At 45.7% G+C, this 1,016,519-nt stretch overlaps 1 protein-coding gene across 1 annotated transcript; it reads left to right on the top strand.

Moving 5' to 3' along the window:
* The first annotated feature begins 297,764 nt into the window (after window positions 1–297,764).
* ARHGAP9 (Rho GTPase activating protein 9) lies at window positions 297,765–877,992 on the top strand. The gene is made up of 18 exons (XM_086966621.1): window positions 297,765–298,116; window positions 307,778–308,013; window positions 343,405–343,647; window positions 375,833–375,916; window positions 425,410–425,592; window positions 455,094–455,201; window positions 456,643–456,704; window positions 457,780–457,867; window positions 535,049–535,144; window positions 557,758–557,856; window positions 595,046–595,175; window positions 637,617–637,736; window positions 646,895–646,993; window positions 662,462–662,539; window positions 699,527–699,580; window positions 738,707–738,841; window positions 792,247–792,352; window positions 877,039–877,992. The coding sequence occupies exons 1-18, from the start codon at window positions 297,780–297,782 to the stop codon at window positions 877,226–877,228; spliced, it is 2,448 nt and encodes an 815-aa protein (XP_086822747.1). The 5' UTR covers window positions 297,765–297,779; the 3' UTR covers window positions 877,229–877,992.
* Window positions 877,993–1,016,519: the final 138,527 nt, after the last annotated feature.

Genomic DNA, 1,016,519 nt, shown 5'->3' with positions numbered 1-1,016,519 from the left:
GTGATAATGAGTTTCACCATGCATGCGCCAGACAATAATGTTCTTCTTCAGGCGATCCGGTCCTCTAGGGAGGCGCTGGAGGATAAAATTGATGGCATTAAGATAGATGTCAACCTGCTCCGTCAAGATCTACGAAATGTCTCTGAAAAAGTCACGCAGGCAGAACAAAGAATATTAGAAGTGGAAGACACTACACATACACTCCGGAAAGAGGTCTCAGAATTGATGAAAGCTATGAAAGACGTGTTATGGAGGGTGGATGATGCTGAAATTAGGGCACGGAGAAACAAGCTCTGCTTTATTGGCTTTCGGGAGACCATTGAGGGCACGGATGCCGGTGCCTTTCTGCTTCAGCATTTCCCAGAGGGACCTGCCTCATGAGCGACCCAGAAGGGAAGAAGCAGCTCAACAGAGGTCAGCAGATTGTACAGACCAGGATATCACCACAGACTCGGAATAGGACCATCCCCTTATGCAGAACAATCTCCTGGAGAATCCAGGAGAGACAGACATGACAACTGGCGCAGAAACACAAACAAGACAAGAAGACATTACTGAATGTTGAGCAGGGCTGGGCACGGAGATCTGAAAGGACTGTAAGCAGACTGAAGGGCTCTCACGCTTCCCCACGTGTGCAGATATTTCTTTTGGTGTATTTGATTGTAATTTGATTTGTTCCCCTTCTTGTTTCCCTCTGCTCTCCCCCTCCCCCCTCTTTTTCTTCTTTTCCCCCCTGTTTTTCCCTTCCCTTTTCTTTTAGTTGATTGTTTGTACCCCCTTTTTCATAGTTTGAAAATTTTGTCAGGTTTCAGTTTTCTTTTTTGTATTGGTTTGTTTGATGGATCGCCCCCTTGCCTTGAAAATAGTCTGAGACGCCGCAATTGAGACTTTGGTCGTATGGGGGTGTGAAGGAGGCGTATAGTTGTTTTCACAGAAGGGGGTGAGGGGAGGGAAGGGAGTTTGAAGGTTTAACAGTTGGGAGGGGGAGGGGGCGACAGGCCTCTTCTGATCCAAAATGACAAAGTTGGGGATGGGGGCTGGGGGAAAGAGGGGTCACTGCAGTTATTTTGAAAAAAAAGGCAGGAATGTATCAGTTGCAACCACTCAGAGAAGAGAAGATGGAGGAAGAGCCAGAGCGGGGAGAGAAACAATGATCGATGAGACTTAGTAAGAATGACATCTAATCAGACCCCATATTCAGTTTTATCGTGGAATGTCAACGGGTTGTGGAATAAGGTTAAACGGGGGTTGATGGCGACGTACTGTAGAAGGCTAAAGCCTGATGTGATTCTCCTACAAGAAACGCACCTGAAGGGCACGAGATACGGCCTTCTGGGCCATAGAGCATACACAACACTGGCACATGCGGGGTTCTCCACAGGATCAAGAGGGGTTGCCATATTAATAAGGAAAAATCTGTCATTCAGGATAGAGCGCACATGGATTGACCCTAGCAGAACATGTGGCAGTGAAGGGGCTTTGGGATAGACAACATATCACATGTATTAGTGTCTACGCACCCCCTAGGTTACAGAAACAAACGATGGACAAACTAGCTGCAATTATTCTTAAAGCAGGTTCACATACACACATTATAGGAGGGGACTTCAACGATGTGATAGACCCTACATGGGATCGCACAACAGTCCCAGCAGGAGGCCCCAGGGAAACCCCACTCAAGAGATTTTCTGATACACTGACACTCACTGACCTGTGGCGCAGACAACACCCCCTGATAAAAGCATATTCTTTTTATTCAGGGACCCACAAAGCCTTCTCGAGACTTGACTACATATTCACCCTGACAGGGGAAATAGGGGAGGTACAAAAGATTGAATACTTAGCAAGAGGTCTCTCAGACCACTCACCTTTATGGCTGACAACGGGGGCTCAAACATAACGCCAAACGGGAGAATGGAAACTAAACTTGTGGGAACTACGAGACCCACAGGTGGCTGCAGAGATTAGAGTAAATAAAGAGCTATATTTCCGGGAAAATGTAGGGTCAGTGGATACCGCCATTATTCTGTGGGAGGCTTATAAACCAGTTCTCCGGGACAGAGCCCAAAATATCATAGCACATAAGAAAGGTAAGGAGAGTGAGGAGGTAGCGAGAATTGAAGCTCAGCTCCTGCAGACTGAATCGCAAGCCACCACAGGCGGTAACCCTTCCCAGTTGAGAAGACTGAAGCTCCTACAGCAAGAATACCTTGCGCTAGCCAAAAGGGATGTCCAACATGCAATACAGGCCATGCGTAGGCGACTATGATGCAAGTGATAAAACAGGTAGACTGCTTGCATGGCTTAGCAAAAAGGAGCTAGAAAGCAGATTGGTAGCCCAAATACAGATGGAAGATGGACAGGTCCATGTAACCCTTGATGCAATAGCGCATGCCTTTGCAGGATATTACAAGGCCTTCTATTGCGAAACGATCCCTAGCAGACACTGAGCAGATCCACACATACTTACAATCTATACAGCTCCCTAGGCTAGACTCCAGTGAATCACAAACACTGGATTAAAAGTTAACAAAAGAGGAAATTGTAGAAGCCATAGGCCATATGAAAACAGGGAAGTCCTCTCGTCCCAATGGGCTCCCACCGGAATTTTTTAAACAGCACGGGGCACTTTTCAGTACACATCTTCTGCAGATGTTCCTAGAGGCGCAAGAACTAGGCAATCGCCCCAAAGACCTGCTGACAGCCACTATTGTGGTGATACCCAAAGAAGGGTGGCCACCACAGAGATGTGGTACGTATTGGCCCATCTCCCTCATAAACATGGAAACTAAAATATTGGCCAGGATTCTGGCCAATAGACTCACTAAGGTCATCACGGGACTTGTTCACAAGTATCAGTCGGGCTTAATGCCTAAGAGGTCGACAAGACTTAACCTTAGAAGAGTATCTAACTGGTTGGAAATTGTACAAAATAGAACTGACCCACATCTCATACTGTCCCTAGTTGCTGAGAAAGCATTCAACACAGTCCACTGGCCGTTTCTCATGGCAGCACTGGAAAGGCAGGGATTTTGTCCAGAGTACAGGAGGTAGATAGCCATTCTGTACGAAGGACCGTTGGCAAGGGTTAGTGTCAACGGGGTGACGTCTCGGAAATTCCCAATAGAAAGGGGCACTAGACAGGGTTGCCCTCTGTCTCCTCTGCTTATCGCAATGGTTTTGGAACCCCTTGCCTGAGGTCCGTTGGTGTGCCTGTCCTGAGGTCAGTTGGTGTGTCTGTTGGCGCTGCTTGACGTCCGCTGGACTTGCTGCTGCCTTCCTGCCTTTCAGCCTGCAGGTGGGGTGAACCGGCCTTCGAGCATACCGGTGTGGGGAAGCGCCGAGCGAGACAGGTGAGCGGCGGCGTTGGAGAGATCAGCAGAGGAGGGATTCCCGAACGTGGCTATGCTGCGAGCGCTGTCAGCACGGCAAGAGATCTAAACATGGCTGTGCCGCGGGTGTATGATAACGCAAGAGGTCTTCTGAACGCGGCTGGTTGTGCCGCGAGTGTCTGCTGATGAGGCGGGAGCCACAGGAGATTTCGTGAGCGTGGCTGTGCCGGGTGTGTCTGTGGACGCGGCAGGAGCCACTAAGAGCCGCAAGAGACCTCGGCAGAGCGGAGCGGCACGGCGGAGCAGCGGACCTTACAGGAACTCACGGGCCTGCAGACTCAGCTCAGCCCAGCTCAGCACGCTCGGCTGTGCGCGAGCCTGCCTATCTTCTCCTCCTGCTCTCTCCCGGGAAGCGAGGGAGAGAGGCGACGCCCGCCCCAGCGAGAGAGGACGGACTCCAAAACTGAGAGTCAGAGCCGGAGAGTCGGAGAGCTGGGGAAGAGAGGTCAAACGCAGGAGAAGCTCCAAGCTCATCCAGGGTCTATTCTGGTAAGGACCTCCTCTTGTAGCATCCTCGGGTAACGCATGAGGTCAGGAAGGGCCAGGGGGTCCCCGGAGCCAAAGCCAAAATCCAAGGCAAAAACGGGAAAGGAAACAAAAAGAAAACAAACCCAAGCTCACCCACCGGCACGGAGCCGAATCTTACCACAACAGAGCAGGCATCGGAGCTGAATCATCAAAACAGAGCAGGGATCGCCAACGGCCTTGACACAAGAGACCTCAGCAAGAGAACCACACACCGCAAAAAAGCTCTACCAACCGAAAATACATAAAAAGTTTGAATTCTTAAAGGATGCTGGCTCAGCCATTTTCTCGAGCAACACACATCTGCATGGTCTGCAAACCCCACTGCTCCCCTCGTTACTGAGACCAACATGTTCGCCACCACCATTGCTTGAAATGACTACAAGCCCCTTGTCCCTAGAAAACTTCACGGCAGACCCTCACCAACGTGGTATCTCAAAGCACAGGAACATCAGCACACCTCAGGAGACCTCAATCGCAAGAGGAAAGCCCCACGACTCAACTTCCAATCCGCAATTATCACCCGCCTACTCAGCCGGCCAGGCTATATGCAGTCGGGGCAATGTCCTGCGGTCCCCACTGGATGATCTTAAAGCCAATGCAAAAACTACTTCGGCACCAAAACCAGCCAATAAATTAGATAGTCGTCCAACCGAAAGGACTTCCGGGGCCGGCCTACATACATTAATACCGTCTCTCCCCAAGGAAACACAACCTAGCCGGCCGCCGGGCATACAATCCATGAGCCACAGCGCACCCATCAAGTCCCACTCAACGGCTGGATGTGCTCCACCATTCACAGATCCGGAAACCTATGGCTTAGCAACAAGTACCTCGGGCAGGGAGGCAGCAAGCCCTCACAACTCTAGCCGGAAAGCTGAAGGCAGGGCAATAGTGTCTTACCTTAACACACAAGAATGGGAAGACATGCTAGCAACCTATACACCAGATCATAAAGAGCCACACTCCCTCGATCCACCTCTGGTAGCCAACAACATCAACAACTCCATTAACATCTCTAATGAGAAAGAGCGGGGGAAGGAACACAACACCGGAACCTGGAACTCACTGCTAAACACAATCCAGCTAGCAGTAGATGCCCTGCAATATCAATCAGAAAAAATGGAGTAACAACTTACCCTTCTTAATACACTGGCAGTTTTTACAGCCAGCATCGACGACAAGCTGGGCAACCTGAACAACCTGATGAGAGCACAAACAAGCACCTACCTGAGCTGCAACTGCAGCCAGGCAGTGGACAAATTAGCCACATTGCCCTCAATGTTAACCGACATTATAGGCGATATAAGGAATCTACACAGAGGAAATGCAACAAAAGAAATGGGGCCAAATAAAACCGAAGAGGGAGACTCCAGGAGCAAAACATCCGGAACAAAGCTAACCGCCCATCAAGCCCCTGCAAATGAGGAGACAACTCTGACGGGACTGGAGTTCCCGCAAAAACTTAACGGCAAACAACGGCGCCAACAAAAAAGAAAAGGGCGCAATCAAAAACCTCAAATAGCTACAACAAAATACTTCCCCATCTTCTTTGGCCCAAAGGAAAAATCTTCGGTTAACATAAACAATGCCCATTCTACAGATGGGGAAAACCATGTGCACAGCGGCTCCATCCAGCAGCAAAAATTAAACAGCAGCTTGCCAGACCAAGAAGGGCAATGGTCCCAAGATCCATCGGCAAGAAACCAAATTGAACAAACAGATGCACACAGAGATGAGGCAACAAAGACCAAACCGCTCACACAGCCTAGCAGCACTAAGAACAATCAAGAGTGGGTCTCCGAAGGCCAAGCAGGAGACCCAGCACCTCTAAATAAGGAGCCCCCCTTCCAAAGGGATATACCCGATGAGACGACCAACCGAGAAACATCAATAACAGCCGCAAGCAAGCAACCACCCACGTCAAACTCCAAGGAGGGGGTCAGGAAAAGAACCATTGGCTCAACGCCAAGCTCAAATCATGAAGATCTAATTAGAGACACACCAATCACGACTATTCATTCTGTTCCTAGCCAAACAGAGTACTCACAGGTAAAATGGCCATTCGAAACGCGAAGAATACTAAAGCAAACTATTTCAACCAAAGCAATAACACACACCGCCAATATGCCAGGCGAAGGTAATCACCTGGCATTTCACGAAGCTCAACCACGTCATGGCTCATTAGTCCAAGCACATCATACATCAACAAAACAGAAGGCGGAAGGAAGCATACAACAATCAACAGAGATCTTGGTTTTTCATCCGGAATACACGTCACAAGGGCAGCAGGACCTGCTAAATCGTGGTAACATTCTTAGAATAATGGAATGTATTCCCAATCTGGGGGGGATAAATACCAAGGACTTAATCTCTGTAGAATTTTTACCCGCTGCCAACCAAAACAGCCCGGAGTCGACCAAGACAACTTGGTCCTCTAGTAATGTTGCAGATTCTATTTTAGCGGAAGCAGAGCAATTCAAGAACTGGGGCATTAAGCTGGGCCCCTTACAAAGACCTGCTTATCCCTCGCACTCCTGAGGAGGATAAGACCAGAATCAGAGACACAACAGGCAAATACCTCTAGTGTTCTCAGGGGCGCCCTGGGAAGCTCGCCCAAAATAAGAGAGAACAGCCCCTGGCAGCGACCAACAGAAAGGCCGACGGTGGCAGCTAGCTGGCTCCAAGCTAGCGGTCACAACGAGCAGGCAAAGCCCAGTTCTAAAGGACCATCAGACCCGCACTTTCACCACTACTAAGCCCTTGCGAGGAAGTCCGCCAAATAGGAACACACGCAGGCCCCGGGGACGGGCAGAAGCTAGTGTAAGGGGGGCACCATACCAAAATCGAGCACCAACAAGGGAAAAATTGTCCCGAACTATCTTCATACGTCCTGAGGAGGCTTGACGCCACCAACAAAGTAGAGACGGTAAAAGGGGAAGGGCACCAACTATAGGCTTCTGTTCTTGGACTATAAACGGCCTAACCTCAAAAATGGAGGACCCAGACTTCCAAAAATATATCTCTCTCTTTGACATAATAATGCTGCAAGAAACCTGGCTTACAACTTCACAACATATCACGGGCTTCACCTGCTATTCAACAGCAGCGGTCAGAACTAACAGATTTGGCCACCAGTCAGGAGGCATGGCCACATACGTATCCACTACAACAATACCTTCGGCAGTCCTTATGGACTCCTCTACATCCACAACCTTAACAGTAAAGATAAAATTACAGTTTGGGAATAAAGAAGAAGAGATATGCCTTGTCAACGCATATGTCCACCCAAAACACAGAGTTAAAGATTCTATCAAAATCTCCAATCAATTGGCGGAGTATGTAACTCAGATGGAAAAGCCACTCTTCCTCCTGACAGGGGACTTTAACCAAAACTTACTTGGCTCATCAGTAGAAGAAGAGGCTTTGGCTCTAAACAAAATCTACACTATACCATCTCAAAGTGCCCCTCTAAACAGGAGAAAGCATCAAAACTACTGTCTACTCCAAGACCTAGAACACCAAATCCTTCGGGCACTAAATGGAAGATTTATGACTGACTCTCCTCCAGTAGAAACCTTTTATTCACACACAGTTAGCTCCATCCTGGACTATACCTTTGCCAGTCTGGCATTATTTCAACACATCCTGGGGTTCAGGATGGGGGATAAGGTTGAAAGCGACCATCGTCCCCAGGAATGCCACATGACATCAAAGACGCCAACTGAAATTAGGCCAGACAAAATGCTTGGGGCGATTTATTCCATTAATCAAAAAAGGATCAAATGTACGCCAGCCAACTCAACTACTCTGGCCGAAACTGCCCTTCAACTATACAATACACAAAATCTAAATGCAGCTGGGCATATCTCTCACTGGGAGCAATACACAGGATCACTGCTAAAAGAACTGACAACTAAGACCGCCCCAAAAAGTAATTTCTATAAAGAGAGCAGTAAAATCAACTCAAAGAGAGGACCGAGAGCACAATTAAGGATACAAAAAAGATCAGTAAACCTGATCCTACGAAAGCTAAGATCAGCCCCCAAAAACGTCTATCTACGAGCTGCGCTGAAAAATCAAAGGGCTGTGCTCAATCGCACAAAATGGAGTATAAAAAAAACGCTGAAAATGAGGCCTGTCTTTATAAAGAACGGGGTTGACCCTGTGTCCCTCAGAACCTGTAATTTAAAAAAATAACGGTTCTGTCGGGTTCAAACAACAAGTGATTCATCCAAACAGGTTTTTTTTTACACTGCTCCTAATAGAACCAACATAACACCTCCAAAGTACTGTAACAAATCCTTATAGTAAATAAAGAAGCTCGACCTAAGTGTTACTCTATAGTTTCTTTATATCATTTTCTGAATCAAAAAATCATTTCTATACATTATATACAAATAACTGTCATCATATCAAGTATAGTGCAAAACCAAGTGACATCAGTGAATAGTGTACTCGTGACAAACAAAATATATCCAAATTTCATGTAGAAAAACTGTACATGTATATACAAAATATCATTTCATAAGACCATCAACAAATACAATCTGGGAACCCTATGATTTCTTTCAAGTTTGTTGGGGGCTCCGAGTTTATATGGCCTGTGAAAAGATGTCGACATCTATTCACAGGCCATCATACTAGAGATTGTGCTATGGGCGGAATCAAACCAGATCATACCACTGAACCAGACCGTCTTCCGGAAAAATACGGTAACAGCAACCAACATTCTGGCTATCTCACTAATTATTGATGCAGCAAAAACCAAAAAACTGCAGCTGCACCTGTGCTACATCGATTTCAGTGCAGCATTTGACAACATCGAGAGAGGCAGACTTTGGGGGAAACTAGCACAATGGGGCATATCGCAGCCGATTCTAAACATGCTGAAGCTTCTCCATTCTGATACCTGGGTGCAGGTGAAGCTAGGAAGCGGCACCCATTTGTCATCCAAAGTTCGCACCACCAAAGGCCTCAAGCAAGGGTGCGTGCTTGCCCCAATATTGTTTAATCTGTTCATGGCGGATCTACCAAGCCTACTCAATACATGTAACTCCCACTCCCCAAGGTTGGGAGGGAAAACTCTGAGTAAACTTTTGTACGCTGACGACATCGTATTACTCAGTCACACCTACATCGGCCTTCAGCAGCTTCTGATCCAAATGCACAGTTACGCAACGGAAACAACCTAAAAATAAACCTGAGCAAGACGCGCACCATGCCAATTAACATCAACAATAAACAACAGAAGCTCTGGACCCTGGGCGGCCAAAAAATTGAGCCAGCATGCCAGTACAAATACCTGGGAGTCACTTTTGACAGAGAAGCTACATTTGCACTGCAGAAGCAGGAAAGAAGAAGGTGAGGGGCTTTGATCGCCGTTACATTGAAAAATTTAGCCAAATAACTGATGGGGCCAACTCTGACCCCTTACTTGAAAGTTATTCAGGCTAAGCTACTCCCATCGATCTCCTACGGCAGCGAGGCACTACGAGGAAGAGATTCTAAGAACCTGGATACTATCCAGGTAAAAGCCTACAGAACAATGTTCTCGCTCCCACCCTACACCTCGCCCGCCCAAATAAGGTTGGAGTTTGGCTTGCAAAAACAAGATCTTGCTAGACAGGGAGCCTACATCATTTGCTGCCACAAACTCCGCTCTGCCGCTACTGACGCACTAAATTCGCTGTTATGGCAAGATATACAAAGCAGGGACGTATCTCAGGCAGAACTTACCTGCAGACAGCATTGGGGGACACTAAACTATCTGCGATCTGGGACATGCAACTCGGGCATAACCCGTTTAAAAAACTAGTCTGGAAAAACGTCAAATCTCTTTCCTTACTAGAGGACAAGGCAGCCTTTGCAAAAAGAAATTACGCATGGATGACACTCAATTCGTACAAATCCCTGACACCACAATCATATTTTAGTAAGGGCTATCCAAAAGCCATAAAATTGAGGTTTTTGAAACACAGAATAGGGATTTTGCCCAGCAGAGAGCATCTTCCACCATGGCTCAGGAGTACCGGCTATGAAGCCTGTCCGCTCTGCAACCTAGAGAAGGGTGACATCCTCCACATGACCTGTCTCTGCGAAGAGCTTCGGCAAGCCCACCAACAGCTCTTAAAGGACCAGTCCAAGCAGATAGGGATTAGCACTAGAAGGCAAGCGGTGCTCGCCTGCTTGAATTCTGCAAACACTAAACTGAACTGCAGATATGTCAAGTTCCTTGCGATGATCGAGCAAAGACTGTCAAAACTTCCAAAATCGGCGATCATCGATACAGCTAACAAGTAGGCGTACATCAGGACGCAAGGGAACACGCTGCCCCGGCCTCAGAAAAAATGCTCTTGGACAATTATACTGTTTTTTTTTCTGTATGCTTATTTTTAAAATGATTATAACGAACACATTTTTTATGATATTTTATGACTTTTTTGTAAAACGTTTTTGCACTGGTTTTAATTAACTATGCATAATAAACTTTACCTTTACCTTTACCTTTACCTTGCATGTGTCATCCAAGCCTATCCGTACATAACTGGCTTCCGTGTGGGTGACAACGATGACCTCGAGCGTTATCTCTTTGTATGCCGATGACATACTGTTGTATGTCACGAACCCTGAAACAACACTCCCTAATATTATGATGAGCTGTGAGGACTATGGCACACACACAGGGTACATAATTAATTGGGAAAAGTTATGTATTTATCCGGCAAGTAAGAATGTCAAGCACACTGTCTACCCAAGCCAACTACAGGTCGCACCCACTGGGATAAAATATTTAGGTATTTACGTTACTCTGGATAAGCCGCTGGTGCTAGAGCGGAACCTCTATAAGGTGCTTGGAAGAATTCCCCTTAGACGCGGAACGATGGGCATCACTACCTCGGATGCTGCTTTGAAGAGCAGCACTCTTCAAAATGATAATACTTCCAAAAATGTTATATGTTTTGCAAAATACCTACCACCCAATTCCAGAAGAGGTGTTCACTAAGATTGATGTTATTCTGAGAAAGTTCCTCTGGGGAGGGAAATCCCCTAGGATAGCATTGGGAAAGCTACAATCAAACAATACAGTGGCAGCATTTCCCTGCCAGACCTTCAGGCCTATTACTGGGCAGCCCATTTGATAGTAGTGAATGAATGGGCATTTGGAGAGAGGGACCACCCCACATACACGCTTGAACACACACTGTTCATCAAAAGGCCATACGCACACTATCTTTATTGGGGCAAGGGACTCGCAAAGTTGTAGCCGGCCACACAAGTTGTGATAATGGCTTGGAAGAAAGCAGAGAGATGCATGAGATGGGACGGCCGGGTGACCAAGGAAACCCCGCTCTGGGTGGGAACACGACTCAAGGAATTTGCCAAGCTGACAGGCTTACAGAAATGGGATTTGGTGGGCATTTCTCAGCTCAAAGACAGTATATCGTAGGGAACTGGTGACATTCTTGCACCAATAGATTGAGTTCCATGTAAACAAAACGCAGCATTTCAAACACTTGCAATTGAAACATGCTTGGTGGGCACAACATATTGACATGGAGGGCCTCCTTGAGAATGCCCCGCAAGAAGAACGGCTATTGATGGACAAAATTGGGGAAAAGGCAGTGTCCTGGACATATATGACAATTATGAACAACACAGCGAACTCTACGAAAGCTAAGGTCAAACTGGGAGGCGGATCTGGGGAACATAGACAACTTAGATTGGGAAAAGGCTCTGATGCATCCCAGGGAAGTAGCTATTAGATCAATACTTCGACTGATCCAATTTAGGTATTTACACAGAATATTATGACAGAGCTAGACTGCATAGGATAGGTAGAGCAGAGTCACCCAACTGTCTGAAATGTAAGACCACGGAAGGGACCTTTTTTCGCACAGCAGTCTGGGGGTGCAGACATGTACAGATTTATTGGGGAATGCTGCTGAGGGAGCTGGAAGTATTTTGCAGGAATCAATACCCCTAAATCCCATGTTGATTTTACTAGGCATACCTAAAAAGATTGACCTCCCCAGAGTGAAACTGACGTTGCTCCAGCTGGGATTGGTAGTAGCCAAAAGAGACTTGGCAAGGGCATGGGGTGCCGCGTCTAATCCAACGCTAGAAGAATGGCGAAGGGGTATGGATATGTATATGCTAAGGGAGAAAACCTACAAAGCAATGTGGTGCCCAAAAAAATTCTGTAAAATATGGAAGCCATAGTTGACATAATATGGTGATACATGGGGGAGACGGGGGGGGGGAAGGGGTCCCGTTGATAGGAATTATTTTTGGATCATTGACTATTTATGTGACAATATTGTCGAACTCCGCTCTGGTTGTAATGAAGGAAGAAATAAGATGCTTTGAATATCTGACTTGTTTTTGTAATGTAACTAAGAAAATGCAAATGAATATATTCCAAACAAAAAAAGATTATGTGATAATGAAACTTTCAATGCTTACCACCCACCTTGCACTATTCCTCATTAATGTTACCTAGCATAAGCTTAGTGCAAAAGCAGCATTATTTATTACTTTATAGTAGTATGCAACATGCAAAATACTGATGCACATGCGGCCTATCCATGCAACTTCTTTGTTTTCTTTCAAAACACAAATGTTATTACAATACTATTTTATTTACTTGTTAGTTCAGGCATGTGCCAAGCAATTTCCCTTGTGTTCATGTTGGGTGTACGTTAGTTTTACTACAACTACTTACTGTTAGTACGTATTATGGGGGTATAAATTCGAGCAGGTTTTATTTTTGCGAAACCCTGCTCCATCACAGTCACAATACAATCTTACATCCCCCTGCGACTCACTATTAGGAAGGGGTGCCCTTGGCATGCCTTTTCCTAATAGCTACTCGCAAAACCTATTTTGCGAGTGGGTACCAGGTTTCCGACTCGCAAAATAGGTTTGGTACATGCTACAACCCTTGGTAGCTGTCGCAAACGGCCTGATTTACTGTTTGCTACCGTTAAAAACAGTTGTACCTCTGGCCCCAAATGTTGTTTGATGCCGTACCGTTCCTGCTGTTACCTAACACGTGTGCATGACGTGGATTAGACAATAAGTGTTTTCACTCAGAATGATTGGCTGAAGAGTCATGCTTCAAATGTGTCCATGACCAACAAATTGCAAGATATCAGCATACTTAAGTCTTATTTTCTGAAACCGTTTAAGAGTCCCCAAATGTGGATTTTAGTTGTCTACCCAGGACTATAGTGGTTCCCTTACTCCATGACTTCACAAACGCGGTTTCCAGACTAAACTGTAGGTAACTTGACAACGATGTACTTCGTGGCCTTATTTTGCTTCCATTGAACTAATCAAACTAACCTACATTAAAGCAGTGATTTTTAGGGTGGTTAAAAGCCCAGGACTCGAAGCAATGTCCCTGATGACGTGGAGTGATGTGCCGCTTTGCATGTCAGTGTTTCTCAAACAACTAACGAGACACCATTGTATCATTTTGCCCCAATGCAGTTACTGATTAGTATATATTATGTTTGTTTTAGAAGCGTATTGTGGCGTATTGTGGAGTAGGTGCACTTCACTCATTTCTAAAATGAGTACAGAAGGAACCTCCCACACTCTTAACAGCATATGCTGGGGCTGCCACGTAGCCTGATTGGTTGGTGAACTGGGTCCCACATACATTTTACTTAGTTTATGGGCCTTTCCTGTTTGTGGACAAAATGCTTATTAATGACATTGTTCAGGAACACCATAAGAAGGGTTAATGGGCCGTCGGCTGACATTCACAGTGAGAAAGATAAATAATCAAACAAGGGGAAAATACAGAGAGGGACAATTAGAAAAACAACGAACATGAGAGAGAAAAATAGGTAGAAAAAGTAGCAAGATAAAAGATGGTTAGACGAGAAATAACAATGGGATGAGGAAGGAAGGGTGACAAAAGAAGGCTATGTGAAAGTAAAGAAGGAAACAAATTGAAATGACGCAACGGAATGGTGAAAGTATGAATGGATGTGAGCGTGAAAGGATGGTTTGACATAAGGTGAAATGTTGGATGGAAGAGTGAAAGAATTGAAAGATGAAATGGGGAATAGATGGTAGGTCTTAAGAATGGATAGAGGAATTAGAACAAATGGGTGGCTACATGAACGTACTGATGGGTCGATAGGTGAAAGGGTGAATGGATGGAAAACTGGATGGGTGGGGTAATGGGTGGATGGAATGATGAAGGAATGGTCAGAAGGATGGAAGGAGTATGGAAGGATAAAATGAACTTTTCTAAGGAGGGTTCGGTTTACTTCCTTCATGTGCTTGGTGTGAGAAGTATGTTTTGAGTATGGCATATTTTAATTTTCTGGCTACTCCCTTGAATGAGTACCATAGTGTTTGTAGCCGTCCTATCCAGATATGTTTAGAATGGATGTGTTTAGAAGATTACAGTGCAGTTTTACATGTATTACCTATGTTTGGTATAAAATAGTGAATCAGCTTCATTCAAAACTGTACACAGTGAGTAACCGGTTCTCATACGAGTGAGCAAAATGAAAGTAGAACTGCAGAAACTTGTGGGTTGGCTTAATATATTTATTTTGGATACTAATTATATTTTGTGTCAGGCTTAACAAACATATAATGTAAATTGTAAGCAATAAATTATGAATGGCCTAGTCAAGAATGTGTGGAGAGAGTTTGTGCACTTACATAGTGTATAATCTATGGAAACTATGCAAGTGTGCAAACACTCTACACAGCTGTAGTTGATCAGGTTGCGTATTCTTCTCTGGAGTGAAAAAATGGATCAACTGAGTATAAGATCCAGCCGCGGCCCGTGTGGGTAAGAGCGGTGGGACGGTGGTGGCAGGTGGGGGTGAGGGTGGTTTGACATACGACCACAAGGGAAATTAATTATTTAATTTTCCCTCATGGCCGTCTGTCGAATCCCCCCCCCCCCCCCTCAACCCGGCCCCACCACTCTTACCTGCGTGGGCCGCTGCTGATAAGATCAACATCTATTGTTGTGGAGAAGTGTGGCTCAATGGTTAGAGCGGGCAGACCTCGATGCAGAGTTCTGGCCAGGGACCAGGGTTCGATTCCTGCCCCGGCGGGTCTCGGGCTCATTAATTCCCCAGACCGGATATTCTCGCCTCAGTGCCTATTCTGATCATGGGTCCCACGCTGCAACTCTGGGCAATAGCTTGCTTAGTCTCCACAACGGCCCCCACAACGCGAGGGATGCCTGGTCTGCACCATGGGGGTGCCCAGGAGGGGACACTTCACAGGGAAAGCCAGGAAGGGTTCCCTTGCGGTATTCGTACAAGCGCCGGGAAATCCACAGCGGGTAGCTGTGCACTATACAAGTACAAAAACATTTACATTTAGAAGAAAACGTCTTGCCCTAAAGTGTGTTCATAAGAGGTATTTTAGGTAATGGACTGATGAAATCTAAGCTTCATAAGAAGGACCAGATTACCTCTGCAATATTCACAGGGGAGAGAGGTTGGTAAATGTGCCATTGTGTTGATTATAACATTTAAAGCTTAACAAATGAATCATCATAATTATACAAAGAAGTTATTTATTGAAAAATAAAGTTGCAATACGCAAAATGTACTGGAAAGGGATGATCCCCTAGAGGATCAGATTAGTTTTAGCCGCCTGATTAAAATTTTTTGTCAACAGTGTTCGAAACCTCTAACTGGTCAAACAAAATCAGTGATCCTACAGCTTTGAAGTCAGCCACTTTGCCTCCAGCTATCCAGAATGGCCTAACTACAGCACACCGTTTGGGAGTTCACCTGGAAAGGTAAGAGAATGCATTTGGACTAAATATAATCCAGACGCTATCTCATCGTTATTCACTCTCAGTAATTTGGCACAGTAATCTAAATTAAAAGTGGGCCAATAGTTTGATTTATTGTGCCAGTGTAAGAGACTTGGGCACAGAATGTGGCCCTGTGCATGATGACAGTGAAAACAATATACTCAGCTAGAGGATGCCCTTAAGAAATTCACAATACGTGCTACGTAAAGGTAACATAGGTGACTATTGTAATTGTATATAGCGTTTACTACCCCTGATGAGGCGTTGAAGCTCTTATCGGCGAGTAGCAAGCTTCTCCGAAACTCAGAATGGATTGGTGTAGGTAATATACGTTGTTAATGCGAGTGGTGGACATGTGTATCATTTAGTTGGATTTAATAGGCTAAAGGAGGGCTAGAGGAGGGCAGAGTCTAGAAGGTGGTATTTGGGTGATTGTATTGGTAAAATGAGGTTTGGTTGAGTCAAAGGAGGTAAGAGTTTAGAAAGGGGTATTAGGAAGATAATAGTAGTAGAATGAGGTTTGGGATTAGTCAGAGGGGGGGAGAGTCTATAAAGGGTTATTAGGGAGATCATAGTAGTCCAATAATGTTTGGGATGAGTCAGAGTGGAGGCTGACGATATATTGAAAGTGGTATAGGATGAGATATAGACTAGTGCATTGGAGAGAGTTGAAAGGCTTTTTTTATTTCTACAGTAGGAGTAAAGTAATAAATATATAGATACATAACAGAATGTATGATTCATTAAGTTTACTAAACCTAAACATAAAACTTAATGACAAATAATGTGAATTAATATGCATCAATAATTAATAAATTATGTGTAAATCATGTATAAATCATATAAGCAGTAGTTTTGCGGGGTACAGGTAAACATCATCTTAGGCAAAACTAAATTATGGTGTGTTGGACTTGGCCCTTTCTGCAGGGTCATCCCCAAACTTTGTGCCTTCACTCCTGTTTTTGGGGAATTCTTTTTTGTTGGCCTTAGGCACTGTGCACTTTACCACTGCTAACCAGTGCTTAACTGCTTGTGCTATCTGCTTAAAACATGGTAACATTGCTTTATAGCCAGATGCCATATTTAATTTACCTACACATCCTTAGCAAAGTGGCACCTCATATTCCCATGGCCTGTGTATTAAATGCCACCAGTGGGTCTGCAGAACTGATTGTGTCACCCGCTTTAGTAGCCCTTTAAACATGTCACAGACCTGCCATTGCAGCCTGTGTGTGCAGTTTTTAAACTGCCATTTCGACCTGGCAAAGTAAACCTTTTGCCAGGGGCAAGCCTTCCTTTTTTAATACATATAAGTCACCCTAGGGTAGGCTCCAGGCAGCCCAGAGGCAGGGTGCAATGTACTAAAAAAAGTAGGATATGTACTTTTAAGTTTTATTTGTCCTTCTAGTGAAACATCGTAAAAATAATGTTCACTACTGCAAGGTCTAACCCTCCATTAGGATAACATTTTGGTTTCCTTGTTACATTTTATAAGTGCAATTTCCAAATGAGAACAGATAACCCATTCATGTTTGGTGTCTTGAATTGGAATTCTAAGTTATAGTGAAGTTGAATGTAAAATAAAAATTTGAAAATGGCACTTTTAGAAAGCTAGCATTTTTTTGCCTTAGCAATTTAGTGCCTGCAGCTTGTCTCTGGGTCACATGACTGGATGTAGTTGATAGTTGGGCTTTTTGTGTTCCTCCTAAACAACCACACACAGTGCGGAGCTTTAGTGTGGCTGGATGGACCCTCACTGGCAGGATGGGAGGGAGGAGCTGGGCCCAGCCCCATTTGCAATTGAATAGGGTTTGTCCTGTCTCCACATAAAGGGCTGTATACCCTCTAGAGTTAGACTGGAGCCAGGGGCAGTAAGGCAGGGCACCTGTGCACTTCAAAGACATACATCTAGAAGCTTTCACTCACTTCAAAGGCACAACTGAGAATAAATACAGATCCTCAGACACCAAGTCTTCAGTGCTCTTCTGGACCTGTGGATACTCTGCCAGGAAGAAGGACTGCTGTGCTGCTGAAAGGACTGCCACTCTGTAGGAGTCCTGCTCTGAAGGAACTGCTGCCCTGCTGTGCTGGTCTGCTGGCCTCTTGCCTGGGTGAGAAGAGAACTGGACATGCAACTTCACCTTGAACCCTGTCCTTCACCCTGAAGGACAGGAGAGTGATCTAAAGGGCTAGTTTTCTGGCCTCCTGATCTGAGGTTCTGGGATATAAAAGGCTCTTCAACATCCTGCGTCAGCCTCTGGACTTAGCTGCAGTGACTTCTTGAATTCCAAGTGGTGCCCCTCAGGGCCTGGATCCGTGGTGTGGCTCAGGGACATAAATTAAAACTTTTAGGCTCTTTGCGAATGAGCTTGTTCACATTGAGTCTTTGGCGCTCACATTGTGATTCAAGGTGAAGCTCTGGCAGCAGCCAGTTTGCGCTACAGCATCGACCGCCTGCGTGGCATCACCAATGCAGACTCCTGCACGCTTGCCAACGAACCTTGACGGCTCTTCGCACTACACCAATAGCCTCCAGCTGAGGGCTCTCTGCGGCCCCCTCCATTACGAACAGGACTCTTGGCACAGATTTGAGAAGGTAAACCTCAGCAGGCCCAACCTGGTGACTGTAGCCAACCTGCTCTCCATCACGATAGGCCTGAAAGTGTGACTTTGACCTGGTCCAGCGCAACCAGATATCCCTAATTGGCGCTTTGTGGTTTTTTGGTACTAATTTCACTAAAATCTTGTAAAAAATCTTACCTCCAGTTCTACTGATTGGATTTTTGTATTGTTTTATTTAGTTAATTGTGCTCTATTTTTCTATTGTGCTGTGGGGTCCTTTTTGTGTGACGTTTTCACAGTTTTACTGTTTGAAGTGTTGCAGAAATACTTTACACATTGACTCCAACTTAAGCCTGACTGCTCTGTGCCAAGCTACCAGGGGATTGAGTACATGTTAATTTGAGGTTTGCTTGTGCCTTCCCCTGACAAGAATTGTGGTTGCCACTTCACCAGGGTTCACCCCCTGTCAACCTACAACCCAATTTCTCAAATTGGAGACAGCAATGGGATTATGACTTTTGTTTGTGCAGTGCCATACATTGATTTGGTGTACACTAGCATCCCATATTTGAGGCCATTACTGTTTTTTTAAATTCTCCTTTTTCCCTCTTTTGGTAATTTTTTCCAAATTTGATTTCTGTCTCACCTTCGTACACCTGGGACTCTTGTTGTTGCACCTGTAACTCCAAGGGCTATTGTGATATGCTGTTGAACTACAATAACATAAGGGACAAATGACAGACTTGGCACCAATTACATGTTAGACCTCTGTATGATGCAATAAATACAAAGAGCAGTAATTGACGTGTACTACAGATGGGTTGAGACATATAAAATTTAATCTGGAATTAGTTTATGGTTAAGTGTCAAATCCATCAAATTTAAAAAAAGGAAAGATATATATATATCATAACTCAAAACGTCCTGTACAGTGGGAGCACTTTCCCAGTTGGTGCCTGTGTCGAGACCAGGACAGGGTCTTGCAATTATTTTCCACAAAAAAAAAGTCACGGCACTCCTCTCTGTGATTTAGATTATTTTATTCCAAAAACGTGTCTTTCTCCCTACGTGTTTCGAAACGTAGTTCCTGATCACGGCAGTATGTTACATTGGTCCTTCTTCTCTTTCACTTTATATACATGCCCATTGATACTTCTCATGGTGCATTATGGGAGTGGTAGTGTTTTTGGCCACTTTCCAACAAACTTTATTGCAATTAAATGTTTTTCATTATCATGTACGGTGTTTGGATGTCGTTCAACAAAGAATGTATGATATATTAATTACAAACCCGTGTGTGCCTGTTGCTGAAGCATATATGCAGGCACTTTTAATTCGTGGCTTTGCCAAGAATGTAACAACAGGTCAAATAGTATTTGAGCAGATGGTTGTATGGGGTGTAATTTTTAGACTAAGTGTCTTGGGTGGAGTATAGGGCTGAGTGCCCTCTTTCTTTGGTACGGCATCCTTGCATCCGACATGACCATATTGCTGTTCAAATCAGAAAGAGGGTCATGACATTTTAGGCATTTGTTATTAACCCCTTCACTTTTCAGTTCATATTCATAGAGTGACAATAATAATATATTCACAGTTCGATAACCGGTGTGTGTTCATTACAATTCTGGTATTTACATCCAGCAATGGCAGAATGTTCATGTTTGTCAGGTTCAGTCAATCTTCAGCAGTCCTTGGGTTTTCATCATCAGAGGGATGTTAATGGTATAGTAATAGTGCTTTCTTACTTTTGTTGTGAGGGGATTATAGATGAACATACATCTCCTTATCCCCGTTCAATCCCATCGGATATTTTGTTTTAAATCTCATTATCATCCGTGATTCCAGTCTCTGTAGTTTTTTGTATTTGGTTACCCCCCCCCCCCGCGTTCATGTGGAGGGACTGTTACCAACCCAGAGTACTTGATGTCAAGCCATGTTTTTCCTTTGTGTGTATTCATGTGCTTTGCAATAGCATAGGTGTTGTCCGAATTTTGTATTGCACGTATATGTTTAATATGCGCTTTTTTAAAGGGCATACTGTACTGCTGATGTATTGTTTTCCACAGAAGCATTGCACCATGTATACCACATAGGTGGAATCACAGGTTATGGTTTCCTTTATTTCAGATATCTTGCCAGTGGGATCTTTTAGGTTCTTGAGATTTTTTCCGATCCTACACGCTTTGCACATAGTGCATTTTGAGAAGCCTTTCGATCTTGACTGAAGCCATGATTCTGTTTTCTTAGATTCAAAATGGCTTCTTACTAGGTGATCTGAGAGATTGGGTGCTCTTCTGTAAGATACCAATGGTCTTTCCCCTATGGTATTACCTATATCTGGATCTTTCTTCAGAATGTTCCAATATCTTGTTAGCGTTTTTTGTATATTATAGCTCTCTTTGCTTTAGGTAAGTATCAATCGTGGTTAGTTCCCATTTGTGTCTCTTGGTTTACTCTTTTTTTCTGTTTCACAGTCCTTTGTATTTGTTCTCTTTTCTTCATCCTCTTTTTTACTTATTAACGTTTCAGCTCTTGTTTTCTGTCTAGCTTTTAATTCTCCAATCTTAATATCTGCACATTTGTATCCACGTTGTAAAAACCGTGTTTCTTTCTCCTTAAATTTTTTCTCTATTTCCAGATCTTCTGAGCAGTTTCTTTTCATATGCAATAGCTCTCCATACGGTATGCTTTTCTTGAGACTTTGGGGATGAAAGCTTAGACCATGTAATAAGCTGTTTGTTGCTGTTTTCTTCCTACGTACCGTTGTATGCATGCAGTTATCTTTTATATAGACTTTGGTGTCAAGAAATTCGATTTCCTTGGGGCTTATGTTACATGTAAACTTCAGTCCCACGTCATTATTATTTAATACTAAGAAGAAAGCCTGGAATTCTGCTTCAGTCCCCTTCTACAGTAAGAATAAGTCATCAATGTAGCGTAGCCAAAGTGCTACGTTCATCATGTGATGGCCGTTCTCTTCTCTCCAAGCTATGCACCTCTCCAACCACCCCATAATGAGGTTCGCATAGGTTGGAGAGAAGGAAACTCCCATCACGGTACCGCAGCATTGGACATAGGTTTTTTTGGTAAACAGAAAAATGTTATTGTATAAGCACATGGTTATCATATCTATCAACATTTTAGAATGCTCCAATTCGTTAATAGGTCTTTGCTTCAGAAAGTATTGAATTGCATGCAGGCCTTTGTTATGGTCGATTGAGGTGTACAAGGACACCACGTCAATTGTTACCAATAAATACGTTGGTTGCCATCAGTATTCATTAGTACACACAAGAAGTCTCCAGTGTCCTTTATATAGGAACTAAGCGTTGGAACGATTGGTGCTAGAAAGTGGTCCACGTAAGTTGATACGTTTTCATTCATGCTTCCGCAACTCGAGATTATCGGACGACCTGGTGGTTTGTTAAGTGTTTTGTGCACTTTCGGAAGAAAGTAGATTGTTGATACTATAGGATTCTCCACCATTAGGAACTTTTTCTCTTCCTCATTTAAAAGTCCCTTAGCTTGCCATGTATCCAGTTTCTTGTTTAGGTCACGGATGAGTTCATCAGTTGGATACTTTTATAGCACTTTGTAGTTCTTTTATTCTCCTAATTGATGCATGGCTTCTTCTGGGTAGTGCTGCTTTTCCTGCACCACTATATTACCGCCTTTATCGGCCGGTTTGATCTCAATTTCATTGTTGTTTTTTAATGTTTTCATTGCCTTGCGTTCTGTTTTGGTGAGAGTCTCCCGGTTATTGGTGTTTAATACGTTTCGCATTGTTTCCAGATGGCCCATTACCAGATCATAGAATATGTCGATCTTATTTCCCGGGTGAAGCGCAGGACAGAATTTCGATTTCTTTTTTAAATGAGTTGGTATTCGTTTGTCTGTTTGAACGCCCATTTCCTGTAAAATTTGAGTATCTGATGTTTATGAGGTGCCTGGTTCATTTTCTAATTCATAAGCAACACAGAGAGTGTTTATTTCTGCAATTTTATATGTTGGTTCTTCCGTGCTTGTTGTTTGATTCGGTGCACTTGTTTCTCTGGATGACTGTTTGGCAAATAATTTTTTGAGTTTTAACTTTCTCACATATCTGTATAGATCTATTTTAGTTTCTATCGGATCCTGCATTTTGCTGCTCTTTCTTTCATCTCAGAGGATGGTACACGTTTGTACCCGTAGTCACAGTCCTCTTGAATCAATATTGTTTGTTGTCCAAATACGATATTTCTTATTTGTTATTGTTTATTGTTTACAAACCTGTTGGACCAAGTTTGCATATCTTATGGTTCTAATCGAGACCAAGGGTGTCATTTGAATGCCCCTGAGACACAAGGTTTTTGAATCACCAAGAGAGGAAACAAAGGTTTGCAATTTGCCTCAGTTCGCGCGTTGCTTCAAAGTAGCCTTTTAAACGCGCATAGGTCCTTACTGCAGCATATGCGATATTCGCTCTCAGACAAGCTCTTACCTGGGAGACTCCCGAAGTTTTGGCGTCCTCCGACCCCGCACGCCGGCGCTCTACCCGGTATCTGCCGAACGATGGTTCCGCTTTCCTTCTTCGTCTGCCTTCTCGCTTCTAAGTGAGTTGGTGTTCTGGGAATCCTTTCTGCTCGCACGCGACCGTTTCACTCGCGATCACTTTTTCTTCAAGCAGGGATGGCGAGATGCAATGCTGGGCTCTCCTCTGTTTCGAAATTAATCATAACTCAAAACGTCCTGTACAGTGGGAGCACTTTCCCAGTTGGTGCCCGTGTCGAGACCAGGACAGGGTCTCGCAATTATTTTCCACAAAAATAAAGGTACGGCACTCCTCTCAGTGATTTAGATTATTTTATTCCAAAAACATGTCTTTCTCCCTACGCGTTTCGAACCCTAGTTCCTGATCACGGCAGTATGTTACATTGGTCCTTCTTCTCTTTCACTTTATATACATGCCCATTGATACTTCCCATGGTGCATTATGGGAGTGGTAGTCTTTTTGGCCACTTTTCAACAAACTTTATTGCAATTACATGTTTTTCATTATCATGTACGGGTGTTTGGATGTCGTTCAACAAAGAATGTATGATATATTAATTACAAACCCATGTGTGCCTGTTGCTGAAGCATATATGCAGGCACTTTTAATTCGTGGCAGATGGTTCGAGGCAGATGGTTATGGCTTATGGCGAACAAAGCGGTACATAAGTTGGCAGGGTATGCTCAGACGTGAGTCCCTTGCTCACTTTGCCACTGGATTCATGCTAGCCCGGCTGAAGACGGCTGCAATGCCAGAAACCGGTCCTGGGAAGCTTGTTTCCGGTCCAGGGAAGGCATGGCTTGGCAGTTCGGGCTGGACTGTTCCCATGAGGCACAGGGTCAAACTGATTTGCATATGGCCATGTCTGAACTGGGGTGGCAGAGTGGGCTAAATAATGGTGATGGATTAAACCCAGATCAGTTGACTGGGGGTGAGTGCTTGTATTGTCAACGCTCCGTCCATCATTTTCTTTGGTTTTGCTTTGTTAGCCATAAGTTGGCAGGGTATGCTCAGACGTGAGTCCCTTGCTCACTTTGCTACTGGATTCAAGCTAGCCCGACTGAAGATGGCTGCAATGCCAGAAACCGGTCCTGGGAAGCTTGTTTCCGGTCCAGGGAAGGCATGGCTTGGCAGTTCGGGCTGGACTGTTCCCATGAGGCACAGGGTCAGACTGATTTGCATATGGCCATGTCTGAACAGGGGTGGCAGAGTGGACTAAAGAATGGTGATGGATTAAACCCAAATCAGTTGACTGGGGGTGAGTGCTTGTATTGTCAACGCTCCGTCCATCATTTCCTTTGGTTTTGCCATGTATGAGTGACTAGATAGGACTGTTGTTGAAAGAGTGGATGTGTATGTAGATGTTGGACTTACCTAATAGGTTGTTGTAATTGGTATTGGTATCTTCATTTTTTTGAAAATTGTATTTTCCATTTTTGAATGTGTGTATCAAAGGTTATATTAGGGTGAGAGGAGGTCTGCCACTCTTTCAGAAGGATGATGTCATCAGTGATGTCATTTGAGATGTAATCAGTGATGTCACTGACCATGTCATGAGTAATGTAATATGTGACGTCATCAGCAGTGCATTGCAGTCGTGCGAGTTATAGTTAGCTGAACTAACTAAAACGAGGGAATTTCAAAGGTTTTGTATGAGTGAAATGTCCATCTAACTATAACATGTTTGAAACCTATGATTTTTTCAGTGAATTTCTAAGGTGTTTTAGATGCTAATTCCTAACTATAACGTGTGTGAAGCCTATGGTTTTTCTGTGAATTTTAAAGGCTTTTTCAAAGCTAATTCCTAACTATAAAGTGTGTCAAACCTATGGTTTTTTCAGTGAATTTCAAAGCTTTTTTCAAAGCTAATTCTTATCTATAACGTGTGTTAAATCTATGGTTTTTTCAGTGAATTTCAAAGGTTTTTTAAATGCTAATTTCTAACTATGATGTGTGTGAAACCTATGTTTTTTTCAGTGAATTTGCATGTTTTTTTAAATGTTAATTCTTAACTATGACGTGTGTGGAACCTATGGTTTTTTCAGTGAATTTCCAAGGTTTTTAAAATGCTAATTTCTGTATCAATTTTTATATTTTTTATATATTTATTTTTCCAAAAACTGCCTTTGTATATTGTAATACATTGGCTGTATCCTGTAATATGCAACGGCACAGCTAGTTTTTATGATTTGGATAAAGTTGAACAGTATAGTCTACATCTTCAATCAAAATATAAACAGTCAAATTTGTCAATTAATTATTTTCTTTTTTCCAACGTGCGCGCACCTCGCGATTTTTTTTTAACATTTTATTTTGCCCTTCGGGGTCCTTCAGAGACCCCCTGAGAAGGCCTAAGGGGTCAGGGAGTCTCTACCCTGCCCCCTTTTCACGTTCTCCACTATTGTTTTTGACTCACTTCTGCCTCGATGGTGTATGCAACGTGCGTGCACCTCGCGTTTTATTTTTTATTTTTTAATGTTTTTTATTGCCCTTCGGGGTCCTTCAGGGACCCCCTGAAAAGGCCTAGGGGGTCAGGGAGTCTCTACCCTGCCCCCTTTTCACGTTCTCCACTTTTGTTTTTGAGTCCCTTCTGCCTCAAGGGTGCGTGCAACGTGCGCGCACCTCGCGTTTTTAAAAAAAAGTTTTTTTTGCCCTTCGGGGTCCTTCAGGGACCCCATGAGAAGGCCTAGGGGGTCAGGGAGTCTCTTTCCTGTCTCCTTTTCACGTTTTTAAAAGTATTTACGAAAATCGGGTAAAACGTCATTCATATGCGACCGTCGCGCAATGTGCGCGCATGTAAAGTCATGTGACTTGAAAACAACACTTTTGATTGGTTTATAGTAGTTTCTTTTCCAGAATCTTGAAAAACCCCACCTACTTCCCTCACTATCTCTTTGACTTTCCTGAGAGAAGGATCTTTGGAGTTTTGTTCCTGATTTTCACCTTGAAAAATGGCAGAGCAACATCACTCAGAAGATACATCATCTGACTCAGATGTGCAGTTTGTGGAAGAACAACCAGTTGCTAAGACGACGAAGGAGTCCTTTATCTGGAAATTCTATACTTATCCAGAGGGGCAGAAAAAAGTTAATGCCCCCAAGGTAACCTGCAGAATATGTGGAAGTGTGCTTTCGAGGGGAAATCCGAGCAAGCATTATTCATTTAGCATCCACACCATGATGCAACACGTTAAAAATGTGCAGCCTAACAACTTTGCACTTGTTTCTACAAAAGCTCTTGCTTCCAATCCTCCTGCTGCTGTCCCCAGCACCTCTACAGCAGGAGCATCTCCTTCAACATCAAGTTTGGATATCCCGCCATTTTTGGCTAATGAACATATTCGTTGTAATTTCTGTAACGAGATCCTCACCTATGGAGAGCAGTTTGAATTTGATTGAAATGAAAATTACACAGCACTCATGCTCCGCAGAGATTTTTTTTTTTTGTTCCTGTTGAACAGTTTTCCGTTATCTGTTTATGTTTTTTGTTACAAAAAATATATATATATAAAACTGTTCAAAAAAGAAAAAAAAAATTTGAAACAGAAAGACAAAAAAAACAGTTCTTTTAAGAACTAACTTCACTTTTCCAAGAAGAGCTGTATTTCTTATATACTGTGTAATACTTTTTTAGAATGAATGTGTAGTGTATAAATGAATGAATGAAATGAGTGAGTGAAGGGGGGGAAGGGACTGAGAGAATGAGTGAGAAAGGGGGAGTATGATGAGTGCCGCTCGTAGGAGTTCCCTGCATGCTGTTTGTTTCCCAACCCTGCCGGGACTTGGATTGGAGTCTTTGAACGCTGTTTGTCCCCCGAACCTGCCGGGAAGGACCCTGACCACAGGACATAGCGCGGCACGCCGGGACTGCGAGGACCAGCATACCTTCTGCCATCGACAGCTGGTGCCTCTACCCATGCAAGCCCCGCCCTTCTCCACCTGTACTTCACTCCTCACAGCCCCTGCTGCGCGGGAGCCGCTCGTAGGAGTTCCCTGTACGCTGTTTGTTTCCCGACCCTGCTGGGACTTGGATTGGAGTCTTTGAACGCTGTTTGTCCCCCGAACCTGCCGGGAAGGACCCTGACCACAGGACATAGCGCGGCACGCCGGACTGCGAGGACCAGCATACCTTCTGCCATCGACAGCTGGTGCCTCTTCCCGGGCAAGACCCGCCCTTCTCCACCTGTACTTCACTCCTCGCGGCCGCTGCTGTGCGGGAGCCGCTCGTAGGAGTTCCCTGCAGGCTGTTTGTTTCCCGACCCTGCTGGGACTTGGATTGGAGTCTTTGAATGCTGTTTGTCCCCCGAACCTGCTGGGAATTACCCTGACCACAGGACATAGCGCGGCACGCCGGGACTGCGAGGACCAGCATACCTTCTGCCATCGACAGCTGGTGCCTCTTCCCGTGCAAGCCCCGCCCTTCTCCACCTGTACTTCACTCCTCGCGGCCCCCGCTGCGCGGGAGCCGCTCGTAGGAGTTCCCTGCACGCTCTTTGTTTCCCGACCCTGCCGGGACTTGGATTGGAGTCTTTGAACGCTGTTTGTCCCCCGAACCTGCCGGGAAGGACCCTGACCACAGGACATAGCGCGTCACGCCGGGACTGCGAGGACCAGCATACCATCTGCCATCGACAGCTGGTGCCTCTTCCCGTGCAAACCCCGCCCTCCACTTGTGTATTTAAATCAAGTTAATACCGCGCATCGCGGGACGCGCACGGGTCGAAGCTCGGGGCTAAGCCAGGGCAAAGGGCGGGCCGTCTGTGGCCGTCCGGGGCCGGCCGAGGCTGGGCTGGGCCACCCCTCTAACATTGTGAGTGCGATTATATTTGATTGCAAATTCATTTAATTTCTGTATCCCTTTTGTGCGAGACTGTAAACCCCGCAGTTTGTCGTCTGTAACTGCCCAGACAAATTGCTCATTTTAGATTACATTATTTCCTATATTGATTTTCTTTGTAGGGAACTATGAGCCGTCGTAATAGTCTAGGCAGGCCATCATTGGCGGGGGGTAGTATAAGGGGGACTCTTGATGCTTTTATCACTAGGGCTGCTTCCGTATTGGAAAAAGAGATTGTTCTAACGGAAAAACGATTGTCCCAGGAGCTTATGAGCAAAAAACGCTCTTCTTTAGGGGCAATAAAATCGGTAGTAACTCCACTTAGACAGCACCTAGATGAGACCCCTCTACTCACCGACAATTTACACACTGTAAATGATCTATCAAGGTCGCCACAGCTAGAACTGATAACAAATGATTTAGATGAAGTGGAGTCACTGTTAAAAATAACTGCAAGTTTGTCCCCTGCTCCGGTAGTAAGAACCCCCAAAAGAGGACCTACTAGAAGTGAGGTCCAGCCACGAAAATGTATCGCTCCGCCCTCAAAGAAGAGGAAGCTCCGGAGCAACGAACAGGGTGACAATAGTCATAAATGGAGGCCCATAACTAAAGCTCAATCAAAAAGATCATCTGCCACTACCTCTGATTTTACCATGACAGAAAAACCTCCACCAACATTTATAAACGAGTTGTTGCCTAGTATTGAAAATCCCTAATCCTTCCCCTAATAGAAAGGGTAAAGAGAATAAGTGAACAACTAGGCACAGTGGAAAAGGAAGTGGTAAAGACCTCTCTGTTGCTAAATAAGCAACATGACGCCTGCTCTGGGTTAAAAGTTAACCAAGAAGGTAATAAACCATTATCTGAATCACATGCTAAGGGACAGAATCTTCCCCCTACACAGAAGAAAACAGCCCCCAAAGTAGCACAAACACCTAAATTGAGTAACCAAAAAACGAGAGATACTGTAGAAACAGCTAATAAGCCCAATTTAGTCGGAAAAGTGGGTAAGGGGTCCAGTGAGCCAAAAAACGTAAATAGTTCAAATAATAGAAGAGTGGATTTACCCCCGGAATCCGCTCCTTACGTTGTGATCATGGCAGGAGTCCCGGTTCTCCCTGTAGGAGTAAGGGCAGACCAATGAGCCCTTAAAAACAAAGTAATATTCTGGCTGTGTAAAAACAGACCCTTACCAGCTCATAGTAATGGAGAAATTCTAAGTGTTAGGCGTGTAAATTGGGTTGGCACTAGGCCTAAAGACAGAACAGGAGCTATTATCATCATTAATTTTAAAGACTTCAGAGCAGTCAGACACATTGGTGATTGGTGTGATATAGGAGGCTGTGAAGGAATTTCAACGCACCATCTAAGTTACTTCTACCCCCAAACTTTGTTCTCGAATCCTCAAGGTTCCTCTTTAGGACACAGGGCATTAAATAGGCATAGTACAGGATACAATGGTTACACTCATCGAACTTTCAGCTATCCACAAATACCAATTTGGGGAAATCGGGTTGCAAATGGGCATAATATGGATTACTATGGTTTTAATATTCCAACATCTAACCAATTCTCGTTGCTATATGGGTTCGAAGATGTGGATTGACTCCAGCGCATTGGTAGCGAGAAGTTGTCCACATCTGGCAGTCATGAAATCGCTGATAATGAGCTTATTGCAAATATCGGGGAGAGGGAAGGGGAACCCCCTAGTAGTTATGAGTATGACTGCCCGGGAGAGTTTTTAAATAGCCATGAGCAAACTAGCTCTAGCATAGTAGATAAAGGAGTATTGATATCAGCCTATGTAAAAGTTAGAGAACCAGCTCCAACTTCGAATATTATTAGTCTTCTCTCTTTGAATATAGCTGGATTGAAAAAAAAATGGCTATTCCTGAATGGAACGATTTTATTGGTACATTTATTATCTGCATGTTCCAAGAGACATGGAGCATGGTTTCGCTACATAAAAATGGGTATGCCACTTATTTTATCCCAGCAATTACGTTAGGAAGGGGACGACCATCAGGTGGTCTACTCATATGGATCAGTGTGACACTGAATTGGGCTATCACTGTCCGCAATTTGCCCTCAAATGATTTATTACACCTATCCCTGAGGTGCCCGACGGGGGGAACCACATTAGAACTGTTCTGTTAGAGGTTCCAAGGGTGGGCAATTGTCACCGACAATAACCCTACTTGATGAAACATTGGCGTTTATCCCACCAAGGTCTAAAGTGATGGTAGGAGGTGATTTTAACTGCACCTATGAACCCCTAGATGATGAGGAGATAGTTGGTCTCAATGTAGATGACTGGAAACAATCTATCCCCTTGGTCAATCTAAAGCCTATCAAGAAGTGGTCGGCCAGAGCAATACAGATGAATGCTCTAACACTAGAACACAACTTACGGGCACTCAATGGGAGGACTGTCTCAGATCCTGATGGGGCAATGACATACAATAGATTGGGATGTCCGTCACGTATAGACTATATATTGATGGACATACAATCATGGTATAGTTTGGTAGATATGGTGGTCAGGCCATCTCAGAACAGTGATCATAACTCACTCTGTATGAGCTTTACCTGGGGGAATAAGATTAACACAAAGAACACCCAGAGGATGATTACTAAAGAAGTTATCCCTACAAATTGTAATCGGAAAGTTAAATGGAGTAGGGTTAGCTGTGAGGAAGGGAAATTAAATAGCATTAAAGAAAAGGTACATGCAGAGATTAAAGAGCTAATATCCAGTAGCCTAATACAGTCCATTTCACAAGATTATAAACCAATGGACTCTTTTAAGATTCTAATAGACAAAATAGGAGCTTTCTTTATTATTGAGACGAGAAAGGGTCCGAGTAATATTAAAACTGTGAACGGCACCCCTTGGTATACTGACGAGTGTAGGACAAAGAGGAAGGCAATAACAGCTGCCATTAAAAGTAATGACCCTCCAGCAGTAAGAATAGCTAGAAAGGAATATAGTAGGATTATCAAAATAGCTAAGAGGAACTGGTAGGAGGATCATTGGCAGCAACTTAAACTTGCTGCCAATGCAAAAGATTATACCCAGTTTTGGAATTTGGTTAATAAATTGGAAAAAAGAGGGGTTGAGGCAATGCCAAATCATATTACAGAACGACAGTGGTACGCCCATTTTTATAAATTGTATAGTGGGACAGCAGACCTAGAGCAATCTGCGGGGGTCTATAACAACAATAATATGGAAAAGCAAACGCAGCTAGAAACCTTTGTCCCCCGGGAAGTGCAGGATGCTATTACCCTTATAATACCAGGTAAGGCGGCAGGTCTGGATGGACTGCCAGGTGACCTACTTCTGCATGACCCTAAATTAGGGTCCGACCTCATTGCACATATAATGAATTTAGTTATGGCTGGATACCCAGTCCCAGAATCCTGGAAAGGTGCCGAGGTCGTTACCATATGTAAAAAAGGTGACAGAGAGGATCCTGCCAACTACAGACCTATAAGTTTAATTGACACAATCCAGAAGGTAGTTGGCAGGGTCATAGTTAATAGAATTGAGACATGGCTCTTTGAGGATAACATTTAACCCATTTCCAGGCGGGCTTTATGAAAAATGTAGGCAGGATGGACCAGGTTTTCAGGTTTTGCGCAGTATACTGGAAATCTGTGACCATCGCAAAGGGTAGCTTATATTTGGCCTTCATTGATTTAAAAACAGCATTCGATGTAATCCCGCGTGCTAAACTCTGGAAGGTTTTGTTGGCCATGGGGTTCCCATGTTATCTCCTTCAGTTTGTTGTTATGCTGCATGAAGATACCTACGCCAGAATCCGGTGGGGTAGTCAAGGTCAATTTACAGAGAAGGTGCCAGTCAGAAGAGGGGTTCGCCAGGGCTGTGTTATGGCTCTGACATTGTTCTCCCTCTTTATTAATGGGGTGGTAGACCATTTGAGGGAGGACTCTGCAGATGCCCCAGTCCTGGCAGGGGAGAAAACATCTACCCTCCTCTTTGCTCACGACACTCTCCTGATGTCAAAAACCCCATTGGGTTTACAGAAACTGCTCGATCGATTCAGTGTGTTCTGTGATGAGCGAGGGCTAACCATCAACACCTCCAAAACAAAGTTGATGGTTTTAGCCCCAAAAAAGGTTAGGAAAGTCCATCTTACCCTAAATGGGGCCTCTTTGGAGGTGGTTGAAGAATTTGACTATCTGGGAGTCAGATTATGTAACAACATGAAATGGGATTCTCATTTAGCAAAAATGCTCCTGAAACTTAAAAGGGTTTCTGGAGTAATATTGAGGAACCAGCGCCTATCAATTAGCAGGCCAATAGCTCCGGCCCTCGCAGTCTATGAGGGAAAGGCACTAGCTGCTGCGGTTTATGGCTCCGAATTGTGGGGTGGAGATAATACAATGGATTTGGTAAGAGCCAAGGACAAGTTTGTGAGAGATCTAGTTTCACTCCCCTATTCAACCCCTCTAAAACCTCTTTGTATCGATTTGGGCAAGAGATTAATTGGAGACATAGCACGCCTCCGCCCCTTGCTGTTCTGGGTGCGCCTAAGAAGGACACCAGAACTGGCTAAATACGCTTTGGTGTTGGATGAATTGATTAATTTGAATGTCTCCAAAAAAATAAAATGGCTCAATAAATTAAAACAGTTGGTGATGAATCTAGGAATGACAGAATTTTGAGTTTCCCAATCACTACCTCACAAAAAAATTGTCAAAAAAATGTATTGGGAGTGAGTGGAGGCTGAGTAACTAGAAAGTACAAAGTGGGGATCATTAACCAATCAATTTTTGGAACACAAACCAACCAGGAAGTTAGAGCCTCTCTTGGATTACATTCAAATTCTTAGAGACAGATCACTCTTTTTGAAAATGAGATATGGCACACTCCGTTGAAAAAGTTTATAGCGGGGTGGAAAGGAGTGAGAGACTATGATATTACCTGTCCAGGCTTTTCATGCAAGAAGGAGTCTCTACCTCACTTAAAGTACCTTTCTAGCGCCTGGTTCATACGGACTAGGATGCTAGACGTCACAAAATAGAAACGCTAATCCCATCAAGATTGATGATTCTTACTGAAAATGCATTTTAGCCTTTTGTAATGACTTTTTATTGTAAAGAGTGTTTTTAAAAACTTTTAAGATGAAAATTTATAATGTATGTGATACTTTTTGCACATTGATTTTATGTTTAATGAATGTTTGCACTTTTATGATATGGAAATATCGAATAAAGTATTACTACATTTGAGTATGATGAGTGAGGAAAGGGGAGTAAGGGAAAGTGAGAGATGGGAAGTGAGGGGATTGAGGGAGTTAGTAAAGGGAAGTGAGAGAAGGGGAGTAAGGAATACAGTGAGAGAAGGAGAGCGAGGGGAGTGAGGAAAAGGGAATGGGAAAGTGAAAGGGTGAGAAATACAGACAGGAGGAAGTGGAGAGGGGGAAAGGGAGTGACGGTGAGTGAAGGGCAGTGACAGTTCGAGAAGGAGTATGAGGGTGAGGGAAGATGAATGAGAAAGAAGAAACAAAATTAAGAGAGAGGGATAATGAGTGAGGAAGAGAGGAGGAGTGATATAAAGAGAGAGGAAAGGAGTTTAAGGGTAAGGGAGAGAGAGGGACAAAATGAGAGAGAGGGAGAGCAAGGAACTAAGAAGCAGTGAGGCAGTTAAAGTGAGTGAGACAGAGGGAGACAGGGAGAGAAACATGGATGGAAAAAAGTGAGGGAAGGAATAAACAAACGGGAGTAAGTGAGATGAAGTGAGGGAGTGAACAAAGAGGAGTGAAGGAAGGGGAATGAGGGTACGTGAGTAAAGGAAAAGTACTGATGGTGAGTAAAAGGCAGTAACAGTGAGAGAAGGTGGTATGAGGGTGACGAAAGGGGAATGAGAGAGAAGGAAGGATATTAAGAGAGAGGAAAGGGGACTGAGGGATGAAGTAGGAGAGAAGGAAACAGAAATAGAAAGACAGTAAGGGTGAGGGAGAGAGAGTGAGAGAAAAAGAGACGGAGAGCAAGTGACTGAGAGGGAGTGAGGCGGTTAGACTGAGTGAGACAAAGGAAGAGAGGGAGTGAGAAATGGAGTGAAGTGGAGTGGGGGACTAAACGAATGGGAGTTAGCAAAAGTGAACGAGGTAAGGGAAGTAAGGGAAGAGGATTGATGGATGGAGTGAGGGAAAGAGAGTAAGGGGGAGTGAGAGAATGGAAGCAGGTGAAAGAGAATAGGAGTGATGCACAGAGAGAAGAATATGAAGTATGAGAAGAGGAGTGAGATTGAGTGAAGGGCAGTGACAGTGAGGGAAAAAGAAGCATATTAAGATAGAGGAAAAAGTAGTGAGTGAGAGAGAAGAATTTATGGAAAGAGAGAGGAAAGAAAAGGAAGATTGGTGGAGAGAGAGGGAGACATTGAAAGAGAGAAAGAGAGGGAGATTGAGGGACTATGAGAGAGTGAGGCAGTTATAGTGACTGAGACAGAGGAAGAGACTTAGAGACAGATGGAGGAAAGGGGAGTGAGGGAGGGAATAAAGGAAAGGGAGTGAGCAAAAGGAAGTGTGGTAATAAGAGAAGGGGAGTGACTGAAAGTGGGCGAGGATACATGAAGAGAAGACGGATGGTGATTAAGCAACGGCTAGGGTCTTTCACTACAGATCTCAGTCTTCTAAAATCTGACCACAGAAAGCTTGCGGACACAGTTGACTCATTGATTGACTCTGAGGAAGAGGAGGAGTCACGACACGAGCTGCGGAGGTGCGAAGCAGTGTAACGGTCTCGGCGTGTGCGAAGAACGCCCGCGGAGAAAAGCCCTTATCTTGTTCCCAGCCTGAACCTTGCCTGAAACCTAGCCGGAACCTCAGCTTTCCTCCAGGGCTGAAAGGGGAACGAGGGGCTACGGTTTCGGCTGAACTGCCGAATTGCCGAAGGCGCCGCCGCCGCTGGAGGTCGAGGCCGACGAGGTTAAAACGGGCGCGGCAATCAGGCCGAGGCAGTCGGCGGACCAGACTGGACTTGGGCGGGGGGTCGGAGCCCTAGCCTGAGCCTGTGCATTCCCCCGTACCGGGGAAAAGTGAAGACATCGGGCAGCTGTGTGGCAGGTTGTGAAACTGAGGGCTTGCTTCGGAGCTGGTGCAGACTAAAGGTTAAAGGCTAAAGGAGCTGACAGAAGTTTTGCTCCCATGAAGTGAAGGCGGAGGCAGAGGCAGCCTGAAGGAGTAGAGGTAAGGGCTAAAAAACCGGTAAAAAAAAAAAATTGGCAAGCACAGTGCTCAGAAAATCCGTGGTGGATTGTGTTGGATTGTTGAGCGGACTCGGTAAGATTTCGTGAGATGCAGGGAAGTGATGCGGGAGTGATGGGAGTGGAGGACAGTTAAGTCACAAGTCACAAGCCGCAAGTAAAGTTCACTTTCGGTCCTTGAGGACGTATGGGAGAGAGGGCACGTCCGTGACGAGAGAAGCGAGCCGTCCAGAGCTGAGCGGAGGGCGCGAGCGCTGCCCGAGTAAAAGCCCAGGGGCAGCTGGACTTGCCGGAGTTGTTGTGGTGGCCGTGGCTGTGGTTCAGAACAAGTGCCCGTTGTAAGTTTTAAGTGTCTGAACTGTGGTAGCGTAGTACGAACCAACAAGAACAAAAACACGGCGGGAATGGTTGGAATTTGAAGGCAGTAGGAGTTGCTGAAGGCTAGGTGTTATATCTCTATTCTCCTAACTGCAATCCTCCATTTCCCAGACCTTAATGACCAAAAAGCATTAAGAACAAGCTATCCTGACGTCTCTTATGCAATGGTAATGCCAGATAGGGTTCTACGTTCACAATTAGAAGGGAATTTAGCGGTGAACCAGGGAGGCAGTAAGTTGAGAGATAAAAACTGCCTGAAGCCACAGAAAACTATTCGCCGTAGGAGAAACGGTGAGCATCTCACACCTATTAAATCCTATCCATCGGTGCTGACAATGTTCTCAAAAGGGATAAGAAGTTCTAAGCGCAGAAAAGGCTCAGTGGATGAGGAGAATAGGGAGAAGACAGGTGAAGAATTAATGGACACAAATGTAGTACCCGGGACTAGTGTTGAGTGCCAATCTATAAAATCTGAGGCGCTTTACCCTCCCGTAATCATATGTCAGAACAATGGAGGTGAATCTGGAGCAGTATTTCCTCCAGGAGAAGTAGATTTATGTCAAGCAGAAAGGGAGGGTAATACCACGGAAATGGAAACTGAAGCAGCTTTGTTGTGGGTGGAGGAAGGCGATAACTCCCGGGAGATACTTGCAGAAAAAAAGGAAGTTCCTTTATTATCTCCACTAGCAGATTTGGTAACCCTTATGGACAATACAAAAATGACTCAGAGATCGGCGTTGATCTGGCAGCCCATAACAGGAACTGATTGTTTGCCTAGGATGGATTGGCGGTTAGAATCTAGCCTTAACCCTGGGCAGTCGAAACCGGAGGATCTTACATTATCGGATATTGCTGTTCAAATAGAAAAGAACGTAGAATGAATGAAGCGTTTGAAAAAGCCGGGGATTTCGGAGACGGATTTAGTATTGGCCCCGGGCTATTCAAGTGCTCCCGCCACTAACAGGAGCTCAAACACTTATGCCAGCCCTGTGCAGTAGTACACCTACTAACTTATCTTTGGCTGGGGATTTGTTAGATCTTTCAGTGAAAAAGATATTTGAAGTTTCAGCGGCTGAGGACAAATGTGCAGTGAACTCTTTGAACTCTCGGAATATGAGTGAAAATGTTTGGTCTGGGGGGATCTTGGAGCTCTTTTTGAGATTGGAGAAAATCATGTCCGCAATTTTGTCTCTGTTGGAGAAAAGTACTTGAAAATTCTGATCATATACTGGAAGTTCTTTCACCTATACTGATGGGGTTCAAGATCTTACGCAGTATAAACAAGCCCCACTTATCCTGGAAAAGGCCCCTCCAGTACCCAGTCAAGTTGATCAATTATATAGTGGGATACATAACATGGGTACAAACTCAGTGGTGGGGGGTCTAAAAGAGCCTATTGATAGTTCCGAAAGAGGTTCCCCTGAAAGGAACCTAAGTTCCGATTTACCTTATTCTAATCTTAAGGAATGTGACAAGGTTCCTAGTTCTGGGGAAAAGATAAAGATAGAGGTTTCCCCAGCTTTAAAACCAGTACGTTTTTTCCCAATTTTTAATAAAATCATTTCAAAAGATCTAAGTCCACAGCCATCTGACGATTTATGCAATTCCTTAGCGAGTCCACCTGTGGGGGAGGCCTCTCTCGCAAGGAAAGGAAATACTAAAGTAGCCATAGGGGAAAGAAAAGGAAGATGAAGAACCGTTGGTTACCGAAACGTAAACAGAAAAAACTGCGGTTCCATCTTGAAAATGAAATAGGAACTAGTCACATATCCCACTCCATCAAAAATAAAAAGGTCCATGGCCCATATTGGAAGAGAGTCAAAGTTATGGGCAGGAAAATGAACACCAATATAATAGTTCAACTATAGAACTGATTGCCCCTTTGTCTCAAGAAGATAAGGAAGCTAGTGATCAAATTAGTGGCTTAATGAGTGACCTAGGTTCAGGGAGAAAGTTGGTTAAATCAAACAGCCCCGCAATAGACCCTATTGGAGCCTCAGGAGGGGTATTCCTCATCGAGTGCAGTATCTGGTCAGGATTTGGGTGTGGGTTTGAGAATAATGTTGGTGGAAAACAATAGGGGGGGGGTAAGCCAAAATGTAATTCACCTACGGATCAATTAGGCATGAACATAACTAGGAACATTGATATAAGTGCTAGGCAAGTGAACGAGGTTTTAATTTTTAGTTCTCTTTTCAATGATGAACCAATGTTAATGAATAGAAGTTCCCTCCTTAGACTTATCTCTGAAATAGAGGATCTGGGGTTAATCACTACTAAAGATAAAGATATTGAACTGGTATATTTAGATTGGAGGAGCTCCCCCCCTAGTATTATAGCCACTTTTTCCTCAAGTATAGTGTCAGCTCTTGTTCTAACAAATATTGATAGTTTCAGGAAAAGAGGAATAGACATCTTACCAAGTGTTGTTCTGTATAGAACTCTGATTAAAAATTCTGGAGTATGTCATCAGGTGCAAGGGAGGAGTTGTACTGAGTACAAGGATGAAAATGCACATGTAAAGTTTGAAGCCATGGAAATAACGGTAGGAACTAAAACAGGAGTAAGAGAAATTAAGCTTCCAACACTCGTGGTTCAGGAGGCACCCAGAGCTGATGGGGATGATGAGGTGACAAAATGGAGTTGAGTTGCTGATACCTTGAATGGGGTAAAAACATCGAGTATAAATTCAGTGGAACGAGGGTAGCCAAGTGGGGAAATTTATTTCATGGAACGTGGCGGGGCTAGGAAAATCTCATAAGCTCAAATCATTGGTTGACATTAACCCCATGATCATCTGTCTCCAAGAGACATGGGCCACGGAAGAGTTCCAGCTACAGAATTATTATGTGTTTTGCAGTTTAGCAAAGAAATCCACAAAAGGGCATGCAAGTCGAGGCCTAGCTATTTTACTCAGTAGCAATATTGCATGGGACCCCGTGATATACAAACACCCCTCAAATTGTTGTATTTGTGCAAAACTGAAATTAGGATATGATAATTTAGGGTGTGTAAAGTTTCTGTTTCTGGTAAATGTGTACATCCCCCCGGGGAGGGCATCCAATTTATTGGTTGACTCCATTTGCAGTTTTGCGCATAATTTGTGTAATACGGAAGAAAATGCATGTATATTGATGGTAGGGGACTTTAACGCTAAAATAAATAATAGAGCTGCTATGGTCTATTCTAATACGGATCTGGAGGAGGTGTGGGCTGTTCCAGAGCCTGTATTTCCGGCTCATTTAAAATCTGATAAACGAGGCCTTTCCCTTTTACAAAACCTTAGGAATCTTGATTTAATATTTTTAAATGGTAGATTTCCAGAGGACTCACCTTCATCTTATACTTTCAATGGAACCTATAGTCAGACCCTTATTGATTACATGGCAGTTTCCATTCAACTGTTTAGTGCGTGTACACAGTTTAAGGTGCTCCCCTCTACGATGAGTGACAATAACATTTTATTAGTACAGATGGTTATAAATACCGAGAAGCCTGAACTCTGGAATCGGAGGAAGGAAAAGGTCACCTATTCCCGAAACAATGGCCGTACCTATTGGTTATACAAGGCACTGCCGAACTGCCAGAGGGTTTTTAAGAATATTGCATTTAGGCCTAGTCTGGAGAGTCCGATTGTGAGGTAGGAGAGAGTTTTGGCAGCAATCAGAAAACTGGGAAGAAACAAAAAAGATCTGAGAACCTCCCCTATAGTATTAGTCTCATGGGAAATTAAAAAACTGAATAAGGAGATTAACGAGTTGATTAGACTCCAATTCAAAGCTCCTAGATTAAAAAACCAGATCAGATCGGAGGAAAGTAGAAGATGAAAAATGGGTAACTCTTCGTGAAGTGTCCTTATCCGGGGATACCAGAAAGTACTGGGCATTGATAGCGAAGTTTTGTGATGGTAGAGAAAAATCACAACCCATTCTAATCTCCGAATCTGAATGGTCTATTTATATCTCCCAACTGTATGCTCCTAATCAATTAGCAGATCAGTTTGAGGGAGTTCTTAAGAACTCGGAATTGGGGGCTGACGTAGGGGAACCAACAGAATTGGAAATTGTAGATTATATTAAGGGATCAAGATACTCTGGGTCAATGGGACCAGATGATGTTCCAGTAGCCATAATAAAACAGGATTGTGAAGATTGGGCAACATTTTTACATCCATTGTTTGTTTATTGTTATGACATTGGAAACATCCCGTATTCCTGGAAGGGAAGTATATTGGTTCTGTTATAAAAGAAGGGCCCAAGAAATTCCCCGTCTAGTTTCAGACAAATTTCCCTTCTAGATGCAACGGGGAAACTGTTTGCGAAGAGTATTCTTGGCCACTTGCAAGAGTGGGCATTTGGAAACAATCATATACCTCTGGAACAAACAGGATTCCGCAAGAATAGTGGCACTTTGGATAACATTTCTGTTTTGTAAACTTTAATTGAAAAATATCCTATGGGCCGAGGGGTCCCGTTGTACACCGCTTTTATAGATTTCTCCACAGCGTTCGATAGGGTTGATAGGGGGACGCTGTGGAGGAAATTGGTGTCAATGGGGATCCCAGGGAACCTTTTAAGACTAATAATTGCACTTCATTCCTCTACGTGGACACAAGTATTATTGGGGGGAGCCCAAGGCCTATCAAGGAAAATAAATACCCACAACGGGATAAAGCAGGGATGCCTTTTGGTGCCTTTACTTTTTTCTATCTATATTATTGATTTGCCGAGTAGTGTGGGACGAAGTAAAGGTGACCCTCCCCAATTAGGTCTTCTTAAATTAAGTTGTTTGTTGTATGCAGATGATGCAATAATAATGGATTTAACACCAATTGGGCTGCAAAGAAGATTGAGAGAGCTGGTTAAGTACACAGAGGAGCATTTTTTTAAAAATAAACATTTTAAAAAGCAAAGTTATGATTTTTAGCTATCAAGGGTTTAAGGTGAGAAAAAACCTGAGTTGGTTTTTGGAAAGGGAAAAACTTGAAGTTGTGAAATTTTATCAATATTTAGGAAAAATATTCTCAAACAGGTGCTCTGCTAGCAGACATATGGACCATTGTAAAGGGAAAGCTATTTCACAAGCATCTGCAATTAATCGCCTGTACATGCAATGTGGGAAAATACATTTTTCCCACATCATTGCGTTGTACAAAATAAAAATACCACCGACATTGAATTATGCAATTGAAATAGTAGATGAGTGTGAATGGGCCAAATTTGAGAAAGTGGAAGGAAAGATTTGGCACCAAATATGTAATCTGAATTATGCTGCGCCAATTGCGGCACTTAGGCTCGAATTTGGTCTTCTTTCAACATATGTGCTATCAATGGCTGCCTGTTTAAGATGGTGGGAAATATTCGTAAATATGAAGGGTAAAAGCGTAATTTTTAGAAATTATATAAAGGCTTTAAGTATGTTCGGTATAGATAAGGAAGGGGCAGCAGCTTTATGTAAAACCTTGTTAAAGCAGATAATTAAGAAGTTAATTTATGTGGTCTCTCGCGAAAGAGATCTGATACTATGTTCATTGAATGGGATGATGGACTGTACTGCGGGGAGTTCTATTGTCAAAAATCCCCAGCCATATGTTCTGTGGAACCTGGAACACGGTGTTCGTAGGGTTATTCTGTTGCTAAGATTGAATTTACTACCCCTGAGAGTTGTAACAGGTGCCTGGGAGGGTAGTCCCAAAAATGAAAGATACTGTCATCTGTGTAATTGTGGAATACAAGATCTGAATCATGTTTTGATTGTGTGTCCCGCACTCCACTCAATACGACGAAGATATTTAAGGATTGCTTTTTTAAAGTATAATATTTCAACAGCTGAACAGGCCCGTAATTGTCTTCTGTCCCATCTGTCTGAACTGATGAGTTTTAAAAATTTTCGGTTTTTTAAATGTTTATTAGGATTGTAATATTTTCAAGTGAATTGAAGTTTGAAATACCTCAAAGGTAATTCATCTTCATTGCTGCTATATCTGTTAAATGAAATTGCACTGAGCACTTGCACTTTTTTGTATGACATGTAAATAGTCGCTTAATATTCTGGGGTTAAAATGTTAGTATAGCTGCTAGGGGAGTGTTGGTAATATCTCCGCCAAATTTTGCACAGAGCATTTGCACTTTTCTATGTCAATGGATTGTTTTTCCCATTTCCCTAAAATCGGATTACATCTGGTATTGTTTCGTCTGTGTATCTTTTTAAATTCAGGTACTCCTGACGGCCCATAGTGCGTTTTAATGGAAAGTTGTTCATTTAGGTGACTCGAGTACTTATAATATCTTGGTGTTAAATCAAATATATTGCTGCTAGGGGAGGGAGGGAGGCATCTGCCCAATAGGCTTGCACAATGCGCTTGCACTTTTCGTAGGGGAGCTTTTGGCAGGCACCCCCCCCGGAAATTGCTTAGAGCACTTGCACTTTTGTATGAGGGGGTAGTGCTTTTCCCTTTCCCTATGGCTCTATTAGGACTGTGATTAACTCTTCTGTGTACTTCTTTCTCAAAATAGGTTCTCCGAACAGCCCATATTGTGTTTTTAACTGAAAAAAGATCTTTTGTATTGATATGACGTAGCCCAGTGTATAGGTTAGTCTATTGTAGGAAAAGGTCCTCTCTTTTAATCGTTGGGATTTTAGTATAAAATTGTACTTATATTCTTACTTCGCATTTCTGTATGTAATGAATGATGTTTTTATTTATGTATTTTATGTGGAATTCTTCAGAATTCTAAATCATAATAAATACTAATTGAATTGTGAATTGAATTGTGAGTGAGGGATGGTGTGAAGGAAAGAGAGTGAGAGGGAGAGAGAAAAGAGTCAGGGATAGAGCAAAAGAAGGTCACTGGAATCATAAAATGACATAGCTTCCCTCTCATTTTACACTCATATTCTTGAAGATAACCAATCAAATATCTTCCCACACAAATTCAAAACTAAACTAACATTTTAATTGGTTCTACATTGAAACACTTTCAATCCATACTAATATAATAATGAGAGAGCCCAAACCTTTGAGGCGGATAATCACAGGAACCACAGCACCAATCACAACACCCAATACAGTGTTGGAAAGGGCAGTTGCAGCAGAAGGACATAGGCTATGCAGACAGCCACCATATACATTTAAAAGGTAAAAGCACCGTGCCAGCAAAGTAGTCCCTTGTGGGAGTTTCTGCGTTGTGCTGTGGGCGTGCCCTGGGGGCGTGACAAATGCTGGGGGCGTGTGGTACTTTCCGCCCTTCATGCCATGTCTCCTATTGTGTACTAATCCCACCCTGCTCCCTTTAAATACCCCTGCACCCCATAATCATAACCCACCCTTACTCCTTAAAATACCCCAACACCCTTAAACACTAACCCATCTTAACCCTATAAATATACCCTGTACCCCAAAACACAAACCTATCCCTAAACCCTATAAATACCCCTGTACCTCAAAACCCAAACCTACCCCTGAACCATAAAAATACCCCTGTACCCCAAAACCCAAACCTACCCGTGAACCCAAAAATACCTCTGTACCCCCAAACCTAGCCCTGAACACTAAAAATAACCCTGTACCCCAAAACCCAAACCTACCTCTGAACCCTAAAATACCCCTGTACCCCAAAACCCAAACCTAGCCCTGAACCCTAAAAATACCCCTGTATCCCAAAACCCAAAACTAGCCCTGAACCCTTAAAATACCCCTGTACGCCAAAACCCAAACCTACCCCTGAACCCTAAAAATACCCCTATACCCCAAAACCCAAACCTAGCCCTGAACCCTAAAAATACCCCTGTACCCCCATACCTATCCCTAAACCTTAAAACTACCCCTGTACCCCATAACCCAAAACTATATCTAAACCCTTAAAATACCCAAACACCCCAAAACATATACCCTAGTACCCCAAAACATATACCCCTATACCCATACTTACCTTATCCAAACATTTAAAAAAAACATGCTTTTGCCATTCATGCATTTACTACGAATTTCGTTGTAAATGTATGCGTGGTAAAAGCATATAAAATGTAATGCTATGCGTTATAATGGCATTGCGGAGTCATGGTACTTTTGTAATGAAAGTATGCGGAGTGATGGAATGCGAAAAGAAATTTGCAGAATAATGGGTGTTTACCCTCCCCCGGTAAGTACATTGGTGGCACGGCGGCCCACATCTCCAGCAACATACTCATATTTTTTCACCACCCATTTGAAAAATGCACAGGTCTCTCTCATTGATGGCCAGCACTGACATACACTTTTAGACACACCTCCCGCCACAAGTTCTAGAATTGCGAACTTTAGAGCTGGGGAGCTACGTTCGAATCTCGGCATCAGCTCAACATCCTGTGATTCCAGGCAAATCACTTTGACTCCCTGTGCCTACCACAAATGAATGTGTTCTTCTGTAATAGAAATTGTGCTCATGCCATGTTGTCTAGTTTGCGCTATATAATATTGCAAGGAAAAATAAAGTAGGGAAACTCCAGTTCACACACTACTGAACACGCACTCTTAAGTGCATCAGCAGTGCACTGTGAATCGGAGCGTTTCACAGGCCTGTCACAGATAAGAAATGCTATCAAAACGAAATCCTACTAAACAATATACTACTGGCCGGCAGCAATTCATACCCGGACAACGTCGGGACGGGCTGCTAGTATCACATAAAATTCAACCTTCCCCCACTGCTCTCTCTGCCTGTTACCATGGTAACGTTCCATAGACACCTAACTGAACACACAGGTGAAAAGTTCATCTGCAAGCAAACCAGCAAGGGTGTTTGACTTTTCAAAACAGCAGCGAATCCTGTGCAATATTCCTTTCAATCACTTTCTCTCAACCATTAACATTTCTCCTTAAAAAAAACAGTAGCATGCACCCTAGTTTTCAATGTTGAATTTACAGAAACCACCAATCATTTATTCTTTTTCAAGTGCACTGAATGTCATCCACATTTTTTTCTAAACTCCTACTTTTCAAACTGCCATTTCATTGCCAGAGCCCATCTGAGTACAACCAGATCTCCCTTCAATATGCTTAAAGTGTGGATTGTAGGACAAGCTTTATTTTCTGGAGTGAAAGGTTTGCAGCAAATAGATGCTTTCTCAACCTTGACTTACCAAATGTGGATATTATGTGGATTGGCCAGAGAGGATTGAGATGTCACCAATTGATGCCATTGGTAAACTCCTTTTTGCATCTCCCACACCCTGACCTCATAATTGTGCACTGGTGGTAATGACCTAGGCACTTTGACTGGGGTAGGTCTGGAAATGCTTTTAAAGGACACCTTTGGGCAATTGATGTCACTTTTTCCACAAACTGCCTTTGCATATTCTAATATATGCCAAAGGCAAAAATGGAACTGGTCCAACCAATACTGTCCACAGATTGAGAAAGCAAGGAAACATGTGAATAAGTCTGTTTTTGCTTTCCTCAGAGACTATGGTATGGGTTCTATATACCACAACAACTTGCGTTACAACATGCAAGGCATTTATAGAGGAGACGGTGTACATTTTACAGATGAGGGAAACAGAGTCTTCCTCTTGAATTTTAGACTCTGCATCGGTACTTACTTGTAGGTCCAAAAAACACTCAATAAACGCAACGGCTCTTTTTAGAGCCAACCAACATCTAAACACTCAAACTCGTTATTTAACTGTATTTTGCGTGCACCTCGCAATTGTTTTTTTTTTAATGTTTTTTTTGCCCTTTGGGGTCCTTCAGGGACCCCCTGAGAAGGCCTAGGGGGTCAGGTAGTCTCTACCCTCCCCCTTTTCACATTCTCCACTTTTGTTTTTGGCTCTCTTCTACCTTGGAGTGACAAAATGGCGGCCAAAGGGTGCGAGCACCCCGCGATTTAAAAAAAAAAAATTTTTTTTTTGCCCTTCGGGGTCCTTCAGGGACCCCCTGAGAAGACCTAGGGGATCAGGAAGTCTGACCCTGCCCCCTTTTCACGTTTTCCACTTTTGTTTTTGGCTCTCTTCTGCCTCGGACACAAAATGGCGGCCAACACTTTCTGGTTTCCACCGATTAGAATGTTGACAGACGTCTATCAACAAATCAGAATTCAGCTTGCGCACACCCGATTCGCGCACCGTGCGCGCATGGTGTGCGCTTATAGATATACTAGCAGCCCGTCCCGACGTTGTCCGGGTATGAATTGCTGCCAGCCAGTAGTATACTGTTTTGTAGGATTTCGTTTTGATAGCATTTCTTATCTGTGACAGGCCTGTGAAGCGCTCCGATTCACAGTGCACTGCTGATGCACTTAAGAGTGCGCATTCAGTAGTGTGTGAACTCGAGTTTCCCTACTTTATTTTTCCTTGCAATATTATATAGCGCAAACTCAACAACATGGCAAGAGCACAATTTACATTACAGAAGAACACATTCATTTGTGGTTGGCACTGGGAGACAAAGCGATTTGCCTGGAATCACAGGATGTTGAGCTGATGCCGAGATTCGAAAGTAGCTCCCCAGCTCTAAAGTTCGCAATTCTAGAACCTGTGGCGGGAGATGTGTCTAAAAGTGTATGTCGATGCTGGCCATCAATGAGAGAGACCTGTGCATTTTTCAAATGGGTGGTAAAAAAAATATGAGTATGTTGCTGGAGAAGTGGGCCGCCGTGCCACCAATGTACTTACCGGGGGAGGGTAAACACCCATTATTCCGCAACTTTCTTTCCGCTTACCATCACTCCGCATACTTTCATTATGAAAGTACCATGACTTCGCAATGCCATTATAACGCATGGCATTACATTTTATTAAGGGTGAGCGCAAAATCCGTTCCGCTCACGGATTTCGCGGATTTTCGGTAAATACGCAATCCGCGAACTCCCGCGAATTTGCCGGAAATCCGGGAAATCTGCGAGCGGCGGATTTGGGAGGCAAAAGTTCAAGCCTGTTGAACTTGTAACTATTTTAGGATGGCGCCGGCAAGCTGCCAGCGCCATCCTAAAATAGTTACTAAATTAGCTGAATCAGGAAGCACTAATAGATAAAATAAAGCAGGTGCTCGAGCACCTGCTTTATTTTATCTATTAGTGCTTCCTGTTACAGGATGATGGGCACTGGCAGGCAGCTCACTCAAGGGACCCATGCGCTCTTCGTGTGATGGCAAAGTTATTCAGCCCCCCCCAAAATGTGAGTTTTGTCGAGGCTGGACAGGTGTGCGTTCTCCCCATATCTATCGTCGAAAATTAGCTTTGATGCTTGATGGAGGCCTTTGCATTATTGACTTTCGCGAGCTCAATCCCTGTGCAGTTCCTGTGACCACGAGCTTCTCTGATCCGTGCCTGTCCTTTTATGCACACAAGAGGCATGTGAACTCGCATATAAACCCGTCCGTTTGGCCCCTCCCCACACACTAGTGGTGTGCACCGTCTTTGCGCCGTTTACTCACTTGATGGACAGCTCACTCGAGGGACCCCGGCGCTCTTTGGTGTTATGCCAAAGTTAATCAGCCCCCCCCAAAATGTGTGTTTTGTCGAGGCTGGGTAGTTGTGCGTTCTCCCCATATCTATCGTCGAAAATTAGCTTTGATGCTTGATGGAGGCCTTTGCATTATTGACTTTCACAAGCTCAATCCCTGTGCAGTTCCTGTGACCACGAGCTTCTCTGATCCGTGCCTGTCCTTTTATGCACACAAGAGGCATGTGAACTCGCATATAAGCCCCGTCCGTTTGGCCCCTCCCCACACACTAGTGGTGTGCACCGTCTTTGCGCCCTTTACCCACTTGATGGACAGCTCACTCGAGGGACCCCGGCGCTCTTTGGTGTTATGCCAAAGTTAATCAGCCCCCCCCCAAAATGTGTGTTTTGTCGAGGCTGGGTAGTTGTGCGTTCTCCCCATATCTATCGTCGAAAATTAGCTTTGATGCTTGATGGAGGCCTTTGCATTATTGACTTTCACGAGCTCAATCCCTGTGCAGTTCCTGTGGCCACGAGCTTCTCTGATCCGTGCCTGTCCTTTTATGCACACAAGAGGCATGTGAACTCGCATATAAGCCTCGCCCGTTTGGCCCTGCCCCTCACACTAGTGATGTGCACCGTTTTCCCGCCCGGCCTTTACCCACACAATCCGCAAAATCCGCGAATCCGCAAATTTGCGGATTATGCGGATCGCGAATTCGCAAATTCGCAAATTGCGAATTCGCAAAATTCGCCCATGCTTACATTTTATAAGCTTTTACCACGCATATATTTACAACGAAATTCGTAGTAAATGCATGAATGGTAAAAGCATGTTTTTTTTAATGTTTGGATAAGGTAAGTATGGGTATAGGGGTATATGTTTTGGGGTACTGAGGTATATGTTTTGGGGTGTTTGGGTATTTTAAGGGTTCAGATATAGTTTTGTGGTATGGGGTACAGGGGTAGTTTTAGGGTTTAGGGATAGGTATGGGTTTTGGGGTACAGGGGTATTTTTAGGGTTCAGGGCTAGGTTTGGGTTTTGGGGTACAGGAGTATATTTAGGGTTTAGGGGTAGGTTTGGGTTTTGGGGTACAGAGGCCTTTTTAGGGTTCAGGGATAGTTTTGGGGTACAAGGGTATTTTTGGGTACAGGGGTAGGTTTGGGTTTTGGGGTACAGTGGTATTTTTAGGGTTCAGGGCTAGGTTTGGGTTTTGGGGTACAGGGGTATTTTTAGGGTTCAGGGGTAGGTTTGGGCTTTGAGGTACGGGGGTATTTATAGGGTTCAGGGCTAGGTTTGGGGTTTGGGGTACAGTGGTATTTTTAGGGTTTAGGGATAGGTTTGTGTTTTGGGGTACAAGGTATATTTATAGGGTTAAGATGGGTTAGTGTTCCAGGGTGTTGGGGTATTTTAAGGAGTAAGGGTGGGTTATGATTATGGGGTGCAGCGGTATTTAAAGGGAGCAGGGTGGGATTAGCACACAATATGAGACATGGCATAAAGGGCGGAATGTACCACACGCCCCCAGCGTTTGTCACGCCCCCAGCACACGCCCACAGCACAACGCAGACACGCCCACAAGGGACTACTTTGCTGGCATGGTTCTTTTACCTTTTAAATGTATATGGTGGGCGTCTGCATAGCCTATGTCCTTCTGCTGCAACTGCCCTTTCCAACGCTGTATTGGGTGTTGTCATTGGTGCTGTGGTTCCTGAGATTACCCGCCTCAAAGGTTTGGGCTCTCTCTTTATTATATTAGTATGGATATATTTTTTTTCTTTTAATTTACTCAGAAACTACTGGAAGGATTTACACCATTTAACCAAAAGCGTGATCTGCTAATCAGATTCCACCATTTTGCCAAATTTGGTGTAATTCCGTTCAGCGGTTCGGGCTGTAGCCGTGTCTAATCGTTCTATGGAAATTAACATGGGGAAAACACGTTTTGGGACCCCCCTTTTTCTCGGCCCCCGCTTCACGAATCTACCCGAGACTTTCAGGGAAGGAGCGGAGCGGAGCGGGCCATCTTCTTTGAGAAATTTGCGAAGATTCAACAACCGGCGCCAAAGTTATTCCCAATAGAATGTTGCGGATTTCCTATGGAAACTAGGTCCTAACTATAACTCCCTACTGGCGACCGCCAGTAGGTAATATATATAGATATAGATATATTAGGTTTAGCTCTTTTTATTTGAAATCTGCACCTGGAAGGCAAATCATACAGGGTAGACAGTAAAACATCAGCAACAATAATATACATGAGAAAGGTACGGATAGTGCACGGGGAAATCTTTATGACAGTCCAGTACTCATTAGATCTGTTGCTGCGTTGATCTGTAAGGAAAAGTGCAACGTGCCAACCAGGTGAAAACACCCTTACTCCCTCTCCCCAACTTTCCAAAACCCCCTCCCCCCCGTCCAGTGCCCAAGTCAATCTCCTTCTGTGTCGCCCCATCAGGCCTCAATTCGGCGTCCCGCCTTTTCTCTCCAGCGTTAGACCTCGCCCTCCGGTTTTGAGAGGCGTAACAAGCGGAGGTACCGTGGGCATGTATGTTCTCTGAATTCTGTGATCAGTAGAGTGCGGAATGGTTGCCATAGCTCCTGAAATTGATCTGTGTCTCTGGCTAGTGTAAGGGACATCTTCTCCATCCCCAACACCCCCCATAGCCGGTGAAGCCAACCTGTAGTGGAAGGGATGGTTGCAGTGCGCCAGTGTATCAGGATGTTTTGGATCGCCGAGCCTAGGGCGATGGCCATTTGGCGTCCTCTTCGAGAGCGTAGTGGGTATGTTAAAGAATTGGGGAGCCCAAGTATGATGTAGGCAGGAAAGCGGGGCAGGTCGGTGTGGAAGTGTGTATCTTCGTCATCAATCACTTGTGTACAATATGGTTGTATCAGGGGGCAGTCCCATAGAATGTGCAGTAATGTGCCCAAGTGTCCGCAACCCCTCCAGCAGTTCTTGTCTTTGCTATGATACATTTCACTAATGCGTTCCGGCGCATAGTACCAGTAAGTGGTCACCTTAGTTAGTGTCTCAGTCAGCCCTTCCCGGATTGTAAAGATGGGTTGATTGTGGTTGGAGGAATTTGTAAATGTCAGATATGAGTTTGGTGTCCGAGGTGCGAGTCAGTAGCCATCTCTCGTACGGCCGGAAGAGTCGGTTGGCTGTCTCCCTCACCTGTGGCTGTAGGGCCCAATGGCGAACCTGAAGGTAACGCATGCGTTCCGTTTCAGGGAAGTTGTATTCTTGTCGGAAGAGGGGGAAGGGGAGCATCCCCTCTGGACCATATATGTGACAGAGGCAGCGGCATCCCGCTGACCGCCAGTGGGTGTAATCTCCCTTCGCCATACCCGGGGTGAAGTCTGGGTTGTCGACTAGAGGTGTTAGCGGTGAGGGGAAGGTGGTGAGATCGTGTACCACGTTAGTGGCGTCCCACGCTTGCAACGGGACCCGTGTGACGAATGAAGTGTACAGATTAGCCGGTCGGGCTGCTTTGTGAAGGAATGGGATTTCCTGAAGTGGACGTCCCGCTATCGCTTGATCCTGGAATAACCAGGGTTTCTCGGACTCCCACCTGCTCCATTCTACCAAATAACGCAATTGCACCGCTTGGAAATACTTGCGTAGGTCTGGTATTCCTAACCCCCCCCTCTTCAGGGGCAAGCATGGACAGGGCCCTTTGCATCCTCGGCTTCCGGCCCAGCCAAATGAAGCGGGCGAGATCTGCCTGCGTTTGCCGGAGCCATACCGTGGGTGGCTGAAGCGGCAATGCACGGAAGAGGTACAGAATTTGAGGTAGAATTGTCATCTTGACAGCCGCAATTCTGCCCTGCCACGAGAGGGGAAGGCTTCTCCACCGGTCCAGCTCCCCGCGAACCTTCTTCTGGAGCGTAGCGTAATTAACCGCTGTCATTGCAGGGAGTGTGAAGGTCAATTGGATCCCTAGGTAGGGCACTGCCTCCGACGCCCACTGGAGGGGAAAGGTGGTCTGCAAATATTCCCTGGTGGAGGGTGTCAGGGAAAGGTCAAGGGCCAGTGATTTATCAGCATTCATTTTGAAGCCGGCCACCGCTGCGAATTTCTCTAGTTCCGCCAGGCTTGCGGGGAGGGCCGTCCGCGGATTGTCAAGTGTGAGCAAGACGTCATCCGCGTAAAGGCTAATGGTATGTGTGTAGCCACCGAATTTTATCCCCGTCACCGCAGTGTTTTGGCGGATCCTCTGGGCTAGTGGCTCCATATAAAGGGCAAAGAGCAGGGGCGACAGAGGGCGGCCCTGCCTCGTGCCCCTCTCGATGGGGAAGCTCCGGGAGCTGTAGCCGTTAACTCGGACTACTGCTGTGGGAAATGTATAGCAATTAAAGATGAAGGTGCTGAATTTCTCACCGATGCCAATTTTCTTCAAGACCATCTCTAGGTACGGCCAGTGGACGCGGTCAAATGCCTTTTCGGCGTCAACCACCAGTAGCATACGTTCCCCGGGGGTTCAGGAGGTCTTCTCTATAAGGTGAGAGACTCGTTTGGTGTGGTCGACCGTTTGGCGGTCCGGTATGAATCCCGCCTGGTTTGGGTCTATGAGGCCTGGCAAATGGGGGCTCAGGCGGGCCGCCAAAATGCTTGTGTACAGTTTGAGGTCGATGTTCAGTAGCGAGATGGGACGGTACAAGCTGCATTTAGATTTATCTTTCCCTGGTTTGGGGATGACTGAGAGAGACGCCCGTAGGAGGTCTTGGGGGATAGCCTCTGGTTCTGAGAAGGTGTTAAACAGACGGGTGAGGATCGGGGCTAAAATAGTGCAGAAGGACTTATAGAAAAGACCCGTGAAACCGTCAGGTCCCGGGGCCTTCCCCGGTTTGAGTTTAGCTATGGCTGATATCACTTCCTCTATGCGGATGTCTCTGTCGAGGTATTCCGCCTGCGAGGGCTCCAGGGAGGGGAGCGCCACCGAGTCTAGATACTCCGACGCCGCAGGGGCGATCCCCGGCATAGAGAGAGGTGTAGAAATCTCGAAGCGTGTCCGCTATCTCTACATCTTCCGTGACCGTCGCTCCATCGGAGCGGGAAAGCTCTTTCACCGTCTGTTGGTGTCGTAAGACACGGAGTCTGCTTACCAGCAGCCTACCGCACCTGTCCCCTCCCGTGTAATAGGCATGTCTCAGCCGTAAGGCTGCGTATTCCGCCCGGTCTGTATCCAGTGCGGACAGAAGGTGTCTGGCCGTTTTAAGCTGTTTCCAAATCCGGGGGGCCCCCGTCCGCTGGTGGATGCGTTCTAACTCCCGCACCTGGTGGGTACGTTCGTCTCGCTTGAGCTGTCTATCTTTATTCTCCGCTGCGGAGATGGCTGTAAATTCTCCTCGGAGCACTGCCTTCATGGCTGCCCACTGTGTCGCCTGCGTTGTGTCACCGTTAGCATTGTGTGACTGGTAGTCGTGGATTGCGTCCTGAATGCGTTTTACTACCTCTTTTCTATGTAGTAAAGTGTCTCGGAGGCGCCACACCCTGAGGGGATTTGAGGTAGGTGGCAGCGTGAGGGTGGTGGTGGTAACCGGCGCGTGGTCTGAGAGTGAAAGCACTCCTATCTCTGTCGAGGTGGCTAGTGTGCAGACCGGGCCAGAGGCTAAGAGGTGGTCCAATCTAGAGTAGGTGCGTTAGAGTAATAAGAGTATTCCCTGTCAATTGGGTGAGTGCGGCGCCAAAGGTCATGGAGATCTAGCTTAGTGAGTCGGTCTGTGCAGTTGGTGGAGAAAGTCCCGGCCTGGGGAGAGCGTTGCGCTGACCTATCTAAAACTGTGTTAAACACCATATTGAAGTCCCCCCCAGTATGATGTGTCTGTCTGGGGTGGCAGTGATGTCTGTCAGGGCGGAGTGGAGGAAGCGCTCTTGGCCCTCGTTGGGACTATAAATGGACCCAATGGTGAACAGTAGGCCTCCCAGAGCAAAGCGATACGCCAACAGCCTTCCTTTCTGTTTAGCGCATTTATGTAAGACTTTACCTTTAAATGCCTGTGCTACTAAAATCGCCACTCCACCGGTCTTATTGGGGCCAGAGGAAAAGAGCTGAGTGGGGAATTTTCGGGACCGTAGTCAGTGGCAATCACGCGTCAACAAATGTGTTTCTTGCAGAAGACAGATGTCTGCCCGTGAGTTTTCTAGCAGGGACAAAATGGCACCCCTTTTGACAGGACTGTTGAGACCCCGCACATTCAGAGTTAGAATTTTAAGAGTGGTAGGTGGCATGGTGTCAATGGGATTTGAACTGGCTGGTTAGCACGCCTGATGAGGTGTGAGACGTCAGGGTCGGGTTATGACCATTGTGTGTAGTACGGAGCACTGGACAACCCACCCCCTCACCCATCCCTCCCTCTCCCAGAGCCCACCCTTCCCCCCATCCCAACCAACCCTACAAAACTTCCCCAACCCCAACAAAGCCCTCCCCCACACCCCTGTTTGCCCCCCAACCTCCCCAGAACAACCCCTGAGAAGAGAACTACTCATAGTCTCGGGCCGACTTGTGCATAGCGCAGGTCCGTAGTAAGTCATTGTAGAGGGTAACGTGGCAGCGGCCGAATCGGCGGCTCCCCGACCCATCCCCCCAGGCAGAGCTATAGTGTGAAGTTATACCCCTGGAAAATATTGTCTTACAGTTTGGTCGCTGTGTTATCCGCTACTTTTTGCACAGCCGCTTCCTGTTCTTGAGCGACTGTGGCTGGGTCAGGTTTCGGGATGAACCTCGGGGATCGCCTCCGCCGTACTGTCTGTCATCCCTCCCCTGGTCGCCGTAGGGGGCCATCTTGTGATCTGATTGGAGATGCGTCCCTAGATCCTGTTTCCTTCGGCATGTCAATGTCCAATAAAGCGCAAGTGTCGCAGAGTGACTTGAGCTGGTGCAGCGATCCTTTCCACCTAAAGATCAGACGAAACGGGTGTCCCCAGGAGAAGGGTAATCCGTTGTCTCTCAGAAAGTTCGTCGCAATCCGGAAGGATTTACGTTTCTGTAGGGTGATCGTGGAGAGGTCTTGAAAAAGGGCTATGGGTTGTTTCGCTCGGGCCTCTCTCAATATACACTCCTTCAAGGGGAAATCCGGGAGGAAGGCCAGTATGTCTGGGGGGGGGGGGGGCGGCTCTCTTCGTGCCATGCCGACCCTATGGCTCTCCACATCACTGGAGTCAAGCTATCCAGGCTGAAGAAGGCTGATAGCCAGAAACCGGTCCTTGGATGCTTCATTCCGGTCTAGGAAAGACATGGCTTGGTAGTTAGGGCTGGACTGTTCCCATGAGGCACAGGGTCAAGGCTGATTTGCATATAGCCATTGTCTGACCTAGGGTGGTGTGGAGTGCAAAAAAACGATGGATTTAGGCCCAGATCTTTGTACTGGGGTGAATGTAAGACATTGTTCTGCATTCTGTCCATCAACTGTGGTTTTTGCAATGCCGACCCTATGTGCACGGTCGATCCGTATCTCAAACTCCTCAGACTCCCCCAGGATCTCCCGGAATAGGTCCTGCAGATATCCGACCATATTGTTCCCCTCGGACTTCAACGGGACTCCTCGGACCCGTATGTTGTTCCGCCGAGAGCGATTCTCAAGGTCTTCTGAGTGCGCCTGCAGGTCCACTTACTGGTCTTGAAGACGGACAATCTCCTGTTGCAGCCGCTCCACCTCCATGCTGCGGGGTTGGTCTGCCTCTTCTACCGACGCCACGCGCTCGCCCAGGCCGTCTAGGTCTCGATGCAGCTCCCGCTGTTCTCCTGCCAGTTCCTGTTTCAGGGTTTGGAAGTCATCCCTCAGGGTGTTAAAGAGGGAGGCGAGGAAGGCTTTGGTGATGGGAGCGGTCTCGTCATCCTGTCCCTGGGGGCTAGCTGGAGTCTTCAGGGACGCTGTTGTCTGGGCCTTCTCCCCTTTTGGCGCGCTTTTGTGGAGAAGGTCTATGATATTACGGGTTCCCTTGCGTCCCGTGTGTGCCATGTCGCCGGTGTATGGAGCCTTAGGTGCCCCGACGTGAGGGTCCAGGAGGGTGCAGGTGGCACTACGGTGACATTGGGGGTAGCTCCTGTCAGGGTCTGTCGTGTGGTAGGTGCTGGGGTCAATACGTGGTCTTGCGTGGTCGGGGTGCTTGGAGGTCGTCCGGTGGTGAGCCGGGTCTGGGCCGACTAGCAGGGCCTGGCGCAATGTCCAAGGGGAGAACCAGTGGAGCACCTTAAGTTGGCGCTGTGGTGATGAACGCTTTATTTTTGAGTTGATGTCTCTGCTGAGCCGTGAGAGTTGCGGGCCGGGGGTCCGACCGGGGTCCGCCGCATCTCCGCTTGCGTGTATGGGGGTCCCACCTCTAAGTTCGAGACCCCAGCAGCCGATCTCCGGTAGCGGATGTAGGTTCTGGGGGATTACTCCCTTGATCAGGTCCCTTCTCGGGGGCCCCGGGTGGTCCGCGGACGCGGGTTGTTGGTGCTTCTAAAGTGGCTGGAGAAGTCTGCTCCACAAGCTCTCTGGGCCGAAAATGGCGCCCCGAGCTCAGCCGCCGGCATCCCCCCAATGCAGCCCCAGATCGGCGTTCGCCGGTTCCAGCTCCTTGTCCGGGGGCAGGTGGCTCCGCCAGGTTCCCGGGGCGTGCAGGGTTGCCCCGCCTCAGTCCTCCCGGGTGCGACCGCGGCCTACTTGGGTTGAGGCCCGACTCGGCACCATCGTCGCTGCCCGCCCTGCTCACCTCTGTGTAGGCTCAGTCTTTCAGCAGCGGGGGGGCTTCTGCTCTTCTCGCCTGGGGTCTGAGGATCCCTCAGGGGGCCCACCAGCGTCCGGGGCGCGGGAACAGTCCTTCGGCTCCGGTCTCCTTCCGGACTAGGCCCCAAGCCAGGGGCTCTTGTGATCTAGCTGCCCGTGCTGCCGCAGGCCGGTGCTTCTGCCCTCCATATCGGCTGGAGGTGCGCTTCGCGGTCGCCGATTTTACACTTGAGGCATCGGCGGAGTCCGCGTCTGTCCTCTCCGACCGCTCTGTCCCGGGTCGCAGGGCTCCGGGCTCACTCCTGGCGGCAAGCGTCCGCGGCCGCCATTTCTTCGATGGTTAGCGGCGGGAACTCCTTGCGGGTGTAGTTAGGCTCCGGGAGGCAGCGCAGTCCGGATCTTCAGCGGGAAGGTACTGGAAGCAAGCGTGTCGACTCCAGTTATAGAAACAGCACTTTTGGGGTGTCTCACGTAATTATAAAAGGGCTTTGGGGTTCAGGGAGCCTCGCGGAGACACGTCCGATCAGGCCGCCATCTTGGCCACGCCCCGATATATATATATTAAAGAAAATCAAGCAAAGGGCACTACTGTGGATCTCATGGTGGGGTACACTAAAAACCATTAAGATAATGATCACCTCCAGAATTTGATATGCTACTATACAGTGTTCGATCTATCGCTAAGCTGCTTGTCCAAAAAATCAAACAGACTTGGTCCGGTTTACTCTGGAATACTTATTATACAAACAACCTTCATCCCAAGCTTTGTGAATCTTAACACACAATATATTTAATCATTTTAGATACCAGGCCTGTCAACTCTCACGCTGCCTCCATGTGAAACACAATATCGGCTCCCATCACAGTCACCTGTTGAGGAACCAATATCACATGCTGGCATGGAAAACGAGCTGAAAACCACTGAAAATAGAGGATTTCAGCACGTTTTCCAGGCTTTAAACTGCCGACGCCCATTAAGGGGCATGAAAATACCCAAGGACATCAGCACCAGCCTCAGAAAGCTTTTTATGTATTTTGTTCTGGAGGAGGGGGCTGGGGGGGGCGGGGTAGAGGAAAAAGGTGCTTCTTAGGTACTTCTTGCACAGGACCCCGCGCCCTCCAAGGTCCCGCTCCCTCCTAACACCCTGACATTTTTGTTGAAGTTGGCAGGTCTGAGATACTAAGATCTGTTCTAAAATGCTGGCTGTTTGTGTAGCCAATGAAATAAAGCGTTTAATAGATCCCATGTAACATTGATTTATTTCCCTCTGTTAAAAAGGGTTCCAAAGACAACCGGTAACCAAAGACCCTTTTATGTTGCCCGGCGGTATCGCCTCTATGACCCACCAATATTAATCAATGAAGAAGCAGGCGCTGGAGACTGGAAGGCAGGAAACGAGGATTTTATTCTCTCCGGAGGAGAACACATCAATTCAGACAGCAAGTATCGTCACGAGGTGCTCTAACCACATCTCTGAGGCCTGGCCTCTTATACTAGGGTTTATGACCTTTATTGCACATAACACATTCTCGCAATACTTTAGTACTTGAAAGAACATCCTCGGAATCTCCCCTTCAGACCCTTTCCCACATACATTTTACAGTTGGATTCCCCACCCCGGTCACAACAGGTGATGGTTGTCGCGCAGCAGGGCATTCCGCCGATTCACGGAATGCATGGGGTTGATCGGATCTCATGGGGTGGGGGCTTTGATCGATTCGGGGGTCTTTTGATGGGGAGGGGAAGCTTCCTACTGTACGGGGTAATAAACAGTATCCGCAGGGCCAGGTGGCGGCCTGGGAACAAGGAAGACAAACGGGGACACAGGAAAAAGGGGGTTTGCATCAAAAGGGTTTGAGGCCATGAAAGGAATGAGGGGAGGTGTCGCGCTGGGAACAGGATGGGATTCCGTGGTGAAGCTGCGCTGAAGAGGGGTTTATGACCCAAGGCATGAGAGAGCGGGGGTTGTCAGCGTGCGGGGGAATGCTTGCGAGGTTAAGAGAGAGAGAGAGAGACGCGCTGGCTATCAGCGAGGGGCAGGGAGGCCATGGTGCCCAAAATGGCTGCCGCTTACGCGCACGAATGGGTTTGGAAAAGGGGGCAAGATGGCGCCGATAATGTTCACCAAGTTTGCATTCATTTTCCACAGTCCTCCCTTTAACATTTCCAAGACATCTTGCTGGCCTATTTTCTATCTACTCCTATATGCAGCGATCATAAGTAAGGGAGAGGGGACTTAGGCGAAAGAACTGTACATAAACATCACATTATAAACATCATATTGAAAAATCTCATCATTTAGTAGGCGGGTTCATCGTTAAGTTGGTTGCAGAAAAAGTCATCGTAATGCAATATCAGACTAGAATTACGTAGCGAGGGCGTTGGGTACAGATCATAGAATAAGAACTGGTAAGTTATCATATAAGTAAGTCCTTTTTGTATACGGCGGGTGCATAGTCAGTCCAATGGTGATTGGGAGAGAAAGGAGATACAGTAAAAAATATATATATCAGAGTTCTCGTTGTCTTTTGTCGTCTTCTGTTGGCACTGTTAAGCACCTGGATTACAATTCGGTCTGTCAACAGGAATGTTCATGTAGATTGAGTCGTTGGAGGTCTGCGGGCAGGGGTACATTTTGTCTTGTTTCGCCAGGCCTCATAGGAGAAATGCGTTACGGTTTTGGAGCAGGTGCACTTTCTTTGGTAACGCAGAGCATAGATTTGCAATAAAAAATGCGATTGTTCCTGATTTGTGAGATCTGTTTGTTTCTTGGGTCTCTGTGGTGGGCATTTCCTGTTGCTTCCATCATCTTCAAGGTGCTTGGTAGCGGGCAGAACCACAGACTTTGTTTATCTTTTCTTCGGGGGCGACCCTTGGTGGAGTTCTAGGTCACCGTTCTGGGATTTAACATAGTTCGTGGTCTACTTAGTCGGAGCTCCCTCCCTTCTGACGCAGGGAGTACTCTTCTCTGGGTAGCTCAGTAGGATTTGGAGGAACTTGGGAGTTCGGGTGGAAAGGTGCGGGTGTGAACAGTCCTTATGGTAGGTCGGAGGAGGAGGGGATGGAGCAAGGCCAAGTCGGGAACAGATCAGGGGGACGGAGGGTTTGCGACAGGCGGGTCCGTAACCATGTTCAGAGAGCGGGGACTTTTTGGCACACGTTGATCATAGAGCAGGGGCTTCAGGTCAGCCCTTTCCTTAGCTTTGTTTGAAACAGTGCCCCGTCCTGCGACTCCTTACTGCTGTGGTCTCGCCTTGGCCTCCGTCGCTGATGTTCCACAATCCGCAGTCAGGCCGCGTGCTCCCACATCCGGTCTCTTTCCCCTCCGACAGTGATACCCTTAAATGAGTGTTGAAAAGACAGTCTTTAGAGATTTTGCAGAAAAAGGTAATTACATAAATCTATTTTCTCTCCCAACACCAAGCAACTGGGGTAAGCACTCGCTACATTTGAGATTTTTGCGGCTAACGTATAAACAATTGATGATGGATTTGCTGGATTCCTTACAACTTCCTTTTGTTGGCTAATTCTTTGACGCTTTGATGATTATTACGTTCATTTGTCATATGTCTATTATAGTAGATGTCAGTTCTTCTGGCAGAGACCCATTTCCCTAGTACGAGTCTTGCAAGGCTAGGCTGGTCTTCAGGGCCTTGTATTTTACAAAAAGTGCAATGTGCTATTCACCATAGTCTGATAGGCATCCTTCTGAGGGAAGAACATAGGCTAAACAAGTCTTCATTACATCAAAACATCTTATTTTCAGCAAGGCTTACAGCAACGAGGTCTTTCGATTTTCGATCTAATTTTTAACTTTGCATACATCTTTCTAACTTTCTATATAAATCCTCGCAACCTGGTTACTACAAAAACTCGGGGGGTGGTTTGCGATAATTATTAAACTTATCCTCGGGGAAGGTGGGATCTTATGAAAAACGATTAAGAACACAGCGAATCGGAGCAAGGGGCGTTTTTCAAGTTCTCGTTCAGGGCAGCTGATACCAAACTGGGGGCATTTTGGGTAGATGGGGATGTCTCGATCATTTCTTACAGCTTGGGGTACGGAGACAATTTTCAATGGGGATGGTCGCATTACCACAGACACATTTTATCATGGAAGCCACTGACAAATAGTTCCCTGAGAGTGGGTCAAATTTAGAGAACCTTAGTCGTCTTACCTGTCCCTTTCTTATCGGTCAATTTAAATTTCATCCATATTTTAGTAGAAAAGGAGAGGTAGTAACGTGGTACCGATACAATTTTATTTAGGACAAATTTGTGCAAATACTTGTGGTATTTGAGGCCAATCAGGAGGTGCACCAGGTTCGCCAATTAGGTGCCAGTTGCTAGGAAGAGGGAAAGTGTGGAGGGGTGAAAGAGTGAGAGAGAGAGAGAGAGAGAGAGAGAGAGAAAGAGAGAGAGAGAGAGACAATAGGCAAAACAGTACACATGGGACATAGAGAATGACCGTGTATTGTTTGGGCTATTCAGTGCGTTACCCAACGTTAGACGTTTCGGGTCTGTGTTAGGATGTAAAAAAGCATGCAGTTTTGGGACAGAAAAGCATTAGATCTAGTACAAAAAGTTCGTGCATTGGGTAGGGCGTCCTTTTTGTGTCGTCTTGCAGCGGTAGTCCGTTTTCATGCATCGGGCGTGACGTGGTTCCCGATCCCTTATGATACTCTAATCGGGATTCTAATGTAACCTGCAGAGGAAAAAAAAGGGGGGGAAAAGGGGGAGGTAGGGGGACAACATTCGAACACATCAAATGTATGGGCACGAAAGTTCTTTACTTACCACATACTCGTACTTATCTCTTCGGGATATAATCCCTTAGGGTTTTGGTTTCCTAAAGTCATGGGGGCAGGCAATGTGATAGGTGGTTCATGGGGAGGTTCGAGGATGGCATTAAGGATCGTGTGTAGTGAAAACGCTAAAAAGAGGAATCAGAGGTGCCTAGCGTGAGGTACCCGGTTTTGTAGATGTATCCGGCCATCGGGATCCCTAAATCATTCCCAAAGCTGTGATGTTCTAAGGCATATCAGTTCTTCGTTCAACCCTGTACCTTAGTACCTTCGACCACCATATCTTTATAACATTTTATCAATCACACCGTTTTACTTTACCCATTCTCAGAAGTCGAGGTCCTTCTTCATACGTCAGTTCCTGAGCTTAGTCGCATATCTTGGAGGCAGCGTATCATACCTTTGATTCGACCATCAATCCCAGGGCCGAACAACCATTTCTCGGATAACCTTAAAAAAAGAGCAGAACAGTTGCGCACAGAAAAACCCTCCCACCGATACCCGCATTTACAAAAGTATGCGATGCCTATCCATAGCTTTTTTTTAAGACCTTTATTTGTAGAATTATTCAGTACGTAAAATGTGAGAGCGCAATTCATATTTTGGTCTGACATGTCGTCGATGGAAGCACATACAGTAGGGGGTTATTTTGTAGCACAAGAACATGTAAAAAAGGTCTAATTAATTATTTGCAAGTAACCAAAAACATTTCATTGCGTGACGAAGGAATCAGGGGCATTTCAGTTCATAAATGGAAACACAGTCAAGCTCATCGTAATCACATTTCCTAGATGTAAACCGCGGGTGTGCATCATAAGCGACGTTATGTATCAGTTACAACAAATATCAAAAATAAATTGTTCATTGAAATCAACATTTTACAGAACCCTTCTTAAATGTTCGCCAAGTGAACCCTCCTCCCTTTATCATCGAGTGCGCAATGGTTCGTATATATATATATATCTTAGTACATCAAGTTTCATTAGCTGAGGAACACCACGAGGCATCCGTTAGTTTCCATTGATACCAGCGCCATTTTGGGCGAAGCCGGTTTAGTCCGGAAGTAGCATCAGGGGCAAAATATCCCCGACAATTGGCGGTTGGACCAGAGTCCCTTTCGGCAGTTCAAAAGAAAACTGTGCTAACAGAGGGGCTGGTGGTGTGGATCGTCAATCAAGAGAGGGAGGGGGTAGAGTCTCTCTTACCGGGTCATGTTGATGTTCAGCCGGAACTTGCTCGAGTTCGTTAGCCCATAATGTTCCTGGGTGGTTCAGACGGAAGCTGATGCAGGCACGAGAGCACCGCCATCTTGTTGTGTGCCGTGGTTATTTCATTTGAGATCAATGCAACTGTTCCTCACCGGAAGCCTGAAGGGGCCGAGGGCTCTTGGGACTTTGGTAGAATCTTCAAAGTCGAGGGGATGTTTGTCGATGGTGGGGGCTTGCGCCCAGGTGGGCAAGCGCCCGAGTTGCAATTTCGGACAAAGTTACTCCAGCGGCCTAGACCTGCCTTTCGAGGGCCCAGACGCCATTTTGAGACCCTGCAGCAACCGCCCTTCGTTGTATCTATCAGGAGAGGAAGAAACTTCTTGTGATGGCGAAAGACGGAGCATCATGTTGCTGGAGCAGGACATCTTGGTTCGGGGCGCCAGGGTGCAGCAGTGGAGCCTTCATCTGGGGAGGTGAGGGAGGCTCACCCGTGCCGTCTCCCTCTCCCGGCGCATCCTACACCGTCCCTTGGAATCAGGGGCGCACATGATGACCACCCTACACCCCTGATTCCGACTCTTGGGGGACCACTGTACGTCCGGTGCTCCGTAAATATGCCCGTCGGACATTGTGTGTCCTGTACTATGCAAGTATACCAGCCGGGTCTTGTATGTCCTGTGCTGAGAAAGTATACCAGTCGGGCATTGTATGTCCTGTGTTGCGGAAATATGACCGTCGCCCGGCTGGAGGACATCGGCGTCGGGCCAGGGCAGGGAAGCCTCCTACCTGTGGAGGTGGAAGAGGCTCGTCCGCGTCGCCTCTTCCTCCCTGCCCACCCTGCATCCGTTCGATGGAGAAATTCGTGATGGCCGGACCAGGAGATACAAGGGAGGGGGTCATTTTCATCCGCCCCCTCCCTACTCGCGGTCCGGGGGACGCCATCCCTGGAAGGGTAGTATGGGAAGACCATTTCATTGCCTGCTGTGTGGAGTCTCCAGTACCTTCTCGCCAGCGATCTCTTTTTGGCCCATGGTTGCTGGCAGGCCCCGCCCCACACGTGCTATGTGTTTCGGATGGGCGGGACCATCGAACTGTTACATTGGAAGACTTCCGGAGTGAGCATAATATGTTTTGTATTTTTCCTATTAGTAAAGTTTGTTTTTTAGATAGTTCTACTAGTTATTCTATTTACTGTTGGTTGTGTGTTTTACCGTAATTAAATCTTAAGTTATATAATAGACGCTTGGCTTCCTTGAGTCTTTTCTCTAACGGGGGGTTGTCTACACTGACCTGCAGTTGTGTTTGTTTTTCAGAGTGGGGGAGCAACAGGGAGCAATCAGTCCCAGAACTCTAACATGTCGTTAAAATTGGTCTGACGAAATCTGTGCCACCTAGCATAATCAAACGGGGTGGTCCTGTCTGTTCTGTCTGCACTAGTCTGATTGGTTTTTATCTCACGTCCTTTTCCTTTCTGTCGGTCCGTCCTTTCTGTCAACCCTCCATTCTTACCTATGCTTTGCAGAGTCGGGCATTGGGCTTTCCAGTGTCCAAGACATTTACAGAAAGCACATTGGTTTTGTTTTAAATCTGTCCGTCCTGTGCGTAATGTCGGGGGATTACCTTCGGGTCGTTGTGTTCCGGGGTTGGCTTGTCGGCACATCCCTTCACACCGTTCGCTTTTCATGTCTACTCCTCGGGACTGTGCCATCGCTGGCCCTTCCCTTTGCCTACTAGACGTTTGGAGGGTTGTCCGTCGTGTCCCTTCACCTTTTCTAAATTCGTCGCCTTCCCTTCGTCGTGCGGCTTCTTTGCGCCACATACCGAGACTATCGAGCATAATAGGTGTTGTTTCATTCCTACGAAGGGCTATTTCTACCGTTTCTATTTTGCCAAGATCAAAGGATCCTCTCAGTGGCCACTGTCTTTCTCGATCCTTTTTCGTATATTTATGCCACAGCTCACTATAGGCTATAGCAATTAATCCATGCTTCATGAACATGTCCTTATTAGGGGTGCCTTCCAGCGGAGCCGGATGGTTCATCTCTAATAAGCGGTCCGGGTAAAACAGGCTACTAACCAGTGGGGAGAAGACAGGCATGACGGATCACAATGGGATAATAGTCAGCACTACCTATCTTATCACTGCGCGCAAAGACTAGACAGAATATTTCTATTCTACGTTGTTTGCACGTAGTGAATACCTCATGAACCAATTCTGAGCAATCAATGTTAGGTCAAAAATAAAAAATCAATATGGTCAATGGGGAGAATAAGTAGGCTCGCAAAGGTTCGCGTCACCTACCCTTTCACTATCTGCAAAGAGGGGACCTATTTTTCCCTGTTTGCAGACAGAGAATCTCCAGAAAACAATCTATAACAGTTAATCAATGTTTAGGTCGAAAATAAAAAATCAATATGGTCAATGGGGAGAATAAGTAGGCTCGCAAAGGTTCGCGTCACCTACCCTTTCACTATCTGCAAAGAGGGGACCTATTCTTCCCTGTTTGCAGACAGAGAATCTCCAGAAAACAGTCTATAACAGTTAATCAATGGGGGAGAAAGATGGGTCCGACGGGTGCGTACCTATCCTTCGCTGTTTATAAAGGGAGAGCCTGTTGTTTCTCCGTTTGTAGACAGTGAATCTCCAATAAATTAACAAAAAGTAATACTAGTATTTTCTCAACAATTATCACTCACTTTCAATTATCTATCACTTTCGCAATTCGTCGTGTTTACACGACCTTACCCGGACCGCATGGACAGTTTCTCGTCTTCCGAATCCAGCGCCCGATCGTCCTCTTCTCTTCGTACTTCTCGTGGCACTCCTGATGGTTCCCAGTCAGGACCGCAGATCACTCGAGAGAGGTCTGTTCGGAACCAGTGAAGTTCGGATGATCGGCTGTCAGACGAGGGTCTATCGGACAGGGTACCTTCCGATCGTTGCAGTCGTTCACTCTGTCGTCGGGACCTCTCCCACTGGATCCACGAGTCGCTGATGGGCCCCACGTTTGGGACGCCAATTGTTAAAAAGGGTTCCAAAGACAACCGGTAACCAAAGACCCTTTTATGTTGCCCGGCGGTATCGCCTCTATGACCCACCAATATTAATCAATGAAGAAGCAGGCGCTGGAGACTGGAAGGCAGGAAACGAGGATTTTATTCTCTCCGGAGGAGAACACATCAATTCAGACAGCAAGTATCGTCACGAGGTGCTCTAACCACATCTCTGAGGCCTGGCCTCTTATACTAGGGTTTATGACCTTTATTGCACATAACACATTCTCGCAATACTTTAGTACTTGAAAGAACATCCTCGGAATCTCCCCTTCAGACCCTTTCCCACATACATTTTACAGTTGGATTCCCCACCCCGGTCACAACAGGTGATGGTTGTCGCGCAGCAGGGCATTCCGCCGATTCACGGAATGCATGGGGTTGATCGGATCTCATGGGGTGGGGGCTTTGATCGATTCGGGGGTCTTTTGATGGGGAGGGGAAGCTTCCTACTGTACGGGGTAATAAACAGTATCCGCAGGGCCAGGTGGCGGCCTGGGAACAAGGAAGACAAACGGGGACACAGGAAAAAGGGGGTTTGCATCAAAAGGGTTTGAGGCCATGAAAGGAATGAGGGGAGGTGTCGCGCTGGGAACAGGATGGGATTCCGTGGTGAAGCTGCGCTGAAGAGGGGTTTATGACCCAAGGCATGAGAGAGCGGGGGTTGTCAGCGTGCGGGGGAATGCTTGCGAGGTTAAGAGAGAGAGAGAGAGACGCGCTGGCTATCAGCGAGGGGCAGGGAGGCCATGGTGCCCAAAATGGCTGCCGCTTACGCGCACGAATGGGTTTGGAAAAGGGGGCAAGATGGCGCCGATAATGTTCACCAAGTTTGCATTCATTTTCCACACCTCGAGATACCATTGCTCACATTAATATTATTGCAGTCATTGTTTTTAAAGTTGTTGAGTTTTAGGAACTCATTGATGCTCTTGGATACTAAAAAATCGTTTGGCAGGTCTGCTGACCATTTTTATGTAGCACTGTGAAGCAAATGGGGTTTGGTCCTAAATGCGTGCACCAGATTCACATCCTTCATGAGGCTCTAAGGGTGAGGGTTGTATTACTTGTAGAACAAGGCAGGGATGTCCTCTTTTCCCTCTAGTATTTGTCTCTCATCTTGAACACTATTAATTTCATCTGCTGAGCATCAAACATAAACTACCTGTCATTCTTTATGAGGTAGAGCTTGAAGATTGCTGCCTATGCGGATAATCTCGCATTGTTTACATCAAACTCAGTTACAGCAGTCCTACCATAGAAAAGGCTCTTAGATTCAGGGAGGTGTCAGGTTAGCTGTTAAACCTGGAATAACTCAGATACTGTTTATTTAAACATCCAGTTGAGGATTCAAGGTATGTTGAGTCTGTTAAATTTCTGGGAGTCATTATTTAATACAAGATCAGACCTATGGTTAATATTAATTACAAACCCCTTTTACAGAAGTGGGTTGGGCCGCTCCATAAAAGGAATAGACTCTGGATGGCTCTTTAATGATGGTGGAATATCATAAAAATGGTCCTCCTTCGAAGAATTTCATACCTCTATCTTTATTTGAATATTAGTCTCAGCTGGATATTTTTGGAAAGTGTTGGCTGCATGGAGTAGCTTTATCTGTAAATACAAAAAGCCATTCCAGGCTCTTTGAATTTTTTTTCAAATTTCTTTCCACTGCACTCAGAGGGTGGTTACCAATGTGAAGTATAATTGCAGGTCTTTTTTTGTAGTAGGGTATCTCAGATAATGGGATAGAGTCCTGCTTGGTCAAAGGGAGAATTGTATGTTGACGCCACCCCTAGAGGTGACTGCATTTATAACCATTTTTTTTAAAAATAGATTCCAGGCACTTGACGGTTTTTGCATATGTCTGGTAAGAGTTTTCATAATGTTAATGCAACTGATCTTAAGATTAGCACTTTAACAACATACAAAAATGTGTGATACCCCCAACTAGCCTTATTAGATTCTGATTCATCCTTTAGATTCACATTTGTTTTAGTTGTGAGACAGCTACAATATCTCACTGTTCTGTGCAGTAAGCTTCAGGAATATTGAAGTCAAGCATTTAACAAAATCAATATACCTTTATGGATATTTTCCCCAAAGCTAACTGTGCTTGGCAGTCATCCACAATAATGCCAGAGCATCTTCTCTGCAATCTGAATGGTGAGGCTCTGTATTGCCAAGAATTGCCATTAAGCAGAGCCCACCAGCTTTAGACATTGGTGGAACTACTTTAAGTACTATGGGAAAATTGACATCTCTAATTTGGCTGCAGATAAGTACTGGAGGTACCATACGCGAATCTGTGGCCCTGTAATGGATTCACTGAACCTGACTAAAAATGTTCTTTTAAGGATTTTACGCCATTTTCTATATTGTTATAATCTGGAAAACTATTTTTCCCATAAGTGTTTTTATTATTGTGATTAGGTCAATTTTTGATCCACTATTTCTAGTCAGGCCTAGTGAAATTTACTCACCCACTCTCATGGCGAGTCAGATTTTATCAGGGCAAGCTATTTGTAGGGCCTTCTGTTAATTCAGAACGTGAATGAGCAATATATATGCCTTTAAAGCTTGTTTTAATCTTGTTGCATTCACTCTAGTTCAGAGACAGAGGTCAGATGTCAGTTTATCTCTTCTTACAATTTGCTGCTTATTTTAATTTTAGACGGTGGTGTTTAATTTGTCTGACTGTAAAGTCTCTCTCAACCTAAGGGTGGGGGTGTTATACTGCCCCAAATACAACTTTATAAAACTCAATGTGTTCCCACTGCAATGTATGGGGCTGAACTTTGGGGCATCCACAAAAGCAACTCTATTCAGACAAAACAGGTTCTGCAGAAAGGTTTTAATGGCACCAAGTTTGGCCTACACAAATCACAAGAAATGGGGACGGGGAGCAGGAAAAGAGGTCCAGTACCCTACTTTCCAAGAACAGGTATGTAATACACAAGGAGGCAGCTGTTCCTAAGAAAATAGAGCCATGTTAGGGGATTTCCGGGTGAGCAGATGTGGGAGTAAGTGATTATACCATCTGCTACAAGAGATAATTATCTCATACAGCGAGCTCCTGCTCTTACATAAGGGGCTATCTCCTTTACACATGAGGGTTGGATATATATTTTTTAGGTGACTGACCACCTACACTTTTTCCTTCACCTAATTTACTAGTCATATCCAGGCTAGGACACAGATGAGTAATCCCACTAAACCCAATATATAATTTCCCACTCCTAAATCTGGGTCTGGATAGAATGTCTTTTATACTTTTATTACACTATACTCGGTCCTGATGAAATGCCAGGGATCCCTCCTGGACCAATAGGCCATGAAACATGTCGACCCGATCCACTTCACCTATGACTAAACTGTGTTTCCTCATTGTTGGGAAGTAACAGTTTGGCTTCTGTTTTTTCATTTCAAAGAATTTTATTATTATGAAAAAGCAAATGAAGATACACAATACAAGTGTCAATACAGTTTGGCTTCTGTTTTTAACCTTACCAGGTAGACCCAGGATTAAAATCTCTCTTTTTGGGTACCTCTTTAGTAATTTTAACCCACAGCTTCACAAGTTCCACACACTTGCACTCACCATTACAGCGTTTTCTACTTTAAAAGATTTCCGTCAAAAAGCCCTCTTGTGGGGCCTGTGGGGTGTTAATCAATCAATCAATCAATCAGAGCATTTGTAAAGGGCACGACTTCCCCGTGAGTATCTCAAGGCATGTGGGGGGGTGAGGGGGAATGCTGCTACTGCTCAAAAAGCCAGGTTTTGAGGAGTCTTATGAAGGTCAGCAGGTCTTGGTTCTGGCATAGGTGGGTGGGGAGGGTGTTCCAGGTCTTGGCGGCAAGGTGGGACAACAATCTGCTGCCGGAGGTCGCTCTTCAGATGCGGGGGACTGTGGCGAGGTCGGCGGAGCGAAGCGGGTTGGTTGGGGTGTAGAAGCTGAGTCGTCTGTTGAGGTACGCTGGTCCGGTGTTGTGGAGTGCCTTGTGTGCGAGGGTGAGGAGCTTGAAGGTTATTCTCTTGTTGATGGGGAGCCAGTGCAGGTCTCTCAGGTGGGGTGTGATGTGGCTGCGGCGGGGGATGTCAAGGATCAGGCGTGCAGAGGCGTTATGGATGCGTTTAAGTCGTTTCAGGAGTTTGGCCGAGGCTCCTGCGTAGAGGGCGTTTCCGTAGTCCAGCCTGCTGCTGACGAGGGCCTGGGTGACCGTTCTTCTAGTTTTGGTGGGGATCCACTTGTAGATCTTGCGGAGCATGCAGAAGGTGTTGAAGCAGGAGGAAGAGACGGCGTTGACCTGCTTTGTCATGGAGAGGGTGGAGTCGACCCTTTGTTTACGGGGAGGAGTTCGGAGGCAATGACTTTGATTTTTACTCTTTGGGAGCGGTTTTGGAAGAAGGAGGAAAACCACTGGAGGACCACTTTGTCTGCACCTACCCGGTCTTTGAGAGCTTTGATGAGAAGACTGTGGTCTACAGTGTCAAAAGCAGCTGACAAGTCTAGGAGGATGAAGAGACAGCAGTGGCCTGCGTCGAGGGAGTTGAAGATGTCGTCCATGATGTTGAGGATTGCTGTTTCGGTGCTGTAGCCTTTTCTGAAGCCTGATTGGTGGTGATCAAGCAGATTTATGTTGTCAATATGTTTGTTCAGTTGACGTAGAACACATTTTTCTAGGATTTTGGCTGGGAAAGGGAGATTGGAGATAGGTCTAAAATTATTCAGGTCAGTTGCGTCTAAGCCTGGCTTTTTCAGAAGACGAGTGACTTGGCTGACTTTAAGGCAAACTGGTATGGTGCCAGTTTTTAGGGAACTGTTTATGATTTCGCACCAAAGTGGAGCCAGAGGAGTTTCAGCTCTTTGACCATTTGAGAGGGAATGGGGTCGAGGTTGTGAGACGATGGCTTGGAGGAGGAGATAGATTTGAGGATCTCCGATTCTGAAATGGGGTCGAAGGAGGACCAGGTTGTGTCTGGTCGCCTTTTTGTGATAATTTCCCTTGTCAGAGAGCAGTCTTTGTCGGGGGGATGGAGGTTAATGTACAGAGAAAGTTTGATCAAGGTGATTTTTTCGTTAAAGAAGTTGGTGAAGTTGTCGCATAAGGTTTTTGAGGGCTGGGCGAGGGATGTCGTTGGCTTGGACGTTTGTTTTTTAATGATGTCAAAGAGTTCTCTTGGTCTGTTTTTGGCCTTGTCCAGTGTGGTTCAGAAAAAGTTGGATTTTTCGTTGTTGATATGTTGTTTGTACTTTCTTCTTGCTGCTCTGAGTTCCTCGTAACGGCTAGGAGGGGTCCTTTCGCCAGAGACGTTCAGAAGCTCTGAGTTGCCTTCTTTCCTCATTAATGTCCTTGTTGAACTGGAGGGAATGTTCCTGGGTTTTTTCAGTTTCAAGGGGGCTAGTTCGTCAAGGATGGAGGACATGGTAACGTTGTAGTGGGATGTGAGTTCTTCAGTAGAGAGGCCTACCGGCGAGATGGGCAGGAGGGAGGATATTTTCTCTTCTAACTCATCTGTGTTGATCTGCGATAGGTTTCTCGACCATGAGGGGGAATGAGATGGAGGGCAGAGGCAAGGTCTGATGAGGGAGGCGGAATAGGATAAGGTCTGACCAGTCGACCGGCAGGATGTGCTCTATAGTGATTGCGTCATGATAGGCGATGATGGCATCCAGGATAGCTCCTTTGTCGTGGGTTTCTTGAGAACAGTGCTGGGTGAGGTTGTTGGTAAGGAGTAGGTCATTTAGGGTTTGTACAGGAGCACAGTTCTTATCATTCCAGTGGAGTTTAAGGTCGCCTAGAATGACGTTTTTGGTATCTCGGAGAAAGCAGTTTGCGATTAGGTCTGATATGTGTTCTGTGAACATGATGGAGTTGCCTGGGGGATGGTATAGGAGGTGGCAGTGCACTTGGTTATTGTTGGTGGTTTTGATGTTGGCGGTTAGGCATTCAAAGGAGTTGTATATGATGTTATTGGTTTCAGACTCAATAGGTTATTGGTGTGGATGATTTCCACGCCTCCGCCTTTTTGGTCTATTCTATCTTTCCTGATGATAGAGAAATCCGGGGCATATCCAACATATCCAGGATCGGAGGGGAGGAGGTATTGAGCCAGGTATCGGTGATGAAGGCAATGTCAATGTCATTGTTGAGAATGGATTCGGCTAGCTCTGTAGCGTGTTTTGTGGCGGACCTGCAATTTATGAGCATGCAGTTAGTGCATTGGGTCTCTTTCATTGGTTCCGTGGGATGGTGATGAGGGAGGAAGGGGTTTCTGGACAGAGAGCTCAGTTCTGGTCCCAGTGATTACCTGGATTGCGGAGTGCTGGTCGTGGGTTGGAGGGGAGAAGTCAGAGGAGGCCAGCTCGATCGCTTCCTTCGGGGACATGGCTTCCATAGCCCTCCTTGGTCTCGGGGCCTGGGGATAGGGAGGGTGGACTGACTGCTTAGGGGGCAGGGGGTTCAGAGGCCAAAGGGGGGTCTGGGGGGGTAGGTGGGGATGGAGGTGGTGTTGAGGGGACATGACGAGAGGTGGGTTAGAATGAGACTCATCCCCTGTAATAAAGTGGAGAGTAGGCATTCAATGCGTGCGAGGCGGCAATCCGTCTCTTCTTGACTTGGGGTGGGTTGCAGCTGGGAGTGATCTCTTCGGCGAGGGGGAGCGCTGGCAGAGTTAGGTTGACTTATTTTGTTTATGGATGTGATGTTTGGGTTATGGGGAGTGATGAGGGATGCAAGGGATCTGGATGAGATGGGCTATTTTTCTTGTTAGGGGGAGGAAGACGGGGGAGGCTTGCGGAGTGGGTTGTGGACGCACAGCACAGGATGTTGAAGGGTTCTGCGCCGGTGGTTGCTCAGGGGGAAGAGGTAAAGCGGGGGGCACGTCATTGGAGAGAGGGGGATTTCCGATGGGCAGGGAATGCACTATGGTGGATGGGGTAGCAGGAGGCGGAGTGGGGTGAGAGTTCCTTAAGGGGGATTGACTATCCTGGCGGCGGGTGAGCGGAGGGTGGGGGGGAAGTGTGAGGGTGCTGGTAGTTAGTAGAGAGGGGAAGAGGAGGTCAAAAGCTTCCAGGTTGGCATTGTTGGCTTGGATTAGGACTGTGCAGTTAGAGTAGATGGTCAACGAGGTGACCCTGCAGAGTGGCAGGGGGGAGGGGGCATAAAAGGGGAGTTTGCAGCTATGGGTCATCTTTGTCGTTTTGGTGATTTGGGATCTGTCTCCCAGGACCGATATCCAATAGGCGGATCTGGTTGTGTGGAATATGAGGTCCATTTTTATTTGGCCTAAGGCGGAGGAGTGGTATTGGTCGGCAAAGAGGGATTCCGGGAATTGTCTGATTAGTTTGTGTTTAAGGTTTTTTTTTATTTCGGAGAGAGGAAGGGTGGGAGGGTGATCGAGAAGGAGTTATGGCTGCGCTGTTTTATGTAGGGTGAGGAGAGAGGGTTTAGGGCGGGAGACGAGGTTGGAGGCATTCTAACTGGGCAGATTGTGAGGATTGGTGAGGATAGCATCTATTGAGGAGGGCTATTTTGTAACCAGGGGGATGAGGCGGCTAGTCGCTGCGGAGCGGAGCTGTTAGCGGAAGCCCGGGGCAGGTCGGGACTGGCGGAGGGAGCTCAGTCCAGAAGTAAGAGAGGGGGTAATTGAGGAGAGGTGAGGGTCAGGGGGGAATCGGGAATAGTCAGTAGAAGAAGGTTTCAGTCTAATTTGTTTTTTGTAGAGTGGGGGGTGAAGGACCCCAAGAGGGGCGGGTGGGGGTTTAGGAGGCCGTGACCAAGGCTTGTGATGCGGCGCGGTTTACCTGAGCCGGCTTCCGGGTGAACCTAAGGAGGAGGCGGATTACCGAGAGGTGCAGGGCTGGATGTGCTGCCCAATTAAAGTCTGGAGCGAGGAGGCGAGAAAACTAGTGGCTCCAGATTCAGGAGCAGGCATCTGGGAGAGAGGGCAGGGGCAAGAGGCAGTCTCTAGCGCTGCATGGCTCGACTGTGCCTCCTTTGGGGAGCTCTCATGGAGGTCGATGGCAGGGAATTCTAAAATAAGCAGTCCTGGTTGTGCCGCCCTGTTGAGGTCAGAAAATTACAAAAAACAATTTGATGAACAGAATGTAACACCTCTCATCAGCCCGGCTAGCTTGACTCCAGTGGTGTGGAGGCTCTGGGACCCACGTCTGAGCTACCCCAGTACACTCAGGGAGAAAATTACAAAAAACAATTTGATGGACAGAATGTAGATCAATGTCTTACATTCACCCCAGTACAAGGATCTGGGCCTAAATCCATCGTTTTTTGCACTCCACACCACCCTGGGTCAGATAATGGCTTTCTGCAAATCAGCTCTGACCCTGTGCCCCATGGGAACAGTCCAGTCCGAACTACAACAGCCATATCTTTCCCAGACCGGAATCAAGCATCCGAGGACCGGACCGGTTTCGAGGTAACACCTCTCATCAGCCCGGCTAGCTTGACTCCAGTGGTGTGGAGGCTCTGGGACCCACGTCTGAGCTACCCCAGTACACTCAGGGAGAAAATTACAAAAAACAATTTGATGGACAGAATGTAGATCAATGTCTTACATTCACCCCAGTACAAGGATCTGGGCCTAAATCCATCGTTTTTTGCACTCCACACCACCCTGGGTCAGATAATGGCTTTCTGCAAATCAGCTCTGACCCTGTGCCCCATGGGAACAGTCCAGTCCGAACTACAACAGCCATATCTTTCCCAGACCGGAATCAAGCATCCGAGGACCGGACCAGTTTCGAGGTAACACCTCTCATCAGCCCGGCTAGCTTGACTCCAGTGGTGTGGAGGCTCTGGGACCCACGTCTGAGCTACCCCAGTACACTCAGGGAGAAAATTACAAAAAACAATTTGATGGACAGAATGTAGATCAATGTCTTACATTCACCCCAGTACAAGGATCTGGGCCTAAATCCATCGTTTTTTGCACTCCACACCACCCTGGGTCAGATAATGGCTTTCTGCAAATCAGCTCTGACCCTGTGCCCCATGGGAACAGTCCAGTCCGAACTACAACAGCCATATCTTTCCCAGACCAGAATCAAGCATCCGAGGACCGGACCGGTTTCGAGGTAACACCTCTCATCAGCCCGGCTAGCTTGACTCCAGTGGTGTGGAGGCTCTGGGACCCACGTCTGAGCTACCCCAGTACACTCAGGGAGAAAATTACAAAAAACAATTTGATGGACAGAATGTAGATCAATGTCTTACATTCACCCCAGTACAAGGATCTGGGCCTAAATCCATCGTTTTTTGCACTCCACACCACCCTGGGTCAGATAATGGCTTTCTGCAAATCAGTTCTGACCCTGTGCCCCATGGGAACAGTCCAGTCCAAACTACAACAGCCATATCTTTCCCAGACCGGAATCAAGCATCCGAGGACCGGACCGGTTTCGAGGTAACACCTCTCATCAGCCCGGCAAGCTTGACTCCAGTGGTGTGGAGGCTCTGGGACCCACGTCTGAGCTACCCCAGTACACTCAGGGAAAAAATTACAAAAAACAATTTGATGGACAGAATGTAGATCAATGTCTTACATTCACCCCAGTACAAGGATCTGGGCCTAAATCCATCGTTTTTTGCACTCCACACCACCCTGGGTCAGATAATGGCTTTCTGCAAATCAGCTCTGACCCTGTGCCCCATGGGAACAGTCCAGTCCGAACTACAACAGCCATATCTTTCCCAGACCGGAATCAAGCATCCGAGGACCGGACCGGTTTCGAGGTAACACCTCTCATCAGCCCGGCTAGCTTGACTCCAGTGGTGTGGAGGCTCTGGGACCCACGTCTGAGCTACCCCAGTACACTCAGGGAGAAAATTACAAAAAACAATTTGATGGAAAGAATGTAGATCAATGTCTTACATTCACCCCAGTACAAGGATCTGGGCCTAAATCCATCGTTTTTTGCACTCCACACCACCCTGGGTCAGATAATGGCTTTCTGCAAATCAGCTCTGACCCTGTGCCCCATGGGAACAGTCCAGTCCGAACTACAACAGCCATATCTTTCCCAGACCAGAATCAAGCATCCGAGGACCGGACCGGTTTCGAGGTAACACCTCTCATCAGCCCGGCTAGCTTGACTCCAGTGGTGTGGAGGCTCTGGGACCCACGTCTGAGCTACCCCAGTACACTCAGGGAGAAAATTACAAAAAACAATTTGATGGACAGAATGTAGATCAATGTCTTACATTCACCCCAGTACAAGGATCTGGGCCTAAATCCATCGTTTTTTGCACTCCACACCACCCTGGGTCAGATAATGGCTTTCTGCAAATCAGCTCTGACCCCGTGCCCCATGGGAACAGTCCAGTCCGAACTACAACAGCCATATCTTTCCCAGACCGGAATCAAGCATCCGAGGACCGGACCAGTTTCGAGGTAACACCTCTCATCAGCCCGGCTAGCTTGACTCCAGTGGTGTGGAGGCTCTGGGACCCACGTCTGAGCTACCCCAGTACACTCAGGGAGAAAATTACAAAAAACAATTTGATGGACAGAATGTAGATCAATGTCTTACATTCACCCCAGTACAAGGATCTGGGCCTAAATCCATAGTTTTTTGCACTCCACACCACCCTGGGTCAGATAATGGCTTTCTGCAAATCAGCTCTGACCCTGTGCCCCATGGGAACAGTCCAGTCCGAACTACAACAGCCATATCTTTCCCAGACCGGAATCAAGCATCCGAGGACCGGACCGGTTTCGAGGTAACACCTCTCATCAGCCCGGCTAGCTTGACTCCAGTGGTGTGGAGGCTCTGGGACCCACGTCTGAGCTACCCCAGTACACTCAGGGAGAAAATTACAAAAAACAATTTGATGGACAGAATGTAGATCAATGTCTTACATTCACCCCAGTACAAGGATCTGGGCCTAAATCCATCGTTTTTTGCACTCCACACCACCCTGGGTCAGATAATGGCTTTCTGCAAATCAGCTCTGACCCTGTGCCCCATGGGAACAGTCCAGTCCGAACTACAACAGCCATATCTTTCCCAGACCGGAATCAAGCATCCGAGGACCGGACCGGTTTCGAGGTAACACCTCTCATCAGCCCGGCTAGCTTGACTCCAGTGGTGTGGAGGCTCTGGGACCCACGTCTGAGCTACCCCAGTACACTCAGGGAGAAAATTACAAAAAACAATTTGATGGACAGAATGTAGATCAATGTCTTACATTCACCCCAGTACAAGGATCTGGGCCTAAATCCATCGTCTTTTGCACTCCACACCACCCTGGGTCAGATAATGGCTTTCTGCAAATCAGCTCTGACCCCGTGCCCCATGGGAACAGTCCAGTCCGAACTACAACAGCCATATCTTTCCCAGACCGGAATCAAGCATCCGAGGACCGGACCAGTTTCGAGGTAACACCTCTCATCAGCCCGGCTAGCTTGACTCCAGTGGTGTGGAGGCTCTGGGACCCACGTCTGAGCTACCCCAGTACACTCAGGGAGAAAATTACAAAAAACAATTTGATGGACAGAATGTAGATCAATGTCTTACATTCACCCCAGTACAAGGATCTGGGCCTAAATCCATCGTTTTTTGCACTCCACACCACCCTGGGTCAGATAATGGCTTTCTGCAAATCAGCTCTGACCCTGTGCCCCATGGGAACAGTCCAGTCCGAACTACAACAGCCATATCTTTCCCAGACCGGAATCAAGCATCCGAGGACCGGACCGGTTTCGAGGTAACACCTCTCATCAGCCCGGCTAGCTTGACTCCAGTGGTGTGGAGGCTCTGGGACCCACGTCTGAGCTACCCCAGTACACTCAGGGAGAAAATTACAAAAAACAATTTGATGGACAGAATGTAGATCAATGTCTTACATTCACCCCAGTACAAGGATCTGGGCCTAAATCCATCGTTTTTTGCACTCCACACCACCCTGGGTCAGATAATGGCTTTCTGCAAATCAGCTCTGACCCTGTGCCCCATGGGAACAGTCCAGTCCGAACTACAACAGCCATATCTTTCCCAGACCGGAATCAAGCATCCGAGGACCGGACCGGTTTCGAGGTAACACCTCTCATCAGCCCGGCTAGCTTGACTCCAGTGGTGTGGAGGCTCTGGGACCCACGTCTGAGCTACCCCAGTACACTCAGGGAGAAAATTACAAAAAACAATTTGATGGACAGAATGTAGATCAATGTCTTACATTCACCCCAGTACAAGGATCTGGGCCTAAATCCATCGTTTTTTGCACTCCACACCACCCTGGGTCAGATAATGGCTTTCTGCAAATCAGCTCTGACCCTGTGCCCCATGGGAACAGTCCAGTCCGAACTACAACAGCCATATCTTTCCCAGACCGGAATCAAGCATCCGAGGACCGGACCGGTTTCGAGGTAACACCTCTCATCAGCCCGGCTAGCTTGACTCCAGTGGTGTGGAGGCTCTGGGACCCACGTCTGAGCTACCCCAGTACACTCAGGGAGAAAATTACAAAAAACAATTTGATGGACAGAATGTAGATCAATGTCTTACATTCACCCCAGTACAAGGATCTGGGCCTAAATCCATCGTTTTTTGCACTCCACACCATCCTGGGTCAGATAATGGCTTTCTGCAAATCAGCTCTGACCCTGTGCCCCATGGGAACAGTCCAGTCCGAACTACAACAGCCATATCTTTCCCAGACCGGAATCAAGCATCCGAGGACCGGACCGGTTTCGAGGTAACACCTCTCATCAGCCCGGCTAGCTTGACTCCAGTGGTGTGGAGGCTCTGGGACCCACGTCTGAGCTACCCCAGTACACTCAGGGAGAAAATTACAAAAAACAATTTGATGGACAGAATGTAGATCAATGTCTTACATTCACCCCAGTACAAGGATCTGGGCCTAAATCCATCGTTTTTTGCACTCCACACCACCCTGGGTCAGATAATGGCTTTCTGCAAATCAGCTCTGACCCTGTGCCCCATGGGAACAGTCCAGTCCGAACTACAACAGCCATATCTTTCCCAGACCGGAATCAAGCATCCGAGGACCGGACCGGTTTCGAGGTAACACCTCTCATCAGCCCGGCTAGCTTGACTCCAGTGGTGTGGAGGCTCTGGGACCCACGTCTGAGCTACCCCAGTACACTCAGGGAGAAAATTACAAAAAACAATTTGATGGACAGAATGTAGATCAATATCTTACATTCACCCCAGTACAAGGATCTGGGCCTAAATTCATCGTTTTTTGCACTCCACACCACCCTGGGTCAGATAATGGCTTTCTGCAAATCAGCTCTGACCCTGTGCCCCATGGGAACAGTCCAGTCCGAACTACAACAGCCATATCTTTCCCAGACCGGAATCAAGCATCCGAGGACCGGACCGGTTTCGAGGTAACACCTCTCATCAGCCCGGCTAGCTTGACTCCAGTGGTGTGGAGGCTCTGGGACCCACGTCTGAGCTACCCCAGTACATTCAGGGAGAAAATTACAAAAAACAATTTGATGGACAGAATGTAGATCAATGTCTTACATTCACCCCAGTACAAGGATCTGGGCCTAAATCCATCGTTTTTTGCACTCCACACCACCCTGGGTCATATAATGGCTTTCTGCAAATCAGCTCTGACCCTGTGCCCCATGGGAACAGTCCAGTCCGAACTACAACAGCCATATCTTTCCCAGACCGGAATCAAGCATCCGAGGACCGGACCGGTTTCGAGGTAACACCTCTCATCAGCCCGGCTAGCTTGACTCCAGTGGTGTGGAGGCTCTGGGACCCACGTCTGAGCTACCCCAGTACACTCAGGGAGAAAATTACAAAAAACAATTTGATGGACAGAATGTAGATCAATGTCTTACATTCACCCCAGTACAAGGATCTGGGCCTAAATCCATCGCTTTTTGCACTCCACACCACCCTGGGTCAGATAATGGCTTTCTGCAAATCAGCTCTGACCCTGTGCCCCATGGGAACAGTCCAGTCCGAACTACAACAGCCATATCTTTCCCAGACCGGAATCAAGCATCCAAGGACCGGACCGGTTTCGAGGTAACACCTCTCATCAGCCCGGCTAGCTTGACTCCAGTGGTGTGGAGGCTCTGGGACCCACGTCTGAGCTACCCCAGTACACTCAGGGAGAAAATTACAAAAAACAATTTGATGGACAGAATGTAGATCAATGTCTTACATTCACCCCAGTACAACGATCTGGGCCTAAATCCATCGTTTTTTGCACTCCACACCACCCTGGGTCAGATAATGGCCCTCTGCAAATCAGCTCTGACCCTGTGCCCCATGGGAACAGTCCAGTCCGAACTACAACAGCCATATCTTTCCCAGACCGGAATCAAGCATCCGAGGACCGGACCGGTTTCGAGGTAACACCTCTCATCAGCCCGGCTAGCTTGACTCCAGTGGTGTGGAGGCTCTGGGACCCACGTCTGAGCTACCCCAGTACACTCAGGGAGAAAATTACAAAAAACAATTTGATGGACAGAATGTAGATCAATGTCTTACATTCACCCCAGTACAAGGATCTGGGCCTAAATCCATTGTTGTTTGCACTCCACACCACCCTGGGTCAGATAATGGCTTTCTGCAAATCAGCTCTGACCCTGTGCCCCATGGGAACAGTCCAGTCCGAACTACAACAGCCATATCTTTCCCAGACCGGAATCAAGCATCCGAGGACCGGACCGGTTTCGAGGTAACACCTCTCATCAGCCCGGCTAGCTTGACTCCAGTGGTGTGGAGGCTCTGGGACCCACGTCTGAGCTACCCCAGTACACTCAGGGAGAAAATTCCAAAAAACAATTTGATGGACAGAATGTAGATCAATGTCTTACATTCACCCCAGTACAAGGATCTGGGCCTAAATCCATCGTTTTTTGCACTCCACACCACCCTGGGTCAGATAATGGCTTTCTGCAAATCAGCTCTGACCCTGTGCCCCATGGGAACAGTCCAGTCCGAACTACAACAGCCATATCTTTCCCAGACCGGAATCAAGCATCCGAGGACCGGACCGGTTTCGAGGTAACACCTCTCATCAGCCCGGCTAGCTTGACTCCAGTGGTGTGGAGGCTCTGGGACCCACGTCTGAGCTACCCCAGTACACTCAGGGAGAAAATTACAAAAAACAATTTGATGGACAGAATGTAGATCAATGTCTTACATTCACCCCAGTACAAGGATCTGGGCCTAAATCCATCGTTTTTTGCACTCCACTGTTGAGGTCAGGCGGAATGGAGAGAGCAAATGAAGGCTTCAGGACAGTGAGTGCATACCTAAGGCGAGCTGGCAGCGACCAATAGGCAGTCTCTAGGAGTGGTCGGGCGCAAATCGCCTTTGCTTGATTCAGAAAGCTCCCGGAGAGGTTGTGGCCGGCAGACTTTGATTGAGACGTCCTTGTTAGGCCTCCATTTTTAGGTCAGGCGGGGCACAGGGATTCTGTGTTTTTTGCTCCGGTTCGGAGCAGGAGCAGCTGGCAGAAAGATCGGTGGCAGGAGGAGGTCTCTCGGGCAAGTGGGGACGTGATTCAGCCGCGACTAGTCCCCAGAGAGAGAGTGGCCGGTAACTACCGGGCAAGTTGTAATAGGAGGACTGCCATTTTTGGATCAGGTGGGGCTCAGAGTCCGGGCGTGGGAGGCTCGGGGCGAGTGCCGTGGCATGAGCAGTCACCGGGGCTCAGAGAGAGGAGCGGCTTGCCTTCACTATTACACGAAGGATGCAGCCCGGGAATTGCTGGACAGACCGTCCCTGCTCGGCCGCCATTTGTAAGCCAGGCAGGGAAAAGGAGGAGATTGGAGGCTCCGTTTTGGCGTGGGGACTGCTTGGGGGCAAGTAGGAGGCAGGCGTCAGGTCGCCGGCGCTTAACGCTGGCGCGACTCACATGTGCCTCCGACAAGGAGCCCTGCAAGTTGTTGCGGCTGGTGTCCCCGGGCCGGATTGTCCTGGAGGTCCGCCATTTTAGAAACAGGCGCGGCAAGGCAGAGAGCTGCGTCCGAGACTCGGGCACTGATTTGCAGCTTGGATATAGTAGGCAGCCGACTTCCTCAGCAGGTGATGTGTGGAGGGCATCCCATGGCAGCTGAAGTCGGGAGTACGGACTGGCGCTCCAGCGGCCCCGGTAAGAAGGTGTCCTGATGTCGAGAGAGGGCAGGGGAGCACCGATCATCTTTGGGTGTGATGCGGCGGAATTCCCTGTCTTCCTGTCTCGAGTCAGGCTTCACCCAAATTCAGCTAACGGTGAGGGTCCAGGGGCTGTGTGGGAGGCATTGAGGGTAGTTCACTACTTGACCAATTTTTCGTCAGTGCCTGGAGCTCGATTTCGGAGCTCCCACCCCTGCAGCCATCACCATAATCAATCTGGAACAAGTGGCTTGATATGCAGCCGAGTTACAACTGCTTGCACTAGGATTGTCTTATTGCCCTGAGACCAACTTTAATGGCACGCAAACCAGAACTGATGTGTAGCAGTTTATACGGAAATTAAAGTTGAAAAATATCACTTAGTACAAAAAACACCACAAAATACTGATATCAAGATAGGAAGAATCCCATCCTCAAATACGATGGACCTAACAGTGGGAGATTATGCTCTGCTTCAAGATCTCCAAGAGCTACAAGAAGAAAGTGCAACCCAATTTGGTGGAGATCAGGATAAGATACAACAGATTCAAACAAGTATCTCAAGTACACCATCATATGAAATGTTTGCAAAACCGGATACCCCGTTTAAAACCAAATCCAATTCAATCCACTTATGCCTCGGGACTCTTTGGATTTTTTTAATGAACAGGTGGTAGCTCAAATCAAAAAGTTGAATGTTAATCTTCATAAGACCAAAAGAAGGTATACAAATCAGGAAAGGAGATATCATCAACTAATCAGGAAACTGCAAAACGAGAAGCAATTGGTGGTCAGGAATTCAAATAAAGGCGGAAATATTGTGCTTTGGCCACTCAAAGACTATATGGAAGAGGCTCTATTCCAACTTAGTGACCTCGAGTGCTATGAGAAAAGTTCAACACAAAAAGTGAGAAGTACCCATGATGAATTTTGTACCAAGCTTTTAGCGTGGAAAAGTGCTGATTTGGTAAGTTTAGAGGAGTTTAAGTTTTTTAAAAAAAGAACATCCAATTATGCCAATCCTTAATTTTATTCCTAAAGTACACAAGAACTTGTAGAAACCGCCAGGCAGGCGTATCATATCGGCATGTGATGGCCCTTTTGAGAACATGTCCCGGTATTTAGACTATTTTTTACAGGACCATGTTTACAATCTGCAATCGTATGTGCAAGATACCAGTGACTTTCTACGTAAAATTCAAAATATAGACTGGCACGCTGGACACATCCTGATGGCTCTTGATGTGACATCATTGTACACGAGCATCAGGCATAATGATGGCATCAGGGCAGTGGAATACTTTATGAAAAACTGCAAAGATACGAGAGTCTGATGTCAATCATCTGTATATATAGGTGATTTGTGGAGTTAATGTATTGTACTCTGCTGCTGCTATAGATATATATATTTTTGATAATAAGCACTTTTTGCATTATGCACTTTATTAGCAAACCCAGGTTGTGGATGGATTTGCTTGCACAGTCACTTTATTCACTATTTGTAATTTGCACTAAATGTCAGTTAAATATGGACAAATAAGATAAGAATGGTACTGCAATTTAATTTGTAGCAATTTTAACAAGTTACCTTGAGTATTTACATTTTATAAATGTCAGGTATGCACTTGGGTCATGTGAAAAATGCACTAAATTCAGTATTTATACAGTTATTATGACCTGCCAGATACATTCTAAGTCTTTATGAATAGTATTACACTTCTCACCTTAAAAAAGTCTATTCTAGAGCACAGCGTTGTCATTTGATCAAGGCCGGCAATGACAGAAATGTGTTATGGAGGACTAATCTCAATAAGAAACTCACACACTCAAATATGGTCCGTCCGTGCTCGGTACTTTCCATCAAGGAGGTGTATTCGGCGAGGATTTTCGATAGATACATATATATAGTTTCTCAACAAAATACCAATCACTGCACTCTACAGAGAACACCGATGCGTTTTGACCCTCTCTGTCTTCTTCATGGTGAAAAAGACAGAGAGGACAGTAAAGAGTTTGGCTTTAACACAGTATGAACTAAATACTGTATTATATAATATGGTATAATTTTTATGGAGCTTCATACTCTTCATGAAGCCCCTAAAGAGCTGTTGGGGTGTTTGAATAAGTTAGTAGAGATGTAAAATTAGGAGAATGTTTGTTCAGAGAGTAGCCTATGTTTAGCGTATTTAGTGCTGTACATGAGAGTATATAGTAGAATGGAATTTATATAGAGCTTCATCCTCTTATTAATGAGACCCCCAAAGAGCCGCCTGAGTGGTTGAATAACTTAGTAGTGATGTATAATTGGTAGTGTATTTAAGAGAAGGTACCGGCAAGGGTTTTATTTTGAAAATCAAAACTTTCAGCGTGATAGGGTCTATATTACTAAGACTCCTAAACTGAAAAAATCAGTTACTGTTGTAATTATTGGTACAGTTTAAAACCTCAGAAAAGCTACCACACTAACCCTGAGGAAATCAAACAATTTAGAAATGACAATTCTGTTCACCAAATTAAATTCAGAAGGAAGAAGAATAATAAGAAGCAACACAGGAATTTAAATTTCAAAGAAACTTATTATTTGTATCTTCGAATCAAATTCATTTTTTACAAGGGTTCACAATCAAAATAATTGCAGGTAAATCTTAAGTATAAGGAAGCGGCAAAATCATTCCATCAATACATAAGATTGTTAATCCAGTCTGTATACTAAGTGAAGAATTAACTCCTTGTTGGAATAACCAGAAAGTCAGATGTAGAATGTAGACATGGACTGGTGTGTCGACTTTTCAGTCTTATATGTTTTTATCCCAAGACCATCATCAGGATGGAGAATTTAGTGCAGTATGGATGACCCTTATATTAAAAAACACAGATTGCACTGCGGGCATTCAGAAGTGCAGATTAATGTGTAAATTCATACCGTCAGGGATTTAAGAACTTGTCCCTTTAATGACGTTCCAAATAGTGATTCAAGCCATATTTTATTTCGCGATGTTTAGAACCGGATACGTTCTTGATCGGGAGAAACCGGAAGCAGACAGCCGCAAGCGTCGGGTCTTTGACCTGACGCTTGCGGCTGTCTGCTTCCGGTTTCTCCCGATCAAGAACGTATCCGGTTCTAAACATCGCGAAATAAAATGTGGCTTGAATCACTATTTGGAACGCCATTAAAGGGACAAGTTCTAGTTTGGCCTAATGTCTGCATTCTCAAATACAATTAAAAGTTATACAAAAAGAGTAGCTCTAGAGACATGTGAATTACATTGCACGCCTAGTCCCTCTTGCGGTTGGAGTGTCTGCTGAGTATCTGCATTTATTTTAATCTTGATTGAGTGCCATTGATAGATCAGATGAGCATGTTCATTATCTGGGTAAGGTGGGCCTTCTCAAGCACTTTTCTTAAGTATGTCCAGTCGACTCTGTCAAAAGCCTACTCTGCGTCCAGGAGAGAAGAACCATTGGTCGGGACTAGTTTCCCCTCTAATTGTGTTCCTCTTTGTGTGGAAATGAATTATTTCCCTGCACTACAGCCAAAGTTTTGTGCACCAGACATGCGTCAAATCATTATGTAAGTGAGTGCAGCGCACAAGCTACCAAATGTAAAAAAATCAGAAAAAGAGTTCTAACTACATTACTTCCACAATTTCAGAAAATCTCAAGACAAATAAGCTGCTTCCAGGTAGTTGTTAAGTCTGTCGAGCCATGAAGCCCACTCCAGGCTTTGATTGTGATGTCCACCTATAGCAATAAGATCAGGAGAGCTGTGATGTTGAAAGTGTCATTTAGGGACTGCTGACAATTCTTTGACCCGACGCTTGCGGCTGTCTGCTTCCGGTTTCTCCCGATCAAGAACGTATCCGGTTCTAAACATCGCGAAATAAAATCTGGCTTGAATCACTATTTGGAACGCCATTAAAGGGACAAGTTCTTAAATCCCTAAGGGTATGAATTTACACATTAATCTGCACTTCTGAATGCCAGTGCAATCTGTGTTTTTTAATATAAGGGTCATCCATACTGCACTAAATTCTCCGTCCTGATGATGGTCTTGAGATAAAAACATTTAAGACCGAAACGTCGACACACCAGTCCATGTCTACATTCTACATCTGACTTTCTGGTTATTCCAACAAGGAGTTAATTCTTCACTTAGTATACAGACTGGATTAACAATCTTATGTATTGATGGAATGATTTTGCCGCTTCCTTATACTTAAGATTTACCTGCAATTATTTTGATTGTGAACCCTTGTAAAAAATGAATTTGATTTGAAGATACAAATAATAAGTTTCTTTGAAATTTAAATTCCTGTGTTGCTTCTTATTATTCTTCTTCCTTCTGAATTTAATTTGATGAAAAGAATTGTCATTTCTAAATTGTTTGATTTCCTCGGGGCTAGTGTGGTAGCTTTTCTGAGGTTTTAAACTGTACCAATAATTACAACAGTAACTGATTTTTTCAGTTTAGGAGTCTTAGTAATATAGACCCTATCACGCTGAAAGTTTTGATTTTCAAAATAAAACCCTTGCCGGTACCTTCTCTTAAATACATATTGTTTGCCCGAGCCCGCAAGGGTATATTGGGTTATCCACCCCCACTAATTGGTAGAGTGTTTGTTTATAGAGCAACCTATGCATAGTATATTTAGTGCTGTGCATGATATTTGATAGTGTTCTCCAATCATGTTGTAATTACCTTTTAGTATTGCCTATGAATTAAATTGAATGTGAAAGGGATATAGGATCCCAGTTTGCATATATGACCCATTTTCATCTTATAACTTGCACCCAAAATATCACGTTTTAGGTACGAACAAAGTTTTATTGCCCCAGAGGTTCTAGATGGTCGCTGATTATCTATACTATGATGGAGACTGGGTGGAATTGTCAGCAGTCCCTAAATGACACTTTCAACATCACAGCTCTCCTGATCTTATTGCTATAGGTGGACATCACAATCAAAGCCTGGAGTGGGCTTCATGGCTCGACAGACTTAACAACTACCTGGAAGCAGCTTATTTGTCTTAAGATTTTCTGAAATTGTGGAAGTAATGTAGTTAGAACTCTTTTTCTGATTTTTTTACATTTGGTAGCTTGTGCGCTGCACTCACTTACATAATGATTTGACGCATGTCTGGTGCACAAAACTTTGGCTGTAGTGCAGGAAAATAATTCATTTCCACACAAAGAGGAACACAATTAGAGGGGAAACTAGTCCCAACCAACGGTTCTTCTCTCCTGGACGCAGAGTAGGCTTTTGACAGAGTCGACTGGACATACTTAAGAAAAGTGCTTGAGAAGACCCACCTTACCCAGATAATGAACATGTTCATCTGATCTATCAATGGCACTCAATCAAGATTAAAATAAATGCAGATACTCAGCAGACACTCCAACCACAAGAGGGACTAGGCGTGCAATGTAATTCACATGTCTCTAGAGCTACTCTTTTTGTATAACTTTTAATTGTATTTGAGAATGCAGACATTAGGCCAAACTAGAAATCATATTTTAAGTTTGTCACTAAGATACAGTAATATTGTCAATGCTAGAGGAACTAATACTCACCTTTTTAATTTTGATCCACAATATATTTAACCATTTAGACATTGAAATCTTAATGCACACTTTGCACAGGGTAATTCTCTACAGTGCTAAATATTATTGAATTTTCACAGTGGCGTTATTAGACATTATAAAGATCATAATAATGCAAAAACAATTTTAGTGCAATGACTTTTAATAATTTATTTCATGTAGTCATTTTTTGAATAATGATCACTAACCCTTTTGTTGTTTCTACATATGAAAAGCAAGGCTCATTCCTTTCCTTTTGTCTTTAAATGCATTTATCTATAACACTTGCACAAGTTCTTTTGAAACTAAGCACAGAAGCTTTACTGAAACATAGAACGTTTGTTACACGCTTTAGAAAGTAGTAATTATTTATCATCAGATCTACAGATGTGCTTCTTAGGAAAGCAACAAGAAAGAAAGTCCTTACTTTTATCCTTTCTCTTTTATCCAAAATAATGAAGCTGTATTTCTAACTTTCAAAATTAGTAGTCTTCAATTATGCAGACGACCTCCAGTTGATCTTCAACCTCTCGCATTCTCCTGAATCTATCTTTAATTTCCAATCAATTATGATCTTTATCAGGGACTTGATGAATTTTAACCACCTCAAACTCAACCCAGACAAAACTGAGCTGGTTTTGACTGGTGGTGCATCCAGTCCCTGGACCCCTATGTTTTGGCCCCCTTCACTTGGTTCCCCCCCTCACCTTCTCATTCTGTCAAAACACTTGGGATCACGTTAAACCAAAACCTTACCTTGCACTCTCAGATCAGTATGGTGGTGTCTTCCTGCCTCTTCACTCTTCGCACTATTAGGAAAATCTCTAGATTTTTCTCCCTTCCCGCCCTTAAACTCATCATGATGGCAATGGTTTTATCATGGCTGGACTATGGTAATATCTTGTACAATGGCGTTCCGGCTTATGCTCTCCGACGCTTACAGCTGGTTCAGAACCAAGCAGCCCGTCTCATTCATGGTCTTCCTAAATTCCATCATGCTACCTCTGTATTGAAGAACTTGCATTGGTTGCCCATTAGGGAGCAGGCCCTCTTCAAACTGGGCTGTACTGCGTTTCAGGCCCGAGCTGGAACTGCCCCAGCCTTCATAAACTTGGCAATCTCCAGCTATACACCAGTCAGAGAGCTCCGCTCCTCCTCCCAGTCCCTTCTCTCCGTTCCTCGTTTCAGGAATAAGAGGATGGGGGGGTGAAGTTTGCGGTCCTCGGCCCTACCTTCTGGAACTCCCTCCCTCTCAATATCCGATCCATCCCACTTTACCCTGACTTTCTCAAGGCCTTAAAAACCCATCTGTTTCTGCAAGCATTCCCAGCCTAGCTTTCTCACAGCTACCACCCAGGTTTTAAAGTCCGCCAGCGCCAAGAAACCGCTAGGTAAATGCGCGCTTTATAAGTGTTTTTAAGTTCAAATTCAAATTCAAATTCAAATGCACGTGCTTTTAAGCCATTTTGTACTAACTTAAAACCTAGTTGTCACAGCGTTTATTTGTAGCTTGTCCCTGAGTAAAGCCTGTGTTATTTATTCAGCTGTGTTTTATGACCGGCAGGCGTTAGCTTCTACACTTTTTCAGGAGAGAAGGCCTTGTGCGCTAGGACTGATAAATCTTGTCTGACATTTAATGGCACAGGGCCCCTTATGATGCTGTCTGTTTCCAATTTGACAGCAATGTGCTGTGTTCTAATGTCCTCACAGAAACCCCAAAAAGTTGATCAACCACTCATTACCTCCCTCTGCTCCGACAGACCGCTTCCTTCGGACAGGCAGCTTGAGCAGCTGTTAAAAGCTCTCTTTCTGGTGCTGGGAATAAGGCTCAGTTCATTCTATTAAAAACCAGGCATTCCAAGCCAGTCAAAATCTATCGTTTGCAGTGTGGTAAAAGAAGGACACTTTTATTTTAGCAGCAACCAATTACTCATATAATGTGAATACCTTTTGCTATTTAATATGATGTATATAAGGATAGTGCTGTAACATTTTGCACAGCTGATAGGCAGTACTAACAAAATATTGACCCTCTATTTTTTAATTTTGTTAAGTCCTAGTTGTACAAAACACCCAAATTCATTTTTCTCGGTGAGGCCTACTTTTTCCTATTGAGTGCCTTTTTATAGGTAAAGTTAGTTTTAACATTATATAACTCTTGCTATACCCAAAGGTTTTAAAGCTCTTTATTTGTTGTGAGATAACATGTTCTTTTTTTATATGGAATGCTAGGCAATTCTGCTTCGAGTTTTTAATTCTAATTTTTTACCATTGTGGTAATATAATAATTGAATGTTCACACATCTATACTTTGTTACTGCCTATACTTTCCATAGTAGCCTGCAGTTACTTAACATATTTTATATAATTCATTCTTTGAAATTTAAAGTGTAATTCTTCCAATGGCATCTGCAGAACACAACGACGACAACAACCCAAATTGCGCTCATTCCAGACATTTTCAAGAAGGGGCCACACACTCATAACACAGCTTTCTAAGGCAAGCCATCCTTACACAAAGAGCACAGTTGCTACTAGGGGTGGGCGTAGTTCGCGAAGTAGCGCTACGCGTAGCTACGCGAAGTGCACTTCGCACTACGTGAGCTACGCGTAGCACTACGCGAACTGCGTAGTAGCATGTTCGCACTGTGCAAGATGTCGTTTTCAATGATTGCACAGTGAGGACAAGCATCCGGCACTGTGCAATCATTGAAAACGGCATCTTGCACAGTACGAGCTGTACTTTTCTGCCCCTCAAGTAGATTTTTACTCGAGCTGCAGCTTTCTCAACGCGGACTGGTAGTTTCTCATTGCGAGCGGTCGCGAGCATGTGCGACCACTCGCAATGAGAAACCTGACCTCCCCACGTTGAGAATCTCGCCGGGAGGTTTATTTTCCATGCTCGCGATCGGCAACTTGATGTTGCTGATCCCGAACAAAGAAAAAGTCTCGCGAGGATGTCATTTTGCTTGCTCGCAGTCGCCAACTTGACGTTGAGGACCTCGAGCAAGTAAAAAATGACCGCTGCACTACGCTATGCATGTTCACACTGCTATGTGCAGTTCGCATAGTGCGAAGTTGTGCAAACTAAGTGAGCGTAGCGTAGTGCTTTGCCCAGGGTTAGTTGCTACTCACTCAAACAAGTACTTCACAAGAATTACCACTGGTGTCAGTCCACAAACCTCATAGACACTCAAACACACAATCAACCCACAAATCAACACTAGGACAAAAACAAGAGGCAGCCCACAGACTGTACTCAAACCATACCAATTGTAAAGACACAATCCAACATATTTTGTCAACTCTTTCTCTGAAACAGACACTGCTCAACATACTGAATCTTCCTAAAATCAAATGACCCATTTACTGGCCATCGTAGATCAGGATACTTTTTCGTATATTTGTTCCATAGTGTACTATACATCATTGAAGAAATACCATATTTAATGTACATAAACCTATTAAGTGTCCCCTCTAGGGGAGCTGGCTGACTACTTTCTAGATCCATATTGGTACCTCCAAGACAGCAACACATTCTACAAAGTGTGCTAGGAGCAGGTATGCCAAAAATATTATAATAAAATATAATATTATAATCAAATAGTATTTATCCCAAGTACAAAAAGTAGAGACAAAAATCTCCTCATTACCTTCCTTTGTTTATTGCAACAAACAAACAAACAAAACCAGAATCTTGGCCAAGCAAATCCAAAATCAAGAGTGTCGCTACAGCGACCTTACCAAACCAAGTCTCCGACCTCCACCTGCCAAGCTCTGCGTTGACCTAATGGTCACTGCAATACTCACGCCAAAAGAGATCTCAGTCGGGGACCAGCCACCATCCGGGGAGTCAGATCAGGAACACTGGAAAAACATGTCAGTCTGCAAAGACAAAGGGTCTCCTTGTGCAAGGTACCTCCTCAGTAGATTCCTGTCTTCCGTCATGACCGTTCCTTTGGATGGCCGTGTCTCCGATGAGCCCCACTAGTCAGACGCCAATTTGTATAAATGAGCCTTTTTAGGGGTCCACCGGTACAGGGGTTCACCATTATCTGTCCACTGGTCCTTAAAGGAGCAAAATAGAGATTGGAACCAAAGCTGGATTATCAAATAACAAGTTTATTAATTACTCATGAGTGGGACTACATCAATACAACACCCTCGGGCACTGTAGGAGGTACTACATGGAATACAGAAACCGGGGGCCTTTTATAAACACTTTGTAGGTGAGTTAGCATGGAGACTCAAAATAGAAGGGACGGGCATACACAGGAATAGCTATCGACTAACATGGTCAGACAAATATCTCTTGGTCAGCAAAGTGGGAGGGGTGACAGAACTGCTAACGTCAGTTGAAACAGCCTGATAGTTACATTCTAAGACAGGTGCATGCTAGCAACTACAGGCCTTTCTGAGCTCATTCATTGCTCTGGCTCAGTACTGAAGGAGTTAACTACAGTTGATTACTCAAGTATAATAGAAAGGCAGGCAACAGTGAAGATGGCAAAATCACATGGCTTAACAAAATGGGTGCCACAACAAAATGGCTTCAGCTTATGCTAACGGTAATTTCTGCAATTTCCACAGATTGGCCTCCATAATAACACTTGGAACAATGTGTTCATGACAGATTGCCAGACCCACAAAAATTTGTTTGAGGCTAATTCTCTGCAGGTCTTGGCAATGTATTCATAAGATCTAAGATGCCCTTAAAGCTGCTTGTTAGGAGCACACATTTCTCCTAGAGAAATTAAAACAAGTGATCAATCCTCACAGTACATCCAGGGGAGGTGAGGAAAGGGACTGAATCCTGCCATTTCTCCTACTGTCAATACCACCTTTGATTCAAGGAGGAGCAATTTTGTAATGGTGTTTTTTGTTGTTTTTTTTATTGTGGCTTTTCATATATTCTGAAACAGTTCACATCTGTTATGTAGCAGAATAGTTTTAAATATCGAAAAAAAAATCACAAGCAATTTTGTAATGGTGCACCATGGGCCTGATTCACGAAGAGTCTCCACAGTCATGGGGGAGGCTCTGCAGTAGTACGGAGACTTCCCCACAACTATGGAGCCGCCACCATGATTGTGGAAACTTTTTGTGAATCGGGTCCTGTGTTTCTTCAGTTTTGCGATACATTAACAAGTCACTGTAGATCCATATGGCTTTCAAGAGTTCATGCCTCTGTGCAATTTGGACTTTATTGCAAAACCTCAGCAATTTGTAACAGACTAGTACAAGATAACTTTCATGATATCCTAGTTTAGCAAACACACTTTGGCCTGGGCGACTCTTTTTATTTCAAAGCCCTATGCTATCAAGCTTTGAAACTTTTCTGCAGCAATTTGTGGCAGTATCTGGCAAGAAACAAACTAAGGCAATTTTCCCATTCTGCACTACACCAGGCCTGATTTAGATTTCTGTGGATGAGTTACTCCGTCACAACGGTGACATATATCCCGTCCGTCGAAATCTAAATGCCATTATTCACTATAGTATTTATATTTCGTTGGATGGGATATCTGTATCCGTTGTGACAGAGTAACACGTCATGCGAAATCTAAATCAGGCCCTCTATCTTTGACAAGGCAAGAAGGACATAATGTTGTATAGTAGCCTGTTTCAACCATTAATTGCTGAGGTAACCTGGACCGGTGAGTCTACAGGTGCTGCCTTCTATCAAGGTATTTGTACGGGTTTGAAGAAGGTTCTCTCTTTAGTGGTGGAAAAAACCACCAACACTCCTTCACTTATTGAACTCATATCATAGGTTGATGCCCAACAAAGTCTGAGAAAACAAGAAAGGCCCTGGGTTTCATCAAAGGTATCAGTTCCTGTCTCAGTTGAAACAGTAAAAGAAATGGCAGTCCAATAAACAAAGCAAAGACAACAAGATGATGGACGGAATACTGAAGCTTTTCAACCACTCACCCCCAGTCAAGAGATCTGGGTTTAATCTATCATTCTTTTGCTCATTATGCCACCCCAGATTGTACCCAGCAATATGCAAATTAGTCTTGACGCTGCTCCTCATGGGACTAGTCCAGCCCGAACTGCCAGGCCAGGTGCTCTCCCTGGACCAGAAACCAGCATCCTGGGACCGGTTTTGGGGTATCACCCCTCTTCAGTCAGGCTAGCTTGAATCTAGAGGCACAGTGACCAAGGGACCCATGTCTGGCTGTACACTTGGCTAATTTGGGCGAACATAGCAAACACAACGAGATGATGGACGGAGTGCTGAAACATTTCAACCACTCACCCCCAGTCAAGAGATCTGGGTTCAAACCATCATTCTTTTGCTCACTATGCCACCCCAGTTTGGACCAGTCAAATCCAAATCAGCCTTGACCTTGATCCTCATAGGATCAGCCCAGCATGAACTGCCAGTTAGGAAACATCAGCAGAATGTTATCGTCTGAAAAGGAAAAACTGTGAATACCGGAACACTTTGTTAAAGAATGCTCGAGTCTGATGACAAACTCCTGGAATTAATTGTAAAGAGTGAACCACAGTTGAGTCACTGCAATATTCTGAAGCTCGCCCCCATCAACAAAGACTTTGATAGATATCATTTTTAAATCCTGATACGTATTCTAGCTAATCAAGACTGCTTTTCCACCTTGGCTCTCATTGACTGCAGTGCTTCTGGGTGCTTTATTGATCAGAAGTACCATAAACAACATGATTTACCAAAATGTGAAAAATTTACCCCAAAACCCATTGTAGGAACTGATGAAAAACTTCTGACATCCGGAGAAGCCTGCTGGAAAACTATTTAAGAATGGTTCTGCATAATGAACATTTTGAAACCATTCAAATTGACCTCACTGATACCCCAGCGATCGGCATCGTACTGGGTACACATTGGTTATAAAAGCAAAATCCTTCTGTAGGAAAAAGTACCACATCCCCCCGCTCTTCACAAGGCTGCTAAGAGTTGCTATCTTTGTAAAATAGGAATGTTTGCTCTTCCCTTAATTTGTTGTGCTACACATAAAGAGCAGGAATCACCCCAGATACCCAAAGCATGCAATGATTTCCAAGATGTTTTTGGTAAAAGAAAACGGATCAACTGCTCCTACATTGTTCCAACAAGTGCCCTATTGATTTGATCCCTATAGCAAAGATTCCTCATGCACGGACATATCTGTTCACAGCAAACTTCAAGAATATTTGTTGGACAGTCAAAGAGAAAGGGTTCATTCATCATTTTACTTCACCTGTGGGAGCCCCATTTTTCTTCTTCACAAATCTGGGGCCTGAGTTACAACCGTGTGTATACTACAGAGGACTTAGGCCCTGATTTAAAGTTTGGCAGACCTCCATCGGGATGGTGGAGGACATTACCTATGCCATCCTGAGGGTACTAATTCAAAAAGAACAATGGATGGACAGAATGCTGAACAATGTCCTACATTCACCCCAGTACAGAGATCTGGGCCTTAATCCATCATTTTTTTACTCACCATGCCATTCCAGTTTGGAACCAGCCATATGCAAATCAGTCTTTACCGTGCACCCAATGCTAACAGTCCAGCCCGAACAGCCAGGCCAGGTCCTCCCTGGACGGAAACAAGCATCCTAGAACTGGTTTGGGGGTTTTATCCCTCATCAGCCTGGATAGCTTGACTCTAGTCGCATGGTGAGCACGGGACTCACGTCTGGGCATACCCGTCCCACTCAGAGTGACAAATGCAAAAAGAACAAATGATGGACAGAATGCAGGACAATGTCATACATTCACCCGATCATTTCAACTACATTAATTGTATCATGATCCTTTAGCTTGTTGGAAAGGGATTAATGTCATGTATTTTTTCTATTTCGATGTGTATTATCACTTTGGCCCTTGCATGGGACGGGATTCCATTGAGCAGAGCCATGAAATGCATTTTTTGACCTGCAGTATTGATTATTTCGCATTAACAGATCACCCATTTTTTCACATGGGTAATGTGTGGTAGGAGCTAGTTCCCAAATTGTGTGCCGCTGCACCCCAGTCCTCTTGGCTTGCATTGACAGGATGTGTCCAGCTCTAGGCTGAGCGTGCACGAACAGCAAAGAGATGCAGTCACTGGATGCTCCAAGGGCACACACATATTGTGAAAAGAGACAGTAGACATGCCTTTGCATTGCACACACTATTCTACATACCAACATCCCAGTTATTTTCAGAGATTTAAATGGAAGTACTACTGATGCTGTGCATACATCCCTACTGCCCCCACCAAAAAAGTAATGTAATGCTTAGCTGCGGCCAACAGTCAATTCGTCAAGGGAACCACTGGTCGACAATGTTTGGGAACCACTGGTTTTAACATATAATATTGTGAGGGACCACAGGAACATCCCAATAGGAGCCCCCCAACTTACCTAATTGTTCAATGTCGTTTTCGGATTCTGACGGCCCGGCAGGATCTGGAAGAGACAAGCATCAACAGTCAAAACACTAGAGAAGGGCTTCATTCTTCCATACAGGGTGAGCGGGATGATGACAAGACAGAACTAATCCGCCCAACAGGAAGGAGGACAGGGGCGGCCTTAGGCATGTGCAAGCTGTGCACCTGCACAGGGCCACCAAACCCCAGGGGCCACAATGCCAATATATATTTTTTATTTAATAATCCTCTGAGGATTGATAAATATTTGCGTGGTGGCCCCTGGCAGGGATTTGGCGGCCTCCGGCTCTGTTCCACTTCCAAACACCCTAACCCCCCCCTTTTTTTACTGGCCTCCGCGCTCTGCCCCGTCCGTACCCCCTCTTCCAGGGCCCCCTACCTACGCTCCCTGCCCAGGGCCGCCATGAGCCTAGAGCCGCCCCTGAGGAGGAGAAAAGGAAACCATCAAAGACAGAACAGAAGATGGGGGAGGATCCAGGAAAAAACAGAAGACGCCGAAAAGGAGAAGTCTTGAGGAGAGTGGTAGAAGAACACGGGAGACACCGGAGAAGCCTACCTACGCAAGTCCAGAAGTCCAGAGCGGAAGATGCCGAACTCGACGGGAGTCCAGAGGAGTGGAGCGAAGACGCGCCCAAGCTGCCGCAACTCAAGAGAGTTGTCGCAGAGCCGGTACATAGTGCAGAAGGGAGGTTGGAATTGGAGAATAATGGGAGGTCGGGAGGGAAACTGGTCACTTTTCTTTTTCTTTTTAGCTCTTGTTTTTTTTTATTTACTTCCCTCCGGTGTAAAAGCGGCCCAATCTGATAAAAAAATAGATGGGCACAGGTTCACTTCAAACCGGATGCCTAAGGCCCACATATACATTTATTATAGGTATTTCCTTCGTTGTGGATAATATACATATAAGAGAGGGTGCCCCTCCCATGAATAACTAAATAAAGTGTCACACTAAATGCTCCAGACATCCCTAGAAAGGGATAGCGGCAATTTGCTCTTGTCTTGAACAAAAACACGGTTACCTCCTGGGTTGTTTTAAAAAACCAAAAGACAACCCACGGAGAAGAGGGTACAACTGTAGCAACCCTTTAAATCAGCAAGAGACCTGCCCTTTATTTTATTTTTATTTCTCTCTCTTTTGGGTCATTATTATTTTTTCACTCACTCAAAGACTTTCTCTCACTTGGGTGTTGTGAAGGTATCTATTTTTGCCCTTCGTGGAAAGGTATATATAATACCGTCTCTTTCTTCTTCTTTTGCCTTCGAGCCTCCAAGGTGCCCCCTCAAGGAAAAAGCAGACAATCTGTAAGAGAAAAAGGAGGAAGGGGTTATATGAGACCTTCATGATAAAAATAAATCAACCTATACTTGGCCTGTGAATAAAATCACACCATGTTTAGCATCATGTGGCTTGAATTAGCTGGAAATGGGTAATACAATTTGAAAGTGTTCCATATAAGGGGTCCCAATTATGTCTTGCCGGGGGTCCCGTTAAAATCCTGAAGATGTCACTGGTGAAGCCATAAAGAACAATGCTCCCCCAGAGATAAAGACCAGTTACAGTCTTTCTTCAGGTTGTGTAGTTATTATTCCAGTTTTGTAGATACGTTTACCCTTCAAAGGGAACCCCTGAGAAGATTGCTGAGAATTGCTGTGAAGAACAAATGGGAAGATGAAAACATTTTTACTTTTGAAAGCCCCAAAACGCAAATATTGATGATTCAGCTCTCTCTACTTTTAGAGATGATCCTAATTCTGCAGTTAGTGTCTATGCCAGGGTTGGGGGCCTAGGTCAGTCAAATAGTTGGGGTAGAGAGTATACTATTGCATTTGCTTCCAGATGTCTATTGAAGTCAGAGTGAAACTACAGCACGATAGAGAGAGAGGCATTAGCCTGTGTTTGGTCAACCAATCACTTTTCTACCTACTTGTGAGGGAGAGAATTTTCATTGGTAACAGATCATAAGCCTTTAGTTTACCTGCTAAAGGAGGAAAGTTTTAATAAAGTCAGCTGTAGGTAAATCAGATTATTGTCAAGAAAGTATGAGTTAAATTTCTTATTGAGACATATTCCGAGAGGCGGGAGTTGAGGGCACTGAGCCATCGGACCCCGCCCACGACGACCGGGACCTGTTGCTTGGGAGATGCTGTTCTTCTGATGGGCCGGATATGTGATGGAGATACGCCTGGAACCCCTTGGCCTGTGAAGGGAACACGGGACCTGCGGGAGGCGTGGAGGCCACCACGTCGATACTACTGCACCAGCTAAGATTACCTACAAACCACGAGGTAGGAGGCACATGCTGGGCACAGCGTGGAGCACCCTCCACCTGGGAAGGGTGCCCCTAGGCCTACTGGGCCTTTGCTGCTGGTGTGGCTGTGATGCAGTTGTCCTTATTATCTGCTTGTGCTGGCGTGTTGGGCAATCTGGGAGGAGCACCCTGGTGCGTGCCACACCACTGGCTGCTGTCCCTTAGGGCACTGCGGCCATGCACCTGAAACACTTTGGTGGTCACCAGGATCCCCCATTTGTGCCTTGGCAGTGACTGCGATTGTGGAAGAGACATTGCCTATTAGCGGTGGAGGCCATTGACTCTACAACAGGTGACCTGTGAAGCTTGTGTGAGGAGCGCTAGTGCTGGGAAATCGGTGGTCATTTGCAGGTTGCTGCTTCCCCCACCTCCCTTAACCCCCGGCTCGGCTGCCCCCCTTACCTCCTGGACACTTCATAGGCGCTTTTGATTGGCCAACGCTACACTCAACTGAGAGGGTGGTTAATCTCACAATTGCCTGGCGGTATCTCAAGTGGTTGTTAGGGACGCAAGCTGTCCCCCGCCCCTCCCCTTCCCCTGGCAATCTTACCCCTACTCAGGATTTCTTCTTGTGACGCACCTGAGGTTACTGCTGGACAGCCCCCAGTGGGTCACTGAAGTGGGCTGTGCCTGGCCCTAGTCTGCTCCCCCCCGTGGTGGGTTCCTAGATGGAAGACCTGCATTTGCACAGCAGAGTAACGTGGAACCTATGGTGATCCGCACGCTGCAAACTTATTATAAAGACGACTGCCCCACAGTCTAGAGTGCGCTGTCATGGGCAAGGACAGACCACAGAGGGGGGCACAACAGACAAAGATGGATCAGTACATGGTGTGAGGGCCACAGAGGATGGATCCCCCACTAGTGTGTTATCCAGAGAGTGAGAGAACGCGTACGGACCCTTGGGCCCAAATACTTGCAGCTTTAGAGGCCTCAAGTTCAACTTAGCAAGCCAAAGTAGACGCAGTGTCTCTGGATTTTGTACTCCTGCAAGTTGACCTCCGCACAGTAGAAGACAGGTCCCTCACCACCAAACGTGCTGTGTCTGAATTGCAGGGTGAGGTCTCCACCCTGAAGGCATTGAAAGCAGAGGACGTCGAGGGCTGTTCCCGGCTATGTAATATTTGGATTGTTTGGGCTTCCAGAAGGAGCAGAGCGCAGGGCTGCTGAACATTTCCTTAAAAAATTAGATCAAAACTGCCCTCCAATGGCTGAAGTGTCCTTCATTATTGTGATTGAACGCTCATATCGCCCCCTTATGCAGCCAACCCTGGTGGGAACCCCTCCTCGCACACGTATCACAAAGAACCTAAACTACAGGGATCTTGACTGTATGCTCAAAGTCGCTAGTCGAGATAGTGACCACACTTTTGATAATCACACCGTACGAATTTTCGCAGTCTAGACATGTGTGGTGCAACAACAGAGAGTGCCCATTTGGGGAGTGAAACAGAAATTGAGAGCAATGAACCTGCAGTATATGCTCCTTTATCCCTTCAAACTGATGGTCATCCATGGAGATAGTACTAATTGTCTCCACTCAGGAGGCAGCCCAGGACTGGCTGAAGTTGCGTGGCGAGGAGTGGTCCCTGGCCCAGTGGGAGACAGTTGCGCAGACCTCTGGCACAAGGCAATCACAGAAAGCTGGCAGACGAGGTGGGCGGACTGACAAGCCTCCCGTTCAACCCAGTGAGTTGTGGTCTGCCATGATGGTTCCTTGGACTTTGAGCGGCCAGACTCTGCCAGCAAGGGATGACGACTGCTTCAAGTGGACCTATTGATACTGCAGACTGAGCATGAGGCAGCGAGAGCACTAGTGGAGGAAATCACTGCCTCTAACTCTGACACTAGTTTGGGAGATGTGGTGAAGGAAACCCCTCAAACTGAGGACCCCTGAACGGATGACAGAACAGGGTTGCATATGTTTTTTACTGATTGCTCGCGGAGGGGTTCGTAATCCTAACTCTGGTGAGGGAGAGCTGAGGCAATCGAAACATAATGCTTCGTTTGTGGCTGGGACTCCGGGCCACGCGCTGTGTGAATGGGATGGGCACTGGTATGACGTCTCTCTCTCCCTTCACATCTTTTCACTTTTTTTCCCCTTTATCATCTTCCCCCTTCTCACTCTTTCTCCTCTCTCTTCTCTCTATTAGCCATTCAGGGACTTGTGAATCAGCTGTGTGATTGGCAGGCCTAGTGTATGACTGAGTGTGTGCTTGCGTTAGTGTAATGGCTAAGGGTGGGAAGGTGTGACTGGGGATCGCCACAGCGTGATTGCTACTGGTGCACCTCCTCAGCCTGGCACTGTAATTTTTGAAGACTGACTGTGTTGCGATTGGGAGTGGGACACCTAGTATAGTTTGTGCTCCACTGGTTGTCTGGGTGGTAACAGGTGTTGATTGTGGTTAAATTTGGATAATGCATGTTGTTTATCCTCTGCCATTGTTGGGTGAGAAGGGATAACAGATGTGCACTATTTGGCGTCGGTCAGCTCCGCATTTGTCATTGGCGTCATGGTGGCCGGGATGACGTCGCGGCAGCCACTTAGACGCCATCCTCACGCGCTGACGCCAGTTCTTACTTTTTCCGTGCCAGCGCAAATCCGGAGAGAGCGGTACCTCCAGTCACTTTTTGACTGACTTTTTTGCGACTTGTCAACACCGTTTTGAGTCTATCGACTCCTGGTGCACGTTAGGGACGCCCAGTTTCAAGGCTTGCGGTTCCTGCTGAAAACTGATGTCGGTGACTGATCAGCTACGCGTTTGCCTGTGGTGCCTTGAACGCAAACACGATCCTAAGTCGTATTCCGACTGCCGGACCATGAATCCGACGTCTTTTCTTTGCGGGTACGGTCCCGAAAGCTTCTCGAGGTCCTGCAGTCCGCTCTGTTCAAGGTCCCGGTCGCGCGTGAGTTCGAGGACCAGTCGCGGAGCCACCACCACTCGTCCTCAAAGTCTTTGCACTCCTGAGGTAAGTCGTAGCACAAGAAGAAGTCGAAGAAGCACTCTCGCTCTTCGACTTCTCCCGTCCGTCGTCCGATGCGATGAGGGATGCGGCTGGTGCACCTCCGGCGGCGGTTTCCTCCTTTTTCGGGACCCGGAGCGACCCCTGCCCAGCTTCAAAGCTTTTACAAAGCGATACATGCCATCTTTATGCAGCCCAATTCCGCTGGCGCACCTTCGGGTTCCGCTGACTCGGCTGGGGGCCCTGAGCCTTCGACGCCGGCGGATCCGGCAGCGCAGGGTCCCATTGGATCCAAGCCTGGATCCGGATCGGTGCCGGTCAACTTCATAACACCTCCCCCAGTGCCGATTCCACCGGCATCAAGTCTGCAGATGATTCCGGTTGTGTCCCCAGCCGGCGTCGACTCCGGCCTCCACCCCAACGTAGACACGGAGCTGGACCGACGTCGACCGACACCGGATTCGGTGCTGATGGGTACTTTTGTACTCCTGTTCTCCCTGGTGTTCCTTTCAGGCCAGATTGGCAACCAGAGGAGGGTGAGGAGGACTGGGAGGGGTCTGGAGACCCTTTCGCTGGCCAGGTGGAGTATGATCTGGACGGGAGAGAGGAGTTGGGGGAAAGCCAGTAGTCTGGACACCTCCCCAGACCTTGGCCTGTTCCCTCCTCCTACTGTCGCTCCGTAGGAGGGAGCGTCTTACGCAGTGGTGTTACGTAGGGCGGCCGAGGCGCTCAACCTCGAGCTGCCTACGGTGTCAGTCAGGACTAACCTCCTGACAGAGGTGCTTCAACCGGCAGCGAGCTCTTTGTAGACCCTGCTGCCGTTCAAAGAAGCCCTTACCCACATCCTTTTGAGCACCTGGTCCAGGCCCAACACAGGGACTCCTGTGGATAGGATGATTGCCCAACGCCACCGCCCGGCTCCGGGCGACCCCACTTTCCTGTCCCAACAGCCCACCCTTGAGAGCTTGGTGGTCCAAGCCTCACCGTCCAAAGGCGCATTCCCTACTGCACCACCTGTAGGGGAATACAAAAAGCTGGATCATCTTGGCAAGAAGATGTTTTCTTTCTCCAGCTTAGGACTGCGGTCGGTAAACACTGCATGTATGTTGGGCTGTTACAACCACTCTGTGTGGGATAGGGTAGCGCAGGTGCTGCCACAGTGCCCGGAGGAGACCCGGGCCATGCTCTCCCCTGCAGTCGCCAAGGGGAGAGATGCAGCCAAGTTTACTGTACGATGTGGACTGGAGACTGCCGACTAGGCAGCACAATTTCAACGTTGGTAGCCCTTCGACGCTACGCCTGGCTGAGGTCAACTGGTTTTTCTGGGGATGTCCAGGCTACCCTCATGGTCATGCCCTTTGATGGCCGTCACCTGTTCGGTGACAAAGCTGACAGCGTGCTAGAGCGCTTCAAGGACTCTCGGGCTACGGCCAAGTCCATGGGCTTCTCCAACACCCGTCCTGCGCAGTCTGCTTTTCACCCCTTTTGTGGCTACGGAAGGGGTGCCCCGCCACGTTCCTCCCAGAGCCACAGGCCGGTGCAAGCTGTTCAGCCCCTGCGCAGCATGGTACATGGGACCCACCGCCATGGTTCTGGGGGCCAGAGAGTGGGGCAGTCCACCACTGCCCCTTCTGCAGCAGCCTCCAAACCCTTCTAGTCCAACCTTTCAGGGCCACCAATCGCCAATACGTGGCAGGATTCGTCATCACCTCCCTCACTGGTGCACCATCACGTCGGACAGTTGGATTTTGCAAATAGTCCGAAGGGGCTATTCCCTCCCCTTCAAGACTATCCCTCCAGTCATGCCACCTCAGTATCATCGACTGTCAGAGGATCATCTGGCTCTTTTCCAACAGAAAGTTACAGCTCTCTTGGCCAAGGGAGCCATCGAGCGAGTTCCTGCCCCAGAAGTAGTTTGTGGTTCTTATTCTCACTACTTTCTGGTACCCAAGAAGGACAAAGGCCTGTGTCCTATCTTGGATATCAGGAACATCAACCGCTTCCTCTGGAAGGATCAGTTTAAAATGTTGACGCTAGCTCAGGTTCTGTCTGCCCTTGACCCTGGAGACTGGATGGTACTGTTGGACTTGCACGACGCTTACTCTCACATCCCCGTCCTGCCGGCCCACCAGCGTTACCTGCGGTTCATGGTGGGCCATGAGCACTTTCAGTTTACTGTGCTCCCCTTTGGCCTTACCGGCGCCTGTCGGAAGTTCACAAAGGTGATGGCGGTGGTCGCAGTTCATCTGCGCAGATCAGGTGTTCCAGTCTTCCCCTATCTTGACAACTGGCTGTTGAAGGCGTGCTCACCCCAGGCAGTTGTCTCCCACCTCCAGACTATGGCGGACTTGCTGGGGTTCACTATAAACGTGCCGAAGTCACACTTGACTCCCTCTCAAAAGCTGCTTTTCATCGGAGCGGTTCTGGACACGCCGCAATTTTGGGTTTTTCCTCCCGAGCAGCGAGTCCAGGATATTCGTGCTATGATTCCGAGCTTTCAGCTTCTATCCCGGATTTCGGTCAGAATGACTCTGAGGCTGCTGGGCCTCATGGCCTCCTCCATCCTTTTGGTGGATCATGCCAGGTGGCATATGCGGGCTTTGCAGAGGGACCTGAAGTTCCAGTGGGCACAGCATCAGGGGAATCCGTCCGATTGCATTCAGATCTCAGAGGGCACTGCACGACAATTGCAGTGGTGGCTAACGAACAAGGATTGGGTCAACAGCAGATTTCTCTCCCTTCTCCAACCAGAGTACACAGTGGCGACAGACACTTCACTTCTGGGATGGGGCGGACACATGGGAGAGGCGTAGATTAGAGGCCTCTGGTCTCCGGCGGAGCCCAGACTCCACATCTAACCTTCTGGAGCACCTGGCGATCCCTCTTGCACTGAAGGCATTCCTTCCCTCTGTCCGGGGAAGACTAGTGCAGGTGTTTAGGGACAACACCACTGCCATGTGGTACTGCAACAAACAAGGCGGGATGGGGTCGTGGATCCTCTGTCAAGTGGCTCTCCGTCTCTGGACTTAGCTGGAACATCAGGGCATATCCCTGGTGGTTCAACACCTGGCGGGTTCTCTGAACGCCAGGGTGGACAAACTCAGCTACAGGTGCTTGATGGATCACAAATGGTGTCTTCACTGGGAGGTGGCCCAAGTTCTCTTTTAGCAGTGGGGAGAGCCTTGGTTAGATCTATTCACCACCGAAGAGAACGCACAATGTCAGCAATTCTGCGCATTCGAATTTCCAAGGCAGCACTCGCTAGGCGACGTTTTTCGTCGCGAGTGGTGGAGTTGCAGTCTTCTATACGCATTTCCGCCTATACGATTTCTGCCCAGAGTGCTGAAGAAGATCAAGCGCGACTTGGCCCAAGTCATCCTTGTGGCTCTGGATTGGGCACGAATAGTCTGGTATCCCAAGATGTTACACATGGCCATCGATTCTCCGATCCGTCTGCCTCTTCAGGAGGATCTTCTGTCGCAGCAGCGGGGAAGGGTACTCCACCCGAACCTTTGCAGTCTCCACCTCCTTGCATGGAGATTGAGCAGCGACAGTTGACAGCCTTTGACCTTCCTCCCAAAGTCTGTGATGTTATTTTGGCAGCCAGTCATCCCTCCACTAAGACGCTATATGCCTGCAGATGGAACAAATTTGTGGCATGCTGCACAGCAAAGGCTGTAGATCCCCATTCTGCCCCTCTTTCTGAGGTTCTCTTGTTCCTCCTGCCTTTGGCCCAGGTGGGCACTGCTCTGGGCACTCTAAAGGGCTACCTCTAAGCCATTTCAGCCTCTCTTAGGCTTCCTGATCAGCCCTCTCTTTTCGAGTCCCCTGTTGTAAATCGCTTACTTAAGGGCATTACTCATCTTTTTCCACCTGTTCCCTTCGTAATGCCTCAGTGTGACTTGAACTTGGTTCCTGCTTACCTTTTGTGCGCTCCCTTTCAGCCGCTTCATAACTGTCCTCTCAGACTTCTTACTTTAAAGACTGCCTATCTGGTTGCCATCCTCTCTGCTCGCAGGGTGAATGAGCTCCAAACTCTTTCTTCAAAGCCTCTCTTTTTGACTGTTCATCCAGACAAGATCGTCCTAAGAACCAGACCTTCCTTTCTTCCCAAGGTGGTTCCTTCTTTCCACATTGGTCAAACCATCACTTTGCCTACCTTTTTTCCGCCTCTGCATCCTTCTAAGGAGGAAGAGAGGCTCCACCGTCTGGACCCAAAACATGCGCTTTCCTTTTATTTGGATCGCACCAAGCAGTTCCGGGTGGATGACCAGCTCTTTGTTGGCTGCGTGGGCGCCAAGAAAGGTCGGGCCATGCACAAAAGGATCATCTCCAGATGGGTGGTTTTGTGCATAAATGTTTGCTACTCTTTGGCAAAGAAGGAGCCTCCAGTGGGACTGAGTGCCAATTCCACCAGAGCAACAGCAGCTATACCTGCTTTGGGACAGGGAGTCCCCCTCGATGACATCTGTCAGGCAGCTACTTGGGCATCTCTGCACACATTCACAAAACACTACTGCCTGGAAAGCCAAGTTCGCAGAGACGGCTTCTTTGGCCGTTCTCTTCTCCAGGACTTTCTGGTCTGAACTTGGTTCGCAGACCCACCTCCTTGGTTGGTATTGTTGGGGTATCCATTCACAAGGTAAGGAATCTATAACTAATTGTCTCTTTCAGATGAACAAGTTACTTACCTTCAGTAACAATATATCTGTAAGCGATATAGATTAGTTATAGATTCCTTACCGCCTCACCCATCCTCCCGTTTTGCAAACTGACTTCTAAGGTTAAGGACATCCTTTCAGGGCCCTAGTTTTGTGCACCAGTGGTCAGTGTCTTGCATATCTCTGTGCTTCTGGCTTGGAATGTCGTGTATAAGAACTCACATCAGTGCACGAGGGCGGCGTCTAAGTAGCTGCCGCGACGTCATCCGACGAACGCTGAGCCAACCGACGCCACATTTTGACGCGGAGGGGTACTGATGACGAAAAATTCTCCGGATCCAGTCTGACGCCTGGGGTAATTCACAATGTAAGGAATCTATAACTAATCTATGTCTCTTACAGATATATCTTTACCAAAGGTAAGTAGCTTGTTCATTGTGTTTTTTGGCGGCAACGACGATGGCGGGACATTTGGCAGACAGAGCTGGGGTGGCTCGCGGTGCGTAGAGATGGATCCATTTAAATTTGTAACGTAGAATGTGCGGGGCCTATCTCCGCAGACAGGGGGCGCATGAGGCATTATTGGAAGAGGCACACCTATCATACCCCGAAATTCAAAAGTTGCCTAGAAAATTGGAGGGGGCAGATGTTTTCGGCCACTTATTCCAATCTATGCCTGGGAAGTGGTGGTTTGGGTAGCCCCACAGGTCCCGTTCAGAGTATGTGGTTATACAGCAGATATAGAGAGAAGATTTGTATAGGTGCATGGGTCACTGCACGTGGTGGAGAAATGTCTGCTGAATGTTTACTCCCCGAATGTGGATGATGGTGGGTTTTATCTAGAATTTGAGAGGCTACTGCTTCCGTGTGCTTATAATATGAGCAGGTGATTTTAACTGTGTGCTTGATGGGAATCTGGATCTGCACCCTCCAAAGCTATACACTAAACCCAATATGATGGCTGCTGCGTGGTAGGTGATGGATCGTCTGCTCTGCATTGATATCTGGCGTGAGATGTACCCTGGAGTACAGGGAATACATGCTATATGCCCAGATGCGCCGTTTCTTGTAGGCATGACTGTTTTTTGCTCTCCAGTGAAGCTGCTGCCGCTGCTGTGCAGACATGTGCGTTGGAACGCTTCTTGTCAGACCATGATCCAGTGCTGCTGGAATTGGGTGTGACAGGGGGTAGGCTGAGAGTCCTCTTGTGGCACCAACATCCTGAGGCCCTTAGAGACACCATGTTTAGGAAGGAACTTTGGGAAGCGGATGCCGGATATTTTGACGCAAACTGGTTATCTACCATTAGTAGGGGATTGGAGTGGGATGTGCTAAGGTGATATTGAAGAACTGCTCCGGGGTTCCCACACATAGGAGAGACTATTCAGTGTTTATGACTATAATAGAAATTCCACTACAAGACAGCAGGAGTTACAGGTAAGAAACTGTTCCTTCTCAAGCACTACTCAGAAGCGAAAGATTTTGGGAGGGATGGTCTACCTGCAGTAGTGTATAAGCTATTTATCCACCAATTAAGTAAATTCTTGTTCATTATCTTAAATGAAATTTTAGAATGAACAGACCCTCCCACCTCCTTCACCGAAACAGTCATCATAAGCTTTTTGAATAAGTGTGAACTGCTGGAAAGCCCTGGTTCATATCGTCCAATTAGCTTATTAAATTACGACTATAAAATTTTCCTAAAAATACATTTAATGACCCCTTCCTTATGCTCCTGTCCTTGTCCCCAAATTCTTTGTCCTCTTTAATGACTCTCATCAGTGGGGTTTGCTCCCTTCGTCTTTGCGTGAGGCCTCAATCATATCTCTCCCAAAAAAAGACAAAAACCCTTTCTTCCTTGATTCCTACTGTAGAAGGCTGGCTTGGTATATGGTACACACTTATTCAAGTGATGCACCCTGCACTAATCCAGTTAACCCTTATGGTCATTTTAGTGGTCTTTGATAATCATAGAAAGCTCTCAAAGTGGCAGCTTTGGAGAGGAGCCTTCGGGCATATCTTGAAGGAGTGTAAAGCAGCTTGTTTTACCAACTTTAATCAGAAATGTAAGAGGTGAAGTGACATCGAAACCTGCTGTAGACAGCAATGGGAGACTTCGAAGAAGATGCCTCTGGAGAAGACTGTGAAGGAGTCCGGTGGAATCCAAAGGGGGATTCTTGAAGTAAAGAACATGCAAGCAGAGGGACAGAGTCTATGCCACTCAGAGGTGACCAGAAGGCACTTACGCACAATACCGTCTGACATTGAGAGGTTCAGGAGAGCTGTCAGGACCAGGTTATGCTGAGGAAGACCAGGAGCCATGCACGAGCTGTCCCACGTCGGATGTCAGTGTCTAGGTGGTCGGTGTCCAGCAGGAGCACCAACAAGCTTTGGTAGCCACAACTAGCTTGGAAAACGAAGAGGAGCAAACGTTGGGACCTGCAAGGTCCAAGGTCCTCCCCAAAGGCAGGAGAGTCAGAGCAGGCCCTGAGCAAGCAGATGAGCCCACTAAAGCAAGAGTAGACCCTCGAGAGGACCCACAGGCCGAAGGCATAGGAGTTGCAATCAAGCAGCTTACCAAAGTCGAAGGCCCATGATGCAGAAGAGACAGGGAGGACTCTGTTCGTCAGGAAGTGAGGTACTGGTGGATGGAGCTTCTTGTAGGCCAAAGATCTCTGGAGTACAGAGCCAACAAGCCTTGGCAACGGCAAGTCAACCAGGTGCACAAGAGTGCCGTCCTAGCAGCCCTGACGAGGGATACACTCTTCCAAATTGCAGGGAAGACAGGTCAGGCCTCTAGGAAGCCCCAGAGCCATCACCTGTGTTGCTGAGCCTCGGAATGTCCGTGGGAAGTCAGGAGAAGCTGACCGGCCAGCTATGTTGCAGTGCCTGCAGATGCAAGGGAGTGACTCCTTCACTACCATGTCCTTGATGCCCACAGGTCTTCTGGAGAACCCGGGTGAAGCACAGACACAGATGACCCAGAAGACTTGAAGAGCAGTCAGACCAGGAGCAGCAGGAGTCTTCCTTGGTGGAGTCTCTGATCCAGTCGAAGTCCAATGAAGTCCAAGTGTCCAGACGATTTAAGAGTGAAGTAGTTTCAGGGTTGAGTATGGCCCAACGACTAATCTGAGAACCTACCCACAGGGGAGCCCTTAAGTACCCTAAGGAAAGAGTTGGGACGACTTGCGGGTCCCTCCCAGAGGAGGGGCTGGACAGAGGGGAGAATAAACTCCTGTCTTTTGTCCATTTTCGCGCCAGAGCGGGAACCAAATGTTCCTGAACTGGCTCAAACCGGAGTACGCACAGAGGGTACCAAATGTGCCATTGAATGCATTCTTGTGTCGCTACAAACGTCCCCACCCCAGCCCAATACACTAAGTCCTGTCTGGGAGCAGGTCAAACCCTCCCTGGGACAGGAAACCTGTTGTTCTACCGTCCCCTGCTCAAGCTTGGCTCAGCAGCAGGAGGGAAGAATCACGTCTGTGGTCTGTAGCAGCACTAGCTTGCTTGCAGACCTTGAAAGGTTGTTACCGAGAGTACAGAGGGGTTCCCCAGGGAGCCCCACAGTACATGGTATCATACATCCAGCAACAAAATCGGTGTAGGGGTTTGATTCCTACATGTTGGATCCCAAACATGACCAGGTTCGGATCGTTCCCTATATACTTAGACGTCTCGTAATGACTAATGTCCACTATATGTCTTAAGACGGCTGACCGCACTTACAAAGTCTGGAAACTCGACTCTAGGGTTTATAGGGGTGTCCTTGCTCATGCAGGAGCACCCTCACACTTGTAACCAAGAACCCTGTCCTCAGGATCAAAGAGCCTGCCTTAGGGGTGACTTATAGGTTTTAAGTGCAGTGACATAGATATAAGGAAACTTTTATCTGTCATGAGAGGTGCAAGCCCCAACTTACACAGGCTGCAACGGCAGGCCTGTAGTTGCAGTTTAAGTGGACTCCCATGGGTGGCACTGTACATGCTGCAGCCTATGAAAGACCCCTGGTATACCTATGCCCAGGGTACCTCAGTACCATATACTAGGGACTTCAAAGGGTACATTAGTAGCCAATTGTGGAGGTACCAATGTACATACTAGAGCACATTTAGGCAAGAGAGCACAGTTGCTGGGGTCCTGAATAGCAGTATCCCAGCAGATTAGGTCAAAAGCACACTAACACCAGGCAAAAAGTGGGGGGTAACCATAGTAGAAGGATCCTACCTTCCTACACCTACCACCCACTCTCCATGTTTCACACAGATTTTGAGCAAGGTGTTGGCCGCCTGCTTGCTTCTCCATATGTTCTCCCTGGTGCATGCTGATCATACCGGCCTCATCCCGACACGTAGTAGTATGACTAGCATGGGCATGGGCTTGCGCCTTACCTTTGTCAGGTGGACGAATCTCTTTTTCACTCGTTCGCTTGCCAGAATCCGCACTGGCCCTCTGATATCGAAAACATTTGAGGTGGAACCGGGCACTGACAGGGCTGTCCCCCTATTCCCCATATTATTTGCTGTGGAAAGGGAGCTGCTTGCTTGTTGTACGATTCATTTAGGTCATCGCTATTGTGGGCTGTGCCATGCTGCCGTGCCTATGTTCCTTTCTTTATATGCAGACGATATGTTACTCTATCTGTGGGGCAATGATTCTTATTTACAGGGGGCGGTGGAGGCGTTGACAGAGTTTGGCCTCCAATCGGGGCTCAAAGTTAATCAGTGCAAGTCTAGTCTTGTGTGATGGAAGAGGGCAGTCCCCCACTTGCGGCCCCAGCACTGCAGTGGGAACGCACACAGTCCGATGCCTGGGGGTTTCTATTTATCAGTTGCTGGATTTACTTTTCAATTGCAACTATGGTTGTGCACTTGCTGGATTACGGTGGTCAGTGACGTTTTGAACAACGTTGCCTGTTTCTGTGAGTGGCAGGATTGCTGTATCCAAGATAGTTGTCCTGCCCTGTCTCCTCTATTTGTTTGCAGCTCTTCCAAGCTGTCGCAGATGTTCTTTAGTATTAAGTATGGGCGTAAAATCCGTTCTGCTCGCGGAATTTGCGGATTTTCGGCAAATTCGCGATCCGCAAATTCTCGCGAATTTGCCGAAAAGTCGCAAATTCGCACTCAGCAGATTTTTTTGCTTGGTGATACAATATTGCGGCGCGCGGCGTTCACTTACCGTCATTCAGCGTTTGAAGAGTTGTTTTTCTCCATATTTGCGTGTGCTGAGCCATTTTGGATCTTGCTGCGGGATCACGCGGGAGTTTGTCAACCGCGATTACGTCATCGCAGCGTGCCACCTTGCACAGCGAGAGTTTGTCAACGCGAGTACGTCATAAAGGCCCGTGATCACCCATCGCGGGAGTAAACAATTGCAAACACGTAGATGCGGCGGGCAGCAACAATCTCGCGTTTGCGAAATTGCAAAATTTGCAATTCTAAACAAGAAATCCACCAGCAGGCAGCATAAACCTTCTGAAAATGATGATTTATCAGAATAACTCCTCAGGTTGACATTTGCCTGCACTTTTTTTGCAAGGAGTCCATTTGGGGGGGGGGGGGGGAGGAAGGAAGTGCCCCACAGTCTCCAACTTCCTCTTCCTGTCCAGCAGGCTCCACCCAGTGCTTTGTTCATGTCCTGGTCACTTTGATTCGATTTTTTGGCTGATGTTGGGGCCTTTTGCCCAGGGGTACTCAGTGGTGCATGGACTGAGTCTTTCGGTGGGGTCTCTTTAATGTAAACATCATGGAGGGCATGGATGGCATTGGATTGTGGTGATTTTTGTGTATTTTTCGATTTTTTGGGGTGTTGATGGGGCATGGCCATGTGGGTGGGGGCCATTTTGAGGACTGGTACAGGCAGGGCCTGGCCATGTGGTGGGGGTCATGGGGCCATTTTGAAGCCAGGCAGTGTGCTTTGTGCCATAGGCCTGCATCCAATGTGCCTTGCTTTCATCCATTATGCCCAGGGTTACTCAGTGGTGCATGGGCCTAGTCTTTCTGTGGGGTGTCTTGAATTTGACCATGATTGAGCGCATGGATGGCATTGGATTGTGGTGATTTTTGTGTGTTTTTCAATTTTTTGGCTGTTGTTGGGGCCTTTTGCCCAGGGGTGCTCAGTGGTGCATGGACTGAGTCTTTCTGTGGGGTCTCTTTAATGTAAACATCATGGAGGGCATGGATGGCATTGGATTGTGGTGATTTTTGTGTGTTTTTCGATTTTTTGGCTGTTGTTGGGGCCTTTTGCCCAGGGGTACTCAGTGGTGAATGGACTGAGTCGTTCTGTGGGGTCTCTTTAATGTAAACATCATGGAGGGCATGGATGGCATTGGATAGTGGTGATTTTTGTGTGTTTTTCGATTTTTGAGCTGTTGTTGGGGCCTTTTGCCCAGGGGTACTCAGTGGTGCATGGACTGAGTCTTTCTGTGGGGTCTCTTTAATGTAAACATCATGGAGGGCATGGATGGCATTGGATTGTGGTGATTTTTGTGTGTTTTTCGATTTTTTGGCTGTTGTTGGGGCCTTTTGCCCAGGGGTACTCAGTGGTGCATGGACTGAGTCTTTCTGTGGGGTCTCATTAATGTAAACATCATGGAGGGCATGGATGGCATTGGATTGTAGAGATTTTTGTGTGTTTTTCGATTTTCTGGGGTGTTGATGGGGCATGGCCATGTGGGTGGGGGTCATTTTGAGGCCTGGTACAGGCAGGGCCTGGCCATGTGGTGGGGGTCAAGGGGCCATTTTGAAGCCAGGCAGTGTGCTTTGTGCCATAGGCCTGCATCCAATGTGCCTTGCTTTCATCCATTATGCCCAGGGTTACTCAGTGGCGCATGGGCCTACTCTTTCTGAGGGGTGTCTTGAATTTGAACATGATTGAGGGCATTGATGGCATTGATGGCATTGGATTGTGGTGATTTTTGTGTGTTTTTCGATTTTTTGGCTGCTGTTGGGGCCTTTTGCCCAGGGGTACTCAGTGGTGCATGGACTGAGTCTTTCTGTGGGGTCTCTTTAATGTAAACATCATGGAGGGCATGGATAGCATTGGATTGTGGTGATTTTTGTGTGTTTTTCGATTTTTTGGCTGTTGTTGGGGCCTATTGCCCAGGCGTACTCAGTGGTACATGGACTGAGTCGTTCTTTGGGGTCTCTTTAATGTAAACATCATGGAGGGCATGGATGGCATTGGATTGTGGTGATTTTTGTGTGTTTTTCGATTTTTGGGCTGTTGTTGGGGCCTTTTGCCCAGGGGTACTCAGTGGTGCATGGACTGAGTCTTTCTGTGGGGTCTCTTTAATGTAAACATCATGGAGGGCATGGATGGCATTGGATTGTGGTGATTTTTGTGTGTTTTTCGATTTTTTGGGGTGTTGATGGGGCATGGCCATGTGGGTGGGGGCCATTTTGAGGTCTGGTCCAGGCAGGGCCTGGCCATGTGGGTGGGGGTCTAGGGGCCATTTTGAAGCCAGGCAGTGTGCTTTGTTGTGCCATAGGCCTGCACCCAGTCTGCCATGCTTTCATCCATTATGCCCAGGGTTACTCAGTGGTGCATGGGCCTACTCTTTTTGAGGAGTGTCTTGAATTTGAACATGATTGGGGCATGGATGGCATTGGATTGTGGTGATTCTTGTGTGTTTTTCGATTTTTTGGCTGTTGTTGGGGCCTTTTGCCCAGGGGTACTCAGTGGTGCATGGACTGAGTCTTTCTGTGGGGTCTCTTTAATGTAAACATCATGGAGGGCATGGATGGCATTGGATTGTGGTGATTTTTGTGGTGATGTTTGTGTGTTTTTCTATTTTTTGGCTGTTGTTGGGGCCTATTGCCCAGGGGTACTCAGTGGTGCATGGACTGAGTCGTGCTGTGGGGTCTCTTTAATGTAAACATCATGGAGGGCATGGATGGCATTGGATTGTGGTGATTTTTGTGTGTTTTTCGATTTTTGGGCTATTGTTGGGGCCTTTTGCCCAGGGGTACTCAGTGGTGCATGGACTGAGTCTTTCTGTGGGGTCTCTTTAATGTAAACATCATGGAGGGCATGGATGGCATTGGATTGTGGTGATTTTTGTGTGTTTTTCGATTTTTTGGGGTGTTGATGGGGCATGGCCATGTGGGTGGGGGCCATTTTGAGGTCTGGTCCAGGCAGGGCCTGGCCATGTGGGTGGGGGTCTAGGGGCCATTTTGAAGCCAGGCAGTGTGCTTTGTTGTGCCATAGGCCTGCACCCAGTCTGCCATGCTTTCATCCATTATGCCCAGGGTTACTCAGTGGTGCATGGGCCTACTCTTTTTGAGGAGTGTCTTGAATTTGAACATGATTGGGGCATGGATGGCATTGGATTGTGGTGATTCTTGTGTGTTTTTCGATTTTTTGGCTGTTGTTGGGGCCTTTTGCCCAGGGGTACTCAGTGGTGCATGGACTGAGTCTTTCTGTGGGGTCTCTTTAATGTAAACATCATGGAGGGCATGGATGGCATTGGATTGTGGTGATTTTTGTGGTGATGTTTGTGTGTTTTTCTATTTTTTGGCTGTTGTTGGGGCCTATTGCCCAGGGGTACTCAGTGGTGCATGGACTGAGTCGTGCTGTGGGGTCTCTTTAATGTAAACATCATGGAGGGCATGGATGGCATTGGATTGTGGTGATTTTTGTGTGTTTTTCGATTTTTGGGCTATTGTTGGGGCCTTTTGCCCAGGGGTACTCAGTGGTGCATGGACTGAGTCTTTCTGTGGGGTCTCTTTAATGTAAACATCATGGAGGGCATGGATGGCATTGGATTGTGGTGATTTTTGTGTATTTTTTGATTTTTTGGGGTGTTGATGGGGCATGGCTATGTGGGTGGGGGCCATTTTGAGGACTGGTACAGGCAGGGCCTGGCCATGTGGTGGGGGTCAAGGGGCCATTTTGAAGCCAGTCAGTGTGCTTTGTGCCATAGGCCTGCATCCAATGTGCCTTGCTTTCATCCATTATGCCCAGGGTTACTCAGTGGTGCATGGGCCTAGTCTTTCTGTGGGGTGTCTTGAATTTGAACATGATTGAGGGCCTGGATGGCATTGGATTGTGGTGATTTTTGTGTGTTTTTCTATTTTTTGGCTGTTGTTGGGGCCTATTGCCCAGGGGTACTCAGTGGTGCATGGACTGAGTCGTTCTGTGGGGTCTCTTTAATGTAAACATCATGGAGGGCATGGATGGCATTGGATTGTTGTGATTTTTGTGTGTTTTTTGATTTTTGGGCTGTTGTTGGAGCCTTTTGCCCAGGGGTACTCAGTGGTGAATGGACTGAGTGTTTCTGTGGGGTCTCTTTAATGTAAACATCATGGAAGGCATGGATGGCATTGGATTGTGGTGATTTTTGTGTGTTTTTCGATTTTTTGGGGTGGTGATGGGGCATGGCCATGTGGGTGGGGGCCATTTTGAGGACTGGTACAGGAAGGGCCTGGCCATGTGGTGGGGGTCAAGGGGCCATTTTCAAGCCAGGCAGTGTGCTTTGTGCCATATGCCTGCATCCAATGTGCCTTGATTTCATCCATTATGCCCAGGGTTACTCAGTGGTGCATGGGCCTAGTCTTTCTGTGGGGTGTCTTGCATTTGAACATGATTGAGGGCATGGATGGCATTGGATTGTGGTGATTTTTGTGTGTTTTTCAATTTTCTGGCTGTTGTTGGGGCCTTTTGCCCAGGGGTACTCAGTGGTGCATGGATTGAGTCATTCTGTGGGGTCTCTTTAATGTAAACATCATGGAGGGCATGGATGGCATTGGATTGTGGTGATTTTTGTGTGTTTTTCGATTTTCGGGCTGTTGTTGGGGCCTTTTGCCCAGGGGTACTCAGTGGTGCATGGACCGAGTCTTTCTGTGGGGTCTCTTTAATGTAAACATCATGGAGGGCATGGATGGCATTGGATTGTGGTGATTTTTGTGTGTTTTTTGATTTTTTGGGGTGTTAATGGGGCATGGCCATTTGGGTGGGGGCCATTTTGAGGCCTGGTCCAGGCAGGGCCTGGCCATGTGGGTGGGGGTCTAGGGGCCATTTTGAAGCCAGGCAGTGTGCTTTGTTGTGCCATAGGCCTGCACCCAGTCTGCCATGCTTTCATCCATTATGCCCAGGGGTACTCTGTCAGTGGTGCATTTTATTGGTCTTTCCATTTTGGGGGGTGGGTATAATAAAAATGCTTACTTGCAAACTATTAATTGAAGCGCTACATATGCTACATTTATTTAACTGATGTTCCTCTGGCTTCGTTTGCTTTTAGGTGCAGAAAGACGAATCATCAGCCTCATCGTTCCTCATCAGTGCCAGGAACAAGTCCTGCTGCGGTGTGTGCAGCACAACGTCACATGTGGCCACAGGCAACTCTGCAACTTGTGCAACTGCGGCCTGCTGTTCTGACATCTGAAGAAGATGTAGAATAACAACAGGAGGGAGGTAGAGTATAGAGATAGGATTCTTACTCCACGGGCACTGTTTACACAAACAAAAAGAATCCTACTCACAGTGGACAGGGAGAGTGTAGACCACAGATGTGGAGGACACTCAGTGTTTTGTAAAATACCCCTCACACACCAACAGGCCCCTTGGTGTCATGCTTCATCATCGGGGTCTTCGTACCCCGCTAACGGGATGCGGCGTGCTGCGACCTGCGACTACGCTGGAGCACTGAAAGAGTAGACTATGTGTGGTGTGTTTGATGGAAGTGATAGGGTATTGTAGATGTGAGTGGTGGGGTATGGTGAAGGTTAACAAGTACCTGGCTCGTAGGTGTCAGGAAAAAACTTTATTCACAACCTCGGGCTGGTACTATTAAAAGAAATGCAGTGTGAGGTAGTTAGTTGTCGTAATTATGATAATTACCTCTGGTGTGCGTCGACATGTTTCGGAGCTTGTGCTCCTTCTTCAGGACGGGGGCACAACTTCCCCACCTTACTCACGTTTCTCTATGAAAAGTGTAAATAACTAAAAGTGAAAGATTATTTACAGTGATAAACTAAGGCTATAATGTGCCTACAGCGGTATTAGTCAATGCAGTTGCATGACCTGAAAGGACAAAAATAAAGAATAAATTTGGTTGCCCCAATTGGGCTGGCTCAGACAGGTGCAGTCACCTGGAGCACCAAAGATGCATTGATCCTGTAAAGTAAAAAAGACATACAAAACACACAACAAAAAAGACACACATAAGGTTGAAAAAGCCCTATGGACATACTCATTATGCAAAGTTTTCTGGCTTCATGAGCATTTCAAGAACGTCGGGGTTGGTTGCTAGATTCGTAATCTATATGGACAAAGAGATGGTTTCAGTACTTTTTACTCACTGTTTGGGTGGAAAATGGTGATTTTGTTTGTCTACTCAATACTCACAGAATCGGGACGAGATTACCTCCGTGTTACCCCTTTCGCTGCTCCGCTGGTAATAGCTATGAGAGTGCGCCCTGTCTTATATAGGCCTGAATTCACTGATTGGATGACTGGTCATAGGTTAATTGTCGGATGCGTGACAAAGCCCATACATGGGTAGTCCGATTCTGCGCCAGTTAGAAGTCTCGCCTTATTTGGTATGCGTAAGGATCTGCAGCGTGCATGGTATGCGCGGGAGCCGATCGATGTGCGCACGCGTTCCGCTGGACCTTTGTCTCAGCCTCTAGTGGTCTGTGAGGCGCATGCGTGTTGATACGTCTCGCTGCCACTCGCTACTGCGCATGCGTTGTATTACCGTTACGCTACTCATGATTTAGCACGGTCGCTCGCTACTGCGCATGCGTTGTTTCTCATTACCGTTACGCTACTCATGAATTAGCGCGGTCGTACCTCATACTTGAAGTTCATTATTCATAATATTAAGGCGGCGAACAATTTCAAAAAATGCCTGTGAGGTGTTCTGGGCATTATAACGAAAGTGGTTAGTAGTTCTAATGTCCTACATAGGTACCCCTATGTGGTTTTTATAACACTGCTATGTAGTTCCACAATGTTAGTGGCCAAAGGCCAATCGGGTTCTATTAGTAACACGTTGGTTGTGAGTGAGTAAAAATTATAGGGTTCATGGCCCGGATTACTGTAAATTCGACAGCTGGCCCCAGGGGACATCATCATTGAGACCATGGATATGGGTACCCAGACGGAACACCCATCGTTGTTCTTTCTGAAAGAGACCAGTTTCTGATGGCAAATGTTCAATTATCGTCCATCGCAAATCATTCACACAATGTTGCTTTTCTAGATAATGGGACGCCATTTTGGTGGTTGACTTTTTGCAGCGTATGTTGCTTGTATGTTCTCCCGCTCTAGTTTTTGCAGGCCTGGTGGTCATGCCAACATACTCTAAGCCGCATGGGCATGTGATCATGTATACAACATTCCTCGTATTGCAATTCGTGAATTGCCGTTGTTCCCATGTTGTTCCATTGCTGAATGTCAAGGTATTGCTTTTCTGCGTGAGATGGCAACTGCTGCAATTACCACATGGAAAATGTCCTTGGAGTCCAATTGTGGTCTGCCTAGTTACCGGATTTTGTTTAGGTCTTGTGTGGACCAGTATATCCTTGAGGTTTCTTCCTCTGCGATGCGCATGCATCGGTTTCTCTAGCTCCAGATTACCACAGTTCAGTATCCTCCAATGTTTGTTAATAATTTTTGACACCTCATTGGACACAGTGGTGTAAGTCGTGACACATATGGGTCTTTTGTTTGCTTCTTTATTCTGTGGTTTATCTTCTAGGAGTGCATCCCTGTGGTTGTTCTTGGCCCTTTTCATTGCCTTATGGATGGTCCTGATGGGGTATTGTCTTTGTATCAATTTCTTTTTTAAGTCCCCTGCTTGTGTTTTGAACTGGCTCAGTTCTGTGCAATTGTTGTCTCCAACTTTGTGACCTGGCTAAACAACCAAAATGCATACTTAAAATTCACAAGTACGATCTCGAACGAATCCATGGTGTTCCTGGATCTTAATATCTACACTGAAGATGGCAGACTTAAGAGCACAACACACTTCAAACCAACATCCAGAAACTGCCTGTTGCGATATGACAGTTTTCATCCCAGACACCTAAGGGAGAACCTACCATATGGACAATTTTTGCGATTAAGACGCAATTGCACAGAACTGAGCCAGTTCAAAACACAAGCAGGGGATTTAAAAAAGAAATTTATACAAAGACAATACCCCATCAGGACCATCGATAAGGCAATGAAAAGGGCCAAGAACAACCACAGGGATGCACTCCTAGAAGATAAACCACAGAATAAAGAAGAAAACAAAAGACCCATATGCGTCACAACTTACACCATTGTGTCCAATGAGGTGTCAAAAATTATTAACAAACATTGGAGGATACTGAACTGTGGTAATCTGGAGCTAGAGAAACCGATGCATGCGCATCGCAGAGGAAGAAACCTCAAGGATATACTGGTCCACACGAGACCTAAACAAAATCCGGTAACTAGGAAGACCACAATTGGACTCCAAGGACATTTTCCATGTGGTAATTGCAGCAGTTGCCATCTCACGCAGAAAAGCAATACCTTGACATTCAGCAATGGAACAACATGGGAACAACGGCAATTCACAAATTGCAATACGAGGAATGTCGTATACATGATCACATGCCCATGCAGCTTACAGTATGTTGGCATGACCACCAGGCCTGCAAAAACTAGAGTGGGAGAACATAAAAGCAACATACGCTGCAAAAAGTCAACCACCAAAATGGCGTCCCATTATCTAGAAAAGCAACATTGTGTGAATGATTTGCGATGGACGATAATTGAACATTTGCCATCAGAAACTGGTCTCTTTCGGAAAGAACAACGATGGGTGTTCCGTCTGGGTACCCATATCCATGGTCTCAATGATGATGTCCCCTGGGGCCAGCTGTCGAATTTACAGTAATCCGGGCCATGAACCCTATAATTTCTACTCACTCACAACCAACGTGTTACTAATAGAACCCGATTGGCCTTTGGCCACTAACATTGTGGAACTACATAGCAGTGTTATAAAAACCACATAGGGGTACCTATGTAGGACATTAGAACTACTAACCACTTTCGTTATAATGCCCAGAACACCTCACAGGCATTTTTTGAAATTGTTCGCCGCCTTAATATTATGAATAATGAACTTCAAGTATGAGGTACGACCGCGCTAAATCATGAGTAGCGTAACGGTAATGAGAAATAACGCATGCGCAGTAGCGAGCGACCGCGCTAAATCATGAGTAGCGTAACGGTAATACAACGCATGAGCAGTAGCGAGCGGCAGCGAGACGTATCAACACGCATGTGCCTCACAGACCACTAGAGGCTGAGACAAAGGTCCAGCGGAACGCGTGCGCACATCGATCGGCTCCCGCGCATACCATGCACGCTGCAGATCGTTACGCATACCAAATAAGGCGAGACTTCTAACTGGCGCAGAATCGGATTACCCATGTATGGGCTTTGTCACGCATCCGACAATTAACCTATGACCAGTCATCCAATCAGTGAATTCAGGCCTATATAAGACAGGGCGCACTCTCATAGCTATTACCAGCGGAGCAGCGAAAGGGGTAACACGGAGGTAATCTCGTCCCGATTCTGTGAGTATTGAGTAGACAAACAAAATCACCATTTTCCACCCAAACAGTGAGTAAAAAGTACTGAAACCATCTCTTTGTCCATATAGATTACGAATCTAGCAACCAACCCCGACGTTCTTGAAATGCTCATGAAGCCAGAAAACTTTGCATAATGAGTATGTCCATAGGACTTTTTCAACCTTATGTGTGTCTTTTTTGTTGTGTGTTTTGTATGTCTTTTTTACTTTACAGGATCAAAGAATCTTTGGTGCTCCAGGTGACTGCACCTGTCTGAGCCAGCCCAATTGGGGCAACCAAATTTATTCTTTATTTTTGTCCTTTCAGGTCATGCAACTGCATTGACTAATACCGCTGTAGGCACATTATAGCCTTAGTTTATCACTGTAAATAATCTTTCACTTTTAGTTATTTACACTTTTCATAGAGAAACGTGAGTAAGGTGGGGAAGTTGTGCCCCCGTCCTGAAGAAGGAGTACAAGCTCCAAAACATGTCGACGCACACCAGAGGTAATGTCCATAATTACGACAACTAACTACCTCACACAGCACTTCTTTTAATAGTACCAGCCCGAGGTTGTGAATAAAGTTTTTTCCTGACACCTACGAGCCAGGTACTTTTTAACCTTCACCATACCCCACCACTCACATCTACAATACCCTATCACTTCCATCACACGCACCACACATAGTCTACTCTTTCAGTGCTCCCGCGTAGTCGCAGGTCGCAGCACGCCGCATCCCGTTAGAGGGGTGCGAAGACTCCGATGATGAAGCATGACACCAAGGGGCCTGTTGGTGTGTGAGGGGTATTTTACAAAACACTGAGTGTCCCCCACATCCGTGGTCTACACTCTCCCTGTCCACTGTGAGTAGGATTCTTTTTATCTGAAGAAGATGGCCCCAAAAAAGTTGCCCGTAGCTCCTCTGACGTAAATAATTAATTTACTATCTTAATTTCTATGCAGGTAAGTACTTAATCAATGATAACTCAATCAGAATGAAAGAAAACAGAGTCCGTGGTGTTAGAGTTTCTAAGGGTTTTATTCCTCATAAAGGAATCAGGATATCATGTTCTGACCACCACAGGGGTGTCAGAAGGGATAGAGCGCTCTCGTTTATTAACAATACATAGCTTATATACTTGATTTATACCATAAGAATCAATGTAAGAGGCGTAACAGCTGAGAGAAGACAAGATAACAGTATACACGTGGTACTAGTACATCATCAAGAGGCGTAAACTAGGCGTGAACTAGAGGTGTGTGCTAGAAACGTCACTGATAGGTGACGCAAGTGGGTGGCACCAAGGGGTGGTGCTAACAGAACAGAATGTTGCAATGTCAGCAGAAATCGGAAGCTTGGATGCGCGCGCAGCTGCATGACGTGTGATTGACGGGGTGCAGGGGACTTGACATTTACACTGACGGAAAGAGACAGAAGTCTGGCATGTCAGATCAACTTGTACCTCTATCATATCTGATATCTGATGTTTAGGAACTATACTATCTGGGCGGAAAGGTCTCTAGGGCAGAAGCTATTCTATGCTAACTGTGGATGCGTGTATAAGCGCCTGAGTGTCTACATGTGAAGCGTGGGGCACGGGGCCTTCCATGGAAGCATGGCAACAGAGGCTATGAATTACTTGCATTAAGACAGGTCGGCCCTTTGGCTCTGCAGCTGGAGAGGATGTTTACAGGATCTGGTAGGCAGGAATGTATTCTCGGGGAGCGGAACAGATAACTCGAAGGTTATAGTCAGTCTTGGCAGAAAGCAGGCTTGAGCTGAGCGCGAGGGGCCGCGCTGAAAGTAGGACAGAGTTCACGAGTACAGAGGTAGCCTGGGCAGAGTCAGGAGCCACAAAAGAGGTTCGGATGGCAGGAATTCAGGGCCTACTCTTGCTAGAGCAGGAAAAATACGAAAAGTGCACTACAAAAAGACAGTGGCATAGCATACTTAGGAACGGACTATATAATCCATTCATGGTGGATCTGAAAGAGGACATGTTAACGTTGGACGCAAATGTATTTGCGTCTTCATAGCTGGCACAGGAGGGAAGTTACATGCACTTTAAGCTGGTACATGGAGTCGGTGGGGTACGCGCTAGGGAACACAACATGGCCAAAATTTAATTTTCCTCATTCCCTCCTTGTTCCCTACGGACCCTTCATGAAATATCGATCCTCATGAATCGATCAGTCTGTTCTTGTAACATCATTTGTTCTTCTTTCTTTCGGTTACGTTTTGAGTGAAAACTGGAATGTTCAATACAAGAGGTGGCACACAGTCCACAAATCGCTGGCCCACACTGCAGGCACAGGCAGCAACTGAATACTAGGACTAGGCCAATGCCTAGGAAGGATAGGATCTTCCATCCCCAAGCTGTTAACGTTGTCCAGAACCAACCGGACCAAGTCCAGGTGCCTGGATTCTGATGTATCTGATTTGCAATTTTATGAAGACGGGTGATAGCTTGATATACAGATGGTGCATTTTGTGGAATGAAAACACAGCAGCTTGACCCGATGACCTTACAGGCTCCACCTCTATCTGCCAAGATGACGTCAATTACAAGACGATTCTGAAGGACAACAACCCGCATAGCGGACTGCTCTTCTGTTAAGTTACCTAAGGCGAAGGTAGTTTCATTTACTACGGCTTCAAGTGTTCTAGTTAATCTGCGTATTAATTTACTATTCTGAACAGGTCCTAAAAAGAAAAAGAATCCTTTATTAAAGTCAGTGTACTGTTCCCATGCCGTTTCTGTGTAGTCGACAAGTGGGACATCTCTTCTGGGTCTATTCTTTACTAGATTGCTATTTCTATGGTAATCAGGAGGAGCTAGAAAAGCAGGTGGCAGAAGGAATGCAATGTAACAGGTACCATCCCAATCTGGAGGTAGACGTATGTATGCGGTATGACCACAAACAAAGTAAGAATGACTGATAGCTTTGAAAGATGATTTTCCATCATCACTGAATTCGACCACAGTAGTGCATTTACTATGACCTAAGTGTATTGAACCTTTCTTCTTGATACATAATTCACCAGTGACTGGCAGTACTGACATAATAGGCAGAACGGGTGTGGCTTCGGATTCGACAGTAAGAATCATAAGGCTAATTGTATAATTACCTAATCCATACACTTCATTTTCTAGATCAGTTCCTATTCTAGTGGGAAGTCCCTCCTTATCCGGGTAACAGACGTCGAGCAGGACCAAGTTCAGGTTTCCCCAAACCCAACCCCCATCGAAAACAGCAATATCAGGATCTAAAGAATTAATTATCTTAAACCATGCTCCACAGGAGCCATTGTGAGTGAACGGATAAGGAAAGAGAGGCAGGGCTCCCTTGTAATTCTGGTAGGGAGGGAGCCGGCCACATATCCAGCAATTTGTAGCATTGTTAGTTTGATGAGAATGATGTAACATACTGATGAATGTATTGTTGCGCAGCGCGAGTCTGTAGGAAAGCTCATGAGGAGGTAACTCACTAAAAGTGTGTTCAGCAGAGACATTGTAAGCAGATTGTTCACGCTTGAAAATAGGATAGTAGATAGGTAATAAGATGCTAGCAATAATAATTAAAACACTGAGAATAAACATGATTATTAGTGTCACTATGCAGTGACTACGAAGTGATTTGCAATATGTACGTTTCTTTGCTTCTCTCTCTCTAACTCGATCTAGGGGATACATGTCAGAAACTATTTAACCGATTCACCTAGGGGAGGACTTAAACAATTAAACTGTCTGACTTGCTAGATCGTAATTTCATGCGGTATTGTTCTTGAGCAGTTTTTTCTCGTTTAGATTCGGTAAAGTCTTTGGTAACACAGTCTTTGGTGGGGGTGGACGAGTCTTGTTCCGGTTTCAGTCCTGGGAATGTTTTGATATGGCTTAGGTGGACCCACCCCTTTCTGCCTTCCAATTTGACTGCGGTCTTCGTGGTAAGAAGAACGGTCTTCGGAGACTTCCAGCGGGGCTCCAACGGACTTTTTCTGTCTAAGTTGCGAACTAGGACAACATCCCCGGGACGGACGTCATGCGGCTTCACATCAGTGTTGTCAGGGAAGGCTGCGGCAACCTGTGAACGACATGATTGGAGTGCAGACATCAAGGAGGCAAGGTAATCTGTCAACATATTAGAATCAACATCAGTAATCTTTTTAGGAATGGGCGTCCCCCACATATTCGGTGGTCTGCCAAAGACCACTTCGTACGGGGATAGCCCTGATCTCGAATGGGCGACCATTCTCATATAGAATAGTGCCACTGGCAGGGCGACTATCCAGTCGACCCCTTTTTCCTGACATATTTTGGCAAGGCGGATCTTTAATGTCTGGTTATGCCTCTCAACAAGGCCTGCGGCTTCTGGATGTCGGACACAATGGAACTTCCACTGGTATCCCAGTAACAAGGAAACTTGCTTCATTAATTCGGATGAGAATGGCTGACCGTTATCTGAGTACACGACACGAGGCATGCCGTATCGTGGGAAGAATTCACGAACCAACTGTTTGGCAGTGGTCGGAGCAGTGTAATCTGGGACTGGGTATGCTTCGGTCCAGCGGGACAGAGCACAGACAACTACGAGAACATATTTAAATCCTCGACAACGGTCCATCTGGATATAATCCATCTGGAGGACTTCAAAAGGGTGATCGGGAGGATGAAATCCACCTTGCTCTACAGGGACGCTTTTACCTGGATTGAACTGACAACAGATCATGCAAGTACGCACTTTCTGTTTTGCTGCTGCTCGTAAGTGTTTATTGTTCCAGAGATTTTGCAAACTGTCTAGCATTGCTTTCTCTCCTAGGTGGGCAGGACTATGTGCTGTATTTATCATGACTTGAACCATAGAGTCAGGGAGAAACCATGTACATTTTCCCTTCGTCATCCAACCTTGATCTGTCTGGATCCCTCCTAGTTCGATCCATTTCTTTATTTCGTCTGCAGTAGCATGTGTCTGAATGTCAATAACATCTAGTGTGGGATCTCTGACTGTCATACAGTTTGTCGGATCTGTTGTCTTTGTCGTGTCAGTTGTCTGAGTGTGAGTCAGTGCTGTATGTTTTGCTGTCTGATCTGCCAGGTCGTTACCCTGGGAAACAGAATCTGTGACTTTAGTATGTGCTTTACACTTCATGACTGATATGGCTGAAGGCAGATGTATTGCTTCTAACAGTGCTTGAATGAGAGGACCATGCTGTATCTTTGTACCATGAGAGGTCAGAAAACCTCTTTCTTGCCAGAGCATGCCGAAGTCGTGTACGACTCCGAACGCATAACGGGAATCAGTGTATATGTTGACATTTCTGTTCTTGGCTAGAATACAGGCTCGGGTCAGAGCGATGAGCTCTGCCGCTTGAGCAGACAGTGTATCAATACGATGTGTTTCTTTAACTTCAGTTTCAGTGGTCACTGCATACGCGGCCACTAACTCTCCTGTACTTGTTCTCATGCATGAACCATCCACATAAAGTGTCAGGTCTGGATTTGTCAATGGAACATCTGTTAAATCTCGTCGGGGCTTTGTTACTGCATTAATGATCTCTATACAATCATGTGGAGCTGGATCTGTCATAACTGTAGGTAACAGTGTTGCTGGGTTCAAGATACTGCAGCGTCTGATTTCTATGTGTGGCTGGAATAATGTCAATTCGTAACCTGTCAGTCGTGCTATAGTCAAGTGTTGAGTCTGGGTTCTGTTTAACAGAACCTCGACAGAATGTGGGACTTGTACTGTTAACTGATGACCTAAAACGATTGAGTCGCTTTGTCTGATTGCTAACGCTGTTGCTGCTACTGATTTTAAACATGCAGGGAGTGCCTGTGCTACTGAATCCAATGTGCTTGAAAAATAAGCGCAAGGCTTATGTGAACCTGCTTGATCTTGAGTGAGGACAGACAACGCTGTACCGTCACGTTCTGTAACAAAAAGTGTAAACGGTTTGCTGTAACATGGTGTTGCTAAAACTGGTGCTTGGCATAAAGCTTTCTTTAATTCCTCAAAGGCTTGTGTATGTTCCTGAGTCCAAGGGAGGACAGTCGAAGTCGCTGCCTCCTGTGTCGTTAACTGGATGAGTGGTTTAGCTAGAAATGCATATTGAGGAATCCATTGTCTGCAGTACGAGGTGAGGCCTATGAAGGCCCGCACTTCCTTTTGTGTCTGGGGTCGTGGCATGTTTACAATTAACTGAATGCGATCGGGAGTGAGCTGTCTCCCCACTTTGGACAGCAAGTGACCCAAGTACACAACTTGCTGAACACAGAATTGTAGCTTCGAAGGAGACACCTTGTGTCCCTTGTCGGCTAGGAAATGCAAAACTGTCAGAGATGCTTGTTCACATTCGCGCTCACTTCGTGCGGTGATCAGTAGATCATCGACGTATTGCAGTAAAGCGGTATTAACTGGCATTTGAATACAATCTAGTTGTCTTTTCAGTGCTTGACTATAGATGCTGGGGCTTTCTGTAAATCCTTGAGGTGCGCGGGAAAATTTGAAACTTCGTCCATTTAAACTGAATCCGAAGAGATATTGGCTCTCCGGGTCAATAGGTACACTGAAGAAAGCGTTCTTGAGATCGATTACAGTAAAGAACGTTGCTTCTGAGTCAATAGCAGTCAATAGGGAGGAGATATCGGGGACCACAGGATACTGTGGTACAATGCATTTGTTCAGTTCTCGAAGGTCAATCACCAGCCGATATACTGGCGGTGCATTGCGGTCTGTACGTTTAAGAATTGGAATGATGGGTGAATTACAGATATTGGAGTCGGTCTCTACGACCACTCCCTGGGCAATAAGCTCTTCAATTATTTTCAGTAAAGCCACTACAGCATCGGGTGGTAACTTGTATTGTCTGATTCTGGGTAAAACAACTCCTGTCTTGAGTGTAACACGGTATGGTGTGATATGCATACAACCTACATCAGCTGGGCCTTTTGCCCATAAGTGATCTGGTACATTTTTCAATCTGACATCAAAGTCACGTAGAACATAATGACCCTTGAAATCCCGTAGAAAGAGTCTGACTCCCTCTGGGGAACAGCATATTATAGCTCCTAGAGCCTTCAGTGTTTTAATTCCTAACAGATTTTCGGGACATGATTTCGTAAGTAACAAATCTGTAACTCGAGATAATGGACCCACAGCTAGTGGTACTGGTTCCGATACTTCATTTACAATAGGCTGTCCTGAAAAACCAAGGGAAACATTCTGTGAGCCTGAGAGGGGTGCCCCTGGGACTTCATTGTGACTGATAGTAGTGCGACTTGCCCCTGTGTCAATTAAAAACTTTCTGTCTTTTCCTAATACGTGACTGTGTACATAAGGACCTTCTTGATCTACAGGAATTTCAATAAGAGGCAAATCACTTTCCCTCCCTAGGCTGTTTCATGTATAACGCTGATAATCTGGATATGCCGACTGGGCATACTGGTACATCTGTTGTGAGACTTGCCGAGTTGCGGCAGCGGGCTGTGTCTGAGCATGCTGTGGCTGCGGTACTGCTACTGTCTGTACTGTATGGGACTGATCATGCATAGGCTGTGTATTCTGCATTGGCTGTTCGTTCTGTGAGGTCTGTTGATGACCCTGTTCATGTCTAGGCGGACGCGGTCTTTCTTTAGTTTTACCTGTCTCGATGTTATGTTTCAGGACTGGACATTCATGTACGTAGTGACCTGGCTGCTTGCAATAATTACATGTCCCTTTAACGGGAGCGGCAGAATGATTTGTCTGGGCTCCACCTTTTCTATGACCGTCGGCTGGAATCGTCTGAGCTACTAACATTTTCATTTTCGTGTCTTTCATACGTTTCTGTTCCTGATCTTGTTCTTCCCTAATTCTGTTCTGGTGATATTGTAACATTTGTAACATCTGTGATGGCGTATTTGCCTGCCAAGTACTTTCAACTTTGTACACTCTATTTTTGACTAATGGTAGGGCGTTCTCGACTAATTTTGTTACAAAAAGGTGTGGATATGACTCGCTACTAGTTTTTAGACCACTATTGATAATGAAACATTTCTCGAATCTTGAATAAAAGTCACTAGTATCTTCATCTTGTTTCTGTTTACAGGACGAGATTGCGTCCCAATCTTCCTTTCTTGTTGTCAATAATCTTGGCAAAACCTGTACAATTAAACCTGGTAATGCTTTAGTCTTGTCCCCAAGGCCTACCCCTGGGACTCGTTTGCTTTCTTCGTCTTCTATTTCTGCCCATGCTATCTTTGACTCTCCCACCTCCCAATCCTTTTCCTTTAATTTCTCGTAAATGCCCGTGGGCAACAGTACTTTTAACATTTTCATAATATCATCATACGTGTAATCTCCCATCAGTAACATGTCTTTAAGCTCTCTATGAAAACCTGCAGGGTCTTTATCATGGCACGGAACTAATTTCTTCATTTCTAACAGTTCTAACTTAGTCAGTGGTGTGTGAACATACACACGCTTCAAGCGTTGGTCCTCACCCATAACTGGATGTACTTCTCGTAATGGATTCTGACTTTCAATGCCACCACCGCATTGGATGTGGTACGTTTTTCTTTCTGGAGGCGGGGCGGGAACATATTCAGAGCTTAGGAAGGTGTAATACTTACGTCGTTGTTCTAGAATTATTTGTATTAATTTGGTACTGAAACCTCTCCATCTATCCATGAGTATGGCTTCTAATGTTTCGTGTAAGGGACCTGGATCAGAATGATGGTTTCTGAACTTGATGAGGAGGTGCTGAATCATATATTCACCTGCTATTTTCTGCTCTTCCGGGGAAAGGTTCAAGAATGTCTGCACTAACGTGTCATCATTATACATGTCTGGGTTCTCGGCCCATAATACAGCTGACCGGGCTAATTCCTGTTCATCCATAGAATTCAGTACATGGTACCCCATTCGGTCTCGAAGCCTTTTATCAGTTTCCTGGAACTGATGTTCAGAAGAATTCGGATTTGTTAACTCAGAGAGAAAGACTCTCTTGCTTTCTGGACGGACACCCTTCCTAAGGTAGGCTCCCCTACCTACATATGCTATAGTATCTGTAGATTTTCCTGATGCTTCATGTTCATCTTCCTCCTCGGAGGAAGTTTTATCATTCTCTTCCTGATGTGCAGTCAATACTGCCTTTCTAATTTTCTGGGACATACTGGCTATGCAAGCCCCCTTATCATGCCTTGCGTCGGCTATATTTTGACCCCACTTGTTTAATGCGTCTAACTCACTTTGATCTGTCCCGGGCCTGTCTCGTTCTCTTATTACACAATTTATGAAAAATCGTAATATCTGTGCTTGAATGTCAACTTTCTGTTTATGCATGGCAGCTTTGACACTGTCGGGGTCTTTCCCTGTCAGTATGAACTTATATAGTCTGTCGAGAATTTCCTGCATTCCTACATAGCATAGCAAGTTATCGGTGGCAGATCTTAATCGTAGTGATGCCAATATCATTAAATCGTCTTTTCCGGGTACTGGATCATATCTGCAAACTGACATCTTATCTTTGAATGCGTCAAGCCGGGATGAGTAGGGAGACTGGAAAGGATTCTGCGTGTCCCTTAAATGCAATCTGTGTGTCGGTGGCGGGGTCTGAAGACCCGCTGTCGCACCTCTTGAGGCGGATGCTTGAGCATTATCTCTCCGCGGAGTCTGGATCTGAGTCTGAATCTGTCGTTTAGTAAGATCAGGTAGGACTGGTTTCGGTAGGTCTGTTTTGAGTACGGGGAGTGGCGGAGCTGTCGGAACAGAGGAGGTCTGTCGCGGTACCGGCGGAACCGGATCTGGGGGCGTAGTGCCACCCCCATCCCTGTCAGTAGGCAGGGCACGAACAGGCAGATTGGTGTAAGCTGGTACTACATCCTCTAGATATGAGTTCAGGAATATGTCTTTAGTAGTTTTATGCATTACTTTAGTTGGAACTAATGGTGTCGGTAAGTTTTTCGGTATCTCTGATTCAGTTTCAGATGTGCCATCTGCTGCAAGATACATACCGTTTACAAGATTATTTCGGGCACGGTCTATTTGTTCTGTTTTTACTCGGATCCCTTCAGTAACTAATTCGTTTTCTTGTTCTTTATCTGATTCTTTAAGTCTATCCTCTCTACGGAGTGCTTTGTCAGCACGCTTACGTGATTCCTTACGCCAAAATTCTATGGCGTCCTTCTGAGATTGTCTAGCTTTCTTTTTCCATAATGCTTCTTCTACCCTCATGATGCACTCGGCATCCCACGTTCCGGTAACAGGCCATCTGTGTCTTTCGTCTAGGTGCTTGGTATAATCGGCCCATAAATCTAGATATAATATGGCATCTATGCCATGTTTCTGATACATAAAATTGCCTGGAGTGTCCCTAGGGGGGATAGGAATTTCTTCCTCCAGTAACCCTTTCCTAGTTCCTATCTGTTTTAACTTGTTGAAGAACGGCATCTTGCTTACTTATTACTGAACGCTAGATCTTTATTCCTTAATACGAGTTTACAGCTAGTTGATACAAGAAACACAATAATACACATTTAAACAGTCACATTCATACCACAACATTAATCACATAAAAACATTGAAGACATAGATGACTACCCCCCTATACTAGATGTACTGCTCAACAGTACGGATACACTGGTGTAATCAGTGCAGAAATTCGGAATACTTGATATACTGCTAAACAGTACAGATACACTGCCTAAAAACAGTGCAGACCGGACTTGCGTACCCAAACCCGTCTAGATACGACCCAGCAATGGTACTCACCGGGAAGCACGGAAAACAGAAGGCCTCGGAAAACTCGACTGGACTCGACTCGGAACTTCGGAAAACTTCGGAAAACTTCGGAAAACTGGTGGGCCTCTTCACACCTCGGACCTTGCTTCTTTCGGCTGGGCTCGGGTCGGGATCCTCCGCACTCCTCACCGCCTCGTCTGGGCACTGATCGCAGTCTTCGTCACCTCCGTGGGTCAGAGGGAGATGCAGGAAATCCTGCCAGTACACGTGTGTTCCGTCTAACTGATGGCAGGGGACAGAGTTTGCAACGCACCAACCGGCGCGTGAGGTGGGGGAGGGGTCCCTATTCGGGCGCCAAAATGACGTAAATAATTAATTTACTATCTTAATTTCTATGCAGGTAAGTACTTAATCAATGATAACTCAATCAGAATGAAAGAAAACAGAGTCCGTGGTGTTAGAGTTTCTAAGGGTTTTATTCCTCATAAAGGAATCAGGATATCATGTTCTGACCACCACAGGGGTGTCAGAAGGGATAGAGCGCTCTCGTTTATTAACAATACATAGCTTATATACTTGATTTATACCATAAGAATCAATGTAAGAGGCGTAACAGCTGAGAGAAGACAAGATAACAGTATACACGTGGTACTAGTACATCATCAAGAGGCGTAAACTAGGCGTGAACTAGAGGTGTGTGCTAGAAACGTCACTGATAGGTGACGCAAGTGGGTGGCACCAAGGGGTGGTGCTAACAGAACAGAATGTTGCAATGTCAGCAGAAATCGGAAGCTTGGATGCGCGCGCAGCTGCATGACGTGTGATTGACGGGGTGCAGGGGACTTGACATTTACACTGACGGAAAGAGACAGAAGTCTGGCATGTCAGATCAACTTGTACCTCTATCATATCTGATATCTGATGTTTAGGAACTATACTATCTGGGCGGAAAGGTCTCTAGGGCAGAAGCTATTCTATGCTAACTGTGGATGCGTGTATAAGCGCCTGAGTGTCTACATGTGAAGCGTGGGGCACGGGGCCTTCCATGGAAGCATGGCAACAGAGGCTATGAATTACTTGCATTAAGACAGGTCGGCCCTTTGGCTCTGCAGCTGGAGAGGATGTTTACAGGATCTGGTAGGCAGGAATGTATTCTCGGGGAGCGGAACAGATAACTCGAAGGTTATAGTCAGTCTTGGCAGAAAGCAGGCTTGAGCTGAGCGCGAGGGGCCGCGCTGAAAGTAGGACAGAGTTCACGAGTACAGAGGTAGCCTGGGCAGAGTCAGGAGCCACAAAAGAGGTTCGGATGGCAGGAATTCAGGGCCTACTCTTGCTAGAGCAGGAAAAATACGAAAAGTGCACTACAAAAAGACAGTGGCATAGCATACTTAGGAACGGACTATATAATCCATTCATGGTGGATCTGAAAGAGGACATGTTAACGTTGGACGCAAATGTATTTGCGTCTTCATAGCTGGCACAGGAGGGAAGTTACATGCACTTTAAGCTGGTACATGGAGTCGGTGGGGTACGCGCTAGGGAACACAACATGGCCAAAATTTAATTTTCCTCACCTCTAGCAAGAAATTTGCAAGTAAGGAGCAGAAGAAGCAAGTGGCGCCACTTACCAAGGAGACTGGTGTGCCGACCGCCGCATTTTTTGGGAAAAAAAAGTACGCCTGCAGCAGCAGCGGGGTCTGCTGGGGACTGTTGTAAATAAGATGGCCATAGATGACAGGATACTTCTAGTTGATTACATGTAGATTTATTGTAGGACACAGCCGAGTACACAAACCCTGTGAACCCTGTGCAACCTGTTGTGTGTTATTGGGGTTGGTGAGGAAAGTGTATTGAGAGTTGTTGTTGTACTTTCCTATGGCGCTGTTTTTACCCATTGGTGTACCCTTCTTTGGGGAGGGGGTGGGGCCTGTTGGTACCCATGGTTTACCCTTTGTAGGGCATGTTGTAGGTTTGGTTTCAGGGTTTGAACTCTGTGTTGTACCCTTCTTTGGAGAAATAGTGTTGAAAGTTAGTCAATCTCCAAGTTAACCATCCTGTGCTGTCGTGTGGTGTAGCCTACTTTGGAGGGTGTGGAGTTGGTGAGCAATCAATACCTATATTAGTTCTCAGGTTGACTGGTTTAGTTTTTCTGAAATGGGTAGTAGTGTTAGTGCTGCTCTTATTAGTCATTGCCCATGTCAGTTCCCAGGTTGTCTATCCTGAGGTGTACCCTGTTTAAGGAAAGTTGTGTTATTACTTTCTTGGGGTATGTTGTGTTTCTCCCAAGGGTCTATGTTTATACCTACCTTTGTTAATAGGGTTTCTACCCGGTGTATCTGAGGGAGGGGGATGGAGTGTAATGATATTTCGGATACCTGGCATGGTTCTTAATTGGTGTTGTGTATCTTGTTATTGTACACCATGGGGTAGGTGTTGTCTGGTCGTTTGAGTGTTTTGTTTCACCTCACTCTTCACTCTTCATCCTGTGTCTCTGATTACTCTTTTGTCTTTGTGGTTGTCGTTGCAGTCTCTTGTATTGTAATCTTTGTTTTCCTTTATTCCTTTTCTTTTCTATAAAGGAGGGAGATGTGTTGTACATCGATTCTTCATGTAATATGGTTGTCTTTTGTCTTAGTCCTTTCTTTGTGTTTTCTTGTTCTCTGTCTACCACAATGCCTATGTATGTTCTGACTTCTACCTGGAGAATTCCACTAGTGTCAGTTGGTGGTCTGGTCAGCTGGCGAGGTTTGTGTACTCGGCTGTGTCCTACAATAAATCTACATGTAATCAACTAGAAGTATCCTGTCATCTATGGCCATCTTATTTACAACAGGGACCAAGCTGGGAGCAGCACCTCCGCTCCATTGGGCTCAGTGCCACCACCACCACGCCAACTTAGGTCCAACCCCTTGAGTGCTGCAGAGGCAGCCAGTATAGTTGTTCAATCACAATCGACCAGTGATGTTGGCTCATCGCATGAAAGTAGCAGCACCTCTCAATCAACACAGGTTGTTGTAACTCATCTGACGAGTGTTCAACAACCACAGCCGCAACAACAACCACATTTGCAAGTACAAGCCCAAGTACATGTGGAAGGAGAGGCGGCGCAAGGAGAGGCGCAAGCAGAGGTGCATGGAGCGGCACAAGTGCCCACAATAGTTCTTCTTCCTGAAGTAGGGGCACATCAGGAAATCGACATTCAAGCCGAGGTATCATTTGAGGAAGCCACTCCTCCTGATCATTCATTGTCTTCCAGATCCCTAGCAAGGAAAAGATCAAGGATGGTGTCTACATCTTCTTCAAGCCCCCTTCCTTCTGATGATATGGATGAAAATTGGGAACCACCACTGCCGTCTGAGAGTGAGGCACACCATGATCTGACAAAGGTAGCTAAGCATAAAAGGAAGGTCCCCGAAAGTCTTATAGTTATGGAGTATGATGATGACGCTGAACAAGAAGTGGCGTATACTCCTGCTGATGAAGACTCTCACGACGACGACGCAGTCATCATAGACGTCACTCCAGCCTCAGCGGGCATGCAGCAAACAGACATTTTTACCCTATCCCGAAATGCTGCTGAGCGTGATGTTGGCGACGTGGCAATGGGACCACCACCAATGCAGTTAACTAGTACACCACCACCTACCGCTTCCATATTTTCTCGCCAGAAGGGACCTCTATCCACCTCGACCTCCATTTCCTCAATTAGTGGTGCTGTAAGTGCACAACGTAGTAAATTTCGGCAACACACATCCTCCACTTCATCTGTCATTAGCATTCCCAGTATCGCCTCCTCCGCCCCCCACAGACATTTGAAGTCCGCAGTATGGGACTTCTTTAGTGTTAGCCCAACAAGGGAAAACATAGCCATTTGTACCATTTGTAAGGCTCGAGTTAGTCGTGGTAAGCTTGGTACCAACTATGGTACCGGAGGTCAGAGAGGTCATCTTGAGAGACAGCACACTATCAAATGGCATTCGCACCTAAGGGAGATCAAGGCAGCCCGAATTGCAAGTCAACAAATTGTATCCGTTGATGTTTCATCTGATGATGACGAGGAGGAAGAAGCGTCAAACATTTCTTCAGTTACATCCAGTACCGCTGTCAGCAGCACACCCCCTGCAAGATATATGAGCCACACTAAGAGTGTGGGAGATAGTGAGACACCGATGCGAAAAAGTTCATCATCACTGAGCGTAACTGGGTCGAAGAAGTCATCATCATCCCGTAAAATGGTCCAGCCCACCATTGGAAGCATGTTGTTTTCAGATGCGCCATTTGAACGCAACCACCCAAAGGCGCGTCTGTATAACACTAAGCTGGCTAAAATGCTAGCGCTGGACCTTCTCCCTTTTTCTTTTGTGGAAGGGGTGGGTTTTCTTGAATTAGTGGCAACGCTCTGCCCTAAATGGAAGGTTCCTAGCCGGTTCTATTTTGCCAGAGTTGTGGTTCCAGCACTACATGAAGATGTGCTGGAGGTGATTGGGGCAGCTTTGCAGAAGAGTGCTGCTCACACTATACATCTGACAACAGATATGTGGACCAGTTGCCAAGCCCTTGATTACCTGTGCATCACTGCACACTGAGTCTCTTTTTCAGGGGTTAAATCAAAGGTAAACGCAGGTGTTTACACGGACAAAGTTTATAAAGCTGCTCGGAAACATGCAACACTAGCCATGTTTGCCATGGAGAAAAATCATACAGGAGAAAACATTTTGCATGAGTTTAACACAAAGGTCTTTCAATGGCTGTCCCCAAGAAAACGCATGATTGGTTTTGTTTCCATGGATAATGGCCCCAATGTAGTTAAGGCCATGGATAAGGGTAACTATTTCAGAGTGCCGTGTTTGGCGTACTGTATAAACCTGGTTGTTAAAAAATTCTTGAGTGAAGAAAGTCCAGTGTGCGAGTTACTGACCACCTGCCGAAGAATGTGCACAGAGTTCAACCATTCTTTTAAGGCCCGGAAGCAGCTGAGGTGCCTGCAACATGAACGTAAAGTGCCAGTGAAAGCACTCATCCAGGAGGTGGTAACACGTTGGAACTCAACCTTCTACATGCTTGAGCGTCTGTATGAGCAGGATGCGGTAGTCGATCAGTATTTCTTTAAACTGGGTACACCTATGATAGACCTGAGGATACAGGTGGAGCAATGGGAGCTAGTTAAAAGCCTGACAGACATGCTTCGTCCTTTTGAGGTCTTCACACGTGCAGTCAGCAGGGAGGACTGTAATTTGGGAAAAGCTATCCCATTGTTGCGGATGCTAGAGTACCAACTGAAGGCGGTGTCTTCTACGCTTCAAAAAGATGGAAAGCAAGAAGCATTTGAGTTGGCGGAGAAGTTATTACAGCGCCTACTTTGCGATGAGCGTCTTGAAAAGATCCACACAGAACAGCATTACATTTCTGCTACTATTCTGGATCCACAGTACAAAAAGGCAGTGGCAGGCAGAGTATTCTTTCCTTTTGATGACGCAGATGTTACAAAGTACAAACATTGGCTAGCTGTGTCAGCCAGTCGGTTTGAAAGAGAACGGCAGGAAATTGAAGGAAAAGGCAGTACATCAGCATCAGCAGGCCATCCGGAGTCAAAAAAATCCACTTCTGCATCTGTGGCTGTGGCAGAAGTGAGTGATTTTCCCTCTCAGCCATTACCAGCACCAGCAACCGTATCATCTACACCAGACACAACAGTAACATTTTGTGAAGAAGAGGATTGGCTAACTCAGCTTGGGTTTGCTTCTCAAAAGGTCCCAGAAAAAAGTAAGCAAAGTGGAGGAACCCTGGAGAACCTTGAGTCGATGGTGCAGGACTATCTGAATGGCTCAACAGAGGTCTATGTTCATGATGACCCATTGGCGTATTGGCATGGGAAAAGAGATGTGTGGCCAGAGATCACCAACCTGGCTATAAATTACTTGTCTTGCCCACTCGCAAGAGTGTCTTCTGAACGTGTTTTCAGTGCTGCTGGTGGCATTGTAACTTCCAAAAGGACCCACCTCTCGCTCAAAAATGTGGAGAGGTTAACAATGATCAAGATGAATCAGCACCTCATACCACCAGATTACAAAATACGAGAATGCACGCAGGAAGAAGACGAGGAGGACACCAACTTAGATGAGGGAAGTTCTTCTCTGTTAACTGACCTACTCCCATCTGAATTTGCAGCGTTTGAGGACGAGCTCTTCTTCCCTGACACCGAGCCCTGAAAATGAGTCAATGAATCACTAACTTTCTTTTTCGTCCTTATTCACTTTTATTCCTGTGTGTCTGTCTTTCTTTGTTTTGCTAAATTTATATAAAAAAACTTTAGTCACCTAATCACAAAAACAAGCCCATCGGCAGAACTGTCTTCACTTATTTGCTTATTGATTTGAAGGTGCCGCAGTCTGCATTCCTCAGGTTCACAAGTTCATAAGAACATGCTCCTCTATCCTCCTCCTCCAGACTCCTATTTCCCTCAAAGCAGATGGCTGGATTACGCCCAATGAAGAAAGACTCTGCACTTGTGGGGGTGTTCTACTTCTTTTTGGGTGAGTTGACGGGTCTGGGGCATTGCTGTGAAGGTCTAATACCGGATAAAAGTGGTTTGGAGAAAATCAGAGCACAAAAAGTTTTTGCGCTTTTGATCACTTGCCTGTCTTTGGGGTGCTGTTTGGGGGGGCTTCCTGGTTTTTGTGGGTGGGTTTTGGGGTCTGGGAGCACTGCTGGCACAGTCTAATGTTGATTGCATTTGTTTTTCAGGAAATCCATGATGGAAAAGGGGAGTTAGGGCCTAGCTGTACAGCGTATTTGGACTGAATTGAAGGTTGGCCCATTTTTGCTTTTTGCCTGTTTGGGGGTGTTCTGCTTTTTTGCGGGTGGCTGCAGGGGTCTGGGGGCATAGCTCGGAAGGTCTAATATCGGAATCAAGTGTTCTGGACCAAATCCATGGTGAAAAAGTTTTTGCGTTTTTGCTCACTTGCCTGTCTTTGGGGTGCTGTTTGGGGGGCTTCCAGGTTTTTGTGGGTGGGTTTTGGGGTCTGGGAGCACTGCTGGCACATTCTAATGTTGATTGCATTTGTTTTACAGGAAATCCATGGTGGAAAAGAGGAGTTGGGGCCTAGCTGCAGAGCTCACTTGGACTGAATTCCAGGTAGGCCCAAACTTTTCTAAGTGTGGCTTTTCCCGGGGTTTGCCTTTTGGCTTGTTGGGGGTGTTAAACTTGTTTTCGCCCGGGTTGACAGTTCTGGGGCCATTGCTGGGAATGTCTAATACCCGAAAGAAAGTGTTTTCAAGACAATCCCTGGGGAAAAAGTTTTAGCATTTTCTGAGATTTCGCTCACTCTACCGTTTTCGGGGGGCTGTTCGTGGGGGCTCCTGGTGTTTGTGGGGGGTTTGCGAGTCTTGGAGCAATGCTGGGTATGGATACTTTTGCTTGCTTGCAAGTGGTTTGAATACAATCCATGGTGGGTTAGGGGGGATTTGGGCCTACTTTACTTTCAAAGTACGTTTTGTCATCATTTTCTACTAGGCCTCTTTTTTGGAGATCTGATTGGGAATCTTCTACATTTTTGCGACTGGGTTTAGTAAGGGTCTGGGAGCACTGCTGGGAAGGTCTAATTTTGTTCTAAAACACAGTTTACAGTACACCTAGCTTGAGGGGAAAGATCCGCTAAATTAATTCGCCTGTACTTATTTATCCTTCAAAAAGAGACTCAGACAGTGTACGCACTTTCAAAAATATTGTACTGTCTATTAGGAAACTCAAAGTGTGCACTACACAGCGTACATACCTTATATTTATTTGTCAGTGGTGTTCTAATATCACTTCCTGTTTTTCCATCAATAATTACAGGCCGGGTTTCAGCCTGTGCAATGGGAAAAAAAGGATGAAGTCAGGCTTCACATTAGCGAGCCGCAATTCAGCATCCGCCAGGCAGGCAGTGGACAGGGTGTCTTCTGGTCACCAACATTGATGGACGGAGCGTCAGATGGAATGGAGGAGTCCCGCTAATAAGAGGAATGGCTGGATGCATGCAACTTACCAAATTCAGCAGGACAACTACAACAACATACAGATACAGTATCCGTTCTTTTCTAATTATCTTTTAAGTAATGTTATTGCTGTGAACTTCTATGAGTGTGACTCTGCATTTCTTTGATCTCTGCTTCTAAATTCATCCCTACAACCGTTGTATAGGTTTTACTTCTGCTATTTTTCAAACCTAATTAAATGTACGAAGTGTTTCTCTGAGTGCAGAGATAGGCAATTGAAAACGCATAATTATTACTGCAGCCCTGTACTGTCGCATTCTTTCATTCACGGTTGTCGAAAGTACTACTTACTTTTCAGTAACCATGCATGCAGTAGTGCATGCACTTCCTTTATGTCACTTAAAAGATTTATGGATAGCTTTGTATCCAAAGATTTGTTTATCTTCAATTATTGTTTGTCCATGCTGTGCTTTTTTTTCTTCTCTCAACAAAACTTTCCCAAAAACCCCCATTCCCAACCATTTTCCAAACCCTAACCCTCTTCCCCCGGGCTGTGTGGTTTTGATTGATGTGTGACTAAATGACAGCAATAATTCCACACACTTGCTGGGGAGGATAAGGTCATAGCAACAGGCTGGTGAAGGAATCCGAGGATATATTCTTACTCAGCTTGACACAGAGTCACTATTGGCAAATGAAAGCAGATTTTCATGTGCGCCATCTACTTGATTGGTCATCAAGAACATCCTCCTCCTAGACGTGGTACATTATTACGCTGCTGTGTCCTTCACCTTCAGCACTATTTCTTGTAGTAGTAGCCAATGTCAAAGAAATTCAACGCAAGTACTAGTTATACTTTCAATACTTTACCATTTGTTAGGCTACATTGTGGCACTGTTCTAGTGTACTGTCACCTGCTATATTCTCTATCGTACCGTTCTAATGCTACGGTAAGGACAAACAAGGTTTCATTTTCTTTTTTTTCATATGCTGCAACTGCCACTGTGTAACACCACTAGTACCACCGCAATGATGACATTTCATCCGCCCAGGATTGCCAACCTTAATCGCCATTTCCTGTGCAGTCAGCCCTGTGCCTAGCCCTATTTCCAAACACAAATTACAGGTAAGATAAGCGTTTGGGGGAGGTAGTATAATGGAGTATTAGGAGAGACGAGAGACTGACGGTAGTACTAGTAAAGTCCTAGGACTATTGAATTCACTTACTCTGTGAGAGGCACTTAGTTTTGAAAACATTTGGGCAATTAGTAATTACTTACACAACTTGAATCAAGATGCCACTTATGTTTCAGGAAAACAAACTTACTGTTAAACCCCCACCCACCAGCCTCAAAAGCAGTAAAAAACATGTATGCTAAGATAAAGTTTAAAGTATATTTATATCCCTAACAGAAAGAATCTCCCGCAAGACCCTACCCACCCCCCCTCCCTAACCCCAACGAATGTCCGTGAAAAGTCCAAAAAACCCAACTCCCAATTCCCACCCCCAGAAGTCTTTAAAAAAGGGGCAAGGGACAGTCTCTTCCTACTGCTGGCTGCTGTTCACTTATCGGGCCAGGTCGGCATGCTCCTTGCGGAGGGTCTCGAGCAGGGTTTTGGTGTTCAACAGCTCCTGCTCGAGGTAGGACACCCTGAGTGAAAGGCGGTGCAACCTTTTTTTGGTACTGCTATGGGGGGCAGCTGATTTGTTTGCTGCTCGGCGGTGGCGGGTGGCTGCGGTACCCCGGCTCCGTACCGCTGGAGACCTGCTGCGCTGACTGGCTGACCCAGGGAGCGCAGAGGAGGATGCAGCTGTCCCGGTCGATGTTGTGGTCGACTGCGTGTCCCCCTCCTCCTGGGCCACCAGCCGCCGATATTCGTCGACAGTCGCCTCCAGCCTCCGTTGCCGGGCCATTTTAGCCAGCTCCTTCCGTGTTGGTTTGGAAGGAGCATCTATATGAAGAAAGAAAGACATAGTCTGTAACCAATGCTCTTTAAGATTAACACAAAATGATTCAGCAGAAAGTTGTGTCACAGTAGAACTAGCAACTTGCAAGCGCAGTACATAACTATTGTGGCCAGTATATATCTAACCTCCCACTTCTTTATCCTGCCTCTAACATTAGTGGGAGTTTAAGGAATCAATTCTACGAGCACTATGGACTCACTCCATTAGAGTCGACTATGAAAGTACACCAGTCTTATTCTTCTTCTTCTCTAATGTTTACCAAAATTGGTACGTTAACTTCTGCAAGCCGGCATAATGCCAGCGCAGTCAACTTGCACCCGAGAAAAACAGACGCCCGCCATGATGAGTGAGACAGACTTGCGTTACTGTTCCAGTCTAGTACATGCAGGTGGTGATGCTCTTACTTTTCTATTACGGGTGGCACTGAGAATACTCTGTTACAAGGGCTACTGCTTAATTAATTTAACTTTCACCCTACAGTGCCAAGGAATACTAGAAAAGGAAAATGAAGAAGATAAATAATCTGATTATCTATCACTGCACATGGTATGTATTTGCTTACATATGGGATGACTTTAGGTGCTTTGCTTTTTATTGAGGAAACAGTGATACATCCACACATGAATGACCAAGTTCTACTAAACTTATTAACAGAGGTAGTGAGTGGCCATCGTAATAGCCGGATATATGCTGTGCTTGCAATACAAACTACTGCTACTATTCATGGTAGTATTCAGACAAAATTAAAACTTCTTTTCCTTGCCTTTCTAACACTGGGACGGACGTGCGGGTGTGGTGTTACAAGCTCTTCAAAGTAACACTTAGTTCATCCAGTGACCGTCTACTCTCTCTAGATACACATATGCTATCTAAGAGTCAGATAGTACCATGATCCAGGCATCCATCCATTCAAACTATATGTCAATCATTCTTCTTCATGTCTCTCATCTGGACAAACCTTACGTTTTCTCAAGGGAAAACAACCTTTTCATTTTATTTGGGAAACCGCAAGCCATACATCCGTGCTTGACTTGCATTTGAATTTCAACCAAAGCATATATTGCGCACACATACAGTTTCTGTTTCACCCACCGAGGCTGTTCTCCTTCCACCCATCCTTGCTTCATCCTTCACCCAGCCATGCATCATATTCCTTCCCAGCCACCTCGGGCACCAATTAAACACGTATCATTATTCTTTGTCAGTCATCATTACTTTTAACTTGCTCGTCCTTCCACACTTACTTACACCCTTCTTTTGCTTTTCGTTCATCCCATCCATCAAGTTAATCTCAGATCTGATTTGGATTCTCGAAAAAAAATTCACGCTGAGTTGAAGTAAATTTAGAGGAGGCTACTACCTGGTTGATAAAAACTTTGTTCTAAATTTGAAAGTCTTCTTAACAGTATAGTAACTTAACTGTAGAACATATATACTACACCCGTGCAGAGAGCACACTCTGTAGTCTGCAATCTCAATAAGTAAGGAATATAAGAGCTTACCACTGCCCGCCACTACCGTGGCAACCCGCACAGCAGTTTCCTCCGGCACTTGCACCGCCTCCTCCACAGAAGTGTCCTCCTCCACCTCTGCGCTGGCCCCGGCACCAGATGTTTCACCTACAAAGTACATTTAAGAATGTTAGATGTCATAGACATACACCACTCACTAGTATTTTGTCTAGGAATGAAGAAATGTGAATACAGAAACCAATCTAATAATTTGTGACTGTCTACTCTAAAGTAAAAATGTCCCTTTTTCCAGGGAAGGGTGTTGTCTTGCTGCACTTTTTGGCACAACTGATGAATGCTTGCTTTTTAACACGCACCATTTTTCTCATAACAGACAGAAGCTTCACTTCTAAGCACAAGAGCAAGATCAGATCATCATCACTAGGACGGAGTGACCAACGATTCAGCACCAAAAATAAAAATTAAAGTTCAAACCAGGTGAGGGCTCGGCTCGCCCACAATAAATGTGTGAAATAAATCACTAAGCACTTTTCCATTTTTAATCAACCGTTTGTGTTTTATGACAAGCTTGATTTTTTTTTTCAGAACAAATTTTTTTTTTCTTTGACAGCTGACATATAGGACACTGCCCCTCAACACACCGAAGGACCAGTGAGCAAATATCGAAGCATTGCATACATTTCAGTTCACCAACTTTTGGAAATGAAACAGCCCTCCCAACCCCCACCCCAGGTCCAACCCCACTCCCTTCACAGTGTCTACAGAGTCCAAGAGCAAAAGAAAAAGAAAAAAAAAGATCATATCACTACCAGTGGGTACTTCTATTCACCCGGGCTCAACTGAGAATTGTTCGGCTTCAACGTCCTGTTGCACAGGCGGGTCCAACCACAGCCCCCTGTAGTCCGCCCACCGCTTCCATATCTTAAAATGTTTTCGGGGGCAGCCCCTGGCCCTGGACGCTCCAACCCCACACAAAAATCCAATCCCTGCTTCCACACTTCCAGCAAAGGAGGCCTGGGGTCCTTCCAGGCTCGAGCAATGTCTCTTTGTGCTACAGTGAGGCCTAGGACCAGTAGGTGACGCTTATATATGTTTCCTCTAACTCGTTCCATGATATGCAACAGGCCCTGCTGCGGCGTGCGAGGAAGGTCCCAGCCCAGAACCTCAGACAGGCAATTCCACACTCCCACCCAGAATCTTGACAATTTTTCACATGACCATCCAGTATGGGCAAACGTGCCCACCGCTCTCTCGCACCTCAAACACTCAGGGGAGGCAATCAATCCAGCTCTCCACAACCGGTCCATGGTGTAGTAAGCCCTGTGTAAATATTTGAATTGGATGAAGCGTAAGCGCACTGCTATTGCCGCTCCTCTCTGGGCCTCTAGGGCCTCCCGCCAGTCCTCTTCCTCTAACTCCCCGACGTCATTTTCCCACACTGTACACAATTTGTCTAACGGAGATGAGCAATGAGTGACCAGCGTTTGGTATATGTTGGATATTTTCTTGCCGTCTAGTTCCCCCATGAACACCTTAGCCTCTAGAGGGCTAAATTCAGGCAGCGAGTCCAGGCCTACTAGGGAGGGGGACAGGGCGTGTCGCAGCTGCAAATACCGAAAAAACTGGGTTTGGGGCATGGCATATTCCTCACTCAACGCCTGGAACGATTTACGTGTTGTGCCTTTCATCACATGCCCCAACGTGGAGATGCCGATGGCATCCCAACCCCGAAACCCCTCCAAGGATGCCAGGGCTGGCAATTGTCCATTCTGCCACAGTGGAGTCTCTCTCGTCAGTTTGTTCCACCACCCCATACGGCGCAGAGCTCCCCGCCACACCTGGAAGACCACTTGGGTAACCACGGGAAGCTTCCTCCTGATGGGAGCGGAATACAGGATGGTATGCAGCGAGTTGGGGTCCATTATATAGCGCTCGAGGGCATAAGCCGGGTCGCCCCGGTCTCCGTACCACCAGTCGTTAAGGACCAGCAGGTGAGACGCTTGATAATAAGACAAAATATCCAAGGTGGATAGACCCCCACAATATGTAGATAAGAAGCAAGTACGAAGGGCCACCCTCACCGCGCCACCGGCCCAAAGAAACTGGCTTAACGCCGAGTTCACTTGACGAAACCACTGCGGTGCAATAGGGTATGGAAAGTTTTGCAGCTGATACAGGAGGCGCGGGAGGGCCACCATCTTGAAAATAGCCGATCGACCGTAGATGTTCAGCGGCATTCTGGACCATGTCTTAATATCCGATGGTACGTGGTCCCAAACAGGAACTACGTTGCGCGCCCATGCCACTCCCGGGACATCAGTCAGGAAAACACAGAGATATTTTATACCGCCAGCCGCCTCCTGCAGCGCGGACGCCCAAGGCCCCCTCCCCGTGCGCCCCCCCAACACCCACAACGTAGATTTCCGCACATTCAAGTGTAGACCTGATACTTTCCCAAAGATTCGCATTATCTCCAGAACTCTAGGCCCTGACCTGTCTATGTCCGTAAGAAAGAAAAGGACCTCCTCAGCGGAGAGTGCGATGCGATCCGATGGACCGGACTCCCACTCGAGCCCTCGCAACTGCGCGTCCATCCGCACCCAAGCCGCAAGCGGCTCCATGGCCAATGCAAATAAGTAGGGTGATAGGGGACAGCCCTGCCTGGTGCCCCTGCCGATGGGGAAAGGGTCCGACACCACCCCTGCCACTCTCACTGACGCCGTCAGATCTGAATAAAGTAAATGCAGATAGAAGAGGAACCGAGGCCCAAGATTGAGGCGGGAAAGGAGCGCTCGGAGATAGACCCAGCTAAGAGAGTCAAAAGCTCTGTCGATGTCGGCCAGTAAAAGCGCCGCCGGAATTCCTGCGGCCCGGGCCGCCTCCATCACTACTTGGGCACGACGAATGCTATGTCTTGTCGCCCTGTGGGGCATAAATCCTGCCTGATCAGGATGAACTAGATCCGTTATGTAGGGGAGAAGGCGATTGGCCAAGGCTTTCGCCAGGAGTTTCGCCTCGAAATTTAGGAGCGAAATCGGTCTGACAAGCTTGATTTTAATAAATGTTTTTACTTTTAATAAAGCTTTTAAACTTAAATAGACTCTGTGGTTTTTGGTCAAGAGTGACTGAGCAAAAGGTTTTGCAATTTGCAAGCATGAGTCCGTGCCTCTGACACTTCTGGACTCTGACTCCGTACTCTTGTCCTGCGTTGGATAATCATCATTGGGGATCAATCATCGATGAATTCGGGAGCTAAATGACTCTGCCACACTATCTAGTCAGTAAGGAGATTGGGGGTTCTTCAAAGTCTGATATCACTGAGGTATGTGGAAAGTCTACCTGTGCCTATTATAATTGAGAAACAATGCACTATTTAGTGTCCATAGCTCTGTTTGTGCAGATTTGTCCCTGCAACAGTAGTAGTATGGATTGTCCTCCTATCCAAACCAAAAGTAGTATCTTATTCTTTCTTGGTGGTCATTCACATTTTATTGTTGGGAATTGTCAAAGCATAAACATTTAGAAGACTTGAAAAGACATTATGGACAATCCCAGAGGACTGCACTCAGTGCATAGAGCTATTGCTGACTAGAATGGGAGTTTTGTTTAACACCTTTTGCCAAATGTGCAATCTTAGTTAGATACACAGACAGACTAATAAGAATAATCTAGTAATACCACAGGGAGTCATAGTAGAGGCAGGATAAGAATTTATATACAGTCTACAAGAAGATCAAAGACGATTTAGAAAAAATCGAAGGAAAAAATAGGTACTCTATATTAAAATGAAAACTTACCGGGGCCAGCAAAGGAGCCCTCGCCTGACCGATCCTGGCCTTCTACAGCAGCAGCAGCCGATACCACCTCCTCCTCTGTCCTCTTGCCCCTGGGGGGAGCTGATGTACAACATGAAAGAAAGAAAGACCCGAAAACATGGATGATTGTTGTCAACCAAATCAAACATTTCAAAAGAACAATAACAAAATATTTTGGCGAAATGGCAAATAGACAACTATTCCACGGGATATATTGACCTATCTCATGTGGTCTACTACGATATTAGTATTGCTTGATTTGCGGACCGTTGACTTGGAAAGTTATGTAACTCACTAAACAAACTACTAAAAAGGTTTGCCTAGGACTGGCAGGCAGCAGTTCGCAGCACGCAAAGGGACAGACAAACTCCATTGTGATTGCAGATCAGTGACAACACTAAAAAGTTTCCTACTACATTAACCAGTCAATAAAATACTCAAACTATCAATCCACCACCACTAATTCTTCTTATTGCCAGGTGTACAAAGGAAGGACTGGACTTGAGTCTGTAGGGGCAGATTTACAAGCCCCTTGCGGCTCCTTTGCTCCGTTGTTGAGTGACTTTTGTGACGCAGCGGCAGAACAAAAGAGGCGCCATGGTGTGGCGTATATTAACAACGTGACGCATATGGGAGATGCATCACGTTGTAAAGCCCTGCGCCATCAGGGGGCGTTCCGGCGAAAGGGAGGGCGTTCCTGCGCAGGAATGCATCCTAAAAGTGGCTGAGGGAAATCTACAAGATTTCAATCAGTCACTTTTAGGACAATGATGCGTCACTCAAACCCTGCGCCTGCTTGAAGCAGACGTACGGCTTGACGCAGCATTGGGGAGATAGGGCACCCCAGAGCACTGCTGGAGCTGCGCCATCGCTGCGACGCAACTCCAGCAATGCGCACCCTTTAAGGCACAGATGCGTAACGCTTCGGTGACGTTTTGGGCCCATGATGCACTGCATTGTAAATACGACGCACCATGGGTGGTGGTGGCGTGGCACACAATTACTGGCGCATCCCTGCTACTTTGCAGGGATGCGCTGGTAATTGCAAATCTGCCCCCTAGTGTCTGTAAACTACACTCATACATAATTTCTCAGGCCAATGAAATGAACACAAAATCGAAAACAAATAAGCATAGTAGCAACGCTACTGAGAAGGAGAGCAGTGCACCTGAAATGCACAGAAGATTTTGAAATATAATTTACCTACAATGTAATCGGCAGCATTATTGCTCTTGGTGAAAAACAAAAATTTGCAATATAATAACACACAGAGCAGGAGAAAACAGAGTATTGATGAAATAGCTACTACTACTCACCAAGCCCGGGAATCTCGACGCCGAGCAGGTCGAGCAGGTCGCATTCCCGGTCCAGGAGATCCGTCCAACGGTGGGTGGCCTGGTTGTAGGTGCGCCGGACCCGAGAGTGAGAATACATGGCCCGGCACACCTTCTCCCACCGCTTCCAGCGCTCCCGGAGCCCGTAGCCGCTTGCAATCTTGCCGCCTGCCATGATGGTCCTGGGGAGGCGGCGCTGTACATAGAACACTAGTGCGGCCACCTCCTCTGCGCTAAAGATCTTCCGTGTCATTACTAGCTCCCCCCTCAAACGCCCGCACGGGAGCCGAGCCGGGCACGGGGTGCGGGACCCTTCCCCTTCTCGGGCTGCTTCCTGGCTCCCTTTACCATGGTCTGGGCAGAAAGGAAGGTAAATAAGAAATAAGAAATAGAATAGGGGAGAAGAAAAGAAAAGAGTTTAAAAAAGTAGTTTAAAATTAAGCAAAAGTAGCAGAAATCACAAAAATATAGAGCTAGAATAATAGAGGGATAGATAATAAGTAAAATAGATTAAAAAAAACTTCAAACAAGCAAAGGATGGCAGAGATTGAGAGAGGATACAGAAAGCATACCCAGAACCATAGCAATGAATGAAAAACAAGATGGCCACGCCCGTTCACGACCACGTTGGTAAGTTCGCGCCAGATTTCCCCCACGATCACACGCGAACTTGTACTAGCGAGCCGCACACTTTGCGAGATTACACATAGCGCCCGGAAACGGAAATACGTCACGCAGACAAGATGGCCGCGCCCATGTACGACCGCTAGGGTAACTTCGCATCATTGCGCTACCAGCGACTTGCGAAAACGCAAAAAACCACGCGAACTAACACGCCACAAAAAAACAAATCGCATATTCGCACGAATTTGCGGCTTCCGAATTCGATCTCGCGCAAATTCGCGCCCCACGAATCCCTCGAAATTGCAGAAAAATGATTTTTGCAAAACTGAAAGCACTCAGCAGGTGCAAAAGTTCAAGCTCATCATTAGTAACCATTCCCTGTAGTGCTTTCTGAGGGGCCCCTCCAGAGTTCAGTTGCCTACTTGCAACTATTCTATGACCCTGCTCTGACCATCACAGCAGGCTCAGAGAATAGCTACAAGTATGCCACAAAGGTCCTGTTAAAAAAAATTACACTGCAACAGAAAGCAATTACAGATAAGGAAGCAGGTGCCAGACTGGAAGTTCAAATTCAGTGACACATTATTCAACCCCTAATTCATTCATGTCAGTTGAGGCAGGGCAGGTGTGCTAACGAATTTTGCAAAACTGAAAGCACTTAGTAGGTGCAAAAGTTCAAGCTCATCATTAATCAGGAAGCACTTACAGCTAAGGAAGCAGGTGCCAGCTCAAATTCAGTGACACATTAATCAGCCCCATATTAATTCATGTCAGTTGAGGCAGGGCAGGTGTGCTTTTCCCCCCATAATCTACAGTGATGAACCAGAGGGTGGCAGTGATGTACCAGAGGGTGGCATGGGTGAACCAGAGGGTGGCAGTGGTGAAACAGAGGGTGCTGTGATGAACCAGATGGAGAAACAACATGGTCGAGACCGTTGCGACCCGACAAGTAAGTTTGCGTTTGCAAACTGGTAAAAAACCCTCGCGAACTGGCAGAAACTCTTGCGAACACAAAAAAAAGGAAATAATTCGCAAAAGTTCGCGGATTTTGCGGATTGCGAATTCGTGAATACGCAAATTCGTGAATCGCGAATTCGCAAAATTTGCCCATGCTTATTTAGTATCTCGTTGTTATTGTATTGGGGCAACGCTGTGTGGCACTTTGGAAATGATGCCTTCTGGAGGTCAATAGGCGTGCCTGATGTGGAATTGTATTATTTAACAGGGCAGTTACAATGGGTGGCTCGTTGGTGGTCTTACTTATGGGATGCTGTGGGTACTCGATAGAGTGGTTCCCCGACTAGTGAGTTACTGACCAGGATAGTGTTGAGGCCGCCCCTGCCATTTGGTGTGCAGAATCTGAACTTGCTCATAAGAACAGCGAGCTATATTTGGGCAAGGACCCTTAAGAGGACACATACCACAACACGGTATGCGCATGAGCTCCCGCTCCTGGTCCCTCCATTCTGGGAGCTACAAGGGGGTTGGTCTGGGCTTGTTGTACTCTATTTCAGAGTGGATTGGCACTTGGATGACTGTCATGGTGGGGGGTGCCTGAGCTTGGCGGAGGTGCAGGAAACTACTGTGTTCTGGTGTTCTTCTCTCTTGGAGGTTTGGGCTCCAGTACTACTGATCTTTCCACTTGTTAATGATATTGCCTCCACGTATACTGCCTGCTGATTTTACTGTATTGTTTCCTTCTTCCTTTTTGTTTTGTATGGTTTTGTTGTATTGCAAATTTAACAAAAATATTTTTAAGTAGATTGGTCCCATTAGCAAAGACGTTGGTCCATCAAGACCAAAACGGCTTTTAACCAACAAGACTGATATCTACTAATACTAATTACTTAGTTCAAGCTATCATTTGGAATTCAGTTAATTAGACCAAAACATCTATTATTATGCATGATGCTAAAAATACATTTGACTTTGTGCAGTGGGAGGTGTTATTCACTTATTGATGACATTCAGGTTGCCACCTAGACTGGTAAACTTGCTGCGAAATTAATATAAAAAAGCTGAAGCTAAAATTGTATTCAACTCCAAAGTAGTGGGCCACAATACTACTAGGTGTGGGACGAGGCAGGGGTGCCTATGTCACCTGTTATCTTTATGCTATTTATCAAGCCCTTGGCCAGTGCACTTAGGCAAGATCCTTGCATTTATCTCCGGTCAATAATGCTGCAAAATTAAAATTGTTTGGAGACTATATGATATTGTATCTAGCCGCAGATGAAAACAGCATCAGAAACACATATGCCAGAATTGAGGAATTCACTCGTATAGGAGGCTATAAAATCAACCATTCCAAATAGGAAGCTCTGAAATTTTAAAGCTCTCCTTCTGTCCTGCCTGTTGAAATGCGGGCGCACTACTCCACTGACCGTCCTATCATTCTCCCTTTGTTCATATATATTTTTTTATGTTATGATCAAAATCCATCAGTCTTTCTTTAATGAATTCGCTCAAATGATATACCACTTTTTTAATGGCAGTTCAGAAAACCTTGCACTGATCTAAAAAAGTTACATTTAGATATAGAAGAGGGAGGCCGGGCACCCCATAAAGTCAAAATTTACTATCAGGCCGCCTGGTTAGATTAGGTAGTTTGAACTGCATTCACCAATGTCCATTCAAATCAATTCTGTCTCGGTTTGATGTTAAGAAAGACAGGTGTCAAGATCTCCACATTTCTAAAAATACATAGGCTGCTGAAGTGAACTAGGTACAAAATACCCCACTTTTTTCTAATAGATTTGATAATGTTTGGTAGGAGTTTCACATTCCTTGGCTTCACTTATCTCTATGCCTAAGAGATTTTCTCCCATTTAGCTTACAGTTAAATGCATCTGCAATATCAAATTTGGAGAGGGTGGGGTGTCTCCAGCTTGAAGACTTTACACAAACTGGATGAGTAATATTATGGCACCAGTAAGTTAATACCCATTCCTAAATTACTCCTAATGTGTGGTTCAATTACATACAAGTCATAAATATCTTTAGTGAGAGCAGACATGCATTTTGCAAATGAGGGTTAAGAATTAGCAAAGCCTTCTTTATAAGTTCTCTAAAAGGCATAGTCATTTGGTATCGTCTGTTATGCCAGAAACTAGAAGAAGTAATACCATTTTTTAGATAACATTGCAGCCAACCATGACAAATTGTAAGAGCGAGGGACATAATTGGGCATTCTACAACAAAATCGGCTGTAAAGCCATTTATCTTGTGAACTTCAGACGAATGTACTTTTTCAGCAAAGGGAGGATATATCGCACTCCAAACCTTCTTCATAAAATATACCCTGCATTCTCAGCAGCATATTTAAGGTGTGATAACCTTAATGGTGATTAGCTGCATCTATGCTTTACATGTTTGCATCATTATCAATTGTGGGGCCAGGTGTTCGGATTTATTCGTCAAAAACTCCGCTGACTAAAACAAAATCCCTATGAGGCTTTATTTAGAATGACTTGACAACCTAGCAATTTCACCATAGGCAACAATAATTTGTGTTTGTCGCCTTGCTGATTGATAGGCCATTAATATTACAAAAATGGAAATCAATTGAGGAACATACTATTAATCAATTGCTAAATAAGATCAAATGGGTGAAGCAGTATGAAACTTTATATGCTGCAAGAATGGAGCCTACTAAAACTTTTTAGAGACATGGCGATATCTGCCTGAGTGAGCCTTGTGTTTTTACGATTAAATGACTTATTGTTTAGTTGTTTGTAGACTTGTGTCACATAATGAACTTTGCTGTCCACTTGTTACGGCGTTACGGGGAAATGGTGTATTAATATAAAATATTAATATATTGGAATAATATATGTAATTACTTTTCTACCTAAATAAAAAAATATATATATATTGTTCAAAAACACATCATCAGTAAAGACTTGGAAGAAATTGACAGGCAAAACGTTCTCTGTAATAAAACTACACCCAGCAACACCACTAAAGGCAGGCAAAACAGGTTGCACCATGTTAGGGGCAACCCAAGGTTCAGTTGTTCTGATGGGAAGCCTTCATGCCCCTGTCTGAAATCCAGCTCGCTCATGCTGCTCTATATCCACTCAATGTCCTTCTCTAAACGAGGCACTTCATCAGTGCGAATTGTAGATTAATCATCAGATAATTCCTCTCTAACAGAAAATTCATTACCAGAATCTTGCACTTTGTCCTCTGCCTCAGATTCAGAGACAAACTCAGACCTATGTTCGGAGGCAGATTCAAAAAGCGAGTCAACAACCTGTTGTGTCATCAACCTGCGAACAGCCATAATGGTTACTAATAAAGCTGTCACAAAAAATAGACAACTATAAAACAACACTGGGTCAAATTAGAACTCCAAAAACGGTGATTATCGAACAGTAAATACAGCTATTGAAATATAACAATCTAGAAAGAAACTATCAAAATAAACGCCACAATGAACGTTCGACTATAACAAGATACCTGGATACCTCTTACTTGCTACATACAGCTAGACTGGGGATCAACTATATCTACTCTTCACAGACACAGCAAGCACCTCAGATATCTCACTAGACAGGAAAAACAAAAAAATTACACTCAAGACCATACATATAGATCTTGTACAAATCCAAACGTAAATGGAAAATAAAACATAAGCAATGCATGCTAAAATGATTACAACAGTAAAAAAACATTTCAGCAGGGAAGTGATACACCTTTGAAGAAAACCTTACAAAGAAACGTTTTCTTACTAAATACATGTAACTAAACAAACTGGAGATCTACCAACGCCAAAACTGCAAGGAAGATACTTCAAAAGAACAGCAAAACCTTTGCACTATAATGAAAGGGAAAAAACAGTAAGGACACAAATGTATATGATAAGGAATAAAACAGGTCAAAGAGGGTCAGGCAGGAGTCAAAATGGCCGATCTATATCCAAGGGTGGCACAAAGTGAAGGCAAAATATTGGCACCCTAGAATTAGGGCAGCTCCCTCCACATACAGAACCATATTCCCAGGTGACTTGTGGGTTTGCAACCGCCCCCCCCCCCCACCCTACAGGGATAATTGACAAACCTGTGGGTACCGTTTCCGGTGGCGCTGTGGAGTAGACGAGCAGGCGAGCAAACGATCTGAGAGCGAGGAGACGCCGACTGGCCGCGCCCGATTCCTGACTGACTAACTGCCGGAGGGGTACCACGGGCGCAGTGGACCTGTGTTATCCTGCGTCCCGCGGCTGGAGCGAAAAACCGCGAGCGCCTGCTGGACGCAGGTGATAGCCGCGGGTGACGTTTTGGGTGTGCCTGGAGCTCCTGCTCCACCTCCTGGTGTTCTGGTGCGGCCGGAGCCGCGGGCGCTCTTGGACGCGGCTGGAGCGGGACGTCTGCCGCGGTGGGTAGGCAGGACGCGGCAACTGCCACGAGTGGCGCACAGGGTGCGGCTGGAGCCGCTAGCGCCTCCTAGACGCGGCGGCGGCCACTGCTAGTGCCCGCGAGTGGTGCTCCTAGGTGCGGCCGGAGCCACGAGCAGGCACAAGCCCCTCCTGGACGCTACAGCTGCCGCGAGTGGCGCCTTGGGTGCGGCCAAACCTACGAGAAGCTGCGGCAACTGCCGCGACCGACGCCCAAAGTGAGGCTGGAGCTTTAAGATCATCCTGGACGCAACTACAACAGAGGTACTAAACCATAACAACTAACTGAAGAAAGACAGGTAATTAATGTTTAATGTGCATGAAAATGTTATAACCTTACAAGTAACGGAGCCAGGGAGCAGAAACAGAGTGCTAGATCCTGGTGTTGCATGAGCGGCGCACCTGTGCACTGGCACTTTGGAACCTTACCTCCTTGGCTGTGTCAATTGGAATTCTGCAAGAGTCTTCACTTCAATACTGGGACTAAAGTAGTGGGCAACAAGAAACAGCAATCCAACCATACAGGTGGCCAAGATCTACCAAGTAACACACGGCCGGTGCAAATAACACAGCTAAAACTATAATTAAAACAAACCAAAGTGATTCACCACACTGTAATGGCCTATAAAAAACTAAGGTCAAGAACCATTTTTATGAAGAGGATGGGAACGGAAGAAGCAATTAGAAAGAGCACGGGCAAGACGGTAAGCGCCGGAAAGTCTGTAGTAATTCCCGGGATTAAAAAGTATTTTACAAAATTAAACCTAGAAGATCAGGAACAAGCACAAAAAGAACAGACAGTTAAAGAAACAAAAAGGGAATAAAGAGGTTGGAAAAGATGAAATACATCAAACTCAAATCCAAAACCAAAGGACACCTGAAGCTCCTCAAAAAAGTATCTCCACCGAGTCGGATGAGTTAATCCCGACCTCCACTACAGTTGGTTCAATAACACCGGAATCATCCAAATTACAACAATCCCTCGAATATAATATTACCTGTCCAGATATCAACATCAAAGACTTAATATATCATACTGGACCACAAAAGGAAATCCAGAACATACAGAGCAGTACTCCACAAAAATCATCAGACCCAATATCTAAAACCTTGTTCACATTGCAAAATATCCTGGAAGCAGTTCTCATTCATCTAGGGAACATACTGGAAAACTCTGACCAAACACTTGACACCCAACTAGGAATTCTCAAATTCCTAGTTGAGAAAAAAAGGAAGAACGAGCAAACAAAGTCAACAGCAACAACAGGAGTTTGTGGTAAATGTAATGGGGAATATTCTAATAATTTAAAAGTTGAAACAATAAAAACACCTTTTTCACAAACAAAGGAAACTTCAACCCAAACCGGAACGAATCTAATTATGGAACCTAAGGGTAAACAGGATCCTAAACATACATACTCTCTTATAAACCTTTTCGAGGAGGAAACCAAATCAGTATCTGCCCAGCAGCCTGTAGCTTAGTATCCAATCTTCACTAAAAAAAAATCTAACTCCACCTTGACCAGTCCTGCAACATCTAACCTTAAATCAACTGTTGAGATTGTGCTATCTAATGTTGACACACAGGGCCAAAAAAGCGCTAATGACAAAAGAAATCAAAAGTTGATTAAACTGAAAAGGAGAAAAGCGCAAAGAAGAATTAAGAAAAAGAAAGCTCGTAAAATAAGATTTCAGAACAATCCTCCTCTCTTACCTGAAAAAGAAGAAAGCGAAGAAATACCCCAGACTATGAGAACAAAGGAGCTGAAATCGCCGATAAAAATTCAAAGAGACAACTCAGACCAACTGAGTAAATTAAATCCTAAGGCAAAACATTTTCTACCATCAGGACATGGTCCAACAAGTCCGGCATCAAGAGAGATCTCAAAAGGTACTCTCTCTACTCAGAAAAAGGATCTGCAAACAGAGGAGACTAGGTCCAATTTTCTGGGAATTATAGACCTGTTCCCTTCTGACGAAGCACCACTCAACCGCGGCCGAATCATTAGTTTGCTACAAAAAATTCAGCCATTACAATCTTTAGCGCGTAACGAAATCAAACTAGTTATGTTTCCAGAAAAATCAAAGATGTCAAATGCGATTGTTGAATTTTGGTCTCCAGTGATACCAGGAATCATACTGCAGGAGAGTGACCCTTTACACAAATACGGTTATGACCTGGCCCGCATTAAAATACGAACCACAAAAGAGATATCTACCAGATGAATCTCCCATAAAGCCTCGATCTAACCAATCTCTTAACACCACCATTAATACCCTAGATCATGCTACAGAAAATATATTTGTGTCCATAAAGAACGTCGATAGAGAAATCACGAGTAAGAAAACCCCCAGTGTTAAAATAACAAAGAGAGATCATTCTTGGTCCTGGATTTCGGAAACCTTGAACAGTAATAAACACACTAAGGATAACAAATTCTCTGTTTAGCAAAGGCTTGACGATTTCTTCATGGAACATATCGGGGAAAACTAAAGAAAAATTGGCTGAAATAACAAACGATTCCCCAGCAATAGTGGCCCTCCAAGAAACTTGGTCTACACAGAACTTCAATTATGAGAAATATTTTGTATATGATACTCCTGCAGAACAGGTCGATCGGGGACACGCGAAAGGTGGGATAGCGATCCTATTAAATGAAGACTACAAATGGGCACAAGAAGTAATTCCAACTAACTCTAAGAATCACCAATGTATTAAAACCAAGTGTGATACAAATCCTCCAGAAACCTCAAAAGATCTACTAATTTACAACATCTATATCCCCCCTGGAGTAAAAATGGATGCTCTTACTGTAGAAATCCTAAAGGATATTGAACAAACAATAGAAAATCAGGGCTATCCATCGCTTTTTATCATGGGGGATTTTAACGGGAAAATATCTAATGAGTTATTATTGAAATGGGCAAATTGGCTCACAGATGAGGCCCTGGAAATCTCTATTCCACTTCTTCCTAAAGAAAATAAGGCGGATAAAAGAGGGAAGATTCTAATAGCATCACTACCGATTCTACATGGAACAATATTAAATGGCAATGTAGAAGGAGACATCCCTGCCTCAAATACTAGACAGGGAAACTGTAATTCCTCACTACTGAACTACATGATCTGTAGCTATGATCTGTTCAGATCAGTTTTACAACTCAAAATCAACTTTGCTGATGGTAGTGATCATGCGATACTACAGTTAAGTACAGAGTGGAAAGCACAACAGTCTCAATCAAATCGAATTATGTATAGCCATAGTACAGTCCTGGTAAACCCATCACAAAGACGGATCCATTGGAATTCAGCTACTCTTACCAAAGTAATCTCCATAATTGACTCAACACAACTCTTGCAAAGAATACACTCAGCAAATCCGATTATAAATTTCGAAATTGTGATTAAAAATTTAACACAAAAGTTACAGGAAAAGTTGAGGCATCCTACAAAGAATCAAAACAAAAAACAAAAGTTAACTAGCAATACGACTTATCTAAACAAACTGATACGAAAACAATTTGTAGAAAAATCACCAGCTAGACAGCTAGAAATTAATAAATTGAAAAATCAACGCAGGAGAGAAAGAGAAAAAAGCAAGAGAACAATCCAAGATAAAAACTGGATAGATTTGCATATAGCAGCAAAACAAAATGATCAACATGTGTATTGGAATATAATCGCTAAAGAAATAGGCACGAAAAAAGTATTACAAACAACCCCGGTGCCTCCATCAGAATGGGAACTTTATCTGACCAATTTATATAAATTAAAAACTACTGCAGAAATGAGTCACCACTCTGTTAGGAACTCAGAAATAAAATCTTCAGACTGTGGAGTTTCTAGCCCATTCTCTATTGAGCTACACATAAGAAAGGCAAGATCGACAGGAGCAACAGGTCCGGACCAAATACCGATTAAGGTCCTCCAATGCAACCCCAAAGAATGGAGTAAGATGCTATCTCCCCTTTTCAACTACATTTTCAGAACTGGAGATATACCCAAATCCTGGAAGGGGAGCATTATAATACCCATACACAAAAAGGGTACAAGGCTGTATCCTGGTAATTATAGACAGATAGCCCTTTTGGACGCAACTGGAAAGATTTTTACAGCGACAGTAATAGATCATTTAAAAGATTGGGCCTTTTCATCTGGACAGATTCCAATATACCAGGCTGGATTTAGACCAGAGCATTCAGTCACCGACAATATCGCTGTTAACCATCTTAGATAAATATGTGTTAAAAGTTAGGCTGCAAATGTCAACATTATCGGCGCCATCTTGCTCTCTTTCGAGCCCATTCGTGCGCGTAAGCGGCAGCCATTTTAAGCACCATGGCCTCCCTGCCCTCGCTGATAGCCAGCGCGTCTCTCTCTCTCTCCTAACCTCGCAGGCATCCCCCGCATGCTGACAACCCCCTCCCGCTCTCACATGCTTTGGGTCATAAACCCCTCTTCAGCGCAGCTCTGCCTCGGAATCCCATCCTGTTCCCAGCGCGACACCTCCCTTCATCCCTTTCATGGTCCCAAGTCCTTTGATACAAACCCCCTTTTTCCTGTGTGCCCGTTTGTCTCCCTCGTTCCCAGGCCGCCACCTGGCCCTGCGGATACTGTGTATCACACCCCCGTACAGTAGGAAGCTTCCCCCTATCAAAGGACCCTCGAGTCGATTGAACACCCTTCTCCCCATGAGATCCGATCAACTACACACATTCCGTGAATCGGCGGAATGTCCAGCTGCGCGATAATCATCACCTGTTGTGACCGGGGTGGGGATTTCAACTGTAAACGTGTGGGAACGGGCTTGAAGCGGGGATTCCTAGGATGCTTTTCCGTACATCAAAGTATTGACAAATATGTGTTTCATGTAATAAAGCAATAAACCTGAGTATATGAGGCCAGGCCTCAGAGATGCGGTTAGAGCACCTCGTGACGATACTTGCTGTCCGAATTGATGTGTTCTCCTACGGAGAGAATAAACCCTTGTTTCCTGCCTTTCAGTCTCCAGCGCCTGCTTCTTCATTGATTAATATTCTGTGGGTAATAGAGGCGACACCGCCGGGCAACACAAAAGGGTCTTTGGTCACTGGTTGTCTAGCCACCCTTTTACAATTGGCGTCCCAAGCGTCGGGCCCATCAGCGACTCGTGGATCCAGTGGGAGAGGTCCTGGCGACAGAGTGAACGACTGCAACGATCGGAAGGTACCCTGTCCAATAGACCCTCGTCTGACAGCCGATCATCCGAACTTCACTGGTTCCGAGCAGACCTCTCTCGAGTGATCTACGGTCCTGACTGGGAACCATCAGGAGTGCCGCGAGGATTACGAACAAAAGAGGACGATCGGGCGCTGGATTCGGAAGACAAGAAACTGTCCATGCGGTCCGGGTAAGGTCGTGTAGACACGACGAATTAAGAAATTGTTTGATCGATTGAAAAAATACTAGTATTACTCTTTGTTAATTTATTTGGAGATTCGCTGTCTGCAAACGGAGAAACAACAGGCTCTCCCTTTACAAACAGTGAAGGATAGGTAACGCACCCGTCGTGCCTATCTTTCTCCCCCACTGATCAATTGCCCCTCCCCATTGATTAACTGTTACAGATTGTTTTCTGGAGATTCTCTGTCTGCAAACAGGAAATAATAGGTTCCCTCTTTGCAGATAGTGAAAGGGTAGGTAACGCAGACCTTTGCGGGCCTACTTATTCTCCCCATTGACCATTTTATTGACCATTTTATTGCCCGATATTGATTCATGAGGTATTCACTGCCTGCAAACAACGTAGAATAGAAATATTCTGTCTAGTCTTTGCACGCAGTGATAGATAGGTAGTGCTGACTATTATCCCCATTGTGATCCGTCATGCCTGTTTTCTCCCCACTGATTGGTAGCCTGTTTAGCCCGGACCGCTTATTAGAGATGAACCATCCGGCTCCACTGGAGGGCACCCCTAATAAGGACATGTTCATGAAGCATGGATTGATCGCTATAGCCTATAGCAAGCTGTGGCATAAATATACGAAAAAGGATCGAGAAAGTCAGTGGCCACTGATAGGATCCTTCGATGATGATAAAATAAACGCACTAGAAACAGCCCTTGGTAAAAACAAGACGACGCCCACTATGCTTGATAGTTTCGGCATGTGGCGCAAAGAAACTGAACAACGTAAAAAGAGAACTGAGAGTAGGTTGGGAAAGGAGCTGCGGAAAGCAGCCCACCTAGCGGCTCAGAAACTAGAAGAAGAGATAAAAGAAAGAGAGGAAGCCAAACTGAAACTAGAAATAGAAACGTCAAGCCAGTGTCCGGTTAGAACATCCTCCACGCTCTACCCTGAATTACCCTAGAAACAACGAGCCAACGATGATCTGCTGCTAGGTCCTCTGATCATCTACATGCCCCCTCCATATGCCCCTTCCCAACCCTTAGCACAGCACCCACCACCCCCAGGTACAAGCGAGAGTAGCGCCACAGCTTCGGCCCCCATGGCCTCTGTGCCGGCCGGACCCCTTGCATTAGATACTACGCAAACGACAATGTTAGGCGACCCCGAGGCCCGAAGGGTTGGTTCTGCAAGAACAAGCAGACTAAGCAAAGATGAGCGAGCAGGGGTTGATAAGATAGCAAGGACACTGGTAGAAAGGAGGGAAGATGAAGAATACATCACGGATGTGTTTAACTCGTATACAGGGAGTCACAGACGACACTTTACTGTACAACTGTGTTACCATGTCTTGAACGCATACGAGGACCGATATCGAGACAAAGGTCCCCAGAGCCTAACGACTCAGTACCGGAAGGTCGATATCGGGGATGAGGGTGAGTGTGATGTGACGGACCTCCTTACGCGTACGCTTGAGGTTTTCCGCCACCTCACTGAACGAAAACCGGCGACTGAACCTACGGCATCCGTAGTGACCGAACCACAAACTGAACAATCTAACGCCATGATGCCGATACGAGAGGCTGCCCCTTACTGGGTCCCTCCACGAGGTGAAGGGACTAACGATGACGCAAACCACAAAGATGCGAAAGGAAGGGTAGTGTACAATTGGGTCTACCAACCATGGGACCGGCAAGAGATTCTGACATTCCGGAAATCTCTGCCTGACCTACGTAAAAACCCCACTGCCTTCTATACTGAGTTGGGTACAGCCCTAGGATCAACGATTATGACCCTGGCTGACATCGACTTGTTTTTCGGGTTATGCCTACCAGCTGATGTGTGGAAGCAAATCCGGAAAGTCGACCACGTTGAGCTGTTTGGACATAACTGGTCACAACTCGATGGTATAGATAAACAACGAGAACCCGGACAAAAGCCTTTGAAAGCCATTTTAGACCTCCCGGATAAAATCGTACAGAAATTAAAAACCCTGATCCCAGAAAAGAAAGTGGACTGGTCCATAGTAACGGCCTGTCGCCAGAAACCTCAGGAGGATGTATCGGACTTGAAACGGTTTGAAACGGTGTTCTCCGATTACAGCGGCCAGGACTTGACCACTGCAACCGGACACCATCTTTTTGTCCAGAATTACGTTAAGGGTCTGTCACCAGAGGTCTCCCAGAAACTGCAGGCCAGCGAGAGTAGCTGGGCAGCCTCCAAACCTACGGCTATCCTCCAGATGGCCCAATATTATGAACATCAGAAAAATGAAAACGATAGAGCAACAGAGAGAAAGAAGAAGGACTTAAAAGAGAGGGTGATGATTGCTCAACTGCAAGGGGTGACTATAGGACGAGACCAATACCGGGGAAACTATCAGACGAACGTCCCTAAAACTGCACCTCCCAGGGACCGCACTTCGACTCCCCACATTGGACGTACAGACATTAGAGAGGACCAGTGTGCTTTCTGTAAAGGAACGGGCCATTGGAAATCTCAGTGCCCAGTTCTTTTGGAAATCATCAGAAATAAAGACCCTAGGGACATAGCAAGTGGGCCGAGAAATAGGGGACAGCAGCGAGGGCCCCCAAATGACACGACTAACGATAGATCAGGCAGACCAAATACATTTGACCGACCCAGACAGAACCAATGCCAACAATCTGACTACGATGACGTTCACAACTTTGCATAGGACTGCCAAGGGCAAGGGAGGGATCCAGTCGAGCTCTATGTTGACCAGCAAGGCCCTTACGTTACTGCTAAGGTCCTGGGTACAAAGTCTCCATTCCTGGTAGACACTGGCGCAACACGTAGCGCGTTATCTAAACGACTGATCCCAAGGGCACCCTTGTCTGGCTCACTAATAACATCGACAGGTTTCGATGGAACGCCCTCCACTAACCCTTTGTCCGCCCCGATCCTCTTCGACTTAGAAAACAACACCACTGACACCACGTTTTTGCTTTCCTCCAATAGCCCTGACGCAATTATGGGACTTGACTTATTGAAACACTTCCGAGCGACAATTAGATGTTCTCAAGACGGAGTTCGAGTTTTTCTTTACGACAACCCCGTTCTGCTTAGACATTGCCCTCCCAGACGCATGTTTTCCATCACCGACGCTGACACATCCCTGCTTGACACTCTGCCTCCGTATCTGTGGGCCAAAACGGATTCGGACGTAGGGCGCATGATGATTGACCCAGTGCACATTACTGTCCGACCAGATGCAACACTCCCAAAACTTCCACAATATCGGATATCGCCCGAGGGCGAGAAGGCATTGGTAAAGATTATTCAGTCACTGATAGAAGCAGGAGTGGTAGAGGAAGTGGTTAGCAACGTTTGCAACAGCCCAATCTTGCCCATCATCAAAAAGCAGGGAGAGGGAGATGAGAAAGCATACCGCTTTATCATTGACCTTCGAGAGATCAACAAAGTGGTGGTACCCCAGTACCCCGTGGTCTCAGACATCACCACCATCCTGACTTTGATTCCCTCTACTGCCACCACCTTCACTGTCATTGACCTTAAAAACGCATTCTTTTCCATCCCCATCCACCCAGACAGCCGATATCTCTTCGGCTTCACCCTCAAAGCCCGCTCATATAGGTTCTGCCGAGCACCCCAGGGCTACACAGAAAGCCCTAGCATCTACAGCCAGGCCCTCAAGAGACAACTGGATCAAGTCCAGTTACCCGATGGAGTGGTGTTAGTGCAATATGTCGATGACATCCTTTTGGCAGCCGACACCACTCCATTAGCTGTCACAGCCACCATTCAACTCCTACACTTCCTTGCAGAAAATGGCCACAAGGTCTCCAAGAAGAAGTTGCAATTCTGCCAACCCCAGGTCACTTACCTAGGCCACCTTTTGTCCAAAGACGGAAGGAAACTCACTCCCGACCGGATCCAAACCATTCTCGAAACTCCTATCCCTAAGACTCAGAAACAGGTTCGCTCCCTACTTGGCCTCACCTCCTTCTGCCGACAGTGGTTACCCAACTTTAGCCTCATAGTAAAACCACTGCTTTCACTGCTAGCTAAAGACGTCCCTTTCCCACTCCCTTGGACCCCTGAGTGTCAGACCTCCTTCACGCAACTACGAGACGCCCTTTGTTCGGCCCCTGTGTTAGGTACCCCCGATTACACGAAGCCCTTCTCCCTTTACACTCACGAAAGGGAGGGGTGCGCTTTATCTGTCCTGACCCAGTCCATTGGCCCAAAGCAACGACTGTGCGCTTACTTCTCTGCCACTCTTGACCCTGTAGCCAGAGCCTTGCCTGCCTGCCTCAGAGCTGTAGCTGCTGCTGCAATCTCTATCCGACAGAGTGAGGGGATCGTGCTCTCGAATTCCCTCACGGTACTGGTACCCCATGCAGTTGACACCCTCCTGAACCAAACCAAGACGCAACACCTGACAAGTGCACGACTGACTGGATACGAACTGACTTTGCTCGCACCCCATATCACCCTGAAAAGATGCACCACACTGAACCCGGCAACTCTGTTACCCTTACCAGAGGACGATCCCAATGTGCACCCTGTGCATGACTGCGTGACCCTTACGGACGAACAGACTAGAAGTAGGGTTGACCTCAGAGACACGGCTTTTCCTGACCCTGACGGAGAGCTGTGGGTGGACGGTTCTTGCATCAAACTCCCTGATGGCACCACTTCAGCGGCCTATGCAGTCACCACGGCTCGAACTGTAGTCGAAACAGCCCGCATCACGCAACGATCTGCCCAGGCAGCGGAACTGATTGGCCTAACACGAGCCTGCATTCTAGCAGCAGGAACCACAACGAACATTTACACCGACAGCCAGTATGCCTTCGGGGTGGTTCACCATTTTGGGCTCCTTTGGAGGGAGAGGGGATTCTTGACCTCACACGGCACCCCCATTCTGCATGGGGACCTAGTCTCCGCCTTGATCAAAGCCGTCCTTCTCCCCAAAAAGCTTGAAGTCATCAAATGCCAGGCACACAAGAAGGTGACGGACATTATAGGACAGGGAAATGCACTAGCTGACATCACTGCCCGAACGACAGCCGAAAGTAGGACGACAACACATATGTACGTGACCAGGTCACAAGCAGAAAAATGGACTGATGCTAGGGACACTATTAGAGACATTCAAATGGCTAGCACACAACACGAACTCACAGAATGGACACGGGTGGGATTAAAAGATGACGAAGGCTGCTGGCGGACAAAAGACACAAACAAATGGTTGCTACCTGACTCGTACCTGATTCCCATACTGACTATGGCACACTCCCCTGCCCACATAGGATCAGCCCCCATGATTGAACTTGTCTCCAGGGTTTGGCACAACGATAAAATCACAGACTCCGCCAAACGTCTGGTTAAGCAATGCTTGATATGCCTGCAACACAACCCCGGAAAAGGAACTGTAGTACCCCGGGGAGGGTTTGGGGTCCCAAATCACCCGTTTGAAGTCCTGCAGATGGACTACATCCAACTAGACAGATGTCAAGGCCTGAAATATGTACTTGTTGTGGTATGTGCATTTAGCAAATGGGTGGAAGCATACCCAACCCGTGACAACACTGCTATGGCCACAGCAAAAGTTCTGTTGAAGGAGTTTTTCCCCCGTTACGGCCTTTGTCGAATTTTGTGGAGCGACAATGGCCCCCACTTCGTAGCCGAAGTTATCCAACTCATTTTGAAAGGGTTGGGTGTAAAACAAAAGTTCCACGCAGTCTTCCACCCCCAATCCGCTGGTCTAGTTGAACGACATAATGCCACACTGAAACTAAAATTGGCCAAAATAGTGGCTACCACAGGACTGAAATGGCCAGACGCACTCCCACTGGCATTGCTCTCAATGCGTTCCACCCCTACCAAACACCACTTGACACCATACGAGGTTGTATTCGGCCGACCTATGAATGTCTGGTCTGCACCGAAACCAACTTCCATTCATGACGTCCCGGACGTCCTAATGTCTGATTACTTATGCCAGTTGACTAAAACACTGTCTGTTATCCATCAACAGGTGCTGCATGCCATCCCTGACACTTCCAGGGGTCCCGGACACACCATCCAACCTGGGGAGTTCGTTCTGATCCGGAATTTCCAGCGTGCCAAGAGTCTGGAACCCAGGTGGACGGGCCCCTGGCAAGTCCTCATCACCACCCGAACAGCACTTCGAGTGGAGGGAAAACGCAACTGGGTGCATGCGCACCACTGTAAGAAGATCTCCTCGACCCTGGCCACGACAGAAAACATCGACAACCAAGAAGAGCTCCTGAACAAGGACCGACCGTCACTGACCTGCTATCCTGATACCGAAGCACTTGAACTTTCAAAATTCTCTGATCCCACTGTACCATCCAGAGAAGGGTATTTCCTGCGCCGAAGGGAGGGAGCTCCGGCTAAGTAGACCACGGACTAAGTTGAATCTCAGAACGGTGACCTAAACACAACCACGGGTTACCGGGAGAGAAGCTAAACGAAGTCTGTGGTTCTGCCCACCACCGAGCACCTTGAAGATGATGGAAGCGCCAGATAAGAAGATGATGGAAGCGCCAAATAAGAAGATGATGGAAGCAACAGGAAATACCCACTACAGAAACCCAAGAGCAGACAGACTCCACAGCTCAAAGACAATTGCACTCTTCATCACAATCCTTTTCTGCTTTCTCCTCATGACCGCACTCTGGATTGTGGAAGAAAATGCACCTGCTCACGAAACATTCCTGACCACTGCTCAGCCTACCACCATGAAGGAACATTATCTGATTTCGCTCTCTCCTCAACTCAGAGAGAGGCGAAAGGAGTTCTGGAATAACTCTTTCGTACAGCTACTTCACCAGCACAACCTCGCCACCAATGCCACTAACTGTTGGATCTGTGGGTTGCTACCCCACGCCACTGGACACTCGATACCATTCATCCCTTCACCTTTCTCAGTTCACGGCTCCTGCCTTGCTTGGCTGATCCTTCTGCAAGAAAGCTTTAAGGACAATGCCACCTCCAGCAAAACTGTAACGCATTACTACCACGGGGTCTGGCGAAACAAAACGAAGACGCACTTCTGCCCGCAGACCTCCAACAACTCAATCCACATGGACATTCCTGCTAAAGAGCGAATTGAAATGCAGGTGTTCAACAATCCAACCAGACCCACCTTCTCCTACCTGCGGAAACGAACGGCTGCCACCCTGACTGTGGCCCTATCAGTCATCAACGTCACAGGCCACATGTGCATAGAAGGACTTGGGACACAGCTGGTAGGCCGCAGCGCCTGCCGTTTCACCAGAACTTTGGACTCCACCGATCCGCCTTCCTTTGTATCCTCTCCGAATATGTATTTCGTTTGTGGCACGAAGGCTTACACCTGGCTCCCCAAGGGCTGGGGGGGCACTTGTTTCATCTCCTTCATCCTTCCTCCAACTTATGTGGCCCCAGCGAATCATCATAGACAAAAACGAGCCAAGGACATTGAACAAGCCGACTCGACAGGAGCACAGTTCCTCGATGCAATGAAGGGACTCGTTCCACTCTGGGGCCCGATGGCAAACAGCCGTGCCATCCGACATCTGACCCAGGCAGTTGAGACAACAATGAACATCACAGCTGGGATCCTTGCTAATAACACCGCCGAGCTTCAAGCGGTCCGCTTGGTGGCCCTCCAGAACCGCCTTGTCCTAGATGTGGTTCTTGCGGACCGTGGTGGAGCATGCCGCATCATTGGGTCTAGCTGCTGTACATACATACCGGACAACTCACCCTCAGTGTACAAAGCCATCGAACATCTTCACAGACTCTCTTCAGAAGTCCACCAGGAACAAGAAGAATGGTCGCTTGGTGGTTGGTTCTGGAACACCGTTAAGAACTGGGGCTGGAGACTGTTCACCATTATCCTGATTCCTGTAGTTGTAATATGCGGTCTATGCTTAGGAATTCAATGTCTGCCACCTCTGTGTTCATTATGTGCAAATTGTATTTGCCCTAAGACTGTGGACTTTGGAAACGAACGCATGAGAGCATTATATGATGCCGAGGTTAGGAATCTGATGAAAATTGACATTGAGTAGGCAAGTTGGCTAGATATGTTGAAAAGGGAGGACTGTTAAAAGTTAGGCTGCAAATGTCAACATTATCGGCGCCATCTTGCTCTCTTTCGAGCCCATTCGTGCGCGTAAGCGGCAGCCATTTTAAGCACCATGGCCTCCCTGCCCTCGCTGATAGCCAGCGCGTCTCTCTCTCTCTCCTAACCTCGCAGGCATCCCCCGCATGCTGACAACCCCCTCCCGCTCTCACATGCTTTGGGTCATAAACCCCTCTTCAGCGCAGCTCTGCCTCGGAATCCCATCCTGCTCCCGCCTTCATTGCCAGAAGCTGCCCTTCGCGTTAGCCGACCCGACGTCCTGATTTATTCAGACGCCGATCACCCCCGCTGCCTCAAGCCTTCCAAATCGCTATTCAGCATTGGATCTCACACACCAGCCCCTCCATCCGCATGAAATTGCCATTGGCGGACATCACTGTTCCCTCGACAACCCAGTCCGGATGATGATCCCGACTGACGGGGATCGAAACGCCGTCGACCACACAGCTTAATTTTATGGCGCCCTTCTTGTTTTGTACTCCTGGAAATTGACTCATTCTTGTTTTAAGTGATTACAACTTGATCCCTGGAGCCATTACTCTGTATATTTCACCTATTGTCACTACGCGCCGACCACGCTGTTTCACCCCAGCACTTGCACTATCACCACTATTCACTGTATATATTTATGTATATATCACCCTCACCAAGTGCCACCGGGTTGTCACCCCATTTGATGTGTACAGTGCTGTTTAACTGTATAACTTTGCAACAGACCCGCCATGCTCTTTAAGTGGTGAATAATACCCGCCTTTTTTCAAAAAACTGCAGTGACTCCTTAATTTCTTTCTTTTGTAATGCATATTGCATACACTTGTTGAAATTGTCTTCCAATTGACACCTGTTGGGAATTGTTCTTATTTACACTCGCTGATAGCCAGCGCGTCTCTCTCTCTCTCCTAACCTCGCAGGCATCCCCCGCACGCTGACAACCCCCTCCCGCTCTCACATGCTTTGGGTCATAAACCCCTCTTCAGCGCAGCTCTGCCTCGGAATCCCATCCTGTTCCCAGCGCGACACCTCCCTTCATCCCTTTCATGGTCCCAAGTCCTTTGATACAAACCCCCTTTTTCCTGTGTGCCCGTTTGTCTCCCTCTTTCCCAGGCCGCCACCTGGCCCTGCGGATACTGTTTATCACACCCCCGTACAGTAGGAAGCTTCCCCCTATCAAAGGACCCTCGAGTCGATCGAACACCTTTCTCCCCATGAGATCCGATCAATCCACACATTCCGTGAATCGGCGGAATGTCCAGCTGCGCGATAATCATCACCTGTTGTGACCGGGGTGGGGATTTCAACTGTAAACGTGTGGGAACGGGCTTGAAGCGAGGATTCCTAGGATGCTTTTCCGTACATCAAAGTATTGACAAATATGTGTTTCATGTAATAAAGCAATAAACCTGAGTATAAGAGGCCAGGCCTCAGAGATGCGGTTAGAGCACCTCGTGACGATACTTGCTGTCCAAATTGATGTGTTCTCCTCCGGAGAGAATAAACCCTTGTTTCCTGCCTTTCAGTCTCCAGCGCCTGCTTCTTCATTGATTAATATTCTGTGGGTAATAGAGGCGACACCGCCGGGCAACACAAAAGGGTCTTTGGTCACTGGTTGTCTAGCCACCCTTTTACATATGTTACTATAAAATCTCAGGTTGTATATGCTGCTTTTATCGACTTTTCCACTGCATTCGATAGAGAAGACAGAGCAACATTATGGAGAAAACTCAGTAATATGGGTATCCCGGACAATCTACTACATATATTAATAGCATTACATACAGATACTTGGTGCCAAGTCCAAATGGGGAAGGAAAAAGGCCTTACTAATGCTATACTGACCCTAAATGGCCTTAGGCAAAGATGTCTCCTAGCTCCTTTATTGTTTTCCCTTTATCTCAGCGATTTGCCTCAATGTTTGCAAGTAACTTTCCGCCAAAAATCGCTTCCCACAAAATACATACAATATTGTATGCAGATGATGTTATCATAGAGGCGGCAGACCCGAGAGCAGAGGACGGCCCGGGACCAGGGTTCGATTCCCGGCGCGGCAGGTTTCTGGACCAGGGTCAGCGGACTCGATAATTCCCTCGCCTCGGTGCCCACTCTGATCAGCGATCACACTCGGCAACTCTGGGCATTAGCTTGCCTCATCTTCACTAACGGCCCCACCAGACCGCCGGGGATGCCTGGTCTCACCCTGGAGATACCCATTAAGGGACCATCTCTCAGGGAAGCCAGGAAGGGTTTCGCAGCGGTCGAAGCGCCTTGGGACCCTACGGGTAAGTAGTGCGCTATATAAATGCCAATACATTTACATTTACATTACATCCTAGATCTAACCCCCTTTGAATTGCAAAGAAACCTTCAGGCCCTCTATAACTATACTGAGGAAAATTTCCTAATACCGAACATCTCGAAAACAAAAATAGTACTGTTCTCTGGTAGAAAAAGGAGTACTAAATTTACCTGGTCCCTAGGGGGAAAAACGGTGGAAGTGGTAAATGAATACACCTATCTAGGAGGAATCTTCACCAAGTCCTTACAAAATAAGTCCCATACTTTGAATTTGACCCGGAAATCTGATGTTCATGTGGGAGCACTTTTCCGGCTATACGCTGCATTTGGACAGAGACATTTTTCTGCAATGCTTAAGGTATATAGTGCCAAAGTTCCACCAGTACTGTCGTACGCACTTGAACACATACCAATAAGTCAGTGGTCCTTTCTAGATTTAAAAGAAGGAAAGATCCTACGGAAACTAATGACGTTTTCCCAGTCGGTTCCAGTGCAAGCTCTCCGTCTTGAGTTTTCATTAACTAGCTCCTATGCCCGAGGAATCGCCAATATCATCAGGTGGGCGTATAATCTCCTCCATGCTGAAGAAGGAATGCTCCGATTCCTGTTAAAAATTGAGACATTTGAACGTGAATCACCGAACTATGTATTTTTAAAAAATGCCCTATCTGCTTTTAAGCTATCAGAGGTCAACATCAAGCTGTTACTTTCTTGGACTCCTACCCAATTGAAACTTTTCTTAAAGCACTTTACTACTAGACTAAGTTTTGACCTTGACTCTCAACATGGTCTTAAACTGTCTTTATATAAAAATATTACTGAAATTATTGAGTATAAGAAACCTCAACAATATATAAATTTTAACCTGTACCATGGGGTTAGGAGATCGATTGTTCTGCTCCGATTCGGAATACTCCCTGTAAAAACCCTTACATCTAGATGGTATTTAGAAGAAAACCCTATCTGTAATCTATGTAATTGTGAAGAGCAGGACTTGGAACATTTATTGTTTACTTGCACAAATGTGTCAGTGGTAAAGGCAAGGAAAAGATTTTTACAACCAGTTTATTCAAAATGCAGAATTAACTCAATACAGGAATTGATTATTTTATGTAAAGTTCCGCCAAACGAATTTGTATGTCACAATTTTTACAAATTTTTAAAACCATTTTTAATCTTGTATTAGTATGAAAATGTTATCAAAACTGTTTAAATTATTATATTGTGTATTTAATATTTGTGGTTCTCAGTGGAGAACCAAATCAAATACAATAAACTTGACCTAAAAAAACAGGCAGTCACCCAGGGAGGGTGGACGCAAAAAAAAAAAAATGACCTCATCAGGGGATCGACCCTTGCCCAAGGGGCAGCTCCTCATAAACATAATTATTATATGTGTCCCTTGTGTCTTCTAGTGGGTTTTATTTTCTTGATCCCTGGTGTTGAGTGGGCTTCCAGTCCACCGGCACCCCCCGAGAGTAGATCAGCTTAAAAAATGACCAATCTGCACCTGGTGGAGGGGAGGGAGGCAGGAATGCCCTAAAACATATTGCAGGTAAATTGAGAAGCAACTCTTGTGCTTCCCCCACAAGAAAGATCCCTTGTGGCCTATTGGCCGCATTCTTGCTGTGTGATGGTGGTCCTACCGGTGATCTCGCAGCACAATTGCACTCAAGAGACACAGGGGGAAAGGAAAATTTCTTCCCTTTCCTCCGGTGTCTCTCTACCCTCCCGAACCACCACAACAGCAGAGCATGTATCGATCAATGACCTCTTACCCAACCACGCTGGAAGCAAATGGCTTCCTACGCATCCCCAATGACTGTGAAATAGCGAGTGCACACCTTCTCTTCTGTGTTTTTTTGTTTTAACTTAGGTTGCCAAGTATGTGCGTGCATTCCAGCAGCTGTGAACGTCCCACACAGCAATTCAAAAGATTTTGAGGAAACGGGTGGCCTTTGCGCCAGCCTGCTGTTGCACTGCTATAGTGAGGATATTGTCCTCTCAAAGTGAACATGGTTCAATTTTTTATCAAGTAATCCATAGTAATTTGTAGTGATCCACGATATTTTAAATCAATTATTCAACCATCTTTCTTGTAATCACTCCGGAGACAGCGATAATAACTTAAAATGGTTTGTTTTATTTTGCATTTTTAAATGTCTATTGCTGCCATACGAGCTTGTACAAAGACACATGCTTAAAAACATTCCATGAAGCCGGCATTGTCACAGAAACCCAATGCGTTTCGAACATTAAAAGTTCTTCCTCAGGGGTACTGAAAGTCAATCAGAAAGAACTGCATGAGCAAACAAAACATTACATTTAGTGCATAAGCTTAATCATAACGACTGCATCATCAACCCTGAACCCTCAACTGCAACCACCTAAACTATACACTGAAAAAACAAAAAGTTCATTCAAAACAATTCCTCCCCCCCTTTTATTTAAAAAAACGAACATGCCTCATGTGAAAACTGATATTGTCTCTACTTAAAAAATTATACGCATCCCCGGCACCTCTTGACTTTGGCTGCAGTGCGCATGCTGACGTTATCAATTTGCATGGGGAAGGGCTGGGGTAGGCAGCTGAATCGCTTCCACTGCCATCCCTCCTGCAGGGGCTCGAGTACCAGTTCTAAGGACGTGTCTAGCACGTCTTTAGCACTCAATGAACTAATAAAAAAGCAGTGCTTACAGGTGATGGGGTGTGTTGTGTGCTGGGAGGTGAGGGCAAGGCGATGCAAGGATTTATATACAGGGGAAAGTAAAAACAGGGTTCCAAAGAGGAAAGAGATGTTGCTATGAGCTATACAAGAAGGGCATGTGTGTGACCAAGGGACTGCAAAAGAAAGTGCCCTGAAGAACACACACACATATCCCTTTAACCTTTGTTTTTTTGTGTGAATTTCTATTTTTTTTAATGTAAAGTGAGATAATATTGCAATTCCTAACTATAACGTCACTTTCAATGAATATATATATATATATATATATATATATATATATATATATATATATATATATATATATATATATATGCAAGCAAAAGAGTTGTCCCCAAGGAACGAGGTCGCACACATACAGGAGTTTATACTTGCTTTATTTGACACGTAGAGGCGGCAGTTGTATTCGGCAATTGTTGTCTGCCTGACGCGTTTCGGGCTAGCATAGCCCTTGATCACAGGCTGGAAAAGATTTCTGCAACAGCTTCCGTAGTATCCCACAGTTCCACATGTCTCCTTAATTGATTTCCGCAGTAGGACCTCCCTGGTGAGGTCGGTTGCGTGTAGGCATGCTGGGACTAGTAGTCCTACGTGAAGTCTTTACGAAAAAACATTTCGTTTGCGCCCTCCAGTGGGTGTGCAGAATTCAGTCCATCATTGACAGTAATTAAGGAGACATGTGGAACTGATATATATATATCTTCGTGATTGTCAGTTGTGGGTAGCCCCTCCACTTTTATCTGTTGGCTCTTAAGGGCTCCTCTGCCCCCTATTACTTCTATACAGAGGTCGCTATGCACCTGGCTGCAGCCTGTTCGTTTCTCAGCCTGCAGACTGCCAGACCTCCTCTGTGGCAAATTGCAGACGAGTATTAGTGAAGGTGAAACCAGCTGACAGGAAACAATGACAGGTGGGATGAGCCATACCAAGAGCCCGCTCGTAGCTTTGACAGGAAGTCACGAAGTAAACCCACATCAGACTTTCCTGTGAGCAGAGCACCCCGACACGTCGAATGCTCTTCTATACGACCTTAACATCTTCATGCAGTGGTATGAAATAATGTTCGCACCAGTGATGGATTTTGTGTCAGTCTCACAGGAAGGATGTGGTTTTTGCTTCACGGTCTATTTGTGTCCATTTTAATGTTAAAAGGATGATAAGCATACGGGACGGCGTCCACTAAAATCTCACAGAGGCGAACTTCCATCAACTTTCCAGTACTTGCACTCGGTACAGTGGTACTTCCTGTTTTCTCCATTTCTTTGTACAAGTGAAACAGGTAAGAACAGGCCCTTGACTTGGAACGTCTGCCTGTCCTTTGAGCATGCTCATGGTGTCTGGACTCAAGTTGTTGGCTCGTTTTTTAAATATCTTTATACCAAAGTCCCCGTTTCTTTCTTTATGCTTCTTGTCATGTGTGTCGTAATGTAAGAGGACAGATTTGCATTCAGATATTAATTCCTACTTTTTCTGTTTTTTATTTTTAAAGAGTGTACCTCTCTGTATCCCGTTACCAAATCCACAGATTTTTCAGATTATTCATCACGATTTGTTTCAGCAATACTGTAAGCTTACAGTGGGCTATCCATGAAAATGTTCTAATTTTAACAGGTCATCTCTCACTTCTCCTAAAGGGGCAGTGGTGGAAGTGGGCAGGATCTGATAGGCACGACTTGCCCATACTTTTTTCATTTAAGAAGAACAGTTCCCCTACTGCTTATGAAACACGCTCTGGAAATGCAATAGATCTCGCATTTGTTTGAGTTAGAGCCAGGTATTTAAGTGGGCCGGGTCTCACCGGTACTGAGCACCGGCAGTTTTGTAAAGGGGGCCTCAAAACGGTTCTCTATCGGGTTCTGTTTTGAGCCCTGGCACAGGCGGTCCGTTTGTGTCCGGACTTCAGTGACAGCAGGCACATCGAAGTGTGTGTTCTCACACTGCTCACTTCTCACTAGTGGAGGCATTAACCCCTTCCACACTCATGACGAGCTGGGCTCGTCATGGTGTAGCCTCCTCAAACACTGATGACGAGCCCAGCTCGTCAAAAAACAATGTAAAAAAAGAATTTTCAGCACAGAGGGGGAAAACGCATAGCAGCCATGGAGTTAAGGTAAGACGTCATGTCAGGTGAGCCTTTTAGGAGAAGGGAAATACTTTAAAGAGTCATTGTCTTTTTGGATTTCTCTTCTCTTTTTGAAACTCAGGAGCAGCAACATTGTCGTGGTGTCACCAGGGCTTTAAGTGGAAGCTTTTTCAACATTATATACAAGCCATAGTTGCTGCTTATTTATCTTCTGCAACTAACAACCACTGACAAAGCCAATAGTCCTGACGTGTTGCAGGTATGATGTTACTTGTTGTATGATATATATCTGGATGCAATGACAGAAACATCAAAATACAGGTCGGGCGGCACACTATGCTAAGCACTGATTTTTAGGTTAGGAGTTTTTAAGCCAAGCCCTCAATTACATTGGCCTCGCCCCTTTGAGAGACCCCCCCCCCCTGTTTTTTCATGCCACTTAAAGCCCTGGTTAGAGCTATTTGGCATTGTAAATGGCAATGTTTTTCCCTTTGTATTATGCAGTGTATGTATGTGGTGTATAGTGGTATTATGTGGGCAGTATCACATTAGTTAGTTGTGGTATAGTGTGGTGTGGAATTGTATGGAGTGGATTTGTGTAGTGGAAATATGGGGCATGGCATGCTGTGGAATTATGTTTATAGTAATTAAATGTTAGTAAGTGTACAGGAATTATGTAGAGTGAGATTGTATGTTATGGAGTTTTATTATGTGGAATGATAATGTGTTTTGTGGTGTGGCATGTTGGGGATTTTAATTATGTGATGTGTTATTAAATTGTGTGGAAGGATGTGAAATCTGTGGTGTGGATTGGGGGTATATGGCATGTGTGGAACTGTGTTTTGTATTTGAAATATCTTGTTTGGTGTGAAATTATGTGGTGTGTATTGGAAATGTGCGTAGTTGAATTGTGTGGCCTGGAACAGTGCAGCATTGAGTGACATTATGCTTATTGGAATTATGTGTCATCATGTGGAGAGCATTTATGTGGATTGCTGGTATGTGGTATAGAATGCATTTATATGGGGTATATTTATGTTGTATTGAGAAGAGTGTAATTACGTGGAGTGTAATTAATGCAAATGATATATCTCTTAATACAGCTGTTTGCTGCCATTCATGAACCACAAACGATGTCACAAGGGGAAGTGACACTCATAATGTGCATTGTTGAAAGCAAACGATATGATTTCCATGTACCAATGCTTTGAAATAACATTAGCGCCTGACTAGATTTGTGTGTGTTCTCTCCAAACCACAAAACATGAACTCAAGAACTCATCAAAACTACATTCATATCATTAGCAAGTCATGTTTTGGACGAAGTTTCTGAAAGTACTGCCATTTGTCCCAAAGGCTTCCCTGGTTGGCATAGGTACTCTTGCAAATTAATTACCAAATATCCTTTTATCCTTTTAATGTTTGCACAAACTGTATACTGTTATGATGAAATGCTGTATGTACATAAGGATTGGTGGGTTCCTGACTTTTATCTTTTTAATGTACTGTATAAATTGTTTACTTTTATGATGACATTTTTTATCGAATAAAGTACTACTACCTACCTAATTACCAAATATGCTTTTATCCATAATGAACGACTTAAAATTACATTTATTTAATTTATTTATGCCCTTTTTTTTAGGAACATATCCATTTGATTTGTTTGCACGCATACAATATTATTGAAAGCAGGCACACTTTCACGTTTAGAATTCAAGCGAATAGAAAGCATTGGCAAATTAGTTTGAAACGAAAATGTTTCTCTTCTGGGCAGAGCTGGGAGAATCCAAAGTAGAAAACATCCATTAAAGTGTCAGTGTCACTTTAACCAATGGGCATTTTGGGTGATTGACAGCGTTTAGGTCCCATTTACTGTGGAGACTGTATGGTTCGTGATAAGATCTCTGCAGACTAAAGAGCCAACTAACCTGCTTTCTTTGCACATTGTCACTTTGATATGCACAACACATGCTTTAGGCTTTCAACCTATGTGTCGAGAACTATTCTTGTTTCACTTGCTTTCACAACTGAGGGCATGTGAAATGCAGCGTGTCTTTCTCTTGTTATCTATTTTTTCAATTTGCATGCATTACGTTCAACTTACGGTGCCCCCCAGTGCGAGGAACACGAGGAGGAGCATTATGCCCCTAGAGCTGTGCCTGTGAGGGGGAGGTGCTGCTGCGACTGTGGAAGTGGCTATGGCCGAGGCCCGGCAGCAGCGGAATTAGTGCTCTGTCGCCCCCGAGACTTCTCCATGACTGAGAGGCCATCCCGGGGCGCAGCGCTAGCTGGTTGTAGCGATCGCCACCATCAGCAAGACACAAGGTAGAGGATTTCGAATATCCTGTCCATGGCGGAAAAACTACAAGTCCCAGAAGGCCATCCGGCGCTGGGGGTTGGCTCAGTGGGAGGACGTGATATAAGCGCCATCTCCGGAACGTAACGGGGCTTGTCAATCGGATTCCGTATTCGCTCATTGTGGATGAGCCTTCCTTGCTTCAAATCAAGATTCCAGAGAAACATCGCCGATCAAAAGCCTGCGTGGCCAGATCTCCTAGTCTGCACGACGCCGAGCAACAGCCAGCGTGGTCAGAATTCTGGTGGAGAACCGTTGGTCCTGTAACCATTTCCAGTCGTGCAAGTACCAAGAGGAAGCGGGCTCGCCTCCTCTTTAATTGTTGTGTCTTGTTACTAGTACAATCGGCGTCTTTTCAGCCGCCATTTCTTGTTTACATTCCGGGGAAAACCTTGGTGCCTGTTGTCAGTGGCTACTGACACAGTATGGTAAATGTTCTAAACATAACCACCAAGATACAGTGGGCTTATTACGTGGAGGTTCCACGTTTTTGTTACTGTGTAAATCAAAGGCTTATTTGAGATTACTAACAAGTAACAGCGGAGTGACGTTAACTCCTCTGTACTTCTGGTCGCCTATTTGTTGGGTTCTGTATTTTGAGGATTCCTTTAAGGATACATGGGGTGGAGAAACTGGTGAGTATAGGTCAAGAGGGAAGGGATCCGGGGTGCCTGCATATCGTACTGTGGAAGTAATCCTCTCTTCTCTGTCTCCCATACCTGCAGAGTCCCAGTACCAGTCACCTCATGGTAACAGACCAGACGATATCTGACGTGCCATTCCCCGATGCCAATCTACCTCCCGGCCCCTATTCGTACAGGTCCAAACAGTGGGTTTATTCCATTGTGGGGGTTTGTGCGGAGCGGAGTCGGAAGGACTATCATCTATCGTCTCTGCGGGCCATCGGTAGAAGGTTAGTGGCGCTTGCGTACTCTTGCGCTACCCTCAATCCTGACAGATTGACAAGCCCAAGAATACAGCCCTGCCTAGACGATGGATACAAATGCCACTCTTACCGCCCTGTTGGAGAGTTTTACAGGCCTTCAACAGGAAGTCCAGAATTCCCGGTTAGAAAACCAGGCGTTATATAAAGAGATATCTGAACTACGTAAAGAAGTATCAGATCTAGCTATGAGAGAGCCGGTGGCGAAACCATTGATTCGGCCGGCCACTCTGCAGCCTCCCCCTTCCTTCCAAGTAGGGGGTTCGCTCGCAGCCCCTTCCACTTCTGCGGAGGCCACACCGACTGTACATATCATCCAAAATCATGGTATACCCCTGGCTCCACCCGAAAGGTTTTATGGGGACCCAAGAAAATTTGAAAACTTTTTGAATCAATGCCGTTTGCATTTTCTATGCAAACCTATGGTCTTCCAGGACGAAGCATCCAAAACGGCTTTTCTAATGTCCTATATGGGAGGGAACGCGTCCAGCTGGACTATTCCCTTGCTCGAAAGAGACGATCCCGTTCTACATGATTTTGCTGCCTTTTGCATCGAACTCAGGAAATTGTTTGATCGGAAGTCTCACATGTTGTCCTTGGATCATGAATTAATGACCTTGAGACAAGGGTCCCAAGATCTGTTGTCTTACATCACGACATTCAACCGTCTCATTGTAGAAACAGACTGGCCGGCCCAGAAACGGATCTCCTTGTTCTACCAAGGACTCCGGGGGGAACTAAAGGATGTCTTGGCTCAGGTGGTGCAATTACCAACTACCTGTGCGGAGTTAATAGACCTAACTGTCCAACTAGATCACCGGCTATTGGAAAGAAAGGGAGATAGAAGAGGGGGAGATTACCGACCCTCTTATCCTTTATTTAAATCCCGACAGGGGGTAGATGACAAAGCTAAGACACCCGAAGGACCAGAACCCATGCAAATAGGGGGAATACGTGGGCCCCTTTCCCGGGAAGAAAGAGACAGGCGAAGGAGGCTGAAACTCTGTCTCTACTGTGGAAAAGGGGGGCATTTCATCAATGACTGCCGGGCAAGGAATTATGTCCCTGGAAAAAATCCCCTTCCCCGAGGGCAGGCAGTTCTTAGTTCTGATGAACCGGCGGAAAACTGTCGGTCTTAAATCAGGTAGAGACCTCTGGTTTGAGACGACCTCTTGATCCGGTCTCTCCTTTTGTAGCTAATACCTTACACCCTGCAGTCGCCCATATGAATGTAAACGTCGCTCTATGGGTTGCCAACCAAAAACCTGTACAGGTAGATGCCTTGTTAGATTCGGGTGCGACAGGTAATTACATAGACCAAACCTATGCCTTTCGTATGGGTATTCCATGTGAGAAGAAAGCTATACCTGAAACGGTTAAAACTGTGGATGGTACCATACTAACGTCAGGCCCAGTAAAATACCATACGTTGGCCCTTGTAATGAGGTTTGGGGAGGATCACTGTGAATATATACAGTTTGACTTGATCGATGCCCCTCAGTTCCGGCTCATTTTAGGCATGCCCTGGTTGACACTACATGATCCGGTGGTGAGTTGGGCTTCCCGTACTGTGAGCATGACCTCTGAATATTGTAAGGAACATTGTCGAGAAGGAATGCATCACGATTTTCCCCTTGTTCCTTCGATCGCAACCTTCTTGGCTCATGAATGTGTGGTGAATGCTTATTGCTGTGCCAGCACTCTTCCTGAAGAGTACATATCCTTTCAGGCCTTGTTCGATAAACAGACCGCTACCCACTTACCTCCACATCGTACCTACGATTGTCGGATTGATCTCGTTCCAGGCGCTGATATCCCCTGTAGTAGGGTGTATGCTCTAACAGAAAAAGAAACGTTGTACCTCAAAACCTATCTGGAGGACAATATAGCATCTGGGTTCATCAGACACTCTACTTCCCCGGCCTCGTCACCCATGTTCTTCATACCCAAGAAGGATTGCGATGAATTAAGACCATGTATAGACTACCGCGCCATTAACAGGGTGACCATCAAGAATCGCTATCCTCTCCCCCTCATTCCGGTATTGATGGATCAGTTGAAAGGGGCGCGGTACTTTACAAAACTTGATCTCCGTGGGGCTTATCATCTAGTCCGTGTGATGAAAGGCGACGAGTGGAAAACTGCATTCCGAACAAAGTTCGGTCTCTACGAATACCGCGTGATGCCCTTTGGCCTCTGCAATGCCCCCGCCGCCTTCCAGTTTTTTATGGATGAAGTGTTGAGGGGGTGCTTGGAGACATTTTGTGTGGTCTATATTGATGACATTTTGATCTATTCCGTGTCTCTAGCCGATCACATCTCCCATGTGAAAATCGTACTGGAAAGGCTACAGCAGAACTCCCTGTACGCCAAACTCGAGAAATGCCTTTTTCATGTCCAACAAGTAGCCTTCTTGGGGTACGTGATTGACGCTCACGGATTTCGTATGGACATGAGTAAGGTGGATGCCATCATTACATGGAAAACGCCACGGAACGTTAAATCGGTGCAAAGCTTTCTCGGATTTGCCAATTACTATCGGCGTTTCATACAAGATTTCTCCAAAATCATCCATCCCATCACAGCCCTCTTGCGAAAGAATGTTCCCTTCAAATGGGGAGTGGACGCCGATTCCTCCTTCCAACTCCTCAAAGAGAAGTTCACACAGGCCCCCATCCTTCGACATCCAGACCCCACGATTCCGTTTGTTCTGGAAACTGATGCTTCTCAGTTTGCTCTAGGGGGAGTCCTTTCTCAACGCCATCCTACCTCTGGTCAACTCCACCCGGTGGCTTACTACTCCAAGAAAATCTCTCCGTGTGAAATCAACTACTCAATCACCGACAAAGAGCTTTTGGCCATCAAAAGAGCATGCGAAGAATGGAGGCATTACCTTTTGGGAGCGTTGCATACGGTGGAAATCATCACAGACCACCGCAATCTCCTGTTCCTAAAGACGGCGAAGGCCTTGACTCCTCGACAATTGAGGTGGACCCTCTTCTTTTCTGACTTTGATTTTGTAATCAAATATAGACCAGGAACTCGCAACGGGAAAGCAGATGCGCTATCCAGGTTGGGTGATGGAGAAACAACTACCTGTACGGAACCCCCATTTATCTTGCCAGGAGCTGATTCCACGGATAGAGCTATCGCCTTGATCACCTCCGAAGATTTCCTGGACGACGTTCGGGTTGCCCTAACGGACTTCGATATTGCTGACTGGGTACAGAAAGAGCCCGAACATCGATGTGAGAAAGATCACTTGGCCTATCATTTCCATGCCTTATATATCCCCAACCGTGCATTACAACGCAAAGTCCTAGAATGGTCTCACGATTCTGCTTTAGGGGGACACATGGGCATCTTTAAGACTATAGCCATTGTGGAACGGTCTTTCTGGTGGCCTGGGGTCAGAAAGGATACCAAGGAATACGTGCAGAACTGTGCTATCTGTGCACAGGGGAAAGCCAGTCACATCAAACCTCCAGGACTGCTACAACCGTTGCCCATTCCACCCAAACCTTGGCACACCTTGTCCATGGACTTTATAGTAGAGATGCCCCCGTGTGAAAAACAAACTGTGATCCTGGTAGTGGTGGATCATCTCACGAAAATGGGACATTTTATTCCCTTGCCAGGCCTTCCTTCCTCCAGTGAATTAGCCAAAGTCTTCCTCCAACACATCGTCCGTCCACATGGATTACCGAAAGTGCTGATCACTGATAGGGGGACACAATTCACTTCCCGTTTCTGGAAGGCTCTCTGTGCCATATTGCAGATTGATGCGCGACTCTCGACGAGCTTCCATCCGCAAACAGATGGAAAAACGGAACGTCTAAATCAGACTTTGGAGCAATACCTGCGGTGTTTCTCTCTACAGAACGCCTGCGATTGGACCGCACTCTTATGGTTGGCAGAGTTCGCTTACAATAACGCGGTACATACTACCTTGGGATGTTCCCCCTTCTTTTGCCTCTATGGATTCCATCCGAACATGCTCCCGTTTGAATGGCCTGCTGAGTCTATGGTTCCTGCCATACATGAACACCATGCTCATCTTCGAGCTATACTGATTGAGGCCCGGAATAATCTCGAACATGCTCAAGATTCCCAGAAAACATATGCGGATAGGAGACGTACTCCTGAGCCTGAATATAAGGTAGGGGACAAGGTATGGCTTTCTACGCGTAATCTACATATCAAAGGTCTGACGAAACTGAAACCGAAGTATGTGGGTCCCTATGGCATCTGCGAGAGGATAAACGCTGTGGCCATGAAGCTCTCATTGCCTGTATCATGGACTATACATCCTGTCTTTCATGTGTCACTCCTGCGTCCGTGCCTCCCAAGCGTGAGATTGCCTGATCGTCCCCATCCGGTGGAAGTCGAGGGCCACGAGGAGTATGAGGTGAGTTCTGTTCTGGACTCCCGTTTGGTAAGAGGTCGCGTCCAGTACTTGGTGGATTGGAAAGGGTTTGGTCCCGAGGATCGGACCTGGGAACCCTTGGACCATCTGCATTGTCCCGACTTGGTGGAACAATTCCATGAGCGATATCCAGGGAAGCCGGGACGTCCGCCGGGACGGCGGTCCACGAGAGGGGGTTCTGTAGCGATCGCCACCATCAGCAAGACACAAGGTAGAGGATTTCGAATATCCTGTCCATGGCGGAAAAACTACAAGTCCCAGAAGGCCATCCGGCGCTGGGGGTTGGCTCAGTGGGAGGACGTGATATAAGCGCCATCTCCGGAACGTAACGGGGCTTGTCAATCGGATTCCGTATTCGCTCATTGTGGATGAGCCTTCCTTGCTTCAAATCAAGATTCCAGAGAAACATCGCCGATCAAAAGCCTGCGTGGCCAGATCTCCTAGTCTGCACGACGCCGAGCAACAGCCTGCGTGGCCAGATCTCCTAGTCTGCACGACGCCGAGCAACAGCCAGCGTGGTCAGAATTCTGGTGGAGAACCATTGGTCCTGTAACCATTTCCAGTCGTGCAAGTACCAAGAGGAAGCGGGCTCGCCTCCTCTTTAATTGTTGTGTCTTGTTACTAGTACAATCGGCGTCTTTTCAGCCGCCATTTCTTGTTTACATTCCGGGGAAAACCTTGGTGCCTGTTGTCAGTGGCTACTGACACAGTATGGTAAATGTTCTAAACATAACCACCAAGATACAGTGGGCTTATTACGTGGAGGTTCCACGTTTTTGTTACTGTGTAAATCAAAGGCTTATTTGAGATTACTAACAAGTAACAGCGGAGTGACGTTAACTCCTCTGTACTTCTGGTCGCCTATTTGTTGGGTTCTGTATTTTGAGGATTCCTTTAAGGATACATGGGGTGGAGAAACTGGTGAGTATAGGTCAAGAGGGAAGGGATCCGGGGTGCCTGCATATCGTACTGTGGAAGTAATCCTCTCTTCTCTGTCTCCCATACCTGCAGAGTCCCAGTACCAGTCACCTCATGGTAACAGACCAGACGATATCTGACGTGCCATTCCCCGATGCCAATCTACCTCCCGGCCCCTATTCGTACAGGTCCAAACAGTGGGTTTATTCCATTGTGGGGGTTTGTGCGGAGCGGAGTCGGAAGGACTATCATCTATCGTCTCTGCGGGCCATCGGTAGAAGGTTAGTGGCGCTTGCGTACTCTTGCGCTACCCTCAATCCTGACACTGGTATATGCCCAGCACTGGGCTGTGGAGACTGGGCAGGACTGGGACCCTTCCTTGGAGGCCAGAGTGACAAGGAGTGTCTCCAGAGGAGAAAACTCTGGCAGCGCCTCATTGCTGCTCCACAGGTGACAGTTGTCGAAGAAACCTAGACCCCAGGTGGTTGAACGGCGGGGTCCACTGGTACTGGGTGAGTGAAACATGAGGTCGTGAGCCTCAGCCCCCCTTTGAAGATCGAGTCGGCCTGGTGACAGCGATAAGGATCCCTGGTCCTAGGTCCCCCTGTGTGAACTGTGATCCCCGGCGTACATCCTGCTGGGGTCCAATTGTTTCCATCCTCACTTGCCTGGGTGAGGTGGCAAGGGAACATGGGCAAAGATAAAACTGTTCAGTGTCGACCTTTCCCTACTCCGCCAGGACCTGTGTAATGCGGTGGAGAGGGTCTATGAGACTTAGGGACGGCTAACTGAGGTTGAGGACAACATTAAGTTTTTCCAGGCTGAATTGGCGGGCCTCTGGCGATGAGTGGGCCTCCTAAAGACCTGAGCAGAGGACTCCGAGAGCAGGAGTCATAGAAACAACGTCAGTATAGTGGAGGTGCCGGAGGGAACTGGGGGCACTGGCCCACTGCCTTAATCGCTGAGTGGATCTGGTTGTGGGTCTTGCAGGACTCGTCAACTTGTTTTCTGGTGGCGAGGGCGCACAGGTCTCTGGCTGCGGGGCCGCCCCCAAGGGCCCCACTCGGCCAATCACTACCCATCACCTCAATTTTGTGGACAGAGACGCAATTCTCTGAGAGACTCTCAGGCAAGGTGGACTGCTCTGCTGAGGAATCAAGGTGATGCTCTTCCCCCAACTACACACTGAAGGTGCAGCATCAAAAACCCACCGTCCAGGCAGCTTAGAAGTAACTCAGAGCAATGCAGATCACATACATGCTGCAGTTTCCAGCACGCCTCATAGTAATTTACTAATGACCGCACTTTGTTCTTTGCTACCCCCGAGAACCCCTGGGCCTGGGTGGAGGAGTGCCCAGTCCTCAAGCCGGGGAATTGAGCGCTGTTTTTTTAACTCCTCTTAAAAACTCAACAACTACTGCTTGGAAACCGCGGCCCCAGCTCAACAGGAAAAACAGACGCTGCCATAGGTCAGAGGACATGACACCGTATGCAACTATAAATCTGCATCAGCTGGGCTCCCTGGACCCTGGAGGAGAGGGAGAGTAGTGGCTCCTGGGGGCCCGTGGGGACTTTGCTCCTCTACTAGTTTGTGTTTTGTTTGGGAATTTTAGGGTTTACTGTTTTCAGGGTGAAGGCTGCTTCAAGGGAGGAAGTGTAAGAAGGTAGGTGGGAGGGGTGTTTGGCAACTGCTAGTTACAGGGCCCTTAACAGTTGATTGGATACTGTTGGTATTTATTGTTTTTTTTGCAGGCTCAGGACTTGGGACTATGCACCTAGGTTTTATGCAGGCTCTCACACACATACGCGGACTCATAGAGTCCAGGACTAATGGCAGATCACATAGGGGAATACAAGATAGTCACCTGGAATGTGAACGGCCTTAGCAAGAGGATTAAGCAGGGGCAGTCATGGCATACGCAAAGAGACATGGCCCTATGGTTATCTTGCTACAGGAGATGGACCTCCTAGGGACCAGCTCCTCTTTCTTGGGGATGTATGGCTACTCCAGAGTATGCCATCTGGGCTACACAAGGGGATCTAGAGAGGTGCCCATCCCACTGAAACTGAAGTTCCCACTGATCAATTAGGGCGATTCATGATGCTGCATGGGACACTGAATGGAACTGCCTGGACATTGGGGATCGTGTATGCACCCTGAGTTGCTGGGGGTGTCCCTGGAGGCAATCGCCAGACACCTATCTGTGGCTCCCCTGGGGTTACTCTACTGGGGAGATTTCAATGCCGTCATGGACCAGGAGAAGGACACAACCTCTGCTCCGGGCGTCCCTCGCACTACACGTCTTAGGTCCTGGGTGGATGCACTGGGCTTAGTATATATATGGCGGTTGCATCACCATGACGAGAGACAGTTCACTTATTATTCCCTCTAACCCCAGCACATCTGCCCACCTTGATTACTTCCTAATCCCCTCCTCCGACACTGGAGTTGCTACTCGGTCTCATATTCTCCCCTGGGCACAGTCGGATCACTCCCTGTGTTTGTTGTGGTTGAAGGTGGGCACCGGGGCGAGAGGGTGTTGGGGCGGATAAATACCCTGTGGTTGCAGCATATAGATTTTGCTGAGGAAATCAGGGACACCTTCATGGAAAAATTTTAATTTAACGAAGGTTCCACTTCCACTCTAGTGACTTGACTAGAAGGCTTTCATGATGGTCTTCAGGGGGCGTGCTTTTTCGTCTGTAGGTGGGCGTACAAGGCATAGGGAGGAGGAACTGGTGCATCTTAAGGATCAGATTGCAGACCTGGAATGGTCGGAAGGTGGCTTCCGACTGGGCCAGTTACGCCTGGCCCTTTGCTACAAGCTTTTAGATATGGCGAAATTGTGTTGGTTATACTCCGGGGAAAGAGTATATGAAATGGGTGACAAGGCAGGTAAGTTGATTTATTAGCTGGTGACGGCCAACCACCCATGTACTTTGGTGACAGAGCGGCAGACTGCGCGGGGTCAGATACTGATGGGGCAGAAGTATGGCAGAGGGTTTCGCTTCTCATTTCCGGGCTTTATACGCCGCTCGAGAAACCCCACCCTGTGAGAGGTACAAGCCCCTAATCTTGGACCTGTCTGTGCCGGAGCTATTGGCCCAGGAGAGCAGGGACCTTGATGTACCTCTTACTGAGGAGGAGATCCAACAGGCAGTCTCCATAATATCCTTAGGGAAGGCCCCTGGCCCAAATGAATTCCAAAGCGTTTTGTGTCTCTGTTGATCTCTCATCTGTGGGTGTTATATGAGGAGGTGTACACCTGTGCTAGCCATACACAGGACCTCAGGGGCACCACTATTATGGTTATCCTGGAACCGGATAAATCCCAGGAAGACTGTGGGTCCTCACGCCCTATTTGCTTAATCAACTTGGAGGTGAAAATTCTGTCCTAAGTGTTGGGCACTTGACTAGCCGCAGTGGTGCAGTCGGTTGTCCACGCTGACCAAAATTACTATATGCAAGGTAGGGGAAATCGGCACTGTCTGCATCGCTTGCACTTAGAGCATGCCCTTTCGGAGGAACTGGAGAGCAACGTGGTGCTCCTCCTGGTGGACATTGAGCGACCATTCGATAAGGTTCATTGGCCTTATCTCCTGGTGGTCCTCCACAAAATGGGCTTTGGACCCCGGTTTCAACACTGTGAACAGACCTGTGTGCTTGAGCCTGCATTTTAAGAGATTCTTGTTTGGGAGAAGCCCCCGGCAGAACTGCCCTTTGGTTCCACTATTGTCTGCTCTGGTGATGGAGTCCTTAGCAGAGCTTATCCGAATTGACGCCAGGCTCAGCGGCGTCCACTTGGTGGGAGAGATGGAAGATAGGGTTTCACTCTATGCAAATGATATGCTCCTCTTTCTCTGAGACTTCAAGACTCCCTGCAGAGACCTATTGCCATCTTTGAGATGTATGGGAAGGCCTCAGGGCTTCAAGAGAACTGGAATAAATCAACCCTTGTGCCCGTTTGGGGAGCGTTGGGTCGGGAGTGGGTGGATCCTTGACTACAAATAGCAGAGGACAGTTTCTGTCGTCTGGGCATGCCTATCGCCCTTCCTCAGTCAAGTTACTGGGACCTTAACATAGTCTCTGTAGTGGCTAGACAGTGGAACTCTATAGGCCTCAGCACCTATCTCTATTTGTACAAGTCTGTCCCTATCTTGACAAACGGAATCGCCTTCACCTTACACTCGGTCGCTGTGGTATAATTGGGTCACAGAGTTTATGGGTCTCCTACACTTGACTATTATGTCGTGCGGTATATGGATATCGGATCTATATGGTGTCCAACCCCGGGAATGTTCCCTTAAAAATCCAGCTCTTTGTATATTTTGAATTGATGTTTAGCTTACAATGACACCATGTCAAAATGGCGTCCTGGAATTGGCCGATTGTTTCCTTTATAGTCCTCTTTCGGTATCCCCTTCTTTATAATAAATGGTTTTCTTAAATCCAGAATTTATTGAGACTTGGCATTATTACGCGCCTTGGCCCTTCATGACTCTCCCTCATGGCCTAGGACAGGTATGCTGCTCGCCCTATGGGACTCACCTACACTTTGTATTTCCACTCGGTTTTTATATATCTTTGCTTGAAATCATGCATTGTTTAAAATTAAGAATTGGGGGCGTGGCTGGCCGAGCTGAGAAATGGCCGCTTCTTAAGCGCAATCTGCCAGCCGGTAAGAAGTCCTGAACCAGAAGTGCTAAAGTCGGCGTACGGTAGTGCTGGAGGCCAGAGGAGGAAGCTGCTTATGTGCCGATCCCCATGGTAGCAGGCAGATCTGAGGTGCCACCGGAAGCCAGCGGATAACCAAGACGCAATAAAGAAGCGAGGTGCGGAGAGCGGCCAGCGACATCTTATAGTCACCCTCCTGATCCCTGCAAGGTGGCGCCCTGAGGAGGCGGCGAGGATCGTAAAGCATCACAGCAATCTTTATTGACTGCCCTCCCCAGGTGCCGGGAAATCGAGACCCCGGGACGAGCTGCGCCAGTGAACGGAGCGCGCCGCTCGAGGCAGTGGAGGCTACCCCGTGTCGGGGGGCAGCGGACCCGCTACGGCTGAGCCTTTGAGGACAACGGAGTGTGCGGCGCACTGCCCTGGAACCGTGAGAGTCGGCTGCACCGAAGGAAGGTTGTGAGACAGTGAGGAGCATAGTCGCGGGCTAGGGGCTGCGGCGAGCTCTGCGGCGGACACTGGCTGGTCCGAGTGGATCCAAAGAGGATTGCGCTGAAAAGCGGCGGCCACCATTTTGGTGGATTGAAGCCTGAGCCCGATATATACTGACTCTGTGGTGGCTGGCGTCACACATGGACCCCCCACAACGTGAACACACAGGTCAGATGAAACTATATTGTGGGTCACTTAAGCTATTAATCGCTGTGCCTTAAAGACTGTGATCACGTTGCATGCATAGACTGTATTGGCCAGGAGATCTCCTTATACTAAAGCTGTGACGGAGAAAACTGATCCAGATCTGAGGGCAGGAACACTGGATATAGAGCTCTGTCTTGATAAGTTGCGCGGGGAGAGAAGAGTCTGGGCCATAGTTGCGAACTCCTGTTTACTGCGGTTGTGCTGGCCGGACGGATGAAAGCAGACCATAGGCGGGAGCTCTGTCTTCCCTGCTCGCACGCTAAGTGCTCATAAAACTGTGGATATATAGCGCAGGAAGCGCTGCCTCTGCCTGCAGTGGAGCACGACATGAGATGTTCTCGCAGTTTGATCTGATGTGCATTGTTCAGTGATAGAAGGTGGCCAGGTACAGTGGACTGAAAAACTACAGTGGTAGTGCCCTATCCTTTGAAATTGTGGGTGCACAGCTGACGTGCAGCCGAGAGAGTGGTGAGTGGTGCTGCAGCGGTGTGGTTCGAGTACTGTGCGCATTGCTGGCTGCTGGTGACATGGGCAAGCCTGACGCGAAGCAACCCAAGATAAACTTTGAAAAGAAGAGCTCTACCAGACACACTGACCATGACCCTGACGCACAGGGCGGTCTAACCCAAGGCTCACAGTCGGAAGATCTGGGGAAGATCTGCGAACATTGATGGTAGAAATGTGCTCCAGTCTGCGCAACATAGACACAAAGCTGGATAATTTGACCACGCAGCTGGACTCTGTGAGAAATCAGGTGACCATGCACGAAACTAGGCTGGACAGCTTGGAGAACAGACACACTGAATACCATGAGTTTCAAACTGAAACAAAGGAACAACTACTGCATATGGATAAATTATTAAGCGTCATAAGGGCCAAGAACGATGATTTGGAGGCGCTGTCCAGAAGGAACAACCTCCGAATTACTGTTATTACAAAGACCACCGCTATTTAAAAAATGGAAGTATTCGTGTCGGATCTCCTACATGAACTGTTTGACCCGCACCTGTCCCCAGTATTCGTGGTTAAAAGGGCTCATAGATCTCAGGGCCCGAGGCCCCCTGTTGGTGGAACGCCACGACCAATACTGGCCAAACTTCTAAACTACCAGGACAGAGACCTTATCCTGCATTTGGCAAGGGAAAAAGGACAGATCAATCACAAAGGAAATAACATATCCTTCCACCCGGATTTTACTCTGGCAGTGCAGGCAGCACGAGAATTTCTCCTAGCTAAGCGTATTCTCCTGCAGCACAGATCCCTTACTCCCTGCTCTACCCGGCTAAACTAAAGGCCTCGCATGATGGTACTGCCCACTACTTCAGGGACGCTAAGTGTGCGCTAAATTTCGCTAAACATATATACGGTAAAAAATCTGAAGATGCAAAAGCTGGAGAAGGACGCTCTGAGGGCCGACTAAGTGACAATGATTGATAAGTTGCCAGCCTGCTGCCTAGCATAATTGTAGTATATTAAAATGTGCTTTGTTGGTTTTCATTTTCTGTCAGAGAAGGTTGGTCTCATGTGGTTCATTGTAATCAAGTGACTCCATATTGCGAGGTGCTGATCCCCAGAAGCCCATGGGCGCTAAATATAAATGATCCTTCATTTTCACCGGATGCATACTGCCTACCCGCATTACTCCCGGCCACCCTGTGAAGACAGGGGAGTCCGTCGGCTTTACCTCGCCCCCATGGGAAGTCACCCTATATTCTGTTTGCAAGTTTTCAAAGTTGGAACTGGGAAGGGTATGCTACAACCTGATTGGGGGGTTGGAGTGGGTGGAGGGTGGAGGCAGGGGTTTGTTTGTTTGGTTTTATGCCAGTATGTCAATGTTGGTCACGCTGGAGTTATACACTGGAATGTCAGATGCGGGGGGTTGGGCATAAGAGTTGGTGGTGAGCGTCTCTTGTGGGAACACACGCTAACGCATTGAATGTTCTTACATGGAACGTTAGGGGGTTGAACGATGGGAGGAAGGTCAGACTAGTGCAGGCCTATCTAACAAGACACAACATTGACATCTGCTTTATGCAGGAAACACACCTCAATGTGAAGCCGTCGCATCGGCTACGCTACAGCAGATGGGGAGAAACACATTCAGCTATTTATTCCAATTACGCACAGGGAGTGGCAATACTTATTCGAAAAGGGGTTGACTGACGGGGATGATAAGAGTGGCTCAAATCCACATGAGCGACTTACCTCACTCATCTATCATTCTCATATAATAAGCCAGCCAGGCAGTGGAGAAGAATTAGAAATATATTTATTGGCCATAATATTCATCTGCAGATGGGCCCCGTCAGGTCTACACCCCAGGGAGTGCACCGAGAGGACTGCCTCCTCTCATCACAGCAATACATTATAACATAGCATGGCAGAGTAAAACCACGCCCAGACTGGAAAAGTACTGGGCTCAGCAGAGGGTGAACAATGAACTCATACATGAGGCATCTGCACCTGCAAAGGCAACACTGTTATCTCCCCTCAAGGTCACAGAGCGAGGCTCTGCTACTCCAGGGCATGGAAACATTTCTGCAAAACTAACTCAAGGCAAGAAATGCTGAAACAGGGATTTTCTGCTCATAAGGGAGGGGGGAAAACTGTACCATGAGACATTGGAGCTGCAGAGCAAATGTCAAACTAACAAAACAAGTGCCAGCTCTGAAAACTAAATTGCCTAAATAATTTTTTGTAACAGACTAGAAACGTCATTTTTTAGTCATATAGTTGAATTAATCAACATTTGATTTTTATTTTTCAATTTTTGCAACGGAATATACAAAACTTTTCATAAATATGTGCAGTCAACAAAGACAAACGACGTCAGTAAACAAATACAAGTGCTCCACAACAAAATTACATCCACCCTCTTTCACAATCACTGCCTCAATCACTACCAGATTCTCTTCACACACTTTCAACATAAAGAAGACAAAACATGCATGTATTTGTGCAGACAAAACCAATCATAAAAATTGTGATGGTGTCTACGTGAAGCTTTTTATAGTAGTTCAACTTTCACAATCATATCTTAATAAATGGCTGCGTGAAACCTAAATCACAAACACAATAAGCCACTATATAGTAATGACTTGTATGCTTCTAATTACAAGAATTTCATCAAATAAAACTAACTACACAACGTAGAGTACACCAAAACATCAAGGTCGACACGTTTCAAACCGGACCCTTTTTGTCCGGTTCTCATCAGGACCAACAGCTAATCTGAAAAGAGGACAAAAAAACTATTTTAGCCACTAACATGATTTTTGAAACAAGAACACAGCGTCCAACCATGCACCCTTGCCTCCTACCTTTAATATCAGCAGTAGGATCACTCAGCTATAATGGGATTTGTGATTCTAGAAAAAATGATAATGAATCATAAGGACACCGTCAGGGTTATAGACCAACAAAAACCACAACTTTACAAGGTGCCCCTGGCCTCATTAAATCCGTGAGCTTACCTCCAAGTGGTGTGGAGCTGGACTGTGTAACCAGTCGGAGGAGACAGATGGCTTGTTTTTTTTTTGTTATCTGCAAGGTGGAAAACAAGGGGTGCTTGTTTACCAACTCGGGTTTTGAAGGAGTTCTTTTTAACCAAACCGTTTTTTTATAAACAAGAAAGGGGTGGGGGCACGGACCAAAAGCGTTCAAGTTCTTACTTTGGTTCCAGTCCCCGGTGGCTAGCCATCCCCGTGTCTTCAGATCTGTGGGCAGCGGCGGCGTAGCCTCGCAGCGTGGGCGGAGTGCGCTCGAGAATCCCTCGATCTGAAAAACACATTTGTGCCTCATCAGTTCCATTCTCAGCGTATGCGTAGATTGCGAGGGGGCGCGGGCGGCGGGAAAGTGTGGCAGGGGGGTCTTCTGAAGCAGTTCGCTTACCGTTTTAGATAGAGGAATACGGTCTCAGTACCGTGGTCATCAGAGTCGAGTTGCCGCGGTGTCTCCGTTTACTCGATAAACCCGGAAGCGTTGCATACTGCTTTTGATTGGTTCAGTGAGCCCACGTGACGCCTTACGTTTTGAGGAGACGAAGATATTTATGGTTTAAAGGGCCAGCTCCGGGAAGTTGCACTGTCTGTGATGTAAACAATACAAAAGGGCGAGCCACTTGACATCCGCACCCTGGCCCAACAATGGAAAAACTTGAATAATTTTTACAGCGCTAATGTCAGAGACTGTGTGTGAGGGTATGATGGTGTAACAGTTGGCTCTGCCAGAGATGATTAGCAGCGCTTCTTCATAGGAAATAGCCACAAGTGTCTCCAAGTGTATACTGAATCCTTGCAATTTCGGACATTCCATTGATAGCGGGGGCTGCGTGTGATGGTTTGACAGTGTGCTCTGCCTAATATGATTTTAATATTAAAAGAGCTGCCTTATCAGAGAAAAATTACACCAAGTGTCTGCATTGCTTTGACTGAATCCTTGCGATTTCAGACATTTCATTAAGGCCATTGATAGCCGTGTTGAATTTCATGATGAGGTGGGCTTCACGCTGGCTGAGTTTTGTCTCTATGTCACCACCTCTTATGTCCGTCTCAATTTTGGCCAGCACAGTCCATTTGAGATCTGCCTCTTTATGCTCACTCAGCCTCCAGTGATTCACCAGAGGGGCATTAGTTACATTCCTGCGTATTCGTGATTTATGTTGTGTGGATGTGCATGGTTGGATGCTGTGTTCTTGTTTCAAAAATCATGTTAGTGGCTAAAATAGTTTTTTTGTCCTCTTTTCAGATTAGCTGTTGGTCCTGATGAGAACCGGACAAAAAGGGTCCGGTTTAAAACGCGTCGACCTTGTTGTTTTGGTGTACTCTACGTTGTGTAGTTAGTTTTATTTGATGAAATTCTTGTAATAAGAAGCATACAAGTCATTACTATATAGTGGCTTATTGTGTTTGTGATTTAGGTTTCACGCAGCCATTTATTAAGATATGATTGTGAAAGTTGAACTACTATAAAAAGCTTCACGTAGACACCATCACAATTTTTATGATTGGTTTTGTCTGCACAAATACATGTATGTTTTGTCTTCTTTATGTTGAAAGTGTGTGAAGAGAATCTGGTAGTGATTGAGGGAGTGATTGTGAAAGAGGGTGGATGTAATTTTGTTGTGGAGCACTTGTATTTGTTTACTGACGTCGTTTGTCTTTGTTGACTGCACATATTTATGAAAAGTTTTGTATATTCCGTTGCAAAAATTGAAAAATAAAAATCAACTGTTGATTAATTCAACTATATGACTAAAAATTGACGTTTCTAGTCTGTTACAAAAAATTATTTAGGCAATTTAGTTTTCAGTGCTGGCACTTGTTTTGTTAGTTTGGTATATTGGACTCTGCCTCACTGAATAGAGTCAAAGCCCTTGGTTGTTTTGGTAAGCAGAGCAAATGTCAGCATCAGAAATCTGTCTGCCATAGACAAGCTTCTCTCTCTTATAGGAAAGTATACAGAAATAGGAAAGAATACAGAAATATCAATAATGGGAACCTAACGAAGGGAAAGCAATGTACTACAACAAGTCTTCTAACTTAGAAGGCAAAAATGAGACAAAAGCTTAACCATTACAGAAACAATTCTATCCAACTGAAGCTTGCATATTACAAAAATAGCTCAGTGGGTTGCAGCACATGAATATTAGGCTGTAACTGCATATTGGTTAGACACATTAGGCTAACATATTCACAACATCATTAGGACATTCTGTAACAGGAAAATTACAATCTATCAGACCCTCCTTTTAGCCTAATGTGGCTAACATAAGTGCAGCCTTTATTGCCTAAAGGAGGGACTGTACAATTCTGAAGGAGAGAACGGGGACGGCCTCACTCATCAATCAAAGGTTAAGAAATGAAATACTAGGATGAGCATGATCCTAGAAGTAGTGCAGCATACTATAGGACAGGAAGTGCAGAGGCAACAAGTAAAAGAACAACCCCTGCAATACCTACTAAAACAATAATTATTCTCTGGGTGTGAGGCACCCTCCTTTTTGACTAATCTAAGCATATGTTCTCGGGGTACCGTTGCTCTATAACACCATGTCATGATCCGACTACTGAAAAATGCATCACAGTTCAAGTCATGAGCAGGGATTAATGCAAATAATATCAAACTGTCATTATCAGGGAAAACACCCTATTGAATTACATACTGAGTGTTCACTTGCATTATCAGCGAGGACCTGTATCTAACATTAATGAAGTAGATCTTTATCGGGCTGAGAAATGTTTTTTACTAAACTACTCAAAGTATACTAACCCTCACAGCTACTTCCATAGGGCAAGAATACAAGCAACACTTTCCACCCTTGTGTGTGTATGAAGGCAATGACCCACACACCCAATAATCTGCAGTACTATACGTAACATGTGTCTGGTGCAACAATGGAATACTACATCATCCTAATGAACTTCCCAGTGCTCCTCCTCGTGAGGAACTAGGGTCACTCTCATGTGGTGTTGGAATAGTACTCATGAGGGTATGCGCCAAGCAACAAGAAACTAATTCTTTAAAGAGAAATATGAAAGCAATAGTTAGGATACAAACAAACACAATATTAAATTTGTAGACCATGAGAACCAAATATGGGCAGGGCCATCTGGACAAGGAGCTGCAGAGGCCACTCCTCCTGGGGAATAGGAACATTCAAAGGGACTCATTTTCCTATCTAAAAGTCCAAAGTAAACTAGGGGAAAAACATTTCACACTGAGGCCAACCAGAGGGGATCTTCTCCCTTCAAGGGATTTTCTCCCTGTGTCCGTTAAAGCCTCACAGGCAGACTTCTATTGTTCATTCCCTAACTCCCACGACGGAGCCGCACAGCTTCACGACTCAGAGGAGCACTTAATCTGGGCCCAGGCGCAATCCTAGTGTCTCACCTGACAATGTCTCGACAGTGCACCAGGGCTCTTCCAGCAGTCCGTCCCTAACACTTTCTTTAGTCCTTCCCTACTTCCCTTACTCAGCCCTTCTTCCGGTGCCCTGCTCTCCTTTCCTGGGCCACAGATTGTATCGAGTGCTCCCTCGCACCTCTGGATCTGTGAACAGAATGGGGGCTCAATGGCAGGGGACTTATCCGCTGATGTTTGCTCACTGTGATCAAGAGAGACCTCACCACTAGCAATCAGAGCCGGCCTCTTCTCCTTTTGATCAGGCTCCTCACCTCTCAATAAAGCATCCGAGAAGCGTATTTGTCATCAGCGAGGCCCTTTCTCACCCACTCATCATAGGGCAACAGAAGCGGGACCCTCTTTACACGGCTGACGTGGGTGCACGACTTATGGCCCCGGATCCTGAGTGCGGTTTGGGTGGCAAGCAGCACCTGCCTCGGCTCACTTCACCTCGGCTCCAAGCAAGACTTCCGCTGGTATCTTCGGATGATGACTCAGTCCCCATGTTGGATGGTGTGTCCAGGCCCCTCCGGTTGCGGCTTCAGTGTGTCTGCTACCTGCTGATGAAGGGAACGAAGATCTTTAGTCAAAGCATACAAATAGTCTGTCAACAAAGGGTATTCAATATCAGCAAAACAATTTGTTCTCGGGACACCCCAAACATTTGCTGGGCGGTGTGAAAACATCTCAGGCCTATCAATAAATTTGTGCTGACAATAGGTAATACATTACATATCTGACTTTTTCCACTGTATTACCTGTGGACGGACATATGGGTTAACTGAATTCTAAGAGAAGAGAAAAAATAAAACAAAATAGACATGTTGTATTCCAGCATTTTCACTTATGAACCCTCAAAAAGGGAATTTCATACCGCTATTCCTATAGCATGCACACTGCGTCTACTTTGTGAACCTTCACTGTTGTGCAAACACTTCTAATATTCTTTTTTTTTAAGCAAAACAACTATATTTTGCTCATGACCATGCTCACATACTATAGAAGCAGCAGGAAACTAACTTCTACAAAGCTATAATTTCAAGAGAAAAAAATATTTTGCTGAGGATCACACAAGCATCTTTCACCTTTTTCACTATTTAGACCATGTAACATTTTTTTTATTTCGGGGAAAACCTGTTCACCAGCTCTAAAAGGGATTGTCAGCTCAACTATACAGGCTAACTGATAAGAGACTTGTGATACATGTGCACCTTTACTTAGTGCTGCACAATAATGATGTTGTTACCTAGAAATGTGAAACAAAAAAAAAGTACAGAACTATTGTTCCCTTCAAAGGTAAAGTAAGGAAACACTAGTCTGGGGCGTCTGGGTGGGTCTTTTCATACCTTTCATCCCTATCCAATTAAAATAATTCTCTAATAAAGACTATCAGTTTATTTTCACAGACTAGCTAATAAAGAACTAGCAATGCACTCGCACGACTACAATAATGGTGTTATTACCCAACACTTGTAGAACAAAACTACCCACATCTAATTCCCCTTTTAGAGCAAAGCAGGACAGGCTAATAAAAATTTGGGAAGAGGAGGGAGCAATACACATGTTACCTAGTCCTAATTTATAGGAGAGCTAGCGGGGAGCTAGCTTCCTCCCCCATTTTTGACAGAAGGAAATCTGAAACATATTTCACTTCAGTCAACACCATCAACCCCGGGGTGTAGCACTGGGCATAAACAAAATTCTAGGAGATACATAGCACTTTTGAGAGGGCTAGAACATCTTTTAGCACATGTACAAATGTCATTGCCATAAAATGATGTGCGTGCCTATTAATATCGAATACAATGTAACTAAGGAGAATTCATTATAATTATTTATCTATTACAAAACACACTACTTCTTTTGAGGCCTTTTATTCCCATGAAGGAGTAAGGAAGAGGGTCTGGGACACAGCTAAAACCCCCCCATAACCAGGCACTATGCGACATTCATTAGGGAAATGGCGGCAAAAGGGAAATCTATAAAAGAACAAAAATTACTTAGGTAATGGTCAGGCTTGTGACACAACACCATGAGTAAACCTTAGAACTCTTTTTTCTTCTATACCATTTAACCAAATAGACATACACTGCTGAAGTGTTGTCTGTGAAATTTAGGGACCAGAACAAATTCCCCACAGAGGAGCTTGTTCTAGTATCAAAAAATAAAATTATCAAAACAATACAAAACAGAAACATACATAAAATAAAAACAAGCATACCAAGGCAGCAGGTATACTTGCTGTGCTAAGCACAGAAAGCATAGACAAATCCCAGCAACACATGCAAAGGAGCTGTGACACACAACACAATGCCATGCATTTCATGCACAGTGAAACTGCAGCCCAAAACCCAGTATGCTGGCCTCCTTAATTTGTCAGCCTTAAGATCGATCAGCATACCTACCACACAGAACAGAACAAACAATGCACAATAAGCCAAAGAAAACATAAAACACACAATATTTAAATGCGTATAACATAAAATAATACACAATAATGCATATACCAAACACAAAAGCCACAAAAGGAAAACACAATATTAGTTACTCAAAGGACTATATCTTTCTCATGCATGTCATGCATGATGCGATGTCAGTGCACACATAATCTGTCTAGCACAAAGTTGCATCAATACTCACCATAACACAGAGATATCAATGTTTCCCATTGCACTGAAACAAAACAAATCAAACCACAAAACACAAAAAAACAACAACACGCAAAATTTTGGACAAAAAGGCAACCACTAGTAAAAATACCTTCTACAAATACTTACTTTAAAACCTATGCTTGGAGCTCATTCACACCTGTTCATCTATGTCCGTTCTGAAACCCTGTCTGCCGTCTCAGACAAGAAACAGACTAACCTCTTTTAGCCTTCAGCCAAAACCCTGCATTTCGTTTTTTTTAAAAAAACCACAGTTATTTCTAACTAATTTAAGCAAATTCTGAGCTACCATTTATCTATAACCTTATGAAAAACTTAAAGCAGGCTAAACACTCCGCTAAAAGGCAAAACATTTAGCAGCATTGAAAATCACATGAAAATCTTGTAATGATATACATTTACTTTCACATCTTTCACTTGCCATGGGCTAGTAATTTCCATATTGTGCGTAAATATTTTATTCTTGTTATTAAAGGTACCAAATCTATTTCTGCACGGACAACTTTCCCTGTCTAAATGGGTCATTTTAAAACCAATGCACTTTTTCTCATCTTTAAACAAAAAGGGGCATCTTACTTCTCGGTAAAATCACAGCTTTAACTGTGTTATGTTAACATTTTAAACTTCTGAATCATACACATTTAATCCTGTTGCCAGAACATACTAAATACTCCAGTGCACACTAGCAGACATTTGCACAAAACACACACTCTGCACCTCCACTCAGCGGGTGGGGCACTGGGCCCACTGCAATGGTGTCCCATGGACAAACTGCATACAAATACTGTTACACACATATATACATTACACACATATATACATTCCCACCAGACCACTCTTATGAGCAACACAATCAATATTATTTACCCACTAGGGGCTATGCATTTACCTACCCTCGCATGATCAGTACTCCCCAACTCAATATTTATTTAAATAGAAAACCTGTATACTATGACATGGACCAACAGTGAAACAAAATTAATTCAACAACAAAAATGGACACAACAGACAACCAATAAATCTCTTTTTCTTCTTGTCTTTAAACTGCACACAAATCAATCACTTATTCTGAATACGATTCAAACAATAGGAGTAACATGTGCTTAAACTATTGCATCTGAAACACTCACTAACATTTTTAGTAAATTATTTTTTCTCAAAACAATCCTTCTTTTCTCAGACTAGGCCCTTTTAAAGTGTAATTCTCTATGTCCAAATGGAATAACCTGTTGAAAATTATTCATAATTTTGTTCCTGATACTAAATCACATGTGTTCTGAACAACTGCATTATACTTTAGTCTAAACCAACAACAGTTTGAACTCATAATTATGTAGACTCGCTCCAAATTCACAATTCACAGTGCTCCAACTGTGTATATCCACCTGTCTCTTCTCTTGCTCTCTGTGCTCTGCGAACCCATTGGAATGCTGTTATCACACCAAGGTCACAACTGCTCTGCTCTTTCACACACTGTTATTCTAAACCTTACCAGCCCAGAGTTCTACAACCCCTTTTATTTTATTGTGGACTGAAACATATCCACTCAACAGGTCTGTTTTAAAACTAACTAAACAACTCCAGCTCTCCACCCCCTTTGGAGGCCTCTTTTGCCGTTCAGAAAATGCATTTCACTCTTACCGTCTTCCAAGAGCTAAGAATTCTGGGCTGCTAGCCAGCCTTCCTGGCCCCCCTGGCATTCATCACCAAGGCCAAATCTGCCTCGCACTCTGCGCTCGTCGTTCTGGCGCAGACAAAGCCAATAAGCCTTACTAACTCTTTCTAACATGCAATAATTAACCCTATTTTAAAAATACATTTCTCTTTTTTTTCACTTCCTTCTAACTTTACACTCTTTATACATTCTTATTAATATACATTCTAATTACTGGTAATCAAATCCTTATTATTTTCTTCATCTTCTACTGTTCACAAATTAAGGGGATGAAAGAAACCAAATTCTTTTCCATAGAGCACAGCCCTCAATGCACTTTTAAACTACATGAAAAACACACTGATAGTCAGGCACAACCATCTCAGGTAGCTCACAAGGACCAGACAATCTAACTTATGCAAAAAGATGCACTCACTTCATTCAAACAAACATTTACACAAACAAAAGGCAACCCACAGACTGCTCTCAAACCAAACCAATTATAACCAAATCAAACATATTACATGAAATACATACCCCATCCTCTTAATCACTGCTCACATTGGCCCACTGAGCCATTACAATCAAATTTGAATGGGAACACCCTGCAAATTCCAAATGTACACATTTTGTCTTCTTTTAAAACTAAACTTTCGATCTGTCCATATTCTCGGCTATCATAAGTCCTCTCATCTGTCTTTGCTGAACCTCTTTCTGCCACAACCTTAGGGAATTAAACATGCTCTGACAGCTGTGCCTAGCAACTGCATCAAAAATATTAAACAAAATCAGGATAAATCCATATTCACATGCATCTCAAAAATTAAAAGAGTCTTATACAGTAGCAGGTTGGCTCTCGGCCAATCTGACATCAGTTGAACTGCAGCAACACCTAAAACATCGCAACTTACTGAAACAAGGCATCGTGCACGCTCAATCAAACACCACCAAACTCACCCAATCAGACACCACCAAAGAACCCACACATACCCGGACACAAAAGAACAAGCAACTATCTCCACGCACAACCACTTACATTCGCCCACGCACATACAGCCTATGCATTAAGTCCCTGCCAAACACGTGTTACCATAATGGGACAAGGCCTGTCGACCAAGTCCTGGAGAACCTGGACCCTACCGCAGACCGAACAGTACACTAACTGTTCTGAGGTTGGAAGACACATCTGCCACCCGGGCGGCACTACAGATCGCTGCGCACTTTACCACAGGAGACCTAGGACCCACTCCCGCCGAACCGCCACCCTAGGAGTTCGGGGTGAGTTTCGGAGCCTACCCGCAATGAGCCACGCCTCCACCACAGTACCACCCGGTCGGATGACCACAAACAAACGTCCTCCCAACCTCCATTAAGTCTGTCAGAGAACCACTCGCACTCTGAGTTCCCCGGAGCACACTAGCACCAGGAGCGCACCGGCTCCTTTACCACTGGAGACACACCGGTCTCGGAGACACACCGGCCTCTTAATCACGGGAGACACACCGGTCTCTGGAGCACCCTAGCTCCTTCAATCACCAGTCGGACCACTCACCTCCTGTTCGCAGAACCCGACATCCACTGTTCTCCACCGCCGGCTGCTGGGACCAACACGGTCAGCTCCAAAGTTCCGCCTTCTGGACCCCGGCGCAGGATCATGAACCGGGACCTCTCCTGATCAGCAGGGTGGGGCAGCGCTGCGAGAACCAAGCTCGGCATCAAAGTGGGTACCCAGACCCACCGTGCCGACCCACCTACCAGGGCCGGACTGCTACCCACCTACCAGGGCCGGCCCTAGGCATGTGCAAAGTGTGTACCTGCACAGGGCCGCCAAACCCCAGGGGCCACCACGACGAGGATCGAATCGGAAGGATCAATGATACATCGTGGCACTGGCGGCCCCCTGGCAGGATTTGGCGGCCTCCGGCTCCGACCCCGGCTTCCAATACTAAGTTCCGAGTCCGACAGTCACAGTTCCAAGCCCTGACACACTGAGTCACCCCTCCCCCCCCTCCTCCCTTTAACTTCCCTGGCCTCTGGCTCTGAGTCCGCACCGACCTCGTTCCTGATTGGGCAGCAGGGGTGCCGGGGTGTTTCAAATCATCATGACTGTCACCCGGCTGGCTGGCACAGACGCCGGAAGCCAGGATAGAGTGATCTGCAGCAGCGCGCAGACTCAACCTAACCTGCTACTTGACTTCCCCGCGTGTGTAATTAACTTGTGGGACTGGTGGCGTATGACTCTCTCTGCACAGCCCAGCCATTTGGTGGTCGTCGACGTCGGAGTTGGACAAAAGCTGAGCGGCCCCTGAGCTCAGACTGAGAATAAAGTGAAGAAGTGTGAACGCACCTGCCGAGTAAGGGCAGAATAGATCCATTCTCTCAGATGATTGATAATGATATTTCTGCACACTGTTTGTGGCACTGACTGACTATCGCGACGCGTCATGGCAAGCAAACGAATCATATGCAGCTAGGTAGCCGGACGTGAGTGTAGCTGTTAATGCTTGAGGTCGGAGGGGCGAATTTACTGCACTGCAGCCGGGAGTTTTGCCGCATCGAGGTAGGCCGCCCGCTGTCTGTCTTCCAGTGGCAGCGCCGGCCACTGATTTCCTTTAGGCCCCTCTCCGCCTGTGTGCCTGCAGGGCCTATAATAAAGGTGGAGTCGGGGGTACTATTTTGCATTAAATTAAGCAGCAGTATATGGCTCGACTCCCAGCCAGCGGAAGGCCTAATCATTGCCGAGTATTACATTTCGGAATCACTGACACTTTCTCCGAGGGGCAGGAGGTCCGCCGCATTCAATTTGCCGGTGCCGCATCGATCGACTCGTAGGCCGCTGTCTGTCTTCCAGTCAGTGGCACTGGCAGCGGGCGCGGCCTCCCATGTAAACTGGTGGTGATTGATTTCTTTAGGCCCCCTGCTCCGCCTGTGCCAATAAAGGTGGAGAGAAATGGTATTTCTGCACTATCGGCAGACAGTTGAAATATGGCTCCAAGTCCCAGCGACTCCTGGGGGCCCCTGGAGTTCGGGGGCAGGGGAGCGACCGAGCCAACCCAAGCGCTTTCAGTTTGACACAGCCAGGCGCGGGCCCTGGTGGAGCGTGGAGTGAGCTCCGCCCCATCCGGACCCCCTTTTCCGGGGCCCCCACCTACGCTCCCTGCACAGGGCCACCATGAGCCTAGAGCCGACCTTGCACCTACGGGTGAGAAAGATCCTTATCGCGGGGTTCCTGTTCAGGCGCCATCTGATAAGAGTGGCTCAAATCCACCTGAGCGACTTACCTCACTCATGTATCATTCTCATATAATAAGCCAGCCAGGCAGTGGAGAAGAATTAGAAATATATTTATTGGCCATAATATTCATCTGCAGATGGGTCCCGTCAGGTCTACACCCCAGGGAGTGCACCGAGAGGACTGCCTCCTCTCATCACAGCAATACATTATAACATAGCATGGCAGAGTAAAACCACGCCCAGACTGGAAAAGTACTGGGCTCAGCAGAGGGTGAACAATGAACTCATACATAAGGCATCTGAACCTGCGAAGGCAACACTGTTATCTCCCCTCAAGGTCACAGAGCCGAGGCTCTGCTACTCCAGGGCATGGAAACATTTCTGCAAAACTAACTCAAGGCAAGAAATGCTGAAACAGGGATTTTCTGCTCATAAGGGAGGGGGGAAAACTGTACCATGAGATATTGGAGCTGCAGAGCAAATGTCAGCATCAGAAATCTGTCTGCCATAGACAAGCTTCTCTCTCTTATAGGAAAGTATACAGAAATATCAATAATGGGAACCTAACGAAGGGAAGGCAATGTACTACAACAAGTCTTCTAACTTAGAAGGCAAAAATAAGACAAAAGCTTAACCATTACAGAAACAATTCTATCCAACTGAAGCTTGCATATTACAAAAATAGCTCAGCGGGTTGCAGCACATAAATAATAGGCTGTAACTGCATATTGGTTGGTGTCGTGGGATGTTGCCACCTGGACACTTGAAGTGACCCATCTGGCACTCTCGCTATCGGATCATGCCCCCTGTTTGCTTAAATTGTCATTGCCAGGCATACCCCCGCGCGCTTTCACTTGGCGACTACCCCCACATTCACTACTGGATGAGGCCTTCAAAGAGGAGAACAGATCTGATGTTACAGAATATTTTGCTCTTAATTCTGGATCGGTGAACACCGAAGCCTTGCTATGGGAGGCATTTAAGGTTGTGATCAGAGGACAATGTATAGCACGGCAGGCTGGTGTGCTTAAAGCTATCAGAGGCACTATAGCTGACCTAGAGGGACAGATAAGGGAACTTGAAGGGCATTTTACTCAAGGACAGACCCCGCTACGGCTGCGCTTCTGAAGGCGAAACTGTTGGAGTTTACGGAGGAGTCGCAAAGGGATGTCACATTTTTGGACAAATATGCAGAGGCTAGGCGATATGGCGAAGGTGACAGGCTGGGCCGCACGCTGGCGGTATGATCCGTCAATCCAGATCCACTACCTATGTGCACGAGATAAACAGTGCTAATGAAGACACCATTAGGGGTCAGTCAGAGGTTCTCAACGAGTTCTATTCTTCCCTATACACAGCCACCCAGACTTCAAATCCAGACGGCATGCAGGAGTTTTTAGACTCTATTGCCTTGGTGTGGTTTAACAATATACACAGAGTCTACATGGACCTCCCCATTACGGTGGAGGATGTAACACAAGTCATAAATAGTTTGCCACTAAATAAAGCCCCGGGACCCGATGGTCTGACAACCACCTTTTACAAAACATACGCAGAAGAACTGGCCCCCAGATTGCTTGCAGTATATGAAGAGGCACTAGATGCAGAGATTCTTCCAACATCCATGAGGGAAGCAGTGATTATGACACTGCTGAAGCCTGACAAGGCAGAAACGGAGGTTGACTCGTACAGGCCACTTTCCTTGATCAATGTAGACGTAAAGATATATGCTAAATTGCTGGCGAATAGACTTCAGCCACTAATTACGATTATTGCTCTCCCTGATCAGTCGGGGTTTATCCCTGGACGGTCGACCTCGCACAACTTGCGTACATTGTTCTCAGTGCTGCACTATCTCCACCCGAGTGTTCATGCCGCTGTCGTTTTTTTTAGATGCGACTAAAGCGTTTGACATGCTTGAGTGGGCATATCTATTTACAATATTGACACGTATGGGATTGAGCCCTCAGTTTATAAATCGAATCCGGCTTCTGTATACAGTGCCGCTAGCCCGGATCAGAGTCAATGGTTTAGTATCTGACCCATTCCAGATATTGCGGGGCACGAGACAGGATTGCCCTCTATCACCCCTACTTTTTGCTATTGCTAGGGAGCCCTTGGCTGCCAGAATCCGGCAACATCATACTGCAAGGGGAATAGGTTTCAGTACACGCAGCTTACTGATCTCGCTTTATGCGGACAATGTAACCCTGTACATTTTAAACCCCGTAGAAAATATGGATCTGATTCTTTAAGAGTTCATAAGATTTGGAGGGCTGGCTGGTGTCTACATTAACTGGGCGACGTCGGTAATTTTTCCATTAACTGATGGTACCCGAGTGGTGACATCTGAGTTTCCACTAAGGTGGGAGGCTGAGGCAGTCAAATGTTTGGGGTGCGGCTGAGCCGTAGTCTGCAGGAGATCTGGAACTTGAACTTTGGTAAGGCATATACATGGTTGGAAGGTAAGGTTGCAATTTGGTCTAAACTGCCCCTATCCATTGCGGGGAAAGTGGCGCTGACAAAAATGGTTATTTTGCCGAAATTCCAATACCTGTTTGTCAACGTGCCAATCCCCCTCACACGATTCAGAAAAGGGGGTGGTGATGAACAGAGTGTCTGAATTAAGCAGACCACTCTTACCCAGTCCCCTCACACAACACTTTTTCTCACGTTTAAGACCTCAATTGTTATCCCTGGTGTGGGCGGGTGGACAGGCCAGGGTTTCATGGGACCTATTGACACTTCCATTACAACAGGGTCGATTGGGCGCCCCGGACATGCAGCTCTATGCCATATGTGTCCAGGCCCAGTTTCTTCATTTTTGGGTGCACCAGACGCCAAATCAGCCTCATGTGGCGGTGGAAATTGACGCGGTGGCACCGGTGCCAATTGAGGTGGCGCTATATCAGAGAGCACAACGCCCCAAGGGAGATGTAGACACTTAAGGTACCCTGCGCTGGGCGTGGCAAGCGCTCCAGAAGAGAGCTAACATCCCGGTGCTGTATGCGCTATCTATACCACTAGCACGCAATCCCATGCTGCCCTGCATTGAGGGGGGGTGAGTAAAACCCTTGTTAAAAACATGCCATTACACACCTTTGCTGACTTATATCCAGATGGCGAGTTTAGGCTGCCCCCTACTAGGACTGAGGATCGTGAAGTGTCATTTGCAGAGCTGTTTCTATATCACAAACTGAAAACTGCATGTCGTGCACTCTGGGCGGGTTTTCCTGAGGCTTCCCCAGTATTGCCAGCTTTAGAGAATGTCCTGAAAATGCCTTCCTCACGTAAACTAGTCACGAGCCTATATACCAACATGCAAAACACAGCTCCGGTAGTTCAGCCAAAGTTCCTGCATCAGTGGAATAGTGAACTTGATCCTCCATTGACAGAAGAGCAGTGGGACTTCTGCTGTAGGCAGCTGGCCGAGCTCTCGCCAAATTATAGATTTAAAATTTTTGCATTGATATCACAGGACACCGATCAGCCTCTGCCGCATGCGACTATGGGAAGATGACAGGTGTTGGCGCTGTGGATACGCACCAGCATCCTTCTTGCATATAGCATGGGATTGCCCAAGGCTGGGTGTGTTTTGGCAGGAGATATTTACTGCGGTAAATCAGATAGTTGGCAGGACAGATGCCCCATCCTCGACGTTAGACCTACTTGGCTGCGTGAAGGACACACCACCCAAACAGCGCAAACTGCAGGCACTCCTTTTACTGTACGTGAGACGACAGGTAGCTATTCGCTGAGGGAGAAAGAGGCTACCAAAGTTCCAGGGCTGGTTGTCCGATGTGACATATGGCCACACACAGCTTGGAATATTCTGGGATCTGATGCCCCTGTCATCAAGAACACAGGATATTTGGTAGCCCTTCTTGAGCTGGGCGCGCGCCAGAGCTGAATTCCCTGTGTCCAGCCCAGGTGCAGTTACTTAATGTTATGTTTCCTTGATACACTGGTCTAGTTTGCTATGTGGCTGTAAGATTGTCATCAGGCATGCTTCTGTACGGGCAAGTATAGATAATTTATGCTTTTTTGTTCGCCTCTGATGTTTCATGTAATATATAATTTCACCCACGAGATGGTTAACGCTTAAATGAAGGTATATGTGGATATACTGCTACCTGACCTACAAGTACTGCTTCTTTGATGTATCATTCCTTCTGTGTAACTCTAATGATTTGCATTATAGAATTTTGTACATTACGGAACGACAAACTGGCTGGTTCTTGGTTGGAACTTCTGTTCCTTTTGTTTGTACTTGGATTTTGTATAAACTTCAATATTTTTTTTTAAAATCAGAATTTCACTCCTCTCTGATTGGGCTCTAGCTGCTTGGAGTAGCGACTCGTCTTTATCTTGCATTTTGTTCGTTATATAAGATACACCATTATAAGATGGCGGCCGCCATAGACTTCGGAACGTCGGAAGTAGATCAGCATTCTCAGTTGTTCTTGATTACTGGGAATAGTCGTGGGTATATAAAGTCGATTCAAAATACGACCTTTACTCGTTTGGGGGTATTTTTCTAACCTCAGATTCACATAGAATATTGATGATGTCTCTGTTCTAGGTCTGATAAGCTTTATGCTTCGCAAGGGGGGTAACTGGTCGTGCATGTCTCTCCTTTGTTTGTAAACATGGTTTCGTGAGTAATACACCATGGTTATTACTTTCTTGCGTAACTATACCATGTAGTGCATGTGTTAAATAATATTTTATTATAACCTTAAACAACTCTCTTAATTCAGGCCGGCTGTTGCAATTGTGCAATCACTCCTTTCATTACCTTGTTCCCCGACCTGGGACCTTGGATTGCTCGGACTGGGCGTTATCAGACACCCATTCGTCCTTCTTTTTAGAGAAGGCGCTAATCAAATCTCAAACATAGTAAGTATTGAGCACCATTCTTAACTTATAAGCAGAGCATCTTTCTCGCCTTGGGGAATATTAATCTGATTGTCTCTCTCAATAGAGATACCTTTTAAGACGGAAGTATTTTCTTACTACCCTTTATTCGGCTTGCCATGTGGATTATAACGTTAACAATCTAAAAGATTAATTTTGGTGGTAACACCACATGAATATTATGCACACAAACTGGGAATATGGCTCCTCTTACTGCCCTCGTAATTTTTCCATCTTGACTTGCAGTGGCCGCTCCTCCATTGGGGCGTGGGGGCATCGTCTCACTGCTTCCTCGCCGTGCGAGAAGGCAGAAACATAACTGGTAATAACTACCATTTTATATTTCTACCTTCTCGCACGGCGAGAAAGCAGAAGGGCCTGGTTGGGGTTGGGCGGTCCTACTCGAAGGCAGGGGGGGGGAGTGGCTTGCTCACTGTTGTGGGTACTGACTGTTTGGTCAGCCCTGGGGCCGACCAAACAGTCAATACCCACAACAGTGGGAAAGTCACTCCCCCCCTGCCCTCGAGCAGGACCGCCCACTCTCCCTGTTTTTCTCTGTGTAGGCTGCAGCAGCCTACATAGAGTGTAGTGTAGTTCCTATATTCCAAATAGGCTCTGCGCATTGGAATAATGTATCCTATAGTTTTGACGTAGGATTGAGGTCTGCTAGGTCACTATCGAATATATTAGACTTAATTGTGAGTGCCAGCTAGCTCGGAGGTCACTAGAAACTTTCTCGAATTCACAAGAAGGGATTAGTTTCTGACAACCGCATAAACATGACAACTTTGTTTCCCCAAGAATAAACGTATCTTCATAGTCGTGGAAACAATAGATAAATATTTTACTTAGTCAATCGTGCATGCTTTGTTTCATCAGAGGTGCAGAGAAATAGAGAGACAGTCGTTTTTAATAAAAGGATTTATTGAACAGTCTTCTTTCTCTTGCAAGTTAAGTGAACTGTTACAATCGTAATACTGGCTGCAAAGTATAATGCATACAGTAAGAAGAGTATTATAATATAATACTGTAAAAGCATGGAATGGTTTCTAAACCATAGATAAATACATAAATAAATAACAACGGTTAAAAAGTACTCAACTGGTGCTTCTAAAATACGCCTACCCCAATGTACCTAACCTAAGTCTAGTACGAGGGAAGAAGTAAGTGTGGTGTAGCATAGGTTTAGTTTTTCTTTGCCAAGAATCTATCCAAGATTTCTCTTAGGGTCTAATCAGCTCCATACCTTGGTTTTAGAATGAAGGAGGTCTGTTATCTCTGTCTCGGGACTCAATTTCCCAACACCCTGCAAGGGAAGCTTGGAAACACTGGAGCTGGATTCTCAGCGAGAGAAATGCAGCCTCTCGATCAGTGCGTCAGCTGGAGGGTCGGCTTCCTTCGGCACTTGCTGTAGCGAGCTGTGTCGGGCAAGTAGATAGTCGAGCTGCTCCGAACCACTGTGTGTTTGCTAGGGCAAGTGTAGGCATATTTATACCTTGAAGGTGCCTAGTTTGACGTAAAGTCGGGCAAAATAACAACATCAAAGAACCCCAAGGGAATGGTAGTTCTTTGAAAACTCCATGAGTTCTTGGACAAATCAATATTCAAGCAAGGGGATGTCCCTGACTGCTGAATCCGAGTTTTCCAAGAAATCGTTGTGGCTTTTTGGAACGACTGGAAGTAGCCATGCCTGTATTTGAACTGCATGGGTTATGTCTAAATATGGTTATGATTTCTATGCCTATATAAGGGCAATGCAAATTGTACCTATATAAGGGCATGAATCGATAAATTTCACTCGGATCCTAAAATGCTATACAACAAGAGAAAATAGCCTGGGTGGGGTGCCCGCCCCAGTGCCTCACCAATCACAACGCTCCCATTGCAGCATTGTGATTGGCGAGAGGAGGGAGGGAGGCTGCCTTTCCTAGATGATGAGGGCTGCAGGTCGGAATTCAAAAATGGTGGACGGCGGGAGCGGGAGTCGGACTCTGGACCCATCCAGAAGCGGGACGGTAAGTTTTATTTAATATTTTGCTTTAATGAAACCCTTCCCGTCTCCCTCATCCTCCCGTGACGACCCCATTTCTACCCCCCCACCCACTCGCCTGTCATGCCGGTCGCGACTGATCACTACTATGGCTCAGTGACTTGAACACTCGCTGCTGAAACCTGCAGCGATTGGCGGGTCGGGAGTTGGAGTCCCAGGAATGCTAACTGAGCCGGACATCCTTCGGAGGTGAGGACATGGGGTGTTATTAAATTCGGTTGGATTTTATAAAATTCTTTGTCTAAGCTTATCTGTGGTGCATCTGTGCTGTTTTGTTTAAATAGTCTTGGTAGTGGCCATGGTCCAGAGAGACACGGACGAGTGGGCCTAACTGATGCTTTCAATTGCAGGCTGTGGGTGCTATTTAAGAGGGTTTATCTCCCTTGCTCCTTATATGTGCTGCAGCATTATCCTTATCCACGGCTGCCTACTTTCTTTACTGCCCTGCAGACGCACATTAACCCTTTCCTGTGGGCCGAGAAGGCCCCGGGGTGTCCTTCAAAAAGTGCTGATTCTCCACATTCGAAGCGGGATTGGGGTGGGGAGATGTTAGGCTGTACTACTGGGACTCACAGCTGGTCAACATAAATTACTGGTTCTGGGCCGACATAGTTGACCTGGCCCACAGACTATCACTGCTCCAGCGCCACAGGCTACTCTCATTGCTGTAAGGTCAGGTGCTCCTGCACTCCCTACCATCTGTTACAAAGGTCCTGATTCATTGTTGGTATGCGCTATTTCGCCATATGAGATGGTACACCACCGTCACAGAAGCAACTCCCCTCTGGCATGGGATGTAGCTGGTGGAAACGGCATGATGGGGATCTGACAGTGGGATTTGATTGGCATCTCCCCACTGGATTTTTTTTTGAGGGATGAGCACATGCAATCTTTCCAACTAATTGCGTATGAGTTCCACCTGCACTCCTCACTGATTTAGCGATACCTTCAAATGTGACATGCTCTGGAGAGCTACAACGATAGACTGGAGGCTCTCCCCGAGTTCAACCTGATTGAATGCAAATAGGTCACTGACGAGCTTGGTGAGTGGGGCATTTCCAGGCTGATTAAATCGCTTGTCACAAACACACCAGATCCCCTTGGGACCCTGAGAGTGCTGTGGGAGGAGGACATGGTGCCCATTGAGGATGAGGAATGGTTGAAGGCAAAAAAGGCATCAAGGACTCTTGCTATATCCATGCACTTCCCCTTAATCCAATTCAAGTATTTTCATCAAATGTATTGTTCCCCGAAGCATCTCTGGCTTATGGGAAGTTCTCAAGACCCTGCATGTTTGCAATGTAGCTTCTTTCCAGGCTCCTTCTTTCATGTCCTGTGGACCTGCCTAGGCACACAATCACATTGGACTGCAATTAATAGTCGGATTGGGTGGGTGGTGGACATACTCATAGCGCTCTACCCCAAGATCATGGGGACAGTGGGGACACCAGAACCGCACCTCCAGAGCCTCACGCTCCTTAATTGCCATAGCATATATGGTGACAAAGAGAAACTTGGCCAGGCACTGGCAGGTGCCACCAATGCATAATCAGACAGAGGACTCCTGCTAAGCGATGGAAAAGCTGGTGTAGAAGGCGCAGGGGGTTACCTCAAAAGTTCAACCATATTTGGAGTGCAAGGACTGGATTTAAGGCCTGTGGCCGGGTCATGAATGGCTCTTACCTTCTGAAGGGACTGCCCTGGCTGTTGGACTGGAGATAGTGCAGATGTATGATGGTGTGGGTAATTTTGCTTGCCGCAAGTGTCAAGATTGCTGTTTTTACGCTGGCCCCTTAGACCTGAGCTTAGTTGTATGGGTTTTTTGCTTAAGTGAAAATAATAAAATATGTTATATAAAAGAATATTGTTTAGAGGGAGGTGGTCTGGCTCTGCTACTTTTTACATCATCTTCTGAATGGGCGCTTGATTTGACTGCAATTGTGTTAACCCACCTCAAAGGTAGTTCCATTGCTCATAACTGATAGATATGTTGTTAATTCAGATCCAGTGCCAAACACATTAAGAACTTGCTGTGCATGCTGTCCCCAATGATAAATACTGTAGGAACGAGTCCAACATAGTGAACTCTTTCAAATAAAATAGCTAGGAGTTTTATATTGTGAACTCCATTACAAGCACCACAAAGCAGAGCTTACATTGTTTAACACTAAGAGACCTACATACATAGATCTCTAGCTCAGGAGGGACTTCAGAGGTCCTGTTTTAATTCTGTACATTTATAATTTTATGTTTAGGGTGTAGTTGTGTGTGAATGTAAAGTACTTTTCCTCTTTTGAAAGTAAAAGCACTGGCTAGAAATTGGTCTATTACATTATATTGTCTGTATGTGGAGAACTTCCTCATGAAAGCCTGGACTTCTCTGCCTTCCTCCCTTTAAGGTCAAGTGCTAAAGCTGTGTACTTGGTACTTACTTTGTTCCAATAGTAAGGTGACCACACAACTCCAGAGTTAAAAGACTCACATTGCCACAATTTGAGCACATTCAGTCCTGATTTCCCAGGATCCCCCATACCAGTTGCCACACAACAATGTGTATAGCAGTGAAGTTGCGTTTTTTTTATAATCAAGTTTATTGATAAATAATATAACCACAAAATAGATTGACGAGATACATCTTTGTACACAGCATGTGCTATGCAGTTAAGAACAATTAAAATCATTGAGAAATATAAATGCATTGCTATTAGAAACATATTTTCATCACAGTTTTGCTCGACTCACTCCTGTTGACCTAACCATTTCCCCCACACCCGTTTGTGTTTCTTCGGTCAGTTTCTCACTTCATACACAGTTTATCTTGTATCTCAGAACAATCCAGTCCCTTGCCCATTATGTCACCTTAATGACTGTGCCCAAGAATACCTTGTCTGCCCAGGAGCCTCCCGAGCCCTCCAAAACCCAGAAGAGGAGGACCTGTGGAGTTGTGGGACTACCCATCCCAGCACCTCATTGAGTTCTGTAACTATGGCTGACCAATACTTATTTATTACTGCACATGACCACACCATAGGATAGAAGTCCATCAGGCTCTCTGCGAAGCTGGGGCATTCAGGGCTCACGAGGAGACTGGTGCGATGTAATCTGGCTGGGGTGAGGTAGCCACAGTGTAGCTAGTATTCTTGAATTAGTCTCAATGTGGAGGAAATAGTTATAACCTGTGGGGCCATAAGGGCATCCTGCCAATCTTCCTCTTCTAAGGGGCCCTACCATCGCTCGCAGCACAGTCATAGGTGATCTAGGGTAGGTAATGTATTTATAATAAGTGTATGTTAAATCTGGGATACACCTCCTTTTCCCAATGCCCCCATTAGTATCTTGGCCTCCAGTGGGCTGAACTTTGGGATGGAGGTATCACTGGGGACATGAGTAGTGAGCACATGTATAAGTTGCAAGTATTTGTAAAATTTTGTGGAGTTAATATTATAGGTTTCTTTCAGCCCTTGGAAAATGCATATATGGTCCCAGAGCTGACATCACCCAACTATGTTATGCCAATGAGATCCTGTAGGAGGCTGGCTCAGTATACGGTCTATAGCTATTGGCGAGGCACCCTGCACTGAGTCTAGGCAACCCTTAGTGATCGTTGTAGTGGTCCCTGTTAAATAATGCTCGCAAGGGGTAGCTGTAGAGAGCAGCTTAGGCTTATCCAGGAGGGTGTAAAGCGGGTACATTATCACACAGTTAGCGACGCTTACACACAACAAAGAACCGTACCAGTGTTAGAAAAATCATTTGTATTTATCATACACTTACACTAAAGCTACTTTGGTATATTTCCTACGTGGAGATATCAATACACAATAAATATACTTCAAAACAGGTAAGTAATGCACGTAATGCACATAAACACACAGGCCCCTTGGGGGGCCCAAACCATATACTAAGTAAATGGATTGTGAGGTGAGTACCAAACCAAGACTAACACCTAAGGGACTATGGACCAGGGGGAGCCTGGAACCACCACAGGTAAGTAACTAAAATTTGCTAGACGCCCATGTGCAGAGGTGGTACCCCAGGTCAGTGTCCATAGGATAATGTGTGGAAGCCGTGGTTGGAGTTTTACTGTTTCAGGACCCTTCCTAGAGGACCCCAAGGAAACCCGTTACATCAAGGAATTTTGGAGGGCACCCCACCCATAGATACCTAGGGAACTAGGATACCACCACCAGGGAGCCTGGGTGCATAGGTGCGAAGTTGTGTCAGAACCGCCCATTGATGTCAGTGGGGACCTCAGCTTTCTGGCGGCTACAGAATCTCGTGATCCAACCCAGTGGAATCCAAACACGGATTCTGGATGAGAAATACCTGCAAAGTGAGGGGACAGAGTCCAACCCACCCTGAGGTGTCTAGGAGGAGCAGGAGCACAATGTCAGCCCTTGTCGGAGGTACTTTGCTATAGCACAAAGGTCTTGAAGTTGCAGCTGTGGAGCCTAGGTGACAATGCTGGAGCACAGGAGCTGTCCACAAGCTATCCCATGCCAGTTGAAGATTGCAGGAGGGTCAGTGGCCAGCAGGACCACTAATAAGTCTTGGCAAACGCAACAGACGTGTTGCAGGAAACAATGCTTAGTTGCAGACTAGCAAGGTCTGTGGGACTCACCCAGCAAGGGTAAGTCAGGACCATCCCTCAGCAAGCAGGAGAGCCAGCAGGAATCGTTGGAGACCCCAGGAGGACCCGCTGGCAGCAGGCAAGGGGAGTCCAGGGAGGCCTCTGCAGCACACAGAAGATGGATGCCCACGTCGCTGGAGAAGCAGGGAGGAGAGGACATCCCTCTTGGAGCTGTGTGATGCTGGAGGCTGGGGCATCTTGGAGCTTGAAGATCTTCATTCAGGAGAGACAAGAAGCCTGGGCAACAGTAAAGAGACGTGGTGCACAGGGATGTGGTTCCGGTCGTCTGGAGAGGGATAACGGTCTCCCAAGTAGCAGAGAAAAAAGACTGTTCAGGCGTCTGAAGAGCCAACAAACCACCACCTGTGTTGTAGAGCTGGGGGATGTCCGTGTAACAGCAGGATCTACAAGTCTGTAGTCATCGTCGCCGAGGTGCCTTCAGATGCAGGGAAGTGACTCTTTCACTCCAAGGGAGATTCCTTGTTGCTGTCTTGATGCATGTAGAGTTGCAGGGGACTCAGGAGGGCGCACAGTTAAGGAGGTTGCAGATCTTGGACGATCACAGAGACGAAATTGCAGTAGGAGCCTTCCTACCAGAAGCAGTCTTTGTCTTAATTCCTGACTGAGTCCAGCAGCAGAGTTCAGTGTCCAACAGCAAAGAAGTCTTCAGACAAATCTTCAGGCAAAGCCAGTCGGTTTTTATAGACAAATCTAAGGACTCGCTCTCAGGGGAGCCGTTAAGTAGCCTAGAAAGGGGGGTAGCACTACTTTTGCGGTGACTCACCTATCAGGGGGGTAGGGACACTACTCTGGTGGACTTACCAGTCAGATGCTCCCAGGGCCTCTGCCCATCTAAGATTTAAGATGGCAGAATCAAGTGACCACCTGGCAGAGCTCTGGGAACCTCCCATGGGAGGAGCTGGACAGGGGGTGTTCAACCTCTGTGTTTTGTATAGTCTTGCACTAGAGCTGGAGCCAAGGGCTCCTAGACTGGGGCAAACTGATTTATATGAGGAGGGCACAAAATGTGCCCATCAAAGCAGTCTGGAGGCACTTGGAAGCACCCCCACCTCAGCCTAAGACACCCATATGTAAAGGAGAGGTGGCTACACCTCTCCTGTAAATAAAATCCTTTGTTCTGCCGTCCCCTGCCTGAGTTAAACTCCTACTCATAGCAGCCGGCTCTGGTTAGCACCTCTTCCAAGTATCCCCAGTCCACTATGTCAAAGGCTTTTGCAAAATCCATAAGGGGTAGGGTCAAATCGTATGGTCAAAGGTGGTGGTGAGCTAACGCAACGTGAAGGCGTCGGAGACAGTGCCGCGTACGACTGCGGGATATGAGCTGCTTTAATCAGGGTGGATGAGTGCAGTAAGCACTGGTCTGAGGCAGGTAGCCAGGATCGTGGCTTAGATCTTTACTTCAGTGTTGATGGAATTGGTTGAAAATCTGAACACAAGGACAATGAGAGTTGCGACTTGGGAATGATTGCAATCGTAGCCATGGTAATTTCTGAGGGGAAGGCACTCCTCTTAGCTGCTTCCTTGTAAAGTGCATGGAGCCAGGGTGTCACGGCCTTTCTAAAAGTCAATTAACATTCTGCAGGAAGCCAATCAGGGCACAGAATATTCCCGGAGACCACCGCTGATATAGCAGCCCCAATATCCTTTATTGATATTGGCTGATAGAGAAGCTGAAAATCGGTCTGGGAGAGTTGCGGGAGAGGTATCTTCTGCAGAAGGTGGGGTACTGGTGCAGGCTCAATCTGTGGGGCTGCCATGTAGAGGCATTAATAGTACTTTGTGTAAGTCTGTACTATATCACGGAGGGTACGTTGGGTGTGTCCCAGCGTATCGATTACCTCCGGCATAATCCGGTTTGTTAGGGGATGAGAGTCGAGCCAATAAAGAAGTATACCATTCTTTTCTCCCCAACCATAGACCCTGGCTGTTGATTCTCTCCACATCTTCACTGTTTAAAAGGAAATGTGACGTATTTCCTCCTGTATCAGCTCGAGTTTTCAAGTAGCTTCCTCCCCGTTGTTCCTAGTTATTGTCTTTTCTAGTTGGAGGGCCTGGGCCTCCAGGTGAGAAAGATGTTGGATTTGGATCTGTTTTTTATTTTTAAGGTACCCTCTGGCATACCCTCTAATAGTGGCCTAGCTAGCAGCCCATAATATACCCGGTTACTGGACCGTACCATCATTAAGCTGAAAGTATGCCTTGATTTATTCCCCAAGTGCTTGTTTATAGACCTCATCTTGGAGGAACCAGGGGTTCAGATGCCATATAGGTCATAGATCGTCTGTGGGGACGCCTAAATGGAGAAGTATGTCACATATGTATGTCACCCCTGCAGAATTCATGTCCCCCGACCATTATACCACTCCTGCAGAAATCATGAGGATGAATTCACGACACGACCCTTTGCACCCCTTATCGAGGGATGAAAAGAGAGGCAGCAACACAGCACAAACAGCAAGAGACACCATAACTCACCCCACGTGACGGCCCAAGCCCAGACTTCATCTCCCCAGCCCCAGAAAGCATGGCGCACCGTCTGACCCTCGTAGAAAGTCAGTTAGAAATAATATTCCTGGGCCAAATGAAATCCTAACCAACCTCGGCAAAGCCTGAAAACCCTAGCAATCCCGACCTAGGGCTCCTACTCTGACCAACCTAAACCTTCCAAAAAACCCTATCAGAGCCTCAACCACCCACGTGACCCGGTTACAGTGTCCCACTAGAACTGACACAGAGATCTTGTCACAGAGTCACACAAGAACCAAAGCCCCGGCGTCTCAGGTACAGAGTCTTCTAAGAAAGGAGGACGAGACCCAGACACATAGACTGACCAGAGCCATAGCCACTATGTCCGAAGAAGAAGCAGCAGATCTAGCCTCCACATACAACTCCCCTCCCACAGCCTACCCTAAATCCAAAATTCAAGTGATCACAGGCTTCAGAAGAGACTACCCCTCCACAAAAACCTCTAGACCCCCGCCCCTCCTCACCACCATATCTAGGGCCCCACCTGGAAACAATCTCAGCAAAAAAGGGCTCTCCACCAACTGCATGCTCATTAACTGCAGATCAGCCACTAAACATGCAACAGAATTAGCAGAAGTCATCCTCTCTCAAGACATAGACATTGCGTTCATCTCGGAGACTTGGCTAAATGAGATCTCACGACCATGCTTACATATGCTTGTGCCCCCAGGTTTTACTATCGTCAACAAAGATAGGAAAGATCAACGAGGTGGAGGTGTAGCTATCATTCATAAAGACTACATCGACATTGTGGAAATGAACTTGTGGAAATACAACTCCTTTGAATGCCTTACTGACAACAGTCCAATATTCTGTCACCTTCTCTATCACCCACCAGGTAACACTCCCCACATTCGGGGAACACTTCTCTGACCTGATTGCACATTGCGTTCTCAGAGACGCTAACAACCTAATCCTGGGTGATCTTAACCTACGCTAGAATGAATCGAGCAAAACATTATTCAAGCCCTAAACAATTTTCTAAGTGACAATAATCTATCCTAACACTGTACAGAGGAAACTCACAACAAAGGATCAACCTTGAATGCCACCATCTCTCATCGAGACGCAATCACGATCGACTACATTCTACCTGTGGACTGGTCGAATCACCACATGTCTTATTCCACATCAACCAAAGAGTGCTATTCCTGCCACCCGCACAAGAACCACCCAAATGGCCTAGAAATTTCATTAAGATTCCGACTGACGTCATGGAAGAAAGGCTAAGCTTGCTGCTTCCCAGCGGCAACGAGCATCTCTCTGCAACAGATCTTACCTCTCTCTACAATGCGAATATGGTGGTCTGGCTTGATCAACTAGCACCCCTGAAAGAAAAAAAAGCAGAGCTATTCCATCCTGTTCATGGTTTGACTCAGACATAAACGAAGAAAGGAGACAATTAAGAGCCTCAGAAAGAGGCTGGAGGAATAATCCTACTAGTATCCATTGCGATCAACTCAGAACAGTCTGGAAGAAGTACAACAGTCACATCAAGAAAAAAAAATCCACGTTTTTCCACTCCGCGCTGGATAACGCAAAGAACAGACCCAAGGAGCTCTTTAATATCATCAGACAACAAACATCCAAACCAGCTACGTCCACAGTGCAGGCATCCAAAGAACTTTGCAATGACTTTGCCAACTTCTTCAACAACAAGATCTCCAAGATCCAGCACTCACTGGTCCTCAACAGCCCCTCCCTTTCTAATAGCAGCCCGGCTGGAACGCATGGCAGCGTTCCCCTACCCAACACCAAACCCTGGTTACTCTTCCACCCCATTCTTGAAGCCGAGATAGTCAATTTGATCTGCAACTCCAAGCCCTCCACTCACGTCTTAGACCCTCTACCCGTGCAACTTACCCCACTCTGGTGCAAGATTATAACCAGCTCCCTAAAAAGCAGAATCGTTCTAGACTGCCTCAAATTGGGGCAAGTCACCCCACTGCTGAAAAAACCTGGCCTGGATACATCCGATTTGAACAACTTCAGATCCGTCTCCAACCTTCCTCTTCTATCCAAAATCTTAGAAAGATGTGTACTACAACAACTAACTCAACACATGGACAGTATCAACCTCCTTGACTCCCATCAATCTGGCTCCAGGAAAGACTGCAGCACAGAATCTGCGATCCTCTACATCATCGATGACATCCACAAATCATTGGACTCAGATCAATGCTGTCTCCTCATTCTCCTCGCCCTATCAGCAGCATTCGACACAGTAGACCACAAGCTTCTCATCAAGGCTCTTCAAGAAAGGGCCGGGCTTGATGAGGTAGTCCTCAAAGGGTTCTCCTCCTTCTCACACAATCGCTCCCAGAGAATCAAAATCAAAAATTTTGAGTCTGACCTTCACCCAGTCAACAGGGGAGTTCTTCAACGGCCAGTGCTATCCCCTCAACTATTCAAACTCTACATGGAACACCTCACCACCCTACTCAAAAAAGTTAACATACCCTTCCCCCTGTATGCTGTCGATACACAGATTTACTTGAAAATCTCCTGTGTTAATGACATTCAAAGACTCAACAGCATACTCAATGAAGTGCAACTCTGGTTGCCAAGCGATCACTTAAAATTGAATCCTGACAAAACTGAATTACTCCTCATATCGAACAAAGTAGAGAACCCCCAGATGGTGGATTGGCTAAAAGCTATTGATGCGCTCAATGGGAACCTCACCCTGGCTGACTCTATTAAATCACTAGGCATCACGCTAGGCCCGAAACTTGACATGACCACACACATTAAGAACTCAGCTAAGAGAGCTTTCCTCAACCTGAAGTTATTGAACAAAATAAAACCTTTCATCCCGCCCAAAGATCCCAAACAAGCCACTCAATCATTGGTGCTGTCAAGATTAGATTACGGAAATGCAGTCCTCATGGGAATTCTAAAATCACGTCTTGCTCTCCTTAAAACTACTCTCAACGCGGCTGCCAGAATAGTCACCGGACTCAAGAAATATGAGCACATTTCACCGGCACTCCGAGAACTCAAATGGCTCCCAGCAGAAATGCAGGCTAACTTCAGAACAGCCTGCCTCATACACAAAGCCCTACACACTGGCAAACCTGAATACCTGGCGGCCAAACTCAAAAAAGCAGCCCAGAACAGGAACCCCAGAAGCTCACACACCCTACTACTCATACCACTGAAAGCTTAAAAAACGAAAACCACAGACAGGTTGCCGGAAATGCGCCCAAAATCTGGATCTCTATTCCTCCCCACATGAGAACTATTCCCTCCTTTGCTAAATTCAAAAGCCAGCTCAAAATCCTGTTCCGCGATCGATCCCTAGTGAACTGATAGGAGCAGTTGTAGCACTGAAATCGACTCCTCACTCCACCCTGATGGTACGCCAGCTAGACCTCGAACCTGATCTCTTTGGCATTGTGACCTATCAGTATTTGTATTACGGGATTCTCTGCATCATTGTGTTATGTGTTTACCAGGCTCTGTATCTGATGTAAAGCGCTGCGCTGCCCACTGGTAAGGTCAGCGCTGTATAAAACTCGTCAAATAAAAAATAAAAAAAATAAGTAGTGGGGGGCATTCTCCGATTTGCCATAGGAGAGGATTTAAATATGAGTAACAGTACGACAATCTGGGGTAGGTATGAATATGAGATCTATGCAGGAGTGACTATGATGTGCAGCAGAGGTGTGGGTGTATTGAAGTTGTTGGGGGTTCCAAATCCCAAACGGAGAGGGCCATTCTGAGAAGTGCTGTGCACCCAAGCTGCAACCAGCAGAATGGACCCTGGGGGCATTCGGGTGTGGAGCCAGCACTGCATTGAAGCCACCCCCAGCGACCATCAGACCTTCTGGAAGTGTAGTAAATAAGCTGGTAAGATCCTGAAGGAAGGCTTCCAAGGCCGCTGGGGGAGCATATGCAGAGATGAGGTTAAGTATACTCACTCCCACAGTCCCTGTCAGGGCTAGGTAGTGCCCCTTGGGGTCTATGAATTCTTGCTTAACCGCCAGTTGAAAGGAGCGATGAAGGAGGAGTGCCACCCCTTGGGAGCCATGTGAGAACCCTGCGTGGTAAACTGTCATAGCCCTTGCATGCTAAAAATGAGGAGTGGTTTCCCCATCAAGTGCATCTCCTGTAACATCACGGCTGCTTGGAGAAATAAGTGAGAATATTTTAGGACTGCAGTGCATTCCATGTGATCTAAAAGCCCATTGACATTCCAGGAGAGCACCTGGGGCAGTTCTAGGTCAGGGTGTACTGTGACCATGGACTTGGGTCGCAAGAGTGGTCAGGCATAGGTGAGATGCAATTTGGTGATACAGCGTCATGTGAAAAGTGCGGCAACACATCCCCACCCTCATGGATTGCATGGAAATAGGCTGTTGCAAAGAGCTGTGTTGTGTGTGCAAACAGAAATGAAACATCGACATTATAATAACCTATTTCCCAACTCTCCTCCAACCACCCCTTCCCCATACTTTGTCCCTAGAAGCATCTGTCGCCTATATGTAAGCACTAACTTGGAAATGGAGTGGTGGACACCTCCTTAATGTAGGATCATGACCAGAGATGTCAGGACCCAAGGGTCTTGGGTAAGTGTCAGTAACATTGCTCGGTGTCAGCCAAGAGGTGGGATCTTTGTCTCACAAGGCTGGATCTGAAGGTCCAGGAGGTGAGAGGGCTGGCTATGGGGACACAGCCCGGTCACCCACTGCTGAAGTAGGTGACAATGAGTTTGCTTTTTTAGTGGTGCGCCCCTGCATGAGTGAGTACTCTGTCTCCGTGGCTCGGGCCATGTTTGGCTTGGCTGATCCGCCCCCTGTGGGGTGGAAGATAGAGAGATATTGGGGACAAAAAGTAGCCGCTCCTCAGTGAGCCATGTTCAAGCTGCCTCGGGGTGTCAAAGAAGTGGGTTTTATTGGTGAAAACCACCCTGAGGCAAGCTGGGAACAAAAGTCAGCCTACGAACAACGCCTGGACTGTACCTCCTTTGCGTAGTCCGGGAATGTAAGGACTTTGTTGCCTTGATAGGATATGTCTGGGTGGGCATGGGCTTCCTGCAAGAGAGCATCCAATACAGTATACAAGCAATCATGTGCCTGTGGGGGGGGCCAGATAGCGGCTTTGGTGTCCAGTCCCGGTTTGCCCGCTCCACAACATACCACGGGGACAGAATCTCTGTAGGCATCTAGGATTTGATCCAGCTCTCCATGAAGGTTGCTGCTTGCATAGGTTCTGCTCATCCAGGAATACCTATGAGGCGCAGATTGTTTTGGCACAACCAGTTTCAGGCATCCCCGTCCGATGGTGGAGTTCATCTGTGTGTGACAGTAGTCGGAAAACTTGTGTCTTCAGTGATCTTCGCAGTGGCATTGCGTAGGTCTCGGCGCATGAGCGCAATGTTGACCTGTATCTCCCCTATTTTGGTTTCAACTGAGGTCTAAGAGGTGTGATGGCTCGGAGGGTGGTGGCTAGGTTGCTCTCAGGTGGTAGAGCCTTGTCTGATGCAGAATTGCCTGTGTTACTATGACTACTGGCATACTGGTCTATATGAGTTCTAGAGGCGGATGGGTGTGGAGGTCTGTCCTTACCTGTGGTGCTGGTGAGAAGAGGTGGTAATCAGGGCCTGGTGTAGAGGTCGAGCCAGAGGATCTAATACGACCTAGACTGGAGCTACTTGTGCCAGAGCTGGTTGCAGTAAGTGGATGTGACTTGTGTGCCAATAGTTCCCAAGACAGAGTTTGTCTCACCGTATGTCTTGCCTCTTAGATGGCCTGGGTACTCCAGTCTGAAGGGAGCAGCAACGTGGCTAGGATTCCTGGTCCAAATAGTGCGCTCCCACGGTTTCGGGTGTGTGCATGGAGCCCCAAGGTTGTGTCGAAAGGCTACTGGTGGCTCAGGCCTCACCCCAGGGGTGCCCCGGCATCCTACAAGTCGATTAACAGTGGTGTGGCCCTTAGTATGAGTTGGGTTGGATGGGGGGGGAACCCCACAGCTTGAACACCAACATCCCGGGGGGTTGAGGAGAAGTGATGCCCAAGCATTGGCAAGTATGAGGGGAGGGGTATGGCCTTCACGCATTCCTCTCAGTGCACAGCCCCCCGGCGAGCTGAAAGAGAAGTCCCCGAGGCACCCACAGGGGTCAGTCCCTGCACACACCCCACCTGACTCTACAGACAACTGGCATGTTCAGAGTCAAAAAGGACCCTCCAGGACCGCACCTCGCTTCGCAGGTCCCAGTAGCAGCAGGCCCCGCGGACCTGCTGTGATTTGGCTGTCTCCCCTGGCACCGGCACCTCGATGTGAAAACATTTAACACTCAGCCCAGAGCTCAACAGGATCACTCTCGCCAGGTAGGCCCCCAATGGATTTTCAGGCAATATAGGCCGCCCGCACCTGAGTCTGCAGTCTCAAAGTACTTCAAAGGGGGTATGCTGCGACTGGCCCCACAGTGCCGTCAGCCCAGTTAGGCAGCGGGGTGGGTTATCTCCTGCTTATGCGTTATTGCCAGGTGGAGGTGTGGGAAGCCCATCGACGGAAGTGCTCCAGGGATCGGGCGGCTCGTTGCAGGCTGTACACTGCTCTGCTTCGTGAGGCCCAGCCTTAGCGGTCCACGTGGGCCTACAGAGTCCGGATGCTGCCCACTTCCAGACGGATTCTTTAGGGTCAGTTAGGCCTAGGGTGTACACCGCGGCCTCGGATATCTAGGATCGCCTGCAGTCCACTTGACTCCCAGATCATCTGTCCCCAGGACGCAGCAAGTGAGGGGCGCCCGCCGCAGGGCAGCGCAGCATAGCTACCATGGCGGTCGCAGGGATGAGTCCTCGTCTTGGTGCAGCCTTTGCCCAGTAGGGGAGACAAGTCAAGGGGTTAACACCATCAACAGCTGCCTTGTCCCTTAACAGACATGCCTGGCCCCAGTTGCCTTCGCCAGCCTACAGGGAAGCGAAGACTTCTCAGGACGCCGCCATGCTGTGAGGAATGGCGCTCCATCCCGAAATGGACACGGAGCTGGACCTGCGTCGTCCGACACTGGATCCGGCGCTGGGTGGGGATTTATGCCCCTGTTCACTCCTGGGGTCCCTTTTCAACCACAATGGCACCCAGAGGATGATGAAGAGGACTGGGAGGGGTCAGGTGACCCTTTGACTGACCAGTTAGACACTGAACAGGACTGGAGAGAGGAACTGGGGGATTCCAGTGGTCTTGACACTTCTCCTGACCTTGGCATGTTGTCTCCTCCTACCGTGGCAATGGAGGAGGGAGCGTCATACGCAGTGGTGTTGCGTAGGGCGGCCGAGGCTCTCAACCTCGAGCTTCCTACGGTGGCGGTCAGGACTAACCTCCTGACAGGGGTGCTTCAGCCGGCTGCAAGCTCTTCGGAGCCCTTGCTGCCGTTTAATGAGGCCCTCACAGACGTCCTTTGGGGCATGTGGTCCAGGCCCAACACAAGGGCTCCTGTGGACAGGATGATTGCCCGATGCCACCGCCCGGCTCCGGGTGACCTCACTTTCCTCTCCCAACATCCCACTTCGGAGAGCTTGGTAGATCAAGCTTCTACCTCGAAGAGTGCCTTCCCTACCGCTCCACCGGAAAGGCAAAACAAGAAGCTGGAGCACCTTGGCAAGAAACTTTTATCTTCCGCCACCTTAGGACTGCGGTCCGTAAAACACCGCATGTCTCTTGAGCCGTTATTCGCACTCCATGTGGGATACGGTGGCGCAAGTGCGGCCTCAATGTCCGGAGGAGGCCTGGGTAGAGCTTCCCAGGCTGTTGCCGCCGGGAGGGATGCAACTAAGTTTACAATACGTTGTGGCTGGACACCGCCGACTCTCTGGGCAGGACCATTTCAAAGTAGGTAGCACTTTGCCGCTACGCCTGGATAAGGTCCACTGGCCTTACAGGGGATGTGCAGAACACCTTGATGGACATACCTTTTGATGGTCATCGCCTTTTTGGCGGTAAAGCAGACAACGCCCTAGAGTGCTTCAAGGGCTCACAGGCTACGACCAAGTCCTTGGGCCTCTCCACCCGCCCGACGCAGTCTGCTTTTCTCCGCTTTCGTGGCTACGGAAGGGGTGCCCCTCTATGTCCCATCCAGAGCCACAGGCTGCAGCAAGTTACCCAACCTTTGCATGGCCGGGGACGTGGAAACAATCGGCGTGGGTCCGGGGGCCAGCGGGCGTGCCAGTCGACCAACCCCCCCTCTGCTTCAGCCTCCAAACCCTCCTAGTCCAACCTTTCAGGCCCATTAAACCCCAGTGGGCGGCAGAATTCTCCATTACCTCCCCCACTGGCACACCATCACGTCCAGACAGGTGGGTTTTGCAAATAGTCCAAAGGGGCTACTCCCTCCCCTTCGAGACTAGCCCTCCAGCCATGCCACCGCAATACTACCACATGTCGGAGGATCATCTAGCCCTTCTCCAGCAGGAAGTTATGGCTCTCTTGGCCAAGAGAGCCATCAAGCTTGTTCCTGTCCCAGAAGTAGGTTGTGGTTATTACTCCCACTACTTTCTGGTTCCCAAGAAGGACAAGAGCCTGCATCCTATCTTGGACCTCGGGGACATCAATCGCTTCCTCCGGAAGGAGAAGTTCAAGATGTTGACGTTTGCTCAGGTCTTGTCTGCCTTCGACCCGCAAGACTGGATGGTAGCGTTGGACTTGCAGGATGCTTATTTTCACGCACCCGTCCTGCCGGCCCACCGGTGGTACCTAAGGTTCACAATAGGCCACGAGCACTTTCAGTTTACCGTGCGCCCCTTTGGCCTTACCAGCGCCCCTCGGGTGTTCACGAAAGTGATAGCTGTGGTCGCAGGTCAGATCAGGGGTTTCAGTCTTCCCCTTTCTCGACAACTGGCTGTTGAAGGCGGGCTTGTCCCAGGAAGTCGTCTCCCATCTCCAAACTACGGCTGACTTCCTGCATTTGCCGGGGTTCTCCATCAATGTGACAAAGTCGCATCTGATTCCCTCTCAGAAGCTCCTCTTCATTGGGGTGGTTCTGGACACAATGCGGTTTCGGGTCTATCCTCCTGAACAGCGAGTCTGGGATATTCGGGCTATGATTCCGATCTTTCAGGATCTATCCCGGGTTTCGGTCAGAATGACCCTGAGGCTACTGGGCTTCATGGCCTCCTGCATCCTGCTGGTAGATCATGCCAGGTGGCATATGCGGGCTCTGCAGTGGGACTTGAAGTTCCAGTGGGCACAGAATCAGGGGAATCTGTCCGATTGCATCCAGATCTCGGGGGGCACTGCTCAACAATTGCAGTGGTGGCTCACAAACCAGGATTGGGTCAATGGCAGATCCCTCTCCCTTCCCCAGCCAGACCACACTGTGGTGATGGATGCATCCCTTCTGGGATGGGGCGGCCACATGGGAGAGGTGGAGATCAGAGACCTCTGGTCTTCTGCGGAGTCCGGGCTTCACATCAACCTCCTGGAGTACCAGGCGATTCGTCTTGCACTGAAGGCATTCCTTCCCTCTGTCCTTCCCTCTGTCCGGGGAAGAGTAGTGCAGGTGTTCACGGATAACACCACCGCCATGTGGTACTGCAACAAACAGGGCGGGTGTGGTCGTGGATTCTATGTCAGGAGGCCCTCCGCCTCTAGACATGGCTAGAACATCAGGGCATTTCCTTGGTGGTACAACACCTGGCAGGTTCACTGAATGTCAGGGCGGACAAACTCAGTCGCAGGTGCATGATGGATCACTAATGGCGTCTTCGCTCAGAGGTGGTGCAAGCTCTCTTTCAACAGTGGGGAGAGCCTTGGTTAGATCTATTCACCACCGAAGAGAACGTGCAATGTCAGCAATTCTGCTCATTGGAATTTCCAAGGCGGCACTCACTATGTGACGCTTTTTGTCGCGAGTGGAGTTGCGGTCTGTTGTACGCCTTTCCGCCTATACCACTTCTGCCCAGAGTGTTGAAGAAGATCAGGGGCGACCGTGTCAAGTCATTCTTGTGGCTCCGGATTGGACACGGAGAGTCTGGTATCCTGAGATGCTCAACATGGCCATTGATCCTCCGATCAGACTGCCTTTTCGGGAGGATCTTCTGTCGCAGCAGCAGGGGACGGTCCTCCCCCCGAACCTGTCCAGTCTTCACCTCCTTGCATTGAGATTGAACGGCGGCAGTTGATGTCTTTCGACTTGCCTCCCGAAGTCTGTGACGTTATCTTGGCAGCCAGGCTTCCCTCCACAAAGACAGTATATGCCTGTAGGTAGAACAAATTTGTGGCATGGTGCACAGCAAAGGCTGTGGATCCTCTTTCTGCCCTTCTTTTTGAAGCCCTCTTGTTTCGTCTCTCTTTAGCCAGCAGGGCTCTGCTCTGGGTACTATCAAGGGCTATCTTTCAGCCATCTCTGCCTTTCTTTGGTTGCCGGATCAGCCTTCTCTTTTCAAGTCCCCGGTTGTTAACCATTTCTTAAAAGGCTTAACACATCTTTTTTCTCCAAACCCCTTCGTTATGCCTCAGTGGGACTAGCACCTTGTGGTAACCTATCTAATGTGTGCTCCTTTTGAGACGCTGCATAACTGTCATTTACGTCTTTTTTCACTCTTAAAACTGCTTTCCTGGTAGCTATCGCTTCTGCTAGAAGGGTGAGTGAGCTCCAGGCTCTTTCTTCTAAGCCTCCTTTCCTGTCTGTTAGTCCGGACAAGGTGGTTCTCCGGACCCGTCCATCCTTCCTTCCTAAGGTGGTCCCTGCCTTCCACATCGGACAGACCATTACTTTGCCCACCTTCTTTCCGCCTCTGCATCCTTCAAAGGAGGAAGAGAGGCTCCACTGTCTGGACCCAAAACGTGCGCCCTCCTTCTATCTGGATTGCAAATAACAGTTCCGGGTGGATGATCAACATTTTGTCGGTTACATGGGCGCAACGAAGGGTCGGGCCATACACAAACGCATAATTTCTCAATGGGTTGTGTTGTGTATTAAGGCTTGTTACTCTCTGGCAAAAAAGGAGCCTCCAGTCGGGCTACGTGCTCACTCCACCAGGGTGAAGGCAGCCACTACTGCCTTTGGAAGGGGAGTGCCATCTGTCAGGCAACCAACTTACGCATTGCTGCACACGTTCACCAAACATTACTGCCTGGACAACCAAGTCCGTAGAGACGGCTTCTTTGGCCGTTCTGTTCTCCAGGATTTTCTGGTGTGATCCTGGTTCACAGACCCTCCACTTGGGTTTGTATTGCTGGGGTATCTATTCTAAGGTAAGGAATCTATAACTAACTTGTTTCTTTCAGACACAAAAGTTACTTACCTTCGGTAACGATATATCTGTAAGAAACATTAGTTAGTTATAGATTCCTTCCCGCGCCACCCATCCTTACCGTTCTGCAAACTGATTTCTAGGGTTAAGGACATCCTTTCAGATCCCTAGTTTTGTGCGCCAATGGTCAGTATCTTGCATGGCTCTGCGTTTCTGGCCCGGAAAGTCGTCTACGGAACTGACGTCAGCGAGCGAGGGCGGCGTCTAAGTAGCTTCCGCGATGTCATCCCAGCGACCATGATGCCAATGACAGACACGTAGCCGACCGACGCCACCTTCCAACACGCAGAGGTACTGCTGATGAAAAAACTTTCCAGATCCAGTCTGACGCCTGGGGGTAACTCTAAGGTAAGGAATCTATAACTAACTAATGTTTCTCATAGATATATCATCACCGAAGGTAAGTAACTTGTGCTTTGGTCTCTCCCTGGAGACCACTGTATTTTATGTACTTACCTTATTGCAATTGAAGTATCATTGAATTTGTGTTGGTATCTCCGGTAGGAGATATACCAATGTATTAGTGAGTGTTGTGTAATAAATAGAAGTATTTTTATATATACACTGTGTGGTTTCCTTTCATTTAACTTACATTCTTTTTTTTGATAATTAAGTTTTATTGTTTTCAGACATGTGAAACAAATCAGCTGATACACAGAGATCATTAAATCAAATACATTCCTGTAAGCAATGCATCCCGCAGTCACAAACCCCATAAGACATACACCGGTAAGGTATGGAATCAGGTTAATCAGAACCCTCCACATTACCCAACCCTTTCCCCCACACCCTACGATACTTTTTGCTGCACGCTGCACCCCTTGGCCATGTAAAGGGCTTTCTCCTGGTTCGTGCACCAGTGCACCCCTCTATGCCACCTCCCGAGGTCAGGTGGGTCAGGACTTTTCCAAAGGCGCCGCCATGTCCCGCTTGGCCACAATCATGGCTGTATTAAAACATCATCTTTAATATCTGGGCCCATCCAGCCCATCCGTGATCCCCAGTAGTGAATGACGTGGATCATGAGGAACCTCCCAACCCAATACCTCTGTAAGTTCCACCTCGATAGTCCCCCAAAATTGCTCCAAGCGGGGGCATGACCAAACCATGTGGAGGAAGTCAGCCGGGGCATGAATACATTTCGCACATGACACGTCCGGGGGCAGGCCCGCTCAGTGAAGGCGCAGGGGAGTGAGGTACGCAGCATGCAGGTAGTAGAGCTGAATCAGCTTAAGTTTGGCGGTGGCGGTGACAGTCCTGGGGACCATGAGAGCATCACGCCAATCCGCCTCGTCGAGAGGGCCCACCAATTCCACTCATTGTTCCCCCAACTTATCTAAGGAGGTGGGGGTGTTAACTAAGGCGCGATATATACGGGAGATGCCCCCTTTACCTAAGTCTTTCATCATTGTCTGAGCCTCAGTGGGACTATATTCGGGGAGCCTTGTGTCGTCCATGATGTACGTTTTTAGGGCATGTTGTATCTGCAGATATTTATAAAATTGGGACGAATGTAAGGAGTAGCGGGTTTGAAGCTCTTGGAAGGAAAGCATATGGCCTTTAGCCCATACATCCACTAACTGCGAGATGCCAATGAGGTCCCAAGTTTTAAATCCCTGTAGTCCACTAACCTCCCGGAGCCAGGCCCCATGCCAGAGTGGTGTACATTGGGTCAGCTTACGCATCCAACCGGTTTGACGCAACGAGGCCCGCCAGGCAAATAACATGGAGCGTGTCACATCAGGCAATCATGATGGAATGGGCTCCTTGTGCATCATGGCCTGAATTTTAGTTAGTCCTAGTTCATTCAGCTCAAGCCTATAGGCCGGGTCAGACAAGCCCCAATTGAACCAGTCGTGGACCACCAGGAGATGTACAGCCAAAAAATAAAGATATAAATGTGTCATCCCCATTTCCCCATCGAAGGAGGGAATCCAGCATGCAGACAGAGCAAGGTGCGCCCTCCCTCCGCTCCAGAGGAACTTGGTAGTTAGACTGTCCAGTTCCTGGAACCAGGTCCTGGGAAAGCAGAAGCGGGTATTTTGAAGGACATAAAGAAATCTGGGGAGGATAATCATTTTAAACAGGGCCACCCTCCCCAGGGGGTTCAGAGGTAGTGCTTTCCATTTATGGAGGTCTTCCTTGGCCTTCTTAACCAATGGGGCTACGTTGAGGGACCAGCCCAGCTCGGGAAGGAAGGTAATCCATATCCCCAAGTATTTAAAGGATTGTCGCCTAAGTGGTATGGTGAATTGCCAATCAAAGCAATCCCTAGAGAGATGCAGGGCGGCCAGAACTGATTTCCCATGGTTTAGCCACAGACCTGAGGCCTGCTTGAAAAATTGCAAGATCTGGAGGCAGTATGGCCCGTAGGAGGCTGGTTCTGCCAGGAAGACCAGGACGTTGTCCGCATACAGTGCGATCTTGTCCGTTTTGGTATTAGACCACTCCCAGCCATGGATGCGATCCTCAGCCCGCATTAGAAAGCCAAGGGCTCCATCGCCAGGGTGAATAGCAATGGGGAGAGGGGGCAACCCTTCCAAGTGCCCCTGGCAATGGGAAAAGCCTTTGATAGCACCCCGTTGACCAGCACTCGTGCTCTCAGGTAGGCATAAAGGACTCGAACCAGAGCTCTGAATTGGGGCTCAAACCCCATCTCGGCCAGCAATCCTTGCAAATATGTCCAGTCCACCGAATCAAATGCTTTTTTCGAAGTCTACAGGCAGGAATGCTAAGTACGGGGTAAGTGCCGGTGGGCTAGAGCCAGCTGCAACCCCTGGAGGCAGTGACGGGTCCCACTTTGAGGCATGAGCCCACATTGGTCTGGGTGGACCAGCAGGGTTAAGTAGGGTTTCAATCGTTGAGCCAGAATGGTGGCGTACAGCTTAAATTCCCTATTGAGGTGGGAGATGGGACGGTAGTCCGAGCATCTACGGGAGAGAGGCTGGGATTTCGGGAGTACCACGATGGTGGCGATATCTGTTTCTGGCAGAAAGGAACCTCTCTCCACAGCTTCATGAAATAAGCTGGCCAGGTGGGGCATTAGAGTGTTGTGGTATGCTGCATAATACTCGTGAGGAAGACCATCGGGCCCAGAGTCTAACCCGAGGAGGTGAGGGTGATCGCTTCTTCGATTTCTTTCAGAGAGATGGGGCGGTCTAGGTCCTTCTGAGCGGCTGTTTCTAGCCTAGGGAGACACACTCTACCCCGTTCAATTAGAGCTGGGAAAGATAGCTTGGGTTGTGTGCTGTGTATAGTCTCCGGTAGTAGACAGCGAAGGTGTTGGCCATCGGCATAGGGGCACGGTGCACCGCTCCAGCCTTGTCCACCACCTATGGGATAATACGGTTCGCCCTGGGGTATGTGACCAGCTTTTGCATGATCGTACCATTTTTGTCCGCCCAACCATAGATTCGGCGGTGAAGGTGACAGAGTGGGGACAAGGCACTTATGCCACTCATCCCATGGGGGTTGAGGTTCAGGGATTTTATTTTCTTCCGTTTCATCTTCTGAAGACCTCTCTTGGTGGAGCCACTATAGTGGCTCCACCAAGAGAGGTCTTCAGAAGATGAAACAGAAGAAAAGAAAATCCCTGAACCTCAACCCCCATGGGATGAGTGGCATAAGTGCCTTGTCCCCACTCTGTCACCTTCACCGCCACATTCTTCAGATTCTCCCCCAGAGGACATTGGGTATTAATATAGTAGCTCCACCAAGAGAGGTCTTCAGAAGATGAAACGGAAGAAAATAAAATCCCTGAACCTCAACCCCCATGGGATGAGTGGCATGAGTGCCTTGTCCCCACTCTGTCACCTTCACCGCCACATTCTTCAGTTTCTCCCCCAGAGGACATTGGGTATTTTCATAATTTGATGGACCAGACTGAAACACGATTACATCTCCCAACCTCCAATAAATAGACTATTTTCTCTGTGACTTCAAGGATCAAGCAAGGAAATCTGTGGGGGCCATCCCCATCATTGACTATATCTGGGAGGAGGAGATTAAGATAGTGAACAGCATGGGCAAAAAGTACAAGGCTACAGAGGATTCCCCCCGCTCGCAGGTCATCCCAAACCAGATTCTGTCATCTCTCAGGCGGTGCAAAGGTGCTCCAAAAACTCTTCCACTCCCATCTCCATATAATCAGACAAAAAAGCAGATGCTTGGACAACATAGGGAAGAAGTTCTACCTTATGTCTGCTATCACAAGTTTGACCAGCCAACTCGCTAGCGATCCTGGGTCGTTAGGACTGACAAATGTGGTTCGATGTCAGCAGCTTGGTTGACTTAATGCTTGAGGACAAAAAGGCGGAAGCAAGAAAGATTCTCCAGGAAGGTGAGCACACTTCCTTGGAGATTATAGATTGCAGGATCCCAGTCAGACTAGGTCAAAAACATACTGACACCAAGCAAAAAGTGGGGGTAACCATGAAAGCAGATCCTACTTTCCTACATGAGGCCATTGCAAGAGGAGCTCCAAGCTCAATGGATCCAATCGGAATGCTCCTTTGAAGACTTGATGGACGTTTCCTCAGAGATGCTAGAAATGTTAGCGTTGCGGTCTCAAATACCTCATCTTTCAAAAGGACTAACATTCATGAGTGCAGTAAGGACTTCATCCTCTCAACCAATGGCGCCTTGGAGGACTGGAGCAGCCACCTACACAACCTACAAATCCAAAGCAAGTGGCCGACACTTCGAAAAATATTGCGTATCAATAACCTACAAATGAAAGCGATGTCTCTCACCCTACAAGCTTTTCTTCTGCGAATAGCAGGAGCTTCTGTACTGGTACAAAGAAGGATCTTCCATGCTGGTACATGCTGCAGCCCTCTGAGACCTTCTCTGGTCACAAAATCCTTTTGTACCAGGGATGCCTTTTACAAGGGACTTACATGTAGGCCTGAGGTGTGCCAATTGTGGAAACAAAGGTACAGTTTAGGAAAGAACACAGGTGCTGCAGCCTGGTTAGCACGTTCCTATACAACCGCTCCTCCCTAAATGAAAGAGGATGAGACTTATGTTTCCCAAGAAAGTCTTCATTGTCTAAGTGGAGGAACCTGGAAAGTCCATCTGCATTAGCATGGGCAGTCCCAGGTCTGTGTTCCACTGTAAAGTCCATTCCCTTTCGGGAGATGGACCACCTCAACACTTTGGGATTTTCACCTTTCATTTGCATTAACCATCTGAGAGGTGTGTGGTCAGTTTGGATTAGGAAGTGAGTCCCAAACAGGTAGGGTCTCAGCTTGTTCGGGGACCAAACCACAGCAAAGGCCTCCTTCTCAATGGCAATCCAACTCTGTTCCCTGGGGAGTAGCCTCATGCTTATAAAAGCAATAGGTTGGTCTTGGCCTTCATCATTTGTCTGGGATAGGACCACTCCTATCCCTAGCTCAGACGCATCAGTCTGCACAATGAACTGCTTGGAGGAGTCTGGAGCTTTGAGAATAGGTGCTGAGCACATTGCCTCTTTCAGGGTGTCAAACGCCTTTGACAACTAACTGTCCAGTTCACTTTCTTTGGTATCTTCTTGGAGATAGGTTCTGTGAGGGGGGTCACAAGGGACCCATATCTCTTCACAAACCTCCTGTAATACCCAGTCAAGCCAAGGAATGCCCTTACTTGGGTCTGGGATGTTGGAGCTTCCCAGTCCAACATTCTCTGGATCTTAGGTTGTAAGGGTTGCACTTGGCCGACACCTACAAGGTGGCCCAAGTATAGAACCGTACCCTACCCTAACTGGCACTTGGATGCCTTGATAGTCAGGCCTTCTGACTGCGGCGCCTGTAGAATCTTCCCCAAATGGACCAGGAGATCCTGCCTGGATAAGCTAAGAGAGCAATGTCATCAAGATATGCTGCACTAAAGGCCTCAAACCCAGCAAGGACATGATTCACCAGGCTTTGGAAGCTGGCAGGGGCATTCTTTAAGCCAAAGGGTATAACAGTAAACTCATAATGCCCATTAGGTGTGGAGAATAATGTTTTTTTCTTTGGCTCCTGGAGCCATGGCAATCTGCCAGAACTCTGCAGTTAAGTCACAGGTGCTGAGGAATCTGACTGCCCCTAACTTGTCTATCAGCTCATCAGCCCTGGGTATCAGGTGTGCATCTGTCTTGGTGACAGCATTGAGACCTCAGTAGTCCACACAGAAACTCATCTCTCTTTTTCCACCCTGGGGTTGAGGTTTAGGGACTAAGACTACTGAGCTGGGTCTTCAGTTTGGTCTGCACCAAAACATGCATCCTGAAATGGCAGTGTGTGGGTGGTAAGGTGAGAGGTATCTGAAGGTGGCATAATACATGCTTCAGCCCTCAGAGGCCTTCTTAGGTCAGAAGGTACCAGGGGTACCTTTTACAAAGGACTTACATGTGGCCCAGAGGCATGCCAATCGTGGAAACAAAGGTACAGTTTGAGAAAGAACACAGGTGCTGGGGCTTGGTTAACAGGGTTGTAGCACAAACTCAGTCAAGTTAGCATCAGGTATCTAGCCGAAAGTTAGGGGATAACCATGGAAAAATGGGCACTTTCCTGCAACCAGCATGTATTATATCAACAAGAGGGTATGAGATTCCTAACGCTATCTCAGGAAGCTCAAGACCTTTGCAATTGGCTCACAGCCCACAAAACATCTCTGACGGCGCAGCACGTGTCGGGAGTGAACAACACCTTAGCGGACACCCTCAGCAGAACCAGAGACAGTTGCCACGAGTGGGAACTGGATCAGTCGGAGCTGGATAAAATATTCTTACGGTGGGTCAAACGAGAATTGGATTTCTTTGAGACAGACAAGAATCACAAATGTCAGCCCTACGCTAGTCGATACCTTCTCCCAGGGTCGAGGGGGAATGCCCTTTCAATGAGATTGTCCGGGATTTATGCATACAATTTTCCCCTCTTCCCTCTCCTGCTTCGGCCCCACTCCTTCCAGGTAAAAATAAATAATCTCAGACTGAAATGTTGTCATTTTGTGGTTGAGTTGGGCAATGCATGCACATTAAACTTCTGAATGCATCTCTCATCTGCCCATGCCCAGCTATATCACACGTGCCTTTTTTTGTTTCATTCTGAAAAGTAACTGCAGGAAAAAAAAAAATTATTTGCTGCGTATTTCCTTGTGAGGCACCGTGCACCAGAACTCGTCAAGTCACATCTTGACCGAAGAGGAGTTGCTGCTCCAGGCAGAGAGAGTGCACACTGAGCAGTAATTATTCTCTGCTTAGTTAGGCCCAAGCCCCCCCAAACAAAGGTGAGTGCAGGGTCAGTGTAGTGCTATACGTTTTGTGTTGTTGCTGTTTTCCCTCAGCCCTAGTGCTTTTGAGAGGTGGCTAAACTCTGTGATAGTGGAGATACCGGAATAATTACCTTGGCACCTAATGTAGAAAATAAAATAAGCTCCCTTCGCCTATTTAATTATCGTACTGAAGACACTCTTCGAACTTTTTTAGACAGGTGGTGTTGGCCTTGACACTATCGATCTATATAGGCCAGGGCACACTGACAGATTCTAAATCCAGCAAAACTGTCAAGGTAGGAATAACGGCCCAGTTAAAGGGTTAACCTTAGATAAACCCACTATTTGTTAATTGAGACATATCTTTTGTTGCTCAAAGTATTTTCAGTTGTGGATGTCTGATGCATTTAAAACGAAGTTGTGGGTCAAACCCAGATGACAAACATGATCTTGGTGGTCCGTGAAGTAGGAAACTAAACTGCTAATCTATCCTTCTATTGGCCTCTTTCTGACTATTAACAATCTGAATAACTATCTGTCTCTGCGTTTATCTCCTATTATAATACAATACTGACACATTCTGTGCTTGTTTGTAGAGCTGGCTGTGTTTTTTCTTAACCAGTATATATTTTTCTCACTTTCTACCAAGCCATGCTCTGTCCGTATTCCCTTGTAGGTTTCTGCCTATAAAGAATGATTTGTCAATCTGCCTATCGATCTGCCTGATATACATTTTTTTCTATTTGACTCTACTTTTCTCTGTATTTCAACATAGGTGTGCATATGAACTTCTGTCGTCAATCTTTTTATTATTTGTGTTGGTCTCGCATTCACCATTACAATGTGCTGTCATACAGGAGAAAAAAAATCCTGATATCCCAACCATAGCGTCCTTTCTTGTGATGAACATAGAATTGCTATTGCTTCCTCCTCATCTGTCTCTTCTAAAGTTAAATCTGATCTTCTTCGGCTCCCCTTCTCCAATTACCTTTCATCACCCCCCTCTCTTTGATAACTGAGCCTATATATACAATGTTTTTACCCTCCCTTCTTTCCTTTTTTCTCTCTCCCCTCTTTTTTCTTACTCTCCTTCTCTCTTTTTGCTTTTCCTTTCTTTTTCATTCCCTCTCTTCTATTGAACCGTTTATTCCATAGTTTTTTCTTTGCCTCAAATGTGTATCTTGGTTCTAATGTACTATTGCATTACCTTTGTATTGAACTTTATTTAAACAAAATAAAAAACTTCTAAAACTGAAAAAAATAGCGTCCTTTCTAGGGTAGCAACCTGGCAGTTTCTTTTATCAGCACCACACATATTTTATTTAAAAAAAATAAGCAAAATCACCTAAACCCAATATTTTTTGCACTTACCTGTACATACTTCAAACAGTAAATATACATAGAAAACACTTTTAAATGTGCTCAAGAGCTTCTTTGATCCCTGGCTAATAAATAAAGTAAATAAAGGCAGAAAAGTAATGTTACAAATAAATACATGCGCTTCTGGTTAAAGCCATTTTAATTAACATGTCCGGGCATTTGCAGAGCAACAGCAAATGAGGGTTATTTGTCTCTTGCTAAGGTGGCAACCCCAGTCCTGTATCACTTAGGGCTGTAAATCAATTAGCCAAGAATACCAGGGAGGGCATCACAATGCTATATCAGATGTTTGTTCCAGCCTCATGACATGGTTTTCAATGATTTTTATGTCTGTGAGGGTAGATATATTTAAAACATTTTTTCATAGCTAACATTAAACTTTATCTTAAGATTCTAGGGCTAGATGTACAAAGCCGTTTTGTGGTAAAAAATGACCCGATTTGCAGAATCAGGCCGTTTGCAAACGCAAAACGCCATTTTCACATGTACAGAGCCCCAATTGCAATTCAATAACCTGTTACTAAATCGCAATTCAGGTTTTCAAATCGGTATTTGGAAGGGGCGTGTTTAGAGCATTTGCATTTTTATGTATGAATTGTTTGGTACCGAAATACGGTTGCAAAATAATCGCACTTTACCGCCAACTCAAAGTTGTTGGTAATCTGTTGTAAATGGGAAGGTGTCCCCCAGGTACTCACTTCCCTTTGAGAATGGATGAAAACATATTTTTTAAGAACAGGCAGTGGTCCCACTGCCTATTCTTAAAAAATGAAACGTAAACGTTATTTTTTTTTTTAACGCATCCCGTTTCCCTTTAAGGAAAACAGGCTGTGTTTACAAAAAAATGCTTTATGTAAAAGCAGTACAAAAGGGGGTGGTGATGTACTTTGCCACTGGATTCAAGCAAGCCGGGCTGAAGACGGCTGGAATGCCAGAAACCGGTCCTCGGAAGCTTGTTTCCGGTCCAGGGAAGACATGGCTTGGCAGTTCGGGCTGGACTGTTCCCATGAGGCACAGGGTCAGACTGATTTGCATATAGCCATGTCTGAACTGGGGTGGCAGAGTGGGCTAAAGAACGGTGATGGATTAAACCCAGATCTTTTGACTGGGTGTGAGTATTTGATTGATTCAGATGCTCCGTCCATCACCACCCCCTTTTGTACCGCTTATGTAAAAGCAATCACAGACGTGGTGGCCTGCTGACATCAGCAGGCCACCATTCCTCTGATGGCAGCAAATATTAGTGGGTCGCAATTTGGGACTTACCTCATTAATATTCTTGGGGGGAAGGTCTATTTGCGACCCACTGCTAATCACTGTTTCAGAAATAGGGCTGGCTAGGCAAAGCTTCAAACACTAAATGCCTGTTGCAAACTGGTATGTTATTACGATTGGTTGAAGCGCCCATTGCTGAAATTGCAATACATCCCCTGAAGGGGCAGTGCAGCTAGCATAATTACAATACATGCAGAAAAGGGCAGGCCATTGCTTCTTATCCTTCTGGTCTGACTGAGTCCTTCACCCTTTCAGAGCTGATAAAAAATGACAAGTTGTGTGCCAGTAATGCCAGATATTTCATATGTGTCTGTGAAGCTGCCTGCTATTTCTCAGATATTAAAAGATAAGCGAAGCAACATTCTCACTGTGCCCCAGCCCTCATCATCGGACTGTGAATGGATAGGTTCCCACACCAGCAGGCTTAAGTCCTCTGAATAAGTTTAGGTATTTTATGGGTCGTGCAACATTTACCTAATTCAATAAAAATGTATAAATATTCCCATTTGTTAAAAAAGTTTAATTTTGATATTCTGTTCTGCTAGAAATGGTATTAAAAAACAAATTACATTTTACACTGTCAGCCAGTGTATTACAGACGTCTTATGCTTGATGTGAGGCCAACTTTACTATATGCTTGAGCACTTAATTAGAGCCCCCTTACAAATAACTTATGCAGGGATGTTAATTCTGCGCCTCAAGAGATATAGATACCAGGGTCCTGCTACCTGTGAAGGTGTGGAATTAATGGTGATTCCAGGTAGAAGCCTGATTAATGAGGAATTACAGAAAAAAATGTCATTCTGGGTTTGATTCCCAGGGACATCTTAAGGATTTTGGGGGCCCTGGGCCAAACCTATTTTGGGGTTCCTGTTCGTAATAACTTTGAATTCACTGTCCATTTAACACTCATTCACACGCTTGTTATGCCACACAATATTTAATTATACATTAAAAATGTCTGAAACAGTAAAAGAAAGAAGAAAAATTAGGTGTAATTACTTACATTAAATTTTATAGTGATTATGTTAGTTGAATCCACACCTGAAGACAAATGAAGATTAGTGGGGCCCTCTGATTGTGCTAGGCCACTCTCTCCTGTTGGGTATCTAAGTCACGCATATAACATTATTGAAGTAGTCCAGAGTGTTGTTGTCCACTTTTAATGAAAAATTCTGTTTTCACCTGTCTAAGATTTCAATCAATGTTGTGTCAAGTAATTATCTTTCATTCATTTCAGCCTGAGGTATAGAACTTTCTTTGCATTTACTATTTCCAGTGCTGTTCTTCTTACCTTCTTTCTATTGTAACATTGTTTTTTTCTTTCCTCTGTGTTGCTCAGAACATCATCTTTAACATTTTACTGGGGAATTTCAAATTGTTTTCAAGGCATTAACAATGTTGATTCTGAGATGAACTTTATAGCTTGGGCTGACAGAATACAGTAATAAGTACAGAAAAGCATTGGCATTCAAACATCTTCACTGTGTTCTGTGCAACTGGTGGCTGTTTGGATGTTATCAAATAGATCATGGTGCATAGCTCAAACAGCACATGATTGAGCAATTGTCCTTGTTGTATACTCTTGTTTCTCCGTAACTCTTGTTGTCTACACCTGACCTGTGCAGTAATTGTGTTACAGAGTTCTATTTTAATTTTGAGGAATTGAACATAAATGCTGCTGGGTTTGGAAGTTTTGTTGAAGGCAATGTTTGCTCCTTGTATCAAAGGCTTGAATTAGGTAGAAAGTCATAGATCGTATAAAGTTATAGGCCTTTGTGAACTGCTGACTATAATTTTATGATGCTCAGATGGACCCTATTTATGATTTACCATTTTTCAGATCTATTCAGTCTTGGAGATGCCTGCAATGATTTTCCATTAGTGGGAATAAGACCCATAGGTCTGCCCTTTGATGGGTTTTTCACAAACACTTACTGATAGGTTCAGTAACATTACTGGCACAATTATACTGACAATTTGGCCTCTTTTGCAAAAGACTCAAATATCTTCTTTACGGTCTGCGGCCACAATGTTTTAAATTGTTTCTAGCAGTGGTTGACTTGTTGACCCAATTGCTATGCCATTTATTAGGCTACTCATTGCCTCACTGGTGATTCCTACTAGAGATTTGGATGTGCTCTGCTACATCCATGCTGTGTTCCTGAACGGTCGGGCCCTCTTTTGTTGTTTTATAGTTGCGGAAGGATGGAATAGGAAAAATTGAGTACAAGAACTCTATACTGTTGGCTTGAATTTGGACGATGCTGTTTGCCAAATATAATATGGTTTTGGTACTCTCTCGCAAACATTATTCAAAGTGATTTTGTTCTTGGATCTTCTTCCAATTTGTCAGTTTTTCTTGTCATATAATGTCAAATGCTATAAGTGCACAATATGCTGTGAATACAGAGCATTTAGGGGTATTTTAACTGCAGTTTAGGTAGTAGAAGTTAAACATCTTAATGCAGATTTTTAGAAAAAGGAAAGTAAATGTGTTTCTATGAATACTTACTTAGATTCACTGAATACCAAAAATGTTATTATATGTTTGTGCTAAATAAAGCTTCTAGGTAGAACCTTGGAATATCTCTGTGCAATATTAGGCACCCGTAAGACACTACTTAAAGTATGCATCTTTCTGGATTTGCTAGCAGCAAACTCATTAATCAGATCAGCAAATTCTATTTCTTGGAGCATTTCTGACTCAATACTCAGCAGAGCCAGATAATTGAGTCTGGCTTGTAGCATTCGATTACGTAGCTCATTTTTTATTAGCTTCAGCTTTGAAAAGCACCTTTTACCACTACAGTTTGTGACCATCATCGACAAGAATATTCGCAGTGCAATTTCAATGTTAGGGAAAGTGTTCTCTAGTTAATCCGTTTTTTTCCCTGTAAAGACAAGACACTAAAATTGTTTCCGTTTTGTGTACAGGATAATGTTTGAACTGCTGGCATTCCTTGATGAGATCAGATTTGTTTAGGTCTTTATAGTACAAAGAGGCAAGCTTTTCACACCGCCCTTGGATTTCTTTGGTGTTCATGTTTTTTAATTCTATAAAGAAGCCAAACCAATTATTTAGGTCTCTATATGCTTCACTTCGCCATGTTAAACCATCAGTCAGAGCGTCCATGATCGGTAAGTATGCTGCTACCTTAAATTTGTACTGCCCTTTAACCTCTTGGCCGCTAATGACAAGGGTAACTCGTCATGGACTTTCCATTGATTTCAATGGAAATTATATGAGATTAATAATAATGCCTTAGCAGTAAAGGGGTTAAGTACGGTGTTGCTAGAGGGTCCTTCAAAGCGAGTGTGTTCACTGCTTCGTTGTTTTGTGCGCTTTCCAAAATCTCTGTAATGAGTATCTGGAGCTTTTGCCTTTTCCCTTAATTCATAGTCATCAAATTGGTCTCTCAACTCTTGGACATAAAACTTCAAAGATTGCATAATGTTGACTGCAATTGATAGGTTAACGTGTTCTTTTTGTACAGTCTTGCTTGTTTTGTTGAAACGCATCAGTATGTCATTTCAGAGAATGGTCAAAAAATGGTTTCCAGCTTGTCCCATTTTTTTAAGGAGACTAAGTGCATGATGCATTGTATCTTTTGACTGAATGTGATCATTTGTCACTGAATCAAGAGCAGCTCTAATTCCTTCATACCTACCACACAATGCATTGAGGGCATCTGCATAAGCTGACTATCGAGTATTAGACAAGCATTTCACAACTTTGTGATCTGGGCCTACAAAATTATGTAGCACATCCCAACAATGAGTAAAAGCAGCTAAAAAGGTGTACAAATTGTGTACAAAGTCAAAAAAGAAACAACCGGCGCTCTGCATTCAGCAGCTTCAAGGAATGCCCAGCACATGGTACATAAACAGCAAATTCGTTGATCTCTTTCAGTCTTATCTGTAAGCCTGAATACTGAACACACATATTGGATGCATAATCATATGACTGACTACGTCAATCTGGTAATGGAATACCGGCCCACTCTAGGAATTTCACTACAAGATCAGCAAGATACTATGTCCCATGATCATGAATTGAGATAAATTCCAAAATTGACCCTTTACATTCCTCACTATGAACGTCAACTGATCGATGTGACAAACATCTGGAGTGGAGTCTACACTGAGAGAATAATAATTTGCTTTTATTTCTGATATTATTGTAGAGAAAACTTTCTTGCTCATTTTTATGATAAATTCTTCACAATTGTTGCTGATAGATATGAGGGATTGCCCTTTCCAGCATTTTCATGTTTCCTGATGGGCTCTTCAAGAAACGTGTCAAAGTAGCTTAGAAGTTCTAAAATAATATCCTCTGGTATTCTCCTCTGAATGCCGTACCTCTTGCTGCTAAAAATTTAACAACTGCTACAATTCTTTTCAGCACACCCTGCCTGTACATTTTTTCATGTTTTATCTGTTTCTCTAATTCAGAATCAATTTTTCCAGCTTCTTTTGACGGGTGGTGTATACTAACATGCAATTTTGATAGTCAGGACAAGCTTCATGTTGACAAATACGATGGGCTGCATGCTTCTAGTCGTTAAAACCAGATCTACTGAAGGCAGAATCTGTGCTAGAAAACAAACAACAAGCAAAACAGTACACTGTTCCTTGTGAAAGAAAATATAATAGCCATGTACGACTTACAAATTCCCCATTTGATAAACTCTGCTTATGTTTCTTTTCTCCAATTTGATAAACACGGGCAGAACTGGAAAAATCACAATATCGATTTTGACAGGTTGAAGGCCCTCTTTGAACCCAATACGATCGTGTTTCGTTTGTAATATGATTCCATATGGTAGGATCTGTTGCGTAGCTCACTGCTGTTAGTTGCCGAATTTGTGAACATTGCCTGTCATCTGTTATCATACTCTGAGAAGAGGTTCCGGGTATAGTTTGTAAATCTATAATGTTAGAGGAAGTGGAACCAGATACATCCTCAGTATATTCTTTTACTGGCTCATTAGCAACAAGATCATCTCATTCATACTGTGACTGCACCGCATTATCACTAAAGCTTTTCGATTGTACCGGAAAAAATGAAGCTTATCATATCCTAGGCAAAGCTTCAAACACTAAATGCTTGTTGCCAACTAGTATGTTATCACGATTGTTTGAAGATTCCATTGCTGAAATCGCAATACATCCCCCGAAGGGGCAGTGCAGCAAGTATAAGTACAGTACATGCAGAAAATGGAAGGTCATTGCTTCTTGTCCTTCTGGTCTGACTCAGCCCTTCACCCTTTCAGAGTTGATAAAAAAGGAATCCTGACAAGTTGTGTGCCAGTAATGCCAGATATTTTATATGTGTCTGTGAAGTTGCCTGGTATTTCTCAGATATTAAAAGATAAGCGAAGCAACATTCTCACTGTGCCCCAGCCCTCGTCATCGGACTGTGAACGGATAGTTTCCCACACAAGCAGGCTCAAGTCCTCTGAATAAGCTTTAGGTTTTTTATGAGTCGTGTAACATTTACCTAAGCCAATGACAATGTATAAATATTCACATTTGTTAAAAAAAATTAATTTTGATATTCTGTTCTGCTAGAATTGGTATTTAAAAACAAATTACATTTTACACTGTCAGCCAGTGTATTACAGGTGTCTTATGCTCGAGGTGAGGCCAACTGTACTATATGCTTGAGCACTTACTTAGAGCCCCCTTACAAATAACTTATGCAGGGATGTTAATTCTGCCCCTCAAGAGATATATATACTAGGGTTCTCTTAACTGTGAAGCTGTGGAATTAATGGTGATTCCAGGTAGAAGCCTGATTAATGAGGAATTACTAAGGAAAAGTGTAATTCTGGGTTTGATTCCCCCAAGGGAATCCTCATCCTCCCTTCATCCCCATAGCCCCAACTATTTTGGCTGCTATGTGCAGCCAAAATCTTCATGGGAAACAGGACAGAGTTTCCGCAGACTATGTAATACCTAATAAGAATTCCAGATGTGGCCAGTAACACTTATCAGCCCCATTTGGAATTTTGATACAGCTTCAGTGCTTCAAATTGAAATATGAAAGTGTAGGTATTCATTATCCCGGAGTATCTGTTTGCTCCTGAGATGTACACATACTCTCCCATTAAGAGTATTGGCAGTCTGCTGAGGAGCATAGGAACTCTCCCTTTTAAATGAAAGAAGTGCAGGTAATCAGTACATGATAGTATCTGCACTCATGATGAAGCCCTTAGCAGATAATTAGTACAGAGATACCACATCTGTGTCACCGGGACAATAGGTGCCCACTCCTTGGCTTTGTGTAGGTGTGTGTGTGTCTAGAGAAAGAGAGAGGACAACATAATTACACTGCTGGTGTGGTTCAGCTAATGCAAACATCTGAAAACCTCTCAATTTGGCCATTTATGGTATCCAGGATATACAATGCACACCATAAAGTGCCCTGTTCACCTTGCTGAGTGTACCCTTTTGGGATTTTAAATGAAAAACATCAGTCTATCTAGAGCAAACCACAGTGGGTGACTTGAGTTAGGGCACCCATTGTGTGCATCGTATACTTCGATTGGTACATTTCAGGTATTTTAAGAGTTTCCATTTGCTGAACCATAAGTAACCTTATATGGTGCTTTCAGTAAATTTCTGTGTTTTATGAGATGCACTTCATACATCTGCCATGTACCCATTCAATGCTGCACACAGGAATCGGCTCTGATCATGTGGCTTGGGATCAAGATCTGGCCTTTGGGCAGGCTCCTGTCCAATCTGCCATGGACTACAGCCTCCTTCTGTTCATGGCTTCAGCCAAGAGAAGCGGGGCATGGACACAGGGCCTGATCTTTGACTAAATATGCATTATGAGTGGCAAGTTTAAATATTGCTAAAAGTTTTAGTTTGTGCATTTAACTTCAGCAAACAATATGTCAGTTGTGCATTTTACACGACAGGAGGGAGCTCGCACAGTTTATCAGATGAGAAATTAGGTTATGAGACAAAGTGACCCATTTGATTCTGAGGTTTATCTCTACCTACTGTATAAAGAGTGTAACACACACCGAGGCTCTCCTTGGGTGCACTGTGGCCTGGTCTCCTCAGCTTAGCATGGTGTTATTCTGAGGTACTTTAAACATCTTTATCCCCCCTGGGGGATAGGTTATTGACAGACTACATGAACAAGAAGGCAACTTCCCTCACCAATCGCAAAACTCCTTAACAATCTACCCGACCCCATGACTCCTCCATGTGAAAAATGGTCTAACAAACTTGGGGAATTAGACGACAAATACTGGCACGAGCTGCTCTCTTCCCTGCGCGAAGTAGCGATATCCTCCAGACTGAGACTGGCGCAACTGAAAATACTATACCCGACGTACTACACCAGGGTGACCCTACACAGAATAGGGGGGCCAAAAGTTTGCTTTGTCTGAGGACCTGTGGGCAGAGGGGAAATTTTACCACACACTGTGGCAATGCCCACAGATAGCACCCTACTGGACATCAGTTCTGCAAACCAATACCCAAGTGAGGGGGATTTCAGTTCTGCCAGAGCCCAAAATATGTCTACGAAATATTTGGGAGCCCACTGATCTCACTCAAGCAACACAGGACTGGGCGACGCTCGGAATGATGTTCACCAAACATAATATAGCCAAATTCTGGGGATCACAATCCTCTCAGACACACCATGACTGGTGCAGAGATATGGGTGGGGCCATGGAGGCGGAAAGAAAACTTATGTACGCCGAGGTTGCCCCCAAAAAGTGAGAGCAAGTATGGGGAGCTTGGAACAAGTATAGATGGAACATCTGTACTCCGCCTCTAACTGGGTCCGACACTGAGTCTAATTGATGGAGGTGAGTAAGAGATGCTTGATTGCAACTTTCTGCCAAACTGAAAGTATTAAATGTATTGAAGTCCTAACAGTGCCAATGTGAGATGAGACGTGAGATGTTTATCATGATTCAACTTGTAACCGCACTTAATTTTTGCCATGTGTTGGAAATGGCCCTTTTTGCAGGGTTATCCCCAAAGTTTTTGGTTCTTCCTCCTTTATTTTTCCTGACCTGTGGTTGTTGGATATAGGACTCTAAGCACTTTACCACTGCTGATCAGCACTAAAGTGCATATGCTCTCTCTGTAAATTGTTATTATGATTGGTTATCCATAATTGGCATATTTGTTTTACCAATAGGTCCCTAGTAAAGTGCACTAAATGTGCCGGGTCTGGTGATTCAAATACTATTAGTTGGCCTGCAGCAATGATTGTGCCACCCACATGAGTAGTCTTAAAATGGTGTCTCGGCCTGCCGTCGCAGTGCCTGTGTGCAGTTGCTAACTGCCATACTGACCTGACCAGTGTCCCCACTGGCCAGGCCTAACCCTTCCCTTTCTGTACACATTGGACACCCCCATAGAAAGGCCCAAGGTCCATCCCTGGGCAGGGTGCAGTGTATGTGAAAAGTAGAGCATGTACTAATGTGGGTGACATGCTCTGATAGTGAAATACTGCCAATTTCGTTTTTCACTATTGAAAGCCTATCTTGCCAATAGGCTAGAATGGGGAATGCTGTGTATAATGTTTACATGCATATCTTCCCATAGGAGCAAGATAGAAAATTGAATTCTGGTATCCCTGAACTCAGAATTTAATAACCCATCTTTTAGGAAGGATGGTTTTTAAATCCTGTGTTTGAAAACAGCACTTTTGGAAAGTGGCTGTATCCTTGTCTGACCTTTCTGTGCGCCTTTGCCTGATTGTGAATTGAATGTCTAGAGTGTGAGTGACAGGGGCTGGGGTGGCTCCAGGAGGCTGGATGAGTCAGCACTGGGCTGAATAGCTCCATCTGCATCTTGTGTGGTGGGAGAGGATAGCCCTTGGGCCTGAATAGGGTTGTGCCTGCCTTTCACAATGCTGGCCCCACCTCCTGTTAGGCGGCCGACAACCCTGCCCCTCTCTCTCAAAGGAAAGAAGGAGTTGTGTAAACAGAGTGCTCTAGGACCGACCAGAACTGGTTTAGACTAGGCAAAGGCCTCTCTGCCTTCACAGAACAAAGACAATATTGGTATAAAAAGCCATACCCAGACCCCAGAACTTTAGATCATCCTGGAATCAAGAAGGAACCTCTGCCATGGAGAAAAGCTGGAAGATTGAAGAGGAAGGACTGTCCTGCTGTGTGTTTGTGAGCTGAGCTGCAGTTGCTATTCTGCCAAGGAGAGGGGAAGGACTTTGCTGTTGCTGTGTCCCCTTGCTTGAAGAGATCTCCAAGGCCTGAGAAGAGCTGGCCTCCTGTTAAGAAGTCCCAGGCACAAAAGAACTTCACCCCAGCTTCCCCCCTGAACTCTGCTGTGTGAGTTCTGACCTGCCTAGAGTGCTTGATCCGTTTGAAGAGCTACAATGTGCACACATTGCTCGCTTGCAGAGCGCATCGTCGACAGTGCGAGAGAATTCCCGTCGCCGCGAAGATCGTCACATCACCTGTTGCCGCTGCAAGAACCGAGGCATTGTTTGCTTGCGGAGTGCATTGCCCTGGTGCGGGAAGATTCCTGTTGCTGCGAGTATCGTCGAAGAGCCTATCGTCACTGTGAGAACTATCGCACCGCTTGTTTGGGGACCGCATCCCGTCGCTGCGAACATTGTCGCAGAGTCCAACGCCATTGCATCGAGGGGCCACGGCAGAAGAGGATCAATGTTGCGCCGCGCATCGCCGTTGCACCGAAGATCGTCGCCGCCCCGAAGATCGTCACATCGTGCCTGTGTGAAACGCTTCCCACCGGAGAACTTGCACCCAGGGAATCCATACAAGGAATTGCATCGCTTCCCATACAGATCGGATTCATCGCAACACGCCAGCTGAGTGCAGCGGGGTTGTCGCATCACCTCCCCAGGGTCTCAGGAGTGACGCAACGCTTGTTTTTGGACGCTGCAGTTAAAGCTAAGAACTTTTCTTGCATCTACAGGTACTTTGGGCTAAAACTGACGCAACTGTGGATTATTTTGACGCAAACCCTAGAACTCTTTTAAAATCATGTTCTTGAACTGTGTATGTTGGATTGTTGTAGTTTTGGTCTTGTGTAGTTTAGATAAAAATACTTTATTTTTCTAAACTGGTGTGGAGTCCATTTGTGGTGTTTTCACGGTGTTACTGTGAGTGTTGGTACAAATACTTTACCCATTGCCTTTGATAAGCCTGTCTGCTCGTGTCAAGCTACCAAGGGGGTGAGCAGTAGTGTGGCTCACTGGTTAGAGGCGGCAGACCCGAGAGCAGAGGACGGCCCGGGACCAGGGTTCGATTCCCGGCGCGGCAGGTTTCTGGACCAGGGTCAGCGGACTCGATAATTCTCTCGCCTCGGTGCCCACTCTGATCAGCGATCACACTCGGCAACTCTGGGCATTAGCTTGCCTCATCTTCACTAACGGCCCCACCAGACCGCCGGGGATGCCTGGTCTCACCCTGGAGATACCCATTAAGGGACCATCTCTCAGGGAAGCCAGGAAGGGTTTCGCAGCGGTCGAAGCGCCTTGGGACCCTACGGGTAAGTAGTGCGCTATATAAATGCCAATACATTTACATTTACATTTACATCTAAAGAGTGTATCCCCCTTACCCTGACTAGAAGCAAGGTTCCCTAGTTGGACATTGGTACCTACCTCTGCCAACTAGAGACCCCCACATCCAACACCCTGTCATCAATAAAAAAAGTTAAAAACATCTTTATCAAATGCTAACACTTAAGAACACAAATCTTTATCAAATACTAACACTTATGAACACAAAGTACTTGTCAGGCACGCCACAATAGAGTGTGCCTTCTTACAAGAAGAGCGAACCTGAAGAATCTTACTAGATTCTTTAGAAAGCCCTCACTCACCAACCTAGTTGGTGACATGATTCATCATCAGGCCCCACCAGGAGAGGCCGGGTGCCTCCTCGGTGTGCTTCAACGCCAGACTTACTGCGGAGCAGGATTATTGAGTGACAAGTGAAAGTGAGAGTGTGGTGATTAAAAGTGTCTAGATTGTGTCCAAAGAAAATGTATTCAATGGTCAATCAAACACACCAAAAACAGAGTGTGGGATGAAAAAGCTGGATCGATTGTTCAGCTATATCCCATTATGTGGGGTCAACATGTTTCTGCCTGGATGGTGCTATTTACCAGGCATTCTTCAGGACCACAGATCTGTAACCCCGGCGGTATGGGAGCGCTAAGGCCCACCCTAACCAGAGGACGTAAAAAGTGAAAAAGTGTAAAATAAATGCAATCACAGATTGTCGGCTGTTGCTCTATTTAGAGAAACCAGATTGCACCTATAAATTTGAAAAAGGACAAAAACAAACATACAAAGAAAAGACGAACAGTTATTATCCATGTTGCGTGTTTGTTATCACAGAATTCTCGTTGTCAGATGCTCTACTTAGTGCACTTACTGTGTAACTCAGGGTGCTCAAGTATCCTGGGGTGACTAGTAACATGCACTTAAATTCATGGTTATCAGTATAGCCAGCTGGGTTGTCTAGGTACCTCAAGTATAGCGCTATATCACCTGCACGCCTACTAGGGCGTTTAACGGTATAAGTCATAATGTGGGCAACGCTATTCAAGTTTTAACAAGTGAGCCGGTGTGGCTTGGCAAGTGTCCTGTACATCACATGCAAAACAAACCAATATGCACAAAATGCCTCACATGAAGTGTAATAAGTTATCACACCATGGGTCTGGGGAGGGGGTGGTGGCAAATATGGCACACCCTTTAGGTTGAGAAAAGACAGGGGAGTGAGTATTATACCCACGTGGCACACAAATTACTTATCTTGTTTTTGGCACGCGATGTTAACTCCCGCCGTCGCTGCCAGGCACCAGCTCGGTACCTGCGTCTACCCAAGTACACCGCACCCCGTCGATATTAGATCCGGTTCCCTGGCGGTCTAATAAGTGTGTGAGCAGACCCATCAGATGCGATCCCGGTGAGGCCATGGGCGTGTCTGAGTGCGTCCTTGCGTCTGAGCGCAAGACGCTGCAACAGACGCGGCCTATTACGGGACGCGTGTTAAGAAGAAGGATAAGCTACACTAATCAGTGTCACTGACATGGACATAGGCTCGGCCAGCAACCTAGAAATACTAGACCGTTAAACTGGTCGGTCAGATTCGAGAGAAAACTTTATTGGTAAATGTTGTCAGGCAAACATCAGTGGTTATTGTAATGAATCCGCCTGAGAAAATTCTCAGGTGGAATCTACTAACAAAAAACCTGTCTAGGCCTAAGGAAAATCGGCATCAGCTATGATAAATGCCTCAGGGGAAAAAAAACTGTCAGCGCAAAAGGGGTCAGAGCGACAAGTCGTGTCTAGTTAAGTTATTCATAGTTGTGATCTCAGAAGTAGAAAGAGATCTATCATAATTCTATTCCCTGGTGTAATTGGGTGTTCTGTAACAAAGGAGACAGGACATAGTGGTCAATGTGCACAGGGGGCTACTAATGTCTCAGTACTGTGCCCCAAGGAATATTATCATTCAGTCCTAGCCTATGTGTACCCAAGCGGTAGACCCTCCTATGTTCCTTTTCAAACAGGATCTGTAGTATGTTTTTCCCTGATCTAACCTGTTCGATGATTGTCCATCTCAGGACGTTCGTTGTGTGATTATTCTAAAGGAAGTGTTCACTCATTTTGGTCGTAGCTTTTCCACATCTAATGTTGCTTCTATGTTCACACAGTCTTTGTTTTATCTTTCATGTAGTCATACCCACATCCCGCAACTTGCAAGAGCATGTGATAAGATATACCATATTTTCAGGGTTGCAGTAGGTGTGAGCACGCTGTGTCCATGTTTTATCAATTTCAAGATTAGGGTTCTTGGTGTGTGTTGTAAGGTGGCAAACGCTACAATTGGAACAAGGAAAGTGACCCACCACCTTTGGTAGGCGCCATATATCAGTGATAGATCGGGTGTCTATGCTGGGTTTGTCTCTCGGGCGTGTATGTACTAGAGTGTCCCTCAGACTACGTCCCTTTTTGAAGGAGAACAGTGGTTTCTCCCATGTCCTGTTATTGCTGGCTAATATCCTTCAGTGTTGATTCATTTTTTTATTATGTTGGATATGCTACTATAAGTAGTGACACAGGTGAGGGGGATTGCATTGGGCTCCCTATGGCTGTCTTCTAGTAGTGCCTCCCTATGTTGGTTCCAAGTTCTTGTATAGCTTTTGTTAGAACTTTGTCTGGGTAGCCCCGCTCTTTTAGTCTTGTGGTCAGGTCGGCTGCTTGCTCATAGAAATCCTCTAGTTTGCTACAATTCCTTCTGACCCAAAGGTATTGACCGTATGGCAGGTTTTCCCGTTGCGGTCAGGGATGAAAGCTTGAAAATTCATGTAGATTGTTTTTAGCCATTGGTTTGTAGTGTGTTTGAGTGGTGAGGCTGTAATTCGTTTTTGAAACCACCACATCAAGGAAAACCACTTCTTGTTTGCTGCAGGTGTGGGTGAATTTGAGATTCACATCAAGGGTATTAATCCAGAGTAGAAAGTCGTCAAGGTTGTTTTCTGGGCCTCTCGAAATCAGTAAGATGTCTTCAATATACCTCTTCCAAAACCCTATGGAAGAGGTATACGGATTGTCAGCAGATAAAATAAATTTACGTTCAAAGTCATGGACGTAATGCACCACCACACTTGGGGCGAAGGTGCTGCCCATCGACGTTCCAGTAGATTAGAGGAGCAGATTGCCTTTAAAATAAAAAAAGTTATGTTTAAGGGCCAAAGACATTTAGTTGGTGAAAAACTGGGTATTCAGGCTGACCTAGGAATAGCACATGCTCGTGTGTGTGCGATTCCTTTTGTAGTACGCAATTGGCCTTAGCGTGCGTCTTTTTATGAAAGACTGCACGCAATATGCCAGAGGCGGGCGCATTGCTCCGCCCATGGCCTATTGGGGTCTATTACGCGCTTGGTGCGCGTAATAGACACCAATAGGCCATGGCTCGCAGCGGCGCGTGCACCACTTGCGGGCTTCTTTCATAGGGGGGCACGCAGTGCTGGCTGACTGGTTTCTCCTATGGCTGTAAGGACACGTGGTAACGCAGCTCCCGTCCTTTTACACCACACTGTTCATTTTACAAAAAATGTTACCATGCTTGCATTGGAAAGCAGACCCTGTTGATAAGTACCTGATGTATAACAAACACTTCCATCATCTTCCAATGTATTTGGGTGAGAGATTTATAGTGCGTGTCTTGGGAGAATAAATCTCACCTCTGAGCTGACTGTGACTAAATGGTGAAAAAGCACACTTAAAAACAAGAGTTAAGCTGCTGCATTGTATGTTGTATGTTCCAGTGCATGAGGTTTTGTGTAAGTATTACGTTTTGGGCAGCTCAAACTATGTTTACAGTAAGTATGAATATGTTGTTCTCCCTGGATGCACATTTTGCAGGACCACTTTCTGGGTCTATAAGGCACTAGTATACATATGATGCCGACTGTCAGATTAAAAGAAGTCTTTGAGTTAAAGCAGGGGTAATCTGAAATTTTACTAAGGGCTTCCTTGAGGCTCAGATGAGTGACGAGTGTTCTAAATTGAAGGATTAATATAGTGCGTGTCTTGGGAGAATAAATCTCACCTCCTAGCTGAATGTTAAATGCTATATTGTTAAGGATTATCTAATTAATTTGTGGGCAGTAATTTATCTGTAGTAGGGTGTGTATGAGTTCAAATGAGGTTCGTTCATTGACTCAAATGACGGTCAGTCAGTTGCGTGTTTGTAGTTTGTTGCTTGCTTTGAACAGAAGGGCATTGCAAGAGAATGGAGAATCCTGGTCTGTCAAAGAAACTGTGTGCATTCTGGGCACTACCGGAAAGGTACTTTATATAACACTTCTAATCTGTGCGCAGCCCCGGCCTCCTCTGGCTCACGGGAGGCGCTCCGCTGCAGGGCGCCTCCTCCTCCCTCCCGCTAATGGTGTTGGAGCTGGCGGTGCCGGCCAGCACGGTCAACCTGCTGCAGCGCGCCCTGCCGCACGTCCAGTGCCTCTTCCGTGTGCGGGTCCAGCTGCTGCGGCGGGCCTCCGGAGCAGGTCGGGGGATGCTGCTGGGTGGTGCTGGAGCATGGGGACCGGCAGTACTGCGAGAGAGCCCAGGTGAGTGGTCACCGCTCCCGCGGAGCTGTCACCCGACCCCCGGCAGCCGCAGCTCAGCTGGGCCATGGGCCTCAGGAATCCAGCACACAGGTTCCTGGGGCCCCTACAGCCCTTCACTGGCTCCTAACTGAGTCTCGACAGCCGCCAGCTGCTGTGTCGTCCCCCTTACACATCTCCGAGATGTACGCAAATCACACGTATTCTCTCTCTGCTTCAGTTCCTTTATTTCTGGCCTTTATTTCCCCCAGCCATATCTTCTACCACCATCTCCTTATAATATGCCACCATATCCTTGAACATCTTCATTTTCTAATATCTCACATTGCTCTATCCCATACCGCTATATTTTCTTCACCATGTATTTTTCAGCGATATGCAAATATAATGATTCCCCTGTGAATAACAATAAACAAGTAAAAAACATTGTCCTTTTCAATGCCAACTCCTCTAGTATTAACAAATGCGAGACCTATTGCATTGTAAATGCTTGTTCCAGTTCTGCCCGAGTTAATCAAATTGGAGAAAAGAAACACAAGTGGAGTTTATCATATGCTGCTTTCAAGCAGCAACTACAACATGGGGAGTTCGTAAGTCGTACATGGCTATTATATTCTCCTTCACAAAGGAACAGTGTACTGTTTTGATTGTCATTTGTTTTCTAGCACAGATTCTGCCTTCAGTAGATCTGGTTTTAATGACTGGAAGCATGCAGCCCGTTTTATTTGTCAACATGAAGCTTGCCCTGAGCATCAAAAATGCATGTTAGTATACAACACCTGTCAAAAAGAAGCTGGTAAAATTGATTCTGAATTAGAGGAACAGATAAAACATGAACAAAGATTCTGCAGGGTGTGCTGAAAAGAATTGTAGAAGTTGATACATATTTAGCAGCAAGAGGTATGGCATTCAGAGGAGAAAACCTGAAGATAAGATCACTGCACAAAGGAAATTATTTGGGATTTTAGAACTTCTATACCAATTTGACCTGTTTGTTGAAGATCCCATCAGGAAATATGGAAATGCTGGAAAGGGCAATCCCTCATACCTATCAGCAACAATCCGTGAAGAATTTATCACATTAATGGGCGAGAAAGTTTTCTCTGAAATATAAAAGAAGCAACATTTTATTTTCTCTTTGCAGACTCCACTCCAGATGTGTGTCACATCGATCAGTTGACATTCACAGTAAGGAATGTAAATGGTCAATTTTGGAATTTATCTCCATTCATGGCCATTAAGCATAGTATCTTGCCGATGTTGTAGTGAAATTCCTAGAGCGGGCCGGTATTCCATTATGAAATTAACGTCGTCAGTCATATGATAATGCATCCAATATGTCTGGTCAGTATTCAGGCTTACAGACAAGACTGAAAGAGATCAACAAATTTGCTGTTTTTATGCCATTTGCTGGGTATTCCCTGAACCCGGTGGTTTGCAAAGCTGCTGAGGGCAGCATGCAGGTTGTTTCTTTTTTGACTTTGTTCAAAATGTGTACACCTTTTTTGGTACTTCTACTCATCGTTGGGATGTGCTACTTAATTCTGTAGGCCCAGATCACAAAGTTGTGAAACGCTTGTCTGATACTCAATAGTCATCTCATGCTGATACCTTTAATTCATTGTGTGGTAGGTATGAAAGAATTAAAGATCCTCTTGATTTAGTGACAAATGATCACATTCAGTCAAAAGATACAATGCATGATGCACTTAGTCTCCTTAAAAAAATGGACATGCTGGAAACCATTTTTTTTACCATTCTCTGGAATGACATACTGATGCGTTTCAACGAAACACGCAAGACTGTACAAAAAGAAGATGTTAACCTATCTGTTGCAGTCAACATTATCCAAGCTTTGAAGTCTTATGTCTAAGAGTTGAGAGACCAATTGATGACTATGAATGCAGGGCAAAGGCAAAAGCTTCTGATACTCATAACAGAGATTTTGGTAGAAGCATACTTACCGATCATAGACGCTCTGATTGATGGTTTAACACAGTGAAGTGAAGCATTAGATACCTAAATAATCAGTTTGGCTTCTTTATAGAATTAAAAAACATGAACACCAAAGACATCCAAGGGCAGTGTGAAAAGCTTGCCTCTTTGTACTATAAAGACATAAACAAATCTGATCTCATCAAGGAATGCCAACAGTTCAAACATTATCCTGTACACAAAAATGAAACAATTTCAATGTATTGTCTTTACAGGAAAATAAAAATGGATAAACTAGAGAACACTTTCCCTAACATTGAAATTGCACTGCGAATATTCTTGTCGATGATGGTCACAAACTGTAGTGGTGAAAGGTGCTTTTCAAAGTTGAAACTCATAAAAAATGAGCTACGTATTCAAATGCTACAAGCCAGACTCAGTTCTCTGGCTCTGCTGAGTATTGAGTCAAAAATGCTCCAAGAAATGAAATTTGCTAATTTGGTTAATGAGTTTGCTGCTAGCAAATCCAGAAAGGGATGCATACTTTAAGTAGTGTTTAACAGGTGCCTAATATCGCACAGAGATGTTCCAAGGTTCTACTTAGAAGCATTATTTTGCAGAAACACATAGTAAACTTTTTGGTATTCAATGAAACTAAGTAAGTATTCATAGAAACACATTTACTTTCCTTTTTCTAAAAATCTGCATTAAGATGTTTAACTTCTACTACCTAACCTGCAGTTAAAATACCCCTAGATGCTCTGGATTCACAGCACATTGTGCACTTATAGCATTTGACATCATATGACAAGAAAAACTGACAAATGGAAAGAAGATCCAAGAACAAAATCACTTTGAATAATGTTTGCGAGAGAATACCAAAACCATATTCTTCTTGGCAAACAGCATTGTAAAAATTCAAGCAAACAGCATAGAGTTCTTGTACCCAATCTTACCCATTCCATCCTTCTCCAACTATAAAACAACCAAAGAGGGCCTGACCGTTCAGGAATACAGCATGGATGTAGCAGAGCAACTCCAAATCTCTTGTAGGAATCACCAGTAAGGCAATGAGTAGCCTAAAAAATGGCATGGCAATTGGGTCAACAAGTCAACCACTGCTAGCAACAATTTAAAACAATGTGGCTGCGACTGTAAAGAAGATATTTGAGTCTTTTCAAAAAGGCCAAACTGTCAGTATAATTGCGCAATAATGTTTTTGAACCGATAAGTAAGTGTGTGTGAATATCCCATCAAAGGGCAGACCTATGGGTCTTATCTCCAAGACTGAATAGACCTGAAAAATGGTAAATCATAAATAGGGTCCATCTGAGCATCATACAATTATTGTCAGCAGTTCACAAAGGCCTATAACTTTGTAGTGTCTATAAGTTTCTACTTAATTCAAGCCTTTGATACAGGGAGCAAACATTGCCTTCAACAAAACTTCCAAACCCAGCAGCATTTATGTTCAATTTCTCAAAATTAAAATAGATTTCTATAACACTATTACCGCACAGGTCAGCTGTAGACAACCAGATTTGCGGAGAAAAAAGATGAGGACAAATGAATGTCCAACAAGGACAATTGCTCAATCATGTACTGTTTAACCTATACCCCAAGATCTATATGATAGTTCAAGTTCAAGTTCAGGGATTTATATAGCGCACTACTCACCCAGTGGGTCTCAAGGCGCTTGGGGAAGGGGGGTTCAATTTTTGTCGAATAGCCAGGTTTTAAGTTCTTTTCTGAAGGAGATGTGGTTTTGAGTAAGGCGGAGGTGAGTGGGGAGTGAGTTCCAGGTCTTGGCCGCCAGGAAGGAGAAGGATCTGCCACCCATGGTGGATTTTCGGATGCGTGGGACTGCGGCGAGGGCTTGATTGGACGATCTAAGTTGGCGGGTGGGTGTGTAGAAGGACAGTCGAGTGTTGAGGCATTCGGGTCCTAGTTTGTAGAGGGCCTTGTGTGCGTGGGTGAGAAGATGGAATGTAATTCTCTTGTTGACGGGAAGCCAGTGGAGGTCTTTTAGGTGTCTGGTGATGTGATCTTGGCGAGGGATGTCCAATATGAGTCTCGCTGATGCGTTTTGAATGCATTGGAGTTTTTTCTGTAATTTTGCTGTGATTCTGGCGTATAGTGTGTTACCATAATCCAGTCGACTCGTGACCAGTGCGTGGGTGACAGTCTTTCTTGTTTCGAGGGGGATCCAGCGGAAGATCTTTTTGAGAATACGAAGTACGTTGAAGCAGGAGGATGAGACTGCGTTGACTTGTCTGGACATCGAGAGAGAGGAGTCTAGGATGAAGCCCAGGTTGCGTGCGTGGTTTGTGGGTGTGGGTGCTGTGCCCAGAGCGGAAGGCCACCAAGAGTCGTCCCAGGCAAAGGGGGAGGATCCTAGGATGAGCACCTCCGTTTTGTCTGAGTTGAGTTTTAGGCGGCTATGTTTCATCCATTCGGCTACTTCTTTCATGCCTTCGTGAAGATTGGTTTTGGCGGTGTTAGGGTCTTTGGTGAGGTAAAGGATTAACTGGGTGTCGTCAGCGTAAGAGATGATGTTAAGGTTGTGTTGACGCGCGATGGAGGCGAGTGGACACATGTAGACGTTGAAGAGGGTGGGACTGAGTGATGATCCTTGTGGTACTCCACAGATGACTTCAGTGGCCTCTGAGTTGAATGGGGGAAGTCGGACTCTTTGAGTTCTCCCGGCGAGGAATGAGATGATCCAATCCAAGGCTTTCCTTGTATGCCGATGTTGCTGAGGCGTTGTATCAGGGTGTTATGACAGACTGTGTCGAAGGCGGTGGAGAGGTCGAGTAGGATGAGGGCCACTGTTTCTCCGTTGTCCAGTAGCGTTCGGATGTCGTCTGTAGCTGCGATGAGGGCGGTTTTGGTGCTGTGTTTGGCTCGGAAGCCGGACTGTGAGGGGTCGAGGGAGTTGTTGGATTCAAGGAAGGCGGCGAGCTGGCTGTTGACGGCTTTCTCAATGACTTTGGCGGGGAAGGGGAGGAGGGATATGGGTCGGTAGTTTTTAAGTTCAGAGGGGTCTGCTGTGGGTTTCTTCAAGAGGGCGCTGAGTTTGGCGTGTTTCCAGCTTTCTGGGAAGGTGGCAGAGTTGAACGAGCAGTTGATGACATCACGGAGATGGGGTGCGATGATGGAGTCAGCTTTGTTGAAGATGTGGTGGGGGCAGGGGTCGGTTGGCGAGCCAGAGTGGATTGAGTTCATTAGGCGGATGGTGTCTTCGGTGGTGATTGGGTTCCAGGTGCTGAGGTTATTAGTTGGCGGTGTAGGATCTGAGGGGGGAGGAGAGGGTTGATCGCAGGGAGTGTTCTCGAAGCTGTTGTGAATGTCGGCAATTTTGTTGTAGAAGAAGGAGGATAACGCATCGCAGAGGTCTTGGGAGGGAGTGATGTCGTTAGATGCTGCGGCGGGGTTGGTGAATTCTTTGACGATGTTGCGTTGTTGTCGAGACGATCCTTGAAAGCTGATTTCTTGGTGGATCGAATCAGTTGGTGGTGTTTGCGGGTGGCCGCCTTGAGGGTGGCCATGTTGTCGGTGGTTGGGTTTTTTCTCCATGTTTTCTCTAGGGTGCGGCATAGCTTCTTGGATTTTTTAAGGTCATCATTGAACCAGGGGGCCTTTTTGCTGCCTGAGTTGATCTGGTGCTTTTTCAGGGGTGCTAATTCGTCAGCGCTGTGGGTGATCCATTGCTTGAGGTTGGTGGCCGCTTGGTTTGGGTCCAATGAGAGGGTGGGAGGGTTTTGGTTGAGTGATGTGAGGAGTTGGTCGGAGGTGATTTTGTTCCAGTTTCTTCGAGGAATAGGTTGTGGGCGGTTGTGGGTCAAGGTGGTTTTGTAGCTGAAGTGAACACAGCTGTGGTCCGTCCAATGGAGAGCTGTGGTGCGGTCGAAGGAAATGTGCTTGCTGGAGGTGAAGATAGGGTCGAGCGTGTGGCCGGCTACATGGGTGGGGGTGTCCACAAGTTGTTTGAGTCCGAGATTGGCCAGGTTGTCCAGAAGGGAGTTGGTGTTGCTGTCGTGTTTGTTTTCAAGGTGGAAGTTGAGGTCTCCTAATAGAATGTACTTCTCGGAGGCGAGGGCATGTGGGCTGACGAAGTCAGTGATGTCATCGCTGAATTAAGTGCGGGTACCTGGAGGCCTGTAGATGAGGGTGCCTCTAAGTGTGGTCCTAGGGTCGGTGTGGATCTGGAAGTGGAGATGTTCGGCGGTTGCAAGATTGTCGTCGGAGTTGGTCGTGATTTTGATGGTGTTCCTATGGATGATGGCGATGCCTCCTCCTGTTTGGACGGTGCGGTCTTTTCGGATGATCTTATAAGCGTCCGGTATGGCTATGGCGATGTCGGGTGCTGATGATGTGTTCATCCATGTTTCTGTAAGGAAGGCGATGTCCGGTGACGTAGTGTCGAGTAGGTCCCAGAGTTCAGTGGCGTGTCTGTGGATCGAGCGGGTGTTTAGCAGGATGCACTTCAGGTGGTTAGAGTCGGAGCTATGTTTGGAGGAAGTGGATTTGGAGAGGGTCCTGAAGCAGGTGAACTTGCAGATGTGACAGGCGAATGGGCCGTGGGTACGTCCTGGGGTGGCTTCGCAGCATTGTGGTGTGCGTCCGGGGTTGAGGGTGAGGAGAGTTGCGGCATCATATGTGAATCTAGTGGGCTGGGTACGGCGGGGGCCAGGGGGTCTGGCGCTGGGCGCGGTCCAGGCGCGGACGGGCGTAGACGGGCTTACCTTTGGCGCACCTTCGGCGCGGCCGTAGCACGTGGACGCTGCGCGTTGGGACATCTGTCTTAAATGGATAGTGGAGGGGGCGGAGCGTGGGAGGGTCAGCTGGGAGGCGGGAGCGAGGTGGAGGGAGGGTCTGGGACAACAAACAAAATGGCAGCAACAATAACAAATGCTGCAAGGCAGGGCGATATTGGGGCACAGGCAGTGGTAGCAATGGGGCGTTATGGGAGAGAAATAAAGTTAAAGATACTGCAGCAGTGGTTAGCGGATGAAGCGCAGATTCAAAGCGCTATGATAATAGGCAGCAATCGAGGTCGGAAAACACTCCCAGATGCACTTTGTAATGCAGTTCGACAAGCAAGCAGTCGATGCGCAAACAGCAAGTATATATTACATAAAGCACATACAGTGTTTCACAAACAGAATGATGCCCAGAAGTGCGCGAGTGAAAGGCTGATGCTAGCGTTTGGAGGCGCAGAGGTACAGTCAAGCGCTATGATATTTAGCAAGCAATACAATGGTGATAATAATGCACAGCCAAAAATAATGCCCAGAAGTGCGCACTAGCAGTACAAATCACAGATGCTGAGTCAAGCGCTACGATACCAATAGTATCAGGTGAGGAGGAGGCGAGGGGAGCGACCGCTGTTGTGCAGGACAGGGTGGTCACAGCTCTACACGAGGGCGAGGACGGCCTGTAGCTTCAGTGGGTGGGAGGGGCAGCTGGGAGGCGGGAGCGAGGTGGAGGGAGGGTCTGGGACAACAAACAAAATGGCAGCAACAATAACAAATGCTGCAAGGCAGGGCGAGATTGGGGCACAGGCAGTGGTAGCAATGGGGCGTTATGGGGGAGAAATAAAGTTAAAGATACTGCAGCAGTGGTTATCGGATGAAGCGCAGAGTCAAAGCGCTATGATAATAGGCAGCAATCGAGGTCGGAAAACACTCCCAGATGCACTTTGTAATGCAGTTCGACAAGCAAGCAGTCGATGCGCAAACAGCAAGTATATATTACATAAAGCACATACAGTGTTTCACAAACAGAATGATGCCCAGAAGTGCGCGAGTGAAAGGCTGATGCTAGCGTTTGGAGGCGCCGAGGTACAGTCAAGCGCTATGATATTTAGCAAGCAATACAATGGTGATAATAATGCACAGCCAAAAGTAATGCCCAGAAGTGCGCGCTAGCGGTACAAATCACAGATGCAGAGTCAAGCGCTACGATACCAATAGTATCAGGTGAGGAGGAGGCGAGGGAAGCGACCGCTCTTTTGCAGGACAGGGTGGTCACAGCTCTACACGAGGGCGAGGACGGCCTGTAGCTTAAGTGGGTGGGAGGGGCAGCTGGGAGGCGGGAGCGAGGTGGAGGAAGGGTCTGGGACAACAAACAAAATGGCAGCAACAATAACAAATGCTGCAAGGCAGGGCGAGATTGGGGCACAGGCAGTGGTAGCAATGGGGCGTTATGGGGGAGAAATAAAGTTAAAGATACTGCAGCAGTGGTTAGCGGATGAAGCGCAGAGTCAAAGCGCTATGATAATAGGCAGCAATCGAGGATGGAAAACACTCCCAGATGCACTTTGTAATGCAGTTCGACAAGCAAGCAGTCGATGCGCAAACAGCAAGTATATATTACATAAAGCACATAAAGTGTTTCACAAACAGAATGATGCCCAGAAGTGCGCGAGTGAAAGGCTGATGCTAGCGTTTGGAGGCGCCGAGGAACAGTCAAGCGCTATGATATTTAGCAAGCAATACAATGGTGATAATAATGCACAGCCAAAAATAATGCCCAGAAGTGCGCGCTAGCGGTACAAATCACAGATGCAGAGTCAAGCGCTACGATACCAATAGTATCAGGTGAGGAGGAGGCGAGGGGAGCGACCGCTCTTGTGCAGGACAGGGTGGTCATCCAAAAAGCCACCTATTGCACAGAACCCATTGAAGATGTTTGAACGCCAATGCTTTTCTGTACTTATGACTTTATTCTTTCAGCCCATGGGTGTGCACCTGTTACAACGCATTTTTTACAACGCACTACTGTTACAACGCATCCATTACAACGCGGATACTGTTACAACTCATGTTTTTACAACGCATTTTTTTACAACGCAGGTACCTTTACAACGCATACCATTACAACGTAAGTATTGGTAAGTATATAGTTATTTTTTAAATGTTATATGTTTGGGGTAAAGGGGTATTTTTAGGGGTTAGGGTCAGTTTAGGGTTTTTGGGTAAAGGGGTATTTTTAGGGTTCAGGGTCAGTTTTCAGTTTTTGGGTAAAGGGGTATTTTTAGGGTTCAGGGTCAGTTTTCAGTTTTTGGGTAAAGGGGTATTTTTAGGGTTCAGGGTCAGTTTTCAGTTTTTGGGTAAAGGGGTATTTTTAGGGTTCAGGGTCAGTTTTCAGTTTTTGGGTAAAGGGGTATTTTTAGGGTTCAGGGTCAGTTTTCAGTTTTTGGGTAAAGGGGTATTTTTAGGGTTCAGGGTCAGTTTTTAGTTTTTGGGTAAAGGGGTATTTTTAGGGTTCAGGGTCAGTTTTTAGTTTTTGGGTAAAGGGGTATTTTTAGGGTTCAGGGTCAGTTTTTAGTTTTTGGGTAAAGGGGTATTTTTAGGGTTCAGGGTCAGTTTTTAGTTTTTGGGTAAAGGGGTATTTTTAGGGTTCAGGGTCAGTTTTCAGTTTTTGGGTAAAGGGGTATTTTTAGGGTTCAGGGTCAGTTTTTAGTTTTTGGGTAAAGGGGTATTTTTAGGGTTCAGGGTCAGTTTTTAGTTTTTGGGTAAAGGGGTATTTTTAGGGTTCAGGGTCAGTTTTCAGTTTTTGGGGTACAGGGTAAAAATAAATTAAATTTTATTTTAAATTAAATTATTTAATAGTAAATAAATTACATTAAATTACATTGCATTTTTTTGGGGGTTGAGGGTCAGTTTTGAGTTTTTGGGGTACAGGGGTACAGGGTAAAAATAATGTTATATTTTTTATTAATTTACAATAATTTATTTAAATTATATTTCATAAAATTACTTTAATTTATTTTTGGGGTTTAGGGTCAGTTTTCAGTTTCTGGGGTACAGGGGTACATGGTAAAAATAAAGTAATATTAATTTAAATTTAAAATAATAAACGGAAATTAAATTATTTAACATTACATTAAATTATATTTTTAAAATTAAGTTACTATTATATTATTAATATTAACATATACTTACCTATACTTACGTTGTAATGGTATGCGTTGTAAAGGTACCTGCGTTGTAAAAAAATGCGTTGTAAATACATGCGTTGTTACAGTATCCGCGTTGTAAAAACCGCGTTGTAACAGTATGCGGAGTAAAAGTCCGCGTTGTAACATCATATATCCCAGCCCATGCTATAAAGTTCGTCTCAGAATCGACATTGTTAATGCCTGCAAAACAATTTGAAATTCACCAGTAAAATGTTAAAGATGATGTTCTGAGCAGCACAGAGGGAAGAAAAAAACAATGTTAACAATAGAAAGAAGGTAAGAAGAACAGCGCTGAAAATAGTAAATATATAGAAAGTTCTATACCTCAGGCCGAAATGAATGAAAAATAAAATCTTGAAACAAGACATTGATTGAAATCTGGACAGGTGGATACAGAATTTTGCAAGAAAAGTGGACAACATCACTCTGGCCTACTTCAATAATGTTATATGCGTGACTGAGATACCCAACACGAGAGAGTGGCCTAGCACAATCAGAGGGCCCCACCCATCTTCATTTGTCTTCAGGTGTGGATTCAACTAACATAATCACTATACATTGTCATGTAAGTAATTACACCTCATTTTTAGGTCTTGCCTGGCAACGCAGCGTGAAAGCACTGTCGCCAGCGAGATCTATTGTTGCTTAGTTGCCTCCGAAGGGAGACAGGAGATGGGCACGAGCAGGCCGGACTGGAAATGTGCATGCGCACGTGAACACGCACTTACAGCCACGCGGTGTGCACATCTCCTGTCCCTCTTCCGTCCTCAGCAGCTTTATGCACTTTTACTTTCCATTCCCCCCTTCGGCTGCATGGCGTGAAATACACAAAATGCCCCAGATGTGGCAGCGCACTGGCGCTTAAAATAAAATATGCCCCGATGGAGTGGCCCGCAATGGGGGGACTGCTCAGGACAGGCACTCGCTAATGCCAGCATGCAGCCCCACTGTCCGGGCTGCTGTGCAGGGGCTCCGTTTGCGGGGTTCCCATGCAACGCCCTGCAGGGGCTCCCTCAGCATATGGGAGCCTGCAGAAACAGATTTGCCTCTCCATTTCACCCGGGCCCCCTCCTGGGACCAGGGACTTCTCATGACTTCGACCGCTACCGCGGGGCTCCCCCTTACTCAGGGGAGACCCGCATCAACGAGCCACACCGGCCTCTTCCAGCCACGTCACAGGTCCCGCCTATGTCACAGGCAAGGATGCCTGACTTCCTCTTTTTGTTTCTGTGCTCTGAATGGCTGGGCACCTTACGCGTACGGACAGGAGATGTGCACTCCCTACGCGTGCACATCTCCTGTCCCGGAGGCTAGCAGCGCGCGCATTGCGCGCTTTCACTCTTTCACTCCCCCCCCCCCCTTTGTCGGCTCCATGGAGACAGCTTGTCCGCAGCACGTCTTTTAACTCACTTGACGCGATATGCCTTTAATAGGTGCACTTTTTATTTTAATTAGCTGTTTGAATTCAGCACATCACTCCCCGGCAGTCACATTGTAGGTGCCATGGTTTAAGGCAGGGCAGAGTATGGGAATGAAAAGTCACCCTACTAATCGCGTCAAACTTAGTTGCAAAGAGAAGTCCTCCCTGTTGTGAAATTAAAACATCTCCTCTCAGGCCACTATTGCAGCAAGATCAGAGCGGATGAGATAGTCTGTGACATGTGTCAGAAGCTGTTTAGTGGCCAGAATTACTGCAAAGCTGTTAGGGCTGGGGCAGTGTCAGTCATATCTGTCTCAGTGGAGTGTTGTACGGCCTTCAAAATGGCTGTGAGACCTATATCAGACCAGCCTGGCATGATTGGCTCTGTTCAAGCCTAATGCCCTTTCAGCGACTGCCTTGCCAGAGAGTAAGCCAGCATACTAAAACAGCGGAGCTATCGCTCATGATACAGGTTGATGAATGGTAAGTTTCATCCTCACGCTGTCCTACACCTCGTTAGGCGAGCCGTCCTCTGCAACCAAAAAGAGCTTCCGGTTGTTCGTCCTCGTGGTTCACTTCCCTTCTCAAAAAAGTCTATTAGTCCTGCAAGATAGCTGCATGTGCGGCGGGCTGTCGGGGGCAGACTACACCCAATGCTGTTAGTGCTGGGGAGGTTTGGGATCTCTAGGACAGGATTGACGGTAAAAGCTGACCTTTCCTACGTCACTCCAGAGAACTATGCATGTATGGTGTAACTCTTTTCCAAATCCCTCACCAAACTCTGTCCAATGCCCCATCATCCATTGCCCGCCCTATAGGTCATGAACTACCTGCCCCTCCTATGGCCATCGCCCTCCTCCCTATGTCCCATCGCTCACCGCGGCCTGTTCTTTATCTGTTTATTAAGTTCTCTCTTCCGTCTCCCAAGGAACTGGGAGGGGCTGAGCTCGGGTCCCTGGCCTTAAACGCAACTGTAAAAGCCTGGAGCAGCAGTTCTCAGCAGTGGCTGGGTGTGGCGGCAGAAGCTATAGATTATTGCCTCCAGGTGAAGCAAGAATACTTAGAGTGCATGGGAGGATGGAAGTGCCAGCAGGCAGCTGGTCCCTATCCTTTCATCCCCCCCCCACCCCGGCGTGAGCTCCCAAGCCCTCCATCCATCACTTCCTCCTTGTTTAGTCTGTAAGCACTATTTTATTTAAATAGTTTCTCCTACTGCAGGCACAACATGTTTTCCTGCAACATTCAGTTCGTCATACTCGCATTCACTTTCTGAGCAGCCCTGGACAATGGCGGCCGCTTCTTTCAATAGTTCTCCCATTTATAAGAGTTTGAGCTATTGGCCTTGTACACGACAATGCCTTTTATTTATGATGTAATTATCAATACATATAAATAAAAAAACATTGTCATTTTCGGTGCCATTAGTTTAAAGTCTCGCAAATGCGAGACCTATTGCATTGCAAATGCTTGTTCTTCTTGCTTTTACTGCTTCAGACATTTTGAATGTATAAATAAATATTGGGTGTCATAACAAGCATGTGAATGAGCGCAAAATGGACAGTGAATTCAGTCACTGCGAACAGGGCCCCCCAAAATATGTTTGGCCCAGGGCACCCAAAATCCTTAAGATGTCCCTGATTCTAGGCAGAATTTTTACTCATGTTTGTGAAGGGAGAAATGTTATGTGGTTGCATCTCCTCCTCGGATAAGGCATAAGTAGCTGTGTTTTTCCCAGGTAACCAATAGCATTGATAATGCCCCGTAATCTAGTGACAGACGTCGCTCAGTTAATTCTGTCTCAATGGTGACAATCCACACTACTCTTTCCAGCATGGAGTCAATGGAGACAGAGGGGCGTGAGCCAACACAACCCCATTCATTCTTCCGCTTTACCATGATAATACATTTGTTAACTTCTCATCTGTCTACACAAACTGCAGCTTGCTCAGATTGGTGCAATCAAGCTCAGGAATTACTGAGACAAGCACCAAGAGGTGGGTTTCAGGCCAGCTTTGCATAGCTGCAGACGGGCGCAGATGGGGCTGCTCTTCGCCCAGGTCATGCCCGAAGCGACCCGCCTGTAGCCCGCGCTATGGGACACCTCGGCTGATTGAGTAGCGGTCCGGCGCCTAAGGCGGCCGTTGCGCCCCTCATCCGTGCCGGGGCGCCTGGGGGTTGGAGTCTCCACTCCCCCCTTGAGCAGCGGTAGGTGTGTGGATGTGGAGAGGCTCAGCCTTATTACAAGTGCATTGTATGCTATGGCACTTTTAATAAGGTGGACATAGTGGCCCTCATGTTTGTAACTGGAAACCCGTCTGCCAAACTCTAGATCAGCCACTAGTGTTTATTTCAATAAGTTTTATTGCATTGTCAAATAATTACCGGGTGTTAACTCAACCCCCTGTGAAAACTGACCCTCCCTCTGATGCACTGACAGTTCTCATCATTGTCGAGTATATCATCAGTCCTCTCAAATCATTGTAATTTGCAGGGCTCTAAGCTCTATAGCAGTGGTTCTTACCTTTTGATTTCGGTGGACCCTCGCTTGAGCATTTCTGGAATCTGCTGAGCCCTACTGAATAATGAATGATGCCCCGGTTACTTACCGGTAATCTTCATTACTCCGAGTCCATGTCTTCCTCACCACAGTATTCACATATGAGCCTCCGGCTCAACACAGAACTCCAAGCATAAAAACAGCGCTCTAGTGTCCCTCTCCCTCCTCCAAGGTGGCTCCAGCCAATCCTATAAAGGGACACATAAACACCAACACGACCTGAAGAACCAAGCCGCAGACATGAAGCCACCACCAGGGCCGGGAGGGAAGGGAAACTATACTTTGGCGAGGAAGACATGGACTCGGAGTAATGAAGATTACCGGTAAGTAACCGGGGCATTACCTCCTCGTCCTGTCTTCCTCGCCACAGTATTCACATATGAGCCGATACCAAAGCAATCAGCTTCATGTAAGGAAAACAGACCACACCATCAGTGTAGTGAAAACATATTTTAATATACAGAGGCAAAGCAACCAAAAGGATAACCTCTCAAGGAACCCCCGCAGACAAAACAGAAGAGGCAAAAGAAACTCAGCCTTATTACAAGTGCATTGTATGCTATGGCACTTTTAATAAGGTGGACATAGTGGCCATAATGTTTGTAACTGGAAACCCGTCTGCCAAACTCTAGATCAGCCACTAGTGTTTATTTCAATAAGTTTTATTGCATTGTCAAATAATTACCGGGTGTTAACTCAACCCCCTGTGAAAACTGACCCTCCCTCTGATGCACTGACAGTTCTCATCATTGTCGAGTATATCATCAGTCCTCTCAAATCATTGTAATTTGCAGGGCTCTAAGCTCTATAGCAGTGGTTCTTACCTTTTGATTTCGGTGGACCCTCGCTTGAGCATTTCTGGAATCTGCTGAGCCCTACTGAATAATGAATGATGCCCCGGTTACTTACCGGTTATCTTCATTACTCCGAGTCCATGTCTTCCTCACCACAGTATTCACATATGAGCCTCCGGCTCAACACAGAACTCCAAGCATAAAAACAGCGCTCTAGTGTCACTCTCCCTCCTCCAAGGTGGCTCCAGCCAATCCTATAAAGGGACACATAAACACCAACACGACCTGAAGAACCAAGCCGCAGACATGAAGCCACCACCAGGGCCGGGAGGGAAGGGAAACTATACTTTGGCGAGGAAGACATGGACTCGGAGTAATGAAGATTACCGGTAAGTAACCGGGGCATTACCTCCTCGTCCTGTCTTCCTCGCCACAGTATTCACATATGAGCCGATATCAAAGCAATCAGCTTCATGTAAGGAAAACAGACCACACCATCAGTGTAGTGAAAACATATTTTAATATACAGAGGTATGGCAACCAAAAGGATAACCTCTCAAGGAACCCCCACAGACAAAATAGAAGAGGCAAAAGAAACAGAACCCCCACCCCCAACCTGGAGGCGGTAATGGGACATGAAGGTATGTGGGGAGGACCACGTAGCAGCCCTGCAAACATCCTCCATGGACACCCCTTAGAAAGAAGCCCAGGATTCAGCAACAGATCTGGTGGAACGACCCTGAACAGGAAGTGAGGGGACCTCAGAAACCGAAGCATATGCCAACATAATGGCCTCCTTAATCCAACGACTGATCGTGGAGAGGGAGGGTTTCAGGCCCTGACGCCATAAACCAAAATTGACAAACAAGTTGTCCACCTTACAGAAGGAAGACGTGCGTGACAAATAAATCAATAAGGCACGACGAACATCCAAGAGGTGCAAAAGGGATTCCTCAGCCGAGGAAGGACCAGGACAAAGAACCGGAAGAACCACCGCAGCAGACCGGTGAAAATAAGAATCCACCTTAGGAACACAGGTAGGATGAGGGCGCAAGACCACCCAGTCCGACAAAACCAACAAAAATGGGGCAGAACGAAGGAAAGCACCCAACTCACCCATACGCCTGGCAGAAGCAATTGCCACAAGAAACACTACCTTGAGTGTTAAAAATTTCAAGTCCACCGACTCCAATGGTTCGAAAGGAGCCAACTGCAAGGAACGCAAAACCAAAGGAAGGTCCCAAGGAGGAGGACACATGATAGGATGGGGGCGCTGGAAAGAAAGAGACTTAAAAAGTCTAGCAACCAATGGAGAAACAGAAACCAAAGGGAGGACATGAAAAGCCTGAATGGCGGCCCATTGAGCCAGAAGAGTCGAAATGGCCAAGCCCAACACAAACCCATAATTTAGAAAATCCAGAATGCGAGCCGGATCCATAGAATCCGATGACTGCCCTCGACCAACACACCAAGAAGCAAAATTATCCCAGTGCTTGGCGTAGGACTTAAGCGTAGAAGGCTGCCGGGACTGTTGAATGACCCCAGCCACAGTCACAGAACAACCCTCATGTATCAGAGAATCCCTCTCAAGAGCCAGGCCCGAAGACCCAGAGAACGGAACACAGGCAGGAGAAGAAGAGGACCCAACAGAGGATAAGGAACGAATGGCAAGGCCCACCCCGGAGACACAGCCAATTCCAACAGTAGGGGATACCAAGGGCGACTCTTCCAACAAGGAGCAACCAGAAGCACAAAGGACCCCTCCCTCTTGATCTTCTGCAACACAGCTGGAATCAGGGGAACAGGGGGAAACGCATACAACAGACCCTTTGGCCAAAGGAGCGAAAGTGCGTCCACTCTCCAGGCATCCCGGCAAGGCATAATCGTGCAAAAGCATCGGATCTGGGCATTGTCCTGGGAGGCAAACAGGTCCACAATCGGACAGCCAAACATCACCTGCAACCTCCTGAACATCCATCGTGTGAGGGACAAGGACCCCATGGAAGGAAAAACACGGCTCAGACAATCCACCACAGTGTTCTCCGCGCCAGGCGGGTAAATGGCAGATAGGGACTCCAGATGCAACTCCGCCCAACAACAAATTTGACGGCTGAGGTAACTGAGGGAGCGAACCTTGCACCCCCCTTGATGGTTCACATAAGACAAGACAACCTGATTGTCCGTTCGGATCTGCACGTGGTGACCCCGAACAAGATCCGAGAAATCCAACAGACCCAGAAGGACAGCCTTCAGCTCCTTGTAGTTGGAGGAACATGACAACATCGACTGAGGCCAAATCCCCTGAGTCGTCGAATCCCCCAGAGTAGCACCCCACCCCAGCAGGCTGGCATCGGTAGTGACCACGCGGGTGGGAACAATCAGAAAGGGGCGGCCCCTGGATAGATGTCCGTCGTCCAACCACCAACTCAGGACCACCCGAACATCCTCCGACATAGGAACCAGAACACCCATATCGAGGGAACAAGGGTCCCAATGCGACAAAATGTGGGACACCACCGGGTACATGTGGAGGCGAGCCCACGGCACCGTCAACAATGACGCCAACATCAGACCCTGAACTCTTAACCACAGGCTCACTGGATGAGAATGCCCCACCAACAGGGCACGAACTGCAGACATCAGGGACAGAATTCTGGGAGGGGGCAGGAAAACCATCCCCAACTGAGTCTTGAACAGAGCACCAATGAAAGTCAATTCCTGCGTAGGAACCAGGGAGGACTTTGGCACATTCACGAGGAACCCATGATGCTCCAGGACATGGCACATCCTCTGGACATGTAACTCCGCCTTAGGAAGAGAAGAAGCAGAAATTAAAATGTCTTCCAGATACGGAAAACACTAATGCCCTCCCCATGTAAATGACCAATAAGAGGAGCCAGAATCTTAGTAAAGACCCTGGGAGCAGAGCAGAGCCCAAAAGGCAATACCTGGAACTGGTAATGATGACCCTGTACGCAAAACGGGAGAAACTTCTGAAAGGATGAATAGGAACATGTAGGTAAGCATCCCTCAAGTCTATTGATGCAAGGAAATTGCCCTGAGACACCAGAGGAAGGATCAATTGAAGTGAAACCATCTTGAACCCTTGGTGAGGGATGAAAGTGTTGACCCACTTCAGGTCCATCACAGGCCGAAGATCTCCGGTGTGCTTGGACACCAGGAAAATTATGGAATATACCCCCTTCCCCAACTGATCGCTGGGCACAAATATCACCGCCCTTTTGACCGCCAGGGAATCTATGCCATCCAAAAGCGCCAACTTTTTCACAGGATCTCTGGGACAAGGAGTGGCCCTGAAACAGTCTGGGGGTGTCTGAGCAAATCCAATGTGCAAACCTTCCAAAATCACCCGAAGCACCCATTGGTCCGACACAGTCTCTTGACAAGAGTCCATGAAGCAAGCGAGGCGACCCCCAACCGGACCTACACCAGGAGCGATCCAGTAAGGATTTCGAAGCAGGAGTGGAGGAGGTAGACGCACCGGAGAACCGGGATTTATCAAAGGAAGGAGCACCCCGGCCACGCCCCCTACCACGAAAGGGCTGACCAGCCCGACCCCTCTTAGAAGGATCAAAAGACCTCTGTGAACCAAAGGCACGGAATCGGCCAGGACGTTCAGGAGCAAGTAGTTTACGGTCCTTCCGCCGTCTTCTTCACCATTTCGGCCAGAGGCGAACCAAAAAGCTTAACCCCAGAAAAGGGGATCTTCATAAGCAAGTTTTTCTGTGCAGTATCAGCCTTCCACGAACTGAGCCATAACTGTCGCCTCGCAGCCACAGAAGACCCGGCCGCAGAAGCCGCTGCCCCCAATGAATCAAAGGAGACATCTGAAAGCAGACGAACCTGCTGCTCCATCATCGCCAGGGTAGAAGAAACATCCTCCCCCTGGTCCAATAATTCCGACAGAGACTGAAAATCCTTGAGCAAGGACTGGATAGTGTAAGATGAATAGGCCTTAGCCCTGATAGAAAAATTTGCAGCCGCAAAAGTGTGTTTTACTGCACCATCCACTTTACGGTCAACCGGGTCAGCAGGAGAAGAATCCTCCGAAACAACAGCCCCATGTGAAGACATGCTGGCCAACAAGGAGTCAACCTTCACAGAGGCAGGGTATTTCACCGCAAAATCCTGTAGCGGGTATCTCTTACTCAAAAAACACGGGAAAGAACCTTTGTCCACATCCTTCCATTCATTCTCCAAGACTTTCAACACAGAAGAATGGAGAGGCAAAGAATCAGGCTCAGGGCGATGATATTGTGAAAACAGATCGTCCTCCAGAGGTACAGCAGAAGCAGGGAACACCAAGTTTTTGCGAATGTGACCCAGCACCTCCTTTAGGTCGGCACCTTGCACAAAGCGACCCCTGACATCAACCTCCTCATCATTATCAGAATCAGCAGGAGCAGCTCCATCAACCTTCGCCTTTTTTGCAGGAGGGACAGGAACCTGACCATGCAATGCCGCAGCCACAGCAGAATCAATCATGTGCTGTAACAATTCCAAAGAAGGAATATGCACTCCCGAACCCGAAGCCTCCATCAAGGAACCAGGAGCAGGACATTCTGTCGAACCACCTTCCATCACAGTCCCCACGAGTGAAGTAGTGGAACGAAATACAAGCAAGGAATGGGACAACACGCCTGGCATAAAAGGACCTGAGGTTGCTAGGCAACCCTACAAACCAGTCCCCGCCCGACTTTCACTAACATAAAGGCAGCATGAAGATCCGCGCTCTTGCTCAAATACAGCCCCATATCGACACCGGCAGTAGGAGCAACGGAGACCCGAAGGCGCTCTCACCGCACCATAGCACAGAACCGGCAGCAGGTAATAAGAGAACGGGAGCCTCCGGCCCCCATAGCAAGCTCACTCGGCCCCGGGAAAACGAACCAAACGCGACCGGGAGCCTCCAGCCCCCAGACCAAGCGCACCCGCAAGAGTGAAAGTCAGGAAATATATACACATACAACAGGAGACTCCGGGGCCCAGAGCAAACGCACCCGGCCGCGCTACGTCCGCTCAGCAGGACGCGCGGCCGGAATGAAACACACACAAACGGCAGAGCAGGAACCCATGCGCCCAGCACAACGAGTCGAAAAACGACTCCAGCCGCAAATAGACGCCACGAAAGTCCGCTAAAGCAGGACAAGAGGCGTGTAGGCAAAAGAAGGGGGAAACACAAATTTCAAACAGAAAGAAAGACGCTAATGAAAAACATCAAGAAACAACACAAATAGTACGAAAACTACTTCCCCCAACTTGATACCCAAGGACATACGGGGCTGCACAAGCCGGACCCCAGCCCCACTCACCTGACCAGCAGGGAACACAGCACTTGGAGAAGTGCAGAAAAAAAGAACAGGTCGTTTTGGTGTTTATGTGTCCCTTTATGGGATTGGCTGGAGCCACTGGGGGCCATCTTGGAGGAGGGAGAGGGAGACTAGAGCGCTGTTTTTATGCTTGGAGTTCTGTGTGGAGCCGGAGGCTCATATGTGAATACTGTGGCGAGGAAGACAGGACGAGGAGGTAATGGAATCTGGGGATCACCTACTGAGTCATTATTTGGAATCCGTGAATCCCGGCCCAAGCAATTTCGATGATTAGTACAGCAAAACAAACCACAAAAGTAAGGAACAAGCATTCATCAAACAAATACACAAATGATTTGTTTTATTTAATTCATTACCAAATATAAAAATAATATACATTTTAATTTTAATGGGAAGGTTGGAGCTTTTCTAAATTCAACTTCATTCTATTTGGTGCACTTGCACTGCTCCTATAAATCAGTCTGGGACACTAACTTAATTCTTAGCCTCCAACTTCAAACTCCTTCACATTGTTTAAAGGTTTTAAAAATGTCAAATTTGCCTTTTTATTTATATACACTTCATTAATCTATTAAAATTATTTAATCACACAGTAAACATCACATGAAATATGGTAAAGTCTCATTAAAATAAAAATAAAAACTTTAACATGTGGAAGCTTTGACATTAACAAGGCACATTATGACACTGCACTGAGAAGTACTTATTAAAAGTAGTTTTGTACAACTAGCAGTCTGAACTCATATTTGAAAGTGCTTTCATACACAGTAATGAAGAAAATAGAATTTTTGGTGAAATAAAGTATTTGCTTAACATCACACAGTTTAAGCGAGGAAGCCCCTATTTTTTCAGGTTTTATTTTCTACAAATCAGCCAGGAAATTGTTTTGTATTGTCTTCCCTTATATTAAAGTTTTGTTTACAGCACGACTCAGCTAGAAGGCTGATGCTTTACATGACCACCAGTTACTTTTCACAAGGTCACATGCATTGGGTATAGGAACAGCGAAATTAAGTAAAGCCCCCAAAATACAGGATGTTGAGCAGATGCTAGGACTCGAACCCGGTTCCCCGTTCTACAGTAGGTAATGCCACATCCTTGGTGGAGGAAGGGACGCAGAAGTCACATGAAAGCTCGGCTCATTGTGGGCTTGAGGTTCTAACAGGACCTCGAGCTGATCCAGAGCCAGGCTTGAGGCTGGAGCCTGGATCAAGCTTTCATTGACTCGCCCACCTGTACCCCCAGACCACAGGTTAAGAAACGCTGCTCCATAGTCTTTAGTGTTAACTGACATTTTTGACTTGTATTTTTTCTGTTCTGTTTGTATGTTCTTTCTGATGCATTAAAAGACTTGTGACCAAAGTGTGTTTTTAAAACAATTTCAAGTTACAAGGTGACCCGAGGTTTTTAGTTTAGTTGAAGCTACAGAACCATCTCTCGTTTTATTTCCAGAAGGAATATTCTCTCCTCTCCTTTTGAAAAGTCATAAAGAGGTGACTGTTTTAACTGTTTCTTGGTACCTTTTTTAAAAAAAAATCTCAGCCCCTGTATATGGTTAGGTCCATGTAGTGCATAATTAAAAATAGATATATAACTGTGACAGAGGAATATGAGGTTACTGGCATTGGCACACTGAAAATTAAGCAAAGAGCACGGGACACTGACTAAGAGACACTAGAGAGACTAACCAGAGGGGAAACAAACGCTAAGAAATGGGTGCAAAGGCACATGGTTATAAGAAAGGAAGGGGGCTTTGCATACAGGTGCAGTGACAGTGACAGGTAGGCAGTGGTGATGAGTAAATAACAAAGGGGCATAAGTAACCGGGGACACTGCCGCCACAACGTGGAGATTGGCTTCCAGAGGCAAGACCAACACACTAGGAGAGCACAGACACTGGGACATTATGGATATACTGAAGTGGGCATCATCACTAACAAGTTTAGGGCTGCGGCTACATAACATAGCCCTGGAGCCACCCTCAGCATCAAAGAACAAGGCTAGTGGTAGATGTTACACTTTACAAATACCATCTAACCTTAATTCTAATGGCAATGAAAACTGAATTTACCGATAGTGCAAGTGACTGAGTAAATGCAAGACTTATTTTCTCGCCCTTTCCAGTTCTGCCCATCGCAAAGGCCGCCTATTTTATTGTTCTCTTACCACTGAGAAAAGTGCCGATGCAGAACGTATTATATGAGCAGATGCCCCTGTCATTTACACAAAGCACTAGGGCTCTGTTACTTGTCTTCTACAGTGTACACTCCATAGACACCAGAACACTAATGGATGAGCTTCCAGCCGCATCATGGTTCTTAATGTACTTTAAGACATACATTCTCCGCTAACTTTAGCCAGATATTTTTCAGGGTGGAACAATGGCAATATATATATATATATTTTTTTAATTCTTTTTATTAGCAATTAACAAACGAAAGACATCAGGTGACATTGGATAGTTACACAGTTGTCAAACATATAAGTCCATACTTCAAACAATACATACAGGATAATGATCTAGGGATCACAGGTACCCCTGCGCCTCCTCTTCTTCCAAATTGGTTGGGGGCGTACAAATGTCTCCACTGTAGTAGTTCCAGTCTGCCCACATCTTATCGCACTTTTGGGGACAACCTCTAGAGGCGTAGACCGACCTCTCCCTAAACATGCACCAGTCCATGTCATTTGACCATTTCCCGACCCGGTGTGGCTGTCCCGCTCCTCACAGCTGGGCAATGTTGCGCTTGGCAAACATACATGCCAACGTTACCCACTGCCGCCTGTACGCACACAGATCTGTGGGTTCCCAAACATTTAAAATGCATCTACAAGCCTCTGGCCGTATCTCCACCCCCAGGACCTCCCGCAGTTTATCATGGCTCTCTAACCAATAGACCTGTACCTCCCTACAGTGCCACAAAATATGCATAAATGTGCCAGGTTCTCCACACCCCTTATGACACTCCCCACTCTCTGTCCTACCCATTAAGACCAGACAGGGCCCGTGACATATGATCGGTGAAGAATCTTTAGCTGCACTAATCTGAGCCTCATCTGTATTGCCACCACTCGTGGAGAGGAGACCGCCTCCCGCCAATCCTCGTCATCCAACTCCATTCCATCTGCGCTCCACTGCGTCCTAATTAGTACCAGCGGGTCCTCCGTATTATTAATGAGTTTTTTATATATTAGGGAGATGGTTCTCTCCGGGAGAAGACCATCCAACACACAATCTTCAAGGGAGAAGCATCTGGAAGTAGCGTGCCAACGGGGATATGTGTAAGTGATGCGTGTCTGACCTGGAGATAGCGGAAGTGTTCCCTATCATGTAGGTGATATTGCTGCTTAAGGGAATCGAACGTGTGAATTGTATCTTTCCCCCAGACGTCTTTAATCTGTGTAATCCCAATAATTTCCCACTTGTCGAACCCCTTAGATTTCCAAAGGCTTCCTAATCTCTCCAAACTCAATAGTGGGGTGGCAAGTGTTAGTCTCCCCTCCCACTTAAGGTGTCTATTAGCCGCATGCCACACATGCACAACGTGTGCCGTAGGACCCACAAGGGGAAACCGTCCCGATCAGGCATACAGTGCCCTGGTAAAGTCGCCCCTGCGTGCTTGCCAGTGGTCCATTGCACAGACGGGGTCCACTGGGGCCCCGTATACAACATGATTTACTGCCGCCAACTGGGAGGCCCAATAATATTTCCGCAGGTCGGGCAACTCTATTCCCCCATCATACCAGGGGAGGGTGAGTTTAGAAAAGGCTATACGGGGCCTACCATCCCAAAGAAGTTGTCTCTGGAGAGCCTCTATTTCCTTGAAGTGAGACACCGGCACGGGGTCCATAGCGTAAAAAAAATCGGGGAACTTCCATCATCTTGAAGAGCACTGCTTTGCCCAAAAGAGACAGCGGAAGTGCCCGCCAGCGCGTCACACCTCTCTTAAGTCGAGTCATGGGGGACCCAAGTTGTTATCGTATCGTGATTTTGGGTCAAGTGTGACATAGATACCGAGGTATCAAAACCCCAACGGCTCGACCTGTATCGGGCAGTTGTCCGGGACCACCGGGGGTCACCTCTAAGGACGAAGAGCACCGACTTAGACCAGTTGATTGCAAACACAGAGTACCTCCCAAATTTGGCAAGCACATCCAGGAAACATATCAGGGAGCCTCTTGGATTGGTGAGATAGAGCAGAATATCATGAGCATACATTGACATTTTATCCTCCCAATCTAACGTCCATCGTAGTCCTCGGATCGACCGGTCCCATCGAACCCACGCCGCGAGCGGCTCCAGGGCTAAAGCAAACAAAAGCGGGGATAAGGGAAATCCCTGCCTCGTGCCTCTGCCAAGGGGAAAGTCAGCGGACTTACGATTATTTACCACTACTCTGGCAAGGGGGTCGGTATACAATAGACGCACCCAATCAATGAACTCTGGTCCAAAGCCCATTTTACCCAAGACTGCAAACAAGTAGGGCCACTCAACTCTATCAAATGCCATGGTGGCATCAAGCGACACCAGCACCGCTGGCTCCTGGATCGTCGGGCCCTACCCAAAACCCATGTAACCTGCACAGGTTAGGAGCAGTGTTTTGGTGCGGCATAAAGCCGGACTGATCCAGATGTACCAGGGTAGTGATGACCTTGACAAGTCTTGTCGCCAGCAATTTTGCTAGAACTTTAGGTTCAGTATTTAGCAACGAGATGGGCCGATAGGATGAACAGAGTGTCCTGGGCTTGCCCGCCTTGTGGATAAGCACTATATTTGCCACCCGCTGGTCATAGGGGAGCCAACCCTTCTTCTTACTCTCCGTAAACATGGACCGCATAAAGGGTGCCAATTTGTTAGCACTCAATTTATAAAGTTCTATGGGAATTCCGTTCGGGTCCGTGGCTTTCCCGGAGTGAGCCCCTCTAATGGCCTGTGCGACTTTGTCGTTGGTGAATGGTGAGTCTAAATATTCCCAATTGTCATCCGATAGAGTGGGCATCCGGATGTTCTTGATCATTTCAACATTGTCTGCCTCCGAATACTTTCCGGCAGTAGTGTATACCACCCTATAGTATTCCGTCACTGCCTGCGGGTCCCTTATCATATTGGAGTTTTCCCCCCGTCGCTCCGGCACCAGCCTTGAGGCCAACTCCCCCCTCTCAAGCCACGCTATTAATTTACCGGCCTTGTCTCCTTGTTCATAAATCCGGCTCTGTATCTCATCATTTTGTGCTCTGGCCTTGTCTCCAACAAGGCCCCTATATTCATCCTGGCACAGCTTTAATCGGTGCACATCGTCTGGAGATGCTGCCCGAGATACCTCCTTCTCCAGCCTCACCACTTCCGCCTCTACCCTATCCATTTCAGCCTGCTGCTTCTTCTTTTTTCCAGTGACCAGAGACATTACCTCCCCCCGGATCATAGTTTTAAAAGCTTTCCATAGAGTCTGTGCCGAGTCCACTGTCCCACTATTTTCAAGGAAATATCTTTCTGTAATTTTAGTGATTTCTCTCTTTGTGGCCGGGTCTTTCAGGAACCAAGCGTTAATCGGGCGACTCTGCCTACATCTGCTTGACCAGTCTCCACCCGGAGCCAGATCGGGGAGTGATAGCACGTAATCTATTCTGGACAGGCTGTCGTGTGCGGCGGACACATGGGTGTAGTGTACATCATTTGGATTCCTTATCCTCCACCCGTCAACAAGCCCCGTAGTTTCTAAGAAGTCAGGGAGCCATCTCTGTGAAGGTCTCACTGTCCGCGCCGGGCGTCAATCTAGTTCACCATCTACCACTGCATTGAAGTCCCCCCACCATAACCAGGAAACCCAGCGGCAAAGAGAGAAAAATAGTGCCCAGATCACGGAAGGTGTCTGCATGTAGACCAGGTGGAAAATAGACGGATATGAAAGTAACTACTTTCCCCTCCCATTGCCCCGATATCCCGATGTAGCGGCCTCACTGGTCCGACCATGTGGCTTGAATGCAAAGGGGGAAGGAGTTCCTGACTAAAATGCCAACTCCCCTAGATCCTGAGGTGAACCCAGAATGAGCAACCAGTTTATAACCTCCTCTGTGCAGGGCCATACATCTACTTCCAATAAAATGGGTCTCCTGAAGTAGTACTACATCTGGGGAGTGTCTTCTAATTAAGTGATTCACCATTCCCCTGTTAAGTTTATCCCCGAGGCTGTTCACATTCCAGCTGAGCACAGGTATCCCCGATCCCTGTCTAACGCATGGTATTGAAACGGTATGGATAAAATACAAGCATAGTTCTGTGACCTAATGCAAAACATAAAAGAAAAAAAGAGGAAACAAATTCAAACACATCCACAAACCCCCAAACCCACAAGCCTTTCAGCCCCCACCCCCCCTCCCTGCAACCCTGCTCACGGCTTCCGCCCATCCCCAACTAGCAGTGTGCCTGTCACCCAAAACCAACTAATAGCTAACTAAAAGTAGAAAATAGGAGGAGATCTGGGCCCCTTCCCCCACAGCCCCTTTGAGAAACAGTCCAACCCCCTGCCTGCACCATTCCTTAGCCTCGGGGTCAAGTTAGAAGAAGTCCTTGTGGGTGTAACCTACTACCTGCCAGACTCAATAGTCCTTCACACAGCCATCTCCGTCACTCCTGTTCCTGGATGTGGCCACCGCCATCTCGATTTCGTCCCTCCGGCCCATCCGGGGGGAGGCTGTCTAGCCAGTCCGATGCCACCTCCAGATTGTCGAAAAACCATGCTCTTCCTTCGACCTCCACCCTCAAACGGGCCGTAAATATCATTGCATACTTTAGACCCCTATCTCTGAGATTTTTCTTCACACCAAGGAAACTTTGGCGCTGCCTCTGGACAGCCTGAGTGAAGTCCGGAAAAAAGGAGAGGGTAGCGTTTTCATAATTCAGGGGGCCCCCAGAACGAGAGGCCTGCAGGATAGCGTCACGGTCCCTAAAATTCAGTACTCGAGCAATCATTGGTCGGGGTGGCGCTCCTGGCCTGGGCCTCCCCCCCGGCACCCTGTGTGCCCGTTCGATGGTGAAAATGTTGCCCAGGCTTGAGGTGATTGAGGATAATGTCTTCGACGAATAGATCTGGGGCTTGACCTTTGGCCTTCTCAGGAACTCCTATGATAAGGACGTTGTTCCGTCTGGCCCTCCCTTCATAATCATCCAGTTTCCGGACGGTGAGATCATTGGCGGCTCTAAGATCACGCATCTCCTGCTGAAGCAAGGCCACATCATCCGTTAAACTTGCCGTCTTTATGTCCAGAGACTTGACTTTCTCAATTGCTTTTGTGAGGTTAGCGCGGATGAGATTGACCTCTATGGTGACGGTGTCTAGTTTATTATCCAGCGATTTCATTTTCTGTCCAAGAGATGACTTAACGCCGTTGATAGCCGACTTCACGTCTGACAGCGTCGTCTCAGCCAAGGGGCCAGCGGCATCGCCCCCCAGCGACTGAATCCTTCTCAGCTCCGGTGGGGACCCCCTTGGCATCCTGTAGCGGTCCAACTTGTTCGTCTGAATATGCTTGGGTCCTTTGGCAGATCGCAAGTGCTGCCTATCTGACTCAGGTTTAGTCGCCATCAGAAATGCTTCCCCAGATGCCTAAGGGCCCTTCCTTCTACTCCAGGCACGCGACGCCACACCGACAGTCCAGACCGACCGTCGTGAGATTCCAATTGACGACCCGACCTCAATACCTGGAGAGCCAAGCGGGGCAGCGGACCGGACCGGCCCAAGGGAAGCCGCCAGACCACCCCGGTGGAGAGTCGATGGAGCCACAGGAGAATCACTGTTCCGGTCTATCGCTGCCAAGTCCCGGCCAAACAGCCCCCAGGAGAAGGAACCAAGAAGGTTCAACCCACAGACGCAAGCAGCGCTGATCAATCACCAGTGTCACAGAGGCCGCACGCCGGCTGCTCAGTTAGGGCCTCACCCCGGGGCCAAGACAATAACAATTCCGGGTCACCTCCGATGTGCCTCCCAATGGAAAGGAAGGCCTTCAAAATGTGCTCATACGGGATGAAGCGACGGGGGCTCACCTCCACCCATCAAGTCGCTTGTCAGCGTCTGTGTCCCCCTGGCGCGATATTATGATGGATCAGCCGAACCCGCGAATTGGGTCCTCCTGTAGACCAAGTCAGGTCCCCCAACAGGCAACAACGTGGGGGGAGCAGGCCAGGGCACAACACAGTGGTATTGATGTGAGCCCCTATGAAGTCCACCTCTGAGGGCGAAATCCTATTGCGGCGCAGCAGCACCACTCCCCATCTCGCAGGGGGCCCCCAATGATCAAGAAGAGAGGGGGATGGGGGGGAGTACAACCGTGGCACCGGGAGTACCGCTTTACACACACCAACAGTGGGCCCCTCTTCCCGGTGTATTCTCTTAGAGGGCGGTGTCTACTTAACTCTCCAGCCGCCCCTGAGACTGACAGTCAAATAACTTTATTTGGTTTAAATAAACATAAAAGTAAGACATTTATACACAATAAATACAAATATTTAATGTCAATTTAGTACAATAAAATGTTATTTGACTCAAATTAACCACAATTTCTCATAAAATTATTAGAATACAGAACTCTAAAATTCTACAAATATAAATGGGAGAAGTCTGTTTTGTTTATGATTCATACCGTTTCCTTATTATGAAAGCATTCCTGATAAAATGTATGACTACAGTGCAAATTGCTTCATTCGATAAGGATAATAAAAGATTAAAACCCTCCTGGTAGTTACAAGGACACACTTTTTTTAAAAAAGGAATAAGGAACCTGGCCCTTGGATCCCTATAAAGTACACAGAATAGAATAAGGTGCAAGGTGCTTTGTTTTGTTGAATTGTCGCACGGACAAGGAGAGAGGTTATTGCCCTAACCGGCCTGTTTGGGGAAGGCCATTAAAAAGTGTAAATTGCAGGGCCGAAATCTAGTCAAGAAAAATCTAAAATGTGTGTTAGTGGTGAAAGACAGGTAAAATTGGGGATGCAAAAAGCGCTGGTTAATGTATGGTTGCAGCCCAACTATCCTTCTGAGTTTATCATGCTCATTGCGAAATGCATTTTTAATGGTTTGTTTCGCGTTTGAGTCTATGCTGTCTGGATTGTTATAATAATGCCCAAGGCCTATTTCTTTGAACTTTCCCATTACATAACTGAGCCATGGAATGGCCTCGGCATTGTCCAACATCATGCATTCCCTGACAATCTCTTTTGTTAGCCTTAATGTCTTCTGACAGACAAACTTTCGCCCAGAGGATTAATGGGGCAATATTAATCCGATCCGCAATAAAATCAACCCCTAGCTCAGTATGACAAAATGCTGAAGGGGCACTTCGGGTAATCATCAGTAGTCTCTTTAGGAACTTAGGGCCCGATGTAGGTAGGGCGTTACCGATCGGTAACGGCCGAAAATACCGATTTTTGGCCCTTACCGATCGGTAAACAGCCATCGAGATGTAGGGAACCAAAAACAGAAAGAATCGGATAGAAAACCGAATCGGAATGAGTACCGAATGGGAAAGAATCCGATACGTACATACCGAAAATCGGATATGTAACGAATCGGAAAAACACCGAATCGGATGCAAAGACCGAATCGGTCCAATTACCGATTCGTTAGTGACACCGAATCGGAACATCACCGATTCGGTCCAATTACCGATTCGTTAGTGACACCGAATCGGAAAATCACCGATTCGGTCCAATTACCGAATCGTTAGTGACACCGAATCGGAAAATCACCGATTCGGTCCAATTACCGAATCGTTAGTGACACCGATTCGGAAATTCACCGATTCGGTCCAATTACCGATTCGGTACAAATACCGAATCGGACATGATCCGAATCGGAAAACATGCCGATTCGTATGAATCTCCGATCGGAAAATTCCCCGATTCCGACAGTTGGGGAGATGTAGGGAGGCACAGAAACACCGAAATCGGCTCAAAATCGGTAGAATTCACTCGGTATTTACCATGGATTGCAATCAGGTGGTAACCAACTCCAACCCATATAAACAGTCCCAAAATGCATTGCAACTTGCAGGATGGCAGCTTTCTATGTCATTGCGAGGCGGCTACGGCTACAGCAGGAAGGACAGAGGGAATGGCTAAGAAATGAACAGGTCTACAGACAGAGGGTAACCCTGTTCATGCTCACTGAGGCTGAGATCCTACAGAGATACAGGCTGGACTCTGACACCATACTTGAGCTCATCAGGGACCTTAAGCCATTCTTGGACCACCACACCCCAAGGGCACACGCCATCCCTGCGCACGTCCAGGTGCTATGCAGCCTACACCTGCTTGCGTCTGGCAGCTATCAAAGTGGAGTAGCAGCAGCAGGAGGGGTGAGCCAGAGCAGCCTGTCAAGGTTCATCCACATATTCCTTGACGCCATGATAGACAGGATGGACCAATACATCTCTTTCCCTGCAACCCACGCAGAACTGCTACAAACTAAAGCTGACTTCTACCAGATGGCACAATTTCCCCAAATCATCGGTTGCATATATGGCACACACATTCCGATTTGCCCACCAGCGGACACCGAATACATATACCGCAATCGGAAATCTACACACACCATCAACGTGCAGGTGATCTGCAATGCCAAGTGCACCATCACAGACCTGGTAGCAAAATTTCCAGGGAGTACCCATGACTCCTATATATTCCAACAGAGCGGCATATATGCACGGCTGATGGCTGGCGAATTTGGAGAAGGATACCTCCTAGGTGAGACACATCATCAGACCCCCATAACACATAGTAGGTAGGTGGAATACATGTATGCATGTGTCTAATGTGACCCCTTTCTCTTCCAGGCGACAGTGCATATGCCCTCCGCTCATTCATACTCACCCCCTACCTCAACCCCTCCACACCCAGCCAAAGGAGGTATAACCGGGCCCACATACGCACAAGGAATGTTGTTGAACGGACCTTTGGCATCTGGAAAAGTAGATTCAGATGCCTGCACAAGAGTGGAGGTGCAAGGCAGTATACCCCCATCACCTGCTGCAAGATCATAGCTGTATGTGCAATGTTACACAACCTTGCGGTCAAGAAGGGCACTGAGGTGGAGTTGTCTGACTACGAGGACTATGACGACGACGAAGCTGTGCCACTGACACAGCCAGCTGGGGTGTGTACGCCAAGTGATGGCAGATACAGACGTGAGGAGATCACTGAGAACTATTTCTGACTGAGTACAGATGCAAAGACAGCTAAATGTTGCTTGCAAAAAACAAATTTTAATAGTGATGCACCACAGTTACAGCACTGATGTGCATCAAAAAATGGAGTATGTAAAATCAAATAAAGTCCAGGGTTCTGGTTTGCTCATCCCCCCTTGCCAGGCTATTTTTTTGCCCGCTTGCCAGACCCACTGGGGTGTCCCTCGGCCCCCTCCGAATGCCCAGCAGCATCAGCGGATCGCCTGGTGCTCCTCCGTGGCTCAGATGCAGCGCTGGCCGGGCTGCTGCGGCTGCTGCTGTCTCCAGCATCACCCAGGTCCAGGGCAGGATTGGAGGCGGTGTTTGATATTATCAAGGCCTCCATGGCCGTGGTGATCCTGGCCATCCCCCTAGTGAGCTCAGCCGTATGCTGACTGAGCACAGATTCTTGGTTGGAGCTGCGATGGCACAGTTGTGCGGTCGCCGCTGCAAGGCGGGCCATGGCCCGGTTCAGCACCCGGGCATCCCTCCTGCGCGCAACCTCATGCTCCTCCTGTCTGGCAGATGAGTGAGTGATGGCAGTGGTCAGCCTGCCTAACCCTGCTGCCACCTCCTTGTTGCTGTCCACAACAGCCTGGAAACCCTTCACCAACTCCCCCATCTGCATGTTGTGCTGCAGGAGCTGGCGTTGGCAGGCCATGGTGGATCTGGCCTGTTGGCGCTGGATTTTAACCATCTGTCCCTCCAGGCCCAGGAACACACTGCCCTCCCGTGCTGGTGCAGCAGTGGTGGTGGTGGCACGGCGTCGGGCACTGGTGCTTCCGGCCTGCTGAGTGGGCTGGGGTGCCACTGGTGGGGGTGTGGTGCTGGCCTGTCCCTGAGCCCCTGCTCCCAGGACAGGTTGGACAGGTGGCAAGGCCACGGTTGTGGCAGGAGCTGGTGTAGGCGGAATGGTCTGCCTTGTAGGGGAGTTTTCTGGTGAGAATTGCAAGGGGGGTGTGCTGGGCAGTACTGGGGAGTGCACTGCTTGGAAGTCAATGACCAGGACTCCCTCCATTCCTAGCCCTGGGGTGTCTCCTTCCTCATCCTCCTCCTCCTCCTGGCCAGCCTGGCTGGTGCTCGGCCCTGCGACTGCTGTGTTGGACGTTCCTGCTCCCTCTGCTGTCACAGTTGTTCCGCCTGATGGGGCCCCTAGGTACAAAGAAGCATTTGTAAACTGAGTGCCGATGTATTACAGTCAGTACAATTATGGCATTCCACATGTCCTTGCATCTCCTTACACCGTGTCACACTGTTTCCTGTCTTGTGATTCTGCACTGACATATTTGGCTAACTTCTGCTGACTACATGTACCATGATGCTTGTCTCTTGTATGTTGGTGACAGTACAGTGCTGGTGTTTGCCTATGCATTGTGTCTAATGGGGAGGTGTCTGGTAGGGTGTGTCATGATGCGCATGCTTCTTACCTGTAGCTGTGGCTCTCGCAGAGCTGTCCAGGGTCCCGATTCCTACGATACTCTCCCTCTCGATGGTGCTGGAGACAATTTCCTCCAGCTCGGTGAGGGGTGGCGCCGGGTTCTTGCCTCCTCCAGTGTGTCCAGCCTGCCTTTGAATGTCAGCCAGCTTCTTCTTCGTGAGGCTGCGGATGTCGTAAAACCTTTTTTTCAGTTCCTCTATGGACCTGGGGGTGACACCCGCAGCATTCACCTTCTGGGCGATGTCGGCCCAGATTCTCCTCTTGGTGCTGTCTGGCACGTTGAGGGACAGCTTGCCAAACAGCTGGCGGTGCACCCTCACCACCTCCTCAACCAGCACCTGAAGTTCGGTGGTGGTGAACTTGGGCTTCCTCTTCTGGGAGGACTTCTGGCTTCCTGACTCATCTGCCATTTTCTCCTGTTCAGTTTGCAACCTCCTTCTCCCACTGCTGCTAACTGTGTGTGTTGGGCTCAGGCAGGCTTTCCAGAAACTTCTTAATTAGCTGCACCTGCCAGGGTTGCCACTCCCTGTTTGGGTGGGGGAGGGGGAGCCACCTCATTGGCTGTATCGCCTATTGCCAATTCGGCTTTTACCGATTCGGTAATATCCGAATCGGTAAAATCCGAATCGGTATTATCCGAATCGGTAAAAGCCGAATCGGTTCATTCAATGCATTCCTATGGGCTTTTTCGCCATGGGTCTGTTTTCATGGCTACGAATCTATGATTGCCGAATCGGATTTTACCGATTCGGCTTTTACCGAATCGGTATTCGCCGAATCGGGAATATCCGAATCGGTGGTAGCCGATTCGGTGATTTCCGATTCGTTGTTGGCCGATTCGGTACTTTCCGATTCGGACCGAGCAGAATCGGAACGTACCGAATCTCATTACCGATGCCGACCGAATCGGTATTCATTCGTTTTTTTTTTCCTACATATCGTTTTCCGATTTCAGAATACCGATTCGGCCCGCCTCGGTATTTTGAAATCGGAAAATCGCGTTTACCTACATCGGGCCCTTATTCTCTAATATCTGGATTGTTGTGCTTTGATAGTATTCTAAAACTCCCGCCCCATAAGTGGCAACAGACAAACATTTTGATCTATATAAAGTAATCAATTCCACTACCGGCTTATGACCCAATTTACTCGCAAAGTGGAAGAGACCCTCCACTGCACGGCTAGTGTTCTGGACCCAAGATGTAATAAGCTGTTCCCAATTCAATTTCTCATTAAAAACATTCCCCAAATAGTTAAAATTTGAAACCTTGTCAATTTTCTTATCATTTACCATAAACTTTCTTGATTTGGTCTGACTAGGACCACAGACCATAATATAAGATTTATTGAAATTTACCTTTAGGTCCAAGGCTGACATAAATGTATTAAAAACATTTAATGACTTCTGTAGACTGTTAGCGGTTAAGGCCATTAAAACCGTGTCATCCGCATATGACAACAACGGAATTACTTTCCCTCCTATTCTTGGCAGATCTAACTCCTCGCTTTTCAGGGCAGATTCAAGGCCGTTAGTGTACAAGAGAAAGAGGAAGGTATACACACCTGACGTACTCCCTCTGTAGAGATAATGAGCCCTGTTCTTTCACCCCCTGGACCATATCGTATAGACACTGTAGTGGATGCAGGAAGCCTACGTAATAAAGTGACCAGGGGTTCCTCAAAACCCATGACCCCCATCATGTCCCAAAGTTTACCCCTATTGACCGTATCAAAGGCACTGCACAAGTCCATGAAGGCAAGGTTTAGTGACCCCTTCCATGCCTTCATGTACTTGCCCATGATCAGTGCTAGATTTAGGGACTCTTCATTTGTCCCCATGCCTCTTTGGAAGCCATATTGGGTTCGGGATATCATACCTTCGGAGTCTGCCCACGTCTCAAGGCGCGCTAAGATCACCCTCCCTAACACCTTGACCGTGGCATCAATTAAAGAAATGGGCCTATACCAAGAAGAATCCCCCTTCTTTCCCTTTTATACACAGGGACCACTATGGCCTCTTTCCATGATACTGGGATTGTACCAGTTATTACAGCTCTAAAGACATTTGTCAAGAGGGGTTCCTAAAGTTGATGGTTACTCTTAAATAAATCGAGGGGCACCCCATCCGGGCCAGGGGCTTTTAAAGGTATACCTTTGTTGAGAGCCTCCTCCACCTCGCTCACAAGGAGCGAGGAGCTCAGAAGTTCAGCAGATAATATATCAAGTGGGACCTCCTGACTTATTTCCAAGCTAGTAATGCCGTGCGTATTAAATATTTTTGTATAATGGGATTCCCAAATATCGCCTGGTATTAAAGTATCCATGGCCATTGAGTCCTCGGAGAACAAGGGCCGATTTACTATCTCCCAGAAGCTTTTAGAGTCCCTTAGCGCACCTGGGGCCAGATGTAGGTGGCCGTTTCAGGCCATTTACCGACCGGTAACGGTCGATTTTGTCCGTTACCGATCGGTAAATGGGTGACAGGTATGTAGGGAGCATTTTTTTACCGATTCGGTAAAATTACTGATTCGGTAATTTTTCCGAATCGGTAAAATAAAAATTCGGTAAATTTACCGTATCTGAGGCACCCAGATGTAGGTGGGACTCTTCTGAGTCCCAGAGGCCTTACCGAATCGGTATTTTACCATCAAATCCAATTTGATGGTAAAATACCGATTCCGGTGTGCATGCACATGTGTGCATGCACACCTATGCCATGTGACAGACAGACCTGCCCTTAGGGCATGTATGCCTGCCACATGGCACCCGAGCCTGTTTTGGGGGTGCCAGAGGGTGTCAAAGTGACACCCCCTGCACCCTTGTGAAAATCGGTATTTACCGATTCGGTAAATACCCATTCATTCCTATGGGCTTCAAAGCCCATAGGAATGAATGGGCATTACCGATTCGGTATTTACCGAATCGGTAAATACCGAATTTTTTCCGAATCGTTATTCCAGCACATCTGGAATACCTACATATCCACCTCTCAGATTTACCGATTCTCAATTACCGAATCGCTAAAATTCGGTAATTTTCGGTAATTAAGAATCGGTAAATCTATTTTACTTACATCTGGCTACTGGTCTCTTTAGGTCCTCCCAAGCCCTTTTCCTTAAATCCTGTTTCCTCTGTGTAACTATAAGCTTATAGGACTGCCTTGCATTACTAATAAGAGCTTGATATTGTGGGCTGGTATGTAGAGCCTTTTTTAGGTCCTTCTGGGCCCTTGTACACTTGGCATCAATCCATTTGATGCCCTTTGGTTCCCTTGATGCCAACGTGCTTGTCAAGTTATTTGCTACGTCTCTACAAATTTCCTGGATTCCGTGCACAACCGTTTCGGGGGGGAGTCATGATCTAGGCATTCCAAGATCTTATGTAAATTTTCCTTAACCTTTTTCTCCTCAAATTTAATGGAATTTGTCTTTTTCCATTTTATTCTCACACCTGGATTTGAGCTGTAGTGAAGGGGGCGACCATCACCCGCCTTTTCTAGAGCAACTACATATAATGAGGCAGTGAGCGGATTGTGGTCGCTAGCGTTATTTGGCACCACCTCAAAACCATCTACCAAGGAGGCTGAGTTTTTAGATATTAACATAAAACCAATAACACTTCCCTTTCCTCTATCCATATAGGTGGGAAAGGGAGTTTCGGAATTACTAACCAGTGTATCCATAAAACAAAAATCATTTGTAATGATAATATCATTTAAGGCCTCTCCCTGTGGTGTATTTAAAAAATGGGTTAACCCCTTCCATGCTCATGACGGAACGGTTCCGTCATGAGCGTCGGTTGGCCTGTGCTTATGACGGAACCGTTCCGTCATGGTTCCATAGGCCCAATGGAACGTTCAGCACCGCAGCAAAATTTGCGCAGCACAGAAGGGGTTAAGGGTTGACCATCAGTATCGGTTAGCCCGCATACTTTTTCTGCACTGCGCCTGCACAAGGTGCAGTTAAAATCCCCGACCCAATAGATGCACGAGTGTTGCCACATCCCCACAGTTTTCTCAATTTCCTCTTTGAGATTTACAATGACGTCACATCTATTTGAATCGAAGACATTATAGTACCAGTTGATTAAAATAATTTTTACCCGTCACAGATTTGAGATCAAGATCAATTGGAACCATGGTGATTTAACTACAGATTTGACATGAATAGAGCCATACTTTACAGAGATCAATGTCGCCAGGCCTCCTTTCGCTCTTCCGGCAGGCGAGGAGATTGCATGTACATTAAAGGAATAATAACCACCCAACTCAATATTCTCCATTGCCCATGTTTTCTGGATACTGATAATATCGATGGTCTTTACATACTTTAACCAACTCTCATCCTCAAGTTTTGTGGAGATGCCCGTGATATTCCAGGAGATAATTTTCAGAGGTCTAGTTATGAGCTGCCTTCTCCCTTGCTCCTCCTTATTACTGGGTGTTACGGGGTCTAAACCAGTCCCTCCCCTGCCTAAATCTAATAAGATTGAAGGGCCTAAATGGTCATCCAAATTCGCCCTCCTCTCAACACTAATAGGTTTGTACAGCAAGGTGCATATGTTATCGGCCAAGTGGTGTAGCCCCTTCCCATTTCCTTCTGATCTACTGACTTAACAGTGTATTTCCCTAGGTAACACTTGTATGCCTATCAGCTCAGTTGAGTTATCTAAGTCTGGTGGTAGTCAATCAATATCTGTTAGCCCGGACAATACTTCAAAGCGGTTGGGGTGAAGCTATAGGGCAGGCTGGGGGGGAAGGATTCTATGTGAAGGGCGTTGGCAGGGCGTGAAGCCCCTTGCAGGGGGGAGATAAAAGTGACCCAAGGGGCGGGTTTTTATGTGCTGTGAGGGGGAATCTCTAGCATAACGCAAAGCGAGTTCTGCCCATCTCTTGTCGTTAAAATTCACAACTCCTCAGTCACCTTCTATGTCTTTTTAAGTTTTCCCCAGCTAGTTCACACGTCTTGCCATTATGATGTGCTTACCCCAGTTTACATGGGCATGTGTGTTACTAGTACACCAATGGATAGATTTATTTATAAGGCTCTGACAGGATTCCTGGCTGCCTAAATGTGATCTTGGGACCCCCGTCAGAATCAACGTGTACGGAGTACATTCTGGAGGAAGGTCTAGAATCATATTTCCATCCTGGCGAGTTTTATCTAGGCACCTACTAGGCACATGTTTGGACCCATTGCTCCCACTAGAGTCCTTTTCGATGCTTGGGGCATTAAGGTCCCCTTGGGCATTACTGGCCCTCCACCCTATGCCACCCAACCCACCTGCCCCAATTTGGCAGCCAGTTTCCCTGAGACTGTCAACTTGTATGCGCCGCCTGCGCTCTCCTTGCTGGTGCCCCTACACAAGTCTGCCAATGATCCCAGTGCGAGTGGTGAGGTCGTCTCTCTGGCCGCCAGACACCGTGGCGGCAGCGACGATGACTCCGGGACCCGGCTGACAAGTCTCCGTGCCGGTGTTCTGAGAACCATTGTATCCCCGTGAGTGGCTGCACCCCCTACGTCACGGGGCGGAGAAGGGCAGACAGCACCCGCGGGGGTCCGTGTGCCAACATTGTTCACAGCCTCGAGCTGCCAGCAGCCCGAGGCGGTGTACGAGGCTGGAACACTTCAAAATTCATTTTAATTAATGCCAATTTAATCACCATCTATCTGATGGAGATTTGATTACAGCAGGAAAGGGAGAGGGGTCTGAGAAGAAGTCCGAGTGAGGCCGATCAGATGGACATAGCAAGGAAAGGCTAAAGAATTGAGGACACTTACTGGGGATACGCTGAGAGCTGTCAGAAATGGAATGTGTTTAACACGTACATTTTAAATAAATATGTAGCAGCTTTAATGCGGGGCAATACCGGCCTGCAGGTGGGGGGTACGGAGACGGGCTGTGTATAGAGGTCGGCACAAGGACCCCGCGGGCGCTTTCTGCCCGAGACGCGAGCCATGTTCGAATAGAGCATGCGCAATGATGATGTCACGGAATGATGGTGGGCGTGGTACTACGTCATCGGCCGTAATATGCGCATGCGTACGCATGCGCAAAACAGGGGGGGCCACTGCCTCACGGGGGCAGCGGATTATGGAACACCGGCCCGCTCTGCAATTGTGTAAATCTTCACAGCGTGGGCCGCGGGGCCATCCCTCTGGCTGCCGTATGTCGCTACGAGAGTGCTGATGACTCCGGGCCCGGCCAATTGTTCTCAGTGCCGGCCCTGCTTCAGAGATGCGTCTCGTCTCAGCGTGTTGGTGGCAGAGTTTCCCCCCCGGCCAACAGACGCTGCCATGAAAAAGTAGCTCCGGGGCCCGGCTGGTGATCCTCAGTGCCGGCCCCGCTGTTGACAGCTTCGCGGCCGGGTTCGTGCCAAATCGAGCCCCCGGCTTCAGAGGGTCACCAGGCCGCAAATTATGGGTGAAATATCTCCGGCCCCCTATTGCTCGGAGGGGCTGGAGTCGGGTTGACGGTCGTCGCTCCTCCTCGACAACACATCGGCAGGCTCAATGATCAGGATGGGTTACAGGATGTCGGGGCTTGGGGGCAGGTCCGGCGGAGCCGAGCACTCACACGGCCATCTTGGCTCGGTGCGTGGCTCCTCCCCAATGGCAATATTTTTAAGACACACATTGTATTCTTAAACACCTCAAAATAATGAACCAAGACGTCAATAAGATTCTATGCAGGAGACCATTGCACTTTCCTCCCCCGTCCCAGAATGAAGTGAGTTATTGTCGTTCCTGGAGGCCATGGCTACACCTGTAAACTAAGGAACGAGACTGACAGAGAGGAATGTGTAAGTGAAACAGTAAGGTTTGGGTAGGAAATACCATCTATGCTGAAAGCAGCCACTTTCATCTAAACTGCTAACTCCTGTACATATTGACAAGGGATCAGGACAGCCAGGAAAGTGGTATTACGTAAAATGATACCTGCCCCAAGCCCTCACCCCTTTTCCCGCAGAACGTGAAGCGAGCCCCCTGAGTCTCCCATATTTCACGGATATTCATTGGTCTTGGGCGGAATGGGGTCATTCTGAAAGGTTTGGGATCACTTAAGGGTTGGACCTACCGCAGGACCCTGTGTTGTCTTTGAGCCACGAATGTATTCTGTTTCTTTTCATATTGCAACATGGTCTGATTGTATCTGGCTTTAGGGCTCGAGTCGGAGTACCACACGGGTGGACGGTGTCCCCCACTTATTTTACTGGGTGGTCCCCCCTGCCAAACCGCTGGACTTCACAAATTGGCCTCTCGGGGAGGAGGAGCTCGGAGCTCACAGCACGCTGCTCACGCCTGGCTTCTCAGATGCAGTCGTATCTAAGGGGTGAGTGAGGGGAGGCAATGAGCCCGCTGGTGCAAGCCACCTTTTGTGGCGTCACTTCCTGTTGTGACGTCACTTCCGGTGAGAGCGTCCCCCCACTTTCTTTTTTAGGTCTCGCGACCTATCAATGTGCGCAAGCGCATTGAGCGGAGCCAGAATTCAAGTGCTCAAAATCCTCGTCAAACCAAGGGCTTCTTGCTGCGGTTTTCTTTAAGTTCACGTGAATCACGTGACCAAACAATACTATAGAGAAGTAGAGAGGCGCACTCAATGAAGTCAATGTTCTAAGAAAGTCCAAGGAAAAGCGTAGATCTTCTGTTCTTATTCAAAATGTGTTCTTTATTTTCATATACAACGGCACAGCCAACGCGTTTCATTCCCAATCGTGCCTAGGGAATTTCATCAGGGCAAGTACAAAGAAGTCAGGTCCATGCGACAATCCTAGATGAGATCACTCTTAGGAAACTGGTGTATGAGCAAGATCACAGTGGACCAGGATGTATTCCTGAAAAAGGCTTCGCACTCAATTCCAAAGTAGAAAGGTAATTCGAGACCCCCGGTTAGCTGGAAGGTGTCACTTTGGCAGCTCAAGGAGTGTAATGGTTCCGGATCCCTGTAGGGGAAACTCCAAGGCGGAGGGGGGGGTCGGGGAGCCCGGTAGAGTAACCGGCTCGAAAATAGTGTGTAATGCGTTAGTACGCAACGGTACCTATAGTCAGGTCTCTGTTCTCCGCCGCTCCTCCTCGTGGATGTTTGGACGCCACGTGACCAAACAAGCACGCGCATCAGCCTCCCTCCCTCCCTCCTAATTGCATTTTTTCACAGCCGCACAGCACATCAAAGGGCTTCTCCCAGCGTGTGCTGTGCGGCTTCTCCTCCCCTAATTATACATGGCTGGCCGGTGGCCGGCCGTACTTTCAGTTTCCCGGCCGCTTACGCTGTATTTTGTATTTTAAGAGTCCAGACACATCCTTGTTTTAATTTATGTTCCTTCGTCCACACTATTTCCTTTTTGGGTCTGCCTCGGGCTTGTGTTTACGCATGTTCGTGCACTTCCCTTCTTAATAATTTTTTTTTAACAGCTGCTCTTGTGCGTACAGTTGTTAATTAATTGCAGCTCTTGCGGTTGTAAGCTATTTTCTAAATTACTTTTTTTAAAATAAAATGAAGTGTATGTAGCTGTTTGAACTGCACAAAATGTGTTTATTTATATACTTTTGGACACCACGCGGCTTTTATGTTATCAGCATGACACCCGCTTCAGGGACGCTGCACTTCAGATCATTGTCTTCTTTCCTCACCGGCGCTGGGGGGGAAGGGACATGGCTGCTTTGTTTACATTTCTCCTGCTACTGCGAAATAAAATGAAGAAAACGGCAGCTCCGCCAGTCACCGATCAACATGCTATTAATTGGACATGGCTACTTTGTTTACATTCCTCCTGCTACTGCGAAATAAAATGAACAAAACGGCAGCTCCACCAGTCACCGATCAACATGCTATTAATTGCAGCTCTTGCGGTTGTAAGCTATTTTCTAAATTACTTTTTTTTTTAATAAAATGAATTGTATGTAGCTGTTTGAACTGCACAAAATGTGTTTATTTATATACTTTTGGACACCAAGCAGCTTTTATGTTATCAGCACGACACCCGCTTCAGTGGAGAAGTGTGGCTCAGGGGTTAGAGGCGGCAGACCCGGAAGCTGAGATCGGCCGTGGACCAGGGTTCGATTCCCCGCCTTGACGGGTCTCGGGCTCAAAAAATTCCACGGAGTTGACAATTCTCGCTCTGGTGCCTACTCGACTCACGGGATCACACTCTGCGACTCTGGGCAATAGCTTGCTTAATCTCCACTACGGCCCCTCGCGGCGGGATGCCTGGCTTTCACCTTGTGGACACCCGGCCGGGGTATCTCACAGGGGAATACCAGGACGGGTTCCCTAAGCAAGCGCCTAGAGACCCCTGGGTTATAGTGCGCTATATAAATCGAAACACATTTACATTTACATTCAGGGACGCTGCACTTCAGATCATTGTCTTCTTTCCTCACCGGCGCTGGGGGGAAGGGACATGGCTGCTTTGTTTACATTCCTCCTGCTACTGCGAAATAAAATGAACAAAACGGCAGCTCCACCAGTCACCCATCAACATGCTGCTCTCTTAGCTGACAGCGCATTTGTTCTGCGCTGAATTTTCCTGCATATCTTGGTGTCGCCTCCCTCTGCCTTATATAGTGCTCTTGAGTCTCTGACGTGTTTTAATTGACAAGAATTTAGTTTTAACAAAACAAAGTAATACTCGTTTTATTTGCTGCTGGGGTATGCTGTGACCTTTAGACAGCATCTACCCCTTATTGCTACTTCCTCGTTTCCCAGTTTGGTGTGCTCTGTCACCTAGCTATCTGAGACTTCCAATATCCCCACACAGACACTTCCTAGTTAGTCAGTCAGTCTCCCCAATTGTCGCCCTCCTCGGTCTCTCCTATACTCCCACTCCCCTTCCCTATATCTACCACGCCCACACATCGGCTTCCTTCATTTGCTGACATTGTTAACAGCCCCCACCCAAGTTCCCGCTTATTTTTCTCTCTCTCAGTGCCTAGGGTTGCAGAGGATGTCTTCTCAAGCCTCCCTACCCCTCCATGTGGTCAAAGGGTGCGTGTTGTCAGCCACTTCATTTGGAGTAAGGAATGAGGAGACTGGTCAGCTTGGAGTGGCAGACATATAGATACATAGGACCAGAGGATGCAGCGCTCATGATAAGTGGTGAGGACGCTGCCCCTTTCCGTCATGAAAGGTTGTGGGAAAAAATAAGGTCACAGTGGGAGGAGGGGCTCAGCAGGGGGCAGTGACTGTCCTGCAGGGCGGGGTTCTGTAGGACGTGGTCATCGCAGCGCAACGTCACTTCACAGCAGGACCTAGGGATGTCGGTGTGAAGAACGTTGATAGCAGCTATCCAAGACAAAGAAAGAGATAGCCGCTATAGAGGAATCTTGTCTCCAAGGGAGGCATATCGGACAAGCAATAGATTTCACGGCATTTGGAGGACCACAGTATGAAAGGCACACCTGAGGGGCCCTGCTGGAATGGGCCACACTAAAAGGAAAGTTTACATTCACTGAAAGAGATACCACTGCAGGAAATCGCCACTGCACAAAAATGGCCATTGACTGGTCACTGCATGAACTGGTGCAAAAGAGAACTTTATGTGCAGTGAAAGAATACCAGACATGGCCTCTGCGGGGCTTGGGTGGTACTACAATGTAAGGCTGCCTCACAGAAGAACATGTCCTTTTAGCAACAGGACCACTTCATAAGGAGGGTCAGACTGAGTAACAAGCTCACTGCAGTGATAATCCCATTGTAAAAAAACATCACTGCAAGGAACGTAACTGTCCATGAGAGAGAAGTCCCATTGCAAGGTTGGAGACAAAAGGGGACGGTCACTGCAAGGTTAATTTACTTGCAAGGAAGTGCCTCTACATCTGATGGTGTCTGTAAGGCGTCTTGATTACAGTCGATTGTCACTATGGTGCAAGGGAATGCTTGATACATTGGGTCATTGCAATGGAAGGGCGCTGTGGGGTGAGCAAGTCCAGAAGTAGGTCACAGGTAGTGTGTTAGTACAGGCCTAGCGCTCAAAGTTTCTCTCATAGGAGTAGCCATGAGTGGTATATCACTTGGTGTGTGTTAGCACATATTCATCATGCAGGGTCTCTTTGGAGTCAAGTCTCCCACGGAACTAGACAGAGAAGTAAACTAATTAGCATTGCACTGCTTAAACTCCTGACTACGTAACTGTAAGCACTAACAACACAACAGCAGTCACTCAGTGCACACAGCTCTCACTCGCACTGCACACAGGGATCACTCACACTGCACACAGGCCTCACTCACACTGCACACAGGCCTCACTCAGTGCACACAGCCTTCAATCACACTGCATACAGTCCGCACTCAGCGCGTACTGCACACACTCACTGCACACTGCCCTAACTCACAGTGCACACAGCACTCACTCAGTGCCCACAGCTCTCACTCGCCCTGCACACAGGACTCACTCACACTGCACCCAGGCCTCACTCTCACTGCACACAGGCCTCACTCACATTGCACACAGGCCTCACTCACACTGCACAAAGTCTTTGATTGCACTGCATACAGGCCTCACTCAGTGCATACAGCCGTCACTCAGTGCACACAGCCCTAACTCACACTGCACACAGGCTTCACTCACACTACACACAGGCCTCACTCAGTGCACACAGCCTTCAATCACACTGCATACAGTCCGCACTCAGTGCATACTGCACACACTCAATGCACACTGCCCTAACTCACAGTGCACACAGCACTCACTCAGTGCACACAGCACTCACTCACTTGCACTGCACACAGTGATCACTCACACTGCACACAGGTGTTACTCAGTGCAAACAGCCCTCACTCAGTGCACACAGCCCTCACTCACACTGCACACAGGCCGCACTCACAGTGCACACAGCCCTCACTCACACTGCACACAGGACTCACTCACACTGCACCCAGGCCTCACTCACACTCCACACAGGCCTCACTCACAGTGCACACAGCCCTCACTCACACTGCACACAGGCCTCACTCACACTGCACACAGGCCTCACTCACACTGAACAAAGTCTTTGATCGCACTGTATACAGGCCTCACTCGGTGCATACTGCCGTCACTCAGTGCACACAGCCATAACTCACAATGCACACAGGCTTCACTCACACTGCACACAGGCCTCACTCAGTGCACACAGCTCTCACTCGCACTGCACACAGGAATCACTCACACTGCACACAGGCCTCACTCACACTGCACACAGGCCTCACTCACACTGCACACAGGCCTCACTCACACTGCACACAGGCCTCACTCAGTGCACACAGCCTTCAATCACACTGCATACAGTCCGCACTCAGTGCATACTTCACACACTCAGTGCACACTGCCCTAACTCACAGTGCACACAGCACTCACTCAGTGCACACAGCTCTCACTCGCCCTGCACACAGGACTCACTCACACTGCACCCAGGCCTCACTCACACTGCACACAGGCCTCACTCACATTGCACAGGCCTCACTCACACTGCACACAGGCCTCACTCAGTGCACACAGCCCTCATCACTCAGCGCAACCACAGCATCACTCAGCACCACCACAGCATCACTCAGCACCACCACAGCATCACTAGTTCAAATATGTTCTCTCAATGTTTCAAGCTTTATTACAAATGTCACAAAAAAATGTTAATATTTCACTTCTGTTCTTGGATTTTCGTCACTGAACATAATCTTCACAAAAGTTATTTACAAAAGTTTAAGCTATTGCCATTACAAATTACAATCACTTTTATTTAAGTATTAATTATTTAAAAAAATTAAAAGCCATTGTTAATTGTAATATCAATACATCTAAGTCACGTCAATACAAAACATGTGACATTACAAATACTAAAAGTGTCACATATGCTAAAGTTAAAAGTATTGGCATTGTAAAACACAAAACATAAATATAAAATGTCATTTACAAAACCAATAGCTCCAACTTTCCTACTGCGAGACCTATTGGCAACGCCAGTGCTTGTTTAGGACTTGTGCCCTGTCTGGCTTCTATTGCGCTTTTGTTTTCGCACTACTGCTTGAGCTTGTTAGTGCTGCCCTATGCTGCAGTGCATGGTGTACTCTGTTACGATAATGCTCTCTGCATTGCTGCTGTAGTCGCCAGTGCGCAGGTGCCTATTTGAGCGCTACTCACATGCTTTATGTAAAATATTTAAAATAAAGTCACTAATCCTTGTGTTGCCTTCCAGAGACGGGTAAGGCCATCTAGAGCAGCCATTTTCCCTGCTACCAAGAAGATGCCACGAAGGTGGCGGTTAGTTGGCAGGACCTGGAAACTGACTGAAAACGCCTTCACCATGAGCCCAGCCCCTGCAATCACCCTGCGGGCGATACGTGACTACCAGTATCACTCGATGGACGGAAGCTTGGTGTCTCTGAGGGACGGAGACTTGTTCATTCTTCTCAGTAAGACCACGCAGGACTGGTGGCAAGTTCGCAGGTTTGGAGACCCGTCCAAGACGAAGCCTTTCGAGGTGCCAGCTGCCTGCATGAAAGAAGTGCACCTCAAGGGCGAGGGAGTCCAGAGTGCCTCTCTGGCACTGGCCACGAGCAGCAAGGCACAGGGATGCACAGGTAGCTGGCAGACTCTACAGTACATCATTTGCATAATAGATAAAGAGATATGAGACTGGAGGGCAACAGTTAATTAAATCTGAGGTTTTCTTTCCAGAACAGCTACAACCTGGCCTCTGTCACGGCCTAGTGTCGCCAACCATTATGTCACTGTTGTTTCTGATGTATTTTGCCTTAATTTGCTTCCGCAGCTATCTATCTGTGTCTTCCTCAACCCACATGTAAAGCGCTCTGATACCCGCTTGGGTCATGTTCGCGCTATACAAAACTTTAAATAAATATATAAACAGCTGATCTTTGGTTAACTGAAGCCTTCTGATACTGAACTCGGTGTCGTGTCAGCATGGTTTACTGCCAGCCTTTTCTAATCTGTCTATCAGTGAAGTTGTAAGTATCATTAATAACTCGTCAAGAGCTCCAAGCTCTAAAAACAACTATTGCAATTCCCCATTAACAAAGACATCCCCAAAAACACTGTAATACAATCATCCCATAGCACGGTCTTCAGTGAGGTTCCTAAAAGGTGGTGGTCGAACCCTTCACCCATCTTGACTCTGATGCGGTTTTGGATACTAGACTATGTGGTTTTTGACTGTTCCACAGATCTATAGATAATGTTGTGGTATTATAGTTTCAGGCCTCGCCATGCTACTCCTATTAAGATCTTTCTGCAACATTCAGTCCTTGCGACTTTGCTATTCATAAACGGCTCCAGGTAGTGGCAGGAATAGAGGGACAGCTTAGCCTGGCTTTCTCCTTGCTGACTGACCAAGACCTGTAAGCATGGATCCTTCTCTTTCACGGACGACCAAAATAGATTTTAGTATCCCTCGTGGTTCCTCCTGTCTGGAAAGCATCTTAATGTGTCATTATGAGCCCTCTTTTTAGCATCGCAGAGGCATGTGTACTCCTGGTTTAGGTTTTTGCCAATAGCATTTGAATTCTCGGTCAATAGATCAATCTCCCAGTTTAACGAGCTGCTGCTTTTTTGCTGAATTTGGATGAAGTACTGCCACAATTGGCGGTGGTCTGTGGGGAATTGTTTCTTTTTCCAATGACAAAAAAATGACAGTTTTGCAGAAATTTCATCCCATGGTCAGTTGCCCTCAATGTACAGATGTAGCTCGTTGAAAGTCTTTTGCATGGCTGTAATTCAAAATTCCCAAATCAATCCTAGGAATACTCTTGAAAAACCATATGACAATCGAAGGATTCTAGGAGTCCTCTTGGAAACCTTTGAGAATTCCTGATATTTATAAATCGGCAAAAATACTAAAGTGTACATCTGGGGAGGAGCAGATTACCAAATATATTTGAGAATCAGCTCTTCTCTGTTTATCTGAATTAACATCTCTCTCTGAATATTCAGGTGATGACAAATATATTTCTGGACTTAGAAAAGGGGTTCATTAAGCTCCATCTGCTTTGAAATCCAGTGTGATAGGAGCAGTAGTGAGAGCTAAATGTCACTTTCTGTGCCTGATTGAAGGTGTACTATACCTATCACAGGTCGCATAGAATTCAGAACTCAGACTGGCTACTAGATATTGTGTTTGGTATCATGTGTCTGACAATAGAACTGTGGTTGAAGGTAGAGAGCGATGTTAATTACAAAAACCTGTACATCTTACTTCTCTTCCAGGGGATCCTCATCAATAGTCATAAGCACTGAATATTCCTGCACATGTGCGGGACCCCGGAAACAATATAAAAATATATATGTAAAAAACACATATATCTTGTTCCAAATATATGTAAATACATATATCATTTTTCTCACACCAATGCAGCTCCAAAACCAAGGCTAGACAATGTAAACACTTGTATATGTACAGCAATTAAAAAGGAAACAAAAACACATTAGGTCAAATAGTCCTTGAACTTTCTGTTTTAAGGAGTAAAAACACCCATAAATTCAGCAAATTGCTCATAAAAGACATTGTCAGCCATAAGCTGCATTGAAAAGTGAATAACACAGAAACTGAAAGCATTTTCAGTTAAAAACTGGCACCTTGCCTTTGAGGCAGCCATGACCCCAGGCTTTCCATCATGCCTCAGGGATTACAATTAGGTCAGTTGCTCTTTCGGCTCTTTCAGTCAGGACCCTAGTTAAACAGCTCCCACCTTATTTTTGACTTTCTGTCAAAAATACTTGGTGTCTTCCTTCAATTTTTGTCTTCACTCGGAAACAATATAAAAATATATATGTAAAAAACACATATATCTTGTTCCAAATATATGTAAATACATATATCATTTTTCTCACACCAATGCAGCTCCAAAACCAAGGCTAGACAATGTAAACACTTGTATATGTACAGCAATTAGAAAGGAAACAAAAACACATTAGGTCAAATAGTCCTTGAACTTTGTGTTTTAATGAGTAAAAACACCCATAAATTCTGCAAATTGCTCATAAAAGACATTGTCAGCCATAAGCTGCGTTGAAAAGTGAATAACACAGAAACTGAAAGCATTTTCAGTTAAAAATTGGCACCGTGCCTTTAAGGCAGCCATGACCCCAGGATTCCCATCATGCCTCAGGGATGACAGTTAGGTCAGTTGTTCTTTCCGGCTCTTTCAGTCAGGATCCTGGTTAAACAGCTCCCACCTTTTTTTGACTTTCTGTCAAAAATACTTGGTGTCTTCCTTCAATTTTTGTCTTCACTCGACGGCTTTTAGCCTTAGAGAGCTAGTGCTGCCTTTTTTGGGCTCAAAAAAGGTTAATTTTTGGTCAAAAATGCCTTCACTTTTTGATCCCTGCTCTTCCTTTGGGAAGAAGAAAGCTAAGACTGACACACATCCTGTGTGTATCCTCTGTCTTCCTGACTCTCATTCTCCAGAAAGCTGTGATCACTGCAAGTGCTTGTCAAGTAGAACTCTCAAGGACAGAGAAAAAATCAGGATTTATCGGCTTTCTGAGAGAGGTAGGTCTTCAAAGAGACAGAAAAAGCGGAGGGCGCGGTCGACGTTGAGAGATGTCCCGGTTTGCTCTCCTTCGGCGTCGGGATCGGCGTCAAAGATTCCACGACGACGACGACGAGTCAACTCCCCTCGACGGTGAAGACTTCAGCGTCGAGAGTCAAGGTAACTCCGCTTCCGTCAACCAGGCGACGTGCAGCGTCGAGGGAGAGGTCGACGTTGGAGCGTAGAAGATCGACGTCGAGACCTCCGTCGTCGAAGCCTCAGGTCCAGTCTTCGACGCCAAAGCCTCCGTCGACGCCTAGTCACCGGCGTTCGGCGTCGAGGCATCCTCCGTCGGCGTCCCATCATCGCCGCTCGACGTCGAGGCACCCTCCGTCGTCGCCTGGTCATCGGCGATCGACGTCGAGGCACCCTCTGTCGTCGCCAGGTCATCGGCGATCGACGGTGAGGCACCCTCCGTCGCCGTCTCATCATCGACGATCGACGTCGACGCACCCGCCATCACCGTCTTATCATCGACGGTCGACGTCGAAGCACCCTCCGTCGCTGACTAATCATCGACGATCGACATTGAGGCATCCTCCGTCGGCGTCTCTCCATCGACGCTTGACGTTGAGGCATTCCAAACAGGAACACGACCGTCGGATTCGGACGTACGACGAGCCGCTTCTCCGCTTGATTGAGCTGGGAGCGCAAGACACATCGATAGCCACCACGGCAATAAAGCATACCGTATACCATTAGAGTATTATCCTACTCGCCGTGGGCAAATTAAATAGAAAACCATACATTTTTTGGAATCGTCAAGCGGATACTCTCTGACATACATCGAATAATAACTGTTCTCATATCGGATACTCGATCGGAGTATCTATGGTCAAGGGCCCGGCTGGGTTGGAAATATCACCAGCTGAGCGACCTTTTGACTGGATTACAGCCATTTAGCCCTGAGGAATCGCGAGTGCGATGAAACACGTGTCGGCTGGCTGTTTACAACATTAAAGACTCCAAGATCTACTTATTGAGAGTTCTTTTGTTTTGATAATTCTGTCATTTTGTCATATGCTTGGTTTAATTTGTTACTTAACATTATATACACTGTCTTGAGTGCAACGGCAACCAATTTCGTTCAACGGTCAAAGCGGCTCCGGCAAAGATCCTGACGAAATACAAATCTACAGGACCCACTGTTTCTTCGAGCTGATCCTCCCCCGGACTCAGTAATCATCGCAGCAGCGAGGAAATCCTGTACGGTTTCCTCTTCTGCTACTGTACCTCTGGACAAAGACAGCAAGACGCAAGATTCGTGGGGGAAACAAGTCTGCAGTACTTCAGCGTCTTTTCTTAAGGTCTCTAACGCAGAGGCCCTTTTCGGACGTTACAATAGGTCCATGTGGGATTCTCTACAGCGTTTTGTGGAAAAAGTCCCTCAGGAAGACCGTAAGGACTTTGAAGAAATCCTTCTGGAGGGCAGTCAGGTCTCCAACCAAATTATAGGTGCCGCAGCGGATAGGGCGACCCTGGCGGCTCATGGATATGCCCACGGAATATCAGCAAGGAGATCATCCTGGTTGCGCCTAACAGCTTTAAAACCGGAAGCCCAAGCGCGTATTCTGAACTTGCCGTTTTCGGGGATTTCACTGTTTGGAGCGAGCACGGATGAAGCGATGCAGCGCATGAAAACAGGGCCGGACTGGCCATAGTGGGCACCGGGCGTTTCCCCGGTAGGCCGCTAGGGTGGGGCCGGTTTTGGGCTCCTGGGGGCCGTTTTTGTTACTGGGGGTCGGCAATATCAGCCCCCGGTAACAAAATCCTCCAAAACTGGCCCTTGCAAACTGCTCGGCTGCACTCCCTTTCACCCGTGGGCGAGGGGGGGGGAGCTGAGCAGTTTGCCAGGGCCGGTGTCTGCTCCCAGTCCGGCCCTGCATGAAAACAGAGCTGGATACTCTCAAGGCGGTGGGCCTCGAAAAGAAAAAAGAATTCAAAAAGAAATATCGCTCCTACAACAAGGGCTCTTCCAAACAGCGGTTTCAAACCCCTAACTGGCAGAAGAGTTAAGACCAGCAGGGTCAGTAAAAGTCCCAGTATAGAGGAAAGCGTAATTCCAGAGGAGGAGGGAATCAACGCCAGGGCAACAACACCGGCAAAGCTCAGTCCAAGCAATGAGTCTTTCCTTTCCCCAGCGCCGTGGACCACTCCAGTGGGGGGAAGCCTTGCGGGTCATTTGGAAGAGTGGCAAAACATCACAAACGACAGATGGGTGTTATCTACACTTCGGAATGGTTACTGTCTTCGTTTCAGTCATCAGCCTCCACCTGTTCCCCCGATGTCAACATCGAATCATCAGTTACACCTTCTGCAAAAAGAAGTGGCCACTCTTCTCGAGAAGTCAGCCATTGAGAAAGTGCCAGTGTCTCAAAAGGGAAAAGGGGTATACTCCCGATATTTTCTGGTCAGAAAAAAGGGGCAAAAGGCAGAATTCAGACCTATTCTGGACTTGAGAACTCTCAATCTGTGCGTCAAAAAGGAAACATTTCGCATGTTGGCGCTTCACCAAATATATCCACATCTTAGGGGGGAGATTGGATGTGCTCGTTGGACCTCCAAGATGCCTACTTTCATGTTCCAATACACCCCAATCACAGGAGATTTCTTCGGTTCCGGGTGGGGACCTCCCACTATCAGTTCAAAGTCCTGCCGTTTGGGTTGAAGTCGGCTCTCCGGGTGTTCACGAAGTGTGTTGCAGTGGTAGCAGCCGCTCCACGCCGCAAAGAGGTCTTCGTATACCCATACCTGGACAATTGGCTGTTGAAAGGTCCCTCCCCAGACAGCGTAAAATGTCAGTTCCAGACTTGCATACAGCTCTGCCAGTGACTAGGGCTACATGTCAACTTTGGAAAATCAGTCTCTCAACCCACCCAGAAGATTCACTTCCTAGGAGCTCTGCTAGACTCCAAAAGAGGAAAAGTGTTTCCTTCGGAGGAGAGACAGTTTTTGATAACCCAGAAATGTCAGCTGGTGCTTCACATCAAGGCTCAGAGAGTGCGCCGGATTGCCTCCCTGCTAGGGTTGATGGAATCATGCATCTTCCTGGTCCCGAATGTCAGACTTCGAATGCGTCCTCTTCAGCAGCATCTGGAGGACAAGTGGGACCAGCAATCAGCTGGCTGGGACGATCACATCATTCTCTCAGACGCAGCTCGAGCTTCCATTCCATGGTGGACCAAAAGACAAAACATGCAGGTGGGAGTTCTGTTCCATCAACCTCCTCCTGTGCAGACTCTGATCATGGATGCTTCCATTCTAGGTTGGAGAGCACACATGGGTCAACTGCAGGTGCAAGGGCTGTGGTCGCACAAAGAAAGTACCTACCACATCAACATGCTGGAGTTGAGAGCAGTCCACCTAGCTCTCAAGGCATTCCTTCCCTCGATTCACGAAGCTTCAGTTCTAGTACAGACGGACAACACCACCACAATGTACTATTCGAACAAGCAGAGGGGAACGCGCTCACGAACTCTGTCGCTGGAAGCACAACGGATTTGGCATTGGCTTCTGGCTCGCAAGTTATCCATCACAGCAGTCCACCTCCCAGGAGAGCAGAATGTGAGATGGGACGCTCTAAGCCGTCATTTCGACGACAAGGAGGATTGGGTGCTACACGACGCAGTGGTAGAAGAAATTTTCCAATCCTGGGGTCGTCCCACCATAGACCTGTTCGCGGATGACCAAAACACAAAATGCCAAGACTTCGCCTCCAGGTTCTACCGGCCAGGGACGAGAGGGAATGCTCTTTTGATCGACTGGTCAGGGGAATTTGTGTAGGCCTTTCCACCACTTCCGCTGATCCCGAATGTGGTGAGCAAGTTAACACACTCGTTCACAACGATGATCCTCATCGCCCCGGACTGGCCGAGGCAATGGTGGTACACGGACCTGATTCACCTGTCAGTGATTCCTCACAAGAGGTTACCATGCAGGCCGGACCTGTTGTCCAAGATGAACCGGAGGATTTACAACCCCAACCTTCCGTCACTGAACTTGGCAGCATGGCTCCTGTGGTCATACAGTACGGGCATCTAGGGCTGCCAGAGGACTGCATGTTCATCCTAAAAGAGGCAAGGCGGCCCTCAACAAGACATTCTTCTGCATGCAAGTGGAAGCGATTCTATATGTGGTGTATACAGAATGATCATAATCCTGTTCAATGTCAGGAAGAGGCAGTGCTTCCTTATCTGTTATATCTGGGCTAAAGCAGGTTTAAAGTTTAATTCCATCAAGGTGCATCTAGCTGCTATAATAGCCTATAGGCGGTCACCTTCTCAAACCTCTTTTTTCCAATTACCATCTGTCAAAGACTTCCTGCAAGGGTTAAAGAAAGTATACCCTCCAATACGTCCTCCTTCTACTCCCTGAGAATTGAACCTGGTGCTATCAAAGCTAATGGGTCCACCTTTTGAACCCATTCATAAAGCTACCTTAAAACATCTTTCGTGGAAAGCAGCTTTTTTTGGTAGCAATAACGTCGGCTCGCAGAGTGAGCGAGATTCAAGCTCTCTGTTCCTCTGAACCCTATACGGTGTTCCATTTGAATAGAGTGGTGCTACAGACGCATCCATCTTTCTTGCCTAAAGTGGTGTCAGATTTTCATCCCACTTTCTTTCCCACTCCCTCTACACCAGCTGAGAGGGCTCTACATTCTTTAGACCTGAAAAGAGTTTTAAAGTTCTATCTAGATAGGTCTAAGGTTATTCGTCACTCTGATCATCTCTTTGTTAACTATGGATCGATCAGAACAGGTCATGCTGCTTCGAAGCGTTCTATCTCAAGATGGATCATTTCATGTATTAAACTTGCTTAGCAGCTGGCGCAGAAGCCCTTGGGGGGTTTCTCCCAGATCTCATTCCACCAGAGGGAAAGCTGCGACTGCGGCTTTCCCCACTAATGTGCCCATGTCTGAGATTTGTAAGACGGCGACCTGGAGGTCCGTCCATACATTTACCAGACATTACTGTCTTGATTCTGACACGAGAGCAGATACCCAGGTAGGCCAGGCCTCCTTGAGGAATCTGTTTAACAGCTAATTCGGGCTGTTGTGATTGGTCTTTTTAAGTTGGGTCATCTACTTCTCATTTACCTGCAGGTGGTTGATGGGCTTGCTATTCTATTCAGTTCTTATGACTATTGAAGAGGATCCCCTGGAAGAGAAGGATTAGTTACTTACCTGTAATCCTAGTTCTCTTCCAGGGGTATCCTCATCAAAGTCATAAGCACACCGCCCTCCTCCCCCGGTAATTGAGAGATGCACGTTTCTGACTTGTAGTTTAGCCCTGACTTCAGGGTTATGCAAAGAACAACGGACCTAACTGTCACACCTGAGGCATGATGGGAAGCCAGGGGTCATGGCTGCCTTAAAGGCACGGTGCCAGTTTTTAACTGAAAATGCTTTCAGTTTCTGTATTATTCACTTTTCAATGCAGCTTATGGCTGACAATGTCTTTTATGAGCAATTTGCAGAATTTATGGGTGTTTTTACTCATTAAAACACAAAGTTCAATGACTATTTGACCTAATGTGTTTTTGTTTCCTTTCTAATTGCTGTACATATACAAGTGTTTACATTGTATAGCCTTGGTTTTGGAGCTGCATTGGTGTGAGAAAAATTATATATGTATTTACATATATTTGGAACGAGATATGTGTTTTTACATATATATTTTTATATTGTTTCCGGGGTCCCGCACATGGGCGGGAATATTCAGTGCTTATGACTTTGATGAAGATACCCCTGGAAGAGAACTAGGATTACAGGTAAGTAACTTATCCATACTTACATATTCAAAGGTGCCCCTAGCTAGCTACCTAAAGGATGAACCTTTGCGGTCACTATGTACCAGGATCTGAAGATCACCTAAAACTGGCCTAGTGAGGCCAGCAGGGTTCCTGTCAGTCAGTGAAGGAAGAAAACTCTTTTTAATTAAATATGTGGAACAATCTGTGGGTCCGTACATGTAATGAATCCCAACTCAATAAGATGTTGAGCCGCTCTGAAGAACAACGTATTAGTACAATCTCACTAACTCTCACTAGTCTTTTAAGGAGGTTCCAAAGAAGCTAAAAGGTGTCTGCATGCACCACCATCATCAAATTGTATTCTTAGCCTTAAAGTGACTTGAAATACCGTTTTAAACTCTAAAAAACATTATTGTAGGGTTGATCAACGTTCTATTGTGCAGCTTGATGCCACACCGTGTAGTGAACTGACAGTAGAAGCTTGTGACATTTTAGTGCCAGTGAAAAGTGCTATGGAAAATGCTAAATCTCTAAAAACTTTTACCTCCTGGGAGGGTCGTTTCCCTATTCCGCCTGGTCTTCTCTCAAAGGAACAGATCTTGTTCGTAATGCTGATTTTCAGCAATGCCATCTAGCACTGGATGGGCATATGCAGAAAAGTTTAGATTAGGAATCAAGGTAGATAAGGTTCCAACAGAAAAAGCACTTCAGAAGGTAACTGTTTATTTTGTATTGATTCCACTTATTGGCAGATCTCTAAATCAATTAAATTTGCACCCTCTGGGGTGCTTTCACTTTGCTTGCAGGATTCCCTTGCTTGGTGAGAAGTTGTAAACAGTTTGACACTATATTTTATTCAAAATTTCAACTGGAAGTCCATATCATAAGTGTTTTTACAGTGCTATTCCAGTTGAATAATCTGTTATCTTCGCACTCGTTTCAGGTCCAATGGTACAATTTAGATCCCAGCAAGAGCTTTCCTCACATTTCCATGGACCGCAACTGACACTCTACCAGTCTTTGCACGAGATGAGTTTGTCAGAATTTTCCCAAGTGAGTACTAGACACCATTCCATACGGACCTCCGGTAGCTACGAAAGAACAGGAAAGTGGGACATGCAATATTGCAAATTTCAACAGGGCCGGTCTACGTCTGGGGATTTACAGAATATGAAGGTGGTGAGTCCCGGCTTTTAAATATTGTCATGTAAGGAGTGTGAATTTCATGAGATAGCTCAGTAGAGTAGGGTGCCATATATTTTATATTTCAAATTGAGAAGTTTTCTGTACCAAACGCTGCAATCACTAATCTGTCTCTCATCCTTAAGAGGTTGGCGACAGCAGTACTGATTTCAATTAGGTAGAAATAAGTGTTTGTAAGTATATGTATGTGTAAATCTGTTTTATTAACTAACTCTCAACAATGGTGAGGTTACATAACAGCTATGATGTACAATACATTCAGAAAAATGTGAAATGTGTTGAAAACTAAGGGACTAATTTAATCTTTGGCAGATGGTGGGTACTTGTTGGGATGGGGGACGAGATTGTGCTTGCCGCCCCAAGGGTCTTTTGCCCACTAATCTAGAATTGCTTGCCCCCCTTGTGGATAACTTTTAACATTGATAGGAACCGATGTCACAGTACTTCCTGTCAATTTTTTAAAAGTTTGACTGACCTCGCTGTCAAAAAAGACAGCCGCATGTCGAACTTTTACACTACTTTTCATTTTTCAACATCATACTCCCAAATAGGAAATTTGTTTTTAGGAAATGAAAAACAAATGACCCCCACACCATGGGAGTTTTGCCCCATGGTGTGTGGGCCTTGTTTATGTTTATTGTCCCATTTTCCTGCAGTAATGAACACCAAAAAAAAGTAATTGGGCGGGTAGTTGGATTTCTAACATCTGATGGCCTGTACTCTGTTGAGCTGTCGAAGGAGTATGCTGGCAATGGAGCCAGATTAGGCTTCGTCTTTGACTTCTTTCAGTCCACCAGCCTCTACATCAGACAAGCAGACCTTGAGTTTGGGGAAGACCACCGCGACAGAGAACCCTTCCCCCAAACTGTAAAATCATCCCCCTAACTTTATTTATAATGGTGATAAAGATAGCAAGCTGATACAAAGACCTAAAAATCTTTAATCGTCAGGCGTCGGGTTGCCCTGGGAAACCACTTATGTATGATGTCCTATCTTTTTATGTGTTTAGTTCTCCGCCCTGACTGCGGAATCTCCACAGTCGTAAAGTTAGTAAAAAAAATTGCAGTTTGGTCAATACTGAAAAACAAACGCAGAAGTTTACCTTTGTGAATCAGGTCCAGAGTTAAAGGGTCCGACAACATTTTACTGCCCGCCTTTATGGAGCTAGTCACCGGTTTCCATGGCACCCTGTTCAGTGTTACTAAAAGACTAGTCCCTTAAGTATTTTAACCGGCAAGCATAATCCCGAGTAAACCGCGCAATTATTGGGCTACCATAGCACACACAGGCCCAGATGCATCAAGCATAAATCCGCTCGCAAAGGGGCAGATTCTCAGAATCTGCCCCTTTGCGACTGGTATTTTTGCATTTGGGATGCAAAAATCGCAAACTAAGAATTTGCTAAATTGCGATTACTTGCATTTAAGGAATCTCAAATTGAGATTCCTTAAATGCAATGCATTAAAGTTTAAATAATAGCGATTTCGCTAATAAGGCTCACAAATTACCATGAAGTTCAACTTCATGGTAATTTGCAAAAACTTTGAAAAATGCACTAAAGTGCATTTCTTAAAGTTTCATGTTGTGCACACACATGCCCTAAGGGCATGTGTGTGCGCAACATATGTGCACAGATCAATTTCAGGGGTGCAACAGGGTGCCCTTTGGACACCCCTGCACCCTTGAAATCGCATTCTCATTTTGCGATTCGCTAATTGCGATTCGCAAATTGAGAATGTCTTCCCATTCAGAGGCCCATAGGAATGAATGGGGAGGTATTCCTTAATTGCAACTCACAATTTGCGAGTCGCAATTAAGGAATTTTAAGAAATCGCAATTTTTAAAGTGATTTCTTCTTGCATAGCATTTTTCTATTCCTTATTAGCGATTCCTTATTTTTCTCTAATAAGGAATCGCAAAATGGATGCTTGATGCATCTGGGGGATAATTTCTTGTTGTCCTTACACCTCCACCCACTGCATAGCCTTTTCTTAAGGGAGAATTGGTTCGAGCAGAAATGTCTTGCCTGAACTGTATCACTGGATGTGTCTGCCTGTGCTGTTCTAGCAATGTTCACCAGGCAATTTATATAACCTGGAGGACATTCCCTGGGGCAAGGTATAAAAGATCATTTCTACTCGCAAAGAGATAGTGAACATGAGGATGTCGCATTGAACAGCATCGTGAGTATCCTGATGGTTAGGTGGACAGCCACTCTCGTGTGCGTGTACCTCTTTTGAGAATTATGTGTGGTATGTGAGAAAAGATTAAGCATCTTCGCACAAACCTACAGAAGACCTCTCTGATATGGGTTCACAGTGCCTAATTTGTACCAGTAGTTTCAGTCAATGGGCATTGATTGGCATTTTGGGAAACCAGGACTTATTTTTAATCATCAGCCTTTAACCCAGAGCAAGAGAGAGAAACACTAAAAAGAGTGGAAGAAAGAGGAAGAGAAATGTAATAAAACAGCAACAAAAGGAGAAAGCAAAAGAAAGAACGTGCAAGAGTGAGATAAATAAATAGGCAGTGTGGGTAGTGGTAGTGGTGGAACAATAATAATAATAATAATAATCTTTATTCGGTTTTTTGGCAGTGCAAAACCATAAACGTTATCATAACATACAAAATACACGAAAAAATTGTTTTTTTTAAAATGCAGTTATTATACGAAAGTCTTTTTTTTTAAAAAGCATACGAGCGAATACTGTGGAAAAAATTGGTAAAGGGCAGTAGTAACCTTTTGTTTTTTTTCCTCTATTTCACAGGTTATTTCTATGCCTCATGATACACTTTAAAAAATTCAGTACGTGGTAACAAGTGCATTCGGAGTCCAAAGTCTGAAGTGCTAGCATGGCTGGACGGCATTGTCTGTGGCCCCATCTTTATAATAAAGGAATTAGCCAAATTTTTCGATGGGTGTGGAAGAACTTGCAGAATAAAATTGTATGAATGGTAGACTGTTGGGACAGATCATCACATGGGCACGGGTCCATGTGTATGTTCCAATTGTTTTTTTCGGGAAATGTCACTAGTCTATGAAAAAGATTCAATCTGAACCTTGTTAGGAGCATTTGTCATATGTTGTGAGTTCCAAGGTCAAGTATAACTGGATTTTCGGGGACTGCTGTGTCATATTTGCATGAATGACAGATTTTTTGGTTGCCAGCAAAGTTAATCTCAGGGACTCTAGATGGCTCAGCGCGATTTGTTTCAGTTCTTTCTTGGATATTTCTTTCAGTTTTTCTGGAGTATGATAGTACTTTTGTAATCCTAAGTCGGAAAAGAAATGTCTGACATAGGAGAGCCATACTATTTTCTGTACATGGTCCAGTTCCATGGTGTCCATTAAAATATTTTTAGTCAGGCTATTACTTTCCGACAGCCAGACGCGCCTCCAAAGTAAAAGTGGTTGGATCTTTATTAAATATTCGATATATGGGATTCCCAGTTCCATGTGTGAGGCATAGGTGGAAGTGCCTTTTGGGGTTGACAAAAGGAATCTCATGAAGATATGTTCTTCTTTTTGGAGTGAACCAATAGCTGTATGACCCCAAATCCCTGCACCGTATAGTGCAATGGCTTGGCATTTTGCGGCATAAATCTGTAACAGTTCTACTGGTGGTCTTTTTCCAAGTTTATTGGAGAAGTTCATCAGCGCCAAAATTGCTCGTTTGAAGAGGTGTCTCCTAGCCTCAACCGCTGCTTTCCAGTTTAGGCTGTCATCGATCATGATGCCCAAGTATGGGTATTGCGAGGTCTTTTCAATTTTTTGGTTTTTCAAAAAGATAGACTTAGTGGCTTTTCGTTGTCCACCCGCTACCATGACAAAAGTTTTTTTAACGTTGATATGCAAGTCCAAAGCACCCATAAAGTCCGCGTATTTAGATAGGGATTTCTGGAGTTCGATAGGGGTACGTGCTAAAATAACTGCGTCATCCGCATAGAGCAGAGCGGGGATCGGGCGATGTTTCACTCTGGGCAAGTCCTGCCCCCCCCTCAACATGGTCTCTTCTAGACCGTTGGTGTACAGAGAGAAGAGGAAGGGGGCCAGGACGCAGCCTTGCTTTACTCCCCGCTCTACCCTAAATGGTGCAGTCAGCTCTCCTTTTGTCCCATATCTCACTCTTGCCGAGGCTTCACCGTACAGCTCCCTCAGAAAATCCAAGAGAGGAGGGTCTACCCCTAATGAGCTCAGCAGTGACCAGAGCTTCGCGTGTGACACGCAGTCAAACGCGTAGGACAAATCCACGTATACCATGTATATGGACCCTGATTTAGCATGGATGTATTTTGACGCTAGCAAACTTAGATTTAGGGCCTGTTCGACTGTTCCAAAGCCCTCTCTAAATCCAAACTGCAAATCAGAGAGGGTTTTTTTGTCTTTTGCCCATTGCTGTAGTTTTTCTAGAACAACTCTGCCCACTACTTTGCCCAGGGAGTCAAGCAGCGATATTGGTCGATAACACTTCGTGTCTTGACGGTCCCCTTTCTTGAAGATAGGGACCATGATGGAACATGACCACGACTCCAGTAGGCCAAGTTTCGCTGCTGCTGTGCATACTCGTGTGAGTATTGGTGCCCAGAGATCAGGAAGCTGTTTAAATAGATCAACTGGGACCCCGTCGGGACCGGGTGCTTTACCACTCTTGCTCAATGATAGCGCCATTTCAACGTCCTGTAGTTCAAAATCTATTGGTATTGGATATACTACAGGTTGGAGGTTAAAATGGTGTTCCTCTGTTATTGATGTTAGTGCAAAAATTTTTGAAAAGTGGTTCACCCAAGATTCGTCATCAATGGCCACGTCTATCTTTGGGATGTTGGAGTCCGTTAGCAGGGGCGACTTAACAATTCTCCAGAATGCCTGGCTATCTTTCAAGAGTTCACTTTTGTGCAGGGCGTTCCACAAGGACTGTTTCAGCTCCTTTTTCCTTGCCTTTCTGGCGTTATTGTACTCCCGCCGAAGATCTTGAATCTTTGACTTATCTCTATTTGAATTTCCAAGTGCTTTTCTCAGGTTGGTCTGTGCCTTGGTACAGTCGTGGTTGAACCAACCTGTAGTGCTTGATTTACTTTGATTGAATGATTTAGTTAACAGTTTTTTGACTTGTTCTAGTATTGTCGCGAAGTTTTCCAGGATTTGCTTTGGTTCTGCATGTGAGTCAAGGCAAATCAAAATATTGCTATAAACGGACTTTACTAACGTGTTAGTGAGATTATTGGGGTCCACTTTTTCCCATTTTATAGTATATCCGTTATTTTTGCCCAGTTCGAGCCTGTTTTGTGATAGGGTGTTTGCTATTGTTGCCATCAATGATCTTGGTTGATTCATTTGTAGATTCAGGCTTAAAGCAGAGTGGTCGCTGAGGGTATTTTCCAGGATTTTAAAGTTATTAATTTGCTCTTTAAGGCCTTCTGTAACAATTACATAGTCAACAGTGGTCTCATGCCCCCTTCCTCGATAGGTAGGTTCTAGTTTATTGTCTGGATATAGAGTGGGGTTTATTATTTGCAGATCCAGGTCTGAAAGTGTCTTATTCATAGCTAGCCCCGCTCTTGAATGGATAAAGTGGACGAGTGGGTTCTCGTGTTCGTCCACCAATCCACAGGTATGGTTGTTCGGGCAGGGGTGTAGGTTGAAGTCTCCTCCCCAAATTATATGGGCATTTCCCGTTCCCTCATTTGGGTGCCAATGTTGGGTTATTTTTTCTTGAATTAGAGAGAGGGAGTTAATGAAATTATCGTCATCTAAGTTATGTATAAGTTGATTATCGTGATAAAGAGTTTTTTCCCAGTTGTGAGGGTGAGCAACTGGAAATTTGGTAATAGATCTACCTTTGAAACCTTCATATCAGAAATTGTGTTTGCTATATAGGTTACCAGCCCCCCTTTAGATCTACCTGAGCTACTTGGAAGGGCGGGGGATGTATATGTCTTGTATCCTACAAGATGTAGGGGCGTCGTGGCCCAGGTTTCTTGTAAGCATATGATTTTAGCATCTTCCAAAAAACCGGCGGCCGAACCATCCTCTATTTTGTTTCGGAGGCCTGCCACGTTCCAAAAGATCACCGGGAGCTGTGGGGTTTCTTTTTCTGAATCTGCCTTTTTGGTTTCTAATGGGGCTGGGATAAGATTGGATGTGGCCGGGGTTATATGTAGGGGCTCCGGGGATTTGGCTCTTGGTCAATCGACCATTTCCAGGCAACTAAACCGATTCATGGTCGGTATGCCTGGCCAGTTTTGCCCATACGTGGTGTCTCTATAGGTGGGTCTATATGGTTGATAGAGCGGTCTCTCCCACTGGTCCCAATTTCTAAGTCTGTTTTGTGGGCCCATAGTCTGCCACGGGGCTTCCTTTTGTTGGTAGTTCTGATTTACTGACCACCAAGAGTTATCAGGGTCACTGTGTCGCTGAAATAGTTTTGGGCCGGCGACATCTAGTTCCCATGGCTGTGGAATTAGTTTTCGCCAGATATTATCAATCTCATTTGTATAGTTATTATTATATCTTTTTGGGTAAAAATAGGACAGGGATCTTGTAGCAATCCCCCCAGCGGTGTTATTATGTTCCCAAGAACAGATATACTCAACTATATTGGGATCCTCGAAAGTGATCACTATACAATCTCCCCGAACAGTTTTTTTCCTATGCCCCACCCACGAGGTCCTGCAGACTGATGTTATTCTGCTTTTCCAGGTTGGCGGAACGGGTCGATTTGTGTTCAGCCAGTACTGGACTTTGTTCTTCAATGACCAGTTGGGTTCCGTCCCCTCTCCTGTTAGTTCGGGGACCCCCGTCATTACTACCACGTATGGGCATGCCTCAGGTGGCATGTTTAAGGGGAGCCTGTGTTCTATAGTCCCTCTCGGGGCTCCTTTGTTATTTGAGGGATTTGTCTTTTTAGTGGCAGGAGTTTTGGGGGCCGGCGTGTTTGCGGTTGGCGTATTTACTACGGATGTATTAGGTAAGGTATTAATTTGTGGGGGAATGGTCAGAACCTTAGGGGTGGGTTTCTGTACAGTAGAAGGCTTTGGTACTGTAGGGGCTTTTACTATGGGTTGCTGTTTGGGCGGCTGGGCAGGTAAAGTTACAGATTTCTTGTGTGTAGGCAAAGTGGTCGAGGTGTTTGGGCCCGCTGTTGGCGGTCCCTGTGAAGGTGTTGGCTTAGGGCAACCAGAGATTTTTGTTAGTTGGGCCTCAATATTACTGAGTCTGGTCTCTAATGGGCGAATCTAGGAATCTAGGAGGGAAGCTATCTCCTTGATTAGTCTTGATGAATCTCTTTCCTTGCCCATTATTTATGGGACTGAGGATTCTAAGATGGAAATATCTTGGAGGTTCTGTGGTGGCTGATGGATAGTTATTACATTGTTACTTGGGGCAGCAGTGTGGTGTGATAGTGCTGCCCGATTTGCAGTGCCAATCCGATCTATGTGATCGGTCACTTTAGTGTTTTTAGTGTTGTCCAGCTTTTCCCTATCCTTCCTTTTCTTTATGGCTCCCTCCCTCCTCCCTCTCGCTTGCCTTACTTCTTCCGGGGTAGGATCAGGCAAGATTTCGGGAGTTTTTTCTAACTCGCTTTCTGAAAATGTTACGGAGAGTTGCGAGGCTGAAAGATCTACATTATTTGGGAGGCTAAGTCTGTTTGTAGCCACTGTTGTTTGTGTAGGGGCTGACTGTGTATCTGGGGTTCTTGCAGTTGCTAGTAGTCCCATTGAGGATCGCCTTGCAATTGCAAGTTCAGTTGATACTCTCCCCTCAATCAGACTTATGCTTTGATCAATGAATGTGTTTGCTTTAGAAAGAAAGTCATCCATTGGACCTAACAGTTTTTCTCCTATCCCGTTTTGCTTACTTGATCTCATGTTCATTTTCAATTGATGGGTTGTTGGGGAATCTTTAGTTGGCAATAGTAGATTATAGCAGGCTTCGGAGAGATGGTAGATACCTGTGTGCGAATATCCGTATTGTGAGGCTTAGAGGTGTGGGTCGGACCGGACTCTCACGTACTCGAACGGCCTCAAACGGCCCGCTCTTCGCCCCGATCTCCGCCCCGCGCGCGTCCCGCGTCGCGGATGGAATGATGGTGATTAAGTACTTGTCGGCGGTGGGCGTGTCCGTGGGCGTAGCCGCCGGGGGAAGAGGAACCAGCTGAGCAACGTGGAGATTGCTGGTCCTCGCAGTCCCCCGGCTGGCTGCTGTTGTTCCGGACAAGCCTCTACCCTCGGGTCTCTAGCCGGGAGTGCTAGACTAGCTCTGCCGATTGCAGAGCTCGCTCCCACCAGCGAGTCCTCGTCAGGGGAGGCAGCAGACTGCAATGCAGAAATCTTTCTTGCGCGGACCTTCACGGCGTCCTTACTACAGCAGGCAGCAAAGTTCAAAGAGCAAGTGAGTGGCGCCCGTGGAGCGGGTGTCACGAAAGGTTTTAAGACGGTCGGCGGTGGGCGTGTCTGTGGGCGTGGCCGCCGGGGGAAGAGGAACCAGCTGAGCAACGTGGAGATTGCTGGTCCTCGCAGTCCCCCGGCTGGCTGCTGTTGTTCCGGCCAAGCCTCTACCCTCGGGTCTCTAGCCGGGAGCGCTAGACTAGCTCTGCCGATTGCAGAGCTCGCTCCCACCAGCGAGTCCTCGTCAGGGAGGCAGCAGACTGCAATGCAGAAATCTTTCTTGCGCGGACCTTCACGGCGTCCTTACTACAGCAGGCAGCAAAGTTCAAAGAGCAAGTGAGTGGAACAAAGAAACATGAGTTGAAATCAAGAAGATAAAACCTCGAGATTTGGCAGTACTGGAGCAGGCATATCTTAAAACTTTGAGCACTTTTTTTTTTTTTTTTACAAATGGGGCAGTAGTTTCCAACCAGCACCACCACTACCCGTGTGACTAGCCTCCTCTTTGCCACCCCTACATTTTCAGCAGTTGGGGCAGTACCCAGAGATGTTCCAGGTAAATGTTTGCCTCTCTTTTGGCACTTAACACCCCTTTAAGCTCCAGGCTATGAGTGCAAATGCGCTCTCAGCCACACAATCATGCACATATTTATTGTAGGAGATTCCAGGGGCCGTACATTCTGCACATCCAAGTGCCATGTGCCCCACCCACAGTCATTCACCCCTGTTCCATCTAACCTGAAGAGTGTATGAATTGCAGTAACAATAATGGAAAGGTGCTTCTCTTGTATGTGGAGCGTGTCTCTTGGCTCACACGCTTGTGACTTGCTCGTCTACATTACTTCACAAGCGCTGTTGCCCTTTCCTTGAGATCACTTATTCATTTTTCGTATTTCCATATGCATGCATCTGTAATGTACATGGTTGTAGTCTGGAATGTCGTAAAAGTAATATGACCATATCAACAGCAACATATCGGAAACCAAAACATCGAGGATGTAAGGGCACAGAGGGCGGTATAGTTTTACTATTCTTTACACTACATCTACATACCTTGAATATTTATATACCAACAAGGTGTGAGGATAGGTATAGAAAATCTATACATGCTTTCTTGTTGATAGTTGGTCCGTAATATTCTGGTAACAATATTGTAACCACTTAATATTCTTTGTAGGAGAGTAGGGTCTGCTTCCTATGGTTACCCCTACTTGTTGCTGTGATTCTCTGGTTTTTCGACTTTAGTGGGGCTGTGGACCTGCTAAACAGGCCCACAGCTCAGCTGTCCTCTCTCTAAATTGATACCATGTACTTTAGGTACATGCCAGATTGGTTACTGGGTCACCCTTGTGAGCCCCTGTATAGTGTACCATGGGTACCCAGGGTATAGGTGCACCCTAGGCCTACCAGTGGCTGTAGCATGTATTATGCCACCCCTGGTTTGCCTTCCAAACTGACACCACAGGTCTGTTCTTGCAGCCTGGGTAAGGTGGTGTAATCACCCCTTAATTAGATATAGTATACCTAGATCTATATACACATATACACCTATAAGCCACTCCTAAGGCAGACCTCGACAATCCTAGAGGTAAAGTGCTTGGTTTTATGTGAGCTGAGCCCCTCTGCAGCTTTCAGATCCATCTCGTTATGCTGTTCTATGATATAGCCACACCATATACTCTTAAGTGCATTATAATCCTCGCGGTTAATGCTAACTTTGGTTTGGTTTTTATCAAAACATATCGTGTAAGGTGTCAAACACTTTGGAATACTACCCCCCCCACCCCCACCAGTCCTGGCCGCGGGGGTAGCATTCCACCCTTCTAGAGGGAGAAGCCATGTAGTTACTGGTTTACCCGGTTAAAGTTAAACAGAGCCTCAGCAACACAAAATGGATGCTGCTGCCACAGACACGAGTCTGTCCCCTGCTGCTGGACGAAACTCTGGCAGGGGAGGCCTGGACAATAGGTTTCCTGTCCAGGGAGGTGCTGGCACCTCCCCAGAGAGGCGCTTAGTGTATTGTGGCAGGGAGGGCTGCATTCAGTGAATGCTTTCCAGGCACTGCTGTGGCACACAAGGTGCTCCATGCATTTCCCAGTTCAAACCGGTTGCTGGGGAACTCAGCCCCAGCTCTGGCGCAAAACAGGACAAAGGGGAAGGGGTGTAACCACCCCCACCCCAGGTCCACCCATTGGAGGGACCTTAGAGTTAGTCCAACCCCTAAACTTGCTATAAGTATAGAACCCTCATCCCTAGGACTTTAGAGAACCCTGGACGAAACTCTGCAACATATATCCTGGACCTTCGACATTTCATATTGACTGGAAGATGGAAGAAATCTCCCTTGTGGTCAAGGAGTGACCACCCTGTTCAAACAGGCACCAAAAGCATCTTTGCTGGTCTGCATTTTCAAGGCTCCTGCCGGATCCCGAAGAATCTGCGACACAGGACATGGACTTCCAGACATCTCTGACCCCCACCTTTGCTCACAGCAAAGCTGAGACCCGTGGTGGACACGAGAGACGTGGGATCGGAACTCCTGGACATCCTGCATTTTGCTACCTGCACCGACTTCCCGAGGTATCCCGAAGTTGTGCATTGGGGTGCTTGAAGCCCCAGCCCGAGCACCTTTTGCACCGAAGCTCAGAGGCCCACATTTCACGAGTGTCCCGTGGGCCCGCTTTGTGCATTCCCGCTCGACGCGTCTTTTTGGTTCCTAGTCCATTGGTTAGTGAGCCCCCAAGAAGACTAACCTTTGTTTCAACTTGCTTTCCTGGTTGCTCCAGGCTTGCTCCAAGTTCTCTGCAAAGGAAAAGTTCCACAGACCTCGCTGGTCTGCACCAAAGCCAATCTTGACATCCTGCATGGGTTGTGTTTGCCAAGGCTTGTTGGGTCCAATCCGGATACCGACAACGCAGTCAACTAGATCCTTTGTGGGACAGCTCGAATCCAGCTTTTGGTCATCGTCGATGCCTCCTGGATCTTGTGGCTTAAAAGACAAACTTCACTTTTTCACCTGAAATCACCCGACATCTGGTGGCATCTTTCCATCGCCGCCCTGGTCACTGGCTAGTGGCCCAGACTCTGTCTCCTCTGCTTTCAGGTTCTTCACATCTCTGATCCACCCTTGGATCCACCCGGACAATTTTCCTCTGGTCGCCTGCAGCACTTCTTCGCAGCTCTCCATTGGAATCGACGACAAAACCCGACACGAAAAGACACCTATGCACCCGGCTTCCCTGGGTGAGGTAACACGAGTACTCCGGTGCTCCCGTGGGTATTGACTCTCCAAGTGTCTTAGTCTAAAAGGGCTTCATCGCAATTCACGTCCTTGTACCCTTTTTCTTTAAAATTGTAACTTGTTTGTTCCCCATAGAAAGTCAATGGTAACCCTCGGCTGTGTTTAGACACTGCATGCATCTCCCGTGGGCCTCCTACATCCTAACCTTTGGTTGTCCTGAGTAGCCCCAGCAATTTCACGGGCCCTATGCCTGCTTTCTATTCCTCACGTGGTTCTTATACCACTATTTTAGTATATGGTTTTTGAGGCCCCTAGGGCAAAACGTATACTGTGCAACTTATCGTATGCTAATTAATTTCCTTGTATTGTACTTTTACCTCTGACCTAATAAAGAGTGCAGAAGGGTTGTGTTTAGAATAAATACATATATATTTGATATATACCTTGTGTGGTGTGCTTTCATTTGGTACTCAAGAGATTATAAATGGTAAAACAACTTGCTTAACTCGTATCCAAGTCATGGCCTGAAGGCTGCTCTCCACAGCTACCACTAAGGATAGCTTTCTATAAGGTTGACTTTATAACCTACCATCAATAAGGGTCGATTAGACTGGTGCAAGGTGCCCACTAGAACTAGTGGACATCATATACTAGGCTAACTTCTCACATTCTTTACGTGGCATTCCGGGCCAACTTCCATGTACACATCGAGCATGATTTTCTTCAACATGTGATGTTACTGTAATTCAAAGTATGTGATTTGAATTGGTCAGGAACAAACAGATAAATGTATTAATTCATTTTTGAATGGATGATTGAGAACGTTTTCTAGGTGTACAGCGTAAATCTACCATTGCTCAATTCACTTTTGCTAGCATTCAAAATTTAAATGTACATTAGAACATTGGAATGTTGAGAGCTCCGTTGAAGACAATGGGGTAGCTTTGGGCTTATAATGGCTGGTATAACACCGGAGCTCCAACATTCCATTGTTTGTATTCGTGTTTTGCCTTTTTAGTTTAGGGCATTCTACCCTTAGTAAGTGGAATGTTCTAAAAGCTTTATAGACCTTCTACCTCGGGCTATACCAGTTGGTAAAGGCCCTCTCCCTCATTATAGGTCTCGGCCGCAATTCGGGTTCATGGCCGTTGACAACCAATATAGCGCTTGGCAGCCGGCTCTAATAAGTCTATCAGTTAGACTGTTAGAGCATCGGCCTTATCTGGATACAGTTGTTTTTCTCCATGATTTGATTTAAAATTTCACTATGCACTAAAAAAGCAGCCATTTCACTACTTAAAGTAGTAATTTCAAATTACTTAGTAAAGGCCTTTATTCTAACCCAAAGTTGCCATGATGCAGAACGAGCTTTTTGTTATACCATAAGTCCCAGTCCACAGGGATTAGTGCGCTGTCAGAAAATCAAATATATTTTTACAAACGCCTATCTTTAAATATTGAATGCTTACATTACCTAACACAGAATATAACCACCTGTCAAACATGTTGCATAGCACACCCTTCAGCTGTTAACACAATCCTTTTAAATGTTTTAGACCGGTTCACTGTTTACCTATCTCTGCCTAATAATAAGGTGTCCCCAATACCACCAACATTCACACCCATACAAACATGATCATACTCAGGGCAGGAATAGAATGTGGGAAGGACTGAAAAATCTCAAATCTCAATAAATGCATGAAGTCAGTGAAGTTGAACCTGACTTCGTGTTCATTTGTGTCCTGCTGCACTGATCGATCGAATCTGTGTTCCGGGCAGCGGATTTTGTCATAAAGCAGCACCCCGTCTTAGCCCAGTAAACAGTCACAGTCTAGTGATGAAATTGACGCAGCCCGTTATTCTTTCCCTCCAGAAAGGCATGCACAGGAAGCCGGTCGTGTCTTTTTGGCGCAGGCTATGTCGCAAAGAGAAGCATTAAGCAATCGTTCTGTTCGCCTGTTGGATTTTTTTAAATTTTATTTGCACACTGGTTGCACCAGCGAAGTGAGGAAGTGCCTTCTTTCCTTTTCTGCAACGACTGAGAACAGGATGTGGACAGAGCTGATACAGGGAGGGGCGAGAGCTGCCACTGACTATGCAGTTGAAGTAAAGGTATTCGACTTGAGGAGTAGAATCACCAGAAAGTCTCAAAGAGGAGTAAAGTAGGAAGACATTGGGCAGAACAGCATCTTTTTGAGCAAACATCAGCTGCAAAAAGGAGTATCCTTCACTTCACTCCTGCCTCCTGGGTGTGTCAGATAGGTAATTGCTGCTTGTTTTATATTGTGATGATGACTGGATGAGATGGGCTGGTTGCAGGCTTTTTTGTTACATTAAAGGCTGCCACTACTGCAGGTCCTTTGACAAGGTATGTGTGTAGTACATAGGCTGTATCAAGAACTAGGTGGTAGATGTAGAATTTAAAAAGGCTATATTTGATACATGGCAGTATATCTTGTAGGATTTCTAGATCAAAACCAGAAATTTAAGATGGATCATCATGGTCTAACAGAGTTGGGTAAATAGGCAGGCCATATAGGCCTTAGAGGCTTTTATATGCTGTTGCATTCTCTGAACCCATTTAACTTGGAAGTGCGTCCGGGTACACACACCCCTGCTGCACAATATGTTTTCTGTATATTTCGAAATGTTCCAAATTCGACTATATTACTTATTGCGTTTGTACATGTTCTTGTTTCTTATTAGTGCTAATACATGTCTGAAAAGTAACGTATTGTCACCTGAATAGAACACGTCAAAAAAGAAAACATCGAGTTCAGTGTAGCAGAAATAATTGCTCATGACACAAATTGGAAGACACATGTTTGTGAAGCTCGCCTTTTAAGACTGAACCTATAGTGGCTGTTGAACTGTTTTGAATGCCCCAAATGCCCCGGGGGTAGAGTAGAGTGCACAGAAGGAAGACCTGCCAGGGTACTTGGCGGGTTGAATTGCGACTATTGCTTCTCCTACTCTCTGCCAAGAGCAGGAAACATGCAGTACCTTCTTCATTTCTTTACCCCTCACAGTCTAACATAATGTGTGGTGAGTCCTACCACCTCACGGTATGATCATGTAACTTTCCCCTCCTTGGGATGCCCCATAAAGTTGTGCTTTATCCACCATTGAGCACCCTGTAATTTTGTCAGCCTTGAAACAGGCTGTCTATGCACCATGTTTAGCAGGGGCACCTTTTTATTTGCCTTATTCCTGAAGGAAGAATTCCGTCAGCCAGAATTTCTCAGAGGTGTGCAAACAACACCTCCCCGCACACGCTGAGCACAGTTCTAGGTTGTTACTATGCAGATGCGCATTATCATATTGGCTGTTAGGGGTGCTGGCAGCAGGCGAATTGCATTTTGGATAACTTTTCAGAGCTATTGATTTCCACACTAGGATGGCGGTCACGCACTTGTAGACACCTCGCTGTGGTGTCTGTGCCCTGATAATGCGGCTATCCAGGAATGTGTTGCTTAAGGTTGAATGGATGTGAAGCTATGATCTAGGGAAAGAAGAATACTCAAGGGAACAGGTGTAGTTTGCAGCGGCTTCATGGCTCATGGCCACTACTCCAGGTGGCATATGAGCAGATAACAAGTTAAAGGTTCTGTTTGGGCGCTCAGCAGGATTTCAGGTAGGGTTGGCCTTTCCAGGGAAACTTCCCCCATAATCTACCGTCATAATTGAGAGCTCCAAAACAAGGGAGATGGTATGCCCTAAAAGCGACCAGGAAGTGAACCAATATGTTCGAAGACAGTGAGAGTGAGAGGACCACAGTGATCCCCCTATTGAAACTTCTTTTCTCTCCCTTATGTCAGTGCCACCTCTGACACTTCAAAAGCAGCCTGTCTCTGACCTATGCTGGATTTCCCTCATCAAACCAGAGAGGGCTTTATTAGTTAGATGTTCATCAGTTTCAGGTGAAGACCTTTCAGGTGTTTCTTCAGCTGTACCGGAGGGGGTGTGATTGTATTTGGTAAGTGGGGTTTCAGCCTGAAGTCTTTCCTTTTGGTAACAGCAGTTTCTGTGATCCCTCTGTGATATTTCACAATGACAGACTGAAGACGGAGGGATTCCAGAAGAACAGCCTACTGATTCTTTCTTTCTGTGGCGAGAAGCTGTCTGGGCCGCAGCTAAACGAGACATTCTCAAACGTCATGCCTAGTATTTTGGTGGAAAAACTAAACCTGTTTCCTCTAGGGCTGCCTTTTTCTCTCAGACAGCAGTATAGAAGATAGCACGGTCGGGGAAACTTAAGGGTATTTACAAAGGATTCAGTTCCGCCTGCTGTTCAAAGCCTGCACAGCGTTCCTGTTTAGGACTGCAATTTAGCCTGGGAAAGATGTAAGATGGCATTTACTCCTGCATGGAACCCAGAGTCATTAGAAATGGTGCACCTGTCATGAGATTATCCTGAACTTTATAAAATGAAAAGAAGCAATCTAAAACGTGCGCATTACACTTGTAATATGACATATTACCTATGCTATGAAAGCACATTATGTATTGTGAACTGGTAGAAGTGTATCATCATAACCCCTCAAGCTCAGAGGACAAGTCATGTGGTTTCAATGGCCTTAAGGATTTATGGGTACAGTTTGGGACAATCACTTGCATGAGTACTTCTAAAAGTCAGTGAATCTTTCACAGCTTCGAGGCGCCTTTTACCACGGTGTCATGACAGCAGATCATTGTAGGTGGTAATGTGTGTATATTTGTTGCATTGCATCTTGTTTAGGTGTAGCTGTGTTATTTTGTGTGCTGTGATGCAGTTGTCCTGAATTATTTATATCTGCTGTCGTTGTGTTGTACTGGGGTTGTTGTGTTACATCCTGTTTTGCTTTGTTGTGCCTTGTCACGTTTATGTTGTGCTGTTATTGTGCTTTGTATTGTTATTGAGTTGTATATCATAATTACTGTGGAGGTGCCAGCAAATGCTGCTACATATCCAGCCCAAAGCAGCATTTTCATTTAAACTTAAATTGACTTTGAAGAGGTCTGAGCTTCGTAGGGTTATGTAGCACGGACTGTCAGCAAGGCGACGACCTGGTAGGCGACTTGGCCATGAGGAGACCTGATAGTGGCAGTCATTCGTAGTCTGGTGACACAGCGGCATGACAGCCTCCCAGGTGGACCTTTCTATGAACAGTGAGTGACTAGCAACTAAGATCTATCAGACCGGCGGGCAACCCGTGACCTAAGGTGGGGAGACTGGCTGTGCAGTGAGGTGCAGAGCAACTCCTAATACCATGCTGATGGAGTATCAGGATTATCGGGAAACTTTATAGAGAGTGTGTAGGTGTTAACCGGCACACATGCCTAGCCATTAAGATGAAGGAAGAATCTTTGGGGGCCACTCAGACAACAAGGACATAGGGTTAGGCCTCATGGTTCCAGATGGGCGCTCGGGGTCAGTACTCTGACTGGCAGTGGCATGGGCCCAGTGATGTTCCTGCCCCATGAACAGTGTTTGGACATATTGGAAGAAGGCCTCAACTCCTCACGTTGGACCCCAGTTGAACAAGCACCCCGCAGTTGGGGTATAATCCGCAGTGCTTCCGCAAGGCTCCTAATGAGCTGTGATTGGACTCTAGATCGTACTAACAGGACTTACTACGCCCAGCCTGGTGGGTGTGTATGGCCCGGGACTTCCATTCCAGTCTACCAACATAAACTAGACACCTGCAGTGCGTACGGGAATAGGCCCTAACAGCAAATTACGGGTGCTGGCAGAGTGGAGAGTAATGTCCATTTGAGCCCTGAACCAGAGGAGTGCTGTAGGTGCACCATGCTGAGTGGTACAAAAACGTATTGTGCAGTGAGGACGGTCACCCTCCTACAATGGCCACTCCTAGGGTCAAGAAAGATCAATTACCAAAATACCTCTTCCAGAAACCAGTGTTGCAGAATATGATATCTCAAAAGAATAACAAACAAGCTGATTGCCACTTCGAGTAACCTGCACCGGCCTGAAATAGGAACTCCAGGTAAGAAAGACCAGAATAACCTGGGAAAAGAGTATTCTCTTTAGAAGAAATGAGAGGCAGCAAGAAAGAGGAACATGATTTCTTGAAATAGGACTGATCTCCATTAAAAACCTGAATGTCATCTTGGCAAGCTAGTTGGAAGGCTTGGAAAACCGTTCAAGGAGGAACTACATGAGGATAGATGGAGTCTCATTGAGGGCAGAAGGCAGGCGACATAACAACGTTTGTGAAAGGACTGTTGGAAACGCTAAATACTAAGGATGAAATGCTAGATAGAACTCACAGCACAACTCCCCTGCTCACATTGGTATCTCGAACCCTGAAATCCTCACTATGATGCATTTCTTCTATCAGAATGAGCAGATTACGGAGGCAGCAAAATAGAAATTACTTCACCTTCAAGGACATCCTACCCAGTTCTACAGGGTCTGTAGGCCATCACATTTCAAAAGAGAAGAGACTATCACCCCATGGTTAAATTCCCTAGGGCCCATAATATAGTTTACAGAATCTGTCACCTGTTCTGTTTAATCATCTTCAATAAGGCAAAGCAAAACATTCATTTTTATTTTTTAGAGTTTTATATAGCGTGAACTAGACCCAAGGATATCCGGTATCAGAGTGCTTTACATGAGCACCAGTTTTGTTACAGATGGACACATTAATTTTTGTTAGTCATGGGGAGAATAAGTGATTAGCCCGGAATCCCAGGATGTTGAGCTTTGTTCCTTAGACTCGAACCCAGTTCTCCAGCTTCGAGGTTGACTGCGCTAGCCGTAAAGCTACATCCTTTCCCCATTCTCCCCCTTCCTCATTTGGAATCTCTGGGGGAAGCAATATACACATCCCTCAAATTCTGAAAGATGCGCAGGACAGGGCCAACACACAAATAGAAAGCATATACTCAACCTGCTCACCTCCCTCGAAATATAAGTGGTGAATGCTCGCCAGGAAAACAAATAGGCTGAAACCGAAGGCTTTGACCTTTGATAAAGAAAGAAAAGTGGTTCCTGAACACTTGAAACATGCATCCTTTGAGCCAGATGATGAAGATATGTCACTCAAGCCTTTGGGTGAAGACAGCAGCTAGACACCGAGGATAATGACTAGTGGCCAAGAGACAGGCCCATGATTAGGGGTTTGTTGTCAGGCAGGAGCAGGGACTGAAGCAGAAGGGACGCGAGGGAAGGGAATGGGCCCTTGGGTACATATTTCAAGTACTCTCCTCAAACAGCATTGTTGTAGTTCTATAGTAGTTACACAATTTATAGAAGTGTTCTTGGTGGTGAAGGAGGAAGAATGGAAAGAGTACTCTGAGGGGGAAGGGTAACCCAGGACTACAACAACAGGTGGGAGTTAGGACCAGGATAGACATTTAGATGCAGGGAAGGAGACCCTAGAGGACAAAAGAAACAACAAGGGGGTGATGAGAATAGAAAGCATGCACCCGGATCCAAGGCAGTAAAGGCCTTATAAGAGAACCAAGAAATGATGAGTGACAAGGCTGTTTCCATTGTATCTTTTTTTAACTTCAGAGATCTCAAAAACCATAGCTAAATAATTGTAATTTGTATGCAATATTTCAGAGAGGTGGCAATATCTGTATATATGTGTATATATATATATATATATATATATATATATATATATATATATATATATATATATATATATATATATATATATATATATATATATATATATATATAAATATATATATATATATATATATATATATGTGTATATATATTTATATATGTATATATATACTGAAATCAGTAGGGATTTTATGTCCTTTTGCTTGTACAATCAGTAACACTCGGAACATTCTGTACATATGCCAGTCTTTTACCATTTCATAGGATTTAATCTTGTACAAAAGTTGGGGTTGTTATCCTTACTCCCCAGTGTACAAACGTTGTGTCCCGATTTCCGGAATTACCATCTTTAAATTTAATTGCCTCCGCTTAAGGTTCACCGCTTTTCTATTCTGAACATAGGAACCATGAGGAGATGCATTGGGATTAGTTCTTCTGAAGTAGGGTGTGCTGTTTCCAGGCTCCTGTTAGGAAAATAAGCCTTATCCATGTCCTGCGGTCCTCCCCCTTAATGAACTTCCTTTTGTCACCCCTTCCCCTGTGCAGCCTTACCCTGAGCCTCACTTACCTGTGACAAAAGTAAGAGCCCATTAGTCACAGCCCATTTTCAATGTTCTGTTGTGCTTCACTTCGGCTGTATTCACCTTACCCGATTAAGATTTTTCTGATTGGTCTTCCTTCACTAACTTCCTGTGCTTCTCTTTTGGTTGCTGTTGCTAAGGAACTTCCTCCTGCCCCACATTATTTAAAATCAGGCCGACCTGTTTTTCCCCTCCAACTCACAAAATGGCATTCAGCAGTCATGTGTATTGTGGTTGTACTCTGCACAAACCATCATAAAGGAACCAGTTTTGATGGCACCCACCCCTACACACTCCTGCCACAGGAGCCATCTTCTCGTGGGTCGCCATTGATGAAACCCTGTTACTGTGTTCAAACTGGCTGTGCAGTGGTGGGCTCGAGGTGTTTTAGCCTGAAAAAACTGACTGCACAGTTTCTCTCATCTACCCAATATCTAGGGAGAGATTTATTTATTTATAAAGTTTTATATAGCGCTAGCTAGACCCATGGGTATTAGAGCACTTTACATACACAACGGAATAGAAAGATTGCATAACATCACAGGACATGAGGATGCATAATATATAAGCAAAGACATAATACTTATGTATCCAGTGAGGGGAGAAAGACGGAGGAAGTTGACACAGTCAGATAACCACCATCCTTGAGGGTCAAAGTGAGAGGGAAGTCCATTAGGTTATTAATGTCTAGGATGGTTGACTTGGATGAATCATGGGCTGTACATTATCCTGACTTGTTATTCTTCTCACACTCTAGAACCATAAAATATTTAAACGAGGATGTGATTTGTATACAGGAACCACGCCTTTTAACGAAAGACAACAGGAGATTCATGTTAAACTCATTTCCTCAACAGTTCTTTTGCTGTGGCAGAGTCGAAGACAAGGGTGGTGGAAATTCTGTGCGATGCTTGCCTAGGCTTTGCCGTAGAGATGGCTGTGGAGGACAGGGAGGGCAGGCGGCTTATTCTTAAAGCTCCTTTGAGGGGCCAGTTAAACTTGCTAGGGGTCATATACACACCTAGTCAAGATCAGGAAGACTTCCTGAGACTCATAACCCAAAATTTGTTGTCCCTTTCAGCAGACCCACTCATTCCATGCAGAGATTGCACTTGGATCTTGGCTTGTCAGATATCCAAATTAGGTTGTAGCAAAGACGCGACAACAGCCCTATCCAGAGAAGGCACACATTAACTTGCCGAAATAGGTTTTGTAGTTGAATTGCTGAGGTTACATCCCCATACCAGGACATTTTTACATTATTCTGCTGCACATAGGTCTTACTCAAGAATTTACATGATTTTGGTAGACCAGTCTTTGTTTTGGCCATAACAGCAGCTGACAATGGCATGATTGTTCTTTCTTATCACAAGTTGATTCAGCGCTCAGTGAGGTAGAATGATGAGGGAAATAACCCATTCTCGGCACTTGAATAATATCTTACTCAACTACCCAGTACCCAAACAAGAAATCTTGGCACAAATGAGGACGTTTCTTCAGTTTTAACTATGTATGGGAATGTGATATACAGATTATATGTGACTCTCTTAAAGCAGTATTAAGGGGGACCGCCATAATAGAAGATGCAAAACTAGGAGTGTGAGGGAGGACACTAAACAAGCTTTGGAGAGAGAAATGAAAGAACTAGAAACTCAACATCGAGTAACGTCAATGGAAAAAGTTAGGAGAAATGTCCTGGCAGAATATGGCCAGTTATGATTGTTGAATCTTAAGAGGCCAGAATATCCTTTTGTAAGGGTTAAAATATATTTCTACGAAAGGGATAATTTTACTGGGAGGGTCTTGGCAGCCAAACTGAAACACAAACAAGTGCAGACATTCATAGCATCACTAGGAAACCATGATGGAAGCCACTAACTGAAAACGATAAATCCACCAATTTTATGAAACTCTTTATTCAGGAGACTCAATAGACGTTGCTGGATCGCAGATAATCTTAAAAGTAGTCCTCTGGATGCCCAGTTGGAAGTTTGGGATGTCCAGTCACCCCTGGGGAAGTCATACTGGCCACCAAGACCCTCAAATTGGGGCTAGTCCCTGGCCTAGGCAGATTCCCCCCAGCATTCTACAAAGAATGCTTGATTCATGATAGGTGTCCTCACTAGGGTGTTCAATAATGTTACCGATAACAGATCAGTGACAGCATGTTATGTAATGTTAAAAGGAATTTATATGGTGCAGGCGACTCACTCCTGAAGGAGTATCTTGGCGATCTGTGTGGTTCTAGGCAGGAGAGACATTCAAAATTGGCAGGTCTTTAAGAGTTTTTTGAAGCTGTTAACGTCTAAGCAGCAACAGATATGTAAAGGAAGTTTGTTCTAGTGAAAAGGAGTGAGATAGGAAAATGACTTTCCCCCATATCTCGCAGAACAGATGCGGTGGGGACATAGCAGTAATTGATCCTTAGATATGAGGTTCCCAATAGGTGAGTAAGAAAGGCGTTTCTCTTGTTGATAGAGTGGACCCTTGCCAGCCAAAGATTTATGAACAAGACAAAGAAGCTTGAACTGGGACTGTTTTCTCACAGGGAGCCCGTGAAGGAATGTAAGTGTGGGCTCCGAAGGAGAACCAGAAGAGAGCTTACAGACCAAATGTGCGGCCGTATTTTGAACAACTTGCAGTTTAGAAAGAAGCGACTCATTGGCAGCTACTAACAAGGCATTCCCATAGTCAAGGTTCATCACTAGGAGCACTTGAATAAGAGTTCTCCTTGAGTTTAACAGGAGCCACTGAACCACTTATTTGAGCATGCGCATAATACAGAAACAAGGGCCACATGAGGTCATAATCAGTTCTCTCAAAGAGCGATTCACGTCAACCAGGATGCTTAGATTTTTACCTGCTTTCCTGGGATGAGGGGCAGAACCTAACTCAGGAGGCCACCAGTCATCGTACAAATAGGTCTGGGCCCTGCCAAACAACAAAGTCTCAGTCTTGTCTCCATTAAGCTTTGAACAGTTTGAAGTCATCTAGGTGGCAACTTTCCTCTTACAGTCAGCAAATCTACTTTTGGCATTTTCTGGATGGTCCCAAAGGATAAGGCTAATAAGGTGTCATCTGCATATGAGATTACTACAAAGCCGCAGGATTTGACATTTGGGCAAGGGGTGCTACATAGATGTTAAAGAGAGTGGGGCTCAAGGAGGAGCCTTGAGGGACCCCTTTGTCCAACGTCATAGTTTGAGATTTAAAAGAGTCAAGTGAAACCATCAGGGTCCTATTATCCAAGATGTCTTTAAGCCACCTCAGTACTTTCCCATGGATACCTATCTCATAGAGTCTGTGGACCAAGTTGGATTGAGAGATAGCACTGAATGTGGCTGACAAGTCAAGTAACATTAACATGCTGTGAGGCTGGCGTCTTGAGATAGTCTGATGGAATCGAGAACAGCCACCAAAGATGTTTCTGTGCTGTGAAAGACCCTACAGCCAGATTGAGTGGGATACAATAATAGATGGTCATCCAGGTAAGAGGAGAGTTGTTTGTTTACAAGAGCCTCCAAAAGCTTGCCTAAATAGGCAGATAGTTGGCACGCTCATGTGGGTCAGCATTGGGCTTTTTCAGAGTGGATGTAACTTATGCCCCTTAACATTTCAATGGCACGATTGCTGAATTCAGAGAGAGGCTGAACAGAGAAGTAATAAATAGCAGAAGCAAGCTGGACAGGGTCAACATGACATACAGGATGCAAAGATCGGAAAGGGAACCTGATTATCATTATTCACCATATCAGATACTTGCTCTTGAGTGATAGGTTCAAACTCTCTGAGTAAGGCCAGGGGGTTTGTGATGTAAATGGTATGAGTGGGGCAACAACCGGTAATGATGTAGAATTGGAAAAGTTCTCATAAATGTTCTTGATTTTCCCCTCAAAGTGATCTGCAAGAGCATCACACAGAGATTGATAAGCAGGAATAACAGAAGTACAAGTGTGAGGCTTTGTGAATTTGTTTAAAACTCTAAACAATTCTTTACATAATTGCCAGCTTTATTAATCAAATTGATAGTATACAATCTTCACGCTTCTCTAATCCTCTTATGCAAAAGCAAGAATAACTTTCTTGCTTAAACCGGGAAAGGACCCATTAGAATATAGTGCTTATCGCCACTTCTCCTTACTGACTGTAGACATGAAAATATCCCTTAAGGCTCGCTCAAATAAGCTCATACCTCAGTTGACCCATCTGGATCAATCTGCTTGCATAGCTCAATGACCACAACACCAAAAATACTTTATGCCTAATAGATGGGTAAGCACAATGAATAACCCAGCCTTATTCCTGTTGTGTAGTGCTAAAAAGACTTTCGACAGAACCAACTGGAGCTTTCCACATGAGGTTAGCATAGCTAGGAGCTTTGGTCCTTGGGTTTTGTAGTAATGGTATGCAAACCCTTCTGCTTCAGTAAGGGTGAATGGTAGACACTCCCCCATGGTGAAGATGGAAGGAAACACAGGATAGGGATGCTCACTGTTGCCCCGCCAATTTGCCCTGAACTTAGCACTCTATACCAACTCAACTAGGGCAACCCAAAAGTTCCCCAGAAGTGAAGACTTGGAATGAAACTATAGTTGGGTAGGACCGCTATTGGTTGGGTGTTTGTTCCCCCTTTAGACCTCCCGCTGCTATAGAGGTATATTAGCTGTGCACTGTCACATTATTCATCATTTGGTTAATACTTATAGGAATTCCTTCCTGTTCCGGAATATTGGGTTCAAAGGGTCTATCATTTTTACATTTTGTCACCTAGTCTAGAGGATAGGCTCATGGACCTTTTACCTTGCAGGTTGAAACGTAGATGACGATTCCACATTGGTTTTACTAGTACAACAGTGCCTTTTTCATTACAAAGGCAAAGATTTTTGGATGGGAACTGTATTTATGAGCAAGTAGAATTACACTCATTACCGCTACTTTTATATTTATGGACTTTGAATATACGAGCTGTGTGGCATACATCAGTGATTGGATTGAACAGCTCTATGTACATACACTCTATTAATGATCTTTAATTTAGTATTGAAAAAACTTGTTGTCAAAATAATTTCTTTATATTTGGTGTAGACCTTCCAAACAGTATGGTATTTGAAATTCATATATCTTTTATTTGATGTAGATTAATTTTATTTGATGTAGATTAATTCGGTTCAGTTGGTTTGGATTAATTCAGTACCAACCTCCAGACATTGTTCTTATTTTCTCCCCACAAACAAATCCTTCTGGAGATTTCTGTATAACTATTTACTTAGAACACCAGGTACAGGAGATTCATAATAAGTCGAAAATATAGGGGTGCAATCAAGGATTTCAAATTCAAAATGTAAACGTTCAATGATGATATTTTGGTTCCAATTAATAACCCCGGGGATCCTTACTGGCATGCCTAGGTGAAATAAAAAGCTTTTAGTGACTTCTCCAGTTTTAGACTAAACCTGCGTAAATCTGAAACTCTGATTATCAGTATTTACGAATGAGGCAAGGGAGTGGCTGCAGTCTTGTTTCCCATTTAGGTCAAACTCCACCACAATTACATTTTTTGAGGTCAATACAGGGAACATATGGCACTAACTTCTGCCCTGCTAGTTTCTGATGGTCGGATGGAATCTCAGCAATGGAATTCCCTAATATGCGGTGCTATACATATTTCACCCACTGACATGGAAATATATTGCGACAACGGAAGAGATCTGAATGTGCACTATTAATTTAGAATCCAGTTTCAATCTAGACAACATTACGCACTGGATGGACACAAACTAGCTCAAAATAAATATGTACAAAACCAAGATCTTACGAGCAGATAAATATCTTTCTTTATGTCTCTCAGCCCTATGGCCTCCCTTTCTATCCCCCTGTCCAGAGCCTTAACATTTTGCAGAGTCTCACCTTGAAAGGCAGTCCAGAAGAGCATTTACAGAGTAGTCCCGGCCCGTCAGGCGAAAGATGAGCTCGGTGTCGGCAGCATAAGATTTTGTTGAACTTTTATAATTCCTGATGATGTGGAGGAGAGGACTAATGGGTAGGGTGAAAGAATAGATCCCAGTTAGGTTGAATTCATTCAGTTCCAGTTAGTAAAGAAAAGGATGGTAAAAAAAGTTGGTTAACATTACTCTTTGGGTCTGGGTGGCAATAAAGGATTTAAATCATGTTCAGTCAGTTCTTTCGTCTTGCATGTGTACAGTCTAACAAGTAGGATATTATGATTATGTCAAAGACTGCAGAGAAATAAAAAAGGATTAAGAAACTGGCGGAATCAGTGTCAGCAGCCGCCAAAGGGTCAGCCAGAGCACCAGTGAATAGGTTTCTCAGTTTGTGCATTGCTGCTGGTCTTCTAGATTTTTAAGATTTGTAGCAACAGCAGGAAGAAGAGTGATAGGAAGATAGCTCTGCCCTCAGGGTCAAGGTTAGATGTTAGTAGTAAATGCATAACAGTGCATTGCTTCAGTTCAGTGGGAACAATTCCATATTGTAATGAAAGGTGATTGATCTTGTAAAGTGCTGTAGTGAGTCCAGGGTTACCCATGAGTACCTGTTGATAGGTATGGGGATTAAGAGGAGAGCCAGATTTGCAGGCTTTTATGTATTGACAAAGAGTGTTTAAAAAGGGACAGATACATTGCTAAAAGTGAGAAGATAGAAGGACTAGAGATTTTTGTCTCAGTTGTAAAATCCTTTATAGATGGCATCTCATACCAACACACATGCATGGAATGCATTAACATAGGTTTGTACTAACTATTCTGGAGGACACAGGGGCTGGAACACTATTAAACATAATGTTGAGTTGTGACACACTAAAGGGTTTCTTAGTGGAGGGTTTAAAGTCCAAAGATGATTCAATCAATATATAGATCCTTAGAGACAGTGGAGTTATCCTTCTTAAATGGTTCTCTTTCACTAACTGGAAAACAAGTAAGAAGATAGCAGCACTTAGTCCACTTCTCAATGATTAGTACAACAGACTGTAAAATGTCCTGGGCAAGGGAAAAAATCACACATTACATCAAAGGAGACACCCATTTTTTAGGCTAAGGGCATCACAACTGTCATACTTGTCATCGGATAGAAGTGAGGTTACAGGATGAAGAACTCTCAGGGCTCCAAAGAAAGCCCCTGGTGGATCACATCCACCTCACCTTCTGTGAGCACAAAAGAGGCACTGACTATAGGCTACTTTTGGTCCTACAAGGGATGCCTTTCCATCAGGATGTTCCCTCACAGACAATAGTGACTGATGCCTCTCTGTTAGGTTGAGGAATGCACATGGATCTCCTTCAAATTCAGGGATCTCAAGTCTTACCATCCACTCTTAAAAACAAACTAAATTCTGTCTTGTTCAGAAAGACAATACACCAACAATGTACTATCTGAACAAGCAAGGGGGGACAAGGTCCAGGGCCTTGTCACTGGAAGTCCAAACAGTATGGGATTGGTTGCCAGCCAAGAACCTGAGAACCACTTTTAAGGGATGGGTTTGCTACTCTATTCAGTGCTTATGTTTATCAATGTAGATCCCCTTAGAGAGAAGCAATGGTTTCTTACCTGTAATCCTAGTTTTCTGTCTGGGAAATCTCCATTTAAATCATAAGCAACCCACCCTCATCCCCAGTGGAAGAGACAAAGATGATTAATAGCATATTGGTCTACATTGTCCTCTTCCTTCTTCTCCATTTTTCTATAAAACATATTTGTGAATGAGATTCATAAGCTCTTGGTACTATTCCAGTTAAAAAAAAAGATATAATAATCCTTTTTAAATGCAAGTTAAAGCAGTTGGCCAATATAGACTCATTTATAGGCTGCAAAATAGTTTAATAAATTAAGTGCTTATCCTGGCCTTCCTGAAGAAAGGCAAACATCTACACTTAGGAATATATATTGTAAAGAAGTGCTCTGGGATCCCAACACATGGGACTGTCCGGTATTTATAATTTCATTGGCGATTCCCCTGACAGAGAACTAGGATTATAGAAGAGAAATACCATGTATGTACAACAGCACTATGGACATTGGTCATCCCAATATTCGGAAAAAAATGGATTACACTATATTTTCTATAAATTCCTTTTTATTCCTTTATTTCTATGAATTAATAGGTTTATGTTTACAATACATGTTTCAATTGTGTTTGTTATTTGTATTGTTGGTATCCAATACAATGATGTCTACGCATAATATATTCTAGGCAACCAATGGGAATCCATCCTTATGTAATAAATGTGGAAATACATACACTTAGTATCCTTAAATCAAACATCTTAATGTAATGATTTTACATTTCAGCATGGCCGCCACTCGTGACACACTTGATCATGTGACACTGTTGCGCTCCCTACATACATCACACAAGGTCCAAAACTAGAAATTTGTTGGTGACTATACTGCCCATTAGCTGGAATTTGTCCTGCTCTGCACAGTTGATAGCAGAGGCCTGATCGTATCCGACTAAAGAGATCAGTTCCACCCCTTCACCCAATAACAAACATAATAGGACCTGCATTGGTTCCATTGGGCCCAGGGGGACAGTCAGCTGGATTTCTCTCCACTTATTCCAGTACCACTTGCAATTGCAGGTCTCTGGTGACATCACTTCTCTGCCAGGTATACTTCGTGCTATACAGTAATTGCTTTGCCTGCTTCTCAGGCATGTATAGGTACTCCTTACCTCACTTTATTTGATTTCTTTCCACATGGTTAGGATACCTCGGCTGGGCATAAGTCGATAGACTTTACTTCAGGATTTCCTCATACAGAGCGGTACTCCGGCCGGTTACTGTAATGTGTTTTTGCTTATCTTATGGTCACGCTGCTGTAGGGGTTAAATATAGGGACACACTTTTTTCAATATGATGATCTGGTAACTGGCTGCCTCTATTAGTTCACGAGAACCAGCACGGTTTCCCACACACATACCCTTGCAGTCACTGTGTGGTCTAGCATTTCAGAGAATAGTTCAGGGTTCACGTGATTTGCAGGTTGCATGGTTTAATGAAGTTGCATTTGGACACCCACATGGTCCATGTTCAGCTGTTATGAGTGTCATTGTTGTTTGTACCACCAAACTGATTACATCTCCATGAGTTCTGGCAGCACCACTCTGTGTTGTTTCTATGGCACAAATGGTCTCTGGTTACATATTGGTTACTAGCAGCCCGTCCCGACGTTGTCCGGGTCTTATTATTTGCTTAGGACCCACAACGACGGTCTCCGTCCCCCAGTGTGTTTCCGACTCACCCAGGCTAAGGCACACACTGCATTCGGCCCCAGTATGTGTGAGACAACGGGCAGTCCCCCAAGGGAGTAGAGCGAAGGATTACTTACCACGCCTCCATGTGAACGCAGACGCCCATTGAACGCATACGCCCAGTCGCTTGATTGTCCCCGCAGACACGCTCATTCGCGTGTGGCCCCGGCGCCTTATTGTTTTGTATGTACGACCCACATGGCATGAAGGCGACCCACATGGCATGACGTGCGTACCGTAATGGCAATTGTGCGCGCCTCGCGCTTAACGCATACGCCCATTAAAGGCTTTTGCTCCGTGTCACGCCCCCAGCACACGCCCCCAGCGTTTGTCACATGCATACGCCCATTAAAGGCTTTTGCTCCATGTCACGCCCACAGCACATGCCCCCAGCGTTTGCCACGCCCCCAGCACAACGCCGACATTTACAGAACGCTTTATTTTTTGTCGTCAGGCTGGGCCACGCCCACAAGGGACTACTTTGCTGCCACGTTATTTTACCTTTTAAATGTATATGGTGGGCGTCTGCATAGCCTATGGGCCCGATTCACAGAACTAACTTAAGACAAAATCCTAAACTTACTACTTTTGGTATTCACAGAAGTTAGGATTTTGTCTTAAGTCTGTCTTAAGACAAACTTAAAACAGACTTAAGTTAGGATTTTGTCTTAAGTTTGTCTTAAGTCTGTTTTAAGACAAACTTAAGACAAAATCCTAACTTCTGTGAATACCACAAGTAGTAAGTTTAGGATTTTGTCTTAACTTAGTTCTGTGAATCAGCCCCTCAGTCCTTCTGCTTCAACTGCCCTTTCCAATGCTGTATTGGGTGTTGTGATTGGTGCTGTGGTTACTGAGATTACCCGCCTCAAAGGTTTGGGCTCTCTCTTTATAATAGTAGTATAGATATGATGATAAAGATATTTGGGTGTTGTCTATATATACTGTTGCATCTATGCACGATCTGAGATATGAAGCAATTATTATTTTAAATTCTAGGCTCAAGTTCTTCTTGTCTTCTTCTGTCCTGAGGAGGCCTCAAATAATTATGGTCGAAACGCGTCAACCTTATGGTGGGAGGAGTCCAACAACATATACTGTTCTTCAATTAAGATAATCAGAGGTGAAAGTTAAGGGGGTGTTCCCCTAGGAAACCATAGAATTTGGGACTACCTCCAGGTGGATTGAACATTGGATTCATTTTACAACCACCCTACTATGTTCAGTATGTTCACAAAAAGTGATAAGGAAGTAACAAGGAACAGATGGGCCCTTGTTTGCATGTGTAATGGATTGGAATTCTCTCTGTTGTGTTTCTGTGTGATTTTCTTTTGTTAAATCACTGTTCCAGGGTTCTATACATTGGTATTAGTATGGAATGTTTGCAGATGTTCAGGTAGGATTTATTTAATGAATTTATACAAGATGTTTTATGATTGATTAAATCCATCATCAGTAAAAGCTAACCGTTTCATTGATGTATAAGTAATTTTGGTTGGAAGCTACCCTTACAGTTCTCCACTTCGTTTGTTGAGTTGTGCGCTCTACAAATCCCTGATTAAGTGATTGATGGGGTCCTCTTGGCCAACACACAGTTCACCAAAACGGTCTCAACTTGCATAGGATTGTGCACTTGCCAATTTAACCAGGAGGGCAGAACAGATAATGCTGTTTTACTCCGACTTTAAAAAGTTCATTCTGGAGGGCAGTACGTGCATTACAATAATGATAGGCTCTCTGGCAATCACAGTGTCATTTTCTGTGACAAGATATGGAAAAACTAGGGGACCGTACAACAGAAACAGAAAAGAGGTTTTCTGATTTTAAAAACAGGAAGGTAGAGCAAATGAGTTAATTGGAGAAAATGTGTAATACAGTAAAGCATAACATAGACAAGCTAAATGATTTTGAGGAAAGATAATGGAGAAATGTCAACAGTTGGGCCTTACGGAAGAAAGAAGCATATCCAATAACGACCTTTCAGGAGGACTTCATCTCCTCATTGCACATAGATTTGGTTAATGACCTACAAGTAACCAGAGCTTATTGGACCCCAGACAAGCAACAACCTCCTGGATAACTTCCCTAAGTAGTCATGATGATCAGCTGTTGAGCAACAGAGATAACATCAAACTTCATACAGTAGTACATTACGCCAACAGTTGTTTGGTAATTCCAGAGGAGGGAATACTAGCACAACACATGAGACGCTCATTTGACAGAGACCAGGTTCAACTTTCCTACTCCACTTAACGAGATTGAGTGGTCAGGGAGGAACTACAGGTCCCCATGAGGGACCAATTTAATGAACTCGTTTTTCTACAACCTTGACAGGGTGCAGTGATTTGGTTAAATTCATTATTGTGCTATACATGTGGGAGGGTGTAATATTAATAAATAAATAATAACTTGTTTTTATATATGAGATAAAGTAATCCCTGATGTACTTTAAAATAATATTGCAAGTCACAGATAAGTTCTATAACCATAAAAAGGAACGAGGCCAAATGTACAATACAGGGTCACACCATAATCCTTCCCACAAACTACTTAAATCCTTGGTGTGGTGCTCGTTCATATGAAAGAGATAGGATGTTTGTAGACTTGAAGAATAACATTAGAATCTATAGTGCAAAACTAAACACACCAGAAAAGCAGTTTGGTATTGTTGCAAAAAGATATTCTAATACATTTTATGCAAGTTAGAGTTAAAACAATACTGTAGCGCAGAATGTGGAGAAACATGCAGAGAGATTTTGACTTTCTTATAATTAACTATAGCATGAAAAAAAACATGTTACCCTTTCTGTTTACCACTGTTCATCTAAAATAACAAAGCTCGAGAAGGAAAAGCCACATTTCGTTTTTGTGTTTTAAATTGCAGCTTCAGTTTCATTCTGTGACCTGCCTTTCCTCTTGGCTGCTGGCAGCAGGAATTGTGATGTCAGAACTCAACAGTAATAACTTCTTACAGTTGAGAGGTTATTTCATTTTGGCTATGCCATTCACTTATCACAGGTGTCTAGGCACGTCACAAGTGGCCTGTAATATGGAAATTTGAGACAGACATTTATACAGGGACTGTTGGCTGACAAAATATATTACTTCATACCACATTTCCACCATTTATACGTGCTATAATTAAAATGTTTTGCTATAAGCCAAGTTACTCGATTTATGACCTTGAAAGATGGACGTCTGATCGGCGTTGACGGAATTTGAATTTGTCTTAAGACGTGAGAGGTGACTTGAACTGACCACTATTTTTGCTCATGGAAGGACTGAAGAAAGAACTTGCTACCTCAAGCCAGCATGCGTTCGGACATGTACAGAGCTTTTGACACTGTGGACTGACTGGCTGTCTAAGTCAGAAACTTTGAGAAGGTTCAGAATTGGAGATACATAGCGTTGGGGACTTTGCTATACACAGAAGTCAATTTGAGTGTTAAAACAAATAGTCAACGCCGCTTGAAATGATCCATTTGCAGGAATGTCCTCTGTCCACATTCATGTTTGCATTGTGATTGAACCTGTGAAGCAACTGTTGCAGCTGAGAATAATATCCTGATTATAATAAAGATTGGGATAGATGGAATACCCTGTTGTGATTGTGATAAATATTGGAATAGATGAAATACCATGTTGTGATTGTGATAAAGATTGGGATAGATAAAATACCCTGTTGTAATTGTGATAAAGATTGGGATAGATGAAATACCCTGTTGGGATTTTGATAAAGATTGGGAAAGATGAAATACCCGGTTGTGATTGTGATAAAGATTGGGATAGATGAAATACCATGCTGTGATTGTGATAAAGATTGGGATAGATTAAATACCCTGTTGGGACTGTAATAAAGAATGAGATAAATTAAACCAATGATTCAACACACAAATGTTTGTAGTTACAATACATTAAAGTCTGCTATCCAGATTCCCAGTAAAAGGGATTGAATCAGCGTTGTAAGCGCAAAAGAAGAGGCCCCCTACTAATTAGGATATTGTTCCTTAAAGTAGGGAAATTAACAATAAATGTACAGATTTAAGGCAACAATGTCAAAACACAATAATACAGTGTTGATCAATGGACAATGGACAGTCAGAAAGAACCAAAGACAACAAATTATTTATCAAAAGTACAAAATGAAAAATGTTTTCAGTGTTAAATAGTTAAGAAAAATGTAACAATCATTCATTCACTTGCATGTCCATCATACATACTCACAGACATACTGAAAGCAGTTTAAAAACATTGTTGGTATGTTAATCAATTGCTCAATACTTAAGTATTGACAATTTATATAGAGAACAATTTCAGTTTGAAACAGTGTGGCACAAATTTAGTTGACAGGTGATATTCTACGAGCGTTTCGGCACTACAAGAGTGCCTTCGTCAGGAAAAAGGGGCCACAGTAGAAAGCGGTGATGAGTCTGTGAAATAGAAGTTGTCTTATCAGTAAAGTAAGTTCTGTCATGACTGCAATAAACAATAAATATACAATAGCATGCATTGAAACAGAGAAAAGAAACATCAAATGGGTAGAGAAGGAGTGATGACTGAGTATGCATGCTTCAGTAAAAAGAATAATAGGATGGCATCAGATTTGTGAAAACAATAGTGGAAAGTGGTGAAGGAAACCCCATCGTGAAATATAAAAGATAAGAATGAAAAAAGGACACCCGAAGGTTTGTGTATACACGCGATAGTGACCCATTTTCGGCTCGATATTGCATGCTTCCTTTATTGTATTGGAAAGATGGTGAATCTAAAATGTACCTATGTCCAGCGGTATATGGAGGACCAGTCAGATTAAACGGTTGACGAAGATACTGCGAGTCTTGAGTATAATCTACACCATAAATGTTACACATATTTAGAGTTTATATCAGATGTCCTTTTACAGACCAAATGCCTGTGGTCCCCAGACCATGGTACGCATTGTAGTGCTTACCTGTGGCGATCCCACACACAGTCTTGAAAAACTTGATTTCCCGTGGTTACGGTTGCTTCTGAACTCTGGCTACCAAGACAGAGTGCAGTATCTTGATTCCAGCATTCTGGCTTTGCCTCTTGTACACTATGTAGTATCTTGGGTCACAAAAGAAAACATAAACCTGGTTCCTGCTGGTGTTGAGCTTGCAAGTGGATTCCCATTTAAAATATTGGGGCAGGCAATATGGGGCGCTGTTAGGGCATATATGGACATATAAGATTGTGAGGTTAAACTATCTAGTGTACCTACATGGCTGCTGTTCTTTTCTTTGTTTTCTGTTTTTTCTTTTTCCTTTATTATCATCTAAGGACAATTTAATATAAATTGATCAGTCATATATTTGCTTGTGACTTGGTAGGATTTAATGTAGGTGACTTGACGCTGGTATTTTGACTTGATCTTGTCAATGCAAGCAATGAATGATATAAGGGAACGGTTTATTTTTCAGTAGCATAAGTTGTCCTCTAGTCTCAAACATCTTGTATATATCTGTAATCTCTATGATCCGATCCTGCATTGTATAACCCACTATAATCGAATGTTTGGTTATTTTTGTACCTGTGGTCTCTATCTAATAAAGAAATTAAATTAAAAAGAAATATATATTGCTCACAAATTTCCAGACAGTATGTAAAGTTTGGATTAACGCAAAGAAATCTCCGACTATTAATATATGTAACTCCTACTTTGGAGCTATTCAACATAGTTGCGTAACTTTGCTATCAATTCAGGTGTCAAGTAGCAGGACAGCTAACTTTCCTTTCAAATAGGTACAATAAAGATACATTTCTGATATTCCATTTATGCTTTAAATTGGAGTTATGAGGTACACATTTTTAACATAGGGCAAGGATCGAGTAAAAATGGTAGGGTTCATTTCTACTTTGATGGAGGGTTCTTGTGAGTGTTTTTAAGTTTTCCGTTGAACCTATGTTGTGGGGTGCTGCTTCTGGGAAGCCTCGAGACATATGAGAAGAAATTATTCATGCACTATGTAGTGCAACTTTCCGGTACATGATTTTCTTTGGAAAACAAAAGTGCTGGCCATAGATTGGTAGGGAGTTTCTGGACTATTTCCCATTACTAGTTATTTCCAAACAGACAGTGGTAAGCTCATCTGAACAATAGCGCATGAGAAACTTGCACAAGAGCACAGGGTGTCACTGTGCAGCTAGCTTATAAATACTAGATTTGTGTCGGAAACAAGTTATCTCTGCTAGAGTAAAGATCAAGTCTTTCTGCCCTATGGTCTGCTACTGGATGACTCTTCATTTGAAGTAACTTTAGGCTAACTTCAGTTTGCTTGTTCTCCTTCAGTTGCCCTCTCATGAACCCGTCATGGAAATTCCTGAGGCTGAGTCTCCACTCTATACTAACCTGGAGGAGTTGAGAAACGTGAAGGCGGATCCCCCGACACCCACTTGCTCACCCATGCAAGTTCTTGATGTCTGGGAGAAGCACTCGGACCCCAGAACATCAAGGACCTACTTCTTCAATTTAGAGACCAAGGAGAAGTCATGGAAGCCACCAAGGAAGGGGCGCAATGAGAGTCCAGAAAAGGTACGCCCCGGCTCCTTTGCTTCTGTTCGTATTATTGTGTTTGGTGGTGAACCTCACTGTCTCCTCACAGAGCAGTCGGGGATTGTCAGGCTTTATCAGGGACTGAAGGTGTTTAAGCTGTACCTCTACACTTTAGTTGCTGCATTGTTAGAATATTCTAATTTACTTTTCTCAAAAATTCCTCATTCCTTCTTTCTTCACCCTCAGTCTTCTGTTACCCTGCTTCTTTATCACAAACCTGAACGTTGGGTTTGCAGTGATCGGGAACATGACCTATTATGCATATTGGAATTCTCCTTAGCATTCAACTGTTGACTAACTATGTGTGTGTGCAAGGTCCCAAAAGAAAATGTAAATATATGCATTTTTATTTTTGATAAAACATGACACGAAAGCGTACCCCTGTGACTGGTGTCTTCGTTGTCTGGCTTTTTATAATATAAATGCCTATGGCGATCCCACACAGTCATAATTAAATATGATCGACTGAAAAGCGAAGAATAGTGCAGGTAATTGTGTCTTTGAGCTTCAACTTCATTAAGTGAGTTAATGGACTCTACTACTTTGAGGATTATAGAAACTGAACTTACGCACACCATAGACCCCATGTTTGGTGGGATCCAACATTTAAAAAAACGTTTTTAGATTTGGTACAGGATTATTACCACGCTCATGATGATGTTGCTTTATCACAGCTGAACCCCAGAAATGCCACAGTTTATAGTACTAAATGATGGAAACTTGCATCTGAACTTTCCAAGTTTGAGTATTGTAAAATGTGTTACCAGCTTTGAAAAGGCTCTGTTGAAGAGGAAAACCGAAAACTTCTGTCATTTTCAAGCTTTTCCTCCAACTAAAAGCGTAGCTTTTCTTGTTTGTTTTTTTTGCTTTTGCTTAGTGTCCCTGTTTTTTTAGTAGGAGTAGTTTTTCCCCTGTTTTATGGTTTGTCCTCGCCCATCTGCTGTTTAGTGGACAGAATTCTGCCTTATTTCGATATATGCTCTTTCTATGGTGAAAAGACAGGCTGGAAGGATAAACATAATGTAAGAGTGGCCAGAATTTCAGATTTTGACACCTTGAAAACATTAAAATCTGTCAGGAGATGCCTACAGGAGACTGAGAGAAAGAGTAAGTCTGCCTTAGAGGTAAAGTGCCAGAGGTTGCCAGACCCCATCTTTTGCTCTGAAATGGAAGATATTTTAGATTGGGTGTTTGTAGAAGCAGGTGAGCATGAGAAGTTCCAAGAAGAGATGGTTCTAATTAATCTTCCTAATTTCTGGCTTTAAATTCTTCTTTAATCACTATTGGTGTGATTAAAGCTTATCTCCAATTTAAGAGACCATGCCCTCTTCACAAATCAAATATAATTCGATCTCCTTGAATAAGAACCTTTCCAAATCCACGTGGCAGTCTGATCACCAGCATTTGCCTTGGAAAATCACTTTCTTAGTTGCTATGACGGGTTGTCCAACTTAATATCAACTCCAGAATATCGTGCTGCCAAAATATTGTGGATAAAATATTGAGGACCAAAATATTGTGAAGGTCAGTTGATATAGATAAGTATAGGTTTATTTTATCTAACTCCACATCTATCTACTTTGATGGTGTATATATTGTCAACATACACCAATGTGAATCTAAGAATAGTACATTTATACTTATTTATATGCACTTACATTCTCAACAGTTTGGTCCTTGATATTTTGGCCACGATATTCTGGTAGCGCGTTGTTTCCGATGTCAATCGTGTGGTATACAATCGGGTGTCACTAAAGCAATGAGGGTGAGTGGCTTCAAGCAATACTCATCAATAAGCCTTATATTATTTTCCTTTTCATCTCAAAGAGGTTGTCTTTGAGGACTCGTTCGTTATTTCTGCCAAAGAATACATCAAACGTTCACATTAATCAATTAACTTCTTTTAACAGCGTTCTTCCCAAGCCCACTTCTCTATACCTTACATGAGAAGGCAGTCCTAAAGTTCTACATATAAAGAACTAAGGAAAAATGCAAATCTAAAGAAATCTTTCTAAATTATTGGGCTGCCCAGTGTCCACACAGGCCTAGTTTCTTGCTAGGTGTACCACCTGATTAATAGGCCTTTGCCTGGCAAAATTATGGCTTATTCTACTCAGAAGGGGAGAAAAACACAGGTTATGAGAAATGTGTAAATTGTATACATTTGCAAGGCCACTACCTTGCAATCTTCATTTATTGCTAAGCAATTGAACACAGAAACCCTTCTACATTTTCATTATTTTTAACTCAGCTTCTGCTGTTCCTCTTCCAAGATAAGCTTTCTACTCCATTCTGTTTATGAAAGTCATAGAGAATTTAATGAAGGTGTAGGAAATGGTGCTTACTTGTAATCCTCGTTCTCCTTAGTAAGTATTCTCTGAATTAATAAATATCCCACTTGCCTCCGTGAAATTCAGGGACATTGTTTGGAATCAATAGCATTAAGACTATATTCTGGCTGACCTTCAAAAATGAAACGTCCTACAGATCCTGCCATGCATGATGGTAGAGCAGAGCTTCTAGAATCGTTAAAGTGGCAGTGTCTGTTTTATCAGCTTTAGAAAGCCTGGGTGTCAGAACTCAGGGGCATATTATCAAGGGGGTTTATCTCCGCTTTTTTGGCTTTAAAAGCCAAGAAAGCGGAGATATAATTATCTCCCTATTACCTAGCTGTCGCTAACACCAGTTAGCGCCAGCTAGTAGGAGATAGTGACCATCTTGGGCCCCGCTTTGCATGTCAGTGATATTTATCACTAATGACATGCAAAGTGGGCGTGCCTAGATGTTAGCGACTGGAAACAGTCGCTAACATCTCTATCTCCTATTACCAACTTTTGGAGATATTCGCGCTAAGCGTGAATATCTCTAAAAGCTAACACCTGCCCCTGAGCAGTTCTTAGCCATGTTATCCAATGGTAGGTGGATAACAAGGCTAAGAGCATTAGCTCGGTAATGCATGAATATCGCTGACTTTTCAGCGATATTCATGCATTTCGGCCGATTTTTATTTCTTAGGAGATATACCTTGATAATAGCAAGGTTCCTAAGCGATAAAAATCGCCGCAGCTCAGCGATAAAAAAATCGCCGCTAAACCAACATAGCGATAATTATCACTAGTTGTTGGTAATATGCCCCACAATTCCCACCTTCTATTACACACTTAAACTGCTTTTGTGGGGTTCTATCACGACCAGGCGCTGCATCTTTGCACAGGTGCAGATGAAGTCTGCGCATCAGTTTTCAATTAAATCAGAGAAAAAAGACTGCCCTCGTAATTTATTACTGGTTAATATCCACCTGGAAGCTGGAGTGAATCTTAAACGTTTTGTGATGGACTTGCTCAAAAAACGTGAGGATTTGATGCTAGTAGAGTTGAATACATAGATAGCCTCGAACATGTGTATAAGGTTGTTAAAAACTCATCTTTTTCCCTAAATCCTGCACACCCCCTCCCCTCTTCTCTGCTTAGTCTCCCCTTTTTTTCCCTTTTTTTCCCTTGTTCCTTCTCAGTTTCTTGCTCCGTTTTCCTGGTGATTTCAGGGTTCTCCAGCGCTGGGATACCTCCGGGTGACTATCGCGCTTTACAAAAATAAATAATAATAATAATAATAATAATAAGGTTACTGTAGGAAGCTTGCATTTTATGTGGTAGTGCCAATGTAAGGGCACACCATGCACAAAAGTATAGACGACCCTTACTGGTTTACAGGGCTTAAATTGATAATGTCAATAGCTCTAGTTGTGGTAGTGTGGTCGAGCAGCTTAGGCTTATCAGAGGGTAGTGTTAAGCATTTGTTGTACACACAGTCAATAAATGAGATACTCAATAAGAAACCCAAAACCAATTTTAAAAAAATAACACAGATTTTAAAAATAATTTTAGACACCAAGATCTTAGAGATCAGGTAAGTACTTTAGACATCATAGATTTTTACAGGTAAAATAATAGAAAATCGCAGCTGTCAGATTTGAGGCATGAACCTTGAATGCAGTAATGTTATCCTATGGGAGGAAAAGACATGTACTGCATAGTTATACTTGCAAACGGTTATAGAAGGTTTCCTTTAGAGTTTAAGGTGCTTAGGGCCCAGAGTCCAATAAACCACCTGCAGTTTGGGTCGCACTGCCCTGGGGTGTCCGGGTCGCGTTGGTAGCCTTGAGAATTACGTGGTACAGTTTAAAGGGACATATCAAAACTGTCTGCAAGCGGGGACTTGGGGACAAGTCTGGCAGAACCAAAAGTGTGTCTCAGATTGTGGAGACTCCTAGGCCTAGGGGACCAAGGCAGAATTTGTGTACTCGGGCTGTGGCGTTCAGATGCGGAGATGCTGCCTGGCTGGCCACTTAGCGTTGGAGGCTCTCACAGTTCTTGGGATATCTTTAGAGGAGGGAAAAGAAACGCAGTAGGGTCACTCGCTGTGTAGAGCTCTTCTTTCCTGAAGTCCCTCGACATGCAGGGAAGTTTTTGCAGCAGTGGTGTTTGGATTAAACACAAACAAGCCTTGGTGGGCGCAAGTACCTCAGTAGTCAGGGTATTGGAGCAGGGGGCTCCTGGAGGGTCTTTCGTCTTGAAACTTGGCAGAGAGATAGGACTGACCTCTTAGAGCCTCAGGGACCTCCTCCTGTTGCGCTGCTGTTCGGTGGGCCTGATGGCCACCAACACAAGCTACTGGGAAGCTGCTTTTGGTGCCTGCAGATGCAGGGGGATGGCTACTCCACCCCAAGGGAGATGCTGGCTGATTGTTATAATTTCTGGATGGTCCTCCACAGCTTTGAGAGGGTGCACAGCTTCTGAACGAGTCAGGTCGGTGCAATTGTCAAATTTCCAGTGTATGGCAGGATTTGGCGCCAAGTAGTGGTAACGTCCTTAGCTATTGTGGTCACTGTTCTTCTTTGTCCTCCCTTCAGTTCCCAGTAGACAAATCTGCATTCCTGGTGTCAGGGGCCACCTAAATACTACATTTAGTGGTGTTAAGGGGAGTGTAAGGTAAGTGTAAGGTAGTACCCAATAGTCTACTTACCCTTGTGGGGACTACACCACCTATATGACCACTTCCTTTGGAGAGTGGGAATAAACCTGACCCAGAGTTCCTAGTTTCACCAAAAACAAGATAGTGAAACCCTTCTTCAAGTGTCCACTTCAGCTGTCTCACCTTTGGAGTGTACCTAGCCTGATAGTGCAACACGTCTACTGACTAGCTGATTTTCCATTCTGCTCTGGTGCCAAATAGGCACTAGGGCAGGGCAGGGGGTGGCTTTCTGTAGGTCAGCAGGAAGCCGGGTCACATATCAAAGGCGGCAGAGGCTTTGAAGCATCTGGCCTTGATTTTGTACTCACTAGCCATCCTGCTGGAGGAGGTGTAAACACCTCCTGCCAGAACAGGCATTGTTCTGACCTCTGAGAGAGAGAGGGCTCTCTCGGGCAGCGAGTCAGAAACTCGCCTATGGTGGAAATCTGGAAGAGTCCAGTCAACAAGCACACTAAATGATTGGTATGTTTCAGGGGGTACCTCTAAGGTGCCCTCTCAGTGCATGTCATGATAAATCCAACTCTAGCATCAGTGTGGATTTATTAAGGCGAGGTGTTCGATACCAAGCACCATTATTTTCAGTGAAGCAATTATGTAGCGAGGTAACTTGTAATGACCAGTGCCTAGTACATATGGTTAAGATGGCTTTCTGATCCCTTGCAATGTCATTGCAATAGGACCAGACATCACAGAGGCATATCTGCTCAGGCAGATATGTCCTCACATATAGTATGATGCACCCTGCCTTAGGGCTCTAATGCGTGTTGCAGGGGTGACTTACATATAGTATATGCAGTGTGCAGGGGCATGGTTACACAGGATGTGTGCCATGTCGTGTTTTCAAATGGTTCGCAACATTTCACTCATCCTGCGGTGGCAGGCTGCATGCAGTTTTGTGCGGGTTCTTTTGGGTGGCATAATACATGCTGCAGCCCATATGGACCATCTTCAGAACCCATGCACTGGGTACCGGAGTTACAAATTACTAGGGACTTACAGGGGTGCTAAAGTCCTTATCAATTGGGTTACAATTAAACATTTACCTGTTTTAAGGGAAAGAGCACTGGCACTAGGGGCCTGGTTATCAGGGACCCAATGCATTTTCTGTTGGAAAGCATCAGTACTAGGGCAAAAAGTGGGGGGGACCATGTCAAAAAGAGGCACTTTTCTACCCCAAGTACTTTATGGATAGTCTAGAATTTTCATATTTCTCTGCGGGCTAAGTTAATTACACTGCTCCCCAGCAAAGGGAACAAAGGCCTCCACACACAAAAGGAATAGTTAACAATGCGTCCCTCAGGTCCTGAGGAGAAAGGGGCCAGGGAGAAAATGTGCATCTGTTTATTAGCCGTAATACTGTACCAGGGCTGGAACAGACCGGCCGACTGAACAAAGGGGGAAGGCCTGACACGCGACAACATGAGATGGGGCTCCTCCTTAAACTTTTGGTCGGAAAGACCCTTGAAGTGATGATGTCAGCTAGGTGTGGAGCTGAGGCTCCCAGAGGAGATGTGATCAGTGACATGAGGATGGCGCCATCTTGAACTTTTCCTGCATGCTGTGCAGGAGGTTTGGGATCGGGATGTAGAGGTGATATTGCACCCTAGGATTGGCCAGGGGTGCCTGGCTTCTAGAACCTTCCACCCCTATTTAAAACTCTTCCATAAGGGGAGAGAGTTGCTTTTTTACTGGAGTTGGATGGCCGCAGCAGCCGTGGACAACTAGAATGACATGCCCCCTGATGCCCTAAAGGTCTCTCTAAGGGCTAGTGAGGCTGGCCCCCTTACAACCTATGGGCGAATTGGGAAAAGTTCGGAACTTCTGCACCCCAAAAGAAGGAGGGACCACCAGAGACCCATAAAAGGAGAAAAGCTAGTGCAGGGAGCCAATGGGATAAGATCCCTGCAAATGATGCTGCTTTTGAGGCCAGGAGGAACTGCTCCTGGGGGTAGAGCTCGCCACTAGGAGTAAAAGGAGCCAAAGGTTGTCCAAATCGGTCCAACAGGGCCCGAACTATGGCTGTTTTAAATTTGCTGACCAAGATGTAAAATTATCCACTGAGCTTGCAAGCTCATTAATTATTTATGAGCTCTGAAGGGGCTCACGCTAGAGCTCTTGAGGCCCAGGGACCCCAACACCTGGGCCAGTTTATGCCAAAGGGGACTGGGACCCAATCTCTTGGCCTCCGCAAAGAAAGAAGAGGGGGAGCATCATCGAGCCTCTCCCTCAAGAAAGAAGGAAGGGGCCCGGGACCCTCTATCCGGGTCCCTAATGAGAGAAGACAAAATGGGAGTGCCATCGCACCCCCAATGGCAGTGGCCTAGCCCCCACTCCCTGTGACTGGGAGGAGCAGGGCCACCACCGACGAAGAGGGCACCAGAAGAAGACTGCTGGCTCCCATGTCGGCTAAGGGAGAAGGAAGAGTAGTAGGGAGCTGGCGAGGGTTGTAGGGGCCTTGGGCTCCCTCCGCCCCCCGCGGCCCTCACTGCGCCACTCACCTTGGGGGTGTCCTGGGTGGGACTGGGCAGACCCGGATGAAAGAGAGGTAAAAGTAAGTGCATGAGGCCGCACAACTAATAGGAAAATAGGCCTTCCCCAGCACATTGGGAGAGCGGCTCATAACTTATTCACTGCTTCCCGGCTGGAAATATGCAATTAAACACTGCGGGGCTTATTTGCATATCTCTTTGCTGCTTGTTGAAGCACCAAAACGGGCAAGGGCACCGCCAACGTACAAAAGAAAATGTTGGGAGGCTGCAGCAAGAGGTTTTTAATAACTAACCCTACATTTGTGGAGTCCAGGAGATGATGAACCCTCCAAGAGTTTTATCATTTTTTTAAACACTCCCAAGGCTGGAACTTTTGCTGTTCAGCTGGGGATGTAGCATTCGTTAGGGGGCAGTTGTATGGCTGCATTTGATGAGGCCTGAGGGAATGTAAAAAAGACACATATTCATATTATGTTTGTTTTTAATGCTTTATTAACCATTTATGCATGCAGCGATTTTGATCAATGCTGAAATTCGTTATTGACATTAATTATTGTATTAACACATGGTTATTGATTACAGTGAAGTGCTGATGGTTTTAACATGTGGGTTGTTTATTTCTTAACATGGTGACTGTTTGACAAAGCCAGTAGGCTTGCATTATATGTGTTGTGATAACCCTTAGACAAAATCTAATAGGCCTGTTTTATTTAAAGTGATATCCAAGATATTGTGATGTGCTCTCTGGTATAGGTGTGTGTGTGTGTGTGGGGGGGCTGTGATTTTGGTGGTCATGACCCTTTAGGGATAAATGTGATATTGTGATTGTAGCATGTCACCTAATGTATTTTCTATCGGCCTTATGTATATATTTGTAAATTATTGCAAATAATTTAGTAGTGGATGTGTAATAAATTTAACTTCCCTTTTCTAAAAAAAAGCACTAACTGGACAACCATTTATTAAGTGACAATATTGCCTGCCAGTGAGTGATGATTACTAGCCCACATCACCTCCCCTGAGTAGGCCTTAGCCTGCTCTGCTTTGTTACCCAGAGAGAGTCATGCGCTAAAATGGGGTGCTTCGTTCATAGTAAAGGAAAATTATGGATCTAGTACATGCACAGGCCTCATATGTTATACAACTAATTACCCATTTTCTTACTCCTTCCAAAAATAACCCTTCACTGCAGATGACTATGTATGAATACAACTTCTTTCCTCCTCCTCCTCCCCTTTAGGAACAGGCTTTAAAGATATTATCTTACAAGCTGTGTATTGGTTGCTCTTGATACTTTCTCAAGACCTGCTTTTCCATTAGCAGTATTTACTTTTTGTTATAACCGCCAAGACAAGGTAAACACTAAAAATTGCTTTGTTGCGCTAGTCACTCTCCGGCTCACACTTCATTATCACTAAGTCCTAGGTTACATATCCCCTCCAACTTTCCAACTTTATTTGTTTCTATAATTGTTTGCTTACCTCACAGTAAAGTTTGAGTCCAGGCCAGTCAAGGTGCACAAGCTGGTAACCACACAGCCACAGGATGATTAGTAAGTTTGGGCACGGGACAGGTCTGAACGTGGCACTGGGAGAGGAGCTTATGTTGGATTATCTCTCACTATTGTTCATTTTTCTTGTTATATTGCGCGTATATAGGCTATAGGTACAGGATAAGGCCCAATATTGCTGGAGCAGGAGAACCCTTGATCAGTTGAGACCCCCTCCACATATAATGTTATTTTATCCAAACCTGATCCTGGCCATCATTGGTGGTCCAACCTGACCAGAAATAAAACATGATTGTCACACATTCCTCAATGGCTAGGTACATTTTTTTCATGTGGAATTTACGTGGCCTGGTTCACTTCACTAAAAGATATCAGATATATTAATTCCTTAAATGGCATAGAATCCACTTTACATTTCTCCAGGAGACCCATCTGACTGCATCCGAAAGCTTGAAACTAAAGAGTAGATGGAAGGGTTAATTATTTTGTACCATTTACTCAGCTTACAAAGAGTTGTGATATTAGTGATTAAACCAAAGTTTCCTTTTGCACTGGTCAAGCAGTGAATTGATCCTGAAGGCAAATATGTGATGGTCTCGGCCAGACGGGAGAAACCTACACATATTGACATTATATGCCCCCAATCAGGTTCAACCTGGTTTCCTAGGGCCTGATTAAAATGACGGCAGGTCCGACCACCCTATCAGGAAGTGTGCGGGAACACTGCCTCAGGACCGCTGCCACCGGTGGCATTCTGCTACCGTTGAGGAAGAGCCGGCTCGTGGAGGTGGTCCTGTGCAGCTCACCGCCAGCCCAATCACGACATGCTTTTCCGCCAACCTGCTTCTGCTGGGAACCCAGCCATGCGAGATTCAGCGGAAAGGCAAATAATGCGCCAAAGTATTGGTTCGAGGACGAATGAGCCCGTGTGTAATGTAGCTGGTGCTCATGTAGTGGCCTTCAATGCCTTCAGGTCTAGTGTGCACAATGTTTCATATGAACAACAGTGTGCAAGGAAATAGTGCGCCCGACTGGCTGGAGGCACAGCAGTATGACCAGGATTGGCTTCCGGACCATTTCCTGAGCAGAAGCATGCTGCCGCCATGACTCCACCGCCCACACACTGCCAGTCCTGCAGAAGACTCGTAATACAGCAGTCGGGATGTCGCCGGCTTGGCTGTGTTTTCCGGACTGCTACCGCAGCCACCTAAGTCATAATCGGGCCCTGAGACATACCGTCAAGCATACTGACATCAGTGGCACAAGAGCCGATATTGATGGCTGGAAACTGTATTATGGTTTCAAATACAGCTATTGAACGTTTGCACCCTCTGTTGTCCAGAGCACGTATGTGGAAGACAACTGCGGCCCTCTCTGTCAAACAGGATTGCTTGTCCTTTAGTGAGATGTATACCCTATTGCTAGGGAATACTCTTGCTTCTCTCCATTCCACACTTTACACATAACCATTGATAGTTTCTTCGCCTCTGCCACCATCCCTGATTTAGTATATGATACTGAATATTCATCCAACACTTTATCAGACTACAATCCATTGATATTAATGTTGCAGTGAGAACCTCAGTAGATGTGCATATGTAACTGGCATTTCTAGATCTCAGTCCTTCCTGATGCAGTTTATCGATTGACTATAGCTGAAGCTGTTACCACTTTCTTTGAGGTTAATGAGGGTTCCGCTGATAGTGTGATTATAGAATAGGAGACATTTAATGTCTGTATCAGAGACACATGCCTTAGCACATAAGCATGGCACTCCAGATACAGTTTAATTCACTGAAAGGGGAGTTGAGGCAGTTAGCAAATGAGCAGGTTGTCAATTATTCTGACTAATTTCTCCTACTAAACAAAAGTCGCCAACATTTAGAGACCCGCAATAGACTGACCTTGCAAAACTATAAAGAATCCATAACATTACAATATTTTGAGGGAAGAGGTATGACAATGCTTGGAAATTGATATGCGGTTGGGAAACTGCAAGACTTTACAGATCCTGGCTATGACTATGCCCTATCTGCCCATTTTTTACTCTATAGGGCGGTCGCGTCAATTGGGCGACGGACGTGGGTGCAGGCCAGGATGGAGCAAATAGTCTCCAGGCTCAACAGGCTTAGAGACTATTTGCTTCATCACTGGCCAATCTCATGCAGTCACTCGTATCTACAAAGCGCTGGTGGCACACAATCAGAGTGCACTGATTGACTGAAGAGACCACTGGTTCCAAGACATGGACTAAGTACTCACGGACAAGGATTGGCACACAGTCCTAAGGCACACACCTCACAATGCCTGGTTCTACCTCAATTCAAGTGTATAATAGCCATAGACCATATTTTCCCTAAATGCATTAATTTCATGTTCCCGGGTGCACAGGCAGCATGCCCCGCTGCCAAGAGACGGGGGCTGGCTTCTTTCATATAGTGTGGGATGTAAGCTCTTGCCTCTTATTGGTAGACAATAAAGAGTCTCATTAACTCAGGCACAGGATGCAACATAGTCAGATCCCCGGCAACCTGCCTATTGATCCTGTTTCCCAGAACTAAAGCCAATATGATCACCTTGAAATTTGCTGACCTAGTGCTGATCCTTGTACAACGTCATATTACTTTATTTTGGAACTCTCCCAGAGGGACCACATGCTAGGGGTGGGCTAAGGAATGGTCCACATAGGCTGCTTTCGAGGGAGCGCTGATTAAAACTGAGACGGGTAAAGGGCTGCAAAGTTCTGACCACGCACAAGCATGGGACATGATTCTTCAAGATTGCCTCCGTATAGATGGCACAGGAAGGCTAATCCTGATTTCAGATGACGTTTCCACTGACGAAGACTAATTCGATGTACCCCAGGCAGTGCAGAAGCATGGCCTAAGAAGTCCGAACCAGGTGGATCCTCACTCTCAGTTATCAGATTCGCCCGCCACCCCACCACCCTGCTTTGCCTTCACCGGATAATTTGAGCCTGTTATCCTCTCTTCATGGCATCATCCCCTAGTTAAGTTGTCCATTTCCGTTTATCCCTGATGGCGATTACTTTCCACCCCATACACTGCTTCACCTTCTATTCATGTGTTTGGGTTTTTACTGTGACGAATTACCAATACCTGAATTATTGAACATACTGGGGCTATTGTTGGACTGGTCTGTATTGAGATGTTGAAACATTAGTCCTTCTGTATGAGCCGTGTGTACTGGTTCAGGATTCTTCCTGCTTAGATCCGTATAGCCAAGATGTTAATAAAAATGTTTTTGTTTTTTAATTCAATATTTTGACGGCGATAAATTGGGCAGACTCCTTTCTCAATTAACATGATCGGAGTCCCTTCTGTGCCCATCACAGTGAACAAACGCCCTCAGGGCATTTTTTTGAAGTCCTAATCAGCTATCAGTTCCTGGTTTGCCACCTTCTTCGAATCTCTCTAGGCCATGGTTCAGACACTTGCTTGGGATGCTCAGGAAACTTACATACAGGCAGAGGCTCTTTGCAAATTCCGCTGTGATGACTCCACTACTTTGGAAGCTTCATCAATATTGCCTGAAATTAATACAGCAATAGATCAATTGTCTTCGGGCAAAATACTTGGTAATGACAGTTTGCACTAAGAGCTCTATAGGGCTTACCAGACATTTTTATCACCCCGTTTTCTCCAGCTTTATTCGGTGGCATATAAGGCAGGGGCACTCCCCACCACCCCTAGAGAGGCCATTATTACCATGCTACAGACACCGGGCAAGGGCTGCCTGGCCATGTCTTCCTGCTGTTCTTTATCTATTTTGAACTTAGATTCTGAGTAAGATTCTCTCCTATAGACTGCAGTCAATTTTACCACAGTTAATTCACACCGATCAGAATGGGTTTGTGCCAAAACCCAACACTGCCGCCAACCTCCGTAGACTTTTCCATGTCCTGTATCAGACATAAGTGCAAGAAGAATACTATCTATAGACATGGAAAAGGAAGTCGATTCTCTGGATTGGAGCTACTTCTTTTCCGTCCTAAAAATGGCAGTGCTTGCCTCTTGGGTCAAGCTACTGTATTAGTCTCTCACTGCTTCTATTAAATAAGGAACCCAATCTTTCACCAAATATAGATAGAACGTGGGACCAGACAGTGGCGCCCCTTTATTGTTTTCTTTGGCAATGAAACTTTTCTCTACTATACAAGGCGGGGGTGGGAGGACAGATTTGCTTACATTTAAATGGTCAGATTCACATAGTTTGCCTATACAATGACAGCATATTATTATATAACAAAACCTTTACTAGTCTTTCCTTGGCCCTACAGGCTCTGGAGACCTTCAGTAAGGTGTCCAGCCTGGTGTTAAACAAGGCTAAATTGTATATTCTTCCTCTAATTGACTCGGAGGCTAGTGAGCTGGCTGGTATTGAAACAGCGGCCTTAAATTGCCCTTACAACAATAGGGTACTTGGGGACGAACATTTACAGATATCACTCTGATATAACAGCGGGCAACCTGGACAGTGCACTGGCTAGTGCATGCACGTCTACGAAAGTCTGGAGAAAACTGCTTCTGTCCCTTCTGGGTAGGATCTCCTTAACCAAAATTATCTTACTGCCCGAATAATACATTACTTTGCCAGCATACCTGTGGTACTTAACTGAATTTTCTGTGAGTCTGGTTCGTTATTGGGGGAGCTGATTTGAGATGAAGGCAGGCATAGAGTGGCCTTGCCCACTGAGGAAGGGGACCTCGGAGCCCCAGATTTCAAGACCTTGAATTACAATTTCTCATAACTTCCCATGGGAACACCTCGGTTGCAGAACTCATATTTGGCAATAATCTAACTCGCAGTGAAGTGTCTTGCCTACTGGTGGCTGCCTGACACTGTTGGCATAGTCATCTCAAAAGATCTAATACACATTACCGCTATGCTCTGGAGCACCCCATCCTTGTCCTGCATGGAGTTTAAGTTTAAGTTTAAGTTTAAAATTTGTATAGTGCACTACTCACCCAGAGGGTCTCAAGGCGCTTGAGGGAGGGGGGGTACTTACTTATCGAATATCCAAGTTTTTAGTTGTTTTCTGAATGAGAGGTGGTTCTGTGTGAGGCGGAGGTGGGTGGGGAGAGAGTTCCAAGTCTTGGCTGCTAAGTAGGAGAAGGATCTTCCCCCCATGGTGGATCTTTGGATGCGTGGAATCGCGGCGAGGGCTTGATTGGACGATCGTAGTTGGCGGGTGAGGGTGTAAAAGGACAGGCGCGTGTTGAGGTATTCGGGTCCTAGGACGTAGAGGGCTTTGTGTGCGTGGGTGAGGAGACGGAACGTTATTCTCTTGTTGATGGGGAGCCAGTGGCGTTCTTTTAGGTGACCGGAAATGTGAGCTTGGCGGGGGATGTCTAGGATGAGTCTGGCTGAGGCGTTTTGGATGCGTTGGAGTTTTTTCTGTAGTTTGGCTGTGGTTCCGGCGTAAAGGGTGTTTCCGTAGTCCAGTCTGCTAGTGACCAGTGCATGGGTGACCGTCTTTCTTGTTACGGTGGGGATCCAGTGGAAGATTTTTTTGAGCATTCGTAGGATGTTGAAGCATGATGATGAGACGGCGTTGACTTGTCTGGTCATCGAGAGGGAGGAGTCCAGGATGAAGCCCAGGTTACGTGCGTGGTCCGTTGGTATGGGTGCGTTTCCCAGGGCCTGGTGGCCACCATGAGTCGTCCCAGGTGGAGGGGGATGATCCTAAGATGAGGACTTCCGTTTTGTCCGAGTTCAGTTTTAAACGGCTGTTCTTCATCCACTTGGCTACTTCTTTCATCCCTTCGTGTAGGTTGGTTTTGGCGGTGTTTGGGTCTTTGGTGAGGGAGAGGATTAGCTGGGTGTCGTCTGCGTAGGAGATGATGTTGAGGTTGTGTTGGCGAGCGATGGATGCGAGGGGACTCATGTATACGTTGGAGAGGGTGGGACTGAGTGATGATCCTTGTGGTACGCCGCAGATGACTTCGGTGGCCTCTGATCTAAAAGGGGGGAGGCGGACTCTCTGGGTTCTTCCGGCGAGGAACGAGATGATCCAGTCCAGTGCTTTTCTTTGTATTCCGACGTTGCTGAGGCGTTGTATAAGGGTGTTATGACAGACTGTGTCGAAGGCTGCGGAGAGGTCCAGTAGGATGAGGGCAGCTGTTTCTCCGTTGTCCAGTAGAGTTCGAATGTCGTCTGTTGCTGCGATGAGGGCGGTCTCGGTGCTGTGTTTGGCTCTGAAGCCGGACTGTGAAGGGTCGAGGGATTTGTTGGATTCGAGGAAGGCGGCGAGCTGACTGTTGACTGCTTTCTCAATTACTTTGGCAGGGAATGGGAGGAGCGAAATGGGGCGGTAGTTCTTAAGTTCAGTGGGGTCTGCTGTGGGTTTCTTCAGGAGGGCGCTGAGTTCGGCATGTTTCCAGCTTTCCGGGAAGGTAGCGGAGTTGAGGGAGCAGTTGATGACGTCTCGGAGATGGGGTGCGAAAATGGAGTCTGCTTTGTTGAAAATGTGTCGGGGACATGGGTCGGTTGGCGACCTGAGTGGATGGAGTTCATCAGACGGATGGTGTCTTCAGTGGTGATTGGGTTCCAGGCGCAGAGGTTGTTGGAGGGGGGTTTTAGTTCGGAGGTGGGTGGGGTGGACTGGTCTCCAATGCTGTTATGTATGTCAGCGATTTTGTTGTGGAAGAACGAAGCTAGAGAGTCGCAGAGGTCTTGGGAGGGAGTGATGTCGTTGGTGCCGGCAGTGGAGTTGGTAAACTCTTTGATGATGTTGAATAGTTTCTTGCTGTTGTGGGCGTTGTTGTCGAGTCGATCCTTGAAAGCTGATTTCTTGGTGGATCGGATCAGTTGGTGGTGTTTGCGGGTGGCGTTCTTGAAGGTGGCCAGGTTGTCAGTGGTTTGGTTTTTTCGCCAGGCTTTCTCGAGGGTGCGACATATCTTCTTCGATTTCTTAAGGTCATCATTGAACCAGGGGGATTTTTTGCTACCTTGCTTGATTTGATGGTTTTTCAAGGGTGCTAATTCGTCAGCGCTGTGGGTGATCCATTGTGTGAGGTTGATGGCTGCTTGGTTTGGGTCCGATGATTTGACAGGAGGGTTTTGATGAAGCGATGCGAAGAGCTGGTCGGTGGTAATTTTGTTCCAGTTTCTGCGGGGAATTGGTTGTGGGTGGTTGTGGGTCGTAGTCTTTTTGTAGTTGAAGTGAACGCAGCTGTGGTCCGTCCAATGGAGAGCTGTGGTGTAATTGAAGGAGATGTGCTTGCTGGAGGTGAAGATTGGGTCGAGCATGTGCCCGGCATAGTGGGTGGGGGTGTCAACAAGTTGTTTGAGTCCGAGGTTGGCGAGGTTGTCTAGAAGGGTGGTGGTGTTGCTGTCGTTGTTCTTTTCCAGGTGGAAGTTGAGGTCTCCCAGTAGAATGTAGTCCTCGGAGGGGAGGGCGTGTGGGCTGATGAAGTCTGTTATGTCTTCGCTGAATTGTGTGCGGGGTCCTGGTGGCCTGTAGATGAGGGTGCCTCTGAGTGTGGTCTTGGGGTCGGTGTGGATCTGGAAGTGAAGGTGTTCGGCGGCTGCGAGGTTATCATCGGAACTGGTCGTGATGCGGATGGTGTTCTTATGGACGATGGCGATGCCTCCTCCTGTTTGGTTGATGCGGTCCTTTCGGATGATCTTGTATCCGTCCGGGATGGCTATGGCGATGTTGGGCGTTGATGAGGCGTTCATCCAGGTTTCTGTAAGAAAGGCGACGTCCGGTGATGTGGTGTCGAGTAGGTTCCAGAGTTCAATGGCGTGTCTGTGGACCGAGCGGGTGTTGAGCAGGATGCACTTTAGGTGGTTAGTGTCGGAGCTCTGTTTGGAGTTTGTGGATTTGGTGTGGGTCCTGATGCAGTCGAACTTGCAGGAGTGGCAGGTGAAGGGTCTATGTGTGTGTCCTGGGGCGGCTTGGTAGCAGTTTGGGAGTCGGCCGGGGTTAAGTGCTGAGAGGGTTGCGGCGTCGTACGTTATGCGGGTGGTGTGGATTTTGCGGGGGCCAGGGGGTTTGGCGCTGGGCGCGGTGCAGGCGCGGACGGGCGTAGACGGGCTTACATTTGGCGCACCTTCGGCGCGCATGGGGCGCGTCCGCTGCGCGCAAATGCGTCTGTCATATGTGGATAGTGGAGGGGGGCGGAGCGAGGGAGGAGCAGCTGGGAGGCGGGAGCGGGGTGGAGAGCCAGGCTGGGAAGCACAACAACAAACAACAAAATGGCATCACACTTACTGGGATATCAACATTTCTGAACGGATTGATGCGGACTCACACAGATTGGGCAACTGTATGAGTCTCGTCATTTTATGACTTTTAGAGAACTACAACTAGAGACTCCGATTTCACCAAGTCAATTTCTAACGAATGCAGCACTAACACCCGATAAATTTTGGGTCCCCCCCTGCAAGGACCCTGAAGTGCACTATATATTATGGATATTCTGACCCGTGGCAGTGCCTGACATATGGTATATCATCTTTGTAGATCGCTTTGCTCCATTCACTGGGCACAGCTCTCAGCCCTTAGAGATTAGTGGGAGTGGGATCTAGGCATGACATTCCAGAGTTTTATATAGCGCTACCTTGACCCGGAGGTATCAGAGCGCTTTACATGAGCACCAGTTGCGTTACATAAGGAAACATTCATTTTTGTTAGGCACAGGGAGATTAAGTGATTTGCCCAGAATCACAGGATGTTGTGAGTCGTTTCCGAGACTCAAACCCGGTTCCCCAGATTTGAAGGTGACTGCCCTAGCCATTTGGTATATGGGAATAGCTTTGAGAGATACCTGCCTTAAATGTATACAATTGAATTATCTTCATCATACATATTATCCCCAGCTAGACTGCATAAAACCTTTCCTACAGTACCCAATGTGTTCTTCAGATGTGCAGGCCATGATTCCACATTCATACATATGGTATGGTCATGTATGGTGATTGGCAGTTATTGGGTCACAATAACAGACCTGCTTTCATACTGTAATCATTAATCGTCAACGGGGAAACCCTGTATTGCTCAGAATCTGGGTATTATATTGTACATAAACATGGTTCTGTCGGATCAGATTCATCATCAATTACAAAAAGCAATAGTTGTACAAATGTGAAAATAAATCACAAAATATGTAGGCCTGAATAACACAGTTATTGAATGAATGACGTGTTTCATAGTCATTGAGCAGCAATACATCATATGATCAAACAAGGTGCCCCATACATGCTAAGTGAAAAGGTGCTTGTTAAGTGCATCAAAGAAAAAGTGAGTGTACATATACAAAACAAGGACACAAAACGATTGAGATTCTTTGATGGGCCGGCACAATATATCTAAATTTTCAGTCTCTCATAGATGGGCTAACTTTTAATCTGTTCTTAAATGCCCAGACATTGGAGTTTTGGCGCAAACAATATATGAACCATCGGTAATTCGACCTTCTTAGGAAGCATGCATTTTCTGATCATCTAACAGAGTCTTCATCAGGATTTAGAACAACCTGTGTGTAGAACTATATACTAACAGGTCTAATGTAAGAAGAATTATGTAAGGTCATGGACAGCCTATGAAAAAACCTTGCGACTCACCTGGTGCCGGACATAGGGATGAGGACCTTCTACAGTCCAACTAGAGTGTGTCCTTGTATTATGAACATAACAAGTTGGGCCAAAAAAAATGAAGAAAATTCAAATAGAAGCAATAAGTGGTGTGATAAAGTGTGTCAAACTCACCTATTGCATCAGAAGGTGTGCTCCTCTCTGTATCAAAAAGTGCTGGCTTGAATTGCTCGTCAAGTAGCGGGGTCAAATATAAGGAAGACTCCTATGAATCAAGGACTGAAATGTCAGAGAGTATAAAATCCCCAACAAATATGCAACAAAGGAGTTCTCATAACATCCTACCAATTTGAGTAAATGATGGCAATGGATTACCTATATAGGAGAGTAGGATCTGCTTTCATGGTTACCCCCACTTTTGCTGGTGTCAGTAGATTTTTCTGACTAGTCTGACTGGGATCCAGCTAATCTGGACCCCAGTCCCTGTGCTTCCCCCCGAAATGTGTCATGGTAAGTACTTCTGTACCTCCACAATTGGCTACTGGTGTACCCCTGTATGTCCCTAGTATATGGTACCAAGGTACCCAGGGCATAGGTACACCAGGGGTCTTCCATGAGCTGCAGCATGTATTGTACCACGCATGAGAGACCACTCAAAATGGGACTACAGACCTGCCATTGCAGCCTCTTCAAGCTGGTGCTAGCACCACTTACGATGCATATACGTTTCCTTATATCTGAGGTCACTACATTTAAAACCTATAAGCAGCCATTTTGATACATATAGTGGCCATGCGTCATTAAGTGATGACTAACTATATAGTGGCTGTGCCGAACCTGTGCATGTTTGGTATCAAACATGTTGGAATCATACCCCAACACCGTTTCTGGTGTTGGAGTAGGATTCCATGCACTTGGGCTCCTCCGATAAGCCCCCAGTACTTCTGTTAACAGCCTTTAAGGGTCTGCTAGCAAGCTAGGGCTGCTGCCACCCACTTACATGATTTTGCCCTTCGGCTGCTAAGCTGAGCTCATGATTCAGAAAAGGGGGTGGTGATGAACAGAGTGTCTGAATTAAGCAGACCACTCTTACCCAGTCCAAAGATCAGGGCTTGATCCATCACCGTTATTTATCTCACTGCCCCATCCCAGCTCAGAACCTGGCTATATGCAAATCAGTCTGTCCCTGGCCCAGTGCATCATGGGAACAGGGCAGACTAAACTACCAAGCCAATTCTTCACCAGAAAGGAGACAAGCTACCGGGGACCGGTTTCTGGCATTTCAGCCGTCTTCGGCCCGGCTTGCTTGAATCCTGATGGAGCAGTGAGAAAGGGACTCATGTCTGAGTATACCCTGCCACACCTATAGTGGCCAAAAATGATTCAGCTGAGCTCAAGCAGGGGAAGGTATAACAATAGTTTTCCTGTCACAGGGAGGTGTGACCACCTCCTAGGTAGGACTTGGTGTATTGGGCTGGGGTGGGGGCACCTGCCAGCGCCACTAGACTGCTTTGAAGGACACATTTGAGGCCCTCCTTGCATACTCTGGTTTGAGCCAGTTCAGGGAACCCTTGGCTGCCGTTCTGGCGCAGAACTGGACAAAGGACATGGGAGTATCCTCCCCTCTGTCCAGCAACTCCTCTGGGAGCGAACCCTGAGTTATCTTGACCTCTTTCTTAGGGTATAAAAGGGTATAAAAGGGCTTATCTGTGGGTGGGTCGTCAGATTTGTCGTGAGACAAGACTTAAGCATGAAACCACATCACTCTTCTACCGTCTGGACACATGGACGTCGCTGGAATTTGCCTGGAACCGAGACTGCATCAAGGAACACTCATGCTGCTCCTGGTCTCACTATTCTGCAATTCTTCTTCATAGTCTGGGTCTGTGCTTCTTTCAGGATCTTCAACAGACCTACGGCATCAAGGGCACCCAAAGTAATCTCCCTTGGAGTGAAGGAGTCACTCCTCTGAATCTGTAGGCACTGCAACTAAGGTGACCGGTCCGCTGCGCCTGACGTCCCACGGAATTCGAAAGGCTCAGCAACACAGGTGGTGGTTCTGCAACTGGCTTGAGGCCTGACCTCTCCTTTCAGCAAGTTTGAGGCCAGCATTCCTAGTTGGAAACCGCTGGGACCGAACCCCTGTGCACCGCCTCGACTTGCCGTAGCCAAGGCTTGTTGGCACTGCATTCCAGAGATTTTCGAGCTACTAGAAGCTCCAGCCCACAGCATTTCTTCGTGCCAGGATCTTCATTCTCACCACATCCCCTGCACCTTGGGGCTTCATCTTTGATGAGCTGCTCAAGGTCCTCTTGCGATTCATGTGCCTTTGACCTGTTGGTCCTCTAGAGGGTCTTCTCTTGCTTTAGTGGGCTCCCATGCTTACTCAGGGCCTGCTATGATTCTCCTGCACTTGGTGAGTCCCTTGGGCTTTGCTGGTCCCAACGTTCCTCCTTCATCGTTTACGACGTCTGTTGCTGCTGCCAAGGCTTGTTGGTGCTCCCGCTGGACACCGACCCCCTGGTTTTCGACTTCCGACTTGGGACAGCTCATGCACGTCTCCTGGTCTTCCTCAGCGTCGCCTGGTCCTCACAGCTGCAGCAACAAGGTCACCATCCCCCCTTCTGCACCTTCCTTCATCGATGGGCATTGCTCTTCTGTGTCTCTTGGTCACCTCCGAGTGGCATAGACTCTGCAGGTTCTTCTCTTCAAGAATCCACCCACCGGACTCTTGCACAGTCTTCGACAGCGGCATCTTTACTGAAGTCCTCCATTGTGGTCTACTGTGGTTTCTGACGTCACTTCCCACCTATGCACCCAGCTTCCCTGGTGTAGATATCCTGGTTCCTGGGGTATCCATGGGTGGGGTGACTCTCCAACCTTCTGGCTTTAGTGGGGTTTCTTTGGGGTCCTCTGAGAAGGGATCTTCTTCTTCAAAACTGCAACTGAGACTTTTCCATTGACTTCTATTGAGTATGCGGCTGTGGTCCCACTCTGCACACAGCCTTAGTAGGGTTCCTGGGTACTTACCTTGGGTGATTCCTTGTGTCCCAAGCCTTTCTGGGTCTCCTGGTCCAAGTCCTGACTTTGGTCGCAATTCTCATTGCACGTTCTTTGTATTTGGTTTGGTCTCCTCCTGAAGACCACTGTGTATTGTGCTTACTTACCTCTTGCAATTGAAGTGTTATTGTGTATTTGGGTTGATATCTCCAGTTAGGAGATATACCAATGTGTTAGTGAGTGTTGTGTAATCAATAGACATATTGTTATAACTAAACTGTGTGGTTATTTTTCATTTAACCTACACTACATCATTAGATCTGGTAAAATAATCTGCTAACTCTCCTTCTGGACTAACCCTGAAGGCTGCTACCATTTAGAGAGTGTTCTAAGGTTGTCTAAAACCACTAAAATCACCATAATGGTTGTCTGGATTAGTGCAAGGTGCTTTACTTAAATAAGTGAGCACCATATACTAAGCTAGCTTCCTACACTTCAGTTCAGACCCAGCCAGGATGCTTGTTTCCGGTCCAGGGAAGACATGGCTTGGCAGTTCAGGCAGGACTGTTCCCATGAGGTACAGAGTCACAACTGATTTGCATATAGCTGGGTCTGAACTGCGGTGGTGTAGTGACCTAAAGAACAATGATAGATTCAACCCAGATCTGTGACTGGGGTTGAGTGTCTGAAAAGTTTCAGTGCTCCATCCATCATCTCCTTCTATTTGCTTTGTATGCCCTAAGTTGGCAGGGTATGGCTAGACACGGATCCCTTGCTCACTATGGGCCATATGTATCATACTACCGTTTAGCGAATTCCAAATAGCGAATTTTAAGGAATCGCTATTTGGAATTAGCAAAACGGTATGTATGTACAAAATCGCTATTAAATAGCGATTCTTTACCATTCCTAATTTGCGATTAGCAAATTGCTAATCGCAAATTACCCATTCATTTCCATGGGCCAGGAGGCCCATAGGAATGAAGGTGCAATTTGCGATTAGCAATTAGCTAATTGCAAATTAGGAATTTCTTCAAGGGTGCAGAGGTGTCTCAAGAACACCCTGCTGCGCCCCTGAAAAAGACATTTGGGGGCATAGGCGCACATACATGCCCTAAGGGCATGTATGGGCGTCATATGGCACCTTTTGTTTTTTGGAAAAAAGCTTTTTGAAAAGAATTCGCAAATTACCACCAACTAGAAGTTGGTGTTAATTTGCGAATTCTTAATGGCATGTTTTGAATATTTTTTGTTTGATACATTGCATTTAAGGAATCGCAAAATTTGCGATTCCTTAAGTGCAATCGCAAAATAAGGAAGTGCAAATTTTGCTATTCCTTATTTTGCATCAAACATGTTTGATACATACCATTTGTCAAATTAGCATTCGCAAAGGCCGAAATTCGCAGAATTTCGGCCTTTGCGAATGCTAATTAGCTTGATACATATGGCCCTAAGCAACTGGACTCAAGCTAACCTGGCTGATATGAGGTGTTACTCCTGAAACCGGTCTCAGGGTGCTTGTTTCCGGTCCAGGGAAGACCTGGCTTGGCAGTTCAGGCTGGACTGTTCCCATGAGGCACAGGGTCAAGACTGATTTCCATATAGCTGGGTCTGAACTGAGGTGGCGAAGTGTGCTAAAAAACAAAGATTCATTCAACCCAGATCTGTGACTGGAGGTGAGTGTCTAAAAAGTTTCAGCGCTCCTCCCATCATCTCCTTGTGTTTGTTTTGTTTGCCCTAATTTGGCAGGGTATGCCCAGGCGTGGGTCCCTTGCTCACTTTGCCACTGGATTCAAGCCAGCCTGGCTGATATGAGGTGTTACCCTGGAACCTGTCCCAGGATGCTGGTTTCCGGTCCAGGGAATACCTGGCTTGGTAGTTTAGACTGAACTGTTCCCATGAGGCACAGGGTCAAGACTGATTTGTATGTAGTTGGGTCTGAACTGGGGTGGCGAAGTGAGTTAAAGAGCAATGATGGATTCAACCCAGATCTGTGACTGGGAGTGTGTGTCTGAAAAGTTTCAGCCCTCTGTCCATAATCTCCTTATGTTTGCTTTGTTCGGCATTAGTTGGCAGGGTATGCCCAGACATGGGTCGCTTGCTCACTTTGCCACTGGATTCAAGCTAGCCTGGCTGCTGAGGGGTGTTACCCTGAAACCGGTCCAAGGATGCTTGTTTCCGTTCCAGGGAAGACCTGCCTTGGCAGTTCAGGCTGGACTGTTCCCATGAGGCACAGCGTCAAGGCAGATTTGCATATAGCTGGGTCTGAACTGGGGTAGCGAAAGGAGCTAAAGAACAAATATGGATTCAACCCAGATCTGAGACTGGGGTGAGTGTCTAAAAGGGGTCAGTGCTCCGTCCATCATCTCTTTGTGTTTGCTTTGTTCGCTTTAAGTTGGCAGGGTATGCCCAGACGTGGATCCCCTCCACACTTTCCCAGTAGCTTCATGCTAGCAAGGTTGATGAGGGGTGTGACCCTGTAACCTGTCCCAGGATGCTTGTTTCCGGTCCAGGGAAGACCTGGCTTGGCAGTTCGGGCTGGACTGTTCTTATAAGGCACATGCTCAAGACTGATTTGTATAAAGGTGGGTCGGACCTGGGATGGCGAAGTGAGCTAAAGCACGATGATGGATTCAACCCAGATCTGTGACTGTGGTTGAATGTCTGAAAAATGTCAGCGCTCCATCCATCATCTCCTTGTGTTTGCTTTACTAATTTAAAAGTAATATATAAAATCTTTAATTTAATGCAGTCCTAAAACAGGAGCCACTGTAATGCTCAACAAGCCTCGAAATTGTTTAACAGGCTCCTCTGCTGGGGACCAAGTTGACAAAAATGTGAAGTACTGCAGACAACTTTGAAAAGATTAACTTCTTTTGTTATTGAGTTGCCTTCTTTGCATTAAGTAGAAGTTCTATTAGCTTAAATGGAAGTTCAATAGTTCAATAAAAACCCTGTCTGTGGAGTTCTTACTACACCACCTTTGCTCAGAATCTGGCCATCATAATGTCAAAGACCCAACTATTTCAGTGTATGTAAATCCCAGGCACTGCCTTTTCCAAAGTAGACAGGAGTCCAATGTTGCCACAATGGTTTGTCAAAGGTTGCAGTTTTGACAGTAAAATAATTCAGATGAGAAATACAACAGAGTATTGTGGGTTCAAGATTGAGGAAGTTTTATAGGGCTTAATGACCCTCACCTCAGACACAGCCAAAAGAGAGCGCTATGTGCTGATCACTCTTATTGCAGTGTCAGGTCAGCAGGTCCGGCTACCCCTGGTGTTGAATTAAAGTAGGCGGGAATGGAAAATTCCAGAATCATCTTTTTACTTTCGAAACCACAGATTTGGCATCAGTTGTTATGTTGCCTTCCAGAATTTTCTTTTCTAATTTAGCAGTAATCTCCAATTCCTTTTTGCTATGTTCCAGCACTGTGTCAATGCCTAGAAATAGCTAATGACACAATATGGCTAAAACTATAATACACTAGGGGGGGCCTGAATGGGAAATATTTAATGACCTTGCATTGTTACAGTCCCTATAACTACATAACAAACAAAGTGTAACAATGGGTCAACAGAAAATTAGTGCAGCTATCTATATGACTGTGTGCATGATAGAGGAACACAATCCCTGAATCCAAAGTATTCTTGGTGAAAAAATATATGTTCCCATCAGATACCCGTCCTGTACCGCCCTACATCACTTGGGATCCTTCACCCGAAGGAAGTGGAAAGAACCACTTAGGATTAGGTAGATTGTGACCTAATCACAGTGTGAGGGAATATAAAGTGTGTGGATCTGAGAGTTTCTTAATGGTATCAGGGGGCACAGAAAATTACCAAAAAGCAGTGCAAGAGGTGCTCAATGTAGCGTGAGAAAGTGAAAGAAATTAATATTGGGTTGTGGGAGTGGAAAAGAAGTTTATTGGGGTCCTACCCACACCCAAGGCTAAAAAACAGTGCGAGTAGTGGTAACAAATAACTACTCAGATTTTGGTTGACATGTTTCTGCAGTATTCATTGGTTCAAAAGATACCAGTCTGCTTCATCAGGACCTTCTTATAATAGGATACGGTTAGGATAAGGGCCTTAAGGACTGCCCCTCATTTCGGCAGTTTCTTCGTATCTGAAAAAATTGCACATTTAAGGAAGACTGTTTCCGTGGGGCTAATATCTTAGCAAGGAAACAGGAGGCCCGTGGCTACCACACAAGATTGATAATGAGCTCTTTGAAACATGCTTGGTATTACCACAGGAAATTGTTGCTGACCCCTAGGCTAAGAAAATCATGGAAAAGATTGTGTATGTTACAACCTTCTGTACACAGAGTAATGTTATTACCAGGATTCTGAAGAAACATTGGCCTCTGATTAGAGCAATAGACATTTCAAATGATTTGGCCCATTTTTCCTTTCAGAAAGGAAAGAATTTGAGACCACTTGGTCCATGCAGATATTCCAAAAATAACCCAATCTGATCTAGCCTCTTTGTGGGGTCAGAATACAATTGTGGGCCATTTCAAATGTGGGAATTGTTTAATGTTTGCTTCATCTAATAATACAAAACAGTTCATCCAAGGTGACCTTACACATAATTTAAAAGATCACACCATTTGTAATTCTCAAAATGTTGTTTATGCTATCTGGTGTCCGTGCAAGTTGATTTATGTGGGAAACACTATGCAGAAAAAGAAGTAATGTATCTAAAAACATAAATGCAGAATCCAATGTAAAATCATTTGTGCTCCACTGGTTTCTCATTTTTTGGAATTCAATTCGGCAAATGACATCAAATGGCACATCATTGAGTTAAGAGACCTTTGTGTGGAGGCACACTCAGTCCATTCTTAATCTGTCCGAATGTCGCTGAATTCTCAGATGTGACAACATACCAAATTGACTCTGCACAATGGAAGAGTGAAACTCTGTGACATTACTTTGATATGTATATGTGTCCTGACTTAATTTTCCATGCTCAACTTGATTACAGTTATTCTGTGATGCCTCATTTGGTTTTTACATCTGTAATAAGCAACTTTTTATATCTGTAATCATTTTTTACATTTATTCTTTCTTACATCTGTAACTTTTTTTGCATTTGTAATATTTAGTATTTGTCATTTGTGGCATTCTTAACACTTTGCATCTGTAAAGGGTACTACTCCTATTCTATAATGATTCTTTCAATGGTCTTTCCATCTTTGCATAAGTCCTTCTAGCGTTTCATATTGCAAGCTTTATTGTAATTCCAATCTCCAGCCATATTTTACGATTCTGATATAGCTAATTTGTTTAGAATATTAGTCTAATCAATGAAGAATGAATTGCAATGATATCTGCATTTTGAACTTTTGGGAACTCCAATTACCATATTTTGTTTCTATCTTTCTTCTTACTTTTTCTATCATGAAGGTGTATGCACAAACTAATTTGCTGCCGTGATAGAGGGTGTGTAATTGGGTAAAAAATAATTTCCTCACAGCATGATGTGGGCTAGTGGCTGTATTAAATAGTCTCCCCCTTTCCTATAAACGGTTAGATTTTGTTGTTGCTTAGTCAATATTGCTAAAATATTTGCTTGTAACAATTTTTTGGATGAGTATTTCTGTTTGGTCATTAGTTTTTAATCTATTTAAAGCAATTTGTGAATTAGTACCATTGTATTAGGATGTGTTTACGTACAACAGTCTCCATGATTTCCATGGGGTATACGTTGTCTATGTTTCTGGTGATTAGCACCGTTTTGCATTTGGGATGATTTGTTATAGACTATGTGCTGTCTTAAGTATTTGTTTGTGTGATATGATGAGCAGCAAGCATGTATTTACTGTAATGTATATGTTGTATATAAAACATATTTACGATAATTCTTTATAACTTTGAATCGCGGTGTGGGCACCTCACATTCTTTGTATTTTATTTTTCTGTATTTACTTTTTTGCATTGATTGTTTTGTATTGATTGTGAAACAGATATTATTTTCCTGGAACCGTTGTTGTTTACACAAACTTTATTGCTCCTGGTTCTGGGTCAGTCGGGCTGCCCCTGTTGTGTTTTACCATACAAAAAAATTAGCTTATCTCTTTACATATGATTAGGATATATGTGGAAGAATATATACACTTGTGATGAACTGTGATTCAGGTCTAGAGTCTCTATGACTATCGCCCTTCTGCCAGACTGTAGACTGAGCATGGAACAAGAATCCCATTGGAAGCCCTTCACGAAGAACTGTTGTTGAAGGGGGGTTTTGGACAACATCATAAAGAGAAAGAGCCTGTCCTGAATGAACTGAACAGCCTAGCTACATAAAGACCTCTGGAAGATGTCGTTGTGAAGTCTGTGCAGATGCAGGAAACACTGTTGCCAAGGCATTATCACCAGCATCCCTGTTTGATGATCTCCTTTCGTCCCTGACCTTACGAGCACTGCAGGGAAACCAAAGTATGTCCCTTTTTGTCTACTGGAACTTTGATGACACCCTCTGTTCCATCTGCTGACCAGGAAAAATGTGAGGGCTAGCTAAGTAAGGTCATGCTGAGTCCATAACTGCATACAGAATCTAAATCAGTAGCATGATTGCATAGATAATATTGATTTCAACTTCAAGTCACTGTCTTCAGCTCTGCTTTCTCTGAGGACTGCATACACTGGAGTCCATACCGCCAGTATTGAGGGCATCCCCCACCATTGAGAAAATTGTACCGTGACTCGTGACCTCGACGACACAGAGCTGTAAATGTGTCAGTTCCAATATAAAATCCACACTAATGCACTCATATTTTTGCTGAAGGTGCGTACAAAGAAGCCCAATGATTACCCTGAGTGAAGACATACTTGAGCATGGTATGTGGATAGGCCTTGGCAACTTGTCTCCATCCATGGGCAAAAGAACCAGCAAAGTAAAAACTGCAGAGAATGAACTTTTGTCCAGAATGCCAGTGCAAAAGGGTGCCATGGTAAGATTTCTAGAACAGTTTTTAAGTGTTTTTGTTCAAAATGCAATCTGAACATGACGGATTTCAGGTAACCAAAAATCATGTGTGGAAATAAAACAATGGCAATCATGCTGGTAATGCTTTCCTATGGAGAAAAATGCATGCACTGAATATGGGTATTTGCAAACGATTCTCAGGGGTCCCCTTTAGTACTTAAGGGGCCATGATCCAAAGTACCACCATCAGTTTAAGTTTACCTGCCCTGAAGCGTCTGGGTGCAGAGGTGCTGGATGAGTTGATAGCCTTGCACGCTACACCGTAGGCAAAGATGGGGACCACCTAGAAACCGGCTATAGAGGAGGACTTGGGGACAAGTCTGGGGGGCTCTGTTTGTGGGGGTCCTGGGAGCAGGGAAGCACCATCAGTTGTTGTGGACCGAGCCGGGGAACTTGGGTGAAGAGGGTTTTAGTCGGCTAGTGGCTGTGCATCAAAGGCACCCATGGTTCTCAGTTAGACAGTCATGGGGGACAAATCAGGACAGCTGTGCCATTCTCTGTGCTGGTTTATGTGATGCTGATGTCCCTCTTTGGCTGCTCGGTCTCTGCGGCGTTGTGGTCCAGATTGGACTCAAACAAACTTTGCTTGCTGCAAGGGTCCCGGTAATGTAATATAATGCACCCTGCCCTAGGGCTATAAGGCAGGCTGTTCAGGTGACTTACATTTATGGCATGCAGGGTCTGTAGGCATGGCACACAGGGTGTGTGCTACGTTGTGTTTTCACTTTTGTCTGCGTCATTTCACACAGCCTGCAATGGCAGTCTGCATGAGTTTGGAGTTAGGTCCCTTAGGGTGGCACAATTCATACTGCAGCCCTTAGTGACCCTCTTTAGTACCCATGCCCTATGTACCAGAAGTACCATTTATTAGGGACTTACAGGGGTATTTAAGATTTTTCCAATTGGGGAACAAGTGCACAGTTACTTTGTTTTAGGGAAAGAGCACTTGGCACCAGGGACCTGTTTAGTCAAAATTGCATTAGATACCAGGTAAAAAGTGGGGTTGACCATATTAAAGAGGGAACTTTCCTACAGTGATGTTTAAAGTAAAAGCACAAGGGTGTCTTCTACAGGAACCTTTACATAACTGAGGGACTACCAACTTGAGCCTTCAAACACTGTGAATATCACCACATCCCACAGCCCATCTCATATTTTTCAGAAATTCTGAATACGGTTGTATATTTTAGCCTACCATACTAGTCTCTAGGCTTCCAACTGGTTAAATTCCATATGCAAGAGCCATGAAGAATGAAGATTTTCATTTTGTGACATCATTACAGTGCACTATGGGTTGAAATGTTAGCAGTATGATCAAAATCCTTTACATTGATTTCTATGAGTTATGGTTATCTGTAATACCATACCTCTCTCAAATTCACAACCCATGTTCTTCAGGCATGATCTGTAGCTAATAGCCATGCCTGTGGTAATTGATGGGCATGTCTTTGCTGGATTCGATAACCCAGGCTTGTGCAGTAACCATAATTTGCAAGACCAGATGTCCTGGATTATCAGCTTTCTGTACTTTATAACATTTGGCAAAGTTCACTCTATACCACCTTCTAATTTTACTGTACCTGTTGAAGGCATGGTGTATGTCACAGAGGTCATACAGATTTTGAGAGCGCTTCATAACCTCTGAATAGTGAAACAAATAGTAGAAATGTACAGAGAAGATATAGACAAGGACAGGAGGAGGAGAATGGAAAAAGAGATGGGAACATACCCAGATGAGGCGAAAGATAGAAAAAAGAAAGAATATAAAGAGTAGAGCGCTACACAGAGTGAGTGTGAGAAATATGGAAAGAGAATGTACACAGAGGAAGGCATAAGAGATGGAAAAGAAGAGAGAATTAGCAGAGAGGGGGGATTGAGCGAAAAGGAGGTGAGAATAGAGAAGTAGAAGATAACCAGTTACAGATGAAAATTAAAAAGATGACCAAGAGTTCAGCCAACTGGAATGGCGCTTCTTGAAATTGAAATGCCTGGCGCAGATATTTATTATTTTTTAGTACATGGCTTCTGCTTAGAAGAGCCAGTACTCTGACTCTAACATGCAAATTAGTTTAGGATTAGGTTTGCTGTGTTGATGTATCCCTCTTACTTTCCTGCTTGCTTCAAGAGAACAGAAACTTGTACGCCTGCAACTCACTCTCTTCCTTATACTGTAAATACTCATGTCTGCTGTAAACCTTTTTTCAATTCTACTTCTGATTTAACCCAATTACTCTTGCTGTTTTCCAGTTTCATGCATTCATCTTTCTTTCTTCTGTTAGCACTGAACATGTTGTAAGTCTTACTCCATGACTCCTATACGTCATCAAATAAAATATGAATAACAGATATTTGTTGTTAGCCACTACAATGGTATTCATTTTTTCACCCTCAGAAGAATAGAGGGCTGGTCAGGCCTGCCGGAATTTAAATATTTTACCTTAGGAACAAACATGGATCCCTGCAGGTTTTGCATGAGTCAACCCAACCTCACACAATAATTCAATTGAAGTACACTTAGTATGCCATCTGCAAAACTTCCACTGATATAAATTGAAGCTTAATACAAGCTATTTTGCCAAATAGTTTGTATAAAGTGTATTACTATTTAATATTCTGCAAATATCAATGTTATGGGGGTTGATGCACGTTTTGGCATTGATTCTGTTATTGCAGCACCTTTGAGAAATCAAACGTCATACTCTGTTTCTGTGTTTCCTGGATGTCTGTGCAGTCACCATCTTTCCAAATGTGTGCTCCAGTTCAGGCCTTGGGAGTGCCTAATCACATCATAGAAAATAAATAGTTGATGGCATCTAAAACTCAATTGGTACTATTTAGAATGAAGCAAATGCAGGATCAACATGCTATGTGCTACAAACCTTGGACACAAGGCATTCTTTCCCTTGACTGTACGAAAGTTTGATTTGTTTACCAAGGGCCTGATTTAAAGTTTTTCGGTTAGGGTACTCTGCTGCAAATGTGACGGAGTACCCTCTCACTAAGCCCTTGGTCTGCCTGCCTTATTTAGAGACAGGCGTACCTTAAGTTTTCTGTCGACTGACCTTCTGTTGGCTCCATCAATGGAATACTTCCTCCGCCGGTTCAACAGAGTACTTACCAGGTCTATTGGCTTAATATGTCTCACACCAATATGAATGCTGCTAAGATTCTTTGAGGAAGAAGCCTGGACATTGTTAAGTCTTCTTATATTGAGACCATTGCACGTAAAAAGGCATTATATGCTGAATTTCTTTGAGAGCAGTGACACCCCATATCATAGTTTTGTACCAGAAAAGTGAAGAGATCCCCCTCAAATAGTTTTGATTCAGCTCTGAAAATGGCACCACCCCTACTTTTCGAAGTGTTAGCCCAGGCCCAAAGTGTGGGTCTATTTGCGCCCCTGCAAGCCAAAGGCAATGTGGTCAGGAAGAAAGTACGTATTTGTCATGATTACAATGCCTGGTGAGCTTTACCGGTACAGAAATGTTAATACGCTTGGTTCAGTCCTGTCTGACAAAGATAATCTGTTTGCTCATTGACGAGGAAGTGTAAACTTGATCCATCTTTTGCCTCAGCAGGCTCCCATGGCAACAGGTAAACCTGAGGCGGAAAAACTCAGGGAGCGCCCGAAGGCCTCTGAGAATGGGGAACCAGACCAGGTAGGGACAATGGTTTGAAATGATACTTTCCCTCTGGGACCTTGTGTAATGTTTACCTTCTGTAGGGGTGGGGCAATCTGGGCCCGTCATTAGAGTATCTGCATGAGCTGAATTTGTCCAGCACCTTTACTTCACTCCTCAGACTAGTTGCTTGTTTACTTCAGTCTCAAGTCCGTGTCTAGCTAGGCGATACCAGTTTGGAAATTCAGTCTAGAGACTTTGGAAGCTTAAAAAATAGGCGGCAGATTTACAAGCCATTTGCATCATTTTTGTGCTGCTGTTGCGTCACTTTTTGTGATGCAAAGGCGGCTTAAAAATGCGGCCCATTTACAACTTGACGCATCTATGGGATGTGTCACGTTGGAAAGCCCTGAGTCACATTATACCTGCGTCAGGTATAATGTATGCAGAGTGGGCGTTCCTATGCAAAAAAGCCTTGTAGAAGTGGCGCAGTGAAATCTACAAGATTTCACTGCGCCACTTCTACGACGCCACTGCGTCAAAACCTTACGCCAGCTTGGAGTGACGCAGCACAGTGAGGATAGGCCTCCCCATGCTTTGCTGGAGTTGCGCCGTGCTTGCGACACAACTCCAGCCAATGCGTGACTTTTGCGCCAGCAGATGCGTCAGAATTTCTGACGCATCTGTCAATCCTTGCTCTATGGTGCGCCTTATTGTAAATATGGCGCATCCAAGGTGGTGCAAGGGTTTCTGACAGTGGCGCAGGGAAAGTGACGCATCTCTACAGATGCGCTACTTTCTTATAAATCTGCCCCTTGCTACTTATGGCACTTTATTAAGTAGGAGCATTCTCCTGTCATCAAACATGTATTACAGTTTTCTCAGCGCAATCCTTGCTTCTTTTCACATTAACATATTGCACAACCGCTGTCTAAAACCGCCGTCTATGGGTCTTCCTAACTACTTAAGTAGTTTCAATCAATCAAATATGTAGTATCTTGGCATGTGCACATAAATGGCACTTTAGGCGTGAAGTTCACCATGCTGGTAGGGTGCGTGAAAGGTAAACACAGGGAGAGGGGAGTGGCGAAAACATAGAAACTGGTAGCATGGCTATATAAATCACAAGTTATTTGCAACTACTAGTGATCCTGCATTTTTACGACACCAACGCAAGATGATACAAACATCAAGATAACAGGATGGTCTATCTACAGAAGCTGGGACAGTCTGAAATACCGGTTTTCATGGCAAGAATCCGAAAGGTCTTTGCGCAGTCTGTCCCTGTGTGAAAGATACGAAAGAAGCAAGGAAACACAACCGCATTAACACAGACATATTATCCTTAAGTCCTCACGTGCACCCACAAGACTCGCATACCCACACGTCAGTCAAGCAGTCGCCACCCACAGCCGCCCAGCTCCAGTTCTGTATTCTTTTGCATTTTTGTCGCGGCACTTCCTCCTTCTGCGCTTCTCCCCGCTGTGACACCCTCCCCGCCTTGGGGCTCACTTCGTCACGTCAAGCGTTACCGTTGGCCCGGTCACTCCCTCGACCTCAGGGCAGAAGGAATGGAGGAGACCCGTGCTGGGGGGGAAGAGCCTACTACCCGGAAAGCTCCCCTGGCGGGACTTGGATACGTAAGTGTTGCGCCCTCACCCCTGGCTAGCCCTGCCCGCGTCCGGGGTGCTCCGAGCACACCGAGCGGCCAAGCCCTCTCCAATACCGAGAGCGGAAGGGGCGGGGAAAGGAAAGGGAAGCTTGGTGAAAGATTGTAGCATGCTTTTTGTGTGGTGTTCGGGAAGGCTCGCCCGTGTTTCAAAAAGTCTCAAGCAGGGCTTTAAGTGAGATTAAAAAACTAAGGGGGTCTCTCAAATGGGTGTGGCCAGTGTAATTAAGGGTTGGCTTAAAAACACTAAGCTAAAAATCTGTGCTTAGCAGTGTCCCGCCCGACTTGAATTTGATGTTTCTGTCATTGCATCTAGATATATTGACAAGTAACATCATATCTACAACAAGTCTGGACTATTGGCTTTGTCAGTGGTTGTTAGTAAATAAGCTGCAACTATGGCTTGTGTATAATATTTAAAAAACTTCCACTTAAAGCCCTGGTGAAACCACGACAATGTTGCTGCAACTGAGTTTCAAAAAGAGAAGGGAAATCCAGAGGGAAAATGGCTCTTTAAAGGATTTCGCTTCCCCTACAACACTCACCTGGCATGACGTCATGCCGTAACTTCTCCACTAGTGAGAAGTGAGCAGTGTGAGCAGCACATATGATGTGCCTGCTATCACTGCAGTCTGGAAAAAAACGGACCGCCTGTGCCAGGGCACAAAACAGAGCCCGATAGAGACCCGTTTCGAGGCCTCCTTTAAAAAACTGCTGGTGCTCAGCACCAGCGAGACCCGGCCCACTTAAAGCCCTGGTCTTAAGTATATTTAGTTTGTGTTGCCTAGATGATGGTGGGCTGGCTTCTAATGAGCGACAACGTTATTTGTTTTCACTTTTATATAATGCGACCTCGACCCAAGGGTATTTGGAACGCTTTACGACTACTACCAGTTACGTTAAACAAAGACACATCCATTTTTTTAAGCCCAGAGGGATTAAGGGGCAGATTTACAAGAAACTGACGCATATCTGCATTATAGCAGAGATGCGTCAGTTTACTTGTGTCACGCAAAAAAAAACCTTGTGCCACCATGGATGCGTCTCATTTACAAGGCGGCACACCATGGTGCAAGGTTTGACTGATGCGTCATCATCTGTTGCCGCAAAGGTGGCACATTGCTGGTGTCGTGTCGCAAGCACAACGCAACTCCAGCAATGCTCAGGAAGGCCTATGCCTATTGTGCTGCGTCACTCCTTACGCCTGCTTCAAGGAGGCGTGAGGTTTTGAAGTAGTGGGTCGTAGAAGATTTCCCTGCGCCTCTTTTAGGATGCCACTGCGTCAAAACCTTACGCCTCAAGCAAGCATAAGGAGTGACGCAGTACAGTAAGTATAGGCCTCAAAATGCATTGCAACACAACTCCAACAATGCGTGACTTTTGGGCCAACAGATGTGTCAGAATGTCTGACGCATGTGTCAATCCTTGCACCATGGTGTGCTGTATTGTAAATATGGTGCATCCATGGTGGCACAATGGTATTGAGGCTGGCGCAGGGAAACTGACGCATCTCTACAGATGCTTTAGTTTCTTGTAAATCTGCCCCAATGTGGCGCTGGGCTTTACAACATGATGCATCTCTCTAGATGCGTCACGTTGTAAATATGTTGCAGAGTGGCACATTTTTTACGCCGCTGCTGCATCACAAAAGTGACGCAACGGCAGCGCAAAAGTGTCACAAGGGGCTTATAAATCTGCCCCTAAGTCATTTGCCCAAAATCACAGGATGTTGAGCCGATGCCGAGACTCGAACATGTTTCTTAAATTTTAAAGTCGCAGCCCTGGACGTTATGCCACATCCTCTCATGACATTCTTATTGTATAGATTTCATTACGAATGGATATACCAAGCACGTTTTACAGCACTTAAGATACCTAAGGTTTGTTGATTTACAACCTGACCAGATTAATTTGGCCCACAATATTGGGTGACAAAACGCTAATGGTTACGGATAGGCGGGGCCTGGACAGGATGTGCTTGAAACGCCGTCTCCAGTTTACATACATTAGTAGTGTTTATATAACTGTATCATTGCTTATGAGCACCTATTCCAGCAGAAAGGGTATTGAACCATAAAGCTGGTTGCTTCGGGTTACTAATCATACCACCTAATCAGTTACCAACATTAGAGTTGCATATAGGTCATTACCAAACCAAGAGTGACAATTGAGCAATACCAGTTATCGATAATTTCCAAAAAGTTTTTAGCGTGGAAAGTAAGACAAATTGACCCGCCGTCAGCATGAAAAGTGTGTTTTTTTTTTACAGTAAGACGGAAACTGACCAGTAGAGTAAAACACAGCCAGACCGTAACCAGGAAGTGAATTTTGAATTGCAGTTACAGGGTCACCACAATAGGTTTAATCACAACGTGTGTCTCTCATAGCTGCTCGAGGGTAAACTTGAACTGTTTGGTGCATGTCTTGTCCCAAGTACTATAGTAAATATTTTTTAATGTTGATACGTTCATAAAACATTAAAAAAGTTGTTCTTAAGGATTAAAAAGTAAATATAATCTTGCAAGAGGTATATTTATCAGTTCATATGTAACTTGAGTCTAATCATGTGTGAAGGATACGTGGTGTAATAGTTAAATTAAGTTGCTAATGTTGTCCACAGATATCTAATCACCATTTTGGCACTTGACCAACAAGTGTGTAATTCAAGGCAAATCAACAGTCCCCATCCCACGCTGAATACTCGTCAAGTGAATATGTGGAACGTACTACTCCACACAGGCAGGGGCGGCTCTAGGCTCATGGCGGCCCTGGGCAGGGAGCGTAGGTAGGGGGCCCCGGAAGAGGGGGTCCGGGCGGGACGGAGCGCGGAGACCAGTGAAGAGGGGGGCGGGGGGCTCAGGGTGTTTGGAAGCGGAACAGAACCGGAGGCCGCCAAATCGATGCCAGGGGCCGTCACGCAAATATGTATCCATCCTCAGAGTATTATTATATTAAGGATATATATTGGCGTGGTGGCCCCTGGGGTTTGGTGGCCCTGTGCAGGTGCACAGCGTACACATGCCTAAGGCCGCCCCTGACACAGGGCTTTAAATGTGCCGGGTACCTCGCGGTCACAGACCCGTCAGTATTTAAACAAGGACATTATAACGGGGACCTTTATCCATAACCTTATTTTAAATGAAATCACTAATCGATTTCTGAACAATGGCTGTAACAACTATTAGGATATTCCATGGAAGGGACACACTCCTTGTTTAAATTTCACGTTTTACTTTAGCTCGCATTCTGTAAGAGTGTGTGCTTTTTCCCGGTGAGTGTTATTTTCGTGCATCATATTTCTATTTTATCATTCAGACTGAGAACTGAGTCGGTTTCATGTGCCTGGGTCAGTTCAGGTTGTGGGTGGGTGTTTATTGCGGGGCGCGATTGACAGCCCTCTGGTTGAGGCAGAGGAAGTATCGCTTTCTCACAGTGCCTGTCAGTGGGTTATAAAGGTGTTCAGAATACATGCTCATCTCATCCATGGCCACTCTGCAGATGGTATACAGCAATGGTTAGATGTGTCAACTGTAATAGCGATTCTAGGAAAAGTGTTTTAAGGAGGTACACAGCTGTCAAAAATACTGACAGGGAGAAAGTAAAATAAAATGCAGTGTTTACAGTTGAGTTTGTGCTGTGATTGTGTGTAATGGTTAATTCAGAATCAGAATCTCAGTCTCAGAATGAAAACATTGTCAAATATAAATAATCACAACAAAAACACAGTTACTCAATTATCTGATATTGCTAACAAGCATTGGCTAAGCCAGTAGGTCTGGCTTGTTTCAGGTTTTACTGTGTAATATTGTTGAATGCAATAGCAGAAAGCTCACAGAGAGGCACTAAATTACCGGTCAGGTGGCATATTATGGGAGGTGCAGAATTTTAGCGTATATATGTTTCAAGCCCCACACTTATTTACGTAGGCAGCACCTCTTGAAATATTTCTAGTCACGCTTTTTAGGTCATGCCCCGTTTAGAGACTTCCTTACTTTTTTCAGCCTCATAATGCACTGACTTCACCCAACAAAAAAGAGGCAGACAGTTGATCAATTACTGATTCTATTAAGGCATTAACTGCTACGCCTGTTCTCTTCTATACTGAAAATTGCCTCTTCCTGAGGTGTGCCTGTTTTTCAGCTCAGATTGCTGAGGAATGGCCATATTCTGGTCCAAGAACTGCCAGGTATTCTGTCTTTCACTCTCTTGTCTGGGTACCACATCACTCTAGTCAGTTAGGGATCCGTCTCCTTTCAAGGTCACTACTCCCCTGCTTCGCAGGCTGTTCACCACAGTGAGCAGCTGTGGGCTCTTTTTCACAAGTCTGATGGCAATCAGGGGTTACTGGGCTCAGTTCGTGTGAATCATAGCTGTTTACTGCAAGGGTCCTGTAGTTCAACCCTACTACACCATTTTAGCACTTGACAGTCAGGGTAAGCGTAGTCAAGCAGTCTAAGGCTTACTTACGAATGTAGTGTGGTGTTGGAAACTCACGCTCAAGAAGCATCTGTAGGAGACTGGCTTAGTATACAGTGCACACTTATTTAAGTGAAGCACCCTACACTAATCCAGGCAACACTTATGGTGATTTTAGTGATCTTAGATGTAGGATAGTAGGATCTGCTTCTTATAACCCCCACTTTTTGCTGATGTTTCACTGTTTTCGACTTAGTCTGGCTGGGATCCTGCTATTCAGGACCCCAGCCTAGCTGCTTTCTCTTATAAAAACTAACTGCATGTACTTTAGGTACACTCCAGATTGGATTCTGGGGTACCCTTATAAGTCCCTAGTATATGGTATACTATGTACCTAGGGTATAGGTACCACAGAGGCCTCCCAGGGGATGCAGCATGTATTATGCCACCCCTGAGAGGCCACTCAAATTGACACCACAGGTCTGATGCTGCAACCTGTGTAAGGTGGCGCATGCACCCCTTACATAGATATAGGTTCACTATATCTACCTTACCAATGCACATATACACCTATCAGTCACCCCTATGGCGGACCTTATCAATCCTGAGGGCAGGGTGCTGGGTTTTATGTGAGAGGATGCCCATGCATGAGCAGGGCCCCTCTGCAGCCTTCGGAATCTATCCTCCGGGGTTGTTCTGTGATGTAGCCATACCATATACTCTTAAGTGCATTATAACCTCGCAGTAAATGCTAACTTTAAAACGGCTGCATAGAAGACTGTTGTGTTTGGTGTCAAGCACCTTGGAATCATACTTCCACACCAGTAACTGGTGTGGGAGGTATAATTCCACCCTCCTAGAGGGAGAAATATGACAACACCGGTACAAGCGGTACCAGCTGCCTCGACCCTGGCATCACAAGATGGATGCTGCCTGTCACAGACACGAGTCTGCCCTCCTGCTGCTGGACAAAACTCCGACAGGGGAAGGCTGGACAATAGGTTTCCTGTCACAGGGAGGTGTAACCACCTCCCAGACAGGCTTTAGTGTATTGGGGCTGGGTGGGTGCACTCTGAGGGTGCTTTGATAACTGCACTGTGGGAACATTTGGTGTCCCTGTGCATAGTCCAGCTCAAACTGGTGGCAGGAGCATTTTGCTCCTGCTCTGGCACAAAACTGAACAAAGGATATGGGTGCAGCTACCCCTCTGTCCTGACCCTCCCATAGGTGGGTAACTAGAGTTTGTCCCACCCCTTCCTTGGGTATAAAGTAGGAACCCCTGGCTACAGGACTTTAGATTTACCTGGACAAAACTCTGCTACAGAAACCAAATACTTTGATGATCTACACTGCGCTAGATGACTGAAGAATATTCCTTGGAGTAAAGGAGTTACTTCCCTGCTAAGCAGTCACCAAAGACGCATCTGACCGGTTTGTAACTCCGAAGCTCCTGAGGACTCCAAAGACTTTTGCAATACAGGAGGTGTGTTTCCAAGTGTCCCTCAGGTCGACTAGTGTGCTCAGCAAACCTGAGACCCTTATCACTCGTGTGGACCATGCAAACCAAACCCCTGGGCGCCGTGTCCATTTGCAGAAGCATCTGCTTTTCGGCAACCCCTGAAGCTGTGCTTTGGGCTACTTGTAGTCCAGGCTGGAGCAGTGGTTTCACCGAAGATTACCGGCCTACACTCCACAAGTGTTCCCTGGGCTGGCATTTTGTGATCCCTCTCGAGGTCCCTTCACGATCCCTGGTCCCTTGCCCTGTGGGTCTATGTGAAGGCAACTTTAACTTTCAATGGGCTTACCTGGTTGCTACAGACGTGCCCTAACTCTCCATCTCTTTGGGAGTCCCCTGGACCTTGCGGGTCCTCACCGAAGCATCTTTTCTCTAACCGCGTGGGTTGCAGTTGCCAAGGTTTTTTGGTGTTTAATCCAGACACTGACCCCCCAGCACTCGACATCTTTCGTGGGACAGGTCGCCTGCGGACTTGGGTCATCATCGACGTCTCCTGGTACCCGTGGCTGCAGAGTCAAGCTTCACCTCTACTCACCTGAAGAACCTGATATCGGTGGGCATCGGTGGGCATTCGTCTACAGAGCCCCTGGTCACTGGCAAGGGACCCAGACTCTGCCCCCTCTACTTTCAGGTTCTTTTCAGCTTTGATCCAGATCCAGGCTTGGATCACACCGTACACCTTTCCTCATTACTGCAGCAGCACTTTGCAGCATCACACCATTGAAAACAATGAAGATTCCCGACACCATTTGACACCTATGCACCCGGTTTCCCTGGGTTAGGTAACACGAGTACTCAGGTGCTCACTTGGGTGCTGGATTTAGAACCCTCTAAGTTTGAAAGGGTTTGCTCAAAGTCCTCTACTAAGTGTCCTTAAACTGTAAAATTCCAATCGCGACTTTCCCATAGGATTGTACTGAGCTCGCGGCTGTGTTCTCACACTGCACACGTCCTCCGTGGATCCCATGTGTCACTACCTTGGGTGGTTCCTTGGGGTTCCAGTGATTCTACGTGCTCCAGGCACTGTGTCTAGTCAAGTCGTGGTTGTTATACCACTTTCTTAGTATATGGTTCGGTCTCCCCCTGGAGCCCGCCTGTGTATAGTGCTATTTACTGTCGTTCTAGTACTGTAACATTGTGTGCTTTGTTCTCTAATCTCATAATGAGGTTAATAGAGAGTGTTTAGTTATAAATATATCTATTTTATATATATATACCTTGTGTGGTTCTCCTTTATTTGGTCATTCAGGAGGTTATAGACTGGTAAAGCAAGCTGCTTTACATTCCTTCAAGACTTACCATGAAGGCTGCTCTCCATAGCTACCAGTAGGATAGCTTTCAATAAAGGTTGTCTTTAACCTAATCATCATTAAGGGTTGTTTGGACTGGTACAAGGAGCCCACTTTAATTAGTGGTCAGCATACACCAGGCCAACTTCTCACATTAGATAACTTTAAAAAGCTCTCTAACTCGTAGCTGTGGAGAGCAGGCTTCAGGCCTAGTACAGAAGCAGTGTTAAGCAGCTTGTTTTACCAGAACTAATCATATAGTGTATGTTAAATGAAAAAGAACCACACATTGTAGTTATAAAAATAAGTATCTTTATTATACACACTCACTACCACATTGGTATATCTCCTACCGGGAGATATCAACACAATCCTCACATATTTCAACTGTAAAACAGGTAAGTATGCATAAATACACAGTGGTCTCTAGGGAGGCCAAAACATATACTAAAGAAGTGGAATGCAAACTGTGACCAAAGTCGGAATTTGGACCAGACGACTCAGAAGAGCTGGAGACAGAGGAACCATAACTAACAACAAGGAGCTAAGAGGGAAGATTAGGTCATAGGTCGCCCTCCACTCAATACTACTATCACAAGTATGACCCAGACCAACACGGCACCTACAAGTTAATTATTTTCATGCTGTACCATACTTTGCAAAGCTTTTGCAACTAACTCCTCTATTTTAATTAATGAGGTAGGAGGTACATCCATATTGTGCCATCTTTAAAAATTGCCCAATCCCTTTGTATAAAACAACAGTTGTGAGACTACGGATATCACACAGATTTGTGTCGCACTCAGACAAACAGAAAAAAGTGTGTGAGAGCGAGATGGCGCCTCACGGGTGCACCACCGACGGGAACCTGGCATGTACTCACCAAGATTGCCCTGATCTCATCATTGACACCACCAAGCTCAAAAGAAAAATGTGTCCAATAACAAACAAGACAGTGTGTTTGTGAAAATGTGCAGTGTAAATAAACCACGAACAACACATATAGTGTCAAAACAACATATAACCCACAAACAACACGGATATATGCTTTTATTCTGTCTCTTTCGTGTTGGTTGTGGAATCTAAAAAAGTGGGTATGGCTACTCCTTATCCAACCATACTCTACTTACCGACATGTTTCATTGCCATTCACATTTTTGGCAATTTCTTCGGGGCATCACACATTTTTAAGCCACTGCATTGGACATACGTAGTCTTCACAACCTCGATCGGCCACCTGGACTCATACCAGCCGAGAGGACGAAACCCTCATGTGTTTCTAGATGACTCCAGATGTGAGTCACCTTTTGCTCCCTTCGGTAATTTTCATGATAGGGACGCTGGCAACAAGCGTTTCCTCAGCCATGGTACAGCATGAAAATAATTAACTTGTAGGTGCCTTGTTGGTCTTGGTCATACTTGTGATAGACACAAGGAACCACCCAAGGTAAGTACCCAGAAACCCCTTGGAGGCTGTGTGCAGCGTGGAAACACAGTTGCGTACTCAATGCAAGTCAAGGGGAAAGTCGCAGTTTTTAAGCAGAAGGACCCTTCCCAGTGGACCCTGAAGAAACCCTGTGGAAGACAGAAGGTTGGAGAGTCATCCCACCCGTTGAAACCCTAGGAACCAGGATACCTACACCAGGGAAGCCGGTTGCATAGGTGCAAAGTGATCTCAGAAACCACCCTAGACCGCAATAGAGGACTTCAGAAAAGATGCAGCTGGCGAAGAAGGTGAAAGAGTCCGGTGGAATCAAAGGATAGATGCTTGAAGAGGAGTACCTGCAAGCAGAGGGGACAGAGTCTATGCTACTTGGAAGTGACCAGGAGGCACGGAAGATCAGTGACCACCGATGACAGAAGATGCGGGAGAGATGACGGCGACCTTGTCGCTGCAGCTGTGAGGACTAGGTGACACTTTGGAAGACCAGGAGCTGTTTACGAGCTGTCCCACGTTGGAAGTCAAAAACTAGGGGCTCAGTGTTCGGCAGAGCACCAACAAACCTTGGCAGCAGCAACAGATGTGGTAAACGAAAAAGGAGCAGCGTTGGGACCAGCAAGGCACTCACCAATTGCAGGAGGGTTAGAGCAGACCCCAATCAAGCAGGAGAGCCCACTAAAGCCAAAGAAGAACCTCAAGAGGACCCACAGGCCGAAGGCACAGGAGTCACAAGAGGACTTTGAGCAGCTCACCAAAGATGCAGGCCCATGATGCAGAGGATGCGTGAGGACTAACAACTTGAACTGGTTCAAACTGGAGTATGCAAGTAGGGCACCAAATGTGCCCTTCAAAGCAGTCTGGTGGTACTTGCAAGCACCCCCGACCCAGCCCAATGCACTAAGTCCTGTCTGGGAGGTGGTCACTCCTCCCTGTGATAGGAAACCTCTTGTTCTACCTCTCCCTACTCAAGCTCAGTGCAGCAGCTGGATGACAGAATCGTGTTGGGGGTCGGCAGCAGCACTAGCTTGCTGGCAGACCCTGGAAGGCTGTTACCGGAAGTATTGGGGCTTCACGGAGGAGCCCCCCAGTGCATGAAATCATACCCCCAACACCGGTAATCGTGTTGGGGTATGATTCCAACATGTTTGATACACAACATGCCCAGGTTCGCTACAGCCAATATGTAGTTAGCCAGGGCGTAATGACGCATGGCCACTATATGTGTCAAAAATGGCAGACCACACTTACAAAGCCTGGAGAATCGACTACAGGTTTGTAGGGGGTGTCCTGCTCATCCAAGGCACCCTCAGACTTATAACCTAGCACCCTGCCTTCAGGATTGAAAGGCCTGCCTTAAGGGTGACTTATAGGTGTTAAAATAAATGCAGTGACCACAGATATGAGAAAACATGTATCTGTCATAAGTGGTGCTAGCACCAGCTTACACATGCTGCCAAGGCAAACCTGTAGTCACAGTTTGAGTGGTCTCTCAAGGGTGGCACAATCCATACTCCATCCCAGGTATACCTATGCCCTGGGTACCTCAGTACCATATACTTGGGACTTACAAAGGTACACCAGTAGCCAATTATGGCGGTACCAAAGTACTTACCAAAGACAATTTATGGGAGAGAGCATAGTTGCTGGGGTCCTGGTTAGCAGTACGCAGGCATACTGAGGTCAAAAACATACTGACACCAGGTAAAAAGTGGGGGTAACCATGAAAGCTAATCCTACTTTACTACAACCCCCCAATAGCTCAAAACGTAAGGACAAGAGACTAACCTTGTCCAGTTGAGTCTTCATTTTCTAAGTAGAAATATCTGGAAAGTCCATCTGCGTTGGCACAGTTACTCCCATGTCAATGTTCCTCTGAAAAGTCCATACCTGTAAGGAAATGGACCACCTCAAAAGTTTGGGGTTATCACCCTTTATCTATTTAAGCCATAAGTGGGGCTTATGGTCTGTCTGAACAATGAAATGGGTGTCAAACAGGTACGGCCCTAAACGTATTCAGGGCCCAGACCACAGAAAAGGCCTCCCTCTCAATAGCTAACCAATGCTTCTCCCTGGGGGTCAACCTTCTGCTGAGAAAACCTAGTGTTGATCCTAGCCCTAAATTGTGACAATACTGCACCTATCCCTATCTGAGAACCATCTGTCTGGCCAATGAATGGTTTGGAGTAGCCAGAACTTGACAGAATTGGAGCAGAGCACATGGCCTGCTTTGGGTCATCAAATGTCTTCTGACAACTAACTGTCCACTAAACCTTTTTAGGCATTCTCTTGGATGTGAGAACATTACTGGATGTCACTATGGATGCATAACCCTTAACAAATCTTCTGTTGGTGGTCGCCAAGAGAGATATTGGGGCCTCATGGAAATGCCCCGAGCCCCCAAGTGTTGGACGATGGCGGGCTGGGGTGGACTGGTGTGCCCCGCAGGAGAAGGTTATGTATGAGGCACGTGGGTGCCCCAAGAAATACTGCAGAGTTTGGGGGAAATGGTTGGGGGAGGTGGGGTGATTAATAAGGGGTTTCTTCATTTGCCGAATACTTATGTTTAAGGCTCCCTGTTTCCGTTTTTACTGATTTTTACAGATAAATACAGACAGAAAACATTAATTTTCTTGTCTGTATTTATTTTTAAATGTTGATAAAAATGGAAATAGGGTGCTTTTTGAGTGATTCTAAATACTCTCTGCCATGACTGCCAGGCCAATAGATGTATGGATTGATAGCAGATGGGGTTAAAAAAAGAAAGGAATTTTAGTAAAGAGGCCTTAGCAGCAGTAGCTATGCACAATGTTGATAATGAAATTTGCATATTTTCATATAAGTGCACTGATTTATCTTCTGTGGGTGTTCACAACACTGAAACCAGGCAGACATTCAAGCATGAGCGCATAGTTATCGGTTAAATAAATGTGGATATATACTAATTTCAGCCTATTTTTCCACAAAACCCCAAATAAATATGGATAAATACAGATAAAATTAGCAAACAATTAATATAGATAAATACAGACGGAAATGGCAGAACAATAAATACCATAAAATAGGGAGCCCTACTTATGTTTCAACTGTATCGGCCTGATGGGCTGCACAGAGTCCTTCTGTAATTCAAGACCCTCATGGGTTTGTGATGCAATGCTGGTGTACTTTCTTTGTAAAATCAATAAAAAGTTGTTTATCAAAAAACAAATCTTCTGTAGTACCCAGTCAGGCCCAAGAAAGCTCTAATCTGAGTCTGGGCAGTGGGAGCAATCCAGTCCATGATGGTCTGAATTTTGCTCTCCAGTGGTTGAACATGTCCTCCACCCACAAGGTGGCCCTAGTACACAACCTTACTCTGCCCTATCTGGTACTTACTAGCCTTGATAGTGAGGCCTGCCTTCTGTAGGGCCTCAAGTACATTTCTGAAGTGGACCTGGTGATCCTCCCAGGTGGAGCTAAAACAGCTATATCATCTAGCTATGCTGCACTATGGCTTCCAGACCTGTTAGGAATTTATTCACCAACCTTTGAAATGTGGCAGATACATTTTTCAAACCAAAAGGCATCACAATACATTGATAATTCCCACTGGGGGTTAAAAATGCTGTTTTTGGCTTGGCATCATCAGAGAGTCTGATTTGGCAATAACCAGCAGTCAGATCAAATGTACTGAGAGACTTGGCAGAGGCCAGAGTATCAATCCATTCATCTGCCCTTGGAATTGGATGGGCATCAGTCTTAGTGACTGCATTGAGGCCTCTGTAGTTAATACAAAACCTCATCTCTCTCTTACCATCCTGGGTGTGAGGTTTTGGCACAGGGACTACAGGACTAGGCCACGGGCTATCTGAAGGCTCATTGTCCCCCAATTCCAGCATCTTTTGGAGCTCAGTCCTGATGCAGTCTCTGACATGATCAGGCTGTCTGTACATTTTGCTCTTTACATGTAGACTGTCACCTGTGTCCACCTCATGGGCACACCAGGTTGTCTGACTTAGTGGCAGAGAAAAGAGGTCAGGAAACAGCCTGATAACTTGTCTACAATCAGCTGCTGTTGATCAGTGAGGCTGTCTGCCAAGACTACTCCTTCTATTTATCCATTAACAGAGTTTTGTAAGAGGCAATCAGGAGAGGGTCCCTCTTATCCTCCTGTCCCTCATCGGTGGCCATGAGCAAGCTCTTGTCAGCCCTGTCAATAAAGGGTTTTAGGCGGTTCACATGAAGTACCCTGTGGGAACTTCTTGGAGTACCTATGTCAGCTAAGTAGGTGACCTCACCTTTCTTTTCAAGTATGGTGTGGGGGCCTCTCCACTTGTCCTGGAGAGCTGCTGGGGGCACTGGCTCCAACACCCACACTTTCTGTCCTGGCTGGTCAGTACAGCCTTTTGGTCATTCCTAGCTTTCTGAAGCTCCGGGCTGGCCCTGAAGTTTTTGCTGGCCTACTCCATGTACTCAGCTATGCGGGAACGGATGCCCAGTACATAGTCTACTATGTCCTGTTTAAGAGGCTTGAGAGGTTTCTCCAATCCTTCTTTAACTAGACATAATGGACCCCTAGCTGGATGTCCAAACAGAAGTTCAAATGGTCGGTAGCCCAACTCCTTCTGAGGAACCTCTCTTTAGGCAAAGAGAAGAAAAGTTAGTGAGACATCCCATTCCCTTCTCTGTTTTTCTGGGAGTCCCATGATCATACCATCGATGATCTTCTTGAACCTTTCACCAAGCCCATTGCCCTGTGGATGATAGGGTGTGGTGAACTTATAGTTAACACCACACTCTTTCCACATGGCTCTCATGTAGCTAGACATGAAGATAGTACCACTATATGACAAGACCTCCTTAGGGAGCCCAATCTGGAAGAGATTCCCAGGAGGGCCCTGGCCACTACATAAGCTGTAGTGGTCCTAAGGGGAATAGCCTCCTGATATCTAGTGGCATTAACCACCACCACTAGGCTAACACTATGTTCAGATGCTGTTGAAATGTTTAGCCGGCAATCCCTACCCTCTCAAAGGGAACCCCAACCACAGGTAGTGGGATTAAGTGGGCCTTTGTAGTACTAAGTGATTTACCATTGGCTTTACAAGTGATACAGGAGACAAACCTCCAAGGTGTCTTCAGACATATGGGGCCAGTGAAAGGGAGGGACAACTCTTTCCCAAGTTTTGCTTTTCCCAAGATGTCATGCAAGCGGAATGTTGTGTGCAAGGGACAATAAGATTCCTCAGTACTTCTGATGTATGACCAAACTCCTGGTGGCACCAGGTTTAGTGTCTTTACTGTCAGAATACAGAAGCCCATCTTCCCAATAAGTCCTATGAGACCCAGTGGCGGATGATGACTTTTGAAAGCGGAGATGCGTAATAGTAGCTGTTAATGGAGTGAACTGTCTCTCATCAATAAAGCAAAATAAATAAAAACACTGTCACTAGAAGACAAGAAAGAAACATTTTCCTTTCTTTCTTGTCTTCTAGTGACAGCGTTTTTGTGTATTTTGCTTTATTCACTAGCAGCTGAGAAGGATTAACTTACGTGACAGAATAGTCCCCAAGAAAACAAACAATGGTGACTGGCAACATCGGAAACAAACACTTCTAACTTACATGCTGTAGTCAGTCCAGACATGCTGAATTGCTATTAGCGCTTGCCCTGCGCACACAATGGTCGCCAGGCGGTTCGCACGCTAGCAGTCCTCCCATTTTCACTCCCTCGCTGCTAGTATAGTGTAGTGAGCTGTGCAGTGTATAGGGAGTTAGAACGGTGCTTGAGAGCAAGAGACAGAGAGGTACTACCACAGGCAAATGTCCAATCCCTGTGTGGTTTCAAAACAAAGCCACACAGTGATTGGTCAAGTTGTGCAATTCTCCTGCCCCCACGTTGCCGCTTGAGCCCTGGCCATACTAGCAGAGGCTAAGCTTCTAAAAACCAATCCTGATACTGATTTCATACTGTTTATAACAGTACACAGTATGAAAGCAGCACCAAGATTGGTTTGGTCAGGCAAATCCTACGCTTCATAGGAGACTGGTGAGCTGCATCTGTGTTCTCCCGGTCTCCTAATACAGCATGGATTTGCGAGGCTTCATGTGCGCATGTCGCGCTGGACATACCAGAACAACCATCCAGCCAGATGTGCACTTCAGATGCATTGACCATGTTCACTGGGAGTCTGAGAGGGAAATACATCTTTACCCTTCCTGCTCCTTCTCTTGCGAGCCGGCTGCTGAATTTTTTCAGGATCCAGGGCTCCCTTACTGCCTAACTTGTTGGCCTAAGTCCTAGTGACAGCAAAGACACTGGCTGAAAATCCCATACTATATGCATGGGTCCTAAACTCCACTTCAGACCAGGCTGAAGTCTACAAATCATTACCTAGTAGACAGTCCACAGGTAGGTCTGAGGATACCACAACTCTCTTTGGGCCAGTTACCCCTCCCCAATTGAGATTGACAACTGCCATGGAATGATCTGTCCTGACATTGTTAGCATTGGTCACTTGCTAAATCTAATCAAGTAGAATCTGTTCAGGAGACATGTTTCTTTGTCACCATGGTGACACTTGCAAAAAGAACAATTGATGGACAGAATGCAGAACAATGTCATACATTCACCCCAGTACAGAGATCTGGGCCTGAATCCATCATTTGTTTGCTCACCATGCTATTCCAGTTTGGACCCAGCCATATGGAAATTAGTCTTGTCCCTGCACCCAATGGGAACAGTCCAGCCTAAACTGCTAAGCTAGGTCCTCCCTGGACTGGAAACAAGCCTCCTAGGATCGGTTTTGGGCTTTCAGCCCTCATCAGCCAGGATAGCTTGACTCCAGTGGCATGGAGAGCACGGTGACACTGGCACAAATGTCCCTGTAAGCTACAGCTCCTTGACCATTGATGAGAGGCTGTTGTCTGCATTTGTCCAAGTTAGTGGGACTTACAATAAGGGTGGCAAGCTTAATGCCACATCACAGACTGAAACAGCCCAGATGGGTGTCTTGACTAGGCCAGCATTCACTTCAGTACCCAAGGTTAACCAGCTACTACTCCCGGTGCTACTGCTAGGAGTGCTATGAGGTTTGGGAGTAGTAGTATTACTGGTGCTAAAGTTAGACTAATTGGCATCCTTTGCTCTAAGACCTTTTTCTTTACACAAATAGCACCAAGGTTTCTTGTTAGAGGAAGAAGAGGATTGGGACCCACCCCCAGAGGGAGTTTTTTCGGAGACATTCAGAAGACTTTCTTTTCTTTAGATTTCTCTCCACCTTTCTCTTGGGCCTTAGAAGAATCTTACTTCCTCTGGTCCCCACCACCAGGAGACTTTTGTTTCACCCTGGTACGAACACATTTGTCTGCCTTCCTTTCCAACTCTTAGGGAGAGGTCAGATCCGAGTCTATCAAGTACTGGTGCAGCTGCTGGTTCTGACAGTTATTAAGGATGTGCTCTGTTACATGTAAATTGTACAGTCCTTCATAATCTGCACATTATTGCCATGAAGCCAGCCTTCTGGAGTCTTAATAGCAATATCTACAAAATCTACCCAGTCTTGAGAGTGTGCCTTCTCTGTGTATCTAAACTTAATCACATGTATTGCTCAGTGGTTAACCCAAACCCATCTATGAGGGCACTCTTAAAAAATTAAGTGATTATCTGCATCTTCTTTCTTTACAGTCAAGAGTTTGTCTCTACCTTTGTTAGCAAAGGAGATCCACTGCCCCTGAACTTTACAGTCCCTCTCTAAAGCAGTAATCCACTTATGGATGTCATCACCCTCCTGGTAATGAGGGACTATCCTGCTCAAGTTCCTAGTGTCAAAGCAGTGTTCCCTAACCCTAGATTCACTAGTGTTGCCACCACGGGATTCTAATCTCAAATTCTTCCTAGCTCTCTGAACTTCTAGGGTCTCCTTATTTAGGGCCAACTGTTATTTCTTGATTGAGAGCTTGGCCCTCTCATGTTTGAATAGCTTGTATTCCATTTCTAATTAGTTCTCTCTCTTGCTAGAGATGGATGTTCCTATTGAAGTGGCAGAGCAGGTTGAATTAACTGAGGAGGACCCGTACCTCCCCTGAAATCTTTGTATCCTCCCAGGAGGAATAAAGGAGGGTCTACCTAGCGGTAGATCCTCTAGGATCTCCATCTGTGTCACTAGAATTCCCTGGGGGACTAGAGTTTTCCAGTAAGGGGTCTTCAGGCTCCTCCTAGACATGCTCAGAAGCAGAGCCATGGGTGTTGGACACCCCTGGTTCATCTTCTGGAGCATCACCACTTATGGAAAAGTGTGGCTCAATGGTTAGAGCGGCAGACCCTGATGCAGAGGTCTAGCCCGGGACCAGGGTTCAATTCCCCGCCTCGGCGGGTCCTGGGCTCAAAATTCCACGGACCTGATAATTCTCGCCTCGGTGCCTATTCTAATCATAGAGTCCCACTCTGCAACTCTGGGCAATAGCTTGCTTAATCTCCACAACGGCCCCCACAACGCTAAGGATGCCTGGCCTTCACCCTGGGGGTGCCCAGGAGTGGACGCCTCACGGGGAAAGCCAGGACCGGTTCCACAGCGGTATTCGTACAAGCGCCTTGAGACCCTTGCGGGTGAGTAGTGCGCTATACAAGTATCAATTTACATGTTCTACATTCTGTCCATCAACTGTGTTTTTTGCAATTTTCACCCCGAGTGGGCTGGGTATGCTCAGACGTGAGCCCCAGGCTCTCCACACCACTGGAGTCAAGCTATCCAGGCTGAATGAAGGCTGATAGCCAGAAACCGGTCCTTGGATGCTTGATTCCGGTTTGGGAAAGACATGGCTTGGTAGTTCGAACTGGACTGTTCCCATGAGGCACAGGGTCAGAGCTGATTTGCAGATAGCCAGTGTCTAACCCAGGGTGGTGTGGAGTGCAAAAAAACGATGGATTTAGGCCCAGATCCTTGTACTGGGGTGAATGTATGACATTGTTCTACATTCTGTCCATCAACTGTGTTTTTTGCAATTTTCACCCCGAGTGGGCTGGGTATGCTCAGACGTGAGCCCCAGGCTCTCCACACCACTGGAGTCAAGCTATCCTGGCTGAATGAAGGCTGATAGCCAGAAACCGGTCCTTGGATGCTTGATTCCGGTCTGGGAAAGACATGGCTTGGTAGTTCGGACTGGACTGTTCCCATGAGGCACAGGGTCAGAGCTGATTTGCATATAGCCAGTGTCTAACCCAGGGTGGTGTGGAGTGCAAAAAAACGATGGATTTAGGCCCAGATCCTTGTACTGGGGTGAATGTATGACCTTGTTCTACATTCTGTCCATCAACTGTGTTTTTTGCAATTTTCACCCCGAGTGGGCTGGGTATGCTCAGACGTGAGCCCCAGGCTCTCCACACCACTGGAGTCAAGCTATCCAGGCTGAATGAAGGCTGATAGCCAGAAACCGGTCCTTGGATGCTTGATTCCGGTCTGGGAAAGACATGGCTTGGTAGTTCGGACTGGACTGTTCCCATGAGGCACAGGGTCAGAGCTGATTTGCATATAGCCAGTGTCTAACCCAGGGTGGTGTGGAGTGCAAAAAAACGATGGATTTAGGCCCAGATCCTTGTACTGGGGTGAATGTATGACATTGTTCTACATTCTGTCCATCAACTGTGTTTTTTGCAAGCATCACCACTCATAACCAGGTTATCCTGTCCATCTGAACTATCAGGATTTTGGATGTTGTCCTGTTGGAGAATCTTTTAGAACTGCTCTTTGATAGTGTTGCTACCTGTCTTAAGGCTTCTAGCTGCTTCCAGGGTCCTAAGTTCCTGGAACTTAAAACCACTGTAACTAGAGGATTGAGCCTCACTGGAATCACCAACTTGAGACATGGTACTAGTTGTAGTATGGTGTAGTGCGCCTATCTAGTGTGAAACAACTTCTCCCCCCAAAAAATCATATAATAAATGGCAGTATGTCCATGATATATATATTGTCCTACACCAGACCAGTGGATTTTAGAGTTTATTTATCACAAATACAAAAATATATTCAATAATTCCTTTTCTTTTTATATATGAGTATTCATTATACATAAAAACAAAAAAAGCAAATGCATACATTCAAATAATTCTGGGTATTAACTTAAAGAGTACCCACAAAAATACTGTAGTTAAAGAAATACATACAAAACAACTAATATTACACAGTGCAAATAACAAAACTAACAAAAGATCCTAAGACTGAGGCAATACAAAAACAAGTGAACAATTAACATACAGGGCAAAAAACATTTAGAGAAAAAAGTAAACAACAATTATTCATTGTGTAAATGTATTTGAATTATTCAATATTGCACATAAGGAATGTTTTCATGGACAGAGATGCGCCGAAGCGCGTTTCGGAAGTAACTGGAAGATGAGCAAGTCCTTCATCAGGGCGCTGTCTGTATAGACATATCTCAGTGGCAGAAAGCCATCTTCACAGGATGTATTTTCACTTGTAATCTGAATCTGCAGGGTGCTCAACAGAAGTTCACAACCAATGGTCTGGGAGACAGAAAAAAATAAGAATAAGTGTAATCAAATATTGTTAAAAAACAAGGTTTCTATGGATCCAAAGGAAAGCAATTCCAAGTCATGCCATCTCACCGAGCGATGTGTGTCTGGGATTGAGACAAAGTGTGCCCAATAGTCATAGAGATAGAGACCCAGTGCAGGGAGGGAAAAAAGCACCCAAAGTATCATAAAATTCTTGTGCAAAAAAACAACAATTTGTTAAAAAAACATTTTTGAACCTACTGGAAGATGCAGTTCATGGAGATGAAGAATCAAAAGAACGTTGGTATCGAATCATCAGCATCTCTATGGAGCATGAATATAGGGCTACTCGGCCACTGCAATATCTAAAGTGGAAACGTGGAGATGTAGGCTATACAAAATGCCAGGAAAACCTATAATCTAGTGACCCTTAATATGATGACATACCTTGAAATGCTAGAAGATACTGCTAGCGTAAATATGTACCATCAGTCCCAATTAGGAAGTCCTATATGTGAATCTAAAAAAGTAACAAGGAAGGACTGTTAAATAGAGCCCAATATCAAAAAGATGTCCAAGAGCGGCAGTGTATCGCTGAGTGTGCGCTCAATTTACCTCTGACTGTGGTTGTGAGAGCTGCAAATGAATTCATAAGGCACCAGCGATAGAGAAGGAATCTATCACAGATAAAATCTATGACAAGAGAAAAAACTGTATTTAAAAAAATTGCTAAACCAATCTATCTCTATAGGGGGAGTACACAGGCACCTGAGGGGGGTAAACCTTACCTGCAAGTCTCAATGAGACGCGGATCCTGAGAACAAAATGTAGCGCAGTTCTATAGACTGCAAATACGCTCCTAAGGCACAAAATATATACAGAGTGCCTGGATAGATAAAGTCTGTAAAGAAAAAGCAGACATGCTGTAAGGAAATAGTTAGACCCATCGGCCCAAGTTTAATAAGTTTAAGTAGGCACCGAGTGGACTATACACTTACCCGTGTGCCTCACAGTGGCTCGGATCCTGATGTAGGGGGACAGCCTCCGGTCGAGTAGAAAGCCAGTAAGTAAACGATTTCCCAGTTGTGCTTTAAGAAGGAAAGTGCAAGCGGGCCGTAACGACTGAATACTCGCACATGGACCACACATTCTCAGTGCATAGTGCGTGTGTTCAAGAATGGGTGGCCCATCTTGGGAGTAAGCGAGTAAATGCGGTCGCCATGTTAAAGCATGCTAAAACAAACTCATAGCCCCAACAGAAATCTTAATAACAGTAAATAATATGGAGAAAATGGCTCAAACCCAAAATCATGATAAAGTGGTAGTTAGACAAGTCATCTCAAAGCTGATTATAAACGGGACCTGGACAACACACATGGTGCGTGGTGCGTGTGTTCCACAATGGGTGGCGGGCGCTGGCTGCCATCTTGAGAGTGAGCGAGTGAACACAGTCATCATCCTAGAACAAGTAAAAAAAAAAAAGCACCAACAGAAATATCAATAACAGTAAATAATATGGAGAAAGTGGCTCATACCCAAAATCATGATAAAGTTTGAGTTAGACAATTCATTTCAATGCTGATTATAAACGGATGAGTCAAAAAGGACTAATATAGAAAAAGTGCATAGAACGAACCATGAATGGACCAAATGAGAAATGGACAAAAGGCGGAGTTCTCACAAAGTGATAGTAAAAGTTACCATAGTCACCCTAGTAAAGAGCGCATAATGCATCCACTGTAAATAAAGGGGGCACAAAGAACTGACCACAATGTCGGGAAGATGAAAGAAGGTCATAGCTACCAATAGGACTACCCTAGATGAATGATGGCTACTAACATTTGGACAATTAGTGCGCCTACCTACCTTAGTGAGCCTAAAATTCCAAACACTGAGAAAGGGTGATGCTTCAACCCTTGAAAACCAATCCAAAAAATTCACCGGAGATATCACTAGTACACATGAAAATACTGCAAAGAAATAAGGTAAGTAGCACAAATATACACTGGTCTCCAAGTGGAGACCAAACCATATACAAAGAAAATGGAATGTAAACTGCAAGGAAGAACGATAATTGGACCAGAAGACTCAGAGGTGCAAGGTAAGTACCCTGGAACCCCACGGAGGCTGTGTGCAGAGTGGAAACACAGCTGCATGCCCAATAGAGGTCAATGGAGAATTTGTGGTTGCAGTTTTAAAGAAGAAGGACCCTTCACAGAGGACCCAGAACAAGCCCTTTGGAGGACGGGAGTTTGGAGAGCCACCAAATCTGTGGATGCCCCAGGAACCAGGTTACCTGCACCAGGAATTCTGGGTGCAGAGGGATTAAGGGACGTCAGAACCTCTCGTAGACGACAATGGACAACTTGGGAAGAAAGGCCTCTGCAGAAGTCTGTGAAGATGTTTGGTGGAATCCAAGGGTGGATTCTTGAAGAGGAGAACCTGCATACAGAGGGGACAGAGTCTAATCCACTCGGAGGTGACCAGGAAGCACGGAAGCACAATGCCCACCCTTTGGCAGGAAGTTCAGAAGAGTTGACGAGGACCTTGTCACTGCAGCTGTGGAGAACAAGAGCCATACTCAAGTTGTCCCATGTCTTATGTCGGTTTACAGCGAAAGCACCATCAAGCCTTGGTTGCCGCAACTGGTGTGGAAGACGAAAATATGCAATCGTTGGGACTAGCAAGGTCCATGGGACTCACCAAGTGCATGAGAGTCAGAGCAGGCCCGAGCAAGCAATGGTGCCCACCAAAGCAGAAGAAGACCCTTGAGAGGCCCCCAGACCAAAGGCACTGGGGTCACAAGAGGACCGCAGGCAGCTCACCAAAGACGGAGGCCTACAAAGCAAGGGATACAGTGACAAAGCTGATCTTTGAGGGATGAGGTGCTGGAGTCAGGAGCTTCTTGTAGCCCGGAGTCAGGAGCTTCTTGTAGCCCGAAGTCAGGAGCTTCCTGTAGCCCGAAGATCTCTGGAGTGCAGAGCCAACAAGCTTTTGCATTGGCAAGTCAACGCAGTGCACAGGGGTTTGGACCCAGTGGACTCCCTTGGGTGACACAATACAGGCTGCTGCCCATGTGAGACCCCTGGTGTACCTATGCCCTGGGCTAGCCTGGGATTCAACCCGCAAACTAACCCGAAGACCGAGGACTGGGAACAGGGACCGAACTGCGCCATCAGCTCAAAAAAACTCACAGAAGAACTTTTGCTCCTCGAGTATTGAACTCCTTGTATCTTGGATATTGCCAAAATTGGAAACAGTAATAATATACGCTATATATGTGAAAATAGCCTTGAGAAAGCCCCGGCGCAATTCGCCAAGAGGGGGAGAAACAAGTGTCGGCTGTCCATTTTCTACTAAAAAACAATAAAGATGTTACACTGCAACCTGAAATAGTTTTGTCCTCTGTATGATGACTTGAAAGAACGGATATTAATCCTGACAAGCATATTTGTGATCCCTCATGGAGTACACACTCTCCACTTTTCAAACTTGCATTTCTATATGAAGCCCAAGAGGTCCAGAGCTTCGAGTGTGTCTCCATTCACCTACAAAAGCAGCTTATCAAAGCGTTGTTTAAGCCTTGGAATCCTTGGACCTTTCCTACCTTGCCTGTAACCTATGCCCTGGGTACCTTAGTACCATATACTAGGAATTTACGGGGGTACACCAGTAGCCAATTGTGGTTGTACAGAAGTTGTCAATTGTGGAGGTACCAATGAGAGAGCACAGATGTTGGGTTCCTGATTAGCAGGATCCCAGCAAACTACAGTCAAAACTTACTGACACCAGGCAAAAAGTGATGGGAACCATAAAAGAAAGATCCTATTTCCCTGCAGGTAGGTAGTGAAATACTCTGATTAATGTGGTGAAACAACCTTTGGAAGAAAACTTGGATGAGTTCTCATCACCACTCTATTGGAATGAAAAACAGTGCATGGTTCTTCCAAACATAGAGGTTTTATTTATAGGTTCAAATAAGGGGCCCATCAATTTAGAAATTACAGTATTAAGTTCCTGTAGGAAAGTGCCCCTTTTGACATGGTTACCCCCCACATTTTGTCTTGTATCTGGTGCCATTTTGACTGAAAGTGTGCTGGGTTCCTACTAACCAGGTCCCCAGCACCTGTGATCTTTCCCTAAACTGTGCGATTGTTACACAATTGGCAAACCTTTAGGATCCATGCAAGCCCCTAGTAAATGGTACCCTGTACCGAGGGCGTTGGGCCTAAAGAAGATACCTAGCAGCCTGCGTGTCTTGGCGCAGAGAACACCAAAGAGTCGACAAGGCCCACACCTCTATATGCCATGTATGAACACTACATGTGGTATAGGTAAGTCACCCCTACGGCAACCCTTACATCCCTAAGGCAGGGTGCACTATACGCATGTGAGGGCATATCTGCGAGAGTAGATATGTCCCGGTGATATCTGTGTTCACCCTTAGATATTACCAGTGCACAGAGGAGCCATAACGAGTACTTGAGCTGGACCCTCGTCATTGCGAGTTCCCCAGCTCCATGATGGCTTCACTGTACTCCAAGGTGTTTGGAGCCAAACACCTCGTCTTAATAAACCCACAATGATGCCAGTGCTGGATTTATTAGTAAATGCCTACAGAGGGCACCTTAGAGGTGCCCCCTGAAAACCTACAGACTACTAATGTGTTGACTGACTGGTCTCGGCCAGCCAGCCACCATAGACAGGTTTCTGACCTCCTGAGGTGAGAGCCTTCGCTCTCGGATGACAGCAACAAAGGCTGCTCTGGGCTGAGGTGTTCACACCTCCTCCAAGCAGGATGCGCATCCCAGATCAGAAAGTTTTAAAGACCCTGCTGCCTTTGTTTTGCAACCCAGGGCCTCTCCATATAGTGGAGGTGCCCACCACCCCTGTCCTGACCACACTTTTGGTGGCAAGACAGGTGAGAAAATTAATTTGATTAGGAGGTGTGCCAACATTCAGCCAACACCACCCTTAGGGCGGGCCAGCTGATGTGGATCACACTTTTCAGATTCCTCCATGTTATTTTGGATGGAATTAGCATTCTAAGGTCATATAGAGGGTGTAGACATCTTAAAGGTTGGTAGCCCATTGGCTACTACCTGTCACTCCCTATAACGCTCCCAAATGGAGTATTTAGGTGGCAGCCCTGTGAACCCAAGAACTCAGATTTGATGGATCAACAAAAGGAGGGCGAAGAAGAGTCACTACCTGGCAAGAACTGCAGAAGAATTTTTGACTTTGGCATGAAAACCTGCCGTCTTCAGCCCTCTACCAACAATTGTGACAGAGTGACATGTCCTACGACCTGGAGAATTACCAAAGACTCGACAAACACTGAAAGTCTCCCTTGGATTGGGGGAGCTACTCTCTTGCAGTCCGCAGGCACCGACAAGCCGAGTCTGGTCCACCGCTTTGCAGCTCCATGGCCCGACCAATACCGCAGACAGTCAGGAGAAGGTACTCCTGCTCTGCAATGTCAGATCTGTCTCCCCACCAAGTGTGAAGACACCAGGTCCAACGGGGGCGTGCAGTACCAATCCCCAGGTAGTGGACACTTTGTACCAAACGCCAACATCGAGAGTACAGTCCTTACTCTCACAATACATCTTTTGCCTCCAGGTCTGGACTTAATGCGAAACCATTCAGAAGGGCATAATCCAGACGAAATCTCACAGCAGAGATGATTGAATCAGCTGTGAGCCAGGGGAGGCAACAATAGCAATGGACAGTGCTTGAGGATTATTGACAGTTCATAATATGCCTTCCCTTTATTCCCAGTCATACCACTATCCCAGCATTTAAAACAAGAGTATGTTGAGGCCCCAGATCTCAGTCCTGCCATGCATGGCAACAAGACGAGCAAGGAGGGTGATGGTATGGATAAGATTGGGTCAAGGTTTTTAGAGACACAGCGTGACAAGACCCAGTTAAGTGACACACAGGACTGCAAACAATGCCTGTGAGTGAGATGGCCGAGCAGGCTTGAGATTATAATCGTGGTCCCTGCGGTTATGGTAGGCCAAGACTGTTAATGGAGAGACAAGGTGAATGAACATAGTGATAGTCCCAGAAGCACATATAACGTTTTATTTTTAAACTGTAAAAACTGCGCCCTATTTAACCTTAACGTTTGTTCTTGAATCATAACTACAGAGTGGTAAATATTCTCAGCTGAACTCATGTATCCAAGAATTACACTGCCTATTCTGGCTTGAGTGGAGCTGTGTTTCTCATCTCCTTGGGGTTTTAGGAGACACACCCCAAATATATGCACCACTAAGCCCTTTTAGGAACCTACACCATGTATAGGATTTAACAATAGTTTTAGCAACTGTGGTATATTTCTTGTTTGCTACAGCCTTTAAAGACCGGGTGCAACATTCTCTTTCACTTCTTTGCCACCAAACGCACTTCTGCCGTTGTCTTGTTCAGGTGAAGTTGGCGTATCCGTCTTTGTTATGTGTCTGGAACGTTAGCAGGGAGTTACCTGTCCACAGACAAACGTGTTTAGGTAAAGCTGTCTTTTCTCATGCCTGTGCTCCCAGAGCCACTTACAGTATGCTCTTCAAATAGTATTGCCAGTCATCTCTCCATTTCACTCCCATTTACTTCCCCTTGTGTTGTGTTAAATTGCCTTGTCTTTGGTATTTTTATAGCACATTGCTACTCCAGTGTGCCATGAAACGCTAAATATTTGAAATCTCTAACGTGGAGCTTTCGAGCAGTGTTTGTGTTGACCCCGGACCATTTATGTAGCAAACATCAGATAGTAAATTGCGACCCAGTTGTCAGTATTATTTGGTGAATAACCTTGTCACTTTTATTTGGTGTTATAACGGAAGTGGACATGAGGAGTTTGGGTTGAAATATCATGTTAAGGGGGATTTAGAGACCAATATATTGAGTAAGATAAAAGTATAAGAAGGTGTGTCAGTGTCTGGTATTGACAGGCTGGGGGGGGGTAAGAGGTCTTGCGTTTCGTCCAATTAGCTAAGCCATGGCTCCGACCTGAAAGTAGAAGGTGCTGCACACTAGTGCTAGTTGACTGAGCCACAGATTCCAGACCTTTATATCCTTCATCAAAGGGATCTGCCACCACTTTCTATTCTGAATTTGCCCAAGACTTGTCAATGCTGAACCTGTTATCCCTTATGCTAATAACTTTTCAGGGATTGTTAAAGGCCTTAGTATTGAATAAAGCTCAAAACGGTAGGCAGATCCAACTTCTTGAAAGTATAAGTAACAAACATTTACAATGCAATGGTCTCGGCATTATTAAAGGTAGAGCTATTGGCATTGCTCATGACATTTTTTTTTTAAAATCATAAATATATGGCATTGACATTTACATTGACCCTTTGCAGTCTTACCCGCAACTAAACAACCCCACACCAAGCTGCCTCACCCCTCGTGGCCACCCACCTTGGGACACAGCCCTATAGACTAGGGTTCCACCCATCCATCTGCACCTCTTCTGGTGTATGCACCATTATATGACTACAACTACATTACAAACCTTTTTAGTGTGCAGGAAGCTTGCGCTGCTGCTGCTGTGCTAGATCTGTTCTCTGTGTGAAAAATGTCACTGATTCTGACCACATGTGGTGTTGTTTGTGAGAGGGAATTGTCTGATGCTGTTGCCAATGGTGTGGGGGCCCCCCTGAAAAGTACATGCAGCCCCTCCCCGCTCTGGACCCAGTCCAAACTCTTAGGCCAGGGGCCTGCCAGTGCCAGGGGGGGCCCTGGAGCTCAGGGGACCCCCATACCACAGGGGCTTTTGTTACGCCAATGGGGCACCTGTTCAGTGTGTGAGGGAAGCTTGTATTACTGCTGTCTGTTTATTATCTTTTATGAGAGTGAAGGAGATGGATGCTTGCGGTGCTGGCTGTGTGTGTTTGTGCATATGTTTGTGGCTAAGTTTAGTTTTAATTTCTAGCAGTGTGCACGCTTTGTACGGAGGAACTCTTAAGAGTTGGTGCATGAGCTGGTCAGTCCTGGAAGCTTGCACTTACTTCTGATGCATGCACTGTACCGTGTGTGAGGGAAGCTTGCAGCGCTCGGTTCATGCTGTTAGTGTTATGCGTGTGAGGAAAGCATGAAGCGCTACTTCCCGTAATGTACGTTTGTGCGTGTCAGGGAACCTTAAACTCCCGCACCCACCCCACCACCTGCACGTGTTCTCCTCTCCTCCCCCTAAGCCAGGAGGGCTGCACTGCTCGTTGTTTATTTATTTTATTTATTTATTTATGCGATTTTATATAGCGCAGACCTTACCCGAAGGTGTCAGAGCACTTCACAAAAGGACCAAAAATGACATACAGGAACAAAATACAAATGCAGACAATAGGTTACATGGATCAAAAGTGACACTAGTGAGCAACCAAAATACATGAGGTAGCAATCGGTGCATTACAGGAGAAAAAAAGTGAAATTGGTGCAGGTTACAAAAATGTACAAAATACAAATAGAAGTATAAAATTGCAATAAAAGGCAGACACTCCATCACAAGAACAAACGTTACGTAGGCAATGTTGCTCCGTGTCAGACCTAAGCCGCTGCCAGCAGCAGGTAATTGGCGCCCTGCTGACCCAGCGCTCCCCTCCAGCTCACCTTGGCTGGGCCCAGAGAGTGCAGCGAGGACAGGGGATAAGAGCCTGCCGTGGGAGCACTGATGGACCAGATAAGGGGCGCCCCGGCTGCTGACACTCATGGATTCGAGGCTCCTGCGTGAGAGGGGCACTTCAAGGACATGCAGGAGAGGCAGGGCGACGGGGGGCCTTTTAAAGTGCGAACAGCCCAATATTATCAGAAGGGGTGGTGGGGCGGTTATGTCTGCCTCATCTTGTGCCCCACGAGGGTGCCGCGGGCCCTGCGAACAGCCCTATTTTATCAGCAGGGGGGGGGCGGGGTCAAAGTGTTGCGAAAGGAGAACATTATAGGCTCCAGCATGCTCGGCCGACGCCACACACGAGCACCCTCACTCCAGGACCAAGTTATTCCTAAGCCTCGACAAGGCCCAGGACGGGTCCCGGTGCACCACCCTTTTCCTAATACATATCAAACCAACAGGACCCGACATCGGGCAATAAACAGACCACGCAGTTTTAAGCGTAAAAGGCCATTTATTAGACCAGAACTGCGCATAACAATAATCAACAATAACAATAACAGCAAACTCCCCAATCATACATCCCCCCCATTCGTTTCATTCATCCATGTCATCACTGAGCCCTAGCGGCTCCAAACACCCTCCTCTTGTCCGTCAATCACCCTTCCAGCCCCCCGTCATTGCAAACTTCCAATCAAACTTCGATCCGTCCTGCGCCAAGTCCCCCCCCAAGGGATGGGTATGCCCGCTCTTGACCCCCTATCCCTTCGAAACCTGCCTACCGCAGCTCTGGCCTAAACTGGCAACGCAACAGACCGTCCCAAGAACCACCTCCAACTCCCGGGTGGGTGGGCGGCCTTTCGAGCTCCCTCCCGATGGTGCCAGGCGCAGAAAAGAGGAAGATCCCTTCCTCCCCCGCGCTTAAGTACCCACCCCCTAACTCCTCCCCTTCCCCTGCCTGGACTATCCCCTGCGCGAAAGACCCCGGGGAAAGACTAGTCTGCGACTCTGCTTTCCCCGGGGCCCGGCATCGCGCAATAAACAGACCACGCAGTTTTAAGCGTAAAAGGCCATTTATTAGACCAGAACTGCGCATAACAATAATCAACAATAACAGCAAACTCCCCAATCATACATCCCCCCCATTCGTTTCATTCATCCATGTCATCACTGAGCCCTAGCGGCTCCAAACACCCTCCTCTTGTCCGTCAATCACCCTTCCAGCCCCCCGTCATTGCAAACTTCCAATCAAACTTCGATCCGTCCTGCGCCAAGTCCCCCCCCAAGGGATGGGTATGCCCGCTCTTGACCCCCTATCCGTTCGAAACCTGCCACCCAGTGGACCCCCTGTAGGGCGGTACACTGCCCCACCCCCCCCCACCCAGGGGCCGTCCGTCCGTCACTGCAAAGTCACTCCCTCCGGCACCAGATCGACTCGTTCCACAACTTGCTCACCACATCCCGCAGTTCCATCATATACCACGCATTCCCCAGTCGAGACAGATGCACACCGTCCTCCCTAAAGGCTAAAGTCTCCTCCAGTCGAATCCCAGGATGCGAAATGACTTTCACCCCCCTGTCCACACAGTACAGTCTCATTGCCCGATTCAGTTTCCTCCGGGCCTTCTCAATAGCCCCGTGTCTCATGGCCCCCCTCCAAACTTTCCGGGGGACCAGCTCCGACCAGGCAATGCAGGCCCCCGCCATCCTTGACTTTAGCACATCCAAGTCCCTCTGCATGAGTTGCAACAGAGCCAGTCCAGACAATTGCACCAGGTCGTTCTCGCCCAAATGAATGATCAACAAATCCGGGCATCCCCTCTGTGGGACCATCTTCGCGAGCCAGGGCAGTAGTGCCCCCCATCGCATTCCGCTCTTTCCCAACCATTTCACCTCGTGCAATTGTCCTTTCAGTCCCAGGTTACGGCCGTAAACCTGCTGGTCAGCGTACTTGGATGCCCAGTGCACAAAGGAGTGCCCAACGATCCACGTCACCGTCCTACCACCCGGGCCACCCACGCAACCTACGAAGAAAAAAGATGTTAGAACAGGCAAACAAAACAGTGCAAGACCAACAACCTGCCTGGGACCCCAACTACTTCCTCACATACCTCTCGCAACAGCGCGACTTCCAACGACCAATACTCCTGATCCGGTCCCAGGACCAACCCAACCGGGCTGCCGCAGTCGCTGCCCCAATACGGAAAGAATGAGTACCGAAACCAGCTCCATCCATCCCCAGGCGTCCCAAAGCCATACGCAACACCGCCAGCAACTGGCCAGCTGACACTCTCGCACCAGAAGCATGACGGAAAATCTCGCCCCCCCGCGGGCCCCCCGCCCCGCAGAAGGAGCGCCATTCTCGCACCGGGCAAACCGCCCCACCAGATTCATTCAGCCACACCCACGCACCACGTCCCACTTGATCAGTCTTCGAGCGGCCCAGCCATATCCCCAAACGCCCCGCATCCACCCGCACATCCTCAAACAAACGTCCGGCACCCCGCCTCGTGCCCAGCAACTCAGACACCCGAAACGCCCCAAAAAACATCCACACCATGCACAGGCGAAACAGGCCCACCTCGGCCCCGTCATAGCAACACTCCGGCAACACCCCAACCAGCCGGACCAAAAGGTCAAATGTCACAGCCTCCCGCAGGCGCCCCCTCCCGGCGCCCCTCTCCCGGCCCCACCCCCGCAACATGCGAGCCAGCACCACATCTTTGGTGGGATCGAAACCTAGAAACAAAACACAATAAAAGGAAATGCCAGCCAATTTTCCAGAAATCGTAGCAGCAGTCAGGCCACGGTCCATACAGGAAAGCACATACCCCCTCACACCCTCCAGCACCTCCGACTCCCCACTCACCACACCATCCACCGTCCAGCCCATAAAAGAACTAAATTCAGACCATGCCAGTCGATACGTCCTCCTCGTGGACGGGGCCAACGAACCCTCCACCAGACCAATCATCCTCACTCCCCCAAGGCCCAGATGCCGGCCGGCAGCTCGGTCTTGCAGGCGTCCGCTCCCGGCGCCAGATGTCGAACCGCTGCCACTGCGAACGAGACAAAGCATCCGCAATGTCATTATTCGCCCCAGGGACAGGCTTGGCCCGAAACACCACATTCAACTGCAGACAAGCCAACATGAATCTCCGCAACAGCCGCAGCACTCGCAGGTCCCTCGCCCTTTGGTGATTCACAAGGTCTACCACCGCTATGTTGTCAACGTGAAAGAGCACTGTCCTGTCCCGAAAGTCATCCCCCCACACCACCAGAGCCACCAGCAAAGGGAAGAACTCCAGAAAGGCAATGCTCCTGCCTTGCTTGATCCAGGAGGCGGGCCAGCTCTCCGCACACCACCGACCATCCCAAAAGACTCCAAACCCCGCTGACCCAGCCGCGTCAGAGAAAATCTGGCATTGCCACACCGCCCTCTCCTCATCAAACTCCAAAGGCACCCCATGGAAATCCTGCAGGAACGTGATCCAAGTCCTCAAATCCGTCCGCACCCCCAGCGAGATCCTCACCCGGTGATGCGGAAGCACTGCCCCCGACATAGCCATGCCGAGCCGCCGACAGAACGTGCGCCCCGCCCGCACCACCCTGCATGCGAAGTTAAGGAAACCCAGCAGCCTCTGAACCGCCCGCAAAGGAATCCGCCGTTCCCCCACAGCCCACTCCAGACACTCCAAAATCTCCTTCACCTTAGGCGCAGGCAGGCGCGCCAACCATTCCACTGAGTCCAGTTCGATCCCCAAAAACGTGAGGCAACAGCTGGGACCAGCCGTCTTCTCAGGCGCGAGAGGCACTCCAAATTGCGCAGCTAAGGCCTGGAAACGCGACAGAGCCCTGCCACAATCCCCCGACCCCGCCTTTCCCAGAAAAAGAAAGTCGTCCAGGTAGTGAGTGACCTCGCGGCACCCGCTCACCCGCACCATGACCCACTGCAGAAACGTGCTAAACAGTTCAAACAAAGCACAGGAGATGGCACAACCCATGGGGAGGACTTTGTCGACATAAATGGCACCCCCGAACTGAATGCCCAAGAGCCCAAAATCCGCCGGGTGAATCGGCAAGAGCCGGAAAGCCGACTTGATGTCACACTTCGCCAGCTCAGCCCCGGGACCACAAGAACGCACCATCCGGACCGCATCGTCCACCGACGCATACAGCACCCTCGAGTCCTCTTCAGCAATGAAGTCATTCACCGACCTTCCCTCCGGCCAGGACAGGTGGTGAATCATCCTGAACTCCCCCTCCTCCTTCTTCTGCACTACCCCCAGCGGGGAAACGATCAGGTCCGGCAGCGGCCAGTCAACAAACGGCCCCGCAACTCTCCCCTCCGACACCTCCTTCTCCAACTTCGCAGCCACCACACCCGGCAACTCCTTCGCCGACCTCAAGTTCTCGGCCCACCGCCGCTCCCTGGGGCCCTGATAACCCACCCGAAAGCCTTCGGTGAAACCCCAATAGAGCCGCGCCGCGGCCCCGCGGTCAGGGTAGCACGCGAGCCACGGGGCCATAGCCTCCACCTTAACCGGAGTAGGCGCCCTTTGGGCCAGGCTGTCCCCGTCCCCTGGCGTTCCGCCACTGGTCAGAAGGGGTGGCGAGTGAGAGGCATTGAGTGATGGGGTGCTTCCCCCCGCACTTAGAACACTCATGTTTGAACTTACACGGGTACCTCGAGCAGAAACCCCGACTGTAGCTCCAACACACCCCCGTGGTGGCCCCTCCCGGTTTGGGCGGCTGTCCGGACACAATGGTGCTGGGCACAGTTCCGCCCCCCGCCCCGCCCTGGGCGGGACGCGTCGGAAAAGACCGATACAACACCGGTAAACCGCTGGCCGTATGCGTAGAGGCCGACGAGTGAGAAGACGCCATCCACTGCATCCAAAGCTCCTGATCCACCTCCCCCCAGCTCTTTTCCGGATCGGCGCTGACACGGGCCCGAAACTCCTCATCATAGCTTAACCATGCAAAACCACCAAACTGCATCTGAGCCTTACGGATGATATCCATGTATTTGAACAACGCAATCGCCCGGTCAAGATACTTCAGACAATAGACGCTAGCATAGATCAAAAAGGCCGAAGCCCAATTTTCCATAGTGATAGGCACCCTAGGCCGCCTCGTCAACTCCCACTCCTCCTCCTTGGAACCCTCCTTCGCCTGCACCTCCCGGTGCAACAACTTAAAAACATCCACAAACTCATGTTTCCAAATCTTCTCCCTCATTTTCTCTGACAAATGCGACCCCAACGGCATTGCCAGCCCCATGTAAGGCATTTTCTTCGGGACCTTCACCCCTTTTTCATCCTTCCCATCACTCTTGTCAGTCTGCACCCCCAAAGTTACCGACTTACCATCCACCTTCTTACCATCCTCAGGTGGACCGCCCGAAGGCGCCCCCCCCCTCCCTCACAGACCCATCTCCCACTCCCACCGACCTGCAGGCCCGCTTCCTCCCCTCCCCGCCCCGGGGTGCGTCATCCCAAACCACCCACCAGGCACTCTCACCTGTTAGTGCCTCCGTCCGCTCCCGGGGCCGTCCTCTGGACTCCTTTCCACGGGCCTTCCCAGGTCCAGTCTTCTTCTGCGACCCGGGGTCGACCTGCAACACACCAAGGTCGTCAACCCCCGCTGCGCGGCCTACGCCTTCCAGGTCATCCCGCACCTCCCCTTCTTCGAACTCCTCGCTCTCATCGCTGTAATCCAGTTCAAGCACCGGTTCCTGATCCACACCTTCACTTGAGACACACTTCACAGCACGTTTCACACACTTAGGCACACACTCGCGGCCACGCGATCCGGTGGCGCCACCAGTAGCCGTTGCCCGATCCCGCGGAGGAGGGACAGCCGCCGCGGACTGCCCTACTACTTCCGGCCTGCGTCTCGGAGCCATGGTGCGCCCCGCAAGGCCCCCCTTGGCTCTGCCGACAACCGCCGACTTGGATCCCCTCCCGCTCCCCAGGTCGCTCGAACCTGGCAGGGCCCCGGCACCATCGGGCCTCAAAGACGTGCTGGCCGTCCCTACCCCGGCCGCGCCCCTGGCAAGGTGGGCGGCCGGGCCTGACTTCCTCAACCTCGCCTGCCGAATCTCCTCCTCCTGTCTCTCTGCCTCCCTCTCCTCCTCAGAGGTGGGGGTGAGAGGCCCCTCAATGTCGGGGCCCCACACCGAGCCCACTCTGGCCCTCGTCTCCTCAGCCCACCTGACCTCCTGAATCTGTTCCAAGATACGCTCCCCTCTGGACCTCTCCTCCCAGGAGACGGAACCCCAAATCGGGGGAGGGAGGGGTTGCCCGCGGCCAAAGAATTCACCCCCCCGGGGGAAGAAACCCACCTGATGGAAACCCTGAACCCAACCCGGGCCGCCAATGGGAACCAGAGTGGGGGAAGCACTCCTGCCCACCGCAAACCCAGGCACCAGCGGCCGAACCGCGGCCGGGGTGCCCGCCCTGGAGCCCCGGGACAAGTCAATCGGGCCCCCCCCAGACCCCACCCCAGAGTCCCGCAAGTCAAGCCCAGGCCCATCCCCACTAAAAGAGGCCTCCTCCAGGCGGACCACGGGCCCGGGGGCCCCGCCGCCACCCACCGACCCGTCCAGGCCCGACGCGGGCCCGGCCTGGGCGTCACCCAGCTCCACCCCCCGCGCAGCACCGTCCGGCGCCAACAGGGGCCCATGGAGCGGAAGTTCCTCGGGCACGGCCCGCACGGCCGCCCCCGAGGCCCCAGGCAAAAACTCCAACTGGGGAAAGGGGCGCGTGGAAGTCGTCCTGCGCTTCCCGCCCAGCGCAGTATCCTTAGGGACACCCCCCCCCCTCCTGACCCCCGGGCCACCCTCCTGAACCTGGTCGTCCTCCAAGCAAGCGAAAACCGCCGCATGCACCCCGGCCGAGGCAGACCTCGTGCCTCTGGTGGCCCCCACCCATGCCTGGTCCATGACCCCGGGCCTAATCAGGTCCTCGCGGCCGGCCCTAGCGAGCAGTAACAAGGCCTCACGGACCTGTTCCGCAGACACCCCAGACATCCTAACCAAATCAGCAACAAGAACAAGAAAGCAAGATAAAACCCCAGCTGCCGTAAGACAGCTCCGAGTACAATTCCAAAAGTCGCACTAGGCCTCAACTACGCACTAACTAACAACTCCTTTCGAGCTCCCTCCCGATGGTGCCAGGCGCAGAAAAGAGGAAGATCCCTTCCTCCCCCGCGCTTAAGTACCCACCCCCTAACTCCTCCCCTTCCCCTACCTGGACTATCCCCTGCGCGAAAGACCCCGGGGAAAGACTAGTCTGCGACTCTGTTTTCCCCGGGGCCCGGCATCGGTAACGGTCCCCACGATGCCCCCGCGTTATGTCTTTAAATCCCCGCCCGGGTTGGAGGGAGAGGGGGAGATAGGTGGGGGGAGAGGGGGGGGGGGGGCTCCGCAACTGTTGACCTTTGGGGACTCCTGCCAATCTTAAAACGAGAAAGCAGAGGGCAAGAAAAACGAGAGAACAGAGAGCAAGAAAAACGAGAGAGCGTAGGGCAAGAAAAACAAGAGATCATAGGGTAAGAAAAACGAGACAACAGAGGGCAAGAAAAACGAGACAACAGAGGGCAAGAAAAACGAGAGAGCATAGGGCAAGAAAAACGAGACAACAGAGGGGAAGAAAAACGAGATGAGAGAACAGAGGGCAGAAATTACTTCGAGAGGAGCGCTCTACACAACCACGTTTCTCTGAGGCGAGGCAGGAATGCCTCGGAGAAACCAGCGTCTTTTTCAGATTCTCGGGCGTGGTTTTCGTTCTCTCCTCTTCCCATTGGCTGGAAGGTAAAATTCCAGCCAATGGGAAGAGGAGAGAAAGAAAACAAGAAAGGAGCTTAAAGCACGCAGCATCCCTTCTGTCTCCGAAGATGCGGGAGGGAGGGTACTCTATTTCATACTTTTTGGGAATGTCCAGTGATAACTGAATTTTGCCGGCAAGTGATGCACACCATCTCGCAAACACTAAAAGTGTCCCTCTTGCCTGAACCACGGAAATGTCTCCTTAATGTATGGGACCCGAATGACCTAACTCGCCACGGACCTATATGGGGAACACTAGGAATGATGATTGCTAAGAGAGACATTGCAGAGAAATGGGGTGTAGCAGATAGACGAACATTGTCAGCTTGGTGCAAACATGTGGACTTGATAATGATTACGGAACGTTCAGTATATGCTAACAGGGGGAGTCCACGCAGGTGGAATCAGATATGGACTCCTTGGAACGTTTTTAGAGGGGAAATATGTGAACCATTGCCTGAAGGAGACATTGATAGTTCGGACGAAGAGACAGAAGAGGATTAAACTGAGCCGGGAGGCGGGATTGTTGATGACCTATGTCGAGATATATAACTGCAACTATACATATTACATGTTTTACTAAGTACAAAGACATGATTGTAACGTTATCATATTACTGAAAGTACTCCTGCCATTGTAACTGCCTTGTTTAGTAGTAATAAAAAAAATGTAAAAAAAAAAAAAGCTTAAAAAAACGCCCCCGAATCCGAAAAAGACGGGGCTTGAATCGAGTGACGCCCCTCTCCTCCAATGGCTGGCCAGCATTTACTAGGCCAGCCAATGGAGAAGAGGGGCGGGTTCCAAGCCCCCTCTAAGAAACATTAAATCTCGGGCTCCGCCCACTGCTATGCAGTGCGACGGTCCTCAACCTAAAAAGGGCTCATCCAAGAATCAGGTGTTCTTTCTTGGCCCCCAAGAGGTTATGCCATCCATCGCAGTGTTGTTGGGGGTGGGGCCTTCATTTCAAAGTGCCCTTGTCTAGTGCTGAAAAGAGGGAGTGGTTTCGGGAAGAGAAGAGTGCTGTCAAAGTGTAGTATCCACCTGACATGCAGAATGAGTGACGAAAGGAGGGCCACCAGAAGGAAGGGAAGGTTAAAACGTGTGGATCGGCAGAAGGTGCATGAAGTGGGGTCTCTTAGGCAACCCCCTGAGTTACCAATTACAGTTGTAAATACTACGAAAGGCATGCAAACAGGTTCCAGGGAGAGGCCTTGTAAGAAAGATAAAGGAAGGCTGAGGAAATTTCCAGAAAAACTCATAGTAGACGGCTGAATGTATGACTGCAATAAAGGAGGCAATTAGGGGCAAAAGTAGTATGGGGCGACCCACCACACAACCCCTCCCCATCCACGTCTCGTAGCAGTAAGTCTGGCAAAAGTAAAGCTTAGGTTGCTTTAAAAAACACTCCACCTGTCCAAGTAAGACGTGATCCCAGGCAGTTATTTTTAAAACCCAATCTAAGAAGAAAATACGGTACTCTCCTTGCAGACCCATAAATAGGTCTAAGATTAAAGAATATTACCTAAAAGGATCTGGAATTGGTTGACTTAAAGACCATAGCAGGGGAGGAGTTAAGATGTGTACTGTTTGCCTCTGAGGATACTAAGTGTTTAGATGAAGCCTCTGCACCAGTTTTGGTAGAAAATTGCATTTCCCTATGTGAAGGTATCAAAGTAAAGTGGGAGTCTGTCAGTCAATCAGGGATGGGGGTTGCTCCTGGAAAACCCCATTTTTATGTGAACGTAGTGGGTAAAAACGCAATCAGGGAACCTCTACTAGGTTCTTGGGTGTGGCGTAGTAAACAGGTGCCAGAAGGACCTAGTGGAAACTGGATGGGTCCCAAGAAAGAATAGTTGCCATTACGTTTCAAAATGATGGAGCCCAAACTAGGTGCAATCAAGCTCCGCCCCACCTCCTCGATTTTGAGGTGATCAGATACCCTCTTAATTTCAGGAGGACCTATGACCATAGTCTTCAGAGGTATATTTCTTGGGGAGAGGAGAGCGCCCTCCTTAAAGGCGTGCAGGGTCTTTATGCTTCATCTTGGAGTGTTGGAGGAGCTGAGGAGATTAATTGGTAGGAGTCAAGGCATCTACTGCCAGGGTGTGCCTTGGTATGGAACATTCATGGGTTTAAATCTTTCATGAAAATGGGAAATTACTAAGAGGTCCTGACTAATTACCCAGTATTGTTCCTCGAGGAAACCTGGCTGTTGGAGTGCCCAGTTATTGAAGTGTATGTCTCTCTAGCACAAAATGCCGGGCCTCGATTCGGGGAAGAGAAGTAGGTGAATTACTAATATTGGTATTTGTCCATTGTGGGAGGAAAACGAAGTTGCAAACTGCTCGTGTATAGGTCCTGGTCTGCTTAATCTGTCTGTTCAGTGTTCACTGATGATGCGGAGTTAAAGCAAATGATTTGTCTAAACATATGAGGTTCACCAGCCCATCCCTTACCCGAGGGTGAAGTGTTGAATATGGTTAATGATGTGCAAAGATTGTTATTGGATTATCCTGATACTCTCTTTGCTGTAGGTGGGATTTTAATGCGAAATCAGCATTTAAAGAGTTTGATGATTCATTGAAGGAGCTGTGGTTGGCATTAATAATTACCAAATGTATTTTTCCGGCAATTACCAGTGAAAACAAGACCTTGCCCCTTGAACTAGTTTATCATCGAAGAATTCAAGATTTAACTACGGAAGATCCACTGCAAGCTCTTTCTTCAATTGAATTTGACTATCTAAATTTGGAAATATGAGCTGATGCTATAGGTTTGTACCGAAGACTGATGAAGCAATTATTATCCCACTTCAAGTTGGCAAAGGGTAGCCCTAAGCGAGCCAGTGGAAGGAACTAAAGGAAAGGGCAATGGCTGGTCTGATGACGACTATTGGGAGAGAATAAGAGCTGTAAATAAGAGTTGTTGACGATATACTTTAAATCCAAATAATGTGAGTGTAAGAGAAGCCATGGACACTTCGAAAATTGCATTTTGTAACTTATGTGCCCATAAAAAAGGGTATTTTACAAGTTAAATTGGGAACTAATGCTAGGCACCATTGTAGAGAAAAATTGTAAGCACTTTTGGCGACTGGTGAATTCGGTTACCCTTACCTCACCATCTTCCTGTGAGGCACAGAAAAGTGAGGAAGATTGGTACACCTTTGTTTATTCTCTCTATAGCAGTGGAATCTCAGAACATCTGTTGATGACCTCAACTAACTCCCAAGTTGATAGAAAGGCTATCTCAAACTCCCAGACTGAAGTGGTACTGTCTGAAATACTCTGCAATATGAAAGCCTCCAGGGATGGAGGTCCAGATGGTCTCCCATTGGTTATCTTTAAGAAGGATCTGAGAAAGTGGGGCCTAATTTTGAGTTGGTTTTCAAGTAGGTAATGTCTACAGCCATCCTTCCAGATTCAGGAAAGGGAGCCCTTATGAAGCCTATTCATAAAAAAAGGCCTAATGGATCAGTCATCTAACCATTGTCTGATTTTTTTTTCTGGATATCACTTCTGTGCAATTTCTCAACCCCTATTAAAGCATTTAGGCGCCTGGGCTTTTGAAACAAAACTGATCCCTGTGGAGCAGGGAGGTTTCAGACCCAGACACTCAACAGTGGATCTCTGTTTCATGCTGTGGGGCGTTTCAAGGTGGTCAATAGAGCTGGTAGGTTGCGTTTGCTGCTGCTTCATTGACGTCCGGGTGGCATTCAACAGATTGGATAGAAGCACGCTCTGGCGAAAGCTCCATCACTGGAATATAACTGAAACCCTGTTAGATCTCCTGATGAAACTACATAGTGATAACTGGGCACAGGTTGATCTTGACGGAACAGGTAGCCTGTTGAGGAAAATCCTGGTAGAGAATGTCTTGCAACAGATGTGCTGTTTAGTTTGTTTATAGAGTACTTACCCCAGGCATTAAGTGCTTCTCATAGTTTTTCTCCAAGATTGGGGATCAGCACATCGGTTGCCTTATGTATTCAGATGACCTGGTGGTTATGAATCTTATGCCTATTGGCCTCCAATGCGAATTAAACACACTCAACTCTCATTGCCTTGAAAATATATCAACGTTTAACATTAAAAAGACAAAAATCTTGTTATTTGCTAAAAGAAAAAAGGAGATTCACCTGGTTTTTAGGCAATGCGCGGTTGGAGCAGATTCAAAAGTATAAGTATTTGGGGCTAATTTTCTCAAATGATTTAAGATGGGACAAACATCTGGCCACTCAGAGGCTTGTATTGACAACTGAAGTGAATGACTTGAAATGGTTTGTTAGCAAACACGGCAGCTAGACCTTCGAGCCACTAAGTAAAGCCATACAGGGTAAATTAAGCCCCCAGGCCCTATAAGGAGTGGAGGTGCAGGCAATGGATAGACAGGTCACTTAGGAAGGGTTAAAAAGTAGCATTCTGAAATCACTCCCTGGTTTTCCAAAAATTACAATGGTTCAAGCTATAAGCTGCGATTTTATATTTTTATTAAAAATGGAGTCCCCTGTGATAAATTATCAATGTTAATTCTCCCTGAGGTATTGTCAATCTTCCCTGGTAAGAGGAATTCAGTGTCAGTAATGTTGGAGCTCTTGGGACTTCCAGATATGCACATTGAAGGGGGGCGAAGTAGAACAAGGTGCTGTGCTAAGGAAACTAGCTGGGGTGAGGACCTTCAGTATTTGAGGAACAAGAGATATGTTTGCCCTTTGTAATTTCTCAGGAGGACATGAACCTTTTCCCGTATCTGCTCAGAATCTCAGACTGGATTCTGCTAAATTAAATCATGCGGCTGAGGGTAGAAATTGACCCAGGATGGCAGGGCTGAAAGCGAATATAGGTGAGAAATATGATCAGTGTCCATGTAAGTGGAGAAAAAAAAACTCAGTGACCACCTACTACTGGATTGTGTATTATTCCTAGAGAAAGGAAAAATATCTTATGACCTGGTCTACAAAAAAAGAAGTGAGACAAAGTAGTCTAAATCTGGCATGTGGTTTGAGACACCAAGATGCAGCCAATGCCATCGGACAATATTTGCACAACATGTTGTTATCCTGTAGCAGGTTTCCCCTCTTGAACTGTCCTGATGTTTCTTGAACTATTAGGTAGATGTAGTTCAAATTAGGAGAATACCCTGGTTATGACATTTACCCTGAAATTGAGTAATTGGGTCCATTAGTGAGGCCAAACTGATGAAAACTTTAATAATTGTGATAAATATGGCCTTGCACAATGCATTTTACTTGTTAAAATTGAGATTTGATGTTTATGCTCCAGCAGGGCTAACTGCTCTTTAATGACCCGTCAAAAGGGATTTTTAAAATGGATTGCCTCTCTGCTGGTTTACGCTAAGTTGACCTGTATAATGCTCTTTTGTTGCCTAGACCGACAAAGTGAGCCTTGCATGTTGTTGCTTAAACTGATGTACTTTCAAACTTTTTGATATGAGTGGGATAATGGGGCTGCAGATCGCCCTATGAACTTTAGTGTGAAGATATTTTATATACCATTTTATTCTTTTTAGGTCTCGCCTGAGCCAGCGCATGTGCTGGTCTGACAAGACATTTAGTGAGTGGGCTTTAGAAATCCAACCTCACGCTTTTGCTTGTGGCCTAAAGCTTGCGGTTACGTGTGAAGTTACGTACAGAGCCGCCATCTGGCATTCCGTCATAGCTCATTAAGCCATCGTTCGCAGGCACCCTAACAGCGCGCGAATCACTTTAATTTCCATGCTCCTCTACCCCCTGCTCTCTGCTCCCACTACCCCCTCCCTTCTCTACTTCCTCGTCAGTCACCAGGTTGAGCCTGGTATTTCTTTTGATATGCGGAACAAATGTACTCAGTATCCTAAGCACCGCAACTTGGTATCTCGAGTGCCAATGTGCATCATAACTGTACCAGTCACTAAGGAAAACCTGTTCTAATCGAGGTACAACATAATAGATTTTACTCTCCCCCAGGGCCTCCACACACTGCTTTCTCTCTTTCTTAAACATTGTTGGATAATGCCTTTCTTGCACATAAGCATTAGTATCCTCATTTATCTTGCTTCAAGAACACTGACTCCTGCCTTTCCTGGTGATTGCAGAGCTGAATGAGCCTGTAACTTGAGCCTGACTACTCTCCCGATAACGAGGAGCAAATGCACCCATTATTTTAAGCACCGCAACTCTGGTACTTCGAGTAACACTGTAGAATTTAATTATACCAGCCACTAAGTAAAACCTTTTTCTAATCGAGGTACATCGTAATATACTCTATTCTCCCACAGGGCATTCCCATTCTTTCTTATATGTCACTTTGCATCAGCAGTCCTCCTGCAGATTGAGGGTGTCAGTCTCACAGCCCCAGCAGCTGCAAGTCGCTGTGTCTCCTTTGAGGCGCGTGCACAACCACAACAACCTTGCGGTTCTCACATACCTACAAGACATGCGTGAGTTGAGAGAGTGGGGGTTAATAATACCTGTGTTTTGCATATGCTTTAGTAAAATGCAGGGCTACACTATTCCATGTAAACCTGGGACCCCACACAGCAACAGCTGGCTCCTATGGTGCTCTCTATACCTCCCACTGTTGCTTCTCGCACATACCTTGTGTTTGTTTCCCACCACCTTCATGAAGCTGCAATGGAAAAAGAGCTTGGTTAAGTGCTAGTTTTTATTTACGAACAAACACTCCATCCACACTCCCGCCCTCCTTCCAATCTCGGTTGTGTAGCGTTAACATCGCTCATTACATGTGCCGGCTGACATTTGAATTTATTTCTAATATTAAACATTGCTTGATTGGTGTTGGCAGCTGTGTTTATGTTGTTAGGAAATACCAGATATATGTAGTGTGGTGGTCTTTTGCACTTTCTTGAAAATGTGTGTGAGCAGGCTACCTATGGCGTCCTCGTGGTTGACACTTATCTACAGATTTGGCAGTCAGATTGAAACCTGGCATTGATATGCTTGCTCTTTGAACTGAAATCAGCACGGCAAGTTTCTTGTGTACAAGTCGTGATTATGAAATATTAAGGGAGCATGATGAATATTATGAATACTTGTGGGGAGCCTCTCCTGCTTTGTTCGGCTCAGCCATTTGTTCCTGGGCTTGATCACAAGCCATGCTTCTTCCTTCCTCTATGCTCACTCACAGGCTGCCTCTCAGAGGTGCCTTGTAAAAATACTGCGCCTCTGCCCGTGCCACACTTAGCCTGTTGGATATAAGGGTGTAACACTGAGCAAGGTACAGGTCCCAAGGTGCCAAAGCACTGGGATTTTACATACTCTCTTTTAGTTTTTCACATGCACTCAGGGAGTGCATGTGCCAGCAGTGCCTCTCCCTCCCGTTTTCTGTCCTTGTTTTAATCCACCTCCAACTTCCGTTGTTTCTTAAACCCTTGTTTTTAACCCACCCTCTGTTTCACCCACCACCCCCTTTCCCACTCTCCAATTATGTTTCTCCCCGGCCTCCCTCATGTTGCTTATTTGAGAACACCATAAAAGGTAGTTTGCTAGAAACTAGTGCAGAATGAGAACATACAATGTAATGATTCAGGTGGAACATGACTCACACTGGATTGCTTGGCGTCAAAGGACACACTTGGTTCTGGCTTTGATTGGAGTTTTAAGTGTTTGGAAGGTACAAGCTGTGTACAAGTTTATTTTATCTAAAAATAAGAAACGTTTTTATTCGATTCATAAACATCTGCTTTGTGTTCGACTTCCGGATACATAATTATGGGATGGCTCTTATGCTTTGTTTACGCCAGCCATTTGTTCATGGCCTTGTCCCGCGCCGCGCTTCTGCCTTCATGTTTGGCTCTTACACAGGTTCCTTATGAGAATACTGCCCCTCCGCCCGTGTCACGCACAGCCTGTTAAATGTAAGGTTGTAACACTGAGCAAGATACAGCTCCCAAAGTTTTGCAGCACTGGGATGTTAGATAAAGATTATGCATTCAGACTTCACCTTTTATGTGAGCAGCTTATCAAAATGCGGCTCTCCGTATATTGACACTAAACTGTGCACAGAACATTATGGACACTACAATGAAGGACACAGGCCACTTCACTGGAACTGAATATAAGCTTCTGTCCAGCATCTGTCCAGCATCTGTTATTGAGTCCTTCGTGGATCGCCAAACAGATTTTCTTTTATGGACTCGCCACTCTTAACTCTGAATACTGTAGGTGGGCAATACAAACAAATTAACAGAACGCGAACCTGAGCCAAGCCAAGAGTCTAGCTCTAATCTTAGAACCCGTGCTTGAGCCGAGCTTTGAAAATGCTTGCTATAAAAATTACTGAACAATCATCACATAAAATATGAGCAAACCTCTTCACAATTCAAAATAGTAAATAATACATAAAAAATAACATTGACAAAGCCATAAGATCTTTCTTAGCAAAACTTATTGGCTTTGCCAATGCTTCTTTAATGAGTACAGAAGCGTCAGAAAAATGATAGAAAGAAATCTGTAACCAGGTTTCCACTGAGTGCATGCTACATTAGTCTTTTTGCAGTCACATTTGCACTGACCTGAAGAGGAGTGCAAAAATCTTTTGTTTGGTTTGTGGTGCTTTCGGCCCACTTTAACCCCTTGTCTGCTGATGACGGTGGCGCTGTGCTGATGACGGAGCGGTTCCGTCATGGCCCGCTCGCTGCTCATGCGCGGCGCGAATTCCGCGCCTGCGCTGAGCGTTCTATTGAGCGGGGCGGGGCATGACGGAACCGCTCCGTCATAAGCACAGCGCCACCGACGCTGGTGACGGAGCGGTTCCGTCACCAGCATGCGGGCGCCGCGCGGCCGCCCCGCCCCCTTAGCACTGCGGCGGAATAGCCGCCGCAGTGAAGGGGTTAAGGCATCTGAAAGGTAAAACGAATCAAACATGCTTCCTTGAAGCTTGAAAGGGTTTCTTTGTTTATTCAGCTGTGGTACTACAGCTTCTTCCATTTTGTTCCCTGCTATTTTTATGACAAAATGGCTCCACAAAAAAACATAAGTAAAAACATTATCATTTACAATGCTAATAGCTCTAACTTTAACAAATACGAGACCGGTTGCATTTGTATACTGCACCTTGTATATACAAAACTTTTCTTTTCAATAAAAAATTACTGAAAAAAAAATAAAATGCTTGTGTTTTATTTGCAGATTATTGGTCTGGCAAGAAAGCACAACTGTCCGATTAGCTATTGTTACCAATTATTCAATATTTACATGAGGTTGGCATTGGCTACACCGAAAGGAGTAATCATTTTTCACCTTATCCTACTGGCTGTGTAGTGTATCATTTTGCTCTTGCATTGATCGCAATGCAGCATGAGGAAAGATTTTACATCTGAAATGTACAATGAATCATGACACATTAAATTAATTTCATCAGATGCAATGAATACTAAAAGGAACCTTTTTGGTTTTTTTTCCTCTTCAGCTGGCTTTTGAAAACAAATACAGGCTTTTGAAAACGCAAGCCAGATCGATTGGCTTTGCCAATGGTTATTTATTTTCCCCTTTTGTAATCCATATCAGATCGGTGCTCCAAGATGAAACAAATAAAGTAGGTCATCGAACCTTCAGATGCACACTCTACCCACGTTCATGTGTGCTGTTCGAGGAGAGCTTATAAACTAGCCAAACAAGCATTTGCAATGCAATAGGTCTTGCGTTTACGCAAGTTTGAGCTATTGACATTGTAAATGACAATGCCTTTTATTTATGTTTTGGTTTTTAAAACATAAATAAAAGGCATTGTCATTAACAATGCCAGTAGCGGGGGAGGAGCCAAGATGGCGACCTGATCGGACGCGCAGCCTTCGGCTCCGCCGGCCCCGGAGTCCCGCACCACAATCCTGCTAGCCCCGCTTACCAGCTTCTGTCCTGAAAGGTGCGGGAAACGGAGCTGTTGCCACCGGTGATCCGCCGACCTCTCCATTCGCCCGGAATCGTCAGCTACTGGCCTATTTGCCCCGGCCCGGGAACCAGCTCGCACTGCAACGCGCCCAGACCCCACGCAACACCACAGCCGATCCGCTGCGGGGGTGGCGCGACTGGACGGCGCTTCCTCGCAGGAGCGCGGCCTCGGCGCTGCCTGCCGCTGGTGGATGCTGTGTACGCTCCGGGCAGTGTGGTGACAGGGGGAAGTCGTGTCTCCCGGCGAGTCCTTTGTTCCCGGCCGCCATGTTTCTGTTCCGCTCTCCTCGTCCCTCTGGCCGCTGATTGCAACCCACCGGACACTGCTTGCCTCATTGCTTTGCTACGGGCCCGCAGGCACTGCCCCTAGACCGGGCGGTCTATCGCATGCTCGGGGATTGCTCCGGTAGCTGCATCGCGCCCCGTGATTTCCCCCGTTCCCCACCCCACATCACCTCGTTGGGGAAAAGACAAGATGGCGATGCCGGTGGCTCGCCTTGCAGCGGAATCCTATGCAGGCTCCCCACGAAACAGCGAGCACATCGATCCTGAGGGGGCCGGGACACGTTCTCCCCAGGAGCATGTGGGAACGGGGATACTTCAGCCTGACTTCACCCTTGGGGATGTGCTGGTGGCCCTGGGTGAGTTGACGACGGCGATGAAGGTCACTTATACCGAACTGGGGGTGCGGTTTGATGCTTGCGCCCAAACATGCAGGCAGGAGCGGGGAACTTGTCTCTCACAGGGCTCCAGACAGGAGCTGTCACAGCCTACTGCCACAACGTTTCCTCGAAGGGATACAGTGGAGGTTACAGTTGCTACATCTGTGGAGGGTAGCGGACTGTTGCCATCTTACAGCTCGGTCGTCGCTACAGTGTTTCCCCCTCGCTCCGAGCTCAACTTTGCACTACTTCCTGCGACGCGGAAAAGTCGGTCACCTGTGGACTGCCTTCCAGGTTTTCCCTCTGCATTATTGTTAAGACCTTGGATTGCTCTGCTTTGTGACTTTGTGGGCCCGGACACGCCAGTGGGAACTACTACCGAGGGACAACTGTATCCTGGGAGCGGACGCCATTCCTTCTTTGTCTACGCACCGCCCCCCTCCTTAGGGCGGCCATTTTCCATCGTCTTCCCGGACCGCACTGGACTACCACGTAGAAGGGGTGAGGGGCCGTGTCCCAGAACGGGCCAGGGCTAGGAGACTTTTTATGGTTAAATCGCCGGGCGGATGGGTGGTGACATGGTGGATATTGATTTAGACCTGATTCTTACGGACTGTTCATTGACTCGCCCTGACTGATCTACTGTTGTTGCTTTGCTTGTATTGTTGTTGGGACGGGGATGTTTCTTAGGCCGGCGGAGTCTGCATACACATATGACTGGTCCTCCTCCCGGTTTCGCTCTTGTGGGAGTCTAGGGATGGGTTTCTATTCCCACTCCCCATGTCAAAGGATAATTTTTTACTTTCACTTTCCCCTTTGCTTTTTCTTCTTCCTCCTTTCTCTTCTCTTGCTATATTTCGGGTTTTTTGGGGCGACAGACACTCTGCTAGGGGGGGGGGCAGGCCATAGCCTCTGCATGTGTGTAGGGTGGGGGGTTACTTTTTGATTCGAGGGTTTTTTTCTATGGTGCCTTTCTTTGTTCTTTTTATGTTTTTTCCCTTTTTCTTTGGTCTGTGTTAGGCGTATTGGGGGATGGGTGGTGGCACAAATGTTTAGGGGGTGTTGAGATAGCTTTCTGGTGGCATGACTCGTTTGTGACCCTCCTCTGGTCGGCACTTGCATGTTATGATTCGAACTGTTTGGTGCTGTTGTTACTCGGCGAGTCCCACCTACATGGACCTCGTTCTTTATCTTTATCTTTTATTAGCTTATGTGCGGAGTAATATGTCCTGATCTTAATAGTTGCGTAAAAAGTTCAAAATTAACCTACATTGCTCCTGTGCCTGGGTACTGTGGAGCTTCTTGATCTATGCCTTACTTCTCACCTATTGCTTTGCTGCGTTACCCTGACACCATATTGTATGCACTAGTGCTTCATAAGAGTTTGTGGCCGGCCGGACGGTTGTAGGCCCGTATATGTACTGACTTTGTGCACAATAAAGGTTTTCAAAAATAAAAAAAATAAAATAAAAAACAATGCCAGTAGCTTATACTCGTGTAAATGCGAGACCTATTGCATTGCAAATGCTTGTTTTATGTTGGTGTTTTGTGTTGGCTTTATTGACCTAATTGAATGAGTATTTATTGGTGATGTTATGATTGTTGTAATTGTACTAAGTCAGTGAATTGGGAAATGTGCAATATTTCTGTTGAAATTTAATCTTGGAAATAAAAAGAACCTGAATACTTTCTTTACTCTTAGATCACAGTCCAGGTGGTGGAGCAGTACTACTCGAACCTGAAGCGCCCAGATTCTAGTGAGCACCTGGCTGCAGCAGAGGATCCACTCAGTGATGCCCGCACACAGATCAAAAACTTCACTCCTACTTCGCAGAGGCTCACTTACACACAGTCGATGGTCCTCTCCGAAACACGGGCACCTAAGGTAAGCTTGGAAAAAAGGGTTGTGCAAGGATTCAAGGTACATTGGAAATGGTTCTTGACAAGTAAATTCAGGTCATAGTTTTTAAGAATAGCGTTAGTCAAACTTGTTTTTACTAAACTTTTCCTTCATCCTTGGCTACCTACTTTCATAATAATGCTGGGTAATGCCCCATCTGCCTGTTGTGGAACTTGCTTTTTAAAACCTTTACATTTCTCTAGGGGTATCATCAGGAATAAAGACTGGGAGTCTGATTTGCTAAGGGTTTTTCTGGGAGTTTCCATTCTAACTCTTGGAATCTCTCACTAATTCACACCCAATTATTGAGTAAGACACAACTACGTACATACAAAAACTTTGTGAATTAGTCCCTTGATGTTCTGCTCCGACACATCTTAAGATAAGATATGATTTGTTGTCACCAAATCACAAAGATGTGGTGGCAGTCATTTTAGGACTTGTGGACTCTGTCCCCTGTCTTGTAGAGAAAGTAAAATAAAGATATAGGGGGACAAGGTAGGATACCCTGTCCCCTAGTCTTAGTGGGGGAGCCCGTGAGGGACCCACTTCCTTTTCAGCCGAAAAGGTATTTTTTTCTTCATCAGTTCCACAGATCAGAAGCACCGTTAAAAAAAAAGATCTTGTGTGCGTTTATACACAAAGTCCCTTGGGGTGGGCTAGGGCCCAGGGGGTCAACACACTGAATTTAATTCAGAAAGTGGAATAGCTGCCCCCTCTCCAAGTCTTCTTGAGACCCGGGGACCCCATCCCAGGAGCCAATAAGTAAATTATTGGTAAAGGAGACTCTCCAAGCTTTGTAGAGGCCCTGGCGGGCCCATCCCCGAGGGCTGATTATAGTTTTAGTGGAGGAGTATGGCCCCTTCCCTGAGCCTCCTTGAGGCCTGGGGACCCCATTCCCCGGGGCCGATTAAGTTTTTAATTTAGAGGAGAAAGGTGTGCACACCTTCCTCAACGTTCTTAAAGCCCAGAACCCCATCCCCTTGGGCCATGTTTTTAAATTTGGGGAGGGGTGCATGTGAGCCCCCCTGCCGATCCGGCTCGATATAGCTGCAATGTCCCGGGGACCCCATGCACCCGGATTCTGCAGTTCCCTACCCACACACTATCTGGTTGGAAACACAACTTTGTTCCATCCCGTGCAGGAACAAAGAAGACTGCTGTTCCTGCCCAGATGGGAGCAAAGTAACTGAGCCAGCTCCTGCAAGCACCTTAATGGGTGCTGGCTGAAGAATGCAAAAACAACAATTGATGGACAGAATGCAGAACAATGTCATACATTCACCCCAGTACATAGATCTGGGCCTAAATCCATCGTTTTTTACACTCCACACCACCCCAGTTCAGACATGGCCATATGCAAATCAGCCTTGACTCTGTGGCTCATGGGAACAGTCCAGCCCGAATGGCCAAGCCATGTCTTTCCTGGACCGGAATCAAGCATCCTAGGACCGGTTTCTGGCTATCAGCCGTCTTCAGCCAGCTGGGACCAAAGGGGTTTTGGGGCTTCCCCAGCAGCCCCCAACATTCGGCCTACATGTCGTCTACATTAAAAAAATGTCTGGCTCCCTCTGCAGTGGTGGCTGAAGAGCTGGCCTGATCCGCAGAGCTTAGGGCTCCCTCTGCGGCCCCCAATATTTGGATATGTTGTGGCTGCCCCAGGCGGGCACCTGGGCACCTACTTTAAAATGTAAAAAAGGTTTCTATTAGATTTTGTGTTCCTGGTGGTGCTCCTAGAAGGGGCAGGGGCATCACCAATCAGTTTTTGGTCACATCCTGCCATAAAGCACAGCTGTCTGCCTTTTTAAAGACATCTTAGGGACATTCAGAAAGCTGACCTAAGAATACATTTCGCATGTTGCTCATCATTGACTTTGTGTTTGTAACTCCCATTTTTAGGCTTTTTATTTGCTGCCTTTATTTGTTTTACTCTACCCACCTTGAGTCTGTCCTTCCCATTGCCTAAACCTTGTTTACTGTATTCTTCCATGAACTCGCTGCCTTTAAACATGCCTTTAAATCTTGTTCTTTTCTTGCCACATTTGCTGTGTATTTAAAGAAGGAAGTCAAATGTCAAGCTCTCAGGGAGCTACTTGTTTACTTTTATTTATTCAACTTCAAAGTGAAAGAATTTGTGTTACAATGCTGCTGAGTATCCATGTAAGAGGAGAGGGTGTGATTTTCTTTTCTAGCACAACCAAGTAATTAACCACACTGATGTTTCAGAATATGTCAGAATTAGTTCTCGGGAAGCACATTCTTTTTTGTAATTCTGAAGTGTGGTGGTATCAAATATTTGAATACGATCAAAACACATTAATACACCAGGTGATGACATTTGCACACAGTATCGTTTGTGTGCAGTACACACTAGCATTTATGTAAACCACATGACACAAGAGAATAGTAGCCCACATTTCTTGATTGCATATTGGTCTAGCTGTCACCGTGCACAGATGACCCATTACACACTAGTTATATATCCTCTCAGTTCTTTGATATCTCTTTGTTTTGTTTTGACATTCTTTTTTTTATTAGACATGGTTGTTTGTTATAAAATAGATATCTAATTAGAAAAATCAGCATTTGCATGTAAATTGATTATTCTTGCCCAGGGAGCGCTCCATACTGTGAACTAACAACGGTGCTACTTTACACAGAATATGTTTACAAGTCTGGATGCATTACTGCATTATCAAACATCGATACGGGGAGGCGCAATTACTAGACCCACTCCGACCCCTGACTAGAGATAACAGACTGTGCGGGCTGTAGGTGCCCGAGGCGCTAGGTAAAGGTATGAGCACTCCTACACTAGCGATGCGAATATTATTTTACAACTTTGAGACAGAAATGTGTTGTACTATATACGCACTGTCATACAGTAAATGTTATCATAAGTGCTGACATGTATTATTGATAGTAATGTATGTAACCGACAAAATAAAATGCAATAAAGATATTTAAAAAAAATGTATATATATATCGTTTGTGTGCAGTAAACCCTATTTTTGTGCAAATGTAAGTTAGTAAAACATTTTAAAGTGCTCAAATGCTGAGGAGTTTTAGCTCTAGCGTTCTCTAAGTGATGGACAGCTGTCCACAGACAGCCGCGAGCTGCACACAGCCAAGCTCCCTGGATCATGCCTAGGGTGGACGGGTCACCAGCCTGCGCCCCACTAAGGCAGGAGGGAAGGCCAGGCACGCCGGCAGCTTACCTCCGCGACAGGACCATGAGGAGGGATCCTGCGACGGGCGATCGTGGTCTGGTCATTTCAATTGGAAAATATGTTGTCTGTTTTGGCAGTGCGCTACTCCACACTACACCACTCCACTCTATGCCATGCCACTTCATCCTACTACACTCCACTCCACTCTTCGACCTGCCACTCCACTCTATGCCCTTCCACTCCAAGACACTCTACAACACGCCACACCAGTCGACTGTACGCAACTCACTCCGTGACACAACATGCCATGCCACTGTACGCCCTTCCACTCCACACCACTTACCCCACTCCAATCTACCCCAATCCAATCTATTGCACTCCACTCCAGTGTACCCCATTCTATCCTGCCCCCACTCCACTTCACTACAATGTACCTCAATGTACTTCACTCCAGCCTAGAAGACTCCACTCCACCCAGTCTACCCCACTCCACTTCAATCTACCCCACCCCAGTTTTTTCACCGACTCCACTCCAATCCAATCCACCCCACTTCAATCTACCCCACTCTAACCAAATCTACCCAACTCCAGTCCAGTTTACCCAAATCCACTTCACCACAATCCAGTCAACACCACCCCACCCCAATCTACCCCACTGCACTCCAATGTACTCCTCTCCAACCTGTTCCAGTTTTACCCCAATCCAGTCCACTCCACTCCAATCTACCCAAATCCACTCTACTCCACTCACTACCATCCAGTCCACCCCACTCCACACCAATTCACTCCAATCTACCCCAATCCACCCCACCCTTCTCCACTCCATTCAATCTACCACAGTCCAATTTACCCTACTGCATGCCAATTTACCCCACTGCACTCCAAACCCCACTCCAATCTATCCAACTCCTCTTCACTCTAATCTACCCCATTCTACTCCAATCTACCCACTCTACCACAATCTACCCCAGTCCAATCCAATCTACCCCATTAGACTCCACTCTAATCTACGGCACTCCACTCTACCACACTCTACTCCACTTTACCCAAATAAACAAGCTACCATGCTCCACTCAAATCTACCCCCACTCCAATCCAATCTAACCCAATCCACCCTAGTCTACCCTACCCCAATCTACCCACCCCACTCAAGCCCACTCAAATTCAACCCAGCCCACTCCAGTCTACTGACTCCACTCCAAACTACCACAATCCAAACAAGCCCACTCCAATGATCCCTCTTCAGTGTAACCCACTGCAATCTGCCCCACTCCATTCCTATCTACCCTTCTGTAATCCACCCAATCTACCCCAATGCACTGCACTCCACCCTACTCTACCCTACCCCACTCCAATCTACTCAACTCCTCCCTAGTCTATCTCACTTCACTCCAGTCTCATCTCCACTCCAATCTATCTCACTCCACTCCAGTCTACCTCTCTCCACTCCAATGTACCCCAATCTACTGCACACATTTAATTCCCCAGCCTACCCACCTCCCCATGTCATTTTACCCCACTTCACTCCAAACTCCACTCCAATCTATCCCCATTCCACTCCAATCTACCCCACTCCACCACAATCTACCCCACTCCAATACAATCAACCACACTCCAACCTACCCCACTAGACTCCACTCTAATCTACCACACTCCACTCCACTTTACCCAAATGCACAAGCTACCACACTTCACTCAACTCTACCCCCACTCTACTCTAATCTAACCCAATCCAACCCACACCACCCCAGTCTACCCTACCCCAAGCTACCCCACCCCACTCTAGCCCACTCAAATTCAGCCCAGTCCACTCCAGTATACTGTACTCCACTCCAATCTACCACAATCCAAACTACCCCACTCCAATCATCCCTCTTCAGTGTAACCCACTGCAATCTCCCCCACTCCATTCCAATCTACCCTTCAGTAATCCACCCTACTCTACCCTATTCCACACCACCCTACTCTATCCTACTCCACTCCAATCTACTTAACTCCTCCCTAGTCTATCTCACTCCACTCCAGTCTATCTCTCTCCACTCCAATCTACCCCAATCTACTGAACTCCTTTCTTCCCCAGTCTACCCCACACCATTCCAATCTACCCCACACCACTACTCCTTTCCACTCCTATCTAACCCACCCCACTTTACCCCACTCCACTCAAATTTACCCCCAATCCACTGTTACCACTCTTCTCCATTCTAATCTACTCCACTTCACCCAATCTACCCCAATGCAATCTACACAACTCCCCCTCTCCAATCTACCCCACCCCAATATACTCCACTCCAACACACTCCTCTCCAATCTACCCCAATCCACCTTAATGTACCCCACTCCAATCTACCCCTTCCGCCCCACACCACTCTAATCTACCCACTCTATCCCAATCTATCCCCACTCCAAACTACCCCAATCTACCCCCACTCCACTCCATTCCATTCCATTGTGCCCTACGATAATCCACCCAATCTACCACACTCCACTCTATCTGACTCCACTCTCGTCTATCCCAATCTACCATACTCCTATCTACGCCACTCCAATATCTCTATCCCAATCTACCTCAATTCAATCTACAAAACTAATCTATCTAACTCCCCCACTCCACCCCACTTGAATCTACCCAACCATTCCACTAATGTTTAGCCGTGCTGAACAGCAGTCACATTGGTGTACATAATGACTAAAACACATTGTCAAAGCCAATAGTTCTCACATAGGCAAGACCTATTGGCTTTGCCAATGCTTGTTTTTAAAGTTGCAGGGGCTGCAGGGGTAAAAAACAGCAAGTCTCCTGGGACGTTTAACCCATTATCCCAGAAGTTTAACATACTTTTAAACTACTCCAGGATGAGCTGTATGTATTACAATTATACTAATTAAACATTGTGATGTGTAAATTTATAAATTATACATTTGATTACAGTTATTGGTGACTTTTCGAAAAAGGCAATAGGTCTGCTTATATATGTTGATGTGCTAACTCCTTGATAAAGCCAATGGGCCCGTTTTTTATAATGACGCCCTTTATATTGTTGCATCACAGCTGTGCGCACCTTTGGTGGGTTGGGCACAGGCTGGCCCTATGCCCAACCCCACGCAAGCTGGCCCTGCACCTACCCCCACACCATGCACAGGTTTCGCAGAGAGGAGGGTAATGCCAGAGAGGTCAAAGGCCGTGTGCTGCAGAGTGTAGGGTGCTCATGGGGAACCAAATGCAGGGCCAGGGCAGGCCCTGCACCCCACACCATGTCACACACACTGAGGGACATCTTATTTTTCATTAAAGAAAATTCACTAAAAAAAACAAAGGTTAAAGTGACGTTAAGGTTAGGAATTGTAATAATAGCTAACTTTAAATTTAAAATAAAACCTTAAAAATTCATTGAAAAAAATAAGGGTTAAAGGGGCGTTATAGTTAGATGAAAATGTCAGTTATAACATACCATTTAAAACAAGCAAAAACACTGTAATTCACCAGTCATAGGTATCCCAAGTAACTTTAACTTGTGACCTAAAATAACTATAACTCAGACCCTCGCCTTGTACTGCTAATTGCTTCCTGTATTACATCACTTACGACATGTTCTATGATATAATTAATAACATCACTACAACATTGTGCATGGCGGGGATACGAGTTATGGTTATGTAGGAGACTGGTTTAGTATATGGTGCTCACTTATGTAAGTGTAGCACCCTGCACTAATCCAGACAACCCTTATGGTGATTTTAGTTGTCGTAGACAACCTTAGAAAGTTCTTTAAGTGGTAGCTGTGGAGAGCAGCCTTCATTAGTCCAGAAGGAGTGTAAAGCAGCTTGTTTTACCAGTACTAACCATATATTGTAGGTTAAATGAAAAAGAACCACACAGTGTAGTTATAAAAATAGGTATTTATTATAAACAATCACTGACACATTGCAATATCTCCTACCCGGAGATATAATCACAATACAGACAATACTTCAATAATAGAACTGGTAAGTAGCACAAATAAACACAAGGAGACGATGGATGGGGCACTGAAACTTTTCAGACAATCACCCCCAGTCACAGATCTCCCATTGGAGGATAAGGAGAATACAGCTTCTTCTGAGGATGTGTGTAGTGTGAATTCTGGAAGTTTGCATGTGGGTGGAAATACATTCAACAAGTTTGAAAATAATATTCATTGTTTTAGGTGTGGTAACACCAATCATGTTGCCTTGTCACCTCAATGCTCCGCATTAGGTAAGGAATGTAAAAAATGTAGTTGCATAGGATAGTGGCAAGATGGAAGGTTGAAGAGTCAGCCCACCAGTGCCATTTTTTCTTCTTTTGAAATCCATACATACACAATTTCAAAAGAAGCAATGACAGCACCCCAGTCAAGGTTTCGTGTGTCAGTGAAGATTGGAGTCGCAATTGAGAGGGTGGAAGCAATATGGGCTTATTATTATCCATTAAAGAGTTTGGCGATTGTGTGGAGAAGCAGGAAGTAATAAAACCACCAAAGTGTGTATTGCTAGAGCGTGTATTGTACGTGGACCTGTACAAATGGTATATTCTGGTTTGCCATAGACAAAAGTTACAAAGGATTACTTTGTGCAACAGTTTGGAGATATGTTGTGTTCAGACACCCTAAATGAATCAGATATGTTCACAGAAAGCTTTGATGGTTCCAGAATAGATTTTGTGGGTTATGATGAAGTTGATATTGAGTTTAAAGGCAGATTGGCCTATATTAAGTTGAATGTGGTAGCTAAGAATGTGAATGTTTTAGGGTGGAAATACCAGTGTAAATTGTTAATAATTCTCAACTCTAGAAGTAAAGAGCCTGTTTTGATTGTAACTGGTGGTAAAAGTAAGGACTGGGTGAGTATTCAGTTTCCTGAGGTATTCACAGAAACTTTGGGGAAGGTGAAAGGTGAAGAATAGTGTAATATCTGTAAAACAGAAACTTGAAGAAGAGCCAGTGAATATGAGAGAGTAATACAAGATTATGTTGCAGGGAAAGGTTGACAAGGGAATAATTGAAGTAGTGAAGTTATCTGAGTGGGTTCCCCCATTGTGTTGGCACGTAAAGATGACAAAAGTTTGAGAATATGTGTGGACTTGAGAGCCCTTAATGTCAACCTGGTATTGGACTGTCAACCACAGCCAAATATTAATGAGGTGGTGTGCATTCTGGAAGGATCCAAGTGTTTTCAACATTCGATTTTCATTCAGCATATCACCACATAGAGTCAACTTTAGAATCAAAACACCTTGCTGTATTTGCTGTAGTTCAAGGGGATGTCCTTTGGCTTGGTCTCAGTGCGTCAGTCTTTCATAGCGCAATATTTCACATTTTAAGAGACATAGATACATTTGTGAACCTCCAGGATAATATACTTATATTTTCCCGAAATGAACAAGAATATATGAAACATATCATGGCGGTATGCAGACGACTAGAGTTCCAAGAGCTGACTCTGAAGAAGAAAACATGCTCATTTTTCTTTGACTCTGTTGAATATCTTGGACACACCCTATCTTGGAATGGAATAGTTCCAAAGAAGTCCTTGGTGGAGCAATTATTATTGCCCCAGCTCCAAATTATAAAGAGAAGCTGCTGTCATATGGAACAAAACAGTTTAAAAGGAAAGAAAGGCAACAAAGTGCGTTCCAACAAATCAAAGAGGAAATTGTGCAAGCGACCTGTAGGAAGTAGGCTCTCTATATACTATACCAAAAGAGATACAGTGTTCAGAGAGTCCAGTAAATCCCTAGAGGATGAAGTAGATAATACGAATGCTCTCTTTTGTGGTAGTGTGGGCGAGCAGTTAGGCTCATCAGATGGCAGTGTTAAGCATTTGTTGTACACACAGTGGCAATGAATTAGACTCACGCTCAATTAACAAATCCGAGATCAATTTATTAAAATATTACTTGGTTATATTTACTTTGTTGAACCACAGAACTTTGTCTTAGCAAAATAAGTTTTACAGTAGAAATACTTTTCAATGTAAAAAGTGGACACAGTGCTATTTTAAGACTTTGCTATGTTAACCTACGGGAGGAAAAAACCCTCAGCATACATATGGGTAACATCGACGGACAAGACTAAGGGTTGGCGTAAAATCCGTTTCGCTGGCGAATTTGCGGATTTTCCGCGATTTCGCGATCCGCGAATCTCGCGAAATCGCGGTAAAATCCGCAAATCAGCGGGGACGAGTTTTCAGCCAAGCAAGGGTTACAGCAGAAGGTGCAAAAGTTGAACCTAATTTCTTTGTAACCTTTTACAAAAGGGTTACAAACAAATTAACTTCAACTTGGACACCTGCTGCTAATTGCTTCCTGGCGCCTCGTTGCCTACTTGCAACTATTCTCTGACCCTGTTCTGACCCTTGAAGCAGGGTCAGAGAATAGTTACAAGTAGGCAACGAGGCACCTGTCCAAGGAATTAAACCTCATCAGGAAGCACTTACAGATATAAAAAACAGGAAGAAGGGAGAGGATGGCAAATACACCCATTTTGAGTTGTCAGGAGGGGTTAAACTAAAAGAGACCTTTACAGCACAATTTTCATATGCATTTTGCTAAAAAAAAAAAAGCTGTATGTTCTGTAGGGGCAACTCAGGAATCTGGCCCTTCAGAGATCCGGCCTCTCTTTCTTTCTCTCGTTCTCTCTCTCCCTCTCTCTTTCCCTCTCTTTCTCTCTCTTTCTATCTATCTATCTATCTATCTATCTATCTATCTCTCTCTCCCTCTCCCATAAACGACTGCAAGGGTAACGTCGCTATGCAAGCGGCTCGCGAAGACGCAATAATCCCCGCGAACACGCAAAAAACCCTGCGAACACGCTAAAACCCCGCAAACACGCAAAAAAACAAAAATCCACAAATCCGCGAATTTTGCGAATCGCGAATTCGCAAATCCGCAAATTCGCGGATCGCGAATTTCCAAAATTCGCCCATGCTTAGACAAGACCAATCTTCGAAGTTAAGCTCAGTATTGGGCAAGGTTGAGTTCTGCACCAACAGTGCACCACCAGCGGCTCAGGGGCAGCCAGGTGCAGGCTGCAAGTTTGAGGTTAGGCACCCAATACAAATCAATTGATAATCCGGCAATTAGACAGAGGCTGCTTGCAGCAGCTTGGAGGACCAGTCACCGAGGGCTGAGGCTAAAACTGGACAGGGCCCAAGGAAACACCAACACTACACCACCAGCGGCCATGTGCACGGTGCCAACACAGTGTCAGGTGCCCTGTAGAAAGCAATGGAGACAGGCCAAATTGGACAAAGGCAGCAGGCTCAGGCCAAGAGGCCGGTCACAAAAAAACCAACATCTGGAGAGATAAGTTGCGATGCTCGTGGACATAAGGACACCTTTGGTCCTCTTCACCAAGACCGAGGATGGACCGGTGCAGGCGTGCCTTTTAGTGTCGGAAATGTCTTACCAGAGTAGGTTACGTTTGGGGGGGTCTCGGTGCAGAGGCTGCTGGCGACATAGAGGAGTCCGGGACAGGTCAACTCACGGGTGCAGCAGTGGAACCGGGGGCAGGTTTTGCGGTTCTTCAGGTCACAATCTTTAGTTTGAAGATGGTGGCTTTGTGAACAGCTCCACTGTTCTTGGGAGTTCTTGGTTTTTCTCAAATGCAGGCAGTCCTACCAAGGTTCTGGAGGCTGCAGGACGGGTCGTCTTTTGGTGCAGGATCTTTGAGGGCTGCAGACTGGTTGATATGGCTGGGGTCAAGTCGGAGGTTTTCTGCAGTCTTCGCTCTGGGTGCTGCTCTGTATTGTCCGAGGTGCAACCTAATTACTAAATTTAGGGGCGTTACAAGGTTAGTGGCCAATATACCTCTTACCTGGGGTGTCTACACCTTCTATCATGCCCACCTCCTGTGGGAGTCAGATAGATTAGAGTGGAGTGTGGTAGATTGCGTGGATTATAGTAGTGCACAATGGACTTAACGCTGATTGGATAAGTCCCAACATCTTCAAGATGGTAGGCACTGAAAAGTGTACCTTGCCTCCAGCACCTGAGGGGTGGCATTGTAGATTCTTTCTATATTTTCCCGTCTGTCCTCCTGCCAAAAAGAGAGTGATTACAGGAAGGGAGCCTGCTACCTCAGACAGGAGAGGCTAGGGTGTTGTTACAAAGGCAAGAAGGCTTTTGAAGCTCCCCGCCACAGATGGATCTTCTTTACCAGGAGGAGGTATAACACCTCCAGCCCGCAAAGGCATTGTTCTCTACCTCAGAACGCGCAGGCACTCTCCCCCTGAGGTAGGAATACTGTCTGGTGGTAGCAGGCTGGCTTAGGCCAGTCAGTGACCACAATAAGTATTGGTAGGTTTCAGGGGACCCCTCTAAGGCGTCCTCTGTGTGCCCTTTTTTAATAAATCTGACACTGAAATCAGGGCAGGTTTATTATGCTGAGCTGTTCGGTACCAAACATCACATATTTCAGTGAAGTCATCATAGAGCTGGAGAACTCGTAATGACGAGTATCCAGCTCGTGTCTTCCCTGGTCACTTATAATATCCAGGAATCGACTAGGATATTGCAGAGGCATAACTGCTCATGCAGGTATGCCCTCACAGGAGATATAACGCACCCTGCTTAGGGCCAAGGTCTGCTAGTGGGGTGTCTTACATATATCTCACGCAGTGTCTGTGTGTCGACTCTTCAGTTTTGTCTGCACCAAGACACGCAGGCTACAGTGGCAGTGTGCATGTGCTTGGTGAGGGGTCCCTTAGGGTGGCACACTTTGTGCTGCAGCCCTGATGGACCTTCTTTAACTGCAAGGCCCTGGGTACCCGGGGTACCTTTTATGAGGGACTTAAAATGTGATCTAAAGGGGTGCCAATTGTGGAAACAAAAGATACAGTTTAGGGAAGATCTGGCATAGGGGAACTGGTTGGAATGGACCCGGCGCTCTTTCAGTCAAAACGACTTCATTTTCCTGGCAAAAGGTGGGTCTAACCATGTCCAAAAGAGGTACTTTCTTACACGCCCACACTCAAGCCTTTTTATGTGAACTAAGTTTGTATTACAGTAGATACCAGTTTACATGGTATTGGAGGAAGCTGGCTCAGAAATGTGGATGTGGCATTGTGTTCGCGTCAAGGACTCTCAGTGATACTGAGAGGAGGTATGCCGTAATCTAGAAGGAATTGTGGGTATGGGACATTGAACACTACTGCAAATATGTATGTGGGAGTAGGTTCATACTAAGGACAGACCATAAACCATTAGTTGGGATTTTGCCACCAGGTGGTGAATAGAATTCCACTGCACGCATAGCTAGACTTACATCTAGATTACAGGAGTACAACTTTAGAATTGATTATTTGCCAGGCAAGTACAAAGTCACAGCTGATTACTTGTCTAGATTGCCGTGTCCTAATAGCAAAAGTGTAGATAAGCACAATGAGATTGAAATGGTTGTGAACATTAAGGACTTTGTGAGTGGGGATTTCAAGTTTGTGAAGGTGGTGTGTGGAAACTGATAAAGAAATACTTAATGGAAGGTTGTCCAAACGAGAAATACATGTCTTCAGAGATTAAACCTTTTTATAGGGTAGCTGGAGAACCGGAAATGGATGGGGATTTAATATTCAAGGGAGGGAAGTGTGTACCTCCAAAGTCTATGAAGGAAGACATTTTGAAACTTGCACATGAAGGACACCCAGGACTGTCTTCTATGAAAAGGCTTATCAGGTCAATTTGCTGGTGGCCTGGTATGGATAAGATGGCGGACAAAGTGGTGAGAGAATGTGGTGTATGTGCCAACAGTGATAAAATGTTGAAGGGGTTTCCTACTTCTTTGAAACCTGTGTCCTGGCCAAGGTTTTCCAGGGGAAAAGTTGCTTCTACATTGCTGGCCCGTATAGGAATTTGCCTCATGAAGCTAGATATGTCTTAGTCATAATAGACTATAACTCTAAATGGTCTTAGGTTAAATTTGTTTAGCATGGAAACAAATCCAACATTGTCGTGCATGCAAATATGTACAAAAGGTCACAGTTGAAAATGTTATTTGTGAGGACAATGTAAGAAATAAGCTGCTTCGCTACATGAGCCTAACTCAGGAATATAACAGCTTGTTGAAAGGAATAGACAAAGTATCGAAGTTATGTCCATTGTGGACAAAAAAGAAAATGTCAAATGTGAATGTCATGGATGTAGAGGAGATATCTTTAATGGTGAAGGAGAAACAATGAAAAATGAAAAGGAGATATGACAACAAATGTAGGGGAGTAAGATAACCCACCTTTAAAGTGGGAGATTGGGTAGGAATATTTAAACCTAGATTTACAGTGAAAGGTTGTAGAAAGCTTGCTCTCTATACAGTGCACTAAAACGAAGCAAACGGTGCAGAGAGGCCAGTGGAAAAAGTCATAGATGTAATAAAGGTAAGAATAGTAGGCTTCAGGGGTTTACCATCTGGGGTTATAGTTATAGAGGGCCAAGGTACAAAGTACTATCAGAAGTTCTTCGGGATTGCCCGGGTTTCACCGGGATCAGGGTGCTGGTGAGGTTGTAGCTTGGGGTGCACAATGAAGGCGGCCACCTGGAAACAGACTGCACATGGGGACATGGAGTCAAATCTGTGAGCTCCCAAAAGGGGCTTGGGTTGCATGGGGTCATGGAGCAAGGGGGCATAGCCGGTTCTTTGGCACCGTGGCCAGACGGCTTGGGTGCAGAGTGGTTAGGCCGGCTAGGCTGGTGTGCAAAGAGGCTCCTCGTGGTTAGGTACAAACAGCTGACAGGGGCAAAATCAGGACAGCTCGGCCACTCAGGAAGTGGGTCTCAGTGATGCTGATGTCCCTCGATGGCTGCTTGGTCGTGGTGCAGTGAGAATCCGGTCTAGACTTTAACTGTTGGTGTCTGGTATAAGGCATCCGGTACCCCGGATATTGGTGCTGCACGTTTCTGGTTGATCCTAGTGTCTTCACACTTGTTGGGGAGACAGATCTGATCTTCCAATGCACAAGTACCTTCTCCTGGTCATCTGCAACATGAGTTGGGCTGGGCAGCTGCAAGGCGTTGGATCGGACTCTGATTGTCGGTGCCTGCGGGCTGCAGGGGAGTAGCTCCTCCACTCCAAGGGAGACTGTAGGCTATTTTCAAAATTCTGGCTGGGTCCCCAAGGCTTTGGTAGTTCTCCAGCTTGCAGGATGAGTCACTTGGTCGGGATTGTCGAGAGAATTTGCGAGCAGGCAGGGTTTTGCGCCAAAAGTTCACAGCTCTTCTGCAGTTCTCGCTGGGCAGTAACTCTTCTTCGACCTTCTTCTCTAGATCCGTCGAATCTGAGTTCTTGGGTTCAGGGGTGCCATCCTAAATTCTCAATTTAGGGGTGTTATAGGGGAGTGAAAAGTAGTAGCTCGTGGGCTACCTACCTTTAGGTTGTCTATGCCCTTTATATGGACACTTCATGTGGGAAGTGGGCAAACCGGGACCCTAGAATACTAATCCCACCCAAATCAAGATGGGGATTCTGAAAAGTGGTGTTTACATCAGCTGGTCCACCTTAAGGGTGTTGCGGGCTGAAGGTGGGCACACCTCCTATTGTTACTAATTTTCCAGCCTGTCTTGCCACCAAAAGTGGTGTCAGGACATGGGTGTTGGCATCTCCACTATCTGGAGAGGCCTGGGTCGCATAACTAAAGCGGCAGGGCCTTTTAAGCTTCCCTCCCTAGAAAGGCTCATCCTGGAGGGAGGAGGTGTAAACACTGCCGCTCAAAGCAGCCTTTGTTCCTGACCTCCGAGAGCGAAGGCTCTCCCCTCAAGGGGTCCGAAGCTTGTTTGGATGGCTGGCTGGCTGGCCGGGAACAGTCAGTGAACACACTAGTAGTCGGTAAGTTTTCAAGTGGCTTCTCTAAGGTGCCCTCTGGGTGCATTTTTTAATAAATCCAACACTGGCATCAGTGTGAGCTTGTCAAGATGAGATGTTTGGCATGAAATATATGGGTGTTACAGTGAAGTCATCATGTAGCTGGGGAACTCATAATCACATGTATCCAGCCCATGTACTTAGTATGGCTTCCCTGTGCGCTTGTGGTATCCAAGGTGAATTTAGATATCACAGGGACACATCCACTCATGCAGATATGCCACACAAGAGTGTAGTGCTCCCTGCCTTAGGGCTGTTAGGCCTGCTGAAGGGGTGACATATATTTATCATATACAGTGCTGGGTAGGCATGGCACACAAGGATGTGTGACAAACTAAAATTATGCAAGTGGTGCACACTGCAAGAGGTAACTAAAAAACAATGCTATGTGATTACAGCTCACCTAGCTCAACAGTATTTGTGGGCTGCCCGTCCCACATCTGAAATTGATAGAGTGATTGATCAAGCTAAAAGTTGCCTGAAGACACTGTGTGCACTACTGAGAGAATGCTTTGACAATTTTATATACAATTCTTGACCATAAATAACACAACATTAAACAATTTAATCACAAAGGAACCACATAGTCAGAAGTGTGTATACATGAACATTTTCATTGTTTCACAAAACAAACAGTATCACATTGCTATCAGTTGATAATGAACAATTAGAGTTGAATTAACATATAATATGGTTAATTCCATATGTGGTACAAAATCATACAATGTAGTACAATCGTCTTGTTTCGAGTTCCACTCAATTGTGTGATGCCCTATGCATTTCGGGAGGGGTCATCCATTCTTCACTGGACATGCCACACGTAGACAGCGTGTAAGAATTATATTGGGGAGATAAAGCTGTGTGTTCCTTGCAAAAAGATCGCAGTGCCTGGCTGAACAGGAGCAGGAATATAATCTTTGTCTGGGTGTAACAAGTTTTATGATTTTGTTGCAAATCTTGGAATCGGGCAGATTGGCCATTCTTGTGGATACATCTTATCAAAGAGATTTGATTTGACCCTTATTATATACTCCCGAGTTGCTACACGTGATTGCAGAGCTACGTTTCAAGTGCACAAAACTTCACCTGATATTTGAAGCCCTGATGAAGTTCCTCCATAGGAACGAAACGTGTTGGCTGATGGCCACTTTTAAATATTTATTCCAATAAAGAAAACTTATGGACTAACTCGGACGGTCTTGACTCCATTCCTGGTGCACCTTCCTTTATTCAAAAGAATTTGCCTTTTCTGGATCCCATTGGAGCTCAAGTGCGGCAGGCTCTGGAAGTGAATGCACAGGACTCTTATTGCATACAGATAGGGATTGATGTGCTGAACCTTAGGTCAGCCGCTTTTGGGAGTGATCTTTTGTTTCAATAACCAACATACAGTCACTGCACAGGGCAGACAATACTCCGATATCTGTTAGCTGATACTGCTCAATACATGGAGAGGAAAAGGGACTGAGCTCCTCCTGCGTCTTCGTGTTAGTGTCTTCTAGACTAAATGCAAAACTTTGCAAACACCCTGGACCCCCCTCCCTAACCCAGAATAGCCTAGGCTGAGAACTGTCCCAGGTTTTCTTCACCACAACTGAATCAAACAGAAGCTTAGTCCCCCCCCTACCAACCCTAACCTACCCCCCTCCCTGCCTCCCAGCAATATAGGAAAAGAAACCCCGCCTTCCCAACTCTGCAGAGCATCTTTCGCCCACCCCCTATATAGTCAAGGTGCGTGGCCTGACCAGGCACCCGATAACCATCAGCAATCTGCCTGAGCCCTGTTAGGCAGTCCAGGACCGGGATTGTGTGAATATCTGAAGCCTCCATATTAATGGGCCCACCTCATGGCTGATTTAAGGAGTGTCACAAAAATAGGAATGATCTGGCCCACAACGGGCTCAACGTTTTAGGCTTTATCACCATCTTCTCGTAGACCAGTCTCCGGTGATCCCACGGCATTGCGCTCCAGGTGGGGCTGGCTAGGCCCCCCACAGTGTTTGCACCGGCCCTTCCTCTTTAGTGTGCGCCATCCCTCAAGCCAGTCCCATGCTTCCTCCTGGCCACCAAAGAACCAAACTTTCCCCTCCGCCTCAACTCTGAGCTAGGCTGAAAAGATCATTGCGTATTTGATCTCATGGTCCTAGAGGGCTCTTTTCACAACGAGAGAGCTGCAGCACTGATGTTGGATGTTCAAAGTAAAATCCGGGAAGAAGTTCACTTTGCAGTTCTCAAAATGAAGTGGGGGCGCTGCGCGGGCCATGTGTAGTATATAATCCCTATCTCGAAAGTTGAACACTCTGGCCAGTATTGGTCTAGGAGGGGCGCCATGCTTCGACCTCATCCCGGCACCCTGTGCGCTCTTTCAATCGCAAAAAATTGTGACAGACCATTCGGTTCCAGACATTTCTCTATAAGCTCCTCCACTAGCAGGTCCTTTGCTTGTCCCTCTTCCTGCTCCGGCACACCTAGGATCCAAATATTATTCCTGCGTGACCTCCTTTCATAATCGTCCAATTGGCTTTCCATTCTGTCTGCGCATGCCTAGAGGTTCATTACCAATTTCTTGAGTGTTGACGTATCCGTGACAGAGCGGTAGATGTTGTCTCGATCTCCTTCTTTCGAGCGTTCATGTTCCGGAAATCTGCCCTGATCAGGGGAACCTCTGCTGAGACCAAGTCAATCCTAGTTTCCAACGAGGTTTGGACAGTGGTTATAGCCGTCCTAATGTCTTGGAGGGTTAGCTCAGACTGCCCATTCGGCCCCTTCTTTTTCCCGGAAGGATCACCTGTTTCTTTCTCGTGTATCCTAGACACTTTTTGCCAGGCTTATTTTTCCATTTTGGCCTGCAGAGCCGCCTTGCTACTCTTCCCTCCGGCCATCTTGTATTACAAGAAGCCAAGTTCGTGCAAATGACCCAACCCATCTGGCTATACTCCGCCGCCTGCGCTGACTGGCAGTGCCCTCGCTGGCTTGTTGGATTTCGACCACACCAGGGGGTACACCAATGGATGATCAGGGTCCCTGCAAGGTATAACGTATTTGCCCATTTCGTAAGCCTTGGATCCCTGTTTGCAGGCTCTCTGAAACCTGACGTTGGTCAACACAGTCTCTTTCCAGGGTTTCTGGGGAAATACGTTCCCACTGCTCTGTGACACCCGCTCCGGTCCAACGGATGTTCGCTGTCTTCTCAGCCTCACATAACACACTCCAACCTGTCGGGGGTCACCACAATAATGTCAAACTGGTGAACAACACTTACAACGCAACTTTTACATCGCAGAGCCTTTACAACGCAACCATTACAATGCAAACTATTACAACGCATTGCTCTGGGGGGCGCTCTAGGATAGGGAATAGGTTAATTTACTATCCAATAATCTTCCCTAGTGTCCACGGGGACTGGAGTTGGAATAGTAAATTAAACTATTCACTATCCAGCGCCCCAAAGCACTATGCGTTGTAATGGACTGCGTTGTAATAATTGCGTTGTAAAGGCATGCGATGTAAATGCATGCGTTGTAACGTCATACATCCTGTCAAATTAGGTCTCAGAGGGCTTGCACTCACCACTCTCTCCCTCCATACTCTCCACATGAGGCCTGTGGCGCGGGTAGCCGATAGTGCGCCCCGTCAGCAGAGGATCAATGAAGCGGCAGCATCAGCGGGCCGGCGCCACTCCCGTTGTGCCACCTCTGCCACAGTATCAAGCACGAACTGCGTTGGGAGAGTCAAACCGTCCCACTGGACGCTACACACCGGTTCCTCTGCTGCCCCACTCCGTCAGCTGTTCCCCGCTTCGAGGGCTCTCTTTCTCCACTGCGGGACACGCACACCTCCCACTGCTGCCAAGTTGAAGTAGAGTACACAGCCCACTGAAGCGCACTTACACGCCGGAGTCGGGTGTGCCGGATACGAGCTGGGCGCTCCTCTGTTGCTTTCAGCAGGCGCCGCACTCCGTCCCGGGGTTCACTATATGCCCCTCCTCTATGCTGCGGATTGCGGTGCTGGGCCCTTGGGGACTCGTGTGGCAGATCTCTGTTTGTGAGCGCTCAAATGCCTCAAATTTAGGCTCAATCACCTCCCAGTGGTCTCCGGTTACAGTGTATTGCTGCAAGGGTTCATGTTTCTACAGATTAGTGTACGGATATATGTTTTATCGGGCTCGGTTGGCTGGAGCCGCGCTAGTGAGCGGCCATCTTCCTTCACGGTCGACCACACTCCCCTACAAAGGTGATTCTTAATTTGTTTGAATGTTGAAAGTTGTGCAGGTAAATAAGTGCAGTGGGTTCACTCAGGATGAAAAGTGTGGAAGGTAAGGAGAGTGGTCAAATGCAGAGGTGAAAAAGTAAATGGTAATGAAGCAAGCCATGTTGGAAGGAAGTTAAAGCATTTTTTGAATTAACCACATCGCTGCTGCACATTTTCCCCTCCGGTGCTGAAGACTTCAGATTTACATCGTTTCATGACAAGCTCAGCTCGTCATCAGCACAGCTCCACTGTGCCTCATGACGAGCTGAGCTCGTCATGAGCATGGAAAGGGTTAACAAATAAGTAGCTCTGTTTCCAGTGCATTGAGTGGCCACGTCTCTACTGAAATAGGTAGCCAAAATAGTGACATTGAGAATGTTGTGTTGGAAACAAATGTGAATGGATCATTCAATGCTGAGTCTGTGGCATCTAGAGTAAAGAGGGAATGCAGGATTAGTCGTCCGCCCGTAAAGTTTAATGATTACATATGATTTGCAAATTTAGTATGTTTTCTTTTTGTTGAGTTGTTTAATTATGGGAAGAGCTTTTTTTAAAAAGGTGGACAGGTCCAACCCTCGCTGTTACAGACTGATCTCTTTGATCGACAATACACTCAAGATACTTGGGCGGGTATTATTTAATAAAATTAGGAGTTGGGCTGAGGATGAAAGTATTTTAGATAAATGTCAGTTAGGTTTTAGAAGCAAATTGGGAACTGTAGAGCAATGCCTTAATCTAAATTTGATTATTGGTAAATACACAATAGCTCGACAGTCCCCAACTTACCTGACCTTCATGGATCTCACCTCAGCATTTGATTTTGTAAATAGACCGCGTCTTTGGCTATGTCTTTTAAATTACGGGCTGGACGAGGCCTTAGTACACTTTTTGTCTTACTTACATAGGGATCTAGGGGCTAAGGTGAGGATCAGTAGGGATGGGGCAGTATCAAGGAACATTGTGATTGGCAGAGGGGTCAGGCAGGGATGTGTACTGGCCCCTCTGCTCTTTATCTTATATAATAATGAGCTGCATAATGAGTTGTCTAAATTGACTAAGGACGTCCCGATGAACAATGGCAACAAGCTACCCGCCTAATTGTATGCTGATGATGCAGTCCTAATGGGCCGCACACCCAATGCATTGCGCATCTTAGTTGGGGATTTTGTAAATTTTATGAATAAGCTGGACCTATGCACAAATTAAAAAAACATTTTTTTAATGAGTTGCGGCCCCAAAAAATATGCTGTTAATGTATTCAACTGTGGTTCCGAAAAACTGTTATACATACACACTTTTCCATATCTGGGTTTGGTATTCTCAGATAATGGTTCTTGGGTTGCTCATTTGGCACATAGCAGGAGTACATTTTTAAAGGCTACCAACTCGATTCTGTGCCCCCCCTAACCAAGAAGAACTGAGGTAGTGTTACCCCTATTTAAAATATACAAAACTCAGTGTTTACCTACTGCAACATATGGAGCGGAAATTTTGGAACACGCGAACTGCAACAGCATCCAGGTAGAAGAAAATAGATTCTGTCTGAGAGTTTTGGGGGCGCTGTTTTGTTCGTTTTCCTTTGTTTGCCATCATGAGTTAAAATTACCCTTTATTGAGGACTACATCAGGACACGTCCAGTCATTTCTGGATAAAAGTATGGCAAAATCCAGCAGCCACATTAAGTAGAGACATCATAGTTGATTGCCTTAATTGTGATAAGGGTAGCGATATACCATGGTTGGCGGCTGTCAAGGCTAGCCTGACCATTGTAGTCTGTCACACATTTTTACAGACCCAGGCAATATGGCAGGCATTATTAAAAAGATTATCCAGGGGGCCCTGTACGAAAACTATGGGACTTGAGACGTGAGCAAGAAACTTTGAAATCCTCAGTCGCCCGATATACAAGTATGGTGGGTGCTGATTGCCCCCCACACTAAACGTCCAGCCAGTTATCGCTGGAAACGAAGCTTGCTCTTTCGTCTTAGGGCTGGCACTCTAAAATATTTACTTTGCTTCCCCTTAGGCTTCAACACTAATCTTGAGAAAATGCCCTTGCCCTTGTGGAAATCGTGGCAGCCAATCCATGCTACACTTTTCTTTTTTTGTAATTGTTATCAAATATATAGCAAGCAGCTGCTGATCCCTTTCTTTAAGGCTTCGGCCATTACTAATTTTAAGGTGGCTTACAGGAATATTGTCATGCTCAATGGGGAAAATGTAACCCTCCGTGTTAGCACCTTCCTGAGACTGGCTGTTCGCTCCCCCGCCTCTATGAGCACAGTATAAACAGTTTTGATTGTATGCCTGATATCTGACTTAACCTTTATGCGGGCCGCATAATTTTATTGTATGTATTTTATTGTATTATGTTACGTGTCAAAGTGTCTGCATTTTAATATTTTATGCTGTTATATTCTAAGTAGTATATTGTTACTACCTCTGATTTAATGATCTAAATTATAGGCCCATGATGAATTTGCTGCACTGATCTTTTGCACTATGTATACATTTTTGTGTATTATCGCTACGCGTTTATTGCACTCATTGTTTTTAACTTCCTATTTATGTATGTAACAATTTAATGTTGTGCTGGTGTTTTTATTCTGTACTTTTATGGATATTTTTTGTATCTGAATAAAGCATGAATTGAATTGAATTGGGAAGAGCTGTGTTATATTTGCAAAGGCTATTGACGGTATATATGTTCCAGTGCAGTTCTTGTTCTGCTGTCAGTAAGCACGCTCTAGAATCCAACATAGAAAGTCAGTTTCCAGTGGACTTGCTTGAGTGTAGTACTGTGGTAATTTGCTGCACTTAATAAAGGAATCTTTTATATCAACATCATGGATGTGGATTTCAACAGGGCATGAGGAGCTGTCTGCACTAAGATAATGCACACAGCAGAGTCCCTTTCACCTCGCTTTGGTGCTGCAGGAGCTGTTTTTAACACCCCATCAGCTCCTTCCTTGTCCTCCCATTTTCCTCTCACCTCCTGCTGCCACCCACTATTAAACCATCCAAACAAACAACTTGGCACCAGCGTGAGAAGTTAATCTGAGTAGCTCATGTGAGTTGGAGAAGCTGTGATGTTTGCGATCTGAGGCCAGCCACAACTCTGATGTAATTAGCCAGGGACTGACCTCTGAACATACACGCATTTACAATGCAATGGTCTCGTCTTTGTTAAAGTTAGAGCTATTGGCATTGCTCATGACATTATTTTAGTTTTTAAAACATAAATAAATGGCATTGACATTTACAATGCCAATAGCTTAATCTCTCGCAAATGCGAGACCTATCGCATTAGCACCCACTCACACACACAGAGCCTCACGCACCCACACACACACACACAGAGCCACACACACACAAAGCACACCCACACAGAGCCACACACACACACAGCCACACACACACACAGCCACACACACACCCACACACCCACACACACCCACCCACACACACACACACACAGCCACACCCACACACACACAGAGCCACACACACAGAGCCACACACACATACACAGACAGAGCCACACACATACAGAGCCACACACACACGCAGAGCAACACACACAGACAGAGCCACACACACAGACAGAGCCACATACACACAGACAGAGCCACACACACACACAAACACACAGACAGAGCCACACACACACACACACACACAGACAAAGCCACACACACACACACAGACACACAGACAGAGCCACACGCACACACAGACAGAGCCACACAGACACACACACAGACAGAGCCACACACACACAGACAGAGCACACACACAGACAGACAGAGCCCCCACACACACAGACAGAGCCACACACACACACACAGACAGAGCCACACACACACACACACACACACACAGACAGAGCCACACACACAGACAGAGCCACACACAGACAGAGCCACAAACAGACAGAGCCACACACAGAGACAGAGCCACACACAGAGACAGAGCCACACACACACACACACACATAGACAGAGCCACACACACACAGACAGAGCCACACACACACAGACAGAACCACACAGACAGGACCACACACACACAGAGCCACACACACACAGAGCCACACACACAAAGAGACACACACACACAGCTTGTTAGGGCCGGAGGCTTGTGAGGGCCATGTGAGCTGAGAAAACTGTTGACTGCATCCGAGCTATTAAACGCCGGTCTCTGGAGAGCAGGCTGTGCTTAGAAGCATGAAATGAAAGAGTTTGCAACAGGAGGGGAGGAGGGGCGGCTTCGAGCAGGACGTGCAAGCAAGCCCTTGTGTATAGCCCTATCCGGTCTAGTGATCTGAAGATGGAGGCGCAGACCTCCCATCCGAGGGGTGGGCGAGTGAGGGAGGAAGGGAAGCAACCTCAGCGCATCTCCTGGGGGGTGATATTGACAGCGGAGGAGCGCTCTGATTAGGCATCTGTTTAAAAAACATGCACCCCCCATGTTTCCTTCTTTTCTACACAATCCAGCAAAGTGAGAAGTGAGCAGTGTGAGCAGCACACACTAGTGAGAATTTCAGCAACACTTTCCAGAGCGCGATCCCGTTGCAGTGTGCGTAACGGGTGAAAAATATCCCTCCCCAAAAACTTGGCTGCCTAATGAGAAGCTCAAACAAATCAGATGATATCAGACCCTCATCACCAACTTTCACTGGCTACCACCCAGAGGCGATGATCAGCATGAATATGTGCTTTATAGTCTACAGGGTCTTAGGATTTAATCAGCCACTAAACTTGGAGAACAAACTATCCATAGTAGGATTCCCTCCCAGCCAAGAGGTTCGACGCAGCAGAGCAGACCATTTAAGACTCACGATTGCCTTGACCAGGAAAGGGGATCGTACGTCCCCAGATTAAACTCCCATCTTTGGGCAACGATCCATAATGCCCATAACTTCTGGAGACTTGTGGCCACTATACTATTCACAGATGACAAGTGTACACATCAAACGTGATGTTTAACAAAACTGCACTATGTAACTTTTATGCAGCCTGACGTTTTAATGGCCGCCTCAGCTCATACGCATTCCCAGTGCATTTGTTGTGAGCTCGTCAAGTTAAGTCGTGAGCCTGTTAGATCTCTGAGAACATCCCCGTCTGCTGGAGCCGTCTAGAGTACGTCAGGAAGTTGATAGGGTTCGGTGATCCAGTGATTGATCTGAATATATGTTAATACTCCCACTTAAGCAGCTAGCACATGCATTTCTTAAGCTTCTCTGTGGCTCCCTCTGCACCAAGGGGCTCTCCCTCACAGCACGGGAACCCCGGGTGCAAACGCCGCTCTACTTCACGTTTCAGGAGTGTGGGGTGGGCTCCCGTCCGCTTCATACTTCCTCCTGTCACGCGGCACGCACTGGAAGTAGATGCTCCTCTTCCTGAAGTGAGCTGAGGAGGGCAGCAGGACGGACACCGAGGAGGGGGGAGAGGAGGAGGGAGCCGCCACCGCCTGGGCGAGGGGAGGGAGAGCCGCCCGCCTGCCACATAACATTTTGAACAGGATGTTGTACATGTGTATGCCATGATAAATGAAAATAGAAGACTTGCTGGCAGGTTGGGGTGTATTAGAGACACAATAACATGTTTACTCCTCGGACCACGCCATGCACAGCACCATGTTTCTCGGAGGTCCAGCAGAAATGGATCGGAGAAACGCGTCATCTTTTTCGGATTGAGGGGTGTGTTTTTCTTTCTCTCCTCTTCCCATTGGCTGGAATGTAAAATTCCAGCCAATGGGAAGAGGAGAGAAACAAACTAAAAAACACGCCCCTCAATCTAAAAAAGACAGGGCTTAAATTAAAGGACAAACCTCTTCTCCAATGGCTGGCCAGCATTTAGGAGGCCAGCCAATGGAGAAGAGGGGCTGGTTCAAGCCCCACTCTGGAAAACATAAGATCTCACCAGCGAGACTGCGCAAGCGCAGCCTTCGCTAGCCGAGACCTAACAAGCGCAGACTTCGCTAGCCGAGACCTAAAAAGGAGCTCCATGCTGCCTTACGTTATTCCTCGGCTGCAGTGAGTGCGCCAAATTTCTTTCTGCCAGGGTGCTACCCTGACGAAGGCCGGCTCTGTCAACATGAATGTCATGTTTATATTTTACTTAGGACCTTTGTGAAATTTTACTGTATGATTTCCAAACCTTTCCCCTTGATTCCATCTACTTCAAGACTCAGGTTTTTACTCAACTGGTCCTTGCTAATCAGGGATTATACTGGTGACCCCTTGCCAAAATGAGAGATAATTTCTTCCTTTTTTTTTTACTCAGAATCTCTTAATTGAAAATTCCAATTTAGTACAACAGAGTACGACATGGTCACCAAATATTACATAGTATGAAAGGAGATCAAGCATTGCATAGCAAACAGATAGAGCATATGGTTTATGGCCAATTGGAGAAAGATAAGACCAGCGATAAATTGTCGGATTACAAGGTCATCCACAATATGGCGTGCCGCAAAACAAACAGGAAAAGCACAGAAACAACATTGTACATCAACTGCAGGTCAACGTGGTCAATGTACAAGCCAAATCTCGGAGCAGTGTTGTAGTGTAATGCAGGTATGGGTGCTATTCACAGTGGGAGAGGGATAGATCAGCTTGAGGTGAAGCCCTGGGACGAGGGTCAGGCAAAGAGCTGCAATGCCCTTAGTCATAGCTAGTTGGAATAGGTAAAATCTAAGTGTATGAGACGCCAGACAGATTGAAATTTAGCTTCAGTCCGAGTTAAGTTATGGGAGAGTTGTTCCATCACCATCACGTGCCATAAGAGAGTTACTGAGCAGCAGAGGGGTGAATTGTTGTTTTCCATACCAGTCCCACTAGCTGCCGTGCTGTAGGCAGCATGTAGCTAATAAGTTTCCAATCTGCATGGTTCATCGCTTGCAAGGCAATAGGTTGGACACCAAGAATAATCATGAGGTAGGAGGCGGGGAATGGGAACTCTACATTGGCCTTAATGTGACCCAGGATCTCCTTCCAATAAGTAGTAATAAGGCTGCAGGACCACTATATGTGGCAGAAATCTTCACTGCAAAGGGAAGCAGTGGATGGGTAAATGGAGGAAAGGAGAGTCAGCTTATGATATCAGTGAAACATAAGCTTGTATGGTGTTTCCCTGAGGGGTATGCTATGGTACGTTTTGGGTATATTGCACCATAGGGTCGCTTTGGGTATATTGCACCATAGGGTCATTGTTTGAGTTAAATGCCCTTCGTGATGGTAGTTTTGAAGCGTGCGGTAGTTTCCTAGACCCATCATACGCCCTCACCAACTTTTTGAGGGCGTATAGGGTCAACCCCAGGATAAATGGAGGGATGCAACGCCCAATGCCGCAGTTGGCAATACTGCAGTCTCGCTGTCCCAGGGAGGTGGTAGTCAGCCTTGCACTGATCAAAGGACTTCCTGGAGGTCCCAATGAAGATGTCACACAATGTCCTAAGTCTCCAACCCCCCAGCTAGCAAAGGTCTGGGACAGCAGCGCAGGTGTAAAATAAGGATTACTCCGAATAGGGGTATTAGGGGAGAGGAAGGTAGTAAGCTGCTTCTTAGTCAACAGTCTGTCCCATAAGTCAAGCACTGGCTTAGTGGGGGTAGCAATATAAGCATTGTGCGGTTGGGTGTGTTTGGGTAGCCAGTCTAGATCCCAAAGAGGCTGGCAGGCTACTTACTGCCAGGCTCATGTGGAACCAGTGCTTCTCACTCCTGCACCGCTCATTCGGAAATATATATCTATCGTAAGTGGGTGGCCCAGTAATATTTAAGATATTTAGGCAAGGCCTGGCTGCCCCTATCTCGAGGCTGCATCATTAAGTAGTTAAATATCCTAGGCCGTTTCCTGTCCCAGAGGAAGGAACATATGTCTTGTTGCAAGCGTGTGATATCCTCGTGTGGGATCGGAGTGGGCAAAGTATGGAACAGGTAGAGAACCCAGGGAAGTGCATTCATTTTTACGACATTAACCTGGCCCCAGTAAGAGATGTGGAGGGGTTTCCACCAACAGTCATCCACTAAAATGGAGCAAGGGAATTGCAGTCAGTTAGCCCGTGTCCAAGATGTGAGTTTAGGCTTGAGGTTTAGACCCAGATTCGAATCATATCTGGGGACTATTTGAACTGTGCCAAATTGTGCAGCGCAGGAAGGTCATGCTGGGGTATGGTCAGATTGAGTGCGAAACGATGTGGACATGTAGATTTTGAAGCCAGATACAGGCTCAAAAGCAGTCAGACAAGCAATGACGGCCAGTTGGGAGATAGAAGGCTGAGAGATAGTGAGCAAAAGATCATCTGTGAAAAAGCTAATCTTATGGTCCCAGCCCCCAAGGGGGATCCCCACCACATCAGCTTTGTGGCGGATTTGTGATGGCCAGCGGTTCAACTACTGTGGCAAATAAAAGGGGCAACAATTGACACCCCTTTTGTGTGCACCTGAGGATGTCAATAGGAGCCATGTGCTTCCCATTAATACGGATGGTGGCTGTTGAGGCAACATAAGAGGCCATCATTTTAGCTATCATGCCCAGCCCAGTCCCACCTTGCCCAAGACTGCTCTAAGGAAAGACCAATTCACTCTATCAAAAGCCCTCACCACGTCAAGTGAAAGTAGGCATGCCGGAATGTGATCGCGGTGGGGCTTCTCAACAAGTGTACTAGTATGCTAGATGTCGAAGTGTGAAATCCATATGCAGACAAGTTGTAAGTTCCAAGTAGTTCCATTATTATGTTTCAGTTATAGATGTAGTAAAATGGTAGTAAGATGGTAGTGTAGTCCCACCAGGAGCAACCTCTCTGCTGCTCAGCCTCCAATCTTCAACTGACACTCTAAGCAGGACCAAGCTCTCAAACATTCCATGACATCATTATATATTCCACAGTCATTCAGGCTGAACAGAAGGGAGAATATCAATGCGAAGAAAGAAGGGGAGAAATCACGCTACAACACTAGTCTCTATGAAACTTGCCTGGAGAAGGACCAGTCTGTCAGATGCCAGCCTCACTTGACATGTGACAGAGTCTGACGTAGCACCAAGTACCTGTCTCAGCAACAATCCGTCTCAACAAGGTGTCATCAAATCCTCACTTCAGCAGCTTGAGGGTGGGTTGTGCCACAGGGCAGTGAATGTAACATATACATCTTAAGCATGTTTAGGCTCCATTGACTTTGCTAAGAGACACTAGCTTCCAAACTTAAATACTACTGCTAGAAAATAATATATAGTTGTCAGATGGCAGAACACATGAAACAAGTGAGCATCAAATATGGAGGGAAGGAGGTAAAGGAGAGAGGGAAGGACGGATGGAGGGGCCAGAAGGATGAGTGGATGGATGGATAAATGAATGGACAGAAAGGTTGATAGACAGAAAGGTGAATGGGTAAAATGGTGAATGGATTGGTGGGTAGATGTGTGTGAAGAGACAGAGTTGGATGGATGGAGGGGAAGGTGGATGTAAATGAGGGTGAATTGATGGCTGCAAAGGAGGATAGAGGGGAGTATGGAGAATGGAAGAATGATGTAGGGATGGATGAAGAGAAGGAAGGGTGAATGGAGAGCAGGAAGGGCGGATGGATGGTTGGATGACCAGATCCGTTGAGAATTGTGTTGGGAAGGCACCATTAAGCCACATTATTTTCAGAATTCCCTTTGTGTTTAAAATTTGAGGTGTTTAATTTTTCAAGATGTGTATTTATTGCGAGAGAAGAGACTAGTCGCCAATATGTAAGGCCTTCCACTGCTGTGGTGAAACGATTTAGAGGTTAGAAGTTGTGTGAAAGGTGAGGGATGTTGATATGACAAACAATAGCAGCACGCACACTTAGGGCCTCGTTGCAAATGGCGGGGTAAATTCGATAACTGGCTCAAACAGTGTTTGCTCAGCTATCGAAATCCAAGTTGTGAGAAATGACCGCACTATGGTTTTTCCACGAACAGAGAACAAATGCATATTTCGGGGGTGGTCCAAATGCATCCTTACGCTGTTCCACGTCCCGACCGCGTTAACGTGGAATGGGCAGTGTAATACTGCATAGCACAGTAATAGATTTACTCCTCTGCTATTATACCACCAGGGAAGTCCTGCCGATTAGTAAAGAGGGCCTACATGTCAGTATGCCCATCGAATGTACCATCATCATGCATATGTTCATGACGTGGATTTTTCTGTGTCTCTCTACATAAATAGGCCACTCATCGAAGGAACCTGTCACACCACGACCTTGAACGTTTCACAGAGACGAAACCGTGTCCTGCAGTACCCAAGGCGTCCACCAAGGTCGATGACATGCCCCACGTGAGTCTTAATAGTGGCTGCTTTGTTATAACTTGCTCATTTGTGTTAATAGAAAGGACGGGCTCCCCATGCTGTTGTAGTTTCAGCCCGATCTTTCTAATTTTTTAAGTGCAAACTCTATTGATGTTTACATTTTCTTCTCAAATAAAGGAGTTTGCTACTTTCCACATTTTTTTAGAGATTGAGGGCTGTGGCAAATGTACTTGCTGACACCTTGTTTTCTTGGTTCGGTTTTAAAAATGTTTAACTTGCATACTTTGCATACCTCCTAATGATGGAATGGAAACGTACAAGTAGGCTGCTTGTCCTTTTAATTGTTTTTCCACCCTGAACATACTGACCTACCGTGGCTGTGACAACATTCAAATTTATAGAATCAGAAGATCAAAGTGAAAAATCTTAAAAAATAACTTGCACCTAAAACAACTGTATCTTCTTTAGCATAGGATAATTAGGCAGAAGCTCAAGTGCAAATTGTGTTATGTTATGTCCTGTCACAGCGATTTTGTATAGTGCAACATCCACCATTTCCAACATCATCTTGTGTTGTTTGATGTTAGTTTCCTGGTGATGGATTGGTCCAGAAGGCAGGGTGTTCACATGGATGATAAGGTTGTTCACCCTCAGTCTCATTCAGTGTCTGTTGGTACCCTTATTAAATGCTGCTGCATGATCTTGAAAGTAAAGGTCTCTTTTGGTCTAGAATTAGACATGTTATGGAGGGTCTGAAGGCTTCATCTGGAGTATTGCATTTGAGGGGTAATCTAGCATATTTCATGCAGGTCTGGAGGCCTCACCTTGAGTATTCTATCAAGTTCCTGAGCCCTCATTTGGAGTGTCCACTTCTGAAAATTACCATGAAGTCTTTTTAGACAGTCATTTTTTACTGATGAAGGTACATGGTTGGGTGGAGAGTGAATGGGTGGTAAATGGTGAATAATATTTAATAGGGAGGGAGAATAATGGGCGGTCGAGGAATTGTTGGAAATGCTTGATGGATAGAGAATTGTGAATGAAGAGATGTTTAATGGATATAGACGACAGGATGGGGTGAAGCATGATTGGCTGGAATTTTGTGAATGAAAAGAGGAATGGATGGCGAATAATTAATAGGTGATGCATACATTTAGATGGGACATGAAAAGGGGGCCAATATCGCTCATCTGCTTTGGGTCATGTATGAAAAATCCCTTTTCTGATGCTCACATAACTGATAGATGTAGTATGTTCACTCTCTTCTTTGTCTTTTCCTGTACTTTTCTTCTCTCTTCCTTTTTGGCATCGTTTTCTCTTTTTTCCTAGCTTCTTTATTCTTATAATTTCACTTTTCCCTCCCTATTTTCTCCACCCCTCCATATTTCCATGTCTTTCATTTTCTACCTCTCTTACAATTAGCATGGAATGATAATTTGTTTTATTATTTCTGTTTTTCCCACATCAGGAGGTGGAGAAGGCTGGCCAGCTAAACAAGACCAAGATAGCAGAAGGAGGGCGAAAATTGAGGTACAGAAAAATATATATGGGATGGTGGTCAGAGAGGGCAATGAAGCGTGGCCTGCAAGCCGTGTTTATCAGGCAATGGATCTATGATCATGGCTTTAGAACCCTGTATCCCAGGTCTCAAATCTAGGGATGGGGAACACAGACCCTGTTCAGTACATGGTACATTTCTTAATTGAAAGCCCTTGACCCGGTGCTAGGTGGGAACCACCATTTTCAGTCCTACTTGCTGCACTTCTGGTGGTATATTATAGTTGGTGTAGCGATGTGTGACATAGGTGATTTAACAGAGACAGTGCATACTGGAAGTGCAGGGCGTGTGTCAGTAAAAACAGTATTTGTAGAGATTGTGCTATTATCGCAGAGATGGTTTAGAAAGCTGTGCACAAGGAGATTGCAGTATAGGCCTGGGAGAAGGAGAAGCAAATGAATGCATGCTGTGATGGCAGTTGGAGGACATGTTTGGTATACCATCAGGGATTGAGGCAGGGACATTCCAGAGGGAGTAAAGGAGCACCTGATGGGATTGAGGCTCCACCTGTTGTAAAGATGGAGGGAGAGCAAAGCATTCCATGCACTGAAGTGCATTGTATCTCAGAGATGGGTGAGCAGCATATGCCTAGGTTAAGGTGTAATGTGTCCTAGAGATGGCACATGAACACTATCTTTTATTGAGGTGCTTTGTATCGTTCAGATGTAAGAGAAGACTATGCTCGAGTTGAGGTGCGGTGTGCCCCGGGGATAGAAAAGTATCACATGCAGGAGTTAAGGTGCTATGTGTCTTACAGATGGAAGAGAAGCACGGGCTTTGATGGGCGTGCTACCTGTTTTTGAGATGGAAGAGCAGATTATGCTTGGCTTGAAGTGCAATGTGTTCTAAAGATGGAAGAGAGACAGATGCTGGGTTGATGAAAGACCAGTTTAGGATGGGTTCAGTGTTGTGTCTTAGAGATTGAAATGCCAGCACCACTGGCCTTGAAATGCTTTGTTTCGCAGAGGTGGAATATCTGCAGGCAGAATTCATTTACAGTAATAAAGCTGGGAAAAAAAATGACACATCTATTGTGTCTCCTTACAGAAAGAATTGGAACTCATCGTGGGTGGTTCTTGCTGGGAACAGCCTGGTATTCTACAAAGACCCAAAGGCGCAGATTCCATCTGGATGGGTATGTGAAAATACGGCCTTATTACCCTAATAAATCTCAATATTTGGAAATAATACTTTATCTTTAATAACTGTCTCTTCTATCGTTACATTACTTCTATGCATATTCATGTATCTCATTATTGTTTCCCATGTCGCACATGTTGCCCCAATCCCTCTTTCAACTCTAATTTGTTATAGATCAGTCTTATAGTCAGTCCCACCTCAAGCAGCCATGAACCTCACCCAATGGCTATCCAACAGCGCCAACATCCTAGCACCGTTGAAAAAACATCAAAGCAAACTAGGCAGCAAAAACGCCTCCTGGTTCAACGATGATCCTAAGAAATCAAAGAAACTCTGTCGCTCCCTCGAGAAATCCTCGAAAAAAGACCCAAACACCAGCACCAAGGACGCCTTCAAAAACGCCACCCGCATACACCACCAACTAATCCGATCTGCCAAGAAAGCCGCATTCAAGGACCGACTAGATAACAACGCCCACAACAGCAAGGAATTATTCAACATCGTCAAAGAATTTACCAACCCATCAGCCAACTCCAACGACATCACCCCCTCCCAAGCCCTAGGCGACTCCCTAGCTTCCTTCTTCCACAGCAAAATTGCAGACATCCACAACAGCTTCGACAACCAACACGGAGACCAACCCACCCTACCTTCTGCAGGAACTCCACCCCCCTTGAACATCCTTAACGACTGGAACCCAATCTCCTCTGGGGACACCATCCGCCTGATGAACTCCATCCACTCAGGATCCCCAACTGACCCATGCCCTCACCACATCTTCAACAAAGCAGACTCCATCATAGCACCACACCTCCGAGACGTCATCAACTGCTCCCTCAAATCCGGCACCTTCCCAGAAAGCTGGAAACACGCCGAACTCAGCGCCCTTCTGAAAAAACCCACAGCTGACCCCACCGAACTCAAAAACTACCGCCCCATCTCCCTTCTTCCATTCCCGGCCAAAGTCATCGAGAAAGCTGTCAACAACCAGCTTGCCACCTTCCTCGAAACCAACAAATCCCTCGACCCCTCACAATCCGGCTTCCGAGCCAAACACAGCACTGAGACCGCGCTTATCACAGCAACAGACGACATTCGAACTCTACTGGACAATGGAGACACAGTCGCCCTCATCCTCCTCGACCTCTCCGCTGCCTTCGACACAGTCTGTCATAGCACCCTCCTACAGCGCCTCAAAAACGTCGGAATCCAAGGAAAAGCACTGGAATGGATCACCTCGTTCCTCACCGGAAGAACCCAGAGAGTCCGCCTCCCACCATTCAAGTCAGAGGCCTCTGAAGTCATCTGCGGCGTGCCACAAGCATCGTCACTCAGCCCCACCCTCTTCAATGTATACATGAGCCCCCTTGCGGCCATTGCTCGCCAACACAATCTCAACATCATCTCCTACGCTGACGACACTCAACTGATCCTCTCACTCACCAAAGACCCTAACACCGCCAAAACCAACTTACACGAAGGAATGAAAGAAGTAGCCGAGTGGATGAAGCACAGCCGTCTGAAACTGAACTCAGACAAAACAGAAGTCCTCATATTAGGCACCTCCCCACCCGCCTGGGATGACTCTTGGTGGCCTGAGGCCCTTGGAAAAGCACCTATCCCGACGGACCACGCACGGAACCTGGGCGTCATCCGGGACTCGAGAACAAACAAACAAGTGGACAAGTGCACAACCTCCAGTTTTTTCGAAAAAAATTTATAAAGTTTTTAGTGGGTTATTTTAGATAGGTTTAAGGTTGCTCCCTAGGGTGCGTTTTCCGTCCAGTGAAACGTAACATTAAATCATAGCTGTGTGTTTCCAAAAGATATTTGGTCACAAATCCCAACAGGGGCACTCCTTATAAGTGATCACAATAAAGGCTTCTTGTTTCGACTTGTTGAATTTTATTCATTCAAAAAGGAAAAAAGTTCATTTTGCTTCACTTAATTCTTATTTCATTTCAATTATTTCAAGAGCATCATGGAATTATATTGATTTTTAGCATACTCCAACCTCCAATGCATTTCGAGCAGATTGACCGCTCTTCATCAGGGAGTGCATTCTAAAATAGATACAATGCAACCAATAAATGTAATTTCAACATAAAAGTATACATTTTATAAGCACATTATCAAGACGCAGTGAATTTCAACACTTATATGATTTCAATATGACTAATATTCCAGATTGACCTTATAACCCAAGTGAAAAACGTGCTGTTTAAAAATACTATGACTGTTCAGCTACTCACGTAATCAGATTGACGAGATTGAGTTTAATCTGAAAAAAGTAATTGGAATCGCATGTCAGACAACGGGAGGGCTGACATTTAAAAGAAGAGCTCGACTCGCGCTTCGAGAAACAACCAAAGCGCTTCAAAACGGCATGGTAACGTATTCAGGACTTCTTACCTGAATTTAGATGAAAAACGCGCGTTCAGATGAACGTCCGGCACACCGTGGGCGGTGAAGTTAGTGACGATCGGGTGCCGACTTAAAACGCGAGTGTAGGAGTAGATAGTAAACATAGTAAGATGGACTGGTGTAGACAGTCACGAGATCTATAGCCAAAGTGTGGCGGCCATCTTAAGAAGGTGAAATTCCAGTGAGCAGAGTCACTAGTCTGCGTGCAAAGTTACAAATATACCAATTTGTAAAACAACAATAAAGCAAATCAAAAGTAGGGCATCACATATTAAGAAGAAAAGAGCAATATAGACAATGTTCAGAGAATATTATAAATAACAAACAAATTCAGTCCGTTCATTTAAACCATTCGGATTTAGAGCCTGTAAGTGATAAATCCAGTAATTCTCTCTGCGCAATAGTTCTTTGTTATTGTCTTTTCCCTCAGTTTTTTCAACAATTTCCAGTATGAGGAACCTTAATTGCGCAATGTTGTGTTTAAATTCAAGGAAGTGGGTAGCCACAGTAGATTTAGCATTCTTTGTCCTAATATTGGATTTATGTTCATTGATGCGCAAACGAATTTTGCGTTCAGTTTTCCCTACATAAATTTTTCCGCAGGGACATTTTAAAAGGTAAATTACATTGTTGGTTTCACAAGTGGCTGATACTTTTAATTTGATTTCCTGACCCCGCATGGGGTGATGAATAACATTTCCACGAATGATGTTATGACAGTTATGACAGTTCAAGCAAGGCATAGTGCCTGTGTATGTCTTTTTTCTTGGTTCTTTTCTCTTGATGATTTCTCCTAGGTTTCTGTTCCTAGTATAGGCAAATAGTGGAAGTTCAGTGAATGAGTTTTTAAAGTCAGGTTCCATAGTTAGCATTGGCCAATATTTATTGATAATTCTCTTAAATGTCTGACTAGATGTTGTGAACTTCGTAACTACCACCATCCTGGTGGTTTCTTTTTCTTTGCTTTTGGTTAAGGTTTCATTCCGTGTGATTTGTTGACATTTTTGGGACGATTTAGCAATGACAGTTGCAGGATATCCTCTTTTACTGAATCTATCAGACATCTCTTTAATTCTTTGTTCAACTTTTTGTTCATCAGCTACAATTCTTTTAATTCTCAGCATTTGAGATGTTGGTAAGTTATCCTTCAAAGAGTATTGATGATGGCTTGAGTAGTGGAGAATGCTGTTTTTGTCAGTAGATTTCCTAAACATGTCTGTTTCCAAGCAATCACTTTTTTTTTATATCAATACATCAAGAAATGTAATTTGAGTATCAGAGATTGTGTGAGTAAATTGAAGATGTTCATTGAACGAATTCCATGTTTCAATGGCCAATCTTGCACTTTCCTCATTACCTTTCCACAACATAAATATGCCATCAATGTAACGTTGATACATTAGGATGTGAGGTATCCACTCCAAGTTTGACAAGTTTGACAAGATGTGATTGCGCAGAGAGAATTACTGGATTTATCACTTACAGGCTCTAAAACCGAATGGTTTAAATGAACGGACTGAATTTGTTTGTTATTTATAATATTCTCTGAACATTGTCTATATTGCTCTTTTCTTCTTAATATGTGATGCCCTACTTTTGATTTGCTTTATTGTTGTTTTACAAATTGGTATATTTGTAACTTCGCACGCAGACTAGTGACTCTGCTCACTGGAATTTCGCCTTCTTAAGATGGCCGCCACACTTTGGCTATAGATCTCGTGACTGTCTACACCAGTCCATCTTACTATGTTTACTATCTACTCCTACACTCGCGTTTTAAGTCGGCACCCGATCGTCACTAACTTCACCGCCCACGGTGTACCGGACGTTCATCTGAACGCGCGTTTTTCATCTAAATTCAGGTAAGAAGTCCTGAATACGTTACGATGCCGTTTTGAAGCGCTTTGGTTGTTTCTCGAAGCGCGAGTCGAGCTCTTCTTTTAAATGTCAGCCCTCCCGTTGTCTGACATGCGATTCCAATTACTTTTTTCAGATTAAACTCAATCTCGTCAATCTGATTACGTGAGTAGCTGAACAGTCATAGTATTTTTAAACAGCACGTTTTTCACTTGGGTTATAAGGTCAATCTGGAATATTAGTCATATTGAAATCATAAAAGTGTTGAAATTCACTGCGTGTTGATAATGTGCTTATAAAATGTATACTTTTATGTTGAACTTAAATTTATTGGTTGCATTGTATCTATTTTAGAATGCACTCCCTGATGAAGAGCGGTCAATCTGCTCGAAATGCATTGGAGGTTGGAGTATGCTAAAAATCAATATAATTCCATGATGCTCTTGAAATAATTGAAATGAAATAAGAATTAAGTGAAGCAAAATGAACTATTTTCCTTTTTGAATGAATAAAATTCAATAAGTCGAAACAAGAAGCCTTTATTGTGATCACTTATAAGGAGTGCCCCTGTTGGGATTTGTGACCAAATATCTTTTGGAAACACACAGCTATGGTCATCCTGGACTCCTCACTCTCGATGACCAGACAAGTCAACGCCGTTTCTTCATCCTGCTTCAACATTCTTCGCATGCTCAAAAAAACATTTCGCTGGATCCCCACAGAAACTAGAAAAACGGTCACCCACGCACTCGTCACGAGCCGCCTGGACTATGGAAACACCTTATACGCCGGTACCACCGCAAAACTCCAAAAAAAACTCCAACGCATCCAGAACGCTTCAGCCAGGCTCATACTAGACATCCCGCGTAAAGAACACATCTCTGGTCACCTGAAAAACCTCCACTGGCTCCCCGTAAATAAGAGGATCACTTTCCGCCTCCTTACCCATGCACACAAAGCACTTTACGAACTTGGACCAGAATGCCTCAACACACGACTGTCCTTCTACACCCCCTCCCGTCAGCTACGATCCTCCAACCAAGCCCTTGCCACTATACCTCGCATCAACAAAACCACCATGGGAGGTAGATCCTTCTCCTACCTGGCAGCTAAAACCTGGAACTCACTTCCCACTCACCTTCGCCTTACTCAGAACCACCTAGCATTCAGAAAGCAACTTAAAACTTGGATATTCGACAAGTAATTCCCCACCCTTCCTCAAGCGCCTTGAGACCCTACGGGTATGTAGCGCGCTATATAAATTTCTTGACTTGAGCTTATTTTAAGAGGTCCTAGGTCCCGTCTTCCTCAGAGGTCTTATAAACAGTCCACAGAACTTTGAATTGTATGTTTTATTCTTCAGGGAGCCAGTGGTGTGTTTTTATCAGCTGATGTTTTATGGTCCGACATCCTGCAATTAAGGCAAAGTCGATCTGCTTGGGTTGTATGATCTGGATGTTCTTCTCTTGGGGTCACTGTAGACTGAATTATGGAAGTCAAGGTGCAACAGCACCTAGACACTTGTGCTTTTCTTACAGATTAGTTCCTCTGAGCGAAGGACAGCTCTCAGTTAGACCAAACCCACATGTATTTACTGACTGTATTCTTGTGGTGGGAACTCCCAACTCTGTATCACATCAATTATTTTGATGCAAAATATCGGATTTCAGTCTTTTTTTGCTGGTTAAGGGTTTAAGCCTATGTGAAGCTCAACCCCCACAGACCCTCAGCCTCCCCAAGTAGTGAGTCTCAGGTACTTTATCTGTGAAGCATTGTGGAGTTATATGTTTGACCTGAGCACACTTTGTTCAAATATACAGACCCAGTTTCAGTTATCACCATCTCAAGCTTCTTCTGTAGGAGAGTGTTAATAAATAATACATGAACATTTGCATAGCTCACACTACAGTTAGTTTGCCTCTCATTGCATAAAACAAGTACTTAAATAACTCAACTGTGTGGTCCTTGTTTTATCTACCTCAGCATGATAAACATCCATTTCGACTGATAGTGATTTAAATGTGACCTGCTGATGACATGTAGATTTGCAGTACAAAAAGCACATGTGGTTCTGTCGGTTAACTTGTGGTATTTCCACAGTCAGTGGAAGGTTGCATAACAATCCTCTCCTAAAATACATTACTTACATTATAGATTCCAACCTCACACAAGTTGTTCATGCATTTCACATTTATTGTTTAACATTAGTACACGTTGCAATATATCTCAAACAAAGTGTTCTGTGTCCAGTGAAAAGGAAAAAGTGTGTGTACAGTATGTGAATATGCTTTACTATAATATAGCAAATTTTAAAAGAAATGATTCTCAGTTGCTCTTGGCCTGCTTTAAAAGTCTCCTAATATATTTCATCAGGACAAGTGAAGAGGTCCAACTCTTTTATCCAACACAATCAAGTAATGCAAGCCAGCTCTTTAGTTCCGTTAACAATTCAACTATTGTTTATGTATGTATTTATCTATGGTCTAGGAACCATACAATGCTCTTACAGTATTATTTAATTTTACTCTTTTTACTGTATGCATTATATTTTTCAACCAGTTTTACGATTGTAGCAGTTAATTTCCTATGCTTGAGAAAGAAGACTGTTCAATAAATCCTTTTATTGAAAACGCCCGTCTATCTATTTCTCTGCAACTCTGATGAAACGAAGCATTATTATTATTATTATTTGGAATTTTGTATAGCGCGCGGTTACCCTCGGGCATCCCAGCGCTTGTCCAAAGCTCCGGAGGCTAGTAATAGAAAGGAAACATTAAGCGGGGAACAGGTGGGTCTTGAGTAGTTTCCAGAACCGCATAGTACAGGTCTCAGAACGTAGATTCAAAGGAAGCGCATTCCACAAATTGGCCGCGTTCACTGAGAATCTTCTGCCACCCGTCCGGGCTCTTTTCACTCTGACAGTTTGCAACAGATATTTATGATCCGAGCGCAAGGCTCTGGTAGCCTTATAGGGGAGCACCATACTCCCCAAGATGGGAGGTCCCTTCCCCTGAAGGATTTTGTGAGCCGTACAGAGGGATTTAAATTTTACCCTCTCCCGCACCATAAGCCAGTGCAGTGCTCTTAATGTCGGTTTAGCTGACTGCCTCCTAGGGATGTTCATCAGCAGCCTTGCGGCTGCGTTTTGCACCTGCTGGAGTTTATTGAGCGTTGCTTCCGGAGCGCCCAGAAAAATCGCATTACTATAATCCAGCCTCGATACAATTAGTCCCTGGATGAGTAATTTCCTGGAAACCGGTGGAAGAAGAGGCAGGACCTTACGGGCTGACCGAAGAAGGCCGAAACAGACTCCTGCGTTTTTTTTGGCATGGGTCTTAAAAGATAAGTCCTGTTCCAGCCCCACCCCCAGGTTCTTGATCTCCTTTTTGGGGCTTGGGGGATCGCCGACACAACTAGGCCAGCTGCTTGGCGGCAAGGAGAGCACTGAATGGCCCAACAGCATCATCTCTGTTTTGGAGCCATTCAGTTTTAATGCTGAGTTGCACATCCATGTGTGCACCTTGGACAAGCATGAGTGAAGTAAGTCAGGTTGATTCACCAGCTGGGAAAGAGCCACCACCAGCTGGGTGTCGTCAGCATAACTGATAGTTTTAATACCGAATGGTGCCACCATACCCTCCAGCTGGGCCATATAAACATTAAACAATGTAGGGCTCAAGGAGGAGCCCTGGGGCACACCACACTGGAGGGGGATCGATGCTGACTGTTCACTACCTTCCCAGACTTGATAAGTCCGGTCGCTCAGGAAAGACGCAAGCCACTTCAGGGCCATCCCTGTAATGCCTACATCTGACAGCCGCTGGAGCAGCACCTGATGGTTCACGGTGTCAAAAGCCGCACTGAGGTCCAGGAGGATCACTGCCACCGATCCTCCTGAATCCAAAATGCTCCTGGCTTCTTCCACGACTGCCAGAAGGACAGCGTCCGTGCCCTGGCCTGGCCTGAATCCCGTTTGGGAGTCCCGCAACAAGCCATTAGACTCCAGGAAATATGACAGTCGACGGTTCACCAGTCTCTCCGCGATCCTATCTAGCCCGGGAAGCAAGGAAATCGGCCTGAAATTTGCCAGGTCAGATAGATCCAGACCAGGCTTTTTCAGGAGGGCCTTTACTAGTGCTTTTTTCCAACTGGGTGGCACCACCCCCTGCATAAAAGATGAATTGATGAGATCAGTTAATGGGGCGGCGATGGTAGTTGCTACCTGTTTCAGAACTCTCATCGGAACAGGATCCCTAGGCGAGCCACTCTTTATGACCCCTAGCACCTTAAGAACTTCGTCGGTGGTCACTGGTCCAAAGGCTTCAAGCTCAATTTCCACAGCACCCAGCTGGTTACCTATATCTAATTCCTGGGCCGGTCGAGGTAGGGAGCTTAAGATATTTTCTACTTTCATGTGGAAATAGTTGGCCAGTTCCTTACATTTCTCTCGGGGACTATCATGGTTAACCGGAGGTTCGGGGGTTTTCAGGAGATCTCTGAAAACTTTAAAGGACTCTCTAGAGGAGTTAGCAGAATTGCCAATTCTCTCCTCAAAGAACTTAGGTTTGGCGTCCCGAAGAGCGGCTTTACATCCTCTAATTGCCGCGCGATACTCTTTCCGGCTTACCTCCCCCAATCCTTTCTCCAAATCCGCTCCAACCTCTTGCAGCCTTTCCTAAGAGTTCTCAATTCCTGGGTGTACCAAGGGGCAGAGCCCACTCTCTTCTCTCTCTTCAGCATTCTCTTTTTAGGGAGAATGGCGTCCAGGGAGCTGGTCAGCCAATTTTCCAGGTTCACATCTGCAATTATTGGATCCAACACTGGGCAGGGGCACGTAGCTTCAAGGTTAGCGGTCCAGCTATCTACTGGCAGCCTAGACTAGGCCCTTTCAACAGTATAGATCCTAGGGGTGGCTGCGTCCATTAGTTCACACTGCCAAGTGAGAGGAACCAGAAAATGGTCTGACCAAGGCAAAGTCAAGGAGGGCAGGGCTTTAAGGCGGTCAATATTAGAAAAGACTGGGTCGAGTAAATGGCCCTTACTGTGCGTGGCCCCTGAGTTAATTAGCCTCATCTCGAAAGCTTTTAGATCGCACTGCAGGTCAACAGCCAATGCATCTGCTGGATCATCAAAATGGAGATTAAAATCTCCAAGTGCCACAAAATTGGCTGTCGACGACGCCAAAAGCGTAACAGTTTCCATGAGCGAGCTGACAAAATTGCCCACACACCCCGGTGGGCGATACACCAGAAGGCCTGATACCGAGGTCGTGGACGACATCCGTAATGAAAATTGACAGCTCTCACAGTCACGGACCCCCCCATCCTGGGCTCTACAGGCAAACGTGTCCCTATAGAGGATGGCAATACCACCTCCCCGCCCCACAGGCCTATCCAAAGGATATATTAGATAGCCAGGGGGGAGTGCTCGCACCATATCTGGCCCTGAACAGGACGTGGTCCAGGTTTCTGTTAAAAACAGAATATCCAACTCGTGATCTTGCACGAGTGAATTAATTTCTATGGAATGACTAGGAAGGGACCTACAATTCAGCTAAGCCATTAGCAAGGCATTTTTTCCCTTTACTCTCTGGCCCATCCTGCATATCCTGCAACTTAAAAAAGGTTTCTCTCCTTTGTGGATGTAAGTGCAGGTCGCATCTTTAGGGGGTCGTAGTAGTATAAGGTCATTTCTAGTGTACCTGATACCGACCTCTGGAAAATTTGCCAGTGGGTCTAGCCCTGAGCCCGTCTGGGCCCGGACGGGGACAGACGGGCTGAACTCCGGCGTAACTCCGGCGGAATGGCGGCGGACCCGCTGCGCGTGCCCGCTGCGCATTTGCATGGCCGCCTTTTGTAGAAGGTCTAGCGTCCTTGTGACCACTAGACCGTGCGAGGAATGGCGTCCCGCTTACCCCCAATATGGCTGCTGGAATCAGGAAGGCAAGGAGAAGGACCCGCAAAGAGCGGTGGATTTCCAAATATTATAGTGCAAGTAAGTGGGTTAAAAACAGGGGATAAGCAAAACTAAAATTAAATTAATGGACAAAATGGGCGTTTTAAAACTGATGCCGATATACAACTCGCAATTCGCACTAATGAGCGCAGCACGCTTTAAACTGCTGCAGCGCGCTTGCACTACTGCCAATTTATTTATTTATTTGCATGTTTGTATCGCGCTGGGATCACCTCCCGCAGGAGTATCTCCGCGCCTTTGGCAGCTAAAAAAGCAACTAGCAGATCCTAGCCATAGATGTTATTATTCAGTTTTGAAATAGGAAAGTTTTCAATTGTTTCCTAAATGGGAGGTGATCCTTGCACAATCTCAGGGTTAGTGGGAGGCTGTTCCACAGAGTTGGGCCAGCGATTATGAGGGCTCTTTCTCCTTGTCTTGCTTTTTTTGCTCTTGGAACGTGAAGCAAGGCCTGCTCACTAGATCTCAGGGAGCGTGTAGGTATGTATCGGGAGAATTTGTTGGTCAAATATGCCGGGCCCTTCCCCTGTAAACATTTGTGCATTATGCAGCAGGTCTTAAACTTCACCCTCTGTTTGATAGACAACCAATGCAGCTTTTTCAGAAGAGGTTTAGAGGGGGTGCGAGGGGGTCGGTTTAAAACCAGGCGGGCAGCAGTATTTTGTATCACCTGGAGCCTGAAAATTACTGCTTCATTTGCTGACAGCAACAGTCCATTGCAGTAATCCAGGCGACTCAACACTAGAGCCTGAACCAAAGTTCTCCTAGTAGAGTCTGGTAGCAGAGGAAATACCTTCCTTAGCATCCCAATAATATGAAAACAAGAGCCCATCACTTGATTGCCATGTTGTTTTAAGGAGAGCTCCTGATCTAACCGGATGCCGAGGTTTTTCACTACCTGCTTGGGCTCCGGGACCGGGCCAAGATCTTGAGGCCACCAGTCAGGGGTCCACAGAAGTTTAGCCTCACCGAACAGCATCACCTCCGTCTTAGCAACATTACACTGCAGGAAGTTAGATGCCATCCAGTGTGCCACCGCCTTCATCCCCTGAGCAAAGGAGTTCCTGACCTCCACCGTAAGGGTTTTAAAAGGAAAGAGGAGTTGGGTGTCATCCGCGTATGATACCGGGATAAACCCATGGGATCTCATGATGTTGGCTAGGGGGGCCACATAGATATTAAAAAGAGTAGGGCTCAAACAAGAGCCCTGTGGCACCCCCTTAGAGATCCCCAACTCCTCTGACCGGTGGGCACCCAGGGTAACCCTTTGGGTGCGACCTGTCAGGAAACTCCTCAGCCAGGCCAGCGCCTTGCCTTCCAGGCCGATGTTAGCTAGCCTGGTGGTCATGATGTTATGTGACACGGTGTCAAACGCCGCAGACAGATCTAACAGAACCAGGATAACAGAATAGCCTTTATCCTGGAACATGCGTAGATCGTCTGCGACTGACAGCAAGGTGGTCTCAGTACTGTGTCTTGGCCTAAAGCCTGACTGGGATGGATCTAAGCCACCTACTAATTCAGTGTAGTTTGACAAGTGGCGGTTTACATATTTCTCTATAATTTTCCCCAAAAAGGGAAGAAGGGAAATAGGTCTTAAATTCTCCAGCACGGTCCAAGGAATGGCAGTGTTTTTCCTCAGTGGTCTCACTAACGCCCTCTTCCAGTCAGTGGGAACCTCCCCTGTGCAAAGAGAGAGGTTTACCAAGTTCTGGATATCTGGCCCAAGTACTTCTACAAGCCTAGGCAAGATACGGGCGGGGATGCTATCATAAGGACTACCGCTCTTTATTTGGGCAACCAATGCGTTTACCTCCTCTAAGGAAATAGGAGGAAAGTTGGTAAGGCATTGGGTGGATTGCCCAAATTGTACATCAGTCTGGAAGCTGTTGTTGTTATCCATTCCCCCAGCCATATTTGATGCCATTATCCTTTCATAAATAATCTCTATCTTCTTCCTAAAGAAAACAGAGATCTCATTACACAGATCTTGAGTGGCAACCTCTACCGTCTCACAGGTTACCGGTCTGTTAAAGGTTTGTAGGATGTTATACAGAACTCTAGAATCCTTCCCAGCCTCTATTAGTTGTGCTGCGATATGATTTTTCCGAGCAGCCCTGATGGCCTTATGGTACAACTTACGAGAGGATCTGTGGAGTTCTTTATCTTCTAGCCTCCGAGACTGTCTCCACAGTTTTTCCAGTTTTCTGGTTTTTTGTTTCAATGATCTTAGCTCTTCAGAAAACCATATTTCTTGCCTTTTGGCTGGGCGAGGTTTATATACTTTCTGTGGGATGGTAATATTTATTGCTTCCAAACTGCCTCCTCAAACCTGTACAGCTCCGTTGTTATATCTCCTGTGGTGTGTTTAAACAGGGGAGCTTTGTACTTGTCTCTAAAGGCTTCCGTAGTTAATTTATGCCAAGGTCTCCTTTTGGTGGCCAGAGCACTCTGCTTTCGTAACTTATCATTGACGGCAGTATGGAACTCTAGAATAAAATGGTCTGTCCATTCTACCTGGATGGGTGGCATGCATCTAATTAAGGGTGAGTTGGACATAACTAAATCCAAAGTGTGGCCTGCCTCATGAGTGGGACCATGGTTGATCTTCTTCAGTCCTAGAGAGTCTAGGTCCATTAGAAGGGTTCATGCCTCCATACACTTCTCTGACTCACTATGGACATTGAAGTCCCCCACCAGGAGAAAATCCTGGTTGTCTTGCACAAACGGTACTAGAGCCTCTATTAATGCAACAGGAAAATTCCCAATCGAGCCTGGTGGTCTATACAGCAACGCCCCCCTCCTTTGTTCTCTGGGGTTGGGACTGAGTTTAAAAATGAGTAGTTCCATTTGTGGATTACTAATTTCCTCAAGGATATCTAAATTCAGTTCCTCCTTATAAACAATTGCAATCCCCCCTCCAATTTTATTAGGGCGGTCGACCCTGGCTATCTTGTATCCCAATGGGACGCCCAGTGTGATAGCTGGAACTAGATGGGGCTTAAGCCATGTTTCTGTCAGAAAGCAGAGGTCTGGTTCCTCAGTAGAAATGAGATCCCAGACCTGGATGGAATGCTTTACTAGTGACCGGGTATTACAAAGTATGTTTTTGCTCCACGAGATGGAGTTATCTCCAGAGATATTTGTAGGGGCTATTTCTCGTCTTATGACTTGTAATACTTCAAATTCCTGTGATTGGCTTCTTAGCTCCACACAGAGGTCGAACTGAGTATGACATCTGTGGCAGGCAAAAGGGCCCTCTAGGGGGGTTTCTATGATAATGTCACAGACAGTTGGAATGCAGTTGCGTAGCTCTCGTAATACCTGTGGGGTATATGTTCTTCGAATGGTATTCGATATACCATGGTCCTGTGGCGGCCACGCCATAATCTCTAGCCCCTGGCCCCGTCCTGTCACGGACGGGCACAGACGGGCTGGTCTTTGGCTCATCTTAGGCGCAGGAGTAGGCGCTATCCTGCGCGCCAACGCTGCGCGCTGAGGCCGACGAGAGGCTAAATAGCCCAGGAGGAACAATGTCTAGAGCGCTAACCGCTCGCCTTCCAGTGTGGCCTGTCTGCCCCGCCCTCCACACACCGGGATTGGCTGTCGAGCGTGCAGGCCCGGATCGGGGTTAAGGGCTAAAATAACCTCAGTGTTTGCAGGTATGTGGATTTGATTTACAGCGTGCCACTAAATACTAGCAACCTATTACAATTTTCACTTTTAAAAATAGCAGTAAAAGCAAATAAACAATTTAAAAATTCCGATTTTGAGCGAATTAGGTAATTTTTACATAAGCACAGCGTAGCTGTTACATTGATAGCGCCAAGCGGGGTTCGGAGAAGCTGCCACCACCTCCTTACCGCGAAAAGCGATGCCCCCGAATTATGAACAAGCATGCACGATTGACTGTGTGAAATATCTATCTATTGTTTCCACGACTCTGAAGATCAGTTTTATCTTGGGGAAACAACGTTGTCATGTTTATGCGGTTGTCAGAAACTAAATCCCTTCTTGTGAACTCGAGAAAGTTTCTAGTGACCTCTGAGCTAGCTGGCACTCACAATTAAGTCTAATATATTTCGATAGAGACCTAGTCGACATAAGTCCTATGTCACATCTATAGGATATAATATTCCAATGCGCAGAGCCTATTGGGAATATAGGAACTACACTACAGAGGTTAATCAAAACCCGCTAATGGCTGTGGGACAGAGGCGCCGGAGAGTGGCTGCTGGGGATCGCGGTGTGAAACAGCCGCTCATTACGGAGGGTTTCCCACAGGGAACGGTGATGGAGGCGGATTCTGAATCCTTACCTCAGGGTGACTTACTTGTGAAAGGCAATGCAGGGGCCGACTCGCCTGACTTTGCTGATGTTTCTGTAGCAACTACAGCTGCGCAGGGTCACCTGGAGGATCAGCTGGATAGCACGCCGGAAAACATACAGCGTGTTGGAAAGGAGGTGGAGCAGCTTACCTTGCAGGAGGGGGAACAGATTCAAACACTGCTTGAGCAGCCAGGGAAGCTGAAGGAGGACAGCTTGCACATTAGCCCAGGTAAAGACAAACATTTCTGTAGATGTAGTGTTAGCGAGTGTACCTATGATGAAAGACACAGATTTTTCACTGGAGCGAAAATGAAAGTCAGTATAGCATTATAGCCACCTCCAAAGGGGGAACAACGACGCAGGGACCGCTGGGTGTCCCCTGGCTGAAAAATACAATGGGCTCACCAGATTGTGGGGTGGGGGGTTCCCTCACAGACGACTCAGAGCTCTCAACATCCGCTCCTGGACTTACGGAGGAAGACTCAGGATCCAAGGGCTCATCCATTAATAAAAGCAATGACAAACCAGCCACCCAAAAACGCAGAAAAAGATCAAAAGGTTCAAGTGACTGAGTGGATAGCAATGGTGAAACTACCCGCAGGTTGAAATGGGTTTACTCTGCCACAAGTCTGGTATATAATGAAGGAAGGACAGATCAGGATGAAAAAGTAGCCAGCGCCATAGTCAGCCCTCGCAACCTTCCCTCCATGGACTTAATCAATGTTATCCTCAAGCAAATGCAGGGGGAAGGGCCCGCCAGGAGAATCGCAGGGTACATCAGGTCACAAAGAAACTACTGTCCAGAAGGTTACTAAAATGTGCGCAGAGATGAAAGAAAGGGTGACACATGTCAAGGAAAGAACCAGTCCCCAGAAAGCAAAGTGGGAACATTTCAGGAAAATAAAGAAGTACAGGAAAAGCAGTCAACTGACATGATGTGCAAGCTCAAAGACTTTCAGAATCGGCACCCCGGAAATATTTTGATTACTCGGAATAGCTGAAAATAGTGAAGGTAGCGATGTTAGAACTTTCATGATGGATTTGCTGAAGGGCGCCTTTCCCAAGTTTTCGAATTGGAACTGGGGTGCCGAGATCCAACGGGCACACCGCTTCCCTCTCTATGTGAAGAAGAATATCACGTCAGGACAGCCGGATCGACCCAGGGCAATCCTAGTCTTCTTCAGGAACTTTCTCTTACACCAGGCTATCTCAGATAGGGCAAGACCGGATGCTAAGCGATCATTTGATGGGCATACGTTCTTTGCGCTGCCAGACTTTTGCCATAGTACAGTGGAGAGATGCTGGAGGCTTCGACAATTGATTTTGCCATTCCATGCTATTGGCCCCAAAGCCTATCTCCTGAGTCCTGCACGTCTTAAAATTATACACAGAGGGAAGGTCAGGATGCTGGTATCCGAAATAAAGGCTTAAGACTACCTTAAGGAACTACAAGAGCTAAGGGAACCAGCGTCAAAAGGGAAGATAGAGGGCAGCAACATGTTTAGTAACATTAGGAATTTTAGATAAGGGGAGGGTGTGCTGCTATCAAATAAACTAACAATCCAGGGAGGAAGGGGGTATAAGAAAGGTTGTTGAAATGCTAGAAAATGTTCAGAAATCTCCCTCCTGCTCCCTCTTTAGCAGCTTCCTGTTTTTTTCTTTGCTTTTACTTGTTAGGTCTCGCCTGGAATAGCATCCGAAGGATGCGTCCAGCTGGAGACTTATAGCTGCCCGTTTCCGGGGAATGAGGGACAAGAGGGTGTTACGAGCTTTTCTCCAGGATTTGGGTGCGCGAACGTGCACGTTCCGTCCCGCGCCGCGCCGTGCACATCCCTCCGATTTCTTCACATTGGCACACATGCGCGCGCATATACACACACAGCCAGACAGACACTCGCTCACACACACCCCCTCCCCCCACCACAGTCATTGGCCTCTTTTAAACACACACACACGCATACACACACGCATACACACACACGCATGCACACAGACTCCAAGACACATACACACACGCACGCTCACACACATACACAGCCCCCCGCCGCCGCACGCGCACACACACATGCCCCCCGCCCTCGCAGCTCAGCAACAAGGCGAAGCCCCACTCACCGGCTTCCTTGGTGCGGCTCTCCTCTCATCGGCAGCTGCAGGGCTCCTCTATGCCGGTTACCACGGGCTCTCCCTCACTCCTGGGAGCCTCGTGGAAGGCGCCGGCAGCAGGACACTTCCTCCCTCCATCTCAGGGCGAGTGCACCGGGGCGCAGGATAGGCTCCTGCCTGCTCCGGTGCTCAAAACAGCTGCGGCTCGTCCGTGGGAGGCGGGGCAGGCTCCCGCCTTCCTACTTCCGGTTTCCGGTTGTCCCTGCCGGCCTGCCTGACTTCCTGGTCGCAGGCCGGCGGCGATGTTCGGTTTGTCCCGGGCTGCGGCGGCGATGCGGGGGGACACACGAGGGGTAGGCTCCCTCCAGTAGACAGGGTTCCTATTCGGGATTCAACCGCTTTTCTGGATTCACGCACTTCTTGTAGGATGAGATCCAACTTGTCCTCTGATGCAGGCGCTGAAGTCGGCGGAGCGTTCTCATGTCCAGCCTTAGTATTTGCAGGGTCTGCCGTGTCCGGGACGCAGTCTTGCCCGCCGTGGTCCAATTGTCGCACCCCTTTGCGTCCCATCTTTTAGCTCTCCTCAGCAGCGGTCAACGGGGTACAGCGACCGTGGGATCGCAGCGTGCTTCCCGTGTATTCTCAGGCTCCCCCGCAGCGTCTTTCCCAGTAGCCCACCACAGTACCCGGATTCACACACAAGGCCCACACCGGACCGCGTCTCTCCATCCAACCGCCTGCTCCACACCTTTAGTCTACTGCGCAGTTTACCGATCTTGATGTGCCCCAACTTGTCTGTTTCCGTCGCGTGTTGATAATTAGCACATCCACACTAGTGTCAGAGCAGCAACACCGTTTGTGTGTGTCTTATCCACCGTGGTTACCGAGGCCCGTTTAATGCGACACGTGAGCCAGGAGACTCTCTATACGGCCCTCACTTCAAGTATTGCCACGATATAGCAGATGGGGCCAGCATTACCATCTCACACTGCCCAATACCACTTCCATCGAGGTACTGACAACATTTTTGCTGTTTCTCTCTCAGGAGTGTTCAGGCAATTCCACCACACTGTCTCCGCAGGCGCAATGCCAGTTGTTCAACGTCTTTAGGCGCCGCCCTCCCAGAGGCCTTACTTAGGGTGCTCGCAAGTGGTGGCTCCGTCCCAGCACCGCACTACTATCCAGCCTCCGCAACGCCGCTCTCTCCTCCACAGAGTATTCTCTGGGTTGAGGCTCTTTAATTACGATATCCCAGTAAGGGCGCCGCACGAGAACCCAACATACTGTGTCTCACTACGCAGTCAGGGAGCAGGCTGCCACACTCCCCGCGTCGCTCCGCGCTTCAGTGCCTGCCGCCTCTACTTCGCATAATTTCAGACGGCAACGGGGCAGCCGGGGGCCTAGGCTGAAATAGAGCCGTTTCTACCTCCATATCGGCAAGGGTACTCCCCAGAGCGCAGATTCGAGTCTCACCACAGCCTTTCTCACATCACGGGACAGTGCGTCTGTAAACCTCCGGCGTCCTGATCTCCGTTTGATTCGCTGTCTGCGACACCCAGACGGTAATGAGCCTCCTCGCTTGTCACCTCAGTTCACATACACATTTGGTGGCCGCTTAACGGCAGTGTGCAAGTGTAATACAGGATTTTACTGGCTCAGGTCCGGAGCCTGTCTAAAAGACCTGTCAGCCACGCCCCCCCCAGAGACTAGTAACCTTGATGTTCTACACTTAGTTCATCGCAAGGGTCAGACACACCTTCCCCTTTGCGGTGAGTGAAAGAAGCACATGGCTCGCCTCCAAGCATGTGTTTATAGAAACATGCACTTTTGTGTCGGCTGAGTCTCAGGAAAGTTTAAACTTCTATTGCGAGGAGCAAACATAAAATGGTTTCACAGTCTAAAAGTAACTTTATAAAACTCTAATTAAAATAAGTGATTGTGCCTCTAGAAAACCAATTACCTGTGGATTGTAACCATTGTTAGGTCGAGCTGGAGTTAGCATCCGAAGGATGCGTCCAGTCTCGACAACTTAGCTGCCCGTCTCATGGGAATGCAATGCAATAGGTCTCACTTTTGCGAAAGTTTAAGCTATTAGCATTGTAAATGACAATGCCTTTTATTTATGTTTTAAAAGCAAAAACATAATTAAAGGCATTGCCATTTACAATGCCAATAGCTCTAACTTTAATAATGCGAGACCTATTGCATTGCAAATGCTTGTTTTTCTTCTCACCAGGAGGGGTTAGGCGGTAATACGGCCCCATTTTCACAAAGCTGGTGTTGGGGGGTGTGGCACGGAATGGATCGGGTGGTCAACACAGGCGACATCACATGGGTCATCCAATGACATTTTTGCCCTTTTTTGGTGGTTTGGGGGGAGGGGCAGAGGAGGGACGGAGAAGGATGGGGGGGCGACAGGGTGGGAGGGAGAGGGGTTAAAAAGGGATGAAAAACTGGTTCATGAGGTGCATGTAGGATCATGGGAAGACAGGATGTATGTTAACAGTATAGAGCTGAAACAGGAAGAGACCAGGATAACTCTGGCTAAAGCGAGTTACTGGAACTCAACCTTTAGATTTACAATGTTGAGCATTCGAATTTCATCTATAAATGTGTGTGGCCTGAATGAACCAAATAAAAGGCAAAGAATTGCAATTGAATTGAAAAGGCTGCGAGCAGATATTTTGTGCTTACAGGAGACATATCGAGGGTACAAGGGGCAAAATAATGCAGCAGCTAGGATATACACTGGTTGTTAACACAACTCAGGGTGCCAGAACCAGAGGTGTTGCTATCCTTTCACATAGGAAAGACATTAGATTGAAGAGCTGCCAGGCAGATCAACTTGGTAGGTGGGTGATGGCAGACTGATGTTACTATAGGCATAACTTTACCCTCTGCTCTGTGTACGGCTTTACATGAGATGGCCCCGAGGTCTTGGAGGAGGTGAATGCAGAGCTAGCTTCACGACAAGCACCAATAGTATTTTGTGGTGATTTAAATATCAATGGCCTGGCTATTAGTTGCAGGGGGGACTGGCAAATATACAGGACGTAAAAGCAAGGTGTGGCGGGCTTTGCAAACTTATTCAAGATAATGGATTAGCGGGTGTCTGGGTTCAGACTAATGAGAATGGCCCTGGGAGTACATACCATTTGGCGCCGCACAAAATGGTAGAAAGACTAGATTATTTTTTACCCCAAATCACTTGGTTTTGGAAAGTGCCATAGAAAAGCAACCCCATGTGATATCAGATCAAAACCCATTAGTTATTAACATTTTAGGGGGGTTGAAATAAAAGAATCAGTTTGGACTTTTGAGAGAGCTCTGTTGAAGGATCCAGACTATATTACTCACATGAATTTCTGGATTACTTGGTTTTTGGAAATTAACAAGGACAGTGCTAGCTGTGGAATGGTCTGGGATGCACTGAAAGCCAGGATCCGGGGTGAGACGCTCAGCTGCAGTGCCCAGCGGCGGAAACAAGAAGTACAACACTCAAACTCACTATATAAGGCATGGTTAGAACTGTAAGAGGAACTGAGTAGAGCAATAGCCCGAGGGGCGCCCTTAGAGAGCTGGATCATAGAATAGCGATAACCAAAGCATCAATTGGGTCAATCTCAACGACTAAGGCTGCTGAGAAATATCTGGCATGGCGCCAGGGATTCTATGAATTTAGCGAGCAAGTGGGAAATAGGCTGGCAGTACGGACGAGGCAGAGGAGGGTGATGGAGGAGATAGCGGAGATTCAGGATACAAGGGGGAGCCTGATTAAAGAACCACTGGGTATACGGGAGGAATTTCGAAAATATCAGAGCGAACTTTATCAAAAGGAATCTGACCTGTCACATGACACTGTTAGGGGGTATTTGAATAATATTCAAATAGAGCAATTAGCTACAAATGGCATTGAAGACTTGGAGGTGAACTTGCTAGAAGAGGAAATATATAATGCCCTAAAGAATCTCCCACTGTGGAAAGCAGTGGGTCCAGACCAGATCCCCCTGGAATTTTATTAAACTTTCTATCATACATTAAAACAAGACATGGCAAAGATATTTAAGCAGGCGCAAGGGGTATGTTCTGTACCTGGGTCCTGGGCTCAGGCAGCAATACTTGTCTTTTTAAAGAAAGGGAAATCTCTGCAGAAGCCCTGCTTATATAGACCGATCACCCTCATGAACAGTGATTCTAAGATCTTCTAGAAGATCTTAGCCTCACGATTAAGCTCAATCATTAGTAGAGTGATTCATAAACAACAGCACAGGTTTACACCTGGTAGAGGAACCACCGAGCATGTGTGAAGGGTGATAACATTATTCGATGTCGCAGCAGTCTCAGGAGACCCTATGGCACTGATACTCCTAGACACTGAGAAAGCGTTTGATAGGGTTTCCTGAGACTACCTGTGGAGTACCCTTGAGAGGTATGGGATAGGAAAAGGATTTATTAAAGCAGTCAGGGGTTTATATAAGATCCAGTGGCCTGTGGCAGAATAAATGGAGGATACACGGAACCTATTCAGATCAGAAGGGGTACCAGGCAGGGGTGTCCCTGCTCCCCGTTACTCTTTGCCTTATATATAGATCCACTGATTCAAAGAATTGAAGGGATGAAGCAATTAAACCAATGATATTTAGCAAGTTGGAAACCAAAATTCTTCCGTATGCGGATGATCTGACTCTAGTGACACCTAATCCCCAGGCTGCTGAAGAAGCTGCAGTATTTGGGTCAATTTCAGTGTATAAGCTCAACCAGCAGAAAACGCAAATAGTAGCTAAAAGTTTGATTGTTTTGGAGGATACACGGGTTACAAACATGGCTACCCACCTAGGAATAAAAATTATATCTGATCATGAGCAATATGCGGAGGTAAACTTTGCTCCGGTAATAAGAAAAGGAAAAAACGATTTTGACAAGTTCACAATCTCCAACTTTTGATTGTAGGCAGGTGTAATGTAATAAGGATGTTATTTCTACCTAAGGTATTATATTTGTTTAGGACCATCCCCTCGAGTTTGCGGGCTGTTGGTTTAAAGAGATGGAAAATCTGCTTAACAGGTTTATTTGGTCAAAAGGTAAGACTAGAAGGGTGTTAAAATTCATGACATTAGCAAGGGAGAAAGGAGGATGGGGGGGGGGGGGGGGGATTCCCGACTCAAGACTGTACTACTGGGCTGCCGCTTTAAAATATATGCGTGTGTTGCTGGGTGGACAAAGGGAAGAGCAGAGGAATCCACATGGGACGGAAGATGTATATGAGCTACTGATAGGCGAGGCCTACCAGAGTTGTTTTTTGAACTACAGTGGGCCAAGTTACATTAAGAAGGTCAGATTCAAGACTCTGCAGGCCGCATTCAAGATCTGGGTTGCCATTAAAAGAAAAACTGGGATTGGCAGACTGAACTATTAGACACAGCTTTTTAAAAACCCAACAATACCAGAGATTTTTAGGAATAATCTTATGTCAAGATGGGAGGATGCAGGTATTTGCGGGACAGGAGATTTGTTCGACGGTACGGAGATATGTTCATTCAGTGAAATTCAAGGCAGATATGGGATACCCACCAGGAATTTTTTCAAATATGTACAAATCCGGAGTTACTTAAGGCAATAAAAGGGAGGAACAAGAGGTTTCAACAATAATAGTGTTGTGGACACGGTTCGGTGTGATGAGGGGTTCACTATCAGTCAAAGTAATTCAAAACGGACTCTTTTTTTCCCAAGATGATCTCGAGAGGTACGGGCCTAAATGGGAACAGACGTTGGGTATATCACACAATATATTTTTAGATTCATTGGAACTCGGAGGGACCGTGCTCCACTCTGCAGGACTTCAGGCACAACACTATAAAAGGCTGTTTTTACTATACTATCTCCCGGCTAGAATTGCGCAATGGGGTGGGCAGGATGGGATTACATGCCCTGGTTGTAATAGCAGCAATGCTAATATAGTGCACATGTTCGCTACCTGCCCCCTGTTATGTGCCTGGCTAGGTGAAATTGAAAAGTTCCTGAAGGTTTCTCTTAATATAAAAACGAACCTTTCCGCTCAGCTTAAAATGAAGGGAGTCACTAGTAATGAGGCTTCTGAAGATCACCGCTATTTCCTTTTTATAGCCATGGCACTGGTTAGAATATGCATCGCTGCAGCCTGGCTGGATCCCCTGGCACCCGAGTTTCAGCAGTGGTTAGGGAGGCTATTAGCCACCTATAATTTAGAAAAGGGAGTTTATGGAAAAAAGGGTATGAGAGAAAGGAGATTGGGTGAAAACATCTGGGCCCCCATCACAAGATGGAAAGAAGGAAACTAAATGTACATGACATCTCAAAATCACATCCCTGATGACATCAAATAGACACTGTGAGTGTTTTTAGACATTTATCAGTGTTAAATATATATACCATGGTGTGTTGGTGAATCAGTGGGTGTATTAGTGCCTGTATAGATGAGTCAGTGTGTGTGACTGACTTTATAAGTTTGTGATTAGCTGTCTCAGTGAATGTATGGGTCACTGACTAGGTTGTCTGAATGTCTGTATCAGTCTGTCAGATGGTGTCTAAGTGGCTGTATGGGTTGGTGAGTGGGTACATGAGTGGCTGTGTGGGTGATTGATTGGTTGTCCGAGTACCTGTATGGGTGTATGAGTGTCTGTGTGGGTGGGTGAGAGGGTGTGTGAGTACCTGCATGGATGAGTGAGTGGGTGAGTCAGTGGGTATATGAGTTAGTGAGTGTGTAAGAGAAGGGCTGTATAAGTGACCGAGTATGTGTATGGCTGTGCCAGAAAGTGAATAGATGTGTCAGTGGTATATGAGTGAGTAACTGTATATGTGAAAGACAGTATAGGTGAGTGGTGGAGTATATGAGTGACTGATTGTAAGAGTGGCTGTATGGGTGAGTGTGTACTTGTGTCAGTGACTGTATAGGTGAGTGAGTATGTGTAAGTATCTGTATAAATAAGTGAGTGGGTGTTTGTATTACTGTATAGGTGAGTAAATGGCTGTCTGATTGACTGTATAGGTCAGTCAGTCGGTGTGAGAGTAGCTCTATGAGTGACTGACTGTGTGAGTGGCTGTATGAGTGGATATATCAATGGCTGCAATAGTGAGTGAGTTGGTGTATGAGTGACTGTATGGGTAACTGAGTGGATGTGTGTGTAGTCCTATGGATCAGTGAGTTGGTGCCTAATTACGCATATGGGCGTGTCAATGGTTTTGAGAACTTTAGTATGGAAGTTGGAGTGGGTGTATGAAAGATTATTTTGGGGTGTGAGTGGGTGCACAGAGATTCTGTGGATGATGTCATCAGTGATGTCATTTGAGATGTCATCAGTGATGTCACTGACCATGTCATGAGTGATGTAATATGTGAGGTCATAAGCAGTGTATTGCGGGGGCGCGAGTTATAGTTAGCTGAGCTCAGCCAACTATAACTGCTGAATTTCTCTAGTTTTGTATGAGCGAAATGTTAGCCTAACTATAACGTCCCAATAACCTTTAGTCTTTTTCAGTGAATTTCTAAGGATTTTAAAATTCTGTTTCCTAACTATAACAGCCCTGTAACCTTTGTTTTTTCAGTGAATTCCAATGTTTTTTTTATATTCTATTTCTTAATTGTATTTGTAACACCCATTTTTTTAAAGTGAGCCTCTAAGATTTTTGTATTTTCTTTGTATAATTGGATATTATATATTATATTTATATTATATACCACAAATGTTTTGATTTGGTATGTTTATCAGAAAGTACATTAATAATTGCTTTTTTTCCCTGAATTGTTTGAGTCAGCACAACATTGTCACATTTACTATGGAGAATATGTGATCAGCAATGTATTTCACATACTGAAAATTTCACTTAAAAACATTTTTAAATACATTTATAGACTGAATATATAGAGGTGATTGAGTTCACTTTAACCCCTTCGGCGCTTATGACGGAACCGTTCCGTCACGCGCCTCGGGTGAGCTGTGCTAGTGACGGAACGGTTCCGTCACGGCCCGCTCGACGCGCCTGCATGGCGCTGATTTTGCGCCTGCGCGGCGCTTTCTATTAAGTGGGCGCGTTCGTGACGGAACCGTTCCGTCACTAGCACAGCTCACCCGAGGCGCGTGACGGAGCGGTTCCGTCACAAGCGCAGGTGAGCCGCGCGACCCCACTCCCCACCCCCTAGCACTGCGGCGGAATTGCCGCCGCAGTGAAGGAGTTAAAGACTAGGGAACAAGGTGTTTCATGAAAACCTGAAACTTTGCATGAGTCTTATCTGTAACTGTCCTATATATACACATTCAACACAAAGTCTCTTGCCAGAGCAACCTAAGATCCCAAACCTTTGTTCATTTTCTTGGAAAATATTTGTTAAAAGAATTTTTGAAACTGCGACGACGTCGCGATGATTGCAAGTATGTTTCAAAATCACAAAATAAAAGCAGACATTCAACCACCACCACCACATTCTAAACTTTAAACTTAAAAAAATAATTCTAACTATTACAATACATACATTACTAACTTAAAGAACATGTTTGTACACACATTTTGTAGTAACTTTAAAAAAAAACTGTTTGAACCCTACTTCCTGTTTTCATAACTACGCAGAGTCACAATGACTCCTGTAACTGCGACGATCGCGTATTTTTTGTTGGGTGCAAAACACATATATGACATATATGTGCACATATTACAGTATTTTATGACACTAGGTTTTTATTACTGCACTGTTTAAAGTCATATTTTGTAGGGAGTTTGTATAAAAACAACCATTGTGACGTCAGACATCGCAATGATATCGGTAGCCACTATCGCCACGAATACATTGCGATATGACAAAAGAAATGCAGACATTTAATAGCCACCACCACATCCAAAACTTATAACTGCAAAAGAGGTTATAACCAACAGACTAAACACATTACATCTAAATAACAGTATAATATCACATACAACTCCCTTAATATCTATATAACACAGTGCATAACGTTTTAGTGTAATCTATAACTGCATGCATCGCTGTATAAGTAAGTCTCTCATTCACTGTATAACTTTTTCAGTGAATCTGTAACAGTGCATCAGTCTATCAGTGCTTCTGTAACAAACTGATTGACTGTCTGAGTCCATCTATGAGTGGGTTCATCAGTGCCTCAAAGTGCCTGCAGGGAATACGTCGGAAGACGGAAGCCAGGCACCCACGCCGAGTTTGGTGAGTAAAGCGGCATTGTTTGCCAAGATAGACTTGTGTTCAGCCTCTATCCCGCATGATACCGATAAATATTACAAACTCAGAGAAAGTCACCACCCTGAGTAAAAGTTTAAACAAACTAGCAAGCTTAATATAACAAGAGATGTCAAACGCGGAAGAGCTCATGAAAGAAAGGGTGTCAGCCGCAGACGCCATGTTCAAGTCTGTGAAAGATAAGCCCATAAGAACTGTTAATACAGCAACATTACCAAAGCCCAGCAGTAACTTAAAAATACTTTTTCAAAGATTGGAGAAACTCCAGGAGCGAGAAGTAAGGAAATGTTGGGAGGCCACTTCCCTCCAACGCTATGCAGACTGCAATCGAGTTCCAAGAGGACTGGGCATATTTACCGTTCCATCTTACGAGAACCCCGACCCAGAGCTACTAAAAGAGTGGACTTAGTATACGGCGGAATCGGCAGGGGGAATGGTGCGTATGTTAATCAAATATGCTTGGAGTGATAGAACAAAATGTCTAAACGAAATAGCGGACTTGGAAGAAGTAATTGCAAGGAAACGTCTTGCACAAGGAACTCCAAATACCAGTAACATAGACACCTCGGAATCTGAGGTCGAAATGTCTGATGGAGAACAGACCGCAGCCCCGAGTGTGGCTCCGCAGCAAAAGAAAAAGTGAATGAGACACCTTTTTTCGACGAGTATCAAATAATCAAGGAAACTCGGCAGAGGCCAGAACAACGAAACCATCCCCCCAACAAAGTCAAAGAGGAAAACAAGGAAGGGCAAGAGGGGGAGAGGCGGCCACCGCTTCGCCCAGAGTGACGCTAAGCGTATCGAGACGCAAGAAATGGTGAATCTTTGGGACGACAACAACATTATTAACCTTTCAAAGAGGACATTGAACGAAGATGAAATTAAAGTCCTTATGAAGGGGTTAAGTTTTTGCCCGTCCAGCGAATTTAATTTGGTCAACACGCAAATAGACCTATTTAAGTATATTCGAAAATTAAAGTTTCAAAAGATTTTCCTGACACATCTGAACAATAGGGTTGGCAATCCGTGATGATAATACGAGAGACCCTAATGATGAAGACTTGGACACACTTTTAAACATCATAGCTCCTACTCAAGAAAATCAAGAAGCTGATATGGAGAACCAAGTGATGATAAATATTGATACCACGCAGGTTCGGGATCCGAGCAATCTCAAAAACAAATCAAAGAGGTTACCCAATGCTCCACAGGATGCCATTGATGTTTTTAATGAAGCTGTTTTAATTGATTTGGAAAAATTGGCAAAAGAAAAAATGGATATGAGACTTTCTAATATAACTCGTAAAGAATGGGAGGCCATCAAGTCCCTGAAAAATGACAAAAGCATTGAAATAAAGCCGTCCGACAAAGGAGGTAATATTGTGATTTTTTCTAAAGAAACCTATGAACAAGAAGCATTAAGAAAATTGAGAGACACTTAATGCTATATCACCATAAAAAGAACAGAGTATGTCAGAAGTACAACAGATTACCAATCGCTGTTGGAAGGATGGAGAGAGGATGGCATGCTCAACAATGATGAGTTTCTTTTCTTGCTATGTGAGGCGTCAGTATTGCCGACTTTTTACCATCTACCGAAAGTTCACAAGAACGCCAAGAGACCACCAGGGCGACCAATCGTATCTTCGATTGGGAGGTTGCTGGAAAATACTTCACGCTTCATTGACTCATATCTGGTACCAATCATAAAAGACTTACCCTCATATGTGAGGGATACACAGGACTTCCTCAGACTATTAGACAATATCACCTGGGAACCCAACATGCTTCTTATCACCTTGGATGTTGTTAATTTATACACATGTGTAGCCCATGAGAACGGCCTAGCAGCGACCAAATGGTTCCTAGACAAGAAACCAGAGAAGTATCAAAAACACAGTCTCATGCTATTAAGCATGATGAGATTCTGCTGATACAACAATTTTTTCCTCTTCTCAGGGGAACTGTATAAGCAAACGAGGGGCACTTTGATAGGCTTGTGCTTCTCCCCCAGTTACGCGAACTTGTTCGTGGGCTGGTTGGAGAGCCACGAGGTTTGGGGTGAGGCCCATGACCACTGGACTGATAAAATACTTTTGTGGACAAGGTATATTGATGACCTGTTTGTTGTTTGGCACGGTGATAGGGCCTCGGCCGAGGAATACATCGCCGCGTTAAACATCAATGACTGGAATCTTAGATTCACGAGCACTATAAGCGCCACAAACGTTTGTTACCTAGATCTGGAGGTGTTTATTGAGAATGATACCCTCCAAACAAAACTTTATATGAAGCCCACGGCGGGAAACGCCGTGTTGCATGCAGGAAGCCACCATCCAAAAAGCCTGATCCAGAATGTCCCCTATGGAGAACTCCTACGCCTTAAGCGTAATTGCTCAGCAGAGGGGGATTTCCAAATAGCTAAAGCAGAAGCTAGCAAAAGATTTCAAGTAAGGGGTTATTCCTGTAATATACTGAAACAAGCGGAAGAAAAGGCATCTAAGGTCAACAGGAGGGATCTCCTGATGGTTAAACCACTGCAGCGAGGTAACGAACCAACTAGAATGATCACTGATTTCAGTATGAGCACAGGAAAAGTAGTGCATATATTTAAAAAGAATTGGCACATTCTAACCACAGACAATGTCCTCAAAAAACATCTTCCAGAGAGACCCCGATCTCGTACCGCCGCTGCCAGTCACTAGCAGATCACCTTGTCCACAGTCACTTTTCCTCCAAATCTCAGCCAATCCAACTATCTAAGGCAAAGGGATTTTTCCCGTCCCTAAGATGTAAGGCATGTAAGAGTAGTAAAAAGGTTACAGAGTACCCAGGAAGAACGAACGAGGGAAAACCCAACAGACAGATCAGGAAACTCCTGAATTGTAATTCGAAGTACACTATTTATTGCCTAGAATGTCCCTGTAAAAAAAGATATATAGGGAGCACGATTAACCCCACCAAATTGAGAATTCTGGAGCACATGCGTGCTATCACGAAGAACGATAAATCTTATCCTGTAGCACGCCACTTTGCAGAATCACATCAGAGCAACAGGGACCTGTTGCGTTTTTATTGCATAGACCAAATAGATCGCCCAGAGAGGGGAGGGGATAGAGTGAAGGCACTTCGTACATTGGAATCCAAATATATCATCGATTTGAAAACCATGGCACCATGGGGACTTAATAATGACGAAGAGATGTGGGTACACCTCTAAGACACGCATGGGATCCTGCATAAACAAGTACTGGGCGGGCAAATATCAAAAATGGGGGCAGGAGAAACAGCATACACCTAATATAACAACACTATAAGCCTTTTTTGTGATTTGACAATATCGAATACGGGGAAACACAGAAATGTTTTGCCCATTCAGGGCTACACAACAAAAAACCAAAAGGGAAAAAGCATATTAATGAAATATATACATGAATTCGTCATATGTCTATAAATTATGCACATATAAATGTGAACAAGGGCAGATATAGAAATTAAGTGCTTTTGTCCCCAAGAGTGTTGTAAAGCTTGTTTGTATTTTACAAATTGTTTGTCGTTGTAGGGTTTTTATATTAGCACTAAAACACTTTATTATAGTACATTTGTAACCTTATGTAACATATTGAAGCTTATACACTTAAAGGTGGCCGCTGCATTAGTATAAGCTGCATGAGGCACCGTCTTCTATGTTGTTGACTTGTGGAAACTGATTGATTAAAATGGCAACACTATGAGCACACAAACTGACACTGACGAAGCTGCAAAGCGAAACGCGTCTGTCGCGGGTGAGGGGTTTGTAATAAATTATTCAAGAAACGGATATCGGTGTGCTTACCGTTCTTTTGACTCAACTAGTCAAATTGTGTTGGGATATATATATATATGTATATATATTTTTTTTAACCAAAAAACGCTGTAACTCTCTTCAGGTCAAGACCGGGAAAAACAGCACCCACAAACTCCTGCTCCAAAGCAGTATTTTAATATTTTAGCAAACGACAAAACTTAACTCAACGCGTTTCGAGACAACCGTCTCTTGCTCACGAGTATATATACCCTACTGGCGGTCTCCATTAAGTAGTTATAGTTAAGACCTATTATCCATAGGAAATTCACAACATTCTATTTGGAATAACTTTGGCGCTGCTGACGAATCTTCGCAAACATTTTTAAAATGGTGGGGCACGCCGGTCCGCTCCTATCCTGAAAGTCTCAGGGTGATTCATCAAGTGGGGGCCGAGAAAAAAGGGGGGTCCCAAAATGTGTTTTCCCCATGCAATTTCCCAAAGGAACATTTAGCCGATGCTACAGCCCGAACTGCTGAACGGAATTACACCAAATTTGGCAAAAAGGTATCCCTTGGTTTAGAGGTGTACCTTTTGGTTAAATGGTGTAAATCCGTTCAGTAGTTCCTGAGAAAATCAATAGTAAAATCATATATATATCTATGGCCGCGCAGGATTCGCGCAGGATCCGTGCACCCTCCCGATGACAAGCTGTATGCTAATTGGCTGTCAGCACCCCAAACCAGGAAGTGATGGCAGCCATCTTCTGCCTCGGTAGAACTGAGGCACAAGAAAGCAGCAAATAAAACGCAAAAAACGCACAAAGGGGGCATGGTAGAAACACCCTGACACCCTAGGCCTGCTTAGGGGGTCCCACAAGGATCCCCAGGGCCCCAAAACTATTATATATTTTTTTTAAATCGGCAAGTATGAAAAAAGGGCTTTATAGTAACTTTCCCATTATTATATTCCAATGCATAGTCACTGTGTTTCACAGATACCCTCACCCTGAACATGCCTATCAAGACACCTTGTGACTCTCAAATTAATTTACCACTTTTAGCATTTCGCAATACACGTTCACAACATGTATCTAATAATCCTGCCCTGAATGGGCTTGCTAATTCATTTGCCTGATTCCACAGAGTATACTGGATCATAGATGTACTGTTTAGCCCAGACAGTGCTTTTGTTTGCATATCTATTATATGTCTAGATTCTAACCTGCTCAATTTCAACTCCCTATCACCACCTCTGATGTCACCTGATACATGATCCACGCAGAAAAAACTTTAATAGATTTCTGTTGCTCTGGTGGTGAGTTTCTAAGTGTCTTGCGATTCGATAGGAAGCGTCCTTGTTACTTATTTCCCTCTGATGTTCCAGGATGTGTGTTTTCATGGGATGAATGGTGCTTCCCAGGTACATTAGTTCGCAGGGACATACTAAGCAGTATACTGTGTATGGTGTGTTGCAATTCATGAATTTTGATATTTTCTTGAGTTCTAGTAGACCTGGAATTTGGAAAGTACTGTCTTTGTTACTGTGGACGCAGGCTTTACATTTCCCACAAGGAAAACATTCCTGCCCTTGTTTCAGTAGTGTAGGTGGTTTTATTGGGGATAGATGGCTTTCTACTAGTAAATCCCTGATGGATCTTGATTTGCTGAAAGGATGAGGTGGGAGATCTAATCCAATGACCTGATCGGATTTAAGGATCCACCAGTTCCCTTGTAGAATTCTCCTTCTATTGTTTTCTGCACTGGAGAAATTGGTTATCATCCTGAAGTTGTTGTTTATGTCCCTGTCCTTTGCTTTCGGCTCATTGTTCATTAGGTATCCTTTGTCTTTATTCTCTACTTTTTTTTCATTGCTCTATTCAATACCTCCTTCTGGTAGCCTCCTGGGGTGCAACTTGAGTCTGTGCGGTCGTCGCAGAGGAGGCGTCATCAACGTACATAAAGCGCTTCCTATTCCCCTTGCGCGTGGAGCTATCCTGCTGTTTGGGGCCACAAAGTGCCTTTGCCACTACACCCTGGTATTGTGTGTTTTGCTCTGGGGGGATTTGCCCTTTGTCTCCACATCTTCCTCTTCAGATTCATAAGGATTGTTGGAGACTTCATGGGGAAGAGGAAGGTGGAGGGGGTGGTAGGGTCCGGTGGGACACATAAAGCACCTAAGAAACCTAGGAAAATACAGAGTCCTGTAAGGGAAATTTCTTTCTTAATTGAATCGACGATTTATTGTTTGAGTGTGAGGACATCCTAGTTCCAAATGCAGTTGATTCTTTGTTAAAACCTAGGGCTGCATCAGCACACGGAACTCCTGCTAAACTAGGGTTTATACCAACTATGTTTAAGAAAAGTGACCACTGGCAATGGGAATCAGCCCCAGAAAGCCATAGCTACGCCCTCTGATAACTTAGGAAATAAACCTAGTGAATCATCAACATCTACTGCTGAGCTCCCATGTAGCAATCGATTCTTGCCTCTGCTAGATTTACCAGAAACTAATATTGCTTTTGAGGGCCAAGATAAAGGGGGGGGAGTCAGGAAAGGAATTACTTCCTTGCTCACTGACGAAGCATTAACTGATATGGAGGCTCTTAGTCACACATTTGGCCTATACAGGGAGACTTGCACCCTTAAATTCATAATTGGCACACTAACTGGGCTCTTAAACAAGTTGTTAGACAGACTTGGGAACCTGACAGACCAAGGTATAACTCCTTTTTAGTGCATACGAGGGTAGCTACCATGGAAAAACAGTTACCACCTATAGTTGCACATGACACGCCCTTGATTGTCGATTAGCACAGGTCTCGATAGTCGAACAGCACGGAGGGCTGAAGATGTAGAGGGGATTAAATCAGGCCTAATAGGATTTGAGGCGAAACGAAGATATTTCCAATCTTCATCTAGTGTAGCAGCGGGGTGTGACACGCCACTTTATCAGACAGGACCGTCTAGCTCCCGTACCACACAGCAACACAGAATGTACATGGTCAGTGTTCCCAAATGCAACTCCTCTACAAGATATGAAAATAAGGAATCCCTTAAAAATAAATCTGTACATTGTTTCAGGCATTTAAGAGGGTGCAGATCAATGATAAGGGAAGACATTTTGTTTGCAAAGAGATGTGTAATAACTTAACTGATGCCATAGCATAGATCTGAACCTAGCTGATGAGAGGTTAGTGTAAAATCAAATTGCTCTGGAGGTCAGGACGCTCCCAGCCAAATCAAACTTTTAATTCAAGAGACAGCTGGCATACTAGCCCACTCTAGTACTTCTAACTCTCAGTCCAAAAAGGTCACTTTCACCATCCCACCTAGCGGATATTGACTGACTACAGTCCAACTTTGCACTCAAGTCCACTGAAACCACCTCTCTCAGCACAGACCAAAATATAATTCCTCCTATACACTGTAAGCTACTGACATTCTCAATGTATAGGGATGGTCCTAATCTCCCTGTGCAAACCACCTTAGAAGAAGATTTTCATACACAGGACAGCACAAATACCAAAAACCATCCTTAGTGCAGCATCTTTAGATGCGAACATGGGCCAAGATATCTTTCCACACTCTTTATCCCTGATGCTTGCTGGCCATCATTGATTTAAAATATTCTCATGGAATGTGGCCGGAATAGATGCAAACAGTGTGTACCCTATTGGATAAAACTAGTCAAATCCCTTCATATATGTATTATGCTGGAAACATGGAGCTTAACACCAATGTTTATGCCAGGCTATGTGTCATTCCACCAGCCTGCAATAGCATCTAATAAGGGTTGTCCAGCAGGTGGGATGCTGATATGGATTAGCACTGCATTGAAGTGTAGAATTGCGGAGTTATGCCTAGATATCCAAGCTGTTAGATTGAAAAGCCATTCTGGTTACACAGTGGACATTTTTAATGTATATTTCAGAGGTACCAGAGGGGGAGGTAAAGTCCTTACTATTCAAATTTTAGATGAGCTACTGGTCAAGAGGCAGCCTTCCTATCCCAAAATTGTTGGAGTTGATTTTAATGTGACTTTTGAACCCCTGGACAAGGATGATATCTTAGAAGTAAATGAGGAGGACAAACTTTGGCATGTCCCATCGCTTATTCTGCCCCCAATAAAGAAATCATCTCATCCAGCATTGCAATTAAAAGCACTGACCTTGGAACATAGTCTAAGGACCACAAATGGGGGGACTGTATGGGATAAGGAAGGTGAATTGACCTTCATCAGACCAGCAGGAGCCAGCAGCATTGATTATATTTTAGTAGATCATTAGGTTGTGGCTTATCTTAGTTGATGTGACTGTAATCAAGAACAGTGATAGTGACCATAACTCACTTAGTTTGGAGTTAGTCTCACCTTGGAAGGAAGAGGTGAGCACCCCTAGGAGTGACCTGATCACAAAAGAGGTAGCACCTATAAATGACAAAGGTCTCCTGAAGTGGCCCTCCGTCCTGGTAGAGGAACCCAAACGTAACAAAATTAAGCAGGATTTTCTTGCTCAGCCAGTAGATATCCAATCACATCCCCAGGCCATGGGAAACGAGGAAGATGTTAGCGGGTTGCACATGAAAAATTTTGATCAGGTTTCCAAATACTTAACAACAAAAATGCAAATCGTAATGAAGGAGAATTAAACCGGTCAAACTTGTGGTTCTCAAGAGAGTGTAAATTCAAAAAGCAGCAACTAGTCAGTGCACTTAAAATGAAAAATATGCCTCTAGTGCGAGACGTATTGAGGTCTTATAAATTAGCTATTATTAAAGCCAAGAGGAATTGGGCCGAGTAAAAATTGGAAGCAAATTGGGGAGGCATGCTCGCATAAAGATTTTAGGAGATTTTGGACTCTAGTAGGGAGGGGAAATCTGGAATACCTACTGGCGTTATCTCATAACATCGCTGGTGGGGTTTGGCATGAACATTTTTTGCGTCCTCTATTCCACCGCCACTAATTATACCGAAGGAATGCCCCTTATAGATCTACTTTGAAACCTGCCTAGGGTCACTTTTACCAAGGAGGAAATAGAAATCTGTATTGAAACCATCGTAACCGCTAAAACTCCAGGTCCTGATGGAGTTCCTGGAAACTTGTTTCGGTACGACAAAAGTAATTGGTCAAATTATATTCTGGCACTTTTTAATGCTATTGCATGGGGGCCCGAATTCCAGACTAATGGAAGGGAGCTGAGGTAATTCCAGTCTTTAAAAAAGGCGTTAGAAATAATCCCACCTACGATAGGCCTATCAGTCTAATAAACTGTATATACAGAAGTTATTCAGCTGCACCCTTCTGGAGAGGATTCTGGATTGGCTGGCTGAGAATAATATATTGTCTCCCCTCCAAGCTGGATTCAATCAGACACCTGGAACAATTGACCAGGTCTTTAAATTCATCCTCTTTTACTGGAAGGTGGTGGTACTGGGTAAGGGGAGTTTATACGTAGCATTCATAGTTCTTAAATCAACATTCGATATTGTGCCCTGGGAACAGCTATGGAGTGCACTGAGAGATATGGGAATGCCTCTGTAAATCCTGTCATTAGTAGTTTGCTTTCATGATGACAACTATGCCAGGGTATGCTGGGCAAACCAGGTTCAAGTCATTGACCCCATTAATGTTAACAGGGGGGTTCGTCAAGGTTGTGTCTTGGCCACTACGCTGTTTTCCCTTTATATCAATCAAGTTATGGACTTCTTAGCTAGAATTCCAGGAGATGCTCCTCTCTAGGGAATAGGAAGATTGCTACACTCCTTTTCGCTGATGACACACTCCTCGTTTAACCCCTTAAGTGCTGCTGACGGCCAATGGTCGTCAGCAGCGCTACCTCCCCAGTGCTGCGCACGACCATTGGACGTCCATTCAGCACTGGTTCCAATGGACAGCGCAGCACTGGGGAGAATTGTTTACACGCAGCTAAGGTGTTAAAAAAACAAACAGGGGGCTACAGATGTTAATAAACAAGTTTAATGACTTCTGTGAGGAGAGAGGCTTAGTAATAAATACCACCAAAACTAAACTTATGATGCTAAACCCCCATAAATCTTTCGAAGGAGTTCTAACTTTAAATAACACCAGCTTAGAGCGGGTGTGCAGGTTTGAATATCTGGGATTTAAACTGGCGGATGGCTTGACTTGGAACCAACATCTAACCAAGACTGTCTTAAAATTTAAACTGATAGTTGGTGTTTTGTGAAAGTAACACTCCTGCTTGTATTCCAATCCTGTTGCATCAGCTTTAGAGATCTATAAAAGTAAGGTAGTAAGCTGTGCCCTTTATGGGGCCGAGCTGTGAGGTTTTGAGAAATTGGATGAGCTCACAGCGATACTTCATATGTTCCTTAGGAACCTAGTTTTGCTTCCATCAAGCACTCCACTACTCCCCCTTAATCTAGATATGGGGATTAAATCTATAAAAGATCTAGTTAAATTACACCCCATCTCTTTTGATGGAGATTGATATCGACCCCAATACTATCCTCTTATGCAGTAGCCTTTGATAAAGTTTGCACCCTAGACACATCTAAGAAGATAGGACTGATTAGGAACATCAATACCCTACTTGGCAACATTAGGGTAAAGAAAGCCTCCACTAATCTCCTTGAACTGCCTACAAAAAATCATATTAAAATCAATGTACTGGGTTCTGGCTCGGACAGCCATCATGGCGGACGCAGCCTAACGAAGCTCCGATTGCCCAAGTTGACAATCCACTAAAATTCTTCCAAAATCTTCTCCCTAGTGGACCGCAGTACCGCGTCAGCTCTTGGAGTGGAGCCCTTGAATCCGGTGTGGTAGCAGGCTGGAGACTTGCTGCCCTAGCCGACAACTCGAAGTTCACGGCTCGGCGCTTTGGATGACACCGGAAGAAGTTCCCCTTACCATGGGTGCCTGGCCCCAAGAAAAGATTGCGCATTGTCCTGTGGATCCCGCTGCTGAGGTGAGGAGGGGGCATCCGTGTGCGGGTGCTGCGGCTGCTGAGGCCTGTTTCGGGGCCGAGTCGCGGCCGCCTTGGAGCCTGTTGGCCTTGCATAGGCCACCGGGCGCTTAGTGCAGCGTTACCCGGGTGGCCGAGGCTGAGTTGCGGATCCCTGTGCGGCCTACCCAGCCGCCGTGGAATGCCTAGACGACAAGGCAACTAGCAGGTTGCTCAGAGCGGACGTGCTGTGCCGGGCCAGGTGCTGCCTCGAGGGAGATCAGTTACTCTTGTGGCGTGGGGTGTGTGGCGGCACCGGTCGCTCCGGGACTGCCTGACCCGCCCTAACTCTGTAGCTGGCGAGGCCTGTGGGCCTGAAGAGAGGGCCAACTTGTGGATGTGACAGCCGGAGGGTATGGGTCCCGGCTGGTGCTCATCCTACTGCTGAGGGTTCGCGCGTGACTGGGCTGTGAGGCCTGTGAGAAGGGCCCATTGCACTGTGACCGCGCTGCCTAATGGATCTTACTGTGACAAAGGGAACCCAGGCCGAGAGGCTCACGGACTGTGGTTGCTGTTGGCATCCTTCTCCGCCAAGTTGGCCCCACCGGGGTTTTTCTCGCAGGCGCTTCGGGGGCCACATTGGAGTCGGCCTGTCGGGGTGACTAGAGTGGCTCGCCCATACCTGCAAGCAGTGAGCCCTGTCTAAACCGCGTCATTACATCCTGGAGGGCGAGTGAAACTGGGCTTTTTGGGATGACCTACGGGCTGGGGTTCAGTCTTATCCCGTTATGGAGCCTACTTGGCGGGTCGCCTCGGGCTAGGCTTGGTGCGGCTTGTGGCCGGAGGGGGGCGGATTCTGTGAGGCTCAGCCTGCAGGGCTGTTGCTGATTATTCCTGTTAGGGTGATTAGGAGGTGGGCATCGTGCAGAGACACCGGCTGGGCTCATCAGGTATAGAACTACGCCCAAGCACAAGGCAGACGTCACTTGTGAGAGGGGGGCTCTTCATCATCTCCCCCCTCCTCCTCTTTCTTCGGTATGGCCAAAGATAAACCCGCGGGTGCCGGCCCCAAGCAAAGAACTTTGGATCAGTTCTAACCGTGGGTGGAGAGCTCCGCTCCGCCTGCAGAGTGTGCGGAGTTTTGCCTACTCCGCGTTCCGTGGAGAACCTGTAGTAGGCAAAACTCTGCACACTCCGCAGCAGAGCAGAGTTGGCCCGCCGCCCACCTGCACCCCCATATTAAAAATGAATTATAACTACAATAACAAGCAAATAAAAAAGAATTAACTTCACTGCGGCGACCCCGGGCTCCCGCTTTCCTTTTCCTTGCGTCTAAGGTTGACCTGCGCATGCACTTTCCTTGCGAGAAATGTGCATGAGCGGGAACACGCACATGCGCAGATCACCCTGAGATGTGAGCAAGAGGACGGCAGCCCGGGGACGCCGCAGTGAAGGTAAGTCTTTTTTATTTACTTGTTATTGTAATTTTCATTAATTTTTAATTGGGGTGGAGGCGGTGGAGGAGCCGAGCATAGTTCCACAGAGTTTGTCACCAATTCCGTGGACCTCCGCGTAGTGCCGCTCCGCCCAGCCTTAATTAGTTCACCACGGCCTCTTGTGACGTGAGCGGTGGGGACACTGGGAATCCATTCCCCGACAATGCAGCATTACTGGCTGCGATCACTCAGGCCTGTGATACCCTTGACGCAAAGGTAGGTGCTTTTAGTTCAGAAGTCTCCTTTCTAAGCCAGGATCTCCGGAAGGCGGTGGACGGCATCACGGAGGCGGAGACCCGCGTCTCACCTGTGGAAGATACGGAGGCATCTCTGCAAAAAAAGGTGAACAAGCTCACTGTTATCGAGCAGGAGTTGGCGTCCCGTGTCGAGGATGGCGAAGGATGCTCTCGACACAATAATCTGCGCTTCATTGGCTTCCCTGAAGGGTTTGAGGGCTCCTCCATAGACTGCTTTGTTACGCAATGGTTGAGAGCTTTTCTGCCAGAGTATTTCTTCTCCTTCTGTTTCGTAGTGGAGAGAGCCCACAGGGCATTGACCAAGAAGCCCACCCCCCCAGGGGAACCCCTGAGACCGGTGATCGCCAAACTACTGAATTATGCGGACTGCGATATCGTCCTACATTACGCAAGAAACCATAGGGATAAATTGCTTTTCGATTCATAGCCTATAATGATTTTCCCAGACTACACCCGCCTGGTGCAGCAACAGCGCCAGTCATTTACTGCAGCAAAACGCAGACTCAGAGAACTTAGCACACAGTATTTGTTGCTGTATCCAGCCCGAATGAGAATCACATATCATTCTAGATCACACTTTTTCGACACGTCGGAAGCTGTCTTCACCTGGGCTGACGAGACAGTACATTCAAAACCACATATTTCGCCGCCGCTGGAATCCGACTCCTTATAGGTGTCACAAGGGAATCAACAGAGAAGGGGTAAGTTCAAGAGAAGGCACAGGTCCAGATCTAACTGGCGCTCTCAGACTCAGGGCGATGAGTTGTGAATGCATACTGACTACCCTCTTCTCTTGGACCCTTGACCTCAGCGGGTGTGAGAAATCTCTTCAAAGACACAGGACCACTAGGAGACCTAACATGGCTTGGGCCGATTAGAGGAACAACTACGCCCCTGAACAATTATGTTTATGTTTGGTGGGAAGTTTGAGTACAATTGGTGCAGGTTCCCTGGGACTTCCTGTTGGGGTCCCGGGACATCCTCCTCCGCAACAGATACTCCTTGTTGGTGGAGGTATTGGGGGGGGAGTTCCGACCAGTTGGGTTAGAGTTTTTGTAGTTACTACTCAGGCACAGGGACCTTACCATAGTCTCGCAAATACACTTGCGTTGGCAACCTCCATAGACAGCAGATGTCCTCACTCACACATAATTCTCAACTTGGGGGCCTGAACATTGTATCATGTAATGTCAGAGGGATGCTTAATAAAATTAAAAGAGGCGCTGTTCTTCGGCAAGCCAATGCTATGAGGCTGATATTCTTCTCTCGCAAGAGAGCCATTTCTTAGGCATCAAAACCCCATGTCTTATCCAATTCGGGTACAACACAGTATACCACTCGGGGTTCACACGGGGCTCCCGGGGCACAGCTATCCTAGTGCACCGCTGGGTTCCCTTCACTCTATCCTAACTCTGGTTGTACTCTGGCGATCGGGACACTATAGTGACGGGCATTCCACATGGCAAATGTGTAACCATAGGAAGCATCTACGCCCCCCGTTTGGATATTAATTCATTGACAGCTCACAGGACTTTGGGGAGAACTACCAGACGGTCTGACACTACTGGGCAGGGACTGGAACAACGTCATGTCACCATTGGATTGCCGATGAGAGCTGAGGCGCAGGACTCAGCTAGGGGGGTCCAAACTTCATCAGCTGGCCATCTCACTAGGGTGGTCGGATGCGTGGCAGGCTTTTCACACCTCTTAGTTGTGATTCACGTTCCTCTCAGCTGTGCATGGCCCTCTATCAAGAATATATTAGTTATGTCTCTGTTTTGCCCAGGGGATTGTCGGACCACTCCCCGGCCTTACTCAAGCTGCGCATAGGCCCACAAAAGCCCCCCTTCAGGTGGCGTGCCACCCTGGCACCTCTGCGATTCAAAATAACAGGATGTCCTTTGTCTGGCCATTTCAGACTATCTTTCATCCAACGTCGCCTCTACCCCCTCCTGGGTCATCCTCTGGGAAGCTCTCAAACCCACAATCCTCAGCATTGACATTAGCTTTTGCGCAGGCTAAAAGCATAAATGCTTCGCCCAAATAGTAGAATTAGAAAACCGGCAGAGGTCCCTTGAAGCTGAAACGGCCACTTTCGCTGATCCAATACCGCAATGTAACATTCTCCAAATACAACAACAAATCCGCCAACATACTACTAACGAGGCACATGAGATCTGGCTAGCGACCCAACACAGGATCTATCAATGGGGAGACAAGTCAAGTAAAATGCTCCATCGGTTGTGCCAGGCAGACATTTCTTCTAATCCTCTTCCGGCGCTTCGTAATGCAGATGGAGTCCTCTATACTACCCCAGACGACGTGGTACAAATGTTAGTGGCCTACTCTGCCACTCTATAGGAGGAGAAAGAGCTCTTATTGAGTACTTTAATCAAGAAATTCTTAATAGACATACCTCCCAAATATCTTTCTGACTACATACGGGACCAACTCGATGCTCCCCTAACCGTAAAAGAACTCGGTGCCGCATTAGCTAATATACACCCCGGCCGGGCGCCCGACCCCCACTGCTTCACCAGTTACTTCTTACGGCCACACAAGTACAGCTCGGCCCATTTTTGTTGCAAGCACTTCATGAGACTCTGGAGCAGCATATTTTACCCTCTGATTGGCAGCATGCCGAGATCGTGATGTACCTAAAACCTCCAGAAGACCCATCTTCTTTCCGCCCTATCTCCCTCCTCAACTTTGAACCCAAACTCCTTGGCAAGGTCCTCGCAGACCGCCTCGGCTCATGTTTCCACAACTTAGTCCATCCAGACCAGTCCGGCTTCTTGCCGCACCGATCTACCCGGCATAGCATCCAGCGAGTTCATAATACCATTACAAAGGCTCCAGAGCTGGGTCATCCCGCGGCTATCCTCCTGGCCGACATAGATAAGGCGTTTGATTCTTTGAGCTGGACATATTTATTTCGGCTCCTTCATTCTCTACTTTGGTCTGCGCTTTCTGTCCTACATCCAATTATTATAACAGAGCCAACCAACGAAGTTGGTTCTGTTTTCTGAATGTGGGGACCAGGGACGCGGCACCTGGGCCGCGTAATTATCGCACGCTACGGGAGGCTTCAAATAGCTAGGCGTTTTCATCTCGCCGTGTCCTAGGACATCGTGGACACATAACATTAATCCGCTAATCTCAGGTATCCGTGAGGAGACCATGATATGGTCCCCTCTACCGCTGTCGCTGTATGGACTTTCAGAAATTTTTAAGATGGTCTCCTTGCCTCTGTTATGCTAACGGTTGCAACATTTTCCATACCACATTCCATGCACATGGTTCACCCAAGCAAATGCACTCCTGAACAACTTCCTATGGGGCGGGGGCGCCATCCGAGTAGCCTAGCGAACTTGCATGCAGTTGATTTACTGTGGCGGGATTGCAGCAGCCGATATTTACGCTTATTATGCAGCATCCCACCTGTTGAACAAATCATTGAGTGGTGGTACAATACATACCCAACATTTGCTGTGGAGCATCTGGCGATGGAGGGTATACCCCTCCTGAAGCTCCTCTACAGCCGCATAAATCAAAACTTCCTGCCCCCTGCCAGCAGAACAGTCATTCAGCTCTGGTGTTACACCATTAAGAAAATGGGCTGGGAAGGACACCTGACACAGATGACCCTGCTGTGGCAGGGTACTTACCTATGTCCCGTTGCCGAACTTCCAGGATTCCATACATGGGATCTTCTCAGAATCTCTACCCTATGGGACATTATGCAGGGATCCACCCTCAAATCGTAGTCGCAACAGCAAAACTAATTTCAGCTGCAGCGGACTGAGTTTTATAAATACTTGCAGCTGAGACATGCTCTGACTCCACTGATTCGCTCGTGGAGTGACCTACTGGAATTTCACCCCCTTGAGGTGCGCTTACTAATGGGTGATCTAGGGGTGCATAAGATCTGGCGGATTTCCCAGACTTTCAACACCTGCACCCAAACCACACTACACAAAACCAGAGAGATATGAGAGGCGGACTTTTCCAACATAATGGACGATGACTGGACACAGACCCTTGCTAGTTCCTGTGGAGCCACTATTACCATACGATATCGCCCTATCCAGTTTAAATATCTCCACCGAGCATACTTCACTCTCTCCCGCCTGGGACTGGATGGGAGCCATCCAGTCCCCTACGTGCCTCAGATGTGGGGAAGCGGAGGGAACCTTTTTCCACTTGGTTTGGAGCTGTGGGGCATTACATCTCACTGACCCTTATATATTCAAGGTGAGCCATTCTGTCATCATTACACATACACTTAGACACATCACACTCAGTGGTGAATCATGTGGTAACCTGTGCCTAGTTTTAGTTCTTGGGCCTGTAACTTTGCAGGCTAACTCGTTGTTTTGTTTACATATAACTGGTACTATCTCAGCCAAATCCTAACCGTAATGCATGCTTTGTGCTCCGCCCAATATGTACTATTAAACTCAATAATTTTTTTTAATCAATGTACTGGGTTGGGTATCAGAGAATGAGATTAGGAATAATAAAATAGGAAGACTAACGGCCATTTTTAAACTTTAAATCACGGCGCTGCCTGGAAGTTTTTTTTTATCTTATCCAGGTGCCGGCAGATAGAGTTATACATTCAATTCAGACATGGCTCAATTTCTTTGAATTCATACACAAAGTCGCCCCTAGAATGATTTACCCAACCATAGATAGTAAAGTTTAACTAAAAGTCCCCTTGCAGTATAGCCAATGTGTAGTGTCCAGACAACAGAAGATTAGGTAGTTATTGTTTTATTGCTCAATAATGCTTTATATATTTATTTATGTAAATGACGAATTTTAATTGGCAGAACTTTTTTATACTCACTACATTTAACTGTAAACTATGAGCATTGTTATAATGCAATGTTTTAATGAACTTAATGATTCTTGTATCTATAATTTTTACCAACTTGTTCATATCTATTTTTGAACTTTTATGGTCAATCGACCGAAATACAGTTTATTGACTGATATATACACATACATACACACACATACACCCATTTCAGAAGACTACCCAACAACGTAGGAGCACTTTACATGGCGCCAGACTACATTTCATTTTAAGCACAGGAGAAGAGCCCGATGTAATTTTTGGCGAATGGAGTAGTCATCATTGGCCTGATGGAGGAGTTTTCATCCGCCTGGGCCGTGACTTCTCTGTCCGCCTAATTAATAAATGACCTCCTAGCAGGCAGTCATTTACAATGGCAGTGGTAGGAACCGCCATCACAGCGATTCCTGTCTGTGCATTTTGCTGTTTGTTACAGGGCTGCGTTGGAAGGATACAGCCCTGTAACAAATAGTATTTTTTTTTTCTTTTCAAAAATAAAATCCTGAAATGGAATTTTCTTTTTGTATAGAAAAAAGTAACGCTTCCCTCGCAATAGGAGGCTTCTCCCACTGTTTGGGAAGCATTCAAATGTTTTTACTGTTTCTTTCCTTAAGGGACAGTAAAAATTGACTACATGTCTGCCAATCCAAAATGGGTGGGCAGACATGTAGTAATGTCTCTGATGGTCCTTACTCCCATGGGCCTGTTAGAGGGGGTTGATCATGGCAGAGATGGAGTAGTCTCTGACATGATTTACCAGAAAGTTTACTTGCATCTAAATGCAGTAACAGACCGCATTCTTGGCAGCAAGGATACTTTGTTGCGACAGAGTATCCTTCCTCCTAGAAGAAAATCAGGGCTTAAGTGATTTGCCCAGAGCCAATGCCTGGACTCAACTTGTTTCCCCAGATCCAAGGTTGTCAGCTCTGACCATTAGGACACATCTCTATTTCCAAATGTATGTGGAAAGTCAGACACATGTGGGATGATTCTGCAAGATCATGTATAGGGTTCACATTCTCTGTTGAAATGGCTTTATATAGTAAAAAATCAACTGCAAAAAGTACTGGAACGTTCACCGGGAGTCTTGCTTGGGAATACTTGCAAGGGTTTGTTTTAAAACTGGACTTAGTGACATAGCTCAGCACATTTTCACCAGGAGTGCTGGAACAATTTTGAGAGTGGTAATGCTGGTATCAATGTTACATCACTGAAGTCGTAGGGATTTTGAAAAATGGTAACTTCGCAAAGTGTAGCAAATATATTCCGGAGGGGTGTAGTATATTGCTGGTGGTGTTGTATTTTTTTTTTTAACAAATCTGACCTTCTGTAATCTAACCTGGTACGCGTATAAAGCTGTCCAGTGCCCTTGGCAGTGTTTGTGCAAAACAAAAGTATGTATATATTTACCTTGAGACAAGATCTGATTTACTGCCACCACATGAGCAACGATGTGGCGGTAGCCATTTTAATACTCAGAATTTAGCTGTGAGCCTGGAAAAATGGTACAAAACATATAAGAGGTCAGGGTTGGAATACCCTTCCCCCTTAAGCCTGGTGGGAGGGTCAGGTCCCAGAGTGCAAGGCCCTCCTGTGATGATGTTTATGATTTAATTTTGTGGGATGAAAAATGGTGATTTTATTACATTTTTGAATAAAACTTCATTGAACATTTTTTATAACAATCACTGTTATTAAATATTGCATTGTGGGAATTAAAAACATACACTTGAATACATTTATTGGTGATTTTGGTCAAAGATGATAGATCTGCTTTATTTACAATGATATTCTCACCCTTTGATAAAGCCAATAGGCCCGCTTTTTATATCTTGGTGATGTGGCCCTTTAACAAAATCAGTAATTCTGCTTGACTGCAGCCAGGCCCTGCAACCAGCTGCACACTGCACACGGGTGAAGGACATCTTACTTTACGTTAAAAAAACTCCAAAGAATTTAATTGAAAAACAAAAGTAAAAGTGACGTTATAGACAGGAATTGTAATAATACGTTATTTTACTTGTTTTTTTTTAAACTTAGGAACTCACTGAAAAAATCTGAGGGTGGGTGGAATTGGCATAGTTTGATTCCATAGAATCGTAGAATTACATTAAAATTCCACCAGATTCAGCGGAATTCCAGTCTGAGTGGGCATTTGGTGCTGTTTTCATAGCGTAAAATGCACCCTTGTGTTCAAAAATGGATGCAAGAGTGTATTTTGCTCTATGAAAATAGCGTAGCCAAATACCACTTGGTGCCTGGTGCGTCAAATACTCTACAGTGATTCAAACATTTAATCACTGTAAGGGTCAGAGTGGTATGCAGTGGTTTCTAAAGTTTCGATCACCTGGCGCCAGCCCCTTACATACTCTGAGGTTATCAATACTTTAATCACTGCAAAGCATGCAAAGGTGCAAAGTGTTTTATGCAGTGGTTTCTAAACTTTAGATACCAGTTTATGATTTAATTGTGCTAGCAAATGGGCTGAATTTTTAATTAATCTATACCAAAATTCCTCTGACTCTGCCCTTGCCTAAAAAATCCCAAAGGTTAAAGGGATGTTATAGTTAGGTGAAAATGTACGTTGAAACAGTGTCTTCAACTAACTAAACAACAGAAATTCACCAGTTATAGTTCTCTCAAATAACTCATGCCCTAAAGTTACTATAACTCGCGCCTCACCATTTATTGGTTTTGTGCATTTAAATGTCCTTTTCACCTTTCGGTTTTTCAGTTACTTTATATGCATATAGGACGAAATTTCACAGAACGTTTCCAAAAAAAAGTCTCATTCACGTCAGCTCTTTCCTGGAAAGTTTCAGGGTGATCTATCAAGCAGGGACCCAGAAAAAGTGGGGTTCCCAAAACAAGTTTTCTTCATGGTGTCTTCCATAAGAAAATTTGACACAGCTACAGCCAAAATGATTTAATGGATTTACACCAAATTTGGCATAAGGCTAGATCTTGGTCCAGAAAGCGTGTTTTTTGTGATTTGATGTAAAATCTTTCAGTAGTTTTTGAGAACGTAAGGTTCCGAATTTATGTATATTTCAATCCGTGGAGGATCCGCTGACCTAAAAGATCAAAAGATATGATATGATTGGCTGTTAGCACATCAACATAGATGCGGCTGCAGATATTTTAGGACTTTGTGGCAAAGCATCCTCTCCTTAAAAAAGGTTATAAAAAGTTATGGGGGGAGGATAGGGATATCCTGCCCTCCTAGGCCTGGTCGGGTGGGGGGGGGGGGGGTGGTCATAGACGGACCCCCTAGGGACAAAAACTAGATTTGTTCATTAATTGACTCCGATAAAAACAAATGCTGGCTCCCGCCTGGGAGGGGGACAGCAGATTTATTTGTATAGGCGAGGGGAGCCACATTCCCGGAGCAGCATTAAAAGGGGATGGGGTGCACAGCCCACTGCCCATTCTTAAGATGTCTGAACCCTTCCTTGGATGTAAGGAGTTTGGTAGCGAACCATAGGGGTGTGGGTACCTGTGGGCTACATTCCCATCTGAAAATTGTTTTGATCACTGGTATCTCGTCTCTCTTCCCACTCCCAACCAGTCTACCTGAACAAAGGGGTAGCCTTATGTGAGTGCGATCGTCATTTGCCCACATAATGCTGCTTCTCCTTTGAAGCTTGCTGGTTGGGACCAAACCCTGAGGGCCTTCCTGCGAGGGGTAGCTAACACCTCCCTCTGTAGCAGGCGTCTATTGTCCCTGTGCCTGGGCGTTATTCACGCCAGGGCAGCAGAAGTCTGTCTGGTTGCCAGCAAGCTAACGGATAAACTAGACAATAGGGTGGCAGCTTTCTAAAAGTTGCCTTTCTCAAAAAGTGACATTTAATTCGACTAGGGCATCAAGTCGGATTAATGTCACGATTAATTTGATACCTTGAAGTATCTATTTTAGTAGTCTTATTCAGAAGTTAGCCAGACTTAGAGGTTAGCCGGTAACTCTGTACTAGTCAATGGGGCTACTAACTTTTCCACAGCAAAAAGGACAATTTGAGGCCTTTGCTGCTAGGACATATTAAAATACATGGCCCATTTAATAATATATAGCTGTTTGCCTTAGAGCTCAATAGATTTTCTCCAGGAGAGACTAGTATATATTGTTAAAGGACGTGGGGGCTTTGCCTTTGATTTAAATAGCAAAGACGAACTAGCAGTTTTAAACTGCTCTTCCAGGCTGAAATGGCAGACTGGGAGACATTTTGTATTTTGCCACAGGCAGGGTGACAAAGAGCATGCAGGTCGAAACGTGTCAGACAATTAAATCGACTTTATGACATTCCTGAAGTGCGTGCTCTTGCTTGAGCTGCAGCACGAGCACTGATATATATATTTGTGTGTGTGTGTGTGTATATATATATATTTATATATATATATATATATATATATATATATATATATATATATATATATATATATATATATATATATATATATATATATATATATATATATATATATATGATTCAAAGTCCTGCTCCGTTCTTTACACGAGGAAAAGCATTCCTATAAACAACGAAAACCCCAGGTACAGACCACTCCACAGCGCTAAGTTTTGCAATTCAAAGGTGGTTTATTCCCTCGTAGTTGCCAGCAAGACGCGTTTCGGCTACGACATGGTAGCCTTGATCACATGCCAGACAGAACCAATAACAGTGAATAAATAGGGTGCACACTTAACACAAAGGGGGCGTATACAATCATAGACACTGAAAACATATATAGTTTACACAACATCCTGTTAAAAAACAGACCCCATGTTTACCAACGTAAAATACGTAGATTAGTAAATAAATATTGAATATGCATATTGTATACAACCTATTGCATTAAAATCATTTTTAGAGGTTGACAGTTTATGAAATCATAAAACCATTTATATACAGCATAATTTTCAAGCTTATGTAAATATCCTAATTAAGGATCGAGGGTCTACAGGATAAAAATGAATATCTGGATGTTTTAGATACATACAAGTAGTGTCTGCAGCCCTTCGATGTTACTAAAGTGCTAGTGCTAAAATTCATGATCGATTTGTGCAAACACGCGTGCAAAGTGCAAAGTGCAAAGTGCAAAGTCAGCCATGACTACGAGACAGATCCCTGCCTCAAATATACCTCATTGGTCATAGGCTGATAATACAAAAAGCGGGGGGGGGGAGGACAGAAGCGCTCAAAAGACATGTTACGCCTATTAAGAGGTTTACATGTAATAATACCAAAAATACAAACGTCAACTACCTATACCCCATTTCATACAGTAGAAATTAATGGACTCAAGAAATGATGTCAAAAATCAGAAGCGCTCTGAGGGAGACCAAGACTTATGGCATAGTGCCCTTTTCATCCCCACATTTGGTTTCTGACACAATACATATTGTTCAATACTGCCCAGAACAACAAGATCATTAAACAAATGATTCATCCACTTTCTGAGAAATGGTGACTAAATTCCAAATTAACTTCAAAACGAGGTGGATTATAGTAAAACAGTTACACATTACAACGCAGTGCACATGATCATTCTATGCAGCGAAAGTTCTTTTTCAACCTTCTCACAAGAACTCCCTCATATAGAAGAAAAAGGATACACAGGGCTAAAGGATGTTAGGGGGGTTAGAACCTTAAAATAGAATCGAAGACTGCCACTCTTCATCTATACACCCCCATCTCCCAACAAAATTTACAGAACGCAATGAAGGTCCTCCCCTGTGTTTAACCCATTGGGAATTCTAGTATCTAAAAGCAGAATGTACTTGCTTTCCAGCTGCCTGAGTAATTTCTCTCTATTTCCACCCCTGATGTTTTTAGGAATTCCGTCAATGATGAAATATCTTAAATCATTCACATTTTTCTGATGGACTAAACCAAAATGGCGTGCGACCGGATAGTTCTCATCAGAATTGACAATGGCCCTGAGGTGTTGGAGGATGCGGTTAAAGGCCTGTAGTTTAGTGCTTCCAACATACTTGAGCCCACAAGTACATTGGAGCACATAAACTACGAAGTCAGTCCGGCATGTAAAATGCCCCTTGATTGAAATGGGTGACGGATCAAATGCAGAACAATACTCCTTGGTGGTAACACCAAATTTGCATGCTCTGCATGAGATGCATTTATAAAACCCTGATTTGTCAGATAACCAATTTTTCTTTATGTTTACCTCTGGGCTAGATCTAACTAAGGCATCCCTCATAGAGGGAGCCCTTCTAAAGGTTACAATTGGTTCCTCTGGTAATAAGGATGCCACACTGATATCTGTTTTCAACAAAGGCCAATGTTTTTTTAATATCCCCCTCACTTTCCTTTCCTCACTGTTGAAAGTCGTAACCATACTGATTCTGTCAGGGATTTCTGTTTTTGGCTCTTGTTTAATACTGATGGCTCTAGTGGAATTAAGATATTTATCCCGGTTCACTTTATTAGCTCTATTTAAAGCCTCTTTGAGGACAGTTGTTTATAGCCTCTAGCAACAAATCTAAGGAACGCCTCATTCTGACATTTCTCCAAATCTACCTTGGAACTACATATTCTACGTATGCGTAGAAATTCCCCATACGGAATACTTTTCACAAGGTGTCCTGGATGTGCACTATCGGCGTGCAAGATGGAATTGCCCGCCGTAGGCTTCCTGTGGAGTCTGGTATGTAATTTCTCATCTTGGACATAGATCTCAACATCCAAGAATTGAATCATACTTTTGCTGATTTGTGATGTAAACCTAAGATTTAGTTGGCTATCATTGATGACTCTAACAAATTCAGCTGCTGATTCTTCCGAACCCCTCCAAATCATGCAAATATCATCAATGAAACACCAAAAATGGGCAATATTGTTAGGAAACATACTGGCAAGTGACCCCATGAGGACATGGTCCTCCCACCACCCTACATGTAAACATGCATAGGTGGGGGAGAAACATGCCCCCATGGCCACTCCTCTCAATTGCTGGTAAATTTCTCTATCAAACAAAAAATAATTGTTGTTAAGGCATAAATCCAACATCCTTAGAAGCATGTTACTATGTTGACTGAAAGCAATATCTCGTTTTTCCAAGAAATATTTAACAGCGTTCAGTCCATCCTGATGTGCAATACTAGTATATAGAGAATCTATATCTAGAGCTATCAAAACTGACTCATTATCCCACACAATGTCATTAATCTTAGACAAAAAATGTCCTGTATCCTTAATGAACGAGGGTAATGCCTCCACATATTCATGAAGGAAATGAGCAAATGCTTGTGTTTAATTAAAGAACCAAAAAAAGCTTCCTGTGGCCTCCCTCATTGTGCTTTCCTGGTGTTGGATATATATATATATATATATATATATATATATATCTCCACCGCCCGTTATCCAATAATCCACGAAGGATGAGGCGCAGACACCATTGAATCTCCAACTCTTTATTCAGCATGAAACATCCGCCATTAAATATTTCGGTTACGCAGTGGCCTTGCTCACATACGCGCAGCGCTATCATTAATGCCTTCTAATACTATTCTCATGTTAGTTACAATAACAAAAGACTGCAACTCTCAGTCTTTTCACTCCTGTATTTTCTATATTGAGGAAATCCAACATTACTTTTAGGTACCTGTACAATGATTGTAAATAATAGAATTTTGTACTTGGAATGAATATGAGTCAAATATTATAACACAAAAAATATTAATTTTAGGAATAAATTCCAGAAATAAATTCAAATTCATATGTGCCTAAATGCAGCAATGGTAAACATGAATCAGTTATTCATTGATTAAGTCACACATCTATGTTACCTGTTTAGCATGCTTAAAAATGAAATGTCTGAAAATATTCAATTCATTTTACATTACTAATAAATGAATAATTGAAACGGTATCAAATCATTATGACTTATTTTCAGTTCCCCACTGTTTTTAACTCTTTCACGAAGTTAAAACCTGTGATTGCTCTCTGCCATCAATCAAGCATAATTTTACCCATATTGTCATTATATTGTATTACTGGCATTCTTGGGCGGTTAGAGTTCATCCCCTGTGGGCAATTGATATTGCATCATCCTTATTTACTTCTATATTCTCTGCATATTGTCAGGTAGTACCATTCATATGAGCATAAGGCACAACGCTTCAAATACAAATTATGAATACCACAGAATCAAATATTGCCATACTGTAACATGTATCATCAATCATGTTTGCATCTTAACCCCTTGTGGGCAAAGTCATACCAAAGTTAATTCCTGCATGATTTTTAGGTTTAAAACTATTTTTTTAAACTAAATTAACATATGGCCTATCTTACCACAATCAAATACTCAATGTTTAGTCGCCAGAATAATTGCAATACTTTTCTCTCCATCAATTGGTGCATCAAAACATTTAAATATCTATTGTAGAATTGGACGTCAGCTAAATAAAATAATATAGCTCAATCAGGGAGATTACTTGGTCAACTATATTACATAAAAGAGTATAATTCCTCTTCTGCATTTAGCCCATTCTGGAATTTAGTATCCAGGTTGTCAATGTAGCTACACTCCAATTGTCTTAAGAACCTCTCCCAGTTACCACCCATCACTGATCTCAGCACAGCATCAATCTCATAATAGGTTAGGTCCCCAGAATTATTGTTGTGCAAGTCCTGAACATGTCTGGCCATGGGATACATCCAGTCCTTATTTTTTACTGCTCTCAACTGTTGTAAAATCCTGCTGTGAACCTGTAAATTGGTACTGTCTATATACAGCATACCACACTTGAAAGACAAAATATTTATAGAAAAATCAGTCTTGTAGTTGAATGATCCCTTTATCTTATAGGGTATTGGACTGAATGAATGGTGTAATTTACTCACTAGTATTCACTCCATAGATACAGGCATTGCACCTATAACATCTACCAAATCCACTGGCATACTGCAACCATATTCCCTGTTTAACCTCCTGGGGACTGCTATGCACCAATTCGTCCCTCATGGAGAATGCTCTTCTGTATGTTATCTGTGAGAATTTGGAATTGATATGTCTCAAGATTGGGTTCACCATAATCCAGTGGCAATGCTTTTGAAAGACCTTCCTGAATTTCCTTTCCTGTTTTCTAACGTAATTCTTAGTCTTCTGTTGTCTGTAAGGGAAGGGTAATGATTACCTACTGTTGGCTTGTACCTTGAATATTTCTGTAGATAGAGATTCATCACAGTAGCTGTGCTGCCTAAATCTCCCAAACATCTCTACTCTGCCACATTCCAATCATCAACCCGACTGCAATTCTTTTTCGATCTAAGAAGTACCCGGTAAGTGATGCCACCCTTCCAGTGGACCGGATGGAAGCTGTTGGCATGCAAGGTTGAATTGCCTGCAGTCTTTTTTCTAAATAGTCTAGTCTTGTAAGTCAAGAAATCCTGCCTGGGTTGAACTGATGCTACCTTTGAAATGCAGATTCAAGTCATTCTGATTAATTAGTTCTATGAACTCTGTGGCAGTCTGATATGATCCCTACCAGATGACAAAAAGGTCATCTATGAAATGTAATCAACTGATAACATGCTCTTCCCACATCTCCCTGTGGTCATTGATGAGCACCTGCTCCTCCTGCCAGGCCATATGCAAACAAGCTCAGCTGGGGGCACTATATACAGTCCAAAGAGTTGGGTAACACTCTGCAGTTATGTCCGATTGTGAATACAAATAGTTCACTGGCAACATGTAGTATGAAATGATAGTCTAAAGTCGAACTATTCTGTTGTGCGATGCACGCAGAACATAATCCCTCAAATACCATAAATAATATTGAATGCAGTTTACAGTATGTTCAGAAACCAAAATCAAGTATGTGGTTCAAATGCTTCAGAAAGAATGGAAGACTGTAACTCCACAGGTGAAAATCTAACTTTAGTTTAGTAGAATCAGTCATGAAACAATACTGCCTTGGAAGAAGTGTCCAGGTCCATAAATACACAGATAAAGGCACTCCAACAACAATCAGTTCAACTGAAGAATTTCAGCTTATACATCCAGGAGGATTTTCTAGAGATGAGCGTAGCACAATTCAGTGTTCCAACTCAGTGACACACGAGCAATCAAATAAATGGTTATTGGAAAGCAAGGTTCTCTCTCAGTGAATCTCCATTGATAATCATAAGCACTGAATAGTCCCACCCAACTGCGAGGTTCCCGGAGAACTTCTCTATAATATATATTCTCAAGTGTAGATATTCTCAATACTTCAGGAATGCCAAGATTAGTACATAATTTGATAGCAACATTTTGAAGCCTATAAAGAAGGCAAATGACTTATTGCTTTAATTTACATTGAAAAAAGGGTCCAAATATCATTAACTATCATGTAGAATTAACAGAAGCTGTGCAATTCTTCCTTATTAATTTCTTCCCCAAACCTTTTTTAAAGGCAATGGAGAAGAAGGAATTGGACAATGGAGACTTATGGGCTGCAGTTCTACAGATTTGACAAGTGATGCTGCCCATTTAAGGGCTCAAAGACCACCAACATCCCATCATGCCCAGTAGGTGGCAGTTACCGCAGTTCTTTTTTGTCTGGCTCTTGGTGACAGAATCTTGGAGCTCTGCATTTAATTGTCTTTGCAGAAATCTTCTTAAAATTGTTTGACGGCACCTTTACTCAGCGCCTTGAGTATTTCTCTGTCATTTTCTGATAAGAAAATACATTTTTCAGCCAAATAAAATTCCATCTTTGTTTACCAAATGTCCTGTCTATGGTAGAAAAATGGCAACATCAGATCCTCATGAACTCTATATTCTCTGCCTTCCTGACAGTCACATTCCTGGCAAATGTCAACACTGCAAGACATTTTGCAGGCGTGCCCTGAAGACATTGAAAAGATTCACCTTCATGGAACGCAAGAGAGATGAAGACAGCAAGAGGTGCTATCAGACTGTGGGACTTCAAATAAATGAAGAGAGGGTCAGTCCTCCACAAGGGCTCTAGCACTACTGTCTAAAGTCTTCATGGGAGGGAAATCCGAAAAGAGGAGAATGCCAAGAAAACAACATAATTCCTGTTCAACATAAAGGACTCCGCCGTCGAGACGAGGTACAGTTGCAACAGGCTCGCTGACAAGAGCTGGGTCGACGTCAAAGAGGAGGCGAGATTCGACGTCACTACACAGAAGGTTGACGTCAAAGGATTCTGTGGCGTCAAGACATACTAGACACTCGACTTTGAGAAGCCATTTGATGTCTAGACATTTCAGATCTGCTGAGTGGGTCAGAAAAGCAAGAGCAAGAAGGTTGCCATCAGCCTCTGATTCAGAACACTCAAGGACATACTCTCCATCATCACCAGTAGTTATTCTAGACTCTCCACAACTTTCTCCATCGCAGCCAATATCTCCTTCAGAGCCTACACAGCGTACTTCACCTCCACCTCTGCCTCACACTTACGCACCTTTTGTACTTCCTTCCCCAGTGAGACCACCAATTTCTCCAAAAAGATCTAAGTCCCCTCAATCAAGATCTAGAATTCTAGATCTTATCACATGTCATGTCCAAGAGTGACTTCACTACGTCGCTGTCACCATTCTAAGCGCTCTTTGTCGAGGCGCTTGTCTGGACACGGATACTGATACCAACCCAGATCCAGGTCGAGGTCCAGAATACGTTCATATTATTAAACAATGTCTTCTGTCACCAGTAGGTATTCACCAACTTTGACTGACTCCTCAGGCAAGAGTCTCACCAATTGATGAGATCAATACTTTTCGAAAAGTACTTATAAGAGGAGCTTCCAAATTGAACATTGCGTGTTCTGCTCCAATATCAACAAGGTTGGTAATTTTCGAACCCCTTCATCAACGTTTATCCGCAAGAATATTCCTGCCTCTGGATCCAGGTTTATTAGAACCAGCTATGGAACTCTTCCTCGTACCAGCTTCAACCAAAGCAGCTCCATCTAGACTCCAGAAAAAAATACAACCTCCTGAGCAAGACCTGTTATTTTGCGTCCGATCCTTCTCCTGGTTCAGTGGTACTCTTGGCTGCAAAGAAAGTCCACTCAAATAATCCTTTGTCCATGGTTCCAAAGATGAAAAAAGTAGACAACTCGACTCATGCGGTGGAATCCGTACCCTTTCACCAAGGAAGAAAAGGAATTTATTCCCATTACTTTTTGGTGAAAAAGAAAGATCCAAAAAACAAATTCAGACCCATACTAGATCTGAAATTCACAAACAAATGGATACGGAAAGGAAAATTCTGAATGCTAACTTTACATCAAATTTATCTTCAGGATCCATCAAGGGGACTGGTTCTGTTCCTTAGATCTTCAAGATACTTACTTTCATATACCAATAACCAGTAAGATTTGTAGTAGGACACAACCATTACCAGTTCAAAGTACTTCCTTTTGGCCTCAAATCAGCCCCCAAAATTTTCTCAAAGTGCATTGCAGTTGTCCCCTTACATTTCAGGAAACTCAAAATATTAGTTTATCCGTACCTATACGACTGGCTTATAAAGACATCATCTCAATAAGTTTGACAGAATTATCAAGTCACTGTCTCTACTTTCAGCCAATTAGGTCTACACATCAATCCCCAGAAACCACCATCATCACCAGTATTATCTCATTACCTAGGAGAAACTATTGAGACAATAAATGCAAAAGTGTATCCTTCGGACGAGATACTTTTATCCGTACGTTTGGAATGTCAATCTCTCATGAAAGTTTTCATGAGACAAATTCCATCTCTTCTGGGTTCAATGGCATCCTGCCTATTTCTGAAGCCAGAGCCAAATGCCCACCTCTGCATGAGATCCCTACAAGAGTGCCTGGACCAATGCAGTCAATAAACAGGCAACTGGGAAGACAAGATCACCCTTTCCCTCAAAGAGAGACAGTCTTTCAAAGGATGCCTTTTCGTCAGGAGTTTTCCTCCCAAATAATAGTGACTGATGCCTCTCTGGCAGATTTGGGTAACTGCAACAAATGATGGACGGAATGCTGAGTGATTCAAACATTCTCCCCCAGTCAAGAGATCTGGGTTAAATCCATTGTTCTTTTGCCCACTATGCGACCCCAGTTTGGACCCAGCCATGTGCAAATCAGTCGTGACCCTGTGCCTCATGAGAACAGTCCAGACCGAACTGCCAAGCCAGGTCCTCCCTGGACCAGAAACAACCATTCTGGGACCAGTTTCAGGGTTTGTCACCCTTCATCAGCCAGTCTAGTTTGAATCCAGTGGCACAGTGAGCAAGGGACTCACGTCTGGGCATACCCATCCCACTTAGGGTAAAAAGTGTAACTGAAACAAATGATGGACAGAATGCTAAATGATACAAACATTCTCCCCAGTCAAGAGATCTGGGTTAAATCCATTGTTCTTTTGCCCACTGCGCCACACCAGTTTGGACCCAGCCATACACAAATCAGTCTTGACCCTGTGCCTCATGGGAACAGTCCAGATGAACTGCCAAGCCAGGTCCTCCCTGGACCGAAAACAAGCATCCTGGGACCGGTTTCAGGGTATGTGTCAGGGGTCTGATGACGAACATGAAGATGTAATGCTTTACTCCCCTTTGAACAACGTGCCTGAAACCCTGTCAATACACACACAGGCTATGGACAGCCCCTTTAAATCCTTAACAAGGTCCCATGAGGAGGAGCTCCAGGGGGGCATGCCAGATGACACCTGGTATGTTGGTCTTAACATGTGAGGGCCGCGTAAGAGAAGAGGAGGTGAACACATCGAGTGGTGTGGAAGTGAAGTCGAGGAGGACGAGGAGAGGAAGTTGACACCAATCCCTTTGACGAGTCCTCCAACGTTGGGGGAAGAAGAAGCCCGGACCCACATCCAAGACTACAACGAGACGCCAGGAGGCCAACGAGACCACGCACCGTTCTGCCACTCTCCAGGAGGAGTGTGGTTGGACAAGGTACGGTCCAGGCTATGGGGGTTTTCAGGGCACTGGGAGGAAAGGGTATGTCATAGAGGGAGGGCACCGTATTCCTACCAAACCGCATTACACATGGTGCTGGCAAGTGGTGATAATCCCTCACGTCCGCTACATTGAGTCTAAGAAGGACTTCTAGTCCTTCCCACTGAAATCAGTTCGTTTTTGTTTTCTTTATTCTTTACCCTCCGGGACAATGGAGGAAGTTGCGACCTCGGCATGCATCATTGAATCCTCGGAGAGGTCGGGAGCACTCCCTTAACCAGGGCTCAACATCTAACAGACTGTTACCTACCTTGTATGTCCCTAATAAACCAAATGAAAAGCAAAGAAACCGATCTCTTGTGCATCTTTTTACCTTTTCTCAGCCAGATTACAGCTGCCCAAGAGGGGCACGTGACAGTATGTCAACCTTCATCAGCCAGAAAGCTGTTTGGGAGTACACATGGATCACTTTCAAATACAGGGAATCTGGTCCATGCAAGCAATGACCTACCATATCAACCTTCTTGAAGTAAGAGCTGTTAATTTGGCCCTAATGTCCTTTCAGCCATCATTCAAGACGGAATCCCTCCTTGTCCAGACGGACAACACAGCAATGATATACTGTCTGAACAAATAAGGGGGACAAGGTCTTGAGACTTGTCACTGGAAACCGAAGCTATATGGAATTTGGTTGCTGGCCAGAAGCTTAAAGATCACTATGACCCATCTACCATGTGTCCAGAATACATAAGCAGACTCCCTAAGCTGGATTATTCAAGAAAATCATGAGTGGGTACCAAACAATTCTGTTGTTTAAGACGTCTTCTGCACCTGGGGTTTTCCTCATATAGATCTATTTGCAACTAGGGACATTGAGGAATACCCCATCGATCAACCAGTCTGTCAAATCTCTCTATGCTTTTCCACTGGTACCCCAATTTCCAGCAGTAACATTCAAAATGTCTTACTCTAAGGCCAGAATGATATTGATAGCTCCGGAGTGGTTCCGATGGTAGTTGTTCATTGATCTGCTCCACGTCGGAATGACCACACATGGGACAGCCATGCAGACTGGACCTTCTCATTAAGTTCGGAGGCCAAATGGTTCATCCCAACATTTCCTCTTTGAATTTTGCAGCATGGCTCCTGAACTCGTACAGTATGGACATCTTGAGTTTACCACAAGAATGCATGGACATTCTAAAAGAGGCTAAACGTCCCTCTACACATAAATCTTATCCTTTCAAATGGAAGAGATTTTGTATCTGGTACTCCTAACAAGAAAACTAATTCAACCACATGTCAATAAGAAGCTTTACTTCCAAACCTACTTCATTTGGCCAAATCTAATTTACAATGTTCTTTTATTGAAGTCCACTTGGCAGATTTTACTGCCTACTGAAAATGTCCTTCATAAATCTCTTTTTCAAAGTCCTAGTAATTAAGGACTTCTTTGAAATTATCAAGAAAGTCCTTCCCCCAAAACCGCCGTCCTGCTCCTTGGAAGTTGGATATCATACGTTCACTCCTCATGGCTGCTCCTTTCAAACCTATCCATAAAGCCTCATTGCAGCATCTTTCTTTGAAAACTGCTTTTCTGTTTGCCTTTACATCAGCACGTAGGTTTAGTGAACCTCAAGCTTTATGCTCCTATGAACCATAAACAGTATTTTGTAGCAATAAGGTAGTTATGAGAACTCATCCAAAATTCCTTCCTAAAGTAGTTTCGGATTTTGTTATTAATTAATCCATGACCCTGCCAGCTTCCTTTCCGAATTCATCTACACCAGCAGAAATATCTTTCCACACTTTAGATTTGAAACCTGTCTTAAAGTTTTATCTAGATAAAACAAAAGATATTCTTAAGTCCAAACATATGTTTTTAAGCATGGCCCTTTATGTACAGGTATTTCCATGTCTAGACAGTCTATATCCTGGTGGATAGTTTCCTGCATTCTTTTGTGCTATGAGAAATCAAAAAGAATCCTCACGGGTAAACCAAAGGTTCATTTTACCAGAGAGAAAGCAGCAACAGCGGCTTTAATGAGGAACATTTCTATTGTAGAAATCTGTAAATCATCCACATGGAGGTCTGTTCATACTTTTACGAGACACTATTGCTAAGACTGATGCTAGAGCAGATGCTCAACTCATACAAGCTTCTCTAAGGAATCTCTGTGCTTAGCTGTTTCTGAGAATCTTCTTTTTCTCTTCCACGATTCTTTGCATGGATGGGCTTGCTATTCTATACAGTGCTTATGGTTATCAGTGGAGATCCCTTGAGAGAAAAGGGGTGGTTTCTTACCTATAATCCTAGTTCTCTCTCAAGGGAATCTTTTTTTAAATCATATGCAGCGCTCCCACGTCCTTGCTGGAATAGGCAAAGAAAATTGAAATGACATTTTGTGCACACTCTTTTGCCCTGTAAAAAGGAACTGAGGTTTCTCCCAATTGCTGGGCATGATGGGATATTTCTGGGTTGTGAGCCCTTCAAAGTGCAGCATCACTTTTCATATCTGCAGAACTGCAGCCTTTATGTCTACATTGTCCCATTTCTTCTCCCTTTCCTTTTAAAAAGGTTTGTGAAAGAAATTGATAAGGAAGAATTATGCAGCTTCTGGTAATTCTTCCTGATTTTTTATGATGTTTGATCCTCTTTAAAATTTAAATTAAAAACAATTGCCCAATATAGCCTTCTTCATAGGCTACAAAACGTTTTTAACAAATGATATGCTAATTGTAGCCTTGTTGAAGTAAGGTGAATATCTATACTTGGGAAGATATGTTTTAAAGAAGTGCTCGGGATCCCCGCACGTGGGCGGGAATATTCAGTGCTTATGATTTCAATGGAGATTCCCCTGAGAGAGAACTAGGAATACAGGTAAGAAACTATTCCTTCTTCAGGGTAAGTGCCTTGCTATCGCAGAGTTCAGAGATAGCCACCATATTCTAGTTTAGGTTTGTTCTTGTTTGGGATGGGGTTCTCGCTATGTGGAGCCCATCTTAGTTAGGGAAAGATACACCAGCCTCAATATTTTTGTTTCCTTCTTGATGTATAGAATGTTACCTAAATCTGTATTCAAAATTAAATATATGAAATCATTATGCAAGATATTAATGTTTTGAATGATTGAATGTAAGGAACTATGAATTTACCTATTGCCTATCGTCAAATACCTTAATTGGCACCCTTGATGAATCCTCTCCCGCTCTGACCACTGCAATGCATTCATGTTTCTGGCATAGAATGAGTTAAGTATTTAGTGCAGCCCAGATTCATGCATGATGTGTTGCTACAGCCTAGGTTTTACTTTGAATTCCGGGATTTGTAGTAATTTGTAATTCATTACAAAACAGGATTAGAAGTCACAGAATTCTTAGAAAAAACCTGGACTGGAGCAGCACATTTGGCATGGAGCTTGGACACTTGGCAATTGTTTTGGTGTGACCTGCAATGCCACATGTTAAAACCCTTAAGTGTTTATCATTGGAGTATCTTTAAGTTAAGTAATGTTAACACCTGTTTTTTACAGTAACTAGAAATGACAGAAACTGTAGAATTACATATTATAGACAAGCAAGTTATTTTTAAATTGGTAGGAGGATGAATACAATCTTAGTATTTGTATCCAAATTCACCATCATGGAATCTTATTTGATGGTCATTAATGTGGTAACATATCTGCCTATGTGCAGGATCCTGGAACATATTTTTATATGAGAAGGGATTTATTTACAATCAGCAGGGTGAAAACTTGGCACTCTTGACTCAGTTTACATGTGGCCCCTTTTTTTGTTTCTGAGTTGGTATTCAGTCAAAAAGGATGGACCAGCTGGTTATCTGTCTAACCTCCACTTCATGTAAAGGAATATTGACACCCCTCGTTTATGGTTTCCGAAACTCCATGGTCTCAAATGAATAGCAATGTCAGGAACCTATTATTCCCATCTTTTGAGCAGCTTTCCTGTGCCCTTTTTGTTTGATAACCAATGTTATTGATTTTACGAGAGACCAACAAGGTATAACAACACCAGCTGTATGTAGAATAAGTCACGCAAGACATATACAAAAGGAGAGCACATCAGCATAGATAAACCAATAGACAAGGCGAATACAATGCTGCATCCATTCCAGTCCTCGAACACCCATTAGGAGTGTCAATCCTCTACCACCCCAACCCATTTGCCTCACATTCTACGAAATTTCTTCAGGATCCTCTCGCTTCATAGAGGGCCGCTCCTGTGCAGCACACCAGTCCACCCCTCTGCGCCAGCGCTTCATGGTGGGGGCAGCCGAGTTCAGCCAATTGGCCGCAATGTCCCTCTTGGCCACCATCAGAGCTGTGTTTAGAAAGATTTTTTCAGCTCTGGAACCGTCCATCCCCTCCGAGATACCCAGAAGAACATTCATGGGGTTAAGGGAAACCTCCCAGCCCAGAACCTCAGTAAGTTTCTCTGTTACTAACTCCCAGTAGCTTGTGATTCCGGAGCAAAGCCATACCATGTGATAAAAGTCAGCTTGGGGGTGGGGGTGCAGCTGGGACAGGAGGCATCGGGTCAGAGCCCAGCGCCATGGAGACGCAGCGGCGTAAGATAGGCAGTGTAAAGGTAACATATCTGAACTAGACGAAGTCTTGGTGAGGCTGTGACCGTCTTGGGTGCCATCAAGGCGTCCCGTCAATCAGCGTCGTCCAGGGACCCAGTCCAACCCTCCCATCTATCTCTGAGTTGTGCTAGTGTGTTGGGGGTATTATTGGTGAGGGAGCGATAGATGCGGGAGATCCCTCCCTTTCCTAGGTTACCGGTCATGGTTTGGGCCTCGGGCGGGCTATATTCAGGCAGGGAGGTGCCCTCCGAGAGGTGAGAGTTGAGGGCATGACGTATCTGCAGGTACTGGTAGAATTGGAAAGCGTGGAGGGAGTAGCGAGTCTGTAATTCTTGGGAAGTGCGTATGTGAATCCCCCCCCAGACATCTCCCAGTAGCAAAATTCCAATGAGATCCCATGTTCTGAAACCAGAGAGATTGGCAACCTCTCTGAGCTGTGTGCCGCACCACAGTGGGGTATGTTGAGTCCATTTATCCAACCAGCGTGTGTGAAGCAGAGAAGCCCGCCAGGCCAAAAGCACTCAGCGTGTGACCTCCAGTAAAGTTTGGGGAATAGCACACCCGTATAGCATCCCTTGGATGTTAGCCAAACCCAGGGTGTGGAGCTTCAAGCGGTATGCCGGCTCAGACCAGCCACCGTTAAACCAATTATGCATGGTGAGGAGCAGAGTCGCTAAATAGTAAAGGTAGAGATTCGTCATCCCCAGGCCGCCATCCTAGGGGGGGTTTCGACACTGGGCGAGGGCCAGTCTAGGCCTTCGGCCTCCCCATAAGAACTTAGTGGCCATGCTGTCCAGTTCCCAGGAATCTGGGCAGCATCATCATTTTAACTAGAGCTATTCTGCCCATAGGGTTCAGTGGTAGAGTTTGCCACTTAAGGAGATCAGCACGAGGCTTTTTCACCAATGGGGTGATGTTGAGTGACTAAGCGAGATCAGGGAGGAGAGCGACCCAGATTCTCAGATCCTTGAATGACTGTCGCCAAAGGGGTATCAACGACTGCCAATCAAAGCACTCTCTCGAGAGGTGAAGAGGGACTAGGACGGACTTAGCCAAGTTCAATCGAAGGCTGGAAGTTTGTTCGAAAAGACACAAGGCCCAGAGACAACGGGGGCCCGACTGGCTGGATCAGCTAAAAATAACAGAACATCATCAGCGTAGAGGGCGATCTTATCGTCCTCTACACTGGGCCATCGCCGTCCCCTGAGGAGCTGGTCAGACCGGACTAGGCAGGCAAAGGGATCTATTGCCAGCGCAAACAGGAGGGGCGAGAGGGGGCATCCCTGCCTCATGCCTCTTCCGATGGGAAAAGGGTGCAACAGGGCTCCATTGACTAATACCTGGGCTCTCGGTTTACAGTAAAGCGCCTTAACCAGGCGGCAGAAAGGGGCTCTAAAACCCATTTTCATTAATACCGCATCCAGGTAACGGCAATCCACCGAGTCAAATGCTTTCTCAAAATCTACGAGAAGGAGAGATAAGTAGGGGGTCAGTAGTTGGCGATTCACTAGGGCGAGGTGGAGACGCCTGAGGTAGTTTCGGGTTTCCCAAGATGGCATCAATCTGCACTGGTCAGGGTGAACCAATTTGGCCAGATAGGGTTGTACGCGTTGACTTAGACAGAGGCGAATATTTTGAGCTCTGAGTTAATGAGGGAGATGGGGCGGTAATCAGAGCAATGCTTCGAGGGAGGCTGAGATTTAGGGATCACCACTATGGTGGCCGTATCCGTCTCAGGGTAGAATGAGCCTTGATCAGACGCTTCCTGCTACACCTCTAGAAGGTGGGGAATCAGCGTGTCTCGGAAGGATGCATAGAACTCCAGCGGGAGTCCGTCCGGCCCTGGCGTCGTACCTGCAGCCATACGCGAAATTGCATAATTAATCTCCTCTGGGGTGACAGAGAGGTCTAACGCCTTTGCCTCAGACTCACTGAGGCGCGGTAGGGAATACTGTTCACGCTGAAGGAGGTCCGGGAGCGAGAGAGGAGGTGGCTGTGCAGCATAAAGAGTAGCATAGTAGGAGGCGAAGCATTGGGCCACTGCAACGGGGGCTTGCTGGATCACTCCATCCGAGCCGATCACCTCAGGCATGATACGATTGGCCATCAGATAAGTGGCCAGACGGTGAAGGAGTTTCCCATTTGTATCTCCCCGCCCATACACTCGCGCGATGGCGGACCTCCACAGCAGTTTGGCAGCTTCTAGGTAGGTCTGCTTAATCTCGTCCCTCAGAAACGCCAGTCTCCTCTCTATGGGTTTCTGTTCACTCCTCCGGGGGCTGAGCTTCGATTAGGCCAGCCTGTGCCTCCAGGATTGTGAGGCTGGAGTCCTGCTTCGCACGTTTAAGTTTGAGTTGGCCTTTAGTGAAGCCCAGGATGGTGGCCTTCCCGGCCTCCCATAGGGTGCCAGGAGAGAAAACTGACCTATCGTTAGTGATAAAGTAATGGGGGAGCTCGCTCCCCACCTGGTCCCTGAAGTCCTTGTCCTGGAGGAACCAGGCGTTCATCCACCAGATCGGAAACAACGAGGCAGGAAGGACGTCCGATAGCCCTCTAGGGAGGATGGTGATATATGCCCGACAGGCCATGGCCGGCAAGAAAACATAATCGATTCACGCATTTGTGTGATGGGACGCTGACCTGTGGGTGTAGAGTTGGTTTGTTGGGTGCCAGAGTCTCCAGGCATCCCAGAGACCCAAGGCAGCCGCTCAATTCGACAGGAGGGTAGATTGAGCGATTCTGGAAGCGGAAGGGGCTGTGTCAGTGTCACGGTCTGGGTCCATTACCACATTGAAGTCACCCCCGATGATGGTTGTCCCCAGAGTCAGGGAGGCAACCAGTGTAGCAAGAGAGTGGAGTGTGGAGGTCAGTAGGTGGGGGTAGTATACAGCGAACAAGTTCAGGGGCAGGTCCCCAAGGCTCCCCTCCAGGACGATGAAGCAGCCCCCTAGGTAATGGGTTACCTTGCTCACCACAAGAGGAAAACCACGTCGCACCAGGACAGCCATCCCTCGGGACCACCGGTTGAAGCCAGAGAGCCAGAGTCCGCCATAACCATAGCGCACCAAGAAAGGGCAGTGGATGCCTACCAGGTGGGTCTCCTGGAGCAGCAGTATGTCTACAGTGTGACGTTGGGCATAACGCAGGACCGCAGTGCGCTTAACCTTATCTAGCAAACATTCCAAGACCTGATGTGAAGCGACGCCTGCACTATAAAGGTATCAACCATCGGGAAAGCCGGCAAAGGACAGAACAACTAGCAAGGGTGTTCATGTGGACGGAGTGGTGCATTCACTTGAGATATTGGGTGCAATTCTACAGTGCTGGGTACTGCGCGCTTATCGTGTAGCTGGAAATGTACGCTCGTACAATAAACAAATAAATCAACAAAAACAATTCGGAACAATAATCCGTCCCCCCCAACCCAGCCCCTCCCTATCGCCCTAACAATAAGTAACCAAAGAGAACCAAACTAAAACGTTTGGGACTGGGGGATTGTAGAGGACCCCTCCTCTTAGTAGAATGTTTGTGACTGTGTCCATTGGGAGATAGAGTTAATACTTAACAAGAATATGACACTCGGCCGCAGAGTCAGTTGATTCCGAAGGATGAAGACGGTCTCAAGCAGGTCCAGTGAGAAGTGTTGGACTGCAAGAAAGATCTGTGTCTGGTAGATCCAACAGTGATGGGTGAGGTGCGACGCCCCAGGGTCCGAGTGGCCCGAGGAACCAGATCGGCACCCAGCCAGGAGTGCCCCGGAGGGCGTCCCGGGTGCCGGTTGACGAAAGGGGCCCCCTGGTGAATCTGAACGGGCCCGTCTCTGGCCTCGCCACCTACATGAGCGGTTGTGCTGTGGCTGTGGGGCCGGGATGTCTCGGGCCACCTCCAGCTTCCGGTATAGGAGACTGATTCCGGGTGTTGAGCTGTAAAGGGCGCTCCTCTGTCACCCACGTCCATGCCTCCGTAGGTGTGTTAAAGAAGAGGGTTCTGTTTTGGAACACATCCCGTAGGCGTGCCGGAAAGAAGAGCCGGTATGGCAGGTTGAGGGCTCGCAGCTTCTGCTTGACTTCCCCAAACGAGCGGCGCTGGTCCTGGACTTCACAAGTATAGTTGGGGAAGATCATAATCGTCTGACCTTCATATTTGAGGGGTTGCTGCTTGCAGGCTTCAGTCGGTACAGAGTCACAATCTTTAAAGTAAAGGATGCTCATTATGATCGGTCTGTGATGCGCTCTCGGCGGTGGCTTGGGCGCAAGGGAGTGTTTTGCCCGTTTGATCGCAAACCATGGGGAGAGGGGGTCCTTGGGCATCCAGGAACGAACCAGCGCTCCACAAAGTCCGCCACCCGGCCTTGCTCTACATCCTCCGGAAATCCCACCAAGCGAAGGTTGTTACGAAGGGGCCTATTTTCAGCATCTTCGGCCAGTCGGTGAAGCTCTTGGGTTTGGGATTGGAGGCGAACGACCTGATCCTTAAGTTGCTGGACCTCATCCTCCACTGTGGATATACAGGATTCGATTTCTTTAATTCGGGCCGTGGCGTTGCGGAGATCCTGTTGAATAAGGGTCACATCGACCCGGACTTCAGCAATCTTACACTCCACCAAAGATTGCGAGGCATGGATAGCCTGGAGGATCGTGGGCACGTACGCAGAGGTGGGGGCGTCCTTGTCCGCAGTTCCCTCAGCTGCCCCAGGTTCCGTGGTAATGAATCGATCCATTTTAGTCTGGGTGGCGGGGGTCTTCGAAGCCTTGTCTCTGCCCATGTCTGGCCCTCAGCAAGGCAGGAGGTCCAAGAAGGACCTTGGGGCCTGGGCGGGAGCAAGGAAGAGCGGGGAAGGTGGATGAGAGGGCCTCGCCGCTCCGCGCCCTGCCGCCTGATCGACGGCCGATGCTCTCCTCGAGTATGCCCCTCCGCCCCCCTGGGGCCAGTCTAGGCATGCAGGGTCTCACAGGTGGGCCGGGGTCAGAGCCGTAGTCCGGGCCCAGGCCAGCACAAGAGACAGAGCCCAAGGTGTACAGGTAGCGGGGCAACTAGGGGTGAGGTGGAAAGACAGGAAGACCCTTTAGCTCCCGCCCCTGATGCGGTGGCCGGTACGCCCATCAAATTGGTGGCGGAGAAAAGCGGGCCATTGCAGTTGCCCAAGGTGCCTGGGGGGCCAGGACAGGCCGAGAACTGGCGGGCAGCCACAGCAGAGGCAGGCGGTGGGGGTGCCTCTGGGCGCTATGTAAAGCAAAGTCACAGGCCCACGGACCAAGAGGCAGAGGGAGGATGGATGGCACAAAGAATCTCCCCCGCGCTTCCCCGCCGCAAGAGTCACACAAGCAACCCACCTCCGCTTGGGTCCATAGAGTATAGGTCTCAGGTCCATGGAGGCCCGGAGTCAGGAGGCCGGTCGCAGTTGGGCCCCCGGGGCTGTAGCGTCGGGCGCCTCCAAGATGCGGCTGAGGAAGTCGTAGTCCCTGGTCCAGCTACCACAGCTGGGCCTCGTCCCGCACTACAGGGGCGCCGGCGGGGAGCCGCAGGGGTCACAACAGCGCCGGTAGGAGGCGAGAGCTTGAGGGCCGTGGTCACAGTGATGGCCCGGCCAGGGACAGGAAGCCGAACTCCAGGCTGCACATCAGGATGCGCTGTCCAGACACCAGGTGCCGGCACAAGCCCGGTCCCTCAAGAAGGCCTTATCTGCAATCTGTCTCATCCCCCCGGCCCTCGGATTCAGGACGGGTGAGGCTCCTCCTACAGGCCAACCAGGCCCGCCGTTGGAACGGCCGCCACAGGTCCTAGTTGGAGCGGGGGGAGCTTAAGCCCTGAGATCCCGACGCCCGAAATGGCAGCCGATCCCCCAGCGCAGCACACCCCCACTGTTGGCCTCCGCCCCCGGTCCCCTAGGTCAGTCTGATGATGCCGAAGTTGCGGCCAGGCTTGGGGGTGAAGCCGCACCTCAGAGTCATGGCATGAGATGCCGCCGCCCAGTTTCTTCTCAACAGGGACGCCAGCAAATCCATGAGAGTGCAGTGCCGGGGTGCCTCTGCAGCAAGCTGTTTGGGGCCGCAGCGCCAGGAGCTGTTTTAGGGCACTGGGTTGTGGGGAGCAGGAGCTGCCATCTTGGGTACAACATGCAGAGGGCAGGGATGGAATCCTCCCTCAATAGTCGGGGTAAAACGGCATCTGCAGCTCCACTGTGCAGCACCGATCAGGGTGGGTGCGGCGTTAACACGGCAGAGGGTTGAAGATTTGCTGATGGTGGCGGATTGTGGCATGGATGATGGAGGGGTCCGGAGCACTCCTAGAGTGCGATCGCCATCTTGACCTGCCAAGCCATGCCCCCTCCTGTGCCCTTTTAAGCTTAGTTTTCACCTTTTTAATGTAAATTGTTGGATTCTTTGGACATCAGCCATGTCAGTCACACTTTCTGGGAATATAGATTTTATTTTTCTCCTTTTTACCAGGGACAATCTCTCCTCCATCCTTTTCAGCTATGATTTTGTCACTTATTTGTTTTTATAAATGACCTCCTTGTGCTAAAAAGAAGCCTTTGAAAAAATATCAACAAATATCCACATTTTGTGTGTGTGCATGTGTGTGTTTGTGTTGATATGCACCCATGTGCTGGACTGTAACAAATTTGTGGGATAACATAGAGGACGTTCACCAACCCCGTTCCTTGTAGAAGGAGAAAGGATCAGTCTACCTAAGGATCCATTACTAGGAAATTCAAGGTAGAAATTCCTCAATCTTAAAAAATTATGGGACCAACTCTGTATCTTCATTTGCCCCTGCAGTTAAATAGCACAATTGCCGCGATTCTCAATCAAAGTTGATAACTTCACTGGCAACCTGGGACTCAGTAATGGGCATCTTAGTTGCTACAGCGTTTTGGGCTATTGTCTCCATTTCTGTTGCCTCACCATTTCTTATGGAGGAGATTGTTCCATTTATTACATTTTTTGCCCCCCCCCAAAAAAATTGTTCCATTTATTACATTTTTTGCCCCCCCCCAAAAAAAAGAATTTGCCTTTAGTTGTAGCTTAAAGGCTCAATAGAACTCATAAATATTCCATATGATGCATACTAATCTGTGATGAAGTTTACCCTGGCAGTTGGACCATATGACTGGCCTCCTGGTGGATACCACAGTGTTGTAGTCCCAATTAAATCATCCTACATCATCACTATAGCTCCAGGTGTTTACAACAACAATTTAGCGATGAGGATTGGTTGATAGAGGCGATCTGTCAAAGTGAAGCTGGGTAGGATGGGTGGACGATGATGTTGGATGTTGAACTCAACAATTTAGCAATGAAGGTGGTTGATAGAGGTGATTGGGTCAAGGTGAAGCTGGTTAAGATGGTTGGATGATAATATTGGCGGATGAAATAATCGAGGATGGAAGGTAAGTTGCAAAATGGCGAGTTGGTGTGAGGAAGATATTGGGGTAATGGTCACAATAAGAGGGAATGAGATCGAAGCAGCAATGCGAGATAAGATTTGGGCTTGCAGTGCCACTGTTAGTGAATCTATAGGTCTTACACCCTTTACTTTGTTGGGTGTAGGGCATTGGGTTCCAAAATTGTCCTTTTGTGATTGAGAGAAGAGGCAAGACAGCGGGATAGGTGTGGGGGTTAGCGGGGGTAGGTGAAAATGTAGGTAGACTAAAGACAGTGCAGTGGGAGGGGTTCATAGAGGTGACATTTGTCGGGTCCTCCAAGTCTATAGCTTTATATAAGGACAAGTTGGTATATCGTAACTAGGTGGAACTGGAGAATGGACAAAAACAGAACAAGGGAAGAATGATGTTATACCAGAAAGGTGGTTTATACCGGGAAAGAAGAGAGGATATTGAGGCGTGCAGTAGGTGGATGATGATGTTAGATGTGAAATTAAAGAATCGAGAAGGGAAGATGGATTGTAAAGTGGTTAGTTTATATGAGGAAGTGGTGGTGGGGATGGTGAGGGTGGATTGGTACAAGGAAGAGGTGGTGGTGATGGTCAGGTGAGAGCGTCAGAGGAAAACAAGCATTGGAAATGCAATAGGGCTCGCATTAGGAAAGTTTGAGCTATTGGTCCTATAAATTATTTTTTTTTTATTTATGTGTTATTTTTTAAAATAGCTAAATTAATAGCTTTGTCATTTACAATGCCAATAGTTATAACTTTCGCAAATGTGACACCTATAGCATTTGTAATGCAACATGTTTTGTATTTACGTGACTTAGATGTATTGATATTACAAATAACAATGGCTTTTAATTTTTTTAAATAATTAATACTTAAATAATTTATTTAATTTGTAATGGCAATAGCTTAAACTTTTGTAAATAACTTTTGTGAAGATTATGTTGTGTTTTTTAATGTGACGAAAATCCAAGAACAGAAGTGAAATATTAACATCTTTATGTGATTTGTAATAAAGCGTGAAAGCTTGAAAACAGCTTGAAACATTGAAAGAACATATTTGAACCAGTGATGCTGTGGTTGCTCTGAGTGATGCTGTGGTTGCGCTGAGGGATGCTGTGGTTGCGCTGAGTGGTGTGTGCATCGGTGGAGCTTAGTGGGTGCATTGGTGGAGCTGTGTGGTGGGTGCATTGGTGGAGCTTAGTTGGAGCATCGGTGGAGCTGTGTGGTGGGTGCATCGGTGGAGCTGTGTGGTGAGTGCCTTGGTGGAGCTGTATGGTGGGTGCATCGGTGGAGCTGTGTGGTGGGTGCATAGGTGGAGCTGTGTAGGTGGAGCTGTGTGGTGGGTGCATCGGTGGAGCTGTGTGGTGGGTGCATTGGTGGAGCTGTGTGGTGGGTGCATCGGTGGAGCTGTGTGGTGGGTGCCTCGGTGGAGCTGTGTGGTGGGTGCCTTGGTGGAGCTCTGTGGTGGGTGCATCGGTGGAGCTGTGTGGTGGGTACCTCTGTGGAGCTGTGTGGTGGGTGCATCGGTGGAGCTGTGTGGTGGGTGCATCGGTGGAGCTGTGTAGGTGGAGCTGTGTGGTGGGTGCATTGGTGGAGCTGTGTGGTGGGTGCCTCGGTGGAGCTCTGTGGTGGGTGCATCGGTGAAGCTGTGTGGTGGGTGCATCGGTGGAGCTTAGTGGGTGCATTGGTGGAGCTGTGTGGTGAGTGCTTTGGTGGAGCTTAGTTGGAGCATTGGTGGAGCTGTGTGATGGGTGCATCGGTGGAGCTGTGTGGTGGGTGCATCAGTGGAGCTGTCTGGTGGGTGCATCGGTGGAGCTGTGTCGGTGGAGCTGTGTGGTGGGTGCATCGGTGGAGCTGTGTGGTGGGTGCATCGGTGGAGCTGTGTAGGTGGAGCTGTGTGGTGGGTGCATCGGTGGAGCTGTGTTGGTGGAGCTGTGTGGTGGGTGCCTCGGTGGAGCTCTGTGGTGGGTGCATCGGTGAAGCTGTGTGGTGGGTGCATCGGTGGAGCTTAGTGGGTGCATTGGTGGAGCTGTGTGGTGAGTGCATTGGTGGAGCTTAGTTGGAGCATCGGTGGAGCTGTGTGATTGGTGCATCGGTGGAGCTGTGTGGTGGGTGCATCAGTGGAGCTGTCTGGTGGGTGCATCGGTGGAGCTGTGTCGGTGGAGCTGTGTGGTGGGTGCATCAGTGGAGCTGTTTGGTGGGTGCATCGGTGGAGCTGTGTCGGTGGAGCTGTGTGGTGGGTGCATTGGTGGAGCTGTGTGATGGGTGCATCGGTGGAGCTGTGTAGGTGGAGCTGTGTGGTTGGTGCATCAGTGGAGCTGTGTGGTGGGTGCATCAGTGGAGCTGTGTGGTGGGTGCATCGGTAGAGCTGTGTGGTGGGTGCATCAGTTGAGCTGTGTGGTGGGTGCCTCGGCGGAGCTGTGTGGTGGGTGCATCGGTGGAGCTGTGTGGTGGGTGCATCGGTAGAGCTGTGTGGTGGGTGCCTCGGGGGAGCTGTGTGGTGGGCGCATCGGTAAAGCTGCGTGGTGGGTGCATCGGTGGAGCTGTGTGGTGGGTGCTTCAGTGGAGCTGTGTGGTGGGTGCATCCGTGGAGCTGTGTGGTGGGTGCCTCTGTGGAGCTGTGTGGTGGGTGCATCTGTTGAGTTGTGTGGTGGGTGCCTCGGTGGAGCTGTGTGGTGGGGGCATAGGTGGAGCTGTGTGGTAGGTGCCTCGGTGGACCTGTGTGGTGGGTGCCTCGGTGGAGGTGTGTGGTGGGTGCATCGGTGGAGCTGTGTGGTGGGGCATCTGTGGAGCTCTGTGGTGGGTGCCTCGGCGGAGCTCTGTGGTGGGTTCATCGGTGGAGCTCCCTGGTGGGTGCATCGGTGGAACTCTGTGGTGGGTGCAACTGGGGAGCTGTGTGGTGGGTGCATCGGTGGAGCTGTGTCGGTGGAGCTGTGTGGTGGGTGCATCGGTGGAACTGGGTGGTGGGTGCATCGGTGGAGCTGTGTCGGTGGAGCTGTGTGGTGGCTACATCGGTGGAGCTGTGTGGTGGGTGCATTAGTGGAGCTGTGTGGTGGGTGCTTCGGTGGAGCTGTGTGGTGGGTGCCTTGGTGGAGCTGTGTGGTGGGTGCATCGGTGGAGCTGTGTGGGTGGTGCATCGGTGGAGCTGTGTAGGTGGAGCTGTGTGGTGGGTACATTGGTGGAGCTGTGTGGTGGGTGCATTGGTGGAGCTGTGTGGTGGGTGCATTGGTGGAGCTGGGTGGTGGGTGCATTGGTGGAGCTGTGTGGTGGATGCATTGGTGGAGCTGTGTGGTGGGTGCCTCAGTGGAGCTCTGTGGTGGGTGCATCGGTGAAGCTATGTGGTGGGTGCATCAGTGGAGCTTAGTGGGTGCATTGGTGGAGCTGTGTGGTGGGTGCATTGGTGGAGCTTAGTTGGAGCATTGGTGGAGCTGTGTGGTGGGTGCATCGGTGGAGCTGTGTGGTGGGTGCATCAGTGGAGCTGTGTCGGTGGAGCTGTGTGGTGGGTGCATTGGTGGAGCTGGGTGGTGGGTGCATCGGTGGAGCTGTGTAGGTGGGGCTGTGTGGTGGGTGCATCGGTGGAGCTGGGTGGTGGGTGCATCAGTGGAGCTGTGTGGTAGGTGCATCGGTTGAGCTGTGTGGTGGGTGCATCGGTGGAGCTTAGTGGGTGCATTGGTGGAGCTGTGTGGTGGGTGCATCAATGGAGCTTAGTTGGTGCATCGGTGGAGCTGTGTGGTGGGTGCATCGGTGGAGCTGTGTGGTGGGTGCATCGGTTGAGCTGTGTGGTAGGTGCCTCGGCGGAGCTGTGTGGTGGGTGCATTGGTGGAGCTGTGTGGTGGGTGCATCGGTAGAGCTGTGTAGTGGGTGCCTCGGCGGAGCTGTGTGGTGGGTGCATCGGTAAAACTGCGTGGTGGGTGCATCGGTGGAGCTGTGTGGTGGGTGCATCAGTGGAGCTGTGTGGTGGGTGCATCGGTGGAGCTGGGTGGTGGGTGCATCGGTGGAGCTGTGTAGCTGAAGCTGTGTGTTGGGTGCTTCGGTGGAGCTCTCTGGTGGGTGCATCTGTGGAGCTGTGTGGTGGGTGCCTCTGTGGAGCTGTGTGGTGGGTGCATCTGTTGAGCTGTGTGGTGGATTCCTCGGTGGACCTGTGTGGTGGGTGCATAGGTGGAGCTGTGTGGTAGGTGCCTCGGTGGAGCTGTGTGGTAGGTGCCTCGGTTGAACTGTGTGGTGGGTGCATCGGTGGAGTTGTGTGGTTGGGGCACACTCCACTGCACTGTGGTGGGTGCATCGGTGGAGCTCTCTGGTGGGTGCATCGGTGGAGCTCTGTGGTGGGTGCATCAGTGGAGCTGTGTGGTGGGTGCATCAGTGGAGCTGTGTGGTGGGTGCATCGTTGGAGCTCTCTGGTGGGTGCATCGGTGGAGCTCTGTGGTGGGTGCATCAGTGGAGCTGTGTGGTGGATGCATCAGTGGAGCTGTGTGGTGGGTGCATCGGTGGAGCTGTGTGGTGGGTGCATCGGTGGAGCTGGGTGCATCGGTGGAGCTGTGTCGGTGGAGCTGTGTGGTGGCTGCATTGGTGGAGCTGTGTGGTGGGTGCATCAGTGGAGCTGTGTGGTGGGTGCATCGGTGGAGCTGTGTGGTGGGTGCCTCGGTGGAGCTGTGTGGTGGGTGCATCCGTGGAGCTGTGTGGTGGGTGCATCGGTGGAGCTGTGCAGGTGGAGCTGTGTGGTGGGTGCCTCGGTGGAGCTGTGTGGTGGGTGCATCGGTGGAGCTGTGTGGTGGGTGCCTTGGTGGAGCTGTATGGTGGGTGCATCGGTGGAGCTGTGTGGTGGGTGCATTGGTGGAGCAGTGTAGGTGGAGCTGTGTGGTGGGTGCATCGGTGGAGCTGTGTGGTGGGTGCCTCGGTAGAGCTCTGTGGTGGGTGCATCGGTGAAGCTGTGTGGTGGGTGCATCTGTGGAGCTTAGTGGTTGCATCGGTGGAGCTGTGTGGTGGGTGCATTTGTGGAGATTAGTTGGAGCATCAGTGGAGCTGTGTGGTTGGTGCATCGGTGGAGCTGTGTGGTGGGTGCCTCGGCGGAGCTGTGTGGTGGGTGCATTGGCAGAGCTGTGTGGTGGGTGCATCAGTGGTGCTGTGTGGTGGGTGCATCGGTGGAGCTGTATGGTGGGTTGGCAGGCGCATTGGCAGAGGTCGAGCCCTAAAAAGGGGAAAAAAGATGGTCTCTGAGATTGTGAAAGGTCAGTCACAAGAGTAAATGCACCAGATTCTGTTACATAAGAAATCTTGCATTAGTAAAATGTGGCTGCACATTAAAAAAAAAATTAAATCACAAACCCTGGAGTTTAAGATAACATCTGGTTCAATATTTTAAAAACGGAGAAGGACCGCAATTGTGAACGGACACACCAGAGAGCACAAGTTTAAGCGGGAAAAAACCCAAGATTACAAAGCATTGTGATCACCGGTTGCGGCCACAGAGGAAATAAGTGAAAATTAAAAACGGCAGCTAAACAAGCAAGTTGCTATGAACCGTATTATCACTACAATAGCACAAAGTTGCAAGAAAAACAATCTACTTTGCAAGGTCGAGTCCTGTGAAAAGCATCTGCTGGGTGCCAGAACCGCCCCAATCAATAGACATACATTGCACACGTGTTAATAATACCAAGTCTAAACTACAAATAGGGGTAAAATTAACATAGCATTCTCTAATTCAGAATGCAGTACCAAGTCTCAAAACAATAAGAAAAAACCCCCGGATGTCAGATAAAGACAACCACCATGTTTTTTAAAAGTATTTCTTTAAAGAAGAATACCGGCAGGGAGCTTCCCAGTATAGTCCAACAGTTCAAAAGCAATCTACAATGGCAGAATAATACGAGAAGATCTGTACATGAAAAAACAAAAGAAAAGTACGGTCTCATGTACCATGATAGCATCTAATGTAAAGAGCTGACAATGACACCACTAAAAGCGAGACACACAGGGAGCAGCAGCCTTTGATGTGCCGGTCGGCTGTGGGCAGTGAATAATTAGAGGAGGAGAAATGCCAGAGCACACGCTGGGGATAGCTTGTGGGAGGGAGGCTGGTGGCTTTGATGCTGTGCACGCGCTTTTTCACGGGCACAGCATCAAATCGCCCATTTAGTTAAGCTCTGGATAAGCTGCAATATGTCTCGACATCTGCAATGCTTGCGCATTGGCAGAGGTCGAGCCCTAAAAAGGAGGTAAGCGCTGGGAGGTTTGTGGTTCAGAATGAGCCAACCACTAAAGGCATTTCGGATCTTGCGTGGGTACATTTTTGCATTTGGGGTTAAATTGTTGTTCATAATTTTCATTTCTTTCTTATATCAAGGGAAAGAGATGTTGTAGGTTTATAGCTCACGAGAACTCATAAACATTCCATGTGATGCATGTTACTCTGTGGTGGAGTCTGTTGCGGCAGTTGGATTAGCTGACTGGCCTCCTAGAGAACAACACAGAGATGCAGTCCCATTTAAGTCATTCTGCATCAACACTGTGGGTCCAAACGTTTAGGACAACACCTCTCTCTTCTGTGCTTGGTGTAAAAAAGTGACTACAGCTTATGCATACTGAGTAGTGGTTTGTTGTCAGTGGCTTATAAGGTTTGTTTGAATACCTAGCATCGAATGAGTTACTTTCCTTTTTGTGTGGGAATCCGGCAAATGTTCCTAAGAGCATCATTTCTGAAGATGTCAAAGGTAAGGGTGGTGATACAGAGATTATTGTCTTTATTATTGGACAGTGCTTACCGCATCTATATGAACTGAATCCAGGAAAATTAATAGGCCTATTTACGGAGGCTTTACATTAGGGGCGAAAAAGGTCTTGATATTTCTTTACTAGATTCTCCCACCATTGGATTTAGACCCCATACTGGCAGAGACTACAGCAAAAGCCATAGCAGAGGCATACTTTTTCTAATAAGTGCAGAAGCAGGTCAGCTGGGAAGACTTCAGCCACCTTTACATGACTCTGCTTTCAGTGCTCAGTACGACAGTGTATGAGAGCATATGCAGCCACTTCCAGAATGGAAGAGTTTATCCAAACACAAATGGGTGCTAGACATTGTACAGTATGCTTGTAAACTTAGATTTCGAAGTCCTGTGCCGTACTTTCCACTCACAGCATTGAAATGTTTTCTCTTTGATTGGTAGATGCAGAAAGACTATATTTTCATACTGAAAAGGGTTGCCAAATAGCTATCAGGCATTAAAGGGAACATAGAGATGAATAAACGTACACTAATTTGAAACAGGCAGATTGGATGTGCATAATTTACTTACGTGGTTAATACTTTTGTACACTAATCATACAGCAATACAGTAAATTTCTTTCCTTCAAGCTCAACAACAAGCTCCACTAAATCAGACTTCTGCTCCTCAGCTTAAAGTTGGCCCAAGTGCCAAATACCTGGGAACTGGGAGGATACACCAATGTAATCAGTTAGACTATGAAGGGGTGACAGTTGTGTGACTGAGGTGGTGGTTGCAAGGACTGCATCTGCCCAGCAAAATACGATATGGCTCACCCTACCTAAAGTTCTCTGTTATGTCTGTTTTTTTCTCCCTGGCGAGATTCACTACAGAGAAAGTGATGGTTGATGAGGCAGACCGATATTGTAGAACATTACTAAGGCTGTTTGTGATTGCGCTGCTGAAGTCAGACTCCAGACACTCCATTGCAGAGCAGAGCCTTGCTGCATATTTTTTTCCCCGGTGGATTGGGCTAAAATGGGCCCTTACACAAAATCTATTTTATAGTGCCAAAATATAATTGAGGTTGTCACTATTTAAAAAAGGCATAACACTACTTTCTACAGGCCTGTTTTCAGGAATTATAACTTGTAGCTATTGATATGTGTTCTTAGATCCCACACCACGGTGGAGAGGTCCTTATGTCTGTTGATACTTTGATGTTGAAGTAGAATCATAAGTTTCCTTCTACTAGTATACTTCTAACTTAAGACACTGGACTTTCAATGTTCTGTTCGATAGAAACCATCCCACAGCAAGCCGGAAAGCAGCGTGGACCTCAGAGGAGCCATCCTAGAGTGGGCCCGGGACATGTCAAGCAAGAAGAACGTTATCCATGTAGGTTTGTTGGAGTCCCAGAGCACCTTCGCTTTTAAGGACTGCTATTTCAATCTCTGCTCATTACTTATCATCTACTGTAGTGTTGCCTGTAGTGTCTTCTCTCATGTCCACATTCTCTTTTCTATTGCCTGTTTTTTCTTGTGTGCTGCTTTTCCCTTTGTTCTCAGTTGCTTCCTCTGGACTCCTGTTTCACTTTCTTTCGTAGTCTACAGGACAGGATTCCTGTACTTCATCTTGCCCTCTGGGTGTCTTCTGCCTTGCAGATTTTTGAATGCATACTGTTCCCCCATCTATTATAAAGTCCCCTTCTTGTTTCATGTCCTGTTACCAGCTGGTGTTTTTTGGGAAGTCACTTCTCAGTCCCTCATTCTACCATGCATGTTAATATTGTGTTTATCAACTCGATTTTCTACAGCTTTCCCCTATTCTTGTCCTGTCTCCTCTTTGTTCTTGTATTTAATGTTATTTATGTAAGTCCTCATGCCTCTTCCAGGGTTCCAAAACTATTTCTTCTTTTTTCTGTCTGTCTTCTCCATTGTGCTTTGGAATTCTTTAATTTACAACACAGTGATATTGATTCCTGATCAAAATATGCCAGAGAAGTTAGTGGAGGTGGTCTTGGCTGAAAGATAGTGACCTATTTATGGTGGTTGAATGATTCCCAAGGTGACCAAGGCCCACCTTTGCATACCATAAGCCAAGTGTACACCTCCCTCCAGGACGCTGGGATTCTCGGAGGGGGGGTCAAATTGTATTCTGCATGTTGGGGGTCTTTCAAGTCTGTCGTTTCAGCCAGAATGTCTCCTGAAGAGATTACAGAATTCTGGTCAGAGAAACAAACTTGAATTGTTTCATTGGAAGGCCCTTGGTACTAGAATAGTTTCAGAAGGGTCTTGAGGCCTCCTTATAAACAGGGAAGAATATGGAGTAAGTTGAACCCTGATTGCTTCTAGATCCCTGTAATTAGTGTTTGGAATAGAGAATGATGTATAGTCAAATGAGTTGGGGGCATATTTTAGCGAGTTATACTTACTTGAGATAACTCTATAACTGCTGGATTTCTATGGTTGTGTGTGTGTAAAATTTCAACCTAACTATAACGTCCCTGTAACCTTTGTTTTTTTAGGGAACGTCTAAGGTTTTTTAAATTCTATTTCCTAACTATAACGTCCCTGTTACCTTTTTCTTTTCACTGAATTTCTATTTTTTTTAATGTAAAGTAATATTTAATTACCATAAGTTAATCGTGGCCAAACCCCCCCCCCCCCCACCAACATGCAGTCAACCCCACACCGTGCAAACCCTTCGGCCGTGCGCTGTGGGAGAGACCCTACAGTCAACTCCCTACATACAGCCTACCCCACGCCATACACGGCCTTTGACCATGTGCAGTGTGGGGTTGGTCACAAGGCCGGGCCTTTGGCCAAATCCTGTGGCCAACCCCCTAAGAGCAGACAACCCGCTGCCCCCTCCCCGGGCTACTTTTGGCTCCGGCGATCTCATACCCTTTGGCCCAGTGCCATTTTTAAGGGGAGAGGGTCACAAGGCCCACCTCCCCAGGATTTTGGCCCCGGGGGCCCAATCTCAGTGATGGGGCAGGGAAACAGATAAAGTAAATTTACAGATTCTGTAAAATTTAGGCCCCTACATCTCAATCACCAAATACCGTTCGGTAACGGCCGAAATCGGCCGTTACCGACCGGTCTACAATAGCCTTGCACCTTATACTGGAGACGTCTATGGTGTTAGGGATTTCTCCTCCACAGCTTCTAGGGAACAACTAAATTTGTGGTTTTTCAAGCTTGAATATTAAAAGGTTAGATACCCTGTTTGTGTTACGCTTTGAATCTTTTATTTATTATGGCACAACATGTAGCTATTACAGCTCATCTGGGACAACATGGAATACCTAAGTCGGGAGCCCCAGAATATTTTTGAATTGAAACGGATGCTGCATTCCACTTTGAGGTTCTTTATTCTTCAGTCACATTTCCAGCTGTGGATGCTAACACTAATACATTTCATACATACGCTACTCCACCAGTACCTGCTGCATATAAACCCTATGCACTTACAGATATTCCTCTTACGGTGTGGAAACACCAGTCTTGGTTTAATGGCGCCCTTCCCCATGTTCCTGAATCATTTTGTAAAGGTCCTCTCAGTAATCAGGGGGCTACTTGGCCGAAATTAGCTGGGTATACACCATATCCTGATTTACCCAATGAACATTTTTTGCAAACCCAAGGTTTGTACAAAGTAGAAATAACCAAATTCCGCCTGCTCTCAGGTAAATTCATCTTGGTTAAAGAGATAATTGAATGGAAGTCCTTTGCAAATCCATTTCCATCATCCACAAGTCACTCCGTTCACTCCCCTGGTATCTAACCAAAGACATTTGGTCTTCTGGTCTACATGCAATTCAAGATCTTCTTCCCTGAACCTACTGGCTAACTACTTGCATAGGCACAGTATTTGGCAGATCACTCCATGTACATTGATGTACTCTATGGAATGCCCCCTTGCTTCTCAGCTGCACTTCACCTCACAGCCCCATCTCCTCTGCACTTCCGTCTTCCCCTCATCTCCTCAGTAGACCAATTCTAACTGTGCTTTTGAAAAGCAGTCATATACCCAGGCATCTTTGCCATTATTTGTTGTGGGAGGAGGTGCATATCATACTTTGCTTGCCCAGGCCGGCCCATTGTCATTCTACATATGAAATGAGCAGGCTTGCTATGTGAGCATGGTCATATTGACTCGGTGCACACCAACCCTTAGGCAGTAGCATCATTTTGGGTTGTGCACCAGCAGCAAACCAGCCCAATCAAGAAGCCCAGTTTATCCACAGTAATAAAAAAAATAATCTCTCTAAGTGTCCCGGCTATAGACCTGTCAGTTAGATACACATTTTCTGTCTTTTCGACTTGAATCTAGCCCCTACTTTTTGCTTTGTAGCACTAAAGTCTTGCAGGGTGGACTACTGTCCATTATCACTTTGCAGGACACTTTGCACACACAGAGATAATGTAAGACGCTTGTTGGGTATTGGGGGAATAGTAATCACAGAACACATTTTTTGTGGTTTCCTTCCATTACCACCTGATCTAAATCAGTCTCTTTTAAAAGACATAGCTAGGCTGGATTGATAAGTTGCTCATTGGTTGTCATTAAAGTGACATACAGTATTTGACTTCCAATACCTTTATCACTTCCTGGAGTAAGCTTTGACTGTTTGTTTTTGCCACCATTGAAGAGACAAGTTTCTTAAAGGAACAACTCTTAAATAATTTAGTCACTTCTGAAACAGCAATTGTAAACAATGGTATCCTCCAAAGGTTCTTCCAATTAATTACCTATTGCCCCTGACAGAAAGAAAAGGTATCACAACATACTTCAGCTTTTTTCCTTTCACAGAAAAATATTGTGGGACATTTGAGAAAGAGGTAACAAAGAGATGTCAGAAGATGTTTTGAGCCTGCTGAAAGTTTTTTGAGCAGAGAAACAACCACAGCTTGTTGTTTTTTTACATTGGTAGGAATTTATGAGGAGGCAATCAAGATATTGTTAAGGGAGTTCAGGGCAGGATCTATGATCTCTAGATTTCTGGTCAGGACATGAGCAGGAAACAGTTCCACTGGGAGTGAGATTTAATAGAAAGGTCAAGAGTGGTAATAGAGTACACAGAGAGCAGGTTGAAATTCCACAGATCACATTTCTCTGTGAAGGATGACACATTCATTTCAAAACTAACACATTTTTTTAAACATTTTATAACAGTCAAATAAAGAGATATACGGAATTGCAAACTTTGGCAGAAGGCGCAATGGACTTAACAGCACACACTGGTTCAACAACATTTGTAACTCTTCTCCAGCCTCTTACTTTTTTGCTGACTCTGACCACTTAATCCACCTCACCCCTGCATGCCATACTTTTCACCATGTCTCTTGCCCACCCTATTATCTACTCTTGCTGCTTTCGCCTCCTCTCATATCCACTTTACCTCTGCATTATCTCCTGTTCACTTATCTCTCCCCAAGCACCTCACTGTCACACTCAGATTCTGCCACTCTTACATCCATCTTTTCCCTCAGTGCTCTACTTCTTTTCTCTCATCATCCCACCCAACCTCTCGCCTTCTTTTGCCTTAACTTTTTGCTAACTTTGCCCTCCTTACAACAATCTCTCCCTTTTCCCAAGCCTCTTCTTGCTTGTTCTGTCCCTTTTACATCCACTTCTTCCCTCTGTATGCTGCACTTCATTGCTCTTCTCCCCCTAGCCTCTTACCTTATTTCAGCTGTTCTCTTCCTTAACATTCATCTCTCCCATTCCAGATTCACACTCTCTGAACGGTTCTTTACATTTTTGCATGGATTCTTGAATCTCTTAACATTACTCTCTTTTGACTGCTATTATGTGTGGGCAACTGAAAACTTGAGCAAGAGGCCTGGTTCTGCTCACCTTAAGATCCTCTCAGTACCCCAAGCCCAAAATGAGCCAAGTTTTCACAGAAAGCGACGTTGCCTAGTGGCTACAACTGCTCATCATGCATCAAGGGGAGCAAGGCTTCTGTTCGTTTCTTGGCTCAACATCTTCTGAATCCAGGCAAATTGCTGTGCTGGAAACAAAATGACTGTAGTTTGTGTCTGTCTTGAAGTGCTCTTATGTTCAAGGCCAGCGTTTGTGCTAGGTAAAACTGCCAAAAACACAATGCACTGCCTGCTCACCCAGACTCTAGTCTCATGCTTAAGGATTAAAAGATGAAGCGTTAAGCTTTATTGCCATAATGAGATAACCATGTAGTTCCAAATTGCACTGTGAGAAACTGAAAAATTGACTTTCCTGCTTGAAAATCATGTGATCCTAGGCAAATGCTTCATTTCACCAACCTCCATTTTATTAATTATCACTCATCAGAGCTCATTCAAATACTTGCAGTCAGGTGTGTGCTGTACAACTCCTCTTGTGTTTGATGTAATAGACTATAATCTTACTGCATCTTTACTTTACACTGCCACAAATAAGGAACACATGTACCCTGATATGCCTCTTAGCCAGGGCCACTGAAATTATTTTATATTGCCTTTGCTGTATTTTCCACATAATTATGGATTTGACGCATAAGCAATCTGCCGCATAATCTGCAGCTTGTAACAAAAACATTATTTTGTTTTGTAACTCAAATGGATCAAACGTTACTAAAAACTTAGCAACACTTGTTGCTGCACATAGGAAAGCCATTTGAAAAGGTTAACTGGATCATTTTTCTGTTGCTTATTGCTGTATTTGAGTGACAGACAACATCTTGAGGTAATACTATCACAGAATGTGCTGCATTATGCCACATAATTTGCCTTTTTTCCTGCTTAAGTTAGTAAACCCTGCCACCTACTTCGGTCCTTTCTTACCACATAATTCCAGTAGCCTTACTCCTAGTACACTAATATCATGATCATCATGGCAGGGACAGCAATGTTTCTCAGTTCATGTTTAAAAACTCTCACCTTTACTAAATACATCTCAATCCAGTGATATAATCCCATGAACTAAGGTAAAACACTTCTGTGTGTTAAAGAAATTTGCTATTTTTAATATTGATGACGCCTGTCTCCCATTTCTCGGTCCTAAGTGATGGGACATGATTCTTTCTTTTGTTGTGGCCCTGCAGGGCACCCTTCTTTACATTCACACAGGGGCAGGACTCACTTCACATCTTACAGCACTTCAAGTACCCATCTAATCACTGTTATACAGAGGCAGCGATTAGATTTCTGAAGCCCTTTCTGCCCATGGCTGTTAGGAAGGGTGTCCCTCCCTTGGGCCACGCACCTCTGCTTCTCCCTGGGCCTTGAAGCACTGAAGTTTTTTGAAAAGCAGAACGGGGTCCCTTAGATGTGAGCAGAAGTGGGGCCCTGGGCAGCTGATTCGGTTGCGGTCAAGTTCGTGCTGTATAAAACTGCAAAAAAAATAAAAAATAAACAAATTTTAAAAAGAGCCGGCCCTGCTCTTATCCACCAACATGTGGCAGGAGCCAAATCCTCTCTATAGTGTTACTGAAAGCTATTTTTTAGTTGGATCACATAAGGTCGGCAACAATTGCACAGTAAAGGCAGTCGTAAAAATTATCTGGCAGTTTGGACAACTTGAGTTGCAAGTTTTAGTGCTGGATCAATCAGTAATTTATTTTTCTTTATATATTCTGGCCAGGCTCCAAGATCCAAAGGCCACACAGGTTGGATGCTGCTGACCTGACTGTCTAACAGCAGAAACGTGAGGGATCATCAGACATTGAACATCCCTGACCATCAACATCGTTCTGCTTAGTCTGAAACCAATTTTCCAAGAGCATAAATGGTTGTTCAGCTGAATGACTTGTTATGGCTTACGGCAACCATCCCCACCAATATGACTGAAAATAGGAAGTCTAGGGATCGATCCATACTTTTTGCTTTGAGGAAGTAAGGAATACGATATGATTACTGGCACAATCACTAGTTGATGGTTAGCCATAAGTACGCACACAGAGCTTAAGTCACCCATATCTTGCTGTGACTTACTTTTATAGTGCTCTTGGCTTACTGTTGAATGGCATGAGTAAGACCAGAGTTCATCTGGAATTCAGGAGTAAGCCATGTGTACTACAAGAGTAAGTCACATCTACTCTTAGCAAAATCTTAAAGACCCTGTTCACAAACTGCATTTGTAGTACATAAAGTAGTACTACTTACTTACTACAAAATGGAATTCATAAATCTACGAGTGTAAAGCTCCACCTCTGCCTCTCCAGTCTTTTATATGGGGAGATTCTCACACATGTAAGGTCACTATGTAGAGGCCGATTATGATCTCGTTAGGAAGGCTTCCAGATGATTTTTTGTGTTAACCAGCTATTAATTTCTGTTTTCAGAGTTATTATTTGATACTGGATTTGAACCCCTTCCAACCCCTATTTCATTAAGGAGACATGCTTCTCTTCCGCCTCTGCTAACTCCCGTATTAGTTGTTGATTCCTAATCCTCTGCGAGGCCCTAGCCCTTGCAACAAAGCTGATGGTTTCCCCTCTTATACCGGCTTTAAAAGAATCCCACACAGTCCCCCTACTAGCACTATATCTAGTCAAAGAAGTCCTGTGACCAATTCTTAATATGTTCAATATAATCATTATTTACAAGTAGTTTCCTGTCAAGCATCCTTTTCCTCCGGGTTCTCCTAAAGTTTGCATTTTCCATCTCCAAGATTAGAGGGTTATGATCTGAGATCACCTTCGGGAGTTTCTTAATGCTTGCTACATTTAATACATCTCTTGTACAGAAAAAATAATCAATCCGAACATACTTCCTGTGCGGACAAGAATAATATGTATAGCCAGAGTTATTTGGATTATTCAATGCCCAGGCGTCCCCTAACCCATGGCTATTTTTGAGGGAGGCTAGTGCTCAATAAGCTCTGGGCTTACGACTCCTTGATTATGTTGTCCTTGTCTTAGGTCAAGTGAAATATTAAAATCACTTCATAAAAATAATGGGCTAGGCCATGTTGCAAGCTCCAACTCCAAATCTTCGAATATCTGAGGATCATTCTGGTTTGACCCATACATTGAACATAAGGTGAATCCTGCCTCTAATTCTACTATAACCCACCTCCCCAATGTATCCGCTGCCTTTCGTTCGGCCAGTCCCAAATTGATCTTAGCTAGTATAGCCACTCCCCGCGTATTTGAGGTTTGGAAGGTGCATGCCAGTAAATTATATCCTCTAATACCCAACAGCTCCTTTTCCCCCCAAGGAATATGGGTATCTTGTAAGCATACTACATCAATATTGTTTGTCTCACTAATTGCGATAAACTCATCCTTTTCACCCTATCATTCAGACCTGGTATTCTAAAAGCATATATTTATCCTCCCCATCTGAGTTCAGTTTTTGGAACTTCACATAATCCCCTGCCTCTCTTTCTTTCCTCTGCCATCTTTAATAAAATGACCTGCATGCTTTCTCCTATTGTTAATAGTGTACAATTTATCTCCTCAATTCTGGATATGTTTTTCTCCCCAAGTTCCCCCACCCCCAACCACCCTCCCTCTCCACCACCCCTTCCCTCCTCCCCCCTACCCATCCCCTCGCCCAGCACCCCCCCATGAGAGGCACTCAGACCTAAGTCTGTGCATAATGGATGCGTAGTGCATCCCCGAGAGCCCTAAATTAACCCTTACATTTTTTAAACAAGTGCTATGTTCCTATCCAAACACCATGACTCCCAAAACCTCCCTCCAAATCACCCCTTCTTAAACACACCAATTATATTCCTTAAGCAATTCCAATGTTTACCCATAGTTAATATTCCTTCAACTGATCCGATTTGACTATAAATCTGTATCCTAACCCTTCAAGCTATCCAGGTATTCTTTTGCTTTAATTTCTGAAAGAAAAAATCGTGTCTCCCCCCCCATCTTAAAATTGCTTTATCAATTGCCGCAACCTCCACTGCCTTTCGACGGTGGAGTGGCAAAAATCTGGTCGAACAAAATAGGAGACCTCATTCCAGGTTCTTTTTGCCTCTGGCCGAGCCTTTTCAAAAATAGCTTGGTTAAACAAAAAATTGCCAAAGTAGACCAAAATGGCTTTTGGCAATACTCCTGCCTTCAAAGGCTCCTTCTGCATAACAGGAACACAGTGAACACCTTGCACCTCTATCCCAATTCCCGCCTGTAAGTTCTGGGAGTGTATCTCTAAATAGTTCACAACAAATGAGCGGACTTCCGCCCCTTCAACCTCCTCAGGAACCCCAAGCACCCTCAAATTATTCATCCTCTGGTGGTCCTTCTGCTCTTCTAGCTTCCATTGCACTTCTACTAATTAAGCCTTGTGAGATTATATAAGTGTGTGGTTCGCAGTAAGGTCCGTTTCAGTTGCCACAACCCTTGATTCCAAGTCAGTCAGTCTTTCCCCAAATACACTACAGGTTTTAGTCAGTTGACGAATCATTCCCTGCACTTTTCGCATCACGTCTTGGCCCTTGCATCCATCCTGTTTCGTCTCATCACTAGGCAACAAAATGGCTTGAAATATTGCTTCAAGCGTCGGGGTGAGTCCCCCCTAGTCCGAAACTTGTTGTCCACTAGACAGTTGGCCCGCAAGTTGATATGTAGAGGTGTAGTTCCAAGTGAGGTCCTTAGTTTACGACTTTCTTTTTTTCTTTTTCAGGACAGTTTTTTCTTTGCCACCATCAGCCTCATCCAAGTCACTACTGGTCAGGTATCCCCAATATTATGTTTTACTATTGGGCTGCCCTTCTTCATCAGATGATCTCCTTGTTCACACCAAATGGAATTAGAAATAATGAACTAGAGGAGGATCCTAAAGTGCCTACAATATTCGAACTTGCTTTGGGGAAGGAGGCATGGGGCCTGTTATTGAGACAAATGGAGCAGAGTTATTAAAAAAAGTTTGTTTTAAAGTAATATCTAGTGCATGGAGAATCTGGAAGCAAGTTTCAAAATTTATGACGATTCCTAAAATCTGCAGATATACTCCCCTTTGGCGTTCTTCGCTAGTTCCTCATCAGGTCTATGATGATATGGGCAAAAGATGGGAAGAGCTGGGGGTAGGCACAATTGGTGATCTATATGAGGGGGCACAAGGTTTGCAATTTTCACAGCTTCAACTTGATTTTGGAATCCCACCAAATCATTATTTAAGATGTGTACAGATTAGGAGTATTTTAACTATATGTAGGTCTACGATGAATCTAAAAAGGATACCTCCGCTAGAAGCTATCACTAGGAGATCAAACAAAATCAGGAATACCTACAGCTTACTACTTGAAAAACTCCCAGATGATATGGAAAAACATGAGACATCCTGGGTATTGAAACTGGACAATCCTGAAGTGGATATATACATGAGTTTATCCCTATCAGCAAAGATATGTATATCCCCAATTTTTTTTTTAATTTTTTTTATATTTTTTGAAAACCTTTATTGCGCATGTAATAGAAAAACAAATACGGGCCTACAACCTCTCGGCCGGCCACAATACTGTTGAGCGCAGGTGCTAGCAATACGGTCCCCCAACGGCATCAGGTGATACAGCCACAAGTGATAACAGTTACACTGGAAAAATCATGTCGCCAGGGAGAAGGAGCAGTAAAGGTTAAATTTTAAAGTTTTTCCGGTTAAATAAAAAACAATGAAGGATAGGTGCAAAGGAGATCCGAGTCCGTACAGTAATTCCCCACATGAGTAGGCAGCTGGAATAATAGCAGCAATTGCGTGAAGCATCCCAGTGGAATGGCAGTACAGTAAAGGAACAACTTGGACAACAGGAACCATGCTCGTACCACTCCCAGCGCCACCCACTCCCATCCATCCCCTATCACAGACCCAGAAAGGAAAATAGTACAATAAAGCGCAGAAAAGTGAGAAAAAAGGCCCATAGAAACTAAATAAGGAAAGTGACATCTACCCCCCCACCCTACACCAATGCGGAGGCTACGGCCTACCCCCCCCGACAATGTGCCTGTCGCCCATTAAAGAACCCGAAATGTAGTTCAAGTAAAGGAAGAGAAGAAAGGAAAGGAGAAGAAAAATAATAAAAATATAACTCTGAAATATAGAGAGTGAGAATAGGCCATCCTAATCTGCAACTCTCAAAAACTACAAGTGAAGTGGGAGGAGGAGCCAATCCAAGCGTTCCCAGCCCCCCAGTCAAAGACACTATCTCCTCACAATTTGCGACGACTGAGGAACAAATATTAGTACGAAAGCAGTTGGGGAAAGACATTATATCGTGTATGACTGAAACAAGTATGTAACATTTCCAACCCCGGTCCAACCAGTCAAGCAACCGACAACATAAGAAGAACCCATCACTGACCCGACCTCGGACAGACCCCAAAATAAGGCGCATGAAGAAGGCCCGCCCCCACCAAGACAAAGAACCAAAAGACAATCACCCCGCCAGGAAGGGATACAAAAGGAAAACACAATATTACAGTCGCAACTCGAAATAGAAAAAAGAGCAGTACACATTATAGCAGTTGCAATCCTGAAATGGGGAGGCAGTGCATGTAGAACGCGACCATTATATCAAGCAGTGTGCCAGTCCGGGTTTCAGCCAGCCAGTCAATCAGAACCAGTGAGAGAAAGAGCATCAACCTTGTCCTGAACGTCGAAACCCAAGCAGTCTTGGCCACCGCTGTGAGCGCACTTCATGCAGGACAAAGGAGTAAAATGGCCGCCCTCGGCATGGAAGAAACGGAGGAAGAAGAAGGGAGTGTCCCCAATCGGCGGCCAGAGAAGCGTCCAAGGTGACGGGCTCTACTTTTTCCGCAGGGCGGCACACACTCCGATAGTGAAGAAAAGACGATGGCAGCATTCCCGCAGGCAAAGTCTCAATAATCAGAGTGGAGGGAAACTTTGTAGCTGCAGCCTCGTCAGTAAGGAAACACTCGACACTGTAACCAGGGACATGGCCGTCCTCCGTGTACACATGTTGCAACATTGTATCCTTCTCGGGAGCAGTGAGAGGCAGCAAAGGGTCCGCCAGCCGTGATTGCCCCATGTCATGAGCAGCGCTTTCGATCTTCCGTGCCAGCTCTCGAGCATTTCTTCGCCATGTCGCCCGTAGGTCTACAATTGCCACCAGGATGTCACTATTAGTCAGGACACTCCGCGGTATTGGCCGGTCAGCTCTGTTCAACGACGCCCTCCGTGTAGCCACAAGCCCCAGGACAGGCAGGGCAGCAAGTACTGGAGACAGGGGATCGGCCCCTCTGTCGTTCCGGTAGGCAGGCACCATTATCACCCCTACAAGCAGCCTACAATGGAGGGAGGGGGGGGGCCGACTCCGTTACCTGATGAAGCAGGAGTTAAAACCACCAGAGGCAGCGCGGCTCACAGTCCGGGGGCTGCGCGAGTGAAAGCCCCCTCAACGGCTGTTGGAGCAAGCGTCCCACGGCGGAGAAAGCGCCTTAAGATGGAGTCCGCTCAGACGGCCCGTCTCAGAACAAAGAAAAGCGTCGCCTGCATAGTCCCAGTCCCACAATTAGACCCTCCGTCGTGAAATGGGGTCTCGTCCCAGTAGAGAATGCAAATCCGCTCGTCCCATCCGTCGGTCGCGCTCCGCTCAGGATCGGCCCTACCACAGCCCTGCCACAGCTCGTTCCACCTCCCAAGTCCAGGGGCAGCGTCGGAGGTCGGCTAACTCCACAAGTCCACCATCAAATCAGCCGAAAGAGACCTCAGAAGAACGCAGACTTCCCCAGCGCGTTCGTGACTCAGTTTAAACTAATGCGATCGAGGATAATTATCAGGATTTTAAGGCGAAGACCAGACGGGTCGCGGAGCCGGGGACTCACACGTCCGTCCCGTCCGCCATCTTGGCTCCTCCCCCATATCCACAAATTTAAAGGAACAACTTTATAAAACTATTTCTAACCTATATTTTACACCCTCTAAGTTATTTTTGTGGGGAAGAAGGCAGGATGATAAATGTCCTAGATGCGGGGTAGGTCCAGCAACCCTGATACATATGTTTTGTGACTGTGCCAAATTAGGTGTACTAAAAGAGGGGTTGCTTGATTTTTGGGAGACACTGTTTGGTTTCAGATTTAAACTGACTCCTGCACTGCTGTTCTTAGGATCTGATAGTTCTCTGGCCCTCAACACTGCACAGGGGTACTGTTTATTTCTGGGGACAGCAGTATTCAGAATACTGCTAGCTGCCAGGTGGAAAGATGCAGAACTTTCACCTTTTCAGATGTGGCTTGCCAGACTGCTCAGTATTTATAATCAAGAGAAGGCTCCATATGCCTGTAGGGGCAGACAGGATAGAATCTGGGATAGGAAAATGTGGGCACTCATTTCTGAATGGAACAAAGAAATGAGGGAGCAGTAGCAAGAAGATGTGTCCCCAAGGGGTGTAATAACGTGAGGCTGATTGAGCAAGCATGAAGAGTACTGTACATGATTTTACACCCTGGTGTTAAGTGTTGGAATTCCATATAATATGTTCTTGTAACTTCAATCCAATAGGTATTATATGGCATGCACTTTATGAACTGTATGCATCTTAGATTTAATCTTTAAGTTATATAGTTTGATTAAAACCGATAAGGCACTAAAGGGTGACCCCTTTTTGGGCCCCTTTTTTTTATCCGCTATGTACAACTTTTACGAATTGTTTAAATTAATTTTATTCCCGGTTAATGTATATACCTATTAAATGACCTGTGTAATATGTATCATGATTAATTTATAGCTAATTTTTGTGTAATATGATGTTTCTGGATATGAAAAAAATAAAAAATAAAGAAAGGCTTTTAGACGGGTTCCGGAATGAGCAAATCCGATTCGGAGCTCATGTTTCTGACCGAATCTTCCCCCGTTCTGAGCGACCAAGTACGATGCGAGATCTCGTCCACGTCGACCGAATTGTTTCCGAACCTGATCCTGTCAGTCTGACTTGTTCGCAGCCCAATCGTGCCGGCTTTTGAACGAGCGAGTACGATGCACGATTCGGACAGCCATATCAATTTGGTATCAGTGGATGAAATGGCTGTGGGAATCAGACTTCGGGGGGCCATAGCAGGCGCCCCTTCACCCAAAGTCATCTGAATCGGTCCTGTGGGGGTACCCATGGGTCCCCCCTTTCCATGCATGCACAGTGTGGTGGGCACCATGTGGTGCCCACCACAGGGTGTACACTTTTCCCTACCAACCCCTTTTTGCTATGGGAACCTGTGTATTTGTTCAGTATACAGGCTCCCATAGAGGTCAATGGGAGTCTGAGCGAACCGAGTCCATCACCATACGGGTGCATCGGTATCGGTTGCTCGGCCTCGCGGAGCACGATTTGTTAGGAAAGCCCTCCGGATCCGAGTCATACAGAGGGCTTTCCTAGGGAGATCATAATTGGCCCCTAAGTAGTAATTGTGACAGGAACTGGGGGAATGCCTGGAAAAAGGACAATACTTACTGCTTAATGGGAGAGGTTTAGGGTGTAGTAAGGATGAGTTTAGGGCAGGTTAGAGAGGGGTTTAGTGAGTCACATGAACCCTATCAAAAAAGAGTAAGCTCATTGTTATTTACAAACTGCACTTCTAAAGTTCCTACAGCCAAAAATGACAGAAAATAATAGTAAATGTACTCCAGCTCAGAGCTGGATAAGACCAGCACCACACAGGTCCAGCCACTGGTACTGCAACACCCTCCCATAGAAAATAAAGGCTGTAGGTGCTTAATTTAATTAGTTAAACATATAAATATATTTACTTTAAACCAAATTATCTAATAGCAAATTAAAGTGTATTTTATGATAAAATATTGTAATTGGGGGGGCGTGGCCAAGATGGTAGTGAGGTAGGAAGCGATCTCCGGAGCTCCGTCACACCGCCCGCCGACATCAGCTTTGTATAGCTACAGGAGGGGTCCAGTCAGCTAAATGCCCCTCAAGAAGATCGCCCTGCAGAATTGCCATCTCCGGTGCCGGTGTTGAGCGACTGCGGACACTGTGCAACGGAGGTGGGCCCGGGGACGGCGGCCTAGCACTCGCGGCCCAAGCAGCAGCGGGGACCTGGAATTAGGGGCGGCCCGCACTGGGGCTCATCAAGGCTGGCTTCTGGAGCAGAGGCCCCTGCTGGGCGACTCAGAAGACCTGGGGGGAAGCCTCCAATAGAGCCCTGTCTGGGGCGTTCGGAGCTGGGAGGTGTAAGTGTGAGCCGCCCATCGGAGGAGTGACGCCGGAGGCCCGCCTGGAGTCCCGAAGCCGGCAACTGTCTACACCGCGGCCGGCGGTGCAGAAGTGAGAGGCCTTACTGTGCGCTGACCGCAGCGGTGCAGAGACGCCACTGGTGCCCGAGGCGGTCATTGCGACTGGCCTCCACAGCTTGAAGCGGAGGAGTACATCGGTAGAGCTGACTGCGGGGCTGGCGTGGCTGCCTGCGGTGGTGCTGGGGGCCTGGAGAGCCCGCGCGCCTCGGCCGCCAACGAGGGGCAGTCTCATCGCACTGCATAGCTGGAGGTGGGTTGCAAAGGCCATTGAAGAGGGAGCGGCGGCACCATCGAGTGGGAAAGCCTTGCACACCGCTAGCGCCAGGGATACCTGAAGCGCGAGCGGCGGCGGGAGACCAAGCCTCAGTTTCCAGAAGAGGGAAGCGGCGGCCTGAAGGCTCGCATGAGGTGGGGGTGAAGGCCGATTCGGAGGTGTTGAAAGTCTGACAGTGGAAGCTGAAGACTGGGTGAGTGGCTGGTGTCCCAAATTGCGAGCCCCGAGGAGATTGCTCAGGGCAACAGCGCTTCTTATTCAGGATGATTGCGCACCGACGCAGCCAGCCCTGTGTGCAGCCCAGACCAGACACGATTATATGGTCACAGTGCTTTGCCTGCACCGCATGCCCTAGCCCGATCCTAGATGAGGACCCGGTACTGAACAAACACACAGAGGAGGGGCAGTGAAGATATTTCTGGGCTGGAGATGAGAAGGGATGCGAAATGAACCACCGGACATTCCGAGGAGGGCCCCCGCAGATCACTGGGATACTCTTTGCTGTTGCTGAGCTGCATCCTGTGGCACCCGCCCCGTAAATGGAGGCGCCTCCTGGCGCCAACTGCAAGCAGGATTCTGGACCTGGGGACGCAGTGAGTCTCTCCCTGGTGGCGATAGGGGTCTAGCCGGACCTGGAGACAGTGAAACTTTATGACCAGATCCAGCATTGCTCGTGGGACCGACGGACTACTTCTCTGTAGCCCCCAAGGCACCCAACAGGGCGCGCCTAGAGGAGACCAGCGTGCGACGCCACCGCTTGGCGCAAGGAGCCCGGGGCTCCTTCAGTAGACCCTGGAGTGGGACCTAGAGAACACCTGCATTGGCCTGGACGCTCTGCGTTGCCTGTGGGCCCCTCGCAAGCTGTTGGTGGGAGTGGGTCCCGCATCTCGAGCATCGGTGGGGTGCTTGAGGTGATTAGAAGCCGTGAGACTGTGCGGCTCCCCTTGGAATAGGGATGGGATCCGTAAATTAGGGACTGCTCTCGCACGGTGAGGTGAGCGCTGATACTCCCCTAGTATTGATGTCATACGGAAGGCCCCACGACTATGTCCTCGGCCAGGATGAGGAAACAGAAGTCGTTAAAACAACTTTTTGAGAAAGCCTCTCCTGCCTCTACCCTCCCGGCCGCTTCATCCCAGATGGCGACTCCCCAGGTCCTGCCAGAGGCCGGAGATGAACTTATCACTAAAACGTTTCTTGAGTCACTCTTTAACACCCTTTGGTCCGACATACAATCTGTAAAAACGGAGCTGACCGCCGAGATGCGGGAAATCCGCAGAGACGTGGACAGTGTGGGGGAGCGAGTGGCGACCCTGGAGAGCAGAAGCAATAACGTGTCGACAGAGGTAACCATGCTTCAACGAGAGATTCTCCGATTACAAGATCAACACCTTGATATGCAAACACATCTGGAGGATCTGGAAAATAGGTCACAACGGCATAACATTAGGATACGGGGGGTGAAGCCATCAGATGACACTAAGGACCTCTTTTCTTTCACTGAAGGTCTCTTCCACCACATTCTGGGAGCCCCGGCAGACACCACTATAGTCCAAGATAGGGCGCAGATTCGGCCGCCTTGAGCCCTCAACCCCCACCTACTGACATCCTTGTCTGTCAGCAAGACTTTAAAACCAAAGAAGCCATACTTGCTAAAGCTAGATCTCTCTATCCCATCTTCTATCAGGGGCCCTCTCCAGTGTTGTTCCAGGACCTGGCCCTGCTCACGCTGCAGCCCCGAAGGCAGTTCCGCCCTGTGACAGAACATCTTAGGCAACAGAGCATCACATACTCCTGGGGGCACCCATTCTGCCTCATTTTCCGCTTCAATGGCAGACTTCACCAGATGCGCTCACTCGAAGACGCTTGCCAGTTGCTGGGTCTAGCGGTGCCCCCTGAGGAGGATGAACGACAGGGCAACGAATCGGAACCGGAGGCATCACCCACCGGGTGGCAGCCACCCAGACAATGAAGACGATTTCGAAACCCGAACAAACAGGACATAGCAAAGGGCCAACAGGAGGCTCTCTCCTCTGCAGCTGATGCACTGGCCGGGCCGAGCACCGAGGTGGAGTGAACCCATGCCACTTGTTCGTCCAGGTTGATGGCTTCCTGATCTATGGTGGGTGGCGGGCGGTACCAGACCGCCACCCTGGTCCACACCATGAGCCCCGCTACGATGACTTCCCAGCTACTCCGGGAGTGCAGACACTGTCTCCAGAACTCTGTTTTCCTACATAGACTGGGTTTGTGGTTCTTAGTTGCAATTTTTGATTTGTTCATAGGTTTTTTGAGGGGTTTTGTTGGATTTTGGTCCACTTGTCTGCCTCCCCCAGCTATCCTTCTGCTATGCCTTTCCTCGCACTCTGGTAAGAGAGCCCCCTATCTCCCACCGCACATTGACACTTGCTACATGTACATCATTATAGTCCCTTTGTGTCTCACCGATGCCGTCTGACTCCCTCAAGGTTTTTACTCTTAATGTGAGAGGTTTGAACAACCCAATTAAGCGCAGAGCAGTGCTAAATTATTTGGAACAGTCCAAGGTGCACATCTGCCTCCTTCAGGAAACTCACCTTCTTTTTAAAGACCATCATAGGCTATGGTCCAAGTACTTCCCCACGCAGCTATTTTCCTCCAGCACCTCCAAATCTGCAGGAGTAGCCATACTGGTTTCCCGTTCCTTCCCCGGTAAGGTAGTGCAGAAAGGAGCAGAGATGAAGGGCCGCCTACTCACATACCAGTTCTCAGTTGGAGGGATGACACTTGTTGGGTCAATATATGCGCCCAATGAAGGGCAGGTTAAGTTTCTCCTCACTGCCCTGAGCGAGGCAGCCACAGCTTCAGACCAACACTTGTTGCTGGGGGGAGACTTAAACAAAGTATTTGATAATGTCCTAGACCGCTCATGCCAACGGAGGACGCAAGTAGGCGTACTTACACAAGCAGGACAGGTGCACCTTGATGAATTGGGGCTCTCTGACCTATGGCGGCATTTCCATCCACGCACCCAACTGCTTCCTTATCAGATCGTTCCCCAGTCCGGGCTACCTTCTTGCTACCGCGCTCCTCCTGACCTATGAGACAGTGGCGGCTGCGTGACACCCTCTTGCATCAACCCAAAGTGATTGAGCAAATTCAAGGGGCTATCACTAACTTTCTCACCCTTAATGCTAATTCGGATACCTCCCTGGCAGTCCAATGGACAGCACTAAAGGCAGTTCTACGGGGGGAATTCATAGCCATATCCTCCACTCAAAACCGGGAGAGGAGTAGTAAAAGGGCAGAACTTACACAGAGGGTCTCGTAACTCGAGCAATTACACCAGAGAACAGGGGACTTGTGCGCTTGGTGGCAGATTTGCGTTGAGAGGAAAGAGCTTGCGGCCCTAGACCAAGACAGAGTTGAATATGCAGCTCTCTGGCTCCGTCATTCCTATGACACTGGGGGGGGATAGATGTGGCCGTCTCCTTGCCAATTCGCTGCGAGAGAAGCGACATCGCCAGGGAGTGCAGAATATGCGCACGCCTAGTGGAGAAACAATTTTGGAGGACACGGCCATAGCCGAGGTGTTCCGCGATTACGCGGATCTTTACACGGGGGATCCACTTGATGCTCAACAAAGTGCTGAGTATATAGCCACGGCTCACATGCCTTCTCTATCCCAGTCACAGGCTGCCTATCTAGACAGAGCCATACAGACAGAGGAAGTTATTTCAGCTATTTTCCGTCTCAAGCTAGGCAAGCCACCCGGCCCAGACGGCTATACGGACGCCTTTTACAAATCATTCTGCACTCAGCTGGCACCCATCCTGATGAGTCTCTTCAACACCTTCGAGCACACCAGCACTATTCCAGGTGAGATGCTGGAGGCAGCAATAGTTTTTATCCCGAAGCCAGGGAAGGACAAGACAGCTGGCAATGCATATAGGCCCATATCGCTCTTAAATGTAGATATTAAATTGTACACCAGTATCCTGGCGGCCCGCCTGGCGCCCTACATGGTCCAACTTGTTAAGCCTGACCAAGCTGGATTCATCCCCCAGAGGCAGACCAGCAACAGCACTAAACGCATTCTGCATCTGATAGAAAAAGATCCCGTACCCAGGGCGAGTATATGCTTCTGGCCAGTGATGCAGAGAAGGCCTTCGATAGGGTGCACTGGCCCTATTTGGAATTGGTTCTACTGGCTGCTGGTTTCGGAGAGAAATTTAGAACTCGTATTTTAAACTGCTATCACTCCCCTATGGCGACAGTCCGCGTCAATGGCTACACGTCTTCTCGCTTCCCTATCAGCAGGGGCACGCAGCAGGGGTGCCCCCTGTCACCTCTCCTGTTTGCGCTTTACATGGAGCCTCTTGCGCTTCGGATTCGAAAGCATCCCCTCATCTCCGGGATCAAATTTGGGGGAGACACTCATACTATCAGCCTCTACGCGGACGATATCCTGCTCTCCCTCTCAGAACCGGCCACAACCCTGCGCGGCCTCTTTATTGAGCTAGATGCATTCGCGAGAGGTTCAGGGTTTAAAATCAATATGGATAAATCCATGGCTCTTGATCTCTCTTTATCCTCACACACCCTCGCCTTTCTACTGGAGGAACACTCTGCGCAATGGGCATCTGCGGCAATACCCTACCTAGGTTTTCCATTAGCACCCACCCTCCAAGCAACTGCCAATGCCAACTATTCTTCTCTCCGCACTCACATACGCACAGAATTGAAGAGGTGGAAACATGGCACAATGTCTTGGTTGGGCAGGATTGCAGCCACTAAGATGACGGTCCTCCCCCAAATCCTGTATCTTTTCCAGACCCTTCCCATTAGACCGCATTTAGGTTGGATTCAGCAGACCGAGGTGGAGCTATCGTGCTTCGTCTGGCGCGGCCGCAAACCCCGTTTCCGACATCAGGTTGCGGTTCTTCCACCAGAGATGGGGGGTAGTGGGGGTGCCAGATCTTCAAACCTACTTCCACGCTGTCCAGCTCCGATACCTGGTGGAATGGCAACGGCTGGAGTCGTAGAAGCATTGGCTATTCCAGGATCAGGCAGTGGCGGGCAGACCTCTGAAGGGGTTCCCTTTCTTTGCAAGCCGCACCGGCCCTTGTTCAATTGGTAGACCTGCTCCATGCTTATTACCATTGGTTACACTGTAACACAACTTTGTTGTCCTTTTTTGCAATGTTTCTGAGGAGCTGGGGGTCTTGGTTTCCTGCTTGTTTTGAAATCAATAAAAAGATTTAAACCATAAAATATTGTAATTACTTTTTTTAATCAAATGTTATTCATTTTATGTTTAACCAATAAGCATACATTACAGGAACAGTGGTTCTTATAACAATTGTTTGAAACATATATCACTGTTTTACCCTAGACACATCAATTATATTTTAACAAAGTTTTAAATGTAAAGATTAGTTTAACTTTTTTAAAGTGAAATATGCATCACTTTTAATAATTTTATTACATAAGAAAAACATTTTTTTCTGTAGGTGGGATTTTTTTCTAACTAACTTTGCTTGACAAAACCTTTAATATAATTTAATATATTCATATTATTAAATTATAAATTCAAATTATTTTAATAGTGCTCTGGCAGTTTTTTGTTCCAAATTGGAGCAGAGGTCTCCCTATTGTAAAGTACAGGGAAAAGTGAATTCTTTTTACTAAACTTGAAAAAAATAGTACATTTATTTGAAGGTTAAATATTAATGTAATTTTTTTTATGTTTGTGTTAAATTTAGAACAATCAAAAAAATGCTGCAGCACTAGTAACTTCATTTTGAATTAAATTAACTTAATTTTTTAAAGATTTAATACATAAAATCCAACCTAAAGTCACATTTATTTTGACATATTTGTTATGTATTAAAAATTTCATATAGAGAATGAATTTAAAATGATTTCATTATTATTATTGTTTTTAATTGAATTTATCTCGAGGGAAAGTGGGTCCATGGCTCTCCTCTACTGTTGAAAGAACTAGTTCTGACACCACTCACAGTTTCTGAGTAAAATCTCAATATCCCCGTCTTCCCACCCAGCTTCTCTGATGATCAGTAATGACTGTGAAACACATTTGGAGATAACTTGTTGCTACTGTATACAATGACTGGGAAAATAATTTAAAACATGCAAATTTAAAGGAAACGTACCAGAAATCAAGGAGGTCACATTGTAATGCTGTTTTAACAAAGAGTGCTATCAACCATTAATAAAGATAATTACGTTGGTGCTTGTACTGCTGTAGATCACGTTTTGCACATTTTTGCCATCTAGTGTTCGGCACAGACATTTTAAAGTTGTCTTTCTTTACTTTTGCTTTTGTTATTTATTTTTTCAGATTAAAAGAGGTTATTAAAATATTTTATCATAAAATGATTTTTTATTTATACGTTAATTTTGTAATATTACATTAATTGTATATGTATAGTTAAAAAGTCAAATAAATGAATGTACTTAATTTAACATTATTTTCTATGAAATTCTATTTTAAGTCCTTTCCTTCTATATTTTCTATACGGAGGCGTTGCAGTATCACTGGTTGGCCATGTGTGATGGTGGACGTACGGCTGCTCCTTTTTGGCAGTAGTACTTACATTCGGAATTCTGGCTCCACTATCTATTTCAAGGGGTCGAGACATGCAAATCTACACTTCTGTGTAACTTTACACTCGTAAATGGTGAATAAGCCACATGTAGTAAAGTTACTCAAAAGTGTAAAGTACACTTACACGTATAACTTGCTCACAAGTGTTAAGTTACCTTTTTGAATAGCCCCGGTTGTGATTCACCAAATAAATGTCTGATGATGAACAAATGCTAGCATAACTGTATCATGCAAACATAATTCCTGTGACAGCAGCTGTATGATGGACGATAACTCGCTCAATGTCTATATTGTAATTTGTATTATAGCTCATGATTGCCAGGAGAATACCTTTCTAATTTGGCATCATTACTGCTAATTATCTTTGCTGGGCCTTACAGGAGTCTTTATTTTACCAAGTGACTTTTGATAACACCACAATAAGTCGAATGAGATCTGTTTCATTTTGAATGCAGAAGCCATAAAACAACGAGCAGCACCTTAAAACAGGAGTACATTCAAGTTTTAAAGACAATAAACAGTTCTCTCGGTGCAGAATTCTTCACAAATGCAGATAGGGGCACAGTATTCTTCCAAGGGAAGAATGTGAGTTCATTCATTTGGGGATGATCATCTGGGTTGGTGCACAACCATGAAGACAGCATAAAAACTGCTTGTGTAGATGGTAGATGCAAATGATTACATAAACTAACTTTTGCTATCTACAATTGTAAAGTGGCAGTAGGGCACATTTAAAGATTTACTTTCAAGGCTTTATAGATAAAAAGTCTTGGACAAAAATGTTTGTTGGCATCTAATTTTGTTATGGTCAAAACACAGCGCTGAATTACCAATTCCGCAATAAAATAACTAGACAATTGTAGGTGTTGCTTCACTTGAAACCACATATAGACTTTATAGCCATAAAGTACCATGAACAATCTGTCAATGTCTTTTCTTGTTTCTTCTACAGCTTCGTATGGTGACCGGTAATGAGTTTCTTCTACAGTCAGATAACGATACCATCATTTACGAATGGCACCAGTCACTGCGGAAGGTTCTAAAGCGGCTGGTAGGTACCAGGATATATAAATTATGAAGTCTCTAGATGTCTGGATTGAACTGTAGGGCGATTATTTAATTGACTTCTAAATTAGGTGTCCGTTGTCCAGAAAGGCCACATATTTAACAGAATTGGACACATAATATATGACGGACAAAGTAGGAATTACAGGACTAGGGGCCAGATAAACAACCATTGGCATTAGCGACTCGAAAATTGCGAACAATTGCGAGTCGCAATTTGCGAGTCGCCAATGTACAACAGTGTCAGAGACACTGTTTGCGATTCCCAATGGGATTGAAAATTGCATACCTCATCAGTATTCATGAGGCACTCGCAGTTTGCGACCCCATTGGGAATGGCTGGCTGTCCCAGGTATGGTGGCCAGCTAGGCTCAGCAGACCTCCATGTCTGGGACTGCTTTTAAATAAAGCAGTTTTTTTTTAAAATGCAGCCCGTTTTCCTTAAAGGAAAACGGGAAGCATTTAAAAAAAAGAAAAATGAAACGTTTTCATTTCATTTTTTAAGGGCAGGAAGTGGTCCCTGGGACCACTGCCTGCCCCTAAAAAATATTTTCTTCTGCATTCACAAAGGGGAAGGGGTCCCCTTATTTATTCATTTATTTATTTATTAATCTTATATAGCGCGACAGCTACCCGTAAGGGTTTCCCGGCGCTGATTCCCCTTCCCTTTTCCGAGTGCTTTACCACCATCTTGAAGAGGGCTGTAAATTGTGAGTGTTTTGCGACCGCAATTGCAGTTGAAAAACATTCTTACATAGGGTGGTGAGTCGCTATTAGTAAGGGACGCCCTTGGAATGCCCCTTCCTTAATAGCCAGTCGCAAATCCAATTTAACCTGTCGCAAATAAATTGTGACTCGCTAAATAGGGTTTGTACATGGCCCATTGGTATTTTTGCATGCACAAACGGGTCGCAAACCCGTTTGTGCATGTAAAAATGAGTTATACGTCTGGCCGTAGGTGTACTAAGAGTTTATTCACAAAAAGTGGTCACAAATTGTGCACCACCATTTTGCATATCTAATCTGATCATCTGAACTACCCTATGTACTGATAAGTTGGTTCGCAAATACAGATCTGCCTAATGAAAAATAAATAGGCAGGTTGCAATTTTCTACTCACTATGATTGGCTACAATCATAAGTATGATAGCTTGCATGAGTCAGCAGACCACCATTTCACAAATGCTTTTTAAAATGTAATTTCGTTTTAAAGCAGCCTGAATTCCTTAAAGGAAATTGGTCTGCTTTAAAAAAAAATCTTTTTTGAAAAGTTTCAGTGAGAGATATTAGTGGTCCCTTGGCCCACTGCCTGGTCCCCTTGAAGCAGCCACCACAATTCACAAAGAGAAACGGGGTCCCCTTGCCTCTTGCAAATCAGTTCCCACCCCAACTTGAGAGATGGTAACTTATCATTCTCTAGTATTGGAATGTTCATAGATTCACATCCTTGAATCATTCTGCATTGTCGAAGTGGGAGGCTCACAGTACATTTAAAAGCAGTATTGGCAGATAAGAGCTAAAAAACATTCACTTCATTAACTTATCTCCATCATTGAAAAAGACCAGACTCCAGCCAATCAGGCGACAACACCCGATAGAACACTCTCCACAGAGGCTTTACTCCCTCAGATGTTCTACTGCACATCGGGTGAAGAGAGTCTCCCTGAGCCTTGCTCAGTTATCCAGAATTTCTTTCAGAAAGTAGATATACAACGGTATTTCTCAGAACTACTTCATCTGTTATTCAGAAAAGACTAGCTTAGATGCCAGACTCAAGCAGAAAAGGTCTTTTCAGACCTTGTGGGACCTGTGGCAAAAAGAGAGTGCGCTTTGAGGATCATCACAAAGACTGCATTTCATGCCTTTACCCTTCTCATAAGGCAAAATACATTTTCTTTAAAGGATAGTGAGGAGGAGGCAGTTGTTGCTTCAAATGCTCAAGCCCAGGGATGTTTCTCTATCTGAGGAAGAGAAGGATGATTATTCTAAGTCAAGGAAGTCTCAGAAAAGAGAAAGAGAAAGAGCAGAGGGACATATATCTCATAAACCACCTAAACAAGCTCACAAAAGACTCATCATGGGTCATCTGAGGAGCACGTTTTGTCTACTGAGTGCTTGCATAGGCATTCTAAAGAGGATGTCCCCTCAAAATATCAAAATCAGAGCCAACAACACCTTCTCCAAGATTGTTTTTACAGCTCTAAAAGTCCTCCTCAGTGCCGTTGACGCAGAAACCCATTCCAGAGAAAAAACATTGTTGAAACTGTCATCAATGACAAAACATTTTACGAAGGCGGCTCCCTCATTGCTGCCAACACCGTTGACGAAATTAGCTCTGTCGATGAAGACAAAACTGTCGACGACGACTGTGACAACAGCATTGTCGATGGTTGTTAGTCACAACACCTACAATACCATGTACAGGGCTGTCGTTGATGAGAAAACCATCATCATCTACATCAATGGCGAAAGAGGTAATACTGTTGACAGGAAAGATACCAATAATGTCAGCAAGGCCATCGCTGACGCCATCGTTGGCAAGACCCCCCATGAGAGAATCATTTCATTCTCCATTAATTTCAGTAATGCTTGAACATATATCTCTGAGAAAAGTTTCAGCTCTTCCGTCAACTCTTTTGTTAGATGTGGAGGATTCAGAGGATGATGGTCCTTTCTGAACAGCACTTAGTCCTTCAGAACTACATGCAAAATATCAGGAGGGGTGTTAGGAATATTGTGAGGAAGATATATTATTTCTCAGGAACACAACTAATCGATAAGTCTACTTCATATATGGAGCATTACCAACCCTATGACCATCATGAGCCCCAGGAGAGATGGTGCAGGTACCAAGAGCTTTGGTTTACAACTTTCAGATCATGTTGCAGGACTTTTATAAAAGATTTCCAGAGCCCTCTCAGGCTACATCACCACCACAAACAATTCACCTTGCTTGAATTCAACCTTCCACTTTTCGCACACCACATAATTTACAGGCAGTGCATACACCAAAAAGAACACCACCTTCAAGCATTTGAGTTCTGTCTGTGGATGATGTGGTGTCCTCAGAAGAGGAAAGAGAAGAGGGCAAAGTACGAGGTGACCACAGTACGTGTAATGAATGGGATGATTACCTTCTACCGGCTCCTTCACTACCACTTCCTCATCCAGTGGATTCCCCTCCTGGTGATATTGGGAATTTCCATACTCAAATGGAGCGAGCAGCTAATTCCAGTGAAACAATCAGATTGCTTTCTTTATGATTTTAAAGAGCCAGCTAGACAATCCTTTCGAGCTATCCCAGTTGTGGACTATATCTGGGAGTAAAATGTGAAAGTTATGAAGAACCCAGGTTAGCAAAAGACACACAGATGATGGACGGAATGCAGAGCAAATCAAACATTCACCCCCAGTCAATAGATCTGGGATAAATCCATTGTTCTTTTGCTCAGCGTGCCACCCATGTTTAGACCCAGCCATATGCAAATCAGTCCAGACCCTGTGCCTCATGGGAACAGTCCATCCCAAACTACCAAGCGAAGTCCTCCCTGGACCGGAAAGAAGCATCCTGGGACAGGTTTTGGGGCATCGCCCCTCATCAGCCAAGCTAGATTGAATCCATTGGCACAGTGAGCCCGGGACCCAAGTCTAGGCACACCAGGCGCACTTACAGTGAGAAAGCAGAAGACACACAGATGATGGATGGAATGCAGAGCAAATCAAACATTCACCCCCAGCCAATATATCTGGATTAAATTCATCATTCTTTTGCTCACCATGCCACCCCAATTTAGACCCCGCCATATGCAAATCAGTCTTGACCCTACGCCTCATGGAAACAGTCCAGTCCGTAGTGCCAAGCCAGGTCCTGCCTGGACTGGAAACAAGCATTCTGGGACCGGTTTGGGGGCATCACCCCTCATCAGCCAGGATAGCTTGAATCCAGTGGCCTGGAGAGCACGGACCACAGATCTCTGTATTGGGGTGAATGTACTACATTGTTCTGCTTTCTGTCCATCAATTGTTCTTTTTGCATGCGTCACCCTGAGTGGGACGGCTGTGCCTAGATGTGGGTCTGTGCTCTCTATGCCACTGGAGTCAAGTTATCCTGGCTGATGAGGGGTGAAACCCCGAAACCGCTCCTAGGATGTTTGGTTCCAGTCCAGGAAGAACCTGGCCTGTCACCCAGAGTAGGACGGGTATACCAAAACCTGGGTCCCATGCACTCCATGCCACTGGAGTCAAGCTGTCTAGGCTGATGAGGGGTGAAACCCCAAAACTGGTCCTAGGATACTTGGTTCCAGTCCAGGGAGGACCTGGACTGGCAGCTCGGCCTGGACTGTTGAAAATGGGCACTGGGTCAAGACTGATTTACTTGTGGCTGGGTTCAAACAGGAATGGCATGTGGAGCAAGAAAACAATAGATTTAGGCCCAGATCTCTGTACTGAGGTGAATGTATGACATTGTTCTGCATTCTGTCCATCAATTGTTCTTTTTGCATTTGTCACTCCGAGTGGGACGGGTATGCCCAGACATGCCACTGGAGTCAAGCTATCCTGGCTGATGAGGGGTGAAACCCCGAAACCGGTCCTAGGATGCTTGGTTCCAGTCCAGGGTGAACCTGGCCTGGCATTTCAGGCTGGACTTCTCCCACTGGGCGCAGGGTCAAGGCTGATTTGAAAATGGCTGGGTTCAAACTGGAAAGGCATGGGGAGCAAAAAAACGACGCATTTAGGCCCAGATCTCTGTACTGGGGTGAATGTATGACATTGTTCTGCATTCTGTCCATCAATTGTTCTTTTTGTACTACCCCGGTTTGCCAAAAAACTATAAGGTGCCATAAAATTCTCCAGACTGACAGACAGACTATCCTAAATGATATTCTATCATAATGCAAGCAGCTCAGCGCCATTTCAAGAACCCTTCTATGCCTATATCAACGCCAACGGATAGAGAGGGTAGACGTCTGGATATCATAGGAAAGATATTTTTCTCAATGTCAGCTATAACTATTAGAACAGCCAATTCTCTGACGATTCTTAGCAGATTCTTATGCTGATATAGTCTGATATCACTCCTTTCATAAATCGGTTACCAGAGTATGTAAGGACAGAGGTAAGAAAGATTCTACAAGAAGGTAAGTGAGCCTCTTAAGAAGTGATTCATTATGCAATGAATATTGCCCCCACAGGCTTTCAGTACTTGTTAGGTGCTGCTGTTCTCCATAGGCAAAGGTAGCTTAAAGTTACTTCCTTCAGACCTGAAGTCCAGAGTAACATTCTAAACATGCCTTTTGCCGGAGAGGCATTATTTGGAATATACATTGTTGAGGTGCTACAAACCATAAAAGCGGACACTACAAAATCACTGGGTTTGATACAATTGAGGCAAATGCTTTTATGTGGACAATAAGCGGAGTTATGTTATCATATAGATGAGGATGTTGTGTAGTTACTCCAGTATTGGAACTTTCATAGATTCCCATGCTTGAATCATTTCCCTTTGTTGAGATGGGAGTCCCCGATATACATAAAATAGCAATAGAATCCATTACAAAAAAAGAAACTAGGCCTAGGCCCATTCTAGTTTTGTAACATATCCACCTCTTTCTGTAAAAGAGACCAAATAAAATGAACAACCAATCAGATTAGCCTCACCCTCTAGAACCTTTCTGAGAGAACCTCAGACCCTCAGATTGTCTACAGCACGTTGTGCAACCGAGCCTTCACTGAGCTCTGCTCAGTTTTTTCCTACCAACCTTATTTCTACAGTGTTTTAACCGGTTTTTCTACAAGACCTGCTTGGACTACTTGTCAACATGTCTCACAAGGAGAAGAAGGTACTCTTGTAAGAAAGTGGCTCTGTATATACTGCACCAAAATAAGGTACAGTGTGCACAGAGTTCTCAGTCCCCAGAGGTTTGGCAGAGGTTCAAGTTAGATATAACCTTACTCTCTAAAGTGGTAGCTTGGTCGAGCAGTAAGGCAGTATCAGAGGACAGTGTAAAGCATTTGATGTACAAACTCAGTCAGCAAATGGTCTCACACACTCAAGAACTGAACTCTAGGCCAATGGGTTTGTATATAAAAAATATATTGTTGTTTTATTTTTAGAACCACAAGTAGGTATAAAAATACTTTCTCAGAATGAGATGCTACAGTTGAATACTTTCAATGAGCAATAGGCTTTTGAAAGCAATAGATACAGTTGTTGCAATATGCAACATAAACTTAACACAAGAATAACATTGAGCTCAATGTGAATTTTAAGTAAATGCAATATCAGTTACTTTGCGTATGTTTTTCTTACTGAGGGCTGGATCCTGGATTCAGCCCTGGTGCATCTCCTGTAAACAGTTGAAAGAAATCGTTTATGTCAAACAGGCGATTTTTAAGGAATATTTGTATGTTGCAAAAATCGACACTTAGAAGAATTTCCAGTAAAAACCAGGCAATGTTATCCTAATGAGAAAAATCAGGTTATCGGAAAATCACAGTTGTAATTTTTTTAAAAATTTATTTATTTAAAGAGTTTTGTATAGCGCGAACGTGACCCTTGGGATCTCTCCTGGTAACAGGTGAGTAATTTCGTTTTCATTGATATGATGATTTTTAGTGAATATTTCAAAGTTTCAAAACTCAGCACTTAGTAGAATTTCAAAGGGAAAACCAGTCAATGTTACCCTATGGAGAAAATGTAGGTTATCGGTTGTTTTCAGGCAAGTACTCGACTGGCAGAGTTAAGGTTCTAGGGAAAGACTCAGGGGTCTCCCAGGTTTAGGTAGGTACCGTAGTTACACCCTCAGTGGCACAGGGGCAGCCGGGTGTAGAGAGAGTAGGCCCAATGTTAGCCTATGGCGGGTAGGGGGACGTTGGTTGGTGGCTGCTAGCAGGCAGGCCACGTGACTGTGGGAGCAGGGATCCTGGTCACTTGCTCAGGGCAACTTGAACAGAACAGAGGTTGTACTCCCAGCGACACTGGGGCCGCCGGGTGCAGGGTGATTTTGGGCCGTCGGGCGCCCAATGGATTTCAATGGGAAAGCTGCAAGACGAACAAGGGCTGCAGGCTTGGGGACAAAGACTCTTCAAGTGCGACCACCACTTCAAGAGGTAAGTTGGGAAGCTGTAGGTTAGGTAGGCACCCAGGAATTGGGCACAAGGGGGCGTCGGGCGCCGGGTGCAGGGGGTCTTTTTGGGTCGGGAAATCTTACCCTCTGCTGGTCACGATTGGGGTGGTCCCTGGAGTTGAGGCTGCAGGCGTCGTCAAGAGCATTGAGGGAGGTCCTTGGGTGCTGGATTCTTGGTCACAGTCACCGGGGGGACGTCCTTGTGGTCTTTGTTCACTCTAGCACAGGCCGGGCTCGGCGGCTGCAGAGTGTGCTGGATTTGCGGTTCCTGACTGGCACCTGGGGTTGTAGATCTTTGAGCACAACCACTGCTCGTTTGAGTCCCAGTCTTTGGATGAGCAAGGCAGTCACGTCCTCTTGGGTTTTCGAGGTTGCTGACCACAGGAGACGCCTGGGTTTAGCAGGAGCAGGTTCGAGGGTCGACAGGTCGGTAGGGCTGGGGCCAAGTCAGTTGTTAGCAGCTGCACAGCAGGTCTTCATTCTTCTTGTTTTTCTTGTAGTTTTGGAATCGGGATCTGAGGAAGGAAGGTGCAGGGTGCCCCTAAATACTAAATTTAGGGGCGTTAACAGGTAGGTAAGGTCAGGGACCAATGATCCCTTCCCTGGGGTGGGTACACCCCCTATTCTGCCACTCTCCAGTGGGAGGGGGGCAGGAGCCTGTCCCCAGTTGACTGGGTCCCCCATCCTCAAGGTGGCGGGGACTCAAGGTTGTGCTTTACCTCGCCTCCCCACCCTAGGGGTGGAGTTGGCAGAGGTGGGCACACCTCTTTTCCTCACTTTGTTTTTCCCACCAGGTCTCCCGCCCAAAGTGGGGGGTAGAACCAGTGGGGACCAGTTGCTGAGTACAGCAAGTGGCCTGGAGAAACTCACAAAGGCGGTATGCCTCTAAATCTTCTCCTTGTGAACCCTGCTCATCCTGGGGAAGGAGGCTTGGCAACTAGTCCCAGGATGTGCATTGTTTCAGGCCCCCGAGAGCGGCAAGCTCTCGACCCAGGGGTCCAGAAACATGTCTGGTCGTGGCAGCCTCGGCAGCCACTCAGTCAGGTCACTGGGTGTTGGTCGAGTTTCAGGGGGCATCTCTAAGATGCCCTTTGTTTTGCATTTTACATTAACCCCTTCCGTGCGGCCGCGATTCTGCACCTGTGCGGCAGAATCGCGAGTGGGCGGGTTTATGACAGCCCCCAGCCGTCATCAGCACACGAGCACCGTAGTGCATGACGGCAGGGGGCCATCATCAGCATGCAAGGGGTTAAATCCCACAGTGGCATCAGTGTGGGTTAATGTGCTGAGATGTTTGATACCAAACTTCTCAGTCTTCAGTGTAGCTATTATGGGGCTGTGGAGTTCGTAATGACAACCTCCTAGCACCATATACTCTTAATGGCAGCACTGCACTTACAGTGCCCAGCAATGGACCTGGGTACTGTAGTGGTACAGAGCATGCACCTGTACCCTCACCACTGGCATAGGGCACCCAGCTAGAGGGGTGACTGATGTATGCCTGGGCAGTGTTCTGTGGGCATGGCACACAGGGATGTGCTCTTTGTTTTGTTCTGCACCAAGACACACAGCCTGCCAAGGCAGTGTGTGTGTGTTAGGGCACAGGGCCTCTAAGGGTGGGACAATAAGTGCTGCAGCCCTTAGGGGCCTTCTCTGGTCACAATGTTCTAGGTCCCTAGGGTACCATTTACCAGGGGCTGACATGTGGCCAGAGATGCCAATTGGGTTTAGGCTTTAATACAGTTTTTAGGGAAGGAACACAGGACCTGGGTACCTGATTGGCAGGAGCCCAGGGCACACTCAGTCAAAGCACATCAGCAATTTGGCAAAAAGCGGGTGCATACAATGCAATAAAGAGGGCACTTTATCCCCCCCGCCCATGAAAGATGATGAGACGAACCTTGCCCTATGGAGTTTTCATTGTCTAAGCGGAAGAACCTGGAAGGTCCTTCTGCATTGGCATGGGCAGTCCTAGGTCTGTGTTCTGTAGGGAGATGGACCACCTCAATAGTTTTGAGTTCTCTCCTTTCATTTCCATTAGCCATCTGAGACGTCTGTTGTCAGTTTGAACCAGGAAGTAAGTACCAAACCAGCATGGCCTCAACTTCTTCAGGGACCAAACCACAGCAAAGGCCTCCCTTTCAATGGAACTCCAACGCTGCTCTCTGGAGAGAAGCCTTCTGCTTATAAAAGCAACAGGTTGGTCTTGGCCTTCATCATTGGTCTGGGATCGGACCGCTCCTATCCCTAGCTCAGAGGCCTCAATCTCCAAACCCAAGGTGGATCAGGTGATCCTGCCAGGTGGAACTGAAGACAGCAATATCATTAAAATAAGCTGCACTAAAGGACTCCAACCCAGCAAGGACTTGATTCACTAATGGCTGGAAGGTGGCAGGGGCATTCTTTAAACCATAACAGTGAACTGAAAGTGCCCATCTGGTGTGGAGAATGCGGTTTTCTCTTTTGCTCCTGGGGCCATGTCAATCTGCCAGTACCCTGCAGTTAAGTCAAAGGTACTTAGAAATTTGGCTGCCCCCCAACTTGTCTAGCAACTCATCTGTTCTTGGGATAGGGTGAGCACCTGTCTTGGTGACAAAGTTGAGCCCTCTATAGTCCACACACAACCTCATGTCTCTCTTTCCACCCTGTGGATGAGGTTTGGGTACCAGAACCACTGGGCTGGCCCAGGGGCTCTCAGAGGGTTCAATAACCCCTAACTCCAGCATCTTGCTGACCTCCGCTTTGATGCTTTCCTTGACTTGGTCTGACTGTCGATAGATCTTGTTCTTGACAGGTGCACTGTCACCAGTGTCCACATAATGGGTACACCAGTTTGTCAGGCATGGGGTCAGGGAAAAGAGACTAGCATACTGTTGCAAGACTTGCTTGCAGTTAGTCTGCTGTTGGGCACAGAGGGTGTCTGAAAAGACAACTCCATCCACTGACATATTTTGGGCTGTAGGAGAGGAGATCATGGAGAGGTTCACTCTCTGCTTCCTGTTCTTCATCAGTCACCATCAGCATAGTGATGTCAGCCCTGTCATTGTAGAGCTTGAGGCGGTTCACATGGATAACCCTTTTGGGTGTCCTGCTTGTGCCCAGGTCAACTAAGTAAGTGACCTCACTCTTTTTCTCAAGGATAGGGTAAGGGCCACTCCATCTATCTTGGAGTGCCCTTGGTGCCACTGGCTCCAAAACCCACACCTGTTGTTCAGGTGAAATTCAACCAATGCAGATTTTTGGTAATACCAGTGCTTCTGAAGCTCCTGGCTGGCCTCAAGATTCTTGGATGCCTTTTCCATGTACTCAGCCATTCTGGACCTTAGGCCAAGCACATAGTCCACAATGTCTTGCTTGGGTTCTTGGCGAGGCCTCTCCCAACCCTCTTTCACAAGACAGAGTGGTCCCCCCACAGGATGACCAAACAGAATTTAAAAGAGGGAAAACACTGCTCCCTTCTGTGGCACTTCTCTGTAAGCGAAAAGCAGGCATGGCAACAGGACATCCCATCTCCTCTTGAGTTTTTTCAGGGAGTCCCATGATCATACCTTTCAATGTCTTGTTGAACCTCTCAACAAGGCCATTGGTTTGTGGGTGATATGGTATAGTAAACTTGTTCTACACTCCACACTCTTTCCACATATGTTTCAGGTAAGCAGACATGAAGTTGGAACCTCTGTCTGAAACCACCTCCTTAGGAAACCCTACCCAGGTGAAGACACCCAGGAGGGCCTTGGCTACTGCAGGAACTGCAGTAGCCCTAAGTGGAATTGCTTCAGGGTACCTAGTAGCATGATCCACTACTACTAGAATGAACTTGTTCCCTGAGGCTGTGGGAGTTTCAAGTGGGCCCACAATGTCCACACCTACCCTTTCAGAGGGAACCCCCATCACTGGCAGTGGTATCAGGGGGGCCTTTGGGTGGCCACCTGTCTTGCCACTGGCCTGGCAGGCAACACAGGAGCTGACAAACTCCTTCACCTTTTGGTGCATCTGTGGCCAGTAAAAGTGACTCACTAGTCTTTCCCAAGGGCTTACCTGTAGTTACTTTTCTATTGCTTCCTTGTTTTTTTCTGTTAGGCGCCTTGATGCCTTCGGGCTAAGTCGCGCGTTATAGGATTCTTTTCATTTCATTTCATTTCATGGTCTGGCCCAGATGTCCAGCTAGGGGGATATCATGAGCCAAAGTTAGGAGGATTTCCCTTTACTTCTGTGGCACCACCACTCTCCTGGTGGCCCCAGGAGTGGGTTTTCTTGCCTCAGCGTACAGTAATCCCTCTTCCCAATAAGCTCTGTGGGAACCACTGACATCTCCCTGCACTTCTGAAACAGCTTGCTGCCTCAGGCTTTCAAGAGTGGGACAGTCTCGCTGACCCTGGCACATCTCTTCCCTAGAGGGTCCCCTTGGCCCAAGAGTTCAACCTGGTAAGGGTCAAGTTACATAGGCTCAGTTCCCTCTGGGGTGTCCAAGTCCTTTCCCTGAGGAGAGGGGTCCTGAGTGGTTTGCTGTAAAGAAGCTGGTCCCCCAGTCTTCTTACCTTCCATCTTGGTGGGTTGGGCCATACTTTCAGGCTCCAATCCTACTTTTTCACCCTTCCTCTTGCTCTGTGCTCTTGTGTGCACACAAACCAATTCAGGGATACCCAGCATGGCTGCATGGATTTTCAATTCAACCTCAGCCCAGGCTGAGGTTTCCATGTCATTGCCAAGCAGACATGCAGCTGGTAACCTTTGAGAGACCACTATCTGTTTCAGGCCAGTAGTCCCCCCCAGCCGAATGTCTCCATAGCCATTGGATAATTAGAGGTAACACTGTCAGCATAGGTGACTGGGTAAGTACGCCCAATCAATATTGCGCAGGGGAAACCAATGTGTCTCTAACCATAGTGACACTGGCACCTGTGTCCCTCAGAGCTTCTATCATAGTTCCATTAACCCAGGGGTATTGTAAGTACTTCTCTAAGTTGGATGGCCACACAGCTACAGTGGCAAACTCAACTTCCCCTTCTGAAACTAGAACTGCTTCAGTGTGCATCCTGATTTGCTCTGGGCACACTGTTGATCCTATTTGTAGACTTGCTACCCCAGGGGTAGCTGTACTGGTTGCCTTAGGGGCCTTGTTGTGGGGGCAAGATTTGTCTACAGTTAAGTGTCCCAACTACTTACAGTTTTTACACCAGGCCTTTAAGGTATCAAAGTTCTTCCCCCTATAGGACTGAGGCACATAGGGAGTAGTTTTGGACCCACCCCTCTTTACAGGTTTTTGGGGCCCTTTGGAAGACTCAGACGTTTTATTTTGGGGAGTCTCATCACTTTTCCCCTGGGGAGGTTTTGTAACCACCTTCTTCTGGTCTCCCCCAGTGGCTGTCCTTGTCACCCTAGTCTTCACCCAGTGGTCTGCCTTCTTTCCCAATTCTTGGGGAGAAATTATACCTAGGTCTACCAAATGCTAATGTAACTTTTCATTTGTGCAATTACTTAGTATATGTTCCTTCATAAACAAATTGTAAAGTCCAGTAAAATCATGCACATTGTGTCCAGTTAACCAACCATTCAGTGTCTTTACTGAGTAGTCTACAAAATCAATCCAGGACTGGGTCTGGGTTTTGTGAGCCCCCCTGAATCTAATTCTATACTCATCAGTGGTGAGTCTAAATCCCTCAATCAGAGTCTTCTTCAAGAGGTCATAGGACCCTACATCTGGCCTAGAGAGATGAGATTATTCCATATATTTTACTTTTGGCTAAGTCGGGTTTGGCTCATGCATCTATAAAGGTACTTTTAACTGCAATATCACGCTACTTCCTCAGGACCGTCTTTATGGTCTGCAAGAATCATTAAACAATTCATGAAGGGATTGTTCAGAGTTTTTCCTCCAATAAAGCCTCCACCACCTCTCTGGCACTTAAACATAGTTCTTTCTCAGTTGATGAAGCAGCCCTTTGAGCCAATACACAGGGCAGATCTCAAATTTCTATCATGGAAAGTGGCGCTTCTCATAGCGCTCACTTCACCCTGGAGGGTGGGAGAATTACAGGCTCTCACTATTCAAGACCCTTTCTTGCAATTTAAGGAGGACAGAATGATTCTCAGAACTAATCCGAATTTTATTCCGAAAGTACCAACTGACTTATATTTGAATGAGCCACTGGTTCTAAAACGGTTCTTTCCTCAACCAACAACAGTGGCGGAAAGAGTTCTCCATTCGCTGGATGTCCACTTCTGTCTCAAATTCTATTTACAAAAGACTAGACCCTTCCGCAAGTCTTCACAACTTTTTGTCACCTTCAGCGCACCCAGGAAGGGCTTTCCTTTATCAAAACGTGGAATTGCCAGATGGATTTCCAGTGCCATAGAATGTTGTTATCAAGCAGCAGGAAAACCTCTGAATGCACGAGTTTGTGCCCATTCGACGAGAGCAGTGTCCACCTCCACTGCTTTATTTGCGGGGGTGCCGATCCAGGATATCTGCAGGGCAGCGATTTGGAAAAATACGCACACCTTCACCAGGCATTACTGCTTGGAAGTAGCCGCGGAGAGAGATGTGGCAGTGTGAGAAGCTGTGCTGAGAAACATTATCCCGTAACAGTGAGCCCTCTTTTACATCCCTCCGTCCTTTTTTTCCTGGTTACAAATGCACATTTTCTCTATTTCTATGTTGGGTGAGAGTGATTAAAATACTAATATGCAGAATTCTAAATTGAATATTTAGAATGATGATGTCTTAAGTAAAAGTACTATGATAAAATAAAAAAATGTGCTTTATACTACTGCTCGCTATTCTGATTCAGGCATGCGAATCTATGACAGCTCCAATACTGGAGTAAGAAAACAAGTTACTTACCTGTAACTGTAGTTCTCCAGTATTGGAAGTTTTCATAGATTCACATGCGTAGCCACCCACCTCCCCTGAGAGGCTCACCTTGGATTTAGCGTAAAGAGTGTTTATGGCACAAGTGCGCGAAAATCTGAGGGGCAAAAGGTACTCTCAGAAGGGTTCTAGAGGGTGAGGAGCTCTGATTGGTTCAGGGAGAAGCTTGGTCTCTTTTACATAACAAAGGTTATGGGTTGCAAAAGGGAAATGGGCCTAGGCCTCTTTTCAGTTTGCTATACTAATAAGCATTGCTTTTTTATGTACTGGAGACTCCCGTCTCAACGACGGGGAATGATTCAGGCATGTGAATCTATGAAAGCTTCCAGTACTGGAGAACTACAGTTACAGGTAAGTAACTTGTTTTCTTATACTTATATGAAATATTCAAAAACATAACTTTTCAAACTCTAAAACCCACAAAAATTCACTATTGTTAATTCAAGTAACTATAACTCATGTCCTATGGTAGCTATTACTCTCTCCCTTGCAATGCACTCCTAATTACCCCACATATTACATCACTCATGACATCTTCTATGACATCATTGATAAAATCACTGCAGCACTTGCAATGAAATTATTGATGAGAAAACTGTGCATAGTGGGGGCATGAGTTAAAGTTACCTTAGGACACGAGTTATAGTTACTTTAGATAACTATAACTGGTGAATTTCTGTCATTTTATTGTTAAAAACCTGACATTGTTCCTGAGCATTACACCTAACTATAACGTTACTTTGACCTTTGGTATATAGGACCATATTGCACGTTACTTGTTTGTTTTAATGCATGCATGATTGATTTATTGATTTTAGTACTGTTTAGAAGATTTAGAGCATTTGAGCGCAATTCATTTACCATAAACTGTTTGCCTGAGAATACAGTTATATCTGCCAATATTTTGAGAAATGTGTGTTTTGTTGCGAATAATATTTAAAACTTGCTTTATGCAACAATGTATTATAGATCACATTTTAAATGCAAAGTGAAATGTAAGAAAATGAAAAACATGCATTGTAAAATGTGTGTATCTGATAGAAACTTCTAGAAGCGGATTCCGTATCTGAGAATATCCCCAAGTGTCATACTGGGTCTGGAAGATTTTTGAGCAGCCCTCCTGCGTACCAATTGGTGCCTTTGTTTGGCTCCGCTGGGCATCTGCAGCGTCGTCTGCTCTGCAAGTGACATGCGCGGTGCCTATTTGGCGCCACACCAGCGCACTGATGTCAGTTCTTTTTGGTCACGTCAGTCAGTGCAGATCCAGAGAAGAGCTACCCCAGATCTTTTTTGACTGATCTTTTTTCAACTTTTCTTTGAGATGTTTTCTGATTCTTGTCTCCGGGTGTATCAGGTAGGCCCACTAGGAAAGCTGGTTTGAAGCCATGAGGTTCCTGTTGCCGACAAATGCCGGTTATGAACCCAATTTTGGTATGTCTCTGGTGCCTGGAGCACGGTCACAACACTAAGTCATGCACTGATTGCTGCTCTATGCACCCCAAGGCCTTGAGGGAGGGGTCCTACCAGCTCCTCGCTGCTCGTCGTGCGATGCCACGATGGTCCCAATCTCGGTCGAGAGGAACGTCCTGAAATCAGTTGCGGAGCCACTCGAGGTCACAGTTGAAGTTGTTGGGAAAATCTGGTAAGTCCCACAAGAGAGTGAAGCATAAGAAGTCAAAGAGGTCTTTGACTTTGTCCCTTCGTTGAAAGTTTCTGATGAGATGAGGGAGCATTGGCATTCTGTCCTGTGCCTGGGCGGCCCGTTCCCGCTAGAGCGCCTTCAGGCCCCACAGGCTCAGGAGGGGCCCCCACTGGTCTTGTGCTGGCCCCAGTCTGGCCTATTGGATCCGTAGATGATCCAGAACGGTGCCGGTCATACCACCTCAACCTTCCGACTTGCCCAATCCAGTGCCAGCGCCCTCATCGCCGCTCACCTGCAGGACCATCCACATCATTATCCCCGACTCCAACAGAGAGTTAGAGTGGCACCATCCAATACCGATTCAAGTGCTGACTGGGGACTTATCATCCAGATTTGAACCGTTGCCTTATTCCTATGGCACTGGAATTGAAGATGGATGGGAGGGGCCACTGGACCCTTATGAATGCCAGCCATTAGATGGCACTGAGGACACCTGGCATGAGGATCTGAGGATGCCAGCAGCCTAGACACCTCCCTAGACACAGGCTTGGTCTTTCCCTCCAGCATAGCTATGGAGGAGGGTGCCTCTTTTTTCAGTGGTGGTGAGGAGGCTGGCTGATGTCCTGGACATTTAACTGCCCTCTGTGGCTGTCAAGACGAATGTCTTGATGGAGGTGCTTCAGCCGGGAGTCACCCAACCTGAACCGCTTCTCCTTTTTAACAAAGGCCTCACATACATACTATTTGGGGCCTAGTCCAAGCCCTGCTTGGGGGCTCCAGTGCATAGAACAACTGCCCACTACTCTGCCTTAGGAGACCCATCCTTCCTCACCCAGCAACCTACTCCTGAAAATCTGGTGGTTCAGGCCACTAGTTCCAGTGTCATCCCTGACTTGTTCCCTACCACACCACCAGATAGGGAATCCAAGATGCTGGACACTTTTGGGAAGAGGATTTTCTCTTCCACCAGCTTTGTTCTGCGGCCGGTGAACAATGCTTTCTTATTGGGCCGATACTCTCATACATTCTCCTACATCACACCCAAGACATGAAACAACCTCCCTCAATGGGAAACAGTGTTTACAACGCTGTTAAAACAACGAAATGCAATTACAACGCGGTTGTTACAAGGACTGCGTTGTTAGTACGCAATACCTTTACATCGCAAGTCATTACAATGACTTGCTGTAGGGGGCGCAAAGGTATTGGATATAAAATCCAACACCTCCCTGCTGTTGCGCAAACTGGAGTAGGAATAGTTAATAATACTATTCCTACAGCAAGTCGTTGTAATGACTTGTGATGTAAAGGTATTGCGTACTAACAACTCGGTCGTTGTAACGACCGCGTTGCAATAGTATGCAATGTATTAGCATGCGTTGTAACATGCTATATTCTCCCTCAACACATCAGAGCCTCCTCCTCATTTCTTGGGTTCAGAAGGAAGCTAAAGGCCTGGCTTTTCGTATCAGCACCTTGGGGACCACACACCTGCCTAAGCGCCTGAATACCTCTATGGGTGATTAGTGAACTGTATAAATCAACATAACTTAACATAGTGTATGGGATTTGGTTGTGTAAGTGCTGTCTATGGTTTCAGAGGAGGCCCGAGCCATACTCTTCCAAGTAATGGCTGATGGTAGAGAAGCAGCCAGGTCATCCATACCCTGCAGACTTAATATGACCGACTCCCTAAGCAAAGCAATTGCGTTGCCATGCCTGGTTGAGGTCATCTGGCTTTTCAGGAGATGGCCAGGCATTCCTTATGGACATGCTCTTATACAGGTGGAGAAGGAGGAAGGGAAACAGCATCAAAGGCCCATTGCAAAATTAATGTACATGCAACAATGGTTCGCTATGGCCTCATTTATTCTAACGTCACCTACCATGACCTCTTAGTCAGGGTGGCTACATTCCATAAGTTCCCACTACACACACAGCCTTTGGAGGATGTTTTTTTTATCTGAATGCCTCTCCTATACTGCACAGTATCTGCCAATGTTAAAAGGAATATTCAGGCACACACAAGATATCTTTAATGACCCTGTCAGGACCAGAGTCATCACACCCAGGGTGGCAAAAAATACAAATTATCATCTGTCGACGCTACATACATTAAACGTCAACTTCCACCTGACTCCCTAGTTGTGGCCACAACCAGTAAGAGGGCTAACTCTCAGATGCCTGGTGATGCGTCCCCGCCAGATAAGGAGAGCAAAAAGATAGATGCAGCAGGTAAAAGGGTTGCTGCACAGTCTGCCATCCATTGGGAAATTGTAAACTCCATTGGACTCCTATCATGCTACTACAGGGCTCATTGTTAGAAAATGGAGGACATCCTCATCATTTCCCTGAATAATACAAGAAAAGGGCTTATCAAATTACTTCTGAGGGAAAACGTATATCAAATGCAAGCGTATGTTTTGCCATCGATGCAGCTAACACCACAGCTAGGGGCATAAATTGCAGTCTGTTCCTCTGGAGACATGCCTGGCTCTGAGTTTCAGGCTTCAAGTCTGAGGTTCAACAAAACTTGCTAGCTCTTCCCTTTGATGGGGAAAACCTTTTTGGGCCTCAAGCGGACTCCCTTCTAGAAAAGAATAAGAAGGATAACCAAACGGCAATCCCATGGGAGCATTACAAATACTTTCCTAATGCACCTCCTTTCGATGCTCATTATATTGGGCAGGGTCCAAAACTACCTCTCGTAGGAAAGTGACTCTTTTTGACCTGGTCACACCCACTTTTTCTCACTGATACTGTTGCTTTTGATTGGAAGTGCACAGGGTCCCTGCTAACTGGCCCCAATGCCAGTACTCCTTCCCTAAAACAATACAAATGTTGATTGTATCCCAATTTGCTAGGACATTTTCCCCTTTGTAAGACCCCAGTAAATTGTACCCCTAGTACCGAGGACATGGGTACTAAAGAGGGGCCCTAAGAGCTGCAGCATGTATTATGCCACCCAAAATGAGCAATACACAAACTGCATGCAGACTGGCATTGTAGGATACGTGAAATGGTGCACGCCATTCTGAAAATACGACATTGAACCCTCCCTGTGTGCAATGCCAACATACAGTGCATGCACTATATGTAAGTTACCCCTACAGCAGGTCTTTAGAGCCCTTAGGCAGTTTGTATTATAGTACATGTAAGGGTATATCTGCATGCGCAGATATGCCCTGGTGATGCCTGGTTCCAATGCTAGTCATTGGAAGGGATCAGGAGGCTATTTTAAAGTTATTTACTGAGCACTAGTCATTACGAGTTACCCAGTTGCACAATGGCTTCCCTGAAAATATTGGTGTTTGTTATCAAACACCTTGTCTAATAAATCCATACTGATGCCAATATCATATTTATGAAGATATGCACCCAGAGGGCACCTTAGGAGTTGGACCCTATAACCATACTAGTCTGTTGGCTGACTAACATCTTCCAGCTTGCCACCACAAACAAGCTACTTAACAGTTGCAAAGACCTGACTCGTGTGGACGCTGTGCATCCTCCCAAGCACTTGAAGGGCTGCCTGCTACTTCAACAGTCAGCTCTTATCTACCTTGGGGTGAAGATACCATCTCCCTGCATCTGCAGGCCGAGACCTCATCTGCCCAATTCACTGTGTTGTTGGCCATCGGGCCCACCAAGAAAGCAATACTTCATGAGGGTGTTTTTATGGCTCTATGTTGTCAGCCCCTCCTCTCTGCCGAGTTTCAAAATACTAGACCCTCCAGGACCCCCGTGCACCAATATCCTGAGTACCAGGGCATTTGCATCACCAAGGCGTGTTCTTTGTCCTGCCTAGACCCCACCATCTCAGAAGCCTTCCTGCATGCCTGGGAACTTCAGGACCTAAGAGAGCCATGACCAGAGTACCCTGCTGTCTTGTTTTTCACTCCTATGCAGATCTTCCGACAACCGTGAGAGCCGCAAATGCAAGTGGCCAGCCATTCAAGCACCACTGCACCCGAGACCCCCAGTTCATGACTTCTGACTGCATCCCCTTGGCCTATGGGTCCCCACGACCTGAACGCCCCTATGGGTTGAGCCTGGCTTGTCCCGAAGTACCCTATTGCAGCCCCTTGTTTCAGGTCCCCTTGACTTTACCTGGGTAGCGCTCGAGGCTACCAACCCAATCAGCACCTCTGCACTCAGATGCACCAGGGTAGGTAAAAGAAAACTACTGGTGTTACATTGGACTTTGGTCCCCTAGCACCCTAAGTCCAAAAGGGAACCCCTGAACTCCGACTGAAAGTACAGTTTTGCAACATGTGTTTTTTCTCCCTATGATAAGCAGGGTTGTAGTCAAGGCTCATGCCTCAAAACAGTTATTCGAGCACTTAAGTTATTTTTAAGATCTTGTTGTCTAAATTCTTATAAAAACTCGAATTTATTTTTATAAATTGGTCTTGTATTTCTTATTGAGTGTGTGAACTATTTATTAACTGTGTGTGTTCAACAAATGCTTAACACTCTCCTCTGATAAGCTTAAGCTGCTCAACCACACTACCGCAAATAGAGCACATGGAATAATCAAAGTAAGCCCTGTAAACCAAATAAGGGTCGTCTGGACTTTTTCACTTGTGTACCCTTACATTGGCATCACTACATAAAAAGCCAGCTTCCTACAGCTCCCCCGACCTCCACGTCCTATCACAAACCACATGCCCAAACATCCTCCCCAGGGGAATATTATTACAGGGGGTCCTAAAGAGGAAACAATTCTACAGGCAGAGGCAAGGGTGGTTTCACCAAACCTTCTGCCTCTACCACCAAACCTTGACTTACCAAACATTCCCTCAATCACACAACACCTGCCGGGGTCGATTACAAAGGTTCTTTCCCACATGGCGGAATATTGCCTCCTACAAATGGGTGCTGTATATTCTCCAACATGGTTATTGCCTGGAGTTCACTTCCACACCTCCAAACATTCCATCGTTCAACGGCAGACTCTCAACAGACCATCAATAGTTGCTCAGAGATGAAGTTCAGGCACTTAAAATTTTTTTTTTTAAAGGGCCATAGAAACTATACCATTACACCAGCAAGGCACAGGGGTCTAGTCACTTTACTTTCTTTTTCCCAAAAAGGATAGGGCCTTAAGGGTATTTCCACATAGTCACTCTTCAAGATGTCATCCCACTACTACAACAAGGCGACTTCCTGGCTGCACTTGACCTGAAGGACACCTACTTCCACATTTGAATTCACTCGCCCTTCACCAATACCTCAGGTTTGTACTAAAAGGGCAACACTTCCAATTCAGAATGCTCCAATTCGGGGTCACTACAACCCCCAGGGTTTTCATCAAATGGCTTGCAGTAGTAGCTGCTCATCTATGCAGGCAAAACGTACGCTTTCCCATTTTTGGACGACTGGTTCATTCAAAAGCACAACTCCTCAAAAGTGTTTTCAACAGAAACAAGCGGCCACAAATCTACTTCATCAACTAGGCATCACCATCAATGCAGCCAAATCCCACCGCCAACCCCTTCAAATAAAACCTTAGTTGAGAGCCATCCTCGCTATCAGCAGGGGATAGCTTACCCAAATGCTGCCCACATTCAATCATTCCAGGCACTCTTTCTCCAGTTTCAGTCTCATCATGCGGATAACATTGAGATCAGTTATTCGTCTCCTAGGGACCATGGCTTCATGCGTAGCAACAGTGCCTCATGCCAATCTCAATATGAGTCAGTTGCAAGAGTACTTAGTGCATTAATGAACGCAAGCGGAGGGTCAATTGGAAAATCTAGTGTTGGTGAGCCACCAGGGCTGTTACTCTCTACAGTGGTGGAATACCATTTATCTCCTGACTATCCAAGGACATTGGACAATCAGTCAAACACACTCCATATCAATGACCTGGAGTTGCTAGCTGTTCATCTAGAGCTCAAAGCCTTCCTTTCCCAACTAATTGACAAAGTAGTCCTCATCAAAACAAACAACTTGACTGTCATGTATTATCTGCCAAAACAGAGGGGCAGCAGGTCTTCTCAGCTCCCTCATTTAGCCCAGAACTTCTGAAGACGGCCTTTCCGGTACAACATTTACCTATTAGCGGAGTGCATCCCACGAGTGGGCAACGACTTTGAAGATCTCCCCAGCTGGGGGCACAAACAAGTCCATGAATGGGAACTCAGCGTGCAAGTCTTCCTTCCGCTCTTCCAGAGTTGGGGATTACCCACACACATACCTTTCGCCACAACAGAAAATGCAAAATGCCCAAGCTTTCCATCCAGATTTCCACACCCACAGTCCAAGGGCTACGCAGTATGGATGAATTGGTCCAGGATATTTGCTTATGCTTTTCCACCGTTCCCATTCATTCCGTTTGTGGTTCGCAAACTTTGGCAGACATCTCTCATCTTTATCCTAGTGGCTCCAACATGGGCGAGACAATCATGGTTCATCACACTCCAAGAACTATCAGTAGTTCCCCACCGGGTACTCCCCAACAGGCAGGACCTTCTCACTCAGAACCATGGGGAAGTTAGACACCCAGACCCCAGGTCCCTCCACCTTGCAATCTGGCTCCTGAAGTCATAGAGTTTGTTTATTTAAATCTACCTCACCCCTTTATGGCCATTCTTTAAGAAGCAAGAAGGTCCACTAGTAATGCCTGCTATGCGGCGAAGTAGAAAAGATTTGTTCACTATTGCCATTAAAAACACATTACTTCTCTAGGAGCAAATGTGCAATAAATTGTCTGTTATATATTTAATTTACATGCCTCTGGGTAAGTTTTTACATCCATAAGGCTGCACTTAGAAGCTGTAGCCACATATCTCCTAAACAGACAACATACTTCTCTATTCAGGATTCCTTTAATGAAAGCTTGCTTAGAGGATCTCAAAAGAGTCCTTCCTCCTAGGGTACCACCAGCCCCCACTTGAAATCATCATCATTGGCAGCACTTTATTTCGATCACAGTGGATCATAAAAGTGTAAACAAACAAACAGCACAATTAATAATACATAAAAATAACATTTTGCATAAAACAATAAATAACCATATGAGGTAAAAACCATATAAAAGCATACTAGAATTAATTGCGCTTACACAAACTAACAAGCATTTGCAATGCAATATGTCTCGCATTTACGCAAGTTTGAGCTATTGGCATTGTAAATGACAATGCCTTTTATTTATGTTTTGGTTTTTAAAACATAAGTATAAGTCATTGTAATTTACAATACCAATAGTTCAAACCCGCGTAAATGCGAGACCTATTGCATTGCAAATGCTTGTTTGTTACTGGGGACTGGTTTTCTGCACAATCGGCCCCTTGTAACAAAAGCTCGCGCATCAGCAGTGTTCCTGCCAGCACACTCCATCCACCGAGCCGGTTGGACATAGTTGCCGGGCTGGTTTGGATCCCAGTCCGGCCCTGCTCCGGAGGCTACCTTAACACCCACCCCACACCCAATCATCACAGGCGTCCCCAGTCAAGTGACTGTTGTGCCAATGAAAGGCGTCAGGCGCATGTGCCCTAGGCCAGTTATACTCACCAGAACCAAGAGCGTGTGTCATTCATTTATCATCATAGGGGGCTAAAGCCCATGGCTTTACAAATACATACATCTTCTTTGTCGAAAGAATACAAAGGAAAACAAGCATTGGCATAGCCAATAGGTTTCGCGTTTGAGACCATATAAGTGTTTAGCCACGCAACAGTTGATACTGTTGCAGGAAGGATATTGTGCTGCATAACTAAATACTTATAAGGCCCCAAAGGGGAGACCTATTGGCTTTGCCAATGCTTTATTAGATAAGGCTTTTGTGGGGCTTTAGGAGTAAAACCTAGAACCTACTGACTAAGACTATGTTTTGGAGTGACACGTTTTTATTAACCTTTAATAGAACTGGATAACCTAGGACTACTGCAGGGACTATAGAGTGAAATGTTTCTTTCTAGAGATTGATGTTTGTACACAATGAACTTTGCTTGTTATTGTTAGATGAATGCAGTGCCATGTCAAAAAACAGAACTGTTCTAATAGATTGTGTCAAACAGGATTTTAATATTTAAAAGTACAGTTTGCGCCAAGATAGAATTTCTGTGTTCAAGTCCACTGCCATCAGCAAAGTGAACATTTACTCTGTGATTGCACAAGTAGTGACTTGTACCGAATAGTCTGTGCGCAAGTGGACACGCAAGGAAACATAAGGGATAATGTATACCAAGATATAAATTATAAGTGTACTGCAATTGACTTAGAAGTTCCAGAACCATTCAAAGAAACAAGGCTGGAAGCCAATAACAGTTAAAAGGAACACCGAGGTAACTTGTCCTATCCTTTTGTACGAGGATTGGGGGGAGGGGAGGAGGGGGCGATACTTTCATCAGTAGACAAAGGGAAACATCACAGCAATTGATAAGTTAAGTTAGATGCAATATAAATTGGCAGGTACTGCCACTTGCAGACCAAAGTGGAACACCGTCAGCCAGTACATTGCTGCTTGCTTCAGTGGTTCTCAACTTCTGGTCCAGAGACCTCAGGTGCCCGCCAAGTCTATTCAGGGTTTCCGCGACTGCTTAGCAATTCAATTAATATAAACAGATCGTTAAAGTGTACATAAATAAGAAACATGTAAAGGTGAAAAATGTTCAATCTTCTGTAAATGTGAAAGAATTTTAAATAGGAGGCTAAAAATTAAGTTAGTATCATCAGATTGATTTGTGGGAACAGCACAAGTGCATTGAACAGAATATAGTATGGATGACAAGTGGTCTCAAGTGCTTTTAGAAAAGCTCCAATCTATTTATAGTTGTTGGTGAATTAAATAAACCGTTTCATCATTTGCGAATGTGTCCGATGAATGTTTGTTTCTGTATTTTTTGTATACTCAGGTACAAACCATTAAAAATGCAAACATCTGGGTCCTCGGCTTCCAGTATTGACTCAGTGAGGGCCCCCAGATTCCAATAATGATTCAGTAGGGCCCCGACCTCCAGTAATAATTAAGTGGGGGTCAGCAGAAGTCAAAAGATTAAGAGCCTAAAGTCATTATAAGATTAATTTTAACATTAGACCCCTTAAGTAACAGAATACTACAGGCCACCTTATAGGACTATAATGATTTTCCACTGATTATACAAGGAATTATTTAACTTCCTATAGCTTTATAAACAGAAAGAACACCTAATAGTTTTATTTATTTTTCCATAAATCTGAACAACGTAGGGACATTTAAAATAGTGCTAGCTCAAGATTATGTTGGAGCTGGAGAGAGCTGTATCTATTTTTTTGTCTTTCTTCCAATGCTCCTGAAGACTAATTGACCCCACCAGGGCAATTGTTAGGACTTTAAAGATCGCTTCGACTTTACATCTTTGATTCTAGTAGGGACTGCTTCTTACTAAAGGTGGCTTACATTATTTTGTTTGCTGTGCCTATGAATGGATCATGAAATTGGCTAGTATGATTCTACTGCACACTGATCTTTTCTCTGCATGGGCAGAATAACAGTCTTCATGTTTTGGTTGGAGAACTGTTGCTAATGGTTACCGATTTCCAGAGGCTGCAGAGATGTGGTTTATTTACTCTGCTGTTTTTACGAAGTTATCTTTGAAACAACTGCTATTTAATAAAAGTTATGCATAATGCTCTCCTTAGAGTCCTTAATAGAATTGCTATTTTCTAAGTGCAACATGCTTGAAAAAATAAGTACAGCATTTACCACTTGGTTCCTACCAGCTGAAGTAGTTTAAGGAACGCGACAGCAGTCCACAAGCACTCAATGCACAGCAGATCAGTTCTGCACTGTAGCACACAAGACCATTTCCATGTACTCCTAGTACTGCAGGATCTTCCTAACAGAGAGAATGATTGAGTCCATTGGAGATGTTATCTGCAGATCTAGGACAGGATCGGCGCTTCGGATAATGCAATCTCTTGTTCACTTTATAACAGTTATGTAACGTTAACATGTAAATACTTTAAATGAAGTTAAAAAAGCAATATTCTTAAGTAAGAATGAACAAGACCCATGAGACGAGAACCAATGGAATTTGTATGCCCCGATGCATGCTATTCCTCGGTGATATGTGGAGTTTGCCTCCGCCTTAAGGCCTCATAGTAGCTTTCATATTCGTCCTAGCCATACCCTGCCCCCATCCCACTCCTATCACCATCCCCAACTCTTTTGCAACTCGAACACGAACCACTGCCCACCATCATTGCATCCATTCACAATGGACCGCCTCTTGCGCCCCATTCCCTCCCACCCCAGTACATAGGCCACCCATCAACCTTCCTGCAATGCTCAATGCCACAGAACAGTAAATCAAATCCTCTCAGTGTTCCGCAGACATCACAATCTCAAACTATACTATCCCCTTTATTCAGAATTTGTCCAGTCCACTGCCCGGCTACTGAGCCCCTCACCCCTCTCACCATGATGCAACCTTCGCTGAGCTTGGTCCCTGCCATATCTAATTCCCTAAAGGTTAGTGTATGCGCTGCTAGACCTGTCCTTGTCTACGGAACCAAGTCTCTTCTCCCAGTTTTCCCTTCCCACTCTTGTGGTCCCACTCTAAGCAGTTCCAGCTCGCGCCAAACGTTCAGTACGTAGACAGAGAGGACAGACAGTGGTCTAAGGGGTTAGTACCAGAGAAGACGGACTAAGCGTCTAGTCCAGTTTCGGTTATTGAAATAGACGAAGGACTAAGAGCGAACAGTCCCGCGCCCTAGTCACGTGCGGAAAATTGAAAGAGAGAACGGACCACAAGACTGTGCTAAAAAAACTAGAACGCACATTTGAGTGCTGTGCTAACAAAAACTAGACCACCGTTTGCAAGTTGTACTGAACCCTGCAACTGTTTGTGGTGACTGGCAGTGCGCATGATCTCTTCGCAATCTTCTGTATGCAGCTAGCGGAAACAGAGAGTAGCAGCGATGGAATAGTTGAAGCCACGCATCAACGTTCTAGGAGTTTAGGTGAGATACAACATCCCCAGTAGTGCAGGTGGAGGGTTTAAGATGTTCCTCGGGTTTAGGTCTTTGACATTTGTTGTAACTGGTAATGGTGGGACAAAACAACCTGAGCTGACAACTTGGAAACGGGGGAAACAGGGTTGTAGTCCGGGCTCAATCTACCTCTGACTGAAAAAACAAACAAGCGAGTGCCCCGCGCAAGGTTGCGGGGGGTGTTGATGCGGCCGAGAGCAGGCAATGTTTCCCCTGCGGGAGCGAGCGCAATAATTGCAAACATATGGTGCCGCTGGCTCCCGCAAGGCAATCGCCAAACGTGCACGCATTGCATTGAAAGCAATGCAACGCGTGCACGTTTTTGCCTGGAAAGCGGAATCGATCTCAAGAGGTCTCTTTCCTATGTAGCGCATGCACACTGCTTAGGCGAGACTTAAAAAGTGACTACATTTCAAGTAGTGCTTCCATCTATGGGATATAGAATGTCACAACACATCACTTCACACATTATAAAAATTCTTGTAGGGAAACCATGGCAGGCTGCATGAGTTTTGCTTGCTTGATCCAGAAAACCTTGAGGAACATGGCTACACAAAAAAATATTCTCTGGTTAGTGTCTCTCCACAGTATTCTGAATGATTCACTAAGCACCCTACACCCAAAAAATACATGAATAGGCGTTTCAGGACACGCCTCACAACCTAGGAACATTTCACCACTTTGTCTCTTTTCCTGTTGCCATTAATTGATAAATTACCATATGGGTAGGGTACCATACCTAAATTGCAGATAAAGTTTCCTAGCCAGTGGACGGACAATTTCATCAAAAGTGCCTTCATAGACGGCCAACGGCTTCCGGTCAATAAAGGACACCGATAAAGAACCCTTGCACATCCTATCACTGTTACCTGCCACATTTTCCCAAAAAAGTCCCTTTATACTGGCCATGCCAATCAAGCACATGTTTTTAGGAGCCGTCCAATATTCTTCCAGTTACAATCTATAAAGTAGATCCATCATTGCACAGAGCCATGACATTTTCAGTGCAAACAGGGGGACCAAGAGATCTTTAATACCCTCACTGTAAGACTCGAGGACATGATTTGTCCATAGTCTATACCAGAAGGTAAGCAGTCTACATCCAATCTTGTCAGCAATTTTCTTTTGGCCCAAGTCCAAATATAATGGGGTCACTAGTGTACTTACAGGCAAGTTTAATAAAGTTCTTAAAAACCTGTGTTCCACTAAGGATAGGCCCCACTATGGAAGTCACCCCACAGCTCAGCGCCGTAGAGGACCGCACCCAAGGCCTTCACATTATACATTTCCAATGCTGGAGCCACCCTTTTTAGGTCGAAGGCCTAAAAGGCTGCGCTTGCGCAGTCTTAGGCCGGAGATTTAATGAGTCTGAGTAGCGGCGAATGTCCCGCCTCCGTGCCCCCTCTCTCCTTCATTGGCTGGCTTCCTAAACGGAGGCCAGCCATTGGAGGAGAGATGCGTCACTCCAAACAAGCTCCGTCCTTTTCGGATTTGGGGGCGTAATTTTTGATGTTCTTTAGACAGTGACGTTGTCCGTCACTCAGAACATCAAAACCACGCCCCCAATTCCGAAAAATTCAGAACCCTTCGGCAGCCATTTTCTTTTCCCCGCAGTGAGGGTGAGGCTCGAGTCTCTGCCTCTGCCCCCGTTTGTAGTGCTCCTGCACCCCTGTTTGTGCCCCAACTATCTCATTGCACTGTGCATCTTTTAATTTTGAAAGGATTGAGCTAAAAAAAAAATGATGTGCTGCGACCGCCGTCTCTGTAACCCGACAGTCTACGTCCCGAAAGTCACAGGACAACACGTCAGCAAAGTGCCCAAGAGTTAGGATGGGGCGACGCAAAACTTCACATTGTAAGTAAATAGTCTTTTGTTTTTCAAATGTGGCTGTACGTGTTTGCTGAACATACACAGGACAAACATAGATGGTGGGATGGGATCTTTGTACTGCTCCGATCTGCTCGCAAGGGTGTTTGCTTCCCGTCCGCTCGCCCCGGGAGCGCGCTTTCACCACCCTCATCTGGCGCCGCCATGTTGAGCCTTCATCTTCCAACGGCGTTATACACCATTTCCCTCCGCACCGGACAGCAGCGCAGCCAGGACCACCTCGTCACAATCCTGCTCCGTTGCATTGTAAGTCTTCAGGGACTTAGTGAGATCACAGGACGGCCGGCAGAGCTGGGGAAGAGTCAGCCACACACCCGACTTTCGCTCCTCGAGGAGCAGCGGCAGCCTTTTTTTCTTTTCACCGCAGTGAGGGTGAGGCTCGAGCCTCTGCCTCTGCCCCCGTTTGTAGTGCTCCTGCACCCCTGTTTGTGCCCCAACTATCTCATTGCACTGTGCATCTTTTAATTTTGAAAGTATTGAGCTAAAAAAAAAATGATGTCCTGCGACCGCCGTCTCTTTAATCCGACAGTCTACGTCCCGAAAGTCAACTTTTCCCTTTCTTAAAATTAGCGGTTATCTAAGAACTGCACAGTATTTGCTTCTCACATAATCTTATTGATACAAAGCGCATGACTTGTGTATGTATGGTTTGAGCCTGAAAATTCAAAAGGAAAAATGCCTGCAGACGTAGATGAACTCCGAATATATCTGATAAAGCAGCCGATACTGGCTCTGATTCCAATTCTGAAGTGCAAGCCTCCGACATGTAAGATTTGGAAACAGATACGCTCTTTCAAGTGTCAAATTTAATAATGATTTTGAGGATGCCTTCTTCCTTCTCCTAAATCTATAAACAAAAGTTCCCCCAGTCACTGGAAAAGACTGTAAAGCTTAACTAAGATAATCAAGACACAAGCTCAGGTTATCCTTCGCTTTTACCCGAATCGATTCCGCGAATTGACCCTTGCTGAACATGAAATTGATGCTTTTATTTGTAATAAGAAACAAGACAACACGCCAGCAAAGTGCCCAAGAGTTAGGATGGGGCGACGCAAAATTTCACATTGTAAGTAAATAGTCTTTTGTTTTTCAAATGTGGCTGTACGTGTATGCTGAACATACACAGGACAAACATAGATGGTGGGATGGGATCTTTGTACTGCTCCGATCTGCTCGCAAGGGTGTTTGCTTCCCGTCCGCTCGCCCCGGGAGCGCGCTTTCACCACCCTCATCTGGCGCCGCCATGTTCCCATTTGTGCAGGTCTGGCAGTGAGCGCCATTACTCGAGTGTGCACGTTTTGGCAGGTGTTACAGTAAACTTTGCCGCCTGTTAGTTCGGTCTGCAGTCTCTCGGAAGGCATGCTTTAATGTATGAGGTGTTTAATGCTCGCAGACCTGTGGAGCGGTGAGAGGCCCTCAGTTGTCACCCGGGCAGAGTTTCAGTGAAAATCACCTTTTGCACATCCTTTCTCCTGGTCTCACCTTCCTGGCGTAGAGGCAGGTCCACCTCCTTTTTGCCAGCGCTGTGATGACTCTTGGAACTTCAGAAGTAGCGTAACGCATTTACGACTTGTGTCTTGAAAAAAAGAACAAAAACAATTTTTGTTGCGAAGCTTTTACAGCTCACCCCCCGCAGTTCCCTTCATTCCATCGAGGGGGAGTGGCAGGGCCGATACTGCCAAGCTTTCAGTGCCCGGCACTTCCGGTCAAAGGCTTCGCACCTGCACTTCTAAGCAGATCTGCTGCACTAGACCCATCACTTCTCAGCAGGTCTTGCATACTAGTACCTGCACTTCTCAGCTTCATTGGTATGCTAGCTCCTGCATTTCTCAGCAGATCTGTGTACTGTCACGAGCACTTCTCAGCAGACCTCGCATACTAGCAGCCGCACTTCTCATTGCATTTGCTTTCCCTCTTTCGCACGTAAGCACTTCTCAAAACAGGGCTGCTGCTCTTCTAATGGACGATGTAAAGTAAATTCTAAGCAGGGTTGCTTCTCTTCTAATGGGACAGTGTAAACATAATTCTAAGCAGGGCTGCTACTCTTCTATCGGGACTGTGTAAACAAGCTCATAAGCAGGGCTGCTAGTCTTCTAATGGGACTGTGTAAACAAGCTTCTAAGCACGGCTGCTGCAGTAGTAGTTTATACAGGGCTTCAAGAGGTGCGGGGCTCGCCATTCGCAGACCTGTTAAAAATTAAAAACCAGCGCTGAAATACCGCCCTTCTTGACACTATGACTATAGTCATGTGACCCGAGTCTAGGCCTGGCCCAGAAGACTCTCTGAGGAGGCTGTGTGATGCTGCGGTGGCTCGAGCTCCTGCAGCTTTGAGAAGTAAGTGGGAGTCGTGGGGTGCTGCAATGAAGCCTGTGCGTGTGTGATTATGTAATTCCAAAAGAGAGCGCACTATCGGCAGATGTCACAGTGGGTGCTGGTCGGGTACAAAAATCACTGTAATTCACAGAAGTTTTGTAGTGTCCTGGCATGCCTGCATGTTGCTCTATTGCTAATTTATTATTTACCATGTTTGAAACTGTTCTTGTCTGCCTAATTGGGGTGAAAGGTGAAGTGGGCCTCTTTCGATTAGAACGTAGCATTTTCCCTTCCATTTCTGCTTTTGGCCATCTCTCTCCTCCAATCTCAACCATACCCATTCTTTTTATTATCTCTTTCCCTCTCACCTCCTTTTGTCTACCTCCTCCACTCTCCCTGCTCCCATTGTCGCTCTCCTCCTCTCTCTCCATTTTTTCTCTTCTTCCTTCGCTTTTTCCTTCTGATCCCTTTACCTCCACCTTTTTTGTGCTAAAAGAATGATAATACCTGTAATCAAGTGTGTGTATCCGTGCCTTCCTTTAAGTTCGCTGTGCTGGCTCTCCTGCCCCCTGGCTGTGCTTGCTCCCCTGCCCCCTGGCTGAGCTTGCTCCCCTGCACACTGGCTGTGCTTGCTCCCCTGCCCCCTCGCTCTGCTTGCTCTCCTGTGTGTGTGGCTCTGGGTGTTTGTGTGGGCTCTGGGTGTGTGTGTGGGCTCTGGGTGTGTGTGTGGGCTCTGGGTGTGTGTGTGTGGGCTCTGGGTGTGTGTGTGTGGGCTCTGGGTGTGTGTGTGTGGGCTCTGGGTGTGTGTGTGTGGGCTCTGGGTGTGTGTGTGTGGGCTCTGGGTGTGTGCGGGGGGCTCTGGGTGTGTGCGGGGGGCTCTGGGTGTGTGTGGGGGGCTCTGGGTGTGTGTGTGTGGGGCTCTGGGTGTGTGTGTGTGGGGCTCTGGGTGTGTGTGTGTGGGGCTCTGGGTGTGTGTGCGGGGGGTCTCTGGGTGTGTGTGGTGGTCTCTGGGTGTGTGTGGCTCTGGGTGGGTGTGTGTGGCTCTGGGTGTGTGTCTCTGGGTGTGGGTGTGTGTCTCTGGGTGTGTGGGTGTGTGTTACTCTGGGTGTGTGGGTGTGTGTGGCTCTGGGTGTGTGGGTGTGTGTGGCTCTTGGTGTGTGGGTGTGTGTGTGGCTCTTGGTGTGTGGGTGTGTGTGTGGCTCTGGGTGTGTGGGTGTGTGTGTGGCTCTGGGTGTGTGTGTGGGGCTCTGGGTGTGTGTGTGGTGGTCTCTGGGTGTGTGTGTGGTGGTCTCTGGGTGTGTGTGTGGGGCTCTGGGTGTGTGTGGGGCGTTGGTTGTGTGTGTGGGGCGTTGGGTGTGTGTGGGGGGGCGTTGGGTGTGTGTGGAGGCTCTGTGTGTGCGGCTCTGTATGTGTGTGTGGGTGGCTTTGTGTGTGTGGCTCTGTGTGGGTGTAAATGCAATAGGTCCTGCATTTGCGAGCGATTACGCTATTGGCATTGTAAATGACAATGCCATTTATTTAACGATTAAGCTATTGGCAATGTAAATGACAATGCCATTTTTTTCTGAATAAAAAAAAAAGTCAACAGCAATGCCAATAGCTCTACCTTTAATAATGCCGAGACCATTGCATTGTAAATGCTTGTTGATATTGTTTTCCTGTGAATTTTTCCTATGTGTGCTGTCTATTCAATCAAAGATAGTTAAGCTTTGTCCACCTATGGTGCCCAACTTAGGTTCTTGGTCAATCTAATCCCCAAGTACTCGAAACTTGGTACAACATCTAAAGCTGTGTCACCCTACTTGAAATCTTAATATTGTGTTAACAAAGCAGATGGGCCCTCCATTTAAGCCCTTACACTCCTGCGCTCTCCAGTTTCTATCCTTTAAGGTACAATTTTCTAATTGCAATCACTTCACTCAGATGTGTCAGTGAGCTTCAGTCATTAACTTTAGAAGAACCATTCTTCCAACTACATAAAGACAAAGTGGTATTGCGTGCCAATGCAAAATTACTTCCAAAGGTGGTATTTCAGTTCCACCTAAATCAATCTTTCAAATTGCCAGTATTTTTTCTAAAACCTGACTCAGTTGCCGAAAGTGCTTTACGCACATTGGATGTAAAAAGGCTCTCATGTACTATATCGATAGAACCAAATCATTTAGAAAAACACAACAGCTGTTTATTGCATTTTCAAAACCACACAAAGGGAGGGCCATTTCTAAATCAGGCATTTCACGCTGGATATTCAGATGCATCCAAACATGTTATGCTAAAGCTAAAAGAACTCTACCTCTCCCTCCAAAAGCGTGTTCTACTCGCAAAAAAAAGTCTCAATGGCCTCTAAGGAAACATACCTGTGGCTGACAGATGTAAGGCAGCTACATGGTTTATACCGCATACATTCGCAAAACATTATTGTGTAGGTGTCATGGCCCATCAAGAAGCTAATGTAGGCCAAGCAGTTCTACGTACATTATTTCAAACAACTGCAGCCCCCACAGATTACCCACTGCTTAGGGAGGAGAACTGCTTTACAGTCTGTGTTAATCATGTGTATCTACAGACACACATGTCTCAAATTGAAAATGTTACTTACCCAGTAAGCATCTGTTCGTGGTATGTAGTGTTGACACACATGCACCAAATCTCCTCCCTGGAAACCTCTGTTGGTTGCAGTTCACTAGTTATTACTTTCGCATGGTCATCTCACCAGGATGCATAATCCTTCACACTCCATCCTCACCCGCTGTGCGGAAAACAGTCTAACAGTGGAGTCAAGGACAATGCTCATTGCAAGCAAGAGGAGGAGTCACTCTGTCTTGTGACTCGAAAGACTTTCTTCAAAGAAAAACAACTTGCACACATCTGAGTCCAATACTAGATGGCGGGATTATGCTAAGCATGTGAATCTACAGCACTGCATGCCTCAAACAGATGCTTACTGGGTAAGTAACATTTTCCTTCTGTGGGACTGAGAATTACTGGTAATCATGCATTTTTTTCTACAGCAATGGACGACTTTAGTAGCCAATCCCTGTAAAATCGGGTACAAATGTACTGTATCCTATTGACCGTACAACTCGTAATCAGACCTTACTATAGAATCTAATCGCTCAAATTAATAAAGGCCCTCTCTTCAATTCGGGCAACAACAATAGCTGACCGCTTTTTTATGGTATGTCTCTGCTGATGTCTCTAATCTTCCCATATTATTAAGCCAATGCATGTTATCTGCAAAAGCTTAGGCATTCTCCTGTGTACCTATTATTGTCTTTTTTTTAAAATCTTTTGAGGGTATTTGCCCAGTTCTAGGCAATAAAAGATGTTGGTGCGTTGTTCGTATATCCATAACGATTGTTCTTAATCAACAGTATCTTCTACAGATTCTCATGCAAGGTTCCCTTAATCAATTTCATTTAATTGGTTGAACATTACTACATCATACCCAGATGCTAAATAAACCAAGATGGCACCCCAAATGTGGGAGTTTACATTACTGTGTGATGGGGTTGTGGGGCCTGCGGGAGGAGGGGTTTTTAGGTCTTGCCTGAATAGGAGACCTTTAGCCGTCGTTCATCTCTTTTTCGGAGCACATACTCGTGCTTGTGGCGACATCCACCTTGCTGGAGCGAACAGGAGCGCGCCACAAGCACAAGTATGTGCTTAAAAAAATTAAAGCAGACTGCGCGCACACACACGCCGCACTCCCGGGCTCTCGCTCTCTGTCTCTCTGTCTCTCTCCTCTCGCGTTCTTTCTCTCTGTCTCTTCCGTTCTCTCTTGAATCAGTGTATGAGAATGTGTGCATCTCTTACTGCTTTTTTCGTTAAGTTCCCCCATAGTCTTTGTGCTTGGTGACAGGATCAGGCTTTTATTGAATAAATAGTGTTTGAAGAGCAGAGGAGTTGTTTTTCCGTTTTTTCAACAAACATTATGCATCAAAAAATATGCTTTCAAATGTAGTTAGTTTCCACAACAACAATTTATCAGAGTTCCCACCTTCAAACTACGGGCACTACGCACTTCCTCTTAAAGATGAATGTTTGAAGTTTGGTTTAAAGGGAAGAAGCAGTTTTTTTCCCCAGTTTGAGAAACTTCTTTTTTGAGAAAACATTTTAGGCAAAATATATGCCCGAACGCCCTTTGCCTAACATATAACATCCTTAAAGGAATTCATAAGATGCTTCTGTGAACGTGCATGCTCCGTGTTTTAGTTTCTATGAGTGTTACTGCCTGGTGTTTTTGGAACACTAGTTAGGGATTTGTAATTGTATTCATATATCGCTTACTACCCCTGAGATTCACACCCCTGGAAGAAACATAAGGGTTATAGGAAAATTGAAGACGATTTACAGTTCAAAAACGATAGCCTGTTCCTGGCAGTTTTAGCAGCACTTGCTCTACATTATTGCAGAGGGCCCGTGCAGCCTCTTTGGACCATTCTTAATATTGAAGCCACACGACAAAGCCATGGTGCACCGTTTACAAAACCGCATTCCCTGGCGTTTCCAATAATAAAAAAAAAATTACCTTCTTTGTCATTTTCATTAAGTAGTTTATAGTTCGACGTCCCAGTTGCTGTGTAGTGCATAAATAATGAACCAACTTATTAATGTTTTGTTTTTTAATTTCTAAAGTTTTTATTGAGGAGAAACTAAGCCCTAAAGTTGCAGTGAATACAGCATCCGTCCCTCGTGCTTGCCACCCATTATGCTACAAGCGCTCATGTTTCCACTCTCTTGCTCTACAACCCTTAGGAGGCTTCACCTTTCCTATTAAATGTCTGCATGGGACGACTGAGGCGGTCTCTGACACAACCGAGGACATGTAGCAACTTTAGTAGTTAGCCCTCCTCTAGTGCTGGGGCCCATGAGCTATTTATAGATCTACATAACTAGTTGTTTACGAAAACTAAATCTTATTCCTCTGTCTCCTGCACTGCAAATCGCATGGGGCCGTAAGCTAAGAACAGTTAATTCAACAAAGAGTGTAGGCAAGCCTGCAATTCGCTGGTAGTGGCTATTAAAAGAGACTCACCCAGGATCCACGTAGCAAGGACATCTTGTAAATCTTGTCCGTTTTTGGCTAAACGCAATTCGGATGAAGCGAGATGGCAAGATCTTAAGTTGGCCTTCTCTGCCAAAGACTCAGTAACTTTTTGGCCCATAGTCAAATGGGACAGAGGTGGCTATTCATCTTCTCCTCATAACTTTATTGCTCCTGAAACATGGGTGGATCATTTTGAATTACTATACTCTGGTACAGATGAGTCGGATCCTCTTATTCACTTTTCAATGCGACAGATATTGCATTTAGGCAAGCAGATCTGCTGGCAACTTTAGATGCAGTCCCAAGTAGAAGAGCCCCAGGCCCAGACAGTATCCAGGCAGATCTATTTCTGCAGGACAGGGATAACAGGTCATGATACATTTTAATCCTTGCAAACGCCATAGCTAACGACACCTCCGTACCGGAATCCTGGGGGAGAAGCAGAACTGATTTTCATACATAACAAGCATTGGCATAGCCAATAGGTCTCGCCTTTGGGACCTTATAAGTGTTTAGCCATGCAACTCAACAGTTTATGTTGTGGCACCTAAGGATATTGTGCTGGATAACTAAACACTTATAGGGTCCCAAAGGCGAGACCTATTGGCTATGCCAATGCTTGTTCAGTCTGTCACAAACTCTAAAGTAAAACAAAGTCCGGGCTATTTGGATTGGGCGTACTACCAGTCTCTGGCTGAAAAGCCGTTAAGAGTCAATTAAGGGTCGTGCCTTAGGACCCAATGTAGCTCAAGCGTCTCCTTTACTCTCTCACATTCTCTGCCCTGGGGAGGATGAAAAACCCATAAGGGATTTATTAAAACTTTAGAGCCTCCACAAATGAGCAGGATATGTACTCTCTGTAGTTTGTTGACTTGACGTTCTTTTTTCTGTGTGATGTCAGTTCTTTACCGGATGAAGGGTGCCAATATTGTGTGATGCGCTGTGCCACGTTTTGAGTTGATAGAGAAAACACGTCGGTTTTTTGAGCATTTGAGTTTTGTTTCCAATGGCACTCATATACCAACGATGATTGGTCTATTGAAAAAGGATTGCAAATGCCAGGGAGAACCACTGTTGCAAGTAAGTAGCTTTTTTCTTTGATGGCAACTTGGAATTGCCCCTAGCAGAACTAATGTGTCGCGAATCACACTGGGCTTATGTTTTTAGTTAATAGTTTTGGTGATAATGGTGTTTGCAATGGTATCACCATTGGACCGTTAGCTAAGAGGGAGGAGGTTTACTAGAAATTGCATGCATTGGAGTCTGCTAGGGAAATAATACAAACAGTGTTGTATTCTTACAGGAATATGAGAACCCAATGGATCCGCTATCATTATACTCGCTCAGGAGAACGAACAGCTTTGATTTGTTAGATGGCAGCGGAGATGAAGAAGATATTCCTCCGAAGCCAAAGGATGGTTTAAAGCTTTCACGTAAGTAGTGCAAGCCAAGCATGCATTCATGTAAAAGTTCACTTTTTTAATTTTAGGTTATTAGGTTTTTAGGTTGCAGCCTACCACACAGAGCAGCTATGTGGTATGAGAAAGATATCTCGGGGAGTTTCAGAAAGTTGACCTGGGAATGCATTCTGCCCATTGCTTACCATTGGCTTTGTGGGTTATAACTCCCGTTTTCTGGCTTTCCATTTGCAGGCTTTATTTGCTTTAGGCTATACTGCTCGAGTTCGTACCTCTCCATGGCAAAGCCGCAGGGGCGTAACACAGGCCCCCGCAGCCCCCGCGGTTCGGGGGGGGCCCAACACGCTTCCAGGGGCCCCCTCCGCGGCCGCGCAGCCAGGAACCAGTTAGCACTGTGCTCATCAGTCTGGGATGTGAGTTATGTAGCTAATGTTACACTCGCCGTAGTTCCACCCCACCGCGGCCTCATTATAAATTAAATGGTGCACGGCCGCGTCTGCGCAGTCTTCACCGTTAGGGTGGGGCTGGTCATTCTCCTGCGCATGCCACTTTGCGCAATTATAAGTGCGCGTGAGGCGGCTGAGCGGGACTGTCCGGCCTTAATTTAATTATTGCCAGCCCCAGGCTAAGATTGCCCGATCTTCTGCCGCCCTCTGGAGCCTGCCACTGAAGCTGCATGCTAGGCCTTGCTGACGCCCACCTTCAACCAGGAAGCCTGCGGCCTCCATTGGTCTGATGTTTCCATAGCAGGTAGTTCAAAGCTTTTCTTAAAGTAGGCTTTTCTTCCACTCTGTGATAAACTTTGCACGCTCTTCCTTATTCAGTCTACCTCATTAAACGTTTCATTTCTCCGACATTCCATTTGCTATTCGGTCCTCTTTCCATCATTTTATCTCATAACATGCCCCACACGCCCCGCTGTCGCGTTTCTTCCCCTTTCCTTTATATCTCCCTCTCCCAGGCTTTTCTCCGACTTTTCTGAAACTCCCTCGCTTGACTACTTCCAACTCTCTGCTGCAGTTCTCTCCTGATTCACCCAGTTTTTTAAAATGCCTTTCTGCTTCCCTTCAATATCCGGCCTACTCTCATCCATTCCATGCCCCCTCCTGCATTCCGGACCTTCCGTCCATTCCTTCATCTTTCGCACATTCCCATATAATTTACGCATTTTTCCCTCATCCCTGCGTCCCCAGTCTCTTGTCTTCACCCATCTTTCTTACATTCCTCTCTGCCTCGTGTAGCCCTTTCTTTCTCTCCTAGGCAGCCCCCTTTTCTCTTGCATTTCTGTCTCATGTTTGCCCCAACTACCCCCAGCAAGTGCATTAAATGGGCCGGTACTGTACGTTACGGAGCACCGGCACTTTTTTCTTTTGCGAGGGAGAGTAGTGGCACTTCTCCAGAATGACGTATACTTTTAATTGGAGAGAACCGGCACTTCTTAGAAACAAGCAGGTACTCTAGTTCAGAGTACCTGCACTTCGATTTTTCCATTTCAAGCACTGCCCAGGTCCAGGTGTCAGGACTCACGTGGCTCAGAGCTACACAGCTCTAGTTTGGCTTTAGCATCTCTGTTTGGAAGTTGCTAACGATGCTGCTTTATTCACACCTTTCAATGTTCACAGCCTTAAATGTGATCGGCTTTAGCGCTGGTGGCACCCGGTGAGCCAATCTTTTTTTTTTTTTTTGGTGCCCCCCAATGACCTCCTTCTCCATGGATTCCTCACTCCCACCCCCCAACAGTGCCCCTCATCTCTCCATAGCCCCTCTCCCACATGCATTTTCATTTGTATTAAAGCGCCTTTTGGGGTTGGCTTCAGTAATAAGAAACAAACCCTTTTTAGCAACATTAGGAATAGATAAGGAAAGACGGGGGATAAAAAGAACATATAGCATCCTAACCACTATCGTGCAGTTTACTTCCAGCTCTTTGATGACTGTTCTATATTAGGATTGTAACTCATTTCCCTTTATTTCTCAATAAATCAAACTTAAAAAAAAAAGGATTGTAACTCATGAACGTCTATGACATTAGGTTCTCTGTGACAAATACAGTTAAACCCACCGAGCTATCTACATAAAATGCAGTTATGTGATCTGCTTTGTACTAGTGGCCTAACATTAGCCCGAGAGTGTGGGGGCCCTGAACTCCAGGGACACTGTGCATGTGTGGCAGCCCCAGGCCTGAGAGCTCTTGACTGGTATCAGGGCCAGGGGGCCCCTCGTGTACTTTTGCAGGGGGGCCTCCTCAAGTTTCGTTACGCCACTGCAAAGCCGTGTTTACAGTGTTCTTAAACAAACTAATTTTCTTTAATAAACAGGCATGTATATCTTGTTCTTGTCTCGTCACATGTGCTGGGCATTCAAAAACCGAGGTCGAATGACAAGCTGTGTGTTCGAGGGATCCTGGTGTTTACTTTGCTTTTGTCTGACTTCATACTTTCTCCATGGAGTCTGCTTGTGCCCTTTTTTACATTTTATTTTAGACATCGCTATTGCTAAAGATAACTCATTCTTCAGCTGCACAAAGCATTTGCGGTGCATGATGTTCACTATTGGCATTGTCAGGGTGGGTGGAAGCATGAACGTTTCTGAAATTATGTTTGAAAACTATTACTTGAAAAATACGTGACTGGGGGCGTGGCCAAGATGGCGACGTGAGCGGACGGACGATTTCGGAGCTCACCCCTGCGGCCCTTTCTAGCACCGACCCTCGGGTCGTTTTAGCACCAGTTGTCCCGTATATATGGTAGAGCTTCCCGAGATCCCGGTGGACTGCTTTCCAGACCGGGGTGAGCGGTGATGGTGTGGCCTGGAGCCGACGGCCTGCGGAGGGCCAGAGTGGCGGCCCTGCCTGTGAAGTACGGCACGGGCGCTGAGCCCGGTGGCGGTGTCCTTGAGTCTCGGGGTGATGGCCTGGGCTGCCAGAGAGTTCGCGACGTAAGTGCGGAGTGAACATGACGGTGGTGTGCACACGACGGTGGTCGTCAGTTCTCCCAGAGCGGACGACCGGCGGCCCTCAATGTTAGCGGCCTGTGGTGGAACTGGCGCGGCAGACTGAGCCGCCATCTTCGGAGGATGGTGCCCTCTTGGCTTGGAGGTGGTACCGGAGGGGCGCATCGGAGCCCCCGAGACCAACACCCGACCTTCGGCTGCGTGAGGTGGTCTGTCTGACTTGTCTGCCCCACCTTTGAGCGAGGTGACAGAGGTAGGGGCCTGGACTGCTGGGGAGTGAGCGAGGCGGCGAGGCCGGGTGCCGAGTCGGGCGCGTGTGCCCGCCCGGCCTGCTGCCGCGAGTGCCTGAAGGTTGAAACACCGCTTTTCCCCGCACAGACAGGGGAGAGGCAGCGGCCAGCATTGCGAGGGCAACAAGGACGGCGCATTTTCTGCGTGGCTGTGGGGGCAGCGTGGAGTCACTATCTTGGGTCGCTGGGCGGCCCGATCTGCAGGTCCTGATGGATGAGACTGCGGCAACACTACAGGCCCCCTAGAGAGCTTGAAGAGGCAAGCTGGTTTGGTGGGAGCATTGACGGTGGCCCAGTAAAGCAGCAGGGATGCATCTCAATGACCTTGGGCCACCGTTTCCGAGGCAGTGAGCGAGCGAGAGACCCCCCCCTACCGGGAGGTGTGGAACTGGAGATGGTAGGAGAGGGACTGTACGGCCTATCCTGACCTGCGTTGGCCTGAGCGGGGTGCCTGCTTGGACGTCCCCTATGGACCTCTAGATCTTGGGGACAGCACTGTGCTCTTTTACTGGGGTGAAGTAAGATCGGCCCTCGAGGATAGTTGGATCCCGATACTGCTGGCGCTTCTGGTTCTCTGTGGGTGACCCTCTAGATACAGCGTGTCACAGCTACACAACGGGGGTGCCACCCAGAGGGGGCAGGATGTCTGAGAACTGCTGCACGACGGTGTCGAGATGACTTGCCAAGGGAGGTATATGCTGGCCTTCACCACGCTCTGAGTCGGGACACACATTATTCGGCTTTGGTCGCTGAGGTCGGTCCTATCCACGGGTCGGCGACGGCCAGACGGTCTGGTTTTGACCCTCTGGGGGTCAAGGGGCTTCTTTGGACTTGTTGTGACGGAGTAGAACCAGGGTTCACCTGACCGGAGAGCTGAGGTGGCACAGAGAGTGGGAGATGTCCACCTCCAGAGGCCGTAAGGATAAAACGGTGAAGGACCTATTCGCCAAGGCCCAGGCGAGCCAGCAGTCCGGCACCATGGCCTCTGCCCCGACGCTGGGCCCCCCGGCGCAGGATGCGGGATCCGAACCCATCACTAAAGCCTTTCTTGAGTCGCTGTTCATGTCCTTACGAGAAGATATCCACACTCTCAAGGAAGAGTTCGCAGGGGAAATTAAGGAGGTCCGCAGAGATGTAGACAGAATTGGGGAACGAGTGGCGGAGCTTGAGCACAAGAGTGACGGGAAGGACACGGAAATAGCATTTTTGCAACAAGAACATATCCGGGTCCACGACCATTAGGTGGACCTTCAGACTCATCTCGAGGATTTGGAGAACAATTCCTGATGGCATAATGTCAGGGTTCGGAATGTGCAGCTGACAGAGGAGACGAAAGACCTGTTCCGCTTTACAAGAGAGCTATTTAATCATATTCTGGGTCGACCGTTGGAGTCGGAGCTTCGCCTTGACAGGGCTCACAGGGTGGGGCCGCAGCTGACCCTTCCAGCGCCACCACCAGACATTTTGGTCTGTGTGCAGGACTTTCGCACTAAAGAAGAGATCCTCCAGAAAGCTAGACAGCTGCACCCTTTGTCCTTCTAGGGCCATGCTCCTGTCCTGCTCCAAGACCTGTCGGCTCTTACGTTGCAAAAGCGCAGAACTTTTAAACCGGTCATGACCCACCTACAACAGGGTGGTGTCCCGTATAGCTGAGGTCACCCGTTTCGCCTGGTGTTTAAGCTGGAAAATAAGCTTTATCAACTGCGCTCAGTGTCGGAAGCTTGCCGTCTGATAGGGATTGACCCACCTACTAAGGAGGAAGAGGGGACACAACTAACCGCTAACGAGGATGCTCCTAGGCCCCAATGGCGGCTGCAGCGCAGACGGCGACGTGTAAAGAAACCCCCTGTGGAGGAGATTGTGGAGGGTCGGTGGGCTGCGGTGGAGGCGGTCGCATCGGACAGGAATCCCTCTCCAACTGGCTGATTTTTCTGTTTGTTCAGGGCTGACTGTGTACCTGCGGTGTCTTTCTGGGTCGTAGGCGGGAGGGGGTTAGTTTAGTTCGTTGAATTACCCCTATCTATTTTTTTCCAATTGTCTTGGGATGTTGGACATTGAGACTGTGCTAGTTTTGTTTCTCATTTGGGGGAGTGTTTTTCCTTTCCTTTTTGGGAGAGGTGTGGGGGGGGGGTGTTGGGGTGTTCAAAGTCCACCGGGTGTCTAGGGTTGTGTCAAGGGCCCTAGTATGTGTCCACTGTGGCAGCGAGATGTTCATGGTCCGCTCCATCCCTCCACGGATAGATCTCTTTCGCTTTTCTTGTTCTTGACCGACTGAATGTCGGCTACAGAGCTTAAAGTCCTTACATTGATTGTGAGGGGGTTAAACAATCCAGTCAAGCGCAAGGCGGTCCTCTCACTCCTAGAGCAATCCGGAGCAGATATCTGCCTTCTACAGGAGGCGCACTTGTTACAGCGGGACTGTCATCGTCTCCGGTCCCGGAGATTCCCAACACAGTTCTTTTCCTCTAATGCTACGAAGACTGCGGGGGTTGCAATCTTAGTGGCCCAGAGCTTCAAGGGTAGGGTGCTGCACAAAGGGGTGGAGATTAAGGGACGGCTGCTGACTTACAGGTTTTCCTTGGGTGCCTTGACGTTCACGGTTGGGTCCATCTACGCTCCCAATGAGGGCCAGGAGAAATGCTTTCACTTCGCCATTGCTGAAGCCTCCAACACTGTTGACCATCATGTCTTACTGGGGGGAGATCTTAACTTAGTTTTTGATAATACACTGGATACGTCGTGTCTCCGCACCTCCCAATCAGGTACTCTCACTGCTGAGGGGTTGGCCCGCCTGGGTGAGTTGGGCTAAGTGGACCTGTGGCGTTGTTTTCATTCTCACAGCCGGGAGCACTCCTACTACTCTAATGCACACAAAACATACGCCCATTTAGATTATCTTTTAGCCTCGGTCTCCGTGCGGGCGCTAGCGACCACGGTACAAATTGGGACTGCAACACTATCGGACACGCCCGGTGACAATTACTCCTGCTCTTCCCCCTGCTGCGCGAGCGACGTGTTGCTGGCACCTCCTGGACACGCTGCTGCAGCGCAAGGATGTGGTGGTGCGAATCCAACGAGTTATTGCTGATTACCTTCTGCATAATAGCAATGCGGATACTGCGCTTGCGACACAGTGGGCAGCACTGAAAGCCGTGGTTAGGGCTGAGTTAATAGCGGTCTCGGTGGCTGATAACGTTGAGCGCGCCCGCAAGTGGGAGGACCTAACTCAGCAGACTCGGGAGTTGGAGAAAATACATCATGTCACGGGGCCCCCCCCCCCGAGTGTGGAGGCAGCTTAAGGCAGTGCGACAACAGCTCGCTGCTTTAGATCAGGACCGGGCAGAATTCGCAGCACTAAGATTGAAACACGCATGCTACAAGGGGGACTGATGCGGGTGGCTTCATGCTCACAAGCTACGTGAGGTTCGACAACGCCAGAATGTACAAGAGATTCTCCAGCCTAATGGCAGGCGGGTGATGGACGATATATTGCTTGTGCCTTTAGCGAATTCTATGCCGATCTATACGCTGGGACCACCTCATGGGCCACAGTAGAAGAGGCTTTTTTAGATTCCGTTTCACTTCCAGCTCTCACGAGGGACCTGGCAGATCTTAGACCGCGATATTCGACTGGAGGAGGTCATTGCTGCCATCTCCCGCTTGAAGTTGGCAATGACGCCGTGGCCGGATGGCTTCCCTGCACGAGCTTTTATAAGATGTGTTGTGCACAGGTGGCCCCCCTTCTCGCGAAACGTTTAAACTCCTTTTTGGAACCTGGGATGATCACGATTGATCTCTTGTAGGCTACTATTGCGGTCATCCCAAAGCCTGGGAAAGATTGCTCACAATGCGGGGCGTACCGCCCGATTTCCCTCCTGAATGTCGATCTGAAACTGTATACGGGAATTTTAACTGCCCGTTTTGCACCTTACATGGGCGACTTAATCGACCCGGATCAGGCGGGCTTCATCCCAGAGCGTCAAACTTCGGACAATATCAAGAGGGCTCTGCATCTGGTGGAAAAGGCTACGCGTACTCGGCGGGAATTCATGATGCTCACCATTGACACAGAGAAGGCGTTTGATCGAGTCCATTGGCCCTACTTGGAAAGAGTCCTGGCAAAGGCAGGGTTGGGGAAAAAAGTTCTGTACTTATGTTTTGAATTGCTATAAATTCCCTACTGCAGCGGTTCGGGTTAATGGGTGCACTTCCCCTCGGTTTGCTATCAAACGGGGCACGCCGCAGGGGTGTCCGCTGTCGCCTCTTCTTTTCGCCATTTACATGGAGCCATTGGTGCAGAGGCTGAGATTCAACCAGAGGGTGTGGGGAATTAATTACGGAGGCTATATCCATACCATTAGCCTCTATGCGGACAACTTCCTGCTTACGTTATCCCAGCTACGAGAGTCACTACCTGCATGTCTCGAAGATCTGCACTCTTTTACCCAGGCGGCCGGCTTTGAGGTGAATACGAGCAAGTCCATGGCACTCGACGTCCCTGGAGAAATCGACTAGAGAGTTTTTGCAGGGCGTGTTTCCCTTCCAATGAGCCACAGATGCGATTCCCTATCTCGGGATTCAGCTGGACCCCTTGCTCCCGGCCACGGTCAGCATCAATTACACCTTGCTTCGGCAGAAAATCAGACGAGATTTGGGACGGTGGAAGCATTATCCTTTGTCTTGGTTGGGTAAAGTGGCGGCGGTCAAGATGACGATTCTGCCCCAGATCCTCTATCTGTTTCGCACTATCCCGCTGCACCCACCAGTCGCCTGGATTAAGCAGACACAGTCAGAACTGACTCAGTTTATCTGGAATGGCAGAAAACCGCGCCTGAAGCTGCGGTTGGCTACCCTTCCCACTGAGTCTGGAGGACTGGGCTTCCCAGACCTGTTGCTCTACTTTCAGGCGGTGCAGTTGCGCCTTCTTGTGAAGTTTTTCAGATGGGAGTCTAGCAAACACTGGCTTTTCCAAGACCAGACAGTGGCAGGGTGCCCATTACAGGAAATTCCCTTCCTTCGTAGGCAGCATAGGCCCCCCAACTTGTACTCCTCATATATCACCAGGGTTCCCATGGAGGTTTGGGATCAAATGAATATCAAGCATGAGCTTACTACCTTCCCGTACCCACTCACCCCTTTAATGGATAACCCGGATTTTACACCAGGCTTGGATTTGGTGGCCTTTGCGAGGTGGAGACCGGCTGGGTGTAGGTACCTTTTCCACTTGTACAACACAGGCGGTATTGTCTTTTCCCCTTTTTCGTCAAGAGTACGGGTTGCCGGAGACGGAGAGACTCCGCTACTTCCAAGCGCGGCACTGGGCACTTAGCGAACCGGTATACTCTATGGCGGATAGGCGGCTCTTACCGTATGAATACTGGTTAATCACACGCAAATCCGACAGAAAACTCATTTCAGATTTGTATAAGATGCTGCAGGCTAAATATACTCATACCTATAGCTCGGGGAAGGCGCGCTGGGAAAGGGAATTGGGGAGGATGTTCAGCCATAAGGAGAGGGAGGGCATTTTTTATAGAGCCAGACACTCTGCTTATCACATGGGCCTTACAGACACTCTTACCAAAGTTGCCACCTATTGGTATTATACCCCGGAGCGGCTGCACGAGATGGACCACTCTAGGGAGGCTACTTGCTGGCGGGGTTGTGGTCAAGTGGGCACACTGGTCTACCTGCTTTGGGACTGTACTCATGTTCAGGGATATTGGAAGCAAATTCTGGATGAGGTGGATGCACACTTTGCAAGAGAAATTCCAAGACTTCCTTCGTACGTATTGTTGGGCCTACCAAACCCACTCACATATATCCATTGCTCTTCCGCAGGGGTCGCTTGATTGCAATTGCGTTCTGTTCTGCCACGCATAATGTTATTTCCCATTGGCGCACCACATATATCCCCACATTCCAAGGTTGGCTCCACCGTTTGTGGGTTGTGATGGGTATGGAGAAGCTTTCATTGACTTTGGCTGAGGAGGGGGACAAGTATGGCGAGCTGTGGCAACCCTTTTTGTCTTTGCTGGCCTCGGAATTTCAAGAGGTCACTTGTCCTTGCTTTTTGCGATTGTTGCGCCTCTCTGATGTGGGGAACCCGACGACAGGCTAGGGGAGAGGGTCTCCTGGATGACTGGATTGGCGGACTTGGACCTTGGGAGGAGGGAGGGGAGGGGTGGGTTGGGATGGGCGGGTGGGGGTTTTGTTTGCTTGTTTTTCTTTTTCTATTAACCATTGTTGATGGGTTGCACATGCTAAACGCCCTTTTACGAGCTTCACTCCACACGTTGGAATGGTCCTATCCGTTTCATTTGAGCTTTGTCTTTGCTATGCAAGGGTTGACGGGAATGATACTGATAAACGTTTTACGTGTATGTGCTCTGTCTTTTTCTATAAAAAGATTTAATACTAAAAAATATGTGACTGATTTAGTCTGATGTGCAAGTTACTTGCTTTTTTCCACGTCAATTAACTTTTAAATAAATTCTTGCACTTTTTCAATGGGGGGGCCGCATACAAAGTTCAGGAGGGCATTTGCTGTCCGCGCCGATTTAGTCTGATGTACTAGTATTACTAGTAGTACTAAGATTAAACAGTTCTGCATGAGAATGAAATACATTTTTGGAATTGTTTTTTCATATTTAACACATTTTTTGCAAAAGTTCTCTAGTTTGGTAAGTCCATTTAATTTGTGAAACAGCCTTTTTAGTAGCAAAGTACAAAACCGCATTTCAGTTTCAGTGTCAGCCTAACATATGGCGATCTTGGGCAATTTACACTGTTTATGGCCCATTAACTGTCAAGAACAGGATAATATATTTTCAAAGGGAAGAGCCAGCCACATTGTAACACAATTTAGCTATGCTTGATTTTCAATTTGATGGGTAAAACATATGCTTTATTTATTACGTCTGTCGCAACTCGTTTTGGAGAGTTGGAGGAGTTTATAGGCACTTCTTATAAATGCTTTCGTGTTTCTGTTTAACTGCGAATGTGCCTTTTTCAGAACACATATATCACTGGATTTAAACAATTTCCCTCATTTGTCCTTGCAGGCACTAAGGTCATGATTCGAATGCTGCAACATGTGCAGTGGCACAGGGGGCAAAAGATTTAGGAAACCCACTGAGCACTGATTATTGCTGTTTTACTACTAAACAAACAGTTCACGTTTAATGTAATGTAATGTAAAGTTTATTGTTTAAGTAATTAAAACCGTAACATTTTTTTGACTGTTTATGACAAAAAAGTGTTAAAATCAATTCATCAATCCAAAGTATCACCAATAAATATTACACCGGTTTAAAATCTTCTGTTGGCAGTAGATGCTCTCAAAGTTCTGTGACATGGTGCCAGAACATATACTCCACTGTTAAGTTTGTGGTGGACAGGAGTAAACCGGCAATTAACAGGTAGCAAAGGTAAGTTGCTTCTTTTACGGCAAAAAATTCATTATAGTTATAAAGGTTTCTACGTCCGGGCTGGTCATGTCCATTTGCTGCCTGCTTAGGGTGTCGTCCTCTGGGTGATTGTTCATACAGTTCAGTTACTGCTGGCTTTAGACCTTCTATGGATGGACCCTCTTGTAGACTCATTGACTTCATTGCCTGATTGATTATGCTGAGATATTCATCCAATTTGCAGTTCATATGTCATAAATGCAATTACCTTGCTGACACTAGGGTTATGATTTGAATGGTTCAGTAGGTGCAGTGGCCCCAGAGCTAAAAGGTCTAGAAAAGCCAATGAGCACTGATTATTGCTATATTTTACTATGAAACAAGTCACAAGTGCTTTTACATTGCAGGCACTAGGGTCATGATTTGAATGGTGCAGCAGGTGCAGTGGCACAGGTGTCAAAATGTATACGAAACCCACAAAATACCTATTATTGCTACATTTTACTACTACCCCCAACTCGGAACCAGCTTTGGCCGGTATCTCCCCACTCCCTTTCCTTATTGCTATATTTTACTACTAAACAAGCAGTCACAAGTGCAGTTACCCTGTAGGCACTAGGGTCGTGATTTGAATGGTGCAGCAGGTGCAGTGGCACGGGCTAAAAGCTCTAGGAAACACCAATGTAGGAAAGTGCCCTTTTTTGCATGATGCCCCCCCATGCCCCCCACATACACACACTTTTTGTCAGATGCAACCTGACTTGATGTGCCCTGGGTCCCTGCCAATCAGGTTCCCTGGGCCAGTGTTCTTTCCCAAGAATGTACCTTTGTACCCACAATTGGCACATATCTGGCCACAGGTAAGTTCTTTGTAAAAGGTACCAAGGGCACTCTGACCAGGGAAGGCCTCTAAGGGCTGCAGCACCTCTTGTGCCACCCTTAGAGACCCTGTACCTCAACACCCACACACTGCTATTAGATGCTGCGTGTTTTTGTGCAGAGAAAAGTGAAGAGTCGACATGGCACACATTCCTGTGTGCCGTGCCTGCAACACGCTGCCTGAGGCCTAGGTATGTCACTCCTCTAGCTGGGTACACTAACCCTAAGGTGAGGGTACAGTGGCATAAGCCCTGTACCCGTACAGTGTCTAAGCCCATTCTTTTTTTTTTGTATTTCTTTTTTATTAATGAAGAACAAACAAAAATCAGCACAGATGCACAAGGCGTACTTACACATTATATGTAGGAGAAGTTAGCACAATTACATTTGGTAAGTTAGAATTGCAATCGAGTATATCTCTAGGGCACAGTTTTAACAAATCAAGGTGTGGCCTGGTCATTTAGGTCAAAGCTATGAGGCGGAGTACAAATCTCTCCACGGAATGTGTTCCAGGCCCCTCAAATTAACGGCCACTTCTTCGGGCACCCCCTTGCAACATTGACAGTCTTTTCCCTGAACATGCACCAGTCCATGCTTTTCTTCCAGTCGTGAGGGTAGGGGGCTGGGTGGCACCCCATTGTTGAGCTATATTTCTTTTCGCCACCATTAGCCCCAATGTCACCCAGGTCCTGCCCATCTTTCCCACATCTGTAGGTTCCCACACGTTCAATAAGCATCTCTTCACCTCAAGGCGTATGTCTAGCCTCATTACTTTGCTCATAACTATGTGGATTTGATGCCTGTATCTCCGAATTAGATCACACTCCCATATTATATGCATGAATGTTCCCTTAGATCCGCACTGACGTCTGCATTCCCCCCTCATCCCTCCCCATTTGAACCAGACAGGGCACAGTGACATACACTCTGTGGAGAATTTTAAGCTGGACAAGACTCAACCTGGCCGATATGGCCACTTCTTACGGGGAGGATAAGGCCTCCTGCCACTCCTCGTCATCTAGCTCGAAACCGTCCCTCTCCCACTTTGCCCTGAGTCCCTGTAGGGGTTCAGCTACATTATTGATTAGCTTTTTATAGGTGAGGGATATCGTTTTAACTGGCAGGTAGCCGCCAAGCAGTCTGTCCACGAGAGGAGTATAATCTGGGAGTCAGGAGCCTGAGGGGGTGTACGCCTGCAATGCATGGCGGATCTGGAGATATCGAAAATATTCTGTGTTTGCTAGCTCATTTTTCTGTTGTAAATAAGAAAAGGACACCACCTCCCCCTTAACCCACAAATCCCCAATGGATGAGATTCTGATAAGGTCCCACTTGTCGAATCCCTTCGACTGCCAAAGATCACCTAGGATCTCGGAGTCCCAGAGCGGCATGGCTGCCGTGAGTTTCCGTTCCCAACCCAGACTCTTGATGGCGGTGTGCCAGACCTGCACCGAATGCTTCGTCGGCCCATTCAGGGGGAAACGCTTTGGTCTGGAGTACAGGACTCTGTAGTAATTTCCCTCCGGGAGCACCCATCGGTCCATTGCGTAGCCTGGGTCATCTAGTCTTCGGTATGTACAGTGATTGATAGCCGCAAGATGTGCCACCCAATACTATTTTCTGAGGTCGGGGAGACTGATACCACCATCGTACCAGCTGAGGGTACTTTTGTGGAGTGCTATCCTAGGCTTCCCATTCCATAACAGATCCCTCTGCATGCCCTCGAAGTAGCTGGCAGGTATCAGATCTGGGAAATTCTGTAGTACATACTGAAAGTGAGGCAGAGACATCATCTTGAAGAGTGCTGCTCTTCCCAATAGTGAGAGAGGGAGCACCCTCCACGCTGCAGCATCTCGTTTCAATCATTGTAGGGGCGGGATTAAGTTACGATCATAACGGAGCTGGGGGTCAGACGTCACGTATATACCTAGATATTTAAAGCCTCTTGGGATAGCAGGTTGGTCCCCATTCAGTATGTATAGAAGGGATTTGCTCCAATAAATAGAGTCTTCAACAAAAAGCTACTGGGTTCGGGCTCCCAACAGCACTGCTTGCCACAAGCTACTAAACAACAACGGAGATTTGCAGGTGCTGCCAATCACTAACTTTCTTATTTTGATTTGAACATCTGACCATGAAACAAATGTTGCAAATGACCAATTTGTGTCCTTTTCAATTGGGTTCTTTTATTTGGAGAAATATTTATTTTATATTTAGATCTCACCCATTTAGAAATTTCAAACGACATTTTTTTTAAGACCTTATGTACTACAACAAAGTATTTCCTATTCAAACAAGAAAACAATTTTTTTCAAGAGATAGAAATTTTTAGACTTTTTTGGACAACATATACTACATACATTCAATCATACCACTCACAAACCACGCTATTTACATATATACACACACAACAAAGAACATATAAATTGTATCTACAATGTAATAGCTTAGATTTACAAAGAAGCCTTGAAAACAATCATATTTTTTCAAAAACGTTTCAAAAATAAGTATCACAGTTTTTTGATTTTTTAAGGCTTTAAAGAGTCTACGCGTTTCGAACTCATATAGATGGATGAGTTCTCGTCAGGACCAAGGTCTGTGGAAAGAGAAGGGGAAACTTATTGGTATGCTATTTGTATTGACCACACTGACGACCCCTACTACTAGCTTCAGTCTCTTACCTCTCAGTCACTTGGGGACCAGAAGTATAGATAAAGTTGCCTTGACACCACAACATCTGAAAAAATGGTGATAAATCTCATCACAATCTATAGATATACAGCCATGTTGCACCACACTCATACCACAGATGTTTAAATCATGCTTACATGAATGGGTCCAGGCTCCGTGTTGGAAGGGGATGTTGTAATTTAGCTGTTTGCGAGAAAGACGGAAAAGTTTTGTGAGAAATCTGAGGGTCTGACAGATTGTCTGCAAGTAGCGTGTGGCTGGAAGGAGAGAATGTGTTCTTACCTGTGCAGCCGTAAATCTTGTCCAAATGGTTTAGTGCTAAGTCTCGTTTGGACGCGTCGCCTGTGCGTGGGGTTTAAGTCTGCAGAAAACAGACCTTGTTTTAGAACCGGGAATTTGTATATGGGCGGTTACGTGGCAGATGCGCCACGCTGCTGGAGTGTGTCTTACCGTATCCTGAGTGTCCCAGTGCCGAACAGCGTTCCTTGTAACCGGTCGTGTGAGTTGCACGGACAGCGTTCTCCTCTTGCTTGCCGTCTGAGTGGCGCAGCGCTTCCGGGTCCGCAAAGGATCCCGGGAGTGTGGGCGGATGCCTGATGTTTGCTGCTTGGGTCTTTTTAAAGAGCTATGACGCTTGTTGGTAGAGCGCTCAAACTTCTTCATGGTATTTTCACTGTTTCTTTTTAAAGCGCTACGAGGCTTTTTAACTTAGACACTCGGACTTTATCCATGACTTGAATGTTCGCGGGATACGCATGTTTGAAGTACCTCATGGCCCGGTGCGCCATAGTAGTGCGCAAATTGGAGGTGGCAGCCAGAGAGAACGTGGCTTAAATGTAGACACATTGGTTTGATTGTGGGTCCCCAAATTGAATGTTTCATCAAGTGCGCGGAGGGATGATTTTTTAGCTCAACCATCATAGTGAGCATATGTGAGTATGATCAATCTCGGATGGCGTCCAAGAATAGAACACTATTCAGGGAGTTTGTTGGACAGAGTGGTCTGTCCAATGGTTAATTACATTTACGTTCATGGTTAGAACATCAATCAGGGCGATTTTATGTTGGACAGGGTGGTCAGTCCAAGATGGCCTGGGTTGGTATGAGGTTGGCACGGTGGAACCAGATGTCTTGTAAATTTGATGAGTTTGGCACGCTGGTGTACTGGCTGATGTTAAAAGCAACTGTGGAGAATTTATAGTTTGTACATTTCTGACATTTCGTTTAACCCATGGAATGCTGTGTTGTATTTGACTATTAGCATTGCTTCCATTCTTGTTAGTTTTGCCTCAAGATTGCCACCTCTCGTGTCACTTTCTACTTTTGCAATGACTGTCCAGATTAAGTCTGTCTCCTTGTGTTGTTTGTCTTTCCAGTGATTCACCAAAGGAGCTGTAGCCACATTGTTCCGAATTCTGGATTTGTGCTGTTGTATCCGTAGGCGGACTTCTTGATTGGTGACACCACAATCGAAGGTTCGGTGTTTACTTATAACAACATTAGTTGGAAACATGAAAGGTTTTCCAACTGCAAATCACGCAATGTAGTGTATGGGATTTTGTGCCCTTGCAAATTGGCATACATTGGGAAGACCAATCAAGAAGTCCGCCTACGGATACAACACCACAAATCCAGAATTCGGAACAATGTGGCCTAGCTCCTTTGGTGAATCACTGGAAAGACAAACAACACAAGGAGACAGACTTAATCTGGACAGTCATTGCAAAAGTAGAAAGTGACACGAGAGGTGGCAATCTTGAGGCAAAACTAACAAGAATGGAAGCAATGCTAATAGTCAAATACAACACAGCATTCCATGGGTTAAACGAAATGTCAGAAATGTACAAACTATAAATTCTCCACAGTTGCTTTTAACATCAGCCAGTACACCAGCGTGCCAAACTCATCAAATTTACAAGACATCTGGTTCCACCGTGCCAACCTCATACCAACCCAGGCCATCTTGGACTGACCACCCTGTCCAACATAAAATCGCCCTGATTGATGTTCTAACCATGAACGTAAATGTAATTAACCATTGGACAGACCACTCTGTCCAACAAACTCCCTGAATAGTGTTCTATTCTTGGACGCCATCCGAGATTGATCATACTCACATATGCTCACTATGATGGTTGAGCTAAAAAATCATCCCTCCGCGCACTTGATGAAACATTCAATTTGGGGACCCACAATCAAACCAATGTGTCTACATTTAAGCCACGTTCTCTCTGGCTGCCACCTCCAATTTGCGCACTACTATGGCGCACCGGGCCATGAGGTACTTCAAACATGCGTATCCCGCGAACATTCAAGTCATGGATAAAGTCCGAGTGTCTAAGTTAAAAAGCCTCGTAGCGCTTTAAAAAGAAACAGTGAAAATACCATGAAGAAGTTTGAGCGCTCTACCAACAAGCGTCATAGCTCTTTAAAAAGACCCAAGCAGCAAACATCAGGCATCCGCCCACACTCCCGGGATCCTTTGCGGACCCGGAAGCACTGCGCCACTCAGACGGCAAGCAAGAGGAGAACGCTGTCCGTGCAACTCACACGCCCGGTTACAAGGAACGCTGTTCGGCACTGGGACACTCAGGATACGGTAAGACACACTCCAGCAGCGTGGCGCATCTGCCACGTAACCGCCCATATACAAATTCCCGGTTCTAAAACAAGGTCTGTTTTCTCCGTTTTCTGCAGACTTAAACCCCACGCACAGGCGACGCGTCCAAACGAGACTTAGCACTAAACCATTTGGACAAGATTTACGGCTGCACAGGTGAGAACACATTCTCTCCTTCCAGCCACACGTTACTTGCAGACAATCTGTCAGACCCTCAGATTTCTCACAAAACTTTTCCGTCTTTCTCGCAAACAGCTAAATTACAACATCCCCTTCCAACACGGAGCCTGGACCCATTCATGTAAGCATGATTTAAACATCTGTGGTATGAGTGTGGTGCAACATGGCTGTATATCTATAGATTGTGATGAGATTTATCACCATTTTTTCAGATGTTGTGGTGTCAAGGCAACTTTATCTATACTTCTGGTCCCCAAGTGACTGAGAGGTAAGAGACTGAAGCTAGTAGTAGGGGTAGTCAGTGTGGTCAATACAAATAGCATACCAATAAGTTTCCCCTTCTCTTTCCACAGACCTTGGTCCTGACGAGAACTCATCCATCTATATGAGTTCGAAACGCGTAGACTCTTTAAAGCCTTAAAAAATCAAAAAACTGTGATACTTATTTTTGAAACGTTTTTGAAAAAATATGATTGTTTTCAAGGCTTCTTTGTAAATCTAAGCTATTACATTGTAGATACAATTTATATGTTCTTTGTTGTGTGTGTATATATGTAAATAGCGTGGTTTGTGAGTGGTATGATTGAATGTATGTAGTATATGTTGTCCAAAAAAGTCTAAAAATTTCTATCTCTTGAAAAAAATTGTTTTCTTGTTTGAATAGGAAATACTTTGTTGTTGCCAATAAATAGAGTAGCCAGAGAATCTCCAGAAAATTGTGAATATATCCAATACTGCAATCAACGACTTCTTGGGGGCGGTCAAAAACAATAGGATATCGTCCGCATACAGTGATATGCGGTCCTCCTGTGACAGAGCCCACCTCAACCGACATATGACCAGATCTCTCCGGATCCATGCCACCAGATGTTCAAGCCTAGGGAAAAAACGAGAGGGGAAAGGGGCATGCCCCAACTCGAAGAGCGTAGATTTTCTATTGTTCACCACAACCTGCGCCAAGTGTTTGGTATAGAGAAGCCTGAACCACCGGGTAAATCCCGCCCCGAATCCCATCTTAGTCAGTACAGTGAACAGGTAAGGCCATTCTATGGTTTCAAATGTCATTGTGGCATCTAGCGAGACCACGATTGCTGGTTCTCGTAACGTGTCTAACCTCCCCATTACTCCATGCAACCTCCAGAGGTTTAAGGCTGTGTTCCGGTGGGCATGAAGCCCGACTGGTCTGGGTGCACCAGGTCGCCGATCACTTTGACCAGTCGGTTGGCCAGCAATTTAGCAAGAATTTTGGGCTCTGCGTTCAGGAGGGAAATGGGTCTATATGACGTACATTGCGTTCTGGGCTTGCCCTCTTTGTGGATTGTGACGATCGTGGCTATACGCTGATCTAATGGCAGCTCCCCGCGCTCCCTGCTCTCTGAAAACACAGCCCTCAGTCGAGGGGCCAGTTTGGCCAGTGCAAGTTTGTACAGTTCAATTGGAAGGCTGTTAGGGCCTGACGCCTTGCCCGCCTGAAGGCACCGAATCGCCACGCAGTTTCATAATTTGTGAAGTCACTATCCAAGAGTTCTCGCTGCTCAGGCGGTAGGAGGGGGAGGGCAATATCTCTGAGTAGTGATTGGGAATCTTTTTCTGAGTGTTGGGTGTGTGTGTCGTATATGCAACTATAATGGGCTGCAAAGGTGTTAGCTATAGCTTGTGGATCTGTGAGGGACTGACCGTCTTTATTGATTATTTCCGGCACCAGTCTAGATGCCATCTCCTTTTTGTCCAACCATGCCAGGAGTTTCCTGGCTTTATCATCCAGGTCATACACTCTGCTCGCAGATTCCCTCGCAAAAGTTTTGGCCCTCTCCGTGGCTATCACCTTATATTCATCTCTTTTAAGCTGCAAGGAGTATGTCTTTTCCAGTGTCACTCCCACCTCCAATTCCTTTTCTAGGCAGAGGACTGCACTCTCAACCTCCACCAGGTCATTCATTCTATCTTTCCGTTTACCCGCAATTAAGGAGAGTGCCTGCCCTCGGATCACTGTTTTAAATGCTTCCCACAACTTCTGAGAGGAGTCAACCGTGCCCTCATTTTCTTGGAAATAGTGATCTGTCGCCGATATTAGGGTCTCGGAGGTGGCACGGGTTGATAGGGGCCACTCTGCCCTGTATAAGCCCATTCTTAGACATTGTAAGTGTAGTAAAGTCATAAAGAGTATGTGGTCTGGGAGTTGGTCATTACGAACTCCACAGCTCTACAATGGCTTTACTAAAAACTGGGAAGTTTGGTAGCAAAGTTCTCAGCACATTAATCCCACACTGATGTCAGTGTGGGGTTTAATGTAAATGCACCCAGAGGGCATCTTAGAGATGCCCCCTAAAAATCAACTAGCCCATATGTGGTTCCTAAATGGATACACACCATTTGCCACAACCAGACAGGTTTTTGGACCCCAGGGTAGAGAGCTTCCACTCTCTGGGTCCAGAAACAAAGCCCATCCTGGGCAGAGGTGTCACACCTTTCCCCCCAGGATGGGCAGGGTCCACAAAAGGGGAATTTTCAAAGGCCTGCCACCTTTAGGAGCTGAGCCCCGTCTTTTGCTGCCCAGATCAACTGGCTTCCACCGGTTCTGGCTCGCAATTTGGGCATGAGAATCAGCGGGGAAACCAAGCTAGGAAGAGAGGTGTGCCCACCTTTGCCAACCCCACCCCTCAGGTGAGGGAGGCGAGGTGAAACACATATCTCAGTCCCCTCCATCTTGAAGATGGGGGGACTCAGCTAATTAGGGAGAGGCTCATGCCCCCTCTCACTGAAAGGTGGCATAATAGGAAGTGTACCCACCCCAAGGAAGGGACCCATTGGTCCTGACCTGCATACCCTTTTAACGCCCATAAATGTAGTTTTTAGGGATAACCCTAAACCTTGCCTTTTCAGATTCGAGGAAGAAAGAAGAAGAACAGAAAAGCTGTGCTGACACAGGAATAAGAAGAGGGCACCAACTGCTTTGACCATAGCCTTACCATCCTGTCCCATCTACGACCTGCCTACGGCAAGAACCCCCGCGAGTCCAGCAGCCAGCAACCCCCAGAGCCCGGAGGACCTGCCCTGTAACCATCTTCCAGACTCTGTTTCCCGTGAGCAGTGGCAACAATCGAACGCCTCCAGACTCTGTCTCTAAAATTTCTTTGAGAAGATGCATCATTATGGGCGGAACTGAGAGCTGTGATGGATATTGCCCTTAGTGTGAGGTGATCGCTGTAGCGTTTCCTTGTAGGTATTTGTGGGTGTACTTCACGATAAACTGTCTCAGGTATAGAGTCCACACAAGCAGCCTAGCCTGATGAGTGGCAGTCACGAGAATACAGCCCGTGCAAATCTCCATCGCATGGTTATTTCTGTAAGATGGTGCTTTCATTCAGTCTTCTTTTCACAGATGTCTGTGGTCACATGTTGGACCAGCGAGTGTTGTGGGTTGGCTCTGTTCTGCTTTGTGCAGAACATGGAAGCATATGCAGCCAAAGGTGAAGAAATGATTGTTGTACTTGCTATGTTTGTTTCCAGTGTATGACTGCTGTGACATCCTAAGGATTTATGGGGCCCACGGCAAGATCTATTTTGGGGCCCCCTGTTTGGAACATATTTGAATTTATTGCCCCTTTTCATTAAAGCCCTTATGATGCTAAAAAGTATAAGTTAAACTTTCGGAAACATGGACATACAAAAACAGCTGTAAGCTGAAGCTATTTAAGGGGACAAACAAAGTGAACAGAGTCAGAATGAGAGAAAGGGGAGATGGTGAGGTGAGATAATGAACACGTGGTGAGCTAAATTGAGAGGTTAGGTGGAGAGAGAATTGTGGAGTAGAGAAAAGTGCAGTAGGGAAGGAGATGTGAGATAGAGAGATTAATGAGATAGAGAATGGATGGGTGAGAAAGAGGTAAGGTAGAGACATGGATTGAGTGACAGAGAAGTGAGGTACATATAGAGATAGGGTTGTGTGAGAAGTGAAGTAACTGAAGATGCCAAGAGGTCAGATAGAAAAAGAGAAGGGAGGCACAGAGGAAGTGATGAGTTACCAAGAAAGTTGAGGTAGACAGGACTTTGAATGTAATTGTCAGATGGACAAATCCTCTGCATCAGTTCGTAGCTCAAAAATGTCCACCTCTCAATATCCTCAATTCTGAATGCTATATTAGTGCAGAATTGTGAAGGAAGGGAACAGTGGGGAGGGAGACCTAAAAGTATAAAGACATAATCAGCTTTTCCTATATCTAGTCTCATAACAGATACTATATCATTGTACAATACACAGTATTTTGAAAGCAAAATACAGGTCTGGCCTCTTGAGTATGCAGGAGGGGAGGTAGTATGTACTTTACCAGACTCTCCTATGATGCTTCTCTGTAATATTACAATAGTGGGGAACAGCTTTATATACCTACAAGCAGCCCGTCTCGACGTTGTCCGGGTATGAATTGCTGCCGGCCAGTAGTGTATTATTTTGTAGGATTTCGTTTAGATAGCATTTCTTATCTGTGACAGGCCTGTGAACCGCTCTGATTCACAGTGCACTGCTGATGCACTTAAGAGTGCGCGTTCAGTAGTGTGTGAACTCGAGTTTCCCTACTTTATTTTTCCTCGCAATATTATATAGCGCAAACTCGACAACATGGTATGAGCACAATTTACATTACAGAAGAACACATTCATTTGTGGTAGGCACGGGGAGACAAAGCGATTTGCCAAGAATCACAGGATGTTGAGCTGAGGCCGAGATTCGAACGTAGCTCCCCAGCTCTAAAGTTCGCAATTCTAGAACTTGTGGTGGTAGGTGTGTCTAAAAGTGTATGTCGGTGCTGGCCATCAATGAGAGAGACCTGTGCATTTTCCAAATGGGTGGTGAAAAAATCTGAGTATGTTGCTGGAGATGTGGGCCGCCGTGCCACTAATGTACTTACCGGGGGAGGGTAAACACCCATTATTTGGCAACTTTCTTTCCGCATACCATGACTCCTCATACTTTCATTACGAAAGTACCATGACTCCGCAATGCCATTATAACGCATTGCATTACATTTTATATGCTTTTACCACGCATACATTTACAACGAAATTCGTAAAAGCATGTTTTTTTTTATGTTTGGATAAAGTATGGGTATAGGGGTATATGTTTTGGGGTACTGAGGTATATGTTTTGGAGTGTTTGGGTATTTTAAGGATTCAGATATAGTTTTGGGTTATGGATACAGGGGTAGTTTTAGGGTTTAGGGATAGGTATGGGCTTTGGGGTACAGGGGTATTTTTAGGGTTCAGGGCTAGGTTTGGGTTTTGGGGTATAGGGGTATTTTTAGGGTTCAGGGGTAGGTTTGGGTTTTGGGGTACAGAAGTATTTTAAGGGTTCAGGGCTAGGTTTGGGTGTACAGGGGTATTTTTAGGGTTCAGGGCTAGGTTTGGGTTTTGGGGTACAGGGGTATTTTAAGGTTCAGGGGTAGGTTTGGGGTACAGGAGTATTTTTAGGGTTCAGGGCTAGGTTTGGGTTTTGGGGTAAAGGGGTATTTTAGGGTTCATGGCTAGGTTTGGGTTTTGGGGTAGAGGGGTATTTTTAGGGTTTAGGGATAGGTTTGGGTTTTGGGGTACAGGGTATATTTATAGGGTTAAGATGGGTTAGTGTTTAAGGGTGTTGGGATATTTTAAGGAGTAAGGGTGGGTTATGATTATGGGGTGCAGGGGTATTTAAAGGGAGCAGGGTGGGATACGCACATGATATGAGACATGGCATGAAGGGCGGAACGTACCACACGCCCCCAGCTTTTGTCACGCCCCCAGCACATGCCCACAGCACAACGCAGACACGCCCACAAGGGACTACTTTGCTGGCACGGTTCTTTTACCTTTTAAATGTATATGGTGGGCGTCTGCATAGCCTATGTCCTTCTGCTGCAACTGCCCTTTCCAACACTGTATTGGGTGTTGTGATTGGTGCTGTGGTTCCTGAGATTACCCACCTCAAAGGTTTGGGCTCTCTCTTTATTATATTAGTATGGATTTTATCACTCTTGATGAGTGCTTTAACTTCAAAGGTTAGCGGAATGGTCACCCTCCATACACACCTTGCATCACAGGGGAAGAGTTTACCCAGGAACTCTAATGTAGGACCCCTGTTATTGCGGCAAACACAGTATACATGAGAATCTACTCCAACTGATACAGGCACTTATTAGTTGCATAATGGATGAAAAGCTCAAAGTGATGCAATAATGCTAAATATTCTCCATTTACACATACGTAACGAATGTCAGCTCTTATACTCAACAGCGCATATCTGTATTCATAGTGCGTTGAACACAAAGTCAAATAAAAAAGAGTTAATAGTATTCCTGATAAACTGTGTTGACCCAGTATTGGGGTATCTTTCATAGATTCACACACTTGACTCATTCTCCGTCATCAAAGTGGGAGTCCCACGGTACCTTATTTAAGCAGTATGATAAAACTATCATAGGGTATAATGGCCCTAGGCAATGAATTTAATAGCCTATCTATGTCCTTTTTAAAAAAGGACCAAACTTAAAGTTTAACCAATCAGCTGCTAGCATCCTTTAGAATACTTCCAAGAGAGGTTAGTCCTTCAGATTTTCACTGCATGCCATTGCTCAGTATTCTTCTTCAAAGTCTACAACTTAGGAGACCTGCTACCATGTCTGAAGCAAAAGGCCTTTTTCTCCCCTGCAAGACTTGTGGGAAGAAAAGGGTTCATGTGGATGACCCACATAAGGACTGTACATACTGCCTCCATCCCCAGCATGAGGTAAAACAGTGTAGAATCTGTCACACCTTTTCCTCTAAAACCTTGAGGTATAGAGAGGGGAGGATACTATTGTTACTTCAAAAAACAAGGTCACATAATATTTCAGATGAGGACATCAAGGCCTTTTATAGATCCCACAAGACAGCCAGGTTGAATGAGAAAGCATCTGAGGGAGCCAGAAAGCTTTTGAAAACCTCTAGGGCTAAGGACTCTCATTAAAAGGAGAAACACTCAAAATTCTCCTCAGAGCCAGCCTTACCTCTACCATCTTCTCCTTCTCACTAGGAGAAAGTACACCCTCATGCCTCCTCTTCTCATACAGGGAAGCATAAATCCTCTCAGAAGTCCCGGTCGGCAATGACATCTCCATCAACGTCGCAGGCACCGATGATGAAAACCAGCACTTCTATCTCATCGTTGAGACTGTCGACAGCTACAACGTTAACCACAGCCATCTTTCACTCTCCCATCTTATTGCTGCCAATTCAACCATCTACGAGGACCTCGTCGACGTCACCGCCACCGCCGACTCCAGCCAAGCCACCATCAACAACACCTTTGGACCCGGTGACAGCGATCTTGTCGACGACTATACTCCCGCCTAAGGTGGTCCCATTGTCAACGGACCCACTGGCGGGGGTCCCGTCATCAGGGATCCCGCGATGAGAGACCCATCGACGTCAGCACAGGAAGATGACAACGGGCAGCAGAAGACGACACCGTCTGTGCCAATGTCAACGAGAGTGCAGATTAAGGTCACTAAAATATTTTTGCGTCCAGAGAACACTTCACCAAGCAAGGTGTCTCCGTTACCCCCAGGTCACCTACTATCTCTTCAAGATTCTGACAAGGAGGGTCCTTTTGGCATAGCTGACAGCTCGTCTGAGCTCCATGTAAAGTACCAAGAAGAGAACGACTAAGATGATGACGACCAGTATTATCAGCATTGTTGTCCTGTTCCTTAGAGACAATTTGAGCCTTATAGGTTCTACTCAAGACCCCATATACAGGATACTGCGCACCTACCACCATCCTTAGTCCAGGACCTGCTGGCTATGCTGTCAGATTACAGAAAGAGATTTCCTCAAGTTCAGGAGGAACGTCCTGCAACACCATCGGCACTGACTAATGCCCCTCTTACTCCAATTATGCTATCTCCAGCTACACCTCGGATAACTCTTCGTCCATTACCACAGTTACCTGTGCAGGAAGATACATACTCTTCTGATGAAGATGGTGAGGAGGGTAAAGTTCATGACCCTCCATTGCCGGCTAATGAGTGGGATGATTATGTAATCCCAACACCATCTCCCCCTCTGCATCATCCAGCTGACTCTCCTCCAGAGGATATTGGAGGATTTCACAATCTGATGGAAAGAGCGGCTACTAAGTTTGACCGCCCCATGACGGTAAAGACTGCTTCCTGTAAGATTTTAATGAACATCAAGAAAATCAATCCATTCAATACCCATTATTAACTATATTTGGCAGGAGGCAACAAAAGTCAAAAAGACTCCAGATTTAGTGGTGGCAGTCCTACCATGAATTGATAACAAATACAGAGCTCCAGAAGATTCGACAGCATGCCTAACAGGGCACCCCAAGGTGGATACTGTGATATCCCAAGCTGCACAGAGAGGGTCTAAAAATCCATCAACGCTAATTACTGCTAATTACCGCACTTCCTGACAAGGAAGGATGCCGATTGGATGCTATAGGCAAATGCTTCTACTCCATGTCTACCTTCACAGTTTGGGCTGGCAATGTCTTTGTGCTTCCGGACAGCTATGATAGCCAGATGTGGTCTGATGAGTTATCTATGTTGGATCTCTTCCCGGAGGACAGGTAACAAGAAGCCAGTAAGATTTTGCAAGAGTGTGAGTGGACAGCATCTGAAGTGATCGACTGCACAATGGATATATCTATGACAGGCTTTCGACAGCTAGCTGGCACAGCTGTGCTACGACACTCCAGACATCAACTACTTCAGAAATCAACTAGATCAAGCTGCAAACCGGCCCAAGAAACTATTCGAGTTGGTCAAACAGCAATCTACTGTAGGCCCAAACAACTCTGACTCTGGAGGCAGCCCACCTTCTTGCGACGATTTTGCAGCTTTCTTTACTGAGAAATCAAGGCTCATCTCCATTGATCGCGCTACTAAGAAGGCGCTCCTACCATTCCCTGGGTTTTTACCACCCCTTGACCTCTCCGAAAAGGGCAAACCTATTAGCCTGAATACCAAGAATAATGCGACATGGGACACCTTTACCCCTTTCAGTGAAAAAGGCATCAACAAGATTCTTCAGATCATCAATCCATCCAGCCATTTTAGTGACCTACTTCCTCCGGCCATCTTCAAAGAAATAAAGAATGCACTCATCCCCACCTGGACAAGGATTGTGAACGCTTCTCTTTCACAAGGCACGATCCCAGGATGCTTAAAAGCATGGCAGGTGTCACCCATTTTAAATAAAAAAACTACTGCAGATAACTCTGACCTCAATAATTTCTGTCCTATCTCCAGCATCCCCACATTAGCAAAACTATTTGAAAAATGCATACAATCCCAACTCTGTGCTCACATAGAGAATTTCCAACTCCTAGACCAGCATCAATTCGGCTTACTAGAAAGGGCACAGTACCGAATCGGCTCTCACACACGTGATGAATGACATCTTAAAAATGCTTGATCAAAATGACTCATGGCTCCTAATCTTCCTGGACCTTTCTTACGCTTTCGACACTGTGAACCACGACAGCCTCCTATCCATTCTGAAGAACATTATGGGTGTCTCAGGTCGGGGGTTACAATTGTTCTCGTCCTTCCTTCACCATAGACCATAAAGAACCAAGGCAAACCACTCCCTCTCTCAGCCCTCTCCTGTACTCATGGGTGTCCCCCAAGGGTCCGCCCTGTCTCCCATCCTCTTCAACCTTTTCTTGGAGCCACTAGCTAATTCTCTAAACTCCACAAACATTCTCTTCCATATGAACGCGGTTGACACACAACTTTATTTGAAAATCTCATCCCCGAACAACACCATCTCACTCAACTCTACCCTAAATGCTACTCAAAACTGGCTAACTGAGAACCATCTACTGCTCAACACCTCCAAAACTGAATTCCTTGTCATCTCTCCTCCGAACCACATCCCTAATCTAGTCCCTTGGCTGAATCACATTACTACCTTCAATTGCACCCCTCTCATTATAGACTCAGCCAAATCTCTCTGAATCACCCTGAACAACCACCTGAATATAAAAACTCATATTAGCAAAGTGTGTATGGGAGCTAATAATAATTTCTTCCACAAAAGTACTTCAAGCAGGTGGTACATGCTCTGGTCCTGCCGAGGCTGGACAAAGGCAGCGCGACACTCTACAGTCTGCCAAAATACACCCTGGCACCACTAAGGGCATCACTGAACGCTGCGGCCAGACTGGTCACAGGTTCCAAACGAAGTGAGCACATATTCCCAATCCTAAAATCTCTTAAATGGTTGCCTTATGAAGCGGAAATTCATCTAAAAATTGCCGTTCTAGCGCCCAAAGACCTGCATTTCAAAACTCCCAGGTACCTTGCCCAAAGCTTGAATATCCTGTGGTGGGAGAGCATCAAGAAGCACTATCACTCTCCTCCTGAAACCACCCATCCTTAAGAAAAAGAGAACCGCTCTCCGGGCCTTCTCCGGCGCAGCTCCAAGAATTTGGATCTCTCTTCCACCGGAAGTTCGCAGAATCTCTTCAACAACCGTTTTCAAACTTGAAGCCAAAAGATTCCTAATGAACACATTTTTACCTTAATTTGGGCTTGGATCACTTGCTCGAAACCACTGTTCCTACAACCATTGTACCCTCATGTGATGCTGCTCGTCTTTACTGCATTTTGTGTCCCCCTTCATAGCTTGTTATATTCAGGTTTTTCATAATATTCTCCATGATTCACTTGTCTGGGAAACATGGGAGTATTCCTGTTATGTATTCATACATGTTGTCGATACTGGGTCTATGCTCTTTTTTCCGCATTGTATACCCCCTTTCTTATACTGTTACATACTTGTTTATTGTACTATTCTCCTTGTGTCATTTGTCTGGAAACTATGCATTTATTTGTCTGGTATATATGCGATTATTCCTGTTGTATATTCTTACTTGTGGTCAATACTAGATTTATGTCCTTCCTCCCTTCCTTTGCAAAGCGCTCTGATATGCCTTGGGATCTTGTTCGCGCTATATAAAACTTTATACATAAATAAAGACACCAAGGATGGCTGAAAGCAATATCATTCAGACCAGAGGTCCAAACCAAAATCCTGGACATGGCACGCAGTGGAGAATCGTTATTTGGAAAACATATAGATGAGGCTTTGCTGGCCATTAAAACCCATACTGACCCTTTCAAATCCCTGGGCACCCTACAGTACCGAAAATTGTCCTTTCGAGGTGCACTGGTTTGAGGCTTTTCAAGCTATAAGGGTGGATACCAATGCACCAACCAAAAATACCAGCCCTACAAATCCCAGTACAGACAGGGCTACCTACCAGCAGCCCTCTTATCACCAGTCATCAACAGCTGGTTTTTCCAAACAGGGATCCTGAAGAAGAACACCTTCTCAGGGTTGAGACACAGGTTGCAAGCAGTGACCTCCATCAGGTACCAGCTACAACCCTTTCCCGTCCCGTTGGTGCGAACAAATCCAGCCACATCCATCACTGGAACAGTATAACATTGGACAAATGGGTGCTGGACTTATTTGCCTATGGCCACACCCTAGAATAAAAAAAAAACACTGAACACCCTCCCCAGGGGAGGCACCCCCTTCATCTTCACTTATTATAAAAGGAGGCCAATATTATGCTCTCCAAAGAAGTAATAGAGAAAGTTCCTTTAACGCAAAAGGGTAAAGGTTTCTACTCCCGTTTCTTTCTCATATGCAGAAAGTCAGGGGAGTGGAGACCTATTTTGGATCTCAGAAAACCCAACAAATTCCTCAAGAAACAAACTTTCAGAATGGTTACAATTTCTGCGATCTTAAATCGCCTCAACAGCGGAGATTTTATGACATCTCTTGGTTTGGAAGACGCATGCTTTCAGAACCCCATTCATCCCAAGCATTGAAGATCCCGAAGCTTCACAGTAACTGTTACCCATTTCCTATTTAAGGTCCTATCCTTCGGCCTAAAATCCACTCAGTGGATATTTATCAAATGCCTTGTTCCAGTGGTAGCCACACTGAGAAAGAAAAGTCATAAGGTATTCCCCTACCTAGATGACTAGCTGCTTAAAGCCCCAACTGCACAGAGAGCGTCAACAGCCACCAGGACTGTCTGGCACTTTTGTGCAAATTAGGCCTTAGGGTAAACCATCGTAAATCTTCTCCAATCCCTACTCAAACACTAACCTTCCTAGGAGCCAACCTTGATACAGTTCAGAACAAAGCCTCTCTATCACAGTAGCGGTAAAGCCAGTTGTCGGACTTGGCGCTGGACATCTCAAGAAGACAGCGTGTTTCAGTGAGAACTTACAAATAACTCCTAGGTATGCTCTCCTCCAAAATCAACCTGGTGCCTTTGGCTCGCCTCAAAATGAGACAGTTGCAGGAGGAACTTCCAACTACAGTGAGTACAAACAAGAGGGTCCTCGAGGACCTGATCTCAGTCACCCTAAGCATACGAGAATCATTCAAGGGCTGGTGTCACAGACCACACCTAGGTCTCACATTTCTACCTTCCATCTCAGATTTCATTGTCACCATGGACGCATCTATGGACTGCTGGTAAGGGCATTTGCAGTACCTCCAAATCCAGGGCAAATAGCCCTCTTCCCAAAAAACAATGCACATCAACAGCCTGGAATTGAAAGCAAAATTTCTCTCCCTGCAAGATTTCCTCCCAAAGATCGAGGGAGCTTCAGTGTTGGTTTATACGGACAATATGACCAGCGTGTATTACATCAACAAGCAGGGAGGAACCAAGTCTCTCACTCTCCAAAGAAGCCCAAGAGCTCTGGCATTGGCTGATCGATCACTGCATATCCCTGAGAGATGAGCATCGCCCGGGTCTTCACAATACATTGGTAGACATTCTCAGCTGAACATAGGACAGTTGTCACAAGTGGGAACTGGACCAGCATCAACTGAACAAAATCTTCTCACAATGGGGAAAACGAACGCTGGAATTCTTTGCGACGTACAGCGTCAGCAAATGTCAGTTTTATGCCAGCAGATTCCTTCTCCCAGCGTCATAGGGGAATGCCCTTTCGATGTAATGGACGCTTTTCACCCATCCAATTGATACCCAGAGTCCTTACCAAAATGGGGGCAGAACGCTGTTGTCTCCTACTAATCTCATTTTGGTGGCCCAGGCAACACTGGTTCTCGAAGCTTTTCCTTTTCTCAGAGACCAAATCCTTTCGCCTTTCATCAATACCGTCGCTTCTGACCAGGATCAGGGGTCAAATACGCCATCCGGAACCAGCATCTCTCCACCTGCATGCCTAGCTCTTAAATTCTGCAAGTTTGGGGATTTAAAGATAATGCAAGAATGCAGAAACATTCTTGCCAGATCGAGGATAGAAGGCACCATCAAGACTTACAAATTAAAATGGGAGAGATTCTGTATTGGCCCGTGGGGTCCTCCGGCGTACCTTAGGGCCCCACGGTCCACGCCACAGCTCCAGCACCAGTCTGGGCCAAGAGATACACAGATGGATCATGATCAATGGCTGTCAAGCCATCTCGACCATCCCTGACGCTGGCCCCAAGGCATACATTCCCAAAACCGTCAGCACCCACCAGTGGCGCCATCCCCATTTATATCGCAGATTCCGACTCAGAGCTGAAGGGGTGTCACCCGACTCTGGCACCGACTGGAGCCATGCCTGCCAGGCAGAGCCTGAGGCCTATTCTTATGGGCTGTGAATCTGGGAGGAATGGGAGGAATCACTGGAGCCTGAAGAATACTAACCATATGAAAGCACCATGGACTGGTTGGTGGATGCCAGCGATCTGGATACTTCTCCAGATACTGGCATGCTTTCTCTCCCTACCATGGCTGTGGAGCAGAGAGCTTCATTCACAATGGTGGTGAGGAGGGTGGCCAAGGTCATGGATTTTAGCTTGCCTTCTGCGGCAGTCAAGACTAACATCTTGACGGAAGTGCTTCAGCTGGGAGTGTCCCCCTCAGAATCGCTTCTCTCATTTACTGAAGCACTTGCTGATGTCCTGCTTGGGACCTGGTCGAAGCTCAAGACTGGGGCCCCTGTGAACAGGACAGTGGCCCACTGCCAGTCCCCTGCTTCAGGGGACCCCAAATTCCTCATATACCGCCATACTCTAGACAAGCTTGGTGGTCCAAGTCTCCACTTCCCACATAAATCCTGACACATTCCCCGCTGCACCACCGAAACAGGAATCCAAGAGGCTGGACAACTTAGACAAGAAAATGTTTTCTTCCACCAGCCTGACATTGTAATCTGTGAACACTGCATGCATTTTGGGCTGCTATTCCTACGCTATATGGGATACGGTTGCACAGGTGCTGTCAGCGGTTCCAGAGGAGCCCCAAGCTGTGCTTTTCCAGACTGTTGCTGACAGGAGGGATGCAGCTAAGTACACGATTAAAAGTGGACTGGTCACCACTGGCTCACTAGGCAGAGTGGTTTCATCGATGGCGGTTCTACAGCGCCACGCCTGGTTTAGGACTACTGGCTTTCCTAGGGATGGCCAAACATCACTTATGGATGTCTCTTTGCAGACAAGGCAAATTCTCGGCTGGAGAGCTGTAAGGACAGCAGGGCTACAGCCAAGTCCTGGGCCTTTCCATGGCTCCAATCCGCCTTTCTCTCTTTTTTTGGCCACAAAAGGGGCTTCCATCCGTGACTTTACCACCCAGCCACAGTAACACACAAGCTTCCCAGCCTCTGCATGGCTGAGGATGCAGTACCCACAGATCCCATGGGTTGGGCAGCCAGAGGTCTGGCCAGTCCAATACTCCCCCCCCCCCCCCCCGGCAGCCACAGTCTCCAAACTTTTTTACTCTGCCTGCTTACCCCCATTGGCACCGGATGTATGACGTGAGAACGCATACATTGACAACGCGTACCTTTACAACGCGTTCGTAACAACGAAAGTTGTTACCACGCAATGCGCTGGGGGGCACAAAATTGATTAATTTAATTTACTATTCTAACACCAGTCCCCGTGGATAGTAGGGAAGGTGTTGGGATAGTAAATTAAATCATTTACTGTCCTTGAGCGCCCCCCAGTGCAATGCGTGGTAACAACTTTCGTTGTTACGCCCGCGTTGTAAAAGTATTCCGTGGTAATGCTTGCGTTCTAAACGCTGCATACCATTGGCACCCAGTGGTGAGACGGTTCTGCCATCACCTGTCCCACTGGTGGTCTATAACATAGGACCGTGGGTTTTGCAAATTTTCCGATGGGGCTAATTCCTCCCCTTTGAGACTACCTCTCCCTCTATGCCACCTACTTATGAAAGGCTGATGGAGAACCACCTTTTGCTTCGCCGCAAGCAATGGCTCTCATGGCAAAGGGAGCTATAGAGAGTCTGCCAACACCAGAAGAAGGTTGTGGTTGCTATTCCTTCTAATTTCTGGTGCCCAAGAAGGACAGAGGTCTTTGTCCTATCCTCCAATTGCTGTCTTTCAATTTCTTCTTCAAGAAGCAGATGTTCAAAATGTTCCTTTTGCTTAGGACCTGTCTGCCCTGTACCAGGAGACTGAAGGGTAGCTTTGAACTGGCAGGTCTCAGACTTTTGCTTCTCCTTCCAGCCCACCCACAGACGTTACCTGAGATTCATGGTAGGTCTCGAGCACTTTCAGTTCACCATGCTTCTCTTTGGCCTTACGAGCACCCCTCAGGTGTTCACCAAAGTGATGGCAGTGGTTGCAGCTTATCTGCGAACATCAGGGGTGCCAGTCTTCTCCTATCTCGACGACTGGTTGTTGAAGACGAGCTCGCCCAAGGCAGACCTCCTGATGTTGCTGGGGTTCACTATCAACTTGCCAAAGTCACACCTGATTCCCTCCAAATTGCTCCCTTTCATCAGAGCTGTTCTGGACACAGTGCAGTTTCAGGCCTATCCACCTGAGCTGCCAGTCCAGGATATTCTTGCTATGATTCAGATGTTTCAGGCTCTATCCTGGATTTTAGTGAGAATGACTGAGGCTGCTGGACCTCATGTTCTCCTGCATTCTAGTTGACACATGGCTGCTGGCATATGCGTGCTCTGCAGTGGGTCCTAAAGTTCCAGTGGATGCAGCATCAGGCGAATCTCTCGAACATGGTCCATATCTTGGAGGAAACTGCAAAAGATATGCAGTGGTGATTACGGAACCATGACTGGGTCAGCAGCAGATCCCACTCCCTTCCCCATCCAGATCAGATGATTGTGACAAATGTGTCACTCCTGGGATGGGGTGGCCATTTGGGAGAGGTGGAGATCAGAAGACTTTGGTTTCTGGCTGAATCTGGACTCCACATCAACCTGTTGGAGCTCTGGGCGATCCGGCTGCCATCGAAAGCCTTTCTGCCCCCCCATCTAGGAAAGGCTAGTACAGGTGTCACAGACAACACCACCGTCATGTGGTACTGCAACAAACAGGGTGGGGTGGGGTTTTGGATCCTTTGTCAAGAGGCCCTGCATCTCTGGACATGGCTGTAACAACAGTGCATTTCCATGTTGGTTTAACATCTTACAGGCTCTCTGAAAGCCAGATTGGACGAACTCAGCCGAAGAGGCCTAGCGGATCACGAATGGCGTCTCCTTCTGGGAGTGGTGCAGGGTCTCTGTGGGTAGAGCCTTGGTTAGATCTATTCGCCACCTCCGAGAACACGCAAGGTCAGCAATTCTGCGTGCTGGAGTTTCCAATGCGCCTCTTGCTCGGAGACTCTTTTTGTCTCAAGTGGAGCTCAGGCCTCCTGTATGCCTTTCCGCCCATACCACTCCTGCCCAGAATTCTCAAGAAGACCAGGAACAACAGGGCCCTAGTCATACTTTTGGCTCCGGACTGGGCAAGGATTGTATGGTATTCGGAGCTGTTAAGCATGGCCATCGGTCCTTCGATCAGGCTGCCCCTTTGGGAGGATCTTATTTTGCAGTAGCAGGGGAGGCTTCTCCACTCAAACCTGTCTATACTGTGCCTTCTTGCTTGGAGATTGGTGACAGTTGCTAGCTTTTGACCTTCCACCCAAAGTCTGTGGCGTTATCTTGGCAGCCAGGCATCCCTACACCAAGACATTATAGGCCTGCCTTTGGGAAAAAAATATGGCATGGTGTGCAGAAAGACAGATCAATCCCCTTTCTGCCCCTCTTTCTCAGGTTCTCCTTTTCATTCTCTCTCTTGCCCAGAAGGGCTCTGCTTTGGGGACTCTCACAGGCTATCTTTCTGCTATCTCAGCTTTTCTGAGGTTGCCTGACCAGCCATCCCTCTTCAAATCCCCTATTATAAATAGGTTTCTGAAAGGTTTCCAACATTTGTTCCCACCTTCTCCTTTAATTATGACATAGGCTCCCAGAAATCCGTTTTAATGGATTTTTACAGATAAATACAGACAGAAAACAGGGTGTTTTCAGTCTGCATTTATTTTTAAAAGTGGATAAATAGAGAATATTGGGCTTCTTTTAAGTGACTTTCTGTGCTGTCTTTCATGAAATATAGCCCAACAGCTGAGCAGATGGACAGCATGGGAAATTAAAAAACAGGTTGAAATTTCTTTAAATAAAGGCATATGTCAAAATACATTTGTGATAAAATTGTCATATTTACCAGTAAATGTACTGATATGCAACATTTTGCAGCTTAAGTAGCTAAAACATGACAGACATCAAATTATGACTGCATGTCTATCAATTAAATAAATATGGAAATGTACAGTTTTACAACTTCATCTGAAAAACACAAAATAAATATGGATAAATACAGATAAAATGGCCCAAAGTTAAATATGGATAAATACACACGGAAATGTAAAAAAAAACATAAAACCGGGAGCTCTAATTATGACCCAGTGGGACCTCAATCTCGTCTTTACTGTCCTTATGTGAGCTCTCTTTGAGCCTCTGCACAATTGTCCACTAAGGCTCTTTACTATCAAGACAGACTTTCTTGTGGCTATGACGTCTGCCCAGAGGGTCAGAAAGCTTCAGGCATTGTCATCCAAGCCTCCTTACCTGAATATCTACCTAGACAAACTAGTGCATCATGTAAGAGCTTCCTTTCTATCGAAAGTGGTCACTTTCTTTCATGTAGGCCAATCCATCACTCTGCATACTTTTTAAGCCCCCCTCCTCCCTCCAAGTAAGAGAAGTGACTTCACCGTCTAGATTCAAAAGGAGCATTGTCGTTCCACCTTCACCACATATGAGAGTTCTGGTTGGATAACCAACTCTTCGAGAGTTATGGAGATGATATATCATAAGAAATGAAGAATTAATATTGGTTTCAAAGAAAAATTTGCAATCCGTATCCAGTCTCCTGGGCTAGGTAAGACATAGAAGTACAGAGACAGGACACATGAGTAGATAAGGAAGTCAGTAGCAAGGATAACCAGTACTTAATTTGAACTGGTGGTTGTTGGGTGGTGTAGGAAGCTGGCTCTCTATACAGTGTACCAAAATAACGTACACTGTGCACAGTCCAGTGGGTCCCCAATTAGTTTACAGAGGCTAAAGGAGATAATATTAATGCTTTCTTTTGTGGTAGTGTGGTCGAGAAGTTAGGCTTATCAGAGGGTAGTTCTAAGCATTTGTTGTACGCAGAGAGACAATAAATAAACACACACTCAAAGACTAAATCCAATGCCAAATTAGAAAAATACACTTTTTAATATATTTTTGAAACTCAAGAACTTCGTTTCAAAGTAAGTACAGTTTTCGATAAAAATATTAACATGTAAGTAAACGTTCAAACCTGCGCGCTTTTAAGCACAATGAAATCCTATGGGAGGAAAAGTCAAAGATGCATAAAGGTAGGTCACATTTTTTTATACCAGTCTTATATCACATTTATTCACGTACATTTGTGTTTCAAGAAGTATACACCCATTTTATATTGTTCTTGTAAAGTTTTTTATAGATTGATTCACGTCAAAATAAGGAATCATTTTTGCAAAATAATTTAACGTAAGCTACTGCTAAGAGCTTATTGCAATTGACCTCAGAACACATGAAAACTACCATAAGAAAGAATCCTTTGTAGGCACTTTTACCTGATGATATACTAAAGGTAGGTACAATCCGTTTCAGGGGTTCACCTTCGGGGACAGGAGTAGTGATGGGCCTATGTTTGAAGTACTGCCAGAAGCTCTTCTGGAACCGCTCAGATTCTGCCGGAAGCAGGGTGCTGGTGAGGCTGGTAGTTGGCATTACGGAGAAGGGGCTGCCTTCTGGAAAGAGGCTGCCCAGCGGAACTTGTGGGCAAGTCAGAGGGCTCCCAAATGGGGGCTCAGGTCGGGAGGGCTTTTGGAGCATGGGGGCACAGGCGATTCATCGGGACCCAGGCCGGGGGACTCGGGAGCAAGGTGGTTTGGTCGGCTGGGCAAGGTGCGCAAAGATGCACCTCACGGTCAGGGACAAACAGCTGGGGGGGCAAAATTAAGCAGCTGGGCCAATCTTGAAGTGGGTCTCAATGATGCTGACTTCCCTAGACAGCTGCTTGGTCCAGGTGCAGTGAGAATCCGGACTGAACTCTCGCTGTTGATGTTTTGTGCAGGGCGTCCAGTACCGGGGGGTAGGTGCTGTACAGCTCTGGTTGGTCCTGGTGTGTTCACACTCGGTGGGGAGACAGATCTGACCTTCCAGAGCACAAGTACCTTCTCCTGGTCATCTGCCGTGTCGGTCGGGCCAGAAAGCTGCAAGGTGGTGGACTTGACTCTTCTTTTCGATCCTGTGGACTGCAGGGGAGAAGCTCCTGTACTCCAAGGGACACTTTCTGTGTTTGTCGAAGTGCTGGCAAGCTACCCAAGACTTTTGTAGTTCTCCAGCTCGCAGAATGTGTCACTCTGTCGTGATTGTCACACAAAAGTCCAAAGGTCTGCTGCAGTTCTCGCGAGCCAGTGACTATTCTTAGTCTTTCTTCTGCTTATCTGTAGAATCTGAGTTTTTGGGTTCAGGGGTACCACCTAAATACTCAATTTAGGGGCATATTGGGGAGTGACAGGTAGTAGCCAATGGGCTATACCTACCTTTAGGGCGTCTACACCCTCTATATGACCACTTCATGTGGGAAGTGGGCATAACCATGTCACTGTCAGGTTGATTCTATCCAAAACAACATGAAGGAATCTGAAAAGTGTGGTCCACATCAATTGGCCCATGGTTCTGGCTGGATGTGGGTTTGATTTTACTAGTTTTCCCACCTGTCTTGCTGCCAAACAGCAGGGTCAGAACAGTGGGGTGGGCACCTCCACTATCTGGAGAGACCTGAGGTCACATAACAAAGGTGTCATAGACTTTGAAGATTCTCACTCTGGAATGCCTTCACTCTTGGAGGAGGTGTGAACACCTCTGGCCAGAGTAGTCTTTGTTCCTGTCCACCAATAGTGAAGGCTCTCACCTCAGGAGGTCAGAAACCCGTCTATGGTGGCTGGCTGGTCGAAACCAGTCAGTCAACACACTAGTAGTCATTTGGTTTTAATGGGGCACCTCTAAGGTGCTGTCTGCTTGCATTTATTTATAAATCCAGCACTGGCCTCAGTGTGGGTTTATTAAGACGAGGTGTTTGCTACCAAACACCTTGGGGTACAGTGAAGCCTTCATGTAGCTGGGGAAGTCGTAATGACTAGTGTCCAGCCCAAGTGCTCGTTATGGTTTCCCTGTGCACTGGCAATATCTAAGGGTGAAATTAGATATGTGTGTCTCGTGGGGACATATCCACTTGTGTAGATATGCCCCCACTTGGGTATAGTTCAGCTTCCTTAGCGCTGTAAGGCCTACCTTAGGGGTGACTTACCTATACCACATGTAGTGCTGGCAGACATGACACACAGATATGTGTGCCATGTTGACTGTTTGGTTTTCTCTGCATCCAGACACATAGGCTGCTATGGCAGTTTGCATGAGCTTGGTGAGTGTTCGCATAGGGCTAGGTTGGCACAATACATGCTGCAGCCCTTAGGGTCCATCTTTAGTTCTAAGGCCTTAGGTACCAGGGGTAGCACTTAAAGAGATCCTAAAGGGGTGCCAATTGTGGAACAATTGTACAGTTTAGGGAAGGAACGCTGATGTTGGGGACCTGGTTAGCAGGAACCCAGCACACTCTCTGTCATAGTTGCTTCACATACAGGGCACAAAGTGGGGGGGAGGGGTAACCAAGTCAAAAAAGGGCACTTTCCTACAGTGGGCAACTAGGGAACAGGGGCACTTTATATTCGTTCCAGGGGTGGCAGTGCTTATTTTAAAAGATCATGAGTAAAAGGCACTGGGAAATATGGTTCTGGTATGAGAGCCTTTAACCAACTTGTGTCAGATTTAAAAGCAGTAGCTTCATAATAGAAAGAAATATGTAGTAGCAGTTACGAAGCATTAATAGAAACCTCCTTATATTGTGACCAAAATAGAATTTTGGTTGGCGGAGGTGGCTGTGCTAGTGCTGGAAGTGTACAGTGACTACCTAAGAAAACGTTTGAGCACCGACATTTATAAATTCTTTTCATGTATTCATTTTTAGAAGTTAAGCACAGCCATTAGCTTGTTTTGGCCTACTTGGTAGGGATATGTGGATTAATTGGGATGAGACAAAGGTCAGTGACACAACTACAAAACAGTATTAGTGTGGTAATGTAAAGTTTACGGTGGTTGAATTAATTGTAAGTATTCATCTAGATATCCCAAAGGGAGTTGGAACTATATATGATGTCTCTATTGACCATTGCAGTGTGACCACTTTTCCGATATGTGTGATACAAGCACACTGCGCATACTTTGAAAGCTGCTTTGTCTGTGTTCAGTTAAAAGGAATGTTTTCAGCTACTATGGTCAAAAACAGGTTAAGAGTGAAAATATTGTTTTTATGTAGTGGGATATCTGTTAGAGAAGAAACGTGTGTACGTAAACAGCTTATTGCTGCACAAAGCTTGACGGAAACCTGGACGATATCAAATAAGATATATACTATTTACCATCATTATATTTGAGTGCGGTCACCTTTGTATTGACTTTGCCACTGTTTGCCTGTTCTTGACTGACAATGCCAATAATAAGTTGTTGTTAAAAGGCCTATATTTGATATCCTGTTTTGCCCCAAAGCACCCTTTCAAGAACCATAAAAAGAGTCTGGCCCATCACTGTGGTTATTGTGGCACTCTAATGGAACAGCCAGATATTGGTTTAAGTGCTTTTGGGTTTTGTCTCACTTCCCCTTAAAAAGGTTTCTTTATTTGAATGGTCATTTTGAAAGAAAATTATATATTTTGGAGACGGGATACGTGTTAGGTACACAGCAGAGCCATGAGTATAGTGTGTCAGGTACCTTTTTTATAGGCCTGGGAGAAATTCAAAATTGTATATAAATAACAGCAACCTGTTATACCAGAAGTCTGCAATCAGGGGTGCCATAATTGATGCTGGAGGGGGGCATGCCAGGCTCTGGCCAAGAAAAAACACTATGCTGATAACAGTGCTTTGTTTTAAGTGTTAAAAGTCAGTAATGAGCCATCAACAACATCTTTAGTCATTTATATCCTGGCTGGGAGTAGATGTCAAAGGGGAAGAAAAAGTGCCTCCAAATTTTCCTCAAACCTCTACCACCCATTTCTGATAATTACATTGTGGATATCTTTACACTTTAGTAAGGCCTGGTTCACTAGAAAAGTATTTTTGGTAATCATGTATTTGATTTCATATTTAAATGGGATAATACAACTTAAGTGACATGTTGAAATATGTTCAGACATATTTAAACATTGTCAGTTTACCAGAATAATTGTGAAAAATTGTATGTGTGTGTGTGTGTTGGGGGTGATGGGTGCCATGGTGATCAGTTTTTAGGTCTCTCGTGGCATACTGCGCACATGCGCAGTCGAGCTTGCAAGATTTTATGTCTCAGGGTGAACTTCACTAGCGAGGGTTAAGCCCCGCCCCTCTTCTCCATTGGCTAGCCTCCTAAACGGTGGCCAGCCATTGGAGAAGAGGTCCTAGTGACGTTCTTCTTTTTCTTTTAGCCCCGTCCTTTTCAGATTGGGTTCCTTGACTTACTGCTGTGGTAAAAGGTTTCTTATCTTCTTATCTGTTTCGCCCCATAAAGAAGATAATTAACCTTTTACCGCAGCAGTAAGTCATGCCGAGCCCATCTGAAAAGGACGGGGCTAAAAGAGAACCTGCTTCCGGCGCTGCCCCCGTTCCCCCACACCCGATCTTAGGGCCTGCCGTCGCTTTACTGCCAGGAAGCACACGCAGCAGTTGCGGGGGAGGTGCGGGAGGGAATGTTCTGCATTGAAATTTTTAATTTGGAAAATTCCGTGCTAATACTACAAACGGACATCAGACATTCCCTTATTTGTTGTTAACGTGTATTCATTGATATGGACATGTAAACGATGGTTGGTTGGTGTGTCATCCTACATGAAGTCTATCTCGGGAGCAGCCCTCCTTTGAACAAGTATAGCTAATAACAAAGGGGAAGAGGGTTGGAGACTTGCAGAAGAGCATCGGGAATAATCGATTAGAGATTTTTAGGGTGGGGTTTCCAAAAGCAAACTCTGCCAGGCCAAAGTGTAAGCCAGCGATGCAGCTGAAGGTTGGTCGATGAGATAAGATACAGCGGCTCAGGATATGAGACATTTCCTCCCAAAAGCCCTCATTCCCTGTAGGAGGCGCTGCGATCTTAGGGCCTGCCGTATCTTTACTGCCAGGCAGCACACGCAGCAGTTGCGGGGGAGGTGCGGGAGGAAATATTCTGAATTTCAATTTTTTATTCAGAAAAGTCTGTGCTAATACTACAAACGGACATCAGGCATTCCCTTATTTGTTGTTAACGTGTATTCATTGATATTGACATCTAAGAGATGGTTGGTTGGTGTGTCATCCGACGTGAAGTCAATCTCGGGAACAGCCCTCCTTTGAACAAGTATGGCTAATAACAAAGGGGAAGAGGGTCGGAGACTTGCAGAAGAGCATTGGGGAATAATCGATTAGATAACAGGGGAGTGGAAACTGGCCAGATCCACCTATACAATGACATACTAACAAAAGCAAATTCCTTCTGCTACTTCTTCAAACGCAGCAATTAATATTGGCACCTTTCATCCACCAAAAACAGTATTCCAGCTTATTCATGGCTATTGACCAACTGTCACTACTGTAATCAATTCTCGTCTCCCACAACATCAGGATTTGGCCTCCTAACTTTGCAGTACTTATTTTGCAATGGTGCATACGGAGACAGCCCTGGAAATATGCATTGTCCATAGATTTTAATGGTGTTGTACTCCTTTTATAATGCATTACCCAAACTGGTAATGGTGGGAAACAGGGCACGCACTCCTCTAACGTAGCTTGTGAGTGTGCAAACATTCGAGTTACAGTGATTAAAAGAGACAGGAGGCCCACATCCACCACCATCACATCCACCACATCCACCACCACCTCATCCACCAGCACCACATCCACCACCACATCCACCACCACCACATCCAGCACATCCACCACCACCACCCACCACCACCACATCCACCACCACATCTACCACCAACACATCCACCACATCCACCACCTCATCCACTATATCCACCACCATATCCACCACCACCACATCCACATCCACCACACCTACCACCACCACCACCACATCCACCACCAACACCACATCCACCACCACATCCACCACCACCACATCCACCAACACCACATCCACCACCACAACATCCACCACCACATCCACCACATCCACCACCACCATGTGTGTGTGTGTGTGGCTCTGTGTGTGTGTGTGTGTGGCTGTGTGTGTGTGTGTGCGGCTCTGTGTGTGTGTGTGTGGTTCTGTGTGTGCAAATGCAAAAGGTCTCGCATTTGCGACAGATTAAGCTTTTTCTTTCTTTCACGTTCTTCCAATGCTTCAGCGATAGGATTTGTGTCCGAATTATATCTCAGTTACCCAGCTTGAAATAATGGCATAATCTCAGGCATTTTGCAAGCGTAACACAAAATGCCAGAAATTATAGAGGATTATGCTGGTGTAAGCAACATTTCACTTAGGTCTTCTTTTCCTTATGATGGGACTTTTATCTTGAGGTAATTTTAGTATTCTGAATTGTGCAGTTGGAATCTGGGACATCACGGAGATATTGGAGCTTTCCAAACTGGACTAGGAAATACCTCTCCCTTGGATTTTGAGCTTCTTCTTATTCCTGATAAAGATTCATTTATAACAGAAATGAATGGTTTAGAAATGTTGCTCTGCAATTTGATATCTATCCTTTGATCTGCTTTAATTGTATGAGAAATATATAACAGATTTAGATTTTTATGAATTGTTGGATTGAGTAATGAATGCTAAAAGTTTATAAGGATGACTGATTTCTTCTTCTGTTACTATCCACTGTTTCTGGTCATCTGTAGGATAGTCTAGCAACCGCTGTGTGCTTTTTTTAACCTAGAAAGGCTATTTCATGTTACATTCATTTGTTGATCTTTTTGTCCTATTTTTCAACCTCTTAGTATATCGAACACTCTCAGGCCAAGAAAATTCAGATAAGAAGCGGGTGAAGAACAGATTGAGAAGATTTATCACTAAGCGACCACCACTGCAGGCTTTGCAGGAGAAGGGGCTCATCAAAGGTAGGGCATGACTCCCTTCAAAAAGTTACACCAGCCTCCTTGAAATGAAGACATGGACCACCTCAAAAAGGCACACAGCCACCTTGAAGTAAGGACATTAACCTTGAACATAAAACTCAATTGTAAGCAAAGTTTGAATACTCTGCTCTGAGACAAGCCCTGAAAAGGAAGAGCATCATGACACTCAGTCTTTTCCTTAATGTGAAGATTTATTTGATCTTGCCAAAAACCTGGAGGGAAGGAGGCACCCACAGTTACTGGTGAAAGCAGAGATCGTCCTCGTCCGCGGGGGTCCTTATTGTAGAATTCCCCTGGTTAAGAATAGGCTTAGAAGGTGATTGACTTCTGGTACCCCTTCCAGCCCAGCCTAGTCTAAGTGTCACAGAGGCGACTAACAAATGGGTGCTGAAGCAGGATCTGACCCCCATGGTTAGCTCTTGGCTGATGATCATCAGTAAGATACAGAAGTAAGAGGAGACTTCATCAGAAGATTGCACTTGAGGGGCATATGGGAAGCTAGAGATTCAACCAGAAATATGCTAAACTGTGTTGTTGATGTTTTTGCACTTCTGGAGATGCGGGTCGGAATAAAATCAGTTTGTGAAGGATTCTGAGATTGGAAAATATGACTCTTTATACAGTTCATACTTTTCTTCCATCCCCTTTTTCCAACAAGGAGGAATTTGAAAATGAAACCATTGAGTACATGCATGTTGTTTGACTTATTAGCCAAACTGTGGTACAGCTATGTCTACCAAAGTACCAACATATTTTCTGTGTAAACAATATTGTATAGAGTTGGCCTTCACAATGGTAGGCTAATAGGTTTTTTCATTTTGTGTATTAATACGAGAAATTATATCAAAGAATAACCCCAAGGAAAGGTCCAATTAGTATCAAAATAATGAGTACTAGTGTCAAGGTGAGTGCCCAGCCAATGGTTGCACTCTTGATTATATGTTGACATAAATATCACATATCTAGGTTTCTCCAGTATTGGATCTTTCATAGATTCACATGCTTGAATCATTCCCTGTCGTCGAAGTAGCAGTCCCATGGTACCACTGTAAAGCAGTATGTGTCATTATCATAGGCTATAATGGCAATGAACAATCACTTTAATAGCCTGTCTATGCCCTTTAAAAAAAAAAGACAAAATTATAAACTTTAACCAGTCAGGCGATAGCACCCTGTAGAACACTCCCAAGAGAGGCAGAGTCCCTCCGATGTTTGACCGCACATTGTGTGAAAGGGAGTCTCTTTGAGCTCTTCTCACTTTCTTCAACTATTATTTATTTTGGATTATCCAAGATTATAATTCCTGTTCTGTTCCTCTGACCCTGGTACTAACATGTCAAAAACAGCAGAAACAAGAATTGGCATAGTCAATAGGTCTAGCTTTTGGGACATTCTAAGTATTTAGTTATGCAGCACAATATCCTTGGTGCAACTACATCAACTGTTGCGTGGCTAAACACTTATAAGGTCCCAAAGGCGAGACCTATTGGCTATGCCAATGCTTGTTATTTTTTGTTCTTGGGGTTAACTGGGCTAGTGCCATGAGGGTCAAGGGTGAGTGGCAGGGAGGTGAGGAGTAAACGCCAGAAGGGACAAGGGTGACTGTCAGGCCATGGGGTTGAAGGGTGAGTGCCAGAGAGGTGAGGAGTGAGTGCCAGGGAGATGAAATGTAAGAGTCAGGAGGGTTAAGGGTGAGTGCCAGGGAGGGGAAGGGTAAGTGCCGAGAAGGGGGAAGTATGAGTGCCAGGGGTGAGGGGTAGCTCCCGGGCCAGAGGGGGTGAAGGGCTAGTGCCACAGAGGTGAAGGTTGAGTGTCAGGTCAGGGGAATGAAGAGTGAGTGCCAGGGGGATGAAGGGTGAGTGCCAGGGAGATGAAGGTTGTGTTCCATGGAGGTGAGATGTAAGAGTCAGGAGGGTCAAGGGTTCAAAGGCACTTCTCATATAGAGAAAATGGAAAAACTCCTCAGAGGCAAGATTAGAGCCTACAACTCAGTCTTCATCCCTGACATTACATCAAGGAAATCCTTTTCAGAACCAGTCACAGTGAAATATAACCTGACAATAATGCACGCCGTCTAGTACTGCCACATAGACGATAGCCTTGTCGATGACAGCATCATCTATGATGGCCTCGTCTACGGCTGCCTCGTCTATGATAACCTTGTTGATGACGGTTTTGTCTACGATGGCCTTGTCTATGATAACCTCGTCAACTACGGTCTCATCTACGACGGCCTCTTCTACAATACCCTTGTCTACGACGAGCTCGTCTACTAAGGCCTCCCCTATGATAACCTCGTCGCCAACTGCCTCTTCGATGACGATGGCCTTGTCAACGACAAACATCATCGATGACAAATCTCGTCAATAATGGCAACCTCGTCTACGTCCAACTCATCGACGAAGACCTAGTCGACAATGCAAATGACGGCGAAAACACTGTAGTCATCAACAACAAAAAAACAGAGACACCACATAGTCCATCAAAACTTTATGTCAAGGGTGAAGGGGACTAATATGAGCATGTCCCTGACAGACATCAATATCTGGAGGGGCCTAGAGAATATGTGGAGCAACTCAAGAGGGCATGTATCAGGTCCATTTGGCTCTAGTACAAGACCTACAGAAAATGTTACAGGATTGCTACAAACGCTCTCCTGAGCCTGCAAGGTCAAAATTATGTCTGATACATCAGTATCCTCTGATGCTCCTGCCACCCCAAGAATGACCCGGTGTTAAATATTTCCGTGCTCCCTCGGATAGACCCTTCGGCCTCGGGCGATGATAGGGAGAAGATAACATTCATAATACTCAATCTGAACCCGATAAATAGGACATTTATTCGATAACAACACCTTCACCTCCCGCACCACAACTGGTGGATTCCCCGCCAGATTGTGTTGGTGGTTTCTATACCCTTATGGATTGAGCGGTCAAATGCTTCCAACTTCCAACAACAAGCAATTGGTTTGTTTTCTTTATGATATTAAAGAGAAAGGTTGCAATAACTATTCCAATAGTTTTTTTAATGTATCTCTTTATTGTAACAGAGCAATAATCACATCTTACATTACAGTTGTTAAAATCACGACCAAGAGTTATTACAATGAATCATAGGTTGGCTTTGTTAGTCGGGTTTTTGGTCCTCGCCCTCACATAGTCCAGTGTTACCTTCAATTGGTCCCTGAATAAATCAAGGAGTGTTTTGTTTCTCCCACTGGGGCCGTACACGGATTCTCTCTATATTCATTCCATTTACCCCAAATTTTCCCCCATGTTCTTGGGCACCCTCTTTTCACATAGACTGACTTCTCCGCCATCATACACCAGTCCATATCCCTCTTCCAGTCCCGGAGAGTTCGCAGGGCGTTAGCAACCCAGTGACCGACTATGTTACGTTTCGCCAACATTAAACCCATAGTAACCCAGGTTTGATCGGCTCACCCCAGGTTTGTCTCCTCCCACACATTTAGGAGTCACCATTTGAGCAAGAGTGTTGCTCTTCTCCCACAATTCTAGACATACACACTACTACCGCCTGCCAATAGTCATGAATCCCCGGGCATGTCCATATTATGTGGTAGAACGTTCCCTGCTTCCCAAACTTTCTGTTGCAGATTGCGTCTGACCTTCTGCCCATCTTCACAAGTGTAACACAGGAGATGTATGCTCTGGGTAGGATCTTGAGCTGTACCAGTCTGAAGCGGGCCCTGATGGCCACTTCTCTCAGGGAGGCTAGAGCTTCGGGCCAGTCCTCGTCTTGTAAGTCTGTAATGTCCTGTCCCCAGAAATCCCTAAGGGTAAGAGTGTCCGGTAAGTTGTTAATAGGTATTTGGTATGTGAGCGAGATTGTTTTTCAAATTAAGTGTTCCTCAAGCAGTCTATATTCCAGTGGCAATTACTCTGGCAGGGCTAATCCTCGGGGCACCGCAGTCTGTATAACGTGACAGATCTGTAGGTAGTGGAAGTACTCTGTCTGGGCCAGCTCATGCTTTTTTTGTAGCTGTTCGAACGAAACCGTATCTACCCCCGTGTGTAGGTCTCCCAGTCTTGTAATTCATATTAAGCCACATTTGTCAAAACCCATTCTAATTCCCATTGCACCTAGTTATTGGAATTACTAAAGAGGTGTGGCTTTGGGGATTTTATTTTTCCATCCTATTTTGGACAGGTTTGAGTGCCACTGGTGAACTGTCAATGTTGTGGGACCTTACAGAGAGAGTTGCTGTGGTTCAGTATAGAGCGCATGTTTTCCCTCTGCTGTAGGACCAGTCGATTCCTTTTGTAAGCAGGTTCTTATAGTGGTTGGTGGACCCATTGGTTATGGTTACTAGTTGGGCTGCCCTGTAGTATGTTTGAATATGTGGCAGTGCAATTCCCCCATCGTACCAACTACGAGTCAGTTTATTGAGGGCAATCCGTGGGGGGCCCCATCCCAGAAGAGCGAATGCACCACATGGATTATTGAGCTAAAGTACGAATCAGGAACCGGGTTAGGTGTGTTTTGTAAGACATATAAAAATTGCGGCAGTGCCATAAATTTTAAAAGTGCCGCTCTACTCAAGAGCGAGAGGGGGAGGGCACGCCAGTGATGTACATTGCTCTTGAGGCGTTCCAAGGGAGTTTGCAAATTTCGGGCCTGAAAACGCACCCGATCCTTTGTTACGAAGATGCCCAAATATCGAAATCCTTCTGTAGCTACCTCTGGCTCGCATTCAACTGGTAAAATCGGTCTTTTGATGATATCTTGGAGGAATTACATTCATTGAAAACTCTGCACTGTCACAACAGTCCTGATAAGGATCGATAAGAAGTACAAAGCACCTACTTACTCACCACCATCTCTGTTGAGCACTTGAAATCAGACGCGGTCATCACACAGGTGCCTCACAGTCATTAGAAGACCCTTCCACATCAATCATAACCCCACCTGACAAGCAAAGCGGGCACCTCAATAACACTGGGGAGAGGTTCTCAACTATATCCGGTACTACTGTATGGGTGACCAATACACTGGCAATACTAGGCAGGTATGACCACCATATGTGGTTAGACATTGCCAGATACACGAAATTTCTGCAGGAAGACAAACAGGGCAGGGGCGAAAAATATTCTGCAGGGAGGAGGAAGATTCCCATAAAAAATCATAGATTGCGCTATGGATATAGCTTCAATAAGATTCCGACAACTGGCACGGTCAGCGGTCCTTAGACGCCAAGGTTGGTTGAAGGCCACAACATTTAGATCTTTGGTGCAAACAAAAATATTAGATGCGCCATACCATGGCAACACTCTGTTTGGCAAGCATGTCAACAATGCCTTGCAAGCGGTCAAGTGGACTCTGACTCTGACACCGCAGGATCTTTGGGCACATTGCAATTTCGAAAATACACCCTTTAGAAGGGCCTGTGGACAAGGCACTCATCTCCATCGAGGTGGATACCAGAGGTATCAGTTTTATCAGCCCTCTCAGCTGCCCTTTACGCCAGCTTCCCAGCAACACCACCATATAGGGCACTGCCAGCTGTAGCCCACTCCAGGGAACCACCAAGGAGAAGGCTGGTATTGCATTCAAGAGACACTGTCAGAAGACAGTGACAATGTTCTAGTGCTGCTTATGCCACCTCCAGCACAGCATCCTATGGGAGATAAAATGCCACAATTTTCTTATCTATGTTGGAAAATAACATCAGACAAATGGGTCCCGTATCTCATCACATATCGTCACACGTTAGAGTTCAACTAGATTCCGCCCACCACTCCACCAAAATGAGGACACCCACTTCATCTTGATCTACTTCTGAAGGAAGTACTTGACATGCTAACAACAGATGCCATAGAGAAAATCCCACATTTTCAGCAAGGAATGGGCTTCTATTCTCGTTTTCTCCTCATAGACACGAAAATGGGGGAGTGGCGACCCATCATACACCTCCGGAAATTAAACAAGTATTTACTGAAACAATCCTTTCGCACAGTCACCCTCTTTGACAGGTACACCAGAGGACAGTGTTGGATTTACAGGATGCATACTTCCACATCCCCTCCGATCCCAAGAATTGCATCAAAAATCTCCCATTTAGCTTCAAATGACTCTCCACATTTTTACCAAATACTCAGCCCCTGTGGCATTTTTTTCTCAGGAAAGACAGTCATCGGTACTCCCCTACCTCGACAACTGGCTGATAAAAACACCAACAGCATTTCAAGTGTCCAAGGCCACAGAGGCTTGCCTAGAGTTGTTTCACAAACTAGGTGTCCTTGTGAATTATCAAAAACCATCAACTACTCCATCTAAGAAGATACTGTTCCTGGGTGCAGCACTAGATACTCTCCAAGACAAAGACTCTCTATCCCAGGGCAAGCAACAAAGTGTCAAGGAACTGTCTCGCACACTATTCCCCCCCCCAAAAAAAAAAACTGTTTCAGTGTGTCTGTTCATTTAGCTTCTGAGCATTATGTCTTCATCAATCAATCTGATCCTTCTAGCATTTCTCAAAATAAGAGCCTTACAGGGATAGCTACAGACACAATGGATTCAAACAGAAGGATCGATCAAGGACCTGGCGTAGATCATACCAGGTATGATGGAAGTTCTAGCCGGGTGGTCCCAGACCTCCCACCTGTCACAGGTACTCATGTTCATACCTCAAATACCTCACTTCATATTGACTCCCTCCCTGGAGGGCTCTGGCAGTCATCTGCAGAACCTGCACATTCAAGGAAATTTGTCTCTGCTCCAGAGGAGCATAAATATCAATCACTTGGAGCTCAAAGCCATCTATCTCAGTCTCTAAGCTTTCCTGCCAATGAGAGCAGGGTCTTTGGTGTTAGTTTGCATGGACAATACCTCCAGCAAGCACTACATGAACAAATAAAGAGGTACAAGATCCCTGGTGCTGTCTAAGGAAGCTCAGGAAGTCTGGAGCTGGCTAACAACACACAGGCTAACTCTTCTGGCTGTCCATGTTTCTGGTACAAGCAATCTATTAGCAGACATGCTAAGTAGAACTAGGAACAACCTCCTCGAATCGGAGCTTGATCAGTCAGCTCTAAATAAGATCTTCTCATTCTGGGGCAAGCAAAGTTGGCATCCACATCCAGTATCTCGGGGGAATGTCTTTTCGATCAGATGGTCCTGGATCTATATCTAGGTTTTTCCCCAATACCTGTAATACTAATGATTCTCAGCAAGATAGAAGCGGTGTCGCCCCATCCTGAGAACCCCCAGGTGGCCCAGGCAGCATTGGTTCATGGAGTTTTTCCTACTGTCGGAATCCCACCACATTCACTTACCTACATCCAGAAAACATTTGACGATGAACCAAGTCCAGGTCATCCTTACCCAACCTCTCTCCTCTTATGCGCATTTGCTGCTAAATTTCTTGAATTCAAAGATCTGAATATTCCTAAGGCCTGCAGGGATATTTTCACCAAGGCAAGGCCTGAAGCCATGATAAAAAATATAAAGGGTATTGGAAACATTTTTGCCTATGGTACCAGAAATTAAACCTACATCCTCTACAGGCATCATCTGGCAGATATCTACCCGATCTCCTCTTGCTAGGTCAGTCACGGTTGGTGCATGAGTCTGTTAAGGTACATCTTGCAGCAATATCAAGTTATAGATGCTCATCACATTCTCTCTCTTTGTCCTCAAGCAAAATCATCAATCAGTTCATGAAAGGATTGTTCAGAGTTTTTCCTCCAGTAAGGGCGCATTCCCCTGACTGACACCTGAACTTAGTTCTATCTCAATTAATGAAGAGTCCATTTGAAACCATACTCAGGGCAGACCTCATATTTTTCGCATGGAAGGTCGCTTTGTTACTAGTGCTCATTTCGACCAAGAAAGCACAGGAGATTCAGGCTTTCTCACTCAAGAACCCTTCTTGCGACTCGCAAGCAAATTGGTGCTACTCAGAACGAATCCAAAATTCGTTCCAAAGATTCCTTTGGATTTTCACCTCAATGAACGTATAATATTTTAGACTTTCTTTCTGAATCCAACATCACTGGCTGACAGGTCTATTCATATGCTACGTATCAAACGATATTTAAAATTCTACTTACATCGCGCTAAACAACTCAGGAAAACTGGCCAACTGTCGGTCTCATATGGACACACTTGTAAGGGTGTTCCAATCAAGACAGCAACCATTGCTTGATGGATTTCAGCTGCAGTCTAGTACTGCCACTCAAATGCTGCCAGACCACTCACCGAGAAAACCAGCGCACACTAAACTTATGCAGTTTCCACCTCAACTACTTTGTTTGCAGGAATGCCACTGGAGAAAATATGTTGTGTTGTGACTTGGAAGAGTGTGCATATATTCACACAGCGTTATTGCCTGGAATCGGCACAGCACAGTGATGGACGGTTGGACGGATTTGACTACAACACTTATTTCGATAAGGGGAGCCTCTTTTGGTTCCATGCACTTGCTTATGTATTTATGCACATTTTAATGTATGATATTAAATTGCATATGAACATGTTATGTATATATTTTCTACCCACCATCCCCTATTTGTGCTAATACTATAAGGTATACAAATACAGTAACTGCTTGCTATTCTGATTCAAGCATGTGAATCTATGAAATATCCAATACTGGAGAAGAAAATAAGTTACTTACCAGTATTGGTATATTTTATAGATTGACATGCGACCCACCCTCCTTTACTGAGAGGCTCCCCTTATTATAGCTCTGGATTATTTTATTCCCACTCGTGCTTGAAAATCTGAGGGACTCATCCTCTTTTGGAAGTGTTCTACAGGGTGCTATCACCTGCTGATTGGTTAAAGTTCGAAGTTTGGTCGTTTTTTAAAATGATATAGATAGGCTATTAAATTGATTGTTCATAGCAATTATAGCATATGATGATGATACATACTGCTTTATTATGGTACCATGGGCCTCCCACTTCGACGAGGGGTAATGATTCAAGTATGTGAATCTATGAAAGATACCAATACTGGAGAACTACAGTTACAGGTAAGTAACTTATTTGTTGGCAGTGCTTTGACTCAGACACTGTCAAGCAACACTTCAACCACTGAAGATATTCGAGAAAGTTTTAATTGCACCCTATATTAGTCACTTATGGGCACTAATCTGTATTTCGTACCTTTTTCAGATCAAGTATTCGGATGCCGTTTGGATGCCCTGTGCCAGAGAGAAAACACAACTGTGCCTGAGTTTGTGCGGCTGTGCAGTGAGGCTGTGGACAAACGGGGTAAGGAAAGAGGGTTCAAACTGAGTGCATCTTCAATGATAGGGTCTATGACTTTCCAGAATAAATTTCCAGTGATGTTACTTGCTGAATTGTCAGAGTACAGAGAAATAAGCCCTAGAAGCAATTTGCTGCAGAGTCAGGTTATACTGGGGACCACGCTACAGCAATCCATTATGTGAACAAGAGGAGAGAGTGAACTATATCTAAAACTCTCAATGAAGCAATACTATACTAGTTCTGAATCATCACATTGTCTAGTGTTAGTGGCTCACCTGGTGGGGAAAGTATACTCTTGCCCAGATGATGTGAGCATAGTGACCTCGCTGACTCTCAAATAGGGATTCCAGCTGGACGGCTTGGGACAGATAGTTGCCTGTTGAGGGACATGTGCATGAACAGGTTGCCACTTTGGACAATGGAAAATATGGCATGTTTGGTACTCTTCCAGGGGAAACTCATCAATATTCATAAGCACTGAATATTCCCGCCCATGCGCTGTGACCCTGGAAAATATATAAAAATTATATATGAAAACATATATATACAACTATATATATATATATATATATATATATATATATATATATATATATATATATATATATATATATATATATATATATATTATCCACCAATTCGTTCATTTGGAAGTGCACTCTTTGCACGGTTGGTGCTGGACAGTAGGGATGAATGTCCCCCTACTATAAATTATTCACCAAAAGAAAGTAATGTCCGCACTTGCTCAATTTGATAAGTTGGGTTTATTCAACAGAGACTTCAATACCAATTCCAATGGTGAAGGGGGCTGTATTGAAGTCTCTGTTGAATAAACCCAACTTATCAAATTGAGCGAGTGCGGAAATTACTTTCTTTTGGTGAATAATATATATATATATATATATATTACCTACTGGCGATAGCCAGTAGGTATATATAGTTAGGATTTTTTCTCTATGGAACTTTTGAAAATTCTATGTCTAATAACTTTGGCGTTTGTGGACGGAATCGGCTGAAATTTTCAGGAAAATGGCACATTTTATTTCTGAGCAGCCCCTGAAAATTTGGGTGGGGTTCGTCAAGGGGGGGCCGAGAAAAAAGGGGGGTCCCAAAACGCGTTTTTCCCATGTTAATTTCCATAGGGCGTTTGGCCTCACTTTTAGCTCGAACGGCTGAATGGATTTGCACGAAACTTGGCAAAATTGTAGGGACTGTTAGCCCGATGTGCCTTTGCTGGGTCTCAATATATGTGCTCCAGTGGATTTTGAGAAATTAACGTTTTAAAAAATGTATATATCTGTGACAGCGTCCCAGATAGCGCTCCAGATCGCGTACTTTTCGCTTCACGGAGCTTTGCGTAGCGAAGCTGATTGGCTCTCCGCTGTCTGTCAACATTCTAAACAGTCCGGTGCGGCCGCCATCTTGTCTGTCGGTAGGATCGAGAGACAAGAGGAGGAGAAAAACGAAGGGGGAATTTAATGAAAGGGGGCTAGGTAGACCTCTCTTGACCCCCTAGGAATGATGTTGGGGTTATTAAAGGGTCCCGTGGGGTAAATAATAAGAATTTGATTTTTCGAGGTAGAAGCGCTTCTCGGTTCGCAAACTGGTAGCGAAACGTGAATTCGCCATTTTGTGTTTCGATTTCATTAAATTCCTAGGTATAAGGGGGTACGGGAGACGTATCCTGACCCCTTTTGTTTTCTGAGAGTGGCTGAGGAGGCTCATATATGTTGAAAATTTTGTAATGTTTTGAACCTATTTAGTATGTTTGTATTTATCACCCAAATAGAAAATGTATAGAAGTAATTGTACAAATTAAAATATAAGGCCATTGCAGGAACGTCCTCACATTGCAGGGCTCATATATGTTGATACATGTCTTCCAGCGGCTGTGCGTGAGCGTTTTTTTTTTTGTTGCGTGACGTCTGTTAACGTTAGATTCGATGGAAATCAGGAAGTGTTGCACCGCCATTTGTATTATATTTTTGTCCTTATTGAAAACATGTCTGCGCCATCTTGTCTTTTTGCAATGCCACACATTTGTTGAGCACGGCAGCCATTTTAGATGCCTTGACCAGACCCACTCTCTGCACGCCGCCGATCCTCAGCATGGCTCCTCACCCTCGCAAGCATCTCCCCCACGCACTGGTCACCCCCGCTCTCTCTCTCATGCGTGAACGGGTCTCCCCAGGTGGAGGCTCGTCGGCTGTACTGGGGCGCCCCTTTACCGTTTCAGTTGCCATTCCGCCCGCTTTTGCTACACTGTGCCTCATCCGCCATTCAGCTGTTTATCGCCCGCTCTTGCGGCTACAGCGTCTCGCTCACCATGTAGTTGAGTTGCACCCACTCTTGCGGTGCAGGGATAGGCGGCTGCCACAGGACTCTTAAAATGGCGGACGGCTCTTCGGATTTGGGCCTGGTCCACTAACATGGCCCTGGGACACCTTGGAACTCGGACGTCCCCTGAGCCTTGAAGATTTTACAAAAGTCTTGGGGGCTCCCGACTCCTGCAGGCTTCCGTTGGGGAGCGGCTGCCATGATTGCTCGCGGAATGACCACGACGGAGCCACGAGATGTTGGTGCTCTCAGGCTGACGCCAGCTTTAGTCTGAAACATCTAGAAACAAGGTGGGGCTTTCATCGTTTGGGAAAATTTTTTTTTTTAATCCAATGAAAAGTGATATTTTTAGGTCATATGATCAAGCCTTCCATCATTAGGAAACCAAAAGTAAAATGAACTAATGAAAAGTTTTATAAAGAAGTCACATGACCTGTTATGCTTACGTTACGCGCTGCTATAAAAAGCGTAGAAAATCCGTTGGCACGTGAGGCGGCGTCAGTAGCGGACCGATGTGCGAATAGGCCGAAGGCAGCACAACGCGCCGAGATCCGGATGGCACCGAGGTGGTGTCCAGCAAGTTGCACTGGTGTGGCCATCCTACAATGCTGCGCCGAAAGTCGGCGTGGGGTGCCTGGGGGGGGGAGGTGGCGCAAACTGGCCTCTCTCGCCTCCCCAGGTGGAGGCACCTGATGTGCAGTGCGGCGCCCCTTATCTTTTCACTCGCCGTCCAGCAGAGTTGCGCCCGCACTTGCTGCTACAGTAGGCCGAAGGCAGCACAGCGCGCCAAGATCCGGATGGCACCGAGGTGGTGTCCAGCAAATTGCCGCACTGGTGTGGCCATCCTACAATGCTGCGCCGAAATTCGGCGTGGGGCGCCCCGTTGGCCTGTGAGATCGCGTCAGTCAGTGGGGGCTGTTTGAGAAAGCAATGTGATGCTGTGCGTCGCCCCCAAGATGGAGGCTCCTCGGCTGCAGTGGGGCGCCCCTTGGTGTTTCACTAGCTATCCAGCTTAGTTGTGTCCGCACTTGCGGCTACAGTAGGCCGAAGGAAGCACAACGCGCCGAGATCTGGATGGCACCGAGGTGGTGTCTAGCAAGTTGCCGCACTGGTGTGGCCATCCTACAATGCTGCGCCGAAAGTTCCATGGTCCGGCGGAACTTTTTTCCTTTTCCTTTCTGCATCTTGTCCCACAATCCGTTTAACCTTTAGACACGACCAGGTCCCTGAATGTGTGCAGGGGGACGCTATTGATTGAATCAAAATGGCGGCTTCACACAAAGCTGACTCAAGCGTTGCTGGTGATGCTATACAGACAAAAAATGGTTTTCAGTTTGTACATTCTTCAGGATTTTTCCATCCAAGTCTGCTTGAGAGTTTGTAGAACAATGGCTTTAGATCTTGCCCTCCCCTCTTTTGACTGTTGGTCTTGTTGCCTATGTCTTCTGTTGTCATTTAACTGAACCTTTTTTGACTGCCGAAAGGGGTTCTGGTCCGACCGCTGGTTGGTGGAGATATTTTGACTATATCCTGGACCTGCCCGGCCTCGCCCAAAATGGCGCCGGTATAAATGGGACTCGTACCTCCTTGTTGTGTACTGGTTGCACAACCTTGATATCACGAGATACGTATGCAGTTTTGAAGCACATGGCGGGCGGGAATGAGAATTGATTGAATATTTCGACATCCCTATTGATATTAAGTTCTGATGTGTTATTGATTACTGTACTATTGAAAGTTCGAATTAACGTCACCCATGGTACTTGCCCGCAAATGTATATCTAGATAATTTTATTGTAAGTGGCCCTGTCGTATTTTAATTACAAAATGTACGTCCACCGATTCCTCAACTGTTAGACACCTTAGTTCTTGCAACCTAATGGCCCGCTCGTTGCGTTCCTCTACAGTGTAAATGTCTCCTCATCATATACGATTCCAGTTTGCTCCGTGGCCGGCCCACGTGGTTATAGGGCCGTATTTGTATACTGACATTTTCACAATAAAGGTTTTTAAAACAAAACATGGTAGTAGTATTTACATTGGTAAAGTTTTTAATTTTAGTTTCTGTTTTCGAATCAGTAAAAGGCAAGTGAAATAAAGCAGTCCAATTACATGACGGATAAAATGTATAATACGCAGGAACGCAGTAAAGATAAATGGTCAAGGGCTGTTGTGTTTTTTACTCCTGCAACATAAAGTGATCGATAAGAATCTGATATTCGGGCGTATCGGCGACTAAGACAGCAGGCCGAGCATCTTTTGCTCAACGGCTCCGTCATGGGACGAAGAAACGCCCTTTTGCTAGAAAAAGGAATATATTTTACTTGCAGGACAGTTGTAAATTTTCCGGGAAAATACATTAGCCTGGAACATTATAACATATATGTTTAAGAAAAAATAATGTTCGAAAGCAATAAAAAGCGTAATTTTTAGGTCATATGACCAAGCCTTTCATCATTAGTATAACAAAAGTAAAATGAACCAATGAAAAGTTTTATTAACAAGTCACATGACCTGTTATGCTTACGTTACGCGCTGCGCGCCGCGCCCCGGATCCCTTCCGGGAAGCTGCGCTTCGTGCACTGGAGTACTTCCGGGTGCGCTAACGCGGCGTGTCATATAACACATTACACGACAACGTAGGTCCAGAATATAGTCAAAATGTCTCCACCAACCAGCGGTCGGAACACAACCCCTTTCAGCAGTCTAAAAAGTTCTGTTAAATGACAACAGAAGGGACAGGCAACAAGAACCATCAGTCAAAGAGGGGAGGGCAAGTTCTTCCCTACCGGGTCACGTTGGGGCGCTACCGGAACTGATCGAATTGGTAGTCTACAGTGTTTCTGGATGATTCAGACTGAAGCTGGCGTTAGCATGAGAGCACCACCATCTCGTATCTCAGTCGTGGCCATTCCACGAGCAATCATGGCAGCCGCTCCCCACCAGAAGCCTGCGCGAGCCGGGGGCCCCCAAGACTTTTGTAGAATCTTCAAGGCTCAGTGGACGCTTTCGAGAATGGGGCCCAAGCCCTAGCAGACAAGCGTCCGAGTTCCAAGGTGTCCCATGGCCATTTTAGTGGACCACGCCCAAATCTGAAGAGGCGGCCGCCATTTTGAGAGTCCTGTGGCAGCCGCCTATAGTTGCATCGCAAGAGCGGGAGCAACTCAACTACATGGTGAGCGAGACGCTGTAGTCGCAAGAGCGGGCAGTAAACAGCTGAATGGCGGAAGAGGCACAGTGTAGCAAAAGCGGGCGGAATGGCAACTGAAACGGTAAAGGGGCGCCCCACTACAGCGTGTCTTCAGGTCAAACTGATTGTGGGATAAGGTCCAGAATGGAAGAGTCATCAAAAGGCAAAAAGTTCCGCCGGACCCCGGGAGCCGGCCGCCTATGTCTGGGGCGATCTTAGGCCACGCCAGGGCAACACGACTTGGGGAGGGGGCAGAAGTCAAGCGCACCCTCCCAGTCCGCGCCACCACACCGTATGTTGAAAATCTGAAGCCATCGTTCTACAAACTCTCAACCAGCCTTGGATGAAAAATCTTGAAGAATGTACAAACTGAAAACCAGTTTTTGTTTGCATAGCATCAGCAGCAGCGCTTGCTATCAGAATGCATGAGTTTCATGCTCGATCGATTGAGCTAGCCGGATCAGGCAACAAAAAGTATAAAATAGTTATGTAAATAGTTATTTAAAAAATGTTTTACCCTGTTACTTTGCTGGTGTGTTGTATATATTTATAATATTTGCATAGAGTTTATCGTTATTTTGGGCGGGGTGGGTGGCGGAGCCGAGCTGTCTTGCAGCCATCATGGTGTGGAGCTCAGTTCATCTCACTAGTTTCGTATTTCTCATGAAGGGTTGTTCCTAATGTTTCTATTTTAGCGAGGTCAAAAATAGATCCCATTAGTGGCCTACTGATTTTGCTCGATTATTTTTTTTTTAACACGATTTTTCACTATCTGCAAAGACTAAACAGAGTATTGCGGCTTTGTGCTTGTTAGTAAATAGAGAATGAACCAAAGAGAATAAATTCTAAAATAGTAAATGCTTGGATAACAATCAATCAAATGGAGAGACAAGCAGGCACGACGGATTACAACGGGGGCAAAGGCCTGCGTTAACTACCCTTCACTATCTGCAAAGAGAGAGTACTTCTAAGAGAAAAGAGGGGGGGGCAGCGTTTGAAGCACATCAGCGTGCATAAACACAAAAATGTTTTTACCTATCACGTACTTGACATTTGACAGCTTTTGATATTTGTTATTAAAAAACCATTGAAATTCAATGAAAAAACTATAGGTTTTAGCCCATATATAGTTAGGGATTAGCATTTTCAAAACCTTATTTTACTCGCATAAAACCATTGAAATTCGCATATATAGTTAGATGCGCTAACTATATATCGCGCACCCGCAATCCACTACTGATGATGTCACATATTACATCATTCATGACATGCTCAGTGACATCACTGATGACATCACTGATGACATCTCAAATGACATCACTGATGACATCACTGATGACATCTCAAATGACATCACTGATGACATCACTGATGACAACATCCAGTGACTGTATGTTTCTGTAAAGTTAAAATATGTCTTACATATTGAAGAATGAGTGGATGTATAAGTGTCTGGATGAAGGATTTAGTAGGTGCATGACTGACTGTATGAGTGAGTGATTAAATGTGTCTCACTGAGTGAATGGGTTAGTGACTAAACTGTCTTAATTTGTGCATCATTATGTCTGTTGTTCTGTAAACTGCTGCATGTGTTGATCAGTAGCTGTATGAGTAACTATATGGGTTATTGATTGGTTGCCCAAGTATTTGTATGGGAGACTGAGTGTGTGTGGGTGGCTGGGAGGTGTATGACTTTGTGCATAGATGTGTGAGCAGTTGATTCACTAGATGTATGGGTTAAAAGTGCATGTGGAAACAGCTGTATGGGCGGTTGACTGTGTGCATGAGTGTATTGGTGAGTGAATGGATATCTCAGTGCTACATGTCAAAGTAAGTACATATGTAAAACACAGTACATGTGAGAGTTGACATATATAAATAACTGTGCATAAGAGCCAGTGAATGTGTGAGTGGCTGTATGGATCATTGTGAACTTGTATCAGGGATTGTATAAGAGAGTAAATATGTGTTAGTATATGTTTGAATAAGTAAGGTGTGTATAACTGTATAGTAGAGGAAATGGAGGTGTGATTGATTCTTTGCATGACTGACTAGGTGTGTGAGTAACTCCATGGATGAGTGACAGTCTGTGAGTTTTTGTTTACACTGAGTGTATCTAAGGTTATATTAGAGTCTGAAGAGGTTCATTGTATTATCACATGAATGATGTCATTAGTGATGTGCTCAGTAATGTCAAATGAGATGTCAAATGAGATGTCATCAGTGATGTCATTTGAGATGTCTTCAGTGATGTCATCAGTGATGTCATCAGTGATGTCATCAGTGATGTCATTTGAGATGTCATCAGTGATGTCATTTGAGATGTCATCAGTGATGTCATCAGTGATGTCACTGAGCATGTCATGAATGATGTAATATGTGACATCATCAGCAGTGGATTGCGGGTGCGCGATATACAGTTAGCGCATCTCACTATATATGCGAATTTCAATGGTTTTATGCGAGTAAAATAAGGTTTTGAAAATGCTAATCCCTAACTATATATGGGCTAAAACCTATGGTTTTTTCATTGAATATATATATATATATATATATATATATATATATATAACATTTTTAGTAGAAACCACTAACAATGCTGCCTTACATATACCAACTTCCAAGGCTAAACAATGCTGTGAAATGTAGACTTTGCTCATATATAAACAAACCAGGAAGACACTTGAACTGCTTTTAATGAACACCAGTAAAGTAGTCCTGTAAGAAGGAATAGCAGGCATTGTCAGCCCATAGGCTGCATTGTAACAGAGATAACATAGATAACATAGAAATGCGCCACTAAGACCTGTTAGTCTAATGAAGTCGATTTCTGTCTTTGCGTCGGATGTGCGTGCTTCAACGTCGACCAATGTTCAGTAGTCGTAGACGTGTGCTTTGACGTTGGAAGAGTAGTACCCAACAACGTACCATGTCTCGATGTCGAACATGGGGAAGGTGTCGGAGAAAACCTTCTCGACATCGACCCTCTTGACGTCGTCGATCTTGGCCTCGAGGTTGAGTGCTGTCTTGTAGGTTGCAACGGAGGAGTCTTTCTCAACGCTGAGTCTTTTCTCATTGAAAATCTTTACCTCAACATCGATTGTCTTGATGGCTGCGACGGAGGGATCTGTTTCGTCATCGAATCCTTCAACGCCGTTGATGGTCTAGGCCTCGACTTTGACCACTGCCTGGTTGACGGCAACGGAGGGGTGTGCCTTGACGTCGACCGCCGTATGTACGGAGAACGACACCTCGACGCCGACCGCTGCCCGGTTGACGTTGGCGGAAGGACCGTCAGTGACGTACCTCTATGTCTGGAAGACTTCGACGATGACTGATGTTCTCTCGACGGTGAGCCTGCCATCAATGGAGGTATCGTCGACGTTTTCTCGCCGGTGAAGGCATTCTCGGCGTCGAGCCTGACGCCAATGAAGAGCAGGCTGTTACCTTGCTTCAGGAAGATGATCTAGGCCTCTTCTTTTTCTGCCTCACAGGAGACCAACCTCTAGAGGTGGAAGCTGTACCTTTTTCAGAGAGTCCATAACGGTGAATCCTTTCCATCTCCTTGAGAGTCCGTCTTGACAAAGACTGACAGTGTTGAGTCTCAGGAGCATGAGAATCCAGAAGGCAAAGGATATAGAGTGGGAGTCTGTTTTGGCCTTCTTCCTGCCACAGGAAGGGCAACGGTCCAACAGGGAAGGCATTTTAGGTAAAAAACGCCAAACTCTTGCAGAAAAAAGGTAAAGAAATATTCCACAGGTGAAAAATGTCAAAGTATAAAGATTTAGTTGAAAAGTAAAACAATTTCTGACTGAAAAGTTAAAAAACCGACGAGCTGATTAGCCAGGGTCCTGACTGAAGGAGCCGGAAAGAACAACTGGCCTAACTGTCACCCCTGAGGCATGATGGGAAGCTAGGGTCATGGCTGCCTTAAAGGCACCGTGCCAGTTTTTTGATGTTCTGCATTTGCTTTCATTTTATATGTTATCCCTGTTACAATGCAGCCTATGGGCTAACAATGCCTTCTATTTCTTCTTACAGGACTACTTTTCTGCTGTTCATTAAAATCAGTTCAAGTGCCTTTTGGTCTTCCTGGTTTGTTGGTATATGTGCAAAGTCTACATTTCACAGCATTCTTTAGCCTTGGAAGTTGGTATACGTAAGGCTGCATTGTTTGTGTTTTCTACAAAAAAATGTATATGTGTATATATATATATATATATATATATATATATATATATATATATATATATATATATATATATATATATATATATATATATAGAGAGAGAGAGAGAGAGAGCTGTATATATATGTTTTCATATATATATATATATTTTATATTTTCCGGGGTCCCCGTGCATGGGTGGGAATATTCAGTGCTTATGACTTTGATAAGGATACAGCTGGAAGAGAACTAGGATTACAGGTAAGTAACTTATCCTTCTAGAATTTGTCTCTTGTAAGAGTGCCTAAGGCACATGCTTTTGATTTATCCAGGCTTTCCCTTCCACTATACATTACAAGTCCTATTCTTGCCTCCGGTGATCAGGATACACCAAGCTGAAATGATCTTGTTAACTCTGGTAGAAGATTGCTTTCTGTCTTGGATAAAGGAGGCTGAGTGAAGCACCTCAGTGAACTGGTCCATTTCAAATTACTTTGTTTTGGTAACTCAACGTCCTTTAACACCTTGGCTGCTAGGTGTTTTCCCCTCCTGTGCTGATATTTCATCATAGCTATGGTTTCATGACGAGCTCAGCTCGTCATCAGCACAGCTCAACCGTGCATCATGACGAGCTGAGCTCGTCATCAGCATCAAAAGGGTTAAAGGAATTGGTTTGTGTAGGCTAGTGGGGCAATTTCTCTTCCTGTTATGAATCAACTCATATGCTTTAGAAGAGATGCCCTGTGGAATGACTTCCTTAGTTCTTTTTTGTTGTCGTACATGTGCTAAAACTGAATTACGTTGGAGGGCTACATGTGGACATTACAGATATTGAGCTATCTTTCGGATAACGATGTATCTATAGGTTACTATTCTTAAAGATCTGCAAAACAAGTTTATTCTGAAAGTGTTTGTTTCACATGAGTTGAATCAGATAGGGGGCTTACCTCTGGATCTCCTCTTTTCCTTCCTCTAATGCTGTCTTTTCTTCTTGTGTGAAGAATAAGCTGGAGAACAGGAACCTGGTAGAGAAGACTTTCAATGTTGGTGTTCATCCTTCGACCTGGCCATGAAGAGCTTGGTCTCCCTTTCCTTGATGGCCTTTGGGTGCATGGAGATGCAAGAGGAGCAGGATATAGAGTCATATTCAGACCGTAGAGACCATAAACAGACGGCATAGGGTCTGTGATGGACATATGTCCCGCGCACTTCCTACAATGCAGGAGGGGGCGGGAGAGCAATGGTACTGCAATTTGAAAAAATTTATTTGTGAGGAAAAATTCCCTCAGAATATAATCTCCAAATCTGCTTTAAAGGCGCAGAAAAAAGGTAACTGACCTCGATGTGCCAGGGTGGATGCTTTGTGGCCCCTGTGGTGTTGCCTAACTTCACTTACGGCTTCAACTGAATCTAGCGACCATATTGCTCTGAAGTTTCCGGATCCAGTCTGATACCTGGGGTTATTCTACAGGTGAGGAATCTGCAGGTAGATAGAGTATCCACCAGACGGATTGTTATTCCAGGTAAGTAACTTTTTCTTATTGACATTTTGTATTAATAGTGCTACCATATAGAAGCAAGAAAAACACCACATGAATGGCGCCACTGTTATATCCACACTCATTGAACCTTGTTGCTGCATGTTTCAAACATTTCAAATTAATTGCCATTGCTCTATTAGATATATTAATGGAGTAGACATTACCCAAATCAACCTTAAACTGTTAATCCTACTTATTTTCAGATCTTTTTATCTTCCCCTTATCAGTAATCTCCCCATTATTTCTAGATTTTTGGATCCTTCTGGGGACAGCCTCTGGCTTCATAATTGGGATTTCTAATATACAAACTGTGTCTAAACTGGTTTTCCATTTTGTGATAGATGGAGCTATTTCCTCAATTTTTGGACAGTCTCTCTTATCCTCAGGACCAATCTCAGTCTCAGCAGAGCTTTGTCTCTACCCGTGGAGTCTTCATCTTCCTGGACACTTAGAAGTTCCATTTTGTGAGATAGGTAGATAGGGTGACCCAGAACAGCTCCAAGTGTACCTTTCATGCCCTCTCAAAAAGGGTGAATTATTATGCAGGACCAGGTCGTATGGAGAAATCTCTTCTTCCATGTGCCTTTCAAGGCAGATCGAGTTGGGGCTACACAAATGTAGCATGTTTAAACATTCCATATGTGTCTCTATGTTCGGAGTCTTTTGATTTCTTTCATTAACTATATGTTATAGTAAATATATCAGCTACAGGACGAAGTAAATGTGGGAGGTTTGCATCTCTCCCATTTTAATGTCTTTTTATCATGAAAAGGTGACTCCAATGGACAAGCCAAAATTATTAGCAGAGTTCCATTTGACTCTAAACATTCTTGTTTCCCACCTTATTTCCCTTTCTAAAAGGAGGGAACTTTTGCTCAAGCTAGACTGGACCCTGAGGTGGCTGTGAGCTTTAAGATTGCTCTATGAAAAGATTACAGGTTGGGTGCCCAGCCTTTTGTTGGAGTTTCTTAATCTAAGTAGATTAAGTCAATGCCAAAACAGACAATTTTTAGATTTTTTAATGCATTTTTTTATGCATTAAGCTTTGTTATGCAATGAGATAGCTATGAAGGTATCATGTTTTACTCTTTTAGAGAGACTACTGCCATGTTGATCACTCCTCTTCTAAAACATTGCCAGGCATCTGCCTAGCCTGAGTTTCACACGTTCACGAGGCACAACACATTCTACAATTTTGTTTTTTGTCTCTGTCTCCTTCCTAATTGTTTGGCAATGATGGTCGTATGAGCAGGACCAAAACAAATGCTTTTCCACAAGATTCTTTCTTTACCCAAAAAAGGAAATTCTGCAAGTATCTCAATCTGAAACTCCAGGTACGTCTCCCACCCATGCGTCATCACCCATCAATATTTTTTCCACATAATGGCAGGATGCAGAAGTTTTTTATAATGAACCCAGCGTATCTTCTCCTTGCTCACCAGACCCACTCCGTGTCATTGTATCACCACTCTCACTACCTAGTTCCTGTTTTCCAATCGCCGAGGTGCATAAACGTGCTTCTGTTGCTCCGCCTTTTTATGTAGGTGCCTCCATTTTTTATTGTCTCCCCTCACTCAATGGGGTGTTTTTGCTTTGGTTTTCTCAGTTCCTAGGAAGGGTCTGGGCAATCAAGAGGGAAAGCCATCAACAGAAAGGGTAAACTATATGAGAAAAATGTCCAGTAAGTTATCATGTAAAAATGCTCATTGGATGATTAGAAAGCACTTAGCAAGTAAAAAATGGTTTCTCCTTTTCCTTAATTCAACTTAGCATATTAGGAGTGCAGACATATAGGAAGCTTTGAATGGACACTGGATTCAGGCAGCCAGTGATTAGTAGGATGTAATCTAATTTACATCCACCTTTAAAAAAAACAGTGACATTGTAGAAAGATCCATGAAGTCTCCCGAAGGATATGGCATTTACCCCTCCAAAACGTCAACACTTGTCATGGACACATCAAGTGCAAATTATGGCTCAAACAGGAAAAAGTCCTTGTGGTTAGAGAAAAGGCGAATAACCATCTCAGCATTATGAAACTCAAAACAGTTGAACTGTTGTTGAATTCCCTCATCACTGTGATTCAGTGGAGGTCCAAACTGATCAAAACACACAGAGCTAAGCTAAAGTGTTACATCAGGAGTCAGTGTGGGGCAAGATCTCCCAATCTCTCCAAGGAGACATAACTGATATGGTTGTTTAAAATCACTAACTGCTTAACACGCTTCATAAGTGAACAAGGCCACTTGCTGCTGGGTGGACCGTAGCACTGTAACATGTCTGAATCCAGCTTGCAGACTTGGGGAAAGGCTCTCCAGAAAGAGTATGTGTCCTTGAGAATTAATGTTACTGAATGTAAGTAACCTAGTATTTATTTTGTTGTCAAACACTTCAGAATATAACAATATCTATTTGTGTCAGAAACCACCTATCATTTAGGGAGTAAATGTTAAGGATTTTTGGAGGACATAGACCATATCTTTAAAAAATATGTTATTATAAATAGCTGTCCCGGAGGAGGGGGGGGGCACTTTTCGGACATGAATAAGTAGAAAAGGAAAGGCTTGTACGCATACCAAGCTTATGAGACTGAGTGTCTCATTAAGGAATGCAGATGGTTAGCTTCTTTTATTTTCCTTCCATGTTGCATAATTGAACACTAACGTGGGTCATTAAGACAATGGTAACCATTTTGCACTACGTTGGGCAAATGTCAATGCAGATGTTTGTCAGATTGAGATATGTCGTAGCCATGGCTCAATCTGATAACATCAGCTCCTGTATCCCTTACAAAGTTTGCAACAGGGCTTGTGCAGGTTAACACTCCGAAAGTTCAGGAAGGGAATAAAAACGTGTATGCACAAAACCCGTCTGTTCTGTTGTATCTAAATCCTCAGACAGTAAACACCCTTTGGTCATGCAATATGTCACCATCAAATAGATTTACCGCCCAGCTTTGTTCCTCAGGCTATCTGTACCCAGTGTTTATGAATGTAAATACATACTGATGTGCTTTCCCATAACGTTTATGAGACTATCAAGTTATTCTTAAAAGGACATAAAGTTGCTTTGTTGCACATAGACATATGGACACCCCTTTAACATACCACACCTGTCCATGCGGACACACTCCTATAAACTAAAACATAAAATCACTTTAAATATTTCAAAGTCCTGAGATGTGAACGGTATGCTGTCAACTCACGGGTCGACTCACGGGCAACTGCAGCTTCAGGATTATTCATTTCAAATTTCTGCATCAAATCTATTATTCACCTTCACAACTCCATAGATATGGCTTGAGGGACTCGGCGAGGTGTGTGCGATGTGGTGCGGAGGATGCCGATTTCTATCATGTTGCATGGGCATGTGGGAGAGTTTTCGCATTATGGTCCGATGTGGCTCGAGTCTTGACGGAGATTGTGCTTGAGCGGGTGTCCTGTACGCCAGAGGTATGCCCTTTTGGGTATGTGGCCAAGTTGAAACCTGCTAGTAGACGCATTGTGGCGGTCTCCACTTTGTTGGCAAAGAGGGCGGTGGCGAGGAAATGGGGATCGAGGTCTGCACCTACTATCAAGCAGTGGTTCACGGATCTAGCTTCTTGTAGGGATCTTCTGCAGACATACGAGGAGGAGCTGCCTGAAGCTTCTCGCCCCAAGGACGTATGGAGTCCTATTACAGCATACATGTTAGCACACCCTGATATGATTTGAAGGTGTGATCTTAAGCATGGACCTGCTTTGGACACTCTTGTAAAGCTGTCTTTCTCTGGGAAGTTCCTCACTCCTAAAATTTACAGCATTGTTATGGTACTGTTTAGATAATGCTATTTGTCGCACACCTAGTGGATAGGACGCCTTTGGGGTGGGAGTCTCCCTCTGTGTGGGGCTCCGTAATATTTACTTTTAATTGGCGCCTGGCGGTTGTTTCTTGGGTGGGGGAGGTGGGGGGGAAGTTTGTGTGCTTACTGTATTTGGATGAATATTCATTGGGAGGCCTAATGTTGCAACTGTATCCTCATGATTTATGCACATTTCCATTGTAGGAGACGCTTGTTTTGGCCATAATGTCATGTATTATGTGCTGTTTTTGCTGAACTCTCTAATAAAGAAATTAAAAAATATATATATATATATATTTCAAAGTCCTGCAGAATCCGTTTTGGGGGCATATTTTTGATGAGATTTTTTTCAGTCAGCAAAATGAACTGCCCTTTCCTGATGTTTCCGTTACAGGGCTCAACGTCGATGGAATCTACCGAGTCAATGGTAACTTGGCCGTCATCCAGAAGCTTCGCTTTATTGTTGACAGGGGTGAGTAACTTCTCTTTTGCAAATGGCATGGAAGCAGCTCAAATCTAATTTAGATTAGGAGGAGGTGGGTGTTTCGTGGCTGGGATTTCTCCAAAGTGAACTGTGTTTAGTCGACGTTCAGGATATGTAGGAGATGCGGAGGCATTACAACTGGTATAGGCGTTTCAGTAGTCTATGGGAGAGTGACTTTTATAACTAAATAGTTTAATTTGTTATACAATGCCCAAAAAGCTTCCAAATCGGAAGTGTTTCCAGTTTAAAATTTGCCTAGACACAACTATTAGTTTTGATGCTAAGGGAATAGAGAGCTGGTTGATGTGTAAATTATCATGGTGAATATACTACAATAGCACAAACAAAATGTAAGGATAATAAGGGTTTTCAGTATTACCTGCAACAACACATGCCTCGTGGCTTTGCTCATTTATAAAGTGCAAAATACTATAGGCATCTTTTCACGTGTTATATCTGACGGATGCGACCTGGGCTCAGCATTTCAGCAGCTACACAGAGCGCTACCTGCCAAAGGCCTCTCAATTGGCTTTTCCCGTCTAATAGCCTGTTCCCTCCTTACTAGCATTAGTGCCGGGGTACTGTGCCACTATTCCATCTTGTGATCTAACAGTGGTGCATGGTCTTTTTGAACGGTACAAGTATTTCACCTTTTGAGTAGGAAGGTAATGACGCATGAAGCAGGGATTTACACCTGGGGTAAAATTCTGGTCTTGCCTGCTTTATTTCTTGCTGTCTTCACCAACTTGTCCTACTGCTACATGAAGGGCGAGCTTGATACGTGAAGAACATACTCAAAAATGTGTTATGGTGTTTTTTGGGGATGGATTCCAGTCTAAAATGATCTGGCACTGGGCTATCTGCCATGGCATTTACCTCATAGTGGAGCACCTCCTGGGGTGGACAATGACTTTGTGGACCTGAGCAGCAGGTTGCATCAACAAGGCATTGGGAGACACCTCATATAGAACTGTTAGCTACCCCAAAAATAGCAAAATGCCCAGTCTTCGCTGCCATGTACCCACATCCACAGTTCATGGACAATGCACTATGGATCAACCAGTCAGGGATATATTTTGCCTATGCTTTTTCACCTCTCCCGTTCCTTTTTTTCGTGGTGAGGAAACTCAAACAAATGTCACTAACGCTCAGCCTAGAAGGGTCAACCTGAACCAGGCAACCTTGGTACTCCGCCTGCCTCGAGATGTCTCTCTGACCAACAAGAGGCTTACCCTCAGGCTGGACCTTCGCATGCAAAGACAAGGTCAACAGGCATCCGGACCCTGAGCAACTCAACCGTACAATATGACAACTAATGTCCAAGAATTCGCAAACTTCTACCTTCCATAAGATTGTATGTCAATTTTAAAGGATGCATGTTAGCTCACAACTCAGGCCTATTACATGGCAAAGTGGTAGAGGCTTGTTCGTTACTGCATCTCCAAAGACCTAGATACCCTTCAACCTACTATTCAGGAAATCATTGTGTGCTTCATGTACACTTACAAAAGGCAGGCATTCGGCAGGCATAGCCAGGCAAAAAGGTCTATGTAGACATGCCCTTTCATCGCTCCAGTGAGGCCCTGTAATTTCCATCGGATATCTCCGTAACTGGCCTCCCTCTTCCAAGCCCCACAAGCAAGGTGTGCTGTGGGGGATGAAGGGAGTCCTTAGAGACCGGTTCCACTTGCTGAGGGGAGCAACGTGCAGCATGCCTGGAACTGTAACCGATTGTCGACGTGCAGCCTGAAACAGTTGCAACTTGTGCTAAGAAGCAGATATCTGCAGGGGTGGACCTGCTTATTTTAACTACTGTGGCCTATGGACAAGTACAGAAGCCATGGCAGGCTTGAAGCTCGCCCACCTCGGTGGCCCCCAGTGGTTGGGTGAGAAGCTACATTTCTGTGCTGACTAGGGGCTTGGGTTCTGCCACATGCCTCCCTTTGAAACCCTTGGGCCCCGTGTGATGATTTGTTGCATGCAGGTTGCCTTTTCCTCATGAGGAGACTTGATGCTTCTCTATCAGCCACCTCTTTAGTGGCCTCTAGCCACAGGGCGGAATTTGCCTGAGACACATACATGCCAGCCAAAAAAGAAGGTTCAGAAGAGCATTTTGACTTTCTTTAAGACACAAACCTGGGGGAAGTAACAGCCATGGCTCATCCAGAGAAGTCACTGGGGAGGGGGTGCCAGACTCTTATGAAGGTTAATATTCTGGAGAGTCTCTCCAACTTCAAGGCTAATCTACAGAAGACTTAAAAGCAGATATCGCCACAAACTTGAGAATTCTGAAATCACACCTCTGTGCGCTAGTGGACTCTTTCAATGCTGATATTGACCCGGTAGGATCCCGGGTGGTCAAGATGGAATTAAGGTTGCGAGGTTCGAGAAGGAAAGTGATAATAGCAAAAATGTACTCTCGCAGACCCAGACCTGATTCTTCACACTCTGAAACATAAAGATTTAGAGTACCCCCTCAGACGCAATAACATTTACATAACAAAATCTGCAGGAAGGAGCCGAGGGCCCACATTGGGAAGCCTTTCTGTTTGGCCTCTTGGCACATGTCCTGGGAGACTCTCATGCCTCCTCCAGCATAGAAAGAGCACACAGGATGGCCCCAAGTCATCAGGCGGGACATGTCTAAGCCAACGGACGTACTGGTGAAATGTTTACCTTTCTGATGGATACTTCTAACTGTAAATTTTTTACTTTGTGGATACCCCCAGGTACCAAAGTGGATCCAGTGGATTTTCTTCAGCAATTCCCTTGCAGATCAGTAGGTGGCATCATGCTGCTCTACGTCAGATCCATTGCAACCTGTATGTGATGATGGGGCACCTGCATAGCCACCACCTCTGTGAGCTGACGCCTGTTCCTTTCATTACGCACCTTCCGACACGGATCTAGAGCTTGTTCCCCCGAATTCTCCTAGACCTTACAGACTTGTTTATCATAATTCTAGTGTGCAAGGGACATGTCCCCTTCTAAAACAACAGTGCTTAAACTTGTAAGGATTGCCAAATTCAGATGTCGGTGATGGCCTATTACAAGGTCTGTCTACAACGTCTGGGCTTCTCACACTAATTGACATAATGTGACAAGTGCGCAAAGATTAATCTGAAGGCCATATAGGGTTGAAAAGCTAAAGCTAAACATCATGGAACATTGCCGAAAATTTGGGAAAGCCCAATTCTGCTCAAAGTCGAAGATGCATTCTCGTTCTTGATGGCGTCCTTGTGATCGAGCCGCTTCGATGTGCAAGTTATCAGATAACTCGAAGAAGAAGAAGCACAAGAAGTCCAAACACTGCTCCCCTTCTTCGTGCAGCTCCCATCAAGCGAAGTCGCAAGATGCACTGGGTGCAAACCCAGGCTCTGGCCCTCGTTCCGATGCAACTCGCATTCCTGGGTTCATCGGTGACGCTTCAACAGATCATGGAACTCAGGAATGCCATGTTGCAAATATACGGTACCTTACTGGATCCCACCTATAGGCCCTAACGATTCAAGGGGGTTCAAGTCAAATTACTGCCTGTGAATTCGCTCCAAATGCCAACTGTGTCCCTTGACCCCATTTTGAGGTCATGTAAACTTCAGGACCGGCACCACACCTAATGTTCTTTATGGCTCCAAGAACGATGCCGGGACCCCTTGTTTTAGCGCCGGCACCAACGCTGACGCCACCGGAGGTGGAGCCGATAGTCCTTTCGAACTCTGAAGCGAATCCGCTGCAACCTCTAACAAAGTCGCAAAGCTCACACCCAGTAGCCTAATCTTATTCAGAGAGACATCAGCTGTGAGAGGTGGCGATAGTCCTTTTGAACTAGAAGCTAATCTGCCATCACCTCCACCTTAGTTACAACCCTCAGGCTTCTGCTCTATTATGACCTGCCTGACCCTAATGATGAGGACAATAATGTTTATAATGACGGAAACCATTTTCTTGACCTACAAGATGCCAGTGGGCTCAAACTTCACCTGACGCTGGCCAACTCTCTTCTACTCCCGCTCCAGCAACTGAAGAGTCTGCCTCCTTTTCTATGGTGGGGAGCAGATGTCCTTGACTTGCATTTTACCACTAGTAAGGCCAAAAGCAATGTCCTTACAAAATACTACTGCTAGACAGACAACATAGGAGCTCCTCCTACCATTTCGTAAGGCCATGACTGATACACTGCGGGGCACCTGGGCAAAACCAGGATCTTTTCCACCAGTAAACCATCAAATAGGGAGGAGACACAGTCCTGCTTCAGGTGATCCTGCCTTTCTCCTCCAACACCTTATGCCAGAAAGCATGGTAATTCAGAGCATGCTGAACCCAAATGTGTTTCTGATCACACTGCATGGAAAATGCATAAAAACATTTTCAAAACACAAGTTCATCTCCACTAGCATTGCCCTCCTTTCAGTGAACTTGGTTGCCTCCTAGGTAGATACTTGCATGTGGTGCAGGACATGGTGGCAAAGATCTTGGCAGCAGTTCCAAAAAACCTCAGGGTCAACCTCCAGCTTCATTCAGGATGGTCAGGATCCTGCTAAATATGTAATTTGCTCAGGCCTGAACAGTACTGACTGGCTGGGTAGGGCAATCGGCTAAAGTGTGGTGCTTCTGCAACATGCTTGGATATATTCAACTGGATTTTCTAGTGCTGTCCAACTATCCCTGATGGATATGTAATTTGGTGGCACATGTCTCTTCAGAGGCAAAGCGGACTCAGCCTTGAAGCGCTTCAAGGAGAGCAAGGTAACAGCACAATTTCTTGGGCAAGCACCGCCTTTATGGCAGTTTCCCCAACAGTTTCGGCCCATTTGAGGAATCGGGAGTGGATATAAGCAGAGGCTGTGTCAGACCTTCCCTCAGCTGCAACAGGCCCCCCAAGCATTTTGAGGTAGAGTCTAGGGGTGCAGCCATTAGTGTCCAGACACTCAGGGGCATCAAACTTCCCAAAACCATGCCCCCCTCCACAGCTGCTGTAATGCTTTTAGTTTGTCCTCAGCTGCGCACAATCGCCTGGTAGGAGGTCAGATCACCTTTGCCTCCATAGGTTTTCAGTTCAAAGGGTAAGTTTATTTAGATCGTAATCTTTAAACCAATACACAGTACTTACTTACATTAAAATTAATTTCTATCAGCAGCAATACATACAAAGTTCTCATTAAGATCTCATTCCTTTAAAAGAAAGGTGTAAATGGACTTCTTTCAGACATATAACATTTAAAACTGGATACACATATTATCAATTACTCCATATGATTTTTATCCTTAAAAATTTATAAAACCGGTTATCTCTAGACACAGATCTATTTAAAACCTTAAAATCTATTCCTGACTTATTATAAAACTCTGTACAACCTTTATAAATTTCCTAAGTGCGATTACAATATCAATGCTTGGAAGTTCTGTAATTAGATCAAGTGCTTGTCTTCTATCATATTTTACGAATATTGGACGCAGCCAAAGTTTACGCTGTTCTAAAATATTTGTACAGTCCAACAAGAAGTGCAAGGTATCCCCTTTTGTACCCAACCTGCATTTACAGTGCCCATTAGGGTCCAACATTTTAGTTTTGAGTTCTTTATTTGATATCCATGGGTTGATCCCAATGCGTAACCTTAGAATCTCTTGCCTAAACCACGGGTTAGGCAATAGATCCAAGTAAGGGAACCAGGTTTCCTTTGCCCATGCATTCATCATAAACTCCACCGATATTTTTTTGCCAAGATATACCCTTTCCGTGCTTCTAGAAGCGGCTTGCCCTTTGGTTCTTAGCTCATGTTTTGAGCACTCGATTGTTAGCGAATCACGAGATATATCCACTTTTATATTTTCGCAGGCCTGTAACATTCTCTTCTTACATATCTTTGCCCATTTTAGGTCACTATGTTGTATTTCATTTCGACACCAATGGGCAACTTTTTGATAATTTTCAAGACGTTTCCAAAATCGAATTACTGCACATTGTGCCTGGACCCCCCAAGCAATTGTCCCTAGGTCTGTTCTTATGGCTTGCACCATAGGTGGCAGAGCATTACATCAGTCCGATGGGTGCTCCAAATTGTACAAAATGGAGACACCCTCCTCCTTCTCTCGATCCCTCTGAATATACATTCTACATCACAACACCTCTTGCCCAGTTTGTGAGGGGAAGCTCAGGGTCTATTTGAAAAGGGAGCCATCGAGATGCATCCGCATCAGAGCTTGGGACTGGTTGTAATTCCTGTTATTTCCTGGTGCCAAAGAAGGACAGAGGCCTCTGTCCTTTCCTCTACCTTTGCCTCCAGAATTTTCTCCTCACTAAGTACAAGTTCAGAATACTCACCCTGGCCAAAGTTCTGACTGCCCTGGACCCAGGAGACTGCTCGTAGTGTTGGAAATGCAGGATGCCTATTTCCACACCCTTTGTTCTGCAGCTCTCACCTGCGGTTTCAGTTTTCAGAGATGGCACAGGGTGTCTTCTAGTTACACAAAGAACATTTGATCAATCTTTTTGGTACTGCTGAAAGCGCGCAACATCCAAACTTTTGTGCATTTGAGTTCCCAAGGCAGTCCATTTAGATTGGACCTCGGAGGTCCTGTATGACTTCCTACCTCTGCCTCTCCTGCTCAGAGTCTTGAAAAAGATCAGGAACGATTGTTCTGGTGTTCCCGGAGTAAGCATGGAGAGTGTGGTATCTAGAGCTTTTGTCCATAACCATTTGTCTTCTGATCCGATTCCCTCTTTTGAAGGACCTCTTGTCGTAACAACAGGGCAGGGTCCTGCACCCAAGCCTGCACTCCAACGTCCCTGCTTGGAGATTGAGCAGTGAAAGTTGACGGCTGGCTTTGGATCTTCCTTCCGCAGTAGTGAGTGTCATCCTGGCAGCCAGGCGTCCCTCGACTAAATAAGCCATTCAGTATGTAGGGAGAATTTCGATGTGTGGTGAGCTTTCCAAAATATCCAGCCTTTATAGGCACAGTTGTCTTATATTTTGCTGTTTTGATTATATTTAATGTGAATAAATGGGATGTATTATATGGTGTGGTTGTGCTACCTCACCATGCAATACACTTGCCAACCCCTTTAGGTCCATTAGATTTCGTCTGTCAAACCCTCAGCTCAACGCTGGGTAGCTGTGGCACTGAGCAGCAAAGCTTACACAGACGAATATGTGTTAAGCATTTAAGCAATACCAAAACAATTGAAGACAAAATTGACACAACACTCAGGAAATCCGAGACCAATTCATAAATATAGACTGTATTTTTTATAAGATTTTAGACAGTAGAATAATAAAGATCCACCAGAGGGCTCCGGAGATATAGATTTTACTAGCAGTAATTAATCAATGCAATTTTACTCAACTGTGAAGAAGCCTTGGCAAAGTCAACGAGTTGGACACTTAGAAATGTTCTAAAAAAAACGTAGGTAAGTGTCAATGCTGTCGGTTAGAAGTACATTAGGCAACCATCTCAGGCATAGAGCTTTACAGGGGGACCAGCAAGGTCCTGAAGAACATTACTTTCACAGAGGAAGCAGTCTTTCAGCATTTCCAGGTGCTTTTGCAATGGATTCCTATGGAGTGGTCCTGGTGCAAGGGATAAAGGATGCTGTAGATGCTCCAAGGATGCTGTGGATGTGATGTAGTCGACAGGGTTGTTCCTGCAGGAATTCTTCAGTCCTCAAAGATTGTGAGGGCCCTGGTTGCAGAGTCGCCGTCCCACAAAGTCCTCTCATTTCTGCCCGAACTCTAGTTGCCACTGGACTATGAGTCGCCGTTTGTCAGGTCATTGGCCAGTCCTTTCTGGGTCGATAACTTTCCCTCTGTGGGTCCACCAACTGTCCGACAGCACTCTCGGACTCAGAAAACTTGGGTGCAACACTGTGATTCAGGTCTTGGTCCTCAGTGCTGTACAGCGGCGATGGTAGCGGCTTTAGGACTTACGGCTACCAACTTGCTCCAGCAGGCTTTTTCAGCTGTTGTGTCCCTGTGCTGCAAGCGCGAGGCCTGTTAGCTGGCCCTTGGAGTTCTCTTGGCTTGACTGGTCTCTGGAGACAGCTTCTCCCTGAGATGGACACAGCAGGCACAAGTCCCTCTCTTCTCTAGCCACCAGGTGCAGGAGGGGCAGTCCTCATCTGGGCAGCCTCTATTTGCTGGTCCCTCGGTGCAATAGGGTAGTCCACCTTCAGTCCTTCTTCTGGGTGAAAGAGGTGCACTCTTTATGCTCGGAAAGTGCCCTCAGGGCACGATGCAGTTGATAGCAAATGGGCTGCCAGGTTCCCTCCCACCTGGTTACCACTTCCTGTGTAGTGTGGCATCTGACTATCCCAGGATGCACCATTCTTCCCACTCCCAAGATGGCAAGACCCTCTCATGGTGTACAGACCTCACTAGCCTACCCCTGGGGTGTGGCTTACTTATTGTTTAGCAGCTGGTTTCTCCTCTGCCTCCCATGCCAGCCTGTCTATCGCAACAATGGGGCAGCCCTCCCCCTGGTAGTACATATCTGCCCTTCCAAGGCGGCTTCACCCTTACAGGCTGCTTTTTGGGGCTAACAACCAAGCGGCTTTGTGCAGGAGGGAGGTGACACCTCTCTGACCAGCAGTCTCTCATTATTCTCCTTCCTGAAAGTCATTAGCAAATTTCTGCAAGAGGACAGAAAGTTGTCTTGTGGAACAAGCTCCATGTGTGCCCGGGAAGGTACAGGACCTTTAAAGGCAACAAAGTGGCAGCTTGGCTAAAGCTACACACTGAAACAAGTTACTTTAATTTTGACATGAGATACATCACAGCAAGTTGTTTGTTATTTTGGAGGGGTCACTTTGTTGGTCACACCTGTCAGGCGTTAGCACAGTTGAGGAGTCAGTGTGTAACCCTGCACTCTCCAATTGAGCGGCCCAGTGAAAACTGTTATTACGCATGTTTTACTCTCAGGACATGTAAAGTACATATCTTGCCTGTGCCATGTGCTGTGCCCTGCCATTTGGGCTCTGTAGACCTGCCAGAGGGGTGACTCACGCAGACATATGTAGGGGAAGTGGTGGCTTTGCCATTGCTTTCAATGGCAGAGTCGGGGTAGCAGTGCACAACTGTTCTACCAGTCTGCAGTGGTGGACTGGGGGACTTGTGTTACTTGGGGAGGGCCAGGGTAGCACAACCAATACTACATGCCCTGGGGTACCTCTCTAACTTAAATGCCCAGAATACCATTTACTAGGGAGCTACAGGTACGTTAGATTTTTCCAGTTGCCTGTAGCCAATTCAACATACACTTTAGGGTCAGGGCACTAGGACTGAGGTCTGGTTAGCAGGCCTCAACGCACTTTCAGAGTTGAAAAACCAGCAGCATCAGTCAAAAAAACTTACAGCATACTACCACACAAGGTACTTGAAGAGATATATATAAATCATATCTTGTTCTGAGATATAGAACCGGTCTTGACCTAAAGGGTAATCTTGAGAGATTTAGGAGGTCACTACCCATAACTTATAATGGCATGCTTCATCATAGGCGACCTCCCACACTGGAGTAGGATGGTACAACTCCAGTGTACTCAACTCAAAAAAGGAGTTATTAGGTATCTTTTCTATAGGACAAATCCAAAGGTAAAATACATAAGTTAAAAATACCTAGATGTATATCCAAAGAAAAGGTCTTTATTAATTGGTACCCCTGGTATGGGTTAAAATTAAACAATGTGGCGTACAGGTAGAAATTAATGTTTCACCGGACCACTTCAAAATATCAACATGTTTCGGCCTAACAAAGTGCCTAACCTGGTCAAAGGTCTTCTTCAGGGCCAAAGAGCTACCTACTCATTCAATACATGGATTCCATGCAGAAAGAAGGAGGCAAAGGCTCTCATACCTATCAGTTTTTATTCAGTATAAAATCCTATAGGAGAATATTAAACCAAAAATATATTTGTATGAGGAACAAATTCAACTAATATCAGAAAAGCTTCCTTTTTATCAAACATGCTCATGACAAGGGTATATGTCAATGCATGTTACCACATCCAAATGTATTCATTCTTCATACTCATCCCATTAGTGAGCACTGTAAAACTCTAGGGAATGTGAGGGATTCTTGTGTGATTGATGATGCTGTAAAATCAAGCAAAGTGTGTTTACATGCAGGTGGCGAACATGATAACATCCAGACAACATGGTCACTTAGCCATCTTAGGAGTAAATTCAGGCATCATGGTTCAGAATGGAGGACATCTCCTCTGTAGCCATGCTCTATTTGCATTACCAATAACTGACATATCAAAAGAAATGTCCACTGAAACTTCCAGTGACTGAGCAAGACTAAGTGATAGTTGTCTGTGCTTACAGACTGTTGATGCTTGAAGAGAAAAATAGTTATTTGAAAATACATATTGTCATATATGTACTGGTTAAGACATATACATATAAATGAGCTAGTAGTATAATGGTGCCATTCGGCAAATGGACAAACTAAAACGTTCAACAAATAGAAGACAAGACACACAGATGAATTCCCACAGTCCTCAGTGGTGGAAGATATAATGCGGCTAATGTGAAGGGAAATAGCCATGTAATGAGATCACATATTATCGCTCGTATACACTTAGGTCCCAATTCACAAAGGTAAACTTAGACCTGAAGTCTTAGTTTAGTTCTAAAGTCTAACTTCAGACCTGAAATGTAAGTTTAGTTCTAAAGTCAATCTTTAGACTTGAAGTCTAAAGTTAGACTTCGGATCTGAACTTAGACTTCCAGTCTAAATTTAGACTTCACATCTGAAGTTAGACTTGCCATCTAATCTTAAACTTCGAGTCTAAATTTAAACTTCTGGTCTAAACTTAGACTTTAAGTCTAAATTTAGAAGTCATGTCTAAGGTTACCTTTGTGAATCGGGCCCTGAGTTTATATCTGTATGTGATCTGGGGTATTAAATAAAGAGATTTGACTACAATAGTGTGTAGCCTCTTTCAAACCATCGGGGCACCTACTATGTCAAGAGGTAGATTCTGTCCTTTACACCTACACCATGAGTATCCCCATAGTGCTTATATTGGAAAATGGAGATGCGGAACACATGATCTATTGCATTGCATCATGTGCATGTGTCCTTATGTAACCTGTACATGGTGTATCAACACTCAGACTCATGGGAAATTAAGTCTGTGCTCTCTATGGTTCTCTATGGTGAAAACAACATGAAGAAAGAACACACAAAGCTATACTCATATTGACTAACTAATAATTTAAAAAATGGACTGTTGAAGGGATAATTAATGGCTCAGTTTGAGTGGTATAACAAGATGAAATGAGTGGCTTGGTTTCTATAGAAGAATGATTATTGACCAAACCCATTGATGAAAAGTGCTTATAGGAGTTTCTATATCATGCCTCCACGCAAACAAATTCAATATTAAAAATGTAAAAATGGCCTAAAGTCTAACTCTATACCTGAGGTCTAGGTTTAGATCTAAAGTCTATCTTTAGACCTGGATTCTAACTTAAAACCTGAAGTCTAAAGTTAGATTTCAGGTCTAAATTTAGACATCAGGTCTAAACTTAGATTTCAGTTCTAAGTTTGCCTTTGTGAAGCAGACCCTTAGTTTATATCCGTACATGATCTGGGGGATTAAATAACTCGCCTTGACTACTATAGTGTGTAGCCTCTATCAATCTATCCGGGCACACACTTTGTCAAGTGGTAGATACTGTCCTTTACACCAACACCTATAGTATCCCCATACTGCTGTATATTGGAAGAGGGAGACGCAGAATATGTGATCCTTTACAATGCATACGCATTGCATCATGTACATGTATTCGTATATAACCTATACATGACGTACCAACACTCAGACTTATGGGAAATGAAGTCTTTGCTGTTTATGGTAAACGCAACATGAAGAAAGAACACACAAACCTAAACTTAAAATGTTAATTTAGAAATGAGGTAGTCATAGGGACTAACTAATCATTCAAGAATGGACTGTTGAGGGGATAATTCTTGACTCAATTTGAGTGGCATAACAAGATTAAACAAATGGCTTGGTTTCTATAGAGGAACACTAATCGACCAAACCCACTGATGAAAAGTGTGAATAATGTTATACTCAGATACAAATAACAGAAACACAAAAGTGTTTATGGGGATGGGGTCTATATTATAACCCCACACAAAAAAAATCAGTAATAAAATTGTAAAAAGGGTCAAAGTACAATCGGTGTTCATATTTCTAAAAGGTAAAAATCTCCCAGAGAGGTAGAGGGGACTTGAAGGGGAGGGTCGAGAAAGATAAATGTTTAAACAGCTCAAAGGTGACAACCTCACACCGTGGCCATATAGTGTTCCAATTAAAGTTGTGTCCATTGTACATCATCGTTGAGGCCCCTACTTGATGACCCCAGGCGGTAGATTCACCTTTACTTCACATATAAAAGCTGATTATTGATGTTGATCACACTCGATGATATTTGATCGATAATTGTCCATTCTATGTCATTCTCGATGTGGTCTTGTTCAAGAAGGTGCCACATCATTTTTGTAGGTCTTTTAGCACCTGATGGTGCTCTTGTGTTTATTAATTTTTGTCTTCCCCTTAAGTGTAGCCATCCCTATGTATCTTGGCATCTTAACACAAGGACATGTTATCATATAGATTACATTCACAGAATCACAGTTAGAAAATTGTCATAGAACCCATGGTACATGCATCCCTAAGTCTGTTTGTTTTACTCTTCTTGAAAATCTGCATAATATACAATGTCCACAAGGCGAATGACCTGCTGGGGGTGGAAGATTCCACTCAGTGACAAGATTATTTTTGATCATAGGTTTTTTTGAGGCATGTGTGTACCAGCTCATCTTTGATAGATTTCCCCCGTTTGGAAAGCAAACATTGGTTTTTCAAACCTCAGTGCCCTAGACGTAAGAATACTCCAGTTCCTATTGACAATTTTCTGTATTACATTAAATTGGGTCCCATATGTTGTCACACAAGTAAGATGGTCAGTAGTAGGTGTTTTTGTAATGTCTGCAATAATAAGTCTCTGGAGTAGGCCCTTTTAGGTGCTCTTTGCATTAGCTTTTTTGGATATTCCTGCTCTTGCAGTTTTTTAGTTAACAAATGTGCATTATGACTGTAGTTTTGTTTCTCTGTGCAATTGCATCGTAGCCTCAGAAATTGTCCAACCAGAAGATTGTCCCATAGAGCTTTTGGGTGACAACCTTCATACTGTAAAAGGTTATTACGGTCAGTGGGTTTGTGGCATACCTCACACTTGAGATTATTGTCAGTAGTTTTTATCATATCTAAGAAGGAAATCTCTGTTCTGCTGTTGTTCATAGTCAATTTGAGAAACTCATCTGTTGGTTAATCTAAGGTCCAAACATAACAGCTTCTTCATAACCTGACTAGATAAAAAAATACCATCAATATAACATTCTCATAATGCCATTTTTGGAAAATATGGGTTGAAATGAAAAATTTCCTAGCATCCATAAAGGAAAGTTTCAATTCTATTAAGGACACTGAGGCAGGATTAGGCTTTTCTTTGTTTATTTATTAAACCAGCAGCCTTCAAAGAATAACTTGTAAGATGATAAAATAACATTGCCCATAAGACACTGGGAAAAAACTACAAAACTAATCGTCGAATTAGAATGTGTATAGTCCACATAATGGTCCCGGTCTACTCTCTGGCTTCCTCTTTCTTCCTACGACAAGCGGTTCATCCTGTCCCCTTATTTCTGTGTTAAAGACATCCGTACCTACAAATCAACAAAACAACCGTGAGAAGGTGCCCGTCACCGGTATCAACATTAAACAATTAGTCTAATCAATAGAGAGAGAGAAATATATCACAATTCAATATGAACATCGCAGTAGTCAAGCATTTGTTAAACTTGTACAAAACTCACATTACTGAAAGTTTTAACTTCCCTTAGGAAGGGCAGTAATGTCCGGGCGGGCTAATCCTCGCCTCTGTGTCCTTAATAGAATTTAAACTTTCCTTTACTATGGCAGGACCCGGAGGCGAGAATTAGACTAGTTTAAAGCTGATCCACCATCACGTTTGCCAGACCAGGGATTGGTTTAAAGTAGAAGGTCTTAAAAGAGGACTTGTACGACCAGTCTGTAGCATTAAGGATGTCCTGCAATCTAGCCCCCAGTACAAAGGCTTTGGAAGCCATGGCCCCTCTGACTGAATGGGCCCCAAAGCGGGACGTGTCAATACCCGCCTCTTGCATAACCCATCTGACCCATCTGGCAGTCGTGGGGGAGGAAACAGCCTTGTGAGGTTTCCTCAATGCAATCAATAATTGCCGCTCCCCATGGGGTCTCACCTCATACCTCTTAAGGGTGCGAACCACACAAAGTTTAGGAACCTGCGAGAAAGCCGGGTAGAATTATATTTCGTCCTAGTAATATAGAAGGTCACCCCTTCTTTTTAAAAACTCTACTGTGATGTCCAAGACGTGTACATCTGAAAAACTTTGACAAGAAATATGACACAAGAGCATCGCCAGTTTCGCTGAAAGCTTTTTCCTGGATAGATATTTATTAGAGGGCCATGATTGAAACAAGGAAAGGACCTTATTTACTTCCCATTGGACTGAGTGCAGTGGCTCGGATGGATTCGATAACCTGATACCCCTCAATGACTTACAAACTAATAGGTGTTTCCCAACAGGACGACCGTCCACCAGGATATGACACACCAAAATTGCGGACCGAAAGGTGTTAACATATCTGTAGGCAAAACCCTGGGCGACGAAGCTCGCCAAGAAATTCAAGACCTGGACAAGGTCTACCCCCACGGGATCCACCTGGTGTTGTGGACAACAACCCTGCCATCTAGACCATACAGAACGGTATCTTTTTTCCGTGCTATCTGCCCAGGCCCTTGCGAGCAACAAGGCAGCTTCTTGTGAAATTCCCAGGATTTTCCTACGTTCCCGGTAACCCTCCCAGCCATGAGGCGAAGAGATCCCTCTAGTATCAATGGGTGAGGATTGTCCTGGGGATCCTGGAGGAGATCTGAAAATAGGTGTAGAAGGATTTGAAAATCCCAGAAAAGTTCCATCATCGCTGGAAACCAGACTTGCGATCTCTAAGTTTTAGTAATCACAACCTAGTCCGCCTGCTGCCTGCGCACCTGGGCCACCAGCCGTGTTATCATCGCAAAGGGCGGGAAGGCGTAGGTTTTCTCCATGCTCCAATCCTGAAGGAATATTTACAACAAGGGGTGGTGAGGGACAGAGTCTCTGAATTAAACAGAATACTCTCACCCAGTCAAGAGATCAGGGCTAGATCCAACACCGTTTTTTAGCTCACTGCACCATCCCAGTTTCAGAACCTGGCTGTATGCAAATTAGTCTGTTCCTGTCCCAGTACATGATGGGAACAGGGCAAACCAAACTACAAAAGCCAATTCTTACACTGGGAAGGAAACAAGCTACCGGGGACCGGTTTCTGGCATTTCAGCCTCTTCGGCCCGGCTTGCTTGAATCCTGATGGTGCAATGAGCAAGGGACTCACATCTGAGTATACCCTTCCACGCTTAGGGTGGACAAAAATATTTACAACAAGGGGTGGTGAGGGACAGAGTCTCTGAATTAAACAGAATACTCTCACCCAGTCAAGAGATCAGGGCTAGATCCAACACCGTTTTTTAGCTCACTGCACCATCCCAGTTTCAGAACCTGGCTGTATGCAAATTAGTCTGTTCCTGTCCCAGTACATGATGGGAACAGGGCAAACCAAACTACAAAAGCCAATTCTTACACTGGGAAGGAAACAAGCTACCGGGGACCGGTTTCTGGCATTTCAGCCTCTTCGGCCCGGCTTGCTTGAATCCTGATGGTGCAATGAGCAAGGGACTCACATCTGAGTATACCCTTCCACGCTTAGGGTGGACAAAAATATTTACAACAAGGGGTGGTGAGGGACAGAGTCTCTGAATTAAACAGAATACTCTCACCCAGTCAAGAGATCAGGGCTAGATCCAACACCGTTTTTTAGCTCACTGCACCATCCCAGTTTCAGAACCTGGCTGTATGCAAATTAGTCTGTTCCTGTCCCAGTACATGATGGGAACAGGGCAAACCAAACTACAAAAGCCAATTCTTACACTGGGAAGGAAACAAGCTACCGGGGACCGGTTTCTGGCATTTCAGCCTCTTCGGCCCGGCTTGCTTGAATCCTGATGGTGCAATGAGCAAGGGACTCACATCTGAGTATACCCTTCCACGCTTAGGGTGGACAAAAATATTTACAACAAGGGGTGGTGAGGGACAGAGTCTCTGAATTAAACAGAATACTCTCACCCAGTCAAGAGATCAGGGCTAGATCCAACACCGTTTTTTAGCTCACTGCACCATCCCAGTTTCAGAACCTGGCTGTATGCAAATTAGTCTGTTCCTGTCCCAGTACATGATGGGAACAGGGCAAACCAAACTACAAAAGCCAATTCTTACACTGGGAAGGAAACAAGCTACCGGGGACCGGTTTCTGGCATTTCAGCCTCTTCGGCCCGGCTTGCTTGAATCCTGATGGTGCAATGAGCAAGGGACTCACATCTGAGTATACCCTTCCACGCTTAGGGTGGACAAAAACATTTACAACAAGGGGTGGTGAGGGACAGAGTCTCTGAATTAAACAGAATACTCTCACCCAGTCAAGAGATCAGGGCTAGATCCAACACCGTTTTTTAGCTCACTGCACCATCCCAGTTTCAGAACCTGGCTGTATGCAAATTAGTCTGTTCCTGTCCCAGTACATGATGGGAACAGGGCAAACCAAACTACAAAAGCCAATTCTTACACTGGGAAGGAAACAAGCTACCGGGGACCGGTTTCTGGCATTTCAGCCTCTTCGGCCCGGCTTGCTTGAATCCTGATGGTGCAATGAGCAAGGGACTCACATCTGAGTATACCCTTCCACGCTTAGGGTGGACAAAAATATTTACAACAAGGGGTGGTGAGGTGAGATAAATAACGGTGATGGATCAAGCCCTGATCTTTGGACTGGGTAAGAGTGGTCTGTTTAACTCAGACACTCTGTTCATCACCACCCCCTTTTTGTAAACCAATCCTGAAGGAAGGCATCTGTGGCAACCGCCTGGGGATGCAGTCTGAAACTGCAATATCTGACGAGTAGGAAATCCAGCCAGGAGGCAAAGAGGATGACGTAGAATGGACCCCACTGGTCCTGCAGTTGCTGGAAGGTAGGGTGCAATTTCCATAGACTTGTATCCTTTCAATGACCGGAGTGCCAGTCCGCTACCTGATTGGTATGCCCCAGAAGATGCTCCGCCGAAAGAGAAATTTGATTGGCAAGGCAATACTTCCAAAGGGTACGGGTGAGGTCCAACAAGGCCTTCGGCCGGGTCACTCTCATGTGATTGACATAGCGAACTGCTGCCACATTTCAGCAGGAAAGAACATTTTACCCTGTCCTTGGAGGGCAAAGGACCCACCATTAAATCCAAACAGTTGATGTGAAGAGCCTGCTCTGCGGAAGATCATTTTCCTCCGGTTGAAAAATCCCCACTCCGAGCGCCCAACCCGGAGCTGCTGACGTCGGATTCGATCACCAAATCGGGTTGGGATCTGAAAATAGCCCGGCCAGTCAAGGCCTCCATGAAAGCCTTCCACCACCTCATCTACTCTTTTGCCTCATTGGAGAGCGGAATTAACTGGGTATAGGAGACACTCTTCCTGAGGTGAGAGATTTTTAGACGCTGCATCTCATGATAATGGAGAGGACCTGGAAAGATGGCCTGGATAGAAGACGACAGAAGCCCCACAATCTATGCCAACTGACGCAATGATATCTGCGACTTGGAGATTGTTCGCTGAAGCTCGTGCCTGATCTTGGTCACCTTCCGAGCCGGAAGGCTGAGAGATGCCGATACTGGGTCTATCAAGAAGCCCAGGAATTGGATGAATTACGTCGGAGTTAAGACTTACTTCTCCATAGTGATGATGAAACCCAACGATTCCAGCAGATCTATAGCTGTTTGTAAGTAGCCTAGAAGGCGTCGGATACACTGGTCCATGATTAGAATATCGTCAAGGTCGACGATCAATTTCATGCAATATGCCTGCAATTGTTCGACGACTTGCCTCAACAGCTTAATGAAGCACCAACGGACCAATGGTAGACAAACAAACTCGAAGTTCTGCTCTCCCCAATGGAATTACAGAAAACATCTGTGAGGTAGAAAAATGGGATCCACCAGCTAGGCGTCCTTTAGATCTAACCATACCATCCAATCCGAGATCTGAAGAAGATCTCTCAGCTGGTGGATTCCCTCCATCTTGAAATAATGTTACAGGAGCCAAGAATTGGACTCCTTGAGATTGATCACTGGACGTTATCCCCATCTGCGTGCTAGCCAGGGAGTGGGGAAGGGGAGTGTGGGATCTGTCTAGGGAAAGGTGAGCACACAATTGTAATCCCCTCCCAGTATCCATGACGATGTTGTAACCTGGGCTAAGATGCCGACAGAGATTCCCAGAATATTCCCTGTTCAGTTTTAGGTGTATAGATGCTGCCTAGGAATACCGGTTGGCCATCTAAGAGCCCCTCTAAAAGTGCATTCTGTCCCTCTGTATCGACCACCCTGCGAGTTTCCTGGAAGGTGACCCCCGGCTGAAGCAAAATTAGTGCCCCCGCGCATATGCTGAGTACGTCGTGGCACAGAATATACCCCGCCAACGCTTGTGCAGATGGTCTAGTTCTCCAGCGGTAAGGTGCATTTCTTGTAATAGTAGATAGCATAGCGTTTGTGGGCTGTGTGCATACCTCGTACATTCAGAGTGAGGATGCCGGTGTCAGCTGTGGGGGTCATGATTTGACAATGGTGACGGCAGGAGGGAAAGGGCATAAGGAGAGATGCCTCGCAGATCTCGCTTACATCCTGGAGATAGCTGTTTTTGAGGTTCCGTGGCACCCGCCCACCATATGGAACGTAGGGGAGGACCAGATGATAGGGTAAGAACTGGGGTTGGACATGTTCTAAATACTGGGAACCTACCATAAGTGGCAGTACGCCCAAACCAAACATGGTGCAAGCGGTGTATCGTGGGGGCGAGCCGTGTATGTACCCAAAGCAACTGGTGTGAGCAGCCCATAAGAAACCGGGAAGTCAGGTGAGACCGGGAGCATGAAGAAGCTGCACTACCAGCGTCTTGTTAGTGTTGGATTATGATATAATCAAAAATGCAAAGGGGAACAGGAGTTACTGCAGTTGTCCTTTAAATGAGCGTGTCTGCTGTTTGGGGGTCAATAAGGGCGCAGTCACTGACTTTGCTGGAGAGTTGCTCATTTTGCTGGGGTCTTCCTCAGAGGTGAAGATGTGGGGGCCTCTCTCATCATCCGAGATTACAGAGGTATGTCCCAGGTCTGCCGCCTGCAGTGCTCTCCTGCGTTCTGCAATAATTTGTTCTAAATTCGGGGAGCCTGATATGGAGCCACTGGGTAGAGATTTCGAGTGCGGCTTGGTTTTCCTCCCCTGATGATGTCTGCTCCGGGGTCCTCGTGCTCATAAGATTCACACGGTCTCCGGGCATTGAGGGTCCAGTGGGTGGTGATCGATCCAGTCTGATGCCCCAGCCGGGTCTGTGAAGAAGGAGGTGACCCCGTCATTGATTACCTTGAGGCATGCTGGAAACAGCAGTGAGTACTGTATCCCCTTTTGGCCAAGGCGGCGTGTTATCTCTAGAAAGGATGACCGTTGGCTTTGTACTGCTTGAATATAGTGGGGAAATAGCATGATGTGTTAATTTTGCCTGGCAGCACACAGCACCGTGTCTCTATCACTGAAGTGAAGTTTCACCATTAGTGGCCCAGGAGGGGACACGCTGCGGCCCGGTGCGCCCTCTCAACGAAAAAGAAGGTTGTCAATTATGAGGTTGGCGTGAAGGATCTGAACCAGGGTCCTATGTAGATGATGGGGTCTGATCCCCGACTCCCTCTGGTAGACCCAAGACCCGGACCCTGCTCCTCCGGGACCATCCCTCTAGGTCATCCGATCAACCCTCCAACTGTGTGACCCTGCTTTGAAGATCACGCAGGGTTTCTTGTTCCTTTGCCAGGGGTTACAGGCCAGAAAGGGTTCTCTCCCCATCTGTAACCCTACCTGCCAACTTGCAGTGGTCATCTCGTAGAAGGTTAAGATTTGTGGGTGTGGCCCCAAATGTATCCCCCATGGTGACCTTGGTGTGCTGTATGGCAGCTAGCACCTTGTCCAATTGTTCTGACATAGCGAGGGTGGCCGTGATCCCCATTCCCATTTGCTGGTTATTGGTGGCCGGGGAGAGGTTTCGTGCTGGGACGGATGCCTCTGGCAGGACGTTCGAGCGTAGTCTCCCCATGGCTTTGGGGGAGGCGGCTCCTCTATGCTCCCCTGTGTTAACTTGCAAGGTCCTCCCCACTGCAGCGGGCTATACCCGGTCTTCCGTGTTTGACGCCCTCTGAGACCATGTCGGCTGGAGGGTCCTCCGCCAGTGGAGTGGGTGGCCTCCCCTTGTGTATCGCGGAGCAGAAGTTGTGAGGGTTTGCCTCTTACAAGTTCGCTGGGCTTCCACGTGTAGGCAAGGTCATGGGTGACTTGCCGGGTAGCAACGGCTGGTGCCCCAGAGGGGGGTTCTCTTATCAGGTGCGCTTTGCCACAACATCGATCTCAAGGCCCAAATACCTTTAATATCCATTCTATACTTGGAGTTACTTAAAGCCTTTTCCGTCCCGTGGGGGCCGAGCCCGAGGAAGTAAACAAGTGTTGGGGGCAGCTAGGCCAAGTTTACTCTGTGGGGGTCCCCCACTCTGTGCCTCGATGATGGCGCCGAGTTGGAGCCACAGGGGGACGCAGGCGAGGCCATCACTTGTAGACAGGGTCTGGGAAAAAGGAGCTGGTAAGTAGCGACTGGTACCCCCGAGGGAGAGTCTCTCAGCGGGGGTGCGCCGGTGGTGGTGCCAATCTCAGGGTGTAAATACTTTCATTGTTCTTTTCTTGTGGAAGGCTACAGAATGCCTCTGTTGTCCTGCGGGAAGTCGCCCCCCAGGAAACAAGCATGTGTCGGGGGACTGCAAGGCCCGTACTGCTCTAGTGGGGCCTCCAGGTCCACGCCTTGGTGGTAACTCTGAATTGGAGCTCCGGGAATTCATGCAAGGATGTTCTGCTGCCTAACGGTGGTGCTGATATGGGACACCAGGGGGGGTAGGGGTATCTCAGATCTAAAGCCCCCCACACGAGGGCCCGCACCCCGGCCTTCATAACCCAGAAATATGTCCTTCTCCCCGCACCTAGATTATGGTGCCGAGCAGGGGGTTGCGACTCTAGGACTCACCTTGTAGGTGGCTGAGTGGGCTCAGCCTGTGTTATGTGCCCCGTCACTGCCACCCCCAGGCTACCCTCAGATCCACCGTTCGGGGATGATTCCTCCAAAGGCTTTCGTGCAGGATCGTAGATCTGGAGGCAAGAGGGGAGTCCCAGCTCACCACTAAGCCAGTGCACAGCCCAGGCCTCACCATTCTCAGGCTTCACAGGTGGATGAGATGCTGTGGGAGGGCAGGGGCATCCACCTTCTCCTTTCATCCACGGTGCGGAACTTGTTTTACACACTTCGCCACAATCCGGGTGCCCAGCCGGCCAGGGCCCTCATCGTTAAGCCATGCTGCCGCACTTCGTCCATTTCGGATGCTACTGGATGCGTCCGTCCAGCCCCGTATATGGGCCCATTCGCATCAGGGGGATCCCGCCGTTGAGCCCAGCGCCTCTCACCATCTACCAACGGAACCCAGCTCCAAGTCAGGGGTTGTGCCCCACAGCCCAGGATGCCCTGCCCTATGGCCCTCCACCGGGAAGCTCACCATGCGCTGCCATGTTGGTTGCGGCCGCATGACACCGGGACCGGTTTCTTTTCTGCCTCACTGCTCCCGTTTCTCAGCGAGGGTAGGTCTCAGTCCGGTGGATGTCCTGCTAGTCGGCAGTGCTTCTGTACAACTCCACCAGTGGAGATGCTTGTCGATTGTCGGGCTTGCACTTGGAGCTTCATGCAAGCATGTCCGCCATCTTGGCTGGCTCAGCCACACCCTTTGATTTTGCTCTTCATATAGGTACATCACCTTACACAATTTGGATGCTATATTGTACGCAATTTTTTATCAAGGAATGCCGGTCTCATGATAACATTAGGAGGGTTGTCCCCCTCGTCAAAAAGGTTACTAAGAAAAACACCCGATCCCAGCTTATTTGGGGTCTCGTGATGCCAAGCAGGCTTTAGACCGAGTGGACTGGAGCTGCATGATGCACACCCTTAAGTGCTTTGGTTTAGGCCCCACTTTTATTGCAATATTATTGACAGGGTACGATCATCGCATACATATTCAGAGTACAGGTGAATGGCATATTGCCTGAGCCCTTTATTTTGCTGAGGAGTACTAGACAGAGATGACCCCTATCCCCTCTCTTCTTTACCTTTAAGTATTGAACCTCTAACAGCCTAGATTCGAGGAGGTGAGGAGATTAGAAGCATTTGCTCGTGGGGAGCACAAAATCATGCTATTTGCCAACAACATCCTATGGTCCCTGGTGTCGTCCACAAATTATCCTAAACTCCTCACCTCTATTTTGAACAATTCTAGGCGTTGGTCTCCACCCGTTCTCTCCTGGCTGGGGAGAATAAACTTTGTTTAAATTAATATTCTCGGGCCGTGGCCAAAATGGCAGCTGGGTGGGATTCCTTTTTCTCGTCTCCCTGTCCCTGCCACAGACCTGGCCGCTGACCCTGCTATAATTGACATGCGGACCCCAACCAAGCACGCCAAGAGGCTGGGGATCGGTACTAACCCTGTTCGAGGCATGTGGGCTGCTGAATTCATATCTGTGCATAGATCGCCGCCTAGTGTTGGGTCCGGATGATTGCACATTGTTGTCCTGGAAGAGTCTTCGAAGTATCACGAGATAGGTGGCTCCTCCCCTGGACTACAGTGCGCATGGGCATCGACTCCATCCCCAGATTGTTTTTTTCCGCCATTGGGTTCGGATGTCTTTGGTTCCCTCTTGTCGAAATCAACCAGTATTAGCTTAACTTGACTTTGAGACCAAAAGGTCTTTAGGACTTGTGTCGGTATTGTCTTGAGTTCGGCTTCGCAACTTTCCTCGGCTCCGAGCCGAGCTCTGTACTTCCGCGTGCTTTCGGCACGGAGGGCCTAGTCGACGCTCCAGACTCATCGACCATCATGGACCGAAGTCCATTCAAGAGATGTCCGGTGTATTACTCAAAGTACCCACACATCGACGTCCATCCGGTGTGCAACAAGTGCCTGTCCCCGGACCACGACGAGGCCAAGTGTATGGCCTGTTCAAAGTTCCGGTCCAAGAAGACACTCAAGCTCCGTCGAGCTGCGCGCCTGGAGGCCCAGAGATCTGCTCCGGCGCCTACGGACATTTTCGATGCTGAGGAGGTCGAGGATGAAGATCTCCAGGACGTCTCAGAATCTAACACCGCTTCGGAGGTCGAGGACGACTACGACGCAGAAGCCGAAGATTTCGGTGACGTCGTCGAGGAGGTAGGAGACGACGGCGGGGCCCTTGGGGCCATGGAGGATAGCTCGGACGAGGAGCTTCCTCAATCTGACTCTGGGGCCGTTCCGATCAATAAGGCCCAGGTCGAGGGATCGCCTTCGGGCCTTACCCAAGACCTTGATGTGAGTTCCTCGGCCCCGCCTCATGGCCCGGCCACGGACATTGGTACCGATTCACTCCCGGTGAAACAGAAACCGAAAGTGAAATCAACGGTCTCGACGCCAGACATATCGAAACCGAAAGTGCGCATCGCATTGGTCGGATCGAAGGCTTCGGAGGCCTCGGTGCCGAAGACACCTAAGATGGCCGTCGAGCCGAAGGGCGACGTCAAAATGGCCGACCCGAAGGCTACTACGTCGAAGCCAAAGGTAAAAGGGTCGGACACAGCTGCATCGGCGCCGAAGACGGTCGACGCCAGCAAGGGTCGTCTCGATCACAAGAAGATGGTCGACGACCCCAAGGGGTCTTCTGCCGACCCGAAGAAGCGGACCGACGACCCGAAGGCCCTCTCTGCCCCGCTTCCACACGAAAAAGGCCAAAGGGGCCGTGCCAAGTGTGTCGACTCCGAAGGGGACCTGGAAGGATTCCACTCCGAAGCCGACCTCTAAAGACTCCGTCGAACCGGCACGTCCATCTGTTGCGTTCACGAAAAAGGTCACGGAGTCCCTGCAGCGCATAAGGGACGGCGCCGCAGCAATCGAGCCGAAGGACCCTCCGCCACCCAAGCCTCTGGAGAAACCGGTGAAGGCGCCCACGCCGATCCTTTTTACCTTGCCGCCTAAAACGGCGCCGAAGGCTTTCGCTGCTAAACCGGGGGCCGGCGTGCCCGAAAAGGTCTCTTCGACGCCGAAGGCATCGATGGTGGTCCATGGCCCGCGGCCTCGGCAACTTTCAGAAGTGGAGCGTCAAGAACATTTCATCGACGCCGAAATGGGTAGGCTTTCCCTCCTGAAGAGGAAAATCACCCCGGAGCCCCAATTGGAGTCGTACAAGATCCCACTAAAGCGGAAGATGAACTCTGCTAGTACTCCAGCCTTGGTGGAGCCCATTTCACCACGGGCTCACGAGGTCACGCCCACTCACTCCGATATAGACGCTGGTGAGGGCGATGACGAAGATGAATATAGCTATCCAGTCTACACAGATCCAGAGGAGGTGACAGAGCCCTGGTCTGCTGGTGGTGAGCCTGGGGACCCACATTCTGGACAAGACCCTCAGCTCTTCTCCGCTAAAACTTCCCCCACCGAAGACTCTGCGGCTTTCAATGCCCTCATCGAGCGGGCAGCAGCCAATCACAACGTCCAGCTGCATGCTGACCCTGTGGACGTAGACTTCCTCTTTGACACCTTTTCTGTCTGTGAAAAGACTGTGAAAACTCTGCCAATGCTGAAGGGTGTTCTAAAGCACGCTGCTGAGGTCTTCAAAGAGCCCACCAGGGCGAGAGTCATCACCCCGAGGATTGACAAAAAATATAAGGCAGCGCACACAGATCCAACTTATATGAGGGGACAGTTGCCTCTGGACTCCCTGGTTGTCTCCAATGCCCGGAAGAGGGCCAACTCGCAGACTACGGGTGATGCTCCTCCCCCAGACAAAGAATTGAAGGTCTTTGAAGCTTCAGGGAAGAGGGTAGCAGCGCAGGCAGCCAACATATGGCGCATCTCCAACACGCAGGCGCTCCAGGCGCGTTATGACAGGGCACACTACGATACCCTAGAGACCCTTTTGCAACACCTGCCCGATCAATATAAGGAAGGGGCTGATATGCTAATACAGGAGGGTAAGCTGATCTCCAACGCTTCCATAAAGTGCGCTCTGGATGCGGCTGACACCGCCGCACGTGCCATTAACACTAGCGTCATGCTGCATAGACATGCCTGGCTAAGAATATCTGGGTTCAAGCTGGACATTCAAACCACCATCTTGAACCAAACGGTCAACCCAGATCACCTGTTTGGCCCTGAGGTTGATACCACCCTTGAGAAAATGAAGAAGGACACCGACACTGCAAAATCCATGGGTGCCTTACAGTCCCAGCAGTTTCGGAGTGGGTCCTTTCGTCGCTCCAATACCAGGGGCATCTCAAGGGGTCAACTTTCGCAGTCCGCGCAGTTCTACAAAGGCAACACCCAGACTACTTATGCCAACAAGAGTCGAGGTGGATACCGCGGCAACAGCGCCAAAGGCAGAGGACGTGGCAACAACAGCTCCAGGTCCTCTACCGCCAACAAACAGTGACGCACTGTCACTGCCCCCCGACCACACCACACCGGTCGGGGGGAGACTCCAGCAGTTCCTGCCCGTGTGGAAGTCCATCACCACGGACAGGTGGGTCAGAAAGCTTATCCAGTTTGGTTATTGTCTGGAGTTAACATCCACTCCCCCCAACATACCCCCAAGGCACCGTCCTATGTCGGACGAGCACTTGCACTTATTGCAGCAGGAGGTCAACGTCATGCTGCAAAAAGGGGCAATAGAGCTTGTGCCCATACAGGAAAGAGGCACAGGAGTTTACTCCCTGTACTTCCTGATTCCAAAGAAGGACGGGTCCCTCAGGCCCATCCTGAATCTCAGGCCCCTCAACTTCTACATACTGTCAGAGCACTTTCACATGCTAACACTGCAGCAAGTGCTCCCGCTGCTCCAACAGGGGGACTTTCTCGCAACTTTGGACCTAAAGGATGCGTACTTTCACATTCCACTACATCCTTCACACAGAAAATACCTCAGGTTCACCATCCAAAGCCAGCACTACCAATTCAGGGTTTTGCCTTTTGGGGTCACCACGGCACCACGGGTGTTCACGAAGTGCCTGGCGACGGTGGCGGCGCATCTGAGACGTCAAAACATCCACGTCTACCCCTATCTGGACGACTGGCTCATTCAGGCGAAGTCGGCCCAGCAGTGCGCCGACCACGTGTCCCACACCATTCACCTCCTGCACGATCTGGGATTCTCACTGAATTACCCAAAATCCCATCTCCAGCCCGCCCACATACGGCAGTATCTGGGTGCGACCATAGACACTCTGGCGGCCACAGCACAGCCAAGTTCAGTGAGAGTCAGCAGCATTCAATCGCTGATCAAAAAATTCAGACCTCAACACTCGCTTCCAGCAAGAGTGTTCATACAGTTGATAGGCATGATGGCCTCCTGCATCTCCATAGTCCCGCACGCGAGGCTACATATGCGTCCGCTTCAGGAGTGCTTGGCACGTCAGTGGACTCAGGCTCACAACCAGTTGAAAGACCTAGTGTTGGTGAGCGGTCGGGCATACAACTCTCTGCATTGGTGGAATCCACAAAACCTTTGCAAGGGCCGACCGTTCCAGGAGCCTGTGCCACAGATTATCCTGACAACGGACGCTTCTCTCCAGGGATGGGGAGCGCATGTACTCCAATACACGGTGCAGGGACTATGGACGCAACACCAAGGGAAGATGCACATCAATGTTCTGGAACTGATGGCAATCTTCATGGCCTTAAAGGCATTCAAAGTACATCTGTGCAACAAGGTCGTGTTGATCCGGACGGACAACAATACAGAAATGTACTACATTCAAAAGCAGGGAGGAACACACTCTCCGCAGCTGTCTCATCTGGCTCAGAGCATGTGGAAATGGGCCATTCAGAGGAACATCTTCCTCATGGCAGAGCATCTCCCGGGCAAGGACAATCAGATGACGGACCTGCTCAGCAGGCACAGCCACCAGATGCACGAGTGGGAGATACATCCTTCAGTACTCCAGCCGTACTTCCAAAGGTGGGGTCATCCAGAGATAGACCTGTTCGCCACGGAGGAGAACGCAAAATGCCGAAGCTTCGCCGCCAGGTTCCCACACCCACAGTCGCAGGGCAATGCGATATGGATGAACTGGTCAGGCAAATTTGCGTACGCTTTTCCCCCAGCACCTCTGATACCGCTGGTGGCACGCAAGCTCAGGCAGCACTCGATGACTCTCATCCTGGTTGCTCCAACGTGGGCTCGCCAACCATGGTACACCACGTTTCTAGAACTGTCCGTGGTACCGCATCAGAGGCTACGTCTCACACCCAGCCTTCGGACGCAGAGCCATGGCGACATTCAGCATCCTGATCCGCAACAGCTCAACCTGGCGATCTGGCTCCTGAAGTCTTAGAGTTTGGCTACCTGCACTTACCCCCCGACTGTATGGACATCATTCGGGAGGCGAGGAAGCCCACTACTAGAGCCTGCTAAATGGAAGAGGTTTGTCATTTATTGTGCGGACCACAACATTAACCCGCTGGATGCTTCTATTCAGAACATCATCTGTTACCTTTTTCATCTGTACAAGTGTAACCTGGCCTATGCTTCCATTCGCATTCATCTGTCTGCAATGGCCGCTTATCTCCAAAATAGGCAGCATCTCTCCCTCTTCAGGGTGCCTGCCATCAAGGCTTTTTTGGAAGGCCTCAAACGAGTCATTCCACCACGGACTCCACCAGCTCCTGAGTGGAAACTCAATGTGGTCCTTACCAGGCTGATGGGTCCACCTTTTGAGCCACTGCATTCCTGCGAAATTCAGTTCTTGACATGGAAAGTGGCTTTCCTCATAGCAATTACATCGCTACGGAGGGTTAGTGAATTGCAAGCCCTCACAATCCAAGAGCCATTTATCCAAATTCATTCCAACAGGGTGGTGCTCCGCACTAACCCTAAGTTTCTGCCCAAGGTTGTGTCTCAGTTCCACATCAACCAAACAATCGAATTACCTGTTTTCTTTCAAAATCCTGAGTCACTGGCGGAGCGGATGCTCCACACCCTTGACATTAAACGGGCCCTAATGTATTACATTGATAGGACCAAGGATTTTAGAAATTCTAAGCAACTCTTTGTCGCCTTTGCGCCACACCACAAAGGTAACCCTATTTCCAAGGCTGGTATTGCTAGGTGGATCGTTAAATGTATCCAGATCTGCTATGCTAAAGCAAAACACACTCTTACCATTCCACCAAGAGCCCACTCCACCAGAAAGTTGGGGGCCTCTATGGCTTTCCTTGGCAACATTCCCTTAGAGGACATATGTAGAGCAGCCACATGGTCTACCACACACACATTTACTAAGCATTACTGTGTTGATGTGCACTCCAAACAGCAGGCAGCTGTAGGGCAGGCTGTTCTCAAAACACTTTTCCAAACTGCTGCAGCTGGCACGGACGGCCGCCGCTAATGGAGGGACTGCTATGTATTCTATGCACAGATATGAATTCAGCAGCCCACATGCCTCGAACCGAATATGCTACTTACCAGTATGCATCTGTTCTTGGCATGTAGGGCTGTTGACATTCATATCGCCCGCCCTCCTCCTCGGCGCCTGTAGCAGCTGCAGTATACGCAATACAGGAACCCAATGTGAAGGGTTCAGAGACCTGGTTGGTGTTTTCTGGTTACTGCTTACTAAGTCAGTGTGTACCAAGAGTTTGAGAAAGAAAAATTTCAGCTGCAGTATTCACATATATACTCATAGCATGGTCATCTTTCACTGAGTTTCATTCCATCTTGGCCACAATGGCTAAAAACAATCTGGGGATGGAGTCGATGCCCATGCGCACTGTAGTCCAGGGGAGGAGCCACCTATCTTGTGATACTTCGAAGACTCTTCCAGGACAACAATGTGCAATCATCCGGACCCAACACTAAGCGGCGATCTATGCACAGATATGAATGTCAGCAGCCCTACATGCCAAGAACAGATGCATACTGGTAAGTAGCATATTCGCTCTATTCCGGCACCTGCGATCTCGAGGCGAGCAAGGACCGAAAAGGAAGATCTGGAACTGGCCTCCTCAAGAGGCGAGTCACGGTCGCGGAACCTGGCGGAGTGCGGGCCTGCTCCGCGACTGTGACGCTGGCCCTCTGGGGGACAAAATAGGCAGAGGCGGCAGATCCAGAGGCCGCAGGAGATTTTGAAAGGGGACCGGAGTGGTAGCTGAGGCCCGACCCGCCTGAAGACGACTGGTCTGGGCTCTGAAGCGAGGCCGGCCCGCGGGGTGGAGCCAAGACACGACTGGGTGTGACGGCTGGATGAACCTTCCCTGGCCACCCTCGGTTCGCTGGAGGGTCCCAAGGACGCCTAGAGCAGGCCCGGATCTAGCTGAAGGCTGCAAGCCCAGAGAGGCGCAGCCCTGCTCAGGTCACCCCTTGGTGCAAGAGGCAGAGAGAGATTGAGTAAGCTGTTAGTGTGGAGGGCCCCCCTGGGGCAACAGCCTCTACACAAGACAAAGGCGAGCCCATAAGGCAATTGCAGAGGCGGATACCTGCTATAGTGAGTCACTAGCTGTGACGAGGTTGGAGGCGGAGGCCTGCACATTCCTGGGGCTAAGTCCCCTTGGAAGAGTTTCAAGGGAATAGTAGATGAGGCGCTAGTCACCACTTCGGGCAGGGTGGCCTGGCCGGGAAAGACTCCTGCTCTAACCCAGGGGTGCTGCAGTGACCCATCGTAAAGAGAACAAGCACAGCGTCAAGGGAGCAACACAGCCTATAATAGTACCAAGTTCTCTCACGCATCTGGCTTTCGAGCGGACAAGGCCCAGCCCACTGAAGCGTGGGGCAGCGCACAACCACCCACCAGCCTCTGGTCTTCAGTAGAACATTAAAAAAATGAAACAGTGCAAATAGCAGTTCATCCCCAGTTGGAGACCAATCCCACTACGGCACCTTCCCATTGTCGTCTTGGCGCTTCCTGCTCGCTACTCCACCATTGTACTTGGCAGTACAGCGATGGCCCTGCCTGGGGGAAACTGTGGTTCCCAAAAATGGTGAACTTGTTCCCTGAAGTCAGATGAAATAGCGAGCAACAACCTGAGGCTCTGACCCGGTCCCTCCGCTGCACGGGAACCGTGTGGAGTTCTCACCGGGAAGGAGGCCTCTCAATAGCTGAGCTACCGCCTGGCTCTACGCATATCGGAAATGGCAACCGCCTGTAATAAGGAAGATCGCACCATAAAGGATATGCTCTCTGGATCAGCTGAGGGTGGCACAGGAGACTCGCCACCCTCTGCAGAGGCATTGAAGCTGTCTGTCACTCAAAGAAGACCTGCAGTCAGTTTAAAGGGACATTTTGCAGGACATCAAGGAAATCAGGAGAGATCTCAATTCAGCGGGCGACCATGTCGCCACCCTAGAGGAATGAGGAAACAGCCGGGAGGCAGAACTGGAATCCCTACAGCAGGATATAGTTTGCCTTCGGGATCAACAGTTAGAACTCCAAGCACATGCAGAACTGGAGATCAGATCTCGCCGGAATAATATTTGCATATGAGTAGTGGTGACGAAAGCAGAAGGAGAGGACAAATTCGCATTTGCTAGGGACCTCTTCTGCAATGTCTTAGAAGCTGACTCAGACACTAATAACAAAATAGACCGGGCTCATATGGTTGGGAGGCCCTGCCCAGATGGAACCACACTGGCGGATATATTAGTATACCTCCCAGACTTCTAGAAGAAATCTTCCGCAAAGCAAGAGAGAAACATCCTCTCAGCTTCAGAGACCAATCGCCCGGCAAAGATAAGCAACAGTGTGGATCAGACCGGCCGATCTTGCTGCTGAACGTTGACCTAAAATTGTTCACTGGTTCACTAGCGAGTTGACTTAATGCCCACATGTCCTTGATAATTGACCCAGATCAGGCCGGGTTCATCCCTCAGAGACAGGCTGGCGACAATACCAAGCGTATCCTACACATCATAGAAAAAGCAGCCGAGCTCAAAGTAAATTTGTGCTGTTAACAATGGATGCACAAAAAGGCCTTTGATAGATGCACTGGCCATTTCTAGAAAGGGTCCTCACTCACTTCGGCCTAGGTGAGAAATATAGAACGGGTATCCAAACTGTTACCACCCGCCCACAGCGACAGTCAGAGACAACGGGCACACCTCTGCCCCCTTTACAATCAATAGGGATTCATGCCAGGACTCCTACCTTTAGGACTCCTAAACTGAGAAAAATCCTAATTTTAAGACTTTCGGTATTCACAGAAGGCATTTATGAGTCCTAACTTTACTACTACTAAACTGAGAAAAATCCTAATTTTAAGACTTTCGGTATTCACAGAAGGCATTTAGGAGTCCTAACTTTACTACTACTAAACTGAGAAAAATCCTAATTTTAAGACTTTCGGTATTCACAGAAGGCATTTAGGAGTCCTAAAGTTAGGAGTCCTAACTTTACTACTACTAAATTGAGAAAAATCCTAATTTTAAGACTTTCGGTATTCACAGAAGGCATTTAGGAGTCCTAACTTTACTACTACTAAACTGAGAAAAATCCTAATTTTAAGACTTTCGGTATTCACAGAAGGCATTTAGGAGTTCTAAAGTTAGGACTACTAACTTCTGTGAATACCGAAATGAGTAAGTGCCTTCTGTGAATACCGAAATGAGTAAGTGCATTCTGAGAATACCAAAATAGTAGTAAGTTTAAGATTGAGTCTTAAGTTCATTCTGTGAATCAGGCCCGGGGTGTCTGGGCATACCATATTTGCTCACTTACTACAGAGAAGCCCAAATTAGATATTTAGTGTTATGGTACCAACCAGAATCAGAAAAAAATACTGGCTTTTTCAGGATAGGCTGGTGGCTGGCACATCCTCTGGAAGGTCCCTTTTCTACCCCAGTCACAGAGACCTCCAAACCTCTACCGTTCCCCAATTACACAAGCAACAGTCGAGGCTCTGGACCAAGCTAGCACTAGGTGTGGCTTTATGACCTTCCCCTCCCCTATTACGCCACTGTTCGACAATCCACATTTCACCCCTAGGCTTCACCCAAACGCATTTGCGCCATGGAGATGAAGGAAGTGCCACTCAGTGGGCCACATGTTTGATGAGAATGGGATTCTCCCTTTCCACCAACTCCGCTCAGACTTTATTATCCCAGAGTCTGAAAGACTTCTCTATTTGCAACTATGCCACTGGTTAGTACACCATGATAACCAGTCCAACGTGCATAGGCGCCTCACGTCATATGAGAAGTGGCTACTTGCTAAAACATCTGCGACGCAGTTGACATCAGACCTATAATCCTTTCTGATACAACATAACGGGCACATGTACAAGGCGGGACAACAAAGGTGGGAGCGCAACTTGGGAAGACAATTGAGAGAATAGGAATGGACAGATATCTATTATAGGGCTAGCTATACAGCATGTAACACACCACTTACGGGAACCCCTACCAATGTAGCGACGTATTGGTATTTATCTCTCTCTCGATTGCACAAATTGAACCCCAACCACAGCGCCGACTGTTGGAGAGGCTGTGGAATAGCATAGCACCTTGCTGCATATCCTCAGGGATTGCCCTCTACTTCAGGCCTAATAGACACAGGTACTTGATGAAATAGACTCACACCTCCACACACAGATCCCGAGATTCCCACATACACCCTGCTGGGTCTTTCCAACTCCCTTACCTAGCCCCTTAAATTCAGATGTGGCAGAAAACTAGGCCTAGCCCTAGGAGCTTCAACCCAGAACATACTCTTGCACTGGGGTACATCACATACGCCCACCCACAGGGGATGGTTACAACTTCTATGGCATATCCTGGGAATGAAGAGAATCTCCCTAACACTCGTAGGCCAAGGAGCCTCCTTTGGGAAACTTTGGGGCCCCATCCTGTCGATCCTTTCTCAAGAATTTCGAGAATTGACATGCCCAAAATATCTACGCCTTTTTCACTTGACAGAGACAGGGGGAGGTTTCAACCCAGACACAGCCTTGTCATTTGAATCAGTACCTTGCAACACTTCATATCAAAAGCGAAATTGGGTTGGAGGGATTAATGAAGGGATTGTATTATAGTCTTAGTTATATCTTTTTATTTAATTTTGAAATAAGATGTCAATTTGCCTTTGGGCTTTGCCCCTTGAGACTGTTACAATTGTTTTGTGCTCATAAGTAGATCATGGTAAAAGTTACTGACGAAATTTGAACCTAAAACGAATATTCACTCATAGGTGGTATACCAATTCCAGGCCCTCACGATTGCTCTCCCTTCATCCTTCCTCTCTGAGCTGCATTCGCTGAAATTACAATTTATTTGGCAAGTTCGTAATGCCACATTAAGTCACAAAGTCTAATGGCTAGCCTAGGCAAAGGAAGGAATTGCCCTCCCAGATTTCGCATTCTATTATAAATGATCTAAACTGAGAGTTATTGTTTACTGGTCCATCAGAGCCTCTAGGAAACATTGGGTCCATATGGAGTGGGCAGCGGTTGGCACATTCCTTTGGATCTAATATGGAAACCTCGGGTCCAGACCACCCAAAGCCTACCTCAGCACTCCTACCTGAACTTCACCGGAGGTGTGGGACTCCATCACTCAATGATCATTGGACACATCGTTCCTGTCACCAGATACTCCTATTCACCGTAATCCAGCTATTACCCCAGCCCAAAACCCGTGCCATTTTGACTAATTGAAGACTGTTTTGCCATCTCAGACATGTTTCATAATCAAAAGGTCTTCTCCTTTAAGAAGAGTAAGCAGATGTTCTGCCTCTAGGAAAATGAACAGTTTCATTAAACCCAATTTAAACACTGGTTATATATCCACATATCTGTACAGCGTATGAAAAATGTGTGAAGTTGACCAAGGAGTCAAGATGTAAAATATCATCATTGTACATTATTTTGCTAAACATGGTAACTTCCTGTCCCCATCCGTTATGATTCCGATGGCAGAAAATTGCATATACACACAAACGCACATACAAACACACACCACACACCACACACACACACACACACACACGAACACACACACACACACATACACACCTACATCAGACTATAAGTGGAAGTTCCTCTTGCGTGACATAACCACAAACTCTCACAGCTTTATTGGCAGGGAAAAACACTATATAACTGTATTCGATTGGTACTGCTACCCCACAAAGCTTAAGAGACTCTCCTCCTTCATTAGTTCTTTCTGTTTGCGAGACTGAGGGATGGAGGGTGCTTATGTTCTACTAAACCCAATAAACAGAGATGGTTACAAAAATAAGGCTTGCATTGCCTACACCTCTAGTCACCTACATTTAGTTGCAGTCGTGGCTTACATGCAGAACTGGGAACACAAGTTCCCTGTAGTCAAAGCCTTTATGAAGGATCTTAAAAGGTTCATACCTCCCAGGATACCTCCAGGGTAGTTGTGAAACATAAGCGTAGCCCTCACCAGACTCATGTATCCACCCTTTGAACCAATGTATTCCTGTGCCCTTCTGTTCCTCACCTGGAAGGGGGCCTTCCTTATGGCATTTACCTCTCTTACATGCATTAGCAAGCTGCAAGTGTTCCCCGTGCAGGAGCCATTCACCCAGGTCCGCAGAGATAGGTTAGTTCTTGAGAATAGTCCTAAATTCCTTCCAAGATCGGATCACCCTTTCATCTCAACCAAACCATAGGGCTCCTAGTTTTCTTTCTGTAACTAGACTCCTTTGCAGAAAGTGTATTTTATACTTTGGGTTGTGAAATGGGCTCTTTGTGTATCACATTGACAGGACAAAGCCATTCTGTAAAACCATCTCATTTCCAAAGCCCCAGAGCGGTCATTCCATTTCCAAAGGAGGCGTTGCCAGGAAGACAGTCAAATGCATTCAGACATCTTATCAAAAGGGTTCTAGCTGCACCACCTAAGGCACATTCTACCTGTAAAAAGGGTGAGATTATGGCATTACTAGGAAACATCCTGCATGTAGAAATCTGCAAAGCGACCTCCTCGTCAAGACCACACACCTTTACTAAGCATAATTTTATGGATGTCCTGGCCTGTCAACAGGCCTTAGTAGGCCAGACGATGTTGAGGACGTTATTTCAGACATCTGCATCACTCATACACTAGCCACCGCTTTCTGGAAGAGTCTGCTATACAGTCTATACTAAACGTGTATTTACAGCCACACATACTATGAACAATAAAACGCTAATTAACCTGTAAACATCTGTTTGTAGCATGTAGTGATGTAGATTCGCATGCACCCATCCACTTCCATGGAAGCATATAGCTCTTTCTTTCACTTGTTCGTGTATATTTCATACATAATCTCATCCATTGTGCGAAAAACGATATAACAGTCGGTGTCCATGTGTAGTGTACACCAAGAGGAAGAGTCACAGCGCATTTCGTGACTCCAAATACTTCTTTGAAGAAAAACAACTTGCACACATGCGAGCCCAACGCAAGACGGCAGGAAGATGCTGTGCATGTGAATCTACAGCATTTCACACCTACGAACAGATGCTTACAGAGTGAGTAGATTTTTCTTCTCCAAAAATACTATCCTCCCCAGATGCATAGCCAGTCTTCTCACTCTGCCTGTTATTAAATACTTGCAGAAATTTTTCTCTTTAAATATTTCTCTGAAAAATAGCTGAGATGAAGTAGATACCATGTGGCTAGCCTAGCTACCTTGAAGTAGGCTACCCTCAAAACAGAAGCTGAATTTTAAGGAACAGTCATCTGTTTTAGTGGGTGCCAGACTTAAACTGTTTTTGTGTAGTTTCATATTTTCAATAGTTTTTTTAAAACTGGGAAGTAGAAAATATTATTGCAATACAAGCTAATACATTTTGGAGTGTTTCTGGAGTCCAGTCTGACAGCCAAGAATCATTTTACAGTTGTGATTCAGTGGAGAATTAAACTAGCTGTAAACACTTGTAAAAGGTAAGTAGCTGTTCCTTTTTAAACCTGTTGAAGTTGAATTTTCTACTCACTCCAAACTGTTCTTGAAGTACTGAATGTCCCCTAAATGTGGTGTTGGGCTTTATATGATCCATGAAATGTTTAGTAACTTGCAAGGTTATTTTGAGTTAGGTGGGCTATACTTTGTTCCATTGGGGCTGCAGAGGCATGTAGTCCGGTCCGTTTCCCTGGTAGATTATAGCCCTCCATATTTAGAGATCTCTGCCTGCCTGGAAGAGATCTGTATGCCTTCTCTCTCAACAAATTATACTTTCACTGATGCCTTGTTTCATGCTTTTGCTCAGCAAATATTTTTGTTTTTAAAAACCAGGGCAGCTGGTCTGATGAAGTTACATCGACAGCCCGATGTAAGTCAGGCCGTGCTGTAAGGTTTATGTAGGCAGAAACATAACAAAATACAAACATAACAGAACTCTAAAAATAGAGATGAACTGTTAGTTTGGCAGACTTGGTACTTTGTCATATCTGTGGCGCTGTATACTGTCTGTCATACTCCAAATATCCCCTACATTCTTTTGAGTGTTAGAGGACTTCAGCCCTCCTAAAGTTCTGTGAAATGTTCATCAAGTAGCCTACAAACATTTCCTCTTGAAGCTATACAAACAATACAACTCTTCAACACCAACTGTTCCAATTAACTTATTTCTGAAAGTGACAAAAAGTCCAATTACCTGTTATTTTCCAGAGAGGGCAGTGACATCTGATGGACGATATGTGTTCCCGGAAAAAAGGCCACAAGGTAGCTATTCGACCACTTGTTTCGTATGTTCAATGTTGCCATAGCTTTAAGCCTTCAGTATAGCATTTCGTCCAGAGCTTGTCCAGTTGCAGCTTTTCATGTTTCATTGTATGCTGTCCCTTTATTATAGCACCTTTACTGTCTGCATTTTCTTGTCTGCAACCAAGCTTCTCTGCTAACATGCATGATGTTAAAAATAATTGAATGAAACCATTGTATTTGGGAATCAGGTGATATGGTTCTCCTTGTCATTTTTGATGGAGTGAATGAGTCCCGAAAGTCCAATCTGAATATCTCTTGCTGGGTACTGGTTCCAAAATTTGAAAATTGGAATTTGTATCACTCTAGCTAAAATCACATTTTAGTCGTTGAAAATTGACCTAAAGCCTCACTTTGAGGAGGACAGTAGGGAGTCCCACCCCAAAAAAATTCCGACCTTGATCTTTACATCTGCCAACATAGCTGTTCAATTCTGAGCCCTGTATATGACAGAAGTCCCGCCCGGGTTGGAAATCCTTTTATTCACAGTTGGGCTGCCAAGGCACTCCCATAGAAAATAGTGGAGGAACAGCCACATCATTGATTGAGTGCTGTAAAAACACGGGTTAACCCAATAAGTCGCTGGGACCTGGGGGAATAATTGATACAAACAGGGTGGTCCCAGATACTAGAACGAATAAACCGTAACTGAACAGCTTGAGTGAATACAATTTTTTTTTATAACAACATTGTTTTTATTCACAACAAGTACCATAAAAAAATCATTCATAAAATAAGTACATAATTGATCACATTTAATGCCCCTAAAGAAATGGACAGGGAAGGATAGTGTTGGGATAGTGAAGGTACTGAATGGGTAATATAACAGTGGTCACTATGACCTCAATAATCCAGAAATACTAATTAATTCACACACTGGAAAGTACAATTCATTAATTAATTAAAACAAACTCATGCCCCATGTTTTAATTAATTAATGAATTGTACTTTCCAGTGTGTGAATTAAATATTATTTCTGGATTATTGAGGTCATAGTGACCACTGTTATATTACCCATTCAGTACCTTCACTATCCCAACACTATCCTTCCCTGTCCATTTCTTTAGGGGCATTAAATGTGATCAATTATGTACTTATTTTATGAATGATTTTTTATGGTACACGTTGTGAATAAAAACAATGTTGTTATAAAAAAAAATTGTATTCACTCAAGCTGTTCAGTTACGGTTTATTCGTTCTAGTATCTGGGACCACCCTGTTTGTATCACATCATTGAGTGAGAGCAGGTGTGCCACCAGGTCTGGGTCTAGGGGAGTAAATAGTGTACCTAGGACACCGTAATAGACCCTCAGCTTACAAGGAGGTTAGACACATGTGCAATGGGAGCCAACAATGTACCCCCGCTAACGGGGTACAGTGATTGGATCTGGAAACGTCATGTTTCCAGATCCAATCATTGCTAATGGAATTTCCAATATCCACCCTGTGTATTGGGCTAATGTTTGTGAGTATTTTCCCCACCAAGGTGGCTCTTCCCATGGCAGACATTGAAGTTGGTGGAGAAATCTCCATGGTCAATACAGAGAAATTAAAATACATCAAATAGTCTACTGCCATTTTAGTGGAGGGCAAGTAATCTCATCCTTAATGGTATAAACCAGCTTTTACTTTGAAGGACGTTCTTTGACAGTCTAGCACAGCGATACAATTAAAAAAAAAATTGATTATTGATTATACAGGTACAAAACATAATCATGGGTCTTAATCAATACCTGCATACCAGAGAGCACATTCACAGGTGCAGCAACATCAATATAGCCTCTTAATAATACATCTTTTACCTAGGACTATACCATGCAATCAAACATCTAAGTCGCGAAGCTTGTGATAGATTAAAGCAATCATGTTTTCCCATCAAACAGTCTGTTAACTCCCTCCACTCGTGCAGGTCATTTGTTTATTTCCTATGTCTCCATATCTCATCATCTTTATTGTCAGATCGGAAATAAAATACATCAACATGATACAGCATAAACAATCAATACAACCTATGTAAGCTCATACCAATACAGCTGATCAAGAAAACAAAACAATTTTTTTTCAAATTCCAAAGACACTTGATAAAAAGCATGCATTTAAAAAAACAGATACTTGTTATTCATAAGAGGTTGGTCAGAAAAACAAATATTAAAACAATTCTAGAAACACTTGATAAAAGGCTAGCTTTAAAACAACTGATACTTAATATACAGTAGAAGATTTGGCCTTGCCCAGTGTTTTAGGCTTTATCAACCTGCTGCCTTCAGAAATTAAGAAACGAGAAAAGCTATATACATTCTTGAAACAGTTTTGTATATTCTTAACATATTTGTCCGGTCCGATATGCCCATAGACCAACATAATGAAACAACCCTTTTAGCTCTAGGTCAAGATTAGGGCACGCATAAAATAGAACAGATTATTCCTCCAATTCCTCCACCATACAACATAAAGGACACTGTTTGGACTTAGTGGCAGATAAGGACCAAGCAAATGTAAATTTAACTAACAGTAAAACACCATATCTAAACTTTAAATACAAAGATCTTAAAAGTGGTGGATTAATAAGGTCTGAAAGTTCCTCACACTCAAATACAGTTTTATGGTGCGATAATGCTTTTGATAAAGTGACTGGGAATACAGAAGATAACCTCTTCTCCATGAATGAGTTCCAGTACCTGACCTTCGCTCTAGCGACTACAGTTGGGCGAACAGAAGATGGATTATTCCAGATGTCTCTCAGGCCTCGTTCTATAGGGACATCTTAATATAGTTCAGCCATGGGATCGTCAGGGCTCGAGTTCTGGTAATAATATCATGAAGCACATGCCTAAATGGTCTTAACTCATCAACACACCAAAAACGAAGCCAATAAAATATAGACCTTTACATTGGAAACCACAAATGGACTCAGTGTGAGACCTGACCTTAAGGGTAATATAGGAGTATTCTGGCTGAGATTCGTAAAGGACCTTATAAGTTTGTTCACCTCAACCCCTAGGTTTGTACCGTCACAGTTCCCTGAACTCTGAACCATAAAGAGCAGCAGTAATTGCTTGGGCATGGGTGCAAAGAAGTGGGGAGCTTTTTGTAATATGTGGCACCCATGAATTGGAGCCAGTTAGCCTGATTCCCAAATAATCAAATGTATTGTCTATCTCAAGACGGTTCTCCCCCAACCTAATTCCCCCCCTAACATTGTTAAATTGATTGAAATACATACATTTAGTATTCTGGACATTGCGTTCCAACCCGTGGGTATCACAATAAGTAGAAAATCTGTAAAGCAGGGTTTGTAGTCCTTTTGGGGATTTAGAAATGAGCTGGGTGCTGTCAGCAAAAAATAGCTCTGGAACCCTTTTCCCCCGCTAAAGTTGGTGCATGTATTTCACAATTTGTAAAAAAGCTTATACAGCCATTGATATAGAGAAAGAACAACGTCAGGTCCATGACACAGCCCTGGCAGACGGCATTATCAACAATGATTTTATCTGTCTGTTCGCCTTTTGGGCCCCACCTAACTTGAGTAATATTGTCTTCATGGAGGTGTATTATAATTTTTAAAAGGGCATGCAGAATTCCCATTTCAGCAAGAACTTCCCATAGCTTGTTCTGGGAACCAGGTCGAATGCAGCTGTAAGATTGTCAAATGCAACATATAGGTTCCTCTGCCAATGTCCACCATCCTCCATTTGGTTTCAAGAAATCGAAAGACCTGGTCCACAGTTGCGGTTTTCTCCCTAAAAGGCTGCTTGCCAATAGCTTAAAAATTAATTTTCCTTGATCCAGACGCATAACGTATCAAGGGCTTGTTTCCAGAAGATCTTTTGAACGTTATCCAGAAATCTAATGGGGCGATAATTTCCTGACGAGTTTCTACAACCCTTCTTAAAGATGGGTACAAACTCAAAATCCCCTTGAGGAGGGGATTGGATCGCCCGCAGCTGTGACATCGGAAATAAGATTTATATAAGGCACCTTTATTTTGAGCTCCGAGCGGAACAAGTCTGCAGGAACTCTGTCCAAGCCTGGGGTGTACCTCTGCCACTGGGAAGTAACTGCCTTCTCAGTATCTTGTGGAGAGAATGAGATAGTGTGTTTAATGCCACTTGCTCTGAAAAAGCTGTTTTCGTTGTGGAAGGGCTCTGGAAGAGAAGATGGAGTTGCACATAGGATTAGAGTGATTCAAAATGTTTTACCCAATCACCCGGCTGGATGTGGGTTTCTTGTCTCATGGCGATATCACGACTGCCATTTCTCATTATATCCCAGAAGCGCCGTACGTGCGCCGTACGTTATTAGTATTTGTTGCTTCTAATAATTTTTCTCCTTCTCCAAACCCATCGTACACCACCACAGCCACCCCTATCCTTGCAGAAGCTGGAACAAGGTCGCCGAAGAACAGCTCACCACCTCTCTCAGCAAAACCCCTCATCCGACTTACGCAGATGCTAATACCTCAGCTCGCCACCTCCACCAATAGATCTCCCAACTGCACCAACACACTGGCTCCCCTCAAGGAAGCACCTGGCACGCTACACTCCAAAAAATCCAGCTGGTTCTCTCCCGTCGTTCATGAGTCCAGATGCACCTGTAGATGGCTCTAGAAGAGATGGAGGAGCAGCAAGACCCTGGAAGATTGCTCAACCTTCAAAACCGCTGTTGCCGTACATCACCACCTCATTAGAACAACAAAGAAAGCAGCCCTACAAGAAAGGACTAACTCCACACTCAATAGCAAAGAACCTTTCGCTGTGGTCAAAGAATTTGCCAAACAAAGCACAGGGACAGCAGACATCCCACCCTCCCAAGACCTCTGCAACAACCTAAGCACCTTCTTTCACTACAAGATTAAGGAGATCTATGACAGCTTCAACGGCCTCAATACCCAAGACTCTCTCACCCCACTCACAACCCCCTCACCCAACGACACCAGACCCCAGCAGACCCTGCTCAGCTGGACTCCCCTCATCACTCCCCTCATCACTGACGACACCTTCAAGCTAATGAAGAGCATACTGTCTGGATCACCCTCAGACCCCTGCCGCACCACATCTTCTACAGAGCCAGCACCTCCATCACCCTCGAGCTCTGCTGCACCACCAACTGCTTCATCAACTCTGCCTCATTCCCAGAAGATTGGAAACACACAGAGATCAACCTCTTGCTGAAGAAACCTACTGCCGACCTGAAGGACCTCAAGAGCTTCAGACCCATCTATCTGCTTCCCTTCCCGGCTAAGGTCATCGAGATGGCAACCAATGCCCAACTTTTCGAGAGCTTCAAAATGAACCACATCCTGGACCTCTCCCAATCCAGCTTCCAAAGCAACCACAGTGCCTATACTGCCCTCCTCGCCACCACAGACGACGTCTGCACCCTCCTTGACCGAGAAGAAACTGCAGCCCTCATCCTGCTGGACCTCTCAGCCGCCTTCGACACCGTTTTCCACCACACCTTATGTACAAGACTCCACAACACCGGCATCCTCGAAAAAGCCCAGGAATGGATCCGATTCTTCCTCATCAGCCGAACACAGAGAGTCAGGCTACCACCATTCCACCCTGAACCCACAGATATCAGCTACTGAGTGCCTCAGGGCTCCTCCCTGAGCCCCACTCTCTTCAACATCTACATAGTCCTGCTCACAACCATCGTCGGGAACCACGGACTCAGCATAATCTCCTATGCCGACGACATCCAACTGATCCTCTCTCTCACCAGCGAGCCAACAGTCGCCAAGAACAACTTCCACATCTGAAAGAAGCACATAGTGATAGATTCCTTACCTTAGAATTACCCCCAGGTGTCAGACTGGATCAGGAAAGTTTTTTGACATCAGTACCCCTGCGCGTCAGTAGGCATCATCGTGCGTCGTTGGCGCCATGATGAAGTCGTCGGAGCTACTTAAATGCGCCCATGCGCACTGATATCAGTTTGTTCTTTTTTCCGCACCTGCAAGTGCAGATCCAGGAAGAACAAGTACCCCTAGTCAATTTTTGACTAACTTTTTCAAGGACTTTTACCTCATCTTTTCAAGTCTATCGACACCTGGTGTTGTAGGGATGCCCGGTCCCATGAACTGCGGGGACTGTCATCGCATGATGTCGGTGACGGACCCCCACCGCGTGTGTCTCTATTGCCTGGGGCGTGACCACGACCCCAAGTCATGCCCTGACTGCCGGGCCATGGCGCCGAAGACTTTGCGGGAGCGGTCCCAAAAGTAGCTTGAAGCCCGGCAGTGGGCTCTGCGCTGCTCAAGGTCCCGGGGGAGGTCGAGGGACCGGTCGCGGAGTCGTCATCACCACTCTTCTGGATCTAAGTCACTCGGGGTCAGGTAAGTCGAAGCATTCCAAGAAAAAGTCAAAGAAGCACCGTCGCTCTTTGACTTCCCCTCGCCTGTCACGTGACGCGGCTGAGGGTGCGGGCGGTGCCACCCCTGCGGGTCCGGCGGAGCCTGCGGCATCGCCTCCAGTCTACCCCCCCCCCTTTCTGGGTGCGGGGGCGACGCCTGCCCCGGTGCAAGAGTTTCTTGCTGCCATGGCCCGACTCTTTGGGCTGTTTGGCCCCGCTGGTGCGCCTACGGGCCTGACGGGGGTTCCTGCTTTACCATCTCTGGCTGCTCCGACCCCGGTGTCGCCGCCGGCTCCCCAGGGTTCCGGGAACGGACCCCGATCAACGCCGGTTGACCTCGTGACACCTCCATCGGCGCCGATCTCCCCGGCACCGCTGCCGACGTCGTCCTGAGGCGTCAGCCTGGACATGGTGCTGGATCGACGTCGCTCGATGCTGATACCGACGCCAATGGGGCCTTTTATGCCCTATGACCGTCCTCTTTATTTGAGCCTTTTCCCAGACTTCGGAGGAAGGGGAGGACTAGGAGGGGTCAGAGGATCCTCTAGCACAGGACTGTGCTTATGATACGGACTGGGCAGAAGATTTGGGGAAGGCCAGTGGTCTTGACACCTCACCAGACCCTGGCATGCTGTCTCCTCCTACCGTGGCTACGGTGGAGGGAGCCAGTTATGCAGTGGTGTAGCGTAGGGCAGCAGAGGCTCTCCACCTCGAGCTCCCTATGGTGGCCGTCAGGACTAACCTCCTGACAGAAGTGCTCCAACCAGCGGCTACCTCTTCGGAGCCCTTGCTGCCTTTTAATGAAGCACTGATGGACGTTCTTTTGGGCACCTGGTCCAGGCCCAACACAGAGGCTCCTGTGGATAGGAACGTGACCCGATGCCATCGCCCGGCTCCGGGTGACCCCCTCTTCCTTACCCAACATCCCACTCCTGAGAGCTTGGTTGTCCAAGCCTCAGCTTTCCAAACCGTGTTCCCTACCGCTCCTCTGGATAGAGAATCCAAGAAGCTGGATCAGTTTGGCAAGAAACTGTTTTCATCAGCCAGCTTAGGGCTGCGGTCGGTGAACACTGCATGTCTCTTGGGCTGGCATACCCACTTTCTGTGGGACACGGTTGCGCAGGTGCTGCCCAACTTCCTTGACGGGGCACAGGCAGTTCTCTCCCAAGCGATTGCGGCCGGGAGAGATGCAGCAAAGTTCACCATACGTTGTGGGCTGGATACCGCCGACTCCCTGGGCAGGTCGATTTCCACAACGGTGGCGCTTCGGCGCCACGCCTGGTTGAGGACAACTGGCTTCTCAGGGGATGTCCAGAACACCTTCATGGACATGCCCTTTGATGGCATTCGCCTTTGTGGCAACAAGGCAGACAGTGCGTTGGAGCGCTTCAAGGACTCCCAGGCTACGGCCAAGTCCTTGGGCTTGTCGGCCACTCGGCCTCCTTCGCCTTCTGCTTTTAGTTCCTTTCGTGGCCACGGAAGGAGCGCCCCACAGCGTTCGCAAAGCCACAGGCCACAGCAGCAACAACCTCAACGTGGCCGCGGACGTGGGAACCGTCGAGGCGGTTCAGGGGGCCAGTGGGCGGGCAAGTCCACTTCCACCCCGCAGCATCCACTTCAAAGCATTCCTAGTCCGACCTTTCAGGCCCATCAGATGCCAGTGGGTGGACGAATATGCCATCACATCCACCACTGAACCACATCACTTCAGAGAAGTGGGTGCTGCAAATTGTCCAAAGGGGCTACTCCCTCCCCTTCGAGGCAACCCCTCCAGCCATGCCACCTCAGTACCACCGTATGTCGGGGGCTCACTTGGCGCTTCTCCAGCAGGAAGTTGCGGCCCTCTGGGCCAAGGGGGCCATTAAGCACGTTACGATGCTAGAAGTAGGTTGTGGTTGTTATTCCCACTACTTTCTCGTTCCAAGAAGGACAAGAGCCTGCGTCCTAATCTAGATCTTCGGAACATCAACCGCTTCCTCCGGAAGGAGAAGTTCAAGATGCTCACGCTTGCTCAGGTCTTGTCTGCTCTCGACCCGCAAGACTGGATGTGGCGTTGCACTTGCAGGACGCCTATTTCCATATCCCCGTCCTGCCTGCCCACAGACGCTACCTGCGATTCACGGTAGGCCATGAGCATTTTCAGTTCACTGTGCTCCCCTTGGGCCTTACCAGCGCCCCTCGGGTGTTAACGAAAGTGATGGCGGTGGTGGCAGCTCATCTGCGCAGATCAGGGGTTTCAGTCTTCCCCTATCTCGACGACTGGTTGTTGATGGCAGGCTCTCCCTAAACAGTTGTCTCCCACCACCAGACTACGGCCGACCTCCTGCTTTTGCTGGGGTTCTCCATCAACGTGCCGAAGTCGCATCTGATTCCCCCACAGAAGCTCCTTGTCATCGGAGCGGTTCTGGACTCGGCGCGGTTTGGGGTTTATCCTCCCAGACAGCGAGTCAGGGACATTCAGGCTATGATTCCGATCTTTCGGCTCTGTCCTGGGTTTCGGTCAGGATGGCCCTTCGTCTGCTGGGCTTGATGGCCTCCTGCATCCTGCTTGTGGATCATGCCAGATGGCATATGCAGGCTCTGCGGTGGGACCTGAAGTTCCAGTGGGCATAGCATCAGGGCAACCTGTCTGATCAAGTCCAGATCTAGGAGGGCACTGCACGGCAATTGCAGTGGTGGCTCACAAATCGCGATTGGGTCAATGGCAGATCCCTCTTCCTTCCCCAACCGGAGCATGCAGTTGTGACGGACGCGTCCCTTCTGGGATGGGGCGGCCACATGGGGGAGGCGGAGATCAGAGGCCTCTGGTCTCCGGCGAAGTCCTAGCTCCACATCAACCTGTTGGAGCTTTGGGCGATCCAACTTGCACTGAAGGCATTCCTTCCCTCTGTCCGGGGAAGTGTAGTGCAGGTGTTCACAGACAACACCACCACCATGTGGTACTGCAACAAACAGCGCGGGATGGGGTCGTGGACCCTATGCCAAGAGGCTCTGCGTCTCTGGGCTTGGGTGGAACATCAGGGCATGTCCCTGGTGGTTCAACACCTTGCAGGTTCTCTGAACGCCAGGGCAGACAAACTCAGCTGTCGGTGCATGATGGATCACGAATAGCGTCAGAACTCAGACGTGGCGCAAGGTCTCTTTTAGCAGTGGGGAGAACCTTGGTTAGATCTGTTCGCCACTGAAGAGAACGTGCAATGTCATCAGTTCTGCGCGTTGGAATTTCCAAGGCGGCACTCGCTCGGTGACGCTTTTTGTCGCAAGTGGAGTTGCTGTCTGTTGTACAACTTTCCGCCTATACCACTTCTACCCAGAGTGCTGAAGAAGATCAGGCGCGACCAGGCCCAAGTTATTCTTGTGGCTCTGGACTGGGCTCGAAGAGTATGGTATCCCGAGCTACTCAGTATGAGCATCAATCCCCGATCCGTCTGCCTCTTCGGGAGGATCTTCTGTCGCAGCAGCAGGGTATGGTCGTCCACCCGAACCTGTCCAGCCTCCACCTCCTTGCGTGGAGATTGAGCGGTGGCAGTTGACGTCTTTCGACCTGCCTCCTGAAGTCTGTAATGTTATCTTGGCAGCCAGGCGTCCCTCCACAAAAACGGTATACACCTGTAGGTGGAATAAGTTTGTGGCATGGTGCACAGCAAAGGTTGTGGATCCCCTTTATGCCCCTCTTTCAGAGGTCCTTCTTTTTCTTTGGCACTATCAAGGGCTATCGCTCGGTCATTTCCACCTTCCTGAGGCTCCCAGATCAGCCTTCTCTTTTCAAGTCCCCTGTGGTAAATAGATTCTTGAAAGGCATCATGCACATGTTTCTTCCTGTTCCGTTCGTGATGCCTCAGTGGAACTTGAATCTAGTTCTTACTTTTCTGATGTGCGCTCTCTTTGAGCCACTTAATAATTGCCCTCTTTGTCTTCTAACTCTAAAGACTGCTTTCCTGGTTGCCATCACCTCTGCCAGAAGGCAGACCTCCTCCTTTTCTTTCTGTCCATCCGGACAAAGTTGTTCAGAGGACTAGTCCTTCCTTTTTGCCAAAGGTTGTCACTGCCTTTCACATCGGGCAGACCATCACTTTGCCCACCTTCTTTCCGCCTCCGCATCCTTCTAAAGAGGAAGAGAGGCTCCATCGTCTGGACCCAAAACGTGTGCTCTCTTTCTATCTGTGCTGCTCACAACAGTTCCGGTGGATGACCAACTCTTTGTTGGCTACGTGGGCACTAAGAAAGGCCGGGCTGTGCACAAACAGACCATTTCTTGGTGGGTCATTCTGTGCATAAAGGCTTGTTATTCTCTGGCTAAAAAGGAGCCCCCGGTGGGGCTGCGAGCCCATTCTACCAGGGCGATGGCAGTCACTACTGCTCTGGGATTCGGCGTTCCCTTGCAGGACATTTCTCAGGCAGCTACGTGGGCCTCGCTGCACACATTTACCAATCACTACTGCCTTGACAATCAAGTCTGGAGAGACTGCTTCTTTTGGCTTGTTCTGTTCTCCAGGACTTTCTGGTGTGATCTTGGTTCACAGATCCACCACTGGGGTTGGTATTGCTGGGCTATCTATTCTAAGGTAAGGAATCTATCACTACGTGCTTCTTTCAGATGCACAAGTTACTTTACCTTCAGTAACGATATATCTGTAAGAAACATTAGTAGCGATAGATTCCTTACTGCCCCACCCATCCTTCCCGTTCTGCGAACTGATTTCTAGGGTTAAGGGCATCCCTTTCAGGGCCCTAGTATCATGGCACCAGCGGTCAGTATGTTGCATGGCTCTGCGTTCCTGGTGCAGAAAGTCGTGTACAGAACTGACGTCAGCGCGCCTGAGCGTGTCTAAGTAGCTCCGACGACGTAATCATGGCGCCAACGACGCACACGGAGCCACACGACGACGCCTACTGACTGGCAGGGGTACTGCTGACGAAAAACTTTCCGGATCCAGCCTGACGCCTCGGGGTAATTCTAAGGTAAGGAATCTATCACTACTAATGTTTCTTACAGATATATCGTTACCCAAGGTAAGTAACTTGTGCAATGGGATGAAGGCTATCACCACCTGGATGAAGGACAGCTGCCTCAATCTAAACTCATAGAAGTCCAAAACACGCATCCTGGGCTCCACCCTCTCCACCTGGGACGACTTCTTGTGGATCGCAGATCTTGGATCCCCCCCGCCCCCACACACAGACCACACACAAAATCTCAGCATCATCTTGGACACCAGGCCTACCATGAATTACCACATCAACGCCGTCTCATCATCCTACTTCCACACACTACGCCTACTCCCAAAGATCTACAAGTGGATCCCCACTGAGTCCAAAAAGACACCCACGCACTCATCAGCAGTAGGCACGACTATGGCAACCACTCTACGCTTGCATCACCCAGAAACTCTCCAAGAAACTGCAGAGCATCCAGAACACCTCTGCCAGACTCATCCTCAATATCCCCCGTCGCAGCCACATTACCACCTGAAATACCTACACTGGCTCCCAGTCAACAAAAGAATCACCTTCTAGGTTCTCACACTCCTTCAAAGCCCTAAACGATGCAGGACCTGCATCCCCAACCACTGCCTCGCATTCCACGCACCCACCAGAGACCTCTGCTTTGCCCAACTGGCCCTGGCTGACATCCCATGTATCCATAAGACCACAGCCGGGAGAAGATCCTTCTACTGCCTCGCAGCAAAGATCTGGAATACCCTGCCTTTCCACCTAATGCAATCACAGTTACTGCTCCAATTCAGGAAGGACCTCAAGACCTGGCTCTTCGACTGAACCTCAGTGCCTGCGACAAATCAGCAGTCCAACCCCCCCCGTCACTTTGAGACCCTTACGGGTGAGCAGTCACTCTTTTTAAGTCACTTCATTGATTGATTGATTCCCACCTTCCCAATTCCCACTTCACTTTTGTTGAGTGCTGTGTAGCTTTGTAAATTGAACTGACTTCTGATATCTTTTCCCTGTCTCCCTGCTTGCTAGTCACTAGAAGTATACACTATACTGGCTCAGAGAGGCACATATCAAACAGCATATAATATGCAAGCAAAATCCGATGCACACAACAAGTCAGTGTGATATGAATGATCACCAACAAATGATAAGGATGGAGTCACACAGATGTGTTCTTTTTGTGTCGTTTTATTGGAATGCATATATTGAGAACATGAAACCAGCCGACACGTGTTTCGTCAAGCAGGGAGTTAACCCGTGACTCTTCAGGGCTGTTGAGAGGTCATGAGAAGCGGGGTCGGTGGAACGGTGATATTTCCAACCCGGTCCTGATCGGGTGTTTTCACAAAAGTGTGATCGTACTGTTCGGGTACGCTTTAAACGTTCCAGTAAGGAGAGCGTCGGAGAGTGGTGCTTGCGGCGTGTTAAGCCGTCTATAGTAGCCGCAGTATTTCAAACTGGGGTTCGAGGTCGGTCCGGGTGTTATTGATGGCGGGTCTCGCCGGGTATGGAGAACACCAAAACATTTCTGAACACTCACAAACCCCTCGCAGAACCTTAAGCATATAATATGCACCCGGATCACACAGATATTCTATAGAGACTTTAATTCGTAAAAAAAACTTCTTTATTCTTGGTCCACACAGCCAACGCGTTTCACCCCCACGGGCTTCCTCAGGGCTGTTAAAACAACAAAACATTGCTAGTACACAATAAATCACAAAGTGCACTTGATTCAAACCTTCACCAGGTGTACAATGATGAACATGTTCTCAAAAGACAAAACTTAAAAGGACAGTCCCACGTCAAAAAAGACTTATCATCGAGACCGGCCATGAGAACTCGCACATTAAATTAAAAACTAAAATTCATGTGACAACACCAACAGAGAATACCGAGACCCAAACGACCCATGCATACAAACAGAAAAAGAAATCACTACTTTATGTGGCAAAAATTCAGAGAATGATACCAATTCAATACTTGTGTCAACCGCATATTTAGAATAACTAAACAAGTTCAAGTTCAGGGATTTATATAGCGCACTACTCACCCAGAGGGTCTCAAGGCGCTTGGGGAGGGGGGGGGTTCATTTTTTGTCGAATAGCCAGGTTTTAAGTTCTTTTCTGAAGGAGATGTGGTTTTGTGTAAGGTGGAGGTGAGTGGGGAGTGAGTTCCAGGTCTTGGCCGCCAGGAAGGAGAAGGATCTACCACCCATGGTGGATTTTCGGATGCGCGGGACTGCGGCGAGGGCTTGATTGGAGGATCTTAGTTGGCGGGTGGGTGTGTAGAAGGACAGTCGAGTGTTGAGGCATTCGGGTCCTAGTTTGTAGAGGGCCTTGTGTGCGTGGGTGAGGAGACGGAACGTAATTCTCTTGTTGACGGGAAGCCAGTGGAGGTCTTTTAGGTGTTCGGTAATGTGGTCTTGGCGAGGGATGTCCACTGGGCGCGGTCCAGGCGCGGACGGGCTTACCTTTGGCGCACCTTCGGCGCGCATGGGGCCCGACCGCTGCGTGTGAACGCTGCGCGCAAATGCATCTGTCATATATGGATAGTGGAAGGGGAGGGGCGAGGGAGGGTCAGCTGGGAGGCGGGGCAGGCTGTGGGGGACGGGCTCTGAGGCACCACCAACAACAACTAAAATGGCGGCAGCGAAAGAAATTGAAACTGGAGGTAGGCTGGGGCACAGACAATCGACAATGCTTGCTTCAATGTGTTATGCTAGCGTGCCAGTAATCGAGTGTAAATCAGGCAATGCACAATCATCCAAGCAGTACAAATCGCGCTACAGCTGTGAGAGCGCGAATTAAAGCGCCGTGATTAAATTACCCCAGAAGCGTTACAAATGTCTAAAATATATTACAATGGTACTCGCACTACAGCGCTATGCTGTGTAGGAGGCAGCAGTAATGCGAAATCAAATAGTGCAATAGCGCAGTCAACTATACCAGGCAGGAGCTGGGCGAAGGGAGCGACCGCTTCTGAAAGCGTCAGGACGGTCACAGCGCTTACGGGGGTGAGAGCGGGCTATGCAGTCCGTGGGAGGGAGGGTCAGCTGGGAGGCGGGGCGGGCTGTGGGGGACGGGCTCTGAGGCACCACCAACAACAACTGATCCTAGAGTAGAAAACACGAACCTCCGTCAGTAACCAAACTCAACTTCATCAAAGTGAAGTTAACAATTTACACAGACACTATCATGATTTGATCATCAAAAGACAAATGCAATAGGCTTTACACAATGTATGAAAAGTCAGGTACCTTGTTATAGTAGCTTTATTGGTGAGTTATCCAATATTCCAAGGAGGAGTTAAGTAAAACCATCCTCAATCTTCAAGTGCTCCAAGCATTATGCATCCAAATGTCTGTTTATTTTAGAGTTGTACAGACAGGCAGACCATCATCAAAACATGCTCTCAAAACAAATGCCTTAAAACATACTTAGCCTATTCCGTTACCCACCATGACCGTATTTCTGAAAGATCTTTGCTTGTCAAATAGCGGCAAACTCGTAGTGTCTCCATCATGCACCACATGCATTCCTTATACATGTTATTTGGAGGAACTATTGTTTTGCAATCATTTGGCTCCACGTGGCTTTGTTGACATTGTCCACACCAAAAGTGACGTGTTTGTGCCTATATAGGTGCCACCCCAGCGCACTCACCTCAGTTCCTTCTTTTCTGTGCCATCAGCGCAGATCCAGACTAGCTTACGTCAGTCATTTTTTGACTGAATTATTTCGACTTTTTGTCAGATACTAGTGTGCCTTACTTTATTTTTTCTGAATGTCCCTAAAGAAACCCACCAAATTCAATGTTTGTGGACCCTTTCATTGACAGATGTCGGTGGCGGAACCACACTTGGTGTGTCTGTGGTGCCTGTCGAGGGAACAAGGCTCTGCAACTTGCACGGAGTGCCAGACCATGTGCCCTCCGCGAGCAGGCCATGAAGCTCATGACTGCTCATCACCATATGATCCCGGACTTCTTCGGTAAGTCTCATAAGAAGAAGTCATAGAAGTCAAAGTGCTCCTCAGCTGTTTCGCATTGTTCCTTCTCTTCGGACTATGTAAGTGAAGGATGCCACATTCCAGACCCCGCTCACAGGCTGTTCCGTGCAGCTGGCATCTGACACTGGATCTGAGCCATGCTTCCCCAAGATTCCTGGAGCAACCTCTGCCCAACTCTGGGAATTCTCCAGGGCCTTTAGCCTAATTTTTGGACAGTCGAACAGCTCTGGAGTGCCTTCGTGCCCCAAAGCTTGAGGAGGGCCACAGACTACCCCCTCAGGATCCGTTGGTGGATCAGGATAAGGCCCGACTTCAGCCATGCAGCCTCGTCTGTGTACCATTCCAGTGGTGGCCAATGCCGATACGTGGCGCCAGCTCTGGAAAATAATCAGCCCCAAATGGCAGGAATTGGCAGGAATTGGAGATGGATTCCTGTGTTCTTGAAAGACTCATGGAGGAACACTAATGTAGGGATCTGAGTATCCCTATGGCTACCCAGAGCCCATGGCTAATCACACTTTGTACGAGGACTTGGTTGAAACCTGTGGTCTGGACACCTCACCAGACACTGGTCTCCTCTGGCTAAGGAGGAAGGGGCTTCCTTCAGGATGGTGGTCCAGAGGACAGCTGAGGTCTTGGACCTGATGCTGCCCACAGTATAGGTCAAGATTAATGTCTTGACAGAGATACCTAAGCCCTGGGTATCCTCCACAGAATCCTTACTAGTCTTTAATGAAGCCTGAGCCTGGGAAAATCTTCCAGAGGGGCTATGCACGCCCCTTCCAACAGACCCCGCCACCTTTGCCACCGTCCTTTGATTGGATGACAGGGGACCTCCTCTTGCAACAGAAAATATTGGCTATTCTGGTCGAAGGAGCCACTGAGAAGGTACCAGCATTAGAAGTAGGTTGTGATTGCTATTCCCGCTACTTTCTGTTTCTGAAAAAGAAAGGGGGCCTGTATCTCATATTAGACCTATGCCATCTCAACTACTTCCTGAAGAAGGAAATATTGAAGGTGCTCACCTTGGCTCAGGTCTTATCTGACCTTGACCCAGGAGACTAGATGGTAGCAATGGACTTCTAGAATGCTTACTTCTATATCTCACAGATGGTACCTGCGTTTACGGTGAGCCACGAGCAATTTCAATTTGTTGTGCTCCCCTTTGGCCTCAAGAGCGCCCCTCGGGTGTTCACCAAGATGATGGCTATGGTTGCAGCACATCTGTAAAGGTTAGGAGTTCCCCTACCTAGACGGCTGGCTGTTGAAAGCAGGATTGCCCACACAGTCGTCTCCCACCTCCAGACTTTAGCGAACCTCCTCCACTCGCTCGGGTTCACTATAAACTTGCAGAAGTCACACCTGACCCCCCTCTCAGATGCTCCCTTTCAACTGAGCTGTTTTGGATACAGTGCAGTTTCAGCCTTATTCTCTGGAACAGTGAGTCCAGGATATCCGGGCTATGATTCTGATGTTTCAGTTTGTGCCCTGGATTTAGGTGGGACTGACTCGGAGGCTGCTAGACCTCATCGCCTTCTGCTTCCTGTTGGTAAAACATGCCCATTGGCGTGTGCAGGCTCTGCAACGGGATTTGAAGACTCAGTGGGAACACCACATGGGGATTCTCTCCAACCTTGTCCAGATATTGAGGGGGACTGCAAAAGCTCTGCAGTCGTGGCTCACAGACCGTGATTGGGTCATCTGCAGACCCCTCTCCCTTCCCCTCCCAGAGCTCACAGTGGACAGATGAGATGCTTCACTTCTGGGTTGGGTGGCTATCTGGGAGAGGTGGAGATCAGATGACTCTGGTATCCGGTGGAGTCTCAGCTCCACATCAACCTGTTGGAACAAAGAGTGATCTGATTGGCATTGAGCCTTCCTTCCTTCCATCAATTGAAGGCTGGTTCACGTTTTCACAGACAATACCACCGCCAAGTGATTTTGTAAAAAGCAGGCTGTATGGGGTTGTGGAACCTGTGTAAAGAGACCATGCGTCTCTGGACGTGGCTTCAACGTCAGGACTTTTTCCTGGTGGTTTCAGAGATTGGAGAGAACCTTGGTTAGATCTTTTTTTCCAGCCGAGAACAGACAGTGGCAACACTTCTGCATACTGGAGTTTCCAATGCGGCTTTTGCTCGGAGACACATTTCGTCTTGAGTGGAGCTCTGGACTCTTGTACCAATACCACTCCATTTCAGAGCTCTCAAGAAGATTAAGCACAACCAGCCAACGTTATCTTAATGGCCCCGGAATGGGCAAGAAAAGGCTGGTATCCCGAACTCATGAGCATAAGCATCTGTCCTAAGACCAGGCTGCACCTTCCTGAGGATCTCCTGTCACAGCAGCAGGGTATGGTTCTGCACCCAAACCCATCCAATCTCTACCTACCTGCATGGAGTTTGAGCACCGACAGTTAAGAGTGTTCGACCTCCTTCCCGAAATGTGTGATCATCTTAGCAGACAGGCGTCTCGCCACACAAAAAGATTTATGCCTACCGATGGGACAAATATGTGGCTTTGCGTGTAACAGATCTATTGATCCTTTGTCTGCAGCCTTGTCTGAAGTTCAGCTGTTTGTTCTATCCTTCGCCCTGCAATGCTTTTCTCTGTGCACAGTTAAGGGGTACCAATCTGCCATTACCACCTTCCTGTGGTTGCCAGACCAACCTTCCCTGTTCAAATCACCTGTTGTGACACATAATTCCTCCTATGTCCTTCATTATACCCCAATGGGACCTGACTTTAGTCCTCACCTTCCTCATGCACTGCTGCCCTCTAAGGCTAATGACCATCATAATGATCTTCCTTGTGGTAACCACATCTGCCAGGAGGGTTAGCAAATTACAGGCTCTATCCATGAACACACCCGTACACTACCTTCTTCCCAGACAAGCTGGTGCTAAAATCCTGAGTATCCTTTTTGCCAAAGGTGGTTACACCATTTCACGTCAGGTAGAACATCACATTGCCTATTTTCTTCCCTCTCCCTCATCCGACCTAGCAAGAGGAGAGCCTCCATCGCCTGGACCCCAAAAGAGTGTTGCCATTCTTCATAGATCGTACAAAAGAATTCTTGGTTGACAATCAACTCTTTCATGCGTTTTCGGGGTCAAAGAAGGAAAAGCCATTACGGCAAAATAACCTTTCTCTCAATGGATTATTCTCTGTATTAGGATCTGTTACGCAATGGCCAATAAACAACCCTCTGAAGGCTCATTCCACCAGAGGTAAAGCTACAAACTCTGCGTTAGCTTGAGGAGTCCCAGTTCTGGACATCTATCAATAACAAGAGAAGACGCCTCCAGAATGCGAGTATATGGTCATGTTTAGCAGGATTTTCAAAACTTTATCGCAATGCCTCATCTTGGGAATAAGCTGCATATATCCTGAGATACTTCAGAGGCCCATGTTGAGGTGTTCCGCTGTGCATCAGGCCATTGCTTCTATTGGAAACAAGAAAGATTTGGGTCAGTTAGTGTTGAGTCCAGAAAACTGTGTCCTTCATATAAAGAAAAGTGTGTTGATCGCGTGTAGTGACATGAGATTATAATGCCCATATGAGCTAGTTCTCTTTCCTAGCACTTGTGCCAGCGGCTGCATGATCAGAGCAAACAGCATGGGCAACAAAGGACACCCCTGTCGTGTACCACGTTAAAACTCTCAGAGACAGTCTTCCTCATTTTCACCCTCACCAAGGGGTAGGTATAAAGCCTGATTCACTGCATTATGTACGGGCCAAAGTTCATCTTCTCAAGCATCCTAAACATTAATTTCCATCAGATGGTATCAAAAGCTATCTCGATATTGAGAGATGCTATGGCATAGTCTTCATCATCTTGTCTCAGATCATTTTTACTCAACATTCCATCACACTTCACCACCACATGTTCCAACGGAATGGGTGCTGTTTCGGAACATTGTTTTTCTAAATTTGCCAGTCCTTCTCCATGTGTGTATCCAGTACTTCCAATCCCTTGTCACTTCTGCAAGCCCTTGAGCCAGTCCCATGCTATCTCAGCTATCATTACAAAAAAACACATTTCCTTGATCACTTTTGATTTAGAGGATAAGAGTAATATCTACTTCAGACCTTCTTCACTGAGTTTGTTTGAAACAGCTCTAAAGGATCTCCCATCATGCTCTCGGCATATGTAGTCTGGAGAGACCTGGATCATTAGGCCCTCATACTACAATGTCCTACTTTTGCATGCTCGTTGTAAGATAGCTTCCCTGTCTCGACAGTTTAAGAAGTGCGCTACCAAGGCTCTCGAGATGGTAGGTGGGGGATACCAGGTATTAGTGGTAGAGTCAGGATTTTGTGGGCCCATTCTGCTGAGAAGATATTTGATAGGCCTTTAGGTTTCATATTATTTATAATGCAATCTTTCAAGAGGAGTTCAGCTCGTTGGTCTTCTGCCCAAGATAAGCAGGTTATTATGTCATGAGCTACCCTCAGCCTGTTCCATCCTCTCCCCCAGTACTCAGTTTCCTGGAGCCTGATCATCGTTGTTCACTTTTCCAAGGCGTCTCTAGTACCTTTCTGCAGTTTATATGTATTCGTCTTATTCTGATCCGCAGGGTTCCCCAGGTTTCTCCCGATAAGGGTAATTTCCACCTTAATCATGTCAATTTTATTCTCCATCGCTTGTTGTGAATGAGTGATAGTTTTGGCCATGAATCAGATCTTTGGAACCCTTGCGAATCCCACTGGCGCCCCTTCAGGCTCTAATGATTCAAGGTGGCCTCCAATCGGATTCAGTAGTTTTGCCAGGCTTCGAGACTCATCTACAAGCCCCTCTGAGGTCTCAAACAATCAATCAATCATATCATTTGTAAAGTGCACTACTCACCTGTGAGGGTCTCAAGGCACTGGGGTGGGGAATACAGCTACCGCTCGAAAAGCCAGGTCTTCAGGAGTTTTCTGAAGGTCAGCAGGTCTTGGGTCTGCTGTAGGTGGATAGGGAGGGTGTTCCAGGTCTTGGCGCCAAGGTGGGAGAATGAACTGCCGCCGGAGGTCGCTCTTCGGTAGCGGGGTACTGTGGCGAGGGCGAGGTCGGCAGAGCGGAGCTGGCAGGTGGAGCTGTAGAAGCTGAGTCGTCTGTTGAGGTACGTTGATCCGGTGTTGTGGAGTGCCTTGTGTGCATGGGTTAGGAGCTTGAAGGTTATCCTCTTGTTGACCGGGAGCCAGTGCAGGTCTCTCAGGTGGGGTGTGATGTGGCTGCTGCGAGGGATGTCGAGGATCAGGCGTGCAGAGGCGTTCTGGATGCATTGGAGCCGTCTCAGGAGTTTGGCCGAGGCTCCTGCATAGATGGCGTTTCCGTAGTCCAACCTGCTGCTGATGAGGGCCTGGGTGACCATTCTTCTTGTTTCAGTGGGGATCCACTTGTAGATCCTGCGGAGTATGCGGAGGGTGTTGAGTCAGGAGGAGGAGATGGTGTTGACCTGTTTAGCCATGGAGATGGTGGAGTCAAGGATGACCCCTAGGTTGCATGTGTGGTCGGTGGGTGTTGGAGCGGTTCCCAGTGCAGTCGGCCACCAGGAGTCGTCCCAGGCCAAAGTGGTGGATCCGAGGATGAGAACCTCCGTCTTGTCAGAGTTCAGTTTCAGTCGGCTGTTCCTCATCAATTCAGCGACGGCCTTCATTCCTTTGTGAAGGTTGGTTTTGGTGGTGTGGGGTTCCTTGGTGAAGGAGAGGATTTGCTGGGTGTCATCGGCGTAGGAGATGATGTTGAGGTCGTGCCGAAGGGTGACGTGGGCGAGCGGTGCCATGTAGATGTTAAATAAGGGTGGGCGTAGTTCGCGAAGTAGCGCTACGCGAAGCTACGCAAAGTGCACTTTGCACTACGCAAACTTCACGTAGCACTACGCGAGCTACGTAGTAGCATGTTCGCACTGTGCAAGAAGCGTTTTCAATGAATACACAGTGCGGACAAGCATCTGGCACTGTGCAATCATTGAAAACGGCATCTTGCACAGTGCGAGCTGTATTTTTCTGCTGCTCGAGTAGATTTTTACTCGAGCGGCAGCTTTCTCAACACGAACTGGTAGTTTCTCATTGCGAGCGGTCGCGAGCATGCGCAACCACTCGCAAATGAGAAACCTGACCTCCCCGCGTTGAGAATCTCGCCGGGATGTCATTTTGCTTGCCCGCGGTCGCGAACATGACTTGGAGGACCACGAACAAGCAAAAAATGACCGCTGCACTACGCTACGCTGCACTACGCGTGTTCGCACTGTGCTACGTGCAGCTCGCGTAGTGCGAAGTTGCGCAAACTACGCGAGCGTAGCGTAGTGCTTCGCCCAGGGTTAATGTTAAACAGAGTTGGGCTGAGGGATGAGCCCTGGGGTACGCCGCAGATGATCTTGGTGGCTTCGGAGCGGAAGGGGGAAGGCGGACGCTCTGTGTTCTGCTGGAGAGGAAGGAGTTGGTCCAATCCAGGGCCTTCTCTTGTATCCCGGTGTTGTGGAGGCGTGTTCGTAGTGTGTGGTGGCAGACCATGTCGAAGGCGGCTGACAGGTCCAGGAGGATATGGGCCGCCGTTTCTCCGTTGTCCAGCAGGGACTTGATGGCATCGGTGGAGGCGATGAGGGCAGTCTCGGTGCTGTGGTTGCTGCAGAACCCGGACTGGGAAGGGTCCAGTATGTTGTTCTCCTCGAGGTAGCGGGTCGGTTGTTCGCTGACCGTCTTCTCGATGACCTTTTCCGGGAACGGGAGCAGGGAGATGGGCCGGAAGTTCTTGAGGTCCTTGGGGTCCGCCTTGGGTTTCTTGAGTAAGATGTTGATCTCTGAGGGATTCCAGCTCTCCGGGAAGGTTGCTGTCTCGAACCTCGAAGAAGGTGTTGATGACTTTCCAGAGATGGGTTGCAATGGATGTGCTGTCTTTTTTGAAGATGTGGTGTCAGCATGGGTCTGATGGAGATCCGGAGTGGATGGTGTTCATGATCTTCATGGTGTGGTCGTCGTTGATGTTGGTCCAGTAGAGCAGGCGGTTGATGCATATGGTAGTCGTGGGGGCGGAAGTCTCAGTGGTTGTCGGGGCGGTCGTGGCGTTGAAGCTGTCGTAGATGTCTGCGATCTTGCTGTGGAAAAAGGAGGCCAGCGAGTCGCATAGGTCTTGCGAGGGTGGGACGTCGGTGTTGGAGCTAGGTTTGGAGAGCTCCTTCACGATGTTGAAGAGCTCGTTGCTGTTGTGCGCATTGTTGTCTAGACGGTCTTTGAAGGAGGCCCTTTGGCGGATCTGATGAGGTGATGATGTCTGTGAGTGGCGTTCTTGTGGGCTGCGTGACTGTCCGGTGTTCGTTCACGGAGCCAGATCTTCTCCAGCTTTTGGCAGATTTGCTTGGAGGCCCGGAGGTCTTCCGTGAACCAGTTGGCTTTCTTGTTGGTGTGACTGTTGGAGGGTTTCTTGATCGGGGCGAGGGTTTCCAGCAATCGTTGATCCATTGTCTGAGGTTGCGGGCGGTGGTGTCGGGGTGGGCGAGGGGGCTCTGGACGAGGGTGGTGGTTAGCTGGTCTTCGGTCACTTTGCTCCAGCAGCGGCGAAGCATCTGTTGGGTGCGGTGGTGCATGGTGGGTTTCTTGAAGGTGAAGTGGATGCAGCGATGGTCGGTCCAGTGGACTTCGGTGGTGTGGTTGAAGGAGACGTGGGGGCTTGCGGAGAAGATGGGGTCAAGCGTGTGACCGGCGGAATGGGTGGGTGTTATGACGAGTTGTCTGAGTCTGAGGTTGGCTAGGTTGTTGATCAGGGTAGTGGTGTTGTTGTTGTTGTTGTTCTCGAGGTGGAAGTTCAGGTCCCCGAGGAGGATGAAGTCCGTGGAGGCGAGGGCGTGTGGGCTGACAAAGTCGGCGATGGAGTCGCTGAACTGTGGTCGGGGTCCGGGGGGTCTGTAGATGAGGGTTCCTCTGAGGGTGGGTTTGGGGTCGGTGTGGATCGAGAAGTGCAGGTTTTCGACTTTGTTCAGGGTGTCGTCGGGGTTGGTCGAGACTCTGAAAGTGTTCCTGTGGATGATGGTGAATCCTCCTCCTGCTTCGTTGGTGCAGTCCCTGCGGGTGATCTTGTATCCTTCCAGGACAGCTATGGCTATGTTGGGTGCCGAGCCGGGGTTCAGCCAGGTCTCCGTCAGGAAGGCAACGTCTGGGGAGGTTGAGTCAAGTCGGTTGCAGAGTTCAACGGAGTGTTTGCGGGCGGAGCGGGTGTTGAGAAGGATGCATCTGAGGTGGTTGGGTTCTTTCCTGGTCGGCAGCATGGAGGGGTGGATGCTTGTGAAGCTGCATAACACACCATTACTGACATTTGTACCCTGAAGCATCCCAATAATTGATGATTGATGACCTTTATGATGATGAGCACCTTTTTTAGGATTGTCAAGATGCCATTTACCCATTTACCTGGATACTCCTTCAGGCATTGGGCTTTCCTCCCCCAATTCCGCAGTGGCAACAGAGGAGTCTGCCTCCTTCGCAACCGTAATCAGGAGAGTGGCAGACTTTTTAGGTTTTAAATTAAGAACCTTTCCTACTCTTTAATGAGGTTCTTTCTGATGTACTGATGGGCACTTGGTCAAAACCAGGGTTTTGCCCCCCGTCAACAGCACGTAACAAGGCAGCATAGGCCTGTCCCCAGAGCCCCAGATTTCCACTTGCAACGTCTGACCTCAGAAAGCCTACTAGTGCAGGCGTCCACGAGCAGAATTCATTCATATGTATTTCCGACCACCCCATCTATATGAGAATCCAAATGCATAAGAACGTTCACCAAAATTATGTTTTCCTCTACTAGCATTTCCTGTTAGTCAACATCACCTACCTCCGTGCACATTGTGGGATAGAGTTGCTAACATTTTGATGGCCATTCCTGAGGGCATTCGGCTATTCCTACAAACTCTTATACGAAATGGCCAAGACACAGCAGAGTATTTTAAATGCTCAGGTCTGGGCACTGCTGACTATAGGGAAAGGGCAGTCGGGACCAGTGTGGTGCTTAGGCACCATCCTTGGATTCGCTCCACTGGCTTCTCCAATGACGTCCTGCAATCCTTAATGGACATGCACTTTGTTGGCTCCAGGCTCTTTGGAGCAAAGACGATTTGGCCTGGGAAAGATATAAAGCGAGCAAGGCCACTGCCTGCTCTCTAGACTTATTTCTGCCTGTTCTGCAGTTACCCAGACAACTTTACTTCATTTGGGTCTTTGGGAGGGGATATCTGCAAAGACAGCTGCCTACCATGTATCCAGGAGACTGGATGGTGGTGTTGAATTTGCAGAACACTTATTTTCATTTCCCCTTTTATCCCTCTACTATTCTTCTCACTCATATTTCACCATATTAATTCACCACTAATCCTTTATAGGCTTCCTGAATAGCGTGTGTCAACAAGCGCTATATAAATACAAACCTTTGTCCTCCTCTATCCTTCTGCTGTCATTCCAAATCCAAATAACTGACTAACCTATCCACCACTTAAAATGTACTTGCATGTTTCACTATACTAATTCAACACTAATCCTCCATGGGTCCCGGAGTAGCGTGCTACTCGCCGAAAAAGCACTTTGACGCCTCGTCAGGAGTAGTAAGCGCAATATAAATGCAATTACAATACAATACAATAGAGAATGTGCAGCGTCCAAGGTTTTGTGCATTGGAGTTAACAAGAGGATTTTGACTCGAGGACACCTTTTGCCTCGACTATTCCTCGGGACTCCTGTATGCGTTTCCACTGTTGCTCCTCCGACCCAGAGGGCTGAAAAAGATCAATAAAGAACTGGCTCAAGCTTTCCTAGTGGCCTTGTACTGGGTGAGGAGAGTGTGGATACTGTAAACTTCAGGCCATGAGCATCTACCCCTGACTTTGATTGCTCCTCCGGGAGGATTGTCTGTCACAACATCAGCATCCGATACTGCATTTAAATTGCGCAACCTGTACCTACATGTGTGGTGATTGAGCTGCGACAGTTGATGGCTTTCGATCTCCCTCCTGAAGTTGTTTATGTAATTCTAGCAGCCTGGCATACTTTCCCCAAAACTCTATATATGGGGCACTGGGGGAAGAATTGTTGTCTAGTGTTCTTCCCATGACATTAAGGCTTTACAGATGTCTGACATTCTACTGTTTGGTCTTTCAATAGCCCAGCATCGAAATGTTATACTCGCACGGTGTACTAGTGTTGGATAACTTCCAGACTTCTAGGTTGATGCCCCTCCACTGGTTCAAGATGGATAGCCATGTCTGAAAGAACGAACACTTTACTAGGTCTGTCTTGCCGGATTTCCCTGTCTGAGCCATTCCACAGACACACCACCTAAGGAGATACTGCTTTGGTATCTATTCACAAGGTGAGGAATTTGCGGTTAGACAGAAGGACACGTTACTTACCTGCAGTAATGCCTTTTTTGGAAGATACTTTCTAACTGCAGATTCCTCACCACCTACCCTCCACACACTGTCCATTCCAGTCCATTCTAGAGAGCTACACACTGACAAACTCTGATTTCTATGGGCTCTGTGTCCGATGGTAAGGACATAGATCAGAAAGAAACTGAATTTGTCACACAGAGGTTGTACAGATGTAGTGCCCCAGACATCACACCAGGGGCAGGAGAGATCCAACATGGAGCTTCACAATGCCACCTGCCCTCACATAAGGTAATTGTTATTAAAAAATCTCCGGCTCTTGTCTGGTGCCTGGAGGTATTCACAAGGTGAGTGTGGGCGTTTTGATGGACCGTGGGGCAGATGGGAACACAGGACACACAAAGAGGTGGGTTTGAAGGCTTTTATTTTGATTTTCTTGGCCCTTCGTTTGAGAACTGCAGATCATACAAAGCCAACAAGCCTGTCTGTGGGGAACCAACAAATGAAAAAAAAGGGGGAAGGATCCTCCAGTGTTCCTCCCGATGGTCTTCTTTGATGTCTCAGGGTCCTGTAACAGCAGGGTCTCTATGACGTCTTGCTCTCAGCCCAGGGTGCGGGAAAAGAAGAAGAAACAACAAGCTGGGATTACTGCTGGGTTCTATTTCTCTTCTATTATTTGTGCAACCACCACCGGACGTCGTGAAGTGAGGGGGGAATAAAGTGAGAGAACTTCCGCAGTGAAGGATCAAGCAACGCACGTGTGTAGTAATTCCCCATGCCTCCCCACCACCCCAACCAAAACGATCCCCTCAGCGGTACTCGCCTTAGGCCACGACCCGTGTCCAGGGCCGTGGTGTTGGGACCTCCCTCCTTCGGGCTGCCGGGCTCTATCGCGGTGTATAAGATGCTCTTGTTTTGGGTCTTCCGACTCCTTCGTCCTCGTCTTCCGTTCTCGTCTGGTCTCTCTCGCCACTCTCCTTCGTTGCTCTCCTCTTCTTTGTGCTCTCCCTCCGCTCCTTCTCCACGTCCCCTCCTGATAACATCATGTGCTCATCCTCGATTCTCCGTGCTGCCACTAGACCGCTCATCTTTTCCGGCTTGTGCAGTGAGTCACCACCACCCACCAGCCACTTCCTGTCTGCCTCGCCACTGTACTCCTCACAGTGAGGAATCTGTGGTTAGATAAAGCCTCTTCTAGAAAAGGCGCAACTGAATTTACGTAACTTGTTCTTCACACCCTAGCACTAGGACTGCACCAGATCAAGCTTCTACATCGCCGTCAGCCTCATCTTCAAGGACTCCACAGCTAATGTGGGATGAGCTCTCACTGCTGAGTAGATTCAAGACGTCATCTGGAAGCAGACTTTGGAACAGCCTTCAAGCATTGACTCTGTCCACCCTGGATGATAGTAATATCTTGTTTGCCTAAATGCAAGATTCCAATTTATACCCCTGAAGAACATTCTCCAGATGGCTGCCGAACACATCAAGGGAATGGTCAAGTATAATGGGAATGGTCAAGTATAATGAGATCACATCCTTCTTTCTACAACTTCTCTGGCTCCTGTTGTTTCCCCACTTGTGCCATTGACTTAAGACAGTAATGTCCACCACCCTAATAAGACTAAGATTTCAGGTAGCCAATGCCTCGCCTTACCGCCTTACCTTTGACATTGCCACAATAGTGAATAAGAAGTGAAAGCAATTGAAAAATAGAAGACAAGTCTTCTGTTATGCACGTAGGATCTGCATAGTGTAAAATATCCATCTAACACGGTTACTCTTTCACTTCAGAATTGAGCCAAAGAGACACCACGACAAGCAGTTTCACCTTCTACATTCCTAACATCAGACATAGTTTGAAATGCAACTCTTCTACATGTATCCACATAAAGAATCATAAGCACCACCTCCCCCATGTACAGTACTTTGTACCTTTCCAGCTGAGTTTGCAGTGTACAAGTACTCTATCTACATAAATATATGCAAAGACCAATAGGATGTTGTCTGAATGTGTCTGAGGAAATGTGTTTTTATTGCTTCCCTGAATCTCAGAAGCACGAGTTTCATGTGTAGGCAAGTCCTGCCCCCAAAACATTTCCATCTTGCTGGGTGGATGGGTGGATATATAACTTATGTTGTACAATACAATTTTGCTTCTTTTTTTGTATAAACGTTACTCTTTGTATGTTTAGTAGTTAGATCCATTGAAGTTTTGATGTGCAGTTGTATCTATTATAGTGGACACTTAGAATGTATGCTTTTGGTATACTCCTTATGTACATTGGCTAGAATAGTAACTCCTTATATGTTGCTTCATAAATCTGTGCCTTAATGTTGTTTCAGACAAGCATACTCAAATAGTGTATGGCAGAGCCACAGTTTTTGAAGTTTATATTTTTCTTCACCCTACTCATTCTTTACTGTCCCAGCCCATGTCCTAGACCATGTCATCTCCAAGACAGTCATTCCTAGCACATGTTGTGGCATTACTTTCCACTTGTCATATTTTTAGAGCTAGATTGGTGGGTCTTCTAAAAAATAATTTCAACCAATGTGGTCTGTGCCTATATCGATGCAAGCCCTGGGTCCTGTCACCGCCTTATCAAGTGACACAACTGTTTCATGTTCCAGTGCACAATGCACTTATCCACTATGGTTCACTGATCCCAACATGACCAACCTTCTCGAGGACCTGTCCAACCTTGGACTCACCCAGTGAATAGAAGGCTTCACACACTGCCAGACACTTACTGGACCCCCATCTTCAGCAGCATCACAGTATGCAAGCTCATACCCATCACCTGGTCTGACCACATCTTCATCAACTTCAGCATACCCATCCCACACTACTGCAGGAACGGCATCACCAAATCTTCACGACAGGACTAAAACAAGATCTCAAAAGTATCCTGGTCTTTCAAATTCCTACATCACTGACCTCAACACAACAACAACCTCCCTGAATCACTGCAGCACAGACACCCTGGCTTCAGTCAAAGCCAAAAAAGCCATGAGAACCAGACCACAAGCAAGCTAATACACAGAAGAGCTGAGGCTTCCTAAACGCCACTTCAAGCAACTTGATTGCAAATTGATATAAAGTTATGTTATGTTATATGTGGTTTTGTAGCGCGCTCCGATAGTCAAGACTGTCCTGGCGCGGGAGTGAAACTGAAACAGAGTGGGAAGTAGGTATGCTAATCATGAGTTTGAAAGAGGTGAGTTTTGAGCAGTTTTTTAAAATTGGTCAGATTGGGAGCGTGTCTAAGAGCGTCTGGCAGGGCGTTCCACATTTGAGCTCCCTTTACCATGAGGGATTGTCCGCCCAGGCGGACTCTTCTAAATCTGGGGATGATCACCTGCTTTTTGGAGGTGGAGCGCAGCTGACGGGATGGGAGGTAGGGTGTGAACCTTTTGGCTAGGTAAGAGGGGCATGGTCCATTCAGGGCTTTGTAAACGATGACCAAAGTTTTAAAGCGCACTCGTTGAGCCACAGGGAGCCAGTGAAGATCCTTCAGCTGTTTGCGCACGCGGAGTCAAAATATTCACAGACATGAGCACCTAACAGTTCTGCCCTTTGATGGCACCATCGGAAAATCAGAGCCTCCAAACACTCTGCCCTCACTGACCGCATTGAAAGCAGCACAAACAGCACCGAAGTAATCTTTGCCACAGTGAAAGACTTCACCTCTCCGGCAGCAAGCTCCACAGGCGTAACCTACTCTCAAAACCTCTGTACCCAGCTGTCCCTATACTTCAGCAACAAGATCACCAGCATCTCCAAAAACATGGAACCCCAACCAGACTCCTCAAATCACACAGCTTTCTTGCCTATCTCTACCAACACCCAGAGGACCACCCTGATCACCTGGTCCACCATCACCGCTCAAGTAACTGCTGTGACCCTCTGCTCAAAGCCCTGCATTAGCTCGCCATAAAGAAAAGAGCAATTTTTATACTCCTCTGCCTAACGTACAAAACCCTGCCAGGAAATGGACCCAAATACCTGATAGAAACCTCAGCTAAAGGAGTCAACTTCTTCTTTGTCCTCAGCGTATTTGCACATGTAAGTATAGTGGTGGCGCCTTCACATATCTTGCATTGGACCAAGCTCTCCCTCTTTATTAGGGCATGCCCCGAATTCTCAGGTTTTAAAAAACATCTCAAAACCTGGCTGTTCTAACAGCAGCTTCCTGACCTCTCAGTTACCTCAGCGCCGAGATACCCCTCCGGGGGCGAGTCGTTGCACTCCATCAAGTATCCATTAATATAACATAACATAACCATGCAGTCCGTACACTCTGAAGCACACTCAAAACCATGCCCTCACCACATCTTCATTGAAGGGCGCGACCCCATCAGTGAAACCCTCACCCCCACCCTGAATTAATCAGTCATTACAGCCACCTCCTTGACACCACCCAATCTGGATTCACGCCCAACCACAGTACAGAGACCGCCATAATCGCCGCCACGGATGACATCTGAATGATCATGGGCAGAAGCGACACTGCGGCCCTCATTCTAATGAATCTTTCTGCAGCCTTCACCACCATGCCCCATCACATCCTCATCCAAATATTGCTTGAAGCCGGCCTCCATGGTCTCGCACTTTGCTTGATTTTCTCCTTCCTGACAGGCCACACCCAGTCAGTCAGCCTGGCCCCCTTCACCAAGGACACCGTCAATGTCATCTGTAGAGTTCCACAAGTATCCTCACACAGCCCTACTCTGTTCAATGCCTATATGACCCCACTCTCCAGCATCATCAGCACCAACAGAATCAACATCAAACATATTCTATGCTGAGGACACTCAGTTCATAAGTTCCCGTTCCAACAAGACATCAAACCCCAAGAACAATTTATTTGTCTGCATGACCAGAGTCGTTAGATGGATGAAAGCCAATGTTGTGTAGTTCCTAGGTAAGGAATCCATAACTAATATGACAGAGAGTACACAGAATAAACGGTGGGGAAGTTTTCCAATAAGCATTTATTGAACCAGCATCATTCTAGTGTAAAATAGGTGTGCTGAAACAACCATAAGACAGACACAGATATACATGATTATAAGCACCACTAGGGTAAAAGGATGGTAGATTCCTACCATAGTGCTAAAATGAATATATGCACACATATAAGTACATGTTAATATTAATAATAATGCATACTCCTACGATGCAACCCAAACTAGATGTACCTAAGTGTACCTAGCATGCATGTAGGTGTAGAGCTAAGAATCTCTCTAGGCTGAAGCCAACCCCATTACCTGAAGTGAGAGACTGTGGGACCCCATCTTGGTCTCGAGATGGACACCCCGCGAGGGATGTCAGACCACTGCGAGCTGGAGTGTCTGCCTGCAGGAACATCAGCGTTTCACGTCCGTGTGTCAGCATGGAAGTCTTTCTCCTCTGCTTGCCCGGGCATAACTTCCCAACACTGTATGATGTCAAACCCTCTCCCCCTCACCGAATGTTCTCTTTGCTTATAGCGTAAGTTAGGCCTATGGATACTATACCCTTCGGCGATACCCCTGAATCTTGACTGACACCTATTTGTGTCAATAGGGCAGACTAACAATCCCTTCCAATTAGGGTCTATTGAATTAAATGAAATGCAATGTATGGTGTCATCTAGTGTACCCTCATTGTTTTCTGTAGAATTTTGTCATCCCTCCAAGTGTAAAAGCAAGGGGATGCGAGGTGTGTTCAAGTCCTTGATCTTAGCTAACCCAAGGCAGGAAGTCTATTGCACAGTGTCGTTCAGGACAATCATTTGTTGCGGTAAGAGGTATGCTCTAAATAGTGTCTCGGTTCCCTGAACCTGCCATTTTTTAAGTCCCCCACACTGATTTAATGTCTATAGTGTCCTTCCATAAGCTGAAACCCTGTTCAGACAGTTGGTCAATAAAGGATGCAGAATATATCTGTTTTTTGTTAGTGAGCATAATTTTCTTTACAGATTAAGGTGCTAGCATATAACAATGTGAGTGTGGATCTGATGTTTTGAATCCAGACAAATAAGCAAACCTTTGTGAAAACGTTTGTGAACTACCTTTTGGTGGTGTTGGCCAATGTTCCCATTGGTGGTATGCAAAAACATTACATGATGCACTTGTTTTTTGCAAAAAATGATGATCATAGTGTTGATTACAGTACATTGCGTTAAAATCAGAAGAGTCATCCAACATTTCATTTGCTGAAAATGCTGCAGACCGTTCTAAATCAGACAACATATTATTTTTTTTGTGTGTAAAAATCTGTTTTTATTAAGCATTTCAATTTTGTTGATACATGTTCTGTTAATACATTGTTTTGTTGAAAAAATACATTTGGTATATCATATATGTATTGATAAATACAATGTTGGTTACTTCTCAGACAGTTTTGGAGCATAATGCAGTTTACGCATGCATAGTATAACATGATGGCCTTTGCAAGTGTGAGTATGTTACTATCAAGTAGACCAAGTTTGTTATCACATTCCATATGGTGCATGTAGTTCTTTAACAGATCTTTGTAAGTATCAGCGTAACTGTAGTAGAACTGTGGTATTAACGAGAAACAAAGAAGGGGGGGGGGAATATTCAAGCCATTAGCCCAGTCCATGGCACCTTGCCCATCTTCCCTCTGCAGAATTGGTTTATTGCTACTGTGTCTGTCGCCCACCTGCTACCTCCCCACCTCGACATTAGGATATGTGAGCATCTTTAACCATTGTGTGACTATTGTCCATGTGACGCTACGCCAAACTGGGGTGGCATAGTGGGCAAAAGAACAATGGATTTAACCCAGATATTTTGACTGGGGGAGAATGTTTGCATTGTCAGTATTGCGTCCATCATTTGTTTGCTGTAACACTTTTCGCCCTAAGTGGAATGGGTATGCTCAGACGTGGGTCCCTTCCTCACTGTGCCACTGGATTCCTACTAGCCTGGCTGAAGAAGGGTGACATACCCTGAAACCGGTCCCAGGATACTTGTTTCCGGTCCAGAGAGGATCTGGCCTGGCAGTTCGGTCTGGACTGTTCCCATGAGACACAGGGTCAAGACTGATTTGCATATGGCTGGGTCCAAACTGGGGTGGCGTAGTGGGCAAAAGAACAATGGATTTAACCCTTATTTGATTTGGGCTATCAAACCCGGCCAGAGAGGCCAAAAGCAAGATACAGTTCGACACCACTAGGACCTCGTCACGGATCAACACCGATCACTGGTTTAACGCCCTGAAGCGATCCTTGCCCAATCTGGACTTCGGCCCAGAAGAAGACTTCAAACAATGGGAAAACTGGATCACCAAGAAAGCCCCATGCTTTAATGAGCATCTGCTCTCCTTAAAAAATGTATGTAAGAGAGCAGAAAGGGTTTGGAGAAAAGACTTTGACCTAGATAAGAAAAGGAACTACACACCCTCAATCAGATGCAATCATAAATAACTAAAACTGGCCCAGGCTCTATTTTATGAGAAGAAAATCAGCACTTAATTGCCTCAAAGAACTATTTAGAGCGGTAAACAACCTGACCACACCGCAAGAAACTAATGGCCGTCCTACAGCCACTACAGTAAGGTGCAATCAAATAACGTATTTTTTTCAGAAAAAAAGTGTCCCATATCTTTGATCTCTTCCAAAAAAATCCTCAGCCTGTTCTATCTGAGTCTCATATAGTCAGTGTCCAGCTTCTTCCCCTAGTCTTGCACAGTTCCTAGGCTTTGATGAGGAAGCCACTCTCAAGTTGCTCAAATCCATCAAGTCAGGCTCCCCTCTGGACTTTCTACCCCCGCATGCCATCCTCAAGGTGATGGAGGCAGTTCTCCCCCTCTAGTGAAAATCATGACTAAATCACTTGAATCAGGGTCAGTCCCCTGGGTCTGGAAACACGCCATAATAAAACCAATTTAAAAAAAAAAAAACGTCTGCACCCAGACATTCTGAGCAATCTTCGACCCATCTCCCTTCTCCCTCTCCTGGGCAAACTCCTGGAAAGGCGTGTTAACCAAACGCTAACCAAATTCCTGGAAGAGAATGCACTTCTCCACCCCACGCAGATGGGCTTCTGCACCCTTCATAGTACAGAAGCAGCACTCCTGGCTGTCACCAAGGAATTCAAAATCTTATTTAATGGCGGAGTGTCAGCAGCGATTATTCTGCTTGACCTTAGCACGGCGTTCAACACTGTCAACCACGCATTGCTAAAAAACAGACTGAAGGAAATAGGTATCCAGGATAGAGCCTTGGAGTGGCTATACTCCTTCTTAGATGATCGATCGCTCCAAGTTATGGATCAGGACTGCCTCTCTGACACTCTGCCCGTAAAGTCTGGAGTGCCCAGGGCTCCTCCTCGAGCCCGACCTTATTTAATATATATGTAAGGTTACTTGCCAACATTGTACAGGAATTTGACATCCTAGGCATTTCGTTTACAGACGACAACCAGTTGGTCATTGCTCTGCCCCAGGACCACCATCAGGGAGACTCTTTATTAGGCCCCTGCCTAAACAAACTGGCCAATTGGATGTCAAATAGCTTTCTAAAATTGAACTGGCCTCCTTGCATGGGGGACCCTCCAGTTCCTAAACTGTCAATAAAAGATTTAGGTATGTGGCTTGACAGTGCACTCTCAATGAACGTACAGGGAAACAAACTGTCGGGCATATGCTTTGGGCTCCTGAGGATGCTCAGAAAGATACTAGAATTAATCCCAGTGCATCTTAGGAAAATCGTCATACAGTCTTTGATAGTCTCCCATCTGGACTATGGGAACTCCCTATACTTGCCCCCCCCCCCTAGTTTGTGATCAAGAGGCTCCAGACTGTGCAGAATGTGGCGGCCAGGCTCTTGCTCAAACTCCATAGACAAGCGCCAGTGAAAGAATCCTTGAAATTACTCCACTGGCTCCCAATATTGTCAAGAGTAAAATTTAAAGCCCTCTTTATAGCTCACAGGGCAGTAAATAGCAAACACCCATCCAAACTTAAATCCCTGATGTCGGTCTATGCTCCCTCGAGATCTCTAATGTCATCTCACTCACACCTCCTTAGCATCACTAGAATGAACAAATCCAGATGTGGAGGCAGATCTTTCTCCCACTTGGTGCCAAAACTGTGGAATGCTCTCCCGCTGGACCTCAGAGGACAGCAAAACGAACTAATTTTCAGGAAAAAGCTGAAGACCTGGTTATTCCCATCTAGCCATTAAGGGGCCTTTTGTCTTTCATCACAGCTCTTATCGTCAGCGCGGGGAAGCCTACGGGTAGCCATGTGCTATATAAATCACTTTCAAATTCAAATTCAAATGAACCCTAAAAGGAAGGAGAGGAACATGTATCAGTATCCTGAAACCGGTCAGGTTTTTTAATGTTATCACAATTCCTAAGGTTGTACCTCCTTTCCGAGGGCTCCTGTTGAGAAAACCAACCCCTTGATTGTGACCTATTCTCTCTATTCTTTTGCTTTTTATTATCCCATTTCTTCTTCAAGAATCAGGTGCTTGCTTTGTGTTGTCATTTTAAGGACCACTCATCAGTTGTGGTTTTGTTGCTCTAGCTCCCAAATTATCTCTACCTAATTTGACCTATGTGTCCTCGATAATCTTAGGTAATTCATGCTCCTGTTGTAGAGGAATGAAATCCCTCAGGCGTTGACGTATTGCCACTGCTGCTGCCTCCCCTTTTATGTTTGCTAATATTATAGTTGATACCTGGGCAACATTTCCTAACAATTTCATCCCTAAGTTCAGAGCAGGTTCTGCTCCATATTCACTCTGTATTTGTCATAATACAGCTGGTATTACTGCTATGGAAGGGATACCATGAGTTCTGGTATAGATGGCAGCGGAAACTGTACCCCACAGGTACAATCCTCTGTCTGGGAAGTTATCCCCATTGGCAAGCAGATTGTTAGCATTCTGTGTTTTTCTTGAGGGTGGAAACACTGCCTCTAACTGTGTTATTTTCTGAACTATACAGAATGGCATTTGCTCATGCTTAGTGGGCATTTTACCCATAACTGCATTTAGCGTTTGTGAAGTAATTTTAGTTGCAGACCCCTGAATTTGTCCTGATGGTGTAGCCCTTATCAGCTGAAGTGTGAGTGTTCTCATCACAAACTGTGTCTGGTTTCTGTAAAGTTTTATTATTTCTTTGTGCAGTGGAAGTAAGTCTGCTACAGTAATTTTGTCAATGTCTGGGTGCGATGTGTGAGCCGCTAAGACTAGCCAAGTAGCTCCATCTCTGCCTAGCGCTCTGAGCCTTACTTTATCTTTTGTGAATGGGAGGGCGCCTTTAAACCAGTTTATGTGCTCCTGGTAGGTGAGCGGAACTTCAATGTCCTCATATTCCTTTGGTGTTTCATCTTCAGTGTCAAAATGAAATTTATTTGTGCGTGCATCTGCTGGTGATAATTTAACCCATAAATAGAATACCTCAGTTCTGTATGATTTGTGTACCTCAAACACGAATGTTACTGTCCCACCCCTAGCTGTGACTCCATAGTCTGCTAGTTTTAAAGTAAGGGCAGTTCTGACTTTTTCTGAAATGTTTATTTTGCCTTCTTGTTCTCCTTCCTCCACTGGTGCAACAAGATCTTCATCAGCCATTGTTGAAAAAGGTTTCAAGAAAACTTAGATAAGGTTTTATGCACAATAGGAACTATTTGTCCTTCAGGCTTGAATAAAACCATATAGGATCTGCGCGTTTAGACAAGATAAACTGTGGGATTGGTGCCCAGACTGATTCCAGTCACCCCGCCGGGTATGTTCCTCTGTATACCAGATAGCTCACAGTGCCACAGTAAACTCTTCTTGCCAAGGAGAGAATAGTTCCCGGCAACTATCGAATATGACAACCCTGTCCCATCAGTTTTCGTAGAAATAGTACAGTACTTTTTGCTCAGTCCCTTTTGCTCACTTTGTCTCAGAGAAGTGCACAGAATAAACGGTGGAGAAATTTTCCAATAAGCATTTATTGAACCACCGTCATTCTAGTGTAAAATAGTCATGCTGAAACAACCATAAGACAGAAACAGATATAAATGATTATAAGCACCACAAGGGTAAAAGGGTGGTAGATTCCTACCGTAGTGCTAAAACAATGGATATATTCAAGCATATAAATACATGTCAATAATAATAATAATGCGTACTCCTATGATGCAACCCTAACTGAATGTACCTAAGTGTACCTAGCATGTTTGTAGGTTTAGAGCCAAGAATCCCTCTAGGCTGAAGCCAATCCCAATACCTGAAGTGAGAGATTGTGGGACACCGTCTTGGTCTCGAGATGGACACCTCGCGAGGGATGTCAGACCACTGCGAGCTGGAGTGTCTGCATGCAGGAACCTCATCGTCTTGCGTCAGAATGGAAGTCTCTCTCCTCTGCTTGCCCCGGCAAAGATATGGTGTCTATATACCCAAAAGGTACCCTCAAGGGATTTTACCTTTCTGTGTCATGTAGGCCAAGATGATGGAAGGGATGACCCTTATTCATAGTATTATGCAGAAGATGGTAATACTGCTGTGATTCTGAGAATCCTCCTGCATAATTTATGAGGCTACTTTTTGAGGAAAACCACATGACATTTATGCAGTGCTTAACTAGGTAAATGGTCATTGCCAAACCCCGTTATTTAGTGTAATGGTACGGTAAGGTAGGTGAAGGGTTATGGGACTACTCAAGCCTATATTAGGGTACCCTATGAAACATAACACCAATTACCTCCAGCTCAACACAGACAAGACAGAAGTAGCAATCTTTGGCACAGACACCTCACTCTGGGACTCCACCTGGTGGCATGCCATATTCGGACCTACACCCCTCCTGGCAACCCACACAAAGAACCTCAGAATAGTAATCGACAACCAACCCACCATGATTGGCCAAGTGAATGTAGTCTCCTTTCACACATGCAAGATGCTCAAAAAGATCTTCAAATGGCTCTTCTCCAACACTCACAGAACTGTCACCCATGCCCTCATCACCAGCAAGCTGGACTAAGGCAATAAACTTTATATTGGACTCAACGCTCTACTGACCAGAAGACTCCAGGCCATACAAAACTCAGCAACCAGCTTCACTCTGAGCCTCCGACCCTGCACCAACATAAACTTGCACCTCAGAGAGCTCAACTGGCTCCAAATCCACAAATGAGCGCACTTCAAACTCCTCATGCACACATACAAAGCCTTGCACAACATAGGTTCATGTACCTCAACAACTGCATAAACTTGCAGACAACTCGAGTCAGTTGGACTCCTACAGACCCCCACCCCCCTATACGGAGAACCAGATCTGGCCATTGGGCCTTCTCTACCTCGTGTCTAACGCCTGGAATTACCAGCCCCCGCACATCAGAGCCTTCTCCTCAGTTCTTGAACTTTGCAAGAAATTGAAGACACAGCCCTTCATCTAACCTTGACCCTGGCTCAGACCATACAGCTCCTCCTTCAGCACCAGGATACCCTCCTGGGCGAGTTGTGCACTATACAAATACACATAACATAGCATAAATAAGATACGCGTTGTTTTAATACAGTGCGTGTTAATGGGAATTGTAAGCTACATCTAGAATAGGGCTAAATATAATAACTTTGTGTTTTGGATGGTCTCGATCTAGGTACCTCAGTGATAACTGGTCATAGCTCTTATTGCGTCAGGGTAGATTTAGGAGTAGTTCACGTTCCCTAACCTACTATGGTTCATTCACATGCTACCAACTCTTCTAACCCTGTGCTGCCTGAATTCTCAATGTCCAAACCGCAAATATACTGGGTCCCTGCTGTGGTTAAGCAGCTTAAAAATCAAATCAATGCCTTGTGTGTCGCTTTATATTTCCTCTTGCCGCTATATGTCTTTTAAAGCTTTGTGTAAAATGTGTTTCATTCCATCATTATGTATGATATGCTTGCACCTGAAATTAAAGACGCCCCGTGAAGCTGATGATTTTCATATCTGTTCAGTCAATGGTGTCTGTACTATTTTGGTATCAGAGGCAGGTGGATTAGTTCACAGCTTATGCATTGTTTTTACTAATTTGCTTATGCACTCTTGCTGGCTTGTGTTTTGTGTCCGGCGACGCTTTATTATGCAAAAATGTGTTCCTTGTTAATTACTGGATAACAAACCTTTGCTGTTCCGCCTTACACTTTCTTAACTTGGGATATAGTTCACGACTGGATCTCTGACTGCATAAGATCAGGGTTCTCTAGTCTTATGACGCCAGTGGCTGTTGATAACTTTGCTTAAAATATATTGGTGAGCTTACCAGAATCATGTGTCAGCCTTGTGGTAACCCTAGCCTAGAATTACAGAAGCACATAGGTGTCTTATTCTCATAGAGACATAGAGATGACTGACTCAGTTTTACTAAGCATATTAATTCCCTTGCTCTCCTCTCTTTATCCTTTGGGCCGCTCTATAGAAGAAAAACTGAATTTGGACCACAGTGAATGGGATGACATACATGTGATAACAGGAGCTGTGAAGTTGTTCTTTCGGGAACTCCCAGATCCCGTCATTCCTTACAACCTCTTCGATGAGTTTGTGGCAGCGATCAGTAAGCAGGCATTTTAACCATGTTCAATATTCTTGTTTCTCATTTTCTACAGTATGGAATTGACGGTTGATTGCTCTTTTGGGATAGAATATGTGTGATATAAATTGAAGATCATGTTTAAAGGTCTGTAAAAGAGATGCTGCTCGGCTCCAGTTTCGTCTGCTTGGCTGGATTGTTCTGTACATAATTTTAAGGCATCGGGTTTCAGTGCAGTATAATAGTTTTCAAGATCTTTGTATTTGTTTTTCCTTCAGAAACACTTATTTAACTACATTAAAGTTTATTTTCATGTTCAGCATTGTTTGTGCTTTTCTAAGTCGTGTCATTGATTTTCAATGTTATTTTTTTCTTAATTCAGTTTTCTTTCTTTTCCCAATAAAATGAATGTATATTTCTTTTTCTTTTCAGTTAAAAGTGTGACCTTTTCATTTTCAATTTTGCTATCACAATCACAGGAAAATTGAAGGCTACTGGTTAGTGTCTGCAGCCCACGAGCTCTTTCAAAGGGAAACAAAAAACGTATTGAATTGAATTAAATGTAAAATGTATATTGCGCTCGAATACCCAAGGGCGTCTAGTCGCTACAGCGGAGGAATATGTCAAGGTGAAAAATGATTGAGAATTTATAGTGAAAAAAGGCAAGTTTTCAAAGCCTTTCTGAACAATGGTAGTGTTGGCAATTTTTTATGGGTAAAGGAAGTGAATTCCACAATTTGACAGTGTTGAGAAGAAAACTACTACCTCCCCAGCAAACTCTCCTGAATTTAGGCATCTGCAGAAGTTTGCCCTGAGCTGAACGCAATGTTCTGCCTGGGAGATACCACAGCGAGTGCTGTTTCAAATATTCGGGTCCTGTGCCCTGTAGCGCCTTGAACGCTAAACACAAGGCTTTAAATTCAGATCTCTTCTTCACCGGTAACCAGTGTAGTTGTCTTAATCCTTGGGATATCGACTGGAATTTAGGAATATTCAGCAGCATTCTGGCAGCAGAGTTTTGAACCTGCTGCAGTTTGAGCAGGTGCTGTTTCTGGAGGCCTAAGTAAAGGGCATTTACATAGTCAAGTCTGGCCAATGCCAGAGTTGTCATCAGTGTTTTTACTGCGGCTGGTGGGATATAAGGTTTCACCTTCCGAATTAATTTTAAAGTCAGATGTACCTGGGAGGCAACCTTATTAGTTTGATGTTGGAAGGTGAGCCTGTCATCAAAGATGACGCTCACATTTTTAACTTTATGCACTGAGGTGGGAATTGTTCCCATAGTTCGAGGCCACCAGCTCTGGGACCAAAAGGAGGTGTCTGAACCCAACAGGAGACCCTCTGTTTTACTACCATTAAACTTTAGGCAGTTCGCGCTCATCCAGGGATCCACGCGGGCTATGCACTGATTGAAACGGGCCGCCGTTTCTTCCAGATTGCCTGAGATCGATACTACAATCTGGGTATCATCGGCGTAGGACGCCAGTGAGAAACCGAACTGCCTGATGACATCCACTAGGGGGGTGACGTACAGATTACACAAAGTAGGGCTCAGAGTTGAACCCTGCGGCACCCCACAAGGAAGTGAGAATTGTTTTGAACTAGAGTCTCCAATCTGCGCACGTATCCTGTTGTTGAGATAGGATTTAATTAGAGTTAAAGCTAGGTTTGAGACTCCCAACTTCTGGAGCCTATGAATGAGAATATGGTTCACGGTGTCAAAGGTCGCTGTGAGATCCAAAAGGATCAAGACAGCCTTTGCACCGTAGTCCAGCGTGGAGCGAAGCTCCTCTGCTGCCATAACCAAGGCCGTCTCCATTCCATGTCCTTGCCGGAAGCCGTATTGTGAAGAGTCCAGCAGATTTTCCGAGAACACGAAGGCCGTAAGTTGGACATTTATAATTTTTTCCAGAACCTTAGCTGGAAACGGGATCCTTGCTTGAGGTCTGTAGTTGTTGTAATCGTCAGGGTCCAAGCTAGGTTTTTTTAGCAGAGGGAGAATAGAAACATTCTTCCAGGCCTCTGGAAAGATGCTGGACGTAAGGATCTCCTTATAAAGCAGGCTGAGTTGCTCGCTAATCTCATCGGCTGCCAGATTAAATATTTTTGGGGGCAGGGGTCTGATGGAGCCCCTGCTTTCACTAATCTAACAATCTACGAGACCTGGTCTACGTTAGGAGGGGTGAATAACTTCAAACCGTCGCCAGGCTGACAAAGAGGTGAAGAGGAATAATTCACTTGAGGCTCAGTATCATTTCCTGTAAAGGAATCATAGATAGAAAGCACCTTGTCACTAAAAGAGCCTGCAAGTTGATTACAGAAAGCAACACTGCTATTCAGTACTGATGGAGTAGGTAGAGTCACCAATTCCTTTAGGGTAGAAAAGAGTATTTTGCTTGAGTTGCCTGCCTGCTTGATTTTCTCTGAGAAAAAGATACATTTTTTTCTCAAAGATCATCTTTTTGTATTTGCTCAGTGATTGTGTGTAAACCGTTTTCTCGGCTTCCATATAGGTTTTTCTCCAGTGCCTCTCTGAACGTCTGCAGAGTTGCTTCTGGGTGCGCAGTGAATCACAGAACCAAGGTTCTGATTTCGTTAACCGTTTGCTAGTTAAAGTTTTTTCAGGAGCTAGTATACTTACTGCAGTTTTTAACCAATTAGTGAAACTGTTGGTGGCTGTGTTAACTTCGGGCATTAGGATCTGTTTAGAAGCAGCTAGAGTTGATTGCAGCTGTTGTGGACACATTTCCTTCCAGTTCCTCCCTTTAAAAGTCTTAAGGGCAGAATGAGAACGAGTAAGATGGTGGGAAGAGGTAAGTACAAACTGAATGGCCATGTGATCAGACCAATGGATAAGCAAAGTCTCCTGCACTTTCAGTTGTAGATTTGATGTGAATATCCCATCTAGAGTGTGCCCGGCCTCCTGAGTAGGATGCTTGACTAGTTGTTTAATCGAGACACTGGTCATCAACTCTAGAAGCAAAGTTGTGTATTGGTAATTTATATTTTCTAGGTGATAATTAAAATCACCTAGGATAGAAAAGTCCTGAAAGTCGACACTAGAGTTGATTATATGACCTATAGTCTCTAAAAACGTGTTTTTTTGGCCCTGGAGGTCTATACAACAATGTACCGTTGAATATATAGTTTTCGCTCATAGTGATATTAAATGAAAGAAGTTCACAGTCAGGGCCACTTCCTAAAGTGGAGCTTTTTACCAACAGATTATCCTTTAAAATAATCGCTAGTCCCCCTCCTCGTTTATCCTGTCTGTCATTCCTGATTAGAAAATAGCCTTGGGGAATGGCTAAGGAGAGCTCAGGATCAGACTTACTATTCGCCCACGTCTCCGTGACAAATGCCATATCTATAATATAGGCTGCTAACAGCTTTGCAAATTCGGTATTATGTTTAATTAAAGAGCGCGCGTTCCCGAGCAGTCCTTGGAGAGACTTTAATAAAGCTGTTTGCGGATATAAGTCCTGTTGTGTACTTAAACCGCACTTTATTTCCGTCAAAAGAAAATCCATTATAACAACAAGGGGGACAGATAGAGGACAATGTTTACCGGGGTCCAATGTACGTGTCCTAGAAATGGGAATCAAAAGGTTGTACAGAGTTCCCCACAGAAGGGTAAGTTGAGGGAATGACTCTCTCTCTAGAGTGTGTTATGTGATAGGGATTAAGGTAGTCCCTTGACGGAATTAAGGATGCCTCACACAATTCAAAGGTTGGACGACTGTTGCCATCCCACCCGATGATTGTATCGTGTCATCATTGGCCTCCTGCTCCAACGGCAGGCTGACGGTGCAATGCCTGTCGGGTAGCACAGGGTGCTACTCTTTAGTGGAGTTCTTCTATTCCTCAGCCAATAGATGCATGTGTGTGAGGGGCCAAAAGGGGAGTGCAAATGTGAGCGTGAGTGAAAAGTTAAAAAAGGTCAGTAGAGTCCATTAAGAACCTTTAATAATATGGCTCACTGACTCGTTTAAAAGTGGTGAAGGGAGGGGTACCGAGGCACAAAGAGTAAGGTGATTTGGCCTCGTTCAACCCTCGCCTATGGTGCGGTCAACATGTTTCATGCCACTCGGGCAATTCTTCAGGACCTAAATGCTCATCAACTTGCAGGGATTTCCAACCGTTAGCAAAAATTAGATATACAACCTGCAGGGTATCGCAGGATGCAATCCCGCGTGATTTCCCGCCCCTTAGTCCCTGGTAGACGGACCCCACTGACTGTCCTTGTGGGGCCTGAGCTGTAAGGTAGTTACCTTGATTACTAGGCTTGTAAGCACCTACCCCTACCACATCGGCGAGATCGCAGGACAGCCCCTCACACACATGCATCTATTGGCTGAGGAATAGAAGAACTCCACTAAAGAGTAGCACCCTTCTGTGGGGAACTCTGTACAACCTTTTGATTCCCAAAAGAAAATCCATGTCACATGAAGGGCATTTCTTAGATTCTTTCAGATGCTCAAATTGCAGGCAGGAGTCTTTCAACTGGCCATTAGGACTCAACAGAGTGTCTTTAGTGTACTTTAGAATAGGTCCCAATGACCCTGAAGAATGAGCAGGGGGGTGGCCATGGGCCCAGTCCAGGCACGGACGGGCGCAGACATGCACACCGGCGGCGCGCCCGCTGCGCGTCCGTTCCGGCATGCTGCTTAAATAGCAGTAAGTCGGGCGTCTCTAGCATGCATCAGCTGTTCCTGAACCAGAAATGCTGGCAAGTGTGTCCGGTCCCTTAGCCCTCCGCAACAAACGGCACAAGCCACGGCGGAACGGGTCGGGGTGAAAGGTCAGGACAGCTGCCCCAATCACCCAGGCTAACAGGAAGGAAACGAAACAATGTAAGTAAATAAAAAAAGTAGATATAAAAATATGTTAAAAACCGAATGCCAATCTCTATAAGGCTTCTATTGAAATAGCAGCGGAGAAAGGTAGAATCACTTTAAAATTAGCAGCGAAGAAAGCTGGTAACACAGACCTACCACTGATTGCAAATGTTATGTAAGCTATCCTTTCACAAATGCCACTCCATAAAACAGAAATTTGTCCTTCATCCGCACTTTCTTGAAATCATTTTAAGAGCGGATCTAGTTGTTGTTGTTGTTGTTACGCAGCACTGTTCCAGTAAATTTGCAATATATATATATATATTTCCAGTGGGCTCTTGAACCTACAGATTTCTTACCTTGTGAATACTCCACCAGGTGCCATACTAATATTGAGGCCTATCTCAAACCTAGGAAACCTTTCTCCATAGCTCTTCTATGATAGGAGGGGGCCAAGTCTCCATCTGACACTGGAAGTAATGTCCCTGACACGTCACCAACCCCATAAAGAGCCCCCACAGTTGTACCTGACAGTTCCCCGTTGTCCACACCTTTAACAGGATTCTGGAGCTTTCTTCCCTACAGAATTTCTGTCATAAATCTTCCTAAAATTTTACAACTTCAAAAATCATGTCTCCTCCCAAGAGGTGAGGGTTTAAGCCTTGTGGCAAATGTGAGGGGCAAATGTTGATTACCAATCTCCACAAAATATGTCTTTGATGCTTGGACTCTGACCACAACTCCGAATCTTACGAGTCATGCTGGATCATGCACCCAAAGGTCATTTAAGAGAGGGATGCTAATCTCTTATTGGTCAGGCTCAAGGACAGTAGAGGTAGGCACAAATCCAGACCCCACTTGATGTCTCCAGCATTATTGGAGTCAAGATCCTCCTGCCCGAAAACACAAAAATAAGAAGAAGAGGAATGGGAACCACACAGGAGGGGTAAATCACTCCGGCCTCTCTTGGACTCCTCTTTAGAGCCAGAATTGATCGAGGCTCTGGTGCAGCAGGAGCCAGCGCCACCTGCACAACTTGTGAAAACAGCACCAGTAGCTCCACTTCAGCCCAACTCTCGGGTGGGTCTAGTTCCACCTCCACCGTACCCAGACTTCCGAAGCTGATCTAGTGGCTTATTTCGACGCCATTGTTGAGATATTCAGGCCCATGATCGGACTCCGCGAGTCATATGAGGATGTCATATGGGTTTCCATCACTGTGCCTTCCCTTCACAAAATTTGCTTCATGTTTGTCCCAGTTAGTCCAAATGATGTCACTCTTGACAATAAATCCGGCCCTGCCGAGACCCTCCCACCCTGCGGTGCCACCATCAGCAATTCCCCCCACACCATTGCTGATGTCCGGGCTAGCCGCTTTGGTGTCTCAGTGCCTGACTCACAAACTGTGCTTTTGTGGTAACTTGCACTTCTGTAATAAGTCCAGCCCTGGACTACCCATGGGCAACTACTGGTATTGCACACCCTCCCATAGAAAACAATAGAGGTAGGAACTGAAAATAAAACCAATAGGAAATAATGTTAAATTAAATGACATTTTGTAAAGTAATTAAAAATATAAATTAATTTAAAAAACATAAACACGGTTTAGATGTATTATTTAATCATTAAATAATACAAGTGTACCATTTTAATATGTTTTTAGCATTAATTTAGATTAATTATCGTTATTCACTAACTGATCTTTTGTAGTAACTTACTTTTGTAGTATGTCCAGTACTAAACCAGGCCGACCACTGGTACTGCAATACCCTCCCATAGAAAAAATAGATGTAGGGACCTAAAATAAAATCCCATGAGAAATAATGGTAAATTAAATTAAATTATTTAAAATACTTAAAAATATAAGGTTAAAAATATAAAAATTACACAAATATATGATTTAATTATTAAAAATGTTCCATTTGTATTTTACTATTATTATATGAATTATATTTTTAACAATTTTAAATAATTTAATCTAAATTAACATTATTTCCTATAGGGGTTTTATTTTACATCCCTAACTCTCCTTTTTTTCAGAGGGATGTCTTTACAACCCCCTCCAACAATGGTAATGATGGATGCTTCTACTCCAGGGCGGAGGGCTCAGCTAGAGAAGCTGATGATCAGTGGCTTCTGGTCTCCAGAAGAGCAGTTTCCACATCAGGCTGCTCGAACTGAGGGGATTGGACTAGTGTTCAAGGCATTTCTTGTTTCCCTTTGTGATCGGTCAGTCCAGATCTTGACGGAACATATGACTGCAATAAGGTATGTCAGCAAGCAGGGGGAGTAGGGTCTTAGTCTCTCTGTTGAGAAGCTCTGAGTCTTTTGCTGTGGGTGCAAAACCAAGGGATTTGGTTGATGGCGAATCATCTAGTGGGATCGTTGAGCACCAGAGTTGATTACCCGAGTCGGCAAATTCTTGCTAACCACAAATGGCGACTCTACTCAGAGGTTGTGAAGAGCATCTTCGATCAATGGGGCATGTCCATGTGGATCTCTTTTCCACTTGTTCCAGTTCACATTGCCTGAAGTTCAGTGCTTCCCGAACTCCATTGCAAAGAAACTTGTTGACGTGTTGCAGTTGCAATGGAACTGTCCCTCTTCTCTTCTCGTTTCCTCACACACCCATTTATTCCTTCGGTTCTGAGGAAGAGCTGCCTAGCCTGGGCCAAGTTATCTTTGTGGCTCCAGATCGGGTGAGAAAGGTGTAGTACACAGACGTTCTGCACCTCTATCTGATTGTCCCCTGCTTCATTTTTCTCTCAGGGATGCTCTTCTCTCCCAGGTTGAGGGGCAGGTCCCCTGCCTGAATTTCCAGTGTACATCTCTATTTTTTGCAGTTTTGTATAGTGCGAATTTGGCCCAAGCTCAATAGAGCACTTTATATGAGCACCAGATTACACAAGGTTGGATTCATTTTTTTTAAGGCAGTGGGTGATTAAATGATTTACCCAGAATCACCGGGTGGTAAGCTTGAGACCAGAACTTGAACCTGGTTTCCTGTTCCAAAGTCAGCAGCTCTGGTTGTTATGCCACATTTCCTCCCCATGTGTGGCGATTAAACTGGGACAATTGGCTACCTTCCAACTGCCTGATGATGTGGTGGATATGATCTTATCTGCTCGTCGTTCCTCTACAAAATCTTTTTACTCTGGGAGGTGATACAGGTTTAACGCTTGGTGTGCAGGTCACCAGATTGCTCCCTTGAAAACACTGCCGTCTGACATTCTCAAGTTCGCACTTTCCATGACCTAGAAAGGATGTGCGATAGGTATAGTGAAGGGGTATCTGGCAGCCTTGTTCGCATACTTTTGCCTCCTGAATGAACCGTCCCATTTCAAGTCCTTCATTGTTTTACTAGTCGTGAAAGTTCTGACCAGTATGTTTACTTCCACTGCTTTTGTTATGCCATAGTTACATTTGAGCCTCTTTCTTACTTTTTAGGTCTCGGCCTATTCCCATTCCGCAGGAATGGAATAGGACGAGTCTAATGCGGTGAAACCAAGAGTTAAACTAAGCTCTCCCAAAAAGAGGATTTTCACGAGTGCATGTGCTCTCGTGCACGAGCTTGCCCGAGCCTTCTGCCTGCCTCCTGCCTTGAAGGCAATCTGCTTCTCCGCCCCCCTGGTGTTTCTGGCTTTTCTCGCTCGCTAATCAGTTTTTTTCCCCTCCCACCCTTCCTTTGATGTCCGCCGAGCTTGGCCTCTGCCTGTCCCCTAACACGGTCATTGGTGCTACCACCTCTCACAAAGCTGCATTTACAATTCCTGAATCTTTCCTATCTGCGCTTGTTTCAGGTTGTAAACTAACCCATGTTGATACAAGCTCTTGCCTCCGCTTGCAACTAATGTTTTTTGCATATAATATTGCTCTCAGTTCCGGGTGGGTTAATGGGCAGCCTCTGTGTTCCATATACTAGAAAAGACTAGGCACAAGCACACATGTGTGGTTCAACTAATTTTTTCCCATAATAATACGTTTAAAGATGTGTTGGGCCTAGAGTGTTCCACGCCTAGATATCAAAACATAAAGGCATATTTAACATCCCATTTAAAACATCTGCGCTTGATATGTTGCCTGAATCAAATGTGTTATATTCAACCAGTATGAAAAGATGAGTAAAGGGAAATCTTCATCTATCCAGGGTGAGACAAAATGCCCTCCTCACTCCTCGGCATTAAAAAAGCAAATTAGAACCACTCCATAGCAAGAGGAATTTTGTGGAAACCAATTGTCCCTGCTCTCCTTGATAAAGTCGTGAATTATCGGCTACCTTTCAGTCATTATCACATGAAAACATCCAGCTGTTTACTTATTTCAGTGCTTGGAACTTTCAATTCAAAGGCAAATGGCTCAAACTTCACAAGTGAGTACAAACAGCCCGCAGGAGCCAAGGGCCCGGTGCAATCACTTCTGAAGCGCTCTGCGTACTAGAGGTTTCCGATTTCAGAAGAAGAAAGGCAGAGGCCTGCCCCTCCCACCGCCACTTACAATGAGGCTGCATGTCACCGCCCTGGCGGCTTGTTTAAATTGATGCTTCCTGCCTTGACACGGGCGTCGCGCTATATGTTTTAGCAAGCCCGGTTTTGTCCATTATTGTGTTTTTTTATCGGCATGGTGCCCTTTCCTGACCTGCCATGAGCATAACTTTAAGAACCACGGGCGCCGGGCTATATGTTGTAGCACGGCGACAGCTTTTTGACCTTTGGAATGCCTTACAGTGAGATAACCATAGTCATTATTTCTGATATTGTTGCTGATGGGAGTGGTAACAGAAGCCTCATAGGCTAGCGAGCGTCGCAGCATTTTGCCACGTTACAGAGCAACTCCCATAAATATGCAGAATAATAGCTGGTCACACATCCTGCACTTCATTGTCCCACTGCCCCATTCCTGAGATTGTTGAATATGTGGCACTCTCGTATCTTCTTTTTCATTTTTGACATCTTTCCCTGTGACCCTCCAGCTTTTTCCTCTCCTCGGCTCTTCGTGTCAACTCCTTAAGCCTACAGTGGCACAGACCTTGTTTAAAGGTACTCGGGAAACACAAGACATTAATAACAATGAAGGAACACACTCTGTGAGTAAAATCACTACTAGTAATCCATTGCAGCGTTGCTGGGCTATGTGCAAAGTATGTTGTTATGTTTTTGTTTTGTTTTTTGTCTAAAAATATATTGTGTAAACTGAAATATTAATAACTTGTTGGCATACATCACTTGCTCCTGTAGATTTTCTTACTACTAGTTCTACAAAAAAGAATGATATATTTATTCCAAGGTCCTTATCCAATACATTCAGGAATCACTTTAGGATGATGAAAGGGTGAGTCAGTCCTACGGTGTTCCAGTTTGTGAGTCGCAAACTGTACGTACAAAGCAGGCGCTAAATAAACTATCTGGACAAGTTTACCGCTTTCTGAAACGCCGGATTGCGTTTCTTGGTAAACATTAGTTTAAAAAATATTGTGCCGATGTTAGGTTCTAATTAATGTGCACTGTCTTGCTACCTGCGAAGTCAAGGCGCTCGCATCCACCGGCTTCTCTGTGTAATTATGTAAGAAGTGGGTGCCGTCGGATTTTCCTGTCCATTAAACATTTTTTATTTATAGCATCTCTTATTTCCTATCCCAGCTGAGGCGCTACCTGACACTTCACCCCGTGCCTCTGTAAAACCCTGCACGAGGAATTCTGTGCAAAACGTTCTCGCGCGCAGTAGTGTTTCCGCCACATGCCTGTGAAAGTGGCTGTGAAAAACAGATACTGATAGAGTGAGGGCAATTAGACGGAAAGTCTGAGGGGAAAAAAAAATCCCCAAACATCGCATGATAGTCTCTAAGCAGTTCCATCTGTCAAGCAGAAATTTTAGGCTAATAGCCTGTGGCCATCTCTCTCTGCAGTCCACTACCTGCCTTTGTCCTATTAAATCTCTTTGTTCCTCTACCAAAAAAAGCCATCAGTGCACACTTTCGCCAGGCACACAACACCAACCGTCAGTGCACGCTTTCACCAGGCATACACACCACCAGCCATCAGTGCACGTTTCCACCAGGCACACACACCACTAGCCATTAGTGCATGCTTCCTCTAGACACACACACCACCAGCCATCATCACCAGTCAGTGCATGCTTCTATCATGCACACACACTACTAGCTGTCTGTGCACGCTTCCATCAGACATACACCACCAGCCGTCAGTGCACACTTTCTTCAGGCAGACACAAACCGCCAGCTGACAGTGCACGTTTTAACAGGCATACACAACACCAGCTATATTTACATGCTTCCACCAGGCACACACACCACTGTTTGTCAGTGCATCAACAAACATCAGACATCCAAAGGCATCAGGCATCCTCAAGCGTCAAGCATCCACAAGCGTCAGACATCCACAAGCGTCAGACATCCACAAGCGTCAGACATCCACAAGCGTCAGACATCCACAAGCGTCAGACATCCAGAAGCATCAGACATCCAGAAGCGTCAGACATCCAGAAGCGTCAGACATCCGTCAGACATCCAGAAGCGTCAGACATCCACAAGCGTCAGACATCCACAAGCATCAGACATCCACAAACATCCAGAAGCATCAGACGTTCACAAGCATCAGGCATCCACAAACATCCAGAAGCATCAGACGTTCACAAGCATCAGGCATCCACAAGCATCAGACATCAGACAACCAGGAGCATCAGGCGTCCACAAGCGTCAGGCGTCCAGAAGCGTCAGGCGTCCAGAAGCGTCAGGGGTCCAGAAGCGTCAGGCGTCCACAAGCGTCAGGCGTCCACAAGCGTCAGGCGTCCACAAGCGTCAGGCGTCCACAAGCGTCGGGCGTCCACAAGCGTCGGGCATCCACAAGCATCAGGCATCCACAAGCATCAGACATCCACAAGCATCAGACATCCTCAAGCGTCAGACATCCACAAGCGTCAGACATCCACAAGCGTCAGACATAACAGCTCTTCTGCCGGGCCTTCCTTCCCTGTCCATTCTAGTCTCTTAGCCTACAGCAGAAGGCGTGCAGTGTGTTTTATTTATTTTACTGTCCATTTCAAACTGACTTTGTTGGTCAAAAAAGAATTAACGTCTAACTCGCCCCGATTGGAATCGGACCTCAGATACTTCTTGTTGCACGCAGAAATATGTGGTGTAGTTAACTTGCTGAAGTGCCTTCACTTCATGGCTGGATAGAAAAAAACCTGTAAGGAGGCAGTCAAAAAAATGAACACACTGGTAGTCCGGCTTCTCAGCACTCACTGTGCCCGCCCGCTCAAAGCACAAAACTGTCGGATAAGACGCTTTGCCTATGTGCCACATGTCCGCCTCCTTTTGTTTGGTTACAGTGATTAACATCTGCGAATTCATTTATATTAGTAGCATAACACAGGTGCTCGAGGGGACGCATTGAAACGTATCAAAATTAAAATTGCACACAGTAAATTCCTCGAATACAGGATGTTTACTGTCGCTATCTATCTATTTATCTATCTATCTATCTATCTATCTATCTATCTATCTATCTATCTATCTATCTATCTATCTATCTATCTATCTATCTATCTATCTATCTTTCTCCCTCACTCTATCCATCTATCGCCCTTACTCTATCTGTCGCCCTCACTCTATCTATCGCCCTCACTCTATCTATCGCCCTCACGCTCTCTATCTATCCATCTATCGCCCTCACTCTATCTATCGCCCTCACTCTATCTATCGCCCTCACTCTTTCTATCGCCCTCACTCTATCTATCGCCCTCATTCTATCTATCGCCCTCACTCTATCTATCGCCCTCACTCTATCTATCGTCCTCACTCTATCGCCCTCACTCTATCTATCTTTCGCCCTCACTCTATCTATCTATCGTCCTCACTCTATCTATCTATCGCCCTCACTCTATCTATCTATCGCCCTCACTCTATCTATCTATCGCCCTCACTCTATCTATCTATCTATCGCCCTCACTCTATCTATCTATCGCCCTCACTCTATCTATCTATCACCCTCACTCTATCTATCTATCGCCCTCACTCTATCTATCTATCGCCCTCACTCTATCTATTGCCCTCACTCTATCTATCTATCGCCCTCACTCTATCTATCTATCTATCTATCTATCTATCTATCTATCTATCTATCTATCTATCTATCTATCTATCTATCTATCTATCTATCTATCTATCTATCTATCTATCTATCTATCTATCACCCTCACTCTATGTATCTGTCTATCTATCGCCCTCACTCTATCAATCTATCTATCGATCACCCTCACTCTATCTATCTATCTATCGATCGCCCTCACTCTATCTATCTATCTATCTATCTATCTATCTATCTATCTATCTATCTATCTATCTATCTATCTATCTATCTATCTATCTATCGCCCTCACTCTATCTATCTATCGCCCTCACTCTATCTATCTATCTATTGCCCTCACTCTATCTATCTATCTATCGATCGCCCTCACTCTATCTATCTATCTATCTATCTATCAATCGCCCTCACTCTATCTATCTGTCTGTCTATCGCCCTCACTCTATCTGTCTATCTATTGCCCTCACTCTATCTATCTATCTATTGATCGCCCTCACTCTATCTATCTATCGATCGCCCTCACTCTATCTATCTGTCTATCTATCGATCGCCCTCACTCTATCTATCTATCTGTCTATCTATCTATCTATCTATCGCCCTCACTCTATCTATCTATCTGTCTATCTATCTATCTATCGCCCTCACTCTATCTATCGCCCTCACTCTATCGTCCTCAATCTATCTATCGCACTCACTCTGTCAATCTATCGCATCACCAGAGCATCACTCAGCCCCACCACAGCATCACCACTCAGGGGCACCACAACATCACTATGCGCTACCACAGCATCACTAAACGCCACAGCATCACTCATTGCCACCACATCACTCAGCGCCACCACAGCATCAATCTGTGCAACCATTCAATAACAACTGGTTCAAATATGTCCTCTCAATGTTTCAAGCTTTATTACAAATGTCCCAAAAAGATGTTAATATTTCACCTCTGTTCTTGGATTTTCGTCACAATAAAATACACTGAACATAATCTTTACAAAAGTTATTTACAAAAGTTTAAGCTATTGCCATTATAAATTACAATAACTTTTAAGTATTAATTATTAAAAAAAATTAAAAGCCATTGTTATTTGTAATATCAATACATCTAAGTCACGTAAACATAACACATATCGTCACATTTGCAAAAGTTAAAACTATTGGCATTGTAAATGACAAAGCTATTAATTTCGCTATTTTCAAAACCAACACAAATAAAAAATGTGTAATTTACAATACCAATAGCTCAAACTTTCCTAATGCGAGACCTATTGCATTGCAAATGCTTGTTTTTATAGGAGTTCTGTTTGAGTCACTTCAACGTTTTTCCTTAAGGTTTTTAGGGGCAGATGTATCAAAGCCATTTTTAGTCGCAAACGCTGCGATTTGCAAAAAAAACAGCGTTTGCGATTAAAATTTGCAAAACTGTATGTATGATGGAAATCGTTTAGCAAAATTAAGGAATCGCAAAATTTGCGATTCCTTAATTTTGCGTAAGCATTTAAGAAATCGCAAATTGCGATTCCTTAAATGCTATACATCAAGCATTACATTTTTGCGATTTCTCCTTAAGAAATCGCAAATTACCACTAACTTCAAGTTGGTGGTAATTTGCGATTTCTTTCACAAATGCACTTTTTGGCATTTGTGAAGGTGCCATATGGTGCACATACATGCTCTTAGGGCATGTATGTGCGCCATATGCGCACACATGTTCATTTCAGGGGTGCATCAGGGTGTCTTTATGACACCCTTGTACCCTTGAAATTATTCTCAATTTGAGATTCTCAAATTGCGAATCGCAAATTGAGAATAACTTCCCATTCATTCCTATGGGCCTCCTGGCCCATAGAAATGAATGGAAGATTATTCCTTAATGGCGATTCGCAATTTGCTAATCGCAATTAAGGAATTTTAAGAAATCGCAAAAAAATTGTGAATTTCTACATACATCCCTATTTGCAAATCTCAAATAGCGATTTCTAAAAAATCGCTATTTTAGATTCGCAAATCAGGATGTTGATACTAGGCATGGGCGGAAAATCCGTTACGCTCGCGGATTTTGCGGATTTTCGGTAAATCCGCAATGCGCTTACTTCGCGAGATTATACATAGCGGGCGGAAACGGAAATACGTCACGCAAACAAAATGGCTGCGCCCGTACTCGACCTTGGGGTAAATTCGCGTGTTGCGCTGCAAGCGGCTCGCGAATACTGCAAAAAACATCGCGAAATAACACGCCGCAAAAAAATATAAAGCTCATTCGCACGAATTGGCGGCTTCCGCAGTCGGTTTCGCATGACGCCGCGCCTCGCGAATAGCGCGAAATTACCGAAAAACGATTTTTGCAAAAGCAATGAGCAGGTGCAAAAGGTCAACCTCATGATTTGTAACGATTCCCTGTAGTGCTTCCTGAGGGGGCCCTCCAGAATTTGGTTGCCTACTTGCAACTATTGTGTGACCCTGCTCTGACAGTCACAGAATAGTTACAAGTATGCCATTGCCAACAAAGATCCTGTTAAACAAAATTTACATTGCAACACAAAGTAAAGGGAGCTGACAAGCAGGTGCCAGCCTTCATTAATGTCAGTTGGGGCAGGGCAGGTGAGGGCAGGTGTTGTTGTAATTTAATTTTGCAAAACTTAAAGCACTTAGCAGGTGTGCTTTGCTTTGCCACAATAATGTACACTCACTGGTCAACCAGAGGGTGCTGTGATGACACAGAGGGTGGCATGGGTGTGCCAGCCAGAGGGTGGCATGGGTGAACCAGAGTGCCAGTGTTGACAGAGGATGGCAGTGCTTTGCTTTCCCCCAATAATGTACACTGGTGAACCAGAGGGTGCTGTGATGACACAGAGGGTGACATGGGTGAGCCAGAGGGTGGCATGGGTGAACAAAGAGAGTGCCAGTGGTGACAGAGGGTGGCAGTGATGAAGAAAGGCTTGCAAACAGGCTGGGCACGTAGAAACAACAAGTTCGCAAAACTGGCGACCCGACAAGTAAGTTCGCAATTTGCGAAATTGTACAAAACCCTCGCGAACTTGCAGAAACCCGTGCGAACACACACAAAAAAATCCGCGAGAATTCGCGGATTTTGCGGATTTTCGCAATCCGCAAATTCGCAAATCCGCAAATTCGCGGATTGCGAATCCGCAAAATCCGCCCATGCCTAGTTGATACATCTGACCCATATTCATTAAATATTTTTTACGTTTTTTTTTTCTAGTTGCCATTACGTTAGCCAGGCATGTCTGTGAGCTGCAAGCACTGAGTATAAAGCCACCTTCACCACTTTTTATCACTACAAGTGGGTCTTCTGAACCAGAGCTGCTTTTCTGAGGAATGTATTCGCCCCTTTCTGTCTGGATCAATCGATCACTCTTCTATCCTCCTTTCCCCCACCTCACTGTACAAAGGAGAAGAGGCTGCACATGCATACATCACAGAGACATCAGTTCGCATTATTTTCTAATCAGAGAGCCAACATTCTGGAATCGTATAAACATAATGTGTTATAAATTCAGTCATACTTACTCCAAACACTCCTATTTGGTACTGACTCCAGCGCAGATGCATCAATAGACCAGGCTAACTTCAAAAATCTGCAAGATTACTTCCAACAGTTTAGAGCCTGGTACACGGTACTAACAGTGTATCTCCAAAACAGACCCCATCATAGGTGAGAAAAGGTTATTTACCTTCAACAATATTTATCCAGCAGTACACAACCCCCAGGTTCACAATCTCCCAATAATTCATTGATTCCAGGCTGTACTTTTGAAACACTTACTTTTTAATTTGCTATTTATTTCATACAACAAAATCCTTTTAATTCTTTTAAAAATATCCCTTTTTGAACAACATGAAATGAAGAAAAAAAGCCTAAGCTGCAGCACCCATGGAAAAGGTGACTGCTTCTATACGTTTTGTTTATAGAGTGAGCCCTTTTCTTGTTAAAAGCTCAGAATCAGAAAAGCAGTTTTAGCTCAGTTCCCTTTTCCACTTTTTCATAATGAGAGCTTGGTACACAAGCATTTTTTATTTCACCACCGTCTTTTTCTAACCTAGCATGTTTTCCAACATATTCTACTATTTTCCACTTTGTAAATACACTTTATGCTGAGTATTTTCTTCAGTTAAAATATGCAGTTCATTTATGTATTTCTCTCACAAATATTCTTTTGAGTTCTGCATTAAGTGTGATGCCACAGTGCAATTGAAGATGGACATTCTAGGTGCTTACATTGCCTGCTACTGAATCATGATATTGTGCCTTGTAGACAATGTTTGAAGATGATACACAAGATCATTAAGGAGAGGCTTAGTAAGCTGATTTTTTCATAACAACAGTTTATTCATTTTATTGGAACCACAGGGCAACACACACAATGCCGAACCGCTCTATGGATCATATATACATTCACGGAAAATACGCACACTCAACCCACCTGCCCACTAGAAAATGCGTAGACCCTTTATTTAAACCATAATATGACCAACATTTTCCCCATATCTTCAAGTGTTACTTTGGGCACCCTCTGGCCCGGTCTGTTAGCTCCTCCAACTATGCGGAGCCGTCCATGTGCACTCTCCACTCCTTCCACATCAGGCTATTAGTGACTTCCAACATCTGGCAACTTCCCTTTTTGCCAGTAGTGTAGCCAGTCCCACTAATTTGTGGTCTCCTCTAGAGCCCCAAAGGTTATCTACTAACCCCAACAAAGTGACCTTGTGGGGTGCCTCGAGGTTCTGCCCTTGCATCTGAGATAGAGACTCAAAAATAGACATGCGATATTTGTGGATAATGGGACATTACCAGACCATATGGTAGAAGTCCCCTGAATCTCCCCCACATCTAGTGCAGGTTGGGTCAAGGAGCCTCTGAACTTTCCACAGGCGCCTGGGGTTGTGGTAGGTGCAATGGAGAAATTTCAATTGGATGAGGAGTAACCGGGCAGAAGTGGCCAGGTTTTGGGGTGCCATACAAGCTTCCCTTCACTCCACCTCTCCCATCGCTCCCTCAAGTGTGACCGTGTACAGGGGAAGTGATTGACCAAGGCCTTGTAACCCTGAGAGCTACTCCCTTCAGCCAGTGGGACCATAAGGAGCCTGACCTCCAAGGGTTTGTAGTCAGGGTATCCGGCCAGTGCTGCCTGGTATCCAGAGAGTGAGTGATAGAGTTGGAGGTAACGAAAGAACTGTGATTTGTGGAGGGAGAACAATATTTCCATGCTTAGGGGGTCATGGCAGCAAACCACTGGCTGGGTACAGGGAAGGGAAAGTTCTGGAGGACATGAAGGAGGCGCAGGAGGACCATCATTTTATACACAGCCACTCTGCCAGCTGATTAAGCGGACGTTTAGTCCATCTGTCGAGGTCCGCCTGGATGGCCCCGGTAAGGGGGCTAAGGTTGAGGCCCCAGGTCAAGCTTGGGTCCAACGTCATGCAAATCCCCAGGTAACAAAAGCGTAGGCAACGGATCGTTCAGTCCGTGTGCCAAGTCCCCTTAAGAGGGATCTGATGGGATTTAGGCCAGTTCACTGTGAACCGTGATGCTCTCCCAAAGGCGTCAAGAATAGAGGAAGGCAGGTCCTTTTTTCGCAAGACGGACCATAAACAGAAGTGAATTGTCAGCATAGAGGGCTATTCTGTCCTCCAATGCCATCCCCCAGTCAAACCTTCAATCCTGGGCATCAGATAGTATCAACAAGGCCAGGGGCAGCTCCTCTGTTATGATGAAGGCGTGTCGCCCACCTGCTGAAAGCCAGCAGGGGCAAAGGACAAAAAAAAATGATAATAGAATTTTTTTATTATCATTTTATTTGTAGTCCTGCAGGCTGCAACTGCGAGCAGAGGGAGGGGCTTGGCCACCTACACTGATGTTGCAGTTGCAGCACCAGGGAGGAGGGGGAGTGGTGGGCACTGCCAAATGCTCATGACAGTTTGCCGCCCCTCGGGGGCTGACCAAACCATCATGCGCACTTTGCCTTTCTCCACCTAGCTGTATTGAACAGCTGGGTGGAGAAACCAACACAGGCTCCCAGTCTATGTCTGTGCGCCGAACCACAGCACTCAGACCACTCGCAGTGCTGCTCACATGCTGGGAATAGCATTCCCATGAGGACATGAGGATTGGTAGTAAGTCGGCGGCCATTGGAGCAGGTAAGTCCAATTTTCTTTATTTATAATTGTTTTTGTTGTTGTTTGTGTTCCTCCTCCCTCCTCCCCACCCCTTCCCAATACGAGTTAGCTCTACTGAACGATGCCAAGAGTTCCATGATAAGGGCGAATAGAAGGAACAACAGGGGGCATCCCTGTCTGATGCCTTTGCAAGTAGGAACGTTGGGGGTGAGTACGCTGTTCACCTGCACCCGCCCTTGCGGCCCAGCATACAGTGCACCAACGTAGGCTTGGAACCTGGGTCCCAGTCCCCTTTTAGTCAGCACCTCCTGGAGAAAGGTCCAGTTCAGAAAATTGAAAGCTTTCTCCAAATCCAGGAGCATCAGTGCAGCGGTAAAGTGTAATTCCCGAACTTTGGCCAGGGCAAGGTGAACCTTATGAATTCAGTGTCTAGTGCCACGTGGGGGATAAATCCACATTGGTTCAGGTGGACCAGGCGGCCCAATACATGGGTCAGGCGTCGTACCAGCAGTTTAGCGTATATTTCAACTCCACCGTTGATAAAAAAAGATGGGCCGACTGGTCTAGAGACTTGCACTGCTTCAACAGGAGCACAATAGTAGCTAAATCGGTATTCGGGGGAAGGTGGCCCAGCTAAGTCGCCTCGAGGACCATATCTAAGAGAGGGGGCAAGAGAAGTATGGACAACAGTAGTATTCAATAGGGAACCCACTCAGGCCAGGAGTTTTGCCCGGATTAAGGGCCGTAACTGTGTTGCCAAGTTCCTCCACTATCAGGGGTTGATCAAGGTCCTCTCTTTCGGCTGGGGTCAGGCACAGTAGGGAAATTTCAGCAATAAGTGGATTCGCCTCCTCGCATGAGTACCACAATCTTGTGTCATTAAGGGATCTATACTAGTTTACAAACGTGTCTGCCACCTCGGGACCCAAAGTGGCCCATGCACGGTCCGGACCTATCATATGAGATACTAAACTCGGTTCCCACTCCCTGGTGGCCAGCCAGTGCAGAGGTTTGCCTGTCTTGTCCCCCTATGAGTGCTGTGTGGAAATCTTGAATCGCCTGAAGGATGACCATGGTGTCTCCCCTCCTAATGCCTGGACAGCATGGGAGACCCCTCCTTGGCCCCCTTTGTGACTGTGGAAGCTATAAACTTGTCGATTTTGGATTGTGCCCGGGTCGCTAGATGTTTGTTGCATACCATGATGTATTCCGGTAGCGGTGTAGGCTGTGAGTGGGGCCGTGGTGGCCCTGGGGGGTCCCTCTATGTCCAAGGTGTGCAGACTCCAACCCACCTTACCCGAGTAACCAAAGCAGGCAGGTGCCTGGCCCAAATAACAGGCTTGGGTCGATTGCCCCCTATCCTTGCCACTACTGCCGAGCACTCCCACCTTCCAGGGGACTTTGCTGCGGCTTTCCCTGCCCACAGCAAATTTTCAGTGGGTTCTCTACCCGTCCTCGACTCCGGTCAGGGCCCCACGCCTCATCTGTCGTATCACGACTTACTGGGGGCCCATATTGTACCTCAGGGCTATGTGGGCCCCAGGCATGGCACATCAGGCCGTCTCTTATGCTGGAGGACACCGTGTATGGCGATGCAGACCTGCACCACCATCATCCTCATGGCTGCCGATGCTGGCTCGGCGCAGTCCACGGATGGGCCCCTGCTGGCCCCTGTGGCCCCTAAACGTCCAAGGTGTAAAGTCTGCGGCCCGCCTACCCCGACCTAGTCGCGGTACGGCGGCAAGAGCAGCCAGAGCTGGTAGGTGCTGGGCCCAGGAGCACAGCCTAGGGGCTCCCCGTCAAGCACTCCATCTTGACCATCCCGGCTCTGCCCCCCCAATAAGCTGATGTTTGCCAACATATTAGAGCTCCCAACCTTCTGCACTGCTCCCAAGCAGGCCTTCCAGCTCTAAAACTAGATCTATGGCCTGTGAGAGACCCTGCCTCTACCTCTGTGAATCAGGTGTGACTTGCAGCATTGCTGCAGTGCCTTTCAACCATCCTTACTCATGTTTCCCTGCATAGCAGTCCTTTTTGTTGGGCCATGCCATGCCCTGGTGACACCAATCTGATAGAGACATCTAGCCACAGATTCCCTAACTTAGAATATCCTCCAGGCACCAGTCTGGATCCGGAGAGTTTTCAGCAGCACCTCTACGCGCCGGGGGACGGCGTAGCATGGATCCGCCCTGACGTTCACGGATATGGCGTCAGTTGAGCCATCTAAGTCCCTCCTGGCGTCCTGAGGTCAGTTTTCTTCTTTTCCATGCTTCAACGCAGATCCTGGAGAAGCTGTTTCTCTGGCCTGTTTTTGGCTGATAGGTAAGGCAGTGGTTGAGATCGTAAAGTTGTGGTGGGATAGAGTTACCACTAGAGAGTTGTGTGGTCACTTACTGTTACGTTTTATTTGTAGTTACTGGATGATTAACGTGGCGTTTGAACTCACTACCCATATGTTATATACCAGATGAAAATATTGTTTATACGTGCTACAAGATATATGTTACTGCCTATGGGTGAGTTTTATTAATGTTTGGCCTCCTTACTTATTACTCATCCCATGAGAATGGCTTGTGATCGGGGTGTTTTAATTTTATTCAGACAGATGAGAAGAATTATTTACGCTGATGGTTATGGATTACTGAAACTGTTGGGGTATGATTTTACTCCATATTATATTGACCTACTTTGTTCTACCTTGTTCTACTATGGGTGTCATACTTTAGTACTGCCGACTAGGCGAGTTGTTCTGTCATGCTTGGGTGATTCAGTTTTTCATTCTTGGTAATAGGCTCTGCTTTTAGCTTTACGACTTTCTGCCTCACTTATTATTCAGTGACTTTTTTGAGATCAATTGATAGCCTATGGATTTGCATTTGTGTGCTTTTGAAGATGTATTAGATTATTTTTTATTGTAACCTAAACATAGGTTATTGTAATTACTTGCAGCCCTGAAGAAGTCTGAATGTCAGAGACTGACTAAGACGAAACACGTGTTGGCTGTATTAAGAATTTCATTTTCATTGGATGATGGAATAAAAAGAAGAAATCTGAAGAAACTTATTCACCTTACTATTGTGGACTGTGATTGAACTTTTGAGTGCTTGTTGAATCTTCTTTGCCTGTGTAACACCTAAAACACCTGAAACACAGAGTCAATAAATACCCAGCAGGGAAGCAAAGCAAACAAGGATTGAGTCTATGGCACTTCCACACGTGAGCCAACGGTCTCCCAACAACCTCTGGGAAATCAGCAAAAGCAAAGTACTCCAACTGGTTATTAGGGAGAAACAAGGTTCCAAATAACATCTGGTATATTATATAGCCATATCCAGATAGTTGAAATGGGATAAATGAAGAAAATGTAATCCCCGGAACTGTCTATACAAACGGCATAATGTAGCAGCCGCCACAATAATCCACTGTATATTGAAATGAAACACAACCAATGGTTCACGGCAGTAAGTGGTTATCCAACTCACCTTACTCCGCTACAAACGCTGAATGATTAATCATTTACGGCAGCGCGTGGCAAGAAACACACTGTGCTCCGCATTTAGGAAGAAAGAGGCTGACGTTACGGTAACATGTAGGCATACCACAATGTTCCGCAACTCTGAAGTAGTAGCAGAGATCACCCGCAGTGACGCGTGTCCAGCCGGCACACAGCGTACAGTAAACATCAATAGCGCAGCCGCGCTGGAACACTTCGGAAACTCACGAAGTCTGGAAGCCTGAATTCGCAACGGTAACGTGTGGTCAGCCGACACACAACGTTCCGTTGATAGTAGACACTCACCACTGCTGCACCGATGACTTCGGAAGCCTCCGTAAACCCAAGGCGTGAAGCTGATAAAAGAGAGCAGCAAGACCCGTTCCTACGGACCTCCCGCACAGACTACCGGGAATCCACAGAATTACGCGCATCCGCATCTACGCGTTCAGTCACTAAGTATCGTCCGTGAATGAATGCTCATGGGAAATGTAGTTCCCATGTTAGGTAGGTGCGAAGGGTGCCCGGATCCTGACATTCTCCAGCTGGGGCCCTGGATCGGGGCAGGTCACGGGATTGTGCCCGACGTCGTCACTCGTCTCCCTCAGGTAAGCACAAGTGGAAGTCACTGAGGCCATCTGCCTCACATAGTTGTGACGTCGTGCCCGTTGATCCCGGTCCTTACCGGACACGGGCCCTCCGCATTCGAACCCCGCCTACCTTCCGTTTCCTGGTGTTGGGGCAACTAGGAACCAGATGGCGGCCTATTTACAGGCATTGTGGGCCTTCTTTGAGCCGACCACTCTGCCTGGCGCGCCTTCTGGCCCCACTGAGGTGGTAAAGACTCCGATTGGGAGTTCGCCGGCAGATTCGTCCTCTGCGCCAATCGAGGACCCTGACACCGGCTCCGGAGTCGCAGCGACGTCAAGAGCTGGCCCTGTGGGGCTTCCCATTCAGACGTAAAGCCACAGTCCTCCTCCAGTGTTAGGGGACAGCCTGGTGGGACCTCCTGGAATGGCGTCTACTGGGGCTGCTGTGGAGGAGTTCTCTCAGAGTCAACGCCATCCCACACCGCAATCTCCTATAGTGTGGATGTCGGGTTGACGCCCTCCCAACGCCGATCAATGGAGCCAGCGTTGACGCTCGTCAGTGTCGATGCGGCGCCATCTCTACGTCGTTCGATGCCGGAGACGTCCTTTGCTCCTCCATTTCCCATGGAGGATGAGGCCCCTGGGGGTTTGCCTTCCCCAGTACTGATTGAGCGTTTTTCAGAGAATCTTGATGGGGAGCACTTGCAGGCCCTTGGGCTACCTCGGGCTGAAGGGCCTTTGGCTTTTGGTGAATGGGATAGCCTGCAACCGCCCCCTAACTATGATTTGCTGTTCCCCCCTAGAATGGCGATGGAGGCTGGTGCATCGTTTGCAGTGGCTGTTCGCGAAGCTGTCGAGATTTTGCAGTTCCATCCGCTTTCTATTTCTTTGCACTCCAATCCCTTGTTGGATTTGCTCCGCCAGGGCAATGCAGAGGCTGCCTATTGGTGCATCATTGTATGACATTCTTCTAGAGACCTTGGCGAGGCTCTCATCGGGGGACTCAGTGGACTGTGCTATCACACATCATCACCGCCCAGCTCCAGATGACCCAGTCTGTTTGTCCATGCACCCTAGGGTTCAAGGGCTAGTCGTCCAGACAGCCTTCTCTTCGCTGCTTTTGTCCTCTGCTCCGATCATTCCATCCACTAGGAAGTATCGATGGTTGGGGACATGTGGTCAGCAAATGTTTGCGTCCACAAACTCGGCCCTCCGGTCCTTGAACACATTCTGCGTGTTTACACAGGCTACATTTGTCCTCTGGGACTTGGTGGAGCCCTTCCCTCCCTCCCTGCTGGAAGGCCCCCGGGCGGACTTGGCTCGGATACTCTAGGATGGTCGTGACCTGGCTCAGTTTTCAATTCGGTCCGCCATGGACACCACTGATTCCATGGGTCGGGCGATGGCAAGGTCAGTTGCTTTGCATCGCCATGCTTGGCTGCGTGATGGTAGTTTTCCTGAAAATATTAAGGAGCGTCTTCGGAACTTGCCCTTTGAGGGGGCCCATCTTTTCGACAGTCTTGCTGACTCAGGTTCAGCGTCTCATGTCTTGTTTGCAGTGAATGACATTGTTTCTAGTCCCTTGTTGCGTACTTATTGTCTTGATTTGCCTTGGTTGCAGTTTTGTTATTGCTTTTCTCTGGTGTCGGTCGGTGAGTTCAAGCTATTATTTCCCAGTCGAACTGTACAGCTTCACAGCTGTTCTGCCTTTATTTTCAATTCCTCTGTTTAGGAGCTAGTCTTAAGAGGTGCCCCTTTTTATAGGGACGTGACATGTCTTATTTGAGGCATTTGTTGGGTATTTTATAGCCATTCTAACTTATCTCTGCTCCAGGGAGAGTTCTTCCTGCCTGGGTGGTGTACGTCCTTCCTGTGGATGTGGGGAGGTCCTCTTAGGATTGTTATCTATCTCCTCTTGGGAAGTTTTTGTCGCTCCATTTGCTGTTGTGGAATTTCTTCTCTGGACACGCCCATAAGGTTGGCGAAGCTCTCTTTAGAGCTTCCATGTTGCTATTTTGCCTTTGGTCAGTAGTTCTCTCCTGCCTCTGCGCAGACCTAGCCAGACTATTGTTGACTTTACGTCCTGCCTGGCTCGTCCCGGCGTGCTCACTCATGCTCCCTTTTTTCTTGCCTTTGGTTATCTTTTCAAGCGTTCCACTGTTTTTTCCACCATTTTGCCTATGTTAGCTGTCTTGCTGTAAGCCAGTGTCTCTTGTGAAAATATTGGTTTGTTCCACTTCAGGAACAGTTTCTTCTCTGTTTTCACTTCTGGCACGGTGTGTTACAACACACCGGGTGCGTTCACAGGCACTCAGTGCTTTCTGATCCAACTTGTGCCACAGCATTGCCTGCATTTGATTTTTGTGGCTTTGTCTATTCCTTCCCCCTGGTGTTGGATGTGCTTCTGTCCTTGTCCTTCCCTCAAGGCTCAGGCTCTGTCTCGTTTTTCTCTGGTAGGCAGTTGGTTCTACGCCAGACGCGTGGGTGTTTGGCCCATTTTTCATGCGCACTTCCCAGACAAGGGCTCACGTCACTCTGCTCATAGGCTTTTCCAGATATTATCCTTAACAGTCTCTCTATCAGAGATGCCCTTTGTACCTTTGTACACATGTTTCGGTCTGTGTGTGTGTTCAGGTATCTATATATACATATGTGCCTCTATATCTATATGTCTGTTCTATGTTTGACGGATGTTATGTCCTCCAATGGTTCATGCTGGTGCCGCTGGTACCTGTTATGTGGCTGCTGTACTTGTTTTGGGCATGCTCTTCAAGTATCCCTGAAAAAAAAATCCTAAATAAATGAATCAAAACAATATATATATATATATATATATATATATATATATATATATATATATATATATATATATATATATATATATATATATATATATATATATATATATATATATATATATATATTACCTAGTGGCGGTCGCCAGTAGGTAGTTATAGTTAGGACCTAGTTTCCATAGGAAATCCTCAACATTCTATTTGGAATAACTTTGGCCCTGGTTGAAGAATCTTAGCGAATTTCTCAAAGAAGATGGCTCAGTCCGCTGCGCTCCTTCCCTAAAAGTTTGGGGGGGATTGGTCAAGTGGGGGCTGAGATAAAAGGGGGGTCCCAAAACGTGTTTTCTCCATGTTATTTTCCATAGGACCTTTAGACTCGGCTACAGGTCGAACGGGTGAATGGATTTATAAGAAATTTGGCAAAACTGTACAGTCCGGCTCGCAGATTATGCTTTTTTTGGAATGGTGTAAATCCGTTCAGTAGTTGTTGAGAAAATTAAAGTTAAAGTCAATTATATATCTATAGGCGCGCATGCGTGCGCGCACCCAAGTGGCTGCGCGTGAGCGGAATTTTTTTTTGCTACGTGACGTCTGTTAACGTTCGATTCGAAGGAAATCAGGAAGTGTTGACCGCCATTTTGTCACTGCGAGTAAATATATTGTCATTTCAAAGCGTTGGAACATGGAAAGGGGAGAAGGTAGAGATTGTTTTGCTACGTAGGTTTTCTCAGGGTGTTCAGTAAGGTCCTTAAAAGCGAAAATATATATATTTTTTTCTCGAAAAAGTTGCGGGGTGCGCGCACTCGGGCGCGCACACCTATTTACAAAAGTGTGAAAATAGAGATAAATTAGAAGTTTGAGTGCTTTGATATAAGGTGGCTCTAAAAAGAGCCCTTGTGTTAATTGAGTTGTTTCTGCATTTATAAGTAAGTACCGATGCAGAGTTTGATATAATATTGTTGGCAGCATTTTGAAAGGAAAGACAGGGGCCCATTTTCTGGTTAACAGGTGACCAGGCCAACTTTTCACGCCAGGCCCATTCCTGCAAAGTCGACCGCCATTTTTAGGAGATCTGCAACCACCGGCAGTCACTGGGTTGCAGGAGCAGATGGACTCAAGCCTGTCGGGCGAAGCATCGTTGCACCGCCACAGTGGACGAGACCCTGCTGGGTGAGTGGAGCGTCGCTGTACCGCAACAGTGGGCGAGTCCTTTGCTGGGCTCGTGGAGCGTCCCTATACCGCCACAGTATGCAAACGCTTTGCTGGGCTCGTGGAGTGTCCCTATATCGCCACAGAGTACGAACCCTTTGCCGGGTGCATGGATCGTTGGGGGTGCAGCTGAGGGGCCTCCATCTGGGGAGGCTCGTCCGCGCCGCCTCTCCCTCCCAGTGGACCCCACGGCGTCTTGCTGACATTTGTTATGGCCGGACCAGGCGATGAAGAGAGGGGGAGGTCGGATATATATGAGTTATACTATTAGGTATGTCACATCCCCCTTGTGGCCTGCAAGGCACCGAAAAAAGAAGAGAATGGGAAGACAACTACATCTCGGGTCGGGCCCATGCCTTCTCTGGCCGATGGCGTCCGGCCGCTCTTTGCCACGGCCCCAGGAACGGATCCCTTGGTTCACCCTGGGGACAGGCCTTGGCGTGTGGTGTCTCCTCCGGACTATTCGCGTAATGATTCTCCACCCCAGGCCGTTGCCGATGGCTTTTGTAGACTTTCTGACGCTCAAAAACCCTACTAGAAAGCAGCCCAAAAGTAGCCCAACATTGCTACTTTGGGGAAGGAGGGGCTGCGCGCGAGCGGAATTTTTTTTTGCTGCGTGACGTCTGTTAACGTTCGATTCGAAGGAAATCAGGAAGTGTTGACCGCCATTTTGTCACTGCGAGTAAATGGTGCTCCACATTGTAAATGCGGCACACCATGGGTGGCAGAGCAGCGGTGCACATTAACTGGTGCATCTCTGGGGATGCGCCAGTTAACATAAATCTGCTCCTTTACATTTAAGTATGAGCAGGGGACACAGAGTTGGTGAAGCTTATCGAAGGTTAAAAAGAGATGAGTCCTGTTCACTGAAAACTTGGACATAGGACTCACCTCCTCAGCATCGCTGGACATGGCTAAATAATAGCTGCAAAATGTTACTGTTGTTAAACAATTTTACTATTATAGTGTCTGAGATTTGTCTCTTACTCTGCAACATCTCATTGTTGTTCTCTTTCTTTAAAGATAAGGACATTAACCATGAGTGATAATGAGCAATCCGTTGGTCTCGATCTTATTGTTGAACATGTCATTGAAACGTCAGTGGAAGTGGAACCCTTAGATGATTTAAATCCTGAGGATGATGAAGAACATGATGAGGATGCCGATTTGTCAGAATTGTATGACATAGGGTGGGAAGCTGAAGTGCTTCAGCATATGGAACTATAAACATTTATTTTTCAAATTTACTGGAAATAAAAAGTGAAAATGTAAACCGTTTCATTTAAAATTAAACATAACTTGAAAAACAGGTTATGTGTAGTGTCTTTAATAAAATAGTCAAATATGCTCATAAAAATATTTCTAAACCAATGAAAAGCCTTAACAAGTCACATGACCTGTTATGCTTACATTACGCGCTCCGCGCCGCGCCCCGGATTGTTGGTCATTCAAACTGAGGCTGGCGTCAGCATGAAAGCGCCAACGTCTCGTGGCTACGCCATTCAGAAAATAATGTTGGCAGCATTTTGAAAGGAAAGATCTGCAACCACCGGCAGTCACTGGGTTGCAGGAGCTGATGGACTCAAGCCTGTCGGGCGAAGCATTGTTGCACCGCCACAGTGGACGAGTCCTTTGCCAGGTGCATGGAGCGTCGCTGCACCGCAAGAGTGGACGAGTCCTTTGACGGGTGCGTGGAGCGTTGGGGGTGCAGGTGAGGGGCCTGCACGTGGGGAGGCGGGAGAGGCTCGTCCGCGCCGCCTGTCCTTCCCAGTGCACCCCACGGCGTCTTGCTGACATTTGTTATGGCCGGACCAGGCGATGAAGAGAGGGGGGGGTCGGAGGCATATGCAAGACATCCCCCCTCGTGGCCTGCAAGGCGCCGAAAGATTATCGTCCGTGCCGTCTCTCCCTCCCAGTGTACCCCACGGCGTTTTGCTGACATTTGTTATGGCCGGACCAGGCGATGAAGAGAGGGGGGGGGGTCGGAGGCATATGCAAGACATCCCCCCCTCGTGGCCTGCAAGGCGCCGAAAGAGGAAGAGAATGGGAAGACAACTACATCTCGGGTCGGGCCCATGCCTTCTCTGGCCGATGGCGACCGGCTGCTCTTTGCCACGGTCCCAGGAACGGATTCCTTGGTTCATCCTGGGGACAGGCCTTGGCGCATGGTGTCACCTCCGGACTATTCGCGTAATGGTTCTCCATAGTTGTTTTAATATATTTTTGTTCAAGAATAAAAACGTTTTAATCTGTTATTTTGCTGTCGTGTGGTATATTTCTAATATTTGTCGCTCTGATGTCGTTTCCCCTCCCAAATGGAACATGTGATTGTAATCTACAGCCGGACATTCCGACAGGACATGAGAGCAAAAGGGGGGGGGGGGTCAGATCTGAAGTTGGGCAGGCGATAAGATCACGTTTTGCTATGTAGGGCTATCTATGTTCGTGATGGGGCCTAAAAGGGGGCAAGATGGCGTCGAACTCGGTTTCTCTCACTAGTTTCACTAGTTTCATATTTCTCATGAGGGGTTGTTCCTAATGTTTCTATTTTAGCAAGGTCAAAAAGAGATCCTATCAGTGGCCTATTGATTTTGTTCGATTCCTTTTGTTTTCTCTAACGATTTTTAAGTTAAAGTTTGCTAGTACGATACAGCGGCTAGTCCGCATTTTATATATATGTCTTTTTTATTAGGGGTGTTTTCCGGTGGAGTCGGACGATCTACCTCTAATAAACGGTAAGTGTTCCTCTGAAGGAATGCGTCTTGAAAGTGGCTGACTGTAATGTATGATATTTCACTCAGTGACTTTCAGGCCCATGCTGTTTCAAAACTGTGCATGTGTTTGAAGCAGGCGTAGGTATTGACGCAGCATAGAAACTACTAGGAACCAATTGGAAGTGTTGTTTTCAAGTCACATGACTTCACATGCGCGTCTCAGGACGTGTACGCGGTGATAGTATCTGGTTGGAAGTAGCGGTCCAATTTCAAAACGTGAAAAGGAGTAAATCGAAACATATCCGGATTTAATATATCTTCTGAGTAGTATAAGTTCTATGGTGGGTGTATGAAGAAATTTAATAAGTTGCAATCGCGAACTTTTCCCGAAATATATATAGGCGGGTGCGCGCACACGGTCGCGCACGATCGAAAGCCGATAAACGCCCTTTATAATATGCTCCTGGAGCTGTTTTTGGAAAGTTCAAATTGCAAAGTTTTCACGAAATATATAGGCAGGTGCGCGCACTCGGTCGCGCACGAAAGCCTGGAAATGCGATATCCATTTTATTGACAACTGTTGCCGAGAGTGCGCACACCGGGTCGCGCACGAAAGTTTAGTAAGGCTATTTTTATTTACAGACAAATTTTAATGTGTTTAAAAAAAGGCAAGGTACAGACTTTCGAATTCTGTATCGCTTTACAAGGAGTCTCTATGCAACTTGAACAGTGAAGAAAACGGCTTGTTTCGAAAAAAATATTGCCAGAACTTTATTGCCAAAAGTATAGATTGCATACACGACATTTTTCTGAATTAGCATTTTAAAAACCAATGAAATTCACAGAAAAAACCATAGGTTTTACACACGTTATAGTTAGGAAGTAGCATTTAAAAAACCTATGAAATTCACTGAAAAAACCATAGGTTTGACACATGTTATAGTTAGCTGGAAATTTTACTGACATAAAACCAATGAAATTCCACGTTATAGTTAGTTGGACTCACTATAACTTGCGCGTGCAATGCACTGCTGATGACGTCACATATTACATCACTCATGACATGGTCAGTGACATCACTCATGACATCACTGATGACACCATCCAGTGAATATGTGTCTTTCTGAAAAATAAATATTAGTGAGTTATGTTTAAATATTTAAATATATATATTAGTGTTTCACTTTGTGTATAAGTGGCTACATGTGTTGGTAAGTAGCTACATGCGTATGTATATGGGTTATTAGATATTTTTATTAGTATCAGTATGAGTGTCTATATGGTTTGGTGGGGGTATTACTTAGCACATAGATGCATGAGTGACTGACTCTTTGTTTGTATGTGTTTTGAAGACAGCATATGTACAGGACTGTATGGGTGGATGAGTGTCTATATGTGTTTGTTAGTGAGTGAATGACTGTCTCACTAGTGTCTTTATCAGTAACTACATATGTTTTAATCTAGTATATATGAATATTGATGTATATAAGTGAGTATATGTGAGAGTAAGAGATTGTAAGAGTTCCTGTTTAAATAAGTATGTGTTTCTATAATTGATTGTTTAAGAGAATAAATATGTGTAATTTTCAATAGAAGTAAGGTGGAAGTGTGTGTATAACTCTATATTCAAATAAATGGATGTTCAATAGTTTATTTGCACGTGTGAATATGTGTGTGAGTAACTTTTGGATGACTGTCGGTGTGTAACAGGATGTATAGGTGTATCACTTCATATGATGAGTGAGTATATGTATGAGTGACTATATAGAACGGTTGGTGAATGAGTGGATGTGTATATAGATAGTGGAATTACTGAATTGCTTGTTGTAACTGATATAGGTATCTCCATTTTTTTTTAAATTTCAGTTTCTATTTTTGAATATGTGTCTCAAGGGTTACATTACAGTGAAAGGAGGTCTGTCACTATGTCACAAGGATGGTGTCATCAGTGATGTCACTGACCATGTCATGAGTGATGTAATATGTGACGTCATCAGCAGTGCATTGCAAGCGCAAGTTATAGTGAGTCCAACTAACTATAACGTGGAATTTCATTGGTTTTATGTCAGTAAAATTTCCAGCTAACTATAACATGTGTCAAACCTATGGTTTTTTCAGTGAATTTCATAGGTTTTTTAAATGCTACTTCCTAACTATAACGTGTGTAAAACCTATGGTTTTTTCTGTGAATATATATATATATATTCACTGAAAAAACCACAGGTTTCACACCAGTTATAGTTAGGAATTAGCATTTAAAAAACCTTTGAAATTCACTGAAAAAACCATAGGTTTCACACCAGTTATAGTTAGGAATTAGCATTTAAAAAACCTATTAAATTCACTGACAAAACCAGTTATAGTTAGCTGGAAATTTTACTGATATAAAACCAATGAAATTCCACGTTATAGTTAGTTGGACTCACTATAACTTGCGCGTGCAATGCACTGCTGATGACGTCACATATTACATCACTCATGACATGGTCAGTGACATCACTCATGACATCACTGATGACACCATCCAGTGAATATGTGTCTTTCTGAAAAATAAATATTAGTGAGTAATGTTTAAATATTTAAATATATATATTATTGTTTCACTTTGTGTATAAGTGGCTACATGTGTTGGTAAGTAGCTACATGCGTATGTATATGGGTTATTAGATGTTTCTCTTAGTATCAGTATGAGTGTCTATATGGTTTGGTGGGGGTATTACTTAGCACATAGATGCATGAGTGACTGACTCGCTGTTTGTATGTGTTTTGAAGACAGCATATGTGCAGGACTGTATGGGTGGATGAGTGTGTATATGTGTTTGTTAGTGAGTGAATGACTGTCTCACTAGTGTCTTTATCAGTAACTACATATGTTTTAATCTAGTATATGTGAATATTGATGTATATAAGTGAGTATATGTGAGAGTAAGAGATTGTAAGAGTTCCTGTTTAAATAAGTATGTGTTTCTATAAGTGATTGTTTAAGAGAATAAATATGTGTAATTTTCAATACAAGTAAGGTGGAAGTGCGTGTATAACTCTATATTCAAATAAATGGATGTTCAATAGTTTATTTGCACGTGTGAGTATGTGTGTGAGTAACTTTTGGATGACTGTCGGTGTGTAACAGGATGTATAGGTGTATCACTTCATATGATGAGTGAGTATATGTATGAGTGACTATATAGAACTGTTGGTGAATGACTGGATGTGCATATAGATGGTGGAATTACTGAATTGCTTGTTGTAACTGATATGGGTATCTCCATTTTTTTTTAAATTTCAGTTTCTATTTTTGAATATGTGTTTCAAGGGTTACATTACAGTGAAAGGAGGTCTGTCACTATGTCACAAGGATGGTGTCATCAGTGATGTCATGAGTGATGTCACTGACCATGTCATGAGTGATGTAATATGTGACGTCATCAGCAGTGCATTGCACGCGCAAGTTATAGTGAGTCCAACTAACTATAACGTGGAATTTCATTGGTTTTATATCAGTAAAATTTCCAGCTAACTATAACTGGTTTTGTCAGTGAATTTAATAGGTTTTTTAAATGCTAATTCCTAACTATAACTGGTGTGAAACCTATGGTTTTTTCAGTGAATTTCAAAGGTTTTTTAAATGCTAATTCCTAACTATAACTGGTGTGAAACCTGTGGTTTTTTCAGTGAATTTCAAAGGTTTTTTTAATGCTAATTCCTAACTATATAAGACCTGAAAGCCCACCAGGAATCTCCAGTATGCGCCAGGGGACTGCATTGCAGAGAGGTGTAATGAAGCCACAACCCTTTTTACACCTCTCTGCAACGCAGCCCCCGTGCATGTTTGAAGAGGGGAAACTAATTCCCCTTGCATACTGGGGGCCCCTGGGGGCCAATTAGCCCACCTGGAACCTCCAGTATGCGCCTGGGGCTGCATTGCAGAGGTGTAATGAGACTATGCCCCTTGTTACACCTCTCTGCAACGCAGCCCACTGCCGCGTTTGCAGAGGGGGAACTAATTCCCCTTGCATACTGGGGGTCCCTGGGGTCAACTAGTCCACCAGGAGCCTCCAGTATGCGCGAGGGAGCTGCATTGCAGAGAAGTGTAATGAGGCCACACCCTTGTTACACCTCTCTGCAATGCAGGCCACTGGCGCCTTTGCAGAGGGGGGACTAATTCCCCTTGCATACTGGGGGTCCCTGGATCATATCTGCCCAAACACCGATATTCCGAACGATTGTAAATGACTTTTCTTGAGAAACATTTGGATTTGGATTATCATGTCCTATACTTTGGAATTTTTGAAAGACTGACTTTGAGGATGCTATAAATTACTCAAGTCTGCCCGAATTGTGTGGGTAAAATTGATACCTAGTCACTTTTAATAAGAATATACTTATGTCTCGTCTAACATTTGGAAGAAATATCTAGTTATATGACAACGGGATACCGACATAACTTGAAGGAACTAAGAACGCCCTGAAGAAGTTCTGTTGTACAGAACGAAACATTTCGGCTGGCTGTGGTACATAAACTTAAGGAAAATAAAAGCATTTGAATATACAGCAAGATTCAGCGCTTCAATAAGTACTCTAAGTGATATGATTTGATTGGACTCATTGTGAAAGTGGTGCTGTGCCAAACTTTGGAATATTCTCCACTACTCTCTACTACTTACTCTCTCCCACTCTCTACTACTCACTCTCTACTGCTCTCTACTACTCACTCTACTACTTACTCTCTACTACTCTCTACTACTCAGTCTCTACTACTCACTCTCTACTACTATCTACTACTCACTCTACTATTCACTCTACTACTCTCTACTACTCACTCTGGTACTCTCTCTACTGCTCTCTACTACTCTCTACTACTCACTCTCTACTCTCTATTACTCACTCTCTACTCTCTACCTCTCTACCTCTCTACCTCTACACCTCTACCTCTCTACCTCTCTCTACACGCACACATATAGACATATATGCATATATATATGTGCATATGCATTTATATATATGTATGTGTATGTATAAAAAAAACAACTAAACATTTTTTTTTCTAATCAGCTACTTTTGAAACTGTCATTCTTTTTCCCCATGGTACGCTCCCCGGTACGCTCCCCGGTGCGCGTACCGGGCGCTCCCCCCGCGAAAATCAAAAAAAAAATTTTTTTTTTTTCCCCGTGGGGCCCTTTTATGGCCCCCACATCAAACCTAGGGGGTCAAGGGGGGTCTACTCTGCCCCATTATGGTCATTTCCCCCTTTGTTTTGGCCACCTCTTGTGTCTCGATCCTACCGAGACACAAGATGGCGGCCGCTCCGGACTGTTTAGAATGTTTACAGACACCCCAGAGCCAATCAGCTTTCTGCGCGCAAGTCGCGTGACGCGCCCGGTGCGCGTACCGGTGCGCTTACCGGAGCGCTGCTATAGATATATATATTTTTTTGAACCTTAATTACTCAAAATCCACTGGAGCACATATCTTGAGACATAGCAAAGGCACATCGGGCTACCAGTCCCTACAATTTTGCCAAGTTTGGTGGAAATCCATTCAGCCGTTCGGGCTGAAAGTGAAATCGACCGCCCTATGGAAATTAACATGGGGAAAACGCGTTTTGGGACCCCCCTTTTATCTCGGCCCCCGCTTAACGAATCCCCCCCAAACTTTCAGGGAAGGACCGGAACGCTGCGAGGCCATTTTGAGGAAATTTTCAGGCAGATTCGTCAACCGGCGCCAAAGTTATTCCAAATAGAATTTTCAGATTTAACATTGAAAAAAATCCTAACTATAACTACCTACTGGCGACCGCCAGTAGGTAATATATATATATATATATATATATATATATATATATATATATATATATATATATATATATATATATATATATATATACATGCAAGTGTGTGGTGTGAATTCAACGGTACACCCAGTCTATATAAGCGTATTCCTCCTATCCACTTCCCTATATCTAGGTATGGTTTTTTATATCTCTACACATGTCCGTCTTGGTATCCACTGTTGTGTATGCTTATTTTGTGCGGCCTGACTTTGTCATACTGCTTTGTCCTTCGCTTATGCAAGACTAATTATGTGGGGCGAGTACTCTGCTCTCGCCCTTTCGGCTCTTCCATTATGTAGTGTTCTTCTCTACAATGCATTGTGATGTTTCTCATCATCATTTTCTTTTTCTTTTATTATCATTGTTGTCTCAACCGATGTTTAACCTTTTTTAGTACACTGTTCCCACATTCAGTTTTAGTACTGGCTCCGCGTTTTGGTGCAGAAAAGTTTCACAGTATATATATATATATATATATATATATATATATATATATATATATATATATATTATATATTCACAGAAAAAACCATAGGTTATAGTGGATATATAGTTAGGAATTTGCATTTACAAAACCTTGAAAATTCAATGAAAAAACCATAGGTTATAGGCCATATATAGTTAGGAATTAGCATTTACAAAACCTTATTTTACTCGCATAAAACCATTGAAATTCCATATATAGTTAGCTAACTATAAGCGCTAACTATATATCGCGCACCCGCAATCCACTGCTGATGATGTCACATATTACATCATTCATGACATGGTCAGTGACATCACTGATGACATCACTGATCACAACATCCAGTGATTGTATGTGTCTGTAAAGTTTAAATATGTTTCACATATTGAAGAATGAGTGGATGTATAAGTGTCTGGATGAAGAATTTAGTAGGTGCATGACTGACTGTATGAGTGAGTGATTAAATGTGTCTCACTGAGTACATGGGTTAGTGACTAAACTGTCTTAATTCGTGCATCAGTATGTTTGATGTTGTGTAAGCTGCTGCATGTGTTGATCAGTAGCTATAAGAGTGGCCATATGGGTTATTGATTGGTTGCCCAAATATTTGAATGGGAGGCTGAGTGTGTGTGTGGGTGGCTGTGCATAGATGTGTAAGCAGTTGATTCACTAGGAGTATGAGTTCAAGAGTGCATGTGGAAACAGCTATATGGGCGGTTGACTGTGCATGGGTGTGTTGGTGAGTGAATGGATTTCTCATTGCTACATGTGCAAGTAAGTACGTATGTAAAACACAATACATGTGAGAGTTGAGATATATAAATAACTGAACATAAGAGCCAGTGAATGTGTGAGTGGCTGTATCAATCACTGTGAGCTTGTATCAGGGATTATATAAGAGAGTAAATATGTGTTATTATATGTTTGAATAAGTAAGATGTGTATAACTGTATAGTTGAGGAAATGGAGGTGTGATTGATTCTTTGCATGACTGACTAGGTGTGTGAGTAACTCCATGGATGAGTGACAGTCTGTGAGTGTCTGTTTATACTGAGTGTATGTAAGGTTATATTAGAGTCTGAAGAGGTTCATTGTATTATCACATGAGTGATGTGATCAGTGATGACAAATGAGATGTCATCAGTGATGTCATTTGAGTTGTCATCAGTGATGTCATTTGAGATGTCATCATTGATATCATTTGAGTTGTCATCAGTGATGTCATTTGAGATGTCATCAGTGATGTCATCAGTGATGTCACTGACCATGTCATGAATGATGTAATATGTGACATCATCAGCAGTGGATTGCGGGTGCGCGATATATAGTTAGCGCTTATAGTTAGCTAACTATATATGGAATTTCAATGGTTTTATGCGAGTAAAATAAGGTTTTGTAAATGCTAATTCCTAACTATATATGGCCTATAACCTATGGTTTTTTCATTGAATTTTCAAGGTTTTGTAAATGCAAATTCCTAACTATATATCCACTATAACCTATGGTTTTTTCTGTGAATTTCATTGGTTTTTTAATAGCAAATATGAAAAGCTTTAAAATGTCAAGTACGTGATAGATAAAAACATTTTCGTATTTATGCACGCTGATGTGCTTTGAACGCTGCCCCCCCCCCCCTCCCCTCTTTTGCCTTAGTAGTACTCTCTCTTTGCAGATACTGAAGGGTAGTTAACGCAGGCCTTTACCCCCGTTGTAATCCGTCGTGCCTCCTTGTCTCTCCATTTGATTGATTGTTGTCCAAGCATTTACTGTTTTAGAATTGGTTCTCTTTGGATCATTCTCTATTTACAAACAAGCACAAAGTCGCAATACTCTGTTTAGTCTTTGCAGATAGTGAAAAATCGTGTAAAAAAATAAAAGTAATCGAGCAAAATCAGTAGGCCACTAATTGGATCTCTTTTTGACCTCGCTAAAATAGAAATATTAGGAACAACCCTTCTTGAGAAATACGAAAATAGTGAGATGAACTGAGCTCCACACCATGAGGGCTGCAAGACAGCTCGGCTCCATCACCCATCCCGCACAAAATAACGACAAACCCTATGCAAATATTAAAAATATAGACAACACACCAGCAAAGAAACAGGGTAAAACATTTTATTAAAAAACTATTTACATAACGTTGGTTTATAAGATGATGTCAGTAGTGGACCGATGTGTGAATAGATCGAAAACAGCACAAGGCTCCAAGATCCGGATAGCAAGCTCCTGGATGTTGGGTGCCATAGTTTAGAGTTCTGAATTTCAGCCTTTTTCAATGCCTGTGCTTTGTTGAATCAAAATGGCGGCTTGACACAAAGCTGACTCAAGCGTTGTTACTGATGCTATGCAGACCAAAACTGGTTTTCAGTTTGTACATTTTTCTAGATTTTTCAATCCAAGTTTGGTTGACTTTGTAGAACGATGGCTTCAGATTTTCAACATACGGTGTGGTGGCGCTGACTGGGAGGGGGCGCTTCGCTCCTGCCCCCTCCCCAAGTAAGATTTTCATACGTGAAAGTACGTTAATGGTTTTGGTCCCTGAGATGCTTCGATGTCACTACCATTCTCAAATAGCATAAGTTCTGGATGTTGGGTGCCATAGTTAAGAGTTCTGAGCAGCGCTTGTAACACTGTCTGAAGCTTATTTCCACCTACTGCAGCTTCACTATTCTCAAAGTAAGTGAGTGTCGTTTGTGGACCTGACTGCATTAGAAAACAATGTGATATGTTACCTTCCTAAACAGCTTGACGGAGGCCCCTGAGGGGCGGTGTGATGGCCATGGACTCGGAGAAGACGCTTGGCTCCGACACCCTCCCCAAGTATTATAGCACTGGTGTAGCCTGAGATCGCCCCCGACATAGGCGGCCGGCTCCCGGGGTCCGGCGGAACTTTTTGCCTTTTGATGACTCTTCAATTCTGGACCTTGTCCCACAATCCGTTTGACCTGAAGACAAGCTGTAGTGGGGCGCCCCTTTATCGTTTTAGTTGCCATTCCGCCCGCTTTTGCTACACTGTGCCTCTTCCGCCATTCAGCTGTTTTCCGCCCGCTCTTGCGACTACAGCGTCTCGCTCACCATGTAGTTGAGATGCGCCCGCTCTTGCGGTGCAGCGATAGGCGGCTGCCACAGGACTCTCAAAATGGCGGCCGGCTCATCGGTTTTGGGCCTGGTCCACTAAAATGGCCCTGGGACACCTTGGAACTCGGACGCTTGTCTGCTAGGGCTTGGGTCCCATTCTCGAAAAGCGTCCCCTCAGCCGTGAAGATTCTACAAAAGTCTTGGGGGCCTCCGACTCCCGCAGGCTTCTGGTGGGGAGCGGCTGCCATGATTGCTCGTGGAATGGCCACGACGGAGCTACGAGATGGTAGTGGTCTCATGCTGACGCCAGCTTTAGTCTGAAACATCCAGAAACACTGTAGACTACCAATTCGATCAGTTCCGGTAGCGCCCCAACATGACCCGGAAGAGAAGAACTTGCCCTCCCCTCTTTGACTGATGGTTCTTGTTGCCTGTCCCCTCTGTTGTCATTTAACAGAACTTTTTGGACTGCTGAAAGGGGTTGTGTTCTGAACGCTGGTTGGTGGAGACATTTAGACTATATTCTTGACCTACGTTGTCGCGTAATGCGTTTTATGACACGCCGCGTTAGCGCACCCGGAAGTGATCCGAGGCGCGGCGCGCAGCGCGTAACGTAAGCATAACAGGTCATGTGACTTGTTAATAAAACTTTTCATTGGTTCATTTTACTTTTGTTAATTTAATGATGAAAAGCTTGGTCATATGACCTAAAAATTACGCTTTTTATTATTTTCGAACAATATTTTTTTTTCAAACATATGTTATAATATTCCAGGCTAATGTACTTTCCCGGAAAATTTACAACTGTCTTGCAAGTAAAATATATTCCTTTTTCGAGAAAAAGGGCGTTTCTTCCTTCCATGACGGAGCCGTTGAGTAAAAGAGATTCGGCCTGCTGTCTTAGTCGCCGATACGCCTGATTATCAGATTCTTATCGATCACTTTATGTTGCAGACATGAAAAACACAACTGCCCTTGACCATTTATCTTTACTGCGTTCCTACATATTATACCTTTTATCCGTCATGTAATTGGACTGCTTTATTTCACTTGCCTTTTACTGATTCGAAAACAGTCACTAAAAGTAAAAACTTTACAAATGAAAATACTACTACCGTGTTTTGTTTTAAAAACCTTTATTGTGAAAATGTCAGTATACAAATACGGGCCTATAACCACGTGGGCCGGCCACGGAGCAAACTGAAATCGTATATGATGAGGAGACATTTACACTGTAGAAGAACGTAACGAGCGGGCCATTAGGTGACAAGAACAAAGGTGTCTAACAGTTGCGGAATCGGTGGACGTACATTTTGTAATTAAAATACGACAGGGCCACTTACAATAACATTTTCTAGATATACATTTGCGGGCAAAGAGTTACGAGTCCCATTTATACCGGCGCCATTTTGGGCGAGGCCGGGCAGGTCCAAGATACAGTCAAAATGTCTCCACCAACCATCGGCCAGACCAGAACCCCTTTCGGCCCTTTATGCTACAAGATGGTGTCTTCCATTCAGAAAATATTGGTGGCAGCATTTTGAAAGGAAACAGAAACAGCCGTTCTCAGTTGTTACATTTAGGAAGAATGTTGAAGAGTAGTATGTGGAAAATCTGAAGCCATTTTTCTACAAACTCTCAATCAGACTTGGATGGAAAAAAAAAACCTGAAGAATGTACAAACTGAAAACCAATTTTTGTCTGTATAGCACCAACAGTAACGCTTGAGTCAGCTTTGTGTCAAGCCGCCATTTTCATTCAATCAATAGCGTCCCCCTGCACACATTCAGGGACCTGGTCGTGTCTTCAGATGAAACGCATTGTAGGAAAAGAAGCAGAAAGGAAAAGGAAAAAAGTTCCGCCGGACCTAGTGAAGCTGCAGCAGGTGCAAATAAGCTTCAGACAGTCTTACAAGCACTGCTCAGAACTCTCAACTGAGGCACTCAACATCCAGGACTTGCCATTCGGATCTTGGCGCCTTGTATTTTTGTTTTGTTTTTGATGGAGGGGAAACAACAAAAAACAGACATTGAAAAAGGCTCAACAGTGCAGGGCGCCTTGTGCTGGTTCCGACCTATTCACACATCGGTCCGCTACTGACATCACCTCATAAACCAACGGGGCACCCCCACGCCGACTTTCGGCGCAGCATTGTAGGATGGCCACACCAGTGCGGCAATTTGCTGGACACCACCTCGGTGCCATCCAGATCTCGGCGCGTTCATTCAATCAATAGCGTCCCCCTGCACACATTCAGGGACCTGGTCGTGTCTTCAGAAGAAACGCATTGTAGGAAAAGAAGCAGAAAGGAAAAGGCAAAAAGTTCCGCCGGACCTAGTGAAGCTGCAGCAGGTGCAAATAAGCTTCAGACAGTCCTACAAGCACTGCTCAGAAATCTCAACTGAGGCACTCAACATCCAGGACTTGCCATTCGGATCTTGGCGCCTTGTGCTGGTTCCGACCTATTCACACATCAGTCCACTACTGACATCACCTCATAAGCCAACGGGGCACCCCACGCCGACTTCCGGCGCAGCATTGTAGGATGGCCACACCAGTGCAGCCACTTGCTGGACACCACCTCGGTGCCATCCGGATCTCAGCGCGTTCGAGTCACTGTGCCGGAAGAGTGACCGGAACTCAGCTGAACACGCCGTCTTTCGGCGCAGCATTGTAGGATGGCCACACCAGTACGGCAATTTGCTGGACACCACCTCGGCGCCATCCGGATCTCGGCGCGTTCGAGTCACTGTACCGCAACAGTGACCGCAACTCAGCTGGACACGCCGTCTTTCGGCGCAGCATTGTAGGATGGCCACACCAGTGCAGCAATTTGCTGGACACCACCTCGGTGCCATCCGGATCTCGGCGCGTTGTGCTGCCTTCGGCCTATTCGCACATCGGTCCGCTACTGACGCCGCCTCACGTGCCAACGGATTTTCTACGCTTTTTGTAGCCCTATGTCGCATAACAGGTCATGTGACTTGTTTATAAAACTTTTCATTGGTTCATTTTACTTTTGGTTTCCTAAAGATGGAAGGCTTGGTCATATGACCTAAAAATAACACTTTTCATTGGTTTAGAACATTTTTTTTTCCCAAACGATGAAAGCCCCACCTTGTTTCTGGATCATTCAGACTGAAGCTGGCGTCAGCATGAGAGCACCACCATCTCGTGGCTCCGTCGTGGTCATTCCGCGAGCAATCATGGCAGCCGCTCCCCACCGGAAGCCTGCGGGAGTCGGGGGCCCCCAAGACTTTTATACAATCTTCACGGCTGAGGGGACGCTTTTCGAGAATGGAGCCCAAGCCCTAGCAGGCAAGCGTCCGAGTTCCAAAGTGTCCCAGGGCCATTTCAGTGGACCAGGCCCAAAACCGAGGAGCCGTCCGCCATTTTAAGAGCCATGTGGCAGCCGCCTATCGCTGCACTGCAAGAGTGGGAGCAACTCAACAACATGGTGAGCGAGACGCTGTGGCCGCAAGAGCGAGCGCAACTCAGCTAGATGGCCGCCACCTGGGGAGGCCCGTTCACGCCGGCTCCCCCACGCCCACCCCCCGGGCCGCCGCACGCCAATTTTCGGAGCAGCATTGTAGGATACCAAAACCAGTGCGGCAGTTTACTGGACATCACCTGGGTGCCTGTCGTACATGTTGTGTCAGCCATGTGACACTGGACACAGACCGCTACTGACGAGGCCTCCCCCCGCACCACCCGGGACGCCCCACGCTGTTTTTCTGTGCTGCATTGTAGGATCCCTAAACCAGTGCGGCACCCAGGCGACATCACCTGGGTGCCGTCCAGAACTCTGCACGTTGTGCTGCCTTGGGACTATTCGCACAACAGACCGCTACTGACGAGGCCTCCCCCCGCCCCACCCGGGACGCCCCACGCCAATTTTGCGGAGCAGCATTGTAGGATCCCTAAACCAGTGCGGCACCCAGGCGACATCACCTGGGTGCCGTCCAGAACTCTGCACGTTGTGCTGCCTTGGGACTATTCGCACAAAAGACAGCTTCTAACCATTGTTGCTTTTTGTGTTGAGAAATGTTTAAATGTTTTTAGTTTTTGTTCCGTTTGTTAAAGTTAGTAGTTAATAAAGTTTTATAACCTTACTTTGTTGGAGTGTTATCTATTTTTTTAAAAACGGGTGAATGGGGCCTTGATTCGGGTTATTGTCATGTGTGGGCTTTGGAAGTGTGTTGCTGCAGGATCGGACATTTCAAACTCAAATGCACGTTCTTTTTCTTACCTTTCCGAAGCATGGAGCGCAATAGCAGGCAGAGAAAGGGTGATGCACGTGTTGAACACTACCTGACCTGGCAAGTTGCTGGTAGTGCCCCACCGCCAGCTCCTGAAAGAGGGCACACACACACCGCCGCCCCGAGTACTTCACAAATCTTTAAAAGACCATGCGCTTGTTCATGAGGCTTAAATGGTTTATCACCTCTTCTAGAACCCCTACATCGACCCTCTGACGTTTCATGGAAAAATTACCATGTAACACAATACCAAGCCCTGTCAGCTGAAACCCCCAAGGAATCGTGGGGCATATTATCAAGGGGGTTTATCTCCGCTTTTTTGGCTTTAAAAACCATGAAAGCGGAGATAAAATTATTTCCCTATTATCAAGCTGTCGCTAACACCAGTTAGTGACAGCTAAAAGGAGATAGCGACCATCTTGGGCCCCGCTTTGCATGTCAGTGATACTTATCACTAATGACATGCAAAGTGGCGTGCCAAGATGTTAGCGACTGGAAACAGTCCCTAACATCGCTACCTTCTATTACCAACTTTTGGAGATATTCGCGCTAAGCGCGAATATCTCCAAAATCTAACACCTGCCCTGAGCAGTTCTTAGCCATGTTATCCAATGGGAGGTGGATAACATGGCTAAGAGCATTAGGTCGATAATACATGAATATCGCTGACTTTTCTGCGATAATAGCAAGGTTTATCTGCGATAAAAATCGCCGATGTGCGGCGATAATTTTTGTCTCTAAACAAGTTAGAGACAAAAATTATCGCTAGTTGTTCGTAATATGCCCCCGGGTTTTTGCTTGCAGAAATCGGGAGGCGGGAGACTAGCACTGAAATCAGTACTCACACGCCTGAATCAGGAGGATTGGCATGTCTGAATTCTCTACAGCTGGGGCCATAAACTACATCCGCAGGGTTAGATGATAGCCTGGAACCAGCCTGGAATCTAAAATGGCTGCCGTGCACGACAAAATTGTGGCATTCGAAAAAAGGCAAGATGGCGCAGCCGCTGGAAGAGATATATCAACATATATCAGCCTCCTCAGCCACCCTCAGGAAACATAAGGGATTAGGATATGTCTCCCGCACCCCCTTATACCTAGTACTTTAATTAACGAAGCACAAAATGGCGAATTCCCGTTTCGCTACCAGTTTGCGGCCCAGTTCGCGGCCCGTGAAGCGCTTCTACCGTGAAAAATCATTTTTTTTTTATTTTCCCCACGGGACCCTTTAATAACCCCAACAACATTCCTAGGGGGTCAAGAGGGGGATACCTTGCCCCCTTTCATTAAATTCCCCCTTAGTTTTTCACCTTTTCTTCTCTCTCGATCCTACCGAGAGACAAGATGGCGGCCGCTCCGGACTGTCACGCAGCAAAAAAAAAAAAAAAGCTCACGCACAGCCGCTGGAAGAGATGTATCAACATATATCAGCCTCCTCACCCACCCTCAGGAAACATAGGGGATTAGGATACGTCTCCCGCACCCACTTATAACTAGTAATTTAATTTACGAAGCACAAAATGGCGAATTCCCGTTTCGCTACCAGTTCGCGGCCGCGCTTCTACCGTGAAAAATCATTTTTTTTTTATTTTCCCCACGGGACCCTTTAATAACCCCAACAACATTCCTAGGGGGTCAAGAGGGGGATACCTTGCCCCCTTTCATTAAATTCCCCCTTCGTTTTCCACCTCTTCTTCTCTCTCGATCCTACCGAGAGACAAGATGGCGTCCGCTCCGGACTGTTTAGAATGTTGACAGACACCGGAGAGCCAATCAGCTTTCTGCGCGCAAAGTTCCGATAAGCGAAAAGTAAGCGGACCGGATCGCTGCCCAGAGCGCTGTTACAGATATATATCTTGGTTTGAACGTTAATTTCTCAAAAACTACTGGAGCACATATATTGAGACCTAGCAAAGGCACATCGGGCTAACAGTCCCTACAATTTTGCCAAGTTTCGTGCAAATCCATTCAGCCGTTCGAGCTAAAAGTGAGTCCAACCGCCCTATGGAAAACTCAATGCAAAAAACGCGTTTTGGGACCCCCCTTTTTTCTCAGCCCCCCCTTGACGAAACCCCACCAAATTTTCAGGGGCTGCTCAGAAACAAAATGTGCCATTTTCCTGAAAATTTCAGCCGATTCCGTCCACAAACGCCAAAGTTATTAGACATAGAATTTTCAAAAGTCCCATAGGGAAAAAATTCTAACTATATATACCTACTGGCGATAGCCAGTAGGTAATATATATATATATATATATATATATATATACAAAAAAGAGTTTTCCTCCTATGGAGAGGCCCACACCGAGGATACATCTCTGCAGATGAGTACTTGCAATCAGCACCAACTCCGTGCCTTCTATCAGTTCCACAGCTCTATTATATATAATATATATATAATAGATTTATCTGTAGATGTATGTGCATATAATATAAATATATATATATATGTGTGTGTGTGGTGTGTGTGTATGTGTGTATGTGTGTATGTGTGCAGTGAGATATACACACTACGAGGGAGCACGCTTGCTCCGTCTCTTTCTTCTTATGACAGCAAGCCTTGTATGTGTCTCCAGCTTCTGCCAGTTTTCTTTCACCATTGTACTTCTGTGTATGGTTGGTCAGTATGACTACCTGGTGGTACATTCTGTATATTTCTGCTGACGCACGTGTGCTGTCGATGCTTCGTTTACTGTGCTTCTGCATGTGTGTGGTGTGAATTCAACGGTACACCCAGTCTGTATAAGCGTATTCCTCTTATCCACTTCCCTATATCTAGGTATGGTTTTGTATATTTCAGCATGAGTGACATCTGTCTCTACACATGTCCGTCTTGGTATCCACTGTTGTGTATGCTTATTTTGTGCGGCCTTACTTTGTCATACTGCTTTGTCCTTTCTCTGGGACATAATTGTACACAGATCCATGGATCCTGTGCATAGTTCTGCTTCGTCTCTTATTGCAGAAGCTCATGGATTTCTTCCATTGTGTACTGGCCATTCAACTCGGTAAGATTTTCCTTCGCTCTTTCCTAGGGGGTGTAGTTCAAACTGTTTTTCTCCGGGCTGTGGTGCCATTGCCTTTGTTTGTTGATGCTCCCTTTCCGGAGCTTAATGGTGTAGTGTCAGCCATGCGTTCACTTGCGGTCTCCACCTGTTTTAGTCCATCTTCTTGGTGGACTGGTTCTCTTACGAAACCTTGTGGTGTTGAGTCGCAGACCAGCCTCCAATGGGGTATAGCTTTGGTATCTATTCTAAGTTAAGGAATCTACGGCTAGATGTCTCTTTCAGATGAACACGTTACTTACCTTCAGAAAGGATGTATCTGGTAGAGACACAGTCTAGCAGCAGATTACTTAACGTCCACCCATCTTCCCTGCTCTGCGAGGGCCTTTTCAGGTTAGGTTCTACCCTCTGGCTCTTTCTACCAGTTATATCTGTCTTCACGCCTGTTAGTCTACTTCGCATACTTCACCTGGTCAGGGTGTCTTCTTCTTCTGTTTTACCTAGGGCTTCTCCGCCCATTCTCGCAAATGGGTAGTGGGCTCATATGTCCATACATGCTTGTACACCCTCGTTCTTTCCAGTGTGGTGGTTGCTTATGTCCTTCTCCCCTCCCTTCCCCTCCCTGATGTTTTGTCCGTTAGTTTGGGGTCTATTTGACTCTGTTGCAGTCAATTGATCATTTTTGGGGCCGTGGTTAGACATTCTCTGTAGTTGCAGAAATGTTATCACTTGCCTTATCTTCATGCTGTCCAGGTCTCGTTGTAGTTTACCTTGGCATTCATTTGATTGCAGACTGCTTGTCGTTTCCCGTATCATTAATTTGCTGTTTGCCACATTGGAGGGTCTAGTTCTTCGCTTATGCAAGACTGTTTCTGTGGGGCGAGTACTCTGCTCTCGCCCTTTGGGCTCTTCCATTATGTAGTGTTCTTCTCTACAATGCATTGTGATGTTTCTCATCATCATTTTCTTTTTCTTTTATTATCATTGTTGTCTCAACAGATGTTTAACCGTTTTTAGCACACAGTTCCCACATTCAGTTTTAGTATTGGCTCCACGTTTTGTCGCAGAAAAGTTTCACAGTAGAAAACTGATGTCACTACGCCCGTAGGGACTTATATGGCTCCACTGACGTCATATCCATGGACAACGTCAGGGCAGAGCCATGCGATGCCGTCCTCTGAAGCTCAGAGGTATTGCTGAGTTTTATATAGCACGAACTTGACCCGAGTCGGGTATCAGAGCTCTTTACATAGCACCAGTTGCATTATATGAGGACACATTCATTTTTGGTTAGGCATGATACATCGTTATGGAAGGAGAGTAACGTGTTCTTTAGTGCCATCTTCATCAGCATCCTGGAATGACTTGCAACTGGCAGGTCAGTCACTGCAAGAGAGTAATTTGTTCCCTGGGCACCACACTTTTGGATGAAGAAGCTGTACAGTGTCAAAAGTATTTTCCCTGATACAGACATTTTTCCAAAACATGAGAGTTGTGCACCTAGCATCACATGAGGTGCAAAAGGATAAATTAAAGAAACCTCAGGTGGCTATTACACTTCACTGTTTTCCCAGATATCCTATTGTATGATGATGAGCTTATCCTCAGATCCTCTGGGAGTGGGAGAGCTGTAGGAAGCTGTCTCTGTATATACTATACCAAAGGAAGGTATAGTTGCACAGAGTCCAGGGAGTCTCCATGGGTATAGCAGAGGCTAAATTAGGTAAGTACTAACAGTTCTCTTTTTAGTTATGTGGCCGAGCAGTTTAGGCTTTTCCAGAGGGTGTGTTAAGCATTTATTGTATTCACTCAATCAAGGCTGATGGCACACACTCAGAAACCGAATCCAGACTAATTAGATAAGTATAAAAAAAGGTATACTTACGTTTTCTTTTAGAACCAGGCAGGACTTGGCACATGTAAGTAAAGTATACTTTCAAATGCAAGACTGTTCAAGAAAATGCAGTTGTGCTTGAAATTACAACTGTTACAGGTTTGTATATGCTTTGGAAACAGTTTAAATTACGCAGTAATTACTTTTCATTACTCTTGGATTACTTTGAGTATGGGGGTGGTATGCCTAGATACCACACCTTAAGATCTCTCAATACAAGGTAAGTACAACTTTTTATGGTTTGCAACTGAGTTCTCTTTTCTTCATACAACAGTTTAATACTTAGACATGTTTAGGCCCAAACTCTCATTACATGAGTTTCTATGGGAAAGAATTGTTAGCGGTTTCTCAGGTGTCAGTACATGACTTACGAGGGTGAGTTTTGGGGGTTAGGACCAAGGTTCCCCAAGGGCTAGGTGAGCACTCGAGTTGCATCACCAGCCTCACTGGGGCAGTCGGGTGCAGAGTGCAGCGGCTCAGTGCAAGCCAATGGTGCTAAGGGGGCCTACTCTTAGAGACTGCTTACGAGCAGGCCACTCAGGTGTGGAAGCAAAGCTCCTGGGGTTAAGGATACCACTGCAGGGGCCAACGACCAGCACACGAGCTGCACCACCAGCGGCACTGGGACAGCCGGTGCAGGGTGCAAAATGGACATAGGGGACCCTATGCTTTGCAATTGAGGCCTTCGGTTCTGGGGAGTTGCTGCAGGGTCGGGACTTACGGAAGGCGAACACTGGCTTGAGAGATAAGTTGGGGTCTTGGGGGATGCCTGGACACCGTTGGTTGGGCCACCCAAGGCCGTGGGGTGTCGGGTGTAGGGGTGTCTTCTGGCGAAGAGAGGTGTGCCCACCTTTGCCAACCCCATACCTCAGGTTGGTGACTCAAGGTGAAGCACACATCTCAGTCCCCTCCATCCAGGCCCCTCCATCTTGAAGATGAGGGGACTCAACCAATTAGGAAGAGGCTTATGCCCCCTCCCACTGGAGGGTGGCATAATAGGGGGTGTACCCACCCCAAGGAAGGGAACCATTGGTCCCGACCTGCACACCCCTTTAACACCCTTAAATTTAATATTTAGGGGTAACCCTTAACCTTGCCTTTCAGATTGAAGGAAGAAAGAAGAAGGACCGGCTAGCCGTGTTGACCCTGGAAGAAGAGGAGGACACCAACTGCCTTGGCCCCAGACCTACCAGCATGTCCCGTCTACGATCTGCCTACAGCAAGAACCCCGACGAGTCCAGCAGCAAGCAACCCCCAGAGCCTGGAGAACCTGCCTTGCGACCCTATTACAGACACTGTCTCCCTTGAGCACCAGATTTGCTCGAGCCAAGACTCGCCTCCGGATTCCGGATTCCAACGACGCAGCGATTCTGCATTACTCTGCACCTGACGCCCAAGGCCTGAGTTGCCCAACACCACAAGGAGGTCTCCCCACCGATCCTGACTATCACCCCAACCTCCCTCATGCCTCATGACGACGCCCGCAGCCTCAACCTGAAGGGTCCCCCCGACCGCGACTGGAGTTGGTAATTAAACCGGACTAGCTTGGATTTTCTGCTGATTCTCCCAGTCAAAGTGGGGGCCAGAACCAGTGGGAACGAGTTGCTGGGGGCAGCAAAAGGCAGGGACAGCTTCCAAAGGCTGCAGCTTCTCCTTTTGTGAACCCAGCACATCCTGTGGAGGAGGCATGACACCTCTTCCCAGGATGGGCTTTGTTTCTGGACCCAGAGAGCGGAAGCTCTCTACCCAGGGTTCCAGAAACCTGTCTTGTGGCGGCAAATGGTGGGCAGCCATTCAGGAACCACACCAGGCCTGGTTGATTTTCAGGGTCCATCTCTAAGATGCCCTCTGAGTGCATTTTACATTAAATTCCCACACTGACATCAGTGTGACTTTAATGTGCTGAGACGTTTGCTACCAAACTTCCCAGTTTTTAGTAAAGCCATTATGGAGCTGTGGAGTTTGTAATGACCAACTCTTAGACCATATACTATTTATGTCTTTACTACATTTATAATGTCTTAGAATGGACTTCGACACTGAAGAGGTACAGGGCTCATGCCTCTGTACCCTTATCTTAGGGCTAGTGCACCAAGCTAGAGGGGTGATTTACCTAGGCCTCGGGCAGTGGATTGCAGGCATGGCACACAGGGATGTGTGCCATGTCATTCTTCGCTTTTCTATGCACCAAAACAGACTGACTGCAGTGGCAGTGTGTGTGTGTTAAGGTACCTCTAAGGGTGGCACATTAGGTGCTGCAGGTCTTACAGGTTTTCCCTGGCTGGTCACAGTGCCCTTGGTACCCATGGTACCTTTTACAAGGGGCTTACCTGTGGCAGGGATGTGCCAATTGTGTGTAGAATACAGGCCCTGGGAACCTGATTGGCAGGGACCTAGGGCACATCAAGTCAGGTTGCATCAGTTGTCAGGCAAAAAGTGGGTGGTACATGCAAAAAAAGGGCACTTTCCTACAAGATCCCTTTGTAGATCATTGTGGATGAGTTTGGGGGTCTCCCTAGGGCCTCTGTTCTCATTCAATGGAGCCCCTACTGATTTACTGGTATTTTCAGTGTATACCAAGAGGTTTTCTTCTACAATTAATTCAGAGGCTCTTTCTGGCAAGGGGAGTTAGAAATTGAATAGTGCATGCAAGAAAGTCCTCACATAGCTGGATAATAGGAGGGTGGTATTGGTGATCATGATCAAACCTCCAATTAAGCATATTTTTAGGTGGTAAAACGAAACAGATGGGATACTGTGGAATGTTTATAAAACTCCTTAACCTCTTCGTTGCTTCAGACGGCACTCGGCCGTCCGACTTCACAGTGGGCGTGTGCGGAGGACGGCCGGGAACCGTCCACAACACGCACGCGTCATTTTTTTCAGCACTGCAGCGGAATGTCCGCCACAACAAAGAATCTAAAGACGAGAGTGGTGCATGAGACTCTAATCATTTTTACTCAAAATCTTTTTTATTGAGTTTTTCATAAAGTATTGCAATAACATAAAAATACATTGCAAGGGTTCTTGGACACTTCTTGCTCTTTGGCCTTCAACGACCAAGATATAGAATAGAGACTTACACAAAAAACATTCAGCAAAGGAACATCCACTCTAGATTGGAACCTTGCCTCAAAATCCCACCATACAATAACAAAACGTAGATGGCACATCCTTCTCTATTCAAGCACCAAAGTATATGAAACTCTTTACCACCAAACATAAGATGGATGACTACCTTGTCTTCAAAAGACTACTCAATAGTTGGCTCTTCCCCACATAACCACCATACTCAACATAAATATACAGCATATCCCTCTGTATATAAGCATTTATTTGGACTATAGATGTGTACCTACCTGTGTGTATTGCTTTGTATAAACATGTATAAAAATATGTTTTTAAATATATAGATATTCATTAGTTCTGCTTAGCAAATGCACATAATACTTATGGTTATATGATTCTATGTTTAACATATATATAGATGACTGCATAAATAAATACATCTTTTATCATATCATAACTATTTATCTACAATTGATTCACTATTGAATTACATTAAAAAAACAAAAAAACAACTTTAAATACAGCAACACTTGAAAGTCTGAGTTTATTAATTACAATTTAAATCCACATAAATTACCTTCTTTATGCATATATACCTTCCATGGATTTGTGTATCTTTATCTTTATTACTTTGCTTCTAATTCAGCATCTCCAATGCACTACCCTATATCTCACCCTATACCCCTCGCAACATATCCCCTACCTCCACTCTGACTCATCTCTAACCTCAATCTACTACTCTCATCAATGCACTACCTTATTTTTCATCCTAAACCTCTCTCAATATATAGTCTACTTAAATTCTTTCACTCATTTCAAACCCCATTCTACTACAATGATCCACAAAATAACCCTTTCTAGACTCCCATTCTACTATGATCCCCAAATAACCCTTTCTAGACTATCACCTACTTCTCACCGTATACCTCTCTCAATATATCCTCTACCTTCACTCTCTCACTCATCCCAAATCCCATTCTACTACTACGATCCAGAAAATAACCCTTTCTAGACTCTTCACTTCTCTACCCCTCTTTGCATCATCTCATACCTATTTTACTATTCAGATCTCCCAAACAAGCATTTCTAAATCCTTCCCTCTAACTTCCCCCTCCACCTCCCCTTTACTTATCCCAAACCTCCTCCTACTGCTATGAGCTCAAAAAACCCATTCAAAATCCTTCCCTCTTCTATCCTTCCACTATCCTTTTCAATCAAAATAACAGACTAACAGTCCACCGCTCAAATTAATTTCATATTTCCCTATACTAATTCCCCACTAATCCTGTTTGGGTTCCGGAGCTGCGTGCTACCTGCTGAAAAGGGCTTTGACACCTCATCTGGGGTAGCAAGCGCTACATAAATATAAAAGCAAACCCTTCCCTCTTCTATCCCTCCACTATGCTTTTTCAATCCAAATAACATAAACACCGCTCAACTTAATTTCTTATTGCCCTATACTAATTCACCACTAATCCTTTCTGGGTTCCGGAGTAGATTGCTACCTGCCAAAAGCACTTCAACACCTCATTAGCGGTAGAAAGCGCTATGTAAATGAAAACTCTTCCCTCTTATACCCCTCCACTATCATTTTTCAATACAAATAACAGACTAACTTGTCCACCAATCAAATTAATTTAATATTTCCCTATACTAATTCATTACTAATCCTTTTTGGGTTCCGGAGTATCGTGCTACTTGCCGAAAAAGTGGTTTGACACCCCATCAGGGGTAGTAAGCGGTATATAAATACAATGCAAAATTTCAGCATTTAAGTTGAACCTTCAGTAATGCTTATACTTATTTCAGTTATATACTGCACATATGTTTGCTCTTTGTCTATTGTTCCAAGGTCTGGTTGATTTCTGTTGTCCAGTGTATTGTTTTCTGTTTTGGTGAAGCAACATGGATCCTTCCCAACCACCTTTTTTGTATCCTGTCTTCTGCCAGAACTTCCTGAGTATTCCGACAAAGTGGAGGCTATTAAGCAGCAGGTTAGAAGTCTTCCTAGACCGAACCACGACACCCTCAAGTTCATTCTCGAGCATCTGAAGAGGTGAGGATGAAGTTTGAGTAAACTGGTTAATACCATGGAGGTGAACCATAAGTAGGAAGGACATTTTGGTGAACCTATAAAAAAACAACGTTGGAATAGTTACCTTGGATAGTCTACTTTTTTCCCACACTCTGTCTTCAAATTCAGGAAAATTATGCACCATTTTGTTTTTCAAAGAAATATGAATGCGCTGAACAAACGGCAACTTAGCACGCATGGCTATCTTCTGAATGACAGTAGCAAAATCAATCGTTCAGATTGTTGCCCTATCTGCTAATTTACAGGTTACTTTAACATCAGGGAAAGCCATGTGGAAATAGGTGCCATATTGGCCAACTTGGAGGTGCAGTTCTGTAAAAAATGGAGGGAAATATTTAAGAAATTCATTGAGTCAAGGAGAAGAATAGTTAAACCAAGAACATTCGCTTCTTTTTTGGCGACTTGTATATGAAATTGGAGGAGAGGAAGCCTGGTGATACAGATTTCAAAAACCCCAATCTGTCAAATGGCTTCCTTGTAATTTTCACTATGAGTGACAAGTCAAGCCGGGTAAAAGCCCATTTTAGGGAAGAATTTTGTCATCAGATGTGTTTCATCCAGTTTCTACACAATCCTCTGTATTGTGCTCATTAGGTGGGGTCAACTCCCTCAATTTCCCATTACCATGTTTTATTCCTTCCCCTGATCTATTTGATCCACCTGTCTTTCCCTGACATTTCCTCCCAGTTCTTCCATATGGTTTATCCTTGTTGGGGCAGGGAGATTCCCGACATTCCCTTCTTCCCTTGTCAGCCTCCTTGCTCCTTCTTTTCATCACTTCATTTCACAATCACTTCCCTGTCCCGTTTCCTTTACTACACTCGTGTTGTTTGCTTTTACACAAATGTTTAAACACCTGCTGCTCTACCCGTGCTATCCCACCTACCTTTTTATTCCTCTTCTTCTTTTTGCTTTTCAGGCCTCTTATATTTATATATCAGGCAAGAACATTCAGAGCCCAACTCCGATTTAAATCCAAACTCGACCTTTATTTGTCTGTGCTGCACCATTTAAACCACTCTTTGCTTCCTTACATGTTTCAGCATTTTCACAGCCTTGTTCCCTGGAGAGTGGCTTTGTATACTCCCAGTGGTCATGTGGCCCATAGTGTCCACTACACGGCCGAGGAAGCCCCTTATTTGCATATTTTCACAACGTGACATTTTGCTTAATTTCATTATACTTAACAGCGTGTTTCTACAAAGTCACATAAAGCAATGTCATTTCTTGGGGAGCACACTGTTAAAATTAATTAATGATGCAAAGTGCCTCCTTATGCTGCGCTCTGTAAATTGATATGTATTGCAGAGTTACCAGAGGGAGGGCATCACCTCTCTCATCTCCCTTCCTCGACGCCACTCACCAAATAGCCACGGAAGTCCTTCTGGCTGGGGTGGTCGTAAAAGCGGGTCATGCCTTTTCCATCAAATGTTTAAACGTCCTCCGTTTTACCAAAGGCCCCCGACCCTGCAGGGCGGGCTCTGTAAACAGGAACGTTCCTGTTTACAGAGCCCCCCCTGCAGTTTAGCAAGTTAGCGCCAACGCAGGCACCCTTGCACCATAGTGCAAGGGAGCCTGCGTGCAGGAGAGGATTGTTTGTGTAGGAAGGTGTCCATTCCTGCACATAAACAATCCTAAAATGCAATTCTGTCATTTTCATGTGTGCTGCTTCATGCAGCACACATGAAAGTGACAAAATTGATTTTTTTAAAAAAAGGTTTGTTTATGTACAGGAAGCGACACCTTCCTGTACATAAACAAACCATGGCATTTTGCATTGTTCATGTGTGCTGCACGTGTGAAGTATTTATGCAGCACACAAACAGTAATAAAGTGAAAACACACCAGATAAAACCACAAACCAATTTAGAAAATAGCTAATTGTTTTTTTACACAAATCTGTTTATTACTTTTTTGTAGATACAATTATTACTTTTTTGTAGATACAATAATGGTGCAAAATGCTGCAGTGTGTAACAAAAGTGTACTTGCGGTACGCATGCTCACACAGGTTTGCACCTACTTGAACAATCACTTGTAAGAGTAGCACAACAGATACATGTTATCTCCTTAATATCCCCTTGTATAGTGCAGTAATGTAATATTTCCCTACAAACCAAGAAGGAGAAGGGAAAGGAAACAAAAACCCCAAATACAAGCATAAATACCCATAGAAAACCAAGGCGGATGGAGGTGAAGGTGCCCAGCTGCTCCCCCTCTCTCAAGTGAAGGGGGCAGAGGGAAGAGAAGTGCAAATAGAGGAAAGAAGCTTGGGAGTGTCAGGTTGGGAATGGGGACTGATAAATCAACCTGTAAGTTAAGTTCTGGCCGGTGAACCTCTCTCCTGTGGCAGTTTGTCCCCTAGGAAGAGGGGGTGTCCACCGTGTGCCGTACTGTAAAAATCTGCAGAACGTGTAAGTGAGGAGGTGGGAAACACATGTATTTGAAAGAGACTATTAGTTATAGATTCCTCTCCTTAGAATTTCCCCCAAGTGTCAGACTGGATCTGGGGAATTTTTCTTCAGCAGTACACCTGTACATCGGTCGGTGGCGTCAGTCGACACCGCGTTCGCCGGTGTCATGATCACCGGAATGACGTCGCGGTATCTACATGGATGTTGCCCCTGCGTGCTGACGTCAGTTCTTTCTTTTTCCACGCCAGCCAGCGCAGATCCAGAGAGAGCGGTACCTCAAGTCACTTTTTGACTCTCTTTTTGTGACTTTTTGTTGACATCTTTTTGAGTCGTTCGACTCCTGGTGCACGTAGGGATGTCCCGTCCTCAAACCGGCTTCAAGGCTTGCAACTCCTGTCGCAAATTGATGTCAGTTACAGACCCGCACCTCGTGTGCCTTTGGTGTTTGGAGCGCGACCACGACCCGAAGTCGTGCTCCGACTGACTTTGCGGTAGCGGTCCCGAAAGCGTCTCGAGGCCCGACAATCCGCTACGCACCGCTCGAGGTCCCGGTCGAGAGTAAGGTTGCGGGACTGGTTGCGGAGCCATCACCAGCTCTCATCGTCGAAGTCTTTGTCTTCGGGTAAGTCGAAGCACAAAATGAAGGGGAAGAAGCATTGTCGCGCTTCCTGTTCTCCCCGTCCGTCAGCCAATGCGACCCACGTTGAGGAAAGTAGTCGTCCGGCTCCGCCCGCGGAGCATGTTGGGTCGAACCCGAGCCTCTCTTCCTTTTCGGGAGCTGGGGTGACCCCTGCCCAACTTCATAGTTTTTACAAAGCCTCCATTCGATCTTTAAACAGCCTGACTCCGCCAGCACGCCTGCAGGCCCTGCGGACTTGGCTGGGGGCTCGATGCCTTTAAAGCTAGCAGCTTCAGCTCCGGCACCACAGGGCCTCCAGGGATCCAGGCCAGGATCCGGATTGGTGCCGGTCGACCTTGTGACACCTCCTATGGTGCAGAATCTAGTGGCGACACCTCCGCCCCCGGTTGTGTCCCCAGCCAGCATCGACCCTAGTCTCCCGTACGATGTGGACACGGAGCCGGACCGGCGCCGACCGACGTCAGGACCGACGTCAGGACCTGGCCCGACCGGTTCTTTTGTACCACTGTTTTCCCCTGATGTTCCCTATCACCCTGATTGGCTTCCAGAGGAGATTGTGGGGGACTGGGAGGGGTGTGTGGACACTCTGCAAGACCAGTTAGATGAACCGTACTGGAGAGAGAAGTTGGGTGAGGCCAGTGGTCTGGACACCTCCCCAGAACTTGGCATGCTATCTCCCCCTACTGTGGCTAAGAAGGAGGGTGCATCAAATGCAGTGGTGTTGCATAGGGTGGCTGAGGCCTTAAACCTTGAGGTTCCTATGGTGGCGGTCAGGACTAACCTCCTGACCGAGGTGCTTCAGTCAACAGCGGCCTCTTCGGAGCCCCTGCTGCCTTTCAATGAGGCCCTCACAGACATCTTTTTGGGCATTCGGTCCAAACAGAACCCAAGGGCTCCTGTGGATAGGATGATTGCCCGACGCCATTTTCCTCTCCCAACACCCAACCCCTGAGAGCTTGGGGGTCCAAGCCTCGACTTTCAAGGGTGCATTCCCTACCACACCACCTGATAGGGAATCCAAGAAGCTGGACCACCTTGGGTAGTAAATGTTTTCTGCCTCCAGCTTAGGACTGCAGTCGGTGAACACTGCATGTCTCTTGGGCTGTTGCTTTCACTCTGTGTGGGACATGGTCGTGCAGGTACTGCCACAGTGTCCGGAGGAGGCTAGGGCTGTGCTCTGTCATGCAGTTTCTGAGGGAGAGACGCAGAAAAGTTCACCATACTTTGTGGGCTGGACACAGCTTACTCGCTGGGCAGGATGATATCAACTTCAGTAGCCTTGAGACACTACGCCTGGCTGAAATCCACTGTCTTTTTGGGTGATGTCCAATCAACGCTTTTGGACATGCCCTTTGATGGCTGCCGCTTGTTTGGTGACAAAGGAGAGAACACGCTCGAGCGCTTTAAGGACTCCAGGGCTATGGCCAGGTCCTTGGACCTCGCTTCTACCTCTTGCCAAGTGCAGTCTGCTTTTCGCCCCTTTCGTGGCAACGGAAGGGGTGCCTCGGCACGTACTGTCCAGAGCCACAGGACTGTGCAAGCTGTCCAGCCTCTGCCTTGCCGGGGACGTGGGACCCATTGTCATGGGTCTGGGACCCACTGGGTGGGTAAATCCACCAGCGCCCTGTCTGCAGCAGCCTCCAAGCCCTCCTAGTCTGACCTTTCAGGGCCACCATTCGCAGTGAGTGGCAGGATCTGTGAACAAGTCCCTCACTGGCTCAACATCAGGTCGGACAGGTGGGTTTTGCTGATAGTCCGAAGGGGCTACTCCCTCCCCTTCGAGACTACATCCACGCCACCTCAATTCCATTGCATGTTGGAGGATCAATTGGCTCTTCTCCAACAGGAAGTTACGTCTCTCTTGGCCAAGGGAGCCATTGAGCTAGTTCCTGTCCCAGAAGTAGGTTGTGGTTATTGTTCCCACTACTTTCTCGTGCCCAAGAAGGACAAGGGCCTGCTTCCCATCTTGGATCTCAGGAGCGTCAACTGCTTCCTCTGGAAGGAGAAGTTCAAAATGTTGACACTGCCTCAGGTCCTATCCGCCCTCGACCATGGAGACAGGAAGGTAGCCTTGGACTTGCAGGCCGTTTTTTTTCATATCCCGGTCCTGCCGGCCCATGGGCGTTACATACGGTTCACGGTAGGCCACAAACGCTTTCAGTTTACTGTGCTCCCTTTCGGCCTTACCCGTGCCCCTCAGGTGTTCACCAAGGTGATGGCGGTGGTCACATGTCAATGCATTTTACTGCTTGGTACAGGCCTCCATCAGCAGGATGGAGGGCTGTACCGACCAATGTTCTGTTTTATATACAAATAGAACTTCCTGAAACGGGATTTTCTTTTTGAAGATGAAAAATGCTATGCTCCCCTCGCTATGGGCTTCTCCCATGGTAAGTGGGGCAGTTAGCCATTTTCATTGCACCTTAAACCCAGGGTTTTCCTGTTGATGATGAGCAGTGAAAACTGACCTGTCATTCCACCCATCTACATTAGGTGATCGGAATGAGAGGTCGGCCTCCGAGGGTCCTTACTCTGCAGGGCCGAGAGGTTTGGCTAAGTGAGAGACAGAGGAGTCTCTGCCATTACCAAACTTAAGGTCCGCCCACGTATAAATCTGGCAGGCGGACCACTATGCTGGCAGGTAGGGAACTTTTTCGTGACAGAGTTCCCTTCCCATCATCATATAAATTTGGCCTAAAAAAAAACCTCTTGCATTGATTTAATGCTGTGGTGACAAAATCTTTCCAAGATAAATATTTAACAACTGCATGCTGTTAGAAGATTATACAAAAAATATATATTTGAGGTAAAGTCCTAATCTATCAAGTTGCAATTCAGATCAGCTAAATATCAACCCAAGAAGCTTTTTCAAATCGGCAAATAGAACACTAACTTATTATCTTCTTTTTGTGAAACCGAACCAGATAAGAATATGGGAAATTCAGTAATTTCTTGGATTCGTAAGTCAGAACTATCAGAAGGCATATCTTGTTCCTCTCCAGCTCTCTCTGTCTTGCCATGTTTAAAAAAATCCCTGAACAACTGGTAGCTTTTCAAAGGATTATCTGAAACTCAATTTATCAACAACATTTCCAGACACAAACTCTCTAAACGTGCAAAAAGAACAATTGATGGACAGAATGCAGAACAATGTCATACATTCACCCCAGTACAGAGATCTGGGCCTAAATCCATCGTTTTTTTGCTCACCATGCCATTCCAGTTTGGACACAGCCATATGCAAATCAGTCTTGACCCTGCGCCCAATGGGAACAGTCCAGCCCGAACTGCCAGGCCAGGTCCTCCCTGGACTGGAAACAAGCATCCTTATCAGCCAGGATAGCTTGACTCCAATGGCACGGAGAGCACAGGACTCACGTCTGAGCATACCCGACCCACTCGGGGTGACAAATGCAAAAAGAACAATTGATGGACAGAATGCAGAACAATGTCATAAATTCACCACAATACAGCATTTGGCCCTAAATCCATTGTTTATTTGCGCACTGTGCCATTCCTGTTTGGGCCCAGCCATATGTAAATCAATCTTGACCCTGCGCCCAATGGGAACAGCCCAGCCCGAACTGCCAGGCCAGGTCCTCCCTGGACTGGAAACAAGCATCCTAGGAACGGTTTCGGGCTTTCAGCCTCCGCAGCCAGGATAGCTTGACTCCACTGGCATTGAGAGCACGGGACTCACATCTGAGCATACCCGTCCCACTCGGGGTAACAGGTCCAAAAAGAACAATTGATGGATTGAGTGCTTGCAATGTTCAACACTCCATCCATCATCCCCTTTGGTTTTGCTTTGTTCGCCATAAGTTGGCAGGGTATGCCCAGACGTGGGTCACTTGCTCACTTTGCCACTGGATTCAAGCTAGCCTGGCTGATAACAGCTTATTAGCCAGAAACCAGTCCAAGGATGCTTGTTTCCGGTCCAGGGAAGACATGACTTGGCAGTTCGGGCTGGACTGTTCCCATGAGGCACAGATTCAGACTGATTTGCATATGGCCATGTCTGAACTTTGGTGGCGGAGTGAGCTAAAGAGTGATGATGGATTAAACCCAGATCAGTTAACTGGGGGTGAGTGCTTTCAATGTTCAACACTCCATCCATCATCCCCTTTGGTTTTGCTTTGTTTGCCCTAAGTTGGGAGGGTATGCCCAGACGTGGGTCCCTTGCTCACTTTGCCACTGAATTCAAGCTAGCCTGGCTGATGATGGCGGATTAGCCAGAAACTGGTCCCAGGATGCCTGTTTCCGGTCCAGGGAAGACATGGCTTGGCAGTTTGGGCTGGACTATTCTCATGAGGCACAGGGTAAGACTGATTTGCATATGGCCATGTCTGATTTGGGGTGGCGGAGTGAGCTAAAGAATGATGATGGATTAAACCCAGATCAGTTGACTGGGGATGAGTGCTTGCAATGTTCAACACTCCGTCCATCATCCCCTTTGGTTTTGCTTTGTTCGCCCTAAGTTGGCAGGGTATGTCCAGACGTGGGTCCCTTGCTCACTTTGCCACTGGATTCAAGCTAGCCTGGCTGGTGACGGCTGATTAGCCAGAAACCGGTCCCAGGGTGCTTGTTTACGGTCCAGGAAAGACATGGCTTGGCAGTTCAGGCTGGACTGTTCCCATGAAGCACAGGGTCAGACTGATTTGCATATGGCCATGTCTGAACTGGGTTGGCGGAGTGAGCTAAAGAATGATGATGGATTAAACCCAGATCTGTTGACTGAGGGTGAGTGCTTGCAATGTTCAACACCCCGTCCTTCATCCCCTTTGGTTTTGCTTTGTTCGCTCTAAGTTGGCAGGGTATGCCCAGACGTGGGTCCCTTGCTCACTTTGCCACTGGATTCAAGCTAGCCTGGCTGATGACGGCTGATTAGCCAGAAACTGGTCCCAGGATGCTTGTTTCCAGTCCAGGGAAGACATGGCTTGGCAGTTCGGGCTGGACTGTTCCCATGAAGCACAGGGTCAGACTGATTTGCATATGGCCATGTCTGAACTGGGTTGGCGGAGTGAGCTAAAGAATGATGATGGATTAAACCCAGATCAGTTGATTGGGGGTGAGTGCTTGCAATGTTCAACACTCCGTCCTTCATCCCCTTTGCTTTTGCTTTGTTCGCTCTAAGTTGGCAGGGTATGTCCAGACTGCCACTGGATTCAAGCTAGCCTGGCTGATGATGGCTGATTAGCCAGAAACCGGTCCCAGGATGCTTGTTTCCAGTCCAGGGAAGACATGGCTTGGCAGTTCGGGATGGACTGTTCCCATGAGGCACAGGGTCAGACTGATTTGCATATGGCCATGTCTGAACTCGGGTGGCGGAGTGAGCTAAAGAATGATGATGGATTAAACCCGGATCAGTTGAGTGGGGGTGAATGCTTGCAATGTTCAACACTCCGTCCATCATCCCCTTTTGTTTTGCTTTGTTCGCCGTAAGTTGACAGGGTATGTCCAGACGTGAGTCCCTTGCTCACTTTGCCACTGGATTCAAGCTAGCCTACCTGATGATGGCTGATTAGCCAGAAACAGGTCCCAGGATGCTTGTTTCCTGTCCAGGGAAGACATGGCTTGGCAGTTTGGGCTGGACTATTCTCATGAGGCACAGGGTAAGACTGATTTGCATATGGCCATGTCTGATTTGGGGTGGCGGAGTGAGCTAAAGAATGATGATGGATTAAACCCAGATCAGTTGACTGGGGGGGAGTGCTTGCAATGTTCAACACTCCGTCCATCATCCCCTTTGGTTTTGCTTTGTTCGCCCTAAGTTGGCAGGGTATGCCCAGACGTGGGTCCCTTGCTCACTTTGCCACTGGATTCAAGCTAGCCTGGCTGGTGACGGCTGATTAGCCAGAAACCGGTCCCAGGGTGCTTGTTTACCGTCCAGGAAAGACATGGCTTGGCATTTCGGGCTGGACTGTTCCCATGAAGCACAGGGTCAGACTGATTTGCATATGGCCATGTCTGAACTGGTTTGGCGGAGTGAGCTAAAGAATGATGATGGATTAAAGCCAGATCAGTTGAGTGGGGGTGAATGCTTGCAATGTTCAACACTCCGTCCATCATCCCCTTTTGTTTTGCTTTGTTCGCCGTAAGTTGACAGAGTATGTCCAGACGTGAGTCCCTTGCTCACTTTGCCACTGGATTCAAGCTAGCCTACCTGATGATGGCTGATTAGCCAGAAACCGGTCCCAGGATGCTTGTTTCCAGTCCAGGGAAGACATGGCTTGGCTTTTCGGGCTGGACTGTTCCCATGAGGCACAGGGTCAGACTGATTTGCATATGGCCATGTCTGAACTGGGGTGGCGGAGTGAGCTAAAGAATGATGATGGATTAAACCCAGATCAGTTGATTGGGGGTGAGTGCTTGTAATGTTCAACACTCCGTCCATCATCCCCTTTGGTTTTGTTTTGTTCACCCTAAGTTGGCAGAGTATGCCCAGACGTGGGTCCCTTGCTCACTTTGCCACTGGATTCAAGCGAGCCTGGCTGTTGATGGCTGATTAGCAAGAAACCGGTGCCAGGATGCCTGTTTCCGGACCAGGAAAGACTTGCGTTGGCAGTTCGGACTGGAGTGTTCCCATGAGGCACAGGATCAGACTGATTTGTATATGGCCATGTCTGAACTGGGGTGGCAGAGTGAGCTAAAGAATGATGATGGATTATACCCAGATCAGTTGACTGGGGGTGAGTGCTTGCAATGTTCAACACTCCGTCCATCATCCCCTTTGGTTTTGCTTTATTCGCCCTAAGTTGGCAGGGTATGCCCAGATGTGGGTCCCTTGCTCACTTTGCCACTGGATTCAAGCTAACCTGGATGATGACGGCTGATTAGCCAGAAACTGGTCCCAGGATACTTGTTTCCGGTCCAAGGAAGACATGGCTTGGAAGTTCGAGCTGGACTGTTCCCATGAGGCACAGGGTCAGACTGATTTGTATATGGCCATGTCTGAACTGGGGTGGCAGAGTGAGCTAAAGAATGATGATGGATTATACCCAGATCAGTTGACTGGGGGTGAGTGCTTGCAATGTTCAACACTCCGTCCATCATCCCCTTTGGTTTTGCTTTATTCGCCCTAAGTTGGCAGGGTATGCCCAGATGTGGGTCCCTTGCTCACTTTGCCACTGGATTCAAGCTAACCTGGATGATGACGGCTGATTAGCCAGAAACTGGTCCCAGGATACTTGTTTCCGGTCCAAGGAAGACATGGCTTGGAAGTTCGAGCTGGACTGTTCCCATGAGGCACAGGGTCAGACTGATTTGCATATGGCCATGTCTGAACTGGGGTGGCGGAGTGAGCTAAAGAATGATGATGGATTAAAACCAGATCAGTTGACTGGGGGTGAGTGCTTGCAATGTTCAACACTCCGTCCATCATCCCCTTTGGTTTCTCTATATGTGCAGCTGATTATTTACCCTCAATCTTAGCCCAAAAGATGGGATGTACAGGTACCAGAGATGTGCCTGGAAGGGGGTCGCCTCCTCTGTCGCTCTCGGCCATGCTTCCCGGAATCTGTGCCACTGAAAACGAGAGAGAGCATCAGCCGCAATGTTCTGTGTACCCTGAATGTGACGCGCCCTGCATTCCACATTATTGAACAGACACGCCCGGACCAGGTCCCTTAGGAGGCACAAGACCAGGGGGCAACTTGCAGAATGAGAGTTTATGGCCTGCACTACTGCCAGGTTGTCTGACCATAAAAGGACCCTTTTGGCTGACAGCACTGCAGGCCACAAGTGAAATGCCACAACAATGGGGAACAACTCTAGCACTGTGATCTTAGCCGTAACCTTTTTCTTGTGCCAGGCATTGGGCCATTTTTCTGCGCACCATTCCCTGTCCAAAATGGCCTCAAACCCTTGCCTACCTGAAGCGTCAGTGAATAGCGCTAGGTCGAGGCTGCCAGCCCAGGGCGCCCTCCAAATCACTGAACCGTTGAAGCTGGCCAGGAACTCCGCCCACATGGCCAGGTCATGCGGCATGCCTTTACTCTGTTTTACCATGTGGTGTTTCTTAGTGACCTTGGCGGTGGCCCTGGCCAGTCTCCTGGCAAAAACCCTACCAGCTGGGATGACTCTAGCTGCAAAGTTCAATTTCCCCAAAATGCTTTGAATGCATTCCAGGGAGGCCCTGTCTTTCCCAGCCAAGGTTTGAATTTGATTCGCAAGGTCGCGAACTTTGTCTGCCGGTAATCTGGACTTCCCTGCAATGGTATCAATCTCGATCCCCATGAAAGTTAACACCTGCACTGGACCCACCGTCTTACCTGGAGCGACAGGACCCCCAAATGACCAGTTAGTTGTTCAAAGTCTGCAAGGGCCTGCAAACAATGCTGTGTCCCGTCACGCCCGATGAACAAGAAGTCGTCTAGGTAATGAGTCGCCCCTTCCACCCTGTAGGTGTCTTGAAGGGCCCATTGTAATAAACAACTGAGCGCTTTGAAATACGCACAGGACACAGCGCAACCCATGGGCATGCATTTGTCATAATAGTACTTGCCGTCTAGCTTGAAACCCAGCAGGTGATGGCTGCGCGGGTGGACTGGTAGTAAGCGGAAAGCAGATTCTATGTCTGCCTTAGCTAACCAGCCCCTCTGCCTGCCCTCCTGACTAGGTCCAATGCCACGTCCAGCAGGCTTACTGGGGAACAGCCTATGGAACATTGCCCGGGAGAAAGAGAAAGTACCACAGAGGACAGAAACTCTGATTGGACTGGTACGCAGTCAAAGACCAGATGCTGAGCAGAGGCGGGAGATGGGTGCGGGGGGGGGGGACCCTAGCTAACTGCGTACTGTCAGGCTCAGCTTTGTTGCCCACCTTTTGCAGCTGGCTGTGAGCCCTGCTTGGATTGGCAGGAAGCCGCTGGGTGAGGCCCCGCACATGTGTGACATGCGTGCTGGAACTTGCACGTCTTACCCCAGGAGCATGACCCATTGTTAAACAGGGGACACGTCCCTGGGGGGACCTCCTGAAACCCCTTCTATGCCCCCCCCTCTGCGTGCCCCGCGAACGGCATGTTTGCCCCTTGCACCAGAAAGAAAGACTCCCCATGAGAAGCCTGCCCCCCGTGATGATTAATTTGTGGGCCAGTGTTCTGTTGTGCCCTGGCACCCATATGCTCCATCCAGAGCTGCACTTCTTTTTGATCCCAGCTCATTTTCGGGCACTGAGACATCTTCCTGCTAGATTCCCTATCGTATTTCACCCATCCATTTCCTCCCCATTTCATGGCCTCATTGTGAATGGTCCGAGAGTACTGATCTAACCCCGAGCCCTGCTCTGGGAATTTCCCCATGTTGACTGAAGCTAGAATAGAAAAGGCCTCCAGCCAGTTGGCAATGTTCTTTTCTGGCCAGGGTTGGTATTTGACCTTGTTTTCGTCCTCCTTAGCTCCTATCTTCCTGGCATCCAGTCCCTCCTGACCCAGCATGAGCAGTGTGAAAATGTCTATGAAATCCCGCCTCCAAATCCCTTCTTTGGCTGCCTACGGTACCTGCCAAGTCAAAGAGCATCGCCCAGACTGCAGCGGGCAGTTGTAACGTTGGGGACCAAGAGGGGAGTAGGTGTGGGTGAAGAGATCACTGCAGGAGTGGCCCCTGCGCTACTGCTCGCTGTGGGCGGGACCGGGCTGGACGTTGGAGGTGGGAGAGAGACAGGTGTAGGCACCGAAATAGGCACAACAGCACTGATATTTACCGGAATACCCACCGCTGGTGCGGCCCCCAACTGTCCTGCTGGCTGACCTGTGGACCAAACACTTGCCTCTGTTGGTGCGGCCCTCTGATTGTCACTTACACTGCTGCCCAATTGTGCTGGGCTTGCAACCACTGACCCTGCTTGGAATCGTAACATGAAAGTGTTCATAGTGTCCATCATTTTAGCCAAGTCATCCCTAGTAGCGTAATTACCTTGGGGCAGAGTGGCTATCCTTCGCGGTGACTGGCACTGAGGGCGGGGGAACCGCCACCTGTGTTGTGACCTCCTTGGGGGTCGTCACAGTTCTGCTTCTAGGTGGCGGTAGAGGATCTTGAGGGAAATCCCCGATGGTGGGCTTGCAAACCCGCTTGGGTCTGTATGGGGCCGCATCAGCGCTGGGCTGTAGTTCTGAAGGGGGCGAATCGCCGACAATCCCAGAGTCTTCCGGCTCGGGGGCATTCATAATGCCGGTCGCCCACGCTAGGCCCTTAACCTTGGCCATCTCGATAAAGTCCACCCATTGGGCGTCTTAGGAGGTACCCGGCGACGAGTCCTCCACTTGGGGTGTATCCAGGAAAAGTGAGGGGGAGCACTGGCTGTCCATGCTGACTTCTGCTGACACACGAAACGACAATGTGGGAAGAAAAACATGGGCCAGCCACAGGATACATTGTGCAGAAACCTATGGCCGGCCTTTCTATCCCCAGCTCTTTCGAGGTTGCGTGACCCCATCTCCCCAAATACTTACTATCGTATGGCGGCGTACGTGAACGTAGTGTGTGAAGTGCGCACGGTGCAGGTAATCCTCTGCGAGCGAGGAAGAATGGGAGCTAGGATGAGAAAACGTACACATTAGCGGAAAACCATGGCGTGTGTTATGCTCCACCTAGCAGTTCCTCTGCCAGTCCTTAGACGCCCAATGTGGGCCAGCGCACCCCCTTGCTCCCCCATTGCCTACTGTCCCCCGCCCCATACCTGCTCTTAAATCCTCTATGCTCGTGCTCTTATCTACAATGCCGCCTGTTCCTTTGCCCCAAAGATATTGTCTCTGCCACCTGAAATATAAAAGAGAAATTCAAAATGTTTCCCCCTTGCTGTACCCTGTGCCTCAGAGCCTTGCGCCTTCTTTTCCCGCGCCGGTGGCCCCCGTCCCCGTTCCGGAGTTTGCTTTGGCCCATCTTCCGGAGCACCAATGGCATGGTAAACACCTCCTGCAAGTACACAAATGTTAGCCCAGCACACTTCAGGAAAATAAAGTTATGGCAAAGCAAACTGTTCCACCAGTGTCGATATTTTCTGGTTAACAGCTAGGTATTTTACGGTTCATATAATCTACAGTAGTTACCAACAACTGTGATATCCTGTGATACCGCACACATAAAACGAATTACAGTCCCCCCGACTTTGCACAATCAGTGTGAGCCCCTTGCAATGCTAGCTCTCCCCTTACTAGGAGGCATAAGCTACAGCTGATGAGGCCTCCTATCCCCAAACCAGGCCGCCTAGCCTCGAACACTGTCCTTGCCCCTAAGTCGGCATGAATGGCTGCCATCACATTACCTCTCCTTCGCCTTGTCCTCCTCTTCTGTGCACCTGAAAAATAGCAACACAAGTGCGGTCCCCCCAAGCTTATTTAAACATTGGCCATGTCTGCCCATTTCATTTGCTCTGGCCGTGCCCCCCCAAGGGACACCCATTGGAAAAGGGCGGGGGAGGCCTCTCGTATCCCGCCGCAGCCCCGAACTTACCAAAACCTCGGGAAACCTTTAAATCTAGTGGCCATAGGGAGCGTACAACCCCGTAGACACGAGAGCACAGCTTGCGAAAACATACCGGGGATATGCGAGCGAGAGAAATCGTTGCAGTCCCTGCCGCTAAGAACCCCCGAAATACGTACTTGAAACTTCAATATTCTTGCCCGAAGTCGGACGCTTTATCCATTAGGCCATGCGGTCATTGAGAGGAACCTTTTCGGGGGACAGCTCCCCCCATCTGTTGCGCGTGAGCGTCACGCTTGGCTGATCAAGCGACCCAACGTGTGTAGTAAAGCTTGCCAGGGTGCCCGCTGTTGACCTGTGCATCCCGCGTAAAAACGCACTACCACGAAGGCACTCGAACCCTCAATTTACAGATTTTAATGTTAAGTCAAGTACCCTACCCATTAGGCTATGCAGGCATCCTCATGGAAATGAGAGGTTGGGCGATAATCGCCCGATGCATCCCAAAGCCCGGGGGAAGAATAGACCGCTGCACGTGGGTGCCATTTTCCACCCGCTCTGAGGCCCCAGGGAGGGAGGGAGGGGAGGCGACCACGACCAACTGACCAACAACGAACCCCCTCGCGCTCCGGATGCAGGTCCCATCACGGACCACACCCGTTGACCCAGGTTGCTCCAGCACCCCCCCCTCTCCGCGACCAAGCAGGTGGGCCTCCTTCTCGCAGACGACCCGTGAACTACTGGCAACCCGCCCTGCCAAGGTCCACGAGTCAGGCGGTACTACTGTGGTGTAATTTAGGCCAAAACAGCTGCGCTCCCAGTCATTTGTAATCTACGAGACAGACGATTGCTCGAGCAGCGTTTCCCCATCCAGGAACATGCTGCGCCTCCAGGGAACTCCGAGCAATCACTCACAAAGCACTTGAGTTGTGGTACCGCTGCTCCACCGCCTCCTCATAAACATCCATGTCCAGAGGGTCCGTGCCCGGAGGGTCACAAGGACCGGGGCTGCCTAATACTACCCCCTTACCCCTGCGGCAGCAGCCGCAACCTCGCCCCCGACAGCGGCCTGCCACTACACAGGCCCCCCAGCCCAGCTGCGACCCCCAGAAGGGGGGGAGCGAGCGAAGGGGGGTATCCAATCATGCACTCACGGTGTATCGCAGCAACTCCTGGGCATGTCCAAACAGCGTCAGGGTGAAAGGCCAAAGAGGTCGCCAGGTGGGAGGGGGAGCCATATATACTTCCGCCCTGCCCCCCACCCCGGCCGGATATGACATGCCTTCCCCGAAGGGACCCTAGACACTGGGCTGTCCAGCGTGCCATCTTGTGGCACTAAGGGGGCCGCCCTCTTATGAGCATATAAGATATGTGTTACAACATGTCCCTGCCTGCTGTCAATATATGTACCACAGGTATGTCAAGCAGCAACCGCCCCCGTCCCCCCTAGCTACGCTGCTGCCTATATGCGGCCATGAAAGTGAAAGCAATCATGAAAGCCAACCTAATTAGGAGCACACTTGAAAAAGCATCGCTAATACTAAAGACACTGTCATTCATAAAGCAATACTACCAGCATTGCCAATGCTTGTTTTAAGGATATATTGTAAAAACGTATTTTGTGGAAACTTTTTACCTTTTTCGAAGTTTTACAAAGTTGGTAAACTTGGCAAGTTTGTGAAGGTGCAAAATTCATCACCTTTGCAAACCTACACACTGGATTACAATTTTGCACAGCCCCTGTTTTGGCAGCTTCCCCTTGTCAAACTCACCTAACAATGGCAGCTGATTGCGTGGAACGTTTGTGACTTGTTTCCATTGACGGTTAGACTGCTGTCTGAACAAAGGGCATTTGATTATTGCACAAGATTGTCCGGCTGCGAGATTACTGATCTATGAGAAGGAGGTGTGAGAAGGAACCAAGTTACTACACTTCCTACTCCTGTGTGGAGGACTCAGGAGAGCGCCTTACACTTGCAGCCAGGGAGGCAGGACCGGCCCCTCCCTCCTACAAAGAAGGAACTTGTGGCTTCCAACTTGCCTCCGTCCTGCCTCTGCTCTCTCGGGTCATGGGTCGGATTCAGCCAGACGGCGTCCTTACATTTGATAGGTGCCATCTCAAAGGTCACTTCTTCTTTTTGTACGTTCCTTTCAACTGCACTTTTTTAAGGGGTGTTGGCAACCGACCTGAGGTTTCCCATCAGCATGGAGAGAAACATTCCTAAGCAAGAGGCCTCCCTGGGAGGCCCTGCCTCAGCCGAAGGATCTGTGAGAAGGGGCCGTGGTACTGTGATCGGGCAGACCCCTGACTCGGAGCCTGCAAGGACGTCCGCTGTCCGCCCCTAGGGGGAGATCTCTTGTCTTTATGGGGCCATATGTTTGAAACACATGGCCCCATCAAGATAAGAAACCTTTTGCAACAAATGTAAATCAGGCGAGTCCGTCCAAGTGGGCCGTCTGTGAAAGAGAAAAGTGTACGTCACACAAACCTCTTTCCAAATGGCTGGCCACAGTTTAGCATAAAGGGTGACACTGGCCAATGGGAAAGAAGGGCGGGGCTTAAAGCCTGTTACTGAAAGCTCTCACAAACATAAAATCTCGCCAGCGAGACTGTGCATGTCCGCAGCCCACGCAGGCTCGACCTAAAAAATAGCTGCTTGCGGAGAAAGCAGGAATGGAATCCGTTCTGCAAACAGAAAGCAACTTTTAACTCTGGTTACACGATAATGTCTGTACAGACGTGTCGATTCACAGACCCGCTTCATAGGCCTGTCCTCAACACCCCAATCGAGAAAATAATATAAACGGTATTGATCAAGTGCCTGCTCTGTACTGAATTATCTCTTGGGTTTTGATAATAGGCGTTTGTGTTACCAAGGCCAGTAGCACAAATGGAATTTATCTTGGTGTGCTTTAAATGGGTAGGTGCTGTCCGGTCCTGAGTACCTGCACTTCTGTAATTTGAACGAGAGAGTACCTGCACTTCTCAGCACTGCTGGAGAGTACCGGCCCTGTTCAGTAGCAGGGAGGCGCTCTAGAGAGTGAGCACCTGCACTTCTGTTTGTTTCAATTTAAAGCACTGTATCTTAGATGAATGAAAGGCTGAATTCACAGATGCCTGCTGCAGGTCACACTAGGACCTGGGTGGCAGGCACTCAACTGTGAGCTACCGTGTCGCCTGAGGAAGCTAGGAAACACTTCTTCTGCCCTCCACCGACTGCTTAAGGCTGGTTCTACAGATTGGACAAAACATTTCTTAGAAGGTCAGGTCAACCTATGCAGGCATCATAAGCTACAAACATAGAAGAAAAACATCTCTTGTGCAGTTCTGGCAATGTGTTAGATCCCTTTCATGTACAAATACAGGCCCAAGGCTTTAGGAGAGAAGGATAACATCCAAGCGCTCTCCAGACAACCGGCACCTATTGTAGAAGGGTGGTGAGTGCTCCTGGCATAATAGCCAAGTCGGAGCCTGCAGTATTGTCCTTGTTCGCCAGGTGTCAGTATCGCTACGGAGTTGGTGAAAGACACACTAGAGCTTGCTGAAGTTTTGTTTACGGCACACCAAGATTTACGGGTTTCCAGAAGTGTTGCACGCTTTACCTCTCTACGTCAGTTTCCACCCCGAAACGCAGTCAAGCTTTCAACGACCCCTAAAAGCCGAATATATGGAGTTTGTTTCTGTGGCAATGGAAATACGCAGCTCTGCAAAGTTTTGATAAATCACACCTTTACGGTTTCCTGTTATTGCACACCTGGGATTCGATGAGAGTTCGACGGGTCACTTTAGGCACATGCAGGGCTTTAGGTGGGCCGGGTCCTGTCGGTGCTCAGCACCGGCACTTCTAAGAAGCAGGTGCTGAGACGGGTCCCTTTCAGACTCACGATTTTTGCGCTCACCATCAGGGTGAAAAAAATCTTAATTCTTCCGCAGTATCACCCTATACACTACACTTCCTATGATGTAATGTAACTTCAAATAGATTCGTTATAGTACTTTCAGTCTCCTTATTTCAGAACGGAAGCATTTGCAGTATTATATACAAGAAAGCCATATCTGTTGTTTATTTATCGTAAGCAACTAACAACAATTGACAAAGCCAATAGTCCTAGCTTGTTGCAATCTTACTCGTATTATATATCTGGATGCAATGACGGAAGCAGCAAAATACAAGTTGGGGGCACTATGCTAAGCAGTAAGCACAGATTTTTAGCTTACGTTTATTAAAGCCACGCCTTTAATTCTATCGGACACGCCCCTTTGAGAGACCGCCCCTCCCAGTTTTTCATCCCACTTAAAGCTCTGGGCGCATGTAAGCGTCCGGGGCCCCGCCCGTGGCCGGACCTCGCCTTCCCAGATGACAGCGATGAGTCGAGTTCGGCTACACGAGTCCAGCGCTCCTGTGGGCCGCAAGAGGTTAATAAAGAGGGCTAGGTGGAAGACTGCGGAAGAAAGGCCAGTGCCGTGGGGAAAAGTGAGAGAAAACCACGGGCACCCGTCATCTGAGGCTAATAGAATGATGTTTAGAAGTAACTGACGAAACAAGGCGGGGGCGCTTGGGGAGAGGAAATGCTTCGTATGTCCTTCACTCCAAAAAGCCCCAGGGGCCGCCTGGCTCACTTCTCAGGAAAGGTGGACGTGTTTCTTGGAGCATTTCCCGAAGGCCACGGGGCCTGATGAGATGGCAGCTGCTGCTGGACGGTCACGGTAAATAGAGAGTGTAGTGGCATAGCTGCCAAGGTTTTAGATTGCTTAAGTGTGACATTTTCATAATTTCAGTGTAATTATGAGTGGCATTTAACGACTGTGAGTGGCACTTTCTCACTAACAGTATTATGTGCCCACACTTAGTAGCATGGCACAGCCCTCGGCCTAGGCCAGACATCTGTTGCCGGGCGGCAGAGAAACAATACATTAATCAGAGATTCCCTGCCTTAGCCAGCCTGCGCCTCCCTGGCTGCAACCATTAATGGCATGATCAGATCATGATCAATTGACGTAATCTGTCCAGGCTCCCTGCCACATAGAACCAGAGGCGACTACAGGATGTGAGAGAAGCCCCAGCGGGGATCTTCTCCATGTACAGTCCTCCAATTGGCCCCTCTTTCACCATAGGTTAGAGTTAGACTGAGCCAGTGTTTGGCATGTACTCAGAAGCTTCATTTTGAGGCTGCGGTAAAAACTGATTTGCATATGGCCATGTCTGAGCTGGGGTGGCAGAGTGGACTAAAGAATGGTGATGGATTAAACCCAGATCTGTTGACTGGGTGTGAGTGTTTGATGGATTCAGATGCTCCGTCCATCACCACCCCCTTTTGTACTGCTTTTGGTCGCCATAAGTGTGGCAGGGTATGCTCAGACGTGAGTCCCTTGCTCACTTTGCCACTGGATTCAAGCAAACCGGGGTGAAGATGGCTGAAATGCCAGAAACCGGTCCTCGGAAGCTTGTTTCTGGTCCAGGGAAGACATGGCTTGGCAGTTCCGGGCTGGACTGTTCCCATGAGGCACAGGGTCAGACTGATTTGCATATAGCCATGTCTGAACTTGGGTGGCAGAGTGGGCTAAAGAACGGTGATGGATTAAACCCAGATCTTTTGACTGGGTGTGAGTGTTTGATTGAGTCAGATGCTCCGTCCATCACCACCCCCTTTTGTACCACACTTAGTAGCATGGAACAGCCCTCGGCAGAGAAACAGTACATTAATCAGAGATTTCCTGCTTTACCCAGCCTGCGCCTCCCTGGCTGCAACCATTGAAATTAATGGCATGATCAGATCATGATCAATTGACATAATCTGTCCAGGCTCCCTTCCACATAGAACCAGAGGCGACTACAGGATGTGAGAGAAGCCCCAGCGGGGATCTTCTCCATGTACAGTCCTCCAATTGGCCCCTCTTTCACCATAGGTTAGAGTTAGACTGAACCAGTGTTTGGCATGTATTCAGAAGCTTCATTTTGAGGCTGCAGTAAAAAAGGGGGTGGTGATGGACGGAGCATCTGAACCAATCAAACACTCACACCCAGTCAACAGATCTGGGTTTAATCCATCACTGTTCTTTAGCCCACTCTGCCACCCCAGTTCAGACATGGCCATATGCAAATCAGTCTGACCCTGTGCCACATTTTGAGGCTGGACATTCACATCTGTCTGATACTATGGATTGAGCAGTGGGTGCATTTTTACAGTAATTAGACAACTGTATGGTTTTGTGTTTCAGTCTTCAAATCTCTGAAGTTTGTTTGACTTGCATATGAGTTTCTGTGATAGCAGGACATTCCCACGTCTTAATTTATTGAAATTTAGAGATTAACCAATTTGTTGGAATTGTCGAGCAGTACCGGTGACCTTTGCCATTTACTCTTTCTCTGCAGGGCAGTCTCCCCTTTTTGAGATAATGTTTTTGACTTCATTCACTCTTTTCGTGCTTGGCTGAACTGGTTCACTTTTTTAAGAGGAACACAAAATATCTCCATCCAAAATTCTCATTGGGAACCACAGATTAATAATGTCTGGGAGTCCCTGGACAACTAATTCATCGTGGCAAAACCCCCATGAGACAGCAGTTCATCCATTACATATGCTAAATAGGTATCCCAAGTTTTGATATGAACATGTACATGTATTAATTATGCTGTAATGTAGGTACTATATAGATGTAATGTAAACTTATAAAGCGCACTATCACCCCACGGGTATCCTGGCACTGAGGTTACAGTGACTCCCCTATATGCACATATTTACCGAATGGATGACTGTCCCGCACTACATCCTAGTACTGTGTTATACTTTCCAATGCACTGTCTCCGCTAGTTAGCTGATATAAGAACACCTTTTTGGAGCTCAACAAAGAACGCCTCTCTATCTTCTTTCTGCTATCTTTAATTTCTTTTTCCTCTCTACTACATTGTGGTATTCGGCTGAGTTCGGGCTTGTAATTCTCTTATGCTCCTATAGAACCCACATATCATTACCAAAGTATGCTGTGTACTTACTTACTTACCATGAAACTGCCTACTCTAGCATTTCGATGTTACCTCTGTTTGATCTTATTTTTGTTTATAAAATAAAATACCTCAATAAAAATTTCTTCGAACTTAACCCCTTTGCTGCACCCGTCGGCCAACAGCCGTCACGAGCACTACCTCCGTAGTGATGCGCACGTCCGTTACACTAGCGCCATCTTGTGACCTTTGCAAAAATGAGCTCAGCTTTTATGTGTCTGTCCCAGCAAAGCGATAAGCTGGAACTACACAGTTTTTATTGCCCTTCACGACATCTTACGTGACAATCTCAGGCATTGTGGTAATGCAGGAAAATTACTGCAAATGCTTGACTCTAACGCTAGATGCATGGCACTTGGCAGGGTTGCTAGTGGCCAGCAGTCATACAGTTCTGTCAGTATGCTAACCCGTTTCATTTGCGTTCCTATAATGCACCAATAGCTTGGACTGGCAGCAGTGTTCCCCATTGGACCCATCTCTACTTGCTAGATTTCATACGTTAAGGTTACGTTGTAAGAGTTTCCAATAATAATGAGAGGCAAGGACTAAAGTTTAAAAGTTTACTCAAAGAATATTAGTAAAGAAATACATAAGCCTGCCCATCAATCAATTAAGTGTATAAGCATATAAATCATAAAAATACAGTACAGTTGTACTGGAAATCCAGCATAGATTCACCTTCTAAAAAAAGGAAAACCATTTGAAAACAATTTTTCATAGGTAAATCCCGGGGAGGACAGTGAGATCCTCCACACAGAGAAAACTGGTCTCTCCCAGATTCCGCAGGTCCAGATGGAGCGGCTGCTCCTTTTCTGTAGCTGCTACCAGGCTTTAGAATTCTTTGCCCACCTTCATTTCCAATGCAGACTCTCTTCTGGTTTTCAACAAACTTTTGAAAACATGGTTATTTTCATCCTAATTGGCTGTTAGCGCTTTCTCTCCTCTTCCGTCAGCCCAGCACGTTGACACCTTGGGATATAAGCGCGCTCTACAAATAGCACTCTCTCGAATCCCAGGCGATCTGGCACTGGCTGCTAGCCAGGAACCTATCGATCACGGCAGTGCATCTGCCGGGAGACCAGAACGTGTGAGCAGACGCCCTCAGTCGTCACTTCGAAGAGCAAGAACACTGGGTGCTCAACGACGAAGTGGTGGCGGACATCTTTCATCAATGGGGTCATCCTTTCATCGACCTCTTTGCAGACGATCAAAACAGAAAAAACCACGCCTTCTCATCCAGGTTCTACCGACCAGGAACGAGGGGGAATGCTCTTTTGATAGACTGGTCAGGGACGTTTGCATACGCATTTCCACCCCTCCCTCTCATTCCGAAGGTTGTGGCTAGACTTCTCCGATCCAGAATGACGATGATCCTCATAGCACCGGACTGGCCTCGCCAATGGTGGTATCCGGACCTGTTGCAGCTCTCGGTTCGCCCGCATCGGAGACTTCCGTGCAGGCTGGACCTTCTCACCAAAATGGGAGGGAAGATTCTGCACCCCAGCCTTCCCTCGCTCAGCTTGGCAGCATGGCTCCTGAAGTCATGGAGTACGGACATTTGAACCTCCCTCAGGACTGCATGGACATTTTGAGGGAGTCAAAGAGACCTTCCACAAGTACCTCATAATCTCCTAAGTGGAAAAAGTTTTACTTGTGTATTCGTAATGGTTGGAGTCTAGTTAACGGGCAAGAAGAGGTAATCTTGACGTATCTACTCTACTTGGGCAAATCTGGTTTGAAGTATTCATCCATAAAAGTACATTTGGCGGCCATCACCGCATATCGTAAATCACCTAACCAGCCTTCTTTCTTTCAACTTCAGGTGGTCAAGGACTTCCTACAGGGGTTGAAGAAGGTTTATCCTCCCGTTCAACCTCGGTCTCCTCCTTGGGAGTTGAATCTAGTCTTATCCAAATTGATGGGTCCTCCATTTGAACTCATTCATAAGGCCACATTACAACACCTTACTTGGAATGTAGCTTTTCTAGTGACAATTGCATCAGCACGCAGAGTGAGTGAAATACAAGCACTCTGTTCTAAGGAACCGTATACGGTTTTCCACAATAATAGGGTGGTTATGCGAATTCACCCATCCTTCCTGCCCAAGGTTGTGTCTGAGTTCCATGTTATTCAGACAATTTCTCTACCCTTTTTCTTTCCCAATCCTGCTAAACCAGCAGAAAGGTTGCTTCATTAGCTAGACCTCAAGAAGGTTCTCAAATTCTATTTGGTGGCAAGAAAATCCATTAGAAAGGCTGATCAATTGTTAGTAAACTTTGGCTGTGTTAGAACAGGCTTCCCAGCTTCTAAAAGATCCATTTCAAGATGGATAGTATCTTGTATAAAGGTGGCCAACCAAATAGCAAACAAGCCTCTTTTTGCCGCCCCTAAATCTCACTCTACTAGGGCAAGGCTGCTATGGTTGCATTCCTACACAATGTACCGATGGCCGAGATTTGCAAGGCTACAACTTGGAAATCGGTCCATACGTTTACCAGGCATTACTGTCTGGATTCTGACTCCAGGGCAGATACCCAAGTGGGCCAAGCCTCCTTGAGGAATCTGTTCCAATGCTAACCTTTGGAGTCTTTATAAGCCTTTAGGCTGCTATGTTTCTTGATGGTACTCTGTTTACTTGCCCGCAAGATGAGGGGATGGACTTGCTATTCTATTCATGTGCTTATGACTATTGATGAGGATCCCCTGGAAGAGAAGGATACGTTACTTACCTGTAATCCTAGTTCTCTTCCAGGGGTATCCTCATCAAAGTCATAAGCAACCCACCGCCTCCCTCTGCAAGTGAACATGATACATACATCTCTTTGTAAAATGGTCTGCGGGTATCCGCAAAGAACAACTGACCTAACTGTCACCCCTGAGGCATGATGGGAAGCTAGGGGTCATGGCTGCCTTAAAGGCACTGTGTCAGTTTATTCTGAGTGTTTCTGTGGGTTAGCTTTTCAGCTTTCTACACTAATGTTTCTACAAGGAGAGGTGTGGTGCCGCGGCCAGGGCAACTGACGCTGAAATCTGGGGATCACGGTTCGATCCCCAGCTCCGGCGGCAGGTTAGCCCAGCACCATGTGACTCTGCGCAATAGCTTGCTTAATCTTCCCAACGGCCCCCAGCGCCTAGAGACCCTTACAGGTGATTGTTCGAGCTTTACAAATGTGGATTATTATTATTATTAGAATGCAGCCTATGTGCTGACAATGTTTTTCATTCTTCCTTGCAGGATTGTGATTCCTGCTGTATATTAAAGCAGCTTTCATATGCTTTCTTTCTCCCTGCTTTATTGGAATGTATTTATGTACAAGAGAATTTCTTGCTACATTGCTCAGCATGGCTATGGAAGGCTGCATTGTTTATTCATAGACAAAGTCTTTTGCCATTTGTACAGCAAAGTCTTTAAGCATAGGATTCGCACAGTGCTATCCACTCCGAGCTGTAAAATGACAAAAGCTATTTATCACTCCAGGCACAGTATTACAGCTTTGAATTGGTAAAATACCAACTCAAGCCAACCTAAAATGAATAAAAATAACCCCTGACACAGTGTTTCGCTCTAATTACAGCTCTTCATAGAGGTATAGCTTTGTCCAGACAAAAGGGAGCACCCAGAATAAGTCAAAACAAAACCCTTTCAGGCATAGAGGGATGCATAAATGATGCAAAAAATAGGGAGAGAACGATGGGTAGTTCCCAAGTTTAAGTGGAAAGCAGCTCCTGTTAGAGCACTCTCAACACCAGCGACACTCTAAATTTGCTCACCTCCAATGTCTGCTTTTCTATCAAAGTTTTTAAGAATAGGATTAGCACAGTGCCATCCACGCCGAGATAGAAATGGACAAAGTCTTTTGCCATTTGTACAGCAGACTCTTTAAGCATAGGATTAGCATAGTGCTAATGGATATATATATAGAGCTACATATATGGTTTTCGCATATATGTGATGTGTTTCTGGGGTCCCGCACATAGGCGGGAATATTCGTGTGCTTATGACTTGATGTGGATACCCCTGGAAGAGAAATAGGATTACAGGTAAGTAACTTATCCTTTTTGACATAGTCACTCCCACCTTTTGCTCACTGATGCTTATTGGTAGTGCACTGTATCCCTGCTAAGCAGGCCACAGTGCCAGTGCTCTTTCCCTAAAAACAAGAAAAATGCTTAATTGTAACCCAATTGGCAAGGACTTTAGCACCCTTGTAAGTCCCTGGTAAATGGTATCCCTGGTACCCAGGGCATGGGTAAAAAGAGGGTCTAAAGTCTGCAGCATGTGTAATATCACCCAAAGGGACCCAAACACAAACTGCCTGAAGACTGCCATTAGAGGATGCGTGAAATGGTGCAAACCATTCCAAAAACACAACATTTCCCTTTTCCTGTGTGCAATGCCCAAGTACACTGCATATTCTATCTGTAAGTCACCCCTAGAGCAGTCCTTAGAGCCATAAGGCAGAGTGCATTATATTACAAGTGAGGGCACATCTGCTTGAGCAGATACGTACCTGTGATGTCTAGCTCCATTGCTAGACATTGCATGGGATAAGTAAGCCATTTTAAAGGCAAGTACCAGACACAGGTCATTACGGGTTACCAAGCTACATAATGGCTTCACTGAAAATACTGATGTTTGGTATCAAACATTTTGCCTTAATAAATCCATAGTGATGCTGGTATCAGATTTATGAAGATATGTACTCAGAGGTGCCCCTTGTAACCCTACTAGTCACTTAGGGCCATATGTATCATACTTCCGTTTTGCGAATTCCAAATAGCGAATTTGAAGGAATCTCTATTTGGAATTCGCAAAACGGTATGTATGTACAAAATCGCTATTAAATAGCGATTCCTTACCATTCCTAATTTGCGATTAGCAAATTGCTAATCGCAAATTACCCATTCATTTCTATGGGCCAGGAGGCCCATAGGAATGAAGGTGCAATTTGCGATTAGCAATTAGCTAATCACAAATTAGGAATTGTTTTCAAGGGTGCAGGGGTGTCTCAAGAACACCCTGCTGCACCCCTGAAAAAGACATTTGGGGGCATATGGCGCACATACATGCCCTAAGGGCATGTATGGGCGTCATATGGCACCTTTTCTTTTTTGGAAAAAAGCTTTTTGAAAAGAATTCGCAAATTACCACCAACTAGAAGTTGGTGGTAATTTGCGAATCCTTAATGGCATTTTTTGAATATTTTTTGTTTGATACATTGCATTTAAGGAATCGCAAAATGTGTGATTCCTTAAGTGCAATCGCAAAATAAGGAATTGCAAATTTTGCTATTCATTATTTTGCATCAAACATGTTTGATACATACCATTTGTCTAATTAGTATTCGCATTTTCCGAAATTCGCAGAATTTTGGCCTTTGCGAATGCTAATTAGCTTGATACATATGGCCCTTAGTGTGTTGGTTAATTGGCATCGTCAAGCCTGCCACCACAGGTGAGTTTCTGACCCCATGCAGGTGAGAGACCGAGCTCTCAGAGGCCAGGAACAATGACTGCCTGGCGTAAGATGATCACACCTCCTCCAACAGGATGGCTGGTGAATTTAGCATATCAAGGCCAGAGGCTTCAACGCCTCTGCCACCTTTGACCACAGCTCCCTCCAGACCTGGGGATCACTACCCCCTGCCCTGCAGCCCATTTGGCACCAGAGCAGGTGGGGTATTAGATATTCAGAAGGCGTGTTTGATTACAGGCTAATCACACCCCTCGGGTGGGCTACCTGAAGTAGACAGCCAGAGAAGGGTTTCATCATCTTGTTCTTGTGAAACCAGAGAATTTAAGGTCAGGGTATGCCCACTCCCCACCGGAAGTGGTCTTATAGGGGGTGTAGTCAACCTAGTGCTAGGTAGCCCATAGGCTCTACCATTTACTTCCCTAATCGCCCTTAAATTGAGTATTTAGGGGCCCTCCGACACCAGAGTGACAAATTTGTCTACCTGGGAACAGAAGAAGGACAAAAAAGAGCTGTCACCGCAAGAACTGAGGACCTACACCCAACTTGGCACAAACCCTGCGTGGCTGCTAGTACCTCGACAATTGCAAAGACCCGACTCATCCAAAAGCTGTGCATCCTTCCCAACACCTGGAGGACTGTCCAGCTCTTCGCCAACCATGCAGTATCTCCCTTGGGATGGAAGAGCTATTCCCCTGCTTCCACAGGCACCAACCACACATGTTCGGTACACCGTGTTGTTGGCCATCGGGCCCACCAAGGGAGCAGCACATCAGGAGAAAGAATTTGTGGCTCTTTTAGGTCAGTCCCGTCTCTCTGCCAAAAACGGTTAGTCGAGCATTTTTACTGTTTTCTTATCAAATCAATAACTCCGAAAGTACTTACATGATTCCGAAGATCTTGGTGTCTAAATTCTTGCAAATATATGTGTTATTTTTCTAAATTGGTTGAAAAAAAATTCTTGAGTGTGCACCTCATTTGTTGACTCTGTGTGTATAACCAGTTCTTAACACTCCTGTATTATAAGGCTAAGCTGCTCGACCAATCTACCACAAATAGAGCCCTTGGGATTTTTAAAGTAAGCTCTGTACACCAATAAGTGTTGTCTGAACTTTTTGCATACATTAGTACTACTACATAAAAAGCCAGCTTCCTACTCCAGCGGCATGAGTACTGCTTAAAAAATTTCTGGATCCAGTCTGATGCCTGGGGATATTCAAAGGTAAGGAATCCGTGACTAGATAGAATCTCTACTAGATTAGGCGTTACAGAAGGTAAGTAACTTGTTCTTCATTTCATTTTGCTGATTACCTGAGTTTCTGTAAACAGGTAAATCTTTATCTATGCTAACCTAAATTGATGGGATAGTAAAAAACTGCTATCAATGGGGTGTAGCCGTAGCGGGCCCCTTATAGACCTGGGCCCTGGTATAATTGCCCTTCCTTGTCTAATAATATCTGCACCCCTGTTACCCTCCGGAAATAATAGACCTGCCTTGTGGTACCTCGCCTCATTCAGGCTTCTGAATTCTAGACAGTGTGGTTATGTTGGTATAGGGTTTGTTTCATTAGGAGCATATAAATAGTAACAACTTCCCAGCCTGTAGCCTTAAAAATGTCCCGGCGGCCCCCGCGTATGCCAACTAGAAAAGGCATGCTCCAGTATTGCCCAGCATGCCCAATCTCAACATGGTTCCCACTGTGCTAACAGCTTCCATATGGCTTTGGTGTTGGCGGTGGAGGAAGAAGACACGAGGAGTACAGAGGAAGGATACAGCCTTTCTCTGCCAGGTTTGGATTGAAGACAGCCATCCGTTCCTGCCTCTGCAGCAAAAACAGCCACACTTCAAAGAGGTTTAACTGGGAGGGGGGTGGAGCAAAGAGAGGAAGAGGGTGTCTTGGAACTTGAAAGAATAGAGGGGGCAGGAGGAGCTGCAGGGACATCTGCTAGTCATTATGACTAAAGTAATAAAGTAATTCGCTAGTTGCCACTGACTCTCTTTCCCGGGCAGTGCCAACAACAATATAAAGGGCACCATACCCAGAAAGAAAGAGAGAGACTTTTCTGGGGAATAGACTAAAGCGATTATAAACACAGTAGAAGAAAAATGACTCCAATATGTAATAGGATTATTCTTCTGTAAGTTGGGAATGGCCGTTCACCAGCAGGATTTTCTTTCTTTCCAACGGGGTTCAGTTTGCATTCTTTATTCTGTTGGTTGTGTTATTTTTCCTTAAATTGCAGATCAGTATATACCATGGAGTGCCTCACAAGTACACAGCCAACTTCTGGATGAGCACATTTAACTGAGAGCCTGCCTGTTGTCCCATCCCTGACTGCCTTTCACAGGCGCGCCTTACACTTAGGTGCAAGGGAAAGGGTAAGAGTGTGCCTTAGTGTTAGGATAAGGGTTGTCGTTAAGTGAGGGTGAATAAAGTAGATTAGGGCTACCGTTAGAGACATGTTTAGGGATGATTAAAGGGTAAGTGAGGGCAGGTTGTGTCAGTGTTGTGAGCTACAGTACATAGCACCATGGGGTAAATGATGCAGTTAGCATTAGGGGTAAGGGATGTGGTTTAGGATTAGAGTAGGTTGTAGGAAGCTGGCTCTGTATCTACTATACCAAAAAAGGTATAGTGTGCACAGAGTCCAGTGGATCCCCAGAGGCTTTACAGAGGCTAAAGTAGATAATACCATACTCTCTTTTGTGGTAGTGTGGTCGAGCAGTTAGGCTTATCAGAGGGTTTTGTTAAGCATTTGTTGCACACACACAATCAAGACATAAGGCACACACTCAGGGGCAGATTTACAAGCCGCTTGCGCCACATTTGCGTCATTTTTAACATAGGAAAAATGACGCAAAAGTGGCGCAAGGGGCTTTTTAAATCTGCCCCTCTGTGTCTAACTCCAAGTCCAATATTTGTATACAAATGTTACTCTGTTATTTTCATTTTAGAACCAAGAAGAACTCAATTGCAGTTAAGTACCAGTTTAAGATAGCAATACTTTCAGGTACAGTAAGAATGTGTTGCAAATATCTATAGGAATACTTTACAGAAGCACTGGAAATACTTTGTGATGGATGTGTGCCATGTCGACTTCAGTTTTAGCTTAACAAAACCAGTCTGTAATGGCGGTGTGTAGGTGTTTGGTGAGGGGTCTCTGACGGTGGCAAAATACATTCTACAGCCCATAGAGACCCTCTGTGGTCACAAGGCTTTTGGTACCACTGGTACCTTTTACAAGAGGTTTATAAGTGTGCCATATGTGGGCCAGTTGTGGAAACAAAGGTACAGTTTTGGGAAAGAACACAGGCACTGGGAGCCTGCTTAGCAGGGACCCAGTGAAAACTCAGTCCAAGTGCATCAGAATCAGGTAAAAAGTGGGGGATAACCATGCAAAATGGGGCACTTTCCTACCTAGTTTACGGCATAGGTGAATACCCCAAAAAATATATAATTAGAGAAGTGGGGAAAATTCAAGCATTTGTCATGCAAAATAATTACCAGTTACATGGACCCATTCAAACTCCAAGCTGTTCTGTTTTCAACTTTCCATTAAAACTTTTGTCTTCCTTGCTATAAATTTTGGAACTTTCAACTTCGTCTCCATTCACGACTACTAGCATGTGTACTATGAGATTGTTAGAAGGTCGAAGCCATAGTTGCCTGTAGGGTACTCTGGAACGTGAGAAGATAGGGAAGTGCCCACACCCCCTCAACCCATGCCTCCTTCTTCACAAAATGCTTTCAAGCTTGCAGGTTCATTCACCCATCCTGCTTTATGTGGAACGGGCTCACTGGTAAGTGGACGCAGGGGCGTAACACAGGCCCATGCAGCCCCCGCTGTGCGGGGGGGGGCCCTCACCCTCCAGGGTGCCCGTCAGCACCGCACTTCTGCTGGGGAGCTCTAGATTGAGTCTGGAGGGGGCACCTTCACTTACCCTGCAGGGGGGTCCCCTCAAGGTTTGTTACGCCACTGAGTGGACGGGGAATGTAGAATGAGGCCAGCGAAGAAGCAGCCTGATATTAATCACTTTTACTAAGTCCTGGTAGTGGATTGGTGTCAGTACAACGCGTTGTGTTACAACGCATTCCGTTACAACGCAGATTTTACAACGCGGGATCCATTACAACGGATGTCAATACAATGCATGGCATTACATCGCAGATGCTATTACAACGCATGGCATTACATCGTAAGTATAGGTAAGCATACCTTTTTAAAAAAATGTTATTTAGCTTATTGTAATTAATTTTTTTAAAATAATTTAATTAAGACATTTAAAAATTGTCATTAATTTAATTTAATAAAATAATATCTATTTAATAAATGTAATTTTATTAAAAATTGTAATTAATTTAATTTAATAAAAAAAAGTAATTAGTTTAATGTACATATTTTTTATAATGAAATTAAATTAAATTAAAAATATTAATTTATTTAATTTAATTAATTTAATTAAAAAATGTAATTAATGTAAAATAATTAATTTAATTTATTAAATATATTTTAAAATGCTAAATATAATTTAATTATCCCTAAACCCAAACCCTGCCCTAAAACCTAAAAACACCCCTGTACCCCAAAACCCAAACCCTGCCCTAAAACCTAAAAACACCCCTGTACCCCAAAACCCAAACCCTACCCTAAAACCTAAAAACACCCCTGTACCCCAAAACCCAAACCCTACCCTAAAACCTAAAAACACCCCTGTACCCCAAAACCCAAACCCTACCCTAAAACCTAAAAACACCCCTGTACCCCAAAACCCAAACCCTGCCCTAAAACCTAAAAACACCCCTGTACCCCAAAACCCAAACCCTGCCCTAAAACCTAAAAACACCCCTGTACCCCAAAACCCAAACCCTACCCTAAAACCTAAAAACACCCCTGTACCCCAAAACCCAAACCCTGCCCTAAAACCTAAAAACACCCCTGTACCCCAAAACCCAAACCCTGCCCTAAAACCTAAAAACACCCCTGTACCCCAAAACCCAAACCCTGCCCTAAAACCTAAAAACACCCCTGTACCCCAAAACCCAAACCCTACCCTAAAACCTAAAAACACCCCTGTACCCCAAAACCCAAACCCTACCCTAAAACCTAAAAACACCCCTGTACCCCAAAACCCAAACCCTGCCCTAAAACCTAAAAACACCCCTGTACCCCAAAACCCAAACCCTGCCCTAAAACCTAAAAACACCCCTGTACCCCAAAACCCAACACCCCTGTACCCCAAAACCCAAACCCTACCCTAAAACCTAAAAACACCCCTGTACCCCAAAACCCAAACCCTACCCTAAAACCTAAAAACACCCCTGTACCCCAAAACCCAAACCCTGCCCTAAAACCTAAAAACACCCCTGTACCCCAAAACCCAAACCCTGCCCTAAAACCTAAAAACACCCCTGTACCCCAAAACCCAAACCCTACCCTAAAACCTAAAAACACCCCTGTACCCCAAAACCCAAACCATGCCCTAAAACCTAAAAACACCCCTGAACCCCAAAACCCAAACCCTGCCCTAAAACCTATAAATACCCAAACACCCCAAAACATATACCTCAGTACCCCAAAACATATACTCCTATACTCATACTTATTTAAAAAATCACTTAAATTAATATATTTAATTTATAATATTTAAAAACAAAAATAATTTTTTTTTTATTATTAATAATAATTAAATCAATTAAATAATATTAAATAAAATAAAAAAAAAATTAAATACTTACCAATACTTACGATGTAATAGTATGCGTTGTAATAGCATCTGCGATGTAATGCCATGCATTGTAATGACATCCGATGTAATGGATCCCGCGTTGTAAAATCTGCGTTGTAACGGAATGCTACGTAAAAGTTGCGTTGTAGGAGTAACATACCCTGGTAGTATTTGAGCCAATGCCCATATGATGAAAGCCTCTGTTGTTCTGCTTTAAAAAAATGATTTTTGTGATGCAGTGGCCTTTTTTTGTCTGCCAATACATTTCAGGTGAACTTTCTCGTGCTGAATTTTAATGGGAGAGAAAGTGCTGGCAAACCAGCAAGTCTGTGACATGCAGGATTGACATTTCCTGTATCTGCATATGCAAACCATACCGCAGAGAGTCGAAGGGGAGATATTTACAAGGAAGCCGCGCTCCACCACTTCTGAAATGAAAGGCTGTACCATATTTACAAGAATGTGGTGCAGCCTTGCTTTTCCCCCTGCGATGGCGCTAAGTTTAGCAACTTATCACCAACACAGGCACCCTTGCACGATAGTGCAAGGGTGTCTGCGTGCAGGGGAGGATTGTTTATGTGTAGGAGGATGTCCCTTCCTGCACATAAACAATCCTAAAATGCCATTCTGCTTCATGCAGCACACATGAAAGTGACAAAATTGATTTTTTTTAAAGATTTGTTTATGTACAGGAAGGGACACCGTCCAGTACATAAACAAACCATGGCATTTTGCTTTTTCCATGTATGCTGCACAAGGCAACACACATGGAAAAAGCAAAAACGAGGAGAAATAAAGCATTTCTCCTCGTTTCGCTAACTTAGGACCAGGATTTACCTGGTCTTAATTTGGGCGCTGCCTCCTATGTACGCCACCCTTGTACATAGGGGGCAGCGTCAAAATGAATGGGTGTTGCGGTGGAACGCCCACCGCAAGAGTTACTGCCCACCCCTTTTACGCTAACCATAGCGTGAAAGGGGGCCTTATGTTAACGTGGCTTAATCCTGCCTTGTGTATAAGGCGAAGCCCCTATCGCCACCACAACGTTGGTAAAAGTGACGTTGTGGTGGCGATAGGGGCTGGTGCATATGCCCGAAGTGTTTTATAAAGCATGTATCCTTTACGCTACAACTCTTTGCTTTGAGATCAATCTACAGTTTTGATGTCACACACTGCAATACATACCAAAGGATGTCATTTATCACACCGTTGTAAGAGCTCCGGAGCCAAAGCCGTTTCTGATGGAGTTTTAGCTGGCCATGCTATTGGCAACCCCTTTGGTGCCAAGCCAGCCATTATTAGACCGCCATCTCCATGAGATCAAAAGACCTGTGCTTTCCATGCCTAAGTATGGTGTATGGGTTGCCACAGGGATGGCAGAGCTGGGTTCCTTCCATCACGGTAGCTTGACGCTACACCTGCTGAGGCCTAAAGGACCGCCTTATTCTCTTTCTACTTCCAGAGTGTTCTGGAAGCACAGGGCAGTTTCCTGAGCTCTGCTGAGTTTGCAGAGGTCAAAAGCGGCCAGCTAGTATATTCCCGATCCAGATATCGCAAACCCAACAGCAATCTGCTTTATATGACCCATTGATCAGAGAGGATTGCTTATTATTTGGAGTTAGAGCCCTTACAAATTCCTACCACCCTCTAGAAAGATCTCTCTTTGAGCCAATGAGCATGGTCCAGTGTTGTTTTTACTGTTGTTGGATTAACATGGTCCTAAAATCCTGGGACCCCCTTACCCTAGCAGGAAGACAGCAATGTACCCAGTGCTTAATTTGTAAAAAGAAATGAGTGCCGGTGCCCAAAGCTCTTCTCAGAAGCCCATGGCTGGCGCTATTAAATGTCAGCGCCCCCTTCATGCCCCTTTAATCTACTATCGGACACTCTCCTTTATTTTACTCTTGCGGGTAATTGCTTTCGCCCTTTGTGACTTTTTTCCATCTTGCTTTTCCTCCTTCTTTCCTCTTTGATTTTTCCCTCTCTTAGGAAATGACCAATGAAGAAAGATTAGTGCAGTGAGCCCCACCAGCAACCAGTGGCTCAAATTAAGCAGTGAATATACCTGAAGCACAAATCCATTGACATTTCTTAAATGTGATGTAGAACCTGAGGCGATCACGCCCATGGTTATCTTTTCAGCTAATTGCCCTGGCAACCATTTCTACCCACGAGAGTCATAGGCCGCCTCAGACACAGTGATAAACATCCTGGTTAGTGGAGACCTTTCTTGGCTCAGCTTTGATTCTGCTTGGTGGTCACTCACTCTCCTGCATGTGTGTGGGCTTAAGCATGTTGAATGTCGTAAGGTAGTGAGGGTGGAACCCTTACAGTAAACTAGCACACCACTCCTCCTTCTGTTTGTAATCTATTATAGCACAGCAATAACTAAATTAAGTTGCACAATATTCCCTGCAGTAATACCGGTTGAAGACTTTCAGGCACATGCATCAAGCGATTTTGGAATCGCAAACGGTGCGATTCGCAAAAATCGTCCGTTTGTGATTCCAAAATCACTTATTGGGATGCATCATTTATTTTTCATGTATGGCAATTTAAGAATTCGCAATTTTTTGCGATTTCTCAAATTGCGATAGCATTTAAGAAATCGCAAAATTTGCGATTTCTTAAATGCTATGCATGATTAATTTTATTTTGCGAATTCGCAATTTTTTAGGGAAAAATTACCATGAAGTACACCTTCATGGTAATTTTGCGAAAAGTGTAAAAAATGCAAATAAATGCTTATTTGACACTGACATGTTACACACACACATGCCCTTGGGACATGTGTGTGAGTAAAATGTACTTACGTGACATTCCAGGGGTGCAGGGGGGGGTCCTTTGGACCCCCCCTGCACCCTTGAAATTGCATTCTCATTTTGCGATTCCTTAATTGCGAATTCGCAAAATGAAAATGCCTTCCCATTGATTCCTATGGGCCTCTAGGCCCATAGGAATCAATGTAAAGCGATTCCTTATTTGCGATTCGCAATTAAGGAATCGCAAATAAGGAATATTAAGAAATCGCTAAAACTTTTGCGATTTTTTGATGCATTGCTGTTTGCGATTCCTTAATTGCGATTCCTTAATTTTCGCAAATAAGGAATCGCAAACGGCACCAATGATGCATGTACCTGTTTGTTTCCAGGCCACTTCACATCTCACCAGAACCTCTTAAAAATATATAAAAAGACAGAACGAGCTCAGGAAGAGCTCAACTTGCACCAGTTTATTGCTGGTGAAGGAAGCCCCTTATGGTGAAGCAGGCTACCTAGTATGGGTGAGGGGTACAATCAGTGGCGGCCGGCACGGATTGGAGGTGGTGGTGGGGGGGATGGGGACAAGGGGTAAATAAAAATAAACTTACTTCCTCGCTGTGTCCTCACTCACCGCATCCTCCTCGTTGTTTCTCTCCTCTGGCCAGAACACAGAACAGCCTGGGTGGCTGAGGCTCCCCTGAGCCAATCACAACGCTGCAGTTGGTTCGTGGTTCGGCATCAGATGGAGACAGGGTTGCCTGGGCATGTAATGTAGCCTGGGTGGAGAACATGCTAAGTGTGCATGAATGTTTGGCCGGCCGAGAAGGTGCACTTAGGGAGTGAAAACCACTCCTCCCCTCCCCTGCTCTGTCAGCAGAGTAGCCCCGCCCCGCCCCACCTAACCTGGCAAAGCTGCCGCGCCCGCAACAGGAAAAAATAAAATGAAAACTTTCAGTTATCATTTTATTTTTCCTTAAACTGCCTAAAAGCAGTGGGACGACAGTCCGCCGCTGGGTACAATCCTTTTTTAGGTCGAAGGCCTAAAAGGCTGCGCTTGCGCAGACTTAGGTCCGAGATTTAATGACTCTCAGTAGCGCAGAAGGTCCCGCCTCCCTGCCCTGTCTCTCCTTCATTGGCTGGCTTCCTAAACGGAGGCCAGCCATTGGAGGAGAGATCAGTCACTCCGATGTAGCCCCGTCCTTTTCGGATTTGGGGGCGTAATTTTTGATGTTCTTTAGACAGTGACGTTGTCCGTCACTCAGAACATCAAAACCACGCCCCCTATTCCGAAAAATTTCAGAAGCGCCGGCCGCCATTAAGCTGTTTGTTGTAGATGAGGTAGGTCGCATGCTCCCGCTGTCCTCGTTCCCGCCCCGAATCCGAAAGTCGTTGTGGCCGCTGTTTTGTTTTTGCCGTTTTTTTTTTTTTGTTTCCATTAAGAGTGGCTGATGTCAGAGATAAAGGAGCGGGCGCGCGGGGCCCTTTGAAGCTCTGCGTGCACTCATGACATGTCCCGTGGGCTCGGCCGGTCTCGGCGTATCACTGTTCGTGGCTCCTGCCCCCTCCCGCCGTTCGTGGCTCCCGCTGTCCCCCCTCCCGCCCCCTCCCGCTGTTCGTGGCTCCCGCTGTGGTAGGTGTCTTCGCTCTATACCCTGGGGTCGTGGCTGCGCATGGGTGCTGGTCCCCCCCCCTCCCGAGTCTCTCTCCCCCCCTCCCGAGTCTCTCTCCTCCCCCCCGCGCGAGTCTCTCTCCTCCCCCCCCTCCCCGCGCGAGTCTCTCTCCTCCCTCCCTCCCAGCGCGAGTCTCTCTCCTCCCCCCCTCCCCGCGCGAGTCTCTCTCCTCCCCCCCTCGCCGCGCGAGTCTCTCTCCCCCCCCCCTCTCTGACTCCAGCCCTCTAACAACGGTATTACCGTTACTTTACAGGGGCTTGAAAACTTTCAGGATTTAGAATGTCCCCATCTCCACAGAACTATATTAAACTAACACTTGCAGATCTACGGAGCCCTCTGGAGTAACCCCTTTAAGAACATCTCTCTCTTGCGTGCATATGCACATTTCCACCGCTTGACCCTTCTACCTCTTTCCCACACGGTTAGACTTCGTTGTCAGATTGTTCCCTTCCATGTTCCGCCTCCTACCTTCACCTCCTAATCCTGACCTTTTCTGGAATTCTTCAAACTATTTTACAAGGATGTTTAAAACGTCTTGACGTATTTCTGTGCTCTCCCAAAAGAGTAATTGGAAGTGATACAGAGTCCTCCTCAGCCCCATCCCTTCCTGCCGGCGGCAGCCCCCACCCACCCACCCACTGACAGAGCTGGGAAACGGACCCAGCTCCAGCCTCCCCGCAGTGCGCAGCAGATATCTGGAGAAAGCCAACTCCGCACCCGTCTCCCCTGTTGTGTTTATGTGCAGCGGTTGACTACCCGGCAATCCTCATTTCATTTCGTGCCTGCCACCACGCACGCACTCTTCCTGCTGGCGGGGCATAGACACCGGAAAAACAGCTCCTGAATCAAACAGCACTCCCCTCGGCCAGCAGCACACGCGGCACCTCTTCCCCGGCACAGTGAGTTTATTGTCCCTTAGGCCATGCGGAGGGGGCACCACATACCTCGCTAGTATCAAAGGCTTAGTAACTTTGCCTGATCACTTCAGAGCAACCGCAGGCCGCACAATCATTTCTCCCTTCTTCACCCCCCACCGCAGCAGACTCTCACAGGTCATCAGCTACGCGGGGTGGGGGGCAGGAGCTGCTGCCGCAGATTGCGGGGCATGACGCAGGGGCTTTTTTTTCTTCACTGTTCGGTGCCCCACTTAGGGTTCTCACCTTCTCTCCGGTGACTGCGCCAGCACTGCAGATGCGGAGTGGGTTCCTGCTGACCACATGCGATTTGGGGCCAACTTTTTTCCACCGGTGGGGGTATACTCTCGCTGCACTGCCCTGAACTCACAGGCTCACCTCACACGCACCAGGCTTTGCAGATTGATTCCATGCGGTGTGGGCTCCCGCTCCTCTTTCTTCACCCCGGGGCTCGGAAATCCAGGCTCACCGACCAACCAGCGTGCCAAGTTCGTGTGTTGTCCAACAGATATGTGTTTCAGGTTTTGGGAGCACATCACACCAGCTTCTGTGGACTTTGAAAAGTGATGTGTAAGAAAGCACATTGTTTGACGTAGTTCAAGCGCTGTTTCTATGTCTCGGCGGGGGTTGTTATTTTCTTCCAAATCCCAGAATAAATAGCTAGCAGTACACAGCTGTGCCTCCACGCTGCGAGACACTGCTTGCCACGTAACTCGACAAATCTTTGGGACGCATTGAAAATTGTGAACGCAAATTCCAGCAGTCAGGCTGGGCTTGAAAGTTGCAAATTCTGTGCATAATATTCATTTCCATCGTCATTTTGAACGTTTGACAAGATGGCAGTGTGATAAATTCCATCTTTCGTAAATATATGCCCTGATGCAAGTTTTACAAAAGTATTCCCTTGAAAAGTTAATGTTCTCCTTAACTTTCCATTGACTCCCGATCCGGTTTCCAACAATGAAGAACCACGGTCGAGTTTAGGAGTGACTGTGGGAATGTAAAACACACTGTTCACACCACAGCCGACTCACCTGGTCATGGACGAAGGCTTAGGGTACCATGCAGTTTATGTGACTAGGTCCTCTGCCGTGAACTCTTCCTGGTTCTACAATACCTTTCATAGCTCCTGAAAAAAAATCAAGCCATACTCTTAACTCGGCTTGGCACAGGACCAAAAACAGCTGGAACTGGGAGCAGTGCTTAGTTTGTAAAATAATGAGTGCTAAGGCTGTCCTCAGGAGACCACTACAGCTTGCACCACCCTGGCTGAGCTTGCTCTCCTGCCCCCTGGCTGTGCTTGCTCCCCTGCCCCCTGGCTGTGCTTGCTCCCCTGTCCCCTGGCTGTCCTGGCTGTGCTTGCACCCCTGCCCCATGGCTGTGCTTGCTCCCCTGCCCCCTGGCTGTGCTTGCTCTCCTTCCCCCTGGCTGTGCTTGCTCTCTTGCCCCTGGCTGTGTATGCTCTCCTGCCCCCTGGCTGTGCTTGCTCCCCTGCCCCCTGGCTGTGCTGTGCTTGCTCCCCTGCCCCCTGGCTGTGCTTGCTCCCCTGCCCGTGCTTGCTCTCCTGTCCCGTTGCTATGCTTGCTCTCCTGCCCCCTGGCTGTGCTTGCTCTCCTGACCCCTGGCTGTGCTTGCTCCCCTGCCCCCTGGCTGTGCTTGCTCCCCTGCCCCCTGGCTGTGTCATCAGCCGGGAGTATTTAAACTGGTCCGGGGAAGCTATTTGTCCCCCATCCTTCCTGCCGTGACGTCTTGGCTCTTGCAGACCTGCTGACAATCTTATACCGGTAAGCCTACTTAGGGAACATGTTGCTTTGTTTTGCTTGATGCCTGGATTTTCTAGTCTTTGATGAATTGTGTCGGGTATAATGTCTCTTAGCTGAGCGGCTACCATGTGTATGTATTTCCAAGGGAGAGATGGGCTATACTTTAACTCTGGAACACTGCCTTGATTTCATACTTGATGGGTGAGCCTTGAGGCTTAATGAGGAGGGCCCAGCCATATGGTCATTATATATATCTATCAGTGATGGCATTATGCCTTTAGTTAGCAGAAGCTTGGATCATAAGTGGCTATGTCTGTGTGTGGCTCTGTCTGTGTGTGGTTCATTCTGTGTGTGGCTCTGTCTGTGTGTGGCTCTGTCTGTGTGTGGCTCTGTCTGTGTGTGGCTCTGTCTGTGTGTGGCTCTGTCTGTGTGGCTCCTGTGTGTGTGGCTCCTGTGTGTGTGGCTCCTGTGTGTGTGGCTCTGTGTGTGTGGCTCTGTGTGTGTGTGTGTGTGTGTGTGGCACTGTGTGGCTCTGTGTGTGTGTGTGTGGCACTGTGTGTGTGTGTGTGGCTCTGTGTGTGGCTCTGTGTGTGTGTGTGTGTGTGTGGGTCTGTGTGTGTGGCTCTGTGTGTGTGTGTGTGTGTGTGGCTCTGTGTGTGTGTGTGGCCCTGTGTGTGTGTGTGGCTCGTGTGTGGCTCTGTGTGTGTCTGTGTGGCTCTGTGTGTGTGGTGGCTTTGTGTGGATAGCTTTTTTTGTAGGTGGCTCTATGTGTGGTTGGCTCTGTCTGTGTGAGGGTGGCTCTGTGTAGGTGTCTCAATATGAATGACTCTGTGTAGGTGGCTATGTGTGGGTGGCATTGTAAATGACAATGCCATTTTTTTAACGATTAAGATATTGGCATTTTAAATGACAATGCCATTTATTTATGATAACAAAAAAAAACTCATGAGCAATGCCAATAGCTCTACCTTTAATAATGCCGAGACCATTGCATTGTAAATGCTTGTTTAAAATACCCACTGAATAGATTTTAACCATTAAGATCTCCGAGTTCTACTTACAGGACAGCAATTTAGAAGTTGGATATAGTCCCCCATATTGCTATAGGGATATATGACGGTACAACGCGTTATTTTGCAACGCAGACCGATACATCGCAATTTTTACAACGCAGGATCCATTACAATGCATGCCTTTACAACGCATGTCATTACATAGCAGATACTATTACAACGCATGCCATTACAACGTAAATATAGGTAAGTATATCTTTTTAAAAAAAATTTAATTAAGTTAATTTAAATAATTTAATTTAATTAATTTTATTTTATTAATTTTAAAAAAGTAATTAATTTAAATTAATTTAATTATTGTAATTTAATTAATATTAAAATTGTTATTAATTTAATTTATTTAATTTAATTTAACTAATGTAATTTAATTAATTTATAAATTGTAAATAATATAAATTAATTTATTATAATAAATGTAATTTAAATAATATTAAAATAATAATTAATATAATTTAAGTTAATTAATGTAATTTAATTAATATATACATTGAAAATAATATAATTTAATTTTATTAATTTAATTAATTTAAAAAATTTATTTAATTTAATTTAATTTAAGTAATGTAATTTAATTAATTTATTAATTGTAAATAATATAATTAATTTAATTTAATTTAATTTAATTTAATTAATTTAATTTATTTAAAGTCCTGTTTTTAAAAAAAGTGAACACTAAAAATACCCCTGTACCCCAAAAACCAAACCCAGCCCTAAAACCTAAAAATACCCCTGTACCCCAAAAACCAAACCCAGCCCTAAAACCTAAAAATACCCCTGTACCCCAATAACCAAACCCAGCCCAAAAACCTAAAAATACCCCTGTACCCCAAAAACCAAACCCAGCCCTAAAAACTAAAAATACCCCTGTACCCCAAAAACCAAACCCAGCCCTAAAACCTAAAAATACCCCTGTACCCCAAAAACCAAACCCAGCCCTAAAACCTAAAAATACCCCTGTACCCCAAAAACCAAACCCAGCCCTAAAACCTAAAAATACCCCTGTACCCCAAAAACCAAACCTAGCCCTAAAACCTAAAAATACCCCTGTACCCCATAACCCAAACCCAGCCCTAAAACCCTAAAAATACCCAAACACCCCAAAACATATACCTCAGTACCCCAAAACATATACTCCTATACTCATACTTATTTTTTTAAAATTACTAAAATTAATATATTTAATTTATTTTTAATATTAATTAAATTAATTAAATAATGTAAAATAAAATATAAAATTATATACTTACATATACTTACGTTGTAATGGCATGCATTGTAATACCATCTGCTATGTAATGACATGCGTTGTAAAGGCATGCATTGTAATGGATCCTGCGTTGTAAAAGTTGCGATGTAATGGTAGTGCGTTGTAAAAGTTGCGTTGTAACGGGGGTTTCCCTGCTATAGTAGAGCCTCTCCAAGCTGGTAGTACTAGGAGTGAGTCGTTTTTGTGGGTGCTTGCATCTGGTTTCTGACCATAGTACAATAGCATGTATTTGAAGCGTGACAGTTCCACCACCACTATCAATAATTCAGGATTTACAACAGGCCCTCTTTTTCCACCTCGCAGCTCCCTTCTCATCAGTATCATCTCTAGCTGCACTTCCAGCAGGACAGGGGAAGACGTTTTAGTTCACGAATGCGGCAACATCAGCATTGTCTGGCACCCTGATGCTTTTCATAGGGGATCCGACAGACCTGTGCCTGTGAATGGACCACCAGGGAGGCATGTCAAGAAGGGTTTGACTAAAACTGCTATTACTGAACCGATGGGTCAGAACTGAAGCGCTAGCCAACAATCCAGTGGCAGTTCTGTTCATTGCCTAATTTCTAGCTGGGACTTGGCTGCAGCAGTGGCGGTCGCAGCACAGGAAGAATCGCCAGGCATTATCTCCGAAGAATGTGGTTCCCCCCATAATCAATTTGTTTTGCAAATGAAATGGATGCCTTCGACATATACGGATCTAGGGGCACATGCATGAAGCATTTTTGTATTCGCAAACGGGCAGATTCGCCGAATCGGCCTGTTTGCGAATACAAAAAAGGCTTTTCACATGCATCAAACCCAAATTGTAATCCGGTAACCTGTTAGCGAATTGCAAATTGGGTTTTGCAATTCAAGTATTTGGAAGGGGCGTGTAAAGGGCGTCCTTTCCAAATATCGAATCCTAACAATATGCATAAATGTTTTGTGACCGCGGATGCAGTCGCAAAACATAAGCATGTTACCACCTACTTCATGTAGGTTGTAAACCATTCGCAAATGGGAAAGGGGTCCCCGACGGACTCCTTCCCCTTTGTAAATTGTTGTAAAAGCATTTTTAAGAGGAGACGGAAACTTTTCATTTTACTTTTTGTCAAGCATCTCCTTTTCCTTTAGGGCTACTTTACGAAAAAAGATTGCTTTATTTAAAAAAATCCCGGACATGGTGGTCTGCTGAGCTCAGATGGCCACCATCCTTGTGATTTTTGCGATACCTAGGGGGTCGCAAAGTGCGATCTACCTCATTATTAATAATGAGATAGAGCGATTTGCGACCCCCTAGGAATCATAATCTGAAACTCTTTTATGCATTGTAAATTGTGATGACCTAATTGGATTTTCAGGAATTCTCAATTAAGTATTTGCAATGTGCAATGTTGATGTATGTGCCCCCTAGTGTTTTATTTGTATACAGAAGTTGTTAAGTTTTTGAGGCCTAAGGAGGAGGAGATGTGGTCTATAGGCCAGGCCGGCCAACTTTCAAACTGAGGGGCATATTATCAAGAACGGCGATAACATTTTCGCCGCTTTGGTGGCAGGAAACTGCAGCTAAAACGGCAATATTGGGCTTGATAATATGACCTTGTGAATTCCCATAGCAGCCCAGGTTCAGGTGTTAACCTGGGCTGCTATGGGAATTCACAAGGTCATATTATCAAGCTCATTATCGCCGTTTTAGCAGCAGTTTCCTGCCGCTAAAGCGGCGATCCTTTTATCTTTTTTCTTGTTCTTGATAATATGCACCCTTGTCCGCACATTTGGATCCTGGCCTCTGCTCAACATCATGTGATTGTGGACAAAACATTTAATTGTCCTATGCCAAAAACAAACGTGCAATGGAATCTCGTGCTCATTTATAGCGCTCTAATTCATCGGACCAATTTTTTGCTATAATAAAAACTGCAAAAAGTCACAGGAATCTGTCATTTTTTGCAGACTCACTTACGAGTATGATGGGCAAAAAAAGGGCACGCTGCAAGAGGCAGTTTCACAGTGGTCAGGGTTCTGAACCTCTGTGGAAGTCCCAGTTCATTGCCATTTCAGGCAGTACAGACATTTTGCTCACTTCAGGCTTGAAAGATCACCTGTTTCTGTAGTTCTTCTGTGAAGCGATATTAGAGGTAATTTGCCTATGATGTATGAAGTAAGGACTGTGACGAGAGAGGCCACGATTCGGAGTAATGACGATTACTGGTACGTAACAGGGGTATTCTCTCAGATGGGCTAAAAAAAAAAAGGCAAATATCACCTGATTCATTGTACAGCAAATTTTGTCACCCTATCCTTCTTAATAAAAAAACATTGCATTTCCATTTCCATTGTCTTCCATCTCAAACATGCTTCTAATCCCAGCACCTGTTCGGACAGGCCCTATAGGTATGCAAGTGCAGACATGTATCACAGGTGGTAAGGTTATTTTCTAATGCTTGATGAGTGACCTTCAAGCTCTACAAATGAACACCTATTGCAGTTTACTTTTCCTAGTTGCATTTAAAAACAAGCATTGGCAAAGCCAATAGGTCTCGTCTATGCAAAAGATACTGACTTTGGCAATATGTTTTAGCAACGTTGTGCACCAGAGTGGCTGCTTCTCAGCTTGGCTAGTTAGTGGGGTAAGGGAGAGTGGCATGGAGTGGAGTGTCCTAAAGTGGAGTGCAATGTTATGGGGTGGCATACAGTAGAGTTGAGTGGTGTGGAGAGGAGAGGAGTACATTAGAGTGTCATGGAGTAGTGTACAGTGTTCTGGAGGAAGTAGAGTGCCGTAGAGTGGAAGGGCGTAGAGTGGAGTACAATGTCATGTTGAGTAGAGTGGCATAGAGTGGAGTGGCTAAGACCGTGGTGGAGTGGTGTATAGCAGAGTGGAGTGACGTAGAGGTTGAGGCGTAGAGTGGAGTACAGTGTTGTAGCGTAGAGTGGCATAGAGAAGTGGAGTGAACTAAAGCGGAGTAATGTGTTATAATAGTGTGGAGTGGAGTAAAGTGGCAGGGAGATGCATAGAGGGAGTTGTGTAGAGCATCATACAGTGGAGTAGTGTCATAGAATGGCATTAAGCGGAGTAGAGTACTGTAGAGTGAAGTGGCATAGAGTGTCAGTGGAGGAGAGCATCATAGAGTGGAGTGTCCTGGAGTGGAGTGTCGTAGAGTGGAGTAGACTGGTATAGAGTGGCCTAGAGTGAAGCAGCGTAAAGTACAGTGGTGCAGAGTAGATTGGCAAAGAGTGAAGTGGTGTAGAGTGCATTGGTTTTGAGTAAAGTGGTGTAGAGTGTATTGGTGTAGAGTGCAGAGACATAGAGTAGAGTAGAGTGCTGTGGCATACAGTAGAGCAGTGCAGAGTAGACTGCAGTGGCGTATAGTGCAATGGTGTAGAGAGGAGTGACACAGATTGGAGTAGAGTGGCGTAGAGTGAAGTGTCATAGAGTGGAGGGGTTCAGGATAAAGTGCAGTGGCGTAGAGTGAAGTAGAGTGGTGTAGAGTTAAGTGTTGCAGAGTAGAGTGCAGTGGCATAGTGTAAAGTGGCGCATAATACAGTGGCATTGAGTAGAGTGGCATAGATTTAGGGGCAGAAAGTGCAGTGTTGCAGAGTAGAGTGCAGTGGTTTAGAGTAGAGTGGTGTACAGGTCATTTTGTAGAGTGCAGTTACAGAGTGGTGCAGAGTAAATTGACAGAGTGCAATGGTGTAGAGTATAGTGGCGTACAGTGCAGTTGTACAGAGTAGGTTGGCATAGAGTGCAGTGGCGTAGAGTGTATTACTTTTGAGTAAAGTGGTGTAGAAAGCATTGGTGTAGAGTGCAGTGGTGTAGAATAGAGTGATGTAGTGTGGAGTAGCACAGAGTAGATTAGAGTGGGGCGATGCAGAGTAGAGTGTCATAGAGCTCAGTCCCAGAGAGAGCAGTGCTGCAGAGTAGAGTGATGTAGAGAGAAGTTACATAGAGCGGAGTGGGGCAGAGTGGAGTGGAGTGGTGCAGGGCAGAATGCAGTGTCATAAAGTCGAGTGATGCAGAGTAGAGAGGTGTAGAGTGAAGTGGCATAAAGTGATGCAGAGTAAAGTGACAGACGCAATGGTTCAGAGTATAGTGGTATATAGTGTAGTGGTGCAGAGCAGGTTGGCATAGAGTGCAGTGGCGTAGAGTGCATTGGGTTTCAATAAAGTGGTGTAGAGAGCATTGGTGTACAGTGCAGTGGCATGCAGTGAAGCAGTTTAGATAGAATGGCGTAGTGTGGAGTGGTGTAGAGTGGAATGGCGCAGAGTAGATTAGAGTGCCTTAGAATGGATTGGTGTAGATTGGAGTGATGTAGAGTAGAAGGGCGTAGAGCTCAGTCCCGGAGAGAACAGCGCTGCAGAGTAGAGTGATGTAGAGAGAAGTGGCATAGAATGGAGTGATGCAGAGTAGAGTGGTGTAGAGTGTATTGACATGGAGTCAGTGGTGACTGGCATCTACGAAGGGAGCGAACGGTGCAGAAATTGAATTAAAAGACTTACCAAACACTAAGTCCTCCGCTATGGGGCTCTTTTTTCACCGATGCCCACAGGAACAGGTTGCTGCAACTCCCTTCACCAATCCGAGCGCTGCTCTCACCAGCATGAGAGCAGTGCTAGTGTTGTGTATCGATTTAGATTTTGTATCTAGATTTCCCGATTCATGCACTTATATGGGTACAATTCACATTGCCCGTATTTAGGCATAGAAATCCAGCCCTTATTTAGGCATAGTCCATGCTTACCAAATAAAAGCATGGCTACTTACATCCGTTTATCTACGTCACAACGAGTTCCAGGAAAACCAGACTCTTAAGCCGCTGGGACTTTCCCTTGCTTGAATATTTTTTTATTTTCAAAACCTTTATTGACAAGTTCAATACAGACAGAATACAGTTTGCAACAGATCAGATCGAGATACAAAGTGGATTTTGAGCCGAATATCGTAAATGCAAAGACATTCCCAACATGCAAGAGACAGATTCCGTGAGGCACTGCAATAGCAACTAAATTAACATGTTAATCCCCTCCCTGCAGGAGGTGGGGGCACAGCTGCAGTGATGATTCCATGGAGGAGAATACATCACTAAAGAGTTCCTTTACCAGTTGCTCCACGAAATCTTCTATACAGGCTATGTTGGTGTATTCTCCGACGCCAGTTATGCTGAGGTTATTCCAAAGGGAGCGCGTCTCCCAGTCATCATTTTTCTCCCGAATAAGAGCAAGGATTTTGTCCATATGTAGCAGCTTCTGGTGATCCTGAGTGGCAACATCCTCAGCGTCTGAGACCCTGGACACGCGTGGAGGAGACGATTGTCGTGTGCGTCAACACGGGCCTTCACAGAGTCCAGCGAGGCTGAAAGCTGGTCCAGTTGGTTCGCTATTCCAGTGACTGTAGATTTTACATCCAACATGATTGCTTTTAGGTCATCGTCGCGAGAGGGGGGCGAGTCCACGGTGGCTGCGGGGTCACCACCGTCCGAGCCAGTGCCGTCCTGACGAGTCGAGCTTCAAGTCGATCTACTGCAATTTTGGGCTGTTGGGGTCGGTCCTTCCCATGGCAGAGGAATCTCGCAGCTGACCACACCACGAAATGGGGGAGCAACAGAGTGCCCTGAGTGAGCAGATTAAGCACAGGAGGAACCGCCAATCCACCTCCAAGTATCTCCAGCAGCAGGGGCAGTGGGCACCTGAACAGAGGAGGTCGGCTGGCAGCGTGGGCCACAGGGCCTCAACCTGGCCAGGCAGGACTCCACCGGCGCGACTCCCCAGCGGACAAAGGTCATGCAAGAAGACGAATGAGCAGGCAGAGAGCAAATTTAAGTATTGGAAGGCCCACGTGTCCCCAAATGAAAGGCACAGTCAACTGGCATGAGGGGGGGCCCGCACATCAAGATGCGCTCAACCTCGTGCCCAGGTCATACAGATAGAGCCTCCCCCGAAGAGGGCTCGAAAGGAGACAAGCCACCACAATGCCAGATTCCCAAATGTGGCACCACAGCAGGGGCCTGAAGGAGCAGTCACAGGAGGCTCTAAATGGAAGCTCAGCAGCAGTGCGGAGGCGATGCAATAGCAGGCGGGAAGGCGGGCCCCAGCCAGCAGCAGAGGCACGGGGCCTGGCACGGCCAACGGTGGGAACAGCACCAATTGCACCAGCCGAGGACAAGGAGAGCGGACAATCCCACCACAGGCAGCAGCTACAGATGTGGCAGAGATTGCAGGACCAGCCTCAGGGTCCACAAGGCCCGCAAAGGACTAGCAGGCCAGGCGTAGGGGAGCAGATTAGGCCTCAGTCAGTCTAGGCCCCTGATGTTGTGTGTGCCGGGAGCCGTGGTGCCACAGTCCCCCTGGGGAAGGCCAGAGATGCACGAGCAGGTCCGGAGATCCCCGCACAGCATCACAGCAGCGGGAGGGATAGCGCACACCAGACCGGGGCAGACGTGACGGGGAGACGCAGGAGGCGCACCTTTCGTGTTACCAGGCCCGGGCACTGAGAGCTGGCAGGAAAGGCGCCAGACAGGAACGGGGTAGAAAAAATGGCACCGGAGCTCCCCGGGCCCAGGCCTGGCAGTTCAGCTTGTGCGCCCCAGCCCCGCAGCTGAGAGCCCCGGCGGCGACAGCACTCACCTAATGCCAGCATGAACCACAGACGACCCTCCAGCTGCACTGATCCCCAGGCAGCCCTGCCTGTAAGAGAAGCAGAATGGCCGGCTCCCGCTGGCCTGCAAAGCGTAGGCCCAACTCCTCAGACGAGCAGCAGCTCCCAGTCCCAGAGAAGCTCTGGAAGGGGAGGACAGCTCGAAGCGATGCTGCAGGTAAGGTTTAAAAAACAGAGCAAATTGGCTGATCAGGATTGTTAGTAATAGGTTCTGAAACCACACAGCCAAAGCATGCCGTGTAGCCAAGGGGTTAAATATTTCCAAACAAATTTATTAAATTTTAAGAATAAGTTTGTATTATTTCATAAAAAACACATGACATCAAATAGACACTCCATCATAACAGTTAGTGCAAAAACGTGAAAGAATATATACAAGTATATACAACAATGTGACAATAAAGGAAACATACACTTAAGGAAAACATGTAATCAAAATCTTATAGTGACACCAACTGTTGTCTGCACAATAAATTGAATAACACAATAATTGCAATTTAAACACATTCTTAGCAATTCATGAAAGAAATGAACCAGTCCTTTGGTAACAAAACCTGTGAGCAAGGCGGAACTAAGATGGATTTCCCTGCCTGTCACATAACACCTGTGGGTAATGATTTGTAAGAAATTGCAGATAGGGTCCACATAAGTGGTATGAGTTTGTCCCTAGCTGCACCCTTTGTTCTTGACACAGGCTGGGGGTCAACGCGTTTCGAACCTTGTTAAGTCTAGGTTCTCCTCAGGACGAGGACTGGGTAAAGATGTACCTGAGAGGGAATTTGGGAAGGTGTCAGCAGCTGTATAGATAGTATATATTTAACGAGATAGAACTCTGGCTGACTACCCATAAGTAGATAAGGTTACCTTCTCAGCCAACACAGTGGCTGCGTGGAGAGAAGTAGAAAGAACCACTGGATTGTTCTGCAAAAACAAAGGTGGAAGCTATCAGTGTATGCGTGTACAATTGTAAGTCCCGCAGGGTCGAGATAAGTATGGGGGAGCAAAGTACCTGAATGCAGTGTCAAAGATGCCAGGATCCGGGGCGCCCTGGGCGATCTGTGTTATTCGGAGGAGACTCACATTCTCTTTTTTGTATATTTTTATTATTGTGGAAGGCTAAAGGACAAGAAAACAAAGTGGAAAAATCAGGCTCAGGCGTGGTAAGAATCACGCGTCAGCTATTTTGGCAGAGGCTTAGAAACAAAGGCGTTTCCTACCTGCACTTGAATGTGCGCGTTTGGAAGGAGACGAGCCGCGGGACGTTCCAAGCGGCAGGGCGGGAATCAATCTACCCCTGCAAGCTGTGGACAAGCAAAGTCCAAGGGATTAGTAATTCGACACGTTAACTGTGCCGCGTCAAGAGTGGAAAAAGCCCGGGGTCCACTTACTTCAAACCTTCAGAGGTTGGAGTCCATAGTTGTTCGTGCCTGACGATCAAATCAGCAAGTGGGCGCCGCCCTCGTAAAGGCAAGTTAAAGGCACGGGGGCGTAGTGGTTGAGAGGGGTGTCGACATATCGCCAAGGATCTTAGTCATCGTAGTCCACTGAATGTTAGGTGGTGCCAAATGCGGGAATGCAGGAAGCATGACAGTGTTCCCATACCGTGATGTCTCACGTACCCAGGTGAATGTTAATTAGCCGCGCGCGCGCATACTAAAGGTGTGTAGATGATACCGAGACCTGGAGCACATGCACTGCAGCGGCGCTGCCGGGCATATACATTGGAAGCACTTTTTTTGTCCAGAGTAATTGCCTCAGTAAAGCACAGTGTGACACAAGAAACGTTGCACATTTACAACCAGTCGCATCAAGGACTACCAGGGCATGAATTCATATTCACGTTACTTAATGGTCACATATGGTACCGCCAATGTACATAGTCTGTGAAAAAAGGTTTGTATTCTATATGAAGTTTGCAACACATTGCCCATTTCAAACACTAAGTACAGAGTTTTGACAAAACGTGAAGGGATATCGGGAAGCATACACTCCAAGTACATAGTGGCTCCCAATGTGACATAGCACATACACTTCGACCAATTTGGAACATTACCGACTCCAAACCCCAATGCACTGTGATGATTATAATTCAAATGGCACTTGTTAATATACCCGTCTTGCCCCATCATGGTTTGCAGTGGAAAAAGAGAAAAGTGAAACACAGAATTGGCAGCATTGGAGGGAGAACATAAGTTTTAGTAAAGCACGAAGGCTACAGCCACAGCATCACAGCTCAAACCCGGTCACACCGGGGCAGACATTTGGTGCATGAGCTAGCAGGGAGTAGTTAGGATCCCAAGTTGGAAAGTTCAGACATTTCATTTAATCCAGTGTTGGATGTGTCAAATTTTAAGATAAGATACGCTTCCTTTTGGGACAGGCGTACATCTGGGTCGCCACTGCCACCTCGGATCACAGCCAGAACAGTCCATCGCATGTCATTCACTGTATGTTTGTGTTGTAGGAAGTGGGCAACCAAAGGTGCCGTGAGGTTCTTGTTGTTTATACGGGACCTGTGTTGTATAATTCTCTGACGCACCTCCTGCGTGGTCTTGCCGATGTAAAGCTTTTTGCAGGGGCACTGGATAGCGTATACCGTGTATTTGGTCTTACAGTTAGTGTGTTCTTCGTGGCGCCAGAATTTGTTACCGTCAGTGAAGAGTGAGCCTTCCATCGTGATAAAAAAAATGTGTGATGATGAGGCGAGTTTGCGCCCCAAACCAAGTGCACTGCAAGAAAGTGCCTACTCGGCTCCAATTTTCTAGAAGTAATCCTTTATTTTATTCCATTTTTGCAAATTATTCCATACTTCAGGTATAGTCCGTTTTTCAAACATCTTTATCCACTTTCTAGATCAAGGCTCTACTTATGGGGTTTCTTATGGCAATTTCCCATGCTTCTTATGTATAAACTGTGCCCATCCAGGCCTCTAGCTTAAACAAGACAGATGCCAGGGTTCGTTGCAAGCAGTGTTTATTTCTATCCCAATGCATTTCGGGCGGGATGCGCCCTTCGTCAGGGGACACTGTAATGTAACAATAAAAACATACCTAAGTTATAAAACTGATTGATGTTCTTGTATTTATAAAAAACAAAACATGTGCTAATACATTACAATCATCTATTCCAATAATAAGTGTCTACACAGTGCAACAAAATAATTACTGTGAAACATGATTCCTTCTTCTTAATATACATCGTTATTCGTGCTGTTTATTCCTTTCATGTGCATAAACTAAACCTCTGTATCGCCTCACATGCAATTGCCTTTGCCTGAAAACGTGTGTTTTACGGAATCCTTGTGCTAAACCCTTTACTACAGACAAATGTTTTCCACTACGTTTCTTCATTCAGACCTACTCATCCTATAACCTTCTAGCCCGTGTTTACCTACACTCCGCCGTGTATGTGCTCCACGCCTCCCACAATCCTGGTGTGCATCCCGTCTCCTCACCTGTACTTTCTGCCGAAAGTACATAAAGACCCGAAAATACCCCCAGGACGCCCTATCGTGTCTGGGTGTGATTCTGTGTTGGAGCCTATTGCACAATTTGTAGACATTTTTTTGAAACCCCTGGTGGTCCAAGTTCCATCATACCTCAGGGACACTATGGACTTCATTAACAAGGTGGAGGGACGCAAATTTGATCCATCTTCCCAATTGCTTGTGACCATGGACGTCTGCTCTCTCTATACACAGATACCCCAACAAGACGGTTTAGACGTAATCGAACTATACCTGGAAAGTAGACCTCGTCCCCACAGAATCCCTACGGAACTGATTGTTTCTTTTGCCACATTGGCTCTCAAAAAGAACTTCTTTACATTTGAAGACGAGATGTTCCTACAGGTGAAAGGCTCAGCCAAGGGCTGTCCATTTGCGCCCGAAATGGCTATCCTATACATGGGCCAATATGAGGAGAAGTACGTCTTCAACAACAATCCCTATAAAGAGCATATTGAGCAGTGGCTCAGATATATAGACGATGTCTGGTGTATCTGGAATGGTTCCCAAGCCCTCCTCGAAGAGTTCCATACATGGCTGAACAATAGGAGCCCGGACATCAAATTCAGTTTGAGCCAAGGTACCAAATCCATGCCCTTCTTGGATGTGGAGATTACAGTTAGAAACGAGGAACTTTCTTGCTCACTATACCAAAAGAAAACTGATAAAAACAATGCGCTCCACTATAGGAGCTACCACCCGAGGAGCCTTCGGGACAACCTCCCATACGGGCAATACCTTCGGGTCAGGCGGAATTGTTCCTCAGTACAACAGTTTGAGCTCCATGGACAAGCACTCACGGCCAAACTACAGGAAAGGGGTTACCCGCAGAAGCTGCTCAAACACTCTATGAAAAGAGCGAGATGGACACCCAGGGAACATCTCCTGGAGAAAAGATTGAGAACAGCCTCTCAAAGGATTGTGTGTGTTTCCACCTTTGGACCCCACACCAGCGAACTGCAAAAAATCATCAGAAAGAGCTGGCATTTGGTTGACGAAATCTTACCAGAGGCTGACACACCCTTGTTTGCCCTAAAGAAAAACCGGAGTATAGGCCAGATGTTCACTTCCACAAGGCCGCCGACTAAAAATGATACCCAGAGTGCCATCTTCGGGTCGACACCAGTCAAGGGACATCGCAAATGCGGTACATGCACTGTGTGTGACATCACGATGGAAGGCTCACTCTTCACTGACGGTAACAAATTCTGGCGCCACGAAGAACACACCAACTGTAAGACCAAATACACGGTATACGCTATCCAGTGCCCCTGCAAAAATCTTTACATCGGCAAGACCACGCAGGAGGTGCGTCAGAGAATTATACAACACAGGTCCCGTATAAACAACAAGAACCTCACGGCACCTTTGGTTGCCCACTTCCTACAACACAAACATACAGTGAATGACATGCGATGGACTGTTCTGGCTGTGATCCGAGGTGGCAGTGGCGACCCAGATGTACGCCTGTCCCAAAAGGAAGCGTATCTTATTTTAAAATTTGACACATCCAACACTGGATTAAATGAAATGTCTGAACTTTCCAACTTGGGATCCTAACTACTCCCTGCTAGCTCATGCACCAAATGTCTGCCCCGGTGTGACCGGGTTTGAGCTGTGATGCTGTGGCTGTAGCCTTCGTGCTTTACTAAAACTTATGTTCTCCCTCCTTTGCTGCCAATTCTGTGTTTCACTTTTCTCTTTTTCCACTGCAAACCATGATGGGGCAAGACGGGTATATTAACAAGTGCCATTTAAATTAAAATCATCACAGTGCATTGGGGTTTGGAGTCGGTAATGTTCCAAATTGGTCGAAGTGTATGTGCTATGTCACATTGGGAGCCACTATGTACTTGGAGTGTATGCTTCCCGATATCCCTTCACGTTTTGTCAAAACTCTGTACTTAGTGTTTGAAATGGGCAATGTGTTGCAAACTTCATATAGAATACAAACCTTTTTTCACAGAATATGTATATTGGCGGTACCATATGTGACCATTAAGTAACGTGAATATGAATTCATGCCCTCGTAGTCCTTGATGCGACTGGTTGTAAATGTGCAACGTTTCTTGTGTCACACTGTGCTTTACTGAGGCAATTACTCTGGACAAAAAAAGTGCTTCCAATGTATATGCCCGGCAGCGCCGCTGCAGTGCATGTGCTCCAGGTCTCGGTATCATCTACACACCTTTAGTATGCGCGCGCATGGCTAATGAACATTCACCTGGGTACGTGAGACATCACGGCATGGGAACACTGTCATGCTTCCTGCATTCCCGCATTTGGCACCCCCTAACATTCAGTGGACTACGATGACCTTGGCGATATGTCCACACCCCTCTCAACCACTACTCCCCCGTGCCTTTAACTTGCCTTTACGAGGGGGGCGCCCACTTGCTGATTTGATCGTCAGGCACGAACAACTATGGACTCCAACCTCTGAAGGTTTGAAGTAAGTGGACCCCGGGCTTTTTCTACTCTTGACGCGGCACAGTTAACGTGTCGAATTACTAATCCCTTGGACTTTGCTTGTCCACAGCTTGCAGCGGTAGATTGATTCCCGCCCTGCCGCTTGGAACGTCCCGCGGCTCGTCTCCTTCCAAACGCGCACATTCAAGTGCAGGTAGGAAACGCCTTTGTTTCTAAGCCTCTGCCAAAATAGCTGACGCGTGATTCTTACCACGCCTGAGCCTGATTTTTCCACTTTGTTTTCTTGTCCTCTAGCCTTCCACAATAATAAAAATATACAAAAAAGAGAATGTGAGTCTCCTCCGAATAACACAGATCGCCCAGGGCGCCCCGGATCCTGGCATCTTTGACACTGCATTCAGGTACTTTGCTCACCCATACTTATCCCGTCCCTGCGTGACTTACAATTGTACACGCATACACTGATAGCTTCCACCTTTGTTTTTGCAGAACAATCCAGTGGTTCTTTCTACTTCTCTCCACGCAGCCACTGTGTTGGCTGAGAAGGTAAACTTATCTACTTATGGGTAGTCAGCCAGAGTTCTATCTCGTTAAATATATACTATCTATACAGCTGCTGACACCTTCCCAAATTCCCTTTCAGGTACATCTTTACCCAGTCCTCGTCCTGAGGAGAACCTAGACTTAACAAGGTTCGAAATGCGTTGACCCCCAGCCTGTGTCAAGAACAAAGGGTGCAGCTAGGGACAAACTCATACCACTTATGTGGACCCTATCTGCAATTTCTTACAAATCATTACCCACGGGTGTTATGTGACAGGCAGGCAAATCCATCTTAGTTCCGCCTTGCTCACAGGTTTTGTTACCAAAGGACTGGTTCATTTCTTTCATGAATTGCTAAGAATGTGTTTAAATTGCAATTATTGTGTTATTCAATTTTTTTTGTGCAGACAACAGTTTGTGTCACTATAAGATTTTGATTACATGTTTTCCTTAAGTGTATGTTTCCTTTATTGTCACATTGTTGTATATACTTGTATATATTCTTTCACGTTTTTGCACTAACTGTTATGATGGAGTGTCTATTTGATGTCATGTGTTTTTTATGTAATAATACAAACTTATTCTTAAAATTTAATACATTTGTTTGGAAATATTTAACCCCTTGGCTACACGGCATGCTTTGGCTGTGTGGTTTCAGAACCTATTACTAACAATCCTGATCAGCCAATTTGCTCTGTTTTGTGACTATTGAGGTCCAGGCTGATTAGTAGTAGGACCCCACACCTCTATTGTGCACTATGCAGGTAAGGTTTAGTCAGGAAACCCTGTTTGCAGCTTATGAAGATTCCGTAGTCTGCAGGATTATATCGGATTTTGAGCTTGGTCCGCAGAGCCCACTTAGAGTGCAGTCATCTTGCAGCCGGCCAAGCCACACCCTCCCTTGCTTGAATATTGATTTCTCCAAGAAATCATTTATTATGCATGAACATCTATTCCTTAGGGGTTCATTCATGACGTTCATATGCCCGACTTTTACGTCAATACTGGCATTCCTAAACACCTTCAAGGTATAAATATACCTTCACTTGCTATGGCAAGGCACGGTGCGGTTTGACTACCTACTTGCACGTGGCTTGCCACAGCAAGTCTTGAAGGAGTCCAGTTCTCAACTGACGCACTGACCAGACGATCTTATCCTCCTCGCCGAGAATCCAGCTCCAGTGTTTCTGACTCCCCTTGCGGGGTGTTAAAGATCGAGTCCCAGGAAAGAGATACCAACCTCTCTTATTCTAAGGTATGGAGCTGATTAGAACCTAGAGAAACTTTTGGCAACTCTTGGCAACTATAGTTAAACTAAACTATAACAAACTCTTGGCATAATTAAACTAGACTAAGACAGCACCTACTTCTTCCTTTGTACTAGACTTAGGTTAGGTAGACTGGGGTAGGATTATTTAGAAGCACCAGATGAGTATTTTAACCTGTGTTATTTATGTATGTATTTTAACGAATGTATGCCATAGCTACAAGACATGCTATTGCAGTATTATTTTATATTACTGCTACACATTTTATACTTCGCATTCTGTCTTACGATTGTAGCAGTTCATATCTCTTACATGAGAAATAACACTGTTCAATAAACCCCTTTTATTGAAACGCCCGTCTCTCTATTTCTGTGCAACTCTGTAGAAACGAAGCATGCTCGATTGACTGAGTGAAATGGTTATCTATTGTTTCCACGAATCTGAAGATATTCTCCCGACTCTAAGGGAAACAAAGTTGTCATGTTTATGCGGGTGTCAGAAACTAATCCCTTCTTGTTCATTCATTCAAGAAAATTTCTAGTGACCTCTGAGTTAGCTGGCACACACAAGTAATTAAGTTTAATGTACTCAATGGAGACATAATGACCTCAGTCCTATGTCAAATCTATAGTGTATATTTTTCCAATGCGCAGAGCCTATTTATGATATAGGAACTACACTACCCTAGGATTGGTGGGAGCGACCTCACTCAGCAATTGCCAGCGCTCTGGAGGCTTTGGCTTTCTCTAACCCAGAGATGTTAAAAGTGCACATGTGTGGCTGGCCACCGCAAGACGGAAGGCCAATAAGATATGCACACTTTAAACCGTGCATAGTCAGCCGACCTTCCTGTCTGCTACTGTCACTCAGAAGCAGCACCCCCCCCTCATGATGCTCAGCTCAGGACGGGGGATGAAAAATAAACTGGTAATAAATGACCATTTTATTTTTCATCTCTGGGCCTTTGGGGGTAATTTAGGTGGGGCAACGCTCCTCCGCTCAAGCACAGGAGCCGCCCCTGCATAGAGTAGAGTAGTGCAGTGGCATAGAGTCCAGTAGTGTAGCGTGCAGTAAAGTGGTGTAGAGTGTAGTAGTGCTGTAGCGTGCAGTGGCATGGTTGGAGTGGCATAGAGTGAAGTGGTGCAAAGTGGAATAGAGGGGCGTAGACTGTGCAGTGGCATAGAGTATATTGATTCAGAGTAGAGTGAAGTGGCGTAGAGTGCAGTGGTATAGAGTAGAATACCGTAAAGTGCAGTGGTGTAGAGTAGATTACAGTGGTTTAGAGTGGATTAGCGTAGAGTGGAGCGATGCAGAGTTCAGTGGCATAAAGTGGCATAAAATAGAGTGATAGTGCAGTGTTGCAGAGTAAACTGTCATAGAGTGCAGTGAAGTATAGTAGAGTGGCGTGGATTGCATTGGCGTACAGTGCAGTGGCGCGGAGTAGAGTGGCGTAGAGCGTATAGAGTGCAATGGCATAGAGTGCAGAGGGGTAGTTGGGTGCAGAGTAGAATGGAGTGGGGCTGAGTACAGTGGTGCTACGTGCAGTGGCATAGAGTACATTGTTTCAGAGTAAAGTGCAGTGGTGCAGAGTAGATGAGATTGGATTGGCATAGAGTGCACTAAGGTAGAGTGGAGTGGTACAGCGTAGAATGCAGTGGCATTGAGTGCATTGTTGCAGAGTAGGTTGGCATAGAGTGGAGTGTGGCGGAGTGGGGTAGAGTGCAGTGGTGCATAGTGGAGTAGTGTGGGGTAGAGTGCATTGGCATAGAGTAGAGTGGAGTTGTGTACAGTAGAGAGACTTAGAGTGGAGTGGTGCAGAGAAGAGTGCAGTGATGCAGTGTAGAGTGGTGTAGTGTGGAGTTATGCAGAGCAGAGTGCAGTAGTGTGGAGTGGAGTGGATTGGTACAGAGTACAGTGGGGTGTTGTAACGTATAGTAAGCATGGTATGGTAGCATACTGCCATTACAGACAACACATCTTCAATTCAAATGACCATTTGCACTCACATACAATTTTACTGCTGAAAGTATTCAGTGCACAAACGATAATGTGTCGAAATATTTTCACCCAATGTATTGTTTTGACTGTCAGCACAGTTCATTTACAAACATTTACATTTTTTTGTGTGCCAGAAAAATAATACCATAGTACAGCCTTCCTCAAGTAGACCCCCAGTAGCCAGCATAATTGTCAAATAAATCCTCTTACTTTGAAGTCAGAGAAAGAAAAATAAACACCAAGGCCATATGTATCAAGCTATTTAGCATTCGCAAAGGCCGAAATTCTGCGAATTTCGGCCTTTGCGAATGCTAAATACCTAAATGGTATGTATCAAACATTTTTGCATCAAAATAAGGAATCGCAAAATTTGCTATTCCTTATTTTGCGATTGCACTTAAGGAATCGCAAATTTTGCGATTCCTTAAATGCAATGTATCAAAGAAAAAAAATGCAAAAATGCCATTAAGGAATCGCAAATTACCACCAACTTCTAGTTGGTGATAAGTTGCGAATTCTTTTAATAATGCTTTTTCAAACAAACCAAATGTGCCATATGACGCCCATACATGCCCTTGGGGCATGTATGTGCGCCATATGCCCCCAAATGTCTTTTTCAGGGGTGCAGCAGGGTGTTCTTGAGACAGCCCTGCACCCTTGAAAAAATTCCTAATTTGCGATTAGCTAATTGCTAATCGCAAATTGCCCCTTCATTCCTATGGGCCTCCTGGCCCATAGAAATGAATGGGTAATTTGCGATTAGCAATTTGCTAATCGCAAATTAGGAATGGTAAGGAATCGCTATAAAAAAAGCGATTTTGTACATACATACCGTTTGGCGAATTCCAAATAGCGATTCCTTAAAATTCGCTATTTGGAATTCGCAAAACGGAACTATGATACATATGGCCCCAACTTCTTGGAAGACACAGCCTGACATTTGACTTCTGTCATTGAATGCACAGCAAATGTGACAAGATAAGAACAAGATTTCAAGGCCTGTTTATAGAAAGCGAGTTGGGCGAAAACATTTCTATTCTATTCTGTATAGCACCCATAGAGTACTTTAGGCATGCCAGCGCTGATAGTACGGCACATACCAGATAAATGACGATTACCTGGAACTGCTCTGGAAAAGCCAGGTTTGTAATACTTTTCTAAATGGAAGTTCGCTTTTAGCTGATCTCAGAGAATGCTGAAGGCTGTTCCATAATTTTGCTGAATTGTAGACAAAGGAGCACCCTCCACGTTTTTACCTTTCTGACCCTAGAGACTATGGCTAGGTGTACCATAGAGGAGCGGAAGGTTCTTCCGGGTGGTATGGGGATATCATAGTGCAGGAGATCAGAGGCCCCTCGTCAAGGAGATCCCTATGGGCGATATATAGTGATTTAAACTTAATCCTCTCAGTCACTGGTAGCCAATGGAGGGAAGCAAGAGCTAGTCGGGCAGACTGATGTCTAGGTAGATCGTACAAAATAAGAGCGACGGAGTTCTGATTCATCAGAAGTTTTCTTATTTTGGCCCTTGAAGCTCCCAAGTAAAGGGAATTGCTGTAGTCCAGGTCGGAAAGAATAATAACCTGGACCATCAGCCTCTTTGAAGTGAGGAAGGAGGGGGGGGATTTTTGGAGCATTCTCAGTAGACCAAAACACAAGGCAGAGAGCTTTATTGCTTGGGTGTTGAAGTTCAGGGATTTGTCCAACCACATTCCCAGGCTCTTTATGGCATTTTTGAGGGTGGGAGGGGGTCTAGACAGCTTGACCAGCACAGATTACATGAGGTCAAGTTATTACCCTGCATCATGAGCTCCTTCTTCCTCTATTTAATCTAAGGCAGGAGCTGTTCATCCAGCCTGCCACTTTCTCTAGGCAGGGGCCTCGTGTGGAGGCAGGGGAGTTCTGGCTTTGAGTGACAGAAAAGACCAAATGAGTGTTGTCTCCGTAAGAAACTATTGCTTTCCCAATGGGATGGACGATATCTGCAAGTGGTCTCATATAAACATTTTTTTTTTTTTTTTTTTTTTTGGGGGTTCAAATCTGCTTTATTGGAGTAGACAAAGTATGATACACAGCTTGGTTCGCCTACAACCCGGGGGCCGGCAGCAGGGAGTATGAGCAATACACAGCCTTAAAGCCGGCATCCCGGAGGCCCGGCGGCACTTAAGAAACCATTGTGAAGCAGGTTCCGCAGTCGAGGGTGTAGGACAATCGAGGATGAGCAGCAGTCGAACAGAGTTTTTTGAGCGAGAGAAAAAATTCTCTCTCTCTTTTTTATTGAAACAGTAACCAAAACACCCCAACTAGGTAGCAACAAGGAGGCAGTGCGTGACTGTGTAGCAGTAATATGTGACAGTAGTGCAGTGAGGCAAGCCGGGTAGGCTGGGGCGTGTGGGGGATCCTGTGCCCAGAGCAACCATCCCAGTGTTATAAAGATCAGCAAGGGTCTACCTTAGAAAGGTATAGGATGTGTCGGGATGTCGCCCGCCGGAGGTGTGAAAGCGTGCTGTGGATGCAATATGGGATGTACATGCCCAGAGAGGAGGGAGGGACAGGTCAGCCAAGGCAGGGTGGCCTAGATCACCAAGGAGTTTTGCAGGAACATAAGAGCGCATAGAAACGAGGAAGCCCAAATGCCGCAGCAGGAGCTATGGTTTACGGCCTAGGGGAGAGTCCAGGGTGCTGGGAAGGGACAGGTCAGTCGCCTGAGTGCGCATCGTCATCCGAGCGCTTGAGTAGGTAGTGCTCTAGAGGATCCCAAATATCCCGGGGTCTACACGAGAGAGGTATCAGTTCAGCATAGGTAGCATGTTGGTCTTGGCAATATGTCAAATCCGTGAGCCAGTCCTTAAACTTGGGCGCCCTTCCCCTGCCCCATCGACACGCGACACGTCGCTTGGCTAAAAGTAAGGCAGTGTCAACGAATTTCCTGCAATCTCTGGGCACTCGCATTGTGTATCCAAGGACGGCTATCAAAGGGTCCACAGGGATCGCCTCCCCCACCATCTCCGCGATAGCCTCCATCACCTGTTGCCAGTAGTGAGCAATCTGGGGACAGTCCCATGCCAGGTGAAGGAAATCAGCATGGTCGGCACGACAACGCTCACAGCGATCGCTATCAGCCAACCCGAACCTATGTTTCCGTACCGGCGTATAGTATATCCGCTGAAGGAATTTATAATGGATAATTTTCAATCTGCTGCTGGCAGAGATGCGGGAAGTGAGTGTGCAGCAGTGTTTCCATTGGTCATCTGGGATATCAATGGCAAGTTTGGCAGACCAGCGTAGCCGGGCAGTGGAATCCGGTTCCGGAGCGGCACTGCGGATCTGGCGGTAGAGCCCAGAGACCAGATGGGTCCCATCCTGCGAACTCAAGAGAAAGTGTAGTGGTGCCAGGATCTCAGGCTCATCAGGGTAATCGGGTAGGATGTCACGCATCCTCGCACGCAGCCGAATATAGTAAAAAAGCTCAAGGGGGGTGTGCTCATGTGTTTTAAAGAACAGGTCCGCAGTCTTAAAACGTCTCTCATGGAACAAGTCACCCCAGCTGGTAATAAGCAGTTTATCACAGAGTTGACGGAAACCCAGTTCCGACAACAGGGAAAGTCGTGGATGATAAGTGAGCGGCAATTTGGGGGAGTAGGGCAGTGGGCATGACAGATGCCCAGCGATGCGGCGCCAAGCGTCCAATGTGCAGGAAACTGAGGTATTCAGTGTGGTGATAGACGTCTCAGGGCAGTGCAGCAGGCCGTTGAGTGGGAGTGGGTGTACAATCCAGTCTTCCACCGCTATATGCGGCATGAAAGGGGTAGGAGCCATCCAGTGGTAAGCAAAGTGTGCCTGCGCACACTGGTAGTATGTTTCAAAATCAGGGATATCGAAGCCTCCTCTGTCGTAGGGAAGGGTCAGCGTTGACCACTTTAAGCGGGGGGATTTCCCTCCCCAAAAAAGCCTTCGCAGCTCCGTACGGAGTGTTCTGAAGAAGAAAGCACCAGGGTAGTAGGGGATATTAAGGAAAAGGTAAAGGAAGCGAGGTAATATAACCATTTTTATGAGGGAGGCCCTCCCAGCCATGGAGAGTGCAAGTGTAATCCATCTGTCGACTGAAGCCGTTAATTTAGTTATGGCTACGCCATAATTGGACCGCAGCGTCTCGTCTTTATCGCGAGAAATGCGAATCCCCAAATATCGAAGATCATCATGACACCATTCCAGTGGGTAATCGAGAGGGAAGGTATGCACTGCATCTGTGAGGGGAAAAAACTGCGACTTGGTCCAATTGATGTGAACACCCGACACCCCACCAAATAGGATGAATTCCCTAAGCAGGGGATTGAGGTGCGACTCGGGATATTTGACGTATAGTGTGATGTCATCCGCATAGAGGGACACATCAATTTGCCGCTGTAGGCATTGCACCGCTCCCGCTCGGTGTAACTGTCGTAAGCGACAGGCGAGTGGTTCGACCGCAATGGCAAATAACAGGGGAGAGAGTGGGCAGCCCTGGCGGGTGCCTCTCGTGAGTGAAATAGGACGTGACAGTCGTCCATTAATGAGCACCTTCGCCGTGGGGTCCGTATACAACAGGCGAACCCAAGATAGAAACAGTTTAGGGAATCCCATGCTAGCCAGGACCGAGAAGAGGTAGGGCCATTCAATCATGTCGAACGCCTTAGTGGCGTCCAAGAACACAGCTGCTACAGGGATGTAGGGGTGGACCGTGAGAAGCAAGGAGAAGAGGGTGCGAAGATTATGGGACGTGGATCTGCCCGCTACGAAGCCAGATTGATCAGGCAGGACAAGTCTGGTCATTAACAGCGATAGCCGAGTAGCAAGTACCTTGGCAAGTATTTTAACATCGCAGTTTAGGAGGGAGAGTGGACGGTAAGAATCACAAGAGGTGGGGTCTTTATCCGGCTTCAAAAGGGAGGTAATTACCACCTCACGCATAGAACAGGGGAGTACCCCATCAGCTAGTGACTCTGTAAAGACCTCGCGGAGCACTGGTGCCATGATGTCAATGTAGGCTTTGTAAAATTCAGCCGGTATGCCATCGAGCCCCGGCGCCTTCCCATTTTTAAGGGACATGATGGCTTCACGAATCTCATCGAGCTCAAAAGGTGCAGCAAGAAACTCCCTGTCTCCATCACTGAGCCAGCATAACGCCACATCATTGAGGTACGCAGCGTATGGCGCGTTTTCCTCAGCTGTAGAAGTGTAAAGTGAAGAGTAATGTGTCGTGAAGGCGGAGAGTACCGCTTCCGAGTCTCTGACAGTGGTGCCGGACGCATCAGTGAGCTCCAGTATAGTGTTGTGCACCCGTGATGGTCGCGTGATCGCAGCAAGCATCTTGCCAGGCCTGTCCCCCTCACAATATTTCCGGGCTACCCATTGTTTACCCCGATATTTCGCCTCCCTGGCCGCCTCTTCCTCATATTTAGATAGTGTCTCTCTAAAGGTGGCGTGCAAGTGTGGGTCAGCATCTGATGTCATGCGGAGTTCCAGAGCCCGCAGGTCTCGTTCCAGTGCAGCGATAGAGTGCAGGATGTCACGCAGCACTCCATGACTTTTAGATATGCAGAAACCCCTGACAGTGACCTTAAAAGCCTCCCATATATGTTTAACTGACTCCACCGAGCCCTTATTTCTAGGGAAGAAATCTGCTATCTCCTCCCCCAGCTCAGTGTGAAAAAGGTTGTCTAAAAGCACATCGGTGCGCAGCCTCCACTGCGGACGCGGAGCATCCCACCTAGGAGTGCGGAATTGTAAAGACACGGGGCTGTGATCAGAATAAGTTCTAGGCAGATGATCCACCCGAAGCAGCTCCACAGCAATTTCCCTGTTAACTAAAAAGTAGTCTAAGCGTGCCCATGTCCCTGTGTGAGAGGTAAAGTGTGTCCCCTCCCGCCCCAGGGGATGTAGGTGTCTCCAGGCATCCAGTAGTCCACCCTCCTCTATGACTCCCTCTAACGTCTCTCTGGCCTTGGGCTTATAGGAGCTAACACCGTCTGCCCTATCTAGGGGGGGTACCAGTGCTAAGTTGAAGTCCCCACCCCAAACGATATGTCGTGCCCCAACAGCCACAATTTTGCCCCACAATGTGGAAAAAAAGGCAGGTGAGTCAACATTTGGTGCATACATGGATACAAATACGTAGACATCGTGGCCAACTCTGCCCCACAATAAAGCATAGCGTCCCTCCTTGTCCACCGCTTCCCCAAAACGTTGAAAAGGCACTCCGCGGGCAATGAGCACCGCCACACCCCTAGCATAAGTAGAGTACGAGGAAAACACACGGGTACCAGCCCATTTCGTCGCAAAAGAGGCACCGCCCCGTGCAGGCAGGTGCGTCTCCTGCAACATGGCAACCTGTACATGATGCCTATCTAAATAGGCAATTACATTCCTGCATTTCTTGGCATTATTCAATCCCCGGACATTCCACGATAAGCATGTCAGTCGCGCATTTGCATTCAAAACAGCCATGGATATAACAACAAGAAATATGAGGACGCCCGAGAGGGCCGAAAAAGGAAACCACATCCGCCCCACCAGCGCCACAGCACATTCCAGAGCAGCAGATATATACACAGTCTAAGCAGCATGAGCCTCATGTAACCCATCCCCCCCCACCCACCCCAGCATCCCAAACATGCCAGTAGCCATGAACCCCCCCCTCACATTCCCACCCCCACCCTCCCTTCCCCAACTGTAGTAGCGCAAACAGCAAAAAACGCAACATGGCAATGGGGATCACCCAATAGGGGTATAGCATAGAGCGCGCACTGCCACTACCCGGTCCTTAGCTCCAGAACTGTACCGCCCTCGGTGGAGACTAGGGCCGAGAGAGTGGTCCTTGGTGTACATTACCACTGGGGTGCAGGGTCCGTGCAGGTCCATCGTCCTCGTATCACCCCAGCTGCAAAGGTCCCAGCCGCTGCACGCGAGCCAGCAGGCATGGATAATATTGTGTTAAAAAAAACACGCAGGGTCAGTCATTCGTCATTGTGCGCCGGAGGTAGGTCAGCATTCTCCTGGTCATCTGCAGAGGCATCATCGTCCCTGTGCGTTCTTCGTATCGTCTTCAGGAAGTCCTCTGCTTTTTGCGGGTTGGTGAAAAAGCGTTGCTTGCCCTGATGCGTAACTCGTAGCTTCGCAGGATACAAGAGAGCATAGTCTATTTGGGCCTCCCGTAGCTTTTTCTTCACTGGCAGAAACTTGCGCCGTTCGTCCTGGACCATCGGTGTGAAATCGGGGTAGATGGAAAAGGTAATCCCGTTATACCGCAGTGGTCCTTGAGACCGGGCTGCCCTAAGGGCCGTGTCACGGTCGCGATAGTTCAAAAGCCGGGCAATAATGGGCCTAGGTGGCAAGCCAGGTTGGGGCATAGGCGCCAGGGAGCGATGGGCTCTCTCCACTATGAACTGAGGTGAAAAAGCCTCTTCTCCGATTGAGACTCTGAGCAACTTCTCCACGTACAGTTCCATCCTGCCCGTGGCCGTGGACTCCGGCACATTCGTTATGCGTATGTTGTTCCGGCGGCTGCGTGCTTCCAAGTCCTCGTTCTTTGCCGCTATAATGCGGAGTAAATTGTCCATTCTAGCCAGCTGTGACGTATGGGTCGTGGTGACATCTGCATTATCGGATATTCGCTGCTCCGCGGTCGTGATGCGCTCTTCATGGCGGTCGACCTTGTGTACTAAAGCGTCGAGCCGAGCCGTCACCCCATCTACCTTCTCCACGACAGTGGCAAAGCCCTGCCGCATCTCTTGAATCAGGTTTGTAAGGTCCACATCAGGGGTCGGAGGCGAGGTAGGCTGTGGGGAGGACGCGCTAGGCCCCGGGTTCATCTGCGTCGATTTGGCGCTTTTACGAACGTTGTCAAAACTCAGCTTGGGCTGGCGGTTCTCGGTGCGCCCCATTGCAGCGTCTGGGGGCAACTTGCAGGCCAAATAAGAGAAAGGCGGGTCAGATCTATGGGAGCACAGGCCGCTCAGGTAGTAGATAGCTGGCAACAGGCAGGAGAACGTGAGCGGGGTATGCCCAGTAGAACACAGCAGGGGCGTCGTCAGGAATCAGCGCTACCCACCTTCCAAGCGCTAGAAAGGTGCAGGTGGTCGTCCAGCCAGGAGCACACAATCGCAGTCAGGGGCGCTCGTAGCACAGCGCCGGATGGGAAGCAGCCCGGGCACCGGAGTCCACAGCGGGCATCAGGGTCCAGAGCAGCAGGGCAGATAATGGCGGGCAACGGCGAGACAACTCACTCCGCAGGGGGGTAGCCCAGGGCCTCTGCACAGGTTGAGAATGCAATGATCGCCTGACCGACAGTGCCGCCACCTCCGGATATTGCGCAGGGGTCCGTGGACAAGAGATGCGGCTCTTGATGGTGATTTTCAGCGCGGGGGGGCGGCCCCGATGCCAGGTTAGGGGGCACGACGGCCCGCGCTGCACAGGCCAGGTGAAGCAGCGAGGCGGGAGATCGAGCCCCGCAGGTCGGGGAGTCCACAGTTACACACGCCGTATGAGGAGCAACCCCCCCAGTGCCAGCGAGAGAGAGCCAGCGGTGGTTGGAGGAGGGGGGGGGGGGACTCAAGGCGAAGCCTCTTGCAGTCGCCTACCTGCTCGGCAGTCCCCGCACGCCCTCTCGTCAGGATCGCAGCTGCAGTGGCGAGATGCGGCCCACAGCCTCGTGGCAGTCCCCGGGGTCGCGTGGACTGCAGTGGCCGGGCAGCCGCACGTCGCTGTTCCAAAGCAAGAGCCGGGCAGAGTTCAGCAGCCCGTATCTCCGGTTCCCAAGCACGCAGAGCCTCCAGATTTCGATCGAGTGTGGAGAGCGATGCCCGGCTGCAAAGTCCGATCTTTGGGGGTGATACAGCACCCCGTGGCGCAGGATCTGTGGAGGATTGTGTACCAAGGAGCGGGAGCTGCGTGCCTAGGCAGCCATTCCGCAAGTGCGCCCTCTAGCGCCCTTCGTGGTCTCATATAAACATTAAATAGAGTAGGGCTCAAAGAGGAGCCTCGAGTTACTTCATATTCTGAGAGGAAAATATCTGACGAACATCCTGTAAATTGTATGGTAGTATGTATCCCTTTAATTTAGTGTGTGTTATGTCATTTTCCAGACTTTACATGTTGCTTAGTAACAATAAGAATGTTGTAAGACAGTTGATTGGAGCTGCTCTGCTGGAGCTGGTGTGTTCAGTGGCGCCACTGACCATGTAGCCATGAATAAATCATCTTACAACTCATTTCTTACTTGATCTCTGGTTCCTTATTACATCCTGCTTTTCAGAAAGGACATCAGCCAAGAAAGAGCTAGTTCTGAGATTACAGGTTTCTGCAGTCTTTCAGCAAGGATATCATAGTTTACCATATCCGAGCAGAGATCTAGGAGTATCATGGCTGCTGAGCCTCCCCGATATAGCAGTTTTTTGGGCTTCTCCTACCACCGCTAGACGAGCAGTCTCTGTGCCATAATAGGTTTGAAATCTGGTCTGTGTGGGGAGCAAAATATCATATTTTTATAAAAATTCAGAGAGTGAGATTGACTTATTTTTCTAGCGTTTTACTTATCCCAGGAATCGGGGAGATCAGTCAGTAATTTCCTAAGTTAAGGGGGCCCAAATTAGGTTTCTTGACCGTGGTCTGTCTCCAGGCTGCCGGGATTGGTCCCGCAGCCATGGATAGGTTGGACATTTCCAGCAAGGTAGGAAGTATCTGGTCAGTTACTTTGGCTAAAATCCGTGAAAGGGCTGGATCTTTGGTGAGGCCGGATTTGACTTGACTGAATATATCTATGAAAGTGACTAACTTCAGAGGGGGGAAGCACTGAGCATAGGCTGGTTCTGTGCCCAGTGTAGCTTCCTTAGAGCTCATGTTGCTGGTGTCCATTGATGGTTGGAAATCGCTGTATATTTTGTGGATTTTATTCTGAAACAATCTTGTGAGGCCATTCTACCGTGATGGGGAGGGTTCTAATAGCATGCTAGCTATGCCAAACATTTCACGTCAGGAGTTAGCGGCTCAATTGATTTTTTCCTTAAAGTGTGAAGCTTGAGCTTTCTTTTTATTTCCTGCATGGTAGACTCTGATGGTTTCTCTTTATATTTGTTTACTTGGCTCCTCATAATCTTTTCTCCAAAACCTTTTGCCTTTTCTCATTCTTGTTTGAGTTTCCTTAGCTTGGCTTGGTGGTACACCAGAGAGCCGATTTATCTTTCGCTCTTCTGGAAAACATTTTTTGCGGGAGGACTTGATCAAGAGTGGATGTAATCCAATTTGAAATGTTATCATTTGCTAATATAGGGTGTAGACCTAAAGTAGGTCTTGAGTCAGTCAGATCCCACTACTATAAGGGTTTAAAAAGGGGAGTGGTACCCAGGATCAAAGCCTCAATGTGACCCTAATAATGGCTAAGTATACTAAAGCAAAGCAGGAGAAATTTTATCTGGCATTCATGGACCTCTCAGCAGCATTCAACTGTGTTACCCATTAGCGCCTATGGGAAATAATGGCAGAAATGGGTATAGACAATGCAATAACGACCTTTATTAGACAGCGTATTTAAACTACATGAGTGGTCTAGATCTAAAGACAAATCAGGCAAAGTCTCTTGTTTTAATAACTGAACGGAGGGAGAAGAGGCCTCCACATTTTTATTTAGAAGGACGTGAATTGGCCCAAACTGACACCTTTTCGTATCTCAGAATAAACTTTGAGAGACAACTATCCTGGTCCAACATGATAATAACTAGTGGCCTAGCACTGGAAAAAAGTATAATACCACTTAAGTCCTTTACAAAGAAATTGGGTGCAAAGCTCCTTGAGATAATCAAAAAGGTTTATTCTGCCAAATCAATATCAGTGGCAACTTACGGGGCAGGAATATTTATTTATTTATTTATTTGCTTATATAGCGCAGGACTCGACCCCCGAAGGGGTATCTCCGCGCTTGTGCTTCAGCTAGGGTGCCCAAAAAACATGCATAGAAGAGGCTGTACTGTTATTTTAAGATGTCGAGAACAGATGAGTTTTAAGAGATTTCCTGAAAGTCTGGAAATTTGTAATTTTCCTCAAAGTAATGGGGAGCGTATTCCAGAGTTTGGGGCCCTTGTAGGACAGTGCTCGGCCTCCTTATCTAACCTTCCTAACATGAGGGACCTGAAGCAGCAGTTGATTGCTAGAATGGAAAGGACGGCCAGGACTATAGGGATTTAATTTTTCAGCCAAATATTTTGGGCCCAAGCCAGAAAGGCTCTTATGTATTGTACAGCAAATTTTAAATTTGATGCGCTGCCGAACGGGCAACCAATGGAGTTTGTCAAGAAGGGGGGGCGAAGGGGATCTGGCAGGAGCATTAAGAACCAGTCTTGCCGCGGTGTTCTGGGCCACCTGTAATCTGCTAAGCTGTTCCTCATTGGCAGATATAAAGAGGCCATTACAGTAGTCCAGCCTACTAACCACGAGGGTCTGGACCAGAGTCTTTCTGTAGTTATCGGGCAAGAATGGAAACACACGCCTCAAGAGTCCGATGGCTCGGAAACAGGACCCGGTTACCTGGTTTGCATTCTCTTTTAGCAACAGTTCCTGGTCTAATCGCACCCTAAGGTTCTTTACTGACTGTTTGGGTGATGGCACCGGCCCCAAATCCTGTGGCCACCATTCGGGTGACCACAAAAGAGGGGCCTCCCCAAACAGCATGACCTCCGTTTTGCCCATGTTGCATTGAAGACAATTGGAGGCCATCCAATCAAACACCGCTCTCATACCATCGGCAAAAGAGTTTTTAATTGCAGGTGTGAGGGTCTGAAAAGGGAACAGGAGCTGGGTGTCGTCGGCATACGACACCGGGGTGAACCCGTGCGCTCTCACAATGTCAGATAAGGGGGCCACATACACATTTAAAAATGTGGGGCTTAGACATGAGCCTTGTGGAACCCCCTTGGTGAGCTCCCTAAAGATGGAATAGTGGGAGCCCAATCTGACGCCTTGTGAGCGGCCCGAGAGAAAGCTCTCCAGCCAGGACAAAGCCAGACCTATCCACATCTTTCGCAGACGACCGAGAAGAATATCATGTGACACCGTATCAAAGGCAGCAAATAAATCTAACAGCACCAGAATCATAGAGCCCCCTCCGTCCAGAACCATTCTGATGTTATCGGTCACGGAGAGGAGGGCAGATTCGGTGCTGTAGTTCGGTCTAAACCCTGATTGAGTATAGACTAGGCCTTCCGTTGCCTCGATGTATTTAGACAAGTGGGTGTTCACATGTTTCTCGGTCATCTTGTTTTAGTATGGCAGAAGAGAGATGGGGCGGAGGTTGGAAAGATCAGTCCATGGCAGCGCTGTGTTTTTCCGAATAGGGTTCACCACAGCTTTCTTCCACTCTTGGGGCACTTGTCCCTCCTTAAGGGAAAGATTTATTACTAGCTGAATCTCAGGCCAAATATGGGGATACACCAACACCCACTCTCCCCAGACCATCGAAAATTCCTTTTGGAAAAGACTCATTGGCCTTCCAGCCAGCTGTTCTAACTTTTTATTGAAAACAAATTATCCTGAGCACTACTCAGTGTGTATTATGAAATCAAAGTCCAGTCCGTCTTCTTTCAACTCCGATGTTTATTCCTGAGATATTTTCATCACAGGTCACTATTCATCCTTCCTTTACACGTTACAATCTCCTCCAGGTAGCAAAATAGTCTTGGCCTTGAATTCATGTTTGAGGATGAGGGCAATCCCTTCGTTTTTTTTGTTTTTCCGATTTAAACAATGGATGAGCAGCCTGATTCATCATAGTGCCGTTTTGCGAGTCTATAATAGCGATTCATAAGGAATCGCTATTACAGGCTTGCAAAACGGCATTCATGTAGGAATCGCAAAAACAAATGCGATTCCTACATATTCCTTATTTGCGATTAGCAAATTGCTAATCGCAAATAAGATAGCGATTTAAAGGGTGCCAGGGGTGTCCAAAGGACACCCTGTAGCACCCCTTAAAAGTAAATACGAACAGGTGATGCGCACACACATGTCCAAAGGACATGTGTGTGTGCAACATGCAACTTAGAAAAATGCTTTTAAAAACATTTTTCTAAGTTTTCGCTATTTACCTCAAGGTTTGACCTTGCGGTAAATAGCGGGCCGAAATTGCGAATTCGCAATTTTAAAATGGATGATGAATTGCATTTAAGGAATCTCACATAGAGATTCCTTAAATGTAATTCCTCGCAAAATAGTGAAATCGCTATTACCGATTTTTGCATTTGGGATGATGAATCCCAAATGCAAAAATAGCGCTTGCAAAGGGCCAGATTCTCAGAATCTGGCCCTTTGCGAGCCCATTTCGGCTTGATGAATCAGGCTGTTAATAACCAGGATCCAGGGCTTGAACAAGGTGTGGCCCGGATTCAGCATGGTGCCAGGTTTTGGTCAGAAATGCTGCGTCTGGTTTATTTTCCTCTAAGAAGGTGAAGAGTTCTAGCTTATGGCCAGGCAGCGATCTGCATTTAATTAGGTACATTTGCCACTTAGTTTTCAATTCAGTACAGGGATTGGTATCAATCACCCCTGGGAGTGGTGAGGCACAATGTTTACAAATTGTTTCACATTTAGACAAACTTATGTAGTGGAGACAGTTTTCAGTAAGATGCTCATGTGTGGCTAATAGTTGTAGGGGAGATTAAGTTATTTTACTTACTAGAGATGAACCAGGGTTCCTGGCCCCTGGACCTGTCCGGGCGCAGCTGCGTGGCCGCACACCAAATGTCATTATATACACAATCCTACTGAAAAAGCAGGAGCGCCAACCTCCGTTGCAACTCCCAGTTAAAAAGTGTAACAGTGCGGTAAAGGATTTTAGACTTTTTTGTTTAGCAGAATAATAATAACAACCTATGGTTCCCATATCTTCCTCCCAATTAGTAGCTGTGTCATATAAATTCTCTTCAGTTCGGTGGTGCACAACACTAACCGCGAGTCTGCACACCGAATGTAATTATATACACAATCCCCCTGAAACAGCTGGAGCGCTAACCTCAGTCGCGTCACCCAGCTAAAAGTGCAAGAATATAGTTAACAAGGGACGAACTTGAGCTGGACAGCGTACAGCAAATAAAACCAGCAAATAGAAAGCCAGAAAATGTGATTTACAAAGAGGGCTCCCGGTTTTTTTGTATTTCTTTTTTTAACATTTCCGTCTGTATTTATCCATATTTATTTTTTGTGCATCTTTTTGGTATTAATCCGTATTTATTTTGTGCTTGTGAGTAGATGATGTGATAACTCATATATTTCCACATTTATTTAATACATAAACGTGCAGTCATACATTGATGCCTATCAGGTTTTAGCACATTACACAGGCAGAAATAATAAACCCACATCAAAAAGTAGCCTTATAGCACAAATACATATTGAGATATGCAGTAATTTAAGCAATTCTCATCAAGCTTTGTAACCCCCTTTGCTGCCAATATGTACAGATATTGGCCTGAAAGTCATTAATGTCAGCATGGAGAGTCACTCAAAAGAAGCCTTAATGTCTCTGTTTTCCACTTTTAAAAATAAATACAGACAGGGAACACATTGCTCTTGAGTGTAAACAGAAAATGGGCGGCCCTTGATACAAACCACAAAGTCAATGGTAAGCAATGGGTGGAAAGATTCCTAGGTCAGCTTTCTAAATGTCCCCAAGATGTCTTTAGAAAGCTAGACAGCTGTGCTGTCTGGTAGGCTGCGACCTGACCACTAAAGACGGTGTTAGCCATCCCCAGAGCATGCTCATTGTGGCAGGATTAGTTGACTTGGGCCATATTTGGCCTCTTTTGCATATCCTGGTTCTGCTCTTGGTCAGAGCATTCTGTGATGCTTGCTGCAGCCTATTCCTGTCTCGCTGCATATGATTCACTACTTGTGTCTATTTTTTATGCTCTCTGAAAGAATGTCTATGGGTACGTATGACTGGGTGGGTATCCTGGTGTTCTTTAAGGTCATCATCTACTATTTACTGTGCTTTGAAAGTTGATACAATTTGAATATGTAATGAAAAATGTGCTGTAAAATTCACCATTTTGGTCAGTCCTTTTCCAAAATGTCCCCCAAACCCCCCTAGTAGCGGTCGGGCTCGCTCGCTGCGCTCACTCGCTATGTGCCAGATGGGGGCTGGTCTGCCAAAATTTGCCAGGGCTGCTTTCAGTTCCCAGTCAGGCCCTGTGCATATTGCTTCTCTCACCTAGGGACGCCCTCTGCCTGCATTCAGAACTTCAGATCTGTGTCATCAGGGGATGCTGGTGATGCACGGGGTGGCCTGCTCAACCCACATCTTTAGCAGAGCGAAGCCTTATATTGATGACTAATGGAGGAAAGCAAGGGCCGCTGGCCCGCCCAGGTCTCCTTGTGGGCTCTTGTGTCCCATTTTGTCGATGGACGGTAGAACGGCACATCGCTCACCTTTTCTTGGTTGTGTGCCTGCAACATTTACACGCAATCTTGTGGTCTATACGGCACATGGAAACTGCCTACCTGTGGCTCCTCTTCTGAGTGAACTTGTTCCAACTGAGAAGTGACTCGAGAAAAGTTTACTTCTGTGCCTGACACGCGGAAACAAATGTATCTGAAAGCAGGAGGCCTGAAAACAACTATCATCAGCCTACTTACCAGCTACAGATACCAGCATGCTCTTTTATCATGAACTTTATATCTTTCGAGAACTGAGCACTTGACATTTTTGACAGCCATATCACCACCATGTTGTGCACAGCTGGGCTGACGCCTTCGTCAGACATACACGTCATGCCAGGTTTCTCATCAACGGAAACAAATCAGTCTACAAATGCAGTCTGTCCCAAAAAATCCTCTTGTAGGATACCACATGGATCCACCCAGGGCTGTAAGTGGGATAAAAAAACTGGAGGGTCTCTAAAAGGGGCGTGGCTAATGTGATTAAGGGCATGGTTTAAAAACACATAAGCCAAAAATCTGTGCTTAGCATAGTGTGCCGCCCGACTTGTATTTTGCTTTTTCTGTCATTGCATCCAGCTTTATGATACAAGTGACATCAAAAATAGAACAAGCCAGGACTATTGGCTTTGTCAATGGTTGTTAGTTGCATAAGATAAATAAGCAGCAACTGTGGCTTGTATATAATGTTGAAAAAGCTTCCACTTAAAGCCCTGGTGGCACCACGACAATGTTGCTGCTCCTGAGTTTTTAAAAGAGAAGGGAAATCCAGAGAGACAATGACTCTTTAAAGGATTTCCCTTCCCCTGCTACGCTCACCTGGAATGACGTCATGCTGTAACTTCTCCACGAGTGTGAAGTGAGCAGTGTGAGCAGCGCACATGACGTACCTGCTGCCACTGCAGTCCGGAAACAAACAGACCACCTGTGACAGGGCACAAAACAGAGCCCGATAAGAGACCCTTTTCGAGGACCCCTTTAAAAACCTGCCGGTGCTCAGCACCGTCAGACCTGGCCCACTTAATGCCCTGGATCCACCGATGAAAACATTGCCTGGAAAACATGTTTCGTATTTAACATAGCGTACCAAAATCTTCCCCTATAAATATCACCCTGTAAAAATGCTCACTACCGCTACCAAACATTTCCTCCCTAAAAGGCCAGGATTAGAGTTTAGACAGTAAATTAGCCCAGGCTATAATATTAAGAGTTGATTGACTCTAGCAGATTTTGCAATTAAATATAAGACGAAATGCGTGTAGGGAGATTTTTATATACGGTTGAGTATATTTTACAGTGTATGTCTTCACATGGGATTGTTCTGTAGAGCACTAGACTGAGCACCTTCCCCTTAAAATGTGCCTTTCATGTTGTTTGCAATTCACTTTTAATCAATAGTGTTAAATTCACTATGGCATTCCAAAATGTATGCTTTGCCACACCAACATTCCCTGTACCATGTGCTTTATAGAGATCGCTAGATCCAGTAATCTGCCTCTGAGGCCCTGCATTTGGCCCGAAGTTTCGTAACCTGTGAGTGGTGTCTTTCCCGCAGAAGTAGTCTGTAGTCTGATCAAGCAGGAAGTCTGATTCAGTGCCTGTGAATGTAGGTGAGTGTGCTGTCTCAGGGCTGGCTTCCCTCCCCTGGAGTCCAGCGCAGTCCGCAGCATCTGACCTCTGTGTTACGAGTACCTTCCTGTCTGCGAGCCACCCCCACCATGTTAGATTATGAACCTGCTGCCATGGCATGTGAAGTCATCCGATGCAGCGGGCGGTGGCGATGAATAATTTCCACGCCCTGGGCCACAAAACCCCCAGTCCACCACTGGACCTGCGCACCCTCGGTATTTGCCGGAAGGCAGTCGTGAAGTCTTCCGATGCATTTTCTGGGCCCCTCGTTCTGGCTTGCCCCTTGGAGGCGGTGGGCTCAGGGCTTGAGCATAAAGGCCGTCTGCAGGACCCACCAAGGTGGTTAAACTCGCGTGCTTGAAGGTGCAGAGGCGACCACGGCCTGCACCTATGGCACATTTAGCCGGCCACACAGGGCTCCTGCCACTCTGACATTTGGTGGCGCGTTTCCTGAGCACTTGACTTAAAGGGCTCCAGTACGACTGTGCGAAGACCTGTATTGCAGGGACCACTCTTCTTTAGAAATACGATATTGCAAGTTACCTGTCCAGTGATGAATGAGGATTCAGGCATCCCTTGCTTGGGGCAAGGATTTCACAGCGATAAGAAATTGCAAAATTTGCAATATTTGCGATTTCTTAAATGCGATTGCAATATGAGAAATCGCAAAAAATTGCGAATTCTTAAATTGCGATACATGAAAAATAAATGATGCATCCCAAAAAGTGATTTTGGAATCGCAAACTGCCGAATTTTACGATTCGCACCGTTTGCGATTCCAAAATCGCTTGATGCATGTGCCCATAGTAAATGAGTTTTAGTCCCCAATTCATGTTATGTGTCAATTACAGAATGAACTCCTGCTTTTTGATATTTAATGTTTAACATTTCCTTGGTCTTTGAATAACTGTAACATTTCCACATGATTCGGGGTAGCTAGCTTTTTTTCATAGGAAATATAAAGTCGACGTTTTCATGGTTTTCGTGTGGCATTAATTCCGATGCCAAACGAATGATTTTTTCGCAGAGAAGTTGTTTGAATGATAGGAATGATATTGTGGCTGCCTGCTCTGCTCGCACTTATATCGCAGGTTTATGCAGGTAGTTGGTTTTCTTCATTCAGATCGCCAGATCACTTAGCACTGCAGGGCGGCTGCTTGCGTCACCACAGGACACTTCGGGGCATATGTACAAGCTCCTATCGCCACCACGTCACTTTTATCGACGTTGTGGTGGCAATAGGGGCTTAGCTGTACTTACAAGGCAGCGTTAAGCCACTTAACATGGCTTAACGCTGCCTTGTAACTAAAGCCCCCTTTCATGCTATGGTTAGCGTGAAAGGGGTGGGCAGTGGGTGATGCGGTGGGCGTTCCACTGCAACACCCATTAATTTTGGGGCTGCCTCCTATGTACAAGGGTGGTGTACATAGGAGATCTTATGTTAGTGAAAGGAGGAGAAATGCATTATTTCTCCTCGTTTTCGCTTTTTCCCTGTGTGTTGCCTTGTGCAGCACACATGGAAAAAGCAAAATGACATGGATTGTTTATGTACAGGAAGGTTCCTGTACATAAACAATCTTTAACCGCATGCGCGCTAGCGGTTTTCCCGCTGAACACTGCGATTTTATAAATCTCGCGTTACGTGACAAGGTCAACTCGTCACACGCACAGCGCAGGTAACGCCCATGACGAGCTGACCTTGTCACACGCATCGAAGGGGTTAAAACAAATGCGATTGTGGGGTTTTCATTTGTGCTGCATTAAGCAGCACACATGAAAGTGACAAAATGGCATTTTAGGATTGTTCATGTGCAGGAAGGGACATTTTTCTACTCATAAACAATCCTCCCCTGCACGCAGACACCCTTGCACTATGGTGCAAGGGAGGCTGCGTTTGTAGCGCCATCGCAGGGGGAAATGTAAGGCTGCACCTTATCATTGTAAATATGGTGCAGCCTTGTGTTTCAGAGGTGGCAGGCTGAAGCGGTAAGCAATGACGGCTAACTCCTCACACCACCACTTCTATTGTACATATGCCCCTTAACTGGATACGTGACATACATCCATGATGCACGACTTCCACTTTAAGAATTCGGTCAGTGGAACCAGTCATCGTTCCCAGTGTCCCAATGATCCTGCTGTGTACCCCACCCTCTAGCCCCCATCCTTGCATTGGGCTCCAAGCCATTTGTGCTATAATGGGGGTGGCGTCACAATACGTTTCCCAAGGACAGCGGCCTCCAGTCCCAACTAAGCCTCTATACACGTCAATGAGCGGGGAATAGTAGAGCCATGGTCTTGCATGAACATCAGCCACAATTTTTGTACATTTAGGAGTGGTTTTGGGCTAGTACTGGAGTCCAGGAGATGTGAAATAGAATAAATAGATTCCCTTCTGCTTTTAGAGACATGTCTGCGAGAGGTGTCTATAAGAAATGCCTCTTTCATGTTTGTATTGTTTCCCCCAAGTTTTTTGACAGATGCTGCTGGGTGTGACATATGACACAGGCAGGACATGTACTTTACCAGTCCTCATAGTAAAATCAGCAAAACTACTGTTTTTACGGTGGAAAGACTTGGTCGCCCAATTAGCAAGTACAGAGTTACATGCTCACCCCTCAGCTGTGCTAAATCCTGAATGGTGCAATCAAAGTGGGCACTCCAAGGTGCCAAATAACTCTTTACATTAAGCCCGACTTGTATCTCAAATTGAAATTAATGTAACTTGCTGCAGTGTCCAGCGTTAGCAAAGAAGTCACTTTGTTGCCTTTAAAACTCCCGTGACCTCCCGGACACATATGGAGCCTGATCCACGAGACAGCTTTTTACCCTCTTGGCGAAAGTTGCTAATGACTCCCAGGAAGAAGATCAATGCAGGATCGCAGGCCAGGGAGCTGTCACCTCCCTTCTGCTGGAAGCCAATTGGGTGTTAGCCCCAAAAGGCAGGCTTCAAAGGTAAAGCCGCCATTCAAGGACAGATGTGTAGCATAAGGGGGAGGGCTGCTCCATTGTTGAGGTAGACAGGGTGGCACAGGAGGCAGAGAGGGGAAACCAGTTGCCAAACCAATTGCCCCAGGGGCTTGTGACTCTGAGTTAGCCAGAGCCCAGGCGTGAAGTTTGTACACCAGGAGAGAGAAATTATCATCTTGGGAGTGGGCAGAATGGTGTATCTTGGAATAGCCAGATGCCACACTCCACAGGAAGTGGTCATCAGGTGGAAGGAACCTGGTAGCCCATTGGCTACCAATCGCATCCTACCCTAAAGGCACTTTCCGAGCATAAAGCGGGCACCTGTGGCACCCAGAGCTCAGATCTCGACCGACTTAAAAGGACGGCCCTGCTGCACCGAGAGATTAGCAAAGAGAGGCTGCACCGCTGAAGACTGCAACAGTTTCCCCTGCTGGCTTGTGAAGAGAGAGTCTGGGCCTGCCATGACCTGCTCCAAGAAGGAGTTTTCTCCACAGCCCAGTCAAGATACTCCAAGGGCCAGCCGACTAGCCTTCTGTTTGCAGCATTGGGAAACAACAGCTTAAAAAGGAAGAAGCCTTCTGGGGCAAGTTGGTGGCCCAAAGTCTTCAAGCTGCTACCATCACTGCGGTGCAGTACGGAGGACCAAGCCTCGACGCATAGAGATGTACCCGAGTTCGCTGAGCCTGGGAGTGCTGTCAAAGAGTTACTGGAACCCTCAAAAGGAGAGTTATTGACTCAGGAATGATTGGCCTGTGATTGTGACAGCAAGCGAGTGGCACTCCAGTGGCAACTATGCTTTGACCAGAACGGAGAGGACTTTATAGAAAGTCGACCCTGCAAACAGGACCCCTTCACCATCTTTGTGAACTGAGGAATCCCTACTGGAAACCCCTGTAGACCTTGTCGCATCCACATCATTGTTAAGAGTGTCTTCAGCATCCTTCTTCCCTTGCATCAGGATTACTCCATAAGAATCCATTGCAACAGAGATAAAGTGCCTGGAACTGTTGAATGATTGCTTCTTCTGTGAAGGTAACTATTATTGAGGACCCTGCTGGTCCCCCTGACTAGTTCCCTGCTGGGAATGATTGCCCCAAGCACTTCTAACGGACCGCATTGACACTTACGTACGTTTTCCTTGAAAATGTTTCTGTGCCCAATTCATTGACTTTGCCAAGGCTTGTTCATGATTGAGTAAAATTCCATTTATTTATTTTTGGCTATATAATCTATATCTTCTAAACCCTCCAGTGGATCTTTTGTGCAAGCTTTTCTGGTAAGTGCCACAGCTATCCAGGATTGAGCTGAGGGTTTGACAGGTGACTAGGGCCAGATGTAGGTCGGCAAATACCGGTCGGTAACGGCCGATTTCGGCCGTTACCGACCGGTATTTGCAAATGGAGATGTAGGGGCCTTCAAATATACAGAATCTGTAAAGTTACCGGTTCGGTAAATTTACCGATTCTGTAAAATACCGAATCGGTAAATATACCGAATCGGTAAATCCAGATGTAGGTGGCACTGAAAACAGTGCCACAGGCCATTACCGATTCGTTATTTTCCATGTAATTCTATTGCATGGTAAATAACGAATACCTGTGTACATGCACATCTGTGCATGTACACATGTGCCATGTGGCACATGGCACACAAGACAAAATCAGGGGTGCAACAGGGTGTCAAAGTGACACCCTGTCACCCTTGCAAAATCGAATTGACATTGATTCCTATGGGCCTGTAGGCCCATAGGAATCAATGGCAATTACCAAATCGGTAAATACCGATTCGGTAATTACCGAATCTAGAATACCGAATCTGTAAAATTCGGTATTCTAGAGTCGGTAAATCAGATTTACCTACATCTGGGCCCTAATGAGGTTGGTAAGTGCAATACATGGTGCGGCTGCTCTACCACACCTATATAATACACCACATTTACGCACAGTGGCCTATCAATGCCATGTCTTGTAAAGCTGCAATGAAAAGTCCATAACCTGAGAAGATACCGCTGAGGGTGAAGGGATTGCTGTCACTCCGACTGTTATAAGCAAAAAAAGTAACAGATTTATTGAACAGAAGATTCTGTTATTTATTTTTTCGTATGTTGAACATGCATTGATTAAAAGTTGTCTAGATCACAGGTGTTCAGCATAGATCCACAATTGCCCTTTTCATGCCATATTTTAGGGATATCTGTAAAAAAAAGTGAGGGAGTAGGAAGTTTATCAGTAGATACACTCCACTTCACAACCAATTAATTCACATCATCAAAGAGAGTGACCTCAGTATAGCCTTCATTGGTGCCTCGTACTGCCTACCACAGGAGATCCCTCTTGTGTTTTTAGAATGACTCTCGCCCACTATGGTTCTCAGTGGCACGCTTCATCATCGAGTCCTCACCCAGATATAGAGTCTGGGTGGGCTCAACCTTGATAATCAAGGGAGCTCTTTGTGTGTTATTAAATTTGGGATATACATATTAAATTGTCTAAATGTGTCATTACATTTTTAAGGTTTATTCCTCTGATGCTTTGGCAAGGTAAAACATAGGGTCCTGTTTTGATAGAGCATGCAATGCTCGCAAACATTACAACGTGAGGCCGCTTTCTGTGATGATGTGGATCTTTTCAGGATAACCACGTAAGAATCATTTAGAATTAACATGGTGTACATTGGAATCTGGCATAGATATACCACTCCTACACCTCCTAGTAGATGACAAAGTGTAGAAAGATATTTAGGTCCGGACATGTCCATATGCCTGCCTAAAGAGACGTGTTTCAACAGAACTTTCCAAAGACTGGCTTAAGGCAAGGTTCAAAGAAATGAAAGCATGTGAGAGTGAAAGATGGGATGTTTCGGCATCTGACATGAGCCATCTGCTTGGCTGGTACATGAACCTTTGTTCGGTAGAGCGTCAGCTGCACAGCCTTGGAGGACATTGTGAGTGAGGTGCAATGTATTACCTATGTCCTCTTTGGACCATCGGCCAGAGGTGGACAGTGAAGCAAGAGTGATGTGGTCTTACATAGTTTTAGACCTAAAGTGAGGTGGACTGTTTAATTACACATACCTTTTGATTCTAGCCAATAGTTTTGGCAAGGAGCTTCCTGGAGATGTACCCGTTTAAAAAATTGAATTAGTTAAATACTGGTGGGGAAAGTACTTGTGTGATGTAGAGATAAATCTTTAGAAACAGTGAAAAAAGTTGAGTTTCCAGAGCGGTATGTTTTTTAGATGGAGGAACTTCAATAGTCAGTGAAGCCTTTTCTATGAGTATTTACCACAGATGTTGGAGGTACAAAATGGCAGGCTTCTGTTGCCTACTAGGATACTGAAATTATGAAAAAGTATTCAACTGCTGATTAAGGACATAAAGAAAACTGGGAAGATATTCTCAAAATAATTCCATGAGAACCTCCTAGTACAGGGATTTGAGTCCATTTACGAAGGCCAGGCTTAATGGACCATTTGCGATTTCAAACGATAGAGTTTGTACAGTCCAAGTAATAACTTAATAACACCTTATAAGAATTATAACAAGTAAAAAGCCAATAAGAAATTAACTTTAGATTGCAAGCCGAAAACAGAGTCCTTAAAGTGAAGAAATATTCTTGGAAAATGAAGGCTTCCGAAATTGCTATTGAAGAAGGCACCTATGAGGAAGATAGTGAGCGACTGTAGCAGAAGTGACAGTATACTTCTACGGAATGCGCATAAGTGAGGGAGAATGCGTTTACTATTGTTACTTACTTGCTTGCATGTGTGATGAAAGTTCATCGTCAGAAGCAACTCTCAGGTTATGCAACAGGCTTCATGGCAATGCGGTGGATCTCATTGTGGAACGCAAGGCAGATTTGAGACGGATGGGCCCAGTGCATCCATTTTGTAGACTTTAAGCCTTCCTGTCATTTTGGATTGCTTTAACATCGGCGGGCAAACAGCCAAACAGCTGTTTTTGAAAACAAAAGGGAAGAGTACCTCCAACTGTGGATAGTGGAGGGGCCTAACCATAGACACAGGCAGTGCTTAATTTGAGCCGGTGGTTGCAGATGGGGTTCAGCGGCACACATATTTTGGGATCAGCACTTATTTGCCTCAACAGACTTTGAACCAAAGCAGGAGAGAGAATACTCAAAAGGAGGAAAATTGGAGGAAAAGAAAGACGGGCAAACAGTGAGAAAGGGAGAAAGCAGGGATGAAAAAGAACTTGCAGGTGTGTGTGTGATAACGAGACAGGGAGTGTCTGGTAATGGATTAAAGAGGCATGAGGTAGAATCAAGGCTACCTAGCCTTGGTATTTGGCCCTCTGACGTTTGATAACGCGGGACACAGGCTTCTGAACAAAGGGTACTAATTATTTTGCAAATTATTTACTGACCACATGACTTTTCTACAGAAAGCATCTTCTTAAGCTTCCCTAGAAGTGCAAAACACAAATTCTTGGTACAAACCTGTCTCTTTTAAATTCTTGTGAAATTTTTATGAGAATGAAACATATGCAGGCTCCGTGTTCCGTTAGTCGGGCGGGCAAGCTAATGAAGTGTATGTGACAGCAGCAACGGTTTCCTTCTCTAAGAGTGGGGGTGAAGGACTTTTGAGGTAGGGTGACCAGAATTTGAAAGCCAAAAACCGGGACATTTCACAAACATAGAAGAAAGACTACAATTTGACTTCAAGCGAGGAGAGCGCTCCTCAGCAGAGAATTACAGAACAGGCACTTAGAACACACATAACATGCAATGAACCTGAGCACTTGATGGAAAGGCACTGTTGTGGGTTTAACCGAGTCTTAAATAGCTTATTATTTCAGCTCTCTGAGCAGGGGTCCCCCTCGGTCCTTCCACATGGCTTCACCTGTTGGTCTGGAGTGCCTTAGCTTGGCAGATGCTTGAGCCAGTGGGAGCTGCCTGTATGGTCTTCATTGAAGAACAACGCATCCTCCAGAAGGTGTTCTGAGTGCCAGCGTAGCTGTTGGGCTTAATTGCACTCCTTGGCTCGATTTTGGGAATTTTGTTTTTGAATTTGCAAAAATGTTCCAACAAATAAACCGTTTTTGTCCGTTCGATTTTATAAAAACATTTCTGAAGTATGAGCAAAAAAAACCTTTTCAAATCAGAAGTTGTCGATAAGACTGTGATTATTTCGGTACACATTAACTAAGAGAGCCCACATTAGGGTCATTTTACCTGTACAAAATAAGAAGTTCGCCCCCAATGAGGGAAGCTAATTTTTTAATGTAAGGAGGATACCTACTCAAATTAAGGAAGCATCTCAAGGCCTAGCTTTTCCCCAGTAGACACTTCACTGATAACTATATTTGGGTATCATATATTTTGAGCTTGGTGACTTGGAACATGACAGTGGTCTAGGAAGCCTAGATAAAAACGAAATAACATTTCTGTCCAACATACTTCCATCTGTGTACCCAGGATCTGGAACAACTTCACCGTATCCATCAGGACTACCCCGGTGCCACTCCATTTTAGAAAAGAGTTAAAGAACTTAAAGAACATTATATCACAAAGCATTCAAGTAGAGAAAGTTATCTCTGCTATCACTCGTTGACTTTATGCCAGGCTTTGACCCTCTTAAGTACTCAGTTGCCTTTTTGGCTAGGTTTGTGCAATAGAAATACCACAAACATACATGCATTTTTTCATGATACAATCCTAAAAAACACAGTGAAAACGAAGCTGTCTCCCTGTGCTCATTACTTTGTTGGCCTCTTGGCTTTGGCCACCACTACATGAGAGTTGATTTCAAGTCATGTCACAAGGCTCTTTATTGACAGTCATTGAGAACTGGGAAACCTGGGAATACTGAGCTTGATGTCTGCAAGTCTGGATTGAAGCTCTTAGGGAAAGTTCAGTTAGATTAAATCACTTTACTAGGGCCTGTTGGCCAGGGGACCTACTACCTTTACGTTGTGCTTGACTTTCTAATCCAACTTTGTTGATCTGCTCTGTTTATATTGCTTCTGCTGCCTTTTTGGGACCAAGACGCGAAAGATCCTGCTTGCTTTTGATGAATCCTATCTCCCTCTAATATGTGTGTGTTTTTTTCTCCCCGTATTCTATTTCCACACAGAATATTGGAACACTCAGAAACGAACCGCATGACTACTCAGAACATTGGAATTGTCTTCGGGCCTACGCTCATGCGACAGGAGAAGGAAATCTTCTCCAACATCACTGTGAACATGGTCTATCAGAACCAGGTGGTGGAACTGCTCCTCACTGCTTTCGACAGCCTCTTTCAGGCAGCACCCGGAGAATAGACTTGGAGGGCAGAACCGAGTGCTGAAATATCTGAACATTTGGCTGTCACTCCACCCCGGCTTTAAGTTATTGTAGAGAGAAGGACTTAATGAATTTGTGTGGTGCCGCTTCTGTACATAGGGGATAGAGGGTGGGAGATGCTCTTCATTACAAGAGATGCTTCATTCAAACGTTGAAATATTTGACCGGCAAGTATTGGTGGACTAGAAGATCGTGAGAGAAATAGAGGAGAAATGTTGATCACAGCACATCTTCACACGTATGCGCTTTAAGGGCAGTATGGATGGAGACCTCGTGCCTCCTATCGGTTTCTCTCTGCTCTTTATTCATCGGGATTGCTCAGTGTATGAGCCATTGTCATGTTATCTCCAGTAAACCTCAGATTGTGATTAAAGTGCGGCCACTGTAAGTTTACCTGAGTGCTAAATGTCTCACTCCTGCACTTCAGCTTTCTGAGCAGTAGCAGCCTCCTCTGCCCTTCCAGCAGGCTTCATGTGTTGGTCTAAAAGGCCTTTGCCTGACGATGCTTGAGATGATGAGGTCTGTCAGTTTAGTGCTGCTACTGATCTTCCTTGTAAAATAATAAACCCTCCAACCAAGTATTCTCCCTAACAACATGCATTGTAGTATTATTCCTAGCCCTAGGCTGGACTTGAAAAAAACACCTTTCATTTTTTTAATTTCTAAAAAAAATGTTTTTTCCCTTACACTATTTAATTTCTTTTACATATGAGTAAAACAAAATAAAGCACTTTAATCAGCAGTTACCAGAGAAAAGGATGACTGCTTCTTTACGTTTTAGGAGTGTGCTGACTTGGAGCCATTTGCCTTCCATTTGTTATATGTAGCAGATAGTTAACTTTTAGCAAGGCAATGCTCGGTAATGAGTATTTGGAGGATGTTCTCACTGGTGAACTTATGTTACAGGTAAGTAACTTTTCCTTCTCCTGTGAGGGCTCCTCCCCAGAAATCCAACATTTAGAATAGGCTCTAAAGAGCTGTACCATCCTGAAATCGGATGGAAATTAGAGGATACCTAACTAAACAGATTTCAAAGAGACACCTGGCTCACTTGGGAACCAGACCTTGCATCTGAATCCAAACAGTATTGAGAACAGGGCGTATTAGCAGACTTCCAAGTTGGTGCTTTAAAAATAACTTCCATTACAAAACGAAGTGCTGCTGTAGCGACATTGCCCATGGTCAAAAGGGATTCATGAATGCCTGCAGAGTCTTGGAGGCATATGTATCAAGCCCTTTTCTCGTTCGCAAACAGGCCAATTCTCAGAATCGGCCCGTTTGCGAACAGGAAAAGGCCTTTTGTGATGTATCATCCCAAAAGGGCATCGCAAATTAGAGAATCGCAAAATGTGTGATTCTCTATTTTGCGATTGCATTTAAGGAATCGCAAATTGCGATTCCTTAAATGCAATGTATGAAGTACAAAAAAAGTGCAATTTGGCCTTTAGAAATCGCAAATTACCACCAACTTCAAGTTGGTGGTAATTTGCGATTTCTTTGAAAAATTCACTTTTTTGCATTTTTCAAAGTGCAATGTGGCGCACATACATGCCCTGAGAGTATGTATGTGCACCACATGTGTACACATACATATTTCAGGGGGGAAACAGGGTGTCCTTTTGACACCCTGGCACCCTTGAAATTGCATTCTCATGTTGCGATTCTCTAATTGCGAATCGCAAATTGAGAATGTCTTTCCATTCATTCCTATGGGCCTCCTAGCCCATAGGAGTGAATGGGAAGGTATTCCATAATTGTGATTCACAATTTGCTAATCGCAATTAAAGAATGCCAAGGAATCGCAAAATATTTGCAAATTTTTTATTACATCCTGTTTTGCGATTCTCAAACAGCGATGCTCTAAAAAACGCTATTTGAGAATCGCAATAATGGTATTTGATACATATGCCCCTTAGTCACATTTTGGTATGCAACTTAAGGTTATCAGCAGTCCTTCAAAATGCAAATTGTTGACTGGTTTGGTTAGTTTCCCATGTGTGCAATAGACTAGCATCTTGGAAGACTGCCTTACATTATTTGTCCATTCCAATTATTAATTCCAATGGGCCTTTCACCTCCCGAGTTTGAATAGCTGATTCAGTTACGATAGAAGGATTTTGAGAAAAAAATCCAGAACGTCCTGAAAACCTGCTCATGCGCAAATCTGAGACTACATTAGGCAATAATTAACAACCACTATGTCTCTATAAAGGTTGTAAAAGAATTGTAATTGGCATAATCTGCTAGTAAAAAACATGAAATGCAATCATGAAAGCCAGTTTCTAGGTTATGCAGGCGCGGTGCGTCCATTAGGACATGGGGGCGTAGCCCCCCCGCCGGCAGCCGCCTGCAGCTCCGACGTTTCTGAACTTAAGTAAACTGAATAGTTTACTTAAGTTCAAAGACCGACGCCGAGGGAGAACTGACAATGCATGCCAGCCAGCATGACGTCAGACCGTACGTCATGTTGACTGACATGCATTGTCAGACATGGGGGCAGCAGCACAACACAAGTGCGCATGAGTGGGGACGGAGGGCGAATTTTCGCACCGTGCCCACGCATGCGCACTTGTGTTTTAACTTGTTAGCGCATGCCCATTAGGAGCCCCTCGGTCTCCTAATGGGCGTGCTGCGGGCGAGGATTAACTGTGCCCTGGCGCTGCAGATTGGCTTAGGGGTTGCCACTCGGTGCTGCTGTTCCTGTTCCGGTTCCTGTTTGGAGATGAGGCGCCAACGTGGACCAGGAGCAGAGGCGGTCAGGTAAGTTTTCTTAATGTTATCTCCCTTGGTGCAACCCCCACCGCGACCCCCTCCCCCCACGACCCCCCCGCCACTCCCCTCGCGAGTACTGCATTGATTTGTCAGTTTGTTAAAGTGTTCATGCGTTCATCTCTTGACCTCTTCACATAGATAATGTATAGCTATAACATCATTGCTCTGGTTCCCGACCTTGAAGTTGATGCATGTCAAACAATTGTCATCAGTAGCAGAACAGAGCGAGGGTGTCTATTCTAGATTACTTCCAACTGGTAGGATAGTTCCATGGGTTAAGCCTTTGCTGCAGCAATCCCAGGTTCGAACCCTAGCAGTCCTACGTCATCCACTCTGACGTAAACATCACCATCCATTTGACGAGTCGCTTTGTGAACGGTTCTATACACATTATGAATATTATTCTCTTTAAGGGATAGATGAAACACAACGTTGTGTAACCATGGACAGACAATTACCAATTATTGGTCAAAATGGTCACTTAAATCTAAGCAACAATGATTGTTAAAAAGTGAAACATATACATGCTCCTTGTTTTTTGCTCATCACAGTTGTATGTATATTGATGGGCTAGCCAGTTTTCAGTTCAGAATGTGCGCATAGTTCATTTTGTCACGCGGCAGTGCTTTAGTAGAGTTTTGCTACTGTCGCTTCTATGGGGCATTGCATTATGTTTTCAATATGGAAACCTACTGGCTCCAGCGTTTCATGCAGACAGGCCTCACACACAGTGTGGAGTGGCATCTTGAGCAAAATGCCGAGATGTTGAGCAGACTGTGGCATCTCTAAAGGATGAGCATTGTATGGATTTGGTGATATCATACTCTGACTCGCCAGTGGTGGCTGGCGTAAACAGGCCTTCTGTTGCGTCAGGCCGCTCCCAAGCTCGCCAAGCAGCTGAAAGGAGGCTGCGTAGTTAGGGTGGCCAAACTTGACACACTGCGTCTGCACTAATGTATGCATAGGCGCCACCATTTTAAAGAGCAAGGGAGAGTGAACAAAATTGAGTCCTGGGTGAGTGATCTCTGTGTGAGTATAGGGTGAGCAGTGTGCCTGTGTGAGTCCTGGGTGAGCGATGTCTGTGTGAGTACAGGGTGAGCAGTGTGCCTGTGTGAGTCCTGGGTGAGTCCTGGGTGAGTGAAGTCTGTGTGAGCGCAGGGTCAGCAGTGTGCCTGTGTGAGTGATGTCTGTGACGGTGCAGGGTCGGTGATGTCTGTGTGAGCGCAGGGTGAGCCGTGTGCCTGTGTGAGTCCAGGGTGAGTGATCAATCAATCAATCAAAGACATTTATAGAGCGCACTATTTACCCGTAGGGTCTCAAGGCGCTGGGGGGAGGGGGGTGCCGTTACTGCTCGAACAGCCAGGTCTTCAACTTCTTCCTGAAGGAGAGGTGGTCTTGGGTCAGGCGCAGGTCGGTCGGGAGGGAGTTCCAGGTCTTGGCGGCCAGGTAGGAGAAGGACCTTCCTCCTGTTGTCGCTCTTCGGATGCGGGGGACGGCGGCGAGGGCGTGGTTGGCTGATCAGAGGTGGCGTTTGGGAGCGTAGAAGTTGATTCGGTTGTTGAGGTAGCTCGGGCCTTGGTCGTGTAGGGCTTTGTGTGCGTGGGTGAGGAGGCGGAAGGTGATTCTTTTGTTGACGGGGAGCCAATGCAGGTCTCTCAGATGTCCGGAGATGTGGCTGGTTCGTGGGATGTCGAGGATGAGTCTGGCTGAGGCGTTCTGGATCCGCTGGAGTCTCTTCTGGAGCTTGGCGGTGGTACCGGCGTAGAGGGCGTTGCCGTAGTCCAGTCGACTGGTGACGAGGGCCTGGGTGACGGTCTTCCTGGTCTCGGTGGGGATCCACCAGAAGATCTTCCGTAGCATGCGCAGGATGTTGAAACAGGACGAGGAGACGGCGTTGACTTGTCTGGTCATGGAGAGGGAGGAGTCCAGGATGAAGCAGATAAGTTAATGCAGAACCTAAGAATACTATTACATTTTTAGACCTTTTTTTTTCTAACTATTGCTACTGCAAGAAGGAATCGGCTCAGACTAAATACTATGGTCTGTGAGGTGTCCCCTTTGAATATTCTTTTCCCCTCTTTAATTTTCCGAAAGCCTAGAAGAAGGCAGATAGGATTAATCCACTTCCTCCTTGCTTGCAAATATGCAGAGCATATAAATAGGACATGGGCCTCATCCTCTTTAACGCCCATATCACAAAGTTCACAATGATCAGTATCACATTTATTCATAGGATCTGTCATGCACACCCACTTAGAAGTTCTAGATTTTAGTTGTAAAATGCCATAACGGTACTTTAAATACAGTGACTTTGCCATTGAGGGTGGAATTTGATCCATAAAACATTCAAATTTACATTCGCTTTTAACATCAAAGAATTTAAGTGTCAATTTCCCGAATTTAGAGTTTTGAAGTGGGTGACTATAAATATGTTCCCAATATCGTGCCTTCAATAACTTTTTTGAACAATGGGTAAGAGTATCGGGATCGGTCCAAAAACTATATAAGCCTAGTTTTTACCTCTCGGGACCAAATCAAAGGCCAAATCAAGGCCCTCTCGGGACCAAATCAAAGGAGGTCCACAAAAGCTACGTATAAGTGGGAGTTCCTTATATTAATATATTTCCATACTAAGCATAAAAATCTAAAAACTTGATCCACTGTACTAATTTTAACTCTAAATCCTGCCTGATATTTGGTTAAAATAAACTTGTCCTCAATCCAAATGTTTAGCTTGTATAAGAGTTGGCGTGCACATTTTTTTGAAGTACATCTAACAGACTGATTGGTCTATAATGGGATGGATTAAATCTGTCTCATTTCTTGAAGATGGTTACGATTTCGGCACTCCGCCACGTCTCCGGTATAGGGGCCCCACTTAGAATGTCATTACTAAGTAAATTAATATACGGGGCCCAAAGGAGATTTTCGTGTTTCCAGAGATCGCCAGGTATTCTGTCTGGGCCCGGAGCTTTGCCCTGTTTGATTGCATTAATAGCTAGTATGGTATCAGACAAACTAAATGTTAGGGGGGTGATACACAGGTTAAGTTGTAAATTTCCTTGTGTACACTCATCCTCATCTTCCCCACCGCACGAGTACAGGGATGAGAAGTGCTTGACCCAGACACTTTCTTCAAGGAATCTATCCCTTGATGGACTACTTTGTTTCGAACCACTCGCAATCAGCTTCCAGAAGAAAGATTGATCTTTTGTTTTACATGCTAAAAGCAGGTCCGCCCAGACTCTGCCGTCCCATTCCCTTTTTGCAGGGTCAAGTATATTTTTATACTGTATCCTTTTGTCTCTGATAGTGTTAATCTGATTATCTTTTACAGCTTGGATTAATTCTGTTTTAGCACGACGACAAGCTTTATTATACCAGCGGCCTTCCTTCAAATTAGATTTTAGCTTAGTCCCTTTTGAGAAAATCTCTCTAAGCTGTGACATCAAATTCTCATGCACCTCGGCTAAGGAAATGCCCTCTCCATTGTTATCGACTAATGGGGACATTAGAGCTACATAGGAATCATAGATTTTCTTAATAATACTCGTGTTGCCCATAACAGCAGGCCATTTTAAGGACCTGCGGTTATTGGATTCTAAGGGGTCCTCAGATTGAATGTATCTTCAAGGATTTAGCTCCCTTAAGGGGGAAAATAGCGTGCAACAGATAGTCAAAGTTAAGGGGAGGTGGTCACTTTCTATATGATTATCCACCTTTAGATCCTGAAGCATTGGCCATAAGCGCATAGAGACCAATATGTAGTCTAAATGGCTGGTACAACAACCTCTTTTAAAGGTAGGATTGCTTGGACAATCTGACAAAAGCCGCCCGTTGCAGGTGCACAAACCGTATTCCATTGTTAATTTTAGAAATCTCTGACTTGACTTGACTTGACTTGAAGCTGGATCAGGCATATTTTTCCCTATGCCGGCAATGTTCCAAGAAATTATTATCACCTTGCACTTAGCCTCATCCTTAGCAAATGTAGCTATTGATTGATTAGTCGCGCTTGTTTTCTCTTTCGTTTTGGGGGTAAGCAAAATTAAATTTAGATTTCCCCCCTTGTTTATTGAAGTGGGATCTATGAACTGCTTATCTATTTCTCTTATATTACACCTGTGGTTATTCACATAGGTATAGTCTGTTGTTAATATGGATTCACCTATTTCGTGTGTATCTCCCAGTCAGTAAACTTCATCTAGCCCATAGAGTGGTGCAAATCGGTCATTTATAGCCACCCAAGGATAGGTGGCAAAACCATCTGACATCATTTTATGGGTGGAGATCTGCTGGCTCCCATACTGTCGCATTGCCCTTGGGCTGTAAAAATAAGTGAGATCTTTCGTGCAAATTGGGCCCTTGTTCAAGTACTGATATTCTTCGCAAATTAGGCTCAATACTTTGCTCTCTCTAAAGTTAACAATTATTGCGTCCCCTGAATGTCTTTTGGTCTTCTGCCTATCCAGTTGACTCTTCTAACGAACATTACCTCTCCATTCAGATGTCTAGGGATTGGCCTATTGTTATTCAACCAGAATGTCACCTTATTTTTTAGGTCTTGGTAAGATTCTGGTTTCCCATTTTTTAATTCAGGGACACCTGTGAGTACAATGACATATGGTAATGATTCGGGTGGTAGGTCAACCATTGCCAGAGGAGCTCTTACAGTGCTAACATCTTTCTCTTTAGTATTTCCAGCGTCTTTTGGGCACGCAATAATTTTAGGTGCATCATTTGCAAAAGAGGGTGTAGTGTGTTGAGTAGTCTTTTCGGAGGACTTTTTAGTCTGTTTATTCAACTGCTTTTTAGTGCTAGGGCCCTTTGGGATTCCTGCCTCAGTAGTTTTATTAGTAGTTGGACCTGCTACAGATCCTATAGTGGTTGTAGCAGGATCTATTGGGGGAGGCATCATATTCTTCATCCGAATGTCTGACATAATATCGACAGACAGAATATCGAAATACAAAAATATCGGAGCAAAGATATCGACATCAAAAATATCGGAATCCTATCTTCATAAAGGTAAGTACAAAAATATCGAAAAAATAATATTGTAGTACAAAAATATCGGAATCAAAAATATAGTTTTTTTTAATGTATTAATAATAATGTAAAAATAATTTTAAAATACATATAATTTTACAAATATTAAATAAAAATATTAAAACAAAATAAAACGAATACATATACATTTAAAATAAATAAAACACTTAAGAATTTAATGTAATTTTTTTTAATGTTATTTATTTGATTTAATGTAATATTTTTTTGTTTTTACCCTGTACGCCTGTACCCCAAAAACCCAAAACTGACCCTGAACCCTAAAAATATCCCTGTACCCCAAAAACCCAAAACTGACCCTGAACCCTAAAAATACCCCTTTACCCAAAAACTGAAAACTGACCCTGAACCCTAAAAATACCCCTTTACCCAAAAACTGAAAACTGACCCTGAACCCTAAAAATACCCCTTTACCCATGAACTGAAAACTGACCCTTATCCCTAGAAATACCCCTTTACCCAAACACTGAAAACTTACCCAAACACTGAAAACTGACCCTGAACCCTAAAAATACCCCTTTACCCAAAAACTGAAAACTGACCCTGAACCCTAAAAATACCCCTGTACCCAAAAACTGAAAACTGACCCTGAACCCTAAAAATACCCCTTTACCCATGAACTGAAAACTGACCTGAACCCTAAAAATACCCCTTTACCCAAAAACTGAAAACTGACCCAGAACCCTAAAAATACCCCTTTACCCAAAAACTGAAAACTGACCCGGAACCCTAAAAATACCCCTTTACCCAAAAACTGAAAACTGACCCTGAACCCTAAAAATACTCCTTTACCCAAAATTAATTAATATTATTTAATTACCAATTAATTATTAATTAACAATAACAATAAAGTAAATATATTAGCACATTAGCTGTAATTAATTTCATTTAATAATTAATATTATTTTTCCCAATTAATTAATTAAGAATAACAAAAAATTATATATATAAAAAAATTACTATAATTAATGTAATTAAATAATTAATAATTAATTACCAACTAATTAATAATTAAAAATATGTACAAAATTATATTAATTAATTAACTAATTAATATAAATTAATTACCAATTAATTATTAATTAAAATATGTACAAACATATATTAATTAATTAATTATTATTAAATTACTTCCCACCCTATTCCCCTATAAACCCATAACCCGCTACAGAACATATTTATCAATTAATCAATTAATTAAAATTAATTAAAAGTTATTTCTCAATTAATTAATTAATAATTCCTACTAATTAATAATTAATTTAACATAATTAAATTACTTCCCACCCTATTCCCCTATAAACCCACAACCCGCTACTGTAGTAAAAGACAATATTTAATTAAATTACATTAAAAATAAATAATAAAACATAATAAATACAATATAATATACACTAAATTTATTTAAAAATTGATATTAGTAACATCAAAGTTATTTATTTCGATATTATTGACATCGATATTTAAAACTTCGATATTACTGATATCATACTAAAATCGATATTAAGACTGTCGATATTACTTACCTTCGATATTTTGTCCCATCGATATTTAAACTTCGATATTATTGTATATCGATATTTAAAACTCGATATTTTGTCTGTGTACCTCTTCATCCGTCCTCTAACTTCAAGTTTTACCAGATTTTTAAGTGAGGTAAAATTAGCTAGGGTTAGCTGTTCAAATTTCTCCAATTTATTGTTTACCATTTTTATCCTTTCGAGGAGAGGGAGAATTAGTGATTTGACAACCTTTTCTATCTGTGCCATTGACACTTCAGCCTCCTCTATGGGAGACGAAGGGGCTTTCCCTACATAATTGTCTTTGGTATTTTTGGTGGGTTCCCTTTGGATAATATCAGACCTTGCTGGTACTTTATCTGCCTGTACACTTGATTCAGGAATGGTGGAATCCGTCTTATTTGAAGCTTTTTGTTGCCTCCCTTTCTGTAAGCTTTCAGTCTTTTTCCTTTTTATGGTGTCTCTAGTACTTGCATGGCTTTGGACTTGTTTACTGACCAATTCGGGTATAGCAGTATCAATAATTAGGGGGGGCTCCTGCGCCCTTGATTGTTCAACAATACCCGACCGGCAGGGGCCCTCACTAATGTGAGACACCACTGATCCCACCTGTGCATTAGGGAAGTCTGCCTGTGGTACGGGCCCTGATAAAGAGGAATTCAGTGGAAGGGAGAAATCTACACTTAGGTCATCAAACTGCAGATTTGGAGTTTGTGAAAGACTACTATCAGTATGGTGTAACCCCAGGGAAGTATTTTGTGTGGAAAAGTTGTTAGAGTTATTTTCAATCCTGGGGAGATCTATGTACGGGTCCACAAGTAAAGAAATAGAATTATTTGCCTGTGTCAGAGTAGTGTTAGTTTGTAGTTGTTGCAGACACATGTTTGGAGGGTGCGAAAGGCGTCTCTCTGTGTTCTCGATAGTGGAAACAACCACACCAATTGTCTTCTGTAGCATCCTATCAATCGCGGTAAGAGTGGGCAATGGTGTTGCAGCATTCTTTTTGAGTCTGGAGCTAGATCTTGTTTGGACAGGAGTATTTATCCTCATATCTCAACAAATAAAAACAGTGCGCTCTGCAAAAGTACCTTTTAGTCCGTGAAGGGAGATTAAGCAGATGGAACCAAGGGGGATGGCCCAGCCCAGCCTCAGCCAGCCCCGGACGGCCACAGTCGGCCCGCCCTTGGCCCGGGCACAGCCCAGCGACCGCCTGCGCGCGTCCCGCAACGCGGGATGAGCGCTGGGTCTTTAAGTGCCTCCGGGCGCGGAAGTGCAGCTAGTGGGCGGGGCAATCCCGCACGTTGCTCTGGGCGATGTAGTCCCCCCACACTGCCGCCGCTTAGTTGGTAGGTCTTGGCGGCGGGGGGGACAAGCAGGCGAAGACGCGCTCACGGCGCGGGAAGCACCGGGACCAGGAAGCAAGGCACAAGGATCCTACTGCCAGCTAGGGACGTCCAGGTAGGCAGCGTGATTTCAAATCTGCAAAGTCTTTATTTAATTCAAACTCAACGACTCTTCATATAGTTTGGGACACATATAAAGCCTTCTTGAGAGGGTTATTCACCTCTCTCTCTACAGCACTTAATAAGAAAGCAAGGGAGGAAAATAAAAAATACTAGAAGCTACAATATCCCCAAAACAGGCAGCACTAGAACAGGCGCCAAATGATGCAAATAATATACAACAACTTTCTATAGCCAAAAATGAGTTAACAGATCATCTAGAGGCAATAAACAAAAGGAAATGGGAAGCAAGTAGACTCGCTCACCATGACTACGGAGAGCGATGCAGTAAATTCCTCACGTGTAACACTAAATCAGACCACGTCAGGAACATGGTGAAGAGCTTAAAATGCCCAAGTACCAGGAGAATCATAGAAGAGGATTCAGAGATCGAGGAGGCTTTTGCCCGCTTTTTTCCTAAATCTGTACTCGTAAGACTTAACTCAAAGTGAAGAGCTTATGGAAGCCTTCTTTTCTGACCTACAACTTCCCATGGCTTGGCAGTTCGGTCTGGACTGTTCCCAAGAAGCACAGGGTCAAGATTGATTTGCATATGGCCATGTCTGAACTGGGGTGGCTTGGTGAGCAAAATAACGATGGATTATACCCAGATCTGTGACTGGGGTGAATGTTTTGCCATTTTGCAACATTCCGTCCATCCTCTTGTGTGTTTTGCTGTTCACCCTATGTGGGAAGGGTATGCCCAGACGTGGGTCCCATGCTCACTACGCCACTGGAGTCAAGCTATCCTGGCTGAAGACGGCTGATAGCCAGAAAGCGGTCCTAGGATGCTTGATTCCGGTCCAGGGAAGACATGGCTTGGCAGTTCGGTCTGGACTGTTCCCAAGAGGCACAGGGTCAAGATTAATTTGCATATGGCCATGTCTGAACTGGGGTGGCTTGGTGAGCAAAATAACGATGGATTAAACCCAGATCTGTGACTGGGGTGAATATTTTGCCATTGTGCTACATTCCGTCCATCATCTTGTGTGTTTTACTATGAGTAATGGCCATTGAGGACAAAAAAAAAAACAAAAAAAAACAGCAAGTGTACCTCTTTATAAGGGGTCTGTGCTATCAATTAAGCCTTAACAGACTGATAATTGGAGGGGTCATGTAATCACAAGTCTCTTTAATAGGCTGAGCCCTAAAAAGAATAAAAATGCTATCAAGGAACAGAAGGTTCCAAAAGAAAATAAGCAGGGCTACACAAAATGGTGCCTACCTGTGTGGTAAAACCAAATTATTAATAGGACGCTGCAACCCGGTGCACCTTGGCAACATCAGTTACAGAAGACGGTTTGCAATGAAACACGTTGTGAGTAGGCATGAACAGCCGAGCAAATTGGATGCCTACAGGCTGGATAAATGTCAAGACCTATTCAAAAGTGATAAAAAGAAAATGAAAGAACCAATGTTCCAGAGTTGAGGGGAAGTGGAAGTATGCATTAGCGATGGCTTTCCTGAAGCCAATATTGAAGTTGTGTGCATGGGCCCAGCAGACCTGCTAAGTAGCAGAATAGAATGGAGATGGAAAAAAATCTGCTGGGCGCACTGTGTGGCTGTTGTTCTCCCTCTTTCTTCTTCTCTCCTTTGTTTTATGCCTTTACATTTTATTCTTTTTTCCTCCTTTTTTCCTGTCCTCTACCTTGTCGTCCCTGCGATCTCCAGCAGCCCGCCCCCCTCCAGTGTCCCTTCACGCTCCCACATTTCCCACCTCCCAGCTGTCTAGCCCCTGCAGCACTACATAATGGCAGTCACTGAGCATCCATGTGCAGCAGACGTGCCACTAGCTAGCTAAAGGCAAGCACATCTGTGCCCATCCATGCCTGGACCGTGCCCAGCACTGGGGACCCTACTTTTCAGACACTTCTCCTGTCCTCAACCCTGGACATCACGCCGTCTGCCATCTAGCGTCACCGAAGAAGACCCATGGACCATTTACCTGCCGGATCAGCAACTGCACCTTCAGCCACGCCAACAAAACAGCTCCTCTTGCCCCCAACTGAACACCAGCGCACCTGTCCAGCTCAACTGCATCCTCCTCAACATGTGGTCCCTCCACAAACATGCCACAAAAATCTGGAACCTCCTTAATGCCACCTCTCGTGATACTGCTTTCTTCACAGAAACCTGGACCAACCCCTGGTGTAGACCGGGCATCGCCATCCCTGATGACTACAAACACACCAGCAAGGACCACCTTACCATTTAAGGGGAGGCATCACCATAGTCCACAAAACCACACTCCCACTGACCACGCACTCTAACAACCTAACGACGACCATGGAACACCTCGGTTACCAGATCTGGACCAACCCCAACACCACCCTCCGCTGCACCCTCATCTACATTCCCCCTTGGCTCCAACCTCACTTCACTGATGCCATCGCACCCCAGGCTCTCGCATCCACCGACTACATCCTACTCGGAGACTTCAACTTCCACCTGGACAACGCCAGTGACCAGAACACCGCCTTCCTCTAGGAGAACCTCGTCAACAAAGGACTCAAGCAACTAGTCACTGCACTGACCCAACAGCCAGACACAATGCTCGGCCATGTCTTCTACGCCAGTGGGAACATCAGCTACAGTCACACCACCAAACTCTCCTAGACATACCATCACTGCATGCATATCGCCTTCACCACGCCCACTGTTCACCACCGTCATCATTTCCTCTCCCTCGTTGCAGCTGGATCAAGGCCCTCGAAGAACTTCTCGTCAACTCCCTCAGTACAACCGTTCCGCCAACGCCTACAGACACCAACACCGTAGCACACAACCTCCTCCAATAGATCTCCAACTGCGCCAACACCCTGGCACCCCTCAAGAAAAGACGAGACTAACAACACTCCAAGAAGGCCAGCTGGTTCAACTCCGCCCTCCACGAGCCGAGATGCACCTGCAGACATCTCGTGAAGAGATGGAGGAACAACAAATCATGGAAACTCACGCAACCTTCAAATCTGCCATTAACACACACCACCTTCTCCTGTAAACCACTAAGAATATGACCCTCCAAGACAGAATAAATTCCAGTGCACACAACAGAGGGGACTCGTTGCCATTATCAAGGAGTTCGCACATCCCAACAGTGAGACCACAGACGTCACCCCCTCCCAAGACCTCTGCAATAAATTCAGCACCTTCTCCCACCACAAGATCAGGATGATCTACAACAGCTTCAAAACCCCAGACCTGGCCACCACGCCCACCGTGCTCTGCTGGACCCGACCCACAACAGAGGACACGCTCAAGACCTTGAAGAGCATCCACTCAGGAGCCCCAACAGATCCCTGCCGGTACCACATCTTCTACAAAGCAGCCCCCGCCATCGCCCCCAGATTTGCTGCACTATCAACTGCTCCATCAAAACCACCACCTTCCCTGATGACTGGAAACATGCCGAGATCAACCACCTGGTGAAGAAGCCATCCTCAGACCCAACAGATATTAAGAACTTCAAACCAATCTCCCTCTTCCTCTTCCCAGCCAAGGTCATAGAAAAGGCCATCAACACCCAACTCTCTAAGTTCATCGAAGTGAACCACATCCTGGACACCTCCCATTCTGGCTTCCGAAGCAACCACAACACAGAGACTGTACTCCTCGCTGTCATCAACGACATTCGCTCCCTCCTCGACCAGGGCGAGACGTTGACTACTGCACCCTAATCACAATACTCCACAACACCGGCATCTGCGACAAGGCTTTGGACTGGATCCACTTCTTCCTCACCAGCCGGACCCAGAGAGTCAGACTACCATTGTTCATCTCAGAACCCATGGAGATCAGCTGTGGAGTACCCCAGGGTTCCTCCCTGAGCCCCACCATCTTCAACGTCTACATGGCCCCCGTTGCAGCCATCGTCGGAAGCCACAGACTTAACATTGTCTCCTATGCCGATGACACCCAGCTGATCCTCTCCCTCACCAATGAACCTACAACCACCAGAACTAACTTCCACTGTGAAATGAAGGCCGTTACTACCTGGATGAAAGACAGCAGCCTCAAGCTCAACTCGAAAAAAAATAAGTACTCATCCTGGGACCCATCCCTTCAGCCTAGGACGACTCCTGGTGGCCAGCCGCTCTGGGATCTCCCCTCACCTCGACGGAAAACACGCATGCAACTTCGGCATCATATTGGACTCATCACTCACTATGAACCGCCAAATCAATACAGTTTCCCCAGTCTGCTTCCACATGCTCTGCCTGCTTCGAAAGACATTCAGATGGATCCCAACAGAACCCAGAACATTGGTCATCCATGCACTCATCCCCAGCAGACTAGACTATGCATCGCACTCTACGCCATTGTCACCTAGAAACTGCTCAAGAAACTATAGAGCATCCAAAACATCGCAGCTAGACTGGTACTCGACATCCCTCACTGCAACCACATCACGCAACACCTCCGACAACTGCACTGGCTCCAAGTCAACAAGAGAGTCACTTTCAAGCTCCTCACTCCTGCATACAAAGCTCTACACGACGAAGGACCAGCATACCTGAAACACTGCCTCGCATTCCACGTACCCACCTGACAATTTCCATCCTCCCAACTCGCCCTCGTCTCCGTTCCCAGGATCCACAAGACCAGAACCGGAGGAAGGTTGTTCTCCTACCTCGCCGCCAAGACCTGGAATAACCTGCCCCCTCCACCTCAGGCAATCCACGTCGCTTACCCTATTCAGGAAAGACCTCAAGACCTGGCTTTTCGAATGAACCTCTACCCAGTCTGACCAGCAGCCCCCCTCTCACAGTGCCTTGAGACCCTCACGGGTGAGTAGCAGTGGTTTACAAGACCCTGATTGATTGATTGGTATAGGGCTTTCCACCAGAATCAGTGTTTAGGCAACAATGGTTGGGCAAGAGGGAACCGAAATGCCCAATTTGCGGTGCTCCAAGTGGACAGAGCCAAAATAAGAGGAAATGGCAAAAAGACTCATGGGCATCGGGGAGTGGCCCGTAGTCAAATCTGAACAAGGTTTCAAAAATGTAATTTATAAAAATTATTACAGCTATGGGACTGCAGACTGAAGTGAGTCTCCAGGGGAAAGAAGGATCAACATTGAGTGTATTGTCGCTGCTGAAGACCCATGGATAAGGGACAAAACTACTAATAAAAAGAAATAGGAAAAGAAAGGAAAGCCAATTCATACATATACAAGTGAACACCTGCTTGAAAATAACCTATTTCACAATAACTGGGTGTGTTGGTCAGCAATAATATAACTGGTGCTAAGAACAAAATGAACGAGGAAAAGAACAGCTCGATCAATCAAATCATAATTATACATGTGAACACGGGCTGAAAGGTAACACCTTTTCCAAAATAGGTAGTCGAGCATGGAGTCCCAAAAATATATATTTACACACAACTCTGTATGTTTAGTACAGGTGACTGAAGAGCAGTCTTTTTCACATTAGATGCATCATAGTAAAGAGGTCAAGTCTTCCAATTTATTCAATCCAGTGTGTAGGCTGTCAGTGTGAAGAATCCATTTCAGTTCTACCTTGTTCAGAATGGACGAAATATTCCCACCTTTCATTGACTGGTCCACATTTCACAACAGTAGTTACTTTCCAACATGGGGGTCCATTACAATGTCGGGCGGATTCCCTCCGCCAGCGCCAGCCTGGCGGAGGAAATCCACCCGACATCATCAGCCCAATTCCCCCCGCCATATTAGGATGGCGGAGGGGACCGTGGCGGTGTGAAACACCGCCCGCCTGTTTTCCGCCCCGGTCGCCTAGCGGCTGGGGCGGAAAATCTGTGACATGGTGGCGGTGTCCTTTAGACACTGCCCGCCATATCGCAATGGGCTTTGCACAATGCATTTCCGTGGTGGCAATGCTGCCACGGAAAGGCATGCGGAGACTCCCTGCGGGGGTCCCTTGCGGGCCCCCTGGGAGTCCGTGTCTTGGGGGTGCACATGGGGGGTACCTATGGTACCCCCCGCATTTCAGTGTGCAACATGGCAGGCACCGCGCGGTGCCTGTCATGTTGCACTTTCCAAAGTACAATGTGCACTTTTACCATTCCGGCGGGCGGAGATTCGTGCTCCGCCCGCCGCAATGGTAAACATACAGGATGTGCCCACCTGTGTGGCGGGCACATCCTAATGCCATTGTCGGGACCCCCGCACTGTTAGCGGGCGGTTCACTTCTCCGTTAGTGTGGCGGGCGGCCAAAACCCGCCCGCCATCCTAATGGACCCCTTAGTGTATTGGGAGTAGGGATGGGACTCTCTTAAGGCTCTCGGGTAATGACTTGATTAGTCCAAAAGAGTTTTTCTTTCTGTGGGCTTGCGGTATAGGGTAGTGTATAGCTCCCTGTTTTCAAATTTCATAATTGTTGAAGGGTTCACTGACAAAATATCTATGTAAAAAATATTGATGTCAAAAATATAGATGAAAAAATGTAGGATACAAAAATATTGACTCCCTATACTTAAACAGGTAAGAACAAAAATATATAGAGAAAAAATATTGATGTTATAAATATAGTAGTACAAAATATCGATATATATATATATATATATATATTAGATTAGATCCAATTCGCCTCCCATGCGCTGCGGCGCAGACAAATACACGGACACAAGAGTTCAACGCCGGAGACAGACTTGAGTTATAAATGGTGATTTATTTCATTTTCGTGCAAAGGGTGCAAGCCTCATCAGACGCGTTTTGGGCACTGGCTGTGCCCTTGCTCACTGACAATTAGCCACTGCGCTCCACCATATTTAAATACACAGTTTGAAAAAGTGCGCCAAACCATCACAGTCACAATTTTAGACATCGAAACAGGACTACGTTGTAAATAGGCTGAGAGTTTTGGTAAAAATACGTCGGCCATCTTAAACCAGGGTAATAAACATACAATTCCTTCTATGTATATAAATTATGGCGTAGTTATAAGACAAAAACACTTATTTCCTTTGTAAAACTTGATAACATTATTAAAAATCGAGAATTCAGTTAGCATAAATGCAAATTATGAGTACATGTCATCATGGCATATCTCCTATTTTGACGTTCAAATACGTTAAAATTATACAGTCGGGAACTCCGCAATGTAATGCTCAAACTATGTTACACAAGCATGTTTCATATCACTCGGATATTATAATGAAACAGATCATCGCATTAAAGTGCAAAGTGCATTTGTCAATCACGTTAATTAAAACATTAGACTTGTGCAAACTATTCCATGCAATTTTAACAATAAAGTGCAAAGTGCAAATATAAACCCAGACTTAGTGAACATTCTTATTAATGTTAAAAGATATTCGTGCCATGGTTAAAACATTATATTTTCCTTATTCCTTAAATTGGGTCTCCCAAATGTATAAAGAGATACATAATAAGTAATGCCCATAACTCAAATATAATAATCACTCTCGATTAAGACTGTTGGTAATGTACAATTCTCATGATGGTGGGCGTGTCATAGGTCCATAAATGTAAATGTACATGGTGGAGCTAGGTGTGCTAGGAAGCTAACAACTGAAGAACTCCATACCAGGCTGACCTGATATGCTAGTAAAAAAAGTGCAGTCGTGATTTAAAATGATACATAAGTGTTTATTTATCGATTCATATTCTCAAACTGCCCGTCTATGGGACCGGGTTATATATTATATTATATTATAGTCATGAGTTCATATTTGTAGTGGCAGAATTCAGGGGGATCACTATAAAATAGAATTCTACAAACCAAGATTGGAATGTCATTTACTAAAAGTTATGGAGATCCCCACCCATACATATACATATATTTATATATATTAAATAATAAAATATTTTTTTTAAATAAAGTAGATTTAATATACATTTTAACAAATATAACAAATAAACTTAATTTAAAAAGTTAAAATCACATATATAATAAACATATATTTTTTACTTTCAAACAATTATTAAACTATTTATTTTTATTTATTTTATAATTTTATAATTATATAAAATTGTGTATATATATATATATATATATATACATACATACATCAATAACATAACATCTATTTTAAAAAAAGATTCTATTAATAATTAAACTATTTAAAAAATCTTTAGACTTAAATTTACCACTACAGTCAGTGCAACAGTAGGGAAAGTGTTTGATAGCGCAGGGGTTAAAATTACTATTCCCACTCCAGTGAGTGCAACAATAGGGAAAGCGTTGGATAGGAGAGGGGTACAAATTACTATTTCCACTCCAGTGAGTGTAATAGTAGGGAAAGTGTTGGATAGTGGACGTGTACAAATTACTATTCTCACTCTAATGAGTGCAACAGTAGGGAAAGTGTTGGATAGCGGAGGGGTAAAACTTACTCTTCCCACTCCAGTGAGTGAAACAGTAGGGAAAGTGTAGGATAGTGGCGGGGGAAAATGTACTCTCTCTCTACACTTTGCTTCCAATTTGAACTTGTAGTTTAGCCTTTTCTCATCCAGTTTTCTTGATAGCCCCTCCCTGATGGTATTAGAGCATGCGTTTTGCTGTTACATCTCAGCTTCCAATGCCCCCACTCTTTCCTCTAAACTATTGAGCTCTGCCTTTCCAGGTCGACTTTTACCATATACCAAACTTTTCAACACCCCTCTGATGTAAGCTTTAAAAGTGCCACAGATTATATCCAGTGAGGCTGAGCCTACATAGATTAAAAGGAACATTACACTAGCTTTTTCAGAGCAACAACTACATCAGAATCCAGGAATATTGCAATTTTTAGTGTCCACCGCATGTAGCTATGCCCTCTAAGGCCCTTAGGCACATGCTGACTGCTGTATGATGTGAGATATGTCCTGGCAGAAGGTTAACAACTTTTATTTCCCCAGCCAAAGCTTTGTCAACCAAGATGTCATCTAATCCGGAGAAGTGACCATACTTATTGCTATGAAAAGTATACCCACTTCTTGACCCCATTAGGTGTATCCAGACATCCACCAGGCCAATATTGTGGAGCATATTCTTAATGGCTTGTCTTGCCCTTGGGGCTTGGGGCTTGGGCATAAAACTTCCTGGCAGATCTATCTAAAAGGGGGTTCAACAGGGTATTAAAGTCTCACCCAATTATTATCGGGGTTGTCATCTCCACTAAGTTCCACTCCAAATGTATTATATATTGGGGATCATCGAGGTTTGGCCCATAAAAATTGACACACACAAATTCTGAGTCTCCACTTCTCAGAACAGCCATAACCCACATTCCTGAGGCGTCAGTTTTCGATGACATCACCTCCACCCCAATCCCTTCCTTATCAAAATAGCCACCGCCATGTTGTGCACTGTCTGTCTTGAGACAATGTTCATATCTATCAAACTAAATTTCGAGAAGAGGGCTCTACTGTCAGGGCATTAAATGGGTCTCTTGCAGTATAATTATGTGGGCCTGACTGCCCTCTAAGTATCTCATTATCAATCTCTGGCAATTTTTAATTTTGATGCCGTTTACATTCCATGATATAAATGAGATCATCCAGGGTCCTGTGGCCTATGTTTAATGTTTAATTAGCCTAACACAGGGCAAGTGGTAGACCTGATTTAAAAAGGTGACATTGAGGACTTTTTTGTGTTATTTCTCCCACTGCTCTCCACCCTATGCCCTACCCCAACCCCGTGATACCCTGCCCACTCTGGGGGACCCTCCTACTGCTAACACGCATGAATGTGTGACAAGTTTCCCTGAAGAGTATTGAAGAGGACTCAATTTAACCTAACTTTTGCACGATCCCCTTCTACCCCCTTTCCCCCCCAGCACACTTTGTCTTCGTCCTCAGGGACCCGCCTCCTTTTTAATAAGTTCGATTAAAGCCTCTGCATCTTCCATAGTTCGAAAATTGTGCATTTGATTATTCCACATGACCCGGAGCATTGCCGGGAATTTCAACTGAGCTTCTGTATCTAGCTTATGAAATTCCTCTATCCTTTTTCCTAGTTCCCACTGTTTCTGGTCTGTTGCCAGAGGTCTTATGTAATCATAAGAGAAAAGGAACTGAATATGAAGAGGCCATTCCTTAAGGCTGTACTCAGTATTGCCTCTTTCACTGAATATGAAAGCAAGTTCACTAAGATTTTCCTCGGCTTTTACCTCTGGGGATTTCTTCTAAAGGGATCTCTGTGTACTTGTTGTATCTCCAGGTCAAGGTTAATATCAGGTCTATCTTTGAGATCTGTCTCTCGCAACAACTTAATTATAAAGGCCTTAATATCGGGTCCCTCCTCTACCTCTGGAACATTCAAGAACCTAAGGTTATTTCTTCAAGAGTGATTCTAAATCCTCTCAAAATCCTCTCTTAACCCTTGATTCCATTTTGCAAGCAGACTTAGGCCCAAGGAGTTTTTCCTGATGTCATGTCTCATAAGGCCTATCTCCTCTTTTAATGCACTGGTTTGATCGGCTGCTTCATCCAACTTTTGGGTGAGAATGGAGCAAGAGGGCTGTATGTTCACCTGATTAGCTTCCGATGTCTTGAACCTATTCTTCATCTCCTCTCGTAATCCTAAGAGGATGGAGACTAATGATTCTTCTGAGTGCTCCGTAATTAACCCCCAGCCTCTGACGCTCTCTGACAGCAATCTGGGACCAAGCTTTTTTCATTGGATTTCACAAGCGCCTAAAATATGTTGTGTGTAGGGTTCTGGACTACACTTCTTAGGTCGTCTGGAGAGCCACTATCGACTTCAGTGCCGTTGCTCTTGTTTGTGGGTCGGCTTCACTAACTAGAGGTGACATATGAGGAACTTCCGTATTGGATGACATCTGGGCCCTCCCTTCCATTTCTCTATCTTCACTGGATTAATTTGGAACAGGCAAGACTTTATAGAAGGATTTTAAAAAGGGGGTTACCTTTATCTGCAGGAACGGCATCTGTTTATCTCAACCTCGCAGGCTCTTCCCAGGCTGTATCGCTGTTTTTTTCTTGTTTCCCAGGCTTTGCCACTATAGGCTCCGATTCCACTGTTTTACTATATAGATAGTTTACCTCACTTCACGCCCAGTCTCCTTAGTACAAGGAGCTGTATAAACTGAGGGGCATTCACAACCAGAGCTGACCCTCAATGCTGTGTTGCAGCTCTGGTACGTTAAGTGTACCTCATTACCTTACCACACAATGTAGAAGACTTCTCTGAAGGTAGTCCACTCCTCTCCATAGACGAAAAAGTTTGGGCACACTGAACTTCTTTCTTTGCACCCAGTATTCTCTTCCAAATCCTCTGCAAGTGCTGGAAAGCACCTTGTGGCTCCTCAAACACAGCTACAGCCTTATGAGCCTCCTTCAGATTTGTGCTTTCTCTACCTCCACTGACCTGGACCTGGATGGTAGCAGCCTGAGACCTCTGCATCTCCCTCACGGATGTTCCCCAGTGGGGGGTCAGCCCAACCATCCGTTTGAGCTGCGGGCATATCGAGTGGTCACTGAGACAGACACATCAGATAGAGCTGGCACAAAACTTGAGATGCCATGTGCTGGTAAGTGCTGGGGGGCGAGGGGGGAAAGGGGAGACCGCCGACTACAGAAAGGCGCTCTTCTCCTGGGAGCTCGCAGCCATTAACTGAAGGCCGCCATGTTCCCCGTCAAGACATGTTATTTGTTTTCTAGCACAAAACAAACGTTATATGTTTGCAAACCAATTGTGCAGATATTTCAGAATATGGAAATAACAAATGAAGCACATTTTTTGGTTAAGAAAAGTGTGGTGGAAACACATTTTTTAATATGATGAAAGCAAATCAATACACTTGGTGTTGACATTTCCACACATTATTGTTTGTGCGCTATATACTTTTATCAGTAAAACTGTATGTCTGTGCAAATGTAATGGTAATTTTAATTGAAAATGTGTTGTCTGTAATGGCAGTGCTCTACCACATTATGCATACTCTACTCTGCTCTACACCACACCACAACACTCTTTGCCACTCAACTCACTCCACTCTACATCCTTCCACTCTACAACATTCTACTCCCGCCACGACACTCCACACCACTCCACTCTATGGCAGTCCATGACACTCCATGTTAGACTTGGCATCTTTTGGTGTTTACCCTGTCTTTTACCTCTCTGATCTCCCGGTTTTGACTCTGTTTTTTCTTCTTTATTGTCTGCGCACTTTCTCACTGCTGTTCAGTGTTAAAGTGCAAATGCTCCTGTTGTAAATTGTTGTTATGGTTTGGTGATTCCATGATTAGTCATTTGATTTACTTGTCTGTCCCTAGTACAGTGCACTGTGTGTGCCCAGGGCCAGTAAATCAAATGCTGCCAGTGGACTTGCAGCTCTAGGTGTGCCACACACACAAGCAGCCCTTCAAAGGTAACTCAGAGCTGCCACTGCAGGGTCTGTACGCAGTTTGTAACTGCCATGTGGACATGGCAAGTGCACCCACTTGCCAGGCCCTACCCTTCCCTTTCTTACAAATTAATTCCTCCTAAGGCAGGCCCAAGGTACCCCTGTGGGCAGGGTGCAGTGTGAAAGGTAGGACATGCCCTGATGTGTGTGGCATGTCCTGATAGTGAAATACTGCCAATTTCGTTTTTCACTATTGAAATGCTATCTGGCCAATAGGAATGCATTGGAGTTCATTTATAACATCTTATAAATTCAACTTTTCATTGGGTCCAGATAGAAAAATAAAGTGTATTATGCCTGTTTGCCTCTGCTAAGATGTGGATTGACTATCTGGCTTTGGAGTGACAGGGGCTGGGGAGTGGCTCCAGAGAGTCTGATGGGTCAGGGCTGGGCTGAATAGACCTGGGCTGCATTTAGAGTAGTGAGAGGAGATTTCCTTGCACCTGAATGGGCCTGGTCTACCTTCCAGAATGCTGTCTCCACCCCCTGCCAAGAAGCTGGGCCAGAGAGGACAGAACTGGGTTGGACTAAGCTCAGACACTCTCTGCCTGAGAGGACAAAGGGATTTGGGGTATAAATATAGGAGCCCAGACCCCAGCACTTTAGAACTCTTTTGAAACCAAGAAGACTGCCAAGAAGAAAAGCTGGAGAAGCTGTGAGGAGAGACTGCCACTTTGCTGTGTGCTTTGCTATGTTGGCCTTCAATGGCTGCTTCTGTCTTGGGCAGTGAAAGGACTGGACTGAATTTTCTGCAACTTCTTTTTTGTGAGTTTCTCCAAGGGCTTGAGGTAGAGCTTGCTCCCTGTTCAAGAAGTCTCAGGAACTAAAGATATCAAGTTCTTCTGCCATCAGAACTGGGGACTGTGTGTTTTGTGCTGCAACAGAAGAAAATCAACCAGACGCCGTCTACGACGCAGCTGCCGACTCTGGGTCCTGAGGGCACAGTAGAGGGCACCGCTGCAATGCTGCAACGCTGCACCGCAATCCTGATCTCACCGACAACGCCACCTGGTTCTAGTGGGCACCGCACCCCGCACCTCCCCACTTCACGCCGTTGCCCTGGTATCTCTGACGACCACACTCGAAGCCAAAGTCAACGCAGCTGCTTGCACAGTGGTTCGAGGGCACCGCTCGTAAGTTATATCGTCCTCATCCCACACCGCAGCCTTGACCTACCGATGCCGGCGCCATTGACTCCAGTTCATCAGCTGACGACAGCGCTTCAGCAACGACGACGATGCTGCTTGCACCACGACCTGCCAGCACAGCGACGAGCACCGCACCACTTTTCACTGCAGCCATGGTCTCACCAATGCTGCTGGACGACCGTCACCTAGTCGCTGCCTGCACTGCGACCTGAGGACACCACACACTTTGCACCACAGCCCCGACGCCTGCCGATGCCGGCGCTCCTGACTTCTACCGCGAGGAGTTCTATCTGCAAACCGTGTGACTTCAAGGGCCCGACAACTCCTGCACCGCCCATCGGAACTGACACCTGCGGACGCCGGCCTTTCAGAGCTTATCTAGAGCTCGCCGATGCACTGCATTCCTAAAGGTACTGTTTTGCAGGTCTTCCCGACACAGTAGCTGGTCCGCAATGCCGCAGTCAGCTAGAACTGTTTGGATTTGTTGTTCATGACGCTGTGCTAGCCCCAGACTGAGCTATCAACTTCAAGGAACTATATTTCAAGTCTAATTTGATTACTGAAGATTTTTAAGTACTGTATGATGGATTTTTTAAATCATTTTGGTCATATTGGATACTTTTCTAAACTGGTGTGGTGTCTTTTTGTAGTGCTTTCACTGTATTACTGTTGGTTATGTGCAAATGCTTTACACACTGCCTCTAAGATAAACCTAACTGCTTGTTCCAAGCTACCAAGGGGGTGAGCAGGGGTTATTTTAGTAGTGTAACTTCACGGAAGGGTTCCTACTTGGACAAATGTGCAAACCCTTGCCAACTAGAGACCCCCATTTCCTACACTCTACTTCACTCAACTCTACACCACTCCACTCCAGTTTATTTTGCCCCACTAATTTTTAGCCATGCTGAAAGCAGCCACGTTGGTGTACAACATGGCTAAAGCAAATTGGTAACTCGTATAGCTCTTGCATAGGCGAGACCTATTGCCTTTGTCAATGCTTGCTAGACTTGCTCTTTCCAACCTTGGATGCTTCTCACCACTCACTGTCAAATCAGTCATTCTTACTTTCCTTTTGTTTATATCAATTTTCCCCTGCCTTTTTCTCATCTGGTCAGAGAATACCTGTACTTCAGGCAGGCCTGTGAAAAAGCGTCTCAATTGTTGCTTCAAATTTTTGACTATACAAGTGCGAACATTTGTCTATGCACACATCTCTTCCCCTTCCAGTGCGTCACCAAGTCTCCACTCAAAGTTAATAATCTTTCCTCCAATCAGCAACATGCAGAGGGAGCTTCTCCTGACACTATGCCCTTTTGTCATTTTCTCTGTTTTTATTGTCTCCCTTCATGGAAGTGCTGGTTTTCTGCTATGATGTATTTGTTTTATTGATTACAAAAAAAATTGTCTATCCTTCATATGAATGTGTTAAACACCAGCTTCTGATGGATATTTTTTTCCCCACAGACTTTGCCAGCCGAGGATGTAACAACTTCATAGAATATAAGGAGCCCACTGGCTTATTTTCCTGTTTTCCCACACTTCAATAAAGCGGGCTTCTGAGCTCCACCAATTAAATTCATCATCTTTTAAAAGTCACTTGATAAGATAGCTTCTCCAAAGATTCCAAGGTTCAGACACTGTTGCAGATGCTACTAGAACATGTCTGTGTCGACCCGACGCAACAACTGCACTTGTGTCGCGGATCCATACACGACCCCTTGGCCTGCGATCCTTGTTTATTTATGCATGTGATGGACATCATGGAGTGGGGGGTAAGCTATTTTTGACCAAGAACTGGAGGGATATGCCAAAGCACCCCCTTTTACAATCCATTAAGTCCCCTGACAGGGAACGATCACCAAAAAGATCTTCTCACCAAAAGCCCCAGAGGCAGCAGCAGTCCTCTTCTTCCTCAAGGAAATGGCTATACTTATGGGTCCATTTGGATTCCTGATTCTATTCCCAAGTATCAAACTCTTCGTCTGAGCCAATTCCAACATAAAAAATAGATGAAGCCGGAATGTCTGCCTCCATAAGCCAGCCCTGCACAGACTGAGGCCGTTCGGCATGCCATGCTGAACATTATCAGAGTATTTCTGGCATCCTCTGGCCCGCTCCATAGGAATGATCCCTCTATTTTGTGGGTTTACTGATTTTGGAGGCTCCCACCAACTCAACCTAACCCCCCAACTCCACAGACTCTATACTTGCCCCTGCTTCCAACAAAACCTATGACCACCTGGGTGCCAACTCCTGTGAGTTCGGCACCTCCTATGAAGCTGCCACTGCTTTCAGAGACAATTTTGGCACCATCTTCAAAATCATGAAGTTAATAGACATTATCTGAACAGCACGAGAAAAGATTCCTGTCTATTTTTGATGGCGAACTACTGGCAAAACACCCTTCTAGGACCCTGATATGCGCCAACATGGAGGAACTCTTCAGGGCTGACTTCAGCAGTCTAGTCATGCCCGACAAAGATTATGGCTGTGAAGAGGATAATGATTTGAAGGCACATAACCTCCTTCAGTTTTACAGCACAGGTGCTGGGCTTTTCTTTGGCTTACAAAATGAAAGTAGCCTTGATACATCTTCAGATGGGGACTTTGCTTTCCCTGTCATCCTCTTTCAGAGGCCGTGTCATCATTCACTACTATGGTATGAAAAACAGATGAAGTGCTTGAGTTGACTTCGCCCACTACTGTGGCAGAATGTACCATATTGGCCAAAATCATGTGACCTTCCTTTGCAGTCTCTGAGCCTCTGCTGCCTTTCAATGAGGCACTATTAAAGCCTTTACTGGCTGTCCCAGAGAAACCATTCATGGGCCCACCAGTCCCACACAAAAATTGCTAGATGACACAGGCCTATTCCGTGTGACTTAGAATTCTGGTCTTCACACCTCTCTCCAGAGAGTTGAAGTTACAAGCATCCTTTTCAAAACTGTACCCAAATATTTTTCTAATAGCTTTTCCAGACAAATAGTCATTTAAAGGCTGGACTCAGCAGCAAAAATGCTTTGCTTCTGGCCGCCTTGCCATTCGCACTTAGGATGGCACATGCTTTTTGGATGTATATGTCCACACCCTTTGGGAGCTGGCTAAACAAGCCATTGTCAGTTTACCTGAGCACATGAAAACATGTTCTTTCTGATTTGGTCAATAGTTTGGATGCTTCCAAACAGATCCTAAAGTGCGGGGTAATTTCTGCGATTACCATGACACACTCCATTGGCAGAGCTGTAATGCTCCATCACACATCTTGGATGCATTCCACAGAATTTTGAGAGATCTCCAAGTGTCATGGACTTGTGATTTGATGGTGAGTGTTTGTAAACAAAAAAGGCAAACTCTTGCCTATAACGCTACAAAAACATCTAGCCATGGCTTGCACTCCCCAGCAAGTCAATTTCACCAGCAGATCTACAAATTTCAGAGCTATTCCAGGGCACAATAGACCTATCAAAATTGTGCCAGTTTCTAGCATAAATGGACTTAATGAGGTGTTTTTCCGCAGCCAAAGATGACATCTGCTAATTTGGACGGTAAGCAGGTCTTCAGCTGGCATTGCTCAAGCTTGATGCCACACAGCCAGTGATTGTGCTTGGGGATTAGTTTAAAGATCCTGGCCACCTAGCTGTGAGAGCATGCCCATTCTTACTACCAAAGAAAAAAAAAAGCAGAGGGCTGAGTTCCAACAGATCGGTGAATCAAATTCTTGTCCAGCAATGCTGAATATGTTGAGCTAGGATTGATCCTCCTGCACCTTCTGCAGGACTCTCAGTAGATGTGGGATTGTCCGGAATATGCAAATCAGGCCCCATTATTAGTTGAACTCTAATGCATTTACCAGGGGACCATCCAGAGGGCAGTGTATGGTACATGCCCAACAAAGAAACTTCCTTTTCTGGACCATGGCTAATTGATCCACACATGGACACCCCAATCTGGATAGTTTGGGATTAAGTTCCCACTCATGGTCCTCTATGGAGAGGAGTCTCAGATCATCTGCACTCACAATGATGATGTCTGCAGGGCTTTGCTAATGGGAATATGCCTCATTGCTGGTCCCACTGCACAGTCTAATCATTTCCAAACAGAAGGGTCATGGGTTGATACTGTCCTGTTGGTGATGCATGATGGTGATTGGTTGTCAGACAATACTTCACTGGGCCTCCCTAAATGGAAGCAAGCAAGGTTTTTAGATCAAAAGGAACTGCCTGCAGCTCCAAAATGCTTATGTGTAGGTGCGGCCCTGGGCCTATATGAGTGCCCAGTCAAGCGAAGAGGTGTCCATGAACACCGTAGCCTGGTATTCCAGATGGCTAAAGGGTTGACCCACCAACAGATTAGTAGGCACATCCACCTGTTCCCGTATGAAAGATTTCAAAATGTGCATCCGAGTCAAGAGGCTCCGCTGATAGGGAGGCCATTCCTATATTAGGCTCCAATAAAGTACTCACATTGCCTGTCTGACTTGCAGCACCTGCAGGATGCATATAGCAGTCAGGCTGTACAGGCCCAGGACTTGCAGAACCGCAATTGATTTCTGAGCTATATAAACATCAGAATGATGTGTGAGCAAGAAGAAAGGCCTTCATAATGGTCTTGACTAATACCGCTCCTATATGCATCAGCCTCTATGTGGGTGTGAAATTACACTTCTGGGTGTTAAAAGTCTGTATGCAGCTGTGGGGAGCCGTACCTCAATAAAGCTCAATATACAGTATTAGAATCTAAATTATTTGTATATATATTTTAGCTAATTATCATTCTCGTAATGTCTCCATTCTACAAAAGCACTTAATTTCAAATCAATATTTTTGTAGGAAAGTATGATCCACGAGTCTTCCATGTTGTCAGTCTTATCAATATTGAGATAATCAAATTTTTCTATGAGGTTTCATCAAAACTCTTGGGCGTATATGTCCACACCATGTTGTTTTTTTCCCTGTATGTTTAAAACCACCATGGCCAACAAGGCAACAGCCCACCAATACAGTCACAGCTAGCACATGATTCGCTGTGGTAAACAACTTCTTAAGCTCTGCAATAAAAGATGTATATCACAAAGTATTAACTATATATCACCATTTCTCATATAATAAAAACATTCTGAGGTGTATTTTAAAAAGCACAATTCAATATTTTATTGCCCAACATATACATTCATAAGCATTAGATATAATAAATCTATTGTTTATAATACAATCAAAAGGCGAAAAGTAAATTTACATTTCTATAGTTTTTGCACATTGTTTGATGCAGATCGAAAGAAATATCTTGCGTAGGAGTTCTAACTGCCTTTTTTTCTTTGTATGTATTCTAACCGCTTCTCAGCCCCAATCTTTACTATTAATGCCATTATTAAAGTGGCTGCCGCCAAAGACTTGAAAGGACAGTCTGTTGATGCATATTTTCTTTTAAGATGCCCTTCTTTTAAACAAGTGTTTATCACTTAATTACCCAACATCCTATCAACCTCAAAATACATATTTTAAAGGAATATGAGCTACTCCTAACAGAAGCACTTATTCTCTAACATAACTACACAAATTCAGATTAAACTAGGTATCCCAATTTGAGCACTTGGTTTTAAGTTTTATAAATTCCAATTGTGGGTGATCACCCATATTTTTGTGGGAAGTCATTGTTCAGTATGGTAATTAGATCGCCATTTCATCTCCATACTGGTTCACTCAAAACATCTCACTGTTGGTACTGTAACTTCTAGAGGTACTCATACCCTCCTAAAACAAATATAACCACAGCCCTCAGTCTTGTCCTCCCGAAAGGTTCTTACCTTACAACTATATCTTAAAAAGGTTTCCTTCGCTCACCTCAACTTCAAACGTCCAGCTTTTGAGTGTTGATCGTGAAGCTCAAGTCTTGAAGCACTTTCATGGTGCACTGAAGATTTTCTGTGACTCTGACGAAGGAGGGGAACAGGTACAAAAGGGAGTCGCATACTTTCCAGCGTTTCCAGCATTAGGGAAGACCGGGTCCCATTAGAAAGAGGGAAAGGACAAATAGGGAAACAAGGGGAAAAAAAGTGTTCACATTCTTCCCACAAGGTGAAACACAGAAAAAGAAAAGACAGAAGTCAAGGGGCTAGAGGGAGATAGAAGAAGGATAGGAGCAAGAGGAGGCGGTGGAGAAATTGGAGAAGAGACAGAACGCCACAGGACAGGGAGTGCGAGAGAAGGCTGAGGAACAGTAGTGAGGTCCCTTAGCAAGGTTGAGGGAACAGGTTGGACAAAAGCACCAAACTGTGTGTGAAATTTGGTTTGGCCGCATGCTAATGGTTTTTGGTAGGATCCATGTAATCAGTGCCCATGGATCCCTGTCATGTGACATTTTTCAGAAAGCGGGCTGTGTAACAGGCACAGAGGATCAAGGTAAGCATTAATACTGCTGTTATTGAGTTCAGAAGAGGACATGAGGAAAAGTAAAACAAGACCTCTCATGTATGTAACTCATTTAATTGCAGATTTCTATTGTGTTAAATGAACTTTAAAAAAATCCAAAGTAAAAAGAGCACTTTGAAATCTGAAGATATGTTCTGTGTTTAATAAACTTTCCTAAATAAATCCTTTTGTGAGCTCAGTTTCTGATGCAATTGCACTTGTAAAGTTCAGTGCATGTCCACAGCGCCTTCTTGCAAGCACACATGCCTATGGAACCAGCTGCAGCCACACTTGGCAAGTACACCACATGCCTAAGATGCCACTGGTAGTGCTGTCTACATTGGGGTTCAGCACTGACTGTCCCCGTCCGAAGAGCAGACTGTGTTGGTGAGATGGCTTCCATGGTCTTGTTTTGCTGCCAAAACATCCCCCTGCGGGTTTCATTCACTCACTCCAGTTGGTTTGTTCTCTGGTACAAGATTGCATTAAAGCGTTAAAGAATGTGGAAGCGGTCACTCTGAATGTCAACTGCTATGTTGGCGAAGGCTGCTGTAACTTACGGAAAAGATTTCCAAGCCATCCATCCTGGTTTCTTCCATTTTCCAAGGAATGCCGAGACAGTGTCACAGCCAGTGAAGCTGTGAAACACCAGCAAATCTGTGGATTTCTCCTTTCCCATGGTCTGAGCAATGACATTAATGTGGATGGAGGAAACGTTCCTCCCTGTACTAAATGCTATCCTAATATTGACCTTAGGACACAAGTCTTGTACCTGGTGAAACTTTCCTGTCAGAATCACTACTACATTGTTGTCCACAGTGCAGAATGCACAAGACACAGAGTCTTGTTGCAGGGCATGTTGTACATGTAAGACCAGCCTATTCGTGGTTACAGGCTGGCACAGATAGGATACTGCCTCTCGATCTTCTCTGCGTTGAACGTGAACACATTCTGTGTGTTTTATTTATTTTTATTTAATGCGATTTTATATAGCGCAAACTATACCCGAAGGTGTCAGAGCGCTTTACATAAGAACCAGTTGCAAAACATAAGGACTTATGATTACATGTGTTACATAAAAGATACACACAGAAAAAAATTGCAAATGTACAAAATGTAAAGTCACACAAAGAAGAGACTGGTGATTATAGTTATCTCTATATACATAGGAAAGGTATAAGAATGGATATACTCTAAGAGTCACATAGGAATGGTAGAGAGTACAAAGGTCTACTTCATATACTAGTGATTAGAGTTATCTCTATTTACATAGGGAAGGGATACGAATGGATATACTCTAAGAGTCACATAGGAATAGTAGAGAGTACAAAGGTCTACTTCATATACTAGTGATTAGAGTTATCTCTATATACATAGGGAAGGGATACGAATGGATATACTCTAAGAGTCACATAGGAATGGTAGAGAGTACAAAGGTCTACTGCATATACTAGTGATTAGAGTTATCTCTATATACAGAAAAGCAGAGTTCCATTAAGTGGGGTCGGAGAGGGGATGCAGTCAAAGCACCAAGGGAGGGACAGAAGAGGGCATGAAAGTGAGACAAACGAGAGAGGGAAGCAGACAGTAATGAGTAAGACAGTGAGGAGTGTGTCAGAGGCAACAGGAGAGACAATAGAAAGGTCGCTAGGACAGAGAGGGAGGTCAGAGATCGCTAAAATTGGGGAGGAGAAAGGTAAAAGAAGAAGCGAGTCATAAAAAGAAAATGTCGGGGAGCATAAAGGTCCAAGTCCGAAAGTCCAGGAAGAGGGCTGCCACAGCCAGCAAGTCCGGGGGGAGAAAGGCAGTCTGCAGCAAAGTCACAGCTTCATCGTCCATGAGGAGTTGGGGCAGAAGAGTTCAAACCGGAGACCAGGGATCAGGGAAGAAAGACCACAGGCGCCAAGGCAGCTGATCGCAGAACGGGCGGCAGCAAAGTCTAAAACAAAGTTTAAAGGGAAGGTGGAAGGGGCCTCTCACCAGAGCCCAGTTAAACACACTGTTAATGTTAATGTTAATGTTAATGTTAAGTATGCTTGTAGAGCGTGAACGATACCCGGGGATGTCCTGGCGCTATATGAAGACCTGCTGAGGGCTGGGAGGGGAGAGGAAAAGTACACCCGGTCACTTAGAAAACAGCCATGTTTTTAGTGCTTTCGTAAATGGCAAAAGATTTGTCATCTTTCTAAGTGCTAGTGGTAGAGCATTCCATGATTTAGCTGCCCCAGTTGGCTTTTTTCACCCGCAGGACATTTACGAGTTTTGCGCCGGATGACCGCAGTGCTCTCTTTGGTAGATACCAGTGGAAAAGGTGTTTTAGGAATTCTGGTCCAGTTCCATGAAGAGCTTTGAATACCAGACAAAGAGACTTAAATTGAGTCAGTTTCCTGACTGTTAACCAATGAAGTTTTTTTATTTTGGCTGAGATAGACTCGTACTTTGGTGTGGCAGTTGGAGTCTGGCCGCAGCGTTCTGCAAAATCTGTAGTGTATTCATCAACCCTTTATGGACTGTGAGCACAGACTATTGCAGTAGTCTAATCTGGACATTATAAGTGCTGTGACTACAGTTTGTTGTGCATCTATCGGCAGAAGAAGCATTATGTTTTTGAAGATGTACGATGTGCAAGAGTCAACATGATTAATCTGGCCCCTGAAGTTTAGTTTATCGTAAATAAAGACTCCTAAGTTCTTCACCTTCTTGATTGGCGTAGGTACCAGTCCCATCTCCTCCGGCCACCACTTAAGAGTCCAGAATGTAGGGTTGTTTCCAAACAACACTACTTTCGTTTTGCCGGAGTTAAGTTTCAAACCATTTTGGCCATCCAAACCCCATTGCTTTCATGTTGTCCTGCAGCCTAGATGAGGTATCGTGTATGCCCCTGGTAGTAATGTCACCACAATTTGGGTATCTTCAGCGTAGGATGTCAAGGTGAACCCAAAGGTCTGAATTAGGGGAACTAGTGACGACAAGTAGCCATTGAATGATGTTGGGCTCAGCGATTATCCCCGCGGCACCCCACAAGGTAAAGAGAAAGATTTGGCTTCATATTCATCCAGGGCCACTGTTTGAATTCTGTCAGAGAGAAACGATTTAAGAAGATTCCACGCATTGCCCTTAACTCCTATCTCATCCAATCCGTCCATCAGCAAAGCGTGATAGACTGTGTCGAAAGCCGCAGATAGTTACGGCATTTCCCCCTTGGTTCAGAATGGTCCTGATTTCTTCTGTGGACTTCAGGAGCGCCCTTACTGAGTTGGATCAAGGGCTTGGGAATCCTGCAGAAATGTATTGAGTTGGGTATTCAGATTACTTTCTATGATTTTTGAAGGGAGAGGTAGCCTAGATATTGGTCTAAAATTGTTGGGGTCACTAGCGTCTAGGTTGGGATTTTCAGAAGAGGCAGAATGGATGCATGTTTCCAATCTTTAGGAAAGTATCCTTCTAGATACATAGGGGTCCATTAGGATGGCTAGAGGATCCCATTGTAGAAAGGGACCGCCCGCCATAAGGGCAGGGGTCTCGTGGGGGAAATTAGGATGCGCCCACCACAGTGGCGGGCGCATCCTGTATTCTTAACATTGCGGCTGGCGGTCTCAATGCTACGAATACATGTTGTGCATTTCAAAGCACAATGTGACAGGCACTGCGCGGTGCCTGCCGCGTTGTTCTTTGAAATGCAGGGGGTACCATAGGTACCCCCCATGTGCACCCCCCATATCCCCCGGAGTCCCTGGGGGGCCCGCAACAAGCCCCCGCAGGTAGACTCCGCATGCCTTTCCATGGCGGCAATGCCGCCACGGAAAGGCATTCCCCAGCGCACATTGTAATATGCTGCGGTGTCAAACTGACACCGCCACCATATTGCAGCCTTTTCCACTCCGGTCGCAAGGCGACCGGGTGCAAATGCGGCGGACGGTCTCTCCGTCCGTCACGGACCCCAGCCATAAAAATATGGCGGGAGTCATTCCTGCAAGGATGACGGGCAGATTGCCCCCGCCAGGCCGGCGGGGGCTACCACCGGCCTGGCGGGGGCGATCCGCCCGCCATCCTAATGGACCCCATTGTGTTTATAATATAAGTCAGTTGCCGTGAGAATGGGTCAGCAGCCAATTTTAACACTGAACTAGGACAGGGATAGTAGGGGGAGCCTGACTTCACTTTCTCCAATAGTTTGTGGGTTTCGGAAACATTTAGAAGGGCAAAGCTGTTAAAGATCGGAGCATCTAGATTTGATTTCAACTGATCATATGCCGGATCGATGTTGGGTTTGGGAGCGAAGTCTGAGAATGTAGAGACAATGCTATTAACTTTATAAAAGAAAAAATTAGCAATTTTGTTACAGAGCTCTTGACTAGCTGCAATTGGCGGTGCGCGGGGATGGGCTAAGGAGTTTGCTATTTTAAAGAGCTCTTTAGGAGAGTTTTTGGCTGATTTGATTTTATTACTAAAAAAAGTCTTGTTTTGTGTTTTTAAGTAGCTGTTTATAGAGTGCCAGACCAGTTTGAATATTTCTTTTTATCTTTTTCCTTGTCTCTCTTCCTCAAATTTCTTTCCAGGTATTTGCAGGCCAACTTTTGATTCCTCAGCTCCTTCAAATACCATAGTGAGAAGGGCTGCTGTCTAGTGTGACTAAGGCGTTTTGTGGATGCTAACTTGTCTCCTGCAGCATCTAACCATTTGGTGTATGATCTGGTTGCCTCATCCAAATTACTGGGTGTTGAGGTGGCAGTAGCGGGTAACAAATGGTGTAAATCCTCTGCTTCTATCTTGTTCCAGGCCCTGTTCTGAGAGTATTTTACGGATAATTTTGGCACTGTGCGATCCAGCACAGTGAGCCTTAAATAAGACTGCTAAATGGTCTGACCAAATTAGAGGCAGGCCCCTTGTGAAGGAGAGCTGCAGATTGCTAGAGAAAATTCTGTCTAAAGTGCGGCTGGCTCAATGGGTTGCACCAGTCACCTTTTGGTCTAGGTTTCCACCTTTTATCAAGTCAAGCAGATTGAAGGTGTCTGGGTCAGTGGGCAGTTAAAGGTGATAATTAAAATCTCATAGAATGGTATAGGAGTTAGTACTAATCCCCCTTTCTAGTATACTACCTACTTGTAATAGAAAGCGTCCTCTAGGGCCTGGTGCTCTATATATGAGGGTGCCTCTGAAGGTGTAGTGATGTGAGAGATTGAGACAAAACTCAAGTGCTTCACATTCCTTGATGGCTAAAGGATTAAAGTAAGCCATAATGAATTTGTGGTAGATGACGGCTAAACCCACCCCTCATCTCTGTTGTCTGTTAAGTGTGTAATAGAAGTAGTCAGGGGGTGTGGCCTTTATGAGATCGGGTCCGGATGCCAGATCCGTCCATGTCTCGGTGATAAGTGCCGTGTGTAGTTTATCAACACCAATGAGGGAGGCAATTTCTAAGCTGTGTTTAACTAAAGACCTGGCCTTGAAAAGTGCAAATTCCCATGCGAGGGTGGATGCGTCCTTTCTAGCTGCGGGTTGCTTGAGTCTTATGTCTACTATAAGCTGGATGACAAACGCTGATATCTTGGTGTTGCACCCAGGACAATTAGACTGGACCCATGGTAGTGCAACGTCAAGATGAAAATTGCAGCAGTTATTATTTGTATTGATTAGATTGAGCTTTTTCAAATCATTACCAGAGTATTGTATTATTTTGTCCGTACCTGAGAGATTCTTTGCAGGGGGGGCTGGCGCAGAGCGCGTTACGAGCACGGACGGGCTTAGACGGGCTTGCCTTCAGCGCGCCGGTGGTGCGTCTGCTGCACGTTTGTGCCAGCGTTTGTTTAAGTAGGGGCATGAGACCTAGCCCGCTGACCAGTTGCGGCCCCTAGAGGAAGTTCCGTGGGGCAGAAAGGCGGGGCGGGGGAGGGGCAGGGTGGGGAGTAGTAACCACTGGAATATGGATGATTACAGGTAAGTAAACAATTAAATGAATAAAACGAATTTCGTTGCACGCCCTGGATTACAAAATGCGATGTACTTCAGGCATATTTGGTGGCACTACCCCTCAATCAGACCATATTGGACTGAGATCCTGGCCCAGATGAAGGATATCTTGGGCTTCCCCCTGCCTCAGATGCCTGAGTTAGTCCTGCTGGGACTGTGGATGCCCTCACTAAAACATCAAACGAGGGGGGACAGATCCATTATGTGGATGTGTTTGGGAGCAGCCAAGATGGCATTAGAGCAGCATGAATATACCATTGGCCCTATTCATGCCTCAATGGCATGTTCGCTTGTGGCAAGGCCTAACCATGAAGCAATTGACGGATAAGCTCACAGGAGCTCGAAAGGGATTTGATTACATGTGGGGCACACTGGTGGGGTATTTATCATGGGGTCTGCTACTGCTTTCCAGCCATTCTTGCACTTGTGCCCTTCCTATATTCCAGATCTAATTCTTTAAGACAATTTGTTCCCATTCTCACTCCATGTGGAGTCGACCTGGCTGCTACAACATGAACCCCAACTTACAACTTATAACTGTGTACTCTTACTTGATGTGTTGATGCACTTTGTGTCCATATTCTACTTTTTTTATTTTATATTAATTTACTTAATTGGTAGTTATCTTTGTTATACGGCTCGGTTCCAGTGAACACAACTGGTTGCAGATTGATGGACAGTCACTATGGAATTATATGAGAACTGTGTTGTGCGATAATGTTCAATACAATGGCATGATTTTGTTGTATGGTTCACCTGGCACTATGTTTCTGTGCTGAATGTGTGCCAATAAAATCAAATAAATACAATATAAGAAAAAAAGAAATTGACGTCAGCATGCTGGGGTGGCACCTAAATAAGCACCGCGTACGTCACTTCCGTCGCTTGAGAACCCTACGCAGGGCCGAATGACGCCACTTAATGGCACGCAGAGGTACTGCTCATGAAAAATTTCCGGTTCCATTCTGACAACTGAAGATAATTCTAAGGTAAGGAATCTGCTGCTAGAGTCTCTACCAGATAAGGCTTTACTAAAGGTAAGTAACTTGTTCTTTTGGTCCATTATGCTACCTGCTGAATCGAGCAGTTTCATTGAGAGAAACCACTACCAAAATCATTGCTGCTCATATAATTTAAATATTTTCACGAGTGGGCTTCCTCAAAGAGATCTTAACTGATAAAGGTACCCTTTTTGTCTCCATGCTAATGCAACAAATCTGCCACAACTTAGGGATAAAGCACTTACGTACATCCATATGCCATCCCCAAACCGATGTAGTGGTGGAATGATATAATGGTACTCTAAAACTGACTTTTAAAAAGATGATGACCTGGGAAGGCTGCTAATGTGACCAATTATTGCTGCTAGCCCTATGCGTTATTCGTACCCAAGTTCAGAGTAGTTTGGACGGCTCTTCCTTTAAGTTACTGTTTGGGAGGAAACCCCTAACTCTCCTAGAAATGACTTGGGATTCGTGGGAAGAAACCTCCCTGGATGATAAAACCCTTTTGGAATATACCCTGCAATTGAAAACAAGAGCCCCCAGAGAAAAGGGTTAAGGCTAATACTGAGGTTCCATTCCTTAACAATGGACAAGCGATGATAACCTTTTTAGGACTTTTGGGATATTATAGACGATTCATTCTGAATTACTCTCACCTTTCCACAACCCTTACTGGCTTATTAAAAGAATCAAAGAGAACCTCAACTTATAACCACCCTCCTGGGTCTGCTCTATAGGCTTTCACCCATGTAAAGCACGTCTTATCCTCCAAGCCAATTATACAATCTCCTGATTTGGAAAAACCTTTTATCTTACATGCAGGTGCTTCAAATGTAGGGTTAGGTGCCGTTCTATCTCAGGTAAATGACCAGAACACTTGAGAACCCTGTCCTTATTATTAGCTGGAAGTTAGTGGGAATTACATTATCGTACGATCAAGAAGGAGTGCTTAGCCATTAAGGAACCATTGAGAAACTCCGTTATTATCTTGAAGGCCGCCACTTTATCCTCCACACTGATCATGGCTCACTCACCTGGATGTGTAGAAACAAACCAAATTATACCAGAGCTCTACAGTCTTTTATTTCACTACAACCATATTTATTTTAATTATGGCACAAAAAGGAGAAGGACCATATGACTGATGATATCTTTTTGTTTTGATCAGAAAAACTGCCAATTCCAGCATTAGAGAAGACAGGGTCCTCCACTCTGACTTCTAAAAGAATAGGAAAAAACCCCTTAGAAAGATGGAAAGGATAAAATGGAGATATAAGGGGAAAACAGAAAGATAGAAAAATTATTTACATTCTTCCTACAGGGAGAAACACAGGAAGAGAAAGCACAGAAATCAGGCAGCTGGAGGGGGATATAAGGAGGGCAGGAGCAAGAAGAGGCAGGGTGGAGAAACAGAAGGAGAGACAGGACCGGGAGTGCGAGAAAAGGCTGAAGAACAGCTGCTGGATGACTGAGTAGGTTTCAGGGGAAATGGCAGAGGCTAGAGGGGATGCAAGATGGACTCCCGGCACCTGACAATCACCCAATGAGAGGCCAAAAGGACCCGCAGTGAATGATTCATCGCAGTAGAAATTAGGGAAGAGTACGCTTGCTCCGTAAGGCCTCCCATGGGTCACCAGAACTGGGAGGTGCTCGGCGCTAGCCACGCAAAAGACAAACAATTGATGGACGAAATGTAGAACAAATCAAAACATTCACCCCCAGTCAAGAGATCTGGGTGAAATCCAACATTCTTTTGCTCACCATGCTACCCCAGTTTAGACCTGGCCATATGCAAATCAGTCTTGATCCTGTGCCTCATGGGAACAGTCCAGCACAAACTGTCAATCCAGGTCCTCTCTGGACCGGAAACAAGCATCCTAGGACCGGTTTTGGGGTTTCATCCCTCATCAGCCAGGATAGCTTGAATCCACAGTGAGCCCGGGACCCAAGTCTGGGCACACCCGGCGCACTTTGGGCGAGAAAGCAAAAGACACACAACTGATGGAGAGAATGCAGAACAATTCAAATCATTTACCCCCAGTTAAGAGATCTGGGTTAAATCTTTCATTCTTTTGCTCATAATGCAACCCCAGTTTAGACCTGGCCATATGCAAATCAGTCTTGACCCTGTGCCTCATGGGAACAGTCCAGGCCAATTGCCAATCCAGGTCCTCCTTGGACAGGAAATGAGCATCCTAGGACCGGTTTCGGGGTTTCACCCCTCATCCACCAGGATAGCTTGAATCCAGTGGCACCGTGAGCTCGGGACCTATGTCTGGGCATACCCGGCACACTTTGGGCAAGAAAGCAAAAGACACACAATTGATGGACGGAATGCAGAACAAATCAAAATATTCACGCCCATTCAAGAGATCTGGGTGAAATCCATCATTCTTTTGCTCACCATGCCACCCCAGTTTAGACCTGGCCATATACAAATCAGTCATGACCCTGTGCCTCACGGGAACAGTCCAGCCCGAACTGCCAAGCCAGGCCCTACGCAGCTAGCCACAAGTACAGGGGAGCGTGACTCAATCAGGTCGGCACCTGTATATGGTAATGGAAGTGGCACTCATGGAGTAAGGTTGGAAGGAGGAGGAAAACATAATGGTTTAAGGCCTCAAAAGGAGGTGACTCTTAGGGGGTATTCGTGTTTTGTCTTCTGTTGATAAACACTCATTTAATCCAGAAAGGAAAACGTAAGTTGGGAATAGTTTTTCTTTGTGCCATTTTGTTTACTTATTACTAGCCAAGCAAAGGGGAAGAAGCTTCGTTTTACAGGAAATACAGAGATAAAATATAACAAATAATGGGAAACTATGGTGGAAGGAAAAGGTAAAAGGCAAAAGGAAATGAACAGAATAAGGAGAAGAGAGAGGAAAATAAACAGAAACAGGGAAAAGAACAAATATCTGTCACTTCTGTCTGTTCGTTCTGAGTGATTCGGTCTTCCAGGAGGTAGTCCCTAGAAAAAGAGGAGCAAATCTGTCAAGAGAAATCTAAAGAGAAAGACAACTTAAAGAAACAAACATAAGAATAACAGAAGACTCTAAGTTCAGACATTGAAAGTTTCAATAAAGTGCTTTTGTTAAACCCCAGTGTATGAATTGAAATCTTCTGTTGGATCCTGTTCGATCACAGTGATTGACGCAGGAAACCCTGTCTTTATCAGCCAGTCATCCAGGAATGGAATTACATGGGGCCCGATTCACAGGACTAAATTAAGACAAAGTCCTAAACTTACTACCATTTTGGTATTCACAGAAGGCACTTACTCATTTAGGTATTCACAGAAGGCACTTACTCATGTTGGTATTCACAGAAGACACTTACTCATTTCGGTATTCACAGAAGTTAGGAGTTCTAACTTTAGGACTCCTAACTGCCTTCTGTGAATACCGAAAGTCTTAAAGTTAGAATTTTTCTCAGTTTAGGAGTAGTAAAGTTAGGAGTCCTAAAATGAGAAAGTGCCTTCTGTGAATACCAAAATGAGTAAGTGACTTCTGTGAATACCAAAATGGTAGTAAGTTTAGGATTTTGTCTTAAGGTAGTTCTGTGAATCGGGACTATCGTCTCCTAACCACTGCTACCATAGTTAACACCTTGATGAATATTCATGGAGCAGTCATCAGTACTAACCGGATCACTGACAGAATATAGAATGCCACAATATCAACCTACCAAAATATAGTGGACAAAATATAGAATGCAAAAATATAGAATTCCTATCTTCAAACAGGTAAGTACAAAAATATTGAATCAAAAATATTGTTGCAAAAAATATAGCTAGTCAAAATATCGAATTTTATTAAATATCTTAAAAGTAATTTAAAATTAATGAAATAATAAATATAATTAACTGAAACATACTTAGAAATACTTAAATAACCTTAAAATTAATAAATAATTAATGTAAGTTAAAAAATATATACAATTTTATTTTTTAATACATATATATATTAGGTAATGTTAATAAAAAATATACAATATTTTTACCGTAGGATAGCGGGAGAGTAAAAATTACTATTCCCACTCCAGTGAGTGCAACAGTAGGGAAAGCGTTGGATAACGGGAGGTTAAAAATTACTATTCCCACTCTAGAGAGTGCAACAGTAGGGAAAGCATTGGATAGCGTAGGGGTAAACATTACTATTCCCACTCCAGAGAGTGCAATAGTAGAGAAAGCGTCGGATAGCGTGGAGGTAAAAATTACTATTCCCACCAGAGAGTGCAACAGTAGGGAAAGCGTTGGATAGCGTAGGGGTAACAATTACTATTCCCACTCCAGAGAGTGCAACAGTAGGGAAAGCGTTGGATAGCGTAGGGGTAAAAAATACTATTCCCACTCCAGAGAGTGCAACAGTAGGGAAAGCGTTGAATAGCGTAGGGATAAAAATTACTATACCCACTCCATCATGTGCAACAGTAGGGAAACCGTTGGATAGCGAAGGGGAAAAATTACTATTCCCACTCCAGTGAGTGCAACAGTAGGGAAAGCATTGGATAGCGGGGGGGGGGGTAAAAATGTCTACTCCTACTGCAGAGAGTGCAACAGTAGGGAAAGCGTTGGATAGTGTAGGGGTAAAAATTACTATACCCACTCCAGTGAGTGCAACAGTAGGGAAACCGTTGGATAGCGAAGGGGAAAAATTACTATTCCCAGTCCAGTGAGTGCAACAGTAGGGAAACAGTTGGATAGAGTAGGGGTAAAAATTACTATTCCCACTCCAGAGAGTGCAACAGTAGGGAAAGCGTTGGATAGCGGGAGGGTAAAAATTGTTATTCCCACTCCAGAGAGTGCATAAGTACGGAAAGCGTTGGATAGCCCAGGGGTAAAAATTACTATTCCCACTCCAGTGAGTTTAACAGTAGGGAAAGTAATGATTTGATATATCAATAAAAAGAAATTAAATATCAATACCAATAAAAAATGTATTAACATTAATTACCAATTTAATATTATGTAATAATTAATCAATTAGAAATACAAATAAATATTAGTTATTAAAAAGTAATTACCTATTCATAATTAATTAACAACTAATTAATTTTCAATAACAAAAACTAATTAATAATAAAAATTAATGCCAATTAATAATTAATTTACAGTAGATTAATTATCAATACACAAAAAGTATTTTAAATATGTAATTAATTACAAATACATTTCTTCCCACCCTATTCCCATATAAACCCACAATCCGCTACGGAAAATAAATTAATACAATTATCATAATTATTAATTAATCAATTAATAAAAATTAATTACCAAGTAATACAAATTAATTACCAATTCAAAATTAATTAACAATAGATTAAAAATCAATACCAATGAATAAAAAAAATTATTTACTTCATTACAATGAAATTACTTCCCACCCTATTCCCCTATAAACTCACAACCCGCTACGGAAAATAAATTATTAAAAATTAACATAATTATTAATTCATCAATTAATAAAAATTAATTACCAAATAAAAATTGTTTAACCATAAATACAAAATGAATACCAATAAATAAATAAAAATATTTAATTCATTACAATTAAATTACTTCCCACCCTATCCCCCTATAAACTCACAACCCGCTACAGAACTAAAAAAGCAAAAGTAAATGAAAAATAATTAATAATTTCTAAAAAATTCATATTTAATTTAATGTAATTAAATTACTTCCCACCCTATTCCCCTATAAACCCACAACCCGCTACAGAATTAAATTACGCAAAAATTAAATAACAACATTCATTACTTAAAATTAATTAAACATACATTACAAAAATAATATACACTTTTCACACATATACTAACAAAAAAAACTTTAAAAAATTCGATATTATTAAAAATGTGATATATTTTAATACCTATATTATATACTTCGATATTTTGACTTCTATATTTTGACAATCGATATTACTTACCCTCAATTCGATATTTTTAACCACTATATTGTGTCCATTCGATATTTTGTCCATTCTATATTTTTACTTCGCTATTATGTCCATCTATATATTTTTTTCGATATTATGTCTAGTTACCGTACTGACCACAGAATAGTGAACTTCTAGTGCTGAGATTCCATACTGAACCTTGGGTAGCCCCTGCGAGCAAATAGGATTGGTAAATGAAAATACGTTTCCTGAAGATGATTTCTTGTGCGGGAGTCACCCTATGTATTAAAATGTTATATACCTTTATCCAGGAAGTACACTGAGGCTAGCATTCATGCCCATTCCAGGACACCTACGGCTGCTTTCATAGCTCTTACCAAAGGTGTTCTTGTTGTTTTAATTCACCGGATGGCCACATAGTCATCCTTAAATACATTTGGTAAACACTACTTCTTCTGCTCAAGCATGCAGTGATGGGCACTTTGCCCGGATTGTGTAGCATGAGTTCCTTGATAATCAATGCCACTCAATCCCACCTCTCGGATGATACTGCTTTGGGACTTAATCACTAGGTGATAAATCTGCAGACAGAAGTATCATTCAGAAGAAAAAATGATTTACCTTCCATAACAATATTGCTGGTGGATAACATATCTTCTTTCAGATACCTCTCCACCTTTGCTCTTCCCCATGAGGAAGTGCATTGATTAATAAGATCCCAAGGTATGCAAAAGTATCTTATCTTGATCTGCCGCTTTTATTGAATCTCTTTCAGTTCCTACCTATGCACCACAATAGATGGTGAAGAAAGTATCAGGAACTGACCCCAGCGTGCCTTTTATTCTTCAGTGTCATCACATTCTTTGAAGACAGAGTTGAAGCAGAGGCTGCATGGCTCCACCTGGTAGTACTTGAGAGGTATTGCTGTAGAATTGTTTTTCGGATACAGTCTGACACCTGCAGGATTATAATGGAAACTATTGTAGCCACCAGAAATATTGTTAGTGAAGGTAAGTCACTTTTTCCTCAGGCATCAAATGTAGTGCAGCTATTTGTTTTATCTGGCTGATTCTTACAAGGGGGCCAATTACGAGTCTGGTGGTCCATGGAGTGACAGACTCGTGGGGACGAGTCGGCAGTCTCCCGACCACCCTATTACGATTAGGGAGGTTGGACCGCCATTGCCCCACTGCAGCTGACAGGGAACCGCTGTTCCATGGCGGTGTTGCGGCAGTCAGGAGACATCAACATGCTTGGTGAGTTTCCCCTCCGCCATGGTTTTCATGGTGGTTCCTTCTCATGAAAACCCTGGCGGAGAGGAAACAAAGGGGGCCATACAAGGCCCCCTAGTGCCACTGCGCCCTGGGGTACATGCAGGGGTGCACAAGATGTCCCCCTGTGTGCATGCTCACCAGGTCCTGCACTGCATTGACTTTTCAGTCCATGCCATGCACGAACAGTTTTTGGTGTTCCCATTGCGGTTACCATTTTGGAAACGACAAAAAAAAGCCTGCCAGACAGGAGGAAACTCCTAATCTGATAGGCGGCCCGACCACGGCTTTGGCGGTGATGCAACAGGGTAGACCCTACCAAAGTCGTAATCAGGCCCAAGGCCTGCCTGTTCTGCTTGTGGAAATTTTCTTCAAAGATTTCTCTCCATTTTGCCCAGGACATATGGTATTTTAAACGTAGCATCAGAAACACAGAAGACTATCATCTTTGTGGCAGGAAGCCACCATCTGTATCATGGTATAAGGGATCCCTGACTAGCCATGGTACTGTTAAAGCATCACATGTTGGTGCCAGTGTGATGGCCGCCTCTCCTGAACCCCTCCACTCCCTATTCAGGAGGGAAGCCCCTAGTGCATGCATCCCTAAGCACAACAATTGCAATACTTCTCACTGTCACCTAAGGAGTATTCCCAGCTCCTCTAGTGTCCTCAGACTCCCTCATCGCCAGAAGCTGTGCTCATCTGCCTTCCACCTCCATCATTTTTATGACCAATGTGCAGATCCCTATAGTTTTAAATGTTGTTCACAACACTTATCACTGGCCAGTCTTTGCACCTGCACCTATTGTCTCCAGAAGGGATTTAACAATATCACTCATGATAAAAAGGAGAACAACGTTTCAGGTGCTGCGGACCTTGATATTTGCAGGGCAAAAGAGGTTAACAATTCCTGATAATGGCCAAATGATGTGATTCCTTTCTGGATGTCCTGATTTAATGAATCAAAGTAAGACCAGCTAGAGATATTGAAGCTGATATATCTACATGACAGTTCCTCCCCTTAGGCCAGTAAAATCTACATTTGCTCTGTTTCTTTTTTTTGTAGATTGTCATGCTCTTTCACTAATCTACCAGGTCAAAATAGAAACCAGTTTAAAAAAAATAAAACCTAAGTTTCTGAACAGAGGCCAACAGTATGGGCTATATTCTACAGTCACTCTAGCTTACTGACTCCTACACACCTCTGCTTCAAAGGTGATTACAACAACAAGCACTGTCTTTGGCCAGATTCTTTACTGTACTTGCACTGAATGTTAATTCTCGCAGACGTTTTGCTCTATAACCGTTTCATCTTTATAACGAGCAGAGTTAAGCTCTTCTGGCTCCATGATTTTTTCTGGATATTTTTTCAGAGCAGCTCTATACTGGGAATAATGACATTTCAACTTAATGGTGCTTCAAAAACAGAACAAATCTCTGGGTAGCTAGAGTCTGGGGCGACCATTAACCCCTTCACTGCGGCGGCTATTCCACCGCAGTGCTAAGGGGGAGGCAGGGCCGCACGGCGGTCCCGTGCTCGTGACGGAACCGCTCCGTCACAGCACGCGGATGAGCTGTGCTTGTGAAGGAACGGTTCCGTCACGGCCCCGCCCGCTCAATAGAACGCGCCGCGCAGGTGCGGAATTCGCGCCGCGCAGGCGCGCCGAGCGGGCCGTGATGGAACCGTTCCGTCACCAGCACAGCCAACCCGAGGCTCATGACGGAACGGTTCAGTCACGAGCATGGGAGGGGTTAATGGATGAGCTGTTGGTGTAACCATGGCGCTTCCTCTGACTCTAAATATTGTGTGGGAACCCCTTGTTTGGCAGACATATTTATGGCAGGGCTCTGTTACATTAGACTCTGATACAAGGAACTGACCCTTCTGAATAGATGCATCAGTTTCCTTGCGCCAGTGCCAAATGTCCTTGCGCCACCATGGATGCGCTGTATTTACAATACAGTGCTCCATGGCGCAAGGATTAACAGATGCATTAGAAATACAGATGCATCTGTTGGCACAAAAGTGACGCATTGCTGAAGTTGCCCATGAAAGTGATGCAACTCCCACAATGTGCCACAACAGATAGGTGAGTCCCATACAAAAAGCCCTGCTTCATTCCTTTCATCTGGTCTGAGCAGGCGTAGGGATTTTGACGCAGTGCAGGCGTAGAATGGCGCGGTGAAATGTTGTAAATTTCAGTGCGTCAGTTCTACCTGGCTTTTTAAATTCAAATGCCCACCCTGCATACTTCATACCAGGCGCAGGTATAATGTGACGCAGGGCTTTAACCACGTGACGCATCTCCCTAGATGCGTCACGTTGTAAATTGGCCGTATTGCGTACAAAAAAGTGACGCAAAGGTGGCGCAAGGGGCTTGTAAATCTTCCCCTGAGTCCCCAAGACATCTCACCTATATCCCACTACCTAGTATAATCATGTGGTAAATACTACACATCTCGGGATCGCCTTCCATTAGCAAGTCTTCATTTACACAGTAGTCATCATTTACCAAACAACTCGGAATGAGGATCATAGGATTTCGAGTCAAGAGAAATATTCCTTTTCCTCAGGGTCTGGCAAAGTACCCAGGAAAATCTTGTACGTTAGTATTATATAAATCACCTCTCCCTCAAGACAGTTGCTTTCACGAATCATTGTGCTGAGAATCGCTCACTCTATTAAGCCCGAAAGCATCTGTTTGTCCCTCCAACTACTAGTCTATTGTCCACAGTCTCACATGTCGAGTCCTGCCTTGCCCTGGACAAGAGCTCTCATAGCCCTAACATTTTTAAATATTCTCTTTGTCTGTTAACTGTACCACTTCAGGGGCAGCCTTAGGCATGTGCAAACTGTGCACCTGTACAGGGCCACCAAACCCCAGGGGCCACCCGCCAATATATATCCTTAATAATAAAATCCTCTGAGGATGGACACATATTTGCGTGGCGGCCCCTGGTAGGGATTTGGTGGCCTCCGACACTATTCCACTTCCAAACACCCTGACCCCCCCCCCCCCCCTCTTCACTGGCCTCTGTGCTCCACCCCTCCCGGACCCCCTCTTCCGGGGCCCCCTACCTACGCTCCCTGCCCAGGGCCCCTATGAGCCAAGAGCCGCCCCTGACCACTTTGTGAACCACTTTGTGAAACAGAGCTGTGGGCATGCTCACCATCGGCACAGTGTATCCCAGGCACTCCGCCTGATGTGCAATTTCATTTGTAGTTCCATTCGTGCTGAATGGTGGGGCTGGAAATTACTTTGAATTTCACTTTGATGGAATCCGTGCCTAAGAACCGCTCTCTCTCTTTTTAGGTCTAGGTGCAGACAGCTTTATGATGTGATGATCTGAAGCAAGATTGAAACAAAGCATTCTGGCCTTTGTTTCCTTTTCCTTCATCTTCATTTCATAGGCTGGTGATTAGTATCTGTTCTTTGAGCACATAATAATGAACTGTTTCTTTTGCATATGTTATATTGGTGGATTTACTTCCCTAATTAGCATGGCAGAGTACAGGTAAAATAGCAATAGAAATGTGTTGTCAGTGAACATGCACTTTATGCCCCGAGGGGACTTTCAAAGTGATTGGAGAAGACAGTTTAATACAGGTAAGCACCAGAAGCTCTTAACTGGGAATGAAAACCAACAACCATTACTGAGGGTATTCACGGAGAATTTGGCATGTCATCAGTGCTTGGTAAATAATGGGCGGGTTTGTTGGTTGTCGTAGGATTTATGAATGGGTGCACTGAATGTAGGGGTTATGTGAGTGAGTTGATGTGGATTATTGGGGTGCAATGAATGGTTCACTAACTGGGTGCAGGGATGAATGAAGTGGTGAGTACTTGGGCAAGTGAGTAACAGTGGCAGGCATTGAGAATATCTTCCTGCCACTATGAGTGTAGCCGTTCATGAATTCACCACTCATCATACCCAATAATCTGTGCACGCACTCACCCATTCTTCCATCCATATATGTATTCAGTCATTTCTATTTGAATTTACTCACCCATTCATGTATGTACTCAACCATCCATCTGTTTATGCATTTAATCACTTCTCCATCAATTCTGCTGCCCTTTGAGTCATTTTTGCATTCACCCACTCAACAATCTGCACAACTCACAAACCAAATCACCAATCAGTATCAAGCCTGGCCTCTCGTGAAACTTCTTCTGGATTCCCCAATGTGGGATTGCTCAAAATCGGAATCCAGTGAGCTATGACCAAAAGGTCTCCTTGGACTATTAAGTCAGCGCTTCGACATAATGTGAAGCATAGTAGACAGATCTCCGAATGAAGACAAGCCCTCTCAGAGATTCAAAGTATCCAGATCAGATTTAAGGAGAGCATCACTGCCACAGAATGCAAGTGCCACTGCTCTCCCACTTCACACAAACAACAGATCTATATACTTGCCAGGAGAATTCCTCAACCATCCCTAATCTTCTTATAAATCTGTCTATATTTCCGGGCTATACTGTAGACCTTGTTAGGAAATCCAACAAATCTGCACAAGTTGAAGAAGTATATTCTCAGTCTTTTCTTAAAAACTCTATTAGGAAAAACAGACTGCTTTTATTTATTCCAGGTTGGCTTGGATGGTATTTTGCCATTCCGAAGCTGTAATACTGTGCCTAGAGTGGTAAAAGGCTTTTGTACTTTTTCAGCTCGGCATGGATGGCACTAGTAAATCCTATGCTTAAACTTTTACTGTAAAATGGAAAAGGACTTAGATACTTTTTTAGCTTGGGTGATTGGCTCTTGCTAATCCTATTCTTAAAACCACAGCTAGAAAAACAGACATTTGTGGTAAGCAGTTTTAGTGTCAATAGTGTTACAGAGTGTTCCATATAAAGGAGCTTCTCCCCACCTAAAATTTGGGAACTACTCAGATCTCCTTGCTTCCTTTTTTTGTATAATGTATGTGCCACTCTAAGCCTGAAAGGGTACTCTATTGTCTTGATATATATTTTACAGCGTGGTGGTAGCCACTCTGTACTTATAGTTGAGATTCCCACAGATAGGAATTCCTCAGATGTTTGCTTGATTCTGACTTTGTCACCAATTGACGACTCTCCACAAAACTTTGCAGACTTATTTTTTTTCGACATTGGCTGATGATGCAAAGGTTCGTGGTGATTAGTTAAGGGAATACACAGAAAAAAGGGAGGTCCCAAAACACGTTTTTCCACCAATACATTTGCCATAGACTTTTTAGACAGACATAGCGACAAAATAGCTGAACGGATTTACATTCAATTTAGCAGGAAGAAAGATTATGGTGGGGAAAGGGTGCTGTTTGTTAATTGTTCTGAATTGATTCAGCAGTTTTTAAGTTATAAGGGACAAAAACTTTGTGACATATTGGGCTGTGGAACACTGCTGTATATGGTGCTCACGAAACACAACATTATTGGTTACTAAAAGCAATTGCAAAATAAAAAGGCAGCCCTATTATTATTTAGACCACACTTTCTATTTGTTCTGTCATTTTTACATGAACTATAGCTTACTCCTCTTTTTTTAAAGCATTGGAAGAAATGAGGCAGTTTAGGAAACTCAGTAGGGAAAAGTATTTTAATAGAGTTATATATTTCTTTTAAAGTTTACGATGAACCACGGTACTTTAGCAAAATTATCTAAAAAGTACCACAGTTCTTATTGAAATGTGCATTTATATATATATATCGAAGAATTCCTCGCCACACGCCCACGCATTCCCGGCAAATGTTACCGTAGGAAAAGAATGACGATGAGCAAAACCCAGGTCTGGTGCAACTTATTTCAGTGCTTCATTGCTTCATTTCGTGCATGAAAATCGCCAGCATGTCCGCCATGACGCGTTTTGCCTCTCTCCAGAGGATTGATCACATGACATGTTGCATAGCCATGGGGAGGGTACTTATAGTCTACAAAAGGGCGGGCATTCTTCACCACGCTCAATATAGTTGAACATAAACATGGAAAACATACTTGCAAGGAATGTTTCTTCATTGAATAAAAGACACAGGGCCAGATGTAGGTGGCCATTTACCGACCGGTAAATGGTCATTCCTGATGTAGGTGGCCTATTTTACCGATTCGGTAAATTTACTGAATCAGTAAATTTACTGAATCGGTAAAATACCGAATCGGTATTTTTACCGATTCGGTAACTTCCATATGTAGGTGGGACTCTTCTGAGTCCCAAAGGCCAGTCAGATTCGGTATTTTACCACCCAATCCTATTGGGTGGTTAAATACCGAATACAGGTGTGCATGCATATCTGTGCATGCACACCTGTGCAATGTGACAGACAGGTCCGGAATTGGGGTGCCAGAGGGTGTCAAAGTGACACCCCCTGCACCCTTGCATAATTCGGAATTTACCGAATCGGTAAATACCGAGTCGGTATTCCACATTGACTCCTATGGGCTTCAAGGCCCATAGGAATCAATGGGGGATACCAATTCGGTATTTACAGAATCTGTAAATACCAAATCTTACCGATTCGGTATTTACCGATTCTGATTTACCTACATTTCCCCCCCCCCTTCTAATTTACCACTTCTTAAATACCGAATCGGTATGATTCGGTATTTAAGAAGTGGTAAATTAGAATTACCTGCATCGGGCCCACAGTGTCTAAAATCCGAAAAGAATTCCCATATTAAAACCAATTCATAACGGCAATAAATATGTGCAAATATATAAATGTATCTAGTATAAATACTTTGAAATTCACATACATTTCATTAAGTTTTACACGTACATCAACTAAACAAATACTACCCAAGTGGGTTATTGTCCTAAAATGGGCAACTTAATTACATCAATTGTATACACTATGTACACCTCCCACATGTGCAAAAATTTAAAGTGCTATTTATGTGCAAATTTCACATTAAAGTGAGACTTGTGCAATTCTAAAAACTAAATTAAAAAAAAAACTACTTGGGTAAAAGAGGTTTGCCTGCATGTGTACTTCATATGTTGTTAATTCTTCCTATTATATGACAGAACCCACACATTTATTATAGGTATCTTATTCCTCCACCATATGGTTAGTCCTATTACTACAGTCCTTTCTTCTATTTGTCAAAACTCTCCTGGAACTACAGGCAGGTATTCAGATCTTCAGTTACATTAAGACCTGTCGGGGTCTTTCTATCTAATTCAAGTGTATATCTTGTTTCCAGGAATCGTAACTGTGCTTCCCGATTCCCTCCACGTTTTATCGGAAGCACAGTATCAATCAAGAAATACTGTAAGTATTTAGCATCACTCTCACACGTACTCTCAAAATGACGGGCAACTGGGTAAGCTTGATCCTTCCCTGTAATTGCCCTGATGTGCTGATTTTATCGCTTGTGGGCGGGCAGCCGGGTGTTCCCTACATACCGCAACCCACAAGGACACTGCAGCACATACACTGCATAGTCCGTCTTGCATGTGAGTCTCTTGTTTATAGGTACCAGTGTTTCTTTGAATGGGACCAAGAAATGGGTTTTGTTGCAGCCATATCTACATGCTTTGCAACTGGAACATTTCTTAAACCCCTTACTTAATGCCATCCATGTGTTTGGTACTGTGATCTCAGGGCAGTTACTCACTAATTTATTCGCCATAGATGGGGACTTTCTAAAGGTTAGTTCTGGTTTTCTTGGTACTAACCCCCCAATGACAGGATCCCCTGCCACCAGATTCCAGTTCTTATAGAAAATCTTCCTTATGTCATTATGTTGTCTGTTAAAAGTCAATATGACTCTAGGCTCGATCCTGGTCTCGTCCCCCGCATTTCCTACCATTTTGGGTTCTGGGGTTAATGCTTGATCTCTCGATATTGCTTGGGAACGGGATATCGCTTTCTTGAGGAACTCCTCTGAGTATCCCCTAGCCAGGAATCTTATTCTGCTTTCTTCTTGAGCCTTATGGCATTCCTGATCTGAGCTGCATATTCTCCTAATACGCAGCATCTCCAAACCCACTTTTCGCTGCAACTCCAGTCGCTTACATGATGGCGGGCTGTGGCGGGTTAGCGAAAACCTGTTTAAATCCAACAACACTCCGTTAATCCAGTCAAGAATACGGAGCCATATTTTTGAGTGTGAGGTGTGGCCTATATGCCAAAATGACTGTTGCGCTGCTGAAGAGTGTAATGAGCACGAAACGCGTCCGGCGTGAATCGACAGGCATGCTGTAAACTGGATCCGCCCGGAATTCCGGCTTTTACCTCATGAAGGTTGCTGCAGTGGATGTCAGAGTGCGTCTCCAACAGGTGGGAACCTTGGAGCTTTGATATATATATATATATATATATATATATATATATATATATATATATATATATATATATATATATATACATATACATATATATATATATGTATATATATATATATATACATATACATATATATATATATATTTATATATATATATATATATATATATATATATATATATATATATATATATATATTCACTGAAAAAACCATAGGTTTCACACCAGTTATAGTTAGGAATTAGCATTTAAAAAACCTATTAAATTCACTGAAAAAACCATAGGTTTCACACCAGTTATAGTTAGCTGGAAATTTTACTGATATAAAACCATTGAAATTCCCACGTTATAGTTAGATGGACTCACTATAACTCCTATGGGGAGCAAAGTGTCCTGCTCATGGTTCGAGCATTGGAGAACCATCGCTGCCCTTCCCACCCCTAATTTTTTTGTTTTCTTTTTGCTCCTGTTGAGCAGTTTCCATTCCCTGTTTTTGTTCCTGTTCAGTTAAAAGAAGAAAACCAAAAGTTCTTTTCAGAACTACCTCCAATTCTCATCAAAGAGCTATATTCTTAAAAAAATGAAGAGTAAGTGAAATATAGTGCATTGATAATTGAAAGGAGAATGAGTAAGAAAGAACAGAAAGGTATGAGAGGTGAAAGGAAGTGAAGTAGGAGGAATGAAAGAAGGTGAGTGTTAGAAAAGAAAGTTATGACACAGTGAATAAACTGGAGGCCTCATTTCTGAAAAGTGACGCATCGCTACGTGAAAACAGCAATGCGTCACTTTTGTGGACGCACTCCTTATGACATTCCAGATATGTCATATTTAATATATGACTAATCAATTCGCAAGGAGTTACAGATATGTCAGTATTTCTGACGTATCTGTAAACACAAAAGTAACGCATTGCTGGATTGTGTCACAAAAGTGACGCAACTCCAGTAATGTGTCCTTTCACATGGAAAAAGCACCATGTGAAAGGTTTGCTGTGAAGCAGGCGCAAGATTTTGGCGCAACAGCATCCTAAAAGTGACGCACTGCGTCATTATTACCAAGCTTTTTGCAGGGGAACACCCCCTCTGCATGCATTATACCTGACGCTATTTTTAAAAAGTGACGCATCTAGGTACATGGGTCACTTTTTAAAACTCTGCGCCACATTATATCTGCATCAGGTATAATGTATGCAGAGGGGGCATTCCCCCGCAAAAAGCTTGATAATAACGACGTACTGAAATCTATGAGATTTCTCTGCGTCACTTTTAGGATGCTGTTGCGTCAAAATCTTGCGCCTGCCTCGCGTCACTTTCATGTTTACAGATATGTCAGAAATACTGACGTATCTGTAACTCCTTGCAACATGATTCGTCATACATTAAATATGACACATCTGGAATGTCATAAGGAGTGCGCACAGAAAAGTGACGCATCACACCAGCAGTGTAATAAAATGTGCCTCGTTGCACTATATTTAAAGGACGCAACAGCATCCTAAAAGTGACGCAGTGAAATCTCAAACATTTCATTGCGTCGCTATTACAAAGCTTTTTGCGGGGGAACACCCCCTCTGCATGCATTAAACCTCACGCAGATATAATGTGGCGCTTGATTTTAAAAAGTGACCCATCTACCTAGATACGTCACTTTTTAAATATAACGCAACGAGGCACATTTTTTTACACCACTGGTGCGATGCGTCACTTTTCTGTGCGCACTCCTTATGACATTCCAAGTAACGCATTGCTGGATGCGTCACAAAAGTGACGCAACTCCAGTAATGTGTCCTTTCACATGGAAAAAGCACCATGTGAAAGGTCTTGCGTCAGTCTAACACCTGCTGTAAAGCAGGCGCAAGATTTTGACGCAACAGCATCCTAAAAGTGACGCAGTGAAATCTCAAAGATTTCACTACGTCGCTATTACAAAGCTTTTTGCGGGAGAACACCCCCTCTGCATGCATTATACCTGACGCTATTTTTAAAAAGTGACGCATCTAGGTACATGGGTCACTTTTTAAAACTCTGCGCCACATTATATCTGCGTCAGGTATAATGTATGCAGAGGGGGCATTCCCCCGCAAAAAGCTTGGTAATAACGACGTACTGAAATCTATAAGATTTCTCTGCGTCACTTTTAGGATGCTGTTGCGTCAAAATCTTGCGCCTGCCACGCGTCACTTTTATGTTTACAGATATGTCAGAAATACTGATGTATCTGTAACTCCTTGCAACATGATTCGTCATACATTAAATATGACACATCTGGAATGTCATAAGGAGTGCGCACAGAAAAGTGACGCATCACACCAGCAGTGTAAAAAAATGTGCCTCGTTGCACTATATTTAAAAAGTGACGCATCTAGATAGATGCGTCACTTTTTAAATATTGCATAACACAAAAATTGACGCACAGGAGGCGCAAAACTGGCAGCGCAAGGCCTTCATAAATATGGTCCTGGATTTTCCCCGTGCTTCGCCGGTGCGCGTACCATGCGCTTCCCCCGCGCAAAACGAAAAAAAAAATAAAAAATGTAATGCCCCGCAGGACCCTATTTTAGCCCCTACATCAAACCTAGGGGGTCAGAGGGGGTCTACTCTTCCCCCTTATGGTCATTTGCCCCTTTTTTTTTCAAACCCCTTGTGTCTCGATTTTACCGAGACACAAGATGGCGGCCGCTCCAGACTGTTTAGAATGTTTACAGACACCCAAGAGCCAATCAGCTTCCTGCGCGCAAGTCGCGTGTCGCGCCTGGAGCGCACTCCGGTGCGCGCACCGGAGAGCGCCTATAGATATATATATTTTTTTGCACCTAAATTACTCAAAATCCACTGCAGCACATATCTTGAGACATAGCAAAGGCACATCGGGCTACCAGTCCCTTCAATTTTGCCAAGTTTGGTGGAAATCCATTCAGCCGTTCGGGCTAAAAGTAAAATCGACCGCCCTATGGAAATTTACATGGGGAAAACGCGTTTTGGGACCCCCCTTTTATCTCGGCCCCCGCTTGACGTATCCCCCCCAAACTTTCAAGGAAGGACCGGAGCTCGACGAGGCCATTTTCAGGAAATTTTCAGGCAGATTCGTCAACCGGTGCCAAAGTTATTCCAAATAGAATTTTGAGATTTAACATTGAAAAAAATCCTAACTATAACTACCTACTGGCGACTGCCAGTAGGTAATATATATATATATATATATATATATATATATATATATATATATATATATATATATATATATATATATATATATATATATATATATATATATATATATATATGGCAGAAGGACGTCTTCAAAGGTAATCAACCAAAGACGAAGCGAGACCCAAAAATGGTGCATTTATAGTTTATTCGTGCTCAACACCATGCCGCCATAACGTGTTCCAGCCTGAAGAGGCCTTGATCACATGATCACATATATATATATATACACATACAAAATACAATTACATATAATATAGGGTGACTCTTAAAAGAGTCTTTGTTTGTGCAGCCAAGTGTTCAGGTTTGATCTGAAAATATGGTTTGCATACGTTATAAAATGTACACCATCAGGTCGCTACAGTGCTGCATTGGAATATTGTATACTTGAATGAAAAATGGAAGACATTTTGATAATCTTGATGGAATGCTGACACTATCTTGTTTGCATGCCTTCACGTCTTTTCAAACATAGCAGCATTTAGAGTAAACCACTTCCACCTTTGTCGCTGACAAATATTTAAGAACACAAAATGTGTTTTCGGGAACATACGCATTAAGATGGAATATCTCTCCTTCATCTCAATTTCCAGTCTAACTCCAGTTAGGGGATGGCCACATTTACTAGTAGAGGAAAGTAGTGGGACTAACGGATTCTATTTCAAACTTGTTCACCAATACAAGTTATTTTAACTCCTTTCATACCTAAATAATTTTCAACGCCTACTTTCTTGGCATGCTGTCTGGCCCCAAAAATGCAACTGTGACCAACAGGCCAAACTAAAACCATCTTGCACATACACTGACATACAAGAATGTGGAACTCTTAGACAGACAAACACATTTATCATTTATAAATAGATTCCCTATTGGCCATTAGGAAAGTACATCATATGAATAATTTAAATCAGACAGGAACACAATGATTGGCTTAAATTCAGTTGGGGCTACTATTGTAGCAGAATACTACCAAAAACCAAAATGAGGTAACAAAATAAACTAGTCTCCAGCAGGAAAGTTTAAAAAGTATTAGAAAGGCATTTGAAACACACATTTCTGGTCACTTGATAAAGAAAACCAGATAAGAAATGCAATTAAGAAGTAAACCATTATGTGGTTGGTTATTAACACAAAGTGGGCTATAAATTCAAACACAGCCCAATACAACTAAATAATTGCAACAACCTTAAAGGTCGTGGTGACTGTTGCAAAGCAAATCAGATACATTGAAAATTGTACCTCATCACCTCCATCTATATATTTCTACATTAAACAGGTAAACATTTTTATGGAATTTTACAGGAAAATACATTTAAAAAGTAATAATTGTATTAGGGCAATTACTACTGTAACCATTACTTTATGTATTTGATAATACAGATTTCCTCACTTCAACACAATACCTAAAAGCAGTAGTCAGCGAAGCAAAAAAAAGAACATGTACTACAGAGAGAGGAGAAAAAAAATCATTGAACAGAGAGAAGAAGGACACCTACAGAAAAACAATAGCACTGGTAAGACTACAATACATGTTTCTTATGTTTATAAACACCCAACTTTAGTAGTAACAATGGTGACAGGAAGCAATAGACAAAGAGACCACCATTAACAGTTAGCTATACATGCAAAGAAAATGCTGCTATTAAGAGTATAACTGCAAAGCATTTTAAAACAAGTCTTTAAAAAACTGCTTTAAACACTTCCTTTCAGAAGGAAAAAGGCAGATAAACCCATACAGAAATGATATGTTCAACATATTGTTGAAATAGCATATCATATGAAAAGAAAACTCTTCATTTTTAAATGAATCTGTTAAATGGTTCCTATGAATTTAGTAGAACTGTGTATTTAGAACAACAAAACTTCATGATACAGAGACTTAGGGCCTGATTTAGATCTTGGGAGGACTCCTGTAGTCCCTCCGTGGCAGAATTAAAAAGTACTCTATCAAGCTGACGTATTCCCTCCCTCCCTATTTAGATTTCGGATGGATGATCCTCCCGTCCTCGTTGACAGAGTGATTACCGTTGCGTAAGCATCCGCACAGCTGTTGACTCAGCGCACTCCTCTGCTAGCTAACTTTACTCCGTTGTTGTGCGCCAAGCTTATTTAGATTTCACAGTTGTGCTGACATTGTCCTTGTGGCGGATTGCCAATGGAGGGTTTCCGTTGCGGTACACGTTCAACATTGTACTATCCCTGTGGCTTTTGGATGGATGCTAGCATCGCACACCTGATGTGTTTTCACCTGCATACCACACTATAAAACACACTTCATTTCAGACAATGATCCTTTGCCACTCCACTGCAACAGAACATTGTTCCTGAGCACTTTTTCAGTAAAGTCAGGTTTTTTTGCTTCCTCTGTTTCTTGTTCATTTTGTTTTTTTTAAATTTATTATTTTGTGGCTTATTAAATTCATTTAAGTTTATTTTTTTCATAATAACAGGAAGGAGAAATCCGCGTTTTACTGAGGGAGAAATGTCAGTAATGGTGGAAGAAATTATTAGAGTAGAGCCACAATTGTTTGGAGCCCAAGTACAAAGTACAACTATAGCTCTGAAAAGACAAATGTGGGCCAGAATAGTTAACAGAGTAAATGCTACAGAAAGCAACCTGCACACACAGGAGGAAATTAGGAAGAGGTAGAATGACCTGTGGGGAGAGTGTGTTCCCTGGCCTCCAAGCATCAACTGGAAACCCAGAGTACTGGTGGTGGTTCGCTAAGCCCCCACCCCTTCCCTTACAATATTCATGGGAGAAGAAGGTGTTGCTGATCGTAAATTCTGAAGGCTGGACGGGAATCCTTGGTGGATTGGAGACTGGTCAGTTATACTTTTGAATGTGTCGCTTAAACCTAAATGTTGTTTTTGCTTTTAATTTAACTATTGCTAATGTGTTTTGCACCTATTTTGAACATTTAAACCTTTATATAATGTATTATTTCCTTTTTTTTAGAAAACTTGTAGTTTCAATCGTTTTACTAATTGTTAATATGTGTTGTTAATATGTGTTTTTTCATGTTTTATTTTTGTTTTGCCTTGTTTGTTTGAATGTATATTGTTGTATTAAAGAATACAGGTTTCAATCTCCATTAAATTTCACATGATGTCATGGTGCTTGTAAGTGTTTTTTCACCTAATAACATATTTCATATATGTGTTTCATATTGTAAATGTTTGCACACTTTTTACAGCACCTTTTTACTAGGCATGTTTAACATATAATTTTAATAGTGTTTTTAATGCTTAGTTGAAATGACTACAACTACCGATCCCTTGGTTATATTTTGTTAAAATAATATTGTACTGTTATTTTGGTCATTCTCTCTTTTTCTTCATATTTTCACATATGTTAAAGTGTTATGTATTATCAATCTATGTTGTATGCTACATTTTGAACAGTTTTTTTGTTTCATTTTGTATGTTGTCTTTTTCTTGTTATTCTATTGAGTTGATGTTGTTTCAAAAAATCAAAGCAACTTGACCTAAACATTTTAGGATATGCTTTTTTGAATAGTGAATATAAGTTTTTTTTAAAAAATAAATATATTTTGCAATGTTGATATGATGCCTTATGTCATTTATCCTTCTCAGTTGTTTAATTTTCAGAATTTTAAACTGCTAGGCCTTTGGAATCGTTATTTCACATTTCTCCTCTCTACTGTGTTGTGTTGTTTGGTGTATTTTACATACAATTTCTAACTTTTTTTGTCATTTCAAGACATTATTTTTACCTGCTTTTTTGACTAGGGTGATGCAGGATTGTCTGACCCATATGCGCAGGGCTTTTCCAGCAACCTATTTCCCTTTCTGTGGTCAAACAACATCTGAGCCTCCCACATCTGCCTCAGCCACATAAATGTACATGTAAATGTAAATGTATAGGCATTTATTTAGCGCACTACTTACCCGTGGGGTCCCAAGGCGCTTCGACCGCTGCGAAACCCTTCCTGGCTTCCCTGAGAGATGGTCCCTTAATGGGTATCTCCAGGGTGAGACCAGGCATCCCCGGCGGGGCCGTTAGTGAAGATGAGGCAAGCTAATGCCCAGAGTTGCCGAGTGTGATCGCTGATCAGAGTGGGCACCGAGGCGAGAGAATTATCGAGTCCGCTGACCCTGGTCCAGAAACCTGCCACGCCGGGAATCGAACCCTGGTCCCGGGCCGTCCTCTGCTCTCGGGTCTGCCGCCTCTAACCAGTGAGCCACACTACTTCACAAATGGAGCCCCTACCACAAGAGAGAACACCTGCACCCACCTCAGTCCATGCAACTGTGAATCCACCAGTCCCTTTCAGGAGGGGACGTTCATCCAGACCAGCAGGAGAGGATGGCAAGACCTCCACCACCACTAGCAAGAGACTCCAAACCTTATTTCTTCCAGTGTGTAACTAGCATCAACTCTGTGGACTATTTTCCGGACTCATTTGCCTTTTTGATGTCAGTTGTATTTTGTACATTGGCTTTCAAACAATTTTGGCTCCTAAAAATAGTTTCATTCACCATGATAGAATACATTTTTTTTGTTTGTTTTTTGGTTTTCATCTTGTATTTTTTTTATTTTATTTTGTTGAATGAAATAAAAAAAAAATACACATTCAAAGAGTGGTGCATTTCTTGTTTCAGTTTGTTCAATTTATTTCATCATTCATTTTAAAAAGTTAAAATGTAAAATATTGTTTATTCATAAAGAAATTACATGTAGGTAAAGCTTTTCACCTTTTTTAAAAATGGCAAAAAAGAACAAAAAACACAAATCCAAAATGATTTTATTAAAATGGAATAAAGAATTGTTATTCATATTTTTATAAAAACATTAGAACCCATGCATAATCCAAATACTTGAAGTTATATTCACAATTACAGTTCCAGACCTTGCCATCGTTCAGTAGAAAACAAAAGTATTGCAATCTTAAAACGTTCAATTCAATTACTGTGCAAGCTGTCTTTGTACAAGATATGTACATCCAAAGTGTGGGTGTGTGTCGTTCACAGGATCAACCCATGTACCCTTTGTACTTTGCATCAGCAGCATATAACCGCAAATGTCACAACTTTGAAATGTCCAAATAAAGCTGACATGGTGGGGGAGCCTAAAATAGATTAAACCACAACACTTTTATTAATACGTTACAAAATTGACACATTGCAAATGACTGGTTTTGAGAGCACATTTTCTAAGAACAAACAAAGATAAACAATGTAAATAAACACAGAAGTCAATGTGTCAAAACTTTGATCAGCAAAAATCTTTGCCCATGATTTTTCGTAACTTGCCCTTTCTGAAAAATGTCTAGGACAGACTTGTATACGCATTATATTAAATGTTTATTAAAATTTAATGTAATAATATGCAAATATACACTTACACTCATGTGAAGAAGTTGTTAGTAACATCTTGATGTAGGTCTATTCCTCCTCTTCACCACAATCATCTTCATTTGGCATTTCAACATCCTCACCCGGTGGCTCATCATGGTTTACTTTCTCTGCAGTATACAGGATGTTCTGTCACAGGGCTTTGTTATCCAACATGCAGCATGCCATGGTGATTGTGTCCACCTTATCAGGTGAGTAGAGAAGGGCTACACCAGTCTTGTCCAGACATCACAATCTGGTCTTTAGAAGTCGCACAGCCTGCTTCACTGGGCTTCGTGTTCTTCCATGGGCTTCATTAAAGCGGACATCCACTGGCATTCTTGGGTTCCTCAGCGGTGCTAACAACAATGGTCGGTTAGGATAAGCGCAGTCTCCTATATGAGTAAAAACAAAAGAATGAGCTAAAAATGTAATAATATTCTTGATCATTAAATTTGAAATTAACTGAAAAATACATTGACAGATTGTACATACCAACAAGCCAGGCCCTCTCAGGTCCAAGTTATGACATTTGCAGGGATATGGTGCTGTTCTGTAGTACAAAAAAATCATGTGGTGATCCAGGAAACCATGCACAGATGCTTCTGATATACAAATCTGGTAAGCACAAAACTTGCACCTCGACAGAATGGAAGTTTTTTTGATTGTGGTAGACTTGTTGTCTGTCGTGTGGTGGCACCAAGGCAATATGTGTGCCATCAATTGCTCCAAGCACAAGTGGTAGGCAATCTAAAGTATAAAAATCTCCCTTCACATTGGCAAAATCCTCATTTTGTAGAACCTGTATTAAGCTGTTGATGTGCCTCTTGACCAAAAGTTTAATATTTTTCGAGCCTGGTTACAGAACAAAGGAGGTTCAAATTGAAATCAGCTCTGCTTTTCTGAGGCCCACCGGAGGGTATAAATGAACTTTTAATAAAATGGAGAGTTAAACTTGTGGTCAAGAACACGGGCCAGACTGTGGGGAAATATTAACACTGCAACTACCGGCATGCAGATCACCTGGGAGCGCATGTAAAAGCGGAAATTGAAGGTTGGGTGTAACTCGTACTTGCCAGTTTTCCCCTATGAGGAAGGAGCAGCAGCTTTGAAACGTGTTAGGGAAAGGAAAGAGTCGGAATTGGCAGCGCTGGTTTAAATAAAAGATTGTGTTCAATCGTCCTTGGTGGAGTGGCGTCCTTGAAGCTCAGGGCCCCTGTGGGAATATATATATAATGAAGGCACTTACCATTAGTATAAATTGCAGGAAAAAATGCAAAGGGAAAAAGGGGTGGTTTGACCCAAAATGCACTAGGGCTTATAGAACCCTTAAGTATGCACTACTTAACGAACCTAAAGACGGGGATAAAATCAGAGAGGCAAGGAAAGAGTATAACCGTGCCCTAAAACGTAGAAGAGAGAGTTTGAAGGCTGGATAGCCATCCGTGAAGCATCTATTATTAAAGATTCAAGTGCATTCTGGAAGGCAGTTAACATACCCTTCCTCAGAGACAAGGACGTAGCCACTATAGAGTTGGCTATCCCAGAATATAGATGGATAGAGTATTTCTCAACTCTGTACGATGAAACATCCTCGGGTATATATGAAACTGAGGGCCCTGTGGTAGAGTATGGTACCTTGTCAATGGATTCTGAAGGGGAGCATGCCATATTGTTAAGGGATCACGGGGCTGTTATTGTATTTGAGGTAAGTGAGGTTAATATGGCCATTGCTGCAAACTGGGGAGGAAAGGCAGCAGGCCCAGATGGTGTCTCTGTTGATATTTTTAAAGCAAATATTCCGCTATGGGGCCCTCTCCTGACACAAGTGTTTAATGCAACTAGTTCTGGTGGTTTTATTGAAACATGGTACGAGTTCATCCTTGTTCCGATATATAAACAAGCATTTACAATGCAACGGTCTCGCCTTCGAAAAAGTTAGAGCTATTGGAATTGTAAATGATAAACTTTTTATTTATGTGTTGGTTTTGAAAACAGATAAATAAATGGCATTGTCATTTACAATCCCAATAGCTTAATCTCTCGCAAATACGAGACCTATTGCATTTGCACCCACACACATAGCCACACACACACACACAGAGCCACACACAAAGAGCGACACACACACACACACACACACACACACACACACACACACTCACACACACAGAGCCACACACACACAGAGCCACACACACACACACACAGCCACACACACACAGAGTCACACACACAGAGCCACACACACACAGAGCCACACACACACAGAGCCCCACACACACAGAGCCACACACACAGAGCCCCACACAGACACAGAGCCACACACACACACACAGAGCCACACACACAGAGCCCCACATACACAGAGCCACACACAGAGCCACACACACACAGAGCCACACGCACACACACACACCCAGAGCCACACACAAACACACAGAGGCACACACACACAGAGGCACACACACACACACACACAGAGCCACACACACACACACAGAGCCACACACAGGCACAGAGCCACACACACAGAGCCACACACAGAACCACACACACACAGAGCCACACACACACACAGAGTCACACACACAGAGCCACACACACACAGAGTCACACACACACAGAGCCACACACACACAGAGCCACACACACACAGAGCCACCCACACAGAGCCACACACACACAGAGCCTCACACACAGAGCCACACACACACACACAGAGAGGCACACACACAGAGGCACGCACACATTCAGAGGCACACACACACACAGAGGCACACACAGACACAGAGCCACACACACAGAGCCACACACAGAGAGCCACACACACAGAGCCACACACACACAGAGCCATCACACACACACACACAGAGCCACACACACACACAGGGGCACACCCACACACAGAGGCACACACACACACACACACACACAGAGGCACACACAGACACAGAGCCACACACACAGAGCCACACACACAGAACCACACACACACACAGAGCCACACACACACATATGGAGTCACACACACACATAGAGCCAGCCAGTGTGCCAAATGACGATAAGCCCGGTGGTACCAGTGGGGGAGGGCACCTCACTGCATCTCAATGGCAGCCCCATTTGAGGAAAACCGGTGCCATGTCTTTGCTGTAAACTGAAGAGTGCAAGCGAGCCAGTGACACCGGAGCCAGCTCGCTGTATCCCACACACACTGACCTCAGCCAGGGTACTCTGCAGAAACTGAGGGGGTGCCCTACCAATGGTAGTCCCTCCTAAGGGAGCCATGCTGTTTACATGCCATGCAGACTGTCCTCTGCCCAGGTCTTTGTTGTAAACTGAAGGTGGCGAGGGAGCCAGCCTCACTGGAGCCAGCGCTCTGTACCCCAGGGCTTTAAGTGGGATGAACCCACTGGCAGATTGACCAGTTGAGTACATTTACGTTTCTTTTGGGGAAGCAGGCCCCCTGGCAAAAAAGGCTTGTCTAGCTGTCTGCACCTCCCTTGGTTTCGTAGCACAGAAGGCTCCCTGCCCCACACTTCACCTGAAGCATTCCAACCGTTGCAATCAATCTTGTCTATTCACAAAATGTAGTATTACTGATTTTCTAAAACTTAAAAAAATATGGGCACGTCCTGCCTCCAAGATCCCCCTTCCCACACTCCCCACTCCCACCACGGGGTGCAAACAGCCAGAAGAAGAAAAACGCGGACTAAAGAAGCTGCAAGCAAGCAGGTCACGGTAGAGAGCAGGCTAAACAAACTGTAGGCAGCAAGCAGGTCGGGTCAAAGAGCATGCTAGTTAGGGTAGCTAATTAGACTACAGAGGTGACGGGATGGGGCACATGCAGCAAGAGAGTGTTCTGGGAAGGAAGTGGCATGGCACAAGCTGCGGAGCTGCTGAAGGATAGGTAGGGTGCAGGCAGAACTGACATTTAGGCTGGGTAGGGTACTCGGGCAGGATGCACGTTGCATGGCAAGCGATTGGCGTGGCACACCCAGGAGGCGGGGGTCAGGACACAGTGGATAACAGGCTCTAGTTAGGGAACAGGATGCAGGGCTGGTGTCTGGGCGGCTTGGTTGGAGGCATACATGAGGAGCAGTGTGTCAGCAGGTAGGCAGAGGCTGCAGGGAACTGGTGGCTGGTTGGCAGTTGAGAAGTGTGGCCAAAAGGCTATGTAAGGTACCAATGGCCCCATGCAGGTAATGAAATAGGCCACCTGACAGCTGACTGGGTAATAAAGATACAACAACAATCATGGTTCCGCGGGCGCTAGGGCCCTGAGTCTCGGTGCTACTGCACTTGCTACACCATCGACACCTATGCATGATAGGTTGTTAGCACGCTACCTAAGCTCCATTGAGGCTTGCATGGTAAATATTGTGCATGGTAGTTATCAGATGCCAGGGCTGGTGGCGGCTTGCCCGCGGGCCTCTCACCTGCATTGTAGAAGCGGTCCAGTATGCCGATCTCCCCAAAGTCCAGCTTGCCGAAGGGCTGCATCTCCAGGCAGATGCTGGCCCCCTCACACGCCTTCCGCAGGCTCTCCAGCGCGGCGCCCTTGCAGACCTGCATCCTGCGGCTGGCCTCCTTCACCACGTACACCACGGAGGTGCTCCTCCACCTCGTGCCAGAGGATGCCAGCTGCCGGGGTCTGCAGGGGGCGCCCCGAGGCGGCCCCTCCTGCGGCGGAATGCCGGGCAGTAGGGAGGTGGGCACGGATAAGGGGATGCCCTCGCTGCTGTAGCTCATTTTGGCGCTGGGTCAGTCCACCCTCTTGCCCGAGGCGCTGCCTTGGGTCCTATCGGAGGGGATTGCTGGGCTGCTTGCCCGCAGGGGGCATGGGTGCCCGGTGGAGTCAAACGCCTGCAGGGTACCGGCCGCCCCAAGCTGCTGCAATCAACAAAGTCTCCCCAACACCTCCGGCCGTTGGTGCGTCACTCAGCTGCAACCTGTGGCAGGAGTCTTGCGCCCAGCACAGGCCCGGCGAACCTCCACCACCACAGCCTTCGAAGACACGCACACGCAAAAAAGAAGCAGTCGAAGAAACAGTCTAATATGGATGCACTCCCCTTGTCCAGCCGCCGTGCACGGGCCTCTGCGAAATGCCCTCTCTGTGTGCGTTCAAGATCTAGCGAGGGCATTCCAGCAGGAGAGGCACATGTGGAGGTGTGCTGCCACCCTGCTGCCGCCGGGAGGACTCCCGGGATCCCTGGTGAGGATCAGGGCTGTGTTTACTTCCCTTCCTCACGGCTGCCTGCAGCGGCCGAGTGGCAATGTGTTGTGTGTGGCTGCTGCACAAACTGTAACTCTAGAGCTGCCTACCCTCCTCCTTCTCCCTGTTAACAAAATAGCATACATGGCGGTAGTAAGACAGGCGTCACACGCTGTTTGTGTTAACAGTGGGAACAGGTACAAACCTGTAGTTACACTTAAGGAGGCATTACACGGCCATGAACCTCGGACCATGCCATGCACACCACCATGTTTCTCCGAGGTCCAGCAGAAATGGATCGGAGAAATGCCCCGTCATTTTCAGACTGGGGGGCGTATTTTGCTTTCTCTCCTCTTCCCATTGTCTGGAATGTAAAATTTCAGCCAATGGGAAGAGGAGAGAAAGAAACGAAAAAACTCACCCCTCAATCCGAAAAAGACGGCGCTTAAATGGAAAGACAAACCTCTTCTCCAATGGCTGGCCTCCATTTCGGAAGCCAGCCAATGGAGAAGAGGGGCAGGTTTAAGCCTCATACTCTAGAAACATAAAATCTAGCCAGCGATACTGCGCAAGGGCAGCCTACGCAGGCCGAGACCTAAAAAGGGGATAGGACTGAGCTGGCCTGCTGTCGACCAATATCATTATTGGATTCAACAGTGAAAATAGTGGGCCGGGTCAGAATAAACAGATTACAGGATTGGGTAGAGGAACACTCGGTGATAAGTGACCTCCAGTTCGGCTTTCGTAAAAAGCTAGGCACAATTGAGCAGGGCCTGAATTTAAACATTCTGTTGAATGGAAAGGGGCGACCACTCGGTCCCCCCGAACGTATGGCAGAGTGCCTCGATCCCCCCGGGAAGCCATTTTGGGCGGGAGGCGCGTCTCGGCTGGTATGCCCGAAGCGGCGTAGCCGGGGCGCGCTTTTTCCCGCCCTTGAGTGGGCTGGCCTAGACACTGACGCCGCCGGCCACGCCCTCGGGGCAGGCAGGGGCGGGTTTACGCCCGCCCTGAAGATGGATAAAAGGAGACGCAAGACCAGAAGACATCCTCTTGTTCCTGTGCTCTGAAGCTGCACCTCCTCGCTGCACGTGAGCTCGAGACGGAACGAAGAGCCAATTTTGAGCGTTTTAATCGTTCTTGTTTGTTTTTCAGTTACTTTGTTGGAGAATGCCGAAGAAGGTTGGAAAGCGCATGAATACCGACCAGATGCTGCGTGTTCTCATGAAGGAGATGTCCGAGCTAAAGAAGCGGGTGGACAAGAATGAGGAAAGGGGTCCAAAACGTCCTTTGGCGGGAGCAGCCCCGGGAGGGAAAAACAAGAGGCCCAGGAGGGGGGCAGCGGGTGATGAGATCCCCGGTCCCAGTGCCCCGCTCGAGGCCCCAATTCCCGTGCCAGAGGAGGGGAATCTGATCACCCCCGTGTCCGAGGATGATATGCCGCCCGAGTTGGCAGCACAATTGGCAGCGTGGTTGGGTAAAGGTAACGAGGGCGCCACGGCTGTCGAAGCGCAGGCGCTGATAAAGCAATTGCGTGAGAAACGGGAAGCAGCCAAGGTGCCCGTGCCGGCTGCAGCAGGGGACAAGACACCGGGGACGATTGCGACCACAGAGGCAGCGTCAGGTGCAGGTAAGCGGCCATTGCCGATCGCGAGGGATGAGTCAACACCCTCTCGGAGAGAAAAGTTGGGGCAACATGTTCCTTTGGCAATTAAGGAAAAGATTTGGGCGGGGGAGTATGTGAACATTTTTTCATTGCTTGTTGATCATTATGAGGTGGAGCATGTAAAGAGTCAGAAGGATCTCATGCATCCGAGTGTTTGGCGCGCAAAAATGGCCGCCTTTAAAGTGAATGAGAATATCGGCAATTGGGGCAATGCCTGGGGAATCTTTACATCAATCTTGGGGGAACGTAGACCTGAGTTGCTTTCCGAGTTCCCAATCTACCAATCACGAATCATGGGGTACTCGACATCGCACCAGGGTAATCATTGGTTTTGTTACGATAATATGTTCAGAAAAGAAAAGGAGCATAATAAAAGTTTAACCTGGGATTGTTATGATGCCTTGACTTGGGATAAAATGAAAGAGTCAGGAATGTTGAAAATGCCGTTGGTAGGAAGTAATGTGGGCGAATCCTCCCGACAATATGCGGGGACGCCTTTTCGATCGGGTTCGGGTGCCGACGATCACTCGAAACCTACCGGCAATACAGGAAGAAAGGGTTTCTGTTTTAATTACAACAGAGGTAAATGTACGAGACCGCAGGGATCGTGTAAATTCAAACATGAATGTAGTGGTTGTGGGTCGTCCCATCCTGAGGCCTCGTGCAGAGCCAGAACGGGTGATAACGGGGGGAGAGGAGGTGCCAAACAGGTCTAATATAGTCCGAGGGGCGCCTTTACCCACTCCCATTGATACCCTGGCAATGATTCCTTGGCTCAGTGACTACCCGGATCGTACTTCTGCTGGGGTGCTGCGAAACGGTTTTTCGTATGGTTTCCGCATCCCGGTAGGGGACTTTCAGGGTGTGGATAAGTGTAAAAATCAAATTTCCGTCTTGCAGCATACAACCGTAGTACAGGATAAGATCCGGAAAGAGGTGACTCGAGGTCGGGTCGCTGGCCCGTTTAGTGTACCCCCGGTCCAGAATTTTGTTTGTTCCCCCTTAGGGGTAGTCCCCAAGAAAGACCCTGGAGAGTTCCGACTAATTCATAATTTATCGGCTCCACGAGGTTTTTCCGTAAATGAGGCAATCGACCCAGAAGTGTGTTCGGTGCGGTACGCATCCTTTGATGAGGCCGTAGCCATTTTGAATCGCCTGGGGCCCGGGGCGCTGATGGCGAAGTCAGATATCGAGTCAGCGTTCCGATTGCTCCCGGTACACCCAGACGACCAGCGTCTCCTAGGTTTCATGTTTCAGGGTTGTTATTACATGGATAGGTGTATGCCAATGGGGTGTTCTATATCTTGTGCTTATTTCGAGAAATTCAGTAGTTTTCTACAATGGGTCTTCACAAAGAAAACGGGTTTCCAAGATGTAATGCACTACCTTGATGATTTCCTGTTTCTTGGGGCTGACGGGGGTTTTGAATGCGGCCGGGCCTTGGCCGAATTTTGTGTGTTGATGAACCAGTTTGGTGTGCCATTGGCGCCGGGTAAAACAGTGGGTCCTACGACTTGCCTCGAGTTTCTGGGGATCGAGTTGGACTCCATTGAGGGGTGTTTCCGTTTGCCAGCCGAGAAAGTGTTGAAGTTCAGGGCTGCGCTGCAACTGTGTATAAATGCATCAAAAGTTACGCTGCAACAATTACAGCAGGTGGTGGGACAGTTGAATTTTGCCCTGAGGGTAATACCAATGGCCCGCCCGTTTTCCCGTTCAATTGCCCAAGCGATGGTTGGCCTTAAAGAAAGCCATCATCGCACGAGACTATCAGCCGAGATCCGCCAGGACATGCGTATTTGGTTAGCATTTTTGGCGGATTTCAATGGTAGAATCGTCTGGAATAAACCAGCCGTGTCTTCTGAAGAGCTGGGGCTGTGGACAGATTCGGCGGGAAGCGTAGGTTTTGGCGCCATTTTCGGCACAAAATGGTCGGCACAAAGATGGCCGACATGGTGGCATGAGAATGGTCTGACGAGTAATATTGCTTTCCTCGAACTGTTTCCCATCTTGGTGGCCTTGAGAACATGGCCTGATGGGTTCAAGGATCACTCTGTCATATTTTGGTCTGACAATATGACCGTGGTCGAGTGCATCAATAGTCAGGCAGCACGTTGTAAACTGATCTTAAGACTGCTTAAAGAAATTGTTTTACTGTGTATGCAATTGAACGTGCTATTCAGAGCAAAACACGTTCCAGGGGTGTTGAATCAGGCGGCTGACGCACTGTCTCGTTTTCAAATGCAGGCTTTTTCGGGTTTCCTTCCCTCAGCGGACCCGGAGCCGGCACCATTTCCCGAAGCTCTCTGGTCTCTAGGTGCCCCGAACTTCGTCACCTCGTGGGAGAGAGTCTAGCACCAAGGACGAGGAAGGCATACGAAGGGGCGTTTAGGGCCTATTTAGCCTTTTTGGGGACTGTTAGAGAGCGACTTTGGGGTCACGAGGAATGGGTAGTGAATTTCCTGTTGTCCTTACGTAGGGCTGGGAAATCGGTGGCTACGGCCCAGAGGCATCGTGCTGCCATTTCCTTTGTTACCAGAGCACACGCTATCCAAGACCCTACAGCGTCTTTCGTTGTGCAGAAAGCACTGCGTGGGTGGCAACGCCTGGAGGGTCGCAGAGTGGATTTAAGGCACCCGATAGGTTTGGATAGATTGTCCCAGTTGTTGGCTACACTCCCTGCCACATGTTCATCTCAGTTTGAGGCGGTGCTGTTCCGAGCCGCTTTTACGCTAGCATTTCACGGGGCAATGCGGGTAAGCGAACTAGTTGCGAGGAACAAACTGGATGTGGCGGGGGGTTTGTGCCAGGAACACGTTCAGATCAGGGGAGAAACAATGACTGTCTCCTTTGTAAGGTCCAAGACGGACCAAGATGGGTTGGGTGACTGCGTCATCATACGCAGGATTCCTGGGTCCTCCATATGTCCGGTAAAGTGTTTAGAGGATTACCTAGCACGAAGGGTGGCATCATGGGGGGGGACTTTGTTAAGACACGCGGACGCCACCCCACTGACGAAATTTCAGTTTCAGCGGGTGCTTGCGATGTCAATTGCCGCTGCGGGCTTGAACCCGGGCGATTTTGGGACCCATTCCTTTCGGATAGGGGCTGCTACGGAAGCTACAGCCAGGGGTCTTAATGTTGAACAAGTGAAACGAGTGGGGCGTTGGTCCTCCAATTGTTATAAAAGATACGTGCGGTTGCACATGTTGTGAAGCTGTAATTATGTACTCTGTACTCACGCTTCTTGTTTTTGTTTGGTTTCAGTTACGCAAGCCTACGAGGCGGGGCGGACTACGCAGTCGACCCTACACCGGGCCAGCGGTCAGACATCACCGGCTGTGAAAAAGGAGGTGTGGGTCGTGGGCCACTCATACGTGAGGCGTGCCGCAGACGTATTCAAAGCAGGTGACTTGGTTCACGTAGCTGGGGAATACGGGTACAGGATGTCCTTCCACGGAAGGGGCGGTCTCTGTATTGACCAGTTTCAAACATTCTTTGAGGATTTGTTAGGGCGGACAAGGTCACCGCCGTCTATAGTTATAGTACATGTTGGGGGCAATGATTTGGTCACCATCGGTAGACGACTACTCCTGGAGGCAATGCTTTCCACTGTAAGTTGGTTGGCGAGGAGAGTTCCGGGGTGTACGATTGCATGGTCCCATTTGATTCCACGAAAGGTGTGGCGGGGGGCTATCTCTATACCTGCTTTGAATCATTCCGTTAGAAAGCTTAACAATAAAGTGAGTAGGTTGTTCCGTTCCAGGACATTGCATTCTATTTCCCATGGCTGTATTAATGATGACAGGATGTATTCGGGGGATGGTGTGCATTTGTCTTGGGTGGGGAATGAGTTATTCTTAGGAGACTTCTTAGCATGGTTAAAATCTTTGAAACATGACCTTTAGGTAGGAGTTTTTGTGGGGAGTCCGGATAGCCGGTCAACTATCCGGCCTTGTGGTGGTAAGGTCATGATCGGTGAGCACTAATTGGAAGATCCCTATGAGTGGGCGTCACCCAACACGGATGGGAGCGCTCGGGGGAGGTGGCCTTTGGCCCCTCAACGGGGAGGCGGTCCCTTCTAAGGATGGGTCGCCGAAAGAAGAGGAAAGGCGGTCAAGGCCCCTTCCTGTGTAGGAGGGGGTACAGCCCCCTCCTGGGGAATTTCCCGGGGCCAGTGACATCTGCGACGGCAGATGCGGTAAGTTGTGTGGGGTTGGGGGGAGGTCTACGATACCTTCTAGATACCTCACACGAGTTCGAACGACCTTTAAATGGCGTCGAGTTGATAAGTGCCCCCGTCAAGACAAGGGAAATTGTAGTAGTTGCACGTGAGTACGCCTCAGTGCGGTCGCCCCTCCCAAGTGGGGGGGGGTATGTCTGGTTAGGGATCTTGACACCGGTTACGACCTTGCCGTTGGCCCTTAAACGTTAGGATGTACAATTTCAATATTTCAAGTAAATGTTTTGCAGGATGTTAGATCAGCTAGGAGAACCTCTGTATTAGAGAATCTGTTAAAGTTAGCCAAACATCGCAATGTGGTATGAAATTGTACATTAATGTTTAACCGTTTTAATTTTTTGTTTTAATAAATACGGCCGGGAGGGTCACTCCCTCCCACTTCCAAAAACTTCAAGAACTGTTTCCGGTTTCCCTCATTTGGGGATTGTGTTGAGAGGGGGTGGCGGGTATCTCAGCCATATGGAAAGGGGCGACCACTCGGTCCCCCCGAACGTATGGCAGAGTGCCTCGATCCCCCCGGGAAGCCATTTTGGGCGGGAGGCGCGTCTCGGCTGGTATGCCCGAAGCGGCGTAGCCGGGGCGCGCTTTTTCCCGCCCTTGAGTGGGCTGGCCTAGACACTGACGCCGCCGGCCACGCCCTCAGGGCAGGCAGGGGCGGGTTTACGCCCGCCCTGAAGATGGATAAAAGGAGACGCAAGACCAGAAGACATCCTCTTGTTCCTGTGCTCTGAAGCTGCACCTCCTCGCTGCACGTGAGCTCGAGACGGAACGAAGAGCCAATTTTGACCCACCCACCAGCCCCTGAGGACAGCTAGTTTGTTTTAATAAAGTTGATCAGTTATTCTATTTCGTTTTCAGGTTGTTTTGGTGTTATGTTGATATTTAGTGTGTAATAAAGATTGGTGTAATTTTCAGGTTGTGTGATTAAAGGATTTCGGATTTAAGGTCCATTTAGTACAGGTTTTTTCGGTCATAGTGGCCAATGTAGTTTCATTTAAGTAGCATTTGTCGTATTTATTTCGGTCAGACGGTAGGCGGTAAGGTCATGATCGGTGAGCACTAATTGGAAGATCCCTATGAGTGGGCGTCACCCAACACGGATGGGAGCGCTCGGGGGAGGTGGCCTTTGGCCCCTCAACGGGGAGGCGGTCCCTTCTAAGGATGGGTCGCCGAAAGAAGAGGAAAGGCGGTCAAGGCCCCTTCCTGTGTAGGAGGGGGTACAGCCCCCTCCTGGGGAATTTCCCGGGGCCAGTGACATCTGCGACGGCAGATGCGGTAAGTTGTGTGGGGTTGGGGGGAGGTCTACGATACCTTCTAGATACCTCACACGAGTTCGAACGACCTTTAAATGGCGTCGAGTTGATAAGTGCCCCCGTCAAGACAAGGGAAATTGTAGTAGTTGCACGTGAGTACGCCTCAGTGCGGTCGCCCCTCCCAAGTGGGGGGGGGTATGTCTGGTTAGGGATCTTGACACCGGTTACGACCTTGCCGTTGGCCCTTAAACGTTAGGATGTACAATTTCAATATTTCAAGTAAATGTTTTGTAGGATGTTAGATCGGCTAGGAGAACCTCTGTATTAGAGAATCTGTTAAAGTTAGCCAAACATCGCAATGTGGTATGAAATTGTACATTAATGTTTAACCGTTTTAATTTTTTGTTTTAATAAATACGGCCGGGAGGGTCACTCCCTCCCACTTCCAAAAACTTCAAGAACTGTTTCCGGTTTCCCTCATTTGGGGATTGTGTTGAGAGGGGGTGGCGGGTATCTCAGCCATATAAATATATCACAGCAAAAAAGGGACCCCTGTACTTGCCATTTGTCGATTTATCATCAGCATTCGATTGTGTACGGCATAACAAACTGTGGCTTACTTTAGAAGAACTGGGAGTCGACTAAGTTTTAATCTCCTTTATAAGAGAGTTTTATCTGGGGGCAAGGGCATGGGTGCGGTTTGGGATGGGTGGGGAATGCACAAGACACTTTAAAGTAAAACGAGGCATGAGGCAAGGCTGTGTCCTTGCCCCGTTTCTTTTTACGCTGTACATAAACAATCTTGAAAGGGTTTTGGTCCAAGAATGTAACGATCTCCCTGAGGCTGGTAAAGGTCCCATCCCCCATTGTTATATGCGGACGATTCGGTTCTAATGGCCCATACTCCGTTGGGACTGCAAAGGGTGGTAACTAGTTTTGCTAATTTCATGACAGAAAGAGGCCTTAATATTAACTCATCCAAAACTTTTATAATGAACTGCGGGTCAGGATGCGCAAAGACTAGATCTATTTTTATCGATAAAAAACGGATTGTAAGTACAAAGTTATTCTCCTATCTTGGAATTTTGTTTAACCGTACGGGGTCATGGGTGCAGGCTGTTAAAGCTAGGAGATTGTTATATATAATGACCTTATATGCACTATCCAACTTCAGTAGGAAATTAGATAGGCGTCCCACGGTGGAGTTATTAGACATCTATAAACCGAAATCGGTCACTGTTGCCTCATATGGAGCAGGTATATGGGGTTATGCGGACGTAAGTTCAGTGCAGGCAGCTGAAAATATCTTTTTAAGATTTTAGTTGATGATCCCTAACAGTACCTCTTCCTTTATTTGCCATACGGAACTGGATTTGTCATATTTGGAAGACATTATAAAGATTCAACCGGTTTTGTTGTGGCATAGGATATGGACAACAGAGGAAACAAATATTAACCGTGGGATTTTAGATGACTGTAGGGGCCTGGATGGGGTGAAACGAATCAGATGGTTATTGTATGTTAAAACATTCCTATATAACATAGGTCTTCATGAATTCTATGATGCCCCACCTACTATGATTAGTATGAGTAGGAAGGATCTTAAGAGAAACTGTCTGAGTTTCCTGAGTGAACGGAGATTGTGCATTGAAATGAGTAAACCCACGGTGGAAGCACATAATCTCCTATTAACAACTTTTAGTCTCCAGCCATACCTACGCCTCATAATGATTGATTACGACAGATTCTTACTGATGCGCTTCCACCTGGGTACCCTTTATAGACTACTAAGTTTTCCAGTCCTAAATGACTGGGCAAAACAGCTTTGTAAATGTCCGTGTGATGATACTTCTGACCAATCCACTATACATGTCTTATTTTTCTACAAATTCTATTCTATTCAGAGGAAAACATGGATTGTCCCGGTCTTAAAATTATTAGGTATAAGGACGTGTCGGCCAGCATATGTTCTACTTCAACAACTAGAGACTGTGTTTGTAGTAGCCTCTGTAACAGTTTTGTTAAAAAATGTTTTTAAATGCAGGAAAACAATCATGATGTGATAAAATGTAAATGAATTAATGTTAATGTACATGGTGCTAACACCCTTTTTATAGATATTTGTAACCGTTTTAATAACTTTTTTAAGTGTATTTATTATGTGCTTTTATGGTTATACATATTTGTAACCAATAAAAGTATTATTATTGAAATATTGATAATATATATATATATGAGGAGCAATTTGAAAAGTGCAAGTCTGATTTATTAATCAGATTGAAAGACAGAGGATACTCTACTAAAATAATTAGGGAGGCAGAGGAGAAGGCCAAAAATAGACCTAGAAGTAGCCTTTTCACAGAGGAACAATGCCCTAATACTGCCAGCGCAGACAGCCTAGTTCAGACATTAGATACTCCTAGGTTGATCACTACGTTCAACCGAGAGGAACGTCAGATCAGGTCCATCATAAATAAACATTGGCCTGTAGTTCTGACAGACAACATCTTACAAACTAGGATAGCTGCCAAACCTGTGATCACTTTCAGAAGGAGCAGCACTATGGGCAGCAGATTGGATAGAGTATCCCCTGAGATTAAGAAAGTCACTACCTGGATGCCAACTAAGAAAGGTTTCACCAAATGTTCTACGTGTAGAGCGTGCAAATTTGGATGCAACATGACCTCATATCATACGCCCTTCAAGACCACTTCCAACCCAATTACAGGCAATTACACCTGCAAGACTGAATATGCTGTATATGTCCTGACGTGCACCTGTGGGCTACGCTACGTGGGTAGCACGAAGCTACAGGTGCACGTCAGGATTTTGCAGCATATCAGGGCCATCTTACACAGCGACGCAACATACCCTGTTGCCAGACATTTTAAGAAAGTGCATGCCAACAACATCAACTGCCTTTCTTACTATGTAATTGACGCTGTAAACAAAAAGAGAAGAGGGGGCAACAGAGAACGCCAACTCCGGCAATTAGAGACCAAGTACATCTTGGACTTAGATTGCAAATGGCCCAATGGTTTAAACACGACGGAAGACATGCGGAGTTTTCTGTAATAATAAGCTAGTTACAGCATGGTCTTATCACGTTGGTTCATGTACCTCAGTCTTGTAAATATATGAATTTGTCCTTGTAAATAGAACATATGTATATAGTTTGTATATATATATTTTTCCCTCATTTAGAATTTCTCTCTTTTGTAAACAATGAAATTTAATTAATTGTTTTTATTAATCAAATGGTTTTTGGGATTTTTTATGCATACCTACATCATCCATGAATTTATTAACATGTATTCTTGTGGTCAATGGTAGATCAGACCCTTCAATCCAAATTTGATTAGTTTGAGAAATTTGCACCATTTTTTTTTTTGCACTAGCACTTTACTATTTTGTAAGGGATGCACTTATAAGCACTTTTTGGAATCCTCTCCAAAGTTATAGACTATTCATGTGTATAAACTTAAAAAACTGTTTTAGAGTTTGATTACAACGTATAACAGTTCGGCTTTTTAACAGGGTATCTTGATAAAACGGATTTAACCGGTTATTTTTCCCTGAATTACTGCTTGTAAATACGGCAACAGATAAAGGTTGTTTTTGCCTTTTTGTAAGAAGAAATTTTAATCAACAAGAACTATAATTATATTTATTTTTTATAAAGTTCTGTGACATATTTTACTAATTGAAAACCAAGTTATAGATTACTTGTATAAATGTAGTGAATATGTCAATAGTGATATCCCGTTCCGTTTTACTAGCAGTAACATTGACACATAAGAAGAAAGCTATAATGCATAGTATTTTTTCTATGTTAATACACATGTGGTCTGTGATGCAAACAGTAGGAGGGGCGCTTTTTGCACTTTAAATTGTTATCATGGTGTATGCAACTTTGTGACACGTGATCAAGGGCTTACGGGCTTGAAACGCGTTGTGTTTGGGTCACTAAAATAAAATACTGCCCACTTGAAAAAGCTCCGGAGGTCTGCGTCTCTTTCCTCGCCTGACTGCCGCTGGGAGAACTCAGGAAGTGGTTTGAGGGTTTCCAGATATATATATATATATATATATATACATGTGATCAAGGCAGGGATCTGCCAAAACGCGTCGTGGCTGACATGGTTGCACTCTTAAGCTAAATAAAAGAAGAAAGCACGAAAACTGGGTCTACCTCGTCTTTGCCTGTGTGTGGCTGCTGTTCTCATGTAGAGACGGAGGCGAGCTCTTGCAGAATATATATATATATATATATATATATATATATATATATATATATATATATATTACCTACTGGCGGTCGCCAGTAGGTATATATAGTTAGGATTTTTTCCCTATGGGATTTCTGAAAATTCTATGTCTAATAACTTTGGCGTTTGTGGGCGGAATCGGCTGAAATTTTCAGGAAAATGGCACATTTTGTTTCTGAGCAGCCCCTGAAAATTTGGGGGGGGGGGGGGGTTCGTCAAGGGGGGGCCGAGAAAAAAGGGGGGTCCCAAAACGCGTTTTTCCCATGTAAATTTCCATAGGGCGGTTGGCCTCACTTTTAGCCCGAACGGCTGAATGGATTTCCACGAAACTTGGCAAAATTGTAGGGACTGTTAGCCCGATGTGCCTTTGCTAGGTCTCAATATATGTGCTTCAGTGGATTTTGAGAAATTAACGTTCAAAAAAATATATATATCTGTAACAGCGCTCCGGGCTGCGCTCCGGTTCGCGTACTTTTCGCGTAACGGAACTTTGCGATGCGAAGCTGATTGGCTCTCTGGTGTCTGTCAACATTCTAAACAGTCCGGAGCGGCCGCCATCTTGTCTCTCGGTAGGATCGAGAGACAAGAGGAGGCCAAAACAAAGGGGGAAATTACCATAAGGGGGCATAGTAGATCCTCGTTGACCCCCTAGTTTTTATGTGGAGGTTTTAAAAGGGCCCAGCAGGGTAAAAAAAAAAACATTTTTTTTTTTTTTGCGTGGTGAGCGCCTAGTCCGCGAACCGAAAACCGTTCTGGGCAGCGTACTATAAGGAAAAAAGAATGATAGACTTTTCAAATACTGTATGTTAATTGTTTGTTGTTTTTGTTGATTATTTTTTTTTCTTTATTTTTTAAGCATTTTTTTTATTTTGAGTGTGTTTCATAATTTATTACATTTTCTAACATTTCATTGTCAGAAATTTCATACTTGTCATTGAATATATTTTGAAGTCTATGAGGGTTTAAATTGTCCTCATTTTTAAGCAGGTTATCCACTGCTTCCACACATTGAAGTAGTTCCTGGTCTCTACTTTCATCCATAAATTCATCAATGTTTCCTTGGCTGCTCTCTTCCAGTACAATTTTAAATTGAACTTGCTGCTCGTCTTCCATTTTGCCTGAAATTTGGATTAAAAAAATATATATTACTAGAGATAGGGCACTGTTGGGATTAATTTTAGATAGGCAGTTTTTATCAGTGAATTTATCTTTTGGCAGTGTATAGTATCAGAGTGGAAGTAGGACTATAAAAAAGTGTATGTGATTTAACCAAGAGAAGCCTAACTCCATCCATAACTATAACAGAGAAGTCTATCTAAATCTATAACTACTACAGAGGGATAGTATATAACTATCAGAAAAAGTTTACCATATTAAGTTATAGTGCACAATATACTTCAATTTTAGAAATAACAACTTACCTTCACAAAAAAGTTGAAGTGTTTAGTAACTATTCAAATGTAATGTACAACAAGAAGTAGCAGTCAAAATGGCTGTGTTTTCTTCTCTTCCTTTATGTATATTCAGGTATATAACCAATCAAATATCAGGTAATAAAAGTAGAAAATGAAAGTAACATTTTCATTGGTTGTCAATTCCAACACTTCAGATGTGTTTTGTGAAGTAATTTACCTCACGGTATTTAGAGAGGTCTACAGGCTTAATGGCTAAATGGAATTTCAATCAAATTTGTGAAAATGAAAGGGATTGTTATGTAGTATGAGGTAATGTATATTTGGTGAGAGTGTCTCCAGTCGTTTTTCTGTGAATTACTTTCCCACCTTTTTTATTGGACCGCTTTCCGGAATGCGGCCCGGTCCGCGAACCAGCAGCGTAACGGGAGTCCACCATTTTGTGTTTCGGTCGAATCAAGATACAAGATGGAGGGCAAATAATGTTCAGAATGGGTAGAAGGGGGCACGGTAGATGTATCTTGACCCCCTAGGTTTTCTGAGGGTGGCTGAGGAGGACCATATGTGCGGGAAAAAAACTGTTTTTTTTTAAATTTTGCGCGGTTAGCTTCCAGTTCGCGTACCGGGTAGCGCTCTTGGAGCGTAGTTTGATGAAAATTAGAGAAAAAAGTTAGAGAAAAATAATAATTGTGAGTGATCAGATGTAGGGTAGCTCTGAGAAGAGCTTTTGGGTTTATGGTACATTTTGGTACTTATAAGTAGGTACCAATGCACAGTCTTAAATTCAAAATGAAAATTCTGTTGCCCTCATCTGAGAAGTGAACTCCATCTCCTCTGTAGATATCTTGCATGTAGTAACGCAAGTTATTGTTGTACATGGAGCCCATTCCATGGTCTCTCATGTAAGCTGAAACAGATTTGTTTACATGCTTCCTCGACTTCTCAATTTGTGGACAAAATTGATTGGACCACCTCCATTTCTGTCTTTGGCATATATTTGAAAATACCAAGGCAGTTTGAGGGAAAAGTGCCATTAATTGCTCAAAGGTGTCCTTTAAAAGCATTTCCAGACCTACCCCAGTCAAAGTGCCCAAATCATTACCTCCACAGTGCACAATAAACAGGTCAGGTTTTGGCAAATGCATAAAGGTTTTCACCAATGGTATCAATTGGTGACATTTTAATCCTCTTTGGCCCAACCACTTAATTTCCAGCTACAGATATTTGCTATTAAAAAACCATTGAAATTCACTGAAAAAACCATAGGTTATAGACCATATATAGTTAGGAATTAGCATTTACAAAACCTTGAAAATTCACTGAAAAAACCATAGGTTATAGACCATATATAGTTAGGAATTAGCATTTACAAAACCTTATTTTACTCACACAAAACCATTGAAATTCCATATATAGTTAGTTGCACTAACTATATATCGCGCACCCGCAATCCACTGCTGATGATGTCACATATTACATCATTCATGACATGGTCAGTGACATCACTGATGACATCACTGATGATTTCAATGGTTTTGTGTGAGTAAAATAAGGTTTTGTAAATGCTAATTCCTAACTATATATGGTCTATAACCTATGGTTTTTTCAGTGAATATATATATATATATATATATATATATATATATATATATATATATATATATATATATATATATATATATATATATATATATATATATATATATGTGTGCAGATATATATGTGCAGATATATATGTGCAAAAAAGAAGCAGAGCAGAGAACTCTGTGCAGTTCTCAAGTTTAGGTGGAAAGCAGCTCTAATATGAAGCACTCTCAACACCAGCGACACTCTAAATTTGCTCACCTCAAATGTCTGCTTTTCTATCAAAGTCTTTAAGCATAGGATTAGCACAGTGACATCCACACCGAGATAGAAAGGGACAAAGTCTTTTACCATTTCTGTTTGAACTCGATCTACTTGCTCCCTGATAGCACTTCATCACCCATAATGCATTGTCAGGGAGTAGAGATGTGTGCTGTCCCAGGTTGCCTGGGACTAATCATTAGCAGGGAGGTTCTTAAGCCTCCCGGTGTCTGCTAGCGATGCTTGGCTTTCTTGCTAGCTTCCCGTACCTTGGTGGCGTTTTGGAAATCCTTGTAATAAAACTCCTCGATGTTCGTGGTGGAATTGTGAGACCAATCGTGACCTTGCACCCTTGTTTTGGATCCAGCCTCATTCTGGGCATTTTCACAGTCAAACCTTCCTTCATCTGGATTGAATCAAGAGGCGTTACTCTGTGAGCTGAGTTCCTTTCTGGTGGCCGTGATATTTAACTCTTGCCTGCTCCCTTGGTTTTCACTGTGGGAAGTATTTAAATGCTGCGGTGAACGCGTGCAGTTTTTTAACGCGATTCACCTCCTAATAGACGCAGTGCACGTGCTGTGTTGTTTGTTTTTGTGGAGCACCCTTTCTTTTTGTTTTTGGAACAAAGTCAACCAAAAAAAAAACTTTATTGAAATCGAGGACGCGATCAAACACATCGGGCCTCTCATTTTTTATTTGGACTAGAGTGGATAGACATTCAGTCAACACGGGAAAGTCTTCACTCAAGATCGAAATCCCGAACTTTAGAAAACCGTGTTATAGTGCACGTTTTTAGGCGCGTGTTTCGTTCTTTGTCAACTGCCATTTAATTAGTGAGACTGCGGGCGTTCTTTATAGCGCATGCCTGTTATTTTCCAGGATCATTGGAGTCTATGGCAGTCTTATTTGTTTTCTCTCGTTGGAGACCATTGAAGACTGGTGAACGTTATATGGACATCACCCTATCAGTCCTATGTTCAGGTAAGCCTGGGGTAGCACACACGCCCAGTTAGAATACAAGATAAAATAGAGCATTAGTATCATTAATGAAACCCTGTGCTTAATTTGTGTGTTTTTGTATTCATACAGAGCCAGCTTCTCCTCCATCCTGAATTCTACTCCTTTTATGCATACTGATGTATGTGGTAATACATCAGTTCATGGTCTCCTCTTTTTCAGTGACTACTTATCTCCAGTGAGTTCTCAGTCTTCACGGGGAGTTGGTAGTTTCTGGAAAAGTCAGACACTTGCTTCGCTTCCGGGGAATTCGACTTCTGCTGGGGACTCCGGTAGAATCCCGTCAATTCCCACAGCAAAGTATTTAAGCAAAGGATTAGCACAGTGCTATCCTTGCCGAGCTGTAAAATGGCCAAAGCCTTTTTATATATATATATATAAAGTTCATTTTAAATTTACAAAAATTAACAATATATTAAAAAACATATACAAATGTATATATATATATATATATATATATATATATATATATATATATATATATATATATATATATATATATATATATATATATATACATACATATACATATATATGTGTATATATTACCTACTGGCGGTCGCCAGTAGGTAGTTATAGTTAGAACCTAGTTTCCATAGGAAAAGCATTTTTTGATTTGCTAATAACTTTGGGTCATTTGACGAATCTTCCTGAAATTCTCCAAAAATAAAGTCTATCCAGGTCAGCTCCTATCCTGAAAGTTTGGGGGTGATTCATCAAGTGGGGGATTAGAAAAAAGGATGGTCCCAAAACACGTTTTCTCCATATTAATTTCCATAGGAAATTTTGCGACAAGCTACAGCCTGAACTGCTCAACAGAATTACCCCAAATTGGGCAAAAAGGTAGAGCTTGGTTCAGAAAGTGACCTTTTTTTAAATGGTGTAAATCCGTTCATTCGTTTTTGAGAAATTCAAGAAATAAGAGTCAAAAAATCAATTTCCCATTGGAAACTTTGTGCAAGGGTACAGCCGAAACTACTCTACGAAATTACCCCAAATTTGGCAGAAAGGTAGTGCTTGGACCAGAAAGCGACTTTTTTTTAAAATGGTGTAAATCCGTTCAGTATTTACTGAGAAAATTGAAAAATAAAAGATTCAATATCTGGGCGGAGCCTAAGTCCTGAGCACGAGCTTCACTGTGATTAGCTTCCAACACTCCAAACCAGGAAGTGTTGGCAGTCATCTTGTGACTCGGTAGAAGCGAGTCACCATAAAACTGAGAAACAAAGTTATAAAATAAGAGAATGGGGCAGGGTAGAAACCCCCTGACCCCCTAGGCCTGCTTAGGGGGTCCCAGAAGGAACCCCAGGGCCAAAAAAAAGCAGTAAAAAAAAAAACATTGGCGCAATTGCCGTTGGGGTCGCGGGTTCCCATGTTTTATTTATTGAGGCCCCTGGGTACTTCTTAAAGAAATAATAGCGGGGGCTCGCTGGAGCCCCTGCAGTCCCAGTGCTTCACTTATGTTGGGAGGGGGGTTCAGTAGGCTGTGGAAATTATATCGGGAAAACAACAATGCGCCGTACTGCGGCCTTCCTTTAATATAATGCGGAATAATGTTTACTTAATATGCAGTGTTCACTGTTATCACAGATAGAGTCACTTTGTTACAGGAAATGTATTATTATGTGAGAGAGCGTGTTCTGTATGTGTGCGCGGAACAAAATTAACGTTTAATTGGCTGAGGTGTTCCAACAACAAGCTTAATGTTCATTGGCTGCGAACCATCAAAAGTAGAAGTGTTTCCTGCCAATCACTCCCCCTCCGCAGAATAGCAAGGACATCTAATTGGCTCACATGTTGTAAAGAGGACCTTCCAGAGCTTAATGTGGATTGGTTGCGAATGATTGGAAGTAGAAGTGTTGCTAGGTATTCCCTTCTCCTCCGCGGAACAGAGGGGACATCTGATTGGCAGACGTGTTCTAAGGAGGAGCTTCCAGACCTTCATGTTGTTTGGTTATGAACTATTGAAAGTAGAAATGAGGCAGCCATTTACTTCCCCTCCGCCGAGTAGGAGGGACATCTGATTGGCTGACGTGTTCCAAGAAGGACTTTCCCAAGCTTAATGTTGATTGGCTGTAAACCATTGAAAGTAGGCGTGTTGTCAGTGAATCCTTCCCCCTCCATGGAGTATTAGGGACATCTCATTGGGAACTTGTTCCAAGCGGGACCTTCCCAAGCGTAATGTTCATTGGCTGTGAAGCATTAAAAGTTTAAGTGTTGGCAGCCATTCCCCCCTCCTCTGCGGAACAACATGGACATTTTAATGGCTAAAGTGTTCCGAGTGCAAGTTTGCTCCTTATTGGGTGGGAACGGTTCACTGTTGTCAGCAATTTTGTGGCACACTTCCAAAGGAGTACAGGAAAACAAAATAGTAGAGGGGAGGGTAGGAACTCTATTAACTCTGTACCGTGGTCACAAGGTGGTGGAGAGGGATTGTGAAGGTAAAAATAGGTTTTTATATATTTTAAGGACCATTTATATAATTGCCGTGAGGTGTGCAAATCATGGCGGAAAAATAACAGAGGGGCATATTATCAAGGAACGGTGTTAAAATTATCACTGTTTTATCGGCAGGAAACTGCCGATAAAACGGCGATAATGGGCTTGATAATACACCCTTGTTAATTCCCATAGAATCCCATGTTCTGGTGTTAACATGGGCTTCTATGGGAATTAACAAGGGCGTATTATCAAGCCCATTATCGCCGTTTTATCAGCAGTTTCCTACCGATAAAACGGCGATAATTTTAACACCGGTCCTTGATATTATGCCCTAGAGTGTCCTGCGGTCCTCTTTTTATCAATTTTGCAGGTGGGATACTTCCCAGGAGCACTATTTACTTATAATGTGGTGTTTACTTTTCTGACGGAGAGGTATGGTTACACAGCAATAATTTCAATCTAGCTTTCAAACAGTTTTTATTTAGCAATTACAAATTAACCTTCTTCGAAAACTGACGCTGTATATATCAAAGGGGTGACAAATAAAAATGGAATTTCATAAAATATCAGTTAAGCGTGGCCACTCCCTCCTTTTTTCTGCTATAATTTGTAAAAGTGTTGCCCCATATTCTTGATAATATAAGAGGGCATCAGTTACTTTTAGATAAAGTAGAAAAGAAGTGCTACAACAAACACTCCCGCACTACATTATCTGAGGTCAGAAGAACAAGTAAAAAGCAATTAAACACAAATTACTTCATATTAGATAGAAATGTATGCTTTAGCATTTTTCAAATTTGTATTCTGTAGAATTCTGGAAAGTTCTGTCGTAGTGCTTAGAGGTCGCACACTGTTCTGCTAACAAATCACGTACTCATTTAAGAATATATAGGATAGTACTATTATAATATACAGTACTGGTCCAATATATTTTATAGGGAGAAGGTGAATAGGAACCGCAACTGAGAAAAATAGAAATTAGAAAATAACATTCAGAAATGTAGGGTTTATCAAATATTTGAAGTAAGAAAGTATGTATGAAAGCTATATTTTTTTAGACTGCAATTTTGTAAAATATACTCACTAAAATAATATCTGATCAAGTACGTTATAAAGTTTAGTAAGCTGTATTTCTAATGGCGCCGACCAATCTCCAATTCCTCTTCTGTAACAATAGATCTATTACAATGTAACGAATGACACCATTGGTACAGTAAAAAGAAAAGGAAAATAAAGTTATGAATAGAACAGAAGATCAATATTGAAATACTTTCGAGCAGTGATTATTTTCAGAGCTTCTTTTCTCCGGGACTTCGAAATGTTTGATCTTCGTGGCGACGGGTCATAAACTCCTCTGAGATCATTATCACTGTGAAAATTATAATATAGATATTCACAGAATATGATCAAAAGGGGGAACAGACTAAAAACCAGAAGCTGGTGATGTTGCTTATATATCTTTACTCTTTGCGCCAATGGGTCATGAACTCCTCTGAGATCATCATGACTGTTCATATTATAATATACATATTGACATCATATGATCCCCAGGGGAAAACAGACTAACAACTGGAAGGTGGTGACATTAATTCTAAATCTTTAGGGTTTGCGCCGGTGGGTCCCCAACACCTCTGAAGCAAAGTACAGTGTCAATATTATAATATAGAAAGTCACAATATATAAGCTCAAAGGAGCCGCAAAAGGAGCAATGTTTGCTGTAATCTGTCTGTTTCTAAAAACAAGCTGCTGTGATGTTACAGAAAAAAAGGCAAAAACATGCAATAACACTTTTTTTCTAGATATAAATGTTTAAATATTGTCAAATAGCTACGTATTATAAATATCTATTATGCCATAATCAAACAACTTACAACTCCGGAATATGATTTGTTGCCGCTAAACAAGAATCTGATGCTAGAAAAGGGAACCTGCACTACAGAATGGGCACGGATAAACAACTTGCGAAAACAAACTAATCGAACAACGGGTGTGGTTTATATACTTTTTGGTTATTGAGTAGTCTATGGAAGGAAGATGCGGCTCCGCCCATTTAGATGTCATGTTTTAGAGTGTACACATGCTCACGTTTTAAGTGTTTAACTTGTGCACTTGTTGGGAAAAGTTACAAACTGTGAAGCTGTAAAGGTTTTGATTTCCATCGTAACACGTATAAGGTCCTTAATATGTACATACGTTGGAGAGTTTAAAAACTGTTACCCGGCAAACTGTGTCATCTGCATTCTCATGATTAAAAACCCCTAAATAGAAGACATAAAAAAAATATTGTTCACAATTGAAGAAAAAAAAAGATTTGCTAATATTTGTCATCACTATGCTGTTGAATTAAAAAAATTCCAGCATTTGTAAAGCATACAGCTACCCCCGGAAAGGTGTGCCAGCGTTCGGGGACATTGGGAAGATTAAGCAAGGTGTTGCCCACAGTATGATAGTGGTGCGCTAACATGCTGCTGGAGCCGAGAATCGAACTGTTGTTCGAAGCCAGGTATTATAGGTGCTGCGTCACACTTTTACTACACTTATATGTTAATTACTGGTAATTAAGTTGTAAACATTGTTACATTATAAGTAAGGCTCCCTGTTTTTCGTTTTTACTGATTTTTACAGATAAATACAGACAGAAAAATATTTATATTCCTCTCTGTATTTATTTTAAAATGTGGTTAAAAACGTAAATTAGGTTATTTTTTGCGTGATTCTAAATGCTGTGAACCATGACTACCAGGCCAATAGGTCTGTCGTTCTAAAAGTAAAAGGGTTAAAACAATAAAATAATTTTAGTAAAGATCCTTAGAGAGAAGTATATATGCTCACATAAGAAAACATGCACATTTAAATATCACGGTTGTGCATAATTTATCATCTGAGTGTGTTTATAGGTCAGTCCTTCAGGCATGAGTGCATATTTATCAGACAAATAAATGTGGAAATATACTCATTTCAGATTAATTTTCTCACAAATCCCAAAATATAAATGGGTAAATACAGATACAATTATTTAAAAAAAATATGGATAAATACAGACGGAAATGCCCCAAAAATAAATACCATAAAACCAGGAGCCATAATTATAAGTTATAAAAGACTACTGTTAAGTTAGTTTTCTCTGTAAAAAGTATACACGTCTTTTTAAAATGTACTTAAAAACATTATAGGTTATAGGGACATTGTAGTTAGAAATTAGCATTTAAAAAACCTTTGAAATTCACTGGAAAAAACCATAGGTTTCAGTGCCGTTATAGTTAGAAATTAGCATTCAAAAAACCTTAGAAATTCACAGATAAAAACATAGGTTTCAGGGGCGTTATAGTTAGCTGGGCATTTCACTCATACAAAACCATAGAAATTGCACTGCTATAGATAGTTCAGTGAACTATAACTCGTGCCCCCGCAATGCACTGCTCATGACGTCACATATTACATCATTCATGGCATGGTCAGTGACATCACTATAACGCCCCTGAAACCTATGGTTTTTTCAGTGACTATATATATATGTACTACTAAGCGCCATGTCAGCAGACGCCTTGAGAAGCAGGGAAGAGGCGGCATTAGACCTCTTTGATGACTCCCCGGCTGAGGAGTCTAATGCAAATTTACATACAGAGACTGTGCGAGAGGGGGGTTCAAACCTCCGCAACAATTTAAAAAAACTGGAAAAGCTGATGAAAAAGGAGCAGGCAAAATGGTGGGAGTACCGCTCTCTGAGCAGATACTTAGAGGTGGGATGAATCCCTTGAGGGTTAAGGATCATGCTGGCACCCAGTTAAGAGTAGCCGGACCCTAACATGCTCAGAGAATGGGCGGAATGAAACTTAGATTCCTCACGTAAGCTGGTCACCATATTAGTCAAATATGCGGAGAGTGACCGCGTTGCGTTAGAGGAGTTAAACATTGAGATTAACACCTTGGAATCAGGGGCTACGGCGGAGTGCGCCAAACTCAGAGAAGACATGTTGGCCAGGCTGCGCAAGGATGAAATATTCAAAAAGAGGAAAGCTTACTAATTCCAACGCGATAAAACAGACTACCAACAGGGCCGTATTTTCACCTTTGCAAGGGAATTTGATGACATTAAAGCTTCTAAAGGCACTCCAGGTCTTCCATCAGCTTTAGCCAGTACTAGCTCTGCACCAGCATTGCATTTGTTGTGTTCCGCTTCTGATTTAAGTTCTCTGCCTGACAGTGAGTCGGACACGGAACTAACCAGAAATGACCCTCGATTGGGGTTTACCAGGTTCTCGCTGATGCAGGAGGTGGACTGCCTGCGCCAGGACAGGCAAGATGCTCTGCGTCCCAGAAGACCCAATCAGAGCGACGTGAAAGGATCAACAAAAAGCACCGACAACGCTGCAAAGCAGGTTCTAAAAGAAAACCCAAGAAAAAGAATTACTCTAACAAAAGATGGAACCAAAAGAAGTAAGTCCATCCCACAACAACAAAAGCCATGATCTAGGTGACTCCTCTGTTATCAATCTCACCAATACCAATACTAACATTCCTTCCTGCGAGTGACTTCAATTATGCAAAGACCAGGATTGATCTTTACAAATACACTCGCAAGTTGAAGTTACAGAAATATTTTATGTGCAACAAATTCCAGCCTAAAGCGCATTTGACATCATCAACCAACCTGTTACCTGGCCTAAATGTTAATGATTTAGAACTGATACAGGATTTGGAAGCACTGCGCAATGAAATCCCCAGTTCAGGCTCTTCAGAAGAACATTTGGTTTTAAACACTCCGGGCTACACTAAATTCAAACCCAAATCAACCTTCATCCCACTAATGTTGCATGACGATATCTTTCATGAACTGGCCATCATGGGGATTAAGAATCTCTATGCAACAACATTACGAGAGAAACACAAATATTTAGCACAAAACAACTGCTATGCGAATCTGGTCAAAAAACTATTGGCGGATAACAACATCATCATCCGCCAATCAGACAAAGGGGGAAATGTTGTTCTTTGGCCATGCCCTCTTTACACGGAAGAGGCTTACCATCAGTTGAATTGTGGTAAATTTTAATTACCTATACGGAATTTATGCGGTAAAGTTCAATAAGAATAACTCAGTCAAAATGAAGAGGCAGAATCCGTGGTATCTGAGGTTTAAAGGGGGTTTTATTCCCTAAAAAGGAATTGGTTCGAACCAATGGTAGCATGACCCATCGCCACGAGGGTTCAGGGTGGGAATTGCAATGGACATGTACAATGATTTATTAACAAGTAATCGTATATATAGTCATTTCATACAGTAATATTGAATGCAGAAGGCGTAACAGCTGAGAGAAACGAGATAAGAGCAGAAATACGTAACAGGAGGCGTGCACCAGGGCGTACACGGAGGTGTGTGCAAGTAACGTCACATAGAGGTGTCATAAGTGGGTGGATCCCTAGAAGGATCCTGCAGAGTCAGCAAGAACATGTGGCAGGGATGCGCGCGCAGCAGCATGACGTGTGATTGACGTGGAACTGGAGGGTGAAGGGGACTTGACATTTAGCCCTACATGTGGAGACAGAAGTCTGGAGTGTCAGAACAACCTAATCCCAAATCATATCTAATATCTTGTGTTTGAGGAACTGTATTATCTAGAAGGAAAGGTCTCTTGGGCAGAGGCTATTCTATACTGACTGTTAATGCGCGTATATGCAACTGCGTGTCTACGTGTAAAGCAAGGGGCCATGGGCCTACCATGGTAACGGAAGCTATGAATCACTTGCATGGAGACAGAAAGGCCGGGCCCTTTGGTCTGCAGATGGGAAGGATGTTTACCTAAACTACTAGGCAGGAATGTATTTTTCGAGGAGCGGAGCAGATAACTCGTAGGTTGAATACAGTCTTGGCAGGCCGGCAGGCTGAGCCAGGCACCGCTAGCCGCGCAGGGAGTGAGTGAAAGGTCATGGATGCAGATGCAGGTTCAGGCTGCAGCTTCCAGAGGCAGAAGGCAGGAGAAAGCTTGAATGGCAGAAAACAAGGCCCAACTCGCCAGGGCCAGGAAAACATGAAAGTGCACTATGTAAAGACGTTGGCAAGGCACACTTAGGAACTGAATATCGGACCCATTCATGGTGGATCTGAAAGAGGACATATTAACGTTGGACGCAAATGTATTTGCATCTTCATAGCTGGTTGTGGATGGAACTTACATGTACTAGAAGCAGGTACATGGAGCCGTTGGGGTCTACGATAGGGGACACAATTGACCATAAAAATTCAGATTACCTCATTCCCTCCTTGTCCCCTACGGACCCTTCATGATATATCAATCCTCATTAATCTATCAATCTGTTCATGTAACATCATTTGCTCTTCTTTCTTCTTATGGCGTTTTGAATGAGGACTTGAATGAGGAATACATGATGTGGCGCACAAGCCGCAAATCGCTGGCCCACATTGCAGACATAGGCAACAACTGAATACTATGAAAAGGCCAATACCTAGGAAGGATAGGACTTTCCATCCCCAGGCTGACAACGTTGTCCAGAACCACCCGGACCAAGTCCAGGTGCCTGGATTCTGGTGTATCAGACTTGCAATCTTATGAAGACGAGTTATGGCTCTATATACTGATGGCGTGTTTTCTGGAATGAAAACACAGCAGCTCGACCCGATGACCTTACAGGCTCCGCCCCTATCGGCCAGGATGACGTCAAGGACGAGACGATTTTGAAGAACAACAATCCGCATAGCAGACTACTCCTCTGTTAAGTTGCCCAGGGCGGAAGTAGTTTCATTCACTACAGCTTCAAGGGTTCTGGTTAATTTTCGTATCAGTTTACTATTAAAGACAGCACCTAGGTAGGGAAAGAAACCTTTATTGAAATCTGTATATTGTTCCCATGCCGTTTCAGTATAGTCGACAATTGGGAGATCTCTCTGTGGTCTATTGTGTACTAGATGAGTATTTCTATGATAATCAGGAGGGGCTAGGAAAACAGGTGGCAGAAGGAATGCAATGTAACAGGTGCCATCCCAATCTAGAGGTAAGCGTATACAGGCGGTATGACCACAAATGAAGTAGGAATGACGTGAAGCTTTGAAGGTAGACTTGCCCTTATCACTGAATTCGATCACAGTAGTACATCTACTATGACCCAGGTGTACTGAACCATTTTTCCTGACACATAATTCACCTTTGACTGGAAGTACGGACATGGCGGGCAAGACTGGTTCTGTTTCGGATTCAACACTGAGAATCATGAGGTTAAGTGTAAAATTACCTAATCCATATACTTCATTTTCTAGATCAGTTCCTGTCCTTTTGGGGAGACCCTCCTTGTCAGGGAAACAGACTTTATGCAGAACGACGTTCAGGTTTCCCCATACCCAGTTACCCTGGTAGACTACGGAATCGGAATCTAGAGAGTTTATTAAACTAAACCATGCGCCACAGGACCCATTATGTGTGAACGGGTACGGAAAAAGAGGCAGAACTCCTTTGTATTTCTGATAGGGAGGGAGTCGGCCACATATCCAACAATTTGTAGCATTGCTGGTCTGATGGGAATGATGTAACATACTAATGAATGTATTGTTGCGCAGCGCAAGTCTGTAAGAAAGTTCGTGTGGGGGCAGTTCACTAAAAGAATGCTCGGCAGTGACGTTGAAGGGAGAATTTGCACGCTTGAATATAGGATAGTATATGTGTAGAAGCACACTTGCAGCAATAATCATAAGGCTCAGAAAAAAACATAATCAATAAAGTCACAATACAGTGGCTGCGAAGAGACTTACAATATTCACGTTTCTTGAGCTGTTTCTGTCTATCTCTCTCTCTGTTGGGGTCTAGGGGATACATGTCAGAAAACACGTCTAACCGATTCACCTAGGGGAGGACTTAAACAATTAAACTGTCTGACTTGCTAGACCTCAATTTTTCTTTATACTCCTGCTGTGGAGTTTTCTCTATCAGGGGAAGTTTAGAGTCACTAGAATCTGGACAGTCCTTAGAGGGGGAGGGGGAGTCAGTCTCTGGCAATGCACGAAATTTCTTCACGTGACTTGAGTGCAGCCACCCTTTGCGGCCCTCGACCTTGATTGCAGTCCTCGTGGTGAGAAGTACCAACTTCGGCGCCTGCCACCTGGGCTCCAGCGGACTTTTCCTGTTGAAATTTCTTACAAGCACAATGTCTCCTGGAACAACGTCATGCGGTTTCACCTCGGTGTTGTCGGGAAAGGCTGCAGCGACCTGTGAACGACATGATTGTAGTGCAGACATCAAGGAGGCAAGGTAATCTGTCAACATATTACAATCGACATCAGTAATTTTTCTTGGCAGAGGCGTCCCCCACATATTCGGTGGTCTACCAAAGACCACCTCATACGGGGATAGCCCTGTTCTGGAATGTGCGACCATTCTCATATAAAAAAGGGCGACTGGCAAAGCTACGATCCAGTCGACACCCTTCTCCTTACAGATTTTTGCTAGACGAGTTTTCAGGGTCTGATTGTGTCTCTCTACGAGACCTGCTGCTTCAGGATGTCGGACACAGTGGAACTTCCATTGGTAGCCGAGCAGGAGAGATACCTGCTTCATAAGCTCGGACGAGAATGGCTGACCGTTGTCTGAGTATACAACACGGGGCAAACCATATCGAGGGAAGAATTCATGAACCAGCTGCTTGGCAGTGGTCGGAGCAGTGTAATCTGGGACTGGATATGCTTCTGTCCAACGGGAAAGTGCACATACAACTATGAGGACATATTTAAAACCTCGACAACGTTCCATCTGAATATAATCCATCTGGAGGACTTCAAAAGGGTGATCGGGAGGATGAAAACCACCTTGCTCTACGGGAACGCCTTTACCTGGGTTGAACTGACAACAAATCATGCAAGTACGCACTTTCTGTTTGGCTGCTGCTCGTAAATGTTTATTGAACCAGAGATGTTGAATACTGTCTAACATGGCTTTTTCTCCTAAATGTGCTGGACTGTGTACGGTATTAATGATAACTTGAACCATAGAGTCGGGGAGAAACCATGTGGATTTTCCCTTCGTCATCCATCCTTGATCTGTCTGAGTCCCTCCTAGTTCAATCCATTTCTTTATTTCATCTGGGGTAGCATGTGTCTGTATGTCAATTACATCTAGGGCGGGATCCTTAACTGTCATGCAATGTGTCGGTGTCGTGACTATTGTCTTTGTCAGGTCAGTGGTGTGAATCTGATTCTGAGCTGTATGTTTTGCGGTTCGGTCTGCCAGGTCATTACCCTGGGAAATAGTATCTGTAACTTTTGTATGTGCCTTACACTTCATGATGGATATCGCTGTAGGCAGATGTATTGCATCTAATAGAGTTTGAATGAGGGGACCGTGTTGAATTTTGGCACCGTGAGAAGTCAAAAAACCTCTCTCTCGCCAGAGGACACCGAAGTCGTGAACAACTCCGAATGCATAACGGGAATCTGTGTATATGTTAACTCTCTTGTTTTTGGCTTGAATACAGGCTTGTGTCAGAGCGATGAGCTCTGCTGCTTGTGCTGACAAGATGTCAATACAATTTGTTTCTATGACTTCAGTTTCTGTTGTGACTGCGTAGGCGGCCACTAATTCTCCTGTACTTGTTCTCATGCATGAACCATCCACATAAAGTGTCAGGTCTGGATCTGGTAATGGAGTGTCTGTCAAGTCTTGTCTGGGTTTCGTCGTGATAGTAATGACTTCAATGCAATCATGTGCCAATGGGTCTGTTTCAGTTAATGGCAAAAGTGTAGCAGGATTCAAGGTATTACAACGTCTAATCTCTATGTGTGGCTGAAATAGTGTCAATTCATAACCTGTCAATCTTGCTATAGTCAAGTGTTGAGTCTGTGTTCGATTTAAAAGAACTTCCACGGAGTGTGGAACTTGTACTGTCAATGGATGTCCTAACACTATTGAATCACTTTGTCTGATTGCTAGAGCTGTTGCTGCAACTGATTTCAAGCACGCAGGCAGAGCCTGGGCTACTGGATCCAATATACTAGAGAAGTAAGCACACGGTTTGTGTGAACCTGCTTGATCCTGCGTGAGTACCGACAATGCAGTACCTTCACGTTCTGTGACAAAAAGTGTAAAAGGCTTACTGTAGCATGGTGTTGCTAAAACTGGTGCTTGACATAAGGCTTTCTTTAGGTCGTCAAAAGCTTGTGTATGTTCCTGAGTCCAAGGGAGGACAGTCGAAGACGCTGCCTCCTGAGTTGTTAACTGAATGAGTGGCTTTGCTAGAAATGCATACTGAGGGATCCATTGTCTGCAGTAAGAAGTGAGGCCTATAAAAGCCCGCACCTCCTTTTGTGTCCTGGGTGGTAACATACCTGCAATTAACTGGATGCGATCGGGCGTTAGCTGTCTCCCCCATTTGGACAGCAAGTGACCTAAGTAAACAACTTGCTGAACACAGAATTGCAGCTTCGAAGGGGATACCTTGTGCCCCTTGTCAGCCAGGAAATGTAAAACCGTCAGTGACGCTAGTTCACATTCAGGTTCGCTTCGGGCGGTGATCAGCAGATCATCGACATACTGTAGCAGGGCAGTGTTTTCAGGCATGTGTATACTGTTGAGTTGTCTTTTCAGTGCTTGGCTATAGATGCTGGGGCTTTCTGTGAATCCTTGAGGTGCGCGTGCAAATTTGAAGCTTCGTCCATTTAAACAGAATCCGAAAAGGTATTGGCTTTCCGGATCAATTGGGACACTAAAGAAGGCGTTCTTAAGATCAATAACAGTAAAGAACGTTGCTTCAGAATCAATAGCTGTCAATAGAGATGAGATATCTGGGACCACAGGGTACTGCGGTACAATACATTTATTCAATTCGCGCAAGTCAATAACTAATCGGTAAACTGGTGGTGCATTGGGATCTGTACGTTTAAGAATTGGAATGATAGGAGAATTACATAAATTCGAGTTGGTTTCTACAACCACTCCTTGTGCAATGAGCTCTTCAATGATTTTCAGTAAAGCCACTACAGCATCGGGGGGTAACTTGTATTGTCGAATTCGTGGTAAAACAACACCTGGTTTGAGTGTGACTCGATACGGTGTAATGTGCATACAACCTACATCAGTGGGGCCTTGCGCCCATAAATGTGCAGGTACATTCTGTAATCGGGGATCAATATCTCTCAACACATAGTGACCTTTAAAGTCACGTAGAAACAACCGTACTCCTTCCGGTGAACAGCAAATAACAGCTCCTAGAGCTTTCAGAGTCTTGATACCTAACAAGTTTTCTGGACATGACTTTGTGAGCAGTAAATCTGTAGTACGTGTCAATGGACCGACTGCAAGGGGAAGTGGTTGCGATACTTCATTAATAATAGGCTTGCCTGAAAAACCAAGGGAAACATTCTGTGAGCCTGAGAGGGGTGCCCCTGGGACCTCGTCATGACTTATTGTTGTTCGGCTTGCCCCTGTATCAATTAAGAACTTTCTGTCTTTCCCTAATACTTGACTGTGTACATAAGGACCCTCTTGATCTACAGGAACCTCAATAAGAGGCAAGCCAACTTCCCTCTCTAGGCTGTTTCATGTGTATCGCTGATAATCGGGATAATCAGTCTGGGCATACTGGTACATCTGCTGTGATGCATGTTGAGTTGCAGCAATCGGTTGCGGTTGTGGCACAGCTACTGTCTGTACTGTCTGTTGTGAGGCTTGCATAGGCTGGATATTCTGTGGTACTTGTTGTTGGACCTGGTCCTGTCTAGGAGGACGCGGTCTCTCTTTAGTTTTTCCAGTAAGTATATTATGTTTCAAAACTGCACAATCGTTTATATAGTGACCTGGCTGTTTGCAATAGTTGCATGTCCCTTTAACAGGAGCTGTTGAATTATTTGACTGTGTCGTGCCTTTTTTCTGACCGTCAGCTGGAACTGACTGAGCAACTAACATTTTCATTTTCGTGTCTTTCATGCGTCTCTGTTCGTGTTCATGTTCCTCTCTAATTCTGTTCTGGTGATACTGTAACATTTGTAACATTTGTGACGGTGTATTTGCTTGCCATGTGCTCTCGACTTTCTGTACACGATTCTTAACTTGGGGCAGGGAATTTTCGACTAGCTTTGTTACGAAAAGATGTGGATATGACTCGCTACTTGCTTTCAGGCCACTATTAATACCAAAACACTTCTCAAATCGGGAATAGAAAATCACTAGTGTCTTCATCGGGTTTCTGTTTACAGGCTGAGATTGCATCCCAGTCCTCCTTTTTGGTTGCTAATAAACGTGGCAATACTTGTACTAACAATCCTGGTAATGCTTTAGATTTATCCCCAAGCCCTAGGCCTGGGGTACGAGTCTTTTCTTCGTCTTCTAATGCAGCCCAATCTATCTTTTGGTCTCCTACCTCCCAATCCTTTTCTTTGAGTTTCTCGTAAATACCAGAAGGCATTAACACTTTCAATATTTTCATAATGTCGGGGTAGGTGTAATCCCCCATGAGTAACATGTCTTTGATTTCGCGGTGGAAACCTGCTGGGTCTTTATCGTGACAGGGCACTAATTTCTTCATTTCTAACAGTTCCATTTTCGTTATGGGCGTGTACACAAACACGCGTCTAAGGGTATTATCAGCCTTCTGGACCGGATGCACTTCTCGCAAGGGGTTCTGTCTGTCTATGTAATACGTTTTTCTGTCTACGGGTGGAGCTGGAACAAACCGTGTATTCAGGAAAGTATTATACCTGTGTCGATGTTCTAGAATTACTTTAATCAAGTCAGTACCTAGACCTCTCCATTGTGGCGAGAGTAGTTCTATTAATATATCAGGTAAGGGACCTGGATCAGAATGTTGGCCTTTGAATAATGTAATGAGATGCTGAACCATATATATGCCAGCTAATTTCTGTTCATCAGGGGAAAGGTTTAAAAAAGTCTGCACTAAACCATCATCACTATATTTATCAGGATCGTAAGTCCATTGTACGGCTGACCTGGCCAGTTCTTGTTCATCCATGGAATTGAGTACATGGTACCCCATGCGTTCTTGAAGTATTCTATCAGTAGCCTGGAATAGATGTTCGGGGGTCTTTGGATTTGACATGGCAGCTTGAAAAATTCTTTTACTTTCCGGACGTACCGGACGCATTGAGTTATTATAGGGTCTTCCCTTACCTACATATGCTATCATTTCTCTAACTGGTAATTGTGATTGTCCTGTTGCCGTTTCTGGTGTTTCCTCCTCCCCTGAGGATTCAACCTTGTCTGAATCTATTTCTGGTTCTTGCGATCTTCTTTCATGTATTTTTATTACTGTATTTCTGATTCTTTGGTACATGTTTTTTATACAACTCTGTTTATCATGGTTCCCGTCTGCTATATTCTGACCCCATCTATTAAGTGCTCTCATTTCTTCCGGGTTTACACCCGGCCTATCTTGTTCTCTTATTAGGCAGTTTATGAAAAACCGTAATATCTTGGCTTGAGTGTCAACTTTCTGGTGAGCCATGGCCTCGCCAATACTTTCAGGGCCTTCCCCTGTTTGAACAAAATGATATATTCTGTCTAGATGTTCAACCATTCCTGGTAATAACAGTAAAAAGTTTGTAACCCGTCTTAATCGTACTGATGACAACATCATTCTGTCGTCATTTTTACCGGGTACTGGATCATATCTACAGTCCGAGAGACGTTCGTTAAGTATGTCATAATCGGCTGATTTTGGTGTACGTTGTTGCGCTAAATCCCTATAAGTCAATCGGAGTGCTGGTGGCGGTGTTTGAAAACCTGTCGCACCTCCCGAGGTGCCAGGACCAAAAGGATTGAATGGGTTAGTGATCGGAAGAATAGGTGCAGGAAGGGTTGGGGGAACAGGTGCAGGGGGTGGAACGGGAGAAGGAGTTTGTTGCGGAGGTGGGAGTAGATGATTTCGGGGTGGAGTACCATCAGCGGGTAGTGGTTGAGCATGTGGATTTGTATATGCGGGAGCTACGTCGTCTAGATAAGAAGAAAGGAATATGTCCTTTGTGGTCTTGTGATGTACTTTAGTCGGGAGCAAGGGAGGGGGCAGATCCTTCGGTATTTCCGGAGTGGCCTTAGGTAAACCCTCGGCCAGTAAAGGATACATACCATTCATAAGAGTGTTTCGCTGTCGGTCTACTTGTTCTGTTTTTACTCGTATCCCCTCCTCAACTAATACGTTTTCTTGGGCTTTGTCTGAATCCTCTTTATGTTTCTCTGCTTTTCTGAGTGCTTTCTCTGTGCGTCTGTGCGATTCTTTACGCCATAGTTCAATGGCGTCTTTCTGTGACTGTCTGGCCTTCTTTTTCCATAACGCTTCCTCTACTCTCATGATGCATTCAGCATCCCATGTCCCTGCGGCGGGCCATCTTTGATTCTCTGCTAAATCTTTAGTATAGTCTACCCACAAATCGAGATATAATACAGCGTCTAGGCCGTGCTTGTGGTACATAAAGTGCCCTGGAGTGTCCCTAGGTGGAACAGGCACTGCTTCTTCTAGAATCCCTTTTCTAGTTCCTATCTGTCTTAGTTTGGAGAACAGCGGCATGTTTAAGTCGTGCTACTCTGGGCTTGATACTTACTCGAATTTGGACACAACTAATACAGTAAACACAATAATGCAGATCGAACAATCACTCATACCACGACATTAAAACATACTAAAACATTTTCAGAGCGAACAATAACGATTAGAATAAAACTAGACAATTTCATACTAGATATACTGCTAAACAGTACAGATACATCGCTAAACAGTGCAGACCGGGTCTGCGTACCCAAACCCGTCTTGACCGGCACAAATTAATGCGCTCGTCTAGATGCGTCCCCAGCAACGGTACTCACCGGGAAGCACGGAACAGAAGGCCTCGGAAACTCGACACTGGACTGGACTTGACTGGACTCGACTCGTGACGTAAGCACTTCGGAACTTCGGAACTGGTGGGCCTCCAGATACCTCGGACTTTGCTCTCTCAGCTAGGCTCTGGTCGGGATCCTCCGCACTCCTCACCGCCTCGTCTGGGTGTCGATCGCAGCCTCAGTCACCTCCGTTGGCCTGAGGGAGATACAGGAAATCCTGCGGGTACGCGTAGTTGTCCGTCAGCGCTGTGGCAGGGGACCGGGCCTGCAACGCACCGCCGGCGCGTGGGGTGGGGGAGGGGTCCCTATTCGGGCGCCAAATTATGTGGTAAATTTTAATTACCTATACGGAATTTATGCGGTAAAGTTCAATAAGAATAACTCAGTCAAAATGAAGAGGCAGAATCCGTGGTATCTGAGGTTTAAAGGGGGTTTTATTCCCTAAAAAGGAATTGGTTCGAACCAATGGTAGCATGACCCATCGCCACGAGGGTTCAGGGTGGGAATTGCAATGGACATGTACAATGATTTATTAACAAGTAATCGTATATATAGTATTTTCATACAGTAATATTGAATGCAGAAGGCGTAACAGCTGAGAGAAACGAGATAAGAGCAGAAATACGTAACAGGAGGCGTGCACCAGGGCGTACACGGAGGTGTGTGCAAGTAACGTCACATAGAGGTGTCATAAGTGGGTGGATCCCTAGAAGGATCCTGCAGAGTCAGCAAGAACATGTGGCAGGGATGCGCGCGCAGCAGCATGACGTGTGATTGACGTGGAACTGGAGGGTGAAGGGGACTTGACATTTAGCCCTACATGTGGAGACAGAAGTCTGGAGTGTCAGAACAACCTAATCCCAAATCATATCTAATATCTTGTGTTTGAGGAACTGTATTATCTAGAAGGAAAGGTCTCTTGGGCAGAGGCTATTCTATACTGACTGTTAATGCGCGTATATGCAACTGCGTGTCTACGTGTAAAGCAAGGGGCCATGGGCCTACCATGGTAACGGAAGCTATGAATTACTTGCATGGAGACAGAAAGGCCGGGCCCTTTGGTCTGCAGATGGGAAGGATGTTTACCTAAACTACTAGACAGGAATGTATTTTTCGAGGAGCGGAGCAGATAACTCGAAGGTTGAATACAGTCTTGGCAGGCCGGCAGGCTGAGCCAGGCACCGCTAGCCGCGCAGGGAGTGAGTGAAAGGTCATGGATACAGATGCAGGTTCAGGCTGCAGCTTCCAGAGGCAGAAGGCAGGAGAAAGCTTGAATGGCAGAAAACAAGGCCCAACTCGCCAGGGCCAGGAAAACATGAAAGTGCACTATGTAAAGACGTTGGCAAGGCACACTTAGGAACTGAATATCGGACCCATTCATGGTGGATCTGAAAGAGGACATATTAACGTTGGACGCAAATGTATTTGCATCTTCATAGCTGGTTGTGGAGGGAACTTACATGTACTAGAAGCAGGTACATGGAGCCGTTGGGGTCTACGATAGGGGACACAATTGACCATAAAAATTCAGATTACCTCAGAATGACTTACTCTGTTATAAACGGTGTGATGTCTGCACTGTTAGAAAAGCACAGGCGGAGTTCTACACGCAACTGGTAGGTTGGAGAAGCTAGGGGTTACTGAGCCTGGATGAATTTAGATTCCTCAAAAATGAACATCCAGTAATTAACGTCTTCTACCTGATCCCAAAAGTCCACAAGAATCCTGTGAAACCCCCAGGCAGACCTATCATCTCTGCATGCAGTGGACTGTTGGAAAATACCACCATGTACATTGACTCTTTTCTCCAAGAATTTGTCAAGGCTTTGCCATCCTATGTACAGGATTCTGGTGACTTTTTGAGGACACTAGATTGTGTAGTTCGGGACTCAGAATGTTGGGTAATAACATTGGATGTTTCAGCCATATATACTAGCATCCATCACCTTGACGGGTTGAGGGATATTCAATTTTATTTGGAAAGTAGACCTGTCCAAATGTCTGAGCAAAACAAGATGTTGCTAGCCATGATCTCCTACTGCCTGCACAATACATTTTTCATGTTCAACAACCAGTATTTTCAGCAGATCAGGGGTGTTGCTATGGGGGCCTGCTTTTCTCCCAGTTATGCCTGTTTGCATATGGGCTACTGGGAGGAGCAGGTCCTCCATGGTACCTATCATGATATCTTTGTTGAACATGTGGTGCATTGGTACCGTTATATTGACGACATATTTTTAATATGGCGTGGTACGAAACAGAAAAACAGCAGGCTTTGGATTTTATTGACTTGATTAACAACAATGCATTCAATCTTGATTTTACTTCTAACATTAGTCAAGAGCATGTTTGTTTTTTAGATGTGGAAATTGCTGCTAGAAACAACAAACTAGAGACGGTATTGTGTAGGAAATCAACGGCAGGCAACACAGTGCTGCATGCTAAGAGCCATCATCCGGCTCATCTGATACGCAGTATCCCCTATGGGGAGATGCTGCGTATCAGACACATTTGCAGCACTGACTCCCAATGCAAGCTAGAGGGTTATCAGCTACAGCAGTAGACACGGCTATCAGGAAGGCCAATCTCATCCCTAGAAAGGAGGCTCTGCTATATAAAAGAATTTTGGTAGCAGACCCCAATACAGCCATCCAGCCAGCAAGGCTTATATTGACATATACCAGACAGCACCAAGCTCTCCGTAAGATCATCAATAGGTGCGGAATGACCCTGTTATTGAGGCGGGACCTGATGTCAGTTAAACCTGAAATTTCCTTCAGGAAAGAACGCTCAATGAGCAATGCTTTGGCCAAGTCTAGTCCTCAGGTAGCAGCAAATACAACATGGTTGCAGGCTAGTAAGGATTTAGAAAGTGCTCTTCTTGTAAAGCCTGCAAACACGGGGTGAGCAGAACTGAGTATTACATACCTTTTTCTGATATCTCTCGTGTCATCCACAAACAGCTGACGTGCAAGACTGAGTTCACGGTGTATGTGCTGGAGTGTTCTTGTGGCCTGCAATATGTTGGGAGTACCAAATTGCAGGTCCACAAACGGATACTCCAGCACATCAGGGCTATCAATACCAGTGACGCCGCCTATCCAGTCGCACGTCACTTTAAAGACCATCATGAAAATAAAAGTCAGCTGTTCCAGTACTTTGTCATAGATGCTGTCTCCCTCCTTAGAAGGGGAGGAAACCGTGAGGCCATCTTACGAGCACTAGAAACACGGTACATTCTGGAATTAGACTGTAAGACCCCTCTAGGCCTGAACGCAAGTGAAGATTTTTATACCTGTCTCTAGTTTGAACCCCCAAGAATAGAAGCACCATTGTGAGCTGAATAGTATTGGAAATTCCCCACTGTTTTAACAATTTGACTTTGGGATGGGCAATGGTGCTCTGCCGTCTCTCACATACATCATATTGTTTTTAAATTATCTGTTTATATGATGAATTTTAAAAATAAGAGTTTGCTCTTTCACGTTTCACGTTTTTTATCTGTTTTGCACATGTTTTGCACTATTTTCACTTTGTTTGCACTAAAATACCAGATGGGCGCAGGGGCCTCTAATATCATGCACTAGAGGCTCTATTAGAAATTAACCCACTTGGGTTTCATTGTTTTGTACATTGCTCTATTTTGTACAGATGCATCAAATTTGCACATGTAGGAAATGTATTTTTTAAAAATATGAATTTATTCATCAATATTTCCAAACATTTAGGCCTCCATTAGGATGGGGGGCGGACTTTGCCCGTCCGCCATCCCCGTGCAAAACGGGACCAGCCACAATAGGAGCGGCGGTCCCGCCTTGGCAATTAGGATGCTCCCGCCACACTGGCGGGCGCATCCTGTATTTTTACCATTGCGGCGGTCGGTGCTGAAAGTGCCGCCCGCCGCAATCGTAAAAATGCACGTTGTGCATTTCAAAGCTCAACATGACAGGCACCGCGCGGTGCCTGCCTTGTTGCACTTTGAAATGCGGGGGGTACCATAGGTACCCGCCTATGTGCACCCCCCACCCCACCGGAGTCCCAGGGGGCCCGCAACAGGCCCCCGCAGGGAGTCTCTGCATGCCTTTCCGTGGCCGCATTGCCGCCACGGAAAGACATGTCTGAAAGCCCATCCTAATATGGCTGACGGTGTCTAATAGACACCACCATATTAAACATTTTCCGCCCCGGCCGCAAGGCGACCGGGGCGGAAAAGCGGCAGACGGTCTTTCCGTTAACCGCGGTCTCCCCGCCATCCTAATATGGCGGGGGGAATTTAGGTGCGGATGGCGGGCGGATTGCCCCCGCCAGGCTGGCGGTGGCTCCCGCCAGCCTGGCAGGGGCAATCCGCTCGCCTTCCTAATGGGCCCCTAAGTCTTTTTATAAAGAAATGCTTGTATGCTCTTTTTTATAATGATGTGTTTTTATGTGCAGTTTTTACTTACAATTATGTGGTTATTCATTACACCAGTAAACCTGTAAGTATTTTTTCAGTGCCCATGTTCCTGGTTTTAGTGACAACCAATTACGTGATAGCTTTTTTAGCACTTTGCACTTTAAATGCTGCTTGCTTCTCATACGGCGTTGTGTGACCAAGGCTTCTGGGTAGGCCGAAACGTTATGCTGGCAGGCTGCTGAAAAACTGAATAAAAAAGATTTCTCACCTGCATACCTTGGGTCGGCTCTCGCTTCTTTTCCTGTGGTGTCCCAGGCAAATGGGGGACATCTGGATTATTGAAACGAGTCTTCAGGCAAATATATATATATATATATATATATATATATATATATATATATATATATATATATATATATATATATATATATATATATATATATATAATTATATATAATTATATTTATATATATACACATATATATTTATATATATATATATAAATATATATATATATATATATATATATATATATATATATATATATATATATATATATATATATATATATATATATATATATATATATATATATATATATATATACTGCAGTTCTTCACCCAGGAATTTCTTGTAGAATCAGAAAAGGATGAACGCGCTGACCCAAAGTTCTTTGTGCCGTTTATTCAAACACCCTGCATCAATGCCGCCATGACGCGTTTCGGTCCCACCTGGACCTTGATCACATATATATATATTTTTTTTTTTCACAAAGTGTCAGCATCCCTTCCAGACTGAAAAACATGAAAAGCACTCTGGTCATCCGATTTTAGCAGTGTTTATTGCAGACCCCCTGCCCCTCCAACAGACGCGATGTCTGTATATATATATATATATATATATATATATATATATATAGATATATATATATGTATGAACCAGTAATCTTCAAATAAACCACACTCCTGTCATGGAAACGAAGACACGGACCCAATGGCTGCAGTCAAGGAGATCTTTAATAAAAACCTCGCTGGTTACGCGTTTCGAGCACCTAGTGCCCTTGGTCACACACCGCGTACCAGGTCAGCTACAAATTTGTACATTTTTTTACCAGTGATGCTCCACCCATTTTCGTGAGTCACAAGGTGTAGACATAGAAAAAACACGTATTTCATTGTAAACTACGTGCACACCTCTATTTACAATCGAAACAAATACCAGTGTTGGTGGCATTAAGAAAAATTATATCTGCATGAATGCAATTATTTTAACTCATTAAACCATGACCAAGTACAAAAAATATATATATACAAATATATATATATTATATATACACCTATCAATCCCATATAAACACGTGTCCATTAGATTCAAATCCATCTATATACACCTAGAAAAATATATATATTCAAACTATCTATATACAGTATCCCAACGTTGTGTAAAAAAATATATATATATATCTATACAAATATACATATCTATATTCTACAAAAATATATAAACTCCATTCTTATTTACAAATCTACATCCATTCCATACCCAATTTAGAGCTTTCATGGCATTAAGATGGACAACTGGACACATATCACTGTATAATTCATAACAATAATTTGGAAAAATGTATAACATCAATATGTACATGTACTTATAGCATGGCAACACTGATATTGGAATGACCCACTAGTGATAAATCTTGATATGATCTATATAGAAAAAATAGTGAAAGTGCGAAATTGTGAGATAAAAACAAGTTATTGGTTGACTTCAGATTCATTAGTCCCCAAAATATTTTTTGAATGGATAGAGAGATAATATTTACAAGAAGGCAATACACATCAAGGTCAGTATGATAGTTGAATCCTTGCTGGACTCCCATATGATGCCTAGTCGGCGCCATCTGGTATCAGTTGTTATTTTCAGAATGACCTTCAGGAGAAAAATATGGAGAAAACCACATGAGAATATTAAGATTAATAAGACTACAACAGATGATGTAAGTCTTCAGTGGTGTTTAGCCCATTGGGGTACTTGCTGTCTAATTCAATGATATATTCGGTTTCTTTTTTTCGTAGCAGTCTTTCTCTGTCGCCTCCTCGAGTGAGGGGCGCAACCACATCAATAACATAATAAGATAAGTTGGATAAATCATTGTTATGAGTGGACTTGAAATGACGTGCTACTGGGTACGTGTTGTCACTGTTCACGATGGCACGTAAGTGTTGCAAGATCCTGGCGTGCACCTGTAGCTTGGTACTGCCCACATATCGTAGGCCACAGGTACACGTCAGGACATATATTGCGAACTCACTGTGACAGTTGAAGTATCCCCGGATGGCTTTCCTCCTAGGACTGAAAGGTGTAAAATAGTGAGATGTATTGACACCGAATTTACAAGCCCTACAGGAGGAACATTTGAAGAAACCTTTTTGTTTAAGCCAAGCGCTGCCGTTACTTAGTTCAGGGCTATTTTTGACTAGACAGTTATGCATGCTAGGTGCTTTCTTGTACGTTATAGTAGGGGCACTGGGAATAATGTCGCCCAGGACACTGTCTGTTCGAAGAATAGACCAGTGCTTCTTCACAATGGATCTTATTTGTTTTTCTTGTTTACTGAATGCCAGTATGAGCCGAGGGGCAGGATTATCTGATTCCGGTTCAACAGGTTCAGATGTCAGAAGGGATTCCCGAGGCTTAGCTCGGCATCGCCTAAGTGCACTGTTTAGAACCTTATTGTTGTATCCCCTGGCTCTCAGTCTATTCAACGTGTTCTGTGCCTCTTGTTCGAAGGTTTCAGGAGTGCTACTGATTCTCTTAACTCTGAGCAACTCCCCATATGGAATATTGGTGATTACGTGTTAGGGATGCTTACTGCTAGCGTGTAATATACTGTTGCCAGCCGTCGGTTTTCGATATAACGAAGTGGCAACAGTATCATTAGCAATGGTAACATGTACATCTAGGAAATCTGCTTTCTCTTTGCTGATGTGGGCCGTAAAAAACAGATTATCATTGTTCTGATTCAGAGCATCAACAAAAACTTTAGCGCTTTCCTCATCCCCCTCCCAAATGCAAAACACATCATCAATAAACCGTTTCCAGTATTGAACCTTCTCAAATATATATATATTGAAAACACAGCCCTGATGTATCCAAACGCTGTCAGCGAAAATCAGGAAACGGACCACCACGCAGCAAAATTGATTTAACTTGCTTTATTTCTCCATCAAAGCAGCCTGTCTTGATCACATATATATATATATATATAATTATTTTGTTTACATACCCAAAGAAAATAATTTGGGCAATTTTAATAATCCAACAAATAACTTAGCGTAGATGGTGTCACAGGCCTGAATTAGTAAAAGAAGGACATAACAAGGGATAATGTTACTCAACATCTTACCACAAAATTGTTTCAATTTTTTTATTTACTAAAAAAAGCTATGCTGTTTTACTTTTGAAAAGGCTTGTGATCAATTTTTCAAACTTCTGTTACAACAAAACAAAAAAAGTAACAAATATATATATATTTTTCATTTTTTACTTCCATACAGGCCAACTCTCATCAGAAGAAGGAACTTTGGAAGGCCACCACCAAGATGGTGTGGACCCTGGGAGAGCTACAAGTGGCGCAGCATCCACTGCCAGTAGAAATGGGAGGACCTAAGATGCAGGACCAAGAAGTCAGCAGAAATCCAGCTCAGCCGGTCCTCCCAACATTTGAAGCGTGTGTTCTGCACCCTGACGCACCCCTAAGTGGAGAAGTGTGGCTCACTGGTTAGAGGAGGCAGACCTGGTAGCAGAGGTCAGCCTGGGACCACGGTTCAATTCCCGGCTCGGCGGGGTCTTGTGTCCTAAAATGTCCATGGACTCGACAATTCTCGCTCCGGTGCCTACTCGATTCACGGGTTCACACTCTGCGACTCTGGGCAATAGCTTGCTTAATCTCCACAACGGCCCCTCGCGGCGGGATGCCTGGATTTCACCGTGCGGATACCCTGCCGGGGTATCTCACAGGGGAATACCAGGACGGGTTCCCTAAGCAAGCGCTTAGAAACCAGTGGTGATTTGCGCTATATAAATTCATGTACATTTACATAATGTCAAGCATACTTGCAGTGGCCTATCCCCAGCTTGATGGACAGTTGAAAGCAAGACAGCAGCATGAAGGGGGTAAGATATTTTCTTTTAAAAAACTAATTTTTGTTACAACATGGTTTTTTTTATTAAAAATTATCCTAATCTATTTTTGATCACTTACAAAGGACTGTTTTGAGCAAACACATGCCTGCTAAAATACATTAAACATGACTTTGTTAAATTTTAGAAGGGACAGTCATTCCAATCAGGCCAAAAATGTGATTTGTGTCAGGTGTGATGCTCCATCACAATTGTGAAGGGTGTTATATTACTCCTATTACAAGTGACATAGCATAAAATGCACTTATGATACAGTGGATATTCCAAACTTCACATTTGTGAGTTAGCATTATCAACAAATAATAGTAAACATGTGAGCCAAAATGACTAAAGACATAAGATTAAATGGTTAAAATTTTGATTGAAAACATAATAAAATTATATTTTTATTAACAAATAAATGTGATTTATGCTAAAAAAGACAATTTTGCATAATGTCTTACTCATTCACAAATGTGCATGTAAGTCTGTCTCTGTTGAAAAATAAATTCTATAGATATACATTTTTGAAAAAAACAGACAGGAATGTTAAAACATTAGTGATAAAGTAACACATACCAAAAATACATTATTTTTATGTCCTTTGTTATGTCTAGATGATAAACCAATAATAACCTAAAATAGAATACTTAAAGGAACTTTTGCGATGGAATGTTCTGTCACAGATGAAACAGATATTTTATCCAACCTATTCCAAGGGCAATATTTCATAATGTACTTAGAATTTGACAGATGGAAAATCTGTCACATGTTGGAGTATTCCATCTGCAAAACGTATAATCAGACACACAAAATTACTAATTAGAAATATTTGAAATGCATCAGCGTTAAAATAAATTACATTGTAAATTGCATTTGAATTTCAAATGTTAAAAATATATATGAATCAATGTATTTAAAAATTTACTGTAATGTTGAACCAAACTGAAGCCAGAATATAAGTATTATTTTAACAATTGTAAAACAAATTAAAAATGAATGAAGATATTTTGAAAAATGTAAAACAATTGATATCTGTACTAAAGTGGATTAAAAATGGATAATGTCCTATGTATTTACTTATGCTGTAGAAGAAATTTCAAACTGAAAAAATATATTTTGAATTTCTTCAGCAGCATAAATAAATACATAGGGTGTGATACATTAAAAAGCAACTTAAGTTCTGAATCAATAATATCAATTTTTAGAATTAAAAAGTACTTAAGTTAATTGAATTAAGTTTTACCATTGTGAAATGCCCAAACAAAATAAAACAGGCTTTTAGTTTATACAAATATTGGTGCAGCATAAGAGTAAATATTAACACCCATTGATTCATATTTTTATTTTTATAAAATAAAAATAAAATCCGCTTTTTTTGCCGTGTACTCACTCACAATGTACAAAGGTATTTTTGTTTTATATTACACTTTTGTAACATGCATTTTAAATTCAAAACAGCAAATCAGAACCATTCAGAAGTGTAACACAGTTCCTGGAGAGAACTGCAAATGGCAAAGAAAAATGATCAAACATAAGATAAGAGCAATAATAGAAAATTACAAAATTGTGACCATATGGTTGCTGAAGATGTTCCCTACATGCAGGAGATACAAATAAAAATAAACATAAGTTTAAGAGCCTTAGCCCCATCGGTGCAGCGCATTTTCCCGCTGTGCGCTGAAGATTTTAAAATCCTGCGGTTCATGAAGAGCTCAGCTCGTCATGAGCGTACGAGAGGTGTACTTCATGATGAGCTGAGCTCGTCATCAGCGTAGAAGGGGTTAAAGCAGTTGAAGGTGGCCAGTGAGTAGCACAGGTCTTGCAGGGGCGGGATGCCGTTGGTGTAAACGCTGGAGAGTTCCTTCACTATGCTGAATAGCTCTTTACTGTCGTGTGCGTTGTCCAAGCGGGTCTTGAAGGAAGATCTCTTGGCTGTTCTGATGAGTTGGTGAAGCTTGCGTGTGGCATCCTTGTGGGCTGCGTGGCCGTCCGGTGTACGATCGTAAAGCCGTTTCTTCTCCAGTTTCCAGCATGTACGTTTGGAGGTCTGGAGCTCTTCGGTGAACCAGGTGGCTTTCTTGCTGGTGTGGCTGTTGGAGAGTTTCTTGAAAATGTTTTGAGAAAAAAATGAACTCAGATATAATAAAACTCTATGTATATGTCTTTACAGCATCTTTAAGAACAGGTGCAGGAGACATTGGCCAAGGTGGCCACTGTTTTTCGGGTGGTGAATCATCAGGCACCGATGGACACAGTTGCATAGAGGATGAGGGAACTGGAACAGAGACCACCAACTCGTCATCTTCATCAGAGGCCTCCACAAGCGTCTAGTCCCTAGTGATGGTGGACCCTACTGGAACTGTTACAACCTCATCCTTTTCCCCTACCCGGAGGCACATTTCCACCCTCCCTCTTGCTCCTACACAACTTGGACAAACCTTAAGCCTAAATGGGTGGGGTCTCCTTTGCCACAGACACCTCACCCCCTCGCACCTGCCCCTGTGCTGAGTGAGGAGGCTATTGATGTATTACGCAGCATCTCTGTAGGTCAGACTGCGATAGTGAATGGCATCCGGGGCCAAGCTGCTAAATGTAACAAATGGTTGCATCTCTTGATGCCATTCACATTTCAATGTCTGGCAATCAAAGATAATGAAATGAGCCCCTTTTATGAAAATGTGCGATGCTGGTCAAGGTTTATTGACGATATTTTCTTCATTTGGGATGGTGTGGAAGAGGATTTAATATCATTTTTAGAATGGCTGAACTGTGGAGACCCCAATTTAAGATTTACTTCCATCAGAAGTCAACAAGAAGTAGACTTTCTAGATATCAAAATTAAAGAGCAAGATGGGTTGATTAGTGTGGAACTTTATGTAAAACCCACAGACAGAAATACCTTGCTCCACCATACCAGCTATCACCCCAATTGTCAGAAAGACGGCATCCCATTTAGCCAATTCTTACGCATCAGGCGGAATTGCAGTAACAAACATTCATTTGTGAAACATGCAGATATCTTACAAGAAAAATTAGCACAAAGAGGATACCCCAAACGTTTAATCAGAGAGGGTTACAAACGAGCCAAATACTATAACCGAGAAACTTTGTTTGAACCAAAAGAGAAACAAAAAGAGAAAAAGAATGGAATAGTAATGGCGTCAGACTACAATGGTTACAGTAATAAGGTCAAAAACTTGATAAATAGAAATTGGTCTTTACTTAATAAACAAGACTCAGTACCTCTAGCGAAACCCACCTATGCTTTCAGAAGGAATAGAACAATTCGTAACCAGCTAGTACAGACATTTCGCGAACCAAAATCTTCTGGTTTAAGAAACATCACAAACAACACTCCAATAAGGGGGAATTTGCCCTGTGGGACATGTTCACATTGCAGGAACTTTATAAAATCAGACAAAGTTGAGGTAAACGGAATTGTTCACTGGATGAATGACCATGTGAACTGCGGACATCCAACATAGTTTATCTACTTATATGCCCATGTAATAAATGCTACGTGGGAGAATCAGGAAGAGAAATGCGACAGAGACTGACTGAACACAGATCTGCAATTAAGAACCTCAAAAAAGGTGCACCTCTTGTGGATCATTGGATCTCGGCACAACATGGAGCCGATGAACCCAAGTGGTTCATACTTGAAAAAATAAAGATATCAGTGAGAGGAGGAGATATACAAAAGAAACGTAAAATCAGGGAACAGTTCTATTTGTCAAAATTCAAGACCCGTCATTCTGGATTAAATTGCCGAGAAGAATGGGAAAGACTAATTAAATAGAACCATAAGACTCGCCTGCATCCCAACATGTTACTATAGTATAACTGAAATTGCAGCATTAAATGAATAAATCTAGGAGAGCTAAATTGGGGCCAAAACCAAACCTTTAGTTGAATGAAAGAAATATCCAGGACTAACGGTTCGGTCTAGAATACAGCTTAATGATAATTAAAGATTAGGGAGACCTTTTAATTTTGCATTATGAGAATGTAGTCACAATAAAAATAAAAAATGTGTTATTAGAGATAATTCATTAACAACGTATACGTAAGGGTATATATACATCATCTCCATATTGGGTTGTGCTCAACATGTACTATAATCAATAACAGACACACTCTGTGTGATTTTGTTGGTAATAGTCAATGTGAAAAATCTAAATTTATAAACACTTATGTTGTTATTATTAATGCTTAAAATTCTAAATGAACTGTTTCATTATGATGCACAAATGAATAATAAGATTAAGTTTGACCAAATCTTTGTGATTGAGGTATATATGAAATAAGAAATATGAGTGATTAGCATTGAACCCGCAGTAAAATGCATATGGCAAGGAATGTGTATTGAAATGGGCCACAATATGTTTCATAAACTGTACTAGTACTGAAATGTATACTGCAAAAAATGTTTAATGTATTGGTCTTAAATATCCCCAATAATAATGCAAATTATGATTTACAGGGATTTCAAACGTTTTGGATAGAGGTTTGATGATAAAACGTACGAGATCTCGGACAACTTAATTAAAATAAAACTTAGTTTGTAACTGAGAAATATCAAATGTGCTTAGACATTGCAGTATGAACATCCGAATGTATATAACAATATGTGTATTTATCTGTTAACAGGCAGCAATGAATGTGCGCGATACGATTGTCTAAAAGAAGTATGTAGTCTAACATTAGTAAACAAACTACAAACATGGCGCTAGAGTCACCGCTGTGCGTAAATCACGTCAACTCTATCCTTAAGAAAACTACCAAAATGGAGTTGCTTCTTAGAGATATCGCTATAAATTAAAATAACGATATTTCTCACCACCGGCATTCTAAAGTGTTTATAAACATATATAATAAACACGGATGAGATAATATACTAAATAAAATGCCCTTAAAATATATTAAAAATCTCCAGCCCACGATCGCCCCGTAATGAGGTGCAGCTGTATTTAATCGAAGTCCTAATGAGAGCCGCGACCGCTATAAAAAGCCGCTCTCCGTCCCTCCCTCCAAACATCACCCCACGGGAGAGAGGACGTGTCGACGGCTTCAAGCGGTAAACCTTAGGTAAGCAGTCGCTTTAGACCGATTATGTAACCATACCGCCGTGTAGTTAGTTTAAAGACCAAAGAAACGGACTAAGTTTATTTTATCTGTTATTTTAACCTATAAATGTAAATTGAAAAGCTATACTCCAGTTGTGATAAGCGGCATCTTGTACAAACATTTCCATCATATTGGACACGCATTTAACACAGCGTGTTCCATTATAGACTCTAATTGAATTCTAAAAGACAGTCTATCTGAACAGGAAGGAGGGAAAATTAATGTCACCCGAACGCAATGTAATATATTAACAACAGCTAAGAAGGGATCAGAGCCTTTTTCAGAATCTTGTTTATAAAAGCACATAAAAGCATAATATATGTAAGAACTTTCTTATCTGGTTGCACTAATACATAGCAACATCAATACCCGGCTAATGAATGGGTATTATAAAAAATAGAGTTAACATGCTCATAAATGAGTAGATATGATAAAAAATATGAGGAGTATGTACATTTTCTTATGTATTCCCTTACTAGGATCTGGGATTAAAAGAAGTGTCTGACATATAGGGTGCCCAGCAAATAAACACCAAGAGAAGGTGAAGACCTGTTAATACGACAAATACAGGGACCTAAGAAATTTTAAGTGTTAAAACAGGTGTGTTTATTTTAACTTAATAAATAATAAAAAAAGAAACAGACATACATTACACCTTAAAAAAATTATATTTAATAAAATGCACTAGTCAAGGGGAGATGTTACTTTAGTAAATTATTTAAGTTTAGAACTAACATTCATTTTAAATTTAGTTTTTTTTAAAGTTATACCTTGTCTAGTGCAATTATTAAATTATATTAAATTACAAAACTTTAAAAAGGTGTAATGCCTTTGTTTATAAGTTGATAGTTTACAAAACATAATTAAACACACCTGTATGAACACATTATGAATTTGATTAATGTCAAATGTTGTGTAAGTGTCCATTATCATGAATGAAACTTGCACCAAATTTGGAAATAAATAAAAAAGATTAATACAGGTGTGTTTTCTTTACATTTCCTAAACAACAACATTACACACATATTTATTACACATTAGAAAAAATTGCTTGTAAGAGAAATCCGAGTCCAGAGCAAATGTACACAGACAATGCAAAAGAAAACAAGTAAAAAAGAAGCTTACTTTCAATTACAGCGTTGACAGGTTGATTTGCTTTGTGGTCAGGTAACAGCAGCAGAGGAAGTACTTGGACAAACAGGTTCATGATGGAAATGGAAGTGGGAAAAAAAGTAAAAAAGGTAAGTTTCTAACTTATATCCCTGCAAAACCGCAAACTCAGGTATGGAGGTTTACCTACCACAGTTACGTCGACGGTAAGGTACATCGTGATTGGCCATGCAGAAATATTGGCTGAACTCCCTCCAACAGTAACTTTTGCCTATGAGGCTATTGACGCAGGAGGAGAATTCTGGCAGAGACAGCGGCACTCGGACGGACTATCGTCCATAGACCCACCAACAGGGTGAACCGCCTAATAGGCAGATGGAGAAAACAATAGAAAAGTGATGGCAAGACCAGATCCGCTAATATCTAAATCAGGCCTTAAGTCTTCCTATAAAATCAATAAATGTTGGTTTGTTTTGGTTAGCTCAAAGTACCACATCTAAACACCTAATCTTACAGAGTTATAGATGTTGTCGGTAACCTCAAGGATTCCCAAGGAAATTGTGGAAACAAATCTAACCCTTTCGTTTATCACTTTTGCATGCCCAAGGTGTCACACAGAAAAAATACGGTTACGCATTTTCAAATTTGTATTTAAAAGCTCAGATTTTTGTGAATAAAACATAAACTAAGATTATTAGAAAGATGATACACATCATTGTTATAAGAATGATTAGAATAGTGAAAAACGCAAACAATTCAACCATGTTAATTGTTCATAATATCACAAAGGTTAAACGTATATTTTACTCATATCTCTGTGCTAAAATGAGCATGTCATGAGTACCCATCTGCCAGACCTGTTGGAAAGATCTAACCTCATACTTGGTACAGTGTGTCACGAATCCAGCCTCAGTGCATAAACTAATGCACCCACTTTGAGTGTAACAACTCTGGTGGGAAGTAAACCTTTCACAGACCTAATAGTTCACATCTTTTTATTCAAATGTCATGCCATGAATTTCAACACAGGAGTGGTGCAGCGCTCCTCATAAGTAATATGTATCAACGGAGGGCGTGGATTGGACGCCGATAGGGATGGCGGCGTGAGCCTGTAGCTCCGTGCCCAGTCCCGCGATTTCTCCTGATAAACTTCGCCTGCGCGCCGCTTGCAACTCGGGCATTCTGTACGGAACACCAGGGGTAGCGGAGGAGCATACTTTCGAAGAAGCAGGTGGCCGAATGGTGTAGTAAGAACCGATTTCGGAGCAGGAGGTGCTGCGTTCTGACTACAAGATGGCGGCAGCCCCGAGCTGAAGAGACTGAACAACGAGGTGCGAAGGACCGCGGCTGAGAAATAGTGAAGAAAAACATCTGAAGGAGTAAGCGGAGTGGGGCTCCTACCACGCGTGGCTCAACGGATGAGGCTGCAATAAAGTGCGCTCTCCGCCACTTCAGAGAATTACGATCGAGGCGACGATCTCCGCTGCCTAAGATGGCGACCGTGTGAGGAAGACCTCGTTTCCTGAACGCGGCACGAGACGATTGCTGCCGCTGAGAGTCCGACAACAGCGAGCCATGGAGGACTTGTGAAGAGGTGCACAGCGGGGAAGGAGCGGAAGTAGGAACGAGTGGAACCTAAACCCGACCTTGTGGCTGTTTGATAGCACCTAGCAAGAGCCCCGACAAGGCGTCACTTCCTGCACAGGGCGACAGATCACGAAGGCGATCGCTGAGCTGAATGAGGAGTGAGCCCGGGCGGGCTTCATCGGTTGAACGAGGTGGTACGGGACGTCAACTGTTGAAGAGACAGGCAGCGGCACTCTGGCACCGCACGGCCACACAGGAGGCGGTTGTGTGGGGATCGGTTGGCACTGGGGGTCTGCACGCCGGAGCAATACGGAGCAACACTCCACACAGGACACAGATCGGGCTTAACACAGCATTGGCCTACTAGACCTGGTGTGCACTATTGGCTTCTCCACATTATTGTACTGGGACTTCCTCGATTCTACTGTCAAGGGGACATGGTGAGCCCACACAGAGGGCGACGATAGGCTGAGCAAAGAAAGGCTCTTGGGCCGCTAGGTGCTTGCAGGAGTAATGTCGGGTGTGATCGCTGCCCACCCGGAGTGAGGTGCAACGGATAGTGAACGGCCATTTTGGACACGGAAATTAGGCCCTCAGGCTGAAGACGATTTAATCCCTGAAAGAGGTAGCCACTGCTCGGTAGGAGCACTGAGACTACTCTGCGGGGGAAAAGATCGGGGGCCAACATTACTCTGCGGATGGACGTAGGGACCGAGAAATCCCCTGGAAGCTCTTGTGATCAAGATGGCCGCCAGTGGTCGTGAACTGAAAATGAAACAGGGGCATGACCAGGCGAAAGGGCCAGAAACGGATAGCAGGACCCATGTCGACCCAGAAGGCTCGGTGCAGGAACAGAGACTGAATAAAAGGCTAGATGGCATACTGGAGGCAATAGCCGCAACCAAGGAATCCCTGCATCAAGGTATAGCGCAGGTCGCCACGGGACTGGGTCTCTTGAGGGCGGATCATGCTAAACTAACTGACAGAGTGAAGGAAAATGAGCTACTGCTTCAGGAACTCAAACCGGCGGTGGTGACCGCAGAGCACAAACTGACAGATATCCTTGGTCGCCTGGCGACGCTGGAGAAGTGGGCGGAGGATTCCGAAAGCCGAAATAGGAGGAACAACGTGAGGGTGGTAGGCCTGCCGGAAAAAGTTGAAGGGGATGATGCCGTGGCCTACATGGAGAACTGGTTCAAAACGGTTGTGGCCCCAGAGGGTCTCTCCCCTTTTTTCTCCCTGGAACGAGCGCACAGGGTCCCTGCCCGCCCACCCTTGCAGTGTGGTAAATAAAATTACCTGACTATTTTTCCATACATTAAATATCAATAAGGATAGCTCAATCAAATGAGAGGCAGAGTCCGTGGTATCTGAGTCATACGGGCTTTAATTATGATCCTTGAGGAACAGGACATCATGTTCCATCACCACTAAGGTTTAGGAAGGGATATTCAACATTTTATTAACATCACACATTATATATAGTAAAACAGTATAATTGAAATGAATGCTGTAGGCGTAACAGGTGAAAAGAGAGAGATAAGAACACATGTGCATAACAGGAGGCGTGTAAGAAGGCGTACACGTGGGCGTGCACTTGACATGTCAGAGAAACGTCACAAGAAACGTCACAAGTGGGTGGATGCATAGAGAAAGTTTGCAGGATCAGCAGAAACTTTTGGCCTAGATGCGCGCGCAACTGAGTATGACGTGTAACTGGGGAGAACTGGGGGCTTTGACTTTAGCACTAGTAGAGGAGACTGGTGTCTGGGGTGTCAGAACGACCTGTACCTATAGCATATCTGGTATCTCATGTTTGGAGGATGTAGTGTCTGAAGTAAAAGGTCTCTCGGACAGAGGCCGTTCAATACTGAATGCTAGTGCGTGCATACGTGTCTTGGTGCAATGCGCAGGGCCATGGGCCTACCATGGTAACGGGTTCTGTAAATCACTCGTAAGGAGGACAGGAAGGCCGGACCCTTTGCTCTGCAGCCGGGAATATGTTTACCTATTTCACTAGACTGGAATGTGTTTTCGAGGAGGCTGAGCAGATAACTTGTAGGCAAAATACTATTTTGGCAGGCAGGCCAGGCTGAGCCGGGCACCGCTTCACTGGGCAGGAAGTAAGGCAGAGGTCAGGGATGCATACCTAAACTACAGCTTTCAGAGACAGAAGAGACTCGGAGCCTCAATTAAGGGCCTAGCTCGACGGAGCCAGGAAACATGGAGAAAAAGGTGTGCGAGATTCAAAAGTGCACCATGTAAAGACGTTGGCACCATAGGCCTAGAGGCCTAATTTACGGGATTTTCTTGGAGAACTATATAACTGACATGTTAACGTTGGACGCAAATGCATATGCGTCTTCCTAGCATGCACGGGAAAGTAATTACATAACATACAAGGAACATGGGTGCATGGATGGGGTGCGAGTGGGGGACACATTGGCTACCTGAAAATTTCTATTACCTCATTCCCTCCTTGGCCCCTACTACACCCTTTAGGATATATCTATGTTCATGAGACCATCTATCTGTTCAGATAGCATAATTTGTTCTTCTTTCTTTATTCGGGAACGTGTACTTGGATGGGGAATACAAGCTGTGGCGCACAAGCCACAAATCGCTGGCCCACATTGCAGACAGAGACAACAACTGAATACTATGAGCAGTATTATTCCTAGGAATGACAACAATTTCCATCCCCAGGCGGATATCACACTCCAAAGCCAACCGGACCAAGTCCAGGTGCCTGGATTCTGGTGTATCTGATGAGCTATCTCATGAAGCCTTGTGATCGCTTTATATACTGACGGTGCGTTATTAGGAATGAAAATGCAATAACTGGATCCGATGACTCTACAAGCCCCGCCCCTATCGGCCAGGATGACGTCAAGGACAAGGCGATTTTGAAGAACAACAAGTCTCATAGCAGACTGCTCTTCGGTCAAGTTACCTAAAGCAGAAGTAGTCTCGTTCACTACTGCTTCCAAAGTTCTGGTCAATTTGCGTATCAATTTACTATTCTGGACAGGACCTACAAAGAAAAAGAACCCTTTATTGAAATCTGTATATTGCTCCCATGTTGTTTCAGTCTGGTCGACAATCGGGGTCTTGATCTCCCTTCTATGTCTTACATGCACAAGATGTGGATTTCGATGATAATCAGGCGGGGCTAGGAAAACAGGTGGCAATAGGAACGCGATATAACACGTCCCATTCCAATCTAATGGCAGACGTACATAGGCTGTCTGACCACATATAAAATAAGAATGGCGGGAGGCTTTGAAAGTAGACTTTCCTTTATCACTGAATTCGACCACAGTATTACAATCACTGTGTCCTAGATGTACTGAACCATTCTTTCTGACGCATAATTCGCCTTTCACTGGCAAAACTGTAATAAACGGCAAGTCCGAATTAGTCTCAGACTGCACATTCAGAATCATGAGGTTAAGTGTAAAATTACCTAATCCATATACTTCATTTTCTAGATCGGTCCCTGTCCTTTGGGGAAGACCTTCCTTGTCTGGGAAACATATTTTATTCATAACTGTATTCAGGTTCCCCCATATCCAATTGCCTTGGGAAACCGTGGACGTACTGTCTAGAGAGGACATTAAAGTAAACCATGCACCACACGAACCATTATGTGTAAACGGATAAGGAAAGAGGGGCAGAGCTCCCTTGTATTTCTGATAGGGAGGGAGTCGGCCACATACCCAGCAATTGGTGGCATTGCTGGTCTGGTGAGAATGGTGTAACATACGAATGAATGTATTGTTGCACATTGCTAATCGATAGGACAGTTCGTGGGGGGGCAGGTCGCTGAAAGTGTGCTCTACAGTGTCATTAAAGGAAGTATGTACATGAGAATCAAGAGGAAAGAAAACATGTAGCATTAAACTTATGCATATGATCGTAAGACTCAGACGAAACATAAAAATTAATGCGATAACGCATCGGCTGTGCAAATTTTTGCAATATTTTCTCTCTTTTCAATTCGCCTATCTCTCTGACTACTTGGGTCTATCTTATACATGACAGAAACCTGTCTAACCGCTTCACCCGAGGGGGACTTAAACAATTAAACGCTGTCTGACTTACTAGACCTCAACTTGGCTCGGTACTCCTGCTGCGGAGTTTTCTCTAACAGGGGGAGTTTAGAGTCAGTGTCTGAAAGGGGGCAGTCCTTGATTACAGTCTCTGGACACAATCCATAAAATCTCTTCACGTGGCTGGAGTGCAACCATCCCTTCCGGCCTTCTATCTTCACTGCGGTCCTCGTCGTCATCAACACCAGCTTTGGCTGCTTCCACCTTGGCTCCAGAGGGCTTGATCGGTCGAAATTTCGGACGTAGACGTGATCCCCTGGAACGATTTCATGCGGTTTTACTTGGGTGTTGTCCGGGAAGGCAGCCGCGACCTGTGAACGACAAGATAGTAGTGCAGACATCAAGGAAGCTAGGTAATCTGTCAGCATAGTACTGTCAACATCAGTTATTCTTCGGGGCATAGGCGTACCCCACATGTTTGGGGGACGTCCAAAAACTATTTCATACGGGGACAATCCAGTTCTAGAATGGGCTACCATTCGCATGTAAAAGAGGGCAACTGGTAAGGCTACTATCCAATCTACACCTTTTTCTGCACAGACCTTCGCTAATCGTGTTTTCAGGGTTTGATTATGTCTCTCAACGAGACCAGCGGCTTCAGGGTGTCGTACGCAATGGAATTTCCACTGGTAACCTAACAGGAGTGATACCTGTTTCATGAGCTCGGACGAGAATGGCTGACCATTATCAGAGTACACGACACGGGGCAAACCGTATCGCGGGAAAAATTCACGGACCAGTTGTTTGGCAGTGGTTACAGCAGTGTAATCTGGGACTGGATATGCTTCTGTCCATCGGGAAAGGGCACATACGACTACGAGGACATACTTGAATCCTCGGCATCTGTCCATCTGGATATAATCCATCTGGAGGACTTCAAAAGGATGGTCAGGAGGATGAAATCCACCTTGTTCCACGGGGATACCTTTGCCTGGATTGAACTGACAACAGATCATGCAGGTACGCACTTTCTGTTTCGCTGCTGCACGTAAATGCTTGTTGAACCAAAGATTCTGTAAACTGTCTAACATGGCTTTCTCTCCTAAGTGTGCTGGACTATGTGCTGTGTTAATGATAACTTGAACCATAGAGTCGGGAAGGAACCATGTGGCTCTTCCCTTCGTCATCCATCCCTGATCTGTCTGGATCCCTCCTTGTTCAGTCCATTTCTTGATTTCATCTGGGGTTGCATGTGTCTGTATGTCGAGTACTTCTAGTGTGGGATCCTTAACTGTCATACAATGTGTCAGTGAAGTTACTTCAGTCTTTGTCGGATCAGTCGGTATGTCTGTCTGAGTCTGAGCTGTGAGTTTGGCTGTTCGATCTGCCAGGTCGTTACCCTGGGAAATAGTGTCAGTGACTTTAGTATGTGCCTTGCACTTCATGATGGCTATGGCTGTAGGCAAATGTATTGCTTCTAACAGGGCTTGAATGAGGGGACCATGTTGTATCTTGGCACCGTGAGAAGTTAAAAAACCTCTTTCTTCCCAAAGAACACCGAAGTCGTGAACGACTCCGAATGCATACTATGAATCTGTGTATATATTTACTTTCTTGTTCTTGGCTAGTATACAGGCTTGGGTCAGAGCGATGAGCTCTGCTGCTTGGGCAGATAATGTGTCAATACGATGTGTTTCTATGATTTCAGTTTCAGTGGTCACTGCATATGCGGCTACTAACTCTCCTGTACTTGTTCTCATACATGAACCATCCACATAAAGTGTCAGGTCTGGGTCGGGCAATGCAATGTCGGTCAAGTCCTGTCGGGGCTTTGTCACGGTATTAATGACTTCTACACAGTCATGTGGTGCTGGATCAGTTGTACTTGAGGGTAACAATGTGGCAGGGTTGAGTATGTTGCAACGTCTGATTTCTATGTGTGGCTGGAATAGTGTCAGTTCATATCCTGTCAGTCGTGCTATGGTCAAGTGTTGAGTCTGGGTTCGGTTTAGGAGAACTTCCACGGAGTGTGGAACCTGTACTGTCAAGGGATGTCCTAACACTATGGAATCGCTTTGTCTGATAGCTAGAGCTGTTGCTGCAACTGATTTTAAGCACGCAGGCAAAGCCTGGGCTACTGGATCCAATGTACTAGAAAAATAAGCACAAGGCTTATGGTGTCCTGCTTGATCTTGTGTGAGAACAGATAATGATGTGCCATCGCGTTCTGTGACAACAAGTGTAAAAGGTTTACTGTAACATGGTGTCGCTAAAACAGGTGCTTGACATAAAGCTTTCTTCAAGTCATTAAAAGCTTGTTTATGTTCCTGAGTCCAAGGGAGGACAGTCGAAGTCGCTGCCTCCTGTGTTGTCAACTGTATGAGTGGTTTGGCTAGATATGCATACTGAGGAATCCATTGTCTGCAGTAAGAAGTGAGGCCAATAAAGGCCCGTGCTTCCTTTTGTGTCTTGGGCTGTGGCAGATGTGCAATTAACTGGATACGATCTGGTGTCAACTGTCTACCCCTCTTGGACAGCAAGTGTCCAAGGTATACCACTTGCTGGGCACAGAATTGTAGCTTCGAAGGGGACACTTTATGCCCCTTTTCGGCCAGAAAATACAAGACTGTCAGTGATGCACGTTCGCAGTCACGTTCGGTCCGTGCTGTAATTAACAGGTCATCAACATATTGCAGTAGTGCAGTGTCAGTAGGCATGTGAATACTGTCTAGTTGTCGTTTCAGAGCTTGGCTGTAAATACTAGGACTTTCTGTGAACCCTTGAGGTGCACGTGCAAATTTGAAGCTTCGGCCATTTAAACAGAATCCGAAAAGATACTGGCTTTCCGGATGAATGGGGACACTAAAGAAGGCGTTTTTAAGATCTATTACAGTAAAAAACGCAGCTTCGGAATCAATGGCAGTCAATAGGGAAGAAATATCTGGGACTACTGAGTACTGTGGTATTATGCATTTATTCAGTTCTCGAAGGTCGATCACCAGTCTGTAGACTGGAGGTGCATTTGGGTCAGTTCGTTTAAGAATTGGAATGATTGGAGAATTACATACATTGGAGTCAGTTTCTACAACTACTCCTTGTGAAATGAGCTCGTCAATAATTTTCAGTAAGGCTGTTACAGCCTCGGGTGGCAACTTGTATTGTCGGATTCGGGGCAGTACAACACCTGGCTTGAGAGTAACACGATAGGGTGTAATGTGCATACAACCTACATCAGTTGGACCTTGCGCCCATAAATGCTGTGGTACATTCTGCAATCTCGGATCAAAATCTCTCAACACATAATGACCTTTAAAGTCACGTAAAAACAATCTCACTCCTTCCGGAGAACAACATATCACTGCTCCTAGTGCTTTCAACATTTTAATACCAAGCAAGTTTTCAGGACATGATTTCGTAAGTAACAAGTCTGTAGTACGGGACAATGGACCAACTGCAAGGGGAACTGGCTTTGACACTTCGTTAACAATAGGCTTTCCTGAAAATCCAAGGGAAACATTCTGTGAGCCTGAGAGGGGTGCCCCTGGAACCTCGTCATGACTGATGGTAGTTCTGCTCGCCCCTGTGTCAATCAAAAATTTTCGGTCTTTCCCTAATACCTGACTATGTACATAGGGACCATCTTGATCTACAGGAACCTCGATAAGGGGCAAGCCAACCTCCCTCTCTAGGCTGTTTCATGTATACTGCTGATAATCGGGGTACTCTGACTGTGCATACTGATACATTTGCTGTGTGACATATTGCGTGGCAGCAATGGGTTGGGGCCGGGGTACAGCTACTGTCTGCTGTTGTGCATTCTGGGGAGGTTGCGTGTTCTGTGGAATATTCTCTGGTCTAGGTGGTGGACGCGGGCTTTCTTTCGTTTTGCCTGTAGCAATATTGTGTTTCAGAACCAGACATTCGTTTATATAGTGACCTGGCTGTTTACAGTAGTTGCAATTCCCTTTAACAGGAGCTGCAGGATGACTAGTCTGAGTCGTACCCCTCTTCTGACCATCTGCTGGGACGGACTGAGCAACTAGTACTTTCATTTTCGTATCTTTCATACGTCTCTGTTCATGTTCGTGTTCCTCTCTAATTCGGTTCTGGTGGTACTGTAACATTTGTAACATATGGGAAGGGGTATTAGCTTGCCATGTGCTCTCGACCTTCAGTACTCTATTTTTAACCTGTGGTAAGGAATTCTCGACTAGTTTGGTCACAAAGAGATGTGGATATGATTCACTACTTGTTTTCAGGCCGCTATTAATAATAAAACATTTCTCGAATCTAGAATAAAAATCACTAGTGTCTTCGTCTTGTTTCTGTTTGCAGGCTGAGATGGCATCCCAGTCTTCCTTTTTAACTGTCAATAACCTTGGCAAGACTTGTACTAATAATCCTGGTAATGCTTTGGCTTTTTCCCCAAGACCTGCACCTGGGGCTCGCCTATTTTCTTCGTCGTCTAATTCAGTCCAAATAATCTTTTTATCTCCCACCTCCCATTCTTTCTCTTTAAGTTTTTCGTAAATGCCGGCAGGCAACAATACCTTTAACATTTTAAGAATGTCGGAATACGTATAATCCCCCATGAGTAACATGTCTTTTAATTCACGGTGGAATCCTAATGGATCTTTATCATGACAGGGCACTAATTTCTTCATTTCCAATAATTCCATTTTGGTCAGGGGTGTGTATACGAATACTCGCTGAAGCGCACCCCCTGGGGTCTGGACGGGATGAACTTCTCGTAAGGGATTCTGTCTGTCTATGTAGAAAGGTTGTCTTACTGGGGGTGGAACAGGAACGAAATGTGGAGTCAGGAAAGTTCTGTATTTGTGGCGTTGTTCTAGAATGGTATTAATTAAATCGGTACCTAGGCCTCTCCATCTTTTTAGGAGTAATTATTCCAGTATATTATATAGGGGACCTGGATCAGAATGCTGACTTTCATATAGTGTAATGAGATGCTGGATCATGTACATACCAGCTAATCGCTGTTCGTCTGGGGTAAGACTCAAAAATGTTTGCGCTACTGAATCGTCCTTATATATACTAGTATTTCCAGCCCATTGTACTGCTGACCGTGCTAGTTCCTGATCACGCATGGTACTAAGTTCACTGTAACCTATTCTTTCTTTCAGTATTTTATCGGTGGCTTGGAATAAATGTTCAAGAGAACATTGCTCTGGGATGGGAGAAAGGAAACGTTTCTTGTTTTCTAGGCGTATGGGTCTGTCAAAGGGTCTGTCAAAAGAATTCTGTTTAGGAAGTCTCGCTCTTCCTACGTACGCTATTCTATCTGGGTCTTCTTCTGTATCATCTATATCTTCATCCTCTGTTTCATTCTCTTTCTCGTCTTCCCTAGCTGCTTTTTCTTTTTCGTGTATTAATACAATTTCTTAACGGATCTTTCTGTACATGGATTCTATACAACTTTGTTTATTATGTTTACCATCAGCTATATTGTTACTCCAATTTATCAGGGCGTCCATCTCTTCTTTGCTTGTACTTGGCCGATCTCGTTCCATTATCAAACAATTTATCAAAAACTGTAAGATCATTCTTTGTGTCTCGAGCTTGTGGTGTGCCATGGCCTCCTGAATACTTTCTGATCTCTCCCCTGTTCTAATAAAATGATATATGTTGTCTAAATGGTTAATCATTTCTGGTAAAAGAACCAAATAGTTTGTAACACGTCGTAAACGTAATGAATATAACATCATCTCGTCTTCGCCTGGTACCGGGTCATATCTACAATCTGTAATGTACTGTCTAAGGGTTGCGAATGTCGCAGCTCTGGGTGTTCGTTGTAATGCTGCTTCTCTAAGCGTCATTCGTTTTACTTGAGGCGGGGTGACAGGGCGACCTCCTACGGCGCCTCCTGAAGCGGAAGCGTAACCATCAACTAGCTGTGTGGTTGCTGCTGGTGTCATAACTTGAAAAGTAGGTGCAGGTAATATAGGCAGACTCTGGGTTGTCAGTGTAGCAAAAGGATTGTAAGGACCGACAGCAGGAGGGACAGTAGTAGTAGTGACAGGAATAGTTGTGACAGGGATAGTTGTGACAGGATGGGAAATGACAACGAACGGGTGGGGGAGTCGAGTCTTGAGGGAGTGCTGGTAACGTGTCTTGAACAGGCTGAATAGGCTGAATAGGCTGCTGTACATTATTAGCAGGTGGTACGCGTACATTGGTATATGCTGGAGCTACATCATCTAAATAGGAAGAAAGGAAAATGTCCGCTGCGGTCTGTTTGTGACGGAGTTTAGTCGGGACCAATGGTGGCGGCAAATTACAGGGTACTTCCGGGGTCGCCCTAGGCAGGCCCTCGGCAAGAACAGGATACATGCCTGTAATAAGGGCATTCCTTTGTCGGTCTAATTGTTCTGCTCTGACTCGTTCACCTTCTTCTAGTAACTCTTTTTCTCTGGCTTTTTCAGATTCTTCTCTACTTTTCTCTGCTTTCCTGATTTCTTTCTCTGTTCTTCTATGCGCTTCTTCACGCCACAATTCTATGGCATCTTTCTGGGATTGTCTGGCTTTCTTCTTCCATAATGCTTCTTCTACTCTCATGATGCAATCAGCATCCCATGTCCCTGAGACAGGCCATCTATACTTTTCTTCCAGATCCCTAGTATAATCGACCCACAAATCTAGATATAGTATGGCATCTAAGCCGTGCTTGTGGTACATAAAATGTCCGGGAGTGTCCCTAGGCGGGACGGGAACTGCTTCTTCGAGTATCCCTTTCCTAGTTCCTATCTGACGTAATTTCGAGAACAGTGGCATTTTTGGACTGACTTGAACGTGAGCACAATAAACACAGTAATGAATAGCAAACAATCATTCATACCACGACATCAAACACATTGAAACATTTCAGACTGATATTACCTGGTACATAGAAAACACGAATTCTGAAAATTCTCGAGAAACAATACTAGAATACTGGATTACTAGATGCACTGCTAAAACAGTACAGACAATACCGGTCCCATAAAGAGACACGTCTTTACCGTATTCACCTAAGTGAACACGTCTGGACCAGGTCTGTGTGCCCAGACCTGCCTTGACCGGGCACAAATTAATGAACCCGTCTAGATGCGTTCCCAACAACGGTACTCACCGGGAAGCAGAAACTGAAGGCCTCGGAAACTGGACTGGACTGGACTGGACTGCTACGGCGTCTGGCTGCTACTACGCTACCACGCATGCGCTTCGGAACAGGTGGGCCTCCGGACACCTCGGACCTTGCTCTCTCGACTTGGGGCTCTGGTCGGGATCCTCCGCATTCCTCACCGCCTCGTCTGGATGCCGGACCGCAGTCTCCGTCTCCTCCGTGGGCCTGAGGGAGATAGCAGGAAAACCCGCAGGTGTGCACTGGATCCCTCACGGCTGTAGAAGGGGTCAAGGCCTGCGTTACATCGCCAGCGAGTGGGGAAGGGGGGGGGGGGTCCCTATTCGGGCGCCAAAATATGTGGTAAATAAAATTACCGGACTATTTTTCCATACATTAAATATCAATAAGGATAGCTCAATCAAATGAGAGGCAGAGTCCGTGGTATCTGAGTCATACGGGCTTTAATTATGATCCTCGAGGAACAGGACATCATGTTCCATCACCACTAAGGTTCAGGAAGGGATATTCAACATTTTATTAACATCACACATTATATATAGTAAAACAGTATAATTGAAATGAATGCAGTAGGCGTAACAGGTGAAAAGAGAGAGATAAGAACACATGTGCGTAACAGGAGGCGTGTAAGAAGGCGTACACGTGGGCGTGCACTTGACATGTCAGAGAAACGTCACAAGAAACGTCACAAGTGGGTGGATGCATAGAGAAAGTTTGCAGGATCAGCAGAAACTTTTGGCCTAGATGCGCGCGCAACTGAGTATGACGTGTAACTGGGGAGAACTGGGGGCTTTGACTTTAGCACTAGTAGAGGAGACTGGTGTTGGGGGTGTCAGAACGACCTGTACCTATAGCATATCTGGTATCTCATGTTTGGAGGATGTAGTGTCTGAAGTAAAAGGTCTCTCGGACAGAGGCCGTTCAATACTGAATGCTAGTGCGTGCATACGTGTCTTGGTGCAATGCGCGGGGCCATGGGCCTACCATGGTAACGGGTTCTGTAAATCACTTGTAAGGAGGACAGGAAGGCCGGGCCCTTTGCTCTGCAGCCGGGAATATGTTTACCTATTTCACTAGACTGGAATGTGTTTTCGAGGAAGCTGAGCAGATAACTTGTAGGCAAAATATTATTTTGGCAGGCAGGCCAGGCTGAGCCGGGCACCGCTTCACTGGGCAGGAAGTAAGGCAGAGGTCAGGGATGCATACCTAAACTACAGCTTTCAGAGACAGAAGAGACTCGGAGCCTCAATTAAGGGCCTAGCTCGACGGAGCCAGGAAACATGGAGAAAAACGTGTGCGAGATTCAAAAGTGCACCATGTAAAGACGTTGGCACCATAGGCCTAGAAGCCTAATTAACGGGATTTTCTTGGAGAACTATATAACTGACATGTTAACGTTGGACGCAAATGCATATGCGTCTTCCTAGCATGCACGGGAAAGGAATTACATAACATACAAGGAACATGGGTGCATGGATGAGGTGCGAGTGGGGGACACATTGGCTACCTGAAAATTTCTATTACCTCAGCAGGGCCGCCCACCCAGACCAATGGTGGTCAAGATTTTGCATTTCAGAGACAGAGAACTGCTGATACAAAGGGCACGCTCGACAGGCCCCTTCCAGGTGGACAACAGTTTGGTCACGGTTTTTCCTGACTACACGCAGGAGGTCCAAAAACGCAGGGCCTCTTATCTGGCAGTGAAAAAAGAAATTAGGGATGAGGGCATACAATATTCCTTGCTCTTCCCGGCCAAGTTGCGAGTGATCCTGGATGGGACGACCCAATTCGTTCAGACTCCCAACGAGGTGTGGTCATGGCTCGAGTTATATCGTGCTGGTACGGACCGAAGGGGTAAGGGAGAGAAAGAGAGACAAAAACCTATCCAGGTGCGAAAGTCACAACGCATCCGCATGCGGAATCAACTCAAGAGAGCGATGCAGGATGATCAGATGGCGGCGGACAGAAAAGGAGCTTTGGCAGCAACTGCGGTCATAACGGGCTCACAACAGGAGGGACATTCGATAGGTTTGGACTCTGAAGAGGACGGAGGTAAATCTGGAGGAGACATTTCAGACGTTGATAGCTCTGGGGGGCCGGCGGTCACCCCACAGACGGCAGATGGACTCTTTAATGAATGACATTTAGAGTGAGGACCATACTCACTAATTCTGTTGGTGCAGATTGCCCTGGTGTTCTGCGGAATAGCAGGTATTGTGTTAAAACACCGCATGGGGTCGGGGGCTCGGGGTGAGGGCCTTGCCTGCCCCCGGTCGGCTCTGAATCACCCTCTTGTTGCCCTTAAGGCCTTCTGTAGTGACAAATACAGAGTAGTTGAATGTGTGTTGTGTTACAGGTTTGGATGGGGGCTGATGTTGTGTTATTAGGTCCTGTTCTGGGTAGAGGGGTTGGGGGAGTTTTACGGGTGTTTTGAGTGGGGGGTTTTGCTGCAATGTTGTGGGTAGCCGAGTAACACTGTTGGGATGGTTGAGGGATGGCTGCAATGGGGACGTTACCTAATTTGAAATGCCTTACATGGAATGTCCGTGGAGTTCGAACAATGTCAAGACGGTACAAGGTGCACGCCTATCTGGTAAGGCGTGGTATTCAAATAGCACTGTTGCAAGAAACTCACTTAACCAAGCAGGAATGTACTGCACTGCAGAGTAGGTGGCATGGCCAGGTGTTTGGCATGTCCTACTTGGCGTTTGCCAGGGGGGTGTTGATATGGGCGAGAGCGGGGGTCCCTTTCCAGGCCACGAACCAGCTGGTGGACCCTGAGGGTCGATTCCTAGCAGTGGAGGGAAGGCTGTATGGCTGTGACGTGGTCTTATGCAGTGTGTACGCCCCCAATGCTGACCAGGCCCGCTTTTTTGATAAACTGACAGGCTCGCTGGCACACTTCCTAGCGGGCTCCGTCATACTGGGAGGTGACTTCAATTCGATCACCGATGTCTTACTGGATAGATCACACCCACCATTAGCTGACTCCCCAGTGCGCAGGTTAGCCACACACAGGAAAGGCTGGCAGGAGAGGTGGGGCCTTATTGATGTATGGAGGGAGCAACATCCTGATCTTAGGGACTATTCCTTCTTCTCGGTGCTACATGCATTTCATGTTAGGATAGACTCCATCTTGTGTGGTGGCCCCCTGGCTGCCATGATAGCCCACACAGAATACCTGGCTAGAACCATTTCGGACCATAATCCCTTACTGATGACTGTGCAGTGGCAGCGAACGAGGTCGGCGGTTCCAACATGGAGACTGCGGCCTGATACATTAGAGGACCTGGTGTTCAGTGATACGGTCCACCCGGGCATCGAGCGCTATTTTGATGAGAACGAGGGTTCAGCTGCCACGAGGTCGATTGAATGGGATGCAATGAAGGTGGTAGTGAGGGGCATCTGCATGGGCAGGTTTTCGAATGAAAGGACAACGGTTTTGGCCGATTTGGGGAAGGCGGAAAGTGTGTTGAGAGATCTAGAAAAGCGTAGGCCTGAGCGACCAGACTTACAGGACCGGCTGCTAGAGGCGAAGGAATTGGTAGCGACGGAAACAGAGCGACTGCGGTGTTATGATTATAAGTTGTATATCACCAAGGAGCATGCGGAAAGGGATAAGGTGGGAACCCTACTAGCTAAACTTGCTAATCCGGAACCTAGAGGTTGCCCGATCATGAGCGTAAAAACGGAGACGGGAGAGGTAGTCCACTCGCAAGCGGCGGTTTTGATGCGCTTCCTGTCGTATTATACGACTCTGTATGAAAGTCGGCTAGAGGTGGACATCCCTGCAATTGACGACTACCTGGAGAGTGTTCATCTCCCAGTGCTGGATGACGCTACCGCGAAAGACCTGGGCGGTCCCATAACGGTGTCGGAGATTCGGGTGGCCATCAAGCAGATGGCTAGAAATAAGACACCGGGGGTGGATGGCCTACCGATTGAATTTTATGTGAAATATATTGATACTCTGGCACCCAGGCTACTAGCGGTATACTCTGAAGCCATGAAACTGGGGCGTCTACCCCAATCGATGAGGGAAGCACTGGTGGTACTGCTGCTGAAGCCTGGTAGGGAGGCCTCTGACGTGACATCGTATAGACCCCTCTCCATGCTGACGGTGGATTACAAGATTCTGAGCCTCATTTTGGCCACTAGATTACTGCCACACATGACCATGCTGATCCACAGGGACCAAGCTGGGTTTATTCCTACTAGGAACACCTCTATAAACATCCGCCGACTGGTCCGCTTACTGGACGGCACCTTGGAAACAGATCAAAAACCAGCAGTTTTATCGGTGGATATCGAAAAGGCATTCGATAGCTTAGAGTGGAAGTACCTTGATAGGGAGCTAGAGAGGTTTGGCCTAGGGGGCGGATTCGGGCGCTGGACGAGAGTTCTCTACTCCTCTGCTACTGCCAGGGTACGACTGGGGTCTATTATATCCTCCAACTGTGTAGAGGAACGAGGCAGGGGTGCTCACTATCTCCCCTGTTGTTTGCATTAGCAATGGAACCACTGGCAGCGCAGGCAGCGCAGGCGAGGACTGGGCGCTGTACAATGGGATTGGACATGGTGGGGAGTTTCATCATATATCCCTGTACGCAGACGATCTGTTGCTGTACCTAGAGGATACGGAAAGAGCACTAGAAGGGGCGGTAGAGATGTTGTCAAACTTTGGTAGACTGTCGGGCCTCAAGGTGAACTGGAATAAAACCTGCGTTTTTCCGTTGCGGGTGTATACGCCATATCCCCCTCTTACAGTGGATGTGGTCTGGGAGGGTACTTGCTTTACCTATCTAGGGGTCCGTATTTACCACGATGCCACGAATCTGCTGGAAGGAAATATAGGGCGCTGCATAAGGGCTCTGAGGGGGTGCATGACCTTTTGGGCCTCCCTACCTTTATCGGTGCAAGGCCGGTTGGCACTACTGAAGATGGTGGCTTTGCCAACGCTGCTCTATTACTTCCGTACCTTATGCGTGTGGGTTCCTTAGGGGATCTTTAAAGAACTGAGGACGATGGTTATTGATTTTCTTTGGGGGCACGGGAGGCGCAGGGTGGCATTGAATACTCTGATAAGACCCAAACTTGAAGGAGGGATGGCGGTTCCCGATTTTGAATTGTATTACCTAGCGGCACAATTACAGATATTAACGCAAAACATTGCTAAAGAATTTAGAGGCCCAGACCAGGAACGGGGGACCGGTATCCAGAGACACATCTTATCATATATTATTATGCAACAGAAATTAGAATTGAGAGGTCTATCCATGGAAGAGAGAACCCTACGGTTGTGCTGGCACAGGAGCTTGAAGAGAGCGAAGGCAGCAAGGCCATACGCGCCGGAGATTCCTCTGGGGATGTTGACTGCACTACCACATGGAGGCGATTGGTTCCCATTTTCGGAATGGGAAGATCTGGGCCTACAGATGGTGGGAGACTTATATATTGATGGGATGCTGGTCCCCTTTATGGTATTGCAAGACCAGTTTGGTCTCCCGGATGGGAGCTACCTCTTGCATGCAGCAATGGTTGCGGCGATGCAGAAACACTGGAAAGGGGGGCTGGCGGAACCGGACACGACCATGGCCTGTCAATATGTGGTGATGGCTGTGGGAACGATCAAAGTGGTTACCTGCCTCCACTCTAGAATGCTACATGAGGGACTAGAGCCACTAACTACACTGAAAGAGAAATGGGAGGAAAGTATAGGCAAACCTATCCCAGACACGGTCTGGGGACATATCCTGAAGAGGACATGGAAGGGTTGCAGAAATGCCCGCTTCCAGCAGGTGCATTTTTTTTGTACTACATAGGGCCTATCTGACCCCGGGGAAGATCAGACGGTACTTCCGGGTACAAGATGCAGCATGCCTGAGGTGCTTAGCGCCTGAGGTAGAGCTTGATCACTTATTATGGGGTTGCCCGAAGTTAGGGACATATTGGCCTGAGGTGGGGGAGCTTCTGAACGCAGTTACTGACCGTGAAGTGGAGTTTGACATGGCGACATGCCTACTGCTTTGGTTCCCTCACACGACCAGGACAAAAATTACGAGTAAATTTATTGACCTAGGACTCATATTAGCCCAGAGAGAGATTACCTGGCACTGGAAATCCAAGGAGGGCCCATCAGTTAGGAGATGGATGAATGAGCTGCTGAAATGGTCCAGATGTGAAAGTGTGATTAGATTGCGGCAGGCTGCTAGGACCGCTAACGATAAGAGCTTGGAGATGGCGAGGACTTGGGAGACAATAGTGCAGGCTTTGAAAGACTATCTGACAGAGGATGAAGAGTAGAGACATCCGGAGAGGGGGGTTCCATGGGGCTTGTAAGAACGAATGCATAGAATCATCAAGTGGCAAACTCTTGAGTCAGACCCTACAATTACAACCCACATCAGCAGCAGTTGGGGGGAGGGAGGGGTAGGGGGGGTTACTAGGGATCCGCTGTAGCGACAGGAGGGGTGCCTGCAGAAGGGAATTGTGGCTACAAATGAAGGAAGAGGATATCCGGGCCAAGACACTTTGTGTACACAGGGATTGGTCATCGATAGTCCCCAGAGAACACCACCACGGGAGGGCACTAGAATAGACCGAATAGTGTGGGCAGTGATGCTACTGGTGTCACCCGTAATGGGTGGCTGACTATAATTGGCAGTGAATTGGGGGGGGGGGAGTTTGGAAGGTACAAAATGCAGATAATAAATTATGTTGTTGACCAGACATCTCTATGAGATGGCCACCATGTCATCTTTGCTGGAACGTACTGGTACGCCGCCCAACCTCCGGGATGTGGGCTGAATGGCTGTGTGCAATTTTATTGACAAGAATGTGCTTTGAGATGTCAAGAGTGAGAAGGTTGACCTTCTTTGATGCTTTGTTTATAACTCTGCAATAAAAACATATTTAAAAAAAATAAAAAAATAAGTCATATGTATCAACATTGGCATTGAATAAAACACAACCATCCCTTAGAAACAAGACTCCCACTCCCTCATCCACCCACCCATCATAATACTCAGTGAAGGACATAACAATTGTCTAAAGGAGAAAGCTCTGATATTGGGTCTCTAGACTACAGCGATAGTCGGAACTTGGGGGTAGGCTCCTTCAAGCGAAATATACGTAAGTATTTTGGGCATGAAATTTCCCGGAATTCCTTTGATAATAGAGTAAGAAATGGGCTCCAAAGTTGTTCAAACAAGGTGGACTGATTAATGAATGAGAGCATGATCTTTTCCATTCCTAATGTATGCCATAAAGGATGGAGCCAGCCCAGGTGTGCGGAAATGCTGCCGGTTCACCAATGTGTGATATTCTGAATAGCGGCTCCCAGGGCCAACTTCATCTGTCTCCCCCATCTAGATTCAAGGGAAAGGTGAGGGGATTAGGTAGTTGAAGGATTATGTAAGCAGGGAGTCTGGAGAGTTGTGTGTCCAGGTCTAGGTCAATATCATCTAGAATTTGGATCCAATACTCTGTTAATTTGGGCAGTCCCACAATATGTGCAGTAGAGTGCCCTGAGAACCAAACCCCCCCCCAACAATTTGGGTTGCGCTCTGGGTTGCCTCTATGTAACCACTGTGGCATAATATGTTACTAATTTAGTTGTTGTTTTACTGCTAGCAGTGTTGTGTGCTGTGTGTCATGCTCTATAGTAAATGTCAGCCCATTCCTACGTCTGCTAAGCTGTCTCCCAGCGTTTCTGTCTTACGTTCAGATGTAGCTCATGGGACTGGCTCAAGATGGAACATACTTCCAAGATTTCCCCTGTCAGATATTTTAGTTACAAGCCATTTCTCATAGGCTGCAAGAGATCTCTGCATCCCTGGGCGGTTTGCTGGATGGAGGAGCCAGTGGTGTAGTTGCTATCAGGTCCTGGTCCAGGTAACTGTTTTCAAAGTCTACCATAGAGTGCCTATAGAAGTACCGGGAATATCATTGAACCACAGGTATGTAGTTATGGCCTGTTGTATCTGTTTCACTACTGTCGGCCTATGTAGAAGGGTCTCCCGTAATTGCCACGAATGAGTGGGACGTTCCGTCGGAGGGAGCGTTATGGTAAGGGTCACCGCCGCGTGGTCTGACACGGCAGCAGGCTCCATCTCGGATGTAGTCATCAGTGTGTGTATTTCTTTCATCCCTAGAAAGTAGTCTAACCAAGCATATGTCTTGTGGGAAAAATTTGTATTCTAGGGTGTGTGGATGTAGCTCCTGCCATCTGTCTCACAATCCCACCTCTTGCAGCCACTGAAGACCCCTCCAGGACAAGGCCCCCGTTTGACCATATTTGTGAGCTGTTCTATCTAGGTCATTGTTAAAAACTAGGTTTAGGTCCACGCCTACAAGGACCCTCTGTCCAGGGGTAGACATGACTTTAGTCACAGCTCTATGTAGAAAGGATTCCTGACCCTCGTTGGGGGTATATAAAGTGCCAACAAAGAAGAAGCGGCCCCCAATGGTCACATTGTATGGTAGGAATCTGCCTGTTATTTCAGTTACTTTTGATCCCATACTGCCTTTAAAGGAGTTTGCCACCAGAATAGCGCCTCCCGCCAATTTAGTAGGAGCCAAGTAGAAACATTGGTGTGGAAAAGATTAAGATCAAAGTCAATGGCACTCGGTCGATAAGAGATTTCTTTCCTGGAGCACACAAATGTCTGCTTTTGTTTGCTCTAAGTACGAGAGTATCACCATGTGCTTGACTGGGTTATTGAGGCCCTTCACATTCCAAGTAAGAATGCAAATAGATGTAAGAGCCATGATAGTATTTGGTATAGCGGGGTTGTGCAGTAAGCTTCGAGTCAGATGTAAAAGACCCATATTCCCTCCAGGCCCCACCCAATCCCCGTGAGAATATATGCGACCCAGAGTGTTCCGGTTGCAATAAAGAGTACTTTACCCTGGGAAAAAACATAAAAAAACAACAACGCATAACAACAGTGATGTAAAATGAAGTCCAAAAGCAATAGGTTGTCTTGGAATGTGAAGAGATGGGGTCTGTGTTGTGGCCTCGTTCCTTCCTCCTCTGCCTCCCCGCCCACCTCGCCATTGCAAGGTGATTGTTCATGGTGATATGTCCGGTAGTCTCGTGGAGTGTTTCTTGTGGACTCTCTGTTTTGGCCAATGGCCTGGGCAGAGAGTCCAGCACCACTTGCTGCTCAAGTGCGTTTGTCCCTTGATCTGGTCTGGTGCTACTTGAAGATGAGTTGTGTCTTTGTCTGAGGAATCATCGCACAGCTGAGCAGGTCTGAGAGTTTGTGGGTAGTCTTGTGAGCCTGGGACATCAATACCCAGTATCCGTCATGCCTCCCCCAAAGATCGCAGTTGATGCATTTTACCATTCACGCAGAAAATAAGGGGAAATGGGTGACCCCAGGAGTAGCTGATCCCCTCACTCTAATCCAGTACAAGTTAAAAATAGTATGGATTATATTCATACTAAATACTTTGATGTTCTGTCTGAGAACAAGAATTGCCCAGACGTTGCCTTTACTCAGAATGGGTCAGAAAATCCATTAATCAACGTAACCAACTACAAAGTAGATATTCTTGAATTTCAGGAAACAACTTCTGAAATCCCTAATCAGATCTGCATCTGTTGCTGAAGAACACGTTATAAGAATCAAGTAAAATTATTCATGTCCTTGCAAATTCAAAAATGAGGATGAATTGGCATAGAGACATCTAACTCTCTTTCTATTTGCAGAAGAAAGATATGATTTCTGCAAACACCATGTAATCCAAAATTACTGCCTTTGAAAACTAGACCATACCTGGATGCCTTTACGTGGAATTCATAACAATTTCGATATATATCTAATTCCTGCAAAATTACAGCAACTTAATTTATATGAAAGCATTAAAAAACATAGTTAGAATGCAACTAAAATCGGAAATATGTCACCCATATGAATTAGTACACGCACTGAAGGAAAAGTAGTTTTTTCCCCATTAGGTTGCAACAAAAATATAATAACTCTTGGAATTGAACACAAAACAGAGGGACCATTAGTGGTTTCAGTCAATAGAGTACCTACAAAAAAAAACAAATGTCAAGAATTAATAAGCTTAGAAAAAGTTCAGAAAGCACCTCATTACCTTCAGAAAAACAACATATACTATGAAGATTTTTATATTGTAAAGTATATCTCCTCTAAATACTTCTCATTTGGAAAAGAAAATCAAACAGAACAATTTGAACAGGTTACTAAACAACAAGCTAAAACAATATATGAACATTATAGTATACATCCACTACACTTAACGGATATAGTGGGTGGTGCTTTAGAACTGTATTAGATGAAGAAAGCTAAAAGTGAGCCTATTAGTATCTGGAAAAAAACACCAGAAGCAAAATGTTAACCACATTTATTCCCACTGGAAAAGGTGGACAACATAATTATCGCCCAGTCCAAATTTAAGCATGTGAGTACCGAGCTGCAAGATTATATTCAGAGAATCAGCACTATTGACAAAAATATCCATATATTTTCACACCACTATATGAAAGTAAACCTTCTGTCACTTCTCATCCTGTTGCGTATGTTATGTGAACTGCAACTAGCTTTTCTAATATAACAGCATAGGATTTTGTTGAAAGGGTGCAGGAAAAAGATGAACATCTAGTATAGAACTTAATCAACATGGCATGTCAACAAGGGACAAATGAAAATTGGTTTTGAAGACACAGGGAAGTAAAAGGTATGCTCAGAAATTTAGGATCATTGTAGGAAGCTGGATTTGTATGTGTGGTACAGTGTAAGGCCACGCCATGCAAAAAGTCCAGATGAGCCTTATTGGTTTACAATGCTTACTTTAATATTCCAAAGTGCTGTAATTGTGGTTGTGTGGTCGAGCACTTCAGGCTTGTCAGAAGGGAGTGTTAAGTATTTGTTGCACACACAGAGTCAATAAATTGTACACATACTCAAGAAGAAATCTTAGACCAATTTATACAAATATCACAGATTTTTATATTTTTTTTGACACCAAGCTCATCAGAATCAAGTAAATACTTTCGGAGTTAAATATTTTACAAGGTAACAGTAAAATACACAAATACAGTTTTTTAAGGTATGGTCCTCAAACAAGGTAATGTTATCCCATGGGAGGAAAGACATATACTGCATACATATACTTGTAGTCGAATTTAGGGGGTGCACTTTGAAGCTTAAGGTGCTAGGGGGGCCAAGGGCCAAAGAATTACTAGCACTTTTAGTTTACCTGCCCTGGCTTGTTTGGGTGCAGAGGTGCTGTATGGGTTGGTAACCTCGAGTGCTACACCATTGAAGTCAATGGGCACCTGAAAACAAAGGCTGCAAGGGGAGACTTGGGGACAAATTCAGCAGAACCCAAAGGGGGCACAGCTCATGAGTGTCTTTGGAGCAAGGGGGATAGTTGATTGTTGTGAACCCAGGGTGTTGGATTTAGTGCAGAGGTGTTTGGCCGGCTGGTCAGGCAGTCAGGGTTCTCGTTAGACCTGTAGACGGGAGGAAAACAAGGCAGTTGGGCTGCTGTCTGTGTAAGCCTCATCATACCTGAACTCCCTCTTCATTCAGGTCACTTTGACGGCAATGGTGTCCGGGCTGGATGCTCAACAAGCCTTGGCTACAGCAAGTGCTTCAGTACCCAGGGTATTGGTGTATGGGGTCTCCTGAAGGGTCTAGCATCTTGAAACTCAGTAGAGAGAACGAGCTGACCTCGGGGGGGGGGGGGGAACCCCTAAATGCTAAATTTAGG

The sequence above is a fragment of the Lissotriton vulgaris genome, chromosome 1_1, assembly GCF_964263255.1.
Source record: "Lissotriton vulgaris chromosome 1_1, aLisVul1.2, whole genome shotgun sequence".
Taxonomy (NCBI): domain Eukaryota; kingdom Metazoa; phylum Chordata; class Amphibia; order Caudata; family Salamandridae; genus Lissotriton; species Lissotriton vulgaris.
This window is presented reverse-complemented; position numbering and strand designations above follow the sequence as displayed.

What these genes read in the sequence shown, in the direction of transcription:
- ARHGAP9 (XM_086966621.1), top strand. Translation starts at nt 297,780, where the DNA reads ATGCCACGAAGGTGGCGGTTAGTTGGCAGGACCTGGAAACTGACTGAA. An exon ending in GGAAGGTTCTAAAGCGGCTG is followed by an intron (nt 557,857 to 595,045) that starts GTAGGTACCAGG and finishes GTATTCTTACAG; the next exon opens with GAATATGAGAACCCAATGGA. An exon ending in TGAGTTTGTGGCAGCGATCA is followed by an intron (nt 738,842 to 792,246) that starts GTAAGCAGGCAT and finishes GTCTTCTGCCAG; the next exon opens with AACTTCCTGAGTATTCCGAC.